We start from the raw sequence: 1,081,934 nt of genomic DNA on the forward strand, positions 1-1,081,934 counted from the left end.
AAAAATGTAAAGGTTTATTTCTGGACTCTCAATTCTATTTCATTGACCTATATGTCTACCCTTATTCTAGCACCACACTGTCTTAATTAACATAGCTTTGTGGCAAGTTTTGAAATCAGGAACTGTGAGTTCCCCAGCATAGATTTTCTTTTTCAAGATTTTCTTGGCTAGTCTGGGCCTCTTTTATGCCATATGAATTTTATGATCAGCTTGGAAATATCTACAAAAAAATACAGCTGATATTTTCATAGAGATTTCATTGGATGTATAGATCAATTTTATAAGCATTGCCATTTTAACAATACTAACTCTATCAATCCATGAACAAGAGATGTCTTTCCATTTAGATATTTTGAAATTTCTTTCAGCAATGTTTTGTAGCTTTCAGTATACAAGTATTACCATTATTTTGTTAAATTTCTTCCTATTTTATTTTTTATACTATTGTAAATGTAATTACTTAATATTTTTCAGATTGTTCCTTGATAGTGTGTAGAAACAAAATTGATTTTGGCAGATTTATTTTGTATTTTGCAAACTCACTGGATTTGTTGATCAGTTCAAATAGTTTTTAGTGGGTCCCTTGTGATTTTTCTATACACAAGATCATGTCACTTGCAAATAGAAGTAGTTTTACTTCTTTCTTTCCAATTTGGATGCCTTTTATTTCCTTTGTTGTAAATTTCCCTGGCTAGAATCCACGGTGCAATACTGAATACAAGTGGTGCAAGCAAATATCTTTGTTTTATTCCTAATCTTCGTGGGAAAGTATTCAGGCTTTCAACATGAAGCCTGGTGTTAATTGTGGGTTTATTGTAGATAAGCTTTATCAGTATATATGTTAACTTCTATATCTAGTATAAGTTTTTTATCATGAAAAAATGATGTGTCAGCAAATGCTTTTTCTCCGTCTAGTGAGATGACCATGTACTTTCTTTCTTTTTTTTTTTCTATTTATATGTTGATTTTTTTTTTAATGTTAAACCAACTTTGCATTATTGGGATAAAACCCACTTGGTCATGGTGTATAATCCTTTTACGTTTCCATCAGGATCCTGTTCATCTCAACTGAAACCACAGCCTTAGGCAGCTGTGATACTGCTAGGATATTGCTACTATTTTCAATAATATCCTGGGTGGAGGGCATTTCCACTGAACTGAGCTCTAAGTTAAATAAAACAGCCATATTATCCTGGAAATAGAGATTTTTCAGGAAGCTTCAAATTTGGGGGAAAATATTTACTGTGCTCTGGGGATAGAATATTTAATAGAGCTCCAAAAGATGTCAGTCCTCACTGGTCACAAGGCTACCAGCAACTACTATGCCACTGAGCTGGGAAAGGAGAGAGGATGGGAATAGTCCCAAGTTAAAACATTAAAACCCATCCCATCTTACTTAACTTCAGTAGTTTCTCTCAGATAGATGCCTTACAGTTTGTTGTTTTTGGTTAATTTCGAGTTTTGAAATGGTTGCTTTTGTTGTTTTTGCCATATTTTCTTTGTTTCTGTGGGAGACTGAGTTCACTAAGGTCCCAATTGGTTCACTCTCCACCAGTCCAGAAGATGTACTATTGCCTGGCTTAAGAGGTTAGTGTGTGTACAACTAGACACATGATAGTTGTTTTGAGTCAATGCAATGACTTTGCATAATATGTTGCAGAAATTCAGAGTGGTTCTGGACAGGGCCATTTTTCTTAACTCATTCAACAAATATTTATAATGTATCTACTAAAATTCAATGAATAAGACTATCCCAACCTCAGCAAGGGTAAAGTCTAGTTGGAGCAGAGAAACTAGCAGTTATTGAGCATGTACGATTTGCCACTACTATTAGTCATATCACTATCTTAGAAAGTGGAAAAAGAAAAAAAAAAAAAAGGTAGAATCTTACCTAAAAGGCGATACCTTAAGTTGAGTCATGAAGGATGAATAGAATATTTCCAACTGAACCCAGTGCTGGAGAACATGCCTTGGTAGAAAGAACATGGACTTCAGAGAATAAAAGATCACACTCAATAAGAGATTTGTGTTGAAGACCTGATGGTTCTTGCCTATTTAGTGTAACCCAACTCAACACGGTGAAGAAAAAACATTATTTTTTAAACTGAATAACTGAATCTTCACTTGACCAAGTTTTTAATCACTGATAACAAATATTTTAAAGGAAACAAAGATAAGTTTATCATTATTACATAAACCTAAGAATTTCACAGCAATTAGGAGATGATGACTGTCTATATAAGCTATGCTGTATTGTCATAGTCAACTTCAGAGTCTGTAAGTATATGAGTACCTGTTTATTTCTGAGAAATCAAAAACTAAAACATATTAAACTCCTAAAAAATGATTAGATACAATTTTGCTTGAAAAATAATGTGGGAGGAAGAAAAATAAGAAAATCAGTTTGGTTTTGACCTTCCATCATACAGAGTCTGAGCTTCTCTGGTTAATGAAGACATTACCCAATTGGAAAAAAAAGGTGAAAGAAGCTCTTGACATATTAGAGCTGGGGTGACTTCATGTGGGAGTTTCAAGGAAGATTTCAAAATGCCAAATGTATCCTTGCCATCAGCTCTCATGGCATGGTGTGCAGCTCAGGAAAGATAAGTGGATCCTGCAAACTGGCATTTGGACCAAAGCTGCCTTTGGTAAACATAAATCAGAACACAAGTTTCATAAGACTTGAAATTCATGTGGCAATATTTTCAATTGCTGCCAGTCCTATTACCTTCTCACCTCAAATGCATGAAACCAATTCCAAATGAAAACAACTTTCAAGGCATGCCAATAGCTGGTACCAAAAAATGCTATGCTATAATTTTGAATACGATAAATATCCACCTAGCTAAGAGTAAAAGTCCAGAGTCAAACAAAATGCTCACCATGCCAGCTAGAATGTCTATGGTGATAAATGACAAAATATATAACCATATAGGTCTTAAAGGATAAGGGCATTTATTTTGTCACATAAAAAGAATCTGGAGAGAGATTGGTCCAGAGTTGGTTAATTTAGTGGCACAATGACATAATCAAAGACCTGAGCACTCTCTCTCCATTTTATCAGCTTCAAAGTGTTGCTTTCATCTGCAAGTTTGACACATCAAGATAACAAGATGGCTACCATCACTCCAGGCATCAACCCAGCAAACAATCACATCCAAAGTCCAGAAGGTGGAGTTATTTTACACAAACATCTATCAGGGAGGGAAGACTAGACCAGCTGTATATGACTGCACAGATGGTACCTCAGAACCCCAGAGAGACGGTCACGTAAACAGTAATGAGTATGGACCCTGTAGAGACGACCATTTTTTTTAACAGCCACAAAAATACTGTAAACAGCTACAATAATATTTAATTATTTGAGGCTAAAGTAATTCTGATACAATGTTAAGCCTGTATATATCTTTAAATATTTTAAAGGGACAAAAACCATGTGTGGAAGTTGTAGTAGAAGTATATAGTAATTGGGACTTCCCTGGCTGTCCAGTGGTTAAGACTTCACCTTCCAGTGCAGGGAGTGCAGGTTCAATCCCTGGTCAGGGAGCTAAGATCCCACATGCCTCCCAGCCAAAAAACTAAAACATAAAACAGAAGCAATATTGTAATGAATTCAATAAAGACAAAAAAAAAGAAGAAGAAATATATAGTAATTGGTCATTTTAAGTTTCACACATTGCTTCTAAGTTTTTCAAATCCAACAATTCCAGCACTTGCTTTTTCCCCCCAGAGCATGTTTGGAAGTAAACATAATTTGTTCTATAATTTCAAGTCTTCTTTATAGAATAAAATAAGATTAGCAGCTCCATTCTTCCTAACATGGCATTAAACCACCTTTCAATTGTCAGCTTTAAATCAAAAATACTCCTAAATGCCAACTCATAAAAATTTGATGAGTCACTTCATTATTCAGGTTGTTCTTAAAGTGACCAACAGTGGTCTCTGTGAGAGAGTACACATTTTCTCTCATAAAAACTATTTTAATGGTCTCAGCCACTCATTTCACAGAAAATATTTTCACTCCTGCTGCTGTGTAACTTCAGTCACAGCCAACCCCAAGTATTTAAATGCAAAGGACATGCTGAAATGAACTATTTATTAAATAAAGTACATTATCAACCTTATCCACTCCTCCCCTGGATTACTAATTTGATGTTACTTCAAAAGACAGAGCCGGGCTTCCCTGGTGGCGCAGTGGTTGAGAGTCCGCCTCCCGATGCAGGGGACACGGGTTCGTGCCCCGGTCTGGGAAGATCCCACATGCCGCGGAGCAGCTGGGCCCGTGAGCCATGGCTGTTGAGCCTGCGCGTCCGCAGGCTGTGCTCGGCAATGGGAGAGGCCACAACAGTGAGAGGCCTGTGTACCGCAAAAAAAAAAAAAAAAAAAAAAAAAAAAGACAGAGCCACATCGTTATCGGTGGCTTGTCTAGGACTTAATAAGCACATAAACTTAGACAACCATGACAATCATTCAAGCCTCATAAAATATAATTTTTATGACTGCTATTTAGGTACACCCAGCCCTCAGCATGACTTGCATATTTATTTTACAGAGAATGATACCAATCATGCTGAGTTTCAACATACCAATATTAAGCTTGGAATTCATACTTTATTCTGAGTTGACATTAATGCTAGGGCCAGTTGTATGAATTTCTGTCATGGGCACATGACACGGTATTCCCAACTCAACCAAAAGAGAATGAGTTTCAATTCAGGGTTTGGTTTTGGTTTTTTTTTTTTTTTTTTTTGCTTATTTGTTTTAAGCAAGAAAGAGATGTAAATGAGATGAGTGTCAATTCTTGTGTTCGAATATTGGCAAGGATTTCCAATCCGCAGGCAGTAAAGAGGGTTAGTGGACCGTTCAGTAACAGGAAACCAAAGGAGAAAATTGCAGTAAATGAGCCCAACAAGCATGTTGGTTCATTTCATCTTTCAGGGCAGAACTTTTAGAAATACTTTTCTACTTAGTATATGCTCTAAAGCTGGCATTTCCATTTCTCTCACCACCTGCCCTTATTCTAAACATGTAATCTATTATTTTTAAAAAAATGTTGCATTGAGAAAACCGCAGAAAGTCTCCAGTAGAGTAAAATAACTCTAACTGTGGCAATTGCCTGATTTTAAAACGTCTTACTGTATGTTATTCTGTGTCACATAATAGTCACGTTGCTGTACTGATAACAGGTCTTTTCCGAGATGTAATGGTTTTCCCCAAAACCTCCTCCCCATTTCTCTGAACCACCTGGGGAGAATGTACATTTCCCAATGCCTTTTCCTCATTCCCCCCACCAAGAAACAAATAGTTTCTGTGGGATCCCACCCAATTTTAGAATTCACCTTTCAATGAGAATGCCAGAATTCGTTTCCACCTGAACCCCAGATTTCCGAAGGACTTATTAATGATGTGCTCACATGGAAAGATCCAGAAGTGAAGAGAACTCTTTGAAATGAGACCAAGAAGAACTGAGGATACTGGCCTGCTTTTAACCATTCTAGTTCCATGTGTGCCCCCACATCAAAAATCTTTAGCATCTTAGTAAATGAAATACATCATATACATCTACAAATTGAGTCATTGACAGGCATATAAAAATTAAAATCAGATATCTCGAAGTTAAGTTTGTTTCCATTTTTACTACTGGCATTCCTTTCTATCCCACTGGTAACCAGAGTAAAGTTTTCATATGAGAGATGATTAAAAACACCAAAAAGATAAAAACTGTACAAAAATTAATGGTCTAAATATGAAGGAAACTAAAATGTGATACCATTTTTGAGCAAGTGTTGGAGTGTTAAAAAAAGAAAGAGAGAGAATGTTTTATCCTTGGCATCATGTTCCTTTGAGAGGCATGAAATTAATGTCAATAGATTCCGTTTCTTTTCCTAAGGGCCCAAATGTAATACTTGGTTTTACAGTGGACAACACTTACACACTCATACTATTGTAAAATCTATTTATCAGATTTTAATTTTTAGAATCAACCTGTGGACATAGCATAGCAGACTTAGTAATAATCACATCTGAAAATAATATCTATACCTAGACCTCTAATGCTATACACAAAAACAAACTCCAAAAAAAGAAGACTACTTGAGATTTAAAAGACACCGTTTATAAAACTAAAAACAAGTGGCAAACTAATGTGAACTATATTAAGAACTTTTCTAAAACAAAAGGAAAATTGATAATTGAATAGAAAAGATGAGAAAATGTTATGAACAGGTAATATACAGAAGAAATAAAAAAGAGAAAGAGTATCAAATTCATTGGCAATTATGTTAAGGCAAATTAAAACAATAATAAGATATCACTTCTGTCCTATCAAGTTGACAAAAATTAAGATGATTAATGCTATCCGGTATTAGTGAGGATGTGGGGAATTGAGTAGTCTCATGCCTTGCAGGTGGGCAGGTAAACTGGTAAACCCCTTCTCAGAATAATAGGGCATTAACTAACACAGTTTACAATGTTCACACCCTTGGTCCTTTATTTCTACATATAGTTATCTATACTAAAATATTATCCCACCTGGTAACAAAGATGCATGTAAAAAGATTGTCCTTGCACATTTTGTAACAGTAAACTTTGAAAACAACTTAGCTATCCCTTAAACTGGTGAATGACTACATAAATTACAGGGCATTCATTTTATATGCATTAACCTGAAGAGAGATTCCTGATTTATTACCTGAACTAAAATAACAAGTATCAGTGCAGTGTACATAATATGACTATATTTTTAATTTAAAAAAAAATTGAACTACCATCTATATGTATGTTTTAACATGGAAATGTTTCCAAGCTCCTCTATTCATCATTAAAAAGTGCAAGTCATGATGCATTTATTTTTTGTTTGTAAAGATACACAATTATATATTGATATTTATGTATATATATATAAAATTATACATTTAATATGATATAAATATATATAATATATAAATAAACTGGACTGATATAGCCCAAATCAGGGTTTTTCTAGGTTAGTAAGGAAAGCATGAGGGAGAATCATAGTTTTTAACAACAATGTACTCATTACTTTTTTACATAATAAGCAAAAAAGAATTCTATGTAAATATAGACTGACAATAAAAACATTCTGAAAAATAAATGAAACAAACCAAGGATATGGGTGAAACAGGAAATAAACCAACCTGAACCACAGGGCCCCATCTCTCCATCTCCCTGCCAGCACTACTCAGCTGGGTTAAGGTTTGTCACTTTTCTGCTTCTTACATTCTACATTGAAAGTTTAAAGTGTAAAGGGTCAAGTCTTTCAAAAATGAATTCCCCCTACCTAAATTCATCTAAATAAATAATTATTCTTTTGAATTTGTCATTCTTCTTTTAAAAAATCATTTGATTTGCTGGCAATAAGATCCTGAACCAAGGGAAGACTAAAATGAAGCAGAATGTATCAATTACTAAGGAAATGGAGGTGAGATTCCTGCCTCAATTCAATAATATCAATAATTACCAATAAAGAGATGATACTGAAACACTAGATTACCATAAGATAATGCTACAGTAAAAAGTATATGACCAAAATAGATTTTATCAAATGGTTAAGGTAAAAATGTATACAATTTTCTTGGTTAACTGTTGAGCTTGAACAAGATTTCTGAATATTTTGTGCATAATTCATTTAAGAACGAACAGGCTACCTATGTTCTGTTACAATAAATAGGAGCACACGTCTAATCAGAGTAGTAGTCATCTTTGTGGTTTTTTAAAGTTTCAGATAGCTCAAGCTGTATCAAAGAATTATAAACATATTAACAAATCTGTAGTTGGCAGTTTTAAAAACAATGTCAAACTAGGGTATGTCTTAACCACAAAATGTCTGGGAATTGATGACACATTTTAGGAGCTTCCCTGATGGTCCAGTGTTTAAGACTGTGCTTCCACTGTAGGGGGCATAGGTTCTATCCCTGGTCGGGGAACTACGATCCTGCATGCCAAGTGTGGCCAAAAAAAAAAAGAATCACATTCCACAAGTACATAAAATTAAAGACAAGTCCTGCATCAGCAAAAGTGACCTGATATGTTTAGGTTAGATTAAGGAAAACACTCAGAAAATCTTCTCCAGTTTCATTCTAGTTAGGACAAATAACTTAAGTTCTACTCAGACTAGGTAGGGGAGAAGTTTCCAATATTTTTTATTGAATTTTAGCATAACAAAAATGGCCTTTTACTCAGATCTAGACATGGATCATAGAGATGAAAGTCATTATCTTGAAGACATCATCTGAAGCAGCCTCCTCCATTAAGAAAAGTGATGTGTTTTCATTCCCATTTTACAAATGAAGCAACTTGAGTTTAAAAAAGAAGTTACATAGAAAAAATAGACTGAAAACCTGATCTTCCTATAGGAGCACTAATTGTTCCAATCTAGCATGTTAGTACTCTCATTCCAAATTCATTATTGGTACTAATGCGCTTTGGCTGCACTGCTTGAGTTCACGAAATCATTAATACAGTTAGTTAATAACAAGGTAGCACATAGGGACAGACATACAATACAATCTATTTGAATTAATTTTGGCAGTCAGAATTTTCCCTTTCCAGACCTCCTTTCTAGTCTTCCCAAATCCCTGGATCTAGGTTTCATATAACTGACCCTGAGCCTTTATCTTTTATGTATATTTCTCTTAAGAGAAATCTATAAAATTATTAAGAAGAGAAACTATTTATTACAAAGACTAACATTAACTTTCCTTTCATCTAAGAGTGTAATATATTTCCTTCTCTTCCTTAAAACTTGCCATCATTGGTTCTTGGAAATGATATGCTTGCCTAGATAATTTGACTTCAAACTGCTCTATCAGAAAGGGTGAGTTTAATGATAAGAAGATGTATATACAACTCTCTCGAGAATGTTTGGTTTTTTCCATTTCTCTTTTTTCGAGTTCTTATATGTTTTAAAAAAATCTTTTCTGAGTAATTCCACATGGTTTAAATGCTCAAAATCTAAAGAGATTTAAAGGAAGGAAACAGATTCTATTTCACATCAGCTCAACAAGTAAAGGTCTAGCTTTGGGCCTTAAAAAAGCAAATTGGGTTACCTGTTCTACCATTTTATAACAGCTCAGAGTCCCTAAAGAATGAAGATCTTGACTTTTATTGCCTTCTAATACAGAAGCAACTTCAATATGTGGCTTTGATTAAACAAGGACAGCTAGAAACAATGACATAAGGCATGAGAGGCTGAAGCTGCTGAAATCTCGAGCACATTTATCATGTCCTAAAATAGATAAGCATAGAACAGATAATGCGTAGGAGACATGTCCATCTCAACCGCGGAACTGAACTTAGCGAAGCTTGCCTGCTCTTCAGTGCAGTTTACTTTTGCTTTTACAGCTCAAATCCTGTCAGAATAAGGTTTCTCTGGAATTATGTCATAGATCATTATCTAGGCATTGTAAATCTTTAGTTGATGAAATGGGACCTGACCTTTATGCTCTTTGAATCACTGAAAGGTAAAGAAAAAAGAATGAAGCTAATAAATTATAATTACGAGTATTATATTTACACTCCATCGTTCATTTTTCAAGGTATCTCTATATTTGTAATCCCATGGCATTAGTAGCTTAAGTACGACCATCTATACTTCACAGACAGGTCTAAGGTCACATGAATGGTGAAGGAAAATAGAGGAATTAAAAACCCAATCTCCTTACTTCTTTTCATTATTTTTCTTCTTGTTTTGGTTACCATTCCCCCCCCCCCCAAAATAAAACACAGGCCCAAAATGGAGGCACTTACGCTAGGCCATGCCACCAACTGGGGCTTAATAACTTAATTGATGCTTTAATCTCCCCAAGGAATGTAGTCTTAAGTGGTCAGTCAGAACTTTCTGGTCAACACCAATGAGGTAATCTGTCACATGGGCCCTTTCCACCCCCCCCCCAAATGAAGATGAGGTAACACATCTAATAAGACCCTTTTGTCCCCAAAAGGAGATGACCTAACCTGAAATAATCTCTCTTTTTTTGGTTTTGTTTATGACTTCTCTGTCTTCCCTTTAAAAACCTCTCCCTTTCTGTAGACTTTCAAGCTCCCCTCTACTTGCCAGATGGGATGCTGCCTGATTTATGAGTCATTCAATATGGCCAACCAGACTTTTAAAATTTACTTGGTTGAATTTTGTTTTTTAACACAATGTATCTATTCCTAGTTTGGTTCTTCCTTTTTTTTGTTCCTTTGGTTCCCACACTGATATTCCTCATTTTGTTTCCCATACTTCTCTGGCTCATTGCAGACCATTTGGGGTTAAAATGCCTAATTCAATGCTTTGATAGAAAGCACTCAAGAAATACAAATGAGTTTGAATTATTTATACAATCATCAAGATTCATTGACTTTTGCCTATTGTCTGTGTGTCTCTACAAGAATATCTCTGACTGCTCTTTATTTCTGCCTGTTATAGGGATATTCATCTGAAACAGCAAGAAGCCATGCCTTGTTACAGAGTACACTGTGTGAAGAAAACCTCAGTCCTTCCTTCAAACAGCATCTTTCAAAAATATTTTTGAAAATATTATCTCTTATCCCTAGGCAATGAGACTGCACTGAAAATACACTCCTGACTTGTCCCAAAGTTTGGAGTAAGAATTTCCATAGCAGATTCTCCATTGAAATGTAGACCAGGTTTATCCCAAAATGGACTCCAATACTATCTACTTCAGGAAATGGAAATTAAAGAGAGTGGGAAAAATCTTTTAAAAATTCACAGCATTAAATAATTCAAATGAAAGAGAGATCTATCTACTGCAAGTCCTAATTAAAGGAGTGGATTTCCACTTATAATTGTTGTGTTATTTTAATGAACACAAAAGGAAAGTGTTCATACCTCCTTATACCCAGGAGCTGAAAGTTTAGTTGAGGAGAGCTGGGGCCTTGGGGGGTGGGAGGGGGAGTAGTCACACTTCACTGAAACTGGAATACATGCATATGTGCATAAAAATTGGGGATTTACACTACAATTGACTTTATTCTCTTCTTTGATTTAATACTGACAGATTTTTTTTTTTTTTTTGCGGTATGCGGGCCTCTCACTGTTGTGGCCTCTCCCGTTGTGGAGCGCAGGCTCAGTGGCCATGGCTCACGGGCCCAGCCGCTCCGCCGCATGTGGGATCCTCCTGGACAGGGGCACGAACCCACGTCCCCTGCATCAGCAGGCGGACTCTCAACCACTGCACCACCAGGGAAGCCCCCTGACAGATTTTTTTTAAGGAACCTAAATACCCTTCAGATATTTTAGGCTTTGAGAAGTGGTTCTCCCATTGCATCAAAACCTAACAAATTTTTAAGGTTAATTTAAGTCTTTTGGATCATTGTAAATGATAAGAGGAGGAGTTGTACCGTGAGCCAACTCTCATCTATATTTTAACAGCACTTTAATAATTATTTTAAATCATACCTTTGCCAATTCTAACCAAGTTACCTTGAACCACTGTAGCCACTGCCTTGACCGTGGCCTTCAAAGATAGCAAGTAAGTGTAGCTTTTCAAATAATACCTTCTAATCTATGCTCTGACTAAATTTACAATTTGTTCCTATATTTTCCTTTCAGCACTGACAGAAAGCTCTCATAGTCTTTCCTCGCTTACCACCCCCAGTTTCCTTCTACTCTTTACACATTCTTATAAAAATATTTTAGCTGCCAAAGTATCCCTATTAGCGAAGACTTTAATAAAATTAATTATAAATGGTAACTTGAATAAAAGCCTTTAAAAAAAAAGGATAACATTCTATTTTACCCTGAATTTAAAGAAATCTGCTCTGTAACAGCATATCAGCGTTTTGGCAGCTCTTCTTCCAGTTATATTTAAATTTTAAAGGGAGAAAAATTCACCTTTAATGAGATAACATGGAAGCACTTCTGTGTAATCAAAAAGAAATTCATTTGTAAATGTGGAACTTGTTTGACAGAAGGAAACATTTTAACAAAGCAGGTTTGACCTGTAAAGAAATATTCAATCTTTCAGAACTATCTTCTAAAAATGCACATACTGCATTCACAGTAGAGCAGCGGTCCCCAAACTTGTTGGCACCAGGGACCAGTTTGGTGGAAGACAATTTCTCCACTGATGGGAGCAGGGGGCTGGGGTGGGGGGTGATGGTTCAGGTGGTAATGCATGCGATGGGGAGCATTGGGAGTGGCAGATGGAGCTTCCCTCACTAGCCCGCTGCTCACCTCCTGCTGTGCGGCCCAGTTCCTAACAGGCCGTGGACTGGTACCAGTCCACAGCCTGGGGGTTGGGAACCCCTGTTGTAGAGCTCAAACTTGCCCTGAGCACAGAAACTGAGAATACTAATCTAATTTACAAATGTACAGCTTAAGGAAGAAGTTTCACATTGTCTGCTGGAAAAGTCACTCTGGGGGTCAGGAAGTCCAGATTCTAATCCCTAACCTGCTAAAAAAAAAACCTCTGATATTGGGCAAGTCTCTTCATTGGGCTGGCTCAGTTTCCTCACCAAAAAAAAAAAGTGAAGTTTGTAAAAATACTTTTACAAACAGTCAATTTGTGGAAGTATTTAGAACTCCAGGGGCAAATTTCAAAGTAGGAAAGCCATATTTAATGTGTTTTTTTTTTTCCAACTGCCCACTTCATTTACTCAGCAAGCATACCTTCAGGTAATCTGTTAAGGATACAAAGTTGAATAAAATACACTTCCTGCTCTTCATAGTTTCTCTAATATAAAAGAAAGAGAAGTGAACAGTCATGGCAGCAAGGTAAGTGCTATAATCAAAGTATGAATGAGGAACAAAGATGAAAGATTTTCTCTTCCCAGATACATCATGGAAGTCTTTCTAGAAAAGATGGCAGCATTATATATTGATTAAAAGTGTGGACTCCGGAGCCATACAGCCTGGGTTCACATTATTACTTCACCACTTATGAGCTGGGTGCCCTTGAACTAGCCGTTTAACCTCTTTGTGCCTCAGTTTCCTCTTCTTTAAAATGGGGGCAATAATAGTACCTATTTCATAGAGTAGTTGTGAGGACCAAATGAATCAAAATATGTATGAGTGCTTAGAAAAGTACTTTGTTCATACTATGCATGTTAGGAAACCATTGATCAAAACCACCTGCCTTGGCCAGGCACGATAATAACCGCTTGCCTGAGTTGTCTCACCACAGGAAGTCCCGATAAGGAACATGGTCTGCTGCCGAAAACTACCTAGAGAATTCAGGAGGGGCCAAAAGAGGGAGGAGACGCCAGCCCATATATGTCCTGCCAACCCCTCAGAAGTCCTCGTGCTAGAAACCATCTTGACTGAGAGATGCACACACTTCTGTGAAGGGACTTGAATCAAACCACATATGGGCATAGGAAAGATGACTGACCAGAGACAATCCAGAAGGCTAACCCCACCACCATAAACCCTGAGACTGCAAGCCATGTGGCAGAGCAGTTCTCCTGGGTTCCCTTTACCCTGATGCTCCCTGCCCGGGTGCCCCTTCCCAATAACGTCTTTTGCTTTGTCAGTATGTGTGTCTCCTCGGACAATTCCTTTCTGAGTGTTAGACAAGAGCCCACTCTAAGACCCTGGAAGGGGTCCTCCTTCTGGTAACGAACACACATAAATTAGATTAGATGTTGGCTAGGAAGAAAAATATGTGGGGCATAGTGGGCAGAAGGAGAAATAAGTAGATTTTTATATAAAGAAAAAGAGGGCTTCCCTGGTGGCGCAGTGGTTGAGGGTCCGCCTGCCGGTGCAGGGGACGTGGGTTCATGCCCCGGTCTGGGAGGATCCCACATGCCGCGGAGCAGCTGGGCCCGTGAGCCATGGCCACTGAGCCTGCACGTCCGGAGCCTGTGCTCCGCAACGGGAGAGGCCACAGCAGTGAGAGGCCCGCATACCGCAAAAAAAAAAAAAAAAAGAAAAGAAAAAGAATGGTGTGCTTAGGACATTTCAAAGTGTTTAACATAGCTGGAATATTGGGTACACCTGGAGGAGTGGGGAAAGATGGCCCTGGAGGGATGGACAGGCCATTTTATAAAGGCCTCATGCAACATGCTTAAAATAATTGAAAGATTTAAAGATTTATCTGGGCTTCTGTGAAAAGCCTTATAGGCACAAGAAATGTAGGTGTTAGATGTAGAAATTATGCCCCCCAAAATGTAGGGTTTTTTTTTTTTTTTTTTTTTTTTTTGCCGTATGCGGGCCTCTCACTGTTGTGGCCTCTCCCGTTGCGGAGCACAGGCTCCGGACACTCATGCTCAGCGACCACGGCGCAGGCTCAGCGGCCATGGCTCACGGGCCCAGCCGCTCCGCGGCATGTGGGATCTTCCCGGACCAGGGCACGAACCCGTGTCCCCTGCATCGGCAGGCGGACTCTCAACCACTGTGCCACCAGGGAAGCCCCAAAATGTAGGTTTTAAGTGTAGAAATTGTTTTTAAGTCTATATTTTAAACTTGCAGATAGGTAATAATTTCAGTAACTTGCACTGATAAGCACATAATTAGATTGGTAGTTTCAATTTTCTCAAACAGTAAAACCTACATGGTTAACTTTGAATTTTAGTATTTTTATATCACACCAAAGTTTATGTTTTAAATCTCAGAAAAGAAAATTGTGAATGATAGACATAACCTGTGTCTATTTACACCAATATTTCATTCACACACTAATTGTATTTCCCATTCATTTCTCCAAGTTTCTTTCTATGGGACTGTGAGTGTTAACCACAGAGGTATATAGCTCGATATATCAGGAAACCTGTCAGAAATGGCCAGAGGGAGAATTGAAACTTAACACATATCTTAAATAATGATCCAGATACAGACCCTTTAAGGAACTGTGAGTTTGTGAGGAGAATTGTGAGATTCATTATCTATGTGCTAGTTATCATCTTATCAATACTTTAAATTTAGGATAGAACTACATCACATTTCGTTTTATAACATTTTTATGTAGTCAAGAAATAAAAAGCATGATCTACCTGTCAACACTCATGAAATATTCCAGGAATTTTTTGGAGGCATCTAAAAATATCTTCAAGCCATAAACAAAAATATTCCTTGCTTGAACGGTGGTTAAACACAAAATCAGTACTCCTGAGGGAAAAGAATAAAAGGTCAAATCTCTGCCCAGGTGCTCTGAAATCTGAAAGCCAAGAAGAAAGATGAACTGGATGAATTTTCTTGAATATGTGAGATGATGCTACCTACTTGATAAAAATTGAGAACCACTTTGGCAGGATGCAAAAATGTACCAACCTCCCCCCCAAATATTTTTAAGCTGAAAACAGACACTGTATGTTTGTATAAATGTATAAAATCCTTGCTGATATATCAAGTCACATGGAAAATCCAAGTGGGTCTTTTCTCCTTCATCATGCCCTCTGCCAGAGAGCAGGGTCTTATTTTCAAATGGGCACCAGGAAATACACAGTTGACAAAAGCTCTACAGTGGCCCATAATATCTGTTTTGCATGTTTACGGCACTCACACAAAAAAGCTTGGTGTTTACCATTCTAAACATCCAAAATTGTATGTCCACACAATCTTTGCCCTGGGTTAGACATGGTTCTCAGAATTTTGGAGATTACAGGGAAATATCTGGAAAGAAATGAGGAACAGAAATGTAGTGTTTTCCCTAGACTAGCAGTTAATATCTCAGGACAATTTTACATCATTAACAATTATTAACAACCAAAGAGAACTTTGGTTTTGTAGGTGATATATAGTGATGTTTACTATACTAGACATTTTAAATATATTTATTTAATAATTTATTTGGAAATAGTCATAATAACCCATGACAGGTTAAAACACATATTTTTATTAAAAGTTACTTTATTTTTGGAACATAAAAGTAGTGAGAAGAAAGGCATGGTCTTACATTTTTGAAATATCTTTTATTAAAAGGTTAATGGAAGACTACTACTGGATTCTCAATCTATTGCACTATGTTCTTTTGGTTAAAAGCTATGAAGCAAAACTTATACAGATATTTAGTTGGAAAGGGGAGGAGTATTTTAATAGCATTTTCAGATAATTTTGGATATTACATTTTTATACTATATCCAAACTCAACAAATGGCATTTTCTTAAAGTTTAGCTGCAATGTGAAATTTGGAGCCATATCAATGAAATTTTCATACTCTGTTATGATAAAATCATTGATCTAGCTTGTGCTTTGAATGGGTCTTTTACCTATGCATGATTATGAATAACATGCTTTAGTCATTTGGAAAATATTGGTTCATGAGTTATGCATATCTCCCAAATGTCAGTACATTTTATCATATAATATCAAAAATCAAATTCATCAACATACTAGTGAACTCATCAAAAAAAATCTTCAATTATTGGGAAACTATCAAGCTCACAATGACAAATACAAATTTTCCAAAATTCTAATTTTCACTTGAAGTCTCAAATTTCATCACTGGCAGTAAGTGCTGGGTGTTGTGTATTGAAGAAACAGCCTCACCTCATTCATTTTCATGGATTGCTGTCCACTAAATGCATAAGTCTGAATAACCATAGTTTGTCTGTCCATAATTCTTTCAAGTAAAAATGATGTTTCATAAATAAGTGGCTACTTCAGCTGGCAAGTCAAACAATCACACAAATGCTTTTTCTAAAGACAACTAGCATAGTTCATTGTGCTCTATGCAAACATTCCATTTTTAATACAAAATATTGAAAAGACATGTACTCAGGGATCAAATTTTAATAAAATTAATAATTTTTACTGCTTCGTTGACAGTCACTTTTTCTTATAATTGTACATGTATGGTGGTGGAGGATACAGTTTAAATCCACTGCCTTGATTTGCAATTAAGGTATCACTAGTTTTACCATTCCTTTTGCACCATCAATGCAAATATCAGTTCAGTGAAAATGACAGATAACATCTTTTGAAAAGGTCTCAGAGACTCCAAGGGGTTTGTGGACTACGATTTAAGAACAACTGTTCTAGTCCTTCTGTTCTTCAAATGATTCCTATGGCCTCAAATATCCCTAGTTTCCCCCAATACCTCTCCTGTCTATTTACAAAACCCATCAAGGTTGAAAGTGATAGCAGCTGATCCTAGTTTTCTCAGCTGCCTGAAATCCAGCAGAGCTGACTTCACCCCACCCTAACTGCTGGCAAGTAGATCATGAGACTGATCAGTAAATTAGTGGCTATTTTGATCTGTAACACATACTTCTGCAGAAACTACAAAACTAAACCATACCAAGAAAATGATTAAAGTTTCCACTTCTGGGTATATAATCAAAACTTTGAAAGCAGAATCTCAAAGAATTATGTTCATACTCATGTTTATAGCAGCACTGTTCATAATAGCCAAGAGGCGGAAGCAACCCAAATGTCTATCCACAGAAGAATGGATAAACAAAATGTGGTATATACACACAATGGAATATTATTCAGACTTTAAAAGGAAGGAAATCCCATCACATGCTACAACATGAATGAGGACATTATGCTAAGTGAAATAAGCCAGTCACGAAAAGGTAAATACTGTAAATTCCACTCACATGAGACAACTAAAGTAGTCAAATTCACAGAAACAGAAAGTATCAGTAGAACGGTGGTTACCAGGGGCTGGGGGTGGGGGGAAGGGGAATTGTTTGGTGGGCATAAAGTTTTAGATTTGCACAATGAAAAAGTTCTGGAGATGTGTTTCACAATGATGCATGTACTTAACACTGCTAAACTGTACACATATAAATGGCTGAGATGGTAAATTTTATGTTTTTTACCACAATAAAAAAAAGTCAATTATATTTCTATATACCAGCCATACACTGAATAATATCCAATGTATGTTTCCATTTATATGAAGTTCAAAAAGAGGCAAAACTGATCTAAAGTATTTAAGAATGTATATTTAGTAAAAAAAAAAAAAAAAAAAAAAAAAGAGAGAGAGAGAGAAAGAAAAGAAAAGAAAGAAAAGTACAGAAATAATTATCAATAAGGTCAGAATCAAGGTTATCTTTAGTGTGGAGAGAGGGCTTGTGATCAAAAGGACAGACAGTAGCTTCTGGCAGGCTGGCAGTGCTCTGTTTCCCAGCCTTTGTGGTAGAGACGGGGTATTTGCATTATATCAATCTGTTAAGCGTAAATCTATATAGTACACATTTTTCTGTCTGTGTGTTATTTTTTACCACAACAAAAACAAAAAAATTTAGGTAACAAAGAAACCGAGACACTGAGACCTTATAAGTTCTCTGTCTTCACATAACTTATAAGTGGTAAAGCTGGAGAACTCAGGTCTCTGGACCACAGGTCCCATCTTTGTAGCTACTTGTAGAAATAAACCTTGAGTCATGAGAATTAAGGTCTGAAAGTAGTAGACTAGAGAAGCTCACAATGACATGTAAATAAAGATAATCCAAAATACAATTCATGGGAGCCAAACAACAGTTCAGCTCAACAAGCACTGGGTGAACATATAAAATGTGCAAGAGGGGTACCTTCCAGATGGTGGAGGAGTAAGACGTGGAGATCACCTTCCTCCCCACAAATACATCAGAAATACATCTACAAGTGGAACAACTCCTACAGAACACCTACTGAACGCTGGCAGAAGACCTCAGACCTCCCAAAAGGCAAGAATATCCCCATGTACCTGGGTAGGGGAAAAGAAAAAAGAGAGACAAAAGAATAGGGACAGCACCTGCACCTCTGGGAGAGACCTGTGCAGGAGGAAAAGTTTCCACACACTAGGAAGCCCTCTCACTGGTGGGGATGTGGGGGGTGGGGAGATCCAGAGCCACGCAGGAGAGCACAGCAACAGGGGTGCGGAGGGCAAAGTGGAGAGATTCCATCATTGAGGATCGGTGCCGATCGGCACTCACCAGCCTGAGGGGTTTGTCTGCTCACCTGCCGGGACAGGTTGGGGCTGGGAGCTGAGGCTCGGGCTTCGGAGATCAGATCCCAGAGAGAGGAGAGGACGGGGTTGGCTGTGTGAAAAGAGCCTGAGGGGGCTAGTGTGCCACAGCTAGCCGGGAATGAGTGCAGGAAAAAGTAGGGACCTACAGAAGAGGCAAGAGACCACTGTTTCGGGGTGCTCGAGGAGAGGGAATTCCTTCCCTGGCTACCAACAGAAGGCAGAGCACCGCCTAAATGAGCTCTGGAGATGGGTGTGAGCAGCAGCTGTCAGCTTGGACCCCAGAGACGGGCATGGAATGCTAACGCTGCTGCTGCAGCCACCACAGTTCACTATCAACACAAACTCACACACACATGCACACACAAACACACACACACACACACATACACCAGGAGCCTGTGCAGCCCACCACTGCTAGGGTCCTGTGATCTAGGGACAACTTCCCCAGAAGAACACATGGTGCACCTCGGGCTGTTGCAACGTCACGCCACACTCTGCCAACACAGGCTCGCCCCACCTTCTAATTATGACGACTGTACCCTTCCCTCCCCCTGGCCTGAATGAGCAAGAGCTGCCTAATCAGCTGCTGCTTTAACCCCCTCCTATCTGGGCAGGGAACAGATGCCTGAGGGCAACCTACACACAGAGGTGAGTCCAAAACCAAAGCTGACCCCAGGAGCTAAGAAAACAGAAGAGAAAGGGAAATTTCTCTGTGCAGCCTCAGGAGCAGCAGACTAAATCCCCACAATCAACTTGATGTACCCTGCAACTGTGGAAATGCCTGAATAGACAGCAAACCACCCCAAAATTCAGGCGGTGGACTTTAGGATCAACAGTAGACTTGGGGTTTGCTGTGTGCGACTGATTTGTTTCTGATATTTATGTTTATCTTGTTTTAGTTTTTAGCACTTGTTATAATTGGTGGATTTGTTTATTGGTTTGGTTTACTCTCTTCTTTTTTTTTCTTTTTAACTACTATTATTTTTTTATGTCAATAATTTTTATTTTTTTACTTATATTTTTATTTTTTTCTTTCTTTTTTTCTCCCTTTTCCTCTGAGCCATGTGGCTGACAGGGTCTTGATGCTCTGGCCTGGTGTCAGGCCTGAGCCTCTGAGGTGGGAGAGACAAGTTCAGGACACTGGAGCACCAGAAACCTCCCGCCCAATGTAATATCAATCAGCAAGAGCTCTCCCAGAGATCTCAGTCTCAACAGTAAGACCCAGCTCCACGCAATGGCTAGCAAGCTCCAGTGCTGGATGTCCCTTGCCAAACAACTAGTAAGAAAGGAACACAACCCCATCCATTAGCAGAGAGGCTGCCTAAAACATACTAAGTTCACAGACACCCCAAAACACACCACCGGATGCAGCCCTCCCCACCAGAAAGAAACGATCCAGCCCCACCCACCAGAACACAGGCACCAGTCCCCTCTACCAGAAAGCCTACAAAAGCCAGGGAAGAAAACTCACCCACTGGGGCAGAAACCAAAAACATCAGTAACTACGAACCTGCAGCCTGTGAAAAGGAGACCCCAAACACAGTAAGTTAAACAAAATTAGAAGACAGAGGAATATGCAGCAGATGAAGGAGCAGGGTAAAAACCCACCAAACCAAACAAATGAAGAGGAAATAGGCAGTCTACCTGAAAAAAAAATTCGAGTAATGGTAGTAAAGATGATCCAAAATCTTGAAAATAGAATGGAGAAAATACAAGAAACTTTTAACAAGGACCTAGAAGAACTAAAGAGCAAACAAACAATGATGAACAACACAATAAATGAAATTTAAAATTCTCTACAAGGAATCAATAGCAGAAAAACTGAGAGAGAAGGGCTTCCCCGGTGGCGCAGTGGTTGAGAGTCTGCCTGCCGATGCAGGGAACGCGGGTTCGTGCCCCGGTCTGGGAAGATCCCACATGCCGCGGAGCGGCTGGGCCCGTGAGCCATGGCCACTGAGCCTGCGCGTCCAGAGCCTGTGCTCCGCAATGGGAGAGGCCACAACAGTGAGAGGCCCACGTACCACAAAAAAAAAAAAAAAAAAAAAAAAAAAAAAAAAACTGAGAGAGAAGAATGGATAAGTGACCTGGAAGATGTAAAATAGTGGAAATAATTACCACAGAGAAGAAAAAAGAAAAAACAATGACAAGAATTGAGGACAGTCTCAGAGACCTCTGGGACAACATTAAACACAACAACATTTGAATTATAGGGGTCTCAGAAGAAGAGAAAAAGAAAGGCTCTGAGAAAGTATTTGAAGACATTATAGTTGAAAACTTCCCTAACATGGGAAAGGAAATAGTCAATCAAGTCCAGGAAGTGCAGAGAGTCCCATACAGGACAAATCCAAGGAGAGACATGCCAATACACATAGTAATCAAACTATCAAAAACTAAATACAAGGAAAAAATATTAAAAGCAGCAAGGGAAAAACAACAAATAATATACAAGGGAATACCCATAAGGTTAAAAGCTGATCTTTCAGCAGAAACTGCAAGCCAGAAGGCAGTGGCAGGACATATTTAAAGTGATGAAAAGGAAAAACCTACACCAAGATTACTCTACCTGGCAAGGATCACATTTAGATTCAACCAAGAAATTAAAACATTTACAGACAAGCAATAGCTAACAGAATTCAGTACCACCAAACCAGCTCTACAACAAATGTTAAAGGAACTCCTCTAGGCAGTAAACACAAGAGAAGGAAAAGACCTACAATAACAAACCCAAAACAATTAAGAAAATGGTCATAGGAACATACATATTGATAATTACCTTAAATGTAAATGGATTAAATGCTCCAACCAGAAGACATAGATTGGTTGAATAGATACAAAAACAAGACCTGTATATATGCTGTCTACAAGAGACCCACTTCAGACCTAGGGACACATACAGACTGAAATGGAGGAGATGGAAAAAGATATTCCATGCAAAAAGAAATCAAAAGAAAGCTGGAATAGCAATTCTCATATCAGACAAAATAGACTTTAAAATAAAGAATATTACAAGAAACAAAGAAGGACACTACATAATGATCAAGGTATCAATCCAAGAAGAAGATACAACAATTGTAAATATTTATGCACCCAACATAGGAGCACCACAATACATAAGGCAAATGCTAACAGCCATAAAAGAGGAAATCAACAGTAACACAATAATAGTAGGGGACTTTAACACCCACTTTCACCAATGGACAGATCATCCAAAATGGAAATAAATAAGGAAACACAAACTTTAGATGATACATTAGACAAGGTGGACTTAATTGATATTTATAGGACATTCCATCCAAAAACAACAGAATACACTTTCTTCTCAAGTGTTCAAGGAACATTCTCCAGGATAGGTCATATCTTGGGTCATAAAGCAAGCCTTGGTAAATTTAAGAAAACTGAAATCATATCAAGTACCTTTTCAGACCACAACGCTATGAGACTAGATATCAATTACCGGAAAAATTTATAAAAAAATACAAACACATGGTGGCTAAATAATATGTTACTAAATAACAAAGAGATTACTGAAGAAATCAAAGAGGAAATCAAAAAATACCTAGAAACAAATGACAATGAAAACACAATGACCCAAAAGCAAAAGCAGTTCTAAGAGGGAATTTTAAAGCAATACAATCCTACCTCAAGAAACAACAAAAATCTCAAATAAACAACCTAACCTTACACCTAAAGCAATTAGAGAAAGAAGAACAAAAAAAAAAACACTGCAAAATTAGAAGGAGGAAAGAAATCATAAAGATCAGGTCAGAAATAAATGAAATATAGCTGAGTCACTTTGTTATAAGAAGAAACACACCACTGTAAAGCAATTATACTCCAATAAAGATGTTTAAAAAAATAACAAATAAGAAAAGAAAGATATGAAAAAGAAATGAAGGAAACAAAAGAAAAGATCAATAAAACTAAAAGCTGGTTCTTTGAGAACATAAACAAAACTGATAAATGATTAGTCAGACTCATCAAGAAAAAAAGGAGAAGACTCAAATCAACAGAATTAGAAATGAGAAAGGACAAGTAACAACTGACAGTGCAGAAATACAAAGGATCATGAGAGATTACTACAAGCAACTCTATGGCAATAAAATGGAAGACTTGGAAAAAATGTACAAATTCTTAGAAAAACACAACCTGCCAAGACTGAACCAGGAAGAAACAGAAAATATGAACAGACCAATCACAAGCACTGAAATTGAAACAGTGATTAAAAATCTTCCAACAAACAAAAGCCCAGGACCAGATGGTTTCACAGGCAAATTCTATCACACATTTAGAGAAGAGCTACCACCTATCCTTCTCAAAATCTTCCAAAATACTGCAGAGGGAGTAACATTCCCAAATTCATTCTATGAGGCCACCCTCACCCTGATAGCAAAACCAGACAAAGATGCCACAAAAAAAGAAAACTATAGGCCAATATCACTGATGAACATAGATGCAAAAATCTACAACAAAATACTAGCAAACAGAATCCAACAGCACATTAAAAGGATCATACACCATGATCAAGTGCGGTTTATCCCAGGAATGCAAGGATTCTTCAATATATGCAAATCAATCAATGTGATGCACCATATTAACAAATTGAAGGAGAGAAACCATATGACCATCTCAATAGACACAGAAAAAGCTTTTGACAAAGTTCCACGCTCATTTATGAAGAAAACCCTCCAGAAACTACTCATAGAGGGAAATTACCTCAACATAATAAAGGCCATATACAAACCCATAGCCAACATCATTCTCAATGGCGAAAAACTGAAACCATTTCCACTAAGATCAGGAACAAAATAAGGTTGCCCACTGTCACCACTATTTTTCAACATAGTTTTGGTAGTTTTAGCCACAGAAATCAGAGAAGAAAAAGAAATAAAAGGAATCAAAATCAGAAAAGAAGAAGTAAAATTGTCACTGTTTGCAGATGACATAATATTATACATAGAGAATCCTAAAGTTGCCACCAGAAAACTACTAGAGCTAATCAATGAATTTGGTAAAGGAGCAGGATACAAAATTAATGCACAGAAATCACTTGCATTCCTATACACTAATAATGAAAAATCTGAAAGAGAAATTTAGGAAACACTCCCATTTACCATTGCAACAAAAAGAATAAAACACCTAGGGATAAACCTACCTAAGGAGACAAAAGACCTGTATGCAGAAAACTATAAGACACTGATGAAAGAAATTAAAGATGATACAAACAGATGGAGAGATATACTATGTTCTTGCATTGGAAGAATCAACATTGTGAAAATGACTATACTACCCAAAGCATTCTACAGATTCAATGAAATCCCTATCAAACTACCAATGGCATTTTTCACAGAACTTGGACAAAAAATTTCACAATTTGTATAGAAACACAAAAGACCTCGAATAGCCAAAGCAATCTTGAGAAAGAAAAACAGAGCTGGAGGAATCAGGCTCCCTGACTTCAGACTATACTACAAAGCTACAACAATCGGACAGTATGGTACTGGCATGAAAACAGAAACATAGCTCAATTGAACAGGATAGAAATCCAGAGATAAACCCATGCACATATGGTCACCTTATCTTTGATAAAGGAGGCAAGAATATACAATGGAGAAAAGATAGCCTGTTCAATAAGTGGTGCTGGGAAAACTGGACAGCTACATGTAAAAGAATGAAATTAGAACACGCCCTAACACCACATGCAAAAATAAACTCAAAATGGATTAAACACGTAAATGTAAGGCCAGACACCATCAAACTCAGAGGAAAACATAGGCAGAACACTCTGTGACATAAATCACAGCAAGGTCCCTTTTGACCCACCTCCTAGAGAAATGGAAATAAAAACAAAAATAAACACATGGGACCTAATGAAACTTAAAAGCTTTTGCACAGCAAAGGAAACCATAAACAAGATGAAAAGACAACTCTCAGAATGGGAGAAAATATTTGCAAACGAAGCCACTGACAAAGGATTAATCTCCAAAATATACAAGCAGCTCATGCCGCTCAATATAAAAAAAGCAAATAACCCAATCCAAAAGTGGGCAGAAGATCTCAATCAACATTTCTCCAAAGAAGATACACATGTTGCCAACAAACACATGAAAGGATGCTCAACATCACTAATCACTAGAGAAATGCAAATCAAAACTACAGTGGGGTATCACCTCACACCAGTCAGAATGGCCATCATCAAAGAGCCTACAAACAATAAATGCTGGAGAGGGTATGGAGAAAAGGGAACCCTCTTGCACTGTTGGTGGGAATGTAAATTGATACAGCCACTATGGAGAACAGTATGGAGGTTCCTTAAGAAACCAGAAATAGAACTACCATATGACCCAGCAATCCCACTACTGGGCATATATCCTGAGAAAACCATAATTCAAAAAGAGTCATATACCACAATGTTCATTGCAGCACTATTTTCAACAGCTAGGACATGGAAGCAACCTAAGTGTCCAGCGACAGATGAATGGATAAGAAAGATGTGGCACATATATACAATGGAATATTACTCAGCCATAAAAAGAAACGAAATTGAGTTATTTGTAGTGAGGTGGATGGACCTACAGTCTGTCATACAGAGTGAAGTAAGTTAGAAAGAGAAAAACAAATACTGAACGCTAACACATATATATGGAATCTAAAAAAAAAATGGTTCTGATGAACCTAGGGACAGGACAGGAATAAAAACGCAGACGTAGAGAGTGGACTTAAGGACACTGGAAAGCGGAAAGGTAAGCTGGGTCAAAGTGAGAGAGTAGCATTGACATATACACACTACCAAATGTAAAATAGATAGCTAGTGGGAAGTAGCTGCATAGCACAGGGAGATCAACTCAGTGCTTTGTGACCACCTAGAAGGGTGGGATAGGGAGGGTGGGAGGGAGACACAAGAGGGAGGGGATATGGGTATATACGTATACATATAGTTGATTCAGTTTATTATACAGCAGAAACTAACACAACATTGTAAAGCAACTATACTCCAATAAAGATGTTTAAAAAAATACTAAAAATAAATTTTAAAAATGTGCCAGATGCTACAGTAGTTACTGAAAATAGAGAAATAAATGACATGTTCCCAGCACTTGAGAGTTCTGTAATAAAGTGACCAGACATATCAATATATCATTATAATACAGTGTGGTACCTCACAGCCTGCGAAGTCTTGCTGTATGAGGGGGTGGGATATGGGGACAGGACTGTGGGAGCTTCAAAGACTCCTATTCTGTGATTCACAGTTAGAAATAATGAGTTGGAAATAGGGAAGGGTGGAAAGAATCTTTCAGGAAAAGAAGATAACGTCAGCAGAACTGGGATAAAGAAAACCCTCAGTATTATATATATTGCAGAATCATGATGTGTGAGGCAGGAAATAGTGAAGATGGAGCTGGAAATAAGAGGAGGTCACTTCAGGTAGGGCCTCATGGGACAAGCTAAGGTTCTTTGGACATTTGAGAAGATCTGTTTCTCCCTGCCACATAACAGGTTACCAGCTAATAGGGAACAGATAGCATTGTGCCTACGACTACCTCTGAGGCCTTGGGTATGTCATTTCCTCTGTCAGGGCCTCAGATTCTTTATTTGTTAAAGGTGGAGCTTGAACTAGATGGCCTACAAGATCAATCGCTCCTAGATCTGATTCTAAAGTTTTATGAATCTGTGTCAAAGCTGGCAATCAGTGTCATTAAACACTTCCATTAAAGAAAAAAACTGATAAAGAGATCTATCCTACATAACTCATAGGAAAACTGAAACCTCAAACATGGAACCAAAAATGAAGAGGTATATAAACTGTCTTATCAATTACAAAGATTACTAAATGCAAATCAAAACTACCCAATGTATAAAATGCCTCAGAAATAATGACAATATTTCTTGAGATTTTACCCTTTGCCAGAACTTTACCTGTATTATTGCATTTAATCCTTAATCCCCTCTGAAATTGGCCTTCTTGTCTTCATTTTAAATAAGAGAAATCAGAGTTTGGGGATATTAAAAAGGTTATCCAAACTCCTCATCAAGGAGGTGGCAGACCTGGTGTCGTGCAGGCCTGTCTGCTCTAAGGCTAGTTCTCTTCTCGGGTTTTCCAATATATTAGGATTCCCATAAAAGTAAATGGAAAGAACATGCTATTTCTTGAGAATTCATATACTCAATTTACATAAGATCCAATATCACCATTCTCAATTCTATGTAATATTTATGCTTCACTTTGCATGCTTAGAAAATGTGAAAACATGACAATGATAGCTTTTAGCAACTGAATTACTGTTTATCCAGAAATTACCTGCTCAAAATAAATGAAATTATATTTACAACTGCCCAGGCTCTACCGAAAATGCTTTTAAGCAGTCACTCTAAGTTTATTCATGTGTTGATATAAGCACTGAAACACTAACCAAAAAAAAAAGATTATACTAAGATTAAATTAAGAGGCCCCTTAAAATAACAATGCACAAGGCAGTCATAGACACTAACAAATCCCAGTTTCTCAGGGATTATCTCCCCGGAAGGAAAATAAAGATTCTCAGGCCTTGGTTGTTGCTATTGAACAGAAAAGCAGATAATCAAATGAAATAGGCATTTCCAGTGATTATTCACAGGAGACGTGACTGCTTGGTTCAGCTATTAGCTATCCCCTGCCTTTAGATAAAAATGGTTTTCCCCCTAAATCTAACATAAGCATTTAATTCTATGCTGGGCCTTTTAGTTTCTTAATCAGCTAATGTTATATGATGAGCATGTCAGCAGGAAGAACAGTGAACACCACAGCAAGAGCAGTGAGACAGGAACTGCATGAAGCAGTTCAAACCCTCATCTAACAGTGGTTCTCAAACTTGACTGTATATCAGAATCCCCTGCAGGGCTTGTGAAAGCACAGCTTACTGAACCTCACTACCCAAGCTTCTGATTCAGTAGTCAGGAGAGGGGCCCAAGAACTTGCATTTCTATTACCTTCTCTGGCGATGCACTCTGAGAACTACATCTATGCCTGGTTTTGGAAGTGAAGGTCCATGTGCAATTTGTAACCAAAAAGTAGATTCATTGTTGATAGAGGACTGTCCTTCAGGTGTGTGGTGGACAGTTAATAAGTAGACCTCTTTGGTTATTTGCTAAATGTAAAACTAATCAAACCTTAATGGTTGGTAAAATTAAATGATATGTTAAGCTTAGCTAAAATTCTGAGTTTGCAGTTTTGCTATAAATAAGTAATTTAAAAAATCAGCATCTATTGAGAAGTTATTACATGAAGGAACTGTGGTACTTACCTTTATATACAGTATTTGATTTAATCTTCATTAAAAATCTAATATACAAATGCCATTATTATTGTTATTCTCAGTTTTAATAATAAATGTGCTTAGAGAGATGAAATCACTGCCCAAGTTCACATTGTTAGTAACTGATAGAAGAAAGCTTCATCCCAGGAAGTCTGACTCCAGAGTTGGAGCTTTATTTTGCCTCCTATTCTATGGCCTCCTGAGTAAATGGCACAATGACTATCAGCAGTAGAAATTATAATCTGAAACTCTAAACTCAAATGTGAAACTCTAAACTCTAAAACCAAAGCATGAAATAATTTACGAGCTGAACGTAGGCACAGAATTGCACAGGATACCAGAGCCACTATACCACAAGAATGTGTCATGGTTAGGTCACTATAACTTTAAAAAGGGAGAACTTGGTGTATAAAAAATTGATGGAGCTGAATTAGCTACCCTTAGGTTACTTTTCTTTGCAAGATTATTTTCCATTTTCATTGAAATTTAAAATTCTATGTTAAATGAAATTCAACTATGAGAGCAAAATGGTACCTGGGCAGTGAGAGTAAGGAAATGTTTAAAGGGCATAGGAAGCTGAGTCATGTTCAAGATACATTAAAGCCTACAGTATTTCAAGGGAAAAGCTAGGGTCCCAGAAGGTCGATACAGTGCACAGATATGACATCAGGGCTAGACATAACCAGGAGTCCAGGCAACAGATAGGTATTGTCAGGGAGACGCATCCACATATATTAGCCTGTGCTGTAACTAGAGAAAAACAAGGAAGCAGGACTAAAAACAAAAAACAAAAAACCAGAAATCTTGTCTTAGGAACTAGAACACATAGAGATAAACTATGTCTCAGGAGAAAGTGATGGCAGTGTCATTGATCATAACTGGAGGGACTGAGTTCCAGGGAAAGTGAAAATAGAGCAAGATTCATGGATATCTACCTGGGAATTTATTAGCCAGAAGCACAGATCCTCACTTGGGTTGGGGAAAACAACAAAATTTTAGAGTTGCACCTTGCCGGAGTAGAAAGACAAAACAAGCCAAGAAATGCAGGTGGCCACCAAAAGTGGGAAAAGTGAAGGAAACAGATTCTCCTCAAGAACCTTCAGGAAAAAAATGCAGCCTTCCTGATGCCTCAGCTTTTAACCCAGTGAAATTTATTTCAAACTTCAGACCTCTAGAACTGAAAGAAAATAAATTTGTGTTGTTTATTCCAAAATATTTGTGGTGATTTATTACAACAGGTGGGAACTAAAACAATCAGGAATAAAGAACTTGGTAAGCAGAAATATGGGTAAATACAATAGACTTTCCCTCTCTTCTAAAGTTCTAAATTATGTTGATGGTTGAAACAAAAATTGTAACCATCTAATGTGGTTCTAAATGTATATAAAAGAATAATCTAAGGTAATTTTATTATAAAGTGTTATATGATAATAAGTTCATCTATACTATAATTATTTTTACGTATTATAAACAAGGGAGGATAAAAATGTAAACAGAAGTGAGGTTTCTATACTGCACATAAACTGGCAAAATGATGACACCAGTAGATTCTGATAAGTTTTGTGTGTATAATGTTATATCTAGAGCAACCACTAAAAGAGCTATATAAAGAGATACACTCAAAAACACTATAGATGTTTATATATTTTGGTTATTAACCCCTTATCGGTCATATCATTTACAAATATTTTCTCCCATTCTGTAGGTTGCCTTTTGTCAATGGTTTCCTTTGCTGTGTAAAAGCTTTTCAGTTTAATTAGGTCCTATTTGTTTATTTCTGCTTTTATCTCCTTTGCTTTAGGAGACGGATCTGAAAAAAATATTGCTATGACTTATGTCAAAGAATGTTCTGCCTATGTTTTCTTCTAGGAGTTTTATGTTTTCTGGTCTTACATTTATGTCTTTAATCCATTTTGAGTTTATTTTTGTATATCATGTTAGAGAACGTTCTAATATCATTATTATGATGATACATATACAATGGAAAACTACTCAGCCAAAAAAAGAATGAAATTTTGCCATTTGCAACAACATGGATGGATTTGGAGGGTATTATGCTAAGTGAAATAAGTCAGATAGAGAAAGACAATACTGTATGATATCCCTTATATGTGTAATCTAAAAAATGCAACAAACTAGTAAATATAACAACAAAAAAAGAAACAGACTCAGATATACAGAAGAAATTACTGGTTACCAGTGGAGAGAGGGAAGGGGGAGGGGCGATAAAGGGGTAGGAGATTAAGAGGTACAAACTAGGGCTTCCCTGGTGGCACAGTTGTTGAGAGTCTGCCTGCCGATGCAGGGGGCATGGGTTTGTGCCCCAGTCCAGGAAGATCCCACATGCCACGGAGCGGCTGGGCCCATGAGCCGTGGCCGCTGAGCCTGCGCGTCCAGAGCCTGTGTTCCACAATGGGGGGGCCATAGCGGTGAGAGGCCCGCGTACCGCAAAAAAAAAAAAAAAAAAAAAAAAAAAAAGAGGTACAGACTATTATATATAAAATAAGCTACAAGGATATATTGTACAACACATGGAATATAGCCAATATCTATAATAAGTATAAATGGAGTATAACCTTTCTTATATAAGTATACTTATAGTGAATACTTATACTTATTGTACACCTGTAACATATATAGTATATCAGCTATACTTCAATTCAAAAACACACTATAGGGACTTCCCTGGTGGTCCAGTGGTTAACACTCTGCACTCCCAATGCAGGGGGCATGGGTTCGATCCCTGGTCGGGGAACTAGATGCTGCTTGCCTCAACTAAAAGATCCCGTGTGCCACAACAAAGAGATCCTGCATGCCGCGACTAAGACCTAGCACAGCCAACTAAATAAATATTTAATATACCAAGGACATCTTTAAAAAAAAACGCTATAGATGAATCAAGATGGAATTCTAAAAAATCTTCAAGTGACCACATAAAGGCATGAAAAATAAGAGAGAAACCAAAAAAAAGAACAAATATAAAGCAAAAATTAAAATAGCAGAATTGAACTCTAACACCAATAATTATATTAAATGTAAATAGTCTAAATATACCAATTAAAAGACATAAATTGACAGAGTGGATTTAAAAATATGACCCAACTATATGCTGTGAATGTTTGTAAATTGCTGGGAACTTCTCCAGAAATTCACTTTAAATAGAATTATACAGGCAGTTTGAAAGTAAAAGAATGGAAAAAGATGTACCATGAAAACACTAATCAAAAGAAAGCACAAGTGGCTATATAAATATCAAATAAAGTAGACTTCAAAGCAAAGAAAATTACCAAGGTAGAGAGAGAGATTTACTGATAAAGGTGTCAACCCTCCAAAAAAACATAGCAACCCTAAATGTATATGCATCAAACAAGAGAGCTACAAAATATGCGAAGCAAAACTAGTAAAACTAAAAGAAGAAATAGACAGATACACAATTATAGTTAGATAGCTCAACAATCCTCTCTGAACAATTAAAAGAACAACTAGAAATAAAATTAGCAAAGATATAGAAGACCTCAATAACACCATCAACCAACAGTATCTAATCAGTATTTACAGAACACTCCACCCAATAAAAGGAGAATACACATTATTTTCCAGTAACCATGGCCCGAGATAGACCATATCCCAGCCATAAAACAACATTTAACAAATTTAAAATAATTGAAATCATACAAAGTGTGCTCCCTGACCACAATGAAATCAAATTAGAAATCAATAACAGGAAGATGACTGGAAACTAATGAACACATTTATATATAATCCAGAAGTAAAAAGGAAGTTTTAAGGGAACTGAAAAAATACATTGGAATGAATGAAAATGAAAATTTAGCATATTACAGTTTGTGGGGTATCATTAAAGCAGTACTAAAGCCAAATTTATATACTAAATACATAGACTAGAAAATAATCTAAACTCCCACCTCAAGAACCTAAAAAAAGAAGTGCAAAATAAGCTGAATGCAAGCAGGAAGAAGGAAATGATAAACAGCAGAAATCAATGAAATTGAAAATAGAAAAACAGTAGAGAAAATTAATGAAGCAAAAAGTTGGTTTTGTGAAAAGATTAATAAAATAAACTTCTAACAAGACTGACAAATTTTTTAAAGTGAAGATACAAATTACCAATATGAGGAATGGAACAGGGAATATCACTACAGACCCTGCAGACTTCAAAAAGTATGTCTAAGGAAATGCTACAAACAATTCTATGCACATATATTTGCAACTTAGGTGAAATAGACCAATTTCTTTAAAAGCACAAATTATCACAACATACCCAATATGAAAGAGATCATTTGACTAGCCCTATGAACTGTTAAGGAATTGAATTCCTAATTCAGATACTCACAAAAAAGAAATCTCCAGGCCTAGATGGTTTCACTGGAGAATCCTACCAAATGTTAAAAGAAGAATTAATACCAATTCTTCATGATCTCTTCCAGAAAGCAGAAGAGAAAATGATACTTCTCAATTCATTTTAGGAAGCTGGTATTACCTTTATACCAATACAAAAAAAAAAAAGGAAACTGAAGACCAACATCCTTCATGGATATAGATGCAAAACCCCTTAACATAATATTAGCAAATAGAATGTAATAAAATATAAAAAGAATTAAACACAAAGAGTAGGGGTTGTAGTAGGGGTTGTAGGGGAACACAAAGCTGACTCAGTATTTGAAAACTAATCAGTGTAATCTACCATATAAACAGTCTAAAGAAGAAAAACCACAATATCATATAATTCAATGAAGAAAAAGTATTTGAGATATAATTCAATTATATATAAACTGAAAAAAAGAAGAGTACAAGCATGTGATGAAATTTAATACCCATTAATAGTAAAATCTCTCAGAAAAATAGGAATAGACGGTAACATCCTCAACTTGATAAACAGCATCTACAAAAAGCCTACAAAAAGCATTATACTTAATGGTGCAAGACTAAAATGCTTTTCTCCTAAATTGGGGCACAATGTAAGGATGCCCACTCTCACTGCTCCTCTTCACAATAGTGAAGTTCTAGTCATTATATTAGGGAAATAAAAGGCATACAGATTGGAAAGGAAGAAGTAAAACTGTCCCTATTTTCAGATGACATGTTTGTCTATATAGAAACTTCCAAGGGACCTACAAAAAAGACAAAACAAAACAAAAACAAAAACACCTCCTAGAACAAATAAGTCGGTTTGGTGAGATCACAGGATACAAGACAAATATACAAAAATCAATAAGACGTCTATATAATACTAGCAATGGACGTGTAGACAACAAAATTAGAAATACCACTAACAATCACCAAAAAATAATAACAGGGCCTCCCTGGTGGCGCAAGTGGTTGAGAGTCCGCCTGCCGATGCAGGGGATACGGGTTCGTGCCCCGGTCTGGGAGGATCCCATATGCCGCGGAGCGGCTGGGCCCGTGAGCCATGGACGCTGAGCCTGCGCGTCCGGAGCCTGTGCTCCGCAACGGGGGAGACCACAACAGTGAGAGGCCCGCATACCGCAAAAAAAAATAATAATAATAATAATAATAATAATAATAACAATAAGCTAGGTGTAAGTTTAACTAAACATGAACAAACTACTGTGCTAAAAACTACTAAATGCTGATGAAAGAACTCAAAAAATATCTAAACAAACAGAGAGATGTGTTCATGGATTGGAAAACTCAAAATAGTAAAAATGTCTATTTTCACCAAATTAATATATAGGTTTAAGGCAATTCCTATCAAAATCTCAGCAAGATTTTTGTAAATGTAGACGAGGTTATTATAAAACATATATGGAAAGGTAAAGGGACTAGAATTACTAAAACAATTTTGAAAAGAGAGAATAATATGGAAGAAATCTGTCCAACAGATTTTAAGACTTATCATATAGCTACCTGAATCCAGATTGTGTGGTGCTGTCAGAGAGACATAGATCAATGGAACAAAATAGAAAACCCAGAAATAGACCCACACAAATATATCCAACTGATTGTTGACAAAGGTACAAAGGTAGCCTTTTCAACAAAAGGTGCATTCAAAGGGAAAAAAAAAATCTTGACCAAAGTCTCATTCCTTATACAAACATTAAGTCAAAATGGATCACAGAGTTAAATATAAAAAATACAACTATACAACCTCACTAGAGGTAGGCAGATTTCTCCAACTTAACACCAAAGCACAATCCATAAAAGAAAAAGCTGACAAGTTCAACTTCATCAAAATTAAAAATATTTACTCTGTAAAAGACCTTGGGAAAAAAATGAAAAGACAATATACAGCCTGGGAGAAAGTATGTGCAAACCACATATGGAACAAAAAAGGGCTGTATAAAATATATAAAGAACTTTCAAATCTCAACAGGAAAAAAATACCCAAAGATATCTCATTAAAGAAGATATACAGATGGCAAGTAAGCATATGAAACATGCTCTACATCGTATTTCATCAAGGAAATGCAAATTAAAACAATATAACTCTACTCACTTATTAGAAGGGCCAAAATCCAGAACACTGGTAACACCAAATGCTGGTGAGGATGTGCAGCAACAGGAACTCTCATACATTGCTGGTGGAACTGCAAAATGGTACAGCCACTTTGGAAAGCAGTTTGGTGGTTTCTACAAAACTTAACACACTCTTACCATATGTTGCGGCCGTGGTGCTCCTTGGTATTTACCCAGATGAACTAAAGACTTATGTCCACACAAAAACCTGAACACAGATATTTATAGCAGCTTTATGCATAATTGCCAAAACTTGGAAGCAAACAAGATGAATAAACTGAGGTACATCCAGACAATGGAATGCTATTCAGTGCTAAAAAGAAATGAGCTATCAAGCCATGAAAAGACACGAAGGGAACTTAATGTGTATTACTAAACGAAAGAAACCAATCTGAAAAGGTTACATACTGCATCATTCCAAATATATAACATTCTGGAAAAGGCAAAACTATAGACAGTGAAAAATCAATGGTTGCTAGAGGTTGGGGGGTGAGAGGAGCGACAAATAGGTGAAGTACAGAAGTTTTTAGGGTGGTAAAAATACCCTGTGTGATATTATAATGATGGATTCATGTCCCTGTACATTTGTCCAAACCCATAGAATATACCATACCAAGAGTGAACCATAATGCAAACTATGGACGGTGGATGATCATGATGTATCAGTGGAGGTTCATCAATTATAACAAATGTACCACTCTGGTGGGGGATGTCAATAATGGGGGAGGCTCTGCTTGCATGGGAGGTACATGGGAAATCTCTGTACCTTCCCCTCAATTTTGCTGTTAACAGTAAACTTCCTTTTTTAAAAAAAAGTCTTTAAAAATCCAATTAGAAAATAGGCAAAAGACATGAATAGATATTTGACCAAAGAGAATATACAGATGGCAAATAAACACATGAAAAGAGGTTCAACATCTAGCTATTAAGGAATACAAGTTAAACCACGGTGAAACGTCATCACGCACCTATCAGAATGGCTAAAATAAAATACAGTGACAATACCTTATTCTGGCAAGGATGCAAAGAAACTGGATCACTTAAACATTGCTGGTGGGAATGTAAAATTGGTACAACCACTCTGGAAAAGTTTGGCAACTTTCTTTTTTAAAAAACTAAACTTGCAACCACCATACTACCCAGCAGTTCCATGATTGGACATTCATTCCAGAGGAATAAAGACTTATGTTCCACAAAAACCTTACACAAATGTTTACAGCAGCTTTATTCATAATAGCTAGAAACTGGAAATGCCCTTCAATGGGTCAAAAATTAAGCAGACGAGAAACCTCCATACCATGGAAAACTTTTCAGTAACAAAAAAGAACAAACCATTGTTACATGCAACAAGCTGGATGAAGCTAAAAAGAATTACCCTGAGTTAAATAGCCAATCCCAAAAGGATGCATAAGATGCCTTTTATATAGCATTCTGGAAATGATTAAATTACAGGAAGGGAAAACAGATTAGTGGATCCCAGCGGGTGATGGAAGCGGGTGGCGATGGAAGGGAAGTAGGGGTGGCTATAAAAGGGGCAATTTGAGGGATCCTCAACTTTTCTGTGTCTTGACTGTATCAGTATCAATATCCTGGTTATCATAATATACTAAAGTTTTGCAAGATGGTACCATTGGGGAAACTGGGAAAGGATACAAAGGGTCTCTGTGTATTATTTCTTATAACTGCTTGTCAATCTAAAATTATTTAAAAATTTAAAAAATTAGTTAAAAAAGAAAGAATCCCCTGAAGTGCTTTTAAAAGTTCAGATTTCCCAATCCCACCTCCAAACAGTCTCATTTACACAGTTTGGAATGGATTCGGAAATCTGCATGTTTAACACATGCCTGGTGATTCTGATAGCATGGTCCATAGACCGCAGTGACAGGAACACTCAGATTTGATGGAATATGCCTCCAATCAAATTGCTTCCTATAAATCAGCTCTGATCCTAATAGTACTTGGAAGAAAGCCAAACCTCTAGGAACCAGAATTGCTGTGTCCAGCTCTGTCACCAATCAGCTGTTTTCCAACATCCGCACAACATGACAAAGGGCCTCCTCCACAAAGAACTGTTCTTAGTGTGGGACTCTGACTAAAGGAATTGGACCTTGCAGGCATGCCTTTAACAATGCATTGGGGGGGCCTCCCTGGTGGCGCAAGTGGTTGAGAGTCCGCCTGCCGATGCAGGGGATACGGGTTCGTGCCCCGGTCTGGGAGGATCCCATATGCCGCGGAGCGGCTGGGCCCGTGAGCCATGGCCGCTGAGCCTGCGCGTCCGGAGCCTGCGCGTCCGGAGCCTGTGCTCCGCAACGGGGGAGCCCACAGCAGTGAGAGGCCCGCATACCGCAAAAAAAAAAAAAAAAAAAAAAAAAAAAAAACAATGCATTGGGGAACACTCATGGCATGTTAGGTCATAAAAATGTGAAAAGCAAGCTATGGTCTCCTTTGTGAATAAAATTTATTCAGAAAATAATTTAGCTGCAAATGCTGTATAGATAACATAAGAGAAAATTATGCTGCCACTCCTCACATTTCAATGAACCTTCACTTGTTACTCAAAAGGAAAAGTAAAATTACATCTTCACAAAGTGAATTTCCCTTTTAGATGGATAATGAGAAGAGAGAATGTATTCTAATTTTGTCAACCTTTTAGGTGTAATTAGAGGCAGGCTGTTTTATGAAACTGAATGTCAGTCTGATCGAGACGAATGAGGTCTTATATAGAGAGCAATACAGTAGTTAGAAAAAAATAAGACTCAAAGGAGAATAATTGAGATTATCTTTGGATTTCAAAAAAACATTTAGTAGCTACACATTGCCTTAACTGTTCACCTATCTTCTGCCTTGGTTACTCTTTTGATTGGGATTAGCAAGTTCAGAACACAATTTTAGATCAGAAACGATGGGTAATATACTAGACTTCTGAATATTACCAGGAACCAGATTTCTCCTTCCCCAGGCCTAAAGTCTGATTGGCAGCACTAACCAAAGGGAAATGTACTGATCAAGGGAAGGGAAATATATTGGATTAAATAATGAATGTATAAAATGTATTTGATTAGAGATTTTTTAAAAGAATAGACATAGTTATAAGAAAATGCACATTTGGGAATAGCTTGCATGTTTCTTTTTATAAAATTATGATGTGTTTTATCAGGAGAATTAGATAGCATGATTCAACCCTCAAGAAGAACAAGTGTCTTGGTCAGTAACACAAGGAGAATTAGACATGATAAAAAAAGAAGTGAGGGGCTTCCCTGGTGGCGCAGTGGTTGAGAGTCCGCCTGCCGATGCAGGGGACACAGGTTTGTGCCCCGGTCCGGGAGGATCCCACATGCCACGGAGTGGCTGGGCCTGTGAGCCATGGCCGCTGGGCCTGTGCGTCCAGAGCCTGTGCTCTGCAATGGGAGAGGCCACAACAGTGAGAGGCCCGCGTACCGTAAAAAAAATTAAAAAAAAAAAGAAGTGAGTGTTCAGTTCTGACATCCTGTAATCACAAGTAAAAAAGAAGAATGGAGAATAAGTTAATATAGAGGACAATTAGCAAGATGATAAAAGGAAAGATTTGCATTCGAAATTTTAAAAGGATGGATTGTATCAGTGAATTTGGGGCATGGTATCTGCCTCCCGTTAGCCAGCCTGTTAATAGTATGAGTAATCCAAAAGTTCATAAGTCAGAAGAGAAGGGCTTTGTCTGTCCTGCCTGACAGCATCTCTGACCTGAAAATAGCAGAGCCAACTCTCCTGGCCTTTTTCATAGGCTGAGTTGAGTTGCTCCTTGTTAAGATCAGAGAGGTCTACCTGATCGAGAAAAGAAGGAACAGACAGCATAAGGTAGTACTCCCCAACTTTTTTCAAGCCAAAGAACACCAAGAAAATGATAATATTTGTGCAGTACACTGAGGTAAATTGAAGGAGACTGAGAGACCTCTATATGAGTCCTGATTAGAAAGTCATTACCTTTTCCTCATATTATTAAGGTAAGAAAAATAAAATGCAAAAATTTAGGGAGGGTATTAAACATAGAATTCTTATAAAACTTCCAGTTAAAATCTTTAAACATTTTTTTTTTTTTTTTTTTTGCGGTATGCGGGCCTCTCACTGTTGTGGCCTCCCCCGTTGCGGAGCACAGGCTCCGGACGCGCAGGCTCAGCGGCCATGGCTCACGGGCCCAGCCGCTCCGCAGCATATGGGATCCTCCCAGACCGGGGCACGAACCCGTATCCCCTGCATCGGCAGGCGGACTCTCAACCACTTGCGCCACCAGGGAGGCCCTAAACATTTTTAATGAAGCCATTTTAACCATTAAAAAACAAAAACAGGCAGTTGCAGCCGCGGTCTCAGTGTAGTCTGAGTTCCTGTCTCCTCACCGCCACCCGGATGGCTTCCCAGAACCGCGACCCAGCTGCCGCCAGCGTTGCTGCCGCCCGTAAAGGAGCCGAGCCCAGCGGGGGCGCCGCCCGGGGGCCCCGTGGGCAAGAGGCTACAGCAGGAACTGATGGCGCTCATGATGTCTGGTGATAAAGGAATTTCTGCCTTCCCTGAATCAGACAACCTTTTCAAATGGGTGGGGACCATCCATGGAGCAGCTGGCACAGTATATGAAGACCTGAGGTATAAACTGTCCCTGGAGTTCCCCAGTGGCTACCCTTACAATGCACCCACGGTAAAGTTCCTCACGCCCTGCTACCACCCCAACGTGGACACCCAGGGTAACATCTGCCTGGACATCCTGAAAGACAAGTGGTCCGCCCTGTACGACGTCAGGACCATCCTGCTCTCCATCCAGAGCCTGCTCGGAGAACCCAACATCGATAGCCCTTTGAACACACGTGCCGCTGAGCTCTGGAAAAACCCCACAGCCTTTAAGAAGTACCTGCAAGAAACGTACTCAAAGCAGGTCTCCAGCCAAGAGCCCTGACCCAGGATGTGCAGCTCTCCTTCTGTTGTCTTTTTATTTTTTTTCCCTTAGATGGTCTGTCCTTTCCTCGATTTCTGTACAGGACCCTGTATCTTATCTGTGGTGTCATTTGTGTTTTGTTTCTGTTTTTTAAATTAAGTGTCTGGTTAAGCCCTTGTGATGAGTATATTAAATAAATACATTTTGGGGTTTTTTAACAACAACAACAGAAAAAAAAGTTGAATTAACAAGTTATGTGCATTTCTATAGTTTGAATGGTTTTATTCAATTCCTGTTCAAGACATTTTAATGATGATCTCTATACAATTTTGATGGGCACTGCAGAGAGAAGTTTTATTTTTACCAGATGATTTTTTTAACTGTGAATCTTTTTATGCAAACATTCAAAATTTTACAACAGCTGAAATTATATTTAAAGAATTTAAGAGCTCTTTCATTGACAAATGTAACTGTACAATTCCTTACAACATGAAGAGATTTTTAAATCCAATTGAACTTTTCATATCAAGTATTTCAAAATAATGACGAAGCCCTGATTTGCAGAACACATATATTAGTAAAACAGATCCCTACAGCTAGTTTGGACACACTAATAGGACCCATCTACGGAGAATGGACAGAAGTAGCTAGTACTGGACAAGAAGGAGTTTCTGGATTCCTGTCTGGAAGTGCAGTCACAAGGAGCCCCCAATGAGCCTCCTTAACCCCAAATGGCATCACCTGAAACTGCACCCTTGGCCAGTACACCTAGAGCACAAGACCACCCAGTAGTACATGGACTTCTTATGCATGATAGACAGCAGAATGCTCTGCAGCAGGTTGACAGAGGAGATGTTGAAGCAACAGGCATGCCCTAGTACAGCAGCCATGCCAGATGAGTATCTGAGGTCCTTCATTGTCCCCAGTACACTCAGGGAATGTACTGCCAGACTCTCTGCTCTTGGCTCCCGCTTTGAGATGCCCCAGACAAGACTGCTCCCTTTAGAGAGAGCTGCCTGGGAGTTCCAGTCACCCAGCCTTCCTAAGGGATGAGGGGATCAGTATCTTAGCATGCATGGCAAACCCAGTAGGAAGCTCCAGGTTAGAGAGTAAACACAATCATTTTAAATAGGTATGTCATGTAAGTTTATTTTTTCGGCATATATTTAGATGTACTGACGCTCATTGCTTACACACTACCCTTTCAGTGTCACATATTTCTTTTGTCTAAAATGGAACACGGCAGCAGACTTAATTGGTTCTCAGTTGCAAGCTGTGAATGTCAAATGAGCTTCCAAACCTGAATGAGAAACACAGAAATGTCTCCAAATAAAACTGTCGTCAACACAGCATTCACTTACTCATCCACACAAGTACCAGTTATTAAACACCTACTATGTGCCAGAAAATGTTTTAGGCACTAGGAATAAAGAACAAAACAGACAAAATTTCTTCCCTCATAAAACTTACTTTCCAAGGTGGGGTGGGGAGAACAATATCTTTAAAATAATAATAAAAAATAAATAAATAAGTAATAAAGAAAGAAATTATGTAGTATTAAAGTATAATGTGTGCTATGGACCTCAAAGGTCCAAGAATGGGTCCCAAAAAGAGTGACATGGAATTAGGAGCTTTCCAATAACCCATCCTACAGCCTGAGAAGTTTCTTGTTTTCTTTTGTTTTGTTTTAATGCAGACCTGATAATACTACAACTCTGCTCAGAACTCTTGAATGGCTCCCCAAGCCAAAGAACAAAGCCCAAACTCCTCAGCATGACTTGTGCCTTCATCATGTAGCACCTGCTTAATGGTTCATTCAGCCTCATTTCTTACCGCAATCCCTCACCTCCATAAAAGCATTCTCCACTTCATAGAGACTGAATGACTTTTAGAAACTCAGGGTTTCCATCTATTTCTCAGTTTGCCCTCCCCCACTGTCTTACCAACACTAACCCATATTGCTTTGATAAGGTTATGATTAGGTATCATTTCATCCTTCATTTTAACTGCCTTCTAACCCACTAGATTGTCAACTCTCTGAAAGGCAGTGTATTTGTTTCCTGTAGCTGTAACAAATGACCATAAACTTGGTGGTTTACAACAACAGAAACATAGTCTCTCACAGTCCTAGAGACAAGAAGTTAGCAGTTGGTTTCACTAGGCTGCAACCAAGGTGTGAGTAGGGACACGCTCCCACTGGAGGCTCTAGGGGAGAATGCTTTTCATTGCTTTTCCCCACCTCTGGAGGCTGTTCCCTCCTAGGCTCATGGCTCTGCATCACATTGTCTTTTCTACCCCTGCTTCCATCATCACATTACTTTCCTCCTCTTCTCTCAAACCTCCCTCTCCCTTCCTCTTATAAAGGACACTTGTAATTGCATTTAGAGCCCACCCAGATTATCCAGGGTAATCTTCCATCTCAAGATCCTTAACTTCATCACATTTGCAAAATCTCTTTTGCCATGTAAGGTAACATATTCACAGGCTCCCTGGATTAGGACTTGGACTCATCTCTGTGGGCCATTATTCAGCCTATCACAGTCAAGACAGGGACTGCTTTGCTTATCACTCTATATCCCCAACAACTAGTGCTATTACATAATAAGTCCTCAGTTTACATTTTTGAAATGAATGAATTTGGTGAGTTTTGATCACCTGAATACCTCATTAGTCTTTCTCTTAGATATAATGAGAGAAAAGTCATTATCTCATATCAACTTATTGTTGATAAGCAAAAAGGAGCTTTCATTGGAGTAAACAGAACTTGTTCTTCTAGTGTCAGATTTGACGAAGTTTGTTAAACTGTGAGGGGTAAACAACCTTGGTCAGGTTATTTAGCTGAAATATAGAAAAGGCCACTGGGGCTCTTATCAAATATAAATCTTACTATAAACTTCTAATTGCCTCCACAAAACTTAAATAATAAATCCTTCTGGGAGGACCAATGCTTTCTCTGAGAATGGTTAATGAGGGTCGGTATGGGGGATTTAGTTACCAGGGGTGAGTAAGGTCCTGGGAGTCCAGATCCCAAGGACACAGGAAAGACTTGATTTTCTTAGCTTTATCATCTTAAAATGCTTCCTTTCTGATTAAGTCCCAGTAACGTTTTCCTCGCATAGCACAGTTCATTTAAAAGTTTAAATGCATGAGAAAACTAGATAAAGGAAATATAAAACAGAGCTAAGTGATTTAAAAGAGGATGTAAGAGCTACTCTGGGTACATGACCACCCAAAATAAATACATTTCCCATCTTCCCTCTCAGTTAAGTATAGCCAGGTGACTAACTGCTGGCAAATGGGATATAAGTGGAAGCTGTGTGTGCAAATTCTGTCAATAATAATAACCATTAAAGAAAAAGGGCATACTCTTCTTTGCTCCCTTTTCCCTTACTCCTGGCGAGAAAGTGGGCATGATGACTAGAGCTCAAGCAGCTCTTCTGGATCATGAGGCAGCAGGGTAAGAATGTCAGAGCATCAAGATAGATGAAGCTGAGTCTTGACAGTCATGGAACTACCATACAAATCCTGAATTTCCTACCTCTGGTCCTCTATGTTACACAGAGAAAGAATTCTATTTTGTGTAAGGCACTGTTATTTTGAGTTAGCTGTTACTCACAGCTGGATCTAATCCAAAATGATTTAGAAGGTTAGATACCTAGAAGTGGGTGCTGAAAATGATAGAACTTTAAAAAAAGAAAGGTGAGGGGGCTTTGATTTAATGGATGCGGTAGACACCTGGTGATAAGGATACAGTTACTGCAGAGTAAAAATTTAGTGACCCTGTTTTATGACGGCACAGCTTTTGGGCAGTCATAATTCTTAGTCAAACTGAAACTTGTTCACCTTGCAAGGCAGATCACATGCCCAACAAGGCTGTAGCTCTAGGGGAAATGATAGAAAAGATTCAGAATCCTGGTTGGCGATTGTTGGCTGCTTCTTTCCACTTTTAGCGAAGATCTACAAGAAAAAGTTAAACTCGGGCCAGAGCCAGCCAGCATGCAGAGATGGAAGGGAATTTATCACTTTGCTAAGGGAGGCACCCTCTACCTATGCCCTGAAATCTAGGTTTATTGAGAGTTCAATGATTCAGAACATTGCTAGGTTGAAAAAGTTTACAGCTTCAGTATCTCATTTTGAAGCAGCAGAGGGAGACTGGGAGGTGGGGTAGCTGAGAAGTTAAAGACTCCAGCAGATTACATTTATGCCCACCCTATAAAGACTGAACATACTGGCAAAGGTGATGTTAAGGGTGTTTCCTTCACCCTTGATGCATTATTTCAGCTAGTCACCGTTAACATGAGGGGTAGGGGAGGGGAGATCAAAAGTCTTAAATATCATAGTCTTAAAAACTAGGTTTATTCAAGAACTTTGACTGTGGTCATTTACACATGGAATTCACCAAAAGTGAATACTTTGAAAGCCTGTTTTTTCTGTTTTGTTTTGTGTTCAGAGAATTGTATTGGTGAAATCTTCATGCCCAGTCTGCATATGCCTTGTATTAATTACTTTTTGCTGCCTAAAACCACCTTTAACTTAGTAGTGTGGAACTACAACAATCCTTTATTGTTATTATCATCATTCCTCACAGTTCTGGGAGATGACTGTGCTCAGTCAGGTGGTTCACACTTAGAGTCGCTCATGTAGTTGAGACCAGACAGTGGCTGGTGCTGAGGTCATCTTAACAGTTTCCTCATTCATGTGTCTGGTGGTGGTTGATGCTGGCTGTTGCCTAATAACTTCCAGTTAGGTCCATGAGCCCCAATACTGCATGTGACCCCTCCATGTGGCCTGGCCTTCCTTAAAACATGGTGGCTGGTTTCCAAGGAGCAAGTCCACTAGAGAGTCAGGTAAAAGCCGTATCATCTTTTATGACCTAGCTTTGGAAGTCACATGGTGCCATTCTGCTCTATGCTATTGGTCGAGGCAGTCAAAAAGTTCCAAGTTTCAAGAAGAAGGGGACTCAGACTTTACTTCTTGATGGGGAAATAGCAAGGCTGTAAGAAGAATTGGTGTGATGAGAGGTATTGTTACAGCTATCTTTGGAAAATACAGGTCTATAACAATCTAGCCTTCAAAATACAATTCCTGAGCTCCCCACCCCCTCCAAGACAGCAAAAGCAGTAAGTGATGTGAAAAAGTTTCAAGACCCTCAGTAAAAGCTTAGTACCCATTGTTGTCCTCAGAGGTGTCCTTGGAGGTAAATGGAAATGAAAAAACTTCCCAGGAGCAAAGCCAGAACCATGGAGGATAATGGATAAGGGAGTTCCTTCCAAAGAACTAGGGGTCCAGGTGGCTAATCAAGGAACTTATCCCATACTGTTCCAGCCCATAGGGAATTTGCAATTTCTAAGGACCAGTGACTGATGGGTGTTCCCCATTCTCCCCATTTCTGAATGGAAGCTTTTATTGAAATTAGCCTTTTCCTTCTCCACTATTGAACATTGGATGTGTTTATGGAAGACAACTTGTCTTTTAGTTTTGGGGCCACCAGAACATAAGGCATCATATCCAGACCTGATGGATAGGTTTGCCTATCTCCCAGAGATCCTGGACTTTGAACTGGAATTAGTAGCTTAATAGGATTCAGGGCTACCTCTCTAAGAAGGAAGAGAGTATGGCCAAAAAATATGGGATCCAAATTTGTCCCAAATATTCATGTTCCCCTTCTTCCATAGGAATAGAATTGTTCACTTTTAGCTAGATACATGGCACCACAGAAAACTTACTATATACCCCAGCATCCTCTGGAACTGAATGTTGGCAGGTAATTAAGTTCCAGAACATGGAAGCATTGTGTATAATTTTCAGTAAGTGTCCTTAAAGGGAGAAGATATGTTCTTCATCAATTCCTTCTCCTTTCTGACAAGGAAATTGATGTGATGTCCAGAATTCAGATGGCCCTCTTGGGCCATGAGGTAGTGTACACTGAGATGGTTGAGCAGCAGGAAAGGAGATCACTGCTGCTTGATGAGTCCTAAGCTTTCGTACTCACCCTGGAATGCCTACTTCCAGGTTCCTTTATGTGAGAGAAAAATGAACTTCTGTGTGTTTAAGCTGCTATTTGTTTAAGCTTCTGCTACTAATAGAAAATCAAATCCTAATTACTGTAGCATATAGTTGAATGGGGGATAATTCTATAATATGAGGTAGATTAAAATAAACATTAATTATCTAGCAACATCCTGTTCACACAAAATCAAGCGACAAAACGTGATTCAGGCAAGTCCTCTGCCCCTACACAGTAGCCAAAGATTTTCTTTCAAAATGCAAACCTGATCCCATAACTCGCCAGCTTAAACCTATCCTATGACTTCCCTTTGGACAAATCTCCTTAACCTGGTATATAATTTCCTGTGTGACCTGGTCCCTGCTACCCCTCCAAGCCCATTTACCCCCAAGGTCCCACTACCCTCTGACATGTACCTACACTCATTTTTCAGTTTCTCTTGCTAAAAACTGGAGTCAGAGGCAGCAGATTGTGCGAATGCTGAAGATAGGTACCTTTTCAACTATTTTAAGGTAATATTTTAACATAACTATTAAGATTATGACAAGAGAAAGCATAATAAACCAGGATCATGATTTGTGTAATGTAGATGGTCAAAAAGGGTCTCTTCCGTGTCACCTCGCCTACTCCTGGCCTGACCCACCCCTAGGTTCACTCCCCTAATTTTAGAAACTAACTCTGCCCTTGATCTTTGTCACTATGTTGCCTCCCACGTGTTGCTCCTTCATCAGCTCTTCATGCAGACGACTATTATTCATTCTCCAGGTTTCAAATATCCCTGTCAAATTTCCCTTTTATAGTAGCTCTTCACGCCATGTAACTTTGTATGATTATTTGATAACAGGTCAGTTTTCTCATGGAGCCATGTGTATCTGTGTCTGTGAATATTTGATAAATGTCATTTTCTCCCAACTAAACTATATGTTCCATGAGTCAGATAAGACATTGGTTTTAGCTCATCAATGCACCCTCAGAGCAGAGCACTGTGGCTAGCATATTGTAAGCTCTCAATAAATATCTGGTGAATGAATAATTGACATGCTCAGGGCTGAGCCAAAAAGAATGAAAAAAATTGATAGGGTGAGAATGAAAAGAAGAGCTGACGAAAAAACACATAGTCACAGCAGCATAAACACGGATGACATACTTAGGAGGAGAATGTGATCAATGTGCTGGAAAACACTGTTCTAGATGATGAGAGAATATAAAGGGGTATAAAGCATGGTCACTGCCTTTAAGAAATGTACAATTTAGGGTATAATAAAACATGCAAAAGAAAAAATAGTTAACCAGGAAAGGCAGAAAAAATGTGTTAAGACTAACCAACAACATGCCATAGATTACATCAAGAAAAATTAATACAGATTAGATGAAATCAGGGACAATAATAATTTTTGTGTCCCTTGTTATGTACCAGGGACTGTATTAAGCACCTGATATATGTTATCTTACCTAAACTTTACAATAACCAATGAGCAAGGTATTAATAGTCTTATTTTAAAGATGAGACTCAAAGTGTTTAAACATGCTTAAGTAACAAAGTTTATATAGAGAATGCCAGAATTTGAGCCCTAGTCTTTATAAATTCAAAACCAATATACTAATATATATGTTATAAAGATGAGAGTTCAGTTAGACTCCAAAGAATAGGTAGGAAATACATAAGCAGAGGGAAAGTATGAAGGTCGATCAGGCAAGGAGTATAGTGTGAACAAAAAAAGGGAAGAAAATTAAGAGGTGATGAGTGTACAGCTGACTCTAGCCATAGGTAGAAAGTCCATGAAGGAATAGAATCCAAGGTGAAGTTGGAGATAGAATTTGGGTCAGAATGAAGACAGAGAATTTGGGTCAGAATGAAGACAGCCTTTAACAGCAGACCAAGGTGTATTTGGCTTTTAACCTGTAAGCAACTGAAAGTTTCTATAAGGTCCTGAGTTGGCAAATGGCAAAATGAAAATGAAATGATGGTCTGGTTGGATTGGAATGGGAAAAGAAAAGAAAGGAACCGATTCACATAGGAAAACTCAGTGTACTTGTGATCAAAGAATGTTATAACTGAAGAGAATTGTAACTTAGTACCAGACCTCATTTTACAGATGAGGAAACTGTAGCCAGGACAATTTAAGTGACTTCCCAGAGATTGGTAGAATTCCTAGGACTGTAACTTGGTTTTCTCACTATTATTTCCACTATAGCACAAGTACGGAAACAGATAAAAAATGGAAGACAGAGAGAAAAACCAGAATCGAAAAGAACTCCCAGGTTTTAGGCCAGAACAACTTTGAAAATAATGACATCACTGTCAGATAAAAAATACCCCAAAAAACGACCCTTGTGGCAGACAGACTCCAAGATGGGCCCCAGTGATCTTCACCTCCTGCTATTTATGCCCTTGTGTAATCTCATTCCCTTGAGTGTCTCCTGGCCTAGCAACTGGCTTCCAATCAATAGAATACAGCAAAGATGCTGGAGAGGCACTTCCATAATTATATTACAGGAGGTTAGACTGAAACTTCTACTTTGCTAGCTAGCAGAAGCTCTCTCCTGCTGGCTCTGATGAATCAAGATGCCATGCTGTGAGCTGCCCTATGGATAGGTTCACATGGCAAGGAACTGAAAGTGGTCAACAGGGAGGAGCTTCAAGATGGCGGAAGAGTAAGATGTGGACATCACCTTCCTCCCCACAAATACATCAGAAATACATCTACATGTGGAACAACTCCTACAGAACACCTACTGAACGCTGGCAGAAGACCTCAGACCTCCCAAAAGGCAGGAAACTCCCCACATACCTGGGCAGGGCAAAAGAAAAAAGAAAAAACAGACAAAAGAATTGCGACGGGACCTGCACCAGTGGGAGGGAGCCGTGAAGGAGGAAAGGTTCCCACACACTATGAAGCCCCTTTTCAGGCAGAGATGGCAGGTGGCAGGGGGGAAGCTTCAGAGCCAAGAAGTAGAGCACAGCAACAGGGGTGTGGAGGGCAAAGCGGAGAGATTCCCGCACAGAGGATCACTGCCGACCAGCACTCACCAGCCCGAGAGGCTTCTCTGCTCACCCGCTGGGTCAGGTGGGGGCTGGGAGCTGAGGCTCAGGCTTCGGAGGTCAGATCCCAGGGAGAGGACTGGGGTTGGCTGCATAAACACAATCTGAAGGGGGCTAGTGCACCACAGCTAACTGGGAGGGAGTCCGGGGAAAAGTCTGGAACTGCCCAAGAGGTAAGAGACCATTGTCTCGGGGTGCGCGAGGATAGGGGATTCAGAGCACTGCCTAAATGAGCTCCAGAGACAGGCGCGAGCCACGGATATCAGCGTGGACACCAGAGACGGACATGGGACGCTAAGGCTGATGCTGCAGCCACCAAGAAGCCTGTGTGCAAGCACACCTCCCCTACCGGGAGTCTGTGCAGCCCGCCACTGCCAGGGTCCCGAGATCCAGGGACAACTTCCCCCAGAGAACACAGGGCGCCTGAGGCTGTTACAACATCACGCCGGCCTCTGCCACCGCAGTCTCGCCCCACATTCCGTACCCCTCCCTCCCCCGCGCCTGAGTGAGACAGAGCCCCCGAAGCAGCTGCTCCTTTAACCCCGGCCTGTCTGAGCGGGGAACAGACGCCCTCAGGCGAGAGACAGGGCCAAATCCAAAGCCGAACCCCAGGAGGGTGTGAACAAAGAAGAGAAAGGGAAATCTCTCCCAGCAGCCTCAGGAGCAGCGGATTAAATCTCCACAATCAACTTGATGTACCCTGCATCTGTCGAATACCTGAATAGAAAACGAATCATCCCAATTTGAAGAGGTGGACTTTGGGAGCAACGATATGTATTTTTTCCCCCTTTTTCTCTTTTTGTGAGTGTGTATGTGTATGCTTCTGTGTGTGATTTTGTCTGTATAGCTTTGCTTTTACCATTTGTCCTAGGGGTCTGTCTGTCCATTTGTTTTGGTATTTTTGTGTGTGTGTAGTTTTTAGTATTTGTTATCATTGGTGTATTTGTTTTATGGTTTGGTTGCTCTCTTCTTTTATTACTTTAAAAAAATTTTTAATAATTATTTTTTATTTAATAACATTATTTTATTTCATTATTTTTTCTTTCTTTCTTTTTTTCTCCCTTTTATTCTGAGCTGTGTGGATGACAGGGTCTTGGTGCTCTGGCAGGGAATCAGGGCTGTGCCTCTGGGGTGGGAGAGCCAAGTTCAGGACACTGGTCCACCAGAGACCTCCCAGCTCCACATAATATCAAATGGCAAAAATCTCCCAGAAATCTCCATCTCAAAGCCAAGACCCACCGCCACTCAACGACCAGCAAGCTACAGTGCTGGACACCCTATGCCAAACAACTAACAAGACAGGAACACAACCCTACCCATTAGCAGAAAGGTTGCCTAATATCATAATAAGGTCACAGACACCCCAAAACACACCACCACATGCAGACCTGACCACCAGAAAGACAAGATCCAGCCTCATCCTCCAGAATACAGGAACTAGTCCCCTTCACCAGGAAGCCTACACAACCCACTGATGAACCTTAGCCACTGGGGGCAGACACCAAAAACAACGGGAACTATGAACCTGCAGCCTGTGAGAAGGAGACCCCAAACACAGTAAGCTAAGCGAAATGAGAAGACAGAGAACCACACAGCAGATGAAGGAGCAAGGTAAAAACCCATCAGGCCAAAAAAATGAAGAGGAAATAGGCAGTCTACCTGAAAAAGAATTAAGAATGATAGTAAAGATGATCTAAAACCTTGGAAATACAATGGAGAAAATACAAGAAACGTTTAACAACAACCTAGAAGAACTAAAGAGCAAACAAACAATGACAAACACCACAATACATGAAATTAAAAATTCTCTAGAAGGAATCAATAGCAGAATAACTGAGCCAGAAAACGGATAAGTGACCTGGAAGATAAAATAGTGGAAATAGGGCTTCCCTGGTGGCGCAGTGGTTGAGAGTCCGCCTGCCAATGCAGGGGACACGGGTTTGTGCCCCGGTCCGGGAAGATCCCACATGCCGTGGATTGGCTGGGCCTATGAGCCATGGCCGCTGAGCCTGCGCGTCCGGAGCCTGTGCTCCACAACGGGAGAGGCCACAACAGTGACAGGCCCACGTAACACACACACACACACACACACACACACACACACACACAAAAATAGTGGAAATAACTACTGCAAAGCAAAATAAACAAAAACGATGAAAAGAACTGAGGACAGTCTGAGAGACCTCTGGGACAACATTAAATGTACCAACATTCGAATTATAGGGGTCCCAGAAGAAGAGAAAAAGAAAGGGACTGAGAAAATATTTGAAGAGTTTATAGTTGAAAACTTCCCTAATATGGGAAAGGAAATAGTTAATCAAGTCCAGGAAGCACAGAGAGTCTGATACAGGATAAATTCAAGGAGAAACACGCCAAGACACATATTAATCAAACTATCAAAAATTAAATACAAAGAAAAAATATTAAAAGCAGCAAGGGAAAAACAACAAATAACACACAAGGGAATCCCAATAAGGTTAACAGCTGATCTTTCAGCAGAAACTCTGAAAGCCAGAAGAGAGTGGCAGGACATATTTAAAGTGATGAAACAGAAAAAACTACAACCAAGATTATTCTACCCATCAATGATCTCATTCAGACTTTTTTTTTTTTTTTTTTTTTTTTGGCGGTATGTGGGCCTCTCCCGTTGCGGAGCACAGGCTCCGGACGTGCAGGCTCAGCAGCCGTGGCTCATGGACCCAGCTGCTCCGTGGCATGTGGGATCTTCCTGGACTGGGGCACGAACCCGTGTCCCCTGCATCGGCAGGCAGACTCTCAACCACTGTGCCACCAGGGAAGCTCCTCATTCAGATTTGACAGAGAAATTAAAAGCTTTACAGACAAGCAAAAGCTAAGAGAATTCAGCACCGACAAACCAGCTTTACAACAAATGCTAAAGGAATTTCTCTAGGCAGGAAACACAAAAGAAAGAAAAGACCTACAATAACAAACCCAAAATAATTAAGAAAATGGTGATAGGAACATACATGTTGATAATTACCTTAAGTGTAAATGGATTAAATGCTCCAACCAAAAGACATAGACTGGCTGAACGGATACAAAAACAAGACCCGATATATGCTGTCTACAAGAAACCCACTTCAGACCTGGGGACACATACAGACTGAAAGTGAGGGGATGGAAAAAGATATTCCATGCAAATGGAAATCAAAAGAAAGCTGGAATAGCAATTCTCATATCAGACAAAATAGACTTTAAAACAAAGACTGTTACAAGAGACAAAGAAGGACACTACATAATGATCAAAGGATCAATCCAAGAAGAAGATATAACAATTGTAAATATTTATGCACCCAACATAGGAGCGCCTCTATACATAAGGCAAATGCTAGGAGCCATAAAAGGGGAAATTGACAGTAACACAATCATACTAGGGGACTTTTACACCCCCCTTTCACTTATGGACATATCATCCAAAATGAAAATGAATAAGGAAACACAAGCTTTAAATGATACATTAAAGAAGATGGACTTAATTGATATTTATAGGACCTTCCATCAAAACACAACAGAATACACTTTCTTCTCAAGTGCTCATGGAACATTCTCCAGGATAGATCATATCTTGGGTCACAAATCAAGCCTTGGTAAATTTAAGAAAACTGAAATCATATCAAGTATCTTTTCCAACCACAACGCTATGAGACTAGATATCAGTTACAGGAAAAAATCTGTAAAACATACAAACACATGGAAGCTAAACAATACACTACTTAATAACCAAGAGATCACTGAAGAAATCAAAGAGGAAATCAAAAAATACCTAAAAACAAATGACAATGAAAACACAATGACCCAAAACCTACGGGATGCAGCAAAAGCAGATCTAAGATGGAAGTTTAGAGCAATACAATCCTACCTCAAGAAACGAGAAACATCTCAAATAAACAACCTAACCTTACACCTAAAGCAATTAGAGAAAAAAGAACAACAACAAAAAAAAAAAAAACCCAGATTTAGCAGAAGGAAAGAAATCATAAATATCAGATCAGAAATAAATGAAAAAGAAGTGAAGGAAACCATAGCAAAGATCAATAAAACTAAAATCTGGGTCTTTGAGAAGAAAAACAAAATTGATAAACCATTAGCCAGATTTATCAAGAAAAAAAGGGAGAAGACTCAAATCAATAGAATTAGAAATGAAAAAGGAGAAGTAAAAACTGATACTGCAGAAATACAAAGGATCATGGGAGATTACTACAAGCAACTCTATGCCAATAAAATGGACAACCTGGAAGAAAGGAACAAATTCTTAGAAAAGCACAACCTTCTAAGTCTGAACCAGGAAGAAATAGAAAATATGAACAGACCAATCACAAGCACTGAAATTGAAACTGTGATTAAAAATCTTCCAACAAACAAAAGCCCAGGACCAGATGCCTTCACAGGCGAATTCTATCAAACATTTAGAGAAGATCCTAACACCTATCTTTCTCAAACTCTTCCAAAATATGACAAAGGGAGGAACACTCCCAAACTCATTCTACGAGGCCACCATCACCCTGATAGCAAAACCAGACAAAGATGTCACAAAAAAAGAAAACTATAGGCCAATATCACTGATGAACATAGATGCAAAAATCCTCAACAAAATACTAGTAAACAAAATCCAACAGCACATTAAAAGGATCATACACTATGATCAAGTGGGGTTTATTCCAGGAATGCAAGGATTCTTCAATATACACAAATCAATCAACGTGATACACCATATTAACAAACTGAAGGATAAAAACCATATGATCATCTCAATAGATGCAGAGAAAGCTTTTGACAAAATTCAACACCAATTTATGATGAAAACTCTCCACAAAGTACCCATAGAGGGAACTTACTTTAACATAATAAGGGCCATATATGACAAACCCACAGCCAACATTGTCCTCAATGGTGAAAAACTGAAACCATTTCCACTAAGATCAGGAACAAGACAAGGTTGCCCACTCTCACCACTATTATTCAACATAGTTCTGGAAGTTTTAGCCACAGCAATCAGAGAAGAAAAAGAGATAAAAGGAATCCAAATCAGATAAGAAGAAGTAAAGCTGTCACTATTTGTAGATGACATGATACTATACATAGAGATCCTAAAGGTGCTACCAGAAAACTACTAGAGCTAATCAATGAATTTGGTAAAGTAGAAGGATACAAAATTAATGCACAGAAATCTCTTGCATTCCTATCCACTAATGATGAAAAATCTGAAAGTGAAATTAAAGAAACACTCCCATTTACCACTGCAACAAAAAGAATAAAGTACCTAGGAATAATCCTACCTAAGGAAACAAATAACCTGTATGCAGAAAACTATAAGACCCTGATGGAAGAAAATAAAGATGATACCAACAGATGGAGGGATTATACCATGTTCTTGCATTGGAAGAATCAACATTGTGAAAATGCCTATACTACCCAAAGCAATCTACAGATTCAGTGCAATCCCTATCAAACTGCCAATGGCATTTTTCACACAATTAGAAGAAAAAAATTCACAAAATGTATGGAAACACAAAAGACCCCGAATAGGCAAAGCAATCTTGAGAAAGAAAAACGGAGCTGGAGGAATCAGGCTCCCTGACTTCAGACTATACTACAAAGCTACAGTAATCAAGACAGTATGGTACTGGCAAAAAAAAACAGAAATATAGATCAATGGAACAGGATAGAAAGCCTAGAGATAAACCTACGCACCTATGCTCACACTATCTTTGGTAAAGGATGCAAGAATATACAATGGAGAAAAGACACCCTATTCAATAAGTGGTGCTGGGAAAACTGGAAAGGTACATGTAAAAGAAAGAAATTAGAACACTTCCTAACACCATACACAAAAATAAACTCAAAATGGATTAAACACCTAAATGTAAGGCCAGACACTATGGAACTCTTAGACGAAAACATAGGCAGAACACTCTATGACATAAATAACAGCAAGATCCTTTTTGATCCACCTCCTAGAGAAATGGAAATAAAAACAAAAGTAAACAAATGGGACCTAGTGAAACTTAAATGCTTTAGCACAGCAAAGGAAACCATAAACAGGATGAAAAGACAACTCTCAGAATGGGAGAAAATATTTGCAAGTGAAGCAACTGACAAAGGATTAATCTCCAAAATTTACAAGCAGCTCATGCAGCTCAATATCAAAAAAACAAACAACTCAATCCAAAGATAGGCAGAATACCTAAATAGACATTTCTCCAAAGAAGGTATACAGTTTGCCAACAAACACATGAAAGAATGCTCAACATCATTAATCATTAGAGAAATGCAAATCAAAACTACAATGAGATATCATCTCACACCAGTCAGAATGGCCAGCATCAAAAAATCTACAAACCGTAAATGCTGGAGAGGGTGTGGAGAAAAGGGAACCCTCTTGCACTGTTAGTGGGAATATAAATTGATATAGACACTATGGAGAACAGGATGGAGGTTCCTTAAAAAACTAAAAATACAACTACCATACGACCCACTAATCCCACTACTGGGCATATACCCTCAGAAAACCGTAATTCAAAGAGTCATATACCACAGTGTTCATTGCAGCACTATTTACAATAGCCAGGACATGGAAGCAACCTAAGTGTCCATCTACAGATGAATGGAAAAAGAAGATGTGGCACATATATGCAATGGAATATTACTCAGCCATAAAAAGAAACGAAATTGAGTTATCTGTAGTGAGGTGGATGGACCCAGAGTCTGTCATACATAGTGAAGTAACTCAGAAAGAGAAGAACAAATACCATATGCTAACACATATATATGGAATCTTTAAAAAAAATGGTCATGAAGAACCTAGGGGCAAGATGGGAATAAAGATGCAGACCTACTAGAGAATGGACTTGAGGACATGTGGAGGGGGAAGGGTAAACTGGGACAAAATGAGAGAGTGGCATGAACATATATACTCTACCAAATGTAAAACAGATAGCTAGAGGGAAGCAGCCACATAGCACAGGGAGATCATCTCGGTGCTTTGTGACCACCCAGGGGGTCGATAGGGAGGATGGGAGAGAGGGAGACCCAAGAGGGAAGAGATATGGGGATATGTGTATATATATGTATAACTGATTCACTTTGTTATAAAGCAGAAACTAGCACACCATTGTAAAGTAATTATACTCCAATAAAGCTGTTAAAAAAAAAGAAAGAAAGAAAGTCGTCAACAGCCCAGCAAAGAACTGAGGCCTCTGGATCAACAGCCCCAAGAAACTGAATCCTGCCAATAAGTATGCAAACTCAGTTGAAACTTCAGAAGAGATCCCAACCCTGACCAATGATTTCACTGCAGCCTTCTGAGACATCCTGAAGCAAAGACCACATTTTGGTAGTGCTCAAAATTCCTGGCCCACAGAAACGGTGGAATAATAACTTGTGTGTTGTTTTAAGCCACTAAGTTTGTGATAATTTATTGTGCAACAATAGACAATTAATACAATACTGTTGAAAGTAAAAGCCACGTTTTGTTTGAGGCAATGGAAGAATCAACTGTAGTTTCTGTAGAGCACCAGGGATCGAATCCATGTTTTTTAGGACAATAAACTGATGAACAGTGAAAAACTAAGAAAGTATTAAAATTTCAATTAAGACATTGGCAGTGAAAAAAGAGAAGTGAAATTATGCATACTGAAAATTAAGAGAAAAAGCTTTAAGAGAAGTTTGGAGATAAAATATGATATTGTTCAGAAATAGATTTTTTTCTTGAGATACAAAAATTTGTACAAACACAAAGTAGGCATTTGGGAGTAAAATGAGTAAGTGACTAAAGCCATTATGTATGCACAAACTTGGAAATCTCAGGGAAAATTCAGGAACTCTTGAATTTTCTCTCTCAGTACCTCTCAATTCACTTCCGACACTATCTAATAAATAAATAGCACAACTCCAATGATCAGAGTATCCCTGGAGAATAATAAACCATGCAGGTATTATTATTTTAAAATATTAACATCACCAATTTGGAATAATACAACTAGAAACTTCCAGAACATTTTTGAAGATACTCTTCCATTTTACCTTCAATTTTTCAAATTTGGCTTTTAGAAAAACAAGTTGAATTTTAATTCAAATCCTCCTTTCTTAATAAGAACACATATTAATAGACCAGTGGTTGCACATGGGTTTTATTTTCCTTTACAAGAATTTCAATGAACTACTCTATCCTTCTTCCACCTGGTAATTTGTACTCCAGCACAGAGGAGAATGCCAAGATATAATTGACAACCTAGGACATAGTACATTGACCCTTGAGCAACACAGGTTTGAACTGTACTTATATGCAGTTCCACTTACATGCAGATTTTTTTTTCAATAGTAAATACTTCAGTACTACACAATAGTTGGTTGGTTGAATCAGCAGTTGCAGAACCACAGATACGGAAGAACCACCTACTATATACAGAAAAGGACTATAAATTATCTGTGGTTTTTCAACTGTGGGGAGGGTGGGCACTCTTAACATCTACATTGTTCAAGGATCAACTGCTTTTCAAAAAGTCATCTTCCTTTCTATGGAGTCCACTTATTAACAGTGTTTTAAGTTCAGAGAAGAAAGAGGAATTCTATTCTACATAGGCACATAAGAAATATTTAAACTATAAACAATCACCTATCTCAAACAAACCAAAGGAATCTCATTAATGTCCCACACAAACTATCCTAAGAAGGGAGGAGTATTTCCCCATCCCAAGCCCCCTACAAGCAGAGAAGAGACTCCAATGCACTTGAGGATCTCAAGTGATCCTCAGGCATTTAGAAGGTGGCATATTGAAGAAGACCAACGTGCCTTCTGTTCCAGCAGGGCCTTTATTTATGGAGGAGTTGTGAATGGGACAAGTGCAAGAACCATATCTATCTTATTCATCCACTAGCTCACACATTACCCTGCATAGGCATTCAAGAAATACGTCTGAGTAAAATGCCATTCAAGGATAGCAAGAGAGAAGAAGAATACAGCTGATGTAAACTCTTTATCTCCTTAAACTATAGACATATATATTAAGAATTATCTACATTGAGCATAAGAATCTTAATGTATAAAGAGGCAACCCTGCCAATGCAGAGACTGAATACTATGGAAGGTCATTAAGAATCAAGTGCTGATCAGTCCACATACAGAACCAAGACAATGAAAGTGATGGTCTGGACAAGCCTAGAAGTGAGACAATTCCCACCTGGTGGGACTTTCTTAGTTCATTACATTACAAAGTTGGAAGGTAGATATTAGAGCCACAAAATATCAGTTTATTATATATGTGATCTAGCTTATTTTATATGTGAATAATATAATATATATGTATTTTATGTTTGTTTTACATGTAACCATATTCTGGAATATGGATTATCACTCTCAATGTATCCTTTAGTTTTGGTTTTTTTTTTACTTCGGAACTCAGTGCTTTGTATTTACAAAAGAAAAATAATAAAGGAAAAGTCTGAAGCTAATCTGCTGGAGACACCAGGCAAAGGTGGGAATCTGGGGGAAAGGGTAGGGTCCTCTGCAGAGAGAGAAGGGCAGGGGCTCTGGCATTAAGGAAGCCTGAGGGTCCCAGCCTCTAGGGGCTTCCCCAGGGCCAGCTCCACCCTCCCACAGAGGCACAGATCAAGGGGCCAGGAGCTGAATCTCCCTCAGCCCCCTCTGGTTTTTCCAGGAGCCTGAGTTCCCAGCTCCAGGGGTCTGGGATGGCAGGGGAAACTGAGGCCAGAGAGAGCCCATGGGTCCTGCCACCACTTCTCACTGTGGTGTGATCTTGGCAGCCTCAGCCTGAATAAGGGCAATGAGATCCTTGTAGATGAGGAAAACAAATTACAGGCTGGCAATCTCCACCATGGAGCTCTTTCTAAGGCGCTATCTGGAACCATACAGCACAGGCCATCCATTGATGTAGATGGGCCATCGGGCCTCAATGGCAATGAAGAAATCACCGTTGTTTTTCAGCTTGATGACACCTTGCTTCCGGGAGATCTTCCAGGCCGGACCCTCCAGAGACAGGTCCACATCAATCTGGTTACCCTCGGTTGCTCTGCTTAGGGTGATCTTTCTCAAGTGCATCGCACCATGCGGCCCCGCAGCACTGCCAGGGTCTGGTTGTCAGAGTCCGAAGAGTTCATGCCTGTGATGCTATCTACTAGCACCAGCCACTTACGCAGTTCCTGTTCCAGCTGCCGAATCTCTTGTTTCTGGCGTCAGTCAGCCACTGTCAGCTCACGTTCTAGGACTTCATCTCGCATATCACTGAGCTTACTGTCATCAATCAAGTCCTCTGTGATGGAGAATTTCAGCATTTGGTCCCCCTTGGGCAGTGGCTGTCTGGTCCTCCAACAGGTAATACGGCTTCATGAGCTGCCACTGGGCCTGCAGAGCCTTGGCAGTACGGGCCAGGTAGAAGGCATCGGGGTGTCTGTGCAGCAGGTCTTGGAAGGTCTCCAAGGTGGGCTGGCTGGTAGATCCCACTTTGCTCAGCAGCTGCTCTTCAGCCTTGCTAAACAGGGCCTTGCTCTGGATGGTGGCAATGGCCTCTGGGTGCAGCTGTCTCATGGCCTGGCAGGCCAGCTTGGAGATGACAGGATCATAGAGCCGGGCGTACCAGTGCTCCTGGACTTCCCGCAGGGTGAAGCGGCAGCTGAACATCACAACTAGGTGGACAGATGTCAGGTCATTGGTCTGCAATACAGCATTGATGAGCAGGAGTTCATCTGCAGGCTTCCAGCGGCCCAGATCCTTGGTCACCTGGAGTGGCTGTTTGCTCTTCTTCACATGCTTGGTGTGTCCAGGGGCAGGGTGCTGGGGGCCTTAGACACCTTCTTCTCACTGGAGGAGGGTTCACTCCCCGAACAGCACCCTGGTTCCACCCCACTGGCCCCCTTCACCCGGGTAGAGGACTTAGCCAGGCTGCTCTCCACCAGCTCATCATCAAACTTCTTTCTCCCGATGAACCTGGTGGAGCTTCTCCATTTAGGGATGGTGCCCAAAGCCTGTGAGGAGACCCGCTTCTGCCCTGCCAGTGACTCCTCATCCTCTGAACGGCTGGGAGGCCTGATGTCATCAGGGATGACTCTAGCAGCCCCTGAGAATCTTCCATGCTGGGCAGTTCTCCCTGTGCCACGTGTCATGTCATGTCATGTTATGCAGCACATGGTGCTCAGGTCAGACTGGTGATGCTGACACACCGGGCTCTGGGCATAACTGCTCCCTCTGCCATCAAAATGCAGCCATGCCAAAGAGTGGAAACTCAACAGGAAGTCAATCAATTGTGGCCTCTGCCAAGAGGTATGTGGGTGGTGCTGGCCCAGGGGGAGGTGACAATGCCCAGCCAGGACCGAAAGACACATGTGCCAGGCATAGGGTGGAATCAGCAAATGCTTGGCACCCGAGCATTTGGAGAGCTCACCAGCCTCATGCTACCTTTGTCCATCCTCTTACAGTCTATCCCATATAAGCCCAACCAAGCACAGCAGAGCCCATCAGAGTCACTGGATCTTCAGACCAATTAGTGAGAAATAAATGTTGCTAGCCACTGCGATTTGGGGAGTTATTTGTTACACAGCATTATTACAGCAAAACTAACAACAACAACAAAAAACCTTATGGTAGGACATCTCTTCCTAAATACAGATCAAGCTGAAAACAGATCTCCCACTGGGAAGTATCATGATGAAAATATGCCAATAAAGCTACAACATTAAAACTACTGGTAATTCTAGAATACTGTTTAATAACTTCCTACCTAAATAGTTTTACTTCAAATCCTATTTTCATTCACCTACAGGATACAGGTTAGGAGACAGGAGATTTATAGAGCCAATAATCTCATCACATGAGACATCAAAAAAAAAAAAGTCAACTCACTGTCTACCAGCACTCTGATAAATTATGGAAGAAAACATCAAGGGACTAGAAGTATCCAAAATTAGATGTCAGGCACAGAAATTAAACTGCTATGGCCACATACAGGGGCATAGCAGTTTACTTACATTTTAGTGCTCTCTTAATCCATCAGTTTTTGGATATTAGCTACTTTTTCATTGCCCACTATCTATTTCACATTCTTGATTTCTTTGGGGAGAATTACATCCCCCCACTGGATCAGAGGTCCTATATTCCCTTAACCAAGCTAGACAAATCAGATATTTCTTTTTTAGAAAATAGGGAGAGGAGAAGAGTGAAGATCATCTCCAGGAAAGAAAGGAGCAGCCCCATGTCAACTTCACTGACCAAATTGTGTTACTGACAAGACCCAGAAATGAAAGCAACATGGTAAATGATCAGCCCATGGAAAGATAAGACAGGTATTACTCCTGTTGAGAAGGTACAATTATCCAAACTCTCCTTCCAGAAAAAGAAGTAAATGAATGTATGCAGACAGTATGCAGTCATTGGTGCTTTAGAAAATAAGCTTTTAAATACAGATTATGTTGGTCAGCTCATCATTTGAACAGAATTAAATCAAGCGTTGCCTCCTGGACTTCACACCACATACAGGTCTTTTCCTAGGACCATGCAATGGCCACCTCAGATGGGGTCCTGGACATCCACTTGACTTCCCAGTGTGCAAAGTTACACTTCCAGGAAGTCCATGAGCCAACCAGACCTTCTGAGAATCCAAGAGGGAAACTTCTAAGGTCTGACCCACAACTGGGTTGCATGCTTTTACAACTCTACAATAAAAAATTTCACATTAAACTGAGTTTTCCATATATTTCAATGTATCCTTAAATCATTTTTTAAAAATTATATCATTCTGAAAATTGCATTTTCTCTACAACAACTTAATTTCAAGTTCTAGTGAATCCAGCATATTCATTCTCTTCATTTTATCAACTCAGGTAATTTCTCTGTTCTAATCCTTAATTTCTCTGAATTATAGAGATCATTTTTTAAAAGCACTTTAAGAAACCAAGACTGACTTACCACTTATAACCACCTTGAGTATACAGGAGAGATCATTATGCCCACCTAAACCAAATCACAACCTGCGATTTTTCAGACACACTGACGTCCCTCTAAACCAGCTCTCTTGTCATCAATCTCCACCTGCACAAAAACTGTGAGTGCATCCTTAATTTTCTCAACGAATTTATCAGCAGCCCCATTAATATTCTGAATTATCCTCTCTGGAAGACAAATTGCTTTGCTATTTGTCTTCTTTAAACATTTTCTAGTTACAAAATGTGGCCTCAAGTTTCCTGCTATCAAGTTAGTGTATAATCTTTTCTTCACTCTCCCACCAAAATTGGGTCCTCCTGCATTTCCAAGGCTAATGATCACATGAGAGCTGGGCCTTTAGGCCCCTATGAGCCTACTTGTTCTTTCAACAACTATTTTTGGAGCTCCTACTATGTGCCAGGCAATCTCAGTGATTCCAGAGATGCAAAGTAAAGAAGAGTCCCTGACCTCCTGAAGCTGGTCATTTTAGTGGATGGAGACCAACATTAAACAAACCATTCAGTTAAACTTAGAGTATGGCATACGGGGATATGTGCTTTAGGAGAAAAATGATGTAAGGCAGGGGGATGGAGAATGCTGAGCATGGGAGAGATTGCAGTTTTAAATGGAGCAGTCATTGAAGGCTTCACTGAGAAGGTGACATTTCAGCCAGGTTCTGAAAAGGATGAGGCAATGACCCACAGAGTTAGATGGGGAAAGAATTTTTTAGACAATGAGTGCAACATGTGCTAAAGCCCTGGAGTAGGAGTAGGTTATGTTGCCCCCAGTGGATTTGCTAGTACCATTTTCTCCTCTTTGTTCTGTACCTGCCTCTGTTTAAAACCAGCTCAGAGAAGGGAATCTCATGGCACACCCCTTCCCTGGGTCCATCTCTTCCCACAGGTGAACCCATCCTCTCAAAGCTGCTTAATCCCAATTCTGCATACCGAGTACAGATCCCTCTTCTGAGGTACACATCTCTACTGTTGAGAGCCTACTTGCTTCTCTTCCTGTCCCCACCATCCCAGTCACCCAATCTGGAAACCTTTGCTACATCTCAGGCTCCCTCCACTTCCTTCCATTCCACACCCAGTCTGTTGCACAGCAAGACATTCCCCCTTTTATATACATGGTGCTTCTTGATCCTGAGCACAGACATGAGTCTCACTCTCAGGGTCTTAGCACATGCTGATGACCTCACTGTGTTTGTTGGCTGCCAGGGAACAGCACACACACATACATACCACCACAATTCACAGCTCAGTATAAACACTTCAAGTCTTTAATAATAAAGTTTATATTTTCATAGAGTCTTATCTTCCTGAGATTTTATGAGTTATTACCAATAATTTAGCCTATAAAATTTAAGAAAACCTCAGCCATTCACAGACTTTTAACAATACATTTAGACTCCCAGCCCTGTTAAATAAAAAAAACTCAAGCTACATAAATCTTACATAACCAGTAAGGGAAAATGCATATTTCCAATATCAATAACCTAATCCTAAGAGCTGTAACTCATCAGACCCCTCAGTGAAAGCAAAACATTTCAGAGCACCTCTCTCTTGATGTTAACAGAGGCCTATTGAGAGAAGCAAGGAAGTGCTTTTTTTGGACTTTTTACCCTTGATGGAAAGAACCCAAAGAAAATGGGTGAAGAAGTTTCAAACCCCTTTATCAGCATTCCCTCTAAACCAGTTTGAGTAGTGGGCATTCTCACCATTACAGATAATGTTAAAAAAAAAAAAAAAAAAAAAAGACAACAGGCCCAAAATAGAGTTCTTTATGCCAAGACCCACATCACCAACCAAGACTGAATTACATTTACAGCTCTCATAAATGAAATCTTAAGCCAGTCAACCAGGAATCACCTGACCAACAGTTAGGTAGTCTGCCTGGTAGACTCCTGTCATCCCCTAAAGGAAAGTAAGTAACCTTGCAATAACCAACCTTTTTTTTTTTTTTTTTTTTTTTTTGCCTAGTGTAACTTCCTCATTCCCATTCCTTTCTGGCTATAAAAGTCATTCATTTTGAGAACACCTACTGAACGCTGGCAGAAGACCCCAGACCTCCCAAAAGGCAAGAAACTCCCCACATACCTGGGTAGGGCAAAGCAGAGAGATTCCCGCACAGAAGAGCGGTGCCGAGCGGCACTCACCAGCCCGAGAGGCTTGTCTGCTCCCCAGCCGGGGCGGGCGGTGCTGGAGCTGAGGCTCGGGCTTCGGTCAGAGCGCAGGGAGAGGACTGGGGCTGGCGGCGAGAACTCAGCCTGAAGGGGGCTAATGTGCCACAGCTAGCCGGGAGGGAGTCCGGGGGAACTCTGGAGCTGCCGAGGAGGCGGGGGACTTTTTCTTCCCTCTTGGTTTCCTGGTGCGCGAGGAGAGGGGATTGAGAGCGCCGCGTGGAGAGGCTCCGGAGACGGGCGCGAGTCGTGGCTGGGGGCGCGGAGCCCAGGGACGGGCGTGGGACGCTGGGGCTGCTGCTGCCGCCGCCGGGGGGCCTGCGTGCGAGCGCGGGTCACTGTCCACGCCGCCCTTCCGGGAGCCTGTGCGGCCTGCCACTGCCGGGGTCCAGGGATCCAGGGGCGGCTTCCCTGGGAGAACGCACGGCCCGCCCCGGGCTGGTGCAACGTCACGCCGACCTCTGCCGCTGCAGGATCGCCCCGCACTCCGTGCCCCTCCCTCCCGCCCGGCCTGAGTGAGCCAGAGTCCCCGAAGAGGCTGCTCCTTTAACCCTGTCCTGTCTGAGAGAAGAACAGACGCCCTCCGGCGACCTACACGCAGAGGCGGGGCCAAATCCAAAGCTGAGACCCAGGAGCTGTGAGAACAAAGAAGAGAAAGGGAAACCTCTCCCAGCAGCCTCAGAAGCAGCGGATTAAAGCTCCACAATCAACTTGATGTACCCTGCATCTGTGGAATACATGAATAGACAACAAATCATCCCAAATTGAGGAGCCAGGAGTCAGTGCTGTGCCTCTGAGGTGGGAGAGCCAACTTCAGGACACTGGTCCACAAGAGACCTCCCAGCTCCACATAATATCAAACGGCGAAAATCTTCCAGAGATCTCCATCTCAACACCAGCACCCAGCTTCACCCAACGACCAGCAAGCTACAGTGCTGGAAATCCCTATGCCAAACAACTAGCAAGACAGGAACACAACGCCACCCATTAGCAGAGAGGCTGCCTCAAATCATAAAAAGTCCGCAAACACCCCAAAACACACCACCAGACGTGGACCTGCCCACCAGAAAGACAAGATCCAGCCTTATCCACCAGAACACAGGCAGTAGTCCCCTCCACCAAGAAGCCTACACAACCCACTAAACCAACCTTAGCCACTGGGGACAGACACCAAAAACAACGGGAACTACGAACCTGCAGCCTGCAAAAAGGAGACCCCAAACACAGTAACATAAGCAAAATGAGAAGACAGAAAAACACACAGCAGGAGAAGGAGCAAGATAAAAACCCACCAGACATAACAAATGAAGAGGTAATAGGCAGTCTATCTGAAAAAGAATTCAGAATAATGATGGTAAAGATGATCCAAAATCTTGGAAATAGAATAGACAAAATGCAAGAAACAGTTAACAAGGACCTAGAAGAACTAAAGACGAATCAAGCATCGATTAAAAGCACAATAAATGAAATAAAAATTACTCTAGATGGGATCAATAGCAGAATAACTGAGGCAGAAGAACGGATAAGTGAGGTGGAAGATAAAATAGTGGAAATAACTGCTGCACAGCAAAATAAAGAAAAAAGAATGAAAAGAACAGAGGACAGTCTCAGAGACCTCTGGGACAACATTAAACGCACCAACATTCGAATTATAGGGGTTCCAGAAGAAGAAGAGAAAAAGAAAGGGACTGAGAAAATATTTGAAGAGATTATAGTTGAAAACTTCCCTAATATGGGAAAGGAAATAGTTAATCAAGTCCAGGAGGCACAGAGAGTCCCATACAGAATAAATCCAAGGAGAAATACACCAAGACACATATTAATCAAACTGTCAAAAATTAAACACAAAGAAATCATATTAAAAGCAGCAAGGGAAAAACAACAAATAACACACAAGGGAATCCCCATCAGGATAACAGCTGATCTCTCAGCAGAAACTCTACAAGCCAGAAGGGAGTGGCAGGACATACTTAAAGTGATGAAGGAGAAAAACCTGCAACCAAGATTACTCTACCCAGCAAGGATCTCATTCAGATTTGATGGAGAAATTAAAACGTTTACAGACAAGCAAAAGCTGAGAGAGTTCAGCACCACCAAACCAGCTTTACAACAAATGCTAAAGGAACTTCTCTAGGCAAGAAACACAACAGAAGGAAAAGAACTACAATAACGAACCCAAAACAATTAAGAAAATGGGAATAGGAACATACATATCAATAATTACCTTAAATGTAAATGGACTAAATGCTCCCACCAAAAGACACAGACTGGCTGAATGGATACAAAAACAAGACCCATATATATGCTGTCTACAAGAGACCCACTTCAGACCTAGAGACACATACAGACTGAAAGTAAGGGGATGGAAAAAGATATTCCATGCAAATGGAAACCAAAAGAAAGCTGGAGTAGCAATTCTCATATCAGACAAAATAGACTTTAAAATAAAGACTACTAGAAGAGACAAAGAAGGACACTACATAATGATCAAGGGATCAATCCAAGAAGAAGATATAACAATTGTAAATATGTATACACCAAACATAGGAGCACCTCAATACATAAGGGAAATATTAACAGCCATAAAAGGAGAAATCGACAGTAACACAATCATAGTAGGGGACTTTAACACCCCACTTTCACCAATGGACAGGTCATCCAAAATGAAAATAAATAAGGAAACACAAGCTTTAAATGATACATTAAACAAGATGGACTTAATTGATATTTATAGGACATTCCATCCAAAAACATCAGAATACACATTTTTCTCAAGTGCTCATGGAACATTCTCCAGGATAGATCATATCTTGGGTCACAAATCAAGCCTTGGTAAATTTAAGAACATTGAAATTGTATCAAGTATCTTTTCCGACCACAATGCTATGAGACTAGATATCAATTACAGGAAAAGAGCTGTAAAACATACAAACACATGGAGGCTAAACAATACACTACTTAATAACGAAGTGATCACTGAAGAAATCAAAGAGGAAATTAAAAAATACCTAGAAACAAATGACAATGGAGACACGACGACCCAAAACCTATGGGATGCAGCAAAAGCAGTTCTAAGAGGGAAGTTTATGGCAATACAATCCCACCTTAAGAAACAGGAAATATCTCGAATAAACAACCTAACCTTGCTCCTAAAGCAATTAGAGAAAGAAGAACAAAAACATCCCAAAGTTAGCAGAAGGAAAGAAATCATAAAAATCAGATCAGAAATAAATGAAAAAGAAATGAAGGAAACGATAGCAAAGATCAATAAAACTAAAAGCTGGTTCTTTGAGAAGATAAACAAAATTGATAAACCATTAGCCAGACTCATCAAGAAAAAAAGGGAGAAGACTCAAATCAATAGAATTAGAAATGAAAAAGGAGAAGTAACAACTGACACTGCAGAAATACAAAAGATCATGAGAGATTACTATAAGCAACTCTATGCCAATAAAATGGACAACCTGGAAGAAATGGACAAATTCTTAGAAATGCACAACCTGCCAAGACTGAATCAGGAAGAAATAGAAAATATGAACAGACCAATCACAAGCACTGAAATTGAGACTGTGATTAAAAATCTTCCAACAAACAAAAGCCCAGGACCAGATGGCTTCACAGGGGAATTCTATCAAGCATTTAGAGAAGAGCTAACACCTATCCTTCTCAAACTCTTCCAAAATATAGCAGAGGGAGGAACACTCCCAAACTCATTCTACGAGGCCACCATCACCTTGATACCAAAACCAGACAAGGATGTCACAAAGAAAGAAAACTACAGGCCAATATCACTGATGAACATAGATGCAAAAATCCTCAACAAAATACTAGCAAACAGAATCCAACAGCACATTAAAAGGATCATACACCATGATCAAGTGGGGTTTATTCCAGGAATGCAAGGATTCTTCAATATACGCAAATCAATCAACGTGATACACCATATTAACAAACTGAAGGAGAAAAACCATATGATCATCTCAATAGATGCAGAGAAAGCTTTTGACAAAATTCAACACCCATTTATGATAAAAACCCTGCAGAAAGTAGGCATAGAGGGAACTTTCCTCAACATAATAAAGGCCATATATGACAAACCCACAGCCAGCATCGTCCTCAATGGTGAAAAACTGAAACCATTTCCACTAAGATCAGGAACAAGACAAGGTTGCCCACTCTCACCACTCTTATTCAACATAGTTTTGGAAGTTTTAGCCACAGCAATCAGAGAAGAAAAGGAAATAAAAGGAATCCAAATGGGAAAAGAAGAAGTAAAGCTGTCACTGTTTGCAGATGACATGATACTATACATAGAGAATCCTAAAGATGCTACCAGAAAACTAATAGAGCTAATCAATGAATTTGGTAAAGTAGCAGGATACAAAATTAATGCACAGAAATCTCTGGCATTCCTATATACTAATGATGAAAAATCTGAAAGTGAAATCAAGGAAACACTCCCATTTACCATTGCAACAAAAAGAATAAAATATCTAGGAATAAACCTACCTAAGGAGACAAAAGACCTGTATGCAGAAAATTATAAGACACTGATGAAAGAAATTAAAGATGATACAAATAGATGGAGAGATGTACCATGTTCCTGGATTGGAAGAATCAACATTGTGAAAATGACTCTACTACCCAAAGCAATCTACAGATTCAATGCAATCCCTATCAAACTACCAATGGCATTTTTCACAGAACTAGAACAAAAAATTTCACAATTTGTATGGAAACACAAAAGACCCCGAATAGCCAAAGCAATCTTGAGAAGGAAAAACGGAGCTGGAGGAATCAGGCTCCCTGACTTCAGACTATACTACAAAGCTACAGTAATCAAGACAGTATGGTACTGGCACAAAAACAGAAAGATAGATCAATGGAACAGGATAGAAAGCCCAGAGATAAACCCACGGACATATGGTCACCTTATCTTTGATAAAGGAGGCAGGAATGTACAGTGGAGAAAGGACAGTCTCTTCAATAAGTGGTGCTGGGAAAACTGGACAGGGACATGTAAAAGTATGAGATTAGATCACTCCCTAACACCATACACAAAAATTAGCTCAAAATGGATTAAAGACCTAAATGTAAGGCCAGACACTATCAAACTCCTAGAGGAAAACATAGGCAGAACACTCTATGACATAAATCACAGCAAGATCCTTTTTGACCCACCTCCTAGAGAAATGGAAATAAAGACAAAAATAAACACATGGGACCTAATGAAACTTCAAAGCTTTTGCACAGCAAAGGAAACCATAAACAAGACCAAAAGACAACCCTCAGAATGGGAGAAAATATTTGCAAATGAAGCAACTGACAAAGGATTAATCTCCAAAATTTATAAGCAGCTCATGCAGCTCAATAGCAAAAAAACAAACAACCCAATCCAAAAATGGGCAGAAGACCTAAATAGACATTTCTCCACAGAAGATATACAGACTGCCAACAAACACATGAAAGGATGCTCAACATCTTTACTCATTAGAGAAATGCAAATCAAAACTACAATGAGATATCATCTCACACCAGTCAGAATGGCCATCATCAAAAAATCTAGAAACAATAAATGCTGGAGAGGGTGTGGAAAAAAGGGAACACTCTTGCACTGCTGGTGGGAATGTGAATTGGTACAGCCACTATGGAGAACAGTATGGAGGTTCCTTAAAAAACTACAAATAGAACTACCATATGACCCAGCAATCCCACTACTGGGCATATACCCTGAGAAAACCATAATTCAAAAAGAGTCATGTACCAAAATGTTCATAGCAGCTCTATTTACAATAGCCAGGACATGGAAGCAACCTAAGTGTCCATCAACAGATGAATGGATAAAGAGGATGTGGCACATATATACAATGGAATATTACTCAGCCATAAAAAGAAATGAAATTGAGCTATTTGTAATGAGGTGGATGGACCTAGAGTCTGTCATACAGAGTGAAGTAAGTCAGAAAGAGAAAGACAAATACTGTATGCTGACACATATATATGGAATTTAAGAAAAAAATGTCATCAAGAACATAGGGGTAAGACAGGAATAAAGACAGACCTACTAGAGCATGGACTTGAGGATATGGGGAGGGGGAAGGGTAAGCTGTGACAAAGTGAAAGAGCGGCATGGACATATATACACTACCAAACGTAAGGTAGATAGCTAGTGGGAAGCAGCTGCATAGCACAGGGAGATCAGCTCGGTTCTTTGTGACCGCCTGGAGGGGTGGGATAGGGAGGGTGGGAGGGAGACGCAAAAGGGAGGGGATATGGGAACATATGTATATGTATAACTGATTTAATTTGTAAAATAAAATTAAAAAAATAAAAAAAATAAAAATAAAAATAAAAGTCATTCATTTTGTAAAGCTACTCAGAGCTCCTTTGTATCTGCTAGATTGGATGCTGCCTGATTCAAATCCACTCTTGCTCAAATAGACTCTTAAAATTTTTAATATGTCTCAGTTTATCTTTTAACAACAGTCATCTTCCTACCAATACAGGTAATCATCAGACACATAGACCTTGATCAGACTGACCTGGGTCCAAATTCTATCTCATATGTTTACTAATTTTAGGGTAAGAAATTTCCCCAATGATCCTACCCCAGATTGGATATATGATTTATAAACATTTTGACCAAAAACTGGAACTTGTTTCAAAATCCGATGCTGTATTAACAATAAGAGTCCCACTTTGATTTTTAGGTAGCTCTTTATATCCTTTAAAGCACTGACCTGTACATGGTCTTATTTCATCTTCATAAACACTCCATGAAACATAAAAGGCAAATAGCAGGGCCATAGAATATGAGAAATATGGAGTTAATTGAGAATTAGCTTACAAGAAATATGAAGGCCCCTTACCTAGACATTCTCAAAAGTCATAAATGATCTCACTTTACAGATAAAACTACCAAGATTCAGGGAAGTTAAGAGGTGTACCAACCCATTTCACACAGTCACAGTATGTTATCATAATCTGCTCAGCCAATGAAGAAACTGGAGCATGAAAAGGTAGATAGCCTGACTTAATGACCAAGGCAGGCACAAGGTCCTTAACTCTAAGGCTTGAACTTTTTCTATTCCTACGTGTTCCTTTTAAGTCAAAGTTTGAACTGCACATCTGAGAGTACAAGAGTGGCCCAAAACTACTCTTGGCTGTCATGAAATTCGACTTCCTTCCACAAAGCAGTACTTACAAAAGTCTTATTTTAAAACATCACCCAGCTGCAAATGAAAATCTTCCCAACAGGGACGAGATGGAACATCTGCCTTCCTTTTGCTTAACAGAAAACTGCAGAGCTGCTCTCTGCTTGGATAAATGCTATTTGGGTTTTCTTGATTTCTGAATGGGTTCTTAGTATCGCTCTCTTGAGCGCTCTCTCTCTTGGTATTGTCATTGTCTTCTTGCCCAGAATTTTATGTGTAATAGTCTGTTCCACTATTGGCTTTTCTGAAACCAATCTTCCTCGTCTTTTGTAATTATGTAAAGCTGTTCTCTTTGCAGGCCACACACTGTAGATATCTAAAACCTGGAGAGAAACCACCTTAATTGTAATTATAATGGATTTCAAATTCCTATTATTCATGTTGGAGAGAAAACATGCAGTGAGGTTTCATTACCCATTTCTTTTAAAACTTGGAAAAAAAATAGTACTTGAACTTATTTTTGTTAAAGCAGGCAGTCTTTAATTTAAAAAAAATCCTTAATTACTTCTTCAGAATTTTAAAAATGCATTCTATTTTTATGTCTACCTACTCTAGTTAAAGAAAATTGAGTTCCTTTAGTTGGACCACACAAATACAAGTAAAACCAACCTTAGCGACACCAAAAATCAACCAAATGACCTCATTCCCAGAGGACAGACCAAATTTCAAAAGCAGCAATTATTTTGAGATTCTGAACCCCAGTAGTAGTGAGGGTACTAACTGTTGATTATTATGCAGGTCTTGCACTAATCTAATTAAGTAAAATGGAAATACAATTTCAAGCTTTGTTGTACACATTTGTATATGGCACAAGTAGTCAGAAGTCTGTCTGAAGTTAAATGAAGCACATGTACAGCCCCTTTATCAATTAGAATTTGGCTTTTCCACTCAGTTCCATTTTGAAATATTTCACTCTCAACATCTACAAACCACTCACAGCCCAAATGCCATTGCTAATAGCTGCTTGTTTTAGTGTTGCCATCTCTCTTAGTGAGCATTAGTAGCAAGGACTGGGCACAATTCAAGCTTGTATTTCTGAGGAAAGGATCCTCTGGGAATTTCTTAGTAAAGGGAGAAGGAAATAAATGCTACACTTACTGCCAAGTCAGTTCCTCTTAGACTTTGGGAGGATGTGGCAGTAAGAGATTTTTTAAAAAGATACTCAAAACTTAGGTACCAAAAAGGAATTCTATTCTGGGTGAAACTCTTGAAAAAAGTTTTTTTTCTTTGAAAAGAAGAGGGTGCATGAAAATGGAACACCAACAGGAAGATGCTGGAGCCAGCCTCAGATACCCTTGTCCCTTGAAAATTCTCACAGAATTGTCAACCAGTTGTCAACTATTCTAGTTCACTGGAAGAGCCAATGTAGTCAGCACCCTGTTATACCCCAATGTGAGCACAAGTGTGACAGGTGTGGAGGGCAAAGCTGAGCCCTTGCCACAGCACCAAGTTTTCTCAAAGCCCTGGGGAATGACTATTCCATCTATTCAGCTCATTTCAATGTTTACAATGCTCTGGTTAAAGAGCATTTGTCTAGAACAGAGGGACAAAAGGTTCCACTCATATTCTATCTGTATTTTCTGATTTACCCATGGCATCTAACAAAAGGAAAATAAAGAGTGAATTAAATGTGTCAAGGGGAGAGAATAATGGAAGCAGATGCAATAAAGAGCAAGCAGTTATAAAGAGTCATCATGACAAGAAAAATTGATTGCTTTATACTAGGAAAGACTATCAAATGAAGGACTGGAGATTCACAATAGCATTTGAGGTTATGCTTTCAACACAGTACTTCAAAAGAAAATGTATTAATTCAGAGGAACTTTGGAATAAGAGCCACTAGAATAGCTTAGTGGACATTTGACTAGGTTCTCTGCACTGTTCAAGGAATTTGGTTTACAATTGAATAAGGCATGATCATTTTGCCCTTGAGTCATTCATAGCTGGTGGACCAGAATAGTCCAGGAAACTAGAGACTGGAAGAACCCCTTTGCCTTGGAATCAAAATCTACATTGCTAACATTGCCAAAAGCTCACAAGTTCTCCTGCAAAGTATCTTTCTTACCTTCTCTCTGGCTTATAAACTATGCTAACTTGCAAAAGTCAGTTGGTGAAATACCACATCACTCATTACCACAGATAAGCTTGAGCCTTAGGCATTTTAATACTATTGACTTTAAATTTTTGGACACAATGGTTCAAGTTTCTAGCAAATATTTTTAAACTACAGAAGTAGTTTTTGTTTTAATCCAAACTGATTCCATCCTTCATTTAAAAATATTTGTATCTTTCTCAGATATTTCTCTCCCTGTCTATAAACTAAGAATAATACAATAATACCTGCCTTACTTACTCATAAGGTTTTGAGAGGCTCAAATAACTAAAATTTGTGAAAGATATTTATAAAGTGCCATATTAATATTAGCAGTCGTCATTATACTCACAAGAGCTGAGGTTGCCAAGCCAGTGGATGTAGTTCTCATTTACAGACCCAAAGGGAAAACATGCATGAGAAAGAATGGCAGAAAGCTCAAATTAAAGGATTCAGTTAATCACAGACCCAAAAGACCACAGACAAAGTGAAGGCCAGTGGAGAGCACAGTGTACTAGAATCAAAACAGCTAGGATGTGGTCCTAACTCCACAACCAGAAGTGCAATCTGGGGAGAGCCAAATGATTTATGATTCATGCCTCATTAATCCTCATATTTCAACGTGTTTTGAGCTCATCCTAAGATAAACCTATTATATACAAAATTACATTCAGAAAATTAAATAGTCCACAATATTCAACCTCAGAATGTGGTTTTGTACCACACAATCAAAAGCACTCATGTGAGATTTAGTTAAGACTTAAATAAAACTAGTGACCAATGAAATAAATTGTTCACTGTTAAACTGGGGTGTTGAGTAAATAATTGCAGAGTCTGAAAAGGTTCACCTACCAATAAATAATAGAGTATTTTTTAACTCAAAACTTCTACTATCTTTAATATCCTATTTGCTGTAATTGTTCGTTACTGACCAACTGAACACATTTGCACTTGTTTTGAAGAACGCAGGAGTTCATTCTCCCACCTTTAAAATGACTAAAGGAATATAGGTGAATCCTTAGCGTTTTTAAAGCCCTCATAGTTCATCAGAAATCAGAAACATAAAAGCAAAGAAAACTATAATATAAAACCATTTTGTGTATAATCTGGATGGGCATGAGATATTTTTACCACACCAACAAATGATGTTGAGCAATTGTGTCGGTCAGGGTTCAATACAAGAAATAGAGAACTCTCTAAGTGTTTCTATCAGAAGGGGATTTAATAGGGAATTTGGTATTTTCAAAATTGTTGGAAGGGCTGGAGAAGCAAAAAAGTCAGGGAGCTGCCAAAGCCTGGATTTTGTTTTGTTTCGCTTCAAAATCACCCTCCCTCAGCTGTGACCCAGAGGTTACTGAACTACTTCTGTGACCACCTGTGTGCCCCACACTCACAAGCTCATGTCCAGAGAGTGGAATGTGGCATCTGGATGCTGAAAACCTCTCCATCCTTAGGAGTTTGCATATCAGCTGACACCTCTGTAGAAAGACATCCTCCACCTCCCTTGCAATCTCATGCTTTTACATCTCATTGCACGAATGTAAATCACATCCATCAAAAAGCTAAAAAGGTCCAAGAAATGCCATTTTTAGTCTTCTAGCCCCTTTTACATGAATTGGTTGGAGGGATAAAAAGGAAGTGAAAGTGAACGCTAAGTATAATAAAGCATATTTAGCCCAGCAGTTTCTGTGCAAAGCAGTATCCTAAGCTTCTTGAAAGATTAAAAAATATTCAAGGCAAGAATCTTTCCCTCAGTGAGCATTTATTCTAAGAAGATAAGAGACATATGTGAGGAGTTAAACCTCAATAAAAGAGGGTCTTGGTATTCAATACAACAGACCACTGGTTATGGGACTGAATATAAAGTTTCATGAGAATGATTAGCAGTGAGGAAATTGGCTTTGTGTTAGGTAAGACACAAACTACTTGCTTCTCTTTATTAGCTCAAACTATTCCAGTAATGAAGAGAGCATTGCTAGTATAAAGGGTTGAGTGGGGATTTAAGAATCTCCAGGATTAAAGCAGACCCACAACTTCAGCAAGATCTACCTAGTTCTCAAACCAGGTGAAATCTTCAAGAGCAATTGACTGTGCAGCTGCAGTCCACCATTCCAGAGTAAGTTCTCCCCTTCCACTTGGGTTGTAGGGTCATTATAGTGAGAAAAACTACAACAAAATCTAGATTAGTAAGTAAAGCAGTAAGCAAAATTGGGACATTAAATAAATGAGAAATAAGAGTGTTCTCACAGGGAGGAGGCAAGATAAAACACCTATTATGAGAGAAAGACAATACAGATATAAGGGATTCACTCCAAGCCCACTGATCATGGTAGGAAGCAGCTGGAAAGCTTATAAAGTAAGGCCTTACGGGCCTATGAAGTCTGCATCTTTACTTAGGCTTTGCTTCTATGTGGGAAACCATAGAGATGTTTTCTGGTTGGGGAGTCTCTTGGATCTAGCTTGAGTTGGTCCTTTGTTCAAGGTGCCTGTGACCAGAGAGACTCCCCAAGAGCCTGTCTGCAAATGTACTCAATGGCCATCCATGGTTAACTCTTAATAGGTGGCACAAACAGACAATGGAGAGTCAGAAAAAAGGAATGGTACCATAAGCTGGAGGAATCTGAGAAGATGCCATTATGAACATTTATTCATATGTGTCAATTCCATCATCTGTAAAAATAATTTGGAGCACAGTAAGATTTCCTCCAGTTTTAAGTAGACATTTCTTGGTTGGAAGGAAACATGAATTCTGAATCAATATTCTGTAGTATGTACGTCTCTGTTTCAGAATCACAAACAATATAGGAAAAAAATTGTCTATAGGCAAATCTGTTTTCAGGATTTCTTTCTTCAGGATGTCAATCCTTTCAGTTTTTTGCCCATTTTTTTTTTAATCAACTGGCATTGAAAAACAAGAAATAAAGTTTCCAGGATAACCCCATCAATGCTTATGGTTATATGACAAAACATCTTTGGAACAAAACCAATATAAGTAAAAATCCTTTAAAGGGGCTTGACTAATTTGGCATATTTATGTACAATTCAATTACAGTTTGGTGACATAAATGCTCTACTGGGGAAGGTACTTAACTAAGATTGAGGGGCTTCCTAAGAGGGCACTAATCTAGTCAGAGGAGGCCTCCTGGAAAGAGTGATGTCTACACTTTTAAGAGAGCATTTTAAGGTACTAGATTCTTCCCATAAGGGGAGAGGGCAGTAGCACATTGAGATAGTGGCATAGATTGTTCTCCCCAGGAACATGGCTCTGAGATTTGCATATGGATGTTTCCCTGAGGAGCCCTCTTGGATCAGTACTTGTAAGCGAGTAAGGGAAGCAGAAATGAGTGAAGGGTGAGGTTGGAAGTGTGAGGCAGCTGCAAGAGAGACCTCAGCTGAACCCAAAGGGAGCTCTGAAGCTGGGGAGGTCCTTCAAAGATGCCCCGTATTGAGGCAAGGGGAGCAGGCCTTTGTAACCCCAACATCTATGCATCGTTAGATGCATGCAGTCCAAAGGAGGTGCAAAACTTGGGTGAGGCAGCTCCCTCCATCAGAGGGCAGTTCCTGGGGAGGCACCCACCTGTGAGCTGCCAGCAGTCAATGCTCCCAGCAGCTGGAAGAGTGGAGGATCTGGGCAGTGTCCCACAGGTGTGAAAACCCACTGCTAGCAGGTCATTCTTTGGCCTCATCAGCAGGTCCCTCTATTTCTCCATGGTAACCTGAATAAGCCATAATGTTGGCAAAAGCCCTGGGTCTTCCATCAAAACAGAAGCATTTATTTGGGCCTACATTTCCTAGAGCCAACCTCATTTTCACACTTTAGGCCTTTCTACCAAATGGATGTTTTGGCATGATGACAAGTTCAGAATGGGGCTTGGTCCAAGAGATCCACTGTCCCTGAAGTGAAAACTCAATTACCCCAAAGAGGAAAGATCTGTCACCCTTATGGACTCTATCAGAAAATTAATAACTTGAATTATAAAATAACTAATTTTGAAGAGTACATATACCAGAAATTTTGTATCTAGTGTTACCCTGTTAATGGTGGTTAGTATTGGGAAATTTGTACTTGACATTGTTTTAGAAACTGCTCTTTGGAAATTAGTTTCAAAGCCTATGACAAATTTTTAGGGCAGAAATATGATTATGTGGTGGAGAGAATTAAGACCTACGTAAAAATGGGCTTGAATTCTCATGTTTAACACATATTAGCTATTTGTCCTCAGCCAAATCATTTACCTTTCTGAGGATTCTTTTTCTTTTTTTGTAAGATTGAAATAATAACTACTGTCATTGGATTATTATGAGAAGTAAATGAGAACATATACATAAGATTCTGGAACATAATAGATACTCAAAAAAGGTTAGTTTCTTTATTCTTTTATTCCTCATTTCCTTTTCTTTTCTCAGTCAATGAGAGACGTCAGAAAAAGGCAACATATCTCAGGTATAAGATTTGTCCTTTTTTGAAAATCTTCTTATTTTGGAATAGTTTTACATTTACAGAATTATGACAAAGTTACTACAGAGAATTTCCATATGCCCTACACCCAGTTTCCCCTGTTATCAATATCCTCCACTAGTATAATACATTTGTCACAATTAATGAATCAACACATTATGGAACAAAATCCATAGTTTATTTAGATTTCTTCAGTTTTTCCTAATATCTTTTTTCTCTTCCAAGTTTGTCTTTTTTAAATAGCCAAACATTATTTGAATAAAATTTGGTAAATAATAGAATTTTTCAAAAAGGGGTTAATATAAATAAATAGATGAGGAAGTCTTGTGGGGCTTATAAACTGACATTTACAGATATTTCCAAAGGAGACTTCCAGAAATATGTTAGCTCTGGCAGCATCACTGGACTTGGAACATGGATTCCCAAACTAACTCTGCTAGAAGACAGTGTGAATTGGGTATATACAATCGTTTTCGCAAATAGCTTAATGTTAATTTCTAAACTCCCTTTCTAATCATTCTCACGTTCATCCCCTACTAATATGAATAACCTTTCAAATCCAAGCAAAAATAATAATGGGGACAGATAAAGGGTCACCAAAACATATTTCAGGACATTTGAATCCCAAGATAAAGTTTTTAATTGGATTCATGATGTAAACTTTGATCTTTCACAGATAAAAGACCCCAGTGAATGACACCTCTACGGTAAATTTACATCAGCCTCTTTCTTAAATTTTTAACAAAATAAACTTAATAAAAATATGCCTCAAAACTTGTTAGTAACGATGCTTACATCCCGAGAGATTTAGCCATAAATATTTGGTTTGAGTTTATAGGAGGCTGTGGGTTTCGTTGAGAGTTTGTGAAGGTGTTTTGTCTTAATAATACATCCCTTCTGCTGAGACCATGTTTTGAACACCATTCTCACAGGTCCTCATGTGGCCCTTTGCATAGTTAATGTGGCCTCCGTATAGAATATGCATGCTATTGACCGAGGGGCTGAAGTATTCAAATCATTCAAGCGTCTTATAGCTAAGGATTAACAAAATCTCCCTCTATGCTCCAGAGTAATTAAAACATGCAGTTGTGGGCAAATCTGAGAATTGGGAATACACCTGAAATTTCATAAAGACTCATTAAACCATCAAAGATAATCCTAAGCAAAACATACTTCTATGTTTACTCCCTTGGTTTTTTCCTGAAAACAGGACTGTTTGCTGGCCTTCTGCAAAAGAATGCTCCTGACTTTGCCTTTTACTTCTACAGTAAAGAATGCATAACTTCTTTTGGACAGACGTCACCTACAAATGACAAGTTCCGTGCTCCTGTGTCCCAGAAAGACAACCCTCAGTGTACAGAGCTGTTAAACTCTGGGAGTAGACCACAGAGAAGTGGAAAACAGGCAGCCCCTCCTATTTTATTTTGTACAGAGTTCAGATTATAACTCTGAATGCTTTGTGGAAAAAAAAAATCCGATAACCTCTATGCTCAGGCCTCTTGCATTGCCTTCTATGGCTTGCTGTTAATGAGGCTAATGCCACCTCTACAATACTCATGTCACATTGTTTTCTGACCACAACTCCATGCTTAACCCCAGTCATATAGCAGATGTGTTGATACAGCAGACATGCTTATTTGGAGGAGGGACAGGACTGCCATTGTTCTGTTATTCCTCTTAACCTTGAAACTCTGATAACTTTTTTCCAACTTTTCTCAATATTTCTAACAAAGGAAGAGACAGCAGTTAAAGAAAATTCACAGAACAGAAAAGGAGATGCAAATGGACAGATGCTATTAGTATGGAAAACCACTGAGAGAATACTCAGTAGAAGTATTATCAATTCCTGAATTTCATTTGTTTTTAGTAACAAAGAGGCATGTCCCTTTGACCAGTTAGAATAGGGAAGGGCGCCCCACTTTACCTGTTCTTTGTGGCCATGTGCAGGCTTGGATGTATCTCCATGGCTACATGCAAGAGGATACAGTAGGCTCATGGGCCCTACTCATCATGGTTCTATAATCCTTTTAAAAGAGAGAGTGTGAATTTCCTGTTTCTCTAGCCAATTAGAGCTATGACTCCATGAAAGCTGAGAAAGTAGAAGTGTGGGCAAGGCCCATGTAAATTCTGCAGGCTCCATCACATTTTCCAATCTTTTAAAAATAATTTTCAACACTCATCTGTTTGTCTCTAATGCCTGCAACTCAACACTAAGCCGCTAGAATAAAAGCAGTCTTTAGTGGAGGTATCACCTTGGGGGTAAAGGTCATCAGCAGTACAGAAAGAAAAAAAAAAAAAAAAAAGGAGCTTCACCCCACAAGGATAGTAGAGTTCTTTCAAAGGTCAGCAACAGTGGTGCATACAGAACATATTTGCCATATCCATTATGTGTATCAGGGGAGTGTGGCTTTGGCTATATTTGTATGATTAAGGAGCTAATGAATCACCTTGCAGGGGCAACCTCTGAATTACAACTACTTGAAAGTTCCTGTCAGAGTCAGTGGTTTACAAAAATCAGCTGCTTATGTGCAGTCAATGCAATAAGCTATGTTTACTAGGAGCTTGGACTAGAATGAGTTGAAAAAATTACTTGTCTAACTATTAAATTTATACATTTGTAATTTATTTATAAATGAAAATTTTAATTTGTAGAGTATTTTTTCTTAGCATATTATCTCACAGACATAGGGCTCTATGCTTAATAACTGCTTCAATTATTTTTCAATTGCTTCATCTTAACATACTTCTCTCCAGCATTAGAAATGTTGGCAATGTATTCATATTGTAAGAGACTTTTAAAATATGATACGATAAACACCTTGGCACCATAGTTGCTTACTGCCTTCAGTGAAATGAACTATTAATATTTAGAAATCCAATATTCATCTCTCAGTACTAAACTAAATTGGAAACTAGGAAGGAGAACAGGTTTCCAGTCAAAACTGGCCCCTTAGTTTTTAATATCTGTAAAAGTGAAACATTCCATAGAAATGCTGTCATAGGCTGCAGTTTTGAAACAGGACCCCTATCTCTTCCAATTCTATCCATGTAATTTACACAACATCACACATCTTCAGGCACCTCATCAGGAAAACAAGCTTAACATCTTTCTCATAGAGTTCTTTTGAGGTTTGGATAGGAAATTGCATGTGAAGGAACCTAACAATAATGAGCATTCATTCAATAACGATTTTTAAATCTAAATCTTTCTGCTTTAAACTTTCAACCTGTAAGAAGCCAAGGAATTTCTTGTGACCTAGAGAGGGGCAGCCTCCTGACTTCATTATCCTTCACATCTTGAATCTACTCCTCATCTCCTCCTAATCCCATGCAATATACATCGCTGCAGATCACTTTAGCAAACATTTCTGCTTTTCATAGAGCTGAGACATATCCATTTAATATCAAAGAAAGACCAAAGGTGTAATGGGAGTTAAGACAGAAGTTTCCTAAGAGCAGAGGATGTGACTTACTCATCTTTACAACATGGATGCACATAGACACACACACAGAAGATGCTTCGAGACATTTGCTCTGTAAAGGCCTTTGAATGCCTAATCACATAACCTCTCTGAGCTTCATCTCTAAAATTAAATTAACAATAACAGCTACACAATGCTATTGTAAATATCAATGAGAGAATATGAAAATGTCCACAACAGTAGTTGGGCTGTATGTGATACGTAATTTAAATCGTTGACTTGAACCTCAAGCTTTCCCCATATAACTAGCAAGCTAATAAAAACATCTTTCCTCAAATTTGTGTCTAAATCAAAATTTGTCTGTTGGACTTCCCTGGTGGCACAGTGGTTAAGAATCCACCTGCCAATGCAGAGGTGGATTTGCAAGACTCAAGACCCAAGACTCAGGCTCAACATGGGTTTGAGCCCTGGTCCGGGAAGATCCCACAGGCTGTGGAGCAACTAAGCCCGCACTCTAGAGCCCACAAGCCACAACTACTGAGCCTGCATGCCACAACTACTGCTGCCCGTGCGCCTAGAGCCTGTGCTCCTCAACAAGAGAAGCCACCACAATGAAAAGCCCGCACACCGCAACGAAGAGTAGCTCCCGCTCACCGCAACTAAAGAAAGACTGCACACAACAATGAAGACCCAATGCAGCCATAAATTAATTTATGAAAAAAATTTATCTGTCATATATTAAAGGTATAAATATGAGTGTTATACACTATGTTCAGGCTCTCATAGGTGGATATATAACATCATCTTAGGTAATCTCTCTACCTGAAGTATAGCAATTCTCTTTGAAAACTTCCAAGCTGCCATGAATTTGACGTAAAATTTTGTGACTAAGACAAGGCCTCATTCTGAATCACCAGCTACCTACTCATCAGTAAGAATCTCTTTAAGACATAAACTGCTAATGCTTCATCATAATCTATAGTCAGGACAGAACTTTCCCCTCTTTCATACAGTATGAGAGAATAAAGACAGAGCTGACAATTGAGAAGAGTATGATTGGGCAGCCTAGTCTCTTTCAAATAAATGTCTCATGATTAATTCCTCTCTCCAGAAAACTGCTATGAAGTTTGTTGTTACTCTCACACTGCTTCTTAGAATATCTGTAAGTCATAACTTTCACTATAGTTTGGTCTTCAAAATATTTTTGTCTATCTGCACTGATCACTGACAGGTTCAGCCCAAAGCCAATTCCACCTGAAGTTAGCTTCCTATCTGCTTCCTACCTGCAGGGTTAAGATTCAAAATTGTTAACACCCAGTACAGTACGAGTTAGTAATTAGTCAGAGGGGATGTTGACCGAAGCACCCAAGCTGGGTTCTGGGGACCACCCTGCTCTGCCTCCAGCTGTTTAGCTCTGGGGAGGTGGGCAGGGGAAAGGTGAGGATGACCACAGATGATGGGCATCACTTAGGAAGCTCAAGACAATGGCTATTTACCACCAAATAAGGACTGATTTCCATATCTTAACAACCAGTATGACCCTACTAATGTTTCCTTGAAAATATGTACCCTAATGGATGAAAAATCAGAGAAATGAAGACCCCAACATGTAAGAAGCTACTTAAAATTCCCAACATTAAAAGACAGTTGTAAGGGCCTCCCTGGTGGCGCAGTGGTTGAGAGTCCGCCTGCCGATGCAGGGGATACGGGTTCGTGCCCCGGTCTGGGAGGATCCCATATGCCGCGGAGCGGCTGGGCCCGTGAGCCATGGCCGCTGGGCCTGCGCGTCCGGAGCCTGTGCTCCGCAACGGGAGAGGCCACAGCAGTGAGAGGCCCGCATACCACAAAAAGAAAAAAAAAAAAAAAAAAAAGACAGTTGTAAGACATGCAGATGGCTAACAAGCACATGAAAAGATGCTCAACATATCTAATTATTAGAGAAATGCAAATCAAAATGGGTTTTTCCCCCATTATTCTAAGATAAGTGAGAAAATTAATTCAATGCTGTCAAACCTTCTCTAATGTCTTTTTTAACGACATGTTGATCAATAGTTACTTAAAGGTAGGGCTTTTAATAGCCAAAACCTCTTCCAGAAATTTAGATTCTTTGTAAGCAACTCATCATACCTTTTCTTTTAAAGATGTCTAAGGAAGTGGCTCAACTGAATGCTTGTGAAATAAACACAGATGGTTAAGGAAAAAGAAGATGAATGTCCTAGACTTGCAAAGCCATATAAATGAATCGTTCCTAACAAAAGGTGTTTTCAGAAAAATCCAGCAAACTATCTTAAAAAGTGGATTCTATGGTTTCATGACCCTCACTCTGATTTGAACTAACTTCACATCCACTGGGAATAGATGGGAACAGAAGAGTAGAGGGACCTCTGTAATTCAACAAAGCTGTGAGGATTCTGATCTTTATCAATGTATATCTGACACCTAAAATAGTTTTATTTTAGTATCGCTCTGTGAACAAGCTTTCGTGTGCCAGTAGGACAGTTTATAAGCCAATTAAATTCAGTTATATTGAAAAACTTTTTCTCCCTGGATTTTCACTGCATTTGATTTTAACATCATATTACAAATTCTTTAATATTGATTATATTTCTAATGGAAGTATCGATCCCACCACATAGATGTCATTATTTTTCTCCAATTGAAAAATGTAAAATCTCAGAGCTACATGCCACCTCACACCCAATGTATATGTGGATGAGAATACAGTATCTCTTGCTAGAAAGCTATTTATGTGTATGGGAGGGGGCAGGGTGGGATTAAAAACAAAATAATCCTTTAATACAGTATTAGTATGCTTTTTTTTTCTTTTTCTATTTCACTTCTACCTGTATTCTCCTACCTGAATGACTTGTGATAGGGCCCAGTTATATCATTCCAGAAGAACTGACTGCTGGAGAGTGGGGAAGAAAAGGGCAGAGAAGCCCAAGAGTTAAGAAGCAGAAAAAAAAAAAAAACAATTTTTTAAAACGTCAGGAAAGTTGGACAATTCTGGATGAAATACACAGAAAAGCTGAATGTTGCACGCAATCTGGAGATGAGCACATGGGCAGCCAGTGGGATGAGTTGGAACAATCGCACTGGAGAGATTTTATTTGAAGGCAGGATGCTGGGGTAATATGCAAAAACATGAAGAAGAATCTGGTTCCTTCCAAATAGGCACTCCTAAACCTTGATGAAAGAAATAGTATTGACCAACCCAGATTCTGGAGGCTGGCTTTTTGGGTTCAAACCTATCTGCAATTATCTCAAGAAAGTTATTTAAGTCTCCACATGTAGAATGGGAATAATGAGAGGATCTAACCCATAGGATTGTTATAAGGAGTAAAGGAGTAACTTTTATAAGTGTTTAAAGCAGTCCCTTGCAAACATATGATGCTATAAATTTTTATTAAACAATAAAATGAAATCAAAGAAAAAAGATTTATGAGATGTGTATGTAAATAGGGATCATCAATTAATTTCATGTGACTCAGTCACATGAATACCTCTTAGAACATTCCATCAGCCATATGCCTTCCTCTGGCCCTGATTTTAATTTAGTGTGGGAGTCCAAAAGATCGAAAGTCACAATCTTCTGAATCCTGCAGACTTTGGCTGTCCATGCCAACAGCGGGGTCACAGCTGAGTCTAACCTCCAACCCTTCAAGGAAGCAACAGGAATAGTTGAGCAGGAAATGTGATTAAATTAAGGTCCTGCCAGTACTTCCACATGCTTATTTTCAGAATGGTTTAATTAAAGTTTCTGACATGAAGAGAGCTATTTCTGTTCATCTATTCAGAGCTGGTTATGAAGGGGAAAAAACTGAAATAGGCTGTTTCAGTCAATTTGTAACAATATAGTTGTACAATTAAGCTGGAAGCATACAAAGAAAGTTAGTCTATATAATTTCTCCTCTTATAGAGGTATTCATTAGAGAACAAATTGAGGTCTCAGATAGGATAATGTTCAGGCAAACCAGTCAGAGGAGAACATAGTAGTTTCTACATGTTCAGCATGGACTCAATGCCCAAAATTCTAATTGTGTCCCAATTTTATTAGTAATTCATTCTAAAAAGCTACAGAATGGTCAAAATGAACTAATTAATGTACTATTATTAGCTACCTATTGCTGATATTATGCTTAATATTCCTATCGATTATAAACATATATGCATTGTTTTTTAGTAACTAAAATGACAGAAACTAAATAATTATCTGCAAAGGATTTGGATGCTCTAGTCATTGTTATATCCATATTGGGAAATGAGTATCATATATCAAGAAAATGTCTAGGAGCCATTCAAACTTTCTGAAAGGAACTGAAAAGAGCATGGATGTAAGTTCTAAATAGTTTTTCTCTCCGGCCTGAAAGAATCCCTCCAGCCTGAAAGAATCCCATCAGGTCACAGAGCTCATTCATCTCTTCCCTTAGCCTGAAGCCAGGAATGGCTACAGAACTATTTATTCAGTCTGCAATGCACCAGCTCCATTTGTCAGCTGGCCTGGCCAGGTGAATGATGGCAGCCCTTCTTGGTCACCTAGAGGGTAGCAGCTGCTCTGAGTTCTGAAGAGGCCCAAGGAGGGGAGCAGCAGCGTCACATCGTGTGCCAGAAAGCTGCATCCTCCCGCCCACATGGATGTGTGTGCACCCTCTGCACACCTGGGCCAGGGCTTTGGGTACCATCCATTATGCCAGTGATCACACAAGTCTCCAGCTTTCTGGGGAGCTAAGGTGAGGAATGCTTAATTGTACTGCAAAATAACTTTTGCAGGAACAGATGTAGGCTTTCACATTCTGGTGACTTTGGGGAGGGGTGGGAAGAGAAAAGTAGAGGGAGGAGAAAGGATTGAAAAAGAGAAGGAAGAGAGGGATGCGGGAGTGAAGATACAAAACCTACTAGACTTCTGTCTCACTTTTCATCTGTCTCTATCACACAAGTGGTGCCTGGAGAATAAAGGAATGGCCTGGGGTAGGGATGTGGTTGTCATTTGAACAAATGTGCTTTACTACATTTAGTCACAGAATGAAAACAGCATATACTTTTATTCAGAACTTTATTAAAATGTAACTGACATTCCATAAAGTGCACAACTTGATGAGTTTTGATATATGTACACACCATGAAACCATCACCACAATCAAGATAATGAACATATCCACCACTGCCAAAAGTGTCCTCAGGCCCTCTTGTGCACCCCTCCCTCTCTCCCTCTCTGCCGCTTTTCAGGCAAACATGATCTGCTTTCAGTCACTAGAGACTAATTTGCATTTTCTAGGATTTTTATATAAGTAGAACTGTATGGACTCTTTGTCTGACTTTGAGGGTAGCATATACTTTTTGTATTTTCAATTTATTTAATTTTTAAAAATTCTACTGTGGTAAAAACACTTAAAAATTCATTAAGTGTGATCCTTATCAAATTACCCATGACATTTTTCACAGAACTAGAGCAAATAATCTTAACATTTATATGGAACCATAAAAGACTCAGAATTGCCAAAGCAATTCTAAGGAAAAACAACAAAGCAGGAGGCGTAACCCTCCCAGACTTCAGACAACACTACAAAGCTACAGTATTCAAAACAGCATGGAATTGGAACAAAAACAGGCATACGAATCAATGGAATAGGATAGAGAGCCCAGAAATAAACCCACACACCTATGGACAATTAATCTTCAACAAAGGAAGCAAGAATATACAATGGGAAAAAGACAGTCTCTTCAGCAAGTGGTACTGGGAAAGTCGGACAGCTGCATGTAAATCAATGAAGTTAGAACACACCCTCTCACCATGCACAAATATAAACTCAAAATGGCTTAAAGACCTAAATATAAGGCAAGACACCATAAAACTCCTAGAAGAGAACATAGGCAAAACATTCTCTGACATAAGTCATACCAATGTTTTCTTAGGTCAGTCTCCCAAGGCAATAGAAATAAAAGCAAAAATAAACAAATGGGACCTAATCAAACTTACAAGATTTTGCACAGCAAAGGAAACTATAAACAAAATGAAAAGACAACCTATGCACTGGGAGAAAATATTCACAAATGATGCAACACACAAGAGCTTTACTTCCAAAATAGACAAACAGCTCATACAATTCAATAAAAAAAAACCAGCCCAATCGAAAAATGGGCAAAAGACCTAAATAGACATTTCTCAAAAAAAGACATACAGATGGCCAATGGGCACATGGAAAGATGCTCATCATTGCTAATTATCAGAAAAATACAAATCAAAACTACAATGAGGTACCACCTCACACTGGTAAGAATGGCCGTCATTAAAAAGTCTACAAGGGATTTCCCTGGTGATGCAGTGGTTAAGAATCTGCCTGCCAATGCAGGGGACACGGGTTCAAGCACTGGTCCAGGAAGATCCCACATGCCACAGAGCAGCTAAGCCTGTGCACCACAACTACTGAGCCCGTGTGCCACAACTACTGAAGCTCGCATGCCTAGAGCCCATGCTCTGCAACAAGAGAAGCCACTGCAATGAAAAGCCCACGCACCGCAATGAAGAGTAGCCCCCGCTAGCCACAACTAGAGAAAGCTCATGCCCAGCAGTGAAAACCCAACGCAGCCAATAAATTAATTAATTTTAAAAAATAACAAATGCTGGGGAGGGTGTGGAGAAAAGTGAACCCTCCTACACTGTTGGTAGAAATGTAAATTGGTGCAGCCATTATGGAAAACAGTATGGAGGTTCCTCAAAAAACTAAAAATAGAGTTGCCATATGATCCAGCAATCCTACTCCTGGGCATATATCCAAACAAAACTATAATTCAAAAAGATACACGCACCTCTGTGTTCATAGCAGCACTATTTACAATAGCCAAGATGTGGAAACCACCTAAATGTCCATGGACAGATGAATGGATAAGGAAGATCTGGTGTGTGTATATATATATATATATATATATATATATATATACACACACACACACACATACATACACACACAATGGACTATTACTCAACCACTAAAAAAGAATGAAATAATGCCATTTGCAGCAACATGGATAGATCTAGAGCTTATCATACTAAGGAAGTCAGAAGGAAAAAGACAAATACCATATGATATCACTTATATGTGGAATCTAAAATACAAAACAGAAATACACTCACAGACAGAGAACAGACTTGTGGTTGCCAAGGGAGGGGGAAGGATTGGGAGTTTAGGATTGACAGATGCTAACTATTATAACATAGGATGGATAAACAACAAGGTCCTACTGTATAGCACATGGAACTATATTCAATATCCTGTGATAAACCATAATGGAAAAGAATATGAAAAAGAATATGATACGTATAACTGAGTCACTTTGCCATACAGCAGAAATTAACACAACATTGTAAATCAACTATACTTTAATAATTTTTTTAAAAATTCATTAAGAGGGTAGATCTCATGATAAATGCATAATCAAATATTGTTGACTATAGGTACAATGTTGTACAGCAGATTTCTAGAACACAGTCATCTTACTTAACTGAAACTTCATGCTCATTGATTAGTAACTGCCCATTTCCTCCTCCCCCAGCCCTTGGCAACCAACATTCCATTATTTGATTCTATGAATTTGACTATTTTAGATACCTCATATAAGTGGAATTATATAATACTTGTCTTTCTGTGGCTGGCTTATTTCACTTAGCATACATCCTCAGATTCATCCATGTTGTCACATATTGCAAAATCTTCTTTTTTAAGGCCAAATATTTTTCTATTCTTTTCTTTATCCATTCACCTGTCAATGGACATTTAGGTTGTTTTTCACATCTTGGCCCTTGTGAATAGTGTTGCAATGAATGTGGGAGGGCTAATATCTCTTTGAGATCCTGATTTCAGTCTTTTTGGATAAACACCCAGAAGTGAGATTGCTGGATCATATGTTAGTTCTATTTTTAATTTTTTGATGTGCCTCCATACTGTTTTCCATAGCAGCTGCACCATTTTGCATTCCCATCAAAGTGCCCAAGGGTTCTAATTTCTCCACATCCTCGCCAACACTTGTATTTTATTTCTTTGATATAGCTAACAGGTATGAGATGGTATCTCACTGTTGTTTTGAGTTGTAAGTTCCTGAGGATTACTGACCTTGAGCATTGTTTCATATACATGTTGACTATTCGTATGTCTTCTTTGGAGAAATGTCTATCCAAGTCCTCAGACCATTTTTTAATCTGGTTAGCAGGAGGTTTTTTTGCCATTGAGTTGTAGGACTTTATCACACATACTCTTTTGCCTCATCTCACTCCGTCTTTCTCTTCATTTTTCTTTAACTTTAAACAGCTTTTAATTCTAACACTTAGCAGCCAATGCAAAAGTATTTTTAACCCATTCACACAAACCAGAACTTTACACAGACTGTGTATTATAATTGGTCTGCTGTCCTGATATGACAAATATAAATGTATTACCCCTCCCAGGCTATTTGAAACTCCCTTTCTCACACAGGAATCATAGTGGTCCCTGGTCATAACAGCAGAGTATGTTATCACAGGAGATAAATAACAGGGGATGTACTTTTGATGCTGGAGATCACATATTTAGCACACCTACCTGAGTTCATCTTGGAAAAATTTTAAACATCGTGCCTGTCATTTTACCACTACAACTTCATTCCTTTGAACCTTAAAGAGCCCATCTACTAAAAATGCACATAGATTTTGAGGTCACTCTGCCTTAGTCTATTTGGGCTGTTTTAACAGAATACCAGACTAGGTGGCTTTTAAACAATAGAAATCTATTTCTCACAGTTTTAGAAGCTGGGAAGTCTGAAGATCATGGTGCTGGCAGATTTGCCATCTGGTGAGAGCCCACTTCCTGGTTTATAGATGGCTGTCTTCTCACTGTGTCCTCAGACGGCTAGATCTCTCCCATGTCTCTTTTATAAGGGCACTAAGCTCATTCATGAGGGTTATACCCTTATGACCTCATCACCTCCCTAATACCCCACCTCCTAATACCATCACATTAGGGATTAGATTTCAACATACGAATTTTAGGGGGACACAGTCTGTAACAACTCTGTCTTGAACTTTGCAGTCAATCAGTTAAACTGGGATGAGACAATCATGAAAATACCTGGGAAAGGAGCACAAGTGAAAGATAAGGAGATTCTGTTAGAGGAAGTTAGAGATCTGTTGCCTACCCTGGTTCCAGAGCTGCTCTAGCAGCCATCTTTGAAACTCTAGTGCTAATGCTCAGACCTGCTCATTGGGAATGCCACCCAGCTGAACAGCCTGGGAGACCAGGCCTGCACCCTGATGGCCACACCAAAAGTCTGTGAATGTCAGAAAATCCACTGGAGCAACCAGCTCTTCCCCAGCAATGAGGTTGCTTCTCTGGAACCAACTATAACTTCAGAGAAGGAAAGTAACCCAACTCTAAAGAAAAAATGTATCATGAAACCTAAACATATGAGTCACAACAAGTATCCAACACAGTTCTGCAGACACAGATTCTTGCCACCACCAAAACCAGTAAACTGAAAACGGTCATTTGACAGTTAGAAGAAAAATCATTACACAGCAAAATGCTCCCATTCCCAAAGAGGAATATCCGTGCCAAAATAAAGTGCATGAAGGAAAAGTCAACTTACAAAGGAGAGAGAGAGGAGATATGAGAGACAGGCTTACAACTCTGAAAATGAGAGTGTGGCCTTGGGGGGAGTTATATCACATTTCAGGATGTGTTTCCCCTTCTGTGGAGCAAGAAAGTCAGGCTAGAAGGCCCCTCCTCCCTTCCCAGCTCCAGTACTCAGCAAGACACAAGGAGAGGAAAGAAAAAGGACATTAGGACCAATAAGATTCAGACTGACCAGATATATATTTGTGGCTTAAAAACAAAACAAAATGCACACACACACAAAAAAAAAACCCAAAACCACACCTCAAGACCTACTCTAGTTCAAAGGCAGAGGACAGCCAGATTGAAAGCACAAATGGGACATTGATCCAAAGAAGTCACAGACAAGCCGTTCTGGATCTGGGCCCCAGATTCTGAACCACCCACCAAGAAATTTAAGAAGATGGCTCCAAGAGCCAAATAGCGTTTAAACTAGCACCTCCACTTCAAACGGCAAAATAATTCCATCTGACCATCCCCTTTGTAGTGAGAGGTTATAGCTATAAACCCGCTAACACCCTGGCCTTGCTGGCATTTACACTGCAAGGTCACTGGCCTGTGAAATACATCCTGTAGTATAGGTGAAAACAAGGCAAACTAAAGGGGTCGTTGTGTGGGTCCAAGACACAAGGTCAGATCCCAGGGTCACACTCTCTCCCCAACGCTCTGCCACTTCCTGCTCGCAGTTGAAGACAGTAATGTTTCATGGTTTGGAGTATTTCCTCTGCTCTTATTCTTAATGTTTTAAAGAATTAAATGGACTCTCCTTAGAAGGTTCTCAAATGAAAAAATAAGCATTGCTAAAACCTGTAAATAAATGGTTCTCAAACTCCAGCATGTATCAAAACCACCTAGAGGGCTTTTTAAAGCACTGATTACTGGGCCCCACCTCCAGAGTTTCTAATTCAGTAGGACTGGGGTAGAGCCCAAAAATTTTAGTATTGATCCTGCTGGTCTGGGGAACACACTTTGCGAATAACTGCTCTAAGTAATTTCCTTTTCTTGGCTTGGATCAATTAAAATTCTTGAACAACCAATAATAATAATAGTTGACATTTAATGAAGGCTTACTATGTGCTGGACACAAAGTGCTAAGTGATTTACTCACAGGAATCATGTTATTTACTCCTCATACCAACCCTTTGAGGTATTGTTTATTATTCCTATCTCACAAGTAAGGAAACTGAAGTTTAAGGCAATTATGAAGAAAATAGCAGAGGAGAATGCCAAGTGCCATGGTGATCTCTGGGGAAACTGAGGTAGTGAGTAGGATACCAAACGTGTTTGTATTTAGGATCTGAAAAATGCAACCGAGCATGTGGAAAATGAAAGAGACAAGGGAAAAATAGCAGTCCCTGTGAAAAATGCCTGGGTTTTAACAGGAAATGAGCCAACAGATTCAACACCAAAAGCCATCACAATCTCTAGCTGCACTCCCAGTACCTAGGACAGAGGCCCCAAAGGTTCAGATAGGTGGTGGTGGGATTGCCATTGCTGCTGTTATTGCTAGATTCAATAATATTATCATAATTAGACATCTGTTCGTCTCCAGATGATACTACTTCCCTTGAAGATCTCTTAAGTTTGTTCTGGTTTTTTTTTTATTTCTTTTTTTCTCACATTCCATGTATTTTGGAACCTAGAGTACGTGTATTAGATTAAGTAATGCTAGAGACTTAACACAATAGAAGTTTCTTTCTTGCTCAGGTAAAGTCCAACCTAGTGACTAAAAGCATCAAATATTCAGGACCCCAGGATCCTTCCATTTAGTTTCTCGTCATCCTCCAGGGTCTGAGAGTCCTCCAGGATCCTCTGCATCCATCAAGCAGACAAGGGAGAGAATGGAGCACTGCACATAGAAGGTTCCTATGGGACAGGCTTGGAAGCGTTGAGCATACTTCCATCCTCATTCTATGGACCAGAACTGTATCACTTGACCACACTTAATTACAGGGAAGGCTAAAAAATATATAGTTTGTATGCTCAGGAAGAAGCACTAATGGGATTGGTGCCTAATCCCTAATGGGATTAGGCAGTGTTTGCCACAGTATTTGCTGCCAGACCATTTGTCATCTTTCTTCCCTTACTCCAAAATACTTCAAGTCCTTAGCTTCAGACTTTCTCACAACCCTACGGACCTCTCAGGAACTCCCCTTCATTTACCAATGGATTTAGCACCTAGTTTACTGTCTTTCTCTCTACTTCTGTATCATTCTTGATGCTTTCAATAACTCCATGGATGAGCCATTCAACATCCTGGCCTCTCTGTTTCTTGACCTCCTCACCTCTAGTAAGTTATTTTTTCCTATTTCTCCTCTACCTGCCTCCACCCACCCAATCCCATAATATATAATAATGGGAATTTGCTTCCAAGAATTTCTAGTTCATGCCTGCTTACCACCATCTCCTATCCTTCCAGTGCATTCCTATTATTATTCCCATTTCAAGACTGCTTGACTTCATCAAAAACACCAAGCTACTGACCCCAACGATGTTCACCACTCTCACCCCCTTACCTCCTCACTCTTTGGGTTACCCAGCTTAACATCTAAATAATCACTCCTTTAAAAACACCATTAATTCCCTTACCCTCATCCATTATACCCCATTAATGATCATCACCTTCCAAACCTCCAAACTGGCTAACCTGTACCAGCTGCTTCTCCCATGCTTGCTCCCAATCAGCTAAACATGTTCTTCACAAATATTCCAGTTCTTCTCCCAGGAAAATGGTTTAATTACATTTCCCCAACCCCTTCAAGTTAGGCTAGGCCAGGGGATAGCAAACTACAGCCCATATAAGCCAAATTCAGCTCAATGCCTGTTTATGTAAATAAAGCTTTTTTGAAGCACAGCCGCACTCACTGGTCAACAAAGTTTCTGTGGCTACTTTAGTGTTACAACAGCAGAGTTGAGTAGTTGTGATAGAGACCGTATGTCCCACAAAGCATAAAATATTTACTGTCTGGCCCTTTACAGAAAAGCACTTACCAACTACTTGTTTAGACTCTCATGTTCAGTGTCACCTGAGTTTTAGTGGCCATAAAAAGTGCCATGCATTTTGAAAGATCTTTTTTTTATTAAAGGGTGATAATGTTTTTATATTCTTTTTTGTTTTTTATTTAATTTTTATTGGAATAGAGTTGATTTACAATGCTGTGTTAATTTCTGGTGTACAGCAAAGTGAATCAGTTATACATATACATATATCCACTCTTTTTTTAGATTCTATTCCCATACAGGTCATTACAGAGTATTGAGTAGTGTTTCCTGTGCTATACAGTAGGTTTAAAGGGTGGTGATTTTTAAATGCTTGAATTCAAGCTATAATATTCAATTGTCTATAAAAATAATTGATAGAGCCCTGATGTCACAATATAATATGACTGTACATGTTTACTTATGCAAATTTAACTTACATTTTTTTGAGTACTTTAAATCATCATCCCATTGGAACTTAGAATAGTCCTGTAACAAGGGTGGAGCAGGTATTACTGGCTCAATTTTAATGATAAGAGGAGAAGCAAACTGAGGCATAGAGATTAAATGACAACCCACCACATAACTGCACCTGAGCTGAGATGCCACCTCCAGAGTCTGGCGCCTTGCCAACAAGTGCTATCGCATTCAGTGCTGCTGCCTCTTGCAGAGAGAAGGTACCTGCCCTTGTGGAAACACTGGGTCCTCTGTCCCCATCGTCATTCCTACTACAGGGCTCTATATCCAGAAAACGCTGGCCTCCCCCAGCCAGAGGCCAGCATGCTAACTCCTGGCACACTGCTCAGGGCCTGGGGTAAAGCCTACTCAAAACATCAGAGTGCAGACAGCACCACACCCAGGCTCAGCATCATTTTCTTCATGGGAAGGTAAAATGTAATTGTCAAGGGAAAAAAAGCACCACCTTCTCTGAATAAAAACCGTGCCAACTACAAAAGTGAAGGGTAAACTGTTCTGTCACTTTCCCTAGCTTCCTGAGTCCTCATCACACTTTCACATATACATCTTCCTCCAAAGTGGAATAAAAGCTGAACTTCTGGTGTATCTATGGCTCACCTAGAACAACATCAACTTAAGACTTCTAATTGCTTTGAAAGTGAACAATGGAACTGGGATTATGTGATTATGTTTAACACATAAATCTTAAATTGAGAGACAAAAAAAAAAAAAAGACCCTGCATGACTTCCATGGAAGATCATTTAGCCACAGCTAAATCTGGCTTCAGAACCAGCCAGCCAGCCTCACCAAACACCCACTATGGCTCTTACCTTCTAAAACAAACAGCGCTCACGGTTCTTCCTGTCCACAATCCACAGGGATTCATCCAGCCATGTGTGCTGCTCTGCATCTTTCAGCTCACTGATCCCAATCCAGTGTTCATGCACACTGCATGCATTTGAGACACTCCAGTGAGAGTCTCTGCCTGTGTAAATCAAAGAAGAGATGATTCTTAACCCCATGTCCCTTTCCCATTATGATAAATGCACAATCTGAGCACAGCTCCCCACAAACCAGATCTCCCAGCCTGCTTCCCAGCCTTTGTCCCTGTACCTCTTCTTCCTCAAACCCCAATCCCTTCATCACTAACACCAACCTGCCCTTCAGGATGTCATAGAGGAAAGTGCTGGGCTAGATCAACCCTCCAACGTGTTCCTAAAACAACTGGGAGAGGAACTAAATACTCATTTCCTAGGACAACTTCCTATTGCAAACTGGAATAGATGTGCAGTAAACCCTGACTCCAAATCAAAGTCAAATAAGCTAATTATATGAACATTTACCTCAATTACTTCCCTTATCTGCATCCTTCCATCCATCTTTTCTAGGAGTCTAAGCTCTTGAAAGCAGGAACTACGTCTTACATTTTGTAGTATCTCCAGCCCTAGCACAAGCCCCAACATTTAAGAAACTATACTAGTTTAATTAATATTGTTAAATTGCAGAGGGTTTGGAGTTTTACTGTCTTTGGAGTCGCAGCTGAAGGTCACGTGCTGTATGACCTAAATGCAGTACTAGACAATATCGATTCAACCTTGATGGATCATCCTGACCAAAAGTCCAACCTGAAATAATACTTTTATACTATCTTAAAGGCTACTAGCAGCAGCAAACATACTTAAAATGTTCCATGAAAAAATGTGTTGACAGCTTTTTAGTACTTTTTTCAGTGTGTGATTTTTTTTTTTTTTTGAATACAGGACATAGCTGAAAATAGAGCACTTTTTATACTACAGAGCTGGATTCTCAGTCACCTAGACTGGCTGTCCTGTCATCCTATCAGGCAATTCTAATTGTTGTTCTCATGTCAAATCTAAGAGGACTGAGTCATCACAAGCTTGACAGTGGCCAACCCAGGTCACAAGGCAGCTCACAGGCCAGTCTGCACATGGAAATGAGAATTTCAGTAGGTTTCCATACTGAAAGGCACTCTATTTCTGATATGTTCTTTATAGATTGCATTGCTGGGACACTACCTTTTTCCTTGAAGAAGTGACTTTTTCCAAAAGCACCACTAGCAGTGCTGAGCTACATGAAAAACCCAAGGTGTCAGCTTCAGTAATACCGATCTTATAAATGTGCACATCTTATAAATGAACATTATGATTCAAGCCACAGATTAAACATTAATAACAATGCATAAGTAAGTCCCAGAGGAGGACACACTAGCTAGGCTGCCTCTTATAAAAGACAGACACACATTTATATTTTCCATATATTCATTTTCTTTTTTAATAAGATTCCAAATCCCCCTAAGCACAAACACTTTATAGTAAATTTTAAAAAAAGAAAGAAAAGAATTACTGCACACAATTTCACATCCTTCATAAGATACAGGAGAGTGTTTCTGTCTGATTTGTCTTTATTATGTTATTCCTGGTCTACTTTAATAATAAAGTTTCAGCCTGATCTAATTCAAAAGCTACTTTGGGGCTTCCCTGGTGATGCAGTGGTTGGGAGGCCGCCTGCCGATGCAGGGGACGCGGGTTTATGCCCCGGTCCGGGAGGATCCCACATGCCGTGGAAAGGCTGGGACCGTGAGCCATGGCCGCTGGGCCTGAGCGTCCGGAGCCTGTGCTCTGCAGTGGGAGAGGCCGTGGCAGTAAGAGGCCCATGTACCGCAAAAAAAAAAAAAAAAAAAAAAAAGCTACTTTGCACCCTCTCTCCCTACCTTCACTCATCCCTTTAATGACTAGGAGTTAGAAAACATGATGGAAAAGGGCTCTTTGAATAATCAGGGTTACCTGTTACTTCGAGTAATTAACGGCTTCTTTAAATGAACCTGGACATATTTAATTATCTCGACACTCCCAGAAAACTATCATCTAAGGCAAAAAGTCACCTGTTTTATCATTAACACTAAACATTTCTGTGATGCTGTAGGAAAGAAAAAGCTAGAACTGAATGTTTCTGGAAATATTTTGAATCCTTGCAAGCATATGTTATATCCATTATAGATAAAACTCCTCCTGGGTCATGTCTCTGGCGATAAATGAGTGGCTTCTTGTGCATAAGCACATGCATTGAAGGCCAGCTGGTACAATGTCCTCCGTGGAATTTGTTAATCAAATCTTGCACAGAACCAGGGCTCCAGAGGTGATCTTATTTCTTCTCAAAGAAGAGAGGCAGCTCTATTTCAATTAGTACCTCGAGCTCAGAAAACACTGGCAGAAAAATCACATAATCAAAAGGAAAAAAAATTTTAAGTTCTTTACCAATTCAATAAAAAAATGGAAGTAGGTAATTAAAAATTAAAAATACTCTGAAATCTTAATGTGGCAGTATAAACATGCCTCATGATACCATAGCAACATGCTCTCTTTCTTAATGAAATTGATTAATTAGCCTGTGAGCTTGCAAAATGTCAGAGCGAAAGGATTGAGAATGCCTCTCTCCACAGCTAACAGCTTACCTCACCTCTTCCTTCCTGAGCTTGTCAATTAGAAACACTAGAGGTCGATCTGTGGAAGAAATCTCCAACTACAGCTCTGTTTTAAATGCATGAAGAATGTGAAGGCTTCGATAGCATGCGTTCCAAATCAGCTTTGAAGACCCAGAGATGAGAGTGTCTCAGATACATAAAGCTCAAACGAAGTACCGCACCATTGGACTGGGGCACAGGTGCACAGAGAGAATTAGGGAAGTAGTTTTGCAAATTGAACGAGCTAGAAACAAATTTATGTGTGTGTCTGCATGTATGATATAGCTATGAAGTAAAGAGATCATTTCCACAATTCATACGTCAAAATTTCATGTTATAGTCATATTTCATATGTATATATAAATAGATGTAAATATATTAGCATATTTTTACATACACTATAAATTTCTAGGAGTTACTAAGCAGAGAAACAAAATGAAATGCTAGACTTTCCTGTTCCTTCAGGGTAAGGGAGGTCACATTCTTTTTTGGAAGCAGAAATAAGGACTATCTTTGCTACAAGACCAAGCCTAGTCAGAGAAATACAGATTGCTGGCCACCTCTTATTTTAGTATTACTGTCCCACCCAGATTAAAAAAAAAAAAAAACCTCCACACAACACCTCTCTACTGCACGGGGGCTAGAAATTTCTGCCATTAGATCAGTACTATTTGCATTTTGGTCCAGATTATTCTTTGCTGTTGAAGATATTCCTGTGCATTGTAGACGTTTAGCCCATTCCTACAATGGCTTCTACCCACTCGATGCCAGTAGTATTCCCCAGTTGTGAAAACCCAAACTGTGTGCAGAGAGTGCCAGATGTCCCTCATTCAGGGAGGTGGGTGAGGGGCAAAATCCCCCTCCACTGGAAACCGCTGCATTAGGATAATCAGTGAGTAAAACAAAACAGAATAGAGCACCACCTCTTGTGGAAATCAATGCAGATCACCCAAATGAGAATAAACAGAGGCTATTTATTCAGAGCTTGCTATAGAGCAAGGGAGTCGGGCACCACCCCTTGTGATTGGCAGAGACTCAAAGGCAGGCAGCGTAGTGGAAAGCTTTATAGAGAAAAAAAGGGGGAAGGCTTCAGGAGTGCTCTGGCGGGCAGTTGTTGGCTTGGGGAAGCTGGAGGCAGGGCACCTTATGTGACCGTTTTGGAAGCACATTTGGCTTTCTCTGTTGGTCCTGAGTTGGACATGAGGGCAAAAACTAGGGAAGCTGGCAGTCATTGACCAGGTCGGTTTTTACCATAGGGCTCCCAGTACCCATCACTCCCCTGGAGACATTTGTATTAGTTTCCTTTTGCTGCTGTAACAAATTACCACAAACTTAGTGGCTTAAAACAATGCATCTGTATTATCTAACAGTCCTGTAAATTAGAAATCTGACTGGGATTTTAGTAGGCTGCAATCAAGGTGTTAGCAGGTCGTGTTCCTTCTGGAGACTCTAGGCGAGAATCTATCTTCTTACCTTTTCCAGCTTCTAGAGGCTGCTCACATTTCTTGACTCACAGCCCCCTTCCTCCATCTTCAAAGCCAGCAATGTTGCATCTCTTTGCCTGTTCTACAATAGTCACCACTCCCTCTGATTCTCCTCTTCTGTGTTTCTTACCATTTTAAGCACCCATGTGATTATATTGGGCCCACCTGGATAATCCAGGCTACTCTCCTTTTGTTCAGGTCAGCTCTTTAGCAATCTCACTCTACTGATCTATTAATTAATAAGTTAATTATAAATTAATTCTATTCAAAACCCTAATTCCCATTTTCTATCAAGCATAATATATTCATGGTTCCAAGGATTAGGACATGGACATCTTTGGGGGCCACTGTTCTTCCTACCACATCATTCAGTAAGCAAAGTGCGGTCCCCGCCAGCAGCATTAGCATCACCTGGGAACTTATTAGAAATGCAAATTCTGAGGGCCTGCCCCTGTTCTACTGATGCAAAAGCTCTGTGGGTGGGTCTCAGCAACCTGTTTTTTATAGAATATTTATTTATTTTTAATAAATTTATTTATTTTATTTATTTTTCGCTGCTTTGGGTCTTTGTTGCTGAGCTGGGTCTTAATTGCTTCGCTTGGGCTTTCTCTAGATGCAGCGAGTGGGGGCTACTCTTTGGTGCGGTGCTCGGGCTTCTCATTGCGGTGGCTTCTCTTCTTGCGGAGCACGGGTTCTAGGCACGTGGGCTTCAGTAGTTGTGGCTCACGGGCTCTAGAGCGCAGGCTCAGTAGTTGTGGCGCACAGTCTTAGTTGCTCCAAGGCATGTGGGATCTTCGCGGACCAGGGCTCGAAGCTGTTTCCTCTTCATTGGCAGGCGGATTCTTAACCATTGTGCCACCAGGGAAGCCCTCAGCAACCTGTTTTAACAAGCCCTCCAGGTGATGCACATTCAAGTTTGAGAAACACCGATCTATACTCCACATCCTCTTCCCCACTCTAAAATTCTGTGGTCATTATGTGAGACCTTTGGGAACAATTAAATTCCTTAGGAATATGCTATTTACCAGAGTACTCTTTCCAAAATGTAAATTTTACTTACATCACTCCTCTACTAATAATCCTTAAATGCATCTCTCCCCAGTTCTCAATGGCTAAAATCCACACCCCTCAGCATGGCATGAGAACTCCTTATTCATCTCACCTGTGCACATTTCTCCACCTCCTCTCTCTCCTCTGCACTCCACCACCCTCACTAAGCTTCCCGCAGGTCTGGGATCTTTCATATCTTCGATGCCTCACACATCCTATTCCCTTCCCCTGGAAAGTTCAACCTCTTCCCTAGCAAACTCCACCTCCCCCTACATAAAGTCACCTCCTCCAAAAAACTTCCCTGATCTTCACAGGAAGTTAGGGGTTGCATCTTCTGTGGCCCATGGTCTCTTGCATAAACCTCTACATAGCACTTTCATGGGAATGATTTTACATGTTTGTTTTTCACCGCAGACTCTGAAGCTTTCAGGTGTCAGGACATGATAACCCAGAAAAAACAGAGGGCTGGGAATATAAAAGACTCTTTGTGGATGTTTAAGCGTATAAACAAACCATAACATTTAAAGAAACATTCTTCCAGCCGAATACCTGGTGCTATGCTAAAAGCAACTATCATTATATAAATTTGTCCAGAAAAAGGTTTCCTGAAGATAGATTAATATTCAAGTGACTCTAGAAATAATCACCTTAATCTTCAAGGAGAACAAATCCCTCAAGGGCAAGAAAATATTATTAAAACCCTCCTCCCACATCCCAAACTTATTTCTTCACACCTCCTACTACCTCCCCCTGAATAATCATCTGGAACCTGATCAAAAAGGCATGAAACAACTAACTGGAGCTGGGTTAGCTTGGTAAAGGGGTTCCACGGTTTCCCTTCCTTGTATACTCCATGCAAGCGGCCCCAACCTGGCCTGGTGGGGTGGGGAAGGGAGGGGGAGAAGTTAAGTCCTCAAATTGCCATAGAAGGAACACCTATCCTATGCAGACACCAAGAATTACCCCTAACTAGTCCACAGCAGAGACACTGATGATTTCATAAGTTTTGTATTATAGGATAGTATAGAGAGGACAGTAAGGCAGATTACACAATGGGAAGCAGTCGCGCTGCACCCAGCAGACCTACAAGGCCTGTACTTGCCCAGCTTTAAGACCAAGGAAAGAGGGCAGAGTCAGCAACAGAGACATCAATGGCTTAATGGATGGGGGAGCTTACCTGAAGCAAGGTCCCGGAGCAACACCCCACCGTGCGTGGCAGACGGCAGGCAAGAAATGGCAGCACTCTTGAAGAACTCTTTATTTCCGGGGGCAGGAGGAGGTTGGAAGGGAATTGATATCAGGTGGGCTCATTAGTTACCAGGGAAACCAGCAGAGGGGCACACCCCTCACCACACCTTTGATGAGAACAATCGCCAGCTGGGGCCTGGGGCAACTCCCCAGGAAGGTCAATCATGTGAATAGGCTTTAGGTGAAGCAGGCACTTGTCAGGCAGGGGAGGTACAGAGAACAAGAGAGCAGCCATCCTGAGTGGCCTGACCACACAGAAGCAGCAGGATTTTCAGTTGGGCCTCTAAAGCAATGTTTTGCAGGTTGTGGATGGTAACTAATTAGTGGGACATTTAACAATTTATTGAGATGGCAACCTGCAATGTTTTTCATAAAGTAGAATATTTTTATAGAATAGAGTATTAAAAAATAGAATTGAAAGGCCAAAGTGCACAACACATAGAAAGGGTTAAGTATTATTTAGTGAACCTTCAGTTTCAGTGATTCACACCCATAAATGTGTATGGTTGTGATATCAAGTACTTTACTTACTGTGACTCAAAGTCAATACAGTTTGAAAAACACTGCTCAAAGGGATGTCAGAGTGATACTGGACATTTCTCATGGACAGCACTTATCTCCTCAGCTGGAAGGGATTCCATCCTGAAATGATTGCCTACTTTGCACAGTATAATTGGCACTCAGCACACATGGCTTGTGAGTCAATGCAAGTTTGCATATGTGTCCTAACTTCTCAATTGCACTGTCGACTCTCCGTGGTTCGGGACAGCCTTCATTCCACTTCACAGTTTCCACCCAGCCTGGCCCAGGGTCTCACACACAAAGTAGATTTTTTTAATGAATACTGGTGGGTTGGCTGAATCTTACAAACCATCAACTTTATTGAGACTCAGGTGAAATGTTTAGAGGGGGAAAAAAAGAACTTCAAAGCAAGAGAAAAAAATCAAAATATGAACCTATTAAATATTCAGCATCCATGCCTAATTGTCCAATTATGCTGCTATTTTGGGGTATACCTGACATGAAGCATTACAATAAAACCAGAAACAGGGCATGTGGCCAGGAAGACAGAGTAGGAAGACCCTTAGCTCACCTCCCCCGACTGGCACACCCATATTAAAACTATTTAGAGAGCAACTTTCTGTGAGAACAACCTGAAGGCCAGCAGAAAAGATTTTCCACAGCTAAAGAAATAAAGAAGGAACCACAACAAGATGGGTAGGAAGAGCAGAGATGTGGTATAGTCAAGACTCACATCCCTGGGTAGGCGACCCACAGATGGGGGAAAAATCACAGTTGCAGAGGTTTTCCCAAGGAGCAAGGGGTCAAAGCTCCAATCAGGCTCCCAGCCCAGGGATCCTGCACTGAGAAAACAAGCCACTAGAAGGGCTTGTATGGGAGAGCCGGAGGGCTGTAGAAAACAGGGAGTCTTATCTTAAAGAGCACTTGCAAAATCTCACAGGCTCCAAGTCCCAGCACAGAAGTGGTAATTTGAAAACAGCCTGGGTCAGGACCACTTGCTCAACTGGGATCCCCCTGGGGATCTGGCAGCAGCCATTTTATGGAGCTCATTCTACCACAAGGACACTGGTGCTGGCAAGTGCCATTTTGGAGTGCTCTCTCTAGCCTACTAGCCCTGAGGGCTTACCCCCCCCCCCACCAGCAGGCTGACACCAACACTGAGCACCCCTGAGCCCTGCAGCCAGTCACCCCAGGACCTGGACTTGCCTGCCATTGGACCAGCAACCACCGCATCAGGCAGGGCCTGGCAGTCAGCTGCGCTGGGGCCAACTCCACCTGCCAGCACACCCACATTAGGTGGCTCTGCCACAACAAATGAGCTCACACAGCTCACATAGGGGGCACCCCTAAAGCATATAAGCTGCTGGGCCCCTTAGGACTTCTCCTACATAAGGCCAGTTCTCCAAGATTGGGAAACGTAACCAATCTACCTAATACACAGAAACAAACACAAAGAATTAGGCAAAGTGAGGAATACGTTCCAAATGAAGGAACAAGGCAAAGTCTCAGAAAAAAAAAACCTAAATGAAGTGGAGATAAGCAATCTATCTAATAAAGAGTTCAAGGTAATGATCATAAAGACACTCAATGAACTCAGGAGAAGAATGGATGAACAGAGGGAGAATTTTAACAAAAAGTTAGAAAATACAAAGAAGAACCAGACAGAGCTAAATATGATAACTGAAATAAAAATATACTAGAAGTTATCAATAGTAGATTAAATGATACAGAGGAATGGATCCATGAAATGGAAGATAGAGTAGTGAAAAACACCCAAGCTGAACAAAAAAAAAGAAAAGATGAGAGGCAGGATGAAGATGGCAGAGTAGGAAGACCCTGAGCTCACCTCCTTCCGAGAACACACCAAAACTACAACTATATATAGAGCAACTCTCTCTGAGAATGAGCTGAAGACTAGCAGAACAGTTCTACAACCAAGGATATAAAGAAAACACCACACTGAGACTGCTCGCATTGGGCTGTGGCTTCAGCCCCCAATCCAGCTCCTGTCCCACCCCCCACCAAAGCAGCAACCATCATCACACCCCAGAAGCAGGCATGGCTTGCACCAGGCTGTGGGTTCAGCTCCTGTGGCTCCACCCCACCCTCTGCCAAGGCAGCAACTGCCAGTATACCCTGGGAAAAGTGGTGGCTCACACTGAGCTCTGGTTCTAGCCTTCCTGGCTCCATTCTACCCCTGCCAGGGTGGCAGCTGCCTGTGCATCCCAGGAGAAGCCCAGCCAATGCCAAACTCCAGCTCTAGCCCCTTCCCTCTGTCTCAAGTCCACCCCATAAGTCAATGCCCCAGCGCATCATGGAAAAAGCCAGCCCACATTTGCTTCAGATCCAACTCTCCCATCTCAAAGCCACTGGGCACACACAGACTACACAGGGACATGCCCATACAAGAACACACCTGCAAGATCAGGATAGGTAACTGTTTCACCTAATTTCATAGAGATAAACAGAGAAAGTCAAAAAAAAATGAGAAGACAGAGGAATATGTTCCAAATGAAAGAACAAGATGAAACCCCAAGGAAATACTCCTAATGAAATGGAAATAAGTAATTTACCTGATAAAGAGTTCAAAGCAATGGTCATAAAAATGCTCACTGAACTCAGCAAAAGAGTGAAGGAACGCAATGAGAACCACAAACAAAGAACTGGAAAATATAGAAAAGAACTACTCAGAACTGAAGAATATAAAAACTGCAATGAAAAATACACTAAAAGGAATTAACAGCAGATTAGAAACATAAAATCTCCCAAGTCTGAATCAGGAAGAAATAGAAAATATCACCAGACCAGTTACCAGTAATAAAATTGAATCAGTAATTTAAAAACTCCTACCCAAAGCAATCTACAGATTCAATGCAATCCCTATCAAATTACCAATGGCATTTTTTACAGAACTAGAACAAAAAAATCTTAAAATTTGTATGGAGACAAAAAGACCCCGAATAGCCAAAGCAGTCTTGAGGGAAAAAAATGGAGCTGGAGGAATCAGATGCCCTGACTTCAGACTATACTACAAAGATACAGTAATCAAGATAATATGGTACTGGCACAAAAAAAGAAACATAGATCAATGGAACAAGATAGAAAGCCCAGAGGTAAACCCATGCACCTATGGTCAACTAATCAATGACAAATGAGGCAAGGATATATAATAGGGAAAAAGACAGTCTCTTCAATAAGTGGTGCTGGGAAAACGGGACAGCTACATGTAAAAGAATGAAATTAGAACACTCTGTAACACCATACACAAAAATAAACTCAAAATGGATTAGAGACCTAAATGTAAGATCGGACACTATAAAACTCTTAGAGGAAAACATAGGAAGAACATTCTTTGACATAAATCACAGCAAGATCTTTTTTGATCCACCTCCTAGAGAAATGGAAATAAAAACAAAAATAAACAAATGGGACCTAATGAAACTTAAAAGCTTTTGCACAGCAAAGGAAACCATAAACAAGATGAAAAGACAACCCTCAGAATGGGAGAAAATATTTGCAAATGAATCAACGGACAAAGGATTAATCTCCAAAATCTATAAACAGCTCATGCAGCTCAATACTAAAAAACCAAACAACCCAATCCAAAAATGGGCAGAAGACTTAAATAGACATTTCTCCAAAGAAAACATACAGATGGCCAAGAAGCACATGAAAAGATGCTCAACATCACTAATTATTAGAGAAATGCAAATCAAAACTACAATGAGGTATCACCTCACACCAGTTAGAATGGGCTTCATCAGAAAATCACAAACAACAAATGCTGGAGAGAGTGTGGAGAAAAGGGAACCTGCTTGCACTGTCAGTGGGAATGTAAACTGACACAGCCACTATGGAGAACAGTATGGGGGTTCTTTAAAAAACTAAAATAGAATTACCATATGATCCAGCAATCCCACTACTGGGCATATACTCAGAGAAAACCACAATTCAAAAAGACACATGCACCCCAATGTTCATTGCAGCACTATTTACAACAGCCAGGTGATGGAAGCAACCTAAATGCTCATCGACAGACGAATGGATAAAGGAGTTGTGGTACATATATACAATGGAATATTACTCAGCCATAAAAAGTAACGAAATTGGGTCATTTGTTGAGACGTGGATGGATCTAGAGACTGTCATACAGAGTGAAGTAAGTCAGAAAGAGAAAAACAAGTATCATATATTAACACATATATGTGGAACCTAGATCCCCATGTGGATCTTACAGTAGTTATATGGAACTCAGAATAACCTCTAAAAATCTATCAGCCTAATAAATTTTACCAACTTCCTTATATGTTTCTTTTTTTTTCCATGTAGCACTGATCACTTTTATTTATTTATTTATAAAATTTTAAAAATTGGAATATAATTGCTTTACAATGTTATGTTAGTTTATGCTGTACAATGAAGTGAATCACTATATGTATACATATATCCCTGCCCTCTTGGACCTCCCTCCCACCCCCCACCCCCATCCCACCCATCTAGGTCATCACAGAGCACCAAGATGAGCTTCCTGTTCTTTATAGCAGGTTCCCACTAGCTATCTATTTTATTCATGGTAGTGTATGTATGTCAATTCTAATCTTCCAATTTGTCCCACCCTCTCCTTCCCCCACTGTGTCCACAATCCATTCTCTATGTCTATGTCTCTATTCCTGCCCTGTAAATAGGTTCATCTGTACCTATTGGTTCATCTGAATTTTTCTAGATTCCACATATATGTGTTAATAATATATGATATTTGTTTTTCTCTTTCTGTCTTACTTCACTGTGTATGACAGACTTTAGGTCCATCCACATCTTTACAAATGACCCAATTTCATTCTTTTTTATGGCTGAGTAATATTCCATTGTATATATGTACCACATCTTCTTTATCCATTCATCTCTCATTGGACATTTAGGTTGTCTCCATGTCCTGGCTATTGTAAATAGTGCTGCAATAAACATTGGGGAACATGTGTCCTTTTGAATTATGGTTTATTCGGGGTATATGCCCAGCAGTGGGATTGCTAAGTCATATGGTAGTTCTACTTTTAGTTTTTTAAGGACCCTCCATACTGTTCTCCACAGTGGCTGTATCAATTTATATTCCCACCAACACCCTCTCCAGTATTTATTGTTTGTAGATTTTTTGATGATGGCCATTCTAACTGGTGTGAGGTGTAGTTTTGATTTGCATTTCTCTAATAATTAGTGATGTTGAGCATCCTTTCATGTGCCCCTTGGCCATCTGTATGCCCTCCTTGGAGAGATGTCTATTTAGGTCTTCCACCCATTTTTTGATTGGGTTGTTTGTTTTTTTGATATTGAGCTCCATGAGCTGTTTGTATATTTTGGAAATTAATCCGTTGTCTGTTGCTTCATTTGCAAATATTTTCTCCCATTCTGAGGGTTGTCTTTTTGTCTTGTTTATGGTTTCTTTTGCTGTGCAAAAGCTTTTAAGTTTCATTAGGTCCCATTTGTTTATTTTTGTTTTTATTTTCATTACTCTAGGAGGTGGGTCAAAAAAGATCTTGCTGTGGTTTATCTCAAAGAGTGTTTTTCCTATGTTTTACTCTAAGAGTTTTATAGTGTCCAGTCTTATATTTAGGTCTTTAATCCATTTGGATTTTATTTTTGTGTATGGTGTTAGGTAGTGTCCTAATTTCATTCTTTTACATGTAGCTGTCCAGTTTTCCCAGCATCACCTATTGAAGAGGCTGTCTTTTCTCCATTGTATGTTCTTGCCTCCTTTGTTGTAAGTTAGGTGACCATATATGCATGGGTTTATCTCTGGGCTTTCTATCCTATACCATTGATCTATATTTCTGTTTTTTGTGCCAGTACCATACTATCTTGATTACTGTAGCTTTGTAGTATAGTTTGAAGTCAGGGAGCCTGATTCCTCCAGCTCTGTTTTTCTTTCTCAAGATTGCTTTGGCTATTCGGGGTCTTTTGTGTTTCCATACAAATTGCAAAATTTTTTGTTCTAATTCTGTGAAGAATGCCATTGGTAATTTGGTCAGGATTGCATTGAATCTGTAGATTGCTTTGGAAAGAGAAATTAAGGAAACAATCCCATTTACCATCGCATCAAAAAGAATAAAATACCTAGGAATAAACCTACCTAGGGAGGCAAAAGACCTGTACTCAGAAAACTATAAAACACTGATGAAAGAAATCATAGATGACATAAACAGATGGAGAAATATACCATGTTCTTGGATTGGAAGAATCAATATTGTGAAAATGACTATACTACCCTTATGCGTTTCTTTAACCATTGAATAAAAGCAAATGAAGACACAGTGTACCACATTTTAAACTCATATACAATAGGAAATGGCACTGTGGTGAAATAAATTTTATTTGAATTACTAACCTGGAGGTGCAGAGGGAATATTGGCGCCAGTTTGTTTATAAAGTTGCAGAAGAAAACCTATAAAGTTGTCACTAAAACAAAAACATATAGACTCTCCACCTTACAGTTTATCATCTCCTTAAGGAGGTATAATTTCTTAACTTCCTTTGTACCCAAAGCATTATATGAAGTATCCACTCCCACAAAGAGGATTACCATAAAGTTGTAACAGCACCTTATGCCATGATCGATTATATGACCAAATTTGCTATAAGGCAGTACCCTGTTAGCCCCTGCTACAGAAAACTCACTCTCAGAGTCTCCCTGAGCTGTAGATACCGAGACAGTAGTTCCCCACTGGAGGATGACAGTGAGGGGGTGGCTAGATAGAACTTTTGTGATTACATCAAGGCTGCTACTCACCAAGACAACCTTAATAGTCCCCTCAACTTGACTAAACTTTAGACAGGCTACTTCCTGACTATAGGCACCTGAGCATCCTTTTCTTAGAATATTTACGTTAGAAACTTGTAACTGTAAATTCTTTCTCTGACCCTTTGAGATGTAAATCTTCTACAACTCAGGAATATCTTTCTCAAGGACCTGGAAGCCATCCCTTTGAAATGTAATCATCCAGAAAGATAGGACCCCTTTCCCCAGTCTCTGTGGTAGGGAGGGTAGGAATTTAACTTGGATCATCAAAAATTAGCAAACCAAACAAAGAGAGCCTAGTCACATTGACCAACCTCCCACTAGATTCTTTCACAGGAGGATCCCAGAGCACTGGGAGAAAAGAGATGAGAAGTATTCATATGGCATCACTGCTCTGACATTCAAAGTTAGGTTTACCTGCTGGAGTGGACCAGGGAGGCTCTGACCAAGACACTGTGCCATGGAAAGACAAAAATCTCCAAGAAATCAATTTTTCTGGAGCATCTAGGCTGGTGACTCAGGTTCAAGAGCTTGGGAGAGGGTGGTCTGGTCAGAAAGAACAGATGGCTATGTCCTGTACTTTGGGAAACAATGGTCAAGTTTGTAAGAGGATACTAAGAAAACAGTTATCCTGGAATCCCAGCTTGGGCACACTGTTTCCCATAGAGGGACCAGGCACCACAGCCTCAGGAACCAACTTCAAGAGTAATACCTTGTGGCTCTAAAAGACATGGCTGTGGAGGACTCCAGTCCCCTTTGCTTGACTCTGGTGGACAGAGTCAGTTCCCATTCGAATGAATGAGCCTGGGTTCTTGGAGGCTGGGGAGGTAGGTTAGGGATAGGTGACCCTCAAGTAGAAAGTAATGGACACCCTGCTCTATGGAACAGCTGTTTGAGCAAGTGAAGAAAACATAAAGAGATATGAATGCATTTAAGTAGGTAAGTACATCCTCATTTCTGAGCTGGTCGTCCTACGTATTTCTTTTTAATGAAAATAGCCATATGACAAAAACTACTTCTGTCCTTTCTAGAGACATGAAAGAAAGATTTGTGGAGGTGGAGAAACTGGAACTCAATCACATTTGGACAGGTGGAGGTGGGAAGTTCTTCACCAGAAATAATTCCCAAGCTCATGTCTTCTCCCTACTGAATATGACCTAGTTTGTCACAAGAATGGTAAGCAGTTGAGTAAGAGCCCTGACTAGGGCCGGGGGAAACCTCTAAGAAGCTTTCCCCTATTCAGGCCCTCAGGCCTTCAAGCCGTGAGAGGAGGCAGCAGCTTCAGAAATGGCAAGTCTGACTTACAAAGCCTCCACTAATCTCTGTGCAAAGGTTCTGTGCTTCGGATGGAATTCATAAAGGAACCTCAGATTTAAGAACCATTGACAGGTAACTCAACTGCCTAGGAATTTTCTTTTTAATTTAAAGATTCTTATCACACAAACAAGACATCTCCTTTATAGAAAAATTAGAATGCAAAGAAAATGAAACTTCTCATAATCCCACCTCTCCTTGATAAGTACTCTTAATATCTATTAATATTTTGATGTATATATTTCTAAACATATGTTAATGTATGCTTTTTACAGAGTAGAATCACAGTTTTCATCCCATTTGATGACCTTTTTTCTCTCTTAACAAATATCTCATAAAGCCTTTTCACAGACAATAAATATAGATTTACTATATTATATTGTTGGATACACAGTAGTTTAAAGAGAAAGTTCTGTACTGACTAGTGCTTTAGCAACTAACTATTCAGACTCATCCCCAGCAACACGCATAATATTTTCATTTCTGGGGCTAATGGAATTTAATTCTACTTTGTAAAACAGCTGCACCATTTTGTGAGTCTGCATGAATGGTACATGTGATGGGGAAGTTGTCATTTCTTCATTTTTTTTATTGCTTATAACTCACCCTCCATTCCCAATCACTGTACTAAGGAGAAAAGAGTAAGAGGTTCTCATACAAAGCATTTAAATATCCTACCATTCTAGAGTTGTTACCAAGAGGCATATTTCAATGTGACAGCTGGATGACATCTCACCCTCTCTATTAGGATGGAGAGGAAAGGAGACCCATTTCCAGGAGGAGGGCTGCATGTCTGATGTGTGTAACCCATCAATTGATCTTTCAGACCCTGTCTATTTTTTTTTTTTTTTTTCGGTATGCGGGCCTCTCACTGCCGTGGCCTCCCCCGTTGCGGAGCACAGGCTCCGGACGCGCAGGCCCAGCGGCCATGGCTCATGGGCCCAGCCGCTCCGCGGCATATGGGATCCTCCCAGACCGGGGCACGAACCCGTATCCCCTGCATCGGCAGGCGGACTCTCAACCACTGCGCCACCAGGGAGGCCCAGACCCTGTCTATTTATTACTTTACATCATCTATGCTCTACTAAATAATTTCAGCCCTGCTGAGCAACCAAGTAATGCTGCCAAACCTCAGATTGCTCTGTTCTCCAGCCTCACTTTTACTGCTGACTTGTCTTCAACTTTCTTAAATTAAACAGCAAGAAAGAATCTTTCACTTCCAGAATCATCAGACCCCCTGCTGCTTTTGAATGAAGTGTCTCTGACCCTTGTCATAAATATATTAACCAAAGAAAGGTTAAAAATCCACTGAAAGGAGCATGATCAGTCTTGAGGCATTTATGTCTGGGGTGAAATGTGAAGTTGTAAATTAAGGTAAATCAATTCCAATGGTATATCAGAGAAAAGAGGAAAGAAGCAAAAATCTGAGGCTACCTCGTTACTAATATGGGAACTGTCATATGGTGAATAATTCTTCAAAGATGTGGAAGGAGAGCAAAAAACAGGAGGAGCCACTCTCAGGGGACCAGGCAGGGGACACTTTAGTCAGCAATGATTTCAAGTGTAATTATTGTGATTCATAACCAAATAGGCAAAAGTGAATTTCTGAAATCACACCCCTTGAGCAAAAACTAATTTCAAACCTCCCTAAAGCTCCTATACAATATTCCTATGACAGAGCTGGGATTTATTATCAGTTCTCTGTTTCTGCCATGTATTACCTAAGATGACCTCAAACTCAAAGCGCCCTTATTCCTTCTGATGCTCAGCTGCTATTCACCACCATCTCTTGTGAATTAATAAATGACATAAGAAAAAACTCATCTCTGGCTGTCTGGCCTCATACACAGCCTTCCTGCCATTCAAACTAAATGTTCTCCTTGTTGACCACATTTTCAAAGAAAAACCAAAAATATTACATTTTTGTAGGCTGAAAATAGACACAGGGCTAATAGGAAATTGATAGGAAGGCAGCATATGTCCCTACCTGAGGAAGCACTGATACTACTTTATGGTGTGAGGATGTTTGGTCAGTACCTATTAACCATAATGGGGCCCCCAGTCCTGCCCAGTTCCCTACACTGCTGTTTCCTATTCTTTAAAAAACAAACAAACAAGGGCTTCCCTGGTGCCGCAGGGATTGAGAGTCCACCTGCCAATGCAGGGGACACGGGTTCGTGCCCCGGTCTGGGAAGATCCCACGTGCCGCGGAGCGGCTGGGCCCGTGAGCCATGGCCGCTGAGCCTGCGCATCCGGAGCCTGTGCTCCACAACGGGAGAGGCCACAGCAGTGAGAGGCCAGCATACCGCAAAAAAAAAAAAAAAAAAAAAAACCAAAAAAACAATACAGGAATACAGGTTAACAAATGCAATTTATCATTAAATGTAAAATAAATGCAACTTTATGCCTCTTAAATGCTTTCTATTTAAATAAATTCACAAATCAGACCAAACAGTATATAGGATTAAGTTTCCAGGCAAAATTTGATGAATAACATTTAAATCTACACATCCAAGAATCTCAGGGCAACCTGGCATCCAAGAGACTGAAACCTCCATTGTAGCTTTGGTCTACTTGAAGTTAATTGAGATTCTTGGATGTGTAGATGGGAAGGGAGGAATGAAGAGAACTACATGACCTTGAGAAGATGACTCCACCCCTCCTGTAGCCCCATATTCCAATTGCACAGTAAATGCAAGGAGCTGGAGATGGTAAGGGAGAAAAATCAGTGGTTTCTGTGTGTCATGCGATGGTTGGTGTTAGGAAGAGAGAATACCAGGGCAATTTATCCCTTTTCTGCTACTGACGCTTTGATTTAAGCTAACTCAAACCACCGTCTGTCCCCACCAGGTGGCTTACTGATCTAGACCAGAATTGAACACACTGAAAATATTGACTGTGGCTGCATCACTGGGCCCCTCAGGTGTGCTGGGCTGGGTGGCAGGCATCCCTGCCCCCAGGTGACAAGCTGCTGCCAGAGTAAATGACACAGCCCAGATCACTTCCAGCACTTCAACAGCACAATAAGTCATTAGGTTAACATTAATGTCACTGACAGCACAAAACACACAAAGGGCCAAAGCAGATTTACCTTTTCAGGCTAAGAGAAAGCTGAAATGGCAGCTATGGTTTTCATCTAGTTTTCTATAAAATGGTGGTAAAATAGCTATCCATGTACCTTTCACACTGGAGCATCAAGTCCTCCATTTGGGGTCTCCACTTTGGATAATAAAACCAGTACCTTAATTGGAAATCTTAGGCTACGTCTCTTGCTTCTGACTCTCTTGGGGTGGTGGTCAAGTTTGGGGCAGCGGGATTCTGGATGTGCAGAACTCATCCCTCCTGTCTTCCAGATCTGCCTCCCTGCAAAGACACTGCCTTGGTCCACCCTCCCAGAGGCATACGGGACATAACAGGAAAGACTCTGCCCCATGTGGGGAGGGCTGCAGTTATCCAGTGCAGCCTAAGACTAGGTGGATAATTCTCTCTAATTTCCAAGTTCAATGATTAGAAACCCACACCTAAAAACTATGTTCTTCCACATAGCCCTATCAGTAACAAAGCCAACATTTTGATCTTCATCAGACTCTTTTACGTTGATTGGTTAAAACCGGAAAGAGGGATAGTGGGAAGCAGCCGCATAGCACAGGGAGATCAGCTCAGTGCTTTGTGACTGCCTGGAGGGGTGGGATAGGGAGGGTGGGAGGGAGGGAGACTCAAGAGGGAAGGGATGTGGGCACAGATGTATATGTATGACTGATTCACTTTGTTATAAAGCAGAAACTAAAAAAAAAAAAAAAAAAAAAAAAAACCTGAAAGATGAAATAAGGATGTAATTTCCTAGGGCTTCCCACCCGGAAACTCAATAATATACATCAAATTTTTATTCCATAGCTACTTTGGTTTTTCCCAATGTATAATCTATAGGAAAATAGATTGGGTACTAGATTAGGAAATCAATTCATATATATCAATTTGTGTATATATATACATGTGTATATATATGCATATATAAATTAAATATATGAAGATATGCCTGTAATCATATGAATTATTTATACTTTATCAAGTTTAGTGAAATATTTCAACTTTCTAAGAATGCAGCACTATTGCCCTACTAACAAAGAACTTGAAGTTAGAAGATGCCATAGATAAATATAGGAATTTATGGTTTTCAAATCTCCTTTCAAAAATTATACTCATTATTAGAGTACATCAATCTAAGAAGTTCTTAGAACAAGGATCAGCAAATTACAGCCCACAAGCCAAATCCAGCCTGTCACCTGATTTTGTACAGACCAAATGCTAAAATGATGGATTTTACATTTTTAAAGGATTATAAAGAAAAACAAAGAAGATTATGTAATAGAGACCATATGTGACCCACAAAGCCTAAAATATTTACTATCTGGTCCTTCACTGAAAAAGCTTGCCAAACCCTGTCTAGACCAACTCTCTGTCCCAATACATACACATTCTTGTCTCCTACATTGAAGTTAATTCCATGTTCTATCAGTGTAATGTAATAGTGAGAAGAATGAAGTTAGACAAACCTGGGTTCAAATCCCAGCTCTGACATTATTTGCTGTGTGACCTTAAGCAAGCTACCTAACCTCTCTGAGCATCAATTTCCTGGTTTTGAAAAGGCAGTGATAATAGTACCTAACTGATAGAGTTTTGTGAAGTTTTAGTAACAGAAGTGTAAATAACTAAGGATAGTGCCTGCCATGTGGAGTTGCTTAATATGTTAGTCACTTTAATCAAGTCTATTTATGTTAGTGCCCTTCTTGGTCTATGCAACCTCAAACTTAGCCAACCCTGGTCTCACAGTCCTCCCCAGAGATAAATTATTCCTTATGTGTCTAAAAACAACTGCTCCCATCAATACAGTCCTTTCACCTTTTTCTATAACAAACATAAAACTATCAATAAGGCTGTATTCTAAGAAAGATTTCAGAGAAAAATACTACACTACAGGGCATCTGGGTCAAGGCGCCTGGCAGCCCTCCCCAACAACTGTGAAAATTCCATTGCATTTGGAACTTTGTGTGAAATAATTCAACATGAGGGCAAACAGCTCCTTACACAAAATAGGAGATAAATGAATAATCATGTTCTCGATTAGGCAACTACAGAAGCCACTGAGCTCAGTGTCCACAGTTAAAAATAATAGTGGGGTGATTTGGCATGACTTCCATTTTAAGTTATACAAAAGGAAAACGTTTTTAAGTTTCTACTTCTTTTCACATTGTTGCAGAAGCTACTAAGCCTTTTACCCTTGCCCTCTTGGGCTAGCCCATATACAACACTTGTACTGAACTACACACAATCTTAGCTCTTCCAAAAATATATTCAATAGAAGGAGCTTCCCAGTCACACACTGCCTGACTTGTCTGTTTACCCTTTGACAGGAAAAGCTAAGGAGAACTGCCACTCACGTTTAGGCAACACTGGAGGTAATAGAAGAGGAGCTTCCTCTCTGCTCTGAGACCCAAAGATCCTCAGTCCCATCTTCTGGCACTATGGTAACCCACTTTTATTCAGAGTTCCCGAGAACTGAAGAGTCTGCGTACAAACAAAACAGACTCCAGAGGCCAGGTACTGATGTTGACAAATTGTATTTGTGTGGCAGGTATGAAACTCAGATATGTTTTTAAATGTGGTAATTTTATTTTTGATAGCTTAAAATTCTGCTTCAATATCCTATGCTAAGGGGATGGTGAAAATATAATCTCAGTGGCCTCTTTCCCAGGATTTCAGGAGACTGGGACATGTACATCTGCCAAGAGGTCTGGAGAGAAGCCCTCAATGACTACTGGCTGGAGCAGCTGATAAGAGCAGAGGAGGGAAGGGTGTGAATGTAGAACCAGAAGTCTGGGTTTAAATCCCAGCTCTGCTACTTACTCTATGAGACCACGGCAAGGCACTTAGGCCTTCTGTGCCTCAATTTTCTCATCTGTAAACTGGGGATAATAATAGTACCTACGTCAAGGGTTGTCATGTGGATTAAGTGAGTTAATATTTATTAAGTACTTGGACAGCCTTTGGTGCTTGGTAAGCATTATTTAATTATCTGGTAAATAAATAATAAATACCATCTAGTTATGAAGGCATCTACTGAAAGCCCTATTTGACTGTGACTCAGAGTGCCACCCAAACATAAAATTTGTTTGTCCCTTGTTTCTGTCCAAATAGCCCCAACAGTCTACTGGATTTTCCTGATACGACTCATTCTTGAGAGCAAGGAAATCATCCAACTACTGCCATGTTGAATAGGGATGTAGAATATCCCTGGGAGGCTTTACTCCCACCCAATACACCGAAGCAAGTGTTATAATCACGTAAACATATCCAACATGGAACTGTAATTTTAGCTGTAATTCCCCAAGTCTTCAAAGATTGCTAGTGTTTTTCTGTTTCACAAGGAAAAAAGTACCACGCAAATGTTAGATTAAAATTCAAAATTTACTGTCTCTAAAGTCAAACAAAAAGAAAAACAAACTCATTTGTTCAAACACTTGTGATTTTCCTGTCTTCCACAAAGGAAATCCATTTTAGAAAATGGTTTTATACTTGATCCCTAAAAACCCTCAAGGTAAAACACTGTAGCTTAGATGCTTCTAATTAGGCGAACTTCAAAGAGACATGGGAAAATCCCAAAGTATATTACCAAACTGTAGCAAGCAGTCTTGCAAACACATAGTAATATTTTACTTCAGTATGAAATACATGGCTCTTCTAGATCTGAGATGTCCAAAATAAGAGCCAATAGCCATGTGTGGCTCTTGAGTACTTCAAATGTGGAAAGTCCAAATTAAAATGTGCTGTAGGTGTAAAAATACATACCTGATTTCAAAGATTTAGTATGAAAAAAATGCAAAATACTTCAATGATTGTCTTATATTGATTACATGTTGAAATGATAATGTTTAGGATATATTAGGTTAAATAAATAAAATGGATAACTAATATTCATCTTACCTATTTCTTTTTACTTTTTAAATGAGACTACTAAAAAATTTTAAAGAGCACATGTGGCTAACATTATATTTTATTGCATAGTACTGATCTAGATGACATAGAACTGAATCCTGTGTCTTAACTCAAAGTAATCAGATATTTCTAGATAATAAAGACCTGTCAATTGATCAACATCTTTTTGTCTTAGAAAGAAAAGAAAAAAACCAACATATTCTTTGCTGCTATCTCACTGTGGAGGGGGCCAAACTAAAATTATTTGCATCTTTGAGTGAGCTGGGAAATGCTAAGATTTAGTCTTTTTTTTTTTTTTTTTTTTGCGGTACACGGGCCTCTCACTGTTGTGGCCTCTCCCGTTGCGGAGCACAGGCTCCGGACGCGCAGGCTCAGCAGCCATGGCTCATGGGCCCAGCCGCTCCGTGGCATGTGGGATCTTCCCGGACCGGGGCACGAACCCGTGTCCCCTGCATCAGCAGGCAGACTCTCAACCACTGCTCCACCAGGGAAGCCCTAGTCTTTTTTTGTTATTGTTTTTTCTTTTATTTTCTTACATTGTTTCATCACATTTGTGTTCATGTAGTGATTTACTATAAAAATTTAGAGTAGTAATGAGTAGTAATTTTCAGTATCAATTAAATGCATCCAAGGCCTTTTCATCCCCTATTTATAGCTATTCCAACAGCTGTTGGAATTCATAATAGATTGAAAACCTAGAATCTCTATGACTAGAATCAATAGCTTCAGTTAGAGGAACAACCAAGAGGCAAAAGTCTTGAGAATCATATTTCACATGTTCTGGTCCTGGAGTATAGCAAGAGATAGTTCTGTAACTGTTCTGTTGATTGCACTCCAAAACCAAGGTATCTAAAACTAGTGAAACCCACAATAGGGCTGACAATTCTTTAGTCATTGTATTGACTTCCTGTTCCCTTCCTTTCAGCAGCTGTTAACAAACCTTTCCCATCTTTGAAGGCCTAACTTTACCAAACATCTAAGGCAGTGTCCCCCTCTCTGGACATCCTGTTGTATATCTCCTCCTGGATGTTTCCTCCATAAAACCCACTTACCCTCATAGGATCATCCACCCACAGGATGACCCAGTCATCCAGGCTCAGACTTTGGAGTCACCTTTCACTGTTCTTTCAATGCTCAGTCCAATGAATGATCAGTTAAAACAGGGCTCCTAAACCAAATCTTCCCCAAGAGCTCCCTTACCATTTGCCTCTAGAATCCATGAAATACAGAAGCTTCTCAGACCATTTACACACTTGTGGGGTAGGGAAGAGAAGAAGCCTTCAGCTCTTCCTTGTACGAGTAGAAATTACAAAAACAATGAAATCTCAGGAATACAAGTCATTAGTCTTTTGTAAGTAGGCACAGCCTATAATCTTAGAAGGTATAGCTGATTTATCTGCTAATATAATTGCCAGTACATGTTGCTGTGGATTGTGGGGTTCAAAAAGTCACAGAACAAGTGGAAGCAGAACATGTTTCCACTACAGTTACTAAATCAGCAGATCCTCGAGTAGAAAGTTACCCATCATGATGGGCCCCCAGAAGTATCCACAAACTTTGCAAGAGCCATTAGTCTGTTGCTTTATTTATGCACAGAGGGGTTACCAAAGAAAACTGGTTCCCAAAAGAAAAAGACCAAGATGGGAAAAAGCCTGAAGGGCAGAAGGACTCATCCACATGTGTTTGTGTCCTCTAATAAACTAAAGCACTCCATTCCTTGGGTTGCACTTACCAAATATCTAGCAGACATAAATCACAGGCACAGAGTGTACACTTTAGATACACAAAAGGCTGGATTGATTCTACTACATCCATGTGTCAATATTAAAAGCAGATTTTCATTTAGAATAAGAAAAAAAGCAGAAAAAAGATTAATTTTAACAGGCTCTCATTCAAAGCAGTACTTCTTAACACTTGGGTGTGGAAGAATTACCAGGTGCTTGTTAAATGCAGATCCCAGAATCTGAATCAGGAAGTCTAGGGTGGCCCCCAATATACGCATTTTTAACAAACGCACCAAGTGACTTTCATGTAAGCCCCAAGGGATTCTGATGTGACCAGGTTCACAATTTCAGAAATTCTAATTTAAAACCTGGGCTGTAATGTATCACGCATGAAATTCGATCCTCAAATGACTCCTGTGCATAGTTTAAGAAAAGGGAAAGAGATCTAAGGAGACAAAATTTCTGAAAATGTTCATATTCCCAAAAACTAAAACCCTACTCTCTTGGCACCTCTGTGCTTCTGAAGTAAAACACACGGTCTAAAAAATGTCCCTTTCTGCAAAGTTTGACTCAGAAGTGTATTTGTGCAAAGGCTTAGTGAATCTCAGTCATTCTTAAATTCTATTATGTATTAATTAATTAATTCTTTGGGGAAAAGAAGAGTAATTTCTTACTGTCTCCAGTGAGAGAAAAATCTTATTTTATTAAAATCCTAAAATATTTAGGAAGAAAACTGGCTGGGAATTTGCAGTGAGAGAGAATCTGGTACTATGTTAATTCACAAACCCTGAAACTTTTAGCAGTAAAACAGGAGGACAGGGAGTACTTCAGGGAGATGAGTGTTCCTCTAGGTGGAACTCAAGACTTTCCAGCTCCTGAAAGCCATAGTCATCACAGACTTATAAATTCTATGTTGCTTTTAGGAAACAGACATCCTAAAAATAGTTAGATGAGGATTTGCTTGAGTTTGAAAGAGTCACTTTGGGTCTATATTTATAAAAGCTCAGGCTGAGCCAGAGAACAGTATTAAAAGCTTTTCAGTAGAGCTAAAAAAGGAAGCACAAATATCTCCTAGGTAAGAACAAGATTTTTTTTAAAAAAAAAAAGGAAAATAAATTAGAAATCTAAAAAAATTTAGAAAGACTGAGACAAGGGAAAGTTTCATTGGAGAGTGGCCTGAAACCATCTTGATTGGCATTTGTCCTAATATGGACTGTTTCTTTAACTCTTCTACTTCCCTCATCTGTCTCTGTCTTCATCTTGTGCTTTCTCCTCTATCATGGTTAACTAGAATGAGCTGGACTTGCGATCAGAAGAACCACTGATTACTAGCTCTGTTATGATCTGAATTGTGTTTCCCAAAATTTATATGTTGAAGCTCTAGCCCCCAGAACCTCAGAATCTGACTGTATTTGAAGACAGGGCGTTAGAGAGGTGATTAAGTTAAATGAGGTCATTAGGTGGGCCCTAAGCCAGTGTGAATGATGGCCTTATAAGAGGGAATTTGAACAAACAGAGAAAGACACACCAGGGAAAGACACACGCACAGAGAGGAAAAATCGCTAAGACACAGCAAGACGATGGGCATCTGCAAACCAAGAAGAGAAGTCTCAGAAGAAACCAAATCTGCCGACACCTTGGTCCTGGACTTCTAGCCTCCAGAACTACAAGAAAATAAATTCCTGTTGTTAAAGCCACCCAGTCTGTGGTATTTTGTTACAGCAGCCCTAGTAAACTAAGATAAAAACCTTATCCCAGTTACCTAATTAGCTTGTTTCCTCATCTGTAAATCAGATAAAGACACAAATGACCCTACCTGACTCAACAGAATTGTTAAGGTCAATTACAGTATTTTTGAAAAAACTGCAAATAGGTTTATATAAATGTGATCACTAAGATAGTTTATTCTGAGAAGCATTTCCCTGGTGCTTCCTTTCCTGCGTTTGAAGCCAGCTATGGCATCAGGGGGCACTGATATCCCACCGTCATCACTAAGATCACATGGCAGGTTGTAGATTCCTGAGATCTGGATATGTTTGTGCTCCTTGGCTCAAGTTGTTGACAGTGAGAACAAAGACAGGTAAACATTAAGTATGAGTAAGAGAAAAGGTTCTCTAGCCCATCCCGTTTTCTGTAACTCTGAAAATAGTAACAAATATTCCAGGTTGGAAAGGAAAAAAGTCATCTCAATATTTACTCTTGTTAGGTCACTTAAAATTGAGGCAAGAAAAGCTGAAGACATTGACATTTGGAAAATGAGTTGAGAGGAAATGGGGGTAAACAAGGAATTTTAATTAGAGTACTAGAATATATAGCGTTCTACAATGTATAACTACAAAAATGGAAAGTATTCAAAAAACGTTGAAACAAATAATTGAAATGCATTTAAATTCAATTTAAGGGGTTATAGAGGGCAATGTAGTTAAATAGGGTATAAAGGAAAAACAGAAATAAACAATGATTCTAAAAATATAAATAGCCTTTTAGGGACTACTGAAATATTTGTTTATAAAATAAAAAACATTACAAAAATAGCAAATGTGCAAAGTCACATATATTTCAAATTAAAATGCCCTTTCAATTCTCAGGTATCTTAGAAATGAGCTCATAGGAACCAAACAACTGAAAAACTAAACTGTTTGCCTGAAATGGAAAGAAAAAAAGAAAATGGAAAGAACATTAAATCTTGTAATAGATTGTTTTGACAGATGTCTTGATTTTTAGAAGGTTCTAATTGTCTTCAATGATGTGATTCTCAAACTTCAGTGCATCAGAATCACCTGGAAGGCTGTAATAACAAATTGCTGGGCCCCACTCCCAGGTTTTCTGTTTCCTGAGGTCTGGGATGAAGCTCAAGGGATTGCATTTGTAACAAATTTCAAGGAGATGTTGATGCTGCTGGTCCAAGGACATTGTGTGAACCAATATCCTATAATAAAGATGTTGATGTTCCAGTTGAACACAATGGAATAAATATATTCACTTATTTGCACCAAAGGCTGCTGTATATTTGCATTTATCTCAACTCTTTCCCATTTAAAAAAAAAAGTTTTAACAGTTGAAAAACAGATAAGAGGTAATTGGCCAAGAAGACCACAGAAAGCTAAAAGCTAGGTGCCCTTTGGGAATAAATAGCAAACAGAAGTATGCAATGCTCGAGAACTGCTGGCATCAGGTATCTCTAAGAAAACGGTAGGGAATAGGACTGAAAATAGGAGAATCAGTTCAAAATCAGAGGCAACCAAGCCCCAGATCTCCTTCTATATCGCAGTAGAAGAGTGCATGTTTACATTCAGAAGGAATTAAACAATGAAGGATTTGGTGTCAGAGGAACCTGGCAAAGTTTAGGAATTGTTTTACTGAAAAGCCAGGGACATGAAAGGAAAATCTACACACTTAAAGGTGAGGCCATAACCCCCCACCACCCAACCCTCTAGTCCTGGCCCTTTCCCTTGAGCCCTATCCAAACTGGCAAGCAGAAAATTGACCACATCCTCTCTGGCAAAACTAATCAGGTCAAGAGAAAAGACCCATAGATACTGATATTAGGGATTCTCCAATGAAATTGGATCACTATCCAATTATCCTACATGAAGACCACCAAGTATGCCCCATGCACACACAAACGTGTTCTAATCAGTGTTGTAGTGCCTTACTCTTAGGTATGAATCACCCAAGTGTGATCAGACATTAGAACAACTCACCTAACAGGATGACAAAGAATAAAATAAACCAATAGGACAAGAAAACTTAGAGGAAACAAAGCTAGTAAAAGCAACAGTCAAAACAATAAATAGCTCAAACTATTAGATACAGAATGGATAAACAACAAAGTCCTACTGTATAGCACAGGAAAGTATATTCAGTATCCTGCAACAAACCATAATGGAAAAGAATATGAAAAAGGATATATATATGTATAACTGAGTCACTTTGCTGTACAGAAGAAATTAATACAACATTGTAAATCAACTATACTTCAATAAAATTAAATAAATAAATAAAAATAAATTTTAATACAAAATATTAAAAAATAATAAACAACTATAAATAATGCTTTTAAAAGAGAAAGACAAGATATTAGATTCATGGAAAAAATACAGATGTCATTTTAATTTTTTTAGAAAGGAACACTCTGAGAGCAACAACAAATATTAAATCATGATGACAGAAATGAAAAATAAAGTTGAGAAAATCTCTGATAAAGTATAGAAGTATAGCAAAAAGAGACAGAAAGAGTCCCTATAAGACAGTGGTGATCAAGTGGGGGTGATTTTGCCTCTTAGGGGAAGTATAACAATGTCCAAAGGCATCTTGGGTTGTCACACTGGGGAGATGGCTGCTACTGTCATCTAATGAGTAGAGGCCAGGGGTGCTACTAAACATCTGTTAACCAAAATTTCAGAAATGAAGACCTGATTGAAGTAAAGAGGTGTTTACTTGGGGTTTGTTAGGACTGCCATCTGGGAGACACAGATTCAAGGAGCACTTGAAATATGTTCCACTGGACTACAAAATAGAGAGTGCTTATAAAGGCAAAAACCTCAAGGTCACAGTTAGTTACACGAGATGTTTATCGAGAATTATAATTGGAGCCTGCAAGAAGTAAGGGTGCTTGTTAAGTAAGGATTGGTTGGGGTCTGAAAGTTGCATAGTTACAAGAGGGAACAACCTTCAGACTACAAGTTTGTAGCTAGCAGATGCTATTTTAAAAACGGCTGGTATTGTCCTTGACTTTGGTACAGTTCACAGAAAGTTCAAGTTCTCAGTGGTGCAGAGATGTGTCTAAGACCAGATCCTCAATGTCCCCCCACCCACACTCCATTTTGTATGTCTGAACTGTGATTACTCCATTAGATTCCAACCTGTCATTGTCCCCTAGAATGCACAGGGCAGTCCCCAAGAATAAAAAATGATCTCTCCCAAAATGTCAAGGATACCAAGGTTGAAAATCCCTGCCATAAGAAAATTCACCTAAATGTGAATCTCTCCATCTCCTACAAAAATATACACATTAACAAGGAGAGCAAATAAAACTGCTCATGATCCACACCAACAATATAGGAGTCAAAAAATATTACGAACTTCAAATTGCTTCTAAATAAATAAATAAATGTCCAAATCCAGAGTGGAGAGTCAGGGCAGAGAATATAAGAGAGAAGGGAGGAAAAAGAGGAGAGGGGAGGGGCACAGTGGGGAGGGGAGGGAAGGGAGAGAGGGTCTAAGCATGGTGGGTACTGGACAAAATAAACCCCAGAAGGAGAAAATCCACCCCAAGTGGAAACATGCTAAAAACAGGTCTCAGTTGGGAAAACGCATCTGGCAAATAAAAAGGAAAGGGGTTGAGAGTTTACAGATCAGGAGGCACCCCTCTGGTACCTTGTGGAAATTAAGGGTCCCACAGCAACAAAAGAGAATCACCATCTAACAGACACCAACTCGTTCCATCCCAAAAAAGGCACCACTGAATAAAGAGAATGTGCTTCAGTATAGCAATGGAGGAGAGGGTACTGAAGTAAGAAAAAAAAAACTAGAAAACACCCAAATTTCTCATCCCTGTTTTATGAGTGTAATTGGTGATCCCAGGAAAATAATACAGTCCCAATCGTTCTCTGAAGATACTTAATCTCTTCAAAGAACCTCTTGTGTGAATGAATACTGACCTTTTGATCTTTCTGAGGTATTAACAAAATCTGTCCAGCCACAGTCTTGGTTTTTTTCTTGAAAACACAATTTTCTATCTACTGGTCTCTTAATTTATCATCTCATGCAATCCAGATAGGCTGAGAATTTCCCAAATCACCAAGTCCTGGTTCCTTTTGGTTTAAAATTTTCTTCCCTCAATTTATCTTCTTCCTTTCACATTTTACTATAAGCAACAAAAAGAAACCAGGCTACATGTTCAGCACTCTGGTGGAAAACTCCTCAGCTAAACGCACCATTTCATCATTTCCAAATTCTACTTTCCACGTAATTGCAAGATACAATTCTGCTGAGCTTTCTGCCACTATATAACAAGGATCCCCTTTCCTCCAGTTTCAGATAACATGGTCCTTGTGTTCATGTTCAGCTCTTCTTGGCTCTTAACAATTCTCAGAAACATCTTTGGGTATCCTGCTAATGCTTCCTTTACCTTACTACATGGAATTATCAAATCAAAAGCTTCAAGCCAACCACAGTTGGGAAAAGAAACCTGGAGCCCTGGGCTCCAAGGCATAAGTTGACAGGAATAGCTAACAGGAAAGCCCTTTTGCTGATGGTGACCATCCACCATAGGCGGGATATAATAGCTAAACACATAGGTTTAAATCATGTGTCTGCTGCTGACTATCTGAGTGAGCTGAAGTACATCTATAAGCCTCTCTGAGCTTCAGTGTCCTAATCTGCAATGTAGAGATTAAAATACCTACTCATAGGGTTGTCCTGAGGCTTAAAAAGTTATTGAATGTAAAGTACTTTGCACAGTGTCTGGCTTGTGGTGTGTTCTTTAGATGGAACCTTAAAAGAAATGATCTCTGTGCTCCCTGGTGAGTGTAGCAAAGACTTGAGTCATCAACAATACTGTTTTTAGGGTCCTTGAATGACAAATCCAAGGGACGGTTCAGGCCAGGGCTTCAGGGAGAACCCAGGCCACTATAACCTCAAGGAGTCAGAAGTGAGCTGGGCATACATTCATAGACTGGGTAAAATATTCTGATTTTGCTTCTCCCTTCGAGACAGTTTTTGATGTTTATTTTGGGGTGTAATATTTCAGCATCGACATATACACACATAGCAAGATATTGCTTCCCCAAGAGCAGTGGCTCTCAAACTTATACGTGAATCAGTACCACCTGTAGGGCTTGTTGAAACATAAATTGCTGGGCCCCAACCCCTGAGTTTCTGATTCTGTAGGTCTGGGTGGGGCCACAGAATTTACATCCTAACAGTTCCCAGTTGATACTGCTGCTGCTGGTCCCAGGACCACATCTGGGGAACTACTGCCCTAGAGAATGAGACAGGATGGATGCTTCTTCTGAAAGTATATGGCATTCTACAAAGCAAACTATCAATGGTCACATAAGATTAAAATGGTCTTTATTTTTTTTAATGCTAAATATAATTCTTTATTTTTCAAATGAGGTTTCCATCAATTCAAAATCTAGGTCTCGCGGTAAGGTAAGGTACATACTGACCACACTTTTAATGCTGTTGTCTATAGACAAAGCTGCAAACTGTGCGATCTATTGAAGGATCTCCTGCCTCCTCTTGGCATCTAATTTTATAAAATGGCCTTTAAATAAGCATGAAGTACTTAATGCTTTTTTTTTACACAACCAGTAGAAATATAAGCAGACAGATAGGCCTTGTGTCTGAGAACTGAATTTAAGCCAGTTCTTTTTTTTTTTTTTTTTTTTTTTTGCGGTATGCGGGCCTCTCACTGTTGTGGCCTCCCCCGTTGCGGAGCACAGGCTCCGGACGCGCAGGCTCAGCGGCCATGGCTCATGGGCCCAGCCGCTCCGCGGCATATGGGATCCTCCCAGACCGGGGCACGAACCCGTATCCCCTGCATCGGCAGGCGGACTCTCAACCACTTGCGCTACCAGGGAGGCCCAAGCCAGTTCTTTTGTAAATTGCAATCCATAATATTCTCTTTTTCTCCAAAATTTAGAGCCTGCAAAACCTTTACCCATTTTATTAATACTGGCTGTTATGAAACATTACCGTAAATCACACTTCAGTTTTTGCAGAGTGGTTCAATAAAGTGGGGTAATATAAGTTGGAGACAAATTCTTATTCTCATTGCCCAAGAGGATAAACAAAGGATAAATTACATTCAAGGAGTTTGACCTTAGCAGAAAGTTTGAAGGCATTCAATATCTACCAAAACTAATCAGCTATAGCCTTCTGGGAAAAACTTTGGGGCATTTCTATTTTTTTTCAGGTTCTCTATGGGATGGCTATAAAAGTAGAGAATTTTGTTTTGTTTTTTTAACAACATAAAGTCTTATAAATCTTCTACTTCATTCCAACACAAAGAAAACTCCATGAAGAACTTTCAGCATTTTTAATGTATTTTTAAAAGACTTTTAAACATACTAACATAAAAAGTGTTTACTGAATACCCTTTAGTTCAAGATGAGCTAGACATAAGGTAGTCATGTACCTCAGCGTTCTTAAATACAGCACATTCAGAATGTGTGTGTGTGTTTGTGTGTGTGTGTGTGTGTAGCATGTGGTCCACAGAAAAGGGCTTATTTCCATACCATTGTGTAAGAAATACTGTTTATCTAGTCTTGCACTCAAAGCATCAGGCCTAGGAATACACACAGCTACAGAATCCATCCACTTTACTTGCCTCTGCAACTCAGTACATGAAGGATGTGTCCAGCATTTCGCCATAAGTTTCTTTGCCATAAAAGTCTTTGCTGCAAGCATTTTTGCAGCAAACTTCTTCGCCACATAACTAATTAGCCATAAGGCTATTTTGCCATAAAAGATAAAATAATGAAAAATAAAAGAGGGACATTAAAAATGACATAATGAAACATGAGAAATAACAGAAATAAAAATTTGTTGCAAAATACAAAATATTTGAATACACTTAAAATATGTGTAGATTCATGGCAATGCTGTGCAAATGACATTGTATTTTGTGTGTTGTACCTAAGCACATCTTCAAAATCTTTTATTCATAGAACTGTGCTTTTTTTTTTCTTTTTGCGGTATGTGGGCCTCTCACTGTTGTGGCCTCTCCCGTTGCGGAGCACAGGCTCCGGATGCGCAGGCCCAGCGGCCATGGCTCACGGGCCCAGCTGCTCCGTGGCATATGGGATCCTCCCAGACCGGGGCACGAACCCGTATCCCCTGCATCGGCAGGCGGACTCTTAACCACTTGCGCCACCAGGGAGGCCCAGTACTGTGCTTTTTTTTATTTTGCTTGTTGATCCATCTCCTCATTCGGCATCACACTTCTCTTTCTTCATTAAGAGAGGTCTCAGTTTCCAAATACTAGGATGCATATTGGTCACTGAGCTTCATGTCATGTTGTGAAAGCTTTTACTGTATTATCTGTTCTTGGCGTATTGTCCATGTCTGTTGGTAGACGTTCCAAAGTTCTATGGGAAATGTGGGTTCAACTCTCTGTCAGCTTGATAAAGCCGTCAATAATGTCTCTGCCTGGAAGAACTGCTAACACATTTCAACCAGCTGAAACCACACTGTCAAACCAAACTGTCAGCCAGTTATTTTACCTTTCACAGCAAAATTGCCTTACAGCCAGTAAATTATGTGGTGAAAATGCTTGTAGCAAAATGTCTACGGCAAAAATGCTTACAGCAAAAATACCCAGAACCATGAAGGAGTCCTTACAACTGACTTTATAAAAGATGTTCCATTCAGGCACCTGCCCCTCCTCTCTAACAAAACAATTCTCACTAAGACCAGCAATCACCATGTTACTAAATCCAATTTTCATTTTCATTCCTCATTATAATTAGTGTTGCCATGGCAAATCAACACTGTTGACCACATCTTTCCTCTCAGAATAATCTCTTCCCTTGTCTTTCAAACCTCATGTTTCTGATTTTTCTCCTACTTCTCTGGCTGGTCCTTCTCAGGCTCCTCTGATGGCCAGAGCACCTCAAGTTTTTCCTCAGCTCAGTTCCTCCTGTCTTCAGTCTTTCCCGAACTCTCCTCACATACACCACAGCATCAATCTCTCTCCAAACGCCAATGTTCCCAAATTAGATCTGTCAAGAGCCCTTCTCTCAGCTTCATATCCATGTAACCAACACTGACTGTATGATCCTTGCCCTAAAATCTGATCCAGTATTCTCTACCTTGGTTGCACAAAGTCTAGGAGACCTATTCTCTCTCCCTGCTGCACAGACAATGCATCACCATATCCATAAACCTTACTTTCTAAATGGCTCCTGAATTTTTTTATTTCTCCAGCTCTATGACCACCACCCTAGTCCAAGGCACCACCATCTTTAGCCTGGATTCCCACTGTAGCCAGATCTACATACCCTCATCCACTCTTCTCCCTCCACGACACAACATGCATAACCTTCTCAAAACACAAATCGGGGCTTCCCTGGTGGCGCAGTGGTTGAGAGTCCGCCTGCCGATGCAGGGGACACGGGTTCGTGCCCCGGTCTGGGAAGATCCCACATGCCACGGAGCGACTGGGCCCGTGAGCCATGGCCACTGAGCCTGCGTGTCCGGAGCCTGTGCTCCGCAACGGGAGAGGCCACAACACTGAGAGGCCTGCGTACCGCAAAAAAACAAAACAAAACAAAAAAACCACAAATCGGAGAAGAAACCTCTTAGGGAATTCAGGACCAGCCAAGCTTCACCCATTTCACACCCACTGGGCAATAAACTCCTCCATTCCCCAGCTAAGAAAGGTGGGAATGGTCAAACTTAGCCTCCCCCCTCCTCACCCATCCCCTCTTAGCAAGGCAACTACTATCCCTTCACAGAGACAGTACTTTGAAGTTCATGTTGCAATTTTACCCCTCTTCCACCCATTCTGGGAAAAAATGATGGACTGGGACTCTTCAGAAATTCTGTTTCTGGAAGGAAATGTCCCTCCCTTATCCGCATCCTTACTTTGTAACCTGGCTTATAACAGGCTATCCATTTTTGTAGCATACTTTTCAAAAACACTTATAATCTGGTCCTATCTTTTTAGGGCCTGGACCAGCTCACACAGCAGGAAGAACAAAGTCACCAACTTTTACATAGCCCGGCTAATCATGGAAGTGTGCCCAGGCTTCAGATAACTTGTTTTAATTTTTTTTTCTTGCCAGAGTAATGTAAATTAAAATGGGGTAAGATATTTAATATTTAATACTAAGCTTTAAAAAGAAACCTGCTATGTATTTTGATGCAAAGACTCTGATGATAGTAAAAGAATACAGAAGATACTTAGCATGCAAAGAAACAAAACACAAATCAGATGATGTAACCTCTTATTTAAAACTGTTCAGAGCTTGTGCATTGCTCTTGGAACAAAAGCAAATTCCTTACCACAACTGTGAGGCTCTGCAGAGACTGGAATATTATAACTCCCAGTCTCTACTGCACCACCACTGCCCCTTGCTCCCTGGGCTCCAGCCACACTGGCTCCCTTCAGCTCCTTAAATGCACCAAGCTCCCACCTGCTATCAGTGCTGTTTGCTCTCCCCTGCTATACACCTAGTTAACTCGTGTTCATTCTTCAGCTGCCAGACTAAAGCCCACCTTGCCAAGTAAGCCTTTCCTGATGCTGAAGACTCTGATCTCACAATGCCATGTGCTTCTCCTTCACGGCACTTATCACAGTCGTGATTTTATGTTTATTAGTATGATTCCTTGAGTAATGTCAGTCTCCCACTCTAGACTGTAGGGCAGACTGTAATTGTTTTGTCATGTATTATATCCTTAGCACCTGGCACTGCCAGACGCTCAATAAATACTTGTAGAATAAATGAGGAGATAAACCAGAAAGATTAGCTGAGAACACATTAATGCAAACTCTGTGATAAATAACATACAGTCTGCTAACAAATAATATGGCCAAATAAAGAGGTGTGCATTCACATAAACCACCCATCATCCGATACCATGCATGACTCTGGGGGGCTTCTGGCCTAATTGCTCATTTTTCCTCACTAGAACGTCAGTGAAATCCATAGAAGATACTCTTACCCAGAATTTTCTCTTATTGTCTGGTCCTAAGTCATCCACTGATCCAGTTCCTCCTGTCCCTCAGCTGTCCACATGCCAGGATATCCCCAGAGGCTGCTCACCTCTTTGGACCAGTCACTTGTGCTAATCACAGAGACAAAAGACACTCATCAGCACGGTAGTCAGGGATCCTCATGATCATAGCACCCCCTCTCTCCAGTCACTCCTGCACCTCAAACACAGTGTTTTAGCCCCTCTGGTTTACTCTTAAGTTCTCTAAACATACCATACTGGCTCTCCTCCCAGGCTTTGCACAGGCCATTGCCTCTGTCCACAACACTCTTCCCAACGCACCCCCCCCCCCACCATCCTTCACACCTCTACTTGCCTGCCATGTCCTTCTGACAAACTTTGCTGTCTCAACAAAACTTGACTGGGTGCTTCTCCTCCGTGGTTCCCTGACCCACTGTGCTTCCCTGATCACAGGGTGCCTCGCAGTACAGTGGCCTTGTCTGCATCCTCCCAGGTCTTCCTCACTAGTCCTTGAGAGCAGAGGCTGAGCTTTTTTCAGAGTTGCATCCTCAGAGCTTGGCACAGGGTCAGATACTAGTAGGTAATTAGTAAATACTTGCTGAGTGGCCACAGAGAAGCCTCAGATTCTACTTATGCAGTGGCTCGGAGTTCAGTCAGTACCACAGTCTGCAACTCAAACCAATTCTTGTTCTATTTGCTTCTGCACTGATTCAGTACCACTGCAGAAACCCTGAGATGCACTGCTTCCCTAATGTTCACTTGGCAAAAATGCCTACTGTAAAATATTGCCTTCTGTGCAGTACTGAGTACAAGGCATTTTGTAGGCTTCTCTACGTCTTGATAGGATGAAAATAAATTTGCCAGAATCAGTACAATTTAAAATAATCTCCTCCCTGCTAGCCCTAAGGCTTGCACTTTATTATAGCACTTTCAAAAGCATGTTACAAGAAACATCATCATCCAGGATGTTAATTGGTATTACGCAAAAAAAGAGAAGTATTCCAAAATAAAATATGTTTGAGAAACACTGGATAAAACAAAGTTAGATAAGAGTCTTTACTGTAGGATTTCTCAGAGCCTTTAACAAGTTAATCTACATCATGAATTTCCAAGAGGAGAGTAGGGTTCACAACAACTTCCCAAACATGTTAAACCACAGAGCTCCAAACCCACCCTTTTGTGCATTTTGGGGAGCTAGTCTTTTATGGAACTCACATTGGGAAATGTTGCTTTATGAATACTTTCTATATCTTATAATAAACATTCCCTCAGCTTAAAAATTCTGATCGCTGCCTTATATGGAGTTATACTGTTCATCAGTGTTATGTCCACTCACATATACAAGTGACATCCATGATCACCTGCTTTGTGCAAGAATGCACAGAGCTGGGGCTTCCCTGGTGGTGCAGTGGTTGAGAGTTCGCCTGCTGATGCAGGGGACACGGATTCATGCCCCGGTCCGGGAAGATCCCACGTGCTGCGGAGCGGCTGAGCCCGTGAGCCATGGCCACTGAGCCTGCGCGTCTGGAGGCTGTGCTCCGCATGGGAGAGGCCACAGCAGTGAGAGGCCCGTGTACTGCAAAAAAAAAAAAAAAAAAAAAAATGCACAGAGCTGAGGAAGTACTGCTTAGTATAGCTCTCCCTCTGAGGGATCTTGTCCACAAGACAGAATAAGCAAACGTCCACAACATAATCCACTAGACGTGGTATGCCAAAGGCGCAGGCCATGTTCTCTACTGAAAAGAGCCGAAGGGATAGAATGCAGGTTTCCCAACCTGTCCCTCCCAGGATACCAGGGTAAATGCTTCTTTTCTTGTTTTTGTCTTGAATGTGGAACTGGCCCAGCTGGTTCTAAACCGTTCCTGGGCTCTCCCTGGCACACACACCCCCTAACACACACACACACACACACACACACACACACTAGTTAATATGTTAATTTTATAAATCTTTCTATAAAACGTCATCATACAACAAGAAATTTTAAAAATATAATTTCTAAAGGACAGTCAGACTCTACCCTCCAATAAACCATTTTCATAAAATTCTCTATGAACAAGGAGTGAGGGGACAGACACAGAAATCTGCAGATCATGAGCTTCACTACCTCTTCGTGGATCCAACAGTGACAGCAGAAGAGAAGCCTGTCCCCACAAAACAGCCCAGCCCTCAGCTTCCAAGTCCAGCTTCCCCACGACTGCACTGGTGTTTACAGCATATAAGATCATGCCTCTGAATCTATTTGCAGGACCCTTGTATTCTATGGGATTTATGATAATAGCCCTATGTTTCCTTTTACAGATCAATAAGGCTCAAAACTGAGAGCTGGGAAAATGTAAATCCACTGTGTGTATAAAACCCACTGAATTATATGCTTATTTACTATACCTCATAGCACATGAGTTGATCTAATAATTCATTTCTGACTCTAGAAAATTGTCGAATTGTATGAGTCTCAAAGCTCTGTGTATCCAGTTTTGGCCTGTTCAGCTTTGGAGAAAAGAGAGGGCAGAAGAGAGGGAGACAGGAACTAAATTCAGCCAACATTTATTGAGTGCTTACTTTGTCTTGATCAATGTGGGATAAGGAAGGAGTGGAAGCTGGGAAGTGTGAGGACAAGTACTCCCTCCCTTAGGACAGGACCGGCATGACACCAACACCCCTGACACAGGAGGAGAGGAAAGATGGGATGGAGGCAAAGGCAAGGCCAGGCAAGGCCATGCAAGGCCGGAAGGAAAGGCACAGACAGGACGGCATAGAACTGTGATAACAAATGAGCTGCTCAATATCTGTAAAAGAATGACCTTACCCTTGGTGTTGCTCCTTGAAGGCAAATTTTATATTCAACCACTTTGTTCTAAGCAGACACTTGCTACACTTTCTAAATAGTAACAAACCTCCAATGCCTCTTATGACCCTTAATTTATATATATATATATATATATATATATATATATATATATATATATATTCTTTTTCAGATTCTTTTGCGTTATAGGTTATTACAAGATATTGAATATAGATCCCACCTCCTACTGAGCCTTAATTTTTAAAACAGCTGCTACCAACATTAAGGTGCTGTCCGTGATCTGTTATATTTGTATGCCTTGTCTACGCTTAGAATCAAATAGTTGCAAAAATGAAGCCATTGTCCACTCTACCCTCTGTGGTTTTCTCACTGTACAAACCCCATCCAACTTACCTGCACCTTCTCCTCAATGGAGAGAGCGTCAGATGAGGCTGAGAGAGTGGGTGAGGGTGAACAATACTCCATGGCTCTTATGGCTCACTCACGAAACAAGATTCATGTAAGAAGATAGAAAGATGAAGAAGAATCCAGGACACTCCTCAAGGAGCTCAGAGTCTAGCGGGGAGAGAGGACACCCAAACAGATCATCACAAGAAGAGAGGAAGGATGGCCAGTAGTAAGCACAGTGAGAATGGCCTCAGTGGCTTACATGGGTAACTCATCTCATCATCACACTTCCGTCATTCCCATTTTGGGGATGAGGAAACCAAGGCATAGAATTAAACCCAGCAAGCCTGTCTCCAGAGCCACAATCTCAACCACCACTGTATACTTCAATCCCACACCCCTACTTTGGCAGGCACCTCCTCCCATAAAGTCACCCAAAATCTCATATGACCTCTCTCTTCTTTACCCCTGACTCCCATAAACCCATCCAGGTGGCTAGAAAAGAGAACAGTGAAACATTGTGCTGTGTGGTTGGGTTTGGCGCTATGGGTTTGACACAGTGACTTGTCTTCTTAACTATTTTTTTTAACTCAAACCTTGGACTGTGGCCAGTGCAAGTCATGTCTGACTCAGTAGAGCCAGAAACACAAAAACAAATAGAGAGAAAACCTTTAGCTGTAGCTTTAAGTCATTTATCGACTGTGAGAGGAGGAACATACCAGTTAATAATATCAAGACCTGGGCTTCCCTGGTGGCGCAGTGATTGAGAGTCCACCTGCGAATGCAGGGGACGCAGGTTCGTGCCCCGGTCCGGGAAGATCCCACATGCCGTGGAGCGGCTGGGCCCGTGAGCCATGGCCGCTGGGCCTGCGTGTCCGGAGCCTGTGCTCCGCAACGGGAGAGGTCACAACAGTAAGAGGCCCGCGTACTGCAAAAAATAATGATAATAATAATATCAAGACCTTAAATTCACTTAGCACTTTTTCCCCAAAGGGTCAAGGTATGCCATACACAAGTACACTCAGTCCAGACTCAAAATTAGGAGGAAGGAGCCTTCACTATAACTTCTGAATCAGTGGATTCTATCGATATTTTAATGATTATCTGGGTAAACTTATAGTCTGGTTAAAACTTCCCCTTGGTTTACAGTAGGGCTTCAGCTTTCCAAAAACTCCCAACACACATCTCATTTCATCCTCATGACAACCCCATAAGGCAGATTTTACCACATTTCACAACTAGAAAGCTGAAATTTAGAGATTTGAAAACACAAAAAAAATTTTGAATATGTAAACGTACTTTTTCTATGGGAAAGCCCGCATGAACTTTTTGGCCAACCCAATACGAAATATGATTCTACAAAACATAATTTTTCTATAAAATTGTTACCCCCAATTTGGAAAACTACCAGAGTTTATGCACCACCATTGAAAGAAATTATTTTTTGGAACTCTGTTTCAAGAAGTGGAACCACCTAGGTACAGACACACATTTCCTGCACCAAAGATGCTTTTTTATTTTTTATTTTTTTGTGGTATGCGGACCTCTCACTGTTGTGGCCTCTCCCGTTGCGGAGCACAGGCGCCAGATGCGCAGCCTCAGCGACCATGGCTCACGGGCCCAGCCTCTCCGCGGCATGTGGGATCTTCCCGGACCGGGGCACGAACCCGTGTCCCCTGCATTATCAGGCGGACTCTCAACCACTGCGCCACCAGGGAAGCCCCAAAGCTGCTTTTAACACTGCTTAATATCACTCCAACGGGCCTCCTAACCTCACATTTTAGCCCCATTCACAGTGGGCTTTCTGATGCTGAAAAGAAGTGCTGCATCTTAACTTCTGTAGGAGGTGACCTGACACATGACTGATTATACTATTTCTAGTTGCAGCTGTAGGTATTTGGGTTCAAAGTGAAAGGAACCACTGGAAACACTGAAGTGTTTAAATTCTCCAACTGCTAAAGCTGAGGGCTTAGCTCTATCTAGAGCCTACCTATTCTCACAGTTGCAAACACTTGACAAAAAAACCCCTCTCTTTAAAAAAAGAAAAACTACATGAGTCAATTGTGAAGAAAGTTGGATGGTCACTAAATGTTTGAGGGTTTTTTTTTTTTAATTCATTCATTTATTTATTTATTTATTTTTGGTTACGTTGGGTCTTTGTTGCTGCGTGTGGGCTCTCTCTAGCGACAGTGAGTGGGGGCTACTCTTTGTTGTGGTGCACTGGCTTCTCATTGCAGTGGCCTCTCCTGTTGAGGAGCATGGGCTCTAGGTGTGTGGGCTTCAGTAGTTGTGGCTCGCGGGCTCCAGAATGCAAGCTCAGTAGCTGTGGCACACAGGCCTAGTTGCTCCATGGCATGTGGGATCCTCCCAGACCAGGGCTCGAACCCGTGTTCCCTGCATTGGCAGGCGGATTCTTAACCACTGCCTCACCAGGGAAGTCCTGCTTTGAGGTTTTTAATGGGCAGTTTCATGCAGAAACATTGTGGGACAAAGGAGGGACAAGTAGACCCATTTGCCTTGTAACTCACCCTCCCAGCTGAGTCACCTCACACAACAGAAGAGGTGTGAACTTGGACTCTGACTCACCTAGTCTGTGATCCCAAATCCCCAAGTTAACACCCTTCAGTCTCGTCTTACAAGACAGGGAAAACAATGCCTGCCTAACAGGAGAGTTGGGTGCAATCATTTTTTAGAGATGCCATAACGAAGTACCACAAACTGAGTAGCTTAAAAAACAAACACTTACTGTCTCACAGTTCTGGAAACTAAAAGTCTGAGATCAAGGTACTGGCAGGCTTGGTTCCTTCTGAGAGCTGTGAGGGAAGACTCTGTTCCAGGCCCCTTCCCTTGGCTTATAGATGGCCATCTTCATGCTCATATGGTGTTCTTTCTGTATCCATGTCTGTGTCCAAATTTCCCCTTTTCATAAGAACACCAATCATACTGGATTAGGACCCACCCTTAATCCTTATTTTAACTTGATTACTTCTGTAAATACCCTATCTCCAAAAAAGGTCAATAGATTCTGGGGCATTAGGGGTTAGGAGTTCAACCTATGAACTGCGGGAGGGGGGATTACAATTCAACCCGTAACACTGGGAGAGAACATTTTAAAGCCCTTGGCATAATGAGCATTCAAAAACTGGCTCCTGATTTTCCCCAGTCCTGGCACTGCCATTGCCTGCCATAAACTCTGGGTAAGTTATTCATCCTTTCTGAGCATGTGGTCCATGCCGATGAAGTGAGGAGGCTAGAATCATGGATTTAAGTTCTCTCAATTCTAACGCTCTCTGCTTCTGCACCTTGTTGATGCCTTTTTCTTTTCTAACACATATATTTTGCATTTTATAACTTCTGCCAGTCTGTTTTTTTCCTTCTTCCTTCCGTCTTTCCACTTATCCTTCCCTTCTTTACACCTACCAGCATCTCTGCCAATCATTGTGAATGCATTTTTAATAGCACAGTGACATAGCTATACTTTAGTTTGCTCACATCATTAGGGAAAATGATGGACCTCATTAGTTGAGTTACAACTTCCCCCCAGTTCTTGGGATAAAAGAAAACAGCCTTAAGGTTTTTTAGACATGCTTACAAAATCCAAAATAGCCAGCTGTTCCTAGGAAGCAAATTAAAATGCCCTTGACCTTCCTGGAAGTTAAGTAAGGAATCATGTAACAAAGTGTTCCAGAAACTAAATGACTAAGAGAATCATACAATTTTAATACATGGGGGAAATGTAGGTTCCTCTGAGATCCTTCAAAAGAGTATTTCAAGATCCAGAGAAATGAAGTGTTTTTTGCCTGTCTGGACTATGAATTCAGCACAGTCAGAAGTAATATGTAGTACAATAATGATTTAACTTTGACATTCATAGGAGGATTCCACCATACCTCGTGGGTGGTTTCACTGTAACAGAAGCAGCACCAGACACGATCTCTAGAGCTGCAATTGTGCCAATGAGATCATGGGTAACCTGGTGACACTGGGCTCATTGCTGCATTTTTCTGAGTCTCATTTTCCATGTATCCAAAAAGAGAATAATTCTGGCCTCTTCTTGGAACTACTGGAAGGATCAAAATATAATAAAGTGTGTCAAAGAACTTTTCAAAGCATAAAACCCTTTACAAATGTAAGATACTTTCATTATTAGCTATGCACATACCTACCTTTTGTCAGTAAATGAGGTCAGGCTGGTTCCCCACAGGCTCCCTCCCCACTTTAAATAGAAATTAAAATGCACCCTGCCCGTGGGTTCACACTCCAATCACCTACAATAGCTTCTTTTGAACATCATTAAGCAGCACACCTGAAACGTATCATTCTTTCTTCAGAAACCTCCTGCTCATCACTTGACCATCCAGAATAGCACCTCAGGAAAAGAAGGTTTGAAATGTGAATAAAGTCTTCCAAAATTCAAGGTAATTTTAACAGGAGCCAGGGAATACTTGATATATATACACTCTCCTCTCTCTTGAAAACTTTTGAATGACAAGTACCCATCCTTGGGTGCTGAAAAGAAATCTTTGCTTTGATATAATCCCTAGGGGCTCTTAATGTGTTCATCCAAAAAAAAAAAAGCCAGAACATGACATCACTCTAAAATATTTAGAGCTGGCTTTGAGGAGAGAAGATCTTATTGTTGCAGAGGCAGCAGTGACGTCATAGAAAAGACAGGGGACTCGGAGCCGAATGGCCGTAGGGCTAGGCCTGCTCAGATCATTTACTTGTTCTGAGGCCCCCAGGGTTACGCAGTATAGCCCTACCCCAATATCATCACAAGGATTAAATTGTGCACATATATGGCTATATACACATCCCACTGAAGAATATGCATATGTGTATAAAGTATGCTGATCCTAATATTTACTCAGCACTCATGAATGAGGCAGGATTCTAGCTCATTCCATGTATTATTTAATATTCACAGCAAACCTAAGGGAAGAGGTATTATTATCACTACTTATAAAGGCACAGAAAGGCTAAATGACTTGCCATGGTCACACATGGTAAATGGTAAAGCGGAGATTCAAGGCCAAGCTGTCTGACTCCCAAGTTCATGCTGTCCCCTCACCGTTGCATCTGCCACCCTGCAAGCAGAACTCTTCACTGGCTCCCCTTCACCTACAAATTGAAACTCAAGCTCCTCAGCATAGCATGGAAGGCTTTATTTCACCCACCACTGCCCATCTCAACTGGCTCATCTCCTACTGTCTACCTTTTCAGATCTTCGTGACCACAGCTATAATAAAACAGGAAGAAGAAAACTTATGGACATGGTAAATACAGACCTGGCCTGAGGAGAGGTAGCTGAGATGTAGTGGGCACCAAAGCCCTCCTCCAGGAGGGGAGGCTGCCATGTTTTCTGCTGTTTGACCTGCTGCAGGAGGTCGCCCCTCACAGAGCTCCTCTCTCAGGAGTATCAGTTAGGAAGGGGCTGAAGAGGCAAGTCCAATTAATGACTAATTGCTTAAAGTGACAGAAGAATTTCAACCAGACTCCTAATGATCACGTAAGAGACCATTTGGTACATGGATGAGGTGGTGGGAGCAACCTGAGGAAAACACACAAAAAAACTGTTCTCTCTTGGGGGTCTCTCATTCAAGGGCATTTTGAAAGCACCCCTTGATTGGGAGTCAGTTGAGACATGGCTGCAGAAATAATGCTCAGGGCTCCCTCTGTTTGTGTCCTCTGTGTGGATTTAATTTTCAGTGTCAGCCAAAACTGGAATTCTCTGCAGTGTTCAGTGCTAGTGCTGGGAAAATGGTTGCTATTGATACTTGGCTCTGTTATTTTCCTTTTATTTATGAGAGGATATCAATACACTTTAAAACAAAAGCTTGGGGCTTCCCTGGTGGCGCAGTGGTTGAGAGTCCGCCTGCTGATGCAGGGGACACGGGTTCGTGCCCCGGTCCGGGAGGATCCCTCATGCCGCGGAGCGGCTGGGACCGTGAGCCATGGCCGCTGAGCCTGCGCGTCCAGAGCCTGTGCTCCGCAGCGGGAGAGGCCACAACAGTGAGAGGCCTGCGTACTGCCAAAACAAAACAAAACAAAACAAAAGCTTTGCCTACTGTGGCATCTCTTCTTTATTGTATGATTGAAAACATGGAAAATTATACATGAACATGACCCGCTCCGCCTCAAGACCTGACCTGAGACTATTTACCTTTATGTGAACACACCCAGAACTTTCCCCCCTGTAATTCTCAATTCACCCACTTCTCTCTACCAGGAAGCTCTTACCATCATCCATCAAAACCTCACTTGTCCTTGAGGGTCCAGATCAAATGCATTGTCCCATGATTTTCCCCAAAGGAAAAAGGTTTCCCTTATTTCCTCCATCTCACCTGAGGATCAGGGACTGTGCCTTTTTCATCTCTGTGCCTCCAGGGCAACCAACACAGTGCTCCGCACATAAGAGTTGCCTTTAAAATACTTGCTTAATTTGCAAATGACAAGACAGATATTAAAACAACAACAAAAAAAACTCTCATTGTAATGGCAAGGGCTATAGAGGAAGGCAGAGAGAAAAAAAGCTGAATAAGAAAAAAAGAGGAACAGAGTCACCCCCATTCTCCCAGTTACAACCAGCAATTGATTATCTCAATTATCTTTAGTGGATTATCTACAATGAGGGTTAGCTCACCGCAAAAAATTAAAATTTATCTCCAAGTCATACTGACTAAATCAAGCAATGTGGGGCATACAGATAGTTTGTATACAATGCTCATAATTTTTTGTTTCATTTTCCTACCCCTGATATGAAGCAGACTTTAACTGGACATCAGTGCTAAATTTATGACAACATTTCTAACACCAATGCTATAAATTTGCACAATCTTTAATCCAAATGTCTACCTAGTTTCCATTTTCACACTGATAGTTAAATACTAAGCACATCAGGACCTCAAGAAATAGCCCACCTAAAACTAAATTGCCAAGCAAAAATCAGTCCATTCACTAATTCAAGAAATCTGCACTGAGCACAAACCACGTGCCAGCACAATCATAAGTCGCTGCAAGAGCAGGGCCACCATCTAACAGGCACACCCTGATCTTGCCCAAGGTGTTTGAATCATGGCTTAGGCCAATTAAATATATACAACAATTAAGTTGGTAGGTTAGTATAGCCATCAACATTTTTCAGATGCATGAGGGTTATATAACTCCCTTCTATGAGCATATATGGAAGCAAGTCTGTAACCAAATTTGACTACACATACTAACATTTATTAGCAAGTAGCCACAAAATCACACATACATCCTGCTCTTTCCACTCTCAGACATCCCAGGATTCCACCATTTTAGGTGATCCAACTTGGCCTGAAAGATTCACTTGGAAGAGATGAAACAATAGTCTAGAGCAGGGGTCAACAAACTTCTTCCTCAGGCCAAATCTGGCCCTCCCTGATTTTGTAAATAAAATGCAACTGGAAAACACCATGCCCATACTTTTAAATATTATCCATGGCTGCTTTCATGGGACAAAGGCAGAAATGAGTAGCTGGAACAGTGACCACATGACTGGTAAAGCATAAAATATTATCTGGTCGCTTATAGGAAAAAACTGCTGATCTCTATACTGGAGGCATCAGGTAGTGAGATATCCCTAAAGATACAGACTAAAGGGATTTCTAGATTTTTATACCTTATTTGTGCAAAGGTGAAGAGTGTCTCTAAAATATTTTAACTGACCCATACTTTTTGAATAACACTCATTTCACCAGTGTGAGCCCTTTCCAAACATCCATTATGCTAAGCCACTAATTTCTCCTATTAAAACTCATTCCTAATAGGTATTATGCTAATCAGCAGAAATCTCTGGAGTTGATCAAATAATAAATATCACAGAAGTCCCCAGTAGCCCCATATGGAGTATGGCCTTTCTGATAAATTCTTAGCTAAAATCACTCCTGGAACATGAATTTCTGATTAAGTCAACTGGTTGCCCCTAAAATGTGGCTTAAACTAATTTACACATTCTTAACATTATCCAATCTATGCTGAAGTATTTAAAGTGAATTACAGACATCGTAACCCACTGACATCAACATTTACAGTCAAAATGATGTAATATTCTCAAGTCATCAGGACTTGATTCTAGCAGCATTTGCAATTCCTCCACATGCAGGCATTTTACTGAATCATAGCTGCAAGCACTTTCTGATAGATTGTACCAATTCTCTAAAATTCAGTCCCATTTATTGAAAATGTAATGTAACTGAAGTATAGCATCCTAATTATAAAGCAGGGCTGACCATGGAAAATGCATTTGACTCTTTTGCTACTATGATTTTTTTAAAATTTACACTTCAATTCCCCATGGATGATAAAGGAATTTTGCCTCACTTATTAAGTCCTGAACCACAAATGGGAATGTTCCTCCTTACTGCATTTGGACCTGGGAACATTTTGAGCAAACATCAGTGCTCTTCTTTGCAAACAGGCCAATAGTTTTTCCCAAAGGACAAGAGAAAAGGAATTATTCTGCATTAAAAAATAAATAAATAAAACAAAGAAGTTAGTATTTAATTATTACTGTTAAGAAACACTGAATTAAAACAACTAGAAGGTTATTATTTTGTCTCACTTTCTTAATTCAGGATTTTTGTTAATTTCACTTTTTTCCCATTTGTTACTAAATAAGATGTGTGCCTTGTTTCGTTAGTCCAGAAATAATTTTCCCTGTCATTTCTAATTAGAAACTTCTGAAATAAAACTTGAAAAATGGAAAAGTGTCTTCCTCATTTCAGCAAGCCACTGCTTGCTGAGACTCTTCTGTACAGCTCAGAGGAAAATGAGGGTAATTCCCATTGTTCTGAGAACATGCAGCTCTGAAAAATACCTCCATTGCTCAGGAAGCCATGTTCCGTTCCCACCCTAACTCCCAACAAATGTATTTGCTTCATGCATAGGATTAATTTTTTGTAATATAGCTCCTCTGATTGGAACTACTAAGCAGAGAATTTTTTAACTATAATTTTCCATGTTTTCAATCATACAATAAAGAAGAGATGCCACAGTAGGCAAAGCTTTTGTTTTAAAGTATATTGATATCCTCTCATAAATAAAAGGAAAATAACAGAGCCAAGTATCAATAGCAACCATTTTCCCAGCACTAGCACTGAATACTGCAGAGAATTCCATTTTTGGATGACACTGAAAATTAAATCCACACAGAGGACACAGACAGAGGGAGCCCTGAGCATTATTTCTGCAGCCATGTCTCAACTGACTCCCAATCAAGGGGTGCTTTCAAAATGCCCTTGAATGAGAGACCCCCAAGAGAGAACAGTTTTTTTGTGTGTTTTCCTCAGGTTGCTCCCACCACCTCATCCATGTACCAAATGGTCTCTTACGTGATCATTAGGAGTCTGGTTGAAATTCTTCTGTCACTTTAAGCAATTAGTCATTAATTGGACTTGCCTCTTTAACCCCTTCCTAATTGATACTCCTGAGAGAGAGGAGCTCTGTGAGGGTCGACCTCCTGCAGCAAGTCATACAGCAGAAAACATGGCAGCCTCCCCTCCTGGAGGAGGGCTTTGGTACCCACTACATCTCAGCTACCTCTCCTCAGTCCAGCTCATCGTACCACCCAGCCACACAAGCTGTGCCTGGACAATAAGAAATCTGCTTTAACAAACGTTCCTGAGCCTGTCTTCATGTTTGTTGTTGTTATAACAATAAGAGCATTTTCAAGCACTGCAGAGTTTAAAAAACATCATGGTCATTATCTCATATAATCTCAACACCATTTTCCAGATGACTAAACTGAGACTCAAGATAGTTAAGAGACTGGTTGAAATTCACACGACATATATGTTGCAAGGAAGTACCCAGCTCCACAACCCATGTTAGTCAGCTTCATGGTCAGGACTTCAAGCCCGGGACTTTGTCCAGCTCACTGCAGTACTTCCCACTAAGAAGGTCTCCTTCAGAGTGTGGTCAGCTGTTTCCAGACTTTAATCATCTTCAGAGACATGGTCCAGGTATATTGATCTGCCACTTCTCTGTAGCCTGACAGTCTGCAATTATGGAATTGCACCAGAGTTCTTCTTATGTAGGACAAGGTCTTTGTTTAGCCAAAAATCTTAATGGCCTCTCACAAATGAAGGATGAAGTGCCTGGGGGCATGACCTCAAAGAGCTAAAGGGAAGTAAGAGGAGAGGAGTGGGGCAGAGGGGTAGCATTCTAAAGGATAATAAGGAATGAGCCAGAGAGAGAGAGGGGCCGAGAGAAAGGTAGCCCAAGCTCTGTATAGGAGATAGTCAATAATCTCTCTGATGATGAACAACTTGGAAACTTAAAGTACAGAAATGTTTCTTATTCAGTCCTAAGTTGTTTGCTTTTCTGTGATAAGATGTCATCCCCAGAGCCAGACTAGGGTATGGCAAGAGAGGCACCTAGGATGCAAAATTTCAGGGTCATGCAGCACTGGCCTCAGCCTAGTCCTGGCCCTGGTTATTCCCAGTAGGCCACCAAAGCGTAGATAAAGTCTGAAACATACACAGCCACATGTAGGCGATATTTTAAGAAAATGAAAGAATTAGAACAGCAACTAGCACAAAGTGATACAGTTCAAAATAGGATTACATACTGTTAGGTACATACATATTCATTTTGATGTAGTGGATCATAAACTGAAATAAGCAAAAGGAGAAAAACCAGAACAAGAGGTCACTGGAAATATATATGTCCCTCCCCCAGGAATTTCAGGAGATATGAAGAGGGACACTGGGTGTCTCACTACTCATGATCTGGGGTTTGCAGACCAATTTAATTAGCAGAGTAATCCTGGCCACCTGGAGAATCTCAGGCCACCCGAGTGACCAGCAGTTGGGCTACAGTTATATGTATGGTTTTTGTTTTTGTTTATTTACAACTGAATATTTCCTATTTATCGAGTTTCCTAGATGCTTTATTATGTTTTATGATTAATAAAATTGTTTTTTTTTGTCTCTCAGTCTACAGCATCTCTTCAGCTGTAAGGGGAAGTGGGAGGAAAAATTATAATCACAACGAGGAAAAGGACCTCAGCAGTGTTTCTCTAGCCTCTTACTGTCCCTACTCATCTATGACCAATGACTATGTGGGAAGCTCTGAAGGATATACTGACACTCAGAGCTCAAATTTTAACTCATCTGTAAAGATATGAAGGCCTCAGAACTTGGAATAATAACTATTTTAGCATTTGGACAAAAGGCCTTGTGGCCCAGTGGAAAGTGCTCTGGGCTTAGGGGGTGGCAGTCAGGAGACTTGAGGTCTTTGTCCCAATTCATTTTGCCCTGGTCCCATGGGCAGGTTACCAGAATCAGATCATTCCAGCTCCACTACCAACCAATTTGATGACCTCAGGCAAGTCATTCAGCCACCCCTGGACTCAGTTTCCTTATCTGTCAAAGAATACCAGCCTCCTAGCACTATAAGGAAAGAATGAAAATTTTTTTAAATGTGAAAAAACTTTTTAAAAGTAAAACAATGCTGTGAAATAACCAGGGATTGCTTCCATTGCTCTATTATTTTTATGGTTGCAGTTCTTAACAACAATAATAAATATTGTGATGGAGACAAGGCAGCAGGATAATGTGATATGGGTGGTAGATGCTGCTGTTTGGCCAACCGAATGTCCTTTCCCAGCCCCTTATTTCTTGCCTGGCTCTATTATAGAGGCTGGAAAGCTAAATACTCTCTCCTAAACACTGGGAAGCTAAGAGTGAAGGCATGACACAGTTCTGGACAATAAAAAAAGAGGAAGTTTTCTATAGCATTTATGGTTATGTTTCTGTTTTCTTGATTAAAAATAAGTCAATATAGATGGCATCCTCCCTTTCTTCTGCACTGCAGGTAGACATGATACTCAGACCATGGAGATCATTTAACAGCCCCTTGGTAAAAGCCAAGAGAGTTAGAAACAGTAGACTCAACATCATTGAACTGCTGAAGCAACACCTTCAGTTCCCTATCAAAAGACTTCTCATTATATAAGAAAAACAAATCGCTATTTGTTTAACCTCTGTTAGTTACCTGCAGCTGAATATTCCCGACTGATATAACATATATCCTATCAACTTCATGGCCCTTTGTCTTCTAAAAGATACTTTTCTCCTGGTGATCTGTTCAGATAAAAAATTCAGCTCAAAGAGTAGAGAGGAAAATATTTCCTCCAAAGACCCATAGACAATAAAGAAATGATAAAGAAAAATGGACAAATTTCCTCCACAAAGTAGGTTACGATATCACTATGATATCAGGCCACTGGATCTCTTTATGTTTGTCTTGCCAAGACTCCTAGCCTGTAATGAATCTTTGACCACCTACCTGACAGGGTTCTAATGATCAAAAGATATAATGTCTGTTAAAGCTCTGTCTAGAGCATAAAATGCCTCATAATGGTTGAAGTTACCCAGGAACCCATTCTTGGTCCTATTATCATCTTGTAAGATCTGCTTCTACTTACATGGGTGTGCTGCTCACTCACACTTCTTTTATCATCCCCTATGTCTCCAGTGAGCTCTTGGTTTCTATTTCCAACTACCTCGTGAACATCTTCACCTTTATGTCCTAAAATCACTTCATACTCAGTATGTCCAAAGCTGAACCACTGACTACTCTCTACAAAGTCATTCCTTTCCTATTTCCCTGGTTTCTAGTAATAGACATCACCATCCACTTTTTTTCCCCAGGTAGAAAACTAAGTCACCTTCAACTCCTCTCTCTCTTCCCCCTCTACATTCTACTGGTAATTTAAAAGTAACTCATTCTCTGTTGCCCTTGATCACATCCCATCATTTTTTATCTGGACAATAGATTATAAAATTTTTGACAGTTCTCTCTGCCACCAGTTTTTCTGAACTCCAGCCTAGACAGAGATCCTCCTAAAAGACAAATTTGATCCCATCTTCATTTCACTTGCAAGTTCATTGGGTTCTGTGTATCTACCAAATGAAGCCTGACACTGCAGGATGGCCCGAAAGGCCCTTCTGAATCCCATTCCAGCTTCCCTCTTCAGGCTCATTCCTAACCTCTCTCCTTCCTATTCCTTTTTTTTTTTTTTTTTTTTTCTTTCTTCTTCGGCCGTGCCATGCAGCATGCGGGATCTCAGTGCCCTGAGGAAGGATTGAACCTGTACCCGCTGCATTGGAAGCACAGAGTCTTAACCACTGAACTGCCAGGGGAGTCCCTCTCCTTCCTATTCTTAACGTTCTTCCCCCCTGGATCCTTATACCCAATGGGCACCTGATAACTTTTCCTTCTTCCCATTTCTTGCCTTTTCATTCCCTTATCATCATCCTAGTCCAGTCCTTCCATATCACATCTGGACTATTCCAGGAATCTCCTAACAGGATTTTCCTATATTTCTTTGCCCTCATCCACCCTATACCATCCAACCAAATCAAGTCACTTAAAAGACTCCTTTGACAAATGTCCCATTAGCTACGCATAGTTCCCACTTCTCAGCCTGGCTTCTCTGGCCCTCATTGTCACTCTGCTTCCTCATACTCCCGCTTCATCTTTCTCTGTCCCCAGCTGCACCCTTCACTCCTGACACCTGGGGTACCCTCCACTCCTTGAACACCATTAGGCCTTTTCCATTCCATGTCTTTCTCATCCTTATTCCTGAAGGCCACCTCATTCCATCTGCCTGATCTTTAGTCAGCTTTCCGGATCCCTATTTCCATGGGCAGCTTTTCCTTAGGCCCTCAAGCCAGAAATGTGTTGTTCTTCCTCTGGTCTCATAGCTCTTTATTTAAATTGAACTTTAAATGAGGATTTATCATTGCCTACCCTACCTTGTCATCTTTTAGATTCAAAAGACTTGTTTTACATATCTCTGCATGAAACATAGTGCCTCCCACATTATGTGTGCAAACTTACTAAGTAAATTGTTAAATAAATGCTTATGGGTAAAATCTACTTTTCAACCTGAGAGCACTTGCGCTTGAATTACCAAGTCACAGCCACCACCTGAGGGAGGAGGAACAGTTGTCCCTGTAAAACCAGGACCAGAAAGGTTAAGGAACTTTCCTTAGATTCCCCTCTGGAAGGTGTGGCAGATAAACAAGACTCACTTATCCTTGCTTTCAGCACTTCAGTGGGGCTTTTTCTGCTCAACTTTGCTCTCATGGTCCTCAGTCTGTTCTGGGCCTTTTTGGTCCCAAAGCAACTTACACACCCCTGACTTTCCACTTCGCTTTCCAAGCCCACACTCTTGGTAGTTCCAGAATGCAGCGTCCTGCCAGAGTCTCTCCCCACCCTCTGGGACATCTGTCTCAGGGACTCAGTGAGAAGCAAGGAGCTAATGTTCAGGAAATTTGCTGCCCTCCTGTGATGAAAGGTGCAATCTGCATTACTCCCTGAGACAGAGCATCCCCATGTCTGTTGTGAAAGCAGACGCTGTGTCTTTGCAGCTGCTTCCCGCGAGCAGCAGGAAACCATTATCCCACCCCACTGTTCTCTTCATTTGACACTCTCTCTTAAATACGCCGTTTTTCTCATTTTCATTAATAATCCTTCTTTAACACCTGATCAGCCTTGCTGTCTGCTCTAGGTTAAAGCCTATTATTCCGTTAGAGTCTGACATTTGAAATGCAATGAGGCATTCATGCACAGGTAGTGGTAATGGGGGAAATGGCTTGAATCAGGGCTTTATGCACCATGAAGTCTGGAAAATGGGAGGGGTCAACAAGAAACAGAAAGCTGCTTCTGTGCCAGCCACGGGGGGTCTGGGTCCAAAACAAGCTGTGTCACTGCTGATGGGCTTGGGACACGGATGTGACCTTTTCTGACACCTGGGGATATTTATCAGGCAGGTGTATCTCCTAGATACGTGTCTAAAAAGAACCGGGAACAGCCTAAGGGAAATTAGGCAATAGGCCTGATGAAAAGTCAGCGAGGCTAAAGAAAGTTAATTGAACGTGTCTGCCTTTCCTGACTCTGACTCTTCAGTGTCAGGGCAGACTGTTATTATGGGGGCCTCAGAGGACACTCACCAGCCTCTGGGTTGTCCACTGGGCTGGTCCTTTGTGGAGTGTGTGAGCTGAGAGTAATCATTAGGACTAGAGAAGCCTCAGAACTAGAGAGTAATGCCACCCCAAATGAGTAATGCAGCCAGTATATCTCCCAGTTTTCCTTCCTAAACCTGTCAAACAAAAATAACTGTTTATATCTGGTTTATCTATTCATTTATCACATATTCAATACATGCTTATTGAAGACTTACAGTTTAGGTGCTGGACATATCCCTGCCCCTGTGGAACATACAGTCCTTATAATTTCCACTTTCACCTTCATACTGACTATACCTCCTCCATGTAACAAGGAGAAATGTCATCTTCAATTTTGAGATGCAAGGAAAATAAAATCTCAGTGGATATGAAATCTTGGGCTTGCAAGAAATACACATTTCTTTGTTATAATCAGTTTAACTCCAACTCCAAATCTCCACCTTGTCAGGCCTGGGGGAAATTCAGTCAGACATCACTGGCAATGTGTGGTACTAGAAAAATGGAGACAGGAACTAACATTTAGCTCATCATGGTTATCATGTCATCCTCATTGAGCAAGCCCATTGTGGTCCCTTGAGATATGGTGGCCCTCTGCTTCTATGCCACGTACGGGGCCCAAGAATCTTTGCTGAGGCCTGGACTCCTGGTGCCTAAAGGCCTACTTCACCAGGCTTGTTACATGGCATCCCCCCTGAGCTATGGCAACTTTCCAGCGTGCCGCTGTGAAGCCAGTTGTGGATTCATGATAAAGGTGAAACATCTCAGGTTCTGGAAACCTCTCCCTTCCCTGTTGAGAACACCAGGTATAATCTTGTTTTTCAGTCTAGCTATTCCAAAAGAAGAAAGAGACATTGACTTCCAGCAGCTTCTATTTTCACACAGCCAAAATTTTCTGAATCCTTGATTCCAAGGCTCACGAAGGGCCTAGTAACCTGTTTAAAAGGAAGAAGGGAAAAATAGAGAACAAAAAAAAATGTGTATAGTTAGAAGCCAACTTTATTATCCTGCCACAGAGATGAAGAAACCAAAATGCTGGAAGAGGTAACATCCATCACCTTGGGTTCTACCTCCGATCCCCATATAGCCATATACCCCCAAAATGTGGTGGCAAATACGGGGAGACCTGCTGCTCATGTCTGCCTCCCATCCATCAGTAGATCCTGAGACCTTCAGTAACATGAGACTGTGGGAAAATTACTTTAACTTACATAGACTAGCCACATGAAAAGGGAACACATGCATCCAGCAGTCATCCCAACCCGGCTCCCTGCCACCAATATAACTTCACTCCCACTCCTATCAGACCAGAGAGCACTATAAGTTGACCCCTAACCCCATTTCAGTTCTTCTCTTACCTTAACTTCTTGCATCTATTCTGCCCTCTTTTTCTTCCAATCTCCAGTCCCCTCAGTCCATCTAGGGCAACTAACTGCAGTGCTCACTGGGAGAGCATACCCACTCTCCTGAGCACCCCTGCTTCAGGTTGCCTGTGACCTCGGTCCCCTGTAACCAGAATGCATTAAAAAAGGACGAGCATGGCAGAAGAAGAGGCAAGCAGTGGGGTCCATGCCAATTCTTCAGGCTGGAGGGGAGCTGTAAGAGGCTAAGGAGGTTGAAAACCCATTTTAAAAGGTCAGTTGGTTGATTGATGGATCTATTCAGTGACTTTATTAAAAAAATGTGTAGAGACTTTGTTATGTGCCTATCACTGTGGGGTCACCTCCAAAGGAGAAAAGAAGTATAACACATGTTTTTAGTGTTCAAAAAGGCTCCACTTAATATAGGGAGAAAGGGCATACACACAGATATCTAAATGCCAATAATGGTAATGACAACAATTAATATAAATTCAATATAATTTATATTAATTATAAATTACATTAATTAAATTATATTAATTATAAATTCAATATAAATTGAACACATAAAGTACTGAGTGCTATGCTAAAGCAGTATTTTATTTATTTGTCACAACATCCTTCTATGGTTGGTATTAACATTAGTAGCCCCATTTGCAGATGAGAAAACTGAGGCACAAGGATTTTTTTTTAACTTGACCAAAGTCCTATACTATAAAAGTCTAATCCAACAACAATAGTTTATAACAGTGCATTACATGTTTATTTCTAATAGTAAAAAGGCAGAAATTATGTAATTATTCCACAATAAGGGAATGTTAAATTCATTACAAGGGAACCATAATGATAAAATTTTGTGCAGCCATTAAATTCATCTATTGAAGGAAATAAAATCACACAGGAAAATGCCCATGATAAATGTTAAAAAAAAAAAAAAGAACAAGATACAAAAATGTGTATACTGTATAATACCAATTATGTGTGTTGAGGGGAGGGAGGAAAAGAGAAGGAAGGGATCAGAAGGAAATATAACAAAATGTTAATAGAGTGTGTCTAAACTTCAATTTGTACCCTTCAAACACCGTGCAGTTTACTGCATCTCAATTACACCTCAGTGAAGTTGTTTAAAAATGTTAAAAGAGGATTTCCAGGGGGTAGAATCATGTATGATTTTAATTTTATTTTTTATTGTCCAAATACCCTACAAAGATTATACATTGCTTTAATAATCATGGAAAATTAAGGTTAATTTTTAAAAAGAGTTTATAAAAGGAGCTCTGGGAGTAATATTGGAGAATATTCCAATTTAGTTGACATGGGGTGGGACCCCAGCATAGTTTTGTTGTCTTATGGCCCCAGTGGTTCCCATATGCAGTCAGGGATGGGAACCACTGATGTACACAGGGCATCTGGCCCAGTGTCTGGTCAATACTTGATGCTTGATAAATGGTGGCCATCACCATTACCACCATCATCACTCTTGTTGTTGTTATGCTCTTTATGTATATCAGCATTACTGGCATATTTAGATTCTCATATTAAGTGGGGGAAGAAAACATCTAGGTGGAACAGATGGCTCAGGCATTGGCAGATTCATTGGAAAGTTCAGTGAGTTATCAGGTGCTGGAACTGGTGATATTTTCCCGTCATAGACTCTGTCAGAAGCTTTCATCTCCCTGGGCCTGTGGGATTAGTAATGCAGAGCACTTTCAGACTATTAGTGTATAAAACTACAACGCAAAAAGTTTTTACTAAAATTAATGATGCCAGGCCAGCCATAAAGAAATTGACCTCCCAAGTGACGCACTCAGCAGAGCTGCAGCAATTTCTGTTGCAGATGTCTAGACAATTTGACTTTGAAATACATACCCCACACTTAAACAACCTAAAGTTTCCCAGCCAGTGCCCAGCCACAGTTCAAAACGAGAGACCAAGGAGGAATAGAGGATTTGAAGATTATAAGTAAACTTATTCATAGGGAAAGCAGAGCAAGTACAGCAAGCTGAAAATTGATTGTCCAGAGAGGATGAGTCATCAATGAGACCATAAAAGACCATCTTGCAGCGAGACAGTTCATTGTCCTGAAACATTAACTGCCTGTCACACCAGGCCTCCCATCAGCAGACTGCAAAGCCCAGAGCTGGCCTCGTTAAGCTTTCTAGACATCCTCACCCCACAAAAAAGCAATCCACTTCTCCTCTATCTCTTTGAATCCCCACTTAGCAGTGAAAAGAACCACATCCACACTAGGTGCCCTAGATTCGTAATGTGTCAGCCAGTTGAAAGGATTTGACCTGGGTCAGTCTGACTGCCTGATCACTTTAAGACATTACATTTTTTAATTGAATATTTCAGGGCTAAAGATTTCCACAGGTGGATGAGTTCAGGCCAAGAAACCTGAGACAGTCTCCAGATGCTGAGGCAGTGGGAAAACTACTCCTCCTGCCTTAATCTTGTCTCTTGAAGCATCAAAACAAACACAGGACGATGCAGCTACGCCATTTATAAAACTATGAGTTCCTGCTACCTGCTTCTGCAGGATAGTAGGTGTGATTTCAGACACTCAAAATTTATCTCTAGAGCCTTGAGATTTTATTACAATGGCAAGCCTCTAAATGATACTGAGACACAAGGGTACCAAGAATAAATTATTATGAGGAAAATCAACAGAAATGCCATTTACCTCACAAATATTTCCTAAGCCCTGGCTGTGAAAATATGCTGTGATCACCGGAGTTGGGAGATGGGCATGTGCCCATCTAAAATGAGGGTCTGTTACTAAGGACAAAGGAGAGACTGGATCTGGAAGTAAACAACTAGCTCTTTCTGCCACTGTGTATCAATTGAGAGGAGAAGAGGACAGCCATTAGATCCTTGCAGATCATCAACATTTGAGAGATAAGCAACACAGAAGCAACCCCACAGGGGAGACTAAGAAGCCATCACAGAGACAGAAAAAGTCCCAAAGAGAATGGTGTCAAGGAAGGCAAGGGGAGGACTTTTCATATTAAGAGAATAGTTGATAGGATAGGATGAGGCCAGACAGTAGAAATAACTCAACTGTCCAAGGGAAATAGATCTCTGGATAACAAAATTTCAGGGACTATTTCTTTTATTATACTCTGCCCAGTTGCTTAGGATTGCCCTAAACTCAATAGTTAGATAGATTCCACCTTGTCAGAGGGGGCTTTCTACCAGGTTAATATTCCAGACAAGGCCGTTCATGCCTACTTATCCTCAGAGCCCTCAGCCACACTATTCTGCTGTGTTCTTCATTGCTTTGCCTTATTTGTTTCTTGAATTCTCAAGGTTTCAGGAGCACAAATACACAGAGCCTTCTTATAAAGGATTCTTAGGCCACGCTGACTCAGGGGGAAAGCCATACACCTGTTTATAATGTAACATTACAACAAAAACGGCTAACATTTACTGAATGCTTATTATATGCCAAGCACCCTACTAACTGCTCAGTAAATATTAGCTCTTAGTGCATGTGCACGCACGCATGTGCACGCTCACGCACACGCATGCACACACACCCACGTTTGTATAATAATTTCTCAAAATGCTCTGTGAGGCAGATATTCTTATTCTCATTTTACAGGCGAGGAATCAGAGGCTCCAAGAGGTTAAGTGGTCTGCCTAGAGGCGGAGGTCATCTCTCGTCACGTCCGTCTCGCCACACATTACACAGTGCTGCCTCCATAGCAACAATACATTTTAGCAAATTTCTCATTATTTTTAGGCACAACTCTTTTCTTCCACACTCTAATTTTGTCTGTCACCCTCTAGGCTATGATAAGTTGGAAGCCTAATTAGTGCGCTAGAGACAGTCAGGGTTTATACAGAGCAGATCATTATTTTCTTCCTAGTAGGAAGCAATTCAGAAGGACGTGCAGGTCAGGGGTTTTCCAAATCCCCTGGATTCTTGCAGACACCTTTGATCTGATCATCTGGATGATAATAATGATGATTACTAACATCTACTGGACACTTATATTCTAAGCATTTAACCCATATTAACTCATTTAATTCCCACTCAATGACCTTATGGGGTAGATATTACTATTAGCCTTTTTTTGCAAAAGAGAAAACTGAGGTACAGAAGGGTTAAGTAACTTTTCTAAAAACTACAGTTAGAGAATATTGAAGCTTGAATTTGAACCAAAGTAGAATGACTGGAGCCTGAGCACTAACCACTCTGGTGCAAACATTTTTTTTTTTAATAGGTAAGAGAAAACAGCGGAAGAGTGGATTATTTGAAAGGGCATCTTTTCTGAACCCTTCTATTTCCCCTCAACAAACCTACTCTAAAGAATCAAGTCATGGCAATCTCCCCAGGGGTTCTGCTTCTCTGCAAAAGTGAGGGGCACTATAACATCCTCATCTAAACACTTAGAAGCTTCCCCAGCCCCTTTGACATCCAGCCTCCCCATAATGTTAGTCAGTGCAGGTTGCAGGGCCTGACAACTCAGTGATCTGTGAACCATTAACTAGAGCTATTTTCAGCTTCTAGGGATCAATTCCAACTGCAAGGTGTAATAAGGGCCAGGCCAATAAGTTGGAAAGAGGACAGATCTGAGTGCTCAGTAGGGAAAGACAGCCTCAAAAACATTCAGGCCAAGAGGAAACATGCCAACTGGAATGAAGCAGGATGACAGAACATCTTCAGTCAATCAATAACCTTAACTGAGGCCCCACCACTCCTGCTGGGAGGACAGGTGTTGGCACTGAAAAGAGTTATAAGAGAAATAAAAGACAAACATGGCCTCCTCCCTCCAGCAACTAATGATCCACCATAAATGCTCAATGGTCCACAATAGTTGGCAACAAAGATGTTCTAGTCAATCAAATATGCTAGTTAGTTGAGAATTGCTACATAGACCATTCAAGGATTGTTAATTTAACAGAATTTTTAAAAAATAGATCAGATTTTTTTAAAATTCAGAAATGAATAAGAAAATTGAGAAATTGGTGATATGCTTTTGGTGCTAGCAGTGTTCCTTTTCAGATGCACTGTTCTCCCTTAATCCCCTCCAATATATCCCTTACCATCCCCTATAGATGACCAAGAGCCCCATGTTCTCTCCATTTGCAGGCCTGCCAAACCTACTGACAGGAAAGAATCTGAGAGTACTGAGGGTGAATTGGACAATGCCTTTTTTATATTTTAATGGGGTTCATACCCTTAAATAAAGGCATGAATATTAATGGTGGATTTTAGTCATTTGTTAACTGACTGGGGAAAGTGTTTAGAGGTAGGCAGTACTGAGTTTTTCTTCAAATGTTTTGGCTTTGTTTTAAAAGATTAAACCACAAAGTTACATTAAAAATTTTAAATGAGTAGGAAGGGTAGATCAAATAAAATACACAGATAACCAGAAACTAATTCTTGTCCATTTTAGTTTCAACTTTCTCAATACTGAACTATTAATAAGGAGCTAGGCTGGGTAGAGACCATGCCTTATTTTCATATCTACAGTGCCTAGTACAATACTATAAACATTTGAGATTTTGTCTAACTGAACCAAAAATGGTAATTGGACTTTATTCTACCTCTTGTCTTTTATTAAAAATTTAATGAAGGAAGACCTTAGTGAGAACAGAAAGGTTCAGAAGCAAAGCAGCATTAGAGAAAGGAAATAGAAATCGAGAAATCTAAACAATCCCCAAACTGGCAATGAGTCTCTGAGCTATAGAGAATTAACTATCATTCTTTCAACTACAATTACAGCTTTATTAAAACCAACCAATAACTAACAAAGAACATAAAGAATGTGATTTGAATTGCCTTTCCATAAAGCCTGAACATATTGAATACATACATTAAAAAACATATTACAGGGCTTCCCTGGTGGCGCAGTGGTTGAGAGTCCGCCTACCGATACAGGGGACATGGTTTCGTGCCCCGGTCCGGGAGGATCCCACATGCCGTGGAGCAGCTGGGCCCGTGAGCCATGGCCGCTGAGCCTGTGCGTGCGGAGCCTGTGCTCCGCAACGGGAGAGGCCACAACGGTGAGAGGCCCATGTATCGCAAAAAAACAAAACAAAACAAAACAAAAAACATATTACAGGTGTTGGTGGTAATAAAAATGTTATATTGAAATGTTACTAAAAATTGGTTCTGGTTTTTCTAGATGAAAATATATGTAAAGTGGGGACAGATCAGAAAAAACTTCAAATGTGTTAAGTGCTCTCTGTATAAGAAAATACTCACTTAGATTTAAGGAATGTCTTCTCTTTCAGCTAAAGATGGTAGATGGAACACATGCATCTTTCCCTTAAGCTCTCTAAAATCACAATAAAGGATAATTTAAAGGTACAAACTCAAAAGAGCAATAGGGGAAAAGATAACATATTTTATAAACTGGAAGTTAGAAAAGCAGGTAAATTCACATTATCTGGCTTAGCAGGCTCTAAGTAAGCTGAATTCTCTAAGCCAGTAGGAAAAGAATGAAGAACAAACCCAATTTACACCACAAATCCCACAACAGGCCCAGAAAGTAGCAGTGCCTTTTGATATAAGGGTGAAGGTGAGGATAAAAGTGGGGTGGCTGATTGGAAATCTGTTTAAGAGCAAATAAGATGATACCCAGGATTTCTCTCCTTCACTCAGTGCAACTGGGTGACTCCCCTTCCCCAGCTCTGGTAGAGGACTAAAGGTTATTTTCTGTTTAAGGGCCCCTGGACTGGGAGACACCATGCCCAGTTGAAGAAAAGGCCACTGTACTGAAATAAAGGAAATTAAATAAATATTTTCAGACGGTCAGCCCTTCATATCCTTGGGGTCTGCATCCACACATTCAAACAATCACAGATCAAAAATGTTCCAAAAAATATCCAGAAAGTTCCAAAAAGCAAAACTTGAATTTCCTGGGTGTCAGCAACTATTTACAGAGCATTTACTTTATATTTACAATTATTTACATACATTTTTACATTTATATTTTATTGGATATTATAAGTGACCTAGAGATTATTTAAAGTACATGGGAGGGTGTGGGTAGGTTATATGCAAATATTACACCATTTTATATTAGGGACTTGAGTATCCAAGGATTGTGGTATGCGGGAACCAGTTTGGTATGGTCCTGGAACCAGTTCCTCACAGATACCAAGGAATTACTATACTGATATGAATACTCCCAGAGTTCTTCCCCTACTTGATTCCCAGAATGCTGACAGCCAGGCACATATACAAATATAAACACAAATACATGTGTGTGCACCCTCACACACACACACATACACACAGAGGATGCAAGATCCTCTCTGCATATCTGACTAGTCCAAGAGAACAGACGTAATAACACTGATAACTGGCATCAGAGGCCTCCCAAGTAAATAGCCCAGCCAGATCTCCCTGTAGTGAACACCACAGCAGACATGCTCAAACCAAGTTTCTAATCTGCTTTAGTGCCTCACACTTAAATATACACAGTCAAGAATCATCAGACATTTGAGGAGTACATCTATATGAAAGTCAGAGACTATAATAAAACAAACCAAAAAAGCAACTTGGAGGCCATGAAGAAGAAGAAAACTTCCCCCAAATCTTATAATTAATAACCATCAGAAAGATAAAAGAATATGTTGCACCAATAAACAAGAAAGGTATTCTTTTTTGAAAAGGAAGATTCAAAAAACAACAACAAAAAGCTCTTAGAAATTAAAAGTATGACAATAGAAATGAAAAACTCAACAGAAGGGAGAGAAAATAATTTTGAGGAAATGTTAAAAAAAGAGAGAAATAAAAGAGATGGAAAAATGAGAGGAAAAATAAATGAAAATTGGGGCATTAGTCAAGACTGTTGAACTTTCAAGTAATTAGAATTTCAGAAAGAGAGAAGAGGAAAGAGGAGAGGAAAGCAAAGACATAATTCAATAAAATTCCTCAAAACTAAAAGACATGCTTTCCCAGATTGAAAGTGTATCAGTACAAGGGCTAGAAATAATCGCACATCCAGAAATATATCATCATGAAAATTCTAGAAGACAAAGAGAAAATATTATAAGCTTCCATTGAGGGGGGACAACAGTTTTCACACACAAGATAAAGAACCATGGCAGTAGGGCTTCCCTGGTGGCACAGTGGTTGAGAATCTGCCTGCCAATACAGAGGACGTGGGTTTGATCCCTGGTCCAGGGATATGCTGTGAAGCAACTAAGCCCGGGCGCCAGAACTACAGAGCCTGTGAGCCACAACTACTGAGCCCACGTGCTGCAACTTCTGAAGCCTGCATACCTAGATCCTGTGCTCTGCAACAGGAAAGACCACCACAATGAGAAGCCTGCACACCGCAATGAAGAGTAGCGCCACTCAACGCAGCCAGGGAGAGCCCACATGCATCAGTGAAGACCCAACATAGCCAAAAATAAATAAATAAAATAAATAAATTTATTTAAAAGAAAAAAAGAATCATGGCAGTGACTTCTTAACAGCATCTCCTGGAATCTAAAAGAAAATGAAGCAATGCCCTTAAAGTACAGAAAAAAAAAAAAAGGTTTCCAAGTTAAAGTTCTATACCCAGAAAAATTATCAATCTGGTGTGAGGGTAGAATAAAAACATGTTCAGATAGTCAACATTTCAAAAATTTTGAATCCCACATGCCTTTTCTCAGGAAACTACTGGAATATGTGCTCCACCAAAATGAGAGGGAAAAACAAGAATGAGTAATGAACATAATCAAGGGAAAATGAAATCCAGAGAATAGAGAGGTAAAGGGGAACCCCAGAATGATGGTGAAGGGAGATGAAATATGACAGCTGTGCATCAGGCCTACATAGCATGTGGTACAGAACAGGGCAGATCCAAAAGCTCCAAGAGAGAATTTTTCCAAGAAAGTAAAATTGGCCTGTAGTCTAAAGTGTATAAATTTATTGAAATAAGATATACACAACTGAGGAGAGTTTGAGATTGAATTAGTGATCAACACATGGAAAAATAAGCAAGCGTATACCAAAAAACACAATTATTATTAACTTATTTTTTATTTTTTTAACATCTTTATTGGAGTATAATTGCTTTACAATGGTGTGTTAGTTTCTGCTTTATAACAAAGTGAATCAGTTATACATATGTTCCCATATTTCTTCCCTCTTGCATCTCCCTCTCTCCCACCCTCCTTATCCCACCCCTCTAGGTGGTCACAAACCACCAAGCTGATCTCCCTGTGCTATGTGGCTGCTTCCCACTAGCTATCTATTTTACATCTGGTAGTGTATATATGTCCATGCCCTCTCTCACTTTGTCACAGCTTACCCTTCCCCCTCCCCCTATCCTCAAGTCCATTCTCTAGTAGGTCTGTGTCTTTATTCCCATCTTACCCCTAGGTTCTTCATGACCTTTTTTTTTTTTTCTTAGATTCCATATATATGTGTTAGCATACGGTATTTGTTTTTCTCTTTCTGACTTTCTTCACTCTGTATGACAGACAGAGTATCTGTATGGCTATTTGGGGTCTTTTGTGTCTCCATACAAATTGTGAAATTTTTTGTTCTAGTTCTGTGAAAAACGGCAGTGGTAGTTTGATAAGGATTGAATTGAATCTGTAGATTGCTTTGGGTAGTATAGTCATTTTCACAATGTTGATTCTTCCAATCCAAGAACATGGTATATCTCTCCATCTATTTGTGTCATCTTTAATTTCTTTCATCAGTGTCTTATAGTTTTCTGCATACAGGTCTTTTGTCTCCTTAGGTAGGTTTATTCCTAGATATTTTTGTTGCAATGGTAAATGGGAGTGTTTTCTCAATTTCACTTTCAGATTTTTCATCATTAGTGTACAGGAATGCAAGAGATTTCTGTGCATTAATTTTGTATCCTGCTACTTTACCAAATTCATTGATTAGCTCTAGTAGTTTTCTGCTAGCATCTTTAGGATTCTCTATGTATAGTATCATGTCAAGTGACAGCTTTACTTCTTTTGTGATTTGGATTCGTTTTATTTCTTTTTCTTCTCTGATTGCTGTGGCTAAAACTTCCAGAACTATGTTGAATAATAGTGGTGAGAGTGGGCAACCTTGTCTTGTTCCTGATCTTAGTGGAAATGGTTTCAGTTTTTCACCATTGAGGACAATGTTGGCTGAGGGTTTGTCATATATGGCCTTTATTATGTTGAGGAAAGTTCCCTCTATGCCTACTTTCTCCAGGGTTTTTATCATAAATGGGTGTTGAATTTTGTCAAAAGCTTTCTCTGCATCATTTGAAATGATCATATGGTTTTCCTCCTTCAATTTGTTAATATGGTGTATCACATTGATTGATTTGCGTATATTGAAGAATCCTTGCATTCCTGGAATAAACCCCACTTGATCATGGTGTATGATCCTTTTAATGTGCTGTTGGATTCTGTTTGCTAGTATTTTGTTGAGGATTTTTGCATCTATGTTCATCAGTGATATTGGCCTGTAGTTTTCTTTCTTTGGGACATCTTTGTCTGGTTTTGGTATCAGGGTGATGGTGGCCTCATAGAATGAGTTTGGCAGTGTTCCTCCCTCTGCTATATTGTGGAAGAGTTTGAGAAGGATAGGTGTTAGCTCTTCTCTAAATGTTTGATAGAATTCGCCTGTGAAGCCATCTGGTCCTGGGCTTTTGTTTGTTGGAAGATTTTTAATCACAGTTTCAATTTCAGTGCTTGTGATTGGTCTGTTCATATTTTCTATTTCTTCCTGGTTCAGTCTCGGCAGGGTGTGCATTTCTAAGAATTTGTCCATTTCTTCCAGGTTGTCCATTTTATTGGCATAGAGTTGCTTGTAGTAATCTCTCATGATCCTTTGTATTTCTGCAGTGTCAGTTGTTACTTCTCCTTTTTCATTTCTAATTCTATTGATTTGAGTCTTCTCCCTTTTTTTCTTGATGAGTCTGGCTAATGGTTTATCAATTTTGTTTATCCTCTCAAAGAACCAGCAAAAAAGACAATTATTATTCTTTTAAAAAAATATTGTTGAGGAAAGCAAAACTAATTATAGCATACTACCTGGCTCAGCTATACTCACATTAACATACCTATAAGACTGTAAACACAGTGGGAGGAGGGGGCTTTCATGCATGTGGAAATAGTCATTACTTCTAGCATATACGTGGTAGGTTTGGAAGTAGAGTATGAAAGACTTAAATCCTTGTCTTATATAGAAAAAAATCAACAGCTAACATTAAAAGCTGAAAACTCAAGAAGTCACAATGTAAGCATGTTATTTAGAAACATGGAGGTAAGAAATGTTGCTTCCCAAGATGCAAAATGTTAGAGTATGGCAGTACTGAGGTCAGCTGTTTCTAATTCCAAGCCTATAGTACTTTTACTCTTTAAACCATGTGTATGTATAACTTCTATAAAGTTTTAAGCTACATGAAAAACATTTTTCTTGATTCTAAAAACTGTAAGAATTTAGAATGCTGACACCTAATAAATACAACTAGCATTATTTAGAATATGCTGTGGCACCATTCTAAATGGTTTACATTGTTAGCTCATTTCATTCAAAAGAACCAAATGACCTTGGTACTATCATTTATTCCTTGCTATTTTTATCTTCCTTTCAGGAATTGAGGCTCAGAGAAGATAACTACCCATGTTCACTTAGTAAATAATGGAGTCAAGTTTTCATGGAGCAGGGAATTTTAGAACCTAGTTAAGTATTGTGTCTGGAGAATTTTTTTTAAATCTTGCTGCCTCTATAGGGTGGTGCTCATGGGATTCCCCCTATCTGGACACTCTCCCCCATCCCACCACATCTAATTAACTTCTATTCATTCTTCAGCATTCAAGTCAAGGCTTTCTTAACCCACAAGTCTAGGTTCAGCTTTTTTGTCTTATGTGCTTACAGAACCTGGTGCCCTGCTTCCAAGCACCTTCATTATTACAGTGATCTCATATTCTCATTTGTGTGACTATTTACATATAAAACTAGTTATATCCCCAACTAGAATAAGCTCTATGAGGCCATGGGTCACATCTGTTTTTGCTCAACTCTATAGCCCTAAGACCTTGAAGAATAAATAATTGAATGAATAAACAAATGCATGAGCAAAGGATTTAAGTTTCTGAAATTTGGTTTAATATATTCTCTCAGGGCAACTAGATGACCCTTTGGTCCTTGACATTCCTAAGAATCTAAACCTTTCAGCTTCTCCAGGGAGGTCAGGGGAAACAAATCTCGGTAATGCAAGCCAACACACTCTTTCAAAGAAAAGCGTTCTCCTGCCTGCACAAATGACAAAAATAGCTTATTTGGTTGGTTTATTTTGTTTAATGAGGCCACATGTTGAGGTTTATTATGAGTGGTGAAAGACACAAGCATTCTCTGGCCTAGGATCTCTTGCACCTTCCCGTCATTCTAGATCTTTGCATGTGAGAAAAAGGGAGATACTGATTACTGAAAGATTATTAGGGCATGGATGGCAACATTCTGAACTCTGAGATTCCTTTTTCAGAAGGTGGGAAAAGGCAAAGGAGAAAAAGTAGGCAGCATGATTGAATCATCCTTTTCAGCTGGATGCTTTGGTATCCTACGGGTAGCAATAGTCATTACTTCTAACTGTCCTATTTCCATTTGAAATTCCTCCAAACTGATTATTTCATTAATTATAAACCAAGGAACAGAACTAATTGATTAAGCAAATATTTACTTGTTAAGCAGTAGCAATAACAATGACATATAGGCAAGGGTCACATCTCTCTATACTTAATTTATCTCCTGAGGGTCTCTCTGATCACTGCTGAAAGATAAAATTCATCAAATTCTGTCTTTAGATGATGTCTGGAGGGAGGTTATGGTATCTCCAGATATGCTCAATGCTGCTTATTTGACTAAATAGGGAGACCCATTCCAACCACATCATTTAGTTGTGGACAACTAGTTTTCCCTGAATTTTTTTTTTCTTTTAGAAATCAATGGTTTAATGGATGGGGGAGCTTACACATCTAAAGCAAGGTCCTGGAGTAACACCCCACCATGTGCAGCAGATGACAGCAGGCAGGACATGGCAGCAGTCTTCATGCCCAGGGGCAGGGGGAGGTTAGCAGTTACAGGGGAATTGACATCCGGTGAGCTCAGTTACCAGGGAAACCAGCAGGGGGCACACCCCTCACAACCTCTTTGATAAGAACAATCACTAGCTGGGGCCTAGGGCAAGTATGTAGGAAGGTCAGTCATGTGAGTAGGGTGTAGGTGTGGTCGGGCAGGGAATGTACAGAGAACAAGAGAGCAGCCACCTTGAATGGCCTGACCATACACTCCACCCCTACATACCCTGCACGACCCTTACAATTTTGGTCCACCCCTCTTCCACGATATCTCTGGGGTACTGTATGTAGAGGGGCAATGCAACCAGATACCACAAATACAATACAGATAGGCCACCACTGGTTTTCACAAACCCAGAGTCACCCCCATGGGAAGGGGAAGGCCTGGCTTTAAAAGAAATATTCTGGTGGCCTAACCAGGAGTCAGCAGTCACAGTAGACATCTGTCACCCCATGTTATGTTGAGTGCCATTAGGGGTGGACCCATTTGTACAGTAACATTTACCAACAGGGTTCTTTCTGATGTATTGGCATGTGGGACAGAAGATGGTGAGAGTCTTTTTCCACCATTGTCAGTAGTCCCCACACAGTCACAGTAGCTGGGTCAATTTTTCATGGAAGTCCAGAGGAGGACAACAACAGCATCTTGCTGTAGACCCAGAAATTAGACTCATTTCACAGTGAGGAGAGTGTTGCTGCTTAGTCCTTGAATGCATTTCCTCCCTCAGGCTAGGGACAAAATGTAAGACATATAACAGGCACAACACAGGGAGATTATGACAATTAAGCAAAATACAGGCAGTAACCACATTCTGAGATAATACCACACCCGCCTATGGTTTTTTTGCCCTAGTCTGCAATACAGTTCAGAAAATTCAAGTTTTCAGTAATATAGGAATGTGTCCAAAATCATGTATACAATGGCCATCTAGTTTTATCTTGGATGTCTGAAACATAGCTACTCCATTTTGACTTTCAAATTTACTCCCTTCCTCAATGGCCAAAGCAGATGTACAACACATGTCAGAAAGGCAACAAAACAGGCTGCTCTGGCCAGTAAAATTTAAGTTCAACCATGTATAAGCCTTCTGACTTCCCCATACCTCAATATGTGCAGATTTTTCCATGATTTCCCCTTTTGATTGCAAATCTTTCAATGGAAAGCACTGATAATCAAAATATCTATCCTTTGATGCTAGGGTGCTGGCTCCTAATCCAGGTTCAAATCATGTCCCTCAGTGCTGAGACCTCCTTTATACTCACTTAGCCATTCACACTGTGGGAAAACTAATCAGATCTCGTGAACAGGCTCAGAGGTATGTTAATGGGGAAACACTTTACAGGCTACACATTTTATCACTTATACCCAATTGTCACACAAGCATTGTATACGTGCTTTAAGCAGCAGATTTAAAGCAAGCAGTGTCATACTTCATGAGTAGTTATACTCTAGGGCAACTTCACTACAAAATTTTCTTTCCTTCCTGAACATCAGGGCAAAAGTATAACTAACACAATAGCTTTCATAAATACAGATCTCAATTAACAAAACTGTAATTTAACATCCACTGAAACATAATATTGTTCTCTCTAAAATACCCTTATCTCCCCCAAACACAGCCAATCAAAATTAATTTGTTTGCAAAATAAGTCTGGTCAATTGACCATGTAGGCTCCTTCAAACTGGCTGAGGGGGAACGTCTCAGAATGAATTCCCAAAAGGCCTCTTAAGGCCAGGAAAGCCATGCCAAAGGCCTGACATCAGACTCCACCTTGACTGATTTTTCTTTTCTACAAGTCCCCAAAATATCGAGATTCGTGCACATGCCAGGAGACAGTTTTTTCCATTCCCCTGGTAAGGCGACTAAGAACCCAAGAGTCTCCATTTTCTGGAGGCACCAGGAAGAGAGAAAAAGAAAAATGGTTCAATTCTACCCACAGGTGTAGTTTACCAAATTGCTATAAATCATAACGAACTTGAGGGGAATCTTCCCTATATCTGGAAAACAGAGATCAAAACAAGTAACATTCCAGACAAAACCCATAAACGTTACAACTGTATTCACCAGTTCACTTAGTAACCAATCTTTTTGTTAACTTTTTATGAAGCCATCAGTTCTTCAATTAGCATTGTTTAAATTCCTACCCATTGTAGCAATTTATCAGAGACGTTATTCTCCAAAGGTCCTTCCTATGAATCTTCTTGAAGATGAAGCACTTTTGCAAAAGAATCAGACTAAAACAATAACTGTCTATAAAAGATAAAAGACTTAAAAAGACATGGTTAAGCACCTGATTACAATGTAATCAATAAAGAAACTTGGTTATAGTAATTGGAATTATGACTTAGATAGCCTCATCCACCAGAGGGCAGACAGCAGAAGCAAGAAGAACTACAATCCTGCAGCCTGTTGAACAAAAAGCAAATTCACAGAAAGATAGACAAGATGAAAAGGCAGAGGGCTATGTACCAGATGAAGGAACAAGATAAAACCCCAGAAAAACAACTAAATGAAATGGAGAGAGGAAATCTTCAATAAAAAGAATTCAGAATAATGGTAGTGAAGATGATCCAGGACCTCGGAAAAAGAATGGAGGCAAAGATCGAGAAGCTGCAAGAAACGTTTAACAAAGATCTAGAAGAAACAGAGATGAAAAATACAATAACTGAAATGAAAAATACACTAGAAGGTATCAATAGCAGAATAACTGAGGCAGAAGAAGGGATAAGTGACCTGGAAGACAGAATGGTAGAATTCACTGCTGCAGAACAGAATAAAGAAAAAAGAATGAAAAGAAATGAAGACAGCCTAAGAGATCTCTGGGACATTAAATCCAACAACATTTGCATTATAGGGGTCCCAGAAGGAGAAGAAAGACAGAAAGGACCCGAGAAAATATTTGAAGAGATTATAGTCAAAAACTTCCCTAACATGGGAAAGGAAATAGCCACCCAAGTCCAGGAAGTGCAGAGAGTCCCATACGGGATAAACTTAAGGAGAAACACACCGAGACACATAATAATCAAATTGGCAAAAATTAAAGACAAAGAAAAATTATTGAAAGCAACAAGGGAAAAATGACAAATGACATACAAGGGAACTCCCATAAAGCTAACAGGTGATTTCTCAGCAGAAATTCTACAAGCCAAAGGGAGTGGCATGATATACTTAAAGTGATGAAAGGGAAGAACCTACAACTAAGATTACTCTACCCAGCAAGGATCTCATTCAGATTTGATGGAGAAATCAAAAGCTTTACAGACAAGCAAAAGCTACGAGAATTCAGCACCACCAAACCAGCTTTACAACAAATGCTAAAGGAACTTCTCTAAGTGGGAAACAAAAGAGAAGAAAAGGACCTACAAAAACAAACCCCAAAAAATTAAGAAAATGGTAATAGGAACATACATATCAATAATTACCTTACACGTGAGTGGATTAAATAATCCAACCAAAAGACACAGGCTTGATGAATGGATACAAAAACAAGACCCATATATATGCTGTCTACAAGAGACCCACTTCAGACCTAGGGACACATACAGACCGAAAGTGAGGGGATGGAAAAAGATATTCCATGCAAATTGAAATCAAAAGAAAGCTGGAGTAGCAATACTTATATCAGATAAAATAGACTTTAAAATTAAGAATGTTACAAGAGACAAGGAAGGACACTATGTAATGATCAAGGGATCAATCCAAGAAGAAGATATAACAATTATAAATATATATGTACCCAACATAGGAGCACTGCAATACATAAGGCCACTACTAATACCTCTAAAAGAGGAAATCGACAGTAACACAATAATAGTGGGGGACTTTAACACCTCACTTACGCCAATGGACAGATCATCCAAACAGAAAATTAATAAGGAAACACAAGCTTTAAATGACACAATAGACCAGATAGATTTAATTGATATTTAAAGGACATTCCATCCAAAAACAGCAGGTTACACTTTCTTCTCAAGTATGCATTGAACATACGGAACATTCTCCAGGATAGATCACATCTTGGGTCATAAATCAAGCCTCAGTATATTTAAGAAAACTGAAATCATATCAAGCATCTTTTCTGACCACAACGTTATGAGATTAGAAATCAATTACAGGGAAAAAAACATAAAAAACACAAACACATGGAGGTTAAACAATGCATTACTAAATAACCAAGAGATAACTGCAGAAATCAAAGAGGAAGTCAAAAAATATCTAGAGACAAATGACAATGAAAACACGATGATCCAAAACCTATGGGATGCAGCAAAAGCAGTTCTAAGAGGGAAGTTTATAGCTATACAAGCCTACCTCAAGAAACAAGAAAAATCTCAAATAAACAATCTAATGTTACACCTAAAGGAACTAGAGAAAGAAGAACAAACAAAACCCAAAGTTAGCGGAAGGAAAGAAATCATAAAGATCAGAGCAGAAATATATGAAATAGAAACAAAGAAAACAATAGCAAAGATCAAAGAAACTAAAACCTGGTTCTTTGAGGAGATAAAAAAAATTGATAAACCATTATCCAGATTCATCAAGAAAAATAGGGAGAGGACTCATATAAGTAAAATTAGAAACGAGAGCGCAGTGGCCATTGCTACCTCCGGCGAGAGCAATGGAGGGGGCAGCGGCTTTGAATCGTGGCTAGACGGACGGTTGGAGGCGCTGGGAGTGGACCGAGCCGTTTACGGTGCCTACATCCTGGGTGTCCTTCAGGAGGAGGAGGAAGAGGAGAAGCTGGACGCTCTGCAGGGTATCCTCTCTGCTTTCCTGGAAGAAGATTCCCTTCTTAGAAGGATGATTCAGGTGCCACCATGATGAGCATTGGTTCTGAGAAATCTCTGTTTCGAAACACCAACTTGGAAGATGTCCTTAATGCCCGAAAACTGGAGCGAGACTCTCTTCGGGATGAGTCCCAAAGGAAGAAGGAACAGGACAAGCTGCAGAGGGAGAGGGACAAGCTAGCCAAGCAGGAGCGCAAGGAAAAGGAAAAGAAAAGGACTCAAAGAGGAGAGCGAAAGCGATAACCTTGGTCCACTCTATTCTTTCTCCTCATGAACTTGGTCAAAGGGAGAACTGGTTGTGCACTTGTGTATTTAAGAGAAATGAGAAAACATTGCAAAAGTGGTTTCCCAAGGCATTTCCCCTTTTGTTTACATGGTCAAAAGGAAAATCACAAACATTTCTAATTACAAAATGTGCCATGTCTCTGTGATGTGGGTAAGCAGATTATTGTAGTTGATGTCTGTACCAAAGATCTGGAATGGGGGCAACCTTTACATTTTAATACTGAAGTCCTGTACTCCTTTTGGCCACTTTAAAAAGTCTTCCCTCACCTGGGATAAAGAGCAGGAATATTCAGAAAGCTGAGAGTTTTTGTCCTGAAGGAGCAGAATCATGATTACTCCTTCCCTGAGATGAAATGTAGGAGTGTCAATTGCTTCAGAAGTAGTATTCACCCCTAAATGTATTGTTTTATGGCTGAAATAGGAAGCTGATGAAGAGCCCTACCTGGATCCAGACTTTATGTTACATGGCAACAAACTAGGAAAATGAGAAGTTATTTGGTGGATGTTCTACATTTGAGATTTTTAAAAAGTTTCAGCCTATGGTAGGAAACAAAGTGTCTTTTAATAAGAGATAGTTATATATTTTTCCTCATCTGGGCTGTGCTTTTTTTTTTTTTTTTTTGCAATACGCGGGCCTCTCAGTGTTGTAGCCTCTCCTGTTGTGGAGCACAGGCTCCAGACGCGCAGGCTCAGCGACCATGGCTCACGGGCCCAGCTGCTCTGCAGCACATGGGATCTTCCCAGACCGGGGCATGAACCCATGTCCCCTGCATCGGCAGGCGGACTCTCAAACCACTGCACCACCAGGGAAGCCCTGAGCTCTGACTTTAAGAAGGATGTGTCAGTATTGAGTGCAAGGATATCATTGTTAGCTAGATTCATTTTTTATAATCATGAATCCTCTTGAGTGCTAGTAGAGATTTTAATCCTGATCTGCCCTAAAACATATAAGGACCTGATAATTACAAGTTTAAAGAAAACGACTTCCGGGTAAGATGGCGGAAGAGTAAGACGCGGAGATCACCTTCCTCCCCACAGATACACCAGAAATACAGCTACACGTGCAACAACTCCTACAGAACACCTACTGAACGCTGGCAGAAGACCCCAGACCTCCCAAAAGGCAAGAAACTCCCCCATACCTGGGTAGGGCAAAGCAGAGAGATTCCCGCAGAGAGGAGCGGTGCCGAGCGGCACTCACCAGCCCGAGAGGCTTGTCTGCTCCCCCGCCAGGGCGGGCGGCGCTGGAGCTGAGGCTCGGGCTTCGGTCGGAGCGCAGGGAGAGGACTGGGACTGGCGGCGAGAACTCAGCCTGAAGGGGGCTAATGTGCCACAGCTAGCCGGGAGGGAGTCCGGGAAAACTCTGGAGCTGCCGAAGAGGCAGGAGACTTTTTCTTCCCTCTTGGTTTCCTGGTGCGCGGGGAGAGGGGATTGGGAGCGCCGCGTGGGGGGGCTCCAGAGACGGGCGCGGGTCGCGGCTGAGGGCGCGGAGCCCAGAGACAGGCGTGGGACGCTGGGGCTGCTGCTGCCGCCGCCGGGAGGCCTGTGTGCGAGCGCGGGACACTGTCCGCACCGCCCTTCCGGGAGCCTGTGCAGCCTGCCACTGCCGGGGTCCCGGGATCCAGGGGCGGCTTCCCTGGGGGAGCGCACGGCGCGCCTCGGGCTGGTGCGGCGTCACGCCGACCTCTGCCGCTGCAGGCTCGCCCCGCACTCCGTGCCCCTCCCTCCCGCCCGGCCTGGGTGAGCCAGAGTCCCCGAAGAGGCTGCTCCTTTAGCCCTGTCCTGTCTGAGCGAAGAACAGACGCCCTCCGGCGACCTACACGCAGAGGCGGGGCCAAATCCAAAGCTGAGGCCCAGGAGCTGTGAGAACAAAGAAGAGAAAGGGAAACCTCTCCCAGCAGCCTCAGAAGCAGCGGATTAAAGCTCCACAATCAACTTCATGTACCCTGCATCTGTGGAATACATAAATAGACAACAAATCATCCCAAAGTGAGGAGCCAGGAGTCAGTGCTGTGCCTCTGAGGTGGGAGAGCCAACTTCAGGACACTGGTCCACAAGAGACCTCCCAGCTCCACATAATATCAAACGGCGAAAATCTTCCAGAGATCTCCATCTCAACACCAGCACCCAGCTTCACTCAACGACCAGCAAGCTACAGTGCTGGACACCCTATGCCAAACAACTAGCAAGACAGGAACACAACACCACCCATTAGCAGAGAGGCTGCCTCAAATCATAAAAAGTCCGCAAACACCCCAAAACACACCACCAGACGTGGACCTGCCCACCAGAAAGACAAGATCCAGCCTCATCCACCAGAACACAGGCAGTAGTCCCCTCCACCAAGAAGCCTACACAACCCACTAAACCAACCTTAGCCACTGGGGACAGACACCAAAAACAACGGGAACTACGAACCTGCAGCCTGCAAAGAGGAGACCCCAAACACAGTAACATAAGCAAAATGAGAAGACAGAAAAACACACAGCAGGAGAAGGAGCAAGATAAAAACCCACCAGACCTAACAAATGAAGAGGTAATAGGCAGTCTATCTGAAAAAGAATTCAGAATAATGATGGTAAAGATGATCCAAAATCTTGGAAATAGAATAGACAAAATGCAAGAAACAGTTAACAAGGACCTAGAAGAACTAAAGACGAATCAAGCATCGATTAAAAACACAATAAATGAAATAAAAAATACTCTAGATGGGATCAATAGCAGAATAACTGAGGCAGAAGAACGGATAAGTGAGGTGGAAGATAAAATAGTGGAAATAACTGCTGCACAGCAAAATAAAGAAAAAAGAATGAAAAGAACAGAGGACAGTCTCAGAGACCTCTGGGACAACATTAAACGCACCAACATTCGAATTATAGGGGTTCCAGAAGAAGAAGAGAAAAAGAAAGGGACTGAGAAAATATTTGAAGAGATTATAGTTGAAAACTTCCCTAATATGGGAAAGGAAATAGTTAATCAAGTCCAGGAGGCACAGAGAGTCCCATACAGAATAAATCCAAGGAGAAATACACCAAGACACATATTAATCAAACTGTCAAAAATTAAACACAAAGAAATCATATTAAAAGCAGCAAGGCAAAAACAACAAATAACACACAAGGGAATCCCCATCAGGATAACAGCTGATCTCTCAGCAGAAACTCTACAAGCCAGAAGGGAGTGGCAGGACATACTTAAAGTGATGAAGGAGAAAAACCTGCAACCAAGATTACTCTACCCAGCAAGGATCTCATTCAGATTTGATGGAGAAATTAAAACCTTTACAGACAAGCAAAAGCTGAGAGAGTTCAGCACCACCAAACCAGCTTTACAACAAATGCTAAAGGAACTTCTCTAGGCAAGAAACACAACAGAAGGAAAAGAACTACAATAACGAACCCAAAGCAATTAAGAAAATGGGAGGGCCTCCCTGGTGGCGCAAGTGGTTGGGAGTCCGCCTGCCGATGCAGGGGATACGGGTTCGTGCCCCGGTCTGGGAGGATCCCATGTGCCGCGGAGCGGCTGGGCCCGTGAGCCATGGCCGCTGGGCCTGCGCGTCCGGAGCCTGCGCGTCCGGAGCCTGTGCTCCGCAACGGGGGAGGCCACAACAGTGAGAGGCCCGCATACCGCAAAAAAAAAAAAAAAAAAAAAAAAAAAAGAAAATGGGAATAGGAACATACATATCAATAATTACCTTAAATGTAAATGGACTAAATGCTCCCACCAAAAGACACAGACTGGCTGAATGGATACAAAAACAAGACCCATATATATGCTGTCTACAAGAGACCCACTTCAGACCTAGAGATACATACAGACTGAAAGTAAGGGGATGGAAAAAGATATTCCATGCAAATGGAAACCAAAAGAAAGCTGGAGTAGCAATTCTCATATCAGACAAAATAGACTTTAAAATAAAGACTACTAGAAGAGACAAAGAAGGACACTACATAATGATCAAGGGATCAATCCAAGAAGAAGATATAACAATTGTAAATATTTATGCACCAAACATAGGAGCACCTCAATACATAAGGGAAATATTAACAGCCATAAAAGGAGAAATCGACAGTAACACAATCATAGTAGGGGACTTTAACACCCCACTTTCACCAATGGACAGGTCATCCAAAATGAAAATAAATAAGGAAACACAAGCTTTAAATGATACATTAAACAAGATGGACTTAATTGATATTTATAGGACATTCCATCCAAAAACAACACAATACACATTTTTCTCAAGTGCTCATGGAACATTCTCCAGGATAGATCATATCTTGGGTCACAAATCAAGCCTTGGTAAATTTAAGAAAATTGAAATTGTATCAAGTATCTTTTCCGACCACAATGCTATGAGACTAGATATCAATTACAGGAAAAAAGCCGTAAAACATACAAACACATGGAGGCTAAACAATACACTACTTAATAACGAAGTGATCACTGAAGAAATCAAAGAGGAAATTAAAAAATACCTAGAAACAAATGACAATGGAGACACGACGACCCAAAACCTATGGGATGCAGCAAAAGCAGTTCTAAGAGGGAAGTTTATGGCAATACAATCACACCTTAAGAAACAGGAAATATCTCGAATAAACAACCTAACCTTGCACCTAAAGCAATTAGAGAAAGAAGAACAAAAACATCCCAAAGTTAGCAGAAGGAAAGAAATCATAAAAATCAGATCAGAAATAAATGAAAAAGAAATGAAGGAAACGATAGCAAAGATCAATAAAACTAAAAGCTGGTTCTTTGAGAAGATAAACAAAATTGATAAACCATTAGCCAGACTCATCAAGAAAAAAAGGGAGAAGACTCAAATCAATAGAATTAGAAATGAAAAAGGAGAAGTAACAACTGACACTGCAGAAATACAAAAGATCATGAGAGATTACTATAAGCAACTCTATGCCAATAAAATGGACAACCTGGAAGAAATGGACAAATTCTTAGAAATGCACAACCTGCCAAGACTGACTCAGGAAGAAATAGAAAATATGAATAGACCAATCACAAGCACTGAAATTGAAACTGTGATTAAAAATCTTCCAACAAACAAAAGCCCAGGACCAGATGGCTTCACAGGCGAATTCTATCAAGCATTTAGAGAAGAGCTAACACCTATCCTTCTCAAACTCTTCCAAAATATAGCAGAGGGAGGAACACTCCCAAACTCATTCTACGAGGCCACCATCACCTTGATACCAAAACCAGACAAGGATGTCACAAAGAAAGAAAACTACAGGCCAATATCACTGATGAACATAGATGCAAAAATCCTCAACAAAATACTAGCAAACAGAATCCAACAGCACATTAAAAGGATCATACACCATGATCAAGTGGGGTTTATTCCAGGAATGCAAGGATTCTTCAATATACGCAAATCAATAAATGTGATACACCATATTAACAAGTTGAAGGAGAAAAACCATATGATCATCTCAATAGATGCAGAGAAAGCTTTTGACAAAATTCAACACCCATTTATGATAAAAACCCTGCAGAAAGTAGGCATAGAGGGAACTTTCCTCAACATAATAAAGGCCATATATGACAAACCCACAGCCAGCATCGTCCTCAATGGTGAAAAACTGAAACCATTTCCACTAAGATCAGGAACAAGACAAGGTTGCCCACTCTCACCACTCTTATTCAACATAGTTTTGGAAGTTTTAGCCACAGCAATCAGAGAAGAAAAGGAAATAAAAGGAATCCAAATGGGAAAAGAAGAAGTAAAGCTGTCACTGTTTGCAGATGACATGATACTATACATAGAGAATCCTAAAGATGCTACCAGAAAACTACTAGAGCTAATCAATGAATTTGGTAAAGTTGCAGGATACAAAATTAATGCACAGAAATCTCTTGCATTCCTATATACTAATGATGAAAAATCTGAAAGTGAAATCAAGGAAACACTCCCATTTACCACTGCAACAAAAAGAATAAAATATCTAGGAATAAACCTACCTAAGGAGACAAAAGACCTGTATGCAGAAAATTATAAGACACTGATGAAAGAAATTAAAGATGATACAAATAGATGGAGAGATGTACCATGTTCTTGGATTGGAAGAATCAACATTGTGAAAATGACTCTACTACCCAAAGCAATCTACAGATTCAATGCAATACCTATCAAACTACCAATGGCATTTTTCACAGAACTAGAACAAAAAATTTCACAATTTGTATGGAAACACAAAAGACCCCGAATAGCCAAAGCAATCTTGAGAACGAAAAATGGAGCTGGAGGAATCAGGCTCCCTGACTTCAGACTATACTACAAAGCTACAGTAATCAAGACAGTATGGTACTGGCACAAAAACAGAAAGATAGATCAATGGAACAGGATAGAAAGCCCAGAGATAAACCCACGGACATATGGTCACCTTATCTTTGATAAAGGAGGCAGGAATGTACAGTGGAGAAAGGACAGTCTCTTCAATAAGTGGTGCTGGGAAAACTGGACAGGGACATGTAAAAGTATGAGATTAGATCACTCCCTAACACCATACACAAAAATTAGCTCAAAATGGATTAAAGACCTAAATGTAAGGCCAGACACTATCAAACTCCTAGAGGAAAACATAGGCAGAACACTCTATGACATAAATCACAGCAAGATCCTTTTTGACCCACCTCCTAGAGAAATGGAAATAAAGACAAAAATAAACACATGGGACCTAATGAAACTTCAAAGCTTTTGCACAGCAAAGGAAACCATAAACAAGACCAAAAGACAACCCTCAGAATGGGAGAAAATATTTGCAAATGAAGCAACTGACAAAGGATTAATCTCCAAAATTTATAAGCAGCTCATGCAGCTCAATAGCAAAAAAACAAACAACCCAATCCAAAAATGGGCAGAAGACCTAAATAGACATTTCTCCACAGAAGATATACAGACAGCCAACAAACACATGAAAGGATGCTCAACATCTTTACTCATTAGAAAAATGCAAATCAAAACTACAATGAGATATCATCTCACACCAGTCAGAATGGCCATCATCAAAAAATATAGAAACAATAAATGCTGGAGAGGGTGTGGAAAAAAGGGAACACTCTTGCACTGCTGGTGGGAATGTGAATTGGTACAGCCACTATGGAGAACAGTATGGAGGTTCCTTAAAAAACTACAAATAGAACTACCATATGACCCAGCAATCCCACTACTGGGCATATACCCTGAGAAAACCATAATTCAAAAAGAGACATGTACCAAAATGTTCATAGCAGCCCTATTTACAATAGCCCGGAGATGGAAACAACCTAAGTGTCCATCATCGGATGAATGGATAAAGAAGATGTGGCACATATATACAATGGAATATTACTCAGCCATAAAAAGAAATGAAATTGAGCTATTTGTAATGAGGTGGATGGACCTAGAGTCTGTCATACAGAGTGAAGTAAGTCAGAAAGAGAAAGACAAATACTGTATGCTGACACATATATATGGAATTTAAGAAAAAAGTGTCATCAAGAACATAGGGGTAAGACAGGAATAAAGACACAGACCTACTAGAGCATGGACTTGAGGATATGGGGAGGGGGAAGGGTAAGCTGTGACAAAGTGAAAGAGCGGCATGGACATATATACACTACCAAACGTAAGGTAGATAGCTAGTGGGAAGCAGCCACATAGCACAGGGAGATCAGCTCGGTTCTTTGTGACCGCCTGGAGGGGTGGGATAGGGAGGGTGGGAGGGAGACGCAAAAGGGAGGGGATATGGGAACATATGTATATGTATAACTGATTAAATTTGTAAAAAAATAAAATAAAAAAAAAATAAAAAAAAAAAAAGTTTAAAGAAACCCTTTTAAGGAAGAAACACTGGAAATCTCTGCTAACACAAAGATATTTAAGAGTGTACATAGTAGGTGCAACAAATTTATTGAATGAGTGAGTGAATGGAAAAACTGCTTGGGAGAGTCAAAAGTGGGTAGGAACTCTCCTCCATGTCTACTTTTGTCACAAGCCACATTCGGTTGTAAATAGGCCTTTCCCTACTTCAGGCAGTAGACTGTCAAGAAGCCTGAAGACAGCAATTCCTCTGTCAAGACAGAAAGTAGATATTTTATACCAGGGGTGGGCAAACAACTGCCAGCAACCAAATTTTGCTCAGTCTGTTTTTGTATGGTGCAAGCTAACAATGGATTTTACATCTTTAAAGGGTTGTAAAAGAATATGTGACAGAGACCTTATGTGACCTTTAAAGCCTAAAATATTTACTACCTGGCCCTTTGGAGAAAATGTTTGCTGACCTCTGTTTTATACCATTAACTATGAGATTAACAAATTTTTTTACCTTTCTGCAGAAGGTAAAACACATGGTTAAGGAAACGATGTGTCACCTCTATACACTCCTATAACCGTGGCATTGCAAAATTTTTTTTACATAACCACCTTTTAAAAAAATAAACTATTTAAATCAGAAAAAAAAAAAGAAACGAAAAAGGAGAAGTTACAACAGACACCACAGAAATACAAAGCATCCTAAGAGACTACTACAAGCAACTCTATGCCAATAAAATGGACAACCTGGAAGAAATGGACAAATTCTTAGAAAGGCATAACCTTCCAAGACTGAACCAGGAAAAAATAGAAAATATGAACCGACCAATCACAAGTAATGAAATTGAAACTGTGATTTAAAATCTTCCAACAAACAGAAGTCCAGGAACACATGGCTTCATAGGTGAATTCTATCAAACATTTAGAGAAGAGTTAACACCCACCTGCGCAAAGCCTTCCAAGAAATTGCAGAGGGAGGAAAACTCCCAAACTCATTCTATGAGGCCACCATCAAACTGATACCAAAACCAGACAAAGATACTACAAAAAAAGAAAATTATACACAAATATCACTGATGAATATAGATGCAAAAATCCTCAACAGAATACTAGCAAACAGGGCTTCCCTGGTGGTGCAGTGGTTGAGAGTCCACTTGCCGATGCAGGGGACACGGGTTCATGCCCTGGTCCAGGAAGATACCACATGCCGTGGAGTGGCTGGGCCCATGAGACATGGCCGCTGAGCCTGTGGGTCCAGAGCCTGTGCTCCGCAATGGGAGAGGCCACAACAGTGAGAGGCCCGCGTACTGCAAAAAAAAAAAAAAAAAAAAAGAAAAAAAATACTAGCAAACAGAATCCAACACCACATTAAAAGGATCATACACCATGATCAAGTGGGATTTATCCCAGAGACGCAAGGATTCTTCAATATATGCAAGTTAATCAATGTGATATACCATATTAACAAATTGAAGAATAAAAACCATATGATTATTTCAACAGATGCAGAAAAGGCTTTTGACAAAACTCAACACTGATTTATGATAAAAAACTCTCCAGAAAGTGGGTATAGAGGGAACCTACTTCAACATAATAAAGGCCATATATGACAAACCCACAGCAAACATCATTCTCAATGGTGAAAAACTGAAAGCATTTCCTCTAAGATCAGGAACAAGACAAGGATGTCCACTCTCACCACTATTATTCAACATAGTTTTAGAAGTCCTAGCCATGGCAATCAGAGAAGAAAAAGAAATAAAAGGAACACAAATTGGAAAAGAAGAAGTAAAACTGTCACTGTTTGCAGATGACATGATACTTTACATAGAGAATCCTAAAGATGCCACCAGAAAACTTCTAGAGCTAATCAATGAATTTGGTAAAGTAGCAGGATACAAAATGAATGCACAGAAATCTCTTGCATTCATATACACTAATGATGAAAAATCTGAAAGAGAAATTAAGGAAACACTTCCATTTACCATTGCAACAAAAAGAATAAAATACCTAGGAATAAACCTACCTAGGGAGACAAAAGACCTGTATGCAGAAAACTATAAGACACTGATGAAAGAAATTAAAGATGATACAAATAGATGGAGAGATATACCATGTTCTTGGATTGGAAGAATCAATATTGTGAAAATGATTATACTACCCTAAGCAATCTACAGATTCAATGCAATCCCTATCAAATTACCAATGGCATTTTTTACAGAACTAGATCAAAAAATCTTAAAACTTGTATGGAGACACAAAAGACCCCAAATAGCCAAGCAGTCTTGAGGGAAAAAAACAGAGCTGGAGGAATCAGACTCTTTGACTTCAGACTATACTACAAAGCTACAGTAATCAAGACAATATGGTACTGGCACAAAAACAGAAGTATAGATCAATGGAACAGGATAGAAAGCCCAGAGATAAACCCACGCACCTATGGTCAACTAATCTATGACAAAGGAGGCAAGGATATACAATGGAGAAAAGACAGTCTCTTCAACAAGTGGTGCTGGGAAAACTGGACAGCTACATGTAAAAGAATGAAATTAGAACACTCCCTAACACCACACACAAAAATAAACTCAAAATGGAATAGAGACCTAAATGTAAGACCAGGCACTATAAAACTCTTAGAGGAAAGAATAGGAAGAACACACTTTGACATAAATTACAGCAAGATCTTTTTGGATCCACCTCCTAGAGTAATGTAAATAAAAACAAAAATAAACAAATGGGCCCTAATGAAACTTAAAAGCTTTTTCACAGCAAAGGAAACCATAAACAAGACGAAAAGACAACCCTCAGAATAGGAGAAAATATTTGCAAACGAATCAATGGCCAAAGGATTAATCTCCAAAATATATAAACAGCTCATGCAGCTTAATATTTAAAAAACAAACAACCCAATCCAATAATGGGCAGAGGAACTAAATAGACCTTTTTCCCAAGAAGACATACAGATGGCCAAGAAGTGCATGAAAAGCTGCTCAACATCACTAATTATTAGAGAAATGCAAATCAAAACTACAATGAGATATCACCTCACACCAGTTAGAATGGGCATCATCAGAAAATCTACAAACAACAAATGCTGGAGAGGGTGTGGAGAAAAGGGAAACCTCTTGCACTGTTGGTGGGAATGTAAATTGATACAGCCACTATGGAGAACAGTATGGAGGTTCCTTAAAGAACTAAAGATAGAATTACCATATGATCCAGCAATCCCACTACAGGGCATATACCCTGAGAAAACCATAATTCAAAAAGACACATGCAGGGCTTCCCTGGTGGCGCAGTGTTTGAGAGTCCGCCTGCCGATGCAGGGGACACGGGTTCGTGCCCCGGTCCGGGAAGATCCCACATGCTGTGGAGCGGCTGGGCCCATGAGCCATGGCCGCTTAGCCTGCGCGTCCGGAGCCTGTGCTCCGCAACGGGAGAGGCCACAACAGTGAGAGGCCCACATACCAAAAAAAAAAAAAAAAAAAGACACATGCGCCCCGATGTTCATTGCAGCACTGTGTACAATAGCCAGATCATGGAAGCAACCTAAATGCCCATCGACAGGTGAATGGATAAAGAAGATGTGGTACATATATACAATGGAATATTACTCAGCCATAAAAAGGAACGAAATTGGGTCATTTGTTGAGACGTGGCTGGACCTAGAGACTGTCAGACAGAGTGAAGTGAGTCAGAAAGTGAAAAACAAATATCGTATATTAACTCATATATTTGGAACCTAGAAAATGGTACAGATGAACCAGTTTGCAGAGCAGAGATTGAGACACAGAAATAGAGAACAAATGTATGGACACCAAGGCGGGGAAAGCAGCTTGGGGTGGGGGTTGTGGTTTGATGAATTGGGAGATTGGCATTGATGTGTATACACTGATGTGTGTAAAATGGTTGACTAATACGAAAAAAATAAGTAAATAAATTAACATTAAAAAGAAAAAGAATTATGACTGATTATAATCTTAACCCTTGAAAACCTTAATCTCTAGCAAAAACCAAGAAGCAAGTAATTGTGCATTTCCTGATTGGAAAACTTATGCTTTAGTCTTCCTCTCCTAAGAAGGCAAGGGTAGGTAAACTTAGACCTGCCCAGCAATTAATGTTCCAATATTTTATCCTATTTGAAATGACCCAGATAGTCAGTGAATTCTCTTCATTTAATGTAGTTCAGTTTCAAGTTACCAAAATCTGGAGAGTCTATTTTATTTTATTTTATTTTAATAAATTTATTCATTTATTTATTTATTTTTATTTTTGGCTGCGTTGGGTCTTTGTTGCTGCACCTGGGCTTTCACTAGTTGCGGCGAGCAAGGGCTACTCTTCGTTGCAGTGTGTGGGCTTCTCATTGTAGTGGTTTCTCTTCTTGTGGAGCACAGGATCTAGGCACACACACTTCAGTAGTTGTGGCATGCAGGCTCAAGAGCACAGGCTCAGTAGTTGTGGTGCACGGGCTTAGTAGCTCTGAAGCATGTGGGATCTTCCCACACCGGGGCTCAAACTTGTGTCCCCTGCATTGGCAGGCAGATTCTTAACCACTGCACCACAAGGGAAGCCCTGGAGAGACTATTTTAGATAGACATTCCCAAAACATAATTGTTTCTATAGAGTTCACCTAAAAGCTCTTTTTTCTCCTTTACTATTAGAGATCACACAAGATTAAAGTTCCAGAGAGCCCAAGTAGATTATTTACAACTCAAAGGCAAAAGAGAAATACCAATTCCTTCTAGAAAGCTAGCTTAACCAATTACAAAAGACTCTGTTTGACACAGTAACAGAGCCATTAGAGGCCACTGTTCTCCAGACCTCCTGGCAGCCCCCATTCATCAAGGACAGCCACCACAAGGCCCCACATACCAGTGGACAGCCACCCCAGGATATCTCCCACAACTTTGGGGATCATCACTAGAACTTTTGGGCCCCATGTGTTAGTGGACAGCCAGCCCAGGATTACCCCTGCAACTTTTGGACCCCACAAGTTAGTGGACGGCCAGCCGGGGATTACACTCACAACTTTCAGGGCTCACATGCTAGTGGACAGCCCCGGCAACTTTCCTTTCCCCGTCTTGTATTTCACAACATCTCCTGACATCTTGGTGTTCATGGGAGTTTCCTCAGTCCCCTGGCTGACTCTGCCAACTGTTGGGTTGCACCCAGCAGGCCTACAAGGCCTGTGGTTGCCCAGCTTCAAGACCGAAGAAAGGGCCTGAAGTCAGCAACAGAGACATCAATGGTTTAATGGATGGGGGAACTTACACGTCTGAAGCTAGGTCCTGGAACAACACCCCACCATGTGCTGCACACGGTGGGCAGGACATGGTCGCGGTCTTTGCTCAAGTTTTCCCTGGATTGATACAAATAAGTTTGTCTATTTTTTAATTAGCCAGACATAGATCTTTGCCTCTAACCAAAACACTTGATTTAATAAACACATAAAAGATTTGATGACATCTCCCTCATCGGTGTCTTCAACGAGTCTGCATGTGGATGTAGGTGTTTTGTCTTCCATAATGTCATCATTAGTGGAACTCAAAGATGGGCCTTTGGACAGTGCGTTTCATCTCTTTCAGTCTCCTTTATAGCATACCTAGATTGATGTGAAGAAGATTCATCAAAGACGTCATGATTCCACATTCTCTGCCCTGACTGTACTCTTTCTCATCTGTTATCCTTCCAGAGATCTAAGGCCCTGAGTGTCTGGCTGTCCTCTCCTCATTATCTACCATTCCACTCTCACCCATTGCCAACAAGAGCTGCTCTTTGTTCTTCAGTTCTTTGCCTTTCATTCTCAGACTCAAATATCAATACTGCTCACACTGTTCCAAACATTCAGAATCAAAAGTCACATTAGCAATTCCTTCTGAATATGCTGTCCATTAAAAAATTTTTTTTTATTTACATTGACTCTTTTTCCCACTTAAAAAATACATACACATTAAGAATGGGTACCCTTTGATCCTCCAAGAGATTGAAAAATATGCCTTTAGGTACTGCCGGCTCACATTCAATGGCACATACGGATTTGACTTTCTCTTCGTCCCATCTTCATTCCAATCATCCATATTTAATGCTACACGTACTTGACTCCTTGACTTTTTTTAAATCTCATATGCTGAATGGTGCATAAATTAATCCCGTATTCTGCTATCCAGAAACTTGTTCTTATTTATCAGCATTGACTGAGCTATCATTGTCATCTATTCAGTAGCTTTCGAAAGATTTAAGCCTCTTCTCATATATAATCTAGCTGTGTTATTTATCATATTCTGTCAGTAATTCCTCTTTCTAGTGGTATCCACGTCACAGCAATATATCATCTTTTGGGCCAAACTTTTCACGAACACCAGAAATGCTACTCTTCAGCTACCAGTGTTAACCTTGATGGGGCTCACTGCCCAGATAGATCAAATGCTGTTGTCCTAGTAACCCAGCTATGGTGCCTCATCACTAAGTCGTCTTGTGATACCATCTACTTTCTGTAATTCCCACTGAAGAGGACTACCAACTGCCTTCACAGAAACATTCTAGAAGGTTTAGATCCACAACCCTTTGAGAAAGCTGGATTCTACCTAATTTGGGAAAATCTTCAGCCCACAAAATCTTTACTTTTCAGAGTCCATGGCAGGGCAGGTGCTAGCTAGCAATACAGCTCCATTTCATGGTATTTCAAGGTTTCAAATAGAAGGGAAGGCCTGAAATAGTGGTTTCATTATGTTCATTTCCATACTGCTTTTAAAATCTCCTGGAAAGTCTGTCCTCTGGATTAACTGGGCCTGGCTCCTAAAGTGAAAACTCACACACGCCAATCATCAGCATTCACTCTGACTTCTTAATGGCATCAGACTCCAAACAAATCTGTCTTGTGAGTGGCTGGTGCAGCCCAGAACTGAACACAGGCTATGTAAAATCAGAGTAGACCTCATGAGTATCAGCAGCCAGCACAACATCCTTGGACTAAGGATGTGACACATTTCCAACATATGGCTTCTTCCCATGCCATTTTGTTGTCTCTTGGCATATTTCCATATGGGTCCCCAGTTAGGCCATGGGATAAGAAGATAAAGCAGAGCCAGTGGATAAGGTAAGCTCACACAGAAAATGTCCACATATCCTTTAGCATGAATCATGGCCAAAAAAAGGGGAAAAAAGGAAAAAGAAGAAAACATGAAAATAAAAGGGGAAAAGCAAATATTTACTTTTTAAAAACAGCCAAGGTTCTGAATAGAACAGAGAAAAGAACCCAGTCTAATTCTTATCACACAGCCAGTCAACAAACATTGGTTGGATTGGCTTGAAAGCCATATCATTGTAGCCTGGGTCCACTTCAATAATAAAGAAAATAAGGCCCACAAGTAGATCAGCAGGGCAAACTCCTTGAGGGAGGAACTTTTTCTCCCTTACATACATAATTTGGTTAGTATTTATCATCTACACTGTAGCAGACACAGGTGTTGCTACGAATTCCATGTTGCACTGCACTGCAGGGCTTACAGCATGTTTTATCATGGAACCACATTTTGGCCTTAATAAAACACAGCACCACACAGCATGACATTCACTGTAATCTAATTAAATACAATGCCAAGGGAAATATGTCACTGTGAAGGTGAAACACACATGTTATTTCTTTCTCCTTCCTACACAAAGGGCAACTAAGGCAGAGTTTAGAAAGAAGGTATTTAATGCAGTGAGGTTCAGCAGTTTGCCAGCAAGACAAAAAAAAAAAAAAAAAGTGAGGATGTAGGGGGAGAAAAAAAGACACAGAAAAGAAGTATAAGGAGGAAGGAGAAGATATAATAAGTGATCAGCAGCATTTCAATTATTTTTTTCTACTTAAATCAAAATGTCAAAGAATTTTCACACAAAGATTTCAGAGAAGTGGAAAGTAAGTGTCTCTGAGCAGTGGAGACAAGACAAAAAATGCCTGCTCTTACCCCCATTACTGGTCAGCTTCTAAAAGGATCTCAAAATAGTGAGCATTTATTTTGTTTCCTCCACTCTGGTATAACAACAGATAGTTAAGGCAAGAACCATCACCAAGAGGCAGGATGGCTGGGTCCCAGTCCTGGCTATACATTTCACTGACCATAACCTAGGGCATGTCAATTAATGTTTTTGGCCCTCAACTAGCTTATTTAAGAGTTGAAGATATTGGATTCAATTACCAATGCTAAGATCCCAATATTGACCTTATGTAAGAAAATCTACCCATTTGAACTTCTGTCTTACCTACAAAATGTGAAATTTCTGTTAGCATCAATAGAAGCTATACCTCACAGTGCATGTGTATGAAAACCTATGATAATAAACACAACACACAATGAGCACAAGCAATACTCCTCTCTTACCCCTACAGCCTAGGAGACTTGGGCAGTGAAGGAATACAGTAAAGTTGATTTACTGGTGATCAAGGAGCAAGCTAGTGTACTCCTTTTGGCAAGCAACTCCAATCTCTTAAAGGGTCTCTGGGTTCCCATTCTCAGTTTGTGGAGTGGAAAATGCATAACTCTATCCTTCATAAAAGGAGACGGGAAATGCCACAGCATTCCACTTCCATGAACCACCTTTAAGGAATCCTTCTCTCTGTTAGACACTAGAGGCAGGTTGCAGGCCTAGTTTTGGCCACCTCTTAAGATGTCATGTTGAGGGTGGGTCTAACATCTCTTTAGAAAATGGGGGCAATGGTCACCTATTGTTCTCAGCTTTGAGCTTCAGCTAAAAATTCAAAACAACAGGAAAAGTCCCATTTAACATCTTGTTAGATATATCTTAAATTTTATACAGCCCAAAGAGGTTTTGTTAACCGCCCCCTCACCAATAAGTGAAAAGCTAGTCTTCTTCCAGTCTTCCTCAACTCATTGTATGACGTTACTATCCAACCTACCAGCTGCTCAAGCCAGAAACCTAGAACACAGGCTCAATATCTCTTCTCCCCTACATCCAACCCATCAGCAAGCCTGTTGACTCCGTGTCCTCCACCCCAACCCTAGATCCCAGCCACCAACCTCACTCACTGATATTCCTGCAACAGCCTAACTGGTCTCTGAGCTTCCACTCTTGCCCCACTACATTGCATTCTCCATCCAGGAGCCAAAATAATTTTCTAAAAGTGTAAGTCAAATTATGTCATACTCTGCTTAAAACATCCCAGTAACTTCCTAAGCTGCTTGGAATAAAATCCTACAAGGCCTCCGTACTACCAGCCCTACTTATTCCTCTTTCCCACCTACTCACTGCCCTCCAAACACTCAGGTCGTCTTTCTGTTCCTTGATACTGAAGTTCATCTCCATCTCTGGGCCTTTGCACTCACTGTTGCTTCTCCATAGAACTCTCTATATCCAGATCTTTTGTCATTTAGATCACAGTTCAAATATTCCCTCCTCAGTAAGGCCTTCCCTGAGTATCAGTCCCACCAACCAGTTACTCTCTATCAACACTTTATTTTCTCCTTAGTTCTGTTAAGTTGAACTTCTGTCATGTAATTATTTGCTTGAGCAGGGACATCACTACACTCCCAAAATGTCTAGAACAGGGCCTGGCCATAGTGCTCAGTCAAGACCTTTTGGGTGAATGAACGAATTTTGTCCTCAGATTTAATGTGTGAAGCAGTTCTTCGGTAAAGCCCCTGTGAGTTTAGTTAACATGTATGAATCTTCAGGAAACGCTGGGAACTATTATAAAGACTACTGTCAGTCCTTACTTGGGTTACCACTTTAAATCAAATTTCTCCCCAACCATTAAAAGTATTTAATTCTAAAAGGGCAAGGGCTTATTTCTGAGTCAGATCAAAGCCATTTTGTTTTGTTTTGTTTAGGGATAATGACACATGAACCTTAATTTCCTTTTGAAATTAAATTTTTATTAGATAAATGTCCACTTAAACTAGAAGAGGAGAACATTTTTCCAATTGCAGATCAAAAGAAACTCACAAAACCCTACTAAGGATAAAGTGACTAAATAATTTTTCATCTAAAACAGGATATTTTTGAGAGTAAAGGGGGGGCAGTATTAATAACTGTGCTGTGACAACAGTATAAACTAGAACATACTGTTATCCTAGTTAAGGGCCACAGAAGTAATTTCATAAATGAGATGCAGTTGTTTGGCTAATTTTTAATTTATTTTTGATGGGGGGAGTGTGTTGGATTATAGATTTTTTTAAAAGGGAAATGAGAAGGAATGAAAGGAGAGTGCAGTATGAGAGAAATAGAACTAGAAAAATATTTGTTAAGATTAGTGTGCAGTTAACACTACTCGATAAATATAATAAAATAAACTTTTAGATCTGTATTTTGGAGAAAGAATAGGGCAGGAGAAAAAGAGAAGAGTGAATAGACAGGAAAGTGACAGATACACAGAGAATGGCAGACAGGAAGAAAGTCAGAGACAAGCAGTGTAGCCAAAAAGATAGGAGGTGGCATACATAGACCCAAGAAGCTATCATCGGTTGGGTTCTCAACCTATAGAAGGAAGATGGTGAGATGGAGGCTAGCATGCAGGATGTTTGGGGACCAGCACCTGTAGAAGCACGGGGAAGGAGGCAGGATTGGGAAAATGGAGGAGTTTTGTTGCAATGCAGGAGCAACAAAAGCTTCCACCTACCTCACAAGGAGCTCTGGAGCTGGGAGGGCCCTTCTGAGTTATCCTAAGTTAGAACAAGGGAGCCACGTCTTTATACCAAGTGTCAATCAGTTATTAGATGTGGGGCTGTCTCTGGAAGGAAGCATAAGAGTGAGTGAGGCAGTTTTCTTCAGCTGTCGCCATCTCGAAAGAGAGCAGAAGGCACAGAGTCCATGCAGAAGCGCAGTGTCTAGATAAGTCATTTGGTTCCTCCTTCTTTCTCTCTGCCCAATGTGTGGCCTTCCACATATTTCTGGTCTTCATTTTTATGCATATGAGGAAAGTGTGTGTACACACTAATTTTTCAATATTTCTCTTGACGTCCTTTTGAGTTAAAATATCCTTCAGGGAGCAACTTACACATTTTCCTTACTGTTTTATCCCAATATCTCCTAAAATAAAACCGATTCATATGGTAGATGTTCAATAAATAGCCTTGGGGAATCAAAATGGGATTCAGTCTGACCTCCAGGGCCTTTCACAATCTGGAGCCAATTGAAAATGAATACTTCCTTCCTTGTGTTAGTTCCTTCTTTTGCTGAGAGAACTGCCCATATTCTCCTTGAATTAATTAGTATATTTTTCTATTGACTAAATCATCATTCCTTTCTTCAAGGCTACCCCTGAAATGCTGAGAACAGTCCATCTCTCTCAGCCTCAGATCTAATCAATGAGAACGTACAAATATCTCACATTACTCATAATTTTACCAGAATAAGAATTGATAACTATTTTTATTAAAACTGAATTTCTTCCAAAAGCTCTAAGTATCTAAGCTTAATTTTTCTATATACCTTTCACCTCCTACTTTTCCAACACTCTGAATGATGATTTCAAAGGAGTTAAAGAAAATAATCCCTAAACAACAATGTGAAAAGTTTTTTGCCTATATAATATATTGTTCTTTTTGTTCTTTAACAAACTTGCTACAAATGCATAGTAAGACCCTTAGGGGAAGAATCTAAGCCTGTTTGCAAATTGTCAGATGAGTCCTAAACAAATACAGAAGGAAGTTGAGATTTTTAAACACATGGGCTAATTTTATAAATCACCATAATAAAAACCATTTCTAAGTGCTTGGAGTTTAACTTGCCAGGAGAATGCAAATACACTGTAAACTAATAATAATATAAAACTAATTTGGTTTTAACGTATTAGTAGTTAGTCCTTCATATTTCAATCAACTTTGTTGGGACTTTTTATATTTCTAACTCAGTTTGCCACATTTTCTAAGGATTCTTAGATACTTGTGATAATTAGATCTTTCAGACTCCTGTTGGAAATTTTAGCTTCTCCCTCAACTCCTTGCCACAAGCTGAGAAGAGTCATTGGGTGTTTTAGGGCTTAGACAAAACAGGCCAGTGTCTTCAGAAAATTTTAAATGGAGACAGGCAAAGTTCAAAAATAAGATTCTAAAATATTTCTAGCTGTACGAAAAGTAAAATTCTTTTAAGTTTTCAACCATAGATTAGATTCCCATCAACACTGACTGTCACATTTTTAATGCTTGTCACAGGCTTGTAAACACTAACAAGGTTTTTATAAAAAGCTTTGAGCTATCTGGATAATGGTTTACCTCACATAAGAATTAACTGGCAATTTATTAAATTAAATTATGACTAAAGCCTTGTTGAGTAGCTAAGAACATCAGCCATTCAGATTCAATAAGAAGTGGGAACATTTGAGAAAAGTCCTAGCTGAACACCAACCAACTGAGCATCTACTAACCTGAGTGTTTTTCTATTTTTAATTAGAAATTGACTTCTGCAGTCATTTTCCATTAGTAACAGATTAAAACAAGCGGGGAGATTTAGAGTATTTTGATGTTTACCTAAAAACCTGATATTATATGCTGTTTCTACAAATGCAGTATTAAGTGGAACATTGAAGTAGTTATCTGGATAATTTAAAAACTTGTGATATGCTATCAAGGGAAAGGGTAGGAAGTAGGGAATGGAGGCTCAAATTATCCATTAAAAAATCATTGCCTCTCCTTTTACCACTATTAGTTTCCAAATGAAATGCCTCATTTAGGAGACAAGAGTCTCCAAAGCAAAGAAAATATTTCAATGTGATTATGTCTAATTGTTTTTCAAAGCACTTTAAAAAAGTACTTTGAAAACAATTATTCACATCTATAAAAAGAGAGGTACTCTGGCTATGGCATCACAAGTAAAACTTTGTCTAAATTATTTAGGTTTTTCCCACAATGTCAGCCTTGCCCAAATGCAAGCTCAAATGAGAAGCAACAAAACAAGGTCTTCAAGGTGTTTGAAAAGCCAGTGAAGTGGCTTGCCTCCTCTGCTCCCTCCAATGAGATCATGGTGGGTGGAAGAGACACATAAAAGTTAATTCAACAAGACAACCTGAATTGGTCTGAAAGTGGCAGTAAAGTTAGTATCACGGATACAGAGATCATTGACACCAACAATAAACTTTATTTTAGCTATGCCATCCAGATTTACTCAATGCTTCCCCCTAAAAGAAACCTGATAGTTAGAAGCCAGAAATACAAGCACAGACCTGTCTTTCCACCTTCCTGTTTAGCAGCCTTCCCACCAGCCTGGCTCCCCAGGATGAAGCCAACACTGGACAGCAGACCAGTCTCACCCCAGGGTGTTGCCTCACATGCCTCTATATCGTTCTCTTTGGGGGAGCCATGCATCAAGCTTTCTTTGACAATTTAACATGAAAAGTTGTGTCGCACTGATCAGTCCCTGAGTTCACACTCCTTGAACAGGTTGAATGAAGTAATATAAACCCGCCATCTGTTCCTGACACTTGTTTAATTTTGGAGGGAATCTAAAATTTGACTAACTCTGTAAGAGGAGCTGAGAAAATGTAAACAAAGCCTCTTAATTTAAAATTGACTAAACGCGTGTTTTTCTTGGTTCCAGACAATCTGCTGCTGTCTTCCAGCTGTGCTTGTTCAGTTCTGCCTCGTTCTGGGAGCCTTGGTGTCACAGCAGTGAATAGGCAGCAGTCGGTGGAGATGAGACTGCCAAGCCAGCTTCACCCACAGCATACCAATGAGTGCCCCGGGAAGGCATTAATAACGCAGAGCACACCAGGGTAGCTGGCCTGGCAAGGCCCTGAACGCACATCAACAGAGGCACCCGGGACTCACCAGCCTGAATGTGCCTGCGAGGCTGCCTGGTTTCCTAATCACCAGTCTCCTTTCCCGTCACCCTCAAGGGCTTCATGAATAAAGATGAAGGACAGACGCTTTCTGCCTCTCTTTAGTACCTCAGCAGGTATTCACATAAAAAACTTTCTTATCTCTCTGGGTATGAATGACCTCGGACATTCTGCAAACCCAAAACCGTCATTATTTCTTCTCCTTTCATCCACAGAAAATATGCCTGAGCCACGGAGGAGGAGGAGAAGCGAACACATGGGTGACAACAGTGAAAACAACAACAACAACAAAATCTCAGAGATGCAGAATGTCCACACAGAAATATCCACCCACAGTCACAAATATGCCTCACTCTTTAGCAACCCATCTGCTCTACCCACCAAAGAAAAAACACCAAATTCAAAGTTTCTGTGTGTTAGCATGTGATAAGGAGCCCCCAGTGTCTCTAAGGAAGATTTCCGAACATCTTCAGAAAGAGAAATTGGGATTGTATTAATTAGATCATCTGAACGGATGGCCAGCCTCAAACTCTAAAGCTGATGCAACCACTTAAGACTTTACATGTAGCCACTGTGGAAAGCGTAAAGGGAGAAAGCTGACATTACAGAATGTTTTCATATTGTGATTTACAATCTTTTTTTTCTTCAGATTACAATTTTTAACTGACCCACTATAATATTACAATATAAAGACATGAATGTATGGGTGAGCCAGCCAGAAATTAAACATATTTTTAAAGTTACAATATCTAAAAGTGGGTTTGTTTTTCTAGATGCAGCTTCTTTCATTCCACAGCAAGTGGCACATGGTAGGCATTTGTTAAATGCTTTGAATGAACGTGTGACAACGCTGATAAACTGTGGACCTTGCTACTGGTCTCTCTTACTCCCCTAAGTGTTCACTGCCTCCTTCCATCATATGCAGTTGATATCATCCTACAAACATACACACACACAAAATATTGTGGCAAAATATAAATAAGGACAAATCAATAAGAGTATGAACTAAAGTAGAAAGACAAAACAAGGTGAAGACAAAAATGAAAATGCATTGTTCATGGGTCATAACAGCCTGTCGAGTTGCTTCCAAACTTCCTGAGAGGCAAAGGAAAGAGAAGACTCTGCTCAGTAACACATACATTTGTGTTACCAGAAAGGATAAAATATCCCAATTCCTCAGAAGAAGGCAGGTTCTAAGTTAGCATCAGTATTAAAACAACATGCTCATGTGCAGTTTTATAAAGGGGTACCCTGTCCTGCTGTTACAAAAACATGCCAGCTCAAAAAATAAAAAAAAGCCAGGTCCATTTATTCCTCAGGGCCTTTGTAGTCACTGTCTGCTCTTTGGAATACACTTCTGTCAGTCACATGCCTCAGTCCCTCACTGCCTCAAGTCTTAGCTCAAGCGTCATTGTCTCAGTGAGGCCTTCCCCAACAGCCCTGCTTAAAATTGCAAACCTCCACTCTCACCTCTACCCTTCTCATCCCTCGTTCTCTAGTTTATTTTTCTGCATAGCTTTTACCACCTTCTAACATACCATAAAACATATTCATTTTGTTTATTGCCTTTAACTCCAGGCCCATCACCAACTATTATATAAGGTCCGTGGGATCAGAATTTTTCTGTTTTGTTCACTACTGTGTCCCAGGGCCTATAACAGTATCTGGCAAATTTACTGAATGAATGAATAAATGGACAAATTCTCAACAATATTATTATGATATGCCACACTTTCCCATGGTAAAGTAATTCCACTGGACAAGATAATTTGGTCCTATTATGTGGATGTCTAACCCTGTGACTTGATCCAGGGTCAGATAATTAACCCACCTACAGTGGCTCTTAACCATAGGACCAGACTACTTTCATCAGACCCCTTTGAGACTCTCAAGAAAGAAACAGACCCTCTAATGCAATACTGTCTGATAGAAGTATAATGTGAGCCACAGATATGATGTTAAATTTTCTAGAATCCTCATTTAAAAAGTGAAATTAATTTCAATAATATATTTTCCATAACCAAATTACTGTTTCAATACATAATCAATATGAAATATTATAATGCCATCCAGTTTGTGGTCATTTGTTACAGTAGCCATAGGAAACTAATATACTGACCAAGAAAAAAGAAAGATACAAACCCCAAAATCAGGAATGAAAGAAGGAGCATTGCTACTGACCATGCAAAAATTAAAAACACTACAATGAAAATATTATAAATAATTTGATGCCACAAGATCAGGAAACTTAGATAAATCATACAAATCCCTAAAAAGGCACAAATTACCAAAACTGATTCAATAAGAAATAGAAAATCTGTATAGATTTATAATAAAAGAATGTTAATAATTAAAAACCTTCTCACAGATAAGCCCAGGCCCTAATGGCTTTACTAGTAGATTCTACCAAATATTTTAAGAAGAAAAATTCTTTTTACAAACTCTTTCAGAAAATAGAGGGAGGGAACACTTCTCATCTCATTCTACATGAAACTATTACCCTGAGAACAAATGCAATCAAAGACATTACAAGAAAAAAAAATACTACCAACCATTTTCATGAACATAGATGCAAAATTTCTTACCAAAATATTAGCAAACTGAATCCAATAACATAATGTTAAAAAGATTAAACACCATGATCAAGTGGGATTTATCCCAGGAATCAAAAATTCATTTAACATTTGAAAATCAATCAGTGTCATATACCAAAACAATAGAATAAAGGACAAATCCACATGATTATTTCAATAGATATAGATAAAACATCGGACAACCCAATACCATTCTTAGTTTTAAACAAACAAAAGAAAAAACCAAAAAACTACCTCTCAACAAACTAGGAATTGAAGGGAACCTCCAACCTGACCAAGAACATCTATAAAACACCCCTCAGCTGACAGCATACTTAAAGATGAAAAGTTTAATTATTTCCCCCTAAGACCAGTAAAAAGAAAGACTGTCTACTGTCTCCACTTCTATAAACAATGTACCACAAATTTTAGTCACTGCAATAAGAAGAATTAAAAGAAATTAAAGAAATTAAACACATCCAGATTTAAAAAGAAGAAATAAAAATGTCTTGATCTGCAGATGACATGATCATACATGCAGAAAGTCATCAGGAATCCACAAAAACTCTGCTAGAACTAGTAAACAAGGTCACAGGATACAAACTCAATATATAAAAATTAATTTTATTTCTATAGACAAACATCTAACTGTCTGAATGAAATTAAGAAAACAATTCTATTCACAGTGACATCAAAAAATAAAATATTTAGGAATTACTTTAACAAAAGAAGTGTGAAACTCATACACTGAAAACTATAATTGTCTTCCCCCTCCCCCCCAAAAAAAACTATAATTGCTAAAAGAAAGTAAAGAAGACATGAATAAATGGAAAGACTTCCCATGTTCATGGATAGAAGACTCAATATTGTCAAAGTGGTACATAAATTCAATTCAATCCTCATCAAAGTCCCAGCAGGATTTTTTTGTAGAAATTTACAAGTTAACCCCAAATTTATATGGAAAAGTAAAGGACCTAGAACAGCCAGAACAATTTTGAAAAAAAAAGAACAAAGTCAGATGATTTGCCCTAGCTAATTTCATAACATACTCTAAAACCATAATAATGAAGACTGTGGTACTGACATAAGAATAGACATATAGATCAATGGAAAAAGATTCTAGAAATAAATCTTTTTATTTTGACAAAGATGCCAACACAGTGCAACATGGAAAGAACGATTTTCTCCATAAATAGTGTTGAAATCATGGGATCATAAACCTAAATGTAAGAACTAAGCCTAGAAAACTAGAAGAAAATATAGGAGAAGATGTATGACATTGAATTAGGTAGAGTTTTAGATAGAGTACCAAAAGCACTATTCATAATAAAAACAAATCAATATATTGAACTTTATCAATATTAAAAATGTATGCACTTCAAAGGACACCATTAAGAAAATGGAAAGACAAGTCAAATTCTGGAAGAAAATATTTGTAAACCATATATCTAATAAAGGACTTATATCCCAAATATAAAGAACTCTTACAACTGATTAATAAGATAAACAATCCAATTTAAAAATTGACAGAAGAGAGCTTCCGGGTAAGATGGCGGAAGAGTAAGACGCGGAGATCACCTTCCTCCCCACAGATACACCAGAAATACAGCTACACGTGGAACAACTCCTACAGAACACCTACTGAACGCTGGCAGAAGACCCCAGACCTCCCAAAAGGCAAGAAACTCCCCACATACCTGGGTAGGGCAAAGCGGAGAGATTCCCGCACAGAGGAGCGGTGCCGAGCGGCACTCACCAGCCCGAGAGGCTTGTCTGCTCCCCCACCGGGGCGGGCGGGGCTGGAGCTGAGGCTCGGGCTTTGGTCAGAGCGCAGCGAGAGGACTGGGGCTGGCGGCGAGAACTCAGCCTGAAGGGGGCTAATGTGCCACAGCTAGCTGGGAGGGAGTCCGGGAAAACTCTGGAGCTGCCAAAGAGGCAGGAGACTTTTTCTTCCCCCTTGGTTTCCTGGTGCGCGAGGAGAGGGGATTAAGAGCGCCGCGTAAAGGAGCTGCAGAGACGGGTGCGAGTCGCGGCTGAAAGCGCGGAGCCCAGAGACAGGCGTGGGACGCTGGGGCTGCTGCTGCCACCGCCAAGAAGCCTGTGTGCGAGCGCAGGTCACTGTCCACACCGCCCTTCGAGGAGCCAGTGCAGCCTGCCACTGCCCGGGTCCCGGGATCCAGGGGCGGCTTCTCTGAGAGAACGCACGGCGCGCCTCGGGCTGGTGCAACGTCACGCCGACCTCTGCCACTGCAGGCTCGCCCCGCACTCCGTGCCCCTCCCTCCCGCCGGGCCTGAGTGAGCCAGAGCCCCCGAAGAGGCTGCTCCTTTAACCCTGTCCTGTCTGAGCGAAGAACAGACGCCCTCCGGCGACCTACACGCAGAGGCGGGGCCAAATCCAAAGCTGAGACCCAGGAGCTGTGAGAACAAAGAAGAGAAAGGGAAACCTCTCCCAGCAGCCTCAGAAGCAGCGGATTAAAGCTCCACAATCAACTTGATGTACCCTGCATCTGTGGAATACATGAATAGACAACAAATCATCCCAAATTGAGGAGCCAGGAGTCAGTGCTGTGCCTCTGAGGTGGGAGAGCCAACTTCAGGACACTGGTCCACAAGAGACCTCCCAGCTCCACATAATATCAAACGGCGAAAATCTTCCAGAGATCTCCATCTCAACACCAGCACCCAGCTTCACCCAACGACCAGCAAGCTACAGTGCTGGACACCCTATGCCAAACAACTAGCAAGACAGGAACACAACGCCACCCGTTAGCAGAGAGGTGGCCTAAAATCATAAAAAGTCTGCAGACACCCCAAAACACACCACCAGACGTGGACCTGCCCACCAGAAAGACAAGATCCAGCCTTATCCACCAGAACACAGGCAGTAGTCCCCTCCACCAAGAAGGCTACACAACCCACTAAACCAACCTTAGCCACTGGGGACAGACACCAAAAACAACGGGAACTATGAACCTGCAGCCTGCAAAAAGGAGACCCCAAACACAGTAACATAAGCAAAATGAGAAGACAGAAAAACACACAGCAGGAGAAGGAGCAAGATAAAAACCCACCAGACCTAACAAATGAAGAGGTAATAGGCAGTCTACCTGAAAAAGAATTCAGAATAATGATGGTAAAGATGATCCAAAATCTTGGAAATAGAATAGACAAAATGCAAGAAACAGTTAACAAGGACCTAGAAGAACTAAAGATGAATCAAGCATCGATTAAAAACACAATAAATGAAATAAAAAATACTCTAGATGGGATCAGTAGCAGAATAACTGAGGCAGAAGAACGGATAAGTGAGGTGGAAGATAAAATAGTGGAAATAACTGCTGCAGAGCAAAATAAAGAAAAAAGAATGAAAAGAACAGAGGACAGTCTCAGAGACCTCTGGGACAACATTAAACGCACCAACATTCGAATTATACGGGTTCCAGAAGAAGAAGAGAAAAAGAAAGGGACTGAGAAAATATTTGAAGAGATTATAGTTGAAAACTTCCCTAATATGGGAAAGGAAATAGTTAATCAAGTCCAGGAGGCACAGAGAGTCCCATACAGAATAAATCCAAGGAGAAATACACCAAGACACATATTAATCAAACTGTCAAAAATTAAACACAAAGAAATCATATTAAAAGCAGCAAGGCAAAAACAACAAATAACACACAAGGGAATCCCCATCAGGATAACAGCTGATCTCTCAGCAGAAACTCTACAAGCCAGAAGGGAGTGGCAGGACATACTTAAAGTGATGAAGGAGAAAAACCTGCAACCAAGATTACTCTACCCAGCAAAGATCTCATTCAGATTTGATGGAGAAATTAAAACGTTTACAGACAAGCAAAAGCTGAGAGAGTTCAGCACCACCAAACCAGCTTTACAACAAATGCTAAAGGAACTTCTCTAGGCAAGAAACACAACAGAAGGAAAAGAACTACAATAACGAACCCAAAACAATTAAGAAAATGGGAATAGGAACATACATATCAATAATTACCTTAAATGTAAATGGACTAAATGCTCCCACCAAAAGACACAGACTGGCTGAATGGATACAAAAACAAGACCCATATATATGCTGTCTACAAGAGACCCACTTCAGACCTAGAGACACATACAGACTGAAAGTAAGGGGATGGAAAAAGATATTCCATGCAAATGGAAACCAAAAGAAAGCTGGAGTAGCAATTCTCATATCAGACAAAATAGACTTTAAAATAAAGACTACTAGAAGAGACAAAGAAGGACACTACATAATGATCAAGGGATCAATCCAAGAAGAAGATATAACAATTGTAAATATTTATGCACCAAACATGGGAGCACCCCAATACATAAGGGAAATATTAACAGCCATAAAAGGAGAAATCGACAGTAACACAATCATAGTAGGGGACTTTAACACCCCACTTTCACCAATGGACAGATCATCCAAAATGAAAATAAATAAGGAAACACAAGCTTTAAATGATACATTAAACAAGATGGACTTAATTGATATTTATAGGACATTCCATCCAAAAACAACAGAATACACATTTTTCTCAAGTGCTCATGGAACATTCTCCAGGATAGATCATATCTTGGGTCACAAATCAAGCCTTGGTAAATTTAAGAACATTGAAATTGTATCAAGTATCTTTTCCGACCACAATGCTATGAGACTAGATATCAATTACAGGAAAAGAGCTGTAAAACATACAAACACATGGAGGCTAAACAATACACTACTTAATAACGAAGTGATCACTGAAGAAATCAAAGAGGAAATTAAAAAATACCTAGAAACAAATGACAATGGAGACACGACGACCCAAAACCTATGGGATGCAGCAAAAGCAGTTCTAAGAGGGAAGTTTATGGCAATACAATCCCACCTTAAGAAACAGGAAACATCTCGAATAAACAACCTAACCTTGCACCTAAAGCAATTAGAGAAAGAAGAACAAAAACATCCCAAAGTTAGCAGAAGGAAAGAAATCATAAAAATCAGATCAGAAATAAATGAAAAAGAAATGAAGGAAACGATAGCAAAGATCAATAAAACTAAAAGCTGGTTCTTTGAGAAGATAAACAAAATTGATAAACCATTAGCCAGACTCATCAAGAAAAAAAGGGAGAAGACTCAAATCAATAGAATTAGAAATGAAAAAGGAGAAGTAACAACTGACACTGCAGAAATACAAAAGATCATGAGAGATTACTATAAGCAACTCTATGCCAATAAAATGGACAACCTGGAAGAAATGGACAAATTCTTAGAAATGCACAACCTGCCAAGACTGAATCAGGAAGAAATAGAAAATATGAACAGACCAATCACAAGCACTGAAATTGAAACTGTGATAAAAAATCTTCCAACAAACAAAAGCCCAGGACCAGATGGCTTCACAGGCGAATTCTATCAAGCATTTAGAGAAGAGCTAACACCTATCCTTCTGAAACTCTTCCAAAATATAGCAGAGGGAGGAACACTCCCAAACTCATTCTATGAGGCCACCATCACCTTGATACCAAAACCAGACAAGGATGTCACAAAGAAAGAAAACTACAGGCCAATATCACTGATGAACATAGATGCAAAAATCCTCAACAAAATACTAGCAAACAGAATCCAACAGCACATTAAAAGGATCATACACTATGATCAAGTGGGGTTTATTCCAGGAATGCAAGGATTCTTCAATATACGCAAATCAATCAACGTGATACACCATATTAACAAACTGAAGGAGAAAAACCATATGATCATCTCAATAGATGCAGAGAAAGCTTTTGACAAAATTCAACACCCATTTATGATAAAAACCCTGCAGAAAGTAGGCATAGAGGGAACTTTCCTCAACATAATAAAGGCCATATATGACAAACCCACAGCCAGCATCGTCCTCAATGGTGAAAAACTGAAACCATTTCCACTAAGATCAGGAACAAGACAAGGTTGCCCACTCTCACCACTCTTATTCAACATAGTTTTGGAAGTTTTAGCCACAGCAATCAGAGAAGAAAAGGAAATAAAAGGAATCCAAATGGGAAAAGAAGAAGTAAAGCTGTCACTGTTTGCAGATGACATGATACTATACATAGAGAATCCTAAAGATGCTACCAGAAAACTACTAGAGCTAATCAATGAATTTGGTGAAGTTGCAGGATACAAAATTAATGCACAGAAATCTCTGGCATTCCTATATACTAATGATGAAAAATCTGAAAGCGAAATCAAGGAAACACTCCCATTTACCATTGCAACAAAAAGAATAAAATATCTAGGAATAAACCTACCTAAGGAGACAAAAGACCTGTATGCAGAAAATTATAAGACACTGATGAAAGAAATTAAAGATGATACAAATAGATGAAGAGATGTACCATGTTCTTGGATTGGAAGAATCAACATTGTGAAAATGACTCTACTACCCAAAGCAATCTACAGATTCAATGCAATCCCTATCAAACTACCACTGGCATTTTTCACAGAACTAGAACAAAAAATTTCACAATTTGTATGGAAACACAAAAGACCCCGAATAGCCAAAGCAATCTTGAGAACGAAAAATGGAGCTGGAGGAATCAGGCTCCCTGACTTCAGACTATACTACAAAGCTACAGTAATCAAGACAGTATGGTACTGGCACAAAAACAGAAATATAGATCAATGGAACAGGATAGAAAGCCCAGAGATAAACCCACGGACATATGGTCACCTTATCTTTGATAAAGGAGGCAGGAATGTACAGTGGAGAAAGGACAGTCTCTTCAATAAGTGGTGCTGGGAAAACTGGACAGGGACATGTAAAAGTATGAGATTAGATCACTCCCTAACACCATACACAAAAATAAGCTCAAAATGGATTAAAGACCTAAATGTAAGGCCAGACACTATCAAACTCCTAGAGGAAAACATAGGCAGAACACTCTATGACATAAATCACAGCAAGATCTTTTTTGACCCACCTCCTAGAGAAATGGAAATAAAGACAAAAATAAACACATGGGACCTAATGAAACTTCAAAGCTTTTGCACAGCAAAGGAAACCATAAACAAGACGAAAAGACAACCCTCAGAATGGGAGAAAATATTTGCAAATGAAGCAACTGACAAAGGATTAATCTCCAAAATTTATAAGCAGCTCATGCAGCTCAATAGCAAAAAAACAAACAACCCAATCCAAAAATGGGCAGAAGACCTAAATAGACATTTCTCCACAGAAGATATACAGACTGCCAACAAACACATGAAAGGATGCTCAACATCTTTACTCATTAGAGAAATGCAAATCAAAACTACAATGAGATATCATCTCACACCAGTCAGAATGGCCATCATCAAAAAATATAGAAACAATAAATGCTGGAGAGGGTGTGGAAAAAAGGGAACACTCTTGCACTGCTGGTGGGAATGTGAATTGGTACAGCCACTATGGAGAACAGTATGGAGGTTCCTTAAAAAACTAAAAATAGAACTACCATATGACCCAGCAATCCCACTACTGGGCATATACCCTGAGAAAACCATAATTCAAAAAGAGACATGTACCAAAATGTTCATAGCAGCCCTATTTACAATTACCCGGAGATGGAAACAACCTAAGTGTCCATCATCGGATGAATGGGTAAAGAAGATGTGGCACATATATACAATGGAATATTACTCAGCCATAAAAAGAAATGAAATTGAGCTATTTGTAATGAGGTGGATGGACCTAGAGTCTGTCATACAGAGTGAAGTAAGTCAGAAAGAGAAAGACAAATACTGTATGCTGACACATATATATGGAATTTAAGAAAAAAAAATGTCATCAAGAACATAGGGGTAAGACAGGAATAAAGACAGACCTACTAGAGCATGGACTTGAGGATATGGGGAGGGGGAAGGGTAAGCTGTGACAAAGTGAAAGAGCGGCATGGACATATATACACTACCAAACGTAAGGTAGATAGCTAGTGGGAAGCAGCCGCATAGCACAGGGAGATCAGCTCGGTTCTTTGTGACCGCCTGGAGGGGTGGGATAGGGAGGGTGGGAGGGAGACGCAAAAGGGAGGGGATATGGGAACATATGTATACGTATAACTGATTAAATTTGTAAAATAAAAAAAAAATTGACAAAAGATTTGAATATACATTTCACCAAAGAATATATACAAATGGTCAATAAGCACATGAAAAGGGGGTTAGTATCATTAGTCATTAGGGAACTTCAAATTAAAATCACAATGAGAGGGCTTCCCTGGTGGCACAGTGGTTGAGAGTCTGCCTGCTAATGCAGGGGACATGGGTTCGAGCCCTGGTCTGGGAGGATCCCATATGCCGCGGAGCAACTAAGCCCGTGAGTAACAACTACTGAGCCTGCGCATCTGGAGCCTGTGCTCCACAACAAGAGAGGCCACGATAGTGAGAGGCCCGCGCACCAAGATGAAGAGTGGCCCCCGCTTGCCACAACTAGAGAAAGCCCTCGCACAGAAACGAAGACCCAACACAGCAAAAATAAATAAATTAATTAATAAACTCCTACCCCCAACATCTAAAAAAAAACTATTAAAATCACAATGAGATACTACTTCATACCCACTAGGATGGCATTAATCAAAAAGCCTGACAATCACAAATGCCACTCAGAAAATAGAAAAACTGAAACCTTCATACATTAGTTATGGAATGTAAAATGGTGTCGCCACTTTGTGAAACAATTTGGTAGTTTTTTTCAAAGTTAATCACCATCTTTCATATAACCCAGCAAATCCTTCCTAGGAATTTATCCAAAGAGAATGAAAAGCATGTTCACACAAAGACATATATATGAATGTTCATAGCAGCATTATCCATGGTAGTCAAAAACTAAAAACAATCCAAACCAACTGCTGAGTAGATAAGCAAAATGTGGTATATCCATGTAATGGAATATTATTCAGCAATAAAAAGATAAAAACTAATACTTGTTACTATATAGATGAACTTCAAAAACATTATACTAAGGCAAAGAAGCCAGATGTAAAAGGCCACGTACAGTATGATTACATTTAAGTTAAATACCTACAAAAGGTAGACTTATAGATAGAAAGCAGATCAATGACTGCCTAGGATAGGGGATGGCAGTGGGGACTAACTGCAAACAGGCATGAGGGAACTTTTGGGGGTGATGGAATTATGTTAAACTTGATGTGGTGATGGTTACCAAGTTTATAAAGTCAGTAAAAATCACTGAACTGTACACTTACAATAGGTGCATTTATAGAGAGTAAACTTTATCTCAGTAAAGCTGTTTTTTTAAGAAATTGAAATGAGCAGTCACATGCCTTCAAGAAGTTCATAGTCTAAGATAAAAATAATGTTTTAAACAAAATTGGTAGGTGTTAATTCAGAGAAATAACAAAATACTGGAGGAGGGAGGTGATATTACTTTCAGCTACAACAAGGTTACTTATATCAAACCAAGATCCTGGGAGAAGGTAAACATCCTGACGTTCTCCACTGCTTTTTCCTGGTGGCATTTTCCAGTTTTCAGTGTAGGTAGATCCTTGAGCAGAAGACAATAACTTCAAGCTTTCAACCAGGGTTTCAGAAGCCAAGGTACTAGAGAAAAGGAAATCACAAAAGAAAGGCCCCCAACAAGCTGCTCAGCTTTTCCCTAGAGGCATTTGTCAAGTTCTAAGTTGTGTAGGACAAGAAGCTTAAGAAGCAAAGCAGAAAACAGCTACGAAACTAAAAATCTAAGCATTGCCTATAGCAGACAGAATTTGGAGTTCAGGACCCTCAAGGATGAACAGCCCCAGTAAATACTCCAGATTTCCAGTTGAAATCCCTGAAAGGCCATGTCTAGCTGAGATAAATAAACCAACTGTTACAGGGAATGAAATTCAGCCTTACACTGTGTTCATCGCTGACTGAATCAAGGAGATCTGCTCCTACTCTAACAGAGTCTAAGTGCTGCGTGAGAGAAAATTACATCTTCTCTGGAGGACTGTTGGTTCACAATCTCAGGAGTTCCCTGGGTGAAATACAAAACTGGTGCCCTTACAAGGAGGACAAGGAGAGACAGAAGAAAGAGGCTGGCCACTCCAGATTGGTAGGTGGCAGGTTTAGTAAGTAAGGGAACTTACTTTACAAGGCTTGTCTCGGGTGGCCACAAGATGAGTAGATGTCCACACTGCCCACCAGAATCTTAAAAGTTTACGTAGAGGCCTTTATGGGGTTCAGTCCTGTATACTGTCCAGAGGGTCTCAACAGCACTTTGCTCTCTCAAGGCTGTGTCCTTGAAAAAGGCTCTGGCTGTGGGAACTGTGGGTAGGATATTGATTCCAAGGACAGGGGAGGGGTGAAGAGCCTCCAATTGCCTGGTTCCAGCTTATGGGTCAACCAGTGGTCACATCCTCTCAGTGACCTCCTCCAACAAGAAAAAACACATCATGCAGATTACCTGTAAATTTTGATACACAAAAGCTGGTATTAAGTGAAAACATAGGAGGCAAGTCAAGAGGAAGGAGCAAAAAAGCATAAAGCATGTGAAAATACAATAGAAACAGACCCACCAGCAATCCAGATATTGAAATACTTGTTTAATATGTTCACAAAAATAGATTGAAATGTGGAGAATTTCACCAGAGAACTGAAATCTATGAAAAAGAGTCTGTAATTTAAAAAAGAATATTCCAGGCCTAGAGTCCTTTATTGGTGAATTCTGCCAAATATGTAATGAAGAAATAATACCAACATTACACAAGTTCTTCCAGAAAATAGAAAAAGAAGGATTGCTTCCCAATTCCTTTTACACAACCTACATAACCTTGATATAAAAACCAGTCAAGGACATTAAGAGTAAAAAACACATGCCAATCTCTTTTATAAGTATAGAGGCAAAATTCTAAACAAATGGAATTCAGCAATATATGAAAATGGTAGTTCATCACAATCAAATTAAATTTATTCCAAAAATTTAAGGTCTGTTTAACATTTGAAAATAGTTCACATAACCTGTGGATTTTACCACATTCACAAAAGAAAGGAAAAAATCATACTTTCATTTCAGTAGATGTATGAAAAAACATCTAAGATTCAACATGTATTTATAATTTTAAAAATTTCAGCAAAATTAGGAATAGAAAGGAATTTCCTTAATTTAATGAAGGGTATATTTTCAAAGCCTACAAAAAATATCACACAATGAAATATTGAAAGTTTTAACCCTGAGATCTAGAAGGTAACAAGAATGTCAGCCATCACCACTTTGATTCAACCCTGAACTAGCCAAGGGGGGAAAAAAACAAGAAAAATAAATAAATGGTATAAAAAATGCAATGGAAGATGACACAGGTGACATAATAATACAGAAAACTAAAAGAATATATGTGATCTATTAGAATTAATAAGTGAATTTAGCAAAATCATTGAGATACCAAAACAAATTATATTTTTACATATCATTCAAAAAGAATTTGAAAATGAAACTTTTTAACATGACACTATTTTTAAATGATACTTATATCCAGAAAATGAATACAAAGAAATAAATCTAATGAAAGATGTTCAAAACTCAATATAGGACGTAAGGATGGCGGAGGGGCGCGAGGTTTCAAGATGGCGGCTGGTGGGGGGCTGACTGAGAGGCAGAGGTGAAGGGCCCTACGAAGTCAAAGAGGCCGAGAATCGTCCCCTCCCCGCTTCTCACAGCCCCAGGAGCCCAGCAGAAGTGTTTTTAGGTTTAGTTTTTGTTTTGTTTTTTAAACAAGCAAGTAAACCACACAAATTGTCAACATGGGACGGAGATCTACATCATCCACCAAGAGTGGAAAATTTATGAACCCCACAGACCAAACCAGAAAAGAAGCTCGGAAGAGAGAATTAAAGAAGAACAAAAAACAGCGCATGATGGTACGAGCTGCAGTTTTAAAGATGAAGGATCCCAAACAAATTATCCGGGACATGGAAAAATTGGATGAAATGGAGTTTAACCCAGTGCAACAGCCACAGTTAAATGAGAAAGTGCTGAAAGACAAGCGTAAAAAGCTACGTGAAACCTTTGAACGTATTTTACGACTCTATGAGAAAGAGAATCCAGATATTTACAAAGAATTGAGAAAGCTAGAAGTAGAATATGAACAGAAGAGGGCTCAACTTAGCCAATATTTTGATGCTGTCAAGAATGCACAGCATGTGGAGGTGGAGAGCATTCCTTTGCCAGATATGCCGAACGCTCCTTCCAACATCCTGATCCAGGACATTCCACTTCCTGGCGCCCAGCCGCCCTCCATCCTTAAGAAGACCTCAGCCTATGGACCTCCAACTCGGGCAGTTTCTATACTTCCTCTTCTTGGACATGGCGTTCCACGTTTGCCCCCTGGCAGGAAACCTCCTGGTCCTCCCCCTGGTCCACCTCCTCCTCAAGTCTTGCAAATATATGGCCGTAAAGTGGGCTTTGCCCTAGATCTTCCGCCTCGTAGGCGAGATGAAGACATGCTGTATAGTCCCGAAATTGCTCAACGGGGTCATGATGATGATGTTTCCAGCACCAGTGAAGATGACGGCTATCCTGAAGACATGGATCAAGATAAGCATGACGACAGTACTGATGACAGCGACACTGACAGATCAGATGGAGAAAGTGAAGGGGATGAATTTTTGCACCGTGATGATAATGAGAGAGAAAACAATGAAGAAAAGAAGTCAGGTCTGAGTGTGCGATTTGCAGATATGCCTGGGAAATCAAGGAAGAAGAAGAAGAAGAGCATGAAGGAGCTGACTCCTCTTCAAGCCATGATGCTTCGAATGGCAGGTCAGGAAATCCCTGAGGAGGGACGAGAAGTAGAGGAATTTTCAGAAGATGATGATGAAGATTCTGATGATTCTGAAGCAGAAAAGCAGTCACAAAAACAGCATAAGGAGGAATCTCTTTCTGATGGCACATCTGCTTCTTCACAGCAGCAGGCTCCTCCACAGTCTGTTCCTCCTTCTCAGATACAAGCACCTCCCATGCCAGGACCACCTCCTCTTGGACCACCACCTGCTCCACCTTTACGGCCACCTGGACCACCTACAGGCCTTCCTCCTGGACCACCTCCAGGAGCTCCTCCATTCCTGAGACCACCCGGAATGCCAGGGCTCCGAGGGCCTTTACCCCGACTTTTACCTCCAGGACCACCACCAGGTCGACCCCCTGGCCCTCCGTCCGGTCCACCTCCAGGTCTGCCTCCTGGCCCTCCTCCTCGGGGACCCCCACCCAGGCTACCTCCCCCTGCACCTCCAGGTATCCCTCCACCTCGTCCTGGCATGATGCGCCCACCTTTGGTGCCTCCACTTGGACCTGCCCCACCTGGGCTTTTCCCACCAGCTCCTTTGCCGAACCCGGGGGTTTTAAGTGCTCCACCCAACTTGATTCAGCGACCCAAGGCAGATGATACAAGCGCAGCCACCATTGAGAAGAAAGCCACAGCAACCATCAGTGCCAAGCCACAGATCACTAATCCCAAGGCAGAGATTACTCGATTTGTGCCCACCGCACTGAGGGTACGTCGGGAGAATAAAGGGGCTACTGCCACTCCCCAGAGAAAGTCAGAGGATGATTCTGCTGTGCCTCTTGCCAAAGCAGCCCCCAAATCCGGTCCATCTGTTCCCGTCTCAGTACAAACTAAGGATGATGTTTATGAAGCGTTCATGAAAGAGATGGAAGGGCTGCTGTGACAGCTTTTGATGCTAGAACAGGCTTCTTTTCACATCAGTGGTTCATGGAGAGAGAGGCCCTTATTCAACTTAGGTGAAAGAACCACTTTCACTGTCAGGGTATTTTTAATTTCAGTTCAAGGAATATCCTAAAGTTTAGCTTTGTTCAGAATTTACTGCATATAAAAGAGGGTATTTCATTCAAAATAGATTGGTTATTGAAGCAGTGCTGCTAACATCCATCCCCTTTCATACCACCATTTTCATCCCACTTCTTGCCCTACTCCAGTTCCTTGGAAACTTGTCATCAAGGGGATCTTTGTTACTTATTTGTTTTGATTCTCCTCTTGTGTGCTCTGGGCACTGGAGCAGAGATTTCTAAAAAACCAGTTTCACCCCATCTTGCCTTTCATGTTTGAGTTATTTTAAATATTTTCTTGTAAATATTTTGTAATATTGTAGTGAAATGGATCACAATGTCATTTCCTAATACAAACCAAGATATGTGGGAAGAAAATGTACAATTCTTTGATTAAAATTATTTCCCACTGACCTAAACTTTAAGTGTTTCATGGAATAAATAAATAAATGTCCTACACCAAAAAAAAAAAAAAACTCAATATAGAAAGCAAAAAAGCATTACTGAGAGAAACTAAAGATGTAGAGAGAAATTTCCTAATTAAGTAATGGAAGACTCAGTATTTCAAAGATGTCAATTTTCCTCCATATTGACCTACAGATCTCATACAATCCCATTCAAAGTTCTCCTGAAATTTTTTAATGGAAAATGACAAGGTGATTCTAAAATTGATATGAAAATTCAAGGGCTCTACAATAGTCACAGCAATCTTGAAGAACAATGACATTGGTAGTGTGATGGGAAAGGATGATCTTTACATTAAGTATTTCTTGGGTGAATGAAACATCCATATTTAAAAAAATGAATCTTAATCTCTATCACATAGGATACACACACACACACACACACACACACACACACACACACACACACACACACGTTAATTCCAGATAGATTAGGTCCAAATGTGGAAGGTAAAAATATAAGGTACCTAGATGATAGCATAAGACATATCTTTATAAGCTTTCTTAAACAGAACACAAAAAGAAATAAGCATAGAGGGAAAGATCATAAAGACTACATTATTCTATTTATCAAAAGACAACTTCAGGAATGAAAAGTAGAAGATGTTTGCAAGCCACATATTAGACAAAGGACTTATATTTCAAATATATAAAGCACCACTGTAAATCAATAAGAAAAAACAGCAAACAGTTTTATTTTTTTGTGTCTTTATTGGAGTATAATTGCTTTACAATGTTGTGGTAGTTTCTGCTGTACAACAAAGTGAATCAGCTATATGTATACATACATCCCCATATCCTCTTCCTCTTGCGTCTCCCTCCCACCCTCCCTATCCCACCCCTCTAGGTCATCACAAAGCATCAAGCTGATCTCCCTGTGCTATAGCTTCCCACTAGCCATCCATTTTACATTCAGCAACCAGTTTTAAATAATTGACAAAAGGCATAAAAGAGGACATCCAAATAACTGATAAACTTATGAAATACTATTGAGCCCTACATCAAGGACACCCTGTATCAAGGACACAGGACAAAAATTCCAGAATTAACCAAGCCCCCACTGCAACTGTTGCCATGGGCTCTCCTAATCTAAACCGGAGAGCACCCCACCCCCCGACTCCATATTAAGCAAAATAATCACCGTGTAGTAACCTCATAGCATCCTGACAAGAATGACCTAATGCTATCTTGCCAGCTGGAATTTTCTTTGTCCTGAGGCTATAAAAGTTGGCTACTAGCTCACAAAGAGGATTGGCTCTCCCTGATCTATCAGGAAGTCGGCCTGCTGTATTTGCAGCACCCCTCACTAACTCTGTTCTTTGTTCTCAAGAAACTGACTCTTTTCTAAAATACTTCGTGTCTGGAAATTCTTCTTCCAACCCGCACTCAGACCACGATAAATACTATTCAACATCATTAGTGATTAGGAAAATTCACTTTAAAACCACAGTGGTATATCATTACACACCATCATATTGGCTATTTGCTGCTGCTGTTCCAAAATAGACAATAGCACATATTTGTGGGGATATAGAATAATGAAAACTCTCCAGCATTGTTGGTATGGACACAAACTGTGCAACCACTTTGGAAAAGTTTGTCATTATCCACTCAGTCTGAAGATATGCATATCCTTTGACCCAGCATTTCCACTTCAAGTTATACAGCTCACAGAAATACGTGCTTGTGAGCACCAGACACTTGCACAAATGCTCATGGCACACTAAGTGAAATAGCCAGAAACTGAAAACAGTACATATGTCCCTCAACAGCAAACAGGATAAATAAATTGTGTTATAGCCAGACTAAAAATGAATTAACTACAGCTATTCAAAACAACACATAAAAATCTTAAAAGCATAATATTGAAAGACAGAATCCAGGCACAAAAGGTTAAAAGCTCTATGAATCCACTGACATAAATCTTATATAAAGACAGAATAGGTTACCTTTCGGGAAAGGGCAATGACTAGGAGAGAGCGAGGGGGAAGTTTATAGGGTTGTAATAATGTAGTTTTTAACCTGAGTGATAGTAATATTAGTATGTTTATTTGGTAAAAATTCATCAAGCTAATATATATTATATATATCTGTGTGTATATACATGTGTATATATGTTACAGTTCATAAATGATGTTCACAAATGCTGTAGGAAAGAAGATTAAATGTTTACTGAAGAATTTCTAGAGCTAACATTTTGTTGATTGGTTGGTCTGTGTCACAGTGGCTCTTTTACAGGAGAGGGTAGAGTTAGTGAGATGGCCCACTGATCTAATTTCTATCAAAGGATATATTGATAAGAACACTCAGATATGTTCCACTTGAGCACAATGTGCCTCCTTTGCAAAGAACAGGGCAGGCATTGGCTGTTGTCTTTCCAGTGTTGGAAATGGATTCACACTGATTTATCTCTGTTTTCTCATCTTCCACCCCCACCCACTACCACCACCAATAATCATGGCCATTTATTTTGTAGTGCTCAGGCAAAGTTGGGGCTGCAGTCTTTGACCCTGAAAATAACAAAGGTGACTGGTCCTGTGGTGCTTTGGGACCAGCTTTCCTGATCCCCAGTCCTATTCCACCATGCTTTAGAAGAGCATTCTGGACTAGAGAGAGATACAGCCATGGAAGCCATGGACACATGGGTGAGGGATGGTTCTAAAGGCGTTCACGCTAAGAGTGTGAGTGGGAAGGGGGGAGGAGATGGCTGAGGCTAGAACCCTGGATAGATAAATGCCAGCATTTAGAATGCGCACACATAGAGGTGACAGGAAAAAACTACTGCAAAGGGGCAGTCAGAGAGGTGAAAGGAGAGCGTGAAACCAGGAGAAGCCTGTTCTAACAGGTCTGCATAGTCTCTCCAGAAAGATCCTGATTCTCTGACTACAAGCCCAAAGGAACATGGAGTGGGAGAGAGGAGCAGGCTCCACATCCCAGCCAGCCAGCAACAGATACTGAGAGGAGAGTTAAGCACACTGTCTATGTTCCTGGGACCCATTTCAAAAACAAAATGACATTGTCCCCTCCTCCACAGCACAAGTGCAAACTGTCACTGAGCAGATCCTTCCCGTGGGCCTCCCTTCAGAAGCCCTGAGGCAGAGAATGCCCCATCCATTATGAGCAGTTCTCAGTGCAACCCTGGGAGTGATACAGAAGAGCCAGAAGTGAAGGGCTGGCGGCACATTAGAACTAAATTAGGGTACACTAAATTACTGTACAAACATTTGTTTGTCATATAAAAGCAAGGCTTGATGTACCCACTGGGCACACAGACCCAATGAGATCCTCCCAAAGGGAGGTAGGGAAAATGGCTCTTCCTACTTTGGCATTCAGGATACCTCTGTTTCTATTTCAGACCTTCCTCTCCCACACTGGTTTAACCTCAGAAAATTCATAACTATGTGACAAAGAGAAAATAAAATGAAATAAAGACAGTTCCAGCATTTCAACCTGCATTTCTATTCTCAAGTTTCTAAACTTACATCTTACATTGAACATCTCTTCAAGCAAATGACTTGCTCTCCCAAAACACACCTCCAGACCTTCCCACCAGAGCATCTCCCTTGAACGCCCCCTTCATCTTGACATTAGCACCTTGTGATCTCCAACATCACTTGTGAACTCTCAGCTCTCTCTGTGATCCAGCCTCTCCTTACCTGCTCACCTGTTCTCCCTGCTCTTAAGAGAGGTGGCCCTTCTCTCATACCCATCTCCCCCATCCCCATTCACCTTTGCTTCATCCTCTCCTCATGCCTCATTCCTTCCCTTTCCACTCAGACACCTCCAGCCAAGTGAAGTTGTCTCTACCTCTCCTGCTGCTGACTTCCTTCTGGGGCCCTACAGCACCACATCTGCAGTACATAATTTTCATTCATTATCTCCCATAGAGCATGTGTGGAGTGTTTTAAAAGATGGCCAACTGTGGGTTCAGGGTTATCTCCAGGGAAACCAGCAGACTGTCTCCTAAGAAGCCTCACAGGGTGACATTCTTTAGTTTAATGAATATTTCCAGGTCCAGGGTTTGAATACTGGACTTGCAGGCTCAGACACCAAATGTGCCATCACACCATGAGTAAACTGTTTTCTAAAAAGGACTTGCGTAACCCAGGCTTGTAACACACACTCGCTTAGAGCCAGTATAGGAGAGCGGTTGTGAGCTGAGACACTGAGGCCAGACTACCTAGATTCAAACTCCAACTCCACTACCTGCTGGCTGTGCCACCTTGGGCAAAGTATTGAACCTCTCCGGGCTATATTTCCTTGTGTGTAAAATGGAGATAGTAATAGTAACATCCTCAAAGCTGGTCGTGATGTTGAAATGAGTCAATACATGCAAAGGGCTCAAAACAAAGCTCGGCACGTACTAAGCACTCAGTAAAGTTCAGCTATCATTTTTTAAAATTAAATCAGAGAGGAATTTATTAATTTGTAATGACAAATATGTGTCAGCCAGCCTAGTCTGTGCTTGGTAAACACAGAGCAAGACCAAGTAGAATTTGTTACAGGATTCAAATAATAAGAAGCAGTAGAGCATGATGGTTAAGAACTTGGACTTTCAATCCTGGCTCCAGCATTTTTTAACTGTGTAATCTTGAGCAACTTCTCTAAGCCTAAGTTCCTCCTCTATACAACAGGGATGATAGGATTTTCAATACAGGATTGTTGTTAAGATGAATGGAAAAAGTCTACGTGGGGCTTCACACTGTGCCCAGCACACAGAAACCACTCAATCTATAATAGCTCTTGTGGTTAATATTCAGCCCTAGCCCACCCTTCATTTTGCTATACTTAACTACCTCTGGAAACAATCAGCCTCTCTTTCTCTCCTTTCCTTGTTTTATTTTCTTTAACAGCTAGATAGCATCTTCTAACATTATGATCCTTGTGCAAACTCATTTCTTCCATTTGGAGGGATCAACATACAATCAATATAGAAATGATTTGGAAAGTTTAAAGTAACAACGTTAACAACTAATGGTAATAATTTTTAAAAATGTACATGTACCCTAATTTGAAAAGAAACACATAGTTAAGGGAAACATACTAGACCCCAAAATAGCATATCTCGGATTCCCCATCCACAAATTAGGAACGCTAATGACTTTTCTGTAGCATGGCCTGAAATGTGAAATGAGGGGTGTAAATCTTCTTAAAAGGATGGGTTCTATAGAAATGGCAAACAGAATGTAATCCTCATGTGGGAGGGATATTGAGGCACCTCACTTCGGGCAGCACAGAATCAAGGTGAGCAATGCAGCAAAAAATGAAACCAGAATTGGCTCCTTGAATATTACCTTGTCTCTTACCATCCATTACAACTGTCAGCTCCTCAACTAAGGAGCAAGGACTGAAGCCCAAGTCTGGCAAGAGCCTCCTTCTTATTTCCAATGTATCTGTACTGGGATCCATTAGAGATTTAGGACCGTGTTTTCTTCCATGCCTGTAAAAATATTGCATATGGCAGTCATCTGCAAGAGATGAACAATGAACATCAAGGAAAACAAACCGACTCTCGAAATAGATTCTGTCTACAAAGGGTGCTCATAAAATATATGCCTCAGTCTTCAAAATCCAGAACACCTGGAATGTCTTAGGGAATCCTAACTAAGCAGGTAGACCTCAGAAGGCCTCATAGTTCCAACAGTTATGCATTTTAGATACTAGAGCTCCTGTTGCCCTAGGAACACTCATGCTGGCTGATAACCAACACTCTACTACTGATCTTCTGGTATGATGGATGTTAAAATGCAAATTGCCCCATGAAGACTGTTATGTTAAGATGCACAGACATTTGCAGCTTAATGTTAATAAGTGTCAGATCCTTTTGTGGGCATGAGTTAGCTTTTCAAGGAGGAAAAATACACATTGAATCAAAAAGTAGTGGACACCAGCCACTTTACAATTTTACCTAGGTCAGGTCTCAAGCTGTGGCTACTGATTCAATTGATTGAAAAGGACCACTTCATAAAAGTGGAAGCACTTCACTTATGAAAACCTTCTATTTTATCTCCAAGAGGAATGGCATTGCAGTTTTGAATGTGACCATCTGGACAGGAGAAAATTGAATACATCAATTTATCTGAAAATCATACTTGGAAGGAAAAAGAATTTCAGAGAAACTTTAGTGTTTCATCAAAATGAAAGAAATTGTTATCCCTCAGAACACTGAGTAGATAAAAGAAAATTAGAAAAACCTAGAAATCTCTATTTATTTCCTTAATTGAGGCAGAATTGTTTTCTACAACCCAAGAAAATGCAGGTGACAATGAAATATAGTCTGAGGTACACAAAGTAGTTCTTTGATCAGGGAAAACAAAAGAGAAGTATTTAAGGAGCTGAGGTTTTATCAAAGGTGAGAGCAACTGGAAAGTATCTCTAGGTGCAGGGCTGGCTGTGTTCCTCTTTGGAATGGGGCTTGATCTGGGGGCAGCAGTATCAGGCTGCCCAGAACTTTTTTTGAGCACTGGCTGGCCCAGGCCTGGAAGGAGTCTTGGTGATGATAGAGCCACAGCATTAGAAAATAAAGATAAAACCTAAAGTTTTACCCACAAGACAGGGCAAACAGGGGCCTTGAGGATTCACATCTTGGGAGGCCACTTTTTAAGAAAACAAATATGACACAGCATTCTTAGCAGCCTCAAGAGGCACAGAAGCTGCTTGAGTCTGTAGCTCCCTCAGTCAGGAGTGTCAGTGACTATTTACCAAAGCTAGAAGGGTCATATGAGTTTTGCATGGGAAAGAAGACAAACACTCAGGGCACTCCCATTCCTAGCAGGAAGCAAAACAAGTCCCCCTTCCTCCTTATAGCAGACTGAGCTCTCAGAACCCAGATTAGGGCTCTATAATACAGGGCCAAGGGCAAATTGAATTCCACCTCAGAACAACTGGCCAAAGAGCTATCCAAGGGTTGTCATTAAAGTAAAATAAAGCCTCTCAGCTTGCACAATCAAATTTTAAGTGGACTTTTGATTTTCAAGATCGTAATTTGATTCCCTGAATTCTATTCTATGTTTGGCACCTGCCATCTTGGGTGAAACTTCCCAAACCTGACCAATAACCAGAATCGCAGGGGAAAGGGGGCATGGGGAGTGGGGGAGGCTTGAAAGAAAGGCTCAAGAACTACTGAATCACCATCCCTAGGGTGGGACTTGGAAACGAGTGCATATGTCCCCAAAAGATTCACAATCACTGTGTTTATAACGGCTCCATTCCCCATAGTTCCAAAGCAAAACAACCCAAATTTTCAACTAGAGAATGGATAAACAAATTTCAGCAGAACAAAATAACACATAGCAGTAAAAAGAAAAAATCACTGATGCAACAATATGGATGAATTCTGAAAACATTACATTGAGCAAAACAAATCAGACTCAGAGTAGCACAAACTGAGTGATTCCAACCTTAAGAAGCTCAAGTAAAGGCAAAATTAATCTATGGTGATAGAAATCAGAATGGGAGTAACTTTTGACTGTAAAGAGGTTTTTTTTTTTTTTTTTTGATATTTTCTCCACTTTATTTATTTTTTATTTATTTATTTTTTTTATTTTACAAATTTAATCAGTTATACATATACATATGTTCCCATATCCCCTCCCTTTTGCGTCTCCCTCCCACCCTCCCTATCCCACCCCTCCAGGCGGTCACAAAGAACCGAGCTGATCTCCCTGTGCTATGCGGCTGCTTCCCACTAGCTATCTACCTTACATTTGGTAGTGTATATATGTCCATGCCGCTCTTTCACTTTGTCACAGCTTACCCTTCCCCCTCCCCATATCCTCAAGTCCATGCTCTAGTAGGTCTGTGTCTTTATTCCTGTCTTACCCCTATGTTCTTGATGACATTTTTTTCTTAAATTCCATATATATGTGTCAGCATACAGTATTTGTCTTTCTCTTTCTGACTTACTTCACTCTGTATGACAGACTCTAGGTCCATCCACCTCATTACAAATAGCTCAATTTCATTTCTTTTTATGGCTGAGTAATATTCCATTGTATATATGTGCCACATCTTCTTTATCCATTCGTCCGATGATGGACACTTAGGTTGTTTCCATCTCCGGGCTATTGTAAATAGGGCTGCTATGAACATTTTGGTACATGTCTCTTTTTGAATTATGGTTTTCTCAGGGTATATGCCCAGTAGTGGGATTGCTGGGTCATATGGTAGTTCTATTTGTAGTTTTTTAAGGAACCTCCATACTGTTCTCCATAGTGGCTGTACCAATTCACATTCCCACCAGCAGTGCAAGAGTGTTCCCTTTTTTCCACACCCTCTCCAGCATTTATTGTTTCTAGATTTTTTGATGATGGCCATTCTGACTGGTGTGAGATGATATCTCATTGTAGTTTTGATTTGCATTTCTCTAATGAGTAAAGATGTTGAGCATCCTTTCATGTGTTTGTTGGCTGTCTGTATATCTTCTGTGGAGAAATGTCTATTTAGGTCTTCTGCCCATTTTTGGATTGGGTTGTTTGTTTTTTTGCTATTGAGCTGCATGAGCTGCTTATAAATTTTGGAGATTAATCCTTTGTCAGTTGCTTCATTTGCAAATATTTTCTCCCATTCTGAGGGTTGTCTTTTGGTCTTGTTTATGGTTTCCTTTGCTGTGCAAAAGCTTTGAAGTTTCATTAGGTCCCATGTGTTTATTTTTGTCTTTATTTCCATTTCTCTAGGAGGTGGGTCAAAAAGGATCTTGCTGTGATTTATGTCATAGAGTGTTCTGCCTATGTTTTCCTCTAGGAGTTTGATAGTGTCTGGCCTTACATTTAGGTCTTTAATCCATTTTGAGCTAATTTTTGTGTATGGTGTTAGGGAGTGATCTAATCTCATACTTTTACATGTCCCTGTCCAGTTTTCCCAGCACCACTTATTGAAGAGACTGTCCTTTCTCCACTGTACATTCCTGCCTCCTTTATCAAAGATAAGGTGACCATATGTCCGTGGGTTTATCTCTGGGCTTTCTATCCTGTTCCATTGATCTATCTTTCTGTTTTTGTGCCAGTACCATACTGTCTTGATTACTGTAGCTTTGTAGTATAGTCTGAAGTCAGGGAGCCTGATTCCTCCAGCTCCATTTTTCGTTCTCAAGATTGCTTTGGCTATTCGGGGTCTTTTGTGTTTCCATACAAATTGTGAAATTTTTTGTTCTAGTTCTGTGAAAAATGCCATTGGTAGTTTGATAGGGATTGCATTGAATCTGTAGATTGCTTTGGGTAGTAGAGTCATTTTCACAATGTTGATTCTTCCAATCCAAGAACATGGTACATCTCTCCATCTATTTGTATCATCTTTAATTTCTTTCATCAGTGTCTTATAATTTTCTGCATACAGGTCTTTTGTCTCCTTAGGTAGGTTTATTCCTAGATATTTTATTCTTTTTGTTGCAATGGTAAATGGGAGTGTTTCCTTGATTTCACTTTCAGATTTTTCATCATTAGTATATAGGAATGCCAGAGATTTCTGTGCATTAATTTTGTATCCTGCAACTTTACCAAATTCATTGATTAGCTCTAGTAGTTTTCTGGTAGCATCTTTAGGATTCTCTATGTATAGTATCATGTCATCTGCAAACAGTGACAGCTTTACTTCTTCGTTTCCCATTTGGATTCCTTTTATTTCCTTTTCTTCTCTGATTGCTGTGGCTAAAACTTCCAAAACTATGTTGAATAAGAGTGGTGAGAGTGGGCAACCTTGTCTTGTTCCTGATCTTAGTGGAAATGGTTTCAGTTTTTCACCATTGAGGACGATGCTGGCTGTGGGTTTGTCATATATGGCCTTTATTATGTTGAGGAAAGTTCCCTCTATGCCTACTTTCTGCAGGGTTTTTATCATAAATGGGTGTTGAATTTTGTCAAAAGCTTTCTCTGCATCTATTGAGATGATCATATGGTTTTTCTCCTTCAACTTGTTAATGTGGTGTATCACATTGATTGATTTGCGTATATTGAAGAATCCTTGCATTCCTGGAATAAACCCCACTTGATCATGGTGTATGATCCTTTTAATGTGCTGTTGGATTCTGTTTGCTAGTATTTTGTTGAGGATTTTTGCATCTATGTTCATCAGTGATATTGGCCTGTAGTTTTCTTTCTTTGTGACATCCTTGTCTGGTTTTGGTATCAAGGTGATGGTGGCCTCGTAGAATGAGTTTGGGAGTGTTCCTCCCTCTGCTATATTTTGGAAGAGTTTGAGAAGGATAGGTGTTAGCTCTTCTCTAAATGCTTGATAGAATTCGCCTGTGAAGCCATCTGGTCCTGGGCTTTTGTTTGTTGGAAGATTTTTAATCACAGTTTCAATTTCAGTGCTTGTGATTGGTCTGTTCATATTTTCTATTTCTTCCTGATTCAGTCTTGGCAGGTTGTGCATTTCTAAGAATTTGTCCATTTCTTCCAGGTTGTCCATTTTATTGGCATAGAGTTGCTTATAGTAATCTCTCATGATCTTTTGTATTTCTGCAGTGTCAGTTGTTACTTCTCCTTTTTCATTTCTAATTCTATTGATTTGAGTCTTCTCCCTTTTTTTCTTGATGAGTCTGGCTAATGGTTTATCAATTTTGTTTATCTTCTCAAAGAACCAGCTTTTAGTTTTATTGATCTTTGCTATCGTTTCCTTCATTTCTTTTTCATTTATTTCTCATCTGATTTTTATGATTTCTTTCCTTCTGCTAACTTTGGGATGTTTTTGTTCTTCTTTCTCTAATTGCTTTAGGTGCAAGGTTAGGTTGTTTATTCGAGATATTTCCTGTTTCTTAAGGTGGGATTGTATTGCCATAAACTTCCCTCTTAGAACTGCTTTTGCTGCATCCCATAGGTTTTGGGTCGTCGTGTCTCCATTGTCATTTGTTTCTAGGTATTTTTTAATTTCCTCTTTGATTTCTTCAATGATCACTTCGTTATTAAGTAGTGTATTGTTTAGCCTCCATGTGTTTGTATGTTTTACAGCTCTTTTCCTGTAATTGATATCTAGTCTCATAGCATTGTGGTCGGAAAAGATACTTGATACAATTTCAATTTTCTTAAATTTACCAAGGCTTGATTTGTGACCCAAGATATGATCTATCCTGGAGAATGTTCCATGAGCACTTGAGAAAAATGTGTATTCTGTTGTTTTTGGATGGAATGTCCTATAAATATCAATTAAGTCCATCTTGTTTAATGTATCATTTAAAGCTTGTGTTTCCTTATTTATTTTCATTTTGGATGACCTGTCCATTGGTGAAAGTGGGGTGTTAAAGTCCCCTACTATGATTGTGTTACTGTCGATTTCTCCTTTTATGGCTGTTAATATTTCCCTTATGTATTGAGGTGCTCCTATGTTTGGTGCATAAATATTTACAATTGTTATATCTTCTTCTTGGATTGATCCCTTGATCATTATGTAGTGTCCTTCTTTGTCTCTTCTAGTAGTCTTTATTTTAAAGTCTATTTTGTCTGATATGAGAATTGCTACTCCAGCTTTCTTTTGGTTTCCATTTGCATGGAATATCTTTTTCCATCCCCTTACTTTCAGTCTGTATGTATCTCTAGGTCTGAAGTGGGTCTCTTGTAGACAGCATATATATGGGTCTTGTTTTTGTATCCATTCAGCCAGTCTGTGTCTTTTGGTGGGAGCATTTAGTCCATTTACATTTAAGGTAATTATTGATATGTATGTTCCTATTCCCATTTTCTTAATTGCTTTGGGTTCGTTATTGTAGTTCTTTTCCTTCTGTTGTGTTTCTTGCCTAGAGAAGTTCCTTTAGCATTTGTTGTAAAGCTGGTTTGGTGGTGCTGAACTCTCTCAGCTTTTGCTTGTCTGTAAAGGTTTTAATTTCTCCATCAAATCTGAATGAGATCCTTGCTGGGTAGAGTAATCTTGGTTGCAGGTTTTTCTCCTTCATCACTTTAAGTATGTCCTGCCACTCCCTTCTGGCTTGTAGAGTTTCTGCTGAGAGATCAGCTGTTATCCTGATGGGGATTCCCTTGTGTGTTATTTGTTGTTTTTGCCTTGCTGCTTTTAATATGATTTCTTTGTGTTTAATTTTTGACAGTTTGATTAATATGTGTCTTGGTGTATTTCTCCTTGGATTTATTCTGTATGGGACTCTCTGTGCCTCCTGGACTTGATTAACTATTTCCTTTCCCATATTAGGGAAGTTTTCAACTATAATCTCTTCAAATATTTTCTCAGTCCCTTTCTTTTTCTCTTCTTCTTCTGGAACCCCTATAATTCGAATGTTGGTGCGTTTAATGTTGTCCCAGAGGTCTCTGAGACTGTCCTCTGTTCTTTTCATTCTTTTTTCTTTATTTTGCTGTGCAGCAGTTATTTCCACTATTTTATCTTCCACCTCACTTATCCGTTCTTCTGCCTCAGTTATTCTGCTATTGATCCCATCTAGAGTATTTTTTATTTCATTTATTGTGTTTTTAATCGATGCTTGATTCGTCTTTAGTTCTTCTAGGTCCTTGTTAACTGTTTCTTGCATTTTGTCTATTCTATTTCCAAGATTTTGGATCATCTTTACCATCATTATTCTGAATTCTTTTTCAGATAGACTGCCTATTACCTCTTCATTTGTTAGGTCTGGTGGGTTTTTATCTTGCTCCTTCTCCTGCTGTGTGTTTTTCTGTCTTCTCATTTTGCTTATGTTACTGTGTTTGGGGTCTCCTCTTTGCAGGCTGCAGGTTCGTAGTTCCCGTTGTTTTTGGTGTCTGTCCCCAGTGGCTAAGGTTGGTTTAGTGGGTTGTGTAGGCTTCTTGGTGGAGGGGACTACTGCCTGTGTTCTGGTGGATGAGGCTGGATCTTGTCTTTCTGGTGGGCAGGTCCACGTCTGGTGGTGTGTTTTGGGGTGTTTGCGGACTTTTTATGATTTGAGGCAGCCTCTCTGCTAATGGGTGGTGTTGTGTTCCTGTCTTGCTAGTTGTTTGGCATAGGGTGTCCAGCACTGTAGCTTGCTGGTCGTTGAGTGAAGCTGGGTGCTGGTGTTGAGATGGAGATCTCTGGAAGATTTTCGCCGTTTGATATTATGTGGAGCTGGGAGGTCTCTTGTGGACCAGTGTCCTGAAGTTGGCTCTCCCACCTCAGAGGCACAGCACTGACTCCTGGCTCCTCACTTTGGGATGATTTGTTGTCTATTTATGTATTCCACAGATGCAGGGTACATGAAGTTGATTGTGGAGCTTTAATCCGCTGCTTCTGAGGCTGCTGGGAGAGGTTTCCCTTTCTCTTCTTTGTTCTCACAGCTCCTGGGCCTCAGCTTTGGATTTGGCCCCGCCTCTGCGTGTAGGTCGCCGGAGGGCGTCTGTTCTTCGCTCAGACAGGACAGGGCTAAAGGAGCAGCCTCTTCGGGGACTCTGGCTCACCCAGGCCGGGCGGGAGGGAGGGGCACGGAGTGCGGGGCGAGCCTGCAGCGGCAGAGGTCGGCGTGACGCCGCACCAGCCCGAGGCGCGCCGTGCGCTCCCCCAGGGAAGCCGCCCCTGGATCCCGGGACCCCGGCAGTGGCAGGCTGCACAGGCTCCCGGAAGGGCGGTGCGGACAGTGTCCCGCGCTCGCACACAGGCCTCCCGGCGGCGGCAGCAGCAGCCCCAGCGTCCCACGCCCGTCTCTGGGCTCCGCGCCCTCAGCCGCGACCCGCGCCCGTCTCTGGAGCCCCCCCACGCGGCGCTCCCAATCCCCTCTCCCCGCGCACCAGGAAACCAAGAGGGAAGAAAAAGTCTCCTGCCTCTTCGGCAGCTCCAGAGTCCCCCCGGACTCCCTCCCGGCCAGCTGCGGCACATTAGCCCCCCTCAGGCTGAGCTCTCGCCGCCAGTCCCAGTCCTCTCCCTGCGCTCCGACCGAAGCCCGAGCCTCAGCTCCAGCGCCGCCCGCCCCGGCGGGGGAGCAGACAAGCCTCTCGGGCTGGTGAGTGCCGCTCGGCACCGCTCCTCTGTGCGGGAATCTCTCCGCTTTGCCCTACCCAGGTATGTGGGGAGTTTCTTGCCTTTTGGGAGGACTGGGGTCTTCTGCCAGCGTTCAGTAGGTGTTCTGTAGGAGTTGTTGCACGCGTAGCTGTATTTCTGGTGTATCTGTGGGGAGGAAGGTGATCTCCGCGTCTTATTCTTCCGCCATCTTACCCGGAAGTCTGTAAAGAGGTTTTAACTATAAAAAAAAAATGAAGGAACTTTTTGGGGTGATGAATATATATAATTATTTATATATGCAAAACATCCATCAAACTATATACTTCACATTAGTGCATTTTCCTATATATAAATTATTTATTTATTTGTTTGTTTTTATTTTTGGCTGTGTTGGGTCTTCGTTGCTGCACGCGGGCTTTCTCTATTTGTGGCAAGCGGGGGCTACTCTTTGTTGCAGTGTGCAGGCTTCTCATTGCAGTGGCTTCTCTTGTTGCGGAGCATGGGCTCTAGGTACACGGGCTTCAGTAGATGTGGCACTTGGGCTCAGTAGTTGTGGATTGCGGGCTCTAGAGCGCAGGCTCAGTAGTTGTGGTGCACGGGCTTAGTTGCTCCCTGGCATGTGGGATCATCCCAGACCAGGCCTTGAACCCGTGTCCCCTGCATTGGCAGGCAGATTCTTAATCACTGTGCCACCAGGGAAGCCCTTTTTATTTATTTTTAAAGAAACTTTTTAAATAAGATAGGAACTATCTGTTTTTCAAAGGTTTGGTAAATCATTTCTGCTACACTAAATATTTTGCTTAAAAAAAATGTTCAGCACATACACACACATACCAACTCATTCCCCACTCACTTACTGGTTATAGTGTTGAACGCTGTTACTCTTGGATAACTTGCATCTTAATAAAATAAACTATGCATTTTTAAATCTGTCAAATTCACTAAATTGTTTTATTGCTTTGTTTTCATAATGTTAAAATTCCTAACAGGTATTTTATTATTTCTTACCTGGCCTTGTAATAAAAACAAGTGTCAGTATGTAACCAAATGCAGGCCAGTTCCAATCAGGAAAGTCGTAAACTCCCTTTTAATTCTATTGTGAATTATTGTATAAGATGTCATGTTTTAAGCTTTAGGAGTTACTTATTCAAATGTTTTTAAGTATAGCTTTTTTTTTAAAAATTGTGGTATAGTTGTTTTACAATGTTGTGTTAGTTTCTACTGTAGAGAGAAGTGGAGTTCCCGGTGCTATACAGCATGTCTCATTAGTTATCTATTTTATACATATTAGTTAGTGTATATACAACAATATCAATTCTTTTAGTCTCCTAGAATTACTGCTAAAAATATTGAATGACCTGAAATTATAAGTTGGTTGTACAACCAATCATCGCAATGTTTCCATTTTATAATTATTAGGGCACTGCTGGTGTTTCTGAGGCTGCAGACTGGCCTCTGCTTGTCCCATCAACTGCTCTTGTGTGTGTTCCAATTAGTGTAGACTCCTGTGTCTTCACTCCTCTCCTCCCTGCCCTACCCACCTACCCCAGCAAGGAGAGCTCATCTGAGTTCCCACAAGCTTCCTACATGTTTCTCAATGAACTGGTTTCTAGATCAAATTTTCCTTCCCCTTCCTCTTTCTCTGCTACTCACTTCCATCAATGCTGTTTGATTACAATTTTGAAGTGTTAAAATAATAATAATAAAATGGCAATTACATAGTCTACAATAAATATTTTACTCCCCTTGATTGTTACCTGAGGAGTAGGTCAGCGGAAATATGCACTTTCCATCTGTAAGGGGTCCCTTATGCGTATGTTGTAATTTAGTTTACATCTGGCTTTCAACTCATGCCTGCAATTCCAAATGAAACTCCTGAACAGATTAATGAGTGCTTTTATGAAATAAACAAGAAAGAAAATAACCTAGAAAATCTTCCAGCATCCAATAGATTCCCAAATATATAACTTTATTTCAGTGACAACTGTGGCCAAATATTAAATAGGAAATTTGAACACTGTTAAGTACTAAAGAGAAGATGCTCTTATTTGTTAGAGCTGATGCTCATAGAACATATATGAATCTTCAAGTGTTCTCTTAGTTTCCTGAGACTCCTAGATTCACAAATCTGGAATTAAATGCAACTGGAGCTTGCTTGCATCTCTGGTTAAGTAAATTCCTAATTTACTTAATTCCCATGACTCTAAGAGGACACCTGTTCAAGGTGAGACCAAATGCCTGTGTAATTCCTACCAGCCAAAGCACCTGCAATTGAATTTTCAGGCATGACTTTCAGAAGCAAAATGCCCAGGATAGTGGGGACACATCTAACTCTTCCATAATTTTAGATACAGGAGTAGTGGCAAGTAAAGAGTGAAAGAAAAAAATGTGTGTACAACTGTCAGCCTATCAACTCTCAACAAATAAAAAGATTCTACTCATCTAAACTCTTGGTCTAATGACTGATAACTTGAACTGATGGCTCCTGCGCTTATCAAAATAGCATCTGTCAATCCTGGCAAGAAGATGTATTGTGTCTGTGTGTCCTCGCACAGTGCTAAAACTAATTATTAGGGTCTTAAAATCCTTTTGATGGATTAAGAGTTCCTGGTGAGCGCAGTTAAACAAACGATTAGGTTGAGAAAAAATTTTTTCCACACTGCAATGATCCGCTAATGAGCTGACTGCTGCCACATTAATCAATTAGGAACTTGAACAAGAGAAAATCTGAACTATTTTTTTCTTTGTTTTCTTTTCCTCTTTTCAAACTGAGATGATTTATATATATAACAAAACACATAGATTTTTAAGGGTATACTTGATGAGTTTTGATACATGTATATATCCATGTAACCATAATGCTGGTTAAGATATAAAATATTTCTATCACCACAAAAAGGTCCCTCATGCCCTCTCCAGTGAATCCCACCACAACCACCCGGAGGCAACCCTGGTTCTAATTTCTATTACCACAGATTAGTCTTGCTTGTTCTAGAGCTTCATGTAAATGGAATCAGACAGTATGTGCTATTTCGTATCTGGCTTCTTTCACTCAATGTTTTCAAGGTTCATCCATGTCTGTATTTTATTGGTTATTCTGTGAATATATCACAGTTTGTTTTTTTACCCTCTTGGTAATGGACATTTGGGTCATTTCCAGTTTGAGGCCGTGATAAATAAGCTGCTCTGGACATATTTGTACAAGTGTTTTGGTAAACATATGCTTTATTTCTCCTAAGTAAATATCTAGAAGCAGACTTGCTGAGTCGTAGGGTAGCTATAGGGTTTAACATTAAAAGAAATTGCTGAGCCTTTTTTTTTTTTCATATGAAAATTTCCACCTCCTCTAATTTCTTCCGCTGATGCCCAGAGGTCAGACCCCAACCACAGGTCCATTCTAAAGATAATGCATAATTTAAGATTTTTTGTTTCTTTTTTGCTTTCTGATCTGGCAAGTAACTTTGGTTGTCATTGGCAAGACCAGTTTTAAGAACTCAATCCCAACCACTGAAAGTAAAAAGAATGCGCAAAAGAAGAGTTATGCCCAGACCAGACCTTCAGAGGCTCTGCCAACAAGGGATGTTATGCTTTTTGTTACAAGGGCATCATTCCTGTGTTAGCCTCTGAGCTTAGGCAACTGGAAACTTTTTTTTTTTTCATAATACCACTTGGTTTTAGCAGTGAAGTTGCTGCTAAAAGGGAGGGCATTATGCAAATTAATATTACAAGTAACTACATGTTACTAAAGTAATCTTGGACAAGCCTTTCCCTTTATTTCTGCTTTGGAGACTTAGGGTTTCCCAAATCCTCTTGGGCAGTGTTCAATGCCTGGCATCAGCGTTAGGGGGAGAAAGAAGTTGTTCACATTAAGGCAGATCCAGTTTTGGCATGATCAGCAGCCATGCTCTTCACAGGATTTAGATTCATCCCTTTGATAGTATGAAAAATAAGAAAACAAAAGGCACTGCTTGAAAATAATGATTTAGCACAGAACACATTTTGCTTCAGTCAAAACTTTTTTTTTTTTTCCTAAGGAAAAAGTGTGTGGGCTTATCTCTTGAAAATGCCAGCATGGCTGTGAACACTGGGGAAATTAAAAAACTGAATAGAACGGATTTCTTAGGAAAATCAGTGTGGTATGCAGAGGGTTGCATGGTTTATTTATTAAGTTGTGTGCTAGGGGAGGATTATCTGCCTGAGACTTGTCTATTACTTTGTGGCAGTGGTTTTTAAATAGAGAGGTTTTCTTGCATTGCACAAAGCCAAGTTCAAATGGAATCTAAAACTCAGTAACTTTGGCAGCTTTGGTTATGATGTGGAAATCAGAAAATCAGAGGTATAAATACTGTCTCTACCACCATCCCTTGCCCAGAAAAAGGAACGGCTTTGAAGAACATTCTGTAGCCTTTTGACATAGCACCAGGTATTCTTTCTTAGAAGCAGAGGTCAGCGGAATGTTAATGAAGGTGTCAGGCTGACAGTCAGTACATCCCCACTTACCACTGTGGACAAAACCACTGTGGCCAAAAAGGACCAAGATAAAGATGCCTCTGTCATGTGAGGAAGAGATTCATAATCTGGAATAAATGTTACAGAAAAGAGAACAACCGGCAGGATTGTAAATATCAGTGCAGCTTCTAGCACGGTGGCTGGGAGCCTTAAGGTTACATGCTGCCAGCTAATAATACTATTCTTTATTAATAATGTCTTTTGTTTTTAAAATGAAAAGTGCTTTATAGTTATTAGTCAATTTTCAGAATATCCTGAAAATAAATAGGCTGAGTCAATCCTTTTATCCTGATTTTATCTGAGAAGGAGAAGACGACTAGGAATAGAAAAGTCACACAAAGAATAAAGACAGGGCCTCCCTGGTGGCGCAGTGGTTAAGAGTCCGCCTGCCGATGCAGGGGATACGGGTTCGTGCCCCCGTCTGGGAGGATCCCATATGCCGCGGAGCAGCTGGGCCTGTGAGCCATGGCCGCTGGGCCTGCGCATCCGGAGCCTGTGCTCCGCAACGGGAGAGGCCACAACAGTGAGAGGCCCACATACCACAAAAAGAAAAAAATAAAATAAAATAAAGACAAATATTTGTCCCCAAGAATGCCTCCGCCCACTCCTAACCAAATTTAGTACTTTTTTTTTTTTTTTGCAGTACGCGGGCCTCTCACTGCTGTGGCCTTTCCCATTGCGGAGCACAGGCTCCGGATGCGCAGGCTCAGCGGCCACGGCTCACAGGCCCAGCCGCTCCGTGGCATGTGGGATCTTCCCAGACCGGGGCACGAACCCGTGTCCCCTGCATCGGCAGGCAGACTCTCAACCACTGCGCCACCAGGGAAGCCCCAAATTTAGTACTTTTAACCAAAAATATTAGTCTCTACAAAGAGCCTATGAAATGCTCTGTGATAGCTCTTCAAAATGACATTCTCCAATGAGTGTCCATGTTGAACAACAAAAATATGGAATATGGAACGTTAAGAACAGGATAGATTTTGTCCTATTCGGGGCCCTACAGTTACTCCTGCATATGCAGCATGATATCACTATTTCCCCCAAGGCAGCACTTGAAATTTCAGTGTCCTTGAAACCAAACCTTTTGTCTCTTGGCAATAATCCAATTGGACCAGATATTTAATTAGAATTTCTTCCTAAATGCATGGGGTACTTGCTTTTAGAAAATACTCGCTAACTAAAGAAAAGTTTGCACTTTCCATCAGAGAGAATGAATGACCTATTATTTCAAAGATGCAGCCTTTCTTCCACAGACACCACAGTCATTTGTTTTCTTTCAAGAATCATAGTTCCAACCTAGCACATTCTTACAAGTATTGTCATGACTGACAGACACTAGGAAGCACAAGGGTAACACGACTCATCCCATACCAAATTCAATATGAGGAGAGTGGATCTTAGAACTCAACCAGGTGGTTTGTCTCCTGTGACATAACAGTTTTGTCATCAGGCAGTAAAACGCATCAGAATGGCTCTCTGATGAGACTTGACAAGAAGTGGCTCATCTCCACGATTCCCTGAGTGGTAGGTACTCTCAGTCACCTTGGGTCCTGGCTTCCATCACTTCTCAGTCATGGAATAGAAATCCTGCTTCCTCTGAGATGACCTTGTGTTTCTTGAAAGGAGTTCATCTGGCCAGACTCAGATCATCAGGCTTCCCCTGAAACCATATCTGATTCCTGATTTCCATGATAGACAGGAAACAACAGGTTCATTGGGTAAAAGAGATCTGATTATTTGCTAATCTTCTTGTTTCAGAAGTCTAAAAACAACATTTTGGCTTTCAACACACAAATCCAATAAAAAGCCAAAGCCAAGAGTAGTTCAGAACCATTTGTTTTAACACACTTTTACTTAAGTTCTGTCGAAATTTAGAAAACCACATTGATTTAGCTACTGTCATTCAGGACTCTCTGACAATTTGCTTTGACAAGCCTCCATCCTGTCTGGGGTGAACAATTTGTCTTGGATTTCCTGGGATTTTCCTAAATTTCACACTCACTGCAAGTTCCACGTCCCCAAAACTCCCTTAGTCCTGGGAAAACTGGTATGGTTGGTCACATTATTTTAATAGCCAAAAGCCCAAATCTCTTTCTGGAATCTCTTTAAAGATCTAACAAATCTTATTAAGATGAATCTCCTTTCAGTATCTTTCCTACAAGTTCACGCCATACTTCTAAATGATGGAGAGCAACAGGTATACCAGTTTCCTAGGGCTACCATAACAAATTACCACAAACTAGGTGTCCTAAGACGACAGGAATGTATTTTCTTACAGTTGTGGAGGAGGCCAGAAGTTTGAAATCTTCCCTCCAAAGGCTACAAGGAATAATCCTTTCTTGTGTCTTCTAGCTTCTGGTGTTGGCCAGAAATCCTTGGTATTCCTTGGTTTATGGCAGCATAACTCCAGTTTGTGCCTCTGTCTTCACATGATCATCTTTCCTGTGTGTCTATGTCTCCTTGTGTCTCTCCTCTTCTAATAAGGAAATCAGTCATATTGGATTTAGGGCCAACCTTAACCCAGTCTGACCCCATTTTAACTTAATAATTACATCTGAAGAATGGATAAAGAAGACGTGGTCATGGAAATGTAAACTGATACAGCCACTATGCAGAACAGTAGGGAGTTTCCTTAAAAAACTAAAAATAGAACTACCATACGACTCAGCAATCCCACTACTGAGCATATACCCTGAGAAAACCATAATTCAAAAAGAGTCATGTACCACAATGTTCATTGCAGCACTGTTTACAATAGCCAGGACATGGAAGCAACCTAAATGCCCATCAACGGATGAATGGATAAAGAAGATGTGGCACATATATACAATAGAATATTACTCAGCCATAAAAAGAAATGAAATTGAGTTATTTGTAGTGAGGTGGATGGACCTAGAGTCTGTCATACAGACTGAAGTAAGTCAGAAAGAGAAAAACAAATACCGTATGCTAACACATATATATACAGAATAAAAAAAAATGGTTCTAAGGAACCTAGGGGCAGGACAGGAATAAAGACACAGATGTAGAGAATGGACTTGAGGACATGGGGAGGGGGAAGGGTAAGCTGGGACGAAGTGAGAGAGTGGCATGGACATATATACACTACCAAATGTAAAATAGATAGCTAGTGGGAAGCAGCCGCATAGTACAGGGAGATCAGCTTGGTGCTTTGTGTCCACCTAGAGGAGTGGGAGGGAGATGCAAGAGGGAGGGGATACGGGAATATATGTATATGTATAACTGATTCACTTTGTTATACAGCAGAAACTAACACAACACTGTAAAGCAATTATATTCCTGCAAAGATGTTAAAAAAAAAAGAAAAGATGTGGTACATATATACAATAGAATACTACTCCACCATAAAAAAGAATGAAGTAAGGCCATTTGCAGCAATATGGATGGACCTAGAGATTATTATAATAAGTGAAGCAAGTCAGAAAGAGAAAGACAAATACTATATGATATCACTTATGTGTCGAATCTAAAATATGACACAAATGAATTTATCTATGAAACAGAAACAGACTCGCAGATATAGAGAACAGACTTGTGGTTTCCAAGAGGGGAAGGATGGATTGGAAGTTTGGGAGTAGCAGATGCAACTATCATATATTGAATGGATAAACAACAAGGTCCTACTGTATAGCACAGGAAACTATATACAATATCCTTTAATAAACCATAATGGAAAAATTATATATATATATATATATATATATACATATATATATATATATCTGAATCACTTTGCTGTATAGCAGAAATTAACACAACATTGCAAATCTACTTCAATGAAATATATATATAAAATATATATGTATATATATAAACTAACTATATCTGTAAAGACCCTATTTCCAAATAAGATCATATTCACAAATACCAGGGATTAGGACTTCCACAAATCTTTTGGGGGAATATAATTTAATCCATAACAGCAGGTCATCCCATCTTCATGATTCCAGTGGTTCTCAACTCTGAACACATTAGAATCACTTGGGGGAATGTTAAACATGCAGATACACACACACACTCGAATGCCCCTTCCATTTTCTCCATCACGATAAATTAAATTTGAATATCTGGGGGAAGCCTGAGCATTAGTACAGTTTAAAGTTCCCCAGGGAATTCTCGTATGCATCCACTGTCCATAACCCTTCACAGCCTTGAAGAATAATATGTGTAGCTAAAGACAAGAATTACTAAAATGGCTTTAAGTATGACCTCCTTTCTCCAAAATGTGTCCCTTCCAAACCAGCTTAAACTAATTTTAAGAGGTAACTCAAATGCTTATGTTTCCCTCAGTAAATTCTGAACCAACAGTAAAAATGTACATTTTAATAATACCAAGAAAGCTCCCAACAATTTATCTCACACAAGAGAGAAAGTATCTGGCAATTTAATCTCCCAAAGTCAACATTTTTTTTTCTTTTTTTTTTTTGCGGTACGTGGGCCTCTCACTGTTGTGGCCTCTCCCGTTGCGGAGCACAGGCTCCGGACGCGCAGGCTCAGCGGCCATGGCTCACGGGCCCAGCCGCTCCGCGGCATGTGGGATCTTCCTGGACCTGGGCACGAACCCGTGTCCCCTGCATCGGCAGGTGGACTCTCAACCACTGCGCCACCAGGGAAGCCCCCAAAGTCAACATTTTTAATGTAAAGTTAATCTAGATATACATTTGACTCTTTTTACTGACGAGAAACTTTTTTTAGAGCAAAAGATTTCCATACTGTTCATTCCAGAGATACTAATAAATATTTCTAACCCGAGAAAATTGTGACCTTTCCAAGATGAGGGTCAACCAAGAACACAAAATTTTTCACAATAAATGATTTGGGGGAAAAAATTCTTGGTTTCAGATATATGGGATTTTTTTTCTTCTGTAACTTCTCATTGCCTTGTGTTTTTTTCCTCTCTGTTTAAACAAACTGGAGTTAGGAAGCCATCTCTTGCTATTTGTTTTCCCACTCTTACCACCAGTTTTTTTTTTTTTTTAATTTACATTTTCAAGAAATAGCATTTTCTGAAGAATACTCATGCAGAGATGACCAGCAGGGAGCCTACTGAGATCCTATTGGATGCTGAACAAGTCAAGAAGACCATGGAGAAATGAAACGAGTGTTCTTAATGTAAGCAAGTCAAAGCTACTCCATTGTGCACTCACCTTCCTTCCTTTCTCTGGGCTCTGAACACTCAGATGCCCGCAGTACATTCATCAAGGCACTTTTCTTTCCTGCCAGATCTGTAAGGGGAAAGATTCATTTCTCCTTCCCAAGGTGTCAAGCTTCATTGTTATTGATGACTATAAGCCTGCAATTGCTTGATGAAGCTAATGGGTAAAAGCACTCAAAAGGCTATGTTTTGTGGTTCCATTGTCATAATCCATGTAAAACAAACCAGACCCAACACAGCCTGACAAGATTTCAGCCTATTATTATTGGGGGCTTATTTAAATTACAGTTTTGATGAAACTTACAATTTAGCCATTGCACTTAGCATGCTTTCCTTTTCTTTGAAAACTAACCCCAAGAGAGACATTTACAAAATTCCTACCTCCAAGCTGTCAGATGAGAAAAATGTCAAGTGGCACAGGTGGCCAGAGGGAGGGGTTGGAAGTGTACTTAGAATAGTAAACAAATACGAATGGAATTTCACAGCTAACTACTTTTTACTGCTTTGTCAGTGGATACAGCATACATATTCATCCTTGTTTTAACTCTCCTGTTAATCCTGCCATAGCACTGGGGAAAGAGTAGTGTAAAAAAAAAAGTCCTCATATCATCCCTCCTCCCTTTCTTATCCCTTCTTGATCAGATAAGCTCTTAACAAAGCATGAAGCTATTGCATTAAATTTTAATGTTTTAGCTCCACAGTAAGGATACCACTTCAGATGTCTTCCTTTGGAAAAGAGCAGTACCACCTTGAGAGATCAGCAACATATAAATACTCCTAAGACAAGTTAGTTATGTTTTACACCATTCAAAGTGGGCACCGTAAAGTGATAACTAATGTCACACACACACAAATATTTTATTGCAACAAATGTGAAGGTATCTTGCAAGAAAATTAACTCTAACTTAAGTGTAGTGCATAGTGAATTTGTTTATTCATCTATTCACACAATAGTCACTGAGCACTGACCCTGGGCCAAACACTGTGCTGAGTGCTGGGGACACGTAGGCACAGCCTCAGTGATGAGCAGGGAAGATGAGCATGCACCTGATCGTTACAAGAGACTCTGTTAAGTTCTGTAAGAAGACTGTGTACTTTGTTCAAAAAACCCAGAGAAAAGAGACACTGTATCTCTGCCTGGTTGGGAGGTGGCAGGGAGGTTATAAAAGACTTGAAACAGGAGATGATTTTGATATGGATATGTAAGAATGAACTATTTACAGAATTAATCAGCTAGGGAAGGACAGTCCAAGGAACAGCACATGCAAAAGCATGGGGCCAGAAAAGGTGAAAGTACGAAATGTAGCACTGAGCGGCTACAGAATGTCTAGAGAGAGGTAGGAAATGAAACAAGAGGTGGCGCAGGTAGAATCATGAAGAAGTTTATGTGTCAAGCAAAGTGGTCCGAGCTTCATCTTCTGAGCCAAAGGGCAAAATCTGGTGGTTCCCAGACATTTTTAATTGATCCACACAATGTTTGTTTTTTAAAACATTGAGATAATATTTAAAATTGAGGAATTTATCCCTCCCCCAAAAAAATCTGATATCTGGAGTTTTTTTTTTTTTAATCTAGAACTGCTGGTGACAGTAGGCCTGTATACCCACATGGACTTAAATCAGTTGGATATGAGCAGCAGTCAGCTTCCCCACACAGAGCACTCACTTTTCAGTTTACCACAGTCCCTGAAATTCCCTACGGTCTTTCCAAGACCAAGATGAGTCTCAGCTGCCATTTGTCATTGAACCTGACCTTGTTTTTCATGTAGTTGAGAGAAATGTTTCTCTGAACCCATGTGTCTATCACAGACAGAAGAACAAGAGATGGGGGGAGACACATGATGATATGCTTTGTTCATTCATGTTACTTGCCTGGCTTCCAAAGGCTACAAACTTAGATTTGTAACCCCTTCTCTAGACAGAGAGAATCAAAGTAATAATAAGATGGCATAGGGCCTCCCTGGTGGCGCAAGTGGTTGAGAGTCCGCCTGCCGATGCAGGGGATACGGGTTCGTGCCCCGGTCTGGGAGGATCCCATATGCCGCGGAGCGGCTGGGCCCGTGAGCCATGGCCGCTGAGCCTGCGCGTCCGGAGCCTGCGCTCCGCGACGGGGGAGGCCACAACAGTGAGAGGCCCGCATACCGCAAAAAAAAAAAAAAAAAAAAAAAAAAAAGATGGCATAATAATAATTTGTAATATTAGTTGTAATAATAAGCTGTAAGGCTTAGAAGAGTTTTGGAGTATTAGTAACCGTTATTTGACTAGAGGACTCAGGATATCTGAATCCTGTTTTGGATTCTCTTCCATGGGATGTTCTTGATGGAGATAAACTCCCATGAGACAAGAGAAAATGGGAAACATGACCCATTTGATTAGTATGGGCTGGACTTGTGCTCCTCATTCCACTGCAGAGATTTTTATTAAACTGGGCTAACGCACACAGTTTAGGCGTAACACAGGGCAGGCCTTTCCAGGTCTCTTCCAGCAAGGTAGGGACCAAGTGACACTGACAGCCCTATAGAGCCTTCAGAGGAAGAGAAACAGAAAGGTGGCTACACCCAAACAGGGAAGGCAGCCTCCTGCTCAGCTCACCAGCTGGGACAGGACACAGGACCAAGGAGCATATTGGCAGGCATAGTCCTATCTATAAATAATGTGAGCCAATCCATGTCCAGGAATTTGAGTGTCCCTCTGCCAGATCCTTCAGAAAGGCTACCCTGGTTATAGTAAATAGGATGGCTTGGGAAGGGGGAAATTGGTGACAAGAACATCAGTGAGTAGGCGAACGTGACTCTCTATGCAAGAAATGACACCCACCATCAAGGTGGGATGGAAATAATTTGTGTTTAACAAATGATATAAATACAACAGTGGGACACCTAAACCCAGTGCCATCTCCCCAGTACACCTCCTCTGCAGTGTCTGGGTTACCTCGGCTCAACCAGTGCCCCAGGCTACGTAAAAGAGAAAAGCTAACCAGGCAGGGTGAAAATGGTTCCCTGGAGGGGTATCAGTCCTTAGTGAAACCAGACTTGGCAGAGGTCTTGGGAAACCCACCAGGAAGTGAGACCCTGGACAGGACACAGTTTAAGGACAAGAAACACACACTGCTGTTGGTGAAAGTTCTGTGCTACCTCTTGGTCATGACTGGGAGGAGAAGCAGCTCCACCTCTGGGAGCTGACTGCACACCACACAAAGAATCAGTTAACAGAGGCCAGACTGCATGTGCCCCCCAAAGAAGGGGAGATTCCAGTCAAACACTACAAGCAAATTGAGTTAGAATCTGGCACAATTTCCCTGAAACATGTGGCCAGAGGAGAACAAATACAACTGTCCCAGGGCCATTTGTGAATAACCGTGACAAGACTCTAAGTACCCAAACCTCCATCCCAGTAAGGCGAGCGCTCAGCCATTGGTAGCAGAAAAGCTCGCTTTTTGGTGGCTTAAACAGAGAGGGTTTATTTGCCTCCCATCACAGGAAGTCCAGCGCGGGCAGTACAGGGCCAATTCGGCAGCTGGACCAAGCTGCCAGGGATGCCTGCTCTCTGTTTTCCCTCCTCTACCCTCCGCTCCTTGGCTTCATCTTAATGCTTGTCACTTCCTAGCTGCCAGCAAGAGCGTCTGGCTCCCACAGCATCCTGAGCCTCAGGTTCACATTCAAAGCAGGAAGCAGTCTACAGACAGGAGGGAGAATGAAGCAGCTTCTCAAAAACAAGCCGAGACAAAAGGAGGCACCTCCAGCACAGGCTGTCATCCTCCCAGATCTACCAAGTATTCAGCAACTAAATTCCTATCCATGCATTCCAGACAACAGCCAGTATCCTTATAATAAATGTGGCTCATTTTCTTTTGTCTTGTTTATACTAATTCATTTCTGTTACTTGCCAAAGGAAAAAGAAAGTCCAATCAAATGCATGCACGAGGTCAGATTCACCAGTTAAATCATACAGAGACCTCAGAGTTTATGTGGCCTTTCAACTTTATGTTGGAGGTCTGTTTCTAAACATTATGGTTAGTGGCTTATACAATCATAACTGGAATGGCAGCCACTATTTATCAAGCACATGCTACATTCCAGGCACTGTCTGGGGCATTCTACATGCATTCTTGTCATCCTCACATCCTGACAAGCAAATGTCCTTGTACATAAGGGTACTGATTCTCAGAGAAGTAACTTTCCTGAGACTGTTCAGCTAATAATGATTCAGAGACAGATCCATCTGACTCCAGAGCTCAGTCCACTCTGCTATGGTTTTTTGAAGTGTGATCTGAGGGTCATCTGTATTAAATTCACATTGGGTATTGCCAAATATTCAAATTCGTGAGTCCTTTTTAAACAGACTGATTTAGACTCTCTGGGGTTGGGACTGGAGTTTAGAGTTCAGGAATCTGCAGTTTAAACAAGTTTCTTGGCTAATTCTTCTCTAGGCTGTTGATTCAAAACCATGGGAGCTTCCTGGTGAAATCTGGAACTGGTCCCTATATACAGAGGGCAAGTAGAGACCGTGGAAAGAGGCAGGCCTCTCCAGATTGGTAGGTGGCATGTTTAATAATCAAGGGAACTTACATGCAAGGTGCCACAAGCAAGTAGATCTCTGTACCTGCCTGCCAGAATCTTTCTTTTTCTCTCCTTTTTTTTAAATTGAAATGTAGTTGATATACAATATTATATGAGTTACAGGTGTACAGCATAGTGATTCACAATTTTTAAAGGTCCTACTCCAGTTATAGTTATTATAAAATACTGTCTATATTCTCCATGTTGTACAATATATCCTTGTGGCTTATTTTATACCTAGTAGCTTGTACCTCTTAATCCCCTACCTCTTGCCCCTCCCCCCTTCCCTTTCCCCACTGGTAACCACTAGTTTGTTCTCTGTGTCTGTGAGTCTGCTTCTTTTTTGTTATATTCACTAGTTTGTTGTATTTTTTAGATTCCACATGTAAGTGATATCATATAGTATTTGTCTTTCTCTAACTTATTTTCACATAGCATAATGCCCTCCAAGTCCATCCATGTTGTTGCAAATAGCAAAATTTTATTCTTTTTTATGGCTGAATAGTGTTCCATTGTATATATATATATAAACCACATCTTTTTTATCCATTCATCTGTTGATGGACACTTAGGTTGCTTCCATATCTTGGCTATTGTAGAGAATGCTACTATAAATATTGGGGTGCATTTATCTTTTTGAATTGGTGTTTTTGTTTCTTTTGGATATATACCCAGGAGTGGAATTGTTGGGTCATATGGTAGTTCTATGTTTAGAGTTTTGAGAAACCATACTGTTTTCCACAGCACTGCACCAATTTACATTCCCACCAACAGTGTACTATGGTTTCCCTTTCTCCACATCCTCACTAACATTTGTTATTTATGTTCTTTTTGGTGATAGCCATTCTAACAGGTGTGAGGTGATATCTCATTGTGGTTTTGATTGGCATTTCTCTGATGATTAGTTGAGCATCTTTTCATGTGCCCATTGGCCACCTGCATTTCCTTTTTGGAAAAATGTCTATTCAGTTCTTCTGCCCACTTTTTTTTAAAATAAATTGATTGATTGATTGATTGATTTTGGGGTGTGTTGGGTCTTCATTTCTGTGCAAGGGCTTTCTCTAGTTGCGGCGAGCGGGGGCCACTCTTCATTGCAGTGCGCGGGCCTCTCACTGTTGCAGCCTCTCTTGTTTCAGAGCACAGGCTCCAGACGTGCAGGCTCAGTAGTTGTTGCTCACGGGCTTAGTTGCTCCATGGCATGTGAGATCTTCCCAGACCAGAGCTCGAACCCGTGTCCCCTGCATTGGCAGGCAGATTCTCAACCACTGCGCCACCAGGGAAGCCCTCTTCTGCCCATTTTTTAATTGGGTGCTTGTTTTTTTGATGTTGAGTTGTATAAGCTGTTTATATATGTTGGATATTAATCCCTTATCGGTCATATTATTTGCAAATATTTTCTCCCATTCAGTAGGTTGTCTTTTCATTTTGTCAATGGTTTCCTTTGCTTTGTGAAAGCTTTTCAGTTTAATTAGTTCCCATTTATTTATTTTTGCTTTTATTTCCTTTGCTTTAGGAGATGGAATCTTAAAGGTATATATAAAGGCCTTAGGTGGGTTCAGTCACATGTATAATCGAGGTGGTCTCAACATCACATTGCTCTCTGAAGGCTGCATGCTTGAAATGACTTCAGCTATGGAAATGGTAGGCAGAACATACAGTCCAAGGAGGAAGGGGTGAGGAGCCTCCAACTGGCTGGGTCCAGCTCACAGGTCCACAGGCAGTCATGCCCTCCTGATGGAGGACCAACATATGCTAGAGCCTAGAAGGCACAGCTTCTCCTCTTGGAGGCTGTCCTGTGGTTAGTGTGGTTAGCTCTCCTGTGGCTAATGCCTGCTGGCATTTTTCACTGGAGTCAGTAGTAGTGTAAGAGCAAAAAAATTTTTTTAATAAGAGGCTGAATTCTTCCTGTAGAAAATAATAGAAGAGACTTCTCCTACCTCATTTTTCTCAGAGCATTCACTTTAGAAAACTTGTAATTGTTAAGTACTTTCTCCTTCTGTGATGCATATAAATACTTTTGAAAACTAGATAGGACATTTGTCAGCTCTAGGACCCAGGAATGTCTTTCTCAGAGGACCTGGGAGTCATCTCTTTGAAAGGTAAGTATCTAGGAAGGTAGCACCCCTCCCTCCCAGTTTCTGTGGGAAGGTCAGATGGGAAGGTCAGAGCCTAACCTCACTGGGGGACCTTCTCCAATTTTCAAAGTTACTTCCTGTCATAAAGACATGAAGTTTGTTTTCCTCTGGATCAAGCCAACAAGCTAACACAGATGGTCGCCCCAATTACCAGATAAAGTTAAGATGAATGATTTGTGACAACTGGTTCCATCGAGTCCTCTTCCTTGAGGATTAGCTATTGTTTATCTAGGAACATGTATGGAGTGGGTAGTAGCTACTTGGCTATGTAAGGGAGTGAAATTCCTTCCTATCTTTGCAGTCTCTTAGTGGACTACCTGTAATACACATCACAACCTGGTTTAATGTTTATTCAATAATAAAACTGTTTTCTTTCTCTACTACTTTTGTGGAGAGGTTTTCTGGGTTGGGAGAAGATTAGGTTTTTAATTATATTTCCCCAACAGTAGCAACATTCCTACTTTGCAAGATGAAAGAAAAAATTTTTATGATTCTTTCTAAATCAGCTTGGTAGAAAATATTGCTGAGAAAATGGTATTATCCATGGCCATATCAAGGGTAAAGATAACAACCTAAAACACAAGAGACATGTATCACAAGGGTCAACTCATACTTGCTGCATGTTTGCCCTTACATTGGAGATAAATCCCCCCAAAAAAAGATCACCTCAATTTCTTCATCTGTGAACTGGGATACCATAACAAGACCACAAAGCAGCGGAAGGCACTTCCTCACAGAAGGTTCCTGTGAAAGTGATTATCCATGAAAATATCAGGTTAAAATGATTCTGGAAACCACACTTGTAAAAGCTCATTTCAGGAAATAACATACAATAGAAATAAGATAATAGAGTCTAGAAAGGTTAAAACTGACAATTTCCACCCACAACATCCTTTCCCCCAAAGCCCGTGTGGCAGACTTTCCTGTGAACGCTGAACAGGCCTGCACTCCGGGCATCATCACCTCATGCAGCAGGTCAGGGCTGACAAACCTACCCCACAGGGACCTGAGGGACGCTGAGTCAGGGACACAAAGGTTCCTGAGGGAAATTAGTCAGTTCCATCAAGGATGGAAACACCTACTTTTTCTGGAATTACTGAAAGAGGATTTCTTCTTTCTGCCATTCTAGGGTTTTCACCTGCAAGGCAGATAAGGAAAAACTTAGCTGAAGGAATTGAAAGAAATGAGAATCAAGAACATACTAGGTTTTTTGTTTGGGGTTTTGTTTTTGTCATTTTTGCCTTTCAGTCATTTTGTTTCAATTATTCTCCTCACCGTAAGTTAAAAACAAACATATAGGGGCTTCCCTGGTGGCGCAGTGGTTGAGAGTCCGCCTGCCGATGCAGGGGACACAGGTTCGTGCTCCGGTCCGGGAGGATCCCACGTGCCACGGAGTGGCTGGGCCCGTGAGCCATGGCCGCTGAGCTTGCGCGTCCGGAGCCTGTGCTCCGCAACGGGAGAGGCCGCTGCGGTGAGAGGCCCGCGTACCGCAAACAAACAAACAAACAAAAAACATATAAGCATATCATGAAGGAAGGAAGGAAACAGCATCAACCACATTTTTCATTTAAAACTACTTGCAGCCCAAAGCAATGCCTAAGTTCCATGTTTCTTAATGTTTTCTATTGAATGTATGAAAGACCTAACAATAATCAAACCTTCTTTACTAAGTGCGTTTTCACACACTTGTGGGTTGGTTGAAGCATAAATGCTGAAAGAAAACTTCACCTATGCTTTTAAACACAGGAACAGACCACTTGGCTGGGGAATTCTCCCAAATCCTTCACTCATTTCTAATAGAACGCTGTAGGGTCTGGGTCTTTGTCTTACGGCCGACAGCTCACCTTTTAGATTTCAATTTAGATGAATATGCTTCTGTCCTGAGGGGAAGTGTCCAGACCCATGGGAGAAATTACCATGAAAGGGGTCAAGATTAACAATCCTTCCTAGGTCATGAGAAGGTTTTTCTCATACTGAATGCATGGCCCACCTCCACTCTGGAAAGGTAATGCAAATGCCAATTTAAGCATTTATAACTGTCAAACAGCCAACCATGAGCAGCACACAGCAGATGGCAGCTCTCACCTGCACTGATGCAAGTGTGGTCCTGGTGAAGAGGTGTCCCTTGGAAGAACACGTTGACAAATTGTGTCTTCAGTATCCCCTGCCTGTCGTACTCCCACCTCCTCACAACTACCTCCAACCTCCAGTCCCTGAAGTAGGATGACAAACCAGCTGGTCAGAATTCTAATTTACTGCTACCTGGGGAGGGAACATTCTAGGACAAGAGAACATTAACATAAGACAAGGCTGAAATAAAAAGTCAATGTGTAGACACTCTACTTACCTGCTACCAATGATGAAACCTGTGTTTCCTCTCTTCTGGGTAGAGCTGTGATACTAACTTTAAATTCTTTCATCAGGCGTTACCTCTGGATCTCTAATGTTCAGAGTTTGGAGCTTTGTTTTGCTTTTTATTTTAAACACAAAGAGCATCTGTTGGCTGAAATAATCATCTATTACTGACACCCCAGTTTCCCACCTATTTTCAGCCCAAAAAGGTGTATGTGACTGTGACAGGCAGAGAGGCTCTGCTGTTCACTCTGCAGCCATCAAAGGGTTTTGGAACCACGCTTAGAGGGAGGTTGGGGAATGAGGTAAGCAGGCTGGTCTCCATGTAGAAGTGAATTGGAGGAGGTAGTGCCCCTGAAGACTGGAACTATAAAATGAGAACATTTTCCCACTTACGAGGTGGGTGTTCCTGGTTCCTGCTGTGCTCTGGATCACAATGGGAATAAAGTTGAAAAGGGTTGTGCTCTGAAGTGCTTCTGGACAGCCCATTCCCCGTGGCTCCCAATGATAAAGATGAAGGGGAAAATGAGCTGCAGGGCACACGTTGTTAGCTGCCTAAACAATATCTATTTCTCCTTCTGGCTAATGAAACCTTAATTTTGATTGGGATGAAAATATGGCCCCATCCCAGGGAATGAATTTTGATTGTGTAAATCAGTCATGACCACCCACTGCCCACTTTCCCAGACATTCTTACACTAAGGGGTAAGCCTTGTGACCCAGTCCTGGTAACGACCTATCAGGGGAAGTGAGGCAGGGGCCTTTGGGGAAAGTTTCACTTTCCTACTAAGTGAGAGAGATGTGTTTGGCACTATCTTTTTCTCCCCTTTTTCCTTCCTGCCTTGAACACAGATATGACATCATGAGTCCAGACATTTTGCTACCAAAAAAAAAAAGGCCAAGAGAATCTTAGAGATGCCAGCTCTAACTACATTGAGTCACTAAGCTAATAATGCCAGCTTGTTACATGGGGAAAGTGAGCCTGTAGTCGGGTTTCTGTTCACAGTAGAAATCGTTCCTGAGTTAAAACATCTGCTCCCCTTCTATGGCTTTGAGAACGAGGTTTCTCTTGAGGAATACCAATCCTTAAACTGTCTTTTGGTTTATTGGGGATTCACTTTATAATCTTATTTGTTCAGTTTTAAGGATTCATGTTTACATCAGGTCCACAAGAACCTGTTCTTGTGAAGGACCAACCCATAAAGAGATGACAGTGGCGTTTTACCCTCACAGCTCAAGACAAAGGAAATCAGGTTGGTCCACCTGCTTGGCTCCACCCTGGTCACACACACAAAAATGGTTTTCACAGCCAGTTAACAACATGATGGCTCAGGTACAGAAGGAAAAAGTTATTCTCCATAAAAACAAAGATTCACAGAGCTGCCAATAAGGAGAAGGTGGATCTTAAAGTCATGGTGTCACAGTAGGAAAGTTTGCGCAAGTGTAGTCTCTCATAGAGGGAAGAAAATTTGCCTAAGTGAAAGGCTGATATCTTTCAACAATTGATGAAGTTGAGGAAAGATGGTTAGCCCTCCAGGACCCAAAGATCATTCACAGGCAAACAAGCTGCTCATCTAGTTACAGGCAGTTTTGCATCAACTATCAAGTGGTCACCCAAATTCCACAGCCTCTTTGAGAGAGGTACCAGAAGAGTCAGTTGCTGTGTGCTCTAAAAAACACTGCCAGCACATAGTAAGTGCTCAATAAATATTTGATTAATATATTTTCTGACTTTAAACAGAGAGAAAGCCCCTGCAAAGTGACACTGGCCACATTCAAGCTTATATAGAAGTCAGCAGGTAGAAATGACAATTCACACAGACCACGGTAAGATGTCCTGGTTTCTGAGGAAAACCCCAGTGGAGGGCTAAAGGGGAGCCCACTTACTCTGTAAATCCAAGTCTCCTGGGCTGAACGACTTATATCCCAGCATAGAGAACTTTCTTCTGAAAGCACCAAACCACTGCCAGTAATCGTTAGAGACTCCTCATAAGATCTAAGTGGATAAAATCATTCATATTAAAATAGAAAGTTTCCTTTAAAAAATAATTTGTATTCCTTTTTAAAAAAGAGAGAGAGATTGTGAATTCCCCAAACTGATGACTGAGTTTGATGGGTCAGATAATTGGTCAGATTCTACCCCTGGGGAAACTGACAACAACAAAAATAGCTAAGATCTATTGAATGCTTACTATGCACTGGCGCTTTGAATAGGTTAGTTCATTCAATCTTCAAATTGACCCTGGGAGGTTAATTAGTATTATCGTCCCTCATTGTATAGTTAGGAAATCGAGACTTAGCAAGATTAAAAAACTTTCTTAAGATCACACAGCTGTTAAGGGTTTGGGTTCAGATTCAGCCCAGGCAGTCTAATTCCAGAGCCCACACTAACACTCCATAAAAATTATCCCTATTTTCCTATAAAATGCTAGCTACTTCCTGCAGGTTAATGTATAGTTGGGCTCCGTGGCCAGGGAGTGCCACTGGACTGTGGCCTGTGTTCGGGACAGAGAAGGAACCTCACTAAGGGCCCAAGAAACAGTCTAATGAGAGGGCTGCTCAGGGCACCCCTGCTTTTTCTCTCTCTCTGTAACCTTCCTCTCTCCTCAATCTATACTCCATACTATCTAATAATGCTGTTTAAGGAAGCACATTCATTTTACCATGGGTTTCCCTTGGTGTTTTTAGATTCTTTGGTATTTTTAGATTCATTAGGAACTCTTTTCTCTGCCTATGAGAGACCCACTTCCGAGAAGTAGTTCTCTGTCACCAAGTTACTACACAACCCAGATAGCAAGTAAATCGCAGCTGAAATTACTTGTTTCCCAGTTTGCTTTCTTGTTTTTGTCTCTTCTCTCTAGAATGTTAAATTCTATGAGAGCAAGGATCATTTCAGTCCTGGCCTAACATAGTACCTGACACACAATTGTTGTTTAATATTTATTAGGGGAATGAATGAATAAATGAACAAAAAAGCCATAGAAAACAAAGCAGTTGTATACTAGGTCTGTCACTTCAAGGTTGCACAGATAATTGACATTTTTTTCTTCTTCATTATTGGTATCATCATCGAAACAGCTGTAGATTATTAAGTTGCCTATTAAGTGCCAACACTATGTGGCATTTTACATACATTATCTCATTTACTCTTCACAAGCCACATGGCAGACACTATTATTCCTGTTTTACAGATGAGGAAACTGAGGCTCAGAGAAATTAAGTTGTTTGCCAAAGGTTTCCACCTGCCCATGAGATAGAGCTTAAATTTCTTAACATGGTTTACAACTTCAACTTCATCTTTTTTCTTGGCTCAAACTCCAATCTGATGCTGCATTGTCTATTGGTTAGAAATGTGGTATCTAGTGGCTTAAACAGAATTTTATTTTTTTCACCTAAGAAGTCTAGGTAGGAAATGCAGGGCTGCCATAATAACTCCATGATGTCAGCAAGAACCCAGGCTCCTGCTGGTTTTCCTCTTCACAGTATTCCGATATGTTGTGTTGTTACTTCATGGTCACAAATGGTAGCTGTTCTTGTAAGCATCCTATCCATTCATTCAAAGCAAGGAGGAGGAGGAAGGGCAAAAGTCTATGCCAGCCAAGTTTTCCTCCTTAATCCTGAAAACAAAAACTTTTCCAGATTCGCTTCAGCAAACTGTGCTAATATCTCATTGTCCAGAACTGTATCACATAGCCATCACTAGCTGCAAGAGAGGCCTCTATGATGGAAGGTGGAAAAGAAAAAAGAGAAATGACTCTCGGGTCAGCCAACCAGCAATGTCTGCCACTCAACCATCCAGAGCTACTTTCAAATGCACAATATGTCAGTGCTCACTCTTATTTCCAGATCCTTGCACCTGTTCTTCCTTCTCCTCTCTTCAGCTCAATGTAAATGTTTGCTCTTCTTTGAAATCTTTCCTGACGTGGAAACTCCCACCACCAAGAGTGGGTAAGTGCCTTCCTATTAGCACCTTGGACTTAGCTGCCTTTTTTCTTGTCTGTATTCTCCACTGGACCAAACTCTTTGAAGGTGGTGCCACATCTTCTTCATTGCTATATCCCTGGCATCCATCACAATGTCTGGCACAATAAACCTTTACTGAATGAATGAAGTGACAAACCAAGGAATCAGGTCATTCCAGTTCCAAAGTCCATGCTCTGTTCACTAGATAACATTGACTCCTAGGATTAAACCACCTTTCAAAAGTCCATTGCAAGCTCTCCAACCTACCCTCAGAGACACCATGGAGTTTTATTCTAATCATCATCATCATCATGATTAATATCACATTTCCCACCTGCTGTCTAACAGAAGACCCAGAAACATTCAGAGTCACCAAAAGTTAGGTGGGAGGAAAACAGAGCCTGAAAAACAGCCCAACGGAGTGTCTAGTCCCCAGTCCCCAAGAAAATTGAAAGCTGAATATAACTAATGAAAATACTTCAGAATTCAAGCAGGATGCTCTGGTCTACTTAATTGTAGCTTTAGCACTAACTGGCATTTGCTTTTCATTTTTCCATGTGTGTTTAGTAATTACTGAACATAGCTCATGTTCTGTGATTCTTTTAAAAATAATTGAATTCCAAATGCTTTGTGATGGCTCAGAGGTAATTGTTCATTTAGATGAAATATACACCTAACAACCAGAGCTTTCAGGAAGACAAGGCCCCTCAGAGGTGACTGTGAAAATGTTATGCTTACCCCGTGCAGTGTTGTTAGAAAGAAAGGAAATTTCTTGACATCTGTCGGCTAGACACCATCCCTCCATCCCTCTGGACCCAAGTGAGGGGTAAACCGGCAATACCACTGCTCCAGCCACCACAGTGACAGAATTCATTACCTTCACCTGGGAGTACAGTCTGTTTTCTTTAGCTTTTTAATTTTATCATGATAGGTCACTTCGTCTCCTTTTTTTTTAATACTTCCCCCACTCAACACACATACCTCATACATGTTAAAAGGGTCATCCACTTTTCTGTTTCAGCATATTGTTAATGAAATCTTAATAACTGTGGTGATTTTAAACATGTTCACAAGTCTTTTGACATGCCTCTTTTCAAAAAGTGGAGCCTATTTTCCTTCCCTCTGAATGTGGGCTACACTTAGAGACTCAATTCTGACAAATAGAATACAATAGAAATAATGGTGGATGACTGGAAGGCCACGTCATAAAAGGCACTGCTATCTCCTCCTCCTCCTCCATCTTTTCTTCCTTCCTTCCTTCCTCTGCTCCCCTCCATCACTTATTCTGGGAGAAGTATCCATGAGGACACTCAAGAAACTTTATGGAGAGACCCACAGAACAAGGAACTGAGGCCTCCTGTCAACAGCCATGTACGTGAGCTTGGAAGCAGATCTTCCAGCCTCTGTCAAGTCTCAGGTGACTGCAACCTTGTGAGGCACCTCGAGCCAGAAACACCCAGCTAAGCTGCTCACAAATTTCTGATCACAGAAACTGAGAAATTCAAAACGTTTGTTGTTTTAAGCCACTATTTTATTACATAGGAATAGATGACTAATACAGCTACATTAAAGAAATATTTTGGGGCTTCCCTGGTGGCGCAGTGGTTGGGAGTCCGCCTGCCGATACAGGGGACATGGGTTCATGCCCCGGTTTTGGAAGATCCCACATGCCGCAGAGCGGCTAGGCCCGTAAGCCATGGCCGTTGAGCCTGTGTGTCCGGAGCCTGTGCTCCGCAACGGGAGAGGCCACAACAGTGAGAGGCCCACGTACCGCAAAAAAAAAAAAAGAAAAGAAAAGAAATATTTTGTACAATTAATATATACCAATAGCTCATTCTCCTAATATGCTTTCCATTTTTGTATATCTTCCACATGGAAATGCTTTATATAATTGTTATTATAATGCAAATATAATTCTGACTTCTGCCATTTTCTCATGTTTTATCAGGAATATTTCCCTTATTATTATGTCTCACATAATAATATTTGAACATAATTTATTAAACCATTTCCATATATTGCACATTTCAGTGGTTTCCAGCATTTTCTACTAGAGCTTTTAGGGCAGTAAATATCTTTGAATATACAGCTTCTTGCTTCTCTTGGCTTATTTGGTTAGAATAAACTTTCTATATTTAAATTATGATAAAGATTATGAACATTTTTGTGGCTCTCATTACATATCGTCATATTTACTTTTTCAAAACGATATATCAATATCTCAGCAATGAACAGGTGTATCATCTATACTACAACAATAATTGTATTATAATCTTTTAAAGTTTTTCTAGGAGGTACAAAATTGCATCTCAAGTTTGCTTTCATTTGAATTTTTCATATCTAATGAGGTTGCATGGGTTTTTTGTATGTTTAATTACTATTTGTTTCCCCTCTTGTGAATTATCTCCTCCTGTATTTTGTGCTTATTCTAGTCTTAATGCATACTTTTTCTTATAAATTTAAAAGTAAAATTACAGATTAGAAGTATTAACCTTTTGTAATCTTTGATTAAAATGTTTTTCCAGCCAGTTGTCCAGTTTTATTAGTTTGCTTTCTCATTATACAAAAATCCATAATTTTTTACATTCAAATATATCAATACTTTTATGTTATTCTATTACTTTCTATTGCTGCAAAGCTAAGAGAGTTCACATTTTTCCTCTGATATGAACTGCTATTTTCTTCTAGTTTCTCTAGAACTTATGAAAAGGTGTTTTGTTTTGTTTTTTGTATTGTGTTTTTGTATTTACCTCAAATCCATCTGGAGTTTTAGTGTATACTGTAAATATAGATTATATTTTTGGAATTGTTTTTCAGCTTATTCATTTTTTTAATTAAAAATAGTTCACAGTAGCTTGGCTTTAAATTTTTACAATATTTCTAGGGCTCATTGGAGATCACTGAGTGTGCACCCCCCCACCCCAAAGAGTGACAAACCTAGGACCTGTGGTAGATGATGTTGATTTAAATTTCTTCCCTTTTTTCTTGATACCCACATAAGAAACAAGTGCTTCCAGAGCACTGGGCTCCTCCCCAGCCCCAGGTGGTGAGTCATGATGGCCCAAGACAATTATTTCCTTTTTCTGTGATTGTTTTAGGCTTGGACTTGTCTTGCTGTGTTGGCCAATGATATGCAAGGGGAAATCAGGGGGCAGGGGGGAGCTCTGGAAACAGCTTTTTTCTCACTGACAGAAAGAGACTTTTCCATCAAAGTGGCCACCTGTATGTGATGCCTGGAACATGTCAGGCACCTGGTAATCATGAGAGAACAGGTCACAGTACAAATACTAGAGATGGCGGAGCAGACAAATGATAAGACTTGGGTTCTAGATGATGTTGAGCCACGGAATTAATCAACTCCAGAATTGTCTACCTAAGAACATGCTCTATGAGAGAATACATATTCCTACTTTTAAGCTTCTTTTAGATGTCTTTTCTGTTATTTTCAGCTGAAGGCATCCTAATTTTAAAACCTCTTTGATATTTTCCTCCTTGCTCACTTATTTCTCTCATACCATTTAGAAACTGTAGTTCAGGTTTAAGAACCTGATTCCTGAACTGTGAAAGTGTCAAAAGCCAGTGCATATCTAGGAGAGGGTACTCCGTGAACCTCCCTCTTAGCAGGAGCCTCAGTCTTCACTGCACCAAGAGTTTGAATAACTGTTTCTCTCCCACATTCCAAATGGCTTTGTGCTCAGGGCTCTTTACCTTCTTTCTCGGATACAAGTACAAAACCCTAAGCACTTACAGCCTCCAGTTCAAGAGGGTGAGTTAGAATGAATGACAAGTGCCATTTGCTACTGCCCTTCAATGCAAATCTCTCAACATCTCTTTATCTCCAACAATACATTGAAAACTGAGCACCCTGACAAGATTTTATAGTAAGAGCCCTAAGCTGCCATGTTCTACAGACCCTATCACAGATGAACAATGGTTAGCCCTATTAACAACCATCTCAATTATTGCAAATATTCAAACAACCTGAAGCTAAATAAAAAGTTAAAATAAATCAGATGGTCTATATAAGTGGTTTTCATAGATTCTATGAGCTCCATAGAACCCTAAGGGTTCTGCAGAAATACCTCAGATGAGGGTAGGAAGAATTGAGCAAACAGAGCTTGGTTCTGGCCCCCTCTTCAAATGAAAAGCTCTGCTCTTTTAATTTGTATTACATACATATTTGTCTTGTACAGAATATTCCATTTGAAGAAAAGTCGTCTTTTTTTAAGTTCTATTTTATTTTTTAATTTAATTTAATTTAATTTTTATATAGGAGGTTCTTATTTGTTATCTACTTTAAACATATTAGTGTATATATGTCAATCTCAATCTCCCAATTTTTTTTAAGTTTTAAGATACTAGTAACACTCTTGATGTTTGGAGCCATCCAGATGTTTGCTGTCAGGCAAAAAAAAAAACAAAAGCAAAACCAAAAAACCCAATCAGATCATTAAGAGAAAGACAGGAAGAGACAGAAGATACCATCTCTATCTTCTTGTTATTTTTATTTTTCTTCTTGTTATTTTCAGCCTAATGGCTTAATGGGGGATCAACATATAGGTGTATTTTCCATATGAGAACTGAAACAGATGAGGCTTTCAGTATTGGATCCCTGTTCTGTATCAGATCTTCTCGAAGAATGTTAGAGGGGGTGGGCAGTAAGGGGAAGAAGGTGAGTTCTCATTGTTTCATTATAATATAATAACCCAACAGCACAAATTACTGGCATAGCTGTAGCCATATTGGCATGCACAGTCTATTTCTTTTTTTTTTCTTTTTTTTTTTTTTTTTTTTTTTGCGGTATGTGGGCCTCTCACTGTTGTGGCCTCTCCCGTTGCGGAGCACAGGCTCCGGATGCACAGGCCCAGCAGCCATGGCTCACGGGCCCAGCCGCTCCGCGGCATATGGGATCCTCCCAGACCGGGGCACGAACCTGTATCCCCTGCATCGGCAGGCGGACTCTTAACCACTGCGCCACCAGGGAGGCCCCCACAGTCTATTTCTATTGATTCCTGAACTTAAAGAGTCCATGACCTCATCCAAAGTATGCTTTTTAATAATTCACTTCATTTAAGGGCCCATTAAAATGTCAGAACTGTCATAAAGCTTGTAAACACTTAGTTACTTGTAATGTCTTCAAAATAATAATGCATTATTGATGAAATCTTGGTTTACAATCACTTTGCTCCCATTTGACAAAGCCAATATAGCACATGCTTTCTCCGCATCCCATCACATGTTCCTCCCTCTTCAGCTAAAATGCTTTGTTCTTAGGTCTCCCATAGTTCTTCCAAAAAGAGCTTTTTGGAATACTTTCTTGTTCTAAACTAGGAAAATTGACTTATGGGCTGATTTATTTCAAAGAAGAAACTAGCAAAATGGTTATAAAGTTGGCTGGATAAGCCACCAACCAGAGTATGCAAAAGTAAGAAGGGGTTAGACATTGAGAAATCTATTGCTAGCTGAAACGTTGGCTTCTTTGGATATATAAGGCTTTCTCCTGTAGAAATTTCTGGGAGGGTGTAATCACGAACCCTTGATTTCAGATACCTTTTCAGTGGAACATGAGCACAAAAAAACAGTATTAATTTGAGTATCAATAAAACCAGGAAAAGGAAAATACATTCTCTAAACTATGGGGATTCTCCCTAAAAATAGGGTTGTCAAATAAAATGCAAGATGCCCAGTTAAACAACAAATAATTTTTAGTAAAAATATGTTCCAAATATTGCATGGGATATACTTATACAAAAAAATTATTTGTCATTTATCTGAAATTCAAATTCAACTTGGCGTCTTGTATTTTTATTTGCTAAATCTGGCAACCTTACCTTTTAAGGCAAATTTTAATGCTTTACCTAACATTAAAATGATGGTGGTGCTAGCTCAATAGTTCCTAAACTTGGCTACACGTTAGAATTATCTGTGTTTTCCTGAGCCCACCCTTTAGAGCAGTTAAATGAGTCCCTGGAGTGGGGCCCAGACATTCTTTCAAGCTTCCCAAGCATTCTAATGGGAAGCCAGGTTTCAGAAACACTATGCTAGGGGATTTTACTGATTCCAGTGTAAAATCTCAGAGAGGCATACCATCAGTGATGTCTCGGGTCTCGTAGTAGGGGAATACATGTCTTTTTTAAAGCATATTCAACAATTTAATATAACTTTATATTTGAAAACTTAAACTTGCTTTTTATATTATAAACTACTCCCCAAATTAATAATAACAGAGTGATTTAGACCTGAAGAGCTAAGAGATAACAAAGTACAGGGCCCAGGACCTGGGGCAATTCCTAGGTGGGCAGAGTGCCTGGGATGGAGAACAGGAGGCAAGCAGGATGTAAAGAATGCACAGGTGTCCCAGGTCAGAGGCTAGAACAGACCAGAACTCAGGAAGGCAGACAACGAGTAGAAACAAGGCCAAGAATTTAGACAGAGTCGCCAGCCAGGCAACAGACGATGCACAACTGACCAAGGAATCCTGCCGATTGCAGGTTTTGGGGAGTGGCTTCAATCCCAGCACCTGGACGACCCAGGATTCACAGCTGACACAGGGATGAGCATTTGGCTAGGATGGGGTACAGAGTACAGAGAAGGGCAACTGGTGGTCTTTTATCTCAGTGCAGTGCCAGCTGACCTGCACCTGCTGTGATCTGAAATGAGTTTGACACTTAGAAGGCATAGCTTTTTGTCCTGTGTACTTTAAGCAAGTTGAGTGACGCCTCTCAACCTCAAAGTTCTTTTCTGAAAAACAGGGAGACCATAACCTTCTTCGCAGGCATGTGTGGGCAGCATTTTAAATCATAAGATATAGACAAAAGAAGTGGAATGTGGCCTACAGGTGTCTTCACTGAAACCCGTCACTTTCCTGGTAACCATCTCTACTGCCATGCACCCCATGTCCTTCCACGTCCCGGGCCTCCCCTTCTCCTCCTTGAGATTCCTCATGCTCTCACTCATGTAGGTGGCTTGTTTACAGGACAGTGGGCATACAGTGCCTGTCCCAGCACCCTGCCAGGTGGATGCTCAATGAATACTTGCTGCCTTAATCAGACCAAGAAATCTAAACAGGTGTTCCTCCCTCTAAAACACTTTTTGGTATTCCTAACACTGTATATTTTCATTTTCTCTTCAGTTTACATCAGTTTAAGCCTTGTATTTATTAGCTGTGTGACTTTAGACAAATGATTTAACTTCTCAAAACCTCAGTGTACCCATCCTGTAAAAGGGGAGCATTAGTGGTATCTAGCTTACAGGTTTGTTTTGAGAATTAATTCAGATTATGTATGAAAACTTTTACCCCAGGACCTGACACACTATATAAGTACTTCAAAAATATTTGCTATTACTAGAATGATCACCACTCACTTCAGCATTACCCCAGCAAGATTCTTGGCTCAGACGTATGCATTCCGTGCCCACCCCTAATCCAGGTACCCAGAGACAGGTTTGCCCTGAATGTTACAGCCTCACAGGAGAGGTCAGGCATTCGGAAGTCACCTATTGTTTCAAGACTCATGAAATCATAAATACCCCACAGCTCTCATTGACTACAAAATAATAAAAGTCATTCTGCATTTGCTATCTCCCCCTCATTCTTCACTTTCTGTCTTAGGTCTATCTTTTGCTGAGATTTCCACTCTCCTACTAAAATAACATCATGTTTTTATGATCTTCCCTATGCAAAAAACCTGAAACCATCCCATCCCACCCCCCAAAGGCATAAACTTAAACCTAAAGCCATATGGCACTGGAATTAAAGTCAGCATATTGTTATGTTGTATAATTCACCATCATTATAAATGACTTCTCAGTGATATTATGGTATTAACCCACTTTGCTGTGCAGTGATTCATTATAGTTCTAAGTTTTCCTTTGTAGCCCAGACAGCTGTCTTTCAAATGGAGCTCAGCTGAATTTAGCCATACAGACATGTTGGGTTGCCAGCACCATTCCCCAGCCCCACCAGCTGCCTCAAGGAAGCTGCCTGCTTCAGACCATCCACAGGGCTTCTGGCTTTTAGCAAAGAATGCTGCAACTCCGTATCCACACGATCCCATTATAATGTATGCAGGTAATCAGTTCTGTCCATCATTAAAGACCTTGACTTTGTCACTCAAATTATACTAGAAAATTTTAAGTCAGGGGCCGTTCTAATTTGTTAATTTGCAAGTTTGAGGGTAGTGAATGGGGTTCACAAGAGCGACTGTGGAATTTCCTTTAATTAATGAGAGTATGTGAATTCCCTTCCTTTCAAGGAGGGAGCTTAGTACTTAACATGCATGTCAGCATATATTCAACAACTACCTAGACAACCTTTATGTATATATAAAACACATCACATATGTAAGCATGTGTGAACTAGCCTGGCTCACACAGATGGGTGTCCTTCTGTTGAACATAAACAATTTTATGGAACATCAATATCAGACAAGGCCACTTTGTGGCCATGATGGGTGAAGACAAAAACAGGACAATTCCATATGTGTGAACACAGGTAAAACATGAACATTGTCCAATGCACAAAAAACCAAAACATCCCCCATCCCAGGTAACAAGAGTGAGTGCTCCTTCTTTCCCAATCACACTTTGCACCTCTCCTCTAGTCCGGTTAAGATACCCAATCAGAGAATTACCCCTACTTTCTGACAGCATCCAATCAGAGCAAAGCCCCGTTTCCTTAAAACCTCCCCTCACATCATCAACACAAGCCCAAATCCTATAAAGTCCTTCCAAACATCCTCTCACTGAGATGCCGCACAGTTCAACAAGCAATAGATGCAGCTTGTTCCACTGCGTGTGTGTTCCTGCTGGTCTCTGGCTAGAGGACATCAACACCACAAAATATAAGTGCTCATCCTTCCTGCCTTTTCAAATGTCATCTTCTCTTGGTGTATTTGAGGGAAAGAGGTTCATCTAGCTTCCACACCTGGGTCAATCCTGCTTCATAGACATTCTCTAGAGCCTAACTAGCACCCTTACTTCAACCTTAGGAGCTCTGAGACCATCATCTTTTGCCTTCTTTCTGAAGAATACTACAAACACAAGTCTGTGAGCAAAATAAGTATTTGTGTGAGGATTTGAAAGTAACGGAGCGCAGCATAGAACACATAACTTAAAACTGACTAATGTACATTCTCACCTCTCACCTCTTCCCCACTGCCACTCTCCTCCACCCCAATCACCCCTTAAAGAATTTTTATGTGTTCTCCTTGCTCCCTTACCTCCACGATGCCAGCTTTGTTTATGTGTTTGTCTGTTTTTCCATCCATCTGTCTTGTCCTCTGTACCCCCAAATCTCAGCCTCCAGCAGTCTCCCATATTCCTCTCTTGTTTATTTGCAGGGACCCCAAACCCTGGGCTCTCTTAACCATGGAAAGGGGTTAGGTTAGTGGCAGTGGTGGTGGTAACTTTATTACACATATCATTTTTCTCTCTTGAATGCCCTTCCCTGAGCAGAGAATGTAGCAGATGGGATGGAGCTGGGGGGAGGGGTGCACAGAGGAATCACAATTTTTATGAAGCCATCCCGAGGAGGTGTTTACATTTTCAAAACAAAAGAAAAATATTCTTCCTGGGTGAAATTCTGCTCTAATTCTACTAGAGTTAGAATTAGAATTAGAATTCTTCTAATTCAAGCTTTCTTGGTTGAGAACCTCAATGAGAAATACATTTACATGGCAGCCCAATATATACACACATACAAACATGATAGACAGATGATAGGAAGAAAGAAAGAGATGTAGAGACACTGTATCCTCACTAAAATGCTCTCTGATATTTTCTTTTTTTTTTTATTCTACTTCATTGTTTAATGATAAACTTCTACTTGGCTGCAACCTGTTATGTTGATTTCATGACCCACTAACGGATCTCAAACTGTAATTTGAACACAATCTCCTAAAGCAACCAGCATTTAACTTGACAAAATTTTCTTCCCACCACAGGTATAGAGATAGATCTTACACTGACACACACACATATGCCCACCTGAGGCATCGTCTGGCCCATGGAGTGGGTTCCTGAGCCAGAGGAGTAATTCAAGAGGGAAAAAAAAGTAAATGAACTCCTCTTCACTCTAAGTACATAAGTAGCATGGAATCACTCGACTGTGGCAGCCAAAGGTGGAGCAAGTCAAGGACCAGATCAGAGGTCACTCAGAATGTGACTGCAGTGGCCTCCAGGGACAGAAGCAGAGAATCCAGTGACCCAAGAAGTATACAAGGTGGAAAGTGGAAGAATACAATTAAACAAAATGAAGAATAACAAGACCACAACCACAAATATGGCAGCTCAAGGGAGTCAGTGTCAACACAGAGGAGGAAAAGCAGTTGATGGAAAGTACAGAGGGAGGAATGACCCCAGGAACAGAGACCAGCTGGGGACAGAGGGGTAGAAGCTACACAGGTTAAGTGGTACTTACCCTGTTTCCAGAATCAGAAACTGTGGGTCCTACGGGAAATGGATGCAGTTCTTACAAATATCAACACACCTTTCAACTATCAGCAGCTCTTCTCTGAGCCAGAAAGTCCACTTGTGGACTTTGAAGACCCCTGATATTTTTGCAGGGTGAGACCTCATTTCTATGGAAGGCAAAGCCAAATTATGATACCTTAAGCCCGGCAAGCTTGATGACAATGATGGTGATGATGGTGACAACACATTGGTTTTAGACAGAATTTGAGACATCCCATTTTGACTAGCTACTTTTCAGCACCTTTGCCCCAAGGATATACCTCTTCTCAAACAGGGGTTTGAGGTGTGCATTCATTACCTGTCTCTGAAGTTAAATTTATTTTCATTGATTTTTAAACTCAAGACAGCCTTGCTGGTATGTTTACACTGTGGTGTTTATTTTCAGAGGTAGAACTACAATAAATAGAAAATATTTTCCCTTCAGTAGAAAGGGAAATATTACACTTAGATATTTATAACTATGACCAGTTATTTTTTTTAAAACATGAACTCAAAAATACTACAATTATTATACATTGCTAGCAATAATTTTCTGAGTGTTTCTGGTATAAAGGCTGAAAGTAATATTCATGACATGAACTATACCTCAAACTTAATATGGAATAGAAATAGATTTAAATAACCAGAGCGAACTGCATACCTAAGTAGTACATGCAAATCAGTTTAACTGTTTTATGTTAGAGTTACTGTGATGGGAAATCGACACAATAAAAGTAATAAAACTACTATTTTTGAGTACCTATTTTATTCCAAGTACCATGATGGATATTTTACGTGTGTTCTCATTTAATACAATAACCCCAGGAAGTAGGTTCTACTAAGCCTATTTTGTAGATGAGGAAACCAAAGTGCAGAACAATTAAGTAATCTGCCCAAGGTCACAGAGCCGGTAAGTGGCCAAACAGGATTGAGACCTCTATTGCTTGGCACAAGTCTATACGTGTTTTGTGCTCTGACACTGTCTCCTCCATCTCAGGCTTTAGGGGGATGATATGCAGGTGCTTATTCTGGGTACAAGATTTTGCCCAGTCAGATGCCATCATCTTAGAACCTGACAGAGAATACAGAAGCAATGATTCTAGAGAGTTATGTTCGATTGTCAAGAAGTAACCAGGCTGTATACTCACTCATGTGGAATGTAAGCTGAACTCATGTGGGTTTCAGAGGGTTTCTTTTCAGAAAGCTGCGTTCTCAGCAGGAGCCTTCTACACCACTGCAGTATCTAGGGAGCCTGGTTCAGCCTGTGGGTTCAGATGGCTTTGGATGTTTTCACCAGCAGACTGCAAGCTTCTTAGAGAACATAGTGGGTAGCACAGAATGGGCCACCCACTGAGGACACTTAATAAATGCTGATTATCTGCTTAGGGTCTGTCTGGGAGGAAGAAATTTTCCTCTACCCTTCTAGGTTCTTCTGGCTGGTCCAAGAATTAAATTGACATAAGACAGATTAAGAGGAGAAAATCAAACAAAAGTTTAATAACATTTATACATGGGAGAGACCCAGGAAAACTGAGTAACTCACTAAAATAGCTGAAAGCCTCACCTTAAATACCATCTTCAGCTAAAGACTAAAGAGGATGTTGGGGGTAGTGGTTTGGGACTTGAAGGGGAGGAAGGCAATTGACGTGGAGATGGAAAAGCAAGTGTTTGGTAAATAAATGTTTGCTGGGCCTTGCAGAGACAATGGGACACAGAGAGGAATTCTAACAAACAGACTTTGCTAGGTTCCTCCCAGGCTACACACCTAGTTCATGCTGTAGTGACCTATAGTGATAGCTCCCTTTCTGGAACAGGTCTTCTATCTACAGTACATTCTTTAGGCAGTTCGGGGGAAGGTCAAAGGTTCTTCCTGAATCTTTTGGGCCTTGATTGTTTTCAGCTAGAAATAATTGGCATGCCAAAATTGGCACCACATTTTGGGGTGGCAAATTTTGTTCCCTTAGAGTTCCCTCCCAGCAGTACACTTCAGAAGGGTTGTGCCCTACAATTATTCACTCACTTTCCCCCTAATCCCTCATTCCCATAATTTCATTTTCCAAATCTCCCTTCCAGATTCCCTTAGAACTGAAAGCATCTTCCACTCGCTTCCCTAGAGGCACTTTCCAGCATTCAAACACACTTGTCCAAATGAGTGCATCAAGGTGACAAATCTGAGCTTTACTGTGGTTCTTCCTTCACAGGAGGGGACTGAGGAAAGTTCTCCATCACATCCTGCATAAATTCCTCAGCAGCAACCAGGCATTCCTCGATAGAGAAGCAAACTGGATACCTAAAGTATTACACAGTTTGACCAAGAAGACACTTGGGATCACAAAGCTATTTGTGATACTGAACTTCAATTTTAATAGCTAGTAAATCATGTTCCTTGAATTTGGAAACTACATACACTTTTTAATGGGCATTGTCCTCTCTCAGAAGGAGCTATCTCTAGTTTTTTTTGCTATAATTATGGGATATGGGAACTAATCATGATTTCTTATACAAGTGGTAAGAGTATAAAATTTTAATGGGCGAGGAGGGGAGAAACAAAATGGAGACCAATCTTCTAAATTTAACATAAATGGAACAATAAAGAGTCATGAAGGGAATTTTGATGATACAATAACTTTTATTAGCTTGATATGCTGACTGAGAAAAGAAACAGCATGCATTTTTAAAAAGTGACTTTTAAGGAAGAATAATTTATTTGCATAAAATATGATTACTTACCCTCATAAATGTTTATTTGAATTTATTGCACTATAACCAAAGCCAAGTGCATCAGCCACAGCAGGGAAACCCAATTCTGAATTGCAAAACAAACCAAAGGTGTGACTGGGAGCACATAAGCATCCCATGCTGACTTGGAGAAATTTCAGCCGTTAAAATTCTGCTGATTTTCCAGTATAAGAGGCTCTAATGAGGCTGAATCCTTTAGAAACAAGAAAAAAATTCAACTCAGACTGGGGCCCACCTCTCCCAAAAAGAACAACACCCAGAAGAGGCTGGTCAGCACCTTTCTCAGGTTCACCCGAGTTTCCAACCTGCCATCCACACTAGAATCTGTCAACTGGCAACCTGAGGCCAGTCCAGCAGCAGATACCATTTTTATAGGTTAGTATTTAAATAAGTTTAGAAGAATTTTTTTTTTTTTTTTTTTTTTTTTTTTTTTTTAGTTTAGAAGAATTAGAGCAAAGGTTACGAGGGCTGTGCTCTCCAACTCATGAGTCTCCACCACTGCTGCTCTTCTCGGGTTCCTACCTTCATTCATTTACCTACCCATCCCTGTAGGCCTGGGACTTCTGACCTACACATTTGCCTTTCAAGGACTCATGAAATACTACTCTCTTTCTATCACCAAGCTGAACACTGGAAGCCCTTTAAGGACATCAGCTCACATTGTCTTCATCCAGAAGGAGAGAGTGCAAAAAGGACCTTGACAAATGCTTTGATACTAATTTTCACATTTGAGGCTGCCCAAGGAACCACAGTAAGTGGTAGAGGGAGCCCCAAGACTTAGTCTCCCCATTTCCTAGTGCCCAGGCCTTCCAAAGATCCTAAAGCTACCTCTACTCCTAACCAACTGGATGCTTAATAAGCATTTACTGATGAAGGATGCAAGGAATGTCATGGAGGAAATGCAGAAGGATAGGCAGGTGCTAAGGGTCAGAACAGGACATCTTGAAACCATGCAATCCTGCAAAAAGAAAAATTATTTTTATACTGTTGATTTTCCATAATTGGATAACTTATTTACTTGGTATCATCAAGGAAACTCTCTTTAATACTGTGATTTTTGTTTTTAAATAAACAGGAAAGCGTGTCTTCTGATGTCACCTTGTTACTTCTACTGTTTAACCTTGTCACACAGAAAACAATACAAAAGAGGGACAGGAAAAGGGATGGAAATAAAAAGGTAGAAATACTGAACCTCCCAATGTGCCAAGCACTGGGCTTGGTGAGTTATATGTGGTATGTCATGGGATCCTCACTTCTCCTTATTTTAGAAATCAGGAAACAGGAGTCACAGAGGACCCTGGCCAAGATCACAGAGCAAGTAACAAGGTAGCTGCCCCACTTGATTTTTCAGAACTGCTGTCCAATTACCATTTCAACGTCCTGCTTCATTTTTTCGGATTATATTGCATGGCTTAAGCTTTGGCTTTTAAGGCTGAAATAAAAACACAACGTATTTACTGTGACATTTTCATTTACATGGGCAATTTCCATTTCCCCTTCACATACCTAGTTAAGGCCTTAGTGGCCCACAGTTCACTGAGTAGCCACAATTTTAAATCTGATTTCCAAAGCTGTTTCTTTAGAATGTAGTTGCAGAAGACCGAAGGGGCAGATGTCAGTATTAATGCCACTGCGTTGAGACAATTAGTGGAAATGTAGCCTAATGCAGGAGTTTTCTGAACTCTGCTGATGATGGTTTCAGTTTGCTTATTCCCTTTGGCTATAGAGGAGCCCAGTGTTAGTGAACAATTTCAGTTCCTCTCACAGAGACCTCTTCCCCCAGCTGTTCACTTCTCCATGGAGAGCACTACCAAATAGCTTGAATATAAGGGCTGATAACTGTATTCCTAGACACTATGTTATGACTGCATCGACCAAAGGAAATTGATTCTGTCTTTTTAAAAAATCATCACGAAAGTATCCTCACGGCATGAAACCTGAGAAAGAGCTAAACACCTCACACAGTGTCAAGAGGAGCATTAACAAAAAACTTGCAAGTATTTTATTTCTACATTATTTCCCTAAGCCCCCTTGTTGTCAAGACCTTTCTGGCCTTTAAGCCACAGGTAGCTTCTGGTGAAGCTTGAGACAGATGGCATTGTAGAGTTTCTGGCAACGGAGATAAATGTGTGTAATATTGAGCACCCACCTTGCAGCTTCAGAGGCTCATGACGCCCTAGCTCCTTCCCGAGGCCTCAGGAAGCGTTGCTCGCTAAACAAGAAATTTCTTGGTTAACAAGAAATCTATGCAACATTTCATGCCCAGTATTTCAGAAGTCCCCCATGAGGGATTCACACTCTGCATTTTAATTTAGTTCTACATGTTTCGTTTTTTAATAGAATGAACTGTGCGTAACAACACACTTCACGATGTGAAATGAAAAGCCTTTGATACAGTTACCTTTGTTTGTATTCATATCCACAAGGTTTTATAGAACTCCAGGAACTTGCTAGTGAACACAAATCTTCTAATAAAAGCTCTGTCCCAGAGCTGGCAGTGGTCTTCAAGAATCTGTACCCATTCCAGCATCTGACCAAAGAGGAGTAAGATTCAGAGCACTTAGCAATTTGCCTACAGTCCCACAGCAGGCAGAGGAGCCACCTTCAAACATGTCTTCAGAAGGCCGTGCTTCATGTTTGGCAACTGATTCTCAGTGTCCGCCCTAAAGACCCTGAAGAAGTGAGAAACATTGAAGATGTTGAGTGGTTCTAGGAGGTGGCCTCCTACCCCTCCTGCTCTCAATGGGTAGGACTTGAAAGCACCAGCATCCTCTGGCTGACACAGCCATTTCTCCAAGGACTTGGATGAGTTTGGCTAGTGGGTTTGGGCAAATGACACTTCTTGAGAGAAGGTTTTGCTGTTCGACCAGTCAGGAACATAATTTGCCTCTATCCACAAACCTAGGAAATTACAAAAGTCTGGCATTCAACTCAGTTTCTTTTCCTTTGTGATGTTCATCAAGTCATCTACAATCAGAAAATCATTGCTATTTCTCCCCATTACATTACTCTAAAAGCTAAAGAGATTGCAAATGGGGCTGAAAAGACTCCAAACCTTCTTTCTGTTTTCTAGGTCCTAATCATTCTTCAAGATCCAGCCCCACTGAATCTTCACAAAGTCTTCCCCAGCCACGCACAGCCCACTGAATTACCATGGATGTTAGCTGCAGTATCGTATACTGTTCAGGTCTCTTACCTGGTTTCTGTAAAAAACTGAGAGTTAAAACAAAGAATAAATATGGAGGCCAAAACATCAGCTTTATTACCAAGTGATTTTTCTAGGACTAACCCCTAGATTTATACAGGCAGACTTGCCCCAATCTCAGGCAGCCCTGGACCAGGGCAAGGGATAAATATGTGCCCAGGTGAAAAACATACTTTGGGGATGGAGTGAATAAAAGGGAGAGAGAAGCCTGGATTGTGCTCAGGAAAATTTCTCCTCAAAAAAGCCAGAGATGGGAAAAAAATTGTTCTCCTCTAGCATGTAGTTCTGCATTAAATTTCTCCATGCATATTAGCTCTGTACCTTTACCTGGATTTTTAAGCTTCTTCAGGACAAGAGTCATGTCTTACATGTCTTGTGTCCCTCACAGAAGCAAATACAATGAGAGGTAAATAAGGAATATTTAATAAATATTTGTCTTCGAAAAGACTGATAGTAAGAACAGGGACTATAGAAGTTAACTCTTCACATCTGTAAAAAACAACTAAGCCTTAGAAATTCTAATCTGCTTCATCAGTAGTTTGGCCAATGTGCACCTGGGTCCCAAGTCAAGTACTCATATCCAAAAGACCTGACATAAAACCATGCAACCTTATTCTCTATGGTAACAAAGAAAAACACCTCTATTTCATTATTTAGAACACATTATCACCTAAAGACCTTGAGCATAATTTGGCATAAGTTCATTTTTCACACACTCAGGACCTAAATGTCTATTCCCCCTTAATGAAATATCTATAGAAAATATTGCAAGATTTGGTTGAGAAAAAAAAAAGAAATACATATGAAATTGTAAGAAATAAGAGCTGGAAACAACCTCTTAAGGTGCAAACACAGGTAGGTTATACCTAAATTCCTCCAAGTTGGTCAATGAAAACCTAGCAGTTATGTCATAATCAGAATGAAGAAAAGCTATACTCTGAAGAAATGCCCTACTAGCACACCAAGCGAACTGTGGGTATAAAGTTCCTGAGCATTTACACACCATCTGCCTAGATATTAAAAATGCAGTTCTAGGGCTTCCCTGGTGGCGCAGTGGTTGGGAGTTCGCCTGCCGATGCAGGGGACACGGGTTCGTGCCCCGATCCCGGAAGATCCCACATGCCGCAGAGCGGCTGGGCCCGCGAGCCGTGGCCGCGGAGCCTGTGTGTCCGGAGCCTGTGCTCCGCAACGGGAGAGGCCACAGCAGTGAGAGGCCCGCGTACAGCAAAAAAAAAAAAAAAAAAAAAAAAAATGCAGTTCTAGGCGTAAAGAGAAGCATAACAAATTAAAGAAACTTCTAAACTGGAATGTCCTGAAATTCAAGCTCTAAAAGTTCCCCCAAAAGGGAGCTGATGGGCTTCCCTGGTGGCACAGTGGTTGAGAGTCCACCTGCCAATGCAGGGGACACGGGTTCGTGCCCCAGTCTGGGAAGATCCCACATGCTGCGGAGCGGCTAGGCCCGTGAGCCATGGCCGCTGGGCCTGCGCATCCAGAGCCTGTGCTCCACAACGGGAAAGGCCACAACAGTGAGAGGCCCGTGTACTGCAAAAAAAGAAAAAAAAAAAAAGGGAACTGACAAGGTGAAGACTTTTTTCTGAACAAACACAGATTTCAAGAGCAATAGTGAAGCAGTCACGTATATATTAGTCAGTGTCCTCTCCCAGGAAGGGGTAATTTTTGAGGATTCCTGGAAGAAAAAATAAGTGAAACCTGGAGACATATGTCTACATTGATCCATATCAAACCAAGAAACTATCTTCTCTGAGAGAAAATCTGCAATTCTTTACCAGCATCAACCAGAAACAATTGATGGAAACTCTCTGTAATAGCTTTATACCAACCGTGTTGGGGTTCTGTTACCTCTAGTGGCACTTCTGAGGAACACCTGAGAAAGTGGCCTTCCTAGACAGGGGTTAACTATAAAGTGCTCACTGGCAAGTCATCCTTAGGAGGTGATAAAGTAGAAAGCATGGAAACACCTTCATAGTCTGCCTCCAAGACAAGTCATCAAAGCCTACCCAAACCTTTCCAGTTGCTTTCTAAACTGCTCAAAAAATTATTCCTCTTACTAATGAAGCCATTTAGTCATTTCATTTAATAGACACTTACATAGTCCTTACTCTGTGTCAAGCAAGGTTCTAAGTGCTTTAATCGTCTTAACAAGCCTGTTAGATGATGCTTTCATTATCCCTATTGTGTAAATGAGGATACTGGGCACAGAGAGACTAAGTAACTTGCCTAAGGTCACACAGCTCATAAGTGATCTGAATGCATATTGTTCAGGCTCTTAAGTCCATGCTGCTCTGCAAAAGTGTAAAACCCAATAACCCTCTTTGGTCATGATCATCATGGACATGCTCTAGTTAACACTCATCGAGACTGCTGATGTAAAATGTCTGTATATGTATTGTCAAAAAAGGATTATACAGAAAATATAACATTAATGTCTGTGCTGTCAGCATACAGAACATATTTAAATATGTTAAAGTCCCTTCTCCAAGTAACTTAGACATAAACCTGTAGGACAGTGGTTCTCAAACTATAATAAGAACCAAAATCACCTGGAAGGTTTGCTAAAACTCAAATGGCTGGGCCCCACTCCCAGGTGCTGCTGCTGAAGGGAACCTGTATCGGTCAGCTAAGCCTGCCATGACATAATGCCATAGACTGGGTGACTTAAATGACAGAGATTTATTTTTCTCACAGTTCTGGAGAGTCGAAGTTCAAGATCAAGTTGTTGGCAAGTTTGGTGTCTCCTGAGGCCTATTTGGCTTGCAGATGGCCACCTTCCTGCTATGTCCTCACACAGCCTTTCCTCTGTGTGTGTGCATCCCTGGTGTGTCTCTCTCCTCTTATAAGGGAACCAGTCATACTGTATTAGGGCCTTACTAGGGGCCTAAGTTTAACTCAGTCACCTCTTTGAAGGCCCTATCTCCAAATGCAGCCACATGGATTAGGGCCTACCCATATGATCTCATTTAATATTATCTCTTTAAAGGCTCCATCTCCAAATACAGTTACATTCTGAGGGACTAGCAGTTGGGACTTCAACATATGAATTTTGGGAGGGGACACAATTCAGCCCATAATCGTGTCACATTTTGAGAACCACTGGTCTAGAGAATGCAACAAGCACATGTGAAGGGCATGTCTCAGCCAGGAACCCTAAAAGGGCAACCACCCATGTGTGCCAACAAATTGAATGTGTTTATTTGAATCTGTTGTCATTAATGAGCATCATTTATACCTCTTACTCCAAGCCCTGCTGTGCTGGCCACCATAGGGCTTTCAGACCTCACTAGCTGTCTCAGATCTGGAGCCTTGAAGATGCCTCCAGATGTTGACTATAATCCTTTCTCTATCCTTTCTCTAAACTTTGGGGCTCATAACCATAAAGCCAAGAAAACTAATACCTCCATGTATTTACCCATGCAGTCCAAGAATCAAGCCATTTCTGATAAAAATAAGATTCCTTCCTAAGAGTAAAACTATAATTCTAAATAAAAATAGATCAGAGTAGATGTGTAAAAGTCATCTTAAAGAGAAAAATAGCTCACCATCTTAGTCCTTTTAGGCTGCTATAACAAAAATACCATAAACTGGGTAACTTAAAAACAACAGAAATTTCTCACAGTTCTGAAGGTAGGGAAGTCCAAGATCAAGGTGCCAGCAGATTTGGTGTCTGATAAGGGCCTACTTCCTCAAAGATGCTGTCTTCTCACTGTGACTTAACATGGCATAAGGGGCAAGGGACCTCTCTGTGGTCTCTTTGTTAAAGGCACTAATCTCACTTATGAGGGCTCCACCCTCATGACCTAAACATCTCCCAAAGTCCCCACCTCCTAACACCATCACCTTGGGGGTTAGGATTCAACACAGGAATTTAGGAAGGACATAAACATTCAGCCCATATGGTCACATACTTAAACAGACTTATAAGTCTTGATTTTCATCAGATTGAAGCTATTTAGACAACTAAAACACAGTGAGTCTGAAAGAAGGTAAATTGGTTTTAGAAACTTGGGGGAGAAGGGACTCCCGGCAGCCAATAGTGTGGACCCATTTGAGCAGCATCCAGGGACCAGTGAATACTTGGTCAGTCCAACATGAATACTAATCCACTTGTTGTGTTATCTCTTTTCTGGAAACATATGCACTGGGACATGCCAACAGAGCTAGTGACATGAAATATTTGAGCCATATTAAGTCCCCTAGTCTTGCTTCCATGGTCACCAAGCAGCCTTCTGATAATTTCATTTCTCATGCACATAACATGTCTCCAGGGAAAGCACACCTGGTCAGGCCAACCAGGAATTTCTGGTCCCATGGCAATTACATTTCTTATAGTAAATTATTAAGCAGGCACCTTGACTTTATACATCAGCCTGTTGAGAGCTTTTTTCATACAAGGAATCTCCCATAAGTCCAGTCAATTCAGGAACATGAATAAGATCTCAGCTTCTGAATTTTGGAGCCCAAAGAGCCAGACTCTGATTCCTCCAAGTATATGCTATCTTGTGGAGTCGCCTAGTGACCAGTCATCTAGTTGTGCAGCACACTGGATGGATGACCTTGACAAGATAACTGACACACTCTGTGATTGAGCGATAGGATCACACTTAAAGAACAAGTGAAGCATAGAGCCAAAAGGACAGACTTTGGAGTTAGTCAAACTTGTGGTTAAATCCTGGCCCTACAACTTACTAGCTTTGTTATTTAATCTCTGACTCTCAGTTTTCTCACTTGTAAAACAGGAGAAATGCCTTTATTATAAATCATTGGTTCTAAAGGTGTAGACCCTGAATGTCTTAGTCTGTTCAGGCTGCTATAACAGAGTTCTATAGACTAGGTGGCTTATAAACAACAGCAATTTATTTCTCACAGTTCTGTAGGCTGGGAAGTCCAAGACCAAGGCACTCACAAATTTGGTGACTGGTGAAGACCCACTTCCTAATCCATAGATAGCCATCTTTCCACTGTGTCTTCACATGGCAAAAGGGACGAGGAAGCTCTCTTGGGCCTCTTTTATATGGACACTAAGCCTACTCTTTTATATGGGCACTAATCCTTTTATATGGGCACTGATCCTAATCTTCATGACCTAATCATCTCTCAAAGGACTCACCTCCTAATACCATCATATAGGGGATTAGGATTTTAACATATGAATATTGGGTGGACACAAACATTCAGTCTATAGCACTGGACCAGCAGCATCAACATTTTTAAGAATTTGTTAGAAATGCAACTTCTTGAATCCTGAACCAGTTGTACTGAATCAGAAATTCTGAAGATTGAGCCCAGAAATCTGTGTTTTAACAAGCTTTCCAGAGGATTCTGATGCTCACTAAAGCTTGAGAAGTATTGATATAGGTTACTGTGAAGATTAGAAATCATGTATACAAAGTATCTAGTACAGTACCTAGCACAAAAGTAGATACTCAAGACATTTTTGTGGCAATTATTGTTACTAGCACAGGAAATATGGAGAATGAAGGAGTCTCCCAAGACCTCACCAGCCTAGTAACAATTAATTTGATTTCTTATTTTAGATATATAGTCAAGATCCTGTATCTGTTCAATTTTGATAGATTTTCCTTCTTTACTCAGCAACATAGATACTTTTTCATAGGCTGTATAGTCTTGAAATTACCATGGTTGCCCAGTATTTCATCAGGTGGACATGCATAATTTATGTAATTATTTCCTTAGTTTTGATCAATTACGCTGCTTCTAATTTTTCAAGAGACATCTTTGGCATAAAACTTATTCCTTTCCTTTGGAACATTTCAAACTCCTAAACAGAAGAATGTAACGTCCCCGAGGATGAATTTGTGTGAGTGTTCTTATGAATGATCTAGAAACAAATTGTTATGCCAGTGTTTACACTGGACTGTACCCAACTAGAAATGGTATCCCTTGGTATTTTATTAAGCAGAAAAATTGTTAGTACTGTTAGAAATTTTTTTAATTACCACCAAGTTTGAGTATTTATATTTACTAAAACGTGATGTGACTATATAACCTGTTATTTGAATAATTCACAGAAATTCACAATTATTCTTCACTGTAAATCTATACAAATGATGATTTCTTTTAAATCTGAAGAACTGTAATTCTGAGTTGGTTAAAAACTGATGGACTTCTGTATCCTTTTATGTGAGCAAACATGTAAATAAACAAAATTGAAAACAGATTCCTTTTACAGTCTGGTGTTTAAATATTTAGATACCTGGTGAATTTTACTATTGATAAATAATTCTAAATCCTGCCTTGTGTTAAACTGATGTATGCAATATATGAACAAAATTGAAAACAATATAACATTAATATTCATATTATCAGTAAGGACAACTGTGTAGTATGAAAAAAATTAAAACATGATATTTAGCTGCAGTGTAATGGATTTAAACATGTAAAGAACTGAGATATTCATATCTGATTCTGAATTACTATGCTGAGAATATATATAAGCTGAAAGATTAGTGTTGTTTTGTTGCTGTTGTTATCACTACCAGTAAGAAAGCTACTGTGTTTGGGAATGTGGTTTGATGTAATTATAATGGGACATATACTTATTCCTAGTTGTCGTTTTGCTAAGATCCTGGAATTGTACATCTTGTTTATCCTTATGAAAAGGAGGGATCTTGAATTTTTCATTTTTATTAAAATTGGAAATTCAACTTTCAGACCAAGAACTATGAACTTCAGTTCCAAACTAATAAATTGCAGAACATATAAAAACCCAGTAAAATAAAGAGAAATATTATGAGCTGCAATGAGAAACCTCAACCAGGTTTCTAGAAACAAAATCAATTTATAAAAACCATTACACACTTTACAAGAAAGTATTTATGAATTATCAACCTAAGAAAGAACATATAAAACCTTTATAGAAAATATTTTAAGACTGTAATTATAGGATATAAAGGATATGAATAAATTGGGGAGCTCAACCATGTTCATGGATGTGATAGCAACATAGTAAAGATGCCAATTTTCTCCAAATTAACTTCCAGACTTAGTATAATCCCAAACAAAACTTCCAGTTTGAGGAACTTGATATATTTATTCCAAATTTTTACAGCAAAATAAAAGAACATAGATAACCAAGTCAACTTGGTTGGACTCACTCTACCAGATATTAACACATATCACAAAACCTTAGTATTAAAAATAATATGGTGCTCACTGAGAAAGAAAAACATAGATAAACAATAGAATAGAGCTCAGAGATACACATACATGTGCATACGCACAACACACACAAAGACACTTGATTCGTGATAAAGATGGGTACCACAAAGCACAGATTATTTAGCAGATGTTGTGCAGACCTCTCACTACCTCAACTGTTACCACCCTGTCAAAACCACCACAGTCCTTCATCTTGATTCCCAAAAAAGACTCCTATCTTGTTTCCTTTTCCTTTGATAAGCTTCAGTCTATTTAACAGTGATCCTGTCAAAACATAATCAAATCATGCTTACACTTTTATTTTTCCAGCTTTATTGGGATAAAATTTGACATAAAACATTATATAGGTTTAAGGTGTATAGGGTTGATCCAATACACTTATATATTATAAAATGATTACTATCATAGAGTTCATGCTTGTGTTTTTAAAATATGAACTACTTATATGAAGACACAAAGACTTTCTCTGGTCCCATCAGATTAGGCAGAGAATAATAGCTAGTAATTATTGCACACTTTCTATTGTTAGGCACTATATGATTTACACATAATCTTCACTTAAGATTACACATATCACTTGAGATTCCACATAATCAATCACTTAATCTTCACAACAAACCTGTGAAATAGGCACTATTAATCCCCTCATTTCAAAGAGTCATGGAGTTGAAGTGGTTTACCAAAGGTCACAAGTTACCTCTCTGTGTACAGACAGAGCTGAGATTTGAATCCTGGAATTCCAGCTCCAGAATATTTGAGCAAGGTCTGCAGCACAGAAAGATTTGTTTCCTAAGACTTTTAGATCCTCCACATAGTTTTAATTAATTAGAAAATTAAGTCATGATGTTCATAATTGATTTTACAGGTATTATTCAATTAAATGGTAGGAAGGAATTATTACAAAATTCATTACAAAATCCAGCATGTTGCCTGACCCAGCTTTCTGATATCTGCCTGGGTTCTGCCGCACTGCTCTTTACATTATTCTCCTCTGCAGCAGGCATGAGAGACCTTTCCTTGGTTCCTCCATCTGCCATGAGGGGTCAGACTGACAAGGAGGCCTGCATATTCCAGGGCTGTCCAACACCTGGCTGTTGATGCAGCAGCACAGGTGTGGAGGTGGGACAACACATCACTTGGTTTTGCTGGAGCAGAGAAAGGCTGGAAAGGGAGGCTACCATGGACAATAGAGTGACATGGGCTGAAGGGATTCAGTTTGCAGGACTCAGTTTGCAGTAACCTGAAAGTCACTAAAAAAGCAAGAAGAGTAGTGCAAAGTGCAGGAGAGATGGCAGAATGTGTGTGTGTGAAAGAGAGAGACAGAGAGAGAACACTGAATGTGTCAAGACTCTCCTCTGTGTTGAACAAACTATGTATTTAGACAGGCCCTGCCCGGAGCACCTCAATTATCTAAATTAGCTAAGAAATTGGAGACATTAACTCAACCTTAAAGGCAAATACTGACCTGTGTGGCCATGACCTAAAGAAAAGACATAATTAAATTCTAAACATGAAAAACTGAATGCATCATTCAACTTTTGGGTTGAGGCTTTGAAGAGTCTGGTAGGCAGGAAGGGAACTGATGCTATATTTGTTACTGATAACCAATATTATTTCTTTTATTCCAGTTTTACTGAGAATATAACTGACACATAACACTGTATAAGTTTAAGACATACAACATAATGATTTGATATATGTATATACTGTGAAATGATCACCACAATAAGTCCAGTCAACATCCATCACCTCAAATAAACACAATTTTTTTTCTTGTGATTAAACTTTTAAGATCTATTCACTTATCAACTTCCAAATATATAATACAGTATTGTCAACTATAGTCACCTATAGTCACCATGGTAGATATTACATACCCAGAATTTATCTTATAACTGGAAGTTTGTACCTTTTGACCACCTTCACCCATTTCTCCCACTCCCTGACCCCCTATGACAACTGACAATATTTCATTTGAAATTTAGCAAGCATGTATCAAGAGCCTTCTAGGTTTATTACAGATAATATTAATTGAATATTCAATACATGTGCCAGACACTGAGCTATCTACTTGACCTGAATTATCTCATTTGACCTTACTATAACCCTGTGGAATAAGGAATTACTATCTTCATTTTATAGATGGGGAAATTGAGACTCACCTAGATTCCCAAAAAAGCCTTCTATCTGGTCTTCCCGCATTTTCTTTTGATGCTCTTCAGTCTATTTAACAGTGATCCTGTTAAAACATAGTCAAATCATGATATCAAAGAGAAGAATAAGGATTTTAATTCAAGCCCAATTCCAAAACCTGGGCCTTTTAGTAGTGAAAGATTTGTTCATTTGAAAAAATTAAGTACAAAAGATAATAGAGTAATTAAGAATAAAAGAGTGGGACTACCCTGGTGGCACAGTGGTTAAGAATCTGCCTGCCAGTCCGTCTTCTCCAGGATTACCCAGGGTCTTGGTGCTCTAACCAGGTGTCAGGCATGAGCCTCTGAGGTGGGAGAGCTGAATTCAGGACATTGGTCCCCCAGAGATTTCCTGGACCCTCGTAATATCAACTGGTGAGCGCTCTCCCAGAGATCTCCATCTCAAAGCTAAGACCCACCTCCAGTCAATGACTGCAAGCTCCATTGCTGGACACCCCATGCCAAACAACTAGCAAGACAGGAACACAACCCCACCCATTAGCAGAGAGACTGCCTAAAATCATAATAAGTTCACATACACCCCAAAGCACACCACTGGATATGGTGCTGCTCACCAGAAAGACAAGATCCAGCCTCATCCATAAGAACAAAGGCACCAGTCCCCTCCACCAAGAAACCTAAACAACCCACTCAACCAACATTAGCCACTAGGGGTAGACACCAAAAACAATGGGAACTATGAACCTGCAACCTGTGAAAAGGAAACCCCAAACACAGTAAGTTAAGCAAAATGAGAAGACAGAAATACACAGCAGATGAAGGAGCAAGGTAAAGACTCACCAGCAAACAAATGAAGAGGAAATAGGAGGTCTACCTGAAAAAGAATTCAGAGTAATGATAGTAAAGATGATCCAAAATCTTGGAAATAGAATGGAGAAAATACAAAAAAAATTAACAAGGACTTAGAAAAACTAAAGAGCAAACAAACAATGATGGACAACACAATAAATGAAATTCAGAATTCTCTAGAAGGAATCAATATCAGAATGACTGAGGCAGAAGAACAGATAAGTGACCTGGAAGATAAAATAGTGGAAATAACTACCACAGAGAAGAATAAAGAAAAATGAAAAGAATTGAGGACAGTCTCAGAGACCTCTGGGAGAACATTAAACACACCAACATTCGAATAATAGGGGTCCCAGAAGAAGAAGAGAAAAAGAAAGGGACTGAGAAAATATGTGAAGAGATTATAGTTGAAAACTTCCCTGGAAAGAAAATAGTCAATCAAGTCCAGGAAGCACAGAGAGTCCCATACAAGATAAATTCAAGGAGAAACATGCCAACACAAATATTAATCAAACTATCAAAAATTAAATACAAAGAAAAAATAAAAGCAGCAAGGGAAAAGCAACAAATAACACACAAGGGAATCCCCATAAGGTTAACAGCTGATCGTTCAGCAGAAACTCTGCAAGCCAGAAGGGAGTGGCAGGACATTCTTAAAGTGATGAAAGGCAAAAACCTACAACCAAGATTACTCTACCAAGCAAGGATCTCATTCAGATTTGACAAAAAAATTAAAACCTTTACAGACAAGCAAAAGCTAAGAGAACTCAGCACCACCAAACCAGCTTTACAACAAATGCTAAAGGAACTTCTCTAGGCAGGAAGCACAAGAGAAGGAAAAGATCTACAATAACAAACCCAAAACAATTAAGCAAATGGTAATAGGAACATACATACCGATAATTACGTTAAATGTAAGTGGATTACATGCTCCAACCAAAAGACATAGACTAACTGAATGGATACAAAAACAAGACCCATATATATATACAGTCTACAACAGACCCACTTCAGACCTAGAGACATGTACAGACGGAAAGTGAGGAGTTGGAAAAAGATATTCCATGCAAATGGAAATCAAAAGAAAGCTTGAGTAGCAATTCTCATATCAGACAGAATAGACTTTATTTATTTATTTATTTTTAATTTTTTTCGGTATGCGGGCCTCTCACTGCTGTGGCCTCTCCCGTTGCGGAGCACAGGCTCCGGACGCGCAGGCTCAGCGGCCATGGCTCACGGGCCCAGCCGCTCCGCGGCATGTGGAATCTTCCCGGACCGGGACATGAACCCGTGTCCCCTGCATCGGCAGGCGGACTCTCAACCACTGAGCCACCAGGGAAGCCCAAGAATAGACTTTAAAATAAAGACTATTACAAGAGACAAAGAAGGACACTACATAATGATCAAGGGATCAACCAAGAAGAAGATATAACAATTGTAAATATTTATGCACCCAATATAGGAGCACCTCAATACATAAGGCAAATACTACGAGCCATAAAAGGGGAAACTGACAGTAACACAATAATTGTAGGGGACTTTAAAACCCCACTTTCACCAATGGACAGATCAACCAAAATGAAAATATATAAGGAAAAACAAGCTTTAAATGATACATTAAACAAGATGGACTTAATAGATATTTATAGGACATTCCAGCCAAAAACAACAGAATATACATTCTTCTCAAGTGCTCATGGAACATTCTCCAGGATAGATCATATCTTGGGTCACAAATCAAGCCTTAGTAAATTTAAGAAAATTGAAATCATATCAAGAATCTCTTCCAACCACACAGTATAAGACTAGATATCAATTACAGGGAAAAAAACAGTAAAAAATACAAACACATGGAGGATAAACAATACACTACTAGGTAACCAAGAGATCACTGAAGAAATCAAAGAGGAAATTAAAAAATACCTAGAAACAAATGACAATGAAACCACAATAGCCAAAAACCTATGGGATGTAGCAAAAGCAGTTCTAAGAGGGAAGTTTATATCAATACAATCCTACTCAAGAAACCAGAAACATCTCAAATAAACAACCTAGCCTTACACCTAAAGCAATCAGAGAAAGAAGAAAAAAAAAACCCTAAGTTAGAAGAAGGAAAAAAAATCATAAACATCAGATCAGAAATAAATGAAAAAGAAATGAAGGAAATGATAGCAAAGATCAATAAAACTAAAAGCTGGTTCTTTGAGAAGATAAATAAAATTGGTAAACCATTAGTCAGACTCATCAAGAAAAAAGGGAGAAGACTCAAATCAATAGAATTAGAAATGAAAAAGGAGAAGTAATAACTGACACTGCAGAAATACAAAGGATCATGAGAAATTACTAAAAGCAACTATATGCCAATAAAATGGACAACCTGGAAGAAATGGACAAATTCTTAGAAAGCACAACCTTCCAAGACTGAACCAGGAAGAAATAGAAAATATAAACAGACCAATCACAAGCACTGAAATTGAGACTGTGATTAAAAATTTTCCAACAAACAAAAGCCCAGGGCCAGATGGCTTCACAGGTGAATTCTCTCAAACATTTAGAGATGAGCTAACACCTATCTTTCTCAAACTCTTCCAAAATATAGCAGAGGGAAGAACACCCCCAAACTCATTCTACAAGGCCACCATCACCCTGATAGCAAAACCAGACAAAGATGTCACAAAAAAAGAAAACTATAGGCCAATATCACTGATGAACATAGATGCAAAAATCCTCAACAAAATACTAGTAAACAAAATCCAACAGCACATTAAAAGGATCATACACTATGATCAAGTGGGATTTATTCCAGGAATGCAAGGATTCTTCAATATATGCAAATCAATCAATGTGATACACCATATTAACAAACTGAAGGATAAAAACCATATGATAATCTCAATAAATGTAGAAAAAGCTTTTGACAAAATTCAACACCCATTTATCATAAAAACCCTCCAGAGAGTAGGCATAGTGGGAACTTAGCTCAACATAATAAAGGTCATTAATGACAAACCCACAGCCAACATCATTCTCAGTGGTTAAAAACTGAAACCATTTCCACTAAGATCAGGAACAAGACAGGGTTGCCTAATCTCACCACTATTATTCAACATAGTTTTGGAAGTTTTAGCCACAGCAATCAGAGATGAAAAAGAAAAGGAACCCAATTTGGAAAAGAAGAAGCAAAACTGTAACTGTTTGCAGATGACATGATACGATACATAGAGAATCCTAAAGATGCTACCAGAAAACTACTAGAGCTCATCAATGAATTTGGTAAAGTAGCAGGATACAAAATTAATGCACAGAAATCTCTTGCATTCTTATACACTAATGATGAAAAATCTGAAAGGGAAATTAAGAAAACACTCCCATTTACTATTGCAACAAAATGAATAAAATACCTAGGAATAAATCTACCTAAGGAGACAAAAGACCTGTACGTAGAAAAGTATAAGACACTGATGAAAGAAATTAAAGATGATACAAATAGATGGAGAGATATACCATGTTCTTGGATTGGAAGATCAACATTGTGAAAATGACTAAATTACACAAAGCAATTTACAGATTCAATGCAATCCCTATCAAACTACCAATGGCATTTCTCACAAAACTAGAATAAAACATTTCACAATTTGTATGGAAACACAAAAGACCCCTAACGGCCAAAGCAATCTTGAGAAAGAAAAACGAAACTGGAGCAATCAGGCTCCCTGACTTCAGACTATACTACAAAGCTACAGTAATCAAGACAGTATGATACTGGCAGAAAAACAGAAATATAGATCAATGGAACAGGATAGAAAGCCCAGAGATAAACCCATACACGTATGGTCACTCTATCTATGATAAAGGAGGCAAGAATATACAATGGAGAAAAGACAGCCTCTTCAGTAAGTGATGATGGAAAGACTGGACAGCTACATGTAAAAGAATGAAATTAGAACACTCCCTAATACCACACACAAAAATAAACTCAAAATGGATTAAAGACCTAAATGTAAGGCCGGACACTATAAAACTCTCAGAGGAAAACATAGGCAGAATACTCTATGACATAAATCACAGCAAGATCCTTTTTGACCCACCTCCTAGAGAAATGGAAATAAAAACAAAAATAAACACATGGGACCTAATGAAACTTAAAAACTTTTGCACAGCAAACGAAACCATAAACAAGACAAAAAGACAACCCTCAGAATGGGAGAAAATATTTGAAAATGAAGCAACGGACAAAGTTTTAATCTCCAGAATATACAAGCAGCTCATGCAACTCAATATCCAAAAAACAAACAACCCAATTCAAAAGTGGGCAGAAGACCTAAATAGACATTTCTCCAAAGAAGATATACAGATTGCCAACAAACACATGAAAGGATGCTCAACATCACTAATCCTTAGAGAAATACAAATCAAAACTACAATGAGGTATTACCTCACACCCGTCAGAATGTCCATCATCAAAGAGTCTACAAACAATAAATGCTGGAGAGGTTGTGGAGAAAAAGGAACTCTCTTGCACTGTTGATGGGAATGTAAATTGATACAGCCACTATAGAGGACAGTATGGAGGTTCCTTAAAAAACTAAAAATAGAACTATATGACCCAGCAATCCCACTATTGGGCATATACCCTGAGAAAACCATATTTCAAAAAGAGTCATGTACCACAATGTTCATTGCAGCTCTATTTACAATAGCCAGGACATGGAAGCAACCTAAGTGTCCATCGACAGATGAATGGATAAAGAAGATGTGGCACATATATACAATGGAATATTACTCAGTCATAAAAAGAAGGAAAACTGAGTTATTTGTAGTGAGGTGGATGGACCTAGAGTCAGTGATACAGAGTGAAGTAATTCAGAAAGAGAGAAACAAATACTGTATGCTAACACATATATATGGAATCTAAAAAAAAAAAAAGTTCTGAAGAACCTAGGGGCAGGACTGGAATAAGGACGTGGACGTAGAGAATGGACCTGAGGACATGGGGAGGAGGAAGGGTAAACTGGGACGAAGTGAGAGAGTGGCATGGACATATATACACTACCAAATGTAAAATAGATAGCTAGGGGGAAACAGCCGCATAGTACAGGGAGATCCGCTCAGTGCTTTGTGACGGACCACCTAGAGAGGTGGGATAGGGAGGGTGGGAGGGAGATGCAAGAGGGAGGGGATATGGGGATATATGTATACGTATAGCTGATTCACTTTGTGATACAGCAGAAACTAACACACCATTGTAAAGCAATTATACTCCAATAAAGATGATAAAAAAAAAAAAGAAAGATACTCACTACGAGGACAGACAGACAAGGAAAAACATCAGCAACTCTGCAAGGTAAGTTGAAAGAAGAATGGAGTCAGTGGGTAAGGGAAAGCTTTCTGGGGGAGACAACCCTTAGGCTAATGGCTTGAAAATTCATGGCAGCCATGTACAGAGGGGAGAGCATTCTACAGTGAGGAAACAGTATCTGCAAAGCCATGGAGGAAGGGAAGAACCTGCTGTATCCAAGAATATAACAACCGGCTCTAACTGGTTGGAACAGAGGCTTCTTAAGACAGACAAGTGACTAAGAAGGGGGAGTGGCAACCAGATCTTGAAGGCCTTATATTCTGCACTATGGAACTACTTGTCCAGGGGTCCCAGGGATTCATTTGAGGATTGTAAGCAGGTGTGTGCCAGAATCATATCTGCACTCTAGGGTGCAGATATAAGGTGAAGAGGGAAGGGCTGAAATAGAGGCAGGACTGTTAGCAATGAGAACAGTTTGAAGGCTACTGCAATATTGCTGAGAGCCTACACCAAGGCAGTATCAGAAGTGCCAGAAGAAGGAACTACATATAGGAGAAACCTGGACTAGGGAATCAATAGAACTGATGGTCTTTTTGAAGGATACTGTTGGGTCTGAAGCGTTTATAAATAGCATTCCCTTTTCCAAGCCTGAGTTCAGAACCTGTTAAGACATAAACATAGGTGACAGGCAGATGAATATTGAAATATCAGCTTTATTACTGATAAAGCCTGCATAGGAAGATAGGTCTTAGGCATGCAGCACAATGGACTTACTAATATCAGACATGAGAAGAGAACACACATCTCTGCAGGCACAGGCAGCCCTGGACACCTGGAGGACAACCATCCTTTGGGGGCCTGTCAGGGAGAATGTAAACCCTCTGCAGGCAGGCAGATGGCAAACAAGAGGTAGAGGAGAGGTCTCAGCCACTCATGCTTAGTTAGTTCACCAAAACTTAACAAGCAGATGAAGCTTTCCTCCTCCTCCAGGGAGCAACAAGTGTAAGTGTGTGGAGGAAAAGGGCAGCCTAGAAAAAGGGGGATCTGATGACTCTACCCACCCCCCTCAATTTGAGGAAAGAAAAGACACTTATCTCCAACAGATAAGAAAAATTACATCTTGTTTCGGAAAGTGGCTATGGAATAGTGGAGTCAGCCAGAGCTGGGCTCCAGGCCTGCCCCATCACCTCATAGTTGTGTGACTTCAGATAGACTATTTATAGTAATACAGCTAGTTCTTATGGAAGAATTACTAATTCTAATTACTATCTCTGTCATAAATGCTTTTCATACATAAACGCACCTGATATTTACATCAACTCCATGAAGAAGATACTGTAAGTATCCTGATTTTACAGATATGTAAACTAAAGAGTTTAAGCTTTTTCTCAAGGTCACCTAACAAGTATGTGACAAGGCCAAGGTTCGAATACTAGACTCTCTGACTCCAGAGATTTGTATTCAATTAGGACATCTGTCAACGCATAAAATGTTGGTCCCAGCTCTCGGAACCTTGTAAACACTCCACTTTGATCAATATTGCAATTCTATAATGGTCAGATCTTCAAAGAAGAAAGGGTAGAGTCTTGAGGTACTGGTTAGAAACATTTAATAAATGCAAGAGAAGCAACATATTTCCAACCAGTCATTTTGGAGGACAGTGTACACCCACTTTGAATGGTAAAGGAAACATTGTTCTTGTAGGTCTACTGCTAGAGATGTCTACATTCATCTGTAAAGGAATAGAAACAGCACACCTAGGGAACAGAAAGGAAAATGACTTGGCTGGCAGAGAATATCCCCACTAGGGTATGGTGGGTAAAAGAAGTGTGTGCATGTGCTGAGGGGCCAACTGGGGACACAAGGCCACTCTATTACTCTATTATATGTTTCACTTTATTTCCAAGAAGAAATAATCAACTTGGGACAAGAACTACTTCATGCCCCAAACAGTGATTGTGTGCTTATAAGAACTTTTATTTTGGGTAAGGTGTGCAAAATATTCTTCACTCCCAAATCATGAGTGGTTTTATTAACTGGCAAAGGGATGAATTGAATTAATGAGGTGTGATTAGAATTGGTGCCATATCTCAGATAGTACGAATAATGTTTAGAGCAGACATGGTTTCTCTCTAAAACAAGCTAGGCCCAGGTGAGGCCGGAAAGAGCCAAATGTTTCTCAGCCCAGCAATGATGGGACTTATTCTAAAAACTGCAAGGCCAAAGCCAAGCTGGATGGGGGACATACTCCTTCTCCTATGAGACTGAACTGTGTGGTCTCTAAGAAAAATGAATGCTTACCCTGGCAAGGTGGCTTACTTATTAAGGAGCTGAGTAAGAAAACTGGCCACGGAAACTTCTTCCTAGGGAAACAGATCCTCATTCAGAGCACCCACACTGACCCTCACGTATGGGACCAGAGGCTACCCCACACATCCTCGTAGCCCTTGGGGAAGCCTGAGACACTGGTTATTGTTGCAGTTGCAGGAAGCCCCCAACAGGCAAAGCTGCTGCCTGAACCCCACAGAGTGTGGTTTGGGAGTGTGCCTGATTCAGGAGCTTGAAGAGGGGGTGCCCCATGGGAGTGGAGACTGGAGAGAAGGAGGAAACACCCTCCTAGCAAAATTCTAAGCCTGAAAAGGCCTCCCCATTTGTGCAGTTCTGAGTAAGACAAAGCTCACACAGAACAACTCTTCTGAGACTCCCTTGTCACTTCAATTAAAATTTCATAAACTTGCCTAATAGTCTGATAAGGTTTATTAAGCAGAGACCAGAGCAGCAGGGAAACTCCAGAAAGAGGAGGGATTCATCCACTTCCATCCTCCAGCAGAACTCCACCAGAGACAGGCTGGAGGGCCGTCTTTCCCTGCTTCTCCGTGGAACACTAAATGGAATGGACTGGGGTAGGGAGAAGACCTCCGTGTCCTGAGGAATGCTGTGCTCCCTAATGGTGTCCCTCTACCAAGGTTAGGGAGGAACAACCTTTGGGGTAGAACAGAAGGGGTGCTGATAGCCTGTGTCCCACACAATCGCTAAGGTAGCACATGACACTCCTCTTGCTACCTCCCCAGCTAGACACATCTGAGTTGGGAGGAGGTAAGATCAAACGGAAGAGGAGCAGGAAGGGTAGGACAACTTACTTAATTCTCCAAGCGCATGTCAGGCATTCAGTAAGACAGTGATCCTGGACCTAAACGCAAGAGAAACAAAAAAACATTTAACAAATCTGAAATCCTGTGAGCCAGCAGCTAGATTCAAACCAAAACCCTTTCTAGAATCTCATCCACTGAGCTTTTGCCAGAATTATTTTCAGGAAAAAATCAGGGCCTTAGGGCTTTCCCTGCCCCTCAAGATATCTCTAAGACTGACTCCTCAACCCCACCCCACTTTCTCTCTCCATGGATATACTAAGACTTTCCCACAATTTGTGCAAATTCCCAGGGGGTCAGGTTCTCCTAGACCCTCTGCCTCCAGACTCCTGATGAAATTGATCTGTTCCCCACAACACTCATGAAGCATGAACTCAGTCCCTTTTTGGATTTCTACAACCCGAAATGTGTGTGAGTTAAACATGATTTAGTGAAGAGTTCAGTGAGGCAAAGATGGTTCACACTACAAGGATACACGCCTTCTCAAATGGAACATAAATGGCGTCATTCTTACAACTGTCTGCAGCCATGGTAAGACCAGGAAGTGTTCCTGGCCCTGCTCCCCACCAAGCCCAGCTGCTCTTCATTTCACTGGCTCTGCATCCCCATCCTTCCTTCCTTCTCTCCCTTTCCCTCTTCCTCTCAGACGAAGAAAACAAAATCAATGTCCCCTCCTTGGCCCTGCAGCTCAATTTAGTGCTCACTGTTGGTTGCTTCTGCCCTTAGAGTCTCATCCCTCACCATCCCCTCAACCAGGTAATTTTTTTTTTAAAACAAAGACAATTCTCTCCTTGAAATTTGATGTCAACTAAGCAGGGCCAAGATTCGGGTGGGATATGTGAGGCTCTTATCTCAAGCACAAAAATTTGAAGGGGCATCAAAAAAACTCTATAATCAAAAAAAACGCTCTATAATCAAGATATGTAACATTTTAATGCAGTATTCTTTTAAAAATCAAAATTAATACCAAAAAATCCATAATGAAAAAAATATCAAAATTATAAATAAAGGTAGGCTGCTATTGTTTGTCTGTTTGTTTGTTTAGTACTCTGTGTTATTTTGCAACAGAAACACTAGTTTCCAATCAGTCCAAGGTTCCCAGGCACTGGGGCCATCGTATCTCCAACGCCGCATGTTTATGAGGGTTGACAATAGCATGAAAAAAGATTGGGGAACACAGGGCTTTATATATAGTCTTTGTTTTTCACTGCAGAGCTTTTATTAACTTTTTCCATTTGTTTCAAAATATGGGAAGATATTTTGATTAGTGTATCTAGAGACACACATTTGTCTTTTGCCTCAGGCTCCAATATGGCTGGCAGGGTCCCCCAGTAGGGGCTACACCTAAGGCAGTATTGGTGCTCACCTGGTGTTAAAGGTCATGTTGGTAACACACAGAGGAGGGAGCAGCAGGGAATCCTGGGTAAGAACTTTGAGTCAAACAGACCTGGGCTGAGGCCCAGCTGCTCCTCAACCATCTGCTGTGAGACTTTAGGTGAGTCAGTTGTCCTTCTTCTCCCAGGCTCAGGGTCCTCCCTGGGAACAGGAAGGTGGTAGCGGTGCCTGCTTCCCAGGATGGTTGTGAGGGTTAGATGAAGTATTGATCATCAAGCACTTGGCACATACAAAGTGACCCATAAATGTTAGTTGTTATTCTTCTGTGTGTTGTGTAATAGCTGTGATGGGCAAATAAGTTGATTATGCTTTGATGATATATATCCTAATCTAATGATTTGCCCATTTCATTGATGATGTTGTTTGAGGAAAATCTTCTCAGCATATCAAAAAAAAATTGTTTGATAATAATGGTACTGATGCTTTTTCTTTCTCTCCATGAGATTCTCATTGGTCTTTTAAAGTCTGTTTTTTGATGTACTGCACAAACCCAATCCAAGACTGCAAGTTAACAGACATTAAGTGCAGAAGCATCGACATATACACAACTTGCCTATTTGCCTAATAAAAACAGTCATATACTGTATACCTACTACGTGCTCCATGTGAGCTGCTTAACAACCTTTTTTTTTCTTTTTTTTTAAAATTTATTTATTTTATTTATTGTGTTGGGTCTTCGTTTCTGTGCAAGGGCTTTCTCTAGTTGCGGCAAGCAGGGGCCACTCTTCATCGTGGTGCGCGGGCCTCTCACTATTGCCACTTCTCTTGTTGTGGAGCACAGGCTCCAGACGCGCAGTAGTTGTGGCTCACGGGCCTACTTGCTCCGCAGCATGTGGGATCTTCCCAGACCAGGGCTCAAACCTGTGTCCCCTGCATTGGCAGGCAGATTCTCAACTTGCTTAACAACTTTTAACCTTGCACCAGCCCAACAAGGTTTTACAACTGACAGAAGGAAGCTCAGAGAGGCATAATAACTTATTCAATATAACAAAACTAATGATGGTAGAATGAAGACTTGAACATTGCCTTGCTCATGCACTATGAATACTTCTTCTCTTACATAATCCTCTTTTTTTCTCATGGATTACCACAAAATAGAGCTGAAAACAATCGTGTGGTCATAGTTCTGAGACTGAAATGCACTTATGGCACTGCAGGCTCCTGTGTATTTCCTCTCTGGTATAATTTTCTGACTACAAGAGCCAAACTAAGGATTGAACCTTTGAATAAAAGCACCTGAAGAGTTGCTGAGAGAGGTTAAGCTCAACTCCCTTTTTTTTCATCAAGTAGGTTTCAAGGTAACAAAGTTCACAGCTTTTCAACAAGCCCTAAGAAGTTTAGAGCTGCTAATGGAAGCTCATCAGGAAGAAAAAAAACACGCTGGGAAAAAATTTTTTATCACTGCCTCAAAACTAGGAAGGAGGATAGGGGACCCATTCAAATGAAAATATGTGAATAAACTCACCATAAGTTCATTTGCAAACCAGGAGGTTTGAGCAGTAGGGGCTTTTGATGGCCCAGATGTTGTCTCATTCTTTTCTTGCCACTCAGTCTACTTGGAGTTTTCTTTTTTTTCCTTCTAATGCTCTAACACTGATGATATTGTTTGAAATCAGCCTGGGACTAGAGACAGAAATGCAGGTGCAGTTATAGAAGCATGAACAGCTGAAGCATGAAACTTATATGATCAAGAAAAGTAATAGAAAAATCCTAAAGGCTGGTTTAAAAAAAAAAAAAAGACAATGCTGAATCAGAATCTTTACTGCTGGGTAAATGAGCTGGAAGGACTATTACTGGAGGGAAAGTAATAATTATTCACACCAACATTAGATGGGACACAGGTTAGCTGTGAGTAGTATACCTTCCCTTTAAGGCACTAGGCCAGAGCAAGGAGAGGACATCCTGATTTGCCATGACATTCCTCATTTCTCCCCCCCCATCCCTGTGACTCTGTCAAGAAGGGATTTCTAGGACCTGGTTCCAAGTTTGAGATCAGATTTGGAACTGAATTCTTGCCACCTTCTGAGATGCCACATACCCAGCTGGAAACCCTGAGCCTCCATGACAGTGCCACATTCTGCTTGCTATGAGTTACATCCTCAACACCTCCCGAGGCTGCTGGCCAAGGCTGTTCACAGAGAAGGGAGGAACCCGTGCCAGGACTGAGATGAGGATGTGTTAGAAAATGCAGAGCAGAGTACACCATTCTTCCCTCCTACGGACTCACAAAAATAAGGCAGAACAAATATCAGCCAGTGTTTACTTTGCATTCTGGGCAAACTCCTAAGATGCAAGACCATCAGGCAAATGGGCCCTTCAGACACGAGTGAAATCATCAGGAAAATCAGAGGAGGAAGCACTAAGAGAAGTGAAGCAGAGGCAGTTTCCATGGCTTTCTGTGGCGATTCCAGATGTTACTGCCAGAACACTGAGCCCAGATCACAGGTGAGTGCCCCATGTCAATAAAACCTCTCCATCCAGACTCCCCAGTCAGTCACCCACAAGATTCCCTCCTACACGGGTTCCTCCAGGACCCAAAATACTTTTGGCATCTAAGCTATTTCTCCCCCTCTTAGGCTGTGCTGAGACCTTATTTTATTTATCAGCTTGAAAGTTACAAGTTGTGGGAGGGGCAGATCTTGAGAATGAGCATTATCTTTCAAGGATGTGCCTCAGGTAAGGTCATTGCATAGTCTGCCATGGCTGCTTCTGCCAACCTGGGGGCTTCAGGAGAATCTGGGGATGTACTGTTCTCGGGCACATTCACCACATGGGCCCATCTCAAGCTTCAGGGCCCCACTTGTTTCCTATAAGGGCCTTGACTCTGACAAAGGAGACCTCCTGGGGTTATTCATTAAGCCTCATTTGTAGTTCTGCCACCCTTATAACAAGATCCTTAAAATTCCATGCAGCCTTCCTGAAGCTGCAGGAGATGACAGCCTCCTTCAGAGCTGTCATAGAGGCCTTCTGGTTTCAAAGCATGTTATGAGTTGGAAGTTGATTGTACAAGTCTACTACTGTCCTTTTTTATTTGTTTTTAAGAATAATGCAGTTAAACATAAAAAGATGTTCAACATCGATAATTATTAGAGAAATGCAAATCAAAACTACAAGGAGGTACCACCTCACACCCAGTCAGAATGGCCATGATTAAAAAATCTGTAAATGCTGGAGAGGATGTGGAGAAATGCTGTTGGTGGGAATGTAAATTGGTGCAGCCACTATGGAAAACAGTATGGAGGTTCCTCAAAAAACTAAAAATAGAGCTGCCATATGATCCTGCAATCTCACTCCTGAGCATATATCTGGACAAAACTAGAATTCAAAAAGATACTTGCACCTCTATGTTTATTTCAGCACTATTTACAATAGCCAAGACATGGAAGCAACTTTAATGTCCATCGACAAATGAACGGATAAAGAAGATGTGGTACATATATACAGTGGAATATTACTTAGCCATAAAAAAGAATGAAATAATGCCATTTGAAGCATCATGGATGGACCCATAGATTATCATACTAAGTGAAGAAAATCAGAAAGAGAAAGACAAATACCACATGGTATCACTTATATGTGGAATCTAAAATATGACACAAATGAACTTATCTATGAAACAGAAACAGACTTGCAGACATAGAGAACAGACTTGTGGTTGCCAAGGAGGAGGGGGGTGGGGGAGAGATGGACTGGGAGTTTGGGATTAGCAGATACAAACTATTATATAGAGAATAGATAAAGAACAAGGTCCTACTGTATAGCACAGGGAACTATATTCAATATCCTGTGATAAACCATAATGGAAAAGAATATGAAAAAGAAAATGTACATATATGTATAACTGAGTCATTTGCTTTACAATAGAAATTAATATAACATCGTAAATCAACTATACTTCAAAAAAATAAAGTTTTAAAATATTTGTATAAAAAAAGAGTAATGCAGTTAACAGAAGCCATAGCACTCCACTGTCCTCATCATGCCCCACACAACTCCATCAGCATAGTTACCACATGACCCAGGACTTCTTCTTCCACTTGCACAGCATCCCTGTGAACCACAGGTGAAAGAAGCATGAATAATTGCAATACCGCTGTATGCCAGGGTGATCACCACCTCCCTTACAACAAAGAATGGGATCCTTAGTGCCAGTAAACTGCTGAGTAATCCAGCCGAGGGGCTGCTTCCCCCAGGCTTATATCCCGCGCCTGTATTTCCTCCTCACAAAACATCCACAGGATCCCCTCCTGCTTGTGTTCTCTTAGGTCCGGCAATTCCTTTTGCATGTAAGCTGTTTCTACCTAGAGCAGAGTCATTGCCTGGGTTCCCCAGAAAGCAGAGCCTGAGCCAGAACACTTGTAGCTAGCATTTAATTAGAGAGTAAGATCCCAGGGAGCAGGAGGGAGGAAAAAGCCAAGTGGAACACAGAAGGACTGAGAGCCAATATATTGATGGATCATTGAACTGGCCATACCACTAAGTGTGACAGGTTGCTTGATTTGTAGGACTGCATCCCTGAGAAGTTGTATAAGCAGCATTTCAGGATTGTCCCACATGGGGAAGAAATGTAAAGAATTTATCCGCTGGCTCCCATGCCCATTTGTTAAAAGTACACTACTCGTGGATTGTGAAGCAGTGGGCATGGGTGCTCATGGCAGTGTTCAACTAGAAAGCCCTGGATGGGGAGTAAGATGCTGTCAGGTTGTACCTGGTAAATTCACTCAGGGCTCTGCAGAGCTAGAACAAGAAACAGGCAAGACTGAGAAAATATGAACAAGTGCATAAGAGGGGTCGAACACAATGGGTTTTCTCACCTTTGAAAAAATAGAAAGGCAGCCTAACACTTAATGGTTCTTAGTGCATCATCATAACCTCTGGGCAATGATAAAGCCAGAGCTGGAAAGTCAATGGGACATGAACAGAGAAACTCGAGTGTTCACAGCCATGCAGGAAAAACAAACAAACAAAACAAAAAACAGTCCTCTCTTGGGTACACCAAAAGAATGAAAAATATAAATTTCTTACCTGCATGTAAAATATATCTTTTTATGTGATCCACTGTCCCATGATTAGCATTTATCCAGTCCATCAACAAATATGATATTTGTCAGCATACCCATAATGACTTTTGGCAGTTCCTTTATTCACCTTGACATGGCAGGATTTCTTAAATAAAACACTTGCAAACTTTGGAGGGTACTATAATTTTCTGTTATATTTGTAGGAAGGTACCTAGAGGCAAACATGATGAAAAACTAGGAGGTGGGGGGGAATGTAGATAATAGTCTAATACTGAAGTCATGTCCACCCCAAGCCACTTCTCTATTATTAGTTATTGCCCAGACCAGCAGTCAGCAAACTACAGCTCACAGGCCAAATCTTGTCACCACCTATTTTACAAATAGAGTGTTACTGGAGCACAGCCATGCTCTTTCATTTAGGCATTGCCTGTGGCTACTTTCCTCACTACAGTGGCAGAGTTGAGAGTTGTGACAGAAGCCATATGGCCTACAAAGCCTAAAATATTTACCACCCGGCCTTTTTTTTTTTTTTTTTACCTATATATATATATATTTTTTTTATTAGTTTCTGCTTTATAACAAAGTGAATCAGTCATACATATACATCTGTTCCCACATCCCTTCCTTCTTGCGTCTCCCTCCCTCCCACCCTCCCTATCCCACCCCTCCAGGCGGTCACAAAGCACCGAGTTGATCTCCCTGTGCTATGCTAGAAACAATAAATGCTGGAGAGGGTGTGGAGAAAAGGGAACACTCTTGCACTGCTGGTGGGAATGTGAATTGGTACAGCCGCTATAGAGAACAGTATGGAGGTTCCTTAAAAAACTAAAAATAGAACTACCATATGACCCACCCGGCCTTTGACAGGAAAAGTTTGCCAACCCCTGGGATAAACCATAATGGAAAAGAATATGAGAAGACTGAAGACCCTAGGTGAGCTTTCTCTAACAGGTAGCACTGAGCAAATTAGCATTTAAGCACGGCTGTTAGCTGATCCCTCAACTAAGAACAAAAAAATTCCATTTCCTAATCACCATGCTTGTGTCAAAACTGGGCTATTCTCTTCCTTTCTGTCATGATTAATCCAGAAGCTATAACTCTGGGACTGCAGAAACCAGAGATTCATGAAGTGAAAACAAACAAAAGGAATCACGATGGCTTCCCCTTCCTTTTAGCTAAGAACACAATTCTCAGATTCTTCCATCCAAACTTGCGTTTAAAACGTTACTTCATACACCTAGTCCTGATTAAACTTAAGCCACACCCAGGCAGTCCCAGGAATCATGATTATATCAGGTAGGTGTGGGGAGGAAAAAGGAATCTCTTTTTAACAGGCTAAGTAAATAACAGTTCTCACACTGCATTTGTCCGAAGCTAGAGAACCTGTATGATTATTACCCTCTGTGAAGGTGTGCCCAATTCTAAATTCCTTCCTGGGTATAATTTAGGTGCTTTGATGGATAAGCCAGCTACTTCAAGTTATGAGGGTCCCATTTCATTAGTGCTTCTCAGTAAATAATGTTCTGCTATATTCTTATGTGATTCCAACTCAACTTCTACAAGAAAAGCAAGATAACCAAAAACATGCCTTTTGGTAAAGAACAAAATATAAGGAGATGCAATTCTGCCAGATGGCAAAATCCCAGACTTAAAATTTGTTGATTCATGATGGACATAATTAACCCCACAGCATACTAAACTATGATGGAAATACAGAAGAACTCTGCTATTTTGCATATTTAGCTGCATCATGGGCCAAATTGCATCCCCACAACACAAAAGACAGAAAAATACTGAAAAATCACCTGTAGCCCAAAGCGCTGCTCACTTGGGCATGGTAATGTCATTCTTACTGGTTTCACTGCTTTCCATTTTCTTCCTCTCCCATTCCATGCACATTTCAACCATGTTATGTTTCTAAAACATACATGGGAGACTTACGGTTCCCCTGTTTTAAAATTTTGCAACAGCTCCTTCCTTGTTTCCTATGGAGATAGTCCAAGCTCTGTAGTAAATGAAGCTCTTCATAGTAAGAACCAAACCTGATCCACCAGCCTTATCTCTGTTATTTCAAGCATGGCCTTAGCCCTGGAATGACACCATCCTGTTCTTTGCTTGGTCCACAAACATGGTAAATAACGTTCCTGGACAGATCACCAAGCCACAGAGTTAGCACTCTAACCACAAATCACGGAGGGAAGCCTAACCTTGTAAAGGGACTGTTTAAAGCCATTATGAGGTCTCATCTCTCAGTCAGTCCTCCAAAAGCCCCAGGGAGCTAGACAAGAAAGCAAGCCCAGTGTTGCCCTCAGGCTGCTGCTGATCACAGGACCCTCATTCACTCAATTCCCACTGATTTTCCTTGAGGACACAGTCTGATGGGTCTTGGACTTGGTCTAGTTCCATCTCTAGATAGAGAGATAGATAGGTAGATAAGTAGGTACATACATATATACATACACACACACAGATAGCTCATCCAGTGAGGCAGCTGAGGAGTCCAGAGGATATGCAGGGTATTCAACAACATTCCCTTATTCATTCAACAAACACTGTAAAGCACTTACTATGTGCCAGACCCTGTACCAATGAGTATACAAGATGAGTATTCACTACTTTATGCTATTTTCCTGGCTTTCCTTTGTGCCCGTGGAGCTTTGGAACAAACCCCCAAATATCTAGTATCTGGAGCTCTTCAGGCCATCTTATGGGTGCATGGGCTAGTCAAAGATGAGGAAAGCTCACTGGACTAGGCACTGCATGAAACAGGTTCCATCATGCCACAACAACAAGCACAGAGCCACAGGGCAATTATAATCAATTCTAAAATAATATTGTCCAAGTTTCTGCCACAAATGGTCTCCAACCATTTATATCTCAGGAGGAATGCAGCAAAGACCATTACCTGCCACTTTAAGTGGCTCTTCATTTCAGAGGTTGAGGAATTGGAGCACATCACTGGAATTCACAAGGAGAAAAGACCACTGATTTTCCCTTCATGTGCTGGTCATGTAACTTATCCTATAGTTAACTGCACTGGCCTACAATCTTAGATCCCCACCTGGAGATCTTTCTTCACCAACTAACTGCAAACCATGCTACTAACCCTGTTTTTGAAATACCAGCTGGATTGCATGTTCTCCTTACCCAGAAGCCTTCAAAAGCTCCCCACTGCCATCAGCCCAGGTGCCTTATTCTACCATTCAGGACCTCCATGACCTGGACCCAAACTTATCTCCTTGGTACAGACCTCTTGTGCTTGTCAAACTGATGTCCCCATTATTACCTAACAAGCCATGTCCACTCCCATCATGAGCCTTTCAAGATGCCCTCTCCTTTTCTCACCATTCATCAAAATTCCCTAATTCACTCAAAACCTACCCAAAGTACCACTGCCAAGGGGCCTTCCTTACACAATCCTATTGGTAGAAAATGACCTCTTCCTCATAGGAGCATCAGTTTTGCCATTGGTGCCACTCATTACAGACTGCTGTCCTGCTGGCCAGCTTCTCTTGCAGGAATCATGTATTAGCATCTTCATATTTAGCATCTACAGTGATGCCCTGTTGGTAACCTTGAGGAAAAAGGAAAAGACCTGTATTTCTCATGGAAATAAGATTGAAAAATCCAGGCTGTCCCTACTAAAGGAAATAGACAGTGGAGTCACAGTCTATAGAGAGCTTCCTTGGGCAACGCTGCTGGCTACTTCTCTAGGACTCCTGACTCAGAGCAAAGCCAGAGGACAAATTCCCAAGGGCAAGTTCCTCCTAATGGTCCACATGGCAAAGAGCCTGAGCTTTGGGATGCACCCCTTAATTCTAGACTCCTCCCACTCAATGAAATCAGGCCTCTTGCCCCATTTACACAAGAGACAAGATGCATGTTAAAACAAACATATTGAATTAACTGTGTACAAAATTACACTTCCCTTTGCATAAAGTGACATGGTTCCCTACCCCCAGCCCTACACTCCTTTACTGGAATCTCCACAGCATTTGAATCTTGGCATAGAAGACAGCTCCTTAGGATCTTTTCCTCTGGTGAAAAAAAAATTAACCATTGCACATCAACTAAAAATTTCCCAAAGCCTAGAACCTGATTAGTCCTAAACTCCATGAATTATTCATGTTGCTTCAAGTGAGAGATCAGATTTAATTATGTTCTGAGGGGGCATCTTCCCTAAAATTAGATGGAAAATATCCTCATCTGTCTACTGAGCCATTTTAAGAACAGGTTATCATGGGCTTTGTACAAAGCTGTATATGCTGAGAAACAAAACAGGGTTCACTGGATTGGCATAAGGAAAATAAATATTAAATCAGAGAGTCTTTTCCATATCCATGTGGAGCCTATTTCTACTAAACCCAGGCGAGAATGACAGCAATACCAACACATGCAAACCCTAATAAATTAGCTGCACCCAGTTATTAAGAAGCCAGCCTTAGGTCATAAAAACGATTTTGTGAAATTGATCTTAAATGAAAAATGTGTAATTACACTTAAAGCAGTTACAGGCTGCTAGTCAATGAAAATTTTATATTTCCTGTGGAGTTGTATCACTTTCTGTGCATATAAAATTAGTTGGACTGGTAGAACTTATATTACAATTGGAAGTGGTTCAAGAGACAGAAACATTTTTCAACATAATTTTCAAAGTGATCCCACAAACTGGCCAGCTATTCACCCAATGTGCATGTTATAATTTTATTGTCTTTGGCCAAAGGCCATTGTAAGACCAAGCATTCAGAATTCTAAGCAAGCACTTCACAGTATTTTTTAAAGCCATGAATGCAATTTTTTCTATATTCCTTTTGTTAGCCGTTCTTTAAGACCTGAAAGATTCAGATTTAGTAAAAGTGAAAATAACCTGGGGAGAAAGGATGCATATAGGTGAAAAATCATGGGATTCATCCTTTACCTCACCTGCCACATCCCAACTATCACCAGCTTCTGTGGGTTCCATCTTGAAATTTATCTCAAAACCATACACTCCTCTTCGTCTACACTGCCAACACCCTGGCCCAAGCCACCATGGCACCAATCTCTTGATGGGCCTTTTTTCTTCTGCTCTTGATCTCTCTAATTCATTCTTCCCATAATAGGCTGAGAGATCCTTTTCAAAATTCAATCAGATCATACCACTGCTCTGCCTCAGACTTTTCAAAGGCTTCCCATTGACCTTTAAGTAAAACCCAAACTCCTCTTGTGGCCTACAAGGCCTTGCTTGATCTGGCCTCTGGCCCCTTCTTCAACTTTGCTTCTTCTCATTCTCACCCTCTCTCACGGTGGACCATCACAGTGATCTTCTTTCCATTCCTGAAGCTCTTCAACCTCCATGACTTTGTGCTTACTATTCCTTTCCTCTGGAATTCTCTTCACCTGACTCACTATATGTAAGTTCCCCTGCTTATTTCCTACAGAATAATCATTTTATTAATTTGTTTACTTCTTATGGTCTGTTTTAGCCTTCAGTGAATGCAAAACTATTGAGTGAATGAATAACATATTTAAGAAATGGTAAATTTATGAAGAAATACTTGCATAAATAAGCAAATAGCTTAAGGGAAGTTCAGACTTAAGCTTATAACTGTTTGCCAAAAGAAATAGCCACTTTCAGGGTTACAATTTCTACTTTTTAATTGCACTAAAAATTACATTAGGCTAGCAATTAAAGACTTCACTGAAGTCGGGGTGGGGAGAATAAATTAGGAGTTTGGGATTAACATTAAAAAAAGACTTCACTAAAGAAGAAATTCATGATACTAATAAACACATGCAATTTTTGGCCTCCTTTATATTGAGCATTTCAAAATTTAAATTTATATGTTAATTTCACCAGAGATATCTGTTTTATCTTTTGTTCATCCTTTGGTAATCTTATATGAGTCACCTGAACTAGTCTCACTAGGAAAATATTAAACACTATTTCCAATACTAGTGTATGGAATCAACTAGTTTATCCACAACAGCCACCAACTAATCGTACCTAGGTTTGCAATACTTAGAAATTAAGGAGATGCTAAAAAGTATACATAGAGTTGCATCCATAATGGCTCTTTCAATCCATTCTTGAGACAAAACATAGATGGGAGAAGGATGGATGAAGGAAAGAGTAGGTACTCAAAACAGAGAGAACTCATCCTAGAAGGAGGAGATCAGGGCAGCCTTGAGCTGTGCTTTGCAAAATGGGAAGTTCTCAGATAGGAAAGGAGAGCAGGGAAACATTCCAAGGAGGGGAAAGAGAGTGTCCACAGGTGTCAAACATGCATGGAGAGCAGTGAGTAGCTCAGTCCAACTGAAGCAGTTAAAACTGGAAAGAGGGACTTCCTTGGTGGTACAGTGGTTAAGAATCTGCCTGCCAGTGCAGGGGACAGGGGTTCGAGCCCTGGTCCGAGAAGATCCCACATGCCACACAGCAACTAAGCCCGTGTACAACAACTACTGAGCCTGTGCTCTAGAGCCCACAAGCCACAACTACTGAGCCCGTATGCCACAACTACTGAAGCCCATGAGCCTACAGCCTGTGCTCTGCAACAATGAGAAGACACTGCAATGAGAAACCTGCACACCACAACAAAGAGCAGCCCCCCGCTCACTGCAGTTAGAGAAAGCACGCATGCAGCAACAAAGACCCAACGCAGCCAAAAATAAATAAATAAATTAATTAATTAATAAAAAACAATTATTAAAAAAAAACTGGGAAGAAAAAGGAAGTCAAGAGAAGCTTAAGAGTATTTGGGGGTGAAAAGTGAGATTATCATGCAGCAGCTTACCATGTTTTGGCCTTAACAATACTGAAGAACAATGGAAGATTTTAGCAAAAGAACAAATAAATGGGAGATAAGTGCTCTAATTGTGAGAAACTGAGCATTTGAGGACCTGCATTCACATAGTTTAAGAATATCTCTTATTAAATCAGTACTCAGAATACATATCTTTTTAGTCTTCAAAGCAACTACACTACTCTAGTGCACATTCTTTACAAAATCTTTAATTATGGGAAATATGGATTTTAGAAACCAGACATAAGCTTTGTTCAGAATGAAGGAAAGAAGTGGCCCAGAGAAAACTGTAAAATCATGTTGTAAAGTAATGATCATACAAGACTGAGTTCTAAAATAAACATCCGTACATGTATGCTTCATCACTTGTCTAACACTTCATTTTTCAACATAATTTACGATTATCAAGTCTTCAAAAAACCCCTGTGAAGCACAGCTTCTGGTTTTTCAAATAAGAATGAAGAATTAGGTGACAAGTTCAAGTTTACGAAGATAATTTAAACAAATAGCAAGAAAAAGAACTTTCTGGGACTTCTCTTGTGGTCCAGTGGGTGAGACTCCCATGTTCCCAATGCAGGGGGCCCAGGTTTGATCCCTGGTCAGGGAACTAGATCCCACATGCATGCCACAACTAAGAGTTTGCATGCCACAGCTAAGAAGTCCGCATATCGCAACTAAACATGCCGCAACAAAGATCCTGCATGCTGCAACTAAGACCTGGTGCAGCCAAAGTAAATAAATAACTATTAAAAAGAAAAGAACTTTCTGAATGCTTGCAACCTGATTCAGTCTCTGTACCATTTTACCAACAGTTGCTAAACTCAGTGGGAGTTGTTACATGTGCGCTGTGAAAACAAGATCCTGGTGGTGTAACCATTACAAGAACTTCTTAGAGATAAAGACTGGGAACTGGCCCCTGGAGAAATTATATTTTCCATGTCTTGTGATCATCCTACTTAGTATTTCATAACCAAAAAAATAAAGATTACATTTGACCCTTGAACAACATGGGTTTGACCTGCACAGGTTCACTTATACATGTATTTTCTTCAGTAAATACATGCTACAGTACTACGTGGTCCTCAGTTGGTAGAAGCCTCGGATGCAGAACCAGGGATACAGAACCATGGATACAGAGCTGACTGTAAAGTTATACTCATAGTTTTGACTACTCAGGGTCAGTGACTTAACCCCCATGTTGTTCAAGGGTCAACTATATTTGTAACGTGTTCCCTTAAGATATCAAAACTTCAAAACTCTGATGTTATCTCCTTTGGAATGTAACCGTTAATTTCAAACATAATAACTAGTTGTCGTGGGCAACTGTATTCAACCTGGTGTCCATAATGCCATAGAAAATTCCTTCATTCCTTTGTTAGTAGATCAAGTCTCTGTGTCTCACTCATTTTCCTTCAGGCCTGATTTGAATGAAGTAAATTAGTGGCCCTAATGTGTTGTTTTATTTTTTAATCTTTTATTTTTTATTTTTTTTGTGGTACGTGGGTCTCTCACTGTTGTGGCCTCTCTCGTTGCGGAGCACAGGCTCCAGACACACAGGCTCAGCGGCCATGGCTCATGGGCCTAGCCGCTCCACGGCATGTGGGATCTTCCTGGACTGGGGCGTGAACCTGTGTCCCCTGCATCGCCAGGCAGACTCTCAACCACTGCGCCACCAGGGAAGCCCTCAATCTATTTTTAATTGAAATGTAATAGACTTACAATATTATATTAGTTTTAGGTATAAAACAGTGATTTGATATTTTTATACATTACAAAAATGATAACCATGAAAACTCTAGTTACCATCTGTCACCATACAAAGGTATTATAATATTATTAACTATATGCCCTACACTGTACATTATATCCCCATGACATTTATTTAATAACTGGAAGTTTGTACCTCTAAATCTTCCTCACCTATTTCACTCAACCCCCCATTCCCTCCCCTCTGGAAACCACGTTTGTTCTCTATATCTATGAGTTTGTTTCTGTTTTGCTATGTTTGTTCATTTTTGTTTTTTTAGATTTCATATAGTAGTGAAATCATACAGTATTTGTCTTCTCTCTCTGAGTTAATGCCATTAGCATAACATACTCTGGGCCCAACCATGTTGTTGCAAATGGCAAATTTTCATTCTTTTTTATGTCTGAGTAATATTACACTGTATGGAATATATATATATATATCACATCTTCTTTATCCATTCATCCATTGATGGGCAATTACATTCTTTCCATATCTTGGCTATTGTAAATAATGCTGCTATGAATGTTGGGGTGCATGTGTCTTTTTGAATTAGCATTTTCATTTTCTTCAGATATATACCCAGGAGTGGAATTGCTGGGTCATATGGTAGTTCTGTTTTTAGTGTTTTGAGGAATCTCCATACTGTTTCCACAGTGGCTGCACCAATTTACATTCCCACCAACAATGAGCAAGTGTTCCCTTTTCTCTGCATCTTCACCAACATTTATTTGTGTTCTTTTTGATGACAGTCATTCTGACAGGTGTGAGGTGATATCTCATTGTGGTTTTGATTTGCATTTCTCCAATAATTAGTGATGTGATTTATGTCGAGCATTTTTTCATGTGCCCATTAGCCATCTGCATTTCCTCTTTGGAAAGATGTCTATTCAGGTCTTTTGCCCATTTTTTAATCAGAATGTTTGATTTTTTGATGTTGAGTTGTATGATCTGTTTATATATTTTGGATATTAACTCCTTGTCGGTCACATGATTTGCAAATTTTTTCTCCCATTCGGTAGATTGTCTTTTTGCTTTGTCAATATTTTCCTTTGTTGTGCAAAAGCTTTTAAGTTTAATTAGCTCTCAATTGTTTATTTTTGCTTTTGTTTCCTTGTCTTGGGAGACAGATCCAAAAAAATATTGCTACGATGTATGCCAAAGAGTGTTCTGCTAATGTTTTCTTCTAGAAGTTTTATGGTTTCCAGTCTTACAGTTAGGTCTTTAACCCATTTTTAGTTTATTTTTCTATATGGTGTGGAAAATGTTCAAATTTCATTCTTTTACATGGAGCTGTCCAGTTTTCCCAACATCATTTATTGAAGAGGCTGTCTTTTCACCATTGTATATTCTTTTCTCCTTTGTTGTAAACTAATTGACTATATAAGTGTGGGTTCATTTCTGGGCTGTGTATTCTGTTCCATTGATCTCTCCATCTATTTTTGTTCCATAACAATACTGTTTTGATTATTGAAGCTCTGTAATAGTTTGAAATCAGGGAACATGATCCATCATTTTCTTCTTCTTAAGACTGTTTTGGCTATTTGGGGTCTTTTGTGTTTCCATACAAATTTTAGAATTATTTGTTCTAGTTCTGTCAAAAACGCCATTGGTATTTTGATTGGGATTGCATGGAATATGTAAATTGCCTTGGGCATTATGCTCATTTTAACAATATCTGTTCTTGCAATCCATGAACATAAGATGTCTTTCAATTTATTTGCATTGTCTTCAGTTTCTTTAATCAATGTCTTATAGTTTTCTGCATACAGGTCTTTTATTTCTTAGTTTGATTTATTCCTAAATATTTTATTATTTTGGATGTGATTATAAGTGTGATTGTTTTCTTAACTTCTCTGATACTTTGTTGTTAGTATAGAAACACAACAGATTTTGATATATTAATTTTGTATCCTGCTAATTTACTGAATTCATTTACTAGCTGTAACAGTTTTTTGCTGGTATCTTTAGGATTTTCTACGTATAGTATTATGACATCTGCAAACATTTGCAAAACAGTGACAGTTTTACTTCTTTCTTTCCAATTTTGATTCCTTTTATTTCTTTTTCTTGTCTGATTGCTGTGGCTAGGACTGTGACTAAGACTATAGGCCAATATTATGTTAAATAAAAGTGGCAGGAGTGGGCATTCTTGCCTTGTTCCTGATCTTAGAGAAAATGCTTTCAGCTTTTCACCATTCAGTATAATGTTGGCTTTAGGTTTGTCCTTTATGTGGCCTTTATTACGTTGAGATATGTTCCTTCTGTAACCACTTTGTTGAACGTTTTTATACTAAATCAATGTTGAATTTTGTCAAAAGCTTTTGCTGCATCTATTAAGATGATCATATGATCATTAGCCTTCAATTTGTTAAAGTGGTGTATCACACTGATTGATTTGCAGATACTGAACCATTCTTGTATCCCTGGGATAAATCCCACTTGATCATGGTGCGCAATCCTTTTAATACACTGTTGAATTCAGTTTGGTAATATTTTGTTGAGGATATTTGCATCAATGTTCATAAGGAACATTGGCCTGTACTTTTTTGTGGTGTCTGGTTTTTGTATCAGAGTGATGCTGACCTTGTATCATGAGTTCAGAAGCACTTCATACTCTTCAATTTTTTTAAAATAATTAGGAAAAGATAGGTGTAAACTCTTCTTCAAATGTTTGGTAGAATTCACCTGTGAAGGCCTTTTGTCCTGGGCTTTTGTTTGTTGGAGTTTTTTAAATTACGGATTCAATTTCATCAGTAGTGATTGGTTTCTATTTCTTCCTGGTTCAGTCTTTGTAGATTGTACGTTTCTAGGAATTTATCCATTTCTTTTAGGTTGTTGATTTTATTGGTGTATAATTGTTCATAGTAACCTCTTACTATTCTTAGTATTTCTGTGATGTCTGTTGGGACTTCTCTTTAATTTCTGATTTTATTGATTTGGGCCCTCTCTGTTCTTTTTCTTGATGAGTCTGGCAAAAGGCTTATTGATTTTGTTTATGTTTTCAAAGAATCAGCCCTTAGTTTCATTGATCTTTTCTATTATTTTTTCAGTCTCTATTTCATTTGCTTCATCACAGATTTTATGGTTTCTTTCCTTCTAATTTTGGCTTTGTTTGTTCTTCCTTTTCTAGTTCCTTTAAGTGTAAGGTTCTTATTTTTTTATTTGAGAATTTTCTTGTTTCCTGAGACAGGCTGGTATCACTATAAACTCATTTAGAGAAGTGCTTTATGTGCTTTGTCACATAAATTCTGGATCATTGTGTTTTTGTTTTTGTCTCCATGGAATATTTTTAAATTCCTCTTTGATTTCTTTAGTGACCCATTGGGTTTTTAGTAGCATATTGTTTAGCCTTCATGCGTCTGTGTTTTTTGCAGGTTTTTCATTTCTTTTTTTTTTTTTTTGTAGTTGATGTCATCTCATATCATTGCAGTCAAAAGAGGTACTTGATATTTCAATCCTCTTAAATTTACTGAGACTTGTTTTGTGGCCTAGCATGTGATCCTGGAGAATGTTCCATGTGCACTTGAAAAGAATGTGTATTCTGTTGCTTTGGGGCGGAATGTTCTATATACATCTATTAAGTCCATCAGATATAATGTGTCATTTAAGGCCAGTGTTTCCTTATTGATTTTCTGTCTGGATGACCTATTGATGTAAGTGGGATGTAATAGTCCCCTACTATGATTGTGTTACAGTCAATTTTTCCCTTTATGTTTGTTAATATCTTCTTTGTATATTTAGGTGCTCCTATGTTGGGTTCATATAGATTTACAATTGTTGTATCTTCTTGTTGATTCAATCCCTTTTTATCATTATGTAATGTCCTTCTTTGCCTCTTTTTACAGTTTTTGTTTTAATGTCTATTTTTGTCTGATATAAATATTGCTACTCCAGGTTTCTTTTCCTTTCCATTTGCATGGAAGACCTTTTTCCATTCCCTCACTTTCAGTCTGTGTATGAGTCCTTAGATCTGAAGTGAGTCTCTTCAGTCTCTTCCGATATATGTAGGCAGTATACACGTGTCATGTGTTATCAATTCAGTCACTCTGTCTTTTGACAGGAGCATTAGTCCATTTACATTTAAAGTAATTATTGATAGGTATGTACTTATTGCCATTTTGTTGTTTTCAGATTGTTTTTGTAGTTCTTTTCTGTTCTTTCTTCTTTTGCCTTCTTCCCTTAATTTTTGAGGACTATTTTTAGTGTTGTGTTTGGATTCCTTTCGCTTTTGTCTGTGTGTGTATCTATTATAGATTTTTAGTTTGTGGTGACGATGAGGTTTATATATAACTATATATATATATATATATATATATATATATATATATATATATAACTATATATATATATATATATCTCCACATAGTTATTTCAAGTTGATGATCTCTTAAGTTGGAACACATTTTAACAGCCCTGCATTTTTACTCCCCCACTATGCTTAGTGTTTTTTAAATCATGTTTTATATATTTTTGTTGTGTGTATCCCTTAACTACATATTGTGAATATAGTTGACCCTGGGACAAAACAGGTTTGAACTCTGCAGGTACCATTCTATGTGGATCTTTTTGAATAGTAAATACTACAGTACTACACTATCAGTTGGTTGGATCCACAGATGTGGACCTTGGATATGGAGGAACTGTGAATATGGAAGCTTGTATATGAGGGCTGACTATAAGTTATATATGTATTTTCAACTATGCAAAGCGTCTGCACCCCTAACCCCAAGTTGTTCAAGGGTCAACTCAAGTTGATTTTACTACTTTTGTCTTTTAATCTTTCTATTAAATTTATAAGTGGTTGATCTACTACCTTTACATTTACCTTTACTAACGAGATTTTTCCTTTCAGAATTTTTGTATTTCTGGTTGTGGTCTTTTATTTTGCAATAAGAGAATTCCCTTTAATATTTCTTATAAGTCCAGCCTAGTGGTGCTGAACTATTTTAGCTTTTGCATGTCTGTAAAACTCTTTCCTCCTTCAAATCTGATTGCCAGGTAAGATATTCTTGGTCATAGATTTTTTCTTTTCGTCACTTTGAATATATGATGCCACTCCCTTCTGGCTTGCAAAGTTTCTCCTGAAAAGACTGCTGCTAGTCTTATGGGAGCTCCCTTGAACATATTCAGTTGCTTTGCCATTGCTGCTTTTAAGATTCTTTCTGTATCTTTTTTTCTCTCTGTACCTTTAATATTTGCCATTTTTAATTATAATGCATTTGGTGTGGACCTCTTGCAGTTGATCCCTTTTAGGACATTCTGTGCTTCCTGGACTTGGATGTCTGTTTCCTTTACCAGGTTAGGGAAGTCTTCAGCTATTATTTCTTCAAATAAGTTCCCTGCCCCTTTCACTCTCTCTTCTCCTTCTGGGCTCCTACAATGCAAATGTTAGCATGCTTGATGTTGTTCCAGAAGTCTCTTAAACTATCCTCATTTTTTAAAATTCTTTTTTATTATTTCTATTCAGCTTCAGTAATATCCACTACTCTTGTCTTCCAGTTCACTAATCTGTTGCTTTGTATCATCTAAGCTACTGTTGACTCCTTGTAGTGTATTTTTTTATATCAGTTACTATATATACAGTTCTGTTTGGTTCTTCATTATATTTTCTAACTCTTTGTTAAACTTCTATGATTGTGCATTCTTCTCCCAAGTTCACTGAGCATCTTTATGATCATTACCTTGAAATCTTTATTGGGTAGATGACTTTAAAAAAAAAAATTTTTTTTTTGATGTGGACCATTTTAGAAGTCTTTACTGAATTTGTTACAATACTGCTCTGTTTTATGTTTTGGTTTTTGGCGACAAGTCATGTGGGATCCTAGCTCCCCGACCAGGGATTGAACCTGCACCCCCTGCATTGGAAGGCGAAGTCTCAACCAGTGGACTACCAGGGAAGTCCCTATTGGATAGATTCTTTATCGCCACTTTGCTTAGTTCTTCTTCTGGGGTTTTGTTTTGTTCCTTCATTTGGAATATATTCCTCTGTCTATTCATTTTGCATAATTCTCTGTGTTTATTTTTATGTATTATGTAGGTCAGTTACATTTCCTAATCTTGGAGAAGTAGCCTTATATAGGAGACATCTTGTGGGGCCCAGATGCATACTCCCCTCTGGTCACCAGAGCAATATGCTCTAGGTGTGCTCCCTATGTGGGCTGCATGGGCCCTTATGTTATAGGGCTGACTACTGTGGGCCTGGGGCTGCTGCCAGCTCACTGGTGGGTAGAGCCTTGTCCTAGCATGGCCCAGGGGGACATGGGGCTGGTGTTGCCCAGCTGGTTGGTGTGCAGGGCTAGGTCCTGGAGCAGCTGGTTGTCGGGGGCTGTGGGAGCCTGGGGCTGATGCCAGCTTACTGGTGGGAGGAGCTCTGGGTCAGGGAGGGCCCAGGGCTGGTGTCAGTTCACTGGCAGACAAGCCCTCAGTGCTAATAGGTTAGAGGGAGGATTCTAAAATGGTGCTTATCAGCACCAGTGTCCTCATGGTAAAACAAGCTCCAAAAATGGCTGCCACCAGTGTCTATGTTTCCAGGGAAAATCTCAGCTGCCTCCTGCCTCTCCAGGAGGCTAAGATTAGCAAGTGGTTCTGATCCAGGATCCTTTCCAATTACTGCCTCTGTACTGGGGCTCAGAGCATGTGGGATATTGTGTGCACCCTTGAAGAGCAGTGGCTCCATTTCCCATACCCCCTGGCTCTCCTATACGCAAGCCCCACTGGTCTTCAAAGCCAGACATTCTGGGGGCTTGTCTTCCTGATGCAGGAACCCTGGGCTGGGGAGCTGGATGTGGGTCTCAGATGCCTCACTCCTTGGAGAGAACCTCTGCAACTGTGATTATCCTGCTTATGGGTCACCCACCTGGGAGAGTGGGTATTAAGTATACTGTGTCTCCACCCCTCCCACTTGTCTTATTGGTTTTTTTTTTTTTTTTTAATATCTTTAGTTGTGGAAAATCTTTTCTGCTAGTCTTCAGATCAGTCTCATAGATAGCTGCTCTGTAAATAGTTGTAATTTTGGTGTGCCCGTGGAAGGAGGTAAGCTCAGGGTCTTCCTATTCTGCCATCTTGGCTGTACCTGTATTTCCATTATTTTAAAAAATAGCATTAGAAAGATTTTATTTCTGTCAGTATACACATACGTGACTTAACATTTATTACTCCTAGTCTGGATGTTGAGAAGTCCAAAATCAAGGTGCCAGCAGATTCAGTTCTTGGTAAGGGCTCTCTTACTGAACTTTTAGCTATATACTCACATGGTGGAGAAAGAGGGGGCCTCTAATCTCTTCTTTTTCTTATAAGGGCACTAACACCATCATAGGGGTCCCAACCTCATGACATTATCTAAACCAAATTATCTCCCAAGGACCCAACCTCCACTGAGGATTAAGACTTCAACATGTGACTTTTGGGGGAACACAAACATTCAATCCATATCAGCAAGCTAATCTCAGATAAATCACTTGTACTCTTCTAGTTCCATCTCAGACGATCAAGCAGACTACTTTGCACCAGTTACAAATCCCAAGGAAGGACTCTAAACACTTCTGCCCATTGCAGCTTGGTGTCAGATTAGTCAAGAAGAACACGATGCAGTCAAGCATTGGATGGAAGAATATTTTATAGACCTAGAGAAAAGGCAATGCAAGATTAGCTTCAATAGTGGGCCTCAGTCTCCCATAGTCAATGGGTCTCTTCCAGAGACATATTCAGGGCAATTTGCCTATGTACACCCCTCAGGTCCCACAGTAGAAAGACCTTATTCCTTCTTTTGGAGGACAACTGGGGTGGCCAGGTGCTATATGACACATACTCTTTTATTTTTATTTTTTTATTTTTTTGCTGTACGCGGGCCTCTCACTGCTGTGGCCTCTCCCGTTGTGGAGCACAGGCTCCGGACACACAGGCCCCGCGGCCATGGCTCGCGGGCCCAGCCGCTCCGCGGCATGTGGGATCCTCCGGGATCGGGGCACGAACCCGTGTCCCCTGCATCGGCAGGTGGACTCTCAACCACTGCGCCACCAGGGAGGCCCGACACATACTCTTAAAGCAGAGACAAAAAAGCATTCATTGAGCCTGAAAGAGGGAAAGATGTTCCCACACAAGGTGATAAGCCCAGCACAGGCTGTGTGGGCTCTTTGTCTCTTGGTGAGGAAGTGTTCTAAGCACAAGGCCCATTCTTACGAGACCAAGTGGATGGCAAAAGACTGCATGCATGAGACTGCCTTTTCCACACAGATCTTTGTCAGCCCTGGTACACTATTTACTTGCATAGCAGATGCACATGTATAACATACACCCCACTTTTACAAAGAAATTTCCCTGGGGAAAAACTTTCAAGTACTTTTAACATGCATATATTTTAAAAAAATTTAAAGTGGTTTTACAAGGAGAAAATCATCTTGTTTATAAAAAATACATTTTATGGCTTCCCTGGTGGCGCAGTGGTTGAGAGTCCGCCTGCCAATGAAGGGGACACGGGTTCATGCCCCAGTCTGGGAAGATTCCACATGCCGCGGAGCGGCTGGGCCCATGAGCCATGGTCACTGAGCCTGCACGTCCGGAGCCTGTGCTTCACAACGGGAGAGGCCACACCAGTGAGAGGCCCACATACCGCAAAAAAAAAAAACAACGAAAAAAACCCATTTTATTTCATACCAGAGTACTAAATTGAGGGGGGAGGGGTATAAGTAGCCCAAATAAATGTATTCGTATCTAAAAACACTAGTACATGGTCAGGGTTGTACTAGAAAAATATTTGGCTTGTTGTGCGGGCAGGAAAGAGCAAACCCAAGGAAAGCTTGACCTTCTTCTCCTTATCTCAAGTTCTGAAACTTTTCAACGTCACATTCTACACAAAACATTTAATGACCAAGACTTCAGAACACTAAGCACTACACTACTTTCCAAAATGGCTGTGAACTTAAGAAACAAAGGGTGTACTTTAGCCACTGAACATAATTCCATCTTAGTCTCTAAACTGCTAAGTGAAGAGGCTTGCTTGCATCATGAGGACCAGAATAAAACTACACCCTTGCCAAGAAATTAATTTGCAATTTTTCCCTTCCTTCTGGAATTTTTCCTTCCTCAGGCTATCCAATTCCCAATACAGCTCTTCCTCTTGCCACCCTCACACTTTAGCTCTTCGTATCCTGCTTGAATCCTTATTTCTCAGGCACATTGAAAACTCTCAGTAACAGTTACTACTCTCCAGGCAATCTGAAGGGCCTTGGCAGTAGGGACAAGTGCTTTATATATAGCTTAGGTTCAAAAATTTATATTCCATGTATAATTTAATACACTTATATTAAATACAATTATTCAATACGAGTTGTATTTTTTCCTAATTGTGCTAGATCATATGCTTTCTACTCCAAAATAAAGTTAAACTTTGGATAAATTCAGCATTCTGTGTATTGAAATTCCCTCTTACCAGGTATTTTCACTTCCTATCCTATCCAATACCATATTTACCATAAATCCACTTACATCTGGGTAATGCATCTACATTCCAATGTGTCTGCAGCCTCATTTGATCTGTCCTGAGGTTACCAGGCAAGCTCACAATCTGCTTTCTGAATAATTCAAGATAAAAGCATAGTCAGTATTGTGTAATTTGTTGTCTAACTAATAAAACAAATAAAACCCCACAAATGCTTAATTTGAGCTTTTTTTTCCATTGGGTGTACTGGGTATATTGAAACATTAAATTACAAAACTAAATATAAAACACAAGTCTGACTTTAGAATTAAGCATATTCTAATCAATTTCACTAAAATAAATATACCTCATATAATATATACTAACCCAATGTCAAAATTAACAGAACATATTCTCTCCCAACTATACCCAATAATTTACAGTACAACACAGTCAGTTAAAAAAATAAAAAGTACCGTGAGGGTAGATGCACAGTAAATATTTGCTGATCTTCACAGCTATCCTATAGTGTCCTATAAATCATATTACCTAAATCATAAATTATCTTTCAAGTGTGCTGCTCATCTATCCTTCCTGACTGTAACTTCTGAAGAGTAGGAAACATTGCCTCCTAATTCTTGATATTCCCCTCAAGCACCTCTTCCCTCAGTACCTTCAATACTGCCTTGAATTCAGTAACCTCTTTCCAGGCAAGTGGGGCCCCAATGACTGTGGTCTGGTCAGGTGGGAAAACCCAGGAGCCTGGGCACAGAGAGGTCTACAACTCACCCATAGGCTACAGTGAGATGCAGCATCTTGGGAAGAGCCAAACCAAAACCCAGGCAGACCATCCACACCTGAATCATCATATAAAGAGGCTAGAGGCAGAGACCAAGCAACTGAATAAAGCCAACAGAATGAAGTAAGATCTAAGATCCTAAGAGACCAGGGGGAAGGGACACACCTGGAACAATCTCCCGCTTGTGAGAAGGCAGCTGCTGTGCCTTTCTTTTTACAGGTTGCCAGTAGCTTTAACTATGGAGCGAGCTAAGTCACCAACCTCACACGGGCACTTTTCTCTCAATAAATAGAAGGAAAAAAGGGGGGCAGGGAAAAATGTGGGATGCATTTTTTGCTTCTGTATATTTTGTGACAAAGGATAATGAATTAATCATACACTTTTGCATATTTCAGTTGGTGAAAAAAATTAAACACTATCATTGTTCCTTTGCCACGTTTTCCTGGTAAGTAGAATTTCAAACAATGTTCACATGTGAGCCTCTTGATGGACATCCTGGGTAGAATCCAGTGTGAGAAAATGATTGAAAGTGATTAAGTCCCTTGAGCAATTCCTTTTTTTAAAAAAAATCTATTAATTAATTAATTTGGCTGTGCTGGGTCTTCGTTGCTGCATGTGGGCTTTCTCTAGCTGCGGTAAGTAGGGGCTACTATTCATTGCAGCACAGGGCTTCTCATTGAGGTGGCTTCTCTTATTGCGGAGCATGGGCTCCAGGCACACAGGCCCTAGTAGTTTTGGCTCACAGGCTCTAAGAGTGCAGACTCAGTAGTTGTGGCGCACAAGATTAGTTGCTCTGTGACATGTGGGATCTTCCTGGACTAGGGCTCAAACCCATGTCCCGTTTTGGCAGGCGGATTCTTAACCACTGCACCACCAGGGAAGTCCCAGAGCAATTCCTTTTAAAGGAATGCCTCTGTGTGATGGAAAGGGGAGTCAGGAACCAGCAATGCTCTAGGGCTGTTTACGTTAGGGTCTTCTATTATAAGCTTAAAAGGTTCTTTAGATGCCAAGCATTACCAGTGGCAACACTGTACACTATGCAGCATTGGCATCTTCAACAGAGCTCATAGCTACATCATATACAACAGCAGGGACAGAAGAATCCCAGCACTTTGTATAGCCATGTTATTCTCCCTAATAAATTTAGGCATTTCTTCAGGTTTCATTCATTTCCTCTAAGCCACAGGGAGGAAAATTATTGAGAAGGGAGATGTTTCTTCAATCTGTTTTGGACAGGGTGGAATAATTTTTGGCTTATTGATTAAATCATTAATTCCCAATCATATTCAAATAAGACTCTCATTTCATTAAAAGTAATAATAGTTGAAAATCTATTACTGTCCCTTATGCCCTGAATTATTATTGCTGCATTTTGTCATGTAGTATAAAAATAAAATATACACATGGCCATAGATCATCAACTCAAAGCAAACCACTCAGGAATTTTATTATCCAGTGGAATATTCTGTGGGAGCCGTATTTCCCATCTTGGGCATTCTATGTGCCAAGTGTCCAGAAGAGGGAAATTAGCATATTGTTCCACTGTTCATCTCCATCACTGTTATCTGAAATAATTTACTGAAACAAATGGAACTCTTAAACCTCCTCCAAGGCAGAGGGGATAAAACACCTTTTCTCTGAGACCCTGGTGGACTCTGCTAGATAGGGCAGTCAACTGAGAACCTTACATTAGCAAAGAATAAATAAATTTAATTATTTAGGGTAGTGAGGTCAGGAGGGGGAGAAACGTGAACTCTACTTACCATTTGATCTTGGGAAAGCCACCTACAGTCTCTAAACCTATTTTCCCATCTTTAAAATAGTAAAAATAATATCTATCTCAAAGCACTTACCCCAGTATCTCATTTACCTTTTAAGGATTCATAAACATTACTTGATATTATTTTCATTATTACTTCCTATGGAAAAGCAACATTTATGAAATTCAAAAGATAAAGATGGTCCTTATTTAATCTTGAATATCATGCTAAAGAGTCTAGATTTCAGATAGCAAGAAAGGAATAAAAAAATTTAATAGGGCTTCCCTGGTGGCGCAGTGGTTGAGAATCTGCCTGCTAAAGCAGGGGACACGGGTTCGAGCCCTGGTCTGGGAGGATCCCACATGCTGCAGAGCAACTAGGCCTGTGAGCCACAACTACTGAGCCTGCGCGTCTGGAGCCTGTGCTCTGCAATGAGAGGCCGCGATAGTGAGAGGCCCATGCACCGTGATGAAGCATGGTCCCCACTTGCCACAACTAGAGAAAGCCCTCGCACAGAAACAAAGACCCAACACAGCAAAAATAAATAAATTAATTAATAAACTCCTACACCCAACATCTTCTAAAAAAAATTTAATAAAAGGAGTGACATAAACATATTTGAGTTTTAAGAAGAAAACAGAATCAAGCCCTGGAAGATACAGTAGACATAAATATAGATATGGATAAAGATTTAAATTTTTTAAATTTGCATTTTGTCCATTCCCCAAAATGGCCCAAAGCTATTAGCATATTTCCTTCTTGTGTATAATTAACACTTTATCTTAAATACTACAAAATGTCTATGTTGCCAACTTATTTTTTTTCCTTTGGTGATACAGTGCCAACAGCTCAAACAGGCAGAGATTTTACCAGTCAGTCTTCTAATCAATAACCTCCTGTAGGAGGTTCGTTCAAGATGGCAGAGTAGAAGGACATGTGCTCACTCCCTCTTGCGAGAGCACCAGAATCAAAACTAATTGCTGGACAATCATTGACAGGAAGACACTGGGACTCACCAAAAAAGATATCCCATATCCAAAGACAAAGGAGAAGCCATAATGAGACGGTAGGAGGGGAGCAATCACAATAAAATCAAATCCCATAACTACTGGTGGGTGACTCACAAACTGGAGAAAAATTATACCATAGAAGTCCATTCACTGGAGTGAAGGTCCTGAGCCCCAGGTCAGGCTTCCCAAACTGGGGGTCCAGCAACAGGAGGAGGAATTCCCAGAGAATCAGACTTTGAAGGCTAGTGGGATTTGATTGCAGGACTTTGACAGGACTGGGGGAAACAGAGACATCACTCTTGGAGGGCACACACAAAGTACTGTGCGCATCAGGACACAGAGGGAAGGAGCAGTGACCTGTAGGAGACTGAACCAGACGTACCTGCTAATGTTGGAGAGTCTCCTGCAGAGGGGTGGATGGCTGTGGCTTACTGCCAGGACAAGGACGCTGGCAGCAAAAGTTCTGGGAAGTACTCCTTGGCATGAGACCTCCCAGAGTCTGCCATTAGCCCCACCAAAGAACCTGTAGCCTCCAGTGCTGGGTCACCTAAGGCCAAACAACCAACAGGGAGGGAACTCAGACCCACCTGTCATCAGACAAGCAGATTAAAGTTTTACTGAGCACTGCCCACCAGAGCAACACCTAGCTCTACCCACCAGTAGTCCCTCCCATCAGGAAGCTTGCACAAGCCTCTTAGATAGCCTCATCCAGCAGAGAGCAGACAGCAGAAGCAAGAAGAACTACAATCCTGCAGCCTGTGGAACGAAAACCACATTCACAGAAAGACAAAATGAAAATGCAGAGGACTATGTACCAGATGAAGAAACAAAAGAAAACCCCAGAAAAACAATTAAATGAAGTTGAGATATGCAACCTTCCAGAAAAGGAATTCAGAATACTGATAGCGAAGATGATCCAGGACCTTGGAAAAAGAATGGAAGCAAAGATCGAGAAGATGCAAGAAATGTTTAATAAAAACCTAGAAGAATTAAAGAACAAACACCTAGAAGAATTAAAGAACAAACAAACAGAGATGAACAATACAATAACTGAAATGAAAAATACACTAGAAGAAATCAATAGCAGAAAAACAGAGGCAGAAGAATCGATAAGTGACCTAAAAGACAAATGGTGGAACTCACCGCACAGAACAAAGAAAAAAGAATGAAAACAAGTAAAGACAGCCTAAGAGACCTCTGGGACAACATTAAATGCAACAACATTCCCATTATAGGGGTCTCAGAAGGAGAAGAGAGAGATAAAGGACCCAAGAAAATATTTGAGGAGATTACAGTCAAAAACGTCCCTAACATGGGAAAAGAAATAGACACCCAAGTCTACGAAGTGCAGAGAGTCCCAGGCAGGAAAAACCCAAGGAGAAACACACCAAGACACATAGCAATTAAATTGACAAAACTTAAAGAAAAAGAAGAATTATTAAAAGCAATAAGGGAAAAATGACAAATAACATACAAGGGAACTCCCATAAGGTTAACAGCTGATTTCTCAGCAGAAACTCTACAAGCCAGAAGGCACTGGCATGATATATTTAAAGTGATGAAAGGGAAAAATCTCCAATCAAGATTATTCTACCTGGCAAGGATCTCATTCAGATTGGATGGAAAAATCAAAAGTTTTACAGACAATCAAAAGCTAAGAGAATTCAGCACCATCAAACCAGCTCTACAACAAAGGCTAAAGGAATTTCTCTAAGTAGGAAACACAAGAGAAGAAAAGGATCTACCAAAACAAACCCATAAAAATTAAGAAAATGGTAATAGAAACATACATATTGATAACTACCTTAAATGTGAATGGATTAAATGCTCCAACCAAAAGACACAGGCTTGCTGAATGGATACAAAAACAAAACCCGTAAATATGCTGTCTACAAGAGACCCATTTCAGACCAAGGGACACATACAGACAAAAAGTGAGGGGATGGAAAAAGATATTCCATGCAAATGGAAATCAAAGAAAGCTGGAGTAGCAATACTCATATCAGATAAAACAGACTTTAAACTAAAGAATGCTACAAAAGATACAGAAGGACACTATATAATGATCAAGGGATCAATCCAAGAAGAAGATATAACAATTATAAATATATATGCACCTCCATACATAAGGCAAATGCTAACAGCTATAAAAGGAGAAATAGACAGTAACACAGTAATAGTGGGGGACTTTAACATCTCACTTACACCAATGGACAGATCATCCAGACAAAAAATTAATAAGGAAACACAAGCTATAAATGACACAATAGACCGGATAGATTTAATTGATATTTATAGGACATCCATCCAAAAACAACAGAATACACTTTCTTCTCAAGTGCACATGGGACATCTCCAGGACAGATCACATCTTGCGTCACAAATCAAGCCTCGGTAAATTTAAGAAAACTGAAATCATATCAAGCATCGTTTCCAACCACAATGCTATGAGATTAGAAATCAATTACAGGGAAAAACACAAACACATGGAGGCTAAATAGCCAAGATGTCACTGATGAAATCAAAGAGGAAATCAAAAAATACCAAGGCACAAATGACAATGAAAATATGACAATCCAAAACCTATGGGATACAGCAAATGCAGTTCTAAGAGGGAAGTTTATAGCAATACAGTCCTACCGCAAGAAACAAGAAAACTCTCAAATAAACAATCTAACCGTACATCTAAAGGAACCAGAGAAAGAAGAACAAACAAAACCCGAAGTTAGCAGAAAGAAAGAAATCATAAAGATCAGAGCAGAAATAAATGAAATAGAAACAAAGAAAACAAGAGCAAATATCAGTGAAATTAAAAGTTGGTTCTTTGACAAGATAAACAAAATTGATAAACCTTTAGCCAGACTCACTAAGAAAAAGATGGAGAGGACTGAAATCAATAAAATTAAAAATGAAAAAGGATAAGTTACAATGGATACTGCAGAAATACAAAACATCATAAGAGACTACTACAAGCAACTCTATGACAATATAATGGACAACCTGGAAGAAATGGACAAATTCTTAGAAAGGTATAACCTTCCAAGACTGAACCAGGAAGAAACAGACAATATGAACAGACCAATCAAAAGTAATGAAATTGAAACTGTGATTGAAAATCTTCCAACAAACCAAAGTCCAGGACCAGATGGCTTCACAGATGAATTCTATCAAACATTTAGAGAGGAGCTAACACCCATCCTTCTCAAACTCTTCCAAAAAATTGCAGAGGAAGGAACACTCCCAAACTCATTCTACGAGCCCACCATCACACTGATACCAAAACCAGACAAAGATACTACAAAAAAAAGGAAATTACAGACCAGTATCACTGATGAACATAGATGAAAAAATCCTCAACAAAATACTAGCAAACAGAATCCAACGACACATTAAAAGCATCATACACCATAATCAACTGGGATTTATCCCAGGGATGCAACGATTCTTCAGTATATGCAAATCAATCAATGTGATACACCATATTAACAAATTGAAGATTAAAAACCATATGATCGTCTCAATTGATGCAGAAAAAGCTTCTGACAAAATTCAACACCGATTTATGATAAAAACTCTCCAGAAACGGGGCATAGAGGGAACCTACCTCAACATAATAAAGGCCATATACGACAAACCTAGGCAAACATCACACTCAATGCTGAAAAATTGAAAGCATTTCCTCTAAGGTCAGGAACAACACAAGGGTGTCCACTCTCACCACTATTATTCAACATAGTTTTGGAAGTCCTAGCCACAGCAATCAGAGAAAAATAAATAAATAAAAGGAATACAAAGGAAAAGAAGAAGTACAACTGTCACTGTTTGCAGATGACATGATACTATATATAGAGAATCCTAAAGATGCCATCAGAAAACTACTAGAGCTAATCAATGAAACTGGTAAAGTTGCAGGACACAAAATTAGTGCACAGAAATCACTTGCATTCCTATACACTAACAATGAGAAATTAAGGAAACAATCCCATTCACCATTGCAACAAAAAGAATAAAATACCTAGTAATAAACCTACCTAAGGAGGTAAAAGACCCGTACTCAGGGCTTCCCTGGTGGCGCAGTGGTTGAGAGTCCGCCTACCGATGCAGGGGACATGGGTTCGTGCCCTGGTCCGGTAAAGTCCCACATGCCGCAGAGCGGCTGGGCCCATGAGCCATGGCTGCTGAGCCTGCATGTCTGGAGTCTGTGCTCTGCAACAGGAGAGGCCACAACAGTGAGAGGCCCACGTACTGCAAAAAAAAAAAAAAAAAAAAAAAGACCTGTACTCAGAAGACTATAAGACACTGATGAAAGAAATCAAAGATGACACAAACAGATGGATATATCATGTTCTTGGATTGGAAGAATCAATATTGTGAAAATGACTACACTACCCAAAGCAATCTACAGATTCAATACAATCCCTATCAAATTACCAATGGCATTTTTTACAGAACTAGAACAAAAAATCTTAAAAGCTGAATGGAGAAACAAAAGACCCTGAATAGCCAAAGCAATCACGAGGGAAAAAATCGGAGCTGGGGAAATCAGGCTTCCTGACTTCAGAGTATACTAGAAAGGTACAGCAATCAAGACAATATGGTCCTGGCACAAAAACAAAAATAGACACCAATAGAACAGGATAGAAAGCCCAGAGATAAACCCATACAACTATGGTCAACTAATCCATGACAAAGGAGACAAAGATATACAATGGAGAAAAGACAGTCTCTTCAATAAGTGGTGTTAGGAAAACTGGACAGCTACATTTAAAAGTATGAAATTAGAACACTTCCTAACACCTTACACAAAAATAAACTCAAAATGGATTAAAGACCTAAATGTAAGACTGGACACTATAAAACTCTTAGAGGAAAACATAGGAAGAACATTCTTTGACATAACTCACAGCAAGATCTTTTCTGACCCACCGCCTAGAGTAATGGAAATAAAAACAAAAACAAATGGGACTTAATGAAACTTAAAAGCTTTTGCACAGCAAAGGAAGCTACAAACAAGATGAAAGACAACCCTCAGAATGGGAGAAAATATTTGCAAACGAATCAATGGACAAAGGATTAATCTCCAAAATATATAAATAACTCATGCAGCTCAATATTAAAAAAACAAACAACCCAATCCAAAAATGCACAGAAGACCTAAATAGACATTTCTCCAAAGAAGACATACAGATGGCCAAGAGGCACATGAAAAGCTGCTCAAGATCACTAATTACTAGAGAAATGCAAAGCAAAACTACAGAGAAGTATCACCTCACACCAGTTAGAATGGGCATCATCAAAAAATCTACAAACAACAAATGCTGGAGAGGGTGTGGAGAAAAGGGAACCCTCTTGCACTGTTGGTGGGAATGTAAATTGATACAGCCACTATGGAGAACAGTATGGAGGTTCCTTAGAAAACTAAAAATAGAATTACCATATGACTCAGTAATCCCACTACTGGGCATACACCCAGAGAAAACTGTAATACAAAAAGACACATGCACCCCAATGTTCACTGCAGCACTATTTACAATAGCCAAGTCATGGAAGTAACCTAAATGCCCATCGACAGACAAATGGATAAAGATGTGGTACATATACACAATGGAATATTACTCAGCCACAAAAAGGAACAAAACTGGTTCATTTGTAGAGACGTGCATGGACCTAGAGACTGTCATACAGAGTGAAGTAAGTCAGAAAGAGAAAAACAAATATTGTATACGAACGTACATATGTGGAATCTAGAAAGACGGTACAAATGAACCAGTGTGCAAGGCAGAAATAGAGACACAGATGTAGAGAACAAACGTATGGACACCAAGGGGGGAAAGCAGGGGGGAGGGAAGGGTGGGATGAATTGGGAGATTGGGATTGACATATACACACTAATGTGTATAAAACAGATAACTAATAAGAAAAATGAATACATAATCTCCTATAACAGGCACAAGCAGAATATTACTGATTCTTAATAGTCAAGTGGCTCTCAGTCACTTGCATGTCATTTCAACTGAGAAAGTTATCATAGGACATCTAGATCTACTGTCAGAAAAAAAGAAATCACAGATCTGAAATAATTTTTTTAAATTTTAATTTAAAATACAATATAAACTTTTGTGAAAAGGGAAATCTCTGACATTTTTTACCTATAAAATTGGCAAAGATTCCTAAAAAGACAATATCTAGTACTGGATAGGACAGAGTGAAATAAGCACATCCTTATACATAAGTAGGAGTATAAACTTGACACCACCTCTGTAAAGGATAATTTACCAATATGTATAAAGTTGTATGTGCATAACTTTTGGCCCATAATTCTACCAGCAGGCCAACACAAGTGTTAGAACACTACCATCCTTACAACCGTGTCAGGAACTGGTCACACCCACCGGTGGTCCAACACCAGCTCTGGGACCCCTGGGGCATGCAGCCAGACTGGAGAACATGGCTCTGCCTCCCAGTGGGCTAGCTCTAGCCTCAGGAACTGGCTTCACCCACTGAGGGAGGGCACCAGCCCCAGGATCTCTTAGACCCCAACTCCACCTACCAGTGAGCCAGCCCTAGCCCTGGGGCCCTCTGGGGTTCCACAGCCAGCCACCTTGTGACCTGGCCCTATCAACCAATGGCCAGCAGCCACCACAATAGGCAAGGCCTGGCAACCAACCAGCCCAGGGGCCAGCCACACCTAGAGATCACCCACAGTAGTCAGCCAACAACAACAGAAGGACCCACACAGCCCAAGTAAGAGGCACCCCTAGAGGATATAGCTCTGGTGACTGAAGGGGAGTGTACTGATAGAACACATAGAACATCTCCTACAAAAGGCCAATTCTCCAAGGTTGGGAAATGTAACCAACCTACCAGATACAAAGAAATAAACACAGCAACTTAGGCAGAATGAGACAGAGGAAACTGTTCCAAATTAAGAAACAAGATAAAACCCCAGAAGAACGAATTGAAGTGGAGATAGGAAATCTACCCGCAAAAGTTCAAGGTAATGATCACAAAGATGATCAAAGAATTCGGGAGAAGAATGGATGCACAGAGCAAGAAGCTAGAAGTTTTCAACAAAGAGTTAGAAAACAAAGAGAACAACCAAACAGAGATAAAGAATGCAATAACTGAAATAAAAAAATACACTAGAAGGACTCAACAGGAGACTAAACGATATAGAAAACAAATCTGCAAGCAGGTAGAGTAGTGAAAATAACTGAAGCTGAAAAGAAACAAGAAAAAATAATAAAAAGAAATGAGGACAGTTTAAGAGATTGCTGGGATAACATCAAGCATACTAACATTCATATTATAGGGGCCTCAGAGAGAGAGAAAGAGTCAGAGAACACATTTGAAGACATAATAGCTGAATCTGGGAAAGGAAACAGACATCCAAATCAAGGAAGCACAGAGAGTCTCAAACAGGATCAACCCAAAGAAGACCACACCAAGACACAATGTAATTAAAGTGACAAAATTAAAGATAAAGAGAGAATATTAAAAGCAGCAAGAGAAAAGCAACAAGTTATGTAAAAGGGAACTCCCAAAAGGCTATCAGCTGACTTTTCAGTAGAATCTCTGCAGGTCAGAAGGGCACTATATATATAAAGTGATGAAAGGGAAAAAATCTACATCCAAGAATACTCTGCCCCGCAAAGGTCTCATTCAGATCTAATGGAGAGGATAAAAGTTTTACAGACAAACAAAACCTAAAAGAGTTCATTATCGCCAAACCAGCTTTACAAAAAATGTTACAGGGACTTACGTAAGCAAAAAAGAAAAGGCCACAAACAGAAACATGAAAGTTATGAAAGGAAAAATCTCACAGGTAAAGGCAATTATACAATAAACGTAGTAAATCAACCACATACAAAGCTGGTAGGAATGTAAAAAGACAAAAGTAGTAAAATCATCTACATCCACAATAAGCAGTTAAAGGATACACAGAACAGAAAGATGTAAAATATGGTGTCAAAAACAGTAATCGTGAGGGGAGGAGAGTAAGAGTGCAGGGTTGGTAAAATGCATTTAATATTAAGAGATCAGCAACGTAAAATAATCATGTGTATATATACATTGCTATATATGAACCTCATGATAACCACAAACCAAAAATCTATAATAGACACACAAAAAAGAGAAAGGAATCCAAACATAACACTAAAGATAATCATCAAATCACAAGGGAAGAGAACAAAAGAAGAAAGAAACAAAAAAGAGCTATAAAAACAATTAACAAAAGACAAAAGGTACATACCTATCAATAATTACTTTAAATATAAATGGGCTAAATGTCCTAATCAAAAGACATCGAGTGGCTGAATGAATACAAAAGCAAGACCCATATATATATTGCCTACAAGAGACTCACTTCAGATTTAGACACAAAGATTGAAAGTGAAAGGATGGAAAAAGGTATTCCATGCAAATGGACATCAAAAGAAAGCCAGGGTAGCAATACTTATATCAGATGAAATAGACTTTAAAACAAAGACTGTAAGCCTGTAACAGGAGACAAAGAAGGACATTACATAATGATCAAGGGATCAACCAAGAAGATATAACAATTGTAAATACATATGCATCCAACATAGAAGCAACTAAATACATAATGCAAATACTACAGATATAGAGGAAAAAATTGACAATAACATAAAAATGGTAGGGGACTTTAACACCCCACTCATTATATCCATGAACAGGTCACCTAGACAGAAAATCAATATGGAAAAATTGTCCTTAAATAACACATTAGACCAGATGTACTTAATAGATATACATAGAACATTCCATCCAAAAGCAGGAGAATACAATTCTTTTCAAGTGCACATGGAACATTCTCCAGGATAGATCACACACTAGGCCACAAAACGGGCTTCAGTATATTTAAGAAAATTGAAATCATATGAAGCATCTTTTCTGACCACAACACTATCAGACTAGAAATCAACTATAAGATTAAAAAAACAAACAAACAGGGGTTTCCCTGGTGGCGCAGTGGTTGAGAGTCCGCCTGCCGATGCAGGGGACACGGGTTTGTGCCCCGGTCCGGGAAGATCCCACATGCCGCAGAGCGGCTAGGCCCGTGAGCCATGGCCGCTGAGCTTGCGCGTCTGGAGCCTGTGCTCCGCAATGGGAGAGGCCACGACAGTGAGAGGCCCACATACTGCAAAAAAAAAAAAAAAGAAAACAAACAAACAAACAAAAATTGCAAAAAACACACAAACACATAGAGGCCAAACAACATGATATTAAACCAATGGATAACTGAAGAAATCAAAGAAGAAATTTAAAAATTTCCATGGAGGCAAATGAAAACAAAAATACAATGATCCAAAATTTATGGGATGTAGAAAAACAGTTCTAAAAGGGAAGTTTATAGTGATACCACCCTATCTTGGGAAACAAGAAAAACCTCAAATAAACAACCTAACCTTACATTTAAAGGAACTATAAAAAGAAGAACAAACAAAATGAAAAATTAGAAGGAAAGAAATTATAAAGATCAGAGCAGAAACAAATGAAATAAAGACAAAAAAAAAGAAAGAAAAAATGAAACTAGGAGCTGTTTCTTTGAAAAGATAAACAAAATTAATAAGCCTTTAGCCAGACTTATCAAGAAAAAAAGAGAGGGGGCACAAATAAAATCTGAAATGAAAAAAGAAAAGTCAGAAATGATAGCACAAAAATACAAAGAATAAGAGACTACTACAAATATATGGCAACAAAATGGGCAACCTAGAAGAAATGGATCAATTACTAGAAATGTACAATCTCCTAAAACTGAACCAGAAAGAAACAGAAAATATGAACAGGCCAATACCAATAAAGAAATTGAAATAGTAAAAAAAAAAAAAAAAAAACAAAAACCTCCCAACAAACAAAACTCCAGGACCAGACAGCTTCATAGGTAATTCTACCAAACATTTAGAGAAGAGTTGACCCCATCCTTCTCAAACTATTCCAAAATATTGCAGAAAAAGGAAGGCTTATGAACTCATTCTACAAGGCCAGTATCACCCTGATACCAAAACCAGACAGGTATCACAAAAAGAGAAAATTACAGGCCAATATCCCTGATGAACATAGAGGCAAAAATCCTCAACAAAATATGAGCAAAATAAATTCAACAATATACTTAAAGGATCATGCACCATGTTCAAGTGGGATTTATCTCACGGATTCAGGGATAGTTCAATATTTGCAAATCAATCAATGTGATACACCACATTAACAAATTGAGGGAAAAAAAACATATGATCATCTTAATAGATGCAGAAAAAGCTTTTGCCAAAATTCAACATCCATTTATAATTAAACGAAAATTCTCCAGAAAGTGGTTAGAGAAGGAACATAGCTCAACATAATAAAAGCCATATATGATAAGCCCACAGCTAATATCATACTCACACCAAAAAGGTGAAAGCATTTCTTCCAAGATCAGGAACAAGAATGCCTGCCCACTCTTGCAACTTTTATTCAACATAGTATTGGAAGTCCTAGCCACAGCAATCAGACAAAAAAAGAAAGAAAGAAAGAGAGAGAGAGAGAGGAAGGAAGAAAATGAATCCAAATTGGAAAGGAAGAGGTAAAACTGTCCCTGTTTGCAGATGACATGGTACTATACACAGAAAATCCTAAAAATGCCACCAAAAAACTATTAGAGCTCATCAATGAATTTGGTAAAGTTGCAGGATACAAAATTAATACACAGAAATCTGTTGCATTTCTATACACTGACAACAAACTATCAGAAAGAGAAATTACAGAAATAATTCCATTTATAATTGTATTAAAAAGAATAAAATATCTACTAATAAACCTACCTAAGGTAAAAGACCTGTACTTGGAAAGCTATAAAACAATAAAGAAAGAAACTGAAGATGACACAAACAAATGTAAAGAGATACGTATCCAGTATGTCTTTAATGTTGTTAAAATGACCATACTACCCAAGGCAATCTATAGATCCAATTCAATCCCTATGAAAATACCAACGGCATTTTTCACAGTACTACAACAAATAATTTTAAAATTTGTATGGAAGCACGAAAGACCCCAAATAGCCCCAACAATCTTGAGAAAGAAGAAGAGAGCTGGAGGTATCACGCTCCCTGACTTCAGACTATACCACAAAGCCACTGTAATCAAAACAGTATGGTACTGGCACGAAGCAAATACATAGACCAATGGAACAAAATAGAGAGCCCAGAAATAAACCCCCACACTTAAGGTAAATTAATCTACAACAAAGGAGGCAAAAATCAACAACGGAGAAAAGACAGTCTCTTCAATAAGGGGTGCTGGGAAAACTGGACAGCTACATGTAAAAGAATAAAATTAGAACATTTTTTCACACCATATACAAATATAAACTAAAAACGATTAAAGACCTAAACGTAAGACCAGAAACCATAAAACTCCTAGAAGAAAACATACACAGAACACTCTTTCGCACAAATTGTAGCACTATATTTTTGGATCTGTCTCTGAAGGCAAAGGAAACAAAAGCAAAAATTAACAAATGGGAACTAAACTTAAATGCTTTTTCATAGCAAAGGAGACCACTGACAAAACAGAAAGACAACCTACTGCACGGGAGAAAATATTTGCAAATGATATGACTGATAAGAGGCTAGTATCCAAAATACATAAACAGGTCATACAACTCAATATCAAACAAACAAACAATCCGATTAAAAAATGGGCAGAAGACCTGAACAGACATTTTTCCAAAGACGACATATAGATGGCCAACAGGCGTATGAAAGGATGCTCAATTAATCATCAGAAAAATGTAAATCAAAACCACAGTGAGATATTACCTCACACCTGTCACAATGGTTATCATCAGAAAGACCACAAATAACAAATGTTGCCAAGGGTGTGGAGAAAAGGGAACACTAGTACACTGTTAGAGGGAATGTAAATTGGTTTAGCCAGGATGGAAAACAGTATGGAGGTTCCTCAAAAAACTAAGAATAGAACTACCATATGATCTAGCAATTCCACTCCTGGACATATATCCAAAGAAAATAAAAACACTAATTCTAAAAGAGACATGCACCCCAGTGTTCACCTCAGCATTATTTACAACAGCCAAGATATGGAAACAACCTAAGTGCCCATAAAGAAGATGTGGTGTGTGTGTGTGTGTGTATATATATATATATATATATATATATATATATATATATATACAATGAAATATTATTAAGCCATAAAAAGATGAAATTTTGCCATTTGCAGCAACGTGGATGGACGTGGAGGATATAAGGCTTAGTGAAATAAGTCAGAGAATGACAAATACTGTATGTTATCACTCACATGTTGAATCTAAAAAACAAAACAAATTAGTGAATATAACAATAAAAAATAGAGTCGCACATACAGAGAACAAACTACCAGTGAGGAGAGAGAAGGGGGAGGGGCAAGCTAGGAGTAGGGAATTAAGAGGTACAAATTTACTATGTATAAAATAATAAGCTACAAGAATATACTGTACAGCACAGGGAACATAGCCAATATTTTATAAAAACCATAAACGGAGTATAATCCAATTATAAAAGTTTTGAATCACTATGTTGTACACCTGAAACTAATATATTATAAACCAACTATACCTCGATAGTAAATAAACATGGGGGGGCAGTAAGTAATCACAAATAAGCTCACAGATTTAGCTAACAAGATGTTAACCTAACTAATAATTATAGTACTAAAAATATGGAATTATTTGAATATTTATCTAGAAGTAATAGGATAAACCAAACTATGACCCACAGGTCTAATCCAACCCTCGACCTTTTTTCATCCAGCCTACGGCCTAAGAGTAGTTTTGATATTTTAAATGTTGAAATAAGTCAAAAGAATATTTTATAACACACAAAAATGATATAAAATTCAAATTTCTGTGTCCATAAATAAAGTTTTACTGGAACACAACCAAACCCACACTCATTGACATATTATCTATGATGGCTGTTTTGGTGCTATAACAGCAGAGTTGGGTAGATGCCAAAGGCTGTATGGCCCCCAAAGCCTAAAATATTTACTATCTTGCCCTTTACATAAAAAGTTTGTAACCCTCAGTTAAATAAACCATGGTTGAATCATAGCATAAATTTATGTTGCCATTTAAAATGGTATCGAAGATTATTTAATAGCTTGCAAGAGTCCTTAAGGGATTCAACGAGATAGATTACCCAAGAGTGTATCAAGTTATGGCCACAGTGTTGTTAATTTTAGTAACATACAAAATAGAATAAAGACTGGAACAATATGTACCAAAATATTAGTGGTTTTGTCTCCGGGTAGTGGGATTTCAGGATTAAAAAAAAATTTATTCCTTACCACTTATATTTTCTAAAAGAACGTATCTTTTAATATTAATAAAATTGTGGCAGACAAACTCTGAAATAGCCCACAATTGTCAATACCTCCTTGTATTTACACCTTGTGTAATCCCCTCCCATTTAGTGTGGATGTGATCTGTTACTTGCATTTTAAAAACAGAAGACGGTAAATGTTTGTCACTCTCATGATTAAGTTACACAGTAGTGACTTTTGTCTTACCAGTAGACTCTCTATATTGTCTTATTGCCTTGAACACTTTTTGAACCAAGTATCCATGTTAGGGAGACCCACGTGGCAAAGAACTGAGTGTGGCCTCTGGACAACAGTTAACTAAGATTTAAGTTGATCTCTGGCCAACAGCCAGCAAGAGACTGAGGCCTTCAGTCCAACAAGCTGCAGAGATCTAAATCCTGTCAACACCATATGATCTTGGAAGCAGATTCTTCTCCATAAAGCTATTAGATAAAACCTTAACCCTGGATGATGCCTTGATTGAAACTCATGAGAGACCCTGAAGCAAAGGACCCAGCTAATCTGTGCCCAGATTCCTGACCCAAAGAAACTGTGAGACCAAAAATGTGTATTAAGGCACTAAATTTGTGGTAATTTGTTATGCAGCAATACATAACTAATACAAAGGTAAAGGTTATTTATAATAAATAATAAAGAAGAAAATAGCAACTTTTGGGTAGCTAAGCAATCTCAATTTTTTTGGATGGTGGATATGACATTAGAAAAGTGAATGGAACAAATTAATGGGTCAGCCAAATTCTGACCTTTAGATAAAATTAAGGTGCCAACCAGCAATTGTGGGGGCTGCCCCAAGTCCTGTAGCTATTCACGTTTGGACTCAAAGATCCTGGAAAGAAGTTCTGACTACCCAAATCAACCAGAGCCTGGATATGCTACTGTCTAAGCTCAACAAGAAACGGTCATTTGATTCCCAGTGCTCTCTAGAGTTCTGCACCCATCTCCTCCCCTCCAAAACCCAACCCATTTGAATGATATGAAAAGAAAACTTATTGCCACAGGATTCTTGCTCTGAAATTGCAGCCACCACCAATATCTAATATCTTCCCAAGGCTCATAATGTATATATAAAGAGTATAAAATAAGCACGCCCTAGCGACTTCCCTGGTGGTGCAGTGGTTAGGAATCTACTTGCCAATGCAGGGGACATGGGCTTGAGCCTTGGTCTGGGAAGATCCCACATGCCACAGGGCAACTAACCCCATGTGCCACAACTACTGAGCCTACGCTCTAGAGCCCAGGAACCACAACTACTGAGCCCGCTTGCCACATCTACTGAAGCCCACGTGCCTAGAGCCTGTGCTCTGCAACGAGAAGCCACTGCAATGAGACGCCCATGCACTGCAACGAAGACTAGCTCCTGCTCGCCACAACTAGAGAAAGCCTGCATGCAGCAACGAAGACCCAACACAACCATAAATAAATAAATAAATAAATTTATTTATTTAAAAAAATAAACATGCCTTATGTTTTTCACTAAAAGCAAGTTATTCATTTTCACCTTGATCAACAGGATAATTACATGTGTAACTCTCCCATTCCAACCCCAAAATTGTCTTTAAATAAATTTCATGCAAGTTTTATGTCTAACAAGCCATTACATTTTTATAACTCAAGCAGTAATAGCAGTTTATTAGATTTTAAAAATGCCCTACTGATCACTGAAGGTCTTTCTCCTTCCTCAAGTAGCTCTTAAATGACAAGTCATTGTTCATCATGATTACTAGGTATTAGTCACAAATCATAAATATCCCCAATTTCTTGCAGTGGGTCTTTAGGGTATTAAAATAGAACAAAATGGAGCTTCCCTGGTGGCGCAGTGGTTGAGAGTCTGCCTGCCGATGCAGGGGACACAGGCTCGTGCCCCAGTCTGGGAGGATCCCACATGCCGCAGAGTGGCTGGGCCCATGAGCCGTGGCCGCTGAGCCTGTGCGTCCGGAGCCTGTGCTCCGCAACGGGAGAGGCCCGCGTACCGCAAAAAAAAAAAAAAAAAAAAAAAAAGGACAAAATTAATAAACTGCCCTCTGAACCACTTAAAAGCATCTCGTTTAGATTTATAAATATTCCAGAGAGATAGTCAAAGCATTGTCAAGACCAGTATTATCTGCATTTTTGGTAAACAGTAACGATAAAGCTCAATTCTGATCTTGTACTGCCCAACGAACTGCATTACCAACACTGAATGGGCAAAAATTCCTTCTGCTTGAGGCTTCCCCCGTCTGAATCACAGTTGAAATATTTATGGTTATTCTTGTTATAGTAAAACTGCTTTCACATATTTCCTCCAGAGTGAAACCTCAAGTTTGAAGGACTCCTCAGTAATTTTGAGAGTTTATGACACAAATTATCTTGGAAGCTTTTGCAGATGAAGAACTATAAAGACTTGAGAATGAAAGCTCAAACTGGCTGCAAGGATCAATAGTCTCAAGTGGAGTTGTCCTAAGGGAAATCATGAAAAAACAGACATTTTACTCCTTTGGCTCACTGGATTTGATATCAGTGAAGTCTTCTGAAACGTGGTGGAGGTTTCCATTCTTCATTTTTGTCTTTTTTTCTGCCCTGCATAGGCCTCTCTGAATACCACTGCCCCTATGGCCTGAAGATGATACAAGTATTCTTTTCCTTTCCTCAAATCGTCCAACACTTTATTCATCCAACTCTGTCACAGTATTCTTTGTTCCATAGTCTTTATGTATGCATATCTCTTTTACACTAAGTAATTTAAGGCTATCTATCTTATTTTACAAACTTCCTAAAGCCTTGCACAAATTAGGTACTTTAAAATGTTGGGAAAACCTATAGATATTTAGAAAGAGATTAAAAGACACATTAACTGACTGTAGTATATGGAATTTAATTGTATCCTGACTCAAAAAAATTAGGTGTTAAAAAATTTTGTGAGAGGAGGGAAAGTCAAACATTGGCTGACAATATTAAGGAATTGTTAGACGTGATAAAGACATTGTTTATGTTGTTTAAAAAGAGTAACCGTATATATATATATATATATATATATATATGTATATATATATATATATATATATATTTGTATTTACATATGTATAAATGGAAGAAATGGCAGGAAGTTTGGAATTTGCTTCATACTAGCTGGGAAGATGGGTAGGGATATAAATGAAACAATGTTGATTATGAGTTCAATTGGGTGGTGGGTACTTGGAGGTAGGTACCCTTGCTTTAAAAATCACCCCGATTAGAAGGGAGTCTGGGGGAAAATGGATACATGTATATGTATGGCTGAGTTGCTTTGCCCTGTGCACCTGAAACTATCACAACATTGTTAATTAGATATACTCCAATATAAAATAAAAAGTTAAGTAAAAAATTAAAAAAAACTAACACCTAGTCACATTATAGCAAAATGACAAATATAAAATTATAAATTAAAAAAAATCACCCCAAATAGTGGACTAAAACAATGACAGCATTTATTTTGCTCACAAATGTGCAATTGGGGCAGCTCTTGGTGGGGGACAGCTCAAATCTATTCCACTTAGTGACTGCTGGGGGGTGGGTAGCTCGAAGTTTGAAAGGTTGGGATCATCTGAAGACTTGTTAGCTCATATGTCTGGTGTTTGATACTGGCTATCAGCGGGAACTTTTGCTGGGCTGTTGGCCAGAACACCTATGTACGGATTGGACTTGCTCACAATATGGCAGCTAAGCTCCAAGGGTGAGGGGAGAGACAGAAAGAGAAAGAGAGACAGTCAGAGAGAGCAAGAGAGAGCACAAGCGAGCGTGGGCACAAGGCATAGGCTGTACTGTCTTATGACCCTGTCTCTTGTTATCACTTCTAACACATTCTATTGGTTGGAAGCAAGTCACTAAAACTAAGGCCAATCCATATCCAAAACTCTTCTTTTGATGGGAGGACTGTCGAAGAATTTAGAGTTCACTCTATAGCCAAAAATTACTTACATTCCTCCCATATGCAAATTACACTCACCCCCCTCCCAAGGCCCCCCAAAGGCTTGTCTATCATGACAACAGGCTTAGGCTTGAGGACAAGTATCTCATCATAAAAGTCAGGCCCAACTGCAGATAAAGTTACTCAGATTATTTCCTCAATTTCAGCTCTTTTGGGTTCAGTTCTTGGTCTAAAATCCTGAGAATTAAAGAGACAAGTTTTCTGACCTCCTTAAAATCAATAAACAATGGTTAGAAAGGAATACACACAAAATAAAGATTTAATTGTATGACAATAACAGCACAAAGGAGGGGGAAATGGAGCTATATAGGAGCAAAGTTTTTGAATATTGATATTATATTGGTATTAACCTGAACTAGATTGTTACAGACTATGATGTTAATTGTAATCCCTAGGGCAACCACTAAGAAAGTAACTAAAAAATACATAGTAAAAGGAAAGACAAGGGAATTAAACTAGTACAGTAGAAAATATCTATTCAACACAAAAAAGAAACAGAAAAGGGTAGAATCCTATTAAAATCAAATATAAGGATAAAAGAATAAGAATAGCATCCCTACAGATGATACAAGCATGTCAGAGACATGCCCACAAACAGATGAGAATTATAACCTTTTATTTCAAAATGAAAATTAAAGAAGAAATTAAGAAGATGATAGAGATTTAACCAGAATTAGAAAAATTCAAATGAAAGTACTGGAGATTTGACGAGAAGAAAAAATTTAGAAAATAATTTAAAGTGAAAGAAAAAAAATATTTCAGAAATGAAGACTAAACCAGAAGGAACACACAACAAATATGCACAAGCAGTAATGCTGTAGGAGAAATAAAACATGAAAAGGAAAAGAACTTAAATCAAAATGAAACAAGGACTTCCCTGGTGGCACAATGGTTAAGAATCCGCCTACTAATGCAGGGAACATGGGTTTGATCCCTGGTCGGGGAAGACCGCACATGCCATGGAGCAACTAAGCTTGTGCGACACAACTACTGAGCTTGTGCTCTAGAGCCCGTGAGCCACGACTACTGAAGCCCGTGCACCTAGAGCCCATGCTCTGCAACAAAGAGAAGCCACCGCAATGAGAAGCCTGCACACTGCAAGGAAGAGTAGCCCCTGCTCGCCACAACTAGAAAAAGCCCACGTGCAGCAACAAAGATCCAACAAGCCAAAAATAAATAAATAAATTTATACATTTAAAAAATGAAATGAAAAATACAGTAATCTGAAAGAAAGCGATGGGTGCAGAAGGCAGACAAAGTAGATCCAAAATACATACAATGGGAGTCACTAAAGAAGAGAACCAAAGAAATGGAACTGAAAAGAGACTAAAAATTATAAAATTAAAAAAAATCTTTTGCCTATATATTGAAATGACACATCATACACCTGGGAAAAATCAATCCAGAACAGCCAACACTAAGTAATAGGAGGGGAAAAAAAACACTTCCTTCTATTCTTCTACTACATGTAACACTTGTTTTTCTTCTCATTACTCTCGGTACTTCATTTCTGACACTGAATGTATGGTTTTTTTTCCCCACACCAACCAATTTTCTGACACCAGCTGGGTGTCCTACAATTCCATCAATTCTGACACTATCTAACAGGAGTTAGTGTCGGGTCCCACAAGTAAGGACTCAGTTCCAAAAAACTACTCCCATTTCAGAACCAGTCACAAGTCGAAGCCTGTCATACTTCTAACTAACTGGGGGTTCCTATAAATTGGGGGTTGCCACAACTGACACCTCAGGTTCAGTAATTTCCTAGGATGGCTCACAGAACTCAGGAAAGCACTACGCTTACTATTACCCATATATTACAAAGAATATGGCTCCGGAGCAGACAAAAGAGATGCACAGCGCAAGGAATGTGGAAAGAGGGAAGGAACTTCCATAGCTTCTCCAGGTACGCCACTCTCCCAGAACCTCAGGTGTTCACCAATCCAGAAGCTCTACAAAGGCTAGAAGCATTAACCAATACAATTAGACAGGAGGAAGTACTTCAGGTTTAAGAACTGAAAGGAAGGGAGAAAACATCTCTATTTTTAGATGGCATGATTATATATTTGGGGAAACAATAGTAGTAAATCAATGGGAAAAATGACTAAAAACAAAGCAACATTAGTAAAGTGGTAGATTATAAAATTAATACAAAATCAACAGCTTTAATATTTACAAACAAAAACCCAGTTAAAAAGCATAAATGAAGGGACTTCCCTGGTGGCGCACTGGTTAAGAATCTGCCTGCCAATGCAGAGGAAGTGGGTTCTATCCCTGGTCCAGGAAGATCCCACATGCTGAGAGCAACAAAGCCTGTGTGCCACAATTACTGAGCCTGCGCTCTAGAGCCCACAAGCCACAACTACTGAGCCCACGTGCCCCAACTATCGAAGCCCGCGTGCCTAGACCCCATGCTGTGCAACAAGAGAAGCCACCACAATGAGAAGCCCACACACCACAATGAAGAGTAGCCCCCACACACCACAATGAAAAGTAGCTCCCGCTCTCTAGTAGCAAGAAGACAAAGCCCGTGCACAGCAACAAAGACCCGATGCAGCCAAAAATAAATAAATACATTAAAAATTTACTTAAAAAAAGCATAAATGAAGAAACTATGAAATATTTCCAAAGGACACAAAAGTAGATTTGAACAACAGGGAAGAAAAAACAGGTTCTTACACAGGAAGGCACATCATACAGAAATTTGTTTTCTATAAATTGATTAACGAATTTATTAATTAATAGCAATAAAAATAAAGGTACTGGAGAATTATTTAAATTTATCCTGAAAGAACAAAAAAGGGAAAACAGCCACAAAGAAAAGCAAATAGCAATGAGGAGCTCGTCTTGCCAGGTTTTTAAGAAATATTATAAATCTTCCATCATAAACCAGTTTGGTACAAGTGCATAATAAGACAAGCCAAAGACAAAAGTATAAGAAAAGACAAAAGTATACTGAAATGTAGTGTCAATTAACAGTAGTATCTCACATTCTGCAAAAGGAACTCTGGTTGGAAGAGCCAGGTGTGAGGCCTCTTCATGTGGCTCCCTGTGAGTAACTGAAACCTGACTAAGCAAAAAGGAAAAAAAAAGCCATCTCTGACCTGTGACTACTTTCAAGGCTACTGTTTTTCTCTGTGGAACACTGCCTTTGGGGCAAAACAAGGAAGAAGCAGGTGATTCTAACCCGCAGCGCAGAAGGAGGCCCACTGCAGGCCAGGTTCTCCAGCTCTGAAGGCATTCCAGCTGTGTGGTGCTCCAGCCAGGTGTCAGGCCTGAGCTGCTGAGCTGGGAGAGCCAAGTTCAGGACACTGGACCACCAGAGACCTCCTGGTCCCACGTAATGTCAATCGGTGAGAGCTCTTCCAAAGATCTCCATCTCAAACCTAAGACAGCTCCCCTCAATGACCAGCAAGCTCCAGTGCTGGGCATCACATGTCAAACAACTAGCACAACAGGAACATAACCCCACCCACTAGCAGAAAGACTGCCTAAAATCATACTAAATTCACAGACACCCCAAAACACACTACTGGACGTGGTCCTGCCCAGCAGAAGGACAAGATCCAGCCTCATCCACCAGAACACAGGCACCAGTCCCCTCCACCAGGAAGACTACATAATACACTGAACCAACCTTACCCACTGTGGGCAGACATCAAAAACAACAGGAACTACGAACCTACAGCCTGTGAAAAGGAGACCCCAAACACAGTAAGTTACGCAAAATAAGACGACAGAGAAATACGCAGTGGACAAAAGAGTAAGGTAAAAACCCACCAGACGAAACAAATGAAGAGGAAATAAACAGTCTACCTGAAAAAGAATTCAGAGTAATGATAGTAAAGATATCCAAAATCTGGGAAATACAATGGAGAAAACACAAGAAACATTTAACAAGGACTTAGAAGAACTAAAGAGCAAACAAACAAGGATGAACAACAAATGAAATTAAAAATTCTCTAGAAGGAATCAATAGCAGATTAACTGAGGCAGAAGAACAGTCAAGTGACCTGGAAGATAAAATAATGGGAATGTTTACAACAGAGCAGAGCAAAGTAAAAAGAATGAAAAGAATTGAGGATAGTCTCAGAGGCCTCTGGGACACCATTAAAGGTACCAACATTCGAATTACAGGGGTGACAGAAGAAGAAGAGAAAAAGAAAAGGAATGAGAAAATATTTGAAGAGATTATAGTTGAAAACTTCCCTAGTATGGGAAAGGAAATAGGCAATCAAGTCCAGGAAGCGCAGAGAGTCCCATAAGGGATAAATCCAAGGAGAACTCGCCAATACACATATTAATCAAACTATCAAAAATTAAACACAAAGAAAAAACATTAAAAACAGCAAGGGAAAAGCAATAAATAACATTTAAGGGAATCCCCATAAGGTTAACAGCTGATCTTTCAAAAGAAACTCTGCAAGCCAGAAGGGAGTGGCAGGACATATTTAAATTGATGAAAGGGGAAAACCTACAACCAAGATTAATCTACCCAGCTAGGATCTCATTCAGATTCGAAGGGGAAATTAAAACCTTTACAGACAAGCAAAAGCTAAGAGAATCCAGCACTACCAAACACGCTTTACAACAAATTCTAAAGGAACTTCTCTAGGCAGGAAACACAAGAGAAGGAAAAGACCTACAATAACAGAACCAAAACAATTAAGAAATGGTAATAGGAATATACATACTGATAATTACCTTAAATGTAAATGGATTAAATGCTCCAACCAAAAAACACAGACTGGCTGAATGGATACAAAAACAGGACCCGTACATACGCTGTCTACAAGAGACCCACTTCAGACCTAGGGACACATACAGACTGAAACGGAGGAGAGGGAAAAAGATATTCCATGCAAATGGACATCAAAACAAAGCTGGACTAGCAAGTCCCATATCAGACAAAATAGACTTTAAAATAAAGACTATTACAAGAGACAAAGAAGGACACTACATTATGATCAAGGGATCAATCCAAGAAGAAGATATAACAATTGTAAATATTTATACACCCAACATAGGAGCACCTCAACATATAAGGCAAATGCTAATAGCCATTAAAGGGGAAATTGAAAGTAACAATCATAGTAGGGGACTTTAACACCCCACTTTCACCAATGGACAGATCATCCAAAATGAAAATAAATAAGGAAACACAGGCTTTAAATGATACATTAAACAATATGGACACAATTGATATTTATAGGACAATCCATCCAAAAACAACAGAATACACTTTCTTCTCAAGTGCTCATGGAACATTCTCCAAAATAGATATCTTGGGTAACAAATCAAGCCTTGGTAAATTAAGAAAATTGAAATCATATCAAGTATCTTTTCCAACCACACTGCTATGAGACTAGATATCAATTACAGGAAAAAACCTGTAAAAAATACAGACACATGGAGGTACACAATACACTACTTAATAACCAAGAGATCACTGAAGAAATCAAAGAGGAAATCAATAAATACCTAGAAACAAATGACAATGAAAACATAACGACCCAAAACCTATGGGATGCAGCAAAAGCACTTCTAAGAGGGAAGTTTATAGCAATACAATTCTACCTCAAGGAACAAGAAACATCTCAAACAAACAACCTAACCTTACATCTAAAGCAATTAGAGAAAGAATAAAAAAAACCCAAAGTTAGCAGAAGGAAAGAAATCAAAAAGATCATATCAAAAATAAATGAAAAATAAATGAAGGAAATAGCAAAGATCAATAAAACTAAAAGCTGGTTCTTTGAGAAGGTAAACAAAATTGATAAACCATTAGCCAGACTCATCAAGAAAAAAAGGGAGAAGACTCAAATCAATAGAATTAGAAATGAAAAAGGAGAAGTAACAACTGACACTGCAGAAATACAAAAGATCATGAGAGATTACTATAAGCAACTCTATGCCAATAAAATGGACAACCTGGAAGAAATGGACAAATTCTTAGAAAAACACAACCTTCCAAGACTGAACCAGGAACAGATCGAAAATATAAGCAAACCAATCACAAGCACTGAAATTGAGGCTGTGATTAAAAATCTTCCAACAAACAAAAGCCCAGGACCAGATGGCTTCACAGGTGAATTCTATCAAATATTTAGAGAAGAGCTGACACCTATCCTTCTCAAACTCTTCCACAATATAGCAGAGGGAGGACACTCTCAAACTTATTCTATGAGGCCACCATCACCCTGATACCAAAACCAGACACACATGTCACAAAGAAAACTACAGGCCAGTATCACTGATGAACATACATGTAAAAATCCTCAATGAAATACTAGCAAACGGAATCCAACAGCACATTAAAAGGATCATACACCATGATCAAGTGGGGTTTATCCCAGGAATGCAAGGACTTTTCAGTATATGCAAATCAATCAATGTGATAAACGGTATCAACAAATTGAAGAAAAACCATACGATCATCTCAATAGATGCAGAAAAAGCTTTTGACAAAATTCAACACCCATTTAAGATAAAAACTCTCCAGAAAGTAGGCACAGAGGGAACTTAGCTCAACATAATAAAGGCCATATATGACAAACTCACAGCCAACATCATTCTCAATGGTGAAAAACTGAAACCCTTTCCACTAAGATCAGGAACAACACAAGGCTGTCCACTCTCACCATTATTATTCAACATAGTTTTGGAAGTTTTAACCACAGCAATCAGAGACAAAAAAGAGATAAAAGTAATGCAAATCGGAAAAGAAGAAGTAAAGCTGTCACTATTTGCAGATGACATGATACGATACATAGAGAATCCTAAAGATGCTATCAGAAAACTACTACAGCTAATCAATGAATTTGGTAAAGTAGCAGGATACGAAAGTAATGCATAGAAATCTCATGCATTCCTATACTCTAATGATGACAAATCTGAATGAGAATTTAAGGAAACACTCCCACTTACCACTGCAACAAAAAGAATAAAATATCTAGGAATAAACCTACCTAAGGAGACAAAAGACCTGTATGCAGAAAACTACAAGACACTGATGAAAGAAATTAAAGATGATACAAACAAATGGAGAGATATACCATGTTTTTGGACTGGAAGAATCAACACTGTGAAAATGACTATACTACCCAAAGCAATCTACAGATTCAATGTAATCCCTATCAAACTACCACTGGCATTTTTCACAGAACTAGAACAAAAAATTTCACAATTTGTATGGAAACACAAAAGACCCCGAATAGCCAAAGCAATCTTGAGAAAGAAAAACGGAGCAGGAGGAATCAGGCTCCCTGACTTCAGACTATACTACAAAGCTACAGTAATCAGAACAGTATGGTACCGGCAAAAAACCAGAAATATAGATCAACGGAACAGGATAGAAAGCCTAGAGATAAACCCACGCACATATGGTTACCTTATCTTTGATAAAGGAGGCAAGAATATACAAAGGAGACAGCCTCTTCAATGAGTGATGATGGAAAAACTGCACAGCTACATGTAAAAGAATAAAATTAGAACACTCCCCAACACCATACACAAAAATAAACTCAAAACTGATTGCAGGCCTAAATGTAAGGCCAGACACTATAAAACTCTTAGAGGAAAACATAGGCAGACACTCTATGACATAAATCACAGCAAGATCCTTTTTGACCCACTTCCTAGAGAAAGGGAAATAAAAGCAAAAATAAATAAATGGGACCTAATGAAACTTAAAAGCTTTTGTACAGCAAAGGAAACCATAAAAAAGATGAAAAGACAACCCTCCGAATGGGAGAAAATATTTGCAAAGTAACTGACTGAGGAATAATCTTTAAAATATACAAGCAGCTCATGCAGCTCAATATCCAAAAAACAAACAACCCAATCTAGAAATGGGCAGAAGACCTAGATAGATATTTCTCCAAAGATATACAGATTGTCAACAAACACATGAAAGGACGCTCAACATCACTAATCAGTACAGAAATGCAAATCAAAACTACAATTAGGTATCACCTCACACCAGTCGAATGGCCATCATTTAAAAATCTACAAACAATAAATGCTGGGGAGGGTATGGAGAAAAGGGAACCCTCTTACACTGTTAGTGGGAATGTAAACTGATACCCCACTATGGAGAACAGTATGGAGGTTCCTTAAAAAACTAAAAATAGAACTACCATATGACCCTCCAATCCCACTACTGGGCATATACCCTGAGAAAACCATAATTCAAAAAGAGTCACATACCACAATGTTCATTGCAGCTCTGTTTACAATAGCCAGGACATGGGAGCAACCTAAGTGTACATCGACAGATGAATGGATAAAGAAGATGTGGCACATATATACAATGGAATATTACTCAGCCATAAAAAGAAATGAAATTGAGTTATTTGTAGTGAGGTGGATGGACCTAGCATCTGTCATACAGAGTGAAGTAAGTCAGAAAGAGAAAGACAAATACCGTATGCTAACACATATATATGGAATCTAAAGGTTCTCAAGACCTTAGATGCAGGACAGGGATAAAGATGTAGACATAGAGAATGGACTTGAGGACATGGGGAGAGGGAAGGGTAAGCTGATACCAAGTGAAAGAGTGCCATGGACATATATACACTACCAAATGTAAAACAGATAGCTAGTGGGAAGCAGCCTCATAGCACAGGGAGATCAGCTCATGCTTTGTGCCCACCTAGAGGGGTGGGATAGGGATGGTTGAAGGCAGACACAAGAGGGAGGGGATATGGGGATATATGTATACGTATAGATGATTCACTTTGTTATACAGCAGCAACTAACACAGCAGTGTAAAGCAATTATACTCCAATAAAGATGTTTTAAAAAATAGTAGTATCTCAATAAATAGGGAAAAGATGAATTTTCTAATAAATGTTGTTAGAATAACCAGATAGTTTTACAGAAATCATTAAAACTGGATTCAGGGACTTCCCTCGTGGCGCAGTGGTTAAGAATCCGCCTGCCAATGCAGGGGACATGGGTTCGAGCCCTGGTCCGGGAAGATCCCACATGCTGCCAAGCAACTAAGCCCGTGTGCCACAACTACTCAGCCTGTGCTCTAGAGCCCGCAAGCCACAACTACTGAGCCCGCATGCTGCAACTAGTTAAGCCCACGCGCCTAGAGCCCGTGCTCCACAACAAGAGAAGACACCGAGATGAGAAGCCCAAGCACCGCAATGAAGAGTAGCCCTCGCTCACTACAACTAGAGAAAGCCGGTGCGTAGCAATGAAGACCCAATGCAGCCAAAAAAAAATTTTTTTAAACTGGATCCATTCCTCCAATCAATATGAAAAGATGTTCCATTAGAGAAATGCAAACTGAAACTATACTGATACATATTTCTCACCTATGAGGTTGGCAAATACCCAAATGTTTGACAACTTTCTCTAATGGCACTCTCATACATTACTGGTATATACTACTTACCTATGAAGGGGAATTTGGCAGTACCTAGCAAACTTGCATGTGCATTTACCTTTTGACACAGCAATTCCACTTCTAGGAATCTTCCAAAGTGAAACAGGCAAAAACACAAAGAGCACAAAGCTGTTCACTGCTGCACCGTTGTAATAGCAAAAGACTGGAAATAATCCAAATGTCCGTCAATAGGGGAAAGGCTGAATAAACCATGGTATATCAACGTGGTTGCTGTGAAAAGAAATGAGGACTATCTCTATATACTCTTATAGAATTATCTCCAGGATACATTATTAACTGAAAAAGATAGAGGAAAACCGTATACACTATTCTTTTATTTATCTAAGGAAGGGCTTTGAAAATCTATGCTTATGTTTAAAACAAACTTTAAAAAACTATAAAAAAAAAACTTCCCTTGGGAGAGCGAGAAAATAGGATGAACAGGGGACAGAAGCCAGATTTCTCTGAATATTTTTTTCTTTACATCTAATTTGAATCATGTAAACACTCTGATAATTATAAAGCAAAATTAAAATTTAAAAATCCTTAGAAGACTGAAAATGAAACACATGATCCCGTGCGTTCAAGTGACTTTAAAACATAGCAACTTGACTGTATAACCCTAGTGAGATATACCTAAATAACAAAAAGAACTGAGAGGGAGGAAAAATTTTAAACGTTTTTACTAATACTATTAATGGTAGTTTAGAAATTGTTATTGTGAGACTACTGTGTGTGACTCTTGTATAAAACAAATGCGTTATAGTTGGCATCACTGAGAAGTAGGATTTTCAGCATATAATAAAGGAAATACACAAAGGTAAGATCACTCAAGTTGAATTTTAAAAATGTAGTCCTAGATTTGAAATATCAATTTGAAGAATATGATGAATGGAATTAACATATACTTACTTCTTAGTTCTGTTCACTGAACAAACAATGATCAAACCAGTAGAAATGAACACCCCTAACGCCAAGATTACTCTCTATGTGTATTATAGTCCATATAATACCATTTCTGAAAAAGTAAACAAAGCTCTTTAGAAAAACGGCTAATTTCAGGTCTGAGGAAGGAAATATACACAATAAACCTGGAATATCTTACCATCAGAAAACAAAGTTACCAAAGACTACTTAAATGCTAGTTTAAAATGAGACAATGGGGCTTCCCTGGTGGCGCAGTGGTTGAGAGTCTGCCTGCCGATGCAGGGGACACAGGTTTGTGCCCTGGTCTGGGAAGATCCCACATACCGCGGAGTGGCTAGGCCCGTGAGCCATGGCCGCTGAGCCTGCGCGTCCAGAGCCTGTGCTCCACAACGGGAGAGGCCACAACAGTGAGAGGCCCGCGTACCGCAAAAATAAAATAAAATAAAATAAAATAAAATGAGACAATGAGTAACAATAAGGGTAATAACTACAATGGATTAAAATACATTAAAAATCCATGTTTATGTTAATATTAAAAAAAAAACTTATCCATCATCTTTAAAAGACATTAGAGGGACTTCCCTGGTGGTCAAGTGGTAAAGAATCTGCCTTCCAATGCAGGAGACATGGGTTCGATCCCTGGTCAGGGAACTAAGATCCCACATGCCATGGGCCAACTAAGCCCGTGCTCCACAACTACGGAGCTCACTCGCCTCAACTAGAGAGCCTGCTTGCCGCAAAATACAGAGCCCACGCACCCTGAATCCTGTGCACCACAACTAGAGAGAGAAAACCTGCACGCCACAACTAGAGAGAAGTCAGCGCACCCCAGCAAAGAGCCCACGAGCCACAACAAAAGATCCTGCATGCCACAACTAAGACCTGACACAGCTACAAATAAATAATAAATCAACCTTTAAAATAATAATAAATAAATAAAAGACATTAGAGAATCAATTCATTACCAAACGAACCAAGCATTTTACTGTTTTTCCTGTATGTATTAGATGTCAGGGTAACCAAGTACTTAAGGGAAGGTTCTCTTTTTGAAAGTATTATGGCTAGTAGATAAATAAATCTCTAATTAATTAATAGATCTAGCTAATGATCACCAATGGCTGCCAACATCACCAGGAGAGATAAAGTACTAATAGAGAAATAAATCTATAATTAATTAATAGATCTAGCTAAAGATCACCAATGGCTGCCAACATCACCAGGAGAGATAAAGTACTCAACATCTATCAAGTAGTACTGTAAGGAGAAAAAAAGTGTATGAGAAACAAATGTGAATCTGATCAAGCCTCTACACCCAGGGTTGATTTCATCATCTGTGCAATCATCCAGGGCTCTGTACTCAGAAAGACCCCATGTTTGGTTTAATGTTCTGCTGTTCCCATCTTGAAATTTGAACAATGGACCCATATTCTCATTTTGCACTGGGCTCTGCAAACTATGTAGCCAATCCTTGTCTACATTTGACTACCAATTTATAGGAAATAAGTGTAGTGAATAAAAACATGGCTACACCAAATGTAAGACCAAAAACCATAAAACTCCTAGAAGAAAAAGTCAGCAGAACACTCTTTGGCATACATCGTAGCAATATTTTTGGGGATCTGCCTCCTAAGGCATAGGAAGCAAAAGCAAAAAATAAACAATTGGGACCTAATTAAAGGAAACCACTGACAAAACAAAAAGACAACCTACTGAATGAGAGAAATTATTTGCAAATGGTATGACTGATAAGACGTGAGAATCCAAAATATAAAACAGCTCATACAACTCAATATCAAAAAAACAAACAACTCGAATAAAAAATGGGTAGAAGACCTGAACAGACATTTTTCCAAAGAAGACATAGAGATGGCCAACAGGCACATGAAAAGATACTCAACATCACTAATTACGAGAGAAATGTAAATCAAAACTACAATATCACCTCACACCTGTCAGAATGGCTATCATCAAAAAGACCACAAGTAACAAATGCTGGAGAGGATGTGGAGAAAGGGGAACCCTAGTACCCTGCTGGAGGGAATGTAAACTGGTTCAGCCAGGATGGAAAATGGTATGGAAATAGCTCAAAAAAACGAAAATAGAACTATCATATGATCAAGCAATTCCACTCCTGGGTACATATCCAAAGGAAATGAAAACACTAATTCAAAAAGATACATGCACCCCGATGTTCTGCTCAGCATTATTTACAATAGCCAAGATATGGAAGCAGCCTAGGTGTCCATCAGCAGATGAATGGATAAAGAAGATCACACACACACACACACACACACACACACACACACACACACAGACTGGAATACTACTCAGCCATAAAACAGAATGAAATTTTGCCATTTGCAACAACACTGATGGACCTGGAGGGTATTATGCCTAGAGAAATAAGTCAGACAAATACTATATGCTATCGCTTATATGTGGAATCTAAAAAATAAAATAAATGAATGAATATAATAGAAACAAACGTATAGATATAGAGAACAAACTAGTGGTTACCAGTGGGAAGAGGGAAGCAGGGGAGGGCACAATAGGGGTAGGGGATAAAGAGGTACAAAATACTATGTATAAAATAAATAAGTTACAATGATATACTGTACAGCAATAAAATAATTAATTAGAAGTTTAACTATTAAAAAAAAAAGATGTCTGCAAATTCTTTGATACCCCTCCCTTCAACAGGTGGAGACTAATTCCTCCACTGCAGTCCCAGCTTACAGTTTGAATGCAATCTCATGACAGACCCCTAGCCATAACCACTCAACAAGCCACTCTTGAATTCATTACCCACAGAAACTGTGTGAGGTAAAGTTAATTATTATTTTAAGCTGCTAAATTTGAGGCAACTTATTACACAGGAATATATAACTAAGACAAGAAAAAACAGAGGATAAGTTAAATGACAGCATGGGTATGCAATCAGCAAAATTTCAACTGTGGGAAACTCTATAAGAAAATAACCTAATACCTTCAACCAAAAAGAAAAAAAAAATCACGTCACAGTGATATGTTTGGATCCGGATTTAAGCAAACCATTTAAAAAGTTATAGAACAATTAAAATATGTAAATACTGATTGGATATTTGACATTAAGAAATTATTCATTTTTAAGGTGGTATAACGATGGTATTATCTTTATGGTTTTTAAAAGGGAATCTGTGACTTCTAAAGATATATACTAAAATATTTACCAACGTTATGTCTGGAATTCACTTCAAAATGCTATGGAAGAAAGGCAATTGGTGGGGAAAAGGAAGTAAGAGTGGCCATGAGTTGATAATTATCAAAGCTGGGTGATGGGAACATGGAAGTTCATTATAAAATTCTCTATTTTTTATAGACTTAAAATTTTCCATAATAAAGAGAAAAAGAAGTATGCACTTGCATCAACACGCATAAACAAATACCACACTATGACATTTGAGTGGGCTTAATAAAACCAAATAATTACAAGCAAGATGAAGACCATAAGGATTTGAATGTTTTATTGTCTAAAATAAAGTAAATAATTTTTATGTGTCAAAACTAAAATCCAGACTACACATTACTAACTAATGCATCTATTTATGGAACTACTCTGGCTTGCAATTGATATCTTTGGCACATATTACTTGATCCAATATTCCAAAATAACCTCAAAAGTATTAGGCCTTCTTTTTGTTTGATTCAAATCATAGTCATATTTAAACACCAGATGGACTTTCTTCTTCACCTATTCCATGTTAGAAAAAGAGTGTAAATTAGCACCTTATAATGACTCATGATAGACTTTTATCATCCACATAGAAAAGCAGTGAAGAGAAGGTTATGCTAACCATTTGACGGTAAAAGAGACATAAACATATGCTATTCACAAGTCTCAGTGTGCCAATGGCAATTACCACCTGTTCTGCTTCATCTATTAGTGCTATGCATGAAAAAGAAGCCAAGAGGCAGAAAAATCATGCAGACACTAATTTTTTACTGCAACAATGGTATTTTAAATTCTTTCATTAAAAACATACACAATACATAGTTATAACAGGGTAACTACATAACTAACCTGGGCTGAGATCAGATGACTAGCACAGTTCACAAAGGTCTCACCTCCATTCTCTTTTTTCCCCGTACAAAGAGGAGGAAGGGGCTGTTTGCTTTATGCAGATGTCTTAGGAAAAGAATCAATCCAGAAATGCCTCATTATTTTTCATTCCTACCAACTCAAAATTTGTCATAACTCATGGCTTGAGCCTGGCTGGAGGTATCATTAATGTGATAAAGAAAAGGCTTGATCAGGTAAAAAACTGTAAAGGTGGGTTTGATTTTAGCTATGATAAAACAAAAACACTCCTCAAAGCTGTATACAGGTTTTTAAAAACCTTAAGAGAAAGAAAATATTCCAACATATAACAGAAATACTGGGTCTGGATGATAGGACTATGGCTCCATCTCTCTTCCTTCCTTTTCTTGCTGAGTTTTAAGATTTTTAAAAAGAATTTAAAAAAATTTTAAGAGACATATATTAGCAAAGAGACAGGTTAACAGATGCCCCTTACTTAAAATGTTTTATTCATTAAATCAACTGCAGAAAATATGTACTTAAAATCTGTGCCTAAAGTATATGTTTCCATAAAAAATATAATTCAGACTGGCCTCCTCTCAGTGTAAACTACTGACATGTTACTACAAATAGGACTATACATTTTTCTACCAATATGTCACAAAAATACTAAGCATAATCAGTTCTCTGTCTCAGGAAAACCACAGGTTTCTATTAACTCTTAACAAAAAAAGAAAACAAGTTTGCTTACTGCCAGGTATTATGTTTCAATGACCACTTGTCATTTAATAACAATGACAACAATAATAATAATAAACACAGATGAAGATAAACTAATTTAGCCTCAAAGAGAAAAACAAACAATGGAAGAGAAAGCAAAACAAAAAATCTCAACAGTTGCACACAGGAATATTAAATTATCCTTAAATGTTTTGTTAAAAAATGAAAAAGGATAAAAATCAAGTGTGTTTATAAAACTACTATGATAGTCTCTAAGCCTTCAAACATGGGCCATATTTATTTTACCTGAAGTCATAAACACCACCTTCTCCTAGAGAGACTGTGTAGGTATAAGCTCAGAGATCCAGCATCAGCTCTAAATATTGATAGAATATAGCACTCCTTTCCTGATGAGGGGACACCCTTCTTTCATATAAACTACCCAGGTCATGTAGAGTCACGAGTAATGGACTCTCTTGGTTTGGGCTCTTACCTACACATAGTCTTGACACCTCAGTTATGTGTGACTAGCTGCTTGGGATAAGAGAGAAGGGAGGAGGCAAGTGCTCTAGCACAGGAAATTCAGGGGAATTAATAGTACCAAAGGTGTTTCTATTATTACGTTCCCAGCTCAAAGGTAAAGTTTTAGAGATCCCTTTGGCTTACAGATCCTCTTTAAATTGAGTATTTGGATAGGCCAGCAGGCTGAGCTTCCATTTACTTTATACAGAGGATGAACCCATGAAATTGGAAGGCAGTGTGTAGTTTTACTGGTTATTCTCACAAACTGTTAGATCTAAAACACTTGATCATAAAACTGGAAATGGCTACATTACTAGCAACTTCACTAGCCCTTCAACCAACCATTCCCACTATTTAAAACCTTTCTGCAATAGTACTAGGGACCTGCTAGCAATAATCGTACTGAGAGTGCTTCTTCAAATATTTCTATGACCAAACAAGAAATATAATTAGGGGAATATACCTCCAAGAACATAGAGGAGTATAAAAATGAAGGGCAAACTTTTAGATTTTCTCAACTTCTTTCTATACCCCATGCTGATGGAACCAAGTCCACTGTTCCAGAGAAGATACACAGTTATTTACATTCTTATCACAGTTTTTATGATTTTTTTTTTTTTTTTGCTGTACGCGGGCCTCTCACTGTTGTGGCCTCTCCCGTTGCAGAGCACAGGCTCCGGACGCACAGGCTCAGTGGCCACAGCTCACGGCCCCAGCCGCTCCGCGGCGTGTGGGATCTTCCCGGACCGGGACACAAACCCATGTCCTCTGCATCGGCAGGCGGACTCTCAACCACTGCGCCACCAGGGAAGCCCTATGATAAGTTTTGAGGACCAACAAAATACAGTAGAATTTTAGAGAGTAACCAATCAAAAATACAAGGAGGTCTTGAAACTGTACCTGGCACGATACTTGAAGATCTATAAAACATGATCTTCATACAGGTTTACAGATAGACTTAGATTGGAAGAACAGATCTAAAGTTAGAGATATCAACTGATCACGTGACATAAATATGACACTTAGGCTGCCTGTCAAAGATTATGAATGTCAGGACTTCCCTGGTGGCGCAGTGGTTGAGAGTCCGCCTGCTGATGCAGGGGACACGGGTTCGTGCCCCGGTCCGGGAAGATCCCACATGACACGGAGTGGCTGGGCCCATGAGCCATGACCGCTGAGCCTGCGCGTTCAGAGCCTGTGCTCTGCAACGGGACAGGCTACAACAGTGAGAGGCCCGTGTACCGCAAAAAAAAAAATTATGAATGTCATAGGTGGTCATGGGACAACAGAAGTGTATAATTGACCTGGGAAGTAGGGCCACCAGAAAGCTGCATATCAAGACACTTGCTACTTGGGCAAAAGGGAGAGGGAAACGAAGAAATGAAGTTCAATGACTATAACTATATACAATAACACAAATGAATCTGAAAATGTGCACAAAGGTAACAGGAAACAAAAGACAGCATAGTGGATGATTCCAGGAAAAACTGATTTTTGGTGCTAGAACCCAGAAGAGTAGTTACCCTTCTGGCAAGAGCACAGTGACTAGAAGGGCCACAAAGGGAACTTCTGGGATGCTAATAATTCTGTTTTTTGAACTGCATGCTGATTATGCAACGTTTTCACTTTGTAAAAATACAGTTGACCCTTCAACATGTTTGAACTGGTGCAGGTTTACTTATACACAGATTTTTTTCAACAGTAATACTACACAGTCTGCAGTTGATTGGCTCCATGGTTGGATGAATCCATGGATACAGACAGTTGACTATAAGTCATATGGAGATTTTCAACTGTGCAGAGGGTAGGCGCCTATAACTCCCATGTTGTTCAAGGGTCAACTGTAATCTGTCTGTATACTTATGATTTGTGTACTTTTTTATATATGTGTTGAATGTCAATAAAAAGTTTACTTTAAAAAAAAAAGAAATGATGTCCAGATTACCACTATTACATCAAATGATCACAGAAAGATGTCCTAAGACAGGAAGGATCAGCAGGAAATATACTTAAAGGACAACATCAGATCAAGGAAGGGTAAACTCTTGACGATTGTTATTAAAACCAATTCGTGTCCTGCTCTGGATATGTACCACCATTAGAAAGCTACTGTATGGAGTTCTTCCTCAGGTTCACTGTGACCTAAAGGGTATTAAAGCACCATGGTGCATATAGGTCAGAGCTTAAAGTTCACACTAACTGGGTATATCATTTTGATCAGAGGCTGTGACTATAATTCACCTACCTTTAGGTACTTTTAGATTAGACTTCTCACTGAGTCCTTGTTATTAGTCATAAAAATCAGAAATATTGTATTATAAAATAGTCTAAAAGAAAGATGCATTTATACAGTAAGTAAAATCATTTATGTTTTAAATACTAAAGGTTTTTAATGTATCTGAAATATTTTGATATTTTTAAGAATAAAAGCTCAGTAAGTTATGAGTAGTTGAATTTATTACATATTTGAACATGAACAAAAACACATGAAAAGATTCACCCTCAAATGTAAACATTCTATGTACATTGGACCCTAACAAAAAACTGGTTATGTTAAAATCAGAGACTTAGGGTTTGGAAAAATACATTTAAAAAATATTACATAGTACATACTTTTTTAGAATTCAGTAACTATCAGAATTTCCACCTGTTTTCCCATATCCACCCTTATCTCTACCTGTATAACTACAGTCAAACTCTATCCCCACCCCACAGGCAGCAACTACAGCTCTAATCTGTGCTGAATTTAGTCAGCCCCCTGGACCCTAATGTCTCCATCATTTGGTATGCCATCATCACTGCTTTTACCAAATAGCAAAAGCCTATCAGAGATGAATGTGGCTAACCCACTCCCATCTATTTTAAGTGACAGGATCCCAATAGAATATTTGCCCTCCTTTGGACCCCATCTCTAGTTGTCTATCACAACATTAATGCATTATAACCTTTTTCTCAAGACTATTGCCCACAGCCTGTTACCACAGCTCACCTGTTATGGTGTTCAGTCCTCTCTGACTCTAGATTCATATCAAGCAATTGCAAAGCCAATGAGGCAGTGTCTCATTAACCTATGATGTTAAGGTTTAAATTTCATGGACTATTTGATAATGTATCCAGATAGTAAAAAGGAAACACACTATAACATTAATAGAACTAGCAATCATTGCTTCATAGGTTCAAAGGTGCCCTCTGATTTGGAGGCTGAATGGAGCTTCAGTTTTATCTGATACTGAGCAACTCAGGAATACATACCTTTCTTTAAAGATGGTACCACAGAAATGTCTCTCCCAGTCTCCTAATTAATACTGTGTAAATGTGGTAAAATGCACATTTATCTCAATACCAACCTAATTTTTTTTTTCAACTGAGCATATCTTTAAGTTTAGGTTTGTTCTTGCCTTTGCAGAAACAGGAATCTTTTTTAGCCAAAGAGAGTATCAAGGAACTGGAAAAAAAACAACAGCAAAATGATTCATTTTCTATAGTCTTTAAAGAAAGAATTCTCCCCTGAGTTTACCTGTGAAAAGCCAATGAATTTCAACTGAATTAAGAGATGAGAATAGAATATAAGACAGTTCTTTTATAAATATAAGAGAGACTCAACTACACTGTGTGTACATGTCCAGTGAAGTTTTATGCATTCCCTTCTAAACGCTAGCCCTAGGTAAACACAGGATCATACGTGGAAATATGCCATGTTTAGCCACAGTTCATTAACAGAATAAAGCAGAAAATGGTTAGGTAATTTACAACATAAAGTGTACTGATGATAAAACTGCAATAAAGTAACATTAGTGAGGTTTATACTTTTTTACCAGGAAGCTTAGTTGTAAACATTTGCATTAAACTACTGCCCTCTAAAATCTAACCAACCACACAAACAAAAATCATCTTTTGTGACAATAAAATCGTGAAGAATTTGTACTCCATGGCTCCTTATCTCGGTGGTTTTCAGAGTAAGACATGACCTGTGTTAAGTAGCTTCACTGATTTCTCCATCTTGAATAACTGCCAGTTCTGGAACTTCATTCATCCTCAAAACCTCTGCATAGAGCAAATAATCATGTAGGCTTCTGGGAAGTGGCAACTGACAGATAAAACTGTTAGATAGTAGGTGCTCTGGTTTTAGACTGGACCGAATTTCCAAACGACAAAGGTGGGTCAGGGATGGAACAGAGGCTGAAGAAAAAAACAAAAAAAGGAAGATTAAAATGTTTGAACCAGAAAGATACAACAGTACATTAAGGTAAATGCCCTTTTCTTCCCCACGTCTGCCTAGTAGAAGAGAAGTGATATGTTACTTAGACTTACTTTTGAAAAAAGATTACTTGGGCCAGGATGACCAAAATAAACTTTATTTATTTATTCTTTTTTACAGCCTTCACCGGGTTCTTCTTCCTCCGATTTCTGGCCACACATTCCAAAGTCAGTACCCAGGGCCATATAAAACTAAATGTTCAAATTCTAAATTTCTGCCAATACCAGTTCGGACTTAAGATATGGGTGATCTAACTTTAGAAATGATAGAAGCACACAGTAGCAAACATTACTTCCCTCTTACTCTCATTGCAGATAGTCTCCAGACCTACCACATTCAAGTGACTAAAAATGGAGCTTACATAAGTTCTGCTCTTTTTATCCATGATACAGAATGAAATTTTAAAATTGACACAGAGAGAAAAGGACCATCTATCAAATGCCTACTATGCTGTATGCCGATACACATCCTCTTTTTATCTTCATTAACCCTGTGAGGTAGATATTATCATGCTCTCACAGAGATAAGAAAACAGAGGTTTAAGTAACCTTCCAAAGGTCATACATCTAGTACATGGTAGACCAGGATTCAAACTCAAGTGCATATGACCCCAAAATGTGCATGTGTACGTACACATGCTAAAACCACTGCTGCCAAAAGCTAATAACCAATTAAAGGATAACCCACATATGCTAGATTAAGAATCGTAAGATACTGGTTTTGTTTTCCAAGACAAAAAGTGTTAACTAAAGAAGTTAATGTCCATGAAAACTAAGAGCACTAAAAACAGCTAGTGGTTTTATGTGAATCAAATCTAATGCCTTTTATTAGTCCAAGAAATCTTTTGTAAATCCCTGTGAAATGTACCAATGATTAACAGGCCAGGATCAGAGCAGCAGAGACAAGCACTATCAAGAGCCCAGCTGATATAAGACCAGCTGGTCTGACTCCAAGTCTAGGGTTCTTTAAACTGTAATAACCCACAGGGCCTGAGACATGCTAATTCCCTAACATCTTCCAAACCACTGAAATTAGTCCATCATCTTACATTTTAGTTTCAGCTTATTGGTTTAAGTTTAGTTTAGTTCATTCAGGGTTTGGGAAACTCCTCAATCCATAGTGTTTCAAAATGCCAAATAAGAAAAGCAACAGAGTTATCTGATTTTGTACATAAAACCTGAGTCGAAGAAGAGTTTTTCCTTAAACCATGAGTCACATAGACTCCCCATTATAAACAATAAGACTACAGCATCTACAATATATAGCACATTTACTTTCACTGTTTCCATATTTATATACTGTTTAAATTTTAACCTTTTCTGTAAACTTAAAGGAAGAATCATCATTCTCCCTTCTAAGATGAGAAAACACAGATAAAGGGAGCACTAGAGAGATTAGCAGGAAACCACACGGAAAGCATGCTCAAACTGCAAACCTCCACAGTTTTCCAAAGGAGTAGTAAGCAGGTTCAATTTCAACAAGTAGGTTGCCCATGTTCAACTATTACATATAAGGAAGCCTTCTCACCCACTGAGATCAGGAACAATAATTGGTCCTAATGTCACTGGGTATGCACAAATGTAATAAAAGTTTTGGAAATGAGCATAACTGATGCTTGGTAAGCACACAACTCAGCTGGTGGGGCCAAAGTATGTTGGCATACTGGAAAGTGGCCTATCAGCTGCAAACCCTGAGCATGCCATAAGCATAGTCAAATGGGACTGACAGAGAAAATGAGAAGACTAGATTGTGTGGATCACAGTGAGATTGGTTAAGAGAATTTTTACTCCTATTCAGCTAGATTTTAATATGCAACCTGTTAAATTGAAATCTCTTCATTCTGCACATTTTTGTTAATGTAGATACTTACCACACACCCAGAAGGAAGACAAAGGATGGCTGTGTAACCTGGAGGAGAGCTGCTCACTCGGAGCTAAGGAATCCTTAACACTTCTCCAGCTTCACCAACTTGACAGACTACACTGACTTACAACTCCTCAGGCTGACTGCGGAGTGTTCCTCTGGCTGTCCCACAGCCTCCTGCGGTGCAGACAAGCCTTTCCAAAAGGCCATCTGACTACATCACTGCAGCCCTATCTTTTACAACTAAATAAACCATTTGTTTGTTTATGCTGACATGTGTGTGGAAGCTTAATCATCTGTGATCAAGCCAAACTGGACCAATACACACTTGTTATGGAAAGCTTAAGTGACTTGCCTGTGTTGACATCATAAGCAACAGAGCTGACACTAGATCCAAATGATTTGACCCCAAGTCTAGGGTTCTCTAAACTGTGATAAGCCCAAAATATTTCTCTAAGAACTTCTAAACCACCGAAACTATCGTAAGTTTTGGGAGATCTTTCCATTTAATAATAAAAAAGGAAAGGTATAGCTACTTTAGTTACTGGTTCCAATTTCAATTGCACCATTTTGGTTTTCCTTCTGTGAGCAAAATAAATCACTGGCCTGATGAACAATTAGAGGTAAGAACTGTATTCATTTGAACTTGAGGGAGTCTTTCACCTATGGATTATTAACACAGACAATAATATACCCGTCAGTGCCATCTTAGTTTAATATGCCAGTAAATACTAAGGGAACTGTATAATCATATATGCAATATTTCAAAGCATGCAAATTCCTATGAAAGTTTTAGTGATGCATAGTATTTCCAGATGTGTTGTCACCAGGCTGAGAGAAGATCAAGTCGTGCCTTGAATTTATAATATGGAAAAGCCCATGGGACTTTTCTGGTGGCGCAGTGGTTAAGAATACGCCTGCCAATGCAGGGGACACAGGCTCGAGCCCTACTCCAGGAAGATCCCACATGTCGTGGAGCAACTAAGCCCATGTGCCACAGCTACTGAGCCTAAGCTCTAGAGTCCATTAGCCACAACTACTGAGCCCGTGTGCCACAACTGCTGAAGCCCACGTGCCACAACTACTGAATCCTGCGTGCCCAGAGCCTGTGCTCTGCAACAAGAGAAGCCACCGCAATGAGAAGCTCACGCACTGCAAAAGAGTAGCCCCCGCTCGCCACAACTAGAGAAAGCCTGCATGTGGCAACGAAGACCCAACGCAGCCCAAAATAAATAAGTTAAAAAAAATAGATTTAAAGAATCATACATTTAATATATATATATATATATATGTATAAAATATGGAATAGGCCAGAAGCTGTATGTAAAACATAACTTTCATGAAAACTTGTTAAAATCAGATTTTAATTTCTTAAATAAATATCTCTTTTCCTACATTATGGCACTGATCATAGTCTAGAAAATGATGTCTGAAACCATGCTATACTTTTAAGTCACTTTTCTGACCCAATCAGTTTCAAATTAGTATGTTAAACCCAGTTATCTCTAGATCTGTTAGATAAGCAACTTTTAACTATTCATTTCTATATATATAAAGTCTTCAATTTTGTTAATTTTGTTGTACATACACAGAACAATCAAAATAGAAGGCCACATGTTCTACAGAATTGTACTAAAGTCAAAACAATGATCAGACTAAACCCCACAATTCTTAATTCATTTTTCTTGTTAATGCCAAGTTTACTATAGCACAGAACTACATGTACATCATACACACCCATTATCTATATTTCCTGCAACCATTCATCTCTAGCCTGCCCTCATGCCAATATTCAAGTGATGTATCTGCCTAGACTTTATTTCTATGGTTCCTCTGCATGGTTTTCTACATCAAATGTATTTATCTGACTTTTGGGCCATCTACTACAATGTGTATTATCATCATTAATATAATGTCTTTATGGTTCCATCCTTTTCTTCCCAGTCCTTCTTAATTCACTTGTACAGTCTCTCTCTTTCCCACTGACTACAACTAAAAACTTGGACAAAATTTAAAAAGCAACAACCTGAGGACTCTGAAGAACAAATAAGAGACAGATTAGGGTAGGAAATCAAAACTTAAAGAATGACCAGTAGAACAGCAATGAATGGAATGAATGGAAACAGCACCATCCAGTAATAAGCCTGGAGTTGGAGTTGATGAGCCATTATTAACTAGTTATGTGACCTGAAGCTCTTTAAATGCTCTTTCAGTTCCTTTTCTACAAAATGGGAATAATACCTCATCTATAAAATGAACATAACTGACACCCCTCTGCATCAAAAGGTTGTTGATAAGGTTCAAGTTAGAACACACTTGCAAAAGCATTTTATAAACTGTATAATACCATACATATCCTAGGCACCATCTAATCTAGTGATCTCCAAATGTTTTTTGACTGCACACCAATTAGTGAAAAGTCTTTGAGTACATAACCCCAATGTGTGGATATTTACGTACATATATATTATATATGTATACTATTAAATTAACATTATCTACACTAAGTACAAATAAAATACATAAAATTAGAAGAATAAGCTAAAATGAAATAAGGCACATATTTAAAATAATTTCATTTATCTATTAATGGTATAAAACCCTTTTTACTTTTGCTAAATATGTTAATAATAATATTTTAACAAAAGCAAGGTGACTAAGGTTCATTAATTTAATTTGTAGTGACACGGCAAGTCCAAGATTTGGTTCTAGGTCCAATCTACTGATATAGTTAAAAAAAAATCTTACAAAAACCATGAAGATTCAAACGGGAGGAGTACATTGTGGCTTAGCTGAACTAATCAGGATACTAACTTATCCCATCTAGCAATTATGCAAAACTTTTATCAAAATTCAGCTGGTAAATTTCTATTTTTCCTGGTATCAATCAGTTTACAAGCTAATTAGAAAGTTTCATTTTTTCACATTTTTATTAAATGCATTCAAAATCTAAGGAAATTGTTTCCAAGTATTTTAAGTGTGTCAATACAAGAGTTTTTCTACGTGATGCACATTGTTTTTGGCAAGAAAATCACGTAACAATAGAAATATTTCCCAGCATCTGTTTTTGAAATCATCTCCCCGTAGCAAAGTTTCTTTCAGAAAGTAGTTTGCTTTCTCACTCAGTTAAAATATCATTTTTACCTTAAATCAACAGAATTTTAGGAAATATGTACTAGGTTTCATACTATTCATAGCTATTTATTACCAAGAAAAAAAAAGGTTAAGAAAATTGGAACAGTTTTATTTTTGCAAAAGAAAAGTACATAATTCATTGTTAAGTTCAAGGATTGTTTTTTATATTGTCATAAGATAAAGAGCAAACCTCTGAATGTATAAACAATAATCATGGTCACTCCCATCTCATCATAAAGTACTGCAAGGACTATATATATTTTAAAGGTCATGTTTTTATAAAATTATTCACAACAGTATTACTTCATGCAATTCTGGTTTCAACTCCTTTCCTGTATTAGCCTGACTATTAATGATGCAATAAACTCCTTTCATGTGTGATGTTATCTCCATTTCCTCACATTTACAGAAAAGTAAGCCATTCCATCAGCAGTCAGTCTTACACAGCTTTTCCAAAAAAAATTTTTCTATTAAATAAGTCATTACTGTTGCAAATATATCCTTTCTGGTACATATTTCCTTTAGTGGCTCTCAGAAAAGTAACATTATTTATATTTTCTTACTGAAACAGAATCTTAAAAAAACCCTAAGCTGAGACATGTTATAAATATTATATATCTTCTTCCAACTTAGTATACCATCCTTCTTACTTGCAAGATTATATTTTTATTCTTTTAACTCTTTAGCAATGTTTTCTATGCTCCTTTCAACAATATTTGCTAATAAGAAATGCATTTTACTTTGTCCCCATATTATTTCAGTCTGTTTTACTGTGGCAGCAAGAACATGCATTTCCCCAACAGTATGTAAATTTTTGTCTTTTCACTATTGAATAAGCAAATTTAAAAGGAGCTCTAAGCATCTGTCATTATGTTTAGTATACTTTATAAAAATAATGGACTGAGCAACATATGACTTCAATATTGATGAAAAAAGTCACAGGGTTTGTCTTTATGTTCTGGATGTTTAGAGTGTCTTGCTGATTATGATATTTTCATTACCTAATATCTCAATGCACACTACATACTAACATCGAGGCTCACTGTTAACATTAGTGGAGGTGAACCATATTTTACTTTATTTTTTTAAGGTGAACCATATTTTAAATACTTTTCTTGATACTTTTGAACTTCTCGTCAGCTCAGATAGGGTGGTCAGCTTTTTTATCATATGACATGACTATCTGATAAGAATAGGAGTGTAGGGCTTCCCTGGTGGTGCAGTGGTTAAGAATCCGCCTGCCAATGCAGGGGACACGGATTTGAGCCCTAGTCTGGGAAGATCCCACATGCCGCAGAGCAATTAAGCCCATGAGCCACAACTACTGAGCCTGCGCTCTAGAGCACATGAGCCACAACTACTGAGCCCACGTGTCACAACTACTGAAGCCCGTGCACCCTAGAGCCCGTGCTCTGCAACAAGAGAAGCCACTGCAATGAGAAGCCTGCGCACTGTAACGAAGAGTAGCCCCCACTCACCACAGCTAGAGAAAGCCTGCACGCAGCAATGAAGACCCAACGCAGCCAAAAATAAATTAATTAATTAAATTTAAAAAAAGGGCTTCCCTGGTGGCGCAGTAGTTGAGAGTACGCCTGCTGAAGCAGGGGACACGGGTTCGTGCCCTGGTCCGGGAAGATCCCACATGCTGGGGAGCAGCTAGGCCCGTGAGCCATGGCCGCTGAACCTGCGCATCCGGAGCCTGTGCTCTGCAACGGGAGAAGCCACAACAGTGAGAGGCCCGCGTACCGCAAAAAAAAAAAAAAAAAAAAGAATAGGAGTGTAGCTCTGATTATTTTGTTGGTTCACTTGTATTGGTACCTTTAGTATTAACCAAATAACACGTTATTTTCGCAGGAATCTTTTTAAGCCGCTTGACCAATTTTTGAGAATTGGTTAAGTTAAAACTAGATGATGTAATCACAGGTCCACTGAACAGTCAAACATGAACTACAATTCACTAAGGTACACCAGAAGTATGGGTGCCAGGTCACCCACTTTGGGAAGTGCAAACCTAACCCATATAGATATGCAGGTACAAGGCACTCGGCCATGTGTACTAAGTGGAAAAAAAAAGATGAAAGCTCAATTTGTACAACTACCTCACTATTAGAGAAAAGATAAAGTGAAAGGGAACTTAATAATAAGCAATTTCATCTTCCTCTCTCCCATGTTTAGGATGCCTCTCTCTGGAGCCTGGAATACTTGAAAATTAAGTAAAATCATCTAGCCTAAGCATTTTCCTGTGGTAATCAAATGAAAGAATGAATAATGGTCTCAGGATCTCCTAGAAAATAAAAATCCATTCTTCATTTCCCTAACTTGTTTAGGGAACTATAATATAACACAGCAGTCTGAGCAATAAGAAAAAATTAAGTTCAATATTATAAAGTAAATTTAAGCCCCTCCAATACCTTTCCATAAAGTTCTCAGGAACCCCTATATTCTATCATAAACAAATCTGCCTTCATCTAGAACACTGTCCAGAACACTCTCTTCACCTCTTGTCCTCACAGAAGCCTGATCCTCCCTCCAAAATTACTTCCTTGACCAATTTCTAAGATATAATTTTCTCATTCTTCCACACCTTGTCACACTTATCATAAAGTCTAAGTGGCAATTTTAGCATTCTCACAGTTCTTCTGCACCACCTTCAGACCCACGTTTTTCTGTCTTTAAATTCCAACATACACCACTTACTATCCTTCCAGAGTGTGCTCTCTCTTACTACCACTACGCCTGATCGTTAATATCATTGAGACCTCGGGTCCCAACTCCTCCTGCCATCTAGTTTATCAGGTCCCTTTCCTTTCTCATTTCTTTTCTTATTTGGCGTTCATGGGCCCATCACTGATGCTATTTTATTTTATCATCCTCAATTCTTCTGTACCTGCTCTGACAACCCCCAGATCCATCTAACCACTTTCCTTCTTTCCAATACAGAGAAAGTAAAGCAATGCTGGGGAAAAAATTACCATATAACCATATGAATGAACTATACCACTTCCAACCTCCACTTAGGCCCTCAGTGTTGCTCAGCAAATCTCTTTCACTGGTTCCCAGTTTGCCACAACATGCATTCTAAATCAAGTCTCTGCTACCAAACTCTCACTTCAGTTTCCTTTTTAGCAAGATTTTACCTCCTACTCCTAAGTAAAAATAGGAGATCTTCTAGGCTCTCTTTCTCTGAGTTTCTAATACTCAAACTATAAACTTATCTACATCCACCCCACCCTCATCTCTCTTATTCTCAAAGGAAGGGGCCTATTTGAGGCGAATCCTCCCTCTGGCTTATCTGAAATCTTATTATATAAACTATTGCTTTTATCTCCATATCTTTAACGTTTTCCTTCAACAAACTGAGACCCTTTAATCTATAAAACATGTTCAACCCTCTCTCACCTTAAAAAGAAAATTCTGCCATGACCCTGCATCATTCCTTTTTAGCCACTGCACTAGAGAACTGTTTATTTTTCACTCACAGATTCTAAATCAGTATCTGATACACAGTTGACATGTAATTAAAGAACCAACTTACTAAGGAATTAATGAATATAAACAGCTAGATTTGTAAATGCCCACCTACAGAAATATTTACATGATAGATTCTCTTCACTAAAGACTTCTGCTTATGGTCCACATTTGGAACTAACTAAAATTACAGATGAGTGTTTAAAAGTTCTCAAATGAACAAGCTATCAAAAACTAAAGCTTCTGTCCTAACGGCCTTTCCACCCTAAAATAAATATTTGGGATATGGAAAATAATTTTCTTTTAATTAGGATATAGCTGTCCCAGGGGTCTGCCAGTACACATATCTAATGTACATATATGGGAAGAGTAAAATGGGCTTTCAAATAATATTGGTGACCCAATACCTAAGACACTTTAAAAAATTGTTTTAATTGCTTTAGAGCAACACTTTCTCCTCTCTTAGCTTACCAATAGATTGCTGACAAAATCAAAGTAGTTTTACCAGCAAAATGTCCCAGCAAATGTGGATACAACTCATTGGTACCTAGTTTAGTAAGGATTTCCCCACCACATACACACAGACACAAACAAAAAATAAAATCCACCACTTGGATTTATAAGAGGCTGTGTGAAGCTAAAATTATAAAATTGTAAGTGGGAAGATGGAACCTTACTAAGTTAACTATAAATTTCTCTTAAAAAAAAAAAAAAAAAAAGCTTGGCTCTTAAATTCAGTAATAAGGGCAGCCTGCAGGACACTGTTAATTAAGGCATGATTCGCTTAAGCCATAACATGGCTAGTATCTGGGAGGTCAAAGTTTCCTACTCTACAAATAGAAGGTCACATGCTCAATTTTTAAAGATGAAAGGTAATTACTAATGAGGTTCTTTTTTTTTTTTTTTTTTTTTTTTGGCTGCGTTGGGTCTTTGTTGCTGCACGCAAGCATTCTCTAGTTGTGGCGAGCAGGGGCTACTCTTTGTTGCGGTGCACAGGCTTCTCATTGCAGTGGCTTCTCTTGTTGCAGAGCACAGGATCTAGGCACGTGGGCTTCAGTAGTTGTGGCACACGGGCTCAGTAGTTGTGGCTCACGGGCTCTAGAGCGCAGGCTCAGTAGTTGTGGTGCACTGGCTTAGTTGTTCCGTGGCATGAGGGATCTTCCCGGACCAGGGCTCAAACCCGTGTCCCCCGCATTGGCAGGCGGATTCTTAACCACTGCACCACCAGGGAGCCCTTTACCTCTTTTAAGATCAACTGTCTCTTAAAAATATGTTCTCAACTCAATCTGTAAGACAAAATAGCTACACTCTGATACTTCTTAGGTAGTCTAATTTTGAACTCACTGCTCACTACTACTTATTAAAAATTGAGTGGAGTGTTACAATATTTAGAGAGAACTGCTCAAAAGTGCACACAGGCCATCCATCCCTCCAGATATTATAAATCTAGCCCTGGTCAAGTCAGAGCAACAGAGACCTGAGAACCAGGGCCCACTTAAGAACTACTTTTATTGAATTATACCTTGGTATGACAGCAACAGTCCACACTGAAGACTGGTAACATAAAATTCCAAGAAGCCGTGGCTACCAAGATGTTGCCTAGGAAACTGTCCATCACAACATCCAAGAATATCTGTACTTCTGAGCAATGAGTTTGTTTTATCTTATGAACTCTGTAACCTAGTGTCAAGAACTAGAGAGCTCAGTCAGAGCCAAATTTGCAGAGTATCCATAGACAAGTTTCAGATTACCATAAGCTTTCCCTGACTCCATATTTTTCTTCTGCTTCCACTTTTAAAAAAAATATTTTATTTATTTATTCATTTTTTTTTTAATTTTTGGCTGCGTCATGTCTTCGTTGTGGCACACAGGATCTTTTGTTGCAGCGCTCAGGCTCTTCATTGCAGCGTGCGGGCTTCTCTCTAGTTGTGGCATGCAGGTTTTTACTCTCTCTAGTTGTTGCGCACGGGCTCCAGAGCGCGTGGGCTCTGTAGTTTGTGACACGAGGGCTCTCTAGTTGAGGTGTACGGGCTCAGCAGTTGTGGCAGATGGGCTTAGTTGCCCCGCGGCATGTGGGATCTTAGCTCCCCAACCAAGGATCGAACCCGCGTCCCCTGCACTGGAAGGAGGATTCTTTACCACTGGACCACCAGGGAAGTCCTTGCTTTCACTTTTAACTTCTGTTTTACTGTTTGGTGATAATCTATATGTATAAACTGTTTTAAATCCTGTTTAGAACAAAGCAGAGGAACACTGAAATGAACAGATAAAGAGAGTTTCATGGAGCCATTACAGGATCCTTTGTACGATCCAGATCCACGTAATTCTCTGGATAGAATTGTTCATATTTGATCATTAAAGGTTCAGGATGAGCTAAAGCCAAGTGCTTTTATCCATAAGAGCATAATTAATTACCTAGACTTGATCTTGGTCAGCTGGGCAGGGGCTGGCAAAGTTTTTGATTAAGAAGTCTATTGCTTAGAATATGGAATACTAAACCTGAATTTAAGGGAAAAAAAGTGTTGAATGGGATATTTACTGTTGATCGAGATTAACCTTAGAAAAGATTAGTAAATGAGATTACTAATGATGGAAAGGTATTGCCCATAAGTATGAGACTGATGCTGTTGGAACAAAAGGTGATACTTAATAACCCAGTGTGTCAGTGACCATGGTTTACTCATTACTGCATTGTTGGACAATTAGTTTGTAATCTGTTTTAGGCAGTCACTGTAAGTTATAATTATGGATACTGAGTCAATATATATAACAAAAAAAGGAATAAAAAGGACACAAAATTGTATATACATATCTACTATAACATCTAAAAAGTGTATATGCATAATGACTGGAAAGACCCATGGATAAATTAACCCAGTTAAGGTTTTTTTTTTTAAGTTTTACAGACACATACAGCACTTATCATGTGCTAGACTTTGTTTTAAACACTTTTCAAATATTAACTTGTTCAGTCCCCTTAGTTCTATGAGATCGGTACTATTATTATCCCAGTCTTACAAAGGGAGAAACTGAGGCAGAAATCATGAGAAACCTACCTAAGGACACACAGCTAGTTAGGAATAGAAAGATTGTTTGGCTCCAGAGATTGTTTTAACCACTGTGTTGCACTGCCTTTGCAGTGATTTTTTTTCCCCTAATGTTTTTTTTTTAAATTTTGTCCGGTGTTCTTATAGTAGATATTTGATAATAAAAATCAAATTCCTAAACAAACAAACAAAGTCTATTGCTATGTGTGGTTAAACTGATGTTTCTAAGAAGTATATACAGGCACATGATCAAAAATTGTTAACTGCAACCAGTCAGTAAATTTTACCTGGTATACATTTGCAAAAGAACTTTGAAGACAAATCTGATTTAATGATTAAAAGATGAGCAGCATCTTGTGTGTATGTGGTGGGGAAATCCTTACTAAACTAGGTACCAATGAGTTGTATCCACATTTGCTGGGACATTTTGCTGGTAAAACTACTTTGATTTTGTCAGCAATCTATTGGTAAGCTAAGAGAGGAGAAAGTGTTGCTCTAAAAAATCCTCTTTTTTATTTATAAGCTACCAGGGCAAGCTGCTATTCCCTTAAGGGGGAAAAGGGAGAGGAAAGAACAATTTTGAGTGAGTATAAGGCATCTCCAAGACTTGAAAAGGGCTTAGGAAAAGAATGGAGAAAATCTTTCCCTTGGGATAGATACTGGTATACCTAAAGAAGCTAGGGAGCTAAAATTATCTAGGGGCTTACAAATAGTGGCAGAGCCACAAGAAGCATCTTTTCCAAAAAATTTAAAGAAATATATTGACAAGGCAGTTTTTAATACCATGATAAGTTACTGGAGAAAGTGAGGTGAAAGCAAGACTGTCACACATGTAGAGAGGTAACCAAAAAATTGTTTTTCTGCGCTCACTCCCATTGGTATTAAAACCCTGGCCATGCTTCTGCTTACTAGAAATCCTCAACTCAAATCCAAATAAAGGAGGGGAGAGTACAGATGACCAATACACGGAAACTGAATGTCCTGAAAATTGAAGAAAAAAGGGGAGCTGGGTACCTCAAGACAGCCTTGAACTACAGAAAGGAAGAGAATCACAATCCCATTTGAAACTCAGGCAACTGAGTAGATGGGCATATCTTTTCTTTCCAGACTTTCTAAAATCTAGCATTGTAATGGCTCCCATTACCTGCAGAAGAGGAACCACTGAAGAATATTCTGAGAGACCAATATAACTAAGAGGAACAACACAAGTGTTTCCTAAGTAGTTTGCAATAAGAACAGGGTTAAAAAGTCTTCCTGGTATAGGAATAAAAGGCCTTTGTAACACTGGACAACGCAAGAGTCAAGGTGGATCAGGATTTCTCAACCTGGGCACTAGTGACATTCGGGCCAGATAACTCTTTGCTATGGGGGGGCTGTTGAGTGCACTGTAGCATATTTAGCAGAACCTCCCTGGCCTCTATCCCCTAGATGGCAAGAGCACCCCTACCAATTGTGACAACCAAAATATCCCCTGTGGGGGGGCAAAATCACCCCTGTTGAAACCTCCACTATGGATGCAACAAATAACAAAGAGCTGCCAGGGATAACTCACTTTCTTGGTAAACAGCACTCCCAAACCACCTCACATCCTGAACCAGGAAACAGAAGGAACACCAGGATTTGTAGGAAAAATGATAAATTCAAATTCTGGATATGTCAGAATGTGGGACACCAAGTGGAGATGTCCAAAAGTCAGTTGGATATATGGGACTGGAACCAAGAAAAGAGGCCTTGGCAAGAGAAATAGACCAGAAAAGCATTAGCTACATTAATACCTTTGAAAAAGGCTTTTGTCAGCCAAAATAAAATCCTCTTAAGAGATGATGATTATTACCCTACACAAGCTCTACCTAGTGCCTAATTAAACAAGAAGCCCTTGATGGATTTAGTCTACTGCAGGATAATGTACTCATGCACAATTCTTACCTTCATCTGGACAAATGTGCCATATGTTAGAGTCTTCAAGGTAAACTCTCACATATCTTTACTAATTGATAGGTTGCAATAATCTTCCCATTTGGCATATGCTCCTTCTTTTTGACTTTTTGTTCCCAAATCCATTGTCCCATATTCTATCAATTAAGAAATAGATACTTCCTCTCTGCCACTGCACATACATAATTAGCAAAAGCAGATGCAATTCTCACATGCATGTGAGTTTTCTAACATTATCATTAAAGAAATTCTGTTCTGGAAGGCTCAGAGACTCCAAACAGATTATACTTCTTCTTCAACAAGAAATCTCACTGACAGTTTGAATACACCTCAGTTCAAGAGCATATTTTCCTGAATGTCTTTTTTTGATTGAGAATATTTACTTAAATGTAATCTTCCAAGAAATTAGAAGACATTTCTACATATGTGTAAGTTCACTTGTTAAAAACCTATTCAGGGGCTTCCCTGGTGGTGCAGTGGTGAAGAACCCGCCTGCCAATGCAGGGGACACGGGTTCGAGCCGTGGTCCGGGAAGATCCCACATGCCACAGAGCAACAAAGCCTGTGCGCCACAACTACTGAACCTGTGCTCTAGAGCCTGCGTGCCACAACTACTGAAGCCTGTGCGCCCAGAACCCATGCTCTGCAACAAGCCCACATGCAGCAATGAAGACCCAACACAGCCAAAAAAAAAAAAAAAAAAAAAACCTATTCAGTATGTTTTATGAAGAGTCACATTTCATGTAAAAATAGCAGTGAAGAAATAATTTTCCTAACTTAAGACATAATCTAGTTAACAAAATAGATTAAAATAAATCTGAATAAGTAAATAGAAACACTGTGCATATATTAAGTTTAGTTTAATCCGGTTTCCTTGTGTAAAATCTTCTACTGTACCCTCTTTATTTTTTTAACTAGCTTAAAAACATTTTTTTAAATTGAGGGTAAGCTGATAATTTAAAATATCAATCAACTCACAGAATTTCCACCCAGCTCACCTCCACAGTTATATCTTATCAACACGCTGGCATACATTCAGTAAGAAAAGATAATGATAAAGAATGGTGATACTTCTGGGCCTCCCTGGTGGCGCAAGTGGTTGAGAGTCCGCCTGCCGATGCAGGGGATACGGGTTCGTGCCCTGGTCTGGGAGGATCCCATATGCCGCGGAGCGGCTGGGCCCGTGAGCCATGGCCGCTGAGCCTGCGCGTCCGGAGCCTGCGCGTCCGGAGCCTGTGCTCCGCGACGGGGGAGGCCACAACAGTGAGAGGCCCGCATACCGCAAAAAAAAAAAAAAAAAAAAAAAAAAAATTAAAGAATGGTGATACTTCCTTTTAGAGATGATAAATACTATAGAGAACACAAATCAACACACACTCCAAAGAGGAAAATTCATTTAGCATTTTTCTAACCACAAATTAAATATTCACTAACAAGATTTTTAGGACTCAATTTTGTTTGCGTAACCCTTACTAAAAAATAAAAGGGACATCATTAAAATATCAGTAAACACCTGCTATTCTTTACACGCTCCTTAGGCTAAACTTATAAAACCAGATATGATTTTTGTTGAAGGAAATTACTATGACCTCTCTCACAGTCCCATCCTTTCCCCACATAAAGAAAATGCTAGGGACTTCCCTGGTGGCGCAGTGGTTAAGAATCCCCCTGCCAATGCAGGAGACACGGGTTTGAGCCCTGGTCTGGGAAGGTCCCACATGCCGCAGAGCAACTCAGCCCGTGTGCCACAACTATTGACCCCGCGTGCCACAACTACTGAAGCCTGAGTGCCTAGAGCCCATGCTCTGCAACAAGAGAAGCCACCACGATGAGAAGCCCACACACTACAGTGAAGAGTAGCCCCTGCTCACCACAACTAGAGAAAGCCCATGTGTAGCAACGAAGACCCAACGCAGCCAAAAATAAATAAATTTTTAAAAAGAGAAAATGCAAATGATGCCCAATTTAATATATGTTCTCCAATGACTCTTATCACTTAAAATTACAACACAGGTAAGGAAGGAAGAAAAGAAAAGGTAGTGAAGTGTATTTGAAAATTGTGCTTTCTTACCAATATGTTGCTGTAGAGCCCAAGAGGAGTTTGAGGCACGAGCAGAGAGCATCTTTTCAACAGCTGGAGGAAGCCTCCTCCAATTAGTAAACTCCAAAGTGAAGATAAGGATGTCATCGCTGATTGAGTCAATCCTATATTGGCAAGATATTAACACAAAATTAGACACAAAATACACCAAGGTTCACCCTGAAAACAAACACCACGTACCTATTCTTACAACACCTTGATGTGGAAGGCAGACAGAGAACTGCAGCATAGAAAATATTCATGAAACTAGAGGCAAGTTCAGTGGACATGAAAAATCAGCTATAGTTGCTACAGGAAACTCAAGTGACTGTGCATGTTGTTGTCCAATGGATGACAAAAGGAGTTTCTACTCTTACAGAGGGTAGGAATTTTCCTACCCATTCCCCAGCAGCAGTGGTAAGAAAAGACAGATTCAGTGTCACTGTCATTAGTGGATTTGCCATTATTTCCTCCCAAATGGACCATCTTGCCAAATCTAGATTGGTCATCCTCACAGACACATAATTTAACAGTCCTGAAAGGATAAAGCCCAAACACCCAAAGCTGTCCCTAAACTGAGTGTATGAGAGAGATGGTTTGTTTCTGACCAGCTCTCAGAGATGTACTACAACTGTTCTCCTATAAGAACCTTTCCCATTATATTGTAGATACGGCTCTAAAGGACATACCAGAATAAGTTTTGTCTTTAAGAACTGAAAGAAGTTGTTGAAGACAAGCAGTTCTCCTTCTATTTTTTAAAAATAATGTCATATTTCCTACCAACCCACCCAAAAGAGACTTCCCAAATTTTATAAGCACTTGAATCCTAAGAGAAAGAGCACTGACCCAAGAAAAGCTCTGATTTCTAACATCACCTCTACTACTTAGAAACATGTTGCCTAAATTCTTTAAGCCCTAGATCCTGGTCTCTAAAATGAGAATAACACTTAACCTACCTATTTTAGGGGACTATTCATGAAACTAATGGAGACAATATAGTAAACAGACTTTTAAAACTATAAAATGTTATATAAATATCTGATATTACTAGAACTGGTTTGAAATTTTCAGTATTACATTTTCAGTGGGCCTTACAACATTGTACACATGAAATTTAGTCAAAGCTTAAAGAGAACTCTAAATTCTAACAAGATCCTTATTTTGTACTCAACTAGATACTCCCCTACCATCACATTGTTTGAAGAAAAATAAAATCATTAGGGTCTCTGGTGATTACTTCAAAAACAGAAATTATTTTCAAGGTCGCTTTTTTGGAGACATTACTGAGCAAGGACAAAAGAAGGGAAAAATAGAAGTAAAGAAACTGAATAATACTCTAAACCTGTCATCTCAAAGACAACTTATTTCTCGTAATTCAGGGTCAAAGTATCCTTGAAATGACTGATTAGAGAGTATGAAAATTATTTCCTAAAATCTTAATTCTCTAATATGCAAACTTAAATAAGGAAAACTTAAACTGTAGCACAAGTGCTTTGGGAAACATTTTACTTCTCAAAAAGCTCTCAGTGAAGCCATGATTTATCAGAAAATATTGAGAATAAGTGAAATGATAAAATATATTCAAATGCAAACAACCTCCTTCACTTTCTAGGAACCCCACACCAAAGGTTACTTGGTTCTGGTTGCTAGTTTCTTTTTTAATGGTTTCATTTTTCTACCTTAATGTGCTGTCTCACTGTGACCAAACACAAAGTCATTTTTGTGCAGTTATCTAAACACACACAGAAGAAATAAATCTGTTTACACAGCTTTAGTTAATATAATGTTGAGTTTTATTTTACCAATGCTGATAATGGCACTGAAAATGTATTGTTACTGTACTACATTGACCGTTATATTGTACAAAGCAGTTGCACAATCATAAACCAGTGACAGTTAATCAACTAAATGCACAGATGACATTTACTTTCTATCATTCGTCTATTGCATTGGGGGTGTGAGGAAACCTAGTCTTGCATTTAAAGCTGAAAAAATATTTCAACTCTGCAGATTATATTGTGACAGGCAATTATTCAGCCAGATACATCTTTAAAGACTATTTAAGACAACCAATACCTAGGAAAGACATTTATAATTTACATGACAAAGATTAAGCAACAGACTTACATGTTATATAAATAAGATATAACCAAAATCCACTTTAACAACATATTGACATTTTTATGGGATAATTATTTTATAACAGCTCTTTGAATGTAAATTTGATCAAAGAAAGCAAAACATTCATCACATTCAGTGTAAACACTTGCTTTATTCATTCAATAAAAGATCAGTAAGCAAAAATTTGACCATGTTAAGCATTTTTATTGCTAAAGTGAAATTTTCCATCGTATTTTTTCTAATGAATATAAAGTGACTAAAGTTCTCCTTCAGAGTAAAATGTATGCAACTGGCGTTCTCAATTCAAATAGCTGAAGTTTTACAATTTACTACAAAATAATTTGTAGTTTACTGTTTATTAACTCTTTTCTATCCTAATACATCCAATAAATATAACACAAACCCAGTGGCTTATTACCACAAAAATTCTCAAGTGGGCTAGTCACATGGGGGGAAGGGAACCTTGTATCAGAACTAGGGATGGGAGAGTATATTTTACAAAGTCTTTTGGGAGGATAAAGCAAATTCCCTTTCCTTCCAGCAGTCTATGTAGTTGTCTCAGGAGGAAAGGAAAAGAAGATACATTTAATTTTTTCCCTGAATAATTTCTTCCTAATTTAGGAGTAGGAAAGAGCAAGAAAAGTTGGCCCAGATCCCCCTAGGTTAGGCAAGGGATTAAGGTACCTAAAATTAAGTGATAAAAACTACCATATCCCTGGGGATACACAGGGCTAAGGCAGCATAGCACAGGGGTTACAAAGACAGACATGAGCCACACTACTGGACAGCCTGAGTCCAAACCTAAGCTCTCACACTAACTAGCTGTGTGAGCTTGGGCAAGTATGTTAAATACTTTGTGCCTCAATTCCCTCCTCTATAAAATATGGATAATGGTATCTACTATGTTTTATATTAAATGAGTTAATAGTAAAGAACTTAAAATAGTACCTACTGTGTATCAGGCAATATTTTAAGTGTTGGTTAAAGAAATAAACTAGAAACCAGAATGGAGCATGAAGGCTGAAAGTAATGGGCAAGTAATATGGAGTCGAGTTAGTATCTTCAGTAGAAAAACACAAGAAGCATTGCTGAGAAGAAAGTGGGTGCCCTGGGAATAAGCACTAAGTGAAGTGACAGAGGAAAGGGAACACACTGTCAGAACTGCCCACAGCTATCTCATGTGTTGATTGGATTTACAGTAGCATTTTGGGGAGTGAATCCTAGAACAGTGAGGGGTAACTGCTGTTAGCTATCAGGAGCCCAGACACAACAATAAAATTCACTAAGTAAAAAGTTAAGGGTCCTTAAATAGCTTTGTTAATAGCTAGATATAGCATTCATTAGTGTGCGTTTCCATCTCAGTAATGAGTGTGTGTATGTGTGTGTGTGCACATGTAAAAGGGGATTTTTTAGGACAAGTAAACATACACAAATAACTTTTTAAAATTAGATTTCTCAATGAATTGTCAATAATTTTTACATCTCATTCAGTTATCTAAAAAATACAATGGATTTTTGTAAAATTTTATTGAAATGGTATAGAGGGAATTGCAACAGTGAGTGATTTGACAGGTAACTATGTATTAATCAGCTGTAGACAGAAGTAAATACAATCGGGTACTGAAACCACTGTAAACTATAAACAAAAAGTAAAGTGGAGATCAGAACATGTACCTAAACTTTGCTTTACTTCTATATTCCTCAAACCACCTACCAGAAAGCAGTTTTCCTCACAAGCCACATATCTGAAACATTTAGTATCAGAAAGGGATGATAGTCCTAAGCATAAAACCTCTGCTTAGTGAAAATTCTTGAATTCTATATTATGGCAGACATAATAAAAAGGTGAGATACTGGGATCCTGCCAAACAAAGATATGTTCTTCACTTACAGATGGAGAAGCCACCAGGCGGAAGAAGCAGTCCCAGAAATGCAAACAAAATTTACAAGCAGGAACCACTAGTGTTGCCTGCATGAATACCAAAGAGGACCTCTTTTGAAAAGCAAAATTTAAATAACAAAATATCAGAGCACTTTTCTGCTGAAATCCAAAATCTCAGTATTTGTCTAAACATTATTTCGGTAAATGGTAATTTCTGAAGCACAAAAAAGAAATCTTCTAGATGTTTCATTGAAATTTTATAAAATACATTTAATTTTTATGTTCTTTATATTCTATTTCCTCATTTGACTCGAATTATCAGGCCAAAAGAGTTCTCTCACCGCTACAATTACCTTCTCGGTCCATCTAGACACATAACTCTTGAAAAGGTTGGTAAAACAGTTTTTATCCTTTTGCCCTAGAAAATTTGACTCAACTTTCATATAATCACTCATAGGGGATGCCCTTCTGAGAAATCACTTGAGGTGAAGAGTTATTTCCTCAGCTACTCCAGAAATCAGTATTTATTGAGGGAGACTAAGTTCAAGTAGACAAGTTGCTATAGGATAGGAGTATTCAATCTAGTTGACTAAGGGATGCTAGAAATCTCCAAAGCAGCTACAACCATTCTGTCACAGATATTTTAAGAGCAGCATGAGGGATGGCCTAAGTAGAAGAAATAACCCTCTCAGGAGGGTTCACTGGCATCCATTCCTTTCTACTCCCTTCCAGCCACCTCTGACCTTTTTCCAGGACTCTATCCTTACACTCAATCTCACTATTAGCAGCGCCCCCAATTCCTTCACCCCAACCCAGCCATCACAGTCAAAACACACATAATAACAACCTCCTCCCAACACAGGGATCTCAAGAAATTGGGGGAAATTAAAGGTAGTACACTCACTCAAAAAGAGTAAAGTCCACATGGTAGGATTTCTTACCAAGAACTGCAGAGGAGATTCAGTGGGTCAAATCCAGCAAGCAGGAGAGATGGCAACCATTCTTTATATTTTGTCTGTGCTTTAACTGCATGACTTATAAATTCAGATATGTGGCTCCATGATGTCAATGGGCAACATTTCTTCAAAAAGTAGCGAAATACTGAAAACCTCTCATACTTCAGGCAGTATGCCAAATGAAGTTCATTTAGCTGGGCTCCATATTTCAAAAGAATATTCACAATTCCCAAGAAGTCACAGCTCCACCACAAAAAAGAAAGAAAGGAAGGAAGGGAGGAAGGGAGGGAGGCAGGGAGGGAGGGAGGAAGGAAAAAGAAGGGAAGGGAAGAGAAGAGAAGTTAGATTTTCACATTAAAAAAAAATAATTCTTACAAAGTTAATAGTAGTTACAACTGGAAAATAAGAATAGCAAATGGGATAGTGGATGATTTTTACATGTCTAGTAGATTGAGACTAGGGGACCAGAGGAAAGGGAGGGTTTTACTTTTTAATTTACACCATTCTGCATGGTTTTTAGTTTCCAACTATGAACAAGTCGTGTCCTTAGAATTTAAAACATTTATCTTAAATAAGTAAGTTTTAAAATTATCATTGACAAGTAGAAAACTCTTCTCAAATTGTGATTTTTTTTGCACAATTAAGTATCCATAATACAAAATACTTGCTAAACAAAGTTAATAAAACAATGCGACTGGTCCCTAAAGACAGATGATTCAGTCTAGGAATCTCCAAGATACCACTTCCTTCAACAATAGCTAAGTCAATTTCCCTCTTACTTTTAAACTTCTAATGGTAAAAAGCAATCATACAGAAAAGCTTTTTTTAATGAACAAAAATTTAACTTACAGCTTTAGATTTTTAAATTAATCTTCTTTATCAAGTGTTTTACAGAATAAATGTGTTATCATTTTATACCTATTGAATTGGTTACTTTAAAAAAGAAAAAATTATCATCCAACACTGCTAAGTTGCGGTTAAAATGATTGAAAATAAGTGTAACCCTTTTATGAGAGAGCTAATTGGCAAAATGCATCAAAAGAGGTTTCATAGGGCCTCCCTGGTGGCGCAGTGGTTAAGAGTCCGCCTGCCGATGCAGGGGATACGGGTTCGTGCCCCGGTCTGGGAGGATCCCATATGCCGCGGAGCGGCTGGGCCCGTGAGCCATGGCCGCTGGGCCTGCGCATCCGGAGCCTGTGCTCCGCAACGGGAGAGGCCACAACAGTGAGAGGCCCGCATACCGCAAAAAGAAAAAAAAAAAAAAAAAAAAGAGGTTTCATAGCAAAGTTATAAGGAGCACAGACTGGAGCCAGAGTGCTCAGCCACTTATTAGCTGTGTGAGTCTGAGCAAGTTATTTAAACTTTCTGGCACACAGAACTAGCATTATGTAAGTATTTGTAAAATAAAATGTAAAGTATATGTAAAGTAAAATACCACACAAATTAAAATACAATATAATAAACATAAATCCTGGGAATTTATCCAAGAGACAAAATAAAAAAGAAATTATATCCTATTTGCACAAATATATTAACCATAGTATTGTCTATAATTTTTTAAAAACAAATTTTTAAAAAACAGAAATTACCTAAATGTTTAACAGAGGAGCAGTAAGTGCAAAATATTACATAGTCATCAAAAACTACAATTCTGATGGTTGTGTGACCACATTTTAAAAACTGTTTATGATATAATTTTTTTTTTTTTTTTTTGTGGTACGCGGGCCTCTCACTGCTGTGGCCTCTCCCGTTGCGGAGCACAGGCTCTGGACGCGCAGGCTCAGCGGCCATGGCTCACGGGCCCAGCCGCTCCGCGGCATGTGGGATCTTCCCGGACCGGGGCACGAACCCACGTCCCCTGCATCGGCAGGCGGACTCTCAACCACTACGCTACCAGGGAAGCCCTATGATATAATTTTAACTGTAACAAAGCTCAATAAACATGTAAGTTCATTACACACACAAATGTGAAAGAAAATATGCAAGAATAAAATTAGTCTCCCTCTGAAACTGGCATTAATGCTATTTTAAATAACTAGAAATAAAAAAGAAATATTTCATTAATCATAGTATTATAGAATCTAAATAATGAAGTCATAAAAATAAAAGAGAAAACAAACATAAAACATTTAAACCATTGTCATGTGATGCCTCCTACTTCTGAGGACTTATGTACAGAACTTGAAATCAAGGTTTTAAGGCAGTTAAAACACTATATACATAAGTAAAATGTCACCTACCCTGTGTAAATTTTTGTAAATCTATTTCATTTGTTCTCCAATTTCTGTTCTTTTCTTCAGTTAAAAGATTAAATGGTAATTCTCTTTATTATTAATAATATGCATAGCAATTAGAAAAGAAAAATCTATAATTCTTAAATTTCTTTATAAAAATTAATAAATTCGTTGTCTGTCTACCATATATTGCTATTTGTTCCAGGAAACTCCCATCATTCATATCAGTGTTCTTGAAAAGAGCCCTGTATGCATGTATTTTTTCTTCTGGCTGCTTTCAGATACAGGAAAGCTGAAAGAATTTGTTGCCAACAGTCCTGCACTACAAGAAATGCTAAAGGATATATTGATACTTCTGACCAGTGGTTCTAAACAGTTATAACCAATATAATTGGTTTATTTCAACTACATCCACCTCATTTAACTAGCTTCTCTTTATTACTACGGTTATTACTTGTTGATTCCACTACAGAACAATCAACACATGATATGGACTGTTGAACACATTCGAGTAAACATGTAGGTAAACAGTGGGAAAAGCTCAAGACATTGCCTCATTACAAATGTGATACATAATTCTCAAGAAGACTGTTAATTTTCAAGGCATCTGTGTTTACATGTACAATTCAGGGACTGGCTGAACTCTTCCCTCAAGCAATTTGAAACCATCAATGGCCTAACCATAGATACTTTAGCTCTTAAAGAGCAGTTTTTCTGCTACAGAATACAAAGGTAAACGGGAGCCCTAAATGCACCCTGTTAGATTAAGTGCTACAGATAGCTAGATAACCTATTTTCTGTTTAGAATAAAACTACAAAACCAAGAGGCTTTCTTATTCAAGTTTCGAATATAGCAACGAGACATGTGGCTCATGCTAAGAAAATTTTAAGGACAAGGCCACAGATAAACCAACCATCCATCTCTAAATGTGAGAGGAACATGTGCATATAATTCCCTATAATAACAAACTTTATTGAGAAATTATTCTGTACCAGAATAAATGGTATGTTAAATGTGTTACACCGAAGATTTGCCTTTATCTTCACAATCACCCTAAAAAGTAAGTTTTAATATCATCTCCACTCTAGATGCAAAAACTGAAGCTTAGTCAAGCTAGTAATTGGTAGAATTGGGATAATAATATCAAACCAAAATCTAACAGTGAATATGATACAGCAAATATCTGAAATATCTCTCCTACATTATAAAAACCAAACACTTCATGAAACAGTCAAATTGAGAATTAGTTTAAGGCCAGACCTATGTTTCCCAAAGTATGTTCCATGGAACACTAGTCCCTGAAAAATGATCTATGAGAAAAAGGCTCCATAATGAAAATATTTGAGAAACTTTATAATATACACTAGTCCATAAAAGGACAAATACAGTATGAACTTAAATTTTCAACTTATATGGTCAAGTGTTTTTCTTCAACCTCCAGATACCTTTCAGAAGAAGTAACCTTAGAATTAAAGCAATGGATCCAATAGCTAATCTGAAAACAGCCTAATAAAGAGAGTATAAAATGCCCCAAAAGTCTGTAAACACAGGAATAGTGTATTTATTGTAAAGTTCATCCTATGTTCCCAAATTTCTCAAACTTTTGTAGATTCATTCCCCCTTAGGAATTCATAAAACACAACACCATAAGAAAAATTCTTAGAAGCCCTCCAGGAAAGAAATCTAATTACCATTGCTTAACCCTGTGTTTCCCAAACTTAATTAACTAAGGAACCCTTTTAATCCTGTGTATTATCTATTAACAATGTATAGAATAAGTACTCTACAAAACACACTTCGGAAAACCCCACTCTAAATTTCTTCCAATTATCACATTGCCTTGTGTTAGAAAGGACAAGAGCATACTCCTAAAAGGCTTATGAAACTGCCTACTGCTACACTATAAAGACTTTTCCAACAAAACTACCATTTATATGGTGAATAATAAACACAAAATAAAGTGGAGGATCATAAAACTTTCTCAGCATGCCCTGAGCTTCTGCAAAGGATATTAAGAAGGTCTCAGATACATGTACAAGCTCCAGAAACTCAAGCAACTTCAGTGCTCTATGATGACCTTGATTATTATATGTTATTGAGTAAGAAGAGTAGACCCTAAGGCTTAGATAAAACTTTGGTTAAAATGTAAACTACATGGACATATGCATGTGTTTCTCCTAACACTTAATACAAATTCTCTTTCAAGCCCTGATGGAGAATTGGAAAAACTCATCAAGTCCTAGAGTAGTCCCTCCCATTTAACATAAATATCAAGAACAAACTGTGACACATTAAGAGATTCCACATTATATAACAGTGAAAATCATAAGACACGGAGAAAGAGGAGAAGTTTAAAAACTAAAAATGCAATGTCTAGACCTTATCTGGAGGTATGTACACTTTCCATCATACTGCTCTTTGAAGTTCAAAAATGTGCACAGAAACAGGCCCAGATAAAAAAACACAGTAAAAGGAAATTCAACATGTTAACAAGGTTTCTTTTAAACAAATAGAAATGGGCAAATATCTTGAGAATTTTAGTTTCAATTACCCAACAAAATATCCAACCAACTTATCAGCTGAATCATCAAAAGGCCATATAATAAGTTTTATTGAATGGCTTTCAGCCATCAGCTGAAAATAAAATAAAAACATTAGGTTGTGTCAGATGTATCCATGTGTGATATGATGACAAGAATGGACACAATTATTTTTACAAAACTAATGGGATAACAATGATTAGTATCAATTAGAAAGACAGACAAAATCAGGTCGGTTAAGCCAGGATCTCTTTCTACATTCATATAGAAAAGGCATTAATATTTGTTCAAACTGTCCTGAAATTTCTCAACTTCCTGCTCTTCCACCCATTCCAGTTAAAGGAGTCTTTTTCTTCTATTTTCTCATTTGAGTTGAATTACTCAGCTATGCCCTTGAAAGACTGGCTTCATGTCACTAAAACTGTTAAGTTGTTAGCCCCAAAGGACAAAGAATGCTTTTGTACGATGGTGGAGGAGACAAGACACCTTTCTATCATGCTTTGGAGTGTGAGAAGAGCTAAGGGTCACTGCTTCAAATGGAAGCTTATCCTCTCCAAGGGATATCCAGTAAAAAAGTTTCAGAATGCTAATCCTGAGCTAAAAAGTTACATCAGCTGAATAAAATAATAAAGAAGGGAAAACTTAAAACCCAGAGCCATTATTTATATTTATTATTTTCATCACCTTTTGATATTAATTATACTATTTGTAAAAGCAGATATGTTTACTAGAACGTAACAGGCCAACAGTGCAAGGAGGGTCACAAGTATTAAATTTCTAGATCTCTGAGAAATACCAGAAAACATACAAATAAGAAAACAAAAGTTTTTGACTCATTAATACCTGGAGTCAGTTAAGTGCTGATTAAATCTTTCTACAACAATCTTACACCAAACTAACATTATTGTAACAACACACCATTGCTATAAAAATGAAATTTCAAAACTTATACCACTAAACTTACCTCATTGTCTATTACCAAATCTCTGAAAATTTGAATATTTAATAATTAATTTTGGAAAATGGAGTCTTCCAAGTTCCCTGGTATCATTACTGTGACTAAAACGCAAATTCTTATTCATAATTGGTAAATGTAATATAGGAAATTCAAACATTGTTTTTTAAGGAAAAACAGCACAAAAAAAGTTATTTTTAAATGAAAATTTTAGTCCACTGTCCTTGCTTTTTAAATAGTAATTGTAATTAATTTAATTAATTTTAAGTATGCAACCATAGAGAATCCAAATTTTCAGATGCATACTTAATGAAAGAAATTAAAAATTAATGAATTTTTCAACTTCGGTTTTTTTCCGCAGGCACTAGCTATATTACCCTCTGATACACTAAAACAAAACCTACTGGGAGAATGACAGTTTTCTTGCTTGATCAGCTTTACATCGAGTCCCAAAATAATCCAATGATTTTCACATTACATGTACAGTGATGACACGCAAACTAAGAGCCAGACACTAGCTTACATAAACATAATATAGAGACTAAAAATTTAATTGGTGCTCTTTTTTAGATATATGGAGGATGGCAAAAATGAATTTCTTCTCCAGAAATGAAGAAGAAAATTAACCTTGATATTTTTCTGTGTGCCAAAAATTGTGCAATGTACTATATATTTTTTTTTTTCTTTTTTTTTGCGGTATGTGGGCCTCTCACTGTTGTGGCCTCTCCCGTTGCGGAGCACAGGCTCCGGATGCGCAGGCCCAGCGGCCATGGCTCACGGGCCCAGCCGCTCCGCGGCATATGGGATCCTCCCAGACCGGGGCACGAACCCGTATCCCCTGCATCGGCAGGCGGACTCTCAACCACTTGCGCCACCAGGGAGGCCCTACTATATTTTTATACACATTAAATGTGAGCATATGTGATTATGATGCTACCATTGCTTAGATTTAGTCCTTTGGGAAATGTTTCCCTGTCAATTAAATTCCCCGCAGAGTAGGTAATAACGGCAAAGATATATCAAAATTAAGTCTACTGCCATGGGCCCAGGCAAACAAAAAGTCAACTGGAAAGACTAGGAGAATGTACCCTCATAAAACAGATATTCTGATGTTTTGATGACTTTTTTCCTTTAGACTAACAAATAGTATTTTCCAGTGACTTTTCTTACTGAAAACCTACCTTACTAATTAAAAATACATTTGGCCCAATTACAAGTTCCCACATGAAAGAAAATATCTGACAAGCCCTTTTAAAGCCACCAATTTTAGTTATGCTCTATAGGGCCATTTTACAGAGCAAAATTGCCAAGAGTAGCAAAAAACAAAGTTTGTTAGCTCATGTCTGTGACCAAAGACCACCATACGCCACACTGTTGCTTCTTTACTTTTAGTTTTCAGCAGTTTGATTATTGAGCATGCTTTTCTTTGGGTTTATCCTATTTTGGTTTGCTGAGCTTCTTAAATCTATAAAACTTACATCTTTATCCAATGTTGGGAAGTTTTCATCATCAGTTCACAACCTCTTTCTCCTCCCTTCTGGACCCTAATGACATAAATGTCAACCCCAGTCATACTGTCTCTCAGGTCCCTGAGGCTCTGTTCCTTTTTTGTCCCCCAAGTCGTCATCTTCTCTGTTCTTCTCTTTGGATAATTTATATTGGTCTATCTTCAAGTTGACTCTTTCCTGTCAATTCCATTCTGCTATGGAGCTCATATAGTTAAATTTTCATTTCAGATTTTGTATTTCTCACTTTTAAGAAGTCCATTTAGCTCTAGTTTTTATTTCTCAGCTGAAAATATCTACCTTTCCATTTATTTCAAGTGTGTTTACTTCATTAAGCACCATTATAATAGCTGTTTTCAATTATTTAATATTTCCAACATCTAGATCATCTCAGGGTTGACACCTGTTAATTGTCTTTTCCCTCTAAAACTGGTCATATTTTCTGGTTCTTCATATGTCAAGTCATTTTAGACTGTATCCTGGACATTACGAACAGTAATGCTGTGTGTAAACTCTAGGCCTGGGTCCTGTTATAATCTTTTGAATATAATACTGATTGTGTTTGTTTATTTTAGCAGGCATATAACCTACTTAGGTTTAGACTACAATTTCTTTTTCACCTCTACAGACTGCTGGTTCAGTTCTCAAGCCTTTGCTATGCTGCTTTGGGTCTGGCCCCATGAAATGTACCATTCAGGGGCCTGAGACTTGGGTGATAGTTCAAATCTTGTTTTCAATGTCTGTCCTGTGCATTCAAAGCTTGGATGGGCTCTGGACATATGCAGGTTTGTACACAGAATTAAGAGAACCCCTTCTCCAGCTCTCTCGGCTCCAGGATTCCCCTCATACCCTCTGTTCCACAGGGTTCTATTTACCTGATTTCTCAGGCCAGAAAAACATTAATTTTAAGGTGTTTCGGGGTTAACAGGGGTACTGCTATGGTTTAATACGTTTAATTTAAACTACACTTATATAAGATGATGAGGCATGAGCTTAGCTGCTGTGACCAGGACCAAAAATATTCCTCCAAAAGTAAGATGAAGACTAAAACAGATTATTGTTATATTGGACACATAGACATACAACTATACAAAACTATACAAAACCATTACATTCTGATCAAATAAAAAAATGTTCAGGGGCTTCCCTGGTGGCGCAGTGGTTAAGAATCCGCCTGCCAATGCAGAGGACACGGGTTCGATCCCTGGTCCAGGACAATCCCACATGCTGTGGAGCAACTAAGCCCATGCGCCACGACTACTAAGCCTGCGCTCTAGAGTCTGTGAGCCACAACTACTGAGCCCACGTGCCACAACCACTGAAGCCCGCGCGCCTAAAGCCTGTGCTCCGCAACAAGAGAAGCCACTGCAATGAGAAGCCCACGCACTTCAACAAAGAGTAGCCCCCGCTAGCCACAGCTAGAGAAAGCCCGCGCACTGCAACGAAGACCCAAGGCAACCAAAAATAAATAAATAAATGCATTAAAAAAATATTCAATTCTGATTTAATAACAAAATACGATGAGATAGATATGTACAGAGAAAGGCAAATGAATCAACTAAAGTCATCAGTATAGGCCTAGTGAGGTAAACTAAAATAATTAGGGCTCCTCTGTTTATAAAGACAAAACCTAAGGAAGTATACCATGAAATCGGGAAAGTTATGCATAGAGTGGATCCCAGATACTCAGATTAACCAAAACCCCAGATACTCAGATTAACCCAAACCCCAAATACTCAGAGTACAGTGTATACGTAGAAGCTTAAATTCAGAACAAATGAAATGAACTACTATTTTACATAGCAAATATTACAAGATGGTAGAGACTGAAAAGCTTAGCAAATAAGTTTTTGATAAATGTTTAAATTAAGTCATAGCTAGCAATCCATAATGGTGAATTCAGGAAAGCCAATGAAATTTGAGGTAAGCCTGCAACCTCTTTTGCGTCATTAAAAACAACAGCAACGGGCTTCCCTGGTGGCACAGTGGTTGAGAGTCCGCCTGCCGATGCAGGGGAAACGGGCGGAGCGGCTGGGCCCGTTAGCCTTGGCCACTGAGCCTTCACATCCGGAGCCTGTGCTCCGCAACGGGAGAGGCCACAACAGTGAGAAGCCCGTGTACCGCTAAAAAAAAAAAAAAAAAAAAAACAGCAACTACTTGCACAACTTATTCCATTATTGCATGGACCATAGATTTTACTCAATATGGCTTTTCTTACACATAGCCTTATTCTTACCATCTATTTTAAAACCTTAGGAGTCTTATAGACAAGTCTTGGCCAGAATCTAATCAATAATCTATCAGTAATTCTTCATTTATTCTACTCACAGCATCATGGCAGATAAGCAAAAGAAATATTTTAAAAAATTTTAAACTGAGTGTGACCTACAGAAATAAATGCTACATACCAAATACATTAAAAATGCAAGAATATCTAGAAAACTAAAGTTTTATTTTAGGTTCATAACAAGTCTTGTAAATATAAATTTCAAATGATAAATAGCCTGACACACGGTCAATATCATACTTGACAAAGATATTTTTAACTTTTTTATGTTTTTGCCTCCCAGCTTTACTGAGGTATAACTGACAAATAACATTGTAAGATAGTTAAAGTATATAATGAGGTGATTTGACATACATATACATTGTGAAAACATTCATCACCTCAAATATTTACCTCTTTTTTTTAAGAGCATTTAAGTTGTACTCTTACTTAGCAAATTTCAATTATATAATACAGTGTTATCAACTACAGTCACATTATACATTAAATCTTCAGCCCTTATTCATTGTGTAACTTAAAGTTTGTTTTAATTCTTAAATTGTTTTGAAGACCAAGGAAATCAGAGAATTCCTGCATTTACTTTAATATATTGGAAGTATGCTCTAAAATTGCTACACCAAAAATATAATCCAGAGCCAAAGAGAGAAGGAAAAAAATCTGACATTATCACCTAATTTTTATTACAGTTTGACTGAACAAGGTGCATCACAGAAGGCTTTTGTTTTTGTCTGTTTTTTGTTTTTAAGTTACCAATTTAGCTCTAAGACATATTGCTTCACAAAAGAAAGTCACTTGGAAATACATCTCCATATAGCAAAAAAGAATAAAAATACAGCAAATATACATACTCCTTTTGGAAAGCCATACACATGGGAGAACTGAATCCGAAGACGAGGCACATCTGGGCATCTGGGTGGTAGCCAGACTGGAGCAACATTTCTAGGCACTCTTCATGCCCTCCAAACACTGCTGAGTACACAGGACTCACTTTGTTTGGCCCAGTGTCACAGACCCGGTTAGTAAGTGGTATTAACAAGTCCAAGATTCTGCAAATACACAAATTCAGGGGTATATAATGCTTTTATATGTACATAAGCGTAGACATTTCTACAGCACATATTTTGGGTCACCCATTGATTGATTTTAAAAAGTCTTTCTGTCTTCAGTGTGCTTTCTATCTACAGTAAATTATTACAAGCTACATACTCCGAAATGTTACGCTCATTATTGTTGCTTAATAGAAAGATCCTTAAACATATCTGAAGCAGAGCTAAATAACGTTCCCATAAAAGTAAACAGATAACACACAGTCCTTTATTTTTCATGAATTATTTACCTTCCCACCAGCAACCACCTTCCTCCCCAAAATTCAAATTTTATATTAGATATTTTAGGATCTAATAAAATTTTTTAAAACTTCATTATACTAAATATAAACTTGTTATCAAGAAAACAAGTTATTTTCCTTCATAAAGTAGCAATCAAAGTTTTATTTTTCTAATCAGTAAGAATTTTTTAAGATGGTGAGTGACATGAAATGAATAGTATTTTCATCAGGAAGAAGTCAGAAATTCTGCTAAAATATTGTATTCTCAGAAAAGAAGATGAGCTCTTTAAATATTAAGGCAGATTTATTTAAAAATTAAGAATAAATTAAGAATTTATAACATTCTTTCTCTTTGCTACTTTTCCTTAGGTAAGGTAGGACTAAGATAATATTTAAGGAGAACTTATATTTCACCATGAAGGAAATTATCAGTGACAAACAGAATTCTCAAAATTGAGAACAAATGAGGACAAATTCTCAAGAGGGTTTTGGTATCAATTTAAAGCTCAGAGTATAATTGTACCTAAGATTTATGATTAGATAAACAATCAACAGTTAAGAAAAACATCAAATTTTTAAACCTAAGTACTTTGTTAAAATAAAGAATATGTTTAGTGTCTCTTATATGTAATAAATGTGCTAAATTTTTTTAAATGAGTTGGAAAAATTATACTCTTCAACAGGGCACAAACATGATTACAAATATCTTTAAGGAAATAGTAAAATACCATGCCACCTAGTGGCATAATAACCCAATCACAGCATCTGTTTTCCTACTATGTATACATACTAAAGACAAGACCATTTCACTATTACTTTTTAAATTAAAAAATACTAACAAGAGCTATAAAAATTATTATTGTAGTAGTATGACTCTAAAAACTTTAAAAATATATTTTAAAAAACTGTTTGGTACCAATCTATGTTAAGACAGGCTGCCATATTCTCACGGTATAACCAGGCTTAATAATTTCTGAGATTCCTGGAACCCCCAATTTCAGGGAGTTCCAACTTTGGTTAAGTCTCTCTCTCTTCAGATAATACCAAAAATTTCACTGGAATTTCTGGCTAAGGAAGAAGAGTAATAGAAGCAGGAGAAAGTACCAAGTTGAATTTGAAATAAGACAAAGAGACGTCCAGTCAAAGGGTTCAAGATGTGGAGGACTACCCAGTCCACACAAAAGAGATCACAAACTCAAAACCTTCCTGGGGTCAAGGAGGTAACAAAATAAGTTGAATACAGCCATTGGATCAATACCTAAAGATGCCTGGGACAAAACTGGAAAGGAGTGGGAGAGTACAGCCACAGCTTAAGAAGTCAGACAGAAGACTTAACACCCTAAGAAAGCCCCTGGGGCCACTCTGCCTCACACTAGGAAAGGGCAAGACTACGAGTTGCCGGGATTGCAAGCGGGACAAATGTGGGGGGTGGATCTAGTCACCCAGCAGATCAGTAGAGAAGGGAATACCAAGGGTTATGCCTGGAGGTAAAGGGTCTGGCCCAGAAGATCTATTTCTATTACCTTTGAATTATGAGACCATTTTTATTTTCCATTTTTAACACTTACTTTGTATGGCCCATTTGTGCAGCTGCATGAATAGGTAACTGCCAATTGTCCTCATTACAGTAAAGATCAGGATCTGCCCCACTGGAAAGCAAAAGCTCCACACATTCTGTGTGGCCCTCTTGAGTAGCAATGAACAAGGGAGTAGCTTTGTCCAAGGCTTGACAATTGACATTTGCACCTAAAATAAACGTTTAACATATAACCCTCCTTAATGCAAATAATAATAATAATAATAATTAACAAAAATTTCAAAGCAGCTGCCTTAAAAGGGTTTCACAGTACACAACAGCTTTTCTTCCTTAGTGGATACTGTTGTTAAAACATATTAATTTTCATAACTTATTGGTAATCATTTACATTGTTTTTACTTTTATGTCAGCAAGAAAACAAGTGATTAATATTTTAGAATTCATTTTTAAGCTAAAATAAGAAACTTATTCAATGAAGGATTCATTTCATTCCAACAAGCACTCTGAGGGTCCAGTAAGCAATCATTTAAAAAAGGAAAAATGCAAACCATCAAATATAGATAACATTTCTGATCATTACTGAAAGGATAAGAAAAAAATCTAAATTATGAGACTTTACAGATGCCACTAATTGATTCAGGCTAAATTTGTGAAAAAAAAATTCCAGTAGATATGATATACATGGGGGCTATGCCTTTAAACTAATGTTGACTATACTCTTCATTATATCACTTTTCTTCATGACCAGTGCATGATAAACAGATCCCACATTAAAAGGAAAAAGGTCTATTTAAATGGGTTTCTAAACTGATCTTTTAAAGCATAAATCTAATCAATTATTTAGACGCAAATGTATAATGATGTGAAAAAGTTTGGTGACCTCAATTTTTGTGAAGGTTTCAAAAATAGCAGACTTCCTCAAACTTCTCTCATTGACAAATAATGTGTTAAGTATGCTAAGTATGGTGTTAATACATGACCATGAGAATTTTTAAATTTCTGGAATACAGCTCAGTGAAAAATCATCATCATCAAGGGGGGAAAGACTACTTTTTTAAAAGGATGTTCGGGCTTCCCTGGTGGCGCAGTGGTTGAGAGTCTGCCTGCTGACGCAGGGGACGCGGGTTTGTGCCCCGGTCCGGGAGGATCCCACATGCCGCGGAGCAGCTGGGCCCGTGAGCCAAGGCCGCTGGGCCTGCGCGTCCGGAGCCTGTGCTCCGCAACGGGAGAGGCCACAGCAGTTAGAGGCCCGCGTATCGCAAAAAAAAGAAAAAAAAAAAAAAAAAGGATGTTCCATAAATATACCTTGAATAAACCAAAGCCCTGAGATGGGTAAAAACAATGCAAAACACAAATGGTAACTTAGAGTTTATGGAACTGTCAGAAATTCCAACTGGATAGTCAACATGTCTAGATACACAGAATATTCTTGACTTGTACAAGGTGGCTTCACCTACTGTCAGCCTCAGAAAGAAATGAACACTATAGGGCTTCCCTGGTGGTACAGTGGTTGAGAGTCCGCCCGCTGATACAGGGGACATGGGTTCGTGCCCCGGTCCGGGAAGATCCCACATGCCGTGGAGCGGCTGGGCCCAAGAGCCATGGCTGCTGAGCCTGCGCGTCCGGAGCCTGTGCTCCGCAACGGGAGAGGCCACAGTGGTGAGAGGCCCGCGTACCGCAAAAAAAAAAAAAAAAAAAGAAAAGAAATGAACACTATAACTGAGAAAATACTAAGTCAAAAAAGAAACCTACTTAACTTTCTCTTTTAAGCAATGTTTTGTTTTGATTGACAATTTCAATGTATAAGGAAGAATAAGGAACTAGACTCTATAAGATTACAGGTAGAAAAGTTGGGAAGATGAGAGATAATTCACTGAAAGGAAAGTCATTTTAAAGAGTTAGAAACATGTATAGTTACATTATAAACATACCTACATACCTTTTCAACTTGCCATTCATAACTATTCAGAGAGGAGAAGAAAAAAAGAACAAAGGAAAACAAAACAGGTGCTTAGTGTTCCAGGAGACAGGCTCAGCATGAGGAGTCATTAAGCTGCAGTTTAATCTATTTCATTCTAAATATTAGCTACACACGAATAACTGGAACTTATGGACTGGAAGTCACAAAATACATCACAACAGTCCTTGGGAAGGTACAACATAGAAGAAGGAAGATGAGAAATCACAAGTCCTGGATCCAAGTCCTGATTCTGCCAGGGAATACTTTCTAGATCTTTGGTAAGGCACTTAAATGCTCAGAGCCTGGGATTCTTTTTTTTTTTTTTTAATTAATTAATTAATTAGGCTGTGTCAGGTCTTAGTTGCGGCATGCAGGTTCTTCTCTAGTTGTGGCATGTGGGCTCCAGAGCACACAGGCTCAGTAGTTGCAGCATGCAGCCTCTCTAGTTGTGGTGCACGGGCTCTAGAGTGCACAGGCTCGGCAGTTGTGGCACACGGGCCCAAATGCCCCGTGGCATGTGGGATCCTAGCTCCTCGACCAGGGATCGAACCCATGTCCCCTGCATTAGAAGGTGGATTCTTAACCACTGGACCATCAGGGGAGTCCCCAAGCCTGGGATTCTTAATACCAAAAAAAAAAAAAAAAGCTTGAACAAATGATTTGGGGGATTCTCTCAACTTTAAACTTTGTTTTGGTAATTTATTAAAAGTTTAGGTATTACAGAAGACATGTGAAAAGTCTAAGTATTAAAAAAAATTGCGTGGTGGCAAATCTGGTGTATTTCCCATCTGCTCTTGACTGTCCATGCTTCGTCAGGTTAGCAGTGTGAGTGCACACGCAGTGTCTGGAAGAACTGAAAAGCTCTTACATAACAAAAGTTTCTGGTCACAGAAATGTCACACAGAGTAAGAATGCCACCTCAACACCATCCTCTCTGACAATGCTGAATGTGTAATGGTTGTCACTGGGAAACCTTTAACAGGCTTCTGTTGCTATTTATTAACATAATAAAGTATAAACATGCTTTGAAATAAATCCATTTAAATATCACACAATTGATCAAAACATACAACTCAAAGGGTTAATATACAAAATAACTATCTAAAAAATTAATTAAGCCTATACTAGTCTTGTATCCTAGAAAGTTGGAATTGCTCAGGTCCCTATAATAAAGGACAGCACCATCATTAAACTTGCCAATAAACCTGCTTTAATGATAGATCATTATGGTCCTACTCAGATAAATTAATAGTTGCGCATTGTATTATGTTAGTAATAGAGACTTAGTAACCAGGCTTATAAATGAACTTGTATGTACTCTTATTTACCACTAATATAAGACCATAAATTCCAGAACCTGATTTATATCTGGTCAAGAATTACTCTTCCTAAGAAGATACAAAGTTAAAACTCATGATCTTAACAGTGTAAAGGCTAATGGATTAGTCTTACCTGATGATATAAGTATGCTCAAGCTTTCTAGCTTGCCATATTGAGCAGCCACAAATAAAGGTGTGATTCCAAAGTCATCCTGGCATTCCTTGTTTGCTCCTTTTTTAAGAAGCAATTTTATGATCTCAGCATTTTCCTAAGGCACAGATTCATATTTTAAATAAGAGAAAACAAAGAAAATAGAAGATATCTTTTTTATTGTTGTGTGTATGTTTTTTATCCTCACTAAAGGGAAAAAGTGTATTGGTGGATGGGAAGAAAGTGTTCAACAATCAGATTATTCTGTACCTTTAGCTAGAACATTAAACATAAACAGATAAAACACTGGGAATCTCTAGGAATTATAATCCTTATAAAATCCTGCAAAATTAGTTTGCAAGTACAAGCACTAAGATGTCATCACAGTTTCTAAACACAGTGCTATAAATAAAATGAGCCATTGCTCGCTATCAATTTATATCCCCAATATTCTGATGGTCTCTTAACTATGCTATCAACATTTGAAAAACTTAGATAATCCCTGCAGCCCAAAGCTACTAGAACTACTAGAGCAGTTGGCTTATTCAGAATGACCGTTAGCATTTAGACTGCCTTTTCTGTACTGCACTAACCATCATAAATCACAGGCAAGTAGGAAGCAAAAACTGTATAGAACTGTCATTTTAAAAGGGTAAAATACACAATTTACATGGAAATGAAATAATAAATTCAGAGTTTACCTGAAAAGTAGCCTGGTGCAAGGTGTTCCATCCACACATAGAATGGGATCCATTAACATTTGCTCCATATCGAAGTAGCAGCCTTAACACATCTATCTGTCCATTTTCAACAGCTGCAATACAATAGTCAAAAAAATTATTGTTGGTAAAAAGCCATGTTTGTAGGACTGGGCACTTCGGTGATGTTACCATCACTTATTCAGCTTCTAACTCACAATACCGTGATCATTCCTATCAACAAATCAAAACATATATGTACTCCTTATGCAATTCTAAAACATTTATCACAATTGTCTTAGCCCAAACCCATTAATATATACATCCTTTTGGTACATATATAAAATTATTTTCAATTGTATCTTAAAAGATACAAAGGAAATGCAAGCAGAAGGCAAACATATCCTCTTGGATAATGGAGATAATATGTGTTTCTATTTTGTTAAAAATACAATTGGGAGGGGGATGGGATGAACAGGTCAGAAGAAACAGTAGCAATCTGGAGAAAAAGTCTCAAAAGAATTGAAAGGTTGGCTATTACCATCTGATTACAAATGACAATAGTAAATGACAAGCAAACTGAAAGCACAATACTGCAAGTCTGCATCTTAGATATTTTTACCGTAATAAACAACAATCATTGTTAAAATGATGTTCTTATATCAACCAATGAAAATTTAGTAGAATCTGTTTCACATCCAATTCATACATCATTATCAGTGACTGCTGGCAAAAATCACTCCATAGCCAAAAGCCTGAGTTGAAGATTATCAGGTTGTCAGTGGTGATATATGAAACAGAGTGTAGATAAGTTTGTTTCCATGAATTAGGGAGACCTTCTAAAAATGAAAGTCGAAAAAATTTGTTTTGATTATTACATACGCTATAGAAGTCAGACAGAGAGAAAACTTTTAATATCATAAATACATTAAGATATCTGATGTCTGCATCTCTAGTGAAAAAAATTTCTCAATGGCAAAATGGCATTTTTATAGCTCTCGCTAATTATTTCAAAATAAGGCAAATGGTTAAGTGATGGTTAATCATTAAGAAATAGTGGTTTAGGGACTTCCCTGGTGGCAGAGTGGTTAAGAATCCACCTGCAAATGCAGGGGACACGGGTCCAAGCCCTGGTCCATGAAGCTCTCACATGCTGCAGAGCAACTAAGTCCATGCACCACAACTACTGAACCTGCGCTCTAGAGCCACAACTACGGAGCCCGTGTGCCACAACTACTGAAGCCTGTGCACCTAGAGCCCGTGCTCTGCAATAAGAGAAGCCACTGCAACGAGAAGCCCGCACACCACAACGAAGAGTGGCCCCCGCTCACCACAACTAGAGAAAGCCCGCGCACAGCAACAAAGACCCAACACAGCCAAAAATAAAATATTAAATAAATAAATAAATAAACCTTAAAAAAAAAAAAGAAACAGTAGTTTAGAAAACTGTATTTACAGCTTACATCCTACTACCAAAGCCTCTCCTTTGGAAGAATTGGGTTAACTTCTTTGTCCTTATATAATAAGTTACCAAATTGGAGGGGGAGTGGGAACCATACTGTGACCAAGTATATTATACTTCAATGAAAGTTATTAAAAAAAAAAAAACCCAGACTCAAACTTACTATTTGTTTGCCTCCTTATCATTAGTAAAGTACGCTTGAGGAGAGAAACTGTGTTCTGTTCCCCTTACGTGCCCCAGTGCCAATCGCAAACAGAAGACAGGCAATAAATAAGCATCGACTCCGTGAATGAAAAATAAATGTCTAAAATAAAATATGATTTTCTTTTTAAGAATTCATTCCTCTCCAAACAAAACAGCCTTCAGAACTATACTTCTGGATATGACAAAATAACTGGTACTAAACTAGCCATCATAAGAGTGGGAAATATACATAAAGCAACTTTTTCTAGCATTAAACCATGGGCAAAAGACTGATTCCTAAGGAAAGGGAAACACATGAGGTGAGCCCATGATCAACCCAGCTTTCTGCCTGGGGACATTTCTGGATTATGGTGCAATGAGCTGAAGTCCAAGAACAGTAAGGGTAAGGTTGAAGAAAGAATACTCCAAGCAGAGGAAATGGTCCAAGCAGAGTGAAGCAGTCCGCTGAGCTAAGAAGTAAAATATCAGAGTTTAAGCAGTTGAAATCGGTGGGGCAAACCCCAAGAGAGAAGAGAACTGTGCGGAGGGGAGGCCCCACTGTGGAAGTTCTCCAAGAATCCTTGCCTGAGGTCTGGGCTACACATGTACAAGGCAAGATGAAGCTTACCAGAGAACTGCTAAAGGGTTAAGAATGGAACAGAGATAAGTAGAAGACAGTGCTGAGGGGCAATGGAACTCCTAGGAGTTCTGGCCCAGTCAGAGTGGTGAAACCACACTGATACTTCGATAGCTTGTTAACACTCTGGGCATCCAGCTGAGACACCGAAAAGGCAGAGCCCTAGGAATAAAGACCACATCTGAGATTAAGGCCTACTCTAGACTTGCTCTAAGGAAGCCTAAAATAAGCCCTGATCAAGAAGGAGGCAGAGGCTGGGAACTGAATCCTCCTGGGAGTTAGATCTGGGAAATACCTTATGCTCTCAACAAAGCATAAAACCAAACCTAAACAAGTTCAAGGTCATAAGCCAGTAAATAATCTACCTATTATTTAAAAAAAGGGAAAAAAACTCACTATTCTCAGAGGATAAGAGAATTCAAGTCTGTGACATACTATTCACAATGCCCAGTATACAAGTCAGAAAGTAGTGAGCAGAAACTGATCCCAAGATGGCCCAGACATTGGATTTAACAGATTAACTAATGCAGCTACTATAAACATGCTTTAAAACTTTAAGGAAAATATGTTCAAAGATTTTACTGTTTTTGTTTGTTTGTTTACTTGTGGTACGCGGGCCTCTCACTGTTGTGGCCTCTCATGCTGCGGAGCACAGGCCCCAGACGCACAGGCTCAGCGGCCATGGCCCACAGGCCCAGCCGCTCCGTGGCACGTGGGATCCTCCCAGATCGGGGCGCGAACCCGTGTCCCCTGCATCAGCAGGCAGACTCTCAACCACTGCACCACCCGGGAAGCCCCAAAGATTTTACTTTTAATATGTATGGTATACACACAGCATACACAGAGAATCTGAGTAATGAAACTGTTTTAAAAAAAAAAAGAAAGAACCAACTGGAAATTCCAGAACTGAAAAAAGAAATGGATGGGCTTAAAAGAAGATCAGAGATGGCAGAAGAGTGGATGAACTTGAAGACATCAATATAAATCAACCAGGGACTTCCCTGGCGGTCCAGTGGTTAAGACTCCACGCTACCACTTCAGGGGGCATGGGTTCGATCCCTGGTTGGGGAACTAATATCCTGCATGCCACACAGCATGGCCAAAAAAAGAAAGAAGGAAAAAATATATATATATATATATATATATGTGTATATCATCCTATCTGAAGAACTGAGAGAGGAAAAAAACAGACTACAAGAAAATCAACCGTACACATCAAACAGTCCAGCATACATTAATTGGAGTCCCAGAAGGAGAAGAGAGTAAAAACTGGGCAGCAAAAAAATACATTTGAAGAGAAAAAAATGCCTGAAATTTTCCAAAATTTGATTTAAAAAACAAAAACAAAAGCCACATTGACTTACAAATCCCAGAAAATCAGCAAACCACAGTGCTTTGGAAGAAGTCACTACACTTATGACTTCACATTCTATGTAAATTAAGGATGATTATATAAACATACCTGACAGCTCTGTGGAAGAATTTAAATGATTATAAAAGCAGCTGCAAACAACAAGCCATTGAAATCAACTTAGCTATAATAATAAGTTTAATTTTTTTTCCAGGGCTCTTATTTGCATTTGAAATAAAATCTACCATTTTACCGTGTCCTTTAAGACTCTGCAATAGTTAAATAATTAATCCAATCATTCAACAGTGCCAGGGACTGTACTAAGCACAAGGGGCATAGCAAGCAACCAGACCTACAAAGTAGTTGACTTCATGGCACTTCCATTCTAGTGGGAGAGACAGATAATAAACAAGCACACGGATAAAGGAAATAAGTTCTGATAAAAGAAACTGTGAAATTACTTTTTGTGGGAAAGAAGTGAAAGAAATTAACAAGGTAAAGTAAAGAGCAGTGACTGAGTATGAGAGTGCTATGTTAGAAAAGAGGGTAGAGGTCATCTCTTTGAAACAGAGACCTCTGAACAGAGAAATGAGAGATAAGCAGTAAGCCATGCAAAGAGGTGGAAGAAGAGTACTCCAAACAGGAAATAAGAAGTGTGAAGGCAGTGAGGTACAAAACAGCTGAGTATGTTTGGAATAGCCAAGATGGCCAGTGTGACTGAAGTGAAGTCAAGGAAAGGAAATAAAGCAAGAGAGGTAGAAAGAAGCCAAATTTTGTAAGCCTTGGCAAAAAGTTAGCTTTATTTTTTTTTTTAAGGAAAAAATGAATTTGTAGTTGGAGCTACTCCTAGAAGCACAGCTCATCACCTGCTCGTTCAGGACATAAATCCTGAGGAGTTGAGTGATCTGCCCAAAGTCACAGAGCCAGAGCCCAGGCTTCCTAGTTAGTCAGGACTCCCTCAACTACACCTGGTAATATTAACAAGAATAGGAGTCAGCAAACTGTTTCTGTAAAGGGCCAGAAAATACAGACAGTCCCCAACTTAAGATTGTTTGACGGCAATTTTTCGACTTTACAGCGGTGCAAAAGGGATACACATTCGGGAGAAACTGTACTTCAAATTTTGATATTTTCCTGGGCTAGCAATATGTGGTATGATCATCTCTCACAATGCTGGGCAGTGGCAGCAAGCTGCAGCTCCCAGTCAGCCACAAAATCACGAGGATAAACAGCTGATATACTCACAACCATTCTATACCCATACAACCATTCTGTTTTTCACTTTCAATATAGTTTCAATAAATTACACAAGATATTCAACACTTTATTATAAAATAAGCTTTGTGTTGGATGACTGTACCTAATGTAAGGCACAATGTAGGCTAATGTAAGTGTTCTGAGCACATGTAAGGTAGGCTAGACTGAACGATGATGTTCGGTAGGCTAGGTGTATTAAGTGCATTTTTGACTTACAACGGTCTTATTGGGATGTAACCCCGTCCTAAGTTGAGGGAAATCTGTACTCTATTATATCTAGTTTCTCTGGTTCAACATTATGCTTGTAAAATTTATCAATATTGTTGCCTCTAGCTGCAGACCATTCCTCTTCATTGCTGTGTAGTAATCCATTGTGTAAATAGAACACAATTTATTTATCCGTTCTATTGTTGGCAGATGCTCTTTGGATAGCTTCCTGTTTGGGGCTGTTATAGAGTGCTACAATGAGACTATTCTAGTACATCTTTTACTGAACACTGATACACACTACTGTTGAATATATGCCTAGGAATGGAATTGCTGGGACAGACAGTATGTATATACTCAGCTTTAGTAAGTTCTTCCAAACAGTTTTTCAAAGTGGCTATACCAAATTCACACTCCCATCAGTAATCTATCTTCTGGTTGCTTCACATCCTCATAAACACTTGGCACTTTCAATCTTTTTCTTTTTAGCCATTCTGGTAGGTGTGTAGTGTTTACTCTTACCTTAATCATCAGTCACTTCAAATTCTCTTTGGAAGTAGTTGAGATATGAATAAATAAACAAAATATAACATTGTCTTTTTCCTGAGTTCCTTTGGGACTCACTAGCCTGGGCGTACAAGTGAAGTTATGTTAAACTGTAAACTAAAATTTCAAATCCTGACATTGGGGTTACAGAAGAAACAAGCTGATAACAGCTAGAGCTGGCTGACGGTACAAAGGAGTTCACTATATTATGTTCTCTACTTTTGTATACATTTTAAATGTTTCACAATAAAAGTTTTTAGTATTTTTCACCAGTTCATGGCCCCACTTGCATAATATGGAAGCTATATCTCCTGACAAATTCTACCCACTAAGGACTTCTGATCTCCTAAATAACCCTGTCATCTTCTTCTCTGAGACATCTTCTTGATGTCCACAGTTGTAAAGGCCACTTGAAGGTTATAACTGGCACAGTGCCAATGAGAATGATGTCACCCAGGCCATAGGTGCCATTTATTTCCCAATTCTGAATATGCAAGATGCCAAAGTGATGCTGGTTTCCCTGCAGTGCCCACTGTATAGGCAACATGCTACATCTGAGCAGCAGTGGAGAAGATGCCCTGTTCCCAACCTAACCCACAACATGCTCTGTCACCGAGCTTCCTACAGAGCAGGGCTGCTTATATCCCTGCGCCTCTCAGAGGTGCTCATGGAAACAGATCCTTCACCTTCCGCCTTCAGCTCCTCTCACTACAGGACTCAAATATGAATCCCTGAAGCTGGAAAACCAGGCTGTTCTTCCACCCTTGTCTCCCAGAAGCCCCTCTACCACCCAGTTACTCAAATAAAAATCTCCACCTGAAAACCATTCATTCTGCTCCTGAATTTGCCACCTACTTATTCATGACACAAGTGCTCAGGCATCTCAGACATATCTGAATTATAATTTAGGATCAAGATGATGCCCTAACTCTAGTGGAAAGAACACAGATAGTGTAGTCAGTCACTCTGTCCAGCTGTGAGCAAGTTAGTCTCTCAACCTCATTACACATATAAAATAAGGATAATCTACTTACCTATGGGCTTTTATGTTGATTGAATAATTAATATAAGTAAATATAGTAAATGCTCAATAAATGTTCCTTCTTTCTCTCCCTCAGTCTCCCTTACCCCTTTCCTGATATATAACTGGTCAACTTCTTTTCCTAATAAACTCCACAAATAGGATACTCAGAAGGTTAGCTTTTCAATCATGATGAGTTAGGCCATAATTACAGTTCCCTCAATACTAATACAGCTCTCTGACTAAACTCATATTGGTCACCTTCACTCCATGCACCCTAAGGACAGCCTCTTCCCTTTGCAGGATCAATCCTTTTGTCCAACAACCCGATTAACTGCAACCATCATCCAGCACTACAAGAAGTGCATATCCAGGTCCCCTCCTAAGTGAGAGTGCAGACCCTCAGGTTTCCCCAATTTATTGTTCAATTTACTTCCTCCATGATAATTACTCACAAACCAGTTTTATTAGTTTAAATAAACGTTTATGTTTATCTTTCCTCCTCCACAGCCATACTGATCTTGTCTTACAAACATATACACTATTTCCCATCCTCAAAAAAGGAATCCAAAGCCCATAATCTTCTATCTTTCCATGGCCACCACCTGTATTCCCTTGCCAGATTTTTCTCTCTTCCAAAAAACAGAACTAGGTCTATAGGCAGATGCTGTTTATATAGAAATTTTATGCTCTTTCTTTTCCTTTAACTTCCTGTCCAAGTTTGCAAAGACTTAAAGACATTTCCTTAGACTGGAGCGTGAGTCTGATAATTACCTAATCAACTGAGGATAATGAGGGAAATTCAGCTGCAATTTCTACCATCTCACTAATAAGCAAGCTGATTGGCTAAGCTGGTGTTTCTTTGCTCCCTCACCTCTCTACATGGGACCCATCTAGTACCGCATGCTACGGCAAAGGAGGCCAACATTTCAAAGATAGAAGAGGACTACAGCTCAGTTAAGGATATACGAAGAGCTGCGCTCTCTGATACAGAAGCCAGTAGCCATATGTGGCTATTTAAATCTAATTAATTTAAATTAAATGAAAATTTGAGTACCTCAATCAAACTAGCTTCATTCGAAGTGCTCAAAAGCCACACTTGGCTAGTGACTGAACAGTACAGATTTAGGACACTTCCAAATTCTACTGGACTGCTCTGGTCTAGAGCTTAGAATTTAACTAAATTGGAATTTAACCTAGAATACTAGGCATATCTATCTCCAAGATACATGCCTGGCAATGAGGACAGGACGCCAGGCCATCAGTTGTGGCTCCTATGGTTTGGGGCAGGTGTTCAAGGACAGAAAGGAAATGAGTAATTCTGGAACCTGGAAAAGTACTGTGGATTCCCAGAGAGAAAAAGAAAGCAGAATCATAGGATCTGGTATTACACTGGCATTGAACAGAGACCAGAGCCCAAGGATAAAGAATAAACATGAAATAAAACACCCCATTTGGAAGACAGAGCTCAAAGTGCCTGGGGTACACAGAAAGATGGGGGAAAGGCTTTCCTCCCTTCAATCCAAACAGGTATTGTCTGTAAGACTCTAGCTGAGACAGCAGAAAAGAAAAACCAGAAGTTCTGATGGCAGGGACACTGCCCCTCCCACAACAGGTCAGGTTATTGTGCTGAAGAAACCTGTAACAGCAAAAGTCTAACAAAATAAGAATGATATGAGAACATCATTACCTGCAATAATTTCTAGGGAGACATTTATATTTTTGAAGAAACACATCTTTCCATTTCCTATATCTAAGAGGGGAAAAGAAGTAATCTGGGATAACATAACCTGAATAACAAAATATTGTTGAAAAGGAGGAATCAAGGAAGTAGAAGCAGCCGCTGACCCACATAAAGCTTCTAACCAAAATCAAAACTCAGTTGAGGCATGTAGCACACTGAGTGCAGTCACAAGCCCCACATGAAGATTTCATGAAGACACGGACTCAACATATGATTCTCATCTGGGGGAAATATGGCAGAGCTATACATTCATGTAAGTAATAAATCTAACTAGGAGTACTAAACTCTAACTAAAAATAGTAAACAATGAACATTATTTAATGCAGCACTCATTAAACAATAAATTTCTAAAGGAGGGATTTTTTAAAATGTAATTATCCTATTGAATGCTCTTTTGTAAAAATGCCTAATGTGACTATGTGTTCTAGGGAACTACTGTAGACAAGTTCTGTACCAAATGCAAATTGCAGTGAGCTGAGTTTTTTTACATCTTTAAGCTAGAATATACTCTTTCATCGTGAGGCTCAGATTGTGACAGTAGTTCTACTGAGAAACATCACAGTCAGTAAGGCTGTAATGAACAGTTTAACCACAGGCTGTCCAACTCCTCTAGTTATAGCAACAGGTTGGTGATTTCTGAGGGCCTCAGAGATCACCTACATATTCTATTAGTACATTTGATTTATATATGAATTTTTAACTGTATCTATGCTTCTTAAATTCTACATGTACTCTATTCTCCATTATGCACTTCATTTTTCTCTACAATTCACTGATAAAATAATCTTTCCATTGTATATCTAATTTGAATAAAACTTTTTTCCCTACCTCTTTCACAAAGCAAAAAAGAATGTTTGTAGCCATTTTATCTACTGTGTATTTCTTTGGTCTTGTGGTTACACTGACATCTGGTGGCACTAGAAAAGAAACTAGACTGCAATGACAAGTAATTTTTTTTCTAGTGTTTTGAATTTATTCTATGTCACCTCAGATTTTATGTTTTTCTAAGACTTTACCTATACCCAGGACAGGAGAACTATTAAAGTACTATACTAACTCCCCTGATAGCATATGTTCGTTTCAACTTTTCACTCTGACAAAGTGACTGGCAAGGATGGAGAATTATTTCAAGAATGTCACTGGGTAAGTAGGACTACCCACAGTTATTTATTTCATAATTAAATTTTATAATCAGAATGGTTATAAAGTAAGGCTTTCCCATCAAAGACATATATCATAATTTCAAACCACTCTCCCTATATATACAGATATATTTCTATAATGTGTCTTGGCCATGAATCCTTAGTCTGAAATGTAGTACTTGATTGCTACTTAGAAAAATTTTTTCTAAAATTGTAATGAAAAGTTACACTTCTTTCTTACAAAGGACCTCGTGTCTGCCCAACGACTAACAATCTTAAAGATGTATACTGATGGGAAAAACCATGACCAAATGGACAAAATTCATTATGTTAGGAATATAACAGAAAGATTGTGGTCAGTACCCCAATCTAATTCTACATGTTGCCACTGACATGTCTCTGTTTCTGACAGAAAGAAGTCAAATGGGCAATTAGCCATCAGAGATCATATCCAGAACAACACATCTTTCAATCACATGAAAGTCTTAGAAGACAAAAACCTTATTATTTTTCCATATGTCTCCCCACCAAGAGTCAAGAGAAATGTTTGATTTAGATAGCAGAGCTATAAAAGTGAATTCTACCACTTTCTATAATTATCCAATTCACGCTTTTGAAGTACTCATATAGCAGTAGTTTCCTTATAGGAGCCACCTCTGTATGATCTCCACAGTATGGCTTAGATAAACAAATTATTACACTGAGGAGTCCCTATCAAAGAAAAAGTATCTGGCAAAACATCCCTCATCCCAAGGACCACTCCAGTGTTTAGGACTCTGCACTCTCACTGCCAAGGGCCTGGGTTCAATCCATAGTTGAGGAACTAAGATACCACAAGCTGCAGCGTGGGTATGGCCGAAAAGTAAATTAATTCATTGATTTAATTTAATTAAATAATTATTCAATTATGAACATGCAAGAACTCAAGGAACATTATTCCCATGGATCCTTTCAGAGGACTCTGTTAAAGGAAGAATTTAGTCAGCCAAACAAGACTGGAAAAACCATGGCAAAATAACTGATGATAAACTTCTAAGCTACTGAACCACAGAACTATAAGAATAAAATAAAATGAAGGTATTAAGGTGCCAGAATAGGATGCAAAATGTTATTTCCACTGACAACGTTAATACAATATAACTAACGAAATTTGGCAAAGGACAGAAAAAGAAAAAGAGTTACACAGGAGAATATAGGGATACTGATTTCTTCATTTTTAAAAGCCAGAAGTTTAATTCTATCAATCAAACATGACTAATAAAATGACAGATGGCGTAAATACATTTAATTATATGAAGGTAACACAAGAAAGATAATAAATATACTAGCTTCAAACTGCTTACCTTAAGGGATGAAAAGATACAGTCTTAAAGCATCGAAGAGTATGATATAAAATAATAAAAAGTTACATCAAGAAAGTAAATAGAACATGAAATTGACATTTTTAAAATGTAACTTTTTAGTGAACAGCCATCCTTCAGACCTGAGAAAACTCAAACTCCTATTTTCAAGAACCTGTCCTCAAATAAAAATGCTTAAGTTATAATCCTTGAGGAAGATGATGAATCTTTCCATTGAAAGATCTAAAAATAACTCCAAAGACTAAGTTTAATTAATATAATACATATTAAATATATGAATGCTAAACCTCAAAATTCATAGCACCTCAAAAAATAACTCTATGAATGATCACTAATCCATGAAAATACTAGTGAAAAGTGAAATACAGGTTGGTTTGTTCAACTCTGGAATATATCAACATTCAGAGTTAAAGGATAAGCCACACGAGCTAAAGTATGACATATTTTACAATTCAATATTGAAATAGGCAGCCTCACATAACACTGTTTATAAAAAACTTTGTTCCTAACAAACATTACAGCTATGTTTAACGTTGAAGGTTACACAGACTAAGCAGAGACTCAGAAGAACAAAAAATGAAAAATAATCCATCAAAAGCCAAAACAGCGTGCTGTGCAGTTCTCATAGAAATTGTTCTGTGAGGTTGCACTGGGTTGGATTTGAGCCTCCAATTTATCAGTGTTGTTTTCAATACAGCAAAATAAAAAGAAAACCTATTTCCTATATAATCAGCTATATTTTCACTTAAATCTACTATATTTATAAATAAGGGTATTCGTATTTCCAAAGCAGTTTTACAAATCTATTCTTAGAATATTTACTGTGTATCCATTTATGAGGCAAGGGAAGGGGAGTGGAGAGAGAAGACAACGGTAAAGAAAAGAAATAAGAGGTAGACTTCTTGTTAAACATAAACTTTAAATTGCATGTTAGCAAATGATGTTCTATAAGAACAATTTTCACGTGGAAAGATATGGAGGAGAAGTTTCCTGAATTTGTGGGATTTTCTCATTTTAATTCTTACTGTCATCAAACTGAAAAGCTTCCTTCCAAACTCCATTTTATGAAAATCTTGGTGAGTTCTGTGTAGGAAAGATATTCCCATTATAAACAGTGGAGTAGTAAATTTTCTAACTGTCTGCATTTAGCCTTTAGTCCAATCATAATGACACACCACTGATGTTGATGACTTTTCTAGTCACCTGAAAGTTTCCATAGTTCTGTATTCATTTTCTATCCCTTGATCCCCCAGTTTAGGTGTTAACTGGGCCACAGGATAGGTACTACAACATGCAAGGGAATACAGCTTTCCTTGGGGGGAGGGGTAACATACTCCAAAGTTTCAGCAATGAACAGTTTGGAAAGATAAAGCTACAGATGGGGAAGGAAGCTATACTAGACGGGCAGTCCCCCTTTCTCACTTTAAGTCCAGTTGGTCCAACCACTATTCCTTACCTAGTGATTATCATCTATAGCTTGGTGCAAACCTTGAAGTGTTCTGGGTTTTGTTTTAATAAAAAAACCTCTTCCATTATAGATGGAAACACAGATCACTATGGTTATTTAAAAGAGGGAGAAATATACAGGTAAGTAAAGCACATTGCTGAAGTCTGTCATATTATTTATGGGTCAGGGCAGACATTAGAGCCCACAACACCTAACTAAACAAACACCTAACTGAAGAGTCACATATCCATTCTTTGTCACTATGTTTTTGCAAAAGCTCAGGCTGTAATTTTCCTTTTCTCTTCCTTTTTTTTTTTTTTTTTTTTTTTTTTTTTTTTTTTTTTTTTTTTGCGGTATGCGGGCCTCTCACTGCCGTGGCCTCCCCCGTTGCGGAGCACAGGCTCCGGACGCGCAGGCTCCGGATGCGCAGGCCCAGCGGCCATGGCCCACGGGCCCAGCCGCCCCGCGGCATATGGGATCCTCCCAGACCGGGGCACGAACCCGTATCCCCTGCATCGGCAGGCGGACTCTCAACCACTTGCGCCACCAGGGAGGCCCTCTCTTCCTTTTTTAAAAGTACTCTACTTCCAGGCTTCACTGGTGGCGCAGTGGTTGAGAATCTGCCTGCTAATGCAGGGGACACGGGTTCGAGCCCTGGTCTGGGAAGATCCCACATGCCACAGAGCAACTAGGCCCGTGAGCGACAACTACTGAGCCTGCGCATCTGGAGCTTGTGCTCCACAACAAGAGAGGCTGCGACAGTGAGAGGCCCATGCACCACAATGAAGAGTGGCCCCCGCTCGCCGCAACTAGAGAAAGCCCTCACACAGAAATGAAGACCCAACACAGCCAAAAATAAATAAATAAATAAATAAATTAATTAATTAAAAAACAAAAACCCCTCTACTTCCAAACAAGGACCTAATACAATTGATGCAGTACTTGAGCATGCAGAAGTACTCTATGTACTATATATCCTTGGGCTTAAACTCTCTGCTTGAGTCAAAATATTTTTTGTATTAGCCAATACAAAACATAATTAGGATGGTAGTTTGCAGCCAAAGAAACTAAATAAATCCTATTACTAAAAATAAGTGATTTAAAGTTGTTCACTGGTGTGAATTATCCTGGCAACTCTTCCTTCATTAACATAAAAAACAGCAAGTATATCCTGAAATATAAATCACTAAAAACTCTGCATCTTTAATTTTCTCCAAATACTTATATAATAAGTAAGCACGATGCTGAATTTAGTAAATGGGACTATTATATTTTGAAACTGTAAACTAAGTGATCAAGCTAGCATTTCTCAAATAGTCCCATGGAATATTAATGTTTTTTGAGATATTCCCCCTAAGTGTTCCACAAATAAAAATAATATTAAGGTCAAATACATTTCAAAATGCTGGATTAAAGTTAAAACAAGTGATATTTTATAAGAAGCTATTTCAGAGACCTTCATTCTTTCATTCAACAAATAATTTACTGCATACCTACCATATACCAGGCACTGATCTGAGTTTGGGAGTTACAACAGTGAACAAGATAAATAAAATCCCTGCTCTTGTGCAACATTCTTTCTAGTGAGAGGAGTCAATAAACAAGTAGCAAGTGATAAGGACTATGAAAATACTAAAACAGGATAACATAGAATACAGAGGATACTGCAGACTACGTGGACACATAAAGCTACATGGCTACTAATTTTTGTTTTTCTACACTGGGGAATATAGAACATAGCATTTCCCAAACATATGTTGATCAGGAATACTTCTGTCAATGAACACCTATTAATAGCTCATTGAATCAATTCAGGAAATGCTATTCTAACCAATACACAGACAGTAGCAAGATCAAAACTTAAATACAGAACTTCTGATCCTAAATACAATGTTTTCACACTTCCTCATCTGTGATAGTAGAAATAATAATAGTACATATGTCATAGAATCATGGTGAAAATTAAACAAGGTAATTCATGTAAAACATCTGACACAGGGTTTGGTAAACATTCTCTGCTTAATAAATTTTGCTGTTACTATTAATACCATACTCTGCACATGATATCTTCCTCTGTCATCCCAGGGTGACTTATTTTTCCCTATTTTAATACCTTGAACACGTTATTTCTAACTTTTACAGGACTTAATTCCTTCTGTTCATGCCTCTATGTTAGATTCCTTGAAGATAACAACTAGAACAGAGATTGCACTTAGCACAGCTTCAATGAAAGCTTAAGCTTACTATGTAGTTGTACAGAATATCTGAAGTGGGTTAAATGTGGATGTGGTAAAAAAAAAAAAGAAACTTTACATAAAAAGTAATCTCCCCTCTAGGAAACTCAAACCATATTATAGCAAGGCTTCCATGAAACATCTTCATAATAGTATATATCACATATTTAAAACACTTTTATAAATTAACATCACCAGTAATGGATCATTTTCTTCCTGATAAGATGCACTAAGATACCATTTCACTTCTGTGGTATTCCTGGAGAAATGTATAAGCTGTACTTTATCAAGAAAAAACATCAGACAAACCCAAACTGAAAGACATTCTACAAAATAAATGGCCTGAACTCTTCAAAAATGCAAAGATCATAACAGGTAAAGACTGAAAAACTGTTCCAAATTACGGGAGGCTAAAGAGACATAACATCTAAATATAATAAATAATCCTGGACTGATCTTGAACCAATTAAAAAAAAATTTTTTTTAATTTGCTAAAAAGGACATTAGTGGAGCAACTGGCAAACCTGAGTAAAATCTGTAGATTAAACAATAGTACTGTATCAGTGTTAACTTCCTGATTTTGATTATTTTATGGCAGTTACATAAAAGAATTTCATTGCTTCTAGAAAGTTCACACAGAAGTATTTATGGGTAAAGAAGCTTTATGTCTACAATTTAATCTCAAAGGGTTCCAAAAAAATAATACATGGATAAATATATAGGGAGAAAAAATGATATAGTGAACAGGGCAAAAGAACAAACTTTGGGTGAAAGGTACACAAGAATCCTTTGTACTGTTATTTCCATTAAGTCTGAAATTATTTCAAAACAAAACACTTGTCTAATAACAGAGCAGAAAAAAAAGGAAAGATGGCAAATAATCACATGAAAAGATGTTAAACATCATTAGCAATCAGGAAAAATACAAATTAAAATCACAATGAGATACCACTAAATCCCTATTAAAATGACTAAAATGTGAAAAAAGAAAAAAAGAAAAATTTGTCAATACCAAGTGACATGGTGAGAATGTGCGACAACTGAAACTCTCAAACATTACTGGAGGGGATGCAAAATGGGAGAGTCACTATATAAGAAACTTACAAATTGTTTTCCAAAATTAAACATACACTTACTACACAAACCAACAATCCTAAATATTAATTCAAGAGAAATGAAAACTTATATTCAAACAAAACCTGTGTGCAAAAGTTTGTGGCAATTTATTCATAATCACCAAACACTGAAAACTCAGATGTCTATCAACTGGTAAACAGATAAATTGTGGTGCACTCATACAATGGAATACTACTTAGCAAGAAAGGAATGAATTACTGATACAAGCAACAACATGTATGAATCTCAAAAGCATTATGCTAAGTGAAAGAAGTCAGTCTCAAAGGTTACATGTTGTATTATTTCATATATATTTATGACATTCTGTAAAAAAAAAACAAACTACAGGGGAGTTCCCTGGTGGCCTAGGATGCTGGGCTTCCACTGCCGTGGCCCAGGTTCAATCCCTGGTCAAGGAACTGAGATCCCCCAAGCTGCAAGGCCCAGCCAAAAAAGAAAAAAGCAAACTACAGGGATGAAAACAGAAAACAGATCAGGGGTTAACGGGGGTGAAGTAGGGGTAAAAGGTTGATTAAAAATAGGCAGCATGGGGGCCTCCCTGGTGGCGCAGTGGTTAAGAGTCCGCCTGCCGATGCAGGGGATACGGGTTCGTGCCCCGGTCTGGGAGGATCCCATATGCCGCGGAGCGGCTGGGCCCGTGAGCCATGGCCGCTGGGCCTGCGCGTCCGGAGCCTGTGCTCCGCAACGGGAGAGGCCACAACAGTGAGAGGCCCACATACCGCAAAAAGAAAAAAAAAAAAAAAAAATAGGCAGCATGGGCTTCCCTGGTGGCGCAGTGGTTGAGAGTCCATCTGCCGATGCAGGGGACACGGGTTCGTGCCCTGGTCCGGGAATATCCCACATGCCGCGGAGTGGCTAGGCCCGTGAGCCATGGCCTCTGAGCCTGTGCGTCCGGAGCCTGTGCTCCGCAATGGGAGAGGCCACAACAGTGAGAGGCCCGCGTACCACAAAAACAAAACAAACAAACAAAAAAAATAGGCAGCATGATGGAATTTTGCAAGGTGATGGAACTGTTCTGTGTCTTGACTGTCATTGTCATTACACATTTTTATGCATACATCAACACTCGTAAAACTGTACACTAAAAAGAATGAATTCTACTGTACATAAACTTTAAGAATATATATTTTTAAATTTACAAGGAAAAAATTATTTTCATAGATACTTTATTCTCCGCCCAATAAAGACTAGGTAGGTACTATTACTCTCATTTTATAAGTGAGGAAACTGAAGCATACAGTAAATAAATGCACATATGAATTACATGTGGCAGGACCAAAACTATAATCCAAATATACTGATTCTGTACAAATGTTTTATTCTCTTAATTTTCTCATGTTCCACTAAACTTTATGGGCCACAATGTCCCCAAAGACAAACAGGATGAAAGGGAGGGAGGGAAGCAAAAAAGACAGGTATTAGAAGTATGCCCTTCAGAATTTGGCCTTTTTTTTAATATATATTTATTTATTTGTTTGTTTATTATTTATTTTGGCTGCGCCGGGTCTTAGTTGTAGAACGCGGACTCTTTAGTTGCGGCATGCAGACTTCTTAGTTGCAGCACGTGAACTCTTAGTTACAGCATGCGGACTTCTTACCTGCAGTATGCAGGATCTAGTTCCCCAACCAGGAATTGAACCCAGACCCCCTGCATTGGGAGCACAGAGTCTTATCCACTGGACCACCACCAGGGAAGTCCCTGGCCTTTGTTCTTAATGAATTAAAAAACAGACTATAGCGCTTCCCTGGTGGTGCAGTGGTTGAGAGTCCGCCTGCCGATGCAGGGGACACGGATTCGTGCCCCGGTCCGAGAAGATCCCACATGCCGCAGAGCGGCTAGGCCATGGCCGCAGAGCCTGCGCGTCTGGAGCCTGTGCTCCTCAACGGGAGAGGCCACAACAGTTAGAGGCCCACGTACCGCAAAAAAAAAAAAAAAAAAAAAAAAAAAAAAACAGACCATAACTGAACAAGTCTGAATAGTGATCCATATAGGCAACAAATTAACTGGCGTTAAAGGTTTAGCTCATGATTTCTTCCATAAAACATTCTTAATTTCTTAATGCTAAGAAAAAGCAAAAGCAAACATAAAACATTCACAGGTAACCCTGTAACTACTGCTACAATTTAAACTCTACCTGGTCTTCAGAACAACATTGAGAACAATGATAATGACTACAATTCAGAACAGGTTTAACAACTTTAAGTAAACGTTTAAAAGATATTCTCAGATGCTATCACCCAAGGTTAGAAAACAAAGAAGAACCTTTAAAAATACCTTTTGGTTTCAAAATCAAATAAGTGACAGTATAATATTTGCCAGAGAACATACTATAAATACATCAGCTTTAGGGAAAATTAAGCTTAGTTTCTTTAGCAAAAAATAAAAGTAAAAAATAAAAAATTCTATCTGTACCACAAATAATATACTTCACCTAAAAACAGTGGTGTGGTTTCCTCTAAAGTAGTGGCATTAGGATCTGCCCCAGCTTCTAGAAGAATCTGTATGATCTTCCAATGTCCTTGACTTGCAGCAAGATGTAATGCACAGAAGCCCTCAAAAGTCTTTGTCTTAATGTAGTTTTTAGATGAAGCTATGAAAGAATAAAAAACTATCAATTAGAAGGTATCACTTCTATTTCTTGGGATTAAAAAGCAAAGATTCCCAGAAGAATTTAATAAAATATTAAAAGATAATTATAAATGGGAGGTCTCATAGTTTAAAACTCTCTAGAAAATCAAGAAAAAGTTCTACAAGGGTCACAATATAAACAGCTTCCCAGTAGTCTTAACACAAATTCTGCCCACACACTCATTTTCTCTTCTCTAATTTTTGGTAAGTGGGGGAAGGAGAGCAGCAGGAATTGAAAAGTAATAACACAAAAGCAAAATCCAAGATTTACTGAAATATTAATAAATTTGATTCTTTTATTTCTAAATTTCCATGAGGAAAATGGTCTCACCTGTAGCATTGCTTCCTTGTACTCAACTAATAAGATGAAGGTATTTAAAACACTCCTTTTCTAACCTAAAACTACATTCTAATCATTAATGAAGCCTACATTTCTAAAATAATAAAATGCACTCCAAAGAAACTGAACAATGGCATACAATTTATAAGGAACTTATGAGTTGACTTAAGTTTTCTGGGTTTGTTATGAAAATCTCAAAGTTTTGGTAACATTCAAATTATGTAAACAATGTCCACATTAAATTTTTTGTAAGTCCACAGCAAAAGATAATATTAAGTGACTTTCTTACCTTTGCTTCCAAAACAATAAAATTCTAAACCCACAATAGAGCGGTGGGTTGAATGGGGGAGGCATTTCTGAGAGCACTGATAAACAAAAACAAAAAATAAACAAGTAAAAAAAGCTTTAAATAATATTTTCTTGAAATGCCAGAATTAAAACTAATGTTCCTGACTACAATAATCATCTGTTTTAAGTAATTCCTGCAATCATAACTGCTGAAACCATCAGTCTAAGCCATAATAATATTCAACTAACAGCTTGTAAGCATAAATAAGCATAAATAAATAAGCATAAATAAACAGCCTCCAAATCCTGTGCCCTGGACCTTCCCGGACCAGGGCACAGGATACACAACTAAATGGCAAGATAGGGTAGTTATATTTTAAAAGTTCCTATCACAAAAACAGTGTTCCCAGATTAGTCAGAAACTGACATATATTCAGATATCCACAAAACTATAAGGTAAGACATGAAAAACTAGGAACACACAGATATATATAGATACAGATATGTAAATAGCTCCCAAATAGAAAATTTCAACATTATAAAGAAGCTGATTCTTCCCAAAATAATAATAAATTTATTATAATTCTAATCAAAATGTCAACAGAGCTGGGTGTTAGTTCATTGATTGGTTTTATACTTGTAAAGTGACTCAAGTTGATAGGGGTTAGGGAGGGCAGGTAAGAATAACAAAGAATTTAGAAAAATAAAAGAAGGAGTATATTGGGGGGAAGCCAGACTTACTATTAAACCTTGTGCTAAAGTTAGAATAAGTAAAATAACATGGTCCATCTGAACACAACTCTTAATCATTACGCTACACTGCCTTATTTATCTAAGGATTTCCAATATCTGTTATCATGCCCAGTATAACAGTGTAATATTTTCTTAACATGAACTAATAGAAAGTAATATGAATTATTAGATCATATATTGGCCACATAAAAGTACTTGTTCACAGTATGTTATAATTAATTGCAAGAGTTTAAGTGACCTTTCGTCAGCAAATCGTTTAATATAGAACGGCATGCTTAACTGTCACTGAAGATCATTATTGTTCTTCAAGATAATAAACTTCATGAAATCTCAGTACCTATTACACCAAACTGCCAATACAGAAGACAAGCAAATTTGTTATTCGTGCTAATACTTTATACAGAAAGCTAAAGTAAAATATATATACATATATATATATATGCATATTAAATTTCTAAGTAATCCATACTTCAGCATTCTTCTCCAACTTGAATGAAATGGCCATGTATGACTTCTAGGCTAGATTCTGGATCTAAAATGAAGACAGTAAAGCAAAGCCTTTCTAACCTTTTAAGACTTTTCTATCCTTTTTGTCTAGGCCTGAGCACCTTCATACTTTAGTACACTAATAAAAAATATGTTTCAGGAATCTCTGGCAGTTAACTAATATTAGATGAATTTAAGGAGGCAGAAATTATATAATAAAAGACAATTTTATGTATACCAGCTGAGCCACAAGGGACAAGAGAATTATGAATCATATAAAACAAAGGTATAGCAAGTATAAAGAATGACAGAAATATCAAACTTGCTTTTGAAACTTTTAAGATTAACCCATAATAACAAGTTAACTGGTTACAGATATGAAGATGCTACTGTCATCATTAAGCAGAAGAGACCTCACTTCACTCTTCAAGACCAGAAATGTTTGTACGTCACCATCACTTTAAAATACCTCCTTACATGAAGCTGTATGTTAGCTAGACATTTTACAAAGTAGTCAGCTACCATTCCCCACTGGTAAATACTTATGAACTTGAATCAACCAGAAAAGTTTAAATTACAACCTTTTTTGAAAGGCAGTGGATCTGAATTAAGTATGGACTTTAATTTACAAAAGAAGGGATGAGCCAGGGGAATATAGAAAACATTTTTGAAAGTGACCAATAGGATATATAGCCCTTTTACTTCATTTTAGTTTGATTTTTCTAGTGAATCAAGTAACCAAATCTGACAGAATTTTGGACATTCGTTCCAACTACACAGAACAACCAAACTCATGGAAAACTGAGACCAAAAATGTCACCACCTCCTAGAATAAATCATATAGCTGCTTCCTACTCTCTGCAAACCCTATTTCCTATGTCCCTACCCCTACCTTAATCCTTGTGTATGTACTGCACATAAATTAGATTTATCCAAAATTTATTTCATAATAGTGAACTCTAATACAAATCGTGAGAAAATTTTATTTGACCATTTATATCAACTATTCACATAGTTAACTATGAATGACTTACCCTCCAAAAACACCAAGCCTAAAAAAGAATAGTCATTAACAATGAAGGTGATACTTTTAACTTCTAAAAGAAAACATAGATGACTTAAATAGCCAGTTCAAACACATTAAGTCAAAAGCCTGCCTAATTTTATTCAGCAGCTTAAAGGAAAAAAAATTATAACATAAAACTGATGTGGGAAGAGATAACTATATCTGGAATGAACTTTTTGACTAGAAACAAATATTCAAATTCATGCCTTTGGGGACTTCCCTGGTGGCGCAGTGGTTAAGAATCCGCCTGCCAATGCACGGGACACGGGTTCGAGTCCTGGTCCGGGAAGATCCCACATGCCAGGGAGTAACTAAGCCCATGTGCCACAGCTACTGAAGCCCGTGCACCTAGAGACCATGCTCCGCAACAACAGAAGCCACCGCAATGAGAAGCCCACGCGCTGCAATGAAGAGTAGCACCCACTCGCCGCAACTAGAGAAAGCCCGCACGCAGCAACGAAGACCCAACACAGCCAAAAATAAATAAATAAAATAAATTTATAACAACAAAAAAAATTCATGCCTTTGTCACTAGAGATAGTTTGGGAATTCAAGCTATAGAATTAACTTCAAACATTCTGAAAACATGTATTTTTACATTTGAGGCATAAACTCTATTTTTCTAATATGTTTAAACATTAACTATAATAGACTCTAGAACACGTGATTTAAAAAGCATTCATGATAAACTTCCTGTATTATGATTTGGAGAATTTAGCCTTGTCATCTCTCATCCCTTAAAACAAAACAAACAAAAAGCCACACCAAAAACATTTTGAGGATTACTTTCTTTCCTATCCATGAAGTAATGAGTTAATAATTTTGATGAGCTATGGTCCCAAAAGTCTACCTTCTGAGTGAATGGTGATGGTAAGTACACAGGGGAGAAGAATATGAATGTCCATGATTAATGAAATGTAAATGGTGCACTGAGTGTCATAACATGGAGTGTTATATTCAAACTCAGTTTAAATTAACTGAATGTTAAAAATGTTTACTTTGATTAAACACTGGAAGCATACTATAGTGGAAAAACATGGGCTTTAGAGTCAGAGAGAAATGGGTTCAAATCAAATATCCTGGTTTATTATATAACTTTTGACAAGTCAATTTCTCTGAGCCTTGGTCCTTCCAACAATAAAATGGGGATAACATGTTCTCAATAGCAGTTCTGCATATTTAGATAAATAATGTAAATCAAGCATCTAGTACAATGACTGCTACAAAGCAGTGCTCAATCACCATTAATTCTCTTCCCACACCCCGCTTCCTTAGTGTCACACTGTCTCCTTTAGTCTCATTTACTGAGCCCCTCACTCAGTTGTGTGCTGGCTGTGTAACTGGCTCTGAGGGAGTGAAAAAAGAAAAAAGAAAAGTTTATAGAATTGGTTTGTAACACTGGCTGATTTCTGTGGTGTAACTACTCCCACATGGCTGATCTCAACCTACGAGCATGAAGTCTACCAAATACAGAGCTAGAAAGAGATGTGCATGATTACTCTCTGTCCCATTACTCTGTTTTATTTTTTCCACAACACTTTTACCTTTTGAAATTACCTTGTTTAACTGTTTAGGTATTTATTGTCTGTTCCCACCCCTACCCCCAAAAGGGAATAAAAACACTACGGCAGGGACCTTGTCTGTCCTGTTCTCTTCTGTGTCCTCAGCAAGTACAAAATCAAACTAATTGGAAAGAGTCCCCATATTCAGGAAACTGAAAAGTATTAAAAAAAAAAAAAAGACTAATTCAAGGAAAACACTCATACCCTCAATTTCGGCAGCACTGTTCTTTTTCTTTGGAGAAGGAATAAAAAATAAACATGACCAGTAAGTACCAAATGCTTAAATTAAAACAGCAGACTACTTCTGCCACATCACCTAGCTTAGCAGTAAAAATCGGCCAGGCATAAGCACTTCCATATAGAGGACAACATTTCTAAATGTCCAGCTGAAACACCATACTTATATAATTCAAGGTAGGCAATCCTACCATTCTTTTTTTTTTTTTTTTTTTTTTTTTTTGCTGTATGCGGGCCTCTCACTGCTGTGGCCTCTCCCGCCGCGGAGCACAGGCTCCGGACACACAGGCCCCGCGGCCATGGCTCGCGGGCCCAGCCGCTCCGCGGCATGTGGGATCCTCCGGGATCGGGGCACGAACCCGCGTCCCCTGCATCGGCAGGCGGACTCTCAACCACTGCGCCACCAGGGAGGCCCTCCTACCATTCTTAATAACACAGAAGTAGTTACTGTATGGTTATACAAAGGCAAACAAATACTACTGTTAATAAGTCATGTATTACCATTTTTTTTCTTTTATTAATTCAGCTTGCAAGCCCAGCCTCCCACACCCTGAATTTACTTTACCTGCATGAATTAACATCCGTAAACATTCTACAGAGTTGTGATAAGCTGCTTCATGAATTGGCATCCATCCCCTGTTATCAGCAACATCAACACTACGTCCGTTTTTGAGCAGTTTTCTTAAGACTTTAACATTGCCTTCCCTGGCAGCAAGTCCAACCGTGGAGCATGTGTCAGAGTAAGCCTCTGTAAAATCCATTCTTTTGACCAGTCTACAAAACAAGGCAGAAAGAAAACACTATCGTCAATAAAACAATATTGCACTTCTAGATATTAGCAGATCACTGTGGACCTGTCTAGCATCTCTCACATAACTGCTGAGGAACAGCCTGAGGTGGAGATAGCAACCTGTCAGGCCATAGCCTCTGCCAGTCTAAACCAGGAAGTCTCTCTGTTAGGGGGACTGGGCTTCCTTAGAATCCTCTTATTAAAGATATCAAGGGAGTTTTAAGTGTTCTATCACTCCTTGTCTGAGCAGCTCCTTCCTGCAGGCTTCTGCTCCCATTCATACTCCAACAAAATGCACTCACTGGAACACTGTTGATGAGAGAGTGAAATTCCTTCAGTTAATCCCAAATGTATATAGTCTACTGTGCAGAGACGGCCATTTAACTACCAGCAACGCTCAGCCTCAAGAACTAATTTTATAGCCCTCTACAGGGAAAAGCTAAACCCAAAAAAGCCAGAAAGAAGTGAAGGACATTTTTTTTTAAAAAACAAAAATAAGTAGTAATTCTAGTTTTTATGTCCCTGCTGGTTCTTTCCAGAAGGAGCAAAACACTCAGGTTCTCTTTCCTTGATGAAACAGTCCCACTGACTGAATATACTAAAATAAACAAAGACCATCATAGATGGGTCCAGCTTTCCTACACTAGCCCAGAAAGTTCTTCACAGCATTATTAGCCTCTTCCTCACAATCTCCCTTCAAAGTTCAAGTTCCCCTGAAGTCAGTGTCCAGTATAGCTCAGCATATGACTCTTACAAAGACAATTTCTTGTTAGTCACACTATGAGGCAGGTTGGGATAAGACCCAGGATTCTCAGGGCAACAGTTATCTCCCAAAAGGCAGTCCCTCTTAGTAACATTTCAGTTCCAGCCTTCCTCTTAGTTTTTCTAAATATCTTAGGAGGTAGATCAGGAAATATCAACAACATGTCTAGTCCAATACAGGTAAAAAACTTTCCAGAGTGATATTCTAAATAATTTAATCAGAACGGGGGGTTTGAGGGAAGAGGTTAAAAGTAAGCACACAGCATTTCCTGTAGTAAATTTAAACTTATCTATGGTCATGTTTAAATATAAAGCTGTATCTGCAGAACCTGATTCTACAGAGAGCTAATATTAGCTATGAATTAATCTGATTAAATCAACCAGTCCATTACTAAGGAAGTGAAGATATTTATTACAGAACATCTAATTATTCAGTTAATAATTATTTACTGAGTACCAATTAAATGATCAGCAATGTGGAGGATATAAAGATGACACAGAAGTTGCAAGGAGGGGGAATGAAAAAGACACTGAAGGAGACCTTCAACATGGTGGAGGAGTAAGATGTGGAGATCACCTTCCTCCCCACAAATACATAAGAAATACATCTACACGTGGAACAACTCCTACAGAACACCTACTGAACGCTGGCAGAAGACCTCAGACTTCCCAAAAGGCAAGAAACTCCCCACGTACCTGGGTAGGGTAAAGAAAAAAGAAAAAACAGAGACAAAAGAATAGGGACAGGACCTGCACCTCTGGGAGGGAGCCGTGAAGGAGGAAAGGTTTCCACACAGTAGGAAGCCCCTTCACTGGCGGAGATGGGGGGTGGCAGAGGGGAAGCTTCAGAGCCACGGAGGAGAGCACAGCAATAGGGGTGCAGAGGGCAAAGTGGAGAGATTCCCACACAGGTGATCGGTGCCGACCAGCACTCACCAGCCTGAGAGGATTGTCTGCTCACCCGCAGGGGTGGGCGGGGGCTGGGAGCTGAGGCTCGGGCTTCAGAGGTCAGATCCCAGGGAGAGGACTGGGGTTGGCTGCATGAACACAGCCTGAAGGGGCCTAGTGCGCCACAGCTAGCTGGGAGGGAGTCCGGGAAAAAGTCTGGAACTGCCAAAGAGGCAAGAGACCATTGTTTCATGGTGCGCGAGGAGACAGGATTCAGAGCACTGCCTAAACGAGCTCCAGAGACGGGCGCAAGCCGTGGCTACCAGCGCGGACACCAGAGACGGGAATGAGACGCTAAGGTTGCTGCTGCAGCCACCAAGAAGCCTGTGTGCAAGCACAGGTGACTATCCACACCGCCCCTCCCGGGGGCCTGTGCAGCCCGCCACTGCCAGGATCCCGTGATCCAGGGACAACTTTCCCGGGAGAACACACAGCGCGCCTGAGGCTGTTACAACGTCACAGCGGCCTGTGCCACCGCAGGCTCGCCCCACATTCCGTACCCCTCCCTTCCCCGGCCTTGAGTGAGCCAGAGCCCCCGAATCAGCTGCTCCTTTAACCCTGTCCTGTCTGAGCAGGGAACCGATGCCCTCAGGTGACCTACACGCAGAGGCGGGGCCAAATCCAAAACTGAACCCCAGGAGTTGTGCGAACAAAGAAGAGAAAGGGAAATTTCTCCCAGCAGCCTCAAGAGCAGCAGATTAAATCTCCACAATCAACTTGATGTACCCTTCATATGTGGAATACCTGAACAGACAACGAATCATCCCAAAACTGAGGAAGAGGACTTTGGGAGCAACTGTAGACTTGGGGTTTCCTTTTAATTTGTTTCAGGTTTTATGTTTACCTTAGTTTAGTATTTAGAGTTTATTATCATTGGTAGATTTGTTTATTGATTTGGTTGCTCTCTTTTCCTTTTAATATATAGATTTTTTTTTTCCTTTTTCTCTTTTTGTGAGTGCGTATGTGTATGTTTCTTTGTCTGGTTTTATCTCTATAGCTTTGCTTTTACAATTTGTTCTAAAGTGCTGTCTATCCGTTTTTCATTTTTTCCTTTTTTTAAGTATAGTTTTTAGTGCTTGTTATCATTGGTAGATTTGTTTTTCGGTTTGGTTGCTCTCTTCTTTCTCTCTTTCTTTTCTTTTTTTACTACTTTTTAATTTTTAATAATTAAAAAATTTTTTTATTTGAATAGCTTTATTTTTAATTTTTCTTACTTTCTTTCTTTTTTTCTCCCTCTTCTTCTGAGCCATGTGGCTGACAGGGTCCTGGTGCTCCCGTGGGGTGTCAGGCCTGTGCCTCTGAGGTGGGAGAGCCAAGTTCAGGACACTGGTCCACCAGAGACCTCCTGGCTCCAACTAATATCAAACAGTGAAAGCTCTCCCAGAGATCTCCATCTCAACACTAACACCCAGCTCCACTCAAAAACCAGCAAGCTACACTGCTGGACACCCTATGCCAAACCACTAGCAAGACAGGAACACAACCCCACCCATTAGCAGAGAGGCTACCTAAAATCATAATAAGGTCAAAGACACCCCAAAACACACCACCGGACGTGGTCCTGCCCACCAGAAAGACAAGATCCAACCTCATCCACCAGAAAACAGGCACTAGTCCCCTGCACCAGGAAGCCTAAACAACCCACTGAAATCAACCTTAGCCACTGGGGGCAGATACCAAAAACAACAGCAACTACGAACCTGCAGCCAGCGAAAAGGAGAACCCAAACACAGCAAGTTAAGCAAAATGAGAAGACAGAGAAAGACACAGCAGATGAAGGAGCACAGCAGATGAAGGACCCATCAGACCAAAAAAATGAAGAGGAAATAGGCAGTCTACCTGAAAAAGAATTCAGACTAATGATAGTAGAGATGATCCAAAATCTTGGAAATAGAATGGAGAAAATACAAGAAACATTTAACAAGGACCTAGAAGAACTAAAGAGCAAACAAACAATGATGAACAACACAATAAATGAAATTAAAAATTTTCTAGAAGGAATCAATAGCAGAATGACTGAGGCAGAAGAACAGATAAGTGACCTGGAAGATAAAATAGTGGAAATAACTACCACAGAGCAGAATAAAGAAAAAAGAATGAAAAGAATTGAGGATGGTCTCAGAGACCTCTGGGACAACATTAAATGAACCAACATTCAAATTATAGGGGTCCCAGAAAAACAAGAGAAAAAGAAAGTTACTGAGAAAATAGTTAAAGTGATTATAGTTGAAAACTTCCCTAATATGGGAAAGGAAATAGTCAATCAAGTCCAGGAAGCGCAGAGAGTCACATACAGGATAAATACAAGGAGAAACACACCAAGACACGTATTAATCAAACTATCAAAAATTAAATACAAAGAAAAAATATTAAAAGCCGCAAGGGAAAAACAACAAATAACATACAACAGAATCACTCTAAGGTGAACAGCTGATCTTTCAACAGAAACTCTGCAAGCCAGAAGGGAGTGGCAGGACATATTTAAAGTGATGAAAGGGGAAAACCTACAACCAAGATTACTCTACCCAGCTAGGATCTCATTCAGATTCAACAGAGAAATTAAAACCTTTACCAACAAGCAAAAGTTAAGAGAATTCAGCACCACCAAACTAGCTTCACAATAAATGCTAAAGGAACATCTTTAGGCAGGAAACACAAGAGAAGGAAAAGACCTACAATAACAAACCCAAAACAACTGAGAAAATGGTCATAGGAACATGCATATTGACAATTACCTTAAATGTTAATGGATTAAATGCTCCAACCAAAAGCCATAGACTGGCTGAATGGACAGAAAAACAAGACCCATTTATATGCTGTCTACAGAGACCCACTTCAGACCTAGAGACACATACAGACTGAAACTGAGGGGATGGAAAAAGATATTTGATGCAAATGGAAATAAAAAGAAACCTGGAGTAACAATTCTCATATCAGACAAAATAGACTTTAAAATAAAGACTGCTAAAGAGACAAAGGACACTACATAATGATTAAGAGTTCAATCCAATAAGAAGATATAATAACTGTAAATATTTATGCACACAACATAGGAGCACCTCAATACATAAGGCAAATGCTAACACCCATAAAAGCGGAAATCAACAGTAACACCATCATAGTAGGGGACTTTAACACCCCACTTTAACCAATGGACAGATCAACCAAAATGAAAATAAATAAGGAAACACAAGCTTTAAATGACAAATTAAACAAGATGGACTTAATTGATATTTATAGGATATTCCATCCAAAAACAACAGAATACACTTTCTTCTCAAGTGCTCATGGAACATTCTCCAAAATAGATCATATCTTGGGTCACAAATCAAGCCTTGGTAAATTTAAGAAAACTGAAATCATATCAAGTATCTTTTCTGACCACAATGATATTAGACTAGATATCAATTACAAGAAAAAACCTGTAAAAAATACAGACACATGGAGGGTACACAATACACTACTTAATAACCAAGAGATCACTGAAGAAATCAAAGGAGAAATCAATAAATACCTAGAAACAAATGACAATGAAAACATAATGACCCAAAACCTATGGGATGAAGCAAAAGCACTTCTAAGAGGGAAGTTTATAGCAATACAATTCTACCTCAAGGAACAAGAAACATCTCAAATAAACAACCTAACCTTACATCTAAAGCAATTACAGAAAGAATAAAAAAAAAAACAAAGTTAGCAGAAGGAAAGAAATCAAAAAGATCAGATCAGAAATAAATGAAAAATAAATGAAGGAAATAGCAAAGATCAATAAAACTAAAAGCTGGTTCTTTGAGAAGGTAAACAAAATTGATAAACCATTAGCCAGACTCATCAAGAAAAAAAGGGAGAAGACTCAAATCAATAGAATTAGAAATGAAAACGGAGAAGTAACAACTGACACTGCAGAAATACAAAAGATCATGAGAGATTCCTACAAGCAACTCTATGCCAGTAAAGTGGACAACCTGGAAGAAATGGACAAATTCTTAGAAAAGCACAACCTTCCAAGCCTGAACCAGGAAGAAATAGAAAATATAAACAGACCAATCACAAGCACTGAAACTGAGACTGTGATAAAAAATCTTCCAACAAACAAAAGCCCAGGACCAGATGGCTTCACAGGCGAACTCTATCAAACATTTAGAGAAGAGCGAACACCTATCCTTCTCAAACTCTTCCAAAATATAGTAGAGGGAGGAACACTCTCAAACTCATTCTACAAGGCAACATCATCATCCTGATACCAAAACCAGACAAAGATGTCACAAAGAAAGAAAACTACAGGCCAATATCACTGATGAACATAGATGCAAAAATCCTCAATAAAATACCAGAAAACAGAATCCAACAGCACATTAAAAAGATCATACACCAGGGGCTTCCCTGGTGGCGCAGTGGTTGAGAGTCCGCCTGCCGATGCAGGGGACACGGGTTCGTGCCCTGGTCCGGGAAGATCCCACATGCCGCGGAGCAGCTGGGCCCGTGAGCCATGGCCACTGAGCCTGTGTGTTCGGAGCCTGTGCTCCGCGACGGGAGAGGCCACAACAGTGAGAGGCCCGCGTACTGGGAAAAAAAAAAAAAAAGATCATACACCATAATCAAGTGGGGTGTATCCCAAGAAAACAAGGATTCTTCAATATATGCAAATCAATCAATGTGATACACCCTATTATCAAATTGAAGGAGTAAACCATATGATCATCTTAAATGATGCAGAAAAAGCTTTTGACAAAATTCAACACTCATTTATGATAAAAACCCTCTAGAAAGTAGGCATAGAGGGAACTTACCTCAACATAATAAAGGCCATATATGACAAACCCACAGCCAACATCGTTCTCAATGGTGAAAAACTGAAAGCATTTCCTCTAAGATCAGGAACAAGACAAGGCTGTTCACTCCCACCACTAGTATTCAACATAGTTTTGGAAGTTTTGGCCACAGCAATCAGAGACGAAAAGAAATGAAAGGAATCCAAATCAGTACGGAAAAAGTAAAGCTGTCGGGCTTCCCTGGTGGCGCAGTGGTTGAGAGTCCGCCTGCCGATGCAGGGAGCGCAGGTTCGTGCCCCGGTCCACATGCCGCGGAGCAGCTGGGCCCGTGAGCCATGGCCGCTGAGCCTGCGCGTCCAGAGCCTGTGCTCCGCAACGGGAGAGGCCACAACAGTGAGAAGCCCACGTACCGCAAAAAAAAAAAAAAAAAAAAAAAAGGAAAGCTGTCACTGTTTGCAGATGACATGATACTATACATAGAGAATGCTAAAGATGCTGCCAGAAAACTATTAGAGCTAATCAATGAATTCAGTAAAGTAGCAGGATACAAAATTAATGCACAGAAATCTCTGGCATTCCTATATACTAATGATGAAAAATCTGAAAGAGAATTTAAGGAAACACTCCCATTTACGACTGCAACAAAAAGAATAAAATACCTAGGAATAAATCTACCTAAGGAGACAAAAGACCTGTATGCAGAAAACTATAAGACACTGATGAAAGAAATTAAAGATGATACAAACAGATGGAGAGATATACCACATTCTTGGACTGGAAGAATCAACATTGTGAAAATGACTATACAACCCAAAGCAACCTACAGATTCAATGCAATCCCTATCAAACTACCACTGGCATTTTTCACAGAACTAGAACAACAAATTTCACAATTTGCATGGAAACACAAGACCCCAAATAGCCAAAGCAATCTTGAGAAAGAAAAACGGAGCTGGAGGAATCAGGCTCCCGGACTTCAGACTATACTACAAAGCTACAGTAATCAAGACAGTATGGTACTGGCAAAAAAAACAGAAAGATAGATCAATGGAACAGGATAGAAAGCCCAGAGATAAACCCATGCACATATGGTCACCTTATCTTTGATAAAGGAGTCAAGAATATACAATAGAGAAAAGACAGCTTCTTCAATAAGTGGGGCTGGGAAAACTGGACAGCTACATGTAAAAGAATGAAATTAGAATACTCCCTTAACACCATATACAAAAATAAACTCAAAATGGATTAAACACCTAAATGTAAGGCCAGACACTATAAAACTCTTAGAGCAAAACATAGGCAGAATACTCTATGACATAAATCACAGCAAGATCCTTTTTGACCCACCTTCTACAGAAATGGAAATAAAAACAAAAATAAACACATGGGACCTAATGAAACTTTTGCACAGCAAAGGAAACCATAAACAAGATGAAAAGACAACCCTCAGAATGGGAAAAAAATATTTGCAAATGAAGCAACTGACAAAGGATTAATCTCCAAAATTTACAAGCAGCTCATGCAGCTCAATATCCAAAAAACAAACAACCCAATCCAAAAATGGGCAGAAGACCTACATAGACATTTCTCCAAAGAAGATATACAGATTGCCAACAAACACATGAAAGGATGCTCAACATCACTAAGCATTAGAGAAATGCAAATCAAAACTACAATGAGGTATCACCTCACACTGGTCAGAATGGCTATCATCAAAAAAATCTACAGGGCTTCCCTGGTGGCGCAGTGGTTGGGAGTCCGCCTGCCGATGCAGGGGACACGGGTGCGTGCCCCGGTCCGGGAGGATCCTGCGTGCCGCGGAACGGCTGGGCCCGTGAGCCATGGCCGCTGGGCCTGCGCATCCAGAGCCTGTGCTCCGCGACGGGAGAGGCCACAGCAGTGAGAGGCCCGCGTAACGCAAAAAAAGAAAAAATCTACAAACAATATATGTTGGAAAGGGTGTGGAGAAAAGGGAACCCTCTTGCACTGTTGGTGGGAATGTATATTGATACAGCCACTATGGAGAACAGTATGGGGGTTCCTTAAACAACTAAAAATAGAACTACCATATGACCCAGCAATCCCACTACTGGGCATATACCCTGAGAAAACCATAATTCAAAAAGAGTCATGTACCACAATGTTCATCGCAGCATTATCTACAATAGCCAGGACATGGAAGCAACCTAAGTGTCCATCAACAGATGAATGGATAAAGAAGATGTGGTACATATATATAATGGAATATTACTCAGCCATAAAAAGAAACAAAATTGAGTTATTTGTAGTGAAGTGGATGGACCTAAAATCTGTCATACGGAGTGAAGTAAGTCAGAAAGAGAAAAACAAATACCATATGCTAACACATATATATGGAACCTAAAAAAAAAAAAAGGTTCTGAAGAACCTAGGGGCAGGACAGGAATAAAGATGCAGACGTAGAGAACGGACTTGAGGACACAGGGAGGGGGAAGGGTAAGCTGCGATGAAGTGAGAGAGTGGCATGGACATATATACACTATCAAATGTAAAATAGATAGCTAGTGGGAAGCAGCTGCAAAGCACAGGGAGATCAGCTCCTGCTTCGTGACCACCTAGAGGGGTGGGATAGGGAGGGTGTGAGGGTGACGCAAGGGGGAGGAGATATGGGGATGTATGTATATGTATAGCTGATTCACTTTGTTATAAAGCAGAAAATAACACACCATTGTGAAGCAATTATACTCTAATAAAGATGTTAAAATAAATAAATAAAAATTTTTTGAATGTCTTAAAAAAAAAAGATGACATAGACACAGATTCTATCTCAAGTTATGTCCTGTCTCACAGAAATGATAAATATATGTGATTGAAAATAGCAGAAAGTGCCATAAGAGAAGTACAGATAAAGAGCCATGAGTAGTCAAAGAAGGGGAAAACTACTTCAACTTGGTGAGGGATATGAGCTGTGCCTAAAAGATAAGGGAGGCTGTGACAATGAGATAACATGTAAAAGAGCATTTCTTGGGCAGAAGAAAAAATATAACCAAAATTATGGAAATGAACAAGCAAGGGTGAGTAAGGTTCAGTGAATAATGGAAACAATTTACTTTGGAAGGAGGATTAGGTAAAAAAAGAATAGTAGAAAAATGAGGTTACAGACATAGCCAAACTATGGAGAATCTTGAATGGTAAGCTGTACGTTTTTGAATATATTACTTCTAGCCAAGGCCATTACATCCAAGTTTCACAAAAAAGAGCAAATCACACATTTTAGGTCTATTTATAAACATATTCATCTAATAGAAGAAAACTTTTTTCCTACATAGGAAAACCACACACAAACACACATACAAGAATACTATTCCAAAGACATGAAAAACAACTTCAAGTAAAAACAGATAAGAATCCCCTTCTAAATTTTACTGGGTTTTCTCACAGTTACAAATAATGTTAACAGATCCAGATTAATACACAATAATCTGAAAAAATTAACAACTGGATAATATCTTTCCACTTAAGGGAAAGAGAAGCCAAAAGAAATGTACTATAATAGCAGGATCATTCTCTTCATCCTTTAATACCAACTAGTCAACATGAATAAACTGTTAAAATCTCCCTTAATAAAACCTCCCTATGTTCTAGACTAAAATAGAGAGTACGGAGGCAAACAACAAAATACATACAATGTAATAACAAATATGTTATTAATATGTATGTATGATACATAAACCTCAGCTAGACCTGAACTGGTAAACAAAATATCAGCTACAAAAATCAGTTTTCAGGCAATTAAGGAAATTTGAACATGGAATAGATATTGGATGATGTTAGGATTCTTAGATGTGATAATGGCACTGTGGTTATCAAGAAAATGTCCTTATTCTTAGAAGTATTTAGCAGTGAAGTTACAGCACATGCAGCTTATTTCAAAGGTTTTAGATTTAAAAGTATATAAAGAGAAAAAGAGTAAAGCAACTATGGCATAATGTTAATTATTGGACCCATGTGGAGAGTATATAAATGGTCACCATATTCTTTTTTTCTAACTTTTCTGTATGTTTGAAATTTTTCGACAAATTTGGGGGGAACTAACCATTCCAGGCAATGTGAAACCACAGCTTGGAGGAAATTAAAAGACCTGGTTATTCTTTTTTTATATATATAAATTTATTTATTTTATTTTTGGCTGTGTGGGTCTTCATTGCTGTGCACAGGCTTTTCTTCAGCTGCAGGGAGCGGGGGCTACTCTTCACTGCAGGTTCACGGGGCTTCTCATAGCAGTGGCTTCTCTTGTTGTGAAGCATGGGCTCTAGGCACACAGGCTTCAGTAGTTGTGACACGTGGACTCAGTAGTTGTGGCTCACAGGCTTTAGAGCACAGGCTCAGTAGTTGTGACTCACGAGCCTAGTTGCTCCACAGTACGTGGGATCTTCCCAGACCACGGCTCGAACCTGTGTTCCCTGCATTAGCAGGCGGATTCTTAACCACTGCTCCACCAGGGAAGCCCAGACCTGAGTATTCTTAAATTAAGCTTTTCTTTGTGACATTTTCCTGCTGATCTCTTACGAGCATAAATAATACTCCTTGAACCTGGATGTTCTAGCGTTCTTTTATAAAGCTAAAGACTATGAAACAGAAATCCTCAAGAAAGAATAATCATTTGTTAAGGCTTCTGCTTTCACATACAGAAACACTGCACTGATGGTCCAAGTGAGCTTCCTAAACAGTATTCTGAAGCAGTAGCTCTAACCTTCAGATCAAAACATTTTTTAGGATACTTGACCTGTTGGATAAACTCATGAAAGCTATTAAATTTCTCCCCAGAAAAAAAGTACACAGATCCCAAATCTTGTATACAATTTCAGGAGGTCTCACATATGGCTTCCAAAGCCTATACACGAGCTAAAAACCTTTGCCTACTCTTTTCTGAGTAACTCCTGAGAATACTAAAGATGAATAAGGTCGTTTCACGCAGAAAATGTAAATATGCAAGCAATTTTTGTTGAAATAATATTCAACAGCTCTTCTACAGGCACAAAACTTCTGTAGTAAACTTTCTTTTATTCGACAGGTAGAAAGATTTTTTATATGTAAAAATACAGATTACACTCCCTGCAAATCCAGTTTTCAAACCATAACAAAATGTCTTTCTACGTACCAACTGCGGTACCAATAAACAGCTCGTCTCCGTATCTAGACCACACCAGCCACGATTCCCACCCTCTCTCTTCTTCCTCTCTGCATTTGAAAAACAGAAGACAGTTCCAATCTTAGAACCACAAATCCCATAGAAGGATTGTGGGTAATGTAGTCCTCTGACCACGCGCACCTCAGGAAAGGTAGGGTGATTTACAGAGGCTGCTGAGAAATCCATTGCTTAGTTCAGAGGAAGTCAATGCTTCCGGATACCCTAAGCAAGCAAAAAAATAATAATAATAACTGACTGAGCTGGAGTAGGAAAACATTCTTCGAACTGCAAGTCCCAGTGTGCTTTGCGTCCCCAAGCAGGGAGTGCAGGCTTTGCGCCTGCGCAGCCGGTTTCTTGCGTCCGGAAAGCTGTAGTCCCTGCCTGCGGCTCAGAGACCACGCCGAGGGGACAGCCGCCACCGCTACCGCTGCTGCCGCCGCCACGAAGGAGGAAGAGCAAGGGAGGATGTGGGTTTTTGGTTACGGGTCCCTCATCTGGAAGGTGGACTTCCCCTATCAGGACAAGGTGGTTGGATATATCTCAGGCTACAGCAGGCGCTTCTGGCAGGGCAGCATCGACCACCGCGGGGTTCCTGGCAAGGTGAGGCGCTAACCAGTCCCCCACACTTACTGACCCCGGCGCACTGCTCCCCATCTCCTGGCCCAGCTCTGCGGGACTTACACCCCAACGGCCGAGTAAACTCATGAAATAGTTTATAATGCTGCTACCTCTCTCTGTGCACCTTCCTGGGCCACGTGCCCCCGACTCCCTCTCAAACCAAAGGCAGTCCTTCCAAAGCCACTTGACATGCTGGTGGTAGGTAGTTCTTGAAGAGGAAGACGCGTGGGCGTAAACTCGCACAAGGCTAACGTGCTGGGAGGGGACCCCATCTCTTGGCAACTACTGCCCCCCCAAAAAAGGTGGGAAGATAAACCTTCCTGTCACCACGGAGTTGAAATACTAAAATCAACTAGCAAATTCAGCTTTTTTGCAATTAATTAAGTTTATTGGCATTTCTGCATTCTGCCAGGCTTTGACTGGTTTAAGTTTAAACGTGCATGTTATTTCTGGGTTTTTTTTTAGTATCTTTCCAAAGGTTTTATTTTATGACACCTAAGGTCACAGAAGAACTAGTTTCCAAAATTACCTTACTTTGATCACGTTGGTTGTCCGGTACTTCCCAAGTTAAGTGAGTCCCGCTTTGTTACCTAAATAGCAAAGTACCAATACTATATCCAGCATTATTTTAATGTTTTTTTTTCTCAGTGGTTCTCCTCTAAATTATAAATGCAAAATATAAGTTCTTTGATCCATTTTTCAGTCAGTCTTATACGTGAAAAAAGAGTTACAGCTCACTGCTTATGCAAATCAGCCTCGTTTTGGCTGCAAAACAACTAATCCATAAGGAAAACTAAATTTTGAGTAACTGATAATTTGGATAAGTTGAACACTTATTATAGTTAACCTCCTAACTTTTAGAAGAGTACAAAGTGTTTAATTGCTTACATATTCCCTAAAATACTCTGAGAGTTATATGAGCTTGATTACCACTTTTTTAAAAAAGAAATTAATATTGGCTCAAAAGCACAATATCTAAAATGCTAGAAATCAGATGTAGCAAGAGATTGAGGTTAATTCCAAAGAAATACCTGTAGTCTTGCATCATGGAAAAGGTAAGAGAGGAAGGCTGTAGTTTGCACCTGCTCATCAATGAGACATAGGATGAAAATCACAAAAAGTTAAAAGCTGTCCTACCTCAACTAGAGTTGGTGAATTAGGAATTTGGCTTTAAGGTAGACAGATGACTTGAAAACAGAGGAGTGATTTACCACAAATGCACATTTACAGGCTAACAGAAACTTCATGACCAAGGTATCTCCAAGAGTGTTATAAAATAATATTTAAGACTTTAAAGAACTAAGTTAAATAAAATGCCTTTTGAGTTGTCAGATATGGGCACTTAAAACTGCCATTCTGAAGAAGAATGCCTTAACCCAGGCTTCAATTTCAATGACCAAGTATTAATTACTTACAAACACAGTTATACAGCATATTTTACTACTCTAGTCTCAACCAAAATGTTTGTTTGGTACACAGCATAATGAGTTATGTACACCGCCAAAACAAACTGATGATAAGAAACTGTCATGCCAATACAACAGTTCATGAGTCTTTAAAAAAGAAGGTAGCTATAAAAGCCAATATCTCTCTTTTTACTTAAATATACTAAAATATAAGGCAGGAAATTTGGGGGAAAAAACTGCAATGGCTAATAGTTTGATACCTACTTTTATTTAAAGAATCCATCCTAGCATATTAAAGGAAAGCCTAAGGCACTGAACATTTTCTAAATATAATTCTATTAAGAAAACTGGAAAGAACATTATCTTCACATTTTTTATTATAATGGATCACCAGCCTTTTATAAATATTAACTGTCTGACAAACAAGAATATAAAAGGCTACAGAAATATCTAGCAAATTAGAATAACGTAAATGCTATACAGGACTATGTTTTTACAGCAACATATGCTTCTAGTGAGCATATGATCATTACATATGAAACATGATATTATTAAACAAATGTTGGACTCATTTCCACATACTGCAATGTGACATTTGTAGGAAAAATACCAAACTTACTTTCTTTACTAAATTATGCTTTCTTTTTAGCTTCATTTAACTTTACTATCTTCCTAAGTTTAATTAAGCATCTCATTTATTTCTAACAAAACTGGCCAGTTCTCATCAAATTAAGGATTTATTTAAATGTGAAAATTTTTTCATATCAAAAAGAATATATTTCAATTTCAAAAAGAGAAAACATTTTAACACAAGAGATAATCATGAATATTTACTAAATCCCTCACTTTTCTAGATGTAGATCAGAAACATTACTCATTACCCAATGAAAGCACCCATCATGACTCATATTTCACAGCATACTCCAATCCCATTCAGCTTCCAAGACCCCTTCTTCAGTTTTAATACCCCCAAAACACACTTAAGTGCATTTACAAATTTACATTGTTTCCCAACAATATATTTTATTTTAGGGACAAACAGCTTAAATTTTAGAAAATATTTCTGAGTAAATATATCAGTAGTGCCAATAGTCCATGTCTGTTTCATCCATAAGCAGTCACAGGGACAAATCTATTTTCCCTTAATGACTCCCTATATATGCTCTTTGTTTTCTGTTTCAATTGCCACCACCTATATCCAGGACTTTACTACCTCTCCTCCTTTCAACAATTACTACTGAGTACTCACATGTAAGTGGGAGACACCTATGCAAACAACAATACCTGATAAGTGCTATAAGGGAAATGAATAAAAGGAGCAATGAGAGTTTAGAAGGAGCTGCTGCAAAGTCATCTGGGCAGATAGCCAAGCCTTTATGGAGAGAGTGGTGGGAGGATATCTAAGGGATTCTAAAGAAGGAAACGCATTCCACACTGGGAACTGGTATATCCAAAGATGTGAATGTCTGTAAAAGTTATAAATAATTCATTACAGCTTGAGAGGGAAAGTGGTTAAGAAATGAGGTTTGTAGTTAACTCATGCAAAAGAATTTTTATTTTATCTTGTAGAATATTACAACCCTGAAAAATTCAAAGCACAGAAGTGAGTGGCCCAATTTTTGCACCAGAAAGTCAACCTAGGGCCAAGTAGAGAACAGTCTGGAGGCAGGCAGCGAAATCCCTAAGGAGGCAACTGAAAGATGAAGAGAAACCAGATTCAGAAGATAATCAGAAGATAGAGCTACCAAGAATTGGTGACTAGTCTGGTGAAAGGGGAAGAAAGGAAAGGTGGAGTGCAGAACTTGTCCCCTCCACCATTAACATTTCTTACGCACAGTCTACCTCCTTTGCACTTGAACGTGTATACTACATACTTTACCACACCCATCTTCCCACAGCACTTCTTTTATCATGCCAGTCACCTACTACTCAAGTGCTACAGTAGCTCTTCATTTCCTATTTCTCCCAAATTTCAGTGGCTTCTTCTTTTCCATTGTCCCCCAGTTTCAACTCCAATCTCAAATCTGACTCTATCCTATTTCTCCAGTTATGTTTTTGAATCATCTTCCATACATGGAGGACCCTCTGCTAAAGTCAGACTCTTGCCCTGGTGTAATCTTGCTTCTAGACCCTCACTCATAAATCATGAGTCACAGTGCCCTTTTGCCAGAATTTTGTCTTTCTTTCTGACCACCCAAGACTCAGAATTCTTACTGCATTTAATAAATAGTATACATCATAGCCCTTAAGTATTCTCTACCTATTTCACATGTTAAGTACATATTCCAGAATTACAATATAAGCTCTTGAAAGCAGGAATCAAGGTTTTATCTTCTCTACAGCACAGAATAGGTATTCAATAAATAGCTCCATATTCACTTTGATATTGAAGGTAACATGGCAATAGCTAAATGACCCACACCAATATATGTATCCTCACTTTAACATTACCTTAAATAGAAAATAAGTCAAATATAAATGTCCAACAATACAAGAATGTTTAAATTATAGTTGACAGTAGAATATTATGCAACTATTAAAATGGATGAGAAGACAAACAGGAAAATATAATTAAAAACATAATCCAAAATTCCATGTATTCCATGATTATGAATTATCTATACAAGTAGACAAAGACTAGAAGGAAATAGCAACAAGGATGACACAAATATCTGAATGATGTAAGCTCGCTATGTGCCACACAATAGGCATACAAGTAGGTAAAACTGTGGCTTACAACTCAACTTTCTCACTAATGATAACATGTCAGTAGACACAGACTTTGGCACCAGGTAGGAACTGTATTTGAAAAAAAAAAAAAAGCAAATTCTTAGACTGCTCCATACCTACAGAATCAGGAACTACCTCCACGTAATTCTGATCTACACTTAAGTTTGAGAACCACTTCCCAATAGGAAAGCACCCTGGAATGTCATGTTTTGTTCCTCAGTGAAACTACAGCAATCTTTTTTTCCTAAAGAGAAAAAAGTGATCAGAACATTTATTTATAATTGCTCCTTCCTTTTGCTTTTCATTTTAGATGAGCCTTAGTTACATGTGTGTGTTTTTAATATATCCATTCTAAGTGAACATAATATACCTATTATATACAAATTAAAGAGAATCTTTTAGAAAGGCCAAGATAATTTGGATAAGGTAGACTCTCTTAATTCATTTTAAAATTTATCATAAAAAGTAAGTACTTTTGAAAAAGTGCTTAGTATGAGCAAACAAAGTTAAAATATTCCACGTCAACAGTAAGTTGCTAATGCTCAGTTATTGAACTTTAATTCGGGAAAAAAAATTTTTTTTTTTTTTTTTTACTTTTTTAAAACAGCCTGGAAGAGTTGTGACTCTTGTTGAAGATCCTGCGGTATGGTATAATTATTCTTTTTTGTATAGTCTTTAATCATAAAATGTTAAGATGTTTCTCAGTTTTAATAATCAATGAAATTGTATTAGCAGTCATCACAGACAATTTGAACTACACTGAGTCTAGAATTCCTCTCTGTATTTGTTGTATTTCTTTTCATCTGTTGGGAAAAGCTGGAATACAGAATTCAAGGTAGACAACAAAAAACCAGTGGCATATAGTCTCCTTTTTCCTTTCTTGATGAGTTTATTGACTGAGAATTTTGTGGTCTCCTTTGAAAGTAATGGAGCCCGCCCTCAGACAGACTACCACTAAGAATCAAATGAAACCCTAAAGCTTTCCTCACATTTGCTAGGATTCTAATATTTCAGCAAAAATCCCAGTCATGAACTATCACTTTCTTTACTGCCTACTTTTATCAAGAGCACAAGAGGTTTTTTAGAAAGTTTAGAGCACTAGAAAACTTTTATTTACCTGGTAGTTCTCTGTTTCTTAAATATTTTCAATCATTTTACTGAGATCCAAATTTTATATTATGAAGTTAAATATTTAACTTTAGAAAGGACTTTGATATATAAAATTAAGCAGCTAGCAACAGCAGATGAATGGTGAAATTATGAAACGCTTTCATAAATTACATTAGAAAAAGCATCTATAAAAATGGCTTCAAACTGGTAAAACTCCTAATTAGAGTTAATAAAACCACTTTGTTTCTATAGAATGTTAATATATTCAAGATGCTTAGCAACCTAAAGTTTAATAATCAAGTTAATAATTAAAGGTTGTCAAGAAACTAGAAAATCTGTGTTACAAACTATAAATCTTGCTTATATCACAGATATTTTATTAATACTACAAAGAATCTTTGCAGCTGAAGTACACTGCTTTTACTGACACTGTTCATGAGCTCTCTTGACAAAGAGGTTGCCATTTAGTATTCTGGATGGAGTAATTTACAAAGGATATTTGAAAGTTTAGGCAGTGAAGAAATGAACAGATAAATGAACCTATCGCCTTAATAGTTGATTACTTTATTACAGAGCTTTTAAAGTACAGAACACTTTCTGCAAATAAGGGAACACCAAATATATAAGTGATACTCAACTCCAGCTGAAGGGGGTTGGGGGTCAAACCCCTCCCAGCCAGCACGCCAACACTTATATCCAGAAGCCCTGAAGTAGGCTTCAGGGTGGCTACAACACTCCCTGAAGCAGTTTGGAAACTACTGCCCCTATACCATCAGTGAAATGTTTATGGATTTAAAGCTTTAGAACTATATTTAAAGACTAAATGAAGACCTGGTATTTTAATTTCAGTCCCATTAGTTAAAAGACATAATTTGAAAAACTTAAACAAAGATAAATATCCTGGTATACAAGGAAATCATTTATTCAGATTGAAGAATGTAAAATGCTGATTTCCTTTACTGTTTAGTATATACCTGTTGGGTGCACATTAAGTGAAGCAAAACTGCACTGATTTCTAAGAATATACAAGATATTTTCTTACATCATAATATATCTTCATCTATTTTAGCCTTGTAAAAACTAAATAATATATTCTTTTCATTTTTCAACAGGGTTGTGTATGGGGTGTTGCTTACAGACTGCCAGTAGGAAAGGAAGAAGAAGTAAAAGCATACCTTGACTTCAGAGAGAAAGGAGGCTACAGGACCAAAACAGTCATTTTTTATCCAAAAGATTCCACAACAGAACCATTCACTGTGTTGCTATATATTGGAACATGTGATAATCCTAATTATCTTGGTCCTGCACCTCTGGAAGACATTGCTGAACAAATTTTTAATGCAGCTGGTCCAAGTGGAAAAAATACAGAATATCTTTTTGAACTTGCAAATTCCATTAGAAGCCTTGTGCCAGAAGATGCAGATGAGCATCTTTTCTCTTTGGAAAAATTAGTAAAGGAACGTTTAGAAGGAAAACAGAACTTCAATTGTTTAAAAAGACCTAACTGACTTTTCCAAACAAGCAGAGCTTTTAGTCTTCAGAGAACAGCACAATGGCATTATGATTTGTAAACGTGTTTATTTGAAAGTCTTAGTTGTGTTTAATGTTGTAGTCAAGATATCATCTAAATTTATAGTTTAATTGCAAGTGGCTTGAAACACATACATATTCAAGATATTGGGGTATAAAGAAAAAATTTGTTTCAATAATATAATGATTTTCCAGCTATGTGATATTAAATACTTGCTTATGAGAAGTGAGTTCTTTAGAAAAATATGATGAAGGACTCAGTTCAGAACTTGTTTTTATCTGAATAAATATAATTGTTATTTCATACCACAGTACTATTTTGAAGTTGTAGAGAATTAAACCAAAAGACCAGTAAATATAATAAGGTTATACCTTCAATATATTCCCATACATCAACTCTGTAATCATGGTTTAAAATAAATAAGCTTAAAATAACACGTAATTAGAAACGTATGGTAATATAGACAAGATTTGGGCCTTGAATGTGAATCTCCTTATTTAGGTATTAAATGAAATCCTTTCCAATGTAAGCTAAAAAATAGCATTTTAATATAAAAATTTCCTTGGAATTATAACGTACTATACCTCTCCATTTTTGAATAAATGTATTTTACTACATGGAAAAAAACCCTTTCAGCTAGAAAAGCACAAATTATACAAATCATGTCCACTAACAATGTAGTCTAGTCTGTCACTCACTTTGTATTAATCTTATACTGAAACTTAAAAACAAAGATGGGCTATCTGATATTACAAATTAACAGAAACATATAATGAAAGTTTGCTGTTTGAAATGGTGTTTAGAATTGTAATTTTTTAAAGTAAGAAGTGGCATTACCTGATCATTTGCTACACAGCTTTTTTTTTCCTTCTTACATCTTGTCACCTAAAGGTATCCACTAAATAGTGCTGATGATGCTACTCAAGTAGGAAACATATATGTGCATTACTAACTCATGTAAAAAGTAACTTTGATTCAAACTAATCAGATTATTTCTTATATAGGTGATATCCTCAACAGGACATATAGTCTCTCTGTTATATAGTCAACATGAAAAGAATTTCAGTATCCCATTAAGTCTAATGTGAAACTAATAATTAGTACAGAAGTTTTTCATGTAAAATAAAATAAAGCTGTCCTACATAGTAGGAACAGTAGTCCTTTTCAGGTTTTTTTAAATCTGTTAACACATTACTTGATAATTTACTCAGCTACATAACTATTTTAAATATTTTCCAACATTTTCAATATTAGTTTTCTAGAAGGCATTTCACTTGTCCTGTACAACAGGAAGAATACTAACATTCATTAATGAATACCTCATAAGGATGTACTAGGCACTATACATAATCATCCTTAGAGCATGTTTCCATAGTAACTTGCACACAATTAACACATCTAGTAAGCAGCAGAAGTCCATGTCTCTGCTAAAGCACAAGATCTTTCTACAATATATTTAAAAATCCACTTGAATTTAACTGTCTTTACTAACCTGCATCTCTTTTTCAGGAGATAAACAAGATTTAACTTTTTGTGTAACGACATAGTATGTGACTTGTTACATAGAGCTGTTAATTTTTTTTTTTTTTTTTTTTTTTTTTTTTTTTTTTTTTGCGGTACGCGGGCCTCTCACTGCTGTGGCCTCTCCCGTTGCGGAGCACAGGCTCTGGACGTGCAGGCTCAGCGGCCATGGCTCACGGGCCCAGCCGTTCCGCGGCATGTGGGATCCTCCCAGTCCAGGGCACAAACCTGCGTCCCCTGCATCGGCAGGCGGACTCTCAACCACTGCGCCACCAGGGAAGCCCAGAGCTGTTAATTTTGATAGATGCATACAGATTTCCACAAATATAATGAGCCTATCCAAGATTCACATGCCATAGCTCAGAATCACATAGGTGTATTCAGAGATCCAGCCTTAGTGACTCTTCTACCATTTAATATATAACTATGTTATGAAATATCAAGGGAGAGGGATTACTTTGGGTTCCCCATTTAAGTGTCTTTCTAGACTCTCAGTTAGAAGTTAACTAGAAAATACACATGTGGTATACCATCAACATTTATAGGGAAGCCATGATCCAAAGAACCCAGGGACAGGGACCTTTCATTTTCATTGGGATGGAGAGAAACATGACTAAAATGGAGAAGATAAACAATACTGAATTAGAGAGAAGCTAGGGTTTGGAGCACACAAGCTAGTAAGAATCATAAAGGTACTAAGTTATCTAGAGCATAACATTTTTGTTAACAAAACTGCAAGTCTCTTTATAGCCCTTGGACCTCACTTTCAAAACAGTCTCTCTCATTCTGCCCTCATCACACACACATAACTCAGATTCTCATTCCTCAGAGAATAAATCTTATTAGCTAAGTGTTCAGTTTTAGGAATTCAAGAAAAGTATGTGTGTAAACCCTACATAGAGAAAATAAACTTTTTTTTTTTTTTTTTTTTTTTTTTTTGCGGTACGTGGGCCTCTCACCGTCGTGGCCTCTCCCGTTGCAGAGCACAGGCTCCAGACGTGCAGGCTCAATGCCATGGCTCACGGGCCCAGCCGCTCCGCGGCATGTGGGATCTTCCCGCACCGGGGCACGAACTGGTGTCCCCTGCATCGGCAGGCGCACTCCCAACCACTGCGCCACCAGGGGAGCCCGAGAAAAGAAACTTTTAATGTAAATCTCTAATGGAGTAGATTTTTTAAAGTAGGTCTTTCTACTCCTACTCCAGGCCACTATTATATTTCCTTTCCCCCACTCTCAAACAAATAACACACTCACTCTTCAGTCTACCAAGAACTGTAACCACAGTCTAGATACCACCTGCATACATAAAAAGTTATCACTTAGGGAAACGAAGGTTGCTGTGATGTCAACTCTGAATATTTGAAAGAATGAAGGTGATCTATTCCTTCAAGACTGATTTTAAAACATTTTATAGTCAACATTTTATTCTATTATATTAGATTTCTCTTTTCCATAAAAACATATCTTTTTAAAATTATAACTTTGGAACAGCTGTGAATATCAATGTAAGCATCATCCTCCTATAATTTACATCCCTGATTCTAAGTCAGTTATATGATAAATATGCTTAAAATTCCCTCTCATCATATCACGTCGAAATCTACGTATCAAATAGGGTATTCCAATTATGCCTATCTTTTTCAACAAAAATACTGTGACTATATTTTCTATGAATTTATTCAGCTTTTAACGATCTATTTTTATGAATTTCTAAAACTTTAAAATAAACTCACCCTAGGCACACATTAAAAATTCAACGATTAGCAAATGATTTTTTAATCCTGTGGCTACTCTTCAAAGAATGTGAACTCCTGAAAAAGTACTAAAATTATTCTTCTAAATGTCAAATTTATATGATGAAAATTAGCTTTACTGAATTTCAGGGTTGTTTAATTCTTCTTAAGGTTCATTTTACCTTTCTAAAATATTATATAGTTCAGTACCAATTTCTGGGTAGTTTTATTTAACTGTACTGAACCTCCCTGTCTTTATAAATGGTTAGCCAATGCACATACATCTGGAAAAACCACCACTTAACCCTACAATTTCTTTCACTCTTCTAGCTTTCCTATCCTTTGCAGGAATTTCTAAACTAGTGTTCTATTTCCTTATCAACTCATTTCAGTGTTCCTCCAATCGAACTTTACTCTGCTGTACTCTACCCAATCAGTGTAGTCTCAGGTCTCCAATGACCCCTTTCTGATTCAACCCAAAGATCTCAGTACTTCATCCTTCTTTACAACTCTGACGCATCAGACACTAGTGACCGTATCACTAAGGCCAAAAAAGCAGAACATTTCGTTGCATTTCTATTTACATCTTTGACTACTGTTTATCAGATGCACAAACTCATCGAACCCTAGGCTTCAATTACCATCTTTATTTAGAAAACTTCCAATCTCTAGCCTACTTCCTCAAACTCTTTACAAATCTATATGTCTTATATGTAAGGTACCTCCAGTTGAGCTATATAAACACCTGAAACTTAGTGTATTAAAAACATAATTCATCTCCTTTCCCAAAGAAAAATTTTGTCCCACATTACTTCCCTGTACATGATACACATTAAATGTTGAACAATGGACAGAACAGAAAATACAACAAACAAGTTTAAAATATCACCAATTCACAGGCTTTTGCAGAAAATATTTTCACAAGTTTTACAAAATGTAGTTTGTGTTCCTTGTTTATAATAAATTTTAGCATTTTATTAAAAATTTTATATAATTTTATATAACTCAAAGCAAAGTGAGCAGGGAAGCCCTGAAGCCTATCTGTGATATGACTTAAAAGGTTATGTGTTGGTAAGACCTATCCTACAAGTATGAGCTGCAAGGTTTTTCAACTAAAATAAGAACCTTATAATATGGTAAGAGCCAAGAGTTTCTTACACCTCCTTGCCTCCAATCTATTTCTTCTTTCCAGCACATTCTCTTCTCTATACTCAGGATTATCTTTCTAAAATATGAAACTAATCTAGTCAGTAATCAAAATGCCTCCCAGGGCATACAAAATAAAGTTCAAATTCTTTAATCTGGTATTCAGCTACATACAACCTGGTGTCAGCATATTTGTCACATTTCACTTCCCACTAGTGTGCACCCCCCATGTTCCAGTCACACCATCCTCCTCAACCATTAAGACCTAGCAAAAAGAGGGACTAATGATAGGTGGCAAGCAATGACTATGCAGCAAGACTACTAAGATAAAAAAGATAGCTCCCAGCTAACAAGAACCACATTTGGTGGAGAGACACACAAGCAAGCAAATCAATGTTACTTACCAGAAAGGTTGGGACATAAAATACAACCAGAATAGAGACAAATTGTTAATTCAAACTAATAAGATCAGAGAAAGCTTCAAAGAAAAAAATAAATTGTTGCTCATGTATCAAAGAATAGTAGTTAACACTTATGGAACACTTACTATAAATGCCAAAATCTATTCCTAGTACTTTACACATATTATTCCCCAATGAGAGACAAAAAGAGTTTAACTTAAACAAACATTAATAATAACTATCATTGAATACTTACTTACAACATGCCAGGCACTGTGCTAAGCACTAAAAAGGAACAAAATGGAATTAAGGCCTTTAATTTTTTTTTGGGGGGGGGAACAGTGAGATGGCAGGTTTTTCATTTTGTACCTCCACTGGTTAAGTTTTAACCCCAATGAGATTCTTTCCTGAAACAGGACAAAGTTAAAAGAATTTTTAAAAAAATTCATTTAATTACCCATATTCTAAAGTCATAATTTTTTAAAATTTAAACAGATGTATGGTTTGCCCAATATTCTCAACAACATTGATTGATTTATTCAACATATACCTATCAATTACCTACTTTATGTAAGACAAACTAAGCATATGCATTTTCTTCCACTTCCTAGCAAAATCCCACTGAAGTGCATTCATGCATTCTGGAAGGAGAGCAGATGGGATTATATTGAGGATTAAGCCAGTGCAGAGAAAACCACAGTCTAGGAAAAACATGCAGGTGCACCTATATGTATGTGTACACACAAGAAAGCTGCAGCCACGCAGAAGCCATTCCTGCCAGCAGAGTCTGAAGAAATACCAAACCTAGATACAGCAGAAAAGGGCTGTAGGACAAAAATCAGGATTCTTATAATATGTATATTAGATAGCCAAGCCAAACCTTTTATCTCACTCCTTTACACACAGAATGTCTAGCAGCAACAATGCTGATTTCCAGCTAAAACCACAACTTTTTTTTTTTTTTTAATTTAACAATCTACCCTGAAAGCATTAGAACATCTTCATGCTCCACAACAAAGCCTTCCTTACTTGGGCACAGGGTGGAGGGAGAAGAGGAAGAAGCAGCTGTTTTTCTGCATTTCACCCATGGACTCTAAAGTGAGGCACAACAGTTGATACCCTGCTCACTTACAAAGAGTTCAAGAATCCTTTGTTTGCTTTTTTTTAATTTTTGAGGAAGAGGAAAAGCAAAAGCACAAGAGGGTGAAAATAATCAACTCACCTTAAGGAAGCAGAGCTTTTAAACTTATAAATGTTTAAAGTTTGTAAGTGCTATCCTCAAAGAAATTCATGAAGACATTGCATCTATTAAAAATGAGCAACTGGAAACTATGGAAACAGGAAAAAGAAACACTGACGAAAGATATTCAAAAAGGAGAACTGATAGTCAAAGGAAACAGATCTCTTTAATTGATCTTCCATATTACCTAATTTTTTTTCTTTTTGTCTTTTTTCTCTCTGTTTGGAAGAATCTATCTAAATGGTATTCTGAATAGAAAAGAGAAAATGAAGGAAAACAAAATTTAGTAAGTGAACAAATGGGACTCATGGAGTGCAATGAAGGATAAATGAAAAAAGATCCACATCTAGAAAGAAATACTCTCATAAAATATGATAAAACCAATGATAAAGAAAAAGAGTCTAATAAAACATTCCAGAGGAAAAAGTATATTACTTGCAAAAAAGAAGCAGAATCAGACTGGCTTTAGTATTCTCGTCAGATATACTAGAGGGTAAAAGGCAAAGGAATGATGTCTTCAAAGTTTCAAGCAAAACGAAATGATTGAACTATGAATTCTAGTCACAAACTATTAACTGAGAAGGCAAGATAAATACATTTGCATATAGGCCTGTGAAAATTAAATTACCTGCTTTATATCTTTTCCCCCCAAAATTACTTCTAATTAGCTATACCCCAACAAGCTGGGAGGGAAATGTGAGATAAGGAGGACACGGAATAACATAAAACAGTAGATTTAACCCAGGAGAGTTACCCAAAAACAATAAAGGTAGATAGATGGATAGACCCAATATAGATAGGCAGATATGCAACAGACTTGGAAAGCAACTAGTGTAAATTAGAACAAAGTGTTTGAGAGCTCAAAATATATCTTCAAGAACAAAATGGATTCATTTTAGCAAATATAGTACTAATTTTAGGGAGCTAAAAGGACACTTTAAGTGGCAGAGGATTAATACAATTACATTTTTTTCTCTGCAGTTCCAATTACACCTCTTGATTTTATACTGACTTGTACTTGCATAAGTACAATATTGTAAAGTTTATAGGTTTTCAATGCTTGAGAATCAACCTATAAACAAAGCACAGAAAAACTGAATAAAGTCACAGAACGTAGATGTTATAAACATATAGTAGTAGCCAACTGCAGAAGCAATGAAAATGATAATAAAAGCTAACACATATTACATATTTAATATGTAATTAAGGCACTATGCTGAAAAAGCCTTACATGCAATAACTCATTGATTACAAAATGGCAACACTGAAAAGTGGCCTAAAGAATGGATTCAGGAACAAGACTGCTTGGGTTTGATATCCAGTTCCACTGCTTACCAGTGTTATGACCTTGGGCAAGTTGCCATATTTTGTTAATATATTTATTTCATTTTAAGACTTCTGAAATTGAGATGAGTCTTATACTAGATAGCATGTCATAAATGTAATTGGTAGTGGTTATTTTCTTTGTTAGTAGTACCAAAAAAAAAAAAATAGTGAGCCCTAAAATCAATGGCAAAGGGGAACTGCTATAGTTTTAAACAGACTTTAAACTGGGATTGACATATATATACTATATATAAAATAGAAAACTAATAAGGACCTACGGTACAGCACAGTGAACTCTACTCAATACTCCGTAGTGGCCTATATGGGAAAAGAATCTGAAAAAGAGTGGATATATGCATAACTGATTCACTCTGCTGTACACCTGAAACTAAAACAACATTGTAAATCAACTATACTCCAATAAACTTCTTTTAAAAATAAAACAGCCTTTATGACAACAATTAAATGCAAGGCATGACCCCTGACTGGATCCTGAATGGGGGGAAAAAAGGCCAATAAATGGTGAAAGTTTAAATCATTGTTATTTTTCTAAGATGTGATAGTAGTATCCATCTTTGGTTACAGAGGAATCTTTTTATTCCTAGTCATTGATTTTTTTTCAAGGTTCAGGCCAGTTGTCTTGTAGAATGAGCCACATTTTTTATTTGTTTGATAATTTTCTTATAGCCAGGCTTGACAAGAATACTACACAGGTATTGTTATATATAGGTGTTGTACACATGAAGTTTTAAAAACTCATTCTTATACAAAATTCTTAACAGAAAATCCTTAGGAAAAACCATAAACAAAAATATAAAGCATGGGATTAAAAAAAGAAACATTCTACCTTGATTTGAAATCAAATTTCCAATCTCCTTTCTTTTTCCTTGTACCTAAGAAATGAGTATGTACAATATTCACATTTGCACCTGGATATTTGCTGGCATTCTGTCACCTGTGTACATGATGTATTTTAACCAAAAATCTCTGAAGGCCAAAACTTTTCTCATTTATTTTTCCCAAAATGTGTATCCCAGTCCTCTTAAGTCTTCTTGTTACCACAGAGTAAATTATATTTAAAGGAGTGATTGGAAGGGAAAAAAGATCAATATTGGAAATTAACAGAAAAGGTCAATTACTATCTTAGGCAGCCTCTGGAGTAATTAGTGTTAAACAACCTCAGATAGCATACCAGCTGTTAATTTGAACAAATGTCTTCATTTTTATCGATTTTGCCCTTTATATCTCTAAATGAGAAAGTATTATAGAGATCTGGGATAACTTTTAACTCAAAGCCCAAGTGGTTGGTTCTCATCTCTGTCTCAGAAAAATTTCAACTGGAAAAAAAAATTTACAGTTTTATTCAGCCATATTTTATAACATGGCACAGATATACAATTTTATACCTGTGTGTGAATTATATTAGAACATATTAACCTCTCTTGTGTTTCAGTTTCCTAATCAATAAAATGAGGAAACAATAAAATCTAACTTCTGAGGTTATTACAAGGAATAAACCAATTATATAAATCTATATCTATAAAGCGCTTAAAATAGTGCCCAGACACATCTATTAAATGAATGAAATACATAATAAATCTCAATCTTCATAATAGTTCTTACATCTCACATTTGTTATTTTCTCAATTTTAAAGGTAAGAAAACTGAGCTCTAAAGAGGTTAAGTAACGTGCCCAAGGTCACACATGTAGTAGGTAGGATCAGAATCTCACTAGCCTAACTCTTGAGCCCCTGCTCCTAACCACCTCACTATTCAGTTGTACAGAGTTTGCATATAATTATTCAGCCATTGCCTTATTATTAGAAAACCAGATATCCAGGGTTTTTTTTTTTTTTTTTTTTGCCATTACAGCTAATGCCATAATGAATTATCTTTATACATACATCCTTATGTGTCAGGGCTTTTGTATTTAAAGGAGAAAGTCCAAAAAGTAAAATTACTAGGCCAAAAGGTTTGCGTATTTTTAACTTTAATAATTTTTAACTTTAAAAATTACTATTTTTAAGGGCTTCCCTGGTGGCACAGTGGTTGAGAGTCCGCCTGCCGGTGCAGGGGACACGGGTTCGTGCCCCGGTCCGGGAAGATCCCACATGCTGCGGAGGAGCGTCTGCGCCCGTGAGCCATGGCCGCTGAGCCTGCACGTCTGGAGCCTGTGCTCCGCAGCGGGAGAGGCCACAACAGTGAGAGGTCCGCGTACCGCAAAAAAAAAAAAAAAAAAAAAAAAAAAAAATACTAATTTTAAAAAGTTTATTATAGCAGGTCTATCTTTCCTTTTACACTATCTGGATTTCCTGTCTTACTGAAAAATACCATCCCTACTCCAATTATATGAATATTCTCCTAATTGCTTCATATGGAAATATCTTTAACTCATTTACAATTTACTTTTTTTTTTTTTGGCAGTGCTGCCTGGCTTACGGTCCCCGACCAGGGATCGAACACGGGCCCTCAGCAGTGAAAGCGTGGAGTCCTAACCACTGGACCGCCAGGGAATTCTCACAATTTACTTTTTATGTAATTTATGATAAGGTGATTCTAGTTGGTTTTCCTATAGATGAATAGCAAATTGCACTATCAGCATTTATTGATTAAAACATCATTTTCCCACAAAGGCGAAATGACACCCTTGTCACATATTAAATTCCTTATGTCATTCCAAGCCACCTTTCTATACTCAAACCAAATTATTTTTGATCTCTATGTCTTGGGTTCATGCTCTTTCATCCACTTAGAATAGGCCTCTCCCAGCTCTGTAAATCCAATTCCTACCATCCATTATGGTCCTATACAAATGCCGAGACTATTTTATTGGTTTCCACGCTTCCTTCTTCTCATCCCTTGCTAGAGGTAATCAACCCCTCCTTTGAATGTCTTCAATACTTTATCTGCACAGTACTTCTCTAACAACACTTCTCACTTTAAATATAATTAGTTATTTACAAGTCCTGTCTCCCTTCCTAGGTGGTAATATTTTGGTGGACTTGATCAATATCTAAGTCTTTTTTTTTGTATCTAAGTCATTTTTATAGCACCCTTAGTACTTTGGACAGTGCTTCCGAACCACATTTATGAGATGAATAACTGCACAACTTTCTTGATCTCTCCCCAGATCTGTAGTTTTGCAGCTAACTGAAAACTGCCACATTAAGACTAACTCCCCTGTGTGCAGAAAAGCGTAGTTTTGCAAAATGAAGGGGAATTTTTCTGGAATCCATGAAGCAGAAATTTAAAATAAACAAAATTTGGGCTTCCCTGGTGGCGCAGTGGTTGAGAGTCCACCTGCCGATGCAGGGGACATGGGTTCGTGCCCCGGTCCGGGAGGGTCCCACATGCCGCGGAGCGGCTGGGCCCATGAGCCATGGCCGCTGAGCCTGCGCGTCCGGAGCCTGTGCTCCACAACGGGAGAGGCCACAACAGTGAGAGGCCCATGTACCGAAAAAAATAAAAATAAAATAAAAATAAAAATAAAATAAACAAAATTTAAGATTGTGTATTCTGTACCATCTTTACATGAGAAAAAATCAAGAGACTATTAAATGAAGTAACTATTTTTTCAAAATAATTTCTAGGCAGTGATGGGGTTAATACAGATTCAGGACAATCTTCTACATAGTTACATTCAAAATTCTCTACGATGATAACTGCATAATGATGACATCAGTGCAAGGTAAGATTAAGTGCCTTATGGAATCATCAAAGATACAACACAAACAAGCATTATAGGCAAAGTAGGTGTTCACTACACTGCAAAATTTTTAGAGTGCTAGAAAGGTCCCCTGCTTGCCTCTAAATATCTTCCCACTCAGTGAGCTAATGTCTAAAACTTTACCATTAATATTCAAGCCTCTCATTTAAAAGTCTAAACCAGTGATTCTCAACCATGGGCCATTTTGCCTGCCAAGGGACATTTGGCAACGTGTGCAGACATTTTTGGTTGTCACAACTTGGTTGGGGGGAGGGGGGAGGGTGGGGTTGCTACTAGCATCTAGTGGACACAAGCCAGGTATGCTACTAAACATTATACGACGCACAAGATAGCCCCTCACAACAAAGGATTTTCCTGGCCCAACATGTCAACATTGCCAAGGTTTTGAGAAACTGGTGTATACTCTGTTGAAATGCAAAAACATAATGTTTTTAATTTAACATACACATTAAAAAGCCTCCACTTCAATCCAATCAAGCCTTTCTTCCCCTCTGCTCCTCCTCCATGCTGTCAAATCCAGTGGTTACCTGCTTATCCTCATCTTCCACAACTCCCTTGACTCAGCTAGCTGGTCATTCCCATGGTACACTTCTTTCTCTTGACTTCCTTGATATCTCAGTTTTCTGATTTCCTTTCTGCTTTACTGGGCACACCTCCCCAGTACATTTTGTTAATTCTTCAATGCTGTTCACTATCTAATGTTGCAATGATTCATCTTCCCTTTGTTATCCTCATTTTTTCCCTAAATGATGTCAGCCAGAACCATGGCTTTCAGTATATCTATATGCTAATAACGCCAAAATTTATAACTCCAGCTCTGACCTCCTCACCTGAGCTTCAGGTTTATTTAACCAATGTGTTAGCTCCAGTTGGATGTCTAACTGATATCTACAACTTAACATGTCCAGTAAATCAACTATACTCCAATAAAAATTTAAAAAAATAATAAAACTTAACATGTCCAAAACAGAACCCTTGATTCAGAAATTACAATTATTGTAATCAAACCACATATGTAAGATGTTAACAACTGGGGATATCTAGGTTTGATTCTTGCAACTATTATATAAGTTTGAAATCACTTCAAAATAAAAAGTAAAACAGACAAAAACACATGGTTCCCATCAGTCGACATTCTTTTCTTCCCTCTTTCAGTAAACTGCACCACCAGTTCCTCATAAAACATATCTAGACATCATCATTAATTCATCTCTATAAGAACATGTCACATCTAATCCAGCAGCAAATTCAAGATGCTGTAGCTGAAAAATATATCCAAATTAGGCCACTTCTCCCCATCTCTGCTGCTACCAGCTTCCTAACTGGTCTCCCTGTTGCCATACTTGCCCCTACATTAGTTTCCTAGGGCTGCCATACAACTAAGCCCACATGCAGAGGGCTCAGTTGCTCCACAGCACGTGGCATCTTCCGAGACCCAGGCTCGAACCCATGTCCCCTGCACTGGCAGGCAGATTCTTAACCACTGTGCCACCAGGAAAGTCCCAGGTCTGGGGGTTAGAAGTCTGAAATCAAGGTGTCAGCAGAGCCACGATCTCTATGAAACCTCTATAGGAGGATTTGTCCTTACCTCTTGCTAACTTCTGGTGGTTGCTGGCAAACTTTAGCGTTCCTTGGTTTGCAGACACATCACTCCAATCTCTGCCTCCATCTTCACATAGCATTCTCTCTGTATGTCTGTCTGTGTCCAAATATCCCTCTTCTTATAAAGACACTAGTCATTGTATTAGGGCCCACCCGAGTTCAATGACCTTATCTTAACTTTCCATCTGCAAAGACCCTATTTCCAAATAAGTTCACACTTACAGGTTCCAGGGGTTAGGACTTCAGCATATCCTTTTGGGAAACACATTTCAGCCAATAACATTCTCTATCATCAGTTTTCCACACAGCAACCATAATGATCTTCATGAACGTACATCAGGTCACATTACTCTCCTACTTACAGATCTGTGTTCAGCTGGCCATCTCCTACCACTTTGCTCTTACACTCCAGCAACATTAGCCTTCTTTCTGTCCCTCCAACACACCAAGCTTTTCCTGCTGGAAACTGCTGTGTGGCTTCCTCTTCACCATTTCAAGTCACAACTCAAATGTCACTTCCTCACACAAGTCTGACCATCTACCTGAGCAGCATATCCCAGAAGCATTCTCTTTCACAAAACCCTAGTTTCTAAGCAGCAGTGACCACTACCAGAAATTATCTTACTTGTTTTTTATCTGTTACTTGAACATAAGCTCTATTGAGGCAGCTTCCATCACTACAGACCCAGAGACTAAACCAGAGCAGACAAATATTTTTCATTTTTATTTAGTCAAATACATCTCTTTTCCTTCATGATTTCAGGATTTCCTATCTTACACACCAAGATCATTGAATTATTCTCCTAAGTTTTCTTCTATTGTTTTCTTTTTGTTGTTCATTTAAATATCTAATCCATTTGGAATTAATCTTGAACTAAATGAACTGAATTAATCTGAACTGACTGCCTCTGTTCCTCTAAGAGAGCACTAATCTCCTGCTGTTGATTCCATCCCACACTATCTGCTGACTACACCGAAAAGCCCTAACGGACCATCTAGAAGGATGGTGCTGGAAATGCACTTCCCCACCTGCCTGATGAACTCCTATAAATCCTTAACACCCCAATTCTAATGTCACCTCTCCTGGGAAGCCTTTCCTGTCCAATCTCTGTCCTTTGTTATATCTTCACTCTAACATCTCTCTACTGTATAATCTATAGTACCTGCCTCATAACATATATAAAGTACTTACACTAGTGCACGGAAGAAATGCTATATAAATGTTAACTACTTTATTATATCACAATAGGTTACCATTATTTGTCTGGGTAATCTCCCTTGTTAGACCGTGAGAGAAAGAGAACAGAGACCCATTTATTTGCCATTTACCAATCCCAGTGTTCGCACACATATTAAGCATTAATAAGTAAATAAATGAATGAACAACACCTCAATTCTGGAAAAAAGTAATTTTCTTTGATGCTGCGGATTCCTTTTGTTTTAAAAAAGGAAATTTTTAAAACAAAAAATAGAAAAACAGACTGTTCTTCCTGCTTTTTGATTTGGCTCAAATTGCGCGGGGTGGGGGGGCGACGACACACAAGGGACGACACAGTCTTTAGCAGATCTAGCACGAAGGTCTAGCTCTTCCCACCTCCAGAAAGACCATGACAGGTGCTCTAGAACTAACACTGTATAACCCATTATATTAGAGATGAAAACAACGTCGTTTTTTTTTAAGATGGGGAGGGGAATCCAAAACTTTTTGTGCTTTTTTGAATAAAGTCAGAGATATCTGAACCTCATGTGAGTTCATAACCTCACATTCGCCTGGCCCCGAACCTCACATAAAGCAACTTATCGGCGTCCTTAAAAAAACAGCAACCCAACACTTCAACTCTGGGATGAAAGAGACCCCCGTAAAGCAAAAATGTAGGGGCTGAGCTATCTAGCTGCCCTTCCCACAAGGAGATTCTCCGTCTAGGCCACCCTCGGAGAACTGCAGTATTCTTAAACGGGGGAACGACAGGTTTCCTCGGCTCGGGTATCCCCGAAACCACGGCTGCGGAGACTGAGCCAACCCCCGCCCTGCGTTAGTCAGGAGCTGGAAGTAGTGAGGTGACCGCGGCCCACAGCAGAAGAGGCGGAGAGAAACTTCCAGCGGGAAAGATGAAGTGTACAGATGCTACGTGCGGAGAAAAGGAAAAGCAGCGAGAGGGTAGAGCAGTCAGGAACACCGCCACTTCTCACTTCTCGCCACCTCGAATTTTCTCATGTGAAGACCAGCACCCGCCCCGCTCACACTCTGCTGTAGCTGCTCCACGAGGGCCAAGCCGCTACCCAGCCGGTGGAGAGCCGCGCGGGAACAGCCGCCGCCTCCCGGACTCACCAGCTCTCCGTGCCGCCACTTCGCCGCCGCCGGAAGGGCTGGTCCGAGGCCCGGTCTCTGCGCCTCCGCTCCCGGGAGACCGCTGCGTTCGCTCCCAGCCGCGAGACTGCGGTTGCGCGCGACAAGATAAGCGCGGCCGGCGTCCCGGCTTCCGTAGGCGGACGGCTCGGCGGCCCCGGATGTTGATATACCGCCTGCCCCGGAAACGGTGGAGGGAAGTCCAAGGGGGCGGGGTTGGCGTTGCTGAGCTCTCCGGAAGGAGACGTGGCGGCTGTTGGGCACCGGGCTGCCTGGCCGCTTGGTAGTCCCGCCGCCTCCTCCTCCTCCTCCTCCTCCTCTTCCCTCTCCTCTCCACTGTGGGCCGAGGGGGTTGTGGCGGTGGCTGGAGAACTCGGCGGCGGAGGATGGAGGAAGGAGGCGGCGGCGCGCGGAGTCTGGTCCCAGGTGGGCCGCTGTTACTGGTACTCTGCGGTCTCCTAGAGGCGTCCGGTGGCGGCCGAGCGCTCCCCCAGCTCAGCGATGACATCCCTTTCCGAGTCAACTGGCCCGGCACCGAGTTCTCTCTGGTCAGTGCCCTTGCGAACCCGGTAGCCATCTCTCTTCCTCCTGGCACTTAAGGGTTCAGCCCCTTCCCTCAGTATTCTGCGTTTTTTTCCCCCTAGAACCTCCTCTGCGGGCGCATGCCTCCTTCCTCAATCCAAAGCTTCATCGACCCCGCGTTCATTCATTCAAACAGCAAGTGTTTATCAGACAAGTTCTGTGGATGTGCCCTCCATGCTACGCATTCCGGGATCCAGCGGTCACTTGCTCTCCCCTTTAAAAATCTGTCTCACTATACCTTACCAACACTCCCACCCTGTGGAAGAAGCTTTTCTAGAACCACGTCAGGCGCACACATTTGTCTTCTCTTTGGAAAGTCCTCTGCAGCTCTTAACTCCACCAGCAGCCTTCTCTCCTTCAAGGAGTATTACACACCCTACCTACACAACCAGGTGTACTGCGGATATGAGTTTCCTCTCTCATATTCGTTCTTTCTCCCGTGTATACACACACACAGTACATATACATATACGCACAGCTCTTTTTCCTTCAGAGTTGTTTCTGAGAGGGCTGTTTGGCCTGTGAGATGTTAACGACGCTCTATGCAGAATATCCTTTACAGTTTTGCTGTATTACAACTGTTATTTAAGACCCCAGAACTATGAGATTTTATGATCGGTTTTCCTACATTGAAGAACTTATTTATAATCTCAAAGTAGTGAATATTTGCAGTCCTTCCTTTGGGGAGTGGACTTCTGAGAAGTCTTGCTATCCACGGTAGGCCAATAAAAATTGGGCTCTTGTGATACTTACCGTATGGTAATTAATTCATTTATTTCAAATGGAAGTCGGGGAAAATGCAACAGTTCCCCCCACCCCGCCCCGCTCCGCCCTGCAGAATTTTTTTAAAATTCTTATTCCAATTACCTGCAGTCGTTCTACTTGGAAGACTGTTTTAGTATATTGTTCTGTTACTATTTCACTGAAACGTGAATATGTGATACTAGGATGTCTGCACAGAATGTCCCAGGATAACGGATGTCATCAGTACCACAATAGACTTCTATTTGAAGATGTTAGTTTTTGCTAATATTTCACACCTGGTTTGTTTCTCCACCTGTCTTCAGTGCTTCCATTCTGGTAGTTCAGTGGTTCTTAAACTTAAGTATTTCTCTGGGAAGCCAGATTAATCTTTGCATTAATGCCAGGAAATATTTTTAATTAATTTTTATTGGAGCATAGTTGGTTTCCAATGTTGTGTTAGTTTCTGCTTTACAGCAAAGTGAATCAGTTATACATATACATATATACACTTTTTTTTAGATTCTATTCCCGTATAGGTCATTACAGAGTATTGAGTAGTGTTCCCTGTGCTATACAGTTGGTTCTTATTCAGGAAATATTGATATATTAAAATACTTATATGAAAGTTTGTTACAAGTCAGAAATAACTAAGAGGCTTGGGATAAGAATATTTTAGTCCAGCCTCTGTTATTATTTCCAAAGAGCACACTTGGCATGAACTTGGCAAATGTTTAAAGAATGTGGTCATTAAAATTTTTTACTCTTGCACCTGTATTTTGCTTTTTTTTTAATTAAAAAAAGGCATGCTGATATGTGGCCCTAAAAATTTACTGACCTATACGCAGATGATTAAAACTAGCCTTTTTAGAAGTTACTACCAAATCATTCAGTTTTCTTTCTGGCACTGGTGTTTGCTGGCTAAAAAGAGGTTATGGTAGAAGATCTCGGTCTTAACGTATGCTGTACCAACCTTTCCTATATCTAACAATTTTATTTTGACATTTTGTTTTTAATTACTTTTCTTTGGCAATGAAGCATAATCTAAGATGGGCACATTTGAGAATTTGGGGAGAAATTTTTTTTCTTTTCTTTTTTTAAGTTTGAGTTATTTTGAGAAAAATCTAGAAACATTTTCCTATAAGTTGGCAAAAGATCTGTGGGCCTCACACAAAAATAAGCCCCAAGAGTAATTATCATTGATCTTTTGATTTTTTTTTTTTAGTGTTTTTCTAATCTCAAGGCTTCCCTTCCCTACTTTGTGTAATTGAAACTACAGCCCTCCACAACTGGCACTGTCATTTTGTTTTATAGGCCAGTTGGATGGACATTTGTGTGTAACTAAGCAGCTGTATGAACTAGGATAAAGGTCTTTATCTCTCTACCACCTGAAATTGGAAGGGACTTGATTAGAAGACCTGAATTTTCTTTATGTTTAAAATTCTTCTGTGCTTTAAATCATCTTCCCCTTCAGATATATCAAAATAATACGTAATCTTTCAAATTTGCTTAGAAAAGTATTAAGCACCAAAATTGTGTACATTTTTAAATGTTTACAATAATTAATGATTATGATATTCTTTCTTTACTGGTTTTTAGCAGTCAGTTTTGTTTTTGTGTATATTTTCCTGCTGAAGTATCATCTCTGTGTCATTAAAGTGTTCGATTATTCATTACTTCACAGAGTTTATGAATTTCACCAAAAGAAAACCACAAAATAAGTCTAATTTTCTTTCTACTTCTTTTGTAAGTATAGAAATGTATTCCCACTCAAAAGCTTTCCCCAGACACTACACTTGGGAAAAATGGTGACCAACTCCATGGTTCGAAGCATGTTATGTGTATTAACAAGTGGTGCCATTGAGTTTATTTTACAGCCTCTCCCAGGATAGTTTTCTCTCTCATCCTCTATCTTAATTCCTCCAGACTCATGTCAAACATTAGGAATTTCTCCCCTGCCAAGATACTTTTTAAATTCCTTAATCCTAAAGACCACACCCCACCTTGATTAGTTTCATTATATTAAAATCTGATTTTTATCAAATCACTAATCTTACACTAGAAATACTTTAAGGTGTTAAGTTATATAAAACAAGTTTTTTAATACTATCTGTGATTCTGTGCATTCAGAATTATATTTTTTTAAGTAAAAACATGTTTTACAAAATCAGAAGGAAGCATTTTAGTAGTAGATCCAAAAAAATTTTTAACTTAGAAAATCACAAAAGGTTAACTTTTCCCCTGTAATTTCTATTATTAAAAATTAGGGTAAAGTTTGTTAAAATTTTTACTTCGTGATCCCAGTAAGTGATGCACTATTTCAGCAAAGAGTTTTCAGATAGAAGAATTGCCACTTGGTCTGTTTTATTGAAGAAGAAAGTAGCCCTTCCTAAACTAATGAAAAATGAATCTTTGCAGCAACAACAAATCTTCAAATAAGAATAGTGATGGTTTCTACTTCTGTTACCTTTTACCTAAACCTTAAAAGCGATAGGCAGAGGAATGAATTTCTTCACATAGACATAAAACCCAAGATTAGTTTTAATTACAAAGAAAGAATTGTCTTCCTTTCTTTGCCGTGGCTCTAGACAAGCAGTTTCTTTTTCCATTGTTAGCATTGTGGTAATATTTTAGTAAATGAGTCAATATTGCTGTAGAATCCAGTTCTGAATATTAAGTTGCAGGTACTTCACAAATAGAGAGGATTAGATTTAAGTCATATGCTACTGTCCACCTTCCCTACAGTACAGGAATGATTTGACAAGACTTCAGGCCATCCATTGCTAGCTAAATGAATGTAAGTCATGCTTTGTACAACTCACTATCATATATTCTGAATATATCTGAAAAACACCGAGAGACGTTATAAGTGTTATGTCTTACAGCAGTTTGTTGTTGGCTCAACTGAATAATGTTTCTAAGGATCCCTTTATCACAAATTTGGCTTTACAACTCTGACTTTCAAATCTCTTTGATTTCTCTCTTCACTCGTGATGATCTTTTAAATAAGGATCTTTGGCCATAGTCCAGGAGTCCATATAGTAATCTAGGAAAATGTTAACAAAAGCTAGTTCAAACATGTTAAAACAGTTAAGAGCACATAGAATATGGAATCAGTCTGCTAGGGTTCATGTCTGGGCTGTGCTACTTACTGGCTATATTACCTTGGACAAATTATTTAAGCCCTGGGCTTCAGTTTCCTTTTCAGTGAGATGGGTACAATGCTTGCTTCGAGCATCAATGAGACAATAAATGTAAAGAACTTAATTTGGTACTGTCATATAGCTAATACAGCTAGTATTTACTGATGTGTTTTGTTTTGTTTTATTGTCTTGGGAAAACATCTCCTAATTTGTATTTGTGTTTAAGATAACATCAGTTTCAAGTAGTACTGGTTTTATTATAGTTAGGAATTGTTTTTGTTAAACTGAGAAAAGAGCAGAGGTATGTAATAAGGGTGGTTCTTTCTTTGCCAGGGATAGCCAAATAGTATAGTGGGTTTACAATGCTGTAAGAAGAGAAAAGTTAAGAGAGAATTGAATTGTCAGAGAACACCTCTCATAGACTTTGAAAACTTCTGCCTTAGTAGTTAGTGACATATTTGCTATCACAAAGCAGAGATTTCTTTTTAGTTAAATAATATCAGTTATATTAATTGAAATGTTCATTTGAATTACATTGGTTCATTTTGATTTGTGAATTTGTTTGGTTTTATACTGTAGAACGCTTTAAGGATAGTTTTGTTGATATATACCATGAATCAGCAAACTATACCTTTGGGCTGGCCCACTCCAAACTTTATTTTTGTAAAGCTATTTGTTTGTTTTCTCAGAATACAACCACGCTTATTCATTTACATATTGCCTGTGCACTTACTTCCTACAGTGCAGAATTGAGTAGTTGCAGTAAAGACCATATGTTATCCAAATATGAAAACTACTACATTGTATTATGTTCAGATGTCCCATCCAACAGAATTGAGTGTATGTTTATAAAGTGCTGTAAATTCTCATATATAGGTGGTAATTGTTAATAGGATTAATAAGTATTCAGTGATGATGTATCCATGAACATTGACGCCTCTTAATGCTTTTTAATCTGTATTATAACTTCAATCTGTTGCATTACTACTTTTTTCTTTTTACTCCAAACTTTATTTTTGTTCCTTATTTTCTGTTACATTGTAACACCAGGATAAAGTTTGTCATCTTCATTTTGTCATTAAAAAATATGTAGAATCTTTTCCCTGCCTTTGCAAGTATGTTTAAAAATCCTGTTGAAATGATGAATTAGTTTAACCTGGGACTGTAAGTTAGTATAGTTCAGTTTAATCAGCTAAAGTAATGTACATTTTTTTGTTCTATTTCTAGCCTACAACTGGAGTTTTGTATAAAGAAGATAATTATGTCATCATGACAACTACACATAAAGAAAAATATAAATGCATTCTTCCCCTTGTGACAAGTGGGGATGAGGTAAGTTTTTATAAATACGTTGATAATCCCTGTCACCAAAGGTATTTATTGAAAACATTGCAACTCCATACCTTAAAATAAAATTGAGTGACAGGTTTCTCAATTATCCTGTCTTACTATAAATATAGTAATCACTTTTTTATTGAAGTAAAGTGATTTACAGTGTTGTTAGTAATCCTTATTATTCCTGAATTCTTTGATTTTTACAGTTCAACTTGGAAAAACTAACAACCAATTATTAATGTTTTAGATGAAAATCTAACTCCACACATACTTTCTTTTATAGAAATGAAGGTTTTGAAACAAGATAAAATTTTAAATGTGTATGTGACATTTTTTATAAAGAATTGCTAATAAGTAAATCTATAGGTACCTTGTGCTTTCTCACTACCTTAGCTCATGCCCGTTTCTTCCTCCTAAAATGCCCTTACTGCCTCTTATCCATCCTTCAAGGCAATTACTTCTTTCAAGATGAAACACGAAAGGCAGCATGGTAAAATGGAAAGGACACCAGCCTAGGAGCCAGGAGGCTGAGGTATAGGCTATAGTTAGCTGTGGAGCCTTGAACAAATTTGAAACTCAGTTCCTCCACTCAATAAATTTATTGAGCTAATTACATAATATTTTCACAATCTGTAAAATGGAAGTATTAAACTCAGTGAGTTTAGGTTTCTTAGGTTTTGTTCAGACTTAAAATCTGTGAAAGACAGCTATCTCATTTTGTTTTAAACCTTCTTAAGACACAAATACACACATATGCAATTACACACATATTTATGGCATTCAAGTCTGAAATGTAAAAATATATGGAAAACTGAGAAGTATATTAAAACTTTCCAGTGTATTCTATAAGATTCAACTATTCTGAGGCTTTCATAGATAGAATTTGTTTGGATACAAGCATTTAAAAATTCTGAGGTAGGTTTATAAGAATTGTTCGGGAAACTGATACTTAACCTTTTTCTAAGAGACAAAAGAATGGAAGATTATTCTATGGCTCCATATTTTATACTTCAATTCTTTTTTTTTTTGGATTATAGTTGATTTACAATGTTGTGTTAGTTTCAGGTGTACAGCAAAGTGAATCAGTTATACATATACATATCTCTACTCTTTTTCAGATTCCTTTCCCATATAGGTCATTACAGAGTATTGAGTAGAGTTCCCTATGCTATATAGTAGGTCCTTATTAGTTATCTTATTTTATATATAGTAATGTGTATATGTCAATCCCAATCCCCCAATTTATCCCTCACCCCACCCCTTTCCTCCTGGTAGCCATAAATTTATTTTCTACATGTGTGACTATTTTGTTTTGTAAATAAGTTCATGTGTACCATTTTTTTTAGATGCCACATATAAGTGATATTATATGATAGTTGTCTTTCTCTGTCTGACTTACTTCACTCAGTGTGAAAATCTCTAGGTCCATCCATGTTGCTGCATATACTTCAATTCTTTTGAAAGAAGTGGCATGCCATAGGATCTTAAAGGTTTTGACTTTTTTCCCCCTTTTATTTCCAAGCATTTGTGGTTTGACCAATGAGTTAATACCTAAACAGCAGAGTTGGGTGAAGTTCCAGAATAATTGTATTAAACTCTAATTCTTTCATAGGAAGAAGAAAAGGATTATAAAGGCCCAAATCCAAGAGAGCTATTGGAGCCACTATTTAAACAGAGCAGTTGTTCCTACAGAGTATGTATTTTATGTTCACTTGATAACTAGAAAATAAATTTCCAGCAGCCAATAGGCCCTTGAAAATAATTCTGTTTCTTTTTACTTTATTATGTTGTATCACATTTTAAGTTAGTTGTAAAACTAAACTTTTGCTTAATAGTATTTTGTTCATTTAAATTCCTGTATAGTATATGCAGCAAACACCCAATAATATCAATTATCAAATAATATCACCAAACTGCTTTGAATGTTTTTCAGCTCAAAAGAAAGTTTCCTTATATACAATTTTAATTAAAAATGCTGATGGTTATTTTTTTAGGCTGTGTAAAAAATGATCCCTTGGCCAGGTGTTTATTATAGACCCCAGGTATATTTAGACCTACTTCCTTCATAGAATTTTCACATTTAGCTAATTAGTGAAAACAATGAATAGGCTTCAGTAATTTCATATTTTCTGAGGCATAATAATAACTTTCATTTAATGAAAGCTCGCTGTAAATCTTCAGAGAAATCTTCAGTTGCTTAAAATATCAAAAAGGAATTCAGTTGAGTTGTGTGGCTTTTGTACATAAATACATCCATCTGTCTTAGATTGAGTCTTATTGGACTTACGAAGTATGTCACGGAAAACACATTCGGCAGTACCATGAAGAGAAAGAAAGTGGTCAGGTATTTTTTTCTTCAAAATATGAAATATGGAACATTATAAAATGAAAACTTTAATAATGAGATGGATGGTTTTAAACTGTATTCTTTAAAAATGTATTTGCCAAATACTTACTACATTTTTATTTTATTTTTAAATGTAGAAAGTAAATATACACGAGTACTACCTTGGGAATATGTTGGCTAAGAACCTTCTATCCGAAAAAGGTTTGTTTCTACAGAGTGATTTAGTAGTAATGCTGGTATTTGGTTTAAAGTATATGTTCAAATTGGAATTTAAAAGATTTTGTTGGAGACTGTATGAATTTTAAAACACTAAAATAAATTTCTGAACAATCCCATAGAAAACTTTTTCAAAGAGATCTTTTCATTATTTTCTGTTTTAGCAAACATTATGCTTTTTTTCTACCTATTAATAAATTTTTTAAATCTGGTGAGACATACATATCAGTGTTTAATTTTATAGTGTTAGTCTTTTGCTTGGTTTAAGCAACTTTTTATATATGGAAATAGACATGTAGATATATCCCTCAAATTATGAAATATTTTTATTCATCTATATTATTCAAATTGGTCAACTCATTTAAGATTAAACCTTTCACTGAGATAAAAACACTTCAGAAGAAAACTGTCATGGCCAGTTCTTATGCCTCAAATAGAGTATTTCCTAGATAAAGATGTAATGATTAAATATGACTGTTCTTTCAAAAGAAACCATTTCAAGGAATCTAGCTAAAAGTATGTGTATGTTTTGGGTCTTATTTTTATTTTTATTTTATTTATTTATTGGCTGTGTTGGGTCTTTGTTGCTGTGCGCAGGCTTTTCTCTAGTTGTGGTGAGCGGGGGCTACTCTTCTTTGTGGGGCACAAGCTTCTCATTGCAGTGGCTTCTCTTGTTGCGGAGCATGGGCTCTAGGCACGCAGGCTCAGTAGTTGTGGCTCGCGGGCTCTAGAGCACAGGCTCAGTAGTTGTGGCGCACAAGCTTAGTTGCTCCACAGCATGTGGGATCTTCCCAGACCAGGGACCAGACCCATGTCCCCTGCACTGGCAGGTGGATTCTTAACCACTGTACCACCAGGGAAGTCCAGGTCTTCTTTAGAAAGAAGTTTAAGATTACAAAGTTGATGAAAACTTAGTCATTTATATCTTGTGTATAAGTCACTGGTCATTATTTAACTTACTTTTGTATTAATCCACAGAACAAGAAGCAGAAGAAAAGGAAAAATCAAAAGAGGCAAGTGATAATTGGTGATTTTCAGTCTTAACATCTATTGTTAGACATCAATTTATACAACTTAATTGACAGAATATAGCCATGTGTTCTTTAACTATCTATCAACTACCTCAAAGGATTTAATCAAAGAAAATTTGCAATATGTTAGATTTTTATGAGAAAAGTTATGCTATAATACTTTTATTAACTTTAAGATCATACAAAAATAAATGAATTTATCAAAGATGTGTCTGGGAAAGTTTCTATAATAGCATTATATCACTTCTGTGCTTCGCAGTGGTTCTTTCCCTCTGGTCAACATTGGAGCTTTTGCATTTTTTCTGTTGTTTGGACCCTATCTCCTATGGATAAAACAGATAAATCATAAATGTAAATAACAAGCTACCAGACTGCAAGCATCTTAAAAGCAGGGACTGTCTTTTTTCTCTTTACCCCACAGTGCAAAGCAGAGTGCCAGACATAATGTAGGCCCTTCATGCATGCATATTGAATGTGAATGCATAATTGATGACTAAAAAATAGGATTGTTTAAAAAGAACAATTCCTTAGGGTGACCAGTTACAGTTTTTAAATGCCCCTGTGGTTCAAGGAATGCTTTATGAATCCTAAGAATTTCCATAAAGTTAAATAACTTATTGGTAGAGGATATTTCTATAAATGGTTTCATACCCTAATGATTCTTTTATTAGAAGTAAAGTTAAACAGCAAAAGGCCTTAAAGATTACTTAAAAGGGATGCCCATAACTTAAAAGGGTGGCTTTGGGGGAGTTGGTAAGCTATGCATAGACACACACAGCATTGCTATTTTAAAAGGTTTTAATTTTACAGACTACCTTTGAGATAAAATATTTATCTCAAAATATTTTTGGCTCTGGAGGATAGCAAGATGGAATTCAAAGTGTGAAATGATCAAGGAAGAGGAAGAAAAGGGTAAGGGAAGAAAACTAACATTTATTGAGCCCCAATTCATAAGCCAGATTCTGTGCCAGGCATGTAACAAAGGGTAATGCTTAATTCTCCCTACAGCCTTTGAGTATATATTATTATTCTACTTTTATGAATGACAAAAACTGAAATTTGGTCAAAGTCATAAGGCTAGTGAATGCAAAGCTTGGATTTTAAACCAGGATTTTCTAATTCTGGACACTAGCATGAAACTAGCATACAAGAAATCTCAAAATATTTTCCCCTGGAAACATTTATTTGTTGCCTGTTTTGGGTACCAAAGTGATACAAGATGAGCTCTCTGCCTCCAAAGAGCTTGCTTGGAGATGATATTAACAATATCTTTTAAAGCCTTTCCATTTAATTTTTCTTGTGTTTATGTCAATAAAAGTATGGGAGCTAACTCCTTAATAATACTTGTCTTCTGGGGTGATCTCCTTTATTCCCCCATTCTGTGAAAATTTCTTCATCTGTCTTTTGCTGGCCATGAATGGATTTATACAGGAGTTTATATGCTGAGAAGTATGTCTGTTAATAACAGGGAAGAAGAGTAAGCAGATCAATGAACCAGCACAGTATTTAGATTCCTGTTTTAGAAGATAGTGTTAACTCTGTAGCCCTACTTTTTGACAAATCAAACTTCAAATCTCTAGAATCTAAATTCTAACATAGGCATCCACTTGAGAGTTTAGTGAAGAAAGCTCTGACCAGCCCAAGTATAGTAAGTTTCTATATTTTATCTTAGTCACTTTATTTAGAACTTTTGAAAATTCATATTATGTTATTATAGCCTTTTTTATATAAGTGTACATCTTAATTTTAGCACCAAATAAAAATTTTCTTTTATTCTGTATTAAATTAGCTCTGAAAATATGTATTTGCTCAAATAAGAATATGAATGAAAAGAATAGTAGAGGGAGAGCTTATAGAAAGTACAGAAATGTTACCTTTATAAATGTTAGTTTATGAATAAAATGTAGTTTTCTTCCTTTCAGAATAAGTGCTTCTCCATCCTCACCCCACCTCTATTTCTAATGAAAAGTCTGTCTTATACTCTTTTTTTAAGATTCCCACTAAAAATATCGAAGGTCAGATGACACCCTACTATCCAGTGGGAATGGGAAATGGTACACCTTGTAGTTTGAAACAGAACCGGCCCAGATCAAGTACTGTGATGTACATATGTCATCCTGAATCTAAGCATGAAATTCTTTCAGTAGCTGAAGTTACAACTTGTGAATATGAAGTTGTCATTTTGACACCACTCTTGTGCAGTCATCCTAAATATAGGTAGGATGTGGATTTAATATTTTAAACATGAAATGCACACATGCTTTAAAATGTCGTTTGCTTAGGTTTAATGCTTTGTTCTCACTGAATAGATTCAGAGCATCTCCTGTGAATGACATATTTTGCCAGTCACTACCAGGATCACCATTTAAACCCCTCACCCTGAGACAGTTGGAACAGCAGGAAGAAATACTGAGGGTGCCTTTTAGGAGAAATAAAGAGGTATGAGAATTATCTAACAGTATTTCTTTCAGTGCTTCCTTTTCCAAATTTCAGAGCATATATCAGTATTTTAATGATTTCTGTGGTATAGTAGTAGTCATTTATTTTCCTGACTCAAAATTGTCAATTCCAATTCTTTTGATTTTAATTCTTTTCCTTATTCTAATACTTCTCAGAAACTATTTTAGCATTCTCTTACACTCATGATTCCATAATTTTCTTTTTTATTAATTTGGCTGTATTGGGTCTTAGTTGCAGCACACGGGATCTTCATTGCAGCTTGTGGGATCTTTCGTTGCAGAGCATGGGCTTCTCTCTAGTTGTGGCACATGGGCTCCAGAGTGCATGGGCTCAATAGTTGCGGTGCATGGGCTCAGTATTTTGGCATGCAGTCTTTGTTACCCCGTGGCATGTGGGATCTTAGTTCCCCAACCAGGGATTGAACCCATGTCCCCTGCATTGGAAGGCAGATTCTTAACCACTGGACCACCAGGAAAGTCCCCCATGATTCCATAGTATTTTAAAGTTTGTCATCCTGTTCATTTCAGTTAAGTTTAATTTTTAGCTAGTTAACTGGACTTCCCAGCTAAGCCTCTTGAAAAAATAGACTGCAGCCTATCTCCTAATGCTTTATTTATTCTTCAGTTCATTGCTATTTATTATCAAACCATATTTCTATCATTCTTCTTAAACTGTTCTTATTAAGGTCAACAGCAATCTTTTGCTTCTAAATTTGCTGAACATATGCATAACTTGAGCTTATCTGAGCATTGGAAGCTTGAACTTTTTCTCCTTTCTTTACTACAGGTCATTATCTCTGGTTCTCTCTGGTTCTGCTCTCCTGTGTACTAGTTCTTTCTCTAATTCCTGCTCCTTAAAATGTTGAACTTCCCCTGGTTCTGTCCATAGCTGCTTTCTCTCCTTATTATACACAGTCTCCTTAAGTAAGCTCATCCATGGCCATTCTTTCAACTTCCGTTTCTATGCTCATGAGTTATAAATACACATCTGTAACACTGATCTTTCTCCTGAACTCAAATCACAATCAAATAATTAACATGTATTGAGTCTTTACAACTATTACCTAATCCTTACAATAGCATATAAGATTTACTATTATCCACCTTAACAGGTTAGGGAACTGAGGTTCAGAGAGGGGAAGTGACAAGTGATGGGTTAGAGATTAGAATCAAAGTAGTCTGATTCTAGAACCTGTCCGCTTAACCACCTCTCTCTGCTGCTTCTCCCTTTTGATATGCTGTCTTCCCTTTTCATCTGCATATTGGACGTATATACATTTTCAGTAATCTCAAACTTAACCATTTTTTTCTCTTTCACACTGACCCTTTTGTTGTCTTCCCCATTGCTTTTAAAGCAGTGTGCTCTACCCAGTTGTCCAAGTCAGAAACCTGAGTCATTTTTCTTACCCATCTCTTAATTCATCTCTAACTCTAATCATTTACTCAGTGCTATCAGTGTTATCCACTGACTGCTTTTCAACTCTGTCCTGTCATTAGTTCAGGACCCCATCATTTCCTAAGACCAGAAACTAATGTCCTCATGCATCTTCTTTCTAATTCCTCTGACACAGCTGATAAAATGTTCTTTCTGAAATGAACATTTGATTTTTATTTAATCTTTTGGTAGTTAACATGATCTATACCTCAGGACAAAATCATTGCTCATACAATGATTTTATCAAAGGAGAGTCAAGATCATATGTGGGGACTTCCCTGGTGGTCCAGTGGTCAAGACTCCACGCTGCCAATGAAGAGGGCACAGGTTCAATCCCTGGTCAGGGAAGTAAGGTCTCACATGTCATGTGGCATGGCCAAAAGATTTTAAAAAAAAAGACCATTTGTGATCTGGCTTCAGCTTCATCTCTCATCACCATTCCCTTTATCCCAGCTATTTTGAACAACTTAAGAGTTTCTGAAAAGTACCACATTCTTTCCAACCTCCTTGCCTTTGAATATACTGTTTTGCCTCTTCCTCTGTTGTCTTCTCCTCCCTCCCTATATCTGATGAACTAATAGAAGGTCAAAACGTGTATGCTTGAAGATGTGCTTCCAGTGTCACTTCCTTTGCAAATGAGCCATGACTTCTAATGGATTACCAACGGAAGAGATCAGTGTTTCCTCTTCTGTGGTCTTGTATTTTATTCAGTCCTCCATTATAGCACTTTTATGGCTAAAATTTGTTGTTTTTCCTATGGTTCTTCATTTAAAGGGAGGGAAAATAAACTATGCTTTTGTTACTGGGGGTTTCCAGCTCCTTGCATGATACCTGGTATGCTGTTAGTACTTTACAGTGGGTTAATTAACATTTAACTGCAAGGCCTTTTTCTCCCCTTCCTCTTGGATACTTACTGCGAAAGTATTGCCAGACTCTTTGTGGATGTTGTGAACCCTGCCATTCTGAGAGGAGGAAAAATTTATCTTAAACTTAATCTGCATTTTATTTGAAGTGATGTATTGAAACATTATAGCTGGAATTCTGTTCTCATCTTCTTCTTGATAGTAGTTTAAGTATTGACAGGTACTTAAAGTCAGCTTGATCAAAATGATTCACAAGTCCAACTTTAACTATTCTCCAAGGAAGAAGTACCAGTTTATTTTTCTTTAATTAATGTGTTTAATCTGCAAGTTGAGAAAAATTATTTTTAAAAAGCTACAGATGGAGCGCTACCCACCACCACTTCCTCCCATCAGGAAACTTGCACAAGCCTCTTAGATAGCTGCATCCACCGAGGGCAGACAGCAGAAGCAAGAAGAACTACAGTCCTGCAGCCGGTGGAACAAAAACCACATTCACAGAAAGATACACAACATGAAAAGGCAGAGGGCCATGTACCAGATGAAGGAACAATATAAAGCCCCAGGAAAACAACTAAACGAAGTGGAGATATGAAACCTTCCAGAAAAAGAATTCAGGATAATGATAGTGAAGATGATCCAGGGCCTCGGAAAAAGAATGGAGGCAAAGATGGAGAAGATGCAAGAAGTGTTTAACAAAGACCTAAAAGAATTAAAGAACAAACAGAGATGAACAATACAATAACTGAAATGAAAACTACACTAGAAGGAATCAATAGCAGAATAACTGAGGCAGAAGAACGGGTAAGTGACCTGGAAGACAGAATGGTGGAATTACCTGCTGGAGAACCAGAAAAACAAAAAAGAATGAAAAGAAATGAAGACAGCATAACAGACCTCTGGGACAACATTAAACGCAACAACATTCGCATTATAGGGGTCCCAGAAGGAGAAGAGAGAGAGAAAGGACCAGAGAAAATATTTGAAGAGATTATAGTTAAAAACTTCCCTAACATGGGAAAGGAAATAGCCTCCCCAGTCCAGGAAGCGCAGAGAGTCCCATACAGGATAAACCCATGGAGAAACATGCCGAGACACATAGTGATCAAACTGGCAAAAATTAAAGACAAAGAAAAATTACTGAAAGGAGCAAGGGAAAAACGACAAATAAAAGGAAACTCCCATAAGGTTAACAGCTGTTTTCTCAGCAGAAACTCTACAAGCCAGAAGAGAGTGGCATGATAAAGTGATGAAAGGGAAGAACCTACAACCAAGATTACTCTACCCAGCATGGATCTCATTCAGATTCAGTGGAGGAATCAAAAGCTTTACACACAAGCAAAAGCTAAGAGAATTCAGCAACACCCAACCAGCTTTACAACAAATGCTAAAGGAACTTCTCTAAGTGGGAAACACAAGAGAAGAAAAGAACCTATGAAAACAAACCCAAAACAATTAAGAAAATGGTCATAGGAACATACATATCGATAATTACCTTAAATGTGAATGGATTAAATGCTGCAACCAAAAGACACAGGCTCACTGAATGGATACAAAAAGAAGACCCATATATATGCTGTCTACAAGGGACCCGATTCAGACCTAGGAACACATACAGACTGAAACTGGGGGGATGGAAAAAGATATTCCATGCAAATGGAAATGGAAAGAAAGCTGTAGTAGCAATACTAATATCACATAAAATAGATTTTAAAATAAAGAACGTTGCAAGAGACAAAGAAGGACACTACATAATGATTGATCCAAGAAGAAGATATAACAATTATAAAATACATATGCACCCAACATAGCACCACAATACATAGGGCATCTGCTAACAGCTATAAAAGAGGAAATCGACAGTAACACAATAATAGTGGGGGACTTTAACACCTCACTTAAACCAATGGACAGATCATCCAAAATGAAAATAAATAAGGAAACAGAAACTTTAAACGCACAACAGACCAGATACATTTAATTGATATTTATAGGACGTTCCATCCAAAAACAGCAGATTACACTTTCTTCTCAAGTGCGCACGGAACATTCTCCAGGATAGATCACATCTTGGGTAACAAATCAAGCCTCAGTAAATTTAAGAAAATTGAAATCATATCAAGCATGTTTTCTGACCACAACACTATGAGATTACAAATGAATTACAGGGAAAAAAACGTAAAAAACACAAACACATGGAGGCTAAGCAATACGTTACTAAATAACCAAGAGATCACTGAAGAAATCAAAGAGGAAGTCAAAAAATACCTAGAGAAAAATGACACAGAAAACACGATGATCCAAAACCTATGGGATGCAGCAAAAGCAGTTCTAAGAGGGAAGTTTATAGCTATACAAGCCTACCGCAAGAAACAAGAAAAATCTCAAAAAAACCTAACGTTACACCTAAAGGAACTAGAGAAAGAAGAACAAACAAAACCCAAAGTAAGCAGAAGGAAAGAAATCATAAAGATCAGAGCAGAAATAAAAAATAGAAACAAAACAATAGCAAAGATCAATAAAACTAAAAGCTGGTTCTTTGAGAATATAAAATTGATAAACCATTAGCCACACTCAAGAAAAAGAGGGAGAGGATGCAAATCAATAAAATTAGAAATGAAAAAGGAGAAGTTATAACAGACACCGCAGAAATACAAAGCATCCTAAGAGACTACTACAAGCAACTCTATGCTAATAAAATGGACAACCTGGAAGAAATGGACAAATTCTTAGAAAGGTATAACCTTCCAAGACTGAACCAGGAAGAAACAGAAAATATGAACAGACCAGTCACAAGTAATGAAATTGAAACTGTGATAAAAAATCTTCCAACAGGGGCTTCCCTGCTGGTGCAGTGGTTGAGAGTCCACCTGCCGATGCAGGGGACACGGGTTCGTGCCCCGGTCCGGGAAGATCCCACGTGCCGCCCAGTGGCTGGGCCCGTGAGCCATGGCCGCTGAGCCTGCACATCTGGAGCCTGTGCTCCACAACAGGAGAGGCCACAACAGTGAGAGGCCCACGCACCGCAAAAAAATAAATAAATATTACCATTTGTAAATGGGGAAACTGAGGCTTAAGGAGGTTTCTTTCCAAGATAACAGGACAAACACAATAAATTTATTAAAAAGAAAATCTTCCAACACACAAAAGTCCAGGACCAGATGGTTTCACAGGTGAATTCTACCAAACATTTAGAGAAGAGCTAACACCCATCCTTCTCAAACTCTTCCAAAAAATTGCAGAGGAAGGAAAACTCCCAAACTCATTCTATGAGGCCACCATCACCCTGATACCAAAACCAGACAAAGATACTACAAAAAAAGAAAATTAGAGACCAATATCACTGATGAATATAGATGCAAAAATCCTCAACAAAATACTAGCAAACAGAATCCAACAACACATTAAAAGGATCATACACCATGATCAAGTGGGCTTTATCCCAGGGATGCAAGGATTCTTCAATATACGCAAATCAATCAATGTGATACAAATGCCAATTTGTGGTATTAACAAATTGAGGAATAAAAACCATATGATCATCTCAATAGATGCAAAAAAAGCTTTTGACAAAATTCAACACCAATTTATGATAAAAACTCTCCAGAAGTGGACATAGAGGGAACCTACCTCAACATAATAAAGGCAATATATGACAGACCCACAGCAAACATCATTCTCATTGGTGAAAAAAAAGCATTTCCTCTAAGATGAGGATCAAGACAAGGATGTCCACTCTCACCACTATTATTCAATATAGTTTTGGAAGTCCTAGCCACAGCAATCAGAGAAGAAAAAGAAATAAAAGGAATACAAATTAGAAAAGAAGAAGTAAAACTGTCACTGTTCGCAAATGACATGATACTATATATAGAGAATCGTAAAGATGGTACCAGAAAACTACTAGAGCTAATCAATGAATTTGGTAAAGTTCCAGGATACAAAATTAATGCACAGAAATCTCTTTCATTCTTATACACTAATGATGAAAAAACAAAGAGAAATTAAGGAAACACTTGCATTTACCATTGCAACAAAAAGAGTAAAATACCTAGGGAGAATAACTAAGGAGAAAATAGACCTGTGTGCAGAAAATTACAAGACACTGATGAAAGAAATTAAAGGTGATACAAACAGATGGAGAGATATACCATGTTCTTGGATTGGAAGAATCAATATTGTGAAAATGACTATACTACCCAAAGCAATCTACAGATTCAATGCAATCCCTATCAAATTACCAATGGCATTTTTTACAGAACTAGAACAAAAAATCTTCAAAGCTGTATGGAGACACAAAAGACCCTGCTAGCCAAAGCAGTCTTGAGGGAAAAAAACGGAGCTGGAGGAATCAGACTCCCTGACTTCAGACTATACTACAGAGCTACAGTAATCAAGACAATATGATACTGGCACAGAAACAGAAACATAGATAAATGGAACAAGATACAAAGCCCAGAGATAAACCTACGCACCTATAGTCAACTAATCTATGACTATGACAAAGGAGGCAAAGATATACAATAGAGAAAAGACAGTCTCTTCAATACGTGGTGCAGGGAAAACTGGACAGCTACATGTAAAAGAATGAAAGTAGAACACTCCCTAACACCACACACAAAAATAAACTCAAAATGGATTAGAGACCTAAATGTAAGACCAGACACTGTAAAACTCTTAGAGGTAAACATAGGAAGAACACTCTTTTTTTTTTTTTTTTTTTTTTTGGTGGTACACGGGCCTCTCACTGTTGTGGCCTCTCCCGCTGCGGAGCACAGGCTCCAGATGCACAGGCTTAGCAGCCATGGCTCACTGGCCCAGCCACTCCGCGGCATGTGGGATCTTCCCGGACCGGGGCACGAACCCATGTCCCCTGCATCGGCAGGCGGACTCTCAACCACTGCGCCACCAGGGAAGCCCGGAAGAACACTCTGGCATAAATCACAGCAAGATCTTTTTGGATCCACCTCTTAGAGTAATGGAAATAAAAATGAAAACAAATGAGACCTAATGAAACTTCAAAGTTTTTGCACAGCAAAGGAAACCATAAACAAGACAAAAAGACAACCCTCAGAATGGGAGAAAACATTTGCAAACGAACCAATGGACAAAGGATTAATCTCCAAAATATATAAACAGCTCATGCAGCTCAATATTAAAAAAACAAACAACCCAACCTAAAAATGGGCAGAAGACCTAAATAGACATTTCTCCAAAGAAGACATACAGATGCCCAAGAAGCACATGAAAAGCTGGTCAACATCACTAATTATTAGGGAAATGCAAATCAAAACTACAATGAGATATCACCTCATACCAGTTAGAATGGGCATCATCAGAAAATCTACAAGCAAGAAATGCTGGAGAGGGTGTGGAGAAAAGGGAACCCCCTTGCACTGTTGGTGGGAATGTTAGTTGATATAGCCACTATGGAGAACAGTATGAAAGTTCCTTCAAAACTAAAAATAAAATTTCCATATGATCCAGCAATCCCACTACTGGGCATATACCCAGAGAAAACCATCATTCAAAAAGACACATGCACCCCAATGTTCATTGCAGCACTATTTTCAATAGCCAGGTCATTGAAGCAACCTAAATGCCCATCGACAAGACAAATGGATAAAGAAGATATGGTACATATATACAATGGAATATTACTCAGCCATAAAAAGGAACGAAATTGGATCATTTGTTGAGACATAGATGGACCTAGAGACTGTCATACAGAGTGAAGTAAGTCAGAAAGAAAAAAATAAATAAATATATTAACGCATATATGTGGAACCTAGAAAAATGGTACAGATGAACTGGTTTGCAGGGCAGAAATAGAGACACAGATGTAGAGAACAAACATATGGACACCAAGGGGGGAAAGTGGTGGGGGGTGAGTTGGGGGTGGTGGTGTGATGAATTAGGTGATTGTGATTGACATGTATACACTGATGTGTATAAAATTGATGACTAATAAGCACCTGCTGTATAAAAAAAATTTTTTTAAAGAAAAGAAAAAACAAAAAGAGCTACAGATAATGGGCTTCCCTGGTGGTGCAGTGGTTAAGAATCCGCCTACCAGTGTGGGGGACATGGGTTTGAGCCCTGGTCCGGGAAGATTCCACATGCCACAGAGCAACTAAGCCCGTGTGCCACAACTGCTGAGCCCTCTTGCCACAACTACTGAAGCTTGCACGCCTAGAGCCCATGCTCCGCAATAAGAGAAGCCACCGCAATGAGAAGCCCGCACACCGCAATGAATAGTAGCCCCCGCTCAACACAACTAGAGAAAGCCCACGTGCAGCAACGAAGACCCAATGCAGCCAAATAAATAAATAAATTCATTAAAAATAAAGCTACTGATGATAATGCTTTCTAAATACTTAGCATCTTTAGTGTACATGAAAATCTTAGCTAATACTGTAGGATGAGTGATTACTTTAAACTGATCATCTTCAGAATAATTTTTTTAGAAACTTAGCTTATTACACATAACTTTTCTTTAAAAATATTGATATTTGGCATATGGTTTGCCTTTTAAGTGTGAATCAAGCTTTACCGTAAAGAATTTTTTTCTTTTTTAAACATAATACATATCTGGCTATCAGAATTTTGGTTTGATGTTCTGCCTGTGTTATTACGTTAAATTAATTTGGAAATTACTGGATTTATTAAGAATATTTTATGAATTTCCAAACCCTGCTATAAAAACTACTATCATCTTGCTTTTATTGGAGTAGTTTTCCTTAAAAATGAAAGTAGATGTTCTGTCCACAAGAAGGAATAATAAATTGTCATTCTTCTTTTCTTCCTACCTCTTCCCCTTTTCTCATCTGCAGGTTTCCCTATGTATTATTATTCCTTTGTTCACTAACCTTACTATAGGTCTCATGTATTCTAAGTAATTACTTTAGTCTATTAAACCTTCGCTCCTTATGAGTAGTAACTATGTCTGCTGCTTTTTTTTTTTTTTTTTTTTTTTTTTTTTTTTTTGCTTTAGATGATCATTTTTATGGGTATCAGTGTCCCAGTGTCTTACATGGTCAAGTACTACCTTACAAAGTACATCTTCTACTAGAAGATTTATAGCTGATTCACAAAGTTATTTAAAATTGATCTCAGGTCTCTTGCTGTTGTAATTGTTGAAGACCCCGTAAATTTGATGTAAGATTCTTGGGTAGAGCAAAAGAAAAAAGAAAAAAAACAGAGACAGAAGAATAGGGTCGGTACTTCATTTTTAATACTCCATACTGAAAATACTGCCAGGCGCGTAGTAGTAGGCTCTGAATATAGAAAGAGTTATATGTAAAATTCAAGGTTCTTTCAAAAAACAAGAAGCCGGCCTTTCTCACCTTCTGAGATGGCCCACACTCTGTCTGTGGAGTGTGTTTCTCTCTATATAAATCCACTTCTTACCTATCACTTTGTCTCTCACTGAATTCTTTCTGTGATGAGACAAGAAGAAACTGAGCTTCATTAAGTCCTGAAACCAGAGCAGACACATGACAGGAGAATGTATGCATCCTGAGTTGATCCCTGGAAAAGCTGGTTGTATTTGGGGAACTCAAAAGATTAAGCCAGATTTTGAGTTTTTAGGAGGCCTCTACCCCATTGAATAATCCAGTCACTGTTCCAGATGAGCCCAGCCTTTGAGTCACCTCAGCCCAGAACTATGTGAGTGAATAATAACTTCCAGGTTATTACAACCTCCAGCCATTTAGGTTTTCCCATTTGAGGCCCCAGATTTCATGCAGCAGGAACAGGACATATGTGTTATGTCCTGTCTGAATTCCAGACCTAAGAATCTATGAGTATAATAAAATGGTTGTTTTATTATGAAAAAAAGAACAAAACAAGAAGCCATCTTGGCAATCTTTGTTCTTAGTATTGGAGGAGAGAGAGGATAAGGTCATTGGTTTCCAGAGTAACCATCCTACAAGCTGAAAAAGAAGACAAGAACCACAATTGGTCAGTGGCAACTACAGCGGGTGAAAAAAGAGTCTATACATTTTACTGTCTAATTTTTTTAAATTATTTTATTCAGTTAGTTGGTACACTCACTTCTTCAATTCTGGTCTGGATTCGTTTCCTCTCTGCTTACTGTGAGTACCCAGTTAACGACCAGATTCTAACTCATTAGCCTCTTTAATAACTCTCCTCTTCTCTCCACCTGACTTGTCACTCCCTTATGTTAGATTCACTTCGTCTGTGGCCTGGGTTATTGCAGCTCCTAACTTGACTCTCCACCTCCAGATTTGTTCTTACCATTCCTTCTTCCCTGCCTATGCTAAAGTAATTACCTAAAAATCTGATCATACCATATCTTTGCCTAAAACCTAAAAGATAATGTCCAAACTTCTTAGCATTACATAGTTTTCTATCTATAGTGCCTGCTTCTCTCTGGTTTTAAATATCATACCATACCATACATCTTTGCTCTTACCTCTTCTTAAGGTTCACATGCATATGCACACACACAAAACACATACACAGACATTCACGTAAGTCACAAATTATTAATGTTTCATGAATCAATCAAGGGCTTTCTCTTTGTGAAGTCTTCGTGTTTCAGTTCTTTGTCAAAGTCTACCTGAATCACCCCTACCTCTGTGAATCTGCTTTTCCCTGTACCCTTCCTTTATTAAACTGCAGTTTCCTCCAGGGCAACAACCAGGTCCTACTACATTTGAATAATGATAACTAATATTCATATTTGTCCCACTCAGCTCTTTATTAGCCTGCTTGTTATCCTTTCTTTACCCATAGTAATCACATTTCCAAAACTAAATGTAGAAACACAAAATCTAACGTGTAGCAAAGTACTTAATAAAAATAAGAGACGAAATATGTGAAATGGAAATTATCTCTCTATGTTAAGAAAGGTCACTATGCCCCTAACTGGTAAATGGAATTAACATTTGCCTAGAGCTTTCTCTATGCTATTAAGTGTTGCAAAATTCATTTTTTAAAACACATTAAAAATGAGTGGACAGGGACTTACCTGGTGGTGCAGTGGTTAAGAATCCACCTGCCAGGCTTCCCTGGTGGCGCAGTGGTTAAGAGTCCGCCTGCCAATGGAGGGGACATAAGTTCGTACCCCAGTCCGGGAAGCTCCCACATGCCGCGGAGCGGCTGGGCCCGTGAGCCATGGCCACTGAGCCTGCACGTCCAGAGCCTGTGCTCCGCAAGAGAAGAGGCCACAACAGTGAGAGGCCCACGTACCACAAAAAAAAAATGTTAAGAATCCACCTGCCAATGCAGGGGACATGGGTTCGAGCCCTGGTCCAGGAAGATCCCACATGCCATGGAGCAACTAAGCCCACGTGCCAGAACTACTAATGCCATGTGCCTAGAGTGCATGCTCCACAATAAGAGAAGCCACCATAGTGAGAAGCCCGCATGCCGCAACGAAGAATAGCCCCCACTCGCCACAACTAGTGAAAGCCCGCGTGCAGCAACAAAGACCTGATGCAGCCAAAAATAAATAATTTTTAAAAAATGAGTGGACATTTTTTTTCCAAATTTTCTGAAGTTTAAAAATAATAATTTAAGTCATACTGAAAAACTTTGTGTGGCAAAGAAGCCCTTAAACATATGTTTATTTAATTTTAGGAAGATATGCAATCAACTAAGGAAGAGAGATTTCCAGCAATCCACAAACCCATTGCTGTTGGTTCTCAGCCAATGCTCACAGTTGGAACAACCCACATATCCAAATTGACAGATGACCAACTCATAAAAGAGTTCCTTAGTGGTTCCTACTGCTTTCACGGGGTGAGAAGTGAACCATCAGTTTAAGTATTTATCTTACAGCTTTCACTTGTGTGTTATTTATCAAGGGGCATTAGTAGCACTGAAAAAGATTTTTTGTCTATAGACAAATGGCAGGATTCTGGAAGCTTCCCAATGGACATTTCCTTTCTGCATCTCATTATAATCCAATGCATAGCCATTATATTCTCTTTACTCACAGGCTAAAACGATGTTTACTTGACAAAAATATATATATATTTAAGTACTTCATATGTGATTCTGGCTAATTGCTGGAATGGGCATCAGTGATTGTGTAGCCTACATTTTGGTTATGTAGCAATCACATTTAAAACTTGAGCTAATATGTACAAAGGTAAAATTTTGCCCCTAAGAACTCCAGTGGGAAATACACTTATAAGTGGAATTTTCATTTTACTTTATTTTACCAGGGTGGTACAGCAATTGTTCTGTAATAATGTCTGCTTTTTAAGTTTATCAGTAATGTTTAATTTTGATTTTCAACCATATTGCTAGTACAGTTTTTTTTAATTATATATATGTCCATCACTATCATGCGGCAGTATTGAGACAGACCCCAATATGCCTTTCTCTGTACTGTAACTTGATCTGTTTCCTTTCCTGTAGGGTGTTGGTTGGTGGAAATATGAATTCTGCTATGGCAAACATGTACATCAATACCATGAGGTATAGAACAGCGTTTATATCATTCTACCACTAGGCGGATTAAAGTTTCAAAAATCTTTTGTGGAAAAAAAGGGGTGGGGGTTGGTGTTACTTTTAATTATAAGATGATTTTAATATGGAAATATTCATCAAAGTGTCTCTAAATTCTGGAAAATGGAAAACTTGGTGTCAGTTAAGACTAAGTCAATCATCTTAAAGTAACGTTATGTATTAACTACTCAGATTCTTGTATTACTGTGAGCCTGGAGGAATAATAAGCTACAGTGACTAACCTCTTTAGCTTTGACCAAGAAATTAGTCATTGTTATAACTCATTATTAAATTAAGTGAATGGTAAGATAGTATATTACTAGAGTTAGTAAAATAGGATAAATACAGCAGGTTTCTCAACTAAAAGAAGGTACCATATCATCTAAGCTTAAAATAAAATAAGTTTAAGATTAAATGCACTGGCTCTTTATTCTTCCTTTTCCTTATAATTTCATAAATCAGTGTTCTCCCATACTTGAGCCAAAGCTGCTTAAATTCTGAAATTCAAGCCCCAGTAGTTTTGTCATTGTTGTAGTTTGTTTAGTAAGGCAAACTACTAGACATGGAAAACAAACATTAATAAATATTGATCTGTTTTAAAAGGCTCTTTTTATTCCCCCAAATAAATAACAACTGGTAATTAGAAAATACTGTATTTGCCCTCTTGAGATGTTTTGAGCCGATCTTAAATTTCAAGATGGATCATAATGGGAAAGATCAACTCACTTTCCACATTTAAATCACTCCAAATTTATGAGGTGTCTGTAAACTAGAACATTTTATTTTTCACTTAATCCTGAGATATTCCATTTCACTATGCTTTCCATTTATTCTTGCTGCTTGGATGTTTTACTCATTTTTTTTATTATTACAAAAAAAGATAAAGTGTCATCTAAGTACAGTCCAGATAATACCCAGTGGCTTTTTTTTTTAATTAAAGGAATATATGCCAGAAATATAGAATGAAAATAAAATTTTCCTCCACCGTTGTCCCATTTTTCAAAAGTAACAGCTGGGGCTTCCCTGATGGCTCAGTGCTTAGTAATCTGCCTGCCAGTGCAGGGGACTCTGGTTCGAGCCCTGGTCCAGGAAGATCCTCCTACATGCCGCAGAGCAACTAAGCCCGTGCACCACGACTAATGAGCCTGAGCGCTAGAGCCTACAAGCCACAACTACTGAGCTGGCATGCCACAACTACTGAAGCCCATGTGCCTAGAGCCTGTGCTCCACAACAAGAGAAGCCACCACAGTGAGAAACCCGGGCACCACAACGAAGGGTAGCCACCACTCGCTGCAACTAGAGAAACCCCGTGTGCAGCAACAAAGACACAACACAGCCAAAAATAAAAACAAACTGAAGCAGAAAAACCATATGATCATCTCAATAGTTGCAGAAAAAGCTTTTGACAAAATTCAACACCCATTTATGATAAAAACGCTTCAGAAAGTAGGCACAGAGGGAACTTACCTCAACATAATAAAGGCCATATATGACAAACCCACAGCCAACATCATTCTCAATGGTGAAAAATTGAAACCATTTCCACTAAGATCAGGAACAAGACAAGGTTGCCCACTCTCACCACTATTCAACATAGTTTTGGAAGTTTTAGCCACAGCAATCACAGATGAAAAAGAAATGAATCCACTTTGGAAAAGAAGTAAAACTGTCACTGTATGCAGATGACATGATACGATTCATAGAGAGTCCTAAAGATGCTACCAGAAAACTACTAGAGCTCATCAACGAATTTGGTAAAGTAGCAGGATACAAAATTAATGTACAGAAATCTCTTGCACTAATGATGAAAAATCTGAAAGAGAAATTAAGGAAACACTCCCATTTACCACTGCAACAAAAAGAGTAAAATGCCTAGGGATAAATCTACCTAAGGAGACAAAAGACCTGTATGCAGAAAACTATAAGACACTGATGAAAGAAATTAAAGATGATACCAACAGATGGAGAGATATACCATGTTCTTGGATTGGAAGATCAACAATGTGGAAATGACTATACTACCAAAGCAATCTACAGATTCAGTGCAATCCCTATCAAACTACCAATGGCATTTTTCACAGAACTAGAACAAAAAATTTCACAATTTGTATGGAACCACAAAAGACCCCGAATAGCCAAAGCAAACTTGAGAAAGAAAAGCAGAGCTGGAGGAATCAGGCTCCCTGACTTCAGACTATACTACAAAGCTACAGTAATCAAGACAATATGGTACTGGCACAAAAACAGAAATGTATCAGTGGAACAGGATAGAAAGCCCAGAGATAAACCCACGTACCTGTGGTCAACTAATCTATGACAAAGGAGGCAAGGATATACAATGCAGAAAAGACGGTTTCTTCAATAAGTGGTGCTGGGAAAACTGGACAGCTACATGTAAAAGAATGAAATTAGAAAACTCCCTAACACCATACACAAAAATAAACTCAAAATGGATTAGAGACCTAAATGTAAGACCAGACACTGTAAAACTCTTAGAGGAAAACACAGGAAGAACACTCTTTGACATAAATCACAGCAAGACCTTTTTTGATCCACCTCCTAGAGTAATGGAAATAAAAACAAAAATAAACAAATGGGACCTAATGAAACTTAAAAGCTTTTGCACAGCAGAGGAAACCATAAACGACAAAAAGACAACCCTCAGAATGGGAGACAATATTTGCAAATGAATCAATGGACAAAGGATTAATCTCCAAAATATATAAACAGCTCATGCAACTCTATATTAAAAAGACAAACAACCCAACCTAAAACTGGGCACAAGGCCTAAATAGACATTTCTCCAAAGAAGACATACAGATGGCCAAGAAGCACATGAAAAGCTGGTCAACATCACTAATTATTAGAGAAATGCAAATCAAAACTACAATGAGGTATCAACCTCACACCAGTTAGAATGGGCACCATCACAAAATCTACAAGCAATAAATGCTGGAGTGGGTGTGGAGAAAAGGGAACCCTCTTGCACTGTTGGTGGGAATCTAAATTGATACAGCCACTATGGAGAACAATATGGAGGTTATTTAAAAAACTAAGAATTATCATATGATCCAGCAATCCCACTACTGGGCATATACCCAGAGAAAACCATAATTCAAAATGACAGGGCTTCCCTGGTGGCACAGTGGTTGAGAGTCCGCCTGCCGATGCAGGGGACACGGGTTCGTGCCCCTTTCCGGGAAGATCCCACATGCCACGGAGCAGCTGGGCCCGTGAGCCATGGCCGCTGGGCCTGCGCATCCGGAGCCTGTGCTCCGCAGCGGGAGAGGCCACAACAGTGAGAGGCCCACGTACCGCAAAAAAAAAAAAAAAAAAAATGACATGTGGGCTTCACTGTTGGCGCATTGGTTGAGAATCTGCCTGCCAATGCAGGAGACACAGGTTCAAGCCCTGGTCTGGGAAGATCCCACGCGTCTGGAGCGTGTGCTCCGCAACAAGAGAGGCCACGATAGTGAGAGGCCCTCTCATCGCGATGAAGAGTGGCCCCCACTTGCCGCAACTAGAGAAAGCCCTCGCACAGAAACAAAGACCCAACACAGCCAAAAATAAATAAATTAATTTTTAAAAAACCACAATGAAATATCTTTAAAAAAAAAAAAAAGACACATGCACCCCAGTGTTCATTGCAGCACTATGTAGAATAACCAGGTCATGGAAGCAACCTAAGTGCCCACCCACAGACGAATGGATAAAGAAGATGTGGTAAATATATACAATGGAATATTACTCAGCCATAAAAAGGAACGAAATTGGTCATTTGTAGAGACGTGGATGGATCTAGAGACTGTCATACAGAGTAAAGTAAGTTAGAAAGAGAAAAGTATCACATATTAACGCATATATGTGTGACCTAGAAAAATGTTACAGATCAGCCGGTTTGCAGGGCAGAAATTGAGACACAGATGTATAGAACAAATGTATGGACACCAAGGGAGTAAAGCAGCGGAGGGGTACGGGGGGTGGTGTGATGAGTTGGGCTATTGGGATTGACATATATACACTGATGTGTATAAAATGGATGACTAATAAGGACCTGCTGTATAAAAAAATAAAATTTAAAAATTTTTTTAAAAAAGGAGCAGCTGATTCGGGGACTCTGGCTCACTCAGGCCGGGGGGAGGGAGGGGTATGGAAAATAAATAAATAAATAATAAAAATAAATAAAATTTAAAAAATAAATTTTAAAAAAAGTAACAACTGTTAACTTTTTCTTAGCTAACCCACCACAAGGGAACAAAATGCCTATATGTAAATGTTGATATAACCTTTTTATTTATACAGAAGGGATATACTAAATGCACTGCTCAGCACTTGTTCTTTTCACCTAGTATCTTGGAGATCTTTCCATGCCAGCAACAGCTGATCTTATTTTTTTCAGCAGGTTCAGAGGATTATGTCTATACCCACAGTATATTTAGCCAGACGTGTATTGATGAGCCTTTGAGTTGTTTCCAGTTTTTGCTGTGACAGCATCTTAGTGAGCATTTTTAAATAGTTGTGTTTGTGAACTTTTGCATGTATATTCATAGGGCACATTTCTAGAAATGTACTTGCTAGGTCAATATGTATGCATACTGAACAGTTGCCTTCCAAAGGGTTGGACCAGTTTACATTTCCATTAACAATGGCTGTTTTTGTATACACTTGCCAACACTAGGTTTTATCAAACTTATTTTAGCCAAGGTCATGTAACCTAGAACTTTTTTTTTTTCTTTTTGTTTAAATTTATTTGGTTGCACCAGGTTTTAGTTGCAGCATCCGGGATCTTCATTGCTGCGTGTGGGATCTTTAGTTGCAGGATGCAGGCTCTTAGTTGTAGCATGTGGGATCTAGTTCCCTGACCAGGGATCGAACAGGGGCCCCCTGCATTGGGAGCACAGAGTCTTGACCACTGGACCACCAGGGAAGTCCCTAGAACTTCTTGAAGAACTCTGGTAGGAGCTTTGGGAGACAGAAAAATAATAGTAGCTAACAAATATAGTGCTCACTGTATACCAGGCATTGTTCTAAGTACTTTACACATATCAACTCATTTAATGCTCATAACAGTTCTGAGAGATGAGTATTGTTACTCCAAGATGAGGAAACTGAAGCAAAGATTTAGTAACTTGCCTAAAATCACATAGGTAGTAAATGGTCAAACTAAAATTCAAACCCAGGCACTCTTGTTCCATATCCAACCTCTTAATTCACTGTGCAGCTCTAATCCCTGTCTCTCTAGAAATTTACAGTGTAGTTGCTAAAAGAATGTTTAATGGCTCTCTCTTCCACTAGGCAGTAAGCTCCACTGTAGCAGTGGCTGTGGCTGTTTCCTTTGCCTCTGTAAGGGTTTTTAGTTCTACTAATCAGATGTATACTAGTGCCCAGCATGGTCCCTGGCATAAAATATAAAGAAGAAAAGGAAGGAAAAGGAACGGAAAGAAAGTGAGAGAGAAGGAAGTCCACATATAGGACAATATATATAGTGCATCGTGTCAAATGAGTAGTGTGAAAACTAGTATAACTTGAAGGTTTGCATTTTAAAGAGTAGTATGAAGATAGGCTCAGTGTGGCTACAGGGTAAGAGATAGAGGCCAAATATTTAAGTAAGAATCACAGTAGTATGTGGTTGTATTATCTAGGTATGAGAGATTAAACTCTTAGTTGGGGGTGAGATGTTGACAATGGACATGTAGAGAAAGAGTGAAGTGAAGAACATTTCCAGGAAAATAATTGACAGGACTGATAAATGTAGGAGAGAAAGGAAATAGAAGAGTAAAAAATAACTACATCAGGACCTAACCTGACTAGAAAGTACTAGTTTCATAATTCAGAGAAACAAGGAGTAAAGAATAATGAGCTCAAATTTCTACTAATTGAGAAGTTTGACTAACATTATCACGTCTAAACATAGATATCCAGTGTGCAGATGAAGATAAGATCTATAGCTTGTAGGCCATCAGCATAAATGTCACCTTGATGTCAAGCATGCATTGTCACAAATATTTTTTTATATATTAGGACAAGGATAGTGGGAAAACCTCTGTGGTTGTGGGAACATGGAACCAAGAAGAACATATTGAATGGGCTAAGAAGAATACTGCTAGAGCCTATCACCTTCAAGATGATGGTACCCAGACAGTCAGGTAAATATTAACTTTATTTGCCTTTAGATCTTAGAATATTTAAAACTCAGAATATTGAAAAACATAAATTTAAAGTAAAATATCTGGTCAGCTTTTCTCAAGGACATTTTTTAGGTTAGTTTTCTTTTTGAGAGGGAACAACATAGTGTAATAGTTAAGAGCACAGTTTCTGAAGTCAGATACCCTGTATTCAAATACTGGCGATTCACTTACTACCTTGGGCAAATTACATAATCTTCATAAGCCTCACTTTTCTTGCCTAGTAGTATTTGCCTCAGAGAATTGTTATGACATTTAAATGAGGTAATTCATGTAAAGTGTAGTGCCTGGCAATTGCATGCAATAAACTTTGGCTGCTGCCTTTGACAGTGGTGGTGTATGGTAATGAGAGTGGAGGTGGCGCTAGTAACACTGGTACAGTTCCAGGTATTAGGTCTAAGGATGTTATAAACATTTTCCCCCTTCATGTGTAATCGCTACCACTTTAAGTTACTTAACTCTATTTAAATATACTCCAGCATTTCCCTTTGTTACTTAAAGTGGGGTAATGGTTGAAAATTGTTAAACAATGGTTTTTTGAAAAACTACCTCACATCTCTTTTGGGCTTTTAGGTTTATCTTGTTATAGCAGAAGTAAATTAATCTCTTCTTTCCCAAGAATAACTAAACTTTAGCTTTTCTTATAGTCCATAACCCAGTGAATTTTAAATTATTCATTCTTCTTCCTTCTCAGGTGTTAACTTTGTCCTTCCTAGCATAGATGGTATTGAGAGTCTGTTTTCAGAATGTGCTGACTTCTTGGACTGACCAAAATCAAAATTAGCAAAATTAAGAGATAGGTATTTAAGTATTAATATACTAAACGGATCAGTTTTTTAAATGTTTATATGTTTCAAGTGAAAATAGCTCATGGTATCATGTGCAACAAATATTGAAGCACAGGAGTGTGAAGCTAGCAAAATTAAAACTTGTCTTTGGTTCCTGCTCTTTGGAATTTATAGCTTAGCCTAGGCTTTACCTTTGTACACCTGCATTACAGTATTTTAATGAGTGGAGCTGAATGGAGGATGGGAAGACGGGGAAACTGTTCCACAAAGGAAACAATATACAGGGCTGGGGAAATGGTTAGCTTTAAAAGAAAACTTTTTTAAAAGCAATTTAACCTTAACTATTTGTATACAAATAAATAATGTGCAAGTTAAAGATCATTCTTATTAAACCACTAAGAAGTATCTCAACTTTGTATTATTTATAGAAGCTGAAAGACTTCCTCTGTGACATAACCTTAAAAATATGTATTTTTAAGGAGTATTTTATAGTCAAATTTTTTTTTAACTAATGCAAAACTGATCCCTCTAACCATCTTCTCACCCTACCCATTACAATTACTCTGAATGAGTGAAGTTTTAGTTTAATAAAGCTTGTGTGTTTTTCTGATTCAGGATGGTGTCACATTTTTATGGGAATGGAGATATATGTGATATAACTGACAAACCAAGACAGGTGACTGTAAAACTAAAGTAAGTTAGACCATCAAATCATGCTTTATGTCTTTCTCTTTAGTCTGCTTCCTATGGGCAAAAGATTATATAAATATATAATTATGGATAATTATATTTATTCATAATAATTTATGGATTTGTCATAAAATACTGTTTTATTATAAAATAGTAAAATCATAATTGTGATATAATTGTTATTTATAAGTTATTATCAAATTAAATTATTTCAATTATTTATTAAATTATACAGAATCACTTACAAGGCATTTTTATCCTTGAGAGGAAAACAATTTAAAACAATTTTGTATCGTTTGGGCAGTGCCTTAAAGTACTCTCTGTTTTAGGTGTAAAGAATCAGATTCTCCTCATGCTGTTACTGTATATATGCTAGAGCCTCACTCCTGTCAGTATATCCTAGGGGTAAGTGAAAAACTAATATTCAGGAATTCAGTTTTGGGCCACATTTTAATTTTTAGCATTAAGTCTAGAAAGGACCTTCAGTAGTCTCCAAAGTTTAATATAGCCCTCATACTACTTGTAAAAATTGACATTTTTTTAATTGAGGTATAATTTACATAAAGTAAAATGCAAAGTTCTTAAGTGTTGAGTCTGATGAGTTTTGACAGTTTTATATACCCATTTAACTATTACCCAAAACAAGGTATCTATCACTGCAGAAAATTTTCTTATACCCCTTTCCTGTCAATACCCCTCAATTCCCAAAGATACTCCTTTCTATTTTCTGATACCATAGATCAGTTTTACCTCTTTTTTGATTCCATATGAATGGGATCATATAGTCTATAATGTTTTATGCCTGGCCTCTTTGACTCAGCATGTCTTTTAGACTCAGCCTTTGTTTTCATCATTTTACTCCTGCCAGCAATATATGAGAGTCCAATTGCTCCACATCCTTACCAATATTTGGTATTGTCAGTCTTTTTTATTTTAGCCATTTTAGTGATTTTAATCTGCATTTCCCATATGAAAAGTGTTGTTGAAAACTTTTCATGCGATTATTCATCTGTATACCTTCTTTGGTGAAGTGTCTGGCCAAGTCTTTTTAAAGAAAAAATTACTCTGACACAAAATAAGGAAGGAAGACTTTATTCAGGACTGTTGCCACAAGTGTCAAGACTATCACAATAGGGGAGAGAGAGTCAGCTCATCTCCAAATACAGCAAAGACAGCCAGGGATACATAGCCAACAAGCAGAGTGGGGTGTTGGGGAGTAGTCATTGTATGGCACATTACTAAAAGACATCAGGGGTAGGGGATTCTTGCTAAACTGACTTAACAGAATTATTGCTGAAGGCTGGCCAGGAAGATGAGATATCAAAAGTGAGAGAGGAAGAATTTGATCAGATATGGAGGGTGGTTAGATATTGAGAGTGAGGGATTCTCTCTAAACTGACTTATCAGAATTACTGCTGCAACTGGACTTGGCAGGCCCAGGAACAAAAAGAGGCCTAGTCAAAAAGAGGGTTCAGGGGAACCTTACTATCATTTTGGTCAAGGAGAGAGTCTTTCTCAGTCTTTTACCCATTTTTGTTGGTGTTGTCTGTCTTATTATTATTTATTTCTAGGAGTTCAAATATATAATGGACATGAGTTTTTTCTATTTTAATTGCACATTTTTCCCGATCTGTGTCTTGACTATTCTTTTTCTTACTGTCTTTTGATGAGCAAAAGTTTATTTGATAAAGTTCATTTTATCAATTTTTTTCCCATTTTATTGCTAATGATTTTTTTGTTTTAAGAAATTTTGCCACCCCAAAGTCATGAAGGTATTATCTTCTACTTCCTTCTAGAAATATGGTTCTACCTTTGGTTATGCAATGAGTAAGGGTAGTTTTCTTTGTTATTTATCCTGATTGGAGTTCACTGAGCTTCTCGGGTTTGTGGGTTGATATAATTCATTAGGTTTGGAAAAATTTTGGTCATCATCTTTTCAAAGATTTCTTCTGCCCCACCTTTTTTCTATTTCTGGGACTCTGATTAAACATGTTAGTTTGAAGTTGTCCCTAAATCTCAGGCCCTTTATTTTATTCTTACCTTCTTTGTTTCAATTTAGGTCATGTCATTTCTATTGAATTGTCTTCAAGTTCATTGATTCTTTCCTCTGCTGTGTCCTGTCCACCCCTTTGAATGAATTTGTATCTGATATATTTTTCATTTCTAACATTTCCATTCAGTTCTTTTTTATGGCTTCATTTCTGCTAAAATCCCCCATCTATTCACACATGTTGACTACCTTTTCCACTATTTCCTTCATTATATTTATTATAGTTATCTTAAATCTGATCATTTTAACACCTGGCCCATTTTTGGATTGTATTTTTTTTTACCTTTTTCTTGAATTGTACAACTTATTATTTTGCCATATTCTGCTACTTTTTTGTTATATAAGACCTAGCTATGTATTTCTCTCTCATTCTTATCCTTTACTCCTTTCTCTCTCATCTCTTTTACTTAAAGATAAAAATACCTTCTCTACCTATCTGGTATTTTATTTGGATGACTAAATTGTTTTCTAAAAAGCTCAATTTGTAGAGATAACATTGGATGGTTTATCCAAAACAAGGACTCGTATACATTTATCAAATTTATAGGTATTCATTCAGCAGAAAAATACTGAATAAAGTATTCAGCTTAGCAGCTTTTTAATGGTTTTATTGTTGTTGTTCTTTAGGTTGAATCTCCAGTGATCTGTAAAATCTTAGATACAGCAGATGAAAATGGACTTCTTTCTCTCCCCAACTAAAGGGTAACAAAGTTCAGGGGAAAAAAAAGATCATTGGAAGTCATGATGATTTGTCTGACTATGTGTCCCATTATAGAGCTCTCAGTCATTGGACTGCATCTAAAGGATTGTATAAAAGGACTCTCAACCACTTTGTGAATATGTATGTGTACATAAGAGGTTATTGATAAACTTCTAAGGCAGACATTTTGTTTCACCTTTTTCATTTTTGTTGTGTCTTATGAACTGATTGTGTGTTTTCTTTGCTTGGATAATGTGATTCCAAAATAAATCCTGTCCAAGCAATTTAGAGTCCATCCTAATGAAATGTCATAATCGTTGTACCTATTGAAAGTTTTTAAATAATAGATTTATTATGTAAATTATAGTATACACACTAGCTAATAAAGTAAGGATAATGAAGAAGGAAATTGACAGGAGGTTGTTTAAATGAGAGACTGTGTTAAATATGTAATTTCTAGTGCCTGAAATCCTTTCAACAAATTTTTATTTAGCAACCACTCTCTACCAGGTATTAAACTAGAAATTGGACACACAGTAAAGCCTCACATATAAGTTTTCTTCTCCTCTGTTAATCTCAAGAAACTCTTATTTACAATAGGTTGCTTCTCTCTCAGAACTTTTATCTGTTTCTTTCTCCTTGATATGAGTGTGTTTCCCCCCAAAATATGTACCTGGTATAAACAGTCGGTGATTCTTCTCTTTTGATTTAGAATGATTTATCTTAACAAAACACACTGTGCTGGCTATCCTTTGTACTTGTCTACTATATACTACAGATTTTAGTTCCGGACAGTTTTATAGCACAATATTTATTTTAAAGTGAATAAAATGTCCACAAGCAGTGTTGTCATGTAGTCAATGGCAGATTATACAGTTTCTTTATTTTCTCCATTACTCTGTTGCACACAACATCATCCTGTTGTATTTTGGACATACATGTCTAAATAAGGGCAGAAAAGTACCCATAAGATACTTTCCTTTTCCTCCTTCTCAGCAGTTCTGGTCAAAGATATTTTAGTTTGAGAAAAGGTTAATATAATTGACTATTGGAAGGCTATCTATAGACTTTAGTAGGAAGCAGCACATGTAGAAATAGCATGCACTTCGAATTCAAACCTAAATCCAGATACTCTCTTCAACGTACTAGCTGTGTGATCCTAGACAGCAGTTAACCACTTCGAGCCTCACTTCCTCTATTGTAGAGAGACTACTTATTACTTCATAAGATGGTTGTATCAGTGCATTAATTTTCTCTGTATATAAAAAGCCTAGCAGGTTCCCAATAAGTGTTAGTTTATTTCCTAATATCTCCCTTGTCTCCTGTTAACATAATAAGATCAGAGACCAAAGCCATTAAAATTTAATTCTTTAATAAAGTATAGAATTATATTTACTATATCAATTAATTAAGACAAACAGGTTTACTTTCACATTTAGATTAAAGGTATAGGAGAGGAGAGAGAACTGTGAAAGCTTAGTGCCAAAAAAATACTTGGGGAATATTTAGGCCAAACTCGTTTCTTTTGTAAGAGAGGGGGGAAAAATCTAAAAAACTGTATTAGAATAGTTTACTACAGAAGATTCTTAAAAATAGAAGTCATAATAAAAACTAAGTCAGCCTTCTGTCTTGGCTAACAGCTTAAACTTCTTTGAGAGGAAAGCTAGGCCAGGTATCTCTATAGCCCTTCTAAATCTTGGGTCCCCTATCAGTAATCTATGAAGTTTTTTGATCTCTAAATTGTTTGTTGCTACCTCGATTGTGCAGCCATTCTTCTATATTAGTAGGCAGGAAAAAGGGCTCAGCTACAATATGCCTAATGTACTTTGAAAAGTCTTTCTCAAAGTGGAATCTCTATTAAGGTGGGTGCTAAATCAGATTCTTTAGCCCAGAGCCTAAGACTCTGCATTTGAATATGTTTCCTGAGTGATTCTCTTTATTTTAAATAAATTCTCCAGTGATCAAGGATCACTGTGACTCAGGCACTTCACTTTTAACAATTTCACACATACTAACCCTCCTGATTAGGGTTTCAGGGAAATAACTAGTAGCTCATTTTACAGGAAGATTGTGACATGGAGACTTTTTTTTTTCCCCCTTTTTCAGCTTTACCTGCTTTTTTTCAAGATACCACTAGATGGGGCCTTGTTTATATCCTCGTATCCTTGATTAAAGGGACTTCGGCAAGAAAGGGCAACAAATTATCTCAGCTAAACTGAATAGTACGCTTTGTGTACAGTCCTTGGTGAACTATCCTTTTCAGTCAGTCTGATATACAAAAAGGCCTGACCTGATTTGTGACAAACCTTAAACTTCATGGTACATAATCAGGCCAAATTATTGACCCAGTAGCACCAAATAGCTAACATAAAAGGTCTCAATCTAAAAAGGAAAATAAGAAGCAAGATTTGAATTTTGAATAAATAGTATTTGAAATCAGAGTTTCAAATGAAAATAAATATCAGCTATACTAGAAAGTATACTCTCTTCCTAGTGTTGGGTAATTTTACTTACCAGGGCTTACATTTCCATTTGAACATACAAATAGAACTATTTTCATATGTGTGTATGTTATATGTTATGATGAGCTGTTGAGGTAAAAGTTTTCAAAGTATATTGCCATGATGACATGGCTTAAAAGAAAATCCATTTCTCCATTTCTTTTTTTCAGTTGTTTGACAGGGGTGGTAGAGAAACCATGGACCACTACGTACCAAGAGCATGCTTTATTTCAGTTGCCAGTAGTCTCAAAGTAGGTTGTACAAGCAGGCAAGATGGTCCAGTGGATTATGGGAAGAAAATACTAGAAATTCTACTAATTTTTCATCTGCAAAAGAGGAATTGAGCTTCACTAATATTTAATATGTGGACTGACACTGGTGCACACAGTCATTCATGAATCAGGTTTCATGTAATAAAACACAAAAGATCCTGAGGGGAAGAGTGGGTGTTACACATGTAGAGGAGTTGGTGGGGATACAATTATTCTTCACTTTTACCATATTACAGCATTGTAGAGTAACTAAATACCTCCATCACCTTTCAGAAAATTGAATTGTCACTTTAAATATTAGCATCGAGACCACACATTAGGTATATAACCCATCAGAATTAAGGTGAGAGGTTAACAGCTTACTTTCATCAGTCATGGCTTCAATCAGGGTGATCCTGGTATCTTACAAGTCTTCTCTATTAGTAATAACACAGTATACTAATGCTTTTTTGCAGTGATTAGGAAGAATGATCATGTTTTCCTCGCTTGCATTCAAAAGAACTACAGTCTGAAAAATAGAATTCCATTCTTTAACACCTAAAGAACATAAAGGCAGGCCTGGCAGTCTCAAAACTTATAAAATGCAAAGAAGAAAGTCAGAATTACTAACAAATGGAATATAGGGCTTGTAGTGTTTTGCATCCACACCTATTTGTAAACTTTTAAGAATTTTAGAATTTTTTATATTTGAAATAAGTGTGCATCAAAAGCAAGTGAATCAAGCAGAAGTTCTGGAAATGGTAATCATCTCAACTATGGAAGACACTTGTGAGACTATGAAATAATGCTAAACATCTCACATCTAATCATATACTACATTATATATTTCAAATCTGTTAAATTGCTTTCCAGCACCTTTCAATAGAATAAATTATGCTTTGCCTGAATTTAAGAAAAAATATTGCTTTCTATATATTTGCCTGAAGCACAAACATAATTTTCACTTTGTAAATATATAATACTAAAAATCAAACATCCTTGAAAGTCCAGCAAAGTAGATTGTAAAACCCAGTAAGTCAAATCTGCTTTACTATCTAAATTCACTCAGTAATACAGCCAAAAATAGTGAACTTTGTTGGGTTCTAAAAGCTTCTTTGTCCTCAATAAAATACTAGTTTGCCAGTTAGTCACCAGTGGTCTTTAATAGAAGTAAAAACCAATTTACTCATTTAAGAATTCTATCAGAGGTCCAAATATTATCCCATAGATTCGAAATATATTAATAATTGGTCAAGGAGATTGGAAGTCATTTTTCCCCTAGATTAGTTTTCCATACTTATAGTTATTAATATTCTTAAGCCATCTTGGACTTCCCTGGTGGTCCAGTGGCTAAGACTCCACGCTCCCAATGCAGGGGGCCCGGGTTCGATCCCTGGTCAGGGAACTAGATCCCACATGCTGCAACTAAGAGTTCACGTGCCACAACTAAAGATCCCACGTGCCGTGACTAAGACCTGGTGCTGCCAAATAAATAAATATTAAAATATATATATATATATATATATATTCCTAAGCCATCTTGAGAAATCATTTGCTGGAAAAACTTTAATTAACCACCTCCAAGAAAGGGTTTCACCCCCAAAAAGCCAGTTATGAACAATCTTGTGTCATTATTCTTTGAATTTCAGATAACAGGCTATCCCAGACTCTTATAAAAATGACAGCTGTCACTTCTTGAACATTTATTAAATAGTAGGCACTATGCTAAACCCTTCAGATACCCTATGTTCACAACCCTGTGAGGTAGGTTTACTATCGTTAACTCACAGATAAGGAAAATGAGGCTACAAGAACTGAACTAAACTACAGTTGGCTGAGCCAGCAGTTGAATCAGTTTAGAATCCAGAGTCCATGTTTGTAAATAATATGCCATAGTGCTTTCTATTCACAGAGCATCTGCCCCATTAACCGCTCTCGGTTATCATCTTCCACCAGGGAGAACACACCGAGGGACTCAGCAAAATGTCCTGTAAGATGAGGGAAATGACTGATTTTGTCCTGGTAACGTATGACACCCATTTTTTTCCATATATTATTTTTATCATGGAACTCCACTAACTTCTTAAGCTAATGCCACAAATCGGGCAAATGAAAGTTCACTAACGAGATTAAAGTGTTACCTTGGAAATTCTGGCTTGGTTAAATGCCATCAAACCCTACCTCCTTTGATAATCCTCCTGTGATGGTAAACGATGCAAGTGCAGTGACGATTTATCTAGATCCAGATTGCATTTATGATTAAATGATAAAAATAATTCCTTTATCTTTTATTTGTTGGAGTAAAGAATATGTCTTAATTTTGTTTCTTCTCAGACCCTGCATAAAATTGACACTCAACAAATATTTGCTGAATAAATTATTGAACCTTCATCCTCTCTTCCCCAACTACTCCAATTCCCATGGGTTTCCTAACAGTCTTTATTTTTCAGTGTTTGGTGCTTGGAGGAAAAAAATGTTTTCCTCAGTTTTACAATGGTTGGGAAAGAAAAAGGAGTAGAATTATTGATTTGTTCCATCTGTATTCCTTTTCACTCAGGTTCCCCCCAACATTGTTTAATTTTTTGCTGCTTTACACTGCTTTCCCACAGTCCCATATGTTGCTTCTCCTTCCTAACAGGAGTACAGTGTCTTTGCCTCCTTATTGTGTTTCATTGCTCCCACTAGTGGGCAGTGATTGAGTAAAGTCCCTGATCTCAAAGGTTAAGAAAATTAATTTTTTTTTTTTTTTTTTTTTTTTTTTTTGGCCATGCAGCTTGCAGGATCTTAGTTCCCCAACCAGGCATCAAACCTGGGACCCTGCAGTGAAAGCGCCAAGTCCTAACTACTGGACCACTGGGGAATTCCCAAGAAAATTCAATTTTCAGTCTCCAGCTCCATGTACTTAAAACATGCCAGTTCTGAGGGACTCTGAACTCAAAGAAAGTGTCTAACATTATGGTTCTCTGTGAAGAATACAATTCCCAGTCATATCTTTCCTCAGAGTAATATTAATAAAATCAGTTCTTACAATTTCTTTGACATACATTGTTGCTAAACCCAAGCAAATGTGCAAGAAACTTTCATAAGCCCTTCCTAACGTCAGATATGAAATGTATTGAATCTGAAGCATTTATACAGGTTATAAAACCTATCCTAGTGCCACGGCCCCAGAAGACAGGCATAAAGCACCCTCTGTGACTTGCTCTACTTTTTAAGGCCTATCTGGCATCTGAACAAGGTACATTTTGCAAAACATCAGGTTTTGCATGAAAATCAAGGTTCCCACAGTTGAAAGATCTCCCACTCATCAGCATGCTACAAGCAGCTGAAGGTTTGGAAACGTGTCAAAAAAACAAACCTTCACAGAAATGGAACTCAGAGAAACAAACTGAACCAGCTAAGTGTATTTATTTTTTTTAAATCAGAATTATCTCTTTATTGGGGTAAAGGAGGGAAAATTCACTAATTTGTCCATAAACAATAAAGTGATATTTTTACTTTGGTAATATTAATCTCAAAGGCACTGTACCTAAACAGATTGCCTGTTAACTGTCTCTTATGGAAAGCAGAATTTCACTAAATCTGCACCTTTATTCAAATTGTCATCTACTTTAAAGTAACTGGTATCGTCCCTTCTGTCCCTCCAAGAACCAGTTACCCCTTTTCTCCTTAACTCCTTTGTGGTTGCTGAAGAGTTTGCTTTTATCCTCAGAGTCCTCAGGCTGCATTATGAGCCAAGAAATTCGAATGAGAATGAATGCAGGTTGTCTGGCAGCTCCTGGGCAGCCAGGGTGGTCACTTGGGAAAAGATGCCCTTAGAGCTGGTCTCCTGAGTAAACAGAAACGCTTTGTAGTCCTCCTAAATCAAGACCCATATCCCCTTTCATTAGAGTCCTGCTGATAATCCTGGGAATATAGAGAGGGATACAAAAAGTAACAAACATGGGGAAACTATAAGCCAGCCAGATAGATATCTGGGTGGACATCACTTTCAGGCTTTATCCGTTCAATCATTTATTATATGATTCATTTATTCAACAGTCATCACTGGAAGCCCACCAGGGCCAAGGACTAATAGGCACTAGGGATACGGTGCTGATCAAAATAGACAGCTGTTGCCTTATTACAGCTTTTTTCTAATGGAGACAGCCAGTAAACAATTATATGTAACTATTATGAACTGAAGTGTGCCCCCCACCCCCCAATACAGGTGACTGTATCTGAGATAAGGCATTTAAGGAGGGAATTAAGGTTAACTTAGGTCACAAGGGTGGGGCCCTAATCTGATAGGACTGGTGTCCTTAGAAGGGGAAGAGACACCAGAGACCCCCTAAACTTCTCCCTCCACGCACATACAGAGAAGAGGCTACATGAGGACACGATGAGAAGGCAGCCTTCCACAAGCCAGGAAAAGAGACCTCAGAAGAAACCAATCCTGATGGCATTTTGACCTTGAACTTCTAGCCTCCAGAATTGTGAGAAAATTAATTTCTGCTATTTAAGCCAGTTAGTCTGTGGTATTTTGTTACGGAAGCCCGAGCAGGCTAATACAGTAGCATAATGTTGGGTAATGATAAGATTTATGAAGAAAATAAAGTATGGCAGAAGGATATATAGTGATGGGGTGGAGAGCTATGTTGAATATGGAAACTAGGAAAGGCCCTGGGGGAAGATCATTCCAGGCTGAAGTATTCCTGGGGGAATTAATTCCCTGACATGAGAACAAAATGGAGGCGTGTGAGAAATAGCCAAAAAGGCTGTGTAGCCCAAGCACATTAGGCAGAGTACACATGAAAGGAAATGAGGACAAAGGAAACCAGGGGCCAGATTATTAGGGCCCTGTAGGCCATAGCAAGGACTGCAGATCTTGTTCTAAGTGGGATGGAAAGCTGCTGGAAGGTTTTAAGCAAGAGAGTGACAAATATGATTTACTTTAAAAGGGTCACAGACACACAGGAAGGAGACTGTGGGAGAGAAAGACTGGAAGGTGGGAGAATGGTTATGAGGCTGGTTTAACAGTCCAGGTGAGAGATGGTGGGGGTATGGGCTAGAAGGGATGGGGTTGAAGGAGGTGAGAAATAGTTGGATTCAGAGTATATTTTCAAGATAACTGAGGATTGCTCTATCAATTAGATGTGGCATGCAAGAGAAAGAAGAGAATCAAGGGCCCTAGACTGAGCTGTGCACTGGTCATTGCGGTGCTGTTTACTGAGATGATAAAACAGCAGGAGGCACAAGTTTGTGGGGAGCAGGTTTGAATCAAGAGTTCAGTTTTGTACATGTCTATTAGACATCCAAGTGGAGACGTTGAATAGGCAATTATTGGATAGACCAGCATGGAGTTCGGGGAGGGTTAGGATTAGAGAGATAAAATGAGTGTCATTAGCATTTAAGTGGTATTGAAAGACTGAATATCGTTAATCACTGCCAGCACCTGCTTCTCAATTTACAGATCCATATTTAGGGGTGGGAGAGGAAGTAGGGAGCTATTTTCCTATCTTTGTGCTCCTCCTTTCCCTTCTCCATACCCTCAAAAATTACCCCATCTGGCTTCAAGCCCTCACTTCAAGAGGACTTCACACTTGGGCCGGTGTTGCTGACTGGTACGCACTGAAGCACATTCCCCAGTCACCTGCCGAGGCAGAGTCCTCCCACTGGTGGAGCTTGGCTGCTTTGGCTGTGGTTCTAAGCTCAGTCTAGGCCTGCCCTCTCTAAAGCCTGGATCCCTGGAGGAGGTGAGCCTTTTTCCCTGACCGCCTACCTGCCTCTCCTCACCATTCCACAGACCTGGTGTCTTCACTGACTCTCGGCCTTCCTTCAACTCCAGTAGGGAGGCAGTGAGAGCAAATCTCTTTTACGGGACCATAGACCTCTTTCGGTAATGAAGAAGAAAAACAACAACTGCTTTAAGTGAATAAGGGAGAAAACGCCTACCTCTGGGAGTCAAAAGTCCCACTGTAGTTTCCATGTATCATGGCCACTAAACTGAATGAAGAGGATGACCTTGAAAGGGGAGCCTCCATAATCTAGCCTGGCTAGGTTATGGAGAATTATTCAAGACTGAGCCATAACCCAAAGTCAGATCTGGTGGGAACCTGAACCTGCCAGCACCCAGAAGTGCTACTGGTGGCCTAGCGTAGAGATCTTCAAACTGGGGTGCAAGTATCTTGAGCATGAAAAAGGGATCCAGTTTATAGATGCTCATTTTCAGTTCCCGACAACTGAGCTGTTTGAGAAGGCTACTGTGCCTTACTCTTAAGACTTCATGCCCTTTCATTACTGCCCCTTCCCACTTTAGAAAAGAATTCCCACCTGGAATCTTATGAGGCCATTGCTTCTGGATGTAAAGAGTTCCTAACCAAGGAACTATTTAAAATCTTAGTTTTAAAGAAAGATCCTTAAAGTATTTATCAAGGGACCATAATTTTGTTTTACCCTAGCTTATACTAAACACCATATATCACCAATTCTAAGATAAGGGTTTTTTCACATTGTAACCTCTCTGAAATTGGTGTATCGTACTATCATGTAAGCCCAATGGTTGCTGTTATTACCTGCACTTGTGCATTTTCACAGTCAAAACTTGTAGAATGCATATTGGACGTATAGTGGAGCACTTTTTTTTTATCACCTAAGAAGCAGAGCTGTGGGGTGAAAGTGGACAGTGGGTGGTGAATCAAATGAGGTTAACAATATTCCTAAAGCAGAAGACAAATTCTTTTGTCTAGAATAACTCTCTAGGTCAAGTAGATGAGTTTCTAAATTTAAACCTATCACCCAGAGATACATTCCTTGTTGCCAATTCAGTTTTGACAACTTAAAAAATTTCTGTAAGGGCAGTCTGTAAGGAAACGCTCTATTCCCAGCTCTCTTTCTTATTTGCTAGGTTGACTGAAGGCAATTTTCCTCTACATTACTTTCCTTGAACAGATACAGGTTTATGAGTAATTTCAACAGTATTCATAAAATGAACCTGCTCTTCAAAAGTTTGATGATGTGATCATTTCAACAGAAAAAAATAGAAGGTAAAACATGTACATTCCGGTTACAACTATGTACAAATGCATGCGTATATAGTAATAAGGTTCTGACGTGAATTTTGAGTAATATCTACAATCTTAGTTATTGAATTTTAAAAATAACACTCCCATAGAAACTCTCCTAACTGACCTCCACTTTAACAACCCAGCAAGTAACAAGTTCTCTCTTCCCTCTATAGACTATTCTGCAGAGTACCCATGCACACCACATGCTAGTAGTCTACTCTCTATGTATAAGCACTTTTGCTGCCATCTCTCTCCGGATCAAACAAACACAATCAGTAAGAATACAGATTTGAACTACACAATCAACAGGCTTGAACTAATGGACCTGTAGAAAACATTTTACCCAACAAAAAATATACATTCTTGGGACTTCCCTGGTGGCGCAATGGTTAAGAATCCGCCTGCCGATGCAGGGGACACGGGTTTGATCCCTGGTCCGGGAAGATCCCACATGCCACGGAGCAACTAAGTCCGTGCTCCACAACTACTGAAGCCTGCGCGCCTAGAGCCCGTGCTCTGCAACAAGGGAAGCCACTGCAATGAGAAGCCCACACACCACAATGAAGAGTAGACCCCACGCGCCGCAACTAGAGAAAGCCCATGCACAGCAATGAAGACCCAACGCCGCCAAAAATAAATTTATTAAAAAAAAAATACACATTCTTTTCGAGTATACTCAGACTGTTTACATAAACTGTCCATCTATGGGAGCATAAAGCAAATCTCAATTTTCAAGTGTTGTAATCGTATATATCTCATTTGCCACAAGGTCATTAAGTTAAAAAATCAATAATTGAAATATCATTATTGGAAAATTAAGAGAATCACTTCTAAATAATTTGTGGACCCAAAGAAAAATAATAATGGAAATTAGAGCATATTTAGAACTAAACGATAATGAAAATAATACTGTAGTAAATTGTATTATTGTCCCAAATAGCTTCTAACTTCCCTGTATAAAATTAACGTCCCTGACACTTTCTCTGCCTTTACTGTTTTATTTTTCTTCATAGAACATATCACCACATAAAAATTACATATTTGTTTACCTGTTTATTTTATCTTCCTTAGCCTAATATAATTGTCATGGGAACAGAAACTTCTCTCGTGTTCACCAGTGTATCTCAAGTTCCTGGCACATAGTATTCAATAAATATCCATTAAATGGGGCTTCCCTGGTGGCGCAGTGGTTGAGAGTCCGCCTGCCGATGCAGGGGACATGGGTTCGTGCCCTGGTCCAGGAAGATCCCACATGCCGCCGAGCGGCTGGGCCTGTGGGCCATGGCCGCTGAGCATGCGTGTCCGGAGCCTGTGCTCCACAACAGGAGAGGCCACAGCAGTGAGAGGCCCGCGTGCCGCATAAAAAAAAAAAAAAAAATCCATTAAATGAATGAATACTGTTATTACTTTACTATTTGGGGGTTCTCTTTATCAATATTAGTTCTCTTCTTTAGTTCTTCTCTGATATTAATGTTGCCATTCCCTTTTTCTTTTTCTTCATGTAAGCTTAATCTACTTTTGCCTCTTAATTTTTACATCAGTTTATCTTATGTTTATCTATTCCAAGCAGCAAATTTTGCATATCTTTTTTTTTTTTTTTTTGGCAGCGCTGTGCGGCTTGTAGGATCCTAGTTCTCCAACAAGGGACTGAACCTGGGTCTTTGGCAATGAAGGTGCAGTCCCAACCACTGGACTAACAGGGAATTCCCTGCATATCATTTTTTAAAATATTTATTTAGTTAGCTGCACCGGTTCTTAGTTGCAGCAGGTGGGCTCCTTACTTGTGGCATGCAAACTCTTAGTTGAGGCATGTGAACTCTTAGTTTCGGCATGCATGTGGGATCTAGTTCCCCGACCAGGGATCAAACCTGGGCCCCCTGCATTGGGAGAATGGAGTGTTAACCACGGGGCCACCAGGGAAGTCCCCTACATACTTTTAATTCAAGGATTTTTGTCTTTTATAAATGACATTAAGCATTTACATTTATTTTCTTGCAGTTTTTATTTCTGTAATCCTGCTTTATACTCCCTAAATTTTGTTTTCTTAGTATTTCCTTCCCTCCACGATTTTATAAAAGTTATTTTCTCAGACTATGCAATATGCTAGCAGAGGGCAAATGGATAGGAAGTAGGGAGTAGTGGAAGTTACAAAATACCAACCACAACTTCCTGATCAGAAGCAAGTAAGGTCTATATTAGCACCCATATTTTCTCCCTTATGAAACATTTCAACTATTTCTTGTTCTTACCCTGTTTTCTCTGCTACTTTCTATAAGATGTGTTTGTTGGTGGTTATTGGGCTGCACCCCACAGGCCTACAAGGCCTGTGCTTGCCCAGCTTCAAGACTGAAGAAAGAGCCTGGAGTCAGCAACAGAGACATCAGTGTGAGACAGGCTGAGACCTGGGACCCTTTGCTGCAGTGCTGCAATGCTTGCGCCTGGACTAACGTCTCCTGGAGCAAGAAAATACTGATACAGGGGCTTCCCTGGTGGCACAGTGGTTGAGAGTCCACCTGCCGATGCAGGGGACACGGGTTCGTGACCCGGTCCAGGAAGATCCCACATGCCGTGGAGCGGCTGGGCCCGAGAGCCATGGCCGCTGAGCCTGCACGTCTGGAGCCTGTGCTCCACAACGGGAGAGGCCACAGCAGTGAGAGGCCCGCTTACCGCCAAAAAAAAAAAAAAAAAAAAAAGAAAATACTGATACAAAGAAAACTATAAGGGACTAAAAGTAGCTGCTGTCCATGCACAGTTCGGGCAAATTCTAGACAAAAGATACAAAAAGACCAAAAAAACCCCAACTGCCACTTCTGAAGAGCTGGGAGTAAAAACAGTGTGTTAGGAGCCAAAGCAGGGTACTGCACGTGCCCCCAGCACTCAATACCAACAAAGGGGTGGGCAAAACAACTAAGCCACCCCTCTGGCGCGACCCCTAGACACACCCCTACCCTCATATAAGGAACCAGCTCCTTCCACCTTGGGGAGTGAGCAAGGGAACTTGTTACTTGTTTTCGCTACCCTCCTGCTGCAACAGAGGCCCCAGTAAAGCCTCGCCTGAATTTCTTGACTGGCCTCTTATCAATTTATATTGACTGGAGAAGACCAAGAACCCTGATCGGTATCAAATGGTTTAATGGATGGGGGAGCTTACATGTCTGAAGCAAGGTCCTGGAGCGACAGCCCACTGTGTGTGGTGGACGACGGGCAGGACATGGCAGCAGTCTTTGCTCCCTGTGGGGGGAATTACCAGTTATAGGGGAATTGACATCAGGTGGGCTCATTAGTTACCAGGGAAACCAATAGAGGGGCAAGCCTCTTATCACGCCTCTCACTGCCCCTTTGATAAGAACAATCACCAGCTGGGGCAAGTTCGCAGGAAGGTCAGTCATGTGAATAGGGTGCAGGTGAAGCAGGCACCGATTGGGCAGGGGATGTACAGAGAGCAAGAGAACAGTCATCTTAAGTGGCCGGACCATACAGTGGTAAACTTTACAATTTCATCCTTAGGTTACAGAATATAAAGTTGAGATTTTTGACTAAACCAGAAGAGTAACATTACCAAGAAATAGAATAGTTGATCGGACTTTGCATCTTTCCTCTGGAGGAGAGGAGGCATGTTTTTGTTTAAATGAGAGAAGTTGCATTATTTCAAATGGGAGAGTTCGTGTTCTTTGGAAATATGGCTAAAGGAGCAGCTATAAATGTTAAGCACCAGAAAGATGGACCATTGTGGACGGAGTGGATTGGAACTCAGTATCTGTTCTGAACCTCCTTTTAGTTTATCTTTTTAGTGTAACTACACTTTCCAGACTCACAGAAACTAGGGTTTTAAATGTAAATTGGGTTCTGCCAACTAAATGCCTGGTGCCAAATTTCTTTCTGCGGCACTGCTTTGATATTCAGCATTTGCTTTGGAGGTGTCAAGAGGGTTAGTTGTAGAGGTTGTGGCAGTGCAGCAGCTTCCTGATCTCTCTGGATGTCTACTTCAACAGGTGTCCTTGAAGTCCAAGGTCCAAGGAGGCCTCCTCACTCCTTCCCTTCCTGGCTGTAGCGGAAAAAGCATCTCTGCTGGCTAGTCAGACTGGTAGTGTTTATTCTGGAATGTTTCCTGCAGACATGTCATCATAGAGCCTTGACCTTTTAATGATTGAGAAGACATCTGATTTCTGATATTCAGTTCTTTTCTGCTTAATGTTTTCTGATTCTTAAAACCGTGATTGATAAACTGAAATATCCAGAATTCTGTATCTTTTTCCAGATTCATTTCATTTTAAAGACGTTTTTGAAATGCTTAGTCAGGAGTTTTCCCACTGGGTGATAAACTTAGTTTAGTAAATAATTAACCTTTGGAACTAATTATTCTTGATTATTCTGAGCACAAATGCATGCTACACAATGTGGTCAAACAAGTTATTTTGTCTTTTAAGGAAAAGAACTCTCTCTGAGTTTCAACACTGCTATTCTCCGATGGTTTTTAAATGATTGACAGGAAAGTAAAAGTATTGCAGTCTGATGTTCAGAAATGTTAGGTTTTTCATTATTTTTATTTTCCAAACATTAGTTTAAAAGAACATTAAAAGCATCAGAAATACAAATCTGACCTAATGGTTAACATCAGAACAATTTGCATCACAGTAAAGCATCAAGAGAAATAATTAATATACCCTGCTAATTAGTCACATTCAACTGAATTCTCATTACTTTTATAAAAGTTCTCATTTTAGCCCTTATGGAAAAGTTATATATGTCTATTTATATCTTTATCTCCAAATAGACATAGATATAGATAGACATATATAACTTATGAAGAGACAAGTTACATATATCTATCTCTGTATCTGTATCTACATATATCTACACATAGACATAGATACAGAGATATAAATATACAGGAAGGCTAAGAATCTAGCCTGCTATGTATTTCATGCAAGTTAAATCAATAATTTCTTGATGAGCATAAAGAGACTGAACACCTCATATGCACATGCTTATTTGCTTTATGCTATGATTTTTACCTCCCAAACATGGGTCAAATCATCTCAGACTCAGAGGTCACAAAGGAAACCTGTCATTTTTAGTTTTACAAGTAGAAATTACTTTAAAAAAAATCTTTTATTGAGTCACATTTGAAATGCCTGGCCAAAAAAGAGATTCATACCTTAAAAAGTATGAAATAGCTTCTTGATTACAATGTTATTACTTATAAAGCTGTTTGGCTTATTGACTTAAATACCAGGTTCTGAATTTAGACAAAAGTTTCATTCCTAATTTGCCACAGTTCTTCAAATGATCTTGGGAGAGGATATTATATTTCTTAATTCTTTGTTAAAAAGAGGTAATATACGAACCTACCTCATGGAAGTATTAATAAATGAAAATAGTGTTGTATTAAAAATATAAAAGCACAGTTGAAATAGGTCATAGTGACTTCCAAAAATAGCATTCAATTACCAAAGGAAAAAAAGAAGAGTGTATATTTTCTCTTCTGTTATAAAATTTAATAGCAAAAATAAAAGGACAAAAGAGAGAGAAGGAAAGAAGGGAGAGAGTCCTAAAAGGTGAATTTAACAGCAAAATAAAATCCATATCTCATACTTAAGCCTCGGAAATAGAAATGACTGGTTGATCCTGGAAGGTAAGAGTTATTAGATGAGACTGAGCAGAGTTCTAGCTGAGTACCAGCTGTCTTCTCCATGTGTCTCATGACCTCTGTATTTGGGAACAGCATGGGAGAAGATGCTATTAACTGAACACCTTTCATCCAAGGGACAAAGTACCTTCCAATCTGCAATAACAGTTCTTGAATATAACAATTTATAAAGATAGGTTTTGTATCTTGATGCTCATCTTGTCTAGAAGTTATAGTTCCAAAATTGTATTGAGTTCAAATGCCAACTGTATAATGAAAACATTTTTACATAAAAATATAAGTTTACAGTTATTATGCTAGGAATCACAGAGTATATAATAAAATTAGTTTAAATGTAGAAATACTTAATCCATTTTGCCTTATTGCCCATTTCCAGTTTAAGATTCATGGGAGAGAAATAACACAATTAGTTCGAAAACAGATCATCTTAAGAATTTTTCTACCATGGTAATACATAAACAAAGACCAAGAAAATTTTCTAAATAGTTACTTAGTCTTCGTCAGGTTGTCAACAAATCATTCTCACACAGAAGGAAAGCATAAATCAAAACACCCCCATCTCATCCTTATGCCTTCTTGTATATACAAGAGTCAACATACAACAGTCTAGCCTGCTTCCCACATAATAGCACCCTGATGAGATGACCATTTAGTGCCTACTACCCCATGAAGAGCACCCCTCTACTATAGATGCAGTCCTCCTCACTAGGTTTCTTGGGTAAGATCATTCTGAAATAGAATAATTCATCTTTAGCAAGAAAAAACAGACTTCTTTTTAAAAGAACTATACAGCTGCTCAGCTGACACAAAATAATAATGTCTATAATTAGAAATGGTAATAATCTTAATACCCTATTCTTAGTTGGCTGTCTTATGAAAAGAAAGTAACTAATGCTTGGGTATTTTTGGTAAAAATAGTTATAGATAATACATTTCTGATTTTCTGCTTTAACAATGTATTATTTATTCCAGTAAGCCTGCAACCAAAAAAAGTATATTGATCCCAATTCAACACTCCAAAGAGTCAAAATTTATAATTCAGTTAATAAAAATAATGCCTCAGTAAAGACGGTACCTTCACATTCTTTAAAAATTCCAGCTCATACTTACTTCAAAAACCATAACATTGACTCAAATGACCATAATCAGTTCATTCCCTACTTTAATACAGTAGCATGATCATTCCCTGGCATCTATTTAAAAGTTTAGTACAAAAGATTGGAGCACAGGTCAGGTGTAAAATAATAAACTTTTACATCAACTCTTAAAATGTCAAGAAACTGCAAAGCAAACCAATAGATGCTAATACTTCAGACAAAAGGAAGTCATTAGTGTCAACTGTCTAGGTCTTTAAGTTTTTATGTACCTCTGGTCTCACAGAATTTTAAAAAATCAATTAGTATCAGAAACAAAAACATTTACGTAAGATTCTCTAGCCTCCATGACTCTAAACAGAGGGGACTGGAATCTGCTTGGCTGAAGTGCTATCATACTCTTGCATTAAATCATTAGTGGTGTGATAATGCATGGCAATATATGAATTGGCAAATCCAAAAGAATTTACTGGCTGTAAGTTATGTGGGATGCTCTCTTCCTGGGATGGGCTGCTGTTATAGATACTGTAGTACGGCTCAATCCGAGTGTTGATGGGGGTTGAGCTGCTCTGACCATAATGTTGATGTCCAGCAGACATCTTGGGACTGACCACACTTTCCTTCGAATGACTTGGGCCACAGGCCTGGTCCACAAATTTCTTCTGGGGCTTTGGAGACAACATGTAGGCAGAGTTTGTTTCATGATGGGAGGATTTGTTTCTGTTGACTTCGAGGTTTCCCTTTCCCATGGCTCGAAGTCGAGTCTTCTGTTTGCAGCAGAAAAAACCCAGGCCTATGTACTGCAGACACCACAGCACTTTCCTCCTCAGCCCTGCACTGTTCCGAGAATATATAAAAGGGTTTAATCCTGACTTGAAAAATACAAGCGTAAAACCAAACAGTTCAAACTGGTAAAGGATGAAGCTCCCATTGCTGGACAGAACCACCTGCACCAAGGAGATTCCCAGTGGAAGGCAGCACACCAGGACCGACAGCACAATGATCACACAGGTGACCACCGCCTTGGAATCCTTAGCCGTGGAGAGATTGACAGCTGACACCAGCTGGAGCCGGCTGGCCGCAGGGGTTGGCAGCTGGTTGGGACTCTTGGTGTATCCGTGGGTCTGAACGTGCTGCAGTTTGTTGTAGTTCTGGTTCCTGTACAGAGCTGGCATGGTACACTGGATGGGATCTCCACCTCCCTTCACAGGGGCCCCCATGAAAGGCTGTGGTCTGGAAGCATCAACTGTGATCACAGGGGGGCACTTTCTGACTTGAGCATTTTTCCGCAGGGTCTGAGCAATCATGATGTAAGACACAGAGACCACAGCAACACAAAAGGTGAAGTCGACCACATAGAGAGACAGGATGGCTTTCCCTTCTCGGGCAATCAGACTGGACATGGGAAGGCAGAGGTGGGACTTGCTGGTTTTCAGGGTGGCCAAGGTGGCGAGGGTGAAACTGGTTGCCCAGAGGAGCAGAGTGAGGAGCAAGGTGCAGAGAAAGGAGGCCGTGCGGTTCGGCTGCTTCCCCAACACCATGCGGAGCCGGTGCAGGGCAATCACCGCCACTGTCTTGAGGGACATGATGATGAAGCCGGAGCTGGTGAGGTGGAAGGTGAAGCAGAAAGCATCCGGTATGCCGCTGGCTGAACTGAAGAACAACACAAAGGTGAACATGGGGGCCGTCACGCCACAAATGAAGAGGTCACAGAAGGACAGGTTCAGGACCATGAAATCAAAGTTGGTTCTGAATTTCCTGAAGGCCGGATCAAAGAAGGACAAGAAGACAATGAAGTTGCCATAAGAGCCCAGGCAGAAGATGATTGTGAGCAGAAAGGTACAGCTCACCAAGGTGGCCGTGTGGATGAGGTCCTGGAGGTCCTCCTGGAGAGCAGTGCTGTTTTCTCCCTGGGAGTGAGGCACACGTAGCAGGGTAGTGTTGGGAGCATCCTGAGGGAGGTCCGTTGAGTTCATCTTCAGAGAGAGATGACTTCCTTCTGTGTGAAGGGAGTCAGGGCCTCAACTCACAGATGAGCGATATTTGACAAAAGAGGCCCAAGGCAGAAAAGCCTGCGCACAAAAATGCATATCCAGAAACAGAAAGGAATTAATGGAGAAAGAAGAGTGACCTCATGATCTTTTACAAAAGCACTAGACTTTTTCAGCTCTGACCCAGTGCCTAGAAAGCATTTCTCCTTGCAAAGCCCCACACAGGAAAGACACAAAGACCTCAAAATACATTCATCCAGCTGATTTCAGGTTTTATATGACACAGTGGTTTCCAAACTAGTTTAAGCATCATCTGGAGAGTGGGTTAAACAAAAAACAGATTCCTGGGCCTCACCCTTGAGATTGTGATTGAAGGATGTGTGTGCAGATGTTACCTTCGGAAACTCTGCAGTGCCAGACACTGAAGACACGAGAACATGATCTCTCCACGAAAGAGATCACAATCTAGTTGGAGATCAACCTATGTAATTGCAGCCAAATGTGGCAAATCAGCTGATGGCAGCACACTGTGGGAGGAAGAGAAGGGGGACATAATCCAGCCCGGGGTGGAGGCTGAGAGAGGCTGAAGCAGCTCTCGATAAGGAGGAGCTAGTTGGGTGAAAGGCGAGGGGCAGGGAGTGGGGGACAGACAGGCTGGGAGAAGGGGAGTAGGTCTTTGCAGCAGAAGGACTGAGGCAAGAAACAGCACGTGCTGTGCTTGACGCATAAGCAAGAGGCTACTTTTGAAGTGTATACTGTGGCCTTTTACCTAACTCCCACACATCACTAACAAATCCGACTTCTTTTCCTAGGAAGAATCCTTTATTTTCCGTTATTTATATTTTCTTCTCCCTATTTGTGATTTCTTGGTCAACTCCTCACTCTCCTTTGGAAAAAAACTTTGTGTAGGACTATATTTGAGAGGGAAAAAGTGGAAGTAATGAAGGGTGTCAGAATTATATTTGAGATTTACACTTTGCAAACTCTGTATAAATGTGAGTTATCATTATCCCAGCAGGAATATCCTCGTGAAGAAGCAGGAGGCATGCACCCATTCATGCATGCATTCACCCAGTTTATATCTACCGTGTGCATACTCCCCTCCAGCTTTACGGTAGGTACTGTGGGTACAAAGATGAATAAGACACAGCCTCTACTTTTTTTTTTTGGCGGGCCTCTCACTGCTGTGGCCTCTCCCGTTGCGGAGCACAGGCTCCGGACGCGCAGGCCCAGCGGCCATGGCTCACGGGCCCAGCCGCTCCGCAGCATGTGGGATCTTCCCGGACTGGGGCACGAACCCGTGTCCCCTGCATCGGCAGGCGGACTCTCAACCACTGCGCCACCAGGGAAGCCCAAGACACAGCCTCTACTTTTAAAGAACAACTTTTTCTTCTTGGTCCTTTACTTTCTTAACATTTTTTTTCCATTTTGCAATGAGATTTAAAATACACTCACACAATGTTCTGTTGTCCCAAATCCCAAAGTCCTGTGTGGCCTGGTGCCCATCCCGCTCCCAAAGATGCTTCCAGTGGTACAGCTTAAGTTGTTCCTTGGAGACTGGTGCAATGCTCTTGGCAACCAAAAATAACTTGCTTTAATCCAGTATTTTAGGAATAACCAGTGGTATAGGGGAGGTCCAGGGGTGATGTTCAGAATAGTTAACCACCAGCTCAAGCTGAGTCCCAGAGGCCTCCAGCTGTCCTAGGGTTAACCCTTTAGTTGCTGAATCATGGGGTACAGAGGAAGGGGCCTGGTTAGTGAGGATTACTGGGGCCTCCAAGCAGGAGCTATGGACCACCCAATACAGAAGTCACCCAGCATTCAATAATAGGTACAGCTGTGCCAGTGAGTATCAGACAAATTTCAGTCCTGGGGAGATCCATAAAACTAACTAGTGTCCTTCATGAAGGAAGAAGATAACCTCTTCTACATTCTCAATGGTCAAAAGTGCAGATTATAACAATATAATGAATTTCTCCACTGGGAAGCAGGACCAACTTTTCTGTACTTTCCTTATATAAAAGAGATAGAAAAATTAATCCTGACCTTTTGTTTCTTGATGATTAGAATTTAAAAATAATAATAATGGATAGCTTATTATTTTCACTTAAAAGAGTATGTGCCTGTTTCTGAACCCTTTTTGATACCTGTGTAGTGAAAAAATAAAACCTTTTACTGTTAATTTTTTAATTGTTAATTGGAGGATTGGGGTTAACTGATGAAAAAAGAAATAGAAGAGAAAATCCAATTTGTGGAAGCAAGAAGAGCAGAAAGGTGATACTACGGTTTATAGCAAACTCCCCTGACCCCGAAGAGAGAAGCAGAAATTTGGCTTGGGGAAATTAGAATGATGAAGAGTCTGGAATTAGGATGCTAAGAAAAATATCGAGTAAGTGGGTAATAAAAAAGAAGCGGATGATGGAAGTTATGAAGACCCCAGGCTGGGAGAAATTTGGAAAGGGGAAAATGGAATGATGAGGCACCAACATTAGTCAAGGATAAGAGGCAGAAGGGAAAAAAAAGGATTTGGAGGAGTTGAGGGAAAGCTTTCATTTTCTCTCCAATTATAATTGCTTCAATAAACTTAAATGTTTTCAATACATTAAAAATTAAAGTATACATTAAAAAATAAAGTAGAATTCTGGGTCAGGAATATAAAGATCATTATCTTTATATTATATATATAATTATAATGATTATGTTATATATTATATATATACTATATATACTATATATATTATATATTATATTATATATATTATATATAATGATAATGATCATCATTATCATTAGTATGTTCACTTTACTAAGTGCTTGTGATGTGCCAGGCACTGCTCTCAGTGCTCCACACTATTAATATATTGAATCGTCAAAACAACCCTGAGATAGTATAACTTATCTCTATTTTACAGATGAGGAAACTGACTCAGAGAGAGAGCACCTATCTTAAAGGGGTACAGTATGGATTTGAACCTAAGCACTTACTCTCTAAAGGCAGCACTCCACCACCAAGCCAAACAGAATAGCAAAGCAATCAAGGCAGGGAGTCCCAGGTCAGAAGACAGTTACAGCAGCTATAATTTACTGAGTGGTTATTATATGACAGGCACTTCTACTAGAAGCTTTACATAGGTTATCAAACTTTATTTCATTCTCATTATAATCCTACGAAGTAGGTATTGCAATCCCTTCCCAACTCAAAGTTCCTGGAGCCCCAAATTTGAATAGACACACACACACACACGCACACACACGCACACACATATATTTCCATGTACCTTTTTGGCAAGGTTGAAAAATTATGGTTCTGGTATAAAGTAACTATAAATCATTCTGATTTGGGATAACTAGAAAAAAAAGGAAGGAATCAGAGGCTGGGAAGAGAAAAGGGAGAAAAAGCAGAAGACAGAACAGAAGTAAAGGTTTGGGCAGAGAAACTTCAGAAGCAGTAAGGAAATGGAGGGAAAGTAAACCCAGGTCTTAGGACTAACTTCTGAGACTTTAAGAAAGAGGAGGCTGAGATGGCAATTTGGGGAAAAGCTATGATAGCAGAACCATAAAACTCACTTATTTGGGGGAGGGGGGAGGTAAAGAATACCTATTTACTACTTACTCCTAAATATTAAATAAAGGTTACCAACATTCTTTTCAATGCAAGCATACAAGTTACTCTTTATCTCTGGGACCATAAACAAGTTCTGGAAGAAGATGTAATTGAAGTAATAAAATCAGAGAAATTTTAAGTTGGAACACCAGTCTTAAGCAGAAAACATATTAAGCACAATAAGAAGGAATTAATTCATATCATATGCATCATATTACAACTAAGAAGGAGAGAGCCTAAAGTAAGCAAGAAATAGTAAGTGAAAATTGTACAGCAATGATTTCTCATTAGGATGTGTGTGAAGAGCCTCTTGATAATCTAGTGTGCTGTCTTAGTATTTTAGTACATATTAAAACATTTTATATGAGCTTTTACAAGTCAACTCATGACCTGGATTCTTCCAACTCTTGTTTTCTCATTATATCCTCAGTTCCTCGAGGGCAGGCATTTTCAGTCTAGCCAACTCTCACAAGAAAACAAGGTTCTGTACTATTATTATTATTCTTCCCACTGTATTTGTACTGATCAGGAAAACATGAGGGAAGTTAGATGACTTGTCCAAGGTCACTAAGATTCAAGCCAGATTTAACTGATTTCAGAGGCCATGCTCTTTCTCCCCAGTGGAACTACCTTTTGAAGCCCAGAGCAGCTGATAGGGTCGGGTCTGTCAGTGGATGAGGGAGAGGGGAGGCTGGGGAGCACCCCCAGTGTGAGGACGTTGTGGGAGACTCCTGGGAGGGCACAGCGACCCAGACCAGGGTCTTGAGATGGGTAGGGGCTCCCCTGGCTGGGGAAGGTTATGGTAAGGAAGGCCTAGGTCGGTCCAGGGAGGCTTGTAAAAGATGCAGCAGAGGGCTGGTGAGGTGGGGAGGGCTCAGGCAGGGCATGGGCGGCGGGGGTGGGGTTCCACGGGCCCCGGCAGAGCCGGGGAACCGGCAGGACAGGAGCGAAATGGTTTCCCCACAGGCCGCGCCAGGAGCGCAGGTGCACGGCGGCCGGGCCTGGACCTGTGCGGCCGCCTCCTAGCTCACCCGGCGGCTTCTCGGGGCCCGGCCCTTCCGGTCCCCGCGGGGTCGTCCTCCTCCAGGGGCCCGTGGTCTCTCACCTGCCCGGTGGCCGCAGCGCCGCCCCTCCTCCTCCATATCGCAGCCCCGACCCCAGCTCCGCCCGCCGCCCGGGAGGATGCAGGGCTAGAGGCATCATCGCCATCGCTGCCGCCTCCGCGCATCCCGGGAGCCGCGGCAAGCCGGGGCGTGGAGGCGCAGTCACGGAGACGCCGAGGGCGCCGCCCCCCACCCCCACGCCGGACACTCCGGCTCGGCGCCCCGCCTGCCCCTGCGCCCTCGACGACTCGCGGGCCTCCCGTTGCCCCGGGGCCCGACCGCTCCCGTCGCCCCGACCTCCGTCCTCCGCGCCGCTCGAGGTCTCAGGCGCGCCGTTTTGCCGCTCGGGTAGTGGCGGCTCCCCGAGGCTGTTACGAGCTGACATACCGAGGAAGAGGGGGAGCGGACTGGGTGGAGAGGAGGGCAAAGGTGGGGGCACCGACGGACACAGCGCGACCCACGGGGGCCTTGGCCCTTAGAGGGTGGAGACCGTGGACAGCGAGGCGTGGCCAGGCTTCACGTCGGTCTTGGCGGGATCTGGGGGCTTCCCAGGCTTCTGGTCGACCCGCCGCCCACCTCTCCCCATTCCTGGCGCTTCCGAGTCCGCCTTCCTAGCTCCTCTCTACGCTGTAGCTAATACTTTTTCTCTTAAACTGCCGTTGTCGTCCAGTTTGGTACTCTGAGACACAGAATCTGTAAATCAAATCATTGCAACAGACTTTAAGTCAAACCAACCATAACCTAATTTTTTCTCCTCTCAGCTCTCTGAAAGTATTAATGAATTTATTGAGGGAACTCAGCAAAGGGCATAACTACTAGGAAACAAATGCGAAGAGCAAAGAAACTACCCATGCAAGTGAAATAACCAAGCCAAGAAATCATCGCCGTTACTCAATGCTGTGTTCAATGTTAATCATCTTGAAAAGCAATGGTGCAATGTATGCAGCTAATTTTAGTAAGCAAGGACACAAACCAAAAAATTTACCAGCCTCTCATTCTAAAGTGCACAGTGTGTCCAAAATAATGAACTCATAAAAGTGGGTTTTAGTCTCAAGAGTTATCAAGTAGCATTCCCAAGGATGTTTGTTACTCTGGGGACAAAAGAAAGACAGTTAAACTCTTTACTACTTCGGTGTCCCAACCTGGGTAATTAGGATCTTACTACTTTTCTGACCTTCTCAGAGGGTACCACTTGGAAACACAGAGTGCTATTTGAATGTTCTTTTCCTTCACTGAGTGCCAGAAAACCAGAAAGTTCCATTCAAGTGAAGTACTTAGGACACTGCTATTGAAACACCTATTTTGGCCAATAGTCTATCTTCTAAAACAGAACAGTTCGGCACCAACAAGTACCAAGTAATTGGATTTATGCATATATTTTTCCCAGCCACCCCCACCACTCTGCTTTCATCAAGAGAAAATCAAGAGGGCTGGATAATTTATGAGGTAGATACCCAGTCCAGGGGTTGACTATGCTATCAGAATTCAGAAATAACTTCAAAAAAAAATTTTTTTTCCACAAGTTGTAAAGGATTCTAGAGAGCTAGAAGAGGAAATCTGGAACCATCAAAGTTCCAGAACTAGTAAGCACGATCAACAAGACGAAAGCTACTATGATCACGTCTACAAAACGTACCAGCAGTGTGTCAAATTGGAAAGAACACTGGTTTAGTAGTCACAAAGTGGAAATCTACAAATAAACAAGCAGGGCTGACCCTAAGTATGTTAAGATATGAATAGGCTATCAATTGGCAGGGAAACCAACATTCTAATACACACTATCATTGACAATGCAAATTGACCCATGCACTTTGAGGAAAGAACATGAGAGCCATTAAAATGCTTAGATTCATGACCTAAAAATCTCACTCCTTGGAATTTATCCTAAGGAAATACCTGAATAAAATAAACAAGTTTTAAGTATGAAGGGATGAAAATGTTCACTGCAGTGGGATCTGTAATAGAGAAAACTGAAAACCTTGATGTTCAACAATGAGGGAATACCCCAAACAGTAACAAGACAAATGGCCCTTGGCCGCAAAAATAACTACAAAGTCTGTAGAAAGTTAATTTTTCCAGTAAGACAAAATTCCTCACTGGTTCTCTCTGGCCACACTACTAATCATTAACATTAAGAAAATAGGTAGGTAGGGCTTCCCTGGTGGCGCAGTGGTTGAGTCCGCCTGCCGATGCAGGGGACACGGGTTCGTGCCCCGGTCCGGGAAGATCCCACATAGCGCGGCGCGGCTGGGCCCGTGAGCCATGGCCACTGAGCCTGCGCGTCCGGAGCCTGTGCTCTGCAACGGGAGAGGCCACAACAGTGAGAGGCCCGCGTACCACAAAAAAAAAAAAAAAAAAAAAAAAAGAAAGAAAATAGGTAGGTAAATTTTCCTCCCAAATTTTGAAACACAATTTGCAAATTCTTTTTTTTAAATGATGCATTCAGAAACTAAAGATTATTTATTGGCTCATACAACATTAAAGATACAGGCTTTCTCCTCCCCTTACTTCCTACCACTACCCCCCATCCCCACCCATCCCTACCCGAAACCTGCCTTAGCTCAGTCTTCCAGGCCCAATCAGCAGTGACTTCTAAACACTGGTCTGCCTACACACACCCCCGCCAAACCCTTAACACTTGGCGTTCCCTTAACACTGTTCCTGCTAGCATTCTCCATTCTTTTGAATGCAACATCCATTTAAGAATTTAGACAATAGTGGCCATTCATCCCTTTTCTCTCCCTCCTCCTTTTCATTCTTGAGGCCACCGATAGAAAATTTAGGAATTAAATAATTCACAATATAACCAGTTAGGGTATCAAAGTAATAAGCAACTTCTAAGCCTGGTATCAGAATCACATTGGGCATGTGATTAAGGTGCCCTGCTTTTAGGCCTAGAGTGGGCCTTAGGAGTCGTCACCAGTGGTTCTCAATCCTGGCTGCACAACTGAAGCATTTACGGAGCTTTTAAAAGACTTTTAAAGCTTTTAAAAGACGTTGATGCCTGAGTCCCAACCACAGAAATTCTGACTGAGGAACACAGTGGGTGCCCAGTATCTTATATTTTTTTAATTCCCCACTTTAGGAACCTCGCCTATGGCAGTGTATTTTCATACAGCTTAGCTAGGAAAAATTGAAGTGGTCAATACAACATAAAACCTCACTGCTCAAACTGTGGTTTCAGGACCAGGCATCAATATTATGAGCTGGGAGCATGAACTAAAATTCACATTCTAGGCCCATCAATTTGAGAATCAATCATTTAGACCAGTGTTGTCCAACAGAACTTTCTGTGATGATGAAAACATTTACCTGCCTATTTAACAGGGTAACCACTAGCCAAAAGTGGCTAATGAGCACTTGAAATGTGGCTATTGAGACTGAGGAATTTTTAATTTAATTTACATGTAAACAGTCACACATGGCTATGACCTATTGTGCTGGACAGGTCTGATCTAGATAATTCACTCTGGTCAGAGGGCAGGAATTTACGGATCCAGATCTATGAATGCAAAAGGAATCCATGAGGGTCACTGGCTACAGAACTGTCTTCTCCTTGTAATGAAGACAAAAGCCAGGTGTTAAAAACAATCCATTTATTGGGTTTTAAACTAGTTACACAATTGAAATAATCAGTTTGGCACTACACTATACAGGGATTACGCCTGTGTATGCTGACACTTAAATACTGTACCAGGACCTCTGCTGTGCTTAGGTCTGTATCGAGTCATTCAGCAAGTCGATACTAAAAAATATACCATAGTGTTCCTTTAAGGAAGACTGTACAGGGTGGGCTGCAAGATGACATTCACCAACTTGTGAATTAATTGAACCTAGAAGATACCTTGAGTTCTATAAACTGGTCATAGGCAAACATGTAGTGTTCGCATTTAGAGATGCGCACAAAAAGTTACATAAAAGTTCACACATTCTAACGATAAATAAACTCAAAAAACCCATACCTCAGCTTTTGTAACATGAAAAGATAAAGAAAATAATTTAAAAACACAAAAAAATGGCATTCAATTGGTACAAAAGCCAAAAAAATCACTATAATAAAGAGCTATATGTTTATCTTTACAAATTAATTACACAATGGTGTTGTGTAAGAGGTTGCATCTGTACAAAGTCTTGCCAATGCTATCTCTACAGTTTATACAGTCTTTTACATCTATGTAACATTTATTAAACAAGTCAAATAAATATTAAGACTTAGTCTCAACGATTCTGCAGGCAAAAAGAAAAAAAAAAGGAAAAGGAAAAAAAATTAAAAAGAGAAAAAAAATTACAGAATTTCCACAAACACAGCAGACTTCCATTAGTCAAGTGTAACAGTTTTCAAAGAGGGTCAAACAATATTTGCAAAGAATACAGGTAAAAATCAACCAGTCAGGGTTTTTATTGTTGTTGCTGTTTATTTGCAAAATCACACATTGTATACATACATATCAATCAAAATTTATTCACCAAACCCCTAGTTTTTCAGCAACTGCTCTTCTGTTCAGCACCAAAAACTCCAGTCTGTGGGAAACACGTGGACACAGACTTCACTTCTGTGTCTTGGTCGAGCAATCCATCAGGTCCTTGGCTGGGTTCAAGACTTGCCCTCTTTTCCTTCCCTCTTCATGGCTCTCCAGACCCAAGGCTCTCAAGGCTTCAGATTTATGGCCCACAGGCCTACTACCATCTAAACCCACAGCCATTTGGAAAGAATTCAAAATAATTTGAGATGAATGAAATGACAGGATCTGTTATTACAGATGGGTCTTCTCCATTCCAAGTAAACTGTTTCGTAATGAGTTCCTACTCTGTCTGGTCTTGGATGCCATGATCATACTGGGTTAATTATTTCTAGTCTGAGACATTATGGCTTTGTCTGATGCCTCAAAGAAAAAAATGATTACTTCTGGACAAGTTAGGAAATCAAATGGCAGCTGAGAACCTGTGGAACGCAGACTAATGAGACCAAACACAGAAACCACCAAAATGATGAGAGCTCAACAGAGGCAGGGTTTTAAAACCTGCAGAAAGCCACCACAGATGGTACCTGAGGATCTGGAATTTTTGATGAAAAGAGCTCGAAGTGAGGACTACTCATCTGTATCAAGGAGGAAAAAAATTTCAGTTAGACAACAGGACATCCAACTCTAAGAGCCCAGAAAATGAAATCTTCATTCATCCTATCTCAGTAGAAAGGTTTCTGGGTCCTCCCTCTTTAATACAGAATGGATGATAAATACTTAAGAATCCAGATGAAATGTTTTCACAACTGTAGAACCTAGAATCCCTACGACAACCAAAAATGGCCAGGCCCCACTCAGGAGGCAAATAAGAGGAAGATCTCTTTTCTTTTATCTAACCATAAGCCCACTCATGTATAAAGGCCCAAAAGCAGTCACATCAATTCTCTGTGTAATACCTAAAGCAGAGAAGAAAGGATAAAATTCTCTGGGAACTTAACTTCCACTGGCCATAGTAAAAGTCATGAAAGAAAAAACCTAGGAATACCCGCTTCTCAGTTATCAAGCCAATGACATTTGAGGATATCAGACTTCTTTAAACTTTGCTGCCTCACCTTTCTATGCATAATAGCAGGGTGACACGAGGAGATCGGTGAGAACAAGCAGCTGGTCATCAGTGAATTGCTGTTTGTGTTCTTGCCAGTTGTCATGGTGCGTCCTTCGGAAATTGGATAAGGTCTTTTTTACAGTCATCTGTAGAGTAGGCAACCCACATACATTTTATTTTAACCTTTCCAGGATTATATTTAGGATACCTTTAGCTAAATAACAATCCTTCTAGACTTCAGATCTTACACTTCACCAAGAGCTACAAAACCAATAAACCAATCTTACTTCAAAAAGCCACCAAGCTTACTTCTTTAGAATTAGTACTAGTTGCACTTTAGGACAAGCAACCAGAACTCACACCACATTATTAAAACAGTTTCACTATATACTTACATCTATTTATCAAAGTGAAAAGGACAAAGTCATTGCTCTTCCAGGTTGTTTAATGTAGGAACACAGGTGTTCACTAAATAATACCATCACGTTTTCCTGTTTAATATTAGCTCCCAGTTAGATACTTCCTAGCTATAAAACGCTAGTGAAACAGAAGCGTAAGATTGATTCTGACAACACTGACAACACCTTACTTCCACTGGACTCGGAGGGGCAGAAGCTACGGTAATTTCCTTGCTACCAAAAGATCTCAAACATACAGGCAGCAGGGTCTCTGCAAGATTTTAATAATTACTGATGAGTAACTTGGCTCTGGCAGAGGTAGGAGCAGTAGCTTTATCAAAGCAGAAGATCCAGAGTATACAGATTAGTATAAATGGTTTCTTACAAAATATCACTGATAATATCTGTGCAAAGAAACTAACAAGGGAGAATTTTACCTCAATAGGCTGAGGATCATTCAGATGTGCACTGAGATTCATGAGGAGCTGGGGCATCCAGGTGGGAACGTCGTAAGGGCTAGAAAGAACACATGCACCAAGTCCCAGCACCCCGGCATGGCGTTTGACCAACTCTGCAAAGAAAACAGCAATATATGTGCAAATATTTACCGGACTCTATTGCACTTGCTACAGTGAAACAAATTAGTTTTCGATCATGCTAGTTGTTTCCAATGTTTGAATTTCTGCATTTAAAAATGACTCTGTATGCACACGTTATCAAAAACATGATTTTAAGGCTAAACTAAAAACATCCTATAGCCGTCCCTCAATGACAGCATAATTATATTTAGGTCCAGAAATGTGTCATGTATTTGGTAAAACTAACATAGTAATGGCTTTTTCTGATCAATTCATATCATACGTGAAAGTGCAATCCCTGATCCTAAAAAAATCGCCAGTCAAAATTAGATCCCACTTTTCTGGATGTGACTACCTCCTACAGAATGCATCAATTCATTAGGTAAACACACCATGAATGTGGAATGTCTGTATTCCGCAAAACAGAACTGCTATGTGTCTGTTTTCTATAGGGCCTCTATTCTTCCTTTTTAGTGATAGAAGTTACATTAAAGTGCTTTCAAATTCTCATTGTTTTTAAATAAAGACGTGTGCATGTATGTGTTTGTAAGTCTATTATATGTGTATACATGAAACGCCATGGATAGGGAGTTGAAATTAAGAAAAAGGGAATTTGGAGTAGTCATAAACAATGCCATTTGGTTATAACAAAAACCTAAAACTACTTTGGTACTTAATTATTAAAAACACAGTTTTCAAGCAAAAAAACTAGAATATATATTGGTATTTTATTGGAAATTGCTACTAGGTAACTATATGACATACTCAAAACCCTGGTAGGCACAGAGAACAGACTTGTGGTTGCGGGGCGGAGGGGTAGGCAGTCCTGCTGAGTGTGGGGTCAGCAGAGGCAAACTATTAAATACAAGATGGATAAACGGCAAGGTCCTACCACAGAGCACAGGGAACTATACTCAGTACGCTGTGACAAACCACAATGGGAAAGAACATGAAAAAGAATGTATATGTGTATAACTGAGTCACTATGCTGTACAGAAATTAATACAACACTGTAAATCAACTATACTTCAATAAAATTAAAAACAAAATTAAAACCTTGCTATAATCAGCACTTAAGAGCTTCATATTCCAAGCATTTTCTGCAAATTCAGTCAGCTTCCCACTTACTAATAGTCTATGTTTTCCATTATTCTTCTGACTATTTGTAGTTAACAGTGGCAAGATCGGGTGCTTCTTTGCAATCACATTTAAATTTCTCTTTAAACATGACACAGTCATCAGATCTCATTCTCTTGTTTACCTTCATGCTCAATTAGAGTGGAAGCTCCCATAGAATAATGAGTGTTCTCACCCTCTATCTAACGCCTAGGGAAGTAATGATTTTCCTCTCTCCAAATGAAAGCAAGGCTTGTTTTGTTTACTTAGTTTTTTCTCTTAGTACATTTACACATAAGTTATAAATTCTAAAAACAAATATTTTAGATCCTCCAAAATAATTCTGGATACCTCTCTTTATAAAGAGATCTCAGGTGGGTGGGTACAGGCTTGATTTACTACAATAGTTGTATGCAGCCGTGTACACATTCCTTTGTACCTCTCTCAATTTCAGCTTTTACACCCCAGGTCTTGCCTTCTACACGCAAAGCTTCTCAAAAGCAGGGTCAGCTATTCCCGGTACCTAGCATAGACCTAGGCACATACAAGCACTCAATAAATATTTGTTGAGTTAAGCCTGGCTAATTCCCAAAAGGTGTTCTCCATCAGTCTTGTTACCTGCAGAAGGAATCGTATTCGTATCTCCTACAAAACCAGGGTCTCGTTTCCTTTTCTTCGGTAGTTTTGTTTTGCAAAGTTGCTCAAAATGAATCTGCATAGGACTGTCCATGGTAAGGAAATTACACTGTAACAGACCACTTAAGGTGGTAGCAGCCATTTCTCGAACCTATAGAAGACAATCACTTCCATTAGAGCCAAGATCCTAAGCCTGGGGAGGTGAAGAAAGTGGTAAGGGGACTGGGGTGGGGATTTTCCCTGATATTTGTATACAAATTGTGTAAATGCTCTTTTGCAGTTTCTTAATAGAGATTTCATCAGATTCTCAAAGGGTCTGTGGCCTCAAGATGGATGAGTCACTACACCAGGTTCACAGAAAGTTTAATGGTTAACCATGCTATACAAAATTAACTTTCTCTATACATTATTTTCTCGCTGACTGATAGTTCTTATCTGGGGTGTAACTGTAAAAGCAGTGCCAGAGCCTGACATTAAAATAAAATTTTCCTAGACTCTACATCTCTTAAAACAACCGCTGTTGTTGTTTTCACTGGTAATAAAGATACAGGATAATTTCTATAATTGGCATACATAGTAGAGATTTATATCCATTTTAACTCTTATGAATTTCACAGGCTGTTGTCAGACTATAAATACAGTTTATAGAAGTACTAAATGAAGAGTGTTTAACAGTCCATTTCAAATTGAAATGGAAACTCAAGTTTTGGGAAGACAAAAAAGCTGTAAAAAGTTATCTCAAATATATCACAAAAATTTCTGCTAAATAGTTGTAAGGAAAGGCAATAATAATTTGAAAAAAACCACTCAAATGTTTTGCTACTTATTCATTCAAAAGACTTTTTCTTAAATTTTTCAGTGTGACAGTTTGGGGGTTCTTAACATATTCTTTGCTACTTTTATTACATTATTATATGAAATACATTATAAAATGTTTTACTACTTCATACTTGGTTGCATTATTTCCTTTCATACCATGATTTATTTTTATACTCAACTATTGACTAGAATGCTTTCAACTTCTCACTACTATGCTATAAAACACTTAATTTATATAATTTTTCCACATTGCAATGTATTTTCTTAGGACATGGCTAATTCTAAGAATTGGGATTACTAAATTTCAGTGTATCTCCAATTTTACTATTAATTTTGTGGCTACTGGTTGCTTTTCAAAAAGCCAGTGCTAACATATACTATGATACAAAACTAATGGGAATACTAGGTTTTAACTTACCAACACTGGTTATTATTATTACACGTTTTTGTCTTTGGTGGGTGGAGGACATGAAATTAAGAGTCTCATTGTTTTAAGTTTGTATTTCTCTGGTCATTAAGAGAGGTCTGACTTCTGTTTACTGCTTATATTGTTTTCACCCATACATATATGATACCACCACCACCATCTACTCCTCAAGGTCTTAATGGTCTTCTTATGTTTTTCTCTAGTTTGATGCTTGACCAATTAAACTGATGAGTTTCTAATATTCTTGTGGTCAGATTTGTCCATCTCTGGATTTGTGAAATCTATTGACTTAAATACTTAGAATGTCATTCTCGGCTCACAGTTCACATAAATATCCAAATTCATTTCTCCTACTTTCTCTAAGTAAAAAGTATGTGTTTGGGGGGGTTGGGGGGTGTATCTATACTATATCTGGAATACACTTCAGTGTGAGATGTTCTAATCTATTTTTTTTTCTCCAAACTGCTATCAAATTACCCAAACACCTCTAACTGAATTGTTCTCTTTCCCAGTAGTGGCATCTACTTTTGTGATGTTTTGTTCCAAGGGTCAGTCTGTACATGTCTATAATAATTAACTTTACAAGGTAAGCAAAAAAGGTATTTAGCTTTTTTATGTATAAAAAATTTCTCAACATTTCTAAAAATTTTCCTTTAAATCTAATAAAGTTTTCTTTAAACATTTCTCATTTAGATTACCATGAAGTTTTTTTTCCCCAATATTGTCATGAATACTTCTGGCTATTTGTTACTGATATTCAGTACCACATGTTTTAAAACTGATAATTTTAATAAATGTCATGCTTATGTTTACAGTAACAGCTAGGTTTAAGCCTACTACATGGAATAAAATACAAGAATAATCTATAAAAATGTTCTAAAACAAGGTCCAGAAAACAGTCCGTTTAGCTATAATATTTAAAGGTAGGAAACACTGACTTTTGAGATTTCCACCTTTCCATTTCCATTCCTTTAAAGTTTAATGAAGAAAAAAATAAGAATAGCCTAAAAAAAATTTACAGATAGCTGCAAATATTTTAATCGAAGGCTGTCAGAGTTATAACCACTGGGTGAGTACCCTAAGAACTGGACATATCTGCTCCCAGAACACAAAAAAGCTGGAATGTAAAATACATAGATTCATAAGGGAGGTGGAGAAATTTCCATTCCCAGTTTCCTAGGGATACAAATCTATTTTCAATGCTCTCAAATAAAATACAGATAATTACTGGGAGTGCTCCACTATATGGAAAACCCATAAAGTCCATAAAATAAAATAAGCAAACATTTCACAAAATTTTCAATTACATTTTCTTTACCTAAGGCCAATTTAGGCAGTTATATCTTATTTAATGCTACTTCAGCAAAAAAGTTGACTTTAATTTCTCTACCAAGGAAAATAAAAAGGGACAACAATCTTATCTTAAATCTACTGAATAGCACCTATGTGTAGATTTTCATTCTCTTGAAACTGCTCTCATACACATTCCTATTAGCCCTTTAAAAATCAGTAAGGTAAGTAGAGTATTATCACCTGCAGTTTCATAGATTAAGAAAACTTTGGTTCATAAATGTTATCTGCCCAATTGCAAAGAGAAGCCAGAACAAGAACGTGTCCAATGTCTGTTTCCATTTGTATTACAGGAAATGATTGGGGTATCAAAACTAATCACATAGGGCTATGTTAAAATTAAAGTTACTTTTGGGCCTCCCTGGTGGCGCAAGTGGTTGAGAGTCCGCCTGCCGATGCAGGGGATACGGGTTCGTGCCCCGGTCTGGGAGGATCCCATATGCCGCGGAGCGGCTGGGCCCGTGAGCCATGGCCGCTGAGCCTGCGCGTCCGGAGCCTGTGCTCCGCAACGGGGGAGGCCACAACAGTGAGAGGCCCGCATACCGCAAAAAAAAAATTAAAGTTACTTTTACTTTACATATCAGTGTGTAAATACTTCTTAAAAGAGGTGCCATAATGCTTTCTTTAAATTTATTAAATTTTGGTCTGCTATAACCTAAATTTTACCTCTAGCTGTTCATCCTCCAAAAGACTTATAACCAGCCACCTGATGTCTTTAACTGCATCTTCATTGTTTAGGAAAATAAAGAGGTTATAAAATACCATGGTCTGGAGGTAGGTCAGTACTGTATATCTAGCATGCCAAGAACTGCTTCTTGCTGTCTGTGGATGAGAAATTAGTAGAAATGATGAAAACAGTGCTGACAAGAACATGAGATGACAGTGAAATTACAAATAGTATAGACTTCCGATATAACTCTACTTTTACAGGTATAGCTAGAGCAAGCTCATCTTATACTTCCTTCTAAACAAAAGGTTGCACAAGCTATTTCAGGTAAAAGCTAGCTATTCTGAATGTATGAATGAATGGTTGACAGTAAAGGGAAAGGAACACAGATAAAAGTCAATTTTAGAAGAATTATTTATAATTAATGACTCTTAAGTCCTCCAACGCTTGCACATTATTTTATTTCACTTTTGATAGTAGCTGGTAGGGTAATGAAAGCAAACAAAATTGAGAACTACTAAATTCTACTGCAAAAAAATACCATTTGAGGCTGTTAAAAAATACCTTTCAGGGGAAAGCATGGGAACATGTCCATTTTTTATATTATATAACACATGTGTAACCTGCATAAAGCTGAGCACATAGTACACTAAAAATGCAGCCACAGGACTTCCCTTGTGGTCCAGTGGTTAAGACTCCACGCTTCCACTGCAGGGGGCATGGGTTCAACCCCTGGTCGGGGAACTAAGATCCCACAGATCCCACATGCCTTGCGGCACAGCCAAAAATAAATTAAATAAATAAATAAAAATGCAGCCAGAAAATATATACTCATTTAGGTCTTTCTACCACAGATCAGAAAATACAAGTGAATAAAATAAAGGGGAAATGGTAAAAGAGAATGCCCACCCTGTCCCTCATAAGCACTTTGTTTCCAAGGTGTTTCAATAATTAGCTCTTTATGTATATAGAAAATTTAGAGTTGAGGGACCTGCCCAGTGTCACAGAAATCGGTGGCAGAGCCAGGTACAGATTCTAAATCTGTTTCTTTGGTCAACATATGTCTCCTCTCATACTAAAAGAAGATTCAAAATGAATGCAAGTATCAGGTGTTGTGTGTACTGCAGCTGACTTTGTGAAATTCTTAGAATTGTAAACCAAATATATAAGTGTTTGATATAAATTCTTACTTGTTTTAGCACCCGAAGTACCAAAGGCACTTGATGAGGGTAAAGCAACCCCTGAGACATTAGTGATAAACATAACTTTGCATCTCTTTTCAGTTCATCATAGCTATTGTCATTTTCCACTGGGGCAATCTAGAGAACAACAAAAAAAACCAAAGACATAAACTGAAAAACAGCCAATAAGTACAAAGGCATCCTTACATGAAAGAAATTACATTTTTGATTTTAACAACTTCTACAGAAAAATCCAAACATACACAAAACTAGAGAATAGTATAATGAATCCCCATGAATCAATCACTTCTTCAACAATGACAAATTCATGGCTAATCCTTTCAATTTTTGCTCCCCTGTGGTTCCCCATCCCCCAATTAAATTATTTGAAGCAAATCCCAGACATATTTCATCCATAAATATTTTATTTTCGGGAATTCCCTGGCAGTCCGGTTGTTAGGGCTCTGTGCTTCCAGTGTTGGGGGCACGGGTTCAGCCCCTGGTCAGGGAACTAAGATCCCATAAGCCACATAGCATGCCCCCCACAAAAAAGTTATTTTTATCTCTGAAAGATAAAGTCTCTTATTTAAAAAACCTGTAATGACATCATACATAAAAATTCATTACAGTTAAAATATATTCAGTAGTGCTCACATTTCCCCAACTATTTGATGCCTGCATATACCAGATCCCACTTACCATGAAGGCCTAAACGAGATTCTCAACCTCAATATTTGTATATTCAGGTTAACTGTTAGGCCCGTCACTAGCAAATTATGCAGTACAGCAATCTAATGATACACATTTTTTCTGCAAATTTCAAGTGGATTCAAATAAATCATTCTATCAACCTCATTCTCATATACTATTTGCTTTCTGACTTTTTCTGAGTGAAGAAAAGGGGTAGAACTCCAGCTATCCCAACATTCATTGCACATTACCCATTTACGAACATATGAGATCATGTTCCATACCCACTGGGTATGTGGTAGTGGAAAAAAGTTTAAGCACCACTGCCCTAAAGACAAACCATATCTACACCAAGGACCTACAAGTAACAAAGACCTATCTATACACTAATGGCTACTGTCCACTTTTATATCCCAAAAGATCCCAAAGGTATCCATGGGTATCAGGCCCTACAGAGCACTTTAAAAAGTATTTTAGTAGTGAATCCTTTGAAAATTTCCAGAAGTGTTATCTTTTTGAAATTTCCTAAAGACAAAATACACAATGGCAGATGAAAAGTTTAGCATTCCATTTGCTAATAAACAGTAACAAAGGCCCTCCGTCTTAAATAATAACAACTGTATTGACCATAATTGTCAAGTAGTGGTGATGTTTGTGCCAAGCCTTCCCAATTTGCAATAAGACTAGACTGTTTTCTTAACCACAACCAACCACAGCCATCACTACCAACTATAATTTTGGAAACTACTATATAATCTTAGTTTACTAGCTTTATCCACTGACTGGAGAGATGAATAATTAAAACCACCTCAGGTTATATCTTACACCAAATAAAACTTCAATATGATTACCAGACACAAGTTATTTCCTGCAAATATTTGTTAGAACCAACTATATATAGTGCCATTTAGCAATGTAAAATAAATACAATATACTGAACACTTTGATTTTCAAATTTATTATACATTGAATTAAAAAGTCAGGAATAGGGCCTCCCCGGTGGCGCAGTGGTTGAGAGTCTGCCTGCCGATGCAGGGGATACGGGTTCGTGCCCCGGTCTGGGAGGATCCCATATGCCGCGGAGCGGCTGGGCCCGTGAGCCATGGCCGCTGGGCCTGCGCATCCGGAGCCTGCGCATCCGGAGCCTGTGCTCCGCAACGGGGGAGGCCACAACAGTGAGAGGCCCGCATACCACAAAAAAAAAAAAAAAAAAAAAAAAAAAAAAAAGTCAGGAATAGCTATATTCAAAAATGTCATTGTGGCTTTTTTTTTTAAAGCTATCAATATTTTCCTAAACTCTTACTTGAAAACTGGCTCTCAGTGAAACAATGTTCTGTCTTTAGACTTTTCATTTAACAGTCAAGATCATACTCTTGGAGCCGGAAGAAGATGGCGGAAGAGTAAGACGCGGAGATCACCTTCCTCCCCACAGATACATCAGAAATTCATCTACACGTGGAACAACTCCTACAGAACACCTACTGAACGCCGACAGAAGACCTCAGACCCCCTAAAAGGCAAGAAACTCCCCACATACCTGGGTAGGGCAAAAGAAAAAAAGAATAAACAGAGACAATAGGATAGGGACGGGACCTGCACCAGTGGGAGGGAGCCGTGAAGGAGGGAAGGTTTCTACACACTGCAAGCCCCTTCGCGGGCGGAGACTGCAGGTGGCGGAGGGGGAAAGCTTCGGAGTAGCGGAGGAGAGCACAGCAACAGGGGTGTGGAGGGCAAAGCGGAGAGATTCCGGCACAGAGGATCGGTGCCCTCAGGCACACACCAGCCCGAGAGGCTTCTCTGCTCGGCCGCCGTGGCGGGCGGGGCTGGGAGCTGAGGCTTGGGTATCGGCTTTCAGTCGGAGCGCAGGGAGAGGACTGGGGCTGGCGGCAGGAAGAGAGCCTGAAGGGGTTAGAGCACCACGGCTAGCCCGGAGGGAGTCCGGGGAAAGGGTCTGGAGTTGCTGAAGAGGCAAGAGTCTTTTTTCACTTTCACTTTCGTTTCCTGGTGTGCGAGGAGAGGGCATTAAAAGGGCTGCTTAGGGAAGCGCCGGAGACAGGCGCGAGCCGCGGGTAAGGCGTGGACCTCGGAGACGGGCGTGGGCCACCGCCGCCGCCCGCCGCCGCCGCGGCCCGCCGCCGCCCACCGCCCGACGCCCCGCCCGCCGCCGCCCGCCGCGGCCCGCCGCCGCCGCCGCCGCCGCCGCCGCGGCCCGCCGCCGCCGCCGCCGCCGCGGCCCGCCGCCGCTGCCGCCGCCGCCGCCGCCGCGGCCCGCCGCCGCCGCCGCCGCCGCCGCCGCGGCCCGCCGCCGCCGCCGCCGCCGCCGCCCCCGCGGCCCGCCGCCCGCCGCCGCCGCCACCGCCGCCGCCCCCGCGGCCCGCCACCGCCGCTGCCTGCCGCCGCCCGCCGCCGCCGCAGCCGCGGGGCCTGTGTGCGAGCGCGGGTCACTGTCCGCCCCGCCTTCCGGGGGACCTGTGCACCCCGCCACTGCCGGGGTCCCGAGACCCGTGGACGGCTTTCCCGGGAAAGCGCACGGAGCGCCACGGGCTGCTGCAACGTCACGCCGGCCTCTGCCGCCGCAGGCCCGCCCCACACTGCGCGCCCCTCCCTCCCCTCTGCATGAGTGAGCCAGAGCCCCCGAATCAGCGGCTCCTTTAAACCCGTCCTGTCTGAGCGAAGAACGGACGCCCTCCGGCGACCTACGCACAGAGGCGGGGCCAGGTCCAAGGCTGATACCCGGGAGCTGTGAGAGCAGAGTCAGGGAAATCCCTCTGTGCAGCCTCGGAGGCAGCGGATTAAAGCTCCACGGTCCATTTGATGTGCCCTGCGTCTGTGGAGTGCATGAATGGACAGCGAATCATCCCAAATTGAGGAAGTGGACTTTGAGGACAAGATTTAAGACTTTCCCCCCTTTTCCTCTTTTTACAACGAATTATTCCAAAGTAAGGAGGTGGACTTAGAGAGCAAGATTTCAGACTTCTTGCCCTTTTCCTCTTTTTACAACGAATTATCCCAAATTGAGGAGGTGGGCTGGGAGAGCAAGATTTTTGATTTTTCCCCCTGCTCTCTTTTTGTGAATGTGTATGTGTAATCTTCTGTGTAAGATTCTCTCTGTATAGCTTTGCTTCCACCATATGTCCCAGGGTTCTATCGGTCCGTTTTTTTTTTTTTTTTTTTTTTTTTTTTTTTTTCAATAAATACTTTCTAATTTTAATAACGCTACTATATTTCATACTTTACTCTATTTTACTTTACCTGCTCTTTCTTTTGTTCCTACCTTCCCTTCCTCCCTCCCTCCCTCCGCTCTTCCTTTCCTTCTTTCTTTTTCTTTCCTCCCTCCCTCCCACCCTTCTTCTTTCCACTTTCTTTTTCTTTCCTTCCTCCCTCCCTCCCTCCTGTCTTTCTTTCTTTCTTTCCTTCCTCCCTCCCTCCTCCCTTCTTCCATTCACTCTTCCTTTTGCTTTCATTGCCCCCTCCCTCCCTCCTTTCTTTCCTTCTTTCTTTCCATCCTTCCTCACTCCCTCCCTCCTTTCTTTCTTTCTTCCTTCCTTCCTTCCTTTCTTCCCTTCTTCCTTTCTTTCCCTCTCTCTTTCTTTCTTCTACTAATTCTTTCTTTCTGCTTTTTCTCCCTGTTATTCTGAGCTGGGTGGATGAAAGGCTCTTGGTGCTGCAGCCAGGAGCCAGTGCTGTGCCTCTGAAGTGGGAGAGCCAACTTCAGGACACGGGTCCACAAGAGACCTCCCAGCTCCACATAATATCAAGCAGCGAAAATCTCCCAGAGATCTCCATCCCAACACCAGCACCCAGCTTCAGTCAACGACCAGCAAGCTACAGTGCTGGTCACCCTATGCCAAGCAACTAGCAAGGCAGGAACACAACCCCACCCATTAGCAGAGAAGCTACCTAAAAACATAATAAGGCCATAGGCACCCCAAAACACACCACCAGACGTGGACCTGTCCACCAGAAAGACAAGATCGAGCCTCAACCACCAGAACACAGGCATTACTCCCCCCCACCAGGAAGCCTATACAACCTACTGAAACAACCTTAGCCACTGGGGTCAGACACGAAAAACAACGGGAACTACGAATCTGCAGCCTGCAAAAAGGAGACCCCAAACACAGTAACATAAACAAAATGAGAAGACAGAAAAACACACAGCAGGTGAAGGAGCAAGATAAAAACCTACCAGACCTAACAAATGAAGAGGTAATAGGCAGTCTACCTGAAAAAGAATTCAGAATAATGATGGTAAAGATGATCCAAAATCTTGGAAATAGAATAGACAAAATGCAAGAAACAGTTAACAAGGACCTAGAAGAACTAAAGATGAATCAGGCATCGATTAAAAACACAATACATGAAATAAAAAATACTCTAGATGGGATCAATAGCAGAATAACTGAGGCAGAAGAACGGATAAGTGAGGTGGAAGATAAAATAGTGGAAATAACTGATGCAGAGCAAAATAAAGAAAAAAGAATGAAAAGAACAGAGGACAGTCTCAGAGACCTCTGGGACAACATTAAACGCACCAACATTCGAATTATAGGGGTTCCAGAAGAAGAAGAGAAAAAGAAAGGGACTGAGAAAATATTTGAAGAGATTATAGTTGAAAACTTCCCCAATATGGGAAAGGAAATCGTTAATCAAGTCCAGGAGGCACAGAGAGTCCCATACAGAATAAATCCAAGGAGAAATACACCAAGACACATATTAATCAAACTGTCAAAAATTAAACACAAAGAAATCATATTAAAAGCAGCAAGGGAAAAACAACAAATAACACACAAGGGAATCCCCATCAGGTTAACAGCTGATCTCTCAGCAGAAACTCTACAAGCCAGAAGGGAGTGGCAGGACATAATTAAAGTGATGAAGGAGAGAAACCTACAGCCAAGATTACTCTACCCAGCAAGGATCTCATTCAGATTTGATGGAGAAATTAAAACCTTTACAGACAAGCAAAAGCTGAGAGAGTTCAGCACCACCAAACCAGCTTTACAACAAATGCTAAAGGAACTTCTCTAGGCAAGAAAGACAACAGAAGGAATATACCTACAATAACGAACCCAAAGCAATTAAGGAAATGGGAATAGGAACATACATATCAATAATTACCTTAAATGTAAATGGACTAAATGCTCCCACCAAAAGACACAGAGTGGCTGAATGGATACAAAAACAAGACCCATATATATGCTGTCTACAAGAGACCCACTTCAGACCTAGAGACACATACAGATTGAAAGTAAGGGGATGGAAAAAGATATTCCATGCAAATGGAAATCAAAAGAAAGCTGGAGTAGCAATTCTTATATCAGACAAAATAGACTTTAAAATAAAGACTATTAGAAGAGACAAGGAAGGACACTACATAATGATCAAGGGATCAATCCAAGAAGAAGATATAACAATTGTAAATATTTATGCACCCAACATAGGAGCACCTCAATACATAAGGCAAATACTAACAGCCATAAAAGGGGAAATCGACAGTAACACAATCATAGTAGGGGACTTTAACACCCCACTTTCACCAATGGACAGATCATCCAAAATGAAAATAAATAAGGAAACACAAGCTTTAAATGATACATTAAACAAGATGGACTTAGTTGATATTTATAGGACATTTCATCCAAAAACAACAGAATACACATTTTTCTCAAGTGCTCATGGAACATTCTCCAGGATAGATCATATCTTGGGTCACAAATCAAGCCTTGGTAAATTTAAGAAAATTGAAATTGTATCAAGTATCTTTTCCGACCACAATGCTATGAGATTAGACATCAATTACAGGAAAAGATCTGTAAAAAATACAAACACATGGAGGCTAAACAATACACTACTCAATAACGAAGTGATCACTGAAGAAATCAGAGAGGAAATTAAAAAATACCTAGAAACAAATGACAATGGAGACACGACAACCCAAAACCTATGGGATGCAGCAAAAGCAGTTCTAAGGGGGAAGTTTATAGCAATACAATCCCACCTTAAGAAACAGGAAACATTTCGAGTAAACAACCTGACCCTGCACCTAAAGCAATTAGAGAAAGAAGAACAAAAAACCCCCAAAGCTAGCAGAAGGAAAGAAATCATAAAGATCAGATCAGAAATAAATGAAAAAGAAATGAAGGAAATGATAGCAAAGATCAACCAAACTAAAAGCTGGTTCTTTGAGAAGATAAACAAAATTGACAAACCATTAGCCAGACTCATCAAGAAAAGAAGGGAGAAGACTCAAATCAATAGAATTAGAAATGAAAAAGGAGAAGTAACAACTGACACTGCAGAAATACAAAAGATCATGAGAGATTACTACAAGCAACTCTATGCCAATAAAATGGACAACCTGGAAGAAATGGACAAATTCTTAGAAATGCACAACCTGCCAAGACTGACTCAGGAAGAAATAGAAAATATGAATAGACCAATCACAAGCACTGAAATTGAAACTGTGATAAAAAATCTTCCATCAAACAAAAGCCCAGGACCAGATGGCTTCACAGGCGAATTCTATCAAACATTTAGAGAAGAGCTAACACCCATCCTTCTCAAACTCTTCCAAACAATTTCAGAGGAAGGAACACTCCCAAACTCATTCTACGAGGCCACCATCACCTTGATACCAAAACCAGGCAAGGATGTCACAAAGAAAGAAAACTACAGGCCAATATCACTGATGAACATAGATGCAAAAATCCTCAACAAAATACTAGCAAACAGAATCCAACAGCACATTAAAAGGATCATACACCATGATCAAGTGGGGTTTATCCCAGGAATGCAAGGATTCTTCAATATACGCAAATCAATCAATGTGATACACCATATTAACAAGTTGAAGGAGAAAAACCATATGATCATCTCAATAGATGCAGAGAAAGCTTTCGACAAAATTCAACACCCATTTATGATAAAAACCCTGCAGAAAGTAGGCATAGAGGGAACTTTCCTCAACATAATAAAGGCCATATATGACAAACCCACAGCCAACATTGTCCTCAATGGTGAAAAACTGAAACCATTTCCACTAAGATCAGGAACAAGACAAGGTTGCCCACTCTCACCACTCTTATTCAACCTAGTTTTGGAAGTTTTAGCCACAGCAATCAGAGAAGAAAAGGAAATAAAAGGAATCCAAATCGGAAAAGAAGAAGTAAAGCTGTCATTGTTTGCAGATGACATGATACTATACATAGAGAATCCTAAAGATGCTACCGAAAAACTACTAGAGCTAATCAATGAATTTGGTAAAGTAGCAGGTTACAAAATTAATGTACAGAAATCTCTGGCATTCCTGTACACTAATGATGAAAAATCTGAAAATGAAATCAAGAAAACACTCCCATTTACCATTGCAACAAAAAGAATAAAATATCTAGGAATAAACCTACCTAAGGAGACAAAAGACCTGTATGCAGAAAATTATAAGACACTGATGAAAGAAATTAAAGATGATACAAACAGATGGAGAGATATACCATGCTCCTGGATTGGAAGAATCAATATTGTGAAAATGACTCTACTACCCAAAGCAATCTACAGATTCAATGCAATCCCTATCAAACTACCACTGGCATTTTTCACAGAACTAGAACAAAAAATTTCAAAATTTGTTTGGAAAAACAAAAGACCCCGAATAGCCAAAGCAATCTTGAGAACGAAAAAAGGAGCTGGAGGAATCAGGCTCCCTGACTTCAGACTATACTACAAAGCTACAGTAATTAAGACAGTGTGGTACTGGCATAAAAACAGAAAGATAGATCAGTGGATCAGGATAGAAAGCCCAGAGATAAACCCACGCACATATGGCCAACTTATCTTTGATAAAGGAGGCAGGACTGTACAGTGGAGAAAGGACAGCCTCTTCAATAAGTGGTGCTGGGAAAACTGGACAGGGACATGTAAAAGTATGAGATTAGATCATTCCCTAACACCATACACAAAAATAAGCTCAAAATGGATTAAAGACTTAAATGTAAGGCCAGAAACTATCAAACTCTTAGAGGAAAACATAGGTAGAACACTCTATGACATAAATCACAGCAAGATCCTTTTGGACCCACCTCCTAGAGAAATGGAAATAAAAACAAAGATAAACACATGGGACCTAATGAAACTTCAAAGCTTTTGCACAGCAAAGGAAACCATAAACAAGACCAAAAGACAACCCTCAGAATGGGAGAAAATATTTGCAAATGAAGCAACTGACAAAGGATTAATCTCCAAAATTTATAAACAGCTCATGCAGCTCAATAACAAAAAAACAAACAACCCAATCCAAAAATGGGCAGAAGACTTAAATAGGCATTTCTCCAAAGAAGATATACAGACTGCCAACAAACACATGAAAGAATGCTCAACATCATTAATCATTAGAGAAATGCAAATCAAAACTACAATGAGATATCATCTCACACCAGTCAGAATGGCCATCATCAAGAAATCTAGAAACAATAAATGCTGGAGAGGGTGTGGAGAAAAGGGAACACTCTTGCACTGCTGGTGGGAATGTGAATTGGTACAGCCACTATGGAGAACAGTATGGAGGTTCCTTAAAAAACTAAAAATAGAACTACCATATGATCCAGCAATCCCACTACTAGGCATATACCCAGAGAAAACCATAATTCAAAAAGAGACATGTACCAAAATGTTCATTGCAGCTCTATTCACAATAGCCCGGAGCTGGAAACAAACTAAGTGTCCATCATCGGATGAATGGATAAAGAAGATGTGGCACATATATACAATGGAATATTACTCAGCCATAAAAAGAAACGAAACTGAGCTTTTTGTAATGAGGTGGATAGACCTAGAGTCTGTCATACAGAGTGAAGTAAGTCAGAAAGAGAAAGACAAATACCGTATGCTAACACATATATATGGAATATAAGAAAAAAAATGTCATGAAGAACCTAGGGGTAAAACGGGAATAAAGACACAGACCTACTTGAGAATGGACTTGAGGATATGGGGAGGGGGAAGGGTAAGCTGTGACAAAGCGAAAGAGAGGCATGGACATATATACACTACCAAACGTAGGCTAGATAGATAGTGGGAAGCAGCCACAGAGCACAGGGAGATCAGCTCGGTGCTTTGTGACTGCCTGGAGGGGAGGGATAGGGAGGGTGGGAGGGAGGGAGATGCATGAGGGAGGGGATGTGGGAACAGATGTATATGTATGACTGATTCACTTTGTTATAAAGCAGAAACTAATAAAAAAAAAAAAAAAAAAAAAAAAACAAAACAAAAACCAAAAACAAATAAAGCAAAAAAATCCTTTCCAAAAAAAAAAAAAAAAAAAAAAAAAGATCATACTCTTACCTAATATTAGAAAGATTATTTCAACAAATATTTAACCACTAACACCTAATGATTTTCCTGTGACTATTCTACCTTTCAGAGATGCAAACAAATCATACACAGTCTGAAAACCTATCAACCATCTGATGATAATTATAAATTTCTTTTGAAGGTCAAAAGGGGATACATTTTTAATTTCAGACATAAACTTACCTTAAAAAACAAAGGTAGAAGCTGAAGTTGTTCAGTGACTGCTGTAGAGAAGGATCTTCCCGCACTTGCCATCAGCCATTTCAATACTTTATGGAAACAAACACAAAGAGTCAGTCTTTGCTATCCAGTTAGAGACTACAAAGTAGAGTGATTCTATAATGCTAGTGTCAGCCACTCTGATAGCTCTTCAATGAAAGAAAGAGGTCTGTGTTACTTCACAAATTAGATCAGCAGTGTGACAGGATCCATAACAAATGGTATCAACTAATCTAGGGGACTGAAGCCACCCTCAAAGAATGAATCAGCAAATTATTAATGGTCTACAAACACTCACACAAAGTACAAATTAAAACTAGCCTTCAAAAATCCTAACAAAGCAAAACTGATGACTAGGTTAGTTGTTTATACTTAGAATCCTTGAAAAAGTTTTAGATATACAAACAACAGGGAACCCCCAATAATCAAGACAATTTTGAAAAAGAAAAGTTGGAGGACTCACAATTCCAGATTTCAAAACTTAATACAAAGCTATAGTAATCAAAACAGTGTGGTACTGACATAAGAACAGACATAGAGACCAACTGAATAGGCCAGAGAGCACAGAAATAAATGCTCACACATATGGCCAATTTTCAACAACAGTGCCAAGACTATTCAATGAAAAAAACGACAGTCTTTTTAACCAATGATGCTGGGAAACTGGGTATCACAAGCAAAAGAAAGAAGCTGGATCCTTATTTTATACCATAGACAAAAATTAGCTCAAAGTGGACTGAAGACTGAAATGTAAGTGCTAAAACTATAAAACTCTTAGAAGAAAACTTAAGGGACAAACTTCATGACACTGGATTTGGCAACAGTTTCTTAGACATGACACCAAAAGCAAAGGCAACAAAAGAAAGAGGTAAATCAGACTTCATTAAAATTAAAACTTTTGTGCATCAAAGGACACTATCAAGAGTCAAAATGGGAGAAAATATTTGCAAATCATTTTCAGATAAGGGACTGATATCCAGAATATAGAAAGAACTACAACTCAATGACAACAAAACAACCTAATTCAAAAATGGGCAAAGGACTTGACATTTCTCCAGAGAAGAAACAAAAATAGAAAATAAGCCAATGAAAAGATTTTCAACCACTATTCATAAGGGAAATGCAAACTAAAACCACAAGATACCTTCTTCACACCTATAAGGAGAGCTATAGTCATAAAAGGTGTTGGCAAAAATGTGGAAGAGTTGGAACCCATCTGCACTGCTGGTTGGAATGTAAAATGGTGTGGACACTGTGGAAAGTAGCTTGGTGGCTCCTCAAAAAATTAAACATAGAATTACCACATGGTCTAGCAATTCTGCTTTCAATACCCAAAAGAAGTGAAAGTAGAGACTCAAACATACTTCTACATTAATACTCATAGAAATATTATTCACAATAGTCAAAAGGTGTAAACAACCTGAATGTCCATGAACAGATGAACTGATAAACACTGAAAGCACTATGCAAAGTGAAAAAAGCCAGACATAAAAGGACAAATATTGTATGATTCTCCTTATATGAGATACCTAGAATAGGCAAATTACAGAGACAGAAAGTAGAATGGTGGTTGCCAGGGGCTGAGGGAGGGGAGAATGAGGAGTTATTGTTTAAGGTACAGAGTTTCCGTTTTGCGAGATGAAAAGAGTATAAAGATGGAGGAAAGTGATGGCTGTATAACAATGTAAATGTATCTGATGCCACTCAGCTATAAATTTTATATTATGTATATTTTACCATAATAAAAAGGGGAGGGGGCGAAGTCAATAGGATAATCTAAAATATCTGTTTTTAGAGGGAGTTTCTACTAAGTTTAGCCACTCACTAGTTTTTAAGAGTTTAATGCCCTGGGTTCGTTCATCTTCTTCACCAATTCCATTTTCTTCCATAACATGGTTCTGAATTTCTTCATCTACATCCATGAGGGGTTTCAATTTATCTAGAATTCGAGCAGTAAACTCAGGGACACGAGGGGATGCTGTTGGTGCAGTGTTTGGCAAAGAAACATCTATCATGAATATATAGGTCAGCACACTGTAAAATAAAATACATATAATAAGAAGAGATCCCACATTATCAATAAAACTAAGGTTCAAAAGTATGACCCAACCAAAGTAAATTTTCCCAAGACAATCCCTAGAGAGGGTCTTGTGCCTGTGCACACAATTCTGAGGTATTAAAAACTACAGTGTGGCGACTACTCCCCACTGGCTTGTGAGCACACTACCGTTCTATTTTACATTCAGAGACTCTTGTCTAATGTCCCACAATACAATATAAAACAAAATCTGAAGAAGAGGATATCATGAAACTCAATAGTAACATAACATTACTAGACATTAAATTTTGATTAAAAAAACCACTCAAGAGGTATACCATACCACAGAGAAAATAATACCTACCTCCCTATTCTTTCCCTGACATTTTTGTAAACCTGGGTGAGTTTGGGTTCCAAGTACTTCAGTAGTCTATGCAATAGCTCAGGTACTCTCCACTCCTGCTGGGCAAGGCCACCTTGCAAGACATAGAGTCGACTAAAAATAAAGCACAGTAGAGTTGTGTTAGTGCCCCTCTCTGCCTTTACATGCTTTTTTTTTTCCTGTGGCATGTGGGATCTTAGTTCCCCGACAAAGGATCAAACCCATGCCCCCTGCAGTGGAAGTGCAGAGTCTTAACCACTGGACCACCAGGGAAGTCCTGCTTTTACATGTTGACAGATTAATGATGTCTGTATTCCAGTTAAAATTGTTTCATTTTCAAAGTAACAATTTAGAATAGCACCTTTAGGAAGATTTTATTAATTTTTTCTACATCCTTTTCTCTGTATCTCATTTCATCTCCACTGCTATACAATCAAAGGAAACACTGACTTTAGAATACTCATTGAGTTAATCTCTAAGCATCAGAAGTTTCCTCACTAATTAATAATAATAATAATAAAAATTATTCTTCTTGTTACAGGATTATCTAGATTTTGTTCTCTTGTTCAGTAACTTTTGCAGCTCCTTATGCCCAAGTATATTTTTCCTTAAAGGGATTACTATCTTCTTTCCTAATAGGAAAGAGTGAAAAATTAGAACATGTGATAAAGAAGTTAGTAATACTGTCATGGTACAAAAAAGCAGTCCTGATATAAAAGATGTGACAGCAGAGTAGGCTGGACCTACTTTATCTTTGAATTGCTCAGGCTGCCTCCAATTCTCCTACTTGTTCTCAATTGAGAAATAACTGTATTTAGAATCATATGTTGTACTGAATTGAACTATGGTCATCTCCCAGAAGACAGTGTTACATTATGTAGCCTTTAGGAGTACAGACATTTCACTTCTACTTATACATAAAGAACAAAGATGTTATCTTTTGTTGTAAAATCTTTTGTTAACCTCATAAGCTTCCTTCTTATTTACCATGCATCTACAAAGGATCCTCCTTCACCACTCAGTGGTGATTCCAACAGCAGCTCAAAAAGCCAGTGAAGTTTCCGGGGATCTCTGCTTTCCTGTGTTGAAAATATAAAGCAGCAGCAATTAAAACAGAGGTCATATAATTTTTCAAATAAATCAGACATCGTTATTTTAGAAATATAAATAAATATAAGTATAGAGGAAGAAAATCAAACTAAAACTCATAGGCAAGTCAAATCCAAATGTATTCTTATAGCTCATGTTAGAAAGACTAACAGTGAGAAAATTCTTAGCTAAATGGACTCTCTTAAATCAAAGTATAACTGCCCTGGACATATAAGGTGTCAAAAATAATACCTATAACCTTGTATCATCTGGCTTTTACTGTATGTAAGTTACACTTCTAGATATAGGATTTGACTTGTCACTTAATCTAAAAAGGCAATTACCATGGCAGAGAAGGTATAACAATCACTTAAGAGTTATCACTCAAGGCTTATTTAAAAAGATAAACAGAACCATCTCCAGTCATGTAAGATGATAAAATTTCAGGATTCAAGAGGTATAATGAGATTTTACACATTTTGAGACATGGTATGAAGCAGTTTGAATAGATCAGTGAGACACAAAAATGAATAGGAGAACTTACACAGGATGTTGCTATACAAGTTCCCCAGTCGTTATAAGTTTCTACTGTAATGTTGGACAATGCTGTTCGAAGCAGAGGACACAAAAGCTCTGAAAGCTTCTCCACCTACTCAAAACAAAATACACAGGAAAATGTTAATGATACTCAGAACATTTTTCTTCAACTATCTTTTTCTGCAAACACACACATACAAATACACAACCTGATACTTCCTTTATTTCTTAGAAGACCCAAATAATCCAAGAAAGTAACATCACCATGTTACCATGATACATATCAGGTAATAAGGCCATCTTTTTCCAAAAAAATAAAACAAAAATCAGAAAAGAGAAGACACTTTATATGGTTTCTTACAAAATCTCTCATACTATTAAAAAGTTCTCTCTTTAAATGTCTGAATGACATAGTACACTGGGCTGAAACAAAACCTCAATCATCTCTGTATTTTGCATGCTTATGGAGGTCACTTGATTGAATCCTAATATAGGAAGCAATGACTTTTCAATACAATTTACTATTAGCCTGAAGTATAACCTTTAAATTCCAAGTTTTGGATGACTATAAATAGCATTTTTAAAGTGTTCAGTTATACAGAGACTGTGAATATATATATATGTCTAAACACTAAACTGCTTCTCACAGTTTAGTGAGAACACAAATCACCTTGAGATCTTGATAAAACACAGATTCTGATTCATTAGATCAGGGTGGGACCTGGGATCCTACTTTTCTAATAAGCTCCCAAGTGATGCCCAAGCTGCAAGTCCATGGACTATACTTTAGTCAAAAGGACCTATGTAGGACAAATGGGGAGAGAGGGCTTGGGATAAGATTTCCAGTGGTAGCACTAGGCACTGAATAAAAAGAAAAAAACAAGCTATATCTTAAATAACTTATACGGAAAGGAGATGTGTTCTAGAAATGAGGTAACTCAAAAATGACAGAGACAGGATGACAAGGATATGTATGAACATGTTTAAATAAAATTGTTTCATATGTGAGCAGGAAAATGGTAATATTACAAACTAACGAATACTTTAATACATGATTCGAATATGTATAACTAAACTAATATATTAAAAAGTGTTGATAATCCTCCTAAAAAGTATGTGTAATTAAGTTTAGCAGAAACAGTATTTGCGTCTTTTCTTTGAAAAATGGCAGCCTACCTTTTACTCAGGCATTCTGGACATTTTACCAGGTTATTTTCAGTCTAGTGCATCTTGCTAAGAAACTAACCTTAGGGTGGATATGTAAAACTTAATCTTACAATTAAAAAGACGGATACTCAAAAAAAGGCTGTCAAACTCAAACCATCTACGAGACCAAATGAGTAATGTAAATTAGCACAGAGGCTAAGAGAAAAGATTTAATGAGAAGCTAGAGAGTGCCTCAGGAAGGGAGAAACCTATGCACAGCCCCAGCCAACTGATACAGTGCAGCAATGCGGGACCAGTATTCCACAATCTTCCCATTTCCCAAGAGAAACCAAAATCCTTTTTACAGGATGGAAAATAATTCAGATTTTAAAAGACATTCAATGCCACCTATAGACCACAACTTTGTGACCTATACTCAAAAGCAATATAAAGTTAAATATTTCATATTTTAGGTGTTAACATCTTTTTCTTTTTTTAAAAGATGTGTGTGCCCTTGATGCAGCCATGAATATGTTCTGATAAACACACAACCTGCTGTCCACCTTAGAGCTCACAGCACCACGGGCTAACCCCATGGAGATGAGACAAGCAGGTAGGACCACTGTCCGCCCCGCCGCTGCCCCCATCAGCCGCCCGCCCGGCCACCTGTCGCCTTGCTCCCTCCTGAGGACCGCCAGCCCGAGGTGGCACCGGAATGCTGGCAGAGGGTCAGTGGTGGCGGAGGCTGAGGGACTGAGCTAGGTGTTAATACCTAACGCGTTGGGAATTGTTGCATAAATGGATAATGCAGCTTTAAGAGGGAATGCACTGTACAAATTACATCACCTTTTCAAATGTCCAATGTTTAGAGCCTCTGATTAAACCAGCTATAATTTCTGCAACACATCTCTGGGTGCTCTCATGTGAATCTGCAACCAAGCGTTCTAAATGGGGCTTCAGAACTGGCAGAAAGGCATCATCAAAATTTCTGAATATACCCTATGCAAATAAAAATAAGAAAGTTCTTCAGTACTCAAACGACTAGCATCTCCAGTATCACATGCTTATATCTGTTTGCTGTTATTACCACTGTGCTTAAACAACTCCATATTCTCCCCTATAGAACTTAACTGTTTTAACAATGTCTGTAAGTTAAAATGGTAAAAACACTGTCATTTGCCACATTATATTTAAATATGATCAGTGAAAAATTAATAATCTTTTTAACCTTAAAAATAGCACACACACCTCAAAAAAAATCAAATAAACATGAAATGCACATAGTCTTGTGGGTTTTGGTTTTTTGCTTCTACTGCTAATTATAAATATTAGAGATAAATACTAAAAAGCTTGGTTTTTTTTGAGTCCTAGACCTTAAGCCAAGATGAATAAGATAGGCATTACTTCCAGAGTCATTTTAGATAAAGATAACAGATGACTAAACTCAAACTTTGAACAAATACTTTAAAACTTATGAACCTACAAATTGACAGTCACTAAGCTTTATGAAAAGGGTATGTAAATAACATAGTTACCTTAAAGAGGCAAAAACGTCGAGGATTAAATTTATCTTTTCCTTTTCTGTCTTCTAAAGATAGAAAAGTAATTAACTGTTCCACAAATTTAGGATCAGAAAAATGATCAAATATAATCTGTTCTGCCTATAAAGTTAAAAAAAAAGAACAACATTCAGGGATTAAAATCTATTTAAAAATATGATTCTGAAAACATTAAAATTCAACCATAAAGATTTGAAACTCAACAGTAAGTTTTTATTTTTGTTCTAAAGAATTTTTAGTTCTCATAGAGACTTTCTGAAACCAAAATAATACTGCCTCCTAAAAATGCTAAATCCTAAGAATAGCTAAAAGTTTTCCTTCAGCTCTTCAAGTTTGGATTCCACTTCTCAAACTGCGAAATAAAACCAAAAATGTTCTGCTTGAGAAATGAAGACTTAATGCTATTGTGCCAATTTCTGTGCAAATTAGGAAAATCCTCCGAACTGCAAACCAAACCTCAGCAAATTATTTCCATATTTATAAAATATCAGCAGTTAAAAGGTAAACTTTGCTCAGAATTAGAAAATAAAAGCTACAACATTGAGGAAGACATAAACCTAAAAGCCCTTCATCAACTTTCAAAATGATAAAGAAGTTCTACAAAGACTAAGAAGTTCTGACTTAAATCTACAAACATCTATTTACTGAGTATCCATCATTTATACGCAATAAAAAAATTAAAGCCAGTACCCGAGTGCTAAGTAGGTAGTAACTTGGGAGTGACCTTAGATATAGAAGACTTGTGCTAACTGGTCCTAACAGAAGGGGGGAGGGTTGGCGGGGAGTAAGGGAGTGCCCATTTACCAATACTTATTGTGCTATACTGCAATACACAAATTGGGGGAAAAAAACCCCATGAACTTAGTTTGAAATATAAATCAGGGGCCAAAAGTAAGATGCATCTGAACCAGGTAAGTGTTTACACGTGGTGAAATTAAATGCTTACCTCTGTCAAATCCTCCCTGCTTCTGCCAAGCTTAGGTTGCTCTTCCACACCAGCATAAACAACCATATTCCTACACAGTAAGAGTTTATATTTGTAATACACATAGGAAACATTAGAGCTTCTTGGACAGAAAGCATTAGAAGGCACTTCTAATATACTCTAATCAGATGCTAAGTTGTGGGTTACGAGTATATCACTCAGTCTTCCACCTTAAAAATCTCAGGTCATTGCATCCTAATGACATAGATTATTGGTGTCAATAAGAGACAAATAAGTATTTCTTGGGGCTGGTTTAGACACGTGTAGTATTAATAGGTAGGAATATAACTTAGAGCAACTATTAACAAACTCCTTAGATGTATAATGGTGGACTAAGGAAGTCTAAGGGTTTCAGTGGAAAGACAAGGAAGGAGGCAGGATGAGGCATAGCACTGGCAAGAACAAAGAAAAAGAGGAAGAGGGAAGAGGGAAAAAGCTAGAGATTGTGTATCTTTGGTGACAAAGTACCTCTAACTGCTTCAACTGCCTCAGAACCTCCCTAGAAATCCAGATGATAAAACAAATTATATCAAAGATAAGTTGTTGAATAATAAGGTGCATGGCAAGTTGCAACTTACTGTGGCCAGGTATAGTATCCCCAGTGAGTTTTTTCCACAAAGCAACTTGACTCCCATTCTTTTTTAGTTCTTGGTATACTTTTGCTATCATAATGCAACCAATGATTATCGGGTCTATCACCAGCAACAATTTGGGTGGGTTTAGGATATCCACCTAAGGAAAAGACAATTACATTTCGTGAATTTCAAAATAACTGTGCAATAATTATTCTCAAATAGTGCTAGTGTGACTTTATCTTCATAACAAGACTCTGTTAAAATTCGCTCAAGGCAAAAGCACATACATACGAGGCATTTCACATCAGAGAAGGAAAGATGGGATTATCCACTAAATGGTGTTGGGATAGTTATTATAAGGAGGGGAGAAAGTCAAGTTTGATCCATACTTCATCCCTTTTACCAAAATTAAAAGGATTAATTTTCTTAAAATTTTTTAGGTTTGAATTAATTAATTACAGAGCTCAACGAATTCCCATATGCTCTCTTCAACCAGATGCCCCCAATTTTAACATTTCACCATGTGTACACTTTGACATTCTCTCTTTACACACACACACACACACACACACACACACACACACACGCACCTACCCACACTTGTGTCTTGGGACCAATAAATATTCATTTAATATGAGACCTACAAACATGTGTTTCGAGGGTAAAACAAGATTAGTAGTAGAGAGTATAATGAAATGAAAGTCTTTCCCACATTTAGTTAACACCATTTTATAGTGTTCCAAAATAAAGGTGGTAGTTGGTGCACAGCTACACTCCCTCCCAAAATGGGGTTGGGGGTAAACTGAAGACAGCTGTTTGAATATCTCAGGAGTTATCAGAGATAAAAAAAAAAGATAGCCAAAGTAATAAAAATGATGTTTTTCTCCCTCCAAAATCAAATTAACCTTGCCCCTAATCCTACTACTGAAGAAGAAACACTTAACATATTGATGAATTAAATAGTAATGGTATTTTAAGCCTTTGAAATACAGTTTGATAAATTACTAGTATAACTGCTTAGCTGATGAGATAAGTAAGTAGATGACATGTGTACCCAGAGTGTGTAAAAGCTACACATTTTATGTATTATAAAGACATAAAGAGCCATCTATTTTTATAAATACTTGTTATCACTAGTTTTTACTAAGTCAACTGTTTTCCCTTTATAATATTATTTCATACTTCGTATTAAAATCTTCCTATACTTCTATACTTTGTATAGAAAAATACTTGAGATCAAGAACTGTAATTTATACATTTCAAAGAAACTTCCCAAGTTTGACTGAGAAGCACTACTCATTACGTTTGACAGCACTTACTGATTTCATAAGGATTGATGGTCAGCTTTTTGTGGGTTCTTTTTAGCTGCTTAAGAATACCAGCAACAGCTGAGATTGCCATCTAAAAAAGAAGCAGGTAAGGTACATATATCAAAATTTTAAATCTCTCAAATGGTTGCTCCCTTGATCAAAAGCAGAAGCTGGGTTCGGTTTCCTTCCAAAGCAGAGAAATACCTCACCCACTGACATCTGGCAGCACAGCCACATGAGGGCTAACTCTGACTTAGACTGAGTCAGTTGCAGTTCTTACTCTTAAACCTTCATCCATGCTAGTCTCTGCCTAAAAAACTTTTATCCTTTCTTTGTTAAACCAATTCCTGCTCATTCTTCCTATCTCAGCCTAAACATTTCTTCCTAAGGGTCTTTTCCCAATGTGCCAGGTCAGGTCAGCCCCATCTTGCACCCTACCTCTGTCAGTTTTCAAGGTAAAACCAACTAGTTGTATCCCTCAGATACCTTTCCCTTCCTGTAACATGTTATAACTATAATTAATTTTTTAAAGACAACCTTTCCAATTAACCTATAAATATGTTCCCTGCTATATCTCCAGTGTTGAAATGCACAGCACCTGAACACCTCCTCATATATTTGTTGGATGAGTTACTATCATCTCGGAACCAACAGAGGTAGATTTCAAATCAATACACTTCAAGATATCAGGTGAGGCAAAAATTTTCAAACCCAAGATTATAGCTAAAATAAAGTATCTACCTTTCGAACTACAATTGCATCATGGTTGAGATTCTCAACAAAAAAACGTATGGCACGAAGCGGTAACACTCGGTCATCTCTCAAAAGTAGAGACAAAAGCCCAATGCCTATATGTTCAAATTTCCAGGGCCTGAAAAGGGGAGGTGGGGGGGGGGGAAATCACAAAACACATCATTCATAAAATCACTTTAAAAAAACAACCCTGTATTTGAAACACTATAATTTTAAGTTTCCCAAGAATCAAAATAGGTATATTGAAAAATACTGCTCCTATCATTAGCCCCATACAGACTACAACTTTTTCTGACAGTCATTCATGGCCTTCAGGGTAGAAACCTCCTATAATACCGAAGATAAAAGTTTGAAAATTAAAAAAATATATTTTTGCACTTACAAGTTTCTCTGCTCCACACCATCTAGCAAAGTGTTTATCAAATTTTCATAGTTCCTTAAAAAAAAAAAAAAATTTCAGGTAAGCTATTGTTTTAATACAATACTAAGATGGGGCTCCCCTGGTGGCGCAGTGGTTGAGAGTCCGCCTGCCGATGCAGGGGACACGGGTTCGTGCCCCGGTCTGGGAAGATCCCACATGCCACGGAGTGGCTGGGCCCGTGAGCCATGGCCGCTGAGCATGCGCTCCGCAACGGGAGAAGCCACAACAGTGAGAGGCCCGCGTACCGCAAACAAACAAAAAAAAATACTAAGATGAACATCAAATAATGTAATATGAATTCAAATTCCGGCCAAATTCACCCTCCTCTTCTCATCACCAGACTATAAAGGGTCTGGTGAGAAGAAAGCCAGAGTGAAAGCAGATGCATGACCCTGGGAAAAGAAAATGAAAGGCAGAGGAAAAAAAAAAAAAAAAAAAGTGCTAAGTACACTGAGCAACTCAACCATTCCTGAGTGGACATTCAAAAGTAAATTTGTGGGCTTCCCTGGTGGCGCAGTGGTTGGGAGTCCGCCTGCCGATGCAGGGGACACGGGTTCGTGCCCCGATCCCGGAGGATCCCACATGCCGCGGAGCGGCTGGGCCCGCGAGCCATGGCCGCGGAGCCTGTGTGTCCGGAGCCTGTGCTCCGCAACGGGAGAGGCCACAGCAGTGAGAGGCCCGCGTATAGCAAAAAAAAAAAAAAAAAAAAAAAAAAAAGTAAATTTGTGAGTAGTAATCAATTGGTTAGGAGTGGTCTACCTATATAACAACCCAGGTAGGTATACATGAGGTAGGCTATAAAGTTTATTATTTATATAGAACTGTTAGAAAAAAATTAATAAGCATATTCATAAGGCAAAGAAGAAAATAAAGTTAGGAAGTCTCCTGCCATTGAAGTGTTTTGGTCCCAAAAATCTAAAAGCAGTTTACTAATATCCTAATAACAAATTTGTATAAATGTTATCGATCAAAAAGTTATTATAAGAGATATGAAGAGATAAACGTGTTGAACTTGAATTTAAGATTTAATGAGTGGGATATGTGTATTAAAAGAAAAATCAATTCATGTTGAAAAAAACATATGATATTAAGATAACTTTAGGGACTTCCCTGGTGGTGCAGTGGATAAGACTCCGCGCTCCCAATGCAGGGGCCCAGGTTTGATCCCTGGTCAGGGAACTAGATCCCACATGCATACTGCGACTAAGAGTTCGCATGCCACAACTAAGGAGGCTGCCTGCCGCAACTAAGGAGTCCATGTGCTGCAACTAAGGGGCCCTTGAGCTGCAACTAAGGAGCCCACCTGCCACAACTAAGACCCAGTGCAACCAAAATAAATAAATAAATAAATAAATAATTTTAAAAAGATAGCTTTATCGTGAGATGGTGTTTTCTACCTCCACAGCTGAAAGTGACAATCAGGGATCTTCACAATAATTACCTCTTAACATTTTGGTATCTCTTCAGAATCAATGTGTAAATTTCATTAGGTAGTTATAGTGCATCTATATTTTAGAGATATTTAAAACCTACTATCTATAAAGTTATATGTCATGATAAGTAGGCATTCATAATTACCTTAGGGCATCAGCATTCCTTTCTTGTTGGCGTTTAAGTCCTTCTTTAATTTCTTCTGAGCTAAGCATTATCTGTTTGATAGAGGGGTTTTTTGATTGTTGAAGTAATTCTGCTATTCCGACACATGACTTTGGAATCTTATTAAAAAGAAAAGCCAGGGAGGAAAATGAAGTACTGAAATACCACGGATGAATCTTCACAACATTATGCTGAGTGACATAAGCCAGATACCAAAGGCCACAAACTGTATAATTCCATTTAGATGAAATGTCCATAATAGGCAAATTCACAGAGAAAAAAGGTAGATTAGTGGTTTCCAGGGGCTTGGGGCATGGGGGAATGAATGGGAAGCAATTATTATTGGGTACAGGTAAAGCAACTATACTCCAATAAAAACTAATTTAAAAAAATTATTGGGTACAGGTAAAGCAACTATACTCCAATAAGAACTAATTTTAAAAAATTATTGGGTACAGGGTTTCTTTTTCTGAGTAATTACAGTGTTCTAGAATTAGAGTAGTGATGGTTGTACAACCCTGAGAATATACTATTGTGAATATATATATATTCACAATAGTATATAACAGCACACAACTGTTGTGTTAAAAAGGTGAATTTTTTGGTATGTGAATTACATGTCAATTTAAAAAAAATTTTTTAAAGGAAAGCATAATCTAACAACAGTTACAAATAGCAAGAGTATGTTTTGCAGAAAAGGAATACATTTAGAGCAGTGGTTTTTAAAACTGAGTATGGACGTCAAAAATAATCACTGCAGAAAAGAGGGGGATTCAACCACACTCACACCTCTTCTACCCATCCCCAATTCTGATGGGTGTGTAAATAGGCGTTTGAAAATTCTTGAATGATGATCTGCTATCTCTCCCCATTTGAGCTCCATTGACCCTGATATTTACTTTTTCATTTGTCAAATCATCCAATTTTAATCTTCACTATACATTATGGAACCCTGTGGTCAATCTTCTGTGACTTTGACTAGTAGAACTGACCTCCTAAAATATAACCAACTCTTTGAAAACTGAGGCCGCAGACATACAGGGGATAATGGTAAATGCAACAATGTAATAACACTTTGTGGCCTCTTGGTAGAAAACCACCTATTTCTCTCCTGGCCATGCTCCATGCTTCCTACTCTACCCTGCCATCTATAGTAATGATCACTAAAGCACTAAAAGGAAACAGAATACAAATGCTTTAAAAAAAATTAGAATCAAACGCCAAGAATATGATTACTAAAAAAGACAAGAAAATAATAGCATTTTGACAAAGCAGTGTTTGCACTAAAATTTGAATTAAAAAAATGATTTTGCTTACTGTGAAGTCCAAGCCAATTGTTTCATATTGCCGATGAATCTTTTCTGCAAGATCATCAAACAGTCTCACTATTGATGGCTTTTCCAGGGACATTGCTTTGCTAAGCCCAGAAGAAACAATTGCTGGCCAAGTCTGTACAATACAGTCCCAATCATGAAGGTTTGCCAAGCATACACCGCTGTGATTGCCAAGGAGACAATACAAGGCACCCTGCAGGAAAAAATGATCAATATGGGAAATAAGAGGCACTGTTTAGTTGTAGACAACTCACTCACATGTTGTTTTCAAATTTACTAAACACTGATTATTTAAATGCTTGGTACTGGTTATAAAATAAGTCCCCACATTCAATACGTTACTTTTAGAAACCTGAATTTGACACTTAAGTGCAATCCAGTAATATTTTCTCTAAGTCATTTAACAGAGGGTTAGCTCAAAGAACAGCTATTAATGAGGTAATATAGAAATGTGAAGATATTGCTTTTACGGACAAAGCTTCCATTCTAATTCTCTTCTACTACATTTATAAAGGCTGTGAAATGTGTCACTCTTAGCATTTTAGGGTGTAACATACAGAATAATTTTAAAAATTGTGGTTAAATCTGGTTGCCAAGTATTTCTCTAAGTATATAAAAACTAGGTTACTTAAAGTACTGTGTACTTTTTACTCATAGGAGCTCAATCAATCAGAATGATTCTGATGACAGTAGGTACCTCTTTCTAAGGTACCCCATTTTAATGAAAAGAGCTATTAGTACCAAAACATTTTATTTCCTGAACATTCACCCGAACAATTCCAATCTGGTTTCCTAACCACCCTGGGCTCTAATCCTCTTTACAGTTCTTATAAGGTCACTGTAACTTCAATTTTACTGACTTAATAGACAGTTTCCAATTTTAAGCTTACTTGACTTGTCTGATTTTGTCCATTTAAACTGCTCTCCACAAGGTCGACAACATATCACCCAATGAGTTAGATGCTCTACAACATTCTTGAATTACACATCTGCCTTTGGGGTCAGCAATTCCATTACTGCGAAATTCTTTCAAGCTTTCTCTACGTTTGAAAAATTTCGTAGTAAAACAAAACAAAAAACCCTATACCTTGAACTGCTGTTGCGTGACATCTTGCCTATCAGGCCGTAAGAACTCCAAAACCAGGGGAATGATATCTCTGCAACAGAAGTTATATGCTCCCAAGGCAGCAAAAAATGTTTGCTGGGCCTTATTTCTGACCTAAAGAAAGAGATATTAACAGACGACTTTTATTAAATGGTAGACAAACGACAAAAAAATTTCTAAATGAATCATTAAAACAAAGCAGTGGTAATTTAAATGTTGTCGTAATAACAGAAAAATATACCAAAGCACATAACTTAACAAAAATGAGTAAATGATAATCTTTTTATCAGAAGGAAAGCAAATTACCACCAACCACATCCATGGCTTAAGTCACACTGGTTCAGGGACTTCCCTGGTGGCGCAGTGGTTAAGAATCCTCCTGCCAATGCAGGGGACACGGGTTCGATCCCTGGTCCAGGAAGATGCCAAATGCCGCGGAGCAACTAAGCCCGTGCGCCGCAACTACTGAGCCCACGTGCCACAACTACTGAAGCCTGCACATCTAGAGCCCATGCTCCACAACAAGAGCCACTGCAACGAGAAGCCCGCACATTCCAACAAAGAGTAGCCCCCGCTCTCTGCAACTAGAGAAAGCCCGTGAGCAACAACAAAGACCCAACACAGCCAAAAATTTAAAAAAAAAAAAAAAGTTACACTGGTTCAAATATCCTTTTGATAAAGGAAAGACTGAATGGAACTGATATGCATTTGTTCAGTAACATAATCAGCAGACTATTAAACTTTTTATTCTGAGTTACTCTTAATGAGAAGGGTCAGATTTTCTCTGTCTACACAAGGACAATCAAAGACTTTCCAAAACACAGAACAACTTAACCTTTTCAAGGAAAGCCTTAAGTATAGGCCACATATTTTTAACCCAAGCAAAAGATTCAGTATAAATTTATAATCCATGAACTAGTTAAATAGTAATGAATAACTGATTATAGTCAAAGCAATACACTGTACATATTTCAAACTTTTTAAAACAATACTTTAGGCAAAATCTCTGGGTTAGATTGCTTTCCTAATTTACACTATTTTATAAAGACAGAATCATTGGCTGTACATGAATCTCTTTACTTTTCCCAGTTCTCTGTGTTCAGAGATAAATTTTTGGTCTTATGCTAGCTGAAAGGAGGGACCCCACAATTCACATGGTATCAGCTTCCTGAACTCAAGCAGAATACCTAGGAAGAATTATATGGCCTTCACAGACAGGCCTTCATAATGTGATCTAATTTAAGTGGCATCAACATTATACTAGCACTATCTACCAACGTTAGTAATATATATATTTTTTAATTTGAGAAGCAATTACGAACAGCAAAAATAAACATTATTTTAAAGAGAAAAGCAAGATTAGTTTGAATATATTTGTCATTTAAAATGTAAATTTTCTTTGCCAATAAATTATTTAAATTCCCTTGTTAAAATGGGGATACTTTAGATTGCGTGTTACAAAATGGGTGAGGGGGGCATGCCCAGACTGTTTGGACTAGCCTTACCTGACTGTATGAACTTGTAGATAAACGAAGAAGATCTCTAATCATATCCTGATGTATCTTTTTGTATTCACAACCCTCAACAGTTAGTGTTCGTAGCTACAAAAAAAAAAAAAAAAGTGTAAATCAAATCTCAAAGTTTTTTACTAAAAGTTCATTTAATTATGAAGTAACACCAATAATTAAATATTTATCTGAAAAACTGTCATTTAAAAAAGTCACTGTGGGGAGTGCCCTGGTGGCTAGTGGTTAAGATTCCGGGCTTTCACTGCTATGGCCTGGGTTTAATCCCTGGTTGGGGAACTGAGATCCCGCAAGCCATGCAGCACAGCAGGACAAAAAAAAGGCATCATGATTTTAAAAAGCTATTTACCTCATGCTGCAACATTACTCTGTCAATCAATAGCGCTCTGATGTGTTGCTTTTTCCCATGGAGCTGAAAAACAGTAGCAAACACTTCAACATTTTCCCTAAATGACTTCAACAATGGTTCCCCTGAATCCCTTAACAAAAAATTAGTGCAAAGAAGGTACAGGATGAGCTGGTGGGTACTGAAGCTATTTCATTTATTCTAAAATCATCAGACTTTTATTCAGTCAAATACTAAAAATAAAAAAAACAGCCCACAAAGAAAATTGCTTTACTCTATTACATTTATAAACAGCCTTTCTGGGTAGTTGTGTATGTTTACTACAGAATATAACATTTTTTATTTTTGTAAAAATTATCCTTTAAGCTCTCCCCCACCCCCAATGTTCTACCCAGTCACTAAAGGCAGATGTCTGGAACTCAGACTGTTCCTCTTTCACACCTGTATCTCATTAGTCATCGAGTCCCCACAATTCCATCTTTTTTTTAAAACACCTTATCTCCACCCCAATGCCAGTGACTGGATTCAGGCTGTGCTTTCCCATCTGAACTATTATAATAGTTTAACTAAAGCCTCCCGGCTTCCAGTCTCAATCACCTACTGCTTATTGTTCACAGCGGCAGCAGAGCTTTTCAAAATTCACTGAATTGAATAATGATCTTTCCAACATTTACATCAGATCTACTTAAGAACTTCGAATGACTCCCCCGTTGCTGAATGTAAAACTGAAGCATTTTCTTGGGACAAAACTAGAAATGACCTAGTTTACCTCCTGCCACTCTTCCCTACAAACACTGTTTGCTAAAGCATGCCATGTTTGTACATCTCCCTGCCCTGTCACATGCCATTCCCTTTGTCTAAAATATGTAGCACCCTGTGCCTAAACAATGAACTCATATAACCTTTCAGACTCAATTTCAACAAAAGTTTCCTATAGAAGAACACTGCTATGAACATCAAATGGCTGACTTAAGTATTCTTTCTTCCAGGCTCCCAGGGAAGCTTGTATTGACTTCTCTTGGAGAACAAATATAACATAAGATTACATAAAATGCAATGCTTTAAAGTCATGCCTGTGGACAATTCCAATTTTTAACTCCTTCAGTTTCTTACATGGTAAGAAAGCTGTTGCCAAGTTATCAGACTTGAAATTGCCATTGAGAGTCCAGAGACTATCATGGAAATTAACAGAAGAGTTTGTCTCAGGGAAGTACATTTTTTTCTAGGATCCTTTTGATTATACCATCATATAATATTTGAAAATCTACTATTTTTACTTATAGGGAACTTCCTCTGTATGCCAAACAATTGCTACATCAGGTGGTTATATCAATATTATACACCTTTAAAAAAAATCCAGTTTTAGGTGAAAATACTGACCCGATTTTCCATTGATTTCTTTACTAGGTTAAAGCTTTTCCAACGAGAGTCAAATTCATGCTTGTGAGATCCTTGGAATTGCAAAAGGTCTCCAGTAATCTGCGTCAAAGAATTTCAAATTTTATATTTATGAATCGTCACGTCAAACCCGGTCATATTAACAATTATGCAACTGTTAAATGACAACTGTACCTTTATGATAAGAAACAAGGACTTGGTATCATCTTCTGAATTATTAAGTATGTGGTCTATAATAGGAGGAAAAGAATTTTGGTTAAAATATTTTAAATTACTATAGGACTCCTGATATACTACTTAAGGAAGAAAAGCAAAAAACAAAAAACAAACGAACCAAAAAAAAAACACTGCCTGATATTCTCACCATTTAGAATTTTTAAATGGTTAAGTAAAAGCACACATGCTGTAAAATAAAATTTCTAAATATTTATTAATAAACATTAAATACATATATGTACTTACTAAGAAGTTTCCTTATGACCCTAGCAATTGTTTCTCGGTGGTTCTCTCTGGATAGATCTATGTTTTAAAAAATGAGAGAAAGCATTTTACACACTGAATGCTGACCAGAGCTTTGAAGTTTATATCAACAGTTATGTCAAGAAGAGATAACATATCCAGGAAAACAACAAATGGGTCTCTATATGGGAAAAGAATCTAAAAAAGAGTGGAGATATGTTTATATGTATAACAGATTCACTTTGCTGTATACCCGAAACTCACACAACATTGTAAATCAACTATACCCCCAATAAAAATTAAAACAAAATAAACAAACAAACAAAAAAACAAAGAAAAACCAAATGGGTCTATCTTTACCATAGTTGGTTAGTAGCTTGGCATGATACAGAGTAACTTTTAAAACCTTCACATTTATAAGAACCTGCTTACAAAACTTTATTAGGCAGGCAAGGAGGAGGGAGATAAAACTATCTTTGCCAATGTTTCATAGGCTCTATCCTCTAATTAGAGGCCATAAATGCATAGGATTCTCTAATTAGTTGTGGTAACCCAAATCAAACAAACAAACTACACCTAACTAATTAATGTATACAATGAAATCCAATGTTAATCCAGCAATAAGTGTGCTAAATTTCTATTAATGTTAGATTCAGAACATTAAATTAACACAAAATGTTTTATATAAGTATTTATATAAAATTTAACTCACTATGATAGAAAGATACTATAAAGATAGTTAGAATATGTAAGGGTTTACATCAAGTATAATACAACAGTTCTATAACAATTCTAACCATAAATGAGCATTACAATATATGCAAAGTCTGCCTTTGCACATAGAAAGCATCTATCTTTTACTGACTATTCTTTATATAATAATTACCCACTTTCTCCAGAAAAAGCAATGATAATATTAAGTAATTAATATTCATTTTATATATAAAAAAGAGACTAGAAAAACTGTAACTACAAAATTATCCCATTTTAACCCTTGTACAGTAACTGATGAAAACAGTCCATACAGATTTACTCAGATTAGGATTCACATACCATATTCAAGTCCAGTATACAACTTTGTCTCTTCCAAGGACACCATACTTGGTACCCTGTATAAAAACAAGAATGCTTGTATTTATTAATAATCCCAATAAGGAGGCTTAAAGGGAAAAGTGTCATTGCTAGAATGTTTAAATGATGATCTTTAACAAACACAGATCTCTCATCTTCAGTACTTCAATTCTTTACTCTAGTTTTCTGAAGATTAATGCTCTATCTGTTTCAGTAAGGACAGTATTATTCATCTTTAAAAAAGTGTTAATTAAATGTAACAACTTTAGTGGGGGGTAAATCCACTGCCCAAATAAACATAACACTGATATTCAATACTCAAACGTAAAAGCTTAAATCTAATGTTAAACATTTATACAAGGAAAAGTCAGCTTTACAATGTTATAACAAAGGTTAAAACTAGACACCAAAAAATCACCATCAAATTTTACTGTAGAATATACAGCAGACACGCTTCTTTAGATAATCATTACCCTTCCTCTTAAAACCAGCTAAACTGATCTCTCCTGACATCTGCAGTAAAATGCCACTACTTTTGAAGATGTTCAGATGTAAAAATACTACATTAAAAGTCATTTTTTAGGTATGTATGGACAGATTCTGCTGGGGAATATGAACCTTTATATCTGAAATCTAAATCTTCTTTAATGAAAAATAAATAGACTTTATTTCAAAATATGAGATTCAATTCAACAACTTTTTATAAACAAAGCGATAATACTTTCTAAGAAAAGGAAGACAGGCACAAATGCCAAGGAAACATGGGGTAAGCGTATCCTATACAAGGCTAATTAGTAATAGAAATTTTATAATTATTGCTCATAATTCATGACCTACACAACAGTTGTAACGAAGAAAACACTATTTTGAAATCAACATACCCCTCCCCCGTGCTGTATTTTTTTAAGTTGAATTAATTAAGTTATCTCTACCCTAATATTTGGTTGTTATGAATTCTGGGATTTATCTAAATGGGTAATAACATTAAGATGACTAAAATGCCAGTTATTTAACTATGTTCCTTGCCATAATGTGGATGGCAACAGTACTGTCCCAAGTTTCAAAACCAAGCCTACAGAATATAAACAAAGAATGGTAATATTTCATAATGTAAAATGCTAATTTGCTTTTCAGAGAATTTCAAGAATTTCAAATTCAAATTCTTCTTAAAATCTGGTTTTCATTCCATAAAGTTTCAACTTTTGGCAACAGCTTGCAAACTTGAACATTCTGTAAAATTATGTATGATTGAAAAATATATATGTATCCAGAATCTAGTCATTAAAAAATAAAATCAGATTCTTTCACAATGAATTTCACGGGAAGTCCAACATCTTTACTGAAATTAGATTTGACCAAGAAAGAGAAAAGGCTGTGCTCACATAGTAACAAGCGTTAGGCCTAAGACTGTTACCCACCCCCTTCCGCCTTCCCTGGTAAAGCATGGGGAAGTACTGGGTCACAAGGTATCACATGAGAGTACATGTCTCCTCACTGCTGCTATAAACATAAGTTGTTTCCTAAAGTAGGAATACAACTGTACCTTACCCAGTCCATACCTAGTACCACACAATACTGAACCAAGCATGCATTTTAATTATTGTCACAAAATTACACTTAACAAATGACATTTTAAAAAGCAATCACTATAGTAAGCTATCCTGAAAATTTTTTTTACTATATCAAACAAACCAACAAGCAAAAAAAAGGCTATCAGTTGGGAATTTGAAATGTTTTTCTTATGTGCCTTTCTGACTCTAATAACACCAATTACACTATAACTACATTTAATAACAAGTCTCATCTAAGAACCATGATGCTAATTCTAAAAATCCATGTGTCACTCTGAATTGTTTCCCTATCAGAAAAGTTGATGAAGTACTATAACTTATTACAATTATTTAGAAACATATCAACCTGTGTGGGATTTTAAAATATTAAGTAATAGATTTAAATTAAAATGGCTCAGGCTTTTACTTTTAAAACCTGAAGTAAAACACATCTTACACATCTCAAGAGTATAGAAGGCATCTGTTTAGACATATAGTTCAGCTTTACTTTATTTGTTCTTATCCATCAAGTTTCTTTTATGCTTATTTATCTAAGATTCAGCTTTAATTGATCTCTTCTTATCTAACAAATTAATTAAACTGATTGTATTGACACCTTTTACATCAAATGCTTCTCAGCGAGTATAAATACATATTTATACTAAATATTTCTTCTGATCTTTAGAAGAATAATTTTCTAAAAGAAATGTCTATCCATTACCCAAGTAAGACTTTATGATTGTAACTCTTTGTGGTCACATTTTAAGTCTATGTGTGCTGGGCTGTACTCTCTGATACTTAAATCTGCTCTTGTAACTTTTAGTTATGTACAGATTCTTAGCTGAGTAGACTTAAAGTGCTATCAACAATTATAGATCTGCATTCTGATTAAACACTATAGTAGCAATACATACAATTTAAATCAAATACCATCACTCCCCCACCCCGAATGAAATTCATTCTACTCATCACTGGTTCATTTTACAAACAGTAATATAAAAATAAAAGTATGACAAATAATTTCAACACAACATATTACAAATAATACCATGTATACAATAATAATCAAGTTAAATCAGGTTCATAGCAACTACATAGGACCACCAAGCCACCTAATTTATAACAAAATGTGTTTAATATCTGTACCACTTTTAAAAAAAACCAAAAAACTTGTAAGTTTTCTACATCTACGCTATTTGTACCACTAGATGGCAATCTTCGTTAGATTTGATTAGAGTAGAACGATGAAAATAATCACTGGTGGGAAAGAAAGGATGGTGAAAAAGGAAGAAATGACCAGTAACATAAAAACAAAATATACAATACAAATCAAATATGCAAATGAAGGCTAGGTGAACTGTCATGGAACAACTGCAAACAATAACTCTCCCTTTCTGTAAGTGGAAGAACAACCTACCCTGCTCCAAATCCCTCCCCTCCCAAATGAAAACAAACATAAAAGGTATAAAAACCAAGCCACTAACAGATTTTTTTTCCCTCAAGGTAACAAGTGTTTCACAATAGACAACTGGCCTATTTCTGTGTTCTGTTATCCAGTTCAATCCTGGGCATAAACAATAGCTATAAACACAAATGAAAGGCTGGCTCTGACTCTACCATGTGAACAAAAGGTTGCCAAGTAAAGAGAATCTTACATACCGCTAGGTTTAAAATTAACTCGGAGCATAAGAACTATTTCCATGTCTGACACACAAGTTTTTAAAAAAATCAATGAAAACAGTCAGAAGGTGAAATAAGGAGAAAACAGGGTTACTCACCGTGGAGTAGTAACTGTTTCCTTTTCTGTGTGCAGCTCCCCCAGCAGAGCTGGGTAGTTTCCTGGAGGTGCCAAGAGAGGTTAGCTAGCCCTGCCCCTCATCGCATAACAACACATCCTTTCACATATTCATGAAATGGTCTCAACTCTTAGACCTTAAGTATGAATTTTTTTTTTTTTGAGTGAAAAGTTAGTAAAAGCTGAGCTCCTAAGAATGATTTAACTAAGAATGACTTAACAGATCTATCGGAGGAAAGGGGGCACAAAGTAAAGAAGAAATATTTGAGATGAAAAATGATGACTCCTCTACCTTGAGTAACCCTGTTTTTATAGATGTTAGTTTTTTGCATCCTGTGATAGCTGGTTAGACCTAAAAGATTCTAAAGAAATGGACTGCAAAAGGAGAAATTAATGACAATTTGAGGATTAAAGGCAAGTGTCCAAAATTCCTACATGACCCTGGAAAGACATAATCCAACTTCCACATCTATAAAGGTAGAACTATGAGTATAAATTATAGCACAAATGTTTCTATGAAATCATTAACTAAAGGTTCCAAGAGCAAAATAGAGAGGTTTAAGATTAATTCAGTAACCTTGGTATCTGACAACTGTTAAATTTCAAACTGAACTAAACTAAAAAAATTTACCCAATTAAGGGTATATTAAACCCTCAAGGGACCTTATTTCATCCATCCTTTGAAAGTGTAAAATTTATAATATGTACAAGATACTTAGTAACCTTATGTTGCTAAAGGCCAAAAAGTACAATGTAGATACCATTAGGTATATAATTTACTTTATACTTAGGACAATCAACTCATCTCATCTAAGCTTATTATTTTTTGCCAGTCTCTAATCACATAGCATAGAAAATTGTTTTTCACATGTGGTAGCCATTTCCCTGAACAATGGGATCCCATATACTCTATTAGCAATTAAGATTTTCTTACAGGAAAACTCAGAACTGAAATAAGCTTCTGGTTTTTTACTGCTGCAATCTGCCAGAAGACTAATACTACTAATACATGCACAAGGCAAACTTAATAATAAGTGATTCGACAAAAAATAATTAAAGCAGCTAGAATATTTTCCCTAATTGAGATTTATATAAGAAAAATGTAAGTTTAAATTTAAAAAAAGAATTGAGCTGCTAGGTGCTTCCAAAAACTGGTCTGGTGTTTCAGAAAATGCATAATGTCCCACAATACCACAGCCAAACACCACCAGATATCTTAGGCATTACACTAAAGCATTGGTCACCATTATACGTCTCCTTTTCTTCCCAACTTGGCACATTTTACTCTATATCTCCTTTGGAATAACTCATGTCCAAAATAAAAGAGTTCTTTTCATCTTCTAGTTTCAAATTGACCTGCTACTGATAATCTCCAAGAATTATGCTACAGATCTTTCTTCAAACTAGGCAGTATGATTCACTATCACAGAACAATGGCACCATCAATTGAAATTATTTGATTAGTTCTTTCAAATCAATTTACACTTAGAAGATTTTAATAATTATTGACCTATATTAGAATAAGCATTTTAGAAATTTAAAAGGCTAACTTTATTTTATTTTACTTTAGTGAAAACTAACTTACTATCTGCAAAAAAAAAGTCGTAATGTTATATAAAGTCAATGTAAAAAGTCACACATTGCCAAAATAAATTAGAATTTCAGGTGAAGGTGATACCAGTTAGAAATTGTTTTTTTAAAAAAGGATTCTGTTAAGAGCTAATTAAAAGCCCAGGGAAGACTTTACAAACTCTCTCTTTTGACAATTCAAAGGCAAAGGGATGCTCATTCATCTCTAACTGTACTTTGTATAATCATTACACTGAGTAGGTGTACGTAACTATAAAGAATCCTAAAAATGTGTACTGTTCAGTGATTAAAATGATTGAAGTTTTCCTCGTTGTATATTTTATTTCATTATGTACTATTAAATATAAAAGAAAATATATTTTATAATTTAAATATATAAACACATTTATATTAAACATAATTTTGTATTACTTCATTAGGTTTTATTATGTCAAATTTTCATTAAGTGAAAATTCTAAACACAACACTTTTAAATCTAAATCATCTTTCCTTTTCAACTTTTCTGAAAAAAAACCTATAAAGGGATATTCGTTTCAATTTTATAGCTTATAATGTATAGTAAAATGGGCTAACAATCTGCTTAATTATCTTTTGTGGCATTAATAAGGTTTTAATAATATGGTATTGTTTTCCTTATTGAAAATGCATTTCATTATATACATATCTAACTGGCTTTATAATAACCAAATATATACGGAACATTTGTCCTAATGCACATTTATTTCAAAGGATAAAGACTTTGCTTCAATTCACTATGACAGTGCACATGGCTCCATGCTGAAATGAACTGCAACGGAAACCTCTAAGCCTCCTGACTGTATCGTAATCATCACTCAATACTAAAATAATCTAATTATATAGAAGATAAATGCTTTTGCTCTTAGAAAAATTATTGGATTAAAGGACCACACTTCAACACGTTCAAGCAGAACTAAGTTTACTGATATAATCGATTTGTTATGTATGAAATAGCTTTTTGGCATGCTGTAAGAGTTAAGTTCTTACTAATTACATACTGTTAAAGATCATTAGGAAAATCAAAACCATTTCTGCAGGTCTCTCATTTTAAAATATTGTTTAATATCTCTCTTGACAAAAATGAATTTTGGTAAAATTGCTCTTATATCAAACTATAAAACTGATGAAAAACAAAAGTTCTTTAAAAGAATTCAGTAAATTCCTAGGCAAACTTAAAACAGATTTCCTTACCTGAGACGACCCTACTTCTCCCTCTTAAATCTAATGAGTAATCTAAAAAGTTCAATGCCTAGAAACAGTTTTTAGATAAGTGAAATAAGTGGGAATTATGAAAATGTACAACCCCAAACAACTGATTATGCAGAATATGGAAAGACAAGCAAGCCACATGTTAAAACCATTCCTGGAAACATTTTAAGATTTTTGTTGCAAAATCAACAAATAATTCTCCCCTTCTGCTTTTTTGAGGGGGCAAGGGTTCCTTACTCATTTTTGCGTGATTTTCATTAACTTATTCAGCAATGAGATGTTGGTGTTCAGAGAAAATGATCTAACATGGTATACTGAAACTAGCATCTATGTACTTGATAAGTGAGCTAAAGTTATATACGGCTGATTTCATTTAAACTCAATTTTTTTCAACTTAAATGGTAACACTGACAATGGACTAAATCAAGACATTCATTCAAAATAATAATACTCTGAAAAGCACTTAAATTTGTAAAAGCAACTTGGTGGATCTCAAAAGTTCAAGATCATAATGAATAACATAGAACAAATTTTTATTAAAAAACACCCCAGGTTTTTTGCTAGAAAATCCTTACCAGTGATTGCAGACCAAAAAAAAAAGGTGTTTTCCTTTCTTTTTTTTAAAGAATTTATCTTAATTAACTCAGTAAGCTAACAGATGAACTTAATATCTCTAAGTTGATATTTTAAAACTGATTAGCATTGAAAGTTATTCTATGCTGGCACCATATGAAAAATCTGAATAAAGTCCTAAAATTTATAGATCTAAACTGTGCCTCAGGTGTTTTTGGCCTAACAATGACAAAAAGGTTAAAGTGATACAGAAACAACACCAATAACAAAACCAGTGACTCATTTTGTGACTAAGTCTTAAAATATATGCCAAATGGCAAAACAGCAAAATATGTAAAGTAGTTATTTTTACTTACAAGTTAGTAACTGGCTCTCCTTTCAATGGAGGTAGGAGGTTTCCTGAGCCAATTAAACAGTTGTGTACTATAGTCAGACTCTGTAGAACATCATCTCTAGAAAAAATAAAAAGCATTTTCATATTTGAGAAGACTCCAAATCCCTATTTAAGAAAAAGCCTTGTAGAGTTTAAGGTGAAGTAAAAAACTTTATCAAGTGGGAATATACAAAATTAAGGCATAGAAATGTTTTCAGTTTACCCTCTTAATAGTACAAGGTAATTAAACAGATATTTACTGATAATATTAGCCCTGCTTACATTTAAACAGGCTCTAAATAATCACAAGTAACAACAACTGACTGCCCTTTGTGAAGCAATTCTGAATTTAATTCCCTATTTACCCAAAGATCACAACCACTAACAAAAAGGGAAAACGGTATTACAGAAGATTCTCCACTATAGTCTGTCTTTTAAAATGCACTAGCTAGGGACTTCCCTGGCAGTCCAGTGGTTAGGATGCAGCACTTTCACTGCCAAGGGCCCAGATTCAATCCCTGGTTGGGGAACTAAGATCCCACCAGCCATGCAGCATGGCCAAAAGAAAAAAAAAAAAAAGACTAGCTAAACATTTACTCCAAAAAGCAGTTCAGAGCACCACATAGCCAACGTAAGTCAATCACACTTCTTCCTCCTCCAAGCCCATTCCTACTGGATTTGCTTATCAGAATTTCCTGTTATTTGACACATAGTAATTTTCTTACTATGATTTTAGGAACTTTCAAAGATTCAAACTATAAAAGTCTAGTGGTCTCAAATAATTGTTTCGTGCTAAAGCTCTTTGGGGGAGAAACAATATCTTAGAGATATTTCTCTAAGTAATATTAATATCAATAGTATGAATTACTAAAAAGAAACAAGCGAATAAAATCTAAGGCAAATCTAGAAAAACAGGCATTTCCTTACAAAGGGGGCATATTTACACACACTTCCCAAAAGACGCACAAGTGACACTGCTAAATAGAAGGCACTAAAAACAAACTAGAAAAAAACTCTGAGTTTTTCTATTTAAGATGTTTAAATATTATGACAAAATTTCTGTTATTAAACTATAAAATGGTTTTTTATTATATGGTTTTATATTATAGTAATGTGATTAGAAAACCATTTAAATGTATTAAATGGTTTTCTGATCACATTTATGGCACACATTCAAAACACACATTGAAAATGAATACATCAGGGATCTCCCTGGTGGTGCAGTCGTTAAGAATCCACCTGCCAATGCAGGGGAGACGGGTTCGAGCCCTGGTCCAGGAAGATCCCACATGCTGGGGAGCAACTAAGCCCATGCGCCACAACTACTGAGCCTGCACTCCAGAGCCCATGAGCCACTACAGAAGCCCGTGTGCCTACAGCCCGTGCTCCGCAACAAGAGAAGCCACTGCAGTGAGAAGCCCGTGAACTGCAACTAGAGAAAGCCCACGTTCAGCAACGAAGACCCAACACAGCCAAAAATAAATTAATTAAAAAAAAAAAGAAAATGAATACATCGGATATGCCATCGAGAGAGGGAGAGGCACAAAAAGAATTTTTTAGTCTACAACCATATAACATTAACTGATTATAAAAGAAAACTAACCTAGACATTTCAAGTTCTCCATCCCCACAACGCTGGAGTTTGATGAGCTCAGGCTGAAGAAAAGAGTCCAACAGATAGAAGGCAAAAGCCACTTCTTCAGAAGAAGGAACATGCCACTGGATCCCCAAATTCCACAAGTCCCCTGGTTTACCCCAGTCCTAGAAAATAGCACTTAATTAGCAAGTTGAGAAGTTGGAAAAAAAAAAACATACAAACATATTTTAAAAGGCTTAAAAGAAACTGTATAGGTAATCCAAACCTAAGGCAGCAAGTGCACAAAAAAAAGGTATGAAGACATCATAGGAGTCTTTCATTATCACTCCTGAAAAAGGTCTCCCTGAAGAGCCACTCAAATATGAGTTTACTGCAAGAGTAACAGTAAGTTTATGTAAGGTTATTGCATTCCACCCCCAAATTATATGGAACTATGGAGGTTAAATATCGCATTACAAAGTCATTTCACATACAAACAGAAAAGAAGAAAACTAGAGCTAGATGAGAGCTACATCACACTTTCCAAGTTTAAAACATTCCAATAATAGTTTTAGTAATCTATGTTAAAAATAAAGAAGTGACACCTTAATACACAACAAGGAAAAAACCCACACTTTGAATCCCTTAGAAAAATAACCCAATATATCCTGGAATCCTAAATTATTGAAAATGCTTGCCTTGATAGGAAAGTATTCAGAAGGAGGCTTGTCAAAGCCGCCTGGCACACTGCAGTATTCTGTAGGGTAGATAAGTGTAGTAGAACGAAGAAGGTGATGCAAAAGGTTACAAGACAGAGTGTAACCCTGCTTACAGGTTAAATGTAGGGTTCTTTGGAGAATCTTTACAAGGTGCTCCCTATAAAGAAGCAACTTCTTCCCATCCACTCGAGTAATCTAAAAAGAAAACAGTTAAAGATATTTTGGTTAAAAGATCAAGAATCAACAATTAAAGTTAACTATGTTTGGCCATTAAAGTAGTCTAAAATAGTAATAGTGTTTCTTAAAATGACTTTAATTCATTTTAGGATTATCATTTTAATTATATTCTAACAATGAATTCTTTCTTAAGATCAAAACACATTTTCTGAGTTTAGGCTCTGAAGTGCCATAGTAACATCCTCTTCAAGAGACTATCTCCTTAAAGAGATAAAACTTACTTAAATGGATTTCTCTGTTCTTTGGTTTCGGAACTAACCCCTATAGGAAACTGAAGTTTGACTGATGCCAAATTTAGCATGGGGTGGGGGGTGGGGGTGGGGGGAAGATGCCAAATCTGATACACTTTTCAGTCAGAGTTACCCACAGCAGAATTAATCAGTAAAAAGTCAGGTAGAGCATTGACCACGAAGTAGTCAACAGTTACCATACTCCTTTTATAATAAGAAAATGAGATTATCTGACTTTTTGTAGTCCCATAAAGACATTTTTCAAACTTATGACTTAACATGTTTTAAAGTTAATTTTTCAAAACAGAATAAATTCTCAGAGCAAGTCAACATTTTCAGAGAAATATATTCTTATTCCAAAGATTTACAATACCTCAGACAAAAGTTGAAGATTCCATAGTAACTCCTTATCTAGCTCCTCTTCATTTAATACATCATCATCTAAAAATAGCAAAATAGTATCAGAGGGAAAAAAAACAAATATCCAACTAAATGCATCATTTAAAAGTATTTATATTTAATATTTCTAATAGCCGAGAAAAGTCTCTTTTAGGACATTTTCTTTCTTTCTTCGTTAAGCTGGACTTGCTCCAGAGGAGGTGGAAGCTCAATTTTCAAGAAAATAAACACACCAACCATGACGCCTGCCCCTACACATCTCACAAAATAACAGATATTATAGCAACAGCTGAATGCTTCTTGTATGTATGAAAACATTAATGTAATAGAGTAAAATTTCTAAGCTACCCGTCAACCTGGATGATACCTTGTTTTGAGCAATTTTACCCCAAACTGTAAAATTAAAATACTGCATAGCTTAGAGAATCTGTTTCCATCAACAGAGTTGTACAAACCAAGAAAAAAATTTGCTAGAGTTACAAATACAGAATAATAACCTTAAGACTTACTCATTGTAAGCTGAGTTATAACACTGCAGCAGTGGGGAACAAATAGCTTCAAAGATTCCTCCGGGCAGCACTGAAAACATATTTGTATAAATAAGTTCTTTTGAAAGGCACAAGTATTGAATAGTCACAAAGTATACACTAACTCTATTTTCAGTGGCAAATAAGGGCTATAAGCAGCTACTGAAAGAAACGTGTATTTTAAGAATGACAAGCATGTCTAAAATAATTAACCACATAAAACTCGTGGCTATTGATTCATTAATTCATCAGTCCAGAAAACCCCAACTCACCTTCACTGCAGCACGGCACATGTCTGCTACCATGCGGCCTGCAACTCTTGTTTCAAATATATGTGAAATAGAAAAATTAAAAACCTTCTGAAGGGCCACCTATTAAAAAATAACGTAACAAATGAAAATGTCTAACCAGCACGTTTAAGAAAATTAAACATCTTTTGAAACACCAAAGAAAATGATACTTAGACTATACTCAAAATAACCAAGTAGGAAAAATTTAACCATCTGAATACATAAAGATTTGCTTAATAATGCTACATTCAGGTTTACGAATAACCTTTGCACAAAACCCTAATGTGAAAAAAACATTTGCGGCACAAGATTTTATTTGCTGCAGAAATGCTAAGCACAAAACCAGAGTTGCTGGAAGCAAATGCAATTTAACTATCTTGTTGGCCAATCCAATATAACAGAGGGAATTTGGGGTAATATCTAATATTTACAGTTTGTCATTCTGACAACTACAAACTATATTTTTCTCTCCTCTAAAAGACTTGAAGCATTCTATTTAATTTTACAATCAAGTCACAGAATTTTAATTTAATTTCTGAATTAAAGAATTAGCTCTAGACATGGATTGACAATGCTGCAAATGATAACTCCTTTCAAAAGATTTTGGTTAAATAAGAGATTATTTATGTTAATTTCTTTATACTAACATAATCTTAGTAAATATTTCATGCAGGTGTAAGGCAGTTTAGCTTTTAACCAGGATAAACACTGAACAATGATAATCCCAGATAGAGAAAGAAGAAACAGAAATGGAAAGAGAGTAGTGGAATAGAAAATATGAAATAAAGACCATATTGTATATAATAGGTATCGAGTAATACTGAAGAAGTGAATGTTCACAGAATGCCTTATGAGGACAAACTATTTCTCATTCATCATAGTTAGCCAGATTTTTATGTTTAGGATTTAATTTCTATTATGTGATGGCATAAACAATTTTCAAAACTTTTCTCCCAAGTAGTATTTTACTGTAAATTTTAAACATACAGTCAATTCTTGTTATTTGCAGTAGTTATGCTCTATAAAATCACTGTGGGCACTGAATTAGCAAATACTGAACCACAGTTCTTAGAGGAAATACAGGATTAAGTTCCCATAAACCTCTGGTTACATTTTCATCAACTGATAGATATATAGATATATAATTTTGTTTATGTGTGGTTCTCTTTGAAGACATTTTAATATACATTGTTGATTCATGAACCTTGAACTCATAGCCAAAAGCACTGTAAGTCATTTCTGAACGAAGCTTACCTAAAACATGTTAATATTTTCTACCATAGGCCCATCACAACTATTTTTTGCTTAGAACACTAGACAGTGAGTGCATCAGCATTACCCTTGGGGGCCATTTTAAAAAGCAAAATCACCAAAAAGCACAAAAATATGAAAGATCTGGCATTAAATAGATGAAAAAAGGACACTTATTTACATTACAGTATGAGAGCTAAACCAAGATGGCAGAGCGTCACCTTATTCGATTTCAGCTGTAAACACGCACAACTCAAAATTTTTGCCACTTTCAAAAGTTTGCACAAAAGCACTGCAAGTACCAATTTTGGTGTTACAAATAAATTTTAGCAAGTACACTATGTTGAATTTGCAAATACAGAATCTGCAAATAATGAGGATCAACTGTGTATCTTCTCCAAATTTTATTTTATTATTATTTTTTCTGGCCTCGCCACGCCATGAGGCACGCAGGATCTTAGTTCCCCACCAGGGATTGAACTCGTGCCTCCTGCAGTGGAAGCACAGAGTCCTAATTACTGGACCGCCAGAGAATTCCCCATCTTTTTCAAATTTTAGTATGGAAAGAAAGGATAAGCTGGCATGATATGCATACAAAGTAACCTGAAGTTCAATTTTTAAAACATCAAATAAAACTACAAGTTGGAATTTAATTCTTTGCAGCAATGCACTCTTACCATAAATATTTCTTTGGAACATTGTGTGAGGATTGTACTAAACGTAGAAGACAGACCTAATTCGACCAAACTCTCCAAGTGAGTCATTTTCTCAGTTTCTGTCTCTTCTCTTGTTTGCTCCAATGTGCTACTTTCTATAAGTCCGAAGCATCTAAATAACCCAAAGAAAGTAAAATTTTAGCAACTAAAAATTGGCTTAACATTTTTTGTTGTTGATTAGATAAATCTATTGTCATGACTATGCAAGTGATAGCTACTTAATTTGTACATGGATCACAAACCAACTGTCCTTTCGTAACTTGAGAAGAAGCACCAGCCTTGCACAGGACTGGGTTGGCCAAAAAGTGCCTTTGGTTTTTAAGTAAAAATAAAAGACACATTTTTCATTTTCACCAAGAACTTTACTGAACAACGTATTCACCCTTTTGTTCCACTACCTGCTGCCATTTTTCAGGCAACTTCATAATTCCGTCCTCCCAAAACTTTTTATCTTTTGCAGCAAAGAACTGTTCCAGATGCCTTTTACAGTCTTCCAGGGAATTGAAATTTTTTTCCACGAAGAGAATTTTGTAAAGACCGAAATAAATGGAAATCCAAAGGTACTATGCCTGGTGAATACAGCAGATGAATCAAGACTTCTCAGCCAGGGACTTCCCTGGTGGTCCAGTGACTAAGACTCTGTGCTCCCAATGCAGGGAGCCCAGGTTCAATCCCTGGTCAGGGAACTAGATCCCACATGCCACAACTAAGAGTTAGCATGCAGCAACTAAGAGTTCACAGGCCGCAACTAAAGATCCTGCACGCCACAACTAAGATCACGCACACCACAACTAAGACCCAGTGCAGCTAAATAAATAAATTAATAAATTAATTAATAAATTAATAAATAATAAATAAATAAATATATATATATAAAGAACTTCCCAGCCAAGCTGTAACCGTTTTTTGGTTTGTTTATTTTTTTATTTTTGGCTGCATTGGGTCTTTGTTGCTGTGTGCGGGCTTTCTCTAGTTGTGGCGAGCAGGGGTTACTCTTCATTACGGTGCGCGGGCTTCTCATTGCGGTGGCTTCTCTTGTTAAGGAGCACGGGCTCCAGATACATGGGCTTCAGTAGTTGTGACCCGCGGGCTCTAGAGCTCAGGCTCAGCAGTTGTGGTGCACGGGCTTAGCTGCTCTGTGGCATGTGGGATCCTCCTGGACCAGGGCTCGAACCCATGTCCCCTGCATTGGTAGGCGGATTCTTAATCACTGCGCCACCAGGGAAGTCCCTGAACAGTTTTTGCCTGGTCATCAAAGAAACATGAAGTCTTGCGTTATCCTGATGGAAGATTATGCATCTTCCTTTGACTATTTCTGGACACTTTTTGTCGAGTGCTGCTTTCAGTTGGTCTAATTGGGAGCAGTACTTGTTGGAATTAATCATTTGGTTTTCTGGAAGGAGCTCATAATAGAGGACTCCCTTCCAATCCCACCATATACACAACATCACCTTCTCTGGATGAAGACCGGCCTTTGGAGTGGTTGGTGGTGGTTCATTTCGCTTGCCCCACAATCTCTTTCGTTCCACATTATTGTACAGTATCCACTTTTCATCATCCATCACAATTTGTTTTAAAAGTGGAACGTTTTCATTACATTTAATTAGAGAATCACATGTGGAAATATGGTCAAGAAGATTTTTTTCTCTTAACTTATGTGGAACCCAAACATCAAAGTGATGAACACAACCGAGCTAATGCAAATGATTTTCAACACTTGATTTGGATATTTTGAGTATGTCGGCTGTCTCCCGCATGGTATAACTTTGACTGTTCTCAATTAATGTCTCAATTTCACTGCTATCAACTTCAACTGGTCTACCCAACGGTGGAGCACTGTCCAGTGAGAAATCGCCAACATGAAACTTCGCAAACCACTTTTTTTCAAAAATTTTTTTAAATTGGAGTATAATTGCTTTACAATGTTGTGTTAGTTTCTGCTGTACAATGAAGTGAATCAGCTATTATATCCCCATATCCCCTCCCTCTTGGACCTCCCCCCCACCCCACATCCCACCCATCTAGGTCGTCACAGAGCACCAAGCTGAGCTCAGCATGTTCCCACTAGCTATCTATTTTCCTGTGGTAATGTATATATGTCAATCCTAATCTCCCAATTCGTCCCACCCTCCCCTTCCTGCCCTGGGTCCACTTGTTCGTTCTCTACATCTGCGTCTCTATTCCTGCCCTGCAAATAAGTTCATCTGTACCATTTTTCTAGATTTCACATATATGCGTTAATATACAATATTTGTTTTTCTCTTTCTGGCTTACTTCACTCTAGACTCTAGGTCCATCCACATCTCTACAAATGACCCAATTTCGTTCCTTTTTATGGCTGAGTAATATTCCATTGTATATATGTGCCACATCTTCTTTATCCATTCATCTGTCATTGGACATTTAGGTTGTTTCCATGTCCTAGCTATTGCAAATAGTGCTGCAATGAACACTGGGGAACACGTGTCCCTTTGAATTATAGTTTTCTCAGGGTACATGCCCAGTGGTGGGATTTCTGGGTCATAAGGTAGTTCTATTTTTAGTTTTTTAAGGAACCTCCATATTGCTCTCCACAGTGTCTGTAACAATTTACATTCCCACCAACAGTGCAAGAGGGTTCCACTTTCTCCACACCCTCTCCAGCATTTATTGTTTGATGTGGCCATTCTGACTGGTGTGAGGTGATACCTCATTGTAGCTTCGATTTGCATTTCTCTAATAATTAGAGATGTTGAGCATCCTTTCATGTGCCCCTTGGCCATCTGTATGTCCTCCTTGGAGAGGTGTCTATTTAGGTCTTCCACCCATTTTCTGATGGGGTTGTAACTGTTTTTTTGATATTGAGCTCCATGAGCTGTTTGTATATTTTGGAGATTAATCCTTTGTCTGCTCCTTCGTTTGCAAAGATTTTCTCCCATTCTGAGGGCTGTCTTTTTGTCTTTGCAAACTACTTTTGACATGTTCCATCAGTCACAGCACCTTCTCCATACACTGCACAAATCTTTTTTTTTGCATTTCAGTTGCGTTTTTACCTTTCTTGAAATAATAAAGCATAATATGCCAAAAATGTCGCTTTTTTCTTCCACCTTCAATATTAAAATGGATACACAAAAAATCACCAATTTTTGATAAGTCTTTTTCTAAATGCACCCCAATATGACAGCTGTCGCATACAATCTAACAAAATTGTTTCAGATGAAGTTAAAGACAACTAAGTACTACTAGAGCCATCTTATGGAAAAAAACAAATGAACCTTTTGGCCAACCCAATAATTAAATACAGGTTGCAATGCAGAACGAGGCTAAAGTTGCTGGGACAGGATATCACTATTTTTGAATGTCAGATAAAGGAGATATCTGGGGTACTTGCTCACCTGTCCATAAACTGTAAGACGAAATCCTCAAATTCAGCTGTGGCAGAACAAAGTTCTCGCTCCACCTGTAACATGTCAACGTGGAGAAAATTTTAAAATAGTCTTTGATTTTTTTCTCTGAACAAAACTCAATTATAGTCTACAAAATGTCTCTAACACTGCATTGTTACATTGAGCGCTGAGAAACAGCACCATAATCCCGTATCAATTTAGAATAACTCATCTACTTTCCAGGACCCAAAATAAGAAGTAATTAACATATTTTGTAAGGGCCCAAAACAGAAACCAGGCAGCCATTCTTTAAAAAATTAATAACAGGGCTTCCCTGGTGGCGCAGTGGTTGAGAGTCCGCCTGCCGATGCAGGGGACGCGGGTTCGTGCCCCGGTCCGGGAAGATCCCACATGCCATGGAGCGGCTGGGCCCGTGAGCCATGGCCGCTGAGCCTGCGCTCTGCAACAGGAGAGGCCACAACAGTGAGAGGCCCGCGTACCACAAAAAAAAATCAATAACAGTTTTCAAACTGCTGGTGTATGTGTAAAGGATTATCTCTCATTACTTAAACATCTGAATGCCAAAAGTCAGGTAGTAAGATACTTGTAGTAAAGAAAATTGTTCTAAAAAAAACCCAGACAGTAATGAAGAAAATTTCTCTTCATTAGATGCCAATCCCCTTAACAGATTTATTCCTAACATAAGATGGAAAAACAAAATGCCACCACCTTTGCTTAACAAAACATTATAAAGTGACAAAACACTGAAATACACCTTTACATGTCACTTGTTTACTAAAATAGCCTATTTTTGACCACCCCCTTTGGTGGGTGCCTGCAGATTATTTTATCAATGATGATCTCCATTTATATCGTTCTGGTCTCAAAACAGTAATTTTAACTTATGAGCACCTCTGCAAAGTTGCTTTTAAACTATCAAATATTACTATGCATATAGTAAGAATCAGAACTCAGCTAACCAATCCTTTTACAACCAGAAAGTATCCTTACTTCTGTGAGGTCATTTCTTTCTTGTAGTACAGATGAACAATCTACTAAAGGCACCAGAGTGGAAAATGTTGCTATAAATTGGAATGTGATCTGTGGGAAGATACAAAAGATCTAATATTAATTACATAACTCTAGTTCCAAAATACATGTATACCATAAGCTACAATAAAGTACCAAATAAATTATTCTGAGGGAAATCCCACAACAATTTTTCTGAAAGTTTATTTGGTTTAAGCACAAAGTTCTGCAATCTTTTGTCACTGAGAAGTTACTGTGCCTCCCACCAAAAATACAACATTACCTAAGAGTAAATAGAAAATGCTAATGCAGAAGCTAGAGACCAGGGAAGAGGGAAAGTGAACAATATTGTAAGTCAGAAGGTGTGTGTATAAGGGGAATCTGGCATTTCACACCCAATAATTTTTATCATGTTCCTTGTGACAAGTGCAGACAAACGGAAGCGCAAGTGATCATATGCTATCATTTTTAATGTATCTGCTTAAGGAAGATAGGAGATACACAATGAGCTCTAAAACACCATATGATCATAAATGCACACAGGTTATGGGAAATTACTAAGGAAAACCTTACATAGATCAACTAACTGTCCACAGATCTAAACTTGGGCATCTACAGATATAACTCTGCTACCATTAACAAATTTTACACTTTACTATGTTCTAAAGAATATTTGAAGAAAAAGTAATAGGATATCCATTTACACAATTATAACTTAGATACAAAACAGAATCATAAATATGCTCACCATGCATTTACTAAAGTCATTTGGATCCACCCCAGGCAATGCTCTCATCAACAGAGGTAGCATGTGTGTTGGACCTTCAGGAAACCACTTGCCCCCTGATACCAAACTGCGGGCTACTCCAATTACACAACTTAATGTAGCTGTGAGCTGGTGAGGTTCTGTTAAAGTCTCTAGTGCAGGATATGTTCTACAGTTTGAAAACAGAATTTTAAAAATTTTCCATCACAGATAAACATACATAACACATTAAACATACTAAATTCATGAACTGCATTTTGGATTAAAGGTTTGTAGCTGGCACAGTATTTTGAGTGAATATTTGCTCTCAAAGTGAACAGAATCACACAAATAAAGGAAAGGCACATGTTTCCCCAACTCCCTGCCCCCTTACCATCTTCCTCCATGCCAATTCCACACTGAAAAGTAACATTAGCTGGTAGATTTTTGCGTTCTTTCAGCACCTTAATCCATTTCCACATTCCAATAGGACTGCATCTCATCTAACAGTCAGTGATTATTAGAATTCAGGAATAACAAGTTACAACTACTCCACTCTTCCCTTTTATGGGAAAAAATAATCTTACTAAAATGCTGAAGGGTCTATTTTATACTTTTAAAAAGACTGTATTTTAAAGTTGGAAATCAGCTATCAGAAACATAAGAGAATATGCCTGAGACTAGAGTGAATAAAACAGGGGGAATAAGACAAACGCAATCTTTGATCACTAAGTAAGTATTCACGAGCCAAGAACACTCACTCTATGCATGGCTCAGTGATTTCACTTTTGAGAATCTATCCTATAGGGGAAAAGAAAAGCCAAAATACAGTCAGTTTAAATTCCTCTTATACAGAAAAGGTAAATAATAGGAAATTTAATTATAAATAAGTAGGAAAAAAGAAGGATTTCTAACTAAGATTTTAAAAAAAAATCAAACCTATGCTTATTTTAAAAGATGAATGAAACAAACCAAAAACTCTTTAGCAGAGGCTGTCTTCAGGAGATGCAAAACTAAGTGCCTAAAATTTTTTTTCTACATTTTTACTTTTAAGAGACTTTTGCTTGGGGACTTCCCTGGTGGTCCAGCAATTAAGACTCTGCGCTCCCAATGCAGGGGGCCCGGGTTTGATCCCTGGTCAGGGAACTAGATCCTGCATGCCTCAACTAAGAGCCCGCATGCCTCAACTAAAAAGAGCCTGCATGCTGCAACGAAGATACCGTGTGCTGCAACTAAAAAGACCCCACATGGCCAAATAAATAAATAATTTTTTTTTTTAAAGACTTTTGCTTGGAAATTCCCTGGCAGTCCAGTGGTTAGGACTCGGCACTTTCACTGCCATGACCCAGGTTCAATCCCCAATCGAGGAACTAAGATCCTGCAAGCCGTGCACTGCAGCCAAAAAAAAAAAAAAGAAGAAAAAGAAAACGAAAAAAAAAAAAAACCTGTCAAAAAAAGGTAGCGATGCCATTTCTAAACAGGGCAAAATTACAACTGAGTCTCAAAAAATGTCACTGTATTGACAATTTTGTTAATTAAATATTTATCTTGGCCAAGCATACATACAGAATATGCTGGTATTAAATTTGTCCAAAATTTTAGAGCTAAAGAAAAATGTGATGGATAATTGTATTTGTATTTATAAGCTTTGTTCCTTCTACTAAAAACCTATCTCACCAGTCATAATTCATCAGCTGGAAAACATTAAAATAAGGCAAAACAAAGGGAACGTAAAGAAACACCAAAACACCTCAGAGTTCAAAATTTTAACTATGTAAACAACTGAAGTCCCCCCTTAGAGGCAAGTCTCTCCTCTCCAAAGAGCATCAAGGGACTTGCCACTGACTGATAGCTTCTGCTACCATGTGGAGGTCAAGTAGCAAAGAACACTGAAGGCTGAAGACAGAGTAGAAACTGACTAACTTCCCCATTCCATTTCCTAATTAAGTTGTACATGCTGGAAGTTTCAAGGCCCCAAGATGTATACATAAAAAAACAGGGGAGGCTAGGAAAGTGAAGTACAACTTAAATAGTTACGGCAAAGAGACAGGGCAAGATAGTACAAGCAACTCAAATTACAAATAATGGAGCCCCATTTTGGTGAAGACCTTTAACAGGATACCCTTTGCCAAGTAAATGTCACCAATTTTCTTGTCTCAACAGTTAGTCAGAAAATAAGCTGTCATCTGCATTCTGCCAGTAAGGACCTTGGACAAATCTGAGTTTTAAGAAACTCAAACTGTTAGATCCTTCTGGTCTCCAAAATCTAACATTCTTCTACTTTTGACAAAGCCATTTAGAGAGGAATCATAAAGCTGAAGTTCAGGGAGCAAAGGAATGAGTAACAGAAAGCTTAAGCAATCTGCTCCTGAACACTCAAGACAACTGAGAGTGGCTCTCTCCTACGAAGCACACCAGGCCTATATTGTGACAGGGATGAGGCAAATGGAGAACTACTTTTGTTACTATTTCAACATACAAAACAACGAATGCAGTAAAATCAACACTGTGGAAATAATACACACAAGGTTATACAATATATGAAAATAATACAGGCAACCAAATTTTCTTCTCTATCATTGAGCCTGAGAAACAGAAATGCAAAATCACATTCACTGCCATGTTCTCAATATTTAGTGACACTCACATTTTGTGAAAAAACAGCCAGAGCTTTATTTATGAGCAAAAGCTTGAGTAGCTAAAATGTGCAAATAATTCAAAATATTTTATTTTATCCATTTCATATCAATTTTCTTTTCTCTCCAATAAACCTTTATCAAGTTACCAATCATTAGGTTAAAATGTCTTGTCTCCTCTAGGAACAGGAAAAAGCACAAAGATAGCAAAACAGAAGCCACAGAAAAGAAAAGAAAGCCAAGCACAAGAGTATAGAGAATAACAGTAGCCACAGCTGAGGCTTCAACGAAACAAGTAAAGCTATACTTACCTTTCAAGTACAGGGGGTATTACTAACTCCGGTCTCATGAGTGCAAGATTCTGCAGAGCCTGGGCTGCTTCTAAACTACCAGTTTTGCTAAACATAGCCAAGAGGACAGGTTGAATAATGCATTGTACAAAGTCTGTAACATCTTGATCAGTAAGCTTATGGCTATCAGGCACAGGAGTTAACCAAGAAGGCTTCTTGTATCTTTCACGATGTAATCTTCTAACAACACTGTTTGGCAACCGCTGAAGTAGTTTCATTAACTTGTTCTGGGGACACAGAAGCAGAAGGTCCTAGGTAGGTTCTAGTTCCCTTATAGATATTCATAGTTCCTCTCTATCCTCCCAAGTAAAGATTTTTAAAATAACAGCTTGTATAATCTTTCTTTTTTCGACTACAACCTTTTAATTTTTTTATTTTTAAAATTTTATTGAAGTATAGTTGATTTACAACTATACAACTATGTAACAGTGTGTTGTGTTAATTTCTGCTGTACAGCAAAGTGACTCAGTTATACATATATATATTCTTTTTCACATTCTTTTCCATAGTGGTTTTCACAGGACATTGAATATAGTTCCCTGTGCTATACAGTAGGACCTTGCTGTTTAATAGCTTGTATAATCTTATTACAAAGACCTGTATGGCCTAACTAGATAGAATAAAATACTCTTACCAATTAATCATTGATAATAATTAATAAAGATGTGTTTCAAATTTCAGTTTTAATTTCTAGCACCACATGAATCTTCCATTACGTGAAAAGCCATTTTAACCAGGCAACTTAAAAACAAACAAACAAACAAAAAAAAAAACTAACATGGTAAGACTGAAAAGATGATTCCATGGGTTTGTGGCATTTTGTTACCAGTTGCCACACTAGTATTATCTTTATTTCTATATGTTCTGTGAACACAGTAACTTAATGTAAACTTGATCATTGACATACAGCCAAATCTTAGACAAAGGACAGAAAATGTATCATAGGTTAAACAATATGCAATAGTTACATGTGACCATATCTTAAAAAATTCCAAACCCTAAGAGTAAAAAAATGAACATTACTCACCAGCCAGCGGCCATTATTTGAAGGATGGTAAAAAGATGTGATGCTGTTAAACAAACCAGCCAAATGTTTTTGCACTAGCTTACTTGGTCCACCCTGTTCAGATAAAAGAGCAAAAATATCAGTACCCAAGATATCTGTAAAACTGAAGGGGTTAACAGGCCCAGGCCTATATACAGATCTCTTAACGTGGTTCATATTCATCCTGCTGGCAAAAATCAATTCTACCTCTAAATAAAAGTCAAAAACAATTCCCGGATGAACTTCATACAAATCAATTCAAGACAGTCTACTAAAAATAAGGGCAGGGCTTCCCTGGTGGCGCAGTGGTTGAGAGTCCGCCTGCCGATGCAGGGGACACGGGTTCGTGCCCCGGTCCGGGAAGATCCCACATGCCGTGGAGCGGCTGGGCCCGTGAGCCATGGCCACTGAGCCTGTGAGTCCGGAGCCTTGTGCTCCGCAACGGGAGAGGCCACAACAGTGAGGGGCCCGCGTACCGCAAAAAAAAAAGAGGCAAATAAATAAATAAATAAATAAAAATTAAAATAAAAAATAAGGGCAACTTACTGAAACCAAATCAGAAAATGGAAAAGGTACCTTTCAATTTAGAATAACAATATCTTTTACTCTTTGCAGTTAAATAATTTTTCTCACTAAGATTGCCATCTTAAAATAACCAAGTGTGGCAACATTAAGCATAAAAAGCATTCCTTAAAAGATTCAAGAAGTGAAGAAGTTCTCACAGCAGGAAATAAGGAGGTGAGAGTTACATAAGTGCATTCAAATATTTTATTATTACTCCTAAATGTTTCAAGTGATTAGACCTGTTATATGTGACCATATTGTGATTCAAAAAAGAAAAAAATTTTTTTCCCTTAATCTGTTACCAAAACAGCCAACCAAACAACCACAGAACCTGGGCTGCAGGACCGGGGTGGGGGTGGGGGTGGGGGGTGGCGGGGTGGGTGGCCAGGGGAGGCAGCGGCAATGAGGAAAAGGCTGGCAATCATCTTATCAAGTTGAACCACCCTGGGAATAAAGGACTACAACTTGGCCTTGAAACCTCCTATCTGTCTCAAGATGATCTTCTTTCAAGAAACAGCACAGATTTATCATGCATGCAAACGTCAAATCACTGTGTCGTATAACCGAAACTAACATAGTATTATACGTCAATTATATTTCAAGTAAAAAAAGAATCAGCACAGACCTAAGGCAGAATATCGAGTTACATAAGGAACATGTCTTTCTGCTGAAATAAAATCCACATTCACGTTTCCCAATTTAGTACAGGGCAACTACTGAGACCATAATTCCGTAGCAAAATACCAATAAAATTTTCAAAATTCTAACATAATAATTAGCACTGTTGATTTTGAAATTATATTAAATATTCATATTTAACACAAAATGAAACTGCCAATGAGAACACCTATGTGAGAAACAGCAACATTAAAATAAGGCTGATACCAATCACGATCTAATTCTGTGGCTCCTAAAAAACAAGTTCCAACTCATTGTTTATGTAAAATACTAAATATCCGTATATTTTTGCTGTTGTTGAATATCAGGAAGAAAATGGGGTTTTCCCTCTGTTAATAAAATAACAACAACAACAAAAAAGGAGCTTGAAGTTTTCTGTTCTTTTAATCTTACAATGAAATTTAAGAGCTAAACTTCTCACAACCATTCTGTTTTTTGACAGAAACAGCCAACCAACCGAGCAGTATAACCTGGGAGAAAATAGCAAACACAGAACAATATCAAATATCAAATGCAGAATAATTCAAAAAGGAGATAACTGTAGAGGCAATATGAATGACAATTCAGAAAATTACAGTATAAAGTTGTTTTAATACTCTTATTTGGAAGATGACAGTCAGTAAAATAATCCTTCATACTTCTCCCTTCACTAAGATTACTTGGTCAATAAGCTTTGTGTTCAATATGATGTTTTATGTGAACACTGACAATAAATGCATTAATATTGAGCATATGCAGAACCCTGAGTTCAAATCTACCTTTATCATTATCAATATGACTTGGGAAAGTTCTTTTACCCATGATTCTGGTTCTTGGTCTGTAAAACTATTACAGACATTCTGAATCTCTTAAAACTCTAACTGCTTCCCCACCCCCCCAAATTAAACTATAATTGACCTATAGCACTGTTAGTTCCAGTGTATTACATAGTGATTTCATATTTCTATAGATTACAAAATGATCAGAATAATCAAAACTCTGAACTTCTGACCCTTACTTTTAAGGTCCATTACTTAAGGAGATTTATAAATGGTACATTATGACTACATTCTGAGTCTGAGAAACATAAGCTTACTCCATCAGAAATATCCAAGAACCAAGTGACCAACTAAGCCACTAATCTAGAATTATGTGATTATGTAGAATTTTTGTGTGGTTAACACAAAATTTACATAAACTATATAAACCAAAGATAATGTATTACAAACCATCATGGCAGTGATCCATATTACAGCATGTCCTATATCATAAGCATTTGTTAAAAATCTTGGGACTAACACTTGACTGCTTCCCACTGGGAGGTTCAGGCTTCTCAGAATTCTTGTAAATATCTTTAAAAGGAAAAAAAAAAGAATTAAGAATAAATATTTACAGATATCAAATAACTCATTAAATAACCTAAGTGTTACATATTAGTGTTACTATATTGAATATATATTCTCATTTGATTGGTTTTTAAGCAAAATGACATACTGTTTAGTAATTTGCTTTATTCCTTAGGAATTTCATATAAATATCTGTACACTTTCTTTAATGACGCTCTGAGGTCACAGGCATGTGACTATGAAGCACCCATATCCATGTACTCCAAAATTGGCAAATGAGACTTAGTTAAACATAAAAAGGCAAAATGTAGATAACTGTAGTTCAATGTGAAATATTTTGACTACTTTCTGCCTCCCTAAATGCACATAAAATTATTTTTCCTATGCTCTCATTCCAAGCCAAGGATGCACAAAACACAAATATCTTCTGGCCGATTACTCTCCCTCTCAAAATTTTACCATTGACTTTACCCCCTAAGAATCTGCATTTTAATCTGTCATTTAATAACTGTATTTTAATACAATTAGATGTATTTTTTAAATCTGTCGTTAAATATGTCAGATATGGCGGGGCTAAAGACTGGGGAAATTTACTTTTCCTTCTTAGTTTCTATTGGCCAGCAACAGAGAAAGACAGCACAAGCAAAGGCAATCAGAGCATATGCCTTCTGCTGCTCCCCAGCTCTGCTCTACTGTCAGTGTGCAAATCAGAACCACCCGGATGCCCCGTAACAGCCTTTTTGAAGCTCCACAGATGATTCTACTGCAGGTGAAACAACACCGAATATGCAATAATGCACCTAGAGACATTTTCTAGCTTTACTTACTCTACGAAAATATACAATGTGATTTTAAAAGTGGGGAACACTCTAAAAGAACAATCAAATACAATACACAAAATTCGCTGGAAGGGATGAATGTATGACACCCTGAATAATAGTTTTAGTACTTTCTAAATTACTTACTCTGAAACTTATAGTTCATGTCCTGCATAGGTAAGACAAAATAATCAAACATTTATGATAGCTTGATATGATCCAATTACTTTTCGAAAATAAATGATATATCCTTTAAATTACTTATGTTTTTACTAACAGTCAAAAAATATTTTATGTGGTGCTAGAAATAAGAATACAGAACACACTTCTTAAAGACATAAAGATGATGTCAGTACTATTGTATATGTTCAAATGTTCTTAATTACCTTTGGTACATAAGGATCCCAATCTATGTACCCTATATTATCTGTAGCCAATCGAGCAAAGAGATTTACTAGTTGCTGAAAGTAAACAAAAAAAAAGACAGTTAATACATTTGTTGTTTCTGTGGGTCACAGTCACACCCCTTATCCATTTATTCTTTTCAGAACAATCACTATGGGCACAACTGAATTTAATATTTGATTTATGACTCAGTTTTTTCATTTCTCCAAATTTAAGTTCTGATTCTCGTCACCCATTTAAAAATCAATTGCAGTTGAAATGCTTATTTAAAAAGGGAAATGACAAAGCATCATCCACAGTGCAAAGAGAAAAATAAGTTTTAATCAAACACACATGTAGAAAACATCCACCAGGTGTCCAGCGCCATGCGAGTAAGGGTACAAAAGGAAATAAACAACAGGGTTTTTACTCTTCATGCATTTCACAGTACATGTATATACTTTCAGATATTGATAAAACCAAAATAAAGAACATTTTGAAAATAAAGAATATAACCAAAATGAATATTCTAGTTCTCTTAGAATACAGCAAATAAAATTCTAAAAAACTGACTACAACACTGCTAATAGCCAATTCTAAGGAACTGAAGTTACTTATCAAATGATCCGATATAGTTACTTCCAAACTAAAAAGTATATAAGAAAAAATGGGATACTCACCCCCTCCCACTGTGGGAGATTTTGCACTGAAACCCAAAGGCCAATTAATTCATCAAACCAAAGTCTGAAGAAGAAAAATGTTGTTAGGAATAGCAAGTGATTTATAGCAAGTGGTTCAAAGCCAGGTATCCTTTGTATTTTTTAAATCTATTATTCTTACTGATAACTACACAACCTAGAAAAAATAATACTGAAAGTTACAAACTTAATGGAAAAAGAACTACTTTTGTCTGAATATTCCCCTTTCAATTTATTTATGCTAAAAAGAATAATCTAATCAAATTTCTACTTCATTGTTAAATAATTGTCTACCCCTATCTAACACTGTTTACAAGTTTCTCCTTCCTCCCCCTACGTTTTTGCTTTAATGCTTTCCCTTTACTACCTGTTCCTGCAACTCTCCCTTACTCTCTTTTAACAGGCCAACTAGTAATTACACCATTAACTAGCACTATGGTAAATGCTCCATAAAAGAAATGAGCCACAAAGTGTTAGGAGCAATTAAATTATAGTGGTGGAAAGTCTCAAATTAAAGAAACATTGGATTGGCCAAAAAGTAACATCTTATAGAAAAACCCGAATGAACTTTTTGGCCAACCCAACAGAAGAGACTATAGGGGCAAGAAAACATCTGAATATTATTAACCAATCTTTACAAATGTCAAAGAAATTACAAGTTTTTAATTAAAATTTCATAAACATACAGCTAGATACAAAATTTCTGATTTGACTGAAATAAAAGATTTGACATCTCACTACAGAAAACATGTTGGGGGAGTGGGAGGGTTAAGCATGAACCCATAATATTCTGATAATTACTATGATCCTTCCAGTCTTTTCCTCATACCTTTTACTTTTTTCATAAAAGTACAATCTAAATATTTTCATTCTTGGGTTTATGATATACCTGTAGTCATCCAAGAAAAAAAACAGTTCTTAAAAACAGTGAAAAGACTAGAACAAGTTAAAAAAAAAAAGACCAAAGAAAAACTATGCTACACATGAGGGTTAAACAACCAAGGTTTAGAAAAACACTTTTCCCTTCCCTAAATCCATGCAATTTAACATTTCCACCACTGCCTATTTATTGAAATTTTCAACCCCTTTTTGTACTTATTATTCTTTCTCTCCCAATATCTTAAATTAAAGCCCACATCTTACTTGGCTTGACATACAAGTGTTATTCTCTCTTTATTTGCAATCCTATATTTAACTGTTTTAGCCTTCACACACACACTTGAAGTATAAGAAACATAATGGTTGAGTTGGTAAATTTTTTTACTTATTATTGCTTTAATAGTTTGCACATGTATATACATACATACATATATATATATGTGTATATATATATGTATGTATTCCCTACTATATTCTAGAATTTGTCAAGATATATATATATATATATACTTACTTAAAACCTTTATGATGAAGTTCTGGAGAAAGGGAGGTAGGAAGAAATATTTCAAAATAAGTGATGGCCTTTTGCATCGTTACATCAAAAGGGCACATTAATGGCCGCCATTCTTCTAGCATCTCAGCTGTGGCATCTGCTGGAAAATACCTAATAAAGAAGGTTTTCATGTATCTGATCATTGGCTAAATGCTCTACATCATTATATGACTGACAAAAAAGGGGGAGAAGGTGAAGATACTCATGAGATAATATCACACACTACCAATGTGTGTGATATTACCTACAAGAAACACACATTTTTACAACTCTAAAATAAATAGCCTATCACACTTAGATAAGATAAATTTTCTTGTCTGTGGACTTGGGAAAATGTTATTGAGTTGGCCAAAGAGTTCGTTCAGGTTTTTCTGTAAGATGGCTGAACAAACTTTCTGGCCAACCCAACATAAAGTTGATAAACCTCAGATAAAATACAGTCATTCAAATCACCTACAAACTTAAACGTGATTGTTGTATTTTTTCATCCTATGTGCTGTGCAATAGCAATAGAAAAAAAAATCTTGTCATAGGGAATCCAGTCTATATAAGAAATGTATAATCAGCAAAGTGAGAAAGAGAACATCAGCCCAGGAACCTCTAGGCACCTTAGGAATAAACCATTTACCCTCACTGGACCAGAGGTTCCTAGGTTAATGTTCTCTTTCTCACTTTGCTGATTATACATTTCCTCCTATATACAAGAGAGGATTGGGCTAGATGATCGAGTCCTATAGGCTCTAACATTGTAAAATTCTATGAAATGGGCAGGAGCATCCCTGGGGTATAGAAGATTTAGAAAAATAAAATCTGAAGTGTGAAGACACACACAAAATGAAGGTAAATGGATAAGGAGGACCCATTATCCATTTGGATATGGAATGGACACCCAAATGGGTAGGCAACTGAGGTTTAAAATAATGAAAAGCATATGAAAATTTATGATTTGGGTATGGCCCAAAAAGTTAGTAAACCCTTTCAAATACACTTGGAGGTTTGGCCTATACATCATATTATTAATCTTATTATATTTTTATACATCTGTGTTATTAGAATCACACTTCATTTCTTTATGTGAAAAATAAAATTACATTTCTAGTTATTCTTCTGTTGAGTTCATCGAGCATTTATGTACCAGATCATTGTGCAACAGGTTAGAATTAAAAAAATTTAAAAAGGCAGAATATACTCATATATTCTACCTTCAAAGATCTCATACACTGATTCCCCTTCCTAATTTTTCAGAATCAACTGTTAGCCTAGTAATCCAAAACAAAAGCTTGGGCATTCTATGAATTATCTAAGAACCTAAAAACCAGTAAGTTCCTTAGTGATGATCAAGTTTCACAAAATGACACTGCTCCTTGGTGGCTTATTGAATGACCCAGGTTAGATCTTAAGCCTCTTAAAAGGAGACATTTTATATCCTGAAAATACATTTGCCCGAGACTGAGTAGTATAGGAGGTCAGGAACAAGTATCTGATCTATAAAATAGCTTTAACTCATATTACAAGCATGTGATAAATATACGAATTTCCATTCAAAAGAATTCATAGCAGAAGTATGTCTTAGAACAGCCTGATAAACAAGAATGAAAAAATAGTTCAAGTCCACACAACTGGACTTTAATTAAGCTAAATTCTATCCATATTCATCTTTAAACATAAGAATATGGGATATTCAAAGTCAAATATTCTACTGAAACAGAACACAGTAGAAAAAAACTTATGTGCCATCTTATTATTATTCATTTTAATATAAGACCTACAAGGCTCATTTTGGAAAATATTTTTGATCTGAGTAACAATACTCTAGGAAAATCTTTCAGATGAAGCCAGTTATAAGTACATTATTGCATTCTTACTTTATAATGGGTGACTGACACCCACACCACTTAAAAATTTCTAAATTTATAAATGAAATCTGAAAAGTTCAGTTGAAGAGCTGGAGATGATATGTTGTGCCCAGTGACTAACATCACAATATCAGAGACTAGTTATACCTCTAAATTCCTCTTCAAAGCATACTAAAGATGGGGAAAAGCCCACAGAAACAATAAGAGGCTTTATAAATTGAGAAGCTACTTACGGTCGGCAGCTTTTCACGAGTGTTTTGAGAACATTTTCTACAGAACTGGGGGGAAAAAGCCATTTGATAAATTAGGTTGGTGTATTTTAAGAACACATCTTTAATAAGTATCTCTAAGATACACTCATACATTTAGATATTATCTGTGTATATGGAATAACTAATCCTTCTCTTTCACACAGACAAAACTCTAAAAATTAACTACCTAAACTCTGTAATCTACTCTTCCCTTTGCCTTCATTTTGCTCATTCTATGCAGTGAAAAAAAGGGAAGAAAACTAGAAAAAGGGCAAATCATCTTCGATCTTTACAAAGTGGGCAGCAATGACCATATACCTATCAATACATCAAGAAGTATGTTCAGTGGCTTCAAATACTAATTTTAAATTTTTATTAAAGTGCTTTTACATCAAAAAACAAACAGCAAAGTCTAGTGTGCTTCTGTCAGCAACTACCAGAAACCAGTTTTCTGTAACCTACTGATGAGAGTTTTATAAGCCTCCAAGGCACTTTACTGCCAGCAACGACCATCAAAATAATAAGCGACTGCCACCTTTCTGACCAGCTACTTAAAAAGTTAGCTGAGGAATATTAAAAGCTGTAACTTATTTTCCAACTTGTAGGTGGTTCAAGTGAATTTAGGAAAACAACATAAATATTTGTATATGAACTTATAATAAACACTTCTATTTTAATGAAAAAGGCTAGTGTGTACTGGTTTAAACACACATCACCAGAATGGATATTTAAAATTCTAAGTAGACCACAGTCAAAAGAGGTCAAATGCAAATTAACAAAACAAAGGGTAATTCTGAACTGGAATTTTAAAATAAATGTGTGGCTACTTACAATATGATGTATAAAAGTAAAAATAAAACAAGTCCCCAAATCTCAAGAGAAAAAATTATGGGGGAAAGGGGTAACTTTGAGGCAGTGCTTCCACCTGACACTTTCTCATTAAGCTGTTTGAAATTCTTAAGTCCAGAAGTCTATCCAGCTTCTCTGAAAGCTTAAGAACTAATTTGCAAAGAAATTCCAAGGAATAACACAAACCAAACTCAACACAAGTAATCAATGTACTATATAACCAAGAGAGAAAACTATAATTTCATTACTTGAAGCAGTAAGAATCCTCTTTAATTTCTAAAGTACTCAGAAAAAAATTAACTGAAGAGGAAACTGGGCTACAACTCATGAGATAATTCTAAAATCAAAAAGATGACCATATAGCCAGAGAGCCATCGTGCAGCATTTTTTCTGATTATCAAAGAGAGATGTTATCTTCTCTCACAAAAAAAACTCATCAATTCAGAAACAGAGTTTAACCGAGGGAACATCTAAGTTTGCCTAGTTAAAAAAAAAAGGAGGGGGAGGGGAGCAAACTTCTCTCCAACTACATTTACAACTCCCTGAAGACCACGACTATGATTTTTACTTCTGGGCATTTCCAAAGTGCTTATAACAAGGCTGTGTTCATTTACATATATGCATATATTATAAATATACTTATTTATTTACAACGCTCTATAAACATTTTCTATCAGGACAACAAAGAACATCGATCTTTTTGGATCTTCTTTTAGTTTGGACCAAAGAACCAACTTAGAAACAAATTTTAGAATTCATAAGTAAGATCTGAAGATTCATCTAGTTCCAAACGAAATAAGAGATCAACTTAAATGCAGATTTTAAAAAAGATAAGTCTAAAATGGTAAACTTATGGCCCAAGGAAATAAGCAGAAGATCTATAATTCTACCAGTTCCTAATATTTGTGTTCATGTTAACTTTACATTTACTTTTAACTGTTTCTGTGGCAGCTTGTTTGAGAGTACAACACAGAAAACCTGCTATTTTCACTGGTAATTTTTCTATTCCACCAACAAAGTTCCTATAATGTCAAAAATGATTCTAGAAAGCAAGTCATAAAAGGCTGCATAGCTACATGTTTTCTCCAGTTCCCTTCACTCTTCAGAAGAATAGAAGGTTAATTATAAGACTTGATAGCTGTCACTTCACTCATTAGAGGAATAGGGTGTGTGGGAATGTGATTTAGTTCATCTAAATAAAGTCTGTTTCAACCCCTCCTTAATAAGGCCTGTGCCATTGGATTTATACTCTTTATCCAGAAAAGGGGACAATCTCTCTAACCTGTGATATCTGTATAGTGACCTTTTCTGATTCTTGTAATCTCTCAAGATGAAGAGAACAATGTTTCTGTTTAAAAATAAAATAAAAGGTTATTGCTAGATGCTACTAGATTATATTTCACTAATTTTTAGAGGGAGTGAATAATCATTAAAAACTTTTCCAATTGTTGGAAATTTCTAATACTAAAGTGACAACAATTGAAAACACTTTTTTTTTTTAATCAAAAGGGATCTACATAGGGACTAAGTTTTGGGTGGGTTTTCTCATACCCTATTTCCTCTTAGTAAACACATGTTAGCTTGAAAAGAAAGCCACAGTAATATCATGTAATGAATGGTTCACAGCCTGGGCTTAGAGTCAGACAGATCTGAATTTGAATACCTGTCCTGCTACTTACTAGTAGCGCAGTATTATAGCCTCATATCTATATAAGAGCTGTTACAAAAATGAAATAAGATAATGTAAAGAATGTAGTTATCTGGCCCAGAATTAAGCACAATAAATGTTAACTACAATTATTATTTCATATCTGGCCAAAATAAATTATATTTTCAATCTCCTTAAGAATGAAAATTTGTACTCATTTTGCTTTTACATTTATTCTACTGCCTCTGAGAAGCTATTAATTTACATTTAGGAAATTGCATCAAAATAGGAAAGTCCTTCCCCAACTGCCACCCTATTTATCAGGGCAGAAAGTAAGTTCTTGTCCCAGTTCTTGAGCTCTTGTCCCAGTTTCAACAAATGACTCTGTGTGAATTTTCCTCTCTGGGATGCAATTTCCTTATGATGATGTTCTTTATGATTCCTTATGTTAATAAAGTATGCCAAATAAATACTTAAGTACTTAAGTATGCCTTAAGCTAATAAATGCCAAATATGTAGCAGAGAAGCCTGAGGAAAGCCAAAAGCCTTAGCCTCCAGTTACTGAGACAGTGGACTTATATAAACCTGGAGGTTTATGACTCCTACCTCCTTAGCCTTACCTAACTGTCAGGACAATATTCACTTTTTTTTTTTTTGCGGTACACGGGCCTCTCACTGTTGTGGCCTCTCCCATTGCCGAGCACAGGCTCCGGACGCGCAGGCTCAGTGGCCATGGCTCACGGGCCTATCCACTCCGCGGCATGTGGGATCTTCCCGGACCGGGGCACGAACCCGTGTCCCCTGCATCGGCAGGCGGACTCTCAACCACTGCGCCACCAGGGAAGCCCAATATTCACTTCTAAACCAGAGAAATGTACAGCAAATGACAAATTCAAGATGAGAGTTGTGTGGACTGCCCACGGCCAGAAGTACGTTCAGCTTCACTTCACAACTCTTGAACTAAAATTTAGCTTCAGGGTAATCATATTTGCTTTTCTATAAATGAGCTGGGAAACTATAACCCTGGTATATTCTACATACCTCTGCCTCAACCTCCTTGTAACTTAATATATCATTTTTTTCCTGCTTTTCCTAAATCCAAACAAATCCACCATCAGTTAGTCAAACACTATCCATCTCATATCTAATCTTACAAAATCTAATACTGCTTAGTTAAATCAGCAGTCATTTTTCACAGCCACTTCACACAAAATTAGGTTCAAGATAATTTTACTTGAGGACAGTCTAAATAAATTATAACATCTTCATCACTGATGTAGCATTAACATGGGTTTTTCAATACAATTACTTCAAGAAAAAAGTATGCCTCTATGACAAGTAAATGTTAAGAAATTGTAATGATTCTGACCACTCGTGTAAAAAGAGTGTGTATAATTGCTATAAGTGATGACAAGCCTGATCAATGTGAACTGAGTATTTTTTAAATTGCTTTAAAAAGAGCAGTTTCTAGAGAAAGATCATTGTAGCACAACTTTTGAAAGAAGCACTATCAAAGTCATTAATAAAAATTAATAAAATCAACCAATTATTCTCTAATTTCCAAATAAAAATAGAATTTTTTAAAAAGCAAATAGAATGTTTCTCAAATACCATGTTAAAAAAATCACTGCAAATGCCATATTAATAATCATTGTTTATTAACAAAATAACTGTAAACTATTTTAAATTTCTACAGGTTCTCAAACAAATTAGTTTCATATTTCATTATCATGTTAAATTCTGTAGCTAAAGATCATTCTTGAGTTGCTGGTAGTAACTTAAGCTTAGAAATGTGGCTACACATATCAAGAAACCCCAACAGAGGTTAAGAACATGTCATTTTCATGTGTTGATGGGGGAACAAAGAATTTAACTGTATCTTAAGGATAAGAGCACCAATTCAAATGGTCCTTTGATAGATTTAACAGAGAAAGAAGAAATCAAGAACAAGTACCACAAAAGGGAAATATCAAATTTCTCCAGAGGCAGATTAATATGAAAAATGAAATAGTTTAATACTGTATGATCCACCTTAGAATATATATAAAAGAAAAACAGATATTTAAATATTTTTTAAAATGTAAATGAGTTATCTAGGCCCAAGCTACTCATGATGCAAACATGTAAACCTTTAAAACACCAAACAACCCACAAAAACTAAACTGACAGTGATAAGACTAAATAAATGTATATATATATATACACATAGCAATTCAAACATGAATTGTCTATGTTCATTTGTAAAAACTGATCTATGCATAATTCCCCCACATTTTGTTAGTAGCAATACCTTTCTTTACCGTGCTGCCTACATTTGTAACCTGAAATATGTTATTCCAATTAAGTGTGTAGGACACTGTTTTACGACATAAAATCATGCCCAAAAGATTCAGATGCTTCTTTTACAAAGTAAACAATAAGCAGCTCTTAAGTTGCTAGTATCGAGTTCACAGCTACCTAGGTTTTTTCCAATTTTAATTTTTCTTTTGAATAAAAAAACCCTACAAATTGTTTCTCCAGTAAAAAGTAAAAACAGATGAAAGTAAAAAGGGTCTTTTGCCACTGAGGCAAAAAGACAGAAAGGAGGAGGGAAGGAGGGGAGGAAGCAAAAAAGAAGAAGGAGGAGGGGACAGAGAAGAAAATAGGGGAAAGGAGAAGAAAGTTTAATAATCCTTGCTTCAAACAATGGAACCAGCTTTTAAAATCATGTTGAAATGCATGGCATTCTAAGCAGTGGTTTCAATAAAGACAAACACAAAAGGCACATGAGTTTAAGACTTGAAAGACAAACAGTTAACAAATGAAGCAAGCTTTCACTTTTGATTATAAAAATCGTATTCTAAAAATAGTTATGAATACATGCAGTCAGCTGACAAAACTGATGAAAATGTGTCAGAATACATTTAAGATGAAAATACTCAAAACAAAATACTAACTCCAAAAGCATGCCATATTAAAGGGCTCCTTAAGGAATTTTCTGAAAAAAAATGTTTGTAAAAAGTCACACTTCTATCCCTGGGCTATAAACACTTGCTATACTAGTGTACTAAATAGTATCTTAAGTAGAAAAGCAAATTTTAAAATGTTTTAAATGATCCCATCTTAGAAATTCACTGGACAGAGACTAGCTGTGAGGAACAAAAAGTGAAAGTACTGTTGTATGGCTCTCCAACTAGTGTCTCTAACACATCAGATGATTCCTCCAATATTAAAATCAAGGCAAGTGTGATGAATAAAGTCCAAGAACCAGAGAATCTGAAAATCTTTCAAAGTTAATTGTTGTAACGATATACAATGTGACCTGAAAGGAAATATGGTAACAGGTACTCCTTTCAAAAGGAGAGGTAGGGCTTCCCTGGTGGCGCAGTGGTTGAGAGTCCTCCTGCCGATGCAGGGGACACGGGTTCGTGCCCCGGTCCGGGAAGATCCCACATGCCATGGAGCGGCTGGGCCCGTGAGCCATGGCCACTGAGCCTGTGCGTCCGGAGCCTGTGCTCCGCAACGGGAGAGGCCACAACAGTGAGAGGCCTGCGTACCGCAAAAAAGAAACAAAAAGTAGTTCCAGATGCCCAGTATTCTTTCTGACCCTTCAAACTGGAACAACACATCATCATTTTTAAAAACGGGATGCATCAACAGAGCTGCACTTCACAATGTGTGCTCCTTTTAGTGGACGCACACAGCCCTATGTGTAAGTGCTCAAAGCCACTAGGCCAATAGAGTTCATCTTCTTGGAGCATCAACTTTAGTCAAGAGATACATATGGAAGAAATTTTTACTTATGAAAGCATTACTTAATATGTCTAATAAAGATATGAATGTTTAAGATAAAATGTAAAAATTCCAAGAAATTTCTCACACCACACCTCTTAAGAAACATCTTTGGGGAAAGGGAAGGAAGTATTAAATGGACAATCTGAGAAGCACTGGAACAGGAAAAAGAATACTGGTTTGGAAACTAAAAGACCTGGATCTTATAGAATTAAAAACAGAAAAAAAGAAAGCAAAAAGTGCTGGACCAGTGGTAAGAAAACAGGAGGGACTGATTAATGCGGCAGGAAACTTTAACTTGCATGGATGCAGGCTAAGAGGACAGAAAATCCATCAGCCTCTAACCACAGGCAGGGTGCATTCTGGAAATGTAAGGGACATTTTTAACTATCACAATTGGGGGAAGGACTCACTGGACCTTTAGTGATTAAAAGCCAGGTATATTAGATATCCTGCAATTCATGGAATAGCCAGACTCAACAAAAAATTATTACTGCAAGACTTTCAAATGTCCCAATGCACGGTTATACAGCTTAAAAATTCTTGAACCTAAAAGTTAACTGCTTTAAACATTAACTATTTTTCACACAGTTTTAAGAGACATTGAATCTCTAGGAATACAACTAACATGTAAATTGAAGGAAGGCTGCACTTTGGCTGAAAATTTTACCTACGGTTATTCATGATTCCTGAAAGAAAAAAAAAAAATTACAGCATAGTGGCAATTCCAGTTGCCCCACTTGATTTGCCAAAACCAAATCCCTGTGCATGTGTAGTTTTCATACAAATATGTAACTAAGATTGAAGATTGCTTTAACAGTCTTAGAACCAAGTGTCACTACACTTGCAATTAGCAGATACACAAAGAATGAGGATGTCAGAGAATTTCATTAATAATTTTGTTGTTAAAATGCTTCATGTTTTTCTGGAATGTCATCCTTATTTTGGTAGGGCACAAAAGACAATTTATGTTGTGAAAATTACATATTGACATTGTTTATTTTGGCAAAAGTCTGCTGCACAAATTCTCTATGACTTCATATATTAATGTTTCTTTTCCTAATTCATCCTTTGCTTATTTCTTTCACATGTGATAATGTTTAAAAATAATGTTTTGTAATACTAAGTAAATACACCATCCCACATAATTACATAAAGAATTATTGTGACACTATGTTATAAATAAGACCAGCTCACCTGCAACAGTATCTTACTTCTTTTTTTTCCCAGTCAGTAGTCTGAAATTAAAGTTATTTCTCTCTCTCTCTCATTATATTTAAGTAAGTGTGGCCTGTTATTCTGTATCTTAGCACTAGTTTTTATTTCAATGTCCACTAACAATGCTGCTCTTACATTTTCTTGTACTTCTGATACAGAATGTGTTTTGACCTTTTTGCTTTTAAATCCAAACTTACTCATTATAAGTAGATGCAAAATCTGAATACCATACTGTTTTGTTTTTTTTAAAATATTTATTTATTTATTTATTTTTGGCTGCGTCAGGTCTTAGCTGTGGCACGCGGGATCTTTCATTGTGGCGCACGGGCTTCTCTCTAGTTGTGGCACGTGGGTTCAGTAGTTATGGCGTGTGGACTTAGTTGCCCCGTGGCATGTGGGATCTTAGCTCCCCAACCAGGAATCAAACCCACGGCCCCTGCACTGAAAGGTGGATTCTTAACCACTGGACCACCAGAGAAGTCCCCCATACTGCCTTTTTTAGTATAATAGTGCATGCATGTTTGAAATATATATTGCTTTATAATAAACTACTTTCCCATTATTTCTTTTATGATTAAAATATTATTTATATTTATTTTTGAGTGTAGAAAGGTCATGTTATTTATGAATTTCATTTTGGAATAGTTATCTATAGAATACAAAAGTCTATTAGAGTTGAGTCACGCTGTAAACCAAGTAAAAATTTCATCAAAGACTTGATGTCTCTTCAAAAGACCAAGAACAGCCATGGTGAAACTTTTAAGGAAGGTTTCCATAACAGCAAGGATGATGTGAAGCTTCAGGAAATGACATGGTAATTAGTATCAAGATGCAGGGAAGGAACTATAAACAATGATTGACACTAACAGTAGTAAGCGTTAACAAAATTTCCTGGAAAACAATGGCATTGCTGAAGAGGAAAGCCATAGATATTTATTAATAACGACACGGTACTTAAAAAAAAAAGTGGCTGCCTTTGCAAAGTTACACCTGTCAGGGCAGGAAGTGTGACACTTGGTTATAAAGAAGTAAAAGAAATGCTGAAGAAGGAGAAATTACTGAAGGAACAGCTTTCCCTCCCCCATGATTTACCAAAGACTTTCAAAGGCAGTCAAAAAATGAGCCAGGAAAATTTTAGAAAGATAACTGATTTTGAACTCTGTTTAAAGGTCCCTGAAATCTATGAAATGGTGATTCCAGTCAAAAGTTCAATGGGCTTGGGACTTCCCTGGTGGCCCAGCGGTTGAGAATCCGTCTGCCCATGCAGGGGACACGGGTTCAATCCCTGGTCCAGGAAGATCCCACATGCCGCGGAGCAACTAAGCCTGCGCACCACAGCTACTGAGCTTGTGCTCTAGAGCCCGCGAGCCACAACTACTGAGCCTGCATGCTGCAACTACTGAAGCCTGCGCACCTAGAGCCTGTGCTCCACAACTAGAGAAGCCACCGCAATAAGAAGCCCGCACACCTCAACGAAGAGTAGCCCCCGCTCACCGCAACTAGAGAAAGCCCGTGCACAGCAACAAAGACCCAACACAGCCAAAAAAATAATAATAAAATAAAATAAAACAGCTTTAAAAAAAAAAGTTCAATAGGCTCAGATTTTGAGGTCTAGTTAATCCAGTCTGTTCCATGCTCCCGCCAGCAGAAATAAAACTCAAAAGTAATCTTTCATGTTAAATTTGGGGTTTTCATAATAAATATTAGTAAAAACACACTTGAACATTGTACCATTTAGTTTCATGATGAATTCTGCCATTTTTATGGTTGAAATGGGTTTCCTTGCTTTAACACATGAAATCTTCAGGAAATAAATACCTTCTGACCATGTGACTGACTGAAATACCTTCTGAGAGTATTTGTGACTACTGTCCAAAAAACAATTAGGGCCTAAGTTCACAATTACCTATAGTTTTTGTTTTTTTTTTTTACTCTTTCCATTTACATCATTTCACTCTTTACCTATGACCTAAAAGTCTTTAAAGTATGCCATCTGCAGGCATTTTCAAAAAAATTCACTTACGACTGCTGACTTAAGTGAGGCCTGAGGATTAATCATGGATTAAATGAACTGAACTGGGTAGACATGTAAATATGTCTAGGATTGAGAGAAAAACCACAGAAATAAATGTTCAAAGACTTCATTTATAAAAGAGAAAAAGGAAAATAATACAGGCATATAAAATGGTGTTCTTCAGGAAATGAGTGCATATGTATATGAGAAAAAACTCTAGATAATAAGAGGAAACAGCTATTAAAAGTTTAAAAAAAGATTTCCTAAAAATAAACCTCAATCACAAATTTAAGAGTATTTTAAGCCAAACATGCTAAGACTGAGAAAATTAAGAGCTAGATCACAACTGGACAAACCCTTATTAACAGGGAAAAATGACACTTTGCAGTCAAGCCTGAAATCACTATTAATCAAAAAGGACAGATGATTATATTGTACTCTGTAGAGGTTCAGAATAAAATACAAAATGTACCAAAATGAGAGATCTGGAGGAGTCAGGATGTGTGTACAAGAAGCCATAAACAGCCAGAGATTTATAATCTTATTATGTCTAAACATTACTAGAAAATAACATAAACCAAAGACCGTGCATTTGAATAGTTTGTGCTATAACACATTCAATCACTGAAACTGATGCTTCTGTAACTGGGAGTGTGTGTGCTCTGGGATGTGGGTGCCCCCTGGAATAGGCAAAGCTCCTCCTCTTGAAGCATTTATTTTACTTGAAGAATTAAAACACATGTGGATATACTATGAAGAACGCCAAATGTGCATGACAAAATATTAGATTTCAAACAAAAATCTCTTGTTTTCTTTGGCCAGTATGGTGATGTTAGCTGTTAGAGATATGGTGGTGGGAAATTCTTAAGTGCAGCTTCAGGTATAGTTTAAAGAGGGCAATAAATTGTTTCAGGAGTCAAGATACATAAAAATGAGCACATTAAAATGTGTATTTGCTTGCTTATCTCAAGTAACCCAACATTTCTCAATTATGATCAAACCCCTAAGAGTTCCCAAAAGTACTTTAAATGGAAATACTTACTTAGGAAACCAATTTAATCCCAGGTGCTCTGTCTTGGAATATAATATTCTTTCCACCATGTCATAAAGTGGTCTCCAAGGTAACTCCAAGTCATCTCTTGAAAGAAGTTCCTTTTTCCTAATTAAAGAAAGAGTAAATACATGTGTGTATGCTCGCTCAGGGTGTGTATACAACACATACTACACAGGGAGAAGAGTTGTTAAATGTTGCTGTCATCACAGCGGGTTTTGCTTTTCCCCATCCTCAGCCACTCACTGGCAAAACATGGTAGGAGGAAGAACAATGCACCAGGACTTTTGCTGCTGTCCAAACCTCAAGGGGCACCAGGTAAAAAGAGGCGTTAAAATTTGTGCCACCATTATTGTAGATGAGTTTCATACTTTCCCACACTATCTATGGAGTACTTGATGTTTCCCGAATTGTGCTGGGTGCCTGGGATAAGCAAAAGAATAAATGATCCCTGTCTTCTCAAGGATCTTACAGTCTACATAAGGGAAGGTAATTAGTATAAATGAAACAATCAGACAACATATAGTTCAGTATATGCTAGAGAAGAGAAGGCTTCATGGAGGAAAAGGAATCTTAATTAAAAGGTTAATTAACACATGGGGTTTAAACTTATGATAAAGTTTTCTGCAATCTTTTTCCAAAATGGTAATTTGGGACTTGGTCTTCTTACCAAAGAACACTTAACTCTCCTCATTCCCTAAAACCTTGAAGGAAAAAAAAAAAAAATCTTAGCAGAAATCACAGGAAATTGACTTACTTTAACAAGTTGATTAAGAGACGTGCAAATCCCTGCATCATGCTGATTTCCAGTTTTGGAATTGATACCAGCTCATATAATAACTTGATAAAAAGAACATGATCTTGTTTGCTAAATTTTCTCCCATAAAGTCGAATATATCTGCAAGAGAAAAATCGATACAGCCTTTAAAAATAGATATGGTGACACATTCATGTTCATTGCAGCATTATTCACATAGCCAAAGTCTGGAAGTAACATAAATGTCCACCAACAGACAAATGGATAAAGAAAATGTTATATATATATATATATATATATATATATATATATATATACACACACATACACACACACACACACAAGTGCGCACACACACACATACATACACAATGGAATATTATTCAGCCTTTAAGAAGAAAGCTGTCATATGCTAAAACACAGATGGACCTTGAGGACATTATGCTAAGTGAAATAAGACAATCAAAAAAAGTCAAATCCTGCAAGATTCCACTTATATGCAGTACCTAAAGTAATCAAACTCATAGAAACAGAAAGTACAATGGTGGTTGCCAGGGGCTGGGAAGGCAGACAGGGAGCTATTGTGCAATGGGTATAGGGTTTCAGTCAAACAAGATGAAAAATTCTAGAGATTTGTTGTACAACAATGTACACACAGTTAACAATACCATACTGTACACTTAAAAATTGTTAAGAGGGTAAATTTAAGAGTTTGCCACAAAAAAAAAAAATATGTATTGTTACACTTTAATTTCAAAAGTCTTTGATGTCAAACATTTTATCACACTGCACGCTCATCACTGTGCAGGAAAGACTTACTCTATATTTTAATTAAGAGATTAACAAATAAGTATTTTATTGACAAAAAACTTATAACTCAGTTATAATAAATGAATTCACATCAACATTTAATGACCAATTATAACACTGCTGTTTTATTTTTGTATGGTTTTAACTGGCTTTTGGACACAGTAACCTGAAAAGAATCCCTCTGCACTCTTCCCTTTATTAAGCAAGTGCTCATTCAGAATAACAATCTACCTAATGACTTGCTGAAACTACTTAAAAACATCATATCACAACATTATAAAACAGAACAAAAGAGTACAGACATAGAAGTTTACTGTTCTAACCACAAGAATCTTTGATGAACGCTTAATGAGAATCCTGAAACAATACAGCGTTACCTAACTTGTACTATTTGTTTCTAGGCATTAACTCATAACTATAATAAAATTATGTTGCTACCAAAAAAGCACAGTATTTTATCTCAAAATTATACGTTTTCAATTTTTTAACTTTAGGGAATCAATGTAATCAAAAGCCTCAACTATAAGCAATTTAAGGAAAAGGTGTCCCCAAAAGCAAGAATGACTAAGCATGGCATAGTTAAGGATTCAGAAGTAACTAAAACTTAAGTAACAAAGACTTACTTAGAACAAATTACTGGATACTTAAAATCATAAACTCCTTTGAGGAAGACCATTTTATAGACAAATACATAATTCAACAGAAGACACAGCATTAACATTCCTTATATGATCTTCAGCACTTCCCCAACAGCTAAGGTCAAATTAAACTTGCATTTAGCTTCTAAAATTAGAATACCTGTTTTTCTTTTTCCAGAAAATCCTCAATATTTTTGGTCCAATAAGAGCACTCTTTTTTTTTTTATTTTCTCAGGCTGCGGCATATTTATTCAGCTCTTGTCTGTCTGAACTTTCAAGGTATAATCCCATGATTTCACCTTAGTACTAGGCGATCAAGCAGTATTGGGGCGGGGTGGGGGGGTGAAGGAGACAGCAATGAGACCTGAGATATTGTTTTGCCTCTGTCAGTAATTACCGTGCAAGTTTCTTAACCACCTAGGCCTGGTAAAGGAAATGGGCTAATGAAGATAATACATAGAGACCCTAAGCCCAGGGCTGCCAGAGATACTTCAGGCTGCTGAATAAACATGGTACAGACTCCTGAAGCCTCCCTCAATTTCACTCTAAATTTAGGAGTAAAAGCTAGAATCATTTAAATGCTACTTTCAAGTGAAAACAAACCATATCACCTAAGAAACAGCACATATTTTAAAGATAAAACAGAAGAGTCCAAAGAAACATTTCTTGTTCCCAGTGGCTACCTCAGGCCTTGACAGGGCTCCAAGTGCCCCTGCGGTTATGCACTTACTCTCCCTTGTGGCTAACAGACTTCTCTGGAAAAATTGAAGCAACACTGCTCTAAGCAACTGAAATAATTTACCTACAAGCCTTTTTACTATAGTATAAATTGTGTAAACATTAGGGACATAAAATTCATAGAGTCCAAAATTTAATACTATGAAAAGAAGAGACCAACCCAGGGATTCTTAGAGGAGCTAGAACTGCTGACAAAACTAGAGATTTTAGGGGGATTACTCAGAAACCTATTTGCCCTGTCAACAGCAAATACTTCTTGCCAAGCAGAAAGTGATTCCTGCCTCAGCATTTCTCAAAACACAGACCAAGGGCTTCCCTGGTGGCGCAGTGGTTGAGAGTCCGCCTGCCGATGCAGGGGACACGGGTTTGTGCCCCGGTCCGGGAAGATCCCACATGCCGCGGAGCGGCTAGGCCCGTGAGCCATGGCCGCTGAGCCTGCGTGTCTGGAGGCTGTGCTCCGCAACAGGAGAGGCCACAACAGTGAGAGGCCCGCGTACCGTAAAAAAAAAAAAACAGACCACGAAGACTTCTTCTGAAGAGCATAGAAAGTACTAAAAGAAGAAAATTAATAACTGGTCTTCATTAAAATCAGAAACTTCTATTCACAATCAAACACCATCGAAAATAAAAAAGCCCAGTCAGATATTTGGAATACACATCACCATCTGACAAAGTACTCACCCAAACTACTTAAGAACTCCTTCAAATCAATAATAAACACAACCAAATAAACAATGGGCAAAAGACTCAGGAGGGCACTTCTCAAAAGACAACATCCACATGACTGATAAGCATATGAAAAGATACTCAACATCATTGTTCATCAGTAAAAGCAAATTAAAACCACAATAGGGGACGGGAACCAAGATGGCGGAGTAGAAGGATGTGCTCTCACTCCCTCTTGTGAGAACACCAGAATCACAACTAGCTGCTGGACAATCATCGACAGGAAGACACTGGAACTCACCAAAAAAGATACCCCACATCAAGACAAAGGAGAAGCCACAATGAGATGGTAGGAGGGGTGCAATCACAGTAAAATCACACCCAATGGAGTGAGGGTTCTGAGCCCCACGTCAGGTTCCCCAACCTGGGGGTCCAGCAATGGGAGAAGGAATTCCTAGAGAATCAGACTTTGAAGCCTAGTGGGATTTGACTGCAGGACTTCAACAGGACTGGGGAAACAGAGACTCCACTCTTGGAGGGCACACACAAAGTACTGTGCGCATCAGGACCCAGGGGAAGGAGAAGTGACCCCAGGGGAGACTGAACCAGACCTACCTGCTAGTGTTGGAGGGTCTCCTGCAGAGGCGGGGGCGGGGGGTTGGCTGTGGCTCACCGTGGGGACAAGGACACTGGTAGCAGAAGTTCTGGGAAGTACTCCTTGGCCTGAGCCCTCCCAGAGTCTCTCATTAGCCCCACCAAAGAGCCCAGGAAGGCTCCAATGTTGGGTTCCCTCAGGCCAAACAACCAACAGGGAGGGAACCCTGCCCCACCCAGCAGCAGTCAAGGGGATTAAAGTTTTACTGAGCTCTGCCCACCAGAGCAACAGTCAGCTCTACCCACCACCAGTCTCTCCCATCAGGAAACTTACACAAGCCTCACAGATAGCCTCATCCACCAGAGGGCAGACAGCAGAAGCAAGAGGAACTACAATCCTGCAGCCTGTGGAACAAAAACCACATTCACAGAAAGATAGACAAGATGAAAAGGCAGAGGGCTATGTACCAGATGAAGGAACAAGATAAAACCCCAGAAAAAGCACTAAATGAAGTGGAGATAGGCAACCTTTCAGAAAAAGAATTCAGAATAATGATAGGGAAGATGATCCAGGACCTCGGAAAAAGAGTGGAGGCAAAGATGGAGAAGATGCAAGAAACGTTTAACAAAGACCTAGAAGAATTAAAGAACAAACAGAGATGAACAACACAATAACTGAAATGAAAACTACACTAGAAGGAATCAGTAGCAGAATAACTGAGGCAGAAGAACGGATAAGTGACCTGGAAGACAGAATGGTGGAATTCACTGCTGTGGAACAGACTAAAGAAAAAAGAATGAAAAGAAATGAAGACAGCCTAAGAGACCTCTGGGACAACATTAAATGCAACAACATTTGCATTATAGGGGTCCCAGAAGGAGAAGAGAGAGAGAAAGGACCTGAGAAAATATTTGAAGAGATTATAGTCGAAAACTTCACTAGTATGGGAAAGGAAACAGCCACCAAAGTCCAGGAAGCGCAGAGATTCCCATACAGGATAAACCCAAGGAGAAACACGCCAAGACACATAGTGATCAAATTGGCAAAAATTAAAGACAAAGAAAAATTATTGAAAGCAGCAACGGAAAAATGACAAATAACATACAAGGAAACTCCCATAAGGTTAACAGCAGATTTCTCAGCAGACACACTACAAGCCGGAAGGGAGTGGCACGATATACTTAAAGTGATGAAAGGGAAGAACCTACAACCAAGATTACTCTACCCGGCAAGGACCTCATTCAGATTCAATGGAGAAATCAAGAGCTTTACAGAGAAGCAAAAGCTAAGAGAATTCAGCACCACCAAACCAGCTCTACAACAAATGCTAAAGGAACTTCTCTAAGTGAGAAACACAAGAGAAGCAAAGGACCTACAGGGTTTCCCTGGTGGCACAGTGGTTGAGAGTCCGCCTGCCAATGCAGGGGACACGGGTTCGTGCCCCGGTCTAGGAGGATCCCACATGCCGCAGAGCAGCTGGGCTCGTGAGCCATGGCCGCTGAGCCTGCATGTCCAGAGCCTGTGCTCTGCAACAGGAGAGGCCACAACAGTGAGAGGCCCGTGTACCACAAAAAAAAAAAAAAAAAAAAAAAAAAGGACCTACAAAAACAAACCCAAAACGATTAAGAAAATGGTAATAGGAACATACATATCGATAATTACCTTAAACGTGAATGGATTAAATGCTCCAACCAAAAGACACAGGCTTGCTGAATGGATACAAAAACAAGACCCATATATGTGTTGTCTAAATAAAAATTCAGAATATCAAAATCAAAATACCAAAAAACTTTTCAAGTGCACATTTGCAATTAATAAAAATTTCCTGAAAAAACCCTAGAAGTCTGATATAAGAGAATGGTTTGTTAAATTGTGGTTTATGCCTTTAGACTACAATGTAGTCATTTAAAATTGTTTTAAAAGAATTTTTATGGATGTGAAATGTAATATATAAAAAACTCAGGATACAAAACATTCACAATATGTAACTAAATAAAAAAGAAACAATCATGCATTAAAATTTAAAAATAGGGCCTTTCCTGGTGGCGCGGTGGTTGAGAGTCTGCCTGCCGATGCAGGGGACACGGGTTCGTGCCCCAGTCCGGGAAGATCTCACATGCCATGGAGCAGCCGGGCCCGTGAGCCATGGCCACTGAGCCTGCATGTCCGGAGCCTGTGCTCTGCAACGGGAGAGGCCACAACAGTGAGAGGACTGCGTACCACAAAATAAATAAATAAATAAATAAGACACAAGTCAAAAAAGTTTTTTCACAGATGAAAGGTACTCGTACATGTTTGTTTGGGATCAAAATAATTCATTAGAAAGGGAGAGATGATGATATGGAGAGAGAGAGATTAGGTCCAGAGCAGGAGTGAAATGATGGGAGGAGATCCTTCAGTGAAACGGGAGAGAAGGAGAAGAAAATTTTGTACAGGTGCAGGTAGAATAATAGATTGAGAATCAGAAGATGAGCAACTTCTGATGGCTTCTATTTTCTCAGAGAAGTATGAGGCAATGTCCTCACTTGAAAGTACAGGCTTGTGGAAAAGATGTGAAAGGTGTGAGGTTAAAGTAGAAAGCTGGGGATTTGTAGAGGAAGGAGGAAAAAAAAAACTATAAAGTGTTACCTTTTTTCTTTTTCTTTGGTTTTACAGATTTATTTTCAAAGGGCAAAAAACACTTAAGATAATTTAAGCACAAGTCTAAACGGAGTTACTCTGTCAAAGTCAGCAATGATGCAGAAATGCGTTCTCACTTCCAGACACTCGCCAGCATCTTCTGAGCGTTCTCGCAGTGAAGAAAAGGGATCTGATATTTTATTCATATACCTTCTCCTTATCTGCAATGTAATCTACAATTTCTTGTGAGCACATTAACTTCCCCGCATCTAGATCAGGAATTTCAAACCCAAATTCGTCTTCCATGTCCATGATAATCTCCACTTGGTCCAAACTGTCTAAGCCTAGGTCCTTCATAAAATGGGAATTTACTAAGAGCTTTTCTGGGTCAGTCTTGTCATAGAGTTTCAAGACGTAAAGAACATGGTCCTTGACTCCCTCTAATGTCAAAGGGGGTGCGTCCCTATACTGGTGGCACAGCTGTTTAACATCGCCTGGAACCTGTGCAAGTACCGAGGCCGGCTGCGGAGCCCCAGGCCTCGTCCGGGCCCCCGAGGGGAACAGGGTGGTGCTGAGCGGCAGGGCCGCAGCCAGCGTGGGGAGCCTGGGCAGCGGCGCAAAGGCCGCGAGCAGTCGAAGGACACAGGCGCAAAGGACACGAGCCGCCATGGCTACGCCGACCCAGGACGGACAGCGCTAAAGTGTCACCTCTTGATGGTCAAACTACTTCATGTTCTTCTATATACCTCTGTTCATTCAAACTCTTCTAAAGTAAACAGGCATTATTTATTATAATTAAAATTAACATGTAAAAACGTTTCATATCAACCTCTGTTGTATGTTTAAAATTAGGTAATCAATATTTCTGCATTTCTACTATTATCTTAATTTAAAAATCTACTAAACTCCTACTTAAAAGAGCACAGAAGGGATCCCCTGGCAGTCCAGTGGCTAGGACTCTGGTGCTTTCACTGCTGTGACCTGGATTCAATTCCTGGTGGGGGAACTAAGATTCCACAAGCTGTGCAGCAGCCAAAAAAATAAAAAATAAAGAGCATAGGAGTCAAGTTGTATAGGTTTCACCAGCCAAAAATGAAACCACGAATCATGATAATTAACTACAATGTATGTTTAAATTCACTAAGTTCATGAAGAATAAAAGGTATCACCATTTTGCAATACCTAACAGATGTAGGACAGTTACTAACATCACAAAAAGAGAAAATCAGGGATTACGCATCTCCTGATAAAATTATACAGTAGTGACTATTACATAGTCTTGAAAAAGAAAATGAAACTATGTCCTGAATAGCAGCAACAAAATCAGTTACTGTGTCTTTACCACTTCAATTTGACTTCCACTAAAGGTAATTAGAATTATGTAATTAATAAAGCTGATTTTAAAAGATACAAATAAAAATTCTAAGCTTACAGAAACTATGCCCTCTTTTCAATTTTTTGTGGGACACCTATAAAACTGGTTGTAAAATAGGCCACAAAGAAAACCTTACTTAATTGTAACATGTGAATATTATACTAGCCAAGTAGTCTGATTATAATAAAATGTAAATTAGAAAATATTAACCAAGTATAATAAAAAGAAACCAAATCATTTAAAAGCATGCATATGGGGATTTCCCTGGTGGCGCAGTGGTTAAGAATCCGCCTGCCAATGCAGGGGACACAGATTCCAGCTCTGGTCCACGAGGATCCCACATGCCGTGGAGCAACAAAGCCCGTGCGTCACAACTACTGAGCCTGAGCTCTAGAGCCTGCAAGCCACAACTACTGAGCCTGAGTGCCACAACTACTGAAGCCCACGCACCTAGTGCTCCACAAGAGAAGCCACCTCAATGAGAAGCCCGAGCACCACAATGAAGAGTAGCCCCCGCTCGCCGCATCTAGAGAAAGCCCGCGCGCAGCAACGAAGACCCAACGCAGCCAAAAAAAAGATTTTTAATTAAAAAAAAAAAATGCCAATACAGTTTCTCACTGCTAGAAACAGTTAAGTGAACAGATTAAATGCAAGGTTTTCTCATAAACCCACCTCTCCTCTTTTCACTCAATTACCTATTTACTCAAAAAGCATTTCTAGGGCTTCCCTGGTGGCGCAGTGGTTGAGAGTCTGCCTGCCAATGCAGGGGACGCGGGTTCGTGCCCCGGTCCGGGAAGATCCCACATGCCGCGGAGCGGCTGGGCCCGTGAGCCATGGCCACTGAGCCTGTGTGTCCGGAGCCTGTGCTCCACAATGGGAGAGGCCACAACAGTGAGAGGCCCGCGTACCGCAAAAAAAAAAAAAAAAAAAAAAAAAGCATTTCTAGAGCAAATGACTTGTACAGCACAAGAGTATGATCCAAATAGTTCCTTTAGGCTGAGAACTCACAATCAGATGTGAGGAGACATGTACTCAGAAAACTAGGTAATATACTGAAGGAAGGGAATAAATGCAGTTTTATCAGAGTTTTGTGATTCTTTTTTTTTAACCGAAGTTTCATCATACATAAGTGATTATTGAACCGAATCTTGAAAGAATAGAGAGGTATCATGACTCTGAATAGGAAACTCAAGGTTAAGATAATCTGAGCATTTGGGGAAAGAGACAGCAAGAGGCACAAAAGACAGCTCTAGGTAGAGGAACACAGAGAGAACAGCAAACTTCTGTGACAAGAAGACACAGCCAAAAGAACACTGCTTGTTCTATTTCCCCTCTAAAAAGTCAAACTGAGGATCAAAAAAGGGGACAGACATCACAAACAATGGGATTTCCCTGGCGGTCCAGTGGTTAAGACTCCGCCCTTCCAATGCAGTGGGCGGGGGTTGGATCCCTAGTAGGGGAACTAAGATCCCACTTGCCTCACAGTGGGGCCAAAACAACAACAAACAAACAAACAAAGAAACATCGTTGCTGGTTGGAACGATGGGAACAAAGGTGTTATATAAAGTGGAGGATGTCTTATGTTTCCATGCTAACTTGTTTTGCAATTCCCAACATTATAATCAACTCTGGATAGACAGAATATTTATGGATTTCAACACAGTAGCCAAGCAAGCAGGACAGCATGGTTCTACAAGTTTGCTGAGAATTCACACTGCTCTATGTCAGTCCCTTGGGCAAGTCATTTAACCTCCCAGGCATTTGTAAAACCTGGGTTTTCTCACAGGGCTATGGTGATGGATAATTGATTAATGTGCATGAAAGACATTCTGATTTAATTGTTCTAGAATGGGCTTCTAGGTACCAGTTGTTTTTTATAAGTTTCCCAGATGTCTCACTATGTTTGAGAACCACTGCACCTTAGCAGACTGACTAGAGCACAATATATGCTTTTTAAACTCTGTTAAAATCATTAAAAATATAATACTAATACAATCTTGTTTCAATTTATGTTCTTTAATTACATATGAGGCTAAATACACCTTAAGATATTTGCCTTTAAAAAAATACAAAAAAAAAAAAAAAAGGTCAACCCAGAGGATAAACAATGAGTTAAGTGATGGATAATAAGACAATGTTCCTTCAGTATCTGTATCTAGCCATGCTGGAAATCTGTGGATGGTTCCATAAACCTATACATTTTATTTTTTTATTTTTTTTAAACCAACTATAAGTTGCATCCTTGAGACTTGAGAGGAAAATAATATTGGGGGGGGAGATTATTATTATTTTATCAGGAAAGCAATATATACTTATTTAAATGGTTCAAACAGTACACCAAGCATACAAATTTGAAACTGTTGTCTACAACTGTTAACAGCCTGTATAGTATCCTTCTAGACTTTATTTATATACAAATGTACATATGTATATACTTTATAAAAACATAAATGCGGGGCTTCCCTGGTGGCGCAGTGGTTGAAAATCTGCCTGCTAATGCAGGGGACACGGGTTTGAGCCCAGGTCTGGGAAGATCCCACATGCCGTGGAGCAACTAGGCCCGTGAGCCACAACTACTGAGCCTACACGTCTGAAGCCTGTGCTCTGCGACAAGAGAGGCCACAAGAGTGAGAGGCCCGCACACCGCGATGAAGAGTGGCCCCCGCTTGCCACAACTAGAGAAAGCCCTCGCACAGAAACGAAGACCCAACACAGCAAAAATAAATTAATTAATTAAACTCCTACCCCCAACATCTTCTTTAAAAAAAAAAAAAGAAAAAAAACTCATAAATGCAACGATACTATAGATATTATTTACCACTTATTTTTTTCACTTAATAGAAGTCAAGACACTGTTCAATGCCTATAAATATGGATTGGCCATTTTCTTTTTAATAGCTATCTAATATTCCATTATAAAAATAATGATTTCCTCAATCTTCTTTTTTTAGGCATTTATGTTATTCCTGTTATTTTTTAAAATTACAAATAATATTTAGTAGATATCTTTGTATTTACGTGTTTACACAAGTGTACAAGCATACTGAACAATGAATTCCTAGCTCAAATTGTTTGACATATTGGTGGGGAATACAAATAACAGAAAATAAGACTTACGTTGAAATTCATTACACAAATTAATCTCATCCTGAAGCACTTAGTATAAAATGGAATTGGAATGGTATTTTTGCCTCCCTGAGAGGAAAATACTCTTGATGTCCCAATCAAAAGTGCTATCTTTGTCCTCTCTGCCCCTTATAGCTCGTACCAAACTTGAGTATTTTTCACATTCTATCTCATACTATAGTTATGTATGTAATACATTATTCTATTTCTTTAGCTGACTGAAATCTACATGGTGGCAGGGACCATGCCTCTGTACCTATTTAACCTTCGGCTCTAACCAGAGATGAAACAAGGTGAACATTGAGAAACATTTTCACAACTGATTGAATGTATAAGTAAACCTTGAGAAATATAGTCACATAAGTAATGACAAACAGCTCATCAGGACTAGTTCTATTTAAAAAAAAAAAAAAACCTTCAAACTAACAATAAATATTTGACCAAATTAAACAAATTGACTTTAAAACATTGAGAGTAGGTTTCCAAAACACTGAAAACCAGATGTATCATCTTTACCAAGTGTAGTACTCCTGATGGAAGGCACTAAACAAGGAGATCTGAGGTCTATACTTCTCTTTACCCCCAACCACCACAGGCTGAACAACACAAGAGTTCCAGCATATTGTATGTCAGTTATATCCTTTATGACTTACTAAAATTGACAGGACAATTTCTAGAGTAATAAAGTCATTCAATATTAACACCTAACGATGCCTCTGTTCTTTTCCCAGTTGCTTCTCTGTTGAGGCATGGATAAGGGGCATTCATTTCTTGAAATGCTTTACTGAGTATCAATTAAGGGCCAGACATGGCAACAGGCAATGGAAACATAGAACAAGTAACAAATGGCCCTAGAGCATGCAGCCTAGAAAGGGAGACAGACAACTGATTATTTCAGTAAGTTAAAGTCTGAGTAGAGACTTTAACACTTGTGCTCAATTTGCTCCATCTCTGTTCCCACACATTAAATGGCTTTCTCCAAATTCCTCCGTACCTAACCAAATCCTATCTCAAAGCTCAGCTGCCGTTTCTCCTTCACTGGTAGTCTTCCCAGGCAACACAGCCCAGGGAGCTTTCCTCATTCTGGACACATGTTTAAGAACAACAGCCCTGTGTTCAGCAGGGAAACTGGCTGTTACATAACCTCACTAAGACTCATTTCTTCAATGGTAAAATTGGGATAATAAACGTACCTACAGTTAAATGTTTGTGAAAATCAAATGAAATAATGAATATAAAGCCCTTAGCATAGTGCTGGCACATTCTGAGCCCTCAACAAATGGTAGGTAGTATCTATACCACTCATTTAACAATCTATGAATAATGCTCTCTTGTAAAATCCCTCTGGTTACTGATATTTTTAAACTGTCGCAACTTTTTGTTTCCATCTCTTGTATCTTTATAGCTCAATAAGTAGATGTGGATCATATATCTGTAGTACTGAAAGAAACCTGTAAAATCAGTAGCTTTCAAATTGTTTTGGCCACAACCCACAGTAATAAATATATAATACACTATACACAAACACATATGTATAACTGAAACAAAGGTCATGATCGTTCACCCTTATTACTTCCAAATTCACTCTAATAATGTTAGTCTCGTTCAACAAATCAAACCAAACGGAACCAAACCCAAACTGGTCAAGACCTACTAAACTGATTTCACAACACTTCGGTCATAACTGAAAATTTGGGAAATTCTCTATAAACACTTTAAATGAACATACAGATGAAATATTATGAGACACTCCAGACAAACAAACAAAAACAAACAAAAAACAAAACACAAAGTGAAAGGGTCTTGGATATTTGTCTGTTAAATTTTGAGTGTTTTTTTTAATCACACTTTTTTTAAAGTCTTTATTGAATTTGTTACAATATTGTTTCTGTTTTATTATATTTGGGTTTTTTGGCTGCAAGGCATATGGGATCTTAGCTCCCCCACCAAGGAGCGAACCTGTACCCCGTGCATTGGAGGCGAAGTCTTAACCACTAGACTGCCAGCAAAGTCCCTAAATCACACTTCTAAATCATTACTGAACTGTTAAATACCAACTTTTCTCCTGCCATTCACAAATTAGGGACCTCTGTTTGTTGTATGTTCAAAGAAATTTGACAACATTTTATTAACTAGGATCTCTGGAAGTAACCTACCTTCCCTTAGAACACAAACTATGCCAACTAAGCTCTTCAGGAATCTGTCCAAAATATAAGCACTCACATGCATTCATAAAATTTCTTGCTCTAAAAGCTTCTACTTCATCCTTGGCTTAAAAAAGAAAACTGTCATATAGAGAACAAAGTAGTGGTTACCAGTGGGGAAAGGGAAGGTGGAAGGGCAACATACGGGTAGGAGATTAAGAGGCACAAACTACTATTTATAAAGTAAGCTACAAGGACATATTGTACAACACAGGGAATATAGCCAATATTTTATAATAACTATAAATGGAGCACAACCCTTAAAAATTGTGAATCATTATCTTGTATACCTGTAACATATATCATACATCAACTATTCTTCAATTAAAAAAATAAAGGAAAAAGGAAAAAAGAAAATTGTCAGCATCAACAGATGAATGGATAAAGAAGATGTGGTACATATATACAATGGAATACTACTCAGCCATAAAAAAGGAATGAAATTGGGTCATTTGTAGAGACGTGGATGGATCTACAGACTTTCTTACAGGGTGAAGGCAGAAAGAAAAAAACAAATATCATATATTAATGCATATACGTGGAACCTAGAAAATGGTACAGATAAACCGCTTTGCAGGGCAGAAATAGAGACACAGATGTAGAGGACAAACGAATGTACACCAAGGGTGGAAACTGGCGGGGGGCGGGGGGCTGGGTTGAATTGGGAGATTGGGATTGACATATATACATTAATATGTATAAAATGGATAACTAATAAAAACCCACTGTATAAAAAGTAAATTAAATTAAATTTTAAAAAAAGAAAAAGATCATCAGAAAATGAAATGAAACTGCCACACTTAACAGTCCAAAGATTACTAACACATTCTATTTAGACTGCCTACCATTAGAAGATTATAAAGAATTTTTTGAAATAGAAACAAAGAAAACAACAGCAAAGATCAATAAAACTAAAAGCTGGTTCTTCGAGAAGATAAATAAAATTGATAAACCATTAGCCAGACTCATCAAGAGGGAGGGGACTCAAATAAATAAAATTAGAAATGAAAAAGGAGACGTTACAACAAACACCACAGAAATACAAAGCATCCTAAGAGACTACTACAAGCAACTCTATGCCAATAAAATGGACAACCTGAAAGAAATGGACAAATTCTTAGAAAGGTAAAACCTTCCAAGACTGAACCAGGAAGAAGTAGAAAATATGAACAGACCAATCACAAGTAATGAAATTGAAACTGTGATTAAAAATCTTCCAACAAACAAAAATCCAGGACCAGATGGCTTCACAGGTGAATTCTATCAAACATTTAGAGAAGAGCTAACACCCATCCTTCTCAAACTCTTCCAAAAATTGCAGAGGAAGGAACACTCCCAAACTCAATCTATGAGGCCACTATCACCCTGATACCAAAACCAGACAAAGATACTACAAAAAAAGAAAATTACAGACCAATATCACTGATGAATATAGTTGCAAAAGTCCTCAACAAAATACTAGCAAACAGAATCCAACAACACATTAAAAGGATCATACACCATGATCAAGTGGGCTTTATCCCAGGGATGCAAGGATTCTTCAATATACGCAAATCAATCAATGTGATACACCATATTAACAAATTGAAGAATAAAAACCATATGATCATCTCAACAGATGCAAAAAAGCTTTTGACAAAATTCAACACTCATTTATGATAAAAACTCTCCAGAAAGTGGGCATAGAGGGAAACTACCTCAACATAATAAAGGCCATATATGACAAACCCACAGCAAACATCATTCTCAATGGTGAAAAACTGAAAGCATTTCCTCTAAGATCAGGAACAAGACAAGGATGTCCACTCTCGCCACTATCATTCAACATAGTTTTGGAAGTCCTAGCCACGGCAATCAGAGAAGAAAAAGAAATAAAAGGAATACAAATTGGAAAAGAAGAAGTAAAACTGTCTCTGTTTGCAGATGACATGATACTATACATAGAGAATCCTAAAGATGCCACCAGAAAACTACTAGAGCTAATCAATGAATTTGGTAAAGGTGCAGGATACAAAATTAATGCACAGAAATCTCTTGCATTCCTATATACTAATGATGAAAAATCTGAAAGAAACCTACCAAGGGAGACAAAAGACCTGTATGCAGAAAACTATAAGACACTGATGAAAGAAATCAAAGGGGACACAAACAGATGGAGAGATATACCACGTTCTTGGACTGGAAGAATCAATATTGTGAAAATGACTATACTACCTAAAGCAATCTACAGATTCAGTGCAACCCCTATCAAATTACCAATGGCATTTTTTACAGAACTAGAACAAAAGGTCTTAAAATTTGTATGGAGACACAAAAGACCCCAAATAGCCAAAGCAGTCTTGAGGGAAAAACACGGAGCTGGAGGAATCAGGCTCTCCAACTTCAGACTATACTACAAAGCTACAGTAATCAAGACACTATGGTAGTGGCACAAAAACAGAAATATAAATGGAACAGGACAGAAAGCCCAGAGATAAACCCACACACCTAAGGTCAACTAATCTATGACAAAGGAGGCAAGGATATACAATGGAGGAAAGACAGTCTCTTCAATAAGTGGTGCTGGGAAAACTGGACAGCTACATGTAAAAGAATGAAATTAGAACACTCCCTAGCCCCATACACAAAAATAAACTCAAAATGGATTAGAGACCTAAATGTAAGACCAGACACTATAAAACTCTTAGAGGAAAACACAGGAAGAACACTCTTTGACATAAATCACAGCAAGATCTTTTTTGATCCACCTCCTAGAGTAATGGAAATAAAAGCAAAAATAAACAAATGGGACCTAATGAAACTTAAAAGCTTTGGCAAAGCAAAGGAAACTACAAACAAGATGAAAAGACAACCCTCAGAATGGGAGAAAATATTTGCAAACGAAGCAACGGAAAAAGGATTAATCTCTAAAATATATAAACAGCTCATGCAGCTCAATATTAAAAAAACAAACAACCCAATCAAAAACTGGGCACAAGACCTAAATAGACATTTCTCCAAAGCAGACATACAGATGGCCAAGAAGCACATGAAAAGCTGCTCAACATCACTAATTACTAGAGAAATACAAGTCAAAACTACAATGAGGTATCAGCTCACACCAGTTAGAATGGGCATCATCAGAAAATCTACAAACAACAAATGCTGGAGAAAAGGGAACCCTCTTGCACTGTTGGTGGGAATGAAAATTGATACAGCCACTATGGAGAACAGTATGGAGGTTCCTTTAAAAAGTAAAAATAGAATTACCATATGACCCAGCAATCCCACTACTGGGCATATACCCAGAGAAAACCATAATTCAAAAAGACACATGCACTCCAATGTTCATTGCAGCACTATTTACAATAGCCAGGTCATGGAAGCAACCTAAATGCCCATCAACAGATGAATGAATAAAGAAGATGTGGTACATATATACAATGGAATATTACTCAGCCATAAAAAGGAACGAAATTTGTAGAGATGTGGATGGATATAGAGACTGTCATACGGAGTAAAGTAAGTCAGAAAGAGAAACACAAATATCGTATATTAATGCATATATGTGGAACCTAGAAAAATGGTACAGATGTACCGGTTTGCAGGGCAGAAACAGAGACACAGATGTAGAGAATAAACGTATGGACACCAAGGGGGGAAAGTGGCCAGGGGTGTGATGAATTGGGCGATTGGGATTGACATGTATACACTGATGTGTATAAAATGGATAACTAATAAGAACCTGCTGTATAAAAAAATAAATTTAAAAAGTCTATGTGTTTGAAAAAAAAAGATTATAAAGCATTTTTAATAATATTTTAAGCAACCTCCAACTTACTTGAACTAAAATACTACTCTCAAACCCATTTCACAGCTGCAATGGTGTTAAGTTTTTTCTTAGAAAGGGAAAAAGGCTTTATTATATTTTTTAACTCTAAAATTTAGGGTCTGGGTGTTATGAATAAAGCCAAATTAGCATAAAAAGGTAATGACCACTACCAAAATTTTATGGTTCATCTATCAAAAAAATTGTAGTAGTGATACTCTAAATTTTTAAACACTAAATATTTAACAATAACAATGACAGATTTATTCTTAAATGAAAATTTCAAACTCCCTGATGCAACCCAAATAATCTGCTCTCTTCTCTAATTAACTTTGTTAAACCCCACTCCCCATACCCTCTCTCTTTGGGTTATGAAACACACCATTCTCTTACTCAACCAAGTTGGTCCTTCCCTCTTCTTTCGTTAAATATACACTTTCTTTTGAACCCAGTATTAAAACAGATCTCACCCCAAATTCGTTCTCTCCATTTTGACTGTAAAAGTAACAATTCATGAGAAACTGCATAATGCTTTAGTTTACAAGGAACAAAAAAGTTAATTCTAATATTACTGAGTACCTATGAATGTATATACTGCTACACTAAATGCTGTGGGTGCAGGGAAGGAGAAGTAAATATGGAAGACTCTGACCTCAAGAAAGCTCACAGTAGAGAGAAGATAGGTACACAAAGAATACAAAAGCATGAATAAGGGATCAAGAGAGTGCACTAAAAGGGAAGAAATGCTGAGCCCAGGCCGAATATGGAAGTAGGCAACTTCAGGATTCCAAATGGGAATATTTATAGTATGTGCTGCTTTTAACATTCCAGTGGCCGGTATCAATGAATACAGAGGATTTTTATTGTTTTTTTGCTTGCTGTTGCTTTTATTACCATGTCTCAGCTTGCTTTTCACACAGTACAAATGAGATTTTGGTCTAAATTCTCTACAAACGTTAGAGGAAACACATATTTGAATTTTATATTAAAAAAATGTGGGAGGTGGGGAGGGAGATTCACTAGAAATTAGTCTCACTTAATAGATAAAAAAAGATAACTCCCAGGTTCTACAATGAGAACAACTGGTTTAGAAGTTGTGTACTTATTTACTAATAAATAAAGGTCCCTTAAAAAACGCTAGTGATTTGCCTCTGTTTCACTTCAATTAAGAACACACACTTCAAAGACAATTTGATTTTATAAACACTTCATCAAGAAATTGTTTTTAAGTAATACATTCAGATCTCAAAAGAAAAACACATGGTACTGTTTTACTAACTGTTTTCTAACTGCCTTTCTCGGTGCCTCAATGTATGGCATTAAAACACACCAGTCAGATTGAGAATTTTTTTTAAGTAATGCGCTTAGCATTCATATTTCCTTCCCCCAAATTTCTTGTTGGAGATACGTCTTGCTTGCTCTGTCCTAAATGAACAAAAATGTGCACTAAGAGAAAAAGAACACGCTGGAATTGCCCTGGAGGGAGGAATTCTTTCACTGACATATCCCAAGTGACACAAACAGTGCCCATCCCATACAAGGCACTCACAAAATAATTTGTTCAAAGAAGACTCCTGTCTCTACTACTTTGCATCAAGCTATGTATTAACCTATGAACCTCAGTGTTTTCATTTTTAAAATAGAGATAATTCAAGGGAGTCCTTGTTATTCCAGGATTGATTCTATGTCTCCAAAGTTAAGAGGGGAAGAAAAAGATGTCATAATATGAAAATATTCAATAATGAGCTATTTCTTTTATCTCTGTCCATGAGGTCTGTTTATAGTGAACCTTAGACAAAACAATGCAAATGAAATGGAAACTCAGGAGTAAAATTACAAATTCTGCAAAGAAGCCAACTTCATGAGGTTGATCAAAGTAATATTGTTACTCTTTTAGGTTTGATAATGATATTGGTATTGACTTTTTGTTTAATTCCTTTTCCCTTAAAGATATATACTGGAAATATTTATGAATGAAGAATATGCTTCGGAAAAAAATGGTTGAAGGGGGTGGTGGTAGGAGACACCTAATTGGCCATGAGTTGGTAACTGTTGAACATGGGTGATGGGTACACCCAGGTTCATTATATTATTCTTTCCTCTCCTGTATATGTTTGACATTTTCCATAATAAAAAAATATTTAAAGCAAAGAAAAGAAGTTAGAAAACTATTCACATCAGAATCACACATATAGTCAATGACAAATGAGACTCAGGCAGAAATAGCCAGTTAACTAGTAAAGAGAAAACTGACGAGGTGTTTTAAAAGAAAGAGTAAGAGACACCCCTGGAAAATGGGAAGAGCCTCAAATATTTTAAAAAATATACATTTGACATTGCTATGAAAAATCAAATGTGTGTATGTGTAGGGGCAGGAGGTATATGAGAACTCTTTGTACTTTTTGCTCAATTTTGCTCTGAACCTAAAACTACTCTAAAAAATAGTATGTTAGTTATAAAAAAAACCAACAGAAAAACAAGTGAAAGATAACTTACTGTGCTGTTATACAACTTTATCAGAAAAATTTGTCTCTCCAAAATCAATCAATTCATGTATTTTGTTTTTTCCTATGGAAAATCAACTTTCTCCCTACAAAATTTTGGGTCCTGTTTTTTTTTTTTTTTTTTTTTTGCGGTATATGGGCCTCTCACTGTTGTGGCCTCTCCCGTTGCGGAGCACAGGCTCCGGACGCACAGGCCCAACGGCCATGGCTCACGGGCCCAGCCGCTCCGCGGCATGTGGGATTTTCCCAGACCGGGGCACGAACCCGTGTCCCCTGCATCGGCAGGCGGACTCTCAACCACTGCGCCACCAGGGAAGCCCTTGGGTCCTGTTTTGAGTGTGGCCACTTAAATAACAGAGACAAACCTTTTCTACTACTTTCTCCAACTGGCTCTCACTGATGAATGTGGCAATTTGTCAAGATTTTGAGATTCTTTTACAAATAAAAAGCTTATCTTTATTGTGTACTTCACAATTTCAATACTCAAATATTACTCTATTAAGTACATCATGTTAACAGACAAGATTAACACTGAGATTTAGTGGTTAGCATTTTCTTCTTTCTTCTCTAACATAGAAATGATATGGATTTGCATGCTCCTGTGGTCACATACTGCTCTCCACAAGAGGAGGTTAGTGTATTTGATAATGTACATTTTGACTAAACAAGTTTCCAGTGGTTGTATAATCTAATTAAATATATTATGTGGTTTAATCCAATTCCTATCAAGTAAGGCCACATAATATTCTTAATAATAATTAAACAAGGGAGCTACAGTTTAATTAGCAAATTAATCATTAGCAAATGATTCCTCAGCATAACACAATCATTTCATTATACATAATACAATCATTTCATTCACAGCAGAGAATATAACATTTTCACTGAAACAAAGCATCTAAATTTGCTTCATAATACTCCAAACTCACACACTTCACTAAAATCAAAATTCTGCTTTAAAAAAAAAAACACAGGGCTTCCCTGGTGGCGCAGTGGTTGAGAGTCCGCCTGCCGATGCAGGGGACTTGGGTTCGTGTCCCGGTCTGGGAAGATCCCACATGCCACGAAGTGGCTGGGCCCGTGAGCCATGGCCGCTGAGCCTGCGCGTCCGGAGCCTGTGCTCCGCAACGGGAGAGGCCACAACAGTGAGAGGCCCGCATACCACCAAAAAAAAAAAAAAAAAAAAAAAAAAAAAAACACAAAAGAAAGAAATGATCTAATTTTGTGTTTAAGATTTTGCTTTTATGAAACAATTCGCTGCTAAGTTTTAGGTTTGAAAAACCATGCGTAGTCTACGCTCTCACTCTTCAAAAGAGGACTCTAAAGCTGAGAGGTTAAGCAAGAACAAGATGATAAGAGTGGCAACACCAGGTACAGATAAACTTCTTCTGACTAGACCTCACTGCCTCTCATGAAAGGTCCAGAAGGACAAGGGAGAAAAAGCGAAGCTTCAAGATTACCTTTCTTCAACTCCTTTCATTCTCTACATGGGCCATACCACTTACTTACAGATGCCTTTCACTCAGGGTCCAAGAGCTGTCTTAACTGCTGTTTTTCAAAGACCATTTAGTTTGTGCCTCTCTTCTCTAATTTGTTTCCTTGCTTCTTAAAAACTAGTCTCGTGATGTATGATGTCACACAATCTCACTTCAACAGGCAGTACTAATACTTTAAGCTCTCTGTACAAGAGAGCTTGTATTATGTCACAGGGCCAATTTTTAAAGTACACAGAAATAACCTTTCTTCACAGAGATCTGCTAAACAGACCTGCAAGTCTTGAGATAGATTAAAAGATAGTTATAACCATCAAAATGAGATTAAAAGTTAAAAAAAAAAGGTGGTGGGGGGGGTTCTTGAGTATCTCCTAAACCAGAACTCTACCCAGTCCTGTGACACCCAGATTAGGGATGTATACTTCTGGTTGGGGATCCAGTCCCAGTGTCTCTGAACAGCATTTACACTCTGGTCTTCTTTAGGAATGCACTTGATCTGTGCAACTATTTCCAGTAGTTTACAAACTTATCAAACAGTCCTTGGAGAAAGATACACATTGGCTTATTTGAGGCTCTACAGAATAAAAAATAAAATCATAAAATACCAGAGCAGGAGTGTTTCTCAGGAATTACTTAGTCCAACTCCCTCATTTCTCTCACAAGTATCCTAAAACACATGATTAAAGTAACTTGCCCACAGTCACAGAGCTAGTGGGAAAAATTAGATTTTATTTTCATTACTACTTTCCATTCTTCTACAAAGTACTAAGTATGATCACTACTAAGGTAACTGAGAGCTATCATCACATGTTTTGGCATCATTTAGATGTAAACTTGTGCAACACACACAAGGCTTAAAAACAACAAGCACAACTATAAACAGGTCACCTTAGCATGACTTAGGAGAAAAAATACACCCAAGATCACAACATGTCCCACCAAGTTCAAAATGTCTCATAGCGTAATCCCAAGAATCAGCTTGCAGCATTTAACCACCGTTCCAAAATAAAATTCTATCTGATAGCATTTCTTGCTGGTTACTTAGATATAAATGGTTTGATGTTCATAGGTTATAAAGCTGTGTAACTGCAATCTTGCCCTAAACACCAAGGACTGTCTCCACTGTATTTTTAGCCCTTTCTAGGTATAGATACTTATACCTAAAAGCCAAAAATAATAAACCTCCAGGTGTTAATTTGCCAAGCTTAGTTACAATAAAAATGTCAGAAAACAGTGCTTAACTATGCCTGTGTAGATTCTCCATTAATAAATACAAACCAGATATGCATTCACACACTGGTGTATTTATATATTGTGCATCTAAAAGGAGCTGTTTGTGTCCCCCAAAACGGTTATTTTCTGAAAAATCTAATCTAAGTGATTAAAATGAGGAATTACTGGAACTGATAAAGTAACTTATTTTCACTGTGCCCAAGTAACACAAAAACCTAGGAGGCTCACTTGAAAAAACTGTGTGAATTTTAATAATTTATAAAACATTCTTCTGTTTTAACCAAAAGTGGTTCTTCTCCCTGTTGCATTTCTTTTTTCCCAAGTCTCCTATGGATCCTAACACCACAAACTTCTTCAAGCTCTAATCGAGAGGAGAGCTGTTAACCTTGACATAAATATGGTCACTCTTTGAAAAGGGCAAATTAAGCATTTGAGTTTTGCTCTTTAATTAAAAAGGTCATTAGTGCTACCACCAGCGACAACTGGAGATGAGAAATTTGTCAGAGGCTCCCTAATAATTGGCAGATAAGAATCATCCTGTGAGGGAAATGTAGAAAAGACGACTGCATTACAAAACCCTGAGTCATCACCCAGTTCACTCAGCAGATTTGGGTAAACATTAGATAAGTGATTTATGTCTTGTGTGTTCAGCCACCCATACCGACATGCATGAACATACAATGTTACCAGATTTTACGTATAGCCAACCAAACAAGATACTGCAAAATTCTCTTTTAAAAAAGTTCTTCTGACACAGTGAAGATGCCCATCTAGCAAATGTCTCTAACCTTTCCCCCAACTGTACTTTACTCGGTTTCCCCTAATTTCAGTGGCACTGTAGTTTGCAGCCAGTTTATACCAAAAAAAAAAAAAGGTAACAAAAGAATAAAAAGACTGAGATTGATTTAGGTAATCTATATTCATCTGAGCAGCTCAAAATTTAACACAAGCCCGATACCAATAACGCCCAGGACAACTTGACAGCTTCCTTCTCTATTTTCCTTAGTATGGCACATTTCCAAAGGAAATGTCATAAAAGGAGCAACATACATTTTCCCGAGGTTCTAAGACTCAACATTCTCAACACTAACGTCTAGTACACAGCCCAAGAATGCGCTGAGGGCTGATTTTAAAAGTCTTTTCAATCAAACCCACAAAGACTGAGAAGGCCCAAAAAAGCAGAACCTCGAAGTTCCCTACGGCCTCCTTCCCATTCAGAAAGTTACTAGACGCGAACTGAGGGATAGGAAGAGGCAGGGACCGTAAGGTAAGAAAAAACTGGAGTCAACACCAGGAAAAGTCAAGAGTTGTTCGCCCAAAGACGAATCCTCTCTGCTCCCTCCCGCCACCGGCAAAGGTCCAAGGAGCACCCCTGGGGGACCGCTCCTCTCTTTCCCTGCGGGTCCAGTGCCCTCACGCTCCCCGGGCCCCGAATGTCGGAAGACAACAACCCGAAACCTTGGAGAGAAGCAGCTGCGAAGGACATAGAGGGCTGGTGAGAACCAGGGAGATCCCGTAAGAAAGTGGCAGGGAGGAAGCTTGAGTGCTTCCCAGGCTTCGGTCGCGACCCTGGGATTACTGCACAGAAACGATCCGCCCGAACCGGGGCAGAGTTGAGTGTCCAGCGGTCCGGTGCGGACAAAGAGCCTCCCCCCCCCCAACCCCCGCGGACGCCTTCACACCGAGCCTTTGCCTCCGGCCCATCCTGCAGGCCCCGGAACACTTACGTGGAGAGTTTCCTGGTCCAGAAGAGGCCCCCGGGCCACAGCTCTTGGAGCTGCACTGCCCGGCCCAGGTTGCTTTTGATCTGGGCCAGCTGCAAGTCGGACTCGGCGTCCAGCCGCTCGGCGTAGGGCAGCAGCTTGTTGTAGACGATCTCCTTCTGCGGGACGAAGCCTCGCGGGTCCGGACCGGGGCGCCCGCCCGGCTCCAAGGGATCCCCGCCGCCCGCCCTTTCGGCCGGCTCCATGAGACCAGGACACCCCCCCAACCCCCTCCCACCCTAGCCCTCCCCGGCCCCCACCCCTCTCCGGGCTCCGCCTCCTCCGCGTCGTCGTCGCCCTCGGCCCTATCGCTGGGCCCCCTCCCCTGGCCGGCGTGCTGCTGGCCCCGCGCGATTCCCGGTTCGTTAGCGGCTGCAGCGGCCGCTCCGCCCGCCCCGCACCAGCTCGGCTGGTGACGCTGCAGCCGCCGGGCCCGGAGGTTCCGGACGAGCCTCAAGTCACTTCCGGGGCGGGGCGGGGGGGGGCGACGACGTCTGAGGAGACGGCGACGGCGACGGCGACAGCGACCTGGGTGCAGCGCCTTCCTGCTGTGGGCCGGGCTCGGAGCCCCCACCCCCCAGGTCCCACCGGCCGAGCTCGAGGCTGTCCCACCGGAAACTCGAGGCCGAATTCCAAGCCGTTGTCCTTCCTCGCGTGGGGTCGTGCGCTCCCTGCGTCTGCCCTCGGGAGCGTGTGATCGCCGTGGCCTCGGACCAGGCGCTCCACGTAGTCCCCCATGCCAAGTTCACGGAAAAACCTAGGTACTCTGTCCATCCCACTTGTTGCTGATAGATTTTTTTACTGTGTCCCCTTTAAGCCCCCGTCTTTCTGTCATTCTCCTGGCCGCCCTCATTCCAAAGAAAGGGATTCAACAAATTCATTCAACAAATATTAATTGAACTACTGTTTGTAAGACACTCCTTTTAGGTCCTTGAGATGGAAAATTTAAGAGCACCTGGTTTCTGCCCTCCTTGGACTTAACAGCCACATGGAGCTTTGACTAGGGAATAAGCAATTACAAGACAATACTGCTCTTAATTGCTAGATAAGTACAGGATGCTTTGGGAACACCTAAAGAGGACTTCAAACTGGAGGGGTGGCAGGTAGTTTCCTAGAAATGATGCATAAAGTTGAGCTGAAGAATTGCAAATTTTGTTAGGAAAACAAGAGAGGGGAAGGTATATTTCAGCTGGGGGAGAGCTCAGGCTGCAAGCATGCACTCTAGGAATTCAAAGTTCAGAATGACTGAAGATTGCTTGCAGAGAGGGGAGTGAAGAATTGAGACTGAGAAGGACATGCTAGGAAGTTTTTAGAGCTTTATCTTAAAGGCAACAGGAAGCGGAAAAACTAAGCATAGCAGTGGCATGATATAATTTACATTTCTGAAGAATCACTCTGGCTTTGTGTGGAGAATGGATTAGAACAGACAGAATTGGAAACTGGCAGACCCCTTAAGGAGATGTGACATAATGGTGGGCTGCATGTCAGTTGAAATGATTCGAGAGCTGTTTCAGCAAGAATGGCCTGAGCCTGGGCCTCCCTGGTGGCGCAGTGGTTGAGAGTCCGCCTGCCGATGCAGGGGATACGGGTTCGTGCCCCGGTCTGGGAGGATCCCATATGCCGCGGAGCGGCTGGGCCCGTGAGCCATGGCCGCTGAGCCATGGCCGCTGAGCCATGGCCGCTGAGCCTGCGCGTCCGGAGCCTGCGCGTCCGGAGCCTGTGCTCCGCAACGGGAGAGGCCACAACAGTGAGAGGCCCGCATACCGAAAAAAAAAAAAAAAAAAAAAAAAGAATGGCCTGAGCTTGGTAGTTGATTGGATGTGAAGTGTGAAACAGAGAAGTCAGGATGTCAGATTTCTGGCTTGGGAAACTGAGATAGAGAACACAGCAGAAACAGCTATGGAGGCAGAATGCCTAAGGGATGGGAAAATATTATCATGTATGGATCAGAAGGGCCATCTAAAAATGGATATGGATTAAGCATATAGGTGGATTGGAGGGAATGAGATATAGAGTAGCGTTAAAAAATAAACGGAGGCATATTAAAAATCTTAAGAGTTTATCTGAGCAAAAATTGGTAGGAATTGGGCAACACCAAACCAGAAGTGGTTAGGAGCACCAACAGGAGGCAGGGGAAAGCCTTAAAGAAGGTGCAGAAGCAAAGAAAGGAAATTATTTAATTGGCTACAGCTAAAGCCTAGTTAGCTGTTTGTGATTGGTTGTCCTTAGTGTTTAGATTTCTTAATCTTGAAGCATTTACACACTTAGACGTTGGTTTGCTTAAGTAGGCCACCAAAGCATTAGAGCCACCTTAATCTAATGGACTCCGTGTTTAATTAGTTTAACAGTATGAAAAGAATAGGGCCCTGAACCAAACTCTAAAAGAACTCCATATTTAGGGATGGATAAAGAAAGAGAGAGAGCACAAAGAATACTCACAAGAAGCAGTCTGAGAGGTAGGCGTTCTAGAAAAGTGGGCTTTTTTAAAAAGAGTTCTCAGATGGAGGAATTGATTAGCTATACCAAAGGTGACTGAGCGGTCAAATGAGATAAGACCAGAGAAGGGTTTATTGGAGTTATTGATAAAGCAGATAAGAACAGTTTCAGTGGAGTGTAGGGATGGAAACCAGATTACAGTGACAAAGGATGAGTGGGAAGTAAATAAATAGAGACAGCAAAGGTGGACAACATTTTTTGACAGTTTGAGTGGGAAGAACAAGAGAAAAATGTTAGCTGAAATGAAAAGAGGAATTTTTGAAGGTGGGATATGTTATTTATTTATTATTTGTGGCTGCGTTGGGTCTTTGTTGCTGCGCGCGGGTTTTCTCTAGTTGTGGTGAGCCGGAGCTACTCTTCATTGAGGTGCGCGGGCTTCTCATTGTGGTGGCTTCTCTTGTGGAGCACGGGCTCTAGGCACACAGGCTTCAGTAGTTGTGTGAAGGTGGGATATGTTTAAATATTGATGAGAAGGCACCAGTGGAGAGACAGGTTGAAGATACGTGGATGAAGATGACAGAGTGGGAGAGAATATGGAGTCATTGGCCCTTAGCAGTAAACCATACTCTCCTTCCGTTGTCAGAGGAGGAAAGCAGGGGAGAAGAGATGCAAAAGCAGAAAGGTTTGCAGATTAAGTGCCTGGAAGTTGGAGTTCTTTCTGATGGTTTCTTTTCTTTTTTTTTTTTTTTTCCTGTGAAGCAAGAGAATGAGAATGGTGCGAGGACATGATGGATAGGAGATTTGAGGAGATTGGAGAAGGTTTAGAATAGTCTCAAAATTCAGAAAACTGATTAGAGAAACAGAATTGCTTGGCAGTTAAGGCCAGAAGCATGAATTTACCATCACCTGTCTGTACAACTTAGTGACTTTCACCAGTAATGTTTAGCAGCCCAGGATTGTATGATGTACAGGCTGATATGATAGACTGACAAAGAAGCAAGAGAATGTTATGTATGTTAGTGGTAGTGATGGTAGTGGTTTTAGCTACCATTTCTTGAGCACTTCTCTCAGCCTGTGCTTTATCTACGTTATCTCATTGAACAAGTAGAGATCGTGGAGTTGAGAGTATTTGAAAGAGAATGGTTAACATCTAAATTGGTTGAAGTCTAAGAAGAGAGAAGAGGGCCGATAGAGAGTAGAAAGGTCAGGGGACTCAGATCCTGATGAGATACAAGAACAACATGAAAGGATTAGCCTGAGCAAAGGATATGGAACAACAGGAATGTTTAGATTTAAGATTTCAAAGAAGCAGTTCCAGGTGATCTCAGTTTCCTTGCGAATGGTTGTCCGAACTGGAAAAATCGAAAGAATTGTTGGAGCAAAAGGGATGAAGTCTCTTTCTGTTATTCTCTATGAAGTTTAATAGCAAACACTATTCATACCTCTTCAGGGGAGAAAGGTGGGAGACCTTAAATTTCTCTGGAAGGCCTAGGCTACTCATCATTAGAGACAGTACCCAAAGTCTGGGGTTAATTTTCTCTCTCAGACCAACTCCCAAGCATTTTTTTAATCTCTTAGCGCTCAGGATACTCTGCCAAAGAATAACAACCCAGTATGCTTTCAGTCAGACCCTGAGGGAGACATTGACTTCTTATCAGACTCCTCTAGGAAACAGACTATAATCACTTTTCTTGGAAGCCCCAGAAAGTGCAATAGCCCATGGAAAATGTTCTGAAGAGAGAGGTTTCTCCTCAAGCTGGAGGAATTGGCAGAGATAATTATCTATCAAATATTTATGTCATTGATATACTTATTGGCCCACTACTTGATAAACCACTTATTAGTAGTGAACAAAAATGACAGGTTGTTAGTTTCATGCCTTCCTCTGCCTTAGTTTTTTCTGTATATGATGTATTTGGGATGGGGGCAGGGTGGGGTGGGGGAGCAGGGAGGTATATTGACAAGTAGATGAATCTCTGTTGTCAGAGCATATGTGGAAGTATTTGAATTATATTAGAATGACTCTAATATAATCAAATATCTAAACTGTTGTGCTGCAGTTATTGAAATCACAAGAATATTGGATCTGAGAAATGAGGATTTTTTTCCCTAGTTCCTATATGATTTTTTTAAAATAAATTTATTTATTTTTGTTTGCGTTGGGTCTTCATTGTTGCGCACGGGCTTTCTCTAGTTGCCGTGAGCGGGGCAGGGGCCTACTCTTCGTTGTGGTGTGTGGGCTTCTCATTGCGGTGGCTTCTCTTGTTGTGGAGCACGGGCTTTAGGCACACAGGCTTCAGTAGTTGTGGATCGCAGGCTCTAGAGCGCAGGCTCAGTAGTTGTGGCGCACGGGCTTAGTTGCTCCGCGGCATGTGGGACCTTCCCGGATGAGGGCTCGAACCCGTGTCCCCTGCACTGGTAGGCAGATTCTTAACCACTGGGCCACCAGGGAAGCCCCCCCATATGATTTTTAAGTTTTGAATTTTTCAGCCAAAAACCCTTCTCATCCAGCCATAGTATCTACTTCACCAATTAAACTAGAGTATATTTAGAGCTCAATTTTTAATAAGAAGGAAATCACAGCTAACGGAATGAATTTTTCTGTGATTATTTTATACTTTTTCCCTTTCTTGGGCATTTTGCCATTTCACTACAATGCAGCCAGGTGTAGGCTTCTTTTTATTTATCTTGCAGTGGATTTGTGTTTCTTAAATCGAAGATTCGTATCATTCATCAGTCATGCAAAATTTTCAGCTATTTTCACAATTTTTTTTGTCCCTCTTCTCTCCTTGTAGAATTCCCATTAGACATATGTTGTACTTTCTCATTCTAGTCTAGATATTTCTTGATATTTTGCAAGTGTTTGTCTCTCTACCTCATTCCAGATAACTTTACCATATCTATTTCTAATTCTTAGAATTCTTAGTTCATTTGTATTGATCTGCTGTTTAACTTGTCCATTGAGCTTCTAATTCCAATGATTATGTTTTTATATTTGGAAGTTCTACTAAGTTTTTTTCAAATATCCCTATTCTATTTTTCATTGAGTTTTGTTCTTTACGGTCCCAATGACTTCTTTAATCATTTTAGACATACTTATTTAATTATTTTAGACAATCATATTCTATTATTTCAAATAATGTGCTGTGTGTTTGTTGACTTTTGTTCATGATGGATCCTTCTGTTTTATAACTTTTTATATTGTGAGATCATCTTCACATGGCTTTTTTTCCCCTGTGGACATCCCATGTGACCCAGAGCAATGTCTTTGTTTGCTTGCACCAGATCCACAGAAATATCATAGGTATAGTACTAACCAATATTTATGTTCATTTTTCAGCTCGTGTAAACTTGGATTTCTATCCTATGCAAGTTACAGGCCTGGGAATTCAGTCTATGGAGAGTTGTGTTTTTATGCAATATTTTATCAATACTTCCAACTCCCTTAGGTCCAGGGTTTCAACTTCTATCCTGGAGTAAATATTAAAGCCCAATTCACTTGCTGTTTCCAGATCAAGTAACACTACCACAAAGCTGATGCAGAATTAACTAACACGCTTATCACTCTGGCTTTCCTTTCCTCTTTGTTTCTAGGAGATATTCCTTTTCTGTGTGTGAGCTCATCTATGGTTATCTCTTGCTTTCATGTTTAATGTAGCATTCCTGTGTAAAAGGGTTTCTGCATTAACTCAGTCTGCCATGCTACTGGAACTGGAGACCTTTAAGGAATAAACTTCTACCTCTAAAATATTAGACATCATGGGAGCAAAAGGGAGTGATTATGGGTAATTAAGAGCTTTTTTAGAATCTCATATCACATAAGTGGCCATTGATGATGTCTATTCATCAAGCTGTAAAAATGATTGATGATGATTAAAAAATAATTTACTTTTTATTATTTGTAAAACACCTATTTGATATTTAAAAGCAGAAGGGGTTTTTCAACACAACTGAAGCTCACTCTTTTTGACAAGCTGTGAATAATGTAGGAGGTCACAGCTTCCCTCATAATCAAATATAGTAAAGAGATGTATTTCTTAACAGTAGTTGAAGAAATTAACAATAGAGTCATTGGAGAGATAATAACTGATGCACAAAGGGGATGTACACTGTTTCCACCTACCCTCAGTTTTTATATGTATAAATAGAACAGGCCTTGTTCATAGGCAGAAAATGGAATTGTCTGCATGAATAATATGAATACCAGCAAGACACTCACATGTTATCAGGTACTTGAAATGCTACCCTTTTCAGTCTTTTACTTTGTACTAAGGAGAATCACTTTTGAAATTTACAGATTCATAAGAGGGATAATATATCAGATCCCTAATTCTCCATAGTGAATTATATATTCATTAATTCAACAAACATTTATTGAGTGCCTCCTGAGTGCCAAGTGTGAGATCATAAGATGGATGACGCAGTACTTGTCCTTAAGGGGTTCACTGTCTAGTGGGGTGACAGACAAGTAAACAGATAAAATTGTAACCAAATGTCATCTGTGGTCTTTCTACCTCTTAAGATCTCTAGAAAAAAGTAATTTAAACTTCCTTCCATAGACTGTGAGAAGTCCAACGCCTCATCCAATAGTTCTGTCAATTTTGGAGGATGGGGGCTTATGTTTTTATGGTCACTTCCAGCTCTAAACTTTCCTTCTGCTAAACTAGTTCTGTTTACAAGGCTTCTGTTGTCCCTGTTCCAGTACCACTTTAACCCAAACATAGAACCTGGCTTTTTTCCTTACTTTCCACCATTTGCATAAAATAAACCATTCACACAAGGCTTTGTGTGTGTGTGTGTGTGTGTGTGTGTTGCTTGTGTCAATAAAATGGAAACAGGTTCAAGGAGACCAAGGAATTTATATGCTAGAAATACAAACAACTTAAAATTTAACATAAAATATTTCCCTAAAAGTTCTATTTCTGTATGGTCCATGACATTATCGAGCTTACTATCTAATGGGGCGGTCAGACATTAAACAACTCATTCTGTAGGTATTTAATTATACTTTTCTTAGATGCTTTAGTAGAACAAAGGATGCTCTGATTGTATAAAACAGAGGGACCTGGGCCTCCCTGGTGGCGCAGTGGTTGAGAGTCCGCCTGCCGATGCAGGGGATACGGGTTCGCGCCCCGGTCTGGGAGGATCCCATATGCCGCGGAGCGGCTGGGCCCGTGAGCCATGGCCGCTGAGCCTGCGCGTCCGGAGCCTGCGCGTCCGGAGCCTGTGCTCCGCAACGGGGGAGGCCACAGCAGTGAGAGGCCCGCATACCGCAAAAAAAAAAAAAAAAAAAACAGAGGGACCTAGCCTAGACTGGGAGGCCTAGAAAGATTACTTTGAGGAAGTAGTATTAGATGAACGAAGAGTTGGGGAGAAGGATAATAGAAATGATCTGGCTAGGAAAACAGTATGAATGGAGGCTTGAGGTGGGGGAAGAACTTGGCTTGTGAAGCTCAGAAAAGACCAGTGTGCTCAGGGAGAGAAAGTAGGCATGGCAGATGTGGCTGAGAAGGCAAGCAGAGTTAGATCATATAGTGCCTTGTAAGATGGGTTAAGAATTCTGGAGTTTATCCTAAAAGCTATTTCAGATATACAAATACAGTGCTGCAGGCAGTAACCAAATACTTGGGGGAGCTGAAGGGGTGCTATTAGGATCTTGAAGGCAACTGGATAGGTATACCCCAGGCAGAAACATCAGTATGTGGAAGGCTGTGGAGTTTTCAGTGGGCCCAGTTAGGCCAGGGAGCATTCAGTACAATGAGGTAGGAGCACAGAAAGTGTGGAGAATGGCAAGAGAAGAGGCAAGACAGAGAATAGGTAACAAATAGTCATGTATCTATGTATGGTGGTATTGATGGTAGTAATGTTAGCTCGTACCTACCCATAGAGAGTGGGCTGCCTTTCTGGACTCAGAACCTAATTCATTTTTTCAGTTGCTGCTTTGTTTTGTAAATTAATCTTTTTTTTTTGGTGCACAGTGCGGCTTGCAGGATCTTAGTTCCCCGACTGAGGATCGAACCCTGGCCCCTGGCAGTGAGAACGCTGAGTCCTAACCACTGGTCTGCCCTGGAATTCCCGTAAATTAATCTTTTTATTTTGAGATAATTGTAGATTCACATGTAGTTGTAGAAATAACACAGAGAGATCTCTTATACTCTTTACCCAGTTTCCCCAAATTGGTATTATTTGTAGTCCAATTCCACAATCAGCATATTTACATTGATACAATCAAGCAAGATAAGAACATTTCCATCACCACAAGGGTCCCTCCTGTTGCCCTTTATGGTCACATTCACTTTCCTGACCCCTCCCATGTCCCTAATACCTGGAAAATTACTAATCTGTTCTTTATATAATTTTATCATTTCCAAACGGTTATATAAATGGAATCATACAGGATGTAACTTTGTGGGTTTGGCTCTTTTCTCTCACCATAATTCCATAAAGATTCATCCAAGTTGTTGCGTGTACCAATAGTTTGTTCCCTTTTATTGCTGAATAGCATTCCATGGTATAGATGTACCGTAGTTTTTTTAGCCATTCACCGTTGAAGGACATCTGGGTTGTTTTTGCCTATTCCAAATAAAGCTGCTATGAACTTTCATCCACAGGTTTTTGTGTGAACATAAGTTTTAATTTCTCTGGGATAAATGCCCAGGAGTGCAATTGCTGGGTCATGCTGTGTTGCATGTTTATTTATCTATCTATTTATTTATTTATTTATTTATTTTAATTTTTTTTGCATGTTTAGTTTTAAAACTAAAAAACTACCCAACTGTTTTCCAGAATAGGTGCACCATATTACATTCTCACCAGCAATATATGAGTAAACCAGTTTCTCTGCATCCTTTCTAACATTTGGTATTGTTACTGTTTATTTTAACCATTCTGATTAGTGTGAATGATATCTCATTGTGGATTTCGTTTGCATTTTCCTTATGGCTAATGTTGTTAATCATGTTTTCATGTGCTCATGTGCTTATGAGCTACCTGCATGTCTTCTTTAGTGAAATCTCCACTCATGTTTTTTGCCTGCTTTCTAATTGGATTGCTTGGTTTTTTACTGTTGAGTTTTGAGCATTCTTTATGTATTCCTGTTGCTACTCCTTCGTCAGATATGTGGCTTGCAAATATTTTCTCCTTGTTTGTAGCTTGTCTTTTCATCCTCTTAATAGGGTCTTTTGCAGCGTAAAAGTTTTTAATTTTGGTGAGGTCCAATTTGTCAATTTTTCCTTTCATGGGTCAAACTTCTGGTGTCAAATCTAAGAACTCTGCCTAGTCCTAGAGTCAAAGTTTTTTTTTCTAAAAGTTTTATAGTTTTATGTTTTGCATTTAAGTCCATGATCCATTTTGAATTAACTTTTGTGTGAGGTGTGACATTTAGGTCAAAGTTAATATTTTTGCCTATGAATGTCCAATTAATTCAGTTTTAAATAACACCACTTGAAGGCCACCAAGAACCCAGTCATTTCATTTCATAGTCTTTACTCAAACATGCTGTGGAGGGCTTCCCTGGTGGCACAGTGGTTGAGAGTCTGCCTGCAGATGCAGGAGACACGGGTTTGTGCCCCGATCCGGGAAGATCCCACCTGCCGCGGAGCGGCTGGGCCCGTGAGCCATGGCCGCTGAGCCTGCGCGTCCGGAGTCTGTGCTCCGCAACGGGAGAGGCCACAACAGTGAGAGGCCCACGTATCGCAAAAAAAAAAAAAATACATGCTGTGAAAGGCACATACTGGCACCGTCCACTCTTGTGATCCACTGTGAGCCAATACTTGTATGAAAAGACATATCTCTCAAGAAAAAAGAGAAAATTTTATGGATGGTTTTTTTTTTAATTTATTTTTGTCTGCGTTGGGTCTTTGTTGCTGCACACAGGCTTTCTCTAGTTGCGGCGAGCAGGGACTACTCTTCGTTGCGGTGTGCAGGCTTCTCATTGCAGTGGCTTCTCTTCTTGTGGAGCACGAGCTCTAGGCATGCGGGCTTCAGTAGTTGTAGCACTTGGGCTCAGTAGTTGTCACTTGCGGGCTCTAGAGCACAGGCTCAGTAGTTGTGGCACGCAGACTCAGTAGTTGTGCCTCGCAGGCTTAGTTGCTCCGCAGCACGTGGGATCTTCCCGGACCAGGGCTTGAACCCATGTCCCCTGGATTGGCAGGCGGATTCTTAACCACTGTGCCACCAGGGAAGTATGGACAGTTCTTAAGTCCATAATTAGTAATACAAAGAATACGTTTGACTAATTCTGCTAGAATATGGTCCTGCTAAAAATACACCGAATTTACTTTATTCAGAACACTTAAAGTAGTGGGCATCTGAAATTGTCTTTGACTACTCAGCATCTGAACCCAGTTGCTGGATTTGGGAAATTCCCCGTTGTGTAGGTCTGGGTGAGACGTAAGCTCCTACCTCTAACTTCAAAAGCCTAAGGAGTCACCCTCTAATCACTCCCCTGACGATCTTGTGATCCAGGTTTGGTCACCAGGTACTTTGAATTTTGAGCAAGTAATGCCAAGATAAGGGGATGATGGATGATATTGGATCTGTGGTAGCTATGGCATAGGCAGTCTGGTATTTGTGGCTGTGTTATCAGGAGCAGTGGTTGCCTACAGTGACTACTGTGTCAAATAGAAGATATGGTGTACATCGGTGGTGGCAGCAGCGTCTTAATCAGACTGTTTCACTACCCTGACTCCCTTGATTCTAACCTCTTGTCTGATAATGTTTCTTATCATTTCTCATCAAGTCTATGAGTTACCTGATACTTTCCAATAAATTTACCTTCAATTTAAGTTAGCCAGAGATGGTTACTGACAATAAAGAACCCTCGCTGATACTTTTAGCAAATGAGACTAAGGCAGGGGTCTCCCACCCCCAGAGTTTCTGATTCAGTAGGTGTAAAGTGGGGCCTGAGAATTTGCACTCTAACAAATTCCCAGATGATGCTGATGGTCAAATGACCACACAATCTTCATCAAGTTTGGTGTGATTTTATTTTTCTCTCAAACACCTGCTGATTAGTGTTTCATTGTTTGAATATACCGCAATGTTCTTATCCATTCATCTGATGATGGACATTTCAGTTATTTTCAGTTTCTGGCTATTACAAAGAAATCTGCTGTGAATGTTAATATACAAGTCTTTGTATGGACATATATTTCCTTTCCTTTGGGGTAAATACCTGGGAGTTGAATGGCTAGATCATATGGAAGGTATATGTATAACTTTTTAAGAAACTGCAAGCTGTTTTCCAATGTAGTTATGCCATTTTACATTTTTGCCAACAGTGTATGATCAGTCTTTTTAACTTTAGCCTTTCTAGTAGGTATGTAGTAACGTCTCATTGTGCTTCCAATTTGCATTTTCCTAATGACTAATAGTGATGAGCATCTTTTTGAGTGCTAATTTAGCATCCATATATCTTTTTTGGTGAAGCATCTATTAAAATATTTTGTCCCCTTTTGGGGGCCTTGTTTTCTCATTATTGAGTTTTGAGAGTTCTCTGTATATTCTGGGGATAAATCCTGTACCGTATATGTGATTTGCAAATCTTTTCTCCCAGTCTGTGGCCCTTTTTTTCCTTCATTTTCTTCATAGGCAGAGAATCATTTTTGCAAAAATTATCAACAGTCTCATCAATTTTCCTAATGACCTCCCTTAACTGTTTGATATTCAAATGATTCCTTCTGGAAACACATTCCTTTTCTATTTTCTCTGCTTCTACTGGTATGATTGTAGAGCCTCAGTTGCCAACAGCATTGTATGTGATTTGAAGAATTCTCTAATATCACTTTCATAAACTTCATGAAATCTTGTACCTATTGCAAAATCTGTGGTTAAATTCTTTTTGATTCATATGATTTGGATTTGTTTGGTAGATATTTTTGGATGTTTACCATAATCTCAAAGTTCAAACCAATGAGGATGTCAACTGAAGGGCCACTGAATGAGATAGAGTGGGGAAAATAAGCACTGGTGTTTTGTATGGAAAAATATTTAAGTAGGGGCTCATTTTATAAATGATCAAGTTCATTAGAGAACATTTTAGTGTTATATGACTTTTGCTTCCATATACCAGCACAGATTTGTGTAACAAATATTCAAAAACAAGGCCCTGAAAGAAAAGACCCCTTCCTCTCTTAAAATTTTGTCTCATATCTTGATCCCCTCTTCCCCCCTCATTCTGCTCCAGGTTCTCTGACCTTCTCTCATTTCCTTGATCAAGCCAAGCTTTTTCACAATGCAAGAGCACCTACTCTTTCTTCTAATCTAATAAGTGGGCCAAGAATATAGATTTACTCTAAGTGCAGTAGAAATCAATAAACAAGTTTTTAATCAGGAAAATAACATCATTTGATTTAAACTTTCCAAGGATGTCTCTGACTCTGAATAGAGTTAGATTATTCACAGATAAGAATGGGAATAAGGAGATGAATTAGGAGGCTATTTCAGCAGTCCAGTGAGAGATGATGATGGCTTGTATCAGGGTGAGAAAATGGTCAGATTTGAGAAATATCAATATTTTGGAGGTAGAACTAATGAGATTTGGTGACAGAATGTGGTGTGAGAGAAAGGAAAGAGTCACAGATGACTCAAAATTTCTGCCTTTGGTAATAGCATGTATGGTAGGGTCATTCATTAAGATGGGAAAAACAGAGGATAGGACCAGGTTTGAGAAAAATCAATCATGAGTTCCATGCTGGCCATTTAAGTTTGCCTCCAAGATCCTATATGAAGATTCAAGCAGGCTTTTGGATATCAGTTTCTAGAGTTAGTGGCAGGAACTAGGCTGGAGCTATAAATTTGGAAGTAGTTAGCATATACATGATATTATATTTAATGTTAAGAGACCAAATAAGATCACCTAGAAAATAGTATAGATAGAAAAGAGAGTAAAACCTTGTGGCTCCAAGTGGGACAGAGCAAGAGAAACCAGTTGAGCCTGAGAAAAGGAAAAACCCATGTGTGATATTTCTGCCCAGGAAAGCCCATTAGAGAGTCAGTATCCAAGATTTTTATTGGGGTTTGGTCATATAGGCACCCTCTACTTATAAAATTCCAGATTCCCAGAAGGAAAGCAGGTGTTCAGCATAAACCACATTGTTTATACAGTGTAGGCACAGTGAGCCATCATTTTTCACTTAGAGAACAATGGAAACACTCCTCAAAATGAAGCTCCCAATTGCTAGCAAAAGGCCAACCTTGCAAGCCCCTTCAAAAGCTAGCAGTCTCAGGGCTGCTATGTTAACTTTTTTCTGTACAGAACGGCATCACAGAAGCTAAGAGGAGAATGTTTCTAGGGAGAGATGCTGCTAAAGACTCCAGTAAGGTAAGGACCAAAGTGGCCAGTGGAGCTGGCAATATAGAGGTCATTTTTGACCTTGACACACACAATTTCGGAGGCATGCTAGGACAAGGAAGCTGGAGGGGGGAGGATTCAAGAGTGACTTTTTGGTGGAGTGGAAACAGCATGTAGAGACAGATATTTCAAAAAGTTTTCCATGAGGGGAAGCAAAAGAAAGAAAGCTAGCTTAAAGAAAACACAAGTTGGGCTTCCCTGGTGGCACAGTGGTTGAGAGTCCGCCTGCTGATGCAGGGGACGTGGGTTCGTGCCCCGGCCTGGGAAGATCCCACATGCCGTGGAGCGGCTGGGCCTGTGAGCCATGGCCAATGAGCCTGCGCGTCCGGAGCTTGTGCTCCACGATGGGAGAGGCCACAACAGTGAGAGGACTGCGTACCACAAAAAATAATAATAAGACACAAGCAAAAAAGTTTTTTCACAGATGAAAGGTACTCGTACATGTTTGTTTGGGATCAAAATAATTCATTAGAAAGGGAGAGATGATGATATGGAGAGAGAGAGAGATTAGGTCCAGAGCAGGAGTGAAATGATGGGAGGAGATCCTTCAGTGAAATGGGAGGGAAGGAGGAGAAAATTTTGTACAGGTGCAGGTAGAATAATAGATTGAGAATCAGAAGATGAGCAACTTCTGATGGCTTCTGTTTTCTCAGAGAAGTATGAGGCAATGTCCTCATTTGAAAGTACAGGCTTGTGGAAAAGATGTGAAAGGTATGAGGTTAAAGTAGAAAGTTGGGGATTTGTAGAGGAAGGTGGAAAACAATTTGGGAAAGAATGTAGAAGTTGGGAAGGGGGCAGGAGAGAGGTTATGCTAGGGGTTAGGGAGGACTCTAGAATTATATTTTAAATGTTTTATTAATGAAAAGCAATAAATTGAATTTATATCATTGAAATGTTTCAACCTCTACCAAGATCTACTTCAAAAGGAAACTATTGTATTAGGTAGTAGTTAAAAATAAGAATGAAATGATCAGGCCTTCAACCAAATAGTTCTTATTTATTAGTCTAAAACTACTTTAGTGTAACAGTTTCATTCCTAAATTACCAGTCAACAACTAAAACTCAGTGACTGACTAATCTCCCCCAGGCTCACACAAAGTATACCTCTAACATAATGCTATGACTTCCCCCATCAAACAAAACAGGAAGAATGAGTATGTTTAGCTGATAGTGTTAGATGGTCTGTCATGTAGAGTTTCCATTACATTCTGAATATCAAGTTGGTGAATTATGTAGAAGTTATTTATATATATATATATGTGTATTTTTCAACACTGCCATTACAAGAGTGTCTTTTCACTTTCACAGAAGTGTGTCATGAACACAAGACATAAAGTATATTCATAAGAAGCTTCAAGAGGATTGACATATACACACTACTATATATAAAATAGATTAATAAAAATCTACTGTATAGCACAGGGAACTCTACTCAATACTCTGTAATGACCTATATGGGAATAGAATCTAAAAAAGAGTGGATATATGTATATGTATAACTGATTCACTTTGCTGTAGAGCAGAAACTAACACAACATTGTAAATCAACTATACTCCAATAAAAATTAATTAATAAAAAGAAGTTTCAAGAATCTTTGCTATAATATGTCCTTTTAAGGGCATATTATAGTGCATATATTGACTCTCATATTTGTTGAACCCCAGCTGCTGCACTTGTCTCAGAGAACTACTCTGTTCCTCCCATTTATCCTATTGTTACTTACAGTTGTGAGATGAAAATTTTCTCTTTAAAATAAATTGGCTTCTCTAAATAAAGAAATGTGCAAATAGCTACTTTAGTCACTCATTTAATCTCAGGTTAAATCAGAAAAAAGATTTCAGTATGTAAAAAACTCATTTAAGCCTGCAGTGACCTTGGTGTTTTTCTCAATACATAAACCATTATTATCACATTTCTCATTTTTCTAGCTCATAAAATAATTAAACTCAGAATCTGCCTTTCCTAGACACAGTTAATTCAGGGCTATAATTTTTACTTGTATGAATTTTATAATGGGTAACTCTGCATTTATTTCCAAAGTATTTTTATATTAATTGGGGAGTGGGGCATAACACTTTGAGAGATAAAGGGGGAAGGAGAATTGAGTAGGGAAAGCCTTCAGACCTGGATGCTTATCTGACACTTGTGAAAGAAAAGTGGAGAGGAAACAGCGTTGGACAGGGAGAGCAACAGATTTTGATGCAGACCTAGCAAAGTCTCAGTCAACCCAATGGGGAGCTCCAGAGCAAAGATTGCCTGATAGAGAAGTTCTGCACTTGGTAGAAATGGTGAGGTCTAGTAACACTGCTATGCTCAGTCATTGGTGGGTTGCTGCACTGAGAAGATGATGACCTCAGATTGAATGTTGCTGTGGTAGGTCCCAAAGGTGCTGCAGCTGAAAGCTATTAGCTAACTGCATTCTTCCAGCTGAAGGGAGATCCAAGCAATGCATCTTCACGCCTGCTACACCAGCTGCGCCCCTTTTGCTAATGTTGCTCTCCTCAAACAGTTCAGTTCTGTAGTTCAAAAGCTCAGATCATGGGTTGTTGCACAGTCTCCAACTCTCCTCCTTTTGGCCAGTCCCTCATTTCTCAATTAAGCACTCTTAGCAGATTGATCTTCCTAAGAGACCATTTTTATCCTATCAGTCTTTTGCTCAAAACTATTCAGTGTCTCTCTATTTTTAACAAAATTAAGCCCAGACTCTTTAGCCTGGTACTCAAGGCTAACACAAGATTGGCCCCAACGTACCATTCTGTTTTTTTTTTGTTTTTTTTTTTTGGTGGTCCGCGGGCCTCTCACTGTTGTGGCCTCTCCCGTTGTAGAGCACAGGCTCCAGACACGCAGGCCCAGCGGCCATGGCTCACGGGCCCAGCCACTCCGCGGCGTGTGGGATATTCCCGGACCAGGGCACGAACCTGTGTCCCCTGCATCGGCAGGCGGACTCTCAACCACTGCGCCACCAGGGAAGCCCTACCATTCTGTTTTTATCTAACTTTGTGTCCTCTCTAGTCATTCCATGGGGGGCCTACTTGTGATCTCCCCAGAATTTCATTTATATTTACCTATTTCTTGTTGCTCACATAATACTTTCTATTCCATTTGACACACCATTCTCCCTTCTATCTGCCTATCAAAACCCAGTTCATCTTTCAAGGCCCAGTTTACACTCCCTGTCCAACAGAAAGCAGTGTCTGACCCTTCCTTGGAAACAGTTCAATATGTCTCCCACTTATTCATATTCTTCCTTATTTTATTACTTATGTTTTAATGTTAGTATGTCTCTTTCCACCTATACTGTCATTTCCTTTGGGATAAAGGAGCATAATGTTGTTTTTTACTCTGCAAGTAGTTCGCGATTGAATGAAAAGAGAGACGAATGCGGGAATATAGATAGATGGTAAGAAGCCACTACAGAAATGAGAACAATAAAAGAGAGACAGAACATTAGAGTGATATAGAAAAACACAGTGGAAAGTGAAAGAATACTCTGTGTGACTGTTTTGTGGGAATGGATGACCCTGTTTCTTAGGTATAAACCAGGGCAGAATTCTTGACACAAGATACAAAGATCTTTAGGCTATTGTGGATGGGCTTTGGGGGAGCTTGCTGATCAAAAACTCTGAAATTTATAAAAATTTGTATACATGTGTATGGAACTTTTCTGGGAGTAAGATCCACAGCTTTTATCTGATTTAATTTTCAGAGGGGTCATAAAAAAATTTAAAACCACTTGACTAGGGTTTGGGGCCATGGTAGGAGAGAGGTCAAACAGGATTGAGTGTGATTTGGCAAGTAGGAGATCATTGGTAATCTTAAAAAAAAAAGTTTCTAAAGAGTGAAGAAGGCAAAAGCCAGATTCCCTGGAATTAAGGAGTGAGTGGGTGATGAGGAAGTGGAGGTAGCATACATAGCTTTTCCTTCCAGAAATGTATCAGCGAATGAGAAGGGAGATCTATGATAATTTGAGGAACAGGAGGATCAGGGGAAGGTGTTTTTGAAGGGGATAGGAGATACTTGAGCATATCTACAGAGGAAGAGGTGAAAAGGGAATAAATATTAGAGGAAGTAGGTGGGGAAGTGTCTTGGTAGTCTGGGTTTATGCTGTGGCAGCAGTCCCTGAAGAATAGTTACTCAAAACATAAAAGTTTATTTCTTGCTAATGCAAACTCTACTGTAGGTTGCTGTCCTCCATGCTGAGACCCACTGATCCAGGTTACTTCAATCTTTGGGCTGCATGCCCATGACCAGAGGAGAAGAGAAAGGCAAGAGAGTGATACAGAGGGATCTCGCTGCCACTACTGCAAAGTGACACCTGTTACTTCTACTCATGTTTCACTAGCCAGAACTAGTTGCATGGTCACACGTAATGCCGGGGGCGGGGGCGGGGGGGGCGGGAATGTAGAAGAAATAGGAAAAGGGATTTAGTGAGCATATAATTATCTTTGCTACATGAAGGGATCAAGAAAAAAGCAAAAGGGATTCTGGGAAGGTGGAAATGGCATAGTTTTTGAATATCCCCATATCTTCCTACAAAAACAGGCCAAGTTGGGGAGCAAAACCTAAACCCCACACACATCAATAACAAGTTTATGTAGCAAGCTATAAGCTCCCACATATACACATCATGATAGCAACAAGATTCACATGAGGGAGGAAGCAGAAGGAGCCAAAACAAAACAAAACATCAAATTACCAAAAGATGCCCTGAAAGAAGGAGTCCCACTTGGTGTATAAAGCTTAGAGAGTTCATTTGAGGGTAGAAGTCAAAACTGATGAGAAGCTTTGTGGACTCCATTTCTCAGGTGACAAAGGGAACCATGAGAAGATCAGATGGTGCTAGAATGGTCTAGGCCCTATGGGATGGTACGAGAATGGTCTAGGCTATACACACTCAAAACCAAACTGAGCTTCCTTCCAGGACCAAGACCTGCACGAGAGAGAAGCTGCTAGGACAGGACTTAAAGCAGGCCACATTTTATAACTACCACAAATAGTATTAATTATAGAAACTCCAAATCTGAAAATTCATCCCTTCATCTATTTCCATACTAATTATATTCAGTAATATTATCCAGTCTTATATATAAGAGGGTTTGCAATGAGATACATGGTACCCTTAAGATACTTCAATAATAGAATGCAGTCATCACAGCGACCCTCCAAATTTGATCATAAATTCTCTCCCATTATCAAATGCCCAGGAAAAATTAAAGTCTGAAGATGAAAATTCCTTACACATTAAAGCCCAAAGAAATTAATGCCTGAAGTCAAATTCTCTTGCCTTTGAGATTTAAACTTCAAAGAAATTAATGTCCAGAATTCATTCTTTTCACTTCATATTTTACTCAATCTTAATTAGAAGAGTACTTAAGGCTTAAATAGGTTTGGAATTTTTTGTAAGCAGTTGTAGCTTGTACAGAAATTGTATTCGTTTAACATTGTCTTCCACTGAGTTTCCAGAGAGTCAAAAAAGTCAGTGAGACACAAAATTATTACAGCACAGGCCCAACACCCATCAAATTTAGAAAGAGCTCTTCCTCATTCTCTGGTGTAGTTATTCCAGGCAAATTTGTGTTCCCAAAGCCCATTAATCAGTGTTGTCAAATACCAGGTCAGAGGGGTCAAGGATGAGAGGAAGAGAAATTCTGACTTTTAGCTTTACCAAGATGGTTGATCTGATATAAGTTTCTGGAATCCATGTCCTGTGAACATAAACTGAATTTGGAGATGTTAAATTTGGCACTTGGAATTTTCCATTTCTAGGGGGATAATTTGCTATCCATATTAACTCTTCTTTCAGAGAGTAATATTTGAGATAGATATTGTTATCTTCTTGTGAAGCTTAGAAATTTGTATAGCTTGAAGACTGTATTAGTCATGAGAGGCTGGATTATGCTGCAATGACAAAGAAGCTCAAAATTTTAGTGGCTTGAAACAACAACAGTTTATTTTTCACTCATACTATGTGTCCATCATGAATTGGCAGGGAGTTCTGTTCACAGTATTCACTTAAGGAACTAGGATGACACAATCACCACAAGTTTTTCCATGATCTCCACAACAGGGACAAGGAAATGTGACAAATCGTTGTTCCCTGGCTCTTAAAATTCCTGCCCAGAAGTAGCACACATCTCTCCGACTCAGTCTTCCATTCACATACCATTTGGCCAAAGCATATTGGAACATGGAAGGATAATCTTGCCTTTGAACTCCAAGTTCTTGCCCCTTCATTGCCACATTGAGAGTGAACTCTGTTTGCTAATACTGCTTGTGTAATACCTTGTGAGCCGAAAAGTTAAGTCCTTGGCCATCAGTTGCTGTGACTGCTTCCAACTATAGAATAGTTTAAACCAATGTTTCCCAAACTTGTCTGACCAAAATAATCACCTGGGTGCTTATAATTATTTAATAACTGGGTATAGTTATTAAAAATACTGATTCCTATGTCCTATTCCTGCAGAAATGATTCCGTAGATTTGGAATGAAGCCTAAGAATTTTTTAAAATACCTTCTGTTAGGCAAGGAAACCTTCTTCCTAGCATAGGTGCTTTTTTTTTTTTTTTTTGCGGTACGCGGGCCTCTCACTGTTGTGGCCTCTCCCATTGCAGAGCACAGGCTTCGGACGCGCAGGCTCAGCGGCCATGGCTCACGGGCCCAGCCGCTCTGCGGCATGTGGGATCTTCCCAGACCAGGGCATGAACCCGTGTACCCTGCATCGGCAGGCAGACTCTCAACCACTGCGCCACCAGGGAAGCCCTTTTACCCATTTTTAATCAGGTTGTTTACTTTCTTATTTTTGAGTTTTTAGTGTTCTTTGTATATTTTGGATAATGATCTTTTATCTGAGGTGTCTTTTCCAAGTATTTTCTCCCAGTCTGGGGCTTGCCTTCTCATTCTCTTACAGTGTCTTTCATAGAGCAGAAGTTTTTAATTTTAATGAGATACAGCTTATCAATTCTTTCTTTCATGGATCATGAGTTTGATACTGTATCTAAGAAGTCATCACCATATCCAAGGTCACCTAGGTTTTCCCCTAGGTTATCTTCTAGTGTTTTATAATTTTACATTTTAGTTAGTTTACATTTAAGTTTATAATCCATTTTGAGTTAATTTTTGTGAGAGGTGTAAAGTCTGTGTCTAGATTCACTGTTTTAGATGTGGCTATTAAGTTGTTCCAGCACCATTTGTTGAAAAGGCTATCTTTTCTCTATTGTATTGTCTTTACCCTTTTGTCAAAGATCAATTGACTTTATTTATGTGGTCTATTTCTGTTTTCTCTATTCTGTTTCATTAATCTGTTTTTTAAATTATTTCTCCAGTACCACACTGTCTTTTTTTCCTTCTAGTTTTGTTGAGATATAATTGACATATGACCTGAGACTTCCCTGGTGGTCCAGTGGTTAAGACTGTGCTTCCAATGCAGGGGGTGTGGGTTCAATCCCTGGTCGGGGAACTAAGATCCCACATGCTGTGCAGGGCAGCCAAAAAAAAATTTTTTTTAATTGACATATAACAACACTGTCTTGATTATTCTAGCTTTATAGTAAGTCTTGAAATCAGGTAGTATCAGTTCTCTGACTTTGTTCTTCTCCTTCAATATTGAATTGGCTATTCTGGGTCTTTTGCCTGCATATGAACTCCAGAATCAGCTTGTCAATATCCACAAAATAACTTGCTGGGGTTTTGATTAGGATTGCGTTGAATATATAAATCAAGTAGGGAAGAACTGACGTCTTGACAATATTGAGTCTTCCTACCTATGATCATGGTATATCTCATTTATTTCTTTGTTTTATTTCATCAGAATTCTGTAGTTTTACTTACACAGGTATTGTACATATTTTGTTAGGTTTATATAAGTATTTTATATCTTTTGGATGCTAATGTAAATAATATTGTGTTTTTAATTTCAAATTTCACTTTTTCTTTGCTGGTAAATAGGAAAGCAATTGACTTTTATATATTAACCTTGTATCCTACAACCTTGCTATAATTGCTTATCAGTTCCAGGACCTATTTTATTGACTCTTTTGGATTTTCTACATAGATAATCATGTCATTTGTGAACCAAGAATATTTTATTTCTTCCTTCTCAATCTGTATACTTTTTATTTCCTTTTCTTGTTTTTTTTTGCGGTATGCGGGCCTCTCACTGTTGTGGCCTCCCCCGCTGCGGAGCACAGGCTCCGGACGCGCAGGCTCCGGACGCGCAGGCTCAGCGGCCATGGCTCACGGGCCCAGCCGCTCCGCGGCATATGGGATCCTCCCAGACCGGGGCACGAACCCGTATCCCCTGCATCGGCAGGCGGACTCTCAACCACTTGCGCCACCAGGGAGGCCCTTGTTTTATTACATTAGCTAGGACTTCCAGTATGATATTGAAAAGGAGTAGTAAGAAGGCACATCCTTGACTTGCTCCTGATCTTAGTGGGAAAGCTTCTAGTTTCTCACTTTTATTTTATTTTTTAAAATTGTTTATTTTTATTTTATTATTTATTCTTCGGCTGCATCAGGTCTTAGTTGCAGCACGTGGGATCTTTAGCTGTGGTGCGAGGGCTTTGTTGCCCTGCGGCACGTGGGATCTTAGTTCCCTGACCAGGGACTGAACCCACATCCCTGCATTGGAAGGTGGATTTTTAACCATTGGACCACCAGGGAAGTCCCTAGTTTCTCACTTTTAAGTAGGATGTTACCTGTAGGTTTTTTGTAGATGTTCTTTATCAAGTTGAGGAAGTTCACCTCTATTCCTAGTTTGCTGAGAGTAGCATAGGTTTTTATCTTATTCAGCTGAATAATCAGCAATAGTAGACTCCAAAATTGCTGTTCATGTTTCTAAAACCTGTACCCCTAGGACTCTAGACTCTAGTGAGGGTCAGTACCTTTGCCAGGTGCTCTGTGAGACACTCTGTTTCTTCTGTTTTTGAATTTCATAATCTTCTCAGGTGTGTTCCCACAAGGCACAGAAATTCCTGCATGCCCATCTATAACTACCAAGTTGCCAGTAATTCTTACTGTATTTTCTACTCCTGAGTCTGTGGACAAGCCAAGTACATAAAGTTTAGTCCCTTTAATTTTGTCCTTTGCCCTGAATGCCACTAACAACTGAAAGTTAGAACTTGTTTTGTTCTCTGAAGGGCATCCAGAGCTTGGCTTATATCAATAGTTTAAAAAAAAACAAAGGCCTAAAAGGATCTAATCCTGCCACCATCTAGCATTTGCAAGTTCACAGTGTTTACCTGTGTGGCCTCACCTTTCAGAGGGTGCAGAGACCATTTACAGGTCATGTGCCCAAGACAAGTGTCTTGAGGTTCTGAAACCGTGGAACTCAGATTGGGACTTGAACCCACATGCTGGGACTCAAACCCAGCCAAAACCCAGACTGGGACTTGAACCCACGGTCTTTTAACTGAGATCACACACCTGGTCTCAGGACTTAATGAAGCTCAGCTTCTTGATGTCTCACCACAGAAAGGATTCAGTGGAGACAAAGTGGATTTATTAGAGAGAAACACACTCCACAGACACAGTGTGGGCTATCTCAGAAGGCAAGAGTGGCACCAGGGTATGGGGTTGTCAGTTTTTATAGGGGTGGATAATTTCATAGGCTAATGAGTGGGAGGAATATTACAGCTATTTTGGGGAAGGGATGGGGATTTCCAGGAATTGGGGCCACTGCCCACTTTTTGACCTTTATGGTCGGCCTTGGAACTGTCATGGCACCTGTGGGTGTGTCATTTAGCTTGCTGATGTGTTACAATGAACATATCCTGAGGCTCAAAGTCTAGTGGAAGTCGACTCTTGGACCTATTTGGTTCTAATCATTTTATGTCATGTCCTCGGGCTATGTCATTCTTTTAAAGGTTGTGTGCTGCCTGAGCCTTTGCTCAGGCCTGCCTTTAAAAAAATACCCACTCGGTTGGACTTCCCTGGCGGCGCAGTGTTGAGAATCTGCCTGCCAATGCAGGGGACATGGGTTCGAGCCCTGGTCTGGGAAGATCCCACATGCCGCAGAGCAACTAAGCCCTTGCACCACAACTACTGAACCTGCGCTCTAGAGCCTGTGAGCCACAACTACTGAGCCCGCATACCACGACTATTGAAGCCTGCATGCCTAGAGCCCATGCTCCACAACAAGAGAAGCCCCTACTCGCCACAACTAGAGAAATTCCACGCACAGCAAGGAAGACTCAACACAGTCAAAAATAAATAAATAAATTTATAAAAAATAAAATAAACTAATAAAAAAAATACCGACTTGGGGACACACGGTTTTCAAGGGCAGGAGCCCTCTGTCTCCCCCTTTGCCTGGCAAAGAAATAAAGCTATTCTTTTCTACTTCACCCCCCCCAATAAAATAAAATAAATAAAAAATTGAAAATACAAAAATACCCACTTACCTATGGACCAAGCCTCCATAAACTACAGTCCCTTCCTACGGTTAGAGTACTACATGCTCTGAGACTTACAGCCTCTTTCCCAGACTACAGCTGTTAAAAGCTCATACAACCGCCAAGGTCAAAACATTCTGCCCACACACTAAAGTCCACTCATACCACTAACTTTATATAGCTCTTCTATATTCCCAGTTTGGGTCTTGATTTTTCAGTATTCCTCAACATCTGTCTGATTGGAGGTCTTCAAACTTTAGGGTTATACTCCCTTTTAAACTGCAGATTTGCCCAAGCCCTACAGGCATAGAGCTGATCTCCTGAGCACCTTGTATCCAGGGGGAGAGCAACTGGTTCAGGCCGTGTAGGCTGGCTGGCTACCTAGTGATCTAAAGGCTGGTTAGAGAATGCTGGTTTATTTTGCACAAATTTACCAATCAGCAAAGTCATTGCACTTTCCCTAAGATAGAGTGAGTTCAGAGGCAGAGAAGCCAAGAGTTAGATTCTTTGGGTTCTCTCTGCATGGGAAGAAACAAAAGTATAGGAGAAGCCTTTTCTGCTGAAAGGGTGGCCTCTTTCTTCTCAGTGAATTAGGAGACAACCTCATGTCATAAAAATGTTTCAGTCAGGGGAAGATATGGGGACCTGAGGAAAGTAGAGGTGGTTTAGAATAACTATTGTGAGGAGTGGAATATAAGGACTCAGGAGAGATTAATTATTTAAAAAATTCCTGCATATCCCTGAGGGTCCAACAAGATCCCAGAAGTAATCAAAGTTTGAATCAAGGAACTGAGATGAAAAAAGGTGAATAATGGAGGAGAGATAGCCAGGATGACTATGGTGACCAGGCTCTACAGAGGACAGTAAAGCCAAATGAAATACTGATACTACTGGCTAATGTTCATCACGTATTTAATATGTGCCAGGTTTATGTGGATTATCTCATTTAACCTTCACAGGAATCCTGTGAGAAATTTAGAGCATAGAGGGATTAAGTAACTCATCCCTTATCACTCAAGTAGTGAACGGCAGAGTCAGGATTTAAACGTAGGCAGTTTGACTCTAAAATCTGTAGCCTTGAATATAAATAAAAATAATAAACAGACAAACTGATTAATTAAATCTATAGACATAACCACAACTACTGGTTGAGGGTTGATGGAACATATGTTACTCTGATTACAAATACCAGGTTCAACAGAATGGGAGAAGTAACAAGGCAAGAGGTGATGGCTGGGGATGGGCATTTCAGTTTAAAATCTTGGAGGCTGAGCAGATTCCATATCCAAGGAAGGTAGGGGGAAAGAAGTCAATAAGGCTGAGAAAATGTGAAGTCAGGCTGTGAAAAAGCCATGGACAGAAATGTTGAAGTTGTCAAGGATGATATCATTGGAGAGAAAGAGGGAAGTTCCTAAAGCTATTGAGGAACATAAGGCATAGCCCCAAGGCTGGTAGACAAATTTGATAGGGAAGAGGGTATGTAAACATTTCAAAGGAAAGTATGTAATGTATTGTTCATTCTCTCAGTCTCTCTCTTTCTCCCTCTCAAACTGGGGAGGAAACCCCCTTTATTTTACTTTGGAGAAAAGTGAGGAACAAACAAAGGCTGAAAGATGTGTTGCATTGCTAATAATTATGGTTAGTTGATGACAAAGTCAAATATAAGATCTCGATAAATTGTTAAATCTTTGTTGTTTGGCTTGTCTCATTTTAACATTGAGAATCAAGCTATTAAATACCTAAGTAGTCATTTATTATGAGAATATACATAGTATAACATTTTATTCCCAGAATAGAAATATAACACTTTTATTCCCACAAGCTGCTTTTCTGTTTTTCATTAAAATTTTTGGATGTATCTGGCAAAAGTGCCATTTAAGTCTAATTTTTATTTCCTTGGATATTCTTTTCTTTTTTGGCCAAGGTGCGTGCCATGTGGGATCTTAGTTCCGCCACCAGGGACCAAACCGGTGTCCCCTGCAGTGGGAGCTCAGAGTCTTACCCACTGGACCACCAGGGAAGTCCCTGCTTGGATATTTTTGAATAAAACATTCTTGTGCTGTTCCCTGGCAGAAATAATATTCATTGGCACTGTTGGATGACATTTCAAAAATGTCTCCTTCTTCTCCATTCTCAGATTTGTGTAATCTTATCCTTCATGAATACATAGCATTTTTTGTAGTTTCCCTCTGGCATGCTCTCTCTCTCTCATAGTAATAATAATAATAATAATAATGGGAAGACCTCTGCTATGTAGTTCTTAATCTCTTTTAAAGTCACAAACATTTAATGCTGTAGTTTGCTTTTCTGTGTCCCTCTTTATTTCTGCTGATTCTCCTTTTCTCATTGGAAATGGCCTGTGTCATTTAACAATGAGCTAGCTTATGAGCTTTTACACTTTTGGTACTAGATCTTTATTGGAAACATCAGATGATAATCTGACACATTGTGACATCTAGCTGTATTTTCAGCTCTTTTCTATGTGTCTCTGCTTTGATGTGTTTATTTTTAATCTAATCTCTAAATTCTGGGGCATTTTCTCTTTGAGTAAGATACTGTGTCAAATTTGTAAACACTTTCAGAGAATTTGATCTGAGTTTTAAATGCTTTCAAGGCTCTTCTGGTTTTCAGAATATCTACTCCTGAAAGTTTTTGTACTTGAAAAGTACCTAAAAGGCCTTACTGATTTAAAATACTCCTGAAATAAATAGTCCAATTCCCCTTAATAGATTAGTTTGTTGAATTTAAATTTGTTTTGCATTTGCCTTTCTGTTTTTCCTATGCCAAATTAAAGCATAACACTGTACCTCTTACTATAGTATTCAGAGAGTTATCAGAATCTGGTTACTCCTCCTATTCTCATGTTACCCTAAAACTGGGTTGGTCTCTTGGTGGGGTTGAGCCAAAGGACATAACCAAGCCAAAGATCAGGAAAAGGAAGGATTTATTACTTGCAGCAAGTAAGGAGAACACCAGGAATCTTTCCTAAAGCAGTATCTCCCCAAACTGCAAAACTGGGGAAGTTTTAAGCTAAGAGTACATGCATATTTATGAAGGGACTTGGGAAGTCAGACAGAGTCCAAGCTTTAGTTGAAGTCTGGAGAGTCAGAAAAGGTCAACCTCATTATCCCTAGGTTCCAATGGATCTGGTTGTTGAGTGCTTCAGGCTAATCTTTACCATTGAAACGGAACTGGGAGTCTTTACAACTTGGTATTTTATCTTTGCTGTTGTTAGTTCTCTTGCCTGATAACAGTCATTTGTTTCTGCATTCTTTTGTTCCCTTAGGATCATTAATTACTGAGACCTGTTCAAGGGCAAGCATTGTGGCCGGGCTTAGATCACAAATTAGCTTAGGTCAAAAATGGTTTCTGTTATGTCAAGAAAGCCATGCCCGGTTCTCTTTCTCCAGGGACCCCCTACCCTATCTGCTTACACTCATTTCCTCTGCTGCCAACCGTGACCCACAGTCCTTGTGTTGCAGGAAGGGGGACCCCTTCCAGGGCCCAAGAGTGGGCTCTTGTCTAACACTCGGAAATGAATTGTCCGAGGAGACACATGTGCTGACAAAGCAAGAGACTTTATTGGCAAGGGGCGCCCCGGTGGAGGGCAGCAGGGCAATGGAACCCAGGAGAACTGCTCTGCCACGTGGCTTGCATTCTCAGGTTTTATGGTAAATGGGTTGGTTTCTGGGTTGTCTCTGGCCAATCACTCTGACTCAGCATCTTCCCTGGTGGTGCGAACATCACTCAGCCAAGATGGATTCCAACGAGAAGGATTCTGGGAGGTTGATTGGACATATGGACTGGCATCTCCTCTCTCCTTTTGACCTTTCCCGAATTCTTCCGGTTGGTGGTAGCTTGTTAGTTCCTCATTCCTTACCAAGACCTCCTGTTTAAGACAACTCATGAAAGTGGTTACTATGGTGCCTGGCCAGGGCAGGCAGTTTCAGTCCTGGTTCCTCTAACAATTGCCTCCATCATCTCTGGCCTGGACTGTTTCAAGAGCCTCCCAGCTAGTAGACTGCCCCGGCACTCCATCCTTATCATCTTTCTTAACCAGCAGCCAGAATGATCCTGTTGAAATATGTCAGGTCATATCACACCTTGGGCCTTGAATGGCTTCCCATCTCATTCAGAGTAAAAGCCAAAGTCCTCACAGTAGCCTACAAGGCCTGAAGTGATCTGGTCCTTCTTCCCTCTCAGACCTCACCTCTCTCTTTCTCCCTCTGCTCCAGCTACATTAACTCCTTACTGTCCCTTGACTGTGCCAAGTTGCTCCTACCTCAAGACTTGTGCTGCCTTTGGAAAGCTTTCCCCAAATATGCCTGCATGGCATGGGCCCTCAACTCTTTCACATCTTTGCTCAAAATGTCACCTTTAGGAGGGCTTCTCTGACCCCCTATTTAATTTCTTTTTTTTTTTTTTTTTTTTTGGCCACACTGCGCAGCTTGTGGGATCTTAGAACCCATGCCCCCTGCAGTGGAAGCACGGAGTCCTAATCACTGGACCACCAGGGAATTCCCTGATCCCTTATTTTAAATACCACCCCCCAAGCACTCTCTGTTCCTTTCCCCTGTAATTGTTTTGTTAATATAACATTTACTATCATCTGATATATTTTAATGGATATATTATATATTACCTGCACTGCCACATGCTCAAATATAAGTTTCATGAGGGGTTTGAGTTTATTGATTGAACAGTACCAGAAACAGGGAAGGCTCTACAAGAAAAAAAAAAGAATGAATGAATTTAGCATTTAACATGAGAAATGAGAATTGTTTACTAAACAAAGTAATACCTGGGACACTGGATAAGAATCTGTGATTGTGCTTACAGTGGAAGCTTTAAGAAGCTTAGTGGAATCCAGGCAGGTGGGACACGCTGGGGAACGCAAACCTTTGGTTTGTGTGGCTGGTTTCCCTCCTCAGCTTTTGGACTCCTTTGTTGAAGATAAGGGTGGGGCTTCTGTCATGTTCATCTTTACTTAGTTTAGCTTAGGTAAATTGAGGCTCCAGGTATTGCATTTTACATGATTATATCAAAGTATGTGATACTATTCAGCTAGCTTCTCCATTATCCAGTCTGTCATAAACTTTCAGTAAGAAATCTTGTGTGGCTTTTACGGAAGTGAGAATATTTATATCTCTCCCTCACCTTCTGTCATTCTTTCTTTCTTTTTTTTTTTTTTTTTTTTTGCTGTACGCGGGCCTCTCACTGTTGTGGCCTCTCCCGTTGCAGAGCACAGGCTCCAGACGCACAGGCTCAGCGGCCATGGCTCACGGGCCCAGCCGCTCCATGGCATATGGGATCTTCCCGGACTGGGGCACGAACCCGTGTGCCCTGCATTGGCAGGCAGATTCTTAACCACTGCGCCACCAGGGAAGCCCTGTCATTCTTTCTTGATTCATATATCCCTTTCCTAAAGATCTAATTCATTGGAGCATCTAGAGAGCTTTTTGTTGGGTTTTATACTCCAAATGAAGCACAGTTTTATCTCAAGAAAAAAATAGAAGTTGAAAAATGAACAAATCTTTAACTCCAAGTTCTGTTTTTAGGCTGCTAGACTGTTCTCCAGTTAATCAGTGCCTGGAATCTGCAGCCATCATTTGGATGACATAATTTTGCAAATGTAGTTGTTTCAAAGAACATGTTGTACTTAGTAGGGTGCAGGCAGGACGCTTCCCCACAATTCTCCATTTAAACCAGCTCTGAAGATTCACCCTTCTTCATACCTTGAGTCCCATACCTTTTAGGTAATTCTTGGATAGTAAAAAGTCTAGTCCATATTAGAGATTCACATTTGGATAGCATTACTCTTAAAAGGGGTGGGGATCTTTTTAATATAGGGCAGTTTCCTTCTTCAGGATCCCACTTTGTTCAAGTCCCACTCCCCCCTCCACATCAGTATGAATGTAGTTTACTCCTGGGACTGCATCTCTCTCTCCCTCTGTCCTTCTCTCCCTTCCTCTGCTCTGCCATCTCTAGATGATACAGCCACAGTCTTTCACTTTTAGACTTTCCAAAGTGCAACTGCAATTCCCATGTACCCCCACATTCTAGGAGACACAAGTCAAGTTCTCCAAATGAGTCTCTGGAAAACTCCCTCATTTGAGGGGTAGGAACTCCCCTCTCCAGTCTCTTGTAGAGGGTGGCGGGGGAGGAATGCACAGATGCTGGGAACAGAAAAACATTCTGCTTATTCAGCCTCAGTGAATTTTTCACCAACTCATGTAGTCTGGAGGTGGGTCATAACTTAAGGCTGATAAAACTGGTTTTTCAATGTTTTTAACATGTTCAGAAGTACTTGACATCTTGTGCAAACAATAGAGGCCTCAGCTGAACCCGAGATTCTCTCCCACCAGTCATTTTAGATCTGTTGATCAATTTGCCTGCCATCCCCAACTCTCCCTCTTCATTTCACTCACTGTCCCTCAAATATTATATGAAAGACTCTCTCTCTGTCCAGGTAACAGATGACTGAACTAGAGATGGACTCCTGACCCTGGGACCAATCCAAAGACTGGTCCAATCTGGTTGTCTCCTGAGAATACATACTGAGATTTAAGAGCCTGTAGTAAGATGGTGTTGGATGCTTGAACTTAAAGTTATTTAGAGTCAGGACTGAGAGTCCTAATGGGCAAACTGCTGAGTAAGCAGGAGAAGGAAGCAGAAGGAGACAGGAAGGCATATAGCCAGAGACATGGAGAGAGCAATGTCTATTCCCTTTCCATTTCCTGGAGACATTCTACCATACTGTCTGCACTTGTTTCTATGAATTTCTCCTATGTTCTTTTTTTATAGTCTCCCTTTTTATGTCAGCTGGTTAAGTGAGAAATGACTGCTCCTTGCAAACAAATTGAACAGACTAGAATAATAAACTTGTAAAAAATTATTTTTTTCTTTATGGCATGCTTTCTCTCCCTATTTCAATATTATGCCTCAATGGATATCTTGAATTTAAAACCATATCATGATCCCCCACTACTCAAAGTACTGTCTGAGGACCAGCAGTCTAGGCATCACTAGGAGTGTGTTAGAAATGCAGGATCTCAGCCTTCCCAGACCTACTGAATCAGAGGATCCCAGGTGATTTCATATTCATTTGATAGCTTGAGAAGCCCAACTGTAATTTACTCTACACATTTAGTCAAATCAGTCTTCCTAAAATACTGCTTTCATCATGTCCCTAGAATTTTAAATGGTTCCCCATTGCTCTCAGAAAAGTCAGATGCCCCGGCCTGACACTTAAGGCCACAGTAAAATGGACCTAATCTACCTCTCCAATCTTTCTTATATGGATGTCCCACTGCAGCTAAATCAGTCTGTTCAATTATTCTCCAGATGTGCCAAGTGTATTCAGGGTCTTTGCTCATGGCATTTGCCTGTCTGGAATTTTCATTCCCATCTCCCTACACATCCTTCCTTCAAAGACCAGTTCAGTTTCTACATCTCATCTCAGCTCACACTGTTGTTTCATCCTCTGAATATCTGTAAATCTACAGTGGCTATTCTAGGGTTGTGGGGTTTTTTGTTTTTGTTTTTTTAATTTATAGCCTCTCCTCCTCATCAGTGCTTATCACAGTGCAGTGCATATAGCAGTGTTTTAATTCATTGGTTACATCTTTATTATTTAAAATGGTTTTTAATTGGGAAGAGACTTGTTACTTTATACAGCTCTAAGTTTTCTAATTTCTTTGACCAAGCAGGGGTTAAGTCAAAACAGAAAGAAACTGAAAGCAGTGTGCTCATGTGCTTCAGTATTTGTAGGTGAATTTTCATCACACTCTGAGAGTGCACTTATTTCCATGACATTTTATTCCCCATCACTATACAAAGATGTGTTCTATTGATATATAAGTTCTATATATATATAAGTGAAGGTTCTAATGGATCTCTTTTTAAAATATATTTAAGATATTATTGCAACTGATATTATACATACACATAGTTTAGGAGTCAATTGCTCTGTAATTCTTCTTGTGAAAAATAGTATCCCTCTCCATCCTCATCCTGCAATATCAGTCCTTGAGCTTTAGCTGAGTGAGGACTACATGAGTAGATGCCTCATGTGCTACTATGTTAAGTCTACATATGGGTTAGGCAGTTGGTCATGAGCCAGAGGAGTAGCAGATATGAGTGATTATAGGATTCCATTTGTAAACCATTTTCACTCTCCCCTCCTTTAGATCTAAACTAGTAGAACATGGAAAAGCTGAGGAGACTTGAGATGGACCTGTACTGGGATCCAACAACTGAGAGTATGGTTCTCAAACCTGTGTGTGCATCAATACCACTTGGAGAGTTGTTACTGGGCCCTAACCCCAGTGATTCTGATTCAGGAGGTCTTGAGGTAAGGTCCCCAAATTTGCCTTTCTTTCTTTTTCTTCCTTCCTTCCCTCCTTCCTTCCTTTCTTTCTTAGCTAAGTTTTTCATTTGTTCATTTCTTGCATTTGGAGTACTCCTCAATGGCATCCTTTGCTTGAGACTCTTTGCCATAGTCCTTAACCAACATACAACTTCAACCAACCACTTTATTAGGTTTTCCCTCTCAGTGAGTTTTACAGAGGCCTACTCATTCCTGTAGTTTCTTGTTGTCATCAACCTCAATTAAGTTGGTTTGGTGTTAAGCACAAAGGGCCTCCACCAACTTGACATACATAGGCTCATCACAGTTGGATGCAAGCACACAGAGATGGACTTGGCACTTGTCTAAGGCTTTGGCAGCTTTGTGAGTTCCATGTGCTAAGCCATCGTGGATGTAGATGGTCTTCAACACCTCTTGTAAAGCAGTATTAATGTCCATTACACCTCCAGCAGCAATGCCTTCCTTGACCATGGTGGTGGGTTATGTGTGCTGCCAATCTTGAATGCACCCGAGCCTCTGCCTCCACAATGGTGTCAGGGAAACAGCAAGGGTTTTCCTTTCTAACAGATTCCTAGATGATTCCTAGGTGATGCTACTGCATCAGGAATCACTAGGACTGCATTTGAGACTGCATTTGAGAATGCAGGACTGCAAATGCAAGACTGCATTTGAGAATCACTAGTATAGTGGGGAGAAAAATAACAAAAGGGAAAAAGAGCCAAATTAGTATGATTTGTTAGTCCAGGTCCCTCTTGATATCTATTTTTTTGAAGGTGTGAGAATTGTAACATTAATTCAAATAACAGCATTTAATTTAACAAAGAGAAAAGGCATAGTTTGTTTAAATAGAGCTAGTTATGGTTTTTGCTCTTTATATCAAACATTTGCAAACATCAATCTCTATCTGAAAAAAGATTTTAGTTTTATTTATTAAAATTTGTGAATGTGAAGGAAATACATTGTGATTTCATTTGACAGTGAAATTAGTAAACAATGATATAAGAAGTCTGCAGATTGCTTTCATCTTGTGGTTTTTTAAAAATTTTATTTATTTATTTATTTATTTATTTTTGGCTGTGTTGGGTCGTTGTTTCTGTGAGAGGGCTTTCTCTAGTTGCGGCAAGAGGGGGCCACTCTTCATCGCGGTGCACGGGCCTCTCACTATTGCGGCCTCTCTCATTGCGGAGCACAGGCTCCAGATGCGCAGGCCCAGTAATTGTGGCTCACGGGCCTAGTTGCTCCGCGGCATGTGGGATCTTCCCAAACCAGGGCTTGAACCCGTGTCTCCTGAATTGGCAGGCAGATTCTCAACCACTGCACCACCAGGGAAGCCCCTTGTGTTCTCTTTGATGTTTTGGATAAACTGATTTTTTACCCACTAATTATTGGTCATGTTATCATTTTGCCATTGAATTTTTGGTGCTTGCTGTGTTTTATCTTTACTGTTTTTTTTCCTTTTTACAAAGATTATATTGATACTAAGTGAGTTGCCCTCAGATTACTTCCTGAAGAATGGAATCTACAACAGTGCTCTTAGAGCAGTGGGATGATGCATTGTGTTTTATTTTTAATGATCATCTTAAAAATCAAAATACAGCTCCTGCTGATTAATGATAGAATTGTACTTGTTTTGTGATTGCTTCCCCTCTGGGAGAGGAAATATCAATGCAATACTTTCCTCAAATACAGTTTAAAAATATTGCTTTTATTTTTTTTCTTTCCAGTTTTATAGAGATATAATTGACATATAGCACTGTATAAGTTTAAGGTATACGGCATAATGATTTGATTTACATATAATACATCATGAAGTTATTATCACAGTAAGTTTAGTGAACATACATCATCTCATATAGGTACAAAATTTTTAAAATAGAAAAAAGTTTTCTTCTCATGATGAGAACATGATAGTTTTTAACAATTTTCATATGTAAGAGGCAGCAGTGTTAATTATCATTGTACATTACATCCCTAGTACTTAGTTGTCTTATAACTGGAATTTTGTACCTTTTGACTGCCTTCCTTCCTTCATCCAATTCCACCTTCCCCACCCTACACCTCTGCTAACCATAAATCTGATCTCCTTTTTTATGAGTTTGTTTGTTAATTTTTGAAATATGATTAACCTACAACACTATATTAGTTCCTGTTACGCAACAGAATGACTAGATATTTCTACATTTCAAACTCATCACCACAATGTCTAGTTACAATATGTTACCGTACAAAGATATTACATAGTTATTGACTATATTCCCCACACTGTACATTTCATACCCATGACTCATTTATTTTGCAACTGGAAGTTTGTACCTGATAATCTCCCTCACATATTTCTTTCCTGACCCTCCCCTTTGGCAAACACCTGTTTGTTCTCTGTATCTGTAACTCTGTTTATGTTTTGTTTGTTCATTTGTTTTGTTTTTTGAGATTACACACATAAGTGAAGTCATATGGTATTTGTCTTTCTCTGTCTGACTTATTTCACTTAGCATAATAACCCTCTGGCTCCCTCCATGATGTCAAAAACGGCAAGATTTAGGGCTTCCCTGGTGACGCAGTGGTTGAGAGTCCGCCTGCCAATGCAGGGGACACGGGTTCATGCCCCGGTCTGGGAAGATCCCACATGCCGCGGAGCGGCTGGGCCCGTGAGCCATGGCTGCTGAGCCTGCGCATCCGGAGCCTGTGCTCCGCAACGGGAGAGGCCACAACAGTGAGAGGCCTGCATACTGCAAAAAAAAAAAAAAGGCAAGATTTAATTCTTTTTTGTGGCTGAGTAATATTCCATTGTATACACACACAGACACACACGCACACACACACAGATCTTTATCAGTTCACCTATTGATGGGTACCTGTTGACGTTGCTTCCATGTTTTGGCTATTGTAAATAACACTTCAGTGAACATAGGGGTGCATATATCTTTTTTAATTAGTATTTTTGTGTTCTTCAGGTAAATACCCAGGAGTGGTATTGCTGGATTGTATGATAGTTCTATTTTTAATGTTTTGAGGAATCTCCATACTGTTTTCCATAGTGGCTGCACCAATTTACATTCCCACCAACGGTGTACAAGGATTCCCTTTTCTCCACATCCTTGCCAATATTTGTTATTTGTGGTCTTTTTGATGATAGCCTTTCTCACAGGAGTGAGATGATATCTCATTGTGATTTTTAATTTGCATTTCTCTGATGATTAACAATGTTGAGTGTCTTTTCATGTGCCTGTTGGCCATTTGCATGTCTTCCTTGGAAAAATGTCTATTCAGATCTTTTGCCCACTTTTAAATAAGGTTTTTTTTTTTACATTGAATTGCATGAGCTATTTATATATTTTGGATATTAACTCCTTATTGGTCATATCATTTGCAAATATTTTCTCCCATTTAGTAGGTTGTCTTTTGTTTTGTTGATGGTTTCCTTTGCTGTGCCAAAGCTTTAAAGTTTAATTAGGTCCCATTTGTTTATTTTTGCTTTTGTTTCCTTTGCCTTAGGAAACAGATCTGAAAAAATATTGCTATGATTTATGTTAAAGAGTGTTCTGCCTGTGTTTTCTTATAGGAATTTTATGGTTTAAGGTCTTACATTTAACTCTTTAATCTATTTTAAATTTATTTTTGTGCATGGTGTGAGAGAGTAGTCCAGTTTGATTCTTTTCCATGTAGCTATCCAGTTTTACCAGCACCATTTGTTGTTGAAGAGGCTGTCTTTTCCCCATTGTATATTCTTGCCTCCTTTGTCATAGATTAATTGACCGTGCATTGGTTTATTTCTGGGTTCTCTATTCTGTTCCACCAATCTATGTGTCTGTTTTTGTGCCAATACCACACTGTTCTGATGACTGTAGCTTTGTAGTATACTCTGAAGTCAAACAGTGTAATCCCTCCAGCTCTGTTCTTCCTCCTCAAGATTGTTTTGGCTATTTGGGATCTTTTGTGGTTCCATACAAATCTTAGAATTATTTGTTCTAGTTCTGTGAAAAATGCCATTAGTATTTTGATAGGAATTGCATTGAATCTGTAGATTGCCTTGGATAGTATGGTCATGTTAACAATATTAATTCTTACAATCCATGAGCATAGTATATCTTTCCATCTGTTTGTATTGTCTTCAGTTTCTTTCATCAGTGTCTTATAGTTTTCTGAGTACATGCCTTTTATGTCCTTTGTTAGATTTATTCCTGTGTATTTTATTCTTTTTGATGTGATGGTAAATAAAAATATTGCTTTTAAACAAGGTTTTAAAATACCTTACTAGTGACTATAAAACAGTAGGTGAAAAAAATTTTAAGCCAAAAACTATATATCCCAGTAATTGCATTGCCGTCAAGTTAGAAGGCAATATAGTTATTTCAGTTATTCTGTCATTACCTAAAACCAAGATCAACAAACTAGGGCCTGTGGACCAAATGTGTTCCACCAACTGTTTTTGTAAATAAACTTTATTGTAATACAGGTAAGTTCATTCATTTTAGTAGTGTCTTTTGCTGCTTTCACACTATAACAGCAGAGTTGATTTGTTGTGACAGAGACCATATGACCCACAAAGCCTAAAATGTTTACTATCTGAACCTTTACAGAAAATGTTTACCAACTCCTGGCCTACCATGTAGTTTTGGAGCCCTTATTTTGTTTTTTATTTTAGAGACATGGAAAGTTTTTTTGAATAGCATTTATGATGGCAATTTTTGATTTGTTAAGGTAGACTTGATATTTCAAAAATACCATTAGTCATTTGAGTTAAAGAAAGGTAAATAACTTGAGTGATCACATGTTCTGATGCCATTTTGTCCAAAATATAATGAGGATATATTTAAAATAACCACACTGATTTCATTAGCAGGTTTGTAAGTAGGCTCTGAAGAACCACAGTGGGATTCCTAGAATGTTTGAACAACAGTAGCATTATTGAAATAAACAATAGGTTCCCAAGGGGATTATCCTTTTAAATTAAAAATTAGTTGGCTTATCTTTATTGCCTATTTTGCTTTCTTTTTAAAAGATCAATCCTGAATAAAAATGTCTACATTATTCCAAAACAACTGGACAAATAAGTTGCGCATTATCTAGAGTACAAAAGAAGTTGTAGGATGGAACTTTTTATTTTGCATCTGGGTTGTACTGGTGTTAAGCATATAACCCTAAATTTAGTTGAACCATCTGAGCAAATTTTAATAAACAGTTCACAGTTTAATAAACAGTTCATGGTTCACAGACTATTCTGCGAAGACAGTCACATTTTAAGTGCTCAGGCTACATAAATACTTTGGCTAGCCTTTGGCCAGTGAGCAAAGTAAAAAATAAAAATTGACCCCTAGAGAAATTCCTATCATCTTACCAGTGCTATTACTGAGTTTGCTTTTCCCCACAACTTTTTATTCTGAAAAATTTCAAATCTATAGAAAAGTTACAAGAATAACAGGACTCATATACTCTTTTTCTTGATTCACCAATTTTTAATATTTTGTCAATTCGCTTCTCTCTCTCTCCTTTCCTTCCTTCCTCCCTCCCTTCCTTTTTTCTTTTGCTGAATCATTTGAGAATAAGATGCAGACATAACATTTTACCCTTAAATATTTTAGCATGCATAACCTAAGAATATAAACCTATGGTTATTTCAAAAAGTTTTCATGAATTTCCAAGTGATTATGCTTCTTTGTTGTGTTGTTATTTTTGTGGTTGATGATATCATTTTACATCTTATGTATGTAGGTGTGAATATGTATTTTATTATTCTTGAGTAAATACCTCGGAGTGGAATTGCTGGATCTAGTGAAAAGTGTATGTTTAACTTCACAAAAAATCACCACACTTTTTTAAAGATTAACTATCATTTTTGCATTCCCATAATCAATGTTGGAGAATTTCAGTTGCTCTGTATCCACAAGAACACTTGATTTTGCCAGTCTTTTGCATTTTAACCATTCTAATGTGTTTGTAGTGGTATTGCATTATGAGAATTTGCATTTTTCTTATGACTAAACATGTTGAATTTTTTCATATTGCATTTATACACCATTTTGGGGGCATATGGTGTCTATTTAAATATTTTGCCCATTAAAAAAATAAACTTTTAATTTTAGAACTGTTTTAGATTTACAGAAAAATTGCAAAGATTGTACTGAGAGTTCCTATATGCTCTGTACCCAGTTCCCTCTATTATTAACATCTTACGTTAGCATGGTAACATTCGTTACAATGAATGAATCAACATTTATACATTATTATTAATGAATGTACATACATTATTCATATTTCCTTAGGTTTTACCTAATATCCTTTTTCTGTTTCAGAATCGACCTAAGATATCAGATTACATTAGTCATCATGTCCTTTAGACTTTTCTTGGCTATGACAGTTTCTCAGACTTTCCTTGTTTTTGATGACCTTAATAATTTTGAGGAGTCCTCATTAGGTATTTTGTAGAATGTGGAATGCCCCTCCATTGGGACTTGCCTTATATTTTTCTTTTGATTAGACTGGGATTATGGTTTGGGGTAGGAATACTGCAGAGGTAAAGTGCCATTTTTATCACAATGTAACAAGGATACATACTATCAACATGACATCACGGTTGATGCTGACCTTAACAACCTGGCTAAGGTGATGTTTGTCAGGTTTCTTATATTTTTTTTCTCAAAATGTGTTTTGTATTTTTCATTTTTATACATTTCCAAAATAATAGTTGACCATAATACTCCCAACCTCATTATTTCAACCTCATTATTTCTTTCTCAAAAGTGTCCTTCAGTATATACATGACAGTTCAGCTTATTTAGTCTTCGATGCTCTCCAACTTCCTTTTCCTCTAACAAGTCTAACAAGCTGTAACAGCGACCCCAACACAGCCTGTGCCCCCAAGAAACTCATTGTTCAGGGAGTGGCTAGAGAAATAAAGAAATCATTGCAATGCTATGGGACTGACATGTGCTATAATAGAGGAAATTTTGGGATGCTGTGGAGGATGCCATGTCTCATTGGTGTATCAAGCGGAGGCTTTATGGAGGAAATTATTTCTAGGCAGAGACCTGAATGAGAAGGAATTAGCCAGATAAAGCTGGAGAGAGGATGAGGAAGAGTTCCAGTTAGAGAAAGTGGCTTCTACAGACCAGTAAGCTACATAGACCATTGTGTGTATTGGATATTCAGGTAGTTTATGAGGATTAAAGTCCAAGGCAAACTGACCAGTGACAGTATTGGCTGGAGAGTGAGGAGAATCCAGAATGCAAATACTTTACAAATCACATTAAAGAGTTTAGACCAGCAGGGGTGGGGGATAGGAGGAGGGCAGTACTGTCTCCACTCCCCCGCAATTTATAGGATTTCTTGCTTCTAATGTAATCATGGCCAAGCATTTAAAAATTGAACTAATGTTGCTTATGTTAATTATTTTTATTTCCTCTTTATATTAAAGTTAGAGTGTTAGATTAAAATTATTTTAAAATTGTGTATATAGATAGGTTACTTTCTCTATGAGTTTCCTTTGAGGATAGTAAGGGGGGGATAGTAAATTTGATGAAAATTGTGTGTTAGATAAAGTTTTTCCTAATAGGTTGAGAGCCACTGGTATAGACCATGCTGAAAACAATGAAGAGTCCCTGAAAGTGTTTAAGTAGGGGAATGACATGATCAGATGTACATTTGGGTAAGATCATTCTGGCTATAATGTGGAGAACAGATTGGAAGGGGCCATCTTGGGAGAATGTAGGCCAGTGGGATGGCTATTGTGGTAATCCAGGTGAGAGATGATGGTGGCCTGAAATAAGGTATTGGTCATGGAGATAGAAAGAACATGATGATGTTTTCCCCTGGAGCCTCTAAAGGGTTAGCTTTACTTTTGCCATTATATTTTCTTTCAAGACCAAAGAAAATTTGAAATTTCAGGTATTTTAAAAAATAATGGGGAAATACTTTGCAGCAGAGATACTCCCCAAATTTCTTGAATCATATCAATAGTGTAATAATTTGGAGTCAGACTCTGGTTAAGAAGTCTGAGTCCTCACTGTGACATTGAATAGCCTTAGCCTTGGGCAAATTGCTTAACTTCTCTAGGCCTCAGTTTCTTCATCAGCAAAATGGGGATATTAATTATGCCTGCCATGTTGTAATTCCATGAGCATCAGTATTCACTTCACCTACTTATTAGACCAGCCCTGACTCTAGCTAAAAAGAATTTCAGAGGCAAACTGCATAGTTATATTTCAAGCAGTTGTATTGGACTTAACTATCTACATGGTCACATTTTTGTGACCATTAGCAACCATGAAAGAGTGAAACTTGTCTGTTGGCACCAGGCTTTAACCCAATGCCAGATGTTTCCCCTTTATAATTTGCTATCGTCCTTTGGGGCCATGGAGAAGTATCTTCTAAGGACTTGTAAAGGAGGAAATAAAACTGCCCTCTGAGAATAAACTGTAGGATCATGGCAGAAAAACATATAATTACCTGAAAGAGACACACTTGGGCCGGCTCTCAATAAAACGTCAATAACCTAATTGAAGATATTTTAATATATCTAAAGATATCAGTCAATAAAGGATTGATTAGCCTTCAATCTCTAGATTTAAAAAAAACACACAGGCAAAACTGTCAATACCCATCCAAGCTCAGATTAGGAAAGGAAATCTTAGCTTGCATGTTTCTGGTTCTGATTAGAGGTGGATGTAGGGATTACAGCTAATGGATTATTAAGGACTTTGATTCTTTTTGTAATATAATCTCAACTGAGATAGATGGTGTAGTAGGTATTGTAAGTTGCCATTACTTCTTTTCTTCTTTTTCATTAGTAATAGGACCCTTTATTTTTCAAAGAGCACAAAGTCACCCAGAATAAGGACCATACTTCCAGCTTCCTTTGAAACTAGGTGTGGCTATATGACCAATTGTTTGTCTATGGGATGCAAGCTGACATGGTGTGTGCAACTTTCAGTAAGTTTCCATAAGAAAAGGGCATGCTTTCCTTTACCTTTTCCTTCTTCCTCCTGGTTAGAATGTGTATGTGATGGCTGGAGATTAAGTAACTACCTTGAACCATGAAGTTGAAACCTTGTGTTGAGTATAGCAGAGCAACAAAGTAGAGGGAGCCTGGGAGCCTGGTAATGGTGGATCTGCTATATCAGTCTTGGACTGTTTAATCTGGACTTTATTTTTATGAGAGATCATAACTTGTTCAAGCGTACTTTGTTCAAGCTACTTATATTAATATTTGGGAATTTCTACTACTCACAGCTGAATCTAATCTTAACTAATACAGATGCCTCAGAGTCAGTATTAGTTTCCTTTTGCTGAATGAATTACCACAACCTAATGGCTTAAAATAATACATATTTATTCTATTATAATTCTGCAGGTCAGGAATCTAAAATGAGTCTCCCTAAGCTAAAATCAAAGTGACAGCAGTGCTGCATTCCTTCTTGTAGACTTCAAGGGGAAATCCATTTCCTTGCCTTTGTAAGCTTCTTAAAGCTGCCTTTATTCTTTGGCTCATAGCCCCCTCCTGGCAACACCTCAAGCTCTCGTTTCCATAGTCACATCTCTTCCTACTGCCTTTGACCTTCTTTTCTCTCTCTCATAAGGGTGCTTGCAATTATACTGGGCCTACCTCAATAATCAAGGATAATCCTCCCATCACAAGATCCTTCATGTAATCACACCTGCAAAATCCTTTTGCTGTGTAAGGTAACCTATTCACAGGTTCTGAGTATTAGGATGTAGACATCTTTGGGGGGGCCCAAAGATGTCTACATCCTATTCTGTCTGCCGCAGAGTCTTTTAGTCTAGTTCCATATGTTTACCTATCTTTATTCTTATTACTGAGCAACATTTTGACTATGATTTGACTTCCCACTAGGCTATCCCTAGGGAGAAAATATACAGATGATACAGACACTGAGGTTTCTGTCCCTATGCAGAGGTTTCTCATGACAAATTAGTAAAGTACCTTCTGAGTATGAATTGTCTCTCTTTGCCTTGACTTCAAGGAGAAAATGCACTAGTTATCCAATGAGAGCATTCTGGTCCATGTGAGAGTTTAATTTCTCACTGCAAATGAATAAACTGGCATTTGGATGTCTACCTCTGTCTCTTGTGCATGAGTCAACCTCTTGGGGCCTGTACCCAGGACACAACCAGGAGTGAGGTTCTGGGTCAGATCCTGAAAACTGGCCAGATCTAATTGTGGTGCCTTGATGAATCCTGCCCAGCTCCTGCTGCCTTCCCTGGATGACCCCTTGACCACTTCCCTTTAATGTCCTTCTCCACTGATTTCTAGATCATTCAGTTAAAAGGAGTTAGTCAAAGGTGTGTGAAGTAATGTTGTCCTTATATAATGTTTTTTAATATAGAAAAAATATTAGAAAATATTTTAATGGACATTTGGTTTGTTTTATTTTTTTAAAAGTACTATTAGCTAGTATTTCTGACAATGTAACAATAAAAACATACTTCTAGTTAACTAATAAAATAAATGAATAAAGCATATGGAAAAACTGAAATTCATTAAACAAATGAATTCTAATGTAACATTTTAAAGTAAAACAGTTATCAGTGATCATATCAGCAGATAAGATATTGTAAATACCAATCAACTATAAGAAACTTGAAGATTCTTTCAAGAATATTAATGTGACTTAGAACTAGCAGATTCTTTTCACCCAGTGCATCAGATTGGGATAAACATTTCCCAAGAGTGTAACAATCTCTAAAACTTTCTCTCCTACACAGTGAAATGATTATAATTTAATATTCAGTGTTACCAACACCTTCGCTTACATAATAAAGAAATTAAAGAGTAAAGTAGGAAAAACAAGCTGGATTTATTGAGACAACTCCAGATCATCACTTCCTGGAAGGTGGGAGGACAGAGTTATTCTTATCTCTGAGCCTCCTGATTTAAACATTTGTTCTGTGTCCTTGGCCTGGAATGCCCTTCTTGTTGGTCTAGTAAACAGTTCTTCAGTCTCCAAGATTCACATTAAATACTACGTTCTCTGTGAAGGTTTCCTTGTGTCTAAGGGGAAATTGACCCTTCCCATCTTTGGTGCTACCACTATATACTCTGTACTTTTGGCAGATATGTGTATATATACATATAATTTAGTTTACTTAATATAACACTTACTATAATACTATACTAGGCATTCTTCCAAGCACTGCATAAATATTCAGTCATTTAATCCCCATAACAGTCCCATGAGGTTATTATCTATCTATCTATCTATCTATCTATCTATCATTACACATATATATGATTTATTATAAGGAATTGGCTCATGTGATTATGGAGGCTGAGAAGGGGGCCCATAGCAGGGCTGAGAAGTCCCAGGATCTGCAGTTGGCAAGCCGGAGACCTAGCAAAGCCAGTAGTGTGGTTCCAGTCCTAGTCCGAAAGCCAGCATAATGTTTGACCAAATGTCTGGGCACCCCATGGCCGAGTCAAGTTGACACATAAAATGAGCCATCACAGATGCGTAAACAGAGAAGGGCTCAGGGCTTCCCTGGTGGTTCAGTGGGTAAGTCTCTGTGCTCCCAGTGCAGGGGACCCAGGTTTGAGCCTTGGTCGGGGAACTAGATCCCGCACGCATGCCGCAACTAAGAAGTCCGCAAGCTGCAACAAAGATCCTGCGTGCCGCAACGAAGACCTGGTGCAACCAAAATAAATAAATAAAAATAAATAAATGTTTAAAAAAAAAACAGAGAAGGGCTTAATGAGAACGTGACATCTGAGGGACGAGGTGAGTGAGTCATGTCTTGGGGAAGAACATCCAGGATCAGCACATACAAGAGTCTTGAGGTGCCTGTAAATTTTAAGGAATGGCAAAACTTAGAGAGAGTCCTATTAGAATGGAACAGGCAAGGGAGAAGGAAGCAGGGGATGAAGCTGGAGAAACAATGGGCCAGGGCAGAGCATGAAGGACTTTATAGGAATTTTAGGAGTTGAGCTTTTACTAAAAATGTCATTGGAAGGTTTTTGAGCAGAAGGTTGACCCTCTCTGATTTATGTTTTATCAGCATCACTCTGACTTGTGTGTTGAGAAGAGCCTGAATGGTGTCAAAGATGGAAGATGGAAGGCTAGTTGGGAGGTTCCTGCAGTAATTTAGGTGAGAGACAGCGGTAGTGATAGTGGAAGTGATGAGAAGTGGTCAGATTCTGGACATATGTTGATGGTTAAGCTGACAAGTAAGATGTGGGGAATGAGAGAAAGAAAAGCATCAGGGATGACTTTCAGGTTTTGGCTTGAGCAACTGGGGAAAAGTAGAAGAGGCACAGGGTTTGGCAGTAGGGAGGTAGCAAGAGGAGGTCAGGAGTTCAGTTTTGGACTTGTTAAATTGAGATGTCTATTAGTCATCCAAGTGGAGATTTAAGGAGGCAGCTGGATATGTGAGTCTGGAGTTCAGTGGAGAAATGCAGGCTGGACACAACATATATTGGATCATATTTAAAACCATAAGACTAGATGAAATCACGAAATAAGAAAGTGAAGAAAATAAAGAGAAGAGGTCCAAGGACTGAATTTTGGAATACTCCAAGTTTTGGAGGTCAGAGACTTGAAGAGAACCAACAAAGAAGACCAAGGAGGAACCAGAGATATAAGCAGAAGACCAGCCATAGTAAAGAAGCCCAGGACTTGGGCACTGATGCAGGTGGTAGGTGTTTGCGGGAGCTCTCTTCTGACTCATTCTATTTCCTCAGTGAAATAGGAAGCAAGGTCATCAACAGAGAATGAAAATGGGTGATGAGTAGGTATTTGAGGTTTGAGGACAGAGGTAAAGGTATGATAAACCACCTGAGAGAGAGGGATAATAAAAGGATCCGGGAAATATAGTATGATTGCTGGCAGGATTAAAGGCCAACTCAAGGTTTATGATCATAAATTTAAAGTGGGATCTCTGCATGGTTTGGTTCTTCACCAGGCGCATTTAGCTGCACAGGTGTAAGCATGGACTACAGGGAGCATTGCCTTTAACAAAGATCCTTTTTTAGTCAAGCGAGCTTCTCAGTGTCAGAAGGGGCAAGGGAACTAAGGGTACATGCAATGTATTATGAGTGAAATTATGCTGGGAAAGGAAACAAATGAATGTATGCATGAATGAATGAATGGTTTCCTTAGTTGGAACACATTTTTTTTTCTCTCCCATGGATTGATTCAAACCCACTTTCTTCTTATTGGCCCATGTAAGAACTATACCACCCAGAAACCATGCTTGTGGTTAAACATGCTCTTGGATGAGCATAATCTAAGAGGGGCAAATGTTATATCATGGGTCATGGTGTAGAGGGATTTTGCTGTTTAAGTTTTCCCTTAGGTTGTTTAGAATTTTTCTTCCATTCAAATACTAGCTTGTTCTGGCAGCAAAACACTGAACTCTGGTAAATGCTAGAGGGTGACTCACAGAAGTTTCCACAGACATTCAATTTTTTTTCCTTTTTCTTTTTGGCCATATCTCAGTATCTTTCTAAGTGTCTGGTGAATGATATTTGGATTGATCCTAATTAGGGGTATATGTCAAGGGGCATGAGGGTGAAGGGACTCTTATTCCCTTTGGGTCCCTGTTTGGCTTCAATTTTGTATTCAGCAGGCAGAGAGACAGCCTTTGTTTACAATGCAGTGTCTCCTTTAATCCAAGGTAAGTGTCAGAGAGGACCAAGAAACAAGGTACAAGGCCAACCAACGTATTACATCGACACACCCATCAATTCCACCTCCCTGAGTTTTAAATATGGCACAAAATAAATGCTCTTTCTACTTCACTCTACATAACCATCAGTCTATACATAGCATGGCCACTCCCTAACCAAAGCATCATCACTCTTCGTGGTCAGAGACCTTGGTGAATGTGGCGTGTGTGTGTGCGTACTATTTTAAAACTGGTATCCTAAAAATAGTTGTGTACAAATAGAAAATGCATGCCTGTTGAGTTCAGGCTTGTTAAACCCTGGATCTCTTAGCCTGGGAGTATGGCAAGTATATCTTGTTAGAAATCCTAACCAAGGGAGAATCGAATACACAGGCACTCCTACTTAGACCAGTGGTTCTCAACAGGGGCAGTACCACCTTTAGGATGTGTTATAGGAAATGTGGGTGCATTTTTGGTTATTACAGTGATTGAAGACATGCTAACTGGTATTTGGTGGCTGAGGGCCAGGATTGACAGATGTTTGGAACAGTTCCATAGGACATAGAAATTGTCCGGCCCAACTATCAAATGTCCTTTAAGGCATTGATGTGGGTGAAAAACCTATTTATAATTATCTGAACATAACCCTAACTCTAATTTTTTATTTCTCCTTTATATCACACTTGGAACATTATGTTAATTTTATTAATTTATTTCTTTATTTTGGCTGTGTTGAGTCTTCGTTTCTGTGTGAGGGCTTTCTATAGTTGTGGCAAGCGGGGGCCACTCTTCATCACGGTGCACGGGCCTCTCACTATCGCGGCCCCTCCCGCTGCGGAGCACGGGCTCCAGACGCGCAGGCTCAATAGTTGTGGCTCACGGGCCTAGCCGCTCCGCGGCATGTGGGATCCTCCCTGACCAGGGCTCAAACTCGTGTCCCCTGCATTGGCAGGCAGATTCTCAACCACTGCGCCACCAGGGAAGCCCCCATTATGTTAATTTTAAAAGGTTTTTTTTTTTTTTTTTTCTGTGTGTTGGTAGGTTATATCATCTATGAATTGCCTTTCAGGACAATGAAGGGATATTTCATGATAAAAAGGGGATAGTGGGTCTGATACAATTGAGAACTACTCTTCTAGATATTTTCTTGTGCCTTATTCTTTCCATGCAGAATTTATAAGTTATCTATAATCTCATTCAGCTTTATCCATGAGAGGTAGGGAGGCACCAATTTCAGGATCCCATATTTAAGTCCTAAAGTATGAAGAGTCTCAGGTGGAGGCTGCCTGTGATTCTTCCCTTCTTACCCCGTATTAGGAAGAAAGAAAGATAGGAATAGTCAAAATTTCTTGTAGAGGGACTTCCCTGGTGGCAGAGTGATTAAGAATCCACCTGCCAATGCAGCGGACACGGGTTCAAGCCCTGGTCTGGGAAGATCCCACATGCCACGGCGCAACTAAGCCTGTGCGTCACAACCACTGAGCCTGTGCTCTGGAGTTCGAGAGCCACAACTACTGAAGCCCGCATGCCACACTACTGACGTCTGCGTGGCTAGAGCCCGTGCTCTGCAACAAGAGAAGCCACCGCAATGAGAAGCCCACGCACTGCAACAAAGAGTATCCCCCTCTCGTCGCAACAAGAGAAAGCCTGCACACAGCAACGAAGACCCAACACACCTAAAAATAAATGAATAAAAATAAATAAATTAATTTAAAAAAATTTCTTGTAGAAAAAGAAATCAAAATAAAAAGGTGTGTGAGGATGGGGTAGTCTGGGGCTAGGCATCAGATTAGGTGGAAAGCCCCACCAGGGGCAGAGATTATGCCTTCTCTGTCTTCTAGTCCTCAGGCTCCAAACTCTCCTTCACCACAGATAGCCACACACAACCAGTTCCTTTCCTTAGAAATGTAACTTGCATGTCCCAATTGCTCTATAAACTCTGCAAACAGATTTCCTTTGTTCTCAAGATATGTGTTGGACGGTAAAAGGTTTACACTAAAACATGCCATCCACCAAGCTCCAGACATTCCACTCGAATGAAGGTGCCAAGTGAAAGGTTTGGAAAGATCTTCAAAAGGAGATCCAGAGAGGCAAAGAGCTCATTAATCAGGACCCTACAATTACGAGGATCTGAGGCCTTTTCCCATCATCGGGGTGAAGCAGCTGCAAAAAATCACAGTGGGAAGGAGCAGTACATGACACTGTGATATTATATGCTTAAAACTGCAATGGAAATGGCTAAGTTACTTATTTATTTTTTAAAAGAGGGAAGCAGACTAATTAAAAAGGAGGTGTTAACTATGGAGAACAGTATGGAGGTTCCTTAAAAAACTAAAACTAGGGCCTCCCTGGTGGCGCAGTGGTTGAGAGTCCGCCTGCCGATGCAGGGGACACGGGTTTGTGCCCCGGTCTGGGAGGATCCCATATGCCGCGGAGCGGCTGGGCCCGTGAGCCATGGCCGCTGGGCCTGCGCGTCCGGAGCCTGTGCTCCGCAACGGGAGAGGCCACAACAGTGAGAGGCCCGCATACCGCAAAAAAAAAAAAAAAAAAAAAAAACAACTAAAACTAGAACTACCATATGACCCAGCAATCCCACTACTGGGCATATACCCTGAGAAAACCATAATTCAAAAAGAGTCATGTACCAAGATGTTCATTGCAGCTCTATTTACAATAGCCAGGAGATGGAAGCAGCCCAAGTGTCCATCATCGGATGAATGGATAAAGAAGATGTGGCACATATATACAATGGAATATTACTCAGCCATAAAAAGAAACGAAATTGAGCTATTTGTAATGAGGTGGATGGACCTAGAGTCTGTCATACAGAGTGAAGTAAGTCAGAAAGAGAAAGACAAATACCATATGCTAACACATATATATGGAATTTAAGAAAGAAAGAAAAAATGTCATGAAGAACCTAGGGGTAAGACAGGAATAAAGACACAGACCTACTAGAGAATGGACTTGAGGATATGGGGAGGGGGAAGGGTAAGCTGTGACAAAGTGAGAGAGTGGCATGGACATATATACACTACCAAACGTAAAATAAATAGCTAGTGGGAAGCAGCCACATAGCACAGGGAGATCAGCTCCGTGCTTTGTGACCACCTAGAGGGGTGGGATAGGGAGGGTGGGAGGGAGGGAGATGCAAGAGGGAAGAGATATGGGAACATATGTGTATGTATAACTGATTCACTTTGTTATAAAGCAGAAACTAGCACACCATTGTAAAGCAATTATACTCCAATAAAGATGTAAAACAAAAAAGGCAAAAATAACTTAATTAATAAATTAATTTTAAAAATTTCTTGTAGAAAAAGAAATCACAGTAAAAAGGTGTGTGAGGATGGGGTAGTCTGGGGCTAGGCATCAGATTAGGTGGAAAGCCCCACCAGGGGCAGAGATTATGCCTTCTCTGTCTTCTAGTCCTCAGGCTCCAAACTCTCCTTCACCACAGATAGCCACACACAACCAGTTCCTTTCCTTAGAAATGTAACTTGCATGTCCCAATTGCTCTATAAACTCTGCAAACAGATTTCCTTTGTTCTCAAGATATGTGTTGGACGGTAAAAGGTTTACACTAAAACATGCCATCCACCAAGCTCCAGACATTCCACTCGAATGAAGGTGCCAAGTGAAAGGTTTGGAAAGATCTTCAAAAGGAGATCCAGAGAGGCAAAGAGCTCATTAATCAGGACCCTACAATTACGAGGATCTGAGGCCTTTTCCCATCATCGGGGTGAAGCAGCTGCAAAAAATCACAGTGGGAAGGAGCAGTACATGACACTGTGATATTATATGCTTAAAACTGCAATGGAAATGGCTAAGTTACTTATTTATTTTTTAAAAGAGGGAAGCAGACTAATTAAAAAGGAGGTGTTAGCTATGGAGAACAGTATGGAGGTTCCTTAAAAAACTAAAAATAGAACTACCATATGACCCAGCAATCCCACTACTGGGCATATACCCTGAGAAAACCATAATTCAAAAAGAGTCATGTACCAAAATGTTCATTGCAGCTCTATTTACAATAGCCAGGAGATGGAAGCAGCCCAAGTGTCCATCATCGGATGAATGGATAAAGAAGATGTGGCACATATATACAATGGAATATTACTCAGCCATAAAAAGAAATGAAATTGAGCTATTTGTAATGAGGTGGATGGACCTAGAGTCTGTCATACAGAGTGAAGTAAGTCAGAAAGAGAAAAACAAATACCGTATGCTATGGAATCTAAAAAAAATGGTTCTGATGAACCTAGGGGTAGGACAGGAATAAAGATGCAGACATAGAGACTGGATTGAGGACATGGGGGTGAGGGGAAGAGGAAGCTAGGACGAAGTGAGAGAGTAGCATTGACATATATACACTACCAAGTGTAAAATAGATAGCTAGTGGGAAGCAGCTGCATAGCATAGGGAGATCAGCTCAGTGCTTTGTGACCACCTAGAGGGGTGGGATAGGGAGGGTGGGAGGGAAGGGATATGGGGATATATGTGTGCATATAGCTGATTCACTTTGTTATACAGCAAAAACTAACACAACATTGTAAAGCAACTATACTCTAATAAATATGTAAAATAAAAAAATTTTTTTAAAAAGGGAGGTGTTAGGGACCAAGCAAAGAGAAGGTTGATATTCAAAACTCATAAAATTATGGGATACTTTCTGCTGTTGAGCATAATGTGAAATCTCAGCAAATAAAAGGATTGACTGAGAAATAAATGTTTGTCTCCAGACTGGACATGTATCTCTTAGGAATCCATGCAGGACCTGCAGGACCTCTTACAGTGGAGTTGTGGGTTGGACAAAATATTTGCTGAATTTGGTTGAGGCATGGGGATGAAGGACACAGTGGAGGGAAGTGATATGATTAAGAACACTGTCAGCTCATGGATGTATAACATGTGAAATCACACAGGGCCCTGTGCTTATTAATAATTTTTGAACAGGGCTCCCCACATTTTCATTTTGTACTGGGCTTTTCAAATTATGTAACTAGTCCTGATCAAAAGAGTGAACATCTGAGTCAGAGAGATATGGGTTCAAATCCAAGCTCTACCACTGGCTAAGAGTATGATCTTGGGCAACTTATTTAACCTCTCTTCATCTGTAAAATAGGAACCATCATAGTATCTACCTCATAGGGCTGTTCTGATGACTACAAGAAACAACATAACAGTATTTAGTAAATATTATTAATGTTATTATTAATGACAAAAATTCAGATGACATGGCAAAGGCACCAAGACACCAGCCATTGCTGGAGTAGACTGTTTTCTAAACTCATTTTTGCTAACACATTTATGCTCTGGATGTGTATATTGATGTCACCATCCTTGTGGCAAGACAGGCTAATATAACTTTCTTAATTGCAGGCTTCACCGACACATTTTGTGCCAGAACCGAAGGAGAGTAGGTGTTATTTCAAATCTGTGAATCATCATATGCACTCATGCATCACATATTTCTTATAGATTTAAAAGTGTTGAACTCTAACCAAGATAATGGAGACATAATTTTAGAATGTAGAAAGATGCCCATATAAAGGCAACTTGCTATTGAGAATACTCCCTTCTCTGCGTGGGCCTGCTGAGTCATTTTATTTGCCATACAGTTATTTAAGGCAATATTCCCAAACAAAGAATGTGCAAATCAAAAAACTCACCAGGCCCATTTTGCTAAGACTAAATACTAATGATCACCTTGTCATGATTAAACTTATTATATTGTATTAGAAGATGGTTTGGGCTAACTGAGGAATGAAATGTGGAAATAAGGCTGAGTGGAAGCATTTTCTTCCATTTTAACTGAATACCCCCTATTAGTTCCTTGCTTATTACTATAATTAAAAGTAGTCTTTGGCAGTCCTTTTACAATTATTTCTGAAGTTGTGAATAAATTTTTAAAATGTGAAATGGATTTCTTAAAAAAGGTTTTAATATATTAAATATGTCATGACCATTCTACTTAGTGGAAATACCTCAGCTACCATACCATGATAAGGAACTCTCCCCCAAAGAGTTGAGTCATAGTTCTAGAAGAAAACTCTTCAACTGTTAGGAAGACAAAATTGCCCCTGTGATGTGGGAAGTGACTTCTTTCTTTCCAGCCAAGGCTAGTTCCATAGTTGCAAGTGAAGGAAAAATTGGACTTCCACCTTTCTAAACATTTTAACCTTGGGGTTCACTCCATCACTAAAGATAATCCGATAAATACAGTGTCGTAGATTTAGGAACAACTCTCTTTTATTTCATTTCATTTTGTTTTGTTTCATTTCATTTTATTTTTTGGCCATGTGCCTCACAGCTTGCAGGATTTTAGTTCCCCGACCAGGGATTGAACCCATGCCCTTGGCAGTGAAATCATGGAATCCTAACCACTGGACCAGCAGGGAATTCCCTCTCCCTAATTTTATATCTCACTTAAACCTTTTTATTGTGGTAAAACCTATATAACATAAAATTTACCATTGCAACCATTTTTAAGTGTACAGTTCAGTGGCATTAAGTATATTCACATATCTTGCTTTTCTTTAAAAGAGATCTTCAGCTTAAATCTGCAGAGTTGTTGCCAAATCTCTGTAGATAATTAGTGTAGACACTGACAAGGAAGTGACAGACTTGTCTATGACATTTTCAGGGAGTACACCATTATGGTTTATGAGAGAGCACCCCATACCAGGCAAGGGTGGGTGCACCTTAAGGCTCAGCAAGAAGCAAGAGGGAAACTGGACAGAGGTTTTCTGGGATTCTGCGTGTGTCAATCTCTGTCCTGGGATAGGTTAGAAATAATGAGCTGACTGGTGCTATCCCCAGTCCTCTGTAAATCCTTCCGACAAACTTCAAGATTGCCTCCCCTCCTCAGACACTTACCTTAATCAGTTGTTTCTTTCTCTTCCCTGTAGTTTTATTCTTTACCTCTATTGACTTTCTATCCACATGTAAACTAGCTAAGTGTCTTCCATTTCAATAAAACATAGAAACCAAACCAACCAAACAAAACCCTCTCTTGTCAAAATCTTGCCTTGTTAAGCCCACATTCTTTTTGTTTGTTCTTTTCAATATAGTTAAAAGTTTTCTTTCAAAGCTATATAAGCCAACATGGACATGGTTTAAAGTGTCAAATCATTTTCTAAGGCCTTTGACAACAAACAACAGTCCCTGCCCTTCTGCTGCTTCTTACTCCTCAGGAGCCACCACTTTCCACTATTAAAGATATATTTCTTAAAAAAATTCATCTCCACATCTCAGAATAACATGCTTGTACAGATTTTTCCATCTTTGGCCATCGGGAGCTCTTTCAGATTGGTTCCAGTGCCCCTTTTGTTGTCTGAGCACTTCCTTTCTTTCTGGCACTATACTTATTTTTCTCCAAGCTCATCTTATATCTTCCCTGCCTGCACCCTAGAATCAGCCATTTCTCTAAGGAGCCCTGGTTCCTTCTATTGGAAAATGGTTTTTAGAAACCAAGATTTGGGCACAGGTGTGCTCACTGCTATTGGGGGAACACTGCTTCCTGGCTTTCTCAGTGGGCAGAGCTAGGAAGCATATGCACGTATTCCCATGTATACACAGATTATCTATAATTATCTATTTCTCTACTATCTATCCAAAGTATATAAATTAAACATGTTATTTATACTGATGTCCCCAACTCTAACTTAGTATCACAGGGTTTAGTCTAGCTTCTCCCTTGTTTATTTGTAACTTTTTTCCTCTAACTTTGAGGAACCTGGTTCATATTATCTATTATTTATCATTTGTTCAACCCTAGTATAGATGTAAAGTACTTTCAGAATTCTTAACCTGTAACCCTGAAAGAAACTAATTTATAGACTAGAGCATTTATATACAGTTCTTTTTATCTTTAGCTTTATAGTATCTAGTCAAGATACTGTTTTCCAAAGTTACTTTAAGTCAACTCCTTCCCCAACCTTCAAAAAGTTATGTCATGCATTTGTGATACAGTTGATTCATTCTCATAGTCTGTATTGCATTCTGTGATCCTCTAACATCCTAATTAATTTTTAAAATTTGCATACATTAAAGTCCATACTTGGTACAGTTCTATGGGTTTTGAAAAATGCATAGAGTCATATATATACATACACCATGCCAGAGCCATACAGAACAATCCCATCACTCTAAAAATTGCCTAATCTTTAATTCAACTTTTGATTGCTCTTATCAAATTGCTTTAAAAAGCTGTGCAATACTGTATCTTCCTCTGGAGGGCTCCACTGGCTCACAATTATGAGCTACCCTCAACAGGGGCTGTAGAGAGATTTCTGATATATCCAACTGTAAATGGCTGGAGGGGCAGGTTAGAAGATAAGAGTTATTGGGGAATTGATGGAAGCAGGTGGCACATGGGGACAAGTTAAATTCTAGGGGAGGCAGAGAGAGCAATTAACTGGGCAGGTGTGATTGCATGGAGGGCTTCAGCCAGAGGGAGAATGTGCTCATTATTAATTCATTGCTTGTCAGCTTCCTTCATTGACTAACCTGTTTAAATGGGTCTGGGCCCTGTAAATATTTTTCCTTTGGCATCTGGCCCAATATTTTGTCAGTAGAGGGTGCTGGAGAGAGACACTGAAGGTGAAAGAGAGGTTTTCCTTCTTGGTTCTGATGGCTTGGGAGCCTCAAGAGCATGCTTTCTTTTTCACTGCTCAGCTCAGTGCTAAGGTCCTGTAGTGTGTAGCTTTTGCTGTATGTTTTCTTCAGCTCTTGTGATAAACAGCAGCAGTGTGGCTGGGAGCTCCAGACAGCATAACCTTCACCCCAGCCCAGGTTGCTGCTCTGCATGGGCATGCTGGGACTCAGACTGGCTGTCTAGTGAGCAAGATGCTCAATCTTTGTCCTGTTCACTGGGTCAGAGCTGCTCTGTCCCAAGCCATATGCAGAGATGCACTAGGTTCCTGTAGAGGGAGGCTTCTCTAGGTCCCGGTCCCAGAAGTGCCCACAGTGGCAGCCCAGCTCCCTCTGTGTACCCACCCATTAGCTTCATCTCATCTGTGCCCCATAGAATTGTTTACTGTGGCTGTCCTGACATGGACTCTGAGCATCCCAGGCCTCACACCTGCAGTGGCCATCTGACGCATCTGCCCCCTGACTCCCTCTGCACCTCTTTCCCTCTGCACACACAGCCTGCCAATGAGCTCTGGCTGACCTGTGTCCAGAGGGTTGTTTCTGCTTTCCTGGCAACTCTGGGCCATGTCTGGCCTAAGCAACTTCTCTGCATCAAGTGAGCTTTAACCAAACCTTCTTCAGCAAACTTTGAAGTTTGATCTCCTCCAGGTTCCTCTTTTTTAGTTCTTTCCCTCAGTTCTTCAGCACCCTATAGAGCTCTCATTCCATCTTTATAGTTACTCTCCTATCATTGCTCAAGAATTCTTTATAGTGAGCTCCCCCTGTTTAAATTACTCTGTGGTTTCTGCTCTTCATTTGACTGTGGCTAATTAAAGTCTACTCTCATAGGGAGAGGGCAGAGGTGTTCCTGCTCTTTTATTAAATCTCATTTCAAGAAAAAGAAGAAAGCAATTTCCTGTCAGGAAACTTGGTGATGATACTGGCCCAGGCTCTCTAAGTAGAGGATCAAGTCAATATAGAAACCCTAACCAGTAACTCAGGCCCTAGACCTTAGATCCTAGCTCGTAGCTCAAGGTTGAGTTCTGAGAAAGGGATTTGCCTATATGATGAAGGGACTGCTACTGAGCGCATGTTATAACCTGGAACTGGTAAAGGTTCAAAACGTTTGTTAGACTTTTGCCTACAGTGGAATAAGATGCATTATTCTGGGAACAGTATACTGAGATGTAAAATTCAGCTTCTTTACTTTGAGCTTGGCACTTAAAAATGGCATAATAGCCACATAGTTTGTAGATTAGGCATGTATTAACTTAAAAAAAAAGTTTCTTCTTTGCTTCTTTCTAATTCCTGCCAACAATGCATTTCTAAGTTTCTCTTTTAAAGAAAATTTCCTGGGTCTGAAAAGTAAGTTTGAAGTTCTTAAGAAATTCTGCTGACAGACTGATCTTACTTTAAATTTCTTGAATGTTCTATTTCTCTTATTCAGCAGATAATGTGTCACTTTAGTTTCTGGATTTTACTTGGCTATGGTTTGAACAGTCTTCTTAACATAACAGTACTATTTTTTTTTTTTTTGAGCAAGAAACTTCCTTTTAATGACAAAACTCAAAAATAAGCACACAGCACTTTCCTTTACATCCCATTGGTCACAATCTAGTCACATGATCACACTTAGGGTGTCCTGGTGCTCAGCGAAAACTTGAGCATTCCATTACTAAAAGGAAGAAGTGGAGAATTGATTAGCCTTAGCTTTAGACACAATGCTATGTTGTTTCACTAAGCAATTGAGTGGGAGGGGGTGGTGGTGTTGGGTGGAATTGGTGAGGTTAGAAAGGTAGCCTGGGTTAGAATATAAAGGAGGCTGTTTTGCAGGTTAAGGAATTCTGGCTTTCTTTGGGGGTGGTGGAGGGGTGATTGTTTTCATCAGACGTGTAACTTGTCTGATGGAGTTAATTTTTTAAAAAGAGCCCTCTGTTGACAGCAAGGAGTTGGGTTGATCAGGAAGGACTGGAGATTAGGTGAGCAGGTGGCTGACTTTTGCTGGTATCCAGCTGAGAGTCAGTGGGGGTCTGACCTGGGGCATTGGCATTGGAGGCAGAGATGAAGTGACTAATTCAAGATATGTTTAATCAGTATTGAGATGAGAGTTCAGGAAAGTGTTGAGGATGACACTCCAGTTTCAAGCTAGACTCCTGGGTTTTGTATTCAGAGGTCCAGGACACTGTGGAGCTCTTCCAGCTCAGCCTAGAGGCAGTTTCTACACAAGATAATGTATAACAGTACTATTTGTTAACCATGCTCTAATTAAAGAGTGAAGCTGAGGTCCTCGAATGTTTCTTAAAGATTTCCTTAGTTAGCTCTGCCACATCTATAAGTCTCTGATGATTATATCTGTAGCAGTTTTGCTCATAAAACAAGGTGTATAAACAAGGTGAGATGATTGTCCACATACCTAAAGAAAGAAGGAACAAATAACTCATCTGAATACAGGAGACGTTTGTTTAAAGGATTTGACGTCTCTACCATTGTTTTTCTTTCTTTTTTTAAAATAAATTTATTTATTTTATTTTATTTTTATTTTTACCTGTGTTGGGTGTTTGTTGTTGTGCGCGGGCTTTCTCTAGTTGTGGCGAGTGGGGGTTACTCTTTGTTGCAGTGTGTGGGCTTATTGCAGTGCCTTCTCTTGTTGCAGAGCACAGTCTCTAGGCATGCAGGCTCAGTAGTTGTGGCACATGGGCTTAGTTGCTGTGCAGCAAGTGGGATCTTCCCGGACCAGGGATCGAACCCATGTCCCCTGCATTGGCAGGCGGATTCTTAACCACTGCACCACCAGGGAAGTCCTTCCATTGTATTTCTATATGTGTCCTCATAGTAGTCTAGTGAGGCAGGAATTCTCTAGAGATAAGTAAACCAAGCTAAATAAATTAGGGAAAGAAATTGTTAGTGTTAGCACTCAGACTAGAAGAAGTCAAGTAGAAAAGGAGTGGCACAAACTAAAATTGAATATGTATTCTACAGCATGTATTGTGAGAAGCACACAGGCTTATAGTGTAGATATAGTACCCTCAAGATATAGTACCATATATATATAATATAGATACTATTATTTCTCTCACTTTCTAGACATAGAAACTGAAGCTCAAGGGAGTTAAGTAAATTACCTAAATCTATATCCCTCTGATTCCAAAATGTGTGCTCTTTTTGGATTAACGTAATTGAACTCAAGAGAGAAATCCATTTGTCAGTGTTCTTCAGGGAACAAGAAAAAGAGCTGGCCTTCTACCAGCTTGACCACAAAATGAGGCCCTCCTTTGAAAAGGATTAGTGTATTATGAGATAGTAGAACCAACGTATTAGTAGAGAGTTCCACTGGTTGAACTAGTCATCTGTAAATCTGATAGGCAGCAAAGAAGACATCACTACTCATGGCCTGGTGACATGGGCAATGCTTCTGAGTTCTTTACCCATGGTCAAGGATACCCTTCAAATAAAATCATACATTCTCTTCACAGGTTTGTCAACATCAGTAGAACAGTTTAGGTTTGATCATATCCATTAGCAAGGACATATGTTCATTGAGTTTAACAGAAGCATAATTGCCTGTACTACTTACATTTTTATTTCTCTTTCTTTTAAAAAAAATTTGCTGAGAATATGCAGTTGAATTCTAGATGGATAAATGAGTATTGAATGGACCCTCACTGTATTCTTTGATTGAATGGTGTCTCTCCCTGTGTTTATAATGATGTGTACTTCCAGTGACACATTTTGGATTTTCTGGGACAGTTTTGGGTTTCAAGTTATTTATTATTTTCCTCCCAAAGCATTTCTGCTTATCTGGTCTAGACCTTTTATTCAGAAAATAGTAAGTATGTTGCATGTTGTGCCTGAAGGCATTTTAGTTGCCATCTGTCACCTGTACTTTGTTTTCTACTATATTACCTGTTGATTCCTACATTAAGAATACACGGGAGTGGGACTTCCCTGGTGGCGCAGTGGTTAAGAATCCGCCTGCCAATGTAGGGGACAATGGGTCGAGCCCTGGTCCGGGAAGATCCCAATGCCACAGAACAACTAAGCCCGTGTGCCGCAACTACTGAGCCTGTGCTCTAGAGCCCATGAGCCACAACTACTGAAGCCTGTGCACCACAACTACTGAAGCCCGCGTGCCTAGAGCCTGTGCTCCACAACAAAAAGAAGCCATCTCAATGAGAAGCCCGCACACTGCAACAAAGAGTAGCCCCCACTCACTGCAACTAGAGAAAGCCTGTGCACAGCAACAAAGACCCAACGCAGCCAATAAATAAATAAATAAATTTATTTATTTTTAAAAAAGGAGTACACGGGAGTAGTGTCTGACACATAATTTACCAAAACCTTCCTTACATTGAAAAATTAATTCCATTTATAAAATTAAATGGAAATTATAGCAATTATCCAAATAATTCAGGTAAAATTGCTTTCTAGTATATCCCTCTTGTCCCCTCAATATATGGGTTGCCAGGAAAGGCATATGAACTTCAAACTTGAACCATAAACTACACTACTTGATTAATTGATTTCATGAGATAACTAAGCAACCTGACCCTTGGGGTTTCCTGGTGTTGAAATTTTTCTTACTCTTCTTACATTTGGTTTTCCAGCTATACATCTCATATATTATTTTCCAGCTACAAATCCATACAGTACCAGAGTTTGTTTCTTTGCCAAGTCATAATCATGAGTGAAGAACCATGGACGGAGAACGTTTTATTTTCTCCTCAACTGCTTTCTTAAAATCACCAGTTTGCTACAGTGAGTCTTCAACATAAACACTAAATTTTAACGAATATGTCAACTTTATAGTTCCTCAGAGGGCTTTGGTATATAAAATTATCCTCAGTATGGCAGAATTTATCAGTTAGAAACATTCTGGGGAGAATACCCTTGTAAAATATTTTGGTGTTTTTTTTTTTTTTTTGGCAGTGCTGTGCGGTTTATGGGATCTTAGTTCCCTGACCAGGGATTAAATCCAGACCCCAGCAGTGAAAGTGCCGAGTCCTAACCACTGGACCACCAGGGAATTCCCTAGAATATTTTTAAAAATTAAAAAAAACGGAATATTGAGTCTATGTTTGATTAATTCAATTCTATGATAGTTATTTACTGTCACATAGTCTTCAGAAAAATACATTTTATTATGCTAAAAGTGTATTTACTCTAGATTGTTAATAGGTTCTGAATTTATAAACTTCTTTACTGTAATACATGTATATTTGTTGTTAGCAAAAATATGCACAATACTGTTGTTTATAGAACACTGAATGTTTGGCAATTTTGAAGGTGAAATGTAGGAATTACATAAATTAGGAGTTAGAGCAGAGAAGACCCTAAATGATGTAATGGAGTCATGACCTTAGAGGGGATTGAGGGAGAACCAGGCTAAGGCAAAGCAGAGTAAGGGAGGCTTTCATTTGGTTATCAAATGCCATGCAGAGGTGATGTAGTAAATATGAAGAATAAATGAACATTCAGAGAATAAATATTTTAAAATCATATTTCATACTTTGGGATAGTCACTAATCACACACAGCAACTAGAAGAGAATGTTTTTTTATCCACTGTAATTCAAATATTGAATTATTCAATACTTGAAGTAATTCAAATATTAAATACTTCAATATTTGAAGTATTTCAAATACAATCTTTGAAAATTCAAATATTGGTCGCTGAGGGAGACAGGACATATGGAGCAATGAGCTTTTTTAAATTCAGCAAGTGTTGGATCTCCAAAGAGAATTTAAACCAAGTAGAGTGTTGGCATTAATGCATGGTACAAGCTAAAATATGAGTAATCTCTGGATTTATTCTCATTGGTTCTTTGCTTGGGGGGCAGTATAAATATTTTAAAAATCAAAATTATACAAAATGTTAAATAATACTACAAAGCTTATATTAAAAATTTTAAAACGCAGTGCTTTCTCTCTCCCCTCAGCTGAGGCTATTAAATCTTTGGCAGTTTTTCCTGATATAATATGCTTATAGCTATACTGCTGTTTCTTGATTTATAAATTTTAGACTTTATTAACGCCACACCCGTATATACTTCCCTTTCCCTATCCTCTTAATATAATCCTAATCTAATTTCTAGTTAATTCAGTATTTAGTATTTACATTATTATGTAAGTGTTGGTCATTAGTAAGCCAATTAAGCATACTTTCATTACTTTTCTGTCATTGTACAGCTGTTTGTTTTCTTTGGCATTAAGAACTGCCTAGCTTTTCATCTTACCAGTTTTCTGTTACTCTAATCAAATGTTTAATTCGCCTTTCAGAAGTTTATCAACACTACATTTACCATTTCAGATAGTCTATTGATTATCTCTGTCCTCCTGCTCCTGTCTGGATTGGTTGCTACCTGGATTTTCATCCCAGGACCGGAAGTCCTTCTAGTAGTTTTATGTATGACATTCCTTGCTTCCCAGCTTTCATGTTTTCTTCTTTTTTGTTAGGTCCCTCATTTTACTGGGGCCCATTTTCAGTAGTTTTCTGAGAAAGGGTGCACAGATGTCCTTCCATATGTACCCTCATAGTTGATTGTTACTTAATTCTAGGATGAAAATATCTTCTGCTCTGAACCAGAAAGTCTTTGCTTCATTGTGTTGTGAACTCCATTGCTATCAAGAAGTTTGATGCCTATTCTGATTACGGATACGTTTTATGTAATTATCTCCTCCCCCAATCCCTTAGAAGTTTTAAGTTTATTCTTAGTACAGTAAGTCCCTTACATACAAACCTTCAAGTTGCAAACTTTCAAAGATACGAACGTGCATTTGCATGTCCAATCATGTAAGTTAGTTCATGTGTCTGGCGTACATTGGCATGTGCATGCATCCTCTACAAATGGTTGTGCTTTTGTGTACTTCACAGAATACAGTAGTACAGTATCTTTATTTCAAGCCCAGGATGCCCAGAAGCAAGTCTAAGAACAGCAGTGATGTAGCTGGTACTGCTAAGAAGTACTAAGCGATAACAATGGAAACAAAAGTGAACATAATTGAGAGTGGAGCAAGGCAAAAAGATGGTAGATGTCGCTCGTTCTTATAACATGAATTGTTCAACCATCGGCACGATTCTAAAGAACAAGGACAAGAGCATGGAACATGTGCAGTCTGCTGTGCTAATGATGTTGATAATAATATTGAAGAAATGTGGAAAAGTGATGGAGGAGATAGAGAAATTTCTCAGTGTGTGGATGCAGGATCAGCATCAGCATCAAGTCCTGCTCAGCTTAATGCTGATTTAAGAGAAAGCTAAAAGCCTTTATGAAGACTTGAAGAAGAAACATGGCAAAGAATCAGAGGGCGCATCTTTTAATGCCAGCCACGGCTGGTTTCATCAGTTCAAGGCTAGAGCCAACCTTCACAATGTGAAAGTAAGTGGCAAGGCAGTGAGCACAGATACAGTAGCTGCCTGGGAATTTCCTGAAACACTTTGAGAAATTATTAATGAAGGCACATATTTACCCGAGCAGGTTTTTAATGTGGATGAGACAGGACTGTACTGGAGGAGGATGCCAGACCAAAGTTATATCAGTAAGGAGGAAAACCTTATGCCAGGCTATAAAGCAGCAAAGGATAGGCTAACTCTGTAGTTTGGTGGCAATGCTTCCAGCGATATGAAGCTGAAGCCTCAGTTTATCATTCAGAGAACCCAAGAGCCCTTAGAAACATAGCCAAGAGCTCTCTTCCTGTTATGTGGAAAGTAGCCCCAAAGCCTGGATTACACAGGCCATTTTCCAGGCCTGGTTTTTCCACCACTTTATGCCGGAGGTAGAGAAATATTGCTTGGAGAAGGAAATCCCATTCAACATTTTTTGCTGATCGACAGTGCTCCAGGCCACCCGCATTCATGGACGACTTTCAACCCAATGTCAAAATAGTGCACCTGCCACCAAATACTACGTCGCTCATGCAACTTATGGACTAGGGAGTTATAGAGACTTTCAAGAAATATTATTTACATCACACTTTTCGTCAGGCAGTAAAGGCGAGTGACAAATCAGGAACAACCTTGTGACAATTTTGGAAGGACTGTATTATCTACAAGGCCATAAAAACATTGACTCTGCTTGGCATGAGGTTACAGTTGTCAACATGAATGGGGTTTGGAAGAACCTTTGCCTGAAGTTTGTTCACGATTTTTGTGGATTTGAGAAGGTGAATGAGGAGTCCAAAAAGGTCTTCAGCAACTTAGTGACCCTCAGTGAGAAGCTGGAGCTAGGGCTTCCCTGGTGGCGCAGTGGTTGAGTCCGCCTGCCAATGCAGGGGACACGGGTTCGTGCCCCAGTCTGGGAAGATCCCACGTGCCACGGAGCGGCTAGGCCCGTGAGCCATGGCCGCTGAGCCTGCACATCCGGAGCCTGTGCTCCGCAACGGGAGAGGCCACAACAGTGAGAGGCCCGTGTACCGCAAAAAAAAAAAAAAAAAAAAGAAGCTGTAGCTACATCTGCAAGAGGATGGCTTTGTTGAACTCCATGCTGTGTAACATGAGGAGCTTACTAATGAAGACCTGATGGAATTGGAGGCCCAGAGAAAGGACGAAGATAGACAAGAGGAAGAAGTAACTGAAGAATCTAAGAGAGTCACGACACAGGAAATGGCAAGGGGATTTTCTTTATTTGAGGAGCCACTGTTAGTCTTTGAGGCCCAGGACCCGAATGTGGAACAGTACACAAAGGTTGCAGCAGCCATTCAGAATGCAAACCAGTGCTACTGTGTCATCTATGATGGGAAAAAAAGAGCTACTACCCAGACAACACTGGATCATTTTTCCAAGAGGGTAGATAGAATTGAATCCATCAAGGAACCAGAACCTGTGCCACCAACTTCAGGTGTGAGTGAAATTGCAGCTTGCCTTCCATCTCCCATTGCTGACAATCCTTCAGCTTTACCATCTCCCACCTCCTCTCTCTCTTCCAGTCAGTAACGCTTCTTGCCTGTTCACTCGAACGCAAGCCCCTGTATGCCAGCTGTTGTACTGTACTACTGTACTTTTCAAGGTACTGTGCTGTAAGATTAAAAATGTTTTCTTTATTCTTTTGTTTGTTTTTTATGTATTATTTCTGTAAAAAGTATTATAAACCTATTACAATACAGCACTATATAGCCGATTGTGTTAGTTGGGTACCTAGGCTAACTTTGTGGACTTACAAACAAACTGGACTTACAAAGGTGCGCTTGGAATGGAACTCATTCGTATGTAGGGGACTTACTGTATCCTGAAATTTCATTCTGTGATTTGGTGTCTTTTTTTATTCATTGGGCTGGCATTCAGTGGGGCTTTTAGATCTGAAATTGCATGTCTAAATTGCATGTTTTTTAGTCCTTGGTTATTTTCTTTGATTTATTTCCTGATTTCTTTCCATCCTTTTTTCTTTTTTTTTTTTCTATTTTCTTTTTCTGGAAATCATATCAGTCAGATGTTGGACATTCTGTAATGATTCTTTAAGTGTCTTATTTTTCCCCTCTTATTGTCCATCTTTTTATCTTTTGATTTACTTTTTATTTTTTTAATTTATTTTTTACTAGAGCTTTATTGAAGTATAATTGCTTCACAATACTGTGTTATTTTCTGTTGCACAACAAATAGAATCAGTCGTATGCATACACATGTCTCCATGCCCCTCCCTCTTGAGCCTCCCTCCCTTTCTCCCTATCCCACCCCTCTAGGTCATTGCAAAGCATTGAGGCGATCTCCCTGTGCTATGCTGCTTCTTCCCAGCAGCCAACTATTTTACATTCGGTAGTGTATATATGTCAATGCTACTCTCACTTCGCCCCAGCTTCACCCTAGCTTCGCCCCCCCACCCCATGTCCTCAAGTCCACTTTCTACATCTACCTCTTATTTATTTATTTATTTATTTATTTATTTTTGGCTGCATTGGGTCTTCGTTGCTACACGTGGGCTTTCTTTAGTTGTGGTGAGCCGGGGCTACTCTACTTTGTGGTGCATGGGCTTCTCATTGAGGTGACTCCTTTTGCAAGGAGCATGGGCCCTAGAGTGCTTGGGTTTCAGTAGTTGTGGCACGCAGGCTCAGTAGTTGTGGCTCGTAGGCTCTAGAGCGCAGGCTCAGTAGTTGTGGCTCATGGACTTAGTTGCTCTGCAGCATGTGGGATCTTCCTGGACCATGGCTCAAACCCACGTCCCCTGCATTGGCAGGCGGATTCTTAACCACTGTGCCACCAGGGAAGTCCCATATGTCTACCTCTTTATTCCTGCCCTGCAACTAGGTTCATCAGTACCATTTTTTTTTTTTAGATTCCATATATATGCGTTAGCATACTGTATTTGTTTTTCTTTCTCACTTACTTCATTCTGTATGACAGTCTCTAGGTCCATCCACCTCACTACAAATAACTCAGTTTCGTTTCTTTTTATGGCTGAGTAATATTCCATTGTATATATGTGCCACATCTTCTTTATCCACTCACCTGTCAATGGACACTTAGGTTGCTTCCATGTCCTGGCTATTGTAAATAGTGCTGCTATGAACATTGTGGTACATGACTCTTTTTGAATTATGGTTTTCTCAGGGTATATGCCCACTAGTGGGATTACTAGGTCATATGGTAGTTCTATTTTTAGTTTTTTAAGGAACCTCCATACTGTTTTCCATAGTGGTTGTATCAATTTACATTCCCACCAACAGCACAGGAGGTTTCCCTTTTCTCCATACCCTCTCCAGCATTTATTGTTTGTAGATTTTTTAAAATTTTATTTTTATTTATTTATTTATTTTTGGCTGTGTTGGGTCTTCGTTTCTGTGTGAGGGCTTTCTCTAGTTTCGGCGAGTGGGGGCCACTCTTCATTGCGGTGTGCGGACCTCTCACTGTTGCGGCCTCTCTTGTTGCGGAGCACAGGCTCCAGACGCGCAGGCTCAGTAGTTGTGGCTCATGGGCCCAGGTGCTCCACGGCATGTGGGATCTTCCCAGACCAGGGCTCGAACCCGTGTCCCCTGAATTGGCAGGCAGATTCTTAACCACTGCATCACCAGGGAAGTCCCTCACAGCCATATTTTCAATTTCTATAAACTTATTCTTATTCTGATAATTTCTTTGTTAAAACAATCATCCTCCTCTTGTTTCATGAATATAATACATTCTTTTATCTCTCTGATGATATCAATTACAGTTTTTAATAAAGTTTTATTCTGTTCCTTGCATTATCTTTGCCTCCTCTGGGATTTGTTGTTGATATTGGAGGTTTTCCTCAAATATCTTGTAGTCATTGGTTAAATACTTACATTTTTAATAATCTAACAATTTTTTCCAGAGGTGAGTAGAGTATATGAATTTATTTATTCAAATACCTTTTATATTTACATGACAGAATTTTATCAAATTCTCTATACACCCACATTTAATAATGAGGCACAAAATGCTTATTTTTATGCACAGGAAGCACTCATGCTTCTCAGCCCTTAGCCTTTCTGAATGTGTGCAGGGTAAATTGTATGCTTTTTGGTATCTATTTTTTGGATACTTAGGCTTTACCTTCTTTTGCTTAGCAATGTCTTTACCATTCTTCCATCTGTTTCCTGGCTTTAAAAAATGTGTTGTTTTTTGTCTGCTGATACTCATTACCTATTTGCTCTTAAGATTTGTGCCATTTTTTGGTGGAATTTCAGAAAAGAGACAAATACATGTAATTAATCTGCCATATTTAACTGGATGTTTTGATTTTAGCAATCTGACTTACTGGATATGAAGATGTCTTTTATGTCTCTGAAATATTAAACTAATAAAAATATGTTGGTTTTGACTGGCCAGTATTATTTTCCTCCTTCCTCTGGTAAAAGCAGTTGCCTCATTACTTTGAGTGAATCCCCAACCCAAGTGGTTCTGGTGGGGCTGCCAATCATAGGTCCTCAGCCCCTGACTACAGGGATGGGCATGTGATCTAATCTGGAAAATTGGTTTTGCTCTCTTGGAAATATGACTCCTGAGAAGAGGCAAGTAGAGACAGCGTGCCGATATTGCTGAGTTTTCTTATTGGTGACCCCTAGAGGAATGGTCTCTGATTGTACAAGCCTGTTGGGCAGAGTAGAAACCGACTCTGATTAGCTTCAGCAGGAAAGGGTTTTAATGGGAGTATATTGGGTAGTTTGTGAAGTTTATGAGAAGTTTTCGAACCTGATTTAGAGCCTGATCAGAAAATAATCAGTTACCAAGTGTATTAGTTTCCTACTGCTGCTATAACAAATTACCACAAATGTAGTGGTTTAAAACAACACACATTTATACTTTCTTATAGTTCTGCATGTTGAAAGTGTAAAATCAAGGTCTGTTCTTTCTGGAGTCTTCAGGAAATAAACTGTTTTCTTGCCTTTTTCCAGCTTCTAGGGGCTGTCTTTCCTCGCATCCCTCTAACCTCCTGTTTTTGTCGACATGTTTCCTTTCTCTCTGATCTCCTGCCTCCCTCTTATGAGGATTCTTGAAATTACATTAGGCCCACTCAGATAATCCTGGATACTCTCCCTTAACTTAAGGTTCACATCTTCAAATTTCCTTGTACAATGGAAGGTAATATATTCATAGGTCCCAGGGAGTAGGACATGGCCATTATTCAGCCCACCACACCAAGGAAGACTAAACAGCCAAGAACACAGCTGTATTACAGCACAGCACAGTCATAAATCCTCACTGCTACCAACACTGAATATACACACACAGGGCTGTCAACTGAAACCCCAGAGCTGCCCTGATTCCTCTTCTCCCCAAGCGGCGCACTGATTATTATTAGTTTATCATCCAATGTCCATTCTCGTCTATTCTTCAGTAATAGAATTTTCATCTGGTCATGTAACCACCCAGAATAAACACTTTCTCAGTCTTCCTGCAGCTAGGAATGGCCACGTGACTAAGTTTTGGACAATGAGGTGTAAGTGAAATTGTCCTGTGGCAGCTTCTGAGAACCTTCCTTAGGAGAGGGTTGGGATTTGCCTGACTCTTCATTCCTTCTTGCATTCTGCTGCCACCTTGGACCATGAGAACGAGGGCCACACCCTAAGGATGGCAGAGAGTGAATAGAATGAGCCTGGGTCCCTGGGGACTTCATGGAGCAGAGCTGCTGTACCAACTCTGGACTTCTTGTCTCCAGGCTCAGTTTATGTGAGAGAGAATTAAAATTTTATCTGTTTAAACCACTGTTATTTGGGGTTTTCTATTATGTTTAGTGGAACTTAATTTTAAATGATACACTGAGGCTTTCTTATTCAGCTCTTCCTTCTACTGGGTGAGCTGCTCCAGTATCTTGCTCACAAACTTTTTTGCCTTAAGTTAGAAGGATTTTGTTTCTGGGCCTGCTGGAAGGAATTGTACCAGCCAAAGGAAAGTTAAGAATGTCACATACTGATAGCACCACAGTGATACTATCATAGTCAGAAAACTGATTACTGAATCCTCTAGCCCAGTAAGTCTCTAACAGAGGAGATACTATATACCCTTAAGGCATTTTGGAAACTTGTAGACCCATTTTGGCTTATTAAAATGATTGGAGGATGCACTGGCATTTCGTGGGCTGGGGCCAGAGGTATTTTGCAATGTAAAAGACTAACCCATACATCGAAAAATTGTTCCGTGAATTGAATGAGACTTCAAATGTTCTGTAGAACTTTCATGTAAGTATAAAACTTATTTACAAGTATCTGTGCCTAGAACTCAACTCCATTTTATATAAAGTTCTAAGTAGCTTTTACATATCTTTAAGATCACTGAATTTTCCAGGAATGTAACTACTCTGTAAGCCAAGAGAAAATTGTTCATTGTTTGCTGGGGAACTTTACCAAGAGGCATTCACTATTTTGAAAATACACGTGTGACAACAATGCCGCTCATGGCATTTGAGTCTCCAGTACAGCATGAAATGCATTTGTGCTTTTTGCATTCACAGTGATTCTACCCATAGGTGTAAGTCTCTGAGTGCCTAAGAGTCTACATTCTGAGATATATATTACTTTATTATAAATATATTTTATTTATCCTTTATTTTATAGTTAGAGCATTACATTGGTTTAAAAAATATTTTATATAAATAATATTACCTATGAGTTGATTTCAGGATAGCAGAGGCAGCATTATAAATCTTTGTTATAAAAAGGGAGCATTAGGTCTGGTAGAGCTCCGGGCAATAAAAACAAGCACAATCCACTAGTGGAAGCAATGTCTGGGGGGTGCTGAATCTGTTTCCCAAAGGTTGGCATGAGTTCTTTGGACCTGGGAAAGAGCTGAGACTTGAAGGACTCCCTTGATAAGGCTCAGGGGCTTCTCTAAACATCTCTTACTAGCCCTCAACATTACCTTGACTCTGACCACCAAATCATGTATTATTCCTTTCTTCCTCCAGTGGATTACTTTGTAACTGACCTTGAACACCAGCCATCACTGTTCAGCCTCCATATCATTTCCTCTGTGACACTGGAAATCAGTATTTTTAGTTGCTGGATCCAGATAAACCTATACAGAGAAAGTAAATCTGGTTCCACTTTTACTTCCTGTACAGGATATCATTAGCATATTTTCCATATGAATAGGGACTATCGGGAACCATATGTTATTTACCATATGTCATTATGCCTGTTTCAAGGCACATTTTTTTTTTTTTTTTTTTTTTTTGCGGTACGCGGGCTTCTCACTGCTGCGGCCTCTCCCCCCGCGGAGCACAGGCTCCGGACGCGGACGTGCAGGCTCAGCGGCCATGGCTCACGGGCCCAGCCGCTCCGCGGCACGCGGGATCCCTCCGGACCGGGGCACGAACCCATGTCCCCTGCACCGGCAGGCGGACTCCCAACCACTGCGCCACCAGGGAAGCCCTAAGGCACATTTTAATATAGCACAAAGGCAAAAAGGTTTAAATTGAAATGCTTTCTGTGCATTGTGGTTTAAAGTTTTTGATTATCATGAAGCCTGAGTAAGTTAGCTCTCTTCATCTATTTCATAGAATGAGCTCTCAATAAATTACTTAGAAAAGTTAACCTAGCAGGAGAAACTTTGGGCAAAATAAAAATAAATTATTAGCCTTCTAGCTCAATTTAAGGCAAGGCTTCATAGATTTTGTGATTACATGCCATTTTATGAGGTGGACAAAGAAGAAACTGGGAAAGAGTCTGGTTGACAAGGAAGAAGGAAGGCATGATTTCCCTATTCATGTTATTAAAGGCTCAAGAATTAGGCTATTTCCAATATTAAAGGTACTTTCAATATATCCCATATTGAAGATACTTTCTTTAATTCAAGAAATATTGGGACTTCCCTGATGACACAGTGGTTAAGAATCCGCCTGCCAATGTAGGGGACATGGGTTCGAGCCCTGGTCCGGGAAGATCCCACATGCCGCAGAGCAACTAAGCCCATGCGCTACAACTACTGAGCCTGTGTTCTAGAACCCGCAAGCCACAACTACTGAGCCCACATGCCACAACTACTGAAGCTGGTGCGCCTAGAGCCCTCTTGTTGCTCTGCAACAAGAGAAGCCATCACAACAAGGAGCCTGCGCACCGCAACGAAGAGTAGCCCCTGGTCGCCGCAACTAGAGAAAGCCTGCGAGTAGCAATGAAGACCCAATGCAGCCAAAAATAAATAAATTTATTTTTTTAAAAAAGAAGTATTTATTGAGGCCCTTTTGTGTTTTAGGTACTATTCTAGTTTCTGAGGAAACAGTGGTGAGCAAAGACAGAAACAATCCCTGACCTCAAGGAATTTAAAATTGTTATTAATACCTATTAATAATAATTTAAAAACCACTTATGATTATATAGTTACACATAGAGGTAAATACTATTAAGGACTTTGTAACATATACAGATATCCAATCATTATGTTGTACAGCTGAAACCAATAAAATGTTATATGTCAATTATACTGCAATAAAATTGTTTTTTTTTTAAGTACTGTTAAGAAAAGGAACCTAAAACAGGACACTGACTACCCTGGATTTTTTTCCAGTAGCCCTTCCAAATCCAAACTCTATCTTTCTTGACCCTGCCCTGTGTTCCAAGAGATTGCCTTGGTGGCCTCCAACAACAGGCGACTTGTCCCTCTGGCCTCAGTTTGGGTTTGGCCAATAAGAGGCATCAGCAGGAGGTTCGAGAGTGGGAGCAGTGTGAAATCAGGCTATTAACTCCCCCTCCCTGCCAGTATAAATTGACTTCGTTTCTTTGTTGGAGGCCACAGCTATTCGCGCTGGTTCCAGGAACACCCACCTCATCCCTTACCCCTGTAACTGAGGGGTGATAGGGTTTCTTACTATTGCTAGCCAAGGATGCTTTACTACAGCTGGTCTGGCTGGCTTCCCTTAACAGGGCCCACATCTTTGTAAATGATCTCATTGAACTCACCTGTGAGTGTGCCATCGTTTTCCTAACAGTACCCGAACCTATACACTAGCCTGGACCAGAGTGAGGTAGGACTGCTGACAGATAAGGGAGGATTCTAGGCAGAGGGAAGAGCCATACGGGAGAAATGTTTGAAGGAAGGACAGTGTAGCTGGAGCACAGAGAGAGAGGGGTTGAGATGGTGCTGGAGGGGGAGACAAAGACAAATCATAGGCCATAGGTTGTAGTGGACGTTACTCTTTCTTTCTCTTTATTTTGACCACTCAGCATTTGAAACTCCTTCTTGTGTTTGGGGAATTCCCCACTTAATAGTAGGTAGGGCCGACTTCCTGCTATAGAAACTCAGCTCCAGGTGGCTAGGTGTGGTCACATGACCTAGCCTCAGCCAATCACGTGCACCCACTCAGTATTTGGGTCAGGAGCCAGATGCAAAACAGTGAAGAATTCCCTTCTTGCTTTGGTAAGTGTGACAGTGGCTTCAGCAACGGTTTCCAGGATATTGGCAGTACAAGCTGCGGCACCCATTTCCTCAGCTTGTTCCCCAGCCTTATGGGTGGCTCACATTTCTTTATAAGTTTCTCTCTTGTCTGAGTCAATTTCTTTCTAGTGGCAATATCCTTTTAATAAATTTCTTTGCTCTTTAAATCAGCCAGAGATAATTTCTGTTGTTGGTAACTAAGGTATACTGTGGTAACTAAGAACATTATACTTTAATGACCACGACAAGTGTTTTGACCTTTATCATAGGAACAAAGGGAAGCTATTGAAGCAGTAGGAATGGAGTGGTGGCAGTGACAGGATCAAGTTCACATTTTGGAGAAATCTGTCGGACTGCATCCAAGAAGATCTAACTTAAATGTAGGGAGACCAAGAAATGGGTGCTGTTGGCTTAGACTAGTAGGGGTTGCAGTGGAGACAGGGAGAAGTCCATGGATGTAAGGGTAATTTAGCAGGTGAACTTGCTGTGATTGGATGTGGGGGAGGTTAAGGAAAGGTGAGGCATCAAGGTTAGTCCTCCATTTTCTGATCCCTGAACTTGTGTTGACTGACTACATGAATTCAACTACTTTGTTTAAAGCCTTGATTGCTACCCAGGACTTAATGGCTAATCAAAATGATTTTTCCATCCTTTTATGTTTCATGTACACACATAAACTTGTTAGAGTTGGATGCCAAATTGCACATAAATTGTCTTCAGATCCAGACTCTGAATTCAGACCATGTTTCAAAGCTTGGCTATCACCAGTGAAGAGAAACACAGTCAGTCTGAGTCACACTGTGAAGTAGTATTTTGTGCTGAAGATTCATCTGCAACACTTGAATCAACACATCCTTGGGCTCTTATGAGTAGGAGGCAAACCATTTAGAGAATCCAGAATTGGGCTGCCATCTGTTGTTCATGGGCTTTGCTTCTTGTGCATAACTGGGGAATAAAACATTTAACAGGCGGTATCTAGAAAGTCATGTACAGCAACTCCATTCATGAGAAAACTCTAAATTGTGTTTTCTGTTTAAGGACATTGTTTAAATGTCCCTCTGGTCTTGTTGTATGCATCCTCAGTTGAATGAATTATTGCCTGAAGTCCACAATTATCAACATGTACACCATGACCTAATATCCAGAAATTGTGAAACTAATATTTGTTGCTTACTGGTATTCACAGCCTCCTCAATGTGAGTCAAGCCGTGTTTAAGACCTCTTCCAAACTTGACTTATTTACAACTTTCCCTAACCAAGGCATAAAATTTCCATTTATTGTACACTTATTTTGTACCAATTACTCTGCCAACCACTAATAAATATATATTTATACACCCTCACACACACCATGTATTTATTTAGCTCTCACTCTAACCATGTGAAGTAGGTATTATTGACCATATTTTACACATAAGGGAATTGAGGTCCACATTTTGAAATCCTGATTTGAACCCAGATATGTATTACTGGGCCCATGCCAAATGGCTGCGCCACAAAATCATCTGACTTATCATTTGTTACTCTCCTTTATTCTGTGTTCCCTCAGCTGGTATCAATCCCGAATGTATTATATTATTTTGAAATTGAAGACATCATGTAATGCATGTAATGCATTCTAATAGAGATAAAAGCATAGACAAATAAATTAATGGAAAAGTAAGGTGAGAAGATACATGCACGCCAATGTTCATTGCAGCATTATTTAAAATAGCCAAGATATAGGAGCAACCTAAGTACTCATCAATAGATTAGTGGATGAAGAAGATGTGGTGTGTGTATATACACACACACACATATATATACACAATGGAATATTACTCAGCCATAAAAAGCATGAAATCTTGCCATTTGCAACAATGTGGGTGGACCTAGAGTGTACTATGCTAAGTGAAATAAGTCAGAGAAAGACAAATACTATATTATTTCATTTATATGTGGAATCTAAAAAAACAAAAACAAATGAACAGATATAACTAAATAGAAACAGAGTCATAGATACAGAGAACAAACAGGTGGTTTCCAGAGGGGAGGTGGGGTGGGGGGGGGGAGGAGAGAAATAGGTGAGGGAGATTATGAGGTACATAATCTTATTTAAGTTTAAATTAAAAATAAACCTAAAGTAATTTATTTTAAGTTACAAAATAAATGAGTCATGGGTATGAAATGTACAGTGTGGGGAATATAATCAATTATGTAATTTTTATATGATGATGGTTGTAACTAGATTTACCATGGTGATCATTTGAAAAGTATTGAAATAGTGAGTCACTGTGTTGTACACTAACATAGTTTTGTAGGTCAATTATACTTCAAAAACAAATAAACAAACAAATAAACATACTCAGAAAAAGAGATCAGATTTGCGGTTATCAGAGGCAGGAGGGGGAACTGGATGAAGGTGATTAAAAGGTACAAACTTCCAGTTGTAAGATAAATAAGTACTAGGGATATAATATAAAACATGATAGGTATAATTAACACTGCTGTATGCTATATATGAAAGTTTTAAACGAAGTAAATCCTAAGAGTTCTCATCACAAGGGAAAACATTTTTTTCTATTCCTTTAATTTTGTATCTATATGAGATGATGGATGTTCACTAAACTTGCTGTGGTGATTATTTCATGATGTATGTAAGTCAAATCATTTTACAGTACAACTTAAACTTATACAGTGCTGTATATCAGTTGTATCGCAATAAAACTGGAAGAAGGAAAAAAGTAAGTAGGGTGAGGAGTTAAAGAAGTAGTTAAAAGAATTGAACCGTTAAGTAGTTAAAAGAAGTCATCAGGATCTCTGATCAGTCCAGGAAAATTAGTGGAACACTTTTCAATTGATTCCTCCATATGACACCTATGTTATTGGTTAAGGTGAGAAATAGAATCAGAAGATTTTTTTAAAACATGAGACAAGCTCCACTACAATAAAGGGAAAATACTAGACCTGGAGTCAAAAGACAGGGTTTGAATTCCAGCTTTGAATTCTAGGTTTACTACCTGTTGTGTGAACTTGGGTAAATCACTTGACATCTCAGAGTCTCTGTCTCCTCGGATGATAACACCTCTATTATACAACATTTGTGAGGATTAAATGTTGCTCATTTCTGAAATTATTTATAAAGTATAAAGCATTATACAAATGCAGATGTTATTGTTAACCTATTTGAGGCCTTAAAAGTTAAATTTCTGGAAGTCAAGTCAAGGGCAAATGGTGTCCGTGTTTCTATAAGCAGGGCAACATCACTAGCAGCAATACCAACTATCATGGCAATGCTTATACTTGCTCAATTTTCACATCTTACTTTCTTCCTAAAACAGCACTGTGAAGCATTGCAGTGTTATAAAATGTATAGAACAGGAAGCTGAAATATGAAGACCTCCAGTGTCAGAGAGAGAATAAGAAATAAAATTAGGATTTAATTCTACCTTACACTGTATTTCCCCTCTTTAGAATACCTTTGCTTAACACCATTTATGGAAAAAATTGTCACTACGCATCTGTGATTAAATTTAGCAGATACTGTTGAAAGGTGAGACTAAGAGAGCCTACTTAATATGAACTGTTATCTGCTAGGGAAAAAAATGGGTTTCAGGTATTCCTAGAGCTCAGTCTAGCAAATTATTCATCATTAAGGGGGGAAATCTGTGATAACTACTTACAATTCTTTTTTCAACATCTCAACTTTGAATTTATACCTGAAAGTGATTTATTTTTTCCTATGCAAGATGTCCCGTACTTACTATGGCCATGTAGTGGCCTGGCAAACCTTCAGGGGAAAGTAAAACTTAACAAAACAATAGATAGTTTTCAGTTCAGTGACTCTTTATAGTTAACATTTAAGTTATTTGCCTTTTCCAAATAGAAGCTGTAGGAACAAGCTGTTTTATTAGTATCCTAAGTGCTTTGGTTATCTTTAGCATGAAGTATTTTTAACTCTGTTTGTATAACCCATAGGATTTAAGTAAAACATTGAGGAAAGGAGACTGAACGCACATTGTTCAGTGTGACGTTTCATTTTATAGGTTTATTTTGGCATGGAAGTTGTCTGGTTGAATGTTTCACTGATAGGCTGGCTTAGCTTCTTCTTACACTGTAACTGATATTTCTATGTGGAGGGACATTGATTTTTTTTAATAATATTGGGCCTTTCTCTGCTCCATTAGTCACTTCATTCCAGGAGAGGAGGGATGACATTGTTTTGTTGAATTTGAGAGAGGAACAGGGTTTGCATAGTCTTATCCATTTGCAGTATACACTATTTGGTAACTCTTCCTAGCTTACAAAAAACCCTCGGTACTTCCTTGCTTCCAGGGATGGACTGCACACAGCAGGATGATCACCTCCAGCCACAGGTGGAGGTGGGTGAATTTGGGCCAATGAGATTTCCTCTCTAGGGACTGATTAAAGAGAGTCAGTCAGTCTGGCCATGATACACATGTAAACTCAGGAGTTTGGGCGTGGCCATTGCTTTCCTCCGTAAAAATTAATAAAGGGAAACCTCACTAAAATGGAGTCAGGAAGCCAGAAGGGGGAGCTCTCACTCCCATACCACTCTTCAGTACAGGTCCCAACAGAAAGGGATGTACAATACTTTGCATCTCCAGCAGAAAGTGGCCCTACTTTACCACTGCCAGCTGGAGGAAGAAAGAATTCTCCTTGCCTGGCAACAGCTAAGCCAATGAGAGACTGTTGCACGTCAGCCAGTGAAAAGCCACTATACTTCAAACTCCCAGTTTCATCCAGTGGACTTTTTGTTTATAATAGCCCCTCCCAACTTTCTCTTCTCCTCTATAAAAGAGCTCCCTTTCTTTCGTTTTACCAGACTTGCATGGGGTTCACTATAGTTGCATGTCTCAAATTGCAATTCTTTCTGTTCCCAAATAAAACCATTTTGTTGGTAAAGTAACTGGCTGTTTTGTTTTAGGTTAACACGTCCTATGTGGACAGAGAAGCAAAAGCTACTCTGCTGAAAAAGGAAGATAAACTAGGTCCAAAGAAGAGAACTTCTTGGATTCTGATGGCTTTTTAGTTCTTACTTCCAGTTCTTTTCTGGGGCCTGGTTGAATTCCTGACGTGAGTTCTATGAGATGCCTGTATCCTTATAATTATAAAATCCTCTTTTTGCTTTTGCTAAAGGTAGCACTAGTTGTTTTCTGTTACATGTTCCCAAAGTATCTTAATAAATACATTATTTAGTTGTGGTTAATAGAATAAATAATCATATACAGGCTGTTTGAGGAAGAGGCTCTACATGTATTTATTGGTACAGCCATTGTAGGTGGTGTAATGAAATTGTATTCTAACTATCCTTGTTTAGTTTAATTTATTAAACATAATATGTAAAGAGAGCATAAAATATAGTCATGTGAATGGGGCACTTTTAAGCAAACCTGGCTAGTTTTAGAAAGTAGGAATATATTTCTAACTAAAGAGAGTTTTGTTGTTGTTTTGTTTTGTGGAAGAAAACAATTGGGTTAGAACAATTGACCGAATAGTAAACTTCTTTTTAAAAATAAATTTATTTATTTATTTTTGGCTGCATTGGGTCTTTATTGCTGCGCATGGGCTTTTCTCTAGTGGAGGAGAGCAGAGGCTGCTCTTTGTTGCAGCGTGCGGGCTTCTCATTGCGGTGGCTTCTCTTGTTGTGAAGCATGGGGTCTAGGTGCGCAGGCTCAGTAGTTGTGGCTCATGGGCTGTAGAGTGCAGGCTCAGTAGTTGTGGCGCATGGGCTTAGTTGTTCTGCAGTATGTGGAATCTTCCCGGACCAGGACTTGAACCCGTGTCCCCTGCATTGGCATTGGCAGGCAGATTCTTAACCACTGCACCACCAGGGAGGTCCTCAACAAATATTGATAGATGGCACACACAGGGGGTCAGAAGTAATCTGTTCAACCTTGTCAGGAATATCTATGAAATATTTAAAGTAAGGAAAATAAGAAAATAAATGTGGTATTTAATAATGGTTTTTCTTATTAGCTACAGAATTACACAAAATGGCAATTCTTATTGAGTCAATAATATAATTCATTTTATGTTATAAACAAATAGGTGATCTTTGTCTCTTCATTCATTAACATGAGTTGTATTTGTCCAGGGGATATAGGGGTCATGAAGATGTAGTCCCTGCTCCGAGGTCACATGGAGATTCAGAAGTTGCAAATCAGCTAAATTCTGGCTTGGGATTCCATTTAGCTGTATTTGCCATTGCCAGCCTATAGATCCTGGATAGTAAATGGTCAGCCTCAAAATGTGCCCAGTGACAGTAACCAGAGGGATGAAATATTTATATAACCCAACCGGAAGATAATGTGATTCAGCTTTTCCATACATGGGGATAATTTGCCTGATATCCCCCACCTCCATTTCCCCAAGAACTTGCATAAATATCTCCCACTGCCCAAATGAAGCAAAAAATAGAATTAATAGTAGTTTGTATCTCTTAATCCTCTACCCCTATCCTGCCCCTCCTTCCTTCCCTCTCTGATTTGTTATAATCATTTGTTTGTTTTATTTTTGAGAGTCCACATATAAGTGATAATGTACAGTATTTGTCTTTCTCTGTCTGACTTATTTCACTAAACATAATACCCTCCAGGTCCATCTATGTTGTTACAAATGGCAAAATTTCATTCTTCTTTATGGCTGAGTAGTTTTCCTTGCATATATATACCACATCTTCTTTATCCATTCATCTGTTGATGGACACTTAGGTTGCTTTCATATCTTGGCTATTGTAAATAACGCTACTATGAACATTTTGGGTACATGCATCTTTTCAAATTAGTGTTTTCATTGTCTTCTATACCCAGGAGTGGAATTGCTGGATCACATGGTAGTTCTAGTTTTAATTTTTTGAGGAACCTTCATGCACTTTTCCATAGGGGCTGCACCAATTTACATTCCCACTAACAGTTTACAAGGGTTACCTTTTCTCCACATCCTCACCAACACTTGTAATTTGTGGTCTTTAAAAAATATATATGTATATATATATATATATATATATATATATATATATATATATATATATATTTAAAATATTTATTTATTTATTTATTTATTTATTTATTTTGGTTGTGCCCGGTCTTAGTTGTGGCATGCGGGATCTTCGTTGCAGCATGTGGACTCTTAGTTGTGGCATGCATTCAGGATCTAGTTCCCCGACCAAGGATCGAACCCGGGCCCACTGCACTGGGAGTGCGGAGTCCTACCCACAGGACCATCATGGAAGTCCCATAATTTGTGGTCTTTTTTTTTTTTTTTTGCGGTATGCGGGCCTCTCACTGTTGTGGCCTCTCCCATTGCGGAGCACAGGCTCTGGACGCGCAGGCTCAGCGGCCATGGCTCACGGGCCCAGCTGCTCCGTGGCATGTGGGATCTTCCTGGACTGGGGCATGAACCCGTGTCCCCTGCATCAGCAGGTGGACTCTCAACCACTGCGCCACCAGGGAAGCCCAATTTGTGGTCTTTTTGATGATAGCCACTCTGACAGGGGTGAGGTGATGCCTCATCACAGTTTTGATTTGCATTTCTCTGATGATTAGCAATGTTGAGAATCTTTTCTTGTGCCTGTTGGCTATCTGTATGTCTTCTTTGGAAAAATGTCTATTCAGGTGTTCTATGCATTTTTTAAAAAAATTTTTGGCTGGGTCTTCGTTGCTGCACGAGAGCTTTCTCTAGTTGTGGTGAGCGGGGGCTACTCTTCATTGTGGTGTGTGAGCTTCTCATTGAGGTGGCTTCTCTTGTGAAACACGGGCTCTAGGCACGTGGGCTTCAGTAGTTGTGGTGCATGGGCTCAGTAGTTTTGGCTCACGGGTTCTAGAGTGCAAGCTCAGTAGTTGTGGTGCACAGGTTTAGTTGCTCTGCAGCATGGGATCTTCCCGGACCAGGGCTCGAATGAACCCGTGTCCCCTGCATTGGCAGGCGGATTCTTCACCACTGTGCCACCAGGGAAGTCTCTCTGTGCATTTTTTAATTGGGTTTTTTTTTTTGAGACTGAGTTGTATGAGTTGTTTATATATTTTAGATGTTAACCCTTAATCAGGCATATCATTTGCAAATATTTTCTCCCATTCTGTCTTTTCGTTTTGTTGATGGTTTCCTTTGCTGTGCAAAAGCTCTTAAGTTTAATTAGGTCCAGTCTGTTTATTTTTGCTTTTGTTTCCTTTGCCTTGGAGACAGATCCAAAAACATTGCTACACCTTATGTCAAAGAGTGTTTTACCTATATTATCTTCTGGGAACTTGATGGTTTCCAATATTACATTTAGGACTTTAATCCATTTTGAGTTTATTTTAGTATATGGTGTGAGAAAATGCTCTAATTTTTCTTTTAGATGCAGTTGTCCAGTTTTTCCAGCACTGTTATTGAAGAGACTATCTTTTCCCTTGTATATTCTTGCCTCTTTTGTCATAGATTAATTGGCCATAAGTGTGTTGGTTTATTTCTGGGTTCTCTATTCTGTTCCATTGATCTCTGTGTCTGTTTTTTTGTCAATACTATACTGTTTTGATTACTGTAACTATGTAGTGTACTCTAAAGTCAGGGAGTGTGATACCTCCAGCTCTGTTCTTTCTCAAGATTGTTTTGGCTATTTGGGATCTTTAGTGTTTCCATACAAATTTAAAAGTTATTTATTCTAGTTCTGCAGCAAATGCCATTGGTATTTTGATAGGGATTGCATTGAATCTGTAGATCGCCTTGGGTAGTTTGGTCATTTTAACAATGTTAATTCTTTCAATCCATGAACATGGTAATCTTACCATCTGTTTTTGTATCATCTTCAGTTTCTTTCATCAGTGTCAGTGTCTTACAGTTTTCTGAGTACAGGTCTTTTACCTCCTTGGTTAAATGTATTCCTAGGTATTTTATTCTTTTAGATGTGATTGTAAATGGGATTGTTTCCTTTATTTCTCTTTCTGATAGTTCATTGTTATTGTATAGGAATGCAACAGATATTTCTGTATCTTAATTTTGCATCCTGCCAATCTACTGAATTCACTGATGAACTCTAGTAGTTTTTTGGTGGCATCTTTAGGAACTTCTATGTATAGTATTATGACATCTGCAAACAGTGACAGTTTTACTTCTTCCTTTACAATTGGGATTCCTTATACTTCTTTTTCTTGCCTGATTTCTGTGTTTAGGACTTCCAATACTATGTTGAATAAAAGCACTGTATGGGCATTTTTGTCTTGTTCCAGATCTTAGAGGAGATGCTTTCAGCTTTTCACTCTGAGTATGATGTTAGCTCTGGGCTTACCATATATGGCCTTTATTATGTTGAGGTATGTTCCCTCTATACCCACTTTGTGTAGAATTTTTTTCATAAATTGAAGTTGAATTCTGTCAAAAGCTTTTCTCCATTTATTGAGATGATCATATGGTTTTTATTCTTCAGTTTGTTAATGTGTTATATCACATTGATCAATTTGTGGATACTAGACCATCCTTGCCTACCTGGGATAAATCCCACTTGATCATGGTTTATGATCCTTTAAATGTATTGTTGGATTCAGATTGTTAATATTTTATTGAGGATTTTTGCATCTATGTTCATCAGTGATATTGGCCTGTGGTTTTCTTTTTTTGAAGTATCTTTGTCTGATTTTGGTATCAGGGTGATGCTGGCCTCATAGAATAAGTTTGGAAGTATTCCTTCCTCTGCAAATTTTTGGAATAGTTTGAGAAGGATAGGTGTTAACTCTCCTCTAAATGTTTGGCAGAATTCACCTATAAATTCACCTGGTCCTGGACTTTGCTTTGGTAGGTTTTTTTTAAATTACTGATTAAATTTTATTACTGGTAATTGGTCTGGTCATATTTTTTATTCCTGGAGCAGTCTTGGGAGATTGTATGTTTCTAGGAATTTTTCCATTTCTTCTAGATTGTCCATTTTATTGACATATAGTTGTTCTTAGTAATCTCTTATGATTCTTTGTATTTCTGTGGTGTCAGTAATAACTTCTTCTCTTTCATTTCTGATTTTATTGATTTGTGCCCTCTACCTTTTTCTCTTGATGAGTCTGGCTAAAGGTTTATCAATTTTGTTTATCTTTTCAGAGGAGTAGCTATTAGTTTCATTGATCTTTTCTACTGTTTTTTTTTAGTCTTTATTTCATTTATTTCTGTTCTAATATTTATGATTTCTTTCCTTCTACTACCTTTGGGTTTTGTTTGTTCGTCTTTTTCCAGTTCCTTTAGGTGTATGGTTAGGTTGTTTATTTGAGATTTTTGTTGTTTCCTGGGGTAGGCTTGTATCACTATAAACTTCCTTCTTAGAATTAGAACTGATTTTGCTGTGTTCCATTGATTGTGAAACATTGTGTTTTCATTTTCATTTGTCCCCAGGTATTTTTTATTACTTCTTTGATTTCTTTAGTGATCCATTGGTTGTTTAGTAGCATATAGTTTAGTCTCTATGTGTTTGAGTTTTTTGCATTTTTTTCCTTATAGCTAATTTCTAGTCTCATAGTGTTGTGGTCAGAAAATATGCTTGATATGATTTTGATTTTCTTAAATTTACTGAGACTATGTTTTATGGCCTAGCATATGATCTATCCTGGAGAATGTTCCAAGTGCACTTGATGAGAATGTGCATTCTGCTGCTTTTGGATAGAATATTCTCTCTCTCTCTCTCTCTCTCTCTCTATATATATATATATATATATATATATAGAGAGAGAGAGAGAGAGAGAGAGAGAGAGAGAGAGAGAGAGAGAGTCCATCTGGTCTAATGTGTCATTTAAGGCCAGTGTTTTCTAATTGATTTTCAATCTGGATGATATAAGTGGGGTGTTAAAGTCCCCTGCTATTATTGTATTACTGTCAATTTTGCCCCTTATGTCTGCTAGTATTTACTTTATATATTTAGGTGCTCCTATGTTGGGTGCATATAACTGTTATATTTTCTTCTTGGATTTATCCCCTGACTGTTATGTAATGTTCTTTTTTTGTCTCTTTTTACAATTTTTTGTCTAAGTATTGCCACACTGGCTTTATTCCATTTGCATGGAATAACTTTTTTCATCCCCTCACTTTCAGTCTGTGTGTATCTTTAGGTCTGAAGTCAGTCTCTTGTAGGCAGCTTATATATAGGTCTTGTTTTGTATCCACTCAGCCAGTCTGTGTCCTTTTTTTTTTCCCCCTTTTATGGCTGTTAGTATTTGCCTTATGTATTGAGGTGCTCCTCTGTTGGGTGCATAAATATTTACAATTGTTATATCTTCTTCTTGGATCGATCCCTTGATCATTATGTAGTGTCCTTCTTTGTCTCTTCTAGTAGTCTTTATTTTTTTATTTTATTTATTTATTTTTTTTTGCGGTATGCGGGCCTCTCACTGTTGTGGCCTCCCCCATGCGGAGCACAGGCTCCGGACGCGCAGGCTCCGGACGCGCAGGCTCAGTGGCCATGGCTCACGGGCCCAGCCGCTCCGCGGCATATGGGATCCTCCCAGACCGGGGCACGAAACCGTATCCCCTGCATCGGCAGGCGGACTCTCAACCACTTGCGCCACCAGGGAGGCCCTAGTAGTCTTTATTTTAAAGTATTTTGTCTGATATGAGAATTGCTACTCCAGCTTTCTTTTGGTTTCCATTTGCATGGAATATCTTTTCCCGTCCCCTTACTTTCAGTCTGTATGTGTCTCTAGGTCTGAAGTGGGTCTCTTGTAGACAGCATATATATGGGTCTTGTTTTTGTATCCATTCAGCCAATCTGTGTCTTTTGGTTGGAGCATTTATTCCATTTACATTTAAGGTAATTATCGATATGTATGTTCCTATTCCCATTTTCTTAATTGCTTTGGGTTCGTTATTGTAGGTCTTTTCCTTCTGTTGTGTTTCTTGCCTAGAGAAGTTCCTTTAGCATTTGTTGTAAAGCTGGTTTGGTGGTGCTGAACTCTCTCAGCTTTTTCTTGTCTGTAAATGTTTTAATTTCTCCATCAAATCTGAATGAGATCCTTGCTGGGTAGAGTAATCTTGGTTGCAGGTTTTTCTCCTTCATCACTTTAATTATGTCCTGCCAGTCCCTTCTGGCTTGCAGAGTTTCTGCTGAAAGATCAGCTGTTAACCTTATGGGGATTCCCTTGTGTGTTATTTGTTGTTTTTCCCTTGCTGCTTTTAATATGTTTTCTTTGTATTTAATTTTTGACAGTTTGATTAATATGTGTCTTGGCGTATTTCTCCTTGGATTTATCCTGTATGGGACTCTCTGTGCCTCCTGGACTTGATTAACTATTTCCTTTCCCACATTAGGGAAGTTTTCAACTATAATCTCTTCAAATATTTTCTCAGTCCCTTTCTTTTTCTCTTCTTCTTCTGGAACCCCTATAATTCGAATGTTGGTGCATTTAATGTTGTCCCAGAGGTCTCTGAGACTGTCCTCTGTTCTTTTCATTCTTTTTTCTTTCTTCTGCTCTGCTGTAGTTATTTCCACTATTTTATCTTCCAGGTCACTTATCCAATCTTCTGCCTCAGTTATTCTGCTATTGATCCCTTCTGGAGAATTTTTAATTTCATTTATTGTGTTTCTAATCGTTGCTTGATTCATCTTTAGTTCTTCTAGGTCCTTATTAACTGTTTCTTGCATTTTGTCTATTCTATTTCCAAGGTTTTGGATCATCTTTACTATCATTATTCTGAATTCTTTTTCAGGTAGACTACCTATTTCCTCTTCATTTGTTAGGTCTGGTAGGTTTTTATCTTGCTCCTTCTCCTACTGTGTGTTTTTCTATCTTCTCATTTTGCTTATCTTACTGTGTTTGGGGGTCTCGTTTTTGCAGGCTGCAGGTTCGTAGTTCCCATTGTTTTTAGTGTCTGTCCCCAGTGGCTAAGGTTGGTTCAGTGGGTTGTGTAGGCTTCCTGGTGGAGGGGACTAGTGCCTGTGTTCTGGTGGATGAGGCTGGATCTTGTCTTTCTGGTGGGCAGGTCCATGTCTGGTGGTGTGTTTTGGGGTGTCTGTGGACTTTTTATGATTTTAGGCAGCCTGTCTTCTAATGGATAGGATTGTGTTCCTGTCTTGCTAGTTGTTTGGCATAGGGTGTCCAGCACTGTAGCTTGCTGGTCCTTGAGTGAAGCTGGGTGCTGGTGTTGAGATGGAGATCTCTGGAAGATTTTCGCCGTTTGATATTATGTGGAGCTGGGAGGTCTCTTGTGGACCAGTGTCCTGAAGTTGGCTCTCCCACCTCAGAGGCACAACACTGACTGCTGGCTGAAGCACCAAGAACCTTTCATCCACACGGCTCCTCAATTTGGGATGATTCGTTGTCTATTCATGTATTCCACAGATGCAGGGTACATCAAATTGATTGTGGAGTTTTAATCTGCTGCTTCTGAGGCTGCTGGGAGAGATTTCCCTTTCTCTTCCTTGTCCTCACAGCTCCCGGGTCTCAGTTTTGGATTTGGCCCTGCCTCTGCATGTAGGTCACCAGAGGGCGTCTGTTCTTTGCTCAGACAGGACAGGGTTAAAGGAGCAGCCGCTTTGGGGACTCTGGCTCACTCAGGCCACGGGGGAGGGAGGGGCATGGAGTGCGGGGTGAGCCTGCGGGGTGAGCCTGCGGCGGCAGAGGCCAGCGTGACGTTGCACCAGCCAGAGGCGCTCCGTGCGCTCTCCCGGGGAAGCTGTCCCTGGATCCCGGGACCCCGGCAGTGACGGGCTGCACAGGCTCCCCGGAAGGGGGGCATGGACAGTGACCTGCGCTCGCACACAGGCCTCTTGGTGGCGGGAGCAGCAGCTCCAGCGTCCCACGCCTGACTCTGGGGTCTGCGCTTTCAGCCGCGGCTCGCGCCTGTCTCTGGAGCTCCTTTAAGCAGCGCTCTTAATCCCCTATCCTCGCGCACCAGGAAACAAAGAGGGAAGAAAAAGTCTCTTGCCTCTTCGGCAGGTCCAGACTTTTTCCTTGACTCCCTCCCAGCTAGCTGTGGCGCATTAGCCCCTCAGGCTGTGTTCACGCCGCCAGCCCCAGTCCTCTCCCTGCGCTCTGACCGAAACCCGAGCCTCAGCTCCCAGCCCCGCCCGCCCTGGCGGGCGAGCAGACAAGCCTCTCGGGCTGATGAGTGCCGGTCGGCACCGATCCTCTGTGCGGAAATCTCTCCGCTTTGCCCTCCGCACCCCTGTTGCTGTGCTCTCCTCCGCGACTTGGAAGCTTTCCCCCTCCACCACCCACAGTCTCCGCCTGCAAAGGGGCTTCGTAGTGTGTGGAAACCTTTCCTCCTTCATGGCTCCCTCCCACTGGTGCAGGTCCCGTCCCTATCCTTTTGTCTCTGTTTATTCTTTTTTCTTTTGCCCAACCCAGGTACGTGGGGGAGTTTCTTGCCTTTTTGGGGGTCTGAGGTCTTCTGCCAGCGTTCAGTAGGTGTTCTCCAGTCTGTGTCTTTTGATTGGAGCATTTAGTCCATTTACATTTAAAGTAATTATAGAATTAACACACTATTGAAAGTCAACTATACTTCAATAAAAAATATAATTTTTGGTAGGTCTGCGCAACTGCCATTTTGTTAGCTGTTTTGGGGCTTCTTTCTATAGTTCTTTTTTGTCCCTTTCTTCTTCTTTTGCTTTCTTCCAGTGTGATTTGATGACTATCTCTAGTGTTTGGATTACTTTATCTTTTTTGTGTGTGTCTATCTATTACGGATTTTTGGTTTTTGGTTACCATGAGGTTAATATATAGTAATCTCTATATATACACAATTATTATTTTTTATACAGCAGGTTCTTATTAGTTATCCATTTTATACATATTAGTGTATATATGTCAATCCCAATCTCCCAATGCATCACACACACACACACACACACACACACACACACACACACACACACACACCGCCACTTTCCCCCCTTGGTGTCCATATGTTTGTTCTCTTCATCTGTGTCTCATTTTCTGCCCTGCAAACTGGTTCATCTGTACCATTTTTCTAGGTTCCACATATATGCATTAATATACGATATTTGTTTTTCTCTTTCTGACTTCACTCTGTATGACAGTCTCTAGGTTCATCCATGTCTCTACAAATGACCCAATTTCTTTCCTTTTTATGGCTGAGTAATATTCCATTGTATATATATACCACGACTTCCTTATCCATTCATCTGTCGACGGGCATTTAGGTTGCTTCCATGACATGGCTATTGTAAATAGTGCTACAATGAATATTGGGGTGCATGTGTCTTTTTGAATGATGGTTTTCTCTGGGTATATGCCCAGTAGTGGGATTACTGGGTCATATGGTACTTCTATTTTTAGTTTTTTAAGGAAACCCCATAACGTTCTCCATAGTGGCTGTATCAATTTACATTCCCACCAACAGTGCAAGAGGGTTCCTTTTTCTCCACACCCTCTCCAGCATTTGTTGTTTGTAGATTTTCTGATGATGCCCATTCTAACTGGTGTGAGGTGGTACCTCATTGTAGTTTTGATTTGCATTTCTCTTATAATTAGTGATGCTGAGGAACTTTTCATGTGCTTCTTTGCCATCTGTATGTCTTCTTTGGAGAAATGTCTATTTAGGTCTTCTGCCCATTTTTGGATTGGGTTGTTTGTTTTTTTAATATTCAGCTGCATGAGCTGTTTATGTATTTTGGAGATTAATCCATTGTCTGTTGATTCATTTGCAAATATTTACTCCCATTCAGAAGGTTGTCTTATCATCTTGTTTATACTTTCCTTTGCTTTGCAAAAGGTTTTAAACTTCATTAGGTCCCATTTGTTTATTTTTGTTTTTATTTCCATTACTCTAGGAGGTGGATCAAAAAAGATCTTGCTGTGATTTACGTCAGAGTGTTCTTCCTATGTTTTCCTCTAAGTTTTATAGTGCCTACTGTCACATTTAGGTCTCTAATCCATTTTAAGTTTATTTTCGTGTATGGTGTTAGGGAGCATTTTAATTTCATTATTTTACATGTAGCTGTCCGGTTTTCCCAGCACCATTTATTGAAGAGGCTGTCTTTTCTCCATTGTATATCTTTGTTTCCTTTGGCATAGATTAGTTGACCATAAGTGTGCAGGTTTATCTCTGGGCTTTCTATCCTGTTCCATTGATCTGTGTTTCTGTTTTTGTGCCAGTACCATATTGTCTTGATTACTATAGCTTTGTCGTATAGTCTGAAGTCAGGGAGTTGATTCCTCCAGCTCTGTTTTTTTCCCTCAAGACTGCTTTGGCTATTCGGGATCTTTTGTGTCTCTGTACAAATTTTAAGACTTTTTTGTTCTAGTTCTGTAAAAAATGCCATTGGTAATTTGATAGGGATTGCATTGAATCTCTGGATTGCTTTGGGTAGTATAGGCATTTTCACAATATTGATTCTTCCAATCCAAGAACATGGTATATCTCTCCATCACTTTGTGTCACCTTTGATTTCTTTCATCAGTGTCCTATAGTTTTCTGAGTACAGGTCTTTTACCTCTTTAGGTAGGTTTATTCCTAGGTATTTTATTCTTTTTGTTGCAATGGTAAATGAGAGTGTTTCCTTAATTTCTTTTTCATATTTTTCATCATTAGTGTATACGAATGTAAGAGATTTCTGTGCATTAATTTTGTGTCCTGCTACTTTACCAAATTCATTGATTAGCTCTAGTAGTTTTCTGGTGGCATCTTTAGGATTCTCTATGTAAAGTATCATGTCATCTGCAAACAGTGACAGTTTTACTTCTTCTTTTCCAATTTGTATTCCTTTTATTTCTTTTTCTTCTCTGATTGCCATGGCTAGGACTTCCAAAACTATGTTGAATAACAGTGGTGAGAGTGGACATCCTTGTCTTGTTCCTGATCTTAGAGGAAATGCTTTCAGTTTTTCACCATTGAGAATAATGTTTGCTGTGGGTTTGTCATATATGGCCTTTATTATGTTGAGGTAGGTGCCCTCTATGCCTACTTTCTAGGGAGTTTTTCTCATAAATGGGTGTTGAGTTTTGTCAAAAGCTTTATCTGCATCTATTGAGATGATCATATGGTTTTTCTTCTTCAATTTGTTAATATGGTGTATCACATTGATTGATTTGTGTATATTGAAGAATCCTTGCATTCCTTGGATAAATCCCACTTGATCATGGTGTATGATCCTTTTAATGTGTTGTTGGATTTTGTTTGCTAGTATTTTGTTGAGAATTTTTGCATCTATATTCATCAGTGATATTGGTCTGTAATTTTCTTTTTTTTTTGTGGTATCTCTGTTTGGTTTTGGTATCAGGGTGATGGTGGCCTCAGAGAATGAGTTTGGGAGTGTTCCTTCCTCTGCAATTTTTTTGGAGTATATTGAGAAGAATGGGTGTTAGCTCTTCAGAATTCACCTGTGAAGCCATCTGTTCCTGGACTATTTTTTGTTGGAATATTTTAAGTCACAGTTTCAATTTCATTACTTGTGATTGGTCCTCTCCCTCTTTTTCTTGTTGAGTTTGGCTAATGGTTCATCAATTTTGTTTATCTTCTCAAAGAACCAGGTTTTAGTTTTATTGATCTTTGCTATTGTTTTCTTTGTTTCTATTTCATTTATTTCTGCTCTGATCTTTATGATTTCTTTCCTTCTGCTAACTTTGTGTTTTGTTTGTTTTTCTTTCTATACTTCCTTTAGGTGTAAGGTTAGATTGTTTGGGATTTTTCTTGTTTCTTGAGGTAGGTTTATATTGCTGTAAACTTCCCTCTTAGAACTGCTTTTGTTGATTCCCATAGGTTTTGGATCGTCGTGTTTTCATTGTCATTTGTCTCTACGTATTTTTTGATTTCCTCTTTGATTTCTTCAGTGATCTCTTGGTTATTTAGTAACGTATTGATTAACCTCCCTGTGTTTGTGTTTTTTACTCCTTTTCCCTGTAATTGATTTGTAATCTCATAGCTTTGTGGTCAGAAAAGATGCTTGGTATGATTTCAGTTTTCTTAAATTTACTGAGGCTTGATTTGTGACCCAAGATGTGATCTAACCTGGAGAATGTTCTGTGTGCACTTGAGAAGAAAGTGTAATCTGCTGTTTGTTGATGGAATGTCCTATAAATATCAATTTAGTCTATCTGGTCTATTGTGTCATTTAAAGCTTCTGTTTCCTTATTTATTTTCTGTTTGGATGATCTGTCAATTGGTGTAAGTGAGGTTTTAAAGTCCCCCACTATTACTGTGTTACTGTCGATTTCATCTTTTATAGCTGTTAACAGTTACCTTATGTATTGAGGTGCTCCTATGTTGGGTGCATATATATTTAGAATTGTTATATCTTCTTCTTGAATTGATCCTCTGATCATTATGTAGTGTCCTTCCTTGTCTCTTGTAACATTCTTTATTTTTAAAGTCTCTTTTATTTGATACGAGTATTGCTACTCCAGGTTTCTTTTGATTTCCATTTGCATGGAATATCTTTTTCCATCCCCTCACTTTCAGTGTGTATGTGTCCCTAGGTCTGAAGTGCATCTCTTGTAGACGGCATATATATGGGTCTTGTTTTTGTATCCATTCAGTGAACCTGTGTCTTTTGGTTGGAGCATTTAATCCATTCACGTTTAAGGTAATTATTGATATGTATGTTCCTATTACTGTTTTGTTAATTGTTTTAGGTTTGTTTTTGTAGGTCCTTTTCTTCTCTTGTGTTTCCCACTTAGAGAAGTTCCTTTAGCACTTGTTGTAGGGCTGGTTTGGTGGTGCTGAGTTCTCTTAGCTTTTGCTTGTCTGTAAAGCTTTTGATTTCTCCATCGAATCTGAATGAGATCCTTACCGGGTAGAGTAATCTTGGTTTTAGATTCTTCCCTTTCTTCACTTTAAATATGTCTTGCCACTCCTTTCTGGCTTATAGAGTTTCTGCTGAGAAATCAGCTGTTAACCTTATGGGAGTTTCCTTCTATGTTATTTGTTGTATTTCCCCTGCTGCTTTCAATAATTTTTCTTTGTCTCTAATTTTTGCCAATTTGATTACTATGTGTCTTGGCATGTTTCTCCTCGGGTTTATCCTGTATGGGACTCTCTGTGCTTCCTTGACTTGGGTGACTATTTCCTTTCCCATGTTAGAGAAGTTTTTGACTATAATCTCTTCAAATATTTTCTCGGGTCTTTTCTCTCTCTCTTCTACTTCTGGGACCTCTATAATGTGAATGTTGTTGCATTTATGTTGTCCCAGAGGTCTGTTATGCTGTCTTCATTTCTTTTCATTCTTTTTTCTTTATTCTGTTCCGCAGCAGTGAATTCCACCATTCTGTCTTCCAGGTCACTTATCCGTTCTTCTGCCTCAGTTATTCTGCTATTGATTCCTTCTAGTGTAGTTTTCATTTCAGTTATTGTATTGTTCATCTCTGTTTGTTTGTTCTTTAATTTTTCTAGGTGTTTGTTAAACATTTCTTGCATCTTCTCCATCTTTGCCTCCATTCTTTTTCCAAGGTCCTGGATCATCTTCCCTATCATTATTCTGAATTCTTTTTCTGGAAGGTTGCCTATCTCCACTTCATTTAGTTGTTTTTCTGGGGTTTTATCTTGTTCCTTCATTGGATACATAGCCCTCTGCCTTTTCGTCTTGTCTATCTTTCTGTGAATGTGTTTTTTGCTCCACATGCTCCAGGATTGTAGTTCTTCTTGCTTCTCCTGTCCGCCCTCTGGTGGATGAGGCTATCTAGGAGGCTTGTGCAGGTTTTCTGATGGGAGGGACTGGTGGTGGGTCTATGTACACGATTTTTAAAGCTGCTGATCTCTTAATTACAAGTGCATTTTAACAACCCTGCATTTTTTAACTCCCCTGCCACCATGATTACTCGTTTTTGACATCATACTTTACATCTTTTTCTTCTGTGTATTCATTAACTACTTTTTGTGGATAAAGATGTATGTGGTTTACTTCCTACTTCTATTGGATATTTGCCTTTACCAGTGAGAAAGAAAAAGAAGGAAGAAGTAAAACTATCTGTTTACAGATGACATGATCTTGTATATAGATAATCCAAAGGAATCTACAAATAACTCTTAGAGCTAATGAACAAGTTCAGCAAGTTTGTAGGATACAAGTGTAATATACAGAAATCAACTGTATTTCTATACACTAGCAATGAGCAATCAAAAAGCAATTTTAGAAAAAAAAATCCATTTACAATAAAATCAAAAAAGAATACTTAGGAATGGAAATAACAAAAGAAGCACAAAATTTGTAATCTGAAAACTATAAAACATTGTTGAAAAGAATTAAAGAAGACCTAAATACATGAAAAGACATCCATGTTCATAGATCAGAAGGTTTAATGTTGTTAAAATGGCAATACTTTCCAAATGGATCTACAAATTCAATCCAATCCCTTTCAAAATCCCCGCTGTTTTTTAAAAATGATAATTGAAGTTGACCCTAAAATTCATGTAGTAATTCAATGGATCAAAACAATCTTGAAAAAGGAGAAAGTTGAAGCGTTCACATTTTCTGGTTTCTAGGCTTACTACAAATCTACATTAATCAAGAGAGTGGGGTACTGGCAAAAAGCTAGACATACAGATCAATGGAATGAAATTGAGATTTTATAAATAAACTCTTACATTTATGGTTGATTGAATTTTATTTATTTATTTATTTATTTATTTATTTATTTATTTTGGCTGTGCCGGGTCTTAGTTGTGGCATGTGGGATGTTCTTTGTGGCATGCAGTATCTTTAGTTGTGGCATGCAGACTTCTTAGTTGTGCCATGCGAACTCTTAGTTGTCACATGTAGGCTTCTTAGTTGTGACATGCATGCAGGATCTAGTTCCCCGACCAGGGGTCGAACTCAGACCCCCTGCATTAGGAGCGTGAAGTCTTACCCACTGGACCACCTGGGAAGTCCCTAAGGTTGGTTGAATTTTGAGAAGTGTCCCAAGATAATTCCATGGAGAAAGAATGTTCTTTTTAACAAATGATGCTGGGACAACTAGATATTGACATACCTCACACCATATACAAAAATTAATCCAAAATGGATCAAACACTTTACTATCACAGCAAAAAGTATAAAACTCTTAGAATAAAATAAACAGGGGTGAAAATTTATGACACTGGAATAGGCAGTGTTTTCTTAGATATGACAACAAAAGCATAAGCAAGAAATTTTAAAGAATACATTGGATTTCATAAAAATTAAAAACATTTATGCTTCAAAAGACAACATCAAGAAACTGTAAAGACAACTTTTGGATTGGGAGAAAAATTTTGCAAACCTTATGTCTGATAAGGAATTTGTATTTAGTATATGTAAAGAACTTTTACAACTCAAAAATAAAAAGACAAATAACCCAAATAAAAGTGAGCAAAAGATCATAATAGACATTTGTGTAAAGTAGTTGTACAGATGGCCAATAAACACATGAAAAGCTGCTTGATGTCATTAGCTATCAGGAAAACGAAAATCAAAACCACAGTGGGATGCGATTTAACACTCACTAGGATGACTATAATCAAAATGACAGTCAATAACAATTGCTGGTGTGGATGTGGAGAAATTGGAACCCTCATACATAGCCAGTGGGAATGTAAAATGGTACAACTATATCTATATCTGTATTAGTCAGGATTTTCCAAAGAAACAGAACCAATGGAATGTGTATATCTCTCTATATGTATTATTAGGAATTGGCTCACATGATTACAGAGTCTGGAAAATCCAAAACCTACAGGGATGGGCAGACATTGCAGTCCAAGTCTGAAGGTCTCTGCTATATAATTCCCTCTTGTTTGGGGAGGTCAGCCTTTTGTTCTACCCAGGCCTTCAACTGACTGGATGAGGCCCTCCCACATTATGGAGGGTAATCTTCTTTACTCAAAGTCCATCAATTTAAATTTGAATCTCATCCAAAAAATACCCCCATAGAATCATCCAGAGTAATATTTGACCATATATTTCAGCATCATGGCTCAGTCAAGTTGACACATAAATGTTTCACAAAGGCCTATATTTTCCCAGTTTCTCCTTGGTCCCAGAGACTGGATAACTTTAGAGAATGGCATTATTAATTTGCCTAAAAAGCAATTCTATATATAGCTTGCTGTGCACAATAAAAGTACCATGGGCAGTATGAGCCTGACAGATTAATTAGGCTATTAATAGAGTTAATAATGGGGTGACAAAAATAATTCCTAGTAACAAACTGACATAATATCTACCTCTAGAAGTTTTCTTTTTCCTAAGCTTCTAACACAACTAAAGGTTTTTAAATGTTATTCATGTTGACATTTCTTTTTAGTAACATTTATATTTCGTGAGTTCCTTGTAGCAGATAGTGTGAGTTTTACACTTTTAAAAGTGTTTTGATTTTAGATTTAACATTGCTTCTTCAACATTCACTAGAGCCCAGAAATGAAAATGTTCCCATCGGCAAAATTATACCTTTGAACACAAGTTAAGTTCTTATTTCTTTGTACAAAGGCCGCTTAGTTTTTTATATGTAAAATATTAAACCTGGTAGAGAGCTTATGTAAATGCAAGGAAAGAGTTCTGGAAGAAGATATGGCAAAGTGATAATAATGAGGAGATGAAAAGGGAACTGGGATTGATAAAATGCGGGGAGTACAAAGGGTACTTTAAACTCATTTGCATTATATTAAAATTGATATGAAAATATATACATTATCAGTTATGTAATTAGCAATGAAAAAATAATGTATCTGGTCTGATTCCCATATTTTGCAGATTGTGTAATGAAGGCTTAGAGGTTGAGAGATTCAAGAAAGGTTGCACTACTAGTTAATGGTAGAGACAGGACTAGAAACCAGGTCTCCTGGCGCTCAGTCCCATGCTCTATTTAAATGATCTGCCTAACCAGTAGTGTACTAAAAAGATCAAAAATGACTTTCATACCTCAGAGATATCATGGGTTTGGTTCCAGACCACTGTATTAAAGTGAATATTGCAATAAAGCAAGTCACACAAATTTTTTGGTTTCCTAATGCATATAAAAGTTATGTTTACACTATATTGTAGTATATTAAGTGTGCAATAGACTTATGCCTAAAAAATATACATGCATTAAATAAAAAATACATTATTGCTAAAAAATGCTATCATCTAAGCCTTCAGCAAGTCGTAGTAGTAATAATGAAGATTGCTGATCACAGATCACTGTAACAAATATAATAATAATGAAAAAGTTAGAAATATTGTGAGAATTACCAAAATGTGACACAAAGAAATGAAGTGAGCACATGCTGTTGGAAAAATGGTGCCAATAGACTTACTCAATTCAGGGCTGCCACCAGCCTTCAATTTGCAAAAAAAATGCACTATCTGCAAAGTGCTATAAAATGAGGTATGCCTTATACTGAATATAGAAAATATTAACTAGTCAAGAAATTTAGTAGATTTTTAGGTAGAAACTCAATTGGAGGATTTAAATTAAATTAAAAATTATTTATTATTAAAAAATTTACAATATTATTTTATTTCTAAATTATACAATATTTCATTAATTTTATTAAGATTGTATTGTTTTATAAACATACGTAAATTTTATTTTTTATAATTTACAACAGATCCCTAGTAGCAACACCCCATGCTTGTCTTTTGTAAAGAAATTTCCCAATTTTTGAGTTCTTAATGTTAATTTGTACTACAGGGAACTGAAATATGTATTCAGGTATCTTTTTTCCAGGATGGTTATCATGCAATATATTTTTGACACCTTGTATTTCAGAGAATATCGATATGAAGATTTCAAATACATTTAATTTTATTTTTCAGAGCCAGCAGGAAAAAGACCAGATTTCCTTGGAGAAGGGACTTTGAAGAACTGGTGGGCCTGGAGATGGGCAAGGAGAGAGAGAAAGAGGGTACAGCAGGCATCTGGCTAGGCCTGGAGTGGAGGTGGGGCACAGACCAGGATCCCTTACAAGTGATCAAATATAGCTTCCATGAAGTGTGAGTAAGTAAGCAGAGGGTAAGTAAGATAGTGCTTAGCAGTTGCCTATACTGAGTCTTGAAATTTCTCTTAGTAATTTCACCTCTGTGAGCATGAAGATTTAACTATTTCTGTTTAACTCTAAACCTGAACCTTCATTTTCAGGGTGTTCAAGTTAAGTGTTATTTGGAAATAAAACAGTATTTGAAGACACACTGACTAAAAGTGAAGGGATGGAAAAAGATGTTCCATGCAAATGGAAACCAAAAGGAGGCTAGGGTAGTTATACTCATATCAGACAAAATAGACTTTATTTATTTATTTAAAAATACATTTATTTATTTTAAAATAAATTTATTATTTATTTATTTCAAATAAATCTATTTATTTATCTATATTTTATTTATTTATTTATTTATTTTTGGCTGCATTGAGTCTTCGTTGCGGTGCACGGGCTCCTCATTGTGGTGGCTTCTCTTGTTTGTGGAGCATGGGCTCTAGGCTTGCGGGCTTCAGTAGTTGCGGCTCGTGGGCTCAGTAGTTGTGGCTCATGGGCTTAGTTGCTCCATGGCATGTGGGATCTTCCCGGACCAGGGCTCGAACCCGTGTCTCCTGCATTGACAGGTGGATTCTTAACCACTGTGCCACCAGATAAGTCCCAAAATAGACTTTAAAACACAGACTGTAATAAGAAAAAAGAGCAGTACATAATCATAAAGGGATCAATTCAATAAGAGGATGTAACATTTGTAAATATTTTTGCACCCAATATGGAAGCTCTAAATATATAAAACAAATATTAACAGACCTAAAGGGAGAAATAGATAGCAATAGAATAATAGTAGGGAACTTTAATATCCCACTCATATCAATAGATACATCATCTAGACAGAATACCAATAGGAAACATCAGCCTTAAACAACTCATTAGATCATATGAACTTAACAGATATGTACAGAACATTCCATCCAAAAGCAACAGAACAGACATTTTTCCCAAGTGCACGGGACATTCAGGAGATCATATTTTGGCCTCAAAACAAGTCTTAACAAATTTATGAAGACTGAAATCATATGAAGCATCTTTTCTTATCACTATAATATGAAACTAGAAATCAACTACAAGAAGAAAACTAGAAAATTCACAAATATGTGGGGATTAAACAGCATGCTACTGAATAACCAATGGGTCAATAAAGAAATCAAAAGAGAGATTTAAAATTACCTTGGGACAAATGAAAATGGAAATACAACGTATCAAAGTTCATGGGATGCAGCAAAAGCAGTTCTAAGAGGGAAGTTCACGGCAATAAACACCTACATCAAGAAATAAGAAAGTTCTCTGAACAACCTAAATTTATACCCAAGGAACTAGAAAAAGAGGAACAAATGAAGTCCAAAGTTAGAGGAAGGAAGGAAATAACAAAAATCAGATCAGAAATAAAGGAAATACAAGAAGCCCCCTACATACGAACCTGCAAGGTGCAGAAGATGTAAACATGTGTTTGCATGTCCAATCATGTAAGTTAGTTTGAGTGTCTGGCATACATTGTCATGTGCGTGCATCCTCTACAAATGGTTGTGTTTTTGTATACTTTACACAGTACAGTAGTACAGTATCTTTATTTCAAGCCCATATGTCCAGAAGCAAGCTTAAATGCAGCAGTGATGTAGCTGGTACTGCTAAGAAACGCCAAGCGATAATAATTGAAAGAAAAGTGAATATAATTGAGAGAGTGGAGCAAGGTGAAAAGATGGTAGACGTCGCTTGTTCTTATAACATGAATCTTTCAACCACTGGCACGATTCTAAAGAACAAGGACAAAGATCATGGAACATGTGAAGTCTCCTGTGCCAATGATGTAGACAATAATATTGAAGAAGCGTGGAAAAGTGATGGAGGAGATGGAGAAATTTCTCAGGTTTTGGATCAGGATGAGGATCAGCATCAGCATCAAGACCTGATCAGCTTAATGCTGATTCAAGAAAAAGCTAAAAGTCTTTATGAAGACTTAAATAAGAAACATGGTGAAGAATCAGAGGGCACATCTTTTAATGCCACCCGTGGCTGTTTCATTGTTTCCAGGCTAGAGCTAACCTTCACAACGTAAAAGTAAGTGGCGAGTCAGTGAGTGCAGATACCGTAGCTGCCCGGGAATTTCCTAAAACTCTTTGAGAAATTATTGATGAAGGCACGTATTTACCCAAGCAGTTTTTAATGTGGATGAGGCTGGCCTGTACTGAAGGAGGATGCCAGACCAAAGTTACATCAGTAAGGAGGAGAACTTGATGCCAGGCTATAAAGCAGCAAAGGATAGGTTAACTCTGTTGTTTGGTGGCAATGCTTCCAGTGATATGAAGCTGAAACTTCAGTTTATCATTCAGAGAACCCAAGAGCCCTTAGAAACATAGCCAAGAGCTCTTTTCCTGTTATGCGGAAAGTAACCCCAAAGGCTTGGTTACACAGGCCATTTTCCAGGACTGGTTTTTCTACCACTTTATGCTGGAGGTAGAGAAATATTGCTTGGAGAAGGACATCCCATTCAACATTCTTTTGCTGTTCGACAGTGCTCCAGGCCACCCCCATTTATGGACGACTTTCATCCCAACATCAAAATGGTGCATCTGCCACCAAAACTACATTGCTCGTGCAACCTATGGACTAGGGAGTTATAGCGACTTTGAAGAAATATTATTATTTTTAATATCTTTATTGGAGTATAATTGCTTCACAATGGTGTGTTAGTTTCTGCTGTATAACAAAGTGAATCAGATATATACGTCCATATATCCCCATATCTCCTCCCTCTTGTGTCACCCTCCCACCCTCCCTATCCCACCCCTCTAGGTGGTCACAAAGCACCGAGCTCATCTCTCTGTGCTATGAGGCTGCTTCCCACTAGCTATCTATTTTACATTTGGTAGTGTATATGTGTCCATGACACTCTCTCACTTTGTCCCAGCTTACCCTTCCCCCTCCCCGTCTCCTTAAGTCCACTCTCTACCTCTGCATCTTTATTCCTGCCTGCCCCTAGGTTCTTCAGAAAAATTTTTTTTCTTTTTTAAGATTCCATATATATGTGTTAGCATTCGGTATTTGTTTTTCTCTTTCTGACTTACTTCACTCTGTATGACAGACTCTAGGTCCATCCACCTCACTACAAATAACTCAATTTCGTTTCGTTTTATGGCTGAGTAATATTCCGTTGTATATATGTGCCACATCTTCTTTATCCATTCATCTGTCGATGGACACTTAGGTTGCTTCCATGTCCTGGCTACTGTAAATAGGATTGCAATGAACATTTTAGTACATGACTCTTATTGAATTTTGGTTTTCTCAGGGTATATGCCCAGTAGTGGGATTGCTGTGTCGTATGGTAGTTCTATTTTTAGTTTTTTAAGAAACCTCCATACTATTCTCCATAGTGGCTTTATCAATTTACGTTCCCACCAACAGTGCAAGAGGGTTCCATTTTCTCCACACCCTCTCCAGCATTTATTGTTTGTACATTTTTTGATGATGGCCATTCTGACTGGTGTGAGGTGATACCTCATTGTAGTTTTCATTTGCATTTCTCTAATGATTAGTGACGTTGAGCATCCTTTCATGTGTTTATTGGCAATCTGTATATCTTCTTTGGAGAAATGTCTATTTAGGTCTTCTGCCCATTTTGGGGTTGGATTGCTTGTTTTCTTGATAGTGAGCTGCATGAACTGCTTGTATATTTTGGAGATTAATCCTTTGTCAGTTGCTTCATTTGCAAATATTGTCTCCCATTCTGAGGTTTGTCTTTTCATATTCTTTATGGTTTCCTTTGCTGTGCAAAAGCTTTTAAGTTTCATTAGGTCCCATTTGTTTATTTTTGCTTTTATTTCCCTTTCTCTAGGTCGTGGGTCAAAAAGGATCTTGCTGTGATTTATGTCATAGAGTCTTCTGCCTATGTTTTCCTCTAAGAGTTTTATAGTGTCTGGCCTTACATTTAGGTCTTTAATCCACTTTGAGTTTATTCTTGTGTATGGTGTTAGGGAGTGTTCTAATTTCATTCTTTTACATGTAGCTGTCCAGTTTTCCCAGCACCACTTATTGAAGAGGCTGTCTTTTCTCCATTGTATATTCTTGACTCCTTTATCAAAGATAAGGTGACCATATGTACATGGGTTTATCTCTGGGCTTTCCGTTTTTCTTTCTCAAGATTGCTTTGGCTATTCAGTGTCTTTTGTGTTTCCATACAAATTGTGAGATTTTTTGTTCAAATTCCATAAAAATGCCACTGGTAGTTTGATAGGGATTGCATTGAATCTGTAGATTGCTTTGGGTAGTATAGTCATTTCCACAATGTTGATTCTTCCAATCCAAGAGCATGGTATATCTCTCCATCTGTTTGTATCATCTTTAATTTCTTTCATCAGTGTCTTATAGTTTTCTGCATACAGGTGTTTTGTCTCCCTAGTAGGTTTATTCCTAGGTATTTTATTCTTTTTATTGCAGTGGTAAATGGGAGTGTTTCCTTAATTTCTCTTTCAGATTTTTCATCATTAGTGTATAGGAATGCCAGAGATTTCTGTGCATTAATTTTGTATCCTGCAACTTTAGCACATTCATTGATTAGCTCTAGTAGTTTTCTGGTGGCATCTTTAGGATTCTCTATGTATAGTATCATGTCATCTGAAAACAGAGACAGTTTTACTTCTTCTTTTCCAAGTAGGATTCTTTTATTTCTTTTTCTTCTCTGATTGTTGTGGCTAAAACTTCCAAAACTATGTTGAATAAGAGTGGTGAGAGTGGGCAACCTTGTCTTCTTCCTAATCTTAGTGGAAATGGTTTCAGTTTTTCTCAATTGATAATGATGTTGGCTGTGGGTTTGTCATATATGGCTTTTTTTATGTTGAGGAAAGTTCCTTCTATGCCTACTTTCTGGAGGGTTTTTGTCATAAATGTGTGTTGAATTTTGTCAAAAGCTTTTTCTGCATCTATTGAGATGATCATATGGTTTTTCTCCAATTTGTTAATATTGTTTATCACATTGACTGATTTGTGTATATTGAAGAATACTTTATCCTGGGATAAACCCCAGTTGATCATGGTGTATGATCCTTTTAATGTGCTGTTGGATTCTGTTTGAGTTTGGGCATGTTCCTCCCTGTGCTATATTTTGGAAGAGTTTGAGAAGAATAGGTGTTAGATCTTCTCTAAATGTTTGTAGAATTTGCCTGTGAAGCCCTCTGGTCTTGGGCTTTTGTTTGTTGGAAGATTTTTAATCACAGTTTCAATTTCGGTGCTTGTGATTGGTCTGTTTATATTTTCTATTTCTTCCTGGTTCAGTCTCGGAAGGTTGTGCTTTTCTAAGAATTTGTCCATTTCTTCCAGGTTGTCCAGTTTATTGGCTTATAGTTGCTTGTAGTAATCTCTCATGATCCTTTGTATTTCTGCAGTGTCAGTTGTTACTTCTGCTTTTTCGTTTAAATTCTATTGATTTGAGTCTTCTCCCCTTTTTCTTGATGAGTCTGGCTAATGGTTTATCAATTTTGTTTATCTTCTCAAAGAACCAGCTTTTAGTTTTATTGATCTTTGCTATCGTTTCCTTCATTTCTTTTTCATTTATTTCTGGTCTGAACTTTATGATTTCTTTCCTTCTGCTAACTTTGGGGTTTTTTTGTTCTTCTTTCTCTAATTGCTTGAGGTGTAAGTTTAGGTTGTTTATTTGAGATTTTTCTTGTTTCTTGAGGTAGGGTTGTGTTGCTATAAATTTCCCTCTTAGAACTGCTTTTGCTGCATCCCATAGGTTTTGGGTTGTCATGTTTTCATTGTCATTTGTTTCTAGGTATTTTTTGATTTCCTCTTTGATTTCTTCAGTGATCTCTTGGTTATTTAGTAGTGTATTGTTTAGCCTCCACGTGTTTGTACTTTTTACAGATTTTTTCCTGTAATTGATGTCTAGTCTTATAGCATTGTGGTCAGAAAAGATACTTGATATGATTTCAATTTTCTTAAATTCACTAAGGCTTGATTTGTGACCAAAGTTATGATCTATCCTGGAGACTGTTCCATGAGCACTTGAGAAGGAAGTGTATTCTGTTGTTTTTGAATGGAATGTCCTATAAATATCAATTAAGTCCATCTGGTTTAATTTATCATTTAAAGCTTGTGTTTCCTTATTTATTTTCATTTTGCCTTCTCAGTCCACTGGTGAAAGTGGGGTGTTAAAGTCCCCTACTATTGTTGTGTTACTGTCAATTTCTGCTTTCATGGCTGTTCGCATTTGCCTTATGTATTGAGGTGCTCCTATCTTGGGTGCATAAGTATTTACAATTGTTATATCTTCTTCTTGGATTGATCCCTTGATCATTGTGTACTGTCCTTCTTTGTCTCTTGTAACAGTCTTTATTTTAAAGTCTATTTTGTCTGATATGAGAATTGCTACTCCAGCTTTCTTTTGATTTCCATTTTCATGGAATATCTTTTTCCATCCCCTCACTTTCAGTCTGTATATGTCCCTAGGTCTGAAATGGGTTTCTTGTAGACAGCATATATATGGGTTTTGTTTTTGTATCCATTCAGCCAGTCTATGTCTTTTGGTTGGAGGATTAATCCATTTACATTTAAGGTAATTATCGATACGTATGTTCCTATTACCATTTTCTTAGTTGTTTTGCGTTTGTTATTGTATGTCTTTTCCTTCTCTTGTGTTTCCTGCCTTTAGCATTTGTTGTAAAGCTGGTTTGGTGGTGCTGGATTCTCTTAGCTTTTGCTTGTCTGTAAAGATTTTAATATCTCCGTCGAATCTGAATGAGATCCTTGCTGGGTAGGGTAATCTTGGTTGTAAGTTTTTCCCTTTCATCACTTTAAATTTGTCCTGCCACTCCCTTTTGCCTTGCAGAGTTTTTGCTGAGAAATCAGCTTTTAACCTTATGGTGATTCTCTTGTATGTTATTTGTTGCTTTCCCTTGCTCCTTTTAATATTTTTTCTTTGTATTTGATTTTTGATAGTTTGATTAATATGTGTCTTGGTGTGTTTCTCCTTGGATTTGACCTGCCTGGGACTCTCTGTGCTTCCTGAAGTTGTTTGACTATTTCCTTTCCTTAGGGAAGTTTTCAACTATAGTCTCTTCAAATATTTTCTCAGACCCTTTCTTTTTCTCTTCTTCTTCGGGACCCCTATAGTTCAAATATTGGTGCATTGAATGTTGTCCCAGAGGTCTCTGAGACTGTCCTCAATTATTTTCATTCCTTTTTCTTTATTCTGCTCTGTGGTAGTTATTCCCACTATTTTATCTTCCAGGTCACTTATCCATTCTTCTGCTTCAGTTATTCTGCTATATTCCTTCTAGAGAATTTTTAATTTTATTTATTGTGTTGTTCATCATTGTTTGTTTGCTCTTTAGTTCTTCTAGGTCCTTGTTAAACGTTTCTTATATTTTCTCCATTCTATTTCCAAAATTTTGGATCACTTTGCTATCATTACTCTGAATTCTTTTTCAGGTAGACTGCCTATTTCCTCATCACTTGTTTAGTCTGGTGGGTTTTTACCTTACTCCTTCATCTGCTGTGTATTTCTCACTCTTCTCATTTTGCTTAAGTTACTGTGTTTGGGGTCTTAGTTTCCCAGGCTGCTGGTTCATAGTTCCCGTTGTTTTTGGTGTCTGCCCCCAGTAGGTAAGGTTGGTTCAGTGCGTTGTGTAGTCTTCCTGGTGGAGGGGACTGGTGCCTGTGTTTTGGTGGATGAGGCTGTATCTTGTCTTTCTGGTGGGCAAGACTGTGTCCTGTGGTGTGTTTTGGGGTGTCTATGAACTTATTATGATTTTCAGCAGCCTCTCTGCTAATGGGTGGGGTTGTGTTCCTGTCTTGCTAGTTGTTTGGTATGAGGTGTCCAGCACTGTATCTTGCTGGTTGTTTAGTGGAGCTGGGTCTCAGCATTTAGATGGAGATCTCTGGGAGAGCTTTTGCCATTTGATATTACATGTGGCTCGGAGGTCTCTGGTGGTCCAATGTCCTGAATTCGGCTCTCCCACCTAAGAGGTTCAGGCCTGACACCCGGCCAGAATAACAAGACCCTGTCAGCCACATGGCTCAGAAGAAAAGAGAGAAAAAATAAAAATAAAGAAAAATAAATAAATAAAATAAATTTATTAAAATGAAAAATATTATTTAAAAAATTAAAAGTAATAAAAAATAAGGAAAAAGAAAGAGAGAAGAGAACAACCAAACCAATAAACAAATCCACCTATTATAACAAGCACTAAAAACTGTACTAGAAAAAAAAAAAACACAAAGAAAGGGACAGAAAGAACCCTAGGACAAATGGTAAAAGCAAAGCTTTTGGGAAGTCTGAGGTCTTCTGCCAACTTTCAGTAGGTGTTCTGTAGGAGTTGTTCCACTTGTAGATGTATTTTTGATGTATTTTGGGGGAGGAAGTTGATCTCCACATCTTACTCCTCCACTATCTTGAAGGTCCTCCAAGAAATATTATTTATGTCACACTTTTCGTCAGGCAGTAAATGTGAGTGACAAATCAGGAACAACCTTGTGACAATTTTGGAAGGACTGTAATATCTACAAGGCCATAAAAACATTGACCCTGCCTTGAATGAGGTTACAGCCGTCACCATGAATGGGGTTTGGAAGAACGTTTGCCTGTGGTTTGTTCACAATTTTTGTGGATTTGAGAAGGTGGATGAAGAGTCCAAAGAGGTTTTCAGCAACTTAGTGACCCTCAGCAAGAAGCTGGGGCTAGATCTGCAAGAGGATGGCTTTATTGAACTCTGTGCTGTGTAACATGAGGAGCTTACTAATGAAGACCTGATGGAATTGGAGGCCCAGAGAAAGGACAAAGAGAGTGAAGAAGAAGAAGAAGTAACTGAAGAACCGAAGAGAGTCACGACACAGGAAATGGCAAGGGGATTTTCTTTATTTGAGGAGGCACTTTGGTCTTTGAGGCCCAGGACCCAAATGTGGAATGGTACACAAAGGTTGCAGCAGCCATTCAGAATGCAATCCAGTGCTACCATGTCATCCATGATGGGAAAAAAAGAGCTACTACCCAGACATCACTGGATCATTTTTTCAAGAAGGTAAATAGAATTGAATCAAGCAAGGAAGCAGAACCTGTGCCATCAACTTCAGGTGTGAGTGAAATTGCAGCTTGCCTTCCATCTCCCATTGCTGACAATCCTTCAGCTCTACCATCTCCCACGTCCTCACCCTCTTCCAGTCGGTAAGTCTTCTTGCCTGTTCACTCGAATGCCAACCCCTGTATGCCACCTCTTGTACTGTACCACTGTACTTTTCAAGGTACTGTACTGTAACATTAAAAATGTTTTCTTTATTTTTCTGTTTGTTTTTTATGTATTATTTGTGTGAAAAGTTTTTATGTATTATTTGTGTGAAAAGTATGATAAACCTATTACAGTACAGTACTATATAGCCAATTATGTTAGTTGGGTACCTAGGCTAATTTTGTTGGACTTACAAAGAAATTGGACTTACAAATGCACTTTCAGAATGAAACTCGTTCATATATAGGCGACTTACTGTAGAGACTGAAAAGACAATGGAAAAGATTAATGAAAGCAACAGCTGGTTCTTTGAAAAGATAAACAAAATTGACAAGCCTTTAGCTAGACTCATCAAGAAAAAAGAGAGAGGACTCAAATAAATAAAATCAGAAATGAAAGATAAGACATTACAACTGATAACAAAGAAATACAAAGTATTATAAGTGACTACTATAAACAATTATACACCAACAAATTCGACAACCTAGAAGAAATGGATACATTTCTAGAAACATACAACCTTCCAAGACTGAATCATGAAGAAATAGAAAATCTGAATAGCTTGATTACTAGGATGATTTTGAATCAGTAATCAAAAACTTCCCAAAAAACAAAAGTCCAGGACCAGACAGCTTAACAGATGAATTTTACAAAACATTCAAAGAAGAATTAATACCAATCCTTCTCAAACTCTTCCAAAACACAGAAGATGAGGGAACTCTTCCAAACTCATTTTATGAGACCAGCATTGCCTTAATACCAAAACCAGACAAGGACACCACAAGAAAAGGAAAATACAGGCCAATATCCCTGATGAACATAGATGCAAAAATTCTCAACAAAATTTTAGCAAACCAAATTCAACAATACATTAAAAGGATCATATACCATAATCAAGTGAAATTTATTCCATGGATGCAAGGATGGTCCAGTATCCATAAGTCAATCAATGTGATACACCACATTAGTAAAAGGAAGGATAAAAATGATCATCAATATATGCAGAAAAAGCATTTGACAAAATTCAACATCGATGTATGATAAAAACTCTCAACAAACTGGTTATAGAGGCAACGTATAGAGGCAACGTAATATAGGCCATATATGGTAAGCCCACAGATAACATCATACTCAACAGTGCAAAGCTGAAAGCTTTTCCTCTAAGATCAGGAACAAGACAAGGATGCCCATCTTGCACTTCCATTCAACATAGTGTTGGAAGTCTGAGCCACAGCAGTGAGGAGGAAAAAGTAATAAAAAGCGTTCAAATTGGAAAGGAAGAAGTAAAACTGTCACTATTTGCAAATGACTTGATATTATATATAAAAAACCATAAAGACTACACCAAAAACCTGTGGGAACAAATAAAGGAATTCAGTGAAGTTGCAGGATACAAAATCAGTATAAAAAATCAGTTTTGCTTCTACACATTAATAATGAACTATTAGAAAAAGGAATTAAGAAAACAATTTTATTTACAATTGCATCAAAACAGAATAAAATACCTAGGGATAAATTTAACCAGGGGGATGAAAAACCTGTACACTGAAAACTATGACATTGATGAAAGAAATAGAACCAACAATCCTAAAATTTGTATGGTACCACAAAAGATCTTGAATAACTAAAGCAATCTTGAGAAAGAAGAACAAACCTGGAGGCATGCTGCTACTTTATTTCAAACTATATTACAAAGCTATAGTAATCAAAACAGATATTACTGGTATTAAAAACAGACACATAGATCAATAAAACAGAATAGAGAACCCAAAAATAAACCATGCATATATGGTCAACTGATTTACAAAAAAGGAGCCAAGAATATACAGTGGGGAAAGGACAGCCTCTTCAAGAAATGGTGTTGGGAAAACTGGACAACCACATGCAAAAGAATGAAAGTAGACTACTATATGACACCATACACAAAAATTAACTCTTACAGACTTGAATGTAAGACCTAAAACCATAAAACTCTTAAAAGAAAACATAAGCAGTAAGTTCCTTGACATCAGTCTTGGTGATGACTTTTTGGATCTGACTTCAAAAGCAAAGGCAACAAAGCAAAAATAAACAAGTGAGAGTACATCAAACTGAAAAGCTTCTGCACAGCAAAGGAAATCATTAATAAAATGAAAAGGTAACCTATGGAATGAGAGAAAATATTTGCAACTCACGTATCTGATAAGGGTTAATATCCAAAATATATAAAGAACTCATACAACTCAACGTCAAAAGAACAAAACAGGGCCTCCCTGGTGGCGCAGTGGTTGAGAGTCCGCCTGCCGATGCAGGGGATACGGGTTCGTGCCCCGGTCTGGGAGGATCCCATATGCCGCGGAGCAGCTGGGCCCGTGAGCCATGGCCGCTGGGCCTGCGCATCCGGAGCCTGTGCTCCGCAACGGGAGAGGCCACAACAGTGAGAGGCCCACATAACGCAAAAAAAAAAAAAAGGAAAAAAAAAAGAACAAAACAAAACAAAACAAAAACAATATGAGTAAAAAAATGGACAGAGGATCTGAACAGACATTTTTCCAAAGAAGACATACCAACAAGTATATGAAAAGATGCTCACAACATCATTAATCGTCAAAGAAATGCAAAGCAAAACCACAATGAGATATCACCTCATACCTGTTAGAATGGCTATTATCAAAAAGACAAGAAATAACAGGTGTTGGTGAGGATGTGGAGAAAAAGGAACCCTTGTGCCCTATTGGTGGGAACGTGAATTGGTGCAACCATTATGGAAAACACTATGGAGGTTCCTCATGACCCAGCAATTTCATTTCCAGGTATTTGTCCAAAGAAAACAAAACTACTAATTTGAAAAGATATATGAGCTCCAGTGTTCATTGTAGCATTATTTACAATAGCCAAGATATAGAAGCAACCTAAGTGTCCATCGATAGATGAATGGATAAAGAAGATGTGGTTTATATATACAATTGATTACTATTCAGATGTGAAAAAAGAATGAAATCTCGCCATTTGTGACAACATGGATGAATCTAGAGGGTATTATGCTAAGTGAAATAAGTCAGACAGCGAAAGACAAATACTATATGATCTCACTTATATGTGGAATATAAAACAAACAAACAAGCTAATAGGTACAGAGAACAGATTGGTGGTTGCCTGAAGCAGGAAGTGCAGAATGGGTAAAATGGGTGAAAAGGGGGTGGTCAGAGGGTACAAACTTCCAGTTATAAAATACATGTCATGGGGATTTAATGTACAATATGATGTCTATAGTTAATAATACTGTATTGCATGTTTGAAAGTTGCTAAGGGAGTAGATGTTTAAAAGCCCTCATCAGAAGAAGAAAAAAAATTTTTAACTATGTATGGGGACAGATGTTAATTGAACTTGTTGTAGTGATCATTTTGTGATATATGCTAATATCATCTCATTATGTTATATATCTGAAACTAATATAATGTTATATGTTAATTAGACCTCAATCAAAACAAAACAAAACAAACCAGTATTTAATTTTATTAAGCACACACACATATATATAAATTAAGTTTTCAATAACACAACCTATCCTCACTTTCAGTTACATTTTTTTTTTTTGGCCGCCCAATGAGTATCTGTGCAATGAATGAATACAGAGGCTAAATGCAAAGCTAGGGATGGAGATTAAACCATTCTCAGTGTATGGAGCATGACTGATGGAAGTGGGCAAATAGTTACCAACAATTGAAAAACCAACCAATACAAGGAAGAGGGCTTCTGAGTAGACGAAATGGCAGTTACACAGAGAAATGGCTTGTGAACTGAGTGTCAGAGTGTCCAGCAAAATGATCCTACAAGACAAGCAGCCCTTTAAGGCATCTACAAAGTATAGAACAGGGGAATGATCTGAATAGAAAATTGGTTTATGTTCTGAGTAAACTAAGGCTCAGAAAGATTATGACTTGCCCAGGGTGTCAGGTAAATTAACAGAGTTGGGAATAGAAACCAAGTCTTCTAGCTCCTGGACTAATGTTCTTTCCATTGTACCACTTCACCTTCTTTAGAGACTAAGAGACAAAGTCATGAAATGCTTGACTCGGACTGTGTTCTATGCAAATCCCTCTTAGCCTACTGAAGTAGCAACTGTTGTGTTTTCTGTCTGATCTCTGACTTGGGGAAGTATGATCTCGACAAGAGAGCTGAGTACTGGTAGTAACACAGCAGGTCAAAGTGCATGCTTGTATCTGCTTCCTATTTATCACCTAGCTTGGAAGTAATCACTAATAACAATCCCTGGTTGAAAGTGAAAATTCAAGTATATACTTTAGGCCAATGCCTGTCATCTACTTTCTCAGTAAGAATTAATAGCTTCCTTAAATATATATATATATATATATATATATATATATATATCCATCCATATATATATATATATATATATATCCATACATAAATTTTTTAAACTCCTGTAGCTTTATTACCATCTGTACCAATCATCAGAAGCTATTCTCGTACTATCTTGAATCATTTCTTCTGTTGCCATCTTGAACAGATATTTATTTATTTTAGCTATTTAAACATTTTCTACTCTAAAATTCTCATTAGTTTAAGACATCTCAACAAGTGTTTTAACTCATGATGTCAGAAACTGCATTTTGTGTCCCACTCCATGATGAGTATGCAGTTAGGCATGTGTTGTGTGTTTATTGAATAAGTGGAGACTTAAAAGTGGAATTTATTGAAGTTTCTAAATTCATTTTGTAGTAGTATTAGAATCAGATATCCCAAATCCAATTTTTTTTTAAAATGAAGAGTCTGCTTCAATTAAGAGGATCCAGGAAGTATCTATTTCTTATTCATCTTTATCATCCTGATATCTGACATTTGACACAGAATTGAGTCCATGGTATGTTCTAGGGAGATGGTTGTTGAATAAATGAATAACCATCTTACGCTTCTCATGTCTTCTCTCCACTGGACATGTATCATCTCTTCAGCATCATTTTTACCTTCACTGTGCACCAGCCAGAAGTTTTTGACAGAGGATTGACCCCATTGCTATAATTCCATCCACCTTACTACACTGAGTTGTTCAGGTAATCCAAACCTAAGCCAATTTGATTCAGGAAGGAGCAAGTAACCAATTCAGGTTAATGAATGGGGGCCTCTGTTTCAGAAGGTTTCTCATTCTTTTGAGAGAACAGTGGAAAGTCAGCTGTCACTTTCTTTCTGAATAGAGTAGAATACAGAGGAAGCTTGGAACTCCTACAGCCATTTCATCACCATGAAGGAAGCAAGCATTAAGATGAAGCTGACATCATAGATGTCAAAGCAGAGGGATGGAATGAAAGAAAATCCTTGATGACATTGTTGAGTCTATATCAAGTGATACCCATCAAACTATCCTTGCATCTGGACCAGGCAGATCCAGGTCTAGGTTTGGAGTGGCTTGAAGCTTATACAATTTTGAGAGTTCTCTTGAAGAAAAGGAATACAAGATTACAAATGCAGAATTAGGTACAAATGTGAATATTTAATTAGAATGAGAAAAGAAATCACACCAATCACAAATGTTGAAAAGCTGACAAATATCACAAATATTCCCAAATCTAAAAGAACAATATTTTTGTCTTATTACCTGTCTGACACACCTCTATGGAAATTTTTCCTCCTACTTTTTGGGATCCACTTTCTTTTTTCTTTTTTTTTTTTTTTTTTTTTTTGCGGTATGCGGGCCTCTCACTGTTGTGGCCTCCCCCGTTGCGGAGCACAGGCTCCGGACGCGCAGGCTCCGGACACGCAGGCTCAGCGGCCATGGCTCACGGGCCCAGCCGCTCCGCGGCATATGGGATCCTCCCAGACCGGGGCACGAACCCGTATCCCCTGCATCGGCAGGCGGACTCTCAACCACTTGCGCCACCAGGGAGGCCCAAGGGATCCACTTTCTTTGATATCCTTTTCATAAGACAGTGTGCTCTTCATAAGACAATTGCATTAGAGATATTTTGTAATCTTGGAGAGAATCCAGTGTTGATCAAAATTTGTTTTGTTTTGTTTCAATAACTTAAAAGAGTATATTTTGGTTTTATACCATATATATATTTTTTGGCCATGCCCAGCTTGAGGGATCTCAGTTCCCTGACCAGGGATTGAACCTGGACCATGGCAGTGCAAGCCCAGAATCCTAACCACTAGGCCACCAGGGAACTCCCTATACCATATTTGTAATGACACACAAATTGTGCAGGTTTGTCAAATTTGGGAATCCCTCTATCACATTTCATACATGATTTATAAGATTTCAGGACATTTCAAGTTTTCTTGAGCAACGATACTCTTAAATTGTAAATCTCAAAGCGTAAAATTTAGTGCACTTTGAGTTGATCACATATAATTTCCAATTGTCCTCAATGGCCTCTTTGTAGTGGCAGATTATGAATTTTATCTTATCCTCATTGATATCAGAATCTTGGGGGACTTGCATATGTGTGGCTTCCCTCACTTCTGTTTATAGCACTGCTCTGGTTTGGGCCCTGTAAGCACAGGGATTCTGATCAATTCTTTCTCAAATGATTCCCATCAAAAAGAAAAAAAAACCCTGGCGCCTTTTAAATTATATACGCTGCATCATCAAGTATATACCTGACAGGAGAGAGTTTCTGTCTTGACTAGGTATCTGCTTACGCTTTCATTCCTCTGATGGTCTGATCAACGAGGTGGTTCCCCTATCATGAGTCAGCTCAGTTGTTCATTCATCAGTGCTGGATTGACTGGCCACTGTGTGCTGACTGGTGGTTGCCTGCTATCAGTTGGAGCAACGGGGTTGATTAGGACCGTGTCTCGTCTTCCAGGAAGCTTGCTTGGGCTTCTTCATGGGGCAGTCTCATTTCCAAGAGCCATAAGAGAGAGCAAGCTCTAATGCACAAGCAGTTTTCAAGTCTGCTTTCTTCTCGGATAAGACCACAAGAGCCTCATAAACCCTTTCCAATACTTGAACCCTGCTCTGCTGCAGCCTGAAGCTGTTCTCCCTGAGTCCTAACCCCAATCCAAAAGGTGCATTACAGTAACTAGGTGGAGGGATATGAATTTAAAGGATCTCTAATGATGGAGCCAAATTTGAAAATATAAATCAGTTTTCAGTCAGAATACATAATTTACACACATACATACTTTTTTTTTACAAATTTATTTATTTATTTATTTTTGGCTTCATTGGGTCTTCATTGCTGCACGTGGGCTTCTCATTGTGGTGGCTTCTCTTGTTGCAAAGCATGGGCTCTAGGCATGCAGGCTTCAGTAGTTGTGGCACGTGGGCTCAGTAGTTGTGGCTCGTGGACTCTAGAGCTCGGGCTCAGTAGTTGTGGTTCACGGGCTTAGTTGCTCCGTGGCATGTGGGATCTTCCCGGACCAGGGCTCGAACCTGTGTCCCCTGCATTGGCAGGCAGATTCTTAACCACTGTGCCACCAGGGAAGCCCTACACTTCTTTTTTTAAACCATTTTTAAAATTGAAGTATAGTTAATTTACAGTGTTGATTTAGTTTCAGGTGTACAGCAAAGTGATTCAGTTATACATATATATATTCTTTTTCAGATTCTTTTCCATTATAAATTACTATAATATATTGAATATATTTCTCATGCTATATAGTAGGTCCTTGTTGTTTATCTGTTTTGTACGTAGTAATGCGTATGTGTTAATCTCAAACTCCTTATTTATCTACCTCTTCTCTGCCGCTATCTATCCCCTTTGGTAACCACAGTTTGTTTTCTATGTCTGTGAGTCTATTTCTGTTTTGTAAATAAGTTCATTTGTATCATTCTTTTAGATTCCACATTTAAATGATATCGTATAATATTTGTCTTTCTCCATCTGACTTACTTCACTTAGTATGATAATCTCTAGGTCCATCCATGTTGCTGCAAATGGCATTACTTCATTCTTGTTATGGCTGAGTAATATTCCATTATGTATATATATATATATATATATATATATTATATGTATATATATATTTATATATACCACATTTTCTTTATGCATTTATATGTCGATGGGCATTTAGGTTGTTTCCATCTCTTGGCTATTGTAAATAGTGCTGCTATGAACATTGGGGTGCGTGTATATTTTCAAATTAGAGTTTTCTCTGGATATACACCCAGGAGTAGGATTGCAGGATCATATGGTAACTCTATTTTTGGTTTTTAAGGAAACTTCATACTGTTCTCCATAGTGCTGAACCAATTTACGTTCCCACCAACAGTGTAGGAGGGTTCCATTTACTCCTCACCCTCTCCAGCATTTATCGTTTGTAGAGGTTTTTTTTTTTAATTAATTTATTTTTTGGCTGCATTGGGTTTTTGTTGCTGTGCATGGGCATTCCCTAGTTGCAGCAAGCAGGGGCTACTCTTCATTGCAGTGCGCAGGCTTCTCATTGTGGTGACTTCTCTTGTTGAGGAGCACAGGCTCTAGGTGCACAGACTTCAGTAGTTGTGGCTCATGGGCTCTAGAGCACAGGCTCAGTAGTTGTGGTACATGGGCTTAGTTGCTCCACAGCATGTGGAATCTTCCCGGACCAGGGCTCAAACCCATGTCCCCTGCACTGGCAGGTGGATTCTTAACCACTGCACCAGCAGGAAAGTCCTGTTTGTAGAGTTTTTAATGATGGCCATTCTGACTGGTGTGAGGTGATACCTCATTGTAGTTTTGATTTACATTTCTCTAATAATTAGTGATATTGAGCATCGTTTCATGCACTTGTTGGCCATCAGTATGTCTAATTTGGAAAAAATTCTATTTAGATCTTCTGCCCATTTTTTGATTTGGTTGTTTACTTTTTTGATATTAAGCTATATGAGCTGTTTGTATATTTTGGAAATTAATCCCTTGTTGGAAGCATTGTTGGCAAATATTTTCTCCTAATGCATAGGTTGTCTTTTTATTTTGTTTGTGGTTTCCTTTGCTGTACAAAAGCTTTTAAACTTAATTAGGTCCCATTTGTTTATTTTTGTTTTTATTTCCGTTCCTTTAGGAGAAAGAGCCAAAAAAAAATATTGCTGCAATTTATGTCAATTGAGTGTTCTGCCTATATTTTCCTCTACAAGTTTTATAGTATCTGGTCTTACATTTAGATCTTTAATCCATTTTGAGTTTATTTTTGTGTGTGGTGTTAGAGAATATTCTAATTTCATTCTTTTACATGTAGCCGTCCAGTTTTCCCAGCACCACTTATTGAAGGGGCTGTTTTTTCTCCATTGTATATTCTTGCCTCCTTTGTTGTAGATTAATTGACCACAAGTGTGTGGGTTTATTTCTGGGCTTTCTATCCTATTCCACTGATCTATATGCCTATTTTTGTGCCAGCACCATACTGTTTTGATTACGGTAGCCTTGTAGTATAGCCTAAAGTCAGAGAATGTGATTCCTCCATCTCTGTTCTTCTTTCTCAAGATTGTTTTGGCAGTTATGGGTCTTTTGTGTTTCCATACAAATTTTACAAATTTTTGTTCTAGTTCTATGGAAAATGCCATTGGTAATTTTTTTTTTTTTTTTTTTTGCGGTACATGGGCCTCTCACTGTTGTGGCCTCTCCCGTTGTGGAGCACAGGCTCCGGACACGCAGGCTTAGCGGCGATGGCTCACGGGCCCAGCCACTCCGCGGCATGTGGGATCTTCCCAGACCGGGGCATGAACCCGTGTCCCCTACATTGGCAGGCAGACTCTCAACCACTGTGCCACCAGGGAAGCCCTGCCGTTGGTAATTTGATAAGGATTGCACTGAATTGGTAGATTGCCTTGGGTAGTATGGTCACTTTAACAATATCGATTCTTCCAATCCAAGAATACAGTATAGCTTTTCATCTGTTTGTGTTGTCTTCAGTTTCTTTCATCAATGTCTTATACTTTTTGGAGTACAGGTCTTTTGCCTCCTTAGGTAGGTTTATTCCTAGATATTTTATTCTTTTTGATGTGATGGTAAATGGGATTGTTTCTTTCATTTCTCTTTCTGATCTTTCATTGTTAGTGTATATAAATGCAAGATTTCTCTGTATTAATTTTGTATACAGCAACTTTACCAAATTCACTGGTAAATTCACTCATTTACCGATGAGCTCTAGTAATTTTCTGGTAGCATCTTTAGGATTTTTCTATGTATAGCATCATGTCATCTTCAAACAGTGACAGTTATACTTCTTCTTTTCCAATTTGGATTCCTTTTATTTCTTTTTCTTCTCTGATTGCTGTGGCTAGGACTTCCAGAACTATGTTGAATAAAAGTGGTGAGAATGGGCATTCTTTTTTTTTTTTTAATTTTTGAATTTTATTTTACTTACTTTTTTATACAGAGTGGCCATTCTTGTTCCAGATCTTAGAGGAAATACTTTCAGCTTTTCACCATTGAGTATGATGTTAGCTGTGGGTTTGTCATATATGGCCTTTATTATGTTGAGGTATGTTCCCTATATGCCCACTTTCTGTAGAGTTTTTATCATAAATGGATGTTGAATTTTATCAAAGGCTTTTTCTGTATTTATTGAGATGATCATATGGTTTTTATTCTTCAATTTGTTAATGTGGTGTATCACCCTGATTGATTTGCAGATATTGAAAAATCCTTGCACCCCTGGAATAAATCCCATTTGATCATGGTGTATGATCCTTTTAATGTATTGTTGGAGTCAGTTTGCTAGTATCTTGTTGAGGATTTTTGTATCTATGTTCATCAGTGATATTGGGCTGTAGCTCTCTTTTTTGGTGACATCGTTTCCTGGCTTTCATATCAGGGTGATGGTGGCCTCATAGAATGAGTTTGGAAGTGTTCTTTCCTCTGCAACTATTTGGAATAGTTTGAGAAGGATAGGTGTTAACTGTTCTCTGAATGTTTGATAGAATTCACCTGTTAAGTCATCTGGTACTGGACTTTTGTTTGTTGGAAATTTTTAAATTACTGATTCAATTTCAGTACTGGTAATTGGTCTGTTCATATTTTCTATTGCTTCCTGGTTCAGTCTTGGGAGATTATACCTTTTTAGGGATTTGTCCATTTCTTCTAGGTTGTCCATTTTATTGGCATATAGTTGCTATAGTAGTCTCTTATGATCCTTTGTATTTCTGTGGTGTCAGTTGTAACTTCTCCTTTTTTATTCCTGATTTTATTGATTTGGGCCCTCTCCCTTTTTGATGAGTCTAGCTAAAGCTTTATCAATTTTGTTTATCTTTTCAAAGAAGCAGCTGTTAGTTTCATTGATCTTTTCTATTGTTTTTCAGTCTCTATTTCATTTATTTCTGTTCTGATCTTTATGATTTCTTTCCTTCTACTAACTTTGGGTTTTGTTTGTTCTTTCTCTAGTTGGTTTAGGTGTAAGGTTAGGTTGTTTATTTGAGATTTTTCTGTTTCCTGAGATAAACTCTTATCGCTATGAACTTCCCTCTTTTTTATTTTTTGGCTGTGCTGCATGGCTTGTAGGATCTTAGTTCCCTGACCAGAGATTGAACCTAGGTCCTCAGCAGTGAAAGCACAGAGTCCTAACCACTGGACTGCCAGGGAATTCCCTATAAGCTTCCCTCTTAGAACTGCTTTAGCTGTGTCCCATAGGTTTTGGATTGTCATGTTTTCATTTTCATTTGTCTCTAGGTATTTTTAAATTTCCTGTTGATTTCTTCAGTTATCCATTGGTTGTTTAGTAGCATATTGTTTCACCTTTCTAGGTGAAAGGTGCACTTGATGAATAAAACTCTCCTACTGCAAAAAAATACAAGAATGGTTTATATGCCAGCATCCTTAAAAGCCTGGAGAATATATCCATTTAAGGACTATCTATCCAAGGATTAGATCAAATCTTAGTATTTGGTTTAGCTCTTATTTTATAAATAATGCAGATTTGACTTCCTTCTTATGAGTTGCTGGAAGTACAAGTAACAGTCACAATCATTTAAGAGAGAAGGTTAATTACTCCTAACCATTTAATTGTATTAATTCTTAGGAAAAGAATACTACAAGAGTCAGCCAAAATGGGCTTCAGCTTCCAGGGCCTTCGCCACACAGTCAGTTGCTTGCCTTGCACTACCCTCTTCCTGTCATCTCTGTATACCTTGAGGGGTGGTATTCAGAGAATCCCTCACAGAAAATTTAAATATAGACAGTATATTAGATGATACTATTAAATTTATGTCAGTTTTCTTAGATGTGATAATGCTATTGTGATTATGTAGGTGAATGTTCTTATTCTTAGATGAGGCATGTGGAATATTTAGGGGTGAAATTTTCTGATGTGTGCAACTTGCTTTCAAAACAACATAAATGGAGGGCGCGGGGAAGAGAGAGAGAGTGGCAGGGGACAGGGGAGACAGGCAAATGCCAGAAAAGTTAACAATGATTTGATCTTAGTGAAGAATGTATGGCTATTAATTGTACTACTCTTTGCATTTTTTTTTTTTTTTTTGTGGTATACGGGCCTCTCACTGTTGTGGCCTCTCCCGTTGCGGAGCACAGGCTCTGGATGTGCAGGCTCAGCGGCCATGGCTCACGGGCCCAGCCGCTCCACGGCACGTGGGATCCTCCTGGACCGGGGCACGAACCCGTGTCCCCTGCATCAGCAGGCGGACTCTCAACCACTGCGCCACCAGGGAATCCCTACTCTTTGCATTTTTTGGACAGTTTGAAAAATTTCAAAATAAATGTTGTGCAAAAATTATAAAAAGAATATGTAGTCCCTGACCTCTGGTGACTCTAGAAGTTTCTTTGAATTACTTCTCTATATTCTTCAGAACTGGTAGACTGACACTCATAAAGGCCTTTAACCAGGCATCTGGTGATCTAGGCATTAGTTAGTTCAGGCATTTGTTCTTCTAAAAACTGGAAAATAAAGGGGCAAAAGAGTCAGCGATAGACAGGACTCTGGCTAGCAGAGGGGGAGCCTGGGAAGACTGTTTCATAGGTTCACTGGTCTCACAGGTGGACGTGGGAGGTGATGTTTAAGCACAAAGAATTATCCAAAGACGTAAGCTGTTTAGGAGGTTAATATATTTCTTTTTTCTATATTTTGCTGCATCATTAATTATCACTTTGGTCTGAGAACCCAATCTGTCTTCCTGGTTTCAAAGAGCAACTTGTCACACCTAAAAGCAGGAAGTGCCATCCTAGGAGTTTCTGATAGGAGAGACAGGGAGTGTGTGTGTGTGTGCGCGCACGTGCGCACCTGTGTGCACATGCATGAACATTTGTCAGACATTTGAAACAAGTGGAGACTGCTTCAAGGGAGTGGATGAAATCACTGTTTCCTAAACTGTTTCCATTTTTTTTAAAAAGGATTTTGTGATCAAATAAGTTTGGAAACACTGCATATTATATTATCTTTTTCAGATTCAAAGCGCATTAGTTTATTAAAGATTCTAAGAAGAATTTAGTACAAGATTTTCCAAACTCACCAGGATATCTATATAACATTATGCTACAGGCACAATTATGCAAGTAGGAGAGCAACTGAAAACAATCATACAGTAATGTTTTCTAAGAAATTCTATTGCTTTTAAATAAAAATCTAGAAATAATCATTTTCTTAGAAGCAGGCTTTATACAGACTACATTATGTAAAGTACAGAAAGGAATGTCCATTTAGAGTTCTGGGAGCCAATGCGACTCTTCAACGAAAGTGAGGCATTTAAAAATAATGATATATCTAACTTAAGAATGCACACTTGTGCACATTTCAGGACACACATATTTTAGAAGTCAAAGTATACCTCTGTTATTTTCCACTGCTAAATATTCCTAATCTTACTGGCATTGACATGCTAATTTCATTCTTTAACACTTTTCTTTCTGCTATTTTCTCCCACTCCGTTATTGCTCCCAACTTTCCCTTTTTCAATGTAAGAATTTAATCTTACTAGTAATGTCACTTTAATACGTTCATGAAATCACCTAATAATTCAGCATTTTTTCCCACTGAATTGAACTATCAAATGTTTGTGCATCCATTCATCTTTGCTTATTAACCTTGAATAGAAACACATGATGGGAAATGTCAGGAATTTTCTTGGAATTCAAACCTATTTACGCTCTGCTCTCACCTTGCTTTGCCCCCATATTTCCTGCTATTCTTCTCCATGAACCTCTTTTGCACTCAAACTGGGCTACTTGGCATTCTTAAAAATGCAGTATTTTCTCCCTTCCTGCCTTTGCTAATGCAATTTTCTCCTGCTTCGAGTGTTCTTCCTCTTCCTCTTTGCCCTTTGCCCTACCTACGCTTGCATCTTAAGGATCTTTCTCAACCTCCGCCATCTCCTCTTCTGTGTTGTCCTGGACCAGCCCAGTGTGCAACTACTTCTTCCTCTGACTCTTGTGGAATCTACCAGCCTGTATCACTCAGGAGGCATTCACTTGTTAACTTTTTGTGTGTATTTACATGATTTCACCATCTAGATTTCCATATTTTGAAGGTAGGGATTCTATTTTAGACATCTTGGTCTCCCTAACATTGCCTTGGACATAATGAGCACTGACATAATTTGTTGATTAATTTTAAATTGATTTTTATATTTTAAAATAGGCAGGCAAATTGTACTAATGTTTCTCAAAAGGCAACACCCAGAAGAAGCTGTCTGGAATTACTGAAAATACAAGTGTTATCATATACCCTGATTAAAATTTTCAAAGTAATTCAAAGGCATATTTATTGGATGAATGAATGAAAAAAGCAAACACTGAATATTGATTTAGTACATTTGTAATAGAACGATATTGGAGGATGGGGGAAAGAATGTGTGCATCAGTGTGGGGGACACAGAAAGAAAGCAGTATCTTTATCCTCCAAAATAGTGGGAAGTCAATGTATAATTTCTAAAATGTAAAAAAGTCAACAAAATAACAGTGTAAATGTATTATTTAGGATAATGAAGGTAAATAACAGAAGAGATTAAAAAGTACACAAAATGGTTGCCTCTGTAGACCCTTATCTTTTTCCTTTAAGCCTCCCTGGGAGTACATTTCAGGCTCCTGGTTTTAAATAGATACATTTCCAATTCTGGATCTCTTAGTTTGTTTTTCTTTCTATACCTTTAGGATGTGTCCAGCTTAAAACTTAAGTGTAAACAGCTTACAAGTTAATGGTTTAAAAACTGAGCTCACCTCTCTCCCTTCTGTCATCCTGACAGTTTCCTACAGCTTCTGTATCACTCCCAAGGGCATCATTTGTTGTTCCTTTCTCATCTTTCTCTAGTCATTCAACATATATTTATTGAATGCCTACCATATTTCAGCCACCGTGCTAGACCTTGGACAGTAAGTAGTAGATGAGTGAGCCCTTGTTGACTGGATGATTCTTTCTCCAGTGTTCCTTCAGTCTGCCTGTTTTGTTTCAATTTTTGCGTCCCTTCCCTAAAACAGATTCACAGTCATTGATTCATTGTTCAGGAAGAACATTTAGAATTGTGCATTCTCAGGCTATGAACATAAAATCTTGGCAGTTATCTTGAGGTCAGGCTAGGGAATATGGGTCAGTCAGCACACATCAGTTAACACTATTGGGAAACAATGCGAAGTATATGCTCAGCCACTGATGGTGGGTCAGATGCATCATGCCCTGAACAACTATTGTATATTTCATTCATTCATTTGACATTTTTTGATTATCTACTGTTTCTAGGAACTGTGAAAGTAGTACAGTGCATTGGGATCACAACCGAATATAGTACAAAACCATTGCAATTTAAAAAATATATTTCAGCCAGTTGTGTGTGTAAGGCAAATAAGCGAACATAATGTGATAAGAGTCTTAATAAAGGTATGGAAGAATTGCAGTGTGACCATGGGGCGAGAAGCAGCCAGTCCTACCTATCAGGAAGGGTCAAAGGTGGAGTGAAGTAAATCTCCAAAGAGAAGTAGAGTCTGCCAGGAGACACGCGGGACAAGAGGTAGAACAGGCAAAGGCATGAGGCATGAGGCATGAAGGGAGCTTGTTACCTTTGAGCAGCTGCAAGCGACAAGCAGGTGCAGAGGGGAATGGAAGAGGAGTGAGTGGAGAAGTAGGAAAGAGCCAATTTGTGAAAAACCTTTACACTGAAAGAGTTTTAAGCAGGGAAATGGCATACTTCTTAAAAGATGTGGTGTAATGTGGATGGGAGGAGTGTGGGGGAGATTGGAGAAAGGAAGAGCAATTGGGAGGTTTTTGTAATAGTCCAGGTGAGAAATGAGCCCCCGAATAAGGATAGTGACTGTAGGGAGGGAGAATGAGGGTGAATTTAGAAGCTATTTAGGGGGTAAAATTTACAGAACTTGGTAGATTTAGAGGGTGAAGGAGGTAGAGGACCCAGAGGTGAATGTGGTTTCCAGCACAGGAGCTGGATAGATGAAGGACGAAGAACGTGTGTATGAATGAAGAAAAAAAATCACTTTAGTTTTGAAGATGTTGAACTTGCTGTGCTGAGGAACAGTGGGTTAGAGCTGTCTTACAGGCACTTGTTAAGTATGTGAGGTGTGAAGGAGAGAAGAGTAGGGAAAGGAACCACATCCTGGCAGGAATAATGGATGCCGATCATCAGGAAAGGATGAGATCTCAGTTTCATGGTGGGGCAGAGAAGAATATGTTTGGTACCCAGCTTATCCATCAGAGCATCTCTTCTTTCTCACCTGCCCAGTTTTGACGGTAAGTGGACAAGGTTAGCCAACCTAACCTGAGAAGGGCTTGGTGACCACAGACTTAGACCCCTCAGGAATGGAGGTTAGAGTTCCCCCACCCCCACCCCAGCTAAGCCACCTAGACCAGCAGATGTGCTAGTTGAGGGTGAAGGGAATCTGAAATTGGTAGTAGAGGAGGGAAATAGTGAGTCTCAGATGTAGATCTGAGAGCATGTGCAGAGACAAGGGCTGTAATTTGGCTCACTAACGTTCTTGTAAGGTTCTCCAAACAAAGGAACTAAACAGAAATCTGGGGGGTTAATTCCAAATAGGTGAATCTACTGTAAGAAGTAAGTGGATCTGAGCCATGTAGGGGGTGGCCTGTGGTGGATGCCTTGGCGCTCTCCTCAGATTCCCATGCCAGGACTGACACTCATTCTCCACGTGTCAGAAGTATTGGCTGCTGGCAACTTACCTCCAAGTCCTTTTTCTGGAATTGGTCTCAGCTGAGGAGAAGTACCTTGTCTAATTTTATGTTCCCCAGCTTGTGTCCAATGACAGGTTGATTGTCAATGGTGGGGTACAACGGCCCAGCCCCCTTGTCTCAATTCATGACAACTATGAAGGGCTTTCCTAGCCACAGAGCTCTGGGGATGGGCTGAGGCTTCTGTTGCAATTGCACAGGAGGTCACCTCCTCCTGCAGCTCAATCCTGCTGCTTTCACTCCTCCAGGGTTGTCCCCAAAGCCCCTGCCAACAAATCTCTGTCTCAGAGTCAAGTGTCCTAACCTAAGACATTAGGGCAATTCAGATGGCTAAGTCCTCCCCTTTTATGGGAGACAGCAGAGAACATCTAAAGGTGATAAGATCGATGCATGGAGGTGTAAATGTATTATCTAGAGTTACACAAACAACCACCAGAAGAGCTAAAAATGAAAATGATGAAAAAGTATTGTCCTTATAAAGTGACTGGGGATTGATTAGATGGGAGACTTTCTTTTCCTCCTAAGATTTTCTGAAGTACCTGATTTAATATCATTTGCTAAGAGTACTTTGATTCAAATCTAATTTTAACATAGAAGAAGACTCTTAGAAACAACTAACTATGGAGAGGTAGTGGAGGTAACGTTTGTATTTGGAGAATGTGACCTAGAGTTCAGACGCTGTCTGATGTAGGTCACTTATTCTTTCAGATCCCTAGCTTTCTCATCTGGTAAGTGGAAATAATAATGATATTGAAATAAAAAACCACTCAAGTGGTGACCTGGATGGGAGGGAAATCCAAAAGGGAGGGGATATATGTATCCATAGGGCTGGTTCACTTTGCTGTGCAGCAGGAGCTAGCACAACATTGTAAAGCAACTATACCCCAATAAAAAATAAAAATAAAAACCACTCAAGGTTATTGTAAATATGAATAAAATAATGAAAGTAAAAATGTTTAGTAAAGCTATAAAGAGCCATATTATATGAAGACAATAAAATACATGTTACAGTTACTAGAGATGCACAAGAAAACACAAAAAAAGCAGCTAATTCTAGCTGTGGATGAAGAAGACCTCATGAAAGCTGATCACTTGAAGTTGACCTGAAGAATAAAGGAGAATTTTGATAGGTAGAGAAGGAGGAAGGAGAAGGAGGGAGATTTTTGTTTTAATTTTTAAAGTAATCTCTTTCAATTCTTTTTATCAAAGTAATCCATGGGTATAATTAAACAACCACAATTCAGAAGGGTTTATAATCTTCACCTTTTCCAAGTCTGTTCAAATGTTAAATTTTTCAATGAGAACTTTCTGACCCTGTTATTTAAAACTGCAGTGCAACCCTGGCCCCACTCCTGGTCCTTCTTACCCTGCTTTATTCTTTCCTCATAGCACTAATTCACTTCTAACATATCAAAATTTATTTATTATGTCTATGTCTATGTTTTATTGTCTCTTTTCCCTGACTGGAATGTGAGCCCCACTAAAAAAGAAACTTTGATCTGTTCTGTTCATATCCCCAAAGTACCTAAACAGTGCCTCACATTGTAGGGACTCAACAAATATTCATTAAATAAATGAAAAATATAAAACAGTCTTGCCAGCACCACTGCTCCCCAAGCCCCATGCCACAACCCAGAGGCACCTGCTTTTTTTAAAAAATAAAACAAAAACAAAACAGTCTATTATTTTTAAAATTTTCAAACATACATAAAAGCAGAAAGTATGGTACAGTGAACCCCATGAACCCAGCTTTTACAATTATCACCCTTTGGCCAGTCTTGTTTCTCTATTCCCCCTATATTTTAAGGGTAGGATGGGTAGGCACTAAAGTATTTTAAAAGCAAATCCCAGACCTCACGTTATTTTACCTAGAAACACTTCACTATGCTTCTAACTGCAAAAGATATTTTAAAATCTAATGTACATGCCAGTATCATACCTAAAAAAATTAACAGTTTCTTATATCATTGTTTTATATCCAACTGATAATCAAATTTTTCTGATTGTTTCAAAACTGTCCTAATAGGGATCCCAAATGAAGTCTCTACATTGAATTCGATTGTTTTGTTTTCAAAGTGTGATTTACTCTGTAACTCACAATTTCCCCCATGCCATTGATTTATTAGAGAATCTAGGTCAGCCATCTTGTAGAATGTCCTATATTCTGGACCTGACTGATTGCTTCCTCATGGTGTCCTTTTAACTTGTTCTCCAGAGGTAACTACTTTTAGCAGTTTCTGTTTTTAGTTATTTTTGTGATTACCTTGATACCTCTACACGTGTTGTTTCTTGATGTAGCTGTCTCGATGGGTGCAAATTTATCTCACTCGACTTGGCTCCCTCCTCTGCCGTCTCCCTCCTCCCAACATAATTTTGTCACTAATCTCTGCTTCCTCCACCAGTCACCTCTTAGATTTCAGACAATATCCTTGAACCTCTATCTGCTCTTCCTTCAACCAAGAGAGCATCTTTTGTTGAGGACGTTTGTGCCTGGATGTTCCCCTTCATTTGCTCTTCTCCCTTCTTACTTCCCAAACTCTGCCAGCTGCAAATTTAAGTTTTCCAAGTAGATAACATATTCTTTTCTGTAATAACAATTTAGTCTTCTGTGATTTGTCTGTGAGTTTATTCTAAAATTGTAAAAAATGATATATGAAGATTTACATTATTATGGCTTTTCAAATTCAGTTCACTGTAGAACCAAAAAATACCCTTTGGTTTTCTCTTTATGGGGTCAATGTTAGAACCCCTGTTCCAGTCAGAGGAGAATGTCTCTAGTGTCACATTAAATTTTTTAACACTCATCTAATTGTACAAAATCATGCCACGTTTTAACTTTCTTTATATGTGGTCCATGCCAGGAATGCTATTTGAAACTGTGGTTTGATTTGACCATTCCATCATCACACTATTCATAAGAGACTATATTTTTGAACAATGACAGAGGAAAGTACCTAGTATTAAAAAAAAAAATTGTCTCCTTTGAGTGAGAAATGAGGCTGGAACAATCAACTCAAACCACATAATAGAAGGCCTTAAATACCATGCCAAGAAATTTAGACTTTGTAGGTCCTAGGAGGTGCTCGAGGGTTTTTAAGGAGTGCAAGGTATTTGGACTTAAGCCTTCTTGAAAAGAATTTCCCAAAGAGGGTGACCTGCAGAGCAAGGGGATTCCAAAGTCCCACTGGTTGTGCTTATAGTGCTCACCATGTCTGGGAGCTATGTGGTCAGAAGGCCCCACAGGGCATCCAAGGAACCCACAGATGGCTCCCATGAGAGACCCAGCATTTGAACCCCTGAAGCTCATCCCTGGACCCTAGGTAAGAAGCCCCAGTCGACATCACCATTCTCAAAGACTGCATATGAATCATCATTTATTTAACCTTTTTTTTGAAAACTGATGGATATTTGAGTAAATTCCAGTTCTAATTTTTTACTATAACATACAACCTTATCATGACAATTGTTTTATTTATATTCTTTGCATCCTTGCCCATTTTCTTCCCTTGGGAGAAATTTATAATTGCAGAACTGCTGGATAAACCATGTATATTCTCCCCTTCCTTCCTCCCTCCCTCCCTCTCTCCCTCTCTTTCTTTCTTTCTTCCTTTCTTCCTTTATTTCTTTTTAATTAATAAACTTTATTTCTCAGAGCAGTTTTAGGTCAACAGAAAAGTTGAGAAAGTATAGAGAGCTCCCATCCACACCTCTGCGCCCACACAGCTTCTCCTATTATTAGTATCTTACATTGGTGTGGTACCTTTGTGGTTACAATAGATTAATGAATATTGATACATTATTATTAACTAAAGTCCATAGTTTATATCAGGGTTCACTCTTTGTATTATACAGGTCTATGGGTTTTGACAAATGTATAATGTCATGTTTTCACCATTATAGCATCATACAGAATAGTTCACTGCCGTAAAAATACCTTAGTTTCTACTTATTCATCTCTTTCTCCCTCCTCCAACTATGTGTAATTTTTAAGGCTTTTCAGGTCTATAGTCAAATTACTCTACAAAATGTTTGTATTCAAACACTAGCAGTGTGTGAGAATCCCTATTTTGGCACATTATTAATAAAATTGGGTGTTACTATTTTCAATTTTAGGGTAATTGATATCATTTTTTTAGGACAAATACAAGTAAGATATCATTGTGTTAGGACTCTTGCCTACAATGACAGAGAATTAATACAAGTTGGCTTAGGCAAAATATGAGATTTATTGCCTCATTCATCGGGATGTTGGCCTCAGGGTTGACTTGATTCAGGAACTCAGTTGATGTCAGAGAATGTGCCGTCCTCATTGCTCTCCTGTTACACACAGCCTTTTTCTAAAGAGGGAGATGTTGTTACAGGCAGCTCTGGGCTTACATCATTTTAGTCCAGGAGGTCTGGAGGAAAGAGAAATCTTTGTTCTCTTTGATTTAATTTTACAATAATCAGAGCTTATTTGATCTCCTTGATAGAAACCCAGCTTAAGTTGATTAAAGCAAAACATGTGAATATGTTGCCTCATGTAACTGAAAAGTCTAGGAAAGAGTGCTGCTTTCAGGAACAACTAGATCCAGGGACTCAGGGAATGCCATTACGACTTGCTGTTTATCTCTCGTCCCACTCTCTTTGTTGGCTTCATTCTCAGCAAACTTTCTCTGCCTGTTGAAAAAATGGTTCCTGGCAGCTTCAGGCTTAAATGACTCAGAAGTCTCATGACTCTCAAAGACAGTCCCTTGGTATCCGAGGAGGATTAGTTCCAGGACCCCCTGCAGGTAGCAAAATTGAGGATATTCAAGTCCCTTATATAAAATGGTGCAGTATCAGCATATAACCTATGTGCCTCCTCCGGTGTATTTAAATCATCTCTAGATTACTTACAATACCTATTATAATGTAAATGCTATGTAAATAGTTACCTGCAAGCAGGAAATTCAAGTTTTGCTTTTTGGAACATCCTGGAATTTTTTTCCCCCAAATATCTTTGGTCCGCAGTTGGTTGGATCCCTGGGTGTGTAACTCAGTTACTGAGGGCCGACTGTACCTCATTTTTGATGTTTGAAGCAAAGATTCTAATGAAGACTTTGGTTGGCCTGGCTTGGATATTGTGTTCATCCCTGAGCCAATCATGGTGACAGAGGGGATGAGATAATCCGATCAGTTAGGACTGAGTCGTGTGTCACCCAGGCACAAGAACAGAGGAAGATATTAGCTCCAACAACAAAACCACAAGGACTCACAGGGGAGGCAGAGGATTTGTAAAAGAGAAAAAGGGAGGGTGGATGATACATCAACAGAAAGAACATGTCTATTACAAGTGTCATCAGCTCTCCCAGAACCACAGAGTTGGGATTTAGGAGAATGATGTTTCATATCAAAAAGAGGGAGAAGGAATAATGCATAGATAAAAAGTGACAGATATCCACCAAATCATAGTTTTAAATTTGTATTCACTAATAAACGTTAGTTCATATATTTGTTGGCCATTTGTACTTGTTCTTTTATGAGTTTCCTGACCATTTTGCTGTGAAGGCAGCACTTTTATCTTACTGATTTGCAGGAGTTCCTAACATACTGATGTTAAGCCTTTCCAGTTATACATGCTGTGAATATTTCCCCCAGTTCGTCATTTGTTTCTTAATTCTGTTATGTACCTTTTTATACAAATAAACAATTAAAAATTGCATATGTATCCACACAATGGTTATTGTACTTTTTATTCATCCTAATTCTAGCACTAAATAGTTCTGTGACTTACTCTGATTTAGCTTCTGTGGCCCAGTTTCCTCATCTGTAAAATGAACAATAAGTTTTCTTCCTTTACTTATAACATTGTATGACGATCAAATAGCATTAATTTATTTCAAAGTATAGATCTCAATATAGTGGATATGAAATATAAGAGAACAACACTCTGAGTCTATACTGCCAGAGGATATTTAATGGTATCCCATAGGAAGTACCATGAGTGGTCCATTTACAGCTTGAAGTTACTCCTCTTGACAGATAGAGTAGAATAAACTCTCTCCCCTTTCCCTAGCCAGCCGGGGCATGCAGCAGGCAGAGGAAATGCTTTCAGCTACAGAGAACACAGATGCCAGAGCCTGCAGGTTAGAGAGAGAGTTACAGGGCTACAGGGCTAAGCTGAACAGACCAAAGCTGGCCCCAGATGGAACAAGAAAGCAGGTAGCAAGTCTTTCCTGAGTATAACTGTGGGGACAGCCCCTATTTGTGGTAAAGACTTGGCACTAAAAATGAACTTTGAGCAGTTACAAACATACAGATTAAGAACTCTCTGCAAGTAGAATTAGGATTCTGATACCAGATGCATCCTCACACAGTCTGCTGTGGGACAAGAGTAGCTTGATGCATGGATGAAGATCAGCAGAGTCTTGGAGAACAGAATCAGGACTTGATGAGAAAGAAACTATTCCTTTGATCATAATGACCAAGAGTTTTCATACATTCCTTCATGAGGAAGAACTGGAGATTGTTATCAGATTCCCTTACTATGTACCTTTGGTAGTTTATCTCATATCTTTATTTTTAAATTAATGTATAGTAAAATGTAGATACCACAAGAGGTGAGCTTAGTCATGTTCCATAAGTTTTTTTGTCATCTCTGTATAGAACTTTTCCATATATTGTCATAGAGAGATTTCTGAAGTGGTAGATTCTGGGACCTGAGTGACAAACCAGATAAACAGTTTCCTGTGCAGGCCACTGTGGCTTATTTTAGTTTGAGTATGTTGCACTTTATGAAAATCACTTTGAAAAGGAGAAACATTACAAAACATCATTTATCACAATCCCTTAGATCTGTGGTTCACAACCCTGGCTAAACATTAGAACTGTGGGGGTTTTAAGAAAATGCTGGTCTGGCCCAACCCCACATTAATTAAATTAAAATCTCTGGAGGTGGTAAAAAACGTTCCTCAAGTGATTATAACGTGCAGCTAGATTAAAAGGGCTGATAGGGCATTGCATAAAATGTGAGCTCTTAAAGTCAGGTATTAGAGAATGTTTGCATACACAGTGTAATACGCCAAACTGAGGCATAATTCAAGCATTCCCTTCCGAAATAATTCAATGATTATTTCAGTGAATAATTCAAGCATTCCCTTCCGAAACCACACAATTCTTGGTATATTATCTAGTTGTCTCTGGAAGAATGTTTTTTCTCTATTCAGATATTTTTGAATGTTATTTTTAAAAATTCAGATATCTTTCAGATGTTGAGATGGTCTGAATTGGCAATGGGGGTGAATAAAGGGGAATAAGAGGGGAAAGTCATATGGAACTTGGATATATCCAATGAGATTTTATACCTTTTTTCTTCTTTTCCCCAGGTTTGCGTTAAATTTATAATAATGCTCCTTGGCCCCTCCCTCTCTCTGTTGTACTTAACTGGCAAAACTCCAACTCTGGACATATTTATTTATGCTTGCACCTGTACCTGTGAGAGCTTAAGTTTTGATTCTCTCAGAAGCAGACATTGAAATGAGGATTTGGGTTAAAAGAGTTTATTTGGGAAGTATAGATTATACTGGTTGAGAAATGGGGAAGTAACAAAGGAGGGAACACATCCAGTAGAGGATGTACTATTAAGCCAGCTACCCCAGTAGTTTCCATGGGGAAACTCTGGGAAACAGTGCAAAACACACACCTCAGAATTGTCTTACTTTGGCCTTTATTCACCATCTCCTGAGAATCATTATTTGAAGCATTTTGGGCCTGTTGTGAGCCCAAGCAGTAAAGGTTTTGAAAGTTCTGGAATAAATAATTCTTAAGCACAGGGCTAGAGATTCTAACTGTTAGGAGTGGGTTAAGGCACATTGAAAGTCCAAGGGATAGGATGGCATTGTTGGTGGGGGGTGGGAGGAATCACACTGCTGAGCAGATTGGCATCAACAGAAATTCATCATTTTCCAACCTCAGATAAACATTTCACATAGCTGGTAATCTCACAATATTTTTCTCATAAGCTTATACTCCTACTTAGAAAAAATCAATGTCTGATAACTGCCATATCTGGATTACTTGTGGGTCTGTTTCTATTGTCGGTTTTTCTCTTGCTTTTCTGTCTTTTGGTCCTATTTCCTGATGATGAAATAAAATTTATATTTTAAGGCAGGACAAGAAAATTCAAACATAAAATTCTCTCTGTCTGTCTATTTGGACCTCCTTCCTCTCTCCCTACTGTGCAATGTGTATCTGAATTATACAGTAACCAAACCTCCTCAAAGATGGGAGTGCCTGCTCGACCATAAAGATAAAATTTTTCCCCCTTTCTTCTGACACTAGCAATGTAACTTCTTAAAAGATTGATTCTTTCCCAAGTCTGTAGGGGTCATGGTGGCTTTGCTGCTCTCTTTGTTTGTGCTTACCTGGACTATATATCTTTGGTGAACTTTAAGTAAAAGGTCAGTATGTCATTTTGATGTTTGAGCTTTTGTCTCAAAAATGTGTATGACTGTGCCTTCGATTTCTAATAGGTGGAACAGTTCTCAGAGCTTCTGAGAGTCTGTCTCCTGGGTAATAATCCTCAGTTTTGCTCAAATAACATTCTCTTTTTTATTCTTAACTTGATGGTTAATCAAATTTTCACCAAGACTAGCATGCCTGGTATTATTTTTAACTCCGATTTAAAATTTTTTGTTTGTTTGTTTGTTTGTTTGTTTGTTTATATAGAGTCTGGTTGGTGCTATCTTCCCCTAAAAGGATTTAACTTTCCTTTTGTCAACAGTTAGAGTGGAACCAGGTCTTATTGTTGCTCTTGGGGATGGAGATAACTTTAGGCTGTTACAGGCTTTGGGAGAGTTGGTCTACTTTTACTTGCCCTTATTCCTAGAGTGTCTTGAGGAGTAGCCACAGAAATCTGGAGAGTTTATCAAGGCCCGTCTTCCTTGGTGGGCCCTAAACTATAATTTTTCTCTACTCAGTACCATGAAATCACCAGAAGCTCTGCTCATCTTTTTAGCAGATGATTTCTGCTTGGTTTCTTGCCTTCTCACCATTGCACAGCTTGAGACCTGGTAAATGTCCTAAGAGCAAAAGCCACATCAAATGTAGGGCTCACTTCTCAAGTGCTGTCTGCGTTTGTTTCCCTGAAGTCTAATTTTTGTTTTCCTGGATCTGTGGGACTGCTGAGAGCTCTACTTTGCCATATCTGCTACAAGCTAGCAGTGGGTTTTGTGGATTTTATTTTTTCCTTGAGGAGTTAGGCAAGGTCATCAGCTTAGAGAAGGAAGGACAATAAAGGAGGTGAGAGTGTTGAGGTAACTGAAGACAATGAAATACAGGCACTTGTTTATTGCGCTTCACTTTATCTCACTTTGCAAATACTGTGTTTTTACAAATTGAAGTTTTGTGGCACCCAGGTGTTGAGCAAGTCTACTGGTGCCATTTTTCCAACACCATTATTATTTTTTTCTTCCAGTTTTATTGTGATACAATTGACATGCAGCACTGTATAAGTTTAAGGTGTACTGCATAATGATTTGACTTACGACTTGCACAATGAAATGATTACCACAGTAAGTTTAGTGAACATCCATTATCTCATGTAGATACAACATGAAAAACATAGAAGGCTTCCCTGGTGGCACAGTGGTTAAGAATCCACTTGCCAATGCAGGGGACATGGGTTTGAGACCTGGTCTGGAAGGAAGATCCTATATGCTGCGGAGCAACTAAGCCCATGTGCCACAACTACTGAGCCTGCACTCTAGAGCCTACAAGCCACAACTACTGAAGCATGCGCTCTGCAGCCTGTAAGCCACAACTACTGAGCCCATGTGACACAACTACTGAAGCCCACATGCCTAAAGCCCGTTGCTCTGCAACAAGAGAAGCCACTGCAATGAGAAGCCTGCACACTGCAACTAGAGATAGCCCTCACACAGCAATGAAGACCCAATGTGGCCAAAAATAAATAAATAAATTTTAAAAAAACATTTTTTCCTTGTGATGAGAACTCCTAGTATTTACTCTCTTAATAATTTTCATATATAATGCATAGCAGCGTTAATTATATTTATCATGTTGTACATTACATCCCTAGTACTTATTAATCCTATAACTGGAAGTTTATTCCTTTTGACTACTTGCATCCAGTTCCCCCTCTCCCCATCCCCCACCTCTGGTAACCACAAATCTGATCTCTTTTTCTATGAGTTTGTTTGTTTGTTTTTGAAGTATAACTAATGTACCACACTATGTTACTTCCTGGTACACAGCATAGTGATTCAATAGTTCTATACATTTCAAAATGATCACCATGGTAAGTCTAGTTACCATCTGTTACCACACAATGATATTACTTAAGTTTTGAATATATTCCCCACACTACACATTTCATACCTGTGATTCATTTATATTGTAACTGAAAGTTTGTACCTCATAACCTCCCTCACCTATTTTTCTCCTCCCCTGACCCCAGCAAACCACCTGTTCATTCTCTACCTGTGATTTTGTTTCTGTTTAGTTATGTTTGTCCATTTGTTTTGTTTCTTAGATTCTACATATATGTGAAATTATAAAGTATTTGCCTTTGCCTGACATTTCACTTAACATAATACTCTCTAGGTCCATCCATGTTGTTGCAAATGTCAAGATTTTGTTCTTTTTTATGGCTGGGTAATATTCCATTGTATATTTATACCAGATCTTCTTTATCCATTCATCTGTTGATGGGCACTTAGGTTGCTTCCATATCTTGACTGTTGTAAATAGTGCTGCAGTGAACACGGGAGTGCATATATCTTTTTGAATCAGTGTTTTCATTTTCTTTGAATAAATATCCAGGAGTGGAATTGCTAGATTGTATGGTAGTTCTATTTTTAATTTTTTAAGGAGTCCATTTACATTTAAAGTAATATTTGATAGGTATTTATTCCTTTCTTCTTCTTTTGCTCTCTTCCCTTGTGTTTTTTTTTTTTTTTTTTTTTTTTTTTTTTTTTTTTGCTGTACGCGGGCCTCTCACTGGTGTGGCCTCTCCCATTGCGGAGCACAGGCTCTGGACGTGCAGGCTCAGCGGCCATGGCTCACGGGCCCAGCCACTCCACGGCATGAGGGATCTTCCTGGACCGGGGCATGAACCCGTGTCCCCTGCATCGGCAGGCAGATTCTCAAACACTGCGCCACCAGGGAAGCCCTTCCCTTGTGATTTGATGACTATCTTTAGTGTTATGTTTGGATTCCTCTCTCTTTTTTGTGTGTGTATCTATTATTTTTAGTTTGTGGTTACCACGAGGTTTATATATAGCAATCTATATACATATGTGATTATTTTAAGTTGCTGATCTCTTAAATTCAAATGCATTTTAACAAACCTGAATTTTTACTACCCCCCACCATGATTACTGTTTTTAACATCATATTTTACATTCTTTTGTTTTGTGTATCCCTTAACTCCTTATTGTGGATATAGATATTTTACTACTTTTGTCTTTTAACCTTCCTACTAGCTTTATTAAATGGTTAGTCTACTGCCTTTGTTGTATATTTGCCTTTAAAAATGAGATTTTACCTTTTGTGATTTTCGTATTTCTAGTTGTGGCCTTTTCTTTTTCACATAGAGAAATCTGTTTAACATTTCTTGTAAAGCTGCTTTTGTGGTGCTAAACTCTTTTAGCTTTTGCTTGTCTGTTAAACTTTTGATCTCTCCTTCAAATCTCAATGAAAGCCTTGCCAGGTAGCATAATCTTGGTTGTCGGTTTTTTCCCTTTCATCATTTTAAATATTTCATGCCACTCTCTTTTGTCTTGCAGAGTTTCTGCTGACAAGTCAGTTGATAGCTTTATGGGAGTTCCTCTGGACATAGCTTTTTGCTTTTCCCTTGCTGCTTTTAATATTCTCTCTTTATCTTTAATTTTTGCCTTCTTAATTACAATGTGTCTTGATGTGTTCCTCTTTGGGTTGATCCTGTTTAGGACTCTCTTGCTTCCTGCACCTGGATGTCTGTTTCCTTTCTCAGGTTAGGGAAGGTTTTCAGCTATTATGTATTCAAATATGTTCTCTGCCCCTTTCTCTCTCTTTTCTCCTTTTGAGACCTCTATAATGTAAATATTAGTGTGCTTGATGTTTGTCCCAAAGGTCTCTTAAACTGACTTTATTTTTTTTTATTTCTTTTTTCTGGTCAGCTTGAGTGATTTCCACTACTCTGTCTTCCAGTTCACTGATAGATTCCTCTGTATCACCTAATCTACTGTTGAGTCCCTTCTAGTTTTTAAATTTCAGTTATTGTATTTTCAGCTTTGTTTGGCTCTTCTTTATATTTTCTAACTTTTTGTTAAACTTCTCACTCTTCTTCTGAGTTCTTTGAGCAACTTTATATCATTACCTTGAATTCTTTATCAGGTACATTGCTTATCTCCACTTCACTTAGTTGTTTTGTTTGTTTCCTTCTTTGTTTTGCAGGGAAGGGGTTATCTTGTTCCTTCATTTGGAACATATTTCTCTGTCACATCATTTTGCCAAATTTGCTGTTTTTATTTTTGTGTACCTGGTAGGTTGGTTAGGTTTCCCTATCTTGGAAAAGCATCCTATGGAGGAATTATCTTATGGGGCCCAGCAATGCACTCTCCTCTGGTCACCAGAGCTATCTGCTCTAGGAATGCCCTCTATGTGGACTGCATGGGTCCTTCTGTTGTGGTGGGCTGACTACTGTGGGTGCACTGGGAGGTGTGGCTGGTCCCTGGTCCAGTTGGTTACCAGGCCCTGCCTTGTGTAGAGGCTACCAGCTGCTGGTGAGCAGGGCTTGGTCCCGGCATGGCTGGTTACATGGCCAGGGGAGTCCTGGTCCTGGTGCCAGCCCAGTGGTGGTGGGACTGGGTCATGAGGTAGCTTGCTATGGAGCCCTGGGGGTACCCAGGGCTAGTGCTGGTCCATTGGTGGGTCGAGCCGGGTTCTGGGGTGGCTGACTATGGGGCTGGAAGTCTTGAAGTTAGTGCTGGCTGCTGATGCAGGGCCCTGTAGGTACCAGGGCTAGTGCCAGCCCACTGGTAGGTGGGGTTGTGTCTAGGGACAGCTAGGGGCTCAGGGACCTCAAGGCAGCCAGACTGCTGGTGGGTGAGCCTGGGCCCCAGCACTAATAAGCTAGAGGGAGGATTCCAAAATGCTGCTTCCCAGCACCAGTGTCCTTGTGGTGGAATGAACTCCCCAAAATGGCTGCTGCCAGTGTCCATGACTCCAGGGTGAGTCCCAATTGCCTCCTGCCTCTCCACAAGGCTCTCCAAGATCAGCAAGTGTCTCTGATCCAAGTTCCTTTTGACTTACTGCTTCTGTCCTGGGTCCTGGAGCGTGTGAGATTTTGTGTGTGCTCTTTAAGAGTGGTGTATTAGAGTAAGCCCTCTGTCTCTCTTGAAAGTAAGCCCTACTGGCCTTCAAAACCAAACATTCTGGGAACTCATCTTCCTAGTGCAGGACCCTTCGTCTGGGGAGCGCATTGTGGGGCTTGGACCCTTGCTTACTGGGGAGAGATTCTCCAATTGTAATTATCCTCCCATTTGTGGGTCGCCTACCTGGCGGTTTGGGTCTTGACTGTACTGTGTCTCCACCCCTTCTACCTGTCCTATGGTTCCGCCTTTAGATTTTAAGCTATAGAAGACCTTTACTGCTATTCTTCCTTATCAATAGTTGCTCTATTTTGGCGTGTCTGTGGGAGGATGTGAGCTCTAGGTCTTCCTACTCTACCATCTTGGCCACTTCCCCTCCACATTTAAAAAAATTAAAGTATGTATATTGTTTGTTTAGACATAATGCTATTGCACACTTAATAGAACACAGCATAGTGTAAACATATTTTTTATATACTCTGGGAAACCAAAAAATTTGTGTGACTCAGTTTATTGCGATATTTGCCTTACTGCAGTAGTCTGGAGTCCACACTATCTCTGAGGTATGCCTGTAGTCTTCAGAGAAAGTGAGAGAAGACTTTTGCTTCAGGTTAGCTTGTATCAGACCAAACACCAGCTGAGGATAGCTACCAAAACTGAGTAAAAGCCAAACCAAACCAAATATCCAGATATTTGAAGAATTGGAAAGGAACTAAAGCATCCAGGACTTTATGTGACAAGATCTTGGGAGAGAATGGAAATGCACTGAAGTGAGCTGAACAGTTTACGCTGATGTTTCCCACTCTGGGAAATTTTCTGACTTGTAGTATGGGGCATAGAGCCTGAGCACCCTTCCCTGGCTTCCCACTATACTCAGAACAGAGACCAGCCTTTTTACCATGGCTTACGTAGCCCGGCTCATATGGTTTCTTCTTGCCTGGACTGACAGCCCTATTTAATGCCATCTTCCCCCTTTTTAATAATACTTCACCACAATGGCCTTTCAATTCTTCCTACTTGGGAAGCTCAGGCATTCTCCATCCTATTCCTTCTGCCTGGATTAAATTCTCCCACTTCCTTCCTAGCTCATTCCTTATACATTTTTCAGGTATCGCTTCCTCAGAGACCTTCCATGACAATCTCTCTATGCCTTATCCCACCCTGTCTCTGAATTAGAGACCACCTTCTCCCCAGCACCAAAACATAGCACACAGTAAGCACTTGAGAGATATTTATTGAATGAGTGAATGAAAGACTACTTGAAGGTAGTGTTACATAGTGGAAATAACTCTGAATTTTACCTCAGAAGGTCAGATTCTAGATGGAGTCTCTTCCTGGGTAATCTTGGGCAGTCCCTTCAATGTTCTGAGGTTATTTCCTTGCCTCTGAAATACAGATGGCACCTGGCCTACATAATTCACAGGATTACTGTAAACATCACATTGGAGTTGGTATCTAAAAGTGTCTTAGTAATTGTAAAATGCTACTGCAAATGTGAGTTATTATACTATTCACTGACTCAAAAGGTAATTACATATATTCAATCAGCAAAATATGTTTTAAGTGCTGAATTATTGACACTTTACTACATTCATCATCATTATCAACCTCTTTAAGACAAGATTTTATAAATGGTAGAGAAAAGTAAATAATTCTAGATGAAAATTTTTTGTATTGCAGAACAATCACAAATCAATAAATGTAACAGATATCCTGTTATATTTATATAACAAGATATCTCTGAAACACGTGATTTTTAAACAAGGCTAACTTTAAAGGATGCAGTAGATGAGTATACTGTAAACCATAACACTTAGTAGGAGTTCAACCAGCATTTACTGGATGACTTTTCTTGTAACTTTTGCTTTTCCTATACCATCCATATCTGATAGTAATTCATGGTCAAGATACTTTCATACTTAAGTAATCTGTTGAGTGAAGAGCCCTAACAAAACTTAAAAGGCTTATTATTTAAGGGTTTAGCACACACCTCAAAGGATTCTAGAAGTGTGGCACTGAAATGAGAGAGAACTTAGGTGGCACTAACAACACTCCTGGAAGATTGGAATAGCAATCACATCCACATGACCTGCATTGCCTTGGATAATTGGTAGGTGGCAGCAACAGACCAGAAATTATAGTTCATTTAACCAATCAGGGCATTGGAAGGTTTTTTTGGTAATTAATTAATTAATTAATTAATTTATTTATTTTTGGCTGCGTTGGGTCTGCATTGCTGCGCGCCGGCTTTCTCTAGTTGCGGTGAGCGGGGTCTACTCTGTTGCAGTGTGGGGTCTTCTCATTGCCGTGGCTTCTCTTCAGTAATTGTGGCTCGCAGGCTCAGTAGTTGTGGCTCACGGGCTTCAGTAGTTGCGGCGCATGGGCTCTAGAGCACAGGCTCAGTACTTGTGGCGCGCAGGCTTAGTTGCTCCGTGGCATCTTCCTGGACCAGGGCTTGAACCCGTGTCCCCTGCATTGGCAGGCAGATTCTTAACCAGTGCGCCACCAGAGAAGTCCTATAATCTTTCAATGGCAATTTATTTTTCAGAATTCTATGCTTTATTACCGTTCTTGGCTTGCTTTTTCTTTTTTTCCATTTTTATAAATTTACTTATTTATTTATTTTTGGCTGCATTGGGTCTTTGTTGCTGTGCATGGGCTTTTCCTAGTTGTGGCGAGCTGGGGGCTGCTCTTGCTTGAGGAGCGCAGGCTTCTCATGGCAGTGGCTTCTCTTGTTGCGGAGCACAGGCTCTAAGCGCGTGGGCTTCAGTAGTTGTGGTTCACGGCTCTAGAGTGCAGGCTCAGTAGTTGTGGCACACGGGCTTAGTTGCTCTGCGGTATGTGGGACCTTCCCAGACCAGGACTCGAACCCCTGTCCCCTGCATTGGCAGGCGGATTCTTAACCACTGCGCCACCAGGGAAGTCCCTTGGCTTGTTTTTTCTTACAGTCTTTATTTCTTCTGTTTGTAAGCACTGAAAAACAAAAATTTTTTTTTGTTTTTGGCTGCACATCGCAGCTTGAGGGAAGTTAGTTCCCCGACCAGCGATTGAACCTGGGCCTACAGCAGTGAAAATGAGGAGTCCTAGCCACTGGACTGCCAGGGAATTCCCAGCACTGAAAATTTTAATGCTTCTTTATTGACAGGAGGAGGATGGCACATTTGAACTTTCATTCTGCTTAAACTTTGACCTACCCCTATTGTGAAGATTTTGCTCCCAGACATTGCATTTGGTCAAGGTTCAGTTACAAAAAAACCCCAACAACAACAACAACAAAAACCTTTCTGGACAGTTAAAACAGAAATAGATTTAACACTGGGTATTAAATAGCTTATGGAATTGTTGGGAGGACTAGTGAAAGAATCTCTGGGTCAGTGGTTCTCAACCTTAGCTTTGTGTCCCAAGCATCTGGGTTGTTTTTAAGAATATCGATTCTGGAATCCACTGCAGACATATTGAATCAAAACCTCAGGGCATGTGTATGTGTAGAATTAATAAGGTCCCCTGGTGATTTTAATATGTAGCCAAGGTTGAGAACCACTTTGAGGCTGAGGTTTCAGGATCAATCTCAAGCAGAACTGGGCCACCAAGGGAGCTAATGATTCTTCTGCAATCAGGAAACCATGTATTGAATTGGGAAGCTGCTGGCTTTAAAACTATGTCTTTCCTGCCACCATCAGGAAGCTGCCATGTTCTGGAAACTGCCACATCCTGGAAGCCTCTACTCCAGAACCTGGTACATGATACTAACTAGTAAAATGCACGTCCTGCACCCTGACTCTCAGTGCCAAGAGGCCGCAGTCATGGTGACCTCAGTTAATGCCACAGAAAAACTAAGCTCCTCCATTGTGCCTGTCATGGAATCAGCAGCAGAGGGCTCCTCCGGCCTCAGTCATGCCCTCCCTCCACATCTAGCATGGTGTTTCTGATGGTGAATCCTCTATAACAGAAGGAATCCTAATTGCAAGGATGTAGCTTTAACCTTTCCAGCTCTACAGAATAAGAAAGCAAGCTAGAAGGAGATTGGAATGGATGTTGTATACCCATCCTGTGATCTAGCAAAGGCATCATGAAGTAGATGAGTTGCTTTTTGTTTTGTTTTGTTTTTTGTTTTTTCCCGGTACACGGGCCTCTCACTGTTGTGGCCTCTCCCATTGCGGAGCACAGGCTCTGGACACGCAGGCCCAGCGGCCATGGCTCACGGGCCCAGCCGCTCTGCAGCATGTGGGATCTTCCCGGATCGGGGCACGAACCTGTGTCCCCTGCATCGGCAGGCGGACTCTCAACCACTGCGCCACCAGGGAAGCCCGATGAGTTGTTTTAAACACTGGAGAAGCCTTGATGTCACACTAGCCCAGATCTAAGGGTAAATGTAATTCATACCTTTCAGGGGATAAGTGTGTGCATGTGCATGTGCGTGTGCATGTGTGTAGGTATGTACACTAAGTAGGAATCGGAAGGGATGTCTTCCCCTGACAGGCTCCTTGTTTCCATAGGAAAAGGGGACCTGAGACTGGCTCAATTCTGTAAGTCTGTGATTGGGAGGGGTTAGGAGGGGAAGGGCCTACGTTGCCTAATTTTTGAGTTAGTGTCTGTTCCTTTCTCCTCTTCTCTATCTTGGAGCTATAGCACAGAGCCTGGGCACATTCTGTTTAAAACTTGGCTTTGCTATTTGTTGCCTTTGTGAGGTGTCCAAGCAGCAGTATCTGTCATTTTGTCCCCTCTTTAGCTAATCTTAACTTTATCCTTCCCTCATCAAGACCTCTAGATGCATATTTCATGTTTTCTAAAGCACTCAGTGCTAAGCATAATATTTTCCCATAGTTTCCTCGCTTCTGGATATGTTGTTATTCGTTTTATATATTTTCTTCTTTTGGAAATGAACTATGTTTCCATAACACGTTCTTTTCATTAATTGAGGTATGATTATATTTAATTATTTATTTGTGCTTCTTTATCCGGTTAAGATCTGCTTTAATGCTTTGAAAATCAACTGTTTAATCCTTAGTGTGAGCATGACTTACAAGTTCACTAAAAATTTAATTCATGTCCCATATACTGAAATAGTTTAAAAATATTTTAAAATTAATAATGCTATTCATGCACTACAGTGAGAAATTATTTTGAAATGTTATTATGTGAATATATAACAGGATATTAAAATGGACTTTTGAAAAGTAAACTTTTTATTTTAGGACAGTTTTAAATTTATGAAAGTATTATGAGGGACTTCCCTGGTGGTCCAGTGGGTAAGACTCCACATGCCCAATGCAGGGGGCCCAGGTTCAATCCCTGGTGGGGGAACTAGATCCCACATGCGTGCCGCAACTAAGAGCCTGCATGCTGCAACAAAAGATCTTGCATGCTGCAACTAAAATATGCCGCAACTATTATGAAGCTAGTACAGAGAGTTCCTGTATACCCTACACTCAGTTTCCCCTATTATTAATGTCTTACGTTAGTATGGTACATCATTTGTCACAGTTAATGAACCAACACTGAAACCTTACTATTAACTAAAGTTCATACTTTATTCAGATTTCATCAGTTTTTACCTAGTCCTTTTTCTGTTCCAGAATCCCATCCAGAATACACATTACATTTGGTCATCATGTCTCCTTTGGCTCCTCTTGGTTGTTTCTCAGGACATCCTTGTTTTCCTTGATAGTTTTGAGTATTATTGGTCACATATTTTGCAGAATGAAATGGACCCTTACATTTTAAATTTTATTTTAAAACTTTACATAAAAATTTCAAACATACACAAAATTAGAGATAGTATAATGAATCCCCATGTACCCCTGATGCAGCTTCAATAACTATCTCTAATTTACTAAGCTTGTTCTATCTACACTGTTGTACTCCCAACCCCAAGGGTTTTAAAGCAAGTCCCAAATATAACTTCATAGCATAACTTCATAGCATAGCACACATATATTTCAGTACATACCTCTAACAGGTAAGGCCATTTAAAAAAATACACCCCCAATGAATAATCACACAACAAATTTAAAGATAATTCTGTAATATTTAATAGTCAACCTGTGGTCAAATTTCCCCAGTGGTCTCACAAATGTCTTGAACTTATAAATTCAAATCAGGATCCAAATGAGGTTTATATTGAATTCTGTTGATTTGAAAAATGGGACTTCTCAGTTTTAGTTGAGACCTGAGACTCAAAACAAATCAATAGTTATACCCACATTACAATCTGGGATGCTAAACTAGCTATGTTGTCCAAAAGGGGTGTTTAAAACTGGTTTTAAAATCCTGACCCCAACACCCTCCTCAGGCTCAAGAGGATTTCTTTGGGGAAAGTTTAGGGGAGCTGTGGCTTTTCCCTCTTTGCCCCTCTCCCACCATGGGAGAGAGAAACAGGGTGTTTTCCCTTCACTGCATGCCTAGTGAGAGGGTCTTTAAAAGAACCACTTTGAGAGCTTGGCTTTTACTCCTTGAAGCTAGAAGGGACTGGTATTTGACCCAGACCCGCAGCAAGTAAAAAGGACAGGCTGTGGCTGGAGATACCTGAATAAAGCCTACCAAGTGGAGCAAAAAGAGGTGGTTGAATTCAGAGCAAACTGTGACTTCTATCAGTGGTAGGGCAGAAATATGAGTCCCCACAATTAGATGTGATGGGAAGGAGGCATCTGGTCTTGTGGTCATTTTAAAAGAAATCCCACCCATGCAGCCTTCTACCTGGGGGCTAGTCTCTCAGAGGAAACAGGTTTTTAATTTCAACCAGCAGTAACACAAAGCCAAAGTTATTGCTCAGGTTTCAAAATTAAAACTTTTCACCTAAGTTAATCATGTATGTGAAGAGCTTGCTTACATCTGTTTGCATCAAAAGCCAAATAATCATATACTTATACAGTGTTGGTAATTTTATGTTTAAATTGGTACAGCCCTTTGAAAAATGATTTGGTAATGTGTATCAGAAACAATACACACTTGTACCCTTTGATTTGGTACTCTAAATTCTACCCTAAATGATTTTTAAATATGGGAAAGAAGCTATATGAAGGAATATTTCCTTCACAATATTTTTTATGGTAGTGAAAAATTAGAGGCAACCTGAGTATGTAACAACAGGGACTTATTAGTAGGTAAACTTACGGTTATACCTACTTAACAGAGTATCATGAAATTACTAAAATATTCATTACAAAAAACTATAACATGGAAAAAGAAAGAATAAAAGTTGAATTTATACAACGATATTAACTACTTAAAACATATATATAAGAGAATACACAAAAAAGATAAAGTTGTGTTAGGGTTATGGATTTTTTTCTTCTATTTTTAAAAATTTCTCTAATTATGCACAAATGTTTTTGTTGTTTAAAATTAGCTGAAGCATTAGCAACATTTGCTTAAAATTTTTAGTCTTAGAATCACATATATTGGCAATTCATGCTGAAATGGTACATAAAAATTTGTTTGCTAATTTCAGCTGTTGGCAGACACAGTCAATTTTTTAGCTAAGCAAATGTCAACTGTTGCCATTGCGCTTCCAAAATTACAATAAAGCTACATAATAATTGGCAGGAGTACTCTTGGGTAAATGTGGAGAAAAGTCAAAGATTGATTAAAAAAAGGAAAATGTCAACCTTCCCAGTCAGTGACAAGATCTTTGATAGGCAGGGACAGGACCCAGTTTGAGATCTTACTTCTTGGAAGGCACAGTACTAGTGCGGAAGACAGTAAATAACTAGTAAATAACTAGGATGACATCTGGTAAGCACTTGCACAGGCAACTGAACAGGATATGGGAAGATTTGGGAACTGGAATAGGTATTCCAGATAAAGTAGATCCAAGAGCAAAGATTTTTTTTAAAGTCAGGGTGTGTTCAGAGAGCTGAATAACTCAAAGTGTCTTGACAGTAGGTTACCTATAACCTATAGGATGGGTAGAAGCAGGTAATAAGAGGTTAGTGGAGGCTGAAGACCTTCAGTTTTATTTGGAATGCAGTGTAGAGACTGTGAAGTCATTGAAAAGAATGACATAAGATCTATGTTGATTCTAGGGTCTGCATGGAGTGAACTGGAAGGGAGATGAGAGGAAGATGTAAGTTGTGAGGATTCTGTAATAAACCAGAATCTTCATTACATAAAATTACCGGATTAGCACTTACAGAATATATTTTACTGTAAATGATTTAACCACATTCCAAGCAAGTTTTAGATGATTTTTGGTGCTAATAGAATTGGCACATAACATTGAATCAGATTGCAGAGGATTATTTTAATTATATGGCCAGATGCAGAGAAATATGTAAAGACATCGAAGCCAACAAATATGTTGAGAAAGGCAAATTCTCACAAGTAAAAGGATTTTGATTTCTAGAAGGCAGCAGATTATCAATAGCTGTATACAGATTCTCTGGAGTTGTGGGTTGCTTCATAACAGCTCACCAGGAAGTAAAATTTTCTAAAGTATAAACTGCTTTAACCTTCTAGGCAATTGGCGGCATTGCTGAACAATGATCAAGATCATAAAAAAGCTATATGAGTTCACAGCAGACAAGATTTTTTGTTTCCATTAAAGTTTCTTGTCCCAGAATATATCACCATCCACTTAGAATACGGATTCAGGCCCAAAGCTTTTCTGACTCAATAGAAAAGAGGATGAAGATGTCACCTTAAGAACGGCTCAAAATCGCCTGATAGATTTGGCAGTTACCTAAACGTTTAATAAAAATTTACTCACTAACCAAATACTCTCAGTCACCGAGCTAGCAGGTCTTTCATTTCAAAAGAATCATTTTGGGGTACCAAACTATTGACATCTGGGCCAAGCCTCCGCTTTTATTTAAATACAAACACTGACAAAGAAGCGCAGCGCTTCGTTAAATCGCAGGGACGCGTAGCTAGCATCCCTCCCGGGAAGCGAGTCTGGTTCCACCACGAGGGAGGGGCAGGGAAAGGAGACCTCGGGCGCCAGGGACCTAGCGCGCTCTTCCTTCCAGGCGTCCCGGGCTGCCCTCACTACCAGTCCCCGCCGTCTCATTTGCCGCCTTCCGACGCGTGACCCCGGCGCGCTCGCGCCCCGGGCTGGTGACAGGCGCGGGGTGCGCCGAGCGGTCCCATGTGCGCCCTCCCTCTCGCGGCCGCTGCAGTCACCGCGCCCCGAATCCAGCTCCAGCTCCTCGGCAGAGGCCTCGCCGCCGCCATGTCTACCGCCAGGCCACTCAAATCCGTGGACTACGAAGTGATCGGGAGAGTGCAGGGTAGGGGACCCCCTTACAGTGGGAGATCAAAGAGGTGTTGGGGAGGAAGAGTAGAAAGCTTCGACAAGCACACCCCATCTTAAGGACGCCCTGCCCCGTAGCGGCTGGGACTTCCGCTCGGCCATGACACAGCAGCCACGGGTGGGAAGGAAGCGAAGGGCGCATGCGCTGAAGAGCTGGGGTGGGCGGGCTGGTGGGGAGGAGAGCGGAGCCGGGGAAAGACTGGGAGAAGGAGGAACAGCCGGGCGCAGGGAGTGGGCCACTTAAGGGGGTCCGGGGAGTGCGGACCGAGAGGACAAAATAAAGTGGGGGAAGGAAAGAAGAGAGGGTCTTTGAACTAGTGGTCCCCGTTACTTACCACTGAACTACTGCGCTTGACTTGAGTTCAGGATGGAGACCTAAGATGGTGTTTGAGGGTTCTCTTTGTAAGAGATTATACTTTTTTTTTTTCCTGTATAGCTCCTAAAAGAATTATTAAGTTGTTATCTAATTTTTGTTACATTATAAGTTTAAATCGTTGTAGAGGATGTCATGTCTGGCTTATTGTAACTATCGTTATTTCTAACTTAAAATGTTAAATCACTGAAATTTATCCAATGGAATATAAATATGGTAGTGATTTAATATTTGCCATCATTCATTCAAAGTAAAGCTTTTTAACAGTGGGAAATTTTGCATCATACCTTTTCCTCTTTGAATTTGATTTCCATTTCATTTCCCCCACAGAATTTTATCCCATTGTTATGCTTGAGCAATTTCTAATTGGTCACCTACCAAACTTCTCTGCAATATGTATGTGCATATGTATGTGTATATATATACACACATACATATATTTTCTTAATTTCCTTTGACCATAAAACTCTATTTATTTATTTTTTCTTTTGGCTTGAGTTACTATTGTGACTATTATTAGAATACACTTGATGAAAATAATATAAATACATTTAAAAGTGTGATAAACATTATTAAAATTTAAAAGGTAAATTTGTTTTGGAAATTTATTTCTTAAGGGGAAAGCTGGGGGTTTTATGGAACACTGATTAAAGGGTTGAGTTATCTTTGTATTTTGGTATTCTAGAGGTTTTTACACTTTGGGGCAGCGTACCAGGATAAGAAAAAGGATGGGTGAGTGTATGCCTTTTGTAAAGAAATAGCTCTTTCTTTCAAAGGGTAACTGTGAGAAGGGAAGTAGGAAAGGAGAATCGTGGCAGATTACAGGTGTCTCCTCAGACAAGTCAGTTTTAGGGAAAAAAAAAAAAAGGAAGTTCTAGATACAGAAATTGATTACTTAAAATTATTCATGCTTTGTACCCTTTAGAATGTCTTCGGTACACCCAGCGGTATGGTATTCTAGATTGAAAACTACCCCAAAAAGTCATTGAAACATGTATATAAAAATGAAAATGGTGGCAAAGATCACTTGACAAACTATTTGGTCTGCTGGACGGAGACGGGAGTAGTTAAGGAGCGTGTGTGTGCACGTGTGTGCGCACATGTGTGACGTTTACTGAGGGTGTGTGACGTTTACTGAGGGTGTACCATGTGCTGAGCATCCTACTATTATTTACTTAATCTTAATCACAATTTTGTGAGATATATGTCTTAGTACTATTTCAACAATGCTAAAATAGGTAGAGTGTCAGTAACTTGGACAAGCCGTTAGTGGACAAATGGGATTTGATCCTGTATCTCTCTAGCTCTAAAACCAGCACTTTCCCATTAGATGAGGTTTTCTGATAACACATAATGTATTTCTATTATTTTTTTATTTTATTTTATTTTTTTTTGCGGTACACGGGCCTCTCACTGTTGTGGCCTCTCCCCTCGCGGAGCACAGGCTCCGGATGCACAGGCCCAGCGGCCATGGCTCACGGGCCCAGCCGCTCTGCGGCACGTGGGATCCTCCCGGACCGGGCACAAACCCGCGTCCCCTGCATCGGCAGGCGGACTCTCAACCACTGCGCCACCAGGGAAGCCCTATTTCTATTCATTTTAACTATGTAATTGCACTTTGTCCATATGGTGGTCACATGGTATATGAAGATCAATTTGGGGCAACAGTATACATAATAGGAAAGAAATGTACGATATATAAACAGTGGGGTTTAAAAATCAGCTTTAGGGCAATAACTCTGTTGTTTACAGTATGTTAAACGGAAGAGAGTACATGCATACTATTGATTTATCAAGGCCTAGTATGTGGAACAAATTCACAATCACATACTTGCACACATATACACCAACATTTGCTGAGGATTTAGGATGTGCCAAACTCTGTACTCATTTAATCGTCAACCCTATGACCTCAACCATTTTCCTCATTTAACAAATGGAGAAATTAAAGCATAGTGAAGTAACTTTCCCAGGTTACAGAGTGAGTTAAGTGGTGGTGCTGGGATTTGAACCTTGACAGTTTTACACCAGGGCCCATGCTCTTAATCACTATATCCTACTGATCCTCCTCTCAATACCTTTTCCACCTTTATTTTGCCTTCCTCCGAACCTATGAACCGAACACATACATACACTGATGCAGGACATTTGGACCTGGCCATCTAGACCATTCCAGATGATTCTGAGGATGTTTTTATGGTCTTTTTGGCTCCAAGGAAGTTTGACCTTGTCGGTAGGCAATCAGCACATTCAAAACTGCAGTCTCTGACTCTCTCTCTGTTGCTTGCTGGCACTATCACTGTTGCTGTGTATCAGTCTGCGTCTCTCTGTGTCTCACAGAACTGCTCACAATTTTTTAGTGCATTACCTAAGAAATAAATACAAGCCACTAGCTTTTTGTCTGAGTCATAATGATAGTGTAGAAATAATTGACAATAAATGATAAAAAAAATTTAATTTTATTTTAATAAGGTAAAATGGAGAATGATTAAAGGGATCTTTAAAAATTGTGGAATAATAAAATCTTAGTGAGTACTCACTTGTTAGAAATAATGGCTATGAAGGTACATTTACAATGGAGGAAGCTATAATTAGGAACATTGAATATGGACAAGATATAGATTGATAAATTGTCATTAAAATATTTAAATGAAAAATGTTCTTAATGAAAATTGCTTCAATGATATAAAAATTAATATGGAAAATGATTTAACTGTCTTGTTCTGGTGGAAAATTGATCAGTGAATTGAATTAGCATGACAGAGCTTATGACAGATAATATTTTCTGACCAAAAACGGGGTGTGCTGTTATATTTGTATTTAGAATGTTTGAATTTAAATCATCCTTGGTACCAAAATGGTAGTCAGAATGTTCTAGGGGTCAAATATACTCTGCCTTGTTCTCCAATACACACACCCTAATTTGCAAACAGATTGCATTTCAAGAACTAGTTTATAAATTGGTTGTTTGAAATTCAGGAAAATACATTTATAGAAATAATATTACAAATAGTGGGTTTATTTCTCAGGCCCTTCTGCAGAGTCCACTCGTAGAGCTATAGGCTTGTTGACAGAAATAATCAATAAACAATCTATAATTGGAATAGAAAAGAGTTTTATTTCAGCCAAACTGAGGACTATAGCTGGGGAGACAGTCTCTCAGGTAATTCTGAGGAACTGCTCTGGAGAAGCATGGTTTCCAGCACAGTTTTATATCTTGTCAGAACAAAGAACATCTAACAGATCAGCGGTTCATTCCTTCAAGGTTTCAAAAAAACAGATCAGCATGTACACAGTGAGCCAGTATGTCCTTGGCACCTGGGAAGAGAGTCCTATCATCAAAGAAGTACCAGCATTGGCATCCCAGAAAGGGAGGCATTTAATCTTTATTTTTAACATGGACATTCTGGTTTTTTTTTTTTTTTTTTTTTTTTGTGGTACGCGGGCCTCTCACTGTTGTGGCCTCTCCCGTTGCGGAGCACAGGCTCCGGACGCTCAGGCTCAGCGGCCATGGCTCACAGGCCCAGCCGCTCCACGGCATGTGGGATCCTCCCGGACCGGGGCACGAACCCGTGTCCCCTGCATCGGCAGGTGGACTCTCAACCACTGCGCCACCAGGGAAGCCCAACATGGACATTCTTTACTTTTGGTTAAGGTGCCCTTTTCTTTAACAGTTAAAGCAGATGTACAGTGTTTGATAAGCCACAAACAGGCTGTTTTAGTTAGCATAAAAGTCAAGTTAATTCCTGGATAAGCCAGAATGACTTTCCCATATCTCAATATGTGAACATTTCTTCCATCAGGCTGCTGCTGCTCTCCATTGCTGCTTCCTTCCCTCTATTTTTTTTAAATAATTTTTTTGTTTGTTTTAGAACAGTTTTAGAATTATAGAAAAGTTAGAAAGATACTATAGAGAGTTCCTGTATACTCCACATCCAGTTTCCCCTACTGTAAACATCTTACATTAGTATGGTACATTTGTCACAACTGGTGAGCCAATATTGATACATTATTTTAAACTAAAGTCTATACTTTATTCAGATTTCCTTAGTTTTTACCTAAAGTCCTCTTCTGTTCAGGATTCATCTAGGCTATCACATTACATTGAGTCATCTTGTCCCCTTAGGCTCCTTTACACTGTGATAGTTTCTCAAACTTGCCTTGTTTTCCATGACCTTGGCAGTTTGGAGGAGTACTTTGATGCTAGGTACCTTGTAGAATGCTCCCACACTGGTATTTGTCTGGTATTTTTGTTGTAAGACTGAGGTTGTGGGTTATCAGGAAGAAGACCACAGAGGTAAAGTGCCATTCTCATCAGCATATCAAGGGTACATGACTTATCACTGTTGAGGTTAACCTTGATCACCTGGCTGAGATAGTGTTTGTCCACTGTTAAGTTACTCTTTTTTTCCCCTCCCTTTCCATCCTCTACTTTATCTCCATATTCTCAAGAACCTCCATGCTTTTTTCCCACCAACTTCTGTTACATTGGGGGCTTTGGGATGAGGGATAGGGGAGTAAGGGACTGACCTCCTGGGTTTTTAGAGCATTTGTAACTGTGGCATGGCTTATAATGTTCCTATAAATGTTTAATTACAATTACATCAAGAATAATCTGAAAATTTGAAAGAGAAATTGATTAAGCTGTGTATAGATGCTTTACCAACTCTCAGGTAAATACTGACGACACTTGTAGAAATGGACTGTGGCAATCTGTTGGTTTACCTGTGCATTAGAAATTTAACAGTTTGTTTTTGATGGGATTGACTCAGATTTAGAATGGGAGTAACTTATTAGATTACAGAAATAAATAGCAATTTTAAGGTTGCTTAAAATGAAAATTAGGATAATTACTAAATAGCTTTGTCAGACACCACATAATTTAGGTGTATACATTTTTCCTTATGTAGACAGGTAATTGGAAAAGTTATGTTTTAGAGGTTGAAAATTTTAGTACATTAAAGTCAAGAAATACGATTAACTCTAATTCCCTTTCTCATCTTTCTTCCTATAGCATTTCATTTGTAGTTCTGTTCTACTTCTTGTTTTTACTTCTCCAAATCCATCCTCCCTTTTTAAAAAAAATATTTATTTATTTATTTGGTTATGCCGGGTCTTAGTTGTGGCATGTGAGATCTCTAGTTGTGGCATGTGGGATCTAGTTCCCTGACAGGAATCAAACCTGGTCCCCCTGCATTGGGAGCATGGAGTCTTACCCACTGGACCACCAGGGAAGTCCCTCTCCGTTCAACTATAGTTATTTGTGTACACCTATCTGTGTCTCTCACTAGACAATAAGGATAGTATTGGGTGGGCCAAAAAGTGTCTTCGGTTTTTTAAGTAAAAATAAAAGACACATTTTTTCATTTTCACCAAGAACTTTATTGAACAAAGTATTCACCCTTTTGTTCCACTACCTTCTGCCATTTTTCAGGCAACTTCATGATTCCATCTTCCTAAAACTTTTTATCTTTTTGAGCAAAGAACTATTCCAGGTGCCTTTTACAGTCTTCCAGGGAATTGAAATTTTTTCCATTAAGAGAATTTTGTAAAGACTGAAATAAAGGGAAATCTGAAGGTGCAATGTCTGGTGAATACGGTGGATGAATCAGAACTTCCCAGCCAAGCTGTAACAGTTTTTGCTTGATCGTCAAAGAAACATGTGGTCTTGCATTATCCTGATGGAAGATTATGTGTTTTCTGTTGACTAATTCTGGACACTTTTTGTCAGGTGCCACTTTCATTTGGTCTAATTGGGAGCAGTGCTTGTTGGAATTAATCGTTTGGTTTTCCAGAAGGAGCTCATATTAGAGGACTCCCTTCCAATCCCACCATATACACAACATCACCTTCTTTGGATGAAGACCAGCCTTTGGTGTCGTTGATGGTGGTTCATTTCACTTGCCCCATGATCTCTTCCATTCCACATTGTTGTACAGTATCCACTTTTCATCACCTGTCACAATTTGTTTTAAAAACGGAATGTTTTCATTACATTTAAGTAGAGAATCGCATGCGGAAATATGGTCAAGAAGATTTTTTTCGCTTAACTTATGTGGAACCCAAACATCAAAGCGATTCACATAACCAAGCTGGGGCAAATGATTTTCAGTGCTTGATTTGGATGTTTTGAGTGTGTCGGCTATCTCCCGCGTGGTATAACATTGATTGTTCTCAATTATTGTTTCAATTTGATCACTATCAACTTCAGCTGGTCTACACGACTGTGGAGCATCGTCCAGTGAGAAATCTCCAGCACGAAACTTCGCAAACCACTTTTGACACATTCGATCTGTCACAGCACCTTCTCCACACACCACACAAATCTTTTTTGGCATTTCAGTTGCGTTTTTACCTTTCTTGAAATAATAAAGCATAATACGCTAAAAATGTTGCTTTTTTTCTTCCATCTCCAATATTAAAATGGGTACACAAAAATTCACCAATTTTGATGTCTTTTTTAAAATGCTCACTGATATGACAAATGTCACATACAATCTAACAAAATTGTTTTGAATGAAGTTAAAGACAACTAAGTGCTACTAGAGCCATCTTATGGAAAAAACTGAACTAACCTTTTGGCCCACCCAATATTTTAAAGGTCAAGCTAGCTTGTTTTTATATCCCCTACAGGCTGTGCTTCTGGTGGGAACTTCCAAAGTATCTCAAATTAAATTCAAGTGCTTGGGATAGTTGGCTTAGAGAAGAAACAGTAGTATATTTGCTGTTTCGACTATTCGAAAGATGCCATTGTGTGTGGCTCCAGGGGACAGATCCTGGATGGATGTTGAAAGGTTAAAGTGAGGCAGAATTTTATTCCATAGAAGGAAGGACTTTCTAACAATTAAAGATGTTTAAAGTCATTAAAGGCTGCTTTGTAAGGTAGTGACTTGATGACTTCCTGCATTCAAAATTGACACATACAGTTCGATCCCAGGATGAAGGATTACAGGTTAATATGAAAATTTGATTTTACATGAAAGGATCCTGATGTTTAGAATTCATCATATGGTTTCTTTAAACATCAATACTTCTTTGTAGATTTAAAGTATGATTTGCTTTGCAAATATTCACCTCAGAGTTTCTCCCTGACACATCTTTTCACAAAGCAAGGTCCAGTTGCAGCTGACTGAGCCTTGATTGAGTGGCATATTTTGTTTGTCTCTCATAACTGAAGCGGCTGATGTCTGTCCCAGTTTCCAGAGCAGTGTGTCTGTAAAAAAACTGCATGTGTCATATCAGCTTCCCTTCTCTTTAGCAAGCAGGGTGAAAGCAGTGCAGAGAGGCCATGGAAGCCCATGGAAGCAACTTCTCCAGTATAGGCCCTGTCCTGAGAGTGCTCAGTTCCAGTCAGTGCTACTCAACTGCAGAAAATCTGTGTTCACATTCACTTTTTTTTCTATATGGACCTCCCTCTGTTGCACAGAATGCTTCAGACTAGGGATGGGGACTCTCAGAAAGACTCTGAGAAAATTCCAGAGCTTTGAACAGTTACTTCCTGCATGGTTCACTGCTTCACAAAGTTAATGGGCTGGACGTCCTGACACCTCTTGATACACATTCCTTCTAAGACTTTAAAATATGGGTTGTGGTTGAGGGACCCAGTAAACAACACCCCTTTTCATTATGTGAGTTATTGACAAGTAAGACAATGAATAAAGCAGAGTTTGGGGGATGTGTCTCAATCTTCAGGTAAGTAGACTTTGTAATAATCTGTACTGCAGAATTAAACACACCAACCCAGGCACCAGCAGGGCTCCCTCAACAGAACAGAAGGGATGATTCCTTTGAGTAACTAGTTCCCAGAAGGAAGAAGAGGAAGCACCTGGACTACATATGTTTCTCCTTCCAAACTTAACCATTAGATAAGTCACTGCATGTCCCCGAGGAGTTAGGAACAGGTAGAGAGTGGCCAAGAGTGTCACACTAGTGGATATTTCTCCCCGTTAAAGGAACTATCACAAGGGCAAAGAAACTTTCTCTCCCAGAAATAAGCAGTGACATCTAGAGGGAGCTCAACTATTTAGTTCTGGTTTTAGTACTTCAAGATGATCTGCAGAGCAGAGTTTTTTGGTGTGGAATGATAGGAGAAGTCAGGGATGTTGTATGGAGAGCAAATTGGGGAATGACTGTCCTTGTTCTACAGAGAGAGATAGGAAGGATGACGTCACAGTCCTGTTTCCTGCTTTCCTTTTGTGTGTGTGTGACATAAAAAAAAAAATTGAGATCTAATTCACATAATATTAAATTCACTCTTGTAACGCATTCAAACATACTAAATATACAGTGTTTTTTACTGTATTCACAATGTTTTGCAGCTTTCATCACTATCTAGTTTAGAATATTTCCATCACCCCAAAAAGAATCCCTGCCCCACAGTTCCCTTTACCAATCATTCCGCATCCCCTACTACCCCCATCCCTCAGGGATGTCGCTGCCAAGGTCTCTGTGATTTCCTTGGACTTCCCTTCATGGTTTCAAGATGGCTGCTATCGCTCCAATCATTACATTCACCCTACAGTCAGGAAGAGAGAGGGAACAAGGATGAAACTCCTGGCTGAGACAGTCCCTGTCAAAGAGCTTTCTTGAAAGCTTCAACCAGTGACTTGGCTGAACCACTTGACATGGACCACCCCTTATAAGGAAGATCGGTAAATATAGAAGAGCATGTTGCTGCCTCGAGTAAAATCAGAATTCTGTTAGAAAAGCAGAAGGGGAAAATGGATTTTGTGTAGGCAACTAACAGTGTCTGTCACAGATATTCATATATTAAATACATTTCACAGCATAGTAATTACATTTGGTAGTCTTTCCCAAGTAGTGATGCAAAAGGACATACTACAGAAAGACTGATCTCCCTGGTCTCAATCTCAAAATATTTAGTTTATAACCAAGACAACCTAAATTTCTGTTAGGTACCTATTGAATCTTTCACATATGATTTATCTCGGTCTTATTTTTTTTCCCATTTATCACTGCTTAAAGCAATGGGCAACACTTGTATTATCTACCCAATTTGTCAAGCAGTATGAACTTAGCCTAAAATTAAGTCTCTTAAACTTAAAGGACAATCCTTTAGTTATACTGTTTTAAGATCTGTTTAATAAATGTATGTGTGCCCTTACCATTCATAGTTACAAATACAGCCACCATGTCCTGCTCTAGTCTTCTATCCCAAGTCCTCTAAGTTCTTTAAGACAACCAATTTAACCATTTCTTTTTTCAGTTCTTATGGTTGTTAAGCCATTATTTATAAACAACATGCTCATATTAATATTTCCTGATTTGTCAACTTAGGCATTATGTAGTGACTTCTTGCTACCCTTTTTAATATATAGTATATTATATATAAACACACACATACACACATCAAACTATATATTATCATTTAGATAAAGCAGTAAAGTTCTGCTAGAATCAACACAGAAGTCTGATTATTCTTTCCAGCTTTGAGTACAGTAAATTTATCATCACTTTGAAATTAAACTTAAATTCTAATCAGTATGGTTGCATGTATATTTACAATGTTAATAATGAATTGCTACAGGACAGTAAAACAATTCACTTAAATATTTATCAGCTGGTTTTTCTTTCATTCATTTATTCAACAACTATGTGCCAAGCTCTGGTCTAGGTGCTGGGGACACAGTGTTGAACAAGACAGAAGAAAAAAAACCAAATACCTAGTAATATCATATGGTAATCGGTTATGCATATCCAGGAAACATATAAGGATGCAGTGCTGTTTTAGATAAATTGGTCAGGGACTATTTCTCTATGGAGATGACGTTGGTGCAGAGACATGAATGATGAGAAGGAGCCAGCAAGGAGAATATCAGGGGGGAGAGCATTTCAGACAGAGGGAATAGTAAATGCAAAGGCCATGAGGCAGAAATATGCTTGGCATGTTGAGGAACATGAAGGAGAAAATTTTGGCTGGAATGGAATGAGCAGAGAGGAGTCCTAAGAGATGAGACAGAGCATTAGAAAGGGGCCTGGAGGATGTGGTAACCAGAATGTATTTTATTTTGAGTGTGATAGGGAGCCACCAGAGGGTTTTAAGCTGGGAAAGGAAGTGATTTGATTTTACTTAAGGAAAGGAAACCACCTTGGCTGCTTTATGGAGACTAGACTGTAGGAGGGCAGAACTAGACATAGGGAAACTAGTGAAGGGGGCCATTGCTGTGGATTAGTTGAGAGATTATGATAACTTGGACTAGGGTGTAAAAACATTTTTACCCATTTTTCTAGAAACAGTTGAAACAGAATTAAACTATTTTTTAGCAAGTCTTGAAAATGAAGTTTGGGGCTACAAATAATTGGTAAAATGAGTGCAATGACATGGTTTTGAATATTTAACTATGTGTGGTATCCAAATAGGTCATGATCCTGATTTGGGGACTTGCACATGCTCTTCCATCTTTAATGTATTCCATTCTCATCATACTAATTTTTGCTCATCATTGAAGTATCAATGTCCCATTTTCAATAAGCCTGCCCTAAAATTACCCAAGACTGGGTGGGTCATTTGTTTGTCCTGTGAACTCACACTTGCATCCTGGTTTATGCATCTTTCAACTCATAATTGTTCTATGTTTTATTTATTTTTAAAGTTTTATTTATTATTCTTTTTTCCCCAGTTTTATTGAGATATAATTGCCATACAGCACTATATAAGTTTAAGGTATACAGCATGATTTGACTTACGTCATGAAATGATTATCACAATAAGTTTAGTGACTATCCATCATCTCATATAGATACAAAATAAAAGAAAAAAAAATATTTTTCCTTGTGATGAGAACTCTTATGAGTTACTCTCTTCACAACTTTCATATGTAACATAAGCATAAGTTAATTTTATTTATCATGTTGTACATCACATCCCTAGTACTTACTTATCTTATAACTGGAAGTTTGTACCTGTTGTCTTCTACATTTTAATTGCCATTTTACTTGTCTATATTCCTCACTATACTGTAAGGTCCTAGATGGCAGGACTGTCTTATTTACTCATCTCATTCTCTGCAGAATTAGACAATGAATATTTGTTAAGTGAATAATCAGAATGTCTAAAAGTGTGCTTATTTTTAAAAAATATATTTATTTATAGATTTGGTTGCACCAGGTCTTAGTTGTGGCAGGTGGGCTTCTTAGTTGCGGCATGTGGGCTCCTTAGTTGTGGCATGCGAACTCTTAGTTGCCGCATGCATGTGGGACCTAGTTCCCTGACCAGGGATTGAACCCAGACCCCCTGCATAGGGAGCGCGGAGTCTTATCCACTGCGCCACCAGGGAAGTCCCTAGTGTGCTTATTAAATATATGAGTTGCCTGATTCTTAGATTATGTCTGTGTGAAAAGAACATTTCATTAGCAGACTGGAGTAGGTAATTTCCGTAACCCTGCAATGTGTTGGATAACTCTTTTAAAAATTCCTCAAATCCTTTCACCTTAAGCAAATGGCCTTTTTGTCATCAGTAAATAGATGGTGGAAGGGCTGCTGGGAATTCATAAATGTTGAAAGGATGTCGCTCTTTACCGGGGGTGGGGTGGGGTGGAGTGGGCAGCTTGTTGTTAACCTCCCTTTCTGGCAGCTCCGATGTTTCTGGCAGCAAGTAGTAAGGGTGGAGGGAGCAACCTAAGTGACAGGCTGCCTGCTCTGCTCCAGCACCAAATCCAGTTAGAGTGCAGGACAGGGTTTTTCGTCTTTTCATTGTCCATGGTTTCTTTCAAGTAGCGCTGTTGACGCAATATTGACATGCAAGTACATGATTTATTACCAACACGAATTTGAACAGCATGAATGAGAAATGCATCAGACCTGCAGTACCCTACAAGATTGGAGTTTTCCCCTTTGAGATGCAATTCTTCACCTGAAATATAAATCCTTTTCAGACCTTTCCCAGACCTTCCTTTAAGGTGGAGCCAACCATTGATTCTAAACTTTAACAGGCATAAAAATCACCTGGAGAGCATGTTCAAATTGGATTCCTAGATGCAACCTGCAGAGTTTCTGCTTCTTTAGTCCTGGGGAGGAGCTTGACAATTTGATTTTCTAAAAACCTCTCAGGTGATGCTGGTGCCTCTGGTTCATGGACCGGTCTGAATAGGAAAGAGCTGGACCATATGTTTCCAATTTCTGTTTACTTCAGTTGAATGTACTTTCTTTTCTTAATGCTAACATCATTTGGGGCTGTTCACTGTTGAGAAACTCAGAGGGGAATATGCACAATAGGCCTGGACCCAAACCTTCAACTCTGCTTAGTCAATGTCTTCTGGGATCCCCTCACTCCAGGAAAAAATGACTGCACACTTCACAGTTCTGCCTGTTTTGTCTCTTCTACGTGGTCTGGTTAACCTGAAGTTTCTCTTGAATTTTCTGCCCATTCCTTTTATATCTACTGACTCGTGTCTTTCCCTCCATCTATATAACAGATTACCCTTCTGGTTCTTCTTCACATCAATACTCCCCACTCATCCTTCCCTCACATTTATAGGTATCTTTTTTTTTTTTTTTTTTTTTTTTTTTTTTTTTTTTTTTTTGCGGTACGCGGGCCTCTCACTGTTGTGGCCTCTCCCGTTGCGGAGCACAGGCTCAGCAGCCATGGCTCACGGGCCTAGCCGCTCCACGGCACGTGGGATCTTCCTGGACCAGGGCACGAACCCGTGTCCCCTGCATCGGCAGGCGGACTCTCAACCACTGAGCCACCAGGGAAACCCCTAGAGGTATCTTTTAAAATATTTTTTATAGCCCCATAAGAATTTCATTGTGATACTATCCTGTCTTTGTTGCTCCACTACTCTTTTTTTCTTCGTATTCATTTGGTACCACAATACACTACCCTCAGGAAACAAATGATACTCCTTGTTATTATAAATCCGCTTACAAAACTACATAAAATTACCCAAGCCACTCATCTTGTCTTCTGTGTCCTCTTAACCAGGCTCAATTGCTGTTTGGAGAAGCAATATCTTTTGACCTCTCTGAGATTGATTTGATCTATCCCCTGTGATTTGCCTATTTTTTTTCTAATTTTTAAAAATTCAGGTATAATTTACATTCAGTAATATTCACCCTTTTTAGTATACAATTCAATGAGTTTTGATAAATGCATACAGTCATGTAACCGCCACCACTACCAGCACACTGAGACATAAAACAGTCCAGTCACCCCACAAGTTTCCCTCGTGCTCCTTTTCAGCACCCCACTCCTTCCCACTCCCGCCCTTGGCAATCACAGATCAGTTTCCTGTCCCTGTAGTTTTGCCTTTTCCAGAATGTGGAATTAAAATAGAAATGTTTTATTACATTTAAACTTGAATTTAGTCCTTGTATTTAAAGAAGACATTCTATTAATTAATTTATTTATTTATTTATGTTTGGCTGCGTTGGATCTTCTTTGCTGCACATGGGCTTTCTATAGTTGCGGCGAGCGGGGGCTACTCTTCGTTGCAGTGTGCGGGCTTCTCATTGCCATGGCTTCTCTTGTTGCGGAGCATGGGCTATAGGCGCATGGGCTTCAGTAGTTGTGGCACGTGGGGTTCAGTAGTTGTTGCTCATGGACTCTAGAGTACAGGCTCAGTAGTTGTGGTGCACAGGCTTAGTTGCTCCGTGGCAAGTGGGATCTTTCCAGATCAGGGCTCGAACCCGTGTCCCCTGCATTGGCAGGTAGATTCTTAACCACTGTGCCACCAGGGAAGGCCCTAAAGAAGACATTCTAAAAGCTGAGGGTGGGTAAGTTTTATGCCAGCACACTCAACTGTTCTTGTAGTAATTATTTTGTTTTATTTAGCATTTTAAAATAGAAGGAATATGCAGTTTGGCGTTTCATTATACTTTGGTTTCAGAATATTATTCTTTTTCTCCAAAAATAACCTTCCTTTTCTCTTTTTGTTTTAAAAGAAAAGAATTTTTAAAAAAACACTTTCTGAATACATTCAGATATTAAAGGTTTTGTTCATTTCATTTACTTACTATTTAATAAACTAGATGAAAGCTAAGTCAGGAAATATATAATTTTTTAAAGGTAGACAACCTGACATTTCTTTTCATCTTTCTCTTATACAGGTGTTTGCTTCAGAATGGTAAGTCACCAATCTGTTTATTATTTTTTGCCATCTCCCTCCCACCCCCACTGTTATTTAGTCACAGAGACAGAGCAGTTATCTACTTAGTGCTGATCTATTGCTAATTTCCTGTCCTTGACAGTGAATGAAGAAATATTTGTATTTCTTTCAAGTTACTGGTTGAGATTTTTATTAAGGATGTCTTTTAAAAGTAGCCTATTAAAAACATTACAGCCTTCCTAGTTTTCCGTTAATATTTCTATGAACTTCGAAAGTACCTCTCTTGGGGTGATCCAATTAAACATTTTGATTAGGTATATTTAATACACAGTGTGGGGTCTTCCACTTGTTCTGGATGGAAGAATCTCTCCACTCAAGGGTACATATCTTGAATTGCAAAATGAGAAAAGCCCATTGTTACATAAGGAATTGGTTCCTAGGTTTTTAAAGTTAAAACCCCTTGCTGCCTTTTAGATATTTATTTATTTATTTATTTTTATTTTTTTATTTATTTTTTTTTTTTCTTTTTGCGGTATGTGGGCCTCTCACTGTTGTGGCCTCTCCCGTTGCGGAGCACAGGCTCTGGATGCGCAGGCCCAGCGGCCATGGCTCACGGGCCCAGCCGCTCCGCGGCATATGGGATCCTCCCAGACCGGGGCACGAACCCGTATCCCCTGCATCGGCAGGCGGACTCTTAACCACTTGCGCCACCAGGGAGGCCCTAGATATTTATTTTTAAATATTTATTTATTTTTAAATATTTATTTATTTTAAAATAATTTTAAAATATCTATTTTTAAAATATAATACTCCTTTCCTAAAAGTTAAACGTGGTATGTATTCTCACCTACTGTTTGAGCTGGGAATCACTAGCTAGGTCTCTGTTCCTAACCTCTAAGGGTTCTAACAGGTTCCCACAAGTCAAGTCTCTGCCTTTTGAGATAGTTGCATCCCCTGGAGTTCAGATTGTCTCCTTTTTCATTATTATCTATGAAGGCATGACATTTTCAGAACCCAGCCCTTCCAGCAATCCTAGCTGTAATCATCTTGGTTTGTGCTGCTTCATTTAGTTGGGGACATGGAGTGTAGAGCTCTTGGTCACCCTGGCCTCCAAACAGGAGAAGAGCAGGTTTCTAAAAAATGCTGGTATTCTGGCTCCACAAGAATTTTAGTGTGATGTAGTTAAAGTAATACAAAATAAAAATGTTTCTAGGTTTGCATGTGCTGGTAGCATAATTGAATTTGGAATCAGGAAAAGGAATTTTAAAAAACTATTACGAATAATAGGAGAAATAAATTTACTCATAGGCAATTATAACAATTGCGTGGCAAGTCCAGAGTCAACAGAGAACATTGGAATCTTTTAATCCAATACTTTATGTTGATCATAACTGGATATTTTTGCTCAGTGATTAAGAATCTTGGAGTGATCATCATTTGAAACCCCGATTGACAGTGTAATTTAGCATTAGCTGGTTGTGAGGGCAAAGCAACTGAGTTTTATGGATTCCAAAACACATCATGGAAATTGTTTTCTGAAATAATTCCCACCATCAGTTTATTTTCTCATAACATGCTTGTCTTTACTGAATGTGGAATTTAGCACACACACAAAAAAATACCATTTAAATGAAAGTTTTTGTAAATATAGGTATTACTATAGGCCGGCTACACAATCTTTCACATAGACTATATTTTAAAGTAATCAGCTTTTTTGTGACCATACCTTTTTGAATGTTAGAATCAAGTATGTTGTAAATTCAGACCTTTGATGATGGACTTCGTCTCTCTTGTTTTCTCCTGAAACCAGTACGCCGAAGATGAGGCAAGGAAAATAGGGGTGGTTGGCTGGGTGAAGAATACCAGCAAAGGCACTGTGACAGGCCAAGTGCAAGGCCCTGAAGATAAAGTCAATTCCATGTAAGTAATAAGACTAATAACACACTCATGCAACTTATGAACTTATTTCAATGTTTGGTTGTACAATAAGAATAGAATTGATGGACCAAATTTAGTTTGTAGATTATCACTAAACCAACATGCTTTTAGGCAGACCAGCAAAGAAATTTTCAGAGTTGAGAGTGGAATTTCTACGTCTAGGAATGGATTTCCCACTTGGGCAGGCCCTCAGAAAGAGCAATAGCATCACTCTCCAATCTGTATGAAATGTGTTCTGTTCAGTCTCCTCTAATATGAGGGAAACATCCAGGGTCAAGTATTTCTCATCTGAAGTGCTTGTGACAGAAGCATAGTGCTTTAGGATGGTTCTTGAAGTTCTTAAAGAGCCTGCAGGGCAAAAAGTTGCCATTTCCTTTGTATTGTTTAAGTATCTTATTTATCTAATTGTAATTTTATTTTTACTGTCAATGAAAGTGTGTTTGATGAGCTGTATAGTTATGGTAATATGAGTCCTTGCAGTGCAAAGGAGATCAGATTCAGTTATAGGGAAAAAAGTGCTTTGTGTACACAGTGTCATTTTCAAAGATGTTATCTTTTCAGCTTCCTAACTGCCACTGCTCTCTGTAGTCAATAAAAATTGCTCCTATTTATCGAGCATTTGCAACATGTTAGGTAATGTGCTAAGCACTTTATATGGATTATCTCATTTAATCTTCACAACATGTCTTACGAGGTAGCTACTCGTTAATGCCCAATTTATTTTATTTGCAGTTTATCTTTGTTTTCTTTACTTAATGTTTTCAGATTTCAAGAGCAATACTTTTTTACTTGTTGTAATAAGTGAAGTAATAAAATGTAGAGAGGTATAAAAGCAAAGTTAGTAATCGGCCCCTCCTTTCTACTTCCTTCCCCTTTATGTAAACTGAGCCAGTGGCTTTGTGAATCCTATCCAAAGCTTTCTTTTTCACTTAAAAATACTTAATTGTATGTTTAAAATTAGGGTTTTGCGTGCTTTTACTGAAATAGAATACTTCATGCATATTTTTCTGTAATAGTAATTTTTACTTTATGGACATTCAACAATCAAGAAACATACAAGTACCAATTCCTTATTTTTTTCTAATTTCTTTATGTATAGGTACATATTTGCATTTGTGTATAAACCATACCCCAACTTGAAGAGTGGGGTCCAAAATTCAATTTCATAAAATGTGGGGTAACAGTTAGTGGAAAAATTATATTTTTCAGTAGGATGGTCACAGAATGCACAAATGAGAGGACTGTGAGCAACTTATACAGAACTAATAGTTCAATGGATGAGAAAATGCCAGATGACTATGATATAGTTTGAGAATGGGGACCACATGGAGGATGGACGCTCATGCCATCATGTTATACCCTAATCCATGTTGTAGCAAGTTTTTGATTAATTTCCTTAATATAATCATATCATACATTCTGCCCATTTTTCCTTTCCAACGACTGCACACCCTTCTTCCCTGCCATGCTGCCAGTCATCTGTGTTAGCAACCTGTGTGTGTTTCCTTCCATGTTTGTCTCCATGTTTGCCTTTACATAACACACACACACACAATCAGGTGCACATATATTTGGGGGTTTTGTTCAATGTTTGCTTTTTAAAAATGGGATTGTGGTGTATGCACCTCTCTGCATCTCACTTTTATTTTATTTTATATAAATTTATTTATTTATTTATTTTTGGCTGTGTTGGGTCTTCGTTGCTGCGAGCAGGCTTTCCCTAGGCTGCTTTCACTGTGGCAAGCGGGGGCTACTCTTTGTTGCGGTGCATGGTCTTCTCATTGCGGTGGCTTCTCTTGCTGTGGAGCACGGGTTCTAGGCACGTGCGCTCTGTAGTTGTGGCTTGCAGGCTTAGTTGCTCTGCGGCATGTGGGATCTTCCCAAACCAGGACTCGAACCCGTGTCCCCTGCATTGGCAGGCAGATTCTTAACCACTGCACCACCAGGGAAGTCCCTGCATCTCATTTTATCATTCAAAGATACATCCAGGAAAATCCCTCCAAGTTAAATAGTGTAACACTAATTCATTCTTTTTAATGGCTGCTTAATATTCTACAGTATAGATGTACCATCATTTATTACCTTATTGCTGGGAACTCATTTTGTTACTTTTTTTTTTTCCCGCAATAAGAGCAATGATGCAATAAACATTTTATTGGTGATTTTATTTTTATGAGATAGATTTCTAGGAGTGTGATTTGTTGGTTGAAGTGTCTTGCGTACTTTTAATTTAAAAATATTTGCCTGCTTTTCAGAACAGCTGTAAACAATTACATTTTTTTCTATTCATCCTGTTGGCAATTGGTACTGTTGCACTCTCATTTTTCTTTTATCTGATTTGGTGTAGAGTGATATATTATTTTTTTTACTGTAGTTTGCATTTCTCTAATTGATAGTTAGTTGGAGCATCTTCATGCTATGTGGATTTGTTCTCATGGATTCCCTTTTCACATCCTTTACCAATTTTCTCACTGGATTGCTTGTCTCTTGCCAATTTTTAACAGCACTTTGTATACTGGTGATGACTACTAACTCATTATCTGTTATCTCTTTTCCAAGTATTCCCCAAATCTATCATTTGCCTATTAGTTTTGTTTATGGTAGCTTTTGCAACATAAATTGTTTTTCATTTTTATAAACTTAGATATGGCTATCTTTTCTTTCTGGTTAAAAAACAGATTGTGTGTTGTTTCCTAGCTTTCCTTCTAACTTTTTGATGCTTTATTTATTACATTAGGCATCTATGCCATCTGGAATTTGTTTCTTATTTATAATATGAGATTGGAGACTATTTTCTACCAGATGGATAACAAGTTGTGCCAGCACCATTTATTAAATAGTCACTCTTTCCCCATTGAATTGAGATACATTTTTGTCACATATTAAAATCTCATATAAACTGGATTTTATTTCTGGTTTTTCTGTTCTGGTCCACTGATTGATATATCTATTACTATACTAATACTCCATATTGATTTAATTACAGTGGCTTTATAGTATATTTTCTTTCATTTTTCTTTTTCATTCACTTTTTTGCTTTCTTGGGCATTTATTTTCTCTCTAAACTTTAAGATAATTTTATCTATTTAATTGGAATAATATTTGTTTTTTTAAACTTCCCTAATTGTCTTACAAATATATTTTTTAAAAAAAGAAAACTTTCTTTTTTAAAACAGTTTTAGAGTTACAGAAGAATTGTGACGATAGTACAGAGGGTTTCCATATACTCCTCACCCTTTCCCCATTAACATTTTACATTAGTATGATACATATGTTACAATTAATGAACCAGTATTGATGCACTGGGTATTAAGTAAAGTCCATAGTTTATTCAGATTTCCTCAGCTTTTACCTAATGTCTCTTTTCTCTTTTAGTAGCCCATATTTTACTTGCTTTTTAATTGCACATTTTTTATGACAAAAGAGAATTGTTATTAAATCTTTCCATCTAAGAATATGGATATCTTTTCATTTGTTCAGATTTTAAAATTTATCCTTCAATGTGATTTTCTAGTTGTCACCATCTAAGTTTTGTGCTTTTCTTGCAGAGTTTATGCCTCAGTATTTGCCTTAGTCAGTTTGGCTTCAGTAACAAAGCACCGAATAGACTGGGTGGTTTATAAACAACAGAAATTCTCAGAGTTATGGAGGATGGAAGTGCAAGATCAGGGTGCAAGCATGGTCAGGTTCTGGTGAGGACCCTCTTCTGGGTTGCGGACTGTTGACTTCTCATTTTATTCTCCCATGGCACAGAGAGCTAGTTAGCTCTCTGGCCTGTTCTTATAAGGACACTAATCTCATTCATGAGAGTTCTATCCTCATGACCTAATGACCTCTCAAACACCCCACCTCCAAATACCATCACATTGGAGATGAAGCATCAAGCTATAAATTTGGGGAGGACCCAAATATTCATTCCATAACAATATTTTATTGCTTTTTTTCACAATTATGTATGGAATATTTTTCCCATTTTTGTTTCTGGGTATTTATGCTAGAATAAGGAAAGCCTAATGATGTTTGTATATTTATCTTATATCATAGAGTTACCTTATCAAATATTCTCATTAATTGTACTAGATTTGATTGTTTTTTTTTTTTTGTAAACTATAGTCTATTAGATTTCCTAAGTATACAATTCTGTAGTTAGCCGAAATAGTGTATCTTTTATCCAGTGTTTATTTCATTTGCTAGACCTCCTCACAGCAATGTTGAATAGTAATAGCCATAGCAAGCATTCCTATCTGGTCTCTGATTTTATTTGAAATGGCTTTATTTTTTCACCATGATGATGAAGAATGATGTTTGCTGTTGATTTTTGGTAAATAAACTTCATTACATTGAATTTCACTCTTGCATTCCTTGAATTAAGCTCTGGTTGGTCACAGTGTATTATTCTCTTGAGTCATTGCTGAATACTGCTTCCCAATGTTTTATTTAGAAATTTTGCATCTGTACTTATAAGTGAGATTATGGTTTCCTTTTTTTGGGGGGGGAGGGGTGTTACTGTATCAGGTTTTGGTGTTAAAAGTTCTGCTGGTTCATGAAATGTATTAGGAAGTTTCCCTTTTCATTCATTCTGGAATAATTTAAATAATACTAGGATTACTGTTCTTAGGTTAGCTGAAATAAGTTATGAAATCACTTGGTCCTGGTGCTTTCTTAATGATAGGCCTTTAATCACCTTTCCAATCTGGTCTATTGTAATTGGTGTATTTGGGTTTGCCACTTGTTCCCAGATTCATTTATATTTTGCTAGGAAATTATCCAATTCTTTTTTGAAATTATCCACTTGTCCTAGGGTTTCAAATTTGTGGTTATAGATTTTATAGTTTTTAAAATCTCTTCTGTATCTGTGTTTATATCTCCTTTGAAAATTCCTAATCTTATATAGTTTTATTCTCTCCTCATTTTTCCTTAATCAGTCTTGGAAGAAATTTATCTATTTTATTGGTATATCTTAAAAATCAGCTTTTGGATTTATTGATCATTTCTACTTTTTTGGTTTTCCATTTCCTTAATTTCAACTTTTATCTTTATTAATTCCCTCTTTTTTATTTCTTTGCTGCTTGGTCTCTAAGTCTTCAACATGAGTGGTAGTTGCCTTTAATTTTAGTCTTTTTACATTAAAGATGGTAATTTGGCATTTACCCTAAACACATCTTTTGAGTTGTTCCATAGGTTTTGGTAAAAAGTCTTCTTTTCATTGCTTTCTGGAGAGTTTGTATTTTCATGTTTTATTTGCTCTTTGAGCAAATATCCAATGGTATTCTGTGTATGTGTTTTTTAAGCTTCCAGTGGTTATGCTTTTTTAGTCACCTTTTATTTCTTATTTCTATTTTTATTTGATGATGATCAGAGAATGGGGTCTAGAAGATCTCTACTTTGAAAAAATTGTTAAACCCTTCCGATGACATGATTTATTTTGGATAGATCAATTAGGATGGGTGATCCAATTAGGATGCTTTAGGTTGCAAGAAATAGAATATCTGTTAAAAGTAGCTTAATGAAGGGGCTGAATTTTCTCACTTTCCAAAAAACTGGGGCAGGTAGTTCCAGGGTTGGTGCGGTTGCTCCATTATATTAGGCTTCTGGGATCAGTTTCTCTGACTTTCTATCTGTTCTGCTTGCCTGCAAGTCCTTCACACCCTCACAGGATCAATTCAAAGCAGGAAGAATGTGAGAGTTTTTCCCTTCTCTTGTAAGAGAGGAAATTCTTAAAAGACCCTGGCAGATTGCTCTACAGGTTCCACTGGACAGAGCAAGGTCTCAAGCCTATGCCCTGGCTTCAAGTGATACTAGGGAAGTATCTGGCATTTTTAGCTTTCCTTCTAACAAGTGGGATTTGGCATCAAGAAGGAAGAGAGAGAGAGGAGAGAGGAATGGCTGTTAGGGAGACACCCAATGATGTTTGCTGTCAAAGAGACCTGAAAGGAACATATGTTCTCTTTCTGAGGCATATGAGATTTCATATCTATCTACCTATCTGTCTATCTATCTATCTATCTACCTATCTGTCTTTGAATGTGTTGATTATATTATTCCATTCCAGTATTTTTTGACAACTAAATCCATTTAATTATGAAAGAGGTGTATTTTGTTTTTGTTTTTCGGGTTATTTTTGGCTGTGCCACACCACACCCAGCTTGTGGATTTTAGTTCCCCAACCGGGGACTGAACCCAGACCCTCGGCAGGTTATCACTGCAGTTTAATTTTTCTTTACATTTCTTGCTGTTGTGTTGTTTGATACTACAGATATATGACTTGTGTCATCTTCATAAACAGTGTCTTTTTTCATTACATAGTGTTTGTCTTTATACATTTTAATGCTTTTAAATTTAATTTATACCTTGCTACTCCCTCTTTCTTTTAAATTTACATTTAATTGGTATTTCTATGTTTACCTTTATATTTTTATCCACTCGATCATTTTAAGGGTGCTTTTAATAAACAACATAGAGCTATGTTTTGTTGTTTAACACATTTTGAAAGTTAATGGCAGAGTTCAATCTTTTCAAATTTAGTATAATAATTGGTTTGTACACTAACTTGGTTTCTTCATATTTAGTATAATAGTAGTTTGTAGCAATTTTATTCTTCTATGTTACTTTACTATTATTACTTTTAGTTTTACCCATCAATACACTTTTTTTATAGTGAACTACAACACATATATAGAAAAATGCATAAGATATTAATGTGCAGGTTGATGAATTAGTATAAAGCAAAGATCTTTCTCCTGCAGTATCACCTTGGATCAAGTGTCCATGGATCATATTCATGGGTCTGTTTTTCTGGATTCTCTGTTCTGTTTCATTGGTCTGTTTGTCTATCCTTGCACTACTACCATGCCATGTTAATTATTGTAGCTTTATCATAAGTCCTGGCATCCGGTAGACAAGTTTTTCTAACTTATTCTTTGTCAAGGTTATGTTGGCTATTCCAGTACTTTTCATTACCATGTAGATTTTAGATCAAGTTGTCAAGTTCCACAAAACAACCTGTTGACTTTTGACTGGGATTGCATTGAATGTAAAGATAAATTTAGGGAGAATTTATGTTATAAATGTGATAAATTTCTCACTTATTTTGTTCTTCTTGAACTCTCTCAATAGTATATTATAATTTTCTGCATAAAGGTCTTGCATATTTCCTCCCGAGGTATTTGATAGTTTTGATGCTATTATAAATGCTATCTTCTTAAGCATTTTTCCTGTTTATTGCTAATATATAGAAAATCAATTGAGTTTTGTGTATTGCCTTATTTCCAGTGACTTTGCTAGACTGACTTGTTGATTCTAATAATTTGCATGAAGATTCTTTTGAATTTTATTGTTTTGAATATTATCTGAGGATAATGAGAGTTTTATTTTTTCCTTTCCTATTCTTTCACCTTTTATTTCTTTTCCTTGCTCACTACACTGATTAGGACTTTAAGTATAATATTGTGCAGAAGTAGTAGTAATAATTGGCATCCATGTCTTGTTACTGATCTCAAACTTTCAACATTTTACTTTTAAGTAGTATACTTGGTAAAAGTTTTTTTGTAGGTACTATTTATCAGATTATTAAAATTTCCTTCTACTTTTAAAATCACAAATGGATACTGCATTCTAACAAATAATTTTTCTATATCAATTAATATGATGATATGATTTTTCTCCTTTATTCTGTTATTGGGACAAATTATATTGATTGATATTCTAATATAATCAGTACTATATTCCTGTAATAAACTCAAATTAGTCATGACTGATTTTCCTTTTTATATATCGCTGGATATTGTTTGCTCATATTTTATTTAAGATTCTTACATGTATGTTCACATGAGAGATGGGTCTGTAATTTTCCTTTCTTATAATGTCAAAGTTAAGTTATGTTTGTCTAGAATTTTTATAATATTGATATTATTCTGTAAATAGTAGAATTCATCACCAATTAATTCTGGGCCTGGAGTTTTCTTTGTCCCAATTTTTTTTTGTTTGTTTGTTTTGTTTTTTGTGGTATGCGGGCCTCTCACTGCTGCGGCCTCTCCCGTTGCGGAGCACAGGCTCCAGACGTGCAGGCTCAGCGGCCATGGCTCACGGGCCCAGCCGCTCCGCGGCATGTGGGATCTTCCCGGACCGGGGCACGAACCTGTGTCCCCTGCATCGGCAGGCGGACTTCCAACCACTGCGCCACCAGGGAAGCCCTGTCCCAATGTTTTAAATTACAGATTGAATTCCTTTAAAACTTATAAGACTTTCCATATTTCCTTTTCCTTTTGTCAATTTTGGTAAGTTGTATTTTTAAAAAATTTGTCCATATTTTCTAAAATTTCCAATCTATTGGCATAAAATCTTATTATCTATTGCAGTATGAATAGTGCTGTTGACCATTAATTTCTGACATTAGTTGTCTGGGCTTTTTTGTTTGTTTTTTGTCTTTTTTCTCCCTAGGCCTTTATCAGTCAATATTCTTAGTCTTTCAAAGAATGAACCTCTGCCTTTGTTGATCCTTTCTATATATGATGTTTCCTGTTTCATTAATTTTGCTGCAATCATTTTCTTCCTTTGATTTTCTTAGTAGTTAGTTTGCTGCTCTTTTTTTTAACTTCTCGAGATGGATTCTTAGTGAATTGATTTTTTAGCCTTTCTTTTTAAAATATATAGCATTTTAAAAGCCATTTAAAAAGCCAATTTGCTTTCTAAGCACTGTTTTATCTGTATCTCATAAGTTTTTATATACAATTTAAAAAATTATTTTTTCAAGATATATTCTAATTTTCAGTGTAATTTTCTGTTTGACCTATCAATTATGTAGAAATATATTTATTAGTTTCTAAATATATCTAGCTTTCCTAGGTATCTTTTTGTTATAGATTTCTACCTGATTACCTTATAATCAGAGAACATTCTGTATATAATTTCAATCCTTTGAAGTTTGTTGAGACTGTTTTTATGGCCCAGTATATGATCATTTTTATAAAACTTCTCTATGCCTTACAAAGAATGTATATTCTATAATCATTGGATATAGAGTTCTATATGTTCATTAAATCAAATTTGCAACATCATATTGTCTAAATCCCATACTGGTTTTGTTTTTGACTGCTTGTCCAGTTATGATTGTGGACTTGCTTCTTTTTTCTGGTAGATTTGTCAGTTTTTTATATATATCTTTTGAGTCCATGTTATTTGATGCATGCAAATTTAGACCTGTTGTAGTCTCCTGGTAACTTAAGCCTTGTATCATTGTAAAGTGTTTCTCTCTATCTTTAATAATGCTTTTTGCCTTAAAGTTACTTTATCTGATATTAATGGAGTTATACAAGCTTAATTTATGAATGTGTTTGAATAGAATTATTTCCCGTTGTTTCATTTTCAGTGTTTCTTTCTCATTATGTTTTATATGTGTCCATTTTAAACAGCATATAGTTGAGTATTTTTTCTTTATGTAGTCATATAACCTTTGTTTTTAAATTAGACTGTTTAGTTCATTTAAGCTTAATGAAATTACTGGTATATTTAGAATTAAATTTATATCTTACTGTGTTCTTTCCACTTGTTTTATCAGTTCTATGTTGTTTCCTCTTTCTAGCCTTCATTCGGATTGAATATTTTTTATTATTCTTTTTTTTCTCTATTAGTTTAAAAGTTGTATATTCTTTTATTTCTCTTACTAGTGCTTTTCCTGGAGATACAACATACAACCATAACATATCAAACTTTGATATTAATTTAGGCCTTTATTCTTTTTTCCAACAATGTAAGATCTATAGCACCTTTTAAGGCCATTTATCTCCCTATTTACTTAGATGCTATTGTGGTGTATTTTAATGATCTATTTTAAAGTTCATAAGACATTATTTTTAAAAGTCATTATTTGGCGGGTTTCCTATAGATTTGCCATTTTTGTTGCTCTTTTCCCTCCTAAATTCTCTGGGCTTCTGTGTAGGAATATTTCCATTCTGCCAAAAGAATGTTCTTTAGTATTTTCTTTAATTTGGGCCTGCTGGTGATGTGTTACCTGAGAACTGTGTTTCAGTTTTTGTCTCTGTGTGTTTTTATTTTACCTTCATTCTTGAAAAATATCTTTGTTGTGAGTAGAATTCTAACATGCCATTTATTTTTTTCAGTTCCTTGTGGATACCATGAGAGTGTCTGGCATCCATTGCTTTGTTGTGAAGCTGGCTGTTGGTTTTACACTTTGCTTCTTTAAAGTAACTTAGCTGCATTTAAGACAGCAACAATAGTAAAATTGCCAGTTTACGATTTGCAATAATAAATATAACATTAAGCCTGTCAGGTTTAGATGATTTTCTCCAGTAATATTTAGTTCTCTGGGTACAGATGCAGAGAAGGCAGGAGGTAGGGTTCATTCCAGAGCTGGTTGTTGCCAGCTACAAAGAGCAGAAGTGATAGAGCAGGGGCTTAAGGATATTTACAAGGGTGTGAATAGAATGATGAATCCCGGAATCTAGTTTGGACAAGAAGAGAAATGAACTGGGAGATAATTGATGGGCAGTGAGAAATGATTGCCTTATTCAGTTTTGGATCTAAGCATTTGGAACAGCTGTCAGTACTGTTTTGTTGCACAATGCAATCCTAGAATCAGTGGAATCAATATAAAGGAAGGGATGAAATGGGGGATGTGAAACATCCCTGATGTTGCTTAACCCACTGATGTTGCTTAACCTATGACTGATGATCCAGGGTAGATGGGCTCTTTCAAAAACTGACTTTTTCTATTTGTGTCCAGTGGTTCTATAACTTACTCGGAGCACTGCTAAGTGGAAATTCCTCCAGGCGTTTGAAAGATTACTGAAATTTTGCCCATTTCTATGTTGTCATGATTTTCTTTCTTTTTTTTTTTTTTGTTTTTACTGCTTTTTACTATGGGATGGTCAAACATATACAGGACAATGAACCAACCCCATGTGTCTATTACCCAGTTTCAATAACAATATCTGACATTCTTGTTTCACATATTCCTCCAACTTTTCTTTTGTTATTGTTATTGTTAGAGTTCTTGTTGCAGATTTCCTGCATCATATTATTCACTGGTAGGTTACATTGAAAGGTATGAAACAGCCAATGTTGGACAAAATTTTGAGCTATAAAAGAGCAATTTCATATTGTTCAATCTAATACTTACTATTTTTCTCTAAAAGAAACTCTATATACCTATCAATCTATTTTTCTAACCCCACAGTAGATCTACCTCCAAATGTCAACGTGCATCTCATAACCTATCAGTTATACCTTTCCCTGCAAGCTTGTCTTCCTCCCAGTCTGGGTCTAGACCTGCTGAACAGCATTCATTCTGGTGTTTAGCCTCTTGCCCCTTTCCTGGAGCAGGTTTCTGTTTCCTCAATTACATGTTTTCATTCCCTTGATTTAGTCCCTTATTTTGTTGACACATAATTCTCCGTAAGCTTCCCCCCAAAAGGTGCCTGAGAGACAAAAAGTTTGTATCCTTCATCTGCCTGCCTTCATCTGTCCTCATACTTGATTGTTAGAGCTGTAAAATTTTATGCCAAAAATTATCTTCCACTCAGGACTTTGAAGGCATAATTCCATGACTTGCGTTGCTGTTGAGAGATTTGATGTCATTCTCATACAAAGGTTTGGGAGCTATACCTGTTTGTTCCTCTCAGAAAGCTTTTTAGATGTTCAGTTTCTCCCTCTTTTTCTGCATTTTCACAATCATCTGCCTTTATGCATGTTTTAATTTCACTTTAGATGTTGGGCTCTTGGAGGAGGAGAATTAATGTCTTCCTTTGACAATTTCTTTCTCTCTCTCTTCTTGGTTCTCCTCTTTTGAAATTTCTATGTCGCCCTGATTCTCTAATTTTCAACTTTTCTCACCTAGTCTCCAAACTTTATTTTCTGGGAAATTGCCTCAACTTCATCTTCCAACCTTCCTTTAGTTTTGTTTGTTTCTGCTGCAATATTTTGATTGTTTCTACTTCATAGCATCTTGTTCTTATTATTTTTTTTCCATATTTCCCTGAGGATAATGTGTTTTTCTTTTTGCTGTTATCTTCTGCTTTTTGTGTTGTTTTTGTTTCCTCTAAGTTTTTTTTTCTTTCACCCCTCCTTGCCTTTTCTTTTTTTCTGTTTGTTTTGCTTCTCTCTTTCATACCCAGGCTTTCCCTACAATCATATTTTCAGTGACTTACTCATAAATATGAACAGACAGCCAAGAATAAACAGACTTTTAAGGAAATTTTCCAACATGTAATAGTAGACTTGTTGGCTTGAGGAATGGTGGTGACTGATGGAGAGCTGGCTTTTTGTTGGGGAAGCTCCAAATGCTAAATCTGTAGGTCTTGTCTTCTGCAGTCCTTGGTGCCTCCAAATCCTGAGTCTACTGTGGGTTTCCATGAGGTGAGCTGACTTGCTTCTCATTGTTTTTGCTTCTGCAAGTACTTGGGTTGTGGCATCCTTTGTTTTTCTGTGTAGTTACTCCTCCATCTGCTTTCCTTCTAATTTGTTGAAATCTCTTGTTCATATTATAGTTTTGTATCCAGTAGAAATGTTTTCAGCTGCAGATTAGTAGAAAACCATACTGAAAATGGATATGACAAATAGGAGTTCATTTTTCTCAGTAACAAGAAGTCTGGAGGTAGATGGTTAGTGGCCTTGGTTCAGTAGCTCAGTGATATGAGTGCCAATGTCTCTGTGATTCTCTTGACCTTTCCCTGATGGTCAAAATAATGAAAAGTGCAGCTGCACATAATATTCACTATTAAGTCAAGAAGAAGGCAGGAAAGGATAAGGATTGTGTTGCATTTCCTGAACTTCCCAAAACAGATATCTCCTTATGTTTCACTGGCTCCTATACAGTCATGTAGTTGCTCCTTGCTGCAAAGAAAACTGAGATATCAGTTTGACATATTGATGCCCTGAACAAAATTGGTGTTCTCTTGGCCAGGAAGAAGGGCAGGGGAATGGGTACTAGGTAGTTAATGAATGATGTCTGTTACATATTTCATATTATGATGCTATCATTTGAATGGGGTTTCAGGTAAAAGGAAATGAACCTGCCATGTTTAATGGCACTGTAAAGATTAAGTGAGAAAATCCATGTGAAGCACTCAGCACAGTGTGTGGAACATAATGAATAATCAATAAACATTCCCTATCATGAGATGACCTAGGGTGTTCCATCTTTGCACATGCTGTTTTAGTGGCAGTTAGACTGTCCAGGTGAATGTGCCACTAGGCTCTTAGATATATGGGGCACCCCTGCAGAGAAACTGGGCTAGAGCAACAAATTTGGTTGTCATCAGTATGTGGATAGTATTTGAAATCAAATACATGGATGAGATTACCCAGGGAGAGCTTTTGTGATGACAAGCAAGCAGGAAGCAGACACCATGAGATTGTAAGTCAAACTCAACAAACATTATGAATTGGGATGTCATTACAAATAAAAATATTTATACTTTAAAGAATGAATTTATTCCTCTAGTATCTACTATGTACAATATACTGTTTAAGGTACTGAATTATCAAAAAAATTAAACTACGGTAAGTTACAGAAATGGGTTGTAAAGTCAGACCAAATGTGATGCATTTATAGCTATATAAATATGGACTTTTTTCTTCTAGTTATTAAAAACTTTTTTTTAGGATTCTATGACAATAAGTCATGGAAATTAGAGCTAAATTGTCTTTAAAAACATGGATGTGGTTTCTTTCCAAGTTACTGAAATGTGGAATACAATAAGGAACATCATTTAGAGGTAGCCTGGCTATGACTGTCGCAGCCATGCTCTGTTCTTGCTAACAGTCCAGCAGCATCAAAGGACACACTGCAGATGTGTGTGTGTTTTCTTCCCCTTCTGTGCTTCCTTTTCTCTGAAAAAAATGACTGATGGTTTTCTTTTGTAATTTGCAGTATATGATTCCAATTGTAGAGGTAAGTTCTGCCAACATTTTTGATGTGTAGGAACCATTTTGAATTTATTGTTTTATTAAGCCTACTTTTTTTTCAAAATGAAACAAAAAATATTTTCTATTTCTTGGTAATCATTTTAAATTAATGTGTAGAGTTATGACACTGGGAATAAACCATTGGCTATATCTACACAAAATCTATTTTCCTTAAAGACTAAATGGTAATTTTGTCAAAACAAAACCCCCAGAAAACTAAAAACATTTGTATTTGGAGACAGTGAGCCAAATTCTAAAATTAAAATTCCATCTTGATTACTACATATTTTGAAAACCATATGTCATGTATCTGTACTCTGCACTTCAAAGGATAGTTAATGGACTGGAGTATGTATACAACAGGATGATCAGTTGGTCACATAGTCTGGAAAACTATGTCATAACAGGAGGAATGCTTGAAGGCGTGGGGGATATTTAGACTGGAGAGAGTACTACTTGAGGGAATCATGATTGTTTACTTCAAGTATTTGAAGGGCTGATACATGGCAAAGGATAAATGTTCTCTTGTTTCAGAAGGCAATATTTTGTTTATAGCAATGGGTGAATTTGCTTATTTCAGTCCCCCCTGACAAAGAATTTTCCTGTAAAGGTGTCTAATGTATCTAATGGAATTTTATAAATAACTGGGAGGGGTCTATATCAGCGGTTGGCATACTGTGGCCTTCTGGCCAGACCTGGCCTACTTCCTGTTTTGTAAATAAAGGTTTATTGGAGCACAGCCATGCCCATTTGCTCCTGTTTTGTCTGCTGTTGCTTTTGAGCTACAATGGCAGAGTATTTGCAACAGAGACTGGATGGGCACAAAATCTAAAGTATTTACTATCTGGCCTTTTACAGAAAAAATTTTCAGACTTCTGGTGTAGATAACAGTAAAAGGTGTTATAGAAGATCTAACTCATTGGATAGTAAGTTCATATAGGTGACCTCAAAGATTCTGTCCATAAGATTCTATGGTTCTATACAGAGACAATATATATTTACTTAAAATGTGTTCATAGTTTGAGTCAGAAGTATAATAGATGTATTCAGCAACATAGTTGTATTTATCTCTTCCAAAGATAGCATTTGTATGGAATGTGAAATTTTAACAGCATTTTGCTTTACCTATGAAATGCCATTGTTTTAAATTTCCAGCTGTTACAGTAGTAGATTGGAATGAAGTAATGGATTTCATGAATAGTTAGGTAGTGTCTTATTCAAAGTTATTTAATATTTTTAAAAATAACTTTTCTCTGACAGACCATTAGTGATATGAATTTCTATGTTACCAGACTTGCTAGTTTTTCCTAACTTTTTCATCTGAGAATCTCAAAGCACTTTGCTAATATTTTTATACCTTATTCATTGAAGCCCTTCTTACATAAATAGTGTTATTAAGAAAGTTCCATTAGATGTTCTGTTTGTATGTATGTATGTGTGTATGTGTGTGTGTGTGTGTGTGTGTGTGTGTGTGCGTGTATGTTTTCCACTGCATGTTCTATGGAAATAGAGAAGACTTGGAAAATTTTCAGGAGAAGAAAAATTCATTGAGGAGATGTAATTTTGGAAAAAATTTAGTATAACCTATTTGACCTCAATTACTCTAATGGAAAACTAGAAACTGAAAAATATCTATAGTAGAGTCAGAGGTCTAATATCAGGTTTTAGACTTCAAATTCTAAGTCATTCAAAGTGAGAGAGTGGCATGGTCATATATACACTACCAAACGTAAAATAGATAGCTAGTGGGAAGCAGCCGCATAGCACAGGGAGATCAGCTCGGTGCTTTGTGACCACCTAGAGGGGTGGGATAGGGAGGGTGGGAGGGAGGGAGACACAAGAGGAAAGAGATATGGGAACATATGTGTATGTATAACTGATTCACTTTGTTATGAAGCAGAAACAAACACACCATTGTAAAGCAGTTATACTCCAATAAAGATGTAAAAAATAATTCTAAGTCATTTATTTTCTTTTGGAATATAACATCTTTATTAAAAGTACTTAAATCATGACTTTTGCTTTAAAGTTTACATTTTAAATATGTTAATTTAGTTAATCATATTTAATAAAGTAAATGCATAATGCAACACATTTTTAGAAAAATAATGGACTTTATTTTTTAGAGTGGTTTTAGGTTTACAGAAAAATTGAGCAGAAAGTACAGAGAGTTTCCATATATCTGTCCCCAGCTCATTTCCTCTATTGTTAATATTTTGCATGAGTGTGATACATTTGCTGCAGTTGATGAGCCAGTATTGATCACTATTATTAACTAAAGCCCATAGTTTACATAGTTTACATTAGGGTTCATACTTCCACTCTCCCCCAAATCCCATTCGCAACATTGCTCTGCTTTCCTTTTCTTCTTGTTTTAGAGTCACAGATCTAAAAACTCATTTTTATTTCACTGCTTGACCAAAGAATCCAAATCCAGGCCTCAGAGAGTCATTTTCAAAACCATCTTAAATCTGTATTGTTTTCCCATAGTCATTAACGAATGGAATATGTTTCCTAGAGCTTTTGTTTTTACTGTCTCCATAGTTTTGCCTTTTTTGGGATGTCATATAGCTGGAATCATACAGTATATAGCCTTTTCAGATAGGCTTCCTTCATTTAGAAATACACCTTCAAGATTCCTGCATGTCTTTCCATGACTTCATAGTTTCTTTTCTGTGTGTGTGTGCGTGTGCGTGTGTGTGTGTGTGTGTGTATGTGATTTTGGAATTTATTTCAAAAACAGATTTTGGTTAGACGATAATTGTATAGCTTTAGTTTAAAAAGTTACAGGAACTTTTTTTTAACATTTCTTTTTTTAAAGACTTTGCTATTTTTAGAATAATTTTAGGTTTATAATAAAATTGAGAGGAAGGCATAGAAATTTTCCTGCCTCCACACATGCATTGCCTCCCCCATTATCAACATCACTCACCAGAGTGGTATATATTTATTTTTTTTTACCAAGGGTGAACCTACATTGACACATCACAATTGTCCAAAGTCCATAGTGTACCTTAGGGCTCACTCTTGGTATTGTACATTCTCTGGGTTTTGCTCATTTCTTTTAATTGCTGAGTAATAGTCCACTGTATAGTTATATTGCAGTTGGTTTATCCATTCACCTGTTGAAGGAGGTGCTTCCAAGTTTTGGCAGTTGTGAGGCTAATTCATTTTATAAAAGTTAATACTGTAAATAAAATAAACTTTTAGTATTTATTTTAAAGTTAACCTACAATTTTAAAATGTGAACATAAAATACTTTTGAAAAATATATCTCATATTTCCAAAAGCTTGAAACTCATTTCAGTTACCTCACTACAAAATAAATGTGGTAATTTTTTTTTTATTTACAAAAGGTTTACATGGGTGTTCCAAAAATTCAAATGATACAGAAGTGTATGGAGTAAGAGATGTAACCCCTGCCTGTCCTCCTAATACCATAGTCCTCCACATCTTTTTCCCTATGTGTATAAAAACATGTATATATGTTAAAAAAATACATATAGCATAATATGGTATAATCTTTCATTGTAAAAAAAAAACCCAACTATATATACCCATATAATTACATTTATCTCTATCATTTATAAAGATGGGATGATGCTACACATATTGTTCTGAAACTTTAAAAATTCCACAGTACTATATATTGTCAATATATTTTCATGGCAGTAAATGTTCTTTTAAATCACTGCAGAGTATTCCATTGTATAGATAAATCATAATTTATTTAATCACTCATCTATTATTGACCATTCAGCTCATTGCAGATTTTTGCTATTATGAATCTCATTACATGAGCATTCTTGTTTTGTTTTTTTTTTTTTTGCGGTACGCGGGCCTCTCACTGTTGTGGCCTCTCCCGTTGCGGAGCACAGGCTCCGGATGCGCAGGCTCAGCGACCCTGGCTCACGGGCCCAGCCGCTCCGCGGCACGTGGGATCTTCCCAGACCGGGGCACGAACCTGTGTCCCCTGCATCGGCAGGCGGACTCTCAACCACTGCGCCACCAGGGAAGCCCTCATGAGCATTCTTGTACATATGAATATGTATATATTTTTCATTTATTCCACACTTATTTATTTGGAACCTATTCTGTGTGCCAGGCACAGTCCAGGTGCTGGGATTCAGCAGTGAGCCAGAGATGATGTTCAATTTCTTGTGTGGGGATCCCCACAAAAAAAACTAAATAAACTGGATATTTTCAGATAGTGGTAAATGCCGTGAAGGGAGTGGTGGTTTTCTTACTTTCGATGGACTGGTCAGGGAAGAGCTTTCCAGGGAGGTGACATCTGAGCTGAGGGCTGCTTGGTGAAAAAGAGGCTGCCAGTGCCCTGAATCTGGGTGGAGGGAACAGCATTCAGGGTAGAGTGCAGGCAATAAGTGTGCGTGTGTACAGGGAACCTGAAAACAACCAATTGAAATCAGTCCACTTTTTATTACCATCAGGTGCCACAATTCAGACCAATAAAATACTGCTCCCTGCTGCCGCCTCCACCACGACTCTGACATTAAGTGTTTGCTTTGCCCAGTATTTTTGAAGTGTTGATTCCTGGACATGAGTTAAAGGCTATGTGCATTTTAAATTTAAACTTGGTGATTCACTTTTAATTATAAAATCTATGAAGTATTTTTCAAATAAATGCTGAGTAAAATAAGGACTCATGGATGAAGAAGTTTTGTTCTCCTTTGTAATTTGTAAGCAAGCAATTGGACTGATTTAGATAATTTAAGTGAATCAAGTCAATTATAAAAAAATTAAGAAATGGAAATTAAATAACCCACACCTGCTGCTTAAAAACAAATATGGATTATATTTCAAGGCATAATAGAACTATTTCTGCCTCTCTCTTTTGCTGGGGTGATAACATCAAGCTCCTTGTGATTTTAAAAAATACTTAAAAATCAGGAAATTGTAGAGCTGACAGGCTCATCAAAGGTCACCTAATATTTTAACCCCCATAAGGCTCTAATGGAGCAAGCATCTCATCCAATCATGTAAATATAGCATACTGAGTGAGTGGTGGGACTCAATTGCAGAACTGGGCCTCAAAAACAGTCATGAATTAGCCCCCTTATTGGATTAAAAAGTTACAATAGCCTATCATGATAATTTTTTCATTCGGTGAATATTTATTAGGTGTCTTTCTGCATCCCTTCGCTAGATGCTGGGGGTACAAAGATGATTAAAGGTGTTATGAAAAGTCCAAACAGTGTAACTGGAGGAAAAGAGGGAAACAGGTGAATTCAGCACAGGATGGGAGGTACAAGGGTGGAGGCTGGGAATGGAGAGCTGGGCTGCACAGTGGAAGGTGCTCCCTCCTGCTTTGGGGAGCAGGCCAGGCCTTGCCTCTCTTTCTGGCCTCTTCTGCTTCTCTCCCTCTCATGGGCCTTTCAGTCCCCTCGCCACACCATGCACTTCCGCTCTTAGGACTCTTGCGGAAGCTCTCCCCTCTGCTTGCTTTATCTCCAGTCCTCTCCCAACTCACCTGTTATCCCCTCTTACCACATGCTCTGCTTCTTCAAGTCACTTAGCACAGCTGTGTTGAAGAATTAATTGCTTACTATCTCCCACCTCTATCCCCAGAGATTGCTGTCAGCTGTAAGCAAGGGTATAAAGCAAGTGGCTCAAACAAATGGGGATTTGTTCTTCTCAGATATAAAGGGGCCTGGAGGGCAGTGGATGTTGCGTTTGGCCAGCTGATCCTCCACGTCAGGACCTGGGTCTGTGGGATTTTCTTGTTCTTTCCTTCGTGGTTGTAAAAGGACTGCTCCAACTTCCAACATTGCGACCACACTCAGAGCTGGAGGAAGGAATGGCTCTGAGTCTGTTCCCTTTTATCTGGGAAGCAAACTTTCCCACAAGCCTGCAGCACACTTCCATGTATATGCCATTGGCCATCTCTAGCTGAATCAGCATTCCCGGCCACTGGTAAGGAAGGTGAGTGTTTTGTGTTCTTTTATGAGATGGTCAGCCACCTAACTGAGGTAGCCTCACTGAAGCTCAGGAGAAAAAAGCTTACTATGCTCACAGGTCCTAGAGACAGAAGGCATGGCATGCCATGCAGGGTCAAGGGGACAACACCAGGGGAGTCAGGATGGAGTGAGGGGAAGGGTTAGGCCAGAGCCTTTGTTGGGGTGTCTGTGGGGAAGGTAAGGCAAGGCAGGACAGGTGAACAGTTTAGGATTGGCTAGTAGGAATTATTCTGGAGGGCTTTGGACTATAGTGGTGGTCCCCAGTTGCCTGGAATCTGGCCCTGGGAAATTTAAAGGAGAGGACGGTTGCCTCCTGGGATGCAGGGCCCCATGAAGGAGGTAGGGCTCTGGATTGGTTAGTTTGCATATTAAAGGCAGGCTCAGGGCTGAGCTCTTTGCTGTCTCTAAGAATTGACAAGTGCCCAGGAGGGGCAGTCTCTCTCCAGCTAGAAAGGCTTTTTAAGATGTCAAAACCTCATAATATATAGAAAATAAAATATATATTATACAGTGAGGAGGGTAATGGTGTTGGGTTCACTGCTCAACAGTGCCTACCACACATCTCAAGACTCCTGAAGGGAAAGGGTTGTCCTGTTTGTCCTTGAATTAACCAATTGAGGCTGGGAAGGAGGTTTAGGGTCAAACTGTGAAAAGCCTTGCGTGTCATGTTAGTTGGTCTTGTCTTCTGTCAGTGTTAGGGAGTCATTGAAAAGTTTTAGGCCGGGAGTAGCACAGGATTTTGGGGGTTAGGATGTTAACTTGGTAGCGTGGGCTAAGAACTGGAGGAAGAGAGCTTAGAATCAGGGAGACTAATTAACAATGCCATACTGTGGTTTGATAAAGTAGAGGGAAAATAATACAAGGAATTCAGAAAATCTAATTTTGAGGTCACCATCCAGAACAGTGATTCTCAAAGTATGACTCTGGACCAGTAGCATCAGCATTACTGGCAACTTGTTGGAAATGCAAATTCTTGGGCCGCTACAGAATCAGAAGCCCTGGGGGTGAGTCCAGCAATCTGTGTTTTAACAAGACTTCCAGGTGACTCTGAAGTACCTAAAGCTTAAGAACCACTAACTAGAATAATAGGCTTGGGGGTGGAAGAGAGCTTGATGAGTCACTGATCCAAAGCAACCTATCTGCATATTAGAATCACCTGGGGAGCTTTTTCATGGCAACTAGGTTGGGCCCCATAGTAGAACAACTAAATCGCAACCTCTGGGGTTGGGACCCAGGCATCAATTTCTTTCTATTGCTCCCAGATGCTTCCAATGTGCAGTCAGGGCTGAGAACCACTGATCTTATTTAACCCTCATTGATGAGACAACTCAGAGCTGGAAGGTGAGTTGCTCAAGTTCATACAGCAGGTTCAGGTAAGAATCCATTTTTTAAGCTTCTCCTTGATGCTTTAGACATTATCCAAACTTTTAAATAATTTGCTTTAAGACAATGGCTTCTAGATCATCCACAGTAACAAATACTACTGCCAAATTTTCAGAAGAAACATAGGTGACAGCATTATTAAAAACTCAGTTCTTTAGTTAACAATATTTCACACTTCAGAAAGTTATCCTTTTTATAAAGATTTCATAAAAATAGATATTTTCACCATAAGCAAAAAAGAGTATAGATAAGATATGGGTAAATAGTGCTCTGTTATTTGTATTTGTGTGTGTTAAGTAATAACACTTTCTTCCAACTCTAGGTGGAGCTCTTTGGTTTATACATACATATATTGTTTTATTTATAATTTTGAGAGTCTTCGTTTTAAAAAAGGAGGTATTTGAGAATTTTTTTAATTTAAAAGTTTATAAGACATTCGCAACATTGCTCTGCTTTCCTTTTCTTCTTGTTTTAGAGTCACAGATCTAAAAACTCATTTTTATTTTACTGCTTGACCAAAGAATCCAAATCCAGGCGTCAGAGAGTCATTTTCAAAACCATCTTAAATCTGTATTGTTTTCCCATAGTCGTTAACGAATGGAATATGTTTCCTAGAGCTTTTGTTTTTTATGTCTCAGTGTTGAAATAGAATTTCTATAAGATGGCTTCCTTTTCTGAATAATGTGAGTAGGAAAAAATCTGGTGGATAACATAGCTGTTGCTATAGTAATTTCTTCAACTATTTTTACCCCATTGTGTACAAAGGAATGTTAACAGCTACCTTCTTGTAACATAAATGAAACATTTTGCTGCCACTTCTTTTGCTCTTTCCTCTTTGCTATCTCAGTATTCTCCATTCTACTGGGAGTGCACTTGAAACAAAGTTCCCAGAATATGCCGCATGTTAGTTTTAGGTGATGTGAGCCAGTGGTTGTGGTTCCTGGACCAGCAGCATCACCACTGGCATCACCTGGAAGTTGGTTAGAAATCCAGATTCTGGGGTCCCACCCCAGACCTACTGAGTGAGAAACCCTGGGGGTGGGGTCCCGCAAGTGTCAAACCACTGGTGTATGCTATTTTGAAAGGAGAGAAATCCTATACTCACTGGCGCCTACATAAAAAAAAAAAAAAAAAACAACAACAACAACTCCTGTGCCATAATCTATACCCATTTTGGGGTTGTTCAAGGCTCTTAAAATCATCTAGGGATTTTGTTAAAAGGCAGAATTCTAATTCAGTAAGTTTGAGGTGGAGCCTGATACTCTGCATTTCTAACCCAAGCTCCCAAGTGATGTAGGTTTTGCTTATCCATGGAGCGCATCTGGAGTATGGAGGATATTGAGCAGACACATAGCACGTGTTAAGACCATACTCATGCCCACATATCAAAGTTACCTATGATTTCTGAGTATATATTTTTGATTTAGTATATCTAAGGTCAATGAGTTTTTCCTTTTCAATCACAGTGGAAAGAGACAATTTCTGGAATATAGTGCTCATTTGTCTATAAAGTGACTCACCCTTATTAAATGCTACGAGAGGGTTTGTTTGCCAGGTTCTGTCTCTGAGGCCCGCTACTGTATCAGAAGCAGGCACACTTGAGGAGTGCGTTGTTTTTTATTAAGAAACTTATTCATGGCATGATGAAGCTAGAAACAAAGTCCTGAAGTTAGGTGATGTTTTCAGACAAAAAGAAGTGGTTCACAAATGTTTGGAATCATTCATTTATGTATTTTTTTATTGACGTGTAGTTGAATTACAATGTTGTATTACTGCTGTACAGCAAAGTAACTCAGTTATACATATATATACATTCTTTTTCATAGTCTTTTCCATTATGGTTTATCACAAGATATTGAATATAGTTTCCTGTGCTGTACAGTAGGACCTCGTTTTTTATCCATTCTGCATGTACCAGTTTGCATCTGCTAATCCCAAACTCCCAATCTAACCCCTCTCACACCCCTCACCCCCTTGGCAACCATCATTCTCTTCTCTCTGTCCCTGTGGAATCATTGAGTGCTCCATATTTATTTAGCACCTGCCATGTGAAGCATTGTGCTAGGCACTTTGGGAAATTAAAAAAAAAAGTCCTTAACATTGAGATTATAATCTACCCAAGGAAATAAAACCTATGCCTGTGAAAGTTAATTACCAGTATAGAGAGCGTGCTGTCCAATGGTAAAGAAGTGTGGTAGAACCTCAGGAGACCAAAAGATAGTTATTGGCTGAGGATGTTAAAACTGTGGAGTCTGAGTTGGACTTTAGGGTGGGTAGAATTTGGATGTTCAGAGCAGAGTGAAGGAGGGGACTCCATAAAAGACAGGGTGGTAGGGCCAGGGTGCAACTTCCAGAAGTGAACCACATGGGAATGCAGGAATCGTTCAGACTACATGGAGTTTAGACCTTCTGTCTGGGAGAGATTTTAAAAGTGAGCTGGAGCCAGATTGGTTAGGATTTAACTGCCAGGCTTATGAGTTTAGACTTAACCCCTTGTGCAGCAAGGAGTTATTGAAGACTTTGAGGTGTGTGTGTGTGTGTGAGTGTGTGAGTGTGTGAGTGTGAGAGAGAGAGAGAGAGAATGACCCAATCGTAATGATGATTTAGAAAGAGTCATTAATGGAATGTGCAGGGTTAATTGAGATGACAGACTGGAGGCAGAAATTCTTGTTGGAAGGCCATTGCCTTGGGTGTCCTTGGCAGTACGCATGAGAGAACAATGCAGAAAATAAGAGATCTGGCAAAGGGGCAATATAAACTGAAAATATCAGTGGATTAAAGAGAAATTAAGATAATTTGATCAATATAAATGGAAACTAGGGGGTTTTGCTACTCTGTTTATTCTTTTGAAGTGCCCTTGGGGACAAACAGCCTTACTTTCCAACTAACAATCTTGGAGACACCGTATAGACAAATTGGGTTAAATGGTATTGCCTTTTTAATAGTTTGGAATTTATATATTTCACTCACATCTTTTTGGTTTTTTAATCTCCCTATATGGTCCTCTGCCTTATTTTCTGCAATCAAGAATATGTTTTGAATACTGCTAGTCATCACAAATTCCAAAGCTGGAATAGCATTGTTAGATAGTACTATCAAAATAATCATCCTAAAACTTTAGATCTAGAAGGGACCTGAGAAGTTATCTAGTATCATACACACGTACAAACTCTATCTCTCACATACTCTTACACTTCAGAGACAACAAAAGTTTTCTAGGACTTGGGGCAGAAGGAAACTACACTTAAAGGCAATGCCAGGTATCACCATGCCCTATTCATGATAAGACGGTTCGGAGCTGTGTCACATCTGATCACCAGTGCCTCAGGCAAGAGAGGAGAGTTGATACCAGGAGAGCACTCTGAACAAAAGCGTTTCCCTCCTACTCTGCCCCATGGGAAAGCTGATGCACCTTGGATGCTGGATGAAGAAATCTTCTGGCAGGATATCCGGGTGGCTCTTTATCGACACTTACTGGCCATTTTGCAAAAGATTATAGCTCCCCAAATCCTTGGAACACATGTAAGAGCACTGAGTCTGAACTACCCAGCCTAAATTGTTATAGAAAACACAGTGTCTTAATACGCCAGAACACACTCACGTGACCCTCTCTCCTGAGATGTTTGCCGCTTTACATTCCAGTTTAGACAGTCATCTGGCAAAAGTGCAGCCTGGTCCATTGGTCCAGTGATGCCTCATTGTTGATGCTCTTATCTGGGGGCAGCCTCAATTATTGACATCATGCTGTTTGGTTGGCCAGGCAAAGAGACCCAAGGTATGTATATTCCATGTGGCCATGGTGTTGCCTTAAAGCATCCAAAGGACTGTAAGTCTTCAATACATCAGTTAATGCATAGATTATTGCCCATAGCCTGTAGGAAAGAATTCATTTATTCCATGAACATTGTGAAGTATCTGCTATATGACAGGTAGAGTGCTGAGAACTGTGGACACAGAGATGAGTAATACAGTCTCTGCCTTCCATAACAATGGGAACTTAAATCAAGATTCTACGACAATTTGGATTTTGTAGTCCCACCTCCCATACCACTCCCTCTCCTTCCCTAGTTGCACAGTTACCACCCCAGTGCCCATGGTAATAGTGCCCATGGTAATGTCTTCTGACAAAGCTGACAGATGCAGCTCATAAGCAGGGAGAGCAGCAGCCCCTCTTAATAAAAAAAAAACAAAAACAAAAAACTATTTTGTTTTCTTAATGCTTCCAACAGTTCCATTTGCTCTAGCTGTCACAAAAGCTAGGTGGTAATCCTTAGGTCCCTTCTTCATTACTACATCTGTTGACCTGTGACCTTCTGCTTCCAGCTCTTGTTGAACACTGGATATATTTTTATGTATCACCACTCATTTGTTTACCAGTTCTTGTTACATTTTTGGATCTTGATTCAGCTATCTAACACTCATTGTTTCTCCCAGCTCATCAACTGAGAAATATTATAAATAACCTTTCTATATAATTGTCCAAATAATTATGACAGTGTCGAACAGGACAGGGCTCAGTAGCATATGTTAGAAACTTCCCACCGCTTTCACATATATAGACATATTTGCACAGATACAATGTCCAAAAGAATTACATCATTATATTATAAAATTTTTCAAATGCATAGAAAAGTAAGGGAAGAGCACAATGAACACCTACATCTAGATCTTACACTTATAATGTTTTTCCATATTTCTGTCACAAAAATAGACTGATTTCTTCTTCCCTAATTGGGACAAACCAGCTGTAAAAGACATTTGAGGTACTGATAGGGGACATTTGAATATGGCTTAGGTATCAAAGAATATTAAGGAATTAGTGCTAAATTTGTTAGGTCTGATAGTAACATCATGGTTATGTAGGAAAAAGTCTTTATTTTCAAAGCTGTGTTCTGAAGTATTCGGGTGAAAAGTCACGATGTCCGTAATCTTATTTATAGTACTTAAGACTGGCATGAAAATCCAATGGGAAGAGAGTTGGGTAGGAGATATATAAAGAGTCAGAATAATGGCTTAATGGTCATTGTCAGTCTATACTGATGAAATTGTTTTGAGTCTAGAATATTTTGATAAGTTCTAAATAAGAAACCAACTTAAAAAATTGCCATATAGTGTGCAAAAAAGAAATCCTCATCCTGTTCCTGGGCCCCATGCCATCCCAGAGCCTCACTCCATCCCATTTCTCCACTGCTGGTATTATTGTAATGTTTAATAAAAATTGTTTCTATAGTTTGGTGTAAATTGCTCAAAACTGTTCTGTCAAAATGTTCACTTTGCCCCTTGGCTCCATCAGAACATGCCCCAGACAAAACCACTGTGTCAAATCTCCTACATCAGAATGTCCGTTAAAGGAAAAAAGCAAGACAAATGGTGAATTAGGGACCATAAAAAGTAATTGGATATTATCAAGGGAAGAGTTATTAATATAATTTTAGACACATTACTAGGATAATATTTAGACAGGTATAGAAGTCAACTATTGTTATATATTGGCTGAGTTATTTAAAAATATGTATATGGTAATCATTGAATTAAAGTAAGAGAAACTCAAGTTAATAAAGAGGAAGAGCTATGAAAATATAAAGTATCTCTTGGGAAAGTATAAAATGGATAAGACACTACTAATGTAGAGGATGATTATTATAGATAATATATTAACTCTAGTCTGGGTGTGTCTGTTAGAAATAAAATTTTATGTATTGCCATTTTCTGGATTAGCTAAGGATGATAAAGGCAAAATTTGTATTGCATACCAGAACCATAAATGCCATATAAAATGGTCAGCCAAGGTGACCAACACTGGTAAGATAAGCCAAAGCTCTGTTTTGGGCAGCAGTTTCCATTCCTTTAAATTTGATTTGTAAAACTTGATTTTGCTGCTGAAGAGCCAAATAGGAATGTTACAGAATTTTTTTTAACCTAAACTATTTTAGATGGTATTCTTTCTAAAGTATATTACACTCATCCCTTACTTTTTCTCCTTCTAATTGGAAGCTATTTAACAAAAATTAACCTTCTTCTGATGATGATTTCTGTCTATAATTTCAGCAGTGAAGCTCCCAGGGCCAGTTAACATGTGTAGCGCCATTTGTGCCAACACCAAAGAGCCACTGTGTCCTTGTGTCCCTGAATGTTATTCTTCTCTACTTTGTTCGGTGGGTCTGCCTGGTTTTTATCTGCTTCTGGGACTTTGGGGCCTGCCCATGAGAGCCTTCCACTCTCCAGCCCCAAAACCCCTACTTTAATTTCTAATCTATGGGCTTTACTGACATACATACACATATACTCCGCTTTCTTTGGGCCTCACATTAGAATACTCACTAAACTGTAGGAATTTAAGACCAGTAGGAATTTAAGACCAGCTATTATCTATCAGCTATACCCATGTTACTCTAGACATTTTGGACAAACAGCTCACAGAAAAGGTCCACAAAAATTATTAGGTTTCTTCCCTAAATAAAAATATTGTCTTCTGTTTTTATGTTAATTTTGTTTTTTAAACAAAATAATACCTGCACATGTTTAAAAAGTCTAATAGTGCTAAAAAAAAAATATATATATATATATATATATTTTTTTTTTTTTTTGGCAGTACGTGGGCCTCTCACTGTTGTGGCCTCTCCCGTTGCGGAGCACAGGCACCAGACACACAGGCTCAGCAGCCATGGCTCACGGGCCCAGCCGCTCTGCAGCATGTGGGATCTTCCCGGACTGGGGCAAGAACCCATGTCCCCTGCATCGGCAGGCGGACTCTCAACCACTGTGCCACCAGGGAAGCCCGCTAAAATATATATATTTTTTAAAAGGCAGGCACCCCTTTCCAACCCATCCCATCTCATTCCTCAATCACTGTTTTAGTGATTTCTTTGGGCATTCCTCCCAATTTCAAAATAATATACTCAAACTGGTAGTCTTAAATCATTAATTTTAGCTATTATCTATTGACTTTCTATTATGATAGGTGAAGTCATAACTCTTATAGTATTTATACCACATATTCCTTCCCTCATTTCCCCAGTATGGTTACATCCGACTTTTAGTTAAATGAATCAGCAGTCGGTTTTTATATTCTTAGCACTTTGTGTTCACCACTAAGGGAAGCAGTGTATTCCCCAAGAACATGGCACTTACCAAGCTGCCCTTGCAGGTGCCTGTGACTTGCCTCCCCCTTCTCAGATTCTTTTAAAGCTTGGAAGTTGGGTGCAGCTGTTCATCTTCCTCCTCAGAAGCCCTTGGCTCTAATTGTTCATTTCTCCTTTTAGAATTTGGTGATAATAATACTTGGTTGTCAATTCTGGGTACTAGGAAAACTTTTTTTCCCAAATCCCTTTATACTTTATTAAAACATTTTGTCAGAATAGACACAATCTCTTAGATGGTTGGAAGCATGTTCATATCTCTGGCTAGACTGTGAAGAGTTTTGAGAGCAGGGATTGTGAATGTGGCTTCACAAAAAAGAGGGAGGTTGAGAAAGAAAGGTTAGAATTTGGACAGGCAAAAGGAAGGAGAATATGCTTTATACTCTTGGTCTCCTGACCTCTATACCTAAAGCCCTGGAGCTTCTGGAATGGAAAGTAAGTAGGTAGTCAAAGGTGGGAGGAGGGTTCTCACTCAGGGCTAACCTTTAACTGCGCCTCTTCTATAGCTTAATCATGGGGGGAGTGCGGGGAGCATGACAGGCTGAGCATATGATTTTTGAGGCTCCTGAATTGATCGTATATTCCCAGAGTCTCCTGATATGGTCTTCTTTCATGTCTGCTCTGTCTAGCCCCGAATATGGACATTTTCCTCTCATACAACTACTTAGGACTTTATATATGAGCTCAATTTCCAATCACATGTTCCTTCCTCGTACTGAAGATACTGAGTGGAATACAATGATGTTACAGAAGAATGACTTTTCTGTTGTCTCTCTACTAAGTTTTAATTCCTAGTGACTGAAATTACTTTTCTTTATTAAGTAAATTTAGGTGCCAGGAAATTATTATTTGCACAATTTCAGCAGACTATGGTGGCATTTATGGTTGTATAAGACTTACAATGTGTTGTTGGTCGCAAAATGCGGTATCAACCTGTTTGAGAGCAACCCTGGCAATTTCTTTGTTCATGAAGGTCAATTTTCACTAATGAAAGAATCACACAATTAACTGGAATTTAATTTTATTTCATATAAGAGAGGTTTTTTTACCCCTTAAATTAGTTATTCTAAAAAATTGGAACTGAAAAATTTAATAATAGAGTAAGTAGATCGAAGCTTCTTTGGAAGTTGTACTTGTCAGTTCTATTTTTGGTTTCTTAGGAAGTAAGTTGAAAACAGCTTTTTAAACCTTACTACATTTCTTTCTCCCTTTTTGAGAGGCTTGATTTTCTTTCAAAAGGTACTGACTTCTTTGCTTGTACTAATAGGATTATCGATTTTAAACATTCATATTCCGGCCAACCATAGTCATTAAATATATATATAAATGCTCACAAAGGGAGAGCACAAAAGTCAGGTGCTTTATGTAAAGCTTTTGAAGTTGCTCAGAGTGATCACATGTTATTATTTGTGAACACATTTGTAACAACTGAAGTGATGGCCTGGGTTGAATTTCCTTCATGTCCCCGGATCATCAACCACACAACAGTGTGTATAACCCATGACAATGAATGAGTGTGGAGACAAAGCTAGCTTCCCCACCTGGAGAAGGAGCAGTGTGAGAATGGGGGGAGGGGAGGGGGGGAATTGAACCACAGTGATCTCTCAGTTCCTATGTCTCTAGTTTGTAGCTCATGGACCTGGCACATTGCAAGGTTTATGTGTTACTTTGACTGATTTCCACTCATTTACTCATATCTTTTTTCAGATGCTTCAGAGATGAAAAGTGGGAGGAGAGAGGGGAATTTTGCAGATGATTTGCTGCCTCTTCTGGAGGTGTGAACTGAGGGAAATGGTAGAATCTCTTAGCCTGTCTGCCCTTTTGACACTGTCTTTTACATTGACCAAGTGGTTATGAACGACTCTTCAGCTGCTGTCACCACATTCCAGGGAGATTCTTATTGTCGCTGACAATCTTTAGAAACAAGGGGAGCACATGATCTCTTGTATCACTCTTCCCTTTTTGTCCATACACCTGCCCCACTGGCCATCTTTTTACTTCCCTAATACTTAAAGCTTGAGGAGTCTCCGTCTTCACATGGCTGTCTTCTTGTCATTCCGTTCCCCACTCAAATATCACTTCCTCAGAGAGGACCTTGTTGGACTCCATCTCAGTAGACCTGGTGTCAGTCCCTATCACCTCACCCTTATTTTCCATAGCACTCACTGCCATTGGGTATTTCTGTGTGTGTTTGTTCTCTATCTCCCTCCAGAAACTAAGCTCATATGAGAACTGAGCCTATATCCTGACTTGCCCAGTGGTATATCCCATCAAGAGGAGAGGTTCAGCAAACTTTTTTTCTATAAAGGACCACATAGCAAATAGTTTAGGCTTCATGGGCCTAATAGTCTCATTCACAATTATTCAATTCTATCATCATAGTATAAATGCAGCCAATAGATGATGCGTAAACTAATGAATGAAGCTGTGTTCCAATAAAACTTTATTCATGGATGCTGAAATCTGAATTTCACATAACTTTTACATGTCATGAACATTATTCCTTTTTCCTAACCGTTTTAATACATCAAAACTGTGCTTAGCTGTGGGCTGTACAAAAACAGGTGGCTGGCCAGATTTGGCCAGATTTGGGCTGTAGCTCGTGGACTCCTGATGAGGAACACCGATTGGCCAGCAGTTACTACTAGCTGATAATGAATTAACTAATAGAGTGAAAGGGAGGAATTATTACATGAAGAAATCAATATATTTACTCCTAAAAATAGAATGTGACAATATTCTTGAATCAGTAGATTGTTCCGAAAGGATAAGAATACTATCCTCTTTTGATGTCCCCTGTACTTGGCCTGGCTAGCGGAGTGCATGATGCAAAATGAGCCTGAGCCAGTTTAGACATGCATGACTCTTAGGTTCTTTTTGGTGAATAATAATAGCTATCAAGGAGGTGGTGTGTTTAGCTACTTTGTCACAGACTTGCTACCAGGTAATAATAAAATCAGGTTTCAAGCAAAATTCAGGGACACAAAAGGCAATTATTAACCAAGCATTTATTAGCAAGTGGCCCAAAGCAGTTCATTCAAACTTTCTGTAAACTCAGAGGAATCCTGCTGCTCTGTGGGGTTCTTTTAAGTGCTTACACTGCATCTCGTATGCAAAACTCACTGAAGAAAGGCATGGCATCATGCAGTCAGAACTCCTCTGAAACCAGTAGCTAACTATGGGACCGATTAAAGAATCAAACCCCTAATGTTGTCTCTAATAGTACATGTTATGATTTGCTGGATTCTTAGGTTTGTACAAGGATTGAGGGGTGTTTCTAAGTCATTCAAGCCAATCCACATATGTTGAATACTTTTAATTTCACCAGTGATAATATATATTTTGAACATAGGTTGACTAATAACTCACTAATTCACCAATAAAATCCCATTAATAAAATACCCTAATAGTTAGCAGAGTGTCATTTATTGATCTGAATGGTAGAAAGATTTGTAGAAGCTGCCCCTGGAATGTTGCCTTTTTTATGTAATGCCAGCTGATCACTCTGCATTGTGATTCTTGATAGCAAGTTACCTGACCAACCCCAGCATTAAAAGTTAAACTAACCGGCTTGTCCTTAACATCACACTAATAACACTGAAGTTATTAACAGACAATGTATAACAGTAGCCTCTGACTTAAGCCCTTAATCCATGCTGTGGAATGTGTAGCCAAGGGCACCAACCTTCTCTCATATGTATCTGCAACGCAGTGGGAATTATAAGAATTACAAGGGAAGAGAAAGTTTTGTTCTAAATCTTCTAGGAGTGTACAGATTACCAAACAGCAACACCTCTTACTTCCTTTTCTTTTTTTTTTTTTTACTGTAAATTTACTGATTATCAAATTAATACATATTGTGATAGATTGCCAGTTGTCTCCTAATATATTTTAGTACATTTGGAACAACATAAAAGGATTTAAAAACCCAAAAAACAAAGCAGGAAAATAACTCAACCACCAGCCGTTAGTAACTGCTATCTTAGTGGACATTGCGGCGTTCCCTCCTGCCCCACCCTCCCCACCCCAGCACACACACCCCCTTGGGGATGATGCACTCAGTCACCGAGTGCTGGCAGTGTAGCTGCTAATGGCTCTACCTGATCTCGGGTGACCTTGGCCTGCAGCGGCTTGAAACAGGATTTCGGTTCCCCGGCCAGAGATTGAAGTGAGGCTGTGGCAGTGAGAGCACTGAATCCTAGCCACTAGACCACCAGGGACCAGTGGCCAGTGACAAGGCCCTGGCCCATCAGCTGTGTAGAAATCAATTTCCACAAGGAGAAAGAAGTGAAACCAGTGAAGTGTTTATTAGGAGGAAAAAGAGTACGTGTGAATAGACTCACATGGGCTGGCTCAGAGAGAGAGTCATGCCCTCATTGTAGTTTGAATCACTTATATGGGGCGTTTCTTCTGAGTTTCCTTTGGCCAATCATCTTGCTTTGCCTGGTTCTGAGTCTATATTTGGTTTATCTCAGGGTCCTCCCATGTGTGTGCATACATCTCTTAGCCAAGATGGATTCCAGTGAAGAGGCCTATGGGTAGGTTGACATGACTCCCTTTTTACCTCCAAGGAGCCTCTCTGCACATGTATAGTTGGGAAGGTCTCCTTGACCTTGAGAATGAGAAATATGTGGTCTCTTATCAGGGAAGGACTCATCTCCTCTTCATCTTGGAGTATCTGTCCAGAGGGGACAAACTCCAGATGCTCAGCCTAGGGCCCATCTATCTCCTGCCTCACACTCAGGCATTGCCCTTGGCCTCATGGGGCAGCCAGCATTCAATAACCGGTTGTTCAGGGACTACCAAAGCCCACCCATCTTGCCTCAATTCGGACAACTCTGAAGGGCCATCCCAGTTTCAGAGCTCCTTGTAGGAATGGCCAAGGCCTCTGTTATAACCACATTAAAGTTTAACCTCTTGCTCTGCCCAACCTGCTTCTCTTCCACTCACAGCCACCGTTCCCAGGAGAACTCCACAGTAGACTTACCACATGCGAATCTTAGTCTATTTTTTTTAATGAATTCTTGAGTATTGTACACAATTCATATTTTCACATTCATTTTTACATTAACATGTTCAAAAACTATTTTTTTAACACCTTTGTTGGAGCATCATTGCATTACATTGTTGTGTTAGTTTCTGCTGTATAACAAAGTGAATCAGCTATACATATACATGTATCCCCATATCCCCTCCTGCTTGCGTCTCCCTCTCACCCTCCCTATCCCACCCCTCTCGGTGGTCACAAAGCACCGAGCTGATGATCTCCCTGTGCTATGTGGCTGCTTCCCACTAGCTAGCTATTTTACATTTGGTAGTGTATATATGTCCACACCACTCTCTCACTTCTTCCCAGCTTACCCTTACCCCTCCCTGTGTCCTCAAGTCCATTCTCTATGTCTGCATCTCTATTCCTCTTCTGTCCCATGTTCTTCAGAAGCATTTTTTTTTTAGATTCCATATATATGTGTTAGCATACGGTATTTGTTTTTCTCTTTCTGACTTCACTCTGAATGACAGACTCTAGGTCCATCCACCTCACTACAAATAACTCAGTTTCGTTTCTTTTTATGGCTGAGTAATATTCCATTGTATATATGTGTCACATCTTCTTTATCCATTCATCTGTCAACGGACACTTAGGTTGCTTCCACGTCCTGGCTATTGTAAATAGTGCTGCAGTGAACATTGTGGTACATGACTCTTTTTGAATTATGGTTTTCTCAGGGTATATGCCCAGTAGTGGGATTGCTGTGTCGTATGGTAGTTCTATTTGTAGTATTTTAAGGAAACTCCATATTGTTCTCCATAATGGCTTTATCAATTTACATTGCCACCAATGGTGCAACAAGGTTCCCTTTCTCCACACCCTCTCCAGCATTTATTGTTTGTACATTTTTTGATGATGGCCATTCTGACTGGTGTGAGGTGATACCTCATTGTAGTTTTGATTTGCATTTCTCTAATAATTAGTGATGTTGAGCATCCTTTCATGTGTTTATTGGCAATCTGTATATCCTCTTTGGAGAAATGTCTATTTAAGTCTTCTGCCCATTTTTGGATTGGGTTGTTTGTTTTTGGATATTGAGCTGCATGAGCTGCCTGTATATTTTGGAGATTAATCCTTTGTCAGTTGCTTCATTTGCAAATATTTTCTCACATTCTGAGGGTTATCTTTTCATCTTGTTTACAGTTTCCTTTGCTGTGCAAAAGCTTTTAAGCTTCATTAGGTCCCATTTGTTTATTTTTGTTTTTATTTCCATTTCTCTAGGACGTGGGTCAAAAAGGCTCTTGCTGTGATTTATGTCATAGAGTGTTCTGCCTATGTTTTCCTCTAAGAGTTTTATAGTGTTTGGCTTACATTTAGATCTTTAATCCCTTTTGAGTTTATTTTTGTGTATGGTGTTAGGGAGTGTTCTAATTTCATTCTTTTACATGTAGCTGTCCAGTTTTCCCAACACCACTCATTGAAGAGGCTGTCTTTCCTCCATTGTATATTCTTGCCTCCTTTATCAAAGATAAGGTGACCATATGTGTTTGGGTTTATCTTGGGCATTCTATCCTGTTCCATTGATCTGTATTTCTGTTCTTGTGCCAGTACCATACTGTCTTCATTACTGTAGCTTTGTAGTATAGTCTGAAGTCCAGGAGCCTGATTCCTCCAGCTCTGTTTTTCTTTCTCAAGATCGCCATGGCTATTTCCATACAAATTGTGAAATTTTTTTTTTTTTTTTTCTTTTTGCGGTATGCGGGCCTCTCACTGTTGTGGCCTCTCCCGTTGCGGAGCACAGCCTCCGGACGCGCAGGCCCAGCGGCCATGGCTCACGGGCCCAGCCGCTCCGCGGCATATGGGATCCTCCCAGACCGGGGCACGAACCCGTATCCCCTGCATCGGCAGGCGGACTCTTAACCACTGCGCCACCAGGGAGGCCCCAAATTGTGAAATTTTTTGTTCTACTTCTGTGAGAAATGCCATTGGTAGTTTGTTAGGGATTGCATTGAATCTGAAGATTGCCTTGGGTAGTATAGTCATTTTCACAATGTTGATTCTTCCAATCCAAGAACATGGTATATCTCTCCATCTGTTTATGTCATCTTTAATTTCTTTCATCAGTGTCTTATAGTTTTCTGCATACAGGTCTTTTGTCTCCTTAGGTAGGTTTATTCCTAGGTATTTTATTATATTTGTGGCAGTGGTAAATGGGAGTGTTTCCTTAATTTCTCTTTCAGATATTTCATCATTAGTATATAGGAATGCAAGAGATTTCTGTGCATTAATTTTGTATCCTGCTACTTTACTAAATTCATTGATTAGCTCTAGTAGTTTTCTGGTAGCATCTTTAGGATTCTCTATGTATAGTATCATGTCATCTGCAAACAGTGACAGTTTTACTTCTTTTCTGATTTGGATTCCTTTTATTTCTTTTTCTTCTCTGATTGCTGTGGCTAAAACTTCCAGAACTGTGTTGAATAATAGTGGTGAGAGTGGGCAACCTTGTCTTGTTCCTGATCTTAGTGGGAATGGTTTCAGTTTTTTCACCATTGAGAACGATGTTGCCTGTGGGTTTGTCATATGTGGCCTTTATCATGTTTAGGTAATTTCTCTTTATCCGTACTTTCTGGAGAGTTTTTATCATAAATGGGTGTTGGATTTTGTTGAAAGCTTTTTCTGCATCTATTGAGATTATCATATGGTTTTTATCCTTCGATTTGTTAATATGGTTTATCACATTGATTTGTGTATATTGAAGAATCCTTGCATTCCTGGGGTCAACCCCACTTGATCATGGTGTATGATCGTTTTAATGTGCTGCTGGATTCTGCTTGCTAGTATCTTGTTGATGATTTTCACATCTATGTTCATCAGTGATATTGACCTGTAGTTTTCTTTCTTTGTGACATCTTTGTCTGGTTTTGGTATCAGGGTGATGGTGACCTCGTAGAATAAGTTTGGGAGTGTTCCTCCCTCTACTATATTTTTGAAGAGTTTGAGAAGGATAGGTGTTAGCTCTTCTCTAAATGTTTGATAGAATTGGCCTGTGAAGCCAGCTGGTCCTGGGCTTTTGTTTGTTGGAAGATTTTTAATCACAGTTTCAATTTCAGTGCTTGTGTTTGGTCTGTTTATGTTTTCTATTTCTTCCTTGTTCAGTTTCAGAAGGTTTTGCTTTTCTAAGAATTTGTCCATTTCTTCCAGGTTGTCCATTTTATTGGCATATAGTTGCTTGTAGTAATCTCTCATGATCCTTTGTATTTCTGCAGTGTCAGTTGTTACTTCTCCTTTTGCCTTTCTAATTCTATTGATTTGAGTCCTCTCCCTTTTTTTCTTGATGAGTCTGGCTAATGGTTTATCAATTTTGTTTATCTTCTCAAAGAACCAGGTTTTAGTTTTTTTGATCTTTGCTATCGTTTCCTTCATTTCTTTTTCATTTATTTCTGACCTGTTCTTTATGATTTCTTTCCTTCTGCTAACTTTGGGGGTTTTTTGTTCTTCTTTCTCTAATTGCTTTAGGTGTAAGGTTAGGTTGTTTATTTGAGATGTTTCTTGTTTCTTGAGGTAGGATTGTATTGCTATAATATAAACTTCCCTGTTAGAACTGCTTTTGCTGCATCCCATAGGTTTTGGGCTGTCGTGTTTTCATTGTCATTTGTTTCTAGGTATTTTTTGATTTCCTCTTTGATTTCTTCAGTGATCTCTTGGTTATTTAGTAGCGTACTGTTTAGCCCTCATGTGTTTGTACTTTTTGCAGTTTTTTTCCTGTAATTGATATCTATTCTCATAGCTTTGTGGTTGGAAAAGATACTTGATACGATTTCAATTTTCTTAAAATTACCAAGGCTTGTTGTGTGACCCAGTATGTGATCTATCATGGAGAATGTTCCATGAACACTTGAGAAGAAAGTGTATTCTGTTGTTTTGGGATGGAATGTCTTATAAATATCAATGAAGTCCATCTTGTTTAATGTGCATTTAAAGCTTGTGTTTCCTTATTTATTTTCATTTTGGTTGATCTGTCCATTAGTGAAAGTGGGGTGTTAAATTCCCTGACTTTTATTGTGTTACTGTTGATTTCCACTTTTATGGCTGTTAGCATTTGCTTTTTGAATTGAGGTGCTCCTATGTGGAGTGTATATATATTTATATTTGTTATATCTTCTTGGGTTGATCCCTTGATCATTATGTAGTATTGTCCCTTGTCTTTTGTAACATTCTTTATTTTAAACTCTATTTTATCTGATATGAGTATTGCTACTCCAGCTTTCTTTTGATTTCCATTTGCATGGCATATCTTTTCCCGTCCGCTCACTTTCAGTCTGTATGTGTCCCTAAGTCTGAAGTGGGTCTCTTGTAGACAGCATATATATGGGTCTTGTTTTTGTATCCATTCAGCCAGTCTATGTCTTTTTGTTGGAGCATTTAATCCATTTACATTTAAGGTAATTATTGACATGTATATTCCTATTACCATTTTCTTAATTGTTTTGGGTTTGTTATTGTAGGTCTTTTCCTTTTCATGTGTTTTTTGCCTAGTGAAGTTCTTTTAGCATTTGTTGTAAAGCTGGTTTGGTGGTGCTGAATTCTTTTAGCTTTGCTTCTCTGTAAAGGTTTTAATTTCTCCATTGCATCTGAGTGAGATCCTTGCTGGGTAGAGTAATCTTGGTTGCAGGTTTTTCCCTTTCATCACTTTAAATATGTCCTGCCACTCCCTTCTGGCTTGCAGAGTTTCTGCTGAAAGATCAGCTGTTAACCTTATGGGGATTCCCTTGTATGTTATTTGTTGCTTTTCCCTTGCTGCTTTTAATATTTTTTCTTTGTATTTAATTTTTGATAGTTTGATTAATGTGTGTCTTGGCATGTTTCTCCTTGGATTTATCCTGTATGGGACTCTCCTTGCTTCCTGGACTTGACTGTTTCCTTTCCCGTATTAGGGAGGAAGTTTTCAACTATAATCTCTTCAAATATTTTCTCAGACCCTTTCTTTTTCTCTTCTTCTTCTGGGACCCTATAATTCGAAAGTTGATGTGTTTAATATTGTCTGAGAGGTTTCTGAGACTGTCCTCAGTCCTGTTCATTCTTTTTTCTTTATTCTGCTCTGCTGTATTTATTTCCACTGTTTTATCTTGCAGGTCACTTATCTGTTCTTCTGCCTCAGTTATTCTGATATTGATTCCTTCTAGAGAATTTTTAATTTCATTTATTGTGTTGTTCATCATTGTTTGTTTGCTGTTTAGTTCTTCTAGGTCCTTGTTAAACATTTCTTGTATTTTCTCCATTCTATTTCCAAGATTTTGGATCATCTTTACTATCATTACTCTGAATTCTTTTTCAGGTAGACTGCCTATTTCCTCTTTGTTTGTTCCGGTGGGTTTTTACCTTGCTCCTTCATCTGCTGTGTATTTCTCTGTCTTCTCATTTTGCTTAACTTACTGTGTATGGGGTATCTTTTTCACAGGCTGCAAGTTCGTAGTTCCCATTGTTTTTGGTGTCTGCCCCCAGTAGGTAAGTTTGGTTCAGTGGGTTGTGTAGGCTTCCTGGGGGAAGGGACTGGTGCCTTTGTTCTGGTGGATGAGGCTGGATTCTGCCTTTCTGGTGGGTAAGACCCAGTCTGGTGGTGTGTTTTGGGGTCTCTGTGAACTTACTTTGATTTTAGGGAGCCTTTCTACTAATGGGTGGGGTTGTGTTCCTGTCTTGCTAGTTGTTTGGCATGGGGTGTCCAGCACTGTAGGTTGCTGGTTGTTGAGTTGGAGCTGGTTCTTAGCGTTGAGATGGAGATCTCTGGGAGATCTCTCACCGATTGATATTACTTGGGGCCAGGAGGTCTCTGGTGGTCCGATGTCCTGAACTCGACTCACCCACCTCCAAGGCTCAGGCCTGACACCTGGCCGGAGTACAAATACCCTGTCAGCCACATGGCTCAGAAGAAACGGGAGAAAAAGAAAGAAAGAGAAAAATATATAAAATAAAATGAAGTTATTAAAATAAAAAATATTAAAATTAAAAAAGTAATTTAAAAAAAAGAGAGCCTCCAAACCAATAAACAAATCCACCAATGATAACAAGCTCTAAAAACTAAACAAAAAAACCCCATATAAATCAGAAACTAGTCAGTTTCATACAGCAAACCCCAAGTCTACAGTTGTTCCCAAAGTCCACTGCCCCAATTTTGGGGTGATTCATCGTCTGTTCAGGTATTCCACAGATGCAGGGTACCTCAAGTTGATTGTGGGGATTCAATCCACTGCTTCTGAGGCTGCATGGAGAAATTTCCCTTTGTCTTTGTTCTCACAGCTCCTGGGGTTCATCTTTGGATTTTGCCCTTCCTCTGCATGTAGGTTGACCTCTGGCATCTGTTCTTCGCCCAGACAGTAGGGGGTTAAAGGAGCAGCTGATTAGGCGGCTCTGGCTCACCCAGGCTGGGGGGAGGGAGGGGTACGGAATTCTGGGCGAGCCTGCAGTGGCCAAGGCCAGCGTGACATTGCAACAGCCTGAGGTGTGCTTTGTGCTTTCCCAGGGAACTTGTCCCTGGATCATGGGACCCTGGCAGTGGTGGGCTGCACAGGCTCCTGGGAGAGGAGGTGTGGATAGTGACCTGTGCTTGCACAGAGGATTCCTGGTGGCTGCAGCAGCAACGTTAGCATTTCATGCCCATCTCTGGTGTCTGTGCTGATAGCCGTGGTTCACACCCATCTCTGAAGCTCGTTTGGGCGGTGCTCTGAATCTCCTCTCCTCACACACCCTGAAACAATGGTCTCTTGCCTCTTAGGCAGTTCCAGACATTTTCCTGGACTCCCTCCCAGCTAGCTGTGTTGCACTAGCCCTCTCCAGGCTGTGTTCACCCAGCCAACCCCAGTCCTCTCCCTGGGATCTGACCTCCGAAGCCCGAGCCTCAGCTCCCAGGCCCCACCCGCACTGGCGAGTGAGCAGACAAGCCTCTCAGCCTGGTGAGTGCTGGTCGGCACCAATCATCTGTGCAGAAATCTCTCCACTTTTCCCTCTGCATCCCTCTTGCTGTGCTCTCCTCTGTGGCTCCAAAGCTTCCCCCCAACTACCCACCGTCCCCACCAGTGAAGCGGCTTCCTAGTGCTTGGAAACTTTTCCTCCTTCACAGCTCGATCCCAGAGGTACAGGTCCCATCCCTATTCTTTTGTCTCTGTTTTTTCTTGTTTCTTTTGCCCTACCCAAGTACGTGTGGAGTTTCTTGCTTTTTGAGAAGTCTGAGGCCTTCTGCCACCGTTCAGTAAGTGTTCTGTAGGAGTTGTTCCACATGTAGATGTATTTTTGATGTGTTTGTGGGGAGGAAGGTGATCTCCACGTCTTACTCCTCTGCCATCTTGAAGGTCCTCTCAATTTTAGTCTGTTTGCTGCAGAACCTGACCTATGTATATTATTACAAATTTGGAATTATATAGTAATACTATATTGCAATCTGATTTTTCACTAAATATTGTGCTGGGTATTCTCCATTTGCTCCTTCAGATCCACACTCCACCCTCCTCTATCCAGCTCTGTTCTGGGAAGCTGACCTCTGTGGACTCCATCAGTGGGCTCCCTCACTCTTTGCCTTCCAGTTGCGTTCTGCCAGTTGCAGGTTGGGGGATAGAAAGACTTGGGTATTTATTCTCCAGATCCCTCCTTGCCAGGCTCTGTGTTGGAAGGGGCATCATTTCTCTACCTAAGGCCATAGGTCCTTCCATGAGACCCTCTTTGACAGCTACAGGTATTACTGTGTTGTGTTCAGGTAATTGCTCCCTCCCTGCCCTTCCAGGCTGTTGATGGTAATGACTCCCCAGTGATGCTAGCACCCTAGGGTGTTTCTCATTTGTTTCCTTTATCCTTGCCCAGTCCTTGGTAAATAGCCACTCTTCTCCATCACCCCATTTGAGTGTGCCATCTACTTCCTGGCAGGACCATAACTGATCGCACAGATGAACTGAAAGCATTTCCCCATTCTTTAAGTGTTCTCCTGAAACATGATTTTTATTGCCCACATAAAATTCCATCATGTAGACTTACTAGTGTTCTGTTTTTTAACAATTCCCTATTCTTGGAATATACATACAATTTTATACTGATTTTTAAATAATATATCAAAGCATTTATAATGCCATTAAAACTCCCAATATGCACTGTATAAAATGACTGCTGTATTATGGGTAGAGCATGTTCCTTGAGTTGTTTATTAGTAGTGATGGAGATTTTTTTCTAATTCATCTAATTTATTTTATACAGTTTCTATATTGACAAAGGAAATGTATTTTCAAGATGGTTGTCTGGCTGTGCTCTGTAGCTACCAGAGACTGAAGTAAGGCTTTGGCCCAAACCCACAACTTCAAGGTCCTTAGTTCTGGGCTCTTAGAACAGTTGAATTGCTGTAAACAACACTTTTACTTGAATCTGAGATCTTTTCCGTTTTCTGGTCAAGGCTTTGCTTAGATGTTGGATAATAGACTAGGTGACCCTTTTATATTCCTTATGTGCGCATAATTCTAGAATAATATAAAGTATTTAGTGGAAAGAATTTGAAAGGGAATGTAGGGTCTTTTTGCATTTTATTTATTTATTTATTTGTTTATATTTTTTATTTTTTTTGCGGTACGCGGGCCTCTCACTGTTGTGGCCTCTCCCGTTGCGGAGCACAGGCTCCAGACGCGCAGGCTCAGTGGCCATGGCTCACGGGCCCAGCCGCTCCATGGCATGTGGGATCCTCCCGGACTGGGGCACAAACCCGCGTCCCCTGCATCGGCAGGCAGACTGTCAACCACTGCGTCACCAGGGAAGCCCTATTTATTTATTTTTTATACAGCAGGTTCTTATTGGTTATCTATTTTATACATATTAGTGTGTATATGTCAATCCCAATTTCCCAATTCATCCCCCCACCACCACCCCCCACCACCACTTTCCCCCCTTGGTGTCCATACGTTTGTTCTCTACATCTGTGTCTCTATTTCTGCCTTGCAAACTGGTTCATCTGTACCATTTTTCTAGATTCCACATATATGCGTTAATATACGATATTTGTTTTTATCTTTCTGACTTACTTCACTCTGTATGACAGTCTCTAGGTCCATCCATGTCTCTACAAGTGACCCAATTTCATTCCTTTTTATGGCTGAGTAATATTCCATTGTATATATGTACCACATCTTCTTTATCCATTCACCTGACAATGGGCATTTAGGTTGCTTCCATGACCTCGCTATTGTCAACAGTGCTGCAATGAACATTGGGGTGCATAATTTTGAATTATTGTTTTCTCCAGATATATGCCTAGGAGTGAGATTGCTAGATCATATGATAATTCTATTTTGAGCTTTTTAAGGAACCTCCATACTGTTCTCCACAGTGGCTGTATCAATGTACATTCCCACCAGCAGTGGAAGAGGGTTCCCTTTTCTCCAAACCCTCTCCAGCATTTGTTGTTTATAGATTTTCTGATGATGCCCATTCTAACTGGTGTGAGGAGATACCCCATTGTAGTTTTGATTTTCATTTCTCTAATAATTAGTGATGTTGAGCAGCTTTTCATGAGCTTCTTGGTCATCTGTGTGTCTTCTTTGGAGAAATGTCTGTTTAGGTCTTCTGCACATTTTTGGATTGGGTTGTTTGTTTTTTTAATATTGAGCTACATGAGCTGTTTATATATTTTTGGAGATTAATCCTTTGTCCATTGGTTCATTTGCAAATACTTTCTCCCATTCTGAGGGTTCTCTTTTCATCTTGTTTATGGTTTCCTTTGCTGTGCAAAAGCTTTGAAGTTTCATTGGGTCCCATTTGTTTATTTTTGTTTTTATTTTAATTTCTCTAGGTGGTGGATCAAAAAAGATCTTGCTGTGATTTATGTCAGAGTGTTCTGCCTATATTTTCCTCTAAGAGTTTTATAGTGTCTGGCCTTACATTTAGGTCTTTAATCCATTTTGAGTTTATTTTTGTGTACGGTGTTAGGGAGTGTTCTAATTTCATTCTTTTACATGTAGTTGTCCAGTTTTCCCACACCACTTCTTGGAGAGACTGTCTTTTCTGCATTGTATATTCTTGCCTCCTTTGTCATAGATTAGGTGGCCATAGGTATGTGGATTTACCTCTGGGCTTTCTATCCTGTTCCATTGATATTTCTGTTTTTGTGCCAGTACCATACTGTTTTGATTACTGTAGCTTTGTAGTATAGTCTGAAGTCAGGGAGCCTGATTCCTCCAGCTTCATTCTTCTTTCTCAAGATTGCTTTTGCTATTGGGGGTCTTTTGTGTGGCCATACAAAGTGTAAGATTTTTTGTTCTAATTCTGTGAAAAATGCCCTTGGTAATTTGATAGCGATTGCATTGAATCTGTAGATTGCTTTGGGTAGTATAGTCATTTTCACAATATTGATTCTTCCAATCCAAGAACATGGTATATCTCTCCATCTGTTTGTATCATCTTTGATTTCTTTTTTTTTTAATTGGGGTATAGTTGTTTTACAATGTTGTGTTATCTTCTACTGTACAGCAAAGTGAAGTAAAGTTCTCTGTGCTGTATAGCAGCTTCTCATTAGTTATCTCATATTTGATTTCTTTCATCAGTATTGTATAGTTTTCTGAGTACAGGTCTTTTGCCTTCTTAGGTAGGTTTATTCCTAAGTATTTTATTCTTTTTTTTTTTTTTTTTTTTTTTTTGCGGTATGCGGGCCTCTCACTGTTGTGGCCTCCCCCGTTGCGGAGCACAGGCTCCGGACGCGCAGGCTCCGGACGCGCAGGCTCAGCGGCCATGGCTCACGGGCCCAGCCGCTCCGCGGCATATGGGATCCTCCCAGACCGGGGCACGAACCCGTATCCCCTGCATCGGCAGGCGGACTCTCAACCACTTGCGCCACCAGGGAGGCCCTATTTTATTCTTTTTGATGTGACGGTAAATGGGATTGTTTCCTTAATCTCTCTTTCTGATCTTTCATTGTTAGTGTATAGGAAGAGAGAAGTTTTTTCAACCATCAACTTGGCAAAGATTAAAAAGAATACCATCACAACGTTGTGACTGTTCTAAATGCCACTGAATTCTTCACTTTAAAATGGTTGACTTTATGTTATGTGAAATTCAACTCAATTTTGAAAGGGCGAGAAAAAGAATGATAATATCTAATGTGGGAAGTATATGGGGAAATAGCCAGTCTCAGCCACTACAGTTTGTATTAAGAATTGGTATAAAAATTTCTGGAAGACAAACTAGCAGTATGTAGCAAAAAACCTTGAAAGTATTTGTACCCTTTCTTTTCAGTCTGTAATGCCACTTATAGGAATATATACCTAGGAAATAATTAGGTGTGCTTAGATTTATGTACAAGCAAGTTATTTTTAATGGTGAAAATTACAATTAATTATAGTGTTCAGTCATAGAGAATTGGTTAAATTATAATATACATATAATGAAATGTTCATTCATTAAAAATCATATAACCAAGTAATATTTTTGAGATGCTACACTATGGAAGGAGGAGGATGAAGGAACTGTTTAAATTTCAAATTATTCTTTAATCCATGGGGAAACATCTTAAAAGTCAGTCTTTGTTTCTAAATTCCAAAAGCTCCTCTTTGTTTCTGGAGGAAAATGCGGCAGTCTGAGTGCTTATAATGAAATAGTTTCATTATAAGCCAAAATATAGGAGGGCTCTCGATCTGATGTATGCGTTCTTCCTGTCCCAAGGAAGGAAGGAAGCCTTTTAGGTCAGTCTGGGTACAGACAGCAGGAGGAGTTCAGATTGGAAAGTGTCTGTACTGCCCTCTTGTTAAAAATCTCAAAGAAGACGTGGGGTTTCTGAAAGCATAGGAGTGGTACTAGACTTCCCTGACCCAGTCCACATGGCTTCAGGGCACAGAGCGGTGTTGATGGAGGGAGGTGTCTGGGTACATGGCTCAAGATGTGCCTTGCGGGGGCCTACAGCCTGTGCACACAGTGCTGGACGGCGGCTGCCTACAAAAAAGCTGAGGGAATAAGTAACAGAAAGAGACCTGAGGAGGAATGAGGAAGCTGTAGACTAGAAACAAAAAGCAAGGTCCAAGGACTGGCATGTGCCCACCTAGTCCTGAAAGCAGCTGCTCTATAGCAGGCAGCACTGCCTGGTGCCTGGTGAGCCAGAGGGTCAAGGGGCATCTCAGTGGAGGCTGGTGAGGACCCAGAGGGTCACACCTGGAGTAGAGACTTTCCACCCCTATCACCAGGATAGGACAAGCTCTCCCTTGCGCTCAGATGCCATCTTGGGGGAAAAAGGAATGGAAAGGGAGCTTTTTGGAAGGGAAAAACACAGTCCTGATAGCCTGAACCTTAAAATGATAGCAATTACCTAAAACACACTAAAATATTTTGAAAAATGCCTCTTTTCAAAATGTTACTTACTTTAAAAAGTAACATTTCCCCCCCACCATTACTAGGGATGGGAGCTGTAAAGCAAGATGTGGTCTGGTACAGAAACTCAATAAAGTTATATATTTTTTCCATATCAGTTTGTATATTTTGATCTCATTGAAATCAGTTTAAAAATGTTTAAGGAAACTAGAAGGTGCTCATTATATTTAAAAAGCAAGCAGTGAGATATAATGGGATTCTAATTTTCTAGAAAATAATATTTTCTATTATATACATAAACATTTAAACACATCAAAAAGCCTGGGAAGATGTACAGTTAAATATTAACAGTATTTCTGGATATAGAATTATTTTATGTGGTGATTTTAATATTTATAAGATGAACATATATTTCTTCTTATAATCAGAAAAAAATTATTTTAAAAAAACAAAGTGTAGAGCCTTGTTCACAAGTGTGGTCCATGGACAGCAGTGTCCGTATCACCTGGGATCATGTAAGAAATGCAGATTTTGGAGCCCCACTCTGACCTCCTGAATCAGCATCTTCATTTTAACCTGTTCCTTAGCCAGTGTTTCCTATACAAGCAACACCGGCTCCTTTATTACAGTTACTTGCCCAGGTCACAACCTTGGTCATCCATGACTCCTCTGTTTCTTTGTCTTCCTATCTCCTATCCATCACTAAATTCTCTTCTACTTTCAAAATATATCCAGAATCATCCCCCCAGCGCAATGATCACCTAAGTCCAAACCACCATTTATCTTCTGGGATCATTGCAGAGCCGTCAGACTTGGCTTCTGCTTTTATCTGTGTCCCCAATAGTCTATCCTCTGCACAGCAGCCAAAGGGATCCTTTTGAGACACAAATTGGGTCTTGATTCTCCTCTGCTCAGAATAGTTCAATGACTGCCCATCTCACTCAGAATAAAACCCAAAGTCCTTACCGTGTACTTCAAGGCCCATGTAAGCTGGCCCCCTTCTCCACAGTACCATCATCTCTCTGATCTGATCTTCTGTTCCTGTCTCCCTTGCTCCACCCACTCCAGCCACAGTGGGTCCTCCTTGCTGTTTCATGAGCATCCCAAGCACAGGCACTACCACTTAGGGTCTTTGCCCCTGTTGTTCCCCGAGAGGCAGTAGAGCATAGTGGTGGTGGTTAAGAGCAAGACTTTGGAGCCAAGCCCAATTCACCTCTGCTATTTACTAGCTGTGTGACTTACACAAGTTACCTTAACTCTCTGAGCCTCAGTTTCCTCATCTGTAAAATGGGGATCATAATAGTACCTACACGCAGTTGTTAAGAGGATTAAATGAGTTTACCTGTAAAGCAGTTAGAATACTGACTGGCACAGGAGAAAGTGCTTCATGACTATTAACCATTATTATTCCTGCAGGTATGCAAATGACTCACTCCCTCATTTTATTAACATCTCTACTCAAATGTGCCCTAGTTGAAGACTTCTCTGAATACCCTCCCTCCCCCGCATATCTCTCTGTCATAACCTGCTTCATTTTTCTTAGCACTAATCAATATCTGAACATGTTTGTTAATTTGTTTGGTATTGATCTCTACCCACTAGAATGTAGATTCCAATGAGAGCTGGCTATTGTTCTGGTTAATGGTGTCTGGCATGTGCAATTAAAGATATAAGATCTTAAATTTGTCAAATCTTGTTTGTATTTGAATCGAAGATTCCCAAATTTAAATCCAAGAACTAATCCTTGGAGAAATGAGACAAATTAGGATATACACTCAGAGAATAAATAAATATGGCCTCCCTATAAATCAATATAGGGAGGCCAGCTATTCTTGCTTGGGAAAGAACTTTTTTCTTAATCTGAAAGTATGTTTTTCCTCTTAGAGTGTCAAAATATTCTTTCTTTAATTAAATGCTTTAGATACTAGATCATAGTTTAAAATTTTCCCTATTATTCCTATTTTTATGCTCTATTTAAAAATATTCCAATTATCCCTGGTTTTAATTTAAAAATTTTTTGAAATATAAAAAGTTGTCAAACTTATGGTGCTTTTCAAAATTTTGAAAATATTGCCACTGTGAAATCCAAAAATCTGAGAATGGCTCAAAATAAAAATGTAGATAACATATCCAATTTTATTGATACAGAGTTCTAACTCCAGCAAAAACCTGGGAAGTTGTTTTATTAATCAAAAAACCTTGGTGCCATTTTATTCATTGTATTTTGCCTGTTATTTTAAAAAAAGAGGATTGGAATATTTTTTAAATGAGGAAGAAATCTGGGTGTCAATTACTATGCCTTATTATGAATAAAAGTATTAGGGATATAACTTAGGCATGAAACAAAAAATCCTCCCCATAAGCTACACTTGGCTTCAGGTTAAAAGACTTGGTTTTAGTTATTTTAAGATCTATTGAGGTCTTTGCTGTCCTTAAAAGAAGGAAAAGTGTCTACATTCTCTGTTTATCAAATAATGCACCCTTAAGCTTTACTATAACATAGAAGATAATAGAAGTATATAAATAACAGGTACCATTTGCTGAATGCTTATGTATCTGTTATAACATTAATATATTTATTATCTCATTTAATTCCAAGACTAGCTTTATAAAATGGTGATTATTAAACTTTAACTGTTGAGGAAACAGAAGTTTAGGGACGGTGAAGGAAATTGTTGAGACAGACATCATTTGTAGATGATAGGGCTGGGATGAGCTCCCAGGGCCGACTCTACCATGGGTCTGAATCATATACATAATTCCTGAACTGGCACACACTTATCCCACACTGATAAGTGCTCAAAGATAAAATGAAACTTTGTTTTCTCTTTGCTTTCTTTCAGGTGTGTTCTTGTTTTGCTTAAAAGGTCAAATTTTCATTTAATAATAATTATGTGGATTTATACTATTGATAAAAATCAACCTTATATTTTTTAGCCTACAATATTGTCTGGAATGTAGCCTGGAATGATTGACAACTATTATCACACAAATAGCACATTCTAGTGGAATAATGGCAGCAATTTTTGTGTTTTGTAATTAGGATATTATTGTCTTTGTATTTGCAAGTGATAATATATTAGAAAGTAGTTGACATTATGAATTGGGAGAAGATAGAAACATTCCCATTTATGATTGATTTAAAGTTTGCTTTAAAATTATACAGTAAAATAATTCATTCATTTGGTTTTATTGGTCCTTTGTTCAAGAAGATTTAAAAACCAGAGTTTTAAATAGGCATGATGTATGAATCCTCAAGACTGAAATCCTTCACCCCATCAGCATTTTCCTTGGGGAATGCTGTAAAATGGTGAAAAGACTTCCTGGACCCAATTCCAAAATGTATGTATGGAGGCTTCCCCACACCAACAAGCAATTCTCTGATGCCAGCAGAGTGTCTGAGAATTCAGCTCAATTCTGACACAATCTACTGGGATAGAATCAGGTTCCACAGGTAAAGGGCTCAGTCCCACAAGATCACCCTCCATTCCAGAGGTCAGTTGCAAGCCCAGGTTAGTACCTGTGCTTCTAATTGACTGGCTACAAACTGGAGGTTCCATTGATCTCCTCCAGCTCAGTATGCCAATTGCAAGTCCAGGTTGTTAACAGTACTTCTGACTGACTAGCTATGAAACAGAGGTTCCCATGACCCCCTCCTCAGGTTTGATTAACTTTCCAGAAGGTCTCTCAGAACTCAGGAAAATCTGTTTACTCAATACATTACTGATTTATTATAAAAGGATATTAAAGGATACAAATCAATAGCCAGATGAAGAGATACACAGGGTGAGGTCTCAAACAATGGCGATTCTGTCCTCATGGAGCTTGGGGCTGGGCATGGTTGCACATGGAAGTGTTCTGGTTCCCCCACGTGGAAGCACTCTGAAAGGGCCAGAAAACTGTCCTTTTGAGTTTTTATGGAGGATTCCTTATATAATCATGATTGACTAAACTGTTAGGCAATGGTGATCAATTCAACCTCCTTGGATATCAGGGGATAGGACTGAAAGTTCCAACCCTCAAATCACGTGGTTGAGTCTCCTAGCAACCAGCCCCCACCCTGGGGGTGGGATCCAAAAGCCACCTTCATTAACGTAAACCCAATTGTGATGGATGCTCCCATTGCTCTTATAGATCAGAAAATTCCTGGGGTTTTGGGAGTTGTGAGCCAGAAACTATGTATGAACACCAAATATATCTGAGAAATATGTTTTGGTCATCTGAATGACCAAATATATATATTTCTTATAAATCACAATACTGCAAATGGGTTTTAGTCAATTCTACAAGAAGACATCAACAATTAGAAATGAAAAAGTTAACAGCACATTTTTATTGAGTTAAAGCTTTTGTTCAACCTAGCTTTTTATCCATGAGGCATGCTATTCAAATCTTAAAAGCATTGATTGATATTTTCTTTTATCAGGAAGTTCATATAATATTATATGAGCACATAGTAAGTACAAATCATATTTGTAGAGTAGTAAGTACCATCAATATTAAAGAAACATTAAAGATTTATTTTCTCAGCATTTAACTTAGTTTTTTCTTTCTATATCTTATCTATTTACAAATGCTAACATTTTTTTCCTTCTTTTCTGTTGCTTTGTAACATTAAAATCAATTTATTTCTAAGTGTAATTTTTGATATCCCTAGCTAGATATGAAAACTATTGAGGAATGAATTATCTTCTTTTATACACCTTTACACCCAATTAAAATGCTATCCATGCAGTGGATGGTCATTCAACTATGATGTTACTTAAAGTATAAATATTCAGTTGGTATCACTAGTGAAAACTCTAGGAGCTATTTTAGGATGTTTTGCTTTCTGATAATGAATATTCAAGTGGAAGCAGGAAAAGAGAACCACATGCATTTGCCTGTTTGGGGGATCTCACCAAACTAAATCAGACTAGAGACCTCAAAACTCAGTGGCTAAACTATATCACTCTCTTCTTTTTATTTAAATTTTCAGTGGCAGGTTTTTATCTTCACAAACAATGTGTGCATCTTCCTACAAGTTGGCATTTCTCTTCTGTTAGCCTTATTAGTTCCTCTGGGAATGTTGCTATTGTTAGAGGTGGAGTGTTAGGTTCCTATAGTGCTTCTAACATATATCTTCTTGACATTTAGTCATCTTTCATGACTGTGGTTCACAGATTTAATTTCTTGAGTAAGTGTTAGGAATAAGTTTAGCCATATGTTACATAAAACCCAAGTAATATTGGCTGAAAGAAATATTGGCTGTTTTTCTCTTATGTAAGAGAAGTCCTGAGAATGCAGTTAAGGCTCACATGGCAGTTCTGTAGTCACAAGGATCCAGACTCCATCTTCCACGTCTCCTCATAGTTGCACGGTGGCATCCACAGCTCCAGCTTTAGCATCCACAGTCCAGGCAGCAAGAAGGAAGAAGGAAAAAAGGCAAAAGGGTGTGCTTCCTGGCTGGGTCAACTGCCTTAAAAGCGATTTCTTAGGAGCCGCATTCAGTGACTTGTGTTTCATTAGCCACAGGACAGATGGTAAATAAATTCTTTTAGCTGGGCATACTGCCATGTCAATTAAAACTGGGGTTCTTTTACTGCAGAAAAAGGGCTGAATGTGTATGATATGGTTATCTAGAAACTTCTGCCACACCTTGATATTTAACCCATTTTATTTTTAAGATTTGTCCTTTTTCTCCAACTGAGCCATGTTTCATATGGTTGTTTTTATGGTCAACATAAACAGATATTTTGTCAATTATGTCTTGACATAACCTTTTGAAATAATCACATCAGAAGAAGAAACTTATTTTTTAAAAAGCTTTGATTAAGAACATTAAATAAACATTAAGCTCCTATCATAATCAGGGTATTGTGCTAGGCAAGCTTTCTCAACCGTGGCACTATGGCATTTGGACAAGATAAATTCTTTATTGTCGGGGAGCTGTCCTTTGCTGTAGGAGGTTTAGCAGCATCCCTGTAGCCACTGCCAGTTGTGACAACCAAAGTTGTCTCCACACATTGCCACATGTCACCCGGGAGACAGAGGCAACCCCACTGAGAACCACTTTGCTGGAGGATAACCCCACATTTAATTGAATTGCCTGTTCGGTTTCCTGTAAAAGTATATCCCTGAGATTAAGTGTTACTTTAAGTGCCACTCACTCTCAGTGTTATGAATACAGTATTTGTTGAATTTTTATTGTGTGCCAGACACTGTGATGAGAACTTTACATATGTTACCTGATTTAATCCTTATAACAGCACTGCATTAGTAGAAGGTACTAATGATATTAGGTAGTATTATTACCCTCATGTTAGAGATGGGAAAATGAGGCTTAGAGGTTATTTTAGCTGAATTCCCCTGAGAGCAGAGTCTGTGGCCCAGGCTTGAGGGCCATTTATCTGGGAGGTGATCCCAGGAAGCAGAGTGATGCAGAAGGGAGAGTGAAATAGGGAAGGAAGAAAAGTCAGTTAAGGGTTGATGCTGAGCCGGGATCTGTTACCACAGGACCACGGGCACTATACCTCTGAGGACCCTCTGAAGAGCCATGAAGAATGCATCTCTGAACAATATCCCTCTCCCCACTCCATAGGTTGGGAAGAAGCTGGGAAACTTCTCCACTGACTCTCCCATTGGTTTTCCCCAGGGGGACTGAACCCCCTTCCCTTAACTGATAAAAGTGGTGAACAATGTTCGCAAAGACCCAACCACTTTTCCCGTGGGGAGTGTTAGTTTTCTATCCCTATGTAACAAATTACTACAAAATTAATGTCTTAAAACAGCACCCATTTATTAATTCAGTGTTATGGTCACATGTCTGACATGGTGTTGGGCTGCACCCTGCAGGCCTGCAAGTCCCGTACTTGCCCAGCCGTAAGACTGAAGAAAAAGCCCGGAATCAGTGACAGAGACATCAATAGTTTAATGGGTGGGGGAGCTAACATGCCTGAAGCAAGGTCCTGGAGCACTGTGTGCTACAGATGGTGGGCAGGACATGGGGCAGCAGGTGGGGGGAGGAGGTTACCAGTTATAGGGGGAATTGACATCATCAGGTTGGCTCATCAGTTACCAGGGAAACCAGAGGACCACATTCCCCAACACCCCTTTGATAAGCTATCATAGGGGAGATGTTCTCATCTAAAGATTAGAACAATCACTAGCTGGGGTTGCGGGTAAGTATGTAGGCACTTACTGATTAGGCTCTGTGATTAAGAAGGAAGGTCAGTCATGTGAGTAGGGTGTAGGTAGAGTAGGGACTGGATGAGCAGGGGATGTACAGAGAGCAAGAGAACAGTCATCTTGGGTGGCCTGATCATACACATGGCATTGCTGGGTTCTCTACTCAGGGTAAGACAAAGCTGAAAACAAGGTGTTGACTGGACTGAGTTCTCATCAGAAGGCACTGGGGAAAAACCCACCTCCAAGCACTTTCAAGTTGTTGGCAGAATTCAGTTTCCTGTGGTTGTAGGACTGGGGTTTCCACTTACTTTCTGGCTGTTTTCTGGGGGCAACTTATTACTCCTAGGAGCCATGTGGTCCCCTCCATCTTTTTTTTTTTCTTTTTTTTTTTGCGGTATGTGGGCCTCTCACTGTTGTGGCCTCTCCCGTTGCGGAGCACAGGCTCCGGACGCACAGGCTCAGCGGCCGTGGCTCACGGGCCTAGCTGCTCCGCAGCATGTGGGATCTTCCCAGACCGGGGCACGAACCCGTGTCCCCTGCATCAGCAGGCGGACTCTCAACCACTGCGCCACCAGGGAAGCCTGGTCCCCTCCACCTTTAAGCCAGCAACCATGCATTGAATCCATTTTGTGCTTCAAATCTCTGACTTCCTCTTCTGCCATTTACAGAGAACAATTCAATGGTTTTTAATATATTCACAAGATTGTACAACCATTATCTAATTCCAGAATATTTTCTTCACCCCATAAAGAAACCTTATACCCATTAGCAGTCACTCCCCCTTCCCTTGTACCCTCAACCCCTGGCAACAACTAACCTGCTTTCTGTTTCTATGGAATTGCCTGTTCATATAAATGTTATCTTATAATATGTGGTCCTTTGTGACTGGCTTCTTTCACTTAGCATAATGTTTTCCAAGATTTATCCATGTTGTGGCATGTATCAATACTTCATTCTTTTTTATGGCTGAATAATATTCCACCCTATAAATATACCACATCTTGTTTATCCATTCATCACTGCTTGGACATTTAGATCATTTCTACTTTTTGGCTATTATGAATAATAATGATTCATATTCACAGTTTTGTGTGGACATGTTTTTAGTTCTCTTGGGTATACTCCTAGGATTAGAATTGCTGTGTCCTTTGGTAACTCTATGTTGAACTTTTTGAGGAGTAGCAAGACTGTTTCCCAAAGTGACTGTACCATTTTACAAAGCAGTGTATGAGATTTTTTCTCCACATCCTCACCAATGCTTGTTATTGTCTTTTTTTATTATATCAATAGCATCCTAGTGGGTATGTAGTGATAAATCATTGTGGTTTTGATTTGCATTTCCCTGATGGCTAATGATGTTGCATATTTTTCATGTGTTTATTAGCCATTCATATATATGCTTAGGAGAAATTTCTGTCCAAATCCTTTGACTATTTTTAAAACATTTGGGTTATTTGTCTTTTTAATTGTTGTGTTGTTAGAGTTCTTTTTACATTCTGCATACTAAACCCTTCTCAGATATAGAATTTGCAAATATTTTCTCCCTTTCTGTGGGTTCCTTTCATTTTCTTGATGGTGTCTTTGTAGCAGAGCAGTCTTTTAATTTGATGATGTTCATGTTTCTTTTGCTGCTCATGTGTTTGTTGTCATACATGAGAAATCTTGCTTAATCCAAAGTCATGAAAATTTACACCTATTTTTTTCTGAGTTTATATGTTAAGCTCTTATATTTAAGGTCTTTAATTCATTTTGAGTTAATTTTTACATATGGTGTAAGTTTAGGGGTCCAACTTCATCCTTTTGCACTTAGATATCCGTTTGTCCCAGCACCATTTGTTAAAGAGACTATTCTTTCCCCATTAAATAATCTTGATACCCATGTAGAAAATCAGTTAACCATAGATACATAGGCATATTTCTGAACTTTCGATTCTATTCCATTGATACATACATTTGTTCGTATGCCAGTATCACACAGTCTTGATTACTGGTTATAGTAAATTTTGAAATCGGAAACTGTGAGTCTGCCAACTTTAGTCTTCTTTTTCAAGATATTTTTGGCTATTTGTAGTTCCTTGCAATTCTGTATGAGTTTTAGGACCAGCTTGTCCATTTCTGCAAAAAGAAAGTTGGAATTTTAATAGGGATTTCACTGAAACTGTAGATCAATTTGGGAGTATTGACATATTAACAATATTGTCTTGGAATTCATAAACATAGGATTTCTTTTCATTGATTTAGTTAGGTCTTCTTTAATTTCTTTCAACAATGTTTTGTGGTTTTGCACTTCTTTTGTTAAATTTATTCCGAAGTATTTTATTCCTTTTGATTCTATTGTTAATAGAATTGTCTTCTTAATTTTGTTTTCAGATTTTTTCATTGCCAAGAATATAGAAATACAATGATTTTTGGATTTGATCTTACATCCTGCAACCTTGCTGAACCCATTTATTGGTTCTGATAGTATTTTAGTGGATTTCTTATGATTGTCTATATACAGGATCATGTCATCTGCAAATAGAGATAGTTTTACTTCTTTCTTTCCAATCTGGGTGCCTTTATTTCTATTTCGTGCATAACTGCCCTGGCTAGACCCTCCAGTACAAGGTTGAATAGAAGTAGTGAGAGCAGACATCTTGTCTTGTTCCTGATCTTAGAGGGAAGTCTTTCACCATTAAGTATAATGTTGGCTGTGGGTTTCTTGTAAATGTCTTTCGTATGGTTGAGAAAGCTCCTTTTTATTCCTAGTTTGTTGAGTGGTTTTTACCCATGAACGGGTGCAAGATTTTGTCAAATGTTTTCTTTGCATCTGTTGAACTGGTCAGATGGTTGGCTTTTCCTTCTTTCTATTAATATGTATTAATTTTTTATATGTTGAACATAGAGTATTCTTCCAATACTTTTTTCTTCATAAAAGGGTAAAAGAATGATTTGTTTTACAAGTCATTATAAGTCTGAAAATTTTCATTTCAGTTATGGATTATATCTTGCCTGGACATAAGGTTCTTGGAATGCAGTTCTGTTTTCTTTAAAGTCTGTATACATCTTTCAGGTTCCAATGTGGTATAAGAAAGATCCAGTGGCAGTCTATTTTACCTTTGTAAGTACTCTTTTCTTGCTCTCTATAAGACTTGATTTTTACTCTTAAAGTTCAAAAACTTCATCATAATTTGTCAATTGTGTGTTCCCCCCTCCCCGCCCCCTGCCCATTATAACTGCCTGGCATTTGGTGAACTCCTTTGATCTGAAAATTCAATAATTTCTTCAGCACAGAAGTTTTCCTATGTGATCTTCTTTTCTCTTTTTCTGAATATCCTAGTATTTGCATATTAGGCTTTCTGGATCTGTCTTACATGCCTCATATTTTTACCAATAATTTACATTTCTTTGTAATTTTTGCTTTATGATATGATAGTTCCTTTATTTCATTTTCCAGTTTTGGAAGTTGGTTTGGTTTCCATTTTTAAAATTTAATTCCATTTTTTAATTTGGTTTCCATTTTTTTCCCTCTTCTAGAATTTTAACCCCAGGTTTCATGTTTCTTTTAGCCCCTCCCCACCAAAATTTTTGTGGTTATTCTCTGTGTAACATTCCCTGAAACATTCTTATTCCCTTGTTATTGTTTTTTCCATTTACTTGGCCTTCGTAGAAGGTGACTATTCTGTCCATTCAGGTTTCCCTAGTTTGAACTGCTGCATAGTCCATTAGATGTCTATGAAGTTTCTTTGCTTTCTTAGGTCAGGGGAGTGTGTTCTCCCAAACACCTGTAGAGGTGTGGTGGGTGAAGTCTGTCAGGCCATAGTGGATATTGCCAATAACCTGCAGGAACTGAGCTCAAATACTGTGAGACAGCATCTGGGTGTAGAGAGGCTATTGTAGTCAAAGGCAAGATGAAGAACCAGAGGAAACTAGTCAGCGTTGAAGAGGTAACACCCAGAGAGAAGAAGACAGGCCACGTGAGCATCAGAAACCTGTTCTTGACAGGGAGGCCTGCTGTTTTTTATTGTCCTTGGTTTCTCACAAAACCTTTGCATATCCTCTTATGATACCAGTTATGTATCTCTTCTTCCTACCCACTCCTACCATACACCCACCCTCCACTCCTTTCTTGAGGTGGCTTGAGTTGATGTCTCTTCCCAGACCAGGCAACAGTCACACCACTGTGGCTGTGAGATGCTTTCATCTTCACACAGGGCTCGGGAGATGGTGGAGATGCATCTCTTCAACATCCTTTCTGTAGTGACTTAGACTTACCTCACCAGCTATCTCCTTTTAGTAATCTCTTCCAAACAATTCCATTCCTTTCCTAAATCCCTTTTCTGAAATTCTCCTTCAGTTCCTGAAGTTTAACTCTCTTCTTAGAGCCTTTTATCTGTACAGATTTACTAAAGTATCTCACATAATTGGGTCAGGGATACTCCTCTGCAGCTAATTTTGCACCTTTCACGTGATACAGGCTTTGCTTTAGGGTTAAATACGTATCAATAATTATGAGTAATGTGCTAATCAAACAGAAATTCCCTTTTAGAGTATATTTTCTAGATATTTATGATTATATTCTCTTTTACTAATTCATGTATTTACTGTTCTAATTTACTTCTTTATACTTCCCAGATTTTTGTTAAGTCCCCTCTCCTTGAAGGCATTTGGCTTTTAAGTTTGGGACCTTGGGCTCAAGATGTCATTGTAACTTATTTGCTTGCAAATATTTTTCTTAAATATTTATGATGGATAACATTGTGAATTAGAGGCACATGTCATGAATTGCAATTTAGATCTGTTATTTATTGTCATTGCTGGCTATGCTTAGACAATGACTTTGAATTGTTTTCCTATTCAATTAAAAAGGTTATTTTTCATGTCTTGTGATGTTTCTAAAATGTTTATATCCCAAACATGTTATTATATGTTTTCATTTAATTAGGTTGTCTGTCACTTTGCTAAAGGTATAATTAGTAAATTCTATCTCTATTGTTTTTGATTCAAAACTAATCTACTAAAAGGCACTTTGAAAACAGGATAATTTATGCTCCGTGCTTTGACAGACCTGAGACTTGTAGTTTTCACAAATGACATCCTTTATTTATATCAGGTGCCTATTAGTGTTATATAAATTCTCCATGATATTGGTGTCTCTTTGTTTCCTGAAACAGGTGTACCAATCCATTTCACTTTAGTTCAATTGAATCCTCTTTGTGATCTTTTCCATAATTATAGAGTATGTGAAATTCACTTACTCCAAACTATAATTTGGAAATGCAAACTAAATATTCCCCTGTAGGGGGTGCAATCTGTTTTAAACTCTTAATATGTGTAATAAAAGCTATAAACCATACAGGGAATATTCGTAGGCTTTCTCCACGTTAACTCAGGTTATTTAAATGATTTGAAAACCTTGTATATTTTATGATAGCCAATGTTTTCCTCAAGTTATAAAATTTGTATAATGTTAGGATAAATGCAGTAAACTTACTCTTTGTTATGGTTTTGGGCATTATATTAATCAGTGTTCTTATGAGAAGCAGATCAATAGTATGTGTATATAGTATATTAATATATATATGCACACAATACACACACATACACACACCATATATTGATATCCATATGTGTATATGTATATGGAAAGAGAGAAAGAGTTTTATTATTGTGGGAGCCTGCAAATCTGAAATCTGTAGGGCAGGCTGGCTGACTGGAAATATCTAAGTTACAGGATGGAGACAGAACTCCTTCTCTCGGGAACTTTAGTCTTTTCTCTTAAGGCCTTTAACTGATCAGATGAGGCTCACCCACATTATGGAGGATAATCTGCTTTACTTAAAGTCAACTGATTATAAATGTTAATCAAATCTAAAAAATAACTTTACAGCAACATTTAATCTAATATTTCACCAAACAACTGAGCACCATAGTCTAGCCATGTTAACACATAAAATTAATCATCACTGGCATCTTGCATACATTTTTGTCAATGCAGGTATGAATCACAATTAAAGATAATGGTAGGTAGATTTTCTGGGGTAGCTTGGAGTCAATATTTAGTACAACTCTGCAGTAATAAAGATGCAAATGTACACTTTAGTACTCCAAAGTTGAGTGGGTGGGACATAAAACATATAAACCATCCTTCTTTTTTTAATTTAATTTTTATTTTATATTAGAGTATAGTTGATTTACAATATTGTATTAGTTCCAGGTGTACAGCAAAGTGATTCAGTTATGCACATATATATATCCATTCTTTTTTAGATTTTTTTCCCGTATAGGTTATTACATAATATTGAATAGAGTTCGCTGTGCTATATAGTAGGTCCTTATTGATTATAAACCATCCTTCTTATCAGTTTGGACTTTTTCCATAATAGTTTTTTGGGTAATCTATAATGGTATTGCTCCAGTTTTCCCTCTGAAACTTAACTTTCAAATTCTTTGCGTACATTCAATATTGGGCATTTTTGAACACAAAATTAGAATAGTGGCCAAAGTGTGGATTAGAGAGAGAAGGTTAATGAACTTGCTATCCTGTGGAATTTCTGAAATCCTAAAATTGTTACCACACAGAATGTTCCAGGGCCTCACACATACCCATAAAATGTATCTTCTGGGCTACGTTCCTCATGTGGTTTGTGTAAGCTTCCAGCGCAGGAAGATGTCAAGCTTACTTTTCCTTTGACCTTGCATTATTCAGTTGGAGGTCTTCTAGTTGCATTCGCCCTCTAGTTTTTTTTTTGACTCTAAGTTTTTGTCTACTGTAGTTCAATTCACATAAAAAATATTTTTAGTTATTTTTTCCCCTGCAGTTCTAAAGTGGTTTCTCCCTCTGTCCATCTGTCTCCTTCCTCTCTTCTCTCTTTTTCTCTTTCAGTTCTGATCCTGATGTTAATAATATACTGTCCTTAATCTTGGACTTCTTATTTTCAACTTAGGTGACAGTCTTCAGCTATATTGTTTTTCCTAAGGTTACTACAGTGTACTTTTAAAATCCTATAATGTTGAATGGAAGTGTAGTGTGTGTGTGTGTGTGTGTGTGTGTGTGTGTGTGTGTCTTTTTAATTGTTGGAGTTTAATCTCTAGATGACTTTCCATTTGTTTGGCATCATGTGACCCCCCCAGGGTTGGGCAGGAGATTAGTTTTTGTCCAGAATAGCAGGATACAACAGAAATGATTTTCTTAGCTCCAAAGCCTTCTTTGCTGCAGAAGCACAAATTGAAATAGTGGCTTAGTGATTGACTTAACTCACTAGATAGCCTGCTGATAAGAATTTATGTTTAGACTTCAAAAGGAAAGTAGAGGTTTTGTTTTGTTTTTGTTTTTGTTTTTTGTTTTGTTTTTTTCAGGGCTTGCTATAGTTCCCAGTTATAGAGAACGGTAAAAAGAAAAAATGTGACTTTCATATAGTATTGAGCAATATTCCGTGTCATAAATCAAATTTTATAGGATTAGTCATTTGTCAGATTGTGTCCTTACACCCTATTGTGTGACTGTGTATGTGATTAGCTTTTACTTTGATTTCTCCATTATTAAAGAAAAATATTGAGGAAATTACAAAAACAAGTTTGGGATTTTATTTATTAATTTTTTTGGCAAGCTCAGCTTTTTCAAGCTGTTTATTTTTGCAGATGTATTTCATAAGTTCTTAAGAATGAAGCTAGGAATGTTTGTTGGCTTCCAGGTTAGTACCGCCCAGAAATTTTTTTTTTTTTTTTTTTTTTTTTTTTTTTTTTACTTATGGCTCTGTTGGGTCTTCGTTTCTGTGCGAGGGCTTTCTCTAGTTGTGGCAAGCGGGGTCCACTCTTCATCGCAGTGCGCGGGCCTCTCACCATCGCGGCCTCTCTTGTTGCGGAGCACAGGCTCCAGACGCGCAGGCTCAGTAATTGTGGCTCACGGGCCTAGTTGCTCCACGGCATGTGGGATCTTCCCAGACCAGGGCTCGAACCCATGTCCCCTGCATTGGCAGGCAGATTCTCAACCACTGCGCCACCAGGGAAGCCCCCAGAAATTTTTTTAAAAATCTGTTTTCTTAAAATATATTATTTTGTGGGGGACATAGGGAATCTTTTCATTTTTATGAACTAGTAGATTTGAGAAAATATATTTAAATGATGCATTTTAAATACTACTTTTGAATATACTGCTTATTTTCATTCCATATTGGCTTTTTGACTTCTTTGGGGTATTCATTATTTCATAGTTAATGATTTTTATGGAAAGGAGGTGAAAGTTACTCATGTTTTTATTTTCTCTGGAAAATTTCAATGTACTGTTCGTGTCATTTTAGAATTGTTTCTTATCATCCAGAGAGCCTCCTACAGAGGTCAGTCTCCAAGGTTATTAATAATTGCTAGTAGATTGTGACTATTTTATCCATCAACAACTATACACTTCTTGTAGAGTATTTCTTATACAGTTAAAATAGCTATATCAAGACATTGTTCTGATGCACTTTGTTTGAACCAGACTGGAGTAAGAAGAGTTGAGAAAATGACCTTCACTTGGCAAACGTTTATTAAGCCTCCCAGTTGTGACAGGCTTTGACGCCATCCTGTCTCTACAGAAACTGACAGTTTAGACAAAAATGAAAGCAATTATATTCAGTATAGTGACTGTTAGTATAGTATAGTGACTTTTCCTGAGGGTGTCCATTTCTGGCCATCTCCAGATGGCCTGCCACTTTGAGCTGTGAAGTTGGGGAACAAAGCAGAAGCAACAATGCAGAGCAGCTTACTTTGAAATAAAAAAGTAAAATTTAAGCTGCTGTAGAGAAACATGGTGCTATGCTCTCTTTCTCTTAAATCCTAGATAAAATTAATATTCATCTTGAAGCAGAGTTCCTCAAGTTGAGGGATGTATCCCACCCTCTTGAAGAAAAATAAAGTAAAATAAAATCCCTGTGAACTTCCAGTATTGACTGAAATTGTTATTATAATATTACTTAGGGCCTCCCTGGTGGCGCAAGTGGTTGAGAGTCCGCCTGCCGATGCAGGGGATACGGGTTCGTGCCCCGGTCTGGGAGGATCCCATATGCCGCGGAGCAGCTGGGCCCGTGAGCCATGGCCGCTGAGCCTGCGCGTCCGGAGCCTGCGCGTCCGCAGCCTGTGCTCCGCAACGGGGGAGGCCACAACAGTGAGAGGCCCGCATACCGCAAAAAAAAAAAAAAAAAAAAATATATATATATAACTCTTATTCTAAATAAAACCAAGACAAATGTACAAATTAAATAAGACTACAAAATCATTATAATGCAAATGAACATTACAATTCAATTTAAATCAACGTGGATTTAATGGGATGGGTGACACTGCTTTGCTGAAATAGCATTGATTTGGAGAATTATAGCAGAAAGATGTCACCCCAAGTCTAGTGTTGTGGTTCATCTGTTTTCTGTGTTTGGATTTTGATAATACTTACTCAGCCAATGCCTGTTTACATAAATATGTTATTCAAATAATATTAATACCCTTATGTCTCTGATTGGAACTTGGACAAATCAAACCTCAGTGAGTAGTCTTGAAATAGCACATTAAAGACATATCACTTGGCAACTCTGTAAAGCTTTATTACTGATACTTGGAGAAAAAGTTAGCCTAACTGATATCTTCATTAAATAGGTATTCAATGCAACTGTTGCTAGGATCAGGGATAGAAAAACTCTTTTTGGAAAATTTAGACCATACTATTTCCAATAAATTGATATGAGTTGGCACAGTCACAGATGATATTAGGCTCTCCCACTACCTTGTTTATATAGAGTCTTCCAATCAGCTATCCCTAATGTTAATCAACGAACTCAGTTGCACATACAAACTACTGCATAAAAATCTTACAGCAATACATGGTTGCACGGGGTCATCCAAAAGATGCATACTATCTTTAAATTTCTTTTTAAAAGATGGTCCTCACCTAGAGGGGTGGGATAGGGAGGGTGGGAGGGAGGGAGATGCAAGAGGGAGGAGATATGGGGATATATGTATATGTACAGCTGATTCACTTTGTTATAAAGCAGAAACTAACACACCATTGTAAAGCAATTATACTCCAATAAAGATGTTAAAAAAAAAGATGGTCGTAAAAATTAAAAACAAAATATTTTTAAAACATCGCCAAGAATTTGAAAACCTTTAATAATATATTCATAGATCTGAGCTTGAGAAATACTGCTACAGAGTACTCAGCAGTTCCTGATGGTGAAAAAAAAGACTTTCACATCCTGATTTCTATCTGCTTAAGTAAGTTGGTAAATAGTTTCTCTATTCTAGATCCACTATTAAAGTATAGTATTACAATGATATTTAAATCTGATGTCCAGGACCTGACGTGAAATACAAAGAATTTAGGTATGTCCTAGGTTTTGAGACAAACCTAACTACCGTTAACCCTTGTTCTGTGGAGGCTATGAGCATCCTGATCTACTTAGCTGGGGTGAAAGACTGACTATGAAGAACAGCTTTGATGTCTTCTATAACCAGACCTGGCTATGGGCAGTTTTGTTATTTCTATGTTTGAGTGTAGAATTTTTATTTTACTTTGAGGACTATGATGTTCAATTTTCAGGTATTACTGGTTATATTTAATTCCTAAATATTATAAGTGATTCACTTACTAAAGAATAAATTTAACTCTAATCTCACCAGCTTTTTTCCCCTACCCTTTCTGTGTTTCAGATATCTAAATGACATCTACCATTTCTCTATGTATTGTATTACAGTGCTCTCTTTCTTCTCAACTTTAAAACTCATTATTTCCATCTCTAATTGATCAGAAAGGTAGGATAATCAGAGCTTGAAAATTTAGTCAGAGCAAACCTGTACCTCTCATGATGCCAGGAATTCTGCTTTATTCCTTTTTTTTTTCTCTCATTTATTTTTAGCTAATTTATATCTGGCAGGATTTTAATCAGGGGCATAACATGTTTACATTTGATAAGGGGATGATTGTAAGCTCCACCTACTGCCTGCTTTAGTGCTTGGCACATAGTAGGTACTCATTGTAGGTGAATGAAGGAATAAACAAATGAAATGAATGAATTTGGTGTAGTAGTAGGGGTGACGGTGTGGCCCTATTAGATTTTTAGCAGGGCACATTTTAGATTGTTTTTCCATTTGAAGCTGGAGACTTTGTCTTAACTGATTTTCATATTGCCTGAGCTTTTACTTATTTTTGGAGATGCAGGAATCTTTTGGAAAATTTGTTAATTCCTCTGGCTAATGACACTTAGGGCGAGCATGATCTTTGGATAACCATAGTGGATGGATTGCCTTTCACATTACAGGAAACAGTTGCCATAGATTACATATCAAACTGCACATAGAATTTCTACTTTGTTTTGCTTTTTAATTTTAGTTTGAGTTCATCTGTCATCCTGGAGCCTTAGATGTTATCTCCTTTCCCCTGAACTGCTGACTGAATGCATTTCTCTGTGCTTTACTGGGGCTGGAATAACCCAGTTATGACCATGCTAATAGTGGTCTGTCATGTAGGCCTTTACTATCTGCTTCCCTGCTCCCAGAATCAAAATAGGAGTGAAAACACAAAAAGAGTACAAAGAAAATGGCTTTATTTCTGGCATTGCACACACAGCTTATTACATATGACCTTGGTGATAAGTATGAAAATGAGGAATGCAACTGCATTCTTCATTAGTCAATTCACCAATTGGGTTAGCAGATTTCCTTATATAAAGTAGTTGTGTAATTTGTAGCTGCACAGTAGCCAGATGCATTTGATAAATCAAGTTCATTTTGTTTTGACTAAAAGAGTAAATATATTCCTGTACAAAAATATTTTAAAAACTTTATGTACAGAAGAAAATTTGTCACCTAGAAATAACCACATTTTAATAGAAACTACGTTTTTTTTTTTGATATGGACCATTTTTAAAGTCTTTCTTGAATTTGTTACAATATTGCTTCTGTTTTATGTTTTGGTTTTTTGGCTGTGAGGCATGTGGGATATTAGCTCCCCAGTCAGGGATCGAACCCACACCCCCTGCATTAGAAGGTAAAGTCTCAACCACTGGATGGCCAGGGAAGTCTCAAAGCTACCTTTTTTTTTTTTTTTTTTTTAATGTCTTGGCTATTTTCACCACAAGAATTTTAAAATAATCTTTTTTTTTTACTTTTTCTAAAAGTAAATTTATTTATTATAGATTTACTTTTAGAAAAATTAGAAGATATAGAGTAAATAAAAAGAATACCCATTATAATACCATCTAGAGATAACTGATATTAAGACTTTGTTATATATTCTTCCAGACTTTCAATTACATAATAAAATATGTAAATTTATGCCTAGGTACATAATTTTTTTTTTTTTTGCTTTTTTAAAAACATCTTTATTGGAGTATAATTGCTTTACAGTGGTGTGTTAGTTTCTGCTTTATAACAAAGTGAATCAGTTATACATATATCCCCATATCTCTTCCCTCTTGCGTCTCCCTCCTTCCCACCCTCCCTATCCCACCCATCCAGGTGGTCACAAAGCACCGAGCTGATCTCCCTGTGCTATGCGGCTGCTTCCCACTAGCTAGCTATTTTACATTTGGTAGTGTATATATGTCCATGCCACTCTCTCACTTTGTCCCAGCTTACCCTTCCCCCACCCCCTATCCTCAAGTCCATTCTCTAGTAGGTCTGCATCTTTATTCCTGTCTTGCCCCTAGGTTCTTCATGACCTTTTTTTTTTTTTTTTTAGATTGCATATGTATATGTTAGCATATGGTATTTGTTTTTCTCTTTCTGACTTACTTCACTCTGTATGACAGACTCTAAGTCCATCTACCTCATTACAAATAACTCAATTTCATTTCGTTTTATGGCTGAGTAATATTCCATTGTATATATGTGCCACATCTTCTTTATCCATTCATCTGTTGATGGACACTTAGGTTGCTTCCATGCCCTGACTATTGTAAATAGAGCTGCAATGAACATTTTGGTACATGACTCTTTCTGAATTCTGTTTTTCTCAGGATATATGCCCAGTAGTGGGATTGCTGAGTCGTATGGTAGTTCTATTTTTAGTTTTTTAAGGAACCTCCATACTGTTCTCCATAGTGGCTGTATCAATTTATATTCAAAGTGGTTGCTTTTTAAACAAACATACATGAACTCAAACATCCAAGCAAATGTTAAACCTATTAAAATCATGACCTCAGAGGCTACTGAGTTATCCTAATTATGTGACCATATCTCCTCATATTTCTGAAATGCATTTTTGGTAATTTCTTTCAGCATCCAAAGCCTGATTTTTCTCATCCAAAGTATATATTCTGAGTGCCTAGCATGCTACAAACTTTGGGTCAGGGACCAGTGAAGGAGAGGTTATGGCTGTAAAACTCTTAACCTCAGAAAGGACACAGATACATAAGCAATTATAAGAAGCAAGAGATCCAGATAATCATTCTTAAGCAAGTGTTTTTAGGACTGCATACAGTTTGCAGAAAATTCTTTTATTTTTTTTATTTTTTTTTCCATTTTTTTTATTAGTTTCTGCTTTATAACAAAGTGAATCAGTCATACATATACATCTGTTCCCACATCCCCTCCCTCATGCATCTCCCTCCCTCCCACCCTCCCCATCCCTCCCCTCCAGGCAGTCACAAAGCACCGAGCTGATCTCCCTGTGCTCTGCGGCTGCTTCCCACTATCTATCTACCCTACGCTTGGTAGTGTATATATGTCCATGCCTCTCTTTCGCTTTGTTACAGCTTATCCTTCCCCCTCCACATATCCTCAAGTCCATTCTCAAGTAGGTCTGTGTCTTTATTCCCGTTTTACCCCTAGGTTCTTCATGACATTTTTTTTCTTATATTCCATATATATGTGTTAGCATACGGTATTTATCTTTCTCTTTCTGACTTACTTCACTCTGTATGACAGACTCTAGGTCTATCCACCTCATTACAAATAGCTCAGTTTCGTTTCTTTTTATGGCTGAGTAATATTCCACTGTATATATGTGCCACATCTTCTTTATCCATTCATCCGATGATGGACACTTAGGTTGTTTCCAGCTCCGGGCTATTGTGAATAGAGCTGCAATGAACATTTTGGTACATGTCTCTTTTTGAATTATGGTTTTCTCAGGGTATATGCCTAGTAGTGGGATTGCTGGATCATATGGTAGTTCTATTTTTAGTTTTTTAAGGAACCTCCATACTGTTCTCCATAGTGGCTGTACCAATTCACATTCCCACCAGCAGTGCAAGAGTGTTCCCTTTTCTCCACACCCTCTCCAGCATTTATTGTTTCTAGATTTCTTGATGATGGCCATTCTGACTGGTGTGAGATGATATCTCATTGTAGTTTTGATTTGCATTTCTCTAATGATTAATGATGTTGAGCATTCTTTCATGTGTTTGTTGGCAGTCTGTATATCTTCTTTGGAGAAATGCCTATTTAAGTCTTCTGCCCATTTTTGGATTGGGTTGTTTGTTTTTTTGCTGTTGAACTGCATGAGCTGTTTATAAATTTTGGAGATTAATCCTTTGTCAGTTGCTTCATTTGCAAATATTTTCTCCCATTCTGAGGGTTGTCTTTTGGTCTTCTTTATGGTTTCCTTTGCTGTGCAAAAGCTTTGAAGTTTCATTAGGTCCCATGTGTTTATCTTTGTTTTTATTTCCATTTCTCTAGGAGGTGGGTCCAAAAGGATCTTGCTGTGATTTATGTCATAGAGTGTTCTACCTATGTTTTCCTCTAAGAGTTTGATAGTTTCTGGCCTTACATTTAAGTCTTTAATCCATTTTGAGCTTATTTTTGTGTATGGTGTTAGGGAATGATCTAATCTCATACTTTTACATGTCCCTGTCCAGTTTTCCCAGCACCACTTATTGAAGAGGCTGTCCTTTCTCCACTGTACATTCCTGCCTCCTTTATCAAAGATAAGTTGGCCATATGTGCGTGGGTTTATCTCTGGGCTTTCTATCCTGATCCACTGATCTATCTTTCTGTTTTTATGCCAGTACCACACTGTCTTAATTACTGTAGCTTTGTAGTATAGTCTGAAGTCAGGGAGCCTGATTCCTCCAGCTCCTTTTTTCATTCTCAAGATTGCTTTGGCTATTCGGGGTCTTTTGTTTTTCCAAACAAATTTTGAAATTTTTTGTTCTAGTTCTGTGAAAAATGCCAGTGGTAGTTTGATAGGGATTGCATTGAATCTGTAGATTGCTTTGGGTAGTAGAGTCATTTTCACAATATTGATTCTTCCAATCCAGGAGCATGGTATATCTCTCCATCTGTTTGTATCATCTTTAATTTCTTTCATCAGTGTCTTATAATTTTCTGCATACAGGTCTTTTGTCTCCTTAGGTAGGTTTATTCCTAGATATTTTATTCTTTTTGTTGCAATGGTAAATGGGAGTGTTTTCTTGATTTCATTTTCAGATTTTTCATCATTAGTGTACAGGAATGCCAGAGATTTCTGTACATTAATTTTGTAACCTGCTACTTTACCAAATTCATTGATTAGCTCTAGTAGTTTTCCGGTAGCATCTTTAGGATTCTCTATGTATAGTATCATGTCATCTGCAAACAATGACAGCTTTACTTCTTCTTTTCCGATTTGGATTCCTTTTATTTCCTTTTCTTCTCTGATTGCTGTGGCTAAAACTTCCAAAACTATGTTGAATAAGAGTGGTGAGAGTGGGCAGCCTTGTCTTGTTCCTGATCTTAGTGGAAATGGTTTCAGTTTCTCACCATTGAGGACAATGTTGGCTGTGGGTTTGTCATATATGGCCTTTATTATGTTGAGGAAAGATCCCTCTATGCCTACTTTCTGCAGGGTTTTTATCATAAATGGGTGTTGAATTTTGTCGAAAGCTTTCTCTGCATCTATTGAGATGATCATATGGTTTTTCTCCTTCAACTTGTTAATATGGTGTATCACATTGATTGATTTGCGTATATTGAAGAATCCTTGCATTCCTGGAATAAACCCCACTTGATCATGGTGTATGATCCTTTTAATGTGCTGTTGGATTCTGTTTGCTAGTATTTTGTTGAGGATTTTTGCATCTATGTTCATCAGTGATATTGGCCTGTAGTTTTCTTTCTTTGTGACATCCTTGCCTGGTTTTCGTATCAAGGTGATGGTGGCCTCGTAGAATGAGTTTGGGAGTGTCCCTTCCTCTGAAATTGTTTGGAAGAGTTTGAGAAGGATGGGTGTTAGCTCTTCTCTAAATGTTTGATAGAATTCGCCTGTGAAGCCATCTGGTCCTGGGCTTTTGTTTGATGGAAGATTTTTAATCACAGTTTCAATTTCAGTGCTTGTGATTGGTCTATTCATATTTTCTATTTCTTCCTGAGTCAGTCTTGGCAGGTTGTGCATTTCTAAGAATTTGTCCATTTCTTCCAGGTTGTCCATTTTATTGGCATAGAGTTGCTTGTAGTAATCTCTCATGATCTTTTGTATTTCTGCAGTGTCAGTTGTTACTTCTCCTTTTTCATTTCTAATTCTATTGATTTGAGTCTTCTCCCTTCTTTTCTTGATGAGTCTGGCTAATGGTTTGTCAATTTTGTTTATCTTCTCAAAGAACCAGCTTTTAGTTTGGTTGATCTTTGCTATCGTTTCCTTCATTTCTTTTTCATTTATTTCTGATCTGATCTTTATGATTTCTTTTCTTCTGCTAGCTTTGGGGGTTTTTTGTTCTTCTTTCTCTAATTGCTTTAGGTGCAGGGTCAGGTTGTTTACTCGAAATGTTTCCTGTTTCTTAAGGTGGGATTGTATTGCTATAAACTTCACCCTTAGAACTGCTTTTGCTGCATCCCATAGGTTTTGGGTTGTCGTGTCTCCATTGTCATTTGTTTCCAGGTATTTTTTAATTTCCTCTCTGATTTCTTCAGTGATCACTTCGTTATTGAGTAGTGTATTGTTTAGCCTCCATGTGTTTGTATTTTTTACAGATCTTTTCCTGTAATTGATGTCTAGTCTCATAGCATTGTGGTCGGAAAAGATACTTGATACAATTTCAATTTTCTTAAATTTACCAAGGCTTGATTTGTGACCCAAGATATGATCTATCCTGGAGAATGTTCCATGAGCACTTGAGAAAAATGTGTATTCTGTTGTTTTTGGATGAAATGTCCTATAAATATCAACTAAGTCTATCTTGTTTAATGTATCATTTAAAGCTTGTGTTTCCTTATTTATTTTCATTTTGGACGATCTGTCCATTGGTGAAAGTGGGGTGTTAAAGTCCCCTACTATGATTGTGTTACTGTCGATTTCCCCTTTTATGGCTGTTAGTATTTGCCTTATGTATTGAGGTGCTCCTATGTTGGGTGCATAAATATTTACAATTGTTATATCTTCTTTTTGGATCGATCCCTTGATCATTATGTAGTGTCCTTCTTTGTCTCTTCTAATAGTCTTTATTTTAAAGTCTATTTTGTCTGATATAAGAATTGCTACTCCAGCTTTCTTTTGATTTCCATTTGCATGGAATATCTTTTTCCATCCTCTTACTTTCAATCTGTATGTGTCTTTAGGTCTGAAGTGGGTCTCTTGTAGACAGCATATATATGGGTCTTGTTTTTGTATCCATTCAGCCACTCTGTTGTCTTTTGGTGGGAGCATTTAGTCCATTTACATTTAAGGTAATTATTGATATGTATGTTCCTATTCCCATTTCCTTAATTGCTTTGGGTTCGTTATTGTAGGTATATTCCTTCTGTTGTGTTTCTTGCCTAGAGAAGTTCCTTTAGCATTTGTTGTAAAGCTGGTTTGGTGGTGCTGAACTCTCTCAGCTTTTGCTTGTCTGTAAACGTTTTAATTTCTCCATCAAATCTGAATGAGATCCTTGCTGGGTAGAGTAATCTTGGCTGCAGGTTTCTCTCCTGCATCACTTTAATTATGTCCTGCCACTCCCTTCTGGCTTGTAGAGTTTCTGCTGAGAGATCAGCTGTTAACCTGATGGGGATTCCCTTGTGTGTTATTTGTTGTTTTTGCCTTGCTGCTTTTAATATGATTTCTTTGTGTTTAATTTTGGACAGTTTGATTAATATGTGTCTTGGTGTATTTCTCCTTGGATTTATTCTGTATGGGACTCTCTGTGCCTCCTGGACTTGATTAACTATTTCCTTTCCCATATTGGGGAAGTTTTCAACTATAATCTCTTCAAATATTTTCTCAGTCCCTTTCTTTTTCTCTTCTTCTTCTGGAACCCCTATAATTCGAATGTTGGTGCGTTTAATGTTGTCCCAGAGGTCTCTGAGACTGTCCTCTGTTCTTTTCATTCTTTTTTCTTTATTTTGCTCTGCATCAGTTATTTCCACTATTTTATCTTCCACCTCACTTATCCGTTCTTCTGCCTCAGTTATTCTGCTATTGATCCCATCTAGAGTATTTTTTATTTCATGTATTGTGTTTTTAATCGATGCTTGATTCATCTTTAGTTCTTCTAGGTCCTTGTTAACTGTTTCTTGCATTTTGTCTATTCTATTTCCAAGATTTTGGATCATCTTTACCATCATTATTCTGAACTCTTTTTCAGGTAGACTGCCTATTACCTCTTCATTTGTTAGGTCTGGTAGGTTTTTATCTTGCTCCTTCACCTGCTGTGTGTTTTTCTGTCTTCTCATTTTGCTTATGTTACTGTGTTTGGGGTCTCCTTTTTGCAGGCTGCAGATTCGTAGTTCCCGTTGTTTTTCGTGTCTGACCCCAGTGGCTAAGGTTGTTTCAGTAGGTTGTATAGGCTTCCTGGTGGGGGGGACTAATGCCTGTGTTCTGGTGGTTGAGGCTCGATCTTGTCTTTCTGGTGGACAGGTCCACGTCTGGTGGTGTGTTTTGGGGTGCCTATGGCCTTATTATGTTTTTAGGTAGCTTCTCTGCTAATGGGTGGGGTTGTGTTCCTGCCTTGCTAGTCGCTTGGCATAGGGTGACCAGCACTGTAGCTTGCTGGTCGTTGACTGAAGCTGGGTGCTGGTGTTGGGATGGAGATCTCTGGGAGATTTTCGCTGCTTGATATTATGTGGAGCTGGGAGGTCTCTTGTGGACCCGTGTCCTGAAGTTGGCTCTCCCACTTCAGAGGCACAGCACTGGCTCCTGGCTGCAGCACCAAGAGCCTTTCATCCACCCAGCTCAGAATAACAGGGAGAAAAAGCAGAAAGAAAGAATTAGTAGAAGAAAGAAAGAGAGAGGGAAAGAAAGGAAGAAGGGAAGAAAGGAAGGAAGGAAGGAAGAAAGAAAGAAAGGAGGGAGGGAGTGAGGAAGGATGGAAAGAAAGAAGGAAAGAAAGGAGGGAGGGAGGGAGCAATGAAAGCAAAAGGAAGAGTGAATGGAAGAAGGGAGGGAGGGAGGGAGGAAGGAAAGAAAGAAAGAAAGACAGGAGGGAGGGAGGGAGGAAGGAAAGAAAAAGAAAGTGGAAAGAAGAAGGGTGGGAGGGAGGGAGGAAAGAAAAAGAAAGAAGGAAAGGAAGAGCGGAGGGAGGGAGGGAGGAAGGGAAGGTAGGAAAAAAAGAAAGAGCAGGTAAAGTAAAATAGAATAAAGTATGAAATATAGTAGCGTTATTAAAATTAGAAAGTAATTATTGAAAAGAAAAAAAAAAAAACGGACCGATAGAACCCTGGGACATATGGTGGAAGCAAAGCTATACAGAGAGAATCTTACACAGAAGATTACACATACACATTCACAAAAAGAGAGCAGGGGGAAAAATCAAAAATCTTGCTCTCCAAGCCCACCTCCTCAATTTGGGATAATTCGTTGTAAAAAGAGGAAAAGGGCAAGAAGTCTGAAATCTTGCTCTCTAAGTCCACCTCCTTACTTTGGAATAATTTGTTGTAAAAAGAGGAAAAGGGGGGAAAGTCTTAAATCTTGTCCTCAAAGTCCACTTCCTCAATTTGGGATGATTCGCTGTCCACTCATGCACTCCACAGACGCAGGGCACATCAAATGGACCGTGGAGCTTTAATCCGCTGCCTCCGAGGCTGCACAGAGAGATTTCCCTGACTCTGCTCTCACAGCTCCCGGGTCTCAGCCCTGGACCTGGCCCCGCCTCTGTGCGTAGGTCGCCGGAGGGCGTCCGTTCTTCGCTCAGACAGGACGGGTTTAAAGGAGCCGCTGATTCGGGGGCTCTGGCTCACTCATGCAGAGGGGAGGGAGGGGCGCGCAGTTTGGGGCGGGCCTGCAGTGGCAGAGGCCGGCGTGACGTTGCAGCAGCCCGTGGCGCTCCGTGCGCTTTCCCGGGAAAGCCGTCCCCGGGTCTCGGGACCCCGGCAGTGGCGGGGTGCACAGGTCCCCCGGAAGGCGGGGCGGACAGTGACCCGCGCTCGCACACAGGCCCCGCGGCTGCGGCGGCGGCGGGCGGCGGCAGGCGGTGGCAGGCGGCGGCGGTGGCGGGCCGCGGCGGCGGCGGCGGGCGGCGTCGGGCGGTGGGCGGCGGCGGGCCGCGGCGGCGGCGGCGGGCGGCGGCGGGCGGTGGGCAGCGGCGGCGGCGGCGGCGGCGGCCCACGCCCGTCTCCGAGGTCCACGCCTTACCCGCGGCTCGAGCCTGTCTCCGGCGCTTCCCTAAGCAGCCCTTTTAATGCCCTCTCCTCGCACACCAGGAAACGAAAGTGAAAGTGAAAAAAGACTCTTGCCTCTTCAGCAACTCCAGACCTTTTCCCCGGACTCCCTCCGGGCTAGCCGTGGTGCACTAACCCTTTCAGGCTCTCTTCCTGCCGCCAGCCCCAGTCCTCTCCCTGCGCTCCGACTGAAAGCCGATACCCAAGCCTCAGCTCCCAGCCCCGCCCGCCACGGCGGCCGAGCAGACAAGCCTCTCGGGCTGGTGTGTGCCTGAGGGCACTGATCCTCTGTGCCGGAATCTCTCCGCTTTGCCCTCCACACCCCTGTTGCTGTGCTCTCCTCCGCTACTCCGAAGCTTTCCCCCTCCGCCACCTGCAGTCTCCGCCCGCGAAGGGGCTTGTAGTGTGTAGAAACCTTCCCTCCTTCACGGCTCCCTCCCACTGGTGCAGGTCCCGTCCCTATCCTATTGTCTCTGTTTATTCTTTTTTTTCTTTTGCCCTACCCAGGTATGTGGGGAGTTTCTTGCCTTTTAGGGGGTCTGAGGTCTTCTGTCAGCGTTCAGTAGGTGTTCTGTAGGAGTTGTTCCACGTGTAGATGAATTTCTGATGTATCTGTGGGGAGGAAGATGATCTCCGCGTCTTACTCTTCCGCCATCTTCCTCCGGGCTCCCACATAATTTTTTATAAAAAGGAAGCACACCATACATACTTAGGTATAATTTTTTTTTGCAAATGTCTTTCCATGTCAGTAAATATATATATCCCCATGATCATTACTATTGGCTATATGACATGCCATTTTTTTGATGTATAAAATAAATATATTTAGCAAAGTTCATGATGATTAAAAGTTAGGCCATTAAAAAATTCTTTGATAATTGTTTATGACAGAGTTTGTGCCATACATAATTCTTACATTTTTATGAATCCAATCTGTCAGTCTCATTATGGTTTCTGCCTTTGAGATCATGCTTAAGAATTCTTTACCAATACAAATATTTTAAAATTATTCAGCTCTGTGTTCTTCTAGTACTTTGGTGTTTTCTATTTTAAAACTAAAAACTTCAACCAATATAAAATTTATCTTACATATTATGGGGCAGGAATCTACTTTATTTTTTTCTAAAATGCTTAAATAATCTATCCCTCTGCTAATATAAACAATGATCTTTATAAATAAATGGATCTGTTCCTAGGCTTTAAAGTTTTGTTTCATTGATCAATTTCCATTCCTGTGCAAGATCCATACTATTTTAATTATTTTTTAATCCTATTATTCGTTTTCCACACACACACTGTATTTTATTTTTACAAGAGATAAATAAACTGACACCAAGCATTGTAAATGGATGACCACAACAAAAGCAACAATGATTGCAATTACCAAACATGAAACACACTCATACTATGTCATAATATTGACATTCAGTCCAGTAATCCTCCACTGTAACAGCTCCTTTACTTTGCAGTGAAAATTGATTTGTATATTTTTTGCCTCTGAGTCCTTGTGGGATTTTTTTTTATTCAAACAGAAAGTCACAAAAATTATAATCATCCTCATCAGTTAACTGAGTCCCATGTAATTATTTTTTTCATCTTGATCTTTTGTTAACACTTCTATGAATTCATCAGTTTTCCATTAGAGTTCTGAAAATGCTTATTCATTCAGTTCAGCAGTATAGTCAGTTACCAGAAACCTGTACTTGTCAGAGTCTTTTCCATGAATTCCTTGAAGATGAAACCCTTTTATAGGAACATTTTTTCAAAAACATCAGAGTACACCCAGAACTGTCTGTCAATGACAAAAGACTTAAAAATGACCACAGTTAAAGATTTGATGAAAGTTCATAATAATGCAATTGACAAGGAAATTTAGTTATTTCTGAGATATACATTTTAAAGTCATAACTAGAATTATGACTTATAACATTATACCAGAACATATAAGATTTTTAGAAATTTCATGTAATGTCTGAAACATTTATATTAACATATTTCCATACAATAACCCAAAGAAAGTTTAGTATTAGTTGTTTTTGTTTGTTTGTTTATACTGCAGGTTCTTATTAGTCATCAATTTTACACACATCAGTGTATACATGTCAATCCCAATCGCCCAATTCAGCACACCACCATCCCCACTCCACCGCAGTTTTCCCCCTTGGTGTCCATACTTTTGTTCTCTACATCTGTGTCTCAACTTCTGTCCTGCAAACCAGTTCATCTGTACCATTTTTCCAGGTTCCACATACATGTGTTAATATACGATATTTGTTTTTCTCTTTCTGACTTCACTCTTATGACAGTCTCTAGATCCATCAACGTCTCAACAAATGACTAAATTTCGTTCCTTTTTATGGCTGAGTAATATTCCATTGTATATAGGTACCACATCTTCTTTATCCATTTGTCTGTCAATGGGCATTTAGGTTGCTTCCATGACCTGGCTATTATAAATAGTGCTGCAATGAACATTGGGGTGCATGTGTCTTTTTGAATGATGGTTTTCTCTGGGTATATGCCCAGTAGTGGGATTACTGGATCATATGGTAATTCTATTATTAGTTTTTTAAGGACCCTCCATACTGTTCTCCATAGTGGCTGTATCACTTTATATTCCTACTAACAGTGCAAGAGGGTTCCCTTTTCTCCACACCCTCTCCAGCATTTGTTGCTTGTAGATTTTCTGATGATGCCCATTCTAACTGGTGTGAGGTGATACCTCACTGTAGTTTTGATTTGCATTTCTCTAATAATTAGTGATGTTGAGCAACTTTTTTTTTTTTTTTTTTTTTTTTTTTTTTTGCGGCATGTGGGCCTCTCACTGTTGCGGCCCCTCCCGCTGTGGAGCACAGGCTCCGGACGCGCAGGCTCAGCGGCCATGGCTCACGGGCCCAGCCGCTCCGCAGCATGCGGGATCCTCCCAGACCGGGGCACGAACCCGCGTCCCCTGCATCGGCAGGCAGACTCCCAACCACTGCGCCACCAGGGAAGCCCTGAGCAACTTTTCATGTGCTTCTTGGCCATCTGTATGTCTTCTTTGGAGAAATGTCTATTTAGGTCTTCTGTGCATTTTTGGATTCGGTTGTTTGTTTTCTTAATATTGAGCTGCATGAGCTGTTTATATATTTTGGAGATTAATCCTTTGTCCATTGATTCGTTTGCAAATATTTTCTCCCATTCTGAGGGTTGTCTTTCGTCTTGTTTATGGTTTCCTTTGCTGTGCAAAAGATTTGAAGTTTCATTAGGTCCCATTTGTTTATTTTTGTTTTTATTAACATTACTTTAGGAGGTGGGTCAAAAAAGATCTTGCTGTGATTTATATCAAAGAGTGTTCTTCCTATGTTTTCCTCTAAGAGTTTTATAGTGTCCGGCCTTACATTTAGGCCTCTAATCGATTTTGAGTTTATTTTTGCATATGGTATTAGGGAGTGTTTTAATTTCATTCTTTTACATGTAGCTGTCCAGTTTTCCCAGAACCACTTATTGAAGAGACTGTCTTTTCTCCATTGTATATCCTTGACCCCTTTGTCATACATTAGTTGACCATAGGTATGTGGGTCTACCTCTGGGCTTTCTGTCTTGTTCCATTGATCTATGTTTCTGTTTTTGTGCCAGTACCGTAATGTCTTGATGACTGTAGCTTTGTAGTATAGTCTGAAGTCAGGGAGTCTGATTCCTCCAGCTCTGTTTTATTCCCTCAAGACTGCTTTGGCTATTTGGGGTCTTTTGTGTCTCCATACAAATTTTAAGATGATTTGTTCTAGTTCTGTAAAAAATGCCATTGGTAATTTGATAGGGATTGCATTGAATCTGTAGATTGCTTTAGGTAGTATAGTCATTTTCACAGTATTGATTCTTCCAATCCGAGAACATGGTATATCTCTCCATCTGTTGGTATCATCTTTAATTTCTTTCATCAGTGTCCAATAGTTTTCTGCATACAGGTCTTTTGTCTCCCTACGTAGGTTTATTCCTAGGTATTTTATTCTTTTTGTTGCAGTGGTAAATGGGAGTGTTTCCATAATTTCTCTTTCAGATTTTTCATCATTAGTGTATAGGAATGCAAGAGATTTCTGTGCATTAATTTTGTATCCTGCTACTTTACCAGATTCATTGATTAGCTCTAGTAGTTTTCTGGTGTCATTTTTAGGATTCTCTATGTATAGTATCATGGCATCTGCAAACAGTGACTGTTTTACTTCTTCTTTACCAATTTGTATTCCTTTTATTTCTTGTCCTTCTCTGATTGTCGTGGCTAGGACTTCCAAAACTATGGTGAATAATAGTGGTGAGAGTGGACATCCTTGTCTCCTTCCTGATCTTAGAGGAAATGCTTTCAGTTTTTCACCATTGAGAATGATGTTTGCTGTGGGTTTGTTGTATTTGGCCTTTATTATGTTGAGGTAGGTTCCCTGTATGCCCACTTTGTGGAGAGTTTTTATCATAAATGGGTGTTGAAATTTGTCAAAAGTTTTTTCTGCATCTGTTGAGATGATCATATGCTTTTTATTCTTCAATTTGTTAATATGTGTATCACATTGATTGATTTGCATATATTGAAGAATCCTTATATCCCTGGGATAAATCCCATATGATCGTGGTTTATGATCCTTTTAAAGTGTTGTTGGATTCTGTTTGCTAGTATTTTGTTGAGGATTTTTGCATCTATATTCATCAGTGATATTGGTTTGTAATTTTCTTTTTTTGTAGTATCTTTGTCTGGTTTTGGTATCAACGTGATGGTGGCCTCATAGAATGAGTTTGGGAGTGTTCCTTCCTCTGCAGTTTTTGGAAGAGTTTGAGAAGGATGGGTGTTAGCTCTTCTCTAAATGTTTTATAGAATTCAACTGTGAAGCCATCTGGTCCTAGACTTCTGTTGGAAGATTTTTAATCACAGGTTCAATTTCATTACTTGTGATTGGCCTGTTCATATTTTCGGTTTCTTCCTGGTTCAGTCTTGGAAGGTTATACCTTTCTAAGAATTTGTCCATTTCATTGGCATAGAGATGTTTGTAGTAGTCTCTTAAGATGCTTTGTATTTCTGCGGTGTCTGTTGTAACTTCTCCTTTTTCGTTTCTAATTTTATTTATTTGAGTCCTCTCCCTCTTGATGAGTCTGGCTAATGGTTTACCAATTTTGTTTATCTTCTCAAAGAAACAGCTTTCAGTTTTATTGATATTTGCTCTTGTTTTCTTTGTTTCTATTTCATTTATTTCTGCTCTGATCGTTATGATTTCTTTCCTTCTGCTAACTTTGGGTTTTGTTTGTTCTTCTTTCTCTAGTTCCTTTAGGTGTAAGGTTAGATTGTTTATTTGAGATTTTTCTTGTTTCTTGAGGTAGGCTCGTATAGCTATAAACTTCCATCTTAGAACTGTTTTTGCTGCATCCCATAGGTTTTGGATCAGCGTGTTTGCATTGTCATTTGTGTCTAGGTATTTTTTTATTTCCTCTTTGATTTCTTCAGTGATCTCTTGGTTATTTAGTAACGTATTGTTTAGCCTCCGTGTGTTTTTGTTTTTTACATTTTTTTCCCTGTAATTCACTTCTGATCTCATAGTGTTGTGGTCAGAAAAGATGCTTGATATGATATCAGTTTTCTTAAATTTACTGAGGCTTGATTTGTGACCCAAGCTGTGATCTATCCTGGAGAATGTTCTGTGTGCACTTGAGAAGAAAGTGTAATCTGCTGTTTTTGGATAGAATGTCCTATAAATTTAAATTAAATCTATCTGGTCTATTGTGTAATTTAAAGCTTCTGTTTCTTTAATTATTTTCATTTTGAATGATCTGTCCATTCGTGTAAGTGAGGTGTTAGAGTCCCCCACTATTATTGTGTTACTGTCAATTTCCTCTTTTATAGCTGTTAGCAATTGCCTTATGCATTGAGGTTCTCCTATGTTGGGTGCATATATATTTATAATTGTTATATTTTCTTCTTGGATTGATCCCTTGTTCATTATGCAGTGTCCTTCCTTGTCTCTTGTAACATTCTTTAAAGTTTATTTTATCTGATATGAGTATACCTACTCCAGCTTTCTTTTGATTTCCATTTGCATGGAATATCTTTTTCCATCCCCTCACTTTCAGTCTGTATGTGTTCCTAGGTCTGAAGTGGGTCTCTTGTAGACAGCATATGTATGGGTCTTGTTTTTGTATCCATTCAGCAGCCTGTGTCTTTTGGTTGGAGCATTTAATCCATTCACGTTTAAGGTAATTATTGATATGAATGTTCCTCTGACCATTTTCTTGATTGTTTTGGGTTTGTTTTTGTAGGTCCTTTTCTTCTCTTGTGTTTCCCACTTATAGAAGTTCCTTTAGCATTTGTTGTAGAACTGATTTGGTGGTGCTGAATTCTCTTAGCTTTTGCTTGTCTGTAAAGCTTTTAATTTATCCATGTAATCTGAATGAGATCCTTGCCAGGTAGAGTAATCTTGGTTGTAGGTTCTTCCCTTTCATCACTTTAAGTATATCATGCCACTCCCTTCTGGCTTGTAGAGTTTCTGGTGAGAAATCAGCTGTTAACCTTATGGGAGTTCCCTTGTATGTTATTTGTCATTTTTCCCTTGCTGTTTTCAATAATGTTTCTTTGTCTTTAATTTTTGCCAATTTGATTACTATGTGTCTCGGCATGTTTCTCCTTGGGTTTATCCTGTATGGGACTCGCTGCACTTCCTGGACTTGGGTGGCTATTTCCTTTCCCATGTTAGGGAAGTTTTCGACTATAATCTCTTCAAATATTTTCTCTGGTCCTTTCTCTCTCTCTTCTCCTTCTGGGACCCCTATAATGCAAATGTTGTTGCATTTAATGTTGTCCCAGAGGTCTCTTAGGCTGTCTTCATTTCTTTTCATTCTTTTTTCTTTAGTCTGTTCCACAGCAGTGAATTCCACCATTCTGTCTTCCAGGTCACTTATCCGTTCTTCTGCCTCAGTCATTCTGGTATTGATTCCTTCTAGTGTAGTTTTCATTTCAGTTATTGTATTGTTCATCTCTGTTTGTTTGTTCTTTCATTATTCTAAGTCTTTGTTAAACATTTCTTGCATCTTCTTGATCTTTGCCTCCATTCTTTTTCCGAGGTCCTGGATCATCTTCACTATCATTATTCTGAATTCTTTTTCTGGAAGGTTGCCTATCTCCACTTCATTTAGTTGTTTTTCTGGGGTTTTATCTTGTTCCTTCATCCAGTATATAGTCCTCTGCCTTTTCATCTTGTCTATCTTTCTGTGAATGTGGTTTTTGTTCCACAGCCTGAAGGATTATAGTTCTTCTTGCTTCTGCTGTCTGCCCTCTTGTCTATTTTAATTATTGAGTGTCTTTAGTATGTGTCAGTTGATGTCTGCTTGAGCAAAACCTCTTAAAGTTTTTTGGCTAGTGTAACAGCTGGTCATCTTCCAGATAAATATGAGAATAATCTGTGAAGTTGCAAACATTTTTTGCAACTTGAATTTTTTATTAAAATTATGTTAAATGTAAAGATTAATTTGGGGAGATTGACATATTTATAATATCTTCTGATCAAATAATATAAAATATGTTGTCTATAGTTAACAGTACTTTTAACTATTCAATTTTATAATTGAAAGTTACTGAGAGAGTAGATCTTAAATGTTCTTACCACACACACAAAATGGTAACAATATGAGGTGATGGATGTGTTAATTAACTTTATTGTGGTAATCATTGCACAATATATACATATACCAAATCATCATGTTGTATACCTTAAACTTACACAATATTGTGTGTCAATTATTTCTCAATAAATCTGGCAAAACATAAAATATACCTATTTATCTTATTTTTTTACTTCCTAATCATATTTTTAATTACATTCATATAGCTATAGCACATTTTTGTTAAGATGATTTCAAAATACTTTATCCTTTGTTGTAATTGTGAATAAGAGCTTTTTCTCTTATTTTCTGCTTATTGCTAGTGCAGATATATATGAATTGATTACATTTGTTTTATCTTATTTTTAAAATCATTTATTCTACTAGATTTTTATTTTCCTGGGTTTTCCATTATTTAGATCTTATTTTCCTTTCTTGAACCATTGCATAGGTTCAAACCTACTCTAGAAAAGTGTTGAAAACTTTGATGATAGCAGTGCTTTCTTGCCTTTTCCCTGACTTCAAAGGAAGGCTCCAGGTCATCACTATCCAATAGAACTTTTTGCAACTCCATGATAATTCTCCAATTGATCAATACATGTGGCCATTGAGCACTTAAAATGTTGCTAATGATATTGAAAAACTGAATTTTAATTTAATTTAATTTTAATTAATTTAAATATAAACAGCCAACAGGCTTTAGTAGGGCCAATAGAGGCTACTGTACTGGACAGCACAGCTCTAGGTTTTCATTTTTAATTATGTTGAGTGTTTATTTCAGATGGGTTTTTAACTTGTTACAGCCAGCTTAGGGTAAAGATGATGGGGTAAAAGTGAGATTATCATGTATAATAGATAATTGCCAAACCCATGCCTTTAGCAGGATGTGAAAGGGAGTAGAGGATTGAATGATAGGTGGAGTGAGATGAGGGTTGAAGCAAAGCTTGTTTTCCATATGTTGATTTTGTTATTAACGTAAGTGTAGTCCCAAATCCAACCCTTTTTTACCCTCCCAAATATGTACTTTCTTCTATTTTTGTTATTTCTATTAATATTGTCAACATGATCTTAGCCCAAAACCTTGCTATAACTTTTTTTATTTTTCTATCTTCCTTGTGCCCTAAAACTCAAATATTCCTTCACCCCACCTCCATTTCCATGAGCCTACATCTTACCCATTCTTCAAGGTCTTCACAAGTGTACCTTCTGTATGAAATAACTCTTTCTTGATCTCATAAATTAAAAGTAGTTTTGGGCTTCCCTGGTGGTACAGTGGTTAAGAATACACCTGCCAATGCAGGGGACACAGGTTTGAGCCCTGGTCCAGGAAGATCCCACATGCCACGGAGCAACTAAGCCTGTGTGCCACAACTACTGAGCCTGCGCTCCACAACTACTGAAGCCTGTGCACCTAGAGTCCATGCTCCACAACAAGAGAAGTCACTGCAATGGGAAGACTGTGCGCCACAACAAAGAGTTGCCCCCACTCACCACAACTAGAGAAAGCTCACACGCAGCAACGAAGACCCAATGCAGCCAAAAAGAAATATAAATAAAATAAATAATTTTTTTTGTGTGTGTGTGTGGTACGTGGGCCTCTCACTGTTGTGGCCTCTCCCATTGCGGAGCCCAGGCTCCGGACGCTCAGGCTCAGCGGCCATGGCTCACGGGCCCAGCCGCTCCACGGCACGTGGGATCTTCCCGGACAGGGGCACGAACGCGTGTCCCCTGCATCGGCAGGCGGACTCTCAACCACTGCGCCACCAGGGAAGCCCCAATAAATTTATTTTTTAAAAAGTAGTTTAGTCTTCCTTGAAACTAGGATTTAATTTGTGCTTCCTTTTTTTTTTTTTTTTTTTTTGTGGTACACGGGCCTCCCACTGTTGTGGCCTCTCCCGTTGCGGAGCACAGGCTCCAGACGCGCAGGCTCAGTGGCCATGGCTCACGGGCCCAGCCGCTCCGTAGCACGTGGGATCTTCCCGGACCAGGGCACGAACCTGCGCCCCCTGCGTCGGCAGGCGGACCCTCAACCACTACGCCATCAGGGAAGCCCTGTGCTTCCTTTTTATAGTGCTTAGTCCTGCACATTTCCTTATAGCTTTTTATGAACAAATCTATGTCTATTTTATAGATATATTTTTCAATTGTTATTGTAAATATTACAGTACATATCCATTATAAGCTCTTTGAGGAAATAATCCTTGACTGATTTACCTTTCTGTCCTGAAGGGTCCCTCTGCTGGTATGCTGTGTAGCTATACATGCACTCAGTAAATATTTATTAAATGAGTCACATCCAACTTGTATTAATTGTATGTTTTGTATGTATGTCTTTTCTTCAATTAATACCTTTTGTAGAGCAAGACTCATATGTATTTATTTTTGTAGTCTGCATACTAGCACAATGCTAAGCTTTGAATAATTGATAATTATTTAATATCTTTTTTATAAAAATAGTGTTAAGACATATCACTTAGAATTGCTGTTTGGCTGTATGTAATGGAAATCCAATTAGAGTAGCTTAACCAAACAGTTATTTTTCTCAAATAACAAGAAAGCTAGAGGTAGACACTCTAGGACTGGTACAGTGGTGTCATGATATCATCAATGCCCCAGATTTTTTCTGTCCTTAACGTTATAGCTCTTGTTTTTGTGGTCATATAAGGCTCTTCCACCTCCAAGCATCATATTCATGTTTCTGTCCCTTTCTATCAGGAAAACAGTAACTTTTCTGGAGGTTTCTACAGATAGACTTCTGCTCATTTTAGTCAGAATTTGGGTCACATGGGCATTTTTCCACCTGCCAGGGGATTTTGGAAGGTGAGTATTTTTAAACAGGTGCATTGCCATACACGCAAAATTTGTATTCTATTCATAAGGAAGAAAAGGAGAATGTATCTTGGAGGGGTATGTATCTTGGATATGGAATTTACATGTAAAGCCATTATAATCAACAAAGGGGTGAAAAGATACATGTGACACTTTCAACAATTCGAGACAATTTTATGATAAATTACATATACACAGTCAGACAATAAATGCTTTCAAAGGTTAGAGGTAGAAGAGCTCCCTGGAAGATGGAGTTGACTAGGAAATCTTCAATGTAAGAGGTGGGAGTTGAACAGAGCCTTAAAAGATGGGTCAAATATTATACAGAGGTACTGGATGCCTATTTTGCCAGTGAGGAATTACATGCTTAAAGTGTGTTTTTGAATTACTAGACCAGCTTAGCAAGAATAATGCACTCATGTCATAGGGCAATCGAAAATAAGTTGGGACAACGTAATGGAGGATTATGTGTGCCACCATGAAGAATTTGGATTTGAGACTTGTTCAGATCAACAGATCTATTGGAGATTTCTGAAAAGAGGAATAATAAGGGAAAGTAGAATAGAAATGGTAACATGTTAGAGTTTAAAAGACTAATTCACAGATTAGTTCATTAAAATTAATATCAAATGCTGTACCTCCTATCCAGTAGTTAAGATAGTTCATAGCATTTTTCACCAAAGCAGTTGGTCCTAAGGGGTCTCCAATACCTAAAATGGATATTTAATACTATTTCACTTGAAGCCCCGAATGTAGAACAATGGCACTCTAGAATTCAAATTTTCTATTAAACTTATTTTTTTAAATATTGCCAAGGAGTTCTTTGTTTCTGTTATCACCACAAGGATTTGAAATATTATATCAGAATATTTTATCATATTAATACCCAAGTGTAATCTTTCTTAATTAAATCATTTCTCTAAACTTGCACTGAATAATTAATAAAATGATGGTTGAAAACAGATTGGTGCTCCTTTGACTAAGTGTACTTTTTGTTGTCTATTTTCTCAACCAAGAATTTTAAGTCTGTTGAAAATGCTTAAACTTCAAAGCACTTACATTGAGCCAATGTTTTATTTTCCTTTTAAAATAAATCTTAATACATTTTGCAAAGTTTTTTTTTTAAGATAATTGAGGTGTGTTAGAGCTTTCCCCAGATATACTTACGGATTTTTAAAATGACAGATATTTATTCTAAAAAATGACAGATATTTATTCAACTGTAAATCTCACTAAATAGTAAGGATTTCTTCTACTTTAATAATGATATCAATTACATTTGATGGTTTGACATAGCAGTTTGAGTAAATAGACTGATTCAATTGAAACATGTAAAACATGCTTGAAATTATTTCCTATATAATTTTAAATGAACATCTGAAGCCTGAATTACCTCATTTATTTTGTAATTGGAATACCAGAAATTTCCACCTTCATTAGTGCCTCATCTCTCTCCTCCTTAATTACCATAAGATCTTTACTTTTAGAGTCCCATTAATATGAATTTAACTCCATATAGAAATACAGATATAATGCAATTACACCCAACTAGTTAAAATTTCAGCATTCATTGTTGGGTACTTTTTGACTATTGTTCAGCTCCCATAATTATATATGACTAAATTATCAGCTCCCTGCTTTATTAGTTGAAAAATAATAGCATGTAACACCAATCGAGAGATTCTCGTGATTAGTGGCCATTGCAAATTTTAAGTAAAATGCCTGATATGAAGCACTTTCTTTTTTACAAACCTGGTTGGTACTTCAAATAATCACAAAGTGGAATGACCATAGGAGCCATGGCTAACATTTGTTGAGGGTCTGGCCACACATGTGCTTGGCATTCATGTCACATATTCTTTCACAGCAAACCTGTCAGTCAGTAAACACATATTTATTGAGCACTTGTTATATGCCAGATATTGCAAGGTGTATTGTCCTATTTTTGTTGAATGAAGAAACAGGCTCAGAAAAGTTAAGTGACTAGATCTAATCTCACAGCTAGGAAAGGGCAGAGCTAGGATTTGACTCGAGGTCTGATTTCAGAGATCATACGATTATCATCATTGGGTTCTTCATGTTTGGAAGAGTGGAAGTATGAGAAAAGATAGAATTTACAAACTGATTTCCCTAATATGTGTTGGTGTGCGATTCCTAATAATCATTTGCTGTATGACCCAGATATCACCTGGAATTGTCTCAGCATTTAGAGATCTGTGTATAATTAGCTTAGACCCCGGTCGTTTTATAGCCTTTGGAAGTCTGAAGCTCTCCCCACAATTTCTAATTCCCAGGTCTTACACTCTTATGGTCCCCCTCCTGTGTTTGTCTGGAGGCCACCTCGATTTGCCGTGTCAATTGACATTTGCATGTCAATCTGGGTGTAAAGCTCCATCCTTTCAGGTTTTTATAGCACATGCCTTCACCAAGCATTTTATGAGTATTGGGAAGGATCCCCTTACAAACCACAAAGTCTTCCACTATCCCTTTCCTCTCAGCCTTGCCCCTTAATTGCAATGCCCTACCTCTCTCCCCAAATTCTTCTCCTTCTGTTTTGCAGAATAAGTTTACCTTTCCTTTGAAGCCAGGATATTCCAGGTACCTGACAACTTTGGGAGTCACATCTCTACCCCCAAGCTGGAGTGTCAGTGTGTGCCTTCCTTGTTTCTATCTCATTAAAAGCAAAAATCGTGAGATTCTCTTGGAAAACAGCAAAATTTGGAATTAGTCTCATCAGTCTGACAGCTCTTGTTTAGCTCAGTTTTAATTTGAATTTCGTGGAATTTTCAACATCAACAATTTTGTTCAACTAACCTTAAATGGTGAGAACTGAAAACATCTAATACAAAAAAGAGCTACTCTTCTTAGATTAGAAATAAAATACTTTACATAACTAAGAAAAAGCCTATCTTTAGATTTTTACTTACTTCCTACCTCTTTCCAAAAATGTGATTTACAAAAATTACAGAATAAATTTGGATGTAAGCTTTTTCTGTACTTTTTTCCAGACCACTTTTTCTATTAGCTATTCAGAGTGACTTTCAGGAGTTTGAGAGCTTGGTTTGTTTATGAGCCCAGAATATAGAGGCTGTATAAATTTAAGTAGACTGAAGCCCTTGGTTTTACAACACTGTGTTAGAAGTGGTTGGAGAACTGCTTTCTACTTCCGGATAAGCCCAGACTGTTGTCTCGTCTTACATGATTTGCCACTAAAATTTTAATTCCTGTCAGAATTACTTTATATGCAAGAAAGCTGAAAACACGTTGACCAAAAGAACTTTAATTCTCACTCATTTCTAATATAATTTTAATTGGTTCATCTTTAATTTAGGAAGCAATTTCTCTAGTAATTTGGCAAACATTAGTTCCGTTAAGTCAAACCTTACTGAAGAAACTGCCTTAATGGTTTTTTGAGGAGCTCATGTTTTTTCATATTCCATGATTATACTGGCACTGTTTTTTATTTAACAAACATTATTTTCTTTATTAAACAAAGTATTGCATTAGGATGTGTTTCTAACATGTAAGTAATAATAAGGGAGAGTAAATGAAAGACGGGGCAGATCCTGAATGTGAGCTGCCTTTGGAAGTGGGATGTCTCAAGAATATTGGTGTTAAGACTAGACTAACAGTAACTGAATCTTAATACTAGGATTGCAAAAAGAGCATTTTATCATTGTGTGACCTAGACCAAATTCTTTAACCTTCCTAAACTTTTCATTCCTTACGTGTTAAGTGGGGAGTATGTCTGCCTTACCTACCTCAAAATGTTGTTGTAAGCATTAAATGAAAACACTGTATGTGAAAGTACTTTGTATTGTGCGGAACCTACAGACATTAGGGATTATGTTTTTATTTTATTTTTTTATACAGCAGGTTCTTATTAGTTATCTATTTTATACATATTAGTGTATATATGTCAATCCCAATCTCCCAGTTCATCCCACCACCACCACCACCACCACCACCACCACCACCACCACCCCCGCTTTCCCACCTTGGTGTCCATATGTTTCTTCTCTACATCTCTGTCTCTATTTCTGCCCTGCAAACCGGTTCATCTGTGCCATTTTTCTAGGTTCCACATATATGTGTTAATATAGAGTATTGGTTTTTCTCTTTCTGACTTACTTCACTCTGTATGACAGTCTCTAGATCCATCCACGTCTCTACAAATGACCCAGTTTCGTTCCTTTTTACGGCTGAGTAATAGTCCATTGTATATATGGAATATATACCACAACTTCCTTATCCATTCATCTGTCGATGGGCATTTAGGTTGCTTCCATGTCCTGGCTATTGTAAATAGTGCTTCAGTGAACATTGGGGTGCATGTGTCTTTTTGAATTATGGTTTCCTATGGGTATATGCCCAGTAGTGGGATTGCTGGGTCATATGGTAATTCTATTTTTAGTTTTTTAAGGAATCTCCATACTGTTCTCCATAGTGGCTCTATCAATTTACATTCCCACCAACAGTGCAAGAAAGTTCCCTTTTATCCACACCCTCTCCAGCATTTGTTGTTTGTAGATTTTCTGATGATGTCCATTCTAACTGGTATGGATAACTCATTGTAGTTTGGATTTGCATTTCTCTGATAATTAGTGATGATGAGCAGATTTCATGTGCTTCTTGGCCATCTGTATGTCTTCTTTGGAGAAATGTCTGTTTAGGTCTTCTGCCCATTTTTTGATTGGGTTGTTTGTTTTTTTAATATTGAGCTGCATGAGCTGTTTATATATTTTAGAGATTAATCCTTTGTCCATTGATTCATTTGCAAATATTTTCTCCCATTCTGAGGGTTCTCTTTTCATGTTGTTTATGGTTTCCTTTGCTGTGCAAACGCTTTTAAGTTTCATTAAGTCCCACTTGTTTATTTTTGTTTTTATTTCCATTTCTCTGGAGGTGGGTCAAAAAAGATCTTGCTATGATTTATGTCAAAGTGTGTTCTTCCTATGTTTTCCTCTAAGAGTTTTATAGTGTCTGGTCTTAATTTAGGTCTTTAATCCATTTTGAGTTTATTTTTGTGTATTGTATTTAGGAAGTGTTCTAACTTCATTCTTTTACATGTAGCTGTCCAGTTTTCCCAGCACCACTTATTGAAGAGACTGTCTTTTCTCCATTGTATATCCTTCCTTCCTTTGTCATACATTAGTTGACCATAGGTGTGTGGGTTTATGTCTGGGCTTTCTATCCTGTTCTATTGATCTATATTTCTGTTTTTGTGCCAGTACCATATTGCCTTGATTACTGTAGCTTTGTAGTATAGTCTGAAGTCAGGGATTCTGATTCCTCCAGCTCCGTTTCTTCCCTCAGTAACTTCCAGCTATTTGGGGTCTTGTGTGTCTCCATACAAATTTTAAGATTTTTTGTTCTAGTTCTGTAAAAAATGCCATTGGTAATTTGATAGGGATTGCATTAAATCTATAGATTGGTTTGCATAGTATAGTCATTTTCACAATATTGATTCTCCCAATCCAAGAACATGATATATCTCTCCATCTGTTTGTGTCACCTTTGATTTCTTTCATCAGTGTCTTATAGTTTTCTGAGTACAGGTCTTTTAACTCCTTAGTAGGTTTGTTCCTAAGTATTTTATTCTTTTTGTTGCAATGGTGAATGGGATTGTTTCCTTAATTTCTCTTTCTGATCTTTCATTGTTAGTGTATAGGAATGCAAGAGATTTCTGTGCATTAATTTTGTATCCTGCAACTTTACCAAATTCATTGATTAGCTCTAGTAGTTTTCTGGTGGCATCTTTAGGATTATCTATGTATAGTATCATGTCATCTGCAAACAGTGACAATTTTACTTCTTTTCTAATTTGTATTCCTTTTAGTTCTTTTTCTTCTCTGATTTCCATGGCTAGGACTTCCAAAACTATGTTGAATAATAGTGGTGAGAGTGGACATCCTTGTCTCGTTCCTGATCTTAGAGGAAACGCTTTCAGTTTTTCACCATTGAGAATGATGTTTGTTGTGGGTTTGTCATATATGGACTTTATTATGTTGAGGTAGTTTCCCTCTATGCCCACTTTCTGGAGAGTTTTTATCATAAATGGATGTTGAATTTTGTCAAAAGCTTTTTCTGCATCTATTGAGATGATCATATGGTTTTTCTTCTTCAATTTGTTAATATGGTGTATCACATTGATTGATTTGCGTATATTGAAGAATCCTTGCATCCCTGGGAGAAATCCCACTTGATCATGGTGTATGATCCTTTTAATGTGTTGTTGGATTCTGTTTGCTAGTATTTTGTTGAGGATTTTTGCATCTATATTCATCAGTGATATTGGTTTGTAATTTTCTTTTTTTGTAGTATGTTTTTCTGGCTTTGGTACCAGGGTGATGGTGGCATCGTAGAATGAGTTTGGGAGCATTCCTTCCTCTGCAATTTTTTGGAAGAGTTTGAGAAGGATGGGTGTTAGCTCTTCTCTAAATGTTTGATAGAATTCACCTTTGAGGCCATCTGGTCCTGGACTTTTGTTTGTTGGAAGATTTTAATCACAGTTTCAATTTCATTACTTGTGATTGGCCTGTTCATATTTTCTGTTTCTTCCTGGTTCAGTCTTGGAAGGTTATACCTTTCTAAGAATTTGTCCATTTCTTCCAGGTTGTCCATTTTACTGGCACAGAGTTGCTTGTAGTAGTCTCTTATGATGCTTTGTATTTCTTTGGTATCTGTTGTGACTTCTCCTTTTTCATTTCTAATTTTATTGATTTGAGACCTCCCCCTCTTTTTCTTGATGAGTCTGGCTAAAGGTTTTTCAATTTTGTTTATCTTCTCAAAGAACCAGCTTTCAGTTTTATTGATCTTTGCTATTGTTTTCTATCTATTTCAGTTATTTCTGCTATGATTTTTATGATGTCTTTCCTTCTACTAACTCTGTGTTTTGTTTGTTCTTCTTTCTCTAGTTCCTTTTGGTGTAAGGTTAGCTTGTTTATTTGAGATTTTTCTTGTTTCTTGAGATAGGATTGTACTGCTATAAACTTCCCTCTTAGAACTGCTTTCGCTGCATCCCATAGGTTTTGGATCATCGTGTTTTCATTGTCATTTGTGTCTAGGTATTTTTTTATTTCCTCTTTGATTTCTTCAGTGATCTCTTGTTTATTTAGTAACATTTTGTTTAGCCTCCATGTGTTTGTGTTTTTTACGTTTTTTCCCTGTAATTGATTTCTAATCTTATAGTGTTGTGGTTGGAAAAGATGCTTGATATGATATCAGTTTTCTTAAATTTACTGAGGCTTGATTTGTGACCCAAGATGTAATCTATCCTGGAGAATGTTCCGTGTGCACTTGAGAAGAAAGTGGAATCTGCTGTTTTGTGATGGAATGTCCTGTAAATATCAAGTAAACCTACCTGGTCTATTGTGTCATTTAAAGCTTCTGTTTCCTTATTTATTTTCATTTTGGATGATCTGTCCATTGATGTAAGTGAGGTGTTAAAATCCCCCACTCTTACTGTGTTACTGTTGATTTCCTCTTTTAGAGCTGTTAGCAGTTGCCTTATGTATTGAGGTGTCCTTTTTTTTTTTTTTTTGGTGGTACGCAGGCCTCTCACTGTTGTAGCCTCTCCCATTGCGGAGCACAGGCTCTGGACGCACAGGCTCAGCGGTCATGGCTCACGGGCCCAGCCACTCCGCGGCATGTGGCATCTTCCCAGACTGGGGCATGAACCCTCGTCCCCCACACCAACAGGTGGACTCTCAACCAGTGCACCACCAGGGAAGCCCTTGGATTGATCCTTTGACCATTATGTATTGTCCTTCCTTGTGTCTTGTAACATTCTTTATTTTAAAGTCTATTTTATCTGATCTGAGTGTTGCTACTCCAGCTTTCTTTTGATTTCCATTTGCATGGAATATCTTTTTCCATCCCCTCACTTTCAGTCTGTATGTGCCCCTGGGTCTGAATTGAGTCTCCTTTAGACAGCATATGTACGGGTCTTGTTTTTCTATCCGTTCAGCGAGCCTGTGTCTTTTGGTTGGAGCATTTAATCCATTCACATTTAAGGTAATTATCAATATGTATGTTCCTATTACCATTTTATTAATTTTCTTGGGTTTGTTTTTGTAGGTCCTTTTCTTCTCTTGTGTTTCCCACTTAGAGAAGTTCCTTTAGCATTTGTTGTAGAGCTGGTTTGGTGGTGCTGAATTCTCTTAGCTTTTGCTTGTCTGTATAGCTTTTAACTTCTCCATCGAATCTGAATTAGATCCTTGCCAGGTAGAGCAATCTTGGTTGTAGGTTCTTCCCTTTCATCACTTTAAGTATATCATGCCATTCCCTTCTGGCTTGTAGAGTTTCTGCTGAGAAATCAGCTGTTAACCTTATGGGAGTTCCCTTGTATGTTACTTGTCATTTTTCCCTTGCTGCTTTCAGTAATTTTTCTTTGTCTTTAATTTTTGTCAACTTGATTACTATGTGTCTTGGCATGTTTCTCCTTGGGTTTATCCTGCCTGGAACTCTCTGCGCTTCCTGGACTTGGGTGGCTATTTCTTTTCCCATGTTAGAGAAGTTTTTTAATATAATCTCTTCAAATATTTTCTAGGGCCCTTTCTGTCTCTCTTCTCCTTCTAGGACCCCTATAATGTGAATGTTGGTGCATTTAATGTTGTCCCAGAGGTCTCTTAGGCTGTCTTCATTTCTTTTCATTGTTTTCTCCTTATTCTGTTCTGCAGCAATGAATTCCACTATTCTGTCTTCCAGGTCACTTATCCATTCTTCTGCCTCCATTATTCTGCTATTGATTCTTTCTAGTGTATTTTTCATTTCAGTTATTGTATTGTTCATCTCTTGCTGTTCTTTAATTCTTCTCTGTGTTTGTTCTTTAATTCTTCTAGGTCTTTGTTAAAAATTTCTTACATCTTCTTCATCTTTGCCTCCATTCTTTTCCCAAGGTCCTGGATCATCTTCACTATCATTATTCTGAATTCCTTTTCTGGAAGGTTGCAGATCGCCACTTCATTTAATTGTTTTTCTGGGGTTTTATCTTTTCTTCATCTGGTACATAGTCATCTGCCTTTTCATTTTGTCTATCTTTCTGTGAATGTGGTTTTCCTTCCACAGGCTACAAGATTGTAGTTCTTCTTGCTTCTGCTGTCTGCCCTCTGCTGGTTGAAGCTATCTATGAGGCTTGTGCAATCTTCCTGATGGCAGGGACTGGTGGTGGTTAGAGCTGGGTGTTGCTCTGGTGGGCAGTGCTCAGTAAAACTTTAGTCCACTTGTCTGCTAATGGGTGGGGCTGAGTTCCCTTCCTGTTGGTTGTTTGGCCTGAGGTGACCCAGCACTGGAGGCTACAGGCTCTTTGGTGTGGCTATGGCAGACTCTGGGAGGGCTCATGCCAATGAGAACTTTCCAGAACTTCTGCTGCCAGTGTCCTTGTCCTGGCAGTGAGCCACAGCTGTCCCCCACCTCTGCAGAAGACCCTCCAACACTAGCAGGTAGGTCTGGTTCAGTTTCCTATGGGGTCACTGCTCCTTCCCCCTAGGTCCTGATGCGCACACTACTTTGTGTGTGCCCTCCATGAATGGAGTCTCTGTTTCCCCCAGTCCTGTCAAAGTCCTGCAATCAAATCCCACTAGCCTTCAAAGTCTGATTCTCTAGGAATTCCTCCTCCTGTTGCTGGACCCCCAGGTTGGGAAGCCTGACATGGGGCCCAGAACCTTCACTCCATTCGGTGGCCCTCTGTGGTATAATTGTTCTCCAGTTTGTGAGTCACCCACCCAGTGGTTATGGGATTTGATTTTATTGTGTTTGTGCCCCTCCTACCATCTCACTGTAGCTTCTCCTTTGTCTTTGAATGTGGGGTATCTTTTTTGGTGAGTTCCAGTATCTTCCTGTCAATGATCGTTCAGCAGTTAGTTGTGATTCTGGCACTCTCACAAGAGGGAGTGAGCACAGGTCCTTCTACTCTGCCATCTTGAACCAATCTCCCATTAGTGATTATGTTTGTGGGGCAAAAGAGTTGGCAGGATGGAAGAGGAGAAATAAGGTTGCTATTATATTTTTTCTGCAGTATGTCTGAAAATGGATAGTCCTCAAATCCTAAATGGTTGAAAGATTGCCAGGGAAGGGACTACCAGCCAGTGCGGAAGCAATGACAGGGCTTGTTAACTGGTCCTCATGAAAGCCAATTCCAGTCATTTCAGGTAATATTTGAGTATCTACAGTGTACCATGTTAGTTATTAGGGATACACACTATGACAAGATAAAGTCCTTGCCTTCCAAAAATTTCCCGTCCAGCTATGGACAGCACAGCTGTGCATCTCTTGCTGAACTGAAAGAAGGGCTAGGCAGAGTGTGATTGGAAAAGAAAAGGAGCTGGTTGTTGTGACTGGGTCTTGCATGTTTTTTCCATCATTTGATAGGATGATTTGAAAATAAGTCATATTTTTAACTCTTTAAATCACAAAGAAAAGAAAAATACTAAGGGTGTTTTAAGCAGTTGGTTACAAACAAAATCCTGTAATAACAGTTTTTTTCTTTAAATAGATGAGTGATAGGACTAGCTGCTTCTTTATAGTTTTGTCACATTTCAGATTTCTTGAATGTTCCTTTTAGGTTTCAGGGACATTATTGTCACCATGACGTACAGCTGTCTTGCTTGTTTGTATTCTTCTTAAGGGACACTAAGTCTTTCGGCATCATTTTTATTTCATCTTTTGTATTCAAAAGTTAAATTGCTAGTGATCTTTATCTTTGACAGTGTCCACAGGAAATAAGTGGATATTACATTATTCATACTAATGAGGCTCCAATGACAAAGATTCCTCCCAATTAGCAGTAATTATTTTTGGCTCTGGAATGCCTTAAGGATTTTTTTCCTACTTATTTCTTTCTTAGACAAATAATAAAATAGAACATTTTCTGAGTATAGAACAATGGGGGAGTGGGGCATTCCAGAAGATGCTAAGTAATACAAGGAAGCTAACCTAGGATTAAAAACTCATTGCAGAAAATCCAGAGGCTGAGAGGGTGATGGGGAGGGGGGGAATTTGGTGTTGAATTAAATTCTCTACTGTATCTAATTAATGTTTTATTTCAGTAGAGTTGTCACTTTGGTGAGTATTTTAACTTAAATATTTAGAGAAAATATGGAAAGTTCGTGAGAAAATGAAGTCTTGTATAAACACAATGGTCTTTTTTGTTTACATTTACTGCAGAAATCCCGGAGTCACATTCAGTGTGACCCAAGTACTCACCATCACCATTAATTCGCATGGTATCCTGGATGTTTTGGGAGATGGTAGCCACATTCAGTATTCAAGACCAAAAATATTTAAATACCCAAGTCAGTAAAAACCGATTCTCCTGGATAAGTCTGGAGCCATCATTTAAAGATGTTGAGCACCTGAAATTTTTATGTGCATTGGTGAGGCCTCAGTTTCCTCTAACAGATAATCTGCTGTTATTACTGGCTGTAGGCAGTAATAAAGGGCAGAGTCAGGAAAGACAAAGAATTTACAGTACAGAATTTTCAATAATGTGTAGATGTCAGGAAAAGAGTAGAGCCATTTCTGGTAAGAAGGAAGTGTTAATTTTAAACAGCTGTGAATGTACTTTCTGTGATCTCCTCCTGAAAAGTAACAGCAGAGTAATTCACAGGCCACAGGTCACAAGATGAGTTTGAGTAATCGATCCCTAGGTGAAACCAAAGAGAGAAGAAGTAAATACTGGAGGAGGTGACAGAGTTCAGCCCGGGAATGGAACACAGAGTCTTTTATGATTCCATGTTCTTGCCCCAGGTTGACATTTGGCAGTGGCCACTTCCCTCCTCTAAGCCCTTGCCACTCCCTTACAGTGAATCAACACTTATCAGTAACTATGAAAGCACAGGATAAAAATTACTCCTAAATTAGTTTCAGAAATGACATAGAAATTTTTTTTATATTGGCTAAAACTGTATACATTTTTTGAGATTGGCTAAAACTATATGTATATATATATATATTTTTTTTACATATATATGTCTATCCTTTTTCTTTCTTTTTCCTTTTTTAAAAAAAAATTATTTATTTATTTTGCGCTGGGTCTTAGTTGTGGCACATGGGATCTTCCTTTCAATATGTGGGATCTTTAGCTGTGGCATGTGGGAGCTTTTTTCAGTTGCGGCATGTGGACTTCTTGGTTGGGGCATGCAGACTCTTAGTTGCAGCACGTATAAGGAATCTAGTTCCCTGACCAGGGATCGAACCCAGGCCCCCTGCATTGGGAGAGTGGAGTCTTACTCAGTGGACCACCAGGGAAATCCCTCTATTCTTTTTCAAATTCTTTTCTCATTTAGGTTATTAAAGAATATTGAGCAGCATCCCCTGTGCTATACAGTAGGTCCTTGTTGGTTATCAATTTTAAATATAGCAGTGTGTACATGCCAATCCCAAACTCCCAATCTATCCCTCCCCCTTCCCTTTGCCCTAGGTAACCATAAATTCGTTCTCTAAGTCTGTGAGTCTGTTTCTGTTTTGTAAATAAGTTCAGTTGTATCATTTTGTTTTTTTAGGTTCCACATATAAGCGATATTGTATGATACTTGTCTTTCTATGTCTGACTTACTTCACTTAGTATGATAATCTACAGGTCCATCCATGTTGCTGCAAATGGCATTATTTCATTCTTTTTAATGGCTGAGTAATATTCAATTGTATATATGTACGACATCTTATCCATTCATCTGTTGATGGACATTGACATGTCTTGACTATTGTAAACAGTGCTGCAATGAACATTGGGGTGCATGTATCCTTTAGAAACATGTTTTTCTCTGGATATATGCCTAGGAGTGGGATTGCTGAATCATATGGTAGCTCTATTTTTACTTTCTAAAAGAGCCTCCACACTGTTCTCTATAGTGGCTGTACCAATTTACATTCCCACCAACAGTGTAAGAGGGTATCCTTTTCTCCACACCCTTTCCAGCATTTATTGTTTGTAGATGTTTCAATGATGGCCATTCTGACTGGTATGAGATGATGTCTCATTGTAGTTTGGGTTTGCATTTCTCTAATAATTAGAGATGTTGAGCATCTTTTCATGTGCCTCTTGGCCATCTGTATGTCTTCTTTGGAGAAATGTCTATTTAGGTTTTCTGCCCCCCTTTTTTTTTTTTTGGACACACTGTGTGGCTTGTGGGATCTTAGTTCCCCAACCAGGGATCGAACTGAGGCCCACGGCAGTGAAAGCACTGAGTCCTAACCACTGGACTGCCAGGGAATTCCCAGTCTTCTGCCCATTTGTTGATTGGGTTGTTTTTTTTTCTATTGAGCCACATGAGCTGCTTGTGAATCTTGGAGACTAATCCCTTGTTGGTTGCATCATTTGCAAATATTTTCTCCCATTCTGTGGGTTGTCTTTTCATTTTGTTTATGGTTTCCTTTGCTGTACAAAAGCTTTTGAGTTTAATTAGGTTCCATTTGTTTATTTTTGCTTTTATTCCCATTATTCTAGGAGATGGCTGGGAAAAGATATTGCTGTGATTTATGTCAAAGAGTGTTCTGCCTATGTTTTCCTCTAAGAGTTTTATAGTATCAGTTCTTATATTTAGGTCTTTAATCCATTTTGAGTTTATTATAGTGTATGGTGTTAAAGAATGTTCTAATTTCATTTTTTTACATGTAGCTGTCCAGTTTTCCCAGCACCACTTATTGAAGAGACTGTCTTTCCTCTATTGTACAGTCTTGCCTCCTTTGTTGTAGATTAACTGATCATAGGTGCGAGGGTTTGTTTCTGGGCTTTCTATCCTGTTCCATTGATATATGTTTCTGTTTTTGTGCCAGTATCATACTCTTTTGATGACTATAGCTTCGTAGTATAGTCTGAAGTCAGGAAGCCTGATTTCTCCCACCAGGTTGTTCTTTCTGAAGATTGCTTTGGTTATTTGGGGTCTTTTGTGTCTCCATACAAATTTTAAGACTTTTTGTTCTAGTTCTGTGAAAAAAGGCCATTGGTAATTTGATAAGGATTGCATTGAATCTGTAGATTGCCTTGGGTAGTATAGTCATTTTGACAATATTGATCCTTCCAATCCAAGAACATGGTATATCTTTTCATCTGTTTGTGTTATGTTCAGTTTCTTTCATCAGTGTCTTATAGTTTTTGGATTACAGGTCTTTTGTCTCGTTAGGTAGGTTTATTCCTAGGTATTTTATTCTTTTTGACGTGATGGTAAATGGGGTTGTTTCTTTAATTTCTCTTTGTGATCTTTCATTGTTAGTGTATAGAAATGCAAGAGATTTCTGTGTATTAATTTTGTATGCTGCAACTTTACCAAATTCATTGATGAGCTCTAGTAGTTTTCTGGTAGCATCTTTAGGATTTTCTTTTTCTTTTTTTAATTTTTTTTTTTACTTTAGCCAACTCTTTATTTATTGTAGTAGTGTTAAGATAAATTTCTTACACATAGTTTTGCTGGGAAAGGGGGAGATAGACTACAATTCCTAAACTTTATGATATTTATTCTGAGGCTACAGTCACAATTTCAGTTACTTTAAATGTAACAAATGTAGCCAAAAGAGTATTAGTCAATATGCTTTGTTAATTAACATCAGGGTCCAATGGAAATTCAATAGTTTCATAACATAGTTTTAGAAAACAATTGCTAAATCTGTGGATGAGGATTTTATATCATTGATATACAAAGCTTGGCAATAGGAAGGCAATAGGAATGATACAAGGGGAAAGAGGACGCAGAACTGGGAGTCAGGAAATGTGGCTTCTACTCATGGACATTAATTAATTGCAAATGAATCAATCACTATGAGCTTCAGTTTCTCCACTGGATGAGACGGTCTCTAAGATCCCTTCCATCTCTGCAGTCTATTTTAAATTTGTGATTATCATTAACAAAAAATTGTAAAGCTGGACTTAAATTTCTAAATAAAGTTGATGTTACTTAATAGACTTTACTTTGCCATGACTTATATGTGCTGTTAATGAATCTCCATTAGCATTAATACCATCTATTTCCAAAATGGCTTATTGGAAAGCAGCCTAAGGATAGAAAATAGAATGTTTCTGGGAAATATGCTTCTGAGTATTTTTGAAAATTAGACTCACAACTTTAGTCTCATTTACTTATTTGTTAAAAGAAATTTTATTGAGTGCCTACTATGTGCTAGGAAATAAGCTGGTTATTGGAAAATAAAGCAAGTGCAAAAGTATTTGCACTTATGTTTGCTGTTACTAGTATTCTCATGTCTTATAAAACTTTTCTGGATTATTTTTTACTCATAATTATATTTCTAAAGCCCATTTTCTTTCTGAACTGAAAATGTAAAAGTACAATTTTCAAATTGCAACATAAAGAGAAAATTTTTTAAAAACCTAAAAAATTTTCATGAAATGAAAAATAAGTAAATATAAAACAGAGTACATGATGGGGGGCTTCCCTGGTGGCGCAGTGGTTGAGAGTCTGCCTGCCGACGCAGGGGACACGGGCCCGTGCCCCGGTCCGGGAGGATCCCACATGCCGTGGAGCGGCTAGGCCTGTGGGACATGGCCACCAGGCCCGCGAGTCCAGAGCCCGCGCTCGGCAACGGGAGGGGCCACAACAGTGAGAGGCCCACGTACCAGGATTTTCTATGAATAGTATCATGTTGTCTGCAAACAGTGACAGCTTTACGTCTTTTCCAATTTGGATTCCTTTTCTTTTTCTTCTCTGATTGCCATGGCTATGACTTCCAAAACTATGTTGAATAAAAGTGGTGAGAGTGGACATCCTTGTGTTGTTCCTGATCTTAGAGGAAATGCTTTCAGCTTTTCACTGTTGAGAATGATATTAGCTGTAGGTTTGTCATATATGGCCTTTATTATGTTGAAGTATGTTCCCTCTATGCCCACTGACATTGAGAATTATACAGCATTCCTACTACCCCAGCTAACTCTTAGGAGTACACTCATTTTGATCCTTAAAGAAATGTGATACAATTTTTCTACACTGATTGAGAATTTTTATCAATACATTTTGCTGGAATAATGATAAGCTGCCTGAGTCTGTGAAATTGGGTAAGAGCTTGTTATTTTGGTGAAGCCATATGTATTTTGAAGATCTATCTTCAAGCCACTAGGTACAAATATTGAATGTGGTTTGAATTTGGAAGTTGAGTGCTTCATGGTTTCAAATTGGACCACTATTGTTAGGATACATTCACTTTTTTTTATTTTTATTTTTTTTGCGGTATGCGGGCCTCTCACTGTTGTGGCCTCCCCCGTTGCGGAGCACAGGCTCCGGACGCGCAGGCTCCGGACGCGCAGGCTCAGCGGCCATGGCTCACGGGCCCAGCCGCTCCGCGGCATATGGGATCCTCCCAGACCGGGGCACGAACCCGTATCCCCTGCATCGGCAGGCGGACTCTCAACCACTTGCGCCACCAGGGAGGCCCAGGATACATTCACTTTTAAATCCAGCCTTAATACCTGTGTGTGTTTAGAGTATCTTTTTCCAAAGAATGAGTAACAATCCTCCCCCAGCCCCTGACCCCGGTGAAGTTTACCTAAGTGCTAGGTATTTAGGGACTGGGGTTTTTGTTTGATTCTTCTTTAGGAGTTTGGAGTAAATCTCTTTTTCTATCTCTCATTTCTTTTACTTGACTTAAATCAATAGAATATGCACAGTAATTCTGGCTCCCCTGCTTCTGAAGCTGTCACACATGTAACATTCTTTGTGATAAAGCCTTAAAATATCATGAATAAATAGTGATATTTTAAGACTTTATTAACCTAAGGTGTTGTTATGTGTATGAATAGTGGTACCAACATTGCATAGAATAAGAACAGAATCATGTAAATGGATGTTATATCATTTAATCTTTATTCTTATTCACATTTTATAAAAATTCCACAAATATTTGGGACTATGAAATAAGATGCAAAGTTACACACATGACTATTTTCAGATTTCACCTCTGAGCTCACAGCTTAGAAATTCCAGGATTGAGGATCTACGTGGCCTTGTAGGAATGGAACACGCTGGTACTCAAAGCTGCCACCATTTTGGTTTGATTTTGCAAAACTTCCAAATCATCTGCTCAGAAAGCTTAGCTGCTTAGCTGAAACCCCAGCTGCTCTTCAAGATAAGCCATGATGACAGAGTGGCTATAAAAGTAGCATCTCATAGATAAAGAGAAGAATGGACAAGCTCAGGCTGGTTGAACAATAGCTCCTTCCTCTTTGAAAGGAAAGGTAGATAGAAATAATGAATTTCAGTGCCTTATTACTTTCTTTTGGGAAAGTGATCACATTTACTATAAATTAAGAAGGAGGAGTTTACATAAAGTATGGAACAGGTCAGAAATGAGTAGACATATGGGATCAGGCAGTTCTCCAGCATTAAGCAAGGACTAAAGATAGTAATACAGACTATAATTCTGTAAATGGGTAGATAAAAACCATAATAATAACAGCAACAGCTAACATTTAAGGAGTGCTCAATCTTTATTAGACACAGTAGTATGTATTATCTATAGGTTATTCGTGTGCAAGGCAGGTGCTATCTTTATCCCTGTTTTGGAGATGAAGAAATCAAGGTATACAGAAATTAAGAATCTTACTCAAGGTCATTTGTAGCTCTGCTAGCTTTTAGATCCAGGGTACCTGATTGCAGAAACCATACTCTTAAACAGTATGCCATACTGCCTCCCATGAATTTGATAGTAGATTCATAGTCCATCCATTGGTGGTGTTAATAGGGGAGGGGATGGTGCAGATTGGTGGAATATGGCCCTAATAGAGGCAGAGTTCTAGATCAGCAGTTCCCAACCTTTTTGACATCAGGGATTAGTTTCATGGAAGACAGTTTTTCCACGGACAGGGTGGGAGTGATGGTTCACGCAGTAATGCGAGTGATGGGGAGTGGCAGAGGAAGCTTGGCTTGCTCGCCTGCTGCTCATTGCACCTGTGGCCCAATTCCTAACAGGCCAGGGACCAGTCCTGGTCCATGGCCTGGGGGTTGGGGACCCCTGTTCTAGATTCTTTAGGAAGTGGTACAAATACCTTAAATATCAAGGTAACCCAGAAAAAAAAAAAAGGTCCATTCCAACAGACATTGGGTATTGTGGGAGTCTCCCTTTAAGTATTAGGGACCCAAAACAAGGAGATTGAGACTTCACAGTGAGAAACCTAGCCATGGGAAACTGGGATACAAGGCAAGGAACCCAGTCATGGTAGACTGGAGTAAAAATCAGAGGAACAATAATTCAGGGCAGAGGCAGGAAGATCTTGACAGAGGATTTCTTATGTTATCTCCCCTGCTGAGGGTGGAGTTGGTCCCAGAGTCAGATGCATAGCTGTGAGTCTGGTTAATTTAATATATTCAGCTCAGAGGGAAAGAGAAGCAGGGGCATGGAGCCAGGTAGGCCATTACAAATTAACCCAGCTGGGTTAGAGTTCCAGGCAAGAGGCTAATTTTACTAACATTACTTCTCCACCACGGCAGCCCCTGCTTCTATGGGAGATGGTGGGAAGTTGTATGGCAGTGACATTTAAATACCCAAAGACTGTGCAACAGGGAGATGAATTTTCATGCCATAATTACAAAATTCAATAGAATCCTTTCACATATGTCTTACGGCCTAATCTAAGTTGTTATTCTCTTATTTATTATTGTTTAAGAACCATAGTATGTTATGTAATATGTTGACTGTAGAGTTTGCTAAGCCATTTGGGAGATTATTAGAAAGAATAATTAGATATGAAATTGTTATTTACTTATTCATATCACTTGTTTATGCTGTTTTATAGTAAGTTTTGGAGAATGTATATGATTTGGGGAGCTCTTGATTTGTATCCTTAAAGGATTGAGTGAACATTCAATATAGTAGTACTTTGGAAAATCATTTATTTAAATAGCTTCCATTTTCTAGTCTTGTCCTCTATTCCGTGGAAGAAAAAAGTAAAAAGCAAGTCGTGTTTATCCAACTCCCTCCATATCTTATCTCATAACAGCCCTAAAGACTATACAGCTATCTGTTCTTTCTAAAGCTTATGATTTCCTAGATCTAGTTGTAAGTGCTGTTAAAAATTGCCCCCAAAATGTGTTTAAGAGCCCAGTTTAGTTTCATTTGTGCTAGGAAGCTGTTTTCCAGATGACTGGCATGATAGAGGGCTGTTTCTATCCAAAAATATTTCTCTTGCTTAATCTGTTTGTCACGTTCTGCCCAGTAAATAGCTTTGTTATAAAATGGGTCTGAGACGTATAAAAGAAAAAATGTTAAAATATAGAATGCATCCAGGAAATGCAGTTACCTTCTGTTATGTAAATTCTCTAAATTGATATAGTTCATATGCATTTTTGAGTCTCATCTCGCATTACAGAGTTGGCCTGAGATGGAGAATGAGCATTGGTTTGAGTTGAGACCTGTGCTAAATGCAAGCATCACCTGTTTAAGGAGCCGCCAAGTCAGTTCACCTCTGAGTTTGTTTCCTGCTGTGTCAGTTGGCAATAATACCTATCTTGCAGGGTCCTTATGAAAAAACAAATGTATATAAAGTTGCAAATGTAGACTTTCAGTGAAAGCCAACTGTTACCACTTATTGGCACCCGAACTATTCACTCGAGAGTATCCACTCAAGGCTATCTACTCAAGAGAGTTATATAATTTCAAATTATAAGAAAATGCTTTTGATATTAAAGGCAGTTTCCTGTCTCCCTGGGCACTCCACACAGCCTGCTGCACCATTAGCTGTTGCTATCTGCAGTTAATGATGACAGTTTGGTATGCATCCGGTACTGTGCTGAGTGATTTACATATATTATTTCATTTAATCATAACAGCAATCCTTTCAGGAAATTTTTGGTCTCTGACTTTCTGCCATGACTTTGACCTATGTGTGTTTTCTTTTAGAACATGTATTCTTTTGACTTTTATCTGCCTTAGTCTATGCACGCTTTGCACTGATGACTTTATGCAACCAAACTATATTGGTTAGGAGGCTTTGGGATGCAAATAGAGAATCAGAACTGATCTGCCTCAAAAGAAATAAAGGGAATTTTTTTCGCACACACAACTGAATAATTCTTCACTGGGCTCTATTTCTCTGTGATTCTTTTCACTCTGTCTCTCGTCATGGCTTCCCGCAGTGTATTAGAAATGGTCGAAGCAGTCCCTGACATGACATCTTTATGCTACATTTTCCATGGGACTGGAGAGCTTCCATTCTCCCAGACAAAACTCTTGACTTCCTTTGACTGGATCAGTTTCGACCTTGTGTTGCATTTGACATAATCACTGGGACGGGGGTGTTGGAGTGCATTGACTGGCTTATCCTTGCCCTTCCTTCAGTCAATCACTGGACAAGAGGAATAATGTTAATCTGCTTAGTTCAAGCCTAGACCTGAGGTGGTGGTCAGTGTCACCCAAATCACAGAGGGGCATGATGAAACAGGGGGTGAAGTGGTACTGGGAAGATAGGTGTCTTTATCTTGTTTCTAACCTCACATGGAAAGCTTTCAACATTTTACCTTTAGTTATGATACTTTGCTATAGGTGCTTTTTTAAAATAAAGATATTCTTTATCAGTTTAAGGAAATTACCAACACAGTTAGCTAAGACTTATTTTTTAAATCATGAATAAAAGTTGACTTTTATTAAATGTTTTTTCTAAATCTGTTCATGTGGATTCTTTATTCTGTTAATGTGATAGATTACACTGATCAATTTTTAAAACAGCTTTAGTGGGGTATAATAACATAAACTGCATGTATTTGTAGTATATAGTTTGATCATTTTTCATATATATATATATATATATATATATATACTTGTGAGACCATCACTGAAATCAAAATAATGAACATTTTTGTCACTCCCCTCCAAAACTTTCCTCAGGCCACTCTGTAACCCCTCTCTGTAGTCCCCTTCCTCTCATGCACCCCTCCACACAGGCCCCCAGGCAACTACTGATCTATCTTCTGTCACTGTAGATTAGTTGCATTACTGATTGAATTTTGAATGTTAAACTAACCTTCCATTTCTGAAGTAAACCAAACGTAATCATTATATATTAGCTCTTTTTCTTACATATTTCTGTGTCCTTTACCTACAATTTTGCTTAGGATTTTTGCATCTATGTTTATAAATGTGATTGGACTGTAATTTTTTCTTTCTACTAACACCCTCATCAAACTTTGGTATCAAAGTGAAGCTGGTTTCATAAAATGAACTGGCAGATCTTTTTCATTCTCTTTTCTATTCTCTGGGAGAATTTGTGTAAGATAGATATTATTTTTTCCTTAAGTATTTGGTTTGAATCAACCAGAGAAACCAACCAGACGTACAGTTTTCATTGTGGGAATGTTTTTAATTAACAATTTGATTTTAAAACAGAGAACTGCTTATATTTTGTTTCTTATGCTGTCAGTTTTTGTAAGATGCATGTTTTCTTGACCTTTTTATTGAAATATACACACAGTAATGTGTATAATATTAAGCATAAAGCTGGATGTTTTTTTTACATATGTACAATTTATTGATGTAAAGTTGTTCATAATAGTCTCGTATCATTTAATATCTATAGGCTCTGTAATGATATCCCCTCCTTTATTCCTGATACTGATTATTTAAGCTTACCTTCTGTATTTCCTCATTTTTCTCCATCGGGGGTTTATAAACTTACTTGTCATTTCAAAGAACCAAGTTGTGTCTTTGTTGACCTTCTCTATTGTATGTTTGTCTTCTATTTTATTTATTGCTGTTTTTATCTTTTTATTTCTGTCCTCTTATTTCTTTAGATATAAGTTGTTCTTTTTATAACTTTTTATAATGTTTAAGCTCATTGCCTTTCAGCTTTCTTCTTCTCTAATATATGTATTTAGGGACACAAATTTTCATCTTAAAGAGGGTTTAATGTGACTCATAAATTTTCATGAACATTCACTTCAAAATATGTTTTATTTTCATTGTGATTTCTTCTTTGACCCACGGGTTATTAGGAGGTGTAGTTCTTAATTTACAAGCATTATAGATTTTTATAAGAATATTTTTGTCATTGATTTCTAGTCGTGATTCCTAAGTGGTCAAAGAATTTACTTTGTATGAATTTGATTTGTTGGAATTGTGATAATTTGCTTTCGCATATGGTTGATTTTTATAATGATCCATGTATATTGATTTATTTTATTTATTTAAATTTTTATTTTATTTTTGGCTGTTTTGGGTCTTTGTTGCTGCACGTGGGCTTTCTCTAGTTGTGGCGAGTGGGGGCTACTCTTTGTTGCGGTGTGCAGTCTTCTCATTGTGGTGGCTTCTCTTTTGTTGTGGAGCACGGGCTGTAGGTGCACAGGCTTCAGTAGTTGTGGCATGTGAGCTCAGTAGTTGTGGCTTTCGGGCTCTAGAGCACAAGCTCAGTAGTTGTGGCACATGGGCTTAGTTGCTCTGTGGCATGTGGGATCTTCCCAGACCAGGGCTCGAACCCGTGCCCCTTGCATTGGCAGGCGGATTCTTAACCACTGTGCCACCAGGGAAGCCCAATCCATGTATATTTAAAAGCAATGTGTATTCTGCAGTTTGGGGGTACAGTGTAGTATGTGTGACTATTAGGTCACATATACAAATTGTGTTTTTCAAATCTTGTGTACCCTTATAAATTATTTTGTCTGATATACATGAAAAAGGTTATGTTAACATTTATCTGATTTTTTTTATTCCTCTATTCTGTTTTGTCAATATTTGCTTAATATATAATTTTGGGCTATGTTATTAGGTACATAAAATCTAGAATTATTATCTTTTACTAAAGAACTTAAACTTTTATCATTTTGAAGCATACCTATTTCTAATAATGGTTTTTGCCTTAAAGTCTCCTATGCTTGATACAAATATGGTTTATATGCTATGGTTTATGCATTTTCTTTTTATATATAAAATCCCCAGATATATTATCATATACTTAAAATCCCCTAATATATTATTATAACTATTGTTATATTCAGTTAATCAAAATTAAATCAAAATTCATTTAGATTTACCCCCATTTGTCCTTTTTATCGTTCTTTATTCCTTCCTGCATCTTTGAGCTCCCATCTGGGAGCTGAATACAGCCTTTAGTATTTTCTTTAAAGTAGGTGGTTGGTGAAACACTCTCTACATCCCCCCCACCCCACCACAACACGAAAAATGTCTTTTGTTCACTTCATTATTGAAGGGTAGCTTGTAGGGAATTCTTGATTTACAGTTATATTCTTTCAGCACTTTGAAGCTACCATTTCATTTTCTTCTGGCTTCCCTCAATTCTTTTGAGAGATGAGCTATTAGTCTAATATTTGCTCCTTTGAAGTTAATCTTTTTATCTCTTTTAATATTCTCTCTTTAATTTTCAACATTTTTACTATGATGTGCCACAGTGTGCTTTTCTTTTTATTTATCTTGCTTTAGGTTCAGAAAACTACTTGAATCTATGACTTTTGTCAATTTGGGGAAAGTCTCAGCCATTATCTTCTCAAGTACTGCTTCTTTCTCATTCTCTCTTCCCTCCCTTCTGGGGACTTTCTCACTAACTTTCTGGTCAGACCTGAATGGATCCCTGGCAACCTATTTGACCCCATCCCCTGCCACACTCTATCTTGTTCACTTACTTGTTTCTAACTACCTTGCTGTTTCTCTAATAAGCCAAGCATACTGCTGCCTCAGGACTTTTGAATATATTGCTTCCTTAGCCTGGAACGCTTTTCCAGACATGTCCAAGACTCATTCCCTTACATGATTCAGGTCTCTGCTCAAATGTGGTCTTGTCAGAGAGGCTTTCCCTGACCACGTTTTCAAAATTATTACCCAGACTCCTCCTCTTCTACTCACACTGTGCTCTAACCCTTTCCCTAGTTTATGTTTCTTCATAACACTTATTAAATATGACACATTATATATTTAACATGTATTTGCTTATTCTCCGTCTCCTTTCATTAGAATATAAGCTCCATGAGAGAGGAGACTTCTTTGCTCACAGCTATATCCCAATCCCTGGAATTAGTATCTGGAGCAGAGTTAGGTGCTCAATAAATATCTATGGGATGAATGAATGACTAATAGATGATGGATATAGGAAGATAGAGTTCTCTATAGAAAGTGAAGAAAGCAGACAAGGAGAAAGAAGCTAAGCCAAGGATTTTAATTTTTATAATCTATATTTTGTTCTTTTGCATGTAAAGATAGTATCTTTGATCACATTTCTTTCCATGATTCTTACCTAAAAGAGTAAAATGAAATATTAATATGTTCAAAGGTATTTCTTTCATTAGTTTAAATTAACTAGCATCTCATCATTTAGTTTAGACATGTACTTCATAAATTTTTAAAGGCTTTTAATTAAAAAAAAATTAAACCTACTGCATTAGTTAGCTTGGACTGCCATAACAAAATACCATAGATCAGGTGGCTTAAACAACAAAGAATTATTTTCTCATGGTTCTGGAAGCTAGAAATCCAAGATCTGGGTGCCAGCATGGTCAGGTTCTGGTGAGGACTGTCCTCCTGGCTTACAGATGGCTCTCTTCTTACAGTGTTCTCATATGGCAGAGAGAGCGAGCTCTGGTGTCTCTTCCTCCTCTTGTAAGGGCACTAATCCCATCATTAGGGACCCAGCTCATGACCTCATCTCAACCTAATTATCTCCCAGAGGCCCCATCTCCAAATACTATCACATTGGAGTTAGGGCTTCAACATACAAATTTTGGGAGTGTGCAATTCAGTTCATAGCACCTACCAAATAATATGCATTATTTTCCAGTGAATTAATGAATAGGTATATTTAAGACTCTTCCAGTGTTTTTCATAGTGTGAAATTATTATGATTGCACATAAAAACTTATTCAATTACTTTTGCAAAATATTGTGAATGCTTATAAATTCAAAGGCTAAATTGGCCAGCACCTCGGTAATGCCTGGTCTATTTCATTTGTGGTTTGTAGGGATATCTATTTATTATGTAGCTATTTAGGGACTCACATGAATACATCATTTTTTTATGGGCAAAAAACCTAACTCTGATTTTCTACATGTCTTTTGTACATTTATTTCCCTAAGTAAATCATAAATCCACCTCTAATGCCTAGATCTACACACAGTATGCAGGCATTATAGCTACTCAGAAAGAACCTGTCGTGTAGGTCAAAGCTCCTTGGCTGGAGAACTGACTCCTCTGATAGTAATGATTTTGCCTCACCGGCACCTACAGTATTTTTGTAGCTTGCCTGAGGTCAGCATGTCTTCCCGATGTTCATGGATTACGCTGCTTTTCCAAGAATGTCTCAAAGGGATCCTGCCTGAAAGAAAAGATGCCATACTCTCACATTTCACTGCCTATAAAGAGAGCAAGAATGGCCTCTGTCTTGTGCTTTTAGTCAGCTTCAAAACAGAAATGGAACTGATAGTCATCAACCCAGAGTCTCCCCCACCGCCCATGTATTTTCTAGTCTAGAATGAAGCTAATGAGGTAAATAAAATGAAGCTTCCTAGAAAAGTAAAGGAGGAGAGCATCCACCACCTCACTGCTCCTCCCATTCCTCACCCCTGAAATAGGATTGTTAGTATCTGCTATGATCTAGAGGAGTATTTGGGGCTGTGCCATCTGTCCTCATTAGAAGCACTGAGCTCATAATGACTAAGAAGCTCCAGGGGGTTGTCTAAGCCACCAAGGTTAGAAAGGGGCACAGCATTATCACAGCTGAGCTAAAATTTAATATGATTCTTACTTTACCACCTATGGCGACCTAAGAAGATGAGATGGCAGACAAATAGAAGAGCTTAGTCATGGCTCACCAAAAAGCCATAAAGCTGTCTTTATGATGGAATAGGGAAGAAGAAACTGGTAAATATTTCTAAATGTCGTATGTCTACATACGAATTTATTTTTAGCATTCTTCTCTTGTGAGAACTATGTACTTTAAAAATAATCCCTAAATTTAAAGTATTTATATCAAAAATTATACATATACTCACCAATTAAAAATTAGGAGTGTTCCCTAGAAGGAGGTGTAACCCCAGTGGTCCAGGGGCTGAGAATTCTGTCATTAGAGGTGAGGATTTCTTCTCAGAATGAAGTTAATGTGGTGTTCCTACCTGTGTGACCCCTTGGATGGTTGAGGGGGTCTGGGGTTATTCTTTTTTTTTTCATTTTTAAAAAATAAATTTATTTATTTATTTATTTATTTATGGCTGTGTTGGGTCTTTGTTGCTGTGTGCGGGCTTTCTCTAGTTGCAGCGAGTGGGGGCTACTCTTCTTTGCAGTGCACGGGCTTCTCATTGTGGTGGCTTCTCTTGTTGCGGAGCATGGGCTCTAGGTGCATGGGCTTCAGTAGTTGTGGCTCACAGGCTCAGTAGTTGTGGCACACGGGCTCAGTAGTTGTGGCACATGGGCTCAGTAGTTGTGGCTCACGGGCTCTAGAGCGCAGGATCAGTAGTTGTGGCACACGGGCTTAGTTGCTCTGTGGCTTGTGGGATCTTCCCGGACCAGGGCTCGAACCCATGTCCCCTGCATTGGCAGGTGGATTCTTAAGCACTGCGCTACCAGGGGAGCCCTAAAAATCTCATTATTTATTAAGCTAGATCTTTACAGATTAATACAGTTGAGTATCTTTCCATATGTTTATTAACCATCTGTATCTCTTCTATGAATTTCCTATTATGTACTTTGTCCTTGTTGTGGTATTTTACTTTTTTGTTCTTGATTCGTAGGAGTTTTCATTTATTTTGGATAATAATTTTATCTATTACATATGTGGCAAATATTTCTCCCCAGTCTGCATTTAAGTTGCAGAAATTTAACATTTTTACCTAGTTATATCTGCTAGTGGGTGAAGTAACTGTGGGGAGTTAAAAGTTGGTGTGCGGGCCTCCCTGGTGGCGCAAGTGGTTGAGAGTCCGCCTGCCGATGCAGGGGATACGGGTTCGTGCCCCGGTCTGGGAGGATCCCATATGCCGCGGAGCGGCTGGGCCCGTGAGCCATGGCCGCTGAGCCTGCGCGTCCGGAGCCTGCGCGTCCGGAGCCTGTGCTCCGCAATGGGGGAGGCCACAACAGTGAGAGGCCCGCATACCGCAAAAAAAAAAAAAAAAAAAAAAAAAAAAGTTGGTGTGCATGTGAATACAGTCTTTTTGGACAATTCCATGGTTAGGTAAGATGTTGGTCTGGGGTTATTCTAATGAAGGTGGGTAGGATTGAGCGTCTCCACAGAAGTGTTGGGGGAAGGGAATATCACCATATCTCAGTAGTGTATTTTTAGAAACTAAATTTTAGATGAGGAATGAAGTCACAATTCTTGAACTAAGAAGAGAGTGAAAAACTAGGTATCAGTTGATTAATTTATGGTGGAAAACACACCTCATTCAGGAATCAGTCTACATGTGTACCGAAACATGGCAAGCAGAGGATCATAAAAGAAAATTGCCTTTTCCCAAAAAAGTAAAACTTGAAAACTTTTGTAGCCTAGAGAACTCACTCTCCTATTCCAAAAAAGATATTTCTTTTTCTGACTAATAACTTGAAAAAGTTGTCTCTCATCAGAGCTCCTGTAGCACACCTAAAGACATCAATACCTTTCTCATTCTCTTTTAGTTTTCCCATTTTTACTGGTCCTCAGAAGTTTGTCGTTGCAGCATCCCCTGCCTCATCAATACCATAACAAGTGAAAATTCCCAAGACTGAGGCTTATATTACAAAGGGTGCAATTTAGACAAGCAACTCTGAGATGAGCAGCTCTCCACACATGGAGTGAGGAACACAATGATGTAGGAGTGAGAAACCCTGAGGGCTAGACCTAGGGCTTTTATTACCAAGCAGCCTGTGTTTTTCCGGCTTCAGTGGCTTAGGCTGCAAAATAAGATCCCTTTTACTTTTGCCATGGAACCCAGATCTAGCACTTTATTTTAGTAATTCTGGAAAGAAGACATTTAGGCTGAAGGGATGCATTTCTGTTCTCATTGAGGTAAAGAGGTTTTGTACCTTTTTATTTTTCTTGGTAAAATCTTCACTTTTAATCTGGTAGCCTTTATTTTTGTTCTTTTCCTTTGGCTAGCTGGAGAGCAAGTGCCATAGACATGGCCCAAAGAATATATTCTTTTCACCCTTGGAGCAAGGAGTACCAGAGTGGAGCACCCTATCCCCTCTGGGCAAATGCCTGCGAGTAAAAATTTTTTAATTAAATCAGTTCAGTTATTATAAGTTGAATTAATCTGTAATTGTAGCATATCATGGGAAACTATTTATGACATAGGCCAGCTGACCCTTATCCAAGTTTCCATGGAAATAACAAGTATGTTCTTGGACTGTTCTAAAATTTCCAGCTGCTTTAAATGTGATATTGAAGCTAAGAAAGAAACCTTCTATTAATAAAATGTATTTGAAATGTGTTCTCAGGTGCTCAAGAGGTAGGCCTAACTTGAAAAAAACTGACTGAAAAGATTCAAGGTGCAATAACCATGGGCTTTCCTCAAACTTCTTTAATTGAAACCTCTGATGTTATTGTGTTGTTTCTATCTGAAGTCAAATGGGGGAAGAGATTGCAAAAAAGTTTTGTGGTTTTGTAATTTTTCCTCTATGAAATAGAGACATATCTATGTCAGGAGAAGAAGAAGTAGTCATAGTCTTCTCTTGAATGATCAAATAAAGTTTTTGTTCAAGAGATAAACCATAGTCCATAGTACCAGATTTATTAATCAAATGTATTGCTGTTAAGAGTGTGAAAATGTTTCAGATGAAATGATAGTATATGGGAGAAATTACCTATGTATTTATAACAGGCCTAACAAAAGTGCAGACACCATGACTACATTGCATGCTTGGTGAAGGTAACGGCAGGTTTGCCGTATTCATAACATTTGAGTTAATCTGTGCAAATCCATGCACACCACTACAGAAATGATTTTCACAGTGAGGTCACTGCTGTCTGCAGCAATTACAGCAGAGCATCAAACAGAATGGAAACCATCAGGTTTGGTAAACAGGATATGCTTACAGAATTTAGTAATCCTGAGGTGACCCAGCCCATCACTGATGTCCTTGAGACAACTGCAGGCTTGTCTACTCATTTTGCCCCAGTGGTGGTGTGGTTATTGTTTTCCTCCGTTAAAATGGAAAATAGGATTGTATTTGACATATACTTGGTGCTTTAGGTAAAGTATACAGTCATCCCTCAGTATTCGAGTGGGATTGGCTCCAGGACCACCGCCCTCCCCCCATGGATACCAAAATCCAAGGATGCTCAAGGCACTTATATAAAATGGTGTAGTGTTTGCATATAATCTATGTGCGTCCTCCTGTATACTTTAGATCATCTCTACATTAGTTATAATACCTATTACAATGTAAATGCTATGTAAATAGTTGCTGACATGTGGCAAATTCAAGTTTTGCTTTTTGGAACTTCCTGGAATTAAAAATATATATATATTTTCAATCTGTGATTGGTTGAATCTTTGGATGTCGAACCCATGGATACGGACGGCCAACTGTATAATCCAAAGTTAGCTTCCTTCTTTGGCAAATCCCTGAATCGGTGATTTGCAGCCCTTTAGTATACATCCTTTCTCACCATTCTAAAATTTGCTTGTTATGAATTTATGTATTTCCAGTTTGAGATTTTTCTTTTGACTTTCTTATGGATTTTATTTTTACCATGTAGATTAAAAACTTTTTTCAAGTAGTTGTATTTATCAATATTTTCCTTTATGCCTCCAGATTTTAAATAATAGAAAGGCCTCCCCACTCCAGGTTAATAACGAAGTTCTCCTTTGTGTTCTTATAGTATTTTTACGATTTTGTATTTTTAAAATTTAAATCTTTGCTCCTGTGGAATTTACCTGGTGTACAGCATGAGGCATGAATCCAACTTAATTTTATTAAAAATGTCTCTCCAGTTGTCTAGACAATTTTTTGAGTTGTCCATCTTTTCCTCACTTTCAGATGCCATGTTTATCATGCCATGTTTATACACCAAATTCTGTATGCATTGGGGTCTATTTCTAGACTTCCTGTTCCATCCTATTGATTCATTTGTTTATTCTTGTGTCAGGACTACACTTTTAGTTATTGTAGCTTTATATTATAATAAGTGTTAGAAATAGCTCCTTCATTTGTATTTACTTTTGGAGGCTTCGTTGACATTCTTTTTATTTTTTTTTTGTGGTACGGGGGCCTCTCACTGTTGTGGCCTCTCCCATTGCGGAGCACAGGCTCCGGACGCGCAGGCTCAGCGGCCATGGCTCACAGGCCCAGCCGCTCCGCGGCATGTGGGATCTTCCCAGACCGGGGCACGAACCCACGTCCCCTGCATCGGCAGGCGGACTCTCAACCACTGCACCACCAGGGAAGCCGACATTCTTTTTTTAATGTATTTTGGAATTTGCTTGTCTCTCCCCCACCCCTTCCTCAAGTTTTGGTCTTGTTATTGTAATTACAATACATTTCTAAGTTAGCTTAGGAAGAAAAACTTTATGAGATTGAGACTTCCTATCTAAGAACTTGGCATGCTGTTCACTTTGTCTCCTTCATGCTTTAAAATTGTATTCAGAAATCTTACACATTTCTAAAGTTTTTTTTCTTAGATATTTCGTCTTTTATTATTGCTACTGTAAATGGAGTCTTTCCCCATTTCACTTTAAACTCACCATGTTCATCTGAAATGTATTGATATCTATATAGTAATTCTGTATCATGCTACCTTACTAAATTTTCTTGTTTACAGTACTTTTTCAGTTGAATATCTCAGGTTTTCCATAATGATCACAAATTGTGATTGTTTTTATTCCTTCTCTGAATTTCTGTACTTCTAGTTTCTTTCTCTTATTAACTATATTGTCTAACATCCAGTACTGTTAAGTAATAGTGGTGACAAGTGAACATCCTTCTTTGTTTCTGACTTTAGTGGGGATGCCTCTACTGTTGCCCCAGTAAGCTTGATGGTCACTTTAGGACCAGGGCATATTTTATCAAGTTAAGAAGGTGTTCATCTATTTCTTAAGTTTAAATATATTTCTAAATAATAAAGCCCCAGGCGTGTGTATCTGCAGCCTCCCTAGCATGATAAGATCAAAGCTCTAAAAGGAAACTTAAGACTTTCTAGTCCACCTCACTCCCATCATGAGTAATAAACTCCAGTCACAGTAATAAATTCCAATCACTTCCCCCCAGAAGTTCCAAAATTACATTGGAAAACAAGCTGGAGCTAAAAATCATTGTACCTTAGGTCTCACACCAGTGTTCTTTTGGGTACACAAAATTAACACTGAAAACTTATGATTATTTTTCTCTTCCATTGTGCATTTTCCTTGAGATTTTCCCATTTTATCCCTTTCTTTTCATCACATTGTTGGGACCTCACATGTGTGGCTTGGCTCTACATTCTTCCCCACTGCTGAGGAGCCAAGTTTATTAAGGATTTTTAGACAGTGACATAATCCCTTCCCCACCCCGAAGACCTCTGCTATTTGGTCTTCTTGCACAAAATGCATTGTCTTCCAAATACTGCTGGTTACTCCTGGAATTAAAGCCGAAAGCTTGCTGGAGCCACTTGAACACCTGAAAATATGCTTTAGCTGTGACAGTGCCTTTAGCAAAGGGATGTGAACCAACAGTAGATGTGTCATAAATGCCATATATTCATTTGTGAGTGGTATTCAGATATCAAAAGAAATTAGGTTCTAATATGTTTACAATCTTCAAAGGGAAAAAAAATTATATTATTAGTACTGTACTTCTGATTTTGATGTGTCATAACTTTAGTAAACATAGAAATTAGTAAAACATTTTATATGCTAAGAAAATTTGTATACAAATGGGAAAAATCTTAGCCATTTGGCAAATTATTTTCTACTGTAAAACAAGATAGTATTTCTATCCATGTATAGTTACTAGACTCTGGAGTCAGACCTGGGTTTGAGTCCTGGCTTTACCACTGCCTGGCTGACTGACTGAACACAAATCACATAATCTCAACTGAGTCCTGTTTTCCTAATCTGCAAATGGAGTCCGGAATACCTTGTAGAGTTGTATAAGAAGTGAATAATGCACATGAAGTGCTTAGCACAGTGGTGCCATGACGTAAGCCCTGAATAAATGAGAGCTATTATTAGTATAGCCTATTGTTAAGGGCCATAATACAGCCTGTTGTTTTTCTTTAAATTACATGAAGTTAGAGGTCAAGGAACAAATATCACAATTTTTACTCAATTTGGATCTATAATTGCAAAACAGCTCAGTTATCGACATAGCCTCCTTTCTGAGACTTAGAACTAAGGTACTTGTAAGGATTTGACTGCAGTCTGCCCTGGCTCTTCTTTCTTGGGAATTATTTGGGCAGTCATGGCAACTAACACTTACCTAAAACCTCAAGCCTAAAAATATGTTATTACCTTTTTTAAATTAGGTTTTCAGTAGCCAATTATTTTTTGACCATTTTCCACCGATAAGTGGAATAAACCACTACAAAAGACTAATATGATTCATACTCTACATATTTAGAGCTATAAAGGACTCAGGCATCTTTTGCTTATACATTCATTAAGTAATTTTGGAGTGCCTAATTTGTACTAGACATAAAATATATATCCTTAAAGATATATAGATGAAAAAATAGATTCCATACTGTGAAGAAGCTTACAGTCTAGTATGGTGTCTAGAGAGGAACTTAAGAGCCACCTTTTCTAATATATGCCTTCCTTAATATTCCTAACTTCGGGGTTGGGGGGCAGAATAGTCCTCTTTTATGGTCCCATAGCACTGTAGGCTTGCACTTATTTTAACATTTCTTACACTGTACATTGGCTCCCAAGCAAGACTGTAGGCTACTTGAAGACAGGGACTGTGTCTTACTCATCACAGAAGAAAAAGATACCTAAACATGATCTTGGCCCTTAAATAACTTAAAATTGAGAGACAAAGGCTTATCTACACTACTAACACATATAAAGAACTAACTTAAATATAAACTTGTATGAAATAAAATGCTATGGGAAGTAGGAGGTTTTAGAGGTTATTTAGAGGAGATGGCATTTGAATTGAATTTAGAAGGAATGGTAGGATCTCCAAAGATAAGGAGGTGGGGAAGAGAATCCAAGATGAGGGAACATCATGAGCAAAGGCACGGAGGCAAGACAGTGCCTGGGCTGCTTGAGGAATAGCAAGGACTCCAATGTGAGTAGACGCTGGCAAGAATGTTAGGGAGGGACTTGGCTGTAGCTGACCTTGAATGCAATAGTAGGGTGTTAGGACTTTCTTTTGCAGGCAGTGGTGTGTTGACAAGGATATTTGTACAAAAGGGATTAGATCACTTTGTCAGTAGTGTGAATGATGGGAAGAGAAAGATCAGATTCAGGAAGGGAAGCCTAGAGATTTTTAGTAATGTAGACAAGAGATGTTGAAGTAAAAATAGATATGGAAAGGAAGAGAGCAATTCTGGAAATATTGTGCAAAAGGACATGTCAAGCCCTGATCTTAGAGTAAGAGCTGGAGATTCCAATTTGAGTCATTTTCTCAAAGGTGATGGCAGAAGCTCTGGAAGTGGCTAAGGTCACCCAGGAAGAGCAGAGATAAAGTAAGCCAGGGGGAGGCCACAGAACCTTGGGGAAAGCTTATATTTAAGGGGTAAGTAAGTCTTCAGATTTAGAAGAAATGATGCTTCAAACTTGTTACTAAAAAGATGAGGAAAACTGTCTTTAGAATTAATTGGTTTGCCTATTTTACAGCAGAGCCCTTTAGAACCCAGGTGCCCCAACTTATAACTCAGTGCACTATTAGTTTAATGCTCTAGACTCTAGTTTAATGCTAAATTTAAAAATCCCACCTACCACCTTTCCCATCCTCACCTATTTTGGTAAGACAGACTAAACTTGAATTTTAGACTCCTTTACATAAATCAAAGTATCCTGCATCTCTTATGCTTCTAGCTACCAATAGCAAAGAGAAAATTTTGCCATTGGAAAATTCAGGGCAAGCCATCCATATGGATGCCATTTAAAATTATAATGTGTGATATGAATTGATAGTAAGAACTGTAAAAAGCCTAATTAAGTCTACCTTATGTTTCAAAGGCAATAAGTTAATCTTACATATTAGTACATGCTTTTATATCCTTTATGTTAAAAAAAAAAAACCTGCTGCCATTTTCAACACTGAATTATCCTTATTGTCCCCAAATACCTTGTTATATACAGAAATGGAAAGGTTTTGCTCAAATAAACCAAACCAAATAATTTCTTTAGTTTTACAGAAGATTTTGTTGCTGTTAATACTGCAGTCTTCTATGGTATGTGCCAAAGGTGTAGTTTGAAATTCTGTTTTCAACTCAGTGAAATATTTATACCTCAGAGAGGGAGGGCTAAAAAGAAAGGACATGAAACTTTGATGCAGGCCATCTTAAGAAGCAAGAATGTGATGGGGCCTCTCAGAAATAGCATCATCCTTGCTGAGCAACAGAACTAAATAATATTTGGCTTTTATCATGTATTTAGCTGGAAGAACTAAGCTTTGAAAATGAACCATCACAAACCATAATTAAATAAACTGTTTACAACTCAACTCTGATAAAAGTCAGTTGATAAAAAGAGCAGGAACGGGTTTCCCTGGTGGCGCAGTGGTTGAGAGTCCACCTGCCGATGCAGGGGACACGGGTTTGTGCCCCGGTCCGGGAAGATCCCACATGCCGCGGAGCGGCTGGTCCCGTGAGCCATGGCCGCTGAGCCTGCGCATCCGGAGCCTGTGCTCCGCAATGGGAGAGGCCACAACAGTGAGAGGCCCGCGTACCGCCAAAAAAAAAAAAAAAAAGAAAGGGCAGGAACAATATAAATACTAAAGGTCGATGGCCAATACCTAGATAAAAATTCCCCGCCCCCCAGGAAATGGATTTTAACCATTTGTGGTACAGTAAATGATCCTATTAGAATTCTAATATATGGACCTACAGCCTACCCCCCCCCCCACCAAAAATCTGAAACATACTTTTAAATTGGTCATTTTCTAGCATTGAAGTTCCAAAAAGATGGTGGGGGGTTTTGTTGTTTTATTTTTCTTTGCTTACTTTGGGTTTCTTTTTAATTTTTGTTTTTCTTAAGCAAGCATATTTTATTAAATATACATATAGAAAAATATGTTTCACAAATGTACAACTCAATGAAGTGTCGCAGATTGAATACACCCATGTATGTAGCATCCAGATCAAGACAGACATCCCCAGCCCTTCAGAATCCACCATCCTCCTCCCTTCCAGCCAGTGGGTACCGCCCCCACCCCACAACTGTTGGGAGACAATTATCATGGGTCTCTGATACTTCTGCACATCTTGTGAGCAGAGATACCACCTGACTTTGTTCAGAGTACCCTTTCAAGTTTATTTGAATAGCCTTGGAAGACAAGAGAGAGTGTTTTTCTCCAGAGAAAAGGGCAGTTTTGCTTAAGTCTTGAAAAAATAGAGATTGTGTCTTATTATTGTCTTTTATTTTACTGTTTAGTATGTTAAAGATGTCTCCCTTCAAAGCAAAGGGTAGGCATGTTTACTTCCCATTATAAAACTGAGGTTACCTAAACTCAGGGTTTCTCTCCTGTCATGCAACCCAGCGTGTGTGCAGGTGTCACCTGGCTTTCTTCATGTTGCATAATTAGGAAGCAGGGCTCAAGAAGCTGCTGCAATACTGACACTGGCTATTGAGTTGTAAGGTTCTTTGTCTCTTGACTCAGCAGCTGTTAACTAGGCAGGGAACATAATGGTTTGTAAGCAGGGCAAAATCTCAGACTCTTCACTGTTCTTGGTAGTAATCACTATTCCAACTTCTACCACCATAGATTAGTTTTACCTGTTCTTAAAATTCATATATAAATGGAATTACACAGCATGTACTCTTGTGACTGGCTTCTTTCATCCAACCTCATGTTTGTGAGATTCATTCACATTATTGCACATAGGCATAGTTTTTTATTTCTCATAGTATTCCATTGTGTGAGTATTTCAAAACTTACTTTTTCTACTGTTGATAGATGCTGGTGCAGTTCCTGCTCTTAGAATTGTGCTGTTATAAACACTTTTATGCATGTCTTTGTGAATATATGCAATGCATGTATTTCTGTTGGGTATATTCCCAGAACTGGATCAGAGGATGTGCATAGATACTGCCAAACAATTTTCTAAAGTATCTGTACTAAGCTACTCTTCCACTAGAAGTGTATGAGCATTCTGGTTTCTCTGTGTATTTTTCCACCCTTGTTATTTTTCATCCTTTTAGTTTAGTTTTTTTTTTTTCACGCTGACGTGCGTTTATTTTACCAAGGTACATATAAGGAAAGATAAATATGCCAGTGGTACACTTCCAATTTTACAGAGCAATCTCACAAGTATTTTTGCCATTTAGGAAAAGAGATACATCAATTATTACGTTGTTACCAGGGTGAATTGTCAAGACAATCAGAGCCACAAATTTTTTGTAGGTTATTTTTCCATAAAGACAACAGTTTCCAAAGTCTTCAGAGTCTGATAAGACCAAGTTATTCAAATTATACTTCTAAAGATACAGTTTTAACAGAAACGAGTTGAAAACTGTGTGAATATTTACAAAAGTCTCCATATTGTACCAGAAAGAAATTAACATTCTTCCAAATGTTCCTAATGGAAAGCAAAAGAAAATCTATACAACCACATCTTCCCAGTAAACAGAAACAGAGAAAGTAATAAGGTTTTACTAAATACTAGTGAAATTAAGGGCGTGGTATTAATTTTCTACATAAAACACACGAAGTTGCATTGTTTGTATTTCTTTAAAAAAATCATCTTTTGGCAACATAGTTAGCACTTCAACCACCTTCAATTCTCCCATGCCAATCCTGAGAAAAGTACTTCTCCTCCTATCACCACTAACAAGAGAAGGTATCCCTTCCTTGCACGCTCTTAGTCAATCCTGCGTTTATTCTAGGCCCATATTTCCCCTGGCTCATTTCTGCCTCTGGCCGTCTGTTCAGTTTTCCTTCTCAGGGCGGGCATCCATCACAATCTCTTTAGTTCTTCCATCCATTCATTCCATGTATGTCTTTCTTTAAACCAACTAGGCGTTGCTATAGATGAGTGAGGGCTGGGAAGAAGGCAGAGAGGGACTGAGAGCTCTGGTAGTCTCCTTTACAGGACCATCTCTCTGCCTCTGGAAATGATAAAGAGCCAAGTTAAACCGAAAAACCTGCTTCTGCAGATGCTTCTGAGCTACCACTTTTTAAAAAGAGAAGTGGGCTTCCCTGGTGGCGCAGTGGTTGAGAGTCCGCCTGCCGATGCAGGGGACACGGGTTCGTGCCCCGGTCCGGGAAGATACCACATGCCATGGAGCGGCTGGGCCCGTGAGCCATGGCCGCTGAGCCTGCGTGTCCGGAGCCTGTGCTCTGCAACGGGAGAGGCCACAACAGTGAGAGGCCCGTGTACAGCAAAAAAAAAAAAAAAAAAAAAAAAAAAAAGAGAGAGATAGAAGTGATATGAGAAAGAGAGGGAGATGAGAAATGGAAGAGAAACTGTACACCTACCCTGGCACTGCTGGCACTTCTTCCTATTCAGGATGAGGAAGGGAGACAAATAAAAGTACCTAACTTCTGTATGGCTTCACTGGTTGAGGCTGAGAAAGCCTGGTACTCAGCAAGGACACCATCATTCTCCTTGCCATGCAAATAGGGTCTAACTCGTCACCTCAACCACTTGCCTGACAGTCAGTAGGGTTCCTGAGTGATGGTGAGGAATTGAGGTCTTTTAGGGGAGAAATAGAAAGGTCTTTTATATGATGGCAGGAAGCCTGGGTCTACCACCAGTTCTGAAGATCCTTGTTTACCAAAAACCAGAAAGTGGAGCTGACAATGGTCTAGAAAATGTTCAGCCAGCAGGCGGCAGCCTAAGGGGGTGGGTGTAGCCAGTAGCAGGCAGCATTAGGTGATCAGAGAAGCAGGAAGAGCAACGGAGTTGCATAAACCAGAGACCAAGCAGCCCACTGCTTCTCTCTCTTGACTTTATTAATGCCCAGCAATTGTCCACAGGCCATGTGCAGAGCAGAATGATTAAAACAGGCTCTTAAAAATAGCTGGAAATCCAGATGGTAGTAACTAGACCAGAAGCCTTGGGAACAAACAGGGTCCAAGCAGTGCAGACAAAGGCAGTGCCATCTGTAGCATCATTTATTTGGCTTAGAAGAGTGTGAACTACCACCATGCAGCACGTGATATTAATGCACAACAGCATGCCACGGGGAAGTGGAGCAGCATAGCCACGAAGGTCTCAATCTTGAAAGCTGAGAGAGCTGAATGTCCAGTGGAGGGAAGGTGTGGAAAGGTGAGCACAAAATGAGTCAAAGGCATACCCTTGCTGTTGCTAAGGCCTAGGTCCAGCAGGAGGTGGTAGGGGACCTGTGTGAGAGTATTTCCAAGAGCAAAGGTTAACCAGATTGGAACCCAAAGGGCCTGGATATCTCCACTGGCTCCCTTGTCTGGAGAAGTCTAGCCCTATGGGCTCCTTCATCCCATAGGTAGTATTGCAGTGGATTTGGCCAGAGGTCCTCTTTGATAATCTCAGCAATCCTGTCAGGCTCTGGAAGGCTGTGGTCTGAAAACCAGGCAAAGAAGCTGCACATGAGGTCTTGGTTCCTAGGAAGGAAAGCCTGGGGTTCAGGGCCCGGGTGCCATATGATCGGAGTGGAAAGAAACACCACGTGCCCCGAGGACCTGACCTCGTATTCCTTCACAATCCAATTGTTTTTGGAAAGAAGAATTATGGGTTTCTTCGAAAGAAGAACTTGAACTTGCACCCCATCCTAGGATGTCTGAGTTCCTTCACCTCCTAATTTGCTACATACCTGAACATCTCTGCATCTCTGCCTCTAATCAGGGCAGATAGCTGTGGGTGGTTCCAAAAGGTAGTGACTCAGAAGCCCGGCATGTGCCTCCACTATAGGTAGTGTTGACGCATGCGCCCAAAATTGCGCCCGAACTGGAGGGAGGCCCGGTCAGCCTGAGGGTGTGCAGTTCCAGCTGGATGGCCTCCAGGGGACTCAGGTGGAGACCCTCACTCTGGGCCGGAGCCTTGCCTCGTCCTTCACCTCGTTTACCCCTCTGTGCTCCTCCACCACTTCCATTTCCTCAGCCACTGGCTTCTCCTCCATTTCAACCTCTCCTCCTCGTCCACTGCTTCTGAGAAGATGGTGCCCCTTTCAGTCTTCGCTTCCGCGGCCTTCGCCCCAGTCATCATCAGCTCAGACTCTGACCGCTCTGTGCCACAGGTTTCTAGGGCCTTCTCCCCACCAGTTTCACGCTGAAAGCCATTTTTTCAGTCTGCGCTCTGCTGCCGCAGAGGCAGAGGCTGCTTCCACACCCTCCCCGGGTGGCACGACCTCCTCCCGCCCCGCTTTGGCCGCTCCATGGTTGCGACCCCCAGAGACTGGGATCTGGGGAGTAGGGCCGCAGCCCATGGGGCCCTGGGGGTGCGCCCCCCTCCACCGGAAGCTGGGGCGGTGGGAGTGTTTGATCTCCAAGCTGCCCTCACTCGTCTCCACCATCACCTGCATCATCTTCCTTTCCTCTAGAAGCTTCTGGCACTGCTGTGGGTCCAGGTCGCCCAGGGCATGGTCGGGAGTAGTGAGGTTGCGGGTTTGGGGGAGAGGGATCCCCTGGGCCCCATTAGGGACGCTTATGTTGTTAGCAGCCTGACCAGCTGTTTGTTGGCATCTGTTTTCCTAACCAAAGACTTACTCATGCAAACCAGCCTATTGCGCAGCCCACCCTTCAGTTTCCCGATACTCACCCCTCAGTCTCTAGGCACCCACTCTCGGTCTCTTAGAGTCTATTTCTGTGGCTTCTGCCATCCTTTTTATTCGGATTGTTCTGGTGTATGTGTGATGGTGTTACACAGTGGTTTTAATTTGCATTTACCCAGTGTCTAAGAAATTGGGAAGCTTTTAATGTGGTTTTGATTTTGCCATTTGGATATTCTCTTTTTGTGAAGTATCCGAGTCTTCTCCCCATTGCGTGTTCTATATTTTTCATGTTGATTTGTAGGAATGCATTATACGTGCTAGATACGAGTCCTTTTTCAGATCTGTGTATTGCAAATATCCTCTCCCTCCGTGACTTGCTTTTTCACTATCTTAATGATGCCTTTTAATGAACAAAAGTTTTTAATCTTCATATATTCCAATTTATCATTTTCCCCTTTAGATTAGTGCTTTTTGTGTCCTGTTTAAGAGATCTTGCCTTTCTAACATCATTCACATTTATATCTGCAATCCATTTGGAGTTGCTTTTTGTGAATGGTGTGAGGGGAGTCAAGATTCATTTTTCCTCCCATATGATCATCTGATTGACCAAGCAGTATTTATTGAAGAGACCATCCTTTCCCCATGCATAGGTTTTTAGATGTTTCCATTAAAAGTGACGTATGTCATTGGCCAGAGCTAGTCAGATGGCCTTGCCTAGCTTCAAGGGGTCAGGGAAATATCATCCTCCCCTGAGATTGGAAGGTGAAGGAAACTGGAAATATTGGTGAGCACTGTATCGCTCACTCATCACAGACTGTAACTTGAGTGGTGTGTACAAGACCAGCAGAGTTAAGCCAAAGAAAGTAGAGAAGAGGTAATGATGAATAGAAGAGGAGAAATTAATGAAAGACAATAGAGAGTATCAACCAAAGATTAATAATAATAATAAAAGGAGAGAGAATAAACAATATTTGGAATGAAAAATACAGTCACAGTAGTGATTTAAGGAAATATAAGAGAACATGTTGGACAGACTTGTGCCAGTACATTTTCTTTTCTTTTTTTTAAATTTTTATTGGAGTATAGTTGATTTACAATGTTGTGTTAGTTTTAGGTGTACAGCAAAGTGAATCAGTTTATATATATATATATATATATATATATATATATATATATATATATATATATATCCACTTTTTAAAAATTCTTTTCCCATATAGGCCATTACAGAGTATTGAGTAGAGTTCCCTGTGCTATACAGCAGGTTCTTATTAGTTATCTATTTTATATATAGTAGTGTGTATATGTCAGTCCCAATGCCGGTACATTTTCAAACTTGGATGAAATATATGAATTCATGGAAATGTATAGCTCATCAATACTGAAATGCAGTGAAAGGCCTAAATAGACATAGAAATAATAAATAGAATCAAGAATTTAAAAAGAATCTTACGGGCTTCCCTGGTGGCACAGTGGTTGAGAATCTGCCTGCCAAAGCAGGGGACACGGGTTCGAGCCCTGGTCTGGGAAAATCCCACATCCCGTGGAGCAACTAAGCCCGTGCACCACAGCTACTGAGCCTGCGCGTCTGGAGCCTGTGCTCGCAACAAGAGAGGCCGCGACAGTGAGAGGCCTGCGCACCGCGATGAAGAGTGGCCCCCGCTCACCGCAACTAGAGAAAGCCCTCGCACAGAAATGAAGACTCAACACAGACATAAATAAATAAATAAATTTATAAAAAAAAAGAATCTTTCTACAAAGTTAGCATGAGGCTAAATGATTTTGAGACAGATACTACCTAACCTTCAAGGAACATATAATCTATTTCTTTTCCTTATTAAACATTCAATATTTACTGTGTGCCTATAGCATGCCTACTACTGTTCTAGGGCCTTAGGATACATTGTTAAACAGAACAAAGATTTCTTCCCTCTTGGAGTTTCTAGCAGAGGAGAAAGACAATAAATAATAATAATAATAAGTAAATGAAACATATTAGAAAGTGATAAGTGCTATGGATAAAACAATAGGTAGAGGTGAGTAAGGGGATTGAGAGTCCTGGGGGTAGGGAGTGGGGAGCAGATTGTAGTTTTAAATAGGGTAAGCAGAGGAAACTTCATTGAAAAGATAAAATTTTGGCAAAGATTCAAATAAGATGAGGGATTTAGCTAAGTGGATATTCTGAAGAAGAGCATTCTAGGAAGAGAGAAGAGCTAAGCAGAGGCCCTAGGACAGGAGCATGCTTAGGGTGTTCAAGGAATAAAAAGGAGATCAGTGTGACTGGAGCAGGGTGAATGGGAGAGGCCAGATCAAGTAGAATCTTACATGATATTGTAAGAAGTTTGTCTTTTATTCGTAGTGAAATGGGAAACCACTACAGGATTTTGAACAGAGGACTCAAAATTTGATTCATGTTTTGCATGGATCACTCTGGCTCCTGGGTGAAGAATAGACTGTGTGGGGCCAGTGGTAGATGTAGGGAGATCTTTTAGGAGTCTATCAAAGTAATACAGGTGAAAGATGATATATCTTAGACCATGTTGTAGCAGTGGAGGTGGATAGTGGTTACAGTATGATGGTAGAGCCAGCATGATTTCATGGTGAACTGGATGTGGGGTATAAGAGAAGGAAAGAAGTCAAGGGTGACTCTGTGGATTTTGACCTGAGCAGCTGATAGAATGGAGTTGCCACAAGCAGAGATAGGGAAGGTTATGATAGAGCAGATCTTTGCAGGAAAATCAGAAGTTTGCTTTCGGACATGTTAAGTTTGAGATGACTGTTGGACAACAGAGTTGAGATACCAAGTGTTAGGAGTTTGGAGCACAGGAGAGGTCTGGGATGGGGATACATATGTGGAAATAATCAGCATACATGATATTTAAAGCTGTATTTAAAGCTTGCTGAAATCACCAAGGATTTGAGCAGTGATAGACCAAGCCCTGAGGCCTCCAAAATTACAAGGTCAGGGAGAAGAGGAAGAACCAGTAAGAGACTAAGAAGAGACCAGTGAAGTAGGAGGGAATCTGAAAATGTGCAGTACGCTGAAAGCCAAATGTATAAAGGAAAGTGTTCAACTGTGTGACGTGGTGCTGATAGGCCAAGTAAAACAAGAATTGACCAATGGATTTTACAACAAAAGTGATGGAGGTCAGAATAGGTTTTAAAGGGAATGGGAGGAAGGAAATTGGAGACAGTGAATATTGATAATTCTATTGAGGAATTTGCCAAAAAGGGAAATAAACGGAGTCATCACTTGACAAGAACAGTTTTAGAGGAGTGGTAGGGTGACAGCTTGACTATAATGGGTTTAAGAGAAAATCCATAAGGGAGAGAGTGAAAATAGCAAGTATATACGACTCTTGACATTTTGCTACAAAGAAATGGGATGGTGGCTGGTGGGGAGAGTGGGTCAAAGAAAACGTCTTTAAAATGGGAGAAAAAGAAGTATGTGTGCATGCTGTTGCGAATGGTTCAGCAGGGAGCAAAAATAATGTAGGAGAGAGAAAGGAGAATCATTGGAGGGATGTCCTTGAATAGGTGAAAGCAGATGGAATCTAATGCCTATGTAGGGGAGAAGGAGTCAGCCTTTAATAGGAGCATGACAAGTTCACCTATGGGAACCAGAAGGCAAAGTATGAGGGTGTAGTTGCTGGTTGGTGGGTAGAAGTGATGATGGAGTCTATGAAATTCTCTTCTGTTTGCTTCAGTGTTCTCAGTAAAGGAGAAAGCAAGATTCAACTCAAGTGAGAGAGAGAGAGGATGAGGCAGTGGGAGTCTGGGGACAGAGGGTAGGAAATAGTTTTCTAGAGAATCAAAGAGTGACTGGACTACGACATATGGTATGATTATCACACAGCATTAAGATCATGAATTTGAAGTGAGGCACATCGGCATGGTTGTGAATTTCTCTTCAGCCACATTCAGTTTACAGGTGCAGCATGAGTAAGCAGAGTTGGATTTAGTCAGAGCTGAAGCAAGAAGGGCAAGAGAATGATTATAATCTTGATCTTAGAATCTAAGTTAGAGGAGTAAAGGACATATAGGGAGGGGGCAGTGAAAAGGTGGCCTGATCAATGGATTGGAAGACCCAGGGAATTGAAGTGTCCCTGGGTTTAAGTACCAGAGTGAGCTAGAAGGATGAGAGACAGTGGTCTGAGAGTGGACTGCAGGGGATTGGTTAGAACCCTACTCCTCCATCCAACTTGGGCTCCAGTGAGGCATATTGAGGACAAGGTCATTGCAGGGGACAAGGTCAGTGTACCAGGAAGCCTGGGTGGATCACCTATGTGTATATTGAAATCACTGAGAGATAAGATGAGAAAGAAGTGAGAATAAGCCAGGAGCTAAAATCCTTGAGAAATGAGGGAGAAATGACAGGAGAATAGCAAGAATGCAGGGTATTAGGTGATTTAAACTGATGCCAGGAGATTTAAAGCTGGGTCTGTATTCTAGGGCCAAAGTTAATTATAAAACACCACCTCCTTTGGCTAAATTAGTTAGTCAAAAGGCAGACAAGTTTAGAATTTGATATTACTTAATGTCACAGAGCCTGTATTTTATTATTTTTTTCTTTCTCAAAGTGTGCAGAAGAAAGTCACACATGTTAGCTGATCAAAAACAAGGAATGTATATGTTTTTGAAAATTGGAAAGTGAGTAGTGATAATACTTTCTGAGTTCAGTGCGAAATGTTATTCTCTTTTGGGGTCTTTCATTCTGCTTGTGCCCTAGAGTATGGACTAGAAACTACTGAAAAGAACAAAATATGATTTTAACTTTGGGCTTGAAACATTCTGGCTATAAAAAAATGTTTTAAGGGGAGTAAGGAGAGCTAGTACAAAATCTCAGAAATATCTAGTCAACCAGAAGCAGAAAGAGGGAAGGGGGAGGGAGAGAAAGAAAGAAAAAGGAAAGAAAAGAAGAAATATGAGTAAAGAAAGAAGATGGCTTTTGGGGAAGAGTACAGTTTAGCCACAAATCTGCACATCACAGAACTGTGAATGTTTAAATTCTCTGGGAAACAGAAACAGTGTGATGTTTTAAAAGATAAACTTAATATAAGATGAATGAAAAGACCCTGTGAATTGTATAGTCTTATTTTTCTTTGACTCCTCAAATATTGTGCTGTTCTTACTTGTTTTGAAGGGAATCTCTCATTCTTGACCTAAATTCTTTAAACAAGTGTGTTTGTTTAGTGACTTAGCATACAGAAATATTGTTCTTTGGGCTAGGCCACCCAGTTTAGAAAGCTGAGGGCCTGGGTACTTAAGACTCAAAAGAATGTTGGTAGACAGGAGAAGGAGATGTACACTTTGTTAATTTCCTCTGTTTCCCATGAAAGACCATTAAGCTGTGTTTGCAAAGGAAATGGTAAAAAAGAAGCTTTGAGTGATTAACCAAGCAGCTTTATAGCTGCAGTCTATTGCCTCTTAGAAACAGCATATAAATATAGAAGTAGGGAGAAAATATTTGAGTTACCAGGGTGTGGGTAATGAGTTACTCTGGGAAAGTTAATAATTATGATTTAATCATTTTCTACCACTACAGCACTCATAGAGAGCAAATATACATTATTGTGCCTAATGAAACTGTTAAGAGGCTGAGGTCTGTGTAGGGTGGGGGGGAGAGCCAGGTGACAGGGGTGACCAAATCAGCCAGGGATACACAGAGCCATCACAAAAATTCAAAATATAGGTCAAAACACTAAGTAAAATGTTTGTAATATCTAAATGTTAAACATACATAATCATTCTAGCCTAACTGAGATAAATTAATTTTTAAAAATAATGAAATTGATACTGTAGCAAATGAATAAAATTCAGCTAATCATGAAAAATCGAAATAATATTATCGGATCTTTTAAAAAATAGTGTGATCTTAAAAAACAAAGTGCATTGATGGTGTCTTCATTGCAGTATGAGCATAGTTTGGGGTCAGAAATTTCCAGCAGCTTTAAAAACTCAGGCTCTACATTAGTAGCAGAATGGTGAGCAGAGTTTTGCTCTAATTCTTAGTATTTTCTTCTTAGCTGTCATTTTAAAATAATTTCTCTTTTTGATCTTTTTTTCTTTAGAAACAGCAATATTTTTATGTTTTAGCACATTACATCCTCACTGCACCCTATGAACTAGCAGGTAGGAAAACTGAGGCACAGAAATAACAAGGAATTTGCTCATGGACACATAGAAAATCGCAAAGTCAAGAAATGAACCCAGATAATCAGACTCCGAAGCTCTTTCTGTTAAACACTGCAGGGTACACTCTGAGCCTTTCTCAGCCTCAATTCTCTCATCTATATAAAATATGGTCTATAATTCTTATTTCTCATGGTGGTTGCAACAATTAAATAAGATGTGGAGCTTGGGCAGGGGAATGTTCTTTATCTGTTTCTGTATTGCTGTCTTTATCTGTTTCTGTATTGTTTGATTTGTTATAATGAGCATGAATTATTCATGTATTTTTTAATCAAGAAAAAAAATGTTAAGGCCTATAAGAGTGTCTGGCACAGAGAGGCACCCAATAAAGTCATTATTATGTCTGAGAGGAAAGTCAGAGTTTCCATTTGCATCAATAGGGATTTGTCATCTCTGGAAGCTTGGGTGCAAAGAGAAGAAATAAGATAGGGGAACAGCTAGAAGAGAATCCAGGGTAGAGGATTTTACTTGCCAGTGAGAGGGGCTTGTTCATCTTTTTTTTTTTTTTTGCGATACGCGGGCCTCTCACTGTTGTGGCCTCTCCCATTGCGGAGCACAGGCTCCGGATGCGCAGGCTCAGCGGCCATGGCTCATGGGCCCAGCCGCTCCATGGCATGTGGGATCCTCCCGGACTGGGGCACGAACCCGTGTCCCCTGCATCAGCAGGCAGAGTCTCAACCACTGCGCCACCAGGGAAGCCGGGGCTTGTTCATCTTAAAGTGAGGGTGGGAACCATTGGGAGGGAGAGCTCACTGGTTTAGGCAAGTGGGAATTAACCAATGGAGCAAAATTCCAAGGAATTTGGGGTTGGGGGGAGTCCTAGAACCTTGGATGAATTAACTTATTTTGGAGAAGATTAACAGTGACTTGTTAGTCAATAAGGCCCATTTTCTAAGGTAATAAAAAGTATCATTTTGGAAAATGAGAAAGGAATTAAAAGAACTCTATGGTTTTCTTTACTTATCTGCCTGGTTCTGGGGGATTTAAGAATAGGTTTTCTGAAGAGGAGCCATCAGTTTATTTTTCCATTTGTGGATTACAATGGTAAAACGATTGTTGGCAAAAGAACATCTTTTCAAGCGGCTTCCCTTGGTGTAGGTCAGAGGGGCAACAAGAGGAGTTATTTCTGCAGCTGGAAAAAAGGTTCAGAGCTGTCCTCCTGGAGACAGCTCTCATTTCAGAGTCGAAAATAGATTTGAATTACAGTGCTATTGGGGAATCGGGGCCTATTCATTCTAAGCACATCTGTTGGTAACTGTTGAAATTCAAATAAATTCAAATAAAGTCCAAGTAATGCTCGTTTTACACTTATCGATTTCAAGGAGTGTTAAAAAACACATATACAGAAAACCGACACTCCAGTCACTGACACTGCCTAAGACACAACATGGAAAGCCTTGATTTTCTGCCAACCATAGTTACTTTGAACCTGAGCCACCACATTTTAATTCCTTTAAAATGCTCCTTCCTCCCTACCTGAACTTTTCAACTGAGATTCATTTTCATTTCAAAAGTTTAAATATGAACTATATCAAACAGTTCTGTATTTTGATTTTGATCATTCCACAGCCTTCAGTAGTGAAATGAGGTTAGACTATTAAACTCACAAAGCCAGGATTGAATAAATGCATTTTTCTCTTTGTCTCCTCTCCAGTTTTAGTAAATAAAAAATTTCAGTTAGGTGCTGTGATTAAGGAAACTTGGTATATCTATTTATTTATATATGACTCCAGTCCATAAAGGATTCAAGGCATCTTTAAGACGCCAAACACAGGACAGAAGAATAAGGGAAATTCCTTTTTTTCAATTAAGCCATGACTCTCTTATAAGGAAATTTGATCTATCAAATGTATAGAAAGAAATAGAACCATTTTAAGGTTGTGAGTTTTAATTTTTTTCTTAATAGTTAAAATTTTGAATAGTGTTTCAAGTACCATATTTATGTCATTACCTTGGAGTTTACAGTGTTACAAGTAGATACCACACCAAGTACATTACATGAATTATCTCCTTTAGTTTAAACCTCATAATTACCCTATGAAGTATTATTATTTCCATCTTATAGATAAAAGTATCCAAGGCCTACAAATAAATAATTTGCCCAAAGTCACATAACGAGTCAGGATTCAAATCCATGTCTGTTATTCTGAGTTATTAACTCCTAATCTAAATTATGCCTTATACATGGGAGGTGGTGAAAGAGAAGATCAGAGACCGTAAAAGTAAATAGAAATATATTAGAAATTACAGAAAAGAAATTTACATGTAAAAGGAGACATTTGTCTAAATCCAGGCAAACTTTTACAGAAAGTATTATGGTAAAAATAGAGCATCAGGAAGGAAGAAGACAAACATGGTACCAACAGCCCAGAACAAGGCTCCACAGACAAAGGTGTGGCAAAATCACACACTCAATTCTCAAGGTGTGTGCTTGCATTCTCTAGTGCCTTTGGGAAATGTGAGTGCTCTCTGTAAGGTTCTGGAGGGTGAAAGATCCTTACTCTAGGAAACTTAATAATTTACCAGTTGACACTAATATTTCTGGTTTCTTCTAACTCTTTGCTTTCATCTGTATGTTGAAAAATACAATCAATATTACAGTCTGTTGTTTAATAACTAGTATTTTTCAACTGTTAATATAGGGGCTTCCTGCTTCCTTCCCAATCTTATTTACAGAAAAAATGTTATCCATGATTCCACTATTCTTTGTCAATAGTGATTTTCATTTTTGCCTTTTTTGATGTGCATAATAAGTAGAATTATTATTTGGCTCCCTTCCACCATTAAATAATAACATTTTTTCAGTTTTCATAATTACAATTCTAGTGGCTATATAATAGTGTACTGAATTGATATAGTATAATTATATTGGGCTTTTTTTTTTTTGGTTTCCAGTATTTTGCTATTATAAATATCCTTCCAAGAACTGATTAATGTATATAATTTAATTGTATTTCTTCATAAGTGAATTGTATGTTTATATCCTTTGACCATTTATCTCTTGAGGTTTTAGCAGTTTTGAAAATTTGAGTAAGTTCTTTATGCATTATATATACTACTTTTCTACCATGATCAGTACAAACGTTACCCAATTATGTTTCCCTTCTTTTAATTTTGTTAGTTGTTTATGTTACAACCATTTTTTTACTTGATGTTTTTGAGCTATTCATTTTTTCCTTTGTGATTTTCATTACTGCCCTAAGCTTTTCAAAGATACTATCCCTCTAAAGATTTCATTAATATTTGATTTTTTTTCTTATAGATTTGCTAAGAATTAAAGCAAATATTTACTCTTTAATCCACTAGGGGCTTACTCTGGTAATGTGGTATAAGAGCTGATCTAAATCACTTTTTGTTTTGTTTTGTGTTTGTTTGCCAGTTACCCTAGCAATTATTAGAGTATAATTAGGCAATTATTAAGTAGAATTAGGCAGTTATTAAATAAATATTATTTTCCTTAATTTTATGATAGTTATATAATACATTACATTTATTTTTATATGTCCCACACTTCTGTATTTTTTTTTTTTTTTTTTTTTGCGGTACATGGGCCTCTCACTGTTGTGGCCTCTCCCATTGCGGAGCACAGGCTCCGGACGCGCAGGCTCAGCAGCCATGGCTCACGGGCCCAGCCGCTCCGTGCCATGTGGGATCTTCCTGGACCTGTGCACGAACCCGTGTCCCCTGCATCGGCAGGCTGACTCTCAACCACTGCGCCAAGGGAAGCCCTGTATTTTAATCATTTAATTAATATACTTTGTTTTAGGGTTTCCTGGGAACTACATCAGCATCATAACTTGTGGTTTCTTTGTTAGTGTAGAATTTTAATATTTAACAAATAGTAAATTTTACTTGGTGAAATTCATTTTCCTATATGATAACAGTATATATCTCAATTTGTTCATCTTGTTTTATATATTCTAGTACACCTTTATAGTTTTATTTACATATAGCTCATAAGTCTTTATAATTTTCTTTATAACCATCACGGGCAATTCTGTTAAGTTTATCCATCCTTTTTTTTTTTTTTTTTTGAATGGCATTTCTTTCCTTTTTATTATGTTATTGAGCTGGTGGCTACCAGGATAAAGAAAGCCCCTAATTATGGTAAATTCATTATAAGCCCAGTCACTTTGATAAACTCATGGGATAATAAATTTAAATAGATTTCTTAGGATTTTTATACATGCAGTACTTTCTGCAAATAATCAGTTTTCTCTCTCCCTTTAGTGTATCATTCTATTGGCACAAAGCGAATACCCACTAAATGGCAGTTGCCGTTTGTGTATTAAAAAGAATATTAGGTGAGTCAGGAAACTTGAATCCTACTGTCAGTTCCTCAACTAAGAAAGCCATCTATGAAGCACCTTCTGTGGGTCAGGCACCATGCTAGGCACTTTACATAGTCCATCTTGCCTAAGGCTTAAAGTAAGCCTACAGAGTACATATACTATTAAATATCATAGGTAAGGGAACTGATAGGTAAGTTTAGCAGGTATAGAAGCCAAGGCTGGCCCATGCTAGGCCCCCAATAGCAATAAAAAATGGAACACGGAAGTGTCTAACTGTGGCAGTCTGTGCGTGAAAGGCCGTGGGCCAGGGTGGCTCTGGAGTCCTTCACCTGGCAGGTTTTTTCACTCCCTTGGGACAGCACTGACCACTGAACTTTGGCCAAGGGTCTGAGGAACTAGGGAGGCATGGAGAAGCTGCATCAGCTCACTTTCATCCTTATCTTGTACATACGCTTCACACTTCCTGCTTCCGGGTCATGCAGTAAACGTGAGTGAAAGCAGTCCTGAAGGAATTCTGTGTTCCCCTTCTCACCAGCCTTTCAACCCAGATCAGCCTTTTGAGGTCTGGCTTAGCTCAGTGGGTTAAGTAATTTGTCCAAGATTATCAGTGAGTGATGGGTAAGTGGCTTGCTCCACAGCCAGTGGCCTTGCGGTGTGGTTTGGGCAGGTCATTTCACCTCTCTGCTATAATTCCCTCATCTGTATAATGAAAGAGTCAGGTAAATAATCCAGTTCTGATAGGCAGACTGTTGGTGAATACGCCTTATACGCTTCTTCAAGACTGCAAATTCCTCAGAGACTATACTTGCCACGTTCTTGAATCACTCATATTACTCTGCACATAACAAACGCTCAGTGAATATTTGTTGATGCAGAATGAATGAATGAATTGATCAATCAACTGAAGAAAATAGTCTTAATGTTTTTCCTTTCTTTTTTTTTTTTTTTAATATTTATTTATTTATTTAATTTGGTTGCACCGAATCTTAGTTGCAGCATGCGGAACCTAGTACCCCCGACCAGGGATTCAACCCAGGCCCCCTGCCTTGGGAGCACGGAGTCTTACCCACTGGACCACCAGGGAAGTCCCTCTTAATGCTTTTCTCACAAGAGGTTTTCAATGCTAGAACACAGGATCCTGCAGGGGCCCCTAAAATCTCATTTCACATTTCAACTGTGGAATCTTTTATAAAGATAGCATTTGTCATGAGCCTTTTTATAAGAGGATGCTTAGCAGGGGTTAGCTTGTTTTCATCTGAAAAGAATAAAGAATTGAGGTTAGGAAAGCAGGAAGCCTAGAAAGGAGCCAGGTTGGGAGCTGTGGTAGGTAGACTTTCCTCTAACAAAGCTGTTTCGGCTGTTTTTATCTTTGTGCTGCTGTTCTAGCAACACTATGACAAAACTGTGACTATTCAAACTTAATAAAACTAGAGCCTGTCCAAAATCAATTCTGAGTAAATGAATGTAAATGTGGGGAACATACCTTAACATCTCTGTTTGGGCATGCTGTAGAAAACTACCACATCTTACGTCCTGTCTATAATTTATTTTTATTTTTATTTTTTTGCTGTACGCGGGCCTCTCACTGCTGTGGCCTCTCCCGTTGCGGAGCACAGGCTCCGGACACACAGGCTCCGCGGCCATGGCTCGCGGGCCCAGCCGCTCCGCGGCATGTGGGATCTTCCGGGATCGGGGCACGAACCCGTGTCCCCTGCATCGGCAGGCGGACTCTCAACCACTGCGCCACCAGGGAAGCCCCTGTCTATAATTTAAACACACAATGTTTTAAATGCACCCTTAGAAGATCTAATAAAATTACTTGCATATTATTTAATAGTGTGTTCTCTTTTTATGCCAAAAAATCCAAAGGAAGCTACCCAGCCCTCAGGAGGCATAGAATCTGTGGATTTTGTAATTACTGATTTTAAACTTAAAATCTCATCGAAGTCACTAGTTAATATTTCTAAATCTTTATATCTGAAAACTTCTGAGCATATATCCCAACAACCTTCCTGCCCGCTCCGCCATCCCCAGCCAAAGTGGGGAGGGAGGGAAGACCTGTACTGCCAATAGTTACAAAGGTTATTTCTGGAATAAAAACAAGGATTTGCAGCATGCACAAGTGTCTGGTTTTGCCTCTTGAGCTTTACAAAGACCAGCATCATATTGAGACTATAAAATTATTGTTCTCTGAAACTAAAAGAAAAATCTAGGAAAATTAAGCATATTTGTTGAAAATTACTGAAATGTCAAAATTGTTAAACTAAGTTGTTATATAAAAGGAAGCATACGGAGGAAAAGCTATAAGGAGTCAAACTGTTTTTTATGAGCCACAGTATTTGCAGGAAAAGAAAACATTACAGAGACCACACCAGTTTCTCTAACATGGATACAAAGGAGAATCACGTCATCAAAGCAGCAGGTTTGTGCTGCCACAGTAAAGATCATCGGTGGCGCTTTCCATATCCTTTAACTAAACCAAAATACCTGCGTTCAGTTGCAACCTGAGAAACAGGCAATAAAGTCACAAATGTCTTTACTTTTAAAAAAAAATTTTACCACTTTGTAATAGTGTTTAGTTTTATTGTCCCAGAACAGGAAAAGGAAAACATCATGTTGATTAAATTTTGTTAATAAATTATTCATTATGGGCATAATTTTTACATCGTCAATGTTATTTCAGTTTGCAAGAAGAGGTACAGGGCTCGGTTACAGAAAATATCATGGCAACCTGAACTGAGATGGTCCTGAATTCTCTAGACTGTTTCAGGCTTCCTAATATTAAAGTTCTATGCAAGGTAAGGTATGAAAGAAGAAAAAAAACCTCATCTAAACAACTTGCTCTTAATAAATACACTAATAAAGTTTATTTTGACCTTGAGTTAAAATGATCCAGCTCTACTGGATGACTCTAATGGGGATGCTCTTTTGTATTTATTCAAGTTAAATTTCAGATAAGCCCTTGAATTGTGTGAGCTCAACTATATTCTCTAAAAGAGAGCCAGACTAATGTGAACCTGAATCCAAGTGTACTTTTCCAGTAACATCTGACTAATTGGATCTCATCTGTCGTGTTATCTCACTATGTCACTCCCAACCACAGGAAACTGAGGACTAGCTCTCACTAGGAGAAACTAATAGCTCTCAGAGTATGGATCAGCTTTGTAGGTATTTAACAATCCTCCTTCTAAGGAATACCAAGCTCTGAGAAATGATTAAGCAGATTTATAGAATCTAACATATTAAGCGAAATCCATTTAGGAAAATTTGGAATGTCAGCATGTGCTGTCTTATAATGAACATCCAAGCCCTGCCTGGTTTGCCTAATAGAGTATTTATAAGGAAAAAGTAAGTTCTAGTTTAATGTAATTTCTTATTAGTTAATATTTAGTCAAACAATAAAATGCAACATTAAGCATATCCCTAACTATATTTAGGATAGTAGTTTACATAGCAATTGCTATGGGTTCTATAGTTATGTATCATACATCTTTTTCTGGAAAAAAAAAATTGAAGCTGGCTTAAATAGCTTACATGTTTGCCCTTTCTATCGTTAGGAGAAATTCCTTTAAAGAAATTATAAATGCCCTAGGTATACTCTTTTTAAAATTTACTCCCTCTAATCATCCTCTATGTGCACCTTGATTATTCATTCAGAAATACAGCTAGTTCTTATCTTTTCAGAAAAAAATCCACATCCTTAGCAAGCTGTACAAGACCCTTCACCATCTAGCCATGGCCCCGGTAATCCATTTTAATCTATAAGAATCTCCCACTCAGAATGTGTGGTGTCTCCATGTTGTTAGTTCGGATATTTCAGCCACTATTTTCCTTTGTTAATAACACCTCATAAATATGTTAGTCTAACAGTTTTCAATATTATAAAACTTATTTACACACAGGGGAAAAATCACTTCTTGCATTACCACATTGGAGTTACTAAACCATTGAAAAGATTTAATATCATTGGTAAAATATTACATAGTATTTAACTCTGGATGTCATTACCTCCCAGTAAGAGAAATTGCCAATACAATTTCAACATTCATTGTAATGACTTTGACTTTGATCACAAAAGCCAAGTTTTATATTTCGATCTGTGTTCAGATTGTTCTTTCCCATAGGGAAGAGAAAAAAAGAAGAAATGTTTTATTCCCTTAGGCATTTTTCAAACTCATTCATAATCTTTTATTAATTTAAAATTGATACATATCTATTGGAGAATTTTGAAAATAATTTGAAAACAAGCAAAGAAAAAACGAAAGAAAGGAAACTACCCATATTTCAGGAGATACCCACTATTACCACTTTTTATGTCTTTCAAATATTTTTCTGTCAGTATATTTTTTTTTACAAAACTGAGGTCATACTATATACTGCAAAACTATACTGTTTTGCAACTTGCTTTTAAAAAACTTAATACCATATATGTTTTCAATTTTATTTATTTATCTATTTTTGGCTGCGTTGGGTCTTTGTTACTGCACACGGGCTTTTTCTACTTGTGGCGAGCAGGGGCTACTCTTTGTTGTGGTGCACGGGCTTCTCATTGCGGTGGCTTCTCTTGTTGCGGAGCACGGGCTCTAGGCGTGCAGGCTTTGGTAGTTGTGGCACATGGGCTCAGTAGTTGTGGCGGCTCACGGGCTTAGTTGCTCCGTGGCATGTGGGATCTTCCCGGAACAGGGCTCAAACCCGTGTCCCCTGCATTGGCAGGCGGATTCTTAACCACTGTGCCACCAGGGCAGTCCCCAGAAAACTTATACCATATTAAAAATGTCTTTATTGGTAAAAATTCATATTCATAATTTTAACAGCTATCATTCCTTTATCTGGAAATACAGTAACTTATTTAACCAATTCCCAATTATTGGACATTTAAATTGCCTGAACTATTTTCCCGTTACATACAATACAATGTACATCCTTGAGGCAAAATCTTTACGTACATCCTCAATGATACTTTAGGATAAATTTTTAGGAGCAGAACCACTGAGTCACATTTTTAAAAATAATTTTTATTGTGGTATAGTTGATTTACAATGTTGTGTTAGTTTCTGCTCTACAACAAAGTAAGTTATACATATACATATATCCACTCTTTTAAAGATTCTTGTCCCATGTAGGTTATTACAGAGAATTGAGTAGAGTTCCCTGTTCTATACAGTAGGTCCTTATTAGTTATCTATTTTATATATAGTAGTGTATATATATCAATCCCAGTCTCCCAGTTTATCCCCCCTTTCCCCCCATAACCATAAGTCTGTTTTCTACATCTGTGACTCTATTTCTGTTTTGTAAATAAGTTCATTTGTACCATAAGTTTTTAGATTCTACATGTAAGCGATGTCATATGGTATTGGTCATTCTCTGTCTGACTTACTTCACTCAGTATGACAATCTCTAGGTCCATCCGTGTGCTGCAAATGGCATTATTTCATTCTTTTTTATGGTTGAGTAATATTCCATTGTATATATGTACCACATTCTCTTTATCCATTTCTCTGCTGATGGACATTTAGGTTGCTTCCATGCCTTGGCTATTGTAAATAGTGCTGCAATGAACATTGGAGTGCATGTATCTTTTCGAATTATGGTTTGCTCCAGATATATGCCCAGGAGTGATATTGCTGGGTCATATGGTATTTCTATATTTAGTTTTTTAAGGAACCTCCATACTATTCTCCATAATGGTTGTACCAATTTACATTTCCACCAACATTGTAGGAGGGTTCCCTTTTCTCCACACCTTCTCCAGCATTTATTGTTTGTAGATTTTTTGATGATGGCCAATCTGACCAGTGTGAGGCTGAATCACATTTTATTTATCTAATTAGGCAATACATGATAGATGTACAAAAATTCAAAAGGAACAATAGGATATTCAGTGAAAAATAAGCCTTCCTCCTTGCCTTCCCTCCAGATATTCTTCTCCCTCCTGGAAGGCAGCTACTTTTAGTTGTTTTCATTTATTTTTGCAGAAATATTTCATGCATTTGTAAGCTTTTACATATAAATCCTTCAGTATGCATATTAAGAAATTGGTAAAATGGTTTCAATAGTGAAATTTGCTTTATAATTTTATATGCTAGATAATCATAGGCACAAAACTTTCTACAATAAAGCAACATTGAGTTATTTCAGTTCTGTATTATCCCTTAATTTAGATTATACTTTTATATAATAATATGTCATTTATCAACTACCATTAATATTTTTATCTTCATGGTACACTTGTAAAACTTTTTATTATAGAAGGCTTCAAACACACCTGAAAGTAGAATAATACAATGAAGCCCCAAGTATCCAACTAGTGTGCACATTTTAAGTCTTTTAATAAACAGTGCCAAGTTTTTGTCTGTAAAAGTTTTTTACTGATTTATGCTCCTATCTACATATGAGATTTATATTATCTTCATTTTTGTACTGTTGAATTTTATAGCTGCTGCATCCAATGTTATAGGTATATGTTTTTAAGTAAGAGTAACTCGGTGGCAGGGATGCAAAGTGATAGGAAAAATAAGGCATAGTAACTTTTGTTGCAATAGGACAATAGCTTTAATCTAGCACAGTAATGCCAGTCAACTTAGTGTCACTTCCTGGTTCAGTGTGTTTGGAAGAATGATGAGAACAGATGCAGGATCTGTGGGGAAAGTGCTAGGATTGATTAACAATGTCTACTACAGGGAAAGCGGGGAGGACTGTTGGCATTCGAGTCATATAGTTTGCTGATTCTGCTTTAGCTTATGAGCATAGCAGCATGCTTTTGTAGCATTCTTTTGCTTAGTAGCCATAAAAACCAATTTGGCTTATTAAAAGGTGATGAGACATTTCTGTGTACCTATAGATTCCCCAGTGCCTGCCGTCATATTGATAGGTTTTCTTAAAAATAAGTTGCTCTTTTTTTGTTGTTGGCTGCGTTGGGTCCCTGTTGCTGCACATGGGCTTTCTCTAGTTGTGGTGAGCACGGGCTACTCTTCGTTGTGGTGCGCGGGTCTCTCATTGCGGTGGCTTCTCTTGTTGTGGAGCATGGGCTCTAGGCGCGCAGGCTTCAGTAGTTGTGACACGCGGGCTCAGTAGTTGTGCCACATGGGCTTCAGTAGTTGTGGCACATGGGCTCAGTGGCTCCGCGGCATGTGGGATCTTCCCAGACCAGGGATCGAACCCGTGTCCCCTGCATTGGCAGGCGGATTCTCAACCACTGCACCACCAGGGAAGTGCCATACGTTGCTCTTTTGAAATGAACTCAGTGATGTTGGAACACATGTAAAGGATGCTGCTGCACCATCATTAGGGGAGCAAGTGCAGGGGTTGTATTGTTAGAAGCAGGAAAGGATGACATTTGTCCAGTCACACAGCTTTACCTGGCTCCAAGCAGAAGCATGGATTTGTTGAACTCTGTGGTGTGGTTTGTGGTCATGGAACAGAGAAGCTAACTGACCCACAGTGAATCAAACCCAAAATCTTATCATTTTAAATTCCATGTTCTCATTTATTGAGCTAACCAGCCACAACAAGAGTAAACTAAAAACCAACATAAAGTATATCAAGTATTTGCGACCTGCTTTTTCATAAACCAATGGATTGGTAAATCTGGAAGGCATCTTGGAGATCATTTAGATCAGGCTTTGGCAAACTACGTCCCAAGGGCCAAATACAGCTCACTGCCTGTTTTTGTAATTCGAGTTGTATTGTAATACAGCCAGGTCCATCGGTTTACATATTGTCTGTGGCTGCCTTTGCACTACAACAGCAGAGCTGAATAGTTGTGACAGACTATACTGACCACAAAGCCTGAAATATTTATTATCTGGCCCTTTATAGAAAAAAATTGCCAACCTCTTATTTAAACCAAACTTTTCATTTTAGAGACGTGGAGATTGGGAATCAAGTAGGTAACTTGAGAAAACAGCTGGCAGAATTCCCCAAATCCCCAACGTCAGGATCCAGAGCTATCATCTCTTAGGATTTTGGTAAGATAGAGTTTTTACATCCTCTGGAAGCCCTACTCTACCTCCTTAGGCAGGGTGTCACTCCCTTCTCCACTGCCTTTCAGGCGTATGCAATGAAGACAATGAGAACGCCCTCCTCTACTCATACAATACCTCACACATTCCTTAATCATTGCATGTATCATGCTGAATTGTAATCATTTGCTTTTCCCACTAAATTCTGAGTTCACTGGAGGCAGGGACCATGCCATATTTGTCTTTGTAGCCCAGATTACAGAATAGATATCTAATAACTATGTGCTCAGTGGTTTGCATTTGCCACTTCATCTTCTGTGGCTATTTTAAGGTAAACTTCAACTATTGTGAAGATAAAATGCAAACATTGTGATTTATAATTTTCTATTCCTGACCAACACCCCGCACTGAGATCCATCAATAGGAGATGTCCAGAGCCAAATACTATGGCTAGAAGGTAAAAGTCTCAAATATTTTCATTGTATTTGCTAAGAAATGGCCTCCGAGACAGTCTTGACCTATATTCCTGGCAAACGGACAAGAGCCTGATGTAAATCAAGGGCAATGAGAATGCAAAAGAGATGAAAGATGTTTAGAATCAACGGGACATTATGGTTGATTGACTGTGCACAGATGTTGAGTGTCAGAGACTCTCTAGGTTCTGTCAAATTTCAGAATGCAGGAGGAAGACCACATTGGATGAGGGAGGTGTGAGTGGGAAAGGGGTATAGGGTGTGGGTGGAGGTAGATACGGTACAATGAAGTGGGGAGATTCAGTGGACAGTGGATTATATGAATCTGGAACTTTCATGCTAAGTCTAGGTTTAGATGAAATCATTCAAAGAGTAGATAGAGATTAAGAGAGGAGGGGATTAGGAGCAGAAACCCAGAGATCACCAAAGTAAGGACTGAACACAGTAGGAGGAACTCCCACTGAGAAGGAACCCCTGGAGACATAGGAGGAAGACAAAAGGTGGTGTCCTAGAAGCCTAGGTGGAGAGGAGAAATGCCAAGTAAAAATATTTTGAGGGAAAAAATTATATGATGCTTTGGATTTAGTGATTTGGAGGTGTCTGATAACCTTTTGTCTATCCAATCAATCCTTTCACACACTGGCAACTGGAAATATTTTGGAAGTAAAGGAAAACTTTTCTTATATGTCAGTCACTAAAAGTATAAAGCTGGTAGGAAAGATGATTTGCTTTTACACGAATTTGTTCAACAACTACCTTTTCCAGAATATGTGTATCAAATGAGGATTTATACTTCCATTATCTCAGGCTTTTAATAAGTTCTAATAAAAACCCATTTGTGCTGTTCAGATTATACTCTCCAAATGGATGATTTGTCATCATCTGATATTTTATGCTGATTTGAGTACTTTTATATGATGGGCCTAAAATAAAACAAAACCTTCTCAATATATAAAATCATGTCCAAATGGGAGTTGTCTTGAGCTAGAATATCTAAAATCTTTTTTAAAGGTTAAAAAGCAATGCTTATTTAGTGTATGGTAACAGTCAGTAAGTATTTGTTGAATGAATGTGTAAATAAATAAATGGTATGTTCTCCTATAATTTTTCAACTATATATTGTGGTGATTTTAAAACAAGTCCACCAATTCTTTGACACTCCTCTAAAAGTGGGGTCTAATTCCCATCCCCCTGAATAGGGACCAATTTTAGTGACTGGCTTTTAACAGATGGAATGCAGTGGACCTGACCCTGAGAGTCTTCCAAGACTAGGTTAGAATAGACAGTCCTCTTCCGCCTGGCTGGCTCGTTCTCTTGGACCCTGTGACTTTGGGCCCTTGAGCTGACAGACATGTAAGAAGTCTAGCTACCCTGAAGCCACCATGCTGGAAAGACCACATAGGCATGGAGAGAGTTGTCTGAGGAGCCTCAGCTGTTCGCAACCCCAGGTGACTGAGTTTTCCCAGGATCACCTGCCACACCTCTGAGTGACTGAGCTGTCCAGTTATTCCAGTTCTCAGCCTTCCAGCTACCCTCTACAGAATGCATGGCAGGGATGAGTTCTCCCCGCTAAGCTCTGTCCACATTGTAGACTTGTAAGCAGGATAAATATTGTTTAAGTCTCTAGGTTTGAGGGTAGCAACCACAGTAATGAGAACATCCCTAATTAGAACATCGGCTATATGTTGCCATGAGATTATTATTGCTTGATCACCATGGAGAACATTATGATCCTTTAACACATTCCCATTCTGGTTAATTCTCTCTGTGGCGAGGGGGCATTCTTGCAGTCACCTACTACTCCAGTAGCCACTGGGTAGAACAGCCTTCACTTCCTTTACCTTTCCTAAATCTAGGGGAAAATATCAGAAATGTTGCCTTCTAAAATTGAAACAAGTAAAATCACCTCTTTGAAAGCAAACTGCCTTAAGATGGGGTTTCTATACATGACATAATAGGTGATAGGTTTTTCCTTGTCTCTGCCCTAAAAACAAGGACATACAGGAATATGTTTCAGTGTAATCAGAGAGTATCCTCAGGACAGGAACAAAGTAACTGTAAAGAAAACCACAGCCTCATTAACCTGTGTGAGGCAGTGATGTGGTAAGTGAAAAATGGTGGGTGGTGTAGAGTTTTTTAAAGGTGATCGACACCACCATTTCAGTGTTTCCTAGGGAAGAAGGTTTTATCATTATATATTTTCTAGGCCAAGATATGCCTAAACTGGAGAAAGAACAATCTATTGTAATTCTGTCTCATTAGCGTGCTTCCCCAATTGGAAAATTATTGTATAGATGGATGATATATTTGACAAATAGAGCACCCAATATAAATGAATACATGGTATTGTATTTTTATAAATTGATCTCCTATGAATTTGGTTAGTATGCATTTGTTCCCCTGAGCTTCATCATTTCAGAGAAAGCTTTTTTTTTTTTTTTTTTTGGTTTTTTTTTTAAATTTTTTGCTTTATAACAAATTTAATCAGTTATACATATACATATGTTTCCATATCCCCTCCCTTTTGCGTCTCCCTCCCACCCTCCCTATCCCACCCCTCCAGGCGGTCACAAAGCACCGAGCTGATCTCCCTGTGCTATGCGGCTGCTTCCCACTAGCTATCTACCTTACGTTTGGTAGTGTATATATGTCCATGCCGCTCTTTCACTTTGTCACAGCTTACCCTTCCCCCTCCCCATATCCTCAAGTCCATTCTCTAGTAGGTCTGTGTCTTTATTCCTGTCTTACCCCTATGTTCTTCATGACATTCTTTTTTCTTAAATTCCATATATATGTGTTAGCATACAGTATTTGTCTTTCTCTTTCTGACTTACTTCACTCTGTATGACAGACTCTACGTCTATCCACCTCATTACAAATAGCTCAATTTCATTTCTTTTTATGGCTGAGTAATATTCCATTGTATATATGTGCCACATCTTCTTTATCCATTCATCCGATGATGGACACTTAGGTTGTTTCCAGCTACGGGCTATTGTAAATAGGGCTGCTATGAACATTTTGGTACATGTCTCTTTTTGAATTATGGTTTTCTCAGGGTATATGCCCAGTAGTGGGATTGCTGGGTCATATGGTAGTTCTATTTGTAGTTTTTTAAGGAACCTCCATACCGTTCTCCATAGCGGCTGTACCAATTCACGTTCCCACCAGCAGTGCAAGAGTGTTCCCTTTTTTCCACACCCTCTCCAGCATTTATTGTTTCTAGATTTTTTGATGATGGCCATTCTGACTGGTGTGAGATGATATCTCATTGTAGTTTTGATTTGCATTTCTCTAATGAGTAAAGATGTTGAGCATCCTTTCATGTGTTTGTTGGCAGTCTGTATATCTTCTGTGGAGAAATGTCTATTTAGGTCTTCTGCCCATTTTTGGATTGGGTTGTTTGTTTTTTTGTTATTGAGCTGCATGAGCTGCTTATAAATTTTGGAGATTAATCCTTTGTCAGTTGCTTCATTTGCAAATATTTTCTCCCATTCTGAGGGTTGTCTTTTCGTCTTGTTTATGGTTTCCTTTGCTGTGCAAAAGCTTTGAAGTTTCATTAGGTCCCATGTGTTTATTTTTGTCTTTATTTCCATTTCTCTAGGAGGTGGGTCAAAAAGGATCTTGCTGTGATTTATGTCATAGAGTGTTCTGCCTATGTTTTCCTCTAAGAGTTTTATAGTGTTTGCCTTACATTTAGGTCTTTAATCCATTTTGAGCTTATTTTTGTGTATGGTGTTAGGGAGTGATCTAATCTCATACTTTTACATGTCCCTGTCCAGTTTTCCCAGCACCACTTATTGAAGAGACTGTCCTTTCTCCACTGTACATTCCTGCCTCCTTTATCAAAGATAAGGTGACCATATGTCCGTGGGTTTAACTCTGGGCTTTCTATCCTGTTCCATTGATCTATCTTTCTGTTTTTGTGCCAGTACCATACTGTCTTGATTACTGTAGCTTTGTAGTATAGTCTGAAGTCAGGGAGCCTGATTCCTCCAGCTCCATTTTTCGTTCTCAAGATTGCTTTGGCTATTCGGGGTCTTTTGTGTTTCCATACAAATTGTGAAATTTTTTGTTCTAGTTCTGTGAAAAATGCCAGTGGTAGTTTGATAGGGATTGCATTGAATCTGTAGATTGCTTTGGGTAGTAGAGTCATTTTCACAATGTTGATTCTTCCAATCCAAGAACATGGTACATCTCTCCATCTATTTGTATCATCTTTAATTTCTTTCATCAGTGTCTTATAATTTTCTGCATACAGGTCTTTTGTCTCCTTAGGTAGGTTTATTCCTAGATATTTTATTCTTTTTGTTGCAATGGTAAATGGGAGTGTTTCCTTGATTTCACTTTCAGATTTTTCATCATTAGTATATAGGAATGCCAGAGATTTCTGTGCATTAATTTTGTATCCTGCAACTTTACCAAATTCATTGATTAGCTCTAGTAGTTTTCTGGTGGCATCTTTAGGATTCTCTATGTATAGTATCATGTCATCTGCAAACAGTGACAGCTTTACTTCTTCTTTTCCCATTTGGATTCCTTTTATTTCCTTTTCTTCTCTGATTGCTGTGGCTAAAACTTCCAAAACTATGTTGAATAAGAGTGGTGAGAGTGGGCAACCTTGTCTTGTTCCTGATCTTAGTGGAAATGGTTTCAGTTTTTCACCACTGAGGACTATGCTGGCTGTGGGTTTGTCATATATGGCCTTTATTATGTTGAGGAAAGTTCCCTCTATGCCTACTTTCTGCAGGGTTTTTATCATAAATGGGTGTTGAATTTTGTCAAAAGCTTTCTCTGCATCTATTGAGATGATCATATGGTTTTTCTCCTTCAATTTGTTAATATGGTGTATCACGTTGATTGATTTGTGTATATTGAAGAATCCTTGCATTCCTGGAATAAACCCCACTTGATCATGGTGTATGATCCTTTTAATGTGCTGTTGGATTCTGCTTGCTAGTATTTTGTTGAGGATTTTTGCATCTATGTTCATCAGTGATATTGGCCTGTAGTTTTCTTTCTTTGTGACATCCTTGTCTGGTTTTGGTATCAAGGTGATGGTGGCCTCGTAGAATGAGTTTGGGAGTGTTCCTCCCTCTGCTATATTTTGGAAGAGTTTGAGAAGGATAGGTGTTAGCTCTTCTCTAAATGCTTGATAGAATTCGCCTGTGAAGCCATCTGGTCCTGGGCTTTTGTTTGTTGGAAGATTTTTAATCACAGTTTCAATTCCAGTGCTTGTGATTGGTCTGTTCATATTTTCTATTTCTTCCTGGTTCAGTCTCGGCAGGTTGTGCATTTCTAAGAATTTGTCCATTTCTTCCAGGTTGTCCATTTTATTGGCATAGAGTTGCTTATAGTAATCTCTCATGATCTTTTGTATTTCTGCAGTGTCAGTTGTTACTTCTCCTCTTTCATTTCTAATTCTATTGATTTGAGTCTTCTCCCTTTTTTTCTTGATGAGTCTGGCTAATGGTTTATCAATTTTGTTTATCTTCTCAAAGAACCAGCTTTTAGTTTTATTGATCTTTGCTATCGTTTCCTTCATTTCTTTTTCATTTATTTCTGATCTGATCTTTATGATTTCTTTCCTTCTGCTAACTTTGGGATGTTTTTGTTCTTCTTTCTCTAATTGCTTTAGGTGCAAGGTTAGGTTGTTTATTCGAGATATTTCCTGTTTCTTAAGGTGGGATTGTATTGCCATAAACTTCCCTCTTAGAACTGCTTTTGCTGTATCCCATAGGTTTTGGGTCGTCGTGTCTCCATTGTCATTTGTTTCTAGGTATTTTTTAATTTCCTCTTTGATTTCTTCAGTGATCACTTCGTTATTAAGTAGTGTATTGTTTAGCCTCCATGTGTTTGTATGTTTTACAGCTCTTTTCCTGTAATTGATATCTAGTCTCATAGCATTGTGGTCAGAAAAGATACTTGATACAATTTCAATTTTCTTAAATTTACCAAGGCTTGATTTGTGACCCAAGATATGATCTATCCTGGAGAATGTTCCATGAGCACTTGAGAAAAATGTGTATTCTGTTGTTTTTGGATGGAATGTCCTATAAATATCAATTAAATCCATCTTGTTTAATGTATCATTTAAAGCTTGTGTTTCCTTATTTATTTTCAATTTGGATGACCTGTCCATTGGTGAAAGTGGGGTGTTAAAGTCCCCTACTATGAGTGTGTTACTGTCGATTTCTCCTTTTATGGCTGTTAGTATTTGCCTTATGTATTGAGGTACTCCTATGTTTGGTGCATAAATATTTACAATTGTTATATCTTCTTCTTGGATCGATCCCTTGATCATTAGGTAGTGTCCTTCTTTGTCTCTTCTAGTAGTCTTTATTTTAAAGTCTATTTTGTCTGATATGAGAATTGCTACTCCAGCTTTCTTTTGATTTCCATTTGCATGGAATACCTTTTTCCATCCCCTTACTTTCAGTCTGTATGTGTCTCTAGGTCTGAAGTGGGTCTCTTGTAGACAGCATATATATGGGTCTTGTTTTTGTATCCATTCAGCCAATCTGTATCTTTTGGTGGGAGCATTTAGTCCATTTACATTTAAGGTAATTATCAATATGTATGTTCCTGTTCCCATTTTCTTAATTGTTTTGGGTTCGTTATTGTAGGTCTTTTACTTCTGTTGTGTTTCTTGCCTAGAGAAGTTCCTTTAGCATTTGTTGTAAAGCTGGTTTGGTGGTGCTGAACTCTCTCAGCTTTTGCTTGTCTGTAAACGTTTTAATTTCTCCATCAAATCTGAATGAGATCCTTGCTGGGTAGAGTAATCTTGGTTGCAGGTTTTCCTCCTTCATCACTTTAAATATGTCCTGCCACTCCCTTCTGGCTTGTAGAGTTTCTGCTGAGAGATCAGCTGTTATCCTGATGGGGATTCCCTTGTGTGTTATTTGTTGTTTTTGCCTTGCTGCTTTTAATATGATTTCTTTGTGTTTAATTTTGGACAGTTTGATTAATATGTGTCTTGGCGTATTTCTCCTTGGATTTATTCTGTATGGGACTCTCTGTGCCTCCTGGACTTGATTAACTATTTCCTTTCCCATATTAGGAAAGTTTTCAACTATAATCTCTTCAAATATTTTCTCAGTCCCTTTCTTTTTCTCTTCTTCTTCTGGAACCCCTATAATTCGAATGTTGGTGCGTTTAATGTTGTCCCAGAGGTCTCTGAGACTGTCCTCTGTTCTTTTCATTCTTTTTTCTTTATTTTGCTCTGCAGCAGTTATTTCCACTATTTTATCTTCCACCTCACTTATCCGTTCTTCTGCCTCAGTTATTCTGCTATTGATCCCATCTAGAGTATTTTTTATTTCATGTATTGTGTTTTTAATCGATGCTTGATTCATCTTTAGTTCTTCTAGGTCCTTGTTAACTGTTTCTTGCATTTTGTCTATTCTATTTCCAAGATTTTGGATCTGGGAAATAGAATCTTGGATCATTTTTACCATCATTATTCTGAATTCTTTTTCAGGTAGACTGCCTATTACCTCTTCATTTGTTAGATCTGGTGGGTTTTTATCTTGCTCCTTCTCCTGCTGTGTGTTTTTCTGTCTTCTCATTTTGCTTATGTTACTGTGTTTGGGGTCTCATTTTTGCAGGCTGCAGGTTCGTAGTTCCCGTTGTTTTTGGTGTCTATCCCCAGTGGCTAAGGCTGGTTTAGTGGGTTGTGTAGGCTTCCTGGTGGAGGGGACTAGTGCCTGTGTTCTGGTGGATGAGGCTGGATCTTGTCTTTCTGGTGGGCAGGTCCACGTCTGGTGGTGTGTTTTGGGGTGTCTGCGGACTTTTTATGAGTTTAGGCCACCTCTCTGCTAATGGGTGGCGTTGTGTTCCTGTCTTGCTAGTTGTTTGGCTTAGGGTGTCCAGCACTGTAGCTTGCTGGTCGTTGAGTGAAGCTGGGTGCTGGTGTTGAGATGGAGATCTCTGGAAGATTTTTGCCGTTTGATATTATGTGGAGCTGGGAGGTCTCTTGTGGACCAGTGTCCTGAAGTTGGCTCTCCCACCTCAGAGGCACAGCACTGACTCCTGGCTCCTCAATTTGGGATGATGTGTTGTCTATTCATGTATTCCACAGATGCAGGGTACATCAAGTTGATTGTGGAGCTTTAATCCGCTGCTTCTGAGGCTGCTGGGAGAGGTTTCCCTTTCTCTTCTTTGTTCTCACAGCTCCTGGGTCTCAGCTTTGGATTTGGCCCCGCCTCTGCGTGTAGGTCGCCGGAGGGCGTCTGTTCTTCTCTCAGACAGGACAGGGTTAAAGGAGCAACCTCTTCGGGGACTCTGGCTCACTCAGGCCGGGCGGGAGGGAGGGGCACGGAGTGCGGGGCGAGCCTGCAGCGGCAGAGGTCGGCGTGACGTTGCACCAGCCCGAGGCGCGCCGTGCGTTCTCCCAGGGAAGCCGCCCCTGGATCCCGGGACCCCGGCAGTGGCGGGCTGCACAGGCTCCCGGAAGGGCGGTCTGGGCAGTGACCTGCGCTCGCACACAGGCTTCTTGGCGGCGGCAGCAGCAGCCCCAGCGTCCCACGCCCGTCACTGGGCTCCGCGCTTTCAGTCGCGACTCGCGCCCGTCTGTGGAGCCCCTTTAAGCAGCGCTCTTAATCCCCTCTCCTCGCGCACCAGGAAACCAAGAGGGAAGAAAAAGTCTCCTGCCTCTTCGGCAGCTCCAGAGTTTTCCCGGACTCCCTCCCGGCTAGCTGTGGCACATTAGCCCCCTTCAGGCTGAGTTCTCGCCGCCAGTCCCAGTCCTCTCCCTGCGCTCTGACCGAAGCCCGAGCCTCAGCTTCCAGCGCTGCGCGCCCCGGCGGGCAAGCAGACAAGCCTCTCGGGCTGGTGAGTGCCGCTCGGCACCGATCCTCTGTGTGGGGATCTCTCCGCTTTGCCCTACCCAGGTATGTGGGGGGTTTCTTGCCTTTTGGGAGGTCTGGGGTCTTCTGCCAGCGTTCAGTAGGTGTTCTGTAGGAGTTGTTCCACGTGTAGCTGTATTTCTGGTGTATCCATGGGCCAGAGAAAGCTTTTAATATCAATTTCCTAGACCACTGAAGACCATTGGCATCTCCACCAATGTAATGACGCCTCATAGGATTCTATAGGAAGCTGCTAGCTAGTTTCTTTCTTTCTTTGATGTAGGTTTAGCTATAGCAGGAAACGGTGTGTGATTAGAAGAGGCTCCCAAACATAAGTCCTCATCTGGATGACTGCCAGATCAAATAGTACTTTCTAGACCCAGTGTCAGGGAGTCTGGTTTCTTCCACAGCAGGACCCATCTTCTGGCTTTAGCTTCATGGTTATAACTTCTGAGACCTCAGACTTCTAATTCTATTCAAATGTAAACATACCACTCTGGTGAGTTTAGATTTACATGCCTACTTTGAATGGCCTCATCTGCAAGTCGTTTGGAAAACTAAATATGACACTCGTTTACTATATAAGTAGCTTTCAATTCAAAAGAGGGAGATGTAATTAATTAAACTGCATTCTGATTCTAGTACTACACACTCTTTAATCATTTTATTAATCGCTTCAGAGAAATCAAGCAATTTTAAAATGCAATATTAAAATTATGTAGAATTTTACCTTAGAAGAGGGGGGATCATTACATCTGTCAACTTCTTCCATTAAATCCTTTTCTTTCTTCTCCCTTTTTAGCCTCTTATCCTTCCCTCTTTCACTTTGTCACCTCCCACTAGATAGGTAACTTGGATATACAGATGATGTCCTTTTATTTGTCTAAGATTAATCCAGCTGTTAATGAACTAGGTTTTTTAATGAAAAATACAACAGTTTTAAGTCATCCTACAAGCATATACTATTTAAATTTGTTATCAGGGTGACACCGCTTATGAGCTGAAATGGCCTTCTTACCTCCTATCATGAACCTCCCTATGAGCTGTGTCACATGCTTACATTTAAAGATAAAACACCCTCCTAGGGGAAAACGAGAATGGAAAAATAATTTTTTTTTTAACCCTGGGAAGTTCAAAAAGATAAGCCATTTCCCTGAGACATCTCCATAAAGAAGAGTTTCACTATTTTGATTTCCTGTTAGATATTTAAAGGTATTCTGAAAGCCCCATCTTCAGGGTTAACATGTAAGTGCAGTAAACTCTGTCTTACTGGGACCGTCTGGTCCCTTTAAAATGCAGCCCAACAGTCTTCCATTAATATTTAATTTTTCTGATTTTCCACCTATCAAATCTCCTGCTTAATCAGTGGTACTTGGGTCATTAGCTGCCTCTCCATTCTACCTTCGAACTATTCTTTTGATTCAATTCTGCACAAATTGTTTCAAAGTGACTGTCAGGGAGACGCTTTGTGAGTTCGTCTTTAAAGTCAGTGCAGGCACCTCTCGGCTAGGCTTCCACTAGGCAGGCGGGCCTGGGAGAGCCGAGGCCCCAGCTCCTCCAACAGCCGCAGCAAAGCGCTGCCCGCGGCGCTCTCTCAGCACCACGCTCGCTGGAGGCTGCAGCTGGGTGGGTGCCCGCAGCGCCCACCCCGCGCTCAGCGGAGCATCTGGCGGCTGAGAGTTCTCTGTCCGGTTGTTCAAGGCCCGGGTCAGGACGGTGGCCACGGAGACAGCTGCCCTGTAGATACATGCTTTTGTGACCTCAGAACGATGCGTGTCTCGCTGTAATGGAAAAGGTATCTAGCAAAGTCGGTTGTAAAACAAAACTCTATAAATAAATCTCCATATCCCTGTCCAATAATTTCCTTTATAAAAATCAAGGAAACAGCATCAAGGAGAAAAAGAAAAAAAGCAAAACACAATCCTCACAGCTTTATATGCTTAAACCTCACTTTGTTCCCAACATGACTTAAAGTGATTTGTAAGGCTATGTAAAACTGTAACAAGAGAGTGTACATTTACAAGTGGAAAAGGATGAAAAACAAGGGTGGAGACATAAAATAGAGCCAGGAACTAGGCTTTAAAAAATGTTTGAAATAATGGCCTCTGCTCTGGGCGGGTCACAATTTGGCTCTAAACTATCTAGTAGCCCTTTGTCAGCTAATGGCATCACCCCAACAATTCAATTTGCTTATGAGCATTTTGGGGGAGGTGGAGAGAGAGGTCAGGGTGAGGGATGAAAATACAGGCAAGTCTGGCCAACTCCCTTCTCATTTGGCTCCATGTAGGAGTAGATTTTAACATATCAGGAACAGAAAACATCCTTGACCGTGTGTCCTTAAAGCAATCCTCCTCGACTATTATTCTTCTGAGGCAAGGCACTTGTAAATACTGGAAGGCATTGAATTCAGAGCAGAGGCAGGCTTGGCCTGCCAAAAACAGAACCTTAAAGTTGTGTAAAGCTGCTGTGTCTCTCCTCCCCTCCACAGTCAGACAGCTCAAGAGATTGATCTGTTCTTGCTGTCTTCATTTCTTCACTTCCCCCTCGCTCTAAAACCATTCTAATCCGGATTCTGCCCCCACCACGTCACTGAATCTGATCTTGCAAAGGTCTCCAAGGTATTCTTCAGTTCATCTTTTATTTGGGTCTCAGGAGCATTTGGAAGTTGACGTCTCTCTCCTTCTTAAAAATATTCTTTGTACTTAGTTTTCCTAATGTTGCAGGAAGGGGAATCCCTTTCAGGGTCCAAGAGTGGGCCCTTGTCTAATACTGGGAACTGAATTGTCTGAGGAGACACACGTGCTGACAAAGCAAGAGACTCTATTGGCAAGGGGCGCCTGGGCAGAGAGCAGCAGCGTAAGGGAACCCAGGGGAACTGCTCTGCCACGTGGCTCACAGTCTCAGGTTTTATGGTAATGGGGTTGGTTTCCCAGTTGTCTCTGGCCAATCATCTTGCTTGGCCCATAATTGGTCTGACTCAGGGTCCTTCCTGGTGGCGTGCGCATCTCTCAGACAAGATGGGTTCCAGCGAGAAGGATTCTGGGTGGTTGGTAGGATATGTTATTGGCTGGCGTCTCCTCCCTCCTTTTGGCCCCTCCCAGATTCTCCCAGTTAGTTTTTGGTGACAGCACCACATTCCTTATCAGGACCTCCTGTTGTGAGACAACTCACGCAAGTGGTTATCATCGTGCCTGGCCAAGGCGGACCGTTTCCATCAACAGTTCCCTAACACTAACACCACACTTCGTGGTTATTTCCCTCTTCTCTGGTCATTCCTTCTACCTCTACTCCATCTGCTACTCTTTTCCACCTGACCCTTCAATGTTGGTGTTCCTTGGGATTCTGTTCTAGTGCTGAAAAGAACTCCAGATCTGAGAGAGTTCACGAAAGTATTGCTGTCATACAGACCAGCAAAAATAATATTTCTCATCTTTTGTATCCCATAGTGTAGAGTTTCACGAAGTTCTTGTTAACCGAATAGCAATGGTAGACATAGTATGTTGCCTTGCTCAACCTCTGTTCCAAATGCCTTCTGGTGCCTTTTCTTTACTGCAGACTCTGGAGAGCTAGGAGCTATGTTTCTCAGACTCCCTTGCAGCTAGAGTTTCAAATATGATTTTGGTTTCATCAGTCAGAAGTCCTCGTGTGAAATTTGAATTTGGAACTGAATTGGGTGGGGAGAGAAGCAGCGGGATCTGAGTCAACCATTTAGCAGGTGAGGATCTAGCAAACATTACGAGGCTCTGGAGCCAACAATTCTGGTAGGGGCTCCATGACTCCTGGACTGCAGTTGGGGTAGCGTGTTCATAAATGCAGCGATTTTGGTGGCAGCCTCCTGACTTCTAGCAGCTCCCTTAATGGGTCTATCAGAAAAAAAAAAAAAAAATTGTCCAAGGTTTGGAAATGGAGATTAGGGGCTGTCTTTCAGGGAAGTGCTGGGTATTGTCTAGTGGAGCTTTATGGAATTTTCAGATGCTATACAAATGTGCACTTGATTGATTTTCTGTTGACCAGGTTATTTTACAACTCTGTAAGGTAGAAAGTTACTTGTAACAAACTACAGAAATGCAAACACTTCTTGTCCATAGCAAAGCAAATTAGTTTTTCTCTGATAGATATACAATCAGCTTTTGCCCTGAAAAAAAGATGATCCCAAACATTACTTTTTCATTGCCCTAGGAGTACACTAATATAGGAACCACTAGCCACATGTGGCTGTTGAGCACTTTAATGTGGCATGTTTGAATTGAGATGTGTTGTAAGTGTAAGATACACACAGATTTCAAAGACTTGATATAAGTGTGTAAAATAGCATGTTCATTTTATTTATTGTTTTTATAGATTATATCTTAATATTTTGGATATATTGGACTAAAAATATTTGTTAAAATTAATTTACCTATTTATTTTTACTTTTAATGTGGGTCCTAGAAAAAATTTAATTATACATGAGGCTCACATTACAAGGCTGTTGGACAGTGCTGCCTTGTAGAATTTTAACCAGTTTTGCATCTATTAGCAAGTTGAGTTCAGCATTCCTGATTGTATGCATGAATATATACGTGTGTATGCCTGAATTGTCCTTTGTACCAGACGTAACATCTTCTAGGTTCCCTCATTAATTAATGTGTTGAATAAAAATCTTTGACACATGTCATATTGTATTTGCATGAGAATCACAGTTTTAACATTTTATACAATTCTACAGAGTTGCTCCAACAGGGCCATCCAAATCTGTTCTTCCAGCCCTTCCAGTGATTTCGTAAAGGCCTACTTCACTATGTTAAATTCCATTGTAAAATAGCTAAGGTGGTTTTCATTACCTGCTACTGTACCCTGTCTGATACAATAGCTAAAAATTATTGAGTGCTTACTATTCTCTAGATATTGTGTAAAATGCTTTACACAGATTCTCTTGTGTAAAGAATCTCTTTACACAGATTCATGGCAACTCTCTGGGGTAGGCTATATACTCTCCTTTTTTACAGATGAGGCACTGAGAGTTTAAGAAAGTTGCCCAAGATGACCAGTTAAGAAGTGGTAACTGGATTCACATCCAAGAGTGGAAAGTCCACTCCATTACCACTGTGCTGCCAGCATTTATTTTCTTTCTACAAAATGAAACAGAAGAGCATATCTGTCACTTTGTTGACCTGGAAACTGTGGTGTGGCAGAGAAGCTAGAGGTTTCAATCATGCCTTCACTTCTTCTGCCTTCTCTGCATCCAGGCCCTTGATTCAGATTGGCTGGTTCTCAGAATCTCAGACATAGCTCATGCCTGGGTAGTTCTTCCAGACTCTCCCCCAGATGAGGAGGTTGAGGGACATGCTATTTCCCACTGCAGCTGAGAAGCAGCTCCACCAAGAACAAGAGGTTTTACTAGTGGAATTGCATTGAAGTGTGTGACTTGGAGGCTCACAGAGCTTGCTAAGCAGGCTGTCCATCATCTTTGGCAAAGGTAGAGAACAATTACGCTATAATAACTGCTTTTAAGGGCCTGCTGGGTGTCAGACATCGCGTTAGGCAATTTATATACATTCTCTTTAATCCTTTCAATAACTCAGTGAAGTCAGTATTATTATCCTATTTTAAAGATGAGGAATCTGGTCTCAGCTTAATTATGGATATCCTAGGATTCCCTTTATAATCACTGAACTCTTCACTAATCATGGGCTACATATCTAACAGAAACTTTAGACATTATATCAAAATATGTTCAAAATGCTTGTATTGATAATAAAGAAGTATATGATATTATTTGTCCACATGTAACTAAATAAGGAAACTTGCTAAAGAAAGGAGAATAGCAAAAATATTATATGCTATCCTTTCATTATTAATGCTAACTTGAAAGCTGGAAATGAGCAGACAACTCAATATTTTCCAACATGCATAACGTTAGCTTTTAATTCATTAGCTGTCTTTTCCTACTGTCTGCTTTCTTGCTGTGGTCTACATTTTATACTGGTGCTACAGAGCTATGTGAAAGGATTATGCTGCCCCACTTTAGTCCCAGGAAATAGAACTGCTATGAATTATTAATAGTATTGGCTTTCTAATGCTTTAATTTCACGTCTTTATTTCAGAGAAGGATATTAGTTAAATAGGATTTTTTTTTTTTAACCACTCCGGGAGCTTACTACATTTTTTAGGAAATGCTGACTTGAGTTATAGAAAAGATGGCCTTATGTTGATTTCCACCTCTACCTGTCATGGATCCTCCAACTACTCCACTCCTCTGTATCCTTGCTCAGTGATAGGTTAATAGGGAAGTTTTCAAACTATGCTCTTCAGAGCCCTTGGGATTCCCCAGTGGTTCTTGAGGTGCAGCTGGCAGACAAAAGCCTGGGGGGGAAGGTTCTGCACCCCCAGGCCCCAACCATTCCCTTGTTCAGAGAAGAACTTCACTCCTGCTATAAGCAGTAAGCTTTTGTGCAAGATTATGTTGGAAGAAAGGATTCTTTTCTTTAAAAAGGAGCTTAAAAATACTGAATTAATACAGCAAATACAATAAATAGTAGGTGTCTGTACATCTTTGGGATACTAAGAAAAATGTCTAAGGATTTTTATTGGATAATCACAACATGTATGAGCATATACAACCAACTGTGCACTGAATTTGACCAAGGCAGCGGCATATCAGGTGACTGGGTTTGCAGGATGGACTTGGCCCTCTTGTGGTGTTGAGACAGTCACCCTGAACTGAGTGAAGTCGGTTACTATGTTTATTTATGTAGTGAGTAAACTCACAATCACAAGAAATGCAGTAAAATTTGGGGGCTGGCAAAAATATTGATACATGGACAGATTCCCATGAACCACAGGCTTATATTCAGCTTATTAGGTCGATCCAAAGGCTTCTAACTTTAAGAGACTGAATATTGTCATTATTTGAGTTATTTCATAGGGGACTTCGATCAGCAAAATATTTACTCATTTTCTGTAATAAGAGCAACTATTTCTTTACCTTTCAAAGAGTGGGGGGAAAAAAGCAGGAGGGTTTTGTTTTGTGTGAGGTAAAAATCAAAGAGTTAACAGGTCGTGCTCAGGGTTCCTTTCTGTGTGTGGACTGTGTAGACCCTACACAGTCTATGCCCCTTCCTCTCATGCATGGAAGCTACAGACCTGAGGAGGGCAGGCAGGTGACAAAGACTCCATTCATTCAGTAAATATGTATTGAGTGCCCATTGTCACTGGGCATCATGCTAGATGTTGGGGATACAATAGTGAGTAAGACTCTGACCCTGCCTTCTTAGAATTTGCATTCTAATGTGGAGGAGGCACGTAGTGAATACATAAACAATCATATAAACATAGCAATTATAGAATGTGGCAATTCCCATGATACACACAATAGCATAGGAGTGGGGACCTTTTTAGATAGGGGCAGTCAATGTAAGGTCTCTGAGAGGGCAAAAACCTCAGTGCATTTTAGAAGGCCAGAGCTGGCCTCTTTGCTGGCTGCCAAGGCCATAAATGTGTGGCACTTACTGTACTTGACAGCTAAATGTGTGCCATCAGCACCCACGAATTAGAGACAATGCTGTGGAAACCCTGAGGGGACCAATAGTTGGTGATTCTCTGAACAGGAACAGAAAAACAGAACACAGTTAATTTATTAAATGAAGAGATTTTTCCTTGGTCACTTAACATTTATCAGCACTGTGTTTTATTCATTTCTCTTTAATGCAAAGATGGCCTGAAGAATACTTAAAAGTAATATGTACAAGATCATTGTCCTTTGCCATTCCATAAAAAGTTGTTTTCACAACTGTGTACTGTTCTCATCAACCATGTAAGAAATGTATCCATAATGGAATTCCTGTTTCTGTTATTTCTTTAGAATTGTTAACGGCAACATGATTTTGGTAAGAGAATTAAACTTTACAAAAATTAGTTTTATTTTCAAAATTTCTACATAAGGCATTTATATTAGAGTGAAGGGAGGACATGGTTATCAAGTAACATGACTTCTGTCAATAGAATTTTCCAGTTTACATTCTCATTCTTTCATTTTTATTCATTGAACCTTCTTATTGTTTTTTAAAGCCTACCAGTGGATCATGTTGCTTAAATAAAAATACCTGAAATATATATGCACACAAAGCAGACTCAGATTTACAGCAGAAATAATGGACTTGAGTCTTGTTCGAGAAAATATAATTCACCCATCCATCCAGCCATCCATTCAATATTTATTGAGTCTATGAAACTGATAGGTAAAATACACTGGAGTTAAGAGCATGTATTAGTGTATTATGATCGTGTTGGGCACACACAGTTCATGATTCAATCTTTCTCTGCATAGTTACTGTAGCAATTCTCTGAAAGGCATGTAAGTAGCCAAAATGGGGCTAGAGAAGCTAAAATAAAGAGCAATTTGAAATTATCCACTGTGTTAAAAATTGACTAACAGAATGGATTCTGGAAAAATACATGGGGTGGTTTACCTAGGCAACCACAAAGAAAAGAAAATAGAAACTATTATATCACCAAGGAAGTTCAGTAAGCCATCTGATTACAATATGAGAAATCACTAGTTTCGCTGTATACCAGTTTAAAAACATGATGATTAAAAAGCATCTTGTTCAAAACAGCAAGAAAAATAGAACATATCTAAGTATAAACTTACCAAGAAATATACAGGACCTGAATTTAAGCAAACAAAATTTTAATGAGGAACATAAAGACTTGAACAAAAGTAGACAAAATTGTTACTTTTTTTAAATACAGGTTTCTTGAAGTTTAATAATTTTTCAAAGTAATTCAAGAAGATCAGTCAAGAGAATGTACTCCTTTTTTCACAAAAGACATAGTTTGGTTTAATTCACTGTAATTGGTTTCTAAGTGGGTTTTTAAAAATAATTTACATAGATTTCCTTTTTGTCTTGCTTTATGAGAAATACTAATCAGAATACTGCTTCTTTGAAAAAGGGTATCAAATCACCCAATTCTTTGTGAGAAAAAAATTAAAATTATTTAATTATTGACTTTACTTTATTCATAATCAATACTCTATTCATAAATACTTTTTATTCATACATATTCATGAAAAAGTAAAAGCAATATTGAATAATTTAAATACATATAACTTTAAAATTATTTTAAAATTTTTATTTTATATTGGAGTAGAGTTAACAATGTTGTGTTAGTTTCAGGTGCACAGCAAAGTGATTCAGTTGTACATATACATGTATCCTTTTTCAAATTTTTTTCCCATTTAGGTTATTACAGAAGACTGAGCGGAGTTCCCTATGCTATACAGTAGGCCCTTGTTGGTCATCTATTTTAAATATAGCAGTGTGTATATGTCAATCCCAACCTCCCAGTTTATCCCTCCTTCCCCCCCGCCAGCCACCTTTTCCCTTTGGTAACCATAAGTTTGTTTTCTAAGTCTGTGAGTCTATTTCTATTTTGTAAGTAAGTTCATTTGTATCATTTTTTTTTAGATTCCACATAAAAGTGATATCATATGATATTTATCTTTCTCTGTCTCACTTACTTCACTTAGTATGATAATCTCCAGGTCCAACCATGTTACTGCAAATGCATTATTTCATTCTTTTAATGGCTGAATAATATTCCATTGTATACATGTACCACATCTTCTTTATCTATTCATCTGCTGATGGACATTTAGGTTACTTCCATGTCTTGGCTATCATGGACAGCGCTGCAATGAACATTGGAGTGCATGTATCCTTTCAAACCATGTTTGTCTCTGGATATATGCCCAGGAGGGGGATTGCTGGATCATATGGTAGCTCTATCTTTAGTTTTTTAAGGAACATCCATACTGTTCTCCATAGTGGATGTACCGATTTACATTCCCACCAACAGTGAACCTCACTTTTCCCCACAACTTCTCCAGCATTTATTGTTTGTAGACTTTTTGATGATGTCCATTCTCACCGATGTGAGGTGATATCTCATTATAGTTTTGATTTTCATTTCTCTAATAATTAGCGATGTTGAGCATCTTTTCATGTGCCTTTCGTTCATCTGTATGTCTTCTTTGGAGAAATGTCTATTCAGATCTTCTGCCTATTTTTTGATTGGGTTGTTTGTTTTTTTGATATTGAGCTGCATGAGCTGTTTGCAGATTTTGGAGATTAATCCCTTGTCAGTTGCATCATTTTCAAATATTTTCTCACATTCCGTGGGTTGTCTTTTCATTTTGTTTATGGTTTCCTTTGCTGTGCAAAAGCTTTTGAGTTTAATTAGGTTCCATTTGTTTATTTTTGATTTTATTTCCAGTACTCTAGGAGATGTATCAAAAAAGATACTGCTATGATTTATGTCAAAGACTGCTTTTCCTATGTTTTCCTCTAAGAGTTTTATAGTATCAGTTCTTACATTTAGGTCTTTAATCCATTTTGAGTTTATTTTTGTGTATGGTGTTAAAGAATGTTCTAATTTCATTTTTTTACATGTAGCTGTCCAGTTTTCCCAGCACCACTTATTGAAGAGACTGTCTTTCCTCCATTGTACAATCTTGCCTCCTTTATTGTAGATTAATTGACCATAGGTGTGTGGGTTTATTTCTGGGCTTTCTATCCTGTTCCATTGATCTATATTTCTGTTTTTGTGCCAGTACCATACTGTCTTGATGGCTGTATCCTTGTAGTATAGTCTGAAGTCAGGGAGCCTGATTCCTCTGGCTCCATTTTTCTTTCTCAAGATTGCTTTGGCTATTTGGGGTTTTTTGTGTCTCCATACAAATTAAGATTTTTTTGTTCTAGTTCTGTGAAAAATGCCATTGGTAATTTGATAGGGTTTGCACTGAATCTTTAGATTGCCGTGGGTAGTAAAGTCATTTTGACAATATTGATTCTTCCAATCCAAGAAATGGTATATCTTTCTATCTGTTTGTGTCATCTTTGATTTCTTTCATTAGTGTCTTATAGTTTTTGCCTCCTTAGGTAGTTTATTCCTAGCTATTTTATTCTTTTTGAGGTGATGGTAAATGGGAGTGTTTCTTTAATTTCTCTTTCTGATCTTTTGTTGTTAGTGTATAGGAATGCAAGAGATTTCTGTGCATTAGTTTTGTATCCTGCAACTTTACCGAATTCATTGATGAGCTCTAGTAGTTTTCTGGTAGCATCTTTAGGATTTTCTATGTATAGTATCATGTTGTCTGCAAACAGTGACAGTTTTACATCTTTTCCGATTTGGATTCCTTTTATTTCTTTTTCTCCTCTGATTGCCATGGCTAGGACTTCCAAAACTATGTTGAATAAAAGTGGTGAAAGTGTACATCCTTGTATTGTTCCTGATCTTAGAGGAAATGCTTTCATCTTTTCACCATTGAGAATGATGTTAGCTGTGGGTTTGTCATATATGGCCTTTATTATGTTGATATATGTTCCCTCTATGCCCACTTTCAGGAGAGTTTTTATCATAAATGTGTGTTGAATTTTGTCAAAAGCTTTTTCTGCATCTATTGAGATGATCATATGGTTTTTATTCTTCAATTTGTTGATGTGATGTATCACACTGATTTGCAGATATTGAAAAATCCTTGCATCCCTGGGATAAATCCCACTTGATCATGGTGTATGCTCCTTTTAATGTATTGTTACATTCAGTTTGCTAGTACTTTTGTTGATGATTTTTGCATCTATGTTCATCAGTGGTATTGGTCTGTAATTTTCTTTTTTTCTGATATCTTTGTCTGGTTTTGGTATAAGGGTGATGATGGCCTCAGAATGAGTGGGAGTGTTCCTTCCTCTGCAATTTTTTGGAATAGTTTGAAAAGGATAGGCATTAACTTTTCTCTGAATGTTTGACAGAATTCACCTGTGAAGCCATCTAGTCCTGGACTTTTGTTTGTTGGGAGTTTTTAAATCATGGTTTCAATTTCAGTACTTGTGATTGGTCTGTTCATATTTTCTATTTCTTCCTGGTTCAGTCTTGGGAGATTGTACCTTTCTAAGAATTTATCCATTTCTTCTACTTTCTTCTACATTGTCCATTTTATTGGCATATAGTTGCTTGTGGTAGTTTCTTATGATCCTTTGTATTTCTGTGGTGTCCACTGTAACTTCTCCTTTTTCATTTCTAATTTATTGATTTGAGTCCTCTCTTTTTTTCTTGATGAGTCAGGCTAAAGTTTTATCAATTTTGTTTATCTTTTCAAAGAACTAGATTTTAGTTTCATTGATCTTTTCTATTTTTTTCTTTGTCTCTATTTCATTTATTTCTGTTCTGATCTTTATGATTCCTTTCCTTTTACTAACTTTGGGTTTTGTTTGTTCTTCTTTCTCTAGTTGCTTTAGATGTAAGGTTAGATTGAGGAAAGAACCTCATTTTAAATGCCTATGTATGCACTCCAGTATCTAGAATATACCTTGCATACAGTGCTACTTAAATACTTATTGAATTGAATTAATGGGTACTATTGGATTATGTGGTTCTTTTACACATTAAGGGGGAGTGGGAAAAAATATATATCCCATTCCAATCACACCCTCACTAATTAGATATGTTTGTGTAAAAATTTGTGACTAGTTATTTTTTGGCTTGGAGAACTCTTATGTCTGCCATCTCCAGACCTGAACCACCCCTATCAAGAGCAAAGGCAGCACATGAAGAGTGAGGTTTTAGGGCTTGCCAAGTGACAGATGACCAGAATACTTCTAGGTGAGTAGGCAGGTCAGGCAAGACAGTTCCTAGCAACATGGATGGCATGTGTGGAGCCATGGCACAGAGTGGCCCTCCCCCTGACATACATACACACACACACACACAGTGTAAACAGAGCTGACTCAGCTAACAGCATGACCATTCTGCTCCTACCAGTGGTGTAAATTCCTCCTTGGCCATAGGTCTAGCCAGTGAAGAAGTTCTTGGTGGTGTTGAAGATCAACTACAGGTAAATAGTCAAGCTCTCAACTAGTTAAATACACAGAGCTCAGGTGGATTAGTCATTGCAGATTTGATGCCCACTAGTCCAAGTCCTGGACTCACTGGCTCCAGTTGCTCTCTTATTCTCTCTGGAGCCCATTCAAATATGGCTCTCACTCCACCAAAACTGTTGTCAAGGTCATCAGTGACCCCTGTGTTGCTAAACACAATGGTCAATTCTCAGTCCTCACCTTACTTGACCTGCCGGCAGTGTTGCCCCAGTTGATCTCTCCTTGTTCCCAGAGGGCTTCATTTGACTCTCAGGACACAATGCTCTCCCAGTTTTTCTCCTACCTCACTGGATGCTTTCTCTTCCTTTGCTGGTTCTTCTTCTACTTCCTGAGCTCTTAACATTGAGATGCCCTACAGTGCAGTCTGTGGACCTCTTTCCTTTTTTATCTACATTCATTTTCTTGGTGATCCCATCCATTCTTGTGGCTTTCAATGCTGTCTATCTACAGACAAATTCCAAATTTCATCTCTCCAGCCAGATTCATAGATCCAGCTGCCTACTCAACATCTCATTTAGATGTTTAACAGACATCTCAAATTTAACATTCCATAACTGAACTTCTGATCTTTCCCCCAAATCTTCTCTTCTCACAGTCTCTCCATTTCAGTAAATGACAATTCCATCCTGTAGTTTTTCAAACCAATTGTAGTTTTTCAAACCAATAACCCCAGTATCATCCTTCAGTCTCCTCTTTTTCTCACACCCATATGCAATCTGTCAGCAAATCCATTGACTATACCTTCACAGTATATCCAGAATCTGATCACTGTCACCACCATCACTGCTCCCACCCTGGGCAAGTTACTTAACTCTTCTGTGTCTCTTTCCTCATCAGTAACTTAGGAGGACTAATGGACTATAGCTTACAGGGTTGATGTGTGGATTAAAGGAAATAGTGTATGTAAAGAATTTAGCACAGTGCTGAGCAAACAGGTAGTGCTTCATAAATGTTAGCTTTTATTACTATTGGCCTTTCTTTTCTAGAAGGTTTCAAGGAGATTTGACTGGTAATGTTGAAGCCATCGCCCTTTTCATAATAACTGAACTTCATTCTTCAACATATGCAATTTTGATTTTTAAGATTTCAACTAAATGAGCTGAAGAAAAAATGTTGCTGTGCTGATGGCTTAGCTTATGAAAAAGAACAAAAGTAAAAGTTCACCTTACCCAGAAAAATTATCACAAATAAGAATCAAAAAGAGGGTTAAAACAAACTACTATTTGTAAAATAAATAAGATACAAGGATGTAATTAATGTACAGCAGAGGGAACATAGACAATATTTTATAATAACTTTAAGTGGAGTGTAATCTATAAAAATATTGAATCACTATGTTGTACACCTGAAACTAATATAATATTGTAAATCCACTATATGCCAATAATAGAGTTAAATAACACAAGGGCAATTTTGAATCATTGTCATTCTTCTCCAGCCTGATTAAGAGTAATTTTCAGCTAGTCAGACAACTTTAGCTTAGAAAATATTCTTAATTCAAGGTTATGTGAGATTGTTACATATGATACTGCACAGCTGTACATAGCACTAGCTTCACAACCTCAAAGACTTTTGGGGATATGAGGAAACTTTTAGACTGTTTCTACAACTGGGATAACAGCCATCATTTGTATAAAACTGCCTCCTATTATTATTAACCTGTAGTCCCACTTAATCTGTCACCCCAACTAATTATTAGTAGGTAGAAAGATTCTGGAAAATCCTTAACAATATCTGAGGTGTTAGCAGTATTACAGTAATCTTGGAATTTATATGAAGCATCTCAGGTAAGTACCAAATGTATAAATTATCATTTATTAGTGATATCATGTATAAATTAGACACATGATATCCCTAATAAAAAACACTATATAAGCAGAAAAAGTTTCAGAACATTTACTCTGTCTCTTTAATGCACTTTGCTAATATATGTGGTAAGAAATGGTTTTTGAATAGATAAGAAAAATATTCATCTAATTTTATTTTAATGTTTAAATAAAGAATAAATGTGATTTTTCCATATTCTTTCATTCTTTCTCTCTCTCTCTCTCATTCTGCACATACATATATATAAAATCTACCATGTGCTGGGTAAGGAGAAAAACCCATCCTTTTGCATACAAGAGCTAGGTAGCAATGGCATCGGATGTTTTAAGAGGAGGGAAATAACCCCAACATGAAATCATCCGGAGTTGACTGTGCTTAATTTGTCATTAGCTTTTCTTTGTCCACATTTAATTATATGTTAAACTCGGTGGTATTCTGATATAAAATTTTTACGTTGTACAAATCATGTATATATTTCACATTATATGCAAAAGTTACTTAGTAAATGTAAACTCCCATTATTACTCATCGTGGGATTATTTTAGCTAGTCCATATATACTTAAATGCTAATTTTTATTTATTTGTTTATTTTTTGTAGGAAGTCCTGGCTGAGCAATGTTGGAAGTCCTAGTTCTCGCATTGATCGCACAAACTTTTCCAATGAAAAAACCATCTCTAAACTTGAATACTCTAATTTTAATATTCGATACTAATAGGAGAAAAATTAGAATTGTAACACTTATACTGCACAAAAGACACTATGTATTCTTAAGTCTATATACTACAATGATAGTAGCAGAGTAGGGTAAAAAAAAAGGAACTTTCTGTTCTGAAAGCTACAACATTATATGTTACTAAAGTGTCTGACACTGAAATAGTTTTACTCAAATATGTTTTTAACAAGCCAAAACTTAGCATTCTAAAATTTAAAATGTCATAACAAAATATTTAATATGAATATTTTACTGTATTTAAACTTGTCTCTTGGAATCTTTAATTCTAATATTATGGCATACATGTTATTTGGCTGGACATAAAATAAAGTTAACCATGTAAAAATTATTTTTAGGTATTGTTGTCTGAATTGCATTCTAAAATCTCTGAATAATAATTTGTTGTTAAAATTGAATAATTTGTTTAATAACAACAACAACAAAATAACCAGTAGTTAGATATAAATGTATATGATGATCAGCATAGCCCTAAAATCAATAGTTTCAAAAACTCTGGTTAAATGAGAACATGATTCAATACTTCAGTTGGAAGTACTTAATGCTTCCTAGGAACTATATTGTTCTGTACAGTGAACAGATGAGTGAAGAACCCACACTGGTAGTGTAGCAAGCTGCAAGGTTTATATCCACAACCACCCACAATGGATGGCCTATGAACCAGAAAAGGAACTGAGAGTCTAAAAATAAATCATACTATCCCCCAAACTTGGCCTATCATCTGGGGATTTTCACATACAGTTGATAATTAAGCAACATAGTATTTTAAGGGGAAGGTTTATTTCTATACTGCAGAATTATACTCTGGAAAATGGGAGACCTTTAACTCAAAATACTGGGGAATTTCAAATGTTGTAGGTATATACTTACATATTCCTTCAATGACTTACAAGTTTTTATAACAATGGAATCCATTAAAACAAAGGTTTACATGGAATTTTATACATAAAGCAAGTGGAAAAGGACTAGTATGATTGAAATGGGGGCCCATGGAGCCCTGCACACTTGGTCTCAATTTTCCCTCCTGCATCCTGTCCTCAGCAATTGTCCAATAATTTCAAATGCCTTGGGAATACAAGCTAGAAACCACCATTCTGTATCTATGGAGCAAATCTCTATTGCTACACTCCATGACATAGAGAAAGAATTCAGGCCTCTCTTCTCTACCTGCTGCAAGATTCGAATTAAGGAGATGAAGCATGGGCTGACTTTTGTTCACTTGAATGGTTAATTCGATGATAATATTGATACCAAATGTATATAAGCAGACAATACAACTTTAGGGAATGACATTTTTTTTTAAACTTTCCAAATACACTTAAAGGAATAAATAACTTTCCTACTTTTTTAATACCATCACTATGTAAAGGAGACTCTACTGTGTTATTCGTTTGGGTTTTCCTCTCCCTGTATTTCCCCACTCCTGATTCAAGGAAGGTCGACAAGTCTTTAGCTCCTTTACTTCAAGGAGGGTTTTGGTGCCAGATTCCCTGAAGACGACTTTCTCCAAGGTTTCATTTTAAAGGGGGCATTATGCTGTGAGTTGAGGAGAAAAACAAACACTATGCCTTTAGCAGGTAAAAGAGAAGCAGAAGTGGCAAGAGCCAAGGGGACAATGAGATTATCCAAGACTTTGGAAAGGGACCAAAGGCAATGCATTTCCCAAGAGATGGAGACCTGCGCCTTTCTCCCCAACAGCACCTCTGGGAGATGGCCAAATCTGAGAAGGAAACAGCTGTGGTCCACCCAGAGAAGCTAGATCCCAGGCCCAGGGGCTTCCAGTCCTAGAAAGATTCCTATCCCCAAAGCATCCTGACTACAAGGGACCATGGTGGCTTGGATGGTAGTCATGGTAACTGGTATGGACAAGAGACTAGAGAACTCTTTCCTGAATGTTCTCTCTACGTTAGGCCCTTTACATGATCCTTTTGAGAGAGGGCACAAAGCACCAGGGATGAAAGATTTAACTTCTCACCTCCCAGGCAGGATGGGACTTGAAGCAGGCTCAATTTGACTTAGGGAAAATAAATAATTTCTTGCACAGTCAAGTTGAAAATAAAATCTATATCTCTACACATAGGAAGGCCAAATGATCTTAGAAAAATACGACCTCAGAAGTGACACCAATATATCACTTTATTACCCTGATTTCCTCTGGTAGTTCCCTTCCCCAATCTCTTTATAAGAAAATCACACTTTACTGGCACAATCTTCTAACTGCACAAAGTGAATCACATTAGTCAAGGTTGCTTAATGATTAATACATAACTAAGTTCTATTACAGGATGAAAAATATTGTAAATAATGATTAAAAATGGGTGTTCATAAATGGATAGAAAGCAAGAGATAAAAAAGGTAAAGCAATCTCAAAAATGTGTTGAGACCAGATAGCACATCTTAACAGTAAACTTAATGTGTCATATTTCATATTGAACTTACACAGGGACTTTTAAATTTACATATCATATTTTAGATAATAACAAACCTTGATAAGTTTAATTTTGCCAGAATTAGGCATTTTAAAAAACAAGGAAAAAAAAAAAACAACTAAGCAAAAGATGGGTCTCTGCTTCAGTGACTGTCAGCCAGGAGTCTCAACACTCCACATGCCCACAACCTCCTCAAGAAACAACACATCAGAATTAGGGGTGTATGATTTGTTAAAGCATGTAACTATTTTTCATATTTATTAAAAAATGCCGGGCTTCCCTGGTGGCGCAGTGGTTGAGAGTCCGCCTGCCGATGCAGGGGACATGGGTTCGTGCCCCGGTCTGGGAAGATCCCACATGCCGCGGAGCAGGTAGGCTCGTGAGCCATGGCCACTGAGCCTGCACGTCCGGAGCCTGTGCTCCGCAACGGCAGAGGCCACAACAGTGAGAGGCCCGCGTACAGCAAAAAAAAAAAAAAAAAAAAAAAAAAAAAAAAAAAAAAAAAAAAAGCCTATCTTTTTAAAAAGTTAACTCAAGAAGTAAAGCACTTGGCTGGAGGGAAGATGCAAAAGACAGACTCTTTAGCAGCCTGGGTGCATAGAAGCAACAGGGGTGTAGTAGAAACAGGAGATTTTTCTATTAAGAAGGCTGTGGGCTTTTAAGCTTGAGAAGAAGCAATTCAACTTTCATGTGAGACTGGAAATCTCTAGGTACAGGGGAATTCCCTGCAGCCTGAAGAAGGCTTGTGCTTCAAAAGTAGGTGCTTATGTTAACAAAGAGCACAGAAGCACTGAAGGGGGAACTAAGAGGTGCAGGGTGGATATGGCCACAACACCCACTAGTTTGACTTTCCTGGAAGTTGGTCACCATTTTCACAATGAAATATTTTCAACTTTGTCTATCGAAGGAACCTTTCAGAAGCATCTGTCTCTAAACTCATAAAGACAACAGAAAAAGCAATCCAGTTCCAAAATTTAGTTTGTATTTGGGAATATATAGTCCACAAATATTTTTCATATAGTACTTCTCCCTGGCCTCCATTAATACAGATATCAAAGAATGTTCGCTACTTGTTAAAAGGACAAGATTTTCATGTCTGGAACTAATTTTGGGAACTGAATATAGGCTGTGTGGTATGGTAGAGGATATTCTGCTCTAGGAATCAGAACACCTGCATTCTGGGCCCAGCCCACCCATTAATTAGCTGTGTGCCTAGGTGCCCTCAATGGCAAATTTAAGAATTGGGACTTCTTCCAGGATTCCAGTAAGACAGAGACCTCCCAGGAAGTGGTACCAGGAGAACTACAGAAAGGCAATGAGGAAGCTGGGCAGCCAAGAGTCCCAATCTGAGCAGTCCTACTCTCATCTCTTTCCTATATTAGGATCCTCCATAAGACGTATTTTGAGAAGAATTCTGCCTCAAACAAAAAACTGAAAAGAAACAAAAACAACAAAGACACTGAATTTAGCATCCAGGGTCTTTTCTAAATTTTTATAAATGCTAAACTCAAATGCATTGCCCATTCTCTTGATTACTTTTGTCAAGCCAGTGTGGTAGGTATACTTTACCTGTAGCCATTTCCACTTTTGTGACAACTGAGCATTGAAAATAAATTTTTTTCATAGTAGCCTCCATAAAGGTCCATGATAACTAAAATATTTCTGAAAGTGATTTTCTGTTGTCTTTTGTTTCTATTTTGATGTTACCAAAATTTTAAAAATATGCAAGAGAAAATACAAATATATAATTAGTGGCTTAATTAAAAAGTGTTTTATAAGCATATCTTGAAGATTTTAACTGAACATTTAGAATTATGTGTAAAAGGTAATTTTCCTCTTCTTAATAGGTTCAAGTGGTTTTGAATAAAACCAAAGTCTGATGAAAATTTAAAATTTTAGAATTAAAAAGTCTAGTTACTGTGTGATCTCATTAGCAGATTTTTCTGTAGAAAGTGGGTTCTTCCCTCTTCTAGAGAGCAAGATTTATGCTTTCTCCTCCACTGAAAGGACAGTATACATTCTTGGTTGGATGTCTAAGATACTTCTTTCATCCTTAAACTACATTTTTCTTTCATTAGTTTTATTCTCCATGTTGCCACAATGAACTGTGCAAGAATCAGTGAATACAAGTTTCCAATGTGGTATCTTTTTTTTTTCTTCTAGTTTTTTACAAATACTAGAAGACATATAGAGAAAGAGAAGATGCAGGAAATTCATTGTATTGGAAATGTGGTGTCTGTTTCAAAACAGTTCTAAAGATCAAGGATCATAGTCAGTCATTTGATCGTTTGCAAGTATTAAAGCAGGATTTCCACTGAATTCAGTGCATATTAATCTGGATTAAGAACATGCCTGCAATATTTAACCAGGAAATTGGCATAAAGTGGGTAGATGGTATGTACCATTATTTCTGAGATGCAGTATCTACAACAATCAGAAAAAGATGAGAGAAATCCTTCTCCTCAGGTATTATTTTCCAGGGTAGTGAAAGAAGAATCAACCCTTCTCTCCCTTCTCTGATCCCAACTACTATTCTTTCTCCACTGATTGGGATAATAAAACTAAGTCATAGCACACAGGGGAGAGAAGGAACAGGCAGTAGCCAATTGGGTAGTCCTTTTACTTAAAGCATGGAAGCCAAGGCAAAGTAGCTCTGTAAGTGTTCCTTTTATAATTATTCATACTTTATACATTATTTTATATATCCTATATATATGATGTATTTCATAATTTTTTTTAAAAATTTAAGGTTCCTGAAAATCTCATAACAAAACAACAGCAAAATACTGGATTAGGGCAGATCAACCATTCTAAGGTTTTAGACCTGAGAGGGATAAACTGTTGGCAAATGCCAGTGTATAACCAAACTCTCCTCATTAAAAGATGAATAAATGGGAAAAAAAATCAATCTTGAAATTCAAAAGAGCACTACAGCCAAGGTAAATGGAATAATACCCCTTAGAATCAGAGGAAGTACCTATCTCTAAAAGTTATTTATTGTAGGAAAAAATAAAATTTCAGGAAACATCTGCGTATGTCCTCAATAGTGTATAACGAAGGTTGATCTTTGAAAGAAGAGCAGGGAGCCACTGGGGAGAAGACGTTCAGATTAAAATAAAATATATGGATTAAGGAAAATTAGTTGAAATATAAAATTCCATTCTGGAATTAGTAACTGGCAAATTTCAACAGTGATACAGAGCTGTGATTGTCAAACCCAGCTGATTATCAGAATTACCTCGGGAGCATTTTAAATATTATTACTAGGCTCCACCCCATACCTAATGAATCAGGATCTTCCAAGGGTTTTGTCCCTGAATCTGCAAGTTTAAAAATGTCCCCAGGTGATTTTGACAGGCTGGCAGTCTTAGGAAACACTGGTAAAGAGAATAATCTAAAAAGTTCATCAGGAAAAAGAGATGAAAATGTGAAAAAGAAAATTATTAATTTAGAAGAAAGAGAGCACTTATCTAACCCATCAATAAATCAATGATAGAAATTCATCAGAAAAAAGCAGAATAATTGAAAGAGAAGGAAAAATCAGTTATGATAGAAGAAAACTCTCTTAACGTATATAACTATAACAGTATAAAGTTATACAGTTAGGAACAACTTAGTTTTTAAGCAAAAATTACTGAAAATAGGCCCATACATAAAGCATGGCTAAAAAGTTAATTATTAAGATAAACAAAAAACCTCTAGCATTCACTTTAACAAGGACCTAATTGCTGCCCAGTAACTGTTCTGTTTCTCTAACCCATTCACTCTCCCACCCTCCTAGACAACCATTTCACACCTACTCCTCACTCAGCCTTGGCTGTGATTTCTATTTCCATCAGAAGAGAACTTCCCCCAAGCTTCTACCATTGCATTTACCTACCTACCCACATTTGTGCCCAAGTACTTCCTCTACCTTCCTGCCTGTTACCATAGGCGAATGGTCTGGACACGTGGATGCCATACCCGCAAGGATGCTGCTCCTGCCATTCTCACTTCCGCACCATCAATTTCTGTTTCCTATTGAATGAGTCTCTCCTACCCGTCTACACACATGCTGTTATTTGTTCCTCTCTTGACTCTTCCAACTACGGCCACATACCTCTTCCATTTATGGATAAACTCCTGGAAAATAGTTGCCTACACTTGCTGGAATCCAATCCCTCCACTCTCAAATCTGTTTCCGTCATGCTTTTGCTCCCCCACCTGTTAACACTCCTCATATTACCCCTAATGATTTCAGTTCAGTGTTTCTAACTCCACTGGGCAGTTCTCTGTCCTCCTCTTTACTTTGACCCATCAGTACTTGTTTTCATTTGGTTTCCTGGACATCACACTATCTTGATTTTCCTTTTACCTCATTATTCACACCTTTTCAGTCTTCTTTTGTGTGATTCCTCCTCATTTCTATAATCTCAAATTTGGAGGATCTGAGAGCTCAGGCCCTGGACATCTTCTCTTATTAATCTGTACTCATCCCTCTGGTAATATTATCCAGTCTCATAAATTTAAATATTATGTACATGTTGACAACTCCAAAATTTACATCTCCCATCCAGGCTTATTCTCTCAACTCCAGGTTCATCTAACCCACAGCCTAGTCCATTTCCAACTGGACTTCTATTAGGCATCTCAAATGTTAATGTCCCAAAATGAGTTCCTAATTTGCTCCTCTCACAGACTTACTTCACCTCAGCTGATGGCTCCTCCTACAAACTCTACACCTTTGTAGATGGTGGCAACCCCTCATTTTGAGATGCTTAAGGCAAAAGCTCAGGGCTAAAAAAATTCATCATTGACTTTTCTCTGTTGTTCATTCCCCTGTTGTCTCTGTCTTCAAACGTCCATAATCTGCTTAAAAATAATCCAGTAGGAAGAAGGGAAGGCCAGAAAGTGGATGGAGGTATAGATAAGACATGATTAAACATGAGTTGACAGCCACTATGTGGCTCACAGAGGTTCCCTAGACCATTCCCTCTCTTTTTGTTTGTTTATATTTTCCATAGTAAAAAGTTTAAAAATATATGCTCAAATCTGAGCATCTCTCACTAACTCTAAGGCAACGCCCTTGATCTCAGTCATCATGTAATAGCCTCCTAATTGAACTCCCTGCTTCTGCCTTTTCCCTTCTTCAGTCTATACTCAACACAGCATTGAGGGATACTGTTAAGGAAGTCAGATCACGCCACTCCTCAGCTCGAAACCCTCTGATAGAAATCTATTTTACTCTCAGTAAAAGCCCAGATCATTCCTGGGCCCTAAACAATGTGGCCTCCCCTTGTTCTGTTGACCTTACCTCCTGCTGCTCTCTCCCTTGCTCCCTCAGCTCCAGCTACAAGGGACTCCTTGCTGTTTCTTGAATGCCCCAGGCACCCTCTGTGCCCAGCCCTTTCCACTTACTATCTTCTCTGACTTGAATGCTCTTCTCCCAGACATCCGCAGATATCACTTCCTTTTGCTCTTTGGGTAAATGTCACTTTATCAATGAGTCCTTCCCTGGCCACCCTATTTAAATTGTCAAACACTCGCTCCCCAAACTCCCTATTTACTTCTCTCCTTTACTTTCTCCATGGTGGTTATTACCATCTAACTAATATTCCATATTTTACTTATTTTCTTTCATCCCAATGTAAGCTACATTAGGGAAGGAATTTGTGTAAGTTTGTACCCTGCTGTATCTGTAGCATCTACAAATGCATGGCCATAGTAAGTGCCCAATAGTATTTGTTGAGTTAAATACAGGAAAAGAAATATTCCTCCAAGGGCTTAAACTATTGTAAGATGACAGAGGTAAGACTGCATATTCATGATAATATATAAAAAATAGGTTAAATTCCTCCATAACAATTCCTCACATAAGCCAAGCATAGACACATAGAATAGACATATAGAATAAGGTGACAAAAACTTCCATTATTACCCACAATATAGTGATGGATTTAATCTCCCCTTGTAAACAACCAGAACACTGGACAAAATACATGGAACAACTGTTTTCAGACAGTGCACAACAGGCAGTGCAGGGCCGTGATCCCTGAGAAAAGGGGAGCAAATGAAGTGAGTCCTGAAATTGCCACAATTTTCCACCTAAAGGTGACTTCCAGACTGCAAGAGCAGGAAGGGAAAATCCAAACAGGACCTGGACACCTTGCTAAAGAGCAGAGACAGAGGATGGAGGCTAGATTACATGTGGCTAGTGGCTACCATATTGGAGAGCACAACCCTAGATTGATGGGGGAAAATGGAAATAAATCCACTGATATTGGACAGTGGTTATCTCCAGCTGGTAAGATTTTGCTTTATTTATATCTATGTTTACCAAATTTTTCTAGAATAAGTATTTATCCCTTTTATAATATGAGAAAAAAACCCTATTTTAAAATGTATACATTAAATTCCTAATACCTAATTTGGACTGATAAGTGGTGATTTCACCAGAAAATTTTTAGAATTAAACTATAATAGTGTAAAAATTGAATTAGCACTTAATCCTTAAAAGTAGTGTCTTTCTCTGGATAGAAATTCCTATGCCAACAGAGTTTAGCAATGGAAATCTCATTTTACTTTAAGGAAATCAGTTTTAAGTTTTCATGTTAAAGTGAAATCAGTAGTTTCTTTACAACAACAATATTTTGTCTGCACAGTGATGGATCTCAATAGGATTATTTGTAAGAAATACAAGAAAAGACATTCTATCTCAGAGACATAATGGAATTTTCTGACAATATAAAAATCTGTTAAATGTTGAAACTTTCAGTCATTTGTCTAATTGTATATCATAACTAAAAGGGAAAGAATTTGCACTTCAGTTCATAAAATGTAACAAATATTTTAATAATTATAGAAAATAAAATTAGTTTAATGGACCTAAATTGAGATGAATTAAAATTAATATTAGATTTAATATTAGATTTTTTTTAGAAAGTTGAGGGGAAATACTGTAAATTCTTCCAATCTGTCTATGACCTCCTTACATTCCCTCCTTCATACCAATTTGCTTCAATTTAGCAACAATAAAACCTCTTAACTGGCCCCATTAGTGCCTACAATATGCAGTCTGAATAATACATTTGAGACATCAGCATTCTGCTGTTTAGGCTGTAGCTTAACTCTGATTTTTAAAAGAATGCCAATGCCCCATTCATTTTATTGTTTCGTTCATTGTTTGAAAAGAGAGTGGGAAAAAAACCCATTAGCTCTTCTGAAATGTCAGCAAACGTGGGTAACTCTAAATGTTTAGAGCTGTCAATCCATGGCACATCACATGTCTTTAATTCAGCAGCCTGTGTATACGTAGGCATTGTTGCCAGCCATGAGTTCAAACTCTTTACTAATACAAATTTAAATTCTACCTAGCATATCCTTCACTACTAAAAGTTTGGCTGCATTAAAAAAACTAACCATTTTTAAGACAAAGCTTGGGTGTATTAAACAGTATTCACATGAGTAAATTTGAAAATATCGCTGAGATGTCAAAGAAGAGATCATTTTAATGTAAGTATTTTCCCAAACCATAACGTGCATTGTTTTTGAAGTGCTGGTTGTCCCTGAGTAGCTCACAATTTCAATAGAAAACAAGACATTCACCAACACACACCTAGAGTAAAATTCCAAGGTAATAAACAAATGATGTCATGGTACTATAGTCTGTGTGGTGTAAGTCCTAGAATTAAGGTCTGATGTTGTGTGCTTCCTTGATATCTGATGACATCGGGAGGGTCTCAAATGGCCTATAACTACAAGTGCTCTTTGCCAGGCTGCTCCCAGGGAAAGGGTCCTGTAGCCAAACAACCCTCCTTACAAGAGGCCAGATGCACTTCCTGCTGATCCCGGGGTACCAAGTTTCAGTTCCCTGCCAGCCTGCAAAATTATTCAAACAGGCCAATCACGTCCCCCAGTGGGAACCAGGGTGACCTTATCCTCTTGACCCTCCAAACCAGCCTCCCAGAGCCCCTGGCTGTCCACTCTGTTCTGGAGTGCAGCTCCCATGTGGCTCTGTGTGGCATGGCGTCCTGTCCCCTCGGCTGTGAGCACATATGCCTGATAAACTGCTGCCAGTCTCATCTGTCCAGTGTCAGGTGTCATGGGTTCAGCCACCCAAGTAACCCCAGGGCACAAACCTCTCCTTCGTGAGCAAGGTGAATAGGAGGTGATTGGAACAGGCTGTGAACCTTAGTACTGTAAAAGATCCGGTTTTAGAAAAAAGATCCTTACAATGGCTGTCTAAAAAGGTTTTGTGAAGTAGGTTATTCTGGATGGAGAATGGTGTTGAGAATTTGGTTGTGCCTGTGGCTTTGGTCTCATTTCTGGAATTCTCTGCTGAAGGAACAGGTAGACAAGAAACAACAGCCAAATAACAAAGTACTGATTTCATTAACTGGACAAGGACCCAGTTAAACAAAGGAGTAAAAGTGGCTTACAAGTAAAAGCTGGATTACAGAAACTCATTTAGAGTCGGCAGCCAAAGTGAGCCCTCTTTCTTCCTATGCCCCTTCCCTTGAATTCTATACCCTCTCCTAATAGCTGCACGGTTATGGATGATTGGTCCATTAGCTCCATCCAGCTGCAGGTAGAAGAGGGAGGGTTGAGCTGGCCAGGCCAGCTGAGACAGACCCTGTCTGGTTTGTCCAACTACTGGAGATAGGAAGTACAAGAGAGGGCAAGGGTGTGCACCACCCCTGAGCACTGACCTTTATTCAGTGATCCCGCCCTCTAGTAAAATAGTCCCAGTCCAGGTCCTGTTCTTACAGTCTGTGGAGCAAATCTGTTCTCCAGGGCAATGAAAGTGGGTAGAGAGAGGGGGGCCAGAAATGGAGCAACAGTTTCCTTCTAACCTATAAATAAAGGTGAAAATAAATTCCTTACCCCCCAAAGAAGGGAAAGCAGTCCAGATAAGTATAACTTATATCCACAAACAGAGAAAAGCAGAAATTAGGATGGCTTGTGGTAAAAGAATACACTGTTTGGACCAGAGGATCAAAATTGAGGAGCTGTGAGACACCTGGGGCCAGTGCTGAGACGAAGATTCATGCCTCCTGAGAGTGAGAAGTCCAAAGGAAAAGACAGCTGAAATAACACCCAAGGAAAAATATGCAGTCTGATTAAAACAATAAAAACTTTCTTTACAATAGCCAAAATATGGAAGCAACCTAAGTGTCCATCAACAGATGAATGGATAAAGAAGATGCTACTCACACACACACACACACACACACTCAGTCATAAAAAAGAATGAAATTTTGCCATTTGCAACAACATGGATCAACTTGGAGGGTATTATGCTTAGTGAAATAAGTCAGACAGAAAGGCAAATACTCAAATACTGTATGATATCACTTATATGTGGAATCTGAAAAATAAAACAAACTAGTGAGTATAAAACGACGACAGAACAAGATGCACAGATATAGAGAACAAACTAGAGGTTACCAGTGGGGAGAGGGAATTGGGGAGGGGAAAGAGAAGGGGTAAGGGATTAAGAGGTACAAACTACTATGTATAAAATAAATAAGCTACAGTGATATATTGTACAACACAGGGAATATAGCCAATATTTTATAATAACCATAAATGGAGCATAACCTTTAAAAATTGTGAATCACTATGTTGTACACCTAAAACTTATATAATATTGTACATCAATGTACCTCAAAAAAAAATGAAGGTCTTAGGATACTCCAAGAGTTCAATTTCTGGTACCCATAACTCTCAGTGAAAAATTCCAGAAGCAGGGAGAAACCAGTGGGCTGGCAGAGAAAGAGCAGGGACTGTATAAAACATACTGGATATTTTTGCCATTTATTCTGGAGCATTTACTTAGAATGTGCCAGATGACAAGCACTGTGCCTGGGGCTGAGTGTACAGAGAGGAAGAAGATGAGACAATTTCAACTTTGAAGACATTGATATCCTGATGGTAATGTTGATAAAGAACAAGTGTCTGAGCACCGAGCATGTGGCAGGCAGTGTATTATGGACCATCTTATTTTAGCCTATGAGGAAGGCAGGTACGGTCATTATTACCACTTTACTATGAGGAAATTAAGGTTCAGAAAGATAAACTTGCTCAAAGTCATGTTGCTAACAGGTGGTCCAACTCCAGGGCACAGTTTGTGACCACTGTGCTATATTCCTTGAAATACTGAATGAGAAGCAAAGAGAATATTAAAAATAGGAAGTAGAATTTCAGGCCTACGTATATTCAGTTCAGAAAAAAAGACTGTAATGGATCTAAGTTAAAAAGTATAAAAAATTCTTAGAGAAGGTTAAAATAAAATGTTTAAAAAGAAAAAATCACAAGTCTCATATTACTATATATGAATAGAAAGTGATAGAAAGAAAACGATAAGTTTGGGATATAACCCCATGAAGTACACCCAAGATAAAATTATGTGGTTTCTATATATTTTATTTTATGTAACCTCAACAATTCACTAGGGAAATAACATACTTAGAATCATTATATTTTCCCATGGGTGAGACTTTCTGCTCTCATCCAATCTAATTAACCCATATTCCAGTTAAAACAAAAATCTAAAGGTAATTATTTGGTCCTATCTTCTATACTATTCTGTCCTGTCTTTAGTGAGAGAAGTATGAGTTTGGAGCAGATTATCTTGCATATGAGCTTCTCAGTCAAATATTCTCACACAGATAAAATATGGCTTAAACTGAGGATTATCAGCAGGCTCAACAAACAAGCAGAACCTAAAATATAAACAAAAAGCAAAAGCAAATGCAAGTTTTGCAGGAGAGGCTGTTGCCAAAGTACATGCTGAGACAAACTGTACTTAACACACAGGGAGTTGCCTTGTCCTGTGAAACTAACCCCAAGAGGGTGAGGTTAGGACACTGCTATGGCCCAACTGATGCATTTAATAAAGGGCAGTTTAACAAAGCTCTTTTGTGTGTAACTGCTCCTTTAACCTTGTTGCTGCAGGTAGGGTAGATGTCAGTAGCTAAGCGTACAGCCAAAGGCACAGAGGCTCAGAAAGGTCACACTGGACCAATCTTTGTTTCCAACAAGGAAGCCCAGGCCCTTGTTCATTGTGGTAACTCATTACCTTCAAAAATGGCTCAAAGTCTTCCCTGCAGTCCTCACAGGGTTGACTAGCCATTATCCAAATAAAGTAAAGACTGTGATAGTTCCCATATCTATTCTCTACCTGGCAAAAAATTTGCAGAAATGCCAGGTTTCTTTCTAATGTTGCCTATGTTCTCTTAAAATATAGGAAAATCCTGTAAGATTTCTTTTCCTGAATCTTACAACCCATTATTAAAGCCTCAGAGGTTGGCAGAGGAAGGAAGGAAGGAAGGAAGGAAGGAAGGAAGACGAAAGAAAGAAAGAAAGAAAGAAAGATAGGAAGGAAGGGAGGGAGGAAGGGAGGAAGATGGAAGGAAGGAAGATGAAAGAAAGAGAAAGAAAAGAAAGAAAGAAAGAGAAAGAAAGAAAGAAAGGGAGGGAGGAAGGAAGGGATGAAGAAAAGAAAGACTTAAATCAGGTAAATAGGTAAATAGTTTGCTTCCAGGCTTACTATAAGAGGATAAAAAACATGGCTAAATTTCCAAACTCTTGCAAATCTTATAAATACCAAAATAATTAAATATAGCTTGAAGCACATAATACCATTATAATTACATACAGGGAAAAGGATATTTTAGAATAATAGTTTAACAGTGACGACTTATGAAATGTTCATTCGCCATACCATTTTGAAAGGAATGATAGAGGTCTAGGAGGTATTTGAGGTAAACTAAACTAAAGCTTATTAATTAAAAGTGTTATACTTTTCTGGGCTTCCCTGGTGGCGCAGTTGTTGAGAGTCCGCCAGGGGACGCGGGTTCGTGCCCCGGTCCGGGAGGATCCCACATGCCGCGGAGCGGCTGGGCCCGTGAGCCATGGCCGCTGAGCCTGCGCGTCCGGAGCCTGTGCTCCGCAACGGGAGAGGCCGGCGGCAGTGAGAGGCCCGCGTACCGCAAAAAAAAAAAAAAAGTGCTGTACTTTTCTATTTAAAACCTCAACTGTGATTTCTTTTGAGGTATATTCTGTCTTCATTTTTCTTTAAATGGACGCGATAAGTTAGCTCCTAACTCTTCACTTTTGTTAGAGAAGGAAAGAAATTTTTAATTTATTGTAGCTCTATATGGTAGACAAACCATCCATATTAAAATGATTACTATTGTCTAGCAGTTCATTGGCATAGTCTGAAATTGTGGCGCCCTGTAAAGTCATGACTTTACATGGAGTGGTGGTGATTTGTGATTGTGTACTTTTCCTTGGATTGTTATTGTTCGTTTTACCAACCATGGCACCTAAACATCAGCTCTAACTGCTGCACATTTGTCAGAATGCATTGTGTATGGTGACATTTTACAAATAGATAGTGCAAACTTTCACTTTTCACACCCCCCTCCCCCTATCACTGAATGGTTATCATGGTATCCTCCCCTAGCACACCTTCCTGTCTAGAAGGCTTCCACTCCTATAACACTGGCCAATATTACTCTTTCTAGTTACTTTTACCCACTCTCATAATACCATAGTGAAATGAGGAAGATCTTATTTAGAGTTTTATGTTCAATTTTTATTGCCATGGTTTAAAGCAAGAGGTAGAGAAACTAGATGTGGAGGCAATGAGGTGTAAAAAAGAGAGACTGATCTAAACCCCAATCCTAGCTGTATCACTTTCTAGCTGGGTGACTTCCACAAGGGGTAAAGATGGGGAAGAGTGGTGGGAAATGATACCTATTGAGTACCCACTTTGTGCCAGGTGCTTTACACGTATCTTATTTAACATAACAACCCTACAAGAGAAGTTCTTATCTCTACTCTTTTTTTTTTTTTTTTTTTTTGCGGTATGCGGGCCTCTCACTGTTGTGGCCTCCCCCGTTGTGGAGCACAGGCTCCGGACGCGCAGGCTCCGGACGCGCAGGCTCAGCGGCCATGGCTCACGGGCCCAGCCGCTCCGCGGCATATGGGATCCTCCCAGACCGGGGCACGAACCCGTATCCCCTGCATCGGCAGGCGGACTCTCAACCACTTGCGCCACCAGGGAGGCCCATCTCTACTCTTTTGGGGTCTTTTCTTATTCATTTATTTTTTAAAGATTAACAAGAGACATATTCAAAATCTAAAGCTCAAAGAATTTAAATAACTTGCCCAGAGTCACAGAACTTTAATCACAGAGCTAGGACTTAAACTCAGGTCTCCTAACTCTGAAGTTCAATAAATATTAGTTCTTTTTCCCAAGGGAAAAAACAGAGAATAGCAATTTGTATCAAAGGCATCAAAGGTAGATTTTTACAGGCAGAAGTTGAAGAATCTAAGTTGCTTAGCTTAATAAGTAGTTTTAAACATTAGAAATCAACTATACTTCAATAAAAAAATTCTTTTTAATTCAAAGGTACTTTTAATTACCATTTTAAAAATGTGGAGCTTCTCTAAGGAATTTGTTGGACAATGACTGACTGTGTCCATAAAAAACACTTAAAAATGAAAAGTAATATATGTTTTGTAGGATATAAAGAAGATTTTTTCTGGGACAATCTTGTTCATAAGGCATATTGTTTGCAAGGTACTTTTCTAGGTGCTGAGAATCTCAAATGAATAAACTAAAATCCATGGTCCAGTGAGAATAGGCCAGAACATACAGGTGCTCAGTACATATTGGATTGTTCAACAATTAGATAAGATGTGGTAACAACCTTCCAGGAAGATGATTACATCTCTGGAAGTCTTCAAATAAAACAAGGGAAATAGCCTAGAAAAGAAGCTAGAAGACATCAAAAACCATCAAAAGTAGAGAGCTTAGACTAGCGTCCTTACTTTTTGATAATGGTAACACCCCAACCATGTTTCATTTTGCATTGTTCCTTCCTCAAGAAGTTATATGTCCATAGCTATTCACAAATCTTTACTACACAATCACTCTACTTACACCACTATAGAGACCTCCCTGATGGTCCAGTGGTTAAGAATCCATCTTGCAATGCAGGGGACGCCGGTTCAATCCATGGTCGGGGAAATAAGATCCCACATGCCTCAGGGCAACTAAGCCAGCGTACCACAACTACAGAGCCCACGCATCACAACTAGAGAGAGAAGACCACATGCCACAAAAAGAGAGAAGCCCACACACCACAATGAAGGGAGGAGCCCGCGTGCCACAATGAAAGATCCTGCGTGCTGCAAAGATCCTACAATGAAAGACCCAATGCAGCCAATAAATAAATAAATAAATATTTAAAAACAAAAAACCAAAAACCTCTATAGTACCAAAATGGCCCTCTACTGTTTTAGCCACCCAAGACCAGCTTTTCATTCATCCTTTGGTTATACAGCCTCTATGTATGTGAGCACAGTTGGACTGTTTCAAAATGAACCTTGAATCATGAAATTATAGAGGTGGTTAGAACCCTCCAAATTCATAAAATACAGTCTTCTTCCTTCAATCAGGTGAATTTCCTAACTAATGATTTCTAACAATAATTTTGGAGTAACCCAAGCTGTAACTGTTTAAATTTCAAGAAATTTCATAAAATTTTTAAGATTTTAATTTATACATCTCTATGAATATGAACATACCCATGTATACATCCAGGATCACTTATATCAGAGTACTCTATATGATTTATACTAGAGATTTTTACTTTTTTTTTTTTTTTTTGTGGTATGCGGGCCTCTCACTGCTGTGGCCTCTCCCGTTGGCGGAGCACAGGCTCCGGACGCGCAGGCTCAGCGGCCATAGCTCACGGGCCCAGCCGCTCCGCAGCATGTGGGATCTTCCCGGACCGGGGCACAAACCCGCGTCCCCTGCGTCAGCAGGCGGACTCCCAACCACTGCGCCACCAGGGAAGCCCGAGATTTTTACTTTTTTTAAGAGATGTAACATGTCATACTTGTTTTGTAAGCCCTCTCTCTTAAAAGTTAGGTATAAAGTATTCCTTCTCTCTTAAAAGTGAGATATAAATCAATTAGCTTTGAACTTAGACCAGAGGAAAGTTCAGAGTCCCTTTCATATCTGTAATTCATTTGAACCTATCCATCCTCAAAGATGAACAAACCTAACACTAATATTTCTCATTCCCATTGCCCTCAAATTAATGTATATTTTGGCTTAATAAAATTCTTAGTCTAAGGTAATGAAATAAAGACAATGTAATGCACGTACTTGATGAACTTATCCTACTAATTATACGAATAGGAAGAATACTAATGCCAACTTTTAATGAGTGCTTACTATGTGCTAGGATAAGTTCTCTGCATGCATTTTGTCATTTAATCCCTACAACACATGTATATGAGGCAAAGAAAAAAAACCTATCTTTAAAACAATAAATAAGATTAGAGAGAGCTTTGTTCTTTTGCCATATTCTAGAGAGCCTCACCTGTATCCCATCACTGAAGAAAGAACTGAGAAGAAGCTGGATCTTCCTGAGCCTCAGCTTTCCTAGCAGATTATACAACTGTACCTTCATTATTTTTGGCATTTTCCTATGGTTCGAAAAAAAGTGTTGACAATTTTCTGCATCTATAACATTTTGGATGAGCAATTTCCATCCTATTGTGTTTCCTCACATATGGTGTTCTAGCTCAAATAGCGCTGGTATTTTTAACTTGCCCAATATTAGTACACCACTTTGACTTCTTCTTCGCTGACAAGTATCCAAATTACCTAACACAAATGAGAAAATTTCATGTATTATTTAGGCCTGTGTGTTCATTGAGTTTTCAGACATAAATTTTCCAGTAGAATCACTATATTTTACAGCTGAAAGTGATCATAAAGATGATCTAATCTGACTACCTCTCTTTACAAGTGAGATTTACAGCAGAGAGGTTTAGGTGTCTCTGCTAGGTCAGATTAGCCAGTTAGTAGTAGAAAAAACTAACGGCAGTCCAGTGCTTTTTCTACATAAAAAAGTCAATAGTTATTTTAAAAAATCCATATCATTTTGCAGTACCCTACAGGGGATGTTGCAATAATAAATGATGGGCACATTTTTGTAATACTGTATTATTATCAGTACTGAAATTGAAAACTTGTGACTATCAGTTATATAATGCTCTTAAGTATCATTGCTGTTCAAAATTTTTTCCTATATTCTAACTAGATTGTGATTTCCTTCTGATAGACACAATTTCTTTTTTAAAAGTGTTTCTTGGGCTTCCCTGGTGGCACAGTGGTTGAGAATCTGCCTGCCAATGCAGGGGACACGGGTTCGAGCCCTGGTCTGGGAAGGTCCCACATGCCGCGGAGCAACTAGACCCGTGAGCCACACTACTGAGTCTGCGCGTCTAGAGCCTGTGCTCCACAACAAGAGAGGCCGCGACAGTGAGAGGCCCGCGCACCGTGATGAAGAGCGGCCCCCGCTTGCCGCAACTAGAGAAAGCCCTCACGCAGAAACGAAGACCCAACACAGCCAAAAATAAATAAATAAATAAATAAAATTAAAAGTGTTTCTTATATCCCTTAATAAACCTACACATACACTGGTTAACAGCTGGAAAGAGATTGAAATAAATATATTTATATTTTAGAGTAATACTATATGACTCAGAATCAAACAACTGTCATCCTGTTTGAATGCAGGTGAATAGGTTTTTTTGAAAGGGAGAAACTTGAGAAAATTTCTCATTTTTTCCTACCAAGCAGTTGGGATTGTCCCTGAGGGTGAGGGGTTCTAGGAGCCTTGAAGAGGTTGGAGGAGGTTGGAATAGAAATTAGAGGGAATGATGAGAGAGTTGACTGAGCCTTAAGACATCTGGTAGCATATGCAGATCAAGTTGCTCAATAAAAATAATAGCTAATAATAAGCAGGGACTTACATGTTTGGCAGTCCTCTCTCTACTCTACCTGTGTTACATCATCTACACCTTGCACAACCTTAGGTATTCTTTCCCCCATTTTGTGGATGAAGAAATTGAGGCTCAGAGAAGTTAGAACATTTGCCCTGCTGAACCAGCTACTTAGTGGTGGAATCAGGATTCAAACACTGACTGCCCCAGAGGCCTATGCTCCTAATCACAGTTTGATAGGATAAAACCAGATAAGTAGGAGGCATTTAACACACTGCAGAGCAAATGCCTGGCTCCCAAGAAGGAGCTCATTAATGTTAATGCCCTGCTTTTGGTTTCAACTCACTCTCCCCATATTTATTTACCCAGCCACTCCTTACTCCCAAGAACACATACACATAACCACATATTCACACACACTCCAGTCTTTTTACCAACAAGGTCCACCCTCAGGGATCTAGGTTTGATACCTAGTTATCAAACTTCTATTCATATACTCTTCTTCCTCATGGGACTTAAGCTCACTTATGTACAATGAATCCTAGGACCAACCTCTGCTCTCTCACATTTTTCCAGGTAAATGTAAACACATGTTAAGACTGACTCTAGGTTACAAAATATATGCACGTGCGTAGCCCGATACATAACAGAATTCAATAAGGAACTTTCTTTTCCCATTATCCAGGGAGATGCATGAGTTACCATAACAGATGCCAAAGACGTTTGGCTCTGGCAGTGGAAACTGGGAAGCAATGGTGAAATGAGGTAAGAAATTCCAGGGCCAGAAGGTGGACGCAAGTCATCAACTGCTTTTCCCAGGAGCTTGCTCTTTTTGGAGAAGTGCTCCACGTACAAGCCCCAACCTGCTGCCATAGCCTTCAGTCCCCTCTACCCAACTCTGAACCCCGCTCAGGCTGGAGCAGATGCACACACCGCAGGGAGCCTCATTTGTAGGAGATGAGTGTTCCCTTGTTTTATTTTAAGGCTTGCTCCCAGGCTGGGGAAAGAGGATGTGTCAGAAATGGTGGAGAACAGCGACAGCCAAGCTTTCTCATGCAAAGACTAAGCAGCCCAGGAGCAGCAAATGATGACTTGCACAGTATTTAATGGTTCATGGGAAAACAAGTTTCTCTCCTGCCTGCCCGCCCTTCTGGAGCCAGCTCCGGCAGACGTGGGCTAAACCGGGGCGGCGTCCTGCAGGGCTCTGGAGGGCTGGCGAGGCAGGGATGTGAGCAGCTCAGCCCCCGGCACCAGAGCCAAGGCCGCGGAGGAGGCTCCGGAATCGCCCCTTGCTGATCCCCAAGGATCCAGTGGGCCCTGGTAAATACTCCGCCCGGCCGGATACGGGAAGGACAAGTTCAAACGCAGGATGTAGATTCTTGGGCGGGTCCGGCAAGTAGACCCTGTCTGCCACCCACGCCCCGCCAGCCGCGCGCGCTCGCTGTGGACCCGACCGGCTTACTACGCCTGCGCGCTCCGGGTCCTGACCCTCCCCCGCCCCCTCCCGAAGCTTTCCGAGGCCTAGTGCCCAGTCCGCTGTCGCTTAGCAACGCATAAGTCACTGCCGCGGTTCTCCGCGCGCCCCTTTCTTGTCAGGGCTTACTCCCTGGTCTTCCCGTGAGGCTCCTCATTGCCTCGTGGCAGGCCGTAGGAGCCCATGGAGGGAAAGGAGGATAAGCAGCAGCAGTAAGTGCTGGGGTTTGTTTTTCTATTTCCCCTTCCGAAAAATGTTTTCCTACTTGGAGGGTTAAGTGAGATCCGAAAGGTGAGTCTTCGGGCCATCAGGGCTTTTCTTCTGCCAATCCCCTTCCTACCTCTCATTTCTAGTACTGAGAGCAATAATACTTTTTCAAACGCACTGTTTACTGGGCACCTACTATGTATCAGGCACTTTACATGCATAGCTTGGCCTAAAATTCTTGACGTCATCTTGAATCATCCACTACTTCTCACAGCCCACATGTAATTTATTAGCAAATTCTGTAGGCTTTACCTTTAAAATATATCCAGAATCCACCACAATTCATCACTTCCACCGTCATTACCACCCTGGCCCAAGGACCAGCGTCTCTTACCTGTACGCTGCAGAAGCCTTTGCTGCTCCCCTCGCCCCTCTGCAGCCTCCTCAATGCAGTCTTCTGAGTGGTCATTTTACAACATAAAGTTAGATCACGTTCTCCCTTGGCCATTGCAGAGGAAAAGCTAAGGCTCCTACAGCGGCCAATGGGGCCTACACAATGTGCGCCTTTGCCTCACTCGATCTTGTCTGCTCCTTGCCCCCCTCTCCTCCAGCACTGACTCCCTGCAACATCTGCAGTGGTTTTCAATGTGTGGTCCCCAGAACAGCATCAGCATCACCTGGGCGCTTATTTGAAATGCAGTTCTCAGGGGCTTCCCTCCACAGGCATACCAAATCAGAAACTCTAGAAGGGCATGATCATTGAGTTTTAACAAGACCTCCAGGTGATTCTGATGTACCCTAAATTTTGAGAACTGTTAAATCAAGCAGCTTGTTACAGCTTGTTATGGTGTGGAGCCAGGGGTATGTGCTTCCAAACCTGTATTTTTGTCACTAAAACAGTGGTTCTCAAATTTTAACATACATGAAAATCACCTAGAGAGCTGGTTAAAACAGTTTCCTGGGAACCTTCCCCAGAGATTATGATTTAGTAGGCTGGGAATGGGACTTGTGAATATGTATTTCTGACAAGCTGACAATTGATGCCAGGGCTGCTACTCCAGGAACTACGCTTGGAGAAGCACCGTCCTGAGGTCAGGTGCTTCTGCTTCCAGGCTTTGGCATTTACACCTCCCTCTGCTGGGATGTGCTTCCTTAGATATCCACTTAGCTCTCTCCCCTCTTTCCTGTCTTTTTTCAGTTGCCACCTTCATAACTCAGCCTCCACCTTATCTAAAAATGCCACCTACCTCCCATATACATGCACTTCTTTCCCCTATTCCCTGCTTTAAGTTTGTCCTTAGTACTTAACACCATCTAACAAACTATATATTTTACTTTTTATTTCTCAGCTGCCTTTACCCCCTAGAATGTAGGCGCTGTTTCTTTTGCTACTCCTTATCCTCAGTGCCTCAGACAGCACTGGACACATAGTAAATATTTATTGAAAGAATGAATGAATAAATAAATAAATAAATATTTATTGAAAGAATGAATTATTTAATGTTATTCTCACATGTCTCACCATAGGTATTATTGTCCTTATCATGCAAAAGATTGGAAACCAAGGCTCAGATAGTAAATGGCAGAGCTGGGATTCCAACCCAGGTCTGACTTATTTCAGAGCCCATTAGTATTTTTAACTGTGCTTCCCTTCTAGTAAGAGATTAATACAGAACCCGGTATTTCACATTTATGAGTCAATCTGTAGCCACTCACACCACAAATCCTTCATCACATGAATGCATCAGTATGTGAACAAATAGCTACGGTCCTTTCCTTAAGGCCTGATTCTAGTACAAATTTATTGTTGGATTACAACTATGAGAAGCAGATGGAAAAAACTGATGCCAGAAGTCTACAGTGATAAATCAATTAAGGCCTTTTAAAAAATTCATCTCTGGAAAGATAACAGAAAAACCTTCAAAGTAATTTACACTTTACCAGTAATCATTTTTTCCAAATCCCTTGCAGAGAGCAACTTCTGCTGGGATGGAGAGAACTGGAATCCAAGGGTACTGAATGTCGTGTGTGTTTTGGATGAGGGTTGGGTGTTCACAGCTAACACAAAGCCAGAGTGAAAAACTAGTCCGGCAGATTCACCAGGAATGTGTAAATAGTATAATGCCAATCTGTTTACCTGCAACAATCAGGACACTTGTCCAGATGTTGGGTACATAATGATGAATGAAACCCGATCGTCACCTTAATGGAATTTACGGGCTTGTACAGGATTATTTGTAGTGCTTACTAGAACATGTAAACAAAAAGTAGGTGCATAAATGATAAGTCGTAGTTTGTTATGAAAGAAATGAAAAAAGTACTAAAATAGAGAATACATGGAGTGGGGAGGGGGAAATCTAGGAAAAGTTTCTGAGGAGATGACTTCAGCTGAGACCTAAATGGTAATGAGCCAGCTGTTCAGGGAGCTGGGGAAGAGCAGATGCCCTGAGGGGAGAGGAGACTGGTGTGTTCCAGGAACTGCGAGTAGGCAGGCTGGCTGGAGAAGGGAAGGGAGAGAGGCTTGAGTGGTTGAAGAGATTAGCTGGAGCAGGGCCACACAGGGCCTCAGAACTGCGATAAGGAGGAAGTGTTTTATCGTAAATGCAGTGGAAAGCCACTGGAGGCTTTTAATTGAAAAAAATGACATGGGGTAGAAGAGATGGACCTGCTTTGGTTTGAAGTAAGGTAGGGCCATGGACAAAACTAAACAGAACTAATCACTTTCTCTATAAATTTCGAATCTTATTCACTCACCTTCCATGGGTCAGGACTTTGATTTTTTAAAATTTCTATGTAAAAAGAATCTAAATTCAAATATTTTGTTCTTGCCTTTACTTTTCAAGTATGCAAGATTTTAAAATACTCCTATTACTCCTTATTTAAAAGGAGGAAAATTTATAAACTATTCCTTTTAAAATATTTTTTAACATTTAAAAATTTCAATAATTTTTATTTTTGTTCCAGGGTAGTTATTAGAAGCAAAAAATGATGAAATTGAATTAGCTGTTCTGATGTCTGCACAGTGGTCTTTTCCTGAAAAGATAAATAATAGTGCTCATTTGTTAGCTTTTATAAGTTTGCCAGGTGAGCCTTTAAAATTAAATAGTTAACCTTGTCCAGATAGCTAAATATACTAGGTAACTAACTCTTAAAGAAGATGAGTTAAGATTAGCATGTAACTTAGGCACATGAATAAATACTGTAAACATAATTTGTAAGAATGATTAAATCACTACTCTTTCTTAACTCCAAGCAAATGAATCTGTACACTACATTGGTATATGGTAATAAATAATCACTATTAACACAAATCTCTTTATCTTTTATATAATTTTGAATGAGATGATACCCTCCCAAATTTTAATTGCACCAGCCCCTAATAGTTATTAATAAAGCCTAAATTGTCTTGACACTTGAAATATATTTAAATCTAATTTTATGTAATTATGACTGAGCACTGAAATGCTCATTGGATAAATGATATACTATTTAATTCTGTTTTTCAGACAGCATGAAATAGAAGATGTTGGTATACTGTATGTAACTGAAAAAAAAGAAGAAACGAAACATGAAAAAAAGCCTGGAAAAAGTATTCAACATTCAAAACCATGTGTTGGGAGAGGACGTGTATATTATGCTAAATTCATTAACACAAATGTAAGAACATGCAATGAACCAGTTCCCTACATAGATCCCAAAAACGAGCCAGATGATCAGGTTGGATTGATGTTCATTATTTACAAATATACATTTAGATTCAGAAGTGTTTTGCAGGATAATTTTGTCACAGACTACTTAAAGGATGTGACAGATCTCAGACTAATATTTTTTATACTCCAATAGTTAAAAGCAGTAAGCTGGAAGTATCCTCACTGATAATCTTGCATACAAACTATATATATAGGGAAGGAATCCAAATAATTGTTTTTCTAGATCGGGTCAGATTATAGTCATTCAGCGGTGCTTGTGGGTAGGAGGGGTTATTTTTTATTTTATTTTTTTTGCGGTACGCGGGCCTCTCACTGTTGTGGCCTCTCCCGTTGCGGAGCACAGGCTCCGGGCGCGCAGGCTCAGCGGCCATGGCTCACGGGCCCAGTCGCTCCACGGCACGTGGGATCTTTCCGGACCGGGACACGAACCCGTGTCCCCTGCATCGGCAGGCGGACTCTCAACCACTGCGCCACCAGGGAAGCCCCAGGAGGGGTTATTGAAGAAATCTCTAATATTGTATTTGTGACAGATAATATAAAAATTTCCCATGATACTCAGTAATTCAGATACTTTCTATAAAATAGCTACCGTTTATTGAAAGTGTATGAAGTGCTAGGAATGAGATAAGTGTTTTGTATAAGTTATATCCTTTAATCTGCACAACTTCTAGGAGGTATTATTGGAAATAGTTTAGATGATAACATGCTCTAATATAGTAAATTAACATACCTGAGATTACATAGTAAGCAAATGTCACAGTCATGTTTCTGATCCAGGACTGTTGGTTTAGACAAATCACACTTTTATTCACTATCATATTAAATATATTCCATTCTTTTTTTTAGAATCAGGTTCGTTGAGGTATAATTTATTGTATTAATTTCCTATGTTGCTGTTACAAATTACCACAAACTTAAACAATGGCTTAAAGCAACACAAATTTATTCTCAACAGTTCTGAAGCTCAAAAGTACGTAATCAATCTCATTGTCTATTGGGAGAGCTGGTTCCTTCGGGAGGCTCTAAGGAAGAATCCATTTCCTTGCCTTTTCCTCCTTCTAGAGGTTGCCTGCCTTGGCTCATGGCCCCTTCTTCAAAGCCAGCAACATACTATCTTCAAATCTATGACGGACTTCCCTGCCTCCTTCTTCTAAGGACCCTTGTTATTGTATTGGGGTCCTCAGAAGAAGAGAGTCTGGGATAATCTCTCCTTATCAAAATCCTTAACTTAATCACAGCTGCAAAGTCCCTTTTGCCATGTAAGTTTAGATGTAGTTGTGATTTAACTCAACATTTAAATGGAGATTGCTTTTCCTGAGCTCTCTTTACACTGATAACATCAACTGTTCTTGTCACGAAACAGCACACCATGGCCCTGTGTGTGAATGTGAGAGCTTCTGGGGGCAGAAATTCCTGTAGTCAAAAATGCTTTAATATCATGTAGTAAACCCTTACAAGGGCAGTTTTAAGGCTATTTTGTTTTATAAACAAATAATTATTGAACATTTAAAAGATATTGATAGGGGCTTCTCTGGTGGCGCAGTGGTTGAGAGTCCGCCTGCCGATGCAGGGGACACGGGTTCGTGCCCCCGCCTGGGAAGATCCCACATGCCGCGGAGTGGCTGGGTCCGTGAGCCATGGCCGCTGAGCCTGCGCGTCCGGAGCCTGTGCTCCGCAACGGGAGAGGCCACGGCAGTGAGAGGCCCGCGTACCGCAAAAAATAAAAAAAAATAAAAAATAAAAGATATTGATAGAACATGCCTCTGGGGGAAATAAATGTGGTACAGAAATCCAGCTTAGTGAAGTCCTCATAATTCTTGCAAAAGTTAATGAATGACTCTCCTGAGCTCTAGTTCAAGGCCAAGTTTAAACCAAACTGTTAACCCATCCTGAACCCCATAAGGAAAAGAAGCTGGTTTGAGAAGAGAAATATGAAACAAAGAAATTTAAAAATAAATCTAATTTTCTCTTGTTCCTACTTTGTAGGTGTCTTGAAAAAAATAAATGTACAGAAGTGTTAGTAGCTTGCTCTATCAACAAGACTGGGTGATAGCAGCAGTAGAATCTTTGTTTATTAGTGCTCAAAGCTCCATGAGTCAAAGACCTTAAACAGGTGGTGAAAGTGAGTTTGAAATGAAGTAAGAGGATAGGTAAGAGAGGTTCACAGTGGCTGAACGAGGAGGGCTGAACAAGGAGGTACAAAGATCAAAGATGCATCACGGAGCTAAGTGTTCACGTTGGGCATGGAGTGAAGGGAATGGTCATTTTTAAACAAAACTAAACCTACCCCCTCCAACAACAACAAAAAACCCTTAAATGTACTCATTTCCAAGTACCCAAGGAGTAATAAAGAATGCTCATTTCACATATTTGTAAACTTTGTTCTTTTATTTAAGATGACAGTTTTCTTTTTAAAGGTTAGCTTGGTTTAAAAAAATTAACTGGGCTTTCTATCTAGCCCAGAGATAAACCCACACACATATGGTCACCTTATCTTTGATAAAGGAGGCAGGAATGTACAGTGGAGAAAGGACGGCCTCTTCAATAAGTGGTGCTGGGAAAACTGGACAGGTACATGTAAAAGTATGAGATTAGATCACTCCTTAACACCATACACAAAAATAAGCTCAAAATGGAGTAAAGACCTAAATGTAAGGCCAGAAACTATCAAACTCTTAGAGGAAAACATAGGCAGAACACTCTATGCCATAAATCACAGCAAGATCCTTTTTGACCCACGTCCTAGAGAAATGGAAATAAAACCAAAAATAAACAAATGGGACCTAATGAAACTTCAAAGCTTTTGCACAGCAAAGGAAACCATAAACAAGACCAAAAGACAACCCTCAGAATGGGAGAAAATATTTGCAAATGAAGCAACTGACAAAGGATTAATCTCCAAAATTTATAAGCAGCTCATGCAGCTCAACAGCAAAAAAACAAACAACCCAATCCAAAAATGGGCAGAAGACCTAAATAGACATTTCTCCAAAGAAGATATACAGACTGCCAACAAACACATGAAAGAATACTCAACATCATTAATCATTAGAGAAATGCAAATCAAAACTACAATGAGATATCATCTCACACCAGTCAGAATGGCCATCATCAAAAAATCTAGAAACAATAAATGCTGGAGAGAGTGTGGAGAAAAGGGAACACTCTTGCACTGCTGGTGGGAATGTGAATTGGTACAGCCACTATGGAGAACAGTTTGGAGGTTCCTTAAAAAACTACAAATAGAACTACCATATGACCCAGCAATCCCACTGCTGGGCCTATACCCTGAGAAAACCATAATTCAAAAAGAGACATGTACCAAAATGTTCATTGCAGCTCTATTTACAATAGCCCGGAGATGGAAACAACCTAAGTGTCCATCATCGGATGAATGGATAAAGAAGATGTGGCACATATATACAATGGAATATTACTCAGCCATAAAAAGAAGCGAAATTGAGCTATTTGTAATGAGGTGGATAGACCTAGAGTCTGTCATACAGAGTGAAGTAAGTCAGAAAGAGAAAGACAAATACCGTATGCTAACACATATATATAGAATTTAAGAAAAAAAATGTCATGAAGAACCTAGGGGTAAAACAGGAATAAATACAAAGACCTACTGAGAATGGACTTGAGGATATGGGGAGGGGGAAGGGTAAACTGTGACAAAGTGAGAGAGAGGCCTGGACATATATACACTACCAAGTGTAAGGTAGATAGCTAGTGGAAAGCAGTCGCATAGCACAGGGAGATCAGCTCGGTGCTTTGTGACCGAGTGGAGGGGTGGGATAGGGAGGGTGGGAGGGAGGGAGACGCAAGAGGGAAGGGATATGGGAACAGATGTGTATGTATAACTGATTCACTTTGTTATAAAGCAGAAACTAATACACCATTGTGAAGCAATTATACTCCAATAAAGTAAAAAAATAAAATAATAAAATAATAAAAATAAAAAAATAGTATAGTGAAAAAAAATTAACTGGCTTATAGTAATACTGGCTTTAAAATATAAGTAAAGAAAATAAAGTTGCCTAAATATTTCAATTGACATATATCTGTTGTCTTATGTATTTTGCTAAGAAAATATCTTTAGAATACCAGATTGGTCGGTTTTATTTATTTACAAGATTTTTAAATGAAATAATCAATTATACAGTTCTACATAGGGACATAAAATTGGTGGTGCTAGAAGAAATAAAAAGGAGCTTTAGCTCAGTTATTTCCAATGAAAACTAATTTGGTTGTCTGTGTTTTTAAATATTAGTAAACATTGATATTTCAAAAAAGATTATACTGGGTCAGTATTTTCCAAAATGTATTTTTTTGGAGCACTAGTCCTTGCCAATGTGCTCAATAAAATAAAGTTCCGAAGTCAGATATGTTTTGGAAAACCTGTATTTTTATACACCCTTCTCAGAGCTTCACAATTCACATTAGTAGATAAAGGTTCTTGAGAAATCCTGTGGTAAACTTGTTTAACTCAGTATTTGTCAAATTTCTTTAACTATGGAAACCTCTTTTATATAACACCTATTAATATGCTGCAGAACCAGTGTTCCACAGAACACAGTGCAGGAATAACTGTTATTGTGAACTGTTATTATGAATTGCTTAAAAAGAGGTATTTTTCAGCATTCTTTCTGGTCCACAACAAAACATAGAGGAACGTAGATACAGTGTAACTCTAGTGTTTGCTATAACACAACAAATTTTTTAAAGCCACTGAGCTTTACTAAAAAAAATATGATACTCTATGTGTAAGGTGTTGTCAAAAGTCCACATTTCCCTAAGAATCCATAAAGTATAATTTGATGTCCACAGATCACCACACCACCACGAGCAGCAGCAGCCATCTTGGCCAGGGTGCCACAGAGCTTGGCACACCACCTCTTATATTCTCTTAACTGGTTCCTCCAGGATACCCCACTTACTTTTTACTACATTTCCCCTAGGATTCTCCCTTAGTTTCCCAAAGAATGGAAGTAAGTAATGTTTACTGATGCATTTCTGAAGGCAAAGGGCTGACAGAAGTATAACATAGAGAGCGCCGCACGGTGGTTTCCAAATGTGGCTAAGGGGCCAACAGCACAATGGCTCTTAGGCCTTCCAGCAGCCAGGGTTATAGGGAGCCTTGTCATCAGGAATCACCAGGCACCTCCCTACCATGGAGCCCCATTGACAGACATCCTGTGGCAGGAAAAGAGACAGGCTTTGGCCTGGAAGGGAGGACTTCATCCTCTCTCTGGGTGCAAAGTTTTGGGAACAACTCTTTCTGTAGGCAGAACCCCCTCTACAATCTGCAAGATGTAGTCTGACCCCCAAAACCTAGGCAAAGCAATAACATAGAGGACCTTTCCCGGTTTGGTTTATTTAATCATAAATAATTCCACATGCACCTCTCAATCCAATGTAAGTGATGGTACACAGAGCAGTAAATTTTTATCCTTAGTCTTTCTCTTCAGTGTGAGGTGAAGGAAAAAAATAAACCTCTGCCTTTACCTTTTGTCTTATAATCTCTCTGAGCAAATGCTTGGACCAAAAAGGCATGCACATGTGCCTGGGTGCATACACACTCTCTTCCAGGAAGGAACCAGACTTTTCAGGCATAGAGCAGACTATCCAGAAATAGAAAAGATAAACACAACAGTTTTTGAACTGTAGCATTTCATTCTCCTGAAGTGAAGATTCATCCAATTGACAACACTAATCAGAACACTCACCAACTATAAGGGTCTTGAAGTCATCAATCACACTTCAGAAAAAACTGCTTATTATTTCCTTTATACGTATTTGTGAAACCAAAGAGACCATTTTGGTAAAATTCTAAATTCAAGTCTTCTTGAAAGATGAATTATCCCTGCTTTAAGGTAGCTTTTGCACTACACTCTTGTTTAAGAAAAAAATTGAAGTCTGCCAGACATCATGGTTCACTTATTCCAGAGTCACTTCTCCAGTAACTTGGATGTTAGCAAAATAAGTTTCAGATCAACAAAAGAAGATATAAAGAGTACGCCTTAAAACCTTGTCATAGAGGATTTCTCAGGATATTTACTTAGAGCCTCTTTATTTTTATTTTTGAAATAATTTAAATAAATTTGTGTTTATCTGGCTTTGCCTTCCACAGCAGATTTCCCATAGCAATGTAGCACAGAAATTAGAGGCATGCACAGACAAACGACAGACTGAATTGAGGCGGCTCTGCTACCTGTTAGTGATATACCTTGGGGAAGTTACTTTATCTCCCAGCAGTTTTCTCATCTGTACAGTGGGTGTACCCACCTCATAGAATTGTGATGAGAATAAGTGAGAAAAGGCCTAGACCTTGGAGCATAATAAGCACCGTGGTAATCACAGAGTAGGGAAGAGCTGCAAGAAGCAGGCACTCTGACAACAGTAAGACGTGACTATTTTGAGCCAGAGAGTGAAAAGACACCATCTGTGTAGTGATATGTTCTAGAATTCCTAGGATCTACATCAAGTAGATGTAATTCACCTTTAAGTCCATTCTGAAAAACGAGGCATTGGCTGATCTTTCCTTCTCTCCAAAATTCCCCACTTCCTACATTTCCTTGATTTCTGCAAACATTCATTTTTACCCCTGGTTACAGGTTGTCATTGGCCTAGAAACTGGCCCTCATTTCCAGTTGCAAAGTGAGTTCTGACTCTGTCTTCATCTGTGCAGGGCTTAGTGCTCTCTTTGGTTCATGTCCATCCCATCTTTTTCAGGTTGAAGATAACTTCCTTTAATGAAGAACCTAAAGTTGAAGAGCTCTGACTTTCAGCTCTAAGCAGGGTACTCTTCTCCAAATTCTAAGCCTTTCCTTGATTTCTTGCTGCAACAGAATTTTTTCCCACAGAACACCCTATTTTTGCTGCTTGGTATATTTCATGAATCTCTTCTAAGCTTCTTGACAGTCTCCTGACAAGCTGACTCCGTTAAAGTGTTTCTCCTTTGAATCTGATTTTGTGCACTGCTTGTACACACACCTGTCTCCTTGAAAACTAAGCTCATTTGAAAGCCAACTGCCTATGTAGCCACACAAGTTTCTTTAGATGCCTCCTTCTTTTTATATCAATGGAGCTTCAATTGTATTTTCAGAATTTAACTAGAATCTCATATTTATCCACCTTGAATCATATTTTAAAGTCTCTGACAATGCAATCATAGTTGATCTTTTAAAAGGCTGATCTCTTCCCTTAAAGCCCCAGGTAGGTGTTGGAACATACCCAAGGTTACTTTCATTCTCTAATATCCAAGGACTCTGAGGTGTCAAGTTCCCTTTTCCCAAGGTTCTCTTCTACCTGATCAACCAGATTAAAAAAATTTTTTTTAGTCAGTACTAAGTTGAGTAACAATTCACCTCACTGCTTTCTGAACTTCTAAGAGATCAAACGTGCTAACGAAGAAGCTTCATTTCCTACATACTTAGTTCAGGTTTTATTATCAGAAATTCAGTAACATTGGAGATATTTCTGCTTAGAACAAGGTTTCTCAAACTGAATCATTAGTGAGTTATAAATCAATGTGGACTGCAACCAGCATTATGAGATGAAATAGAAAAGTAATATAATAGAAAAACAGCCAAGTGCACTGCGTGTAGTAAGAATAAGTATTGTTTTGTGAAACCTCTAGTTTTATGTATATGTATGCAGTGGGTATTCTTGCATGACATAAAATGTATTTCATGGTGTGGGTCATGGACTAAAAACTTTGAAAACCACCATCTTAGATGATAATACATTATTTGTATTGCCATAACGAAAAGTATAGAAAAGTTTTAGATTAAATCATGTTTACTATATACATATGCATACGTGTGTACATATGCATATTTGTATATACATAAATGGTAGTACAAAACATAGAAACATAACTATTTTGTTGATTTTTACCATTCCATCTGTTGATAGAAGGTAGTTTAAGAAATTAGCAGCTGTATTTTAGCTAAAATTATATGATAATGCATTTTTAGGTGCCTCTTAGGAAATACAGTCTTTATGAAAATATATTTAGTCCTAGATTTCAGAACTCTATTTTAGTACTAGAAAATCCAATAACTTGTTGAATCAAATTACTGAGCAACAAACACATGAAAATGAAAATGTCCTACAGTATCCAATTTTGTGTTTCCATTTTTTTTTTCCATGAAGGGTGACTGGTGGTCACATGGTAAAGGACTAGAAAATCCCTTCCAACCACCTTATGACACTAAGAGCACCCAGAGGAGTGACTTTAAAAAACCAACATGTCCATTTGTTTCTCCAGTCAAATATAGCAAGTTGCAAATGCCTTCTTATGGAATAGGTAAGGTTAGCAGTTCTCCACAGTCTCAGGTTACTGCTATCAAATTAAGATGTATTATATGTGCTTGCACCTCCTGGGAAAATTAGTCCTCTACAGGAGTTGAAAATATACATGCAGCAAGTGCAGCCCTTGACAAGTTTGTTCCTTATCCCTTCCTAGTGGATAACTTAGCTCCACATATGTTTAATACAACATAATAAAAATTGTAATGTTCATTGATAACACCAGCTTCCAAGTCAGAAATTTAGTAGCATTCTGCTCATTATTGCCAGCAAACTTTAAAAATTATAACTGTTAGGCAACACTATAGGGCAGTATTTTTCAAAGTGCGCATGGAGGGGCACTGGTTTTTGTTGTTTGTTTTTGTTTTTTAATTTTTGAATTTTATTTTATTTTTTTTATACAGCAGGTTCTTATTAGTTCTCTATTTTATACATATTAGTGTATACAGTTCATCCCACCACCACCACCACCACCACCCCACCCCACTTTCCCCCCTTGGTGTCCATATGTTTGTTCTCTACATCTGTGTCTCTATTTCTGCCCTGCAAACTGGTTCATCTGTGCCATTTTTCTAGGTTCCACATATATGTGTTAATATACAGTATTTGTTTTTCTCTTTCTGACTTACTTCACTCTGTATGACAGTCTCTAGATCCATCCATGTCTCTACAAATGACCCAATTTCATTCCCTTTTATGGCTGAGTAATATTTCATTGTATATATCTACCACATCTTCTTTATCCATTCGTCTGTCGATGGGCATTTAGGTTGCTTCCATGACCTGGCTATTGTAAACAGTGCTGCTATGAACATTTTGGTACATGACTCTTTTTGAATTATGGTTTTCTCTGGGTATATGCCCAGTAGTGGGATTGCTGGGTCATATGGTAATTCAATTTTAGTTTTTTAAGGAACCTCGATACTGTTCTCCATAGTGGCTGTATCAATTTACATTCCCACCAACAATGCAAGAGGGTTTCCTTTTCTCCACACCCTCTCCAGCATTTGTTGTTTGTAGATTTTCTGATGAGGGGTACTAGTTTTTATGATGTTTATAGCTACTGCTCAAAAAACAGGGGAAGTCAAATAAGTTTTGGAAAAACTGAATTTATAAAGTTAAACAGTTTTGTGTGTGTGTGTGTTTTACTACAGAACTCTTAAAACCCTTATTCTAGGGCCTCCCTGGTGGCGCAGTGGTTAAGAGTCCGCCTGCCGATGCAGGGGATACGGGTTCGTGCCCCGTCTGGGAGGATCCCATATGCCGCAGAGCGGCTGGGCCCGTGAGCCATGGCCGCTGGGCCTGCGCATCCGGAGCCTGTGCTCCGCAATGGGAGAGGCCACAACAGTGAGAGGCCCACATACCGCAAAAAAAAAAAAAAAAACCCTTATTCTAAGCATAAGCATAATGAATTTCCAAGAAGAGGAATAAAGAATGCTATGTTTTCCCAATATTGACAACTTTACCTTTTTTCAGATCATCTCACATGACTGGTATCCCAGAAAACGTAATATAGGAAATACTGTTCTATACAGTATTCATACATTTTGAGATCTAAAATTTGTTTTACCTGACAATGTCATTACAATAATCTAGGTTTTTCACATTTATTCAAGTTGTATCTGTTTCTTAACCCAGTACTACTCATCTCTACTGCAGGAGTAGAATTTTTAGCAAGTCTTAAAGAAGTGCAGAATCAAGTCCAAACAAAAATGTATTTATTGAATACCTGCTCTGTTCTCACCCCATACAAAAGTTCACGAGATAAACATCAAATTTTCTGAACACGACAGTAGGCAGTGAAGGATTACTTTTAGACATCAACAGTCCCTCAGTTTTAGCCTTCTGGCCTCTGTGATTGGCCAGTCTAGTTAAGGATACAAAGGGCAGCTAGATTGAAGGTCAGGATATTAGAAAATGGTCATATTTAACATGATTTCCACCTCAAGGGTGGTAATTAATAGGGAGGGCCAACTATTAGATAGTCTGTAACAATTGGCATCTCTTTTAGAAAGGTAATAAAATTTCCAATTCTGATTCAAGATGGTAGACTGAGCACAAACATCTAAATCCCCTGCCTCCCAAGACCCTATCGAATGATAGCAAAGCAGTCAACCCATAAAGGGCCCATAAAGGTGAAAAGAATGGAAGGAAGAGCTTTCTGGATTTTGAGAAGGAATGGAAGACTGTTGATGGATAAAAAAGAACAAAGAAGCAATAGCCTAGAATATACAGAAGGAGATGCAGTGAAGAAGAGCCAATCTGCCTGAAAACAAACAAAACAAAACAAAACAAAACAAAAAGTATCTGAAGGCTCAGTCAGCAGACAAAGCATAACAGAAATGCGGGAGGGGAGAATCAGAGGGTTAGTTGAAAGTCTGTTTCTTAAATAACTGCTCCAGTCATGAGCACTCTACCCTCTCCCAACATTAAGAATGCTAGAGCCCATTGTCTCAGCTAGATGTCAACTACCACACTAGTTACTTTAGTATTTCAAACTGGTCTCCTATCCTATTCTTAATTTATGAATGGCAACCAAAGATTAGAATTATGCCAAATTATATTTTTTTTAGGTCTGGAGGATAAAATCAAGGAAATATCACAGAACATAAAACAACAACAAAACCTTAGAAAATATGAGAGAATAAAAGCAAAATGGAGAATCAGTCTTGGAGGTCCAACTTTTCTGGAGCTCCAGAAAAGAGTAAAAATGAAGGTGAGATAATTATATCCACACATAATATCTATTAAGCATATACTATTTGCCAGGTACTTTATGGAACTTTCTAAATGTTTACTCATTCAATTCTCACACCAACCCTATGGCATATAATAGTATAGTAATACTATTAATACTCTCATTTTTCAGATGAGAAAGCAAGCACAGAGTTTAAATAATTTGCCCAAGGCTACATAACAAATAATTGGTGTTTGAACTTAGTCTGACTCTAGTACCTGTAAAAATAGCCAGTACTCTACACAGCTTCTAGAAAAATAATAAGAAGATAGTTTCCCGACATAAAGAAGAGCCATTGAAAGGGTCTACTGAGTGTATCTAAGTATGAAGGGAAAAAAGATACACACCTATACATCATTATGAAATTGCAAAACAATAATTATAAAGAGAAGATTCCAGAAGTTTCCATTAAAAGAAAACTAAGTCACCACCTAAGGAATAAGTATATGGAATCAAGCAACACGGACGGAAGAGCACAATGGAGCTAATGTCTTCAAAGTTCTCAGGGGAAATCATTTTTAACCTAGAAAAGAGGATTTATTTGACATGTACACTAGAACCTTTTTTTTCCCCAAGTGGCACTGGGCATTGGACCCACTGAGAAAGAAATGTAGTCCTAGCACCACATTTGGCTCTTAAGTGAACAAAATTCATATAATTATATTTTAAGTGCTATTTAGTAGTTAACTTTTAGTGTCATTCTATAGACACAATATGGAAAATGTAATTATGGTTACAGATCAGAATTATGTTATCAGCTTTAAGAAGAAAAATAAATATACAGTTGACAGAAGATGGGAAGTAGAAGAGGAGAAGGGTACTAATATCACTATTTAACATATGAGTCCTCAAGAGAGACTACCCAAAATAGATGAAACACGGAATAGAAGATTAAGGCTGAAGTCAAAGGAATTAATACAAGTACCAATTTCTCTCTCCAGCCCTGGCTTTTTTCCTGAGCTTCAAGCCTGCATATCCAACCAACTACTTAACATCTCTTCTTGGATAATTAATCTCCTTTTCAAGCTTAACATGGCTAGAATAGAACATTTCATTTTGCCCATCTAAACCTATCCCCCCATCTCAATTAATGTCATTTCTATTCCCCCAGATGCTCAAGTTTTGATACCTAGAAGTCATTCTAAAACTCCCTACCCTCTACAGCCAATCCATCTTGACACCTCTATCTCCAAATTCTATCCCAAATTATCTTACCAGTGTAGTGAAGCCACTACTATCCTGCTTCCTTTCTTCCTCCTCCATAATGTTTTCCACACCATTGTCAGACAGATCTTTTAAAAACATGAAGGACATCACTCTTCCCCTTTGGAGGCTTTAGCTACTTCTCACTGTTTGTAGAGTAAATTTCAAATTCTTTGCCATGGCCTACATGGTCCTATTTGACGTGCCAAATCTACCTAAGTCTCCTATTGCTCCTGATAGCTTGGTATGGGGATTTAGAGAAGGGGCACATAACTCAGACCAAGGAGGTAGAGAATACTCTCTGAAAGTCATGCTTGTTTCAGAACCAGTTTATGCCTGTGTACTTGTTACTGTATTTCTATAACTTAATTACATATTATAAATTAAAATCTGAGTAAGAAAAAAAGCAGTTGTTTCCATAAAACATTCAAAGTTGAATACTTTACAAAGACTTGCTAAAAGGTTAATCACTAACTTTAAAAATGCTAATTAAGCATGGGTAAAATAACTATAAAAGAAGAGCTAGAGTGAATTTTTTAAATCTTGAAAGACGCTGTACTCATTTTCCTTCAAATGCATCCTTAAGTTTCCATTCTGTGTTAAAGAAACGGAAAATGAAAAGGATACATTAGGGGTGTGGTTTGTGCAAGAAATACAAAGTGGAATTCCAACCAACAGACACTTCCTCAAAGAAAATGCCTTTGCACTTCAATAAAATTTTGGTGAATGAACTGGTTAAAGGAAAATAAGTATGGTTTACATAATTTTCTATGATTCTTTCCCTTAACTGACTTTTTTGTTAACTAACCAGTCAGGTCTCAGTACTTTCTCATAAGGAGCAGTTGTTTCCTCTCTAGTTCAATAAGGGATGTGGTGGAAGATGAGACAGAAAGATAGGCTTTGTTCTAGGATGATCAGGCAGGGCCCGGCCATTTCATAAGGAAACAACCATAATCAGGGTCTGTAGGCCTGTCAATTTTCCCTTAGAGGAATCCTCCAAGCCTCTGCCTGGAGTGGAGGACAGAAAATCTGGGAGTCCCTCAAACAATCTTCAGTTTACAGCTTCGACTTGTACCAGTTCCCATGCTCCCTGCCTCAGAAGCGTCTGATGCCTCCAATTCCCGAGCCTCACTGGAAGGCTGTGGCATGAATTGGCTTGATTTTCACCCCCCCTCCTCCTCCACAAGCCCTTAGCTTCCAGTTTACTGGACTCTACTCAACTCAATTGCCACTTATCCATCTGCTTTCCAGCTTCCAAATTTGTTAATATCTTTGTTCGCATTTAGTTCTCTTTTTTCCTTAAGGCTTTAAGCCCTTTTAATTTCTTTACTATCATTGTACTATCTTCTTCCTCTCTCTCTCTGTCTCTGTTCTTTTACTGGTATTTCTCATTGCCAAAATCATTATTATATTCCAGGTCCTACCACTATGCCCAGACTCAACAAATATTTATTGATTAGTTTAATGATAATTACATATTATTCAACAGATTAAAGTCATAATGTAATTTTAACTAATATACACACCACAATATGAACATGCAATTTATTCATATTTTAGATGGTGTTTGGGTACTAGATGAGAATGATATTTAAAAGAAAATATTTTATGTAACATTTAAAAATATGTATATAAACTAGTCTGTGTATGCCAGATTTTTAATGTATATATATATGTGTGTATACATATATGCATATAGACAGAAAATGTGTATATAAACATGCATTAATAGCAAAAGTCATCTCATAGTCATTCTGTTCCATCAGCCCACTTAATTACGCCTGGTTTTTGGCATTTCAGCAATGTCATCTTGTACTGATAATGAAAGTGCCCTTTATGTCTTGTACCACCACACAATTTCCTGGCTGCCATCCATGGTCAGTTCAACAAACGGCTATGCTCCACCATATCTGCGTCCCTGTAAGAATGAGTGTTCACTTTGGGTTTTATATAATAAAACTTTATAAATTGGAAAAGCTGATCTAATTGGTAAAGGAGGTGTTTCATACTTAAATAAAACTTCAGCTGTTTATCAATTACTTGATATTTTAACATTCTTTAAAATTGTGAATTCAGATAGGGTGCTAAAAATATTTTTCTAAAATAGGTTTTAGTTTGTGTTGCTTCTTTTGCATCAGGTATAACATAACAATGATTTCTTGCTACAGTTGTATTCAAGTTTCTCTTTTTCACTCTATTGTGAAAATCTGTACTGTTATTTTTACATTAATAATCCTTTTATGTAAGATGAAAATAAATACTACTTAGAAGAACGGGGTTTCTAATAGAAAAATAATACTAATGAATGTTTTTAAGTAGATACAAATGAAAAGTTAAGAAAATTTCTCAAAACAAAAGCTGCTAAATCTGCATCAATATGAGGAGCAAGTTGTGTGTTTGAATAAATCCTGGCTTTGTTGATAAAATATAGATGGCTAGACACCAACTTGCTTGGTGTATCCTTGTTTGGAAAATTCCTATTTTAATTAGAAGTTTCCAAGAAACAGAGAGTGGATTTCAAACATTCTTCATAGACTTTGGCTTACTTTTTGTAAGTCTCATCTAACAAGGCTTCTTTTAAGTAATTATTTTGGGTCCGATTTGAATTCTTGAGTAGAGTAACCACTAAGAACTTGAATATCTTCTTTGATGTTTTCCCACTTAGATGATCTTCACTATTGTGGGCTTCTTTAAAAATCACATATATTTGCATAAATGAACATGGTAGTTATGTCTACTTTTTTTTTTTTTTTTTTTTGCTGTATGCAGGCCTCTCACTGTTGTGGCCTCTCCCATTGCGGAGCACAGGCTCCGGACGCGCAAGCTCAGTGGCCATGGCTCACAGGCCCAGTCGCTCCGCGGCATGTGGGATCTTCCCGGACTGGGGCACGAACCCATGTCCCGTGCATCGGCAGGTGGACTCTCAACCACTGCTCCACCAGGGAAGCCCCTTATGTCTACTTTTAATGGGTATAATGCCTGGGTAAGGAACTTCTTTCTGTAACAGTTATATTACCTTTCTTGCCCCTTTATTAGTCCCCATGAAGGTATTTTTTTAAGTTATTATTTTCAAGATTCTGGGAGGTTCTATATCACTATATAAAAGATGATTCATTTTAATTGACTTCCTCTGAAGTCTTTCTGTTTGTTATCTGCATAACAAGTCAGTCCAACATTTAGTTGCTTAAAACAATCATTTTATTTGCTCATGATTCTGCAGTCTGGGCTGGGCTCAGGTGGGCAGTCGTGGCTGAATTTAGTTGGTAGGTTGTCTGGAAACTGAACTCAGCTGGGACACTGGAATGATTGGGCCTGTCCTTCTCCGTTTGGTCTCTGCATGTGGTTTCTCCAGCAGGGTAGATGGAACTGGCATAGTATTGCTTCTGCCACATCCTATTGGTTGAAGCTAATCACAAGGCCAGTGCACATTCACAAGGGGACTGTACAAGGATGCCAATACTGGGAGGCCTGATTCTCTGGGGCCACCAATGTAACACCTTACTTCAATGTCTTTAAATAGTCCTTTCCATGAGAGTTTAGGAATGGCCAACTCTTCACTTTTCTTTGTCTGAAAAGGTCTTTAAATTGCCCTCACTCTTTAATAGATGAAAGTATAGCTGGGTATAGAATTCTAGATTCATAGTTACTTAGCTTTTACACTAGGAAGGTATTATTCCATTGTCATCTGGATTCTATTGTTATGTCAGGTCTGAAAGCAGTCCAGTTGTTAATCCTTTGAAGGTAACTTGTTTCAGTAGAAGATTGTTTATGTTCTATGGGAGTCTTTGCATACAGAAAAGTTATTTATATTTATTTATGGTTAAATTAATATTTCTAGTTTTATTTTTTATTTTTTTGATTAAATTTTTCATTGATATTTAAATGATTTATAAACAGTCTTCCAAATATGGAGAGTTGTTGAAAAGGATAGTTCTCTTTTTTTTTTTTTTTGCCTTATAACAAATTTAATCAGTTATACATATACATATGTTTCCATATCCCCTCCCTTTTGCGTCTCCCTCCCACCCTCCCCACCCCACCCCTCCAGGCGGTCACAAAGCACCGAGCTGATCTCCCTGTGCTATGCGGCTGCTTCCCACTAGCTATCTACCTTACGTTTGGTAGTGTATATATGTCCATGCCGCTCTTTCACTTTGTCACAGCTTACCCTTCCCCCTCCCCATATCCTCAAGTCCATTCTCTATCAGGTCTGCGTCCTTATTCCTGTCTTACCCCTATGCTCTTCATGACATTTTTTTTTCTTAAATTCCATATATATGTGTTAGCATACAGTATTTGTCTTTCTCTTTCTGACTTACTTCACTCTGTATGACAGACTCTAGGTCTATCCACCTCATTACAAATAGCTCAATTTCATTTCTTTTTATGGCTGAGTAATATTCCATTGTATATATGTGCCACATCTTAATATTTCTAGTTTTAACATTATAAATTTAAAAATATTTCTTTAAGCCCTTAATTTTTAAATATTATATAATATTAGAATAGTAAGTTTCACTTGTTCTTTGATGTTTAATTAACTCAGCTTGAACAAATGAAATACTCCTTAACAATGACTTATTTACAAACATCGTCAATTAAATTCCATTAATATTTTAAACAGCATTTGTTGATTTAATTATATTCTGTTTTCCTCTTAACACTTTAAATACCTAACAAGGAAAATGTAGAACTTTGGCAATCAAAACCTTCCCAAACAATTAAAAAACTCTTGTAATAAGAATTAATAAGACCCTGATACATTAAAAAAATTTAAAAATACATAAAATTAAATTTAAAAAAAACCTTTCCCAAACAATTAAAAAATTCTTGTAAATCTAATAAATTAAACCTATAAATATAGTAAATACAGATATGTCAAACATTTTAATTCTGTTTATAAACTTAATCATTTCTTTAAAACTGTCAACACTAGAAAACTATTAGATCAAATTTTCTTCTGACATATTATATAACAAATTATAGATTTAATTGTATTTGCTTTATCATCTCTACATTTAATCCCAAACCTTCCCAAAATTAAAAGACTTATTGAATATTTATTTTAGAAGAACTGTGTTGGTTGGTAGAATACTGGTTTTGAATATTAGTAAAGTATTAAAGTATTTGTTTTGAAAAAAAGTTACCCTGTGACCAATCTTTGTTACCCTATATGAAAAATATACAATATACTATTTGTATTAAATCTAGTTTATGGTGAGGTATTTTTGTTATCATTACAGAGGGCTTTTAATGATGATAGAGATTTTGCTCTATGCATTTCTCTCACTAAGAAGACATCAATTTGGTAACCTAAATTCATCATACTTTAAGTTTTCCTTATAGTAGGTAGATATGACCTGTGTTGTCCAAGGATAGGTTCCTGTGTAGGAAATTGCTGGCATTGGATTCTAAGCAGGTAGGAGGCATAAAAGTTTCTAGTTTGGGTCAGCTTCTTGTTTGCCCCAACTATTATTGCCATTAAGGGCAGCTGCCCTGGTAAACAATTGCCCTTGATTGTTTTTGACAAATGCCTTTGGGGGAAAGGCTATTTACACTAAGAGAGGCTGAGTCATTGTCTATAAAGACAAGCCCTAGGAATGGAGTTTCCAAAGGACTGCCAGCCAGGTTAAATAACAATTCTTTGAGTTCATGTTTATGGGAAGTTCCAAAGCCTGTGGTTCCTTCCAGTGGCTTCTAAGTAAGCTTCTTGCTGATTTTCACCATAAATTCAGGGCTGTTTGTTTCCAAGGCTTATGACAAGGTGGGGGGAGGGGCATGAAAACTGGGCCAAAGGCCTGCTTTTATTATAGAGATTAAGCCATTTTTCTTGAATAAATGCTTCTCAGATTGTTGCAAGCCTTTGGTTAATTTCCAAAGTTCTGAAAAAGTTGATTTTGATTATTTTTGTCAATGTTCTCATTGCTTTCACGGAGAAGCAGTTATTTTGGAGGTTTTTACTCTGCCATTCCCACTGACGTCCTATCCCTTTTAGTTTTCATGCTACAAATATTTTTTCCCAACCTATCATCTCTGTTAACTTTGCTCATGGTGTACAGAAATAAATTTTGATGTAATCAAGTTTATTAAGTTTTCACCTATGGTTTGTGCATTGGGTGTTTATGACGAGTTTTCCTACCCTTAGGTCACAAAAATATTCTCCTACATTTTCTTCTCTTGGTTTTATCATTTTACCTTCCATAATTATGTATTTAACTCTATAGCCTAGCTTTATGTGCAGTATTAAATAGGGAACCTATTCCATTTTTTTTCCATGCAGTGAGCAAGTTTTCTGGATACCATCTACTAAACAATCTACACTTCTGTCATTAACTTGGGAGACCTCCTTAACTGTATGTTAGGGTTTCCTATATGAATATGTCTGTCTCTGAACTCAGTCCTTGGATCATTACTAAAATGTTTTAATGATATAGATTTTTAGCTTGTCTTAATATCTGATAGGGAAATTCCTCATTCTTTGCTCTTCCTTTTTGCAGTTAAGCTCTCGATTTATGGACCTTTATTTTTCCATTTCAACTTTGGAATTTATGACATTTCTCAAAATATCCAGCTAGAATTCTGATTGAGTTGTGTTGACATTATAGATTAATTTAGGAAAAACTGTCACCTTTACAGTAACATACTATCCCATCCTATCTAAGGGAATGGAAAGTCTATTCAGCTCAATTTTTGTCTTTGAGTTAAAAATTTTTCTCTATAGAGGTCTTGTGAAGTCTTTCTAGAAACTTTATACTGTATAGTTTTATTGCTACAGGGACTGTATCTTATTTTTCCTTTTGTTTTCTAGTAGGTTATTTTTATTATAGCAAAATGCTTTTGATTTTTGTACACTTATCTGCTTGCCTTGCTACACCCTTATTCTAATTATTGATTCTAGTGGTTTTTCTATTCAGGTAATTATATTACCTACAAATAATGACAGTTTTTTCTTTTCCTTTGCAATCATTATACTTTTTTCATTTTTTATAATATTCACCAGAATCTCCATTAATATGTTAAACAGTAGAATTTTAGTTCTGAGTTATTATAGGTGTAATACTTATTTTTCTGTTCTTTAGTCATTGTCTTTTTAAGGAGGCAAAACGTTTTGTTATTTTCTTCCATATACCTTAGGCACCCTCCTTGATTTATTTCTATTCTTATTTGAGTTCTTCCTCTAGAAATTTTTTTGAAGTGGTCTGTTTATGGGGAAATATTCTGAGGCCTTCTTTGCCTCCCAGTATTCTTTAATTTTAATTTTGGCTTCATGGTTAAATGACAGTTTGGTTGGATATTAAAATTCCAGGCTTAAAGTTTTTTTCCCTTTAATATTTAAAAAATATTAATAAGTTATTATGTGTCCAATGTTGTCAAATATGATATAAATCTGCTTCTTACTCCTTTGTAGGTAATCTACCTCTCCTCTTTGAAACATTTAGAATTTTTTCTTTGTCTCAGATGACCTTAAATTTCTCTATAAAGTGTCTTACATGTGAGTTATTTCTTATCTACCATGCAGGACTGGGAGGAGAGTGAGCCAAGTGAGAGGTCTAGGGTGCAAACTGTAAGGAGGCACTCACTCCCAGGATCATGCAAGTGCCTCCTTACATTTTGCATCCCATGAGCCTCACTTGCCTCATCTTACTCCTGGCCCTGCTACCTGTTTGGTAATCTATGAGCCCTTTCAATCTGAGGTCTTTGGGCTTTCTTTAATTCTTATGTATTTATCATCCTTATTTCTTTAAACATTTTCTTTTCTCTGTTTCTTTTTCTAGGTTTCCTAGATTCTAGTGTTGGTATTTCTACCATAAATGTCTCTTAGCTTTTCTATCTTTATTTCTTTATCCTTTCCAGATTCCTTTGGGAAAGTTTCTCAGTCTGATTTTCTAGTTCATAAATCTTTTTATCTCACCATTTCTACTTCAACTATTATATTTTTATTTCTAATATTTTACATGATTCTTTTTTATGATCTCTTATTCTTGCTTTATATTAAGGATACCTCCTGTACCTTTGAGTATATTTGTTATGCTTATTTTACTCTTGGTACATAGGTTCTAATAATTCTGCTTCACATAATGTACGTTTTAAATCTTATTGTCTTTCTTTTAAAGTGTCCCTCTAGTTTATCTTAGGTCATATTCCCCAAGGGGAATTATCAGCCCTGTGTGGGCAAAGGCTAAAGACCAGGGTCTGGCTTGTGTACCTCTCAATGAATTTAAGGAAAGAAGATGAAGGTCAGGCTGGAGAGGGTCAGGCCTGACAAAACCAGTTTTGACCATCTCCATTTGTTGTCCCTATTTGAGACCAAACCTCTACTCAGGGCTCCACTCCTTTCCCCTTTAAACTCCTAAAAAGAGTCATCACTGAGAGAAGGCAATCTCTTGATGTTCTTAATCCACCAGCACTGACAGTTGCTCTGGGAGTGCTGGAGAAGGAAATGCCCAAGGGGCTGCATGCATCCATTTTCATCAGCTCCTTACCCTGGAGGGATTTCTGTGCTGCTCCAATGTTACTAAGTTGACAACACATGGCTAGACAGTTGCTGCCAGTTTCTGCCGCCCTGAGGCAAACAGTAATCTTCCCAAAGCAATGTGGGAGAAAGTCAAGAGCAGATTTTAAAAGCTCTCCCAACCTATTCTCTACTATCTACATCTGATCTCCCTACCCTCCAGCCCAAGCTGCCACCAACCCTTCATAGCAGTTTATTAAACCCTTTGGTTTTCTCCCAGCATTTTGATAGTTCATCACATTCATGCTTCTCCTCTTCCATGGTTTCCCTTTTGTCAGGATGCAAAAGAGCTTGCCCCTTGCCTAACTTAGAAGTCCCTTTCTAATTTGACCCAGCATTCTAGAGACTTTATAAACATTGTCTTTAATCCTCACAGCTCTGAAAGCAAATTATTATTATCCCCATTTTAGAGAGAAGAAATTGAATCTCAGTTAAGTGATTGTCCAAAGTGACACAACTAGGAAATGCAGTAGAGCTGGAATTTGAAAGCACATCTATCTTATCCCAAAGCCCATGCTTTGGATACTCCATTAACCCCATCTGATTAATGCCTAAATTTAGAGCTGCTTCATTTTATTCAAAGAGTTACCAGACTATGTTCCTGGAAACACTAACATTCTGTGAGCCAGACCATGGCATTCACCCCAAAACTGATAGTCTTTTCTGACTTGGTGGAAAAATATAACTTATGGTTAGAATTTCTCAATGTAATAGTTGTCCACAAATTTATGTTGAATCTTTGGCACCTGCTCTCTTTTGTGTGCTAGCAAATCCTAAAAGAAAGGTAATGATTAAGTAGAAAATGAGTTTTTCCCTGCTAGCTAGAAAAGATTGCCATCTCACATTATGTAATATATAAATATTGGAATAATTATCATTCTAGCTAGTAAAATTAGTTTATATCAATGTCTGAATATTGAATTAAATTCATGAATGCTTAATAAATGTGAATTTACTAACATATTTTTCCTTCTTATATATCCTCCCTAATTTTAAAGTCATGGTTTTTCAAATTTAAATTTTATTTTTTAATAGTTAATACGGGCATACAGTACAAAATTCAAATGGTACAATAGGGAAAAGAGTGAAAGTGAATCCACCCTTCTCCACCTCTGTCCTCCAGCCAGCTAATTCTCTCCCCCTGCAACAACCACTGTTATCAGTTTCTTGTTATCACTCCATAGATATGGTAGGTGTACATATTATCTTATGTATATATTTTTCTATAAAAGGGAGACATTTTAAATTTTTTCCTTGACAGAATTTTATGTCACTAAACTGGGTGTTACTCTGACTCCTTATATAACGTTGTGTGCTAAAAGCAAAACTAAAGTGAGTTTTTTAAATTATTAAAAATTTTAAACATAGAGAAACCAATATAATGAACCCCTATATAGCTATTACACAGATTGAAAGATTATTTTTAAGAGTGATTTTTAAAGAATTTAATACTCTCACAAATTTTCAGAGCCTTTGTCAATGGGAAATGAAAAGAATTGTGTGTTCAACTCTAAGTGCAGTAGCCCTGGAATCTTCCAGTTCATTTGTCAGTGCTAGCAGGGAGCAACTTACGCATAAATTTCTCAAAGCCTTTTCAGTCGTAAAAATAAGTTGAGAAATAAATTGTACTTATGCTTTCCCTAACACTTTGGTTAGTATATGTGCAGGAAGCAGATCTAACAGTTGATTTTTAAAAGCCATTATTACATTATTATTAGTTTTTAAAATTACTAGCAATTCCACATGTGGGGCTAATTTGGTTGTTTTCATTTGGTTCTTTTCATGGAGAAAGAATGATGAATCTACTATTGTATTATTTAGATGTGTTTAGGTAACCTTTCATACTTAAAAGAATTTAGTTTCATTTACATTTTTGATAAAGCAAAAATATTATAAATACTGATTACATTTCCATATACAAATCTTTTATCCTGACTTCACAAAATCTCTTTTTTTCCCCTTAGTTCCACTTGCCTCTCCTGATGCATCAGCAGAACTCCAAAAGAATTTTATAGAACGCATCTCTTTTTCACATCAATATGATGCCAGGAAAACACCCAATGAGCCCATCCGGGGAAAGGTGAGTCAGTATTTAGAATCAATTACTTAATACTTTATGATGGGATAGATTTATGGTAGAACTCTTATCCTTTCAAGTCATAATCATATTTCTCAAAGTTGATTTAAACAAACTAACATGGTTATTAGGAGGATAAAATCTTAACCACATGCCATAGTCAAAACTAAAGAATGATGTCATAATTTTGGATCAGTCTTTGGAATTTGGTTCAAATTATTAAAATCATTCACTTAAGGTAATATCAAAGCAACTTGCTAAATTTTTTGATATGCTTATGTATGTGTGTGGCAGGGGGATGCATATAAGTTTTATAAATTGAACAGTAATGTAATAGTCAATTGCTGGATTTTTTCCCAACTACAGATGTTTGTTTTCATATTTCACCATAGTTAATAATAAAAACATTTCACAACAACTATTAGTTGTTGGAAGTAATAGATATTTATGACGCAATCATAAATCCTTAGGTCTATGAACTGCAGTTTCTATTGTATCCATAGCAACCTGCAGAGCAAGAAATGAAATTGGATATGAATAGTCTCATACAATTCAAATGACAGAAAAATTGAGAATGGGAGATAATGAGATGCCACTCCTTTGACTTTCTGTTTTTCCCTTCCTGTTCACTTTCTGGTGCACCCTTCTTCATAATTTGTTTAAATGGTTCACCAATACTTATTATGCTTCCGTCTTCAGTTTTGAACTAAGGTGACAGCCAGTGAAGAGGCAGAGAAATAAGTGCCTGCTTCAATCAGGACTTGAGCTAATACATGAACTCAGGTCACAGCTGCATCTTCCAGCAACTTGTGTGCCCTGGTTAACGTCAACTTTGTTTTCCTTTCCAGCGACATGGAGTTTTTGTGCAGACAGAGATAAAACCAGGGAGTAGGCCAACAGTTCCTAAGAGAACAGAGGTATTACTGAATGCTCCAGGGTCATGCTCATCAGAACAGTCCAAAAAAACAGAGAAAGGAAACTCAGCGGAAAGCAAAATGATCTCACCCGGTCTCTGCCGACAAAATTCCCAGGAGTTGTTAGAGACTAAAACTCACTTATCAGAAACAGACGTCAGAGAGGCAGCCAACACATGTCCCAGAAGTCTTGAGAGAAGGGAGAAGACTGCAGACATCTTTCAAATAACTGCAGTAAATGCTCTTCTCACCAGGCATGATTCTTTAAGTCCACCAATAAAAAGTCAGGATAAATCAGGATAAACTACCTTCTTCAAATAAAAACATAGTCCTTAGAATGTAGACGATTTCAGAATCATCATACAGGCCCTCACATTTGCTTTTTCTGTTATCAATAACCTCAAAAATGACAATTTAGGTAAATGGGAAAATGAAAAAAAGATAATAAAATACACCAAAAATTTAAGTGTGGTCTCCAATGAGTGATGGATATGAGACATATTTCTATGTTAGACTGTTGCTAGCCATGGCTCTAGAATCAAACTGGGGCTGGAATTTTGGCTTCACCACATATAGGCTGTGTGACTTTGGGTAAATTACTTAACCTCTCTAGAGTTCAGTTTCCTATCTGTAAAATTAGGATAATAGTAACTTCATAAGGATATTGAGCATGAGATCACACACATTGATCGGTGATCAATGTAATCACATTATCACTATTACTATAATTAAAATTTCAATTTAAGGATAACATTCTCCTATAACCTTGAATTCTCCTCCTTATTCTAAAACTTTGAACCCTTCTATATACAATTAAGAGTGTAAAAGGGCCTCCCTGGTGGCGCAGTGGTTGAGAGTCCGCCTGCCGATGCAGGGGACACGGGTTCGTGCCCCGATCCCGGAGGATCCCACATGCCGCGGAGCGGCTGGGCCCGCGAGCCATGGCCGTGGAGCCTGTGTGTCCGGAGCCTGTGCTCCGCAACGGGAGAGGCCACAGCAGTGAGAGGCCCGCGTACAGCAAAAAAAAAAAAAAAAAAAAAAAAAAAAAAAAAAAAGAGTGTAAAAACTAAAAACCTTTCTCCCAGTACAAGATACACACATACACACTTTTAATTGAAAGGCATGAGTACATAGAATATCAAAATATTTCCTAAATTGATTTCTATTTTATTTAAATTATTTCTAGCACTAACTCAACCTTTGCTTTTTGGCAGAGTTTGGTACGGGTAATTCTACTAGTTATTCTAGTTGGTACATTTTGGTGTGCCAAAAATGTATCTACTATAAGCTGTGTTATGTTGCACACAAGTGGAAGTAGGTGAAGTATTCCTCTGCTGCCCCAAAGAGTATTTACATGCCCAACGAATTTCCATGGGAACATATCCGTTGTACACTATTATCCGTAGTACTGGTAAGACTACAGGTGTATCTTTATTCCTCCACTAAAGACATTTTAATAGACTGCAAACAAATGAATGCCATTATTAAATATTTGTGTATTGGGAACTTCTGGTTCTTACAACATGGCAGATTAAGGCGAATAGTGAACCCCTTTCATTACAAACACCTTGAAATGCTGAATAAAATGGAACAATAGATAAACATGCAGCCCAGCTCACAAAACAGGGAAACCCTCATGTTTCAAAATAAAGAACTTGCTTATTTTATGTATCAATATATATCTTGAAGATCTCTTCTTGTCAACACATGTAGACTACCTCATTATTTTAACAGCAGCATAGTCTTCCATAGTATAGATATACTATATAACTGAAGCAATAAGAACACAAGCTTTGATGTGAATGGGGAAAGGGAATGGAGGTTGCTAGCAGATCTGGAGAGAGGTCTTACAGGCTAGGGACTTGAAAAAATATTTTTTTTAAAGTGTACACTATTTTAAAAAAAGACTATGAACTTGAATTTTAATTCACATTGGAACAGAGATGGAAATTTATGGCCTCCAAAACAGAGAGATGGCATTGAAACCTGCATAAGGTTAGAACTTTGGAATAGCTGCTATCTTGGTACAAGGCAGACTAGAAGAACTCCACTCACTTAACTGTTAGCAAGAAAGTTTGCCTCTGCCTAGAGCTATAGATAATGAATAAATCTGTGTGAGAAAGTAAAACCTCAAGCTTGCACCACATTCCAATTTGAAACATGAGTTTACATGCAGGTCATCTCATATGACAGAAAATTAACATAAAAAATAATCCTGCTGGTGATACCACTGAGGTGCCTGACAAAAGCAAATGCAACACCCCCCTCCACCCCCGGAAAGATATTTCCACAATCCACAGAAGAAACAGTCCCTGATAAAGGCAAGGTTACAAACAAAAACTACAAATCACACAAAGAAGAAAATCAGACTGAGCAAGAGTACAACAGTACAACAAAGAGAATGATTAAAACCTCACAACTGGAGAGAAAAGAATTAAAATACTTTCAGTTTGAAGATTCTTATCTTTCTTCCATTCTGGAAAATTTTATCCTGTAGCTTTTTCTGTTATTTCCATCCCCTCCATTCTCTCTCTTTCCTTCTGGGACAGCTACTAACAGAATGAACACTTGGATGTATCATCTAGGTCTTTTAACTTTTCTCTCATTATCCTTCTCATCGTACTTTACCACTAAGTAATGCAAGAATCCCTTGGCACTAACTTTCTACTAACTAATTTGCTTTTCAGCCAAGTCCATTGTTATGCTAGGTCATCTACTGAAATTTTAAATTTTTGGCTGTATTTTTAATTTCCAAGATCTATACATGCTTCCTTAATACATAAGACTCTCCCTATATTATGGATACAAAAGCTGCTCTTATCTCTCTTAGAATATTGTACTTATGCTTAAAGTCTTTTGTTCACTTTCTTAATTTTTGTTTGTTTAGTGTGATGACTCACTTTCTTGGTATTGTACTTTTTCTCAAATGTTTGGTGACTCTTAATTGTACAGTCTTATGCATGATATTTCCAAATCCCTATCAGTATAAGCTGTTTCTGTCTACTATAGCCTCACTTTGGAACAGGACTGGGATATGCAGTCAGATAGTACCCCAGCATGATTTGTTTGATGGGCTCTTTGATCCCCCTGGGTGTTAATAGCTACTTAGGCACTCACTTGCTTTTCTAGCTACAGTGTATGATTCAGTTCATACCACAGCTGCCCATTTCTTAGCACACAGAAGAGGGGATAACTAATTTGCTGCTCCACATGCAGTTCCCTAATTTTCCAAATTGATAAATGTACCAGGGCCCTTTCCACTTCTTAATATTCACTGACTCTAAGCTTGTAATTCCATCAGACTTAACTCCCCAGCAATTACCTCCACACGTGTTGGGCTTTTGTTTCATTTATTTTCATTTTCCAAACATTTGTTCTTGGTGATATCTTTCAGAATTTATTTTAAAAGTATTTCTTCTGATAGGAAGTTTCCCTGTTTTCCAATGCTATTAAACTGTATTTTATTATCTATATCTATTTACCTGTATTTTTATGAGATTTAATACAGAGTAAATGGTAGAGGTGTATGATCAGTCTGCCATCTCGAGTCAATCTTTCATTTTCTTTTAAGTAAATTATTTGCAAACTTAGTACTATAACCATTAGTAAATCACAGATACTCTGCAATAGATGTCATAGTTGACTGATAGTCAAGGAGGATTGATACAATCCTTCTGTCTTAGACAATATGTTTTAGTGAGACAAGGAGGGTTTGGAGCCAGTTAGTGGAGTACTACCATAGGCTAGGTTGGTAGTTCTCAACATTTTCAAATATGAGGACATCTTTTCTGCATTAAATAAAGAGTTTATGTTTCCTCACAAAATATTAATTGAACTTTCAGTATCCATTGTTTGAGAAAACACATAATAACAAAATGCAATGATGACTTCCAGGTTCGAGTCTCTGTTTTTTAACTGCTAAGAGTATATCTCTCCACAATGAATTCCATAGTCTATTAAAGTTATAACTGCCTGTCAGTACAAATGCTGCTCTTAAATTTCACAAGAAAACTTGAATGTTTCCAAGTAGTTCCCTTATTAGCTATTTTCATAGAATGATAGCATTTACCAGGATACAGGTTTTTTTTTTTTTCAGTTTACCAAACCAAACCAAAAATCCCATAATACTACATATAGTATTTGAAAACTATATTAATGAATGTGTTAATGGTTTTCAACCCTTGATGTTGCTATTAATAATACCATAAATTTGTATGATGTGTTTTAAGTTTTAAAGCATTTTCAAACTTAGACCTAGAGATTATCATACCAAGTAAAGGGAGCCAGCCAAAGACAAATATCATGTGATATCACTTACATGTGGACTCTAAAAAAAAAAGCTACAAATGAACTTATTTACAAAACAGAAATAGACTTGCAGACATAGAAAACAAGCTTATGGTTACCAAAGGGGAAAAGGTGGGGGAGGGATAAATTAGGAGTTTGGGATTAACATATACACACTACTATAAAATAAATAACCAACAAGGACCTATTGTATACCACAGGGAACTAGCCTCAATATTTTGTAATAAACTATAAAGGAAAATAATCTGAAAAAATATATATATATATATATATCTGAATCACTTTGCTGTACACCAGAAGCTAACACAACATTGCAAATCAACTATACTTCAATAAAAAAATAAAGCATTTTCAAATCCATTATCTCATTTGATCCTTACAATAATCATATGAAGCAGGGTAAATAATAATATGCCAATTTTATGGCTAATCATAAGCTCAGAGAACTTAAGTAATTTCCTCAAGTTTGCAATTAGCAGGCAACAAAGCCAGGACCTGAACCAACTGAACCAACTCAATGCTCTATCCATTAATTCCTAAATGTCAATCCACAGGGCAATGCTGGCCCATTACAAATGAATAAACAAGGTTAGTATACTGAAGCAAATAATTTCGATACTTTTATTGAGAGATTTTTATTCTTCTGCTTTGGGGGATTTAAAATTCTTTTTGCCAGACTTTTTATCTTTTTATCACTATGACAGACTAAGTTGATGTGGAAAGCACTCATCACTCCTTACACAGATAAATGCTCGATAAAATATAATAAAAACATTTGAAATACGCAACTAAGCACTAAACTAAGAAATTAAAATCCTCAAATACCAGAAATGAAGAGAACACTAAAAAGTGGTGAGCAAGAGGTGAGGCTGAACAGGCAACTGAAGAAGTGGAATCAGAAGTTGACTTAGGGGCTGGGATTTTAATACCTAAGCTGAAAGGGGAGTTGAGGTTCCAAGTGCAATGGCGTTGGAGCTGAGCATAGAGGTAGGATCCCAGAAGAGCTTTGCTGATGTGAAAAGGACTCTAGAATATCTGCTCCCATTAGCCTTAGAATTAGGGGAGAATGCAGACTGATTACCACCACATGACATACCTCCCAAACTGAGCTGTCCACAAGAGTGAGGGCCAAATGTGCATTCATGAATAGTGCAGGAAACCCAAGCTGAGGTAGCAACAGAAAAGCTGGCTTGAACCAGGCAGGGAAACCTGAAGACTGCTGGTAGAGACAAATACAAAACTGTTCCATAATAACCCTCTGCAATGCTGGACACATGAGACACCATGGAAAGAAATACCCAAGATGAGATAAAAATACACACACACACACACATATATACACCTACATACATATATATTTGTGTGTATATGTATATAAATATAGAAATATCTCTTCTGTGGGTTAGTAGAATTCATCCCCCAAGAATTACAGACAGTAGAGCAAAGAGACTATGAAGTAAGTATGCTTAAATGATTTGAGACATAAAAGAATGAAAACAACAGAAGAGCATAAAAAAATAAGAGGCATATTTCAGGGAAAAAGTTATAGAAATTCTAAAGATAAAAGATATATCATTTTTTGCAGCAGTGTGGATGGACCTAGAGAATATTATGCTTAGTGAAATAAGTCAGACAAACACTTTATGATATCACTTATATGTGGAATTTTTAAAAATACTGCAAATGAATGTATATAGCAAAACAGAAACAGACTCGCAGATACCAAAAACAAGTAGTTGTTACCAGAGGAGAGGGAAGTGAGGAGGGGCAAATGAGGGGTATGGGACTAAGAGATACAAACTACTATGTACAAAATAGATAAACAACAAGGATACATTGCATAGTACAGGAAACTATAGTCGTTATCTTGTAATAACTTTTAATGGAGTATAATCTGTAAAAATACTGAATCACTATGCTGTATACCTGAAATTAATATAATATGGTAAATCAACTATACTTCAATAAAAATGTATAATTTTTGTGTGTGTGTGTGGTATGCGGGCTTCTCACTGTTGTGGCCTCTCCTGTTGAGGAGCACAGGCTCCGGACGTGCAGGCTCAGCGGCCATGGCTCACGGGCCCAGCCGCTCCGCGGCATGTGGGATCTTCCCGGACCGGGGCACGAACCCGTGTCCCCTGCATCGGCAGGTGGACTCTCAACCACTGCGCCATGAGGGAAGCCCAAAATGTATAATTTTTAAAAAGCTTAACTCAGTAGACTAAACATAGCTTAAAAGAACATCAGTAAATTGGAAGATAGAGCTGAAGAAGTCTCACAGAATATAACACAAAAAGATAAAAATATATTAAAAAGAAAGAGGCAAAGAGAATAGAATGTTACTAAGAGTTCCAGAAGGACATAATAGAGGGAATACGAGAGAAATTTGCAACCAAAAAAATGGCTATGATAGAGACTACTACTTGTTTCCAGCAACCAATCTCCCTCTCTGCCTTATTCATAGAATCACCCATTTTTAGCTGGGAATTTAGCTGCCCAGACAAAAGACAGTATTTCCCGGCTTCCCTTGTATCTGGATTGACAATATGACTATATTCTGAGATGTAACTAAAACAGCAGAAACAACTTCCAGAAATATACTTAGAGGGAGGAGGTAGGCCCTTCTCTGTACTTTTTCCTTCCTAGTAACTGGAATGCAGATGTTATGGTTTAAGTTCGAGTAGAGAACCTCCTTGCTGAGAATGGTGGAACAATAAAATAGAAGGGTCCCTGAGTCCCTGACATCATCAAACACCACTTGGAAGGCCTAGTTTATATGAAAAAGAAACTTCTGTCTTGTGTAAATCACTCTGATTTGGAGTTTTTCTGTTTTTTGTTTGTTTGTTTTTATCACTTGCAGCAGAATCTTATCCTAATTTACACAATAATTGATAATTTTGTAGGATTGAAGAAAGATGTGAGTTTTTAATTTGAAGGAGCAAAAAATTTTGAGCTAGAAAAATGAAGTTAAATTCACACATGAACACATAATAGTGAAACCACAAAATATCAAATGTAAAGAGAAAAAGCTTTAAAGCAAGTAGAGAAAAGAGATTCTCGCCTATAAAGGAAAGGCAATCCACAACTATAGATGTAAGAAGATAGTGGAGTAATATCTTGAAAATACTGAAGGAAATAATGGTCAACATAGAATCCCATGCTTAACTAAACTGTAATTCAAGAATGAGGACAAAACATGGACATTTTTGACATATACAGATTAATAATAATAGCAAGTGCTATATAATACAAATTTACAAGGCACTGTACTAAGTGCTTTATATATTTTTACTCAGTAATCCCCACAGCAACACTTTGAGATATTATTAATATTACCTTATTAGAGATGATGAAACTAATAATACAGGGAGGTTAAGTAACTTGCCCAAGGTCATACAGCTAGTCAGTGGCCAAATGGGGATTCAAGCACAGGCATTCTGCCCCAGATTCCATGGTTTTAATCACTTACTGTAATGCAGTTTGTTCCTCACAGACCTTCACTGAAATTACTACTAAAAGACATACTGAACCTGGACAGAAAAAGTAGGATGTAAGCAGAAAAATAAGACAAATCAGTAAATCATATTGATTAACTCATATATTAACTACAAAAATATTCTTTTATAAAATAATTCTGATACTAGATTCTGTGGGATTTTTTTCTCTTGTAGTGTCTTTACTTGGCAAAAGAAAATATTTGACAACTCTATGTTAGTTCTCCCAAAAAAACCTTTGGGAATTTTCCTAGTCTGTGAAATCACAAAGTCTGGAAACTATTGGCTTAACCTATTGTGCAACAAAGGTTTGTTTCTTTAAAAAGTGAATTATCCAAGTTAATTACTAATGTGTTATATAACAAATATATTTATTGGTAAGAGGATATTTTGCTGAGTATTTGAATTCATGGTGTAAGGAGGACAGGCTACATGTAACCATTAGAGAGAATCACTGTTCTCTTAAGAGACACAGCTCAGCAAAGGGCATGCTATAAATCAAAATGTAAAAGAGGGGGAAAAAAAGCCCTTTCCACCACAGAAATTCATTGCTAACTTAGTAAGATTTATGGAGAGAATGCTTTTGGTTGATAAATTATCTCAAGATGATCTAGAATATTTCAGCCAGGAAGGCAGAGCCCAGTGCTGTTATATGCCCGACAAAGTCAGAGATGGATAACCACACTAAACATCTCTGAAAGAGTGAATTTTGTGAGAAAGAGAGAAAACATGTTACTTTTTACTTGCTTGTAATGACTGACTTCTTTATTATAAAACTTTCTTTGAATGACTCTGTAAACTATTTTTTTAATTCTGTAGATTAAGAATGCCTAATATTTTACTCTTAAGTAACCTTATAAGTCACACAATTTCCTCATTCTTTAGTCAACTTTACACTAGAAGGAGATGTCCCCAAAATGGTCCCAAGAGTTCTTAGCTCTTTGTTTCACAATCATAAACAAGTGTGTTGAAGAGATGTATGACCTAATGGAGTTTTTATGGCTAGAATCTTAATTGTAGCCCTAACAGAAGTTGAGTTTCCAGATTAAGTTCTTCTGTAAAAACAATTTCATTATGTAGGTTGTTTTTGTTTCCTTTGTTTTTGTTTCTTTATAGTAGCAGCTGCTTATGTATTTCATTGTGGTGGGAGCTGGGTATAGTGAGAAGGTATTTTTATTTATTTTTAAATATCTTTATTTGGCTGCATCAGGTCTTAGTTATAGCATGGGGGATCTTCATTTAGGCATGGGGGATCTTTCGTTGCAGTGCATGGGGCTTCTCTCTAGTTGTGGCATGTGGGCTCCAGAGCATGTGGGCTCCAGAGCATGTGGGCTCAGTAGTTGCGGCACATGGGCTCAGTAGTTGTGGCATGCAGGCTCTAAAGCACATGGGCTTAGCTGCCCTGCAGCATGTAGGATCTTAGTTCCCCAACCAGGGATTGAACCCACATCCCCTGCACTAGAAGGCAGATTCTTAACTACTGGGCCACCAGGGAAGTCCCAAGAAGGTATTTTTAAAAGTTAAGCTGTAAAGGAAAAGGCCCTTTGAAAGTCCGTCATGTAGCCCAGGATGTCTAGTATATAAAATTTTGTGTATAGTAATTCTTATATACACTAAAGTATCACTGAGCTATAAGGACAAAAGGAAAATCCCTATCAGATGCCTGCCTGCCTTAAGGGTTTCCTTCATTCCGTTTTTTTAAAATTAGGATTCTATAACCCTACACGTTTGTGTAGTGAAGGATTAACCTTGCCTAAAAATAGGACTGGCCTCTCCTGTAAGGTCACTTCTAAGTGACCTTGGAATATCCTGCCTGATAAGAGTACCTTTGTTGACCTGGGAACCTTGGGCCATGCCAGATGGTCTACGCAACAGTGTGATTTATTGAGGGGTGTCTTGGGCTACGCAATATTAGTTTGATCTCTGGAGGGGCTGGAGACTAAGGTCAGCCATGCAGGCAGTCGACTAACAATGGCTATATGACCAAGCTCAATAAAAACTCTGGACACCAAAACTCAGGTAAGCATCCTAGGTGGTAATATTTCATATGTCTATCACGCAGTACTGATAGAAGTTAACACTATCCACAACTGCACAAGGAGACAACAACTGGAAGCTCATTCTTGGATCTCTCCTGGGCACTGCCCTATGTGCCTCTTTTCTCTGCTGATTTTAACGTGTGTCTTTTCACTGTAATAAACTATAACTGCGAGTATAAGAGCTTTTAGTGAGTTCTGTGACTCCTAGCAAATTATTGAACCTAAAGGTGATCTTGGGGACCGCTGAACTTGCAGTTAGTGTCAGAAGTGAACGTGGTCTTGGGGGCTCTCAAACATTGCATTGCTGATTTATTTGTTCTGAGGATTAAACAAGATAAGTCTATAGTGAAACTTCTTAGTAATGTAGAACCTCTCACTACATTAGATGGAGCTGGAATCATTGATAGAAGAAGTTAACAATAAATTGCATTTGTTTAGCTCTAAAAATATTCCCAAGCATTTTCAACCAAGAAATTCTGAAATTTTAAAGGACAAAGTATTGATATTACTACAACTAACCTCGGTTATGGTATAAGAAATGGCAAAACAAAGAAGAACTCTACATGAGTCGATAAAACTCTCATTTCTTTAATCAATCCTATCAAAGGTCCTTTAGGCCTTGAAGTAGTAGTCACTATTTCTGGCTATGGTACAGCACCCTCCTTATTGACTTCTTTCAACTCTGCCCACAGCTTCCTAAATAATCCCTTTATTCTCCACATTCACCCTGTTTGAGTGGCCATTATTATCTAGCTGGACCAGACTAATACAGTGATTGGCACTATCACATATGATCACAGAATCTTCTCAGCACTGAGCTCAAGGTTGTAACTATGAATTGATTAAAATTGACATTTGAAATGCATTTGTCATTCTTAGATTTGGGATGATATTCCTCTTGGTTTGAGCCTCCACCAAGAAACGTGAAAACCATGCCTTATTATTGGACACTTGATGGCTCTCTCAATTTCAGTTCACTGAGGAACAACTTCTACTTAAACCACGTCTCAGGTACACCACTCTATCTGTGGCTTCAGTAATGGGAATTTTAGCCCAATATATCTGTCTGTTAATATAACCTTGACAACCACCAAAATGTCCTGTGACCCAATGAACTTCTGCATCATACCTCTTTGAGTCACCTGCCTCTATACCTCAAATGTCCTCAGAGACCAGGCAGGTAAACCAAAATAAGGCAGTGGTATAAATGGTACCACTTATACCACCAAAGTGGTATAAAGAGACAGTTCTGATTTCTGGTATGTCAGAGAAAAGACTTCAGAAAATCCATTCCTCTATGAAAGAAATGAGAACACTGGCAAAAGTGGTTAAAATCAACCATTTCAAAACTTTGAAAATTAATCAAAGGCTTACAATAACTGGAAGAGCAGTCATTCACTAAAAATGACTGAATCTCTGTGAGAACAGTGAGCTTTGCGGTGTTTTGCTCTATTTCCATCCCACTCTCAAAAAGAATAAAACACTTAGGGGGCCTCCCTGGTGGCGCAGTGGTTGAGAGTCCGCCTGCCGATGCAGGGGATACGGGTTCGTGCCCCGGTCTGGGAGGATCCCATATGCCGCGGAGCGGCTGGGCCCGTGAGCCATGGCCGCTGGGCCTGCGCATCCGGAGCCTGTGCTCCGCAACGGGAGAGGCCACGGCAGTGAGAGGCCCGCATACCGCAAAAAGAAAAAAAAAAAAGAAAAAAAAAAACACTTAGGAATAAGTGTATCAAAAAATTGCAAGTCTTTTAAACTGAAAACTATAAAATATTGTTGAAAGAAATTAGAGGATCTAAATAAGTGGAAAGAATGTGCATGTTCATGGATTGGTACAACTGATATTGTTAAAATGCAACGCTCCCCAGACTGGTTTACAGAGTCAACACAGTACCTTTCAAAATCCCAGGCGCCTTCTTTTGCAGAAATCAAAGCTGATCCCAAAATTCATATGGAAATGCAAGGGGCCCAGAATAGCCAAACAATGTTGAAAAATAAGAACAAAGTAATGGGCTTCCCTGGTGGCGCACTGGTTGAGAGTCCGCCTGCCAATGCAGGGGACACGGGTTCGTGCCCCGGTCCGGGAGGATCCCACATGCTGCGGAGCGGCTGGGCCCGTGAACCATGGCCGCTGAGCCTGCGCGTCCAGAGCCTGTGCTCCGCAACGAGAGAGGCCACAACAGTAAGAGGCCCTCGTACCGCAAAAAAAAAAAAAAAAAAAAAAAAGAACAAAGTATGTACTCACACTTCCTAGTTTCAAAACTTACCACAAAGCTACAGTAAATCAAGACGGTGTGGTACTAGGATAAGGATAGACATATAGACCCATGGAATAGAACTGAGATTCCAGAAATAAACTTATACATCTATGGTCAATTGATTTTCAAGAAGGATGCCAAGACAATTCAAAGGGGAAAGAATAGTCTTTTCAACAAATGGTGCTAGACAGCTGGATAACCACATGCAAAAGAATGAAGCTGGACCTCTTTTTTACACCTAACAAAAATCAGTTCAAAATGGATCACTGATCTAAATGTAAGAGCAAAAACTATAAAACTTGTAAAAATACAACATAGGTATAAATCTTTATCACCTTGGATTAGTCAATGGTTTCTTAGATATAACACCAAAAACACAAGGAACAAAAGAAAACATAGACAAGTCAGACTTTATCAAAATTTAAAGCATTTGTGCTTCAAAGAGCACCATCAAGAAAGTAAAAAGTCAACCCACTGGAGAAAATATTTGCAAATCATATGAGAGACTTTCATCCAAAACATAAACAATTTGTAAACTCAACAATAAAAAAAAGGCCCATTTAAAAAAAAAAAAAAACGGGCAAAGGATTTGAGTAACTATTTCTCCAAGAAAGCTATATAAATGGCCAATAAACACATGAAAAGATTCTTAACATCTTGGGTCATTAGGGAAATGCAAATCGAAACCACAATGAAAAGCCACTCCATACCCCCTAGGATGGTAAAATCAAAGAGAAGAAAAGTGCTGTTGAGAATGTGGAGAAATTGGAAACCTCATTCATTGCCGGTGGGATTATAAAATGGTGCAGCCACTGTAAAAACAGTTTGGCAGTTCGTCAAAAAGTTAAACACAGAGTTATCATACAACCCAGCAATCCCACTTGTAGGTATATACCCAAGAAAACTGAAAACATGGCCACACAAAAACGTGTACACAAATGTTCCTGGCAGTGTTATTTATGAGGCAGAAGGCAGAAACAACCCAAATATCCATCAATTTTTGAATAAGCGAAATGCAGTACAGATCTTCCTTGACTTACAGTGGTGTTAAGTCTCAATAAACCCATCTTAAGTTGAAAATAAAAGTCGAAATGCACTTAATAAACCTAACCTACTGAATATCATAGCCCAGTCTACCTTAAAGGGGCTCAGAACATTTACATTAGCCTACAATTGGGCAAAATCATCTAACAGAGCCTATTTTATAATAAAGTGTTGAATATCTCATGTAATTTATTGAATGCTGTACTGAAAGTAAAAAAAGAATGGGTGTATGGGTACAGAATGGCTGTACATGTATTGGTTGCTTACCCTTGTGATCCTGTGGCTGATGGTTTCTGCTGAATGTGTATCACTTTCACACCACCTAAAGTCAAAAAACGCTTAAGCTGGGGGCCATCTGTATATGCATCCAATGGAAAATTTATCAGCCATAAAAAGAAATGAAGTACAGATACATGTTACGGCATGGACAAATGTCGAAAATATTATGCTAAGTGAAAGAAGCCAGACAGAAAAGGCCACAAGTTATATGATTCCATTTGTAGGCAATGTCCCAAATAGGCAAATCCACAGAGACAAAAAGGAGATTAGTGGTTGCCAGGGGCTGGGGGTGGGAGAGAGGGAGTGAGGAGTGACTGCAAGGTAAGAGGTTTTTTCTGAGGTGATGAAATGTTCTGCAATTAGATAGTGGTGATCAACGCACAGCACTGAATTCTACACTTTAACATGGTGAATTGGGGGTGGGCGGGGATAAATTAGGAGTTTGGGTTTAACATATACACACTAATATATATAAAATAGATAACCAACAAGGACCTACTGTGTAGCACAGGGAACTATACTCAATATTTTGTAATAACGTATAAGGAAAAAGAATCTGGAAAAGTATATGCACACACATATATATATGAATCACTGTGGTGTACTTCTGAAACTAATACAACATTGTAAATCAACTATACTTCAGTTTTAAAAAGGTGCATTTTTATTGCATGTGAATTATATCTCAATGAAGTTGTTATTACAAAAAAAGACAATAGGCAGTGCTTAAATCTACAGAAAGCTCTGGAGTTCAGGCCCCTTCTAAAGATATAATGCAGAGACATTAAATATACAGGGCTCATTAAATAAAATACAGACTCAAACTTAAGCCCCAAGTAAGCATCCTCTAAGAAGGTCTTCATCTCATCACACCAGCCCTCTTAGAGATTCTGGCCTCTCAACTGGGAAGGGGTGAGGGAGGGGTTTCCCTCTGAAGTGACGCATCCATCACCTCTTGGCTGTCATCCCCTTTGTCTCCCACACATGGGACCTGGTCAGGAGAGCACCAAGAGTGAACCTGAGGTGTCTCCCTGTCACATTACTCCCTTCTTTGCTGCCCCCTTGCCCACCTGGGATGACTGATTCCAGCTGCAATAGGGTGGCTCAATCAAATCTAGCCCAACCGTCCTTCTAATCTTCTTGGAAATCTTGAATCCTCTCAAAACCAAGTCCCAGCTTCCTCAGGAGCTTCCCAATCACTCTCATGTTCCTTATTGGCCTGTGGTGCCTCGTACCTCAGGCACGTGAAGCACCACTGGCCACAAGAAACTTCAACTGTCATACCAGCTCGCAGAATACGCCTCCTCTCATAATAAGCACTTACATCCTCAGTTTACCAAAAAATAACATTAAATTGACACAGGCAAAATGTTCAAGAATTTGTGTGGTGTGTGTCTGAAGTGAAATGATCCTAGACTTACAGACACTTTGACTAGAATCATCTGACAGTAATCCCTTCTCAGGAAGCTAAAAAAAAAAAAATCCTGAACATTTCTGGGGAGGCAGCTTGGACCAAACCTGAACCAAATGCCGAAAAACCTGATTTCTAACCAAGGCAGGTCTTGGAGCGGGTTATCTCATCTATATAAATATCAGTTTTCTATTCCATGAAGTGAGAACAATTATATTCAGCTCTGCCTAAGTCACAGGTGATCTTGAGGATGAAACTGGAAACAAAAATTGATTGGAAAGTGCTTTAAAATTTGTAAAGCGGGCTTCCCTGGTGGCACAGTGGTTGAGAGTCCGCCTGCCGGTGCAGGGGACACGGGTTCGTGCCCCGGTCCGGGAAGATCCCACATGCCGCGGAGCGGCTGGGCCCGTGAGCCATGGCCGCTGAGCCTGCGCGTCCAGAGCCTGTGCTCCGCAACGGGAGAGGCCACAGCAGTGAGAGGCCCGCGTACCGCAAAAGGAAAAAAAAAAAAAAGAAAAAAAATTTCGTAAAGCATCAGACAGATGTGAGGTTTCATGACATCTTTGAAGTCATGATTCTATGAAAATTTTAATAGGCAAATAAAAATGGTTGTTTAAATAACTAGGACAATTCCTTGGTTACAGTGAAGCACTGTTTTAAAGGGAGAAAAAAGAATACTACTGAATGTACTTATTTTCATATATATATGAAACACATTCCTTCCTAGGCCACAGGGTAGTTTGTAAGTCAGTGTCATGCTGACATTTCTCATCACACCAATCACACCTAAGTTGCTAGAGTCTAAAAGAATTCAGTGACAGCAACGAGGGGTGTCCTGCTGCCGGATGGTCGAGTGGGAAGTTCCTTTCTTCATCTTGCTTCTAACATTATTACCAGTAAATTCACACAATACAAAAACACCTGGTAATTCTCTGCTACTTTAGTCCTATATTATATTTCAGTGCTGCCAGCTATCAAAAAAAGTCAAAATTACATTTTCAGAGAAGGGAGAGGGAAAGGAGGTAAAATTTCCTACTACCTGTACAAAAATGTTGTAGAAATCATGAGAGGTTAATTATTAAAATAACTTTGCATATTCCTTTAAAAGTACATATTTCTTTTTAAAATATTAGTTGTTATTTTAGTGCTTTGTTTAAAAAAAAAGCCATGTAAAGAAGAGTAGCAATTTATTAACTCAGGCCTGTTGCTGCACAGCTGATATTTTCTGGTTTTGCCCTCCAGGATTCCACCTCTCAGAATCTGAATTGGGCTGGAACCCAAGTAACTTGTTGGAAACACACAAATCTGTGAAAGAGTTCTGCCTGGTGACCCCTCCTAGGCAGCTTAAACTGTGGGGAAAGGTGAAGTAGCCCCACTGGGCTTTAGAAGAAAAACAGTTCCGTTTCAAAGGCCCCTTCCCTTGTGATGTGGGTGGAGAGGAAGCCTGGGTGGAGGGTGGGCTGGGACTCACCAAGACCAGACAGGGTTCCTGACGTTCTTGGGAACTTCCTGAAAACCTTGAGAGGTGAGGCCCAATCCCTAGAGGGACAGTCCACCGGTCAGCTCTGGCCGTACCCAGGGCCGCCTGCCAAGGGAACTGTTTTTATTGTTACCAAATGTCACTCCACCCAAGGCAGGATTTTCAAAGATTCCTTAGATGAATGGAAACTTCTGGTTGCTCCTTGTTTTCCGAAGTGTGTTATGACAGGCATTTGATCTGTTCCTCCTTTGTAATTCAGGAAAAATTCCTCAGGGCCTAGAGGGTGACCTTTAACAGAAAGCAGCGGACATTGTTATTCCTTTCCCCAGGGTTTCAGGGTCTCTGCTGGGCTGAGAGATTCATTTTCTCACAGATGCATCCATGTTTTCGGCTATTCAAGGAGGAAGAGAAAACCCCTCACTGTTCAGAATATTTCCTTGTCCGATTTTGAGCCCTCCAAATAGGAAGATGGGGTGGGTTGAGACTGGGAAAAGTATAAGCTGGGCCGCAGCCCCCAGGGAGCGAGAGGTACCACCCAGCTGGGACCACCACTGAGGGCTGCCAGCCTTCCCCAGGGTGCTGGCTTATGTTGGGTTTTTAGGGGAAAGGCAGGCCTATCTTATTCAGCACCCCTAACCTCCACAGCCATCTATGCTTGGAAAGGGGTCAGGGACATCTGGGCCTGGCATCTGCTCTGGTGCTGGGTCCGGAGGGAGCAGAGAGTACCTTGATGCATCCAATCCCCAGTTCCTATTGGCTTCGCCCCACCCCCTGCCAGAGCAAATGAACAGTCTGGAGGCTTCAAGCAGGCAGGCCTGGTGCCTGCAGGAGCCACACCTGCTGTCACAGTTGTCAGCTTCTCGCCTCTAGTAAATTTCAGACATGCCAGTGGTGGGCGAGGGCCGAGGTACCACGGTGGCGTCTCCCGGGAGGACGACATCAGTGCCAGAAACACAGTGGCTTTGCCAGGAAGCTAATCCCACAGTGTGGGTGGGCGCGGGAGTGAGCTCTTACTTGGGCAGCAGCTGTGCTGGCTGCCGTGGGAAGAGCGGAGTCTAGGGAAGCAGCAGAGCAGGTTTCCGAGTTCCAGCTCAGTCACCTTCCAGCTGTGTGACCTTGAGAATGTCACCTAACCTCTCATTCCTTTATCTGTTAGATGATGATAACGCAAACAGCTACATCAGATGGTCCTAGTGAGGAATAAATGAGATGATGCATGTGGAATGCTTCGTAAACAATAATAACTGCTAACATGTATTGAAGGTGCTGTGTTCCTGGGACTATTCACAGGTCTTACTGGAATCCTCACCAACCCTTTGAAGTAGGTTACTATGATTAAACCCATTAAAATGGGTTAATAGATAAGGCACATGGGACACAGAGATAAGTAACTCGCCTCTGGTCAAACTCTTCATATGCACTGGAGCTGGTATTCAAACCCAGGTAGTCTGATTCCAAGTCTGCCCTCTGATCCTAGCAATAACGTTATAATGCAGGAAATTTCGACCTGCATATTCAGCTTTGAGGCTTCCTTCCTCCTTAACCTGATATTCCATCAGCTGCTGAGATCTGAATAGTCTATTAGTGTCTCATATTTGTCCTCTTGTTTCTTTATTCTCTCAAACTTCTTGTGCTGGTTTTAACACATGGCCTGAAACTTTCTGATGCTCCTCCTATTGAGAGGAGTCTGTGTCCCCTTGCCTTGAATCTTAGTGGGCTTCTGACTACTTAGACAAATAGACCAAGGTGGAAGTGATGACATCTGACTTCTAAGACTAGGTCATAAAAGGCCATTGTCCACTGGTACAGTAAGCCACCATGTAAGAAGTTTGACTTCCCCAAGGCTGCCGTGCAAGGAAGGCTGCATGAGGGCATTCCACCAGCCTGGGCTGAGCCCAGCCTTCCAGTCTTCTCCACTGAGGTGCCAGATACATGAATGAAAAACTCATCTTGGAAGCAGCTCCTGCCACTCTAGCTCTTCCTGTCCCAGCCATCTGGAGGGTGTGCCAGACTTCCTGTCCTGAGTCATCCCCAGTCTCCAGTGGAGGCCCCAGATACGGAACAGACATGAGCCATGTCCACAGTATAATAAAATGATCATTATCTTTTGCCACTACGTTTGGAGTCATTTATTGTGCTGCGATAGATAACTGGAACACTTATCATGTCCCAGATCAGACTCATCCCTGCCCCCTATGTTCCCCCTCCCTTATTTCTGCCTTCAAGTTAATGGATCATAGGTTACCCAGTGGGTCAGAAACTTTCATGTTCCATCTCTAGTTAGTCACCAAGTTCTATTTCATCCATCTGTTTCCTGTTTTCTATTTCCATTGCCTCTGCCTTACTTAGCTCAGGACTTAGCACTCACTCATCTACAGGCAATGCTTTCTGAACTGACCTGCCTGCCTTTAACTTCTCATACCCCATGCACTCTCTGCACTCTGGCCAGATTTGGTCTTTGCAGATTCACCTAAGTCTGAGCAGTCTCAGCCTTGCTGAAAACCCTCTAAAAGCTCCCCACTGCTGCCAGAACGCCTTACAGGATCTTCACAGCCAGGCCGCCTCTCTCCAGCCACCCAGGCCCCAGCCCAGTGCCCTGTGCTCACACCTGGAGCTACTCACTCTTTCCAGAATATGCCAGGCATGTTCATGCTTCTGTGCCTTTATCCACACTGTTCCCTCCGCCTGGACCGCCCACACCTTCACACCTCCCCCACATCTGTAACATTTTTTTATTCTTCCAAGGCCTAGCTCAGATATCACCCTCTCTGAAGCAGCCCCTCAACCAACCCCCAGCAGAACAAACTGTTCCTTCCTGTACATCCCGTTGTTTCCCAGTTTGCGTGTCACTTTGTAGCATGTACTTGATGTTTGTTTGTCTCTACACTCTGCATCTCCAGGGCCTACTGTGCAGCCTGCCTGGCATACAATATGTATGTATCAATGCTTCTAGGATATCCACTGCTGCTGCCCTAATTCAGAGAATAATCTCCACCCTGTCTTCTTAAAATATAGCCCCCAACAGGCCACCTTCCCCTCAAAAATTTAGATGGTTCTCCACCGAGTAGAGACAGAACTCCTTAGTATGGCATCTGTGACCTACACCTATGTCTATGTGCTGGAGGAGACTCAGTATAATGGTCAAACAGTTCAAGTTGCCCAATAAGTTGGGTGGGTGGTGCCTACCTCTGGGCTGTTTCTGACCCTCTCTCCCCTTGTCTGTACCCAGATATTCTCCAGCATGGTCCTGACCTCAGTTTTTGAATTTCTACTCATATATTTATCTTCCTAATAGTCTCTGTCTCTTGGACAACGTTTATCCTTCCATTCCTGTCATCGAGTCTCCACATCAAGTCTCAGGAATGCCCATGAGGTCATACTAAATTCTGGGTGCCAGACAGCAAGTTCACTTTCTTTATTGCCCATTGCCTAAGCAATGGCATATAGACACCTGGCATCAGAAGTATTGTTTTTTTTTTGCTTCCTGTCCAATTATCTTAACTTGTATTTTACTATGCAGCATTCCTCCTGCAATGCTCTTTTTTTCTTATCCTCAATACTCTCCATAGTAACTGCTTTTACAGTCTTGTCTGAGCATTCATTTCCCTACACTGTAATTCTTACAGATGGGATCCTAAAATGTTGAAAATGAATGTCTTTTCTTCTTTTCTTTTTTCTCGTTCTATTATGAGATATTTCAAGCAATTATATACCCATGTACTGGGAGTCTTATTTAAAACAAGGTATTCTGAATAATTAGATTTGAGTTATCTGGTTGAGGAATGATAGTTAATAATTGCTGGTACATTCACAGTTCCTTTGGTCGTTGATGGGAGTTCAAGTAAAAAGAAAAACTATCTCAGGGCAAAAGGAGCATACGGATTTTAATATTTTAAGTAACGACAAAATAATGCTTAGAGAACCAATAAACATGCCCTAGGTTTCTCAGAGAATGACTAATTCCTTCCAGAATAACAGCATTGTTTGTTTCCATTTAAAGAACTTAAGCATCAACCAGCTCCCATTTTGGTCCCTTTAGAGGAATGTCATACACATTATTCTAAACGTGTGTTAGAAAGGGAAAACTGGGATAGACCTGGCCTTAAATATAGTGGTCACTTTTCAAACACAGAGTGCTTGACAGATTTCTAATTCTCTTTCTTTTCTTTTTACGTGGCAGATAAAGGCAGAATAAGCCAGTGCTAAATTTTGGCTCCAGAGCGAACGATGAAACGTGTACATCAAGGCACCCTTTCCATTTCCCATTTACCTCCCTTACTCCATTCCCATACATGTTTATAGCAGCTTTCTACTCTGCATCATTTTCTTTCCTGATCTGTGAAAATACATTTCTTAATCTTACTGGAAAATCATTTTTTGAGGTTTTGCTTCTGCATATAATAGAATATCTAGTAAAGTATTAAGTAAATGCTAGTTAATATTTTTTGACATTAATTAGTCAGACTTTCAAGGCTTCTCCTTAAGGCTTTCCCTTACCTTATCAGCCTTTAAAATATATCCAAAACAAGACCCCCAAACCCAGAAGCCAGAAGGAACAGATCAGATTTTTCTACAAAAGAATGTTAACATGGCCAAAAATATAGCTCTAATAAAGTTAAAAGATAAATGGAAGAGAGAAAATATTTGTAACATATAATGAAATATTAATATATTCCCTAATATATAAAGATCTAAAAAGTTCTATATAAAGAACTCATACAAATCAGTAAAATAAAGTCATTCAAATAAATAGGAAAATGGGCAAAGGGCATGAACAGGAAATTCAAAGAAGAAATACAAAAAAATGTGAAAACAATGTCAAATAATTATAAAATAAGAACAAGATACAAGTTTTCACCTGAGTTAGGCCAAAATTTAAGATTTTTCATATAAAGTGTTGGTAAGGATGGTGGGGGGGAAAGGTACTTTACTATAAGGTTGTGGGAGTATAAATAGGTACAACTCTTTTGAAGGGCAATTTGACAAAATCAAAAGTGTAGATGCACATACGGTTTTACCCTACAATTTTATTCCTTGGTAGCTATCCTACAGACATATCTATACAAGTTAACAGGAGCATATTTATAAGGATGCTTATGTACTATATTATTTTAGTTGCAAATCATTGAAGAAAACTTCAATGTTCTTCAATAGAGAGCTGTTTAAATACATTATGGTACGTTGACACAATTGAATTCTCTAACGTACACCCAAAGCATGGGTTAGATCTCTAAGATATGTTGTGAACTGAACAAGTCACCAAACTATTTATACAGATAGTATGATCCAAAGTTTTACCTAAAAATCTTCAAATCATGTAGATGAGTGTGTGTGTGTGTGTGTGTGTGTGTGTGTAGATAAAGTTCTGGAAGGATACACATCATTGTGATTATCCCAGGAAAGTTGGGATAAAGAGGCAACTCCCTTTTCAGCTTTATAATCTTGAATATTGTTTAAAATTTTTACAGTGACATGAGTCACTTTCTAATTTCTTTTTTTTCTACAAAAATAATTGAAGAAGAGAAATAATATCCAAAGAAATCTTACGTATATTTCTGTCATGGGTATTGACCCACCAAGTTTGAGATTCCCTAAGACCATATTTACCTTAAAATTTCAAACTTACTTTATGGTTCCTTCTCTTGGCACTAGAGTAGAGGAATGATTTTACATTTGAGGCCATGAGTTTTGTTTCTGAACCTCTTCCCAATTATTCTGAATTACTCATTTCCAGATACCATATTCCCATGGAGGTCAATCTGACCTTTTGTGAAGGTTGCCTACAATAAAACAGTGTACATGCACTGGGGCAATGGGCTGGCAGTGCTCAGAATCAGGAATCATACAGAGTGAGTTAAAGAAAGCCAGCCAGATACCATGTTCCACAACCTGCTGTGAGTGTGTGTCCACACACCTCACCAGCCCAGGCTGCCCTCTCTTGGCCATTAGCACTGAGGCCCAGGAAGAAGAGTATTCTGGAAAAAGCATTAGACACACTCCAGGGCTTCTGTCACTGTAAGCACAAGAAATTAGGCTTGGTTTTCCTTGAGGGCAAAGGCTCTACCTTTCAGGGTCACTGTCAAGCTCACACAAGAGTCTCTGTGCCACAATTTTGTGAAAGAACAAGTCTTTACTACTCAGCTCACCAACATTCCAACAGACTTTCTGTTTTTTCTGACTTCCCAACCAAGTCTCTATTGAGTGGCTGGCACTAGTGGGCTTACGGAAGATATCCATTAGTCCTTGCAGATTGCTTATTTCATGACAACACCTGTATGGGGACTGCCCAGTGGTGTGTTGGTGAATGTATAACAACCGGCTCCTGGAGAAACTATGCGCTGGTTGGTAATATTTACTGATTTCCCCAGTGTGGCTACAATTCCCATGGCCAAACTCAAACTACCAACAAAATGTCACTGAATGTCAGTTGGAAGGCAGTGTACACAGCAGCATACTGTTATACAGTATTTCTACCTCAAAGTGTAAAGTGTAATAAAATATTAGGAAGCACTGAGTTGTAAGAATGACATTTGTTTTAATAAAATTTATTTAATTGTAAGTTTATATAAATATATTTCTAATAATGGCTGGGCTTAACAACAAGCTCACAAAATTCCTGCAAATTTAACAACCGACGCGTGCAAGCCAGTACAAGAAGGCTCCAGCACACTCCTGAGACCACCACATTGCAAGATTTTATGCATATTCTTTCTCCTGGAAAACTCACAGTCATTATTTCCTTAATGAGAGCTCAGATCTCCCAGTGTTTTGGACAATACATATGTCTGTTTATATGTAGACAGGTGTTTGTACATTGATGTGTGTCTGTATTTGTGTCTTCTTGGGCTTGGAGTTGGGGCTGAATAGTGCAGTAGACGAAGAAAGGCATGGACACTGGAGTCAAATAGATCAGTGACTGCTCTGTGCCAATGTGCAATTTAATTAACCTTTAACTCTTAATTTAATAATATGTATTACCTATGGGATTGTTGGAAGAAGAGGAAAAGGAGGTAGAGAGTATACCTAAACACAGAGCAGGTGTGAGGTTTAAAGACTGACATTTGTAAAACACTTGGGACATAACAGGAGCTAAATACATGTCAATCCTTTTTCTCTTTAACAAGCGTCTCCACGGATACCCAGGTAATTGACCAGAGCACTTTAGGGAGACCTGCAGAGCCAGGCAGCCTCAGGACACAGACAGGCTGAACTTGGCTCTCTTTTTCTTTTTACCTGATTTGAGGATTAGGCTGGGAGACATACTTTATCATTCTGGTGCCTGGCAACAGTCCGTAGTTTAATCCTGTCAATTAGGGTTGTCATTGTGGGGCAGAAAATTCTAGAGATAGAACTCTCCTGGCTTTGTGGTGATAATATTCCTCTGGGTCACCAAGGTTGGATAAACAGTGCTACTCATTCTTGAGAAAAATCTCAGCCTCACATGCTTTGTGGCTGCACAAGCTTATCCAGCATGCTAGGCCTGCACCTAGCCAAGCCTGAAAGCAGTTTAAAAAGTTTTTAAACAGGAAAACTATGTATTAGAGCACTTTTAATTCTTCCTTAATTAATTGATCACATCAGATGCTTTTTACATGTTAATGGATTTTTTTTTAGAACATCAGAAATTCATTCTAAAATGTACTTGGGAAAATATGCAGGTGAAATTACCAAAAAAAATTGTCTAGAAAGAAGAAATAAAGGAGTGCCCAGCTTTCCCCCAAAATAGAATATATTATAATTAACAATAAAGTTTGAATAACAACAAAATGTAGTAACACGTCTAAAAACAGACTAAAGGATATGCAATAACTCACAAAACAATACATAAAAAAGAGGTACTCAATGAAAGTAGAAAGCTGGAATGCCCTTCTCTTGCTCTGTCTATTGAAATCAAACCCCCTTTTCATGTCCCAATCTGGTTGCCAAGGGCTCCAGTAAACCTTTTTGGACCCACATCTCCTGTATTCCTGCAGCTATAGAACTTGTTATTTCTACTGCCCAGTTTATACTTTCCTCCCATTCTGTACTGTTATCCTTTGTAGAGATTCAAATTGTTATATTTAACATCTGTTTTTGAGTGCAGAGAACATGTACTGTACTTTTATGTAAGCTTCGTGTAACAGGCAATTCATTTCATGAATGAATACGTGAACCAATCAAGCAACAAATGAATGAACATCTATGGATTTGGGTAAAGCACAATTTCCATGGCCCTCAGTTTCCTTGGCCTTACACAAGATTACATTGATTCAGCTGAAAAACCAGGATTTTGCTATAAATGTGGTTTACTGGCCTCAGGCCACTCTGACCGACATCTCTGGAAAGTAGTCTGGCTGCTCCTAACAACCCCTCTTCATCCACCTGGATAATAAAATAGCCAGAAAAAGACCCCTGCTATTCATCTGAGATCTTATCCTTTGACTTCTATTTTCTTCTCTAGTTCCAATGTCCTCCAGGACAATGTTTTTCAATTTGTGATTGTCGGATCAACTCATTGGATCACCTGTGGCCCTATTTAAATATGCTGATTTCTGGGTCCTGTTTGCAGACTCCTGGCTCAGATTCTTGCAGGTAAGGCAAGGCCTGCATCTCCCAGGTGGCTCGTATGTTACTCTAAAGTTTGAGACTCTCTTATTGACGAGAGAAGAGAGGGAAGGGAAATAAATGTGCTATCTCCCACATGCCAGATGCTTCCTTTGATTCTCGCAACACCACTAAAGGTAGATTTTAGCATTTCTTTTGGTGATGAATCTCAAACACTAATGTATTGAAGAGACAAATTGCCAAAGGCCCCACAGCGAGTTAGTACTAAGGCTGGATTCCAAAGTCCATCTGACCCCATGTCCTCAGTTCCTTCCATGACAACACACTGCCTACCCCACCCCCACCCAGGACACCTTCCATATTGCACACATTCAAGATCCCAGAGTCCAACTATTTCCTATATTGACCCAAAATGACCTCTGAGATGCTACTCCACAGCTCATTTGCCATAAGAGATAAAGCTCAAAAAGCTCCGCAGTTTAGTCCCAACCATCAGCACTGTTTATACATCCTGACCATGGCTTAGAGAGTACAACTCCATTCAGTTCAGCAGGACATTGTTAGGTCTGCCAAGCACTGGAATCCAAAAGAAGCAGGATTCCACTAGGCCTTGCATATGTGAGGAGAGAAGACCTTGGCAGGGCGTGGAGCACCGCAGAAGGATCAGAACAGTCATCACCAAGCCTGCTTCAACAGTGGTGGAGTATTGTGGGCAGCCTCTGAGATGGCCCCCAAATGTGGAATCCCCTTTCCCTGAATGTGGTCTGGGTTTACTGACTCAGTTCTAATGAACAGTACACAGCAGAAGTGATGGTATGTCACTTCTGAGATTAGGTCATAAAAAGACTGCTGCTTCCATCCAGGGTATGAGAACACAGGACTTGTTGAAGCAGAAGGAGGAACATAAACAATGTCCAGGTCTTTAGACTAACACCTGAATGGATGTGGTGTCATTTACTAAGATGCTGAAGATGCGATTAAAAATCAGTTTAAACTCAGCCATAAAAAAGAACGAAATAGGGGGCTTCCCAGGTGGCGCAGTGGTTGAGAGTCCGCCTGCCGATGCAGGGGACACGGGTTGGTGCCCCAGTCTGGGAAGATCCCACATGCCGCGGAGCGGCTGGGCCCATGAGCCATGGCTGCTGAGCCTGCACTCCAGAGCCTGTGCTCCGCAACGGGAGAAGCCACAACAGTGAGAGGCCCGCGTACCGCAAAAAAAAAAAAAAAAAAGAAATAATGCCATTTGCAGCAACAAGGATGCAACTAGAGATTATCACACTAAGTGAAGTCAGAAAGAGAAAGACAAATATCATATGATATCACTTACATGTGGAATCTAAAATATGACACAAATGAACCTATTTATGAAACAGAAAGAGAACCACAGACTTAGAGAACAGCCTGGTGGTTGCCAAGGGGAAGGCGGTTGGTGGAGGGGTGGAGTGGGAGGTTGGGATTAGCAGATGTAAGCTATTATATATAGAATGGATAAACAACAAGGTCCTACTGTATAGCACAGGGAACTATAGTCAATATCCTATGATAAACCATAATGGAAAAGAATATTAAAAAAAGAGTGTATATATATGTATAACTGAATCACTTTGCTGCACAGCAGTAATTAATACAACATTGTAAATCAACTATACTTCAATAAAAAAAATTTAAAAAATCAGTTTAAGAAGGAAAATGTTCTTAATCATGATTTTGGGTTTGGATGGGAAGTTTGAGGTGTCTGTGTGACATCCAAATAAAAATGTCTGCTAAGCAGGTCGGATTTAGATCTGAAGCTCAGAAAAGAAGTGTGGGCTTGAGTGTAAATTTGGGAGTTTTCAGAATAAAAAGAAAGCTCCTGGGGAGTCCTCATCCACCTGTGGATACTACATGGGACCATGTTCTTATACCCTCCCTCCCAACTGCAACATCATGTGAACTAGGTGTGGGTCATCCACACCTGCCCCCCCCACCACACACACGATTATGCCCATGCCTCTGGGTGTAATCACCCCTATAGACGTGTGCTGCCATGGGAACGCGGGCACAGAATACGTAGCTGGTTCCCCTCTTTCCCTTATAGATATTTTCAAAACAGTGTTTCTTTGGTGATATCTTTTTTAGTCTCCTTGTTTCCCTGACTACAGATTGAGAATGATGAAAATCCTCGGGTGTTTTTTAGTAGATCTTTCTCCACTGAGCATGGTGGCTGAATGACCATATTCCTAGTCCTGATTCAAAGTCTATTGTATTAATCATTCACCTATTTGCAACCAAATCTCAGAATATGTTTGCATAAACGACCACGCTGCCTGAGAACTAGGCGCTTCGATCTCCAGCTCCTCTCCTGCTTTCAAGGGCTGCTATTGCCCCGCCCTGCTCTGCCCAAACCCTCCTCTGCCACCTCTGGTCCAGGCCCAGGTGATATTTCTGACCTCTATGCCTTTGTTCATGTGAGGTTCTTTATATTTATCTATTTATTTATTTATGGCTGCGTTGGGTCTTCATTGCTGCGCATAGGCTTTGTCTAGTTGTGGCGAGCAGGGGCTACTCTTCGTTGCGGTGCATGGGCTTCTCATTGTGGTGGCTTCTCGTTGCAGAGCATGGGCTCTAGGCACGTGGGCTTCAGTATTTGTGGCATACGGGCTTCAGTAGTTGTGGCATATGGGCTTCAGTAGTTGTGGCTCGGAGGCTCTAGAGCACTGGCTCAGTAGTTGTGGCGCACGGTCTGAGTTGCTCCACGGCATATGGGATCTCCCCGGACCGGGGCTTGAACCCATGTCCCCTGCATTGGCAGATGGATTCTTAACCACTGCACCACCAGGGAAGCCCCTGTGAGGTTCTAATGTGAGTTTCTAATCCATTTCCTAACTATTGGGTTGGCCAAAAATTTCATTTGAGTTTTTCCATAACATCTTCACGGAAGAACCCGAATGAACTTTTTGGCCAACCCAATAATTTCCTATGTTACTTTGAGCAAGTTGTTAAAAATTCTCTCAGCCTGTTTCTTCCTTCACCATAAAGAGGCTCCATTGATATTTGGAGCTACCGTTTGCTGCCCTAAATATTTTATGCATGTCTTCTCAAATCCTCCTAATACCCTTTCAAAGGGATATAATTGTTCCCATTATACAGATGAAGAAACTGAAACTGAAAGGGACTATGTAAATTGCCTGAAGATACACAACTATTGAGGAGCAAAGAAGGAATTAGAAGCTGTGAAAGGAAAACTTGTTTTCCTCTACTTTACTCATGTCTGTGACCATGTGTGTGGGTTTTATCCCCACACCAACCAATTCTCCAACACAGCTGGGCATCGTGCAATTTGACCAGTTCTGACACCATCCACCTGGAGTTAGCATTCAGTCCCACAAACTGCCCTCTTACTTCAGATACCAATGCATGTCCCCAGTTATCACCTGCACTTCTGATTGACTGGCTATAAACTGGGGTTCTCATGACCCCCTCCTCGGGTTTGATAATTTGCTAGAATGGTTCGTAGAACTCAGGGAAACACTTACTTACATTTACCAGTTTATTATATTATAAATGAAATAGATGAATAGCCAGATCAAGAGATACATAGAGCAAGGTCTGGAAGGGTCCCAAGCATAAGAGTTTCTGTCCCCATGGAGTTGGGCAGTACCACACTCCTAGTACATGGATGTGTTCACCAATCAGGAAGCTCTCTGAACCCCATACTTTAGGGACTTTTATGGAGGCTTCTATCATATAGGCATGATTGGTGATTAACGCAACCTCTAGCCCTTCTCCCTTATCTGGAGGTTGTAAGGAATGGGGCTGAAAGTTGGTTCCCCTGGCAACCAACACCTCATCCTTAGTGGCTTTCAAAAAAACACCACATTAAAAATTAAAATAAGCTCAGGTGTGGTTGAAAGGGGCTTCTTATAAATAACAAAAGACACTCCTTTCACTTTTCTCTGCTCTCATCACTTAGGAAATTCCAAGGGTTTCAGGAGCTCTGTGCTCTATATATATTTGGTCCACAAATTCTTCAATACTCCTTTCAAGAATTGGAGCTTAATTCCTCTCCCCTTGAGTGTGGGTTGGACTGAGTGATTCTCTCTTAGTGAACAAATATAGCAAAAATGGCAGCATGAGACTCCTGTGACTAGATCATAACAAGCATTAGGGCTTCCTTTTTGTTCTCTCTCAGATCCCTGGCTCTGCGGGAAGCCAGCTGCCATGTTGTACGAACACTCTGACAGCCCAATGGAAAGGTCCACATGGCAAGGAACTGAGACCTTCTGCCAACAGCCATGTGAGTAAGCTGTCTCGGAACAGGATCCTCCGGCCTCATTCAAGCCTTCTGATGACTGCAGCCCAGCCGAGTCTTGACTGCAGCCTCATGAGAGACCCAAAGCTAGAACCACCCAGGTAAGCTGCTGTAGAATTCCTGACCAATGAGATTATGAGTTGTTTTAAGCTGTTTAAGTTTGGAGCAATTTGTCACACAACAATAGATAACTAATAGACAAGCCTAGCTACAAAACATCCCAAGCAGTATTTCACACACATCCTCCTTTTTCCTACTCACCTTCCTACTTTCTTTGTCCTTTTTCCTACATACTTTGAAGTGAATGATACTGAAGCTCTAGAAGGCTACAAGATGGAAGGAGCAAGGATCCCTGAGTCACTTGGAGGAGAGGTAAACTCAAAAGTCATGCCTACCATGTTAAACCACAGGCTTGGGGCTTGTGTATTACAATAGTTAGCATTACTTATTCTGTGGATACACCCTCCTTTCTACTTCTCCTAGCATGTGTGGTTCTTTACCACCTATGATATAATTATGAGCATAAATGTCTTTTTTCCATTCTGGTCTACAAATTCCTTTCTTTTTTAAATGAATATCAAATGAGCAATTAGAAGATGCTTATGCTTGGTAGTATGTGCTTTGCCAGCATATCTCAACTAATTCTCACAATAGCCCTATAAAGTAGATTCTGTTATTATTCTGATTTTTCAGATGTGGACTCTGAGGCTGGGAGAGGTTAAGTGACTTGCTCAAGATCACATAGCCCAGAAGGGCAAAGCGGACAAGTGTTCGGATTGCCAAATTTGAACTCTTAGCCACTCTGATCTCCTCCCTCCCAGGGACCACTGGATCTCACACTGTGCCCAACAAAGTCTCTTGCATACCGTTATTGCTTAATTAATGTCTGCAGCTGCATGAGTAAGTCAATAAACAAATGGTAATATGTTAAGAGGGGAAATGTCATGAAAGTTCCCAAATAATAAAAAATTCTGTTGTCCTGAAATATTTTGTCCCTCATACAAATGTCTCTTTTTGCTTGTATGCCTCTGAACTTCAGGGTGTTAGTGGCTGGGACACATAAAGAGATTCATTCACTGGATGAAAAGTATGCTTTAGAGAATGATAAGAAATTCTTCGTAATGTCTACATTTTCAGATAAAGAGCCACGAGTGCTTAGGACATCAAACACATTCAGAACTTTTCTGAAGAGCAGACTCATTAAGGAAAGTGGCTGAAATCCACAGGCACATCTTAAGGAGAGGACAGTAACTACTGTACAGCTGGGCCCCCATTTCACCAGAAACCCGCGTCCATTCACGGACCTCAGCAGCAGGACAAAGTGCGGATTGTTCTCTCCAGAACAACTCGATAGTGCAGTGGAAGAGTGGGCGCCCTGTGTACTGAGGGAAAAGGCAGTAAATGAGCCCCTGGCACTGCCACAACAGGTCAGCCTTGACAAAGACGGGACAGAGCCCTTTGCCAAAAATCCCATCTCAGCTAGCTCGCTCTCTGAGAGAAGACTTGATCAGATTTAAACTAAAACCAACTAAATTTCCAAACTCTGCAGCCAGTGCACCATGAGGAAAAGAAGACTATCCATTCCTAGGGAGGGTAAGTAAGTAATAAATAGTCTCAAACTCTTTTAAGGAAAGCAAAGCCCAGGCCTTCCTTTCTGATTTGTTCGGAAGTGGCATGAGCTTCAAGTCACCCCCCGTTTCCACTACTAGTTGACACTTTTGTCTATTCCAATTCTCCCAAAGCAAAGCTTAAGTTTTCCTACTGTAAACTTTTTTTTTTCCTGAAATGAAAAATCTTGAAAGTGGTGGGCTCTGGGAAGAGAAAGGGAGAGGGGAACAGAAAGAGGGAGATATTTGTTTTCTATTTTTACCTTCTGGTATTCCTTTCTTTATTGTATTAATTATTTATTTTATTAATGTTAGAGTTCATCAGAGTTAGGATTATGATCTTTTGGGTCTTCATTTTTCTATTACTTTGTTTCAAAAGAAGTCAAATATGCTTTCGTGTAAGTTTTATAACCACAAATCTCTGCCCTAAAACAACACTTATTATTCCCATAAACAGAAGCCTTACTTCTCAGAGAAAAGTCCCTTCAGTGTGTGTTTCTTGCAGCAGAATGTTACAGAACACCTTCATTGAACAACAACAACAACAAAAAAAGTGGGTTATTGGGGTTTTCTGTCATTTTAGTATTGCTTAAGGTGGCATAAATATATATTACTCTTTTATATAGATTCATGGTTTCCAACTCAGGGTGATTTTTCCCCAGAGGACATTTGGCAATCTAGAAACAGTTTTTGTTGTCGTAACTAGGGAAGTGTGTCCTAACGGCAGCTGGTGGATAGAGGCCAGGGAGGCTGCTAATATCCCACAGTGCTCTGGACAGTCCTCACAACAGAGAACCATCTGGTCCAATATGTCAATCGTGCCCAGGTTGAGAAACCCTGATATAGGTATGATGGCTCCACTGTTTAATATGTAGAAATTCACCCTAACGTTGTGCTCACAGAATAACTGATTAGATTGGGGTGGGGAGGATGGTGATCTCCTGTCTGGATGACACACCGTGAGGTTGAGATTGACCAGAGTTAGGGGCAGCTGTTTGTGTCTGATCAAGGCACTCAGTAAATGCACATACAAGCCACTTGATAAATTCTTCAAAACAGAACTGAATCTATCCTTTATTCTTTATTCATTTATTTAACAAATATTTGTTGAATCTCTGCTATGCTATCAGGTAGACACAGTTTATAAGGGAAATCACACTCCAACTAGGAGTGCATCTGTTCTTAATAAAAACTAGAAGTACCCAGGCCATGTCAAAATATTACAATCAATATTTTGGCCAAGATATGTCTTTGAAGAACTGAAACAAAATGAAAATGAAATTGACATGCTTAAATATCTTATGTATTAAACGTGCATACGATTAATTTCCAGCATGACTGATTTGGTCCTGCAGTTATTAAAAATAAACTCCTATTCCTTTAGAAAAGCCAGATCCTCAAAGGGCACCAATTCAGGGAGGCTAAAATAGGCTGAACAAGCCAAGTAAGAATTTAAGCCTGGGACATGGATGGCAGGAGCTTCTGGTACTTTCACTTTGTATTTCTGACTGGTCCCCACCCTAACCAGTTGTCTTGGGACAGGCGGTGCTCCTGGACTTCCCTCCGCAGCTAGAATAGCCAGAAGGACATGACCGTGTGGTCCCAGGGGCTGGACTTGTCTCCTCACTCTAAATGGAGTCATTAGGGAAGTTCCTGGACTATGCTTCCCTAAGCAATCATAAATCCACACTTAATTCTCCCGCATCAAAGTAAGCCGCATAGGGCTTCCCTGGTGGTGCAGTGGTTGAGAGTCCGCCTGCCGATGCAGGGCACAGGGGTTCGTGCCCTGGTCCGGGAAGATCCCACATGCCGCGGAGCGGCTGGGCCCATGAGCCATGGTCGCTGAGCCTGCGCGTCCGGAGCCTGTGCTCCGCAACGGGAGAAGCCACAACAGTGAGAGGCCCGCGTACCGCAAGCCTCATAAAAATATTCTCCCTTAAAGAAACCCCAGCAGGATGAATTCTCGCAGAAGTCGTAATAGTTGTAGCATTATTGATCCATGAACAATTGAATTCTTTGAATTTGTGCCTAAGAACACAAAAGAAGACCCTGTACTTTTTCACAAGTCCCTGTAGCATTTCTCATTCCAATAAAAGCAAGTTACACTTTTTTTGTTAATTTAGCAAGAGCACAATTTCTAACCCAAGTAACCACTTAATACAATTCAGAAATTTTTTTATAATAAAAAAGAAATGCAGCTAAAAAGAATTAAGATCAGAAAAAATCTATTTGCAAAAAATATCTTGCAAATACAATTTTATCCTATTTTTGGTTACCTTCAAGGAAAACTTTAAGTTAGAAGAGCAGCAGCGACACCAGTGCAACTGGGTCAAAACAATAGCTGACCCAGAGTTGGGTGAGCCCATCAAGCTGAGGGCAGAGCAGGTCCAGCCTGACCTCCCTGCTGGGCAGGAGTCTGAGTAGGATTCTCTCTGTCTCAGATCAGCCCGCCTGTGACTGCTTCTGATTAACCCTGCCTCCCACCTCCAATGGATCTTAGCTTGGAGCCCAACTCTAGTTCTGTACACGACCAAAGCTCTGGTCAGGGTCCAAAGCCTACTGTCATTCTCAAAGTTCAGGATGCCCTGGTCTGGCCTGGAAATAGCCTAGATCGTGTGGGGCCATAGCAGTGGATACTGGGGCCAGGATCAGCCAAGGAGTCATGGATCAACCTCATAGCTACTCAAATCCAAGCATTTTGACTGGAACCAGGAAAAATATGGGGAATGCAGCAAACCATCTGTCTGGCTGCATTCAGCCCTCTGGGTTAGTCACAATAGGTGTTCAGAACCCCCAGTCCCATGTAATCAATCAAAGACAGACAACTTCCACTAAGAACTAAAAACCTGGGCAGGCCGTCTGGCTTTAAATCATGCCTTGTGTCACTTTGGAACTATGGAATGAGTTAAACCTCAGCATGCTCCTTGACTTTTAACTCATTCCAGTTTCTCAAATGAGAACAAAGAAAACATGAGAATGTATCCATCAGCAGCACAATAGGCTCCACACTGGGCTAAGCACTGTATTTTCACCCCTCAGAATTTCCTTTCACTTACAGATTTAATGCAAACCCTTTTTTTTGTTAAATGGTGACACACGTATTTGTTTTTGTTTATTTATTGTGTGCTCAGAGATGTCCTAAGTGCTTTATAAACATGAACATATTTATATGTATTTATATATGTATATGTACATTTATCATAAAATGTACATACAGTGAGGTTGCATAAATTCCAAACAAGGATGCACTTTTTAAAGTTTTATTTGTGACTGAATTTATTTTTAAAATATTTTTAATTGCTGAAGCAATATGTGCCCATTTTAAGAAAGTAAAGATAAGAAACTTTTATGAAGAAAAAGTGAAAAATCTTGTTGTCCCCTTCTAGATCCATCCTTCTGAGGTAACACCAACGGTTAGAGTGGGATAAGCCTTCCGAAAGGAGTACAAGAAAGAGCCTTTGAAGGAAACCCAAGTCTCAAAGCAAACAATTAGCATGAGATAAAGAATGACATTTTTTTAAGTTAAGAAAAGAATTAAGAGATGAAGTGGAACACAAGGTAAAGGAAAATGCTCCCAGCATGGAAAGAGGCTCAATAGCATAGCTGAGACTAATGGATAAAGAAGATGTGGTACGTATATACAATGGAATACTACTCAGCCATAAAAAGGAACAAAATTGGGTCATTTGTAGAGACATGGGTGGATCTAGAGACTGTCATACAGAGTGAAGTAAGTCAGAAAGAGAAAAACAAATATCGTATATTAACACATATATGTGGAATCTAGAAAAATGGTACAGATGAACCAGTTTGCAGGGCAGAAATAGAGACAGAGATGTAGAGAACAAACGTATGGACCCCAAGGGGGGAACGTGGCGGGGGGCAGTGGTGGGATGAATTGGGAGATTGGGATTGACATATATACACTAATATGTATAAAATGGATAACTAGTAAGAACCTGCTGTATAAAAAATTAAATTAAAAAAAAAGAATTTTTAAATTAATGCTGTTGAGGGAGGAATAATGAAGAGTGGACTATAAGTCAGCAGACCTGGGAGGCGGGTGGAGGGGACAGTGTGACACTGCAGGCCTCCCATAATTGATCTGGGAGATTCTAATGGTACAGAGAGAGTGCCTGGTAGTCCCTTTCAGCAGATATTTCCTTTCAAGAGCTTAGGCACGTGTCCTTTTCAAAACAGTCCAGTTACCCCAAGGAGCCCTGGGTTTGCATTGGAACAGTCTGTCAATGCAAAAAGGAAATCTCGTCCCTCTTCCCTGGAAAGAGGAATGCAATGGCCTAAAAGGCCAATCTGGAAACGTTTGTCCACTTAGACCCAGCATCTCCCAAGAGCCTTCCTTCTCCCCTGTGTCGTGTGCAGAAGGCATCTTGGCCTGACTTTCAAAAAGGCTTTGCAGCTGAGGGAAGTTCACAGGTGCCCTGGAGAATGGGATCTAAAGTGGTCAGAGCCAAAGAATCCTTTGTGGAACCAAAACATAGCACAACATAGTGGAGAGGATTTTGAGTCGAGGGATCAACTGGAAAATAGAGAAGGTAGCAATCAGGACAGAAAAACACTGTAAATCCTTCGGGGTCACGACTGCAAACCTCAGAATAAAATGAAGGCTTCAGGCTCCAGGGACCACCCTTTCAGCTGCAAAAATGTTACAGACTGAGCATCTTTGTCTTTCAAGAAGACCAAAACAAAGATCAAATAATGGAGGGAGTGGGGAGTGAGAATACAGACCCCGCTAGCTCGCTGACCTTGACACTGCATGTGATTTGGAAGCTTTGTTGTATCACATAATAATCAGTCTCTTAGGCCTTTTAAAAATACATGTGTTAATAGTTATTCCATATCTGCATAGAGAATTCCTCTCCCCATAGCTAATTAATAATTCTTAATGAGGGCAGGTGTCTTGACTTTAACTTCAAAGTGTTGGAAATACTCATGGGACACGGTGAAGATGATATTTGTCCAAGGCAATGGTTCAGCACCCTGGCTGCACGTTAGAATCACATGGAGAGTTTTAAAACATTGATTCCTGGAATCTACCCTCAGAAATTGATTTAATTGTTCTGTGGTAAGGCCAGGTTATCTATATTATTTTTAGAACCTCCCCAGGTGATTTGAATGTGCAGGAAGCCATGAAAAACAGGTGTAGGATCATTAGGATCCTAAGCCCTTCTAAACAACACTCCCCTTCCTATGAGGTACACAGAGAAAAAAACAAACCAAGTAACCCTTTACCAAGCAGCTTCGGCCCCAAATCTCACTGCAACACTGCAGTGAGCTGGGCTGGAGCTAGAGAAGAATGCTGTGGCACACACCTGAATAGCCGAAAACCAAAGCCAGATGAAAAGCTAACTCTTGCTCTCCATCCCCACATCCAAACCCAAGTCTGAGTTGTTACCACTACAACAAGAGGGACAGCCACATCCACCAGCAAGAAGCAAAATAAGCACAACACATCTGCAGCTCATATTTTCAATGAAGAAAGGATTCGTATCTCGAAACAGAAGGAAATACAAATCAATGAGAAAAAGGCAACAACCCAATGGAAAAGTGAGCAACGGGTATACACAGCTAATAAAAGAGTAGCCTTGAAAAGCTAATAAATATATGAAAAGATCTTCAATCTCATTAGTAATCAGGGAAATGCCAATGATAATAACAAATGAGATCGATACCACTTTACACTTACCAGAATGACTAAAATCCAAACATTTGGTAATGCCAAAGGTTAGCAGGCATGTTGAGGAACAAGAACTCTGCTATATTACTTGTTGGGGTATAAATCTGCACAACTTAGAAGAGCAGTTTTTCAATATCTGCTAAATAATAATGTAGAAGATGCTCATACCTTTCAAGAAATCAATTTCCGGGCTTCCCTGGTGGCACAGTGGTTGAGAGTCCGCCTGCCGATACAGGGGACGTGGGTTCGTGCCCCAGTCCGGGAGGATCCCACATGCCCCGGAGCGGCTGGGCCCGTGAGCCATGGCCGCTGAGCCTGCGCGTCTCGAGCCTGTGCTCCGCAGCAGGAGAGGCCACAACAGTAAGAGGCCTGCGTACCGCAAAAAAAAAAAAAAAAAAAAAAGAAAAGAAATCAATTTCCCTTTCAGGTATTTGCTGCTCAGACAGACGCAGAAGGAGATACAACATAAGGTGTCCATTGCAGCATTCTTTGCAATGTGAATAGGTTGGGAGGGTTAATACCCTCCAAAAGTGGAAGACAACTGTGGTTTCATCACTATACGATGAAACAGTATACTCAGTTACAATGAATAAATAACATTTACATATTCCAACACAGATTAATCTACAAAGTAATGTTGAATGAAAAGTGCAAGTTACACAAAGTAATTTTCAGTATGATACCCTTTATGTAAAATATTAAAACACAGAAACAATGTCTACTCATGAACAAATATGTAGAAAGAGTATAAAAGCATGAGCAGGAAAAACGTGCATGAACAATAAGTAAGAGAAGTTATTACCGGGCTTCCCTGGTGGCGCAGTGGTTGAGAGTCCGCCTGCCGATGCAGGGCACAGGGGTTCGTGCCCCCGGTCCGGGAAGATCCCACATGCCGTGGAGCGGCTGGGCCCGTGAGCCATGGCCGCTGAGCCTGCGCGTCCAGAGCCTGTGCTCCGCAACAGGAGAGGCCACGGCGGTTAGAGGCCCACTTACCGCAAAAAAAAAAAAAAAAAAAAAAGAAGTTATTACCTTTGGGGAGAGGTAATATCTCCTCTCTTGAGATTGGCAAGGCATCTCAACTGCCACTAAGATGTTTCCCTTCTCTTCCTTCTTCCTTCCTTCCTTCCTTCTCTCCCTCCCTCCCTTCTTCCTGCCTCCCTTCCTGCCTGCCTTTTCTTATTGTTGTTTTTTAATTTGAAGCAAATGTGGCCAAATGTTAATTCAAACACCTGGGTATAGGTACATGTGTGCCGTTATAGTTTTATTTGTATCTTATTACACATTTGAAATATATAATAATTAACTTAAAATTTTTTTCTTTCTTATTATTTTTCTTCTAATAATTAACTTTTAAAAGACTTTCTAAGGGGAAGATAAAGAAGCCATGAGCATCTCCTTCAATAGGAGTTTTGGTGTATTTACTCTCTCTTCCTTTAGTACTGAGATGGCAAAACAGCTGTGGTAAAGAACCTGCAGCTGGCTGCCAGGACACACTTGCTGGTGGGGACGGAGACTTCAGGGCTCCCAGAAGGCCCACTCCATAGTCACCCCACCAGGCTCTTGCTGCATCTTGAGTCCCTTCAGTAACTCCACTTTGGAACGTGGGAGAGATTTAATCTGACTTCTAGAGGGAGGCACAAACCCTGGAGCGAAGGACCCTCCTTACTTACATAATTGGTGTTTTATGAGGGGAAATTGACTTGTATTTAACCTATGTTTGATGTGTTTCAAATACCCTGGTCCCTACAAAGATCAGGTTATGAGTTATTGATGAGCAAGTTGAGGGGATATTGGGAGCAGCTGAGGTGCCAGTGCTGCGGAGCATCGGATGGACAAGAAAACCGAGACTAGAGAAGCAGTGGGGCTTCGCAGAGCCTGCAGCTGTGTCACTGCTAGAGCCAAGGCCCCCGGGTCCATGACCCCCTGCACAGTGCTCTGAGACCCCAGGCTGCCAAGCTGTCCTTTTTATGGACAGGTGAGACATACTCAGATGAGAAAATAGAAAAAGTTGAAACTTCTTGCCTGTTTCTTTTTCTCGCCGTGGTGTTATTTTATTTCTACACTTAAAATTTACAGAAACCATGTGCTAAACGTTTTAGGTAACCAGTTTATTTGAAGAGCCTTAAACTGAAGAAGGATATATAAGAAAGTGGCTTTATACATACTTCTATCATTGCTTTCAACCGTGTCCTGTCAAACTGTCCTTTCCATCACTTAGTGTCATTGTAGGCAGATTTGGTATCCCTCAGGTCACTTTTAGTTATTAAAATTTGTCCAAACTAATCTCATAAGGGATTCAAAGTTCTTCTCTCCTTCCCCAGGGTAGGCTTGGAGTGCGTGTGTGTTTGTGTGTGTGTATGTGTACGTATTGGGCCTGGGGGATAGGACTTGGCTCTGACACTGCCAGCCCCTTGCTTCTCAGGCCCTAGCTTACTTGTTGGGGGCTTTTGAGAGGGAGAGGGGAAGCTTAAGAAACGTGCTTCTGTGGCTAGTGGTCCTCTGTTGGGGATGGGGGCTGTAGGTGTCACACTGTTTCGTTGTGAACCTCTCTGAAACTAGAGGCCTCTGGTCATTTCAGGGCCATCAAGAATCCATATGGTGCCTAAGCCAATGAGAAACAGGTGCCCCCAGGAAACCTTCTGGGGTGGTGGGAATGTTTTATTTCCACCATCTCTAAGGCAGCCACAGGAATAGTCCAGGGTCTTCAGTCAAGCCCTTCAAGGCCAAGGGTAGCACAGAGAGCAGATTGTTGGAGAATACCGGCTATACATGCATGGATTTTCCGGGCTCCACTGCCATCCAAGCCCACAGAGGCATCAAGATGCCTTTCCTGATTCAGTGTAGCTGCCAGAAAGAGGCTGAGTCCCTCTCAAACTCAGAAAAGGCCTTGCTTTTACCCTGAGAGGAGTCTGTTCTAATCTGTTAAACTAAGGACTGGCCATTGAATCCTCATGAATAATTTATCAGCACCTGTATCAATGTTTTTTCAGTGAGGAGTTAGGAAAAGAGGGGAAGGACAATGGGCCTCATCCATCCAGGTGGTAATGTCTAACGGGAGAGAGGAAGTGTTCAAAGCCTTCATTCCAATAGCTATTTTGTTGTTTGGTTGTAGGGAGGAAGCACAAGAGTGGAGGGGAAGGAAGATGTGCCTGTTCTAATAAAAAAAAATTTTTTTTAAGAAAGAAGTTCAGGGCTTCCCTGGTGGTGCAGTGGTTGAGAATCTTCCTGCCAATGCAGGGGACATGGGTTCGAGCCCTGGTCTGGGAAGATCCCACATGCCGCGGAGCAGCTGGCCCCATGAGCCACAATTACTGAGCCTGCGCGTCTGGAGCCTGTGCTCCGCAACGGGAGAGGCCGCGATAATGAGAGGCCCGCGCACCGCGATGAAGAGGGGCCCCCACTTGCCGCAACTAGAGAAAGCCCTCGCACAGAAACAAAGACCCAACACAGCCATAAATAAATAAATAAAATTTAAAAAAAAGCAAAAGAAATCTGAATGAAGTATGGTCTTAAAAAAAGAAGAATAAGAATAAAATAAAATAAAATAAAATAAAATAAAATAAAATAAAATAAAAAAAGAAAGAAGTTCACCAGGAAGTTACCTCTGGAGAAAGGGTAATCCCCTCATCTGACCATGTCCACTCCCTACAGCCTTTACCTGTCCCCCAATCCACTGACTTAGTTTAATGAAGTCTTTGGGTAGTGATTCTTTCTGAAGCTGACCTGTGTTTTAGGCTCCTCCATACCAAGGGGGCTGTGCGCATTCGACTCCTGAAAGGAAGCTGTCCTTAAAGAGAGGGCCGTCCATACCAAATGGCAGGTCTTTTGGCTCTTTGGACTTTGTCAGGGACCTTCCATTTTGGATGAAATGCACCACATTTTAATCCCTTTCAATTTAGAGACCTTAAGCAGTTAAGGCTCTGTTTCTTATGAGCTCTTATTTAAAATTCTATTTTTAGTGTCAAAACTTTCAAACCTTAGAAGGGTCACTATATGTGTCTCTGGGTAGAAATTGATTTGAACTATATAGATCCTGAAATAATCCATGGAATACTTTGGTTAAGCACTACAATCCACATATTAATGTTATTTCAATATTTTTTCTGTAACTGGGATGTTCCATAATTAATACATGTTCTGTGCTCAAAAGATGTTTCCAGTTCACAGGGGTCAGAAGTTACAGAACTCACAGTCAATATAAGTTGCACTTACACCTTATAAGTGTAGAGGCCTAGCTTCTATCAAACATTAAAAATAACATTCTGAAGGTAGTGCAGGATATCCAGGGAGAGATTTTGTTTCTTTATACAGTCAACAAGAGTCCTTTTTACCAATTAAAACACGTATTTCTTTATTTTTTTCCTCCTAGTTAAAATTTTCAAGACATTAATTTCCCTTTCAAATGTGTAGTCATTATTTACATTTTTGTCATTCATGTAAGTTAAAATTCTCCTCCCCTTAAAATATTATCAGATATAATGCTCTCTGGCTTTCTGTTCAAGTTGTGAGGAGCAACCTGGTGTGCAATTCAGGGAGGAGAGGATGAATCACAGTCATCTCAGATGAGAAGAGCGTATGGATCTCAAATACTTATAAAGTGGGCAGGTAAAGGATAAGTGCACTTGAGGGTGATTGTATGTATGCAATTAGCAGGATGCACAGCCTAACGATATATAGAAGTGACAAATAACATAAGCCTCTCTAGCTAAACGTACATCTTCCAAATGTCTCTAAAACGTTTCAGAATGTCTGTCATTAGCAGTGATCACAGTGATGGTTTTAAAGAACTGCCACATCTCTTTGCACGAGTGGCTGGATGTGACTCAAGGCTGTAGTTTCCCATTAGAGAAAATCATGGGGTTGAAAAATGTGTGTGTGTGAGAGAGAGAGGCAGACAAGAATTCCAGGAACCCAACTGTAAACCCACCATTGGGACCCCCAAGTTGCTAATACTGGCAGGTCACATATCATGGTGTATTACTTCACCTGACCCCTTAGGATGACTCAGCAGAGGCACCTTCTCTAGATATACTGAGAACTGACCCAGGAGTGCTTATCAATAGGGAACTTTCCTTCAGCAGGAGTTTTAAAGCAGAGGAACTCCTTGGTTTTCTCTCCTGCACATCCCTGCTCCTCAGTCAGAAAGAAGTCAGTGAAGACCTAAGTGTCCTTTCAGCTGCAGCTGTTATTGCTCTGGCTACTAGAGACTCCTCAAGGAAACTCCTTTTTCCCCTGGGGCAGTTCATATGCCTTTGGCACTCTTATTCTACTCAAGGTGTCTATTAATTTTCTCTGTATCTTTTTATATTTCAAAAAATTTATGCTGGGCTTTTAGTTTTTATATGCTCCATCTCAGACTCTTTTTATCATGTGATGTGAAAATGCTCACATTTTCCCACCATCAATTAATTGATCTGGCTACTTGACTGTAAAGCACCTTCAGTGTTCCATTCAGAAACACAAGCGAGATGCTACTATTTTTACAGTCTACCCAGCTGCCTTTTTCTTCTCTGTGATGAATGTGTATTGTGTCAATTTAGCTAAGCTTGGACTACATTTCCCAGAATTCTCCTCCTTACACAGCTGGCTTGGGTCGGAGGAGAAATTTTGTTTGTGATTCAGAAGGCAGGAATGAAGCAGCCATAATTCTTTCTGTGCTCAGCAGGTTGATGCTGGTGTGGGGTGTGGACGCCCCTCACAGGTGTCATCGGGGATTTGCTGGTTCCACTGGTTGGTGTGGGGCAGAGCAGCCTGGCCCACAGCTCCTCCGGATCCTACTAAGTCTCCTGGGTCAACTTCTCTGACTCCAGGGCCAGGTCCACGCTTCTTTGTGGGAGAGAGGTACCAACCTATCCTGCAGGTCCCCTGTATCCTAGAGTTAGAGCCTTGTAGGTAGTTGAGAGTCCAATTCGAGGTCCAGCCATTCTCATGGTTTCTGCCTCATGCTCACATGTTCCAGTGTGTCTGTGCTTCCCTTACTTCACACCCCTATTTCCTTCCTGAACTTCAAGTTCTAGTAGCCCCGAAGTAAAGCCTCACAGAGACATTTTAACCAGCTTTCACAACTGAATAAAGTCAAATCCCTAAAATGAATCCCTTATTATTATGTCACCCCTAGTTGTTGTGCTTCTCTGAAAAAACCTTGATGTATACACTAACTTTACTTGCTTGGGTGTATTTTGGCGAATAAAGGAAAGAGGACTTAGACTACAGCTCTTAAGGACAAGGTTACCTGTCCCTTAGCCTCACCTGGATGGGAAATCCCCAGTCACACAAACATTTCTATTTGGGTCAAACACCTGGAATGTGAACCAACAGTGTCATCAGCTTCAATTCTAGTACTCAGAGCATTTTAAGGTTTTTGTCAGCGACTTTACTTTAGGTTCTCTGACATGAACAACCCCAGGATGGGTAAGTGGAGCACTGAGTGGCCAGGGTATAATCTTCGCCTTCGGGAGTGTCCTGTTGCCAATCTTCCACTGAGGCTGGGCAGTTCAGGGCACCCTGAGGTCCTCTGATCTGCCCAGTCAGCCTCCCCACATCACAGGATATGTTAAGAAGAGGACTTCTTAGGGAAAAATGTAATCTTCTTGGGTAACCAAGCCATGAGAATTTATTTGACTCTTCTACATGGGTGGGTCTGTTGATTTTAAAGGATATGTTTTAAATTATGAGAGTTGCCCCAAAGCCACAGAAATACATTTTGGTTATATGCATGTTTATGCACAGAGAGCTGGTGGGATCTGGAAAACACTTTAGGAAACTCTCAGTATTGTTCCCATGGCTGAACTTTCTTGAATATAATGCCTTTTTTTTTCTTTTTTTATAAACATGAGAGTTTCTTTTGGATCTGCTTAAGTATATGGGTCATGACTTGTACAGGATCGTAAATAATCCAAAATCTAGATGAATAAGAGCAGTTTCCAAACACAGCTGCTTGCCAATGTTCTTTTTATGAAGGGAAGGAAAAGATATTTTCAGAAAGCTGTTTTCTTTCCTCCTGGAGTTTGTTTTTCACTCAATTCAAGAATGAAGACTTATTTTTTTGTTAACTCCAAATATCCATCCTTGAAGTAATTTGGGGGTGGCTTTACTGCCTTAATCATCTTTACACCTTACCTAAATTATGCTGGATTCATTTTGTACAAGTTCAAGCAAAAAGACTAAAATCATATTATGTTTAGCGAAGTAAGTCAGAAAGAGAAAGACAAATGCTGTATGATATCACTTACAAGCAGAATTAAAAAATAATACAAATGAATTATATGCAAAACAGAAACAGACTCAAAGATACAGAAAACCCACTTGTGGTTACCAAAGGGGAGAGGGAAGTGGGGAGGGAGAAATTAGGGGTATGGGATTAACAGATACAAACTACTATGTACAAAACAGATAAGTAACAAGGATATACTGTAGAGCACAGGGAACTATAGACAGTATCTTGTAACAACCTATAATGGAGTCTAATCTGCAAAAATACTGAATCACTATGCTGTATACCTGAAACTAATATAATCTTGTAAATCAACTATACTTCAATAAAAAATAAATTAAATAAAATTGTTTATGATGTTGGGGAAAAAAAAGACTAAAATCAGTCCAGCTGGGCATATACATGTTCAACTACATGATCCTGGCAGGAAAAACGTCATAAATGGAAGTCAAACATTACCCCAACAAAGGAGACTACACCTTTTGATGCTATCTTCCATAATCAAGTTTATAGGGTGGTTCATTAGAAACTTGAGTGTCCTCCGGCCATACCAGGCTGAGGATACACAGGGGTTCATGCATTTAGGGATATTAGGATGTTCATACATACTACTTATCTTTACCCATCTGAGTTCAATAAAAATTAAGAGCTAGACACAGGTGTCAGAAAAATAACAATCAAAATTATCAGCTTTGTAACTGAGAAAGGCTAAGTTAGAGGACACAGCTGAGTTGTGCAACAGTCGGCTTATTCCATGCCGCCCCGGTCACAGGCACAGCTGGATAACCTCCACCCTCAAGCACAGGGTCAAGGGCTGTCCACTAAGCTTCCTGCACGATCAGCAACAGATGAGTCAGGAGCCTCCAAGGGAGTGGAGGGAGGAAAGGAATGAGCTGAGCGTGCCCAGTTCCTGCCACCAAAATCCCCCATCAGAGAAATCACTACTCCTCTCATACAGAAAACGGAGTAAGGGTTGGGGAGGGAGATGAAGAGGTTGTTCTGGGGAAGTTCCTCCACTTGGACATTGCTGCCCTTCCGGAGCTCTGCTGCTGTCTCCTACCAGGTTCCACCATGGCTTCTGGAGCTGTCAAGGAACCCAACAATCTTTAGCAAAGCAGGAGAGAATATCCATACTTTTTATACTTTAGTGGCAGCATCTTGCTAACAGAATCCCAATCTTGCTCAGGTTGGCAATGTAGCAAGCAAACTCTTTTCTTCCCCAGCCCCTTTGCATCAAGGGGTGGCCATGTGACACAATTTGGACCAATGACACATTACCAGAAGTCTCCTAAATTTTTCTGTGAAATATTTCAAATTTTAAAAATACATATAGGTAGTAGTATCCTCCCCTCCCACTCCCATCTTCCTTGGATTGGAAATGATGGATTTATAGCCATCTTGCAATCACGAAGAGTCAAGGATGAGGATGAAAACTGGCGCATTAAGCATGGTGCAACAGATACATAGAAAGAGACTAGGTGCCTGGTGGTACTTTGATCAGCTGAGCTAAACAAGCATCAGACTACTTCTGGGTTTCTTGTTAAGTGGGAAAACAAAATCAAAATAGAAAGACATTTGTATAAGACACTCTGAGATGGGTTTTCTGTTACTTGCAGATAATTGCAGTCTGAACTGATAGCAACTCTGTTTCCCCAGGCAGCTTCTTCAGGAAGGAATTTTGTGAAGCAGTAAAGGAGGAAGGAGGCTCCTCACGCTTCCCCCCTACTGCTCAGCCAGCCATAGCACCCAAACCAACACCAGAGACCACAGGGATGAAACATGTTATGGCCATTTCACCCCTACCCAATCCTCATTTAATTACACTGTGGGGCAGAGCCAGTTTCTTCACTCTTATCACCCATGCTCTATTTAAATTCCACTCTCACTGCCTATACCAAGCCACCACCTCACTGACAATAATCACAGAGTCCATTCTCCTGGCTTTTTTGTTTAATCTAAAGGTCAGTTAACTTGCTAAGTCATCTACCATTTAGAAAAAATAGAAAAAAAAATTATAAAAAGAAAAAGAAAATATAAGTTAGAAATGTGTTTCTAATAAAGAGTCCATTTATAACAAGCTATTTTGTCACCAATGTCTCCAGCTTTTAGACAATCAATTCCTTTCTCAGCCAACCCCAAAACTTATTGTCTTCAAAACCAGATTTGTACTGAGTAGAGACAGAGGCTGAGTCGAAGAGATTCCCGATACTAGATCAATAAAGAAATCATATCTCACCCCCTAGGTGGTACATCCTCAAATCCCAGGGAGCTCCATCTTACATAATTGAGTAGTATTCTATGCTAGTCAAAGAGGTCAGAGGATATAGGGAGGGAGAAAAACCACCACCATATCATACCCTCATAGGCTGCTTCCTGACACATACAAACTTGAAAAAGATTACAAGCCAAAAGTGTCTGGATGCTTGTTTTATTTTAGTCAGAAATATAAAGTAATATTTTTCTCTACCAGGAAATATTAACAGATCCAAGGAGCCTTGCAACAAATAAATTCTTATTGGGTTATTGGTTTTTCACTTTCTTCTGTAAGAGTATAACACTTTTCAAATTAATCTGTATATTTGTTGTGATGTTTCCTGTCACTTTGTGGTTTCTATACATTAGATAGGTCTGTGTGCCAATAAGTTTTGGGGTTTTTTGTTTTGTTTATGAATTTATTTATTTATTTATTTTTAGCTGTATTGGGTCCTTGTTGCTGAACGTGGGCTTTCTCTAGTTGCGGCGAGCAGGGGCTACTCTTCGTTGTGGTGCACGGGCTTCTCATTGCAGTGGCTTCCCTTGTTGCGGAGCATGGGCTCTAGGCGCGCAGGCTTCAGTAGTTGTAGTACGCAGCCTCAGAAGTTGTGGCTCGCGGGCTCTAGAGTGCAGGCTCAGTAGTTGTGGCGCACGGGCTTAGTTGCTCTGCAGCATGTGGGATCTTCTCAGACCACGGATTGAACCTGTGTCCCCTGCATTAGCAGGTGGATTCTTAACCACTGCACCACCAGGGAAGCTCCAATAAGTTTTATTTTTGTCTGGCTGCATCAGTTAGAATGCACCGAGTTTCAAGTAACAGAAAACCTAATAGTGGTTCAAACCACAAGGACATTTACTGTTTAGTTACCAAGAAGTCTTGAGACAGTCTGTCCTGGAGTTTGTCCAGTGACTCGGTGACGTTGTAGACAACATCATGTACAACATCTTTCTGTCATCCAACTCTGCCCTCCTCAAAGAGCTGGTGATGACTCAAAATGGCTGCCACAGCTTCCAGAATCAGTCCTCATAAGCAAAAAGACAGAGCAAAAAGATAAAGGCAAAAAGGATTTTCCTTATGGGTCTCACTTCTTTATCAAGGAGGAAACTTCACAACAGCACCCCAACAGGCTTGCTATTGGATTTCACTGGCCAGGAATGGGTCACATGGCAAACACTGGCTGCAAAGGGGGCGGGGAAATCCAATATGGCATTTTCAACCTTGTGCGTAAGAGACAGGCAAAGAGGAAGGGCATTGGGAACAGCTGCTGAGTAGGCCGTGAATATCTACCACAGATATAAACTTTTAGAGATCACCAATTCCATACTTTTATTTGCTCTCTGTGTTCTTTTGTAACAACAAAAAAAAATCAAAACAATAATAACAGTGAAGGGCTTCCCTGGTGGCGCAGTGGTTGAGAGTCCGCCTGCCGATGCAGGGGACACGGATTCGTGCCCCAGTCCGGGAGGATCCCACATGCCGCGGAGCGGCTGGGCCCATGAGCCATGGCCGCTGAGCCTGCGCGTCCGGAGCCTGTGCTCCGCAACGGGAGAGGCCACAACAGTGAGGGGCCCGCGTACCGCCAAAAAAATAAAATAAAATAAAATAATAATAATAACAGTGAATATATTCAAACAGTACTTTGAAAAAAGAAAAAAAATCACCCATAATTCCACCCCTATTACAAAGATTTCTTTTTTGTGTATTGTTTTCTATTCACTGTCCAGTCCATATTCATAAACATTTTTTACCTATTCACAAATTAATTTTATATTTTTTCACTTAATATCACATCATAATTATTTTCCTATTTTTCTATATATTTTTCATAATTATAACTTTTAATGTAAAAATAATTTTTTATTAAGATTTATATATCACAATTTACTTAACCATTTCCCTATTATTAGGGAACTCAATTGATTTTCCATTTTTTGGCTAAAATAGATTATACTACAATAATATCTTTGTGTGTGGAAGTTTTCTGTGCAAGTAGATTAAGTGCAAAAAAAATTATGAAGTCATAGGGATGTAAGGTACAGCATGGTGACTATAGTTAATAACACTGTAGTGCAAATTTGAAAGTTGTTAAGAGAGTAGATCTTAAAAGTGCTCATCACATGAAGAAAAAATTTTAACTATGTGAGGAAACAGACGTTAACTAGACTTACTGTGGTGATCATTCTGCAGTATATACAAGTACAGAATTACTATGTTGTACACCAGAAACTAATGGTATATGTCAATTGTACCTCAAAAAAACTGAATATTTTTATAACTTTTAAAATATTGTCATAATCTCATACAATCAGAATGACTGTTGCAGTTTAAAATACTACTAATCATATATATACATGCAAATTTCATCACAACCTCATTAGCATGGTGCCATCATTATTTAGATGCTTTTTTGTTCGTTTGTCTGCTTGTTTGCTGATTCACCAACTATAAAATGTTGCATTATATTTTATTTCCATTATTTTCCTTTCTCCTGGCAAGGAGACCAGAGGACTAAACCAGCCAGGCAGGACCTTATATGACTACAGTTGGGGCCAGATAGTTTCTTATGCAGAGCTAAGTTAAACCAAAATGCTAATAATCTTTTGAATCTTTCAGAAAAGTATGTGAGGGAGATTTTGTCTGATTTTTATTTTCTGCCTTGTTTTTTTCTAATTATATATACATATATTGAAGAGGTATTACTTTGATAATGAGTCTAAAGCAATTACAATATATTATTTTACTTTCAACGAGTTGAACTTTGATAGTACTGGCATAGGTGTGTTAGTAAAGAAAAGGGTCCAAACAGCTCATCGGAACATGGTAAACCTAAGACAAGAATACACAGACGGATATACAGCCAAGGCTTGGGGAGTCCACGGAGTCTGGAGCAGCATGCCAACTGAGCAGTCAGGAAGCTAAAACAAGGGCTTAGGGGCAGCTGCTTCTCATGAGCCCCTGAAGCAAAGCAGGAGACAGACCAGACCTTTAGACAGTGGAAAAAAGAGCAGATTGTATCTGTGATTACTGCCAAGGTGTCTTCTTACTGTTAACTGTTCTTGAGTGAATTGCCTATTCACATCCTAAAACATGCCTTTGTAATTATAATGGTCATTCATTCCACAAATATTTATTGAGCACCCACTATGTACCAAGCATTGTGGTAAGCACTGGGATGCAGCATTAAACACAGTAGACCAAGTCCCTAACCACAGAGGAAGATTAACTGTCACAAAGAACAGAAAAGAAGGATAAAGGTATAGAGAGTGTCTGGGAGAAGAGGGGACCTCTTTCATGGAGCAGGTCCAAGAAGACATCTCTGATGAGGTGACGTTTGAATAAGACGTGGATGAAAAGAGGAAATAAGATATGCAAATATCTGAGCGAATGGTTTTCCAGACTGAGTAAACAGAAAGTAAAGAGGTCCTAAGACCTGAGCGTACTGGAAGTGTTCAAAAAAAGAACAAGTTCTGTGTGGCTGGTGGGTAAAGTGAGGGAGAAAGTGGTAAGAGATGTGACTGGAGAGAAACCCAGAAGCCACATCCCGGAGGCTTTCATAGGCCAAGGTAAGAATCTGAGATTGTGTTCCCAGTATGAGAAAAGTAGCTGGGTTTGCAAAGAGTTACATTTTAAAGGAACCACACGTTGCTGTCTGGAGACTAGATTGGGGGCGGGGGATGGTGAAGCCAAGAGTGAAACCTGAGACTTATTGCAATAGTCTAGGGGTTTGGACCGAGGTGGAGGCGATGGAGCTAGAGAACAGCTGTCAGACTCTGGAGAGTTTTTCAGGATGGAGTTGCCAGAATTTGCTGATGGAGTAAATGTGGCCTGTGAGAGAAAAGGAGGAGCCCAGTGTGACTTCTACATTCTTGGCTAGGTGAATCTGTAGTCCTTTGTACTACATTTTGGAACACTGGGGAAAGGGCTGGTTTAGAGGAGAAAATCAGAAGTTCAGCTCTCTTAAGTTTGAGATTAGGTATTCAAGTAAAGATGTTGAGTTGGCAATTGAATATATTTATTTGGTGTCCAAGGCAGAAATCGGGATTGGAGGTTTAATTTTAGAAGCATCAGGTATAGGTAGTCTTTAAAGCCAAGAGCCTGGATGGGATCACCAAGGGAGTGACTACAGGTGGAGAAGAGAAGCAGCTCTTTGTCAAGTGGGGACTGGGAAGTTGAGGAGGATCCAGCCAAGGTCACTAAGGAGTAGCCAGAGAGGTGGGATGAGAACCAGGTGGGTTCAGGGTCCTGGAAGCCAGATGAAGACATTGTTTCAATAACTGTTTCAATTAACCATGCCAAATGCTACCAAAAAGTCTAGTAAGATGAAAACTAAGCATTGATCTCTTATGCTCTGGCACTTGGTAATCTTCCACATGCCCAAGGTGGATCAAAAGCATGTAAAGCAATCCCAGCAACCATCTCTCCGTGGATGCTTCCAAAGTGACACTGGCAGGATTTGGATCTGTTTTTACGTAAGTAAGGACCAGTCAGCTGGTAGCTGGAAGTTCCACAAGTTGTTGTAATTCCTTGTCGGAGATGAATGCTTGGGCATTCCTGAGGTTATTCTGAGGATTAAATGGGCAATAAATGCAAAGTATGAGGTCCAGGTCTGGCACATTGTAATTACTCAACAATGTCAGCGTGAGCTCTTATTGTAACCCTAGTGAGTCTCATTTAATGTTTAGCTCTCATTTCAGGCTGTTGCTTAGCAGTGTTCCAAAGATAAACACTATGTTTTCTGGAAATGATTGAAAGTAATCACAACGCCTTACAGCTGAAAGGAGTGTATGGATTAATTACTCCAGTCTCTTCACTTGATAGATGAGAAAACAGAGATCCAGCAAGATTAGGTGACTTTCTCAAGGTCATCTACCAAATTTGTGGCAAGACTCACACCAGAACACAGGTCTCCAAATGGCAAATCCTTGAGAATTAGAGTAAAGCTCATCATTAGAGAACGGAACATTCCATTCCAGGGAATATCTCTCAGGTAAATGAACCTTGTTCTTTTTAACCACTGAAACTTACCGACAATCATTAGCATCATCATTATCACTCTTAATTAAAATCTTCTACTGCTTTTGATTAAAACACTTCAGCACAATGGAGTTATTTTAGTCTAAAAGATTTGAAATCCTGAAAGGCAGCTTTTCTTGTTACCTCATTTCTTTACCAGCTGCTTTAAGCTTTGAGCTATCCCTTTGACTTGTAAAGCAAGTGACTTCATATGATAGTGTTACAATATTGTCAGATTGATCACTTGATATTTTCTGAAAAGACAGAAATCTAAGAAGTTAAGAACAGAAAGAAGCACATGACTGCATCTAAGAGGATCCATGATTATGAGTACATTTTTAAATATTATATTCAATATATGCATATAGAATTGTAAGTGTATTATTATGGAGATTTCAGTGCACAACACAGATCTGAAACTCAGAGAGAAATTAATCTTTTTTTTTTTTTTTTTTTGCGGTACGCGGGCCTCTCACTGTTGTGGCCTCTCCCACTGCGGAGCACAGGCTCCGGACGCGCAGGCTCAGCAGCCATGGCTCACGGGCCCAGCCGCCCCACGGCATGTGGTATCTTCCCAGACCGGGGCACGAACCCGTGTCCCCTGCATTGGCAGGCAGACTCTCAACCACTGTGCCACCAGGGAAGCCCAGAAATTAATCTTAAATGAGTCTGTGTTACCGTTTCTTCAGTTTTTCAGAGTACGCATGAAGCTCATATATATTTAGTTATTGAAAGAATCTGTGTCTCTGTAGCATTTTTCTGTAGAGAAATTCTGAATATCACTTCATTTAACACCTAAATACTCCTATGAGGGATGAGGAATCAGATATTACTATTCCTATTCTAGAAATGAGAAAACTAACATCCTCAAATGTTAACAGGCCCAGAGGACCTACATGAACAAGAACAAAGTCCCTTTCTCCCTTTGCCTTCTCACCAGGCAATCTCTGAGTCTCATCCAGGAGTCTGAATTTAGCCCTCAGAATTTTCAGCTGTTCCAGGAATAGACCCTGTCAGAAAATAAAGCCCACTGATTCCTGGTGCTCACAAATCCAACCTCGACTTTCCCCATCGCTAGTGACCTCAGGCTCAGCCTCTGCCTGCCTCTGAGGTTGTGGGGTCTCTGTTGCTACAACAACCGTGAATCCACCACATTTCACGATTACAGGTAAACTGCCAGTTACTTACATTCTGTCTGGTCTTGTTAGAGCAACCGAGCAGAGCATCTCTAGAATGGATAGCAAATAACAGACAAGCAAAGGATTCCTTCTCTGCCTATTTAGATCTTGGTGCCTGTGAGTGACGAGAGATATTGGGCATGTGGAAAGTTCTGGAGGAAGAGATGATATATGGATAATTACAAGGTGGTTGAAAGGATTAACATTAAAGGAGATAACACATGTGAAGTGCTTACTAAAGGGTCTTGCTGAAAGAAGATGTTCAACAGATGTTAACAGTTGTTATTATTAGTATTTGTAGGTGAGCTGGTAGAATTTGGGAAGAGCTAATAATCATAATCATGGTTGCCATTTATTAAAATAGACTTAAATGTCACAACAAGGTTACAAGGTGATTATCATTTTTCCCATTCCACAGATCAGAAAGTTGCAGATTTGGGATCTGACAAAGGTTTCTCTGATTTTAGCAAGCTTATTCATTCATTCATTCATTCATTCATTCATTCATTCATTAACAAATACTAACTAAGTTACTGTGTACCAGGCTCTGAGCTAGGCAAGGAGGTGAACAAGACAGACCTGGTCCCTGTCCTCACAGGACACGGAGCATAGGGAGTACAGTCAGGTGAAACCCAGCATCGTCATGTCCCAATGCTCACCCCCATTCTTGCTCTGCCACCTTGAATGCAAATCTCTGCCCTTCTCTTCATCCTCCTAAAATAAATCTATTCTATTAGGCAAGGAAGAAAAGGATGTTTTACTGAAGAATGCATAAGGGAAGGAATTTACACTTCAAAACACACATAATTTCTATCCATAAGTCCCCCATAAACTCTTTGTTTTTCCCACCAGCTCAATCCTTAACCTCGCCACCCAACCCTACTCTACCCCCAGGCTCCCAGCCCAGGGACAGGCCCCTGGCCCAGGGTCACCCTGCAGGCCATTCTATGCCTCTTCCTTCCTTATGCAGACTATTTGTCTTACCTCTCAGGTATCAAATAAAGGTCATCTCATTAGCAAGATAAACTTCCTTATAAGATGGCCAGGGGATTACAAATACATTATTTTTTTCTGGTCCCACAAGTAAACAGGCAGATCTACTGTGGTCTAATCCCCTGTGTTAGAGGATCACAAAGAGAGCCTTGGAACTTGAACTTAGGAAAGCCGTTCAGGAGTCCTGGGAAAAGTAACATCTAAAGTGTGGTGGACGTATGGTTGCCTTCGCAACATCAGTTGTTCAACCCTTGGTAACTGCTCTAATTTGGTGGTAGAAATTGGAGTGGAGGGATACTTGTACCTCCTACATGAAGCCCACAAGCCTTGGGGGGAACAATTCCAAACCCCCACTCAAGTCTAAGCTAAATAGCGTAATTTCATCCCCGCCCACCCGACCTTGCCACAGTTATTGGTTCAGGGGCGAGCGAGGACCTAAGCTTAGCCAATAAGACTGAAAAAAGAGGTTGCGGTAAAGAGAAGGGGAGAAATGCGGGAAGGTCTAGAAAAGAAACCGTATCTTTAATGGACATAAATAAGGAAGTGCATAGGCTTAATCATGACTGTTGGCCCTCTGATCACCACAAGGACCACCAGCCTCAGCAGGAAGGCTATGTGGCCCAGCAGAGTGAAGAGCTAAAAAGAAATTAAACCCTTCATTACCTGGTAGAGCTGCCGAACTAACCTCAGTGGTGTGAGCCTCTCTTGTGTAGGGCAGTTTTGGCTTGAGTTTTCTTCTACCTGCAATCAAACCCAGCCTAACTGACACAGGTGAGATTAGATCAACAAGTAGGTAGGCAAGTCCCAGATCTACAACCTAAAGTTCATTTCAATAAAGATTGGCAAACCTGTGAGGAAGAACTTTTTTCCTTAAAACTTTATGAGGAATGGTAAAGAAAGAAAAAGATAGATAAATTCACATATAAATTTTAAACGTCTATACAATAAAAAATAGTAAAAACATAAAAAACAAAAACAGAATATGAAAAAATCTATATCATATGTTACAGACTATTGGGTCATAAATAAAATATAAAAGGAGCTTATTTAGGGGGCTTCCCTGGTGGCGCAGTGGTTGAGAGTCCGCCTGCCGATGCAAGGGGACACGGGTTCGTGCCCCGGTCCGGGAAGATCCCATACGCCACGGAGCGGCTGGGCCCGTGAGCCATGGCCGCTGAGCCTGCGCGTCCGGATCCTGTGCTCTGCAACGGGAGAGGCCACAACAGTGAGAGGCCTGCGTACTGCAGAAAAAAAAAAAAAGGAGCTTATTTAAATTTATTAGCTGTATTTCTTCACTCTGATAGATAAATGGGCAAAGAACATGAAGCAGCAATTTCCCCAAGGAGAAAAAGAAACAGTAAATAAACACCTGAGAAAATGTTTGGCCCTGGTAGTAATCAAAGAAATGCAAATTAAAGCAACCTTGAAATGTCTTTGACACCTACTAAATTAGCATTTTAAAAAATGAGGGGCTGGCAAGGCGACAGTGATATTGGCACACTCATTCACTTCAGATGGCACGGCAAACTAGTAGTGCCTTTGAGAAAGCACTATGGCAACATGGAGAAGCATTCGTGCCTTTTGACCCAGTAATTCCAGTTTTTGTAATTAGCACTAAGAATAATTTGACAGAAGCAAAGAGACACAGCACCGTTCTTCAGAGCCTTGGCCGATTCAATTAAATTCAATTAGCATATATTTTACACCTTCCACTGGCCAAGAAGGGGCAACAGGGACTCAGAAATTAGTAAGACACTGTATCTGACCTCAGGGGGCTCACAATCTGGCAGAGGAGTCACGTAGGTAAATAAACGCATTACAGAATGGTTCAGTAAGTTCAGCAAGAAAACCACAGATGCAGTCAGATGAGTTCGACTTTTATGATGGGGGTGTGGGGTAGGTGAGCAGAGAGCAGGCAGGTTGACAGGAGGCTTACGAAGGGGACAAGGTGAAACTGTAGGTGAAGAGGCACAGAGAGTTAAAACAGGGACAATGTGTGTCCGGTACTGTGGGAACAGGGATTCCAGGAGGAAGCTTGTGGAAAACCAAGATTTGTCTCAGAGTGGAAAAAGAATTTTACTGCCCTTGTGTGACATCTATAATAGCAAAAAAATGGAACATTCTTAAATCACCAACATTGGAAATACCTCTATGAATTATGATACACGGTGGACCATTATTCCACCATAAGAATGAAAATTATGAAAAGTATATACTTCCCTGGTGGTGCAGTGGTTAAGAATCCGCCTACCAGTGCAGGGGACATGGGCTCGAGTCCTGGTCCGGGACGATCCCACGTGCCGTGGAGCAACTAAGCCCGTGTGCCACAACTACTAAGCCCACATATCACAACTACTGAAGCCTGTGCCTAGAGCCAGTGCTCCACAACAAAAGAAGCCCACGCACCGTAACGAAGAGTAGCCCCCGCTCACCGCAACTAGAGAAAGCCTGCAGGCGGCAACAAAGACCCAACTCAGCTAATAAATAAATAAATTAATTAATTTTAAAAAACAGAATATGACACTTAAAAACATTTTTTTGCGGGCAGGATACCTGGAGGAAGAGCAGCTGACCTTAACAACCCTGAGCATTGCTCCAAAATTCCCCTTTCTCCCTTTTTCCCTCAAATTTTTTTAACTGAAATATAATTCACATGCTATAAAATTCACTCAAAGCATACAAGCCAGTGCTCTTAATAATATATTCACGAAGTTGTGCAAAAATCACCACTAATTCCAGAACATTTTCATCACCTGAAAAAGGAACGCATTAGCAGGTACTCCTCATTCCTCCCAGACTTTGGCGACCACTAACCTCCTCCTGTGTCTGTAAACTTGCCTATTCCTCACACCTTGCCCTTTGAGAAGCCTCCCAAACCTCTGCTGTCCTCCCCAGGCCTGGGTAGTCAGGGGCAACACCTATTCGATGCTCTGGCCCCAGTGTAGCTACTGGCCCTCCCCAGAGTGTAGCTGACTGAATGCAAGTAAACACCACCCATTAAAGGCTCAGAGAGAACACAAGGGAATTCAGCATAGACTCAAGTGAAACTGGAGACTCTGCTACAGAACAGGTAACTTGCTCTGTGAGGCTCTCAAAGTCACCGTGCTAACTTGAGGCCCTCCTCCCTGAGGTGAGCACTATCTTAGCCCCCACGCCGCAGCTTCCCTCTTATATATCGAGAGCCGAGAGAGGAGGACCAGTGAAATCAAGCGTGAGGAGAAAATGAGGGCAAGGCAGGAAGCACACCGTCCTGGGCTGACACACGCAAAGGAAACCTGGGGGTGAATTTTCACTTTTCGACTATGGCACTTGCAGAAGGCATGGTTCACGTGGTGACTTGGCCTCTGGCTGCCTTCACTAAGTTGATTAACTCTCTTCTCCAGCCTTATCTACCTCAGGACACTGTTTTATTCCTTTCTTGGGGACATTGACTGTAAAAGTTCTAGTTCTCTATGGAAATGACCACAGGTGAGTTTCCTTGCAATTTGTGTTTGCCGTGTTTTCCTGACCAGTTAAAGAGGATACTGCATATTTGATGGTGAAGTTTGACTTTTTTGTCAGCACAGCACATTTTCTTTGGTGGTCTCAGGGGTTAGAAGACCTTACTCTTCACAAACAAATAACAGTAATAATTTATTACCCCATTTCTCCCAGCCTCCTGGTAACTATGAAGTGAAGATGGGGATGAACTAAAACATGGTGTCGCAAGTGCAAACGCAGAGGCAGCCTGGTGATGGGTTAGGAGGAGCACTGACCAGGAGTCAGGTGGGTTTGGGATTAACCTCTCTGTTCTTGGTTCCTTCATTGATAAAGTGAGGGTTGGAATAGAAAGAGGCCCCAGCACTTGCCACTATATTGAAATTCCATAGTTTCTCTATATTAGTAAGGTAAGAACCAGGTCTCATTGTTTAGGAGATGTCTAGTCTCAGGGCCTTGTGAGAGAAAAAATGGGGAGGGGAAGGAGAGTAGGGGGCAAGAAACAAGAGAGGAGGGGCCCTACGGGAAGGGAGGGGAAGTTCAGGAGGTGATGGAGGGGAAGGGGACAAGAGGGGATGGGGAAGGACAGAAGGGAAGGGAGGGGAGGGGAGGAAGGGAGGGAGGGAAGGGAACAGGTGCGGATGAGAGGAGAAAGGGAAGGAGGGAAGGGGACAGATGGACAGGAGGGGAGAGGAAGGGAATGGAGGGGAGGGAACAGAAATATGGAGGGGATGGGAGGAGAGAAGAATGGCAAATGAATGAGACTTCGTTGGAGAGAAGACGGGAAGAAAGGAACTAACATTTCTGATGTCCTATTAGATATCACTTCTCAAAATCACCTCCAAGGTAGAATGCTGATACTGCTCTTTCACTAATGAGGACCTGAAATTTCAAATTCTTCGGTACCCTCTCCTGTATATTGGATGAGCAATACCCCTCTCCTCCAGGAGATTTCAGTGCAATTGGACAGGCTCTGCGACAAGATGGGCTGTAATTTGCCCAAAGTCTTACACTGATGCTGGAATTCAGACTCAGGTCTATCCGGTTCTGAGACAGTGTTCTTTCCACTCTACTAGGCTGAGAAAAGAAAACACAAAGAGAAGTGAGGAAAGGTTTCAGAGTAGATACCTCTCCATGCACGTAATAAGAAATGAGCTAAGAAACCCTCTCAATAAAATCCACCCTCAAAAAACAGGAGGAAGGAAAGAGTAGGCTAGTAATATCTATTCAAGGGAACAGATTGAAGATAAAGTCTCAGAGGCATTCCTGGGACAACAGACTTTTTCCATAATTAATACGTCTCCCTCTGCACTGGGCTGGCAATAACTCTTACTGCCTATTCTTTAATAGTAATCTTGATTTAACAATAATGCTTTTCATTTTATAGCAAATTCAGAATCTTTAAAACACCTTCACATTTATTACTCCTTTTGACCCTTAACATAGTAATAACAATTATAATAGGCAGAAGACCTATTTTTGGAATAAGACCTCAGTTTGATTGTCATCCCTGAAACTTGTGAGCTGTGTGACTGTAGGCTGATTAATTAACCATTCTGTGCCTCAATATTCTCTCCGATCATATGGAATAATAAAAGTGCCTATCTCATAGGGTTGTGGTGAGCCTCCAAAGAGATAATACATGTCAAGTGTTGCTCAGCACAGTGTCAGTGCTTAAGAAACGCTAGCCAAGTATTATTGTTATACACGTTTGTCAGAGAAATTATCTGACATTTGAAAATAGGCAGAGAAGATTACTGGGCCTTCTTTCAGTGCAGTAATGGGATTGATTTTCTACTGTGCAGAGGCTAACTTGAAACTTTTTGTCTGGTGAAGATGCAAATAATTTCTGTTTACTAGAACAGATAAGTGCAAAGATTACAGTCTATTGTCCTGTGGGACATTAACCAGTTTTGTATTTAACTTGGCAATCTTATTTTTTTTAATTGAATTGTATATACACACATCTCTAATGCTCTTTGGGCCAGTTTTAACATCTTGATGTTCCCTTCAATAAATAAAATCTTTGACATGTATTCATATTATATTTGCCAGAGAGATGTGATTTTACCCTTTTATATTGTAACATATTAGCTAGTACAGATAGGCCTGCCCCATTTACCTGAGGAACTCTGAAACTCAGAGATTTCAAGTTGCCCAGAGTTAGGAACAGAAATTGGTTTTCTCAAATTCCAGTGTCATATTTTTTATTCTACCTTACGCCTTTGCACAAATGATATACGAAAATAGAACAATAACAATAAAGAATACAAGGCCTCCTCTTCTCTTAGGCTTCAGCAGTTTCCCAGCTATCTACACAGCCATCACTCAAAGAGGTATGGAAGAAACGTCACGTGAAGCTGCTTTGAAAATGTTCTGCTTCTCTAAATATTTTTCAAACACATAGGGGAAAAGAACGCTCTGTAAAGACAGCAATGGTCTAGAAAAGGGATGAGGTGGGGAATCCAATAGTTCACTAACCTAGTTAATGGGAAATCAAAACTATTCTATGCAAAATAAACTTAATCTATATTGATTAGGTAGAGGGAGACTGGGTTGAATCTATCTTGGAATTTGAGCAGACTCAGCATCTCTGAAAATTTTATATTCTCTTTTCTCAGCATGAGAGGAAAGTAAGCTTTCAGAATTAGGGGATAATTAATAGTGGTCCCTGTTCCAGTGGGCTGAACTTGCTGTAATGCCCTTAATGCGGAAAGTAACCAAACCTAGCATGGTGCTCAGAATCCAGCAGGCCATTCTGTAAGGCAGAAGCAGCAAGCAGAGCAGAACATTAGGCAGGTGATTGTGGAGCCAGGGTTAATTTAAATGAAGCAGTGCCTGAATCAAGTGAAAGGAGCTCTGTGTACATTTACTACAACTGTGGGTTTATTAAAATTATATAAATAAAGATGGGTTTTGGTATTTTAAAAATTCTACCAACACAGCATTTTGGCACAGTTGGCTGCTCACTTGTGCAATTCTTTCGTCTCCAAATTTCCCTGGATTTCCTCCTATCTCTCTAGCTGTTTCTTCTCAGTCTCCTGATTGTTCACCCTTAATTCCTCAATGTCAACTCACACAAGAGTCATTCCTTCCTTGGCCCTATCTTCTCATCCCTGCCTGATTTAAAAGTCATCCACAGACTGATGCTCCCCAAGTGTTATCTACAGCCTCAACCTCTTGCCTGAACTTAGAACTAAAACATTCTGTTGCATATGTGAAATCCCCATCCGATGCCAATGATCAACTTAAAATTAATATGTTCAGAACAGAGTTTTGATTCTGTCCCCTAAAAGAACAAATTCCAGGTTAGGGCCTTTGCACAAGCTCTTCCCTGGGCCTGGAACACTCTTCACCCAGTCATTTCATGGAAGGCCCCTCACTGTCATTCAGATCTTGTCCAAACATTGCTTCCTTCATGGAGCTGCCCCTGAGTCCCCATCTGAAGCAGCCTCTCCCTTCCCCGGCACCACCAGTCATTCAGCAGTCTTGGAGATAACCTGGAAACTGCTCCATAACCTCATATTTATCACTATATGGAATTCTATTACTTAAGTGTTGGCCTGTTTCCTGTCACCCCCACCCCGCAGTTCTGCCCCCCACCGCAACAGAAAATGAGCCTCGCGGGAGCTGGGACCATATGTCTTAGTCTCTGCTATTCCATCAACACCTAGGCGCTCAGCAAATTGTTATTGAATGTGTACATACATGCACAAATGCATCTCTGGAGGTCTGTTTTCCTGTATAACCCAAGGGTAATTATCACAAAAAGCATGCATGATGACTGGGAAGGAAGAATATACCAGTGCAGGCATGACCTTGAATTTCTAAATTGATTCAGGGTTAGCAAATGCCGCTGGGATGGTGAGGAGAACAGAGGATGTGTGTAGGGGTTTGGAGGGGTGGGGGGAGGAGGGCTGAGCAAACAGAAGAACACAAGGAAGTGAATTGTTTACTTCCCAGGCTTTGAGATTCCAATAATTCCTAAATGTCCAGAAAAACTAAGAGGTTGACATAGGATAATCATTTTATTTTTATTTTGCCAAGTAAAAATACTAAGGGGAGAAGTTATCACCTACTGTCACCATCACCATCATAAAACAAAGAACATTTAATTCCCAAAAAGTAGAAAAGATGTAAATTTCAGTTTTTTCAAACTGAATAAACTTGGTTTGATATAAACTTCCTATACTGACTTTATTTCTCTCATTGCTCTATGGTCCTCTGGAAGTGTCACCACTGACACTGTGAGAAACCATTGACTTAAATGACAGTTCAAGGTCAATGGGCAATCACTGGGAAGTTTCCCAAGTCTGTACTTCTCAACATGTCTATGGCCAAGTAAAGCTCTCTGATATTCTCTTCTAGGGTATTGTAATGTGCACGTGTCCTCAGAAACTTGACTTTGAAATGTTACTTAGAATTTTTCTCATACATTAACCAATGATAAAGCAAGGCATACAAAAAAAGGTAAGATATTTGAAATAAATAAATGAATACTTGTGCGTGCGTGCATGGGTGAGTGTGCATGTGTACGTATAATGCACTAAGGAAGAAACTGGTGGTGGATATTCAATAGAGTTGTATTATGTAAAAAAGATCAGTAGTACCTACTAAAAATAATGACCAACATATCTCGTATCATGGTTACATTACATAAAATACAAAATAGAATTTCCTTTCACTTTACGATAAATTGTTTTAAAAATAAATATTTTTTAAAAGAATAAGATTAAAAGGTACACATAACAGAGACAACTGAAAAAAAATGGGTAGTCTCTTGGGGAAACTAAGAAACAAAACCACGTGAGGCGGATGACATCGAGGGTTATTCACATTGATTGCTGAACCAATTTCTTCAGGAATAACACCCACATGAGAAGGAAAATATATTTTGAAAATGGAAATGCGAATAATTTCCTCAGATGACTTACTTCATATGAAAAGAGAAAAATCTGCTTGCAGAGAATACGCAGAACACAAATGACAGTGAGTAGAAACAAACTGTAAAGGGAGGAGGGAAAGATCTGGGCAGAGGAGGCATCAGCCAGCCTGTATGTGAAAGAAGCAGGGGTGGCTGACACAGGCGTCACCGCCCATTAGATGCCATTTTAATAAATTAATAATTCAGGGCTTCCCTGGTGGCGCAGTGGTTGATAGTCCACCTGCCAATGCAGGGGACACGGGTTCGTGCCCCGGTCCGGGAAGATCCCACATGCCGCGGAGAGGCTGGGCCCATGAGCCATGGCCGCTGAGCCTGCGCGTCCGGAGCCTGTGCTCCGCAACGGGAGAGGCCACAACAGTGAGAGGCCCGTGTACCTCAAAAAAAAAAAAAAAAAGAAAGAAATTAATAATTCAGGGCTCAGGGGGAGCATTGGGTGACTGTAGTCATCCATATAAGTAAATAACAATAAGGACAAAGTGCTCTGGACATTTCATTAACCTTCGGGCTCCTGGAGGGCAGTAAACAGGGACTCGGTGTCTGGCTCTCTAGATAAACAACAATAATAAGAGGAAACAATAATAAGAGGAATAAAGGTTCCAATTTGGAACTCTAGCTCTGCAGGGGGCAGCCACATAATCCACTCAAGTCAAGAAGTAAGAAAACTCAATTAGCAGCTGTCTCCCCACCCCCTCTGATGAGGGAAAGGAGTAAAATTTTCTCCCACACACTCTCTAAGCTATAGGGGTGTCTTTTGAGCTTCTGAACAACAGTCAGGAAAAGAGGCTGTTCAGTAAGCTGATGCTGTGAACCACCTGAAGAGATTAAGCAGAAAATAAAACTAGTGGATAGATTCAAATTCCCAGTAAAACCAAAGCTATTCTTCCTACTTAGTTCTAGTAGAAATTGTCATATTTTAAATAAGCACTGCGCTACATTTGTGATTTAGAATCAAATTCAAAATCTTACCTTTTTTTTTTTTTTTTTTTTTTGGTACGCGGGCCTCTCACTGTTGTGGCCTCTCCCGTTGCGGAGCACAGGCTCCAGATGCGCAGGCTCAGTGGCCATGGCTCATGGGCCCAGCCGCACCGCGGCATGTGGGATCCTCCCGGCCCAGGGCACGAACCCACGTCCCCTGCATCGGCAGGCGGACTCTCAACCACTGCACCACCAGGGAAGCCCCCAAATCTTACCTTGTGATGCAACAAACAGGCAAGCCTTTTACTGGTACTCTGGACAAACTTGGTACCAAGTTTCCTGGACCAGAGAACGTCCACCCGACACGCTCATCCTGGAACCATCTTGAGAGCAAAATGGCTCCCAGACCCTCTGGTTTCCCTTGGTTACGGCAGTCAGAGCCCTTCATGGGCTGAAATCCTGCATACTGTTGGAGATACATTCCCAAGCAGAAGAGAATAGACCCAGGGACCCTGATATATTTGAATATTAATAAAAAGTTTGCGAAGACTCCTATCATTTTTTGCTTCAAGATTTATCTCAGCTGAACTCAGGTTAGTCTTTCACTCACAGGGAGAGTCTCTGTGAAGAGGTGGGGATGGCAGGAGAGAGAAGGTGTCGCGGGACCTTCCAGCAGCCAGCTGTGTGTTGGTGGTGGTCATGCGGTGGTCACTTACCTCCTCTGCACTTTCATCTCCTTGGCTGGATAATTAGGGTGTTGATGATCTTTAAGTTTCTTTCTAGTTCCAAAATAATATGATTTGATATTTATAACTCTGTGTGATTGGACACAAAGTTAGAATAGGTCTGTTGCCCAAGAATAAACTGGTGATATCATTCAGTTATTTGAAATGACCAAGATAACTAGATTAAAATAAATGCTTGGGGGCTTCCCAGGTGGCACAGTGGTTGAGAGTCTGCCTGCCGATGCAGGGAACACGGGTTCGTGCTCCGGTCCAGGCAGATCCCACATGCCGCGGAGCGGCTGGGCCCGTGAGCCACAACTGCTGAGCCTGCGCATCCGGAGCCTGCGCGTCCGGAGCCCGTGCTCCGCAACAGGAGAGGCCACAACAGTGAGAGGCCCGCGTACCGCAAAAAAATAATAATAATAAAAAATAAATGCTTGGCTAATTATTTCAGCAACCTTAACACTGACTGGCTTGACCGTGAAGCAGTCCTTTTGGTTGCTTAAAATAGCTTTAAAAAATAAGAATATCCATCCATCCTTTGGTCTCTGATCTTGTTTATGGATATCTTGAGACCTATATCCCACAGGGTTATTTTGTAAACTCTCCCCTATAGCACAACATTTTTGCTGCATCCTGGATGCTTCTTCTTGTTCTATTTTACAACTTGTCTTTCTCTGCCCACTCCCTAAATGTTAGTTCCTTAGCGCTCCTCAGAACTTTTCCTCTTACTGTATTTGCCTTCTTTGGATGATTTCACCCTCAACCCACAAAAGTGTGTGGTAAATGTTAACAAACAGCTCTTCCAGGGGGATTAAAAAGCCCAGATTTGTAATGTTTGCTGATTTCTGTGGTGTAATATTCTCACCACTGTTGATTTCAAGCTACCAATCCTTGTGGAGTTGGGAACTGATGCACAAAATCAGCCCTTACCATGGGCCTCCCTGGTGGCACAGTGGTTGAGAGTCCGCCTGCCGATGCAGGGGATACGGGTTCGTGCCCCGGTCTGGGAGGATCCCATATGCCACGGAGCGGCTGGGCCCGTGAGCCATGGCTGCTGAGCCTGCGCGTCCGGAGCCTGTGCTCCGCAACAGGAGAGGCCACAACAGTGAGAGGCCCGCATACCGCAAAAAGAAAAAAAAAAAAAAAAATCAGCCCTTACCAGCTGTAGGAGCCCACGCCAGCACACCACTGCGGCCACCATTGCTTCTACCACCTACAGGCTGAAATCCCTCCTCCTCCTCTCTCTCTCTCTCTCTCTCATTCGCACCAAACTCAAATCTACTTGAATGTCATATCTTCTCAACATCATCAAAGGCAAAATGGACACGTGATCTTCCCATACACCTTTTCCTGTATTCCCAGTTTCTTACAGTAACCATGGATAAGAGTGATCTACCCAGCCTGTGGGAAATATGCTAACCTTGAACTGTTGTGTGAATGCATCTTCTGAGCAACAGAATAAGACCACAGGCTGGTGGGTGGATATAGAGTTTTTCCCAGCAGAGAATGGATATTTCTGCTCCGTTGTCCTGCGATGTGGTTTCTCTTGGGACAGAAATGGGTGGGGGCGGCAGGGGGGAATGCCCTAAACAGGAGGAGGAGAGAAAGGTCTAGGGCCTAAGACCAACTGAGTCTGAACCTCAGTTACAGAGGAGCCTAGAGTCGTTCTACTAGCAGAGTAACTGCTTCTATCACATGGAGGCAGTGAATGGTAACACCAAGTTTCTGATCTAGCAGCAACATGGAGGCTGGAAAAGCAAGGCCAAAAAAGAAAGAAAGGGTGGGGGTTGGAGTGGGGGGTGGGAAGCAGCTCTGCAGATGCCAAACTGAGGCAGCAAATGTGGACCTGGTTAGTCCCTAGAGGGCACATCCCATTTCCGAGGCTGGAATGGGGGTCCATAGGCAGCAATACCCATAAGTCATCTGATCCCCAAGAGCAGGGATCTCAGAATGGCATTAACAGTAGCAGCAGCAATGAAGCAGCAAGATTAGGTTAGAGGGGAAGAACCCAAGGAACTTGCTCTGTAACTCAACAGAGACGCAGGCGCTCTAAGATACAGTCAGAATTAACAAACCAGACACTAACAGGAGCTGGTTTCCAGCAAGTAGTTCCAGTGCAGGCTCTGTGCTATAAGAATTTAGATAGACTAGGGAAGAATCACTTTCTGTCGTGGTCACAGGCTAGTGGGGCCAGGATATTCCATCTGGATTACATTTATTTCCATCTAAATCAGACCATTTACCCCAATGCCTAAGCCTGAGAACTAGGAGTCATTCTGTATTACCTGACCTACCCTGGATAATCAGTCACACAGCTCTGTCAGTGCCATCACCCACATTTTCTTGAATCCATTTTTTTCTTTTCACGCTTACAGTCATTCCTTCAATTCAGGCCTTCATCCTTTCTCGTGGATTTCTCTGAGAGCCTCCCAGCTAGTCTCCCCAGTTTCTGCCTTGCTTCCTCCAACCAGCCCACCTACCACATTGCTACAGAGTGATCTTGTTCAAGTCACTCCTTTGCTAAAAATCCTTCAGGATGAAATCCAGACCCCTTGGGATGGTATATGAGATCCTTCATGATCTTTCTAGGTTCAGCTCATTCTCCCCTCTTCTTACCTCCAATACACAGAGTCAGCTAGGTATGGAAGGATGCTTTGAATCTTTTCCCTACCTCTTTTTTTATCTTAATAACGTGGTTTTAAACTCTCATGCTTTTTATTGTTGGTAGGAATGCACATTGGTACAGCCACTATCGAAAATAGCATGGAGACTCTCAAAAACTTAAAAATAGAACTACCATATGATCCAGCTATCTCACTTGTGGATATTTATCCAAAGAACACAAGACACTAATATGAAAAGATATATGCACCCCTATGTTCATTGCAGCATTATTTATAATAGCCAAGATATAGAAGCAACCTAAGTGCCCATCAACAGATGAATGGATAAAGATGTGGAGTATATACATATGCCATAAAAAGATGAAATCTTGCCATTTGCAACAACATGGATGGACCTTAAGGGTATTATGCTAAGCGAAATAAGTCAGTTGGAGAAAGACAAATACTATAGGATTTCACTCATGTGGAATATAAAAAACAAACAAACAAACAAAATAAATGAACAAGTCAAACCAAACAAAAACAAACATGAAGATACAGAGAGCATAGTAGTGGTTACCAGAGGGGAAGGGGCGGTGAGTGGGAGGGTAAAGGGGATCAACTGTATGGTGACAGATGGAAATGAAATTTTTGGTGGTGAGCACACTGTAGAGTATACAGAAGTAGAAATATAGTGTTGTACATGTGAAACATATAATGTTATAAACCAATGTTACCTCAATTTTAAAAAATTGAAAAAAAATGAGGGTAAAACTCTCATGCTTTCTTCCATTATACCACCCTCTTCTGGCTTTCTTCTTACATCCTGGTTGTTCCTTCTCACATTCTTCTTCCTCTACCCATCCCTTAAGTGTTTATTTTCCCCAGGTTTCTTTCCTCAGATCTTTTTTCTCTCTTCCTGGAAAATGAAACTCATTTCTGGGGCATCTGCTTCCACCTAATACTGAATTCTCTTAAATCTTTGCCTCCAGATCAGACTGTACTCAACACCTCTACGCTATGTCTCTTAGTTATACTAAACTCCATATGTCTGAAACAGAGGTCTCCCACATTCAGATGGGCTTTCCCTCCTATATTCTCTCCCCCAGTTTATGTCTCTGTTTGGAAGTTGTATCAGTTATTTACTGCTGCCTAACAAATCATCCCCCAATAGTGGCTTAATATAACAGTCATTTTTTATTGCTCACAAGTCTATGAGTCAGCTGGGCATTTCTGCTGACCTGAGCCAGACTCAGCTGATCCTGGCTGGGCGCTCTCATGTTTGAGCCTCAGGTGGGACAACTGGGCTAACTGGGCACATATGGTCTCTCACCCTCCACCAAGTTAGCCTAGGTTTATTCACGTGGCAGAGGGGCAGAGTTCCAAGAAATAAAGCAGAAACCATTCAAGAGTTCTGGAAGACTGAGATGGGAATGAATACACTATCACTTTCGTTACATTCTATTGGCCAGAAGTCACAAAGCCAGCCCAAGCTCAATGGATGGAGAAATACACACCAGCTCTTGACTGAAGAAGCTGCAAAGTCAAATTGTAAGTGGTGTGTACACGCAGAGTGATGGAGAAGCGCAGTGATTTTTGTAATCTACCACAGACGTAATCCCAAATACCTCCATAATGATAATGTGCTGCTGGTGGCGGGGGTGATGATGGCAGCTAAGGTTTACTGAGTGCCTAGCACGTACCTTGCTCTGAGCTAATGTCAAGGAAAAGACAAATCCTGCATTGTGTTCAAAGTTATTCATTAAAATAATCTTTCATTTTATTTATAAAAAAATCTCAACTTTATGAGATGATATAGGATACATGTACATTTAGTCAAATTATTTCATAAGGATTAAATCAAAACAAAATACTTGTCATTTAATGGTACCTTTGATTTACTAATTCCTTGTCCTGGACTGAACTAACTATAGCTTTATAGACTTTCTGGGTATTTTCACCTATACTTTTCATCAGCTAAATATGGGCAAAGAAAGCTGAATGATGTAATCTTGTTGTCATCTTCAATAAAGTACATTTTCATATTTGCTAAAATATTACATTTAGAATAGGATGCAAAATTTATATGTATTGCACAACTATATGTATTCACCAAGAAAATAATGGAAAATAAGTGCTCAGGCTTTTAAAAAATGTCCTCATTCTTACAAGTTTAATAATAATAAACAAATACATTTTAATAATAAAGAAATTGTAGCCTCTGGTTTCAACTTTAATCAAGGCTAAATCAAATATATTTGGGATTTATATTAATTTTTTTCCAAATAGGTACTTTTCATTATCTCATTTAGTCCTCACAGTAACTCTAGAAGGAAGTTATTATTTTTATTAATTCTTTAATCTATAGGTGAAGTAATAGAAGTTTATTTAGTATGGTAAAATGTGAAACTCAAGGTCACACAGCTAGTAAACGATGGGGTCAGTGTTTGAGTTCACATAGTCTGACTCCAGCGCCTCTCTTACACGAAATGCTAAATTGGCACCTCCCTCTCTTTACTCCCCATTGATCTGCCAATTCTACCTCTTTCTCACTTATTGACCTAACCCCTCCTATCCAACCCACTGGCCCTGAATTTGTTCAGGCTTTCTTACACTCTAGCCTAGATTATTCCTTTAGCTTTCTGATTCGTTTCCTTATTTCTAGTCCTGCAGCTAAAGTACAAATCTGATAACTTCCCTCTCTTATTTAAAAGACTATGAGGAATAACACACAAATTAAAACTGGAATGTGATTCCACAACTCTATTAGTCAGCTTGCCCTGCTGTAACAAGATACCACAGACTGGATGGCTTAAACAACAGACATTTGCTTCCTCCCAGTTCAGGAGACTGGAAGTTCAAGATCAAGGTTCCAGCAGTGTTTGTTTCTTATGAGGGCTCTGTTCCTGGCTTGCAGTCAGCTGCCTTCTCACTGTATCTTCACATGACTTTTCCTGTGTGTGTGTGTGTGTGTGCAGAGAAAGAGAGAGGTCTCTGGTGTCTCTTCCTCTTCTTATATGGACACTACTCCTACTATAGATTAGGGCCCCATTCTTTTTTTTTTTTTTTTGCCTCTCTTTGTTCTTTTATTTTATTTATTTATTTATTTTTATTAGTTTCTGCTTTATAACAAAGTGAATCAGTCATACATATACATCTGTTCCCACATCCCTTCCCTCATGCATCTCCCTCCCTCCCACCCTCCCCATCCCACCCCTCCAGGCGGTCACAAAGCACCGAGCTGATCTCCCTGTGCTCTGCGGCTGCTTCCCACTAGCTATCTACCTTACGTTTGGTAGTGTATATATGTCCATGCCTCTCTTTCGTTTTGTCACAGCTTACCCTTCCCCCTCCCCATATCCTCAAGTCCATTCTCAAGTAGGTCTGTGTCTTTATTCCCGTTTTACCCCTAGGTTCTTCATGACATTTTTTTAAAAATTCCATATATATGTGTTAGCATACGGTATTTGTCTTTCTCTTTCTGACTTACTTCACTCTGTATGACAGACTCTAGGTCTATCCACCTCATTACAAATAGCTCAGTTTCGTTTCTTTTTATGGCTGAGTAATATTCCATTGTATATATGTGCCACATCTTCTTTATCCATTCATCCGATGATGGACACTTAGGTTGTTTCCAGCTCCGGGCTATTGTGAATAGAGCTGCAATGAACATTTTGGTACATGTCTCTTTTTGAATTATGGTTTTCTCAGGGTATATGCCTAGTAGTGGGATTGCTGGATCATATGGTAGTTCTATTTTTAGTTTTTTAAGGAACCTCCATACTGTTCTCCATAGTGGCTGTACCAATTCACATTCCCACCAGCAGTGCAAGAGTGTTCCCTTTTCTCCACACCCTCTCCAGCATTTATTGTTTCTAGATTTCTTTTTTTTTTTTTTTTTTTTTTTTTTTTTTTTTTTTTTGCTGTACGCGGGCCTCTCACTGCTGTGGCCTCTCCCGTTGCGGAGCACAGGCTCCGGACACACAGGCTCCGCGGCCATGGCTCGCGGGCCCAGCCGCTCCGCGGCATGTGGGATCCTCCGGGATCGGGGCACGAACCCGTGTCCCCTGCATCGGCAGGCGGACTCTCAACCACTGCGCCACCAGGGAGGCCCTAGATTTCTTGATGACGGCCATTCTGACTGGTGTGAGATGATATCTCATTGTAGTTTTGATTTGCATTTCTCTAATGATTAATGATGTTGAGCATTCTTTCATGTGTTTGTTGGCAGTCTGTATATCTTCTTTGGAGAAATGCCTATTTAAGTCTTCTGCCCATTTTTGGATTGGGTTGTTTGTTTTTTTGCTATTGAGCTGCATGAGCTGTTTATAAATTTTGGAGATTAATCCTTTGTCAGTTGCTTCATTTGCAAATATTTTCTCCCATTCTGAGGGTTGTCTTTTGGTCTTCTTTATGGTTTCCTTTGCTGTGCAAAAGCTTTGAAGTTTCATTAGGTCCCATTTGTTTATCTTTGTTTTTATTTCCATTTCTCTAGGAGGTGGGTCCAAAAGGATCTTGCTGTGATTTATGTCATAAAGTGTTCTGCCTATGTTTAGGGCCCCATTCTTATGACCCAATTTAACCTTAATTACCTCTGTAAAGGTTCTAACTCCAACTACAGTCAGAAAGGGGGATTAGGGCTTCAGGGTGAGGTAAAATTCAGCCCATAACAATTACGTACACACACACACACACACACACACACACTGGAACGGCTAAAATGAAAAAGACAATATCAATTGTTGGAAACTGGAACAGCTGGTACTCATACACTGCTGCTGGGGTTTTAAATTAGTCCAATCACTTTGTAAAACTGGCAGAATCCAATAAAGCTGAATATATACTCAGCTTATGACCCAGAGATTCCACACCTGGGTATTTTAGCCAGTGGAAATGTACACATATACTTACCAAAAGACATGTTCAAGAATATTCACAGCAGCAGTATTCATAATAGCCTCAAACTGGGAAGAACTCAAATGTTAATACATAATAGAAAGGACAAATAAATTATGGCAAATTCATACAATGGGATATTGTACAACAGTGAGATTGAATGAGCCACATCTCCATAAGACAGAATAGATGGTGCTCAGAAACATAGTGCTGGCTGGTAGAAGACACAGAAGACTACCTGTTTTACAATTCCACTTAAATAATGTTCAAAACAGGCAAAACAAATCTATCATGTTAGAAGTCAGGCCAGTGGTCCCCCTTCGAGAGGGGAGTAGTGACTGGAAGGGAACAAGAGGGGTCTTCAGGGGTTTTGGTTACATTATAACCTAGTTTCTGGCTACACAGCCATGATCAGGTCATAAAAATTCATCTGGCTGAACACTTATCATATGTGCACATTCCTGCATATATTTTATACTTCAGTAAAAATTTTTCTTAAAAAAGAAATATTCTGAAGACTCCATATCAACCCAGAATAAAGTTTCAATACTTTTAGCCTGGCCTAAAGTCCTTTGTGACCTATTCCCAAGCCAACTTCTCCAGCCCTATCTGTACTACTCCTGGCCTAAACTCCAGCCAAAACAAGCCATCACCAATACCCACAGTGCATCAGGCTCTTTTGCTCTTTTCATGCTCTTCCCCTGCCTGCATACCCTCCTCACTTCATCTACCTGCTTAACTCCTTTCTCAACTGTGAAAGTCAGCTCAGACCTCATTCTCCATCAGGAAGTTTCTCCTCACCCCACTCAACCCAGGCTGAGTTAGGAGTCCCTGCTCTGTTCTCCTTCAACATTCTATGTATTGTATTTATACCCTTAGTATATCACACTGTCATTTTTGGTTGATACATCTGTTTTCACTGCTGGACTGTGAGTGTGATGAGGACAAGGACTGTATCCTTTACCTCTGCATTTGCATCATCTAACGTAGTGTCCAGCACACAGTACGTACCCAGTGAACAGCAAATGAATTAATAAAGGGATTAATGAAATTCAACTTGCATCCTGATTTTGGCACAGAATTTTTCTTTAGTCATTTTAACAAAAAAAAAAAGAGAGAGAGAGAGAGAGAGAAACTAATTTGGCGGCACAGATTATACCTTACCCAAAATTTCGTTTGCAATGAGTGTTTTGTTCCCCCTGAACATTAATGTCAGGAAAAGCAAATACACATTTCTTAAAATATGTAATAGTAATATTGCCCATTCCCTAAAGACTATCCAACTGTACAAAATGATTGCATTCCTCTGGAATATGGGTGAAGTGTTAATGTTCTTGTTTCACTTGAAACTCAGGAAATTCTTCTAACATCTAGATTGGCCATGTTTCTTGGTGAAACTGCCAAAAATTCCTCAGATATCCCAGTCTGGGATTTATGGACTGAGACGTTTATGATATTTTAGAGTGTAGAATAGGCTATTGTTTTACATATTGGACAAGTCAAGTAAATGCAGCAAAAGCTGTGATTGGGCTGGGGGCCCAAAAAAATGAACCAAGTTGACAATAGTCATTTTCTGTGCAAGTTTCAAGTAGGCTTAAACCAGGCAAAATGCTAAGCAGTCATCATATTGAATTCTCAACAATGTTTCTTCCTACTCTGAGTTTGGGTGAGAGATATGGCTCCATAATAGAAAGCCAGAAAAGGTATTAATGATGAAAGGTGGGATGATGAGGATATCGCCATGATGATGATTCATGGTAAATAAGGGTACACAATGTGCAACAGAACAAGCACAGATGCGAAACCTGACCTCAAACTGCTTATCATCCAAAAATGTTAAGGCAAAGGTAAAGAGGTAGTGGTCTAATTATTTTAAATATGTGTTCAATCTGGGTCGTGAACCTATGCCTACCTTTGGAACAGGGGTCCCTATCCCCTGGGCCACGGACCACTACCAGTCCGTGGCCTGTTAGGAAACGGGCCGCCCAGCAGGAGGTGAGCAGTGGGCGAGTGAGTGAAGCTTCACCTGTATTTACAGCCACTCCCCATTGTTCTCATTACCGCCTGAGCTCCACCTCCTGTCAGATCTGCAGCAGCCTTAGATTCTCATCGGAGCGCGAACCTTGCTGTGAACTGCACATGCGAGGGATCTAGGTTGTGCGCTCCTTATAAGAATCTAATGCCTGATGGTCTGAGGTGGAGCTGAGGCGGTGATGCTAGCACTGGGGAGCGGCTGCAAATACAGATGATCATTAGCAGAGAGGTTTGACTGCACAGAGACCATAATAAACCAATTGCTTGCAGACTCATACCAAAACCCTATCCGTGAGTGGCAACTGACAATTAAGCTGCATCTGGCGGCAGGCTTTATAGTGGCAAGTGAGTTGATGTACTTCAATTGTACAGCTGCATCTGGTAGCAGGCATTAAGTCAGAATCTGACACTTATTTTAGTCTGCGAGAGGCCTGCCCATTATTTTATTTACCACTTCCATCTTTGCCTCTTTTCTGCACTGCACACTTGTCTCAGTCACAGTTTTGGTAAGCCCACATGCTAACCCTAGCCAAAATGAGTAAAAAACAAATGTCACTGGAGCTTCTTTGAAAAGGAGGAAAGACCCAATGATGAGGCAGCAGAAGACTCTAAGACTGCCAACAAAAAAAGGCTGCATTTAAAAGAAAATACCAAGAGTCCTCCTTAAATTACAGGTTCATTGCAACAGGTGATTCACATCCTCCAAGCCCACTTTGTATAACATGTGGCGAGCGGTTATCCAATGAAACCATGAAACCTTCAAAACTGCTTCGCCACATGGAGACCAAGCACCCTGCATTAAAAGACAAGCCTCTGGAGTTTTGCAAAAGAAAAAAATGTAAACACGAAGAACAGAAGCAATTGTTGAAGGCCACCACTTCATCAAATGTGTCTGCACTGAGAGCATCATTCTTAGTGGCCAACCACATTGCTAAAGCTAAGAAGCCCTTTACTATGGGTGAAGAGTTGATCCTGCCTGCTGCTAAGGACATTTGTCCTGAACTTTTAGGAGAGGCTGCAGTTCAAAAGGTGGCACGCGTTCCTCTTTCGGCAGCACCATAACTACATGAATTGATGAAATAGCAGAAGATATTGAGGCACAGTTATTAGAGAGGATTAATGAGTCACCGTGGTACACAATCCAGGTTGACGAGTCTACCGATGTTGACAGCAAGGCAACAATGCTTGTTTTTGTGTGATATATTTTTCAGGAGGATGTGCATGAGGATATGTTATGTGCACTTTTGTTGCCAACCAACACCACAGCTACAAAACTATTCAAGTCTTTGAATGATTACATATCAGGAAAACTGAATTGGTCATTTTGTGTCGGTATATGCATGGAGAGAGCAGCTGCCATGACTGGATGGCTTTCTGGTTTCACTACTCAGGTCAAAGAGGTCCTTTCTGAATGTGACTCGATGCACTGTGTCATCCATAGAGAAATTCTGGCTAGCCGATAAGCGTCACCTGAACTTAACAACGTTTTGCAGGATGTGATTGATATAATCAACCACATTAAAGTACATGCCCTTAACTCACGTCTGTTTGTGCAGCTCTGTGAGGAGATGGACCCAGAGCACACACGTCTTCTCTCATACACAGAAGTGAGATGGCTTTCTAAAGGTAGATCACTGGCCAGGGTTTTTGAATTACAAGAGCCACTCTAGAGATTTCTTTTAGAAGAACAGTCACCACTGACAGCACATTTCAGTAACACAGGATGGGCTGCAAAACTTGCTTACTTGTGTGACATATTCAACCCGATCAGCAAACTCAATCTGTCACTTCAGGGGAGAACAACAACTGCGTTCAAGTCGGCAGATAAAGTGGCTGCATTCAAAGCCAAACTGGAATTATGGGGGAGACAAGTGAACATTGGGATTTTTGACATGTTTCAAACATTAGCAGAGATTTTGAAAGAGCCAGGGCCTTCTTTCTCCCAGCTGGTGTATGATCACCTATCTCAGCTTTCAAAAGAGTTTGAGCATTATTTCCCAACCACAAAAGACCCCCAAAATGGGAAGGAACGGATCCACGACCAATTTGTGAATAAGCCAGGTGAATCAACTTGTCTGTGCTAGAAGAGGATCAGCTGCTTGAGATCGCAAATGACGGTGGCCTTAAAATTATGTTTGAGACAACTTCAAATCTCCATACGTTCTGGATTAAAGTCAAGGTGGAATAACCTGAGATTGCCACAAAAGCACCGAAAAGCCTGCTTCCATTTCCAGCATCCTATCTTTGTGAAGCAGGGTTTTCTGCAGTGACAGCAACCGAAATGAGATTACAGAGTAGACTGGACATAAGCAACACACTTTGGGTGTCACTGTCTCCCATCACCCCCAGATGGGACCATCTAGTTGCAGGAAAACAAGCTCAGGGTTCCCTGTGATTCTGCATTATACTGAGTTGTATAATTATTTCATTATATATTACAATGTAATAATAATAGAGATAAAGTGCACAATAAATGTAATGCACTTGAATCATCCCAAAACCATCTCCGCCCCCCACCGTCCATGGAAAAATTGTCTTCCACAAAACCAGCCCCTCGTGCCCAAAAGGCTGGGGACCACTTTAGAGCATTCGCCCACCCCCTCTTCATGAGGACTTCTCACCCACTCCACTCCGAGGATGTGACCTGCAGGTTTATTTGTACTGTCCCAGAATCTATCCATCCTCTTTAGCCACAGCCAACTGGACCAGACATGGGCACCTGACTCAGGCTGGACCAATCAGATGCTCTGGATTTGGAATTGCGCTGCAGTTAAACCAGAGCTCCAAACCAGAGGACATACAGTGCTGCCTGCCCAGCTATTTGGGGTGCAGAGGAGTGGGGAAGCAGAGAAAAGTGGATTGCAGGGAGAAAGAAGAGATACAATAAACTATCGTGGCGGGAGAGGGATTGGCAAGAAGAAAGATCAGTTACTGGTGCCTTTCATAATTCTGTTTCCAATCCTCTGGAAAGATCTGATACATTCCCTGCTCAAGTCTGGCCTGCTCTTTATGACAAAACACTATGTTTTGTTCATGTTGCTTTGGGCGGATTTCTGAGGTTCCAGGACTAGGACACAAGGGCTCTGGTATTTGGGCAGCTCTGTCTTCACTCCCCCAGTGCCTTTGGAAAAGGAGAGAGGGTGCTAATGAGCCCGGCCCTCGGATGAGTGGGAATGCCCTGCAGCAATCCAAATCCACGGGCATTGCCCACTGAGGTTTTAGCTCTGAGTGCCGGGGCTTGCAAGCTGCTGGTGTGTCAGGGTGTTAAGTGGTTCTTTAAAAAGACAGCAAGACACCGTGAATGATATTTGAGTGTCAACAATACAAAATTAAGCCTGTGGAAAATTTTAATTATGATAACCAACACAGGAAATTGCATTTATGTATGGAAACTAAATTTAGAAGCCTGGACAGATTGACAGGCTCCTTCCTAAAACCATGTAAATAGCCCATGCCAGGTGCCAGGAAGTAACTGCAGTAGAGGGACTGGCTAGGCAGGCAGGCAGACCTTTTTGCTGTGCTAAAGTCTGAAGAAAGAAAAAGGGCTTTCTCTAGGTAAATTATTTTTTCAGAAGTGTTATCTTCCAGGGTTAGAGAGAATTAACAGATTTTAAAAGAAACATTTTCGAGGCAGTGCCTATTCTTTCCTTCCCTGCTTTGTGTTGTAAACAAGGAAGGGTGTGGTCAGGATTTGGATTTGCTCTGGGCAGTGTTTATGCAGCCTGGCCAGCTGCTAGAGGCAGGACCCAGTGGAAAAGGGAAAGTGTGAGAGTGGGTGAAGGGAAATCTCTGTGCCCCCTACTCTTAGGGTTCCTTCCTTCCCACGGCATTCCTCTTCAGCTTCAATTTCCAAATTGGGGTCAGAGGCAGAGGGGGGACATTAATGGTGGTTGAGTAGGGCAAGGACATTGGACTCAGGCAGACATGTTTGAAGCCCTGGTACTGTGACCAGTGCCACTCTCAGAGCCAGGCAGCTGGGCCCTCTGCCCTGGGCCATGAGCTCCAGAGGGTCCCACTGTGGCCCTCCTCAAGGCGTGCTCCACCCCATGGAGTGAAGGTCAAAAACCAGGTCAAAAAACATGCCCACCAGAGCCCATATCCCTCCCCCTAGACCATAATAAGACACCAGAATTCCCCTGTCAGTAGCCCTGAGCCTGCTTCCAGGACCTGTGCAGGCCACTCCCAGGTGTGTCCTCCCCGGGGTATGCATACCCTAGGTTTCAGGGTGGCTTAGGGCGGCTATTTGTAGAGAGTATGGACAGGAGTAGGTCATGCACACTAGAGTATCTGGATGTGAGTTTCAGGGGTGAGAAGAGAAGGGTACTGGGCCAGGGACTGGAGTATGACTCTCTGTGCCCCACCTCTTCTGGCTCAGACCAAGAAGTCGGAAAATTCTAAATTTGAATCTGGTCTTCCAGGTTGTTTTAAAGGTTTATTTTTCAAAACAACGGAAGAGAGCACATTTTGTTTAACTTTAGCTTGATGTAAAAGTTTTGCCATGGAATATGGGTCTCTGTACTCTTGCTCCAGCTCCCCCAAATGTTAGGGGTGGGCCATGCCACCACTTCAACACTGTGTGACCTTCGATACATTACTTGCCTCTGAGCCTCAACTTCCTTCTCTGCAAAATGAAGGTAATATCAGTAGTAGTTATTTTGAGAATTTAAAATGTAATTAATTTAATTATCGTTATATGCCCTTTGCAAGTTACTTAAACTCTCTGTGCCTCAGTTTTTTCATCTGTCAAGTGGGAGGATACAAATTGTACCTGTCTTATAGGATGTTATCGGTTAATGCACGTGCAAGTCTTAGAACAGTGTCTGGTGCATAGTAAATGCTATGTAAATGTTAGTTGTTGCTGTTGTTATCATTATCCACTGCCCACTATCACCACCTGGCCAATCGGATTAAAGGAAACAGTATATGCAATGTGTAGGTCACAGTGAAACACGCCCCTGCCACATATTTTAGTTACTTTGAGACTTGTCTCATACTCCAGACTCATCCTGTGATTTCAAAATCCCTACCAGACTTCTGAGGAAACATGAAGGCTGTTCCTGTTTCCAACTGCGACTGTTGCTTTGGCCAAGTATAATCTGATGAATACAGACTAAGAGTCCTGTCCTGGGATAACCCTTATTCTTGTCTGTAAAGGGCTTTGAGATTCACTCAGAAAAGTGCAAAATAAATCTTAAATCTCTGGGCAGAGACACAATGGTGGCAACGAGTGAAGAATGCAGGTGGGACACTGGCCCTTCTCTTGAGATGCACTGATTGCCGTTCCTTGCTGTGGAAGGGTTTCTGCAGCCCTGTGCACTGGCAGGCTCTCAGGGCTGGGCTGGGTTTGGGAATTAACTTGAAATATTAATTTTGTAAATATCTAGAGCGGGCTGATCTTCCATAGGAGGAGACTTGATCATATAGGAAGAAGCTATAAGCCACAGAAAGCTACAAAAGGGTTTGCCATCCACAAGTCACATCTCTTTCTGCTACACAACACTGCCTCTGTGGAGCAGCAGCTCTTCTGCTCAGGACCCAGGCAGCTCACTCGGTTTGCTTCAGCTTTGTACGGGATCACCAACAGGCAGCTTAGGCACCAGCACTCTTCATGGGAATGAAACTTACGAGGGTTCCGAGGGAGGCCATTAGCAAAACATCAAGCATCAAGCCCTTAGCTCCTTACCTTCAGGAGCATCCTTTCCCCAAGGGTTCATTGCAGACAGGTTCTTCCTACATCTCCAAGCTCTGTGGATACCTTATCTTAGGAACATGCTATTCTTTATTCGTATTAAGACACGGGTAACTAAGAACAGCATACAGTATTATACCTCTCTCAAATATTTTCATTTTAAAAAGGCATATTAAAGCCCTAAGCCAAAGAAATAAGGCAATTTCAGACAGCATTTAGCAGTTAGAGAGGGTTTTTATCAGGATGGTAGTCCCGGGAACTGTAAGCCTATTCCAAAGTCCTTCTCATCTCAGGATCCATTTACTCAGCCTAGACAATTTTCTACCTGTGCTTTTAGGTATGATATTAGGGATCAACTCCACAAGGTCACTGACATCACTGTGGTTTGGGGCCAGTCATACAACTATTCCCCAGGGCCTATGAACAGTGACCACTAAATCCACGTGGCCATGGTTTCCAGCGAGGCCTTTGCTTTGGAGTTCCCTTCTCCTATGGTCAACAGCTTTGAGTGCTACAGACACTCATGGAATGGTGCCTGTGCCACCTTTTACTTGTGTTTTGTGGTTCTGACCACATATGTGCACTCCTACATCATAGGAATAGGATTATTTTAACCTCTAGAAAATGCTAGAGTGAGGAAAAGCAGAGCCATGGGGTTGCCAGTAAGGGTGCCTACTTTGATTGGCTTGAGCAGTGCCTTTAATATCCTATTTGATGCTGGATGTAAATATGTAAGTTGATTTGTATGCTATGCTGAACAAGCCCAGCAATAAATTATAAACATCTTTGTGACATTTCTTAAAGGAAGTAGTTGCTATGTGTGATGTGACTAGTAACCACTTTTTCAAGAGTTAAGCATCTGAGCTATTTAAATTCCTCCGCAAAGTATGAAAAGCAAATTAAGTCATCATGGCACAATCACTCAAATCAGAAGGACGAGGAGTGCAGTAGTTTTTTTTTTTTTTTCTTTCTTCTAACGGGTGAGGTGGTAGGGGAACATCAAATCTGATTGTCAAAATTCAGTCAAGGCTGTAGTCCCAAGAGGTTGCTGCAGACATGGGCAAGTTCATGAAACCCAGGAAGGTGGTGCTGGTCCTGGCCGGTCGCTACTCCGGACGCAAAGCGGTCATCGTGAAGAACATTGATGATGGCACCTCAGACCGACCCTACAGCCATGCTCTGGTGGCTGGAATTGATTGCTATCCCTGCAAAGTGACAGCTGCCATGGGCAAGAAGAAAATTGCCAAGAGGTCAAAGATCAAGTCTTTCGTGAAAGTTTATAATTATAATCACCTCATGCCCACAAGGTACTCTGTGGATATCCCCTTGGACAAAACTGTTGTCAACAAGGATGTCTTCAGAGACCCTGCTCTCAAACGCAAGGTCCGACGAGAGGCCAAGGTCAAGTTTGAGGAGAGATACAAGACCGGCAAGAACAAATGGTTCTTTCAGAAGCTGCGGTTTTAGGTCTTTCTTGTTTCAGTCATTAAAAATACAAAAAAAAAAAAAAAAATTCAGTCAAAATCTCTAGCAACTAAAAGTTTTTAGGAGATAAATATCCCTGACAGATGATTAGCTAGGATGAATATCCTTGTGGTACAATCAAATCAACATGTATAATTTTTGAATGCTAACTGTTCGCTGTGTACTACAGAGTGTGTGTAAGTCCAGGGCGTGGGGAGACCATTGTATGAATGTGTTACGGGTGTGTCCATGAAACAGCAGAAATATTTTTCTCAATGTTCTGTTTATGAAGCTAGTTCATTGGACAGCTGCTGAGGAGTCCAACCAAAGGATATGATCCTCAGTATGTTTCATCCATAAGACCAAGTTTGAACGAATTTAACAGTGGTACAATAAGCCATATACTGTGCCAGTTCTTTTCTGTTCAAAAGAAAACAGAGATATCGCTAGGTTATTTCCCATGAAGGAAAAGTTTTGATTCAATCCTGAGTGTACCTTGGTTTATTTGTAGAGCAATTTCCTGTTTTTCTTATCAAAATATTTCAGCTGTAGCTTAAATTCAGAAGGTATTGATGGCTCTATCCCAACCAAGTCAGATGAGTGTGTTTAATAACAGCTCTCAAGCAGATCCACTATGTTAGCAAGTAAAAAAAATAAAGGGAAAAATATTTTTATTCCAGTGAGTATCTCCCATGGGAAAAAAGGCAGTTGGAAAGAATAGCCGTGACGAGACAAAATTAATATATCCATGTTATATAACAACCCAAAAAGCGGCCGTGTAACGTTTCTATGTTTTCTTTTACAAATAATGTGCATTTTTTTCTTTGAATACGCGTTTATGCTTGAGTGGACAGCAGTCAAGCCTTAAAGGCATAGGCTAGATGATTGATTTCTGCCCCTTTAAGGAGATTTTACATATCTCTGCCCAGTGCCATTATGTGTTGATTTCAGAGTTTATCACTCAGAAAGTATGCTTGTTTCCTTATTTTCTATTTCTTGTGTTTATTTCTCTATTTCCTATTTCGTGGCTGTTTGGGGGGCTGGGTGTTGACATCTTACTTTTGCCCTCATGAACCTCATGATTTCACATATGAGAAATCAAATTCCGAGGTAATGTCTTCTAACTCCCTCTGAGCAACATACGAAAATGTTTTATTATCAGAGACTGAATGTATTTCAGATTGCTGACAGATCCAGCTCTGAGCTATCAAAAGTTAGAGACTTTTTTCCCTCTGTTTCTTTCTATAGAGGAGTCAATAGTATTGAACAAGAAAGAACTGCATTACTTTTAGGGCAGAGGAGTGCGGGCAGCACTTAGGAGAAGTAAGAGAGTTAATCATGCATCCTAAATGCAGCTGGCGGCCATGTACCTAGTGCATCCAGTTAACTAATCTTTCATTTTTGTACTGGGCACAGAGCCAGCACATCCAGGGACCAGGAGAGATAATTAGGGAGAACGTTGTAAAACTGTTGAACGTAATTCCCTATCACCAAATATAGACTTCTCTGAAGCTGACAATCTTATTCATAGGAAATGCAAAGACATGGTCCAAATTGTGAGAAAAGGAATCCAACTTGGTTGGGATAGGAAAGGCAAAATGAAAACAATGAAACTTTGGCCCACAAGTCCTTTCTGTTTGGAAAGATTTCTAAAGAGTGAACTTAGGCCTGCAGTACACCTAACAGCGCGATCTGCAGGCTGCTAGCGGGCCACCACGCAACCAAACCCCGCAGCTCAAGGTGGGAGAAAATTAAGTGGACAGAGTCTACCTTCCGAAGATGCTCTTCTTGTCAGAGCTTCCTGAGACCTTCCAGAGTGATGGGTTCCACACTATGTCCAGTCATTGCGGAGGGGGAGAAGGGAGATTTGGCCACCTGTAGACACTGGGTTTAATAATCTACAGCCTATTTCCAGCTTCAGAACAATTTCTGCTTCTACCTTATAACCCACCACAGCCCAATTTTAAAGAATCTTAATGTGGTTTATTTTTTGGAAAGAAAATGACCACAGAGAAAACATTTTTTAAAACAACCACTTTCAAATTATACATACAGTGTATGTGTATGTATGAATACATATATTTTATTCACACTAGAGATTTAAGTCAAGCAGGTGTTCTGGCTCTTTTCCCTATATGGAAAGTTCAAAGAGGAGGGTCTAAACATGGCTTCTTCCTAAGTTAGGCATATTCTTTAGAGCACATTTCACAGGATGTTACTTAGGTGCTCTAATTAGCTGGACAAAATAATAATTACAAGTACATAAAACAAATGGTTAATTTCTTTAGTATAAAAATGAGTCTTAGATATCAGTAAGTAAAGGATAATCCTGTAGGAAAATAGGCAAAGGATATATACAGATAGCTCAGAAAAAGGAACAAAAACAGGAAACAGACATACAAAAATATACTCAACTTCGCTCATAGTTTATAAAAATTCAAATGATGATGAGATAGCAATTTTCACTTCCAATTGGCAAAGATTAAAAAGAGTAGTAATACCAGGATAAGATGTGAGGAAGTCACTCTCACGCATTGTTGGTGAATGTATTGACTGATGTAATGTTTTTGTGGTGGCAAGTTTGTAATATCAAAGTTGATCCAGGAATTTTACTCCGGAAGGTAACCAGAAACACATAAGTACACAAAGACAAATTTACATAGATGATGATTGCAGCATAGTTCCTAATAGCCAGAAACTGGAAACAAACCACTAAAAAAAATGAGGTAGATCTAAATGTACTCACACAGAAAGTGTTCTAAGATATGGCAACAAGTGAAAACAGCAAGTTACAAAAATGATATAGAAAATGGTTCCATTTTTGTTATATGCAAATGAAAAAAATCTGATGGCATATATACTGAAATGTAAATACTGATTATTTCTGGGAGTGACATTTTGGAGCACCTTCCATTTCTCCTTATGTATTTCTGTAATATTTGATCACATATTAAAGGTAAAATAAAAATAGTTTTAAAAAATAACAGTATGAACATCACTGAAGTTGTTTTTCTGACAAACATATTAGATCTGAATCTCAACATGAGGAAACAATCCTGTAAATTCAGATTATATAATATTCTACAGTACAATCAACCCAGACTTCTCAAATTTATCAATGTTATGAAAAATGGGAAGAGACTGTTCTAGATTAAGAATAACTTAAGAGAACTAATAACTAGCAATGTGTGATCTTTGGATCCTGCACACATAAAAAATATTATAAAAGATCTTGTAGGACACAATTGCCTTGGTGAATCTAGGTGAAAGAATAGGATTTCTAGAATTATATTTTGGGAGATATTAGTATAGGACATGCCTCTTTAACTGAAATGTATTGATGGCCTGTCGATGCTAGGTGGTCCCATGGATATATTACCTCTTAAAAAAGGAAGATGACTTCTTATTGGAGCTAAAACTCTAATTATTACTATTATTGCTGAGAAATACCAATAGATTCAATTCTAGAGTATCTTAGCTGGTTATAGATTTCCAATTAGTGCCTAGATGCCAACTAGGATTTATTATGAAGCTGGGGAATTTCAGAGCTGGAGGGTTTCTTTCAGGTTGCATGGGCTCAACCCTCATGATTTTACAGATGAGCAAAAGGGACCCAGTTGGGCTATGATGTACCCATAGCCAGTTAAAAGGAAAACCGGTTTTGGAAATCTTGCCTTCAAATTTAGTACCCTAAAGACTTATTTAACACTAGCTGAAACATCAACAAGGGACTAGGCATCATAATGGCCTGCCCTGAGATGGGCCCCTCCTGCATGGAAAAAGGCTTAACTCTTGGGGGAAAAAATGCATGATAATCCTCAAGGCACACAGAGCCTCCACCTCAGCACTTGTGATAATGCAGGCAGGCTGTGAGTCCAGGTCGAACCAAGACATGCCATTTGCTTGACATTTTTATTACATAAGAAAGCATGAGGGGGGACATCCCTGGTAGTGCGGTGGTTGAGAATCTGCCTGCCAATGCAGGGGACACGGGTTCGATTCCTGGTCTGGGAAGATCCCACATGCCGCGGAGCAACTAAGCCTGTGTGCCACAACTACTGAGCCTGCACCCTAGAGCCCGCGAACCACAACTACTGACCCTGAGTGCCACAAGTACTGAAGCCCACTCGCCTAGAGCCTGAACTCTGCAACAAGAGAAGCCACCGCAATGAGAAGCCCACACACCGCAATGAAGAGTAGTTCCGCTCACCGCAACTAGAGAAAGATCTTTGCAAAGATTCAATGCAGGGTTTCCCTGGTGGCGCAGTGGTTGAGAGTCCGCCTGTCGATGCAGGGGGACACGGGTTCGTGCACCGGTCCGCGAAGATCCCACATGCCGCGGAGCGGCTAGGCGCATGAGTCATGGCCGCTGAGCCTGCGCGTCGGGAGCCTGCGCGTCGGGAGCATGCGCGTCCGGAGTCTGTGCTTCGTAACGGGAGAGGCCAGGACGGTGAAAAGCTCGCGTATTGCAAAAAAAAAAAAAAAAAAAAGATCCAATGCAGCCATAAATAAGTAAATTTTTTTTTAAAAAGCAAGAGGAGTTCAAGCCAACACTTTTTTTCTCCCTAAGAAATACAAAAGAGAAAAGTGCCTGCTTATGGAAGGTAGATAACAAAAGAGTCCTAAGTCCTTTACTATCCTCCTGATAAACATCTCCCTCACAACTTCCCAGCAGGCCTCACCCCATCTGGTAGAATGGTAGGAGAGACAGTAAATCATTTATCCTTTATAAAAGTTCTGTACCTCCTTCTTGACTGGACTAAGACTCCAGATTTACATCCCCTATTTTATATTTCCTTCTGAGAATAACTCCTGCCCTACACGGTGAATTTAAGGAAATCGAAACTCCCTGTTTGTAAAATGATTTCTCTGACTGGCTCATGCTGATTCCCCAGGGGCCAGTGGAATGTCCTATAATGGTGACGGTGAGAGTGTGACTTCTTGTAGTGGGACAGGTACTGGGGGTGGGGCAGGCAAAGGGCTCTAGAGGACACAGCACAAAGGTGAACAAGGCTAATGTTTGTTGAGGGAAGCCCAAGTCAAATAGCTGGAAGAACACATACGATGTCAAGTCAGGAGGCTACTGAGATTGGGGTTGTTCAGTTTGGGACTGAATGGAAATGGGCTCGTAGGACAGACAGTTTAGAGCCAGGCAAGGTCTCTTGGAAAACAGTCCCAGATTCTAGCTGGCACATACAGCTCACCATTTGTGGCTGTCAGGGCCTGGTGTCTTGAAGCAAACAGGATCATGTGGACCCAGAAGAGCCACTGGTCAGTGAACAATAGTAAGAGCACCAGGGCCTGCATTAGAGTCTGGAGTGAAAAGTGGATCCCCACGTAAAAGGAGGTCAGCAGGATGTAAAGTCAAGGATAAACGCATTGTTGCCCCAATAATCAAATCAAGGGAGGAGCAAGAATGCAAGCATGAAGCCCAGAATAGCAGGCAGCCAAGGGGGTCAATCTTGGAGGAGTCCACACAGTGCTGAGGTGGGATGGGTTGGAGTGATGCCAGGGTCAAAGAGTGGATGGTACAGCCACTTTGCATTCTGTTCCTACTGCTCTGAATAGGATGTGTCTTGTGCCATCCAAAGTTCCATCAAAAAATTTGTTTACTCTGTTTCCCTGCAATTAACTGGGAGTATGAAGGAACAAGGAAATGTTTGCTTATGGGGAAGAGTGTGTTTGTGTTGACAGGAAGTTTGAGTTGAAAGGAACCCCAGAATTTCAATCCTGCAGGCATTTCTACTGGAATTTGCTGGAGCAGCAGGAAGGGGAGAATATGGCCACAGGGACTACACCATGATCAGCTACACCCAGTTCTCCAACTGACTGGTTGGGGATCCATGGGTCAGGCCAAGGTGTTCTGTTTAGAAAAACTGTGAGAATGCACTTGTTTTGGAGAGGGTGGGTAACATTAGCACACACTCAGCTAAGAGACATTTATGCTTAAGCCTGGAGAGAATGGAACGGAGGAACCTTGGGTTCTAGGGAAGGTGAGATTCCCAGCATGGAAGCCTGAGAACACAGGGCACCAGCAGGGCAGGGGACAAAGGGAGCCTGCACCCTAGGGGTGCTCCAGGGCCTGCTCAGAAGAGGGTAGAGAGTAGGGTCCAGCTGATGGGATGCCAGTGTCCCTACCTTTACCACAACTTGTACCACAGTAGGTCAACCTTTGTTTATTTTGCACATAGGATTTCTGTGATTTTCTTTCACTTGGCTTTAGATCACTTGAAAACCACCACCTTATACCAACAGCACTGAGTGCTGTCCATGTTCTCACCTCTGTGTTAGATGCTTTCTTGGTTATTCATGTAGGACCCTCTTCTCAAGGAGTTTACAGTCTCTCTGAAAATCCCAGTTTTATCTAATGGCAAAAAGGAGAGAACAGGACTTCCCTGGTGGCACAGTAGTTAAGAATCCGCCTGCCAGTGCAGGGGACATGGGTTCGAGCCCTGGTCCGGGAAGATCCCACATGCTGCAGAGCAACTAAGCCCGTGAGCCATAACTACTGAGACCGAGTGCCACAACTACTGAAGCCCACATGCCTAGAACCTGTGCTCTGCAACAAGAGAAGCCACCACAGTGAAGCCTGTGCACCGCAACCAGGAGTAGCCCCTGCTCGCCACAACTAGAGAAAGCCCACATGCAGCTATGAAGACCCAATGCAGCCAAAAATCAATCAATCAATATATAAATTTATTTTTTAAAAAAGGAGAGAACAATAGGGGAGCACTTAAGTGCTAAGTGTTAGGGGCTAGAAGTGAATCACAATTGCAAGGAAAAAGAGATCCCTGGATTATGGCGGTGAGGGGCCATGTCAAAAAGGTACAGAAATTTCTACCCAAAAAAGTGGCATTTGAGTTGAACCTTAAAGGAGAAGAGGATTTGGAAAAGTGGGGAGGGTATTCTTAGCTTTGAGAACAGCATGAGCAAAGGTATAGGGATAGGAACACTCAAGGCCAGTTTAGAAAATAGTAGATAGAGAAAACATATGGATGACTGACAGTGTTTTCCATTTTCTTTTTTTTTTTTTTTTTTTGCAGTACGCGGGCCTCTCCCTGTTGTGGCCTCTCCCGTTGCGGAGCACAGGCTCCGGACGTGCAGGCTCAGTGGCCATGGCTCATGGGCCCAGCCGCTCTGCAGCATGTGGGATCTTCCCAGACCGGGGCACGAACCCATGTCCACTGCATCAGCAGGCGGACTCTCAACCACTGCGCCACCAGGGAATCCCCTCCATTTTCTAAATTACTTATTCAGACTGTATCCTGAGCAAGAACAATTTCCTGTGGTTTATAAATAGGTCCCAGTTATTTTAGTAGAATGTAACGCTGATGATCATTCATGGAATGTTCCACAGAGACTTCAGTTTCCCAAGGGCCAGGAGAAAATATATAAATGTGTAAGACACGGTGCAGCACATGAAACATCATACATTACCATAGGTTCATAAAACCTAGCAAAAAATTTATGCAGAAACTTAGTGCTACTAACCAGGTAATTGTCTCTCTGTCTCATTCTCCCTCCTGGATTTGTTCCTGATTTACTATGCAAAGTGCATAAGGCTTCAGATGACATGTACCTCTGGATACAAAAGAGCGAGAATAGAAATTGGGAGATTAAAAAAAAAAAAAAACAGGCACAAGAGATGAAGCCATTTGTCTGAGCTCACGGAGGGCGGGGGGGCGAGGTTACAATTCAGGATGCCCATTGCAAGTTTCCTTTCACCCAAGAACTTGAAAACAGAATTCCTACCCACCTCCATAAACTGAGAAGTCACCAGAATTGGACAGAATTCCAATTCCCATGATTCCTAAGACAAGGAGCTTTTCACAAGGCAGGTACGTTTCTTGGGGGCAGGGGATCCCAATTTCCTATACTTGAGAAACATTCCATTGCATACGTACATGTTATATGGTGTCCAAAAGAAAGAAGATATTTATATTGGTAATTAATTAGTTGAGGGATGGATCTGTATTTTGTTGCAATTAGCATTATCCTCAATGTTCCTATTCCATTTTCCAATCTGCTTAAAAGGGATCACTACTGAACATTCCCCAGACTATGATATAACACTACAAGTGATTCTAGAAGTTTTTGCAAAATTTGGAGGCTTCACCCACACACCGGTGCTCTAAATAAGAGCAAGTGTTATTAAGCAGCCCTTTCATTCTTAAAATTAGGTCATCTTATTGAGTAATTAAAACCACCACCAATAGCATTTCTGGTCATTCCAATAATCCTCCCCCAAATCCTTAAAATACTACCAGAATTGAAAAGGAAGTTCCACCCAACTTACCAAATGTAATAAAAACTGCCTGAGAAAAGTCCTTTGACAGGCAGAATTTGTAGCCAGTCAAAGAGTATTATTTTCACATAGTGTTTAAGATGTACAGAATCCTTTCTTTTTTTTAAAATTTAATTTATTTTTTGGCTGCGCTGGGTCTTCGTTGCTGCACACAGGCTTTCTCTAGTTGCGGCGAGCAGGGGCTACTCTTCATTGAGGTGGCTTCTCTTGTTGCGGAGCTCTGGCTCTAAGCATGCGGGCTTCAGTAGTTGTGGCACGTGGGTTCAGTAGCTGCGGTTCATGGGCTTAGTTGCTCTGCGGCATGTGGGATCTTCCTGGCGCAGGGATCTAACCTGTGTTGCCTGCGTTGGCAGGCGGATTCTTAACCACTGCACCACCAGGGAAGCCCCAGAATCCTTTCTTAATGCCTAAGGTTTTACTTGGTTCAGTCATGCTAGGGATAAGTTTTACACATTATGACGATTTTCGGAAGGGAGAGGGTAAAGGTATTCTTTTTTGGACATGCTGTCTTTTATAGTGATATGATAACAACACTGGATTATATATTAAACCACCAGCTAAATACAAATTAAGTTCACAGGCATAATCCAATCAAGCATGACCTACATATATTTTTGGGTTTTGACATCCCAACATCTTAACCTTAGGGTATGAAAAAACTGGACTAGGAATTGGGAGATTCTACCATAGAAATCAAATCAGGTTTTTCCATTCTGATCCCTAAAACAAAGACAATTTATTTGTCTTCAAATAAAAAATTCAAATCAAATTCAAATCAAAAATTAAACAAAGACAAAAACAAAAAACAAAACACACCAGCTTTCCGAGATGTGGAAGTTTAGATAACGTTTTTTCTGTGTAGTTCTCAGGAAGTAAGATTCAAGTGCCCTTTGTTTGTATTTGTAAAGAGTGGCCACACACCCAGGTGATCAGGAAACACACCTTTCCTTCCTTTCTCCAGTATGGTCTATGTAGGCTTTCCCAAACTAGTATCCTCCCAGCACTCTCTCCACTGAATGTGACTCGAACAAAGGGCTTAGGGGTGGTGGGAAAGGAGGTATCGTGGTAAAACTAGCTTTGGAAATGTGAGACGTCCACCTTATGAAGCATGGTAGCCTATTAAAGTCTGAGAAAATCTGCAATTAAATTAAGGTCTGTTTTGGATTATCTGAGCATTTCCCAAGCTAGCTTCACCACGGAACTCCATTCCCCTCTAGGCCATGCATTCTGTGAGCTACATTTAGATAAGCAAGAACACTAGCTCAGACACAGGTCCTCAAAGGCTTTCTTTGCCACTTGACAGCTTTGAGAATTTGGGTAAGTCACTTACCCTCTCAGAGTCCTGGTTTCCTCATCTGAATTATGTAGAAAAGAAATCTAGCTCTGCCAGCAGGCCCTTGGCTTCACCACCCCGCCGAGGAGCGAGCCTGGAAAGCCCACACTGGTGGGCCCCAAGTGGGACCCCCCCCAACCAGCTGCCGCCGGTCGCCTCAATGCCGGAGTAGAATAGGGTTCCAAGTCTGTGGAAGACATAATCTTTTTTTTTTTTTTTTAATTTTTTGCTTTATAACAAATTTAATCAGTTATACATAGACATATGTTTCCATATCCCCGAAGACATAATCTTGTGCCTGCCTGCCCGCCCCACTCTCTGACCTTGCTAGTCTCTCAGGGTCTGAGACGCTGACCTTCACTGCTCAGCTAAGGGCTCCAGAGACTCTACTTTCTCTATACCTGTCCAGCTGAGTAAACCTAGGATGCTGTTACATCTGAGGGGAGTGAGGAGTGGGCGGTCAAGGCACCAGAGTAAGAGGCCTCTGGGGCCTCAGGCAGAGTGAAACTGTAACCAGCAGGGGATGAGTGAATTTTGGCACAAACTGGGCTGCTGCATGGTAGGGAAACCCCAGCTGAGGAAGAAGAGGAGGCGGCTTGACTGGGCCATGATTGGGGAACCAATGAATTTTGTCCACCTGACTCACATTGGCTCTAGGGAGATGGGGGTTGGAGATGGACTGGCCATGACAGGTGCAGTTCAGGAGCAGATCAGATTCAAGGGAAACCAAGACAGGCTGTGGAGCAATTCTAGGGGCTTGTAGCTCCAATAGGCATGGTTCTGCTGTATGTCCAAGCGTCACTCTGTCCAGCCCAGAAGAGATGCTGCTCCTACCAGTTTCCCTCCTAGAATCAGTGACCCCAGGGCCCCTCTTTTCCCTATCTAATAGTGCCTCAAAAGGTTTGGGCGCTCGGGGCTTCCCTGGTGGCGCAGTGGTTGAGAGTCCGCCTGCCTATGCAGGGGACACGGGCTCATGCCCCGGTCCGGGAAGATCCCACATGCCGCAGAGCGGCTGGGCCCGTGAGCCATGGCCGCTGAGCCTGCGCATCCGGAGGCTGTGCTCCGCAACGGGAGAGGCCGCAACAGTGAGAGGCCCGCGTACTGCAAAAAAAAAAAAAAAAAAAAGGTTTGGGCGCTGGACTCCCTCTACCCTCTCTGGCTGTAGCCCCTCCTGGAGATGGGGTCAAGGCAGCAAGACTGACCAAGTGACTACTCGTTAGCCAGAGGAGCCCAGCTGAAGCCCTGAACACTCTCAGATCTGAGACAGGAGTTTTCTTGGACTTGGAATGTGATCCCTTCTCCCGAATGACAGCCTAGGTGCCATATGCTTTTAAACTCTTAAGCTGGAACTCCTTAAATATGGTCGGTAGGTGAGATTACCAAAGCTGAAGGTGGCTTTGCTGAGATGCTCCCTACCTCCCTGCCCTTCTCTTTCCTCCTGGAATGAACTGAGGCAGATGTCAAGCAGGGGCTGGGAGGGTGACCACTGGCTAGTCTACTCTTTCTCTTTAGATCTCAGACTTTAAACTCACAGTCCCTCAATATCTCTCTGCCAGTACCAGGGTCTTTCTCTAGGTAGGCCTCTAACCCTATGTTTCTGTAGCATTGCTGGCTCCCTAAGATCTTTCCCTTTTTAAAATTTATAAAAACTTTAATTAAAAAGAGAAAATAAATCTATCTCTCATCATATTTTGAAGACATTGTATATACTCAATAAACACTTGCCTCCTTCTCTTTGCAATCCATGGTAGTATAAATCTTTCTGTGTCTCACCAAGTGTTCCAACATCGTCTCTAATGTGACCACTTTCTTTTTCCAGTCTCATCTCCCAGTACCAGGGAGAAGTGCTAACGCTCTTTTAAAGCCAGACTCTCTAGAATGTAAACGTACTAGCTGTGGGACTTAAGCCCAGTTACCTACCTTCTCTGTGCCCAAGTGTTCCCACCTGGAAAATGGGGCTAATAATGGTAACTGCTTCACAGGGTTGTGAAGATTAAAGGTTAATATTGATAAAGCACTCAGAATAACATCTGGCATAAGGTAAGTGCTCAATAATCTCATTAAAGCTACTAGTAGTTTTATTTTCTAATCATACACTATACTCCAGACACACTTGGCTCTTGACTACACAAAGATACCTGATGCTTTCCCATGTCCATGTCTTTGCTCTTGCTGACCTCTTCACCTGAACGTCCTTTTTCACCTGTTCAACCTTGTAAAATCCTATGCATTCTTCCAGGCCCAACCATGAATGCTACCTTCTTGATGAAGCCTTTCCAGATTTCCCCTAACCTGGTATCTTCCTCTTTTTTTGGGGGGGGCTACGCGGGCCTCTCACTGTTGTGGCCTCTCCCAGTGTGGAACACAGGCTCCGGGCGCGCAGGCTCAGCGACCATGGCTCATGGGCCTAGCCACTCCGTGGCATGTGGGATCTTCCCGGACCGGGGCACGAACCCGTGTCCCCTGCATCGGCAGGCGGACTCTCAACCACTGCGCCACCAGGGAAGCCCGGTATCTTCCTCTTTGAAGGAATCCCCTCAGGGCTTTGTAGCTCTCTCCTGGCTCTTATCATGTTCAACTTTGTATCCAATGAGTTTTATACTCCTGGAGGAGCAATACACACACACACACACACACACACACACACACACGCAGCACCCAGCAGTGTGATCTAGCAGGGAAAACTTCAGGCTGGGAACCAGGAAACCTGGGCTCTGGTCCCAGACCAACCACTCTGTAATCTTGGGTAAGTCACTTCATTGAGATTTGGTTTCCTCTTTCTTAAAACAGCGGGTTGGATTAGATGAGATCCGAAGCCTCTTCTATCTCTACCCTTCTGTAAGTCTAGTGTACACCCCTTGGACTGCCATATACATGCCTGTGGGATTTCCAGTGAATAGAGGAACAAAGTTTGATCCAGAAATATCTGGTCACAAACCCTTGATTGCATTGTTTTTAAAAGCAAAAGACCGAACAATCCAAATAAATAAAGTGTGGCATATAATGGAATAGTAAGAAGCTGTAACAACAACAACAACATAGAATAAGGAAGCTTACCATGTGCTGAGAAGGAGAAAGCTTTAGGATGCATTAAGTGAAAAAAAAAGGCAAGATACAGAACAGTGTTTGTAGTATGCTACCTGTTGTATAATAAAGGGAGAGAAATAATAAAACTATGTATTTGATTTTGTTTATACATGCCTAAAGAGACACTGGGCAGGTATCTCTTTTAGAGAGGTGCCCCTTTAGAGTACATAGAAATTTAAAAAGTGGTTACCTATGGGGAATGGAGGTGGGGCTATGAGGTGAGTGGGGACAGGGTGAGAGTGAGAATTTCAATGCATACCTTTCAATACCGTTTTGATTATTTAAGAATGTGAACGTATTGCCTACGCAAAGAAAAAGCTGAAGTTAAAAGAGAAACCTCTGATGGTGACAGTATCTTTAAACAAAAACAGATATTTATCTTACTTGTTGATTTTCAGTTTTCAGTGAGGCTAGGGAAGAACTAAGGAATGATTTACTAATTTATTGCTGCAGCTTTGTACTGGGGTATGAATCCCTGTGGCAATATTGTCATTGGAAAGGTGAAACTTTGGCAGTTGAGATATTCCTGGAGTTTTCTTCTCAAGCCAGCCACATTGATTCTCCAGTTCATACCACCTGTTACAGGTGCTCAGAAACCAGAGGCCTCCATCTGTCTGGGATGTGGCCAGTGATTGTGTGAAAGGCCCACAACTACAGCATCAGCATCCTTATGCTTTCTGGAGGATCTGGGAGAATTCAGTTGAGGAGGAGGACAGGGGCAGCCTAGCAAATTCTCAGATCCTCTTGGAGGGCAAATTAACAGAAGAATGACTGGAGAAGGCTCTGAGTAGCACCTATATTGCCAATAGCTAAGACACAATTCAGAGAATGCTTTCGGATAATTTTCCCAGCCTTCCCTAGAATCTACCCCTCAGATAGCATAAATCTTCCCACCAAACGGGTAAAATCCCCAGTTCTTCTCAGATTCAGTTAGCCCACTGTCTTAAGAAACTTAGACCTAAAAATATTTTTGTTCCTACCAGAGCCCTGTAGCAATTAGAAATCCAATATATGATTTTCTCAGCTTGCTTTGGTCTAAGGTCCTCTTTGGAGAGAATCCTGAGAGTGTAAATTACTTGCAGCTGAGACAGGCCCATACTTACCCAGCAGGTATTGTATCAAACCCCAGCACTCCCACTTGGCTGCTCCTGGGAAGGCCTCAGAAGAGCTTTTCAAAGCAGACCTCATAAAAACAAACACTCCCACCCCTACCCCCATCTCCTGTCCCTTTCGAAAAACAAACAATACTGCTCTGTTCACCAAACACAGGGGGATTTTCTGTTTAAAGTATTTTTTCTTATCCCGTATTGGCAGCACTTACTAAGGAGCAGACGACTTTCAAGTTGGGTGAACTTTGAAACATAAGCACCTAAGAATCCAGGTGCTTAAAATTTTTTCAAACTTAGACACATCCTTACAGCCCTGGTCTGAAAAATGTCTTTTTAAAGTTTTATTAAAACGATGTCAGTTTAAAAAAAAAAAAGGGTGCCTTTGACCACATCTCGAGTCATTATGTTTGCTTTTAAAGCTTGTAGTAAAATGACTAAAATCCTATTTCCCTTTTCAAACTTTTGGAAACAGCTTTGGTGTCAGATGGACCTGAGTTTGAATTCTGTTTTCATCAGAATTCAAGACCTGTAAGACCTCAGGCAACTGACCCAATCTCTTTGCCCCAGTTTCCTCATCAATAAAATGGTGATAATTATGGTATGTACCACATAGATTAGCTGTGAGGATTAAATAAATACATGTAAAGCACTTAGAGTGCCTACATATATATGTAGTAAAAATAATAATGTCAAAACAATAACCAAAAATTATTATACCTTGCATCTCATTTGGGGAAAATGCTTATTAACTGAAATTGAGCAAATATTTCCTCATTTTTGTGAGTCTTTAAGGGCCCACATTTCAATCTTAAATAAAGGCTTATTATTAAAATTGAACTCTTGCTTCCCCTAACCTGTGTGTAAAAGAAAGAACCCAAGAGAAGAGACCAGCCTGCAAACCATGAGAAGCAAGCAAGGACAGAATTTCATTGCCTCTAAGATAGTCTTAGTGTTTTTGTCATCCTCTGAGAATGCAGTGTGAAGTTTGTGCTGTGACCACACATCCCCACCCACTCAGTATCTGAGGACAGAGGATGGGAAATGAGGATACCCCAATGTCAGAAGTATGATTAGAGGACAAGATCCAATCACTCAACCAGACAGAAGAGTTTCTCTTCAGACCAGCTACATGTTAAACTTCTCTGACCTCTGTGAGGGAGTGGTTTTTCTCTCTGTTTCTCTTTGTTCCTCACCCATCAGCCTATGAATTTTTGCAATTTCTTGAATGAATTCTAGGCATGAATCTAGCCCACTTCTGGAATCCTTTACATAGGCCAGCAAAGTATGTCAAATTGGGGTGGGTGGGTGGTTTATCTTGAGGCAATGGCAAGATGTCATTGCCAAGGTCGTCTTTAGACTCCCAAAAGAATGATACCAGTCATGAAAACGTTAGCCATGCCTGCCTTCTGCTCTCAGAAAGCATCTGGCTTGCTGCCCACAGATACCGAGGCCATTGTGATGGAGGCACTATGGGAAGCCTGGGGGTTGGAAATGACCTCACTTTGGAGTTCTTGCTTTGTGGCATATTCCAAATTCTAGTTGCTTTTCTTCTGTTTTCGCAAACCTAAATAGTCAGAATGCCAATGACTGAGGTCCCCATTGACAATGTCAGAAACAGCATTGTCCAATAGAATTGTAAGGTGAGCCACAGACATAATTTTAAAATTTTGCAATAGTTTTATTTGAAAAAAATAAAATAGAAATGGTGAAAATAATTCTTAAATGTTTTATTTAATCCATTATACCCAAGATACTATCATTGCAATGTATAATTGACATTTTACAAATTGAGATATTTCACATTCTTTTTTTCTAAACTAAGTCTTTGAATTTGGTGTGTATGTAGAGTTCATAAAATTTACAGTTAGAACAAGTAGTTTCAAATACCCAAGTTGTTCTAAACATACTTAAAAATTGTCTAATAACTAAACCAAGAATCAATTTTAAAATTTAAGTTCATTAAACTTAAAATATCAGGTTTTCTGTCACTCCAGCCACATTTCAACTGCTCACTACAAGATGTGGCCTGGTGGCTACTGTATTGGACAGTGCAGGTTGGGACGATGAAGAAAAGTACACGTTGTTATATGGAGAGCCATCACACTCTGAGCTTTTCCCCTCCTCATTCTCAGCTGCTACTTACCAAAGGGAGATTCCAGAAAATTCTTTTTAAAAATTTCTACTTTGGTTTCAACTATAAGAACTCAGATCACTTTTATATTCCTGTAGTGGAATAATGAGAATCAAGCTGCCTGAAAATATGCAAGTGGAATAATTATCTTATATCTGAGAGGTAAATTCTGGTAAACCCTTTCTCAAGAGGAGCATGTAGGAAAGTTCTTTTTTTTTAACTTTATTTTCTTTATTTTTTCGGCTGCACTGGGTCTTAGTTACGGCACGCGGGATCTTTGCTGAGGCACGAGGGGTCTTTCGTTGCGGTGCACAGTCTCTTCATTGAGGCGCTGGGGCTTCTCTCTAGTTGTGGAGCGCAGGCTCCAGGACACATGGGCTCTGCAGTTTGCGGCACGTGGGCTCTCTCGTTGAGGCGCACAATCTCAGTAGTTGTGGCGCACGGACTTAGTTGCCTCACAGCATGTGGGATCTTAGTTCCCCGAACAGGGATTGAACCGGAGTCTCCTGCATTGAAAGGCGGATTCTTTACCATTGGACCACCAGGGAAGTCCCGGAAAGTTTTAAAGAACATGCAGGGCTTCCCTGGTGGCGCAGTGGTTGAGAGTCCGCCTGCCGATGCAGGGAACACGGGTTCGTGCCCGGGTCCGGGAAGATCCCACATGCTGTGGAGCAGCTGGGCCCGTGAGCCATGGCCGCTGAGCTTGCGAGTCCGGAGCCTGTGCTCCGCAACGGGAGAGGCCACAACAGTGAGAGGCCCGCGTACTAGGAAAAATAAAATAAAATAAAATAAAAAGAACATGCAAAAGTCCGTTTACCTGATGAGACAAGTGGTTGCTTGGTTATGAAAAAATGATGTTAAATGAGGAACTAATAAAAAAAAAGGTTTTCAATCTTGAATTGCATTTTTTAAATTGAGATGAAATTCACATAACCTAAAGTTATCCATTTTAGGGCTTCCCTGGTGGCGCAGTGGTTGAGAGTCCGCCTGCCGATTCAGGGGACACGGGTTCGTGCCCCGGTCCGGGAAGATCCCACATGCCACGGAGCAGCTGGGCCCGTGAGCCATGGCCGCTGAGCCTGCGCGTCTGGAGCCTGTGCTCCGCAATGGGAGAGGCCACAACAGTGAGAGGCCCGCGTACTGCAAAAAGAAAAAAAAAAAAGTTATCCATTTTAAAGCAACCATTTCAGTGGTATTTAATATATTCAATATGTTATGAAATTACCGCCTCTATCTAAACATTTTCATGACTCCGAAATAAATCCCCATACCCATTAAGCAGTTATACCCCATTCTCACCCAGCCCCTCACTCCAGCCCCTGGCAACCACAATCTGTTTTCTATCTCTATGGATCTACCCATTCTGGATACTTCATACAAATGGAATCATACAATATGTGACTTTTGTGTTTGGCTTTTTTCACATTATGCTGTGTATATATGTTAAGTGTACAATGTACTAATACATTGTAGAATGTATCAGTGCTTCGTTCCTTTCATGGCTGAGTAGTATTCCATTGTATATATCTATCACAGTTTGTTTATCCATCCATTGATGGACATTTGCGTTGTTTCCACCTTTTGGCTATTGTGAAGAGTGCTACTATGAACATCTGTGCACAAGTGTTTTGAGTACCTGTTTTCAGTTCTTTTGGGAATATAGCTAGGAGTGGAATTGCTGTATTGTATGGTAATTCTATTTAACTTTTTGAAGGGCTGCCAAACTGTTTTCCACAGCAGCTGTACCACTTTGTATTCCCACCAACAGTGCATGAGGATTCCAATTCCTCCACATTCTTGCCAATACTAGTTATTTTCTGCTGTTCCCCCAGTTTTGTTGACATATAATTGACATACAGCACTGTATAGGTTTAAGGTATACAGCATAATGATTTGACTTACATTTATTGTGAAATGATTACCACAAGTTTAGTTAACATCCACCATCTCCTATAGATACAAAATAAAAGAAAAACAATTTTTTTCCTTATGATAAGAACTCTTAGGATTTACTGTCTCAGCAGCTTTCACATATCATAGAGCAGTGTTAACTGTTGTCTTTGTGTTGTTCATTATTTATCTTATAACTGCAAATTTGTACCTCTTGACTATGTTGTCCACCCTCCCCTCCACCCCCAACATCTCTGGTAACCACAAATCTGATCTCTTCCATTTTCTTGTTTTACTTTTTTTTTTTTTTTTTTTAATTAAAGCTATCCTAGTGGGTTGCATTTCCCTAATGACTAATGATATTGAACATATTTTCACGTGTTTGTTGATCACTTGAATATCTTCTTTGGAGAAAATTCTATTCAACTCCTTTGCCCATTTTTGAATGGGGTTGTTTGTCTTTTTGTTGTTGAGTTGTGAGTTCTTTATATATTCTGAATACTAGACCCTTATCAGATGTATGATTTGCAAATATTTTCTCCTATTCTGTATATTTTTTCACTTTCTTGATACTGTCCTTTGATGGACAAAAGTTTTAAATTTTGATAAAGTCCAATTTGTCTATTTTTGTTGTTGTTGTTCATGTTTTTGGTGTCATATCTAATGATTCATTGCCTAATCCTTGGAGCACATTTCAAAAGAAAAATAAAATTATAGTTGTATATCTGGAAAAAGACAAAGTTTTGTTTTACTTGAAACATAAATTTATATTCACCTGTTAATCTGTTGAAAAACAAAGTGTTTCTCTGAACATGTTTACTGAGTGAAAGGTCACTTCTCTTTTGCAAAAGCCACAGCTATTTGATACACATTTTTGTCTTCTTTTAAGTTGATTAAGAACTTAGAGACACCTGCAAGGCAACCTGTCTCCTAATATTTCAAGGTTTTTATAATTTCCACCCTTTCTAATTTTTTACTGTTAGCTTGACCATGCGTAATTTGATGGCAGTATTTTTAGCCTTTCTTGAGACATTTCAAAAATACTCATATTTAATTGGTGTATGTAATGCACCAATTATATTACAATCAATTACAATTATAATGTCATTAATTATAATAAGTATAATTATTAGGTATAAGTATAACTGGCATAAACAAATTTGGGGACAAACACATCTGCTTTGGTAAATATATAACACAACAGGTAGGAGCTGAAATACACAGATGTAGAAGAGAATAGTCTACCAGCAGAGTATGTTTGTTGTGCCTTAGACATCAGTGTGCTTACAACACAGAGCGAGTGAACAGTGTCATCCAACAAGTGGGCTAAGTGAAGAATCATTAAGAGAACGTCTACTCTACTATTCCAGAGGTTTAAATTCAGAATTACTTTAAGAACTTTAAAAAACCTGTGGTAGGGCTTCCCTGGTGGCGCAGTGGTTGAGAGTCCGCCTGCCGATGCAGGGGACATGGGTTCGTGCCCGGGTCCGGGAAGATCCCACATGCCGCGGAGCGGCGGGGCCCGTGAGCCATGGCCGCTGAGCTTGCGAGTCCGGAGCCTGTGCTCCGCAACGGGAGAGGCCACAACAGTGAGAGGCCCGTGTACCACAAACAAAAACAAAAACAAAACCAAAAAAAACCTGTGGTAACATATACATTATATTTACCATTTTAACCATTTTAAAATGTACAGTTCAATGGCATTAGTGCAGTCACATTGTTGTGCAACCATCACCACCACCCATCCCTAGAACTTTTTTCATCTTGCAAAGAGAATTACTTTTTAATAATTAATATGCAATGTCCAGGCACACAGCTCTGATATACTAGCTTCCAAGTAGATATCATGGGCACTTAGTAGCTGTGTAAACTTCGACAACTCAACCTACCCATGTCTCAGTTTTCTCATTTGTAAAATGGGGTTGATATCTACCTCACAGAACTGACAAAAGGACAGGATAGTATGGCATTTGCTAAAGCACTTTAAAAACTGTTAAGCTTTTTATAGTTGCTACTTATGATCATTATTATTAACAGAAAAATTTGAAGAAACTTTATAGAAAGCTGAGACTATTCAGACCATGTTACAAATATTATTTCTAAATATTTACATTACCATATAGTCTGATCATCATACATATGTTTTGCTTGCTTATTGATTGATTGTACCCCCTACTACAATGGAAGATTCATGAAGGCAGTGATTTTTTACTGTTTTGCCCACTGCTCTATTTCAGAGCCTAGAACAGATTAAGGCATACATATTTCTTGAATAATTGAAAGAATGAATTATTTTATTCAGCAGTAAGTGTCTTATTGGTGCTCAAAAAGTATTCATTCATGGTAATGACAGTTTAAATATGTAAGTCTTTAGGTTTCCCCAGTGCAAAATTAATATGTGTAAATCACCAATGGAACATTTCTAATATGAGGAGACTTCCCAGACTAGTTCAAGGTTAAAAAGAAGTCAGGTTTAAGAATATTAGAAATGAAAAAAGTTATTCAAGTTTTCAAAATGTGTCCTGATTTAAAAATTTTAGAGTACTATTATTATAATAAAAGATGGGCTTTCTTTTTTTTCTTAATTTTTATTGTGGTAAAATATACATAACTTAGCATTTATAATCTGAATTATTATTTTAGTTATTATAAAATATTGGCTATACTCCCCACGTTCTACAATATATCCTTAGCTTATTTTATACATAATAGTTTGCATGTATATGGGTATTAATTGTGTTAATATAACCAAGGAAATAGTTAAAGTACCATTCTGTCTTTTCTAAATAAAACAGGTAGTGGCAGACAACACTACTGCTCATTCATATCTGATTTCAAGTGTAGCCACACGACTTGCTTTGGCAAATGAAATGTGAGTGGAGGAAACCTTGTGTCATTTCTGGGCAGAAGTATTTAGTTGCTGGTACTTAACCCTCCATTACATTCTTCCCTTGCAATGGATATTGTGGGAGTACCCATTGACATGAAGGTACCATAGTATTAAAGTATTCTGGAATGTTGAGCTGACACTTGGAAGACAGCTTCCCCAGAGAGTCTCTTGGAACCACAGTTGACTTTGTATAAGCAACAAATTAGTTTTTTTTGATTTGGAAAGTGCATATTATACTGAGATTTGGGAACTAGGTGTTTTCGTAACACAGTCTATGGTGTTATCGTAACAGTCTATAGTGACTAATGTATGTTGACAAGATTTTCCCCTACATTTTGAATGGGAAGTTAAAATAACTATTTACATTTCAAAAATTTTGTAATAAAGTATTATTTCTATGGGAGACAAAGCCATATATACTCACATGGTTCTAAAAATGGAGAGTAGAATGTTACAGACAGGAAACCGAGGAGTTTAAGGTTCCTTTAAATCAACCTTGATTCTAATGTGAGGATAAACTTCAGCAAAGTTGCTTCTGAGACATTTGGGAATAATCCTTTTGAGTTACCATCATTATTGCCTAAAGTTTTTTCTTTTTCTAGATTCTTTCTTTCCACAGAGATATGTGTCTTCTCCAATAATCTCTCCAGGTTTAGACTTTTTTTTTGACTTGTTAATTTTTCTTGGTCAGTGATACACTGGGCTCTCCTGGGTGATGCTTCCCCGCCCCCCCCCACCACCACCACCAAAAGGTAAGAATTTGAAATTGCTAGTCAGGTATTGATAGTGAAACTCTGAATCCTTGTCTTTCACATGTTTGGAATACTTACTGCCACTTTACTAAAGTATCTTGCTAAAGTTATGTGTGGCTTTCCTTCTTGAAGGAAAATTTTAAAACTAAGTGGGAGTGGAATGGGGTAGGGGAGGTGACTGATGCATCAAATGCAGATTTATTCGAGTACTGTTATCTGTGATAAAGGAAGCAGTTAAGAGTCACAATTGCAGAATAACATTGAAAGAACTCAAACAGGCATTTCTCAGTACTGCCATTGTTTTCTTTGGTATTTCATTAACACTGTAGGTGGGGAGGTGCTGGGAGCTCTGGCACAAAATAAGTGAAAGGGAAACAACTTTTATTTCTAATGGGTTTCCAGCATTACCTAATAAGGGCAGCCCCATACATGTTGATTCTGTTCAATTCAACAAATATTTTTTGAGTACCTTATAAATGCCTGCTATGTACAAGCAGTGAACAGAGAACCCTGCCTTTTGAGAGTTCACCAGGCTGTGTTGATCAGCCTTGTGAGAAAAATGTTAAATCATTTGCCTTCCTCAATTTTTTTTTCATATAGATCAAAT

The 1,081,934-nt window shown here is 39.0% G+C and overlaps 12 protein-coding genes and 3 pseudogenes across 19 annotated transcripts; 8 read left to right on the forward strand and 7 right to left on the reverse strand.

Moving 5' to 3' along the window:
- Positions 1-39,020: 39,020 nt before the first annotated feature.
- LOC132501887 (ubiquitin-conjugating enzyme E2 C-like) lies at positions 39,021-39,720 on the forward strand (annotated as a pseudogene).
- An 18,577-nt stretch (positions 39,721-58,297) lies between these two features.
- On the reverse strand, positions 58,298-59,741 carry LOC132501920 (microspherule protein 1-like; annotated as a pseudogene).
- Positions 59,742-203,680: 143,939 nt separating this feature from the next.
- LOC132501557 (WW domain-binding protein 11-like) lies at positions 203,681-205,841 on the forward strand. The gene has a single exon (XM_060117197.1). It carries the CDS (start codon positions 203,863-203,865, stop codon positions 205,783-205,785), a length of 1,923 nt encoding a protein of 640 aa, XP_059973180.1. The 5' UTR covers positions 203,681-203,862; the 3' UTR covers positions 205,786-205,841.
- Positions 205,842-342,062: 136,221 nt separating this feature from the next.
- On the reverse strand, positions 342,063-438,242 carry ASB3 (ankyrin repeat and SOCS box containing 3). 2 transcript variants are annotated; one of them, XM_060116605.1, is made up of 10 exons: positions 438,081-438,242; positions 403,784-403,992; positions 398,290-398,448; positions 380,132-380,244; positions 379,413-379,548; positions 376,032-376,209; positions 373,985-374,182; positions 363,600-363,857; positions 358,647-358,780; positions 342,063-343,048 (listed from the first exon to the last, which is right to left on the reverse strand). In XM_060116605.1, exons 2-10 carry the CDS (start codon positions 403,977-403,979, stop codon positions 342,843-342,845), a joined length of 1,578 nt encoding a protein of 525 aa, XP_059972588.1. In that variant the 5' UTR covers positions 403,980-403,992; positions 438,081-438,242; the 3' UTR covers positions 342,063-342,842. The 2 variants fall into 2 exon arrangements, with proteins under 2 accessions (XP_059972588.1, XP_059972589.1); XM_060116606.1 differs by lacking the exon at positions 438,081-438,242 and adding an exon at positions 437,994-438,031.
- On the forward strand, positions 416,032-423,474 carry CHAC2 (ChaC glutathione specific gamma-glutamylcyclotransferase 2). 2 transcript variants are annotated; one of them, XM_060117562.1, is made up of 3 exons: positions 416,032-416,260; positions 421,022-421,057; positions 422,637-423,474. In XM_060117562.1, the coding sequence occupies exons 1-3, from the start codon at positions 416,126-416,128 to the stop codon at positions 423,030-423,032; spliced, it is 567 nt and encodes a 188-aa protein (XP_059973545.1). In that variant the 5' UTR covers positions 416,032-416,125; the 3' UTR covers positions 423,033-423,474. The 2 variants fall into 2 exon arrangements, with proteins under 2 accessions (XP_059973545.1, XP_059973546.1); XM_060117563.1 differs by lacking the exon at positions 421,022-421,057.
- Positions 438,243-438,310: 68 nt separating the features above from the next.
- Positions 438,311-478,915, forward strand: ERLEC1 (endoplasmic reticulum lectin 1). 3 transcript variants are annotated; one of them, XR_009534183.1, is made up of 16 exons: positions 438,311-438,646; positions 443,792-443,896; positions 445,512-445,592; positions 446,166-446,243; positions 446,384-446,447; positions 447,441-447,475; positions 449,487-449,710; positions 449,803-449,932; positions 461,854-462,015; positions 462,640-462,699; positions 468,752-468,876; positions 470,319-470,396; positions 470,723-470,798; positions 473,071-473,145; positions 477,852-477,917; positions 478,669-478,915. XR_009534183.1 is itself a non-coding variant. In XM_060116608.1 (15 exons), exons 1-14 carry the CDS (start codon positions 438,485-438,487, stop codon positions 473,140-473,142), a joined length of 1,452 nt encoding a protein of 483 aa, XP_059972591.1. In that variant the 5' UTR covers positions 438,311-438,484; the 3' UTR covers positions 473,143-473,145; positions 477,852-478,077. The 3 variants fall into 3 exon arrangements, 2 of the variants coding, with proteins under 2 accessions (XP_059972591.1, XP_059972590.1); XM_060116608.1 differs by lacking the exon at positions 478,669-478,915 and having other exon boundaries at positions 477,852-478,077; XM_060116607.1 differs by lacking the exons at positions 477,852-477,917; positions 478,669-478,915 and having other exon boundaries at positions 473,071-473,347.
- Positions 478,916-490,038: 11,123 nt separating this feature from the next.
- Positions 490,039-491,661, reverse strand: GPR75 (G protein-coupled receptor 75). The gene has a single exon (XM_060117809.1). It carries the CDS (start codon positions 491,659-491,661, stop codon positions 490,039-490,041), a length of 1,623 nt encoding a protein of 540 aa, XP_059973792.1.
- Positions 491,662-500,778: 9,117 nt separating this feature from the next.
- PSME4 (proteasome activator subunit 4) lies at positions 500,779-604,329 on the reverse strand. Its single transcript, XM_060116824.1, has 47 exons — positions 604,084-604,329; positions 580,548-580,688; positions 579,782-579,898; positions 569,222-569,266; positions 567,094-567,243; positions 565,683-565,746; positions 565,005-565,079; positions 563,684-563,806; positions 561,216-561,308; positions 560,150-560,415; positions 557,206-557,392; positions 556,440-556,529; positions 555,438-555,502; positions 552,025-552,175; positions 550,079-550,177; positions 549,789-549,858; positions 549,254-549,321; positions 548,393-548,608; positions 547,722-547,879; positions 546,102-546,197; positions 538,993-539,048; positions 537,943-537,999; positions 537,655-537,710; positions 537,463-537,561; positions 536,086-536,148; positions 535,716-535,811; positions 534,193-534,324; positions 533,089-533,298; positions 531,754-531,890; positions 530,137-530,190; positions 529,743-529,872; positions 529,011-529,092; positions 527,695-527,848; positions 527,078-527,147; positions 526,108-526,233; positions 525,419-525,571; positions 523,434-523,538; positions 522,788-522,879; positions 521,783-521,914; positions 521,206-521,414; positions 519,345-519,430; positions 509,133-509,261; positions 507,942-508,097; positions 504,662-504,830; positions 502,787-502,920; positions 501,959-502,097; positions 500,779-501,481 (listed from the first exon to the last, which is right to left on the reverse strand). Exons 1-46 carry the CDS (start codon positions 604,323-604,325, stop codon positions 501,963-501,965), a joined length of 5,538 nt encoding a protein of 1,845 aa, XP_059972807.1. The 5' UTR covers positions 604,326-604,329; the 3' UTR covers positions 500,779-501,481; positions 501,959-501,962.
- On the reverse strand, positions 586,724-587,282 carry LOC132502019 (acyl carrier protein, mitochondrial-like). Its single transcript, XM_060117804.1, has one exon. It carries the CDS (start codon positions 587,280-587,282, stop codon positions 586,812-586,814), a length of 471 nt encoding a protein of 156 aa, XP_059973787.1. The 3' UTR covers positions 586,724-586,811.
- A 303-nt stretch (positions 604,330-604,632) lies between the features above and the next one.
- Positions 604,633-931,809, forward strand: ACYP2 (acylphosphatase 2). Of its 4 annotated transcripts, none has more exons than XM_060117196.1 (5): positions 604,637-604,880; positions 699,394-699,574; positions 762,911-762,927; positions 764,720-764,829; positions 931,476-931,809. In XM_060117196.1, exons 3-5 carry the CDS (start codon positions 762,925-762,927, stop codon positions 931,588-931,590), a joined length of 228 nt encoding a protein of 75 aa, XP_059973179.1. In that variant the 5' UTR covers positions 604,637-604,880; positions 699,394-699,574; positions 762,911-762,924; the 3' UTR covers positions 931,591-931,809. The 4 variants fall into 4 exon arrangements, with proteins under 4 accessions (XP_059973177.1, XP_059973179.1, XP_059973178.1 ...); XM_060117195.1 differs by lacking the exon at positions 604,637-604,880 and adding an exon at positions 680,725-680,807; XM_060117194.1 differs by lacking the exon at positions 699,394-699,574 and having other exon boundaries at positions 604,633-604,880.
- Positions 636,741-637,139, reverse strand: LOC132501946 (small ribosomal subunit protein eS12-like; annotated as a pseudogene).
- On the reverse strand, positions 887,052-888,179 carry TSPYL6 (TSPY like 6). Its single transcript, XM_060117906.1, is given in 6 exon segments — positions 887,052-887,372; positions 887,375-887,628; positions 887,631-887,684; positions 887,687-887,782; positions 887,785-887,932; positions 887,934-888,179. Coding segments are annotated over 6 exon segments (1,119 nt in total).
- A 20,679-nt stretch (positions 931,810-952,488) lies between the features above and the next one.
- Positions 952,489-980,281, forward strand: C14H2orf73 (chromosome 14 C2orf73 homolog). Its single transcript, XM_060117857.1, has 5 exons — positions 952,489-952,514; positions 956,019-956,229; positions 964,380-964,533; positions 978,952-979,067; positions 979,913-980,281. Exons 1-5 carry the CDS (start codon positions 952,489-952,491, stop codon positions 980,279-980,281), a joined length of 876 nt encoding a protein of 291 aa, XP_059973840.1.
- A 79,141-nt stretch (positions 980,282-1,059,422) lies between these two features.
- On the forward strand, positions 1,059,423-1,059,873 carry LOC132501774 (large ribosomal subunit protein eL27-like). Its single transcript, XM_060117491.1, has one exon. The coding sequence runs from the start codon at positions 1,059,423-1,059,425 to the stop codon at positions 1,059,831-1,059,833; it is 411 nt and encodes a 136-aa protein (XP_059973474.1). The 3' UTR covers positions 1,059,834-1,059,873.
- Positions 1,059,874-1,069,991: 10,118 nt separating this feature from the next.
- Positions 1,069,992-1,070,231, forward strand: LOC132502131 (CDC42 small effector protein 1-like). The gene has a single exon (XM_060117940.1). The coding sequence runs from the start codon at positions 1,069,992-1,069,994 to the stop codon at positions 1,070,229-1,070,231; it is 240 nt and encodes a 79-aa protein (XP_059973923.1).
- Positions 1,070,232-1,081,934: the final 11,703 nt, after the last annotated feature.

This window comes from Mesoplodon densirostris, chromosome 14 (assembly GCF_025265405.1).
Source record: "Mesoplodon densirostris isolate mMesDen1 chromosome 14, mMesDen1 primary haplotype, whole genome shotgun sequence".
NCBI classification, from domain to species: Eukaryota; Metazoa; Chordata; class Mammalia; order Artiodactyla; family Ziphiidae; genus Mesoplodon; species Mesoplodon densirostris.

Coding starts and splice junctions, on each gene's coding strand:
- LOC132501557 (XM_060117197.1), top strand. CDS start 203,863: ATGGGACGGAGATCTACATCATCCACCAAGAGTGGAAAATTTATGAAC.
- ASB3 (XM_060116605.1), bottom strand. CDS start 403,979: ATGGATTTTACAGAGGCTTACTCTGACACATGCTCCACGGTTGGACTT. Junction 379,549..380,131: donor TGCACCAGGCTACTTTTCAG/GTAAACTCTGAA, acceptor TCTGTGCCTTAG/GAAAATGCTGAGATCATAAA. Junction 376,210..379,412: donor GAGCATACTTATATCATCAG/GTAAGACTAATC, acceptor CGTTTATTTTAG/GTGCAAATGTCAATTGTCAA.
- CHAC2 (XM_060117562.1), top strand. CDS start 416,126: ATGTGGGTTTTTGGTTACGGGTCCCTCATCTGGAAGGTGGACTTCCCC. Junction 416,261..421,021: donor ACCGCGGGGTTCCTGGCAAG/GTGAGGCGCTAA, acceptor TTTTTAAAACAG/CCTGGAAGAGTTGTGACTCT. Junction 421,058..422,636: donor CTCTTGTTGAAGATCCTGCG/GTATGGTATAAT, acceptor ATTTTTCAACAG/GGTTGTGTATGGGGTGTTGC.
- ERLEC1 (XM_060116608.1), top strand. CDS start 438,485: ATGGAGGAAGGAGGCGGCGGCGCGCGGAGTCTGGTCCCAGGTGGGCCG. Junction 445,593..446,165: donor AGAGCAGTTGTTCCTACAGA/GTATGTATTTTA, acceptor CATCTGTCTTAG/ATTGAGTCTTATTGGACTTA. Junction 446,244..446,383: donor AAGAGAAAGAAAGTGGTCAG/GTATTTTTTTCT, acceptor TTTTAAATGTAG/AAAGTAAATATACACGAGTA.
- GPR75 (XM_060117809.1), bottom strand. CDS start 491,661: ATGAACTCAACGGACCTCCCTCAGGATGCTCCCAACACTACCCTGCTA.
- LOC132502019 (XM_060117804.1), bottom strand. CDS start 587,282: ATGGCGGCTCGTGTCCTTTGCGCCTGTGTCCTTCGACTGCTCGCGGCC.
- PSME4 (XM_060116824.1), bottom strand. CDS start 604,325: ATGGAGCCGGCCGAAAGGGCGGGCGGCGGGGATCCCTTGGAGCCGGGC. Junction 565,080..565,682: donor ATCTCCCACAGTGGGAGGGG/GTGAGTATCCCA, acceptor GTTTACTTTCAG/CAACTAGTAAATCTCTTTGC. Junction 560,416..561,215: donor CAAATAATGGCCGCTGGCTG/GTGAGTAATGTT, acceptor CTGTGTCCCCAG/AACAAGTTAATGAAACTACT.
- ACYP2 (XM_060117193.1), top strand. CDS start 748,305: ATGTGCGCCCTCCCTCTCGCGGCCGCTGCAGTCACCGCGCCCCGAATC. Junction 764,830..931,475: donor GAAGATAAAGTCAATTCCAT/GTAAGTAATAAG, acceptor TATTTTTTGTAG/GAAGTCCTGGCTGAGCAATG.
- C14H2orf73 (XM_060117857.1), top strand. CDS start 952,489: ATGGAGGGAAAGGAGGATAAGCAGCA. Junction 952,515..956,018: donor GGAAAGGAGGATAAGCAGCA/GCAGTAAGTGCT, acceptor TCTGTTTTTCAG/ACAGCATGAAATAGAAGATG. Junction 979,068..979,912: donor ATGAGCCCATCCGGGGAAAG/GTGAGTCAGTAT, acceptor TTTCCTTTCCAG/CGACATGGAGTTTTTGTGCA.
- LOC132501774 (XM_060117491.1), top strand. CDS start 1,059,423: ATGGGCAAGTTCATGAAACCCAGGAAGGTGGTGCTGGTCCTGGCCGGT.
- LOC132502131 (XM_060117940.1), top strand. CDS start 1,069,992: ATGAGTGAATTTTGGCACAAACTGGGCTGCTGCATGGTAGGGAAACCC.